Genomic DNA, 1,153,433 nt, shown 5'->3' with positions numbered 1-1,153,433 from the left:
CCCCACCCCCCTTCATCTATCAGCACCACTAGCTTGTCCCATAATATCCTGGCCTGCTTCCCCGCCAAGATAAAATGCAGTGTCATGGACCTCAGATCTCAGATGTACTCTCCAGGTACTGTGAGCAGGACATTTGGAAAAATGTATAAGAACCGAGGCAATAGCATCATTTAAATAAATCGGGGAGATTTTACCAAAGAGGTTAAGGGGCAGGTTCCCCCACCTGTCCATAGCTCCTTTAGCCTGCTCCAGCACCTTCTGGTAGTTCCTTTATAAGACGGTTGTGTCCCGAGCGATATTGACCCCTAGGTATCGGGTCTGAACAGTGTGCCATTGCATCCCCAGCCATCTGGATACTGCTCCACACTATTCGTTGGTGGGAACAGAACCGACTTTGCTGCATTAACGTTGAGCCCTGAAAAGTCTCCGAACTGTACCCCTTGAACATAATGGGGTCTAGGTTATGTCTGGGGTCATTAATGAAAAGCACCATGTCGTCCACAAAGAGTAATCACCACCTTGTGCTTGTGCAATCGAACCCCTCTATGCAAGGGATTCTCCCTTTTTCTCTGCGAGCGGCTCTATCAGCATGAATAATAACTGCGACAGAGGACACCCCTGCTGGGTAACCCTCCCCAACTGTATATTTGGTGTGAGTTGACTGTTCACCCTTATCCTGGAGATGGGCAGTGTATAAAGCAGCAACACCATAGATAACTACTCTGCCATCCCCATCCTGCGCATCACCGTAAACAGGAAAGGCCATTCCACCAATTCAAATGCTTTAGTAGCGTCTAACAAGGCGGCCACTATTGGGTCCTCTTGCTGCAACACAGAAATCCACTTGAACATCCTCTCTAATCCATAGGAGGTGGAGTGCCCCGGGATCAACTCAGATTGATCCGCTTTTACCATTGTTTGCATCAAGGGTGCCAGCCGAGATGCCAATATTTTGTCCAAGACTTTGTCTGGTTAATGAGAGAAATTGGACCATAGGAAGAGCAGTCATTCGGGGAGGGAGAGGGAGAGTGGTTTGACCAGTACCACCACCATCACCTTACCTCAGGGATTCTAGCAATCTGCCCTCCCGCAGGCTTTGATGGAACATCTGCACCAGATAGGGAGCCAGCCTTTCTCCTTCCTCGTCTGTACACCAGTGCAAAGCTACCTGGTCCAAATTCAGCTCACACTGGGTGACTTAAACGATAGAATTCTTGAATGATCTCTGTGGCTGTCTATCCTTGTCGCCTTTGCCAGCAACCTACCTGGCTTCTGTCTCACCCCGTATTGCTGTAACGCTGTTTTCCACCGAATGGGTTTAGCCTCTTTATGCACAAAAATTCTGCAGGTGTTTTCTAATCTTTGGGGTGTTGGTGTGATAGCAGGCGACTGCAAAGCGTGTATGTGGGCATCCGTATTAGCTAATTCATTCCTAATTTGTCTTAGCATCCCTGATTCTCTCAATAAATTCCCCTCTTATTATGCATTTACAGCTGTCCCAGAGGACCCCGGCCGACTCCACCGATCCTACATTGATGTCAAACGTGTCATCGCATCTGTGGGCCCTCTTGAAACAAAGCATCCGACAGGCCCTCAGTTTTAAAACCCAGGGCATCCTCCCTCTCCCACAGCCCGCCAGCTCCAGTCAGTAAAACCAGGGCATGATCTGAGAATGTGCACACCAGGATAACTAACCCTCCAGCCATCGTCGATCTCCCATATCTAACAAATGTCCTGCAGTTTGCCTGTTCCCCTGGGTGCTAGACAGTGGGAGCCCCCAGTGCAGTCCCGGACTGGGTCCAGGACCGCATTGAAGTCCTCCGCCCAGATGACATCCATAGGTGTAAGCCTTCCCAAGTGGAGGTCTATCTACTTAAGTGTCTCTACAGTGTCTTGATTTGGGCAATAGTAATTGACCAGAGTATACAGTCGACCTTGTATAGTGCCCTGCACCACCAGGCCCATGCCCTCTCAATCCTTAACTGAGGTAACCATCCGAAACCCAACAGAACTGGGAACGAGAATACGCACACCTCTCACATATGAGGAATAAGATGAGAAGTAGCGGTGGCATCCCCAGTTTTTCCCCAAATTTCGACTCCACCTCCAGTTGGATGCGTCTCGTGTATAAATGCAATTCCCACCTGATGTTGCATGTGAAGTAGGACCTTGCGACACTTAGGTGGACAGTTTAGCCCCTCACAGTCCATGTGATACTCGAGTGACCTAGTCGTTACTTGCCTATGAGACCTTCCTATCCCGGATTTATTAAAATGTTCAATGCAGACCCATGTGACGCTTCGTAGCTCATCCCAGTTGCGCGACACTTGACTTCTCCGTACCTTGGTGCCCCCCTACAACCTTTCCACCACAAACAACCTGACCATATTCAGAACCTCTGCCCCTACCCCCTAGCTGACAACCCCAACAGGTCGGCGTCAACCGTCTGCCCCTGTCACAAACGTGAGCTTCTGCATAAGCGTCTGGTTGGTGCTCAGCCATCCACTGTACCCCTGTTATATTAACACTTGTGCCCTGACTACCATCAGTTCGCCATCCATTCCCATGTCACCCAGAGGCTATAGGTAGGGATATGCTATATTAGACAGTGTCACCCATTGTTTCCCCCAGTGGGGTTCCGTGGCAATTGTTCGAGGAAAGCATTGGCCTCATACGGGCTGTGAAAAAAAGTACTCGCTCCTCATTCTTTTAGTAGTTTAGCAGGGAATATCATGATATAGCGTATGCCTCTCTCCCGCAGTAGTTTTTTATGTGCTCCGGGGTGCTTGCACCTTGTCGGAGAAATCCGGGAAGTGTCTGGTAGTGTCTCTTGTATGTCAAAGGTCCTTTTTCCCTAGTTTTGCGAAGAGCAAGATCTCTATCCCGATAGTTCAACATTCGGGCTATGATCCGACATGGAGGGTCCCCGGGTAGCTGCTTCTGGCTTGGTATCTGGTGCGCCCTTTCCACTATGAATGCTGCTAAGAGGTCTTCAGCTCCTACTGCTTCCCTCGGGATCTCCTCAACTGAAGGTTCCATAAATATCTGCTCCCCCTTTGCATTGTCCACAAGGCTTTCTGGGGCATGGGTCCAAAATACTGTCAGCTGTCCCTCCGTAAATGCCTTCCCTCCCGAGCTCTTCGCTCTTCCACCTCCAACTCCCTCAGGGTCAGTTGTTTTTCAAAGAAACGAGCTGGGGGTAGATATGTCCTCGGCTGGGGCCTCTCTGGAACAGCCTCCCAGCCGCTCAAACTTGAGGAGAACCATCTCTGTTTCTGGAAGTGCCTCAAGACCTTCCTCTTTGCTTCTACCTTTGCTCTTCCCCTCCGCAGCTGATCTGTTCTGTCTCGGCATCGTGCACCTGGTTACCATCTGACTTTCGGGCCCAGGTACCCACTCACCCTGCCACTCGCCCGCACTGCCTCCTGGCAATCCCTTGCACTGGGGTCTGTATCTGTAACCCTACAGTCCTCCCCCTAACCCCCTTTTTTCTGCACTTATCACACACACCCTGTCTGTTGCCTTAAACCTAGCACTTGCCCCTTGCTGGGTTCACTACCAATGTTTGTTGCTTTTTATTATTCCTCTATTTTTATTTTATTCCGTTGCTGAGCACTTTCCACTTCTCCCACCTTCCCATGCATTCTCCCCTTTCCCTCTCCCATGCACTTCCGCGTTCTGTCACTGGACCTAGTAAGATAGTTGTTTTTGTTCTCCCTTGTTCCCCCTCCTTTGCCTCGTTGCGCTCTGAAACACTTGTGTACGTGCGCAATACAAATAAAATATCAGTATCACTGAACACTCCTACTATTGTCAGACTTCCTCCTGGATCTAGATTCGAGATCTTGTTTGTCAGCCAGTTACTTCAAAGCCTGCTTTACTTGTGTCATTTTCCTGGACGTGGATGAGGATTCATCTTCAACCACAAACACGACCCTCCACTTCATCCAATCCCTCTCAATGCTTATTAAGACGGACCTGCATGTGGTCCAGGTTACATGTTAGGGTGTCCATCTTCCCATCAAGTGATTGTATCCTGTTCTGCAGTTGATTGAACATCTTTGATGCCCCAAAAGGGTCTTGAGTCATGGACCGAGTGCTGCCCCCCGGTAATTCGTCCATGGTCCTGTGCTTTTTGGCTTGAGGGAGTGTCAAATTGTAGTTTGGATTGATGTTTCCCTCCTTTGCTGGCCTTGGACATCTTGCCAGGCATCCTGAAGAAGCACGCAGATCATTGTCTGGCTGGTCACCACGTGTATTGTCCCGATGTCTCCAACTTTGTTTGATTTCTCCGCCCCCACCCCAAGTGGTCCCACCAGCGCCACTCACATCAATGATTTTTATGGAGGAGAGGAGGTTCAGATTGCACCCTTCGTGGGCTGGTCAGCGTGCGGTCCAGCTGTGTCAGTTCTCAGCACGTCCTTTTATTGAAGTGCTGTGCAGTCTCCCTGTGTGCCACACCCAATGCGACCAGTTCACCACAATCTGGGCATGAGGTTAATTGGTAGTGGTGTGCAGGCCGGACGTTGGTATGTGCCGTGGTATCGCTCTTCCAAGACACCTAGCCGGCGCCACCAAGCAGATCGAGGCCGACGCTCCTCCACCCCAGCACCAGACTCCTCACGGTCTCCAGGCGTTCCGCGCCTGTGTTGCCAGTTCCTCATTTGTATCCATCGTTATCCAACAGCGGGCACAGCAATGTTCTCTTCAGCAGCATCTCAGGCTGCAGGGGCTCAGCTCGTCTCATCCTCCAGGGTGAACAGTGTTAAGACGGATTTCTGAACTCTGTCCTGGCGGCGCAGAAGTTCAGAAGGCCAACCTAATTACTTGGAACAGGGTAACCTCTGGACAAGCCAGACCAATCAGGGTAGCGATCGTGGCAGTCAAGACTAGGTTTCAAGAGGGGTGAAGGTGACAAAGCCCGCAATGAGCACACAAAGCAAGGACACTTACAAATTACTCCAAACAGGTGTTATATTAAAAATATATACACATTTATTCCAAGGCCTTTGCAACAATGACCATAGCGAGAAATCACAATAAAACTCTAGTAAACCAACACATACCAAACCAATACAATATATATACAAATACAAACTAGTCTAAAGCGTTAGATGCACGAAATGTGTAGCCCACCTAGAAGGGGAGGAAAACAGTGCGAAATAATGATTAGACCCAGTCCGCCTTCAGAGGCACCTAACCAAGCCCTACGAAGAGTGGAGCCTTGTGCTCAAAAGTACCTGCACACGCTGGTGCCAACGGGCAAAAAGGGGAGTCTCTTCGAGGGAATCGGGCAGTTCAGTTCGGTGCACAAAAGATGAACGGAGTTCCGCGACTCAAGCGCAGCCTCCACTGTGGGCAGAAGCAGAGCGCGAGTACGGAAAGGCGTGCTGTTTGACACAGCGGGGAAAAGCTATGGGCTCCTGCAGGAGGGCCACCAGTTCCTAGCTATGCTACTCACCGGTCCCCAATGCAAGCAGACCCAGGCTTCTCCGCATCAGTTTCAGTGCTGGCAGGTTCAGATAGGAGCAGGGGACGTCTCGTCGTCGTGTAGATTCTGCAGCAGCAGAGTTAAAGGTGTCCCAAACGAAGTGAACCCACAGTTTATTACCACAGCAGGGCAACGGAGCGGCCGTGTGTATCTCAGCCAAATGTACACTACTCACTTCAGACCTGGGAATGCCAAGTGTACGAATCGTGTGAGAGTGACAAGGACTCGAAATACAACATAACCTGGCGGCGGTTACAGAGCAAGACTCCTGGGTAGGCTGGTCAGTCTGTTGGATGGGCCAGAGACACTTCCGAAGGCTTACGTGCAGGAGATGAAGATGCCGAGAATAGCTGTCCCCGCTATTCCAAGGGTCCAAGTACCAGTACAGACCTTCTGGTTCGATCAGAGGTAGAAAGGGTTTCACAAAGCGACAGCAGTGCAGAGGAGCAGTCCTTCAGCGGGTCACCAGCGATTCCTCGGTTCAGCCTCGTGGTTGCAGGATACTTGGCTCCTGTATTCCCTTGTTCGTGAACTCAGGAGATCGACATGGTAGTGGCGTTTCCATCCCCCTCTTATCCACGGTTCCCTTTGCGCCAAAACGGAGGGGACCCAATGGGAGATCCGCTCATCAAACACTCACACCATATGTGGACCTATCGCGGACCACGGTGGTCCCAGGCATTCACACCACACTAGACTCTCTGGCACCCAGGATGTGTATTGGAACCAGACATCCCAGCTCACATCCTGGAGGCACACACAAGACCTGTAGAAGCCCACGAAAGCATCTGTTTCGCGGGAAAGTACATGCCCAAATAAGAAAGGCCCCGGGTCGGCTCGACCTGGGAAAGGTGAAGGGGGCAGGACGGTCAGCAGACAGGATAAAGGAGCCTCGTGGTCTGGCCATTTTGGGAGCCAGGCCACCATTTTGGACTAAGCGCGAGAAACGCGCTTAAAACGCCAAAAGGAGCTCAAACGCAAATGATCGCTGCCACCATTCCCGTCCATGATTCACTTGCACCGATCATTTACAATCCAAAAAGAGTATCTAGGGCCTGTAGAAGACTAGAGACCCAAGAGAGCAGTAACTTAGCTTACAGTGCCCTCTTGTGTCATGTTGCACGAAAGCTGCAACATGATGAAGAAACTTAGGAAAACAGCGTTTCCCGGTACTGACTGTCTTAAGGGCATGTCAGTTTCCCGTAAGAATGGAGCGAAAGCCCAGAGGAGTGCGGCAGAAGGCTGCACTTCTCTGGCAAAGTCTAGATCATGGTGAAAACAGCAAAAAGTTTAGGGGTTGCCACATGGAAGGAAAATTACCCACAATTAAGAAATCTTTCCAAACAGCTTTCCCTGGAACTGCAGCGTGGCTCTCATCTGCACATCAAGCCCCTCTGATTCTGTCCCTCACCTCACATCCGGGTAGGCAGCAGTGTTTGGGCAATGTGCTCCTCCCAGGACCGCCTCCCCTCCAGTGCCAAGGCCGCCATCGTAGAGAGCCTATGACAGTTATCTGTAACTTCACTCCTCAGAGAACAAAGGAAACCAAATGTAACCCTGTTGCAGGCGGTCCACTCACACAGCTGGACAACGCGTGTGAAGGCTCAGGCTAGCGGGGGGGGGGTAACAGAATTTTGTCTGGATCAAGTGAGGTGCCTAGGAGCTCACGCCAGTCTTGGCTGGGCTCTCTAGCACCCTCCAGCACTTAAGATTATACCTCTTGAAAATGATCATGACATCTCTTAATGGAATCAAATGTGTAAGCTTAAGGGCCGGAATGGCCACTCCAACGAATGATTACACTCACCAATAACTGTAAAAGATTAAAATGGTTTGATATCGACTATAGTTCTAATCCCCCATTATGTTGTACTCTATTAATTCACCTTATTGGGCGATGGAAGCAGAGCATGATGCAGTCTTCATGGGAGAATTGGATCAATCTGATAGAACGCTTGTGCCTTTTTTTCTCATTTTCTTTTTTTTTTACCGAACCTGCCAAACAATTTGCAAGTAAGATTAGGGGAAATAAAAAATGTATGGCATAATAAGGACTGCAGTGGCCAAAACAATTCTATTATCTGAGATAAAGTAAGCCAAAGATCACCTCAAAATAACGTTAGATTTTTTTATCATAAAATTCTGATCTCGAACAAGAACTAGTGCCATTCATCACGGCAGTAAACCATAGCTCCTTCGCCTTGAGTTCCATACCCGACGACCTAAAGGAAGCCTAGGTATTACCCCTACGGAGAAAACTGACTCTCGACACTAATATTCCCACTAATTCTCGACCCATCACTACAGTACCGTTCTTACTAAACCCTTGACCGTGCAGCCTACCTGCAAATCCAACAAACTATTAGAACTAAGACAATCGGGATTCACGGTCACGGTACTGGGACAGCACTGCTCGATCTCAAAATACAGATGGACCAATTCAAAGACAGGAGGCCTTTGCATTCTCCTCCTACTAGACCTCTCTGCAGCCTTCGATTTGGTCAACCATAACCTCTTATGCCACCATCTTGACTGCAGTGCACTTCTCACCAGAAGCTATCAAATGGATTGAATCCTTTCTCTCCAACCGCACAATGAGTGTTCTCAACCACAGCAGCTGCCATACCTACACCAGTGACATGTGGTGTTCCACCAGGTTCATGCGTATCACCAACACTATACAATGCCTTCGCGAAGCTCCTATTCGACAAACTTGACAACATGGGCATTACATACACTAATTACGTGGATGCGCAAATACTCATCCCAATAACAGGATGTCATGATACTGACACCCTCAACATTACCAATATACCTTGCCGTCCAAGCCTGGAAGGCACAAAATGAATTATGCCTTAACGATGACAAATCAGCGCTCATCCTAATAGGAAACAAAACTAAACAATTTGCCCAAAAAATACCATCTTTCAACATCGACAGCCATAACATCCAAGTAGCCAAAGAAATAAACTAGGAGTTTACATAGACTCCTCTCTTCCTCACCAGACAAGTCAATTCCATTCTCATCTGCAGCCTATATGTCTAAACTCATCAGTTCCAGTAGACCATTCCCCTCAACAGACCATAGCATCACCTTAGCAAGAGCACTATTATCCAGGATAGATTACTGCAACTCTTCGCAGATACTAGCACAAGGAACATAAACTCTGAATAAGTCTCAAAACCAGATTATTCAGTTAGGGTCACAGTAAACCATGACCTGTACCTATTGCATTGTGTAAATTTGTAATGTTGTGTAAACATGCAACAGCACCCTTGTAAGTAATCGGATTGTCTGTGTAACATTGTGTAAATATGTATCGGTATTCTTGTGAGTAATCTGCCTCATGAAACTGGTTGACTATACCAGAAGTACTCTAACCATATATTTAAGCATGTGCACCTTGATGCCCCTAAGCTAAGTGTGCCATAAATGTCCAATAAAGAAATAGTCTGTGGAAGAGAAGTGGGGAGCTAGAGATGAAACAATCTTCCATCTGATCTCAGTTACAATGATAACCCTCACAAAGCTGAAACATTCATCCTTAGAAATGACTGGTTCTCATATTTCAGTCAACTGTATAGCTATGAACTGGAGACCATCCAAATAAATGCTATAGTGCAGGGCTATCATTGGGACCCCAATACAATTTCAGAAGCCGAGGTTGATTGTACGCCAATCTCAGAGGAATGGCAAGGCCCCGATGGACTACCTTTCAATTTTTTAAGGAAGATTTGGACATATGCATTCCCTTTTTAACTTGGTTTTTAATTGCTTATTTCCAACACATTCTGTCCCATCCAGCTGGGGAAGTGTTTAAAAAGGTTATTGCCCCGTCCCCAGGAATTAGACTTTCATTTTAAAGACAATGTAGCCAAGGTGTATGGTAACATGTTCTTAAATCACCTGGAAGTGTGGGTCCCGGACAAAGGAATAATCACTGACTAAAAAACAGGTTTTACCTGTGACTGTTACCATAGATCAAGCTTTTAGTCTTTTACTTGTATTAAATAATTTTGCGTTTTTACTTTTGTTGATTTTTGATTCAGTAAATCTGAGTTGTAATGTGGACTATTTTAGCTCATTTTAAAACTCCCCCAGATATTAATTCCATCCAGATATCCTACAAGCTAAATACAGTGGTGGTCAGGGAGGTGAAATGACGGGCTCCTTTCCAGCACCTAGTGGGGTGCAACAAGGGTGTCTTGCCCACTACTTTTTCTTTTATGCATAAATGATCTGTTGCTGAACATCACAAACTCGAATGTGATGGCTAATAGAAAGATTGCATCTTACTCTATGCAGGTGCTGCAGTCCTTATTTCCAAGTCCAGGGCAGGCCTGCACAAACAGCTAGACATTGTCCTGAAATTCTGCAAGACCGAAGACTGTAAACCACACCGCAAGATTATGGAAAATATTCCATACTCTGATGGCACGCTCCTCAAGGAGGTGAATCTATATGATTACCTCAGAATTAGATTATGAAATGATCTAAAATGGGTCGAAAAGTTATTTGGCCAAGGCATGGGGGTTAAGGGCGAAAAACAGCACATGCACAATAATTTAATAAACACTTATATTTTTCATTAGTTTATTTGAGGTTCTTATATCTTTAAATTGATTACGTGTGTGTATATAAGCATTTATAAATTTGTAACGCAACGTGATTTGAGGGCTTATGATTGTATTGCTATTTGCACCTGTACTCTTATAGGCTTGTTTCCCGAAATATGGTATATTGAATGATATGTACATGTTTTGGAAGGGGAGGAAAGATTCGAGTAGGAGCACATCTTGGCCAAGGAATAGTTCTGGGCTTACTGTTCACATTTTGAGGTTTCGTAAAAATGATTTGTGCGCCTCTCTAATGCATTCCCTGAGCTGCCAATTTCTTAAAATATGTGAACAGCAAATGGTGTTAGAAAAATAATATATTAAAATGGATGAAATGTTAGACCAGATACAACCCTTTCAACTAAAGGGGTTACACTTGATCACAAATATCTGATGTCCTCATTGACTCAAAAGAATTTGCGATCCACACATGTGGTTATTCCCCTTCAATCATGATTCTAAGATATATTTAACTTACTACAAAAAAGAAACCTACATCTGAATTATGGTTGTCGCCCTATTTTATAGGGGCTATTTTCTGTCTATATTTCAATGTTCATCAAAGTTTTGATTTTAAAGGAACAGACGCCAAGAACAGGTTTACAGGCCGCTGTACAAGTACTTACTCAAGCTCCAGCACTTGCACTTATGTTTACTATAATTTACATGGCTTTTTACAAATTAACTTAAAAATCCAGAACACAAGTTTAATCAAACTGTTCTAAATACATTGCGAGAAGTAAAAACGGGAACATTATATAAATGATTGACCTTTGAGGCACTGTGCTTTATGTGTAACTGTCATAATTAAATAGAATCAAGTTACTATTGGTTCTATCTTACTCGATATCTGTTAAGCAAAGTGTAAACATAGCCCTGAAGAAGCGTGAACAGTAGGAACTACCATGCAACATTGGTGTACAACACACATGTTGGCCTTTCCATGTGTTGGCTTTACAGAAGCATGGTGATATAAGAACTAACTAGTTTAGTATAAACTTTTGAGACCCAGGAAAGCAGTAGCACATGCATGCATATTTTATTATCCAATTATCACAGCATAAACCCTTTATTGTAAACTCTTATCCCCCACCCTACCAGAAGATGGGGCAAAGGGGGTAGCAAATGAGGGAAGGAGAGGAATAAGAGGAATAAGGCATAGGGAGGGGACACCAGGCAAGCAAAATGGCCACTGCCTATCAGAACCCTTATATACACCAGCCCACAAATTGGTGATACTGAACCCCGTTAGGCACCACAACCCACCCCCTGATTCCTATCTAGATAAAAGGAAATACAAACTTCATTGGTCTCATTCTTCAAACATTACGTCCAGAAGACACAATGTTATGCAATGTCAGGGGATGTCTTCAGATTGCTTTTCCCAAAACTTCTTTGCAGGGACCGCTTGTGTAAAACCAAATCTTTTCCCATCCTGTGAGATCCTATGTGTTGGCAGCTGAACCAGTTATGCCTCTGAGACCCTGTTAAGCAACTGCCTCCATATTTGGAGCATCTCTTACCTTTGCATATGGGACTCATAACATACATCTCGAAAGAGTAGCTCAGCTTGGTCCAAGTAAAGGACAATCATCTTCTCTTTATCTAGGGATTCTCGAATATTGCAGTGGGATGCTGTATCTTAGCACTATAAAGTTGTTGGTAGTACAAGTGAAAGGCCGCATTAAGGTCTTCATCCTGCATGTTTTCCTGTAACTCCTGGTCACCTTCTCTATTAGTTTGCCCTCTCGTTGCAAGCCATCCATGCCAGCATCTTTCCTGGATTTTCACTTTCGCCATAGTATCTCACACAATGGTGCTTGTATTTGACCTTTATTTCCTGGTCGGCCTCACTTCTAAAGTTATCTAATGTGATTTTTAGCCTTCCTGGTGTCCATTAAATAGACCCTCCCCATAACAGTGTCCCCCAGGAGACTTTATCCTGAAATAATCTCCCTGGGAGAATGTATTCTGAAATGGAATATTCCCCTGAGAAACGTATCCCCCATGAAAAGTATATTTCCTCCCATTTAAATCTTCCTCCATCTGAATTCTTTTTTTAAATACAGTATCTTCGCTTCTAGTGGGTGTGAACAAGTCCCGTTAGTAAAGGGAACTCGCTATATTCCAATATTGTAGAGCCTTCCCTCTAGTAGAATACCCACTCCCTTTGTGGTGGAGAGGGCTCTGCAGCAGGACACGACCTCTTTCCTGATGTCTGAGACTGTATGAGAAAATGAAACCAACACAGGTGAGATCCTGTAACCGAATAAATGCTCCCCCTTTAAGGTGAAATGCTGTATCTGAATAAACTCTCCTCCATGGATGGACAGACTCTGTAGCAGAAAACCTTTCCCCTTTGATCAGGGAGACTCTCTCGCAGAATGTACTCTCCTCCATTGAGGGGTGGGACTCTGTATAAAATAAGCTCCATCCCCCTTGATTGGGGGGGGTGGAAACACGGTAGCAGAAGGAACTCTACCCTTGAAGGGAAGACTCATTATCAGCATAAGCTCTCCTCCTTGGAGGTAGACTCTATCAGAATAATAATCTCCATGTAATGGGGGTGGCTCTGTACCAGAATAGCATCTTCCATGACGGCAGAGTCTGTCAGAATAAACTCTCTCCTTGATGAACTCTGTAGATACATGTTCTCCCTTGAAGGTGAGACTCTATCGGAATGAATGCCCCGCTTGATGGTGGAGCTATTGTAGCGCAACCTCTCCACCTTGAATGTTAAACACTATCGGAATGTACTCTACTTCATGGAAGTGGCGTCTCTACCAGAATAACCTCTCCTCCATGGATCCATGGAGGGGTAGATTCTGGAGCCGAATAAACTTTCCTCCTCTTATGGGGGGGGTTGCTTGGGGTTTCTGTATCGGAATACTCTCCCCCTTCATGGGGAGACTCTGAAGCAGAATGAAAGCCCCGCTTGCGCAGAGATCTTGTAGCTGAATGAACTCCACTTTGAAGATGAGACACTGTATCGGAACATGCTCTTCCAAGAAGGGGGAGATTCTGAAGGGGGAATAAACAATCCTCGAAAGAGGGTTGGAGCCTTGCAGCATTGCAGTAAAATACAATCCTGCTGATGTCAATTGTGGCTGGTTTGCTGCAAATATGTCTAATGTTTTTCATGGGTTGATTCTCGGCTTCCAGGTATCCCAATGAGCTAATCTTCAGACTTTAAGAAAAAGCAGCCTGGTACACGGGTTCAAATCCAACAGGCTGCTTTCATTTTTTCTAATATTGGTTTTAAAAAAATGAAGGTGAGCTCTCAAACTATTTGGCGACTATATTTCAGATGGGGCGGAAGTGTACCCCAACCAGAGCTTTCATTTCAGATGGAAGCCTCTGGGGGATTTGATCCCGACATGAAAGCACCAGGTGGAGAGTGGTAAGTGTATTCGCGAACTGGAAATGCTTGATCAAGCTTTGCCATGTATTGTGATTATAACCATGTCAGCTTGTACTGCACTTGGAAAAGGGTGGTTTTAATAGCATTCAGTAACCTGTTCACATGAGACCAGCATATGCCTATATGATGAACTTTAAAATCCTCAGTGGACCATATCAGCTACTGTGCCATCACAATAGATTTTGAAACAAATGATGTAGTGACCTGGTCTCCTGGAAGCGGTTGAATAGTGTTCTGGATAGAATATGGCCATCAGTCACATTTGAGCACATTGTGAATGTAATCAATGAGGGACATTGAACTGAATAGTATGTATATTCTCCATCATCCATATGCTGCTAACGCCACATATTCATCAGTGAGTTGGTAATCTGCAATTGCTGTGAATACCTCCATGATCAGAGGTATTTAAACGCCTTTATTAATTCAGTGACGTTCAACCAGAGTCCTGCATGCATTCAGGAAAGGTAGACCAGCCACCACACAGGGCACCTGTCTAAAGATAGACAAATTCTCTCCTCAAGCAATACACAATATATTACTGTCCTTAGTGAAGCTCTTGGGTGAGATCTATTCCTGGTCACTGTTGTCTGCCATTGCATAGTGCAGAAATCAAGTTGGTCTGGTTTGGTCATTCTACAGAAACATGCATTTTACAGATAACCTGTGCACTGTGGTAGAGCCCAGATGATTCAAGACTCCATTCGCTTGGGACCATGCATCTTCATGATTGGATTCCTCTGTGGTGCGATATTGTCTGTCAATGGTCTTGTTTTTGGCTTTCTGAATTCTCAGTTGGCATCTAGATCGGGTGCTTCTTTTTTAAGGAGGTTGAAATGGCTTACATTGCGAGTGATGCTTCTGAGCTGTGTTCCATGTTTGGAAACGGCTGAGGTTGAAATGATAAACTTAACTTGCGTGGTGACTTTCTGTTTCTCAGTATCACTTCCTCTCCCTTTTCTATGGGTGAGGGCTTTGCTCTCCATCGTGTACTTTCATGACAATGAGCTTGCACGCAACGCCTCAATATGCTGTCAATTATGGGGATTGCTCAAGTAGTGTTCCAGGAAAGCAGATTTCATGGTATCAAGAACTCAGTGGGGGTCACGCCTGGCAATCCATGAGGCGAGGTGCAGTATTCATGCAGAAAGGTATAGAGTTCTTTGAAGGTCTTGTTGTACCTGTGCAAACTACTCTTGATGAGCTCCCTCATAAGGCGGTTGCATCTTTGCTTGAGACCGAGGGTTGCTTGTGGATGATCCCACAGCTGCTTCATGAAATATTCATACTCCTACCCCTTAAATGGTGGTTCAGTGAGCAGAATGGAGTCCGGAAGCCTTTGTGTGGTAAATTTTCCCAAAATGCGTAGTCACTGTATCAGTAGCAGTTGGTAATGCAAGAGAACTTAAAAGTTGGAAGTGGGCTCTTCGGGAGTATGCCAAAACCCATGCTGAGGTTCTTCCACATACTTCTGTCTTGCATTTAAATTGGAGCTATGTTTCCGGTGGACCTGTTGCTTGAATCAGACAGCTGCCTATCATCTCCAACACTCTGGGGACCACTTTATTTCAAGAGTCTCATCTTGGTCGGCCTTGAAATACGTGGTAGGTATGGGGAAGGTTTACTGTCTTTATAAAACGACAGGGATCACACGAAAAAGGGTTCTCTTCTTCTGAGTCACCCAGTTTTATCCAGATGTGACGTCACAAAACCAAGTTCCATCCCTGAAACTTATCGGGCGTTCACATAGCTCAGTTTAGGTGAACTATATATGTATCCTATAAGGGTTAAATCTACTATTGTGTAGCCATACCTGGTAGCTTCTCCTGTGACCACCTACGTTTATCCATCTACAATTTTGCAGGGTCGCAGAGGGACCATTGGCTACTGCAGCATATACCTTTGCATGGATTGGGCAGAATGTGTCCCAGCTATGGCACCCTGGACGGTTACCAGGCTAAGTGTACCGTTTCAAGGCAATGAGAATGAACATGGAGGTGCTGTGCATTCCCTAATGTTGCCACCTCTGATCACCAAAGCCTGGAGAGTGCATCAGCTGCTAATTTGTAAGCAACATTTGTATTTTTCCACCTGATTTGATGGGAACAGCTTCTCTCCGTCTGCCTTAATTGAATGGGCATTGTCTTGCTCTGCTGGGGCACATGTCTTGAGACCACGAAATTTAGCTTTTGTCTGTTATTATGAGGACTTTAGCGTGAATTTCATGCAGGTAGCTTATCTTGGCAACAAGGAACTTTACTGTTTCCACTCGTCCTTGGCTGGGTGCATTGTTAGCCTCTGGCTGCAGTTATCTGCTGGCCCTTCCATGTATTTCGAAGTCTCTCCCCTTCCTCACTTTAGTTCAATATGCCTATAGCTTCCATATGTATCCTTATGGCCTTCTGGGTTAGTGGCAATCAAGCATGTGAAAGCTGTGTGCTTTGCGTCTTGCGGTTCAGCTTTGGCAAAAGATATAAAAATATAGATGTGCCGTCCCCTACCACGTGAGTCATAAGCATGTTTTTCGTGTCTATATACAACAAGCTAATGCATGTTTGTGTAATTTTGTGAATGAATGGCTATGTACTTCATGTCTGAATGCGGCTACATCTTGTCAGTGATGTCATTGATTTCTTGATTTGCAGCCAGTCAACTTGTTCGATTGATGACCTCCATCGATGGGATAAGGTCGAAGGGCTATCTGAAAGGATAACTTATTGCACACCTGTGATACATTGATGGCGGTGAAGGGCCAAAGTGGGGTGCATCGGTGTGCCTGTCTTCAGGCTGAGTCATGTGGGTGTCACAAGGGCCATACATGGATCTCTGTCTTCAGGAAAATCCCCAGAAGATGGTTAAGAAGGATTTTGCTACCCTTACAGAAGCCTATTGGCACTATTGCTGAAAACAAAGCATTGAGCTAATGCAACAGTCTTCAATGGGGAAGGCTTGTATGTGGAGAAAGTGTACTTCAGGACGAAAGGATTATCTGTGGTCAGGTGTCTCCCCTGGCAAGGAGGCTATATTGCAAGGGTCTGCAACCTGCAGCTCTCCTGATGTTTTGAACTACAACGTTCATGATCCCTCACCATTGACTATGCTGGGCAGGGCTGATGGGATTTGTAGTCCAAAACGGCTGGAGAGCCAAATGTTGCAGATACCTGCTTCATGTGATGCTCTGACTTGGCACCTTACAGATTACTTCAAAATGGATGGGGGGAGGGTGCTGATTCTGTGGCCTGCACTGCAATAAAATTTCATGGGAAACAATAGTCCACTTGTTTTTTGTGTTACTATACCAGTAGAAAGGCCCTCCAAAAGCGGTTCTATATAAATTAATGGTCTTTTTGCTAAGCGAAGAAATGAATGTGATCTTTCAAGGTACTACTAGAGCATCACAGTGGGGGTTCATGTAGTCCCTCTAAGCATGAACAATTGGAGAAATGATTACTTTAATGTAAGATGTCTTCCACTATTGGTAGCCTTGATGCTCTTGGCCCTGCAACAGAAAAGGGGGCGGGTTCAAGGGGGCGGGTTCATTAATGAGGCAGTAGAAAAGGCAGATGCAAAACCTGTGCTGTTGAGTACAGGTTGGAAGTACCTAGTTCCTGACTACTGATCTGCTTTCTATGTATTTGGCAGAGAAACCTATGGATTTGGGAAGAAACTTGGCAGTATGTTATCCTTAGGGAAGTGCCCAAAATGTGGTGGACTATAGTGGGGTTGGAATGAGAAATGGCGTACACATGGTGCATTGCTTTAACTGGATTTCCTTGATAAGTAGTTAATCTCCAAACATTGTGTGTAGTTTTTTGCTTTCGCAATATTCTATTTTTAAATTTTTCTTTTAAACTAGCTGGTGTATTGAGTGGTGCCTCATGCGCACTGGACGATGTTGCTCTTGTCCTCATGTCAGCAAGTCTTGCTTCAGTTTGCTCTGGCATCTAATTTACCCTAGAGAAAGTTGCTCTGCCCTCTGGTTGGCAAGTCCTGCTGCTGTTTGTTGTGTTTCAGAAGCTCTTGATATTTAATTTCACTTTGCATCAGATGGAGCTTTTCCTTTTTGTGCGGCATGTTTCAGTCACTCAATGGCTTCAGCACATTTGAGAAAATGTCCAAGAAAGATTAATTGTGCTCTTTTCTCATGAATGAACTTAACTGTAACCTGGCCATTTCCCATATTTGGAGTGGCTTGATAAAAAATGTAAAATGCTTCAGTTTCGAACTATATACAGTAGTTCTACATTTTAAAGGAATAACCAACATATCGAACAATTTGCTTCAGACACTTTTCCAGATTTAGCCTCTTAGTAGTGAATCGGGGTGAGCATCAGTAAATGAGGGTGTCTACGAAGTGAATTTTTTTGCATCCAAACAGATTACAATCTTGTCCCAGACAAATGAATAATCCATGCAAAATTTGGTAGCAGTGGGTTCAACATTGTGGATTTGTATAGCTGGACAAACCTACACACACACATTCTGCTTTATATATAAAGATTGTATTTTGACACTTGTAACTGGGGGTTTTTATGTTGAATTTTTAGTAAGTTATTTTAGGGAACAAATGTCCCGAAATAAAGATTTTGATTAATCCCTTAACTCGGTGAACCCCTCAATCCATTGGGCACCCGGTTCAATCCACTTCACAAATGTTACAATCCCAAACGTGAGCACTGTACAGTGGCTATCTACTGTACAGTAAAGTCAAAAACAAGACCAAGACCAAGGTAAACACACTAACCTACAGTAGTTACATGATTGTTCAAAAGTCATGCTCATGCTACCAGTAAGAATCACAAGACAGTCGGGGCTTGACGTCATGTTTATTGGAGCAGTGAACAGTAGACTCTCGCAGCTGCATTTACTTTTCCCATTAGGGATCTAGGAGTATATGCCCCAGAATGCATAGGGCATATGTGCACACCACACACAGCCTGTAGGATTCTGGGAAAACGGACATTACTACAACCCCTTCATTGCAAGTGGCATCACACTAACGTAATAAAGTTGGAGGTCATAGTACATACTGTACTGTCATTCTGGGCCAAGCGCAAAGGTGTTTCTGTGATTGTGGCAACTGCGATGAAGTCCCCCTGCATTGTTTTTGGGCATACTAGTGGGGTGACTAAGGGAGACTGGTACCTCCCTGAACCTGTGGATGATGTGCCTGGGGCAGTATGAGGATACCCTGATCACCTACACTTAGTCCCCTCGAGCAGGCAGCGGGCAGTCACATCTGCACATGAATTGCTACTGGCCCTTTCAGAATGATGTGTTGAATGTGTACTAGGATCGCGCATGTAGGCACTGGAAAGAGACGTGCAATGATGACTGGCCAAGGAGCAGCACAGAGGCCCTGACAGTGCGGTAGCCGCATCCTTCATGCCGCCAGCATGCATACCATCGCGGCCCTGGAGTTCGTTGCCGGTGTTGCCCGAAACCCATGAGAGCACTGCTACAGTCAGCAAGTAAGGAGCCCTGCAATAATCAATACTGACCAAATCATTTACCGCGGACAGTTGCTTGCCCCACTCTACGCGCATCGTGTATTACACGTGCAAAGTAAACATGCACGTGTCAGACTTGCAACGTGACCTTTCTGAACTCGCGATTGCGATCTCCTCAAAGCAAAGTGACATTTCAAGCTTCCAAACAGTGTCCACAAGACAGTTGGCCACCTTAAGACCCAGATCACCACAGCACAGGCCGCAGCACCTGGCAAGCTACCAGACCCATCTACCTACCAAGGCACAGCCACATTTACAGACCAGCTGATACATGTCTGAAGCCAACACTGATAGCGGGCTATTGAGTCCACCATCTAGTTCCATGCCACCCCACATCACATCCAGGGAAGACGGTAACTCTGAATCACTTCAGCTACAAGCCATGCAGCACTTTGACATTGCAGACACCAGCAGTCTGGCACCCAGATGGGCCAGGTGGCTCAAAGAACTACACATCTACATCGATGCTTCAGGTGTGCGGGAAGAACGCCTACTACAAGGCATTCTACTACATTCGTTAGGCCCGGTGGTACGAGACATTGTGTTTGAAATGCCAGAATCTAATAAACCCATTCCAAGGTAGTATTGACTCATTAAACGCCTACTTCGCACCTTTATGAAATGTAGACTACGAAAGACACATTTTCCATACGTCCACTCGAAGTGGTGAAAACATGGACAATTTTGTAATGAGGCAAAGGAAAAGGGCAAAATATTGTGATTTTGATCAGTACTCGACGGAACAAGCATTAAAGTCACAGGCCATCGCTGGCTGCAAATCCCCCAAATTCAGGAAGAAGCTACTCCAAGAGCAGAACATTAGAGGAAATACTACAGCTAGCTTGAGCTGACTCCGCTCTAGCATTACAAACTGTATCTCTAGGAAACAGCAAGATCACTCAATCAGCCTCAACTGCAACAGTATGCCCCACTCGAACGACAAGGGACTCAACAGAACAAAAAATGCTACAGGTGCAGATTCAAATTTCCACATGTTGGCCCATGCCCGGCCATCGGACAAAACTGTGACAAGTGCGAGGGTGAAAACCACTTCCAGTCCGTCTGCAGGAACATTAATTTCTTTCAACCAACTGAATCAAGCAGGGACACATGGAGACAAGATGGCGGCAGCTCAAGGCAGGAAAGCCCAAGACCCCGCATGCGACACTTGCCTACCGCCAACAGGTGTCATTTTCCAGCACATCGTGTAAACCGCTTTGCAAAGACAGGACGGGAGGAAGGAGACAACCCCAGTCATCACAGGAGCAGACATGATTCACAAAAACGACATTCAAGACAAAAGATTCAACACGTTCATGCCATCAGCAACAGCGTAGCTGCAGAATACAGCCCCACTTTATTGCTACAATTGAATGGTCAAAACAGAGAATTTGTAATAGACACGGGGTAACCGTAAATGTAATCAATGACGATGCCTACAAGTCACTCGCCTACAAGAAATCGCTGAAAGAAGCAGCCACGCTGATATAGCCCTATGAGTCCAACAAGCACCTCAACTGTCGTGGAATGTTCATGGCGACCTGTCAATACAAAGATGAGAGCCAAAAAGTCAATCTATGTCATCAAAGGCGAAGTGCCACGGGGCAGCATACTAAGCTTCAAGTCAGCAATTCAAATCGGGCTCATTATAATGGACCAAATAATGCCAGCATACACAGGAAGCCCTAAGGATATGATGCAGAAAATGTTTCCAGCCCTCTTCACAGGCCTGGGTAAACTAAAGACAGATCAAATTAAACATAAACCCACATGTTCCTCCGGCTCAACACTACAGAGGCATTCCCCTCAACATCTAAAAACATGTTGAGGACGAAATTCAGTAATTATTGCGGCAGGACATTGAACCAGCCTCGGGGCCAACACCCTGGGTATCCCCAATTGTACCTGTACCCAAGGACAGCATTTGCATCTGTTGACATGAGGGCTCCGAACGTAGCCATAGAACGTGAGCGTCCCCTCGCCCCCAGGATGACTAATATGATGCACTTACTCCATGGGGCCAAAGCTCAAACTAGACTTAAAGGGCTACCACCAGCTGGAATTGCACCCTGCTTCAAGATACCACATTTTCAACACACTTGGGTCTATTCAGATATAAAAGACTCGGTTTTGGTGTCATCAGCAGCAGAAATCTTTCAAAATGAGGTCCACCAGGTAATTAAGCACATTCCAAATTGCCTAAATTAGTGACTTCTTAAACTTTGGCACCACTCAAGGCATCCATGATTGACACCCGGAGAAGAGTCTGCATGGCCCTTGAAAATGCTCATCTCACACTCCACCCAGACAAATGCGAAATTAGCAAATCCACCCTAAAATTCTTTGCCCACATTTTCTCGAGGGATGGTGCCCCCACACCCACCTCTGTATCAGCGATACATTCATTCCTTGGCATGGCAAGCTACTGCACGCAATACATACAAGATTTTGCGTCAGTAAGTACGCCACTCCGCTACTCACGGGAAAACATCAAGACTTCCAGTGGTTAGTGCATGTGAAGCTTTTTGGGAAATCAAAGTGAATCGCATCATGCATGGCATAATACGATCCCATCCTCGTTGCCATTGTTGAATGCGCACTAGGATCGCGTATATAGGCACTGGAATGAGACGTGCAATGATGTCAGGCCAAGGAATGCTAATAAATCAATAAGGCGCAGAGACTGGGATGTACGTCTGTCTTTATTTCAGCATGAACTGCCAACTTGGCGGTAACCCTGCCCATAAACCACGTGGGTCGCAGCCCACAACTAATACACTAGAAAGAGGACTCTCCCTCTAACATGAGACGGATAACAGTGGAAATAGGACATTACAATATGTAGGGCAGAAAAGACCGATTCCCCACTCTGGCAGCCAGTACCCTGTGAAGCAACATCCCAGAGCAAGGAACACCCAAATCTACAATTGCTTATATGATCCAGGCTTCACAAGTGCTTAGCTGATGGAGGGAATCCGATGCTGCTTCGCTACTGAAGATGCATCGACCCGTGCATGCACATGGTAACATACTTTCGAATCCCAAGATGGCAGACTGTTTTTTTCTTTTTTTGTTAAAGCTGTGGTCCAGCCTTCACAGGCATCCTTGGCACCAGCTTGCACACCAGCTGAGCAGCAATGCTTTTTCAATTTGGAACAGGGAAGCCCAAAGAGGATGGGAGGAAAACAGCAGGGCTTGGAAGGAAAAAACCAGGAGATGAAATGAAGAAAACGGCAGGGTTTGAAGGAAGAAAAACCAGAGGCTGGAATGAGGAAAGCAGCAGAAAGTGGAAGGAGTACAGTAAAGGCTGGAAGGAGCGCAACAGAGGAACGGGGCAGAGGTGGGAAGGGGAGAACAGTGGTTGGAAGGAGAACAGGAAGTGGAAGAAAGGGAAAACGGCAGGAAGAGTTAAGGTGGTGGCTGGAGAGAACCAGAAATTAAAGACCATAAGCCTGAAAGGAAAACCTAGAACTAGCTAGTGCAGGCAGAATACAAAGCAAGGAGCGGGCATGTCTTGTACCAGGTAGGGGGAAGAGGCTGAGGCCTCGATTTGAGGGTTTGAGCTCGCAGTGAGTGGAGGAAAGACAATGTGGTGACGAGGAGGGCCAGGCTCAGATGACAGTTGGGGACGAGGTGAGGAGGGTAGACATCAGCACTCTGAGAAGGGGAGCCGATTCCCCCTTGAAAGAACTCCTGCAGATGCCAGGGCCTGAAGGCTAGACTGGTTCTCCCCATTACATGAAATCAAAGTCCCAACTGGAGGGTACACAAGCTGATGATGCAGCAGCACCACTGGATTTGGCCGAAGGAACGTAGTGGATGCCATTTAAGAAAGCAGACACCACCAACCAGACACCTGTGGAATGCAGACACCTTGCAAATCGGTTAACTAGAGAACTAGCCTATTGTGCTGATACAAGGGCCAATGGTGGTGGTGCCAAGGTATCTAGGACAAGAAGCAGATGAAGGACATACTGACAGACATCCGAGCCTAGAAAGAAAGGCTGGGCACTTAAAATATCAAACTGAGTGACTCTCCACCACCCCGAAGGTTGAGCCGTAGGCAGAGAGAAATGGACTGAGGACTATGAACCTGAAAGGAAATCGTGATTTGCCTGATCTCTCCCCCACAGCCGCCCTTTATCCCTTAGGTTTTCATTAAAGACCCATGTTAATTGACAGTTCACTTTGAGTTTATCCCTCTGTTACAGATTTAACAAATCGTAACATTTCAATAAAGCAGCTTGTTTTTTTTTTTTTATTGGTTTAGCAAATGACGTTGGCTGTCGAGGGGTTTTGATCGTTGGATGGACTACCTGAATCTGCCCAGCGTCATTGCGAAGGCTACACCACATCCCCTTAGTCACCTAGTTGTGAGGTTAATTGTTGCCCCAAATATACATAAGCTTTAAATTCATATTGGCAAGTCTTTCTCCCCTACCCATAGCTCTCCCATTCACCGCAGTCCTCGCTACTGCGAGGCACATCACTGTGCTCGTTCATTATTCAGAGATAAGTGGGTGCCTGCAAAGGCGCAAATCATTTGCCTGGTATCCTAGGGTTAATTTGCTGCAGCGCTCGGTGCGCTTTGAGATTTCCTTCCTTTTCCCTGCTTGCAGACCAGCCCTGTTCCCTCCTCCCTCCCGCCCCCTCCCCTGATTGGCTAATTGCTGCTTTAAACACCCTCCCACGGCAGCTCTCTGCACGTGCAGCCCCTGCGGCTAAGGGCCCCAAGGCAAAGGGTAGCTCCCCCAGACAGGCGGTTCCAGACTGTATGCATGTGTCGGCAGGGGAGGCCAGGGCCAGCCATCAACCATCAAGGTAGGTGGGGAGTAGAGCAATCACTGTACTCTGAAAGCCCTGCCACTCAAATTACCCTCAGACCATAGCACACCAGGCTGTTAATACTAACCAGCTGAACTAGATAGACTTGCGCCACATCTGGAAAGAGTTTTGAAATGAGCATTTATCATAGCTAGATAGCGAGGCCACTAACAATTTCACCCTTCTGCATACACCTCAAACTCTAATCAAACATAACCATACCCCTAAAGCAGCGCAAACGGCACAAACTTCACTACACTGCAACAACAAAACAAATCACACATAGCTTCGCACAACAGAATACGATGGCTACCAACTGAAAAGCACACCTAAGCGCAGCAAACGGTGCTAACCGAACTGAAGCTGCCAACAGCACATCACTGCTCTCTAGCACTTTTCCTGCTCGGTCTCACTAACTCCCCCAGACCCTTTCTTTTTCCGATCCGCCAGAGCGCCAGGGGACCACTCCGGTAGTGATAGTGCGCGGTACAAATGCCCTTTAAATTGATATCCAAATCACTTCATGACAATGCCTCGGGTGGATAGCTCAGGGGCAAAGTGCTCGCCTTGGATGCAAAACGACACGGAGAAACACAGGTTTGTTCCCCAGGTGTGCGATTAGAAACCTCTGGGTATTAAGCGCGTTATAAATAACCTATCATATCATAACTTGCATACCTACACTTTAATGAAGCCAGGAACTTCATCATACTCGGGCAACATCTTGCACATGGACCGCCTGTTTTCCATCTAGCACACACCATGATGAGCCTAGAGAGGTGCCATTAGCTGTCCTTCGGGCCAATTGGTCATGGAAAAGGGAGCAAGAAGACGACAGTTGCTGTACCAGTCTCGTGTAAGGGAAAATGGAGCATTACAGATCAGCCGATATTACAAATGTTGCTCGCTGACGGTACTTGAACCAATGACCTATTCTGTGAGTTGTAGGAGCCACGTTTCGCTATGTGTTGGGGGCAGGCCCTGTGTCATTCTTGGTGGGGGGTGGGAACAGCCTGTTAGTAGCTAACATACGGGGATGCCACAGATGTCGACAAGGAGATTGGGGGGGGCAGTCCCACAGCGCTGCCTTCGCTTCTTTTGGGAGTACCTGGGCTTCACTGCAGTGAGTGCTCAACAAGCAAAAGCTGCAGGAGCAGCACCCCCACACCACCATCTTGTCCTCCTGCACCGCCTGGTATCCACCACAAGTTCAGTGCAGAAGTGGTGATTCCTGTTGTCTGCCCCATTTTTGCTGACCTACTCTTTCTCTGAATGAATTTTTACCAATTTCATTTTCCCTACTTGTTTTGCTGCAAAATGCGGATGGTAAATTGGGGTAAGGTATGTGAATGTGGGGATCTGGTAGTAAATGGGAGGTGCGCTCCCCCTCCAGCATTTTGCAGTAAAGAAAATTAAAAATCGGGTTAAATAAATCGGCGAAACTGTAGGTCAGCAAAATATTTACAGCAATCCTTCATAGATGCATTCCTGTAGCTTAAGCAGTATTGGTTGTCTGAAGAGACATCTGCTGTTCTTGGACCTACAGCCATGGCACGTAGGACAATGCAGAGGGGAGTGTCTTGATATTGGAACGGTTGTGGATAAACCATCCAGGGTGGTTCACCATCCTAAGAAACCTCATCTCAGTTCGTCAAGTAGGAGGGGCTCGTGCCCTGAAGTTGGTTGCCATTCTCAGGCTGGCCAACGCCAACTCAACAGATGCGAGGACACCGCTGGAAAAAAAAATGCCAGACTGGGTCTTATGGTCTTACACTTCCTTTTGCTGGGAGATGCAGGGCACCTTGCGGTGCTTCTGATGCTTAGCAACTGATATTGCACAAATCAATAAGTTGTCGCTTAAGTTCAGAACTGAAGGTATGCCACCTAATGACCCTTGAATTGTGTCCTGAAAAACTTCAGCCATCGAAGTGATCCGAAACTTTGTAATTTGTAGCAAAGGAGGTCCACGTGTGAGAAAAAGGTGATTTACCTCAACCAGGGGGGAAGCGCTGCCAGGTGAGTCATTCATGGCCAACTTTGTGAACATGGTGGCCCCCTGAAGAGCCGCCATGATCAGTGATGGGCGGCAGATGCCTTTCCTACTCCACCGCTTTGTTTGTGGAGGAGCATGTCCATGCTGGTTCTGCCTCATAAGGCTCATTGGATTTCTGTGCTACGAGCATTGGCAAAGCCAACAGTCTTGGCTTTTTCATTAGGTTGAAACGCTTTTATCTGAAGATGTGGTTGAGTGTGTGGGTTTGTGAGATTGCGTCCACAGGCTGGCACATGTTGAAAGTCGCAGCGGAGAAAGCAAACATTGACCAACTCCGCAGGTATCCTGACCATCAGTGGGAAAAGTGAGAAAATGAAGAGGGTAATCGTCATTACTCGGAGTCCAACTACCTCCCTCTTCCTGGCAAAGTAACAAATGAGCGGCATTGTCAGAGGCGTAGCCAAGATTGTCTAACTAGTGGGGCCTGATGCTAATGTAGTTGGGCCCACTGCAGTCCTATTAACATCTGTAAATTTATGGATTTTGGGTGGGCCTCGCCCGCTCAAGCCCTACCCTGTCTACGCCTCTGAGCATAGTCCAGAGGCCTGGATACATGCAATCAGCGCAGGGCTTGCAGATGCCTTTTGATGACCCGGTGGGTGAGAGGTTGATCTGGAGAGACCAGAGGCTTTCTAGTTTTTATTTTAGAGGGAAGTATCTGGACACTAAGCTGTGTCAGTGAAAGGATGCAGACATCCTTCCAGTAAAGGTGACGAGGAAGAGCTGGACTCAGAATAAAGATTACCCCATGTAAACCAGGCATTGATGCAGCCTAGACCATTTTAGCATAACCTGCACAGCACATGGGATCCCTAAATGGGGGCATGCCGGCCTCCTGTGGTGTCAGAAGGTGGGGAGGTGTTGCGCACGCATCTATTTGTGGTATTCTCTTACCCGCTGCAGGGAAAAGACAGGTTATAGCTGGCAGTCTGTGTGAGGGATGGCGCCTTGGGCTAAACTCCGAGCCTAACACACGGTTTGCTTGGGAGAAAAGTTCACCAAGGGAACAGGATTTTCAGCATTGCTGCTTTGTCTACAAAGCAACAGCCTGACTGTAGCATGAGAGCCACTTAAAGGGACAGCGCAGACTAAAGTTATCACTTGTGCGCAAATCCCTTCTGTCTACTCAAAGCACAGCAAGGGATCAGGCGAGGGAGGGGGATATGAAAGCGAAGTGGGAGCAGAGAAGGTGTGAAGTCTGAGGGGAACTCTAGATGAGCCCCATTTTTGCTGGAAGGTAACCTGGGTATTTCAAGACAAAAGTACAAATGACAACATTACACCCAGGTGTCAGTCTTACTGAGATTTTATGAAATGGAGTATTGAAGTACCATCCACATTGTCGGTGTCCATCCTGGCTCATATAAAGAAGCCCCCAGATCATGTTTCACTCCCAGAGCACATCGGAGTACAGCCTAGTCCAAAACAGAGGAAGGCACCCAGAATCAAAGAAAACAAAATGCTCTAAATCATAGATTGGGTCATAAATTATACAAACCAGAGAAGGGAACTCTGGGCTAGGGTTCCTTTTTGGTGGAGACATTCCAGTGGAAAAAGCAACTCTTGTTTTGCCCACTATGTCTGAATTCTTCTGAGTCTAAGCAATGTAAGTGAAGTAGCAGACATTCTAGAAAATGACCATATTATGTCTTGTTGGTTGCTTGACTAGCGCAAGTGCTGATGATGCGGTTTCAAAGCACTGCATGGGAGCAGAAGATTCAACCAGAAACATTAGATGGTCAAAGGGAAATGTGGGGAATAATTAGCCATAATAATCATTACTCCCAATCCTAATCTTCCTCGTCACAGTACTTTTTTGAGACATCAGCCTCCATGACGGAAACCCTTCTCAAAGGCATTTGGAAACCCCACTCCCGCCTTCAGGAGTATAACTACGTACCCATGATGTACCAGTTACATTACCCATGTGCCACATGGACCCATACAGGGTCCCAGAGTGAGAGGTGAGCTTTAAGTACTGTGACGAAGATTAGGACTAGGAGTAATGACAGTTTACTACAAGTATTCTAGCAAATTACCACCACATTCCTCTTCCTCATCCCAGTATTTGCTTGTGAGGTATGTTGGCGTTTTTACAGATGGATAGGATAGGTCTATGAACTTAAAAATACTAACTCTGATAGAATGCTCAACCACCAGTCTATTCACAAATTTAAACCCCACTACTGGCACTCCAGACCCCTGTGCCAAAGGTCATGGAGCGATGATCAGGACTGTTCTGTTTGGTTTACACATGTGTTGGTGTCGGCCCATTTAGCTGCCCTACACATGTCCTTTATTGGGTTGCCCTCCATTTCTGCAGGACGCTGCTATTCCCTTTGTTCTGTCCTGTCACTGCAGGAAGTAGCTCTGCCGTGGCTGTATATGCCACATCCGTGGCCCACTCCACTGGTCTGCTGATAGTCTAACCAGATGCCTTACTGCCAGGATCAGTTCGCCCAAAGTTTGCAGACAGACTGTCGCGTTTCTAAATGGCTGTGTTCAAAGTATGACAATACTGCCCTTTTTACACTGAACATGCTTCCATGCTCGGAGTCTCCAAACAGCATACTGCCTTTTTAAAGGGGATCTTCAGTGCTTCTGGCTTATGACTGTCAAGTTTACAAATTGTTTTCGCATGTCAAAAGCGAGTCACATGGAACTCATCAAATGGTTACATTATAGCATTACATGCTGTACAGTCAATGCAGGTGTACAAATGAACATACTTAACAAGTATTCACCAAGGTAGACTGATGGTAAAGGAGAAAGCCGGAAAGGAGCGAATAAAACATCCATGAGAATCGAGCGCACCGTAAATAACATTGGTAAAATAGTGGACACATTAGCCATGTTTCTAGGAATGACCGTGTATATCTGTAAATGCGTCAGTGTCTCCATACTGCTTATAAATGGCCCTCTTATATGTGGATATGGTTATCAACTCTTCCACCCAGTCTTCAATACAGAAGGAAGCAGCTGACTTCCATGTCCTCGGGATCATTTTGTTTTTAGCAACCATACATGCCTGCAGTAGCCAGAATTTCTTACAAAATGGCACATCCTCCAATGGGGGATACATTTTAGAGAACCAGAATTGATGCATTAATTGTAGTAGTGCAGCTTAAAACCAGGCTCAATCTTTCACAAACCCCTTCCCAGAAGTCTCTTGTTTTTGGGCAAGTCCAAAGTAAATGACTCGGAGCCCCTTGTCTGTCTGCACTTCCAGCATTGATAACTCTCTAGAAGGTCTCTTGAACATACGTTCTGGAGTCCAGTATGTCCTGAAGAGGGTTTAGTCTGAGACGCTCTTAGGCCCCAGGCCATGCTGACCAAACTAACATTATTAGAGCATCTCTGCCAGCAGCCCTGATCAATTCATTCACCCAGCTCATCAGGCCAGCTCAGGGTCATCTATGACTGGCTAACAGAATGCCGTACATTGTGGCGGCTGGATGAAGCGCACGATTGCAAAGCTGAGCGCCATCCATGCTGTACTGTTGATTGCGCTGGATCTGTTTTGGCAGCAATGATTCTCCTCAGTTGCCTTTATTCTGCATAGGTGCAGTCACTAAAGTCAAAATTCTGGCGAAGACGTGCAAAGGGGACCCATTTCCCATCCTCATTCACATCTTGGATATATCTGATTCCTCCCAGGAACCAAGATGGCCAGAAGAGTACTTTCCCTTGGCTGATCAATACCAGATTTAGCCAGATTGATGCATCTTGGAACAAGTGTGGATCACTTCCAATTCGACCTGAAATGCAGCACCAGTTCTCGGGCAGGAAGGCTGTCATTGGGTTCTCAAGTCTAGATGTCTTGTCACTGTCGTCAACAAGGCTTTAGGTGCCAAATGTGACACTATTACACTCCGCCACAATCGCATCCGATAGATCTTGCTCATAACCAACAGTCCGACATAATGTCCAGCAGTAAACACTAGACGGTCGAAGTTCGGCAAATTCATATCACCTTGTTTGAGTGGAAGCTGCATTTTCCATAAAATTAGCCTCCGCGGTTTGCCATCACACAGGAACTTTTGGATAAGTGTCCAGTTATTTGAAAATATTTCTTGCCGTCTTAATGTGGAGCATGGAGAGGGTATTTATTCTTGGTGCCTTATTCATTTTGCCCTACAGCGATAGTTTCAGAAGTCCCCATCTGTCCATGTCTGATTTAAGCTTGGGTATTGAGTCGAAATTCCTCTTTGGCAGTCCCTCTCCACCTTTGAGCCAATCCAGATTCCCAGGCATTTCATTTTCTCTCGACACCACATACATTTTAATTGGCTACATGTGTGCCTCATACAAGAGTTAATGGGTAGAAGCTCGGTTTTCGTCCATTTCACCTTGTAACCAGACACTTCAGAGAAGTGCTGGATATCATCCATTAGATATGAACTGCCAGGGTCATGTAGGACACCAGTAATTCATCTGCATAGGTCCCAAATTTAGCTTGCACCTACACCTTCTCCAGTTGTGTGTATCGTCATCTGACCGCAGAATCGCCGTTAATGGTTCCATTGCTAGAATGAACAGTAGTGGGGAGAGTGGGCATCCTTGCCTAGTCCCCCTGTTAGCCTGAAGGGATCTGAAACCAGGGCATTTGTGAGTACACTGGTATTGGGGTTGGTATATAAGCCTCACCCACTGCCTGACTAAAAGGTAGGGCCACAAAAGAAAGACCTTGGCTGTGAAGCCAGCGGTGCGGGCTGCACTCCTGTATACCACTTGGGTGTGGTTTCATGCAGTGATTAAAGTTTAACGAAAGCTTACTGTAAAAACAAATATGTATTTATTAAATCTTGGTTTGCTTATTATTTTCATAAGCTGTAATTCCTCTGGAGGAATTAGAATTTTGAGGCTGAAATGTCACATTAAGGCCTATGCATTTTGGGTGTAAAACCCTTCTTCAGGGCCTGTGAACATATATATTAGTATCTGCCTTCTGGTTAAATCTCTTAGGTGATTATAACAATGAACAAGCTAACCAGTGCCAAAATTGGAGTATAGAGAAATCGTACATCAAGTCATAGCATAATCATTGTCAGAATGAGAAAAAGCATGATTGAGATTCAAGTTATAATAGTGAGATTCACATACATTACCCATGTTGCGTTAGGAAATGGGTAATTGGTTATGTCATCATCCGAAGTGTCCATTAGTGGAGGATTATAACTTTGTCAAAGATTTCTGAAAAAATAAATAATAAAGGACAAATAAGCATATTACCACAATTGATACTCATTATAAATGTAACTGAGCTTGAAAAAACAGGCCAAGGGACTGACCTGCTATTCTCTTGCGCGAAAATCCATGAAGCAGTATCATGGAGAGAAAGCAATCAAAATGGTGCCTGGTTGTAGATCTGAAACAATAAAACTAAATTATGGTGCTCTAAATGTACGTTTATAAGTATTCTGTGTGACACGGTTCGCATGGTTGCCTGAAATGGAGAAAAGCGTAGGAGCATGAAGTCGCTGTCAGAACTGCCAAGTCGAACGCTGTGATAGCACACGTGTAATATCAGTGAGGCGGGGAAGTCTAAAGGGCGATACCGCCTTCGTACGAGTGTTCTTCTAAAAGGGAAATAGAGCTACATTAGGGTTTAACTCTTGTGTCAGTGGGCGGAAAATATTAAAGTTGCATCACGCTTAGATTACCTGCAAAATGAAATCTCAGTACGCTATGGAAATGTTCGAGTTCCGCGGCTCGCGTCTGAACTCGAGTTGGCTCTGTTTGAAGGTTGCCATGGAGATGTTGATATCAACGTGAGGCAGCGTACGCTGCGTTACGTATGTGTTGAATAAAGCAGACATCTTGGAAAGATGTAATAAACCTGTGTAAATGTAGAACGGTGAAATGTTACGGAATAACGTGCTGGTAATCTCAATATGTAGTGTATTATGTGAATTGTGAATGATAAGAATATAATACGGGAGGCTGATGATAGCGATGAAAGATGGATGGGATAAAAGGTAGGGCCACTCAACCCTATCGTAGGCCTTCTCTGCATCAAGAGACCACCGCAGCAGGACACATCTGTTTACTTCCATTATCAATAGGCTGGAGCATCCACCTCATCTGCCACTGATCTTCCTGACACAAAGCCCACTTGGTTATCATGCACTAGCGATGGCACAACTGGGTCCAATCTCTTGGCCAATATCTTCGCCAAAAGCTCACAATCCATGTTGATCCGATAATCTGTCTGTAGCTCACACATCTCGTCGGATGTCTTTCTTTATCAAAACAGTCACCAAGGCATGTTTCATAGTATCCGGCAATGACCCAGTTTCAAATGAGGTGAATACGTTGGAGCAGCTGGAGGGCGCAATCCAGTAAGATCTGCTAAAAATCAGCTGGTAGTCCATCAGTACCCAGCATTTTGCCTCCTCTGAGCATTGAAACTGCCAGGTGAACATCCTCCATTGTTGTGTCCTCTAAGGGTGTGGCTTGGTCATTTGTCAGGGGAGGAACTTCAACAGTCTGCAAATCAGAATTAAGTGATGGCCAGAATACAATCCTTTCTAGAGTTCTTCATAATACCCTATAAATATTTCATGCATGTTCTTCTGATGTGTCACCAGATTGCCTGATGTATCTCTTATCGCAATACTGCTTCGGTCACTCTGCAAACCTCGGTCTATGTGCAAGTAATCTTACCGCCTTTTCCCAATGTTCTAAATTAATTTTACTCCTGAATAAAGCAGAGTTGATATGGTCAGATATATTTTGTTTAGTTCATATTTCTTTTTCCTGAGTTTAGATCTCCCATCCTGGTTGTGACTCATCGCATATTGTTTCTCCAGCACTTTGGCTTCCCCAGATAGTCTCAAGTCTTTTTCCTTCATTTTCCTGTAATTTCCTGTTTTGGACATAGAAACTCCTCGCATATAGCATTTCATTGCCTCCCAGACAGTTGAATCAGCAATATCATCAGTTCTTTTGATTGCAATAAAGGTCTCATCCTCCCTCAGTCTTATCTGTTCATTCTCCACCTGAAGTATTTACTTAATGTGTATTGCAAGGAAATGCATAATGATACTGGAGCGTGATCAGAAACCCTGATTCATATATTGGAGTCCTAGCAGTTAGGCGTTACGCACCCCGACGTCAGATCAGTATGTGAGTAGACATGACATGCAGAGTGAAAACTCTAATCTAATCTCGTTCAGATGGATGTTCTAGATGCCAGAGATCTATCAAATTTCCAAGAGGCTTCCTACTTTTCTTGGGTATTCTTGAACTGTCCCCATTGGAGCGATCAAGTAGCGGGTCCAAAACTATGTTAAAGTCTCCAGCTAGAATATCGGAATCAACTTTGCAGTTTTGGATAAATTGTGAGTTCATGACAAAAAAGGAATCCTCTGTATTGGGTGCATATATATATTGCATAATATCAGTCTTGTATCTTAACGGTGACAAGCAGAGCTCCCTTATCAGCATTGCTGGACCATTCCTTCACATGTAGATTCTTAATTAGAATAGACATCCCTTTTGTTAGATGTGAATGTTGAAAAGTAAGTCGGACCCACCCAACTCTGCTTAAGTTGAATTGCTTCATCGTCCGTGCGGTGGGTCCCCTGAAGTAATGCAACATCACAGGTCATAGATTTTGAGCAAGACCACCCTTTTGGCTCGCTTCACAGCATCATTCATTCCATGTTTTTAGTGATCCACAGATCTCGAGTTCACATTGGATATCGAGTTTGAATGCGCTATTAACATAAAAGGAATATAATTTATGGCGAAGGAGAAAAGAAATCCAAGCCCAAACAGGGCATGGATAAACAAGAAAACATGTTAGTTACAAAAAGATGAACCACCAGTAGGAAACGGAGCAGTACTGAGCACAATCCTACTAAGGATGGCACTTAAACAAATATACCAAAAGCCCACCCACCCGTTGCGTCATACAGCTGGCATTTAAATCTCATAAAAAGTTGTAATTACTCCCTACACTCAATGTTGGCTACTAGATTATGCTTCGTCTAGTCTTGACTGTCCATGTGACATTCTCTTAAGTGCAGGTGGTTCCTGCCTGCTAATTGGGCACCCATGGCTCGTGGTCTGCAGATGTGAGCCTAAGGAGCGTGTGGGGTGGGCACCCTCACATCCCGATGGTCAGAATAAGGCTGAGGTGTCTGGGCTAAATCCTGGTGGCCATTTTGAAACTGTTTGCGTGGAGACGCTATAAAAGATGCGTGTGTGGGGATATCCTGCTGCACTGCTTTTGGGAAGGCAAGTATGTTGGGGGGGGGGGGGGGAGGGGCTGTAGCGGTGTTCAAATTTCTCTCGTCTTGTCCGGCCCCTCGATGCAGTTTCAAAATAGGCACTAGGACACTTAAAGATTTAGCCGAGCCTCATTCTGACCATTAGGAAAATGAGGGAGCCCACCCTTCACGCTCGCAGCTGCAGACCATTAACCCAGAGGTGTTGCTAGGGGGGGGGCTGAGGGGGCTATAGCCCCTGGTCATTTGGTTGTAGCCCCGGAAAGAATCTGAGGGGCTACAACCAAAAGGCTAGCTAGCCCAGAGTCCCAACAGTTCCAACATTAACATAGCCCAGATCTTATACATACCTAGCAACGCCCCTGCATCAACCCTAGTTACAACCAGGAGTATGGGGCATGTCGTTGTATTAGCCAGGCAGTCAAACCATTGTGGTGGCCAACAGGAGCAGGCAGTTCTTGTTTGGAGAAGGCTGGAGAGGGAATACTGCTGGGGAGAGAGAGGGTGCTGCAGAGATTTTGGGGAACATTGGGGATCCGTGCGCTTTAGAGTGGAGCTGGAGAGGTGGCATGGCAGCAGGAGGGAGATCTCCACAGAAGTCAAGTACATGGTGAGCATTAAAGGAGGGGGGAAAGAGTCTAATCAGGAGTGGAACTGAAGGTGGTAGTAGTTGCCTAGTTATCCAGATGGCCCATTCCAAATTGTAGGGGCTTTATCCACGCCGGTTTTCTTTGTATTCGGACTTTGTCCTCCTTTTTCTATGGAACCCAACTCGGCCTGGCTACCACGATTCTCCTGCTGCGCAATCGCCTGCCAAAATATGAGGGACACAGATTCAGAGAAATATGTTGCTTTTATTGATTTCCTTTCCTCTGCCACGAACGCAGCCAAACCCCATCGCGCATGCATGTGCTCATTTGTCCAGAATCGCGTGACGAACTCTGCCTTAACCGTGTCCTGACAAGACAGACTTGTTTATAAGTTGTACAATGGAAAAAGTGGGACTAAAAGTCCCAGATTGCAGAGGGGGGAAAAAACAGGACTGAATAAGCACCTATGGGAATGGATCATGTTGGCAACTAATGTAGTAACTGTGGAAAGGAAGGAGCAGCAAAACCAGGACTGGAGTGCAAGGCAGTGGATGGAACAGGGAAAAGAGAAAGGAAGCAAGACAAGGTGTGGAATGGAAGTCTGTAGTAGCAACAGGGTGAAGGAGGGAATCCAGTAAACCAGGGATTGGTGTGGCAGGAGGAGACCAAAGTAAGTCTGGAGGGAGGAAATAAGATCTGTAGTGGAAGGTTGCAACAGTAACTGAGTGAAGGTGAGGGACCAAAAAATGCAGTTGAGTTGGACGAGAGGAGAAGGCTGTCAGAATAGAAAGACGGTGGGAACAGGAGGGGGAGGTAGGCGAGTCTGAGGATGAAAGTTCTTCAGACAAGCGGATTGGAGAAGTTTGGTTAGGGGTTGATGCAGAATTAAAGGGAAAAGAAATCGGGACTTTATTAATGTATCTAGTTAGCCATGCAGGAGGTTCCGGGGGGCCAGGTCGGGCCCTACGCAGGTGAAACTGATGGTAGGAGGTTCCAGTGGTGGTCAGGGAGTCTAGTGATAATTTAGAGGGACGGTGGGGAAAACTGCGTCAGGAAAGGCGGCTAGTTGGGATTTCCACCTCTACTGGCTGACCCCAACGCAATCTAAGAGAACCCAGAGGGTCCTGCAAAACGTTAAGGACTGAGTTAGTCTTGAGGTTGGGAAAGATGTCGCAAGACATTTGTGAAAAGCATATTTTATGTATTTTTTTTTTGGTGAAGACCCTGTTTATATTTAAGTTGGCCCACCCGTTTATGCAGTCCCTAATGCCCAATCTGTGACACTTGCCACTTGAATAGCAGATGTTATTGTTATCCACCATTAAAGGCCCCTTTAAGGTTTGAAATTGTGATCAGCAATAACTACCTAGCTCTCTGCAGCAGACGCACAACCTACTGAGGTATATCAAGAGATAAGTGACCTTGTTTGCAGTCATTTGCACTAGAGCAAATAAGAGATGCCTGGGAGTCTCAGATTTACTCTTGCTACCTTACACCTGATTCATAAAGCTTTCAAATTGGAGCAAATATGGAGATGCCTTGGGTATCTTGTAGATGCTCTGGTGAAAATGCGATTGCCAAGTGCATGTTGGAGGCGCCGGTTATCTCCAGGTTTGCTTGGGTTTCAGGCTTTGTGAATCAGATGCAAGGTTTCAGGAGCAGATTGGAAATACTGAGCGTTTCTGAACTGCTCCAGTGCAGATCTTTGGGAATCGGCCCCAAGATGGCTGAAAACTAAAACAGAAGTGTGGAACTATGGGGCCAGGTTCTCAAACTACCGCTAATGGTAATTGCGATGTAGATATGCATTAATTATTTGGTGCGTTTAGAAATGCACACAGCTCCTAATTCTTAAAGGTGACCTGAGCATTTCAGGTTGTATGGACAGCGGCCCAAAATATGTGCTGGGCGGTTGAAAACGCTGCCTTCACACTCAAACCATATGTATGATGGGGCTAGGAATGCCCCTGTCATGCCTTGCGCTTCCACCTGCGCATGTTCCAGACAGGCGTTTTTTTAAAAATTTGGAATGTGCAGCAATGCACACTTATTTGCATGGAGTGGCGGCGAGTGGCAGTCTTGCAGTCTTGGGTGTCAGGGCTGCCATGGTTCCTGAAATCGCTGATACTGCAACTTCGAGGTCTGCTGAAGAGGGTCGCCAGCTTCATAGTGCACATTCCCCTGCTCTCCTGAACAGATCAGTCTGCCGACAGCCCTTGACCCAACGTCGACCAACTCCGGGGCAAAAACGCAGAGACGGTGTGGCTTCAGAAACCTTGAGGAAAGTTACAGCAACTTCATCAGCAGAGACAGAAGACCAAATGGAAGCCGGGTCCCCTACCTTGGAAGTCGCCACAGAGCTATGTGGGGGACGCTCCGGGGAGGACGTGAGGCTTGGCCCAGTTACTCGGGGGCAGAGGATCCGGGAAGGCCCTGGCTATCGTCTGTCCCATGGTTCCTGCCCTCCCAGCCTGGCCGCCGGATTCTTCCGAAGGGAGGGCCGGCCGAGTGGTGCAGGAGGGGAGGGGCCTGTAGGCGAACTAAGCTGGCGAGGAACATTCTGCCAACGCAAGATCCCAGGAGCCAGCAGAACTCTGCAGCAGTGCTGCACCAGATACTCTGGGAGCTGGACAAACAACAAAAAAATCGCTGTGGAGCAGGGGAGCACTGTCCCAGCGCCTCCCCCTATGCAGTACTTGGCGCAGGACCGGCATAACAAAAACAACAAATTAGATGCCGGCTGGAGAAAGGCAAAGACATTATTACCCTTGGAAAAGAACAGAGCCCAGCTGAACCCAGTGGTGAAAAGCCACGAGGATGAAAGCGACCCTAACCCCTGAAATTTCATTGAGGTAAACGCAACAGTCCACGCAGAACAGACAAACAAGGACTTTCTTCCAGGTGATTACCAATCAGCAGACCTCACAGGGACGGACGCACTCGAAGACCACCCTTTTTCCCAAGAGGTCGCAAATCGCCAACAAATTGACTGGGGGAGGGGGGATGGTGGAAAAGCACCAACTACACAAAGTAAGAAGTGACAAAGGAATCAGTTGGGCTCTTCGATACAGGGGAGGAAGCGACCACCTAAAGCAAAAGCTCAAAGCAAAACCAACAGACAGAAAAATGGGTGAAATACACAAACATGCCCCACTTAAAAGCAGTCGGAGCCCCGGCAAATAGATCTGGAAGACTGACTCAGGTAAAGCTTCATCCCTGAGTTTGAGACTTTTCTAATTCATGCTCACACTTTTCCACAGGAAGTCAAGGACCTCACAGATGCAGAGAATTTAGAAGTAGCAAAGGTCTATCAACCATTACACAAGCATAGAAGCACGGATCGAACCTCGGGGACTCTACCTAAAACCACGCCACCTCCCAGCATCGATCTAGAGGTAGAATAGCCATCACAGAAAATGGGTGAGAGGAGGAACCGCTTATTCTCCCCTACTAACTTGTGAGCTCTCTGGGCATACACCGCCCTCTTGCTCCCTCTCTAAAATTGCTGAGTCAATCCGCAACAGATCCATGGGAGGTCTCTGCACCCATGATACCAGCATTGCAGCCCAAATCACAAAGTAGGGGGAAGCCAGTTTCACCCACCCGCCCAGAGTGCTTGCACCAGAGTCCCAGTCTGAATCAAAACTCTCCCCAAAGGAGGCACGAGCCCTGGAGAAAGACTCAGATGACGGAACTAAGACCTTGCATACCCCGCCTATAGTAGTCCTGATGGTCCCATCAGGGACTTTAATGATTGGCCCCCCAGAGGTAAACGGGCCGGAGAGCCTCGAGGAAAAACTAAACAGAAAATTAAGCCTGGACCATGATTGCAGAAGTTTGTTGGACTCTTTTCATGGCCTCTCAGCCCAAAACCAGCTGATTCAAGAAACTCAGCACCTCACTTCACCTACCAGAAATCAAACTCGACTCTCTCAAACACCAAAAGCGACGCCTGCAAAAACGACATTCTATCCATTATGTCGGCAGTCACCATCGCCTTGGTACCGTTTAGCAAGCAGTTTGAGTCAATAAATGACACCTTGAAGGACCATACAACCATAGAGGCACTGATGCAATTAATCTACTTGGAGGGATTTATCACAGCACTAGAATGCTCAAAGATGCCTAATACAAATTCAAACCACTTGTCTGGACACTTGCCATCCTGGAAAGAAGACCCAACACCATCAACTAAGGTCCAAATCAATTCAAATACTTCTCCTACCTCGAACAAATTCTCACCTGTTACACCACTGGAAACGTCGGTGCGGGTCCCAAGGACCAAAGGTCCAAAAAATACCAACACCCTGAGATAAGCGATGTAATTCTCATTGACTATCGGTCTCAAAAAGGGTCTCCTAAATCCCCAAGGAGAGACGGCCAAGATCGGGCTTACTTTATATTTTCAACATCAAAAGTTAGCCAGGAGGAACAATCCAATTCATCAAACAAGGCTGCAAACGTCACTGGGACAGACAAGGCCTTCAAGTTCTCGGCGCCCATCGGACTGAGAAACAACGGAATCCACAATGCACATTGCAAAGCTGAAACATATCCCTGAATCACCTAAAACTGCCCACCTGATTGAATATAAGCCAAAACCTTAAATGACACCGCCTTGTCTTGGAGTCAAGATTACGAGGAAACGGAAGACCTCAACACGAGCACGGGCCAGGTGGCACCCGCTCCAAGCTTGAGTGCAGAAGAAAAAGAGGACTCTGCTTCTCCCTTCCTCACGTTGGAAAAAATAGTTGCTGACCAACAAAGGGAAGTCGACCAAACACCTGTCAGACAAGTCTCCTACAAACCCAGAAAAGACAAGTTGCCATTGCCACATGACACCACAACAACGAAAAAGCTCTGACCACAGTGGGAAGGACAGGAACTGCCAAGGTGCACAATCTTGAAGAACCAGAAAGCCCATGAGAGCGGACGAAAAAAAAATAATTTACACGAATCAAAACACCAAACCTTCCATTACAAGTCAAACTGAAGCCTATCCTAAAACGCTAGCAAGACTAGAGAAAATGACATGGGCACTAAAACTAGAACAGATCCCTGAAAACCACGATGAAATAATTCAAAACAGAAGAGGGGTCCTAGCACTGTTCAACCTTATTCCAGCTCTTTGGCGGATCAAATCCGGATTTGAAGATCGTGGACCCAAGTAATAGACACCATACAGAAAAGACCTACCTTCATATTCCCTCAACGAGGGTGAAAACCCTAATAAGACAAGTCTCACAAGCTCCTAAAGCTGGGTTACGCACTTATGGAACCGTTACTTAGAAATCAGGCTTCCCGATCGCCGGAAGTTCGAAGCATACGAAACAGACTAGCATCCACAAATACCCTCCCGAACAACTCACTGAAGCATAGGCACAAGGAGGAAGAAGCCCCCTCTTAAGAGAATCGGAGACAAAGTGCGAATGAAGTAGAGAAAGGATTGCAAAAATTGCTCACCAGCTAGGACAAATGATGATCAGACTACATCCTACAGACCCCCGAGAGAGAAATGGCACTCGGTCTAATCACCCCGAACCAGAGGACAAGAAAAACCCCAAGCTGCTCCAGTCAAGAAGGGGCTGACCGAACCACAGAAATGAAAAGATACTGCACACGAAAAATTGAACCTGGAAGGGACACCCAAAAATCGGGGGACAAAGGACCAATCCAGCAAGGTCTATGGTCTTGGCTGCTGAAGGCCTTGACACTATAGCGTAAAATAGCAACTCGCCTGTTGGACCCGTCAGCTGATTATATACCAACGACCTAAAATTATGTTCTTGGAACACAAGAGGACATCACCACCTTACGAGGAAACGGAAGACCTCAACACGAGCACGGGCCAGGTGACACCTGCTCCAAGCTTGAGTGCAGAAGAAAGTAGGCGAACTAAGCTGGCGAGGAACATTCTGTCGTTCCAGGTAGAGCCGAACCATCCAGGAAACCGTCTAAAACTCACTGCAAATTCAAAGAACTGACCGAGATACACCAGTACTGGAAGTCCAGACTGCAAAAGTAAACTAGACTACACCCCTTTACTTCTATCTTATGCCACACATGGCTCAAAGAAACAGAAAACCTCTGCACTGAACCTCCACACGTATAATGTCCAACCAGTAGCCAAAAGACGAGACTTATGACAAACAAAGAGGAACGCCAAGAACTTGGACCCTGAACAGGCTGAAGGAATAATAATGGTGGCTACAAAAACCCCTGAACAGGCTGAAGGAATAATAATGGTGGCTACAAAAACCTATCGAAACTGGGTGAAAAACATATTTCTTTCAATTGTACCAGAACGACTCAAACCATCTTAAAAGCAATCTCTGGCAGGAATGCCAGAGAATTATGGTCGCTCTTAAGATCCACAACGCCTATGAGGAAAAACATGATCTCAAATAGCATTGGTGACCCTGCATGGATCAAACATTTCACGGTGTTCTTTAAACCACCTCAGTACCAGACCACACCAACCTGGGAAAATGACACCTCAGCATGGATTACATTCAATGATCGTGAAGGGATCTCTGACCAAATTAAAAAACAAACTCCTGGGCTGCAGGACCAGACGGTATCATCAACTTTGATCTTAAACTTCATCCAGTTGAATGGGCTACCCTTCTAAGAAAAATGTTCACAAGATGTGCCGAACACACATCCGTCCCTCCATCTTGGACTTCGGCAACAATCGTGCCAATTTATATGAAGGGCAACAGTGACCCAGCAAACTACTGCCCTATTGCGCTCTTGGACTGCCTTGGGAAAGTCTTCGGAGCACAACTACTGAAAAGATTCCAGACATGGGCACAATGTGCCCCATGTGACATCTTCCCGTCAGGATAAAAAAAATGCAGGCACAACAGCAAACCTCATCAATAAGCATCCTGAAAACCAAGATTTTGGAGGGAGGCCGAAGGCTATTTGTTGGCTTTATAGTCTTAACACAAGCTATTGATTTGGTCGACAGAACCCGCCTATGGTCGAAATTAGTAGAGTGGAATTGCTCGAATGAGATACTTTTGCCTATAAAGGCCCTACACACTGGTACGACACTCGGAGTGCGCTTAACTCAGCAAGGGAGAATCTCTGCTGAAATTCCCACCGCACAAGGGGTAAAACAAGGATGCACCCTGGCCCCGGCCTTTTTCTTAGCCTACATGGGCGGCTATGTGCAAATGGAAGACTCCATCAGATCATTTCCACCAAAACTGGCCCATACAAAAAATCAGCTGACTGCTGTATGCGGACGACCTTATTCTTTTTGACCGGACACCAATAGGTCTCCAGAGACAGCTCAGCAGTCTACTGCGCTACACTACAGAGAACAACCTTGTGATTAATAAAGAAAAAACAAAAGTAATGATCTTTGAAAAGACGCCGAAGAAAACAGACTGCTGTGGTACCTTGAAGAGAGTGAGATAGACAAAGCCAGAGTTCAAATACCTCGGCGTAAACCTTGACGGCTCCCAAAAAAACACGCTCGATGCAAGAGGGTCTAGAAGGAAAAATCAAGAAACTGGCCGCCCAGGGCAAGGCGATTGACCTAACGTTTGGCAGATTTTCCCCTATTCCAGTGATTAACTTCTACAAAGTGAAAGTGAAAGTTGTGCCAACTATCACCTATGGCGCCGAGGCGGTGACACTAATACCCAAAAAAAATCTGACCAAGGTTGGAAGCACACTTTTGGAGGACAGTCTCGTCTCTCCCCAAATCTACGTTTGTCTCCAATACGACGAGGACTAAGCCTGCTCTCTATTAGGAACAATCCACTCCAACTCCTTGCTGCTCTACAGAAAATGTCTACTCAAATTCCCCATCAATCTACAATCTGATAGGAAGAGGAATCATACAAACTGTTAACAGCCTGGAAGAACGATAACACCTTATTGCATTCTATCGCCTGCAACGAAGACGACCTGATCACAAACCCAGTCAGAGTAACTCAAAATCCTGGACTGGTGCACGACTCTAAATGAAGCTGCAGAAAACAAACTAACGGCACATCTCCTGCAAAGTACAAAAAAAGTAAACCAACTACAAGGCTACATAGCAACATTTCCGAGCAGGCCAGTACGAAATTACTTTTAAGGGCCAGACTGAACCTACTGGAAACTAAACAAATCTTGGCAATACGAGGCCTTTCCACGAACAGCGACTGTCGGTTTTGCGAAGAGACAATTCGACATTTCCTTGTCCTGCCCAAAAAATCAGATCTGCCTACTTAAAACCATTCCATATAAACAATCAAGGGATGGAAGGTCAGTGGTGGAATAGAATGATTGGCGTGACAGAACTTCCTGGCAAATAACTTTAGTAAAAATTCTTCAGTTTGCCCTTGCAGCCACGCCCTGAACACCTAAAAATCAAAGAACGGGGAGTTAAGGCTGCAACTAAACTACACAGAACTTGATTGCCCCTCTGCCAGGAACTGTTTTTGTGTTAGATCATTGAGAATTCTTCTACTTTTTGTAAAAATCCAAATTGAATTAAACACAAAACAAAAAAATAAATATAAAACGGCGCCTGAATGTGTGCAATCATGATGTACACATTCAGATGCTCTTTGTGCATAACGCAGACCTTTGGGCGCAAGGGGTATCAGACCACTTGCCAAAGAACAATTTTGAGGATCTGACCTTTTGAATTCTTATATTCTTGGTCCATTTTGTCTACTGAAGGAAGTGGCGCTAGTTTTTACTTTGTTTTAAACACACTTACATGTTTCTGTAACCCAAGCAACGTTTTGTGGGGTTTAGCAGCTCGCATGACCTGCACATTTAACAATGTCGATATTTAACACTGTTTCGGAAGCCCATGTAGATCTGTCTGTGAGTAGGTAGGTACATGCTAGGTTTTGATGGATTTTTTTTTTAATTTGAATACTTGAACCTGTGTACCTGAGATCATTGACTAGAAGATTGTTACATGCCCACAACACCGATTGCCCAATTGAGCGTTGTGTACTCTGGCAACTGTAGGTTTAGTGGGCGGCGGGGCCGGTGTAGGAAGTGGCAAGAGGAGGGGCAGCACGCCATAGCGGAAGGGGGCAAGCCAGTACATAGGATCAATTGGGGACAAAACAGAACCCAGGGAGCGCTTTTTGCAGTTGTGCAACACTGCATTGAGTGACAGCAGGAAGCGCACATGGAGAGTCCAACGCTGTGACAGCGAGCCGGGGCTGGGGGCAGGGGCGGGCCACGCAGCAAGGCCGCTGCCAGAGGAGGCGGGGGTTGTTTTTGTGCACAGCTGTCGGCTGGCAGAGCGAGGAGGGGCGCAAAGGGGCGCCGCAGAGGGAGACAACTGAAGGAGTACTGTGTGCTTAAAGCAGAGAACGGGGCACATGTGAAGGAGATGTACGGGTGAAGCACGGGACAGAGCGCACAGTGCACACGAAAGAGGCGAGGGCGCCACGGAAAGAAAGCCAAGACACCGAGGGGAGAAAGAAGCGAACTGGCAGAAGAAACGGGGAGAAAGAAGTGAACTGGCAGAAGAAACGGGGAGAAAGGAGCGAACTGGCAGAAGAAACGGCGAAAACAGAAGCGAGGTGGGAGAAAGTGAAAGCAAAGTGGAGCACGGGGGACAGAGGGATCCTTTACAGGGCACACTGTCATTATTCACCACCTCCATGCATGTCGCGTGTATAGCTGGGTAACTCGGGTATAGGGCCTTAATAACGTGACTTGCCCACGGGCAGTGTGTCAAGCGTCACAAGGAACGACACAAAGTAGAAAACGGAACGGGTTAATAATGGTGAAAAGGTGGAACTTGCAAAGTCTTTGTAAATTGACAGGATAGTTGAGTAGAACGGGAACAGATAAACCTGTGAGAAAGGAGAGGCGCTAGGGTGGAGGGAGGGTAGGGGAACGGGATCGCACAGGACCGATAACCCGAAAGGCAGGGTAAGAACCGACGCAGTGTGCAAGACACGCCAAGACTCGGACATAAAAGGACTGCAGAGTGACGGGTGAAAGGATGCCTTCTGATTTCAGTATGCACCCGGGGCTGCACAGAGGCACCCCATCATTCGGCAACGTGCAGTCCAATTAGCTGCTTCTATGTATCCTTTCGTCCCCACCCCAAACAGTGGTGGTAATGGACACAATTAAAGGGGATCCCACAAGGTCTGGGGTTTGAATGGGGCGGAGCTTGCAGTTCATCTCTGCTCAAAGAAAATGTTCAAAATAATAGTTTAATAAAAATGGTGCGATTTCTTTCATGCTGCTTTTTTCACACTGTACATCAATTCGACTTTAAATCCCTTCCATGGCAGTGGTGCATTCAAAATTTGGTTGGTTATACATTGATTTTTAGTACATTAAGGGATCCATAGACACGCTCTACAGTAGAAGGCTACCAGTGTAGCTCGGCAGGTTGAGGCACTGTTGCTGAGATGTTATATAATCAAAACTGGTCATTAATCGTATAACTTGTTGCAGTTCCTTATAAAAAAAAGTGCTCTAAAATGTTTTTAGGGCTGGTCGCTTTCTTATATTGTGGTCTTCTGCCCCTGTAGTGAAAATCAAAAGTTGGCACCCATGTACCCACAGTTTAATTTCCTAATAACTACCGTCGGCAGAACAGAAGTATTTGTGATTAAGCAGTTTGACAAGCATCTAACTTGTTTATAAATATAACCTATGATAAAACACAAAGGAATGGGGCACAAAAATGACAGGGTAGTTGTGTGGTAGTTGGACACACACATTTCAAAGAACTAGTGAATGCAATTTTTTTTAATTTGGAAATTACTTTTGTTTTTTTCCTAAAAGTGTAAGATGCACATTTGGAAAACAATAGTGTGCCCAGGATGTTAAAAGCCTGCTTTTAACAGTGACTCCTACCCCAGTGATGTCATGGCCCATTGATTACCGTGATCTCTTTCAGGCCCGAAGAAAGTCAACAGACCTAGCAAGTAGTTTGCAAACGCTGGAATGACGGCTGGGGAATGGAGCACAGAGCAGATTGGATCACGAGCCCCCGGCTATCCTCGGCAACCTCGTCGGGGCCGAGGCAGGCTCCAAGATCCTGAGCAAAATCCAATGGATTTTGGACCCAGCAAGAGCTGGCCATTGGCCAGCGCTGCCCCAAGCCATCACAACAGCACCTACAACCAACCTGCTCCTACCTCTCCATCTTTAAACTTTTTTTTTTTTTTTTTTTTTTTTTTAAAAAGGAGCTTCCACACTTGATTTCTCTATTCCTTAAGTCGTGTTTTGGAAGCTTTCATTCCTGTGGCATAAGGAAGGAAGGGGTCTTCTGTCTTGCTCCGCCTCTAGACCCACATTGCTGTTGAACATGGATATGAAACTATTAACCAGAATGTTGGCCACCAGTTTGGAGGTGTAATTTCCTCTTGGACAAGGTTGGGGTTGTGTCCGGCCGGAAGGCAGCAGATAACATTAGGAAGACTATATACATTTCATTTATGCTGCAGAGAATCTGCCAGCAGACCCGCTGTTGTGTTACTATGGCATTTGAACCAGGGAGCTGATGGATTCTTATGGGAGTTTTACGTACGTTTGGCCCCAAGAAGATCCTTTGGCTAGGTGAGTCCTAGTCCAAGCCCAATGCGGCAGTGAGAGTAAATGAAACAACCCTTGGGGGAGCGTAGGGGGGATTTCTTGTTACCTAGAGGTACATGTTGGGGCTCTCCACTACCCCCACTTTTATTTGCAATGGCTAGGGTGGAACAGTGGTATGATAAAGGGATTCTGTGTTGGGGATATAGATTGTTTGTCTGTTCTTTTGTACATTCCTCACCCAAGGAGTTTTTGGAATGTTTGTGGAAAGTTTTGGAGTTTTTTGATAAACTTTCTGAATATTAAGTGAATGCAGATAAATCACAGATCTCCTGTAAGTCCGGGGCGCACAGAGTATGGTGGAGCTGGTTGGAGACTTGACTTTCTAAATTTGGGAGTCTAATTTGAAGTATCTTGGTGTGGCTGGGGAATAATTTGGACTCATCCCAGGGTGACTTTCCTCCTTGTGGTTTAGACATACAGAGGCAAAGGCCTAAGGTTTGGGATGGATGGATGGGTAGGGTGATTGCAATATAAATGAATTTTCTCCCATGATTTTTATTTTTGGTTTGGATGCCCTGATGATGATCCCCAGATAGGTTTAGATGGAGATGTCGTTTCTCTGGGAATAGAAAAAACAAGATTCTATACAAGACTCCTCTGGCGGGGTGAGGATTCCAGATGTAGAAGACTATTTCATAGCTACACAACTTGGACTTCTGTATAATCATTTGAGGCCCAAGCCTGAGAAGCAATGGGTGAATTTAGAAAAGTTTTGTTGAGATCGGTTATGTTTTAGGCATGGGCAACCGTTTGTGGTAGGGTTAGATAATCCTCATGAGTTTTAGAGCTGGTTTGAGGTTGGCCTAAAAGCAGGAGTGGGGGTATTTATGGAAAGGTGTGAAGTTAATTGATGTGCCGTCCCTGGAGATGGGGCTCAACATATAGGCAAATTATACATTTTCCTCTGTTTACAGGTTAAGTGGAAAAATGGTTCGTTGATTTCAAGAGCTCACACTTTTGAGAAGGTCTGATATTCTCGTCCGAGTAATGGACTGTTTTCAGTCGTGCATGGATTCATTCTGGAGGTAATTTAACAGTCTGGTGTTTGGAGGACTCGATTGGGGAGGGGGGGATTCAGGTTTGATATCTCAGGAAAGGTATGGTATTTTATGTGATGAAGCATGTGTAGTTTGTAGATCGTCCCAGTTTTAGCCGCATGGCATCAAGGTGTCACATGGATGGCAGCTGCCTTTGGATTGTTTAAAATGCACCCAGGGGTTTAAGAGTAGCGTTGGAAGGACTGTGGAGAAACAGGCACTTCCTCCCATATTTGGTGGATTGGTTGGAAGAGCACTCCTGGTTGTAGGAATTTGATGGAATGCGCTGAACTAAAGGCCCTTTGTTGGGTCTAGTTTGGTTTCCCTCCAGTTGGAGAAGAGACCAGGAACTTACCACATGACTCGCCACTTGTTCTTGGCAGCAAGAGCTTGTTTGGCTCAGATGGAAGAGACCCATTGTACCGTCTAAAAACAAATGGCTGTGAAAAGTCAAAGAACTGTATTGGAAGGAGTAGTTGGGTTCATGGCTAAATGAGTCTTTGCTGGACGCCGAGAGGCTGTGGCTCCATTTTTGGGCTTAACGTAGTATAATCTGAGGATGGTGGTGGGCTGTAAGTAGAGGTATCTATAGGGTACCTTTTTATTATGTATGTGCCCCAAGATGGAGAAGAGGATTCCCCTATATGATTTTGTAGAGTTGGCTGGATTAGAAGTTCAAGGCATTGGGTCAGGCAGTGGAGTGGGGGTGGCAGGTTAGGTGGTGAGATAATGGTGACAGGGACTCAAAATTGCTAAAGGGCTTTTTGTTATTGGCAAAGGGTCGCATGGATTTAATTGTGGTGATTGTTGAGAGTGAACCACCATTCCCGAATACAATGTGACCGGTTTATGTTACTATGTTGTATGCAATGGTTTCTTTTTGACCCGGTCTTTGTTGCTGGCTTTAATGCTTTTTATGTGATTTTGTTAAATGAATTAAAAAATCTACTTTTGTGTCCCTCAATAAAAAGGCTCCGCCAGTTCGCATTGCTGACTTTTATCAACCTGTCTTTCGTATCTCCCACTATCAATCACGCGAGCCTCTTATCGCCCACTACTCCAAAGTTTTTAAACCTGTGGTATTGATTGGGGTTACTTAGTATCTTGAATTGTACAATCCCTCGGACCCACTCCAGTTAATGTTCGGGCAGCTGGTACACCGCTTACCCAATTCCTATCATCTTCAGCACTGCCCATCACACCAAGCGTCCATTCTCTTGTCCTATGTTCCCTCTTCTACAGTGCTGCCCCTGCCCTTGCCCTGTCTACCCACTCACATGCATGCAGGGCACTGCCCTTTCCTGGCTGTCTTCCTACCACTCAGATCCGCCCTTGCTCACCTCTGGGAACACATTGTCCTCTGAACCCACCTCCAACCCCGCAACCCGTGGGCGTCCCCCGGGCCCCTGTCCTTGGCCCTTTCCTATTTACCCTCTACACACTGTTTGCAGGCAGGATCGATAGCTTCTTTCTATAGTAATGAGATTGCTTGTTGGAAAGCAATAGTGGAATGCTTTTTATCTGAAAGATTTCATTCGAACTAGACTGGAAAAAAGGTTTGGAAAAAATACAGAAACTACTGATTTCAGAGTTAACGTGTTCAAGCAAAAGAGCAATTGATAAGTAATACTGATGCCAAGTTGGGCATGTAGTCAAAGAACCAGTGCAGCAACTGGAAGAAAAGAACTAAATTAGGGGGAAATTGGTTGGCCATGTGTTTTTAAAGACAATAGACTGTGTGAGGGCCAGATAGGGTTGAACCAGGGTACCTGGGGCTTATCCCCCCACCCTGCCGTGAAAAGTGTACTTTAGATTAGTTTTCGATTAGTTTGAACTTCAGACTTCATTTTGTGGGTGAACTCTGAAAAACGAATGTTCACTTTTTTTTCTGTTGTCCACTTTAAACCGACCATTTCTTGGGAAAACTGTGCAAATTCGAGTCAGCGGTCCCAGACTTGGCGTGTCTAGCAAAACATGCGCCTTCCCCAACACCCCCAGTTCAGGTACTTTTGTTTTTGTACGCCATATTGTACTATCACGAGTGCAGTAAATGCCAATCTCCTTGGCTTACTTTTTGTTCAATGTTCCCGTTGCTGCATTGAGCAGCTCACGTGCCATTGATCATTTGTTCCACATGGTGATATTAAAATCAAGCATGCCTGTGCTACACATGGCCAGGGTCTCTGGGGGAATAATACGACCAATGCCAACGCTCTGTACGCCTTCTTTTATTTAGTATTCTGCCCTCATCTTGCTGCTGCTTGGCAGCATTGGAGTGTCCGGTGGGTGGGCAGGAGTTCCACGCCTTGAAGTACCCCCTTCATTCGTCCTCAACCGGAAAGTGTCTATGGAGTCCTGTGGGGCTTGGGTATGTGGGTGAGCCCCCTAAGGGCCCCTCCTTCACCATCTCACCTGCTAGACTCTGCAGTCCCCCGTTGCCTTACTGCTGTTAAAACCTATAAATCCTACATCCGTATTTTAACCTTTAACCCCTCGGACATACACGTGGTCTGCAGAGGACACCGCTCCAGTTTAATTTCCTTTGCCGTGTCTTCCTCACCTTAGGTCTAGTGCTAGGATACGTTTCAAGATGTGCTGGTTGTATCACTTGTGTTGCTTCTCTATACAATAATTGGGGAGCAAAGACTTGTACTGACACGTTAGTTGAATTCTCGGTTAGTGGTGTATCTTACATTTTCTACTGTTGGAATATCGCGGATTTCAACTTTGAGTAGATGAAGCATTCCGCTAATGCTCTAGTGACCTTTATCCTATTGGGTGGCTATGTCCTTTGTTCACATTCCCAAGCAGTGGAGGATTTTCATGACTCATACCACATGCGCCAAAGAGCCCTCTCACTGCCACGAGCGAGTCCACCAGTCTGTGCTGTGTGGTGTTGACGCATCACTGGTCTGAAAAGTCTTCGGAGAGGTATGTCGGGTATTTCCTGAACTTGGCATGACTTGGCTGCTCTTTAGGAACTTCAAGAACATTTTTCCGAAAGTTAGGACTCTGCCCTGTCAACTTTCCACCTCCCACACTTTCTCCAATGAAGGTGTCATTGGAACTGCCCCTAAGCATTCATTCTTTAAGGTCTGTACCTATGAAAACAGGTCTGTACTTATGAAAACAGGTCTGCATGGCCTTCATGATGCACAAAACCAGGACACCATGGAACATGTATCAACTAGCGGCCACTGGATGGTCATGCGTGTGGGCGTTTTCGTAGTTCTACTGGTTGATAGTAGGGTCGAAAGAAGTAGTTACATCAGAGATCGGGTCAGCTTCCCCCATTCCTGGTTCAAATGTCAATCCTCTTGTAAAGGCAGTGATTTGGGGGATCAATGTCTTAAGTTGCACGAGGAAGCCTTTGTCATTTTGGATGCTCGCTTACCTCAGAAGCTCAAGTCATGAGTCCTTCAATTAATCGCAAAGATCACTTCAGTACTTCAAGTCCAGAGTCCTTTAGCAGTATCAATCAATGCAGCAATTCGTACTTTAAAAAAAAACTTAGTTTTTATTGCAGTTTTTCCAATACAAACCGCAATGTGATATGAAGATTATGCATTTCGACAACTTTCCATTCCCCCCTCCAAAAACACTTCTCGAACTTAACTTGCTTTTCTACTACCCACCCCCGAACAATGTAACAAATTATAACAAGCACTTAAATTTCGGTTGTGATTTGGTGGAGTCTTTACACCTATTGTTAGCCAGTGTGTTTGGCCACCTCGTGGGAGGCTTACCATTATCCTACAAATGTCCGATTATATTAGTCCCTTTCCAGGGTGTGGATGATCACCTCACTCAATGAGCTTCTCCACGTTGTTACACACAATGCCACCTGTCTCCACTTACCAATCCTCCTTAATCCCCCAAGTATCTGACCTTGAATTCCTCCCACATTGACTGATGCGGTGCCCCCTCCCGTGGAGCTCTGCATTTATCCTTTCCATCGTATATATTTTTATAGCGACATTGGCCCATTCTTTCTTTCCTGGTGTCCTAGCACCTTACCACTTCATAACTAGGCAGGCCTGCGCTGCGAGTAGGAGGGGCACTACAACCTCCGTCAGCCTTCTGAGTCCCCCCACACATCTTCCATCCCAAATAGTATCAACCATGGCGTACTTATACATTGGATTTCATCTAAATCTTGAATCCACCCAGCACCCCGTCCCAGAACACCTGAATACGGGGGCATCTCCACCACATGGGCCAGTAGTCGGCCCTTCCCCACAACCCCGCCAACACATGGGGTTTACTGACTGGAACATGTTCGATAACCTGACCTGGTCGTATTGCCATCTGTGGAGAAGCTTAATGGTGTGCAGCTTGTACTGACTTGAAATCGAGGCCACTGTACATAGCCTCCCCCATAATTCGGGGTCTATTTCTCTCCCAAAATCATTCAACAGCGCACTATCCATAGAGAAGATCAAGCTCTTAGTTCCTTTCTTTTGTCAAGTATTTGTTCAAGGGTGGGTTGGGTCCCTCTGTATCCTTTCAATTTTTCACTTGTGGGGACCCGCTTTAGCTGAAGGTACGAAAAGAGCCCCCTATGCCCAATACTTCCTCAAGCTCGGTGATGGTAATAAAATTGCTCACTTTCCAGAGTTGGCCCACCCTCTCCAGTCCCGCCTGAAACCACGTTTGGAATCTTTCAGGGTTTGGTATTGCCTCCCGGACACCTGGCAACCACAGATGGCTTGTGGGAGACGGCCATGTGGTGACACCTTGCATGTCCACCCTCTCCCTCCAAATTTCCCATATGGTTCCCAGGATCGGGTGTTTGTGAATTCTGCGCAGTAGCTTACTTCGCGATGCCCACAGCCACTCTGCCACAGTGGCAGGGGCTAAATTGGTATTATCCAGGACAACCCACTGGAGTTCCTTCTGCATCCTGAGATGTGGTATAAGAACCCTTAATTGTACCGCCTCAACTTTTTCAAATTCGGAAGGACCCCCCCACCTTACCCCCCCCCCCTTCTCCTTGGGCAGTGGGAGGTCGTCATATGCCACTCTTGGGTTCTTGCCCTGCAACAAAAACTTAAGCATTGCCCCCCCCCCCTTTATTTCCTGAAAAAGGACCCTGGAACATGGATAGGGAGCATCTGAAATGGGTACAAGAACCTTGGCAAGCAAACCACCTTCAGGGCATTTAAGCTCCCCAACCAAGACCTAGTTAGCTTCCCCCATTTATCAAGGTCGGTTCGGCATCATACAATGAGAGAGGGGAAGTTTGCTTCACACAAGGCACCAATCTCTCTGGAGTTTTATCCCCAGGTATTGCAGTGTATCCCACTGGACCGTTAATCCCAATGGGGCAAATCACCCACCCTCAGTGGGAACAGAACCGACTTGGCTCTATTAGCCTTGAAACCTGATAGTTCGCCATATTGCTTGATCAGTTGAATTGCCCTTGGTACCGATCGTGAGGGGTTCCGGAGGTGCAACAGCATGTCTGCATATAGTGCCACTTTGTATTCAACCCCCTCCTACCTTGAGACCTTCCACCTTGGGATCACCCCTGATATTTTGCACAAGAGGTTCCAGGGAGAGGGCAAATGATATCAGTGAGAGGGCAGCCCTGTCTCGTTCCCCTGCTCAAGTCAAACTAACGGGAATAATATTGGTCGAACACAATTTCAGAGTGATTGCAACCTGACTTTGTGAAAGTCCTTTTAAAATTACAGTGGACGGGGTGTGATAATTATTGGGCAAATAAACTTATACAACCCAGTCGATGTATGTTCTCCTCATCACGTAAACACTTTTTAGATCGGGTACTTGTCTCTTCCCATGCTAACGCATAGGGGAGAGAGTAGTTGACAGGCACATTGATGCAAGGCTGAATGGTGCATAACAACTAGAAGTAGTTGGTCTCTTCTTATCCTATTCCCTGTTTTTGTAGGCGGCCCAGCAGCGCTACACAGGGACAGAAGAGTCTACAAGGAAGGGACATTTAGAATTCAACTCTATCCTTTCCTGTCTTCCTACACAGCCTTGCCCCTACCCTTTCTGCCCAGACCTTGGTCACCTCCATTTTCAGCTCCTTCCCAATGAGAATCCCCGCCTTCCTCAAGGGTCCGGAGCCCCAGTACATCTGACCAATCTCCCCTGCTGAACCCTCTGTTCCTCCCCTTTAGCATATTTTGTTTCCTGAAGGAACATCGCATCTAGACCTGCACTATGAAACTCTCTGGCCACTAATGACCTGTTTGTGGGTGAATTCATCCCTTTAACATTTAACGTCCCCAACCTAATCTGACCACCCGCCTGGGTTCCCTGCCATAATCACCTCTCCATGCCCACATCCCTTCTCCCCTCCCCGGGCGACCAAGACCCAAACTCTGCCTCCACACTGACACCGCTTCAAGAAGACCCTATTCCTAACCCCCCTTTCTCGCCCCCAAAATCCTCACTAAAGGGCGTCCAACACCCCCCCCCCCCCTGGTTTCCATCACCGTGCTGAGATCAAACCACCAGCTGGGACCGTTTCCATCCCGGTCCATCCCTGGCTCAATCACATTACCTTTGAGTCCCCCCCCCATTCCGGCCATTTGGTTCAAAATGACCTCTGGCCCAGTGAGACGTGTATGTTCTGCATTTCCCCCTTACCTGGCCCCAGAGCCCTGTACCCCCTATCCTGTCAAGACTCCACTACAGCCGGCTCCTCCAGTTGTCGCCAGCCCTGTCTGGATGCACTTCAGGTATCCACTATAGGTCACACATTCAGCTTCCTGTACTTCCTGGAGCCGGGTATGCATCTCCTTTTGAGCCCCTGGATGGGTCATTATTTGTCCTCCGATCTTTCGCCTTGGTTCCTCTCATCCTCGGGTCTGCCCAGCAAGTCGGCCGTGGCCCTCCAGATGTATTCTGTCCCCAGCCTGTACTTGTGACCGTCCAGTTCAAACGCCAGAGAAAACAAACCCCCAGCTGTACCGCACTCCCTTGTCCTGTAGCCACATACACATCCTTCTCACAAGGGTCAGTGAGGACATGTCCTGGAAAATTGTCACTCTTGCAGAGCCACGGGTGGTTGGGCCTTTCTTTAGGATTTTCATCTAGTTACTGTAATTGTGAAAACAAACTAAGGCAGACCTGCCCCCCCCCCAGGAGCCCCGCCCGCCCTATGCACCCTCTCAATCTTTGCCTCATCAGTGGAGTCGTCTTCAAATACCAATTTTGTGACCTCATGAAGTGTCCTCTTCAGGTCTTGTTCCCTTGTCCGTCCGTCCATTTGTGATTCCAAAGTGGTCAGGGAGGTCTGGTTATGCTCTACTTCCTTGAGGTGCACCTCCATCTTATCTATCCTGGAGGTAATCTTGTCCACTCGGCCTCCAATATCTGCCCTCATATTCCTTATTTCTTCCAACAGGGCCGCAACATCCTTTTTAGTTGCCGCTGAGTCCTCCGATGTTGCCATTTTGGTCTGTCGGACACCAAGCTGGGGCAGTGTGGGGTAGATTTGTATGCAGCCAACTTCTGCTTCATGGACATGTAACACCGTCTGTTGTCGCATGCGTGATGCTATTCGGTCCACTCACCCTGTGCGCCCCTCTCCGGGAAAAGTGCCACCACTTGTCAGTTTCTCCAATGACCCGTGGTTTCATGGGTTGATGCACTGCTATCTTCCCAATGTGGTGGGTAGTCGACCCTACATAGGGGGAACACACCAGAGTTTTCAATTTTGTTATTCTGGGGGGGGAAAGGGAGGAGGGCGTGCTCATCCTCGTCCCATCCCCTCGCTCCGTCTCGGTGCCTTGCCTCTTTCTAGGTGTCAGTCTGCTGACTCTATTCTCCTTCCTTCCACTTAGGGCCTTTGGGGGCAAGCACGCTCTCCGGTGTCCCAGTACTCAGAGTTCAAGCAGCTGGGTGTCCCCTTGAACCCAGGAGGAGGGCACACGCCCCAAAGCTGGGGGCCCACCCCTCCCTGAGCATACGGTTCTCTGCTCGGTGTTTCTCGAGCGTGCAGCGGGGCCTGGGTCTTGGTGTGGGTAGGTGGCGGGCTCCTCTTGCTGAGGTCGCTGTTGAAGGGCCATGGCCACGGGAGTAAGCCCCGTTGGGGGTCAGTTAGGAATGTATGGTTCTCTGCCCCAATTGACGGGCACGGGGAGGTAATGGGGTGGGAGGGGTATGCAGTCTTTGTGCCTTGGGGCCACTGCATTTTCAAAGAACCGCATTGCTGGGTGCAAAGGTCCTCGCCAGGGGCCTGCTCCATTGTGTTTGTGCTACTACAGCCCATCCACGGAGCTCATTCCAATGTCCTGGTCTGGTGTGCGGGCTCCCCTCCTTCTATCCAATGCCGGGCACACTCTTGTAGGCAGGGCGTGGGCCTCCATCAGTAGACTGCCGCTGTGGTCCTAGGAGTCCCGCTCCAGGAACTGGGAGCAGGTGACACCTGCAGCTCCCTCCCACCAACCAACGTGGTCGGAGCCACTACCTTTCGACGCAACTTTGTCTGGGCACAGGGGGTGCAGGCGTTACATGGCGGGCCAGTGCCTGTTGATGCACCTAGTATCTCCTGGGTGGGCCCCCTGTGGACCAAACAAGCAGTTCACCTTGGTCCACTCTGCAAACTTGGGACCTCTGGGGCCAGGGGACTCTACACACTGTGGTACTGTGCAGCGCCACCCAGGCCTGCTCACCTTAAGGTGTACGAGACCTCCACTGCCACTCTGGTCAACTCTCCCCGTTCCGACATCCTTGGTGCTTTCACACGTAGGAGTACGCTAATCCAGGGACCAGCGGCGCAGCTCACCCACCTCTTCGTTTCGCCCGATGTCACCAGCTGACGCACGTTGCCTATCCTTGACACCTGGGTCTCAGATTGGCTAACAATGTTGTCTGGGGCCTCCCGCAGACTGCCTCCAAGTCTCGCTGCTCTTTTCCGGGCCTCAGTGGGCTGAAGGAACACCTTCCCCATCACACATGCACCTCTTCAAAGCAAGGTTTTCGCTTTCGATTTAATAGCCATTTGGAGCAGCCCATACTTGGCGAGTCCAGGGCCGATTCACGCTGCTTTTAGGACGGGGACGCAGGGGCGGTTCCCACACATCCCTGTCCAGTCTATATTGGGGGTGGGGGCTCAGACTACTTACAAGGACCTTTGGACGTCAGAGCTTCGTGGAGGCTCCCTGCATCCACGCGCCCCCTGGCGGCTACCTCAGCAATTCTTTAAGTCCATAGTATTTCCTGCTGTACTTTTTTATTTGAGGAATCTCGCATTCCTTCAAAGACAGATTTGAGATTTATTTTTCTCATTTAATTGCAAACATAAGTAATACAAATTGCTCCACGCCTTTTTTTTTAAATTTATTTTTATTTTTTCCCCGTTCAGTCTTCAGGGTGGTTAGATATAATTGCTTTAAATCTGTTATCTTTTTCTCCCAATTTATAGGTAACCATTTTCAGTTTTGCGCTTATTTAATTTTGAATCTATTCTACCCCCTAAGAGGACGTTTGCCTGACTTCCTCCTCTTATTATGGTGCTCGTGACTGCTGCCAATGCTTTCTGAACCCATGTCGCTCCATGGACCTTCAGGCATGTTCCATACCTCATTAAACAAGAGGTGAGACCTGTTAACTAATCATAACTAATCGGATCTATAAAGCCAGGCTACTGCCGTGCCGTATGTATGATTATCTCTCCCACATCGCTTAAGTGTCCGATAGTCCTCAGTTTTCACTGCAACATTCTTTCCTGCAATATATTGCTGAGACTCTGAACATGTCTAAGCAAAACTACAAAACGAATGCTTCTGTCTGGAGTCGCGTAAGAGGATCCAGCTCTGATGGTTTGGAGGTGACCGGAGGGATACGGCACGGGGGGCAAGGGGGCGGGGAGGGGAAATGCACTCAAAGGGCATAATGAGATCTACAGGGGACGCAAGGATGATCTCCCTGGGTCCCTCCCCATTGCCTAACCTCTTAGGGTCAGTAAATCCCAGGGAACATGCAACCCAGAAGATAAGCGAGTCAGCCCATTACCCTAGACCCTTACCACACCCCTCAGGGAAGCGCACTCAGTCCCCATCAGTACAAAAATCCCCACAGCAACAGATACACTCAGCCATTCCAGATGGTGTGATTGGCTTGTTAGTCTCCCACTCCTGTAACAGTGAAGCTGAACCATTCAATACAGTGTCTCTGAATAGACAGTGGACTGTTGCTCCAGCAGCAAAGACACACCGGGAAGTACCTTCCTACAAAGTCTTGCAAGCTTCTCTCTTGCTGCATATCTGACACATTTTACAACCCAATGACAGGCAGCTGCAGAGTACAGAAGCTCCTCACCTGATTTCAAAAGAGCTGGCCACGGTTTTGAGCCTCTGTCGAGCAGATAATGGAGACACTGGGTGGAGAGAAGAGAAATTCCAAGAAAGGCTTATCAAGGAAACAAAATAATTAAAAACAAAGGAAAACCACACACCAATTTAAGCCCTTTATAAGCACGAAGGATGGTGAAGGATGACTCGGGAGGAGAGGGCGCTAGAGAGCCGACCAAGATGGCGGCTTCTTAGAGAGCTCCGTGTGACTCCCTATAAATCCTGTCAAAATCCCTTGCTGTGACGCCGTTCTCGCCCGCTGTGTGCTGCCCAGAACGTGTGGGAAACTTGTCTCGGCATAGAAGATCCCAAAATGCACCCCCAGATCCACTGCGACCCAGCCGACGGTGGCCTGGGCGCACGGGAAGATGGCCGCCTGCATGGGCCGAGCAGCGAGCGCGTATTACGCGCCTCCCGGAGGAGACGGCTGGTGGCGATAGCAGAACGCAGCAGTGATTGCCGAAAGAGACCTGACATGGCCCTGGGGACGCAGGCGGTCCGGACGCCTGGCGGTCACGACCAACCTGGATGCCGGTGGAGGTGCCTACCCAGTGGCTTCCGACGAGGCGGAGCATCGGCATGGAGACCCCGGGTCTGCTCATGATAAAGTTAAGGTAGGAGTGCCCCGGGTCCGCCACAGCCCCACGACACGAACGCGCCTCAGGCGCTGGTGGCCGTCTGGAGCCCCGACCGGTCCCCCTCCCTTGGACAAGTGATTGCGGGCCCTCGGTCGGGGCCTGCAGCAACCGCAGTCCCGCAACGGCAAAATAAGTCTCCCCCCCCCCCCCCCCCTGTCCGCTGGGGCCCAGTCCTACGAAGCGCCCCAGACCAGTGTGGCGGTGACCCCCGCGGCCTACCTGCTGCAGCCAACCCCCCGGGGCATAATCTACATCCCAAATCACCATCTGCCATACTATTGCCTACTGTCTCCGTAGATCACACTCCGACGGATTCACGCCGTGCGGCAGGAGTGGCAGAACGCTGCTCCCCTGTTGCAGCAGCAGCACGACGTCTGCCCCACCACCCAGCCGGCCTCGCCGCCAACAGTAAAGGAGACAATACAAACAAACACGACTGAAACAAGTACTGGTCCGCAAAGCTATTAACCTCAATACATGCACAAGAGTCAGCTCCAGCCCCAGACTGACTGGCACAAGTCCACCTGCGTTCCTAGTTTAGTCTACAAAGGCTCAAATCATCCACCAGTGTAAGTGCAGTGCCTATAACTCTGAGGCCCTTGAACGACTGCAAGCACACGCCGCACTGCGACATCCAAGCGCCAATAGCATACCAGGAAGATCCATAATCCAGCAGTGAGAGGCCCACATAATCTACAGTCACATTGGAGGTGCCAATCTAATTCACGCAACGGGCACACCACGCTGACACAAGTCACGGAACATCGGTGATCACGCACAAGCGCTCTTGCAACACAGCCGGCAACCCAGTAATAGATGTCCCAAAGAAAACTGAACTTTGAGGCTGGCTTCTCAGCAAAAACGCCCAACCCCAACCCCAGACCACCATCACCCACGCAAGAGGCCCCCCAAGTTGAAGAGTCGCTGAATTTTGATATCAGGGGGATTATACTGGAGCTAAAAGCGATAATTGGAGGGTTGGGTTGCAAACTGGACACGCTGTCCTCAAAGGTCGATCAGCTCCAACATCGGCTAGACCAACATGAGGACAGGCTAGACGCAGCTGAGCAACGCATCGGACCTCGACGACTGGGCAGCCTCCCTAACCTCCGGGGTATCTACACTGGAATCCCAGATGAAAGCAGTGTGTGCCAAAAACGAAGATTTGGAGGGTCGCTCACGGAGAAATAATATCAGACTGGTGGGGATCAGAGAACAGCAGCTTCAGGGCAAAATGGAAGATCACCTGGAAAAGATTTGCAAACATCTATTCGGCGACGGGGTCCTATCCCAACTGTTTGTCGTCGAAAGAGCACACAGAGTACCCAACGGCAGACCGGTTCCAGGCACAAATCCTCGCCCGATCATAGCAAAACTCCTAAATTATAAGGACCGTGAAGCGATCCTCAGAGCGGCGCGAGAAAAAGGCAACCTCCAATATGACGGAGATCAGATCCAATTTTTCCTTGACTTCCCCCAAGCAGTTCAGGCGCAAAGAAGAACATTCACAGCCGCCAAACGCTGTTTACAGGACAACCAAATTCAATATTCCATGCTCTTCCCCGCCAAACTCTGCATCCAATACGAAGGGAGGTCTCTGTTCTTCAACACACCAGAAGAAGCCAGTGATTACCTTGACGGGGCCGGGTGCGGACCCGGACCCAACAACGCTAGACCACAACGAAGAGACCGACCGAGAAGGGACCCACCATAAAAATTACGATCCCTAACGCAACAATCAGTGCGACCACCCAATTGCTGCAGTCACTAGTAAACCAATGACACAGCGTCCTTTTTCTGTAACTCTGGGAGCCCACATCCCTCTTGGAAGGCTACTAGTGCCCCAAGCGCAGCCACGTTGATTCAGTTGTTTATTAGGGGAGGGCCACCGCGGGCCAGTTCGGGGTTGCCCACGCAAGGGAGGGAAAGTAGTAATAGGGAACCGCCTTCATCTGCTCAATCAAGAACCACCACAACCTCATACCTCACCCCAAGATCACAAATCCTTGCTGAGACAATGGACAAACTCTATCTCCAGACGAATTCCACTGAACACGTCCGGCACAGCACCCTCTACCCACCTGTCACCTAGTGCCGCCGCTTAAAGTTGCCACATGGAACATCTGAGGTGGCAATCAACCAACAAAAACCAGGAAAATCCTCCAATACCTCAGAAGACACAAAGTCAGCATAGCCATGCTACAAGAGACCTACCTTCTTCCTTCCGCGGAGCTACAATGGGCCCGGTCATGGGGATGCCATAGGTATTTCTCATCATACTCATCCTATGCCAGGGGGGTGGCAATCTTAATAGACCAGAGAGCCAATTTCAGTCTGATTGAATCCAAGAAAGACACGGAGGGGAGAGCAGTGTTGGTAAAGGGCCTCCTAGCTGGGAAAGAAATCTTTCTTGTAAACTCATATGCTCCTAATACCGACGGACCAAACAATTTTGATTGGATCATGACACCTCGGGAAAGAGGACACTGCAACGATCATCTGGGGAGCAGACCTCAATACACCACTAGTCCCCAGAATAGATAAGTCCCATAACACGACAAGCAGACCGTCCAAAGCGAGTCTCCAAGTCAAAGAAATATGCCACACTTTCGTCCTGATAGATAGGTGGAGACACTCCAACCAAGACGCCAGAGAATATATATTCCACTCATCGGTTCATAACACCAGCTCCCTCATCGACTATATTCTGACATCAGCCTTCAGCTCATTCGACTGGGGATTCGGGCAGATCCATCCACGCTCCTTCTCAGACCACTCGATGGTAACACTAGAACTCACGTCATCAAATACATCACCATCTAGGCACAACTGGAGATTCAAGCCAGGCTCACTAGCAGATTCAGTGTTCGCAACTGAACTGCAGCAAGAAATTGCGTCCTTCCTGGAGACTAACCAGTTCTCAGTCAGCTCCGCCGGCACCTTGTGGGAAACATTAAAGTGCTTTGTCCGTGGAGTATGTATGGCAAAGGAAAATGGAATCCTGAAATTGATTCGCAGGGAGCGAAAAACGTCTAAAGGAACTCTAAATCAAAAACGACACCAAGTGAACCACAGACCCAAGCAGACTTGAAAGGAGAACTACTGAGATTCAAAGAGAAAGCGGAACGGGAACGGAAATTCCTCTGGCACAGGCACCAGATCCGGCAATATGGTGAGGGCCAGAAGTCAGGAGCGCTGCTGGCCCGGCTGCTGACAATCGACAAAAAAACCACTCTGGTGGAATACATCCGTGACGCCAATGGCAACCGAGTCTACACAGAAGGAGGCATTGTCGAGGTGTTTTGTAACTTTTATCAGGACCTATACAGCTCCAAAGGCAGCACTGACCCAGAGATGCTACGTGAACCCCTGAATGCTCCAATAACGTTGGAAGAAATCCATGAGGCAATCAAACAGCTCCCGAACACCAAGGCGCCCGGCTCAGACGGGCTCACCGGAGAATTTTATAAAGCACACGCCAATATCATAGCTCCTCTACTACTTCAGGTCTACGAGGAAGCCACAGAGCGGGGAATTCTACCACCTCCCCTTTGAGAGGCCACTGTGATACTACTACACAAAGAGGGAAAACCCCCTGAAGAATGTGCATCCTATAGACCGATCTCCCTGATTAACCTGGACAACCAGATTCTGGCCAAAATCCTAGCAACTCCGTTACTTCCTATAATGCCAGCACTTGTGCTGGGTGATCAAGCCGGGTTCATCCCGGGACACAATACGACATATGGCATCAGAAGGCTTTTCGGCGTCATTGAGGCACTGGATCCGACACAGCAGGCAATAGCTGTGCTTCTGGACGCCGAGAAGGCTTTTGACTGTTGAATGGCCCTTCCATTTTGCAACACTCAAACAAATGGGGCTAGGGAATTTCTTCCTTAAATTGGTCTCACTGCTCTAACAACCCGACATCCTATATCAGTCTTGGCAATACTAGATCCCCCAGCATCAGACTAGAACGTGGTACGAGACAGGGATGTCCCCTCTCAGCCCTTATCTTTGCCCTGGTGATGGAGCCCCTGGCTTAGACTGAGAGAGTACCAAATACACCGAGGCCTTACACTAGGTCCCCACAAACTAGTGGTCTCCCTATATGCTGATGTCATGTTTGTCAGTGACCCCCAAAATAACCCTAACCCGATAATGCGCAAAGTGATCAGATTTAGCCAAGTCTCTGGCCTCAAAACTAACCATTCAAAATCAGTGGCGTTCCAACTAACTCCGAATACCATTGAATTCACAGATGATCATGGCTTCAAGTGGGAGAGCTCAAGGGTCCGTTATCTAGGCATTTATATGTCCCTTAGTTATAACAATATATTCAAGGACAACTATGTGGCAACACTTAACTCCTTACAAGAACGGGTCCAAAGGTGGAGGTCTCTCCCATTGACGCTCTGGGGTAGGGCCTCACTCATCAAAATGGTTATACTTCCCAAACTCTATCTATTCACGAACATTCCGATACTTCTCCCAAGTGCATTTTTCCAAAAACTCAAAAGCCTCGTATTGTCACTTCTATGGGCAGGGAAACCAGCACGAGTAGCCTATAAAACATTAACCTTACCCACATCAAGTGGCGGCCTCACACTTCCAGATATGGAGAAATATTACTGGGCAGCTCAAGCACAATTTCTAGGTCATTGGTACACTATACACTTCATACGTCCGCATGTCCAGGTGGAACGTGCCCTCGCATCCCCTAACTTGCTGCGAGCCGTCATTATCAGCCGCATCCCAGTACCACATAACACACTGAACACAGTATTATCCACCTATGCAATCTGGAAGATCGCGCAGAAGTACAATGTGAACATAAGGTTCTCCCCCTGCTACAAGCCAAATTTATCCCGCGGATCCCCCTAACAGCGGAGAAAGTATTTCTCAATTGGCTCGTCTAACTAAACCTCAATCTCTCGGCGACCTCTTCCCCGAGGGTATGTTCCTGACTCCGCAAGTGGCCAAAGAATGGGGAGGTACCACTTCATTACACGTTTCTATGCTTTAGACTACGATCCACATTGCAAGGTATGTTCCCATCATTCCCTAAACCTGCAACGTGGGACCTACTCCATAACGTAATTCAGGAGAAAGGTGAAGGGAGGTTAGTGTCATTATTATACAAAACTCTACTAACGGACACAGCCATCGCTGACCCCCGAACAAAGGCAAGGTGAGAAACCGCTATTCAGGCAACCATTCCCGAGGCGGATTGGATACATTCTCCGTCAGACCCAGAAGGTCGCATTAAATACACGCTATAAACAAATTCACTGCAATTTCTTACACCAGACCTACCGCACTCCAGAAAAAAGCCATAGATGCCACCCAGAACTGTCACCACAATGCTTGAGGTGCGGCGCCGCTGTTGCTGATTTCATGCATTTAGCGTGGGATTGTCCCGGGGTACATCGCTTCTGGTCTTCTGTTCTACAAACTACAGCAGAGGTGGTGGGTGAGAGTTACCCACTACCCCACTGGTGGCACTTCTTGGTTTGACCAAAAACCTACAACCTGCAGTGGGGAAACTAGCAGCCCTTTTATTGGTACTGGCACGCAGGAGGGTCGCAATGGCATGGGGCCGTGGCCCTGCCCCCGCTGTTTCAGCATGGAAAAAAGACATCCTATATTGTCAGGACATGGACACCGAATTCATACGGACATTACCGCTACATGCGCATCCCTCTGACATTTGGGGCCCCTACACATCATACTTGTTAAACACCGTGTCATCAGACTCCCAAACTCAAGCTCCATGTTCAGTAGTGGAAGGTGAAACCTAACCAAGGAGGTTGCAAATAACTGACCAAGATAAGGGGAACCAGCAATGAACTAAAAACTGATTTGATGTGTGATTGGGGGTGGGGGGGGTATTACGAGCAAAACAGATGGCAAGTCATACTTGTTATGATTGAACCCGGTTGGTGCAAATGTATGTGTTTGAAGTTGTAAAACCCAAAAAATAAAGTTTTTTTAAAAAAAGGATGACTCGGGAGGATTGTCCCAAAATAGAGGGTTATTCAGAGTCACTGAATGAAAGGGCCCTGAGCCTGCTTATAGCTGAATGTCCACTGCTGCAAGCCTGAAAACCACAGTAGGGAAGGCAATCAGCCTGTTGAGAGACATAACCAGGGCCTTGGAACAAACCAAAGAGAAAATGGAGCAACCTAGGGTTACATCTCCATCCATGGTGAACGCCAGGAACCAGAAGGAGAAATCTGGAGCCTGGGGCTCTATCCCTGCAGGACGACCCCTGCCTGGTTTATCATAACTTGTGCCGGATGATCACCCTGGCAGGAGTTGAGAACTTCTTGCTGGTAATGTATCGCCAAAGGCAAGAGGGAGTAAGCAGTGCTTGCTGGTAATCCTGTGCAGACATCAAGATAAAGAAGCCTAGAGAGGCGACCTGTGGGCAGAGGGTGCCAATATCTCTGCCTAGCAGTTGATCAATGAGAAGGCCAAGAAGCATGCTGGGTGCTATATCCCTTGGCTACATTGGTAAGTTTAAAAAGTGTTCAACATATGTCCGTTTGACTGAGCAGTCAATCACACCTGCCACTATATCCCTTCGATTAAGAAGTCAGGAATTGTGCTGGATACTTTCTCTTGGACTGAGGTCATTAAGCATTTTGGGCACTATATCCCAAAGGCTGGCTGCCTTAGATTAGGGAAATCCAGGCTCGGATAACTGGTTCACTTAAACGTTTAACCCAATTAGTTCTCCACCCTGGCACCTTGGAGATAGTTCCTTGTTAGTTGTGGTTGGAACCCCGTAGGCCCCCATCCCATTCCTGATAGGAGATCGAGTCTAGAGGGACGAAGGGAAAGGAACCCTGAGCTAGAGCTGGACTAACAGATTCAGTTCTGGTTGCCTAAACCCATACACTGTTTGGACTGGCCACACTAGATGGGACAACACATTCTGGGACGGGTGTGTGCACCACTAGTCTTAATAAACGTATATATCTAGTTGACTATTCACACGTCAAAAACACATAGGGTGCAAGTCCCTCTAAGTGCCCCACCAGAGACACTTAAAATGCTTATAAGGAAGACCCGGACACACTACCAGTAGTGAGGACTGCATTGTACCTTATGGCAATACTGCCATGAATCAAGAACTCGATGCACACAATCGTATACACAAGATGGTAAAAACGTTTTGTAGAACTACAATCTAACCATTTGGCACACGGTAAAAGTTATTATTTATTAAAGTATGCAGGCTGACATGTATTCTTTTCCTCCTTTTCTCATCTTGTGTTGTATATTTCATATATGGCTTGGGGTAACACACCTACACACGTGTTTCAAGGCGCAATAGGTCTCGCTATGAAGTAGTTACCTCGTGGTCCGAAAGCATGGACCATTGATTTCTGCCTGCATACTTCAATACATAAGAACTTTTACCACCAGATAAATTGTTTGATTGTAGTTATAAATACATTTTCTATCTTGTGTAAGCGATTTGTGTATTGAGTTACTGTTTCATGGCAGTATTACCATAAGGTACAGTACAATCCTCACTGCGGGCAGTATGTCTGGGTCTTCCTTATAAGGATTTTAAGTCTCAGGTGGGGTACTTTTGAGGGACTTGCACCCTGTGTTTTTTGGAATTGTATTCAACTAGGTATAAACATTTATTGAGGCTAGTGGTGCCCACCCCGGTCCCAGAATTGGTTGTTTATCCCCGTGTTTGAGTGGAGGCACAAAGTATGTTTGATGCAATGGAGCACATTACAGACAAGAGGGCAGATACACTAGGTTTTTCGGCAGAAGAGGCAGATGTCAATCTCATTAAAGAGACAGGACAAAATAAAAGGTATTGATCACCGGAAGATTAAACAAATGGACTATATCATATGGTAATGCATTGGAAATTGCATGCAGTGACGTTGGGGAGATACTTTCCTGCTCAGCGGATCCCTCATGGACTCTGCATTAAGTCCAATGTTAAATAAGGAAAATGTTAGGTGGAAACAGACTTTAAATAAATGCTTGCTTGACCTGATTCTGCTTACGATTCAGGAGTTATCTGGCTGCATAAATAACAGAGGGATTGTTTATTTATAAACAGTACGTTTGGCCAGTCAAGGATATTCTAGGAGATAGGATTCCAGTCGACCATTGAATCAAAGAAGGTTGCCACATTACAGAAAGGCCTTCATTTTCTTCTTACATGTAACACAAACATGTTCGATAATATATAGAAGTTGAAGCTGAAAGTTTCTTTTCCGAGTTACCACCTCGGACAATGTCATTGAAGGAAGAGGACGAATACACAGAATTCAAACGTAGAGCATTTTTATGTCACCCATCACAGTGCTGTTGATTGATTTTTTTCAAAATATGGTATTGAAGGATTTGAGTAAATTTTCCTTTTGTAACCCAAAATAGTGTAAACCTCCAATAGAGGTGAATTGTCAGATTCAATACCGATACTCTGAAAACAATTCACTATCTGCTCGGCTGTTAAGGGGGGTGCATTAGTGATCCAGATCACTGTGGGCTATAACAAATGTTACTGACTATGAAGTGACAGGAACACATTTTCCACTTGAGCAAGGTGCTACACTGGCGACTATGTCCTTAAGATGGCCACAGTCATGGGTTGGATTACTGATAAATTGAAAGGGGTTCAAATGGTGTTGCACCTGAGGGTTCTTACCTTTTGCCTACTTCCGAAGGTGCATAAATGCCCAACTCAACCTCTGGGAAGACCTTTAGTTGCTGCCACCAATAGCATATTCCAATCTTTGGCTCTTATATTGATGATTTTCTCCAGCCTTTAATCCGGAAGACACCGACATACATTAGATACAACCCATTTTTTACATCTGCTAGAAACTGTTTTTTTGACAGATGATTTGCTGTTCACTGTAGATGTGAACAGTATAGCCCATGCTTTAGGTCAGGAAGAAGTGGAAGTGGTATTATTGTAATGTGTAACAACCAAAGGAAACTGATTACCCCTCCGTTATAACCCCATTACCAGGTGAGGAATAGCACTATCTAATACCATATTCTATTTCAGTATTGCGTTCAACCGAGCACGCTTTTTGTTATAATCTGTTTGTTTTACAAAAAATCATTCAATGTTCTTGACAACATTTAACACAGATGTACAGTTCTACAGCCAAAAAGTTGTAATACTGTGGGGTCCATATAGTATGTGACTTAATTTCTCTTAGGCACATACAACATTACTGATTGTCAACCATTTAGGTACTCCCCCCCCCCCCCCATCCCCCATCTAATTCACAGTGAAGAACCTCAAAGACGTGTCCTTATGTTCAATATCCACCAGGAAACTGGAAAAAAACAGGACAAAGGCTGTTTATTCTAGCCCTGGAAAAGTCAACATATGTTTCGACCCCTGTGTCTTAATACATTATCCCCCTTTTTTTAATGTTGTTGGGCCTTCTTCAGGACGGTATTGTATTTGCTGAATGATGTAGTCTAAAGCTCTTTTTTTTTTTTGTACACAAGCACTACTATACAAACCGACATTAAAGAACATTAATATTCTGCAAACTGGTGCTTGGTTTTTTTCACTGTATTGCTCCTGTTAGTGCCAATCTCTGACCGACCTTAATTACAGGAAGTTTGTAAATGGGAAGCATCTGCAGATGTATCTCTCCTATCTGGAGATGTGAAGGAAAACTATTATCTTTCTAAATTGGAAAGAAATGGATTCCGTCTTGTTTGGTTTTCACTATATATATTGTTTCTAAAGTGTTCAAACACTAGTGCTGTGTTTTACTAACCCTCTTTTTTCTTGGTCTCCTACAGGTAGAATTGCCTTAAGTGGAGACTCACTACTTTGTACGTTCTTCTAAAAGAGAAACGCGATATTTAATTTATCATATTTTTCTTTTGTCCAAAAAAGTTCAATTAAAAAAAAAAAAACATTTTGTCATAGCCATATGCAGCTGTATATTTTATACAGTGGTATAGTAAGCATTCATTTCTTTTTTTAAAAAATTTGAGTGCTTGACATTACAACAAACAAGAATAGCAGCATTTACAGTCATAGGGTTTAACATACATTTTGTACACTGATTTGGCAGCAGTTGAGTCGTTCCTCAGAGTGGTTGCTGGTGACATAAAGGCCAGTAACTGCAGGGAGTTGTAATGCTTAATGAGGATTTTATTGAGTGATTTGGGAGTTCCATTTTCTTGGGTATTTTCATGTAGTGAAATTGGGTAATTGCGAAACGTGGCCCATATATCAATCGGTTTACAGTTGTAGGTTGTAGTATGAACCATTGATGCTCCTGGTCAGATGCCCATGTAACGGCTCACAGCCAGTGTGGAACAGTAGGGCAAGTGGGCCGCAGCAACATACAGACTTGCCAATCTACAGAGACCTTGCCGAAGCCGCTCAAACATGTGGAACAAACAGGTGGGGTGGCATCAACAGTATAATTTAGTATTTTGGGCACAATCGCACACCACCTCAATGTGCCCCTAGCCTTGGGCAGTCCCAGAGCATGTCGAGGTATCTTGCCCCCTCTGCATGACATCTAGGGCACAAAGCAGAGTGGGTGCGAGAAAAGAGGTGCAGTCTGGCCAGGGTGTAGTGGAACCTGTGTAGTATCTTGAATTGTATGAGGCAGAATCTGGAGTTGAAGGATACTGCCTGGGATTGCCAGCACATAGCCCCCCAGATCTCATTGGTAAAGTCTATAAATAGGTATTTGGCCCAGGACTCAGAGCTTCGCAATGGATTTATTGCCTCTGCACTGCAGTAAGTCGTATAGCCTGGCTACTCTGCCCCAGGTAGCAGTTCCTCCCATGACTATGTATAGTAGTGGCTCATTAGGAGGGAGTGTCTTGGTTTTTTAGCAGCTCGGTGAAGCCTGTCATATTGGAACCAGCATGAGGGGCTCCACTGTGAGGGTCCCGGTATGTCCTGAAGTGTAATAAACTATCCCATATTGTAGAAATCCCCCTATAGTTGTGAACCCATCTGACATCCATTGTCACACCGCCACCTTGCTCACACTAGGGAACGCCTGGAAGAAGTTCTATAATGGCAGATCACCATGGAAGGGGTTATCAATCATTTTCCAAATCTTGTCCCAGTGCTGTTGCAGGAATGGGATCACTTACTCCAGGGTCTTTACATATCGGTGGTAGAATCGATGAACGCACAGCGGGAACACCAGTTGCGTGTTGCTAGATTTCGACATGTGGGTGGTTTGTCCTCGTGGAACCTGTAGGCTGCATAGTATGCCTGTGATGCAACCCAGTTTTTTTCAAAGTCGGGAGCCTCCAGTCCGCCCTGCAAATAGGGTCTGGTTAACGTATCCCATATTAGTCCGACGGCACCAGCGTGCCACAAGAAGTTTTTAATCACAAGTTTCTGTGTATCAAACGCAGCGACTGGACATGCTGGTATATTCAGAAAATATAGCAGCTTTGGGAGGGTGATCATTATTTTATGAGCGCCACTCAGCCCACTATTGTGACGAGTTTCGGCCAAGTGTGGAGTTTGGCTGTGAGTTGGGTCAAGAACACACCGTAGTTATTGGTGTATATTGCAGTTTGGTATCGCATCACTACTATCCCCAGGTCTTTAATTTCCTGGGGTGACCATGTGAATCCCATAAGATATTGGTGCAGTCGTGGCATCAGTAAGTGGAAACCGTTCAGACTTGGCACAATTGACACAAAAACTGGACAGTTTCAAAGGATAGGACCTTGTGCATCATTGGGGCTAAATTTACTGTGGGGTCTTATACAAAAAGGAGTGACATCCCTGTATAGTGAAATAATTTCTGGTTCACCCGTGAGTCCGATTCTTCTTTGGGCATGCGTGCATCTGATCGCATCTGGCAGCGATTCCATCACAATGGCAAATATTAAGGGCGACAGCGGGCACCCCGCCGGGTCCCACTGTGTGTTTCTATGGGATCTGAAAGTGACCCGTTTATATGGATTCTGTCGGATGCTGACTTATAAAGCAGTCGCACCCATGATCTGAACCTATGACCAAATTTGAATTTACACAGTACTGTCCACCTAAATTGCCAGGAGACTGAATCGAAGGCCTTCCGAACACCAAGGGCCGCAGCCACTGCCTGCGTCTCAGGGTCTATTTGGTCCAGGATATTGAAGAGACGCCTTGGATTCAGTGCCGAAGAGCGGCCAGGAACAAAGCCATCCTTTCCTCGATGAATGAATGAGGTCTCATGTATGGGGCTAACCTAACGGCTAGTACCTTAGAGTTTCAGGGAGAGGGGGCGGTCTGAACCTCACTGCTCAGCTGGTTTATCAGGCTTAAGTAGAACTGTAATTACGGCTTCACGTTATGTGGGGGACTACTCAAGGTGCATGACTCTTCCCATAGGGTGGCTAATCGGGGAACAAGGTGCGATTTAAAGTGCTTGAGAAATTCCATTGTTAGGCTTTCAGGGCCTGGGGCTTTTCTGGATGGAAGAGCATCGATGGCACTGGATCTCTCATCTAAGGAGAAGGGCCGATCAAGGATTTCTCTAGTTTCGTCGGAGAGTACTGTTAACTGTAGGTTGTCTAGGTATGCATCTTGGGGAGAGCTGCTGTCTGTATTAGAATAGTGTTGCATAAAAGGAGCAGAACACCTGTGTAACTTCTGTTGTGGTGTGCACCAGTGTCCCAGACGTGTCTTGTGCAAATAGGATATGGTGGCTGCCTGACGCCTCTTGCACCATTCTGGCCCGTAGTCTGCCAGGGCGGCCTCCCTCACTGCATTGCCTCGGTAGGCCTGGATTATCCAGGTATTTAAATTCTCTATCTGCTTGTGGCCGGAATCAAGTTCGGGTTTTGATGTCCCAAGGCAGTAGCACTGGGCACCGCCGTGTATTGTAGTTCGAGCTGCTGGTGCGCAGTCTCCAATTTTGGCATTATTGGAGTATGAGTCACTCCTAGTTGTACTGTTCGAGGTATTCGAACGTAACCTTCTCTTTTGGTAACTCGTAATATTGCCTATGTTTTAATGTATGTTAGTTTGTTTTGTTCCACATAGTATGTTTCTACCAAAAATGGGTAAGTTCTTTCTTTCAATCTCGATGTCCACAGTGTCTATTTCCTCTTTTTGTTTCTTGGCCTCTTCAGCATTCTCAATGATCAAAATCCCCCAAACTCTGGACATTTATTACCGACTCCACTAAAGTTCCCCTTAAATTTGGGATTGTCCATAAAGACACTTGGTATATTGCGTACTTGAAGGCCTTCTGGGATAACCCCTGCCTTCAAGTACTCTTATGGTCAACTGACCATGTGACTCAGTTCTCACTAATTTCTTTTTATAATCCAGGTTTCAAGGTCATCTGCTCGGGCATTGACAATGGTCTCAGAGGCCAAAAAAATGGAAGGCTTAATAGCCTTTGAAAATGTTCCTCAGAAAAGGAAACTATTTACATTCATCATGATTGCGCTTCACAATTTACATTAAAAAAGAACTGACCTGAAACCAACCAACCATCGGGTTGTCCTAACACAGCAGTGTAAACAAAGGTACTTCCCTGACAAAGGACGTACACTGTGGAGTAGAAGGGACATGTTTGGGTTCTAAAAGTTTACAAATTCTCTCACACAATTGGCCATTAATGGCATCAAATGTTCGTGCAATCTGATCTACATGGGGTAAAACTAAATGACAAGTCAGACAAAGAATCTGTGAACCCCAGTTTTGTTTTGTGTAAGAAATAAGGCAGACCACAAACCTTTGGTTGCACATTTTTTCAAGCAGAAAACACCTTGGATATATTTTGGTTCATGATACAAACTATCGCGGCTCCGATTAAGGGGATACTGTGACTTAATGTTGATAATAGCGGGACAGCAATGGATTTATAAATTGGACCCTGTCCAGAACAGTTTAAATACATGCATAGAGTGCGGATTATTAATGCAATGAAGACGTTTTTGGCCTTTACCAAAAAAGCCTTCCAAAAAAGTTGGACAGAAAGCATGCGTCAGACCCCGTTTTCCAATAAAACCTTTAAAAAAATAAAATCCATTTTTTATTAAATTTTGCTATAAGACCCCATTCGGGACACATTTAATGCAGCATAATTTTTGTAATATCGAGATGACTTGATCATTGCAGCCATAAAGGCTACATGTAGAAAAAAATACACTATTCACATGAACACCTTGAATTAGACCGACCTAAGATAGCGGCAGCAGAATACAGTCTACACTTCAAGTCTGCATCATTTCGGTCAGATGGTGGGTTAAGTTGGCTTACGGCCCATCCAACACTAACATGTCTTGGATCCACACAATATAAACAATGTAACTCTACATAACATTTGCAATTGCGGTTTTGAAGTGTTAGCAAGAGGCATGGTGATTGAGGGGCAGAGGAAGCAAGGGATAAGAACACCTATGCAAAAGCTCGAACAGTGAGATGCTTGAGATCGTCACACACTTAGCATTACGTACACAATGTTAATCCTCGCGGTACAGAGTGCTCTCAAATATTACTCTGACAGTCGGAAATGAATGCTTACTATATCACTGTATAAAATATACAGAGACGGATGGCTATGCTAAAATGGTTTCTTTAAAAATTGAAATTTAATTGGACAAAGGAAAAATATGATATGAAATATATCTCCTTTCTCTTTTGAGAATGTACAAAGAAGTTGTATAGTCTGCACTTGAGGCAATTCTAACTGTAGGAGAGACCAAGAAAAAAGGTTTGTAAAACATAGCACTGGTGTTTGAACACTTTAGAAACATTTTTTAATCTACCTGCCCCTACTCTTCGCCCTCTGCAACTAATCCAGAACAGGACTGCGAGACTTGGCCTTGGCCTCAAGCCCTGGGATTGGATCTCCTCAGCTCTGAAATCTCTCCATTGGCTCCCAGTGGATGCAAGAATTAAATTCAAAACCCTCTGCATTGTCCACAAGGCTTTCTGGGGCCTGGGGCCTCAATACCTTCCGCTACCCCTGCGCAAATGCCTCCCCTCTCAAGCTCTTCGCTCCTCTAACTCCCTCAGGGTCAGTCGTTTTTCAAAGAAACAAGATGTGGGGTAGATCTGTCTTTGGCTGGGACCTTCCTCTGGAACAGCCTCCCTGCCACTCTATAACTTGAGGAGAACCATGTTTGGTTGGGGAAGCACCTCTTTGCTTCTGCTTTCGTGCCCCATCCCATCTCCGTCTGATATGTTCTCTCTCAGCCCCATGCACCTTGCCACCCTATCTTCGGGTCCAGGTACCTGCTCATCCTGGCACACCCCCACACTGCTTCCGGGCCACCCCTTGCACTGGGGTCTGTATCTGTACCCATACAGCCCCTCTTTCTTCCTGCACTTATCAGACATACCCTTTCTGCTGCCTTAAACCCAGCACTCGCCATTTTATTGGCTGCACTACCACTGTTTGTTGCCTTTTATTATGTATCTGTTTCTCCTTTGCCCCGCACTTTCCACTTCTCCCCCCTTCATACACTTTTCCCCTCTCCCATGCCCTTGCACGTTCTCAATGTCACTGGGCCTAGTAAGTTCATTGTTTTGTTCTCCCCTGATCCCCCTCCCTTGCCTTGTCGCACTCAAACACTTGTGTACGAGCATGATACAAATAAAATATCAATATACATAGTGAAAACAAAGCAAGACAATCTATTTCTTAATTTAGAAAGGAAAAATAGTGTTCCTTCACATCTTCAAACAGAAGAGCTGGTCTACAGATGCTGCCCGTTCCCACACTTACTGAAATTAAGGTCTGTGATTGGCACTAACCGGAGCAATACTGTGAAAAAAAAACAAAGCACCTGTTTGCATAGTAGTAATGTCATTTAATGTCTGTATTACAGTGCTTGTGTACAAAAGCCATTCAGCAAATAAGATACCGTCCTGAAGAAGGACCAATAACAGTCAAAGTGTTGGGCATAACCTAATAAGACAAAGAGGCCGAACATATGTTGACTTTTCCAAGGCTACAATAAACAGCCTTTGGCCTATTTTTGTTCCAGTGTCCTGGTGGGTATTGAACATAGGGACACATCTTTCAGAGGTTCTTCACTGTGAATTAGATGGGCAAGTACCTAAAGGGTTGACAATCGGTAATGTTGTATGTGCCAAAGAGAAATTCAGTCACATGCTATACTAACCCCACAGTATTACATCCTTATGGATACATAACTGTATCTGTGTTAAATGTTAAGAACATTGATTTTCTGTTTTTTACAAAAATAATTTGAATAAATTAATATTTATTTCAAAAAGGCTGCTCAGTTGAATGTAATGCCGAAATAGAATACGGTATTAGTGGTAATCCTCACCTAGTAATGGGGTTATGAGGGAGGGGGTCATCAGTTTCCATCTTACACATTGTATGCAATCTTCCCACCTCAAAACTAGTCCCAGACGACCACTATTGGGAAGTACCCATGTTTACACTGCTGAGGGGTATTCTTGAAGACCGGACATAGAAGAGCAGTGAAATAGTTTATCTTGACTGAAGAGTTCATATCACAAAAATCTTATTTCAGGCACAAGGATCACTACCTGCAGACATCAGGAACGGCTATGGGGGCCATGAGGGCTCCTTTCATATGCAAATTACTTTATGTATAGGTTTGAGAGTTTACACATACTCAGCCACCCTGTATGGCACAAGTATGTGAAATTCTGGGGCATGGTTCATGAGAAACCTTTCCAGATTTTCTCCATTAAATCAATGTGATGCACAGATCCAATTTAGTGCTGAAATTGGTACACCTGATGTGCACTTTCTGCAAGATTACAGTACAGGAGGACAGGATATCTACTACCCTTTTTAAAATTATTTACGTGTGTTGGTTATTAGAAAAACCTTTTGCACGATCACTATTAAATTACATTTAAGACATTGATACATTTCTCATTATATACACATGACCTTAAAATTATCACACATTTCCCAATAAAAACATTTGTAAAATACTAATCAAATCTTAAATTTGTTTTTAAAAACAGATGTCCACATTCATTAAAAGACATTTGCATCATACAATTACTAACAGTTCATTGTAGACAATGAGGTAGCTCAGTTGATTAAAACTGGTTTAATCAGTAAACCTGGATGTATTATGAGTTATACCAGCAAGCCACTCTTTTCCAAATATGGTAGGTTCCCCTTATTACCAAGGAACTGGCAAAGTATATCACAGCCCAGAATTGATCTTCGGAGCTAGATGATACAGCTCTTATCAGAGTTGTGAAACCCGTTATACAAAGGAAACTGACTAGAACTAACTCCATCGGATGAGTTTCCACCCGCCCAACACATTAAGAAACTTCCCTTATGGACAGTTGAGAATAAAGAGGAATGTCTGCGACGGAGCAATGCAGGGAAAAGTGTTCTAAATTATGTGGGAAGTTCAGAACTAGAGGTTACCAAGAACTTCAGGCAGCGGTTGAGAAAGCTTAAGAAAAAACAAGAACCCCTTTGTTGCTATAAAAGTTGGGTCTACACCCTCTCTGGTTTATGAATATACATTTTTGCTACAAAACAGTAGGATTAAGAAAAACCTTCTCAAGCATTGGGACATACTTATGAACAATGAGAACAAAAGGGTTACTGTCTAATCCTCCTGTTATGCTTGCAAACATAGCCAAAATCTGAGAGATCTACTTGTTGATGCAGACAGCCAGGTTGTGACAAGACATGCATTGAGGCGGGTAGGATCGTACCCTTGTCTGAATTGTGGAATCTGCCATATCATAACTAACAGACCTGTTAAAATGCATCTTAGAACTGGTGAGCAGTTCTTTTGAGATGTTGTTCTACTTGTGAGTACATGGTGTTGTATTGCATACAATGCCCATGTGGTCTCTACCACACGGGACAGACATCTAGGAAGGCAAGAGTAAGATGGAACAAACACAGATCCTGTGTGCAAACGGGCAAGGCATGGAACGTGGACATTCTACTCTGCAAAGGAAATTCCAGGTTTTGAAAGTAGTCAACCTGAGGATATTCCCTCGGAATTCTTGAAGACCACAGCAGACTGAAGCATTTTGGGTGCATCGGTTGGACTCTTACGCCGGGCGGCATGCATCAAGAGCTAAATTTACATTGCTTAATAGTGACTGTACTTTCGTGATTCCATTTAGAACCAACTCTAACATGGGCATACTATTCATGTTTGTTCAAGTTTTGACATATTGTCGTGAGTAGGACCTGTCTGTTCTCAAGGTTATGGTATCAAGCAGAATGCGTTTGATACTCAGACTATTGAGGTATATTTTGTTCTTTTATACTTGAGCACTCCTTTGTGGTTAAGATGTATAGGTAATGTTTTGTGTGTATTTTGCTTTTCACACGTTTTTGTTGGTGGTTTATTTTGATGCATTTATCTGTGCTGCAGGCTAGGTAAAGTCTCTGTTTATTATAATTTTTCTCTTGTTTTTATTTTCACATTATTTATCGAGTGACATATATATTTTTGGTATTCTTTACCTCCTTTTCTTATCTTTGGTTTGTTCTATATTTAGATCTTGCCCTGAAGAACCCCAGAGGACATTGACATCAGCGTGCATACTTCAATAACTAAGCACTTTTACCACCAGATAAATTAGATTGTTATACATGCATTTTCTGCTATCTTGTGTGAACAATTGAGTTTTGTACAGTGCATTACTCACTACGAGGAGTATGCCAGGGTCTTCCTTATACACACTAAATAAGTCGCCCTGTTTTGTTTTTTGGGAACCTACCCATGTCCTGTCTGCATACCTCCCACCCCAACCTAGTTACTTTGACAAATGAAGGTGCTAAGCTATATTCTAAGTGTTTTCTGGTATTCTGATATATGGCATTTATAACGCACCTATACACTAGTGTTTCAAGCCGAGTGTCTCACATCACCCGCTCTGTAACCTATTGTCCTCCTTTTTAAATCTGCATCAGTGGGAAGTTATCAGGTGAGGAGTGTCTACACAATTTTGCCCATAGGACAAGGTTGGTGAAGTTCAATCAGAGGGCCAATATTTGCCATTATCAGCTCCACTGTAAACTGTTTTTGTCTGCGCTGACCTACTGATCCTCACAAGTGCCTGTTGGTTCACTTTGCTGTTTGCATGCTTGTGGGTAAATCTAATAGCAATGTGTCCTTGAGATATGAGTAGTGAGCCAAGACTCCATCAAAGAAAGGTATGGGAGGCAAAATGGCCTTTTTGGAGCGGTTATAAATCGCTGCCTTGTCAAAACTAAAATGCATCACTGCCTAGAATCCAGGCTGAATGTTGCTCAAGCACATAATGACAAAGCCTACACATTTCTAATTCCTTTGCCCTACATTTTGTGCCATCATGTTGACTGTTCTGTCACTCCGAGGAGCCTCATCTGGGTTTTACCTGAAGCTCAGTTCCTCAAATGCTTGTTGTAGCAGTGCTAGCGTTTCTGTTTGACCTGGGCTTAGTTGGATGCCATTATCCTGTGTTGGACTAACCATGTCATTTTCTTGGGAGTGGTGATCAAAGCGCTAGACGGGGACAGTCAAGGCATCAAGAGACGGGCGAGCCTCTGTGAAACCAAAATCTACTACAGCAGCAATTTCACGCAAGATTCATCAGGGAGTTTTCAATGGGGGTTGTGGGGCAATGAGTGGGAGTCGGAGCCAATTTGAGATTAACCTTCTGCAGTCACTGCATGCGTCATTATAGGAGTATGCAGGTATTCGTAGGGATTCCCTTTAAGGAATGGGCATGAATCCCTATGGACAAGCAAGCTCTCCCTGCCTTCTCCTATGCCCTTTCACCCCATTATGCCTCTTGGAATCTTCACTTAATAGGTCAGAGCTAATTAATCCTCTATTTAAATTTGATATAACCACATTCAAGAAAATATGTTGCCTCCTACTATTGGGCCTGATTTGTATTCCTGAATAGTTTCTACTTCCAAATTCTTCACCTAATTGGTGTCTAGATTAGTGATTGGCATGGTTGGTATAGCCTTTATTGGTGCATACGTTGTAGACCTTGCTGTTTCTAAAGAGCTTCCTTTGAATCACAAAATGACTTAAAATAAAGATTACTCTTGAGTTAAAGAGAATAATATGATTGACAACCTCATATAAATGAGTGACGTTATTGCATGGGTCTGTGGCTCAGTGGACTAGTGCATCCACTACAGGGGCCTGTATTTGACCTCCTGGTCACACGTTTGCATCCCGCAGGTCCACTCAGCCCTTCATCCTTCTGAGGTCGATAAAATGAGTACCATTAAGTTGGGTAACATCTGTTATTGGTGCCGAGATGCCTCTCCTGAGGTCAACTTGTGCTTTACAAATACTCCTGTTATGAATTAAATGCAATCCTAACCAAATCCTGTGAATATGTAGTTTTGTATATTATGTGTATATATAGCATTACTAATTTTGTGAGTGATTATGCAGCTTTGCTGACAGGAAATGGACCAGCCCAAAAAAGCTGAGTGGAATTGAGTTGTCTTATAATCCCAAAGGTGCACATGTCCAGCTCAATGGCACACTTAAAACTCCCATTTTGTTCTTTAGACCATTTCTTTCAGTTCAGGAACACATGGCATAGGATAGTCTGCCATTTGATTTATTTTCCTTCAGGAGTAAGACCTATTAGATACAACTTGCAATACCAGTCGAGTTGACGGTAATTTCTATCAATATTGATCTATATCTTTTTCTATAGCACCACTCACCCAGAGGCCTCAGAGCAATGACAAGACGGACAACCCACAGATTCATGGGTCAAAGCTGTTGAGCAGATCTCCTTAAGCTTTTTCATTGTCAAAGAGAAAGTTCTGCACTCTCTTTAAAGAGCGATGATAGTTTTGCCCTCGGCAACATAGGCAGTGCATTCCACATCACAGGAGCCCAGACGTCAAAGCTGGTTCTTCCATCTGCAGACCATGTCAAACTATGCACAGGTCTATACCCTATTAGTGCCGTACAGCCCTATCGAAATGTCCAACTCCTGCTACAGTGGAGCGATCACCACAGTATTAAGGTAGTAGTTATATAGACCATCAGGTCAAACCCTTACTGCAGTGCAGGAGTCATCACTGTACTAGTGTAATAGACTACCATAAATCATATCCCCCACTAACCATCTCGATCTGTCAACTCAACAGCCCTCCCATCTATGAACCAACACCCAACTAACTCTACACCCTGTCAACCAGCCCTCCGTACTACACCCTAATTTGCACTAAGGCTATTCCCCGTCTAAGCATGCTCGCATGATGGAACTCGATAGCAAGAAACTAAACAGAATTACAACACCTGGGGTTCACCCCTGGCAACATAGACCCTATGTGCCCTAATTCAACTCACTTAGAATTCTACTAGCACACAGAGAATGGGTACTTCCGATCTGCACGCATCAACACAACCGGTTTCATATCTTTCCGCTTGTTCTTCTCTCTAACAACTCCATCTCTTTCCATGCTATTACAGGGCGTAGAGCCAAGAGGTCACCCAAATTTCAGAAATCTACTGTACATGGCCCAGTTTCATTACAACCAGTCTGTGGTAATACAGGGAAGAGGGAGACATTTGTATCTCTTGCACTTGACCCTACTTATTAAAGTCGTAAGCTGCACTACCCACACCAAGAAATGGCACAGCACCTTGTGTCTGCATAACTACTTGACTAGAGAGAATAGTACGCGCTAACCTATTACATACAGCATGGCATAAGGGGCTACCACATACTTGCTGATAATGGTAGCAAGCTTCAGAAAGAGAGGGAGGTAGAGCAATGCGGTGAGCACCTCGCACAAATGATAATACATTAGTTGTTTATTTGGACTATTTTATGATGGTCATGCACTAGTGCTCTTCATTCTGTTTTCAGAGCACTATTGAAAAGTACCCTAATGACCTAATTAGAGTAAAGAACATCACTTGAATAACAAGTAGGATTTTCTTGCTATCAATATAAGTGAAGATTAATACTGTGAATTAAGTAAGGAAGGCATATTGGCTTTTACTAGCGGATTACTTGCTTTGTGATAAATAAGTATCAGTCTGCCATAAAATCTTTTTCCAAAAAGTATTTTCAGTGTTAGGCGAGCAAAGAACTACTGTTGTATTGATACAATGAGATTTGTGAAGTATCCGGGGAAGTGTCTGCCTTATGCGTATGCTATGCGTCACTAATTGCACTACATAAACACTAAATTGCTTAATTGGTTTGGATTATTGCTTGGAGTATTAAGAGTGCAAATTAGATGAACATAACGTTTAGTGAACAGAGACACTAAAGATTATACAGATGTATGTGTCGCTTTCAGCAAAATCTGAAACATATGTATTTTTTTGTAGATTTACTCGTACTCTAGCACAAGACTGACGGGACTTTTGAATTTTGATGTAGAATGTGTTCAGTTCAAGACCCATTTTACCATATTAGTGTTAAACTAATTTAATACATTGTTGCCCAGAATAAGTGCAGAGGCGCGAAACATGTGCTGTGATATATTACGTGTTTTCTCCGTAGCGGTTTGTTCTTTTTATTCCAGTATAGTTTGTTTTGGATACATTGACGCAACACTGTTTTAAGTGTATGTGAAATTTGAGATCACAATTCAAACTTCCTTTTTTAAACCGGCCTATGTGAAATAAATACAAAATACATTCTCCAAATTAAGATTAGTGCATTGTGTTCAGCAGAAATAGCCAGTGGACAATTCAATGTCCACCCTACCTTTTGGGTAGTGCTTAGCAGTGAGCCCAAGGCACCTTCAGTCAAATACATTGGGTTCGATAATGGCTGGTAGCAGTTTCTCTCACCCCCATGCTGTACAAATGTTGTAGGGCTCCATGTTGCTCATCTCTGGGGTGGGTTATGCATTCACCTCCTCCATATTACCAATAAGGCAAGATGCCAGCTTCATTGCCTGCAGGAGATGCCCAGCCACCCTCTCCCTAGCAGTAGGCAGAGTACCTGCCTCAGTCATGTGGGGTAGTACTGTCAGTGGTTGCACATGCAATGACTTTGCACCTGCCTCACAGCTATGCAGATGGAGCCTTGTGATCTGTGTGCGTGGTGGAGAGGCAACCCATGGGGTTTTGCTGAGGCACTCTGGGGGCTCTTTGTTGCCCAGTCAGTACCTGAATCTCTCTCTAGCAGTTTCTTCACTCCTGATGCCCTCATTTATACAGCTATGCAGTATGACCACATGGATGCAGCTCTACTCCTAAGGCCACAGTGGCAATTCCTAGATAATGGTGCTCCGGGAGAAGATGCCCAAAGAGTTCTAGGTCAGGAATTTTAAGCGCTTATCCTGCACAGCTTTCCTGAGTAACGGAAACATTCTGCTCAAGTATCTTTAGGAAAGATCCTCAGTGGAGCTCACGGGAGCCTGCAACCTATATGCAGGTCTCGGATCAACTCTGAACCCCCACTCGCCCCCCGACCCATCGTTTGCCAGTAGGGATGCAGCACATTCTGCCAATATGTTTTGTAAAAGGGCTGCAAGAAGCCACTTTCTTGTCCTCTCCTACAGAACTGCCCAGTTCCATGCTGTCCCCTTGCAAACACTCCTTCTTTTGACCAATGCTAAAGTTGGAACCGCTTCAAGGCACTTTTAATGCTAGTGGAAGGAGCGATGCAAGCCTAACGTAACACCCTTGCATTTGGAATTCCTGAAAAGTGAACAACCACCCTCCAGTGGTCCACCATGCTGCCCAGTGTTCTCAACACGTGATGAATCATATACACACCTTATAATTAAGTAGCGGCCCCTTATGTTCCCTCTTGCATTGACTGCTTTCCTAAGGGGGACGAGTTGAGTCACAAAGTCTTTATACTATATTCAGTGCTTCATTCATGGCTGTACCCTCCACTGTGTGGTTACCATCAGCAAAGGCACAAGCCAAGCTTAGCAGGCAGTATCCTAAAAGCCCACCTAAACATAGATGAAATTCTGCAGTAGCCTAGGTTTGGAAAATAAAGAGGTTCGTGAGATAGGTTTCTAATTCTTTGCTTCAGTAATCAGATTATACTTCCTCTGACCTGTGGTTTCAAATGCTCTGAGAAGCAGAAGTGTTGCGTAACCATAGTAGCCACTTCCACTCTGACTTGTTAGATGGAAACCTGACTGCATAAGCGCACACTGAGTGTTTATTCTTGCTATTCAACTGTAAAGCAAAGAGAAATGGATTCCTGGTTGTGCATTTAGTGAATGTCTCTGCATGCTTCGCCAATAGTTTTGCAGGGACAGATTCAAGACCAATCTCTGTGCGTGAGAAGAGAATTACTGTGAGATCATCATGTGTTTGAAGTGAAAAGCTATGAAAGCATGTGAATAGGGACAAGGCGGTGGCTGCAGAACTGGGGCTTACCGTGCCTATGGTGGTTCTCCCAGTCGGTTCAATGTGGAAGGACCATCCGGCCAGAGTGAGAAGCTGCAGTCTAGGTAGGCGATGCCAAGGGACAGTGCAGTCAAGATGAGACACGCTCTGTCGGGCACCTGACTCTGTGCAGCTGCCTCAGCATGCTGGAGGAGCGGAGAAGACCCTGGGAGTACAAAAAACTGAAGTCAGAAGACCCTGAGACTGACCAAACCTACTAAGAAAGACCCTAACGTACAGGGGTGACCAGGATGGTTGGTAGGGGCAGAAGGGAGCAGGGGATACCCTGACCCTGCCAATCGGGGAGAGGAAGGAAATTCCTGGGAATAAAATTTCACAATCCCCCCAAGAAAGAAACCAAGAATGATGGGTCTCGGACCTGCACTAATAACGAAGATCAATATCAGTCATCTTCATAGTCGCAGTACTTGGCAGGATAGTGAACCAGGTGTACCAGTGCCAGAGAAGTAAGGCGAGAAACTGGGCATCTCCCTTGCATCCATAGTTGGTGGGAGAGGGAGCCAAAGGGGGAAAACATAGGAGAGGACCAGGGGTCTGGGACCCAAACCTGGAAGTGAGATGTCTTCCTACTGGTCCCACTTGGCAGGAGAGTGAACCAAGTGGGCAGAACAGCAAGGAAAACTAGGGTCTGGAACCCGAAATCTGCACACAGCACGAGTCATATTCCTTGTTGCAGTACATGGTAAAGGGAAGATGACAAGTAAACCCCAATCAAAGAGAAGCTAAGAACTGTTTGAAGCTAAAGTGAGAAGCCAGGGGAAGGGAGACATTCCCCCCCCCCCCCGGCATTCGAAATTGTCACATTTTGAGGGACCAGGAGAAGGGAGGCATTCCCCCTGGTGGTAAGAACCACGAGAAGTAGACCTGAAGGTTAGGGGGGGGGGGGGGGAGTCCTCCTGACATTGGACTGTAAGCCTAAGGAAAGCCAGGGCAAGGAAGCAATTTCCACTGGTACTTTGAAGTGGGAAAGACCATCCGAGAGGAAATCGGGGGAGAGGGGGGAATCTGTCAACCCCCGACCCACCGCCTGTCAAATTAAGCCTATGAAGAACCAAAGGAGAAGGAATGTCTTTCCCACCCCCACCCCTCCTTTGGTATTAAAAGAAAAAGTGACAGACTTTTTCTGTTTTTATTGTTTATGAAGAAACCACTCAAGGGAACTATTGGAACTTGTGTGTTTTACATTTTGGAGAATACATTTTATCACCAGGAGGGGTAACACTAACCCTCAGTCTAGAAGGGAGTAATTCTTCTGGACCAAGAAGGCCTATCTTATCCTTAGTTTAAATGTGTAAGGGATGGAAATAGGGTTTTGACAGGATGGTGGACAATTCTTTTATTTTTATTTTTTTTAAATATAATTTCAGCCAAATCGGCTTAGTGTGTACACATTCGACACATTTAAAATATAAACTGCACAGATTTCATTATTAAAACCCCCCTGGTTCAACAAAGTAGGCTAATACCGGTTTACAATTTTAACAATGCAAACCTTCTACATAAATTGGATATGGGAGTTCATCAAATAAAACAAAAAAAATAAATATTAAGACATCTCTAGACAATTCAAGATTTCTGTGCATTGCATAAAAAAAACATTAAACTAATAAAATGTATGTCATTGCCATCAATTTCTGCCACAAGTTGTCGGTCTTAGTGCTGTCACATTTGGTATATGCTTTGATCCATTTGGCTCTCAATGTATTCAAGCTTTTCACAATCAACCAATAGATGCTCAGCAGATTCAATTAGATTACCACATAGACGGCATAAACAATCTGGTCTACTTGTGTCCAGGCGTGTTCCCATAGTTTGCAACAAGGTACCATGAAGATATCTGCCCTGGCCCAGTCATCAAGGAAGGCGCCAAATACCTGGCCCCTTTCATTGCCGCCGTGATCAACTCCTCTTTTAACGCTAGCTTGGTTCCCAACAACCTCAAGGATGCTTGGGCTATGCCACTCCTTAAAAAAAACCGAACCCAGACCCCAACATGCTGACCAATTATAGGCCCATTACAACTCCCCTTTCTTTTAGAAATCCTGGATAGTGGCCTATCTCAAAGCCAATAACATCTGGAGGATAATAACCTACTAGGTCTCCGCCATTCTGAGACATGGTACAGAAATGGCCCTCATGGACTTAAAAATCCATACGGATGAAGCCAAAGATAAAGGCAACTTGGTCAGCCATCTGTTATTGGACCTTTCTGCAGCGTTCAATCACCAGATCCTCACAGAACTTCTGCCCACGGCCGCTGCCTTCTCCACTAACTCTTCCAATTGGGTCCAATCATTTCTCTCAAACCGAACCAGGGTCTTCGCACCCTCAGCTGCAGCTGCTCCAGTCCCCATCTAGTGCAGAGTACCACAGGGTTCATGCGTCTCTGACGCTCTACAACATTTTCACTAAGCTCCTCTTTAATCGTCTTGATAACATGGGTGTCGCCTACACAAAGTAGATGACACCCAGGTTCTCATTACGCCGACTGGCTGCTATAAAAATGACTGACTCTAAATTGGTAAATATCTACCTTGAGATCCAGGCGTGGATGGCTGCCCACAGCCTGTATCTCAATGATGAGATGGAGCTACTGATCATTGAATCACAAGCACGTCTAAATAAACTTGACTCACGGTACATGTCCGTTTTAAAAAAAAAAAAGTATTTACATTTTATTTATTTTAAACGACCAGGGTTATATGCATAAGTACTCGTTGCAGTCACATAGGTACATCAATGTTATTAAAAATTAAACGAGGATAATGTTACTAACAATGGTGAACCCCCTCGCCCTTATGGGTAAAGTGTTCTTGCTCCCTCCCTCCCCAAGACGGTCTGACAAGTTTGTCCATTTTGTCGGTGACAATTTAATCTGGGGTTAGCGCGAGATGGGATGTCGCTCTCGGGTGGCTTGCATGTGTTCATCCGATGCGACAGGCCTGGTTGCCTCTATGCTGTGGGATGGCGGCTGGGTCTCGTATCCATTTTTGATTATGACGGTTCTGGGTCTTCCGGGTTTGTCTTTGACTTGGGATGTGTACATTGGCGAATTCACACCAGGTTTCGTCAGGGCTGGCTGCCTTTTCATGGAGGGCTGCTGTGATATATAATTTTTTTTTTTTCTTCTCCATCGTGTATATATTTGTTGCAATGGCAGTCCATTCTCTTTTGGTTGGGAGGCGTGGAGATTTCCATTTGATAACCAGACCGGCCCTTGCTGCAAGTAGGAGTGGGGAAGCAAGTCCCTTTATTCTACTTAGTTCATATTCCTCTTCCAGGCCAAATAGCATCAGGAGGGGGGATGGTTCCCGCTCAATGCTGTCTCTTTAATCCATACAAGCACTTTGTTCCAGTATATACAGACTTCGGGACAGTCCCACCACATGTGCCAATAGTTAGCCTCTGCTCCACATTGTCTCCAGCATTTGGGCCTGTTGGTCTGGTACATTTTCGATAGTCTGTAGGGATCGTACTGCCATCTGTGAAGTAGTTTTATGGCATGTAGTTTGTATTGTGCAGCAATGGATATTCGGGACAGTTTTGCAGATTGTGTCCCATGCCTGTTGATCAAATTCTCTGAAGTCCTTTTCCCATTTCCCCTTGAGGCGATGGTTCGGGTTTGGGTCTTTGGTGATCAGGGTACTATACATCAGTGTGATCAGGCCTTTGTTCGTAGAGGTTGTATCGAGGATTCTCTCGAAGGGAGAGTTCTCTCTGTATCTTGGTCTTCCACTCATGTCTGGTTAGGACTCCCTTCCGTCGGACGTAGAGGACAATCAGAATAGGGTGCAGTTGGAGGGCGTCTTCCAGGTCTGTGATTGATATAAATTTGTCATCTCTCCATAGTTGTCCAACCCTTTCGAGTCCTACGTCGAACCACGTTTGATAGCTCGGATGTTCCGCGATTTCCTCTCTGACCCCAGGGGCCCATAGGTGGCTCAAGGGGATGGCCATGTGGTCACTCCCACCATCCCTTTCCCTTCTTTCCATATATTCATATGGTTCCCAGTATAAGGTGGTGTCGCAATTTTCGTGAGTTGCGGTCTGGGGACCCATAGCCATTCGGATAGCGTTGCAGGGGTCAGGTTATCGTTGTCCAGGTGAACCCACTGCAGATCTTTTCTGTCTGAGGTGGGGGATAAGGACTCAACTGTGCTGCCTGATAGTATCGTTCAATGTTGGGGGCCTACCCCACCTTGATCCTTTGGTAATACAAGAGTTTTGTAGGGTATTGTAGGCTTTCCTTCCCACAAGAATCTCGTTATTGCCCTTTTCACCTGTTTGAAAAATTAGTTTGGGACTGTGATGGGAAGTACTTGAAAAGGGTATAGGAAGCGTGGTAGACTAACCATCTTAATGGCATTCAGACGCCCCATCCATGAGATCGTGACGGGTTGCCATTTTGCGAGAACTGCTTTCAAGGCGGCGAGGAGTTGGGGGAAGTTGGCCTCGTATATATCAGCAATGTCTCTCGTCAAATAGACATCTAGGTATCGGAGTGTGGGGCCCCCTATGATGAGGCTGAATTGCTAGAGTTCTGCTCTTTGGCTGGTGGTGGGTTCCTATAACAGGAAGATGATTGATTTAGCTTTATTGATTTTGAAGCCTGACAGGGCGCCATATTGTTCAATGAGGCAGAGTGCTTCTGGGATTGATGTCATCGGGTTCTGCATGTGGAGCAGGATATCGTCCGCATACAAGGCCAACTTATTCCCGCACACGTGGAGTCCTTCAACGCCCTCCTTGGCTCGCAGCATTTGTGCTAGTGGTTCCAATGATAGCGCAAATAGTATTGTGGAGAGGGGGCACCCTTGTTGCGTTCCTCTGCTTAAGTTAAACCAGCGGGAGTATTGGGATTTACTGCTACGGGAGCTCGGGGTGAGGTGTGTGTATATAGCTTTGATTCCGCGTCGGAGTAGGGCCAAGGCCTATTTTCTTTAGTGTAGCTTCCAGGAAACGCCATTCGGCATGTTCGTCTCCAGTTGTGCAGTGAGGACCCTTGTATAGATTTTGGCGTCCGTGTTTAGAAGGGAGATGGGACGGTAAGAGGTGCATTGGGTGGGGTCTTTTCCTTCTTTCGGGATGACTGTGATCAGGGCTTCGGAGAAGGATGCGGGGGCGATGCCAATTTGGAGGATGTGATTGAAGAGGTCAACCATTACTGGGAGGAGGGCGTCACTAAAGGTTTTGTAGAATCCTGCTGTGTAAGCATCATTGCCGGGGGCCTTTCCTGTTGGGAGTCTTTTGATTGCGTCTGCTATTTCTTTGCCAGCGATGGGGGCGTCGAGCTGGTGCTGTGTCGCGAGGTAGGCTAAGGATGGTTATCGTGTTCATGTAGTCTGCGATTGCACTCTTGTCTGTCAGGGTGTCCGAGGTGTACAAATTCTCAGAATTTAGCGAAGGCTTCAGGAATGTCGCATGGGTGGTCTATGTGGGATTCCATTTCTTCGTGTATAGCTGACACCCATCTCTCTTTGCGTTGGCCACGAAGTCTGACGGCAAGGAGTGTATCGGCTTGGTCCCCTTTCTCATATTGTTTCTGTTTTAAATATTTGGAGTTTTCGGATGGTCTGGTCGATTTCCAGCTGCTGCAGTTCCTCTCTTGCTTGCGGCCTCTATTTTTCGGTCTGTCGAGACCGGGGAGTTGAGCACTGCGGTCTAATTGCGTTATTTCTGTCTTTAGCCTGTTTTCTACGAGTTGTCGCTCTTTTACGTGCTGCTCCTTCTTGGATTAGGACTCCTCTCGTGGCTTTCCCCGCCTCCCATACTGTTTATCGAGACTTCACCCGTGTTGAGTTCGAAGTATTGTGCAATCTCCTTAAGATGTTCACGGCATATATGGTCTTTCAGCGCGTTTTGTTGCAGCACCACTTCGAGCTTCTGTGGGGGAGTGCGATATGATCGAGGGTGACCGTGACCATATCGTGATCTGACCATGTTATAGGGGATATATCGGATGCAGACATCGCCTCTGTTAGCTCTGATGTGAGGTAGAGATAGTCGATTCTTGTATATGTGGTGTGTGGTGCTCAGTAAAATGTGAGCGTTGTTTCTTGCGGGTTCATGTGGCGCCAAGCATTTGTTAGGTTGTAGCTGTCCATCATATTGACTATCATTGAGCGGCCTGCTTCTGGTGGGGTATTCGCCAGTGGGTTTCCAGCTTGTCTGTCCAGGGTTGGGTCGGCCCACATGTTGAGGTCACCTCCCATGATTACTTCGCCTTGTGCTTCAAGCATGACTTTAGGGACCATGTGTTGTAGGAATCTGGATTGGCCGGAGTTGGCTGTGTATATAGAGGCGAGTGTGATGGCAGTGCCCTGTGTCTTACCAACTAGCACCAGCGCTCTGCCACTCGCATTTGCCCAGGTTTTCTGTACCTCAGATTGTATCCTTTTTGAGATCAGGATTCCTACGCCAGCTTTTCTGAGCGGGCTCGATCCCCAGTGTTCGGTGCCTGTATGGACGTTTAGGATCCTTCTTTCTTATCACCTCACCCCCCCCCCCGTTCAGTCCCCCTTCCCAACTTTTATAACTCCATAACATTTTTTGGAACAAAAAAATATTTTGATACATGAAGTTTTCGAGGTCCATCAGGCAGCTGTGTCCTTCCATCCCTTACGAAAGTTCTTGCCTGCAAGTCTCGATCCGCTCTGGGCCCTTATGGTTCGCCTAGACCGTGTCGGATTGTCCATGTTACGACCCTGGGTCCTGGGCGTTCCAGGTGTGGGCCACGGGAGGGTGAGGTCATTTGTTGCTTTCTGGAGTGTTGCCCCTTCTATACGAACTTGAGCCTTTCACTTTTTTTTTCTCCTTGGTCCCTGGAGTTCCCAGCGCTGACTGTTCTGTTCAGGCGCTTCACGTTCTCCCTCCCTTGGACCTGCACCAAGGAGGTCAGCTATGCAGTCACCAATTTCCTCTTCAGATCGCAGCTGGATTCTTCTGCTTTCATGTTCGAAGGCGAGGGAGAAAGGGTATCCCCCCCTGTATCGGGTGCCCTGATCTTTGAGCCATTTCGTGAGGGCTGCATAGGTGTCTCAGCACCAGATTGAGCGAAGATAGGTCCTGAAAGATGGTTATCCGGGCACCTCCAAGGGTAAGGGGGCCGCCAGATCTAGCCTTTTCCAGTATTCTGGCTTTGTCTTGGTATCGATGGACTCTTGCGAGGACTGATCTTCGGCGGCCCACCGGCTCTGTATATTCTGTTTTAGGTTCATCAATATCCTCGTCTGCTGTCAGAATTTTGAGAATATCATGAATGGTGTTTGAGGTCTTCCTCCGTTTCACCTTCGTGTTCTGGAATGCCGAAAAAGTGTAGATTGTTTCTCCTCTCGCGATTTTCTAAGTCATCCATTTTGAGTCGAAATTCCTCCTCTCCTCAATCTCTCGTATTCTAAGGTCCATTTGGGTCTCGGGTGTCTATGGAGGCTTCATTATTCTCGACCCCTTCGATGTTGTCCATGCCCTGTTTTATCTATTTTGCCGCCTAGATTAGCTCCTGTTTTTTTCTCGTGGAGGAAGGCCGCAATGTCGCCTTTGGTGGCAGCCGCACCTGTTTCTGCGGATTCCATTGTCTCAATGTTCCCGGTGTTGGGCATCGAAGAGTAGGCAAATTTGGCCAGTTTCGCCATAGTGTCCATGTGGTGGTCACTACGGCAGAGGAGGAACATGCCCCTGAGTCGGGGGCCCAACCCTCTGCACTGCAGTGCTCGCAGATGTCTTCAGAATGATTCCAGGTGAGGGGTGGGATCCAAGGTCTGTCCCTTGGTGGTGGAGGGGGAATACGTGGGGCACGTTGGTGTAGTGCGGTCACTAACAATTCTCTCAGGTGCGGAGGGCTGGTCCTCAGGTCTGCCAGAGCCCCGCAAGCACCTTTGTCCTGCCTCATGCTTCTTGTTAGTTGGGGCCTTGCGTAGAGCCGTTGCTGCTTGGCAATTAAAGGGTGCAGAAATGGGGTCGGGCGCTCTCCCCCGCGGGTGCTACAGGGCCTTCGGTGTGGTCTCCTGTCCAGATATGTGGGTGGGGTGACCCTGGGTTCCCTTTTGGGGGCCGGTAGCTTGGGCTTCCTTCAGGGTATCAGTTGTAGCTGGTGACGCACTTCCACCCCTGTTTATGGTGTTGCCTGGGGAAAGGCTGGGCGCCTGGGCTTCTGTGGGACTTCGTGTGGTCGAGTGGGCAGTTGGTCCTGGGTATTTCGGGGGCCTGTGCAGTGAGGTGCCCCATGAGGCGTGTGAATGAGATCTTCTGGCTTTGTTGTGTTTTACACCAATACCTCACCAGGGGGAAGGGAAGGCGGTAGTCCGAAGTGTGGTGTTTGTGTTCACTACACTCTGATGCTGGCTGAGGGAAGTAATGATTCACCGAGCAAGTCGGATCCTGGTGACATCCCTGAGTACACTGTGGTGCCTGGAGTTGTGGCAGGGCAATTCAGAGGCTCGTGTTCTCACTGTTGGCCTTGATGCACAGAATGCAATGGGTGTAGCATTTGGTCAATTGTGGGCATTTGGGGCCTCAGAGGTTGGGGCATATGTCTTCTGGTGTCTTTGTTCCTCCTTCCTTTTTCCTCTGCCCTCCTTCCCTCTCCTCTTTTCCCCTGTTTAATTGGGCAATTTTCGTCCTTATTACACTGCTTTAGTGTTTTTGAAGGCTCTTAGAGGGCTAATAGGTCCTCTGGGTGTGTGCGCTCCTCCTCCGCCCCTGCGCGTTCCCTTTCAGGCACGGGCTGCTGGCTCCATGCCAGCAGGGCCACCCGCGTATCACGCGGCCCCCGGAGGGTGGGGAGGCGCCGGCGTGCTGATGTGCAGTCTACAGGTCGCCGGGGCTTCAGTGGCGACGTGGGGTGGTTGTGCGCCGAGCGCGACCCTGTGGGTGGTGGGAGGGGGGCGGCCGCCTACCTTTTCTTTAGCAGGCTTATTCCGTGCCTCAGCTGGCACTTCCCTCAGCGTGGACACAGGTGGCACGGTGCCAGCTGCAGTGTCTGCGTATCTGCGAGTCCCAAGGGAGGAGGAGGCTGCTGTCCACACGGGGGGACGGGGGGTGGAGGCTCCACTCAGCTCTGCATGTCTGGGGCTCGCCGCCAACAGTTGCACGGTCTTCACAGGGGTCGAGTGCACCGCGTAGCTGCTACACGCGGGCTCTTCTGGAAAGGCGAGTTTCTCAGCCTTCTGGACTCTGTTTTCGATCAGGTGTTTTGTCAGTGGGGGGGAGGGAGAGATCTTCTGCTGGCTTCTCGTCAATTTGGAGTTTGGGGGTCACAAGGTGGGGGCGCAAGTCACCTTAAGGACCTACGGCCACGGAGCTCACACGGAGTTAGGACTCATCCGTGCACCCCCTGGTGGCCCGGTACATGTCCTTTAACGTTGACAGGAACACCAAGTTACAAAGGAGGTCAAAACACTAGGCATCTATCTGGACTCTACTCTCTCACTTAAGAAACTAGTAAGTGCCACTGCCTCAACAACGGCTTATACCAATAAACTGATTAATGCTTGCAAACCATAATTGTCACTTAGCTGCATCACGCTAGCCAGGGCACTTGTCTTATCGACATTGGACCACTGTAAAACTCTTCTTAGGCTCCACAGAACAGAATCTTAAGAGACTGGTGGTTCTTCAGAATAATGCCTTGACAGCGTTAAACATCCCCAGGTCGAACCACATCTCCAGCATTAGACTGGATTCCCACTCTCTCCCGGTTCCCGACAGACGAATCTCGCTCTGTACACTATCACCCATAAATGCTTTTCAAACTCTGCCCCTAAAATATCTGGCTAACAAATTCTCTAGAAACCAACCCACTAGATAATTCTACTTGCACTGCCTCAATAACCTGAGGTACAATCTAAAAACAGTGGGAGGAGCAAGCTTCCCAGTCTTGGTCGCCAAATGATGGAACTCTCCATCTTACTATCGGAGCTGAACCTTCCTTCTGGTCTTTCAGAGCTAAAGTGAAAAACTGGCTCACTGACGAACACTAACAGGCTTAGGCTACTCATGACCTGCCTCTGCTGAAACCAATGCACCCTTGCACATTTCACATTGTACTACTGTATTTCTTGCACTGTCAACCAAACTGTAACCGCCAGCGACAACTCTATGCTCTTATTTATATTAATATGCATGTCGACTAACCTGTAACCTACTGTTGACAAGCATGTCTTTTTTTTATTTTTTTTTTATGCTCTATGTATGCTTCTGTAACTTTGTCATAAAATCCAGCGCCCAGTTACCTCCGGGTTAGGTGCGTTTTATAAATAATAAAACTACACTAAACATATATTACATTTTATCAATAGATAGCGTTTACAACTAGCTGGGTAGTTGGAAGCTATCATATTTAGGTGTGGCAGCACGCTGCATAATGTAGGCTATGTATCGACCACTATTTGCATTTGTAGATAGTTTGACAAGATCTACTTCAAAGCTATAGACGGCTATTTTCTGTTTAAGCCACCGCTTAGTGACTCACACAAATTCAGTTAACCAAGTCACCTGGATTCGCCTCATTTTGACTACAAGTGATGGGGGGGGGAAGGTTTCGAATGAATCTAAACCACTGGCAATTGCTCTGGGCAACCTTCCACACCACCGTTTTTTAGCCCGTCTGTGCCATTGCAAAAGGGGACCAGCCATGTGCATATCAGTCAGCAGCTGCCGCCACCGAAGGTACCAGCCCGAACTGCTAGGCCAGGTCCCCTCTGCACAGAAAACCAAGCAACCCCAGACATGTTTCGGCCTTGTTGGGCCTCCTCAGTGAGGTGCAGCCTGGTTCCCTGTGGCGCAGCGAGCAAGGGACCCAAGTCTGGGCATACCCTCTCTCACGGAGAAACAAACTGACCAAACTGATTTCCATATGGTTTTTCCCCTTCTGTAATGGCTTGGCAGGCTGAAAAACGATGGTCTGGAGGGTTGCCCAGAGCTTTGCCGGTGGTTATGATTTATTCAAAACCTTGCAGCCATCCACTTTCTATATTGCTAAATTCTCATTTTGGCCATAGTACCCAATTGATTTATAAGCTTCGATAGACAATACCATCATGGTGACCTATTTAAGAGACTATGCGTCTAACAGTGATAGGTTTTCATACATAGTGTTACTCTAGATTTATAAACTGCTATAAAACTTTTTATATGGAACTCGAGCCGGAGATATTCTACTGGTAGGCTCTTCAGCATTTTGAATAGTATTCTTAGCATCTTTGCTTCAAAACGATTCAGTTCCGATTAACTCATGTCCCCACACTACAATAGCATACATGAGTTTTGGGGTACCCTTGGCCATATATAGCAGTATGATCGTTTTAAGCTAAATCTCTCCTTGTCGGCCTATAAAAGCACTCGGCGCATATACGATGTTCATGCATTTGGTTTTGGTCTCGTGCCAATGCATTATTATTCCAGAAATAAAAATGTGCGACATCTACTTTGAGTCCCACATCTCATTTCTGTAATGTATCCGTCTCCAGGTGAGAAATCGCTGTGGACGCTCACATTCTGAGCAGTATTTTTCTAGGTCCTACCTCTTAGGTCACTTTGGTTGCTCTTCTTGGATTGGTCACGATGTATTCTTTGTATGAGGCCTCGTATATGGGAATGGTTACCTTATTTTCTTCCTTTACCCCCTCACCGGCCAGGGGTTCTGGCCTGATAAAAGGTCAGGTGGCCTTTTTTGACATCGATGCAATTCCTTACACTGTCGTGGCTCCGTGATTCTCTACTTCATTTTTTTCCTCTGCCCCCTTCGATCTGCCCACTTCTGCAACTTATCACCTCTCAGCAAGTCTTTGCTCTCCAGACTCGGCACTGTGGTTATGGTGTGCATAGGGGCTCAAAAGGCATCCCAATATGCAACCTGGCAGCTGCTTCTGCAAGTTAAATTCCTTTGTTTTACTGCCCAATTATCTGGTGCCTCTTTTACACTTCTCCACACGAGTCTTCTATACCCTATGGGGTCCTTTGGTGTACATTTTCCAGCACAGTTTCTCCTCATTCTGTTCAGGCTTCTCAGGAGTGTTATTTTAGACTTCAACAAGTTCTGTCACACAAGTGTTGCCTAACCCTGTAGTTTCCCTATAGTGCGCCCCCTCCAACCTGCATTTAGGGGTTCGGGATCATGGTATTGAGAATAGAACTAGGGGTTGCTCCCACATGCTGAGTCTCCTAGCTCTCAGTCACATCGCTCAGTTAAGGACATGGCCATGGTTTTGGAGGGAGGCTTTGCAGCTCTCGCCTTGTACAGCCGCAAGGTAGCTCACGGCTCTGGAAATTGCGCCCCGGTAGGTGAGCGCTCCTGGGCTGAAGAATCCCCTACAGCCTTGGGACAGAGCCAGAGATCGGACTTTGCCATATTTTATATTAAACATAGTCGCTGTACGTTCTGGAATGTTATGCTTTATAACAAGAGCTCGCATCAGATTAAGCAAAACGTGTTGCTTTTTAAATAAAGTTTGGCCCTTCCTAGCTATAACTTTTTTTTTTTAACGCATGCCTTTCTTTCAAGCCGCCACCAGATGGTTTCCAGTAGATGTACCTTGACCAGCTCCCCAAAGGAAAACACATTCTTTTGGGGCTACAGTCACCAGTTGACAGAAGGCCTATAAAATACAGTAGTGTCCCTGCGACTTGTATGGATTTCTTGCACTTTCCTTAACTCAAATGTTCTTGCTTGGCTGATTGGAAGTGACTCGAAATATTTTGTATGTACTTTTGACAATTTCTCTAAACCCTGTGAACTTTTTTGGATACAGGTGAAACTGTCCAGGGGCTGGAATTGGCTTAAAACTGCCTCCTGCCCTGAGGTCAAGAGCTGTTCAGCTTCAGTTGATGGCAAAGTAAAGGAGTTGATGCTTTACCAAATGCATTGGACCAGAGCGTATGGAGACTGTTCCTGCTTTGCTCAAACCGGTGTCAAAAGCCTAGTTTGGAGGTTGTGCTCCAGCATGAGAGGCTGGCTGCCTTGGGGTAAGACTGCCCATTTACTGCAATGTGGGCAAACTGATGAGCGCAGTCATTGTGCTGAAGATGGATTCTCATATGCCCAGTGCTCCAAATAAGATTTTAAATTGGGAGTATTTTACTCCCAATTATTTAAAGTTTGGAGGAAATATTGTTTTAAGGTGTCAAAAAGTAAGTTCCAATTCCCAGTGGGAGTGTTTTAATAAGTGAGTAAAAATGTTTTTACCTGTAAAACAAATGTTTTGTACGAAATATTTCTCTGCACCAATTTATACATGCACATTCAAAGGTACACTTTTTCCTCTTAGACCAGGCAGTGATCGTAGAGCTGCTCACTGTGGCCTTATGTTTACTACTAGTCCATAGAGCTGTGTGGATAAAAGGAGGGCATGCTCTAATGTGTAATTTTCCAATTTCTTTATTTTTACTCGGTTTTTATTTTTTGGGATGATTTGCCTAATTTTTAGGAGTAAAAGTGACTGAAAAACCCCTTATCTGTTGAGCTGGATATGCCCTTGCATACAGACTGTGGTAGGTTGACTTTGGGTCCGGATCCGTCTATCAATCTTGCTTCAGATAGCAATGGCCGATTGTTTTTTTTTTTTGACTACTGGAAAAAGACTGTTGCCAAGTGTGTACCACTTTAAGAGTTTACTTAACCCCGGAAAGAGGCCCGGAGCTCCGGTGTGGAGTCCGGTGGTGGGTCCAGTCAATCACTAGTCATTCGGCAGTCAAGCTGGCTCAGAAGGAGATAACTGCATAACTGCGCGCCCCAGGAAGTGTCTGCAAGTGCTGTTTGCTGGCATGGTGAGCTGCGACAAGGAAGCCTGTCTTGACTCTTTGGCTGACTTACTCTCTGTGGAGCACTAGTAGGCAAGAGGAAGCCTGCCTTGAAATAGTGCCGTAACGTGAAGGAACTCTTTTGGACTTTTCGAATGTACGTACTATTTGGGACTTGTACTGAAGTTGTCTAGTGTCTGTTTCTGAGCGGTTTGTGCGGTTTGTTGTCCTGGACTACATGTTCTTATAGTGATCCTTTTCTTTCCACCCTTGCTTTAGTGTGACTGCCAAGCCCTGCCCCTTGCTGCCAAGCTAGGCCCCGTGTGTGTGTGTGTGTGTGTGTGTGGATCATAAGCACCAGGCACGCGCCCCCATGCGCGCGCCCCAGGAAGTGCCTGCAAGTGCTGTTTGCTGTTTGGCTGCCCGGCTGGTGCGTGGTGCTTGGTTATGAGCAATGTTTTAGTAGAAATCCAAATCTTATTGAAGAGAAACAATTTGGTTTATGAAGGCAAGGTGATTATCGATATTAGGGGGGCATGTGTCCTGATTTTGCAGCTTTATTTGAATGCATGTGATCACTTGTTTAGTTATTGTAACCTCCTTAGAACAAAACAGAGTCCTATTGGGGAACTTCGCTGGATATTGAGCTTTTCAGCGTGCTTCAAAACAGTAAATTGCGGAGTGTATGCGTTTGGTTGTGCAGAAGGCATTAATCCTAAACAAATTCACGATGGTAAACGGGCTCAGAAGTGGGAGGAAATTGATGGGTTCGCATTCAGCTGCATCTAATACCACAAATGGACTATTACCCATGAATGAGGAGAGTGATTGTGCGAGCAGCTCACCTCTGCAGGAGGCGGTGGGTGCTTCCATTTGTAAAGAACAAAGTCCCAATATAGGTCTGGTGAAGATGAGTGGAAAGGAGGTTGGTGTTAACCCAAATGAATCTCAAAGTTTTGAAATGCAAAAAGGAATTCAGAGTTCTGTCCTAGAAACAACTTCTATTAAGTTTAAAATTAAGGAGGGGAATGACATTGAAATTGATGCTCAACCTTTAGTGGCTAACTGTGATGGGGGATATGGACAAGTAGGCTGTAGGAGTATAGCTGACTGCTCAATAATGGGTCCTATTATCGAAGCAGAGCTGGGAAAGCAAATAAGGTTGTCGATGGGACCATCTACTCCGGTTACCCAAAGAAACCTCAGCATTGAGGATGTTCACATGTTTAGCATCCCACCCCTAAAAGTGAGGTCCCCATCCTTTTCATACAGTATCCATGAACTAGGGATGGGAAAAGGGATTGGCAAAGAGCTATGTAATGAAGGGGGGTGCTATGAACAAAAGGTAAGCTCACCTACCCCGAGACATCATTCACTGATCCAATTGAACCTGTTTGAGCAAGCTTCAGGGGCAAACCTTAATATAAATCGTAAAGATTCACCTGGGGCAAACCCTAATATAAATCGTAAAGATTCACCTGTAGGTGTTGAAATTAGTGAACCAAGTACTCTTGATTTGTGAACTTTTGGTATGGAGTTTCCAGTGTTGTCTAGGATTTTAAACCTTTTGGATAAAGGCCATGAGCAGACTCACTGTGAGATTGGTATTTTTAGGGGAATCACAACGGACCTCCTATGTAAAATGAATCGAATTAAGGGTTTGTTCACCTGTGAAGCAGTGACTGCTCTTACTGTTAGGCTGAAGAAGTTTGAGATCAAGACTGATCATGTGACCCGAGAATGGTCTATGTTGAAGTCAAATCTTTTGCTGAAATGGTAGCACCGGGAACTAGCATTGGGGAATATGTAGCTTCTAGAGAAGACCCCTTAGCAGGCAAGGTGGATGGGAACACTTATTGCAATACAGCATATGGCAAAAGATATTCAAATGATTAAATGCTTGCTGTCGGAACATTTTGAAAACGGTACAAGCCACCCAAGCAATGCAGGAGAAAAAGGGCTCGAGTGAGGGCCTGGATAGTCCATCTCCCCTGACCGACTTTATAGACTAGCAGTTTGGCTATGTAGGGTATGTTGGAGATGGGTCTATAGTTGGATAAATCCTCTACGTTTCCTGTTGGGTCTTTGAGTAGCGGCTTGATGTAGGCTTATTTGAAGGCCTGTGGTACTTTACCTGTTGAGATTGAGAGGTTGAGGAGGTTCCTATGGTATTCCATGGGTGTTCCTTGTTTGAGAATTGCTTTGTATATCTCCGTGGGGCAAGGGTCTTCAGGAGAGCCCAATTTGTTGCTTTGGTTTACCAGTTTGACGAAAGCCTCAACTGATATTTCTGGGAAGTTTCGTAGCTTGTTTGCATGTTCCTCGTCAGTGTCGGTGGGGTTTGAGCTGTGATTGCTTGGTCTGTTTTGTATGGTGTGTTGGATGGAGGTTATTTGGTTTTTGAAGTGGTCTCCGAGGTCCTCGCAGAGTCATCGATGGAATTGGCGTGTTGCAGCCCGGTGTTTATTTCGTTTATGATTTTGAATAGTTATTTTTGAGTGTTTGGTGCTCTGAAGATTCGGTTGTTGTAATGTTTCCTCTTCGATTTTTGTATTACCTTTTTTATGAGCGGATCTGTTGTAGGCATTTCAATTTGTTTGCGGAAGTGTTGGTCCTCCATTCAGATTCTAGTGTTAGGTTTTTTCTTTTCATAGTGTTGAGTAGTGGGTGAACCACTTTGCTGTGGTTTTCTTAGGTGATGGGGTGCAGGGCTTTTCTTTGGCGATGTCGTCTAGGGTTGTTGCGATCCAGGTATGAAGTAGGGCAACTTTTTTGTCTAGATCTGCTTCTTCCATGGTTGATGCTTGATGTTTGCTGAGTTCTAGGAGTTCAGTTGGGTTGGTGTTTTTTATGGTTCTCCAATTTCTTTTCAGCATGATGGGTCGTTTTTCTTGTTGCTTTTTTGTTGGAGATGCCGTTGTTGTTATGAATGGAGTGAGGTCGTCGCTCCGAAGTATTTGAATTGGGGGTGCCATGGTGATGAGATCCTTGTTGGCGAAGATTGCGTCAAGTGTGTGCCCTGCTGAGTGGGTTGCTTATTTGACTAGTTGTTGTAGGTTCATGGCTGCTAGTTGGGCAGTTAGGGATTTTTGTGTGGTTGTGGTTTCTTCGTCGAACCAGATGTTGAGCTCTCAGAGGATGATCAGATGGTACTCGATGGCTAGGGTGGTGATTGCTTCCGTGAAAGCGTCTGAATGTTGCATCGTAGGTTGGTGGTCTGTATATCAGTATGAATTTCAGGTTAGTTTTGGGGTTTACTGAAAGTCGTAGTATTAAGGATTCACATTTCTCGATGTTTAGAGGATCTTCCATTTTGATGGGCAGTTGTTCCTTGTGGATGATCGCTAGTCCCTCCCCCGCCCCCCCACCCCTCTTTTGGATATTCTGTTTGTTTGGATGCATTTGAAGTCTTCAGGCAGGCAGTTGTTGAGGGTGATCTTGTAGTTGTCGTCTAGCCATGTTTCGGTTACAAATAGGATGTCTATGCCTCCTTCTGAAAGGAGGTCGTATATTTCAGGAGTGTTTGGACATTGACCTTGCGTTTATTAGGTTACAGTGGATTCTCTGGGTGAGATTTTGTTTTGAGGTTGTTTGTTCAAGTTTGTAATTGTCTGTTCGTGGTGTTTCAGTGTTGATGTCGGTAGGATGAAGAACTGCAACGACTGCTTCTTCATTGAAGCGGTCCAATAAGTTGGTAATGGGGCTGATTAGTCTTGGTGTTTCTGATGTGATGCTTTTCGATGAATATCAGCAGTGGTTTCTTCATGTCAGATTGTTGGGTGGGAGGTAACATTGCTGGTTGTCTATGCTTCGCTGTATTGTGCAGGATGTAGTGGAAATCTATGTTGCCCCTCTGTTCTTGTGATGTAAGGTGTGATGGGGTCGGAGCCCTCCCACTCTTGTTGAGTGCTCCCATCGTTTTTCCTGGTGTTTCAGGAAATTCTTTGCATGTTTCGAGGTTTCCGTGTTGGGGTGTTGGTGTACCGTGTGAGGTATAAGGATTTTTCTCTTGTAGATTTTGTTCCGGTTATGGCTGTTGGGCGTGTTTCCTTCCAGTGGGGCTGCTTCTTGTGGGTTCTGTCGGTTTTGTGTGTTTGCGTCTCTTGTTGCACGGTCTTGTTCTTTCTCTGCGTCCTTTTCTGGGTCGGGCCATTTTGTATTTTAGGTGCAGGTGTAGTAAGGTAGTTGGTCCTCTATGCTATGTTGTGCAGTCGCAGCGCCCTCGGTTTGTCCTCCTCTGGATTACGCTGGGGTGTTCTCTGGCTCAGTGTTGCTTTCCTGTCGGTGGGTAGGGTGTTTTTCCTAAGGGTGCACTGTCGTGGGGGGGGGGTACGGTGTTAACGGTCTGCTGTAATGGGACTTAATTGAGTTTGGTTGTGGTGGGTTTCCGGGATTGATAGAGTACTGAACTAAGCGCAGTTAGATTATTTGAGAAACTTGTATAGTGGGAAAGGGGCCTATCAGTGCAATCTAAACATCATACAATGCAATTTGGAGGCAGAACCCCTGCTAAATTTGAGAGGCTTACCATGCAATCTAAACATCATACAATGCAATCCTCTTCTATACTTTTGGTTTGGTAAGTGTCTCGGAGTCTGGGGTAGAGTAGTTGCTCTACTCCTGACCCAGGCCACTCCTACCTTACTGGTCCTTGTAGATGGTGGCTGGCCGGCCACTGCTTCCCCTGCAGATACCGGCTGACACTTGTTGGAGCCGCAGGGCTGCACGGGCAGGAGGGCTGCCCTGAGAGAGTCGGTTATGACCTATATGGGGTACCAATCAGGGAGCGGGGCAGGCTGAAAGGCGGGGTTAGGAGAGGGAAACACGGGAGGGAGGTGAGTTGGGAGGTATATGTATATGGGGAAACACCAAGAGTGAGGGGCTAAATGGGGGCGCGAGGGGCTCACCTGTGCGCAGCCGGGAGCAAAAGTGGTGTGCAGAGGCGGTTCGCAGCGGGACTAGGTCCCAGCTGGAGTGTGGGTATCGGGCAGCCAATCAGGGGCTATGGGTGGGACGGAGGCGGGGAGAAACAAGGAAGGGACTCTGGCACCAGGGATGAGCGCCGGAGCGCTTTACTTAAACCAGTAAATAGGGGAAACACCAAGGGCGTATAATGAATTATTTTAAAATGTAGGTTATGTAAGTTGAATGATGTGGTGTCCAATGTTTGTCCCCTTTTTCTCTTTCTCGAGGAAATGATGTACATAGAATTTTAAATTTTGAGGGTGATTAACTGTGGTTATGTTTCTTTTCCTATGTGGAAAAATGTTTTTACGAAAGGTTTATATGAAACCAAAATAAAAAAAAATGGCAATGGCCGATTTTGCTTTGGGCATTTTTGATGGTTGGAGAAGTTTGATGGTACTACGAGCATATCTGCTCTGCAGAGTTCATTGCACACAATCTGAGTTAAACGCATTGTTCACAGGTACGCTTCATGTTTGAAGTAGAAGGGAAATAAGAGCACCTCCTTTTCTGAATTATTGGAGCCTGTAAAGATGTAGATTTGTTATAGGTACCTTTTTTATTCTAGTCTGGTTTAGCTTGGGGACGCATTTTACTGCTCATCCATAATTTAACTATCTCAATCCACTACTGCATCCTAGGTTATATGCAACTTCATAATATTTCTATTGGTACTCTCTTGGGTATTGTTAAACGATATGTACATTATCTGTTGTACTATTTGTCTTGCTGCAAGTGCCACAGCAGTATCTGAGCCCAACACCTGGGGAAGTTACTGCCAGCCAATGTGGTTACCTTGGTGGAAAGCCATGCCTAGTCTGGTTCCTGAACCTTGATATCGAAGTGCATTTCGAAGGCTACAAGTTGGCAATAGCATTCCAATACACCCATCGAGGTTCTGTGGGTGCACTAACTGGGTTTGCTTAACAGGTGCCGGTTTGGGCACTTTTTAATTTCTGAAAAAAATGTATTCACTTTAAATAAATTATTAAATATCTTTTTGAAAGAAAAGTGTACTTTGCCATTGTGAAGTACAAAACCCCTCTGGATTTCAGGGTTTTGCTTGCGAGAAGCAAGAACGCAACTAGTACCAGGGATCTCCTCCACAGCAATAAAGAGCAGTCCTTCCCCTCCCTGCCATTCCAGCCACCACCACCACCCCCTTCTCCACTCTTAAGTCTTCAGAATTCTTTCTCCTGCGACCCTGCTCTCCAGCACTCTCCAGTTCCATTCTTCTGTGTACACAAGCCTCCTCCTTCTGCAACCCACACTCGGCACCAGGGTCTGGCTACATTTCTACTGTTCCATAAGTAACCTGATGGTGCTTTCTGTGAGGGTCTGCATCTGAGTGGTAAAGGGGTGAGGTCTAGGATTGGCTATTTCCCCTCAGAACACCTGGATCTGTTTTGGGATTAAGGGGTGAGACCAAGTCTACGCTGGCCTGGCCACCATCGACGAGGCCAGTACGGCCTATGTGTTCCTTGTTTTGCTTGTGCTGAGAAGTACTATCTTTCAAAGATTCACATTTGAGATTAGGTTCGATTTTCTTTCTCTTCGGTTTACTGGTTAGTCTGTGCTCTCGAAACCTGATAAATTGTATTTCCAGCAGATACGATTTTTTGCCGAGAGATGGTGCTTCTGTACCTTCCGAAGTACTTAAATTTAATGCCCAGTGCTTGCGATACTGCATTGGTGGTACACTGTCGGGCCTGGGCACCTGATGACTGCTAAAGTCAGTAGAATGACAGACATCCCACCCTAAAGCACCACACTTGCTATTCTCCATGCACAGTCCGCAGATGAAATGGAGGGCTCGGGTTAAAGCGCGTGCGCTGCGGAAACCACTTAACAAAAGCAGCACCCCCCTTCTCCCCCGTCTTGACCCTAGACGTTGGGACAGCAAGCTGTGGGAGGACAGACCAATTGTTCCTGGGGTTGAATCAGAGGGGCCAGAGAAACGGCATTATAAAAAGACAGTCCAATCACAAGGGAGTACGCAGTAAGGAAGCGGGGGGAGCGGCAGGCTGCCCCAGGTGGCACAAGCATGCAAATGAGGATAGAGGGAGAAATGGGGGGGTGGGGGCGTCCCAGGCAGGAAGAGGGCACAACTCAAGGAAACTGGTACACAGTCGCATCCAGGAGCAGATACTCCAGCAGAATAGCCACTCAATGTAGAAGTCTTTGCTAAGTCTAGCCAAACCTCTGAACACCAAGAAAGGGGCAACAGTTTCCATGCAAAGAAAATCAAGAAGGTAAGGTAAGTCAATAATCGATCTAGAGCACAGGTTAGAGGTCAAGCTACCAGGAGAGAAACAGACATCCAAAACAGAAAAGTCAGTGGGTAAGAGACTAAGGGCCTCATTACGACCCAGGCGTTAACCATGGCGCTATTAGCGCCATGGTTGACGCCGGATTCCGCCATGGTGAATGGGGGAATTACCGCCCCATTCCAAGGTTGGCGGGGCGGTAATTCCCCATTCTTGCCCCATAGGGCTCAATAGGAATGGGGAAGGCGGTAATTATGGCACCACAAATTGCAGTACCATAATTACCTCCAAGGTCCCTTTGTGGTAAAACCAGCTGTTATGGTAGGGACCCGCAAAGGGACCTCGTAATTGGGCGGTAAGGGATTCCGCCCGGGTCGAAATGAGGCCCTAAATGCGAATCCGGGTAAATGGGCCAAGGTCAGAACACTGTAAAAAGCGAAAACATAGCCAAAGAACAAATATGCTACTCAGGTTTGCATGGGCGTATGAAATGGTAGGACGGGGGGGATAATTCCCCCCCACTACTCGAAGCGGGGATAGCCTAGGGGCAACATGCTCGCCTTGGAAGGACACGGAGCAACACGGGTTCGATCCCTGAGTAAACGCTTAGGTTATTTATAATGCACTTAACACCCAGAAGTTTCTATCATATCGTACATTGATAAAATCCCCCATAATCTCGAGCAAGTGAAAAAGGCCATTTATTTTTCAAAGTGCTAAAAATGTAAACAGGCCATGCTTTACTCCCTTTGTATTTCCCATTAAGTTCACTGTCCTGTGGCGTGGAGGGTGAATGGGTGCATCGCTGGATGCTGTCGCACCCCCTTCCACCTTAGAGGGTGGTGGATAAATCCGAGAAATTCATTCTCCAGAGAATCTTTTGAAAGATGGTGAAAAGATATTAATGTGAAGCCCATAAAGTCAAGAAGTAATATTTTTTTTTTGGGTATGATTCCGAGTTTAAAAGATATTAATAGTCAAATAGAATGTCTGTAATTTTGTAATGTATTCAAAGCCATTTAACCCCTCCTCGCCCCACCACGTACAATGATCTGCGACAAAAGCACAGGCGGGGGGCATCTTTGGAGTGCCAAAGGATTTCAAATTGGTCTGACACATCTACCGTTAAATTGCTTTATTTTGAATTGGCATGGTGAGAATTGCTCTATTACACGCATACTAGTTCTAAAAAAAATATATATATTGATTTTAACATAAAATGAAACATTCCATATCACCACCGCAATCAATGTACAGTAAGCAACATCATAGCACATAATCTTCCCCTTACCTCTTCCCCTCCCGCAAACTCCCTCCCACCCTCTTTGCCCATAGGTTCTTGCACTTCCCAACAGTATCCCAAGCATGGCTGGACCCCATTCACATCGGTGGAGCTAAAGCGCCTTCTCCCTGACCCCTGCCTCTGCTGTGGACAGTTTGTACTAAAACATTCCATCCACTAACTCCCGTTGAGGTTTCAGCCCTGCCCCATACCACTGCTTCAGCCAATGCCCATTCCTTTCAATCTCGCCACCATTCCTCTAGATCTGGTCCCCTGGAGGATTTCCATGCCATGGTGATCCTGCGTTTAGCTAGTATATACGCGAAGTCCTTCAATTTACTGATGCATTTTGCTTTTTTGGGGCATGGGGAAACGGCCCAGCAAGCATGCTCTTGAAGAAGCGACATCCAGCTGCACTCCTCCTCTCCCCAGTCTGCCCACCACCTGCAGCCAGTATTGCCCAACCACCGGACATGCCCAAAACATGTATAGTATCCCCGCCTCTGCTGCTTTGCACCTGGGGCATAACTGCACCACCGCTCCTGGGAACCTGGAGATCCTATGCGACATTGCTCTGTTTTATCATTAGTTGTATAAGCTGCAGTCTCGAGTTCTGGGACACCCTCTTATTGTATCCCAGTAACTCCTTCCAATTTGCCTCTGTAAAAAGTTCCCCAAGGTTGTCCTCCCATTTGCCCTTTATAGCCAAAGAGGAGGGGTGCAGGTTAGTCAGCAGGAATTCATCTATCCGTGATGGTGTGCCCTTCCTTTGATATGTCATACAGAGTGTTCACTATGGAATGCTTCTCTCATAGCTCGCTCTGAGTGGGCCACCTACGTACAATCTCCATTTTAACCATACCCTACATTGGCCTATATACAATCCTGTATGTTCTGCAAAGGGTATGAAATATGCCTCGTGCAATAAATCCCCTATGGTGGCCACCCATGGGGTTCCCAATTCGCCCGTATTTCCATTCTCCTCTGTGCTGTGGATGCTACAACAGAAACCAAGGGAATCTGAACCGAGAAAGGGTCAGGGAGTCCTATCATTGCGAGTGCCCACCCCCAGGGACACCAGGTGCGACCATTGGCCTACTAAAGGCTGTCTAATCCACAACAGTTCCTTCAGATCGTATCGTGCTCCATTGGGCTGCAACATTAATTTATCTGGGGTAGGGTCGTCTGCAAGCTCGTCCACCACAAACTGCAACTGTCCCGCTACGTAGTACAGTTCAAAATGTTGGGTTCTAATGCCTCCCTCATACGGCCTGTGCAGTGTAGTGAGCGCTATCCTGTTTCTCCCATAAGCCCACAGAAAATCCCTGCAGCCACTGATCTACCCAAATGTTTTTTTGGACACGACAAACTGGACATTCGCAAAGGTGCAAGAGTCTAGGCAGTACCATCATTTTCAGCAGGGCCTTCCTTCCCATCATTGACGGGGGCAGTTTGGCCCAGAACTTCATTGAGCCTTTGCCCTCTAGGTCCTTCAACGTATTGTTCTTTCTCTGGATCGTGGAGTATATATATTGACCCCGAGGTATCTAAGCGTGGATGTATTCCACTGCAGGGCAAGAACTGGCAGCTCCCCATCTATCTTGTGCAGTCCTGCCAACGGGAATAGGGCAGACTTGTCTGTTGGTCATGATGCCTGATAACTTTGCAAATAACTCCAGGGCCTCTAGTATCGGCTCTAGAATGTCTTCGGGGTTCTGGATGTATAAGGGGTATCGTCCGCATACAGTGATATCAGATGCCTGGTCCTGTCTATCTCTGCCTGCCTCAGCATTTTCCGCCCTCAGATACTGTGCTATTGGTTCAATGGCAAGTATGTTTAGCAACCGGGATAGCGGGCAGCCCTGCCTTGTTCCTTTTCCAGTTCCCATGCCTCAAATACATTTGCCTGTTTTCAGCCATGCCATTGGTCTTGTATACATCAATCGGACCCATTTAATATACTACTGCCTGAAGTCAAACCTACGCAGTGTTGCCCAGAGCCAATCCCATTGCACTGAGTCGAACGCCTTCACTGTCTAGCGTAGCTATGGCACACAGCTTCCCATGATGCTGTTTGCTCTATCACATGGTGTAGCCAGGTACGTCTAGGGTTTGCCAGAGGTCTCAACTGCGACCTCTGTGGTCTCCCTTGCAACCTCTAAAAAAATTTTTAACTTTTTTTGTTGTAATGGAAGCTCCTGGGCTGTGGCCAGCACCATGTGGCTCTTTGCTTTTGGAGTGCCTGGCTTTCTTGTTCAGGCCCCTTAAAAAAAAAAGAAGAAAAATAGGAACAGGTGTGCCACAAGTCTAACACTTTCAGCACTGACCCTAAATAAGAAGGAATAGGAATACCAAATGTGTCTTTCTGGAATTCTATACAATACTTGCTAGACTCATTAAAGGTTTTTCAGGCACACTTCATGGGGTGAGTCACTGATTTAGTCTGATCTTAAACCCCTCAACTCAGCCTTTCATCCTTCTGAGGTCGATAAATGAGTACCAACACAGGTTGGGTGATATTGGGTGTATATTTTTTTTTCTATATAAAGCACTTAAGCATACGTGCTATATAATAACACATCATTATTTGGTCATGGACGTCTGCTTGCATTCACAGTAATTTGGTAATATGGGCCTATACACACTGATCTTAATGATGCATATGGCGATCCATTCTTGTATGAAATGTAGTGTACAATGCTATGTGATGCCACTTCCTGTTTTGTCAACGGGTGAAAGGTGGTGTTCGATCGCTTCCTATGATATCACTTTGGGGTGGGGTCAAATGGCATAACTTCCTGTGATGTCATCAGGGGGTCAAGGGTCGGGGTGATGTCACTTCCGCTACCCATGGCATTTTGGTGAAATTACATCCCTGGGTGTAGCCTCCTTAGATTCCATGTCAAACTTTGACCTGGCACATAACCAGTTTGATTTGGGTGTACCAGGGTGTGTATCACTTTTTTCAGTTTGTTTGCTAGTATTGACGTCTATTTTGTCCTGATTTAGCATTGAGGGGCCAATACGAGCTACATTCTGTTGTGGTTTTATGGGGCTTATGGAATGGGATAATGATAGATTCCCTCAGGCTGAGGGGGAAGGATGCCTGCCTCATAAGAATTTGTGAAGACGTTGAGCAAATGCGGGGCCAATTCCTGTGCATATTCTTTGTAGAATTCTCTAGGCAGACATCTGATCCATCCGTTTTTCCTGTCGGCAATACCACGATCATGCTCGATGTCTTCCTGAAAGAGGTTCCTCAAGGCTGTCTCTTGCTTCCTGACTGAGTTTAGGGAGTAACGCCTCCCCTAACATTTCCTCTAAATAGCCCTCTGGTGTCGGTGGCCCCTTCCGGTAGAGATTTTTGTAAAACTCCTGAAAGGCATTGTTAACCCTGGTTTGGGTATGACATAGATCCCTGTTAATCATGTGGATGGGGCCCTGTTTCTCCTTGTCTATATAGCCATGCCAAGTCAGCCAGGTTTATCCCCCTCCCTGTGTTGCCTCTCAATGTATTTCACGTAGCTATGTCTACCCAGCCTCTCCCAGCACTCCACGCATTTCTAAGCTCTATGACCCCAGCCTTCTCTTCTGGTAGCTGTGTTTGGGACTGCTCCAGTTTCCTCTGTTGTTCCTCTGCAGCAGACAGTTCTTTACTGATGGTTGCTTGGGCACTACATGACCCAGCTATAGCTACTCACTAATTACCACTTTTAGCGCTTATAAAAAGGTTCCTATACTAGATACACCCCTGAGATTATGTGAGGCAGTCTACAATACTATCCTTTAACAATCACGGAATGGGAAATCATGCAGGGATTCACTCAAGTCTCCACGTAGGAATCTGGGCTCTTGGGGGTATGACTTGTCACTGCAGACTGAACGGGGAATGATCCAATAGGACCCTACTTTCATACTGTGCCGACGTGATGAGGTGTGCCATCTCTCATTCCACGAAAAAATTATCTATTTGTGTGCGCACCATGTGCAGTACTGCATATTGAGAACAATGTCTAGCATCTGGGTGAAGCACTCACCAGACATCCTCTAAAGTGAATGACTCTAGGAGCGTTTAATGTCCTGGCAGGCGGAGCAGGTTTTATTTATTTAGTCTCTGATCTGTCCAAGGACGGGATCAATGTGCATTTAAAATCTCCCCCCACCCCCATGTTACCATCCCTATATGGGCCCAGTATATGGTATAGTGACTGAAAGAACGCAGCCGCAGCATGATTGGGGGCATACGTACTAATCGGGCAAATATCTGTTTGAGGAGGCCCTGTACCAGCAACATTCTTCCCTCGTTATCGGTTTTAATTTGCATAACGTCAAATGGTATGGTGGGGTGCTATACAAATCGTACGCAGAATATGGGGACCCAAATGCCCTCCCCCTCCATTTATTTGCTAACCATGCTTTTTTTCTGCCATAAGAGGACTTTCCTGCAATAAGGCTAGGTCTACCTTACAGTCTGAGATCAGAATACTCTATTCCTCTTGACGTAGGCATTTAACCCCCTTACATTCCATGTAAGTACCTTTACAGTTCCAGCTATTTGCTCCATCACATTCCCAACATCCATCTATGCCTACTTTTGATGCTGCAGAGGGTTCTCCCTGTCCCTCATACAGTGATCTAGTCCAATTTACACCATTACTCTTCCGATTGAGCGAACCTGCTGGCAAGGCCCAACCCCTCTGTCCCTTTCCCCCCCTCCTGCCCACCCAACCCCAACTTCCCCAACAAACTCCAACTGCCCAGTGTAATTTATTCAGCTCGGGCTTGTCCGCTTCTCGCGCCTGCTCCCTGTAAACATACTTGGGGCCAGTGCACAGGGTTCCATGTGTTAATATCCCTGCAAAAATATTGCGATACAAATATATTGCCATATTTTTGTGGCGATATTGACCCATGGACCCTGCGGGGGACACCCCTGCAACACCTGCTCCCACAAATTATCCCCCCAAAAATATTGCCTATGGCGAGACAAACATCCATATGTACGGCGATATTTTGTAGGGATACTGTGCACAGCGGGTGAGCACCCTAAAATGGTGCCCTCCAAAAAAGAACTAGGAGGGTACGGCCGCAGCAGCTGTTTTTCGGTCTTTGCAAAACCTTGACTGGTGATAATCCTGCCATGCTATAGACATGTAAGCAATTCAGGTGCTCACAGAGGAGAACTGTTCCCCACCGCATAGGCCCGCTCATCTAGAAGTGCTCATTGGATTGTCGATCCGCCTGAGTACCCATCAGTCGCAGGTCCCGCCAAAGATTCTCTAGATGTTCTTAGTCACTGGTTGAGTTGGACTCTGAGCTTCCATTGGGTGCCAGTCCCATCTCCCTCGTCTCTGCTAGTGTCATTCTTCTCCCTGTCCATCCATGCCTGTGCCGCCTCTGGGACATCAAAGAACCAAGACTTGTTTTTATGTATGACCTTGACTCGTGCTGGGTAAATTAGCATGCATTTCATACCGTTCCTCCTGAGCCTGGCTTTGGCCGCCGAGAATTGTGCCTGGCTTTTCTGCACCTGGAAAATTAGTCCAGGTAGACTGCTAGTTCCGCTGAGGCTCTATTCAGTTCTCCCTGTCTGGAGTACGCGGGTATCTTCTCTCAATCCTTGTAATTCAGGACCATAGCGATGATCAGTCTGGGGGGGAGGCGCCTGGGGACGACGCCTTGTCAGTGGCCGGTGTGCCCTGTCAACCGTGAAGCCCTTTTAGGTTTCCGGGCCCAATTTCCTGCAGTGGCATATTTTAATGTATGCCTTGCGATCCGTACCCTCCTCCCCTTCTGGCAGGCCTACTATACGAATGTTATTCTTCTGGGCTCGACCCTCTGCTGCTTCGACCCTGTATTCGAGCAAGCTGACCACCTGCTGCAGGATGTGGATATCCCCTCTCTCTCCCAGAGCGCTCCCGGGTTTTTCTTTTACTTGGGTCTCCAGCATGTTGGTGCGATCTGCTAAGTCCCATACATACATCCTGGCATAGTAGACCAATGTCTATTTGCACCGCTTCAATCTGTGTCCCCAGGGTGGTCTTCAAATCAGCCATCGCCTGCATCACCTGATTATGCAGTTCCATGGCATCCTCCCCTTTCCCTGGGCTGGGTCCATGCCTCTCCCTGGGGCCTGTTGAGGGGTCTTGGCGAAGTTATTTACCATTGGCTGGTCTGCCTACTTTTTGGCTTGCTTGGGAGGCATCCAGTCTGCTTCGTCTTCCCGCAGTTGACCACAATTAACTTCAACCAAGCGCTCCCCCAAGTTGCTATGAGACGTAATCTTGCCAATGCTGAATGTGGCTATCTGGTTGCTGGCTAGCAGTATTTTTCTCTGGAGCAGTGTCTCAAGGGCTGTTACCCCACGTGCCTTGATGTCCTTTCAGCCTCACACTGGTACCTTGGTTGCAACCCTTCTGGCTGCAGGCCTGCCGCCAGGGCCCATTTTTAAAGGCTCTGACAATTATGGATGTTGTCAGTTGTCTGCCGAGGTTCTTTTTAGATATGATATGGCATTTGTAACGTGACGATACACAAGTCTTTTATGGAGTGATGAGGCAAGGAAGGGGGAAACGGAGGACAGACCACGATCTTACTAGGCCAAGTGACATTGAGATCGCTCCAGTGCAGGGGAGGGGAAGGGGGGGCAGTGCCGTGATGTACATGGGATCAAAGCAATAACAAATTGTGGCCAGCAGGTGGCAGGTGCAAGGGTAAGTGCAGACAGCAAGTGTCCAAAAGTGCAGGTAGGGGACTGTAGGGTTACAGATACAGACCCAAGTGCAAGGGTTGCCCGGAGGCAGTGCTGGTGTGCAACTGGGTGGGCAGGGACCTGGGACAGAAATCAGAGGGTAGCCAGGTGACCAGTGCAGCCTCTTTAAACTATGGGGATTGTGGGTTGCTTCACCTGTGTCACATGGGCCAGATCCCCAATTTGTATTATTGTGTGCACTTACTGTCCCCACAGCTCCAGGCGCTTCAGAAGGGCAGTGCACTGCACGGCTCCCGCAGCTTCTCTACACCATCTGGAGCTTACAGAAGTGAGACTCCACAATCTTTGCAAGACTTAACCGCCGGCAGGCCCAGCTTTCTTCCAGTGACTCCCAGTAATGCAAACAGCTATCTGGTGTGTTTGAGCTTTTTCACCTTTGCCTCTTTCACCTTCTCTGATTTGGCTTTTGCAGAGCTCTTGGCAGCCCTCCTGGCTGAGGCTGCCCTGGGCTTTTCTTTTTTTTCTCTTGCTATCCACTGCCCCTTTCTTGGCCCCTTCTTGCCCAGCCTCTGCTGCTTGAGCTTGAAGGCTCCAGGGTCCTCGGTATCCTTTGCACACCAGGGCTCTTGAGGGCGACTCTGGCCCTGCTATAGTTCTGTCACCATCATATCCCCCGGTTCATAGAGCCTCCCTGGCAGAAGACCTCCTAGTCCCAGTAAAGATGGACACGCGCCAGCATACTAGGTCGGATATGCAGGATCCAGCGGGCTGCGTGGCTTTGGCAGCGCTGGCTGCATGGCTTTGGCAGAGTTGGCCGCGTTTTCCTGCTAGGGGTCCATGTCCGGGGCTCTGCCCCCCCAGAAATTATCTTTAGTGCGCAGCATGGGTCAGCTGGTATGTATGCTTCACGCCCACTGGCACTGGGGAGCAGGTTCCATGTATGGGGGACTGCTTCATCCCCCTCGTGTCGCCTGCACCGTGCCTCACCTCACTGCTCCCAGATCCTGGCTGGCTGGTACATGAGCTCCTCTGCTCCTCCGTGGCCGTCCCTCTAGACTGCTACAGCACCTGCGGTCTTCCCTGCACCTCAGCTTCTTTGCCCCAGCTGTTTGGGCTCCCACCGGTGTTCCAACCTCTTCTCCGCCGTCTGAATCACAACCCGGTCATCTTGGAATTCAGAGGCCAGCCGCAGTGCTATTCCTCTGTGCCTCGTCCAAGGCTGTCAACAGCAGCTCTGCTCGTCTTTCCTCTGGCTGGGTGCTGCCGGCGGATTCACCCCCCTGTCCCTTCTGTTTTCAGGCCAGATGATGATGATGAAGATGTATTAAGCTTACTAAACACTTGGATCATACAGGATCCGGCGGGAGCAGTCTTTGGAGACGACCTAATCCATGGCTGCTAGCCACGCCCCTAACACACAAACTAGGTTTTTTTTTGTATGTGATGGGTTGGAGAGGAGACCTGTGCTTTTGTATCAGCAGGATACAAAGTCCCACTTTAAGAGAGGGTGCTTTATTAGCAGTTCATGTTGATGGCCTGACCAGAAATCTGTTGCAAAAATGATATTTCACAGTTTACCACAGAGAAGATGACCATGGTTACTGAAAGACACATTTTTTTACAAGAGGGGTGACTTTTCCTAAGCATTTAGGTTGGAAGGGCAACATTTCCTCTGCAAATCACAACCCAGGTACAGACTGAAATAACAGATAAGACAGATGCTTGAATAAAACATTCACCACCTGAACAAGAGGAGTCTTGACTGATCTGCAGTTTCCCAACCTGGAAATGAGGGAGCTTTTTGGTCTCCAGGCCTGGAAACGCTACTTCTTGGTCCCATTTCCTACTGGACCTACTTGCATGCCCCTGGAGGAGAGCTGCTGCCTGCTGACTTAGCCACTCACCCCAGAGTAGTGATGGCAGCCTTTCCTTTTTTTTCAGTTTGAGCTTTGGGGGCCGGGAGCAGGTGCCCCGGATTGCAAGGCTTATGAACAGAAACCAAATCTTTTAATTTGGGACCTTGCAGACCGCTACCTCCGTCTGGCAGTCTCTACGAATGTTCTTAGCACCTTGTTGCCTTTTTATTCAGAATATCCTATCATTGGCATCTTACTGCCAAAGCGCAATTAGTAACTTTTGATTTATTAGTTAAATAGTTGAAGCGTGACCACCTAAGGTTGATCAGAAATATGGCAGATACACTTCAAAACCAGTCCTAAGGTTCCATCAGTAGTGCCCTGTTGGGGCTCTGAATGTCCCCCAGAAGTGGCATCCCATGCAACAGAAATCGCACTGTGGGTTCATTCTAACTATGCCACCTTAGTGCTATAGGACACCGGCAGTGTGGCTTATGTACTGTCAGTGATATAAGGCTCAATGAGTTTGTGTAGCAATAGGATTATTTGATAAAGCTAAGATTGATTTTTGGAGACCATCGTAAACTTCTCCCTCCTGTGCCCAATGTTACACGAGTCCAGCAGGGCAGAAATCTCTCTGAACTTTAGTTCTTCATTTGGCGGAATCTCATTCAAATATTGATGCTTACCTTTTTTTGCATAAACGACAGCAATTATTGTGACTCTGTAAATCATTCAATTCCAACACATCAGTTGAACAATATAACATCAAATCCCCCTCACTACAACTACATTGAGATCTTCAAAGTGATTAAGAGAACTTTGTTTCCTTAATCCCTGTTAAATTTTGAATGTTTGAACATTTGTTTTAGCAGCGCAGACATAATGTATTTCTTTTTCAATAAAAAATTACAATCATCTTTACGTTTTATGCCATTGATAAGAAATCTACAACTTATTTGAAGTGTATTTGTGTTTATAAAACTGCCGTTGTTTGGTGTTCCTCAAAATAAATCTGCTTATAGTGGTTTTAACCCTTCAGCACTTATCCCTTTAGCAGTTTGGATTGCGTCTCTAGCAAAGTCCCCAAGATGTCTCCTGCCCCCACCCAGATGTTGAGGGTCTACTACGCCCCGGTGTGTCAGGCTTGTATATCAGAAGACCTGGCTGCCCATTGCCAGGCTTCCATGTTGCACAGGTCACACCCTTGTATGTGGCTTGCGGCAGAGGATGCTAAAAGGCGTAGTCCATGTTGGATGTTGCAGTACAGGTGCCATGACAACCACAAGCTTCTGGGATGCTGTGACCCTCTGGTGTGCACATAGCCTGACGCTCTGACTCATTGCACTTTGCTTTTGAGTAGTGAAATGATGTGCTTGATGTTCCAGACAGGTTTTAACAATGTTAAGAGTATACACTTGCATTGTCTATTGAAGGAAAATATCACCGTGGACATGCCCCTTTTTCCTTCACTAAAACTGGAGTTATGTTTAGAAAGGGCTGCAGTCTCATTTGGGCAGAGGGTGACTTGGCCTAACTCTGCAGGTTTTGCCCATGTTTTTGGACCAGGGTAGGGTTTGCAATTTAAACTGCCCTAGTAATATGTATTGTGGAGGATCCAGACTCTCAGAATTGGAAAGGGCTGAAGCATTGAAAGGCCCCTGCAATGCAACGGACTGAAAGTGACCTTATGTTCCACCCCATGCCCATCTGCCACTGGTCCAGGGTGGCACCTGGCCACCTGAAACACTCAACAACCAAATTTTCAGAATCTGGCAGAGGGCTTCATCACAGACGAAATAGAGTATTTCTTACAGGTTACCATTAAAGACTGTAGGGCCACAAAGCGGAGTGCCATCAAGATGGGGCAGACACAAAAATGTAAGTTCAGCAAAGGTATATGAGGACTTTTTAGACATTGGGATGAATGCAATGTAAAACTCAAGACAACAAAAGCGTGCAGTCTCCTTGTTTGCTATAAAAAAAACAGAAGTATAGAAAATATCAACCTCTGGTCGCTCTCTGGCATAGATGATCAATTCACATCCACTCGCAGGCCAGGGGGTTTTACACGTCTGCCACACTTCCTTCTTGCCTCTTGGATTTACCATCTCTGGTCAGCTGCTTCTTGTCCTTGGTTCAGAGTGTCCCCTCTTCCAGGGTCTTGAGGGTGGGGGGTGGGGTGGGGAGGGCAGGCTAAGGGCACCACCCTTATGTTTCTGCTACTGTTCCCCAACACCCCATTCTCGCCTTCCTCCTCATTGGGTCGCCACATTCTGATGCTGAATGAGAAGTCTTGTACCGCTATTGCCTCCTCAATGCTCCACCATATACTTGTATCTCCACCCTTAACAGGCTCTTCCTTTTTAAGGGTGGAGTGGGCCTAATTCTGTTCCTCAAACCAATCTCGGGTGTTTCTCCTAACCGCTTCCTGAGGCCTTCTTCCTCTAATCTCTTCCTGTGTCTCCTATGAGCCTCCCTCTCTCAAACATCTTCAACCTCATGTTTGTTTCTTTCCAACCTCCTTTATCTCTTTAATGACTCTTCCAAACTCCTAGGTGTTTCTTTCCTCCTCCATTAGCCCATGTAGCACACCTTGGTATTTCCTTCCAATTTCCTCTTTAAGCTGTCTCCTCCAGTCTGTAGTATTTCATTCCAACCTCCTTTCTCCCCGACATCTCTTCCCACCTCATCTTGATGTTTCTGACCAATCTCCTTTTTTATTTTCTTATAGATCCCTGAATCTCTTTTCTCTTCACTATTCTCATTGCTGTCCCTCTTGCTAACCTTCCACGCACCTTCATTTGGGTTTTCTACCCTCCCAACCTCCTTGTTCCCTCCTCGTTCTTGCCTCTGCCTCCCCTTTCCTTCATGTCAATGTCTCCAGCCTAATTTGTCCTGTGCCTCCATCTTCTCTTTACTCCTCGTTACTTCTGCCTCAGTCTCCATTTTCCTCCTCCTCTGTGCCTCCAACTCACTTTGCTACTAACCACCACCGTTTAAGATCCAACTGCTTTTCCCTATACAATTCCCAGAATGACCGTGGCTTTTGTGGGCCAAGCCCCCCACACCCGAAGGGCATTTCTGTGTGAAGGTAGTTTCAACAGTGTGTGATCATTAATGTGGATTGGTGCAGTGGGGATAGGCGATACGATTCCCCTATTTGTAACCTGCTGGTGCTGGGATACTCGGTGACACGGACTACTTTCGGTTTGCATATTTGTGTATCGGACACTTCCGTATGAGTCGCCTTCACGTAACATTTCCTGTTTGACTCCTGCAGAAGCCATTCTACACTGAATGCCACAAGCCAGAGCTTGCTTACATTCAGAGATGCAGTAAGACCTCATTTTAATGGGGACGTTTTGGCCAACAGGATCCAATTCCATTAAGCTTGGGTATCTCTGAAAGCTGAAGGAAGCAAGTGGGAATATCTGACGGTTCCCTCAACAGCCCTAGGAAGAGGTGGGATGGTCCGAGATCTGCCCTTTACATCTTCCAGGATTAGAATTGTGGCATCAATTGCAGCCCCTGATCCCCGTTTCCTCCCCAGCCACCACCACAGGTGCAGGCCTGTGACTTCGCTGTAGCAGTCTATTGATTTTGGCTGAGTTTGTCAACCATCGTCTGATATATGGCATTAATAACACGCGTGTACGCAAGTGTTTATATAACAGGGTCCACGTTGCCCAGCGCAGGGGTAGCACGAGCCTCTCATCCCCACTATGGTTTTGGGATTTGCGTTTGTAACATAACGCATGCATCCGCAACCTCAGTGGGGTAGGAGAGGGTTAGGATCTCTGTGGGATGGGAAGGGGGAGTTAGGACACCCGGGTAGAGGTTATGGATAAGTGGGGGGATTTCTGGGTAGGTACTGTTTCTCGGCTGTGCGTTCTGTGTTGAGGCTCTTGCCTGAACACACTGCACACACTCGCCACACCCTTATCACCTGTTGCCTCACAGGCGGTCTTCTGTATTCCCCCCCTGTGCCCCTCAATTGTTGCTTTCTCTAGCGACACCGTTGGCTGTGACACTACGTAATACTGGCACCTTTACATGAACAGGTCAATTAACTTAACAAGCATGTTTGCCTCCAAGCGCTGTTCTGGGTCCTCCATGCAGCGGGGTGGCTGCAGCAAAGAGCTATGTATTAGCAGTAAAGGAAATGCTTGCTGAAACAGCAAACGCTATTGAGTTCATGCGGCACAGTTCCTGGGCTGTAATCCTGGCCGTTATAGGAGCGCTTTATCCACACAAGCGCAGAATTAGTCAGGGTATGTTGGCATGCAGGAGTGAAGTGGGACCACTCAGCTGAACTCTGAGCAGGGACCAGTATGATCGGGGGCTTGGCTAGTGTTCCCTACTCTGGGTACTGAAGGTGTTGCGCAACTTATCTTCATGCATGGGCTGGAAGGATCTGGTGAGGGCTTGGCCCCTGCGTGTGATCCCCACACTCATGCTCGTGGTGTGCTACTCCCTCCCATCCCCTTTTCCCCGCACTTATCTGTAATGAAGCGAGGGGCCATTGATCTGTTCTGGTGGGGCATGACCCCTCGCACATGCTCCTCGTCCCAGAGGTCTGCACAACACATCTTGCCTGGATGATTCCTGAGCTGGGGCTGCACATGTTCTTCTCTTTGTACACACCCAAAATGGCCACCGATTTGTACGCCTTGCGCTCCGGAGGTTTGTAGTCCACTGAGCAGTTCTGTGCTTTTCCCAGTGTTTATGCCTGCAAGAGGGGCAACAAAACAGTTTGTAGGGATGCCACAGGTTTGGTGCTGTTGCTGCACTGTGCTTGCCACTTGTTACACCCCCTTTTGGCTGTCTAGGTGGCCTGATTGGCCTGTGGGGGTGTCTAGGTGGCTGGATTGGCCTGTGGGGATATAATGACTGCCTTCCCTGTGCTTGATTCCTGACATTCTACTAGCTCTTACAGTTGAGGGTGGTCTCTATTGTAACCTGTATGTGACGCATCTTTATTTTTTGTCTGGCTGAGAATTTCAGGGCTCAAGTCAAGGTACACGTGGGTGGACAGTGTACCCAATTTTTTCAGAGGGCTCCTTGATATGCTAATTTCTGGTGACACCACATTCAATTCGTATGTTAATGAGCCCCCCACACTTTTTTTTTCTTGGACTTCACCCCTGGAGCTTTTGTAAATTTCTTCTCAAATGAGTGCCACAAAGTGTGGGTGCCTGCTGAGACTTAAGTGACATCCCTTACAACTTTAAAAAGAACAGTATGTGTAACCGATGTATATAGGTTATTCTCTTCATAGGCCTGCTGTCTGACCGCACTGGAGCCACGTGATGATCACAGGGATATCTATGACGCATGCTCTTTCAGAAAGCAAAGCTTCACCAACATGGGGAACTGAGGGAGTATGTGAGTTGGCCAGATTGTGCTTTCCTTGTGGGATGTGGGCTGGGCGACACAAGTGGGATTTGAGCGAGGCCGGATTTATTTGTGTTGGCTTCTAATGGTGGCCATCTCCTACACGATGCCCTGCTGTTCATGGAGAAAACTCATTTGGTGAGAAAGGAATGAAAGTGTGCCGTACACACCATTAAGTTTAGATGTGTATCCATCAACCTGATCTCCGCTTCGGAGTCCTGTGACATGATCTCAATGTTTCCTTCTGGTTGTCATTTAAAACCCCTAGGTGGAATAAAACTCAATTTTTGTTGATTAACAATCTACTCTGTTTTATTAAAGTGCATTGAATATAATTATGCAATCAGATCTTGGTTTTAAACATAACAAAATTGTAAAATAACAGATTAAATGTGTCATGGACGGCTTCATTTTTTAAAGAAAATAATCTTTTAATAATTCTTTTAAAATGGGGGTTTACCTTGGTGAAAAGAAACATTTCGGCCCAAATATCTAAACACTGGACACTTCTGTTTTCAATATGTTTGCCATGTACTTAGACCTTAACATGAATCAAAGTGAAAAAATATTTAGAAAATGGAGCTGGCCAATTTCTGAGATATTCAAGTTTTAAGATTTGCCTACATATATTGCATGCACATAACGGTAACTTCATCTGAACTGCACCCGTAGATGCAGAAGAGGTACCTTGTCGTACGTGTACACTACTACACGTATGAAACTCACATTAGTCATGACATGAACTGTGATTCATGTAACTTGCTTGTCTTCTGTTTGAATTGAGGGTTGAGGTTGTATTTGTAGTGATAGGGACTGAGTGTTAACAGTTTTTATGGTTGAATTGTTAGTGGAAGACAGTGCGTGTTTGTGCCTTAATATTATTGGTCCTACTTTATGTAAAGTTCACTTTTTGATAGATTAACCTTGACTGTTGGATTGGCAAAATCCCTTCCACCTGAAATGTGAAAGTAGAATAATCCACTTGAGCAAAGTCGCACATGCCACAATGCCACCTTGTAAGTATGGCTGGGAGTTCACTCTGCACAATGTCTATCTGATGTGACTCTGAACTGGAGGTGAACTTCCAGCGATGGTCACTAGGTAGCACTGTGGCATGTGAGACTTGGATTAAATGCATTATGCTACTTCTACTTTCATACGTGTGTGTGTGTATATATATATATATGTGTATATATATATATATTGAACAGAGCCCTGTGCACAACCATCCCGAGTTAACTTTTGCATTCTGGACAGCTCATGGACCCCAAAATAGTGACTGTCACAGCCATTCTATCTTCACATCCAAATCCTGAACTGTTGGAGCAATTATGCTTGATACAATTTTATAAAAATGTTAATGTTCGGATGTGTTGTGAAAAACCAAATGAGCAACAAGCCCAGTGTGTACTTAGTGATTCACTCATAAAAGCCTTTTATCATATACATATTTATCTAATATAAATATCTGTGTTCATTCCTATGTTCTCAAATTGCTCTTTGATTTTATATAAAGCAGACTGGAACTCCCATTGTTGGTGTTGGCCCCCCTTCATCTAAGTGTATTTTGAAAGGGTAAAATATGAGTGTACTAGACTGTTTATTATGGAATGATAACTTTCTATCAATTTATATGGTTATAGGTTTTGGTAATTTCTTTTCAGGAATACAATAGTAAACTTATGACTAAAATTTATACTGCAAGTGAACCCGTAGGCCCTTTAAACTAGGTAACTATTTGATTCATATTGTAACTTCGCTTCTACTGTTATAGTGTTTACGTTTATGTTTTATGTATTAAGTTGTTCATTTGTACAGCGCTTTGGTGTAAAGCGCTTTATAAATCAATAAATACAAATTGGATGGCTGGGGATGCAGAATTTATTCTTACACCAATAATAAAACTGACTCAGGAAGTTTGCAAAACATAACTGTTTTTTAATATGGTCTAAAACGGAGTACAACCGACCTCAACGGAAGGATCGCTCAAGTCAGTTTTACATGAAAAAATTCATTTATATAGCAAACTCATCATTGACATTATACTACGTGGCAAAGTAAGAAATACCTAACTGAGATTGTGGTTGGTCTACGAGGAACATCTAGGCATACTTTCTATGGAGGATAGGCTTGTGATTGGGTCTCTACAATCAGGTGGATAATTTATGCCCACCCCTAGTGCAAGTCCTCTTCATTGTCCTCAAATACATGACTTTTCATTGGCTCTCATACTATAGGGCTCTTTGCTATGTCACTCTATGATTGGTTGGCACACTTGTACCCTTCTGCAGCATTCAGCTCACTAGCAGCACGTAAGCTCATACCCTAAGTCCTTGCGGGTGGACTTAACAATGTATCCCTATCCAATTAGGCCATCATCCATCACTCCTGCGGTCTGCCATTCAAATTGTCTTTGAACTCAGCCTTGCAAAGTATCACTGCGCTTGAGAATAGAAGGGAGTGCGAGCACGATCTTATCTTCAGTCTCGCTGTAGCTTGCCCAAAGTCTATTTCCATCTACACCATGTGAAGGACAGTGTTTTGTCTCCTTTTTCGCATTTAATACTATTAAATGCATAAGACTTGGCACTCGTAGTGTTTTTCCATTGCACCTCAAAAGAAGTTAGCTTGCTTCTCACGTTCATTTTATCTTCTCGAATAGATAACCAGGTTCTTGGCTGCCTCAAACCTTGACACTAGGCCAGACAAGCCTTCTCGATTCTTCCATCTTCAGTAGTCTGTCTTTGCTGCGCCATACCTTCAGCCCTTTTTGCTGAGTCCTAGTTTGCTAAAATACGATGTGGAACATTCATTATATATATATATTAATCTATCCAGCCTTCATGGTTACTTAGTCTACTTGCGTTGCAGCGTCTGTATGTGCAAAGAGCATTGAAGAAAATGTAAATTGCTTCATAACTGTACAATCGTCATTCCCGCATATGAAATGTTACTCGACTCTTCACTTCGTCATCAGATTCTATCATGTCTATATACTTTCTTGCTTAGCATCTTTTTGGTGCATCATCGCTGCTTTGTGATGTCACCATCCTCTTGCTTTCATTGCTCCATACTTCAAGGACCTCCCTTAAGACACGGTCATCTCTCCATGGGTATATAATTTATTTTCATGTAGGCCTTTCTCAGTTGATATCTGGTTTCGAGGATTCTTCGTGGGATAGGTACCAGTAATGGCTTTGTGCATGTTACAATTTCTGGTTTCCAACATATAGGCAAAATGGGGGTGGTATTTCTGTTAGAGGTGTTTGGCTCCTCCTCTACATAAGGGATTCACCAACAGACCTTTATTGCTGTAGGTTAAGGTAGTCGATGTCTATGAATCTGTTTTGTTTTCCTGTTATCAAATTAATAAACACAGTCCTTGTCCCAATCAGTTACTGCATTGTGTAACAAAAACCAGACGGATCTTCGCTTAGCAAAAACACCTATTTCTCCTCGTTCTATGAAAAACCTATATTCCACCTTCCAAATTGCACCTAGTCCCACTCGCCTCTGTTTCACACTTATGACTTAAGTGGGGCCATGAACATGCTTCATGAAAGCGGTTTGAAACTTAATATTCAATTGTTTTTGGATTAGACCCAGTATACCAGTATTGCAAGTGGTTAATTTGGAAACTAACATACATTTCAAATGAACTACTGTATTTTATTTCTTGTATCTGCAATAAAAGTGAAAGATTTCCCTGTTACTGACGGCGATCCAGGGTCTGCGACCTGTGGTTCTCCAGATGTTTTGGACAACAAATCCCCATGGTCCCTCTTCATTGACTATGTTGGCTAGGGCTGATGGGAGTTCTAGTCAAACACCCGTAGAGCTGTAGGTTTCCGGCCCTTGATTTGATCAGCTCATTTACTAACATGGAGAATGAAAATATTTTGTGAATTCATTATGATGAATGGATCAATTATTTCCTTTTCGGTATCCTGAAATATAGCTCCTAGATAATGAAGAGCAGAAACTGTCTGAATTGTCGGCCCCTATCTGCACAGATGGTTCATGACCTGGCTGCTGACCTTTTAAAAAATGGAGCATATACCAACACTATGGAATTATTGCTAAGAAACAGTAAAGAATTTGATTTTACTGAAGAAAAAATAGCGTTATTACTTACCTTTTTTGTTATAAAGGTTCTGAATGTTTCAGAATAGATATTGTCGATTCCAGTGCACGTAGAACATCATAATGGCATGATTATGAGTAACTATGAAAATGCTGCAAATATAAAGAAAAATCGGTGCTATGCTGAATTCTCAATGTAATAGTTACATGGGTTTAACCTACAAATCTTTCCTTATGTAACAGAGCCACTTTAGCGGTAGGTTTTGTCTTCAATTCGAAATTGTAATTTCTGGTTGCAAGATAAGTTTGCGGTGGTAACTATGTTTTGGCAGATTGTGATTTGTGAGGTGGAATACAGGGTTTTACCTCCAACGAGGGGTAATATGCGTTCATTTACTTGGCTAAGATAAACCAAGTGTTTTTTGTTATACAATAACGATGTAACCGGGGCTGTCTGGCTGACCTACTAGCTCTGACTTCTAAACCCCCCTGGCCCATTTAGAGCTAAATGTGTGAAGCTTTGCAGTACAACTATAGAGACCAGTTCTTTGTTTTTTGTTTTTCATTAAGCAAGTGGTCGTTTTCATGCTGAGTCATGAAAAATCTAGTCCTGTTGCCTCCCGTCATGGTCAAAAGGGTCCTTGCTCGATGGTACAAATTGGAGCTTAGTGACTATGTGAATGAATGTTTGGTTATCATTGATGTACGTTTTGACATGTCCTATCTAGCCAATATAGGACCATCGATTAAATTTAAGATATTGTGCTAATGCATGGAGTGATGGTGCAAGGATGTCATATAATCACCACATCCCTACAGACCTTGTAACTGTAGCCACTCAAAGCACTGAAACCACTCCAAACATCTGTGTAGGACCGTAAGGTCGAAGACGCTAGAGATGTCCAAGAAGTCCAACAATGTCACACCACTTTGATCAACAATTTCCAGTGGCTTGTCCTGGATGTCCACTAGGACCATCTGTCTCAGTCAAGCAAATGTTGGACAGCCACTTTCCAACTCTAAGATCTCGAGGAAAATGTACAAGCTGAAAGCTAGCCACTTTTTGTTCCAGTTTATTAACTAGAATAGATGCACTGAAGTGTGAAGATGATGCTGCTGCTGCTGCTGGCTGCAAAGGATTCTTCATATCCGATGAATAAGAATAATCTCAACCAGAGAACACAAAGTAAATTCTTCTTTGCTATTAAAATATCTTGCTCAAAGAATGGAAAGCAAATGGTTAAAAAGTAAGTACTGACTGTTCTTAACTTTTGAACTTTGGGCCATCTTTGAAAAATGTATACTGGCGATAATCATGGCTTAGCTCGTTGGTTCACTGAATAGCAAAATTCTACCTGGGCTTTCATAATTACTAAAAGTTTGAAAAGTATCTCCATTAAACATCTACTGTGTTCATATTCATTGAGAATAGCCTGAAAATTCAATTATCTATGTGGCTGGCTCCAGTGGCAGTGCACCATCTGGGATTTAAGTCGAGTTGATGAGGGTGGAACGGTGAAGGTGGCGTGCTGATAAAAACTAGGCATTCTGCTGGTAAAACATGTGGCACCTCAAGATCTGAATATTTATAGAGGAATGGCTCACCCTCTGCGCCTCTTATGAAGCAATGTCAAGTTGACTACTACCAATATGCGCCACCGGTACCTGACACGAGTGTGGTGAGACGACAAACCATCATTGAAAGGATGTGTGGGGGGAGAGTTCAAATATCTTAGAGCTTTGTGATTGGTAGTTGAAGGGATCTGACCCTAGAGCTATGGCCATGAAGGACAGGATGAAAAGCTGGACCCCCCTCAATTATCTGAGTAGATGAAGAGCAGGTTGGTGGATTGCTGCAACAGGCCCATTGTGGTACTGAGTTATGATGTAAGGTGCAGAAGGGTGCAGCCCATAGTGAGTTGGAAGAACTCATTCTTGGTATGAGGCAGCCGAGCCATACCCAGTGTGCCTCCTACAAGGTAGATGGAGCAGAACTCCTTGGGGTTGTCCTCCCCTCAGGGATGTAATATCCCATTATCACAAAAAGGAGGTGGGGTACAGCTGATCACCTATTTCGGGGTGTTGGTGTAGCAGGTTAACACCTAAAATTCAACACAACGTGTTGGTGACCAGTACTCTAGTTCAGGGGGGGAACACTCATAATTCTCGTACAATGACAGACCTCATAAAGACGATCCAAACAGTTAAACTTGTGTTAGGAGCAGAAATCTAACATGGGGAAATTCAACCACCTGTTAGACAAATTTCGTAAAACAAAATTTACAATTTTTTTTATTCAAAAACATCAATAAAAAGTATGATCAATCAATGCTCGATTTAGATTGCATTAATCCAGATAATACCAGGCAAAAATGATTGCACAGGGAAAACGACAAGTTGAAATAAATTTCTTCAACTAGATTTTCGGGGCTAGACACTAAAATGAAGCAGGCCCTTTGGTTAGCCTGAGTTTTTCAATAGTTTAACCACGAATGTGCTAAAATAACAATTATCCATTCACTAACGCACTTTGATTCCCATTCAACCCAATATGTTTCATTCCTCATGCGCTACACATACAATAAAATCAAGGGAAATTCTTCAGGGGTGCTAATTTTCCTGTGAACAATTCGCAATGTGTCCTTTACAACAGAGACCACAATAGTCTTTGATTTTAGACCCAAAAAATTGTGGGTCAGTAATTTGGTCATCCAGTGTCCAAGCAACTTGTTTCTACTGGGTCGGCCCTCTTTACTTGGTAGACTAAACAGACGAAATGTTCCCACCTGAAACAGAAAAGTAGGGCAAATATAAGTGTAATGCCTCTGGTCCAAAATGAACCAAATAAATTTGCCTTTTTGAAGGCGATCCTTTATCTCCAAACGAGAGTCTAAATGCTCTATAACCCCTAAAGTAAAACATATGCTGCCATTGATCCAATACTAACGGTCCATTTCACTTTTGGTTGCATTGGCTTGCCTCTCTAGCTAGATAATGTGAGGGGTTTTAAGCCAGTTGGAATAGTCATGGCGTGCTCAACTGCAGTGAAATGCTATTAATTCATAGTGGGGGGTGAGGAGGTTCTCTTCTCCCAGCTGGCCCGACTAGTTTAAGGAAAAAAAGATAAACACAGGCACTCACTGGTGGTAGGCTCTTTGCACAGCAAATTCGGAAAGTCTGCCGGGGAAGCTTTCCGCCCCGTTGTTCTAAACACCAATAGTATGACTCTAGTGTGTGTTCTTGGAAAGTAGATTCTTACTGTGCCCCAATAAGTAAATGTCACCCTGTTTTGTACCCTTTCCCGTTCAGAGTCCGTCCAGGCACAAGGTGCTCTTATAAACTGAGAAAGTTCAGTTGGATTACCTAGAGAAAGGACAGCATTTTAGTTCTTATTGCAGGAGGAATTCTGGCAGCCACTCGGCCAGTCTCGTCTGGCGCACGGTATAAAGTCTAACACACCAGAGAGTTAGATTCTGTTAAGGGCAAGGACCTGACGCCTTTACTTAATAGCTTGATCTCCTCCCAGTCACCTGTAAGTGCCATCGTATTGAGTGGGTGTCTAGATCACTTGATTGAGCACAGAATTTACTGCATCTCAATAGATGACCAGTAACTACAAATCTAAAGGAGGCCTTGAAATTGTTAAACAATGGAGAAGAATTGGACGGTAAATGTGCACTAAACGACAGTCATGGCATGGAATTAAAACCCAAGTATTCAAGGAAATCCAGCCGTATCATTGCTCAATCTTCCTTCAACCCCCAGTTCCTTTTGCACAAACATTCACAACAATGAAGTACAACAGAGGCTCTTTATGGATGAGTGTTTACAAAAGCAGAACGGTCCATTCTGCATTTCCTTATGGTCTTTCATGGAGTGATGGAAAGTATAGGGGGCTTTTGTTACCTCAGTGGATGTGGAGGCATCTTCTGCCGAGTGATGCATCAAAGGAGAGTGAATGCAAGGATCTGCTACTGATCGAAGATATTGCAGTAGCAAGCTTCCCAGGCCAGCCCATGTTAAATTTGACCTAGATTTCAGAGTGAGCTCCCACGGGGGTAGTGAAGATTCATTTAATCAAGGGAATGGGGTTTGCGTTGCATTTTTGAGTGGTTAAAACTTTCCTTAATGAAGGAACACATTGTATTTAGTTGAAAAAGTTGGAATCCACAGCCTGCCGGGTTCCACTCCAGTTCGAGCTTACAATGGAAAAAAAGGTTGATTATGATCTAGTAAGATTTGACGCCTGTACACATTGAGAACTCCAATGTTAAGGTTTAACATGTAATTACAAATTAAACATGGCAATATTTAAAACCAATATCCATACTAAAACATTGCTGCATGCTTAACACACCATTTTGTTGTGGATTGATTTGAATTTATTTGACATTTAAAAACCGCCCAAACCCTGGGGTGTCGCAGCATTCGTTACATATGCGATTTTGGTTGCAGACAACCATACTTATTCATACTTCTTGAAGAGCCAAGTTTTTACAAGTGTTTTTTACTACATGATGGGATCGCTCGTTTCTAATTTCACAGGGATGGAGTACCAAAGGATGGTGCAGTGACCCCAAAGCTACATCCACCCGCCCTTGTCTTTCTAAAGCGCAGGGTGACTAAGGAAATACTGACTTTGGATCTGAGAACTCTACCCAAGTGTTTTTAGGTGAGTCGTTGAGGTAGGTGGGAGCTACTTTATAGATGCATTTGTGCGAGAGAGTTTTGAACTCAATACTTGCTTTTACTGGCAGCCAGTGCACATCTCTTCTGATGGCAGAGATATGATCAACACTTTAGCCCCAGTGCTGCTTGCAGTGCTTTGTTCTGCAGTTTGGCTGAGTTAGTGGCAGAGGTGCCCATGAGGGGCAGATTGTAATAATTCAGTTTTGATAGGATTGGAGCACGTGCAAGTATGAGGCAGGTAGCTGGAGTCCTAAATTGTCTGCTCAGCAAGATGAGCCGCACGGTATAGGCGGTGGAAGATGAGAACGTGTTTGTGATTCGACATTGTTGGCTCCGCTTCAGGATGTACTTCCAAAGGTTTTTTACCTGTTTCAGGACAGGGAGGGTGGTGCCATCTATGCAGATGGAGAAGGAAGGGTCAAGGTTTTTTAGGCGGTAGTGAGTCGACAATGAGGCTTGGACATCCAGTTTTGTATGGTACTGTAAACTGAGTTAATAGTATTGGTGCCTTGGTAAAAGTTACCTGTGATGGGGAATTAGTATTTGGGTGTAGTCTGCAACGTTGGTGTAGATGACACCCAAGGAGTCCAGGAAGAGGTCTAAGAGGGATTTGGTGTGGGTGAGAGGTAATGTGTTAATCATACTATGTGTATAGTTTGTATACTTGTGTGTGTTTGTACTTTGCAAATTTTAGTTCATTGATGTAAAAGGTGATTTGATGAAGTTAGTAAGTGTTGACAGTCCATATGAGCACATTCCTATTTATTTAAATGGTTCATTGTGTGTTTAAAAAAGAACAAATCTGTTTTGGTGTTGGTGTAACTTGTAAAGGTATAGCTATGTGCTGATTTTACTTTTACACTTATTTGTGAGTTAAGTTTGCAACAAGTTTTTTAACTTGTATAAATGGTTAGAGGTGTTTATTCAAGGTTGAATTTCATGTTTATTGAATCTGTACATATGTAGATTTGTAGCAATATTGGGTAGGTATATGATTTGGAGTAGTTATCATTGTTTAGTGGGTGTATATTTTGTAACTGGCCTTTTTTTGTGCTCTTTTGAAGCAGAAATGGTAGAACCATGTTCATGTGATTTAAAAAAAATAAAAAATGTTATGCAATATATTCTCCAACATTACTGTACCTTTTTTATTTTGTGTTCTGTAGTTTTGCAGGCAACAGTCTTAACATTTGATTTCTCTTTTTTTCACATACGTTTATCAGATTCTTACTGAATGTTGACTTGTGTTTTTATCTCAGGTGTGTTTTAGAAGAATGATGGTTGCATCAGCTTTGGAGGCATAACGTATGTTTTTTGGCGATTGCAACATAATGCAATAGTTTTCACTGCAGTGTGAGTGACTGATATATAACATGTGCTGTATGTTTTAAATTCAACTTTGCTTTTGTTAGTTTTAGAAAGTGGAGTGTGCTTTACATCAATGCAGACTCCTTTACTCATGGAAAAGGTCTCTTGTATTTGCGACAGGCCATGTAATGGGTAGGTTTATTTTTGTATTTTCACAAATGAAATCCTGATCTGTGTAGTGAAATGTTCTGGGGCAGGTATGACTTTCTCGTACATCAATGGAAAAATAATGTTCAATGTGTAGCATAATTGATTCTGTGCAGGTATGATTTTGCAGTATGTACACGGATGCAATAATGGTCTGTGTAAAGCGAGATTGTTTCTGGGTAGGTATGTTTTTGTTGGATGCATGTATGAAATTATATACTGTGTATAGGGAGCTGATTGTCTTAATTGCTATTTTCATTACCAGGAATCGTGCCCTGTGTCTAATTTTGTCTTTTTTTTTATTTTGTTTTGGGTGCTGTTATTTGTTAAAGTACAGTGGACGTGTAGCAACATCTGTCATGACTGGTGGCCTTGGACATTTAAAGCACACTATCTTTACCTTGCCATGGAAAAGTGTGAATTTGTTGCAAACACTTTAGAAATGTTTTTTTCCTAGTGAACATATGTTGAATAAGTGCACAGGAACCATGGACCTATTGGTCTATATTAAATAATATTCCCTTTTGTATTATGTCGATTTGTGTTGCTACATTAGTTGCTATCTTAATTCCTTAAGACACAGCAATGAAATTCATGCACTTCAGACAATCTATGCCTACATCTCATTTTTAAAATTTGTATTCTGTTGGTGACCCTTTTTGTTTTGTGATCTTGCTAGGGGGTATGTGTCACCAATTTCCAGTGGAAACATTTGTTCACATGTCAATCTGTGTATTCAGAGCCATGTGTGGTATAAACGGTTTTGTTTTAGGCTTTCTTATAAGGAATACTGGATTGTGGATGACTGTTTTGACTATTTTGGCATATACGTGTAGCGTAAATGCTGTATTTTGACAGATGCGGATGTGCTTACAAGATGTCCCTTGTTTGTACTCATCAGCGGTGCTTGGCTATTTTGGCTGATTCTCATTTTGTGATGTGCCCATATCCGAGACCTGTGGTTTCCTTTAGGTACAGACCAGTTGACACTTAAAACATTGGTGTTTTTTGGGCGGGGTGAGTTTTGGAGATGTATGTGAGCTTGGAGTCTGCTGGTGAGTTTCCCTTGGCCAACATCACTTAAACAGTTATGGTTTATAGTTTGCATGTTTTTTTTTAGTTAAAGTAACTGATAGAACTTAGCAGTTTCACAATGCACCAAGGATGAGGCCTCAAATTCAGCAGGCTGGAAGCAGTCTGGTACTTATGGTTCTTCAGTACTGCAAACCTCCCAATGAACATCTAAATATGTATCTTGAATGAGATTTGCACATGTTTTTATTAGCAGTTTACTTGTTAACGATTTGCATATTCTTTTTTTCTTATATACCGACCAATAACTTATTCAGTTTTTTCTAACTGTAAATGAATAAACTCAGTATGTTTTTCTACCACGACAGAGGATATCTCTTAACAGTTAGGTTTTTCTATTAATACTATAGCAATGCATAGTTACATTTGGATTGTGTGCCTTTGAAGCAATGTTTCTAAATGGGCAGTTTATGCGCTGCCATCGATTCATTACAATGAAGTTTAACTTGTGGTTTCTGGAAGTGCCTATTTCATTTTTTTTTTGCTGCTTTTCTTTGCTGGCTAATAGGTCTTTGAGCTGTGTTGTGATGTTTGTGTCCGTTTTGAAGGTGCGACTGGCATGTTAAAGTTCATGTACCATATTGGCAAACCAAGCACATTAGATATTGCTAAATTGAATACTTTGTTAGGCCTTCCGCTCTGTGTTTGCTAAAGGTGCACATGAAAGGCAGTTATTTGAAGGTCATGGGTAATGCGTTAGTGGAGCAAAGTTTCAGCCATTTACTGATTTGGTATGAACCAGTGACATATGTGGATGTCTGTCTATTGACTTATGTTTGGGGACATTTTACTAATGAATGGCACAGGAATGAAATCAAATATTAGATGTTTGGGTGGGGTGTGTGCTGGGGATGGGGCTATAAGGATTTCCCTTTGTTGGGTAACATGTGGGTAGTTCAAGTGTGTTTTCTTGTGCCATAGTGTGGATGAAAGTTTGTTGCACATGCAATGGTTTTCCACGGTTCATCCGAGGTGTTTAACAGTGATGTAAGGTTTCATTTCATTAGTGGTCTGGTATAGACCTGTGACGTCTAGTCGTGTGCATTACCTCCTGTGTGGGACTTTTACATGATGAATAAACATGTATTAAAGTTGTCTTTATGATCTGTTTGTATGGTATACGAGTGATTGCTGATGGGTGACTAGTAAAATTCCCTGTGGGGTTATCCAGTGAGTTTTTCTATATGCTTTGAATGTGACAACTGGGTTTTCAAATTGCACTTTTGTGAATGTGGTTTAGATATGTGATGTGTTTGCGTGAGTGGGGTATGAGCAAGTGCCATGCTATGGGATTCCCTGTCATTTGCCAACACGTTTTTCAGTGTTTTGTGATGGGATGCGAAAGCGTAACATTTAATGTCCTATTGTTTGGTGAAGTTGAGGGTGGTTTTGAACACCTTTCTTCTTGCTGATGTGTCTCTAATGTAGACTGTAATGTTCAATGGATGTGTAGGCTTCCCTATTTGTTATGGTGTGTATCTGTGGGTGAGTTTTTATTTTTTTGGGGGGCGTCCCTATTTTTGCAGGGTGTTTGACACATATGTTGGACTTATCAAACTGATTGCCAGTGTTGGAATATGGGTGAACTCCATGTAGTAATTGATTTAGTAGTGTGTTGGCTGTTGGAGTGAATGTATATAGAAGTATGCAATTGATATTAAGTAAAAACCTTACATTTAGTTGGTTCAGCGGCTGCGGGGGCATGCAGAGAAATAAAGCCTGTTTATTGATAGGTTGGATAGCGCAAAGGCATGCCGAATGAGCGTGTACTTGCACGAGGCACACATTTGGTATGCGTGTGGCTACAGAGGGGCGACCGACTGAATGGATGGCCTGTTGAAGTTGTGTGTCTTCACCAAATGTTGCATGTTTGTTTTTTAATGTGGTGTAGGTTGTCATTAACATTCTGCTATAGAAACCTTTCTATGTGCAGCAAGGATGTGTTAATATTTGTTGCCTAGCATTATGTCATTCGTACCATTTTGATGCTTTGGTCCTTCCATATGGTTTAGAAGTGTCTCCATTTAAGCTTTTATGTTGCATGTATCTTTGCTTTAGAAGTTGCTGACATATCCAGCAAGTTGTAGTGCTTGCTGCTCAATTAAGAATCGGAGTGTTAAATGGGCTGATATGGCCTATTTGAGGTCTTACAATCCCGACCATGATGGTGTTCCTGATGACCTCAGCCTCCATGTTGGTGGAAACAACCTTTTTAATACAAAGTCCTTAGATCGTTTGTGGCAAAGGAGGGCTGATCCGGGGTGTTTTTTTTTTTTTACAGTTTCGATTGTGCCACATTGTCTTTTCTATGAATCGCGGGCCATAAACTGTGGGTCAGAGGCACATTGATACATAACATTGACGAAAACCTTGCTACACCATGAACAAATGTGTGCCTTCCTGCATGATCAGGGAATGTCGCAATTCTGCCACTTGAACAGCTACTGACACAACGCTAATACTTTTCGTGGAGATGGGGTTCATGGAACCAGTGGCACCCTAAACATTTTTCATAGGGGTGGCCTGGTAAGGTCACTGGAAATCTTGGGGCGGCATACTACAACAAACAAATAACCGGCATGCGGGCTGGTGGGGAGGGCCAGGGTGTAACTGGTCATGGCCACTCCATTTTTCACCAAACCTATTCAGTGTTTTATCCATAGTGTTGCAGTGAATTCTTTATTCTAATACTATATTCTGTTTAGTGCCTTTTGCTATTAAACGTAACCTATGGCCTTCCTGTGCATGTGTTCCGAGTTGGATCTGCTGGTTGTAGGTGGCCTGAAGTCTTGGAATATTAAGTTAATTCTGTTTGTCTTTCTGGCATTTATGCACATGTGTACAATGTGCATGTTTCTGTATGATTGACATAAACCTGTGTTAATCCCTCTGCATCTTCCGCGTATGTTGGAAACATTGTGTCTGGATCCAGGGCCCGGGGTCCAGGCACACGATGGCTGGCGGTGCCCAGCACACATGGGTGCACATATCGGGCTGGCTAACGGGCACACGTGGCACCCTGTGGGGTGTCGCGGGGGGGGGGGGCAACCAACACAGTTGCAGGGGGTCACCCTGCTTGGCTGTGATCACACAGACCTGGACCATGGCAACGCAGCCAGAGTTCCCAGCAGGGGCTCCAGCACACAGCTGCAGAGTTGTCCGGCAGGGGCTCTGCTAGATACCTGTGACCAGGGACAGTGTTGCAGATTGAGGGCACTGTCATGGCACAGAGCCTTGTAGGGCAGGCTCTTTGCCTGCAAACTTGGCGTCGGGACTGCGCTGCAAAAGCCAACGTATCAGGCAGGAGTCTGGTAGTTCGAACTGATGAGCGATTTCCTGATCATCCTTTTTATTAACCTGGTCAGTCATGTGACATATGCACAAGCTCTTAGCAGGGACTCGACTTGTTGTCCTTAAAGGGGAAGCACATCACGCTCCTCCTATTCTAGAATTCAACAAAACCAACAGTCACAAACCATTCTGCTTACCCACTTCACTGCTGATGGGCCTGGGATCTGCAGGGGCCCATACGTTTCATTTTCATAGCGCTGATGTGCCGCGCCTCATTTCCTTCACCGCCAGCCGGCCTGGAAACACGGGGAGCCTCCGCATTCAATTTAAACAGCTCTGACGCTGAGCATTCTCCTTTTCGCCCCGCCCAGCTCAGGATCAGTGTTTCCACAACGGGTCCTTTTTTCCTTTGAGCTCCATCACTGAAGCGCATCCAATTTCACTGGGTGGCCTGGGATCTTTCTGGGACTCCAGTGAGGCTGCAAGTTTCCGGCCTCTGGGGCTGGGCCGCACTGCACCACCTCACAGGAGGATTATGACCCAGGCCACATGAAATGAGGGACGATAGAGGGTCTGGGAGTTTAGGCGCGGGGTGGGGGGGGAAACGGCGCGAAAGCGTAGGGAGGGGCATCCGAACGACGCCACAAGAAACAAAAGCCCAGGAAGGGCAGGAAACAGCACCTGGGAAGGTGCGAAATGTAACAGCAAGGGGTCAGGGGGGGTTAACCGGGCCACCCCCAAGAAGGAACAAAAGGCCGGCTGAGAGGGGGTATAAGTAAGCCTGGAAAAGGAGAGGCGGCACAAACCAGGTAAGAGCTCACCTCTCTCGGGTAGGCTCTTAGTGCCTGGATAAGGGGAAGGAAAAACGTGTGCTCTTGCGGGCTCACGCATTTTTCTACCTCTGTTCGTCTAACCGCAGTGACTACGAGTCGCCCAACGGTGCCGGAGCAGGAGCGACACAGAAATACCAGCGGCGAACGAACAAAGAATTTTCACTGCGGTCAAGCGAGAAGCGTGGTCGACAGAATTCAGACGAGAAGGATGGCGGAAGGAAGAGCAAAAAGGGCCCAAGAATTCTCAGAGGGTGAGAAAGGCAGAGAAGGAATACGGGGCACAATGGGTGCTGGAGATAATGCAGAAAGAAGAGGCGAAGACGACGTCACCTAGTGTTCATAGAGCCCAGCAGCAGCGAAGGAGAAGACAAGGTACCGCAAGGACAGAAAAGGGGAAGAGCTGAGTTGACGAGATCAGAGGAACAGACAGAGGCACCGACCAAGAGAAAGAAAAGATAAAAAAGGTACTGTGAATAATAAGGTGGGGAATAAAATAGTAAAAATGTTAAATTGCGTCATGGTTTCGGGTAAGTCGCCCAGAACCAATGACAAGAGCAGACAGGGGAAGGGATCTAGGGAGGAGCAGCAGGGGAATTCTCAACTGAAGAAAGCAGTGATGACCAAGAAAGGGATCACTTAAGGGCTTCGGTAAAATGGAGAGGAGTGGTGAGCGGGGAAAAACAGAGGGGCAGGTGTAGAACCCAGGGAAACCCCGATCCCGGCACCACAAGGGGCACCGGTAGTCCCGGTGCTGCAAGGGGCACCAATAATCCCGGCACCGCAAGGTGCAACGGCAGGGCCAAGCGTAGTGACAGGGGACACCACCGGGAGCAGCACCGACGGTGGCAGCGGCAGAAAATGGGGGGCCACTCATGACGAAATATGGCAGGCCAACCATGGGTAAAGACGCACAGGGCAGGTCAATGAAAGCGATGGCGTGGTACATAAATGACAAAGTAAAGGAAAAAATATGGAGGAAAGAATTGATCGATATATTTACATTGTTAGATTGCCAAAAGAGGGGGATGAATGTGGCCCTAGAGGACCTGAAGGAGGACGAGAAAGGTTTACTAAAAAAGGGGCCAGTAGTAAGGAGTTTTGACAATTGGATGTCGGCCTTCACCATAATGTCTACAATTATATTACAGAAATTCCCGGGAGATGGTTAGCGTTAGTAGCATATCAACAGAGGGTACTGAAGGTACGCGCAGCTTTTGGAGGTGACGCATGGCTGGAGTATGACCACGAGTTCAGGAAAGAGATGGACTGCTTTCTGGATATGGGCTGGGATGAAGAAAACTTTAAGCTCTACATCTTTAACGTGCTAAAGGAGAAATGGGATTCCAAGGAGCAGAGCACAGGGGGACAGCAGAGAAGGCAGTATTGGCAGAACGATTACAAAGCAGATTATAGATGCAATGGCAGAAAGTACAAATCCAGCTATGACAGAAATAGAGACCAGAGTTTTCGGAGCAGAAATTATGGGTCCCAGAGAGGGTGGCAGAGCAGCCTGCCCCCGACAACACAGGGGAGGTCGGGGGCAGTGGGAGCACGGGGACAACACGAGCAGAACCAGGACAATGCAGGAGTTTTGAAAAGGGGGTACCCTGTAGCTGGGGATGAAGTGCAAGTTCAGCCACAAGTGCGAGAGGTGTAAGGGTGACCACAGCAGCTCCAAGTGCACAAGGGCCGCAGCTCCAAGCGGCAGTAGCGATGAAACACGGAAATAAGGACTGGGCGGGAAAGGGGCCACGCCAGTAAGAATCGAAGATGGAAAGATAGCTCCAGAAATACCTAGACCAAGAAACGGCAGAACAGATCGAACCAGGCTTTAGAGAAGGTTTTAACATCCCGTTTACCAGGCAGGGAGCACAAGACATTCCTAGGAATCTGAAATCGGCAACTGAAAACAGATATAGTGACCAGTAAGATCGGGAAAGAAGTAGAACTGGGGAGGGTGGAGGGGCCATTTACGGCCTTACCATTCAAAGAATGTATATGCTCTCCACTAGGGCTGGCGCTGAAAAAAGAAGAGGGAATACAGGCTGATACACCACCTATCCTACCCTCCAGGGGCCTCAGTGAACGACCGCATCGCCCAGAGCGATCCAACAGTATCAGTCACACTTTGAGGAGGCAGTAGAACTGGTCAGGAAAGCAGGAAAAGGGGCATGGATGGCGAAAGCAGACATTAAATCGGCATTCCGCCTGTTTCCAGTCAACAGCGGATCACAAAGATGGTTATGTATGCATTGGGAGGGGAGGCGCACCCCATCGGGAGGCATTTGTCGATACTTCGACAAATGCCTCCCGATGGGGTGCGCCACCTCATGCGCATACTTTGAGAGGGTAAATTTATTTTTACAATGGGCAGTAACACAAGAGATGAGGAAGTCCATGATGGTACATTACCTGGACGATTCTTTATTCGTCGGGCCCAAAGGATCGGAGCTATGCAGGGCAACCCTGGACAAATTTGTGGCAATAAGAAGCGAGTGGGGTTTTCCTCTGGCGGAGGAGAAAATGATGGGCCCTACGCATATTATCCAATTCCTAGGTATAGAAATTGACTCCAACAAAGGAAGGTGTCGGATCCCGGAGGACAAGGTGACGGATCTGCTGAAGACAAAGGAACTACAGGGAAAAAACAAAGTGACAGTGAGAATTGCAAGCGCTGGTGGGGAAGCTGAACTTCGCAGGAAGAGTCATACCACAGGGAAAGGTGTTCCAGAGTAGTATCGAGCTGAAAACAAGAGGTGCTATCAAGGGGCACCACAGAGTCAGGCTGGGGGGAGGAATCAAGAGATCTGGAAGTGTGGGCAGAATTTCTGAAATACTTCAAGGGGTCGGTGATCTGGCGCTCAGCGGTGAATGAGGAAGGTAAAAGGGTGGTGTTCACCGATGCAGCAGGTGGCCTCGGTTTTGGCGCAATACTGGGGAAAAATGGTGTGCAGGCAAGTGGCCAAAAATATGGCAAGTGGCGGAATGGACAAGAAACCTAACGCTGCTGGAGCTCTTCCCGATATGGGTCGCGTTATGTGCATGGGGGGGAAGAGCTAGGAAACAAGGAGTTGGCAGTATGGTCAGATAACATGGCGGTGGTGCACGTGTTAAACAAAGGAAGTGCGTCATGCACCGTAGTGTTGGAATTAATGAGGGCGATCACACTGGAAAGCCTAAAAATGCATGCATAAAGGCAAGGCATATCGCTGGGGAAGAAAATGTGGTGGCTGATGCAATCTCTCGCTTTCAGTGGGAGAAATTCAGGGAGCTGAGACCGGATGCCGACAAGGAAAGAACGCCCACGCCGCAGAAGGCATGGGTCCCGTTGGAGGCACTATAAAAGAAAGCACGGTTGGCCACAAGGTCGACTCAAAAGAAGTGGGAGAAGAATGGAGAAAGGGTCATCGACAAGCTGACCAGGAACGCCCTAACAAGCAAAACGGGTAAGCAGTACGAAAAGCATATAAAAGATGTGTTGATGGAAAAAGGTGTAAAAGAGGTGGAAAAAAAATTTCAACGGAAAAATTTGTGAATTTCTCGAAGGGGCATTTGCCAAAGGGAAAAAAAGCTGGGCAGCAGCGCACCTAGCGGAGGTGGCATATACCACAAGTGGCGGGCATACCGGACCCGACCGACAGCGCTAAAATAAAATCCGCTATGAGAGGATGGGTGAAGTTAGAGGGGAAGAAACCAGATAATGGAAGGCCGGTAAATTTTGGGAAGTTGATAATTCTATTAAAAGTGCTGCGAGACACATGCAGCAGCACGTATGAAGCCGTGCAGTTCAGGGCAGCATTTGCGCTAGCATACTACGGGGCCTTCAGAGTAGTGGAGCTGGTGGCCAGGAACACAGTGACAGACGGCCTGGCAAGGAAAGACATTAGTATTAGCACTGTTTTTATGTCATCAGTAGGGGAAACAAGGGGATGTCTATAATAAAGACATCTAAGACAGACCAAACTGGGAAGGGGAGAGCAATAGATCTCAATTGCATCAGAGAGAAGGACCACTGTCCCAGATGCATTACCCAAGAATTCCTAGATCTGCTACCAGAGGTCGACGGACAGTTATTCATACATAGGGACGGCAGCGCACTTAGCAGGTACCAGTTTCAGGCAGTATTGAAACAGGCGGTGGCAAAAGCAGGATGGGACCAACCGAATTTGGGACACTCTTTCAGGATAGGAGCAGCTACCTCTGCGTGGGCGGGGGTCCTGGGAGCAAAGGGGGTGAGAAGGATTGGGGGATGGAAGTCGCAATGCTTTAAAAAGTACATAAGGGAGGAACTGATCCTTGTCTCCCCCGTTTTTCCATAGAGGCCGGACCCTACAAATCGGCATGGATAGTGGGGCACTCTTTCATGACCCGGGCAGGCAGGTGGCTGGAAGAGAAGCAAGGACTACATTTCAGGAACACAATTACGTCCTGGTGGGGCCTCCCGGGGATGCACTGGGAGGACATCCACGACAGGCTGTCGGACCTGATGGGCTTCAGGGACACCCCCTCCCCCCCGCCCGAGTACCTAGTCATGCATCTTGGAGGGAACGACCTGGTGAGCACAAACCGGGGTAAATTACAAAGGAACATTTACGAGTCGCTGCATAGCATAGCCGGTGGAAAACCGAGATTTTTATGTCAGAAATAATACCAAGAAGGGTCTGGTACAGGGCACAGAAGAGGCACGCAATTGAAATAGCCAGAAAGAAACTAAATAAATCAGTAGAAAAGTGCTGCAAGAACACAGGGCTGCACTTCATAAGACATGGCTTACACCGGAGCAATCCGGACATGTTTCACCAGGATGGGGTACACCTATCAAGGAAAGGGATGGGGTTTTTTCCGACAACATTTTTAGGGCACTCCAAGAACGAGGCTGTAGGTAGGGTGCTTTTGGGGGCACCTGAGCGTGCGTATAGAACACCCGCTCGGGTGTGGCGGCATGTGCCCAGGAACGAAGGCCCAGAACAAGGACTCGGGAGGAGCCTTGGGCAACTTCGGGACTGGACACAAGGTGCCCAAAAGCATATGGCAGTGTAATTATTTTGTTGTGTTTTCTGTAAGAAAATAAAATGCCTACGGCCTACAACTTTTCCATACACATGTCGTCTGTGATTTATTACTTAGGTAGGGATCTGGTAAGAGAAGCAAAGTGAACCCACACTACTCAGGCTATTCATTTCTTGCAGCAGCACTACCAGCATCCTGCTTAGTCTCCACAATGTGCCAGAGGCTGCCTCACTACATTGGTGGGCAACCAACAGCCTGGAGGGGTTTCTTTATCCTCTAACAAGCAGGGTGCAGACTCCTCGCAGGATTCAGCAGGCAGGCAGCCTGGGCAACGCCGCAGGCACCAGGTGAGGCCTGATAATCTGTGCCCCATGACAGCCAGGGTAGAGGGGCGAACAGCCCAACAAATGGGCCAGTGCTCACCCTCTCCCCCACCACAACTATAAGGCGACGCGCAGTCGCTGACCCGGGAAGCACAGATGAAAGGGAAAGGTGTTAATCAACGCCTTGCCTTTCATCCCAAAGGGATGGAAAAGCACCATGGCCCTTGGGATGGGGGGGTATGAGGGAACAGGCAGTAGGCGGGGAGCAATTGTTTAGGCACCATAAGGTGCAATTGTTGTCGGCATCAGCCGGCTGCGGGGCTCGCACTACAGCCCCCTCCCCTTCCCCCCCCCCCCACACAGACGCAACCAGTACCCAGGGGACAGCCCCATGTCCTATATAAGGAGCTGCTTTGGCAGCAAAAAACAATCCGTTTGGTTCCCTGCATGGGGACCCAACCAAAGAGTACTGTGTACAGTCTCTTCCTTGACCAGAAACCTCCCACCCTAGAAAAAGGGCAAGAAGAAAGAAAGACCACCGTCACTGTATGGTGACCACACTGTCTGACAACAAGAATGGCGGCATGGGTCAGATGGGGGGGGGGGGGGATAACCTCGGACCTGATGGCCAAAAGTACAGCATATTATGGCTACCGTAATTATGATTTAGTTATGACCTCGGTGGGGGGGGTCATGGGGCGCATTGTCACCCAGGGCATGTTACCACCCTGCCTGCATATGGGTCCAATGGTTAACAGCAGTCACACGAGCTCCAGACCTTTGTCACCATTGTTGTCTGGACCCAGGGCACAGGCACACGATTGCTGGCGGTGCCCAGCACACTCCACATTTGCACATATTGGGCTGGCTAACTGGCACACGCACCAGCCTGTGGGTTGTTGGGGACACCCAACACAGTTGCAGGGGTCACCGTGCTTGGCCGTGATCACCCAGACATGGCCTGGGGGCACACAGGCCAACGCAGCCGGAGTTCCCCCATCCGGGGCTTCAGCACACAGCTGCAGAGTTGCCTGGCAGGGGGCTCTGCTAGACGCCAGTGACCAAGGACCGTGTTGCCCAGCAGGGGCACTGTCATGGCAGAGGGCCTTTTCATTAATGGGCCAAAGCAACATTCATACAACTTGTCTACCATAGTTTGTCTTGTACTCAAACTGTCTCAAATGCTGCATTGGTGGAGAATAGAGGGTGTACGCCATATCTTTTCACAAGTTTATCTATTTGTATATGAAAGCCATAATGTGCTTTGCCGCTGAGGAAAATATTAGTTCTCTTGAAATCGGGTACCTGCTTCTCGGTCTCGTTTTCCAGTCTGATCATGCAATATTCGCTAAAGGCATAATCTTCAGCCCTGCTGTCGGGTTGTAAAGTATTTGATTCTGCAGTGCAACAGCACAGATCCCTTGCCAGTCATTGTGGTAAGAACGACTCCCCGATTCTCAGAATCAAAACTTTCTATAGTTGGAGCAAATGGTGGCCGTGTTGGCAGTAACCAGTTCCAGCTTTCATATACTGAGGATTTTTGAGTGACAGTAGCGTGATGGATGAAAAACTTTAAATTAATCATAACCACTGGCATTTTATATGGTTGACCTTCCATTCCATCGTTTTTCCCTCAGAATGCAATTGCAAAGAAACATCATATGCAGATCACGCTTGGGCCCATCCCATTAGGGGCTATCCAGCCCAAATGCACTGTATGTGACCTCAAACCACCCCAGACACGTTTTGTCTAGTGGTTATGATTAAGTCTAAACATTCTAGCCATCACACTTGGGATTAGTTTGCTTACCTAAGTAAGAGGGTACCCTCCGATGTAAGCCCTTTTGTCACTGTACCACAAACTTATTTGCACTTAACTGAGACTTAACACAATCTCAACCTGTCTGGGGTTGATTCGGTTCCCATGTCTAGTGGATGTGGCCTGGCAGTTTTGGCTACACCGCTCCCATTGGTGGCAGGAGCAAGACTGGTTTCTATATGGCCAATGCCATTATGTTGTGGCACAAACGGGGTAGACTAGAAAATAAGGGTAGCAAAGGTTGTCCAGAGCAATATCAGTGGTTATGAATAATTCAAACCCTTTCATCTATCGCTTTTTGTCATCAGATTTGAAAATAAGTAAACTGGAACTTTAAGAACAACTGTTTTGTGTCAATTTATTTAATGAAAATAATGGTTAACAGACAAACGTTTAGTGGAATTTGTTTTTACTCTGTGTATAGATGCACTGTTTTATGGATTCCCCAGAGATGTTGAAGGGGGGGGGGGGTCTAAAGAATGAAATCCTGTCCTTCCTGTGTTAAGGCGGTACTGCTGTCGGGATGTTTGTATTGCTGTCTACAGCGGAAGCTGACCGCATTCCAAGCATTCTGATAGGCTGCGGGGAGTGCAGCAATGAGCACGAGCTCAGAGTATTGCTTGCATGTAAACTGGGGCTCTGGCGGTCTTAGCCACTCAAGCTGATGTTGTAATGCCAGTGTTTGTCCAAGGCTCTTATCATTCAGGAGCACACGCCCGCTGAGCGAGCTTGGTTAATCATTACCTCGTCAAGGGTTTCATGGTCGCACCGTCGCAGTCTCCTCCGTGCACAGATTCCCACGTGTCACCCCTTTTTATTTGTACGTGTTTTCGGTTCAAGGGGTGCGTCACTTCTCGGTGTGAGGTAGTTTTTCTCACTTCAGAAATGGACCAGATATCCCAAAGGGTCTGTCATTGCGTGCATATTGAGAAATAAAAGCAAACCACAGACTGTCATATTTCACAACCATGCAAGTGGCACGTTGCAAACTGATCTTTAGTGTGCACGGCTGCAGTGCAGAGTGGTAGGTTCAGAAATGGGTATGTGTTGGAATGGTCCGGCATAGGGAGTTTTTCCACCTGAGGTGAATTTGCAATTTGCTACCCCATCACCTGACATGGTGCCCCGTGCAGATCCACTCCCACAGCCGCTTCCTTCGAAACGTTGTGCCAGTACGGTTCGTCAGTGTGCCTATACGTCTATGGTGAACCTAGGAATAAAGGGGGGGGATATTGTGGCATTTCCGGGGGGTGGGAAGAGGCTTGATCCCAGTGCTTGGGGGTGAGCAATATGGGTGGTCCAGAATGAACAGGCTTTGGAGGAAGACCAAGAGGGCAGGAATGGGGAAGGGGTTCGACCATGGTGCAAGGATGTGGTTGAGCACTTGATAAAGCAGATGCTGGTAGAGAAAGGCAGGTCAAGGGTTTGGCCATTGAGTTGTGGGACAGGTTGCTCAAGACCAAGGGCTTCCATGTGGGTAAAGCTACTGGAGGCCGGAAGATTAGGCTGGTCGATCCAGGCATTGTAGTCACCAACTTGAAAATGCAACTCATTATAGAAATGACATAGCTTAAAGGAGTGATTCTATCCCCAAAGTGCAAAAAGCACAAATCAATAGTTGCAAAATTATGCGGCCTAAAGCATCCATTGTAAATGTACCTGTGTCCATTTCCATTTGTATATTTTACAGGCAGGATACTTTAGTCCTCATGCCAAGTTCATCAGGATGGTCGATTTGAGTTACTTATTTTACTGCCACTTTTTGGGTAGTAGTGGAATTATCACCAATTTTACTACACTACCAAATTCTGACATTGACGAAATGTGGAGTCTAGAACCGAAATGGAGGTGAATCCTCCACTTTTCCTCCACGATTCGTCATATTTCCTGCTTCAGGATTACCACTTGTGGTAAACCCTACACAATCCGATGAGTCCTACGGACACCAGAAATTGAGATTAACGCAGCCATGCCAGCACTCCAGGCTGTGCTAAATCCATGCAACCAATAAGCGGCAACGGTAAACTAGAGTGGGTAAATGCAATGGAATTCTCGTCAAACTCGTAATGAGACCCTATTTTGGGACAACTAATGAGGGCCCCAGACAAACAGTTCACGATCTGACAGTCTTCTATAGGCTAAACGTCCAGACCCCAATGAAGGCTATGTACAGATTTAACTAAGCTCTGGGGGTTCAGAGTTCCCATGTGTCCAAAGATCCTTTTGTGGGTTGACAGTTTGATTGGCTGAATGAGCAGCCAACCTGCTTTCATGTTTGTTTATGCATTTACTCGAATTGTCTGTGCTGAGCTAGCTCTTTATATGAAATTACCTTTTACAAAAAACTCCATTGTACACTCCCACTCGATTATGCACAACCTGCAGTGTAGACAAGAAAATAATAAAACGAGGATTGAACATATAAAAAGTATTCTACTAAAAACCATATGAATAACTTTCATTATAGCCCATTTACAAAAAATAGATTTATTTTCTCTCAAGGACATACTACACATTTCATTGTTAATCCTCCGAGGCAAAGGTGGCGTTTCTGAATATTAAGTTGGCTTTAATCCTCTCGGAGGTGTTATAAAATGTCATTACTGTGGGCAGTGTGACTTCCCAATACCTTCACTTCCTGTGCCAGATAATTGGTGTTTCTCTGACTTGGTGTTAAAACTGATGTTTCGTCCTCATTGTATGTTGGCCTATGCCCAGTCGCTTTGCGAGGAAATCCGTATTGCAAGGTCGTGACCTTAAGTGAATCAAGCCTCCATTTTAGGTTAAAGCCACCATTTTAGTTTATCATGCAAAGTCACCCTGCTGCCTAAAATGGCCGACCTGTGTTCTTGTTCTTGCTTTAACCTCTTCAACCTCTGTAGGAGAGTTAATGTCCAACCTGCCTGCAGGCTACATGTTAGGGTCATGTAGACCTTGTCCTTTGTTGACCTCGGGATCAGGGGATTACTTGAATCGGCGATGTTAACCTACAAGTATACAAGAACAATAACGCGATCTAAACACGACATGTGAAACATCTGTTTGACCTGTATTGAAGCAATGTGTAAAGAGTGTAAAGTTAAACCCAGAGAATGATAGTGTTTGTTAGCAAATGTATTAAAAAGTAAACCGCATGTACGAGAGATGTAAATTAGGAACAAACCTGGCGCAACCCTAGCCCAGTACATGATTAACTTGTAGGAGGCTGGACATCGTTATAAAGAAACTGTATAAATACGCTGATGTCCAGCTAGCAATTCCTGTTTACTGCTCACATTTAACCCTGTTGGTGGTCTCTGTGATGTATTGACGCCCAAATAGCTATTTGTGTACTTGGTTTTGTAAACTGTACAGAATTGCAATAAAGATTCTGGGAATCTTTACAAGCCCGTGTCGGTGTATTTCTCTTTGCATGTTGTAAAAGCCTTCATATTGTATTTTCTGATTCCACATTGGGAGCCCTAAATATCAGACCTCCATTTGAATACAACCCGTGCCTGCCAAGTAAGTCAATGCCGCAACTTTAATGCAGTGATAAGATCAAATGTCCTCCAGCTATCGACCAGGCCCAATGCAGGAAATACGCCCTTCAAAGGAGAGGGTGGATTTAACTATTCTTTAGCAGGGCTTTCCGCCTGTTTACAGGGGCTGTTACATTTGCTTCAAACATGACCTGGGACTTACTGAGGGGCATTGAAGTTGTTGCTGAAAATAAATGGGCAACTTGGGTTGCTTTCAAAACACGTGTCAATTCAAATGGGAGTCCATAAAAAAAGCCTAACCACTTAGCACTAGATGACGAAACAGGGGGAGTGTGCAAGGGGTGTGCTGTGAGTATTGTTTAGAAGCAGTCTTTCCACCATTTCTGAGGAAACGAACCCCACCACCTTGCGGAGCGAGCGCAGAGTGTTTTTGTGGGCGGCGGCCAAGAGGACTTTGTGTCAACAAAACACCCAAAGAACAGAGTGCCAGACCTAGGTGAGTGGCGCTGTTGTAGTAATTTCTTTGGAGCCTGGTGGTAATGCCGACACCTTGGGTCAACACTATCTGTGCTGCCTGCCGGTAACTATGCTGGCCAAATCAAGCACAAAACCTAGGTTACTAAAACACCAATGGAAAGCCTTCAGCTAGGAATCCACCCAGGTGTTGGTGGGCGGTGGGGGTTAAGGGGTAAGGAAACAAGGACGCCTGATGAAGCCTGTGTTTAAACCCGCTCTACTGTCAGGGGCTCTAGAGCAGCAACGCGTGGTACGAGCGACATGGGGATAATTACACAGTGCTATCATTGTTGTGCATTTGTACTGGTTTGTGGTGGGGTTGTGCACTCTGAAAGCACAAAGCTCATGCCACTGGATTTCCTAACCACGGACTGCATGGACATTGACGACAATTCCCTGTTAGCCCTGTGTTATAAAATTACCAGCACAGCGGCTAGGTGCATAACGCTGCCAGATAACAGACGTCAAGGCTCTCAAGGGGGGTGTGTCTGGAAGTAACCAAGGTTCCAGTGTACACAATTTCCTTTCAGTTGGCTGCTACCTTGTGTAGCCCGGTTTCTCTGGCTGATACGGTACCAGACACATCAGAGGGTATAGAAATAAGTGACCAGTCCGCACGCCCACATACCCAGAGGCTGTCTGTCGCCACACCTATTTCCAGGACCTGTTATTGGACAATGGGAAGGGACGGTCAATGGAACAGGGGGAGGGACACCCCCGACTCTAGTAACATCAATGTGGCTGATGGAGTATTGTACTTCGCTGCAAATATCCTGCAGAAAATATGTGGTGTGATCTTAGAGCAGTTGAAAAAAGAGGCTGCACTGGGCCAAATGTCTAATTACCACCGAACTTGGTATAATAAGAGCGGGCTCATGAATGTGTTGACCAAGATGCAATTACCATTCCTTAGGTACAAACACACAAGATGCAGTTGAAGTCTAAAACGACTTATCAATGTATAAATCACGGAAGGAAATATGTATGGCTAAAAGGGTGAAAATGCTGAAACAAGCTGCAATTAAAGGCCAAAACAAGGGCCAAGCCACTATACTCTACATCTATCATACTGGAGCAAATACAAACCAAGGAAATCCATAGTCTACAAAGACTGGTGGGAGGGTCGAAGCCCCCTGGCACATTGGCCAGCTGGTTGTTGGGTGAGGAGCAACAAGCGAAACTACCTGACGTAGACCAATCAGTACCAACAGTTCATTGGGAGCTGTCACAGCTGCTTGAGGCACATGACCTATTGAGTTTAGAGGAGGGGGATGTTGGATCCAGATCCATCAAGGCCCATACATGGCCCACTCCCTGTTCCCATCAGCCCCGTGAAGGACTTGATCATTTTTACCTTCTCAGTTTACAGGAAACTGAACAAATGGGGTCAGATCTGCTTAAAGGGTGCACCAGCATACCCGCACTGAGTACTGTCATCTGTTGACTTCAGTTTTGTCCAGCCAGTGAAAATCAACAAAGGAAATTTTGTGAGTCCACTGTGTTTAAGCCGAGGTGACATTGCTGATACAGAGCCACCAAAAATCTATCCAGAATGTGGGATATGTGGTGGATTGCCGAACACACGTGATTGTCCTGCAGACTATGCCTAACACCTTACCTGAGGCATCAGCTTCCAACAAGAGGGTGGTGGGCAAACAGGCAGTACTGGATGTCATGGGGTGGGCTTGGTTCAGGAAGTTTCTTATGCAGAAATTACAGGAACCTCAGTGAATATTAAAGATGGCCAGTGGGAACACCAGGGGGCATGCACATCTACTGGATCAAAATAGCTCTTTCCCTACATAACGAATTTGTGATCTACCTCCAAGAAACGTAGCTCACAGCAAAGATGCACATAGAGGGTTTTACACTTTCAACAGTGACCAAGGGTCCTAGAAGCCGCCCCTTTGGCAGCCTAGCTATAGGAATTAAGCAAGGGGTCCCTCTGAAGAATGTTAACCTGATCACAAGTTCATATAACATTCTGGCCCTTGAGGCAGTGGTGAAAAGGGGTGGGTGAACAAATGGCAGTCTTGTTAATTAACATATGTGTACCACCTGATAGGGAATATCTGGATGAGAACATTGATCAAATTTGCTCTGCCTGGGTAGCTGAAGGGAATCGGGGAATTCATCCTGTTGAGAGGGTGGGGGGGCTTAAATGCTGGGTGTAGACAGGAAAGCCAGCCCAGAATACAGATGTGTTAAGTCCGTCGGTACAATGAAAAATCCTAGGGCAAACAAAAAAGGAGCCTATTGATTGACATTTTAAGAGTGGTACATGCTGATGTACAATGGATGGACCCCAGGTGATGGCCCGGGGCAATGCACCTGGACCATGGGCAAACCAATGCCTGCCCTGAAAGAGTGCAGGCACTGGAAGCTAGAGGGACGCAGTTCAGCGGTCGCGATCACCACATGCTGATACACTCCATTGTCCTACAATTGAATTCAAGGTTGATTGGGGGTGGGGGACAGGGTGTGCATGAGGTGGCCAATCATGGGAGAAACCGTATCAGTATGTCACTTAAAAACATCTAGGGTGTCAAGATGCATCAATCTACAAACTGAATTGGAAACTGAAAGCTGGGCAAGGGCTGACAGTCAAATTGGTTAATGGTTGGAAAAATTGTCTGAAACTGGGTCGGTGAGGTAAAACCAGGTGGTAGTACACGAAGGAAAACTAAGATCTTTGATATTGATATCTCTGACGCCAAAGGAGGATGCATAGAATGAGGAAAGCTAGAGGAGTGGCACAGCCCATCCCCATGATATGGTCCAAAATAAGAAAAATAAAGAGTCCAAGAGCGGTCTAAGAAGGTCCAGGGCTCTAAATAGCCGATGGCAGCAGATGTTTTTGGCAGTCTGTAGCGGAACAACTCTGACCATATGCCAATTGCTGGCCAAGGGTAATAGATGTAGCGGGCTTAACCCTATTCTGGAGTGTAAATGGGTAGAGTTCAAAAGGGCTAACTGTGACAAAAGCAGACGGTAAAATAAAGTTAGGTATGATGGGGGAGATGGCCAATGGCCACAGACTTTTATAATATATATGCTGCAATAACAAACTGAAGGGTTCTCGTGCACCGGGACCCAATGGGTTGTCAAACGCTGTATTGAAAGACTATCCCAGTGCATGGGCAGTGGTTTTGAAAATTCTATTTGAAGGTGTAGTGCAATGATAATGGTTGAAGGCCATCCTTTTGCCAATTTACAAAAATGACAGTCCAGAGAACTACAGATTAAGATCTATTAGATTTTAGAGGTAAACTGTTCTCTGGCTCTGTGCTCCAAGCCCTACAGGGTTGGGCAAAGGAAAATATCTTGAACTACACACAAACCTGCTTTCAACCGGGGTCTGCAACCAAACGCATGTCGCTTGATACATTTATTATTGAGGCAGCAGTAAAGGGCAATTATACTTGACCTGGGTGGATTTCAGCGCAGCCTTAGACACCGTTAACGGGGCATGTCTGTGACAAAAGTTGTGAACTTGCGGCTGCCCAGAATGGTAATTGGTAATATTGATTCAACTCCATACAGGGAACAGTGTGCAAGTGCGCCTGGACAGTACGGGCCACATGACTAACCTGGTGGAAGTAAACAGGGGCGTCAGACAAGGGTGTAAACTTGTACCCCCTACTGTTCTGCCTGTAATTGGCTGTCCTGCCCGCAAAAGGTTACTGGCAGGGGAGAGATGTCTAGACGCAGGCGGCCTTGTCTTGCTCAACCGCACAAGGGGCATGAAAAATCAATTCAAGACCCTGCTAAACAGAATGACTTAGCTATCAACATGGTCAAAACCAAAATGATGGTCGTCTCAGGAAGCAAGATAGCTAGGGTTGCCCTGCAGATTGGTTCACACAAGGTGGAGTATGTTGATGGCTACCTATACTTAAGATTGCAGTTATCGTGGAGGGGATCACAGATCATAGTTGAGAGCAAAAAGAGAGGCTAGACAACAAACGTGCTTAATAAATTTGCAAATGAAACAGCATGGGTACCTACTCGAACGGATCCTAAAACTCTATAAACGGAGCTTTTCGACTGTCATTCTCTACGGACCTGATGCTTTGGCCATGAGGGACCTAACATGGCTAAATATGGTGGAGGGCCAATTCTGGAGGAGGCCCAGAGTGTGCCACACACCATGCCAATGCCCTACTTAAGACTAGAACTGGGATTGGTGTCCCTCATGAGCCAAACACTCACACAAAGGGGCATATTATGAAATCAAGAAATCTGCCTGTATGCCAACTGTTGCAACTCATGGGCACTATGTATGAAAGGAGAAGCCACCGGGACTACGTTACTCTAAATGAGGCGTTTTACAAATGGTGATCCCCAGATTTTGAGCGGGGCACAAGGCACGAGGTCCTGAAGGCTCTATATAAAAACGAGCTGAAACCGAGGGACTGGCTGGGGAAACTACACACATTTGCAAACACTACATAAAATGGCTAAGCACAGTACATATTTGAAGTTAAGACCCAACATTACCTATTGAAGTACCCCAGTCCAGCGGTTCGGGCCTTCATGTTGAAACTATGTACAAACCAGTTGCCCATTGCTTGCCTTGCAGGGTGCACAAGCAAGATTACTGGCTGAACAGAGTTTGTCGTATGTGTCGGTTAGAAGAGAATATGGAAACACCAGGACATGTACTGACACTTTGTTAAAGAAAAAGGATCTATGTACATGGCAAAGCTGGGGCAGTTAGTTTGAAGTTCTAATGCAATTAAGTGATGAATTTTGGCGTTACTTTTTTTAAACGGCCTTGGAATCCGTGCACGTGGCTTTATACTCGGTTTGGAAAGTTATTTCAATATGTTTAAACAAGTGGAACTAGTAACAACAAATGCATGACCTGGCATTACTACTGGCACTCTTGGATTTGGTAGATACTCAGTAATGTGGGGTCTATTCAAATGGCAGATAAAAATCCTAAAGGTTAAATGCAGAGGAAATTAATTGAGAACAATTTTAATTTGTATTTTAATGTGTACTTTATGTGAATTTTTACCATGGATTTTGAGTATATGAATTCATAGGATATGGATTTGATTATATTTTAAAATGCACCAGAGTAAGAATTGTGTTCCTTTTTTTAAAAAAAGGTAAATATGAATTTAAAGTATTAATGACGAGATCTGAAATGGTGTTGGTATATTTTGTAAAAGTTCTTTATGAATCAACATAAATAAAATAAAAAACATGGGCTAGAGTTTCAAGAGACCAGTGCTCGGATTACAGGAAGTGCAATTTTGCATGGTGTTAGCAGTTTGCCCTATTGAAAAAAACATTGGGGCCACATTAGAAAACGGTTGCATTATGCAAAGTGCAATTTTGCATTGAATTGGCACTAGTGCGCAAACTTCCTTAGTGTACAAAACATACTTAACGCATTTTTCCACTAGGACATTGTTTGCCCTAGTGCCAATACCATTCCATATTGGCATCAAGTTAAACTTTGTGCTTGTACAAAAATGCATTGAAAGATTTTTGCCCAAGGGCAAACTCGTGCTAATACCATGCAAAATCGCACTTGTAATGGTGAACCCGTTTTCAAATATGGCCCAAATGTTTTTTGTGCTAATGCCATGCAAATTTGCACTTGCAGCGGTCCCAGGTGATCAGTCATTTTTTTTTTCCTGCTTTAGGTGTCCCTGTCCTCTGCATACTGATGGATGGCGACCACCACCCTGCACTGAGGCAGCAGACCCCTCAGCAGCTTCATGTATAGGAAACAAATCCTGGGTGACGGGATGACTTTTAGGCCAGCCACATGCTACTAGAATGAGGGGTTACCGGGGGAACTCGTCTGGATGTACCGCCTGCAAGCGGAGAACCTAGCATGACCTGACACAGAACAATTCTTAACCCTTTTGACACTTCAAAATAGCTCTAATAAAGTACAAAATGATGTTAGCCCTCGGAAGCCAAGCATGAACACATAGTTGAACTAACTAGATCTGTAATTTAAGGAGTACATACATTGCAGTTGGGTTCAATTCCTGGCTTCACCAGTTCACCTGTGTGGCCCTGGGCAAGTTATTTGATCTCACTGTGGCTTAGCTTCCAAACTTGGAAGCCACTCGAAGTGCTACTGTTGGTTTATTAGACTTCAGTGCTGCATTGACGAAGCCAACAGTTATGGCCTGTGGATTTTTTAAATGACTTTTTGTTTTCAGTATGAAGCGACAATCTGGTTTTCAAATGTGTGGCCTGCCTCGACCCCAAAGCATTTATATGGGTGTAGATGGCCCCTGGCTAAGCTGCACACCAACCTTTAGGCACCCTCCCCCTTTAGGCCACGCCCAGCAGTCTTTGCAGCTCGTCCCCTGTCAGAGGCCAACGCCCCCTCAATATCGGAGGGGGCGAGAGGGGCGAGGGAGAGGGAGGGGGTAGAGGGATGAGGGGAGAGGAAGGGAGAAAGGGAGCAGGAGGGAGAGGGAGGTGGAAGGGGAGATGGAGAGAGGGAGAGGGAAATGAAGAGGGAGAGGGGGGGAGAGGGAGACCCGCATGGCGCGGCTCGACCTGCTTCTGGGCATACCTCCATGCCCTTTGTGGTGCTGGGCACAGGGAGTTCAGTCGGTTACTGGGCAAAATGTTGCTCAGTCTGGTGCTGGCAGAAGGTGTTATACCAAGTAATGGCACAGGGTGTTTCCAGCATGGAGTTGGGCACAGTGAGTTGGCCAATCTCCTGTCGGGCCCAGGGCGTGGCTCAGTTTGAAACTAGGACAGGGTGACCGCCAATCTAATTCTGCAAACATTTGGGCCTTTACCAAAGCCCCCAAGTGCAAAAGTAAGGTGTAAAAGCCGGGTGTGTACTTTCAACCTCCCGGGCATTTTACAGCCATTTGGAGGCCGAGAAAAAGCATGAAACGGAATTGACATTTGCACTGAGCATTTCCCGTCCACCCTTCAAGGGCACATGCTGAGCAGGGTGGTTTATATTACTCGTGGATCAGCGAAATATAAGTGAAATACTCATCTATGAATAATATCCAAAGTTATGTCACTTTAATAGAATGTCCCTCGCTTGTGGAGTGCTGGAAAGTCTTGCCTGCTGCTGGCCAGCTGCCTCTCTATGTAGCGTCTTCATACGAGTTCATTGCAATCTTTTGCACACCCGGGAAGTGGTGGGGGCCTGGCAGGGTGTGATTAAGATGAAAAGAATATGTAGATCAGGTCTATGAAGTAAGTCCTTTGAAACTTTAAGGCATCTATGCATAGTCTGTTTAAGATATTAAGTGAGTCCTATGAAATTAAATGTATGTGTTTGTATTATTTTGTATGTATTTAAAGGTAATGTGTTCTTTTTATTTATTGTTCAAATGGTTGCAAGCCCGTGGTGCATGTCAGTCCTGTTAGGTGGGCCATGGTAAGCGGGTGGGCGGGAATGTTTGGCGATAGCATGGGTGCTAGCCCGGGGTGGAGTAGGGGCAGTGATGGCTTACTGGAATGCAACTGGAAGGCTTAAATTTCCTTCTTACTTGACTTTAGTATATGCAGTACATGCTAGCCAATGTTTCCACTGTTCTGGCTGCGAGCGCCCCACCCACGCGCGCAGTTGCACCAATTTGACGACTACAAGCAAATGTGCGGTCCTATAACTGCCAGTGATGTGCAACCCCCCCCCCCCCAGTTCATAAGTCGGCTCCCCTGCATCCCACTTAATTATAGCACTGACAAAGAGTTTAGTGATCTGCCCACGCCATGTGGAGAGTCTGAAGGAAGCAGAGCAGAAAGGGTTCACTGTTCTCGAGTGTGCCCGTCACACTGTCTGCGCTCATCTTGGTTCCTGCTTACCAAACTCGTTGGAGCCCACATACTCTGTGAAAACCTAGTTGGGTCTTGTTCTTGACCCCATTTGAAGTGGCGTCCATGTAGAGCCTTGTGTACCCAAGTGTTTCTGCACTTCCCTCTATCACATTGGTGACCTTCGAGGGGGTCCTGAAGGTTGTCCAAGGGGGGCCTCCGACTCATTAAAAATGGATTAAGATGACTTTTTTAATTAAAATATAAGCAGGTTTTCCACTGCTGCTTTTTTTCTATTAAAAGCAGTCCCCTTAATCCATGCTTAAGGGGCCTGCTCCCCACCCACTTGCACTCAAGAGGGGTGGGGGGTCCACCGTATGAAGGGTTGAATACCACTGCTCTAGCACCTGTTTGTGACGGTTTTTTTTCTCTCTGCAGTTACGCATCTCGACCAACTTGGCTGAATTTAAGAACGCCCTGCCACAGCAAGGGGAAGTGAGAGCCGACAGCGAAAGTCCTTGAACTCTGTTCCAGTCAGGCGCTGGAGAGGCAGCCCCCCGGCGACTAGGTGTTTACCTCCCCCGAGTCAGCTGCGGCCCCAGGGGGCACTCGAAGAAGTCGCGCTCGACCAGCTCGGGGCGAAAGGTGAGTGGGAGATGTGTGGAGCAGCAGAGCGCCTGCGCGCGGCACCTCGCGAAATCCACCACCCTAATGCACAGGCTGCGACTATACGAGAGGGCCACCCCATTTGTCACTTTTCTGGGATATATATGCATTACTTCACTATTTGCTGTCAAGGTTACAGAAAATAAATTCGCCAACCGGTGCTATGGTCTGGCCCACAATCGAAAATCGCTTCTCATTACTTTTGCTGCACTTTTTTTTTTGTTTTTGTTTTGGTGCACAGGACCGTTTTCTGTCAAAGTCCTACCCTGCATGTAAATGACCGCAAATGCTACCATTTTTCAACTTTATTAAAGTTACTTGGGAGGTACTTGTGCGTGCGCAGACGTTCTCGGAAGTAATATACGCATAGCTACCCAAATTACCCCCATTTAGAGACTGACGCCCAAGCCGCATTTGCTCTCGAACCCCCCCACACACATGCACTCCAGATTACGCCCGGGGACTTCACTTAAAGCACCCCCTGGGTGATCCCATTGAAGTGGTAAATTGAGGGGGTGGGGGAGCTCGTCCTAGGGGGTGTGGTTTAAGCACTGCCCCAACAAGAGCCCCCCCCCCCCCGCCCTTACATTCAAGGAGCCATGGTTGAAGAAATGCCTGCGGGGTCTCTAGCCCTCCCAGGCAACCCTTTAACCACCCTTTACCTGCTCTGTCTGCACCAAGGAGAGAGCCAACATCCAAGTCTACATCTCTGCAGCATCTAACCTCAGCCAAACACTTTAAAATCTGCAAGGAGCTGGCCAATCCTGTTGCAGTTTCTACCACTCCTGTCCCCTCCGAGGCCCTGGCATATCATTTCATCTCTAAGACTCAAGACCTTCTATCCTCTCCTTCGACCACCTCTACTCCCTCCTCTGCCTTTCCCCTGCTCTCACCAGACGAGGTTTCTAGACCAGTCCGATCTATGAAAGTCTCGTCAAAACAGGTTCAACCCTGTTACTCCAAAACCATCAAGGACCACATTGACACCTTGGCCCCTGCCCTGGCTGACTTCTGCAACCACTCCTTCGCCACTGAAGTCTTCCCTGCTCCCCCCCGAAGCACTCCCTATGTGCACCACCTTCTTAAGAAACCCTCTGCCGGCCCGTCCTGCCCGGCTAACTATAGCCCTATCTCCATCACTCCTTTCCTGGGCAAACTCCTGGAAATGTTGCCATCTCCCAGCTTAATCTTCACACTGAATCTGTTAGTAGTCTCCATGACAATCCGTCTGGCTTCATAGCTGCCAGATGCACAAACTGCTCTCCTGAACATCCATGAAGACCTGCTCTCAACTCTCTATTCCAACACCCCTTGTGTGGTCGTCTTACTTTTTTTTTAAACAGTTTTTATTCTTTTATTAACACCACACCAAAATACAAACACTGAGGACATTGCATATAAATTGTCGCCATCTTACTTGATCTCTCTTATGCCTTTGACATGGTCAACCATGCCATCCTGCTCATGATAACCTGGGTATTTCCTCGGATCGACCCTCCCACGTCCAACTTGGGTCCTTCCACCTCCTCTCCTCTATCTCTACCTGTGTTGTTCCCCAGTGGTCTAACCTATCTCCGTGGCTGGTCAACCAATACCTGGCACTTCTTGCCCACTGCATTTCCGCTCTCAGCCCCAACTTTCAGTGCTATGCGGATGACTCTCATTTTCAGGTTCCCTTCTGCCACTTCTACTTCTCATCTGTCTGCTAACCAGGAGTGGTGTGCCGCCAATGATCTCTGCCTTGATGTTAGTACCGAGATTCTCCTCATCAGCACACCCACTCCCTCCTTTCCTGTCACACTCTGGCCGGCCTCTCTTGGCCCTCTTCCTGCCCCCACCTGTGAGGCTAAAAACTTCGGGGTCATTTTCGACTCCACACACCTTTTCTCTCACACTACCAGCTGCACCTTCTGAGATATTCATCCTTTCTTCTCCTTCACCCAGAAGCTCACTGTCTCCAGAACTCTAGTTCTCTAGACTACCGCAACAGCCCTTTTCTAAATCTGCCTGCTTCTACTCTCCGCCCTCCAACTCATCCAGAACAGGACTGCGAGACATGTCCTTTGCCTCAACCCCAGGGTTCGTATCTCTCAGGACTGAAATATCTGCACTGGCTCCCAGTGGCTGTGAGGATTATGTTCAAAACCCTCTGCATTGTCCACAAGGCCTTCTGGAGCCTGGGCCCTCAATACCTTCAACTCGCTCTTCCTAAATATCTTCCTTCTCAACCTCTTTGCTCATCTGCCTCCACCTCCCTCAGGGTCAGTCGCTTCTCCAAGCAAAACGTTGGTGGTAGATCTTTCTTCAGCTGGGGACTCCCTCTGGAACAGCCTCCCTGAAACTTCAGGAGTGCCATCTCCGGTTCCGTAAGCACCTCAAAACCTTCCTCTTTGCTTCTGCTTTTTCTCCTCCTCTCCCCTGTTGAACTGCTGGATGAAACTGAAACTGCACTGGTCACCTGGCTACCCTCTGATCTCATGCCCAGGACCCCTCCCCTGCCAGTTGCACGCCTACACTGCCTGCCTGGCAACCCCTGCGCCTGAGGACTTTTTTCTGTATCCCTACAGGCCCCCACCAGCACTTGACACCAGCTCTCCGTACCTTTTACTTATTGCTTTTATTGTATTTATTTTTACAGTTGATTCCCATGTACAGCACAGCCCCTTCCCCTGCACTTGCACAATCTCAATGTCACTTGGCCTAGTAGGATCGCTGTCTGTCTTCCCTCTGGTCCCCCTCCCTTGCCTCGTTGTGCCTTGAAACACTTGTGCATAGAAGTGTTATAAATGCCATATCATATCTCCTTGAATGCAATGGGCTGTCTGCTGCATGATGTCTCTTTATTCAGGAACAGAAGGGGGGGCTGGGTTGGCCAGCCTCCTTTTTGTTTCTGATTAAAGAGCGAACATGCATTGGTAGCCCTTTAACCAAGAATTGTTAATGGGCTTCCTGTTGCGTGTTGGCTCTGTACTCAGGAACAAAAGGAGAGACTGGCCAACCCAGCCACCTCCTGTTTCTGAATAAAGAGACATCACGCAGCAGGTTTAGCCGATACACTGCTTGGTTACACGGCTGCCTGTAGATGTCATTTTGGATTGGAAAAAGAAAAGGTGATGCCCTTTTCTTTTTTTCTAATCCGAAATGCGTACACCTGCAGGCAGCCATGTAACCATGTAGCAGTCGGTGTGGCTGGGGGCTAGGCTGCGTGGGCCCTGGCAGGGCCCTGGCTTGGGAGCCCATCTCAGACTGCCGGGGCTTGTCCCTGGCCTACTTAAAGCCCTGCCCTCCAACAAACTTTGATTACTTCCAGAAAATTGTTAGTCTCCATTGACTTCGATGGGAACACTGTCCCAAAAAACCTGTCGCTACCCGCTTTGTGTAATCAACACTTTGAACTGGAGCTCCCATTCAATGCCCCAGTGAACCTAAAACTGTGCAAAGTGGAAGGGTGAGAGAAAGAGTAAGTATTCTTCACTCAATTTCCAGTCCATTGTTGGCCTTTCTCGTGATGCTGCCTTTAAAGTGCTGTGTAGCAAAATTGCTTTATATAGCGCTTTCATGAAAACGCTGTACAGGGAATATGTTTACATACATCTAACACCCAACCGAAGTTGGTATTCATTTATAGACCTCTGGTGTATGAAAGGCTGAGTTGGTCTTGTTGGGATTTGAACCTATGGCCTGCAGATCACAGCAGTGAGCACTCAACTCACTGAGCTATCTTACCAGCCAAATCCATCTATAATTTTTTGGGGCGGAGGGGAATGGAGGATGCGAGACAGCCTCCTACTTGGAATCGGAGCAATACCACCAGCTCATTTCACAGAAGCCAGCAAGCAAGGACCAAGATGGCGATCTGCTTTGATCCCTGAAGCACTGCACAGGGTTTAAAACCTAGAAGAACAGATTTTGCACTTCATATAAGGGCCACGAAAGCCCTCGAATTTGCTCACTTCCTGCCTGGCATTTACTGACCTTCCATTAGCTTTGGATTGGTCCTTCAGCCAGCGAGTAAGGGATGTGCAATGCTGTGCCAACAGCAAAACAAGAGGTGATGGCTGGAAGGTTTAGAATTAATCGCTATCGGGTAATATTCTCCCCACCAAAAATATTGCTGTATATATGATCGTCTGGAACGCCATATGCAATATTTATTGGGGGGATAATTTGTGGGAGTGGAGGTTGCGGGGGTCTCCCCGCACATTAGAAATAATGCAGGGTTGTCCCCGCAGGGTCCATGCCTCTATCGGCGTGAAAATATGGTAATATTTTTGTATCGCAATATTTTTGCGGGGATATTAACACATGGAACCAATTAATCTCAACCTCTGGCATTGCTCTGGGCAATCCTCCAGACAATCATTCTTCACCTGTCAAGCCATTACAAAAAGGGCAAAGACCATATGTAAATCAGGCTTGGTCCCATCCCAAAGGGGCAGTCCAGCCCGAAATGCTTGGTCACATCCCTTATGCACCAGACCACAGCATCCCCAAACATGTTTCTGCCTTGTTGGGTCACATCAGTGAAGAGTAGCTTTGGTCTCTAGGCCCAGCAGGCACAGGACCCACGTCTGGGCATACCCGTCCCACTCGGGGTGACTACAGCAAAACAAGAGGAGATGGCTGTAATGTTTAGAATAAAGCTTAACCTCTGGCATTGCCCTAGGCAACTCTCCAGACCATCGGTCTTCGCCTGCCATGCCATTGCACAAGGGAAAGACCATATGGAAATCAGGATTGGTCCCACCCCAAAAGGGGCAGTCTCGCCGAACTGCTTGGCCATCTTTTGTTTTTCTAAGGCCAAGCCATTCACCCTCCCAGGTTGAATCATCCAGTATAGGACATGGTGACTGCTTGCAAAGTAACGTGGTCCGCATAATTTAGAGGGTCGAAGGTGGCTGCCTCGTGCAGCTGTGCTCTGTCAATAAATAAGCTGCCATCTGTAAATGTTGGTGCTTCTGTGTAGGGTTAACTTTTAAATCCAAACCTGCAGGATGTGATCTTACTCGTGCAAAGAGGAACTGTAGTGAAAGAAACCCTCCATTGAAGTGGCGTCACAGTGCATATGATTAAGTTAAATGTCATTCCTGCTAACCGTCAAACTGCCTCCATAATGTAGTCCACACAAATGAGGAATCTGCATCCCCAGAAATGTTTAGGGAAGCTGTGTGGGGATTTCCATGTGGACTGTTCTATATTGTCCTTATACCCACAAGCGTTGCCAATCTTGGGCATAAGGACACCACAGGCTCTCCAATAAGGCCTTGTAAGGTCATCAGATGGGACGTTCCAGTTTTGTGCTGTCACTGCATGCCCACCTGATGTGCCTGGATCACACTTTGAATCCCCTCACAGCAACGTTTTCCCACATTTCAGACTGCTTTTTTTTAGGCATTTTAGTGATGCTTCAGGAACTCTGCTGAGCGGGATCTCCCTTAGGTTGTTAGTGTCTCGGGGCTCAACTAGAGGAGCACCAGTCCACTTACTTGCTGTCAGTACCGACCTGCCCAGATACGTTATACTTTTCACAAGCAAAGGGTCCCAGATCTAGAGCTCACTGATATCCCCCTTGTCCCCACACAAGTGTTTGGTTCCATGTACAAGCCCTCAGCGTACTGTTTACTTTTGAGGGTTCGATGGAAGAGTCGTTTACTGTGGCTATGAACCAACCACTGTGAAGAATTCCGTTGTAACTTTCTAGGCCAATCGTGGTTCTATCTGAGAACCAATAGAGGCTAATCATGAAAATGGGGCTCCTTCATTCCAAGAGCCTTATGCTACTGGATCTTATCCATTTCTAGCCCTGGAAACATGGTTTATTACATGTGCCTTGGGAAACCTGCCTCTTGTGGGGTTGGCACGAGAGGCCTGAGTGATACAAGTGGGACTAAGGATACATTTTAAGAGCTAAACTATGACTGTTTTATGACGAGTTAAAGTACATAAAATACATAAGCCCTCCTGAAAATATAAACATTGTAATATTAGTTCAAAAAGGGGGCAATTGTGGCTTTGGTTTCCCCATTCTGGATGGATGCCTAAAAGAACAAGCATGCAAAGTAAAGTGAGCCTGAACAAATTTCACTGGGTTTTACATATGTATTATCAAGACTTGAAGGCCTACAATGAAATAAAATGCATTTTACTGTCACCTGCTTGTTGTCATTTTTTTTTTTAAACAGCCTGGAGGTTGTTGTGCACGCCTCCCATTTCTATTGACCCAGCCCTTACCCTTCCTAGGGGATAAGCCACAGACAAGTCACTTCCATTTGTCCACTCACTGCTTTGTCAGCAGCTATCTACCACTAATATTTTGTATACAGGCTCTGCTAACAGACCTGTAAAATGGATAGTCAACAGGCCCTTTGTCTCCTAGTATTGAACAGCTGACTTTATTCCTGCAGTGTCTGCCTCACATTTTCATTGCCCAGGCTTCCTTGTATTGCTGCCTGGGCATGGGCCTTTGGTTTCCCCAGAACTGGGATCTGGTGAGGCAAATGTTGAAGGTTGAGGTTCTGTGGAAATCCATCCCAATGTGTGCAATGGGGTTACCCTATTCCGGTTGGGTACAGTTTTCCATTTGCCTGCTTTTCAGCTCTTCAGTTCATTTTTGTTTTGCTTGTTCTATGTACTGAGGAGATACTTCAATGAACTCTGAGCTGTAAAACACAAATGCGTTCAGCAAATGCAAAGCAGGAGTGTAAGAAACGTGAAGGGAGACACAAAAGTAAACTGGGGAAGTTCAGCGGAGTGGTGCAGAGATTAGGGAGGAAGTGGGGAAACATGGAAAGGATGAACCGGGAAGGGGACCAGCAAGACTACAGTGAGATACACAGGAGGAGAAAGGCGGTTGTGAAAGGGCTCTGGGTGGAAGGTGGAAATGAGGTAGTGTGGGAAGGACACACAAGACAATGGAGGTGGGGGAAGAAATAGTGAGACACTGTGAAGGCTTCATGAAGGAGGACACGGACAACGGATTCATCTTTCTAAAAAAAGTATTTCTTAAATGGCAGGATGAAATAAGGCCTAACTTGCCCTATGCTAAGGTGGGATTTCCCTACCTAAAACTGATAGTCTGTCATGAAGTTCAACTTAAGTTGTCTTTGGCCAGAACCTATACTTGCCCTCAACTAATGATGTACAATGTGTGGGGATGTCAGCAACCAAAGAATGTTCAAAAGAATGCTCTGAGCTTCTTCCAGCTCCTGGCATATTTTCAGCTCCCCCCTTTCCAAGGTAAGAACAGTTCCACAATAAAGACTTTGGGCTTCCCTTGCCCCAAGTTCAACATAGAGCCACACAAATATCCTCTGGGTTCCCTTCCCCAAGTTCAACAGTTTCTCACAAATGTTCTTGGGATTCTCTTCCCCAGGCTCAACAGTTCCACACAAATGTTTTTGGGGTTCCCTTCCCCAAGGACAATGCAGTTCTCTAGACTTTTAATTCAGTCAATACATCTTCTACTTTATAACATTTCAGGCTTTTCATCAGCTCCTTTTCCGCCTTTCTTTTAATCTTGAAGATTTATTTGGCAATCCAGCTTCAGCCTCTACTTTCCTTGGTTCCCTTCAAGTAGGGGTCACTTGGTCTTTGTGCCGTTGTTGGACTACCCGGTCCACCCATTGCAGGTTTTGCAATTAATAACCCATGGCCCTTTGTTATGTTCAGTGACTTTCCTTATACTTTCTTGCCAACACAGGTTTCCTTCTGCAACTGTCACATTGACAGCTATTTGACTCTGCTAACATGTGACTTTCACACACTTCACTTCGTGGCATCTCTCCTGGTCACCACCTTGCTTTCACACTATCCCATAGTGCTTCTCAAATGATTTTCACTTGCCTCTCCAGGTTTTCATTAATTGCTTAATTGATTTGCACTTTCAATCAATTCAAAAAGTTCATTTGGTTTCAATGCGTTCGGAAATTTGACATCACTTTCCTTTCACGCATGCAGTATTTCATATACCCTGTACATATCTTCATTATATTGGTATTCAATAACTTGGTAAACTTTACTGCTTGTTCGTGTTTCAATATGTCTCATTTGGTCTCCAGACCCATTGGTTACAGATTTCTTTTCTTGACCGGCATCTTTCGGTACACACACACCATGCCCCTGGAGCGCCTGGCCTGAGTGATCTTGCCCTGTCACTCACTGGTGTGTGGCTGCTCCGGTTTTACTCTCCAGTGCTCGCTCCTGTCTCTCTGGGAGCTCTGGCGAGCTGCGCACACTTTCTCCAGACTCTCCTGCAGCTACTGGCGACGTATGGGAGACTTGTGTGTGTCCCCCACTCCCATCAGGCAACACACAGTACAGGGCTCTGCAGAGCTCTTGACACGCTTGCATCCTGCTCTGGCCTCCACATATTTCTGACTTCCCTGCAGTAATCACTGGCCCTTTTGCTGCCTGCTCCACCTCGGATTGTCACGCTCTCCTGCCCAGCTGGCTCTCCGTGTCTCTGGCCTCTCCTTAAATGCACCTGTGAACCATTAATTAGCCGCAGGTGAAAATCCTTTGCCTGACCATAATTACTTCTCAATGGGGGCATGCCTGACCCTCATAGTTGTGCTTTGCAGTCTTCCTCCTCGTCCCAGTAAAGTGATGTGCACAGAGGGTAGTGTGCATTAGTCAGTTGCCTCTTCGTCCCAGTAAAGGATATGCATATGGACATTTGGAGTATATGACAATGGGGAAGACTGATAACCTACGAACGTAGAGGGAGTGTAGGATGTATTCTGATAACTTTATTTTACCAGAGTCCATGTGATGAGGGTTTCTTGCTCTCTTCCTGGTGTCTCGACCGTGAAGATTTACCGGAGGATTGGTTGGAAAGGAAGAAATAGAAGGGCTTGGACTCTTCCCTATAAAACCCTCAGGGACTTGAGGGTTCATTGTGGAATGGAAATGGGGGGGGGGGGGGGGTGGGGGGAATACCGTGTCTCGCCTAAGGACATTCTCCTTCCACTCCCCAAATCTCATCCACCCAGGTGATCCTCCCTCACATATCCACCCCGAGGGTCGGGGTCCAAAAGCGATGCCGTTTCCCTGGCCACCATAAAAGGATTGGGAGAAGGAAGTGAGAACCCTCTCAGGTTTCTTGCAACACACAGGAAGTAGGATGAGGGCAAAGACGGAGGTGAGAAAGTTTGGCCTAACAGGAGTAAAACAGACACACAGGAGTTGGTGAGCGAGCATGACAAATTGAAAGGAAGGGGGTGCGGGGGATAAAAACATAGATGGGGAGACAAATAAAGTTAGAAGATAGCTGAGTTGTTGTATAGGAGTGTCACGGTGAAAAGTGACAGGGAGCAAACTAAAGGCATAAATGTGACATTTGAAATGACCACCAACTTATGAATAAAGTGGGTGTGTCCATATTTATATGGGTGGTGCTTAATATCCATTTTATTCAATGTAAACAATGGCAACCTATGTGTACTGCAAATTAAAGCATGATTTGCTCCTGTGACATGTGTGCTGAGTGATTGCATTTTTTTTGTCTTCCTTCTTTTTTTTAAATCCCAGTTAAATCCGTGATGATGGGGCCCAGCCATACATGGTGTTTGGCCTGCCTCCTCATGGGTGTGGCCTCTTTCGCTCTTCCTATACCACTGCCCAACGACCGCAGCTCCCTGATGCAGAAGGAGCTGTTTATCCACACAGGTGGCAACATACTACTGGATGCAAAAGAGGTTCATGCCAACCAGAAGCTCATGGGTCTGAAGGTGGCAGAAGTGACAGAGGCCACCAGTACGGGGAACTTTCCTCCCAGCATGCACTTCTTCAGGGCAAAGAGTCTCATTGAGCAGAGCACCGTTTTCAGCTACTTGAAGAAAATGCCCAAAGGTAGGCATCTGGTCTAGAGCTGTGCCATGAGTTTGCCACAGAGAGATGAAGATGTTCACAGGAAGTTTGGCATGTAGAAGTGGTCATGTGGTAACCTCTGAAAGTAGTTGATGGTCACTGTAGTGCCTTAGGCAGATGATATCCTCACTAGACCTATGGCCCCGATAATACTTGCACTAAACATGCTGATGGCAGCCCTCAAAAAGCAGCCACAAAATATCCAGAGCAGGGAGGAAGTGGAATGGTTTTGCATGGCCATTTCATTCAAATGGAGTGATTTTGCATAGATGCCGTGTATGCATTTCCAGCTTGTAAAACTGCACATTCTGTTAACTAAAGGTGGCCTCTCTAGTTGGTGGTTTCCGAGCACGCACGAGATGCAAAAAATGACATTCAAGTACTCTTAATATCATTCTTGACCCTGTTCAGCCATGTCACAAAAGGTCTCAACACAGGCAGTTGTTTGGGAGCAGGTTGTAGCTAATACTGCACCCAGACAATATGGCCACCTTTGCTGGGTGTCACTATGGATATTAATTTGTATTTATTGTGTTTCATATAGCGCCTTTGTCCAAAGCGCTTTACATAGGACAGTCAACATAATGAATCGGAATGCAAATCAGCGTTCATAAATGGTAACATTCAAAGTGGGGTCATAAATGGTAACAATCCATTAGCATTCCTGGGAGTAATCAGTCAATCGGTGTTCATAAACAGTAACAATCAATTAGCGTTCATAAGAGTAAGTGAATCAACTACAAAACTGGAAAATGCTGCTGAACTCTAAAATCCACTCTGCCTTATTACCACCTGTGTTACTTCTATCACTACATTTATTCTCATAACGGAACAAAATTCTTGCCAAATATAGTGGAATTAATCGCCAGAATAAGATGCCTTTGTGTGGGTCTTTAAAGTAAACCCAATTGGTGTGCAGTGTGTGTGGTCACTAAAAACAAATAGGACTGCAATGGTCTGATTCCCAGCTCTTGAAATTGTAATTTGTAATTTTTTTTTATTTAATTGCCCATTGGGATTAGGGGATGGAGGGTGTATTTAGTTGCTGAAAATTGAGAAAAATGTGTTCTGAATTTTAAAAATGTATTTTTTGGTTTAAATGTTTTTTACTCAGGCAGTATTCACTGCCATTGATTAAATAATACTGGTGGTATTATAGTTTAAGGATCAGCTAAATGAATAACCTTGGGCAGGAGTAAATTCAGCAGAGGGGATATTTACCACCAGATTTCAATACGGAATGAGGCCTGAATGAGTAGGTCTTGGGTATTTTCTGAAAGGGCCTACATAAAGACAGAGATGGAGTGTATCGGGATCCACCTAAGCATTCAATCGTGTCACTCACCGGGACAGCTATTTCCCCATTGCCATGAAGGCTGGGGTCTTTCCTGAACCTTAGAAGGCAGGGCTCATGGAATGGAATGAGGAACACAGCAGTGTTGGACTGGCTACAAAAAAATCAGCAGAAACAAAATTTGTCAATAAGCTTGATATCCAGTTGACTAAGGTCAGTCCAGACAGGTCCACACTATAAGCTAGCACTTTTAGTAAAGAAACACATTAATTATATTATGCACTTGTTTAAAACATGCAAGTTAATTATAAACCACTTATTCCAAATGTCACCAGGTATTTCATCAGATAGCATATTTATTGATGACCTATAAGAGTTGGGCTTTGGCTGAGCTCTGAGCAGGGCTGGGCTATTGGCAGGGCTAGGCCCTGGGCAATAGTGCCAGAACTCTGTGATTGTATGTGCCTCGTCTCTGTGGCTGAGCTGGGCTCTGGCCAGGCATCCATGGGTCTCTAGGCTGTTTACTTTTTGATTGGTCTCTGGGAAGAGCTGCATTCATTTGGGGCTTCAAGGAAGTCTGGGATTCAGGTATGGCTTTCCTCTGGGCTGGGCTCCAGTGCGAACAATGTTTTTTGACTGGGATCTGGCCAGAACTAATCTTCGGGCTGGATAGCCTAGGCTGGGCTCTAGCCTGATCCCCGAGCCAGACCTTGCATGGCTGGTTTCTTAATTGGGTTGGACTCTGAATAGGGGTAGGCTTGTGACATTCACGGTATATGGAAAAAGCTAGTATGAAGACAGGTCCAGGATCAGGACCGGTTGGGATCCTTGGTAGGACTAGGCTGTAGAATTGGGCTGGGTTTGGATTCTGGTTTTGGCTCTAGATAGATCAGCTCTTTCCTGGGATGGGCTCCTTTTTTAAAAGGTGGTATTGGAGTGGGTCTACAAAGGTTTATTCTGTGTCTGTGGTACCCGAGGTGAGCCTGGGCTCTTAGCTGAGTTGGCCTTAGGCAAATATGGTAATCGGGCCTCTTTGCTGGACTGGCTTGTGTTGGGATAAGCCAGATGTGGCTTGGGTGCATGCTGGGCTGCAGACTAGGCTTCAGATATTGCTTTTGTTGGAAAGGGCCAGCCTGCAGAAAGGGGAAGCTGTTCAAAGCGTATGGGTTCTTGCTGGGGCAATACTGCAAGGTCATTCTCAGCACGTTGATCTAAACCGACTCATCAGAATGCTTATGTAATTGTCATTTGTATAGCTCCTTTCCCCATTGTAATGGTCCAACGCTCTGTGGGGACAGAAGTCCAGGTATGGGGAAATTCAGCAGAATTCTAGAATGCAGGTGTGCATTTTAGCCAACACGAAAGTAGGTAGTGGTGGCCAAGTCCCTGCCAGTCGCGCATGTCGAGCAGGAATTTGTCAAGTCTCGGGAGGATAGCTCCAGGGCAACGTGATCGCCTTGGAAGCAAGTCGACACAGAGCAACACAGGTTCGATCCACAAGTCTGCGCTTAGAAACCTCTGGGTATTAAGCGCATTCTTAATAATCTATCATATCCTTAGAAATGGGGAGTTTAGCTTAAACATAGATTAACCTTGACAATATTGCTTAGCCACAGATCTCTCATTCTGCCAGCTCCTCAGTTTAATGGCTTTCACTAACATAGGTTTTCTAGCTGCTTTTTTTGATGTGCCTATAATCGGATGATTAGAGCACTAGACTGGTCAGTTCTGTTGTCTGCAGTCCCTGACCAGGCAGTGTTATCCAAAGGGCAGTCCGTCCTTAAGAGGCACTAGACTTTCAGGAAATCTCTCGATACTGCTAAGCCCGCCCACCTCTGGGGCAAAGAATTTACTTTGAAGAAAAAAGCACGTGCAAACAATGTTTTTTTCGAGTGCCTCTCCTATACAACGGAGCAAATGATGGGTGCAGTTCTGCAAAGATTAATCGAAAGATGCCTGGATAAGAAGGTTGATGCGTCTGTGAAGCCAACTTTCAGGTATGTTTGACTGTACCGTGGCAGAGAGGCAGGAGATCAAATGACACTATCTGTGGATGGATAGTACCAGCTCATCTCCTCAGACATAAGGGGTACAAAGGGGACCACCGCACCTGGCATAGCACCTTATAGTTTTACCATTGTGAACGGAGACGGACTGAATATCTGTCGGATACAGAGTTTGTGGCAAGAAGACTTTGGCTAGTACTTTTAGAAATATTTAGGACACCCAACCATGAAAATGCCTTGGTTTGCACATTTATGAAGAGCCTCTGCAGATTTGCAGAATCACAATCCTGTATAGGGTGCTGCCCAGTTTGCAGGTATTCCGGTAAATGGAACACTCTGGGCTTCCATACCTGTTGTGCTAAGGCTCACTTTGATTTCCTTTTTCCCAATAATCTAGAGGAGAATTGATCATGTATCTGGATGACGTTCTCTGGGCCACAGAGATGGTCTGCCCCATTGCCACAGTGTTGACATTGACACAGGTTCAGCCACTGCGCATGCTCCTAAAGTTGGGTATAATAAAATAAGAGGATGCATGCAATGGCTTGCCACAATTTCTGAGCTTAAAGTTTCCAAAAAAAAAAGGGAAAGACTTTGCAGTCTTTCTAAATCCTTAGTGATCTTCAGTACATCTGATTGAAGGTGGGAGAGAGGACAGAGGACTTTTGCATGAGGTTGGATGGGGGTGGTGGACTGGACAGCATATCAGATTACAGAACGATGAACGCTGTCACCTGTTGCTGGTGATGTTCATGCGAGTCCAGGAAAGCAAGAGGGATAACTCATGGGGCGAGAGATATGAAAGGCAGTTAAGGTGTTTTTTGGGGGTGGGGAGGGAACAGCAGGTCAACATGGAGGATGGGGAAAGTGAAAGGCTGAAGCACATGGTTGGAATGAACAGAGTGACATTGGGCTGTGAAAGAAAAAGGGATGCAAGGATGAGAGGCAGTGGTGCAACTAAACCTCATAACATAGCCACTGCCCAGGAGTGATTGAGCTCTACTTTGTTCATGCATAGTGTTTTATCCCATTTTTTAAATTGGAGGAACCAGTGTATTAGAAAGCATTGTTTGCCTTATCAAATCAAGAGACCCCATTGGAAGCTTTGGCAGGGATTTTGTATTGTTCCTTGTTTCTTTGTACATAAACATTACCCATTCCTATTTTCCTTTTGCAACTCTTCTTTAACTGGCTGGCATTATTTCCACTTCGGGTCTTTCCCATCACTTCTACATGGATGATACTCAGTTGTTTCTATCTCGTCTTTCTCCCCCGAGGTGCATAGCAAACTTTCTGCTTGTCTTTTGGCTATTCAGTCATGGATGTTGGCTCACTTTCTGGATCTCAATGCTACTAAAACTGAAGTACTTTTCTTTCCTGCTAACACTATACCCCCTCCTTTTTCCTCCTGATCTCTCATTTCCCAGCTATCTCCTCTACTGCTTGTAATCTTGGACTTTGCTTTGATTCAGACATCTTGTTTAAGCATCGCATTTCTGTCCTTATGTGCCTGCCGCTTTAACTTGTAAAATATCGGAAGGCTCGCTGATTTATTACTTTTGAAGACGCCACACATCTTTTTCTTGCCTTTTTTGCTGTTCATCAGCCCTCTTTGGTCTCCCTCTCACTCATCTTAAATCTGTCTTTAATGTTTCTATTCGTCTACTGTCTTTTAGCCTCCCACCCCTTTCCCCCTTCCTCTCCCGTGGATCTTCTCCTTCGTCTCTTGGCTGGCTCTCGTTCCAGTCTCGCCTCAAATGTAACTTGTGCCTTGTCTTTAAATCACTCATTGGCTTGGTTCCTGATTAAACTTTCTTCCCTAGTCTCATTCTATGCGCCCTCTTGTTTGCTCCAGTTCCTTCTTGCTGTCCCTCCTTGTGCTCAGTCGCGCTTTCGCTCTTTCTCTCTCCTCACTCCCTTGTACTGGAATGCTCTCCCCCTCTCGCTCTTCGCTCCATTTCTGTCTATTGTTGTTCGTGACTTTACTTCACTCTGGTTAAATTGACATTTTTTTACTAATTTATTGTACTATTTTTAACTTTATGTACAGCACTTTGGCTTAAAGCGCTATATGAAACCCAAATAAATGTACAAATAAAACCTAACTTTACTCATCCATTATTAGTTAAATCTGCCGCCTGCTGTCTGTGTTTGTGTGGGGTGGGGGGTTGCGGGTTAAGTTGCAGTGGCCCCAGCATGCTGTAAAGGGCCATAACGCAGCCCTTTGTCAAAAAAAAAAAAACCGAAAGGGATATTTTCCATTAATAAAATTCCCATTCTCTAAATGTGGAGTGTGACGAGGACTACATTTACTATTTTTGTAATGATTGCTGTAGTGTTTTGTACATTGTATCGTGGTGCTTTGCAGCTGCTTCAGTTTGGTTTGTGTGCGATGGCGGTGGAGGAGATCAAAGATGAGAAAAGCATCAGTCCTTGGGATTCTGAGTCACCCTATATGTGTTGTGAGCATTCCACTGTGGATTTTCCCACATAATTTACACACTAGACTTTGATTTTCCAATCTTTTTTCATTCGATAATTTATAATTCTGTAATTGAATGGCATATTTTCCTTGATTTAGAACAGCTTTGAGTCTGTGCTCTTCGTCTGGTGTCTTAAAAAATATATATATTGTAATATCTGCTTTTAATACAAACCTCTGGCGAACATTAGATGACGCAATGTAACATTGTACAAAATTATCATCCCTACGTGTGGTGTTCTCAACACAATGCCATCAACTCTCGCCATACAGCTCACTTCTCCTGTTTCCCACAATACTAAACCGAATAAGGTGTTTCTTTCTGAGAAGGTTCAACACTGAGTGATAGTCTTGGTCCTAGCATTGTAATGTGCATGATAAACACTAAATGGAGGCTGTAACCAAAACAAACTTGTCTGCATTATTCTCTATGCTTAGTACAGTGTCACAAATAAAAAAAAAAAATAATTTTCACCCCCTCTGAAAAATACCATGTAAACTACAAATCCAGAAAGTCTGCGAAGTGCTTCTGCCCGTAATTGCACCCGCTCTGAAATTTATAGTTCCACTATTTAAAATTTCAGTTGAGGTATTTCATGTCCAGGAATTTTAAAATCTTGTATTTCAAGTTGCCATCTTTGGATATTACGTCAGGTTTTATTATTTGTTCATTCACTTCTCGCATAATCTCGCCCTTGCAGAGAGCCTCATGGGCAATTAATCATCATGGTATTTATTGAGTGCGGCCCAACCGAGTATTCGGTCAAGGGCAAGTTCAAACTGCGGTTTATTACAGACCAAACCAACAGGGTTCAGCACAGGAACAGAGAATTATCCATTCACAACACGCTCTTCCTCAGCTCGCAGGCCAGCTTTACCCTCAAATGGCATCAGCACTTCGTCACAACCTGGCCCTTCTCCAGAAAACCGAATGGGCCAGGTGATTGGGTACTGAGTATTCTATAACCTATGCAGGACCCTATAGATGTTGTTCCACTGGTCTCTGCATGTCAGGTGGCTGGCCTGTCCCTTCCCCAAAATCCAATTTACTACATTGTTGCAGAGCAGTGGATCTACCATTTGGCTCTTGCCCGTTGCTTACCAACCCTAGGGTACTAAACTGTGATTGGCTGGAGCGGATGTCCCCAGGCCTGGGATTCAAAATGATTCTTAGCTCACACTGCACCTTCTCAAGGTGAGAACGATTGTGTCTGTATTGTCACTTGTGTGCACCACCTTTGCCTTATGAGAATATTCGCCTGCTCAGTGAAACACTTGTTGCATAATTGTTGCAGTCAGTGTCTAGCTGCCTGGGATCGGTTCTCCTTTCTCACCACTATCACGGTCCATTGTCTTCTCCAGCTGTATCACGTGTTTGGAAACCACAAAAATTGAGCTCTGCAGCTTCAAATTATGAGGATGTATTCCCTTTGCTGCAGCGGGTCCCTTTGTCATCTGGGGAATGGAATGTCATCCGTATCTCTTGACCTTGACTGCTGGTCCCGTCTCGCGTGTCTTGCTCTGTCCAGCCTGAATCCGCTCAGTTCGTCTGTTGCTCAGAGGCCTGCTGTAATTTTCCTAAACCTTATAAAGCGGTTTCTACAGTGTTGATGCTATACTATATTCTCCATAGATTAGTCACACTTGGCTGTGTCAGGTCCCATAGGTGCTCCTGCAGTTCCATAGGGTTATTTGCGTTCAAGCATCTGCAAGCTTTGTTCAGGATCTTTTGTGCCTTGCGGTTTCTGCATTGCTGCATTTTGGCTAATGGCAAAAATAATAAGCATTGACAGTATGCATGTGTCCTATATAGAACTGTCCTCTTGTGTTTATGTATTCGAGTGTGCGTTTGTGTCGCAAAGTGTGGATGGCATGTGTGCTTCATGTCTAACGCTATGTTTTGGTGTCTATCGACATCGGCAACATGGCTTCTCGGTGCTGTAGTCCAGGCTGTGCCTATAGGTGTCTTTGACCATGGCCTGCGGCTCTTCATCCACACATGTATAGATTTGTACCGCACCTGGTCAGTATGGCTGGCTAAGGGGATACCTCGACGTATTTGTCAATCATTGGTCCGTTAGGGATTTGTCTAAAATAGAATAAATGATTGCAGTGTTTTCTGGCCTTCCGTCATGTCATGAACATGAGGGGAGGGGGGATTGGTGGCAGGATCCCGACTCCCTCTTCGGGACCAGTTTTGGGAAGCAATGGAGCGTGTTACAATTATAAGGGGGGGGGGAGAACACAGCAGCAGAGAAAGGGAGCAGGGATCTAAAAGGGGAGGGAAAGGGTGGGCAATTGGCAACAAGGGATCTATGATCAACCAGGGTAAGACAGTGGGGAGTAGATCACAGAGCCTTCAGTAGGGTAGGGAATGCAGGGTGTGGGATAGGTGTTGAGGAGGAGCCATTCTTTGAATTGGAAGGTCTTGAGCTCTTTCCTGAACTGAAGAAGCGATGGGGCAAGTCTGACTAGGAGGCAGTTCCAGAGGCTTGGAGCATAGGCAGAGAAGGCTGGTCATCTGGTTCTTTTATTCCTGTGCTGTTGGACTTAAAGTCTGCACATTTCCTTACTTCTGGTCTATCGCGGAAATGCTGAGTTTCTTGTGAAGTATCTTGGACTTCAGGGTGACAACCTTGCAGGTGATGCAACAGGATTTGAAAGTGAAACACGCTGCAAGAGAGCCAGTGCAGTTTGCAAATTCGACCACAACATCCTGACCCTCAGTCCTTTAATGAGTCTTGCTGCAGCATACAAGACACATCTCGGGGGTGCCAGGGTAGTCACTGGAAGGCCTTCCAAAAGGGCATTGTCACCATCTAGGTGGGAGAGAGCCAAGGCTTGGACATCAGATCCAAAGTTGTTTTCTGGGATGAGGGGTGTGATTTTACACAAGAGGGGAAAGTTGGTACAGAGCAGTGTCTGTCTTCCTTGCTATGTGCTGTTTGAATGTGAGGTGTCTGTCGATGTTGAACCCAAGACACATGGTATAGGTGGCCAGCTGCGGTGTGAAGCCCTCAAGGTTCATAGAGAGCCACGTCTGGATGTCAGGGTGTTGGTGGTTGTTGGTCATCAGTAGGAAATCGGTCTTGATTGGGTTGAGCTTCAGGTAAGCACTGAACATCCAGGACTGGATCAGTGTGAAGCAGGCCTTTAGCCTGTGGATGTCTTCAAAAGAGGATATCTTGAGGTAGAGCTGTGTTTTATCTGCGTATTGGTGAATGTGGATGTTGTGTGGAGCGAGAAGGGTTCAGTGCCGTTCCATGTAAAGGTTAAAGTTCCCGTGGGGGGAGGGGGAGGGATGGATCCATGGAGGACTCGGGAGATGGCATAGTTGCTGATCAGAGAATCCATGAATACAAACTGTTGCCGGATTAGCAAGATAGGATTTGAAGTAGCCGAGGATGATCTTGCTGATTCCCCATGCAGCAAAGTAGATTGTGAGGTGTCTGGTGGTCTGTCAAATGCTACTTATAGGTGAAGGAGAACTAGGAGGTACGGATGGCTGTCATCAAGGCTTTTAAAGGGCATTGGCGGTCTGAAGTCAGATTGGTAGGATTAGCTTCAATGTGTTGGATGAGTTGTGTGGCTATTTTCTCAAGGATCTTACCTAGGAAGCGAAGATGGGTAATGGGGCAGTAGTTGCTGGGTCCCGTGTTGGTTTCTTAGAAGTGGGAGGATTTGTTCAGTCTTTAGGTCTTGAGGGTCAAGGGGAAGGTTCCCCGAGTTAGGGAGCTATTGATCATTGTCAGGTAAGGGAGTGCTTCAGTCGGAAGGGTCTTGAGTACGGAGGCAGGTAGGATGTTGTCCACATATGTGGCCTTGATGCTAAGGTGGCAGTGAGGTCATCCATAGTTGGTGTCTTGAAGGTTATCCTGGTAGTTGTGGTTTTATGAGCTGTGTAGTATGCTGTCATTTGTGGTGTTGTCTGTTTTGAGGGATCATGTTGATCTTGTTGACAAGTTGATGACAGGGGATTTTTCAATGGAATGTGCTACGGGTGAGTTGGGCAGAGGGTTGATGCAGTGCTTGATGGCTTTAAAGACAGCCCTGCTCTCATTGATCGCCTTGGCAGGGTTGACAAATTGTCTGCATGTATATCAGTTTCTTGAGCAGTGTGAGGTCAGATATGCTGCAGGATGTTTTGTCAATTATTTTTGTTTTCTGATCGTTTGTTGAGATGGAGTTCTGGAGTGTACCAGGGTGAGGAAGGTTTGTGATTGAGGGTGCGCCATTTCACTTGGACATGGCGGTTGATGTTTGTGGAGGTGGTGAGTTCCTTGAGAAAGTTGTTGCAGTCCCAGTTCGTCCTTGTGAGGTGGAATTTGGCGTGCTCTTGCATGAGAGCCTCCACTGGGAAGTTACGGGAGCTGAATGCTTGTTTGCTTAGTTTCCAATGGGTTCTCTTGAGAGGTGTGGTGACTAATCTCAAAAGGGATTGCCAGATAGTCTGACCAGTGGAGAGTAATAGGAGAGCTGTGAAGGTGAGTGAGCAGGGCGGTGATGAGGTTGAAGATCTTCACTTATCTGTGAGTTGGGTCTTTACTGTGCTGTGAGGTTGTATCCAGTAGGCAGTGGAGATCATCCTTCATTGACTTCATTGCTGGGTTGCCAGGGATGTTTAAGTCATGGAGGAAGATGTTGGCATGCGTGGGGAGACAGTGGTGACCAAGTTTGTAACATCTTCAGTAAAGGAGGTGTTGGGCTTGAGTGGTCTGTAGATGAGGTGAAAAGGAAGTGTCCATTGGGGAGAGCAGGAAGTTCCAGGATAGGTGTTATAAAGAGTCAATGGTGGTGACGTCCAGTTTGATGCATGGCAATGATGCCTTGTGATTGATGGCGAGGCCTCCACTGATCTTGTGTGGATGGACTAGTAGAATTCTGTAGCCGTTTGAAGTGAGGACATCTAGGATGTGGGTGGAGGTGGATGTCGTTGCGCATTGCAATGTATTAAATCTTATTTTGTGTTGGGTTGTATGCATCAGCTTTGATTAAGTGATCTTTCTAATTTGCATTCCTTTTGTATGCTGTGTTCATGTGACCATTGGCCATCATTCATGCATGCTATTGGGTTTTGCAGCTGTCTTTCTGATTTGTAGTATTTCTGGTCTACATAGTTACACTAACTTGTTTGTATTGACTTTTAGGCTATGATTTTGGTAACAATAAGCGTATGCATGTTTTGGAGACTTTCTTGTGTAGTTGTGTGCAGCAAGCTTGCAGGATTTTTTGAAGGTGCAAAATTCATGCACATCTTAACTTCAACAAATTTAGAATTTTGTTATTTTGAAAGAAAAAAAAAACTTTTGAGATGTCCCAAACCCAGTGCCGCCGAGTAGCCATCACTGGAAGTTCACCTCCAAATCAGAGCCACATGAGCAAAGCATTGTGGGCAGGCAAATTAGCTGAACAGGAGGCTTTTAGCACCAGAAAGTCTTCTTTCTCTTGCAGGGCAGTGGTATTTTATACAGAGCGTCATCAAGCGAAGACCCAGTTCTCAAGGATGCGGGTGCTTGCATGCCAGTGTCGCCTTTAGGAGGTCTCATCGGTGCAGTATTGTCTGATAGCCTTGTGGTTTGAGGACTCGGTGAAGCAAAGATGTTTTACAAATTCCTTAATTGTTGACCGGTCTGCTCCGATAGAACTTCTTGACACTGTTTTGCCATTATATTTAAATGCACTATAGAATGCCTTCATGACATATGAAAACCGGCTGGTGATGCTGATGTGGTGCAACTTCTCAGGTGTGCTCTGTTTCAAAGGCAGTTCTGCAAATTAGTTATTTGAGCACCGCTCCTGTTGCTTTGAATGCCCATACAAGTTGATGCGGCCACCCTCGAGTGGGCATTCACCCCTGCGCATCTGGGGGCTTTCTTGTTCAGTCAGTGGAGTTTTGCATCCTCCATACTTTCTTCATGCATTGTTTCATTTGCATGTCAGTTGGAACGAGATCTATCTTTGAAGACCACCCATCAAAGGGTGGACTGGTGGAGATCTAAGATGTGTGCTGAAACCCCCATGGCAAGTCCTCTGCCTGCATTTGTCTAGAACAATGCAGGCACGTTTCAAGATCAATTATGCAGAATATTTCAAAGAGAAGTCAAGTATATGCAAATTAAACAAAACTTGTATTTTTTATGGCACACACCTTGCTCTGTGTGGATGGCAGACTGCAAGTTGAGCATAGTAGAGTTCGGAGATGAGATAAAAAGGACTCCACTCCCAAAGAAATAGAACAGTGCGTTGAAAGCAGCCTTGGGGTCCTTTCCTTTCGAGGGGGGTAAGGTGGTTGCACCACAACACGAAGAGCATCACATTCTCACGCCCTGCACCTCATGGAACACTGCATGTTGCATCTGAAAAAGCAGGCAATTTGGCACGTGGGCTTTTAAAACGCAAGCTAGTTGTATGGGGTACAGGCTTCAAAGCTAAAGGTTACCATTTTACTGGTGTGCCTGTCCAAACAGTGATGCCTCGTGGCCTTTGGCATGTAGATGCAGATACTTTGGAGAAGAGTGAATTTCTGCCAGCAAGATTACATATAAATCTGTAGTGCATTTGCTGGGCATTACGGAAGTCCGTTTTTAAGGTTGAATGGGCGCAGATTTAAGATCTGGGTGCTGCAATATTGTGGCAAGGCTTTAACCTGTATTTTACAACATTGTGGGGCAGTGTACAGGACAATTATACAGAATATTCAAGAGAGATAGAACAAACTCTGGCATTATATTTGATGGCACGTATCTTCTTGCTCTATGCTGTGTGCATGGAAGTCTGCTAGCTCAGCTGAACAAAGTAGGGCGGTGAGGAGGCGTGGAATACCCCAAAGAATGGAAAGTTACTTTCATAGCAGTGGCGGGGTCCCGTCTTGTTGGAGACATTGTTTCTTCTTTGTGCTTCTTGCAGAGGCACGTGTTAAAGTAAATTCTTCTTTGGTGATTCAACATGGGTCTATTATCTCTGTTTTTAGACGGAGGGGACCCTTAAGACTGAATTTGCATCTTCATTCTTAGACACCATCTCAGCCATGTGGGTGAAGTCAGTGGAGGTTATGGACTCAATTTCTTCCATGTCTGACGCTCAGTGGGTGTAAATGTATATGCATAGATTGGTCCTACCATATTGGTAGTTACTCGCGCAGCAGAGGATCCTAGAAGTATCTGCATAGAATCACATGGTGAGGTGTGGCGTGATTCCCCCACCCCCCCACCCCCGTGAGCTTTTGGAGAAAGATATCTTGTGTGCAGTCCTACCAGCAAGCTAGTATTGAATGCCCAAAGGAGGTGAAGCAATGCTAAGCTTCTGTTTGATGCTACAAGAATCGTAGCTGGAGGAGTCTTTTGGAAGCTACCGAGAGGGATGCTGTAGAGTGACTGCATGTCCATGTTGTGTGTGCTGCATTTGGCCTCATTTCAAGGGGAAGTGTGTGGCCCACAAAGGCGCGCACAGTGGGCTGATCCAGCAGGCCTGGTAAGCAGACTGAGTGGGTGGGACCAAAAGAACCTGCACAGTTGAGTTGTGAGAACCCCTGTTTCAAGTGGGTTGGACATGAGTCCATAAGGAATCCCAGTCTGATAAAAAGTTCAACACATTCTACTTCCAACCTCTTGAAGGGCCAAAGGTCAATACAGGCAAAACTCTGCTGAAGGCATACTGGCGGATAAATGTAACAGATGTTAAAACTGTTGGAAGTATTTGATAGGTAAACGTGTAACCCACATGGCAAACGCACGAAAAGTAAGTGGATTGAACAAGAAAAGGATACGCACTTGCTACTTCATGTGTGCTATGGTTTGGCTCTCCTGTTCTCCAGTATAGCTGCCACTTGTGATGAAGTGGCTAACTTCAAGACAAAATAGTGTACCTCTTGCCCCAAAATTGGCATCAGTTTGTCTAAGACCAATCAACAGGGTCAGTGGAGAGGATCCCACATTGGAAGCTCCACTCAGCAAAATGTTCATGTCATGCCTGAGGTTTCTACAGCCAGGCTGGCCAAGTCCTCTCTGATGGCTTTTTCAATGATTGAGTAATCTCATTTTTGTAACTGAACTACTGTTAGGGATAACTATCCCAGTTATTTTCAGGTTCCATACAGGCTGAAAAATGTCCACCCCCTCAGACTCTCTAGATCGGATGTTGGCTATGTGTTCTTGCCAATTGGCAGAGAAGGTTGGAATTGGGATGGGGCTGTTACCAAGAAAACGGGCAACCCAAATGTTTAAGCCCACGTGATGCTACAAGACTGATGTCACCTGGATCTATCGCCATGGACTCAGATGGTGCATTGACAATTGTCCAAGCATAAATGTAGACTATGGGTGGGTCAGCCATGTGAAAATCCTGTCTTATAACACTGCAGGTTTAAATTCCAAAGTGGGCAAATTGGCAGTTTTTAGTCAATCTTGCTGTTCAAAGTTTCCAAGAAAATAGTCCTCCGCATGCACCACTCCAGCTGTGAAGGCCATAAGAGACTGCCAAAAGACATGATAGACAGTATAGGTTATTAGGTTGAGGCAAAAAAGACCCATGCCAAAAAGCAAATGTATCATTTGCTCAGAATAAAAAAATTCTTTGAAATTCTTGTGCTCAATCAAAGCAGACGGAAGTCTTTTCGGAAGACTGCAATGCTTCAGGGTTATCCGGTGATGAGACAATCGTCCATGGTAATTCTCATAGACCAAATTTGACATCTATTCGCAAGTCTGGGAATGACGATAAGCAAAATGCTCTTGCTGGCTCTGTAAATGGAAGTAACCCACTAACGACCTATCTGAAACCTAAATTGAAAGTTCCCATGACTGAACCCCTGAACAAAAGCTTGATTGCGACCTATTCAGCTGGGCTCAAGGATGTGATTGAACCCGCCGATCAGGTAAAAGCTGCCCCCTTGGCTGTGATGCTAGCTATGGGTAGGGAAATTAACAAGGGGGGGTCCTGGGAGTCCCTCTGCCAGACATTAGTCCTGGTTACGAGAGACTTACCCAGAGTCTTTAGCTCACTATCTTTCACAGAGAGCTATGGGTAGGGGACATGAGGGGCAAATGTTTCCTCTTCCTTAGCGCCTTCATCAGCTTTGGAATTACAACCAACGGCCCCTATCTTCATTCCATCTCATTTAAAATCTTCAGCTTTAGTGGAGGTATCTCCATTTGTGCACATTAGGAGATAGGAGACTAGTACTTGAGCCTCTGCAATCTACAGCTCTGGAATTTAATCAACATCGTGGCCCTAAACACTTGAATAAGGCTTCTATGTTTAAATTGCCTCGGAAGGAAGAGGCAAAGAAAATGGATCAACTGCATGTTATGCCTGAATGCGGGGCGCACTTGGAATGACTTATTTTATTTATGCCTGAAACATACTTTTAGGGTAAAGGACTTTTATCCACTTAACCGTTAATATATTCATCAAAAATCTAGTGATCAGAATCTTCACGTTTGTTACATTTGGGTTACCAATTGTCATACTGGGTGGATTCATCGCCATTACTAGTTGTAGACCGAGGTGGTGGGTCGACTAATCTTCGTTAACCCCTAATTAAACTTGGTGTATCCAATTTAAAATTAATAGAGGGTACAAGTCACCCATGTTCAGAGAAACTATCAGTGGCCTATGATTGGTCCCACATTGTAACCTCTCTATGAAAAAATGGTGTGCCAGGGGGTTCAAACTGAAATAATTCCATCAGGTTCCTATCGTGGATTACGCACGGCTTTAACCACCTCTGTATTAATGACGCCATCTGGGAAGCAGTGGAGTTGATGTCTGCAGCAAATATTCAAGCTAGGTACTCCTTTTGTTGATGGCTTTTCAACTATCCACGAACCCGCAAGGAAGGGCACAAGGGGCAGGCTTGTTAGTGCCTGGTGAGTCGCCACAGGGTCCAATATTAAACTTATTTTTTAACCATGCTGACATTTTAGGTATCAAACTTTCATGGTGCGCTTTGGGAAAAAGCTCTTGGAGGTTTTGAATAGTGATGAATATCTATTTTAACCCTGCATTGACATCTTTGTGGGTTTTATTGCTTGCTATTACCAACCTTATCAACTCCCATAGTGTACTTAACAATATTCTTATTATTTATTATTATTATTGGAAACCTTAACTCTGAGTGCTTGGATGGTCACTGGTATGACTGGGCTTCTACCAGTCAGCACTCTAGTTTAGCAGTAGCCCGAGGGCTACAACTTCAGTCCATCCTGGACGCATGTGATTTGAAACTCCTGAACCGTAATATCAAAGGCGATATGCCACCAAATTACACGTGGACAAATGGCCTTAATAGCAACACTCTTGACTATGTATTCTGTTCTAGTGCCTTATTCTCTAGCTTTGACTTCTTTGAGGCTATTAATGAGTGTAGTGATCACACTCGGTGATAGAGGCCCCTCAGACAGAAGCAGTTGTCTCAGGGACACATGTACCAGTCGCAATTGAGTTGAGACCTAGAGATCCTGCTATTCTATGACGCCCTAATATAGCTCTGCAGTTTAATAACACGGCTGGTCAGATGGTGCCTTTTCCTGAATGTTGCCCAGTCCTTTGGTTCTTATATACAGGTTCTTCTCCGAGGGCTAGCCTCTGCAAAAAGCCTAAATGGGTCTTTGAGAGGTTTTGCCCTTGGCCATAAATACAATATATAATGGTTAGTTCAAAGACAAAACAATTTAAGAGATTAGGCAAGCAAGGATGTTGGGTGATATTGGAATCTCTACCATTAGGAGACTAAAGCTAGCTTATAGAAATTGGGTGAGGGGCTGCAGACACATACTGTTTCAAAGAGATGCAGAACACATGCTGTCTGCACTTGCTAATAAAGATTCCTTGTGCTTTTGGAAATTAATAAGAGTGGGCCATGTTCAAACTACCCTGCCGTTAGAGCCCATTTCTGGCTCTCTTTGGGAGACCTATTTTAGAAATGTGTATGCTGCTCAGCCCTTGGCGGCCATTAGCCCTTGGTGCAGAGCAGCGTTGCTCCTAATGGGTTACAATCTTGGGAGATTCTGGGAATGGACATCAAGGGTATTTTGTTAGCCATTGAAAGGGCAAAGTCCACAAATGCTCCTGGGCCAGATGGCCTCTCTAACCTTACTTTAAATCTGCTCCTCAACTGTGGGCAGCGGTTCCTAGTGCTATTCCAGAAAATCCTTGCTAGTCGTCAGTTTCGCCAGTCATGGAAGGAGGCAATAGTAGTTGTGATCTTCAAGAAGGGACATGGGTTGGAACCTGTGAACTACCGCCCAATCTCAAGAATTCTTTAACAAGGATTCTTCTTTCATGTATTAAACCATTGGATAAAAAAAACTTCCTGTGCGAAAGAATTGTTTGTCTAACAAATTTTAAACCATGAGTATTGTGTAAAAACTGCAAGAGGTGTTTGCACCAGGTTCAGACACCCTGGTCACTTTTCTGTTTCATTGACCTTCCATGGGGTTGGTTATCTGATACCATACTCGTGGGTCTGTCTTCTGGTAGCCCGCCTGAGGCTGTAGTGGCTTACCACCTTGGGATAGGTCTTCTGGTAGCCCTGCCTGGTTTGTATCTTGTTTTGCCTCACTTTGAGGTATACTTGTTTTCACCCCACCAGGTAGTGTATTGTTCGGCTCCCCACCCGGGGGTATGTTCAGCCTTCTCCAATGTCTCCCAGAGTGGCTGCGTACCTCTTTCTGAGATGGTTCTCCGTGGGAAGCCAGGGAGCTTCAGGTCCGTATCTTTTGTTTCTCTGGGGCTGCTCTCCTCACACCCACATCCTCATTAGGACTTTCACTTCCGGTACCCGCCTGATTCTGTGACTTTGCTCTTGCTCCACCGTTGGTCTCTTGACTTGAGACCCACCCAGTATCCCCGACTGTTTCTCATGCTGGCGTTCCGTGGGCCTCTCTGCTTCCCAAAAATCATGCCAGGTGGTGCTCTTACTCCTCAGGACACGCTGCCTCCTCGAAGGTCCGCCTGACTCTGCCTACTCCACGGGCAACTCAGTCCTCTCTCCCAGTGTAAAAATGCATAATTTTTCACCAGCCCAGAAAGGGGCTTGTTTGTACTCCATGTTTTCCCTTCAGGTTCTGACAGTGTCTGAAAGGGATAGAAGACAAGTCAGTAAACCCTGTATTTGTGCACTATACTATTCCTATACAACCAACAAATGGCTTATCTTCTTGGTATAGTGCAGGATAACGAATATCCCTGTTTGGGGACTGCCGTGCATCCAAGGGGGTGTCGCCCCCAGTGAGATCCCACTTACCCAGCCCCGAGGGGGTGTTAAGCTTAGAGGGCTCAACTCGCTAGTCTCAGAGGGCGGCTCCCCCTTTGGGGGAGTGGGCGCATTTCCTGTATTCGTCACAGGAGTTTGTTAAAAGGGTGTGATCCCGTGTGCCCGCTTCCGCATGTTAAACCATTGCTGGGGGAAACGAGGAGACAGTTTATTTTCTGTCGCCTGTTTCTCTAACAAGATCATAATGTAAGGGCATAGCTCCAGATTTAAATTTGCCATTTTATTTTGCAAACATAGAATTGCCAAAGGCCTGTTTGTTTTGTGCAACAGGAGTGCAGTCTATTAAAAAACCGTTGCAGCATTGGAGAAAGCCAGTTTACAAGTGCCTTTGAGAAACACAATGGGAAAGACCATGGTAATGTACTTCACAAGGGTTGTATGCTAAGACTCTTCCAGGTAGAATTTGTAAGAGTGAGGTGTGTTTAAGACAAGCATACATGTATTGTAATTCAAGTTAAGTATTTACGTGGCCGTTTGCTGAATGTTGATGCACATTAAAGAACCTGGCAAGCTCTTGCAGCACACCTTGTCAGGCTTAATAATGGACCCAGTTTTGACACCTGGTCAGACCTATAAGGATAGTGAAGGTTATAGTTTAGGAAAACCTTGCTGTTACAGCCATGTAATCTGTCACCAAGTCTAAAACTTTGCAAAACACCATGGACAAGTGTAACCCTGCTAGAACATTGGCCCCATGGGGGAAACTGTTCATTACTTTAGTACTTAATGAAAACTATTTGTATATAACAAGCTCATGCAAATCTATTGCAGATCTATCAGAGACACAGACTGGGCGCAGCAAAGACCTACCACAACCACCTGACGGAGCTCTAAATGTTGGGACATCACATTGGCCGGGCTGACTAAACAAGACGAACACTAGGATTGGACTCTTTACTTGCAGTAAGGACACTTGGAATGTGAGCCATACAACACCATTTTGTTTGAAAAACACACATACGCCACCGATCCCAACCCTATGAAAATTAGGAATCCATAGTCTATTCTAAATCATTCAAAAATATATTTTAAAATGCAGGCCTACATTTCTATTTCAAGAAAAATCGTTCAATTAATTTGTTATGTTTATTTCAGAAATGTACAAAACTATACATTAAAAACAGTACAAATAAAGATGCCATTAAAAAATCATCTATTTTAAAAACAAGATCACTAACATCAGATCATAAGAGACAACCATGTAAAAAAACATTTCATGATATAGGGCTTCATCACAAGTCCGCTGTTAACCCTTAAAAGTGGCGATAACGGGATTGGCGTTGCCAATACCACAAGCCGGCTGTGCCCCTCACTGCTGAAACTAGTGTCCATCCTACAATTTTTTGAAACGGACACCTTTCAGTACTCTGTGGCCATGATGCACGGCATGGCACAGCCCACATTATGTGCAATGCTGGCCCAGGTGCTTGAAGCCCTCCTGCAGCAAGTGCAATGCCACATCTCACTGCCTACCATCCCAGGTCAATGTCATGAAGGCACAGTTCTATGCCATTGGCCAAATGTGATTGCTGTCTTAGACTGTATCCATGTTGCACTGGTGGCTCCCCCGGCCCACAAAACAGTGTACCAAAACAGCATGCACTACCACTCCCTGAATGTCCAGGTGACCTGCAACACCAACATAATCACCCACTGCTGTGCCCGCTACTCTGGTTCCACCCACAATGCCATGGTCTTACAGATCAGCACACTGCCAGGATGCATGGAGAGGCACAGAAGACAACAGACCTGGATAGTGGGTCAGTAGAAAAGCCAGCACACATGCGCTGTGGGGCACATGCCCAACTGGGGGGAGGGGGAAATGACCACACAAAGGATGGCATGATAAGCAAATTTGAAATCTGCACTTGACCACCTCCTGACCAACGTCACAGTACACACCAGGGAGCATGCACATGTCAGACTTACGGTATGTGTATTACTGCTTCCCCATGAAGTATCAACCAAATACACCAACATGACTACAGGTACCACAATGCAACATGCACCTACCAAAGCAATGCTGTCAAATGGCCAAATTGCCTCACAGATAATTGCTTCCAGTGCCACGGCCATGCACCCATGTGCAGCATGCCCACCCATTCTCACCAGATGCCCAGGGAGGGTCCATAGGGAACCCAGCATTCCACATGCAGTGTAAATGCACAGCCACATGACAGCCACCCTGTCCCCTGCACGTCACCAACCGACAACTTAAGTAATGTATGCAGCAGGGGAACAGGGTGCATGTGAAGTACAAACAAGGAAGAGGAAAAGTGACACTGCATGCATAGACCTAGAAAAAACATATTCCCTGAAATGAAGGCTCATCTGTGTGCACATAGGTGACTCTGGATACCCACAGCTGCCCTAACTAATGATCCCTTTGCTTGATCCATAAACACTGCAAGAGTTCCTGCAACCAAGCTCACAGTAGGACCTTTGTGTGCATCGAGCGTACCTTCGGCCTCCTGAAGGCACGTTTCCGCTTCCTCAACCGTACCAGTGGAGCCCTGATATACACTCCAGAGAAAGTTGGAACAAATTGTGCTTGTATGTGCAAAGATGCACAATATCTGCCTGAAGAGAAATGTTCTGCTATCCCCTGATGTGGACATGCCACCCCCAGAGGATGCATTGCCAAAGATGGGAGGGATGGGAGAATGGCACTCCAGGGACTAATAGACAATTTATTTTGACACTTTCACATGGCACAAGCCATGCACCACTGTGACACCACCCCAATCAAACACGACAATGACCCCGCATTGATGAATTCATTACGGTTTTTATGGAATGAAGTGCCCCAACTATCCCCATCCCACCACCAACTCCCCATCACACTATTCCCCCCCCCCTCTCCTCTCTCCCACAACAAACTCCACATCACACTATCCCCTGGCACCCTCCCACCATCAACTCCCCAGCATGGCCACTCATGGCAATCTGTGTCCACAAGTCCTTCACAACCGTGGCCTCTTTCCTCCTCCTCCCCTCTTCCCCTCCCCCAAGCCGGCCCCTGGTGATTTTGGGCAGAGAAGGCACCCTGACTGTCACCATGTTGTTCCCTGCTGTGACCCCTTTGTGGGTGTGGATGAAGTGGATGAGACCGAGTCTGTCCCCAGGTTTTGCTGCTGTTGCACCTCTCTGCTCTGCCGGATGACCTCTGCCCGTGCGAAGAGACTCCTGTCATCACCCTGACACTGTACGCCCAACGTGTCAGGGAAGTCGTGTTGGCTGTTGCCTCGGTCCTGTTCCGCACCATGGCACACACAACCCTGTGGGTAGCCCCTGGATTCTGTTACTAATGGCATGCAGGTGTGCAGTGTGCATGTTGCCAATCTCCTTCAACCTCTGCTGTCTGCCCTCAATTTCCTCGAGCCTCTGCAACAGCATGCTGCGTATTGTAGTGTGCCCTGTTGGCATGCCCAGCCTCTGGGTCTGCTTACTTGTGTCCCTGTCCACTGGGGCATGCTGGGCTGTCATTTGTGCATGCATTTGTGTTGGGGGTGGGGGCAGGAGTCACCCGCCTCCTGGCTGCTGGCACCCGCCTCTGCATAACAGACTCCCTCTTTCCCTTCGAGGTCAGCACTGTGCTGCATTTCTCCTCCCAGGTGGCGAGGACCAGTGGCTCTACAGTGCCTCCTCCAGTCGGCAGGGACTCCAGCGGTGTTGGGACAGCAGTCCCTGCACCCTGACCCTCCGGTCATTCCACCGCTTGCGGCCGTCCTCGCCATCATGAGTTATGCTTGATACTGCTGTCACCTTCTGGGAGATGGAATTCCAGATGTTTGTCCTGTGCTGTCCAGTGGTCTTCCATTGGCGACTGGCATTAAGTTCCTCAGTGGGAATTACCTCATCTGTGAGGACCACCAGCCCCCCTCGCTAAATTTGGGTTTTTGTGCAGGCGATGTTCAGCCCCCTTATCCTCTCGTGAGACATATTTGCTTGTTACCAGGACAGAATGGCTGCAGGAAGTGGAGATATTTAATGGATTGTGTTTTTCAAAATGGCCGCTGCAATGCTTCCCATTCTGACAGCAACACAATTTCCGCCAGCGCTAATAGCACTGGGATCTCCACCGGTATCGCTATTCGTGCCGCTTTCTCGGCAGTAGCATTTATTTCGCCACAGTCGGGGCACTTTCATGCCAGGTTGGGATGCGCCGCTAATTCTGCCGCAGAAATTGCACCAAATTGCTGCCAGACTTGTAATGAGGCCCATATTCCCAAACTAACATTTTCTGATCTAAAGTGTTAAATAGGATAGTCCACCCATCACGCGAGGAATCAGTCCAAAGTAAAAACATCAGTGCAGGTCAATATTGCACAAATCACCGTTCACATAGCAGAGGGTGTAACAAAGCCTCTGGCACTCGTATGCCGGGCAGAAAAATGAGTACAATCCTCATGTTGGGCATCACACAGATATTGATTACCATCCTCCCCTGACAAAGAAGCCACCACCACCCTTAACAGAATACAGTCAAACCTTGCCCTTGTTAGAATGATTCGGTCAGCTGGTGACTCGGCACATAATACAGGAGACTTAATGGTCATCTGCCTTCTATTCTTAAGTTTCACCAACTACAGACTCTCACATTCGGCCTACATGATCACGGAAACGCAGTCAGCAGTCTTATCGCCCCTTGCGATATAACATTAGGGGGGAGGCTACATGTGTGATATTGAGTTCCAACTTTTGTTTCTTAATGTAACTCAACGAAGGAAACTTTCCACCAGTATCTTTAGTAGTTATGAAGTTAATGGATGAGGACTGCTTTTTCATTGCCCCCCAACTTGAGCCGATGAAAAACATGCATCAAAGAGTTCACATCCCTGATTAGTTTGCAGCCCAGTTCCAAGTGCACCCTGAAATTCGGGGAAGGAGGAGGCAAGCCCAGAATACTTTTAAAAAATGGATTCTCCACTACTTGGAGGAAATTGGTATTGGAGTATCCCCATAGCGCCATCCAAAATCTGGCAACACTGGCCGCTTTACCATTGTACAATTTTTTTTGCAGTAAGTCAATTGGTTTGGCTCTAACCATACCTATTGACCTGGTAACACCTCCCAAAGCTGCGTAAAGCGAGTTGTCTGTTTGCTGAAATGTGAATTTGGGCAGAAATGGGTTGAGAACCTGACCCCAGAAAGTTGAAATGATCGAACCTTGCAATCGGAGCCCCACACAATACATTGCTTTAAATTTCACTGTACCCCTCCCTCTACAAACCATTGCTGTAGACTTCGCTGCACTAACCACTAAGGCCAGGCTGGCCCTGAAGCAAGTATAGTCGAGGATAAGTCTGTAAGGCCATCCGGGTACATCCCATTAAAACGTTGTTGTCCACGTACACCAGTACCGGTAAAGGCCGCCCATCCTCAGGACATCTTGGGGGGGGGGGGGGGTGGAGGGGAAGAGTCAGTAGGTGGTCATGCAGACCATTAATATACAAGCAGAAAAGCAGGGGCTCCACAACACAGCCCTGACAGACCCCTGATCCCACTTTAAATGAGCCTGTACATCTGCCATTAGCCCCGCTCCTGACACAGGCATGTGTAGAATCGTGCGGTTGCGCCAAAAGGTTCACCAAAGCAGGGGGCATTTCATGGATATGAGCACGGTCCACAGCTTAGCTCGATTGACCTTGTCAAAGACAGTGCTCAGATCCACGAATGCCAGATAAATTGGCTTTGTTAATCGAATGAAAGACTATCATGTAGAGATTGAGATTGCTTCGCCGTTCCCAACCTCGTCCGGAAACCCAACTGCACCAACAAAAGCACCCCACTATCCTCGTGCCACTACTCCAGCATTGTCAAAACTGCATGATTTTAAAATCAAAGATTTTAAAAATCCAGCAATGAGATGGGCCTATAAGAAGCCGGAGCATCCAGCGGTCCCGTCTTGTATATTGGATAGCTGGACAGGACCATGAAGCGGGAACAGCTCCTCCTGCGCAAATGGCATTAAATCCCTGTCAGAACCACAGCCCACAATTCCGGGGCCATTCCAAACAGATCTGCCAGCACATTATCAGGATCAGGTGCCCGGTTAGAGCGCTGGCAGCCAATGTCTTTAATTACTTCCATCACTAAAAAAATGATCCCTAAAGTAGGACCCCCTTCCTCCAGATTCCCCCCATTTCTCCCTAATACCAAGATTACCCTTTAATCCCCCCCCCGACTCCCCAACCGTCCACCCTCGATGTGCAGTATATAAAGATGAGAAATGGTCCGCGCAGGCCAGGTCAGATACATTGGAAACTGGAGCCTTCCGGTTAAACCTATAAAATGGCCCATAATTCGCAATTTCTCCAAATATTTTTGCATCATTATCCTGGGATGCCCTGGCTCAAGTGTCACATGCCTCGGCTTCAATCTATCTTTCTAGCCAAAGGGCTCTTAAAAAGGGACCTTGCACAGCTAATAGAATGTTTAGTAGCTTGGGGATCTTTCAGTACAGGGTAGGTAAGCCTTGGCTCTTGTGCATTCTTGGTCAAACCAACTAGTCCTTGGTGCTGATCTTCTACTCGTAGCCCGAGTAAACCCCAATGACCGGTTCCCCAATAAGGATCAACCTGTTTCTGTTAAGTTTGTGTATGCAAGATGGCTCTCTGGGACAATTGTTATCCAAAATATTAAAAATTTGGGGATTCGTTTTGAGGCATATTATTTTGTTTTAGAAATATACATTTTTTGTAAATCTGTGCTATGAAATGTGGAGATATTTACACCAAATGTGATGAATGTCTATGGGTAATGTTTCATGGCACAAGAAAGCCATGGGTTAATTTGTTGGATAATGCACAATTTTGATTTCCGTTGTCTTTTTTGGGTAAGATTATCTCCTGTCTTTCTTTGTTGTATTCCGTTTACATATTTAGATTTCCACTATTGGGCAATTTCTTTTGAGAAAACCGCTTTTGTGTCTGCAGATTTTCAGTCTGGCTGGTGAAGTTTCCTCATTCACTCAGATGAACACTTGTGTAATTTCTTTTTTGTTAGAGCTTTTTGTAATGTTTCTTTCAAGTGTTTTTTAGTTGACATAGCATTGACCATGTGCATAAAAAAGTATTCAAAATGGATACTGAATAAATCGGACCCAATTTTACGTTTATGCTATATTCTGTGTGTGAACGCTTATTCATGTTCCTAATTAAAACTTTTTCAGTAAATGTGAATATAGCATTCCCCTGAACCTAAGGTGTCAAAATATTGATCTGAAACGGCTAATGCCCTATGAAATTGAGGTGCATCAGAAGTAAAAAAAGATGACCTGAGTGGCTATATTTTCGCTCATTTCTTTTAAATTTGATTTCAGATGGGCAGGAGAAGTATCCATCAATATCAACTGCTAGCTCCAAGAAAGATATGCTGATGTATTTTGAGCTGAAAGTGATTAGACTAATGAAGTGAACTATTCTCTGAATGAAGTTTGTTATTGGAAGGAGAACTTTTTGTTACAATCCATAATAGCCCCCCACGTCCCCTGTCTGTGCTTTTGAGGACCCTAAAAAAATAAAGCATCTGGTAGCAGCTATGATTGGGAAATGTATAGTTAACCCTAGAGACCAAGCAACCACCCCTTACTTAATGTCCCTCTTGAAAAATCTGAAAACCTGTATCTCTTTGAGAGCATTTGACAAATCACAACTACTAGATCTAGTCTCCATGTTGACCATATTCTGGCCTTCTGAGATGTGCACCATTCAAATTGCCATGAAACTGATCACCCCCATTGTGGTGGAGCATTGTCCCAAGATAATCAAGCATTCCATGCCCCCCCCCCCCCCCCCCCGGTATGGGACAATGGGTGCTCACAGATGGTCACATGCACGTCAATTTGGTTCAGAATGCCTGGGGGGCTGATTGTGTAGAAGAGGAAAGTCTTTTAAATGTGAAAACCAATATAAAGGATGTTGGATAATGTATCTTTCACACATTCAGGGTCTCGATGCTCATCTTGAATGTTTGCCACAGACCAGGAACGTGGGAAGACATTTGCTGTGCATTGTGGTCAGATTGTAAGGATATGTTTATGTCTAACATATTTACACCTTTTAACCTACATCTAGGTAGAGTATTAGATTACTCTGATTAAAATATTTGAGGCAAATAACTATTGGATTTAGGTAGAACCTGAAAATGAAGGGCTAGAGATGGGCAACTGCAACTTCTCAGAAGTGACCATGTAGCCAGTCCCATCAGAGATCGGATTAACCAATCCGAGGATAGTCGGGGCTCATAAGGACAAAGGACCAACCAATAGGATCAGAGTTAAGTTTGCTAGGAAAATCTACAATGAGAAGCTTCTCCAGTCTGATTCTGGAACTTTCAGATCTTTTGCTTGGAAAAGAAGCTGTTCTTTTTGTCCCTTTGGTCTATGCACAACAGCTGCCCTTTGAAGGATTGCGGGTGCTGAGGCTTGCCTAGGAAGGACCTCAAAACATTGGATTAAACCAGGAAGGCTTCATGCTGCACAACACAAACTTGTACCATTCTCACATGAGCAATGGGTTTCCTAACTGACACTGGGCTGTCTGGGCTAAAGTTAAAGGAAATGAGGAAACACAGCGATAAAGCATGGATATTTCTGTTGGAAGCCTGGCTCTAGGTCCAAATTCTGTAGGCTAGTGTAACATGCCTCCTGCTAGTTTTTGAGAAGACACCCCAGTAAGATTCAGGAGGTAGGTTGCTGTCAGTCATGTTGAGGAATATGGTGTTGGTAATGCGCAACAAGCCCCTCTTAAAATGCTAGCTAGCAACCCAGAGAATTCACTAAAACAAGGTGGGACCCATGGATCACTGTAGTCGGTCCCTGGAGAATGCAAATACAAGGACATCATTTGAATAGACCATCTGCGTTTATTGCTCTTCCACCCGGCAGATTATAAGTGGGATTCATGGGATTTCGCGGGTAGGCAGCTTTTCAGAGGAATGCAAAAGGGTATCGGGTAATAAAATGGCAAAAATGTCGGCGGTAAAAAAAAATGGCAGCAAAAATGTTGTGGTTTGACCCGGTAAGGTGTATCCCATTTAGGGAGCAGTGGTTGCAGGGTTGTCCCCCGCTCCCTGTAAATGGTATAATGGCTCCGGAGGTTGTGGGGGTGTCCCCGCATCCTTTACATGATTCTGGTGGCAAAACCACAGCATTTTTGCAGCAATATTTTGTATTCACGGCCATTTTTGCTGCGATTTTATGACCTGGAACCTGAGAAAGCTGACCCAAAACAGACACGCATGTGAGTGGCAACAGAGCAGTCCACTCTCCGGAGACTGAACAAGTGAAACCAAGATGGTGGCACCCGCATTGAAAGTTCAGATCATGGGCCCACATTACTGCATGCACCAGGATTTGGATTAGCTGGGGGTGTTGTATTTCGGGAGGCATGTCTCCCAATAACAAGGCTCACAACTGTATTATGTAAAGGCTAAAAAGTTTTTAAAAGATGTGGAAGCCAGGATTTGGAGGCATGTAGAGCAAATCAGGGCAAGGAGGCGAGACAAGGAAAATAGATTGAAAGGAGAAGAGAGTAGGAGGCGGTGGTGAGTAAGAGGTGTGGAGGTGAGATGGCGTATAGAAAACATTATCAGAAGTGTAGGTGAAGGAGGCTGCGAGGAGATATCAAGAGGAAGGAACAAGAAAGGAGAAAATGTGGTGAAGGGGGGGGAATAAGGTGGTAGAGAACCAGTAAAAAGGTGGAGGGGTAGAAACCTAGTGAAGATAGGATGAGAACTAGTTGTGACTGTGCGGGGAGTTGGTAAGAAGTAGAGTTAGATCCTCAGGCAAGTCCTTCATTCAGTTGCATCTTTAGGACAGCAGTATGTACATGTCTGATCCACTGTTTCCCATATAGGGAACTGTCACCAATGGTCCTGGGTGGTACCCTCAAGGCAGGGCACATTCCCTTTTCCAAATTCTCCTCACACACACCCATACACAGCAAGGAGGAAACCAGATGCCACATAACTCCCTCCTTAACCAACACAGACACAGCATGCACAGACCTAATACCTTACAGCAACTTTGTAAACAGCCACTTGCTACAACTACCAGGGGCACACAAACTAAAGGCAACTTCATCCTGGCTTGCTGTGAGGGCAATCATGAATCATCCCATCCCACTCCAACATACACACTAGAACGCCACTGCTAAAACTTCCCCTAGCTTTTTTGATTCAAACTGTGGGGATGGCCCCACTAGGGGATTGGGGGTGGGGTGGGCATGAGGTCCTTCTAAAAGGGAGGATATTGACTGCAAATTTAAGCCAATCTGGCATTTGGTGGGGCAGCCTAAAATTCTTTTGATCAAGGGGGGGAGGCTCAACATAAAAAGGTTTAGAGACCACTGCTCTAAATCAGTTGAGACTTTGGTTAGCTGCTTTCCGCGTCTTCAGGTTCGGCAAGTGGACTTCTGCAGTGTCTTTTCCACGCCTCGCTATTCATGTTTGCCTTGTTTTCTGGCTCATCTCAGCAGGTACGCTCGAGACTTTGCTATCTTAATTTGTCAGGTCTGTGAAGAAAAGGGTAACACTGCATGACATTCCTACATTGCATAAACCAAACTGTTCGTTCTGGGTCTTAAAGGGGTCTGTAAGTTACACTCCACAGGTTGGGGTCTTGACGCGATTTTGGTGGGTTCCTACCATGCCTTGTTGGGGGTGGGGGGGGGGGCGAACCTTTGGGATCCCTCGCAAGCCACCCTCGGGGAGGTTCATCCTGTGGCAGCCGGATCAACCCAGACCTTTATGGCTTACCCCTTCCACATACTAGGATGGGGAGTTCTGTCAACTCACTACTCCCCTTCCCTTGTCGCTCTCACATAGATTTTGCACTGAGCATCTGCTCAAATAGTCCACATTGCACTGTATATTTCCTCCACAATGCTGTACCCTAAAGGTATAGGGTTGCAATACCAGAAACCAGTCCATTACTCGGGCATTAGTGTTTTTATGCTTTGCAAGCCACACCAGTGGGGCATGGTTGGTAATCGTGCTGAATTTTCTCGCTTATAGGTAGTACTTTAGGGTGCCAATTGCCCATTTATTAGCCAGAGCCACAAGCTCAATGGTGGCATATTTCCTCTCGCGGAAATAATTTCCTACTGCTGTACAGAATCGGGTGCTCTTTATCATATACTTGAGCTAGGACAGCTCCTAACCCCAACTTCGTTGCATCTATCTTGAGTAGGAATGGTTTAGAAAACAAGTTACAAAGACACTCCTTTAGATGGTTAAACGTGTCTTTACTTTTCTCACCCCAGGTCGGTCTTGTTATTTAGCTTTTCTGTTAGTGGAGCTGCAATGATTCAGAATAGTAAATTAACCACTACTAATACCATATTGGCCTAAAAAGGCTTCAAGCTTTTTGTGGTTAGTATAGGGATATTGCTAATGGCCTCCACTTTCTTCTATTGTTGGATCAGCCCATTGCCCACATAAAACCCAACATATTTCAGGGCTCTCTAGGTTAAGTGTCACTTAGAGGGGATTAGCCATTAGACCGACTTGAGCACCACCCCATGTGATTGGCTGGGACCACTAGGGTTTTGTGTCATGGGTATGGGTTGGGCCTTTTGCCTAGTTTGTTTTTAATTGACCCTTACATTTGTAACAGAGCCTCTCTGTATTGGCTAATTGCAGTATTCATCTTACCAGTTGATTATATGGCTTCATAGGAGCTGCGCCGCATCAACACCATTGTGAATTCTCACCCGCAAAAACTCTCCAGTCATGGCGTTGTCCTCCCAGGTTTGGTAAGCAGACATATATACCCAATCCAAGGATACGTTATCAGTGATTCACTATTCTGGATTGTACGACCCCTGCCTCAAATAAAGTGTGTACTCCAGGTTCTGGATCCTTAATCCCCAGGTTGCAGGTGGTACTCTTCCTGCCATCCAAAACTCTATCTAGATTCAATCTTCATCTGGACCCCATATAACCAAGAATCTACTTCTATTCTTGTTACCTTCTCTGGAGATGCATTCACTTTGCTTGTGTTTTAAATTGTTGGCTCTCAGTGGGGAACTATACCCCCAAAACATCTGGCTCTATTTTACTAGTGCTTACTTAAATGACACTGAGATTAATCAACAAAACCTATGACGCAAGTATGGTTTCAACCCTCTTTCTGATCAGTTTGGTGTTGGGTGGAATGTCTTTGGAGAATACAAGATGATGTACAACTAAAAAGGGTGGTCCTATCTTTGAATAATCTAGACAAAATGTGCCCGGGTGGGATAAACTACAGTGCATAAGAGGTATTTTCTCAAAGGGATACTCGACCCTTACTTTCTACAAAGTCTCAGGGATTCAACAGGGTATACATCTCGTCTCCAAAAACTTGTATATAGTTCCCAGCATGCTTCTTTGCCATGATCCTAATCACAAGGGTATAGCACCCAGCTCGTAATTTACAATCCATCCAAGGTTCCAGTGCTTGGCTCACTTCTTCCTGCTCCCTGGGATAGTGATGCCAAGTTCCCTCTTAAAGGATATAGCACCTCACTCACTTGGTAGCAGTTCCAGGCCCTTCAGCTTACTTAGACCTCCAAGCTTCTTAAGCTTCTCTCCTTAAGGACAAAGTTTGTCTCGTCTCTTGCTCTGCCCTCTATAATTGGCATCTTCCACTCTGACAGCCGGCCTAGTCTTGCCTGGTTTTCTTCTCTAGCTGCTGTTGGCAATGACTGGTGTCCTGCCCATCCTTCCTTGGTTCCTGGCTGCCTGATGTCTTACATCACAATCTCATACGTTATGTAGGCCTTTTCACTGAAGGGCCGACCTCTTGTGGCCCACAAGATTTGGTTCGCTTGAACCTCCATGTAGGCACTGGTGTTCAGTTTTTGTTGTTGTAGGAACGAAACTGTCTTCAAAGGCCTTGTTGGCTTGATCTTTAGATCAAGCAGAAGTCCTGCCACCTTTGTTTGGCTCCATTCTCGCTGTTTTGGGTGGTGCTAGCTATTCTTGCTTTCTCATCTTCTTTCAACATAGATGGTTTGTGGAGAGCCTGCCTAGGGTGCAGCAGTGTCCCGCAGGGTGGGAGGGTATGCTGCTGAGTTTACCATGTTCACACCTATTTGCTCCGGCCTGCATCTTGTCGCTTGAGGGCTTTTCACAATGTTCTTTGTCCAAAACTCACGTTTATGGTGAGTGTTGCTCTTGAAAGGTCCTTTCTAATGTCTGGGATCCCCCCGCCTCCCGGCCATGGATGGTGCTCTGCAATGCTTCTCTGCACCCCTGGTTCTTAGTAAATTAGTTTTTGCAAGGGTCTGCATCAGTAGCTGGGGTACTATGAACAGGGTTAACAATTGACTGCGCTCCCCTTTCTTGCTTAGTGTCCTAATGACTGGGTGCTACAATCATGTTCACCTGCTGCTAACCTTAGCTATTTGTATTTGTGAATATGTGTTGAGGAGTAAAGATTATTGGGCCTCATTACGAGTTGGGTGGTATCTTGGCAGTAAATCTGCTAGAATACTGCCCAAACGAATTACTGTCAACACCACCTGGTCCGGTGTAATTTCTGCTGGTTTACAAGTGGGGGTGGTGTAATTCCTAATTTAATTTGGGTCCATTGGACTCAATGGGGCTATTTTGGCAGAATTAGCGCAGCGGAAATTCCGCCACGGTAATTCTGCTGTTATTTATTTTATTTTTCCGGCAGTGAGTTGCAGGATTTGGCTCCAGGATTTTCCTGGAGGCAAATCCTCCACGCCTGGCCCCAACTTTACCGCTTAACGCCAAACTCGTAATGAGGCTGTATGTCTCTAGAGGCCAGATCATTTGACTTTGAAAATGGCATGGACTGGCAGAGGGACACTGCGAATCCCACCCAGGGGAATACAGATCAGACCACCAGGCTCCGATAGGCAGGCTTTCCTGGCCTTCAGTGTCCTCCCCATGCCTTGGGATAGGGTAATGCTCTTGACTTTGTCACATAGACTATCTTTCCTTTGCCATAGTTTGAATACAAAACAGGGTTTGTGTTGACTTTGGTGACGCCGTTGTCGATGCTATTGGAAAATCTCATCCCATATAATTTTTGTAATGCAGCGACTAGCAATTTCATCTGAATGATGTACTGTACTTTGATCCTGCAAATGAGCCACTGTCAAGGTGGTGCCGACATGCAGGCCTCATTGGTGGCCTAGAGTTATTAGAATTAAAAGTGGCACACCACTGATCCTAAGACCATTGCAATATGGAGTGCAAGACAGAAGGGGGCATTGGAAGCCTTTTCCAGTTTAATGAATGTGTTAGTACACATATTGATGGTAATGTCAAATATAGGAGAGTTGTCAGAGGAAATTGGTTGGAATTATTACAGGTGTCCGTGAAGTCTGTAGGTAGATTGTGATTCAAAATTCTAGAATGGCGCTAGGACCAGTCCAGCAATTGGAGAGCATGGGTTCCTCTGATGGCACCCAAGTTTGCAAAGACTTGCACGCAGTCGAGATTCTACAGCCCACAGGGAATAATTTAAAGGTAATTAGCCCCAGTAGAGAGCATCACTGATGGTGTTCTAAGCCTGGGTGAGTTCCCCTCTCCCGATTCTGTAGGCAGTACAACCCTGTAAAATGGATGCCATGGTGTGAGAAGGAGCAGCGCAGCAGGATTAGGGCCTGTACCTGTGTCCAACAGTCAGACACCGGTACCACTGGGAAATTACATGAGGAGCAGAAAGGGCGATGTTTAAGAAGCCAAGCAGTGACCGTGTGATTTGTGGGTGCTGTTGAGGTGATGGATGGTTCTTGGGTGGCAGGCTGATGGCCATGCAGCCTTGTTAAAAATAATTCACCACGCCAGGCTCCAGTGCCTTGGGTCAAAGCTAATCTTGAACGGATGAAAGGAGTTCAAAGGTGTACCGAGGGTGGCTGTATACTCAACAGATTGGGTGAATGTTAGAAAGGTAGCCCTGCCATTTGGTCTGCTTCAGGGTTAATGTGATGTGATTTCCTAGGGTTCATTTGGTATTTATTGTTAATTTGTAATGCGCCTATACACTTGTTTCGAGGTGCCGCAAGGCAGGGGGACTGGGAGGAGAGTAGCGATCCTAATAGGCTATGCAACATTGAGATCGTGCAATTGCAGTGAGGTGCAAGGGGGAAGGTAGGTGGGGATGTGCAGGGGTTGGGTAGCCACAACTAAGTACAAAGTATAGGAGCTGGAGGGCTACAAAGGTGCAGTCTAAACAGCAAAGTGTATGGGGGTGGGCCCTGTGAGGGCAAGTGCAGGTTAAGGTTGGAAGGGGGACAGGGGAATAAGTGCAGAGGTAGACTGGGCAGGGGGTGCTTGACGCCCTGTAAGAGTCTGAAGGAACCAGCCACCAGACTCGGGCAGAGAGGACATTAGCAGGGGAGGAGGGGCGGGGGGAGAAGGGGAAGGTCTTGAGGAGCTTGCAGAACTTAAGGAGGTCCAGCTCAAGTCTGTGTGGGGCAGGGAGGCCATTCGAGAGGGAGGCACATGCAGAAGAAAGATCTACCCCCACTCTGCTTGGAAAAGCGTCTGAATAACGGACAGTTAGAGCTAAACGAGCAAAGGGTTCTAGTAGGAAGGTATTTAAGGAGAGAGAGTTTGATATAACAGGGTCCCAGGCCCCAGAAATCCTTGTGGATTATGCATAGGTTCTTGAATTTGATCCTTGCAGCAACTGGGAGCCAGTGGAGAGTTTTAGGGCTGGAGAGATAGGGTCTGTGGCCTTGAAGCCAAGGATAAGTCTTGCAGCCCTATTCTGGATTAATTTAAAGGGGTGAAGGGAAAAGTTGGGAAGATTGAGGAAGAGGCTGTTGCAGCAGTCCAGCCTGGAGAGAACCAGAGCTCTGGAGACATTGAATTTCTGGGGGAAGGTGAGGAAGAGGATAATGCCTCTGAGGAGGTGGAATTGAGGTTGGGCCTGCTTAGCCAGGTCCATGGAGTGAAGGAGAGGGAGGAGCCGAAGATGATGCTAAGGTTTTTAGCTTCAAACGAGGGTGAGGGGATGGGGCCCAAAGAGGGTGGCCAGGGTGCGGGAGGGGGGAAAAGGGATCAGGGGTCCCAATGAGGAGGATCTGTCTTACTGGCATTAAGGCAGAGATCGTTCATAGTGCAACATGCCTGATTAACAGACAGGCAGTCGGGCATGTGTGGAAGAAGGGAAGGAAGAGCGTAGCTTGAAGGAAAGCTGCATGCCATCAACATAACACTTAGTTAGGAGAGAAGGAGGAGATCAGTTGGGCTAGGGGGCAAGGTAGATATTAAAGAGCCAGTTTGAGGGGATATAGAGGCCCGAGGGACACCGCAGGTGGAGAGTGATGGAGAGGAAAGGGTCCAGTTAAACCTGGGAAGGATGGTCAGAGGAAAGGGGTCAGCCAATAAAGATCCCTGTCCGTGATGCCAAGGGTATCTCAGAGCCGATTTATCAGGGTAGTATGATTGACTGTCACAGACAGAAGAAAGGTCAAGAAGGATGAGAATGGAAGGGGAGCAGTTTCCATGCCTCTGGCTGCTCTGAAGCCAGACTAGTGGTCATGGAAATAACCAACGGATTCAGTGTGGTGGATAAGCTGGAGATGGAGTTTACCCAGGAAGGGGGTAGTGGAGACAGGGCGGTAGTTTGACAGGAGTGGTCAGCAGGCTTTTTGAGAGCATGCGCAGGGGAGTGCTTGAGAGAAGGATCCAGTGGCAAAGGAGTGATTGCAGTAATCTGCCAAGGCTGGACCAAGGGAATCAATGTTGTCCTTGATGGTTCTAGAAGAGCAGGGGAGCATCTGTTTGGATGAGACGTTCATAGAGCTGACTTGTCTAGAAACCTCATCAGGTGTTGTGGGAGAAAAAGGAGAGTATGAGAGGAGGGGAGAGTGGGGCAAGAGGGGAGGGAGGATGAGGGAGAAGGGTGAGGGGATGAGGGTGGGGACAAGATATCCTGAGTTTTAGAAATTAAGCGAGAGGCCAAAGAGTTGCAGAGGGCCAGGGAAGGAAGAGAAGTGGAGACTGCAGTAGGGTTGGCTAGTTCCTTGCAGATTTTCAAAATTTCAGTCATATTGTTTTTAGCCGCAGAGAAGTGGGCTTGGATATAGGCCCTCTTCAAGCAGACGGACAGCCTATATTGCCTTTGGAGCAGACGGCAGGCCAGTTTGTCAAAGGAAGTATCCCAAATAAAGACTGTGAACAGAAGACGTGTTGATTTGTTGGTAAGAATTAATACCTTCAGACACTAACCATTAGCAGAGGAACTGGTAGAGGGTGGTCCTGGTTGCTCGTTTAAGTGATGCTCTGTACAATTGGAATGTATGCAACTCTAAAGGAGCACAGCAGCCTGAGTTGCTACATCATTTGTGAACTGCTGGAACTCAAGAAATAAAGTGACGAATGTTAAGGCCCTTTGCTGGCCCATCCTTTACAGTGGTCCACCAACATTCCAGTAGTATAATAAACCCTTGTTGACTTCCAGGGGCCCAAGCACTGTCTCTCCCTTATCCAAACATTGATGTCAAGCAACTACCTGGAGCTCAACTCGACAAAGGCCAAATTAATTTTGAGGCAACGTCACCAAGCATGCCCAAGTCCAGAAATGGGTGACCGACTTGGCGCTTGACCCATGCACGCCTCCACTCGCAACCAGTGCAACATCTGTTTTACTGTTCTGACCTTTTTTCTTCAAAACGCACTTAGTCAGTAGAAACAAACATGGGACCAGCTCAAGCTGCTCTGAAATGTGAAGCCTTTCATGCCTGTCTTGAGTTTCAGAACAGGTTTCCCAGCCGTGGTCATGTACCATTTGGATGGTGGCAACACCCTATTCTCAGAAATCCCAGATGACTATTTGGCCCCTTTGAAAGGTGTCCAGGAAGATGCAGCACACCCCATCGTAGGACTGAGACATTTCAACCATATCTCACCTATCCTCCAAAGAACTGCATTGGCTATCCCTTCAAGCATGCATTATGTTCACAACAATCTGTATTACCTATAAAGCTGCCAGAAACTCACCAGAAGCTACAACATATCCAGACTAAAAACAAAACTATAAGAGGGGGGAAACATGAAAACCAGCATTTACCTAGTAAGAATACCTTCACTGGAACAAGTTGCCAAAGCGGATAAAATGAAACTCCTCCATCTTACTTTTCAGGAAGGACCTGAAGACTCCACTCCTTAAAGAACGTCTCTCCAATTGCTGAAGATGGGGGAAATGCTTGTTTCTACATGGATGTTTGGGCTCTTGCCATTGGTGTATTGAGCCAGTTAATGAGGAAATAGCGCGACAATGGTGAGCCAGTTGTTTGATATGTGACTGGTTGTTTGATGGGTTTGGGATGTTCTCAAACAGACCCTTGAAGCATGGACACTGTTATGGTTTGGGGTTGTAAACATTACGCCAGACCAAACATCCAGGGTGCTATAGCCTTGGCCTGACATAGCTTATGCTATATTTCATAGCCGAGTCATGAATTGACAGCATGCACAGGTGAATGTGGGGGGAGAGAAGATTGGGAATGGTAAATCATGGGTCATGACCCCAGGAGCATGTACAGGTCTGTGTGATGTTGGAATGAAACCACACAGGGATCAATGATTTGTAGGAGTGTACGTTTACAGTTGTTGTGAAACATAGGGAAGTTACTACACAGTTGTATGTATGGGATTTGGAAAGTGCAAAACCTATCTGGTAAACACCAGAGCACTGCACACAGGGGATTACAGGTAGAGTGCGGAATAGTCCGGTGGAGCAGGCTGGGGAGGTGGGCGGGATGTGGAGTGGGATAATTAGAAGTGATTAGACCTATCCGCGCAATGTATGGATCTAAATTTAAAAGTTGGTTATTTCCGGAACCAATGATGTTTGCACTGTATTTTTGATTGGTGAAATTGGGTCTGAATATGTAAATTGGGCTATTTTGGTGTTTTGTACTACATGAGGACAGCGGATACAAGGTGCATGCCAATGTGTGGTGTTGTATGCCTTTTTGTTGCATGATTGGGGATGGTAATTTGGTACGGTTTATCTTGGTGACACCTTCCTACTTTTACGCTATTGCCTTTTTTCTGCAATAAATGAACACATTCATTCGTATTTGGGCACATTATGGATGACATTTTCTGAAAAACATATTTTTTGCAATGACGTTGTCTAGAAAAAACATCATACTCTTCCTCCTTCCCTTTTATGCATTTGTCTCCTTCAATCATTTTCAATTTCTTCTTTTAAATCTTATGTTTGTTTTCTGCTTATTTTTGTGTACTTGTGTGTGTATAGATTTTTGTAGATCTGTTCTATGCAGTTGTGGCATTTTTGACTTGGATATTGATTATTTGTATCATGGAACTATGTTTTCACAGAGTATGAGTGCATGTGATTTAAACTTCATCACGTTGTCACATTTACATTTCAGCAGGTGAGCTTGCTCGGAATGTTCACCTGGAGTAAGTATGGTCTAGCTATGCAAAATGCTGAAGCAAAGAGCCTTGGCCTGTGTTGCTTTTTAATTATGGTATAAAGCTGTTATATTTAACAACTTGGAGCATCCAGTGTGTCTTTGATCACTGCACCATGGGAGGGCCTGGCCACTCGTGCTGCCACCGGTGGCCACTTCTGCTGTTGAATTTGTCTATAAATAATAAAGGGCTAGTTAAGGTGAAACCTAAGATCCATTGTCTGCAAACTTTCTGTTGCTAATAACCTTTAATTCATTTGAGGTTTCTGTATGAATTTTTCCCAAGATGTCTTCTGGCCGTGGACTGATAACCAGTTAGGCCCAGAGCACACCTATTTCGGAAAGATGTTAATGGTTTAAGATAATTAGTGGAGTGTGGGGAGAAAACCAACCCTGAAACTGGGTTGTATCAAACAATGTGAAAACAGTAGATGTCCACATTCTTGTGGCACAATCTCGTCCCCTGCTCACCCTGTACTTACTGTAAATACAAACATTGTTTCTAGTATGTTTGGTATAAGATTTGAAAAAACAACTTTTCCAACTTTTCATCAAGGTAATGGCCGTGGACCCCTAAATTTGGAAAGTGCAATTTCTTGCAATGGTTAAATTCAAGTTTATTTATATACATACAGCAAAACAAATGCTTTAACACAATGCAATTACAACGCCAATATTAAAAGCAGATTAAAATCACATCACATTTCATCTAATTATCTTCCATACAGTACATTGCATGATAAGGTCAGTAAATACAACATAAAATTAGTACAATCCTTTTATAAAAATCAACCATATAAATATATCACATTTATGTCATTGCCGCTCATGAAATGTGACCATAATGCTTCCATTTCGACAGGCTTGAATTGATTGTTGTAAGACTTCATGTGTTTAAAGCGCAAAGCATACAAACTATCACACACAATCAGTAGATGGTACAACGTCTCAGTGGTTTCGTTACCACATGGACCCATTCGCTCAGCACATGGTAATCCTAATTGGGCACCTTTTTGTTTTGAGTGCCTCAGATATGTTAAATTTCAGTAATGGGTATAACCGGACATCGTGCAGACTTGGATAAGCCTTGATCGGCTGGTGGGGATCATCTGTTTATGCGTTCTTGGCAATAAGTGCCACTGAGATTTAGTGGCAAGGTTAGTGAGCTGTTGTTCATAGCAAACTTCTTTCAGTACTCTTTTTAGAGTGGATTTCATAGTGAGTATCCTAATTTTGCTATGGGTTAAAGATGCACCCGCCCACATAGTGCGTAACGTTTTTAGTTTGCCCATGATACCAAGCGAGGCTTTACCTTCAAGACTCAAGAACGTGGCTACCTAAGGTACTATAATTGTATCAGTTTCCAATCTATTTAACTTCTCAAAGTATCACAGTGGTTAATAAATACATATGGCATCCCCAGAAGATCAAATTCGAGGTAAAGATACTCCACTTACATTACAAGGTAGGCGGAGCAGTTTTCGTAACAGACTAGCTTCAAAACGCTACTAACTTAATGAAGCTGTGGCCCCAGATAATGGCATACAGTAATATTGCTCTTTTTTTAGCTGTATGTATGGTCAATACTCCTGATACTGAATAACTACTATTTCTGCTGATAAATATGCTCAAGTTATTAGTCGAGATCGTGCACCGGCCCTGCAGAGAGAGCCAGTGGGCATTCCATGTTAGTCGATCGTCTATGATTCTTAAGTATTTATAGGAGTTGACTTGTTCCATTGTTTTGCCATTCAGTTTCCACACATTTTGTTTTGGTCTGCGTTTTTTGTGAAGACCATCACTTACTCTTATCAATATTAATCTGTAGACCATTGTCAGCGCAATAGTTGCCAAGGGCATCAAGCATTTGCTGAAGACCTGCGGGTGTATAATCTAACAAAATGAGATGATCAACGTATGCCAGCCACCCGATCACATCAGAGATCTTCACAGGATTTGCAGTGACAAGGCAGAATGCCATTTGCATATCCGCCAAGTAGAAGTTGAAGAGTACTGCAGCAACCATACACGCCTGTTTTACATCACTAGAAGTTGTAATGGAAGCTGATAGTTAACCCTCAGCATTTAAGCGTATCTGTACTGTAGTGTCAGTGTGCAGCATCAAAATCCTAAGAAGACCCATTGGAATTCCCCAACTATGCAGCTTCCGCCATAATTGGTTTCTCTGCACCGTATCAAACGCGGCACAAATCGATAAATGTTCAGTATACATCAAGCCCACGTTTTAACCAGGAATGTTCAACCGCAGTGGAAACAGCAACAAACCATGCACGGTTCCTGATCCTCCCCGGAAGGCAATTTGGTTTGGTGGTAGTATATATTTTTCCTTAATCCACACATTCAGTTCCTGCAATAAGACCCAAGCAAATATCTTAAAATATAAAGTGTTGAAATAAGTGTTTTTCACCTTTTGCATGGTTTTTCGCATAGGCAAACAATGTGAATTCATTGAACAGTGTCACAGCCTACACTGCTGTATGGATTTGCTTCTCATTTGGTAAAGAACAGGGTGCACCAACATTACTTGTATATCTCCCGTGGAGCATTGCAGCAACTGAGGCTTTAATTTGTGGTAATCTTATGGTAATTAAACAGTAAATTCTCCCAAGAGCAAAAGGTTGAGGGTGATGGGTTTTAGGTACAAAACTATTTTCAAAATGCATGCTAAAACACCAGGGAGCTCATGTTCAATTATGGTGTAACGTGAATGGAAGACATAAGCCTTGAGTATGACTTTAACGCCTTACATTCACACCACAGTTTCAATCATTTGTATGGCGGAGAGGCAACTTGTGTTTTCGCCACCTCCATTCCTCTCCGCCACACATGCTTCAGCATTTGTGCCAGCATGGATTTCTATGCCGGCACAAATGCTGGAGATCCCTATGGGGTCTACCTGCTTTTTGTACCAGCATAAAGCAGACGGACCCCATAGGGATTAATTGCACACGCTTCAGCATTGTGTACAATTACTAGTGTCAGACAGCGTTTAATTGTAATGGTAAGCACTGTTCACAATTCAAATGAAACACTGCCCAACATAAGAGAATGTCAGGCAGCATTTACTTTTAATTGTGGGCGCCGCTTGCCATGTGTGCATGGCAAGTGGCGCTCACAATTAAAAGTAAACGCTGCCTATCATGCCAGGCATTATTTTCTCACTTTGCACAGCGGAATGCAAACGTGCAGGGCAAAAGGCAGCGTACACATGTGTATACCACCTTTTGCCCTTCAGAGTTGCTCTATGCCATGCAAATTATGAACATTCAGCAGCGGGCACCAGTGCATGTGTACAGTTCCCTGCTGGCGAATTTAGAGATATGGAAATTGAGCTTCCAAATATTGAACCTATTCTCTTTCCGGTTATTCATTATCGCAAAGTGGCCCATGGCTATGGCCGCAGGTCCATGCTAGTGTGCCACGGACAAATGAAGGGGGACAAATCTTATGATGCATAGGTTAACCTATTGATAATCTTGAGTATGATGTTTGTGATATGAAAAGTAAAAACGTTATTTATTATGAGAATATAGCATAACAAAACCCCTGAAATTCAGTGAAAATGCTTTAGTTAAGAGTTATGTTGACCTATTTGAACAAAATAAGACTTCGGTTTAGTTGAAGTGATAAGTTGAGGGTTTAACCATTAGTGTTATTGCTGATGCCATTTTGTAATTTCATGTTTGAGCTCCAGATTTCCTAAAGTTCTTCCGAAGACACTAGCTGATGTCCTCTGAAGGTGCCAGAGGTGCCCCCGAGGGGGGCCACAGCCAACCTTATAAAAACACTGGTACCCCCACCGGCCCACCTGTTTTACGAATGCAACTTTGTGTGCCACCCCCAAGTGACCTCATCAGACACCCTATGAAAAATGTCTGTGGGCTCCACTGGTCAAGGTACATGTCATCCTTCCTCCAGAATGTCTGCCAGTTTTCTGTGACTCTGACATGCTCTTTGTACATTTTCCTATTCTGGTACCATCCTTTGGATCCTCTCTGAAAGTTAAATGTATAGGGACTGTAGAGTAGTCGAACAAAACAGGCACGGTCCCAAATTTTTTGTTAACGGGGGAGAAATTCTCAAACGGAACCCAGTAATAGGGAAAGACAAAGAGTACCGCAAGGCACAGAGAATTAATTACCCCTTACTACTCTAACTCCAGAGATGACAGAAATCAGAATACTCTAGTCACATAAGTTTACAACAGACACACAAAGATCACTGTCATACGAGCGTGGAGAACTAGAGAGAAGGAAAAATATCACCCAAAGAAAATGTTCACAAATACTTTAATTCATATAGATATAAAAAGACAGAGTCTATTCCTACACCAATGTATCAAAAAGATACCAAATGCTTAAAGACATAAAATACATTGATACAAATATAAATGTGTCAAACAATGACCCTATTTTTAGAAAAAATTCATAAGCTATATTGTCACTCATTAGACATTAGCTGAGTTATAAATTGTCGACATGTTTCGGCCCATACAGAAATCAGACATTTCCTCAAATGTCTATTTCGAGATAGATATCGTGGCCATCTTCAGGACATATGATTTCTTCACACTTGGTCTTTTATGTGATGTAGATGGGACATCATGGATCTACAAATTCCAAACAGGGTGATGACATTACTTCGCGTATAACCAGTTGTAATTTGCATAGTTATTTTTAAAAAAATTTTTGCAAGCAAAAACATCCCGTAGCTGTACATAGGTGAGTTATGTAAAAAACATATGTAATATTTAGCCTCTTAGTCCTACCACACATTTCTTAGGGTCCTTATGTTAACCTAGTTAAACAAACATTACTTGATAATCCAAATACCGTACCCTAACGTACACAAGGGACAAAAGAACAAACACACACTTACAGCATCCTGTATAACAAATGTGACATAGTATCAAAATCTCTTACTTGTTGACTCTAGAGAGAGTGTATTTCATACGATGATACAATTTCATCCGTATTGTGTATAAAATTAGTCCACGCCACTGTGGGTTATACACTGACTTCACTGGCAAGGCTCACCTTGTCCTATAATGTAATAAAGACCATGTCTACATCAATAATTTCATCTAATTCAGGTGTATATTGGTTACTAATCAATTCCCACAATTATCATATTTAACAAGACATTATACTCTTAAAGTCAGGAGATAAAAACTTCCTACAGCCCAGATATCTCAGCTCTAGAAGATATTTACGCCGTACCCTGTGTCGTTTTGAAACCATACAGGATCCGGTATTTAAAGAAAAACTAGTTCAGAACAGTTAGTGCCCAAAAGTGTTATGCTTAGTCTTAATCAGTTCTTATGGGCACCAAACAAAAAGAAGACATAAATGTACCTTCTCTTTATTGAGATCCGCGCAGGCACGGTTATTTAGGGGGCGCAGTAATGGAACGGATGTTCGCACATGAGACGCTCATGCAGGCGTGTCTCAGTTTCCCGGATCAGATATATCCAGAGTAGGAGGCTGTCAATACGGAGAACACGTATATGTAAGCCAAAGTTCGAAAATTCAATAGAGAGAAACATAATTTCGGCGGCACGCAAGCTCGAGCTTACCAAGGATTGCGTTGTATTCGTATGAGGCCGCTCGTCAGGGTTGCTTCGTTTACAGGCTTCGCTGCTAGGCCACCCGGAAGACAGATTAAATATGCAGATGTACGTATCTAAAGGGCCAATCGCAATCGGGACCACATATCATGTGACCTAACGCGAGCGTCATGTGACATATATTTCCAAAGATTGTCAGGAAAAATGTCAAAAGAACTAAGTTCATTTATGCAAAACAAACAAAGTCTTAAAGCCCCAGGTGGATGGATATTTAGTAGTTGAAACTGTTCACAGAGAACAGGCCAATATGACGGGCCAATCGCAATCGGAACGGCGTGTCACATGACCGAACGCGTTCGTCATGTGACATGTGTTTTCAAGGATTGTCGAAGAACATAGGTCTTGTAGTCCCGGATGAATTCAGGGAACTCAAAATGTTTCAATTCACAGGAACAGTATTATTTCAGTTCACAAGAAAAGTATATCTATACGGGTTATAGACCGACCCGACTAATAGAATTAAACATGATACTACGTTTGAAACGAGCCAATTGTATTTGGAAAAAACGTCATGTGATCATGAAGTGAAATCATGTAACATATATTTACAGGGATTATCGAAGGACTGTATTTGTTTATACAAACACCAGGGTCCTGTGACCCTAAATACATTAGGAGTACTGAAAGTTAGTTTATCAAACTATTCCACTCCACAGCAACATTTAAACCCTGGTTCACCGTATTCAGGTTATAGATCAATCTTTGTTCTGCAGTTGTTAATGCTAGATCACGGTTACCACCTCTAGGTGGAGCCGGTATCTTTTGAATAACAAACCACTGTAATTCAGTGTAGCTGTGTTTGGCTGAAATGTAATGAGCCACCAATGGTTTTTTGTCTGTTTTGTTTTTTAAACACGATCTATGTTCACATATTCTTTGTCTTATGACTCTACTGGTTTTTCCAATATAGAGTAAATTACAAGGGCACTTAATGCCATAAATCACCCAATCTGAACCACAGTTCGAGAAAGATTTTAGATTCCAAATCTTCCCATTCAGTGTCAAGGTTTTGCAATTGATGGTAAGGGAGCAGACCGAACAATGGCCGCATTTATAATGGCCAAGAACTGGCGGGAGATTCCAGAGAGTCTGTTGTGGCAAAGGACTAGATGGTGTGGGATATGTATGAACCAGCATATCTCTAAGATTCTTCTGACGTTTAAAAGCAAATCTCGGTTGTGTTGGACAGAAGTCATCGGTAGTTAATATATGCCATTGTTTTTTAATAGTTCTACGTAAGGCATTGCTGATAGGACTAAAAGTGCTCACACATGTGATTCTTTTTTGCAAGATTTTTTGTTCTGGATGTAGGCAACTATGTCTGTTAGCATGTTTAGCTCTCTTATAAGCACGATTAATACATTTCTTCGGGTACCCTCGAGTGATGAGACGTTTTTTCAGATCCTTACCCTCATAAACAAAATCACATACTTCAGAACAATTTCGTCTTACTCTCAGAAACTGTCCGACCGGTAAATTTTCTCGTAGACTTAACGGATGGAAACTGTTGAATCTTAGTAAGGTGTTTTTATCAGTTGGTTTTCGAAAGAGCTTTGTTTTTAGCAAATCAGGCTCTGTTTTATAAATGGAGAGATCCAAAAAGGGTATGGAGTGTAAGTCATACGTCATAGTAAAGGTGATGTGCTGGTGATGATTGTTTAACCATACTAAAAAGGATTCTAACATGGTTATGTCGCCTTTCCAGATAAGGAACACATCATCGATGTAACGCAACCACTTAATTATGTTGCTCTTAAACGGATTGTGTTCATCAAAGATGGAAGTTGATTCAAAATAATCCATGAAGAGATTAGCGAGGTCGGGGGCAAAAGTAGCCCCCATACTTGTGCCGTGTATTTGTTTATAGAATGTGCCATCGTACAGAAAAAAGTTTTCTGTCAGGGCGATTTTGATACATTCCAAAATAAATGAAGTGGGTACTTTCCTGAGACTTTCAGTCCGCTTATTCAGATATAGTTCCATAATAGTTAGGCATTCTGCCTGAGGGATACTAGTATAAAGGGAAGTGACATCCAAGGTTACCAGGATATCCATAGTTTCAACATGTATAGAGTCAATCAAATTAATCATACTAGTCGTGTCTTTGACAAAAGATTTCATGGACCTCACAAAAGGCCGAAGGAACCAGTCTGCATACATCGACAGAGGTTCCAAAATAGAATTAATGGCTGAAACAATAGGTCTGCCGGGGGGGTTAATAGAATCCTTATGTACCTTAGGAAGAAGGTAAAAGGCTGGGATAGTAGGTGACTTTTTTATCAGAAAATGATATTCATCTTGATCGATCCACTCCTGAAGTAGAGCGTGATCCATCAAGCTTTTAATGTCCCCTCGGATGGCTTCAGTTGGATCTTGAGTCAGTTTACGATTTATATTTGTATCAATGTATTTTATGTCTTTTTTAAGCATTTGGTATCTTTTTGATACATTGGTGTAGGAATAGACTCTGTCTTTTTATATCTATATGAATTAAAGTATTTGTGAACATTTTCTTTGGGTGATATTTTTCCTTCTCTCTAGTTCTCCACGCTCGTATGACAGTGATCTTTGTGTGTCTGTTGTAAACTTATGTGACTAGAGTATTCTGATTTCTGTCATCTCTGGGGTTAGAGTAGTAAGGGGTAATTAATTCTCTGTGCCTTGCGGTACTCTTTGTCTTTCCCTATTACTGGGTTCCGTTTGAGAATTTCTCCCCCGTTAACAAAAAATTTGGGACCGTGCCTGTTTTGTTCGACTATTTATATGGACAGCCCTTGGCTGGTAGGCTACATTCGATAGACCGTTGTGCCTGTGGTATTCCCTGGCAAGGAACACTTTTTAACATTTTGCTTAGATTAAGATGGATAATGTTAACATCTTGACTTTCTCTGATGAATATTATCAGAGATTGATGAATTTACCTTCGATAGTAGCTATGGATCAAACCAACGGTCCATCAGTCGCCAGTAGCGACGATTTAGATTTATTGCTTCAAAAGAAGAAGAAGTTGATCCGTACTGAGTCCCATGGTCAGATGATGCTTGCCTATCTTAAGGCAGGTATTATCCCTGAGGGCTTGCAGGTCAAAAATGTACCTAGAGTCTTTATTGATAATCCTAAATTTAAGGGACAATTTAGTGCAGTAGGAAACAAATGCTCGAGAGATTACTTAATCTTAATCATAGACACCTCAGTAGAAGAGGCCACAAAACAAAAGTTGGAAATTGAAGCCCTAGAAAACAAGATGAAAGGAGACAATTTAATCAAAGATATTAAAGAAAAACTGACCAAAATGGAGGAAGAAATTGTGAAATTTAAAAAATTTACCCTGGATAAAAAAATTTGGAAGTACAAAAAAGACATTGAAAACTACAAAGAAAATGTAACTTACCCTTATCTTGTTGAAACTTTTTACTCAGACCAAAACAAACTATCGCAGAGCAGGAACAAAAATACAGGTCGTCAGAGAAACAAATTTGTGAGTTTCTCTAATACATCTAACACTACGACCAGTAGTGATTCCGACAATGCCTCTGCCTCAAATGAATCTAACCCTAATAATCAACAATCTTTTTTTCGGGGACGAGGTCAGAAAACACGCCATTGGCAACAGGGGCCGCCCCGGATGCAAACACGCAGTTGGAGGGGCCCTCCACAGAATTGGTGATTCCGATCTTTAATCTTTCCACACATCATTTGACTAACTTAGAAATACAAGTTTTGAAAAATGGCCTGAGCTTTGTCCCTACCACCAAAGCTAAAGACTTTGATACACAGATGGAGTTACACAAATTCTTCCGTCTCATCCGTCTGAAATATTTTTTCAAAGACGGGTTTACCTCCACCAAAGAACCTAGTACAACTGGTTTAAAAACACCTTCTAATTTCACTCCCTCGAACTCTATGGTGAGTCCGGCCATTTTGGCTTTTGAAAACAAGGTTTTGGAAAAAACTAAACTTTTACTCAGAGATAAGAACCATCATAAAGACAATTTAACTAGGGCAGAAAGAACGGCCCTCACTAATCTTCGAAATAATAAAGCTTTTTTGATTAAACCGGCCGATAAGGGCGGAGGTATTGTTCTGTGGGACACTACACTATATAAAGCAGAAGCCGCCAATCAACTAGATAACCCCATGTTCTATCGTAAACTGACTCAAGATCCAACTGAAGCCATCCGAGGGGACATTAAAAGCTTGATGGATCACGCTCTACTTCAGGAGTGGATCGATCAAGATGAATATCATTTTCTGATAAAAAAGTCACCTACTATCCCAGCCTTTTACCTTCTTCCTAAGGTACATAAGGATTCTATTAACCCCCCCGGCAGACCTATTGTTTCAGCCATTAATTCTATTTTGGAACCTCTGTCGATGTATGCAGACTGGTTCCTTCGGCCTTTTGTGAGGTCCATGAAATCTTTTGTCAAAGACACGACTAGTATGATTAATTTGATTGACTCGATACATGTTGAAACTATGGATATCCTGGTAACCTTGGATGTCACTTCCCTTTATACTAGTATCCCTCAGGCAGAATGCCTAACTATTATGGAACTATATCTGAATAAGCGGACTGAAAGTCTCAGGAAAGTACCCACTTCATTTATTTTGGAATGTATCAAAATCGCCCTGACAGAAAACTTTTTTCTGTACGATGGCACATTCTATAAACAAATACACGGCACAAGTATGGGGGCTACTTTTGCCCCCGACCTCGCTAATCTCTTCATGGATTATTTTGAATCAACTTCCATCTTTGATGAACACAATCCGTTTAAGAGCAACATAATTAAGTGGTTGCGTTACATCGATGATGTGTTCCTTATCTGGAAAGGCGACATAACCATGTTAGAATCCTTTTTAGTATGGTTAAACAATCATCACCAGCACATCACCTTTACTATGACGTATGACTTACACTCCATACCCTTTTTGGATCTCTCCATTTATAAAACAGAGCCTGATTTGCTAAAAACAAAGCTCTTTCGAAAACCAACTGATAAAAACACCTTACTAAGATTCAACAGTTTCCATCCGTTAAGTCTACGAGAAAATTTACCGGTCGGACAGTTTGAGAGTAAGACGAAATTGTTCTGAAGTATGTGATTTTGTTTGAGGGTAAGGATCTGAAAAAACGTCTCATCACTCGAGGGTACCCGAAGAAATGTATTAATCGTGCTTATAAGAGAGCTAAACATGCTAACAGACATAGTTGCCTACATCCAGAACAAAAAATCTTGCAAAAAAGAATCACATGTGTGAGCACTTTTAGTCCTATCAGCAATGCCTTACGTAGAACTATTAAAAAACAATGGCATATATTAACTACCGATGACTTCTGTCCAACACAACCGAGATTTGCTTTTAAACGTCAGAAGAATCTTAGAGATATGCTGGTTCATACATATCCCACACCATCTAGTCCTTTGCCACAACAGACTCTCTGGAATCTCCCGCCTTTTCTTGGCCATTATAAATGCGGCCATTGTTCGGTCTGCTCCCTTACCATCAATTGCAAAACCTTGACACTGAATGGGAAGATTTGGAATCTAAAATCTTTCTCGAACTGTGGTTCAGATTGGGTGATTTATGGCATTAAGTGCCCTTGTAATTTACTCTATATTGGAAAAACCAGTAGAGTCATAAGACAAAGAATATGTGAACATAGATCGTGTTTAAAAAACAAAACAGACAAAAAACCATTGGTGGCTCATTACATTTCAGCCAAACACAGCTACACTGAATTACAGTGGTTTGTTATTCAAAAGATACCGGCTCCACCTAGAGGTGGTAACCGTGATCTAGCATTAACAACTGCAGAACAAAGATTGATCTATAACCTGAATACGGTGAACCAGGGTTTAAATGTTGCTGTGGAGTGGAATAGTTTGATAAACTAACTTTCAGTACTCCTAATGTATTTAGGGTCACAGGACCCTGGTGTTTGTATAAACAAATACAGTCCTTCGATAATCCCTGTAAATATATGTTACATGATTTCACTTCATGATCACATGACGTTTTTTCCAAATACAATTGGCTCGTTTCAAACGTAGTATCATGTTTAATTCTATTAGTCGGGTCGGTCTATAACCCGTATAGATATACTTTTCTTGTGAACTGAAATAATACTGTTCCTGTGAATTGAAACATTTTGAGTTCCCTGAATTCATCCGGGACTACAAGACCTATGTTCTTCGACAATCCTTGAAAACACATGTCACATGACGAACGCGTTCGGTCATGTGACACGCCGTTCCGATTGCGATTGGCCCGTCATATTGGCCTGTTCTCTGTGAACAGTTTCAACTACTAAATATCCATCCACCTGGGGCTTTAAGACTTTGTTTGTTTTGCATAAATGAACTTAGTTCTTTTGACATTTTTCCTGACAATCTTTGGAAATATATGTCACATGACGCTCGCGTTAGGTCACATGATATGTGGTCCCGATTGCGATTGGCCCTTTAGATACGTACATCTGCATATTTAATCTGTCTTCCGGGTGGCCTAGCAGCGAAGCCTGTAAACGAAGCAACCCTGACGAGCGGCCTCATACGAATACAACGCAATCCTTGGTAAGCTCGAGCTTGCGTGCCGCCGAAATTATGTTTCTCTCTATTGAATTTTCGAACTTTGGCTTACATATACGTGTTCTCCGTATTGACAGCCTCCTACTCTGGATATATCTGATCCGGGAAACTGAGACACGCCTGCATGAGCGTCTCATGTGCGAACATCCGTTCCATTACTGCGCCCCCTAAATAACCGTGCCTGCGCGGATCTCAATAAAGAGAAGGTACATTTATGTCTTCTTTTTGTTTGGTGCCCATAAGAACTGATTAAGACTAAGCATAACACTTTTGGGCACTAACTGTTCTGAACTAGTTTTTCTTTAAATACCGGATCCTGTATGGTTTCAAAACGACACACAGGGTACGGCATAAATATCTTCTAGAGCTGAGATATCTGGGCTGTAGGAAGTTTTTATCTCCTGACTTTAAGAGTATAATGTCTTGTTAAATATGATAATTGTGGGAATTGATTAGTAACCAATATACACCTGAATTAGATGAAATTATTGATGTAGACATGGTCTTTATTACATTATAGGACAAGGTGAGCCTTGCCAGTGAAGTCAGTGTATAACCCACAGTGGCGTGGACTAATTTTATACACAATACGGATGAAATTGTATCATCGTATGAAATACACTCTCTCTAGAGTCAACAAGTAAGAGATTTTGATACTATGTCACATTTGTTATACAGGATGCTGTAAGTGTGTGTTTGTTCTTTTGTCCCTTGTGTACGTTAGGGTACGGTATTTGGATTATCAAGTAATGTTTGTTTAACTAGGTTAACATAAGGACCCTAAGAAATGTGTGGTAGGACTAAGAGGCTAAATATTACATATGTTTTTTACATAACTCACCTATGTACAGCTACGGGATGTTTTTGCTTGCAAAAATTTTTTTAAAAATAACTATGCAAATTACAACTGGTTATACGCGAAGTAATGTCATCACCCTGTTTGGAATTTGTAGATCCATGATGTCCCATCTACATCACATAAAAGACCAAGTGTGAAGAAATCATATGTCCTGAAGATGGCCACGATATCTATCTCGAAATAGACATTTGAGGAAATGTCTGATTTCTGTATGGGCCGAAACATGTCGACAATTTATACCTCAGCTAATGTCTAATGAGTGACAATATAGCTTATGAATTTTTTCTAAAAATAGGGTCATTGTTTGACACATTTATATTTGTATCAATGTATTTTATGTCTTTTTTAAGCATTTGGTATCTTTTTGATACATTGGTGTAGGAATAGACTCTGTCTTTTTATATCTATATGAATTAAAGTATTTGTGAACATTTTCTTTGGGTGATATTTTTCCTTCTCTCTAGTTCTCCACGCTCGTATGACAGTGATCTTTGTGTGTCTGTTGTAAACTTATGTGACTAGAGTATTCTGATTTCTGTCATCTCTGGAGTTAGAGTAGTAAGGGGTAATTAATTCTCTGTGCCTTGCGGTACTCTCTTTCCCTAGGGACTGTAGAGGAAAGGAATGTTGATACATATTTAGGGCAAATGCTAAAAACCTCGAACTGTCATCCTAGTGCAACCTTTCAACAAAATCTCATAACACAAATTGAGAGAGATTGATGGTGACACAAGGTGGGCAATGTTGGTCAATACTAGGCACTAGACTCAGCGACACTAGGCTGACACTTGTTAATTTTATAATTTTGCATTACCAAAACATGATAGACGAGGTAGGTATGCTTGATTATTGATTGGTCGCCCAGAAACCAAACCGTCTTTTCAGGTTGATGCAGGAAAGGAGAGGGGTACTTGGGGAGGGGATACTGTCAAATGAGTGGTTAGTTGTATACCCAGTGTTATGGATGGCTACAGCAAGACTGTGCATGTCCCTTTTAACCAACCCATGTGCCTAGATCTGAAGGATACAGAGGAAACTCGTATACCATGTAAGTGGGCAACCAAAAAAGTTCAGGAAGGCTGTGGGAGGGCGGGGCAGAAAAAAAAATTCTGTGGTAGAGGGAAATTATGTTAGTGAGATAATGACTCCAGAAAAATATATTCCAAAGTTCTTCTCCACTTGATGTCTTGCACACAGCATCTCTGACTTTCCAGCAAGTTAGATGCAGTTGATTTTTAACTTCAAAACTATCCCTCATTTAGTATTTTAAGATGGATGTAAGAATTCCACGTCACTGCCTCATTAAAGATAGCAGATTTCTCTTAATTTTTGTTTGCGGGTTATTGCTTGGGTCTATAACTTCATCTCATATGCTCCTCTTGCTTTCACTTTCAGGGGCAGCTTTGCACTTGCATGATTTTGCCATTCTAAATCTCGAGTGGCTGGTGAAAGAAGCCTCGTATTTGCCCGACTGCTACATATGCTTCAAAGACACGGGTATGGTCCAGTTTAAGTTTTCCAAGCCTGCCCCAGTGGGGCCACCACCGCTCAACTGTTCAGACTGGGTGTTGATTGAAAGCTATAGGAAGCAGCTGAGTGATGTCGCAGCATTTGATAACAGGTGGGTGATGTTAAGGCGCGCTGGTCATAGGCGAATCTGCTTAATGAAAGACTGTTAAATCCTTATTTCAAAAAAGAAAAGGCAACAATACTACAAAAATGACAGCCGTAGTACATTTTAAAAATAACCAAGTAACAAAGCAAGAAAAAGCCCCTTTTTACCTGAAATTAGTTATAAGTCGAAAATAAGAACACCATATAGAAAATAAAATAAAACTGCAATTAGGTTGGACAACAGATACAATAATTCGTACACATTAAAACAACCTTTTCAACATTGGAGAATTTGGGCCTTCCCCCATTAAAATCTTCAAAATAAAACGAAACCACAAAGAACCAAGGGGAATTGACATCATACTCCACTCATTGTATCATTCTAACGTTTAGGTCAGCTAAATGTTAAATTCAATACACTGTAGGAAATAAATCAAGAGGGAACAAACAATCATATCGCAAACCCTTTGTGAAACTAAAACATCAAAATAATGTGTAAAGTTTAGTTTTATGATCTTTTTTTAAATACACATTTATCTGTTCCTTCTTATCAAACTAATATAAAGTAAAGTACAACTAATTGAGGAATTTAGAGAATGTTAACTTTTTAAATACATTTATTAAAACTTGTATTTGTGTACCTCGGAATTCATTCGAAGATATTAGTATGCATATAGTATAAACATCTTAGTGGCTGCTTTCCTAACGAGTATGAGGCTGGGAATTTGAATGGGGAAGGAATGAGCACATTGGAACCGGTTGCTAATGGCTTGGCTGCAATCTATGCACATGGGGCTTGTAGAATAACTAGTTTAATGGTAGCCTTGCTTTATCAAGACATTCAGAAGCATGCACAGTGGTCGAAGTGTACGAAAAGAAGTAGTGGTACTATGTTCCCTACTGGCCTGCCCTGCTTCCCACAGACCCCATCACCAGGCCCCCTCCCACGCACAATACAAACCCCTAAACACATGGACCTGCTGTTTAAGGAAACGTTCATTGCAGTGCCCTAAAAGAGAACGTTTCAACTGCTTCCGACACTTTAATTTTAAAACGAAACCATTCTGTGCCTGTACTTTTTTTTTTAAAAAAGAATCCGTTCCAGTCAAACGTAATTAAAAAAAAAGTATAGGAGCACCGCTCCTGCCCACTTCGACTAATGCAAGAGCAATGAGGCCATGAGCAGATCATCAAATATTGCAGAAGGTAGTGAAATGGCCAAACCACTTGGCCCCAGGTCTTCTCCTCTGCCTGCTATACATGTTTACCTATCACCAAATGTATATTTGCTTTCTGAAAACTTTTTATTTTCCAAATGCATGTCAGTGGTATTTTGTAAAATAACCTATATTATAAAAAGTAAGCTTGTGGGAATGAAGACTCAACATGATGATCATTATTTCTGAGAGTGACATATTCCAATGTACATGTATTGATCATTGCTTTATTATAAATTCCATGGGGAAATGAGTATAAAATGTTGACTAAACATGTCTTGTCCCTCCCATGTTCAGGTGATCAACCTGCTTAGAAATCTGTATGCCTATGAAAAGGATTCCCAACTGTGCCATGTCCTTTTCCAACTTATGCAAATGCCAGATATCTTTTTATCAAACATCCGTAACTATTTTATGATGCTTCCGTGACTGTCCGAAAGGGAATTTGCAGGCGCAAGGAGTTTGGCAATAGAGGAATGCAGTGTGTTGACTCGTAATTTAGCTATACATCATTGGGAACGATTGTGGTCTCCCGAGCGCAGGGCTGAAGCGTGACAGAAGAGTATCGCATATAGGCCGACGTTCAGTATGTCGTTCTGCTGCTCAGTGGGCTGGGCACTGATCTTTTATGGCCATATCGCAGATTAGGTAAAGAGGGGGAGGAGGGGGAATATGGGTATGAGGGGGCCAGGAGTATGGCGTGTGGAGCCGTGCAGCAGGAAAAGTGTTTTGGGGGTCCCCGCCCCTAAAGATAACCAGAAGGAGGAAGAAAAAGCATAATTGCGGGGCAAGGGCTTCCGTAGCATTGCTCTTTTGTGACAAGATTGGGACCTAGATCTCCTGAGAATTATCCTGGGTCATAGGGCGATAATATTGCCAGAATCCTTTTTAGTGACAGCAAGAACATCCTGCTTAAGAAATGGAACATTGTGCATATGTTGAAACAGTCTCTCCAAATTGCGGGGAAGTTAGGGCACCAACTATAGCATATCCTATGTGCATTCCTTAGATGTTGAATACAATGTCATGACTTGGCCACTCTTTTCCAAAATTCCCCACTACCGGAGCTGAATAATTCCGCTCTACTGAATCCTTCAAACCCTTGCCTCTGCTCAATGACACATGAAGCTTTCCTTAATACTAGCATCGTTCCCATGTGATGACTGATCTATAAAGGATAAAAGAGTTGGATGGCTTCTCATTTGAGAAGATCACAAAGGTTGAGAGTTCATTAGGCTCCACTTTTCCTAGTTTTCTTTTGTGATGTACAATGTCTGCAGTAATTCAGAAGTAATGAAATCTCCCTTATTCACTGTTTGAGAAATCATGCTGTCACTGTTTAAAGTTGCTTGGTTTCTCTAGTTTTTTTTACATATGTGCCCTACTGCTTATTTAAGAATTGATGCTAACTTAACAAATTACCTGCTTATCGTTGCTTACCACTCACCCAAGGTAGTATTGTATGTTAAACAAAGGTGTGGGATCCCCTCTACTAGCGGAGTCATTTTGTTGGGGGATTTGGGGGGGGGGACATGACATCTAAAGGAAAGGGGTCCCTGTCAAATGCGGGGGACAAAATGGTGTGTTCAAAGTTGAATGGACAAGCACCCTTGCCCCCCCCCTCCTTAAACCTACGGCCATGTCCTCTACTAAGATCGAACTTGGGCCAAATACCCTGTTCTATGGAATTCCTCCCACTCAGGAGGGTCAACAACCACGTTTAGTGGAGAAATAACATTTGCATATGTCTGGTCCCACCCACCCATTAGGGCAGTCCAGCACCGAAATGCTAAAGAATTCTCCTCTGACCAACATTACCATCAGTAGAGACTCGCGAAGGCACAGTGAGCAAGGGGTCCACGTCTGGATTATCTTGGGTTACTTAAGGTATAACCCCAAGGTTTACAAATTAAACAATGGTGTGGGAGCCCCTCTGCTGAGAATGAACATGAGCGGTTGGGACATCTTGGATAAATGATGCAAACAAAAAGTTGACGACGCTACAAAACAGTGTTGGGAAGGAGCTAGCACCTTCTTCATTCCCAAGCAATTTAGAATTAGGCAAGACTTCTTTGAACTATTTCTAGGCACTACAAGAGACCAGGGGGAGGAGGGATACTAAAAAGGAGTTATTTAAATATAAGGTGTAAATAACTGTTAGAATATAACATTTACAAATGTATTCAGCTATAGTTTTAAAATCTCAACGCACGATAGAAGCAGGCTCTCTTCCAAAAGGAATGTGGCCTGTGCTAAAAAAAGATTGCAGAGCTCATGCAGTGTTGCGTCACTGAGTAGCTCTGGCAGAGCACATGAAGTGGCTCACCAGCTGTTGGATGTCTATTAAAAAGCCCAGGCAGGCTAAGGCTCGATGCACACAATGCAGACTTATGGAAAACAAGGTTTAAGGGGAATTACTGGACCAGATAAAAACATGAATACAATGAATGAAATGGGGAGAGCATGATTGTGAAATATTTTTATATATAAATGTTCATAATGTAGTATAATGATGACAAACAGGAGCTACAGTGTTCTTGCATAGGCTAGCAATATGTTGAGTGGTATGTCCTAAACAGAAATCCAATCATGAAGAAACGAAGACTGCAGCATCCCTTGTAGCGAAGGACGGTTTTGGATGCAGCCATGTCCATATCAAGAGATGCCACTACAGTAAGTTAAGAATATATAAGCTCCTGCCTGGCACCAGTCTGGAGGATCTTGGGACGGTTGGGGGGGACAGAACAGACTGTTCAGACAGCAGAGTTCTTTGCTCCTATCCTCATTTATGTAAAGAATACTTTGTTATCCTTGCACTCTTGTTACTCTTGGCTTTAATTCCCTAGAGGGGTGAACTTTAATCTGGTGTGAGCGTGATTACGGGTACCCGTATAATAAAGGGGTACCCCTGTAATTGTGGCCTACCTTACAACTGTATACTTTATTTTTGTATCAGGCATAGACCTTACATTACAGACAATCAGTAAAAATCAGTGTTAATGGTTACCTATCAACACAGACAAGCAATGGCAATGCCAGCAGTTTGGACTTTTGTGTAGGCTTGATAAAGGCACGTCCCAGACACAGCCGTAGTGGTATTAACTGGCCATTTATGGGAACAGGTGCAAAATGGTGCCAGTGCCTGGGAAAATATACACAAGCCACAACTGTTGTCATTGCCAATGCATGCTTTTAACAGTACTTAAGTTGAGGATATGCGTAGTGCTTATAAATCTGATGGCTGAAGGCAGTTAAGCCATTTCTATTGCACCAGTAGCAATTTGCAACTCCAATTAAGTCATGGCGATGAGGTATGTGGGTGGTGGGGGCAGATATGGTTCCACTACTTTTCGTACACTTCAACCGCTGCTTACATGTCACAAGCAACATCTTATAGCCCAAACTAAAAATGGCAACCTTGTCATAACAGTAAGATTACACAAAGCATTGATCAAATCATAAGTGCAGATATTATGCATACAGGCCACAATTGACAAGGACTCATACTTGTAAATTAGCTCACAGTAGTGCATAAATATGCTCCTCTTTAAATGGATGGCCGGTCTTAGATGACAATGGAGCCCAGCCTACGCAAGTAAATGCGGCAGTGATGAATACCAGAATGAATATAAATTAGAATCCATGTTCTCCATCTAATGCGAGAATATGCCAGACAAAATATAAAAGTGAGGCAAGTCTTTCACAGAGGCCTCGCATAAATCACAGCTAGTCCGACAACCCCAGTTATCCCATGATAGTTGTGCTTGAGGGTGATTTGTTCAATTTTGCCCTAGTAATTAAGCATCTTTCTTCAGACAAATGTCACTATGGAAAATAAGGTTGTGAACCATGTGACGCAAGGATGAAATGATTAGTCGGCGGGTTTTACCAATTTGCGATCTTCTGACATCCCCCAAATAGAGCAAGCTTTTCTACTTCTCTAGGCAAGCGTTGCCAATTGAAGTCAGATTGCTAAAAAAAAGACTGAACATTTTACGTTCAGAGCAAGGACTTGATATGTTGGGACCATGGAATATTATGAGAACCAGGTTTGTCAAAGCAAGCCCGTATAATGGAATGCATTAGGGCTGCCCTAGGGTTGTTTCATAGCTGCAGAAAAGAATAGTTTCAGTAATATGATCATCTTCCAGGTAATTTAAATTAAGGGGAGCATGACTCTGGACAGAGGCTGCAACATCATTGTCTAACCATGTTACTAATCTTTGGTTACAGTCCCGAAGAGTCTTGATTGAAAACGACTGACAACTTTAACAATTGCCGATTTTGTGGTTGGGATATAACAGTAAAGGCCTTCATCATGGTGATCCTCCACATAGACTTTCTTTAGATGGTAGTTGGCACAGGCCTTCAAAAGGTTTTTCTTCCTGGTGTCAGCCGTAGCTTCACAGTCAAAAGCCTCAAGAAGAGAACACTGCAAAAGTATCTCTAAGCGCTGGAAAGCAGGAACAAAACCAGCGCCTGCCGGTGGAAGTTCCTGGTGCTGTGAAGAGGTGATAAGAATTCATTGAAGAGCAAAACAAACTTGCTAGAAGACTTTAGTCCATCATTCCTTCTCTTCTCTTTCCCTTTGATTCCACCAACCAGTGCTCAAACAAAGTCACTGTCTTTGGGGTTTTCATTTCCCAACATTTCTTTCTTATCTTTGGTAGGTGACCATCTGTGTCTTTCATTGTACTTAGCAGGATGTCAATTTCCTCTCTACAATACATTACCCCCCTGATCTGCAATGCCCTTAGATCCTGGGCTAATTCCACCTCGCTCTGATCAGTGCAACACAATCTGCAGTCCCAAATATCCTGCGTGTCTATCTTCTGCATTCTCCTGGGCTATCTGACTGTCCTGTCTTCCCTTCTTGATTCATAATACTCTGCACCTCTCCCCCATTCCTACTAGCTTTTGCTCATTCCACAATCTCTTAACTTCCTCTCTGTCCACCGTCACCTGCTCTTCCCCACAATCCTCCCCCTTTTGATGTCTCCCTTCTTTCAGAAAATACTACTTTGCTGATTCCTTCCTCGAATCAGGATTTATTTCCCAGTCTTTCTGCTCCCACACTGCTTGTCTTCACTCTCCTTGTTATTACCTCCCTATATTATGAATTCTCCCTTACCTCTTTCTACTTTCCTTGGTGTAAAACCCATCCCCCCCCCATGTGAGGGCTCATCTCTTCCTTCACTTCCTTTGATGTTAATTCCTCGTCTCCTTACCTCCCTTCCTCCTCCATCACTTCATTCTCCCAATGCTACACCTCCAACCTCTAAACTACTCCCTACGCCTCCAACCTTGCTAATGTGCCGATCCACAATCTCTAAATCACTAAGCCTCCAAACGCTGCACTGCCCCATATACATAGTTATTTTTATACCTCAACAACCCCACCCACTGAATCAATGATTGAGATATTGGCCCTCATTACGACCCAGCACCATGGTCCATGCCGGTAACTTACCGACTCCGCCATGGCGGAATGGGGAATTACCGCCCCATTCCGAGGTTGGCGGGCGGTAATTCCCCATGCCGCCATGGCCCTTCCCCATTCCCATTTTTTCCCCATAGGGCTCAATGGAAATGGGGAAGGCGCCAAGTACGGTACCGTACTTGGCACCAAGGTCCCTTTGCGGGTTGGTTTTTTAACACCTCCTAAAAGCAGTCGTAAAGTGCCACCCGCAAAGGGACCTCGTAATCGGGCGTTAAGGGTTGAACGGCGCCACCATCTTTTACGCCGCAGTTCACCCCTTAACGCCTGGGTTGTAATGAGGGCCATTGGGTTTAGCTGTCTTTGTCTACAAATAGGCATTGGTTCTCTTGATTTGCTCCAGATTTTCCAACTGGCTGTAATTGTTTGTGCTGGGGAGTGGTTTTATGGACCAGACCTATTTCTTGGAAGCATGTTTTGATGTGGCCGCTTGCTGATGTACTGGAAGTGTTGGCGCCACGCTGCATCTGCCTACCATGTGGCTCCAGCCTACAAGGGCCTGCATGAGCAGGACCAGCTTCTTGATGGCTGCTTTTAATGAATCAGTCCATGATTTTAGACGCAAGTTTTTGTTGCGGCGACCCAGAGTTGCTCATTAGTGTCCTGGCCCCACAAAAATTATTTCTGAAGTCTATTGCCATTGTCTGGGTTATTACTTTGAGCAGCAGTATTCATTTCTGAAACATGGGGCCTCATTATGACCCTGCCGGTCCGGAAACTAGGGTGCCTGTAAGCTTACCTGCACCATTGTTTCCAGACCGGCATATTACAGGTCTGCCTGTCGCAGACCCCACTCCCATAGAGTCCTGTGTCCTATGGGAATGGACTTGCATTTTACCGCCGCCTGACTTTCCAGGCTGCTGGAGTTGTAATCTCCCGGTGGCACTGGGAAGTCGGTTGCCTGTAAATATTTGAGTGTGGCGGCAACCTGCCGGTAGCACTGGCATGGTTACGCCAGACCTGTTATGAGAGCCATAGTCTTAGGAACTTTTTTAAACTGATCATGACTCCTGGATGGTGTTTACTCTTGCCCTTCTGTGGCATGAATTCAGGGAACTCTTTATCGAGGGGTTGTCTTGGCAATATTGGTTTCCATTCTTGGTCTCCCCGGTGTTATATCACTACTGAATCTTTCCCCATGAGCAGGGTTCCTGGGTTCCTACTTCACTGAGTGTTGATCTTGGGGCTTCTTGCCCTAAGGATTATCGTGCCTAGAAACACATGTACAGGTGCATTATAAATCACTTGTATCAAGGGGCCTTTTGATGGGCAGAAATCCTTGTACTATTAAAGTACTGGGAGGGGTCAACTAGCCTTTGTTTACCTCTGTGACCTGCATTATGGAGCGGGTGGTCGCACCCGAACTCTATGGTCCCTCTAATCCCACCACTAAGCCTCAAACCTGTGACTTTGTCATATAATATAGGCAGGTAATGGTGCAGTGGTCCAGGGACTGTTTATGCTCAGGCGTGTGCTTAAGTCCGCAGTCCATCAGATCCACTACCAATTATTCCACATGTACTCCCTACTACCACGAGCAATACCCTCTCCCTCAAGCCCTTGTGTTTTTCTCCAATTGTTTCTTTCCCTCAGTCATACCTTCCCTTTTTTCCTATTCTGACAGACCAATGTCTTGTTACCCCTGGCCGGAGTTAAATAGACCACTTCCAGGGCAAGACCTAGCACAGTAAGACCTCTACAGTCTCAACATAACATATATGTCAATGGCAATGAAACATGGGTGGTGTTTACATGAGAAATATGATGCCTTGGTGGCACGGCTGAGGCTTGTGTCCATGAATGAATTATTTCATTCACGTGCCTATGTGCATTCTAGAATGATGGAGGAAACATGTTTCACCCCACCCCAAAAATGATACAACTCAAAATGTATCATTCCAATTCATGGAAGCCATATATGTATATTATATCTGTGTGTATGGTGCTGGCACATAGGCATTCAAGACAGATTAAAATTATCAAAATAGCACTCAGGAAGTACTGGTCCCCTTTATAAAAAAAACTTGCAGTTAATGTAAACTAAAGGTCGGGTGATTATTTCCATTGGAATTGTCAATCAATAAACCTTTATTCGACAGCACTTAATGAGATATACAAACAAACCTTCATAACACATAAACATATGAATAAGGAGTAAATACATACAATTGCAGTCTTTGGCATTGGCTAGGTCTTGTTTTTTAAATTGTACATTGCTTTCATGTTTCTTGCTACCATGATTAAGCTGAGGAGGGCACCAATACATTGCTGCTTTCGTACTCCCTACAATAAAGATTGGCTTTGCAACATGCTACAGCAAAGGTAATGATTTAATTAATGCATTTGAATGTTAGTGGACCGACCTCTCCTCCCTATGCACAAGCTGGCTGGAGGGCAGTTTTGTCTTTAGACCACGGGGCCCAGTGAACACATCACAACGCACATGTTCCTCGAGGTTGGAATTGCGGCATACCAAGATATACTAGAGGGAAAGATGTATATCCCATTGCGGACCCACTCTTCTGCACACTATATAGGAGGGGCAAGTATAGCACACCAGAATACACAAAGGGGGAGGGGATACATGCAACAGTCAATCAAAACAGTGTAGGATCAGGCACAGCCACTAACCAACCCTACTAACAAAACAAATTCCTTCTGCATACACCGCTGAAACATCAAACTAAATGTAACCATACCTCTACAGCACAACAATGAAATCAACCACATAACGGCTACCAACCGAAAAACACATCTATGCTCAGCAAACGGTGTCAACAGAACGGAAGTTGCCCACAGCACATCACATCTCTCTTGCTCCTTTTCCTGCTGAGTCTTGCTAACTTACCCTCTTGCTTTAGAGATCTGCCAGAGTGCCAAGGAACCACGCAAGTGACAACAGTGTGAGGTATAAGAACCCTTAACATAACCGAGTGCCATATGAGTGCCCTTCCTCACCTGCCTATATATATATATATATATATATATATATAAACTTGGGAGAAAAGGAGATTACTCAGACTCCTCAACATGCAGTACAAGATGAGTGGCAAATCGAATTACCAACAGAAATAGATACCTGTATGGCAGCTCCCAGTGGCATGAAAAACAAGTCCAAATTCAATCCCTCCAATCTATTTTGTCCTACGATAGATCTAGTTGAAGATCTTGTTATAGATGACCTAAAAAAAATGACTATCAGACGAAGCACAGTTCAGAATTTGACGAGATTGCAACATACAGCTATGGAAAATTTACAAGCGAACACATCGATCATTATCAGATCTTCGGACAAAGGTGGAAATGTGGTAGTCCTTAACACCAAGGACTATCAGATGGAAGCAGCTCGGCAGTTAAATGATACTAGTAATTATGTTAAACTGCCCTGTAACCCCTACCCAGAGTATAAAGTACAATATGACACCATGTTGGACCGATGGTATAGTTTGGAACTAATTACCATTAAAGAGAAACAATATCTAACCAAAGACCATCCCAAAACTCCAATCCTACTTTATACCGAAAATTCATAAATCCATGATTAGACCACCTGGAAGACCCATTGTGGCATCAATAGACTCTTTATTTGAAAATACCTCCATTTGTTGATAACTTTTTGTTCCCCTTTGTGGAAACTTTACCTTCATATACAAAAGATACCACAGCATTTTTGAACCTGATTGCACATATTCCTTGGCAATCTAACTTTCTTTTGGTTACGTTAGATGTTTCCCTTTATACATGCATTACTCATTCAAAAGGTTTGCAAGCAGTTAAAAGATTCCTGTCAACTAGATCGTTGAGTTTTCGAGAACACTCTATTATGCTCTTGGATATGCTTTCTTTCATTTTAACACAACACCTTTGTTTGATTTCAAATATTATAATCAAATTTGTGGCACGGCAATGGGCACAGCAGTGGCTCCTACCTTTGCCAATCTATACATGGGTGCATGGGAAGAAGACCTTTTTCATAATGACAACTACAAAGAACACACAGATAAAGTAATTATGTGGCAAAGATACATTGATGATTTATTTATAATTTGGAGTGGGACGAACACTGAATGGATAACTTTTTTTCATATTCTGGATCAAAATCAGCAGAATTTACGGAACATCACAGTAAAACAAATAGTTTATTTAGACATTAAGGTGAAAATAATCGGAAACAGCATAAGCACAGAACTGCACAGAAAAGAAACAAGTACTAACACACTATTACATGCAACCAGTGCGCACCCACAATGTCTCAAAGACAGTATTCCATACGGAGAGTTCTTACGGGTAAAAAGAAACTGTAGCGAGAATGAAACATGGGAAGAAAATGCCAAACTGCGGCTAGATTCTCAATCCGAGGCTATAAGAAAACAGTTATAAAGAAAAGCCGACGATCGAAACCTGCAAAAAAAAACGAGAGATGATTCTAGCTAAAAGAAACGCAATCAAAAATTCAACAAAGGATCAACCGTATGAAGATTGCGCACTCAGATTTATTACCACTTTCAACTCTGGAGCAAAGGAAACTAAACAGATCTTAAAGAAACATTGACATCTCCTGAAACGAGACCAGGACATCAGTCCACACTTGCCAACACATGCCACTGTGACTTATAGAAAACCACCTTCTATACAAAGTAAACTATCACCTAGCATGTTCCGATCGCCCAAACAAAGTACTAACACCTGGCTACCTACCGAAATATTGGTTTTTTTTACCTGTGCTAAATGTAAAGCATGTCGCCATGGAATAAACATGAAAATGTTCTTACATCCTCGGATGAAGAAAGAAGTTAAAATCAAACAAGATCTGAGATGCTTTACACAATTTGCCATCTATGATTATTTGTTCCTGCAATTTATGGTATGTAGGTAGCACTAAACTAGAAGCCAGGCTAAGAATATTGCAACATCTACGTGCAATCAAAAATCGCGATCTGTCCTACCCACTTGCCAAACAGTTCAAAGAGGTACATCAAAATGACATCAGTTCTTTTAAGTATTTCATTATTGACTCAGCTAAAATTCACCCAAGAGGAGGGGGACATACTGCGAATACTCAGACAAATGGAATCTAGATATATAGTAGATTTGAATACCAAGTATCCAGGAGGTCACAATCGTGACGAAGAATTATATGCATTTTTGGGATCCTAAACATTCATAGACTCCAAAATCTCAATCATTGATAGACCTGAGCCCTTCCCAACCTTTCCAAACATTCCGCATTTTTGAAATTTCTGTATTTTTTGTATTTTGTGTATATTTTGTTTATTTGGTGTGTATGCACAATGAAATAAGGTTTTTAGGAAACTGAGGCTAACTCGGACGCCTATGCATCCCTACACGGTTTTCCCTGCAAGTACTTTTCACTTTGTGTGTTCTTTTACATCACTAATCATTTTAAATTAGCAATTTAGCCAAGGGAGAGGATGTTTTATCTTTAGCTTTACCAAGTGCTGTTTTTATCAATATGTAAAGTGCATTTATCATTTAGTTGTCAATCGTATCGCAAGTCTCCTCAAAACAACGCGTATCAACCGCAGGATTGTTTTAAATGTAACCGATGGGATTGAAGTATGGGAGAGGGCAATAATTTGAATGTTAAAAATATCATGTCCCATATCCACTAAACTTTAGGCATAAAACACTGACACATGAATGTGACATCCAGCACTATGCACCTTAATCTTAAGTTGTAGGTTCCATTTTTTCATACATTGTGGATTTTATTATATTTTAAATTGTTTGTACTTGAATTATAAGGTGTAATTTTAACATAGAACATCAAGCACCTTAACTTCCTTCAAAATATGTCCGTATAACAATTTGAAAAGGCAACATTTATTCTTGCATCTGCATTAATTACTTTTTACCACATTGCTAAATATACAGGTTGGCACTGTCGCAATATATAGGCGCCCGCAAGGGTAACACACTGCCTATGTGTATATATTAGACCAACCTATGTGTTTTATTATGAATATTCACAATATATATCATGGACCGCATGTCTTTTCTTGGTATAATGTACAGCGGAATCGACCGATATGAGGCACCCGCAAGGGTTACATACAGCCTCAAGCCACAGCATATGGGCGCCCGCGAGGGTAACACACTGCCCATTTGCGCTGTATTAGATCAATTTGTGTTTTAATATTAATATTTTTGATACTTATGATTTATATTAATGATAGTTTTATGCCCCTCCTCTCTCTCTCCCTCTCCCCCCCCTTCCTTACCCCTTACTGCGTTTTTTAGCATTTTTTTAAACGTCTTTTAGCGCTTTTTAGCGTTTTTCAATCAATTTCTATGGAGATGATGAGATCAGAGTAGGATAGAACATACCATAGAGGCACCCACAAGGGTTACATACAGCCCCTAGATCAAATTACCAACCACTTGCGATTTTGCAATATGCACTTTATATTATGCACTTTATTGATAGCACTCAGCACTTTGTCAATTAATAGTCCTTCAATGTTTACATAGCACACAGCACTTTATTACTTATGAAACATCTGCATATTTCAATTTTGATGTCTGCAACATGTATTTTGTAAACTTTTTTGACAGCACATTTCAGTTCATGCTGAGACACTGTGTCGGCCCACTCGGGCTGAATTAAACAAACCCAGTACAATAGAAGACGATGCACGATCGTCTTTCCTAATTTCATTGACATTGGCAAACACTAGGATGAAAATACACCATTTTATATCAGTAATTTCAGGCATTTTGTCCATCCCTTACCCACATGGGATAATTGGTTTGATCAGACAAATGTTTCGAATTGCTAGTGTTTATAAAAACACCGTCTCTCATGAATGCACTGAAATGGGTGGTCATGCAGGTTCCAACATGGCTGCATTCTTGTCTACTACTTGTTACCTTACTTAAGTGCAAAACATTGAGAAAGGACTCATATACTTTTCTCTATAATACTACAGTCCTCTCTCTGTCACATACCAGACGAAGCCCGAGTAGGGTGAAACGCGTCGTTCCTTTCTTGCATCCAACACCGTTGCTGCCTCCTGTCCATGTATTTTAAATAATAAAGGCCACTTTGACTGCACGGTACACAAGGCTGTGTGTGGATTTATTGGAGACATCCAGCCTTTCGCTTTCATCATAGCCGGAGTGCCGATGTAACTCGGATTGGTTTCCATTCCTTTTTTTTTTACATATATATATTTTTCATAAAGCACTCCCTAGCTGGTTTGCAAACCTGGAATAATAAAATTTAAGACGACATTCAATTGTTTTCTGATGTACTGAGGGAAATGCCTCTCTCCCTGAGGTCGTCTTGTTGCACTGTGACAAGGTACCAAGTTTGGCTCTTAGGGTAAAGGGTGAGGTGACCATGGGGCCGGATGCACCCCCCCACACCAAGTGATGCAGGGCCTGGGATGATATGAGCAGGATACCCATGTCCATCCCATCATACTACTTTTCCATGGCCAAGTGAAACCCAAAAGTAGCATATTCCCATGAACTACAAGCTAGAGAACAGAAAAGTCCCTGGCAAGTCGAATAGATGGGCAGGGACACCCCGGCATGTCAAAAGCTCATGGTAGTGAATTATAGTGAGTAGATACACAAACCTCTGCATGCATGCATGGGAACTCCAACTTACTGAACACAGGTAGCGAGCAGGAGAGCAAGAAGTTGGATGACTTTCACAAAGTCACTTGTTCCACACACATGCACTCTATGGTTCCAAGATGATGATCGGTGCTCTTAAAGGCTCAGTCCACAGATCTGGGGCAGACTGGGGTGGGAATCCAGTGCAGCTGTGAAGATGCATACAAGCAGCAAGTGACAATCCAATGTCAGTAGAAATTACACACACCTGAAAGTATTTCAGCGAGGTCTGTCACTTGGGACCGGGACCTTATGAAAGTCATTAGCAGGACCAGAGAAATTGGAGTCTGGCGAGTGCGGACCGAGTTGCAGAGATTAGGCTGGTGGATTAGGGCCAGTTAAAAAAGATGTAGTTGGAGGAAAGGAAGAGGTTGGTGTAAGAAGGTTGGAGAGGTGGGGGAGATGAGGCAGGGTTTTTACAGGCTGAGGTTGAAAGCAAGGAGAGCACGTTGAGAGAGGCGATTCATGGGGAGGTGACAACATAGGCAGGCAAGGCATAAAGTAAGGTGATGGAGGGAGAATTTAGGAAGGAGAGAAGATACCAAGGGTTGGGGGGAAGACTCGGATGTGCAACCTAGGAAGAAAAGTAGCACATCCTGTGAAAGAGATGGCGAGTGTTCGAAACGAAAGAGATGAGGAGAAACACCAGGCGAGAGATCAAATAGAGGAGGAGGAGCAGACAAGTAGCCATTTGAGGCTCAGGAATGAGGTGTGGCTGACAGGTAGGACCTACACCTTGCAGTCTAGACTGGAGGCGGTACAAACACATGTCAAAGGGTTGAGGAGGCATCGGGAGGAGAGTAGAAGAGTACCCCTTTAGGAGCTAAAATGTCCCTTTTCTGTAAGTAAAGGAAGAGGGGGCTTGGGGTAAAAATGTTGGTCACCAACACAGGGAAGTGAAGGTCTATACCACACCCGGTGGTAAGCCTTAAGTGGCCCTGTCCTTTGCGGAAACTCTGAGGTCTTGCCGGGCGGAAGGCCTCCCTTCTACGGCTACCTAGACCCAGGGTACAGGTGCACCTAGGTGTTGACACCAGAGGAAGGTTTGCTTCAGATGCAAAGAAACCACAACAAGAGATAAAAGATAAACCAGGATGCAAAGCTGAGGAAACCGCTTATAAGATCCCAGTTTTCATGAAAGGTACCTGGGGAACACTTTAACCTGATACTATAAATGTGTGAATAACCTCTGGGACAAGTCTCCGAAAGACAGTGAGTCTCATTGCAGCTTGGGTGGTAATTTGGCAGATAATCTGCAGAATTATTGCCACATTGTTTACTGTTACCAACGCTCAATTGCGTTGGTTTACCACAGGATTACGAGTGGTGGAAGGGTGGTGTTCATCCCCATTTTTGGGATTCCCGGGTCTCCATAGGGAATTTGGTGTTCCACAGATTTTTTTTGTCTGCCTTAAAGTGGGGGGATTTACCTCCAGCATGTTGGGGGTAAATCCTCCTTTTGAAGGTCAAACTCGGAATTTGGTGGCATGGTAAAAACAACAGTAATTGTTACCACCCAAAAAAATGAACGCCTGTGGAATTACTCCCACATTTCTACTGCAGCGTCAGTATAGTTCATGTTAGTGACTTATTTTGGCATTAAATCTTCTTGCTGTAGAGTCCAGAGACCACTTTTTTTTTTTCTCTTCTCTGAGGCTTTGCAAGATTTTAGACATGAGGCTATAAGTCCCAAGTGGTTAGGGTAGTGTGGGCCTTTGTGTATGTAGAGTATAGCAACCATATGAAATAAAATGACTAGGAGCAAATTGACATCTGTGTATGTTGATCCCGCTTTGTTTCATTACCTCACTGGAAACCCATGAATTAAAATTGCCAATGTGAACGGAAGGTAGAGATTTAGTGGTTTCCTGCTGCTTTAAAATGCAAATCTAGAAATGCAACCTCTGGAATAACCACTGGAGGTTCCCAGGCATGACGTGTCCAGTTTGCAACCATGTCATGTGCTGCAGCCCTACATTAAAAAAATAAGTCATTGTAGTCTGAGGCCCACACCACAAATGATTTCTGTTTACACAGACCAATATGGTCATGGAGATACTGTTTTGAAGATGAGCTTGGGTAGGTGCAAGGACCACTGACGGTAAACCTTTTTTCTACTTCCTTTTATTTGCTCATAAAGAAGTAATTTAGGAGAAATGATGCAGACCTAGACCTCCTGATAGTGTCTTTGAGGGAATCTACCTGAAAGCATCTGAGGGGTGAAGCTTGCAGATAAAGGCAAGGAAGAAGTAGAGATCAAGGTATGGATAAGAGTGTGCGGGGTGGGGGGGAGGGGCACTAGCCTGCCCTGCATGACAAATCGGGAATGTCTGCAAAATATTTGAAATTTATACCAGCTGCATTTTCTATCTCACTTTCCTCCCCATAATGCAGTTGGTTATTAGGTCCTTGGAGAGCTATTCCTAGCCACCTATCAAGGAATCCCTGATGCGGACCCCCCTGTTGCAGTAATAGGGGATCTGTCTCAGCCCCCAAGGAATGCTGTACAGTCAACATTTTTTCATCTTGCTTGGCAAGGTGAAGGACCTGGTGCAGGAGTGCATCAGTGCCTTCTGGCACTGCCATTCCCCTAAGCATCACCTACACTGCCAAGTGCTTGGAAAGCTGGGATGCAATGGAAAGTTGGAGGAATTCTAAGAGCAGATCTTCTACTAGTGGTTGATTCCAATGTAATGAATCCAGGTGGCCTCCCCCTCTCCCTTGCAGGCTATACCGGCTCAATTTGTATTGGTTTTATATAGCGCCTTAATCCAAGGCGCTTTACAGTTAACAAGAACACATAAACATGGACCAGTAGAAGCAATAACAGTAAACCTGAATCAAACCAGAAAATCAGCATGTAGAACAATTTGCATGAGAAAAGGGGAAAGGAGAGGAAGGGGGTGTGGGAAGAGGGAGAGAAAGTGAGTAGTCAGAGGAAGGAGAATTTAGAAGAGAAGGGGAGAGATCAAGAGAACAAAGGGAAGGGTACTAGAGGGAGGGGGAGAAGGGTGGGGGGAGGAAGTCGGGGAGGGGAATGAAGGAGTGATTTCAAAGAGGAGCAGAAGGAGGAATAGGTGAGGGAGGAGCGGATAGTGAAAGGTAGGGAGTTCCAGTGTAAGGGGGCAAGGAGCTGAAAAGAGCGGAAACGAGAGTAGGCACAAGGGGGTGAGGGACCGAGAGTAAGAAAAGATCAGCAGAACGAAGAGTGAGTGGGGGTGTAGAATGAGAAGAGCGGTAAGGAGGAGCAAGGTCATGAAGAGATTTAAAGACAAGACAAAGGAAGTGAAATTTAAGCTGGGAGTGGAAAGGAAGCCAACCTAAGTGAGAAAGGGAATTGGAAATGGAGTTGTGAGGGGAGAGAAGACAGAGGGTGCAGATGGCGGAGTGGTAAAAGGATTTGAGGGGGGCAAGATGGGAGGCGGGGGACCTAAGAAGAGAAGAACATTAGAAGAGGTGAAAAATGAGGGAGCATATTAATAGTTTAGTAGCATGACTGGCCTGAAGCCCAAGAGCTCAGGGACACTGCCAGCCAGCACAGCACAAAGGGGAGTGTTAAGAAGCTATTGCTACCCTAGGGTCAGGCTGGATATGGTGCAAAGGCCCAGGGCTACTGGTATGTTTGTCTCGGATCTGGTCATGTTTGGTCCATCCGTGAAGAGGGTATGAGAAGAGCAAGTGATGTTATAGGAGGGAGGGAGGGAAGGAGGGAGGGAATGGGTTGATTCATGTGCCAATAAGTATACTGGACATTGAGGCTGTCTGTCATTGTTGTAGCCTTTCATTGAGCCCTTAATGGCCGTCATTTGCCCTCAACTTGAGGTCATGGCCGAGAGCGAAACAAGGACTCTTAACAAGTGTGAATGTTAATTAACATTTATCATAGCATGTTTATGGGGGCTATAAGCACCCAGAATGCTCAGGACTAAGCTGTAAAACTTGTGTCATAAATCTGAGCTGTTTCCTGCCATGTCATTAGACAGGCGAGCTGTACGGCCCGCTGTGCCATGCAGACGGCATAGCTCATATTAATACAAGTTGGTGAGGTTTGGTAAATTTGAGTGCGCTATTGCCATGCAGTGCCCACTGCTTTCTGGCTTATGCATATGCTCCATTGAGCTCCAGGTGGGCATGTTAGTTATTTTGCTAGTTAGGTGATGGCCAATGACTATCATAAATCTCCACCATCCATATTGCTTCTTCAGTATTGCGCTCCTTCACAATATTTGGCCAAGTAGAAATATCCATGCACACGCTGTAAAAATGCTGTGAAGGATGGGGACTCTTATGAATAAATGCATGTGTACACTGCAGGGAAGGTAACAAGTGGGCGGGTATTATCAAGGCATTTACATCTCAAAATGGAAAGACCATGCTTGAAGAAGAGAGCATTCTTAGACGTCCTGGTATAAGACTGGACGGAAAGATGCTAAGGAGTATCATTATAAAATAATGTTCAAAGGGAGTAGATGGTGCTTGAAAACACCTCCTAAATACAGCAGTGGAGACAGTAAATCTATACACGGGAAGCATGGGACATGATCAAGAGGAAAATGGTACTGAGAACAAATGTTTACATGAGGGTCTGAGGGACTCCAGGGTTGGTTGGGAAATTGGCGGATTGCAGATTTGGCAGCTCTTATCAGAAGTCAAGGACTGTTTGACATGAGGTCTTTTGAAAGTTCTCTGCAGTAAATCCACAATCTCCTCATGCAGTCGCCCTGACTCTTTTCACTTCTAATGTCTTGTTCCCACAGTTTGCTGCGTAACTTGTCTCTTGTGACTGAGAACCCGGAGGAAGCCTACCCGACGCAGAGCTTCATCTGGAGAAGGTTTGAGGGGGCCTTCATTGCTGCCATAAGTCTTGTCTCCTATGCCCCAGTCTTCAAAAAGTATTTCTATGAAGGTTTACGGGAGCTGTACGAGGACAATATACAGTACATCGAACTGCGAGCCATGCTGCCACCGGTACAGGCACTTTTCAGATTTGTATTTTTAAAATCCTTTTGCTCCCTAAATAGTTCTATTTATTGTTCTAATGACCTGTTCATGCTTGTATATATGCATCCCCTTCCCCTCCCCACTTCCCCCCACCTCAAATCCTACACCTTTACTCCCTTCTCCTACCCCCTCCTCTACCCTATCTCCACCCTCCCCCCACTTGTACATAGTTCTACTTATTGTTCTAATTACCTGTTGATGCTTGTATATAGGCTTCTCTACCTTTTGTACCTGTTATATTGTAAAGCGCTTTGGCTTAAAGCGCTATATAAATTCAATAAACATAAACATATTTGGAAAAAAAAACTACAATAGTGTAATGGCATATCACAAATATGTAATGTCAATTAGTTCTTCAGTCTGGGACCTCCTATAGATTTAGGTGCACTCTCAGGGAGAGGGTGTCTAAACATTTAGTCCGATTTAGCCATTAAAAATCTACAGAGGTGGTTTAGGTCATTATTCATTCTAAAGGTCGCCAACACTTCTGGAGATCCCAGTTGACCCATTATAAGTGATTGTTTGGCTCCAGTTGCTGACGTGTGGGTTTTTGGACACCCACTGGATTCTTTTGACGAAGTGCCCATTTGAATCAAGGTACATTTTTAAACTTGTAATCATTGGATTCATTTGGTACTGGATTCTGAGTTGATACCATATGTTAAAACTCAATGCTGGATGTTTTTGCTGTCCGCGTAATGCCTAGATGCTCAACCATTTTTTTCAGGCTAACCAAAAATGTTCCTAAAACCAAAAAGTGATAAATGGAATTTTTTGATAAATCACAACTGTCAATGATCTGGGCAGACATCCATAGCATTGCTTTTTTTGCCCATCTGCATCATTTCAGAAGGGCAGGAAACACACCTACCCCTATTTTGGTCCTGCCACATCGCGAGCTGCTAGGCCACACCCCCCTCTTGATGAGCATACATGCAATTCCAGACAGGTTTCAGTCTTGTTGAGACTTGTTAGTGAAGTGTCGGTTGATTCCTCAAGAACACGAATAGAGGTAACCACATCTGGGCACATACCCACTCCATTAGGGAGACAAACTGAAAAGTGATGGACGGAAGGCTTTCAATTTATCTTACTCTCTTGCCATTGCTCTTTGAAGCTTTGCACACAATTGTTTCTAGCCCACCTGCGCCATTACTGAAAGGAATCTGACATATGCAAATCAGTCCTGATTCTCCCACCAAGAGTCAAGATTGAACTGCAAAAGGAGAGGATGCCTAGTAGTATGGGTTGGAAGGCTCCCATTGATATCAAGACCAGGATCGACTGGCACATAGCAGTCCCCCTTCAGATGGGATGAAGAATCAATATATGGAAGCTGCCCAGAGAAAATCCAGTTGATAAAGGACATTGTACAAAACCTTTATTAGACACCAAAAGGTTATTGATGGAAAACACTGAATTAAATCCTAACATTGTAGTTGGTAGAAAAAGGTAACCCCCAGTAATAACATTTAAATATGTCACATTCATACAAATGGGTCACCCCTTGCTTCAAAAACGTTGTTATTTTTGTGCTCAACAGTGACTTTTTATTTTTATCTCTTCTCTAGCTCTCCCTCTGAAATCCAATGTTTTCCTATCTTTTTTGATTTGGAGAACATTAGCACCTCCTTTTACATTTTGCCTTGTGTAGTGTGATTGGCCCTTGCTTAGTGGTTCCACCTCATCACCAATTATACCACCAACTGGGGTTTCTCCATGGAGCAGATGTCCCTATCTTTTCTTCATGGGTGAGAAACCGGTGACCTTTTCACACTTTCTATTAAAGTCTTTCACATTTGTAGGTCTTATTGTGTGCTACTCTATTTTATTATTATTGTTGGATTTATTAGTGCAGGCCTAGCTTTGGGAAGCAACAGGGTGCTTTACAGTCATAGGAGGGGGAAGAAAAAGGAGTGGGAAGCTAACACGGCAGAGCGAGGGTGGGCAATTGACAGCAAGGGCGCTACAAGCAACCAGAGGGGGAAGACGGTGAAAAGCGCAGTCTCGGGTAGGGTTCTACAAGCATAGGACTCTAAGGTACAAACCATGATAGACCTATGTTCCTTAGCTGTTCAGCATCAGGGTCGTTTTTACAGTCACATGTTAACCTTTCTAACTATCCTTTTTCCAAGTGCTCTGTTAAGTGTTCTCCACTTTTCTTAGTTCTATCTTTAGTGCCCCCCATGGAGACGGACCATCTTCTCTGCCATAAAGACTTTGTAAGTGAAGTGGCTAGTCTTGATGTTGGGTGATATTCTGCTGGAGAAAGTGTTCCAGACATATTAGCAAAACATATTTGTGGGGGTTTAGAAGTAAACCTAGGCATATTCTGTCCATGAGTAACAATTCCACAGTGGACTGTCCTGCCTCTAAATTTCTGTGCATATGGACTGATGGGAAGCATTAAGAAAAGGGATTTCTGAGTTTCACTCGCTTAGGGCGTGTGCAGTCGTTTCACTGGCCACCGTGTTCCTTGCACCCTAATTTTGCCTTAACTCTTATGTCAAGTTAGACACGTTTTCTTCTTGCATTCTTTTTAAATCGTCCACAATATATCCACAAACTATCCCTTACTGAGCCAAAAGTTAAGCTTATTAAATGGCTGCATGCATACAGTGCTTTGCTCTGTGGCTCTCAACTGGAGATGAACTTGTGGGCATTGAGATGTGTGGCTTCCCAAATGCGATTGCATAGGCTAATCTTAATGTTCCATATTCTCCCATCTGTATTAACTTGTTCATAAAATGCCCTATGGCCTCTCAAAAAGTAAGGCTCTGCTTTTTAAATGGACAGTGAGATCTGTATTAATCTAAAGAATCTGATTCAGCACACTGACATCAGTTATTTAACTCTTTCCTGAAGGTTGAGACAGGAAGTTCCATCCAACCCTTGTTGCAATGCCCTGAGTATTTTTCCCTGAGCCCTCATCTGAGGCCTCGTCAGAAACCAATGTACTGACGTCACCCCTGAAAGACCATAAATCCCTCAGTATTAGGATGCCCTTGGGTACTGTGAGGAGTCAGAAATGAGAGGCAGCCACAAAGGTGTAATATTTTCAACATCAGACATTTTTATTAAACAAAAAGGGCTGGATTACAGCCTTTCTGACATTATTCTTAAGAATTTTCCAACCTACAAAACTAAAACTAAGCAATGTAAGGCGGAGTCGAGGCTGCAGAGTCTAGGCAGTCTGTGGCAGTCCGGGGCGGTCCTCCAGACAAGATGAATCATGCGATTCGTATACCAGAAGTAGAAGCACACTGGCTAAGAAGCCAGAGAACCCGCAGTGAAGATAGCGGGCTTGAACACCGCAGCCCTCACAAACATTTGCTAAGAAACAAGAAATTACAGGATGTGAGGCTGCCCCTTCCCTCTCAACAGACGAATAAACACTTGACAAACCCTCAAAGTCAAGGGGAAGGGGAGCAAACGGTGCGACCCAATGGGGACCCCAAGTCGGAGCCCTACGGCTTGCCTACTATCCCGCTAACGCACCCGCAAGCTACTCAGCCTCACCTGGAAGGGCGGGAAGGACGGGAAAAGTCCGACATCTACACAGTGCCGGTGATGAAGGGAGCTGCCTCGACGGAGAACGATAGGCAGACCGGGACCTCCCCTACACTCCTGGTTGGTCTGGGAGCGTCGGCTCGACCGTCAGGACCTGACGTTCAGGTGGGGTCCCTGGCCGACGCCACCAACTCCCGCACGGTCCACCTACATGCCTCGATGGGACTGGGGGTGGCGGTTCGTGCGTTAAGGACGGAGAATTCTAATCATGCCGGGGAGGGTATGAACTCTCTAGCTTCAGCTCACAGCCTTCCCTCGGACGGTCTGGCCGCCTCAGCTCGACTGCATGGAGATAACGAGTTGGACAAGGAGATCGCGGAGGCAACCCTGCCGCAGCCGGACGCCACAATCACTACAGATGGATTGTGGGCGCCGGTTCTACTGACAAGCGCAGCGGCCGGCAAAAGGGAAGACAGAGGATTGCCCACCCCCAAAGCCAGACCCGCACCTACCTATCAGTCTGGATGCGCCGGCGCGACCTCCCCCGACCATCACTGAGGCGGTCACGCTGGGCCCACCTGCGGGACGCGGGCAGAACCCTCCGCCACTGGCAGGCCATGGGGGCGGGGTCCTCTTCAAGGAGGCTGTCGACGAGGAAAAAGCCTCTCCCGGTGTGGTGAGTTGCCCTACGAGCGGACCCTCTGACCAAGGAACACACAGTAAGTTGACAGTGTGCGGGATCTCCCCGCCGTGGGCCGGCTCATCAGTGGCTAGCAAGAGACCTCAGAGCCCGGGATGGGAGGGAAGGGGTGCTGTGCCAGATCCAGCGGCGCTACAAGTCCCATCCAAAAACTTGGAGTGCACCACTACACCCGAGCCCAACAAGGGTTACGACTCGAAAAACGAGATTAACAAAGATGCCCCCAACTACGGGGACAACAAAATAAAAATTGAACTGGAGATTCATCCAATAGTAGCAAGAGAGGACTTAGCTACCCCTCCCTCCAGTTTGGGAAACTTGGAAACAGTCTGGTCGGACGATTGCTCGTGCTCATCAATAGAGGATCCAGAAAACGATCCCACGCTAAACCAAGACCCAGCACTCAGGACAACCAACTTGCAGTCAGTTACACCGGAGCCCTTTGATAAGGACCCCTCATTCACTAGCGACAGAAGGTCGCAGAAAGTCCGAATCTCAAGAGAGCACAAACAAGTGCAGGAGAAGGAGGAAGAATCCACCTCAGGCAAAACGACCATAACAAACCCCGTCTCGCACAAGACAACAAAGAATTACCAGCTGCCAGCGCCTACAAAGCGGAGCAAAGAGGTCCTGAACCCCCTAGTGGGCACTCTGGACAAATTCTTTAGCAAACAAGGAAAAAGAAACCAGAACGTGAAAGGCGAGATTTCAGACGCAGACCTTCTGGAGGGGTCCCAAGTAGAATTAGCTCAATTCACCGCTCCTGCTATCCCAACGAAATCTACTTTTAACGTACACCACCTAAACCCCAACACTTCGAGTCCCCAGTTTTACACCAACAAAAGATGGCATTTTGGGAAACCGCCGGTGAAGATCAAGGATCTCACTACCTCAGACATTCCTGCGCTGCCCTCAACTCTATCATACAACCTCAACAAGGAAAAGCAGCCTAAAGAAAATCTCTTACAGGAGGGGATACCAGAATCAACACCCACAGTGACCAAATCAGACAGTCTCAGTTTCCCAACAAGAAATCTGGATCTAACAAATTCCATCTCGATGGGTCCTACAACGCAACCCTCGCTTTGCAAGCAAATACAAGTCACCGCCCATTCGGAGCACTTGATAATGCTTAAAACGCCTACGACCAGTCGACAACCGGAAACCCAAACGCCTAACCTGCGCACGTCAACTCCTCCGCCAAGGAACAGGAAACAAAGCGAAACTGTGGGAAATTCAACAAAAGAAACGCCAAATAAAAAACCAGACTTAATGATGATAATGTCTGCTATCACCATAGCTTTAGCTCCATTCACAAAACTATACGAATCATTGAACGATTCTGTAAAGGACCAAGCATCATTGGCGGCACTGGCTCAAACAAAACTTACGTTTCTTGAAGGTTTCATCACTTCAAAACATGAAAACAGGAAGACGGCAAAACACATCAGCACTCAAACAATGGACCAACAACATCGAGAAACGAAAGCAGCACAGTCCCAGACGGATTTCGCTTCGGAGGAAATATTCCATTTCAAAGCAGGCATTGATGATAAGACCAGCAACCCGGGCAGGAAGGCTCACGCCAACACCCCAGCAGTACCCACGACCACGGGTAAATGGAGTTTAAAAACACCTCTCCTAAGTCTTAACCTGGAGCAAACAAAGAAAGCACATGGAACCCACATCAGTGGAAAACAAAGCACTCTTAAATTCGCAAATCCCTCATCGAGTAAGACAAAAAAGAAAAACAACGGTTGCATCATCGAGAAAGACCAAGATCTCGGAGTCTCTTTGGCTGACCCACCCACGCTTCGGTCCCCAACAAAGAAAGTAAAAAGCGGATCACCGGCGCAATCCAAATCGGCCCTGGCCAAACCCCAGAGCTCGAAAAAATCTTTTTCGTCGCCGGATAGAAAATACATCAAAATTTGCCCCAAATTGACGACTCCAAAAGCCCCCCAACAAACCAGTGCCAATCAAAACATCAACAGATCGCCCTCCTGCACCGAAAGCGACCTAATGGAAGACGCCCTGGAACTCGCGACTCAATGGCGGGCCAAAGAACCAAAACCAGATAATAACCGGGGAGCTAAAAGGAAAATAGTGTCTTTTGAGCGAAGCCATGACTACAATACACCTCCAAAGAAAATCAGACATTTGGAGCCTAAATCCCTGGTGCCATACAGGGCGGAAGACGTGAAATATACGTCCTCGGCCGGAACCAAACACAGACATTATTCGAGCCCCAAAAAAGGAGAGGAAGTCACTAACAGGAAAAACAAGCATTCTCCCAATAGGTGGAAAACGCGAGTGCACTCGAAACAAAAAAGAGACTCTACAGAGCGTAGACAAACAAGTGAAAGAGCTTGGCGGACCCCCCCGAAAATTTGTGAAAGAGAATGGAAACGCATCTGCTTAACGAGAAACAACAGAACTGACACGCGCTCTTTCTTCCTGCAGCCCAGCCATAAATCAAAGTATAATCCGGTTCTAAATAGAACCGTAATACTGGACTTATTCCATCAAATCCCTGCGCTCAGATCAGTAACATCTGACTGTCTAGACGTAATTGAATTCTCGGATCCCCACAGCATAGACAGTGTCTACATCCACATATCTTCAGCAAGCACAAGACTTAAACTCAAGGCGGAGGCCAAAGCCCTCAAAGAACTAGGCTACTACTTGGAAGAATTACACGGAGACAGAGTGATCCCCAGCCACACCTCGATCGGAACAAAGGACAGAGATCACACATACATCAGAGGCCGTGTTCCCCCATACAAGACAGACACTTCCCCCAAGAGACCGAGCTTTATATCACGCTTCGCCCAATTTTCATCGAGGCAATCAAGCTCAAGTCAGGAGCGAAAGGAAGACTTTCGAGGCCAACCATGACGATCAAGTACGCCACCGGGTCTCACACTACAGACCTTATAAAAACGTCGAGGAAAATAGAATCGGGAACCAAGAAGAGATGAGCCCACTTGGAAAACAGTACGGAAGGGCCCCTAACTGGGAGACGAGAAAATATGGCAACTACAGAGACAGACGGGAAACGCAGCTCACACCAATCAAAACCCATCAATGGCATAAAAGTACGCTGAATGGGTCCAGGAGCGAACACATCGAAAAACAGAGTAATAGGGTTTCAGATCGTGACCGGAAGGGATCCCTGCACAACTGGAAGTCACCAAGGGACCGAGCATACTCCAGAAACAGCACAAGTGATCTATACAATCATTCATGCGCCCATCGGCAAGCTCCGGGAAAAAAAAAGATGGTCCGGGATGCAGAAAAATCTCTTACCAGAATTAAGAAGATGGCCACGATCGACCACGAAAGGAGTCAACGAAGTTCCGGACAACCCCCATCAGACCGCAAGTAAATTAAAAATGGGGTCATGGAACACAAGAGGATTCTCCCACTTGACACTCAAATCAGACGTGCAATTGGGGTCATTCGACCTCCTTTGTCTACAGGAGACGTGGCTCCTAAAGAAGCCAACATTAGACGGCTTCGAAATCGACTTCTCTCCAGCCACACAAGGAACATTGGGTAGGCCCACCTCAGGCCTCCTGACAGCGGTCAGAATCTGCAGTGGCCTACAACTTAAACAAACAATACTATCGAATGCGTCAATCCTAGCGTCCTTGATATCAGAACTGAAGTCTGGAGAGGGGGTGAACGAGAACAAACCAACATTGTATTTAGTGATAAACACATATTGGAATCCAAAAGTCGTGAAGGAAGCAATACTCCTTGAAACCATCGGACAAACAATAGAGTCCGGCCTAAATATGATGGCACTAGATCACATCATAATATGCGGAGACTTAAACTTGACATTACCCAACATTGGCCAAACTACATCAAACTGGGACCCACACTCCGCAGTGGTACCCAAAGACTCTTCGACAACTCGAGACTCTGATCGGAGAGGTAAAGGATGGGAACTCCTCCTGGACGCATTTGACCTTCACAAACTTCATTACTGGACCTCTCACACAGCAAACTTTATTCCAACTTGGGAACAAGGTTCTTGTAAGGCCTTTCTGGATCACATATACGTATCCAGAAACCTGCTCGCAAAGACATCTGCATTCGAAGTCATAAGAACCAAGAACAGTGACCATAACCTTCTGATGGCCATATGGTCAGCCCCAGAACAGATATCGGAGTCAAACAGACAGAAAATGACCTCGTCTATTCTTACTAACGGCGCAGGGACGAGATTAAGACTCACTGCTGAAGCAATAAGAAACATCACAAAGACCTACGAAAGAACTACTGTTGCCCCAGGGGAAGTAAATACACCCGACTATTACCCCCTGTTGATCCCCTACCACCAACAAAGGAACGTTCAAGCCCTAGTCAAAAAGCCACACCACACGTATAACAAACAATTGGTGGAGAAAAGAAGAGAATTGAGAAGAATCTTACGCAAAGCGAAATCCCGCCCCTCAAAACTAACAGAGGAGGCAGCAGTATCCGCGAAAAAATCTTACAAAAATTGGCTTAAATCACACCGTGCAATTCTGTACCAAGATGATTCTGAGAACATGTTAAGAATCCTAAGTGGGAAACAATCTAAAAACTTCTGGGCACTGATTGACCCGAAAGGAGACAATTCAAATAACGTTTTAGCAAACTCAATCGGAGAGTCGCAGTGGAGATCCTTTTTCTCGGATATGTTTGCCTTACCAGAGGGTAACATCCAAGAACCCATACAGCTTCAAAAAAATCAATGGAATATTGAGAAGGACGAAAAGGAAATCTGCGAGAAAATAAGGAAACTGAATAATTCCCGGGCACCGGGACCCGACGGAACCTCCAATGTGGACCTAAAAAACAGTGAAGCATGGGGAGCAATAATATCGCGAATATTCCAACAATGCGCCGACTCCCAATCGATTCCGAAATCCTGGAAGCTATCAAATGTGGTCCCAATTTTCAAGAAAGGCGATAAAGCCAATCCAGCAAACTATCGGCCAATCGCCTTACTGGACACCATTGGGAAATTATTCGGAACTTTTCTCCTGGATAATTTCAAGACATGGGTCGTCTCCTCTGAATTACACGACGACTTTCAGACAGGATTTGTAAAAAATATCGGAACATTGGCAAACATAATGCTACTGAGTGTTCTGAAAGCCAAGGTGTTAGAGGGACGACCAAAGATATACCTGGCTTTTATAGACCTCTCTCATGCATTTGACACGGTTAATAGAGAGCTACTTTGGACAAAACTGAGGTCACGGAACTGTCCGTCTCCAATCCTGAATCCAATCATAGAGCTGTACTCGAACATCTATGAGGGTTAGACTCAATGGAAACGGCCAACTCTCAGAGGAGATCAGCACTTACAGAGGCGTTAAACAAGGGTGCCCACTTGCCCCCGCATTGTACAATGCGTTCATCGGCGACTATCAAAACTGGGACCTCACTGTTAGAACATTCCCCCCCAAAATTGGAGATGAAAAAGTTGGAAGACTACTCTACGCGGACGACATCTTATTATTGGATCAAACCGCCATAGGACTACAACGTAAACTTACCTCGCTCTCAGAATATCTTGAGGTTAACGACCTGATTCTAAATTCAGCAAAAACAAAAATGATTCTTGAAAAAACCACAACACAAAAAGAAAAATCAAAATGGTCTTTGGCGGGAGAGAGATTGGAGAAAGTAAAATCATTCCGTTATCTGGGAGTCACGATCAACACAGACCGCTTTGAAACTCCAATGCAGGAATCCTTGATCGCCAAGACCAAAATCATGATGACACAAGCTCGATTGATGGACATAAAATATGGAAAATTCTCACTAAAACCAGTGCTGAACTTCTACACTGCGAAAGCAGTACCCGCCATCACTTATGGTGCAGAGGCGATGCTCATCATTCCGGAGCGAACATGGCTGAAACTGGAAGGCTTATTTTGGAGGAAAATTCTATCACTCCCAAATTCTACCCCGATGGCTTCTATCCGCAGAGAAATCAATGTCATCTCTTTAACAGGAAGAGTTAAGCTAAACACTCTAATGCTGAGCAGGAAAATCAGGCTATCCTCTGAGAAGATCTTCAAGGTAATAAAGGAAGAACTCAATAAATGAGAGAATAACATTCTAGCCTCTTGGGAGCAAAGAAACACGGAAACCCTCGATGAAATCGGAAGCTCATGGGAAGAATTGGAAAACAACCCCACCAGAACAATAAAAAAATTCAAACAAATGGATTGGATTAAAACGGTGGAAGAAGCGGCTAAATACAAACTGACTGCAGACCTTCCAGTGAATCAACAAAAACAGAACGAACCCATGAGCTATTTACTACAAGGGCCTAGTAAGCAAATTAGAAATACATTTCTAAGGGCTAGGCTGAATCTCTTACATACGAAAAATCTTATTCATCAGGGGTTCTGCCTCGAACAACCTCTGCAGATTCCGCAACAAACCAGAAACAGTGGAAACCCTGAGGCACCTCTTGCTGTCATGCACGGAACTGGCCGCAAAAAGAGTGACACATATGGGACATTTATCCAAAAACAGCAGGTGCGGAGAGGAAGAATACTGGTGGAACATCCTGATGTCAGGGGCAAACGTAAAATCAGTATCTGCAGTCTGTCAGTTCCTTCAGAATATAAACCTGTAGAAAGAAGAGGCAACCTGAAAGCAACCGGGAAAACCAAAATTCCTATCCGACCAGGCGATGAAACGGAAGGAAAGGAGAGAAAAAAAAAAAGCCTTTTCATGCTCACTCCATTTGTAAAAACTGTGAAAACAGTTGAGTCAAAAAAAAAAAAAAAAAAACTAAATCAGTCTGTCATCAAACCTATGAACTGTCCTTGTGTCCACAAGACAAACAAAAATCTGAGGTCCTCCACTATTTTGATTTTCTAGGTGGGGAGAACGTGGAGATCCTAACATAATTCACAAAACAATCTCCCATACCATATTTTAGTATCAAGTGGTTTGGCTCAAAATAACACCACTCAAGGTGATTTAATTCAACAACTTGGATTTTATTGATATAATACAAAATAGGTAAACCAATAAAGTTTGTAATTTTTGTGACAATATTGGTCGTGCAAAGATTAATAAAATTGAGTTTGGTCATACATATACAAACATATTCCTTCATACCTAGTCGTATATACTCATTACTAACAAAATTAGTGCTATGATTAAAGTCTGGCAACATTGATGAACATAATTTGCCCAAAACAATATTTTGCCTTGATTGCAGCTCTCAAATGCATCAAAAGGATTAAAAAGTTATTTCGTGGTCCTTTGGATGAACAGATGTCATTTCATACTGGCCTTCTTGGGATTCGGCTAGCGTTCTTCATAATTTGACAAAGCCTTCATCAGGGTGGCAGATACATTTGATACATACAGGATGAGTGCAGTCCTTAAAGTGGGACAAGGCACTCCAGTTGTCACATCAACAGGTCGTGCAAATAGTGCACAGAGACCAGCTGTGCAGGTGCCATAGTTAGGAAGGTTTCAAACATAAAATGTATCAACATCCCTAAGGTAGCTGCACTGGTTAGTTACAATACGAAGGTTGCCCTTGATTGGCATTTTCCTTCATATGCTCCTCCTTAATCCTAGCTACGCCAATCCACTCAAATTGGAACATGGCATTTACTGTTGCAGTCTTTCCATAAATGGCAAGACAGCACTCTGCTTCACTGTCACAACCCGCAGCTTGCGCAGACTTTTTTTCCACAACATACTACTCTGCACCCGACACTAAAATGAATGCTTAAGTGCAATACAATTTACTTTTATTTGGCAAAGTGTTCACAACGAAGGCAAGTAGACAAATCGAACAGTCTTTTTTTCAAGGAGTCCTCCTTGGATCCAGAGTTTGATTTCCCTTCCCCTGGATTACTTAAGTATGATGGCAAAAGTGTCTTTCAAACAATAGTTTCTTAAGGATCTCTTTCAAGCCGCTTCTTAAAGATAGCAAACAACTCTTTCAAATAGCTTCCTCAAGATAGCTAAAGTCTCTTTCAAACAATAATTATTTTTCTTTCAAATAATTCTTTTAAGATGACAGAAGTATCTCCGATGTACTTCTTTACCATATACTTTGCAAAACCAATGTTTCCCTATACAACTTTAATGGACCTCCTGGTATGTTCCCTTGCCAGGAATCCTTGATTGATACCCTGGTTTACTGTCCTGCTAGGGATCATATCACTTTTTATACAACTTGACTGGACCTCCTGCCAATAAATCCTTTCTGGATCTTACAGATCCTTTCTTGCTCTCTTCTGCCAGGTATCTTGCCTCCCAATGTTTACTGTCTTTTATTTCAACACAGTTGTGTTACTGCACTGTGCTTTCTACTTCATTGGCTTGAGGTACTACTTGTTGCAACTTTCCCCAGTGACATCACATGTATGGGGATTTGTTCAAGTTTTGCCTTTCTATATCTTCATTACTATTCATTTGCTTGAGGTAATACTTGCTCCAATTTCCCCCACATTGATATCTCATATAGAGCGACTTGTTCACATTTTGCATTTGTATTTCACTAGGTCGGTATTCAAATATCCATATCTGTTCATATGCCTGCTGGTACTGTGATGAATCCTATGGAATCCACACAAAAACCTTACTTCAAATCTCCTCCCAGGTGGCCAGGAAAAGGCCGACTCTACCTGATCCTAACCCTGGGGGTGGGGGTGGTGTTAGCTGGGAGGTGAAGGGCCCCAGGGAAATAGGAGAACTTTGTGGGCTGAGACGTAGTATTTGACTTCCTCATGTAAAGGAATATCCTTAGTACCAGAACATGTAAGGGCTTGCTGTCACTTTTTATTTTCTCAAACTGACTGTCGGCCTATAGAGTAAAATAGTCCTAAGCAATTATGTTCTAAGTCAGAACAACCCTTTTAAAGTCCCTGACACTTTATAAATGTGAAATTCCCTTCGAGTCCCTGAGAAATGAGGAAGAAGTGTTTAAATGTTACCATTTGAAATCCTATGTAAGTCTAGTCTTCTGTAGAACCAAATATTTCATGGAATCCTTAGTGTTTTGGGGAATAACTATACAAAGAGTAATGAAGTTGGTGATAATTTTAATAAGAAAGCTGAATTTTATATTGTGGACTTCATGTCCCATAAATCACAAAGTACTGGGAGAAAGAAGATTGCAGAGGCACAAGACTGCAGGTTGCAGTCAATCGGGAACAAATCCCCACACCCAAGGACTGGAAGGCATAAAAAGCCCCCTCAGGTGTAGGCCTTGAGAGAGAGCAGTAATAGAAGATGAGTTTTCCCACCTCCACGTGGCAGCAGAGGTCAGATGTGCGCTGAGATGCCTGGACCACGGTAGCGTATGAGTTAGATGTCGGTCCTTAGAGGGTCTTTTATGTTCAAGACCATGATTGCAGAGCTTGCACAGTGGAAAGCGTTGGCAGTGCAGACTCTGAGGCTTGCAGCTGCAGAAGTTGCAAAGTGGAAAGAGAACCCTTTAATAGTTAACCCCATTTTCTATCAAGCACTGGTGGCCGGTGAGCTTCGGAGAGTTGTGGGAGCCATGAGAGCCCTGCTTGTGACGGAAATGAGTGGTGGAAGCCATCAAGAAGATATTTCCTGACCGCTTTGGGAAACAGAAGCAGATGACCTGGAGGCAGCAAAGCAAACGGACGTGGGCGCCTTACCCGGTGAGTTCTGTTAGACTGTCCCCGCACAGCGCTCTGTAACCACCTGCAGGCCATGTCCTGGGGCCTTAACTATAGAAACGTGAAACGGAGTAAAACAAGTCGAGTTTTGAATACCGAACCATTATAAAACCGGTTCAGTCTTCTGTTGTGAACCAAGCAGATTTAAAATGGCGCAGATGGCAAATTAAGAACTTGATCACTATATCAGAAGAGTGTGATTGTGACATTGTGGGGCATAAGGGGCAATAGCTATAAGACAAATGATAAACCATCTTTGACAAAGCTAAACGAGAAACATACCCAGGCAATTAAGAACCAGAATTGTCAGACAGAAGAAGGCAGTTGATACTTTCAGTGTTGGTAAAAACTATTGCCCATATGCACTGGAGGTCCTAAAAGAATTGCTTAAACCCACATTGCCAAAGCCAAAGAAGTGTGAAATTGAAACCAAAGCCTTATCAGCCATTGGTTAGTGGAAAAGGGAAGAAACCAGAGTGGCAGGAAGGATGCCCTTCTGAAGCAAGACTGTCGGGAGTGTAGCAGAACTTGCAGAGTGTGGCAACCACATGGGTGTAACTAACAGCACCAGTTTAGTTGTTGTTTCCCTTGAAGTGTTTCTTAGATTTGATGGTGTGGAGCAAAAGCCATTGCTAACCTGTTTGAGTTTAACCTTTACCACAGAAGTACTTGCAAGTAGTAAATTGTTCTGGTTTGGCAGGAGTACATCAGGTCAAAGAATGTTGTAGTCTTTTGATCTGTTCTGGCAGTAGAGCACACCAGAGCAGAGAACTTTGTCTTATTAAGCCTGGCAGGGGAGTGGACCAGGTGGAAGCCATTGAAGTACTGACGTGTGGTTAAACATCTTGAAGTTGTTGAAGAGCCACTAAAGTGTTTTGTGGATTAATGCAGAATCATCTGGACTAATTAATCTCATTGAAGTAAGTGTTGCTTGAACTGCTGCAGAAGTATTTAATTTGCCAGCCACTTATGAACTGTTGGTTTAATTACAAGCTGGAACTTTGTTATCAAATTGGAACCAAAAAAAGAATTCAAGTGGACTATATGAGACACGATTTTCTTAACCTTTTTGGAATTGTTGAACAAAATCCTGCTTGAATATGGGGAAACGGAATTCACCCAAATTAGTAGGAGAAACTGTTATGATGTGAATTTAACTGTCATTTTTGTTGCTGTTGAACTGCCATATATTGCCTTGCTGTATGTTTAAGTGTGAGGCACAGAATCCTTTTTTGAGTGTTTCCTTTAGCTTATTTTAGGCAGGGAAATCCTCATCACGGTTGGGATAATGAAATGTTTATCCAACCTTTTGAGTCAATAAAATGGCATCTTTTGAAACATTCCCAAAGTTGTCCACATCACATATTTGACCCTTCACAGTACGCCCTGGGGTCCTCAATGGCTCCGGGTAGACTCACAGGTGTATTGAAGCATTTCCGACACGTGGCACATTGATGCTGTGTAGCTCTGGGATGGCCTCCCCTGCAGTCCAGACTTCCTTCCGCTCTCAGGGCAACCCCGCTTTCACCCACCAACTCAACCGCTGCTCCCCTGCACAACACTCCCGGCAGCTCCGCTGTGGCTGCCGGCTGACCGACTGCTCTCTCTGTGCCTGCCGTGTCCCCTCTGACCACGCGCCACACAGGTATGCAACGCTTGTGAGTTGGAGTGGAAATGCTTGCTTCTCTCAGCACAGCTCTTCTCCGTACTGCTATCTGCTTCCCTCGTCTTCTCTTCCTTCTCCAGCTCTTGTGTTTTAAATGCCCTGCTCACTTGGACCTCCCCAAAACAGCTAATCTGCATGATAAACTTGGTGTTTCTCTTGATCTTCATTAACTCCGTCTTCCTCATCTCAGTACCTGATGCTTTCTGGGAGTTGCAGTTCACAGATTTTCTGTGACTTCCAATATAATATTGTTCAGGACTTCTGTTAATAGAAATTGGAGACAAAAGATGTTAAAGGAGTGTTGTGTGTGTGATGTATGAATTATGTTTTGCCTAGTGATTTTCAAGGTGAGGATTTTGGTGTTTACCATGGGAAGGGCTTGTGTAGTGACAACAAGCTATCAACCTTTTAGAAATGATGCAGCCTTCTCTGTGAAGGGAAGAATACTGCATCATTCTTGATGGGGTCATCCTCTTTCCCCGATGGCCATCACCTCCCATTGATCCTCCCTCATAATAACCCCAGGATCAGGTAGTGCCTGCCGTCCCCTGGCCACGTGGGAGAATTAGTGATGACTCCATAGGATTCATCACAGTACCCTCTTTGTCTATATTAATCTCCTTGCACAGCTGGCTATGTACGATGCACTGGTTAGTTGCAGACTTGGTATAATTATGCTGATGTATAGCCAGCTGTACCCAAGGGAATTTTGCCATGCATACTCTTGGCTATTAACTCTGATACCAAAGGCTACAGATGCCAAACCAGATATGTCCAGTTTATGAATGGTGTTTGGAATCAAGCATGAGCCCACATCTAAGGGCAAGGTTGGGAGCATACCTGCCAAGGAGCCAAGTCTTGATGCACAGAAGAATACATCCAACAAAAGATGGCCTCTGATAAAGCTATTCTGGCAATAAGAATTTTTCTGAAGGTTAAGCTCTGCCTGATATCGCTGTACACCAGACCTCTGCCAGCCAAAAGAAACTGGACACTGGCAATCCCTTTTTGACTATTCAGGACCAGCTGAGTCACAAGCGCTCCAGGATCCCTTTCTGGTAGGAATCTTTGCTGACCTGTCCATACTTTGACGCAACACAACAGGCTGAAGCACAGAACACTGAGCAAACCAGCAAGCGATGGAGCCGAATACATATTGTTGCTACCTGAAGTAAAGCAGTAACTACAAGCATAAAACAAAAGTAATGTTGGCATGTGGAGTCCACTTCCACCTGAACTACCTCCGCAGGGCACCATCTGCACCTTTCCAAAACCTAATTTAATCTCCAGTGAACTGAACAGTGGCACTGTACCCCACCTCTAAGGTATTTTTCTTTTTCCACTACAGCAGCACCAATGGCACTACAGCAATCCTTTGCCTTGATTGGTGACTGCTGGAAGATGGTGATGCTGCTGTTGAACCTGCAAGGACCCAAGCATTAACTGCCAGCAGTCAGAAGATGCCTGACGACAAGATTTCTAGGATTCTACTAGCCCTTTTAAAGACACTTGAGCTGTCCCAAAGTAATGTCCTGGATTTAACATTGCCCTCTCTTTAACATCGGTTACTGTACTTAACCTTGAGTATCAATCGGCATCAGAGCAGTAGCCTGCTTATCCAATCCGAAGCCTCTATCGTACAAGACCCTGAATCAGGGGTTAGAACAATACAAATACTAAGGTAGCCCATAGGTATGAACTGCCAAACCAAATACCCATAAGTCTTGGTTGAGCTTTGACCTTGTGGTTGATGCGAACTAGTAATGACCATGACCTAAAAATGCTTCTCGAGACATTCTGAACCGGAATCACTTTCCTGTAACATGTTTATTTGTGTTAACACCTTAGTTTGCATTTAAGGGACTTCATGCCTTTGTCTAATGCATCTGTGTGCTTCTATTCCAAGTACATCTGTGCTGCTATGTATTGTCTACTCTGCTCCCCTCCAGAGAGTTGGCCTTGACTGCCAAACCAGTTATCTCTAGGTGAGACAAGGAAGGCTTGAGGATTGCCTGCTTGCCTTGGTTAGTGATGGTACACACACCCTACACATAGGACTGGGATATTCCTCCTAACAGTTTGCCCTAGTTTTCTCAGTGCTTAGTCCCTGGCGTAGTTATCTTGTAATTAAGCCTCATTAAAATATACATTCCCGTCCCTTACTATAGCCTCTGTTATTAAAGGTAAATCATTACTTGGAAATGTATAAACCACCACATAGTTGCAACTACGCCCTTCATACTGGCTCCAGCCATATAATCAAATTGTTCAATCTTTACTAAAAATACGATTCCCCAATGTCCTCTTCCTATTGTTTGCTTCTTTATACTCCATTAGAAGTATGTGAATTAAAGAAGAGGTCATGTTGCACGAGTTATATGCGTGCAGCAATGGTTCTGCAGCCCTGTATTGTCTATACATTCACGTGCAATTAACTCAAATTCCATTGAAGAATGAGGTGCCAGACTATCCTGAGCCTGCGTCAAAGGAAACTAAAAGTGGGCATCGTAATGAGACCCTTTCAACATGCCCGGACATCTACACAAAAGTATTGCTCCTACTGGCAAGTTTTTACAAGTATGTTGTATTTAAAGTTGTGCATGTGGGTCCCAAAAACCGAAAGGAAGATTAGGAAAAGCGCAGGCACTTAATGATAGTCAGGAACGGGGATTGGATCAGGAAGGGATAGGTTGGATTTATTCAAATCTAACAGTGTGAAAAGACCAGTGAGAGGTTGGTATGCTGATGTCATGCAGTGGAAGAAGGCGATGGCAATCGAAGTGCATAAAGCATTGTTGGGACATAAGTATACTGTATTATTTTGGACCCAGATGATGTATAACATATAATCGCAACAATATACTTCAATAGTATTGATAGGGGTTATAATAGAGCCTTCACTTAATTTGCTCTATTATAACCCCTATCAAGTTGGGGTGAAAGACCTGACCTATGAAAGCATTGCTATTATCACGTGATTTGTTTTTTTTTTTGTTTTTTTTGTTTTTTGGCCAAATAGCTCAGCTTACCAAAGATATGTCCACATAGCTAGGGGAACTGCAAATTGCCCATAAACCCTCACAAAAATGTCACCAAGTTTCATGCACAGAATAGAACATTTTTGCTTAGCTTTCCTTTATAAAGGTGATCTCCTAACATGCAAATACATAGCCCTAATGAAGGCTTCCAGCTGCAGCCATTATGCTAAATAGTGGGATTAATGCATTTGTTGACATGCATAATGTTAATATTTTGTGAATGGGTTCAGAGTTTACACTTATTCTGACATGCCCTCTATTCAGATTCCTTAATCAGACTTTAAACCTATTTTGAATAGACTGTCAATGTTTCTGAACAGTACATTTAAATACAAAACATTGCCGCATATTTTATAAATGCGTCAGTACGTTGATCTAAAGTATGGGAATAGAAGATGGATGCCGTAGTTTATTGCTGTAACTTGTACATTTCACAATTCAGAGCAATCACATTATTGAACAAATTCCAAATGTCTGCACTATACACACAACATTGTAGTTATTTTGAGTTTGGCCAGTTGAGAAAGATCATTGATGGTGATTTGGTGAGAAGGATTAGGGTGGGATGAGTTGGTAACCACTATTATCCAAGTTTGTGATGGCAATAGCAACTATTATCAGTAGATCGATGCAATGTAGAATTTAAATAGTGCAAAGGTTTCTTTAGGGTAGAAGTAGCATTTTCACAGGGATGTTTTATTTTTTTGAGATAATGGCAAGGACAAAAGAAACCGGTGTAAATTGACAGGATTAACAAGTGAAGTGAGTTCAAATAGGAAGCCTTACAAAAAATAGCAACATTTAATTGTAATTGGAACGGATTACCACTCTGGTCCTGCAAAGTTTGTCTCTATCCTGGCCTTTGGCCATGACTACTCCTACATCATTGTCTGAGCTGAGCTTCTCAAAAACGTATTTTGCTGACTTATTGTGCTTAAACCACGCTTTCTGTGTGGAATTTTAAGTTACTCAAGAGTGCTTGTCCTGGTGAATCCTATCTGATGGTCCCTTGTTATAAAATGTCCCGGTGGCTGAAAAATGCCTGCCTACTCACCTGTGTGTATATGTAGGGTGCCTCTGAGGAATTTAAATGAGACATTGCTGTCTCACTCATCCCTTCCATGCTATATTTCAGTTCTTGTATCTTTGTATGCTTTCCGTACAGATCTTACATCATCATGATAGCTGCTTTCTGAGCTATCTGATCATAATGGTTTCATTATTTCTTGTGTTTGCATAAAGTGGTGCATTGTGGTGATGCCACTTTGTAGTGCTTTGTGCAAAGGCGGTGAGTAGAAGAGGAGGAAGGAATAAGGAAAGGAAGGATAAGCACAGGGATGGCACCAGTCAGATACGCTCGGTTAACCATATTTTCTGCATAAGTATTTTAAGTCACATTGTCTGTCTCTGAAGTTATAGTTCCCAGAGACCCTAATTCATTAAGGGAGGTGTTGGAAGGCTTGTGAGAACACTAGGGGTTTCAGCGACTTCGTGATCTTTCAAAGGTCTTCTGTAGACTCCATCCCTAAGGCAGATTATTCCAAAGTTCCCCTGTAGAGTGGCATTACCTGTATCTCTGCATGAGTATTTGGCCTTTTATCTCGACTGCCTAGAAGGGGTGTCAGAATAAACCTCTTGAAAGGTTACTTTGGTGTAGTCCCCAAGGCGGCCCTGTGCATGCAAGTCTTCTTGGGTATTTATCAAAGTATAACATGTTCAATCACATTATATAGTATCCTGGCTCTTTTACAACTCGGATCAATGCTTATGAAATATAAAGCCTACAAACCATTTTAAAGAATATAATCTTTGTAAATGAGTCATGCAAGTAAAGATTTTTTGTGATCTATTTATAAAAGTGAACATTTGAGGGTGGCTGGGTTTGTGGCAAAACGTTCCTTAATTGATGTGTTATGTCTGTCTACAGAACCTGTTCGGAGAACGGGTACTTTTGCTAGTTTTTCATACATTTAAAAGGCATTTGTATACTTGCGGCATGACAAAGGTCTAATTTTTGATTATTATTACAGGTCTATGAACTTGATGGGACCGTCCATGACAGGGCTTGGGTCGTGGCAGCGTACGAAGACGTGGCTAAGCAGTTTGCTGAGGAGCATCCAGATTTCGTGGGAGTGAAAATCATTTACACAATTCACAGGTATAGAGCAGAGCGTCTGACCAAGTAGCTTTTTGTCCTACATTGCTCTTATGGTAGCATGGTGTGTTATTGGGCCTGCTGCAGAGTTCTGAGTTTAGCCTACAGGTTTGAATCCTGTAGGCTAAACACAGCACCTGACTGGCAGAATTTGACTCTACCAGCTCTGTTCCCTCGCCCATCCGTACAGACTGATGTTTGGTAGTTACAGTTCTGTTCCAAACTGTAAACCATCTCTGGCTTAATGTCCTTGTACTGAATCGGAAAAGGCAAGATTCCATAAAATGATCCAGTACCAAACCGTTTTGTAACTGCTGTCATGCAATGTGGTACTGATATGTGCCAGTAGACTGGTGCAAAATGTCATTGTATAATTTTGCCAAAGGCACAGTGCAGCAGGTTAACTATCAGAGGCGCATTTCCTCAAATACGCAATGCCCATTGGATTAATACAGCATTGGTGCACCCATGAAACATTCATGAGAAAATATCCAACTCTGTCTGATTTCACACAGCAGAGCAGTGCTTCACTCTAATGGATAGTATGTTCTTTTCACCAGCCAGTCTTTGCCCCTTCAGGGTTACTTTCTCCCAGGACTTTTCTCCTTGCTCATTATCGGCAGCTTCACCAGTCTCTCGTTGACTCGGGAATCCCAAGGCTTCTGGATATCCCAGCCGGTTCCCGTAGTCCCGCTTTAGGCTCCCCTCCTTCAGTTAAGGAATCTGCTCCATTCTAGCTCCGTGCTCTGCTCTGGCACCTGGTGGGCTGCTTCTGCTCTGTTGCTTCGCTCTTGCGTTTTTTATAGGCCTCTCCTTTCCAAGTCCTATAACATATTCTTCAATTGGATTTGATCACTATTAAATTGGAGGGGTCATATGGCCTAATTACATTTTTTGGCTCTGCTTCTGTGGCTTCCGTAGTCTACATAAGACCTGCCGGTCAACTTAACTCTAGACAAGTCCCAACCCAGCTTCTGTGCTTTGCACTGCTCTTCTGCTCATTTGTTTTCACAAGATTAGCACTTCACTTCGCTGTATGTGCTGGGAAGCACAGCTGATATGTGATCTCTGCTGGTAAGTGGGACCCAAGACCTGGTGGGACCCTCGCTTCCGCAGGGATCTCATCCCATCTGGCATATGGGTTTGCTATGGTTCTTCTCTGGATTTACTAGGTGTCAAAGGTTGTTCCCTAACACTAGACAGTCTCTGAACCATAAGGCCCAGCACATAAGGAAGCGCTGCATCTTTGATCTCTCATTGTGCCCCTGAGTTATAAGCCTTGTCTATGCTTGCAGTCTTTTTATGGCTATTGTTCTCCCAAGAATGCACACAGAGATCAGGTACAAGGTCTTGACCAGAGAATAATGGTCTCATCACAATCTGAGTCTTCTCACTCTAGAATGACAAAGCATTGATCCAGGCAAGGCAATGGAAGTGGAGAGGGGTTCTGCGATTCTCCTCCTCCATCTTTGCAGCCCATGGCTCCGGTGATGCTGCACTTTTAGACCGACATTCCTGGGCTGCAGTGTCCTCCATGCCTTGGAACAGAGTCCTGTATCACTTTTTTTTATCATATGATGGAGCATGGACAAGAGCTGCCATGAGTATAGAGGGGTGCCAAAGAGACAAAAAGGAGGCGGGAGAACATGGAAATGGTACATAGAAACCTATCTTTTAGGCGAAAATGAAAGGGAAGTCTGCAGAGGTGAGCAATGTGAAAGTAATTGTAGAGACTGTAAAAATAACAGATGAATGGAGCTTTAACGATGGATTGAAAAGGCTCAGCCTATGAGCATAGAGAAACGGGAGTTAAAGCTGGAGAAAACAAGAGTGGGAATGAGCAGTGCGATTGCAGAAAAGCACATGTTGTAGGTGTTCTAAACCTGTGACCCGGCTGCCCAAATGACAGCAACATGGTGGCTAAAGGGCAGAGGTGAACTGAAAATGTAAAGGTTCAGGGCAGATAAGGATCTGAGTAGGAAACCGTAAAGCTAGGAGTACACTGGTAAATCAGTAGTTTTTCTTTGTTAGAAAAGATAACCTGTTTTTGCGCCCTATGCTTTTTCTGTTATATTCAAATGTTTGAATATAACAAAGAGAAAAAGCCTAGGGCGCAAAAAACAGGTTTTCATCTTTTCTAACTACTGATTAATGCAACTGTCTGCTTAGGGCTGCACTTCGGTTTCTTGACTGAGACTGATCAACCATAAACTATTATATCAATTGGAAATTGCTACTACAAAAGGCTCGCCAAGGAATTGTGTAAGGCTGAAAAGGACTGTAGAGTCTTTAATTTTTTCATTCCGAGGACACTGGTAAAGGGGCTGTTCAGATTTCTTCGGTTCATACAGCATGTCTGGTCATCCATGGGTTCTTGCCTTAACAGAGATATAAATACACTTTAAAAAAGAGGTAACACACACAATATATTTAACAAGGGCACCCTCCTGTGGGGTCAATATAGTACACAAGTCTAGACAGGGTCCCTCTGATTACCTATTAAGCTCATTAGGAAACTTTTTTATATTTAATTTAATTAGTAGACATTTTATTGTACAAACTGTCTATTCTGCAAGCAAATAACCGTGTCAAAAACGTAGAACAAAAAACGTCGCTGATATACGAAAAGATTCAACCTACAGTCCCAAAAGGACAAACTAGGCTACATATTAATGTAGTCCTGGCACATTTTGGTATATCATGAGTCGTATTGTTTAAAAACTTAGTTTGTACACTAAATCCACGTAAATCTAAACATGTTATTGATAGTTACAGTTCTTTCTTTTGTGTAAAAACTGTAGTTTCGACTATGTGGGCATTTTTATTCTCTCAGCCCAGTCTTCTTCAGGACAAGACATATTTCATCGAAAGAGGTGTTTAAAAACATATCCACAGATGTAGCTGTTAACTTTGGTGCTGAAGGCAATTTCAACCAGTGACATTTAGAAAGTCAAGCCAAAACCAGGTTTCTCCTCCTCACACACCAGCCATCGGAGCCAGACAAATCTCACCGGTGTAAGTGTTCACAGCATCTCTGTCCATAACTCAGTGTGTAGTCCTCTAATGGGTCCTGATGTTCGCTTGTTTCTCCTTGCCTGGTCCGTCAGTAACTGGTTTGTCTATTGTCACTAGGGCTTTATTCATGCCTTAGGTGTAAACTAAATAAGAAAGATAGTCATGAAGAGTTTGTGAATATGACTGGAAAAGCATTGGAAAAGTATGGGCCTCATTACAAGTTTGGTATTTTGCAGCAATTCCACCAAACAACCACCAAAATCAATTACTGATGACGCCACTCGGTCCTTTCTATTTGCCACTGGATTGAGTGGTGGCAAGGTGACCTTAAGCCCCATATTTGGAGTCCATAGAGTCATAGGGATTTTGGTAGAATTACCATGTGTGGTAATTCTGTAATGGGCCAATTTTGGGCCTTAAAGTGGAGGATTTATATCCAGCATAAGGCTGGAGGTAAATCCTCCACTAGAAGATCAAACTCTGACTTTGGCAGTGCAGTAAGTGACGGTAACTGAATTACTGCCACTTTTTATCGCAACACCAAAGTAATGAGACCCAAATAATTCTGAGCCATTACTGTAGAAATGTGATGAGAACACACAAACCGATTATATTGAAAATAAAAGTAACACAGGGAAACAATAGAACATAAAATATATCCTATGAGAGCCTTCAGTCGAGAAAAAGGCCAGCCCCACAAAAAAGCTGGATCAACAGGTGACTCATAACCAATTGAAAGTTCACTCCGTTTTATTCTACTTATAAAAGGGATTAAGGGTGAATGAGGCAACAGTGATGGAGACCAACAAAGTAAGTTATCTCACCACATCCCTTACTTCCTCAGTATTTCCCACACCCCTTCTAGGAGGCAGGGGGTTAAAAACTCTCTGGGATTTTAGTGTCCAGAACATTCTGCCATGGTTGTCTTAGACTTTCTTGGCCCCACTTTAAGATTCTACCACCAACTACTCATAGGTTGTCTAAAAGTGGTCAGGTTGTCGGGCACGGCCACAAGAGATGGACCCTAGGCTATTTCCACCGCCCCCCTGTTTGGTCTTGGGGAAACCTCAATTGGATCTGTAGCATTCATCAACTCCATTAATCTGTCTAAACCTTGAGTTGGCCTGGATCTGCCCTCTTTCGACAAGCTTAGGGAACCCCATCCCCCGGTCCAGTTCTCTAAGGGCTCTAGAACCCATTCCTTCCACTGGCACCTGACCCCCTTTGTTCTACCGGTTGGTCTTTTTCTCCCTCCACTAATTGTCTGCTTCCTCTCATACTCGCCCTACTTATTCCTTTTCTCATCTTGTTTCTGTCCTTGAGGTCCTTTGTCCTTCTCTTGATATGATGGCTTATTTATAATGTGCATAATACCCAGAGGTTTCTAAACGTGGACCCGGGGATCGAACGTGTGGTGCTCCATGTCGTCTTGTTTGCAAGGACGAGCATGCTGCCCCTTAGCTATCCTCCCGAGACAAACCTCATTTGCCACCTTTCCATCAGTCCTTATCTTCCCTTCCTGCTTTTTCGCATTCCTCTCTTGTCTCCTTCTGTCCCTTTTTCTTCTATCTTTTGCCGGTGGACCTGCCCTGTCTTTGTTTTTCACTGTGTGCTTCTCTTTAGATATTTTGCCGTCTCCTCTCTTGCTCTCCAATATCTTGCTCCCTCCGCTCTGAACTCTTAATCCACGTTATTCTACCATACTCTATTGTGCAATTTCCATCTCTTCTGCACATCTGCTGCCCAACGTCTAACTCCCACACATCCCTCTCAGTACAACCTGCTTTTAAATGTTTTTTTTGCACGCATAATTGAAATTGGAAGCAATAGACCTGAGGCAGCTGTGTAACATTTAGGGGCAGTCTTTCGAATTAGCAAGGACCCATGCTGACTAAAATGCACCCCTGTAAAGCTTTTTCTGCTGTCGGTAGCTGCACGGCTGTAAATTCCAAGGCCATAGAGAGGCAATACACCATCTTGGAGTCATCTGTTCTGTTCCCCTGACTCCAGAATGGTGGTACACAGTTGCTCTAACCCTCTCTGTAAGGCCTGTCAACTTCTTGGAAACCTTCCACCTGTCATGTTTGTTCCTCAGGCTTATTTACATAAATGTTATCCTGCAATCTGCTTATCCTTCTGGTCATGGGCTTGCGAGTAGGGCTCCTCTGTTTGGCATGATTTCTCTTCCTGTTTGCGCATCCTCTTTTGCAGACTATGGTAGGTATTTCGAGAAGTAATAGATTTATAGCGTGCCACGTGCAGAATAAACTTTGTCAAGGTGTGAACCAGCCATGCAGACCATAAAATCAGTGAAAGCTAGAATGCTGTTACAGATGTGACAGAAAAGACTAACCGAATAACCAGGTTTTTAAAGATTTTATTTTTCATTCATGCTCGCAATTCCAAGCGTATTACCAGCAGTATGGAGTCCACAGTAGACATTTCAATTACTACAGGTATCCAGTCCAACATTACTGTGCACAGCTCCAGTGAACATGAAGTTTTGTATTATAAACAAACCCAAACCTTGCCTCTTCTCCCCCCCCCCCTTCCCCAACATGTATAGCTTTACCCATGTTCCTCTGGGTTTTCAGTATATTGTTCATTCTTACAAGGGAGTGCAAGTCATTAAAGTCAAATCACATGTGTGTTCTTGAGCAATTTGGCTTTGTGGAATTGGCCTTCCCTGTCATGCACATGCTCATGAAAGGGGCTCCCCTACTGCTAGGAATTTCGAATGCGTTCCTACTTTTAATGCACATATTTTCTCCATAGCCATGACCGCCCCGCCCCCCAATTTTCACACACCACCAAGCTGTCACTGGCCCTTCCTTCATTTACCATCCTTGAGCTAGGGTCATCCACGCTGCCGCCAGAAGATGAGGGCAGCTCTGTTACCACTTGCTGCATAGATACCCCTCTACTTCTGCCCCCATCAGGACCACCGTTGGTGAGAGTGGTAGCTGTGCCCCTAGAACCTTTTTCTAGTATATCTGGGCTTTAGAACATGTCCACCACATATATATGAGATCACTTACTTCTCCACATTGCCTCCAACACAAGAGGTGGTATTTCGTATTCATCCCATGTATCCGCTGTGGTGTGAGGTACCATCCAGAACACATTTTGTATGCAGTTTCTTTAATGGACATATATTTGGATGCCTTATGTGCTCTCCTGATTTGTTCCCACTCCTCCGTAATTGGATTACCCAAATTCTTTCCCCACCTGTCCATGTATGGGAGGTGGTCTTCCAAAGTTGCCCGACCTAGCATATATATATATATATATAGTCTGGATAGTCCCTTGTATGTTCCTTCCTGGAGGGTCAATTCTAGTCCTTTCGGGGCTCTTGTGCCTGCCTTTGTGACCTCCTTCTACGGAACACAGTGCCGAACCTGTATGTATTTGTATCAGTCTTCTTCCCCTATACCAAATGTCTGTTTATGCTCAAAATCAAGAGCTTTCCCGTTCTGGAAAAAGTCTTTTAATAGCAGAGATTTAGTTCCCCTCCAGGTGTTCCAGAATTTCTTTTCCTGTCCCAGGGTAAAGTCATTATTATGGGCCATTGGCATGTGTGGTCCCAAACCTCTAGGTACTCTCTTCCTTTTTAGGGCTAGATCCCATCCACATAATGACACCATTGTTGCTTCTAGAAGCTGCCCCCCTGCCCTTCGAGCTGAGGTACACCTAGCATGTAAGACCCTTAAACGGATAGTTGTGACTTTGTTCAATCTCACACCAACCGTTTGTAGTCTCTTCTGCTGCCCATTTCAACATTGGTGCCATTTGTGCCGCTAAAATGTATCTCTCCAGATCTAGGACTCCCAGCCCTCCCAGAATCGTTGGCTGTGTCAGGACTCTGTTGTATTCATGCTCTGTTCCCATGCCATAACCATTTCATTACATTATATTATGGCATTTGTATAGCGCGCTGTGGACCCTCTGGCATAAAGACGCTAACAGTTAGACATACGCATAACACAACAATTAAGTCATCAAAAGAAATGAGTTGGGGAGCTGGGAGAGGATAGGGCAAGGGTTGTGGTAATAACCAAACCAATGGGTTTTTAACTCTCTTAAATGCAGATGGGGAACTCTGGCATCTTAAATATTTTAGTAGATTGTTCCAGAGTTTGGGAGCCGATTGGGAAAAAAAAAAAGAATCCTTTCTCGGCTTTAGCAGTTCTACATCTGGGCTGAATAAGCAGGTTCTGACCATTGGACCTCAGACCCCTACCATTAGGTTTATCGGTAATGGAATCCTGCAAATAGGATGGCATGGTACCTAACCTGCACTTGAAGGTAATAGTGGGAAGCCTATATGATACTCACTCCAATTGGCAGCCAGTGGAGAGACAGCCTGGTGCCCGTTACATGCTCTCTTCTTGAGAGACCCAGTACTACTTGTACCGCTCTGTTTTGCATGATTTGAAGCCTGAGCAGGTCATTTACTGATACCGGCTAATAAGCTCCTGCAATAGCCCATCTTGGCGACAATGATGGCTCTGGCGATGGTCTCTGCACTCGCTTGAGTGATGAGCGGTTTAAGATGAAGTAATTTGATATAATACGCTGAGGCCGTAACAATGCTAGAAACGTGGGATCCCATGGTTAATGATCAAGAGTTACACCCAGGATCTTAAGTTTAGGACCTGGAACGATAAGGTCAGGTCCTAACCTAAATCAACCAAAATTACTGTCTAGTTTTTTTAGAGCAACCGAACTACCCACTATGACTTCTGTTTTGCTTTTGTTGAGGGCCAGATTGTTAAGCATCCAATTCTCGACAATGGTGAAGATTCTATTCAGCTCCAGTTCGTCCTGAGTGGCCGCCTGAGAGCGGGACGACACATTGTGTCGTCCACATAGTTACAAAACATTATTCTCTCCACCTCTAACTCTGAGAAAAACAGTCATGAACATGTTATAGAGGCACGGTGACGTGCTTGCCCGCAGGGGTACCCCAAAAAGGACCAGAATGGGTGAAGCCTCGGCTATTTCAGAACAGAACTTATCTGTTCTCCAGAAACAAGACTATCAGGAGACAGCCGAAGGTGAAAAATTGCCAACCTCTGCGAGTCTGGGCTTCAAAATAGAATGGTTGACTAAGTCGAACGCTGCGGACTAGTTGAGCGAGACTAGCAGGGAGAGCGACCCTTTATCTAGTCGCTTAAGCAGGTTCGAGTTTAGCTCTAATAATGAAGTTTCTGTACCAAATCCCCGTCTGAACCCAGATGTTCGTTCAGGAAGGGGTACAGGTTTAGATGTTCTGAAATGTGTCCGTATGCCACCTGGTCTAGGATCTTCAGAAGAAAAGGTGTGTTCGAAATGGGGCGGTAGTTTAGAAGATTTTCCCTAGCTAGTCCGACTTTCTTTAGGATAGGAGTGACCATAGTTTGTTTCAGGTCATCGGGTACGAAGCCTTGCCCAATGACTCATTGACAAATATGCAGATTGCTTTTATGAGGCGGGGAGGGCAGGTCTTTATAATCGGTGAGGCAGAGGAGTCTCCTTCACACCAAGTAGGTTTTTATTTCTCTAACTTGCTGTAAAGGCTCATCTATTATGGGGTGAAAGTTGAATTGGGGATAGTCAATTGACGTCTAGGTGGCTTCTGGAGCTCACTTATAGGCTTAGCGGGTAAGTTCCTCTTTCTTTCCTGCATTCCTGCAATAATTCCCAAGAGTTTATTATGAACCAGAATGGCCGGCTGGTTTTTCATCTTCCATGTGCATCAGCGAGAGGCCCTCTTCTTATATGGTAATCTGATGTTTACCATGTAAATAGTCCGAATGGGAAGGTCCATTTGTAGTTTGTGTTTTTTTTAATTTACCAGTATCCTTGGCGACTGGTTGCATTATCCTCCCTTTTTTGAAATGTAATGAGGGCCAAATCTTGAAAGATGAATCTGGCTTCCTTTGATTAATTCTGATGTGGGCGTGCCTCCCTGAGTATCTCCTCTTTCATGGTGTACGAAGACTGGGCTACTAGGACATCCCATGGTCTCGCACCTAGATCCTTCTTTTTAGGGCCCACTCTGTGGACTTGGCCGATTCTTATGTCCTCCGGTTGTATTCCTTTCAGGAGGCTGCTAAGGCATTGCTGCATGGTGTCCTTTAAGTCACAATCTAGGGTCGTTTCCACCAGTCCCTGAACTCTGATATTGGAACGCCAAGAGCGGTTCTCTAGGTCTTCTGCTTGACTCTAAATTATGGGTGGCTCTAGCCACTTTCACTGTTTTTGTTTTAATTCTTCCGACACTTAGGATCACTTTTCCTGTCACATCCCTTCTGTTCCCAAGATTGTTTATTTTTTTTTCTAACTTCTTGAGTTCTTCTTTCATTTTCCTGCACTGGATCCTGGAATGACATCATCCTCGTTTCCATGCCTCTCAGACAGTCCTGTAGCTCTTCCTTATTCAGTGCCATATTTGGGAAGTTCACATTGGTCGACCTCTGGTGTTTGGGTGCCTGATGGTGGTTTTCTCCAGCAACGTTCCAACTGTCCTGCTCGTGAGTTTGTCCCTTTAGCTCTTGCTGCGGTGTTGCAAGGTTTTGCTCCTGGCATCTGAGAACTATTCCTATGGTGCAGTTGTCCCTAGAGAAGCAGGCTTGCTGCACCCTGGACTTATGTGGCGCCCCTTATTCTGATCTTAGGGCTGTGGGTCAGCAATATCTAAGCATTTCTCAACGTCTGTGTAATGCTGGTGGGGTTCATAGCGGAGCTTTCAAGTTGTGGCTCCAAGTCTGTTCTTTCAGAATGTGCCAACAGGTCCACTCCTTCTTTTCAGTGCCAAATCTGGACTGTTACTATTCCGCTAGCTGCAATGCACTTCCTACCCATCCTCCACCTCCGGAACGTGGCTCTGTGATGAATGAGCTTCTGGGGTGGCCCCGTGCAAGTCTGTTGCCACCCGCCACAGCAAATGCACCCTTTGGTAGACTTCAAGGTGTGGAGTATTAGCATTCAGTGCTAATAGTATTAGGTAAGACAGTTCACTGCGCCAAAATGCAGCGGTGGCTCCTGTAAGTACGTGTTACCCTACTCAGTCCTTGTTCTCCTCCTCTCCCCTGTGTTGCGGGAGTTGCTAATTCCTGTAACCACTGTGCTCTGAGCGTGCACTCGTGCATATCAATTAGCAGCGTGCACCATGTATTTCAGCAGGTTTACAATGTGTATTTAGCCTCTGTTGTGGAACATGTCTCATCTGTACGGTTTCTGCGTTTCCCAACTGGAAGTGCCGGTATCTCTTAATTGCACAGCATAATTCGGCAGATTTATGAACTACGTGTTTTAACCTTTGAGGCTTTTATGCTCCCAGTGTCCACTTCCGTGCTTTTCCACTGGGGCTGCTTTAGTTGCCGGCCCCCTAAGCAGTTCCTAGGCGCTGTACTGGCGTTTCCCCGGTCCTTCTGCTTACCACATCCATTCTGCGGTATTCCCAGGGGGCCTTCCTTGTCTTTAGTGCCAGGGAACCTGTTCGTCCAGTTGTGTTTACCTCTTTACCTGAAGGATTCACGCTTCCTCACCAGGGCAAGTGCTGCCTCATCTACCTGGATCCTTGCGGGGGTCACAACCATTGCAACGTACTACCGCACAAGAGCAGCTCCATGCCAGATTCCTGTGCCGCGGTCTTCGGTGCTGCGGAGCTTCCTTGCTTTGGTTTCGCTTCCCTTGCTCGTGCGGGCCACTGCTAATATGCGTCCTGTTCACCCGACAGGATCTGTATCTCGTCTATCCCTCACTTCTGCTGCGGCACTCGGTCCACTCAGTTTCTATGTTGATGCAGCCTCGGAGGCAGGGCAAAGGATCGTTATCTGCAGGATCACTCTACCAATGCGCGGGAGAGTAGTTTGGGTCCACATCTACTTTATCTTGCTTCGTAGTTCACCTTGTCATGGCCCAAGGCGGAGCACCAAGTTGAGCACCCTCCTGGTCCAGCAGCCATCTTGGAATCCAATAACCAGGTTTTAATTGCTCTTTGTAATTGAAGAAAATACATTTCTTGTATCTTGTAAGGTAGGGCATTGCATACTTTAGGAGCTACAACTGAGAATCTCTGCGAGAAGATAGATGAGGGAACAATAAATAGCATCTTGTCTTGGGAGTGTAAGGTTCGCAAAGGAAAATATCTTTTATCCTGCAGATATAGCAGAGAAAAGTTATGCAGACATTTAAATGTCAAACACAGGATATTTAAATTGATTATTTTTCCTACTGGTAGCCAATGAAGAGAACGTTACCAAATAGAAACATGAGTGCAGTAAGATAGGTGAAAAACTAGACCAACAGCTGAATTTTTAACCTTTTGCCATTGGGAGAGATGTTGAGATGAGTATAAAGCATTGCAGTAATCAATTTTTGGATTGATCAAGGAGCCTGACACACTCTGTAAATACTGTAACTCGATAAAAGGGGTTGCTCTTTGAAACAATCGTAATTTAAAAAAGGATGCTTTAATCACATGACCTATCTGGGCATCTAGTTAAAGATAATTATGCCACCAAAAGTCAAGCTATTTTTACTTTTGTGGCAAAGCTTATTGGATTGTCAAACCGGATGGGATTGAGAAGTAGGCCTTAGCTGTGGAACTTATCTTTTGGTCTGAAGAGAATTGCATCTGTTTTGCCAGGATTGATTTGGAGAGTGCATTGTGGAGCTTTCATGTTTCCACTTCAACAAGACCTTGTTCTAGAGGCTCGTATTCAGAGTAGCAATCTGCTAGTTTGATATATATTTGAGTATTGTCTGCAAATGCATGATGATCAAGATTGTATTTCTTAATGATATCATAAAGACTTCTCACATATAGGTTAAATAGTAAAGGAGACAAAAGGTGTCCTTGTGGGACTCAACATAACAGGGGATATTTTGGGGATATGTGGGGTCGGAGTTTCATCCTCTGGTTTCTCATTTCTTTCAAACGGTCAGATGCTGGTTTAGCCATTTGAAATAGGTTCTCTAGCCGTTGAATTAAGATGGTTTGATCTTCTGTATGGAATGCAGCAGTCAAATCCAGCATGACTAGCGGTATGAAACTACCCTCCTCTGAAGCTATCAGGATATCATCCCAGACCACCAAAAGTGCTGTCTGTTCCATGCTTTGGATACGATGCAGATTGCAATGGGCTCAAAATAAAATTTGATTCACCAAAATCTTGAAGCTGTAAAACTACAACTTGCTCCAGTGTTTTTGAAAGCCAAGGGAGACGTGCCATTAGTCTATAGTTATATAGGCTCAGGGGAATCTAAAGACAGCTTCTTAGGAAAACTTCTAGCTTCCTTGATTTGAATTGGGACCACACCTTCTGCTAAGGATGTATTGATCAGTAGTTTGATGGGTTCAACAATTGTCTCTGGAAAAGATCTTGCTGCTAAGGCTCGTATAGGGTCCTCGGAGATTGTTTATTTCAGGTGTTTTAGTAGAAGCAACACTTCTTGAGAAGAAATGCAATTAAATTTGAAACTACATAATTGTTGGTCAGATACAAGGGGCTACCTGTCTGTTATGTGGAAAGGGGTGTGTGCCGGAGCTCTTTGTGTTTGTCTGAATTGAGATGTTTTTATGCCTATCCTCTGATTTAGTAAAAATACATTATTTAAAGCTGTACATTGGTCTGCTGAAATATTGTTTTTCTGATATAGGAATATCTTGGGCCGAGGACCTAGGGTACAAAATGTCAGATGGCTTGGAATAACTTTCTTGGGGTATTTGTTCTTGGAGCAAGTTTGTTTGCTTTTAAAATGGTGACTTTGTAGAGATTAGTTACCTCTGAAGGGTGTTTGTTCCATATTGTTTCTGCTTGTAGAACAGAGGCTTTATGTACATTAAGGTTGGATCCAAACCACGGTGAAGATTTCTTATGCTGTCCTTTTTATAGCTCGAACAGGCACCCTCGTCTCGCAGATGTACTAAAACGCTGATCTAATTCACCTGTGTAGATCTGACAAGAGGAGTTCAGACAGACATCCCTTCAATGTCCGCTTTTAAATCGGGTGAAACGAGTTTGGATCTTTTAGAAACAAGTAGGTTGAAGTTATGAGTAATGGAGTAACGGGTATGATTTAGATTGGTCAGACCTTTTTATTAAGTTCTCCAATCTAGTTGTACATTCTCTAAAAAATGTAATTCTTAGATCTCCATAGAAAACCTGATGCATCCATTGTCCTTTTATGAGAAGCCTGGACAAACCAGGCGATTAAAATATTTGGTTTATGCGGCAGGCCAATGTAGATTTAGTATCCTCTAACCAAAGATTAAAATCCCCTAAAAGTATCATATTTTTCTGGTCTAAATTCAGACAGCTTACTGTCTAAACTTTCAAAAAGAGGGGAAGCAAGACACTGTTGGTTTATAGATCAAGAATATTTTGAAAGCTCATCAATGCAGCAGTTTACCTACAAACATTCCGCTGCCTCAATATTTACTGTCTTCCTAATAGTAATGATCTTGCATTTCTTTTTGTGAATAACCATTCCTCCTACCCTTCCGCAAGAGCTATTAGATAGTCCTGGATGAAGTCAGATGCCATAATAAATTGGCCTAGTGACAGGCGGGGACCTGGGGCATCCTTGTGTACCATCTCCAGGGCCAGCATCATGGTGCTGGTGGTTATCCATGGTCTCTCAAACTTCATCCCTTGCAGTGACTTTGTCATAGGAGGTCACTGGACAAGAGATTAGAAAGATAGACCTGCCACCTAAGACAGGGCAGTTGAGTTCAAAACCGTGTCATCAATAAGTGCATCCTAGAATTCTCGTAAACTGGTGAATGGTTGGTCATTGTCTCGAAGTGCTCATCTAGTTTGGCATTGAGGTTAGACACCTAAACATTCCTCCACATTTCCGGGTAGATTACACGCTGGTCACAAATAGTCTAAGAAAGCTAGGCCTCAAATCTAAGCTGATAGACAGCTGGTGAAGGTGCAGCATTTCAGACAATACGGAGCAGTGCATAATCTACATTGGCAAACATTTGCGTAGATGTTGAATTAACGAGAACCCTGGATTCAGTGGTTCTTTTTTTAGAGATGGGGGGTGGGGGCGTGGGGGGAGAACAAACCATGGAGGGAAGCAAATAATGGTATAACAAATGGCTAGTTGACATGAAAAGACAAACGTGCATGCCCAGTGTTAACAATGATAAAAGGATAAATACTATATAAAGTTCTTATGAAGGGTTACCAGAAGGTGTTGTAACACACAAGGAAAGCCTAATATGATAATTGATTAGGTGAAATCCGTATCACAGCCCCTTTACTCAAAGAAATCACTATACTGCAGTATCACATCCCCTTTATTCAAAGAACTCCCTATACTGCACACCACATAAAATATGAAAACACTCCACCCCAGGTGGTCTATCTATTTTTGTACTTCACTGACCTGGTTTAAACCATCACACAGACAACTTCTGGCCCACAGCATCTTTTAAAATGTTACCACCTCTATTGACTGATTTTTCCCAGCATCTGCTGTTGTGACAGCAAAAACCGTAAATACGATTATGATTGAGGTATCACAATGCTCTGTCCAGATCAAGGACAAAATAAACACTCTTGCCATGCCATTAACAGAAATCTTACATTCCTGTTATTCCTACACCATAACAAGATTGCAGACTACCTAAAAAGTAGCACTCTAACTGAAAAAGTGAACGTCAATGAGTTGGCCAACTCCATCTCAAATCTCCTGGTGGAGGCTACAGTGTTAGAAAGGGGGGGTAACCAGTCAGATTCAACAGACCAGTACACGCAAGACTCTCTTGTATCAAAAACAATCTGGATTCAGTCTAGGAAAAGATGAAAGGTTACCTTGATGTATGTCTGTGTAGCAAAGGAATGGTCTTATTGCACTGAATGGAGACCCGTTTAGGCGGGCGCGGCAATACATGTTTTATGATATTTTAACACTTCACCCGCCTCTTAACCCACCCCCTTTCCCTGAGCTCAAGATCACCCTGGTGGACCACACTGGGAAGTTGATGTGGGATGGAAAAGCAAAGGATTAGATTGGCATTCCCCAAAAACCTGTAGGTAATACACACTGGGTTGTAATACATTTTAGAACACACAAAAGAAAAGGCAAACCACAAAATGCTGGTGTACAGTAGCTTTAGTTTGTCTTTAGCTTATGTATCTCCTTTCCCTGTACAACAGCAGGATTCTTATGTTTTACTACAAAAAGGGAAATCACAAGACCCGTTTTACACTATTAATCTACATAAGCACTACAAAAGAGTTCAAAATATCAAGCAAGTCCTTTGAATGAGGCACTATATTTTCACATTTTTAGAGAGTTTGGCAGCAATTCCGTGGTAATTCTGCGGAATCACTGGCAAAATCTGTTACCGTCACTTTGTCCCATGGATTTACCATGGGATTACAAGTGGTATTAAGGCAATGTTTGCCCCCATTTTTAGAGTCCGTAGAACTCCATGGGGATTTTGGCAGGATTACAGCTAGTGGTAATTCCAACGGTTGTTGGTGTTAGAATGGAGGATTTACCTCCAGCATGATGCTGAAGGTAAATTATCCACTTCCAACGCCAAACTCTGTATTTGGTGGAACAGTAAAAATGGCAGGATGTCGTTTACCGCCACTTCTTTTTTTTACAGCGTCACCAAACTTTTAATAAGCCTTATAGTCTACAGGGTCTCATTACGGTGCACTGCACTCTGTACAAAAAAACATACTTGGGAGACAGCCTGCCCAGAGCTGTCTCAAGGTCCTTTATGCTGTTTTTTATATTCTTTCAATGTGGTAATTCTGGCAGGCAGAGCAGCAACGTGTGGGGCCCCAAAGTCTTTTTTTTTTTTTTTTGGGCTGGGCTGCATATGTCGGGAGCAGAACTAGCAATCGGCATGGGAGGAGTCAGTTTGATTATTATGGCCCGGCTGCATATGACGGGTACATCCATGTGTCTTTTGCCGCGTGGGTGGTCCCCCAAAGTCCCCACTCAACCCGGGATGCATCTGCCAGCAGGGGCACGGAGTCCATGTGGGACTAACGGGGATGAGCCTGTATTTTTAAATTAAGGCAGAGCTCCCCTCCCTCTCATGGTGAGCCACAAATACCAGTAGCAGCCACTCTGGGTTGTGCTGCTCAACTTCATCTCAAACTGGGAGCAGGTGGTTCTGGTGCAAGGCCTTGATGTTCCTTGGCCATCCTTCTGCACAGTCAGTAGACGGAGCTTTCTTAGCTGATGAATGGTTGAGATTCCCACTGGTCACCTAGCTTGTTGTGTCCTCTTTCCCAGACTGCGGATCAATACACAATCGCTAGGCTGCAGATTGTGAAACCTGACCTTGGCGTTGTATCTGCGTTTGTTTCCTTCCACTTTCTTTTCCACAGCAGCCTGGATGAGCTGATTTGTTTGCTCTAGTTTACGTTTCAGATGCTTCACATAGCTGGCATAGTTCACGCTGCATATTCCCTATGTGGACACTCCAAAACAGTTCTATGGGCAGCTGGGTGTCCCTTCCAAATATCAATTAATATGGTGTTAACCTGTTGGCATTATTCTTGGTACAGTTGTAAGCATGTGTCATGGTAGTCCATTGCTGACTACACCTGTTCCTCCCCTCTGGCCGCAGGTTGCCCGTCTTTGACAAGAGGGTGTCCACTTGGGCATCCCCACAGGGTGGTATGGAGCTGTACGGGGTCTTATGGATGACGACAAGTTCCGGCAACTGTTTTAGGAGTGACTCAAAATACAGGCCCTTGTCCGAATAACCCCGGGCTGGCCAACCATAGTGCACAAAGAATTTCCCCCACAGCATGAAGGCAACAGTTGTTGCATGCTGATCTTTCATGGGAAACGCCTGCGTATACTGAGGAAAATCGTCTATCACCACAAGGATGTTCTGTACACCTCGCCTGTCCATCTCCAACTGATGTGGTCCATGGGCCTGGAACTCTGTAGGTGAAGATAAAGTGCAGGACGAGCTCCGGTCTTCCGGATGACCTGCCTGGCACAATGCTGGTAATAATACTCCACATACGCTGCTAGACTAGGTCAGAAAATACTTTAACCCAAAGGTTCTGTCACTCCCAAGATGTCCATGCTGGTCATAGAGTGCATTCAGTAAAGCCTGGTGATGTAGAAGCCGGGATGTGCATACCAGGTGCATTCTGGTAGGTGGCAGAGATGCACCTCACATTAAGACCGGGCAGTGGTGGTGAAGGGCGGAGAACTGCTCGATCATTGAGGTTTTAAATCAATTCAATAATGGTTCTCTGCTGGCGTTGCTCTAAATGTTTTTTGATTGTTTTTTGAGTTAACAGTTCCCCCATGAGGCATGATGCGCAGGGTGCATTTATTTTCCCCACAGGGGTTTACGTCTTGAAGAGCAGACCATCCAGCAGCCCCATCTCTCAACCTCTGTGCCATAGAACACTATTGTCCACAGAATTGGAGGGCGCCCAGCCAATCATGTTGCTCCGAAAGGGGGGGCTGTAGTCACCGGTATAAGCTCAGGTTGGGAAGAGCCTAAGAGCGTGCACCCATTGCCTCACCTTCCATCACTTTTATGCCTCCCCTATGCATCTTCTTTAAAACCCACGATATGATAAAGAAGTCCTAAAGGATTTTGTTAACAAAATAAAATTGAAATAAAAAGTGCCTTCCTTGTCATCAATTCAGCACCACATTGCTGTCGTCCATTTTCTGTCTTTTGTCTGTTCTTCGCTTGGAGTAGCATGATGACAAGAAGTAGTGTCGCAGAGACAGAGTACATTTTATTTATCTTGACATTGGAGATGCTAATGCAAATAATTAGGGACAATGGCCCAAACCGGTACATTACCGAACAATGGCTTTGTTTGAGCACTTAACGTGGCTGGCAGGTGGTTACCCGTTAGACTCTACCTATCATTCTGGTAACTACCACTTCAATGCAAGATAATTTTTCAATCATCTGTGGCAATATTCTGTTCATGCCCTGCCTGGACAGCGGACCAGAGGATTTTCCATTATATTTTAACCTGCCTGAACCAGGCATTATTGCTTCAAATACTTAAGTGTTTGGCTTGACAGGTCTTGCCAAAGAGCGGTTACCTTTCTAATGGTGTGAATCTTTGGGCAACCCTACTTTGGCAACTGCCATCTGGGGTTATTTTCAACACTACTTCGATTGCATCCCTCCTTGCATGAATCTGGTAACTAAGACCATGCAGCACCAACTTTGCATGCCCAGTAAAGACAAAGCCGGGCTCTGCTTCCACATGCAAGGTTAGACTGACGCGGGACCTTGGTGGTATCATACCTAGTATATTGCAATGTTTATGTAGCAGATTTCAAAAACTCCCACTAAACTTCAATTGGTACAAACATGTGCAGCAAGGTTAGTCCTTTGCCTGAAGAGGTATGCGTACATAAAACTTATACTACAATCCTTTCACTGGAATCTAATGGAACAAAGTCTCACTCAGGATGTTGTGCACCACCCACAAGGTACAATGGGCTTCAGGCCCAAAATCCTTGAAGCTAATTCACCACTACAAGCTGAATGACTGAAGGTCAGCAGAAAACCGGATCAAACTAGTATCATCCAACAAAAATATCCATGGACAATGCCCAAAGAGTTTGAGGCCCAGAAGCATGGAGTACACTGAGCCAAGTATTGACCACAACAAGACCATAACAGGTTCCAGGGAGAACAGAAATGTGCTGTCTTCCACAGGACCTTCCTGGCACAGTAAACAAACGTTTTGCTTTCTCAGTGGGCCTCGGTCAACCACAGAAGAGTCTTCCTCGCCTTAGTCTTTGCAGCTGGAAGGACTAGGTGATTCTTCCTTTGGTGAAGGTGTTTCTTTCTTGAAGATCTATCCTTGTAGAGTTAGTCATTCTCGGGGCAAGCCACTATGCCAGCTGTCCACCCAGCAATGGCATGAGACTCCTTCCTGAAAATGCCAATTGAAGCGAAAACGCCCAAGCCGTCAAACACTTCTATCCAATGCATGTCTTCCTTGGTCAGGCAGTTGTAATAGTACCTGTAAAGTATAGTATCCAGAAGTAGATGGTATGACAATGAAGTATCTTAAGTCAAGAAAATATAGGCCAGCTGAGGTGAACAGAGTAGAACTGTACAGGAACAGACACCAGGTCCAATGAAGGGTCCAACGGAGACACAGCACTGGAGACAATGAGTAAACAAATACTGCAGGCACGGACAAAGCGTGTTCAAGAGGGATACAGCAAGGAATAGACTAGGCAATACAGACTGCAGGAGGCAAATATAAGAGTAAATGCACGGAAAGACACAGCCAGGTAGAATGATGAGGAGCAGGAGGCAGGAGCGATAAAAGGGCAGTACAATCGAGGGGCGATAATGAAGTGGAGGAGCAAGCGTTCAGAAGAAAATCACGTCTTACCCAAAGTGTGAGCTCAAGGGTTGCAACGCACCGCATGGATGCTGCGGTCAGAATAAATGCAAAGTGGCTGCTGCCATATTGGAATGAACTAGATCGGTACTTGCGTTCAGTGAACGTGCCGGCGTGTTAATAGCGCTTTAACACACTTTCCTCCAGCAGGGTTGCCCGATGACAGCCTTTGGCAGTGGTAGCTTAGAGAAAATGGCTCAATGTTGTTCTCCATGGCACAGATTTAGGACAACCATTCACCCAGTTTCTGGCCCGATGATCAGGAACCTGAAAGCGTAGCTGCAGAAGTACCTGATATTTCTTTCTTATTGTTCACCGATGCCCCACTCAACTCAATGTTTTCCACCTGGTGCTCCAAAGCAGTTCACAATTGGCAAATGGCACCTAACAAATAACGAACATTAATGTGCAACATGCCAGCATGCACACACCCAAATGCATGTGTGAACAAACTATAGTACTTTTCTTCCCATTGGTTATGGTGCATAATAATTGCCAACTAACCCATGTTATCAGTCCTTATCCAGCCCTGGCTTTTAAGTCCGCAGCGCTCTTCGTGCTGGAAGCTAAATGTCAATATTTAGAGTTGGGGAGCATGCGAAGTGCTGTTGACTAAACCCAGGACAGGGTAATGCTGACCCCAAAACTCTCCCACCTGTGCAGTTGTATCTGAGATCCATAATGAGTGATAATTTTTTTTTTTGTGGTTTCTTTACAGAATAGCACACATCCAGAGAACAGGAAAATTGACTACACTTCGCCACATGCTTATTTGCTTGCCCCCAAGAACACTGGCATTATGATCAAAGGAGTGCATTGACACCTTTGCAAAAAACAAACCGTAGCACAAAATCAAATAGACATTCAGGGCACACAAATGGTACGAGTGCCTCTGATTCAGCAGGACTGCGCACTGATAAACAAAGTAAATATGACTTTGCAGTTGCACCAACCAAAAGACTGCGTAGAGCTTTAGCAAGCATGCGCTCTTTGTAGGCAGAGGAGTGATATCCTGGGGTCCTCTGAAAATTGTGCACGTGTGGTGACTGGATTTGAAGAGATGTTTGGATTGGTGTACATCACATGTGCAATTGATTGACGAAAGTATTAGTATCGTATGGTTGACAGTCACATCTGGCAGTACCATGTTCGCTGGAGATGAGATTCTCATCCTTTGTAGTGTTCTTTGAGCATAGCATCATTCGGTCAGGCTTTTGGGGGTTCCTTTGGTTGGGAGTCGGAAGTAGGTGTGATATATGTATTCTTGAAGTCCATCCATAGTTTCACATTTCGCCGATTTATTATGCAGGGAGGCAGTGATCGTTTCCATCACATAAATGCTCGTGGCCAGTTTGATCCACTCGGTCTTACCTGGGACCAGAGGAGATTTCCATTTGGTCGCTATCAGGGTCCTCGCTGCCAGTAATAGCTGGGGGGGGGCGAGGCCTTTCACCCGAAACCAATCCTCCTCGTCTCAAGGCCAAACAAAACAAGGTATGGGTCAAGTTCTCTCTGGAGGTCGTCTACCTCTTTAATCCATCCCAGAACCTCAGTCCAAAACACTTTGATGTGCGGGCAGCTCCACCACATGTGCCAATAGTTGGCATTTTCTCCACAATTTCTCCAGCACTTCGGGCTCATGGACTGGGACATTTTGGAGAGTCGAAGCGGATCGTAATGCCATCTGTGTAGAAGCTTTATTGCATGAAGCTTATATTGGTTGGATATGGAGGATTTAGGTGCAGTTCTGCACATTAAGTCCCATTTATCGGGGAGTATCTCTTCGCCGAGGTCTTTTTCCCATCTGGCCCTAAGGGGTTCTGTAGTTCCACCTCCTGCTGCTAATAGCGTTTGATACATTACAGATATAAGGCCTTTCATTTCTGTTCTGGAGTCTAGGAGTTTCTCAAAGGCGGTAAGGTCTCTTCTCAGTTTTTCTCCCCATTCAGGTCTCGTTAACACCCCTTTTAGCTGGATGAAGTGAAATGTCGATAAAGTACCTATCCCCAGTGCCGTTGTCAGATCAGATAATGTGATGAACGAGCCCTTTCTCTGGAGTTGTCCCACCCTTTCCAGGCCTGCCTCGAACCATGACTGGAACCGCTCTAGATTCGGAATTTGGTCTATTATGCCAGGAGACCACAAGTGACTGAGCGGGGATGGCCAGGTTGTAACTTCACGCATCTCTTTCCCAGTGCGCCATATGGCCCATATGGTAGTCAGTATGGGATGGTGATTAATTCTCCTCTGGACCCGTTGGTATGGTGACCACAGCCACTCTGCCACTGTGGCGTAGGACATGTAGTGGTTGTCCATCTGAACCCATTGCAGGTGTTTGTGGTCCCTGAAGTGCGGAATTAGGACACGTAACTGGGCGGCTTTATAGTATTTTCCCAGATCAGGAAGACCTACTCCTCCCCTGTCTTTGGAGAGAGTAAGTGTGTCGTAAGAGATCCTCGGTCTCTTCCCCTACCAGATGAACCGCAACATGATCTTTCGGGCATCCACAAAGAATTTTTTGGGCATCTCAATCGGTAACTTCTGAAAGGGGTAGAGAAAACGGGGGAGGCACACCATCTTGACGGCGTTGATACGCCCCAGCCAAGAGATCGTCAGTTTGCTCCATTTCTCGAGGCCTCTCTCGAAGCAACGAAGGAGCAGGGGGAAGTTAGCCTCGTAGAGGTCGTCCAGGGTTCTGGTGATCTGTATGCCCAGGTATTCTAATGTCGTGTGTTCTACTTTGAGCCCTAAGGGGAGGAACTTGGTGTCATTATCATCCGGGGTACCTTGGAGTGGAAAGAGTATGGATTTTGACATGTTTACTTTAAACCCAGAGAACCGGCCATATTCTTCTATTAGAGTTAGGGCATGGGCATGGGGATGGAGGTCATAGGTTTAGTTAGAAGTAGAAGGATATCATCAGCATACAACCCTGCCTTATATTCTGTCCCTCCCAGCCGTATTCCCTCTATTCGGGGATCGTTCCTTATTTTTTGAGCTAAGGGCTCGAGGGAAAGTGCAAACAGGATCGCGGAGAGTGGACATCCCTGTCTGGTCCCCCGTTGCAGTTCAAACCACCTGGAATATTCCCCATTCACAAATATTGATGCTTTGGGAGAGGCGTATATTGCTCGTATCCCATCAGGGAATTTGGGGCCTATCCCTACTTTCTGGAGGACTGCCCCTGGAAATCCCATTCCACCCTATCAAAGGCTTTTTCTGCATCAATCGATAGGAGGGCCGGATCATCTGGTAGACTGTGCTCTACGTGGACAAGATGTAGAGTTTTTCGCATGGTGTCGGCACCCTGCCTTCCAAGGATAAATCCCACCTGGTCAGGGTGGACCAACTTGGGCATTAAAGTTTCCAGTTTAGCCGCCAATACTCGAGTGTAAATCTTCGCATCGAGATTGAGGAGGGAAATGGGGCGATATGACCCACATAGTTTGGGGTCTCTACCCTCTTTAGGGATGACAGTTATGAGGGCTTTCTTAAAGGAATCCGGTGCGATCCCAGAGCTCATTATCTCATTAAAGAGTTCCGTGAGAAAGGGTGACAGTTGATCGGTGAAGGTCTTGTAGAAGCCGGCCGTGTAACCGTCTTCACCCGGAGACTTCCCCAGTGTAAGCCGTTTGATCGCCTCTCGCGTCACTTGTTCGGTTATTGGACTACCAAGGAGTTCGGTCTCTGTGTGTGTTATTGTAGGCATAGTAATTGGGGACAGGTAGGAAGATATGTCCGAATGAGCCGAGAGCAGCTCAGAGGTATATAGGTTTTCGTAAAAGTTGGCAAAACACTTGGGTATTGAGTGGGGTGGGTGCATCGCAGGATTGGTGGGCTCTATTATCTCTTTCACCTTGCGTACCTCCCTCCTTTCCCTGAGCCTGGCGGCTAAGAGTGCATCAGCCTTGTCCCCCTTCTCATAATATGTCTGTTTCAGGAATTGCAATTTCCGCACCACCTGGCCGTGTGATATAAGAGCCGTAGTACATCTCGTTTACGATGGGCCATGTCTAGTTTGGTGGAGTCCACCGTTTTGTCTTAGTTCCGCCTCCAGCTAGTGTATTTAATTACGGAGCTTGTTTTCTACAATCTTACGCTCTCTTTTTAGAGGAGCCCTCGCGTATTAATATGCCTCTCCAAGTGGCCTTCCCCGCTTCCCAAATCACTTGTTTGGAGACCTCCCCGTTGTCATTCGTCTTGAAGTATTCTTCGATCTCGGTTTCCATTTCATTTCTAAACACCGCGTCGGTCCAGAGGGACTCATTGCAGCGCCAGGATCCCCCAGCGACAGGTAGGTCGGCCCAGTTGACGTCTGCTAGCACCATGTCATGGTCTGACCATGTTATCGGGACAATACTCGTGTGACTTGTGGACCTTGCAAGGTCAGGCGAGAGGAATATATAGTCTATGCGTGAGAATGTGCGATGGGGGTTCGAGTAAAAGGTGAAGCCCCCTTCGTCAGGATGTTGTGTTCTCCACACATCCCGTAGATCGTATAGCTCCATCATGACGGCGAATTCAGTACGGTCCCCTCTATGCTGGGTCCGCGTGTCGGGGTTGCCTGGCCTCCAGTCTAGGGATGGGTCCACCCACTGGTTAAAGTCGCCTCCTATGAAGAGGTGGCCTGCAGTTTCCAGTACTATTTTGGGAATCGTTTTCTGAAGGAATGCAGCTTGTCCGCTATTAGCTGAGTATATTGTAGCAATTGTGACCTGAACTCTTGCGATTTTCCCCATTATCAGGAGGGCTCATCCACTCACATCCGACCAAGTCTTCTCTAGTTCAAAGCCAACTCCCTTCTTGATGAGAATTCCGACCCCTCCTTTCCTGAGCGGGCCAGAGCCCCAGAATTCCATACCTCCCCGATTCCCCAGAACCGTCCGCTCCTCCCCTCTCGCAAATTTAGTCTCTTGAAGGAGGAGAATGTCAATGTCAGATCTTCGGAATTCTCCCAGCGACCTCTTAGTAGGGGAATTCAATCCCTTCACATTGATGGTCCCAATTCTGAGGAGACCCTTGCCCTTAGGCTTCTCGTGTGATGCCATCAGCGGTTTGCAGTCTAGGATCCTTTACCACCAGCGGCCAGAGAGACAAGTGGATACCCTGTGCCATCTTGACTGTGATACTTTGGAGCAAACGTAGTGTTATCTGTACATTTCCCAAGTGTCCGTTACCTCTCTCCCCCCTTTTCCCATGTTCCACCATAGTTGATGGTGCTCGCTTGAGCTTACGAACAGGGGGTGGTGCATAGGCAGCTGTTAACGGCGTCCGGGACAGACTGGATGGGAGTATACAGTCCGTCGGCGGACCATCAGTAGGGACCGTTGACCTACGGTCCCGATCAGATGTACCATCGCAACTGAAGGGTGAGCCCCCATCTTTCTCCCCTCCCCCAAACATTATGCAGTTTCAACAATAGTAACAAACATGTGAAAGTTTCAACGTTACGTGTGGTTCTCAGGTCATCCCGCAGGAGTTCATTTCTGGCCTCCCATTTCTGGGGGGTGCCCTGCCCGCAGCGGCACCAAAGTGGGGGATTTCGCCATGTCGCACCCTCCGCGGGAGACCACGCCTCGTGTTTTAGGTATGACTGTAGCCGGCACGAATCTGACGCAGCTTCTCTTGCTTAATCATGGTCGGGGGTGTTGTTGGGGCGTCTAAATTTTCTCGATCCCTTTACCTTCTTGCGCCTGGGGCCCTGGAGCTCCCACTGCAATCCCTTTCGTCCGTCGTTGCAACCTTCTTTGTCCCACGGGTCCGTACCGAGGAGGTCTACGATGCAATCTTTGATTTCATCTTCAGAGCGTAGGACTATTTCCTGCTGCCATGCTCGAAGGTGAGCGAGAAAGGGTATCCCCAACTGTACCTTATGCCCTGGTCCTTAAGCCATTTCGTCAGGGGGCTGCAAAGGCGTCTCAGGGCTAATGTTAGCGAGGATAAGTCTTGAAAGATGGTGATTTGAGCGCCTCCCATTGTGAGCGGGCCTCCAGACCTGGCCTTCTCAAGAATTCTGGTTTTGTCTTGATATCGATGAAATTCGGCCCACCAGCTCTATGTATGCGTTCCGTTTTAGGCTCATCGATGTCTTCATCGGCGGTCAATATTCTAATGATGTCGTGGATGGTGTCTTTGAGGTCTTTTTCAGTTTCACCTTCACGTTCCAGAATACCAAAAAAGCGGAGGTTATTCCTCCTCTCCCTGTTTTCTAAGTCATCCATCTTGAGCCTCGCCTCGACCTCCCTTTTTTCGATGTTTCAGATCCGTACGTCCATCTGGGCTTCAAGGCTATCAATCGAAGCCTGGTTATTCTCCACACTTTCCAATCGTTCTTCGAACCTGTCCATCCTCTGGGTGATTTTGTCGATTTTACCGCTGAGGTTGGCTCCCATGTTTTTATTTCATTCAATAGTGTGGCAATGTCTCCTTTGGTGGCAGCGGCACCTGCTTCCGATGGGTCCGTGGCCATTGCACCTGTAGATCCGCAAGGCGGGAGGGACGGTTCGTAGGCAAATCTGGCTAGTTTGTGGCGTAGGTCCATGCGACGAAATCCGGATTAGAGGAGGCACACGCCCCTGAGTAGGGGGCCCTACCCTCTGAGGATACGCGGGTTGCAGGGTCAGTATTGTCCTCGATCTTCAGCACTTCGTGTGATATGGGTCAACTCCTCGATTCAGCTCCACAGGGGGATCATGGGTGTCCCCAACGCGAGCTATGTGTGGTTCAGGAGTGTGCGTGGGCAGAGGGGCTGCACTGTAATTGGTGTGAGGCCAGCAGACCACCTTTGTTCCTCCGACGTAGTGTGTTGTGCAGGGAGCGTATGGCCCAGGCAGGCAGGAGACGGAAAGCCAGGGTGACAGTGTGGAGATCAGCGTCTCCTCAAAACCGCATTATGCGATGTGTCCTCCAATCCACATGGTGTCCAATGTCCTTCTCCCCTCACAGCATTCAGGGGGGTCGTGTGCAGTGCCGCTGCAGGGGGGGCAGCCAGCGCCAAAACGGGGGTCCCTAGGACGCTGCGGGGTCTCACGCCGGCCTTACGCGGGTCGGCGTAGGAGGATGCCTCTTCCCCTCCGGTGCAGCGGGAGGCAGCAAGTCCTGCAGCGGGTTAAGCCGCGGACCCCCAGAACGGGATGCAACACCTCGTGAGGCCAATGCACCGCCCGGTTCGGGTAGCACACAGCCCCCGGGGTACAGTTCACCGCATGAGCTCCGCGGCAGGGATGGGGGTCACGCGTATTTCGTGGCACCGCGAGGCGCGGGCCCTGGCACCACGGAGTTTCGCGTAGAGGTACCTCACTCACCCCGTGCAGCCGCCCGGTATCGTTGGGAGTTTTTGGGCTCGCCGCCTCCCGCGAGCGAGGGATCACCGCCACAGGCCTGGGGCACAGATGTTCACCGCGGGTAACGCCTGTCGCACGGGCCACGCAACGCCAGGGTTCGCGCTTTCCGTGGCGCAGTGGATAGGCACTTCTGGAACTACCGAGTTCTCGGTCAAAACGGGCCCGATTTTTTGTTGGGTTTTTTCTCAGCTGCGGGGGGGTCCATTCAGGTCACAGAATCTCTAACTTTCGTGGGGGGTGGTCCATCAGCGGGGGCTCATACCGCTTATCGGGACCGCAGGGACGGAGCTCACACGGGAGGGATACTCATCCGTGCGCCCCCTGGTGGCCAGTCTCAGGTATGCTTCTTAACTGGGTTTAACTTTTGCCTTATTAAAATTGGCTTTAAATTGATCTCCATTGTGCAGCATGTTAAGGGCACGAGAAAATAGTTTGCTTGGGGTTTCTCTCGAATTATTGTCAAATAGACAAATGGGGTACAGGGCTCTCTTTTCCTTGGACATAACCAGCCATGGGTTCAAATGAAGTTAGGTTCCTTCTGTCAGGTTTGGTGAGGAGATTCAAGAAACAGGACTATACCATGGAAGTAGCAGATGGTTCTAGTGCTTGGCCCCTGATGGCTTACTTATAATCTGATCATTAATAGTTCAGAGTAGCTCATTTAATTACTCCCCCAACCCCCCCACCCTCTTGAGAAGGGATGCAGGGCAGGCACTTTATTGGCCAACAAATGCCTTGCTCATGACTCCCCATATTTCATCTTCACATGTTCAAAGCTTAGAAGAGACCTTATTCCAGAGTCTTACAACGTTGGCCTTATTGGGGGGTGGGGGTGTGTGACGCTGGGTTGAGACAAAGGTCTGTCCAATTAACAGCAGGCAAGACATAGCTTGTATTCCTTTCCCAATTTCACACTTATTTGTGAAAAAAAGACTCCTAGTTTTAGTGTATTGTTCAGATTTATATTAATCACTATTCATTGCTGAATTCACATTGGATTACTGCCACATGTTTTGGGATCCTCTATTCCTTTAACCAATTGGTCAAAACACTCACTTCAAGTCCTCAATACAGTCTTGCATTTCTCCTGCCACCTGAGAGAATGTTCTGCTAATCAAGTCTGCATCAATTCCTCCCATCGATCTCCAGGCATATCTTACATTCAAACGTCAACTTGGATATCCGACTTCCCACATCTGGATCATGGTTCTTGTACTTCAAACTAGCTAGTCCATCCTCTAATTCATACATCCTAGTTGGTTGCAATGAAAATACCAGATCCAATAGGTTTCCCTTTTTTAACTATAAACATACATCTCCCTGTGGATTTGTGTTATTTCTAGAATTTTAACTGTGCTATAGAATGGTTATGTAAATTAAAGTGTATGGTCAGAGGAAATCGGTCGGATTTTGTCTGGATCGTGTCACAGATGGCTCATAGAATATTCTAACTCCAAGAGATGGTTAAAGGGTTGTTATTGAACTTGTAGGCACGGTGCTAGGGTCGTCTTCCTCTCGTGTCTAAAAGCATCAATCCTCCCTTACCCAGGAATACTTAGTCCTTAGGTTATTATGTCCTGTAGGTTCCTCCCCACTGTCTAGGTTCTGGCTTGTGCTCGAGGGAAAACTCTAAAGGCCAATGCCTTGTTTGTTTTATCTCCCTCAGGGTCTTCCTACTATCAGTGTTGACTAAAACGGATTGTAGGGTGTGCCTCTCAGACCTGCTATCCAATTTGGTCTTCTTCCTGTCACGCCCACGTTCTCCTCTCGCTCTCTGATCCCCTCTCATTTCTCTACTTTTTTCCAACTCCACTAGTTCACACCTGCTACGTCTCCCTCCACCACACTACCACTCTTTCCTCCACACTCCTCCCTCCTCAACACTATTACTAACACTCCACCCTACTACTAAAGCTCCACCCCACTTTCTCCCCAGTCACTCCTTTCAATCTCGCAACCACTTCCCACTGACTTCCTACACTCACTAATATTGTTTACTAGTCAGGAACGCACTCACCAACCACTACCTCCCCCTTTTTCCAGAAATTGCCTCCATTCTCCAATCCACCGTCCTTCCTGACAGATTCTTGGAATGCTACCTCCTCTTCTGACCTCACCTGCCTGTTTCCTGTGGTCTCTTGTCCTCCCTATCCTCTGATTGGTTCTTTGACCCTGGCTAATCTGGCCTGGTCTTCTATACCCAGGAGGGTTCTTAATAACAGATAGTTCCAAAACACAGTTGAATCCACTCCCCTTTTCCCCATACAGGGCTGTCATGCTGCCACAATGGTGGCCCATGCTGCGAATTGTCAGAGTTCATGTTTGGGGGTAGAGGTCCAATTCCCCTCAAGATAAGTGTAGTCTGGTTTAGCAGTTTCTTCTTCCAAGTCCTTGGTGGTTTAGGGTGCTGCAGAGGCTTGCTTCCATGCACGCCAAGCCTGGGGAGTGGTGTGCAGTGTCTTGTAAAGCCCCATAGGAGTGCCAGCTCCTTTTTCGTTGGTTCTCACTCTAGCATGCATCGGTAAGCGGCTTGTATAGGACCAGGAAAAGCTGTGTAGGAGCTCCCACTCTCCTTTCAGGGTTTCGCTCTATGGCTTAGATCGCTTGGGACGCTGATGGGTTGCTGTCTTGCGGATGATGTCTTTGCCTGGTTGTTGCTTCTTTAAGAGTTCTAGAAAAGAAAGTGAGAACTTGGCTATCATTTTTATCATGAGGTATGGGGGTCCAGCAAGGTGGCACTGCAAATGTAAAGACTGGCACATGGAAAGGGGCCACATTTGGGGTCCTCTACTGCCACCTTCCCCCTCTGTGGTAGGACTGGATCTGGCTTCCACCCTAGTAGGCCTCCCACCTCCGACTGAGGGGTTCCTATTCCCTGGTGACAAGGTCGGAATTCATGACCTTGTCACAATGTCACATTCATGTTCCATCACTCTCTTGCGTAAGGTTTTACCGATGTAGAGTTAAGCGCATGAGCACTGAATCCTATATATACACTTACAATTATCCAACTAAACCACCATGCAATATTTTATCTGTTATTGGATAATATTGTGCTACTTTTGCAATATTGTTGCAAATCGATTGATTCAAACACAAGATTGTACCGAACGCTTTTGATGACCAATAGCGTTGCCGTAATTCATGGTTAGTAGACCTCATTTTAGGGCAACATTTACCAGATTATATGCACATTGATTTGCAAATAATCAGTCCTTTGGTATATTATCTGGTCAGGCGGCTTGATTAAGTGGTATTGGGAGCACTGCACACCTAGTGACCCAGTGTTGGGAGTGGAGGTTTGTGGCAGTGAGAGCAGGGTGTGGTCATGGAAGGGAGAGTTGCACCTGAGTTGGGGAAAGCATACACGACTCTGTGGATACAGCTGGGGGTGGTGAATTATGGATTGCAGCCAGGGTGAGTAGCCCATTACTAAACAGAGGCTAGTGGGACAAAGGGGGCACAGGATGCTAATGGGCAAGCCTTCGGTGCAAACATGAATAAGAACTGTCGCCCTCGGCATGCACTGGCTGGCCCACAGGAGGCCTGCTGCCTGATTACCTAGATCCTTTTTAGGGGACTAGCACAGTGAATGAAAACACATTTTCCAACATCTGTCTGGGAGGATCTAGTGATATTTCATCCCTCTGGCTACCAAATACGAAAGATGTTAGCATTAACCCGTTCAACAGACTGAAGAAGCATTTCCAAGCAGAAGTCACTTTTTCCTCTTTTCAAGTTGCTGATATGGGGTACACGGAACATCAAATATCCTCCTTTTTGCATGAAATGTGTCGAGCTTTTATCAGAAGATTTGATTTGGCCTGATGACACTCAAATAAAACTAACCATGTGAGGTAGATATTCTGAAGTTCCAGCAGGCCTGTCCCCTGGACAGGCATTCTTGCATGACATGTGGGCTACCACCGCAATAAGAACATTTGCCACGGAAACAGGAGTGTCTGCTTCTTTGCCTCGAGGGTGCATGATAAAATGTCAGCAAGGTGTGCCTTTGCTAGGCGTGGCGAATTTACCTTGCAAAATGGCATGCGCGTGTCTGTGGCATGTATGCCCTTACCAGTTTTGTCAAATTACTTGTCCATTGCATGAGAGTTGGCCAGGTCATGGTTTCAAACATCTCGAGAATCTTCTGTATTGAGATGCACAGTTCAGAGTATTTTGTGGCAAAGGTTCACTGAGGCAGTTGCATCAACTATTTCAAAGGACTTGGTAAAATGGCAGAACTTGGTGTGGAATGCATCCAGGGTATTGCCCCATTCTCTGGTTCGCTTAGACAAACCTTTGGTAGTTGGGATTTATTTGAGGCTGGAAATGCGCAGACTGGGCGCTCATCTCAACCATGTAGTCGTCCTTTTCTTGTTATTTTGCATTTATGTAGCGCCTTATATACCATTGGTATGGTCTGAAGGCGCTGGTAGGTTGAACGCCCTTGGGAACCGAAGTTCATATCAGTAGAGAGTCAAAAGGTGCGTGTGAGCACCGGGTATGTGTACAGCTTGTGCGGTATCCGTGTAATAGCTGCTTTCTAGTGGTAGGTGTGATGGTTGAGAGGTCAGGAGTATGTGTTCGTTCTGGCAGGATTTATCCAGATCGGATGTGGCTGAGTTAGGCCTGAGGAGAACGCTTGGCTGGGGGGAGGGGGGGGTGTAACCAGCAGTGATTACTTAGAATTATTTGGAGTGAGCGGCGGATGTTGATATGAGAACAGTTATACCGAATGGTGTCATAGTATCTGTGTTCTAGTTGCGTGGTGATGTAAGGAGAGAGTAAGCGTGTTGGTGAGATATGATGGGTTACATGCCCTTCCAGACACTTCTAAATTCACAGAGGCTATTCGCAGGGAGGCTATTGGGTATGCTTCTAAAATTCACAGAGGCTATTGGGTACACTTCTGTATTCAACTTTTCATAGAGAGGCTATTGGGCATACTTAATTCAGAGCGGCTGTTGGGCACAATTCGAAATTCAGAGGCTATTGGGCACACTTCTAAATTCAGCTTCTAAATGCACACTTCTAGAATCAGAGAGGCTGTTGGGCGCACTTCTGAGTTCCGTTTCCACATAGAAGCTAGTTGGCACACTTCTAAATTCACAGAGCAGCTAGTGGGCACACTTCTAGATGCAACTTTCATCGAGAGGCTATTGGGCACACTTCTAGAATTAGCTTTCACAGGGAGGCTATTGGGCACAGTTCTAGATGTAGCTTTCACAGAGGCTGTGATGTGAATAGGTCATACATTATCACCAACAAGGTGATGTAACATGGAACATTTCACACCCGGATCAGTTTCCCCACACACCCTGGAAGTTATTTAGCTAGTTTGTCCATCTGGGTCACCAAGGCCCTTGCGACAAGGCGTTGTGGGCCATTTCAAATGGCGGCAGAGGTAGATGCTGTTGTCTGGTAGTGCCGGATTGGCTAGGACTGTAGCTGTGGGTGCATTGTCATCAGGGGCTGACATTTTCTGCATACCATTTGTAGATGGAGCAGGGAGACGTGTGGGAAATTATGGGTGCCTTGAGGATTAACATTTATCAACGAGGTGCCAAAATCACTGCACCATTGTAGGGTGGCGAGGGAAGAATGCTGAGGAATCGCTCACCACTCAGTGTCGAGCATTTGTAGCTAAAATGAGCTTCCCAAAGCTGGTGGGCCGCATCGCAGACTGTTGCATACTCAACAGCAAAGGTTTGCGGCAGGCAGCAGAGCAGATGTACGATGTTAAGGGTGAACCACTTAGTTGCCAGTTATGTTGTCATGCCTCATTGAGTCAGGACCACAGACCCTACAAAAATAAAGAAAAAAGTATGCTTAGCCGCTCAAGGATTCCTACTCAAGCGGAGGGGCTGAGTCTTTTAGTTGACTAGCAGCAGCATTGGATTCCATCTGTTGGTGAGGCATTTGTGCATGTATGTGGCTTAAACAGTAGCAGAGTGCTTAGTACAACCAAGTGGAATTTAACTCCCTTCCCATATTTTCCCCTGACCCTTCCAGACAAATCATCCTATCGACGGGCCTTGTCGCACCCTGTTTTGGTCATTGATTGTTTGTGCTTGCAGTACTTAACTGTGAACTGGATTCTGCTAGTGAAATTCCTACTTGAGTGTCAGTAGCTTTTAGTTTTGCTTTGACTTTGTGCCCGGGCTTCCCAGATGGTTGTATGTCTTTGATTTGCTTAACTCATTATCAGATTTTGATAGTGTAATTCCGAGTTTCTCAGTGAAACTGTCGATCGCTCCCTCTCTCCCCTCCAAAACCTCATAACCAGAACCTCCAACCAAACAAAACCATTGGCCAGACATCCTGCATAATCATGTACCTTTTTCATGCGGCCCCCACACCCCCTTTCCTTCCAAGTTGTTTTCCCCTGCATGCAAAGTGACTGCTACTGGCACTGCATGCCCCTCCTTCATCCTTACCAACATTGATGATAGCTGATGCCATTGCTGTCACCCAAACCCTGACTATCTCAGCAGTATACCTTGTAACTACACCCCTGTTGAGTTCCAAACACTCCTCCTTGCTTGCTGGCACGCCCATTTCGCCAAGCAATGTCCCCAAATCCATACTTCTTTCACTCCACCCTTCCTTTGTGAGCATCTATGAAGGGAAACAAAAACAGTGACCCACTCCCCTCTCCCCCACCCCGCCCTCACACCACATCATTAATGACTTCCCCTGGGCACCAGAACTCCTGCCCCTTCACAGCTTTCTAATATACCCCTTATCTATCACACTTCTACCATCCTAACTTCTTTATCTGCTGCTCCCCATCCCAAATCCCCTCCCATCTGATGCTACCCCTGTTCCAAAGAAATGTGTCCCAAAGCTAGCCACCCACTACCCCTTTAAGGCCGCATACAATGCACCCCAAGAACTTGACTTGCCGTCACCCCAATCCTCTTCGACAAACCCAACTTCAACTTCCTGAAGCCCCAAAAAGACACCACGTGAAACATGCCTTGAACATCACCACCTCCCAGGGTGACCAACCATTGTCCACCCACATCTGTGCCCCAAATGTGCCCCTTCCCAGGACACTTGGAAAGCATCCTTGGGTCCATTCTTCCCACTCTGCCCACCACCCTAACACTACTTGCCCCAAACAAAAGAAAACCCGACCAACTTGCCAGCACGATTTGCCCCGACCCTCGATCTTGGCTATATTCCCTCACATCAACCCTTCTTTTTCATTCCTCCTCTGACCCCCTTACAACCTTGCTCTCCCTACATACCTGTTTTGCCATGCTTTCTGCCCCTCCTAAATGAGATGCTTCAAATAGAATTTCACACACTCTCCTGCCCAAAGCCAACTCAGACTTCCGCCACTAACACCACAAGGCATTTGCTATCTCTTCCCTACCCAAAGCGCACCTCTTCCTAAATACAATATTTTTCAGCCGGCACCACCAGTACAAATGCCAGTAGTATCCATGAAAGCATCTGCTTCCTTGCCAACTGCCCCTAATTTATCTTCGCAGCCCCCAATATCAACATTGAATGAAGCTCACCTTCATAACCGCCAACTCTGTAAGCCACCAGTCACTGCTCACAAAGATGGGAACAATCTACAGCCTATCCAGGACCCCCTTATTCTCCACTGTTCCATGCACAACTACTCCCCAATACAAGCACTTCAGCTCACAACCTCTTGTCACTTAGGTCTGCACAAGTTTCCATATCCACATGAAGACACAACAAATACTCTGCTAAACCCTTCCAGAGACAAAATCACACCTTTGATGTTCCCTCTCACTGCCTCAACCCTCTTGCCCTATGACGCTGAAATTGTGGCCCAAGGCATCCGCTGTGTTTCAAGCGACAAATCCGACAGTGGAATCTGCTTACCAGCGAAGTTCATCTGCTCTACCACCATTAAAATAAAGTTGTGTTCAAAACAACTGCTGACAACTGCCTCATCCTTGCTACAGAGGCCAACTGGGCAAACCACAACGTGTAGCCCTCACCTCCAACTCCTTGGGCCTGCTCTGCACCAGTCTTATGGGACAAACACCCTTGCCCATTGCCCAAAGTGCTCCACCAACCCAGCCAATGAGAACCCCAAATGGCAGCTCTTGATACATAAATACATCCTCCCCAAAATCTCATACAGGCGTACCCGCCACTGCCGAAAAATGACATTGATGCCCCATGTTGGACAGTGGACCCCACCCCCTCCCTCCCTTAGCCACGTCCCTGCCCGATGCCAGCAGGCACCTGATAGAGCCCAATTCTCCACCCTGAAGATGCTGACCCCCCCGGTCAGGACAGATTTTTCTCCACCTACCCACCTCCAACCTTCTCGCACTCATAATTCCCAACATTCCAATGGATCACTGCTGTGTGACCATTCCCTCAACCCATCTCGTAATGCTCTAACCGTTGGCTGCACGTCCTCCAATGACTGGGTGCTGTCGCTTGCGCCAGCTGGACTCGTGTCCAAGTTGAAGGCATTACCTATATTCAATTTGACGCCACGCTCTGCTCTGAATCTTTCTCCCTGCAACTGCATGCCCGTAATTAATGGCACCTCTAGCATTGAGCAGTCACTGTACTCTCAATCACCCAGCAACACCATTTCCTCTACATTGGACCCCCTTCTAGACCTCCCCTTTTGTGTAGATCATGTTCCCATCTCCAAATCCCCCCTCTCTACTCTCCATGTGTCCCCTGCCTCAGATAGCAACCGGAGTCTTGTTTCTCCATCTCTGCCAAAGACTCCCTCCTTTGTACCACATATCCTTGTTCCTTGAACACCCCTACTGTATCCTGTCCTACAGCTCCCTCCGCCACTAACGTGTCCCTCTAAAGTACCCCTCTCCACCATCTTCACCACCTCGTCAACCCAGCCTTTTTCCCCCTTTCATATCCATCCCCTTCGATGTCCCCCTTTGTCCCCCTTTGCTCCCCTGTCACCTCATTACTTGGCTAGTCTCACTTCCTCTTGGCAACTTCCACAAAACAAGCCGCTGTCCCTTTTACCCCCAAACTGCCACTCGTCCACCGCTTGCTCCCCACTTGGCACTACAAAGGCCATCCTCCCTGCTCCGGCATTGATCTCTCTGTACCATCCCCAACAGGCTCCATCAGTGGGAAAACCCTTTCCCCTCCCCCAGAAGTCATCCTTGCCACCATCAACACCCCTTGTAACCTTTAGTACCACTCTCTGCCTCATACTCCTTAGCTTTCCACCAGGGCCTTACCTTCACCATACCGCCATGGACCGACCCTCCTCCACCCCCATTTTCCTGCATCTGCCACAATTCCCTCATCCACAATGCACCACTTCCCAGTCCTCCAGCCTAAGTGTCCCCTTGTTCCCCTTCTAGCACCAACCCCTGCGTGGGTTTGATGCCACTTCTTGGCCACCATGTCAGTGGTCTCTACTATTTCTCCTTCAATATTCAGCACGTCGTCCTCATTGGCCAATCATAACTGCGCCCTTCCTCCCAATCCAGCACCGTCCCATCTATCCTTTAATCCGCCCTTGCTTTGTACTGTTCCATGTTGCCCATTCTGCCTAGTCTGGGTTGCCCAGATCTTCCTATGGAGTGCGGTCTACCCCCTCCCTCCTGGCTGCCATTTACCCCCCTTTCTGTCACTCTGGCGCTGACCTTCTCCCCCTCCACTGCTCTGCTGGCGACCTCGGGGAAGCCATACCAGCTCTTTCCCTGCCTCTGCATATGCTGGCTGATGGCATCCCGCCCTCTTCCCCCACCTTTCTCCACACTCGCGCCTTTCTGTCCCCTCTCCGTGGCTCTCCCCCTATAGGCTGGGGTGCCCAAACACCTTGCCTTCCTCACAACCCACCCCTTACCACAGCACCCTTGACCTTCTTTCCCTTCCCCAAACATACTAACCTGCCCTAACCCGCACCCTGCCCCCATTCTTGACCTAGGCTACTTACTCACTCCTGTGCCCCCCTTTTTTCACTTTTACCCGTACTGCCCTCCCAGTAATTTCCCCCAGCTAAGGTGTCTACGTTGTTACTCACCTTTTTAATCCTGTGCTCTTTGTGCACTTTTATTTTAAATGAATTCAACCCGTTTTTCTTTTCTGTAATGGGGCCCTCCTTCCCCACCCCCTACTCTCACATACATATACTTTTATATGTGTATGCAGTTGGTTGAATTTTACCAAAAGTCCACTTGCAAAGTGCAAACAAATAAATAGCTGGTAAAGAAAACAGGTTTTATGCCTGGTAACTCTACCCCATTTCACCGTTATTTCACTCTTGCTCATCTGCCCCCATGCATGGGTTGCAAGCTACCACCGCAGGAAAAACCTGTCCGCAGCTGCCCTTCTCTGTGGTGTGCCCCCCCCCTCACCACCCTTGCTTCCGCCCATGATATCCACCACCACCTCTGACAACCACCCTGCTAAATAGGTTCAAGGCCTCTCAGAGGGGCAGGTAGGCTGTTCCATAGGTCCTCAGTCTTGAACCCGACCTCCAAGTTCCGGAAACTCCTCGAGACATTCCTCTTCTCTTCCTTTCTCTCTCCCTTGCTAACCTCATTCCTCCTCTCTCCTGATTACCTCCATCGTTCTCATCCCCAACCTGTTCAGTCAGCTGACTGGTCACCTGGTGCACTTTCAGAGCTGCACAGGTCCCCCGTCAGTCCTGCCCTTGCCTCTGCACTCCTTGCAGTACTGCACTCAGAATATGTTCCAGGAGAGTGGCACCCACTCTGCACTTAATCCTGGCCCCTGCTGGACTGGACGCTCTTGTCCTTACCCCCAAACCCCCCCAGCACTTCTGTTTGCACATGTGCACAACCATGAATGTACTAGGCTTAGCATGTCTGTCATGTCCTCCTCTATCACCCATCCCTAGCTGGCTGTGCCTGTATGCATAGGTGCATTGTTGACTAAGCTTTTGTCTTGCATGCCACTTTTCCTCCCCTATGCTATTTATTGCTGTTGGATCATTCAGAATCGTCGGGGCATAAGAATGACGACAATATCCCCTTGGTCCCTTCCTTCCTTGAAGCACTTTAGCGCTTTACAAATAAATAATTGCATATCTACAGGGTCCCCTGCATCTCTGCTGCGCCCCTAGCCACACAGCTGTTTGCCCTAGACACTCCCCCTGCCCACCCTTAACCGAACAATTGACTTCCCAGTGCTTGCTCCAACCACCACCACTGTTGCTGCACCGCACACTCTCCACGCTGCCCCATGTACACAGGCCACTATGCCCCTGTTATGCTGCTGACCCGATCCCCTTGGTGAGACTCAGACCAACACCGCTGGCTGTGTTTCTTCTCCCTTCTTCTTTTCTTGGGTTGGTGGGTTCTTGGGAAAAGGAACATGATCTGCGTACGCAGATTACTTGTGGTGCTCTGTACGGAGCATCCATGTTTGTGCTGTTTGCTGCCCAGGCAGCCCATTATATTCTGTTTAGAATGGCCCTAGGAACTGCAAGTGTGTGGGGGCTGCTTTCCCTGCCCCCGGCCGGCTGGCACCCACAGGAGTTAGTACCTCATGGTGACCTTTGTAGGTCACAAGCTCTTATTGCCTGCCTCAGATCTCTCCTGTGGTTGCGGCACATGCTAATGTGCTTTCGCGCCTTGCTAGCGTCCTCATCCTGCCAGTCTCTTTGTAGCTGAGGGGAGGGGGATGACTGTCTGCAGTATGTGTTCTGCCCATACCCCTGTGCCATCCTTGCCCCCAGGATACTTGTCCGCGCTTTCGAGCTGTGGGGTGCCCCCTCAGCAGCGCTGCCTATAACCAGGGAGCCAAGATGTTGGCGTCTGTTACCCATATTGTTTCCCCAATGATCACTGACACCTTGTAAGTGTTGGCAATAAAAAGCTGTCTTATATTGTGTAATGTACAATAATAAAACTATCATACCTAATATACACTTTTGGGCACAAGGTCCAGGGTAGTGCCCCCTGGCCTGTGCCACCACACCTGGATGGGTTACTGGACATCCAGGTTCCCCTCAAAAGTTGCTAATCTACCTCTACCAGCGACCAAACTGCCAAATCTAAATGGGACTTGCCCATTCCTTTGACCAGTAACTGCCCCTTGTCAGGGTTTTGTCATCACATGGTCAATTTTCCCCCCTTTATCGCTCTAGCTCTTTGGTATGACTACAGCTTTGTATGGTCTTAACCCCTATATGCAGAGCTCTTTTTCACCTGCTCTGTCTCTTCTCTTCTATTGACATCCTGTTTAAAATTGACTATCCCATGTCTCCCCAATGCCATGGTAAATGTTGCACTAAACGTTTCTGATTCATAAGGTTCTGGGCACCCTCTATCCAGCGAAACATTTTAGTAGCTCCCCTTCTGATCAAAAACGGGGTCCTCCTATCCTTCAGCAGGCCCTTTAAGTTTCCTTTACCCTTTCCCTGCGCCTGTTATGCATGCGCTGCGAGTTGGGCCTGCCCCAAATTGATTTTTAATGTTTCTATGTGCGATAGCCCTGTACCTTCTGCTAATTTTGGTAGTGCTGTTTTCAGCCATCTACGTACTGCAAATGGTGCGATTTGCCAATGTCTCCTTGGCGAGCCCCCATTGTACGGAGCTTTTGCTTCAGTAGTGCCGTTTTCAGCCACTTGTTACATTGCGCTGGGTTGTGCTTGCCAGAGTCGTATCAGCTAGCCCCCTGTTAAAATACACCCCGTTTTCAGGGTCATGATACTTGTAGCCCCTTGACCCCGGCCGTCTGGGTTTGGCCTGTTACCATATCTATTACTTAAAGCCTTCTGTCGATATTTGGCGGTGTCTTGCTGACTTCTGCTGAGCCCTATTTGAGTACATTTCTAGATACTGTTATCTGACTTATCGTCCATGAGGGGTCTTTTTACTCTTTTCCTGCTTGTACGGTAGTTATCTGGGTAGTTATCCCTAAATTATTTGTATATTCATAGGTCTGTTATGTGCCTAAATACCCATGCATGGTTTCTGAGCGTAGATTGCGGAGTCGCACCTATGTTATGCCGCATCATTTAGCATTTATAGGCCAATGTGTTAGCTCTGGTCGGTCTCCCCTCCCCACACCAAAGTGCATTGGTTCTGGGGTGTTTTCGTACCCTAAAAGCTTCCGTGTGCCATCTTGGGTGCCTTGCTTATGCCTGCCATTGTTGGGACAGATCCCCGCCCCACTCTGCTGTGACCAGCTTTTACTTGGAGTTGCGGGTTTGTTTGGCATACCCATTCTCACCTTTTTTTTTTTTACCAGTTCTCGAAAAGAACATGGTGCACTCCACTGTTGTGCCTTTGTGCAATGTTCCCAGTGAAAGTTGCTTGTAATTGCAACCCCTTTTCTGTTTTCGTCGTCATACATCATTGTCTGTGTGGCCCTTTTTAAATTTGGCGTACTCTTTTTAAAGCATTTCTTCACTCAAGCTTTCCCAACATGTTAGCTATATGCTGTTTCCTTGTGTTTATGGGCTAGTTAACTTGCCATGCTAATGGTAATAACCTTTTTTAAGCACATCTCTATCGCTGCTTGATGCGACTCCCCCGTTTGCAGTGAAAAAACAGAGCGGCAGGTTTTGCTGGGGACCCTATCCAGTGTCTGACATTCTGAGCTGCTATCGTTGCTACTGGCTGCCTATTTTCCCCTTGCTGTGCTGCCGATTCTGCTCCCTTTCTTCCACTTACCTTTATCTGTATTGGGTCCCTGCATAACCACCCTCATTTTTCCTGTTTTGGCAAACCCCTTGCTTTGTGTGCGGTGTGACTGCCTCCCCTTGAGTTGCTTCTTTACATGGCTGTGTTGTGCACACATTTTATATTTTTGTCATCTGGGATAAGTTTGCCCTTAAATATAATAATTCACATTTTATCTGGTGCTATGAAACTTCCAGTATCCGTGTGCTGCTCATTATTAAAAACCCACTGTGCGATCTGCTCATATATTGGCCTTGGAAGGATGAAAACCTGAGTCTTGCCGGGCTCCGGACCTGTCTCTCGCTGCATTAATCGGCCAGATTCTGGTGCTATCCCCTGTACCTGTTATGCCATCTATTGGACTCTCTTAAATCTCCCTGGGTCAGTTTGCCACTCCCTTACGGTGTTCCGTGTGGGGTACTGGTGACCTGCTTCTCTTCCAACCTTCCCCCGCCCCCAGTGGCTCCCCTAACCCGTATTTTTGCCCTGGGCTAAACATACCTTTTGTGGGGACTTTCTAGTGCCCCCGTCCGGCCAGCGCAGATGGCCAAACGGCACCTTATTGTGCCCTTTGCTGGCCATTTGCACTTTTCCTGCTTCTCTTGTGCCTACGGAGCAGTGTTTGCAAATATGCTTTAGCACCCTGCTGTGGAGAAAACGTTTTGTCCTGCGCCCACCTGGACTTGTACCCGTAGATAGTGGGATGTAAAGAAAACGCTGTGTTTTTTGGTGGGCTTTTGCCCCTTTTATAATTGGATACTCACCCTCTTGGCCCGCTACCTCCTTCTGACTGCTGGATGTTGCGCTGGTTTCCATGCTCCCTTCCGGATTGCTGCCGCGTTGTTTGGTGCCTCTGCTGTTGCACCTATGGAACTCTGTGCACCTGCCTAATACTTTTTCTGCTCTTACGGAGTGCTGTGTGAACTGGGTCCCCTTCTATTGGGTTCTCCTTAAATGTAAACACTGTGCAGTGTTCTAAACCCTGTTTTCAGGGCTCTTTTCCTTGTTCTGCATGCGCAGAATCATTTTTGCTGGGTTCCGTTCGGAGTGCTGTGTGAAACTGAAGGCCCCTCTCCCTTTATTTGCTCTCCATTGTCTTGTCTGTCTTAGTGATTTTTGTTCCCCTATTAGTCCAGGAAACCAACACGTGTTTGTTCACTTGCGGCTGTTGTAGTTTTCTGCCATGGTCTTTGGTCGAACCGTTTGTTCACCATCGTTGCAGCCCACTTCTTGTACCACCTTCAACGTGTCAATGCAGGAGTATAACTGGCTGGTTGGGATTAGCTGTGAGTTTGCAGCTCCTGGTAACCAACAACCTCCTGATACTTTTGCTGCGTCAAACTGGAGATTGCTTCTTCTGGGTTCTCCCTTTATTATCCTACCCTTTCCTGGATGGCTTTCTCTGCGATTATATTTATATATTTGTGGCCCCTTCTTGGTTCTGGAAAACTCTTCGCCAAGTGTTGAATTTCTGGCTGCGGATGTTGTAGCTGATTTACTGCTATGGTTGCTGTCCCCTTGTTGCCTCGTCCTCAAAGCGTGTCATGCAGGAATATGCCGTAAGCTCCCTGCTCCTGTTAAACTACAGCCTTGGTATGCATTGTTGGTCTGGTGTTTTCTGTTGCTTGTCACTGTTTACCTTGCTATGCCTTCGACTCTTGCCCTGCGTGCGTACTGCTGAGGCTGCAATACCTATTCCATTGCTACAGTTTTATTTCTGATGTTTAGTACCCCATAGTGTACTGTGTTGTGGCATGCTTTGTCTTCCGACACTGAAGGTTGATGGTATTTTGTTTATCTTTTCTATTGGTTGATTTCTTAATAAAACATAACCGGCATGGTATAGTAATGATGTCCCTCTTTTCTGTCTATATGGCATTTTTATAACCCAGTGCTATCGGCAATAAAATTAGTTGGGGAAAAAGACTGTCATTTCCGAAGTCCAAACCGACACTCTAAGCCCACCATCTCTACGCACTTAGTATTTTTTAAACGTGTCTAGTGTTCATCGCCTTTCGATTTTTTCCCAAATGGGGAATATTGTTGTTTGCCAAAATCCCTAGCTTTGGCTAGATGGCCTTTTTTTTAGGGTAGCCTTGTGTTGTGCCCTTGCAGCCTTTCTCTCGTCCAGTCTGTCCTAGGCTCTTGTAACCATTTTTCTGAAGTGTGGCGACGGCTCCTCGCCCCCACCCCCGTGTTTAAACGTAAACTCTAAAATCTGCATTGCCCTGGAGTCCCAGAAAGAAATGAAAATACCTTTTGTAAAACAACCTTGTTTTTTGCAGGGCTGGTGATGCTGTGATCAGCTGGTGTAATTAAGGTTTCTGGTCTTGCACCATTCATTCGACTTTAAATTCTTATTATAATTGGTTATTTATAATGTGCGTCAAACCGGAGAAAAGTCCCTGTTGCTCCGCATCGTCTTGCTTCCCAGGCAAGCGTGAGCCCTCCTCAGATCAACTGTATAACCCGTGTATCCGTCCATTTTGGACCCCTTACATAGCAATAGCTCATTCCTCCTTTTCCCCCCCAGAAAAGCGTGACATGAGCCTTGCTTAGTTTTTTGGCATAAAAAGGCCGCAGATTTATTTTCCACGAAATCATAAAACATACTGCACACATTAGTGGAAATACTTTGGTTGGAAGATGCGGCGACCGCTCCATGTCCAAAACCTGCTTCCCCCTTGTTTTCCAAAAGTCCATCATAGGCCCAACTCTCCCAACCCTTTGCGCCTGAGCCTCGCCTGCCCCTGCAGGTATCCGTGGGTGGGGAGAGTGCCGTTTCCTTGGGGGAAGCTGAGCCCTTGTTGTTCCCCCCAGACGCCCCTGCCGTTTTAGGTTCCCAAGGGGCGCTGGTCTGGAAAGGGCGAAGACCCTTCCCGCTTTCTCCTGGCTCATCCAGAGTCTGTCTCTTGTGTTTGGTTGCCCAAACACCGCCACACCGCCTGCCGTCCTGCGACGTCGACGATCAGGCCTCCTGCTTGTCCTTATTTGTAGGGTGGGTGGGTGGAAAAACGAAGTCCTCGGTGGCAGGCGGGCATCCCACGCCAAGTCTGGATGATGCCTGCAGTGGGAACCCGCCTGCTTTAAAGGGGGATAACTCCGCCCCTTTCCATTGTCCCCCTTCCGCGGGCTTTTTCTCCCCGTTTGCCGCGCTCTTCTCATTTCCGCGGGCTTTCCCCGCTTTTGCCGCGCTCAGCCTTTCCTCCCCTCCTTTGAGGAGGGGGAGGGAGATTTAGGAGGAGGACACCGCCCGGGTTATCAGGGTGCCTCCTCCATTTTCGGATTTCTTCGTCGACGCCTGGCATTTCTTCCTTATTGGGGACGCACAACTGGTCACGGACAGATGCTCGTGTTAAGTGGATACCGTGTGGGTTCCGCATACCAGTTGATTGCTATGAGCTGCTTCTGCATTCCACTCACAATTATGCCGTTAGCTTGAACTTGCCGCTTTGCAAACCAGATGAGATTTTCCCTGTTCGCTAGTGAGTAAAATATACTTTTTAAAAACTTCACCCCAAACTGTGGGCTGGAGACTGGGCGCTGTGGCTATGTAGCCACCGTAAAACCCCACTGATCTATCTCACGGGTCACTCCATCGCTGATTTTCCTCTGACATGCATGCGCCAGTTAAATCAAGTCTCGTACCTTCTTTTTAAACCCATGAGGCCAACCTTGCCTCGTGTGCTAGCATGTGTAACATGGATTGTCAGCTGCTGTAGAAATATCAAATTGCAACTGACGTTTAGAGTTCAGCTCTCTCGCGAGCTGATTTTTCTTGTGGCTTGTAGCCCAGTACAGCAAAAACCCTGTATTCTTTTGCTAATGTTTAAAATAAGCACCACCCATGTGGGTTTTTGTATCTGTGCTGTTAACGTTAATGTTTTGTGTCTCCTGGATTACATCAAGCTTCGATTTCATTCGCCTTAAAGCAGAACAACGCCTGCAGTTTACAAGCATTTGCCGGGCAATGCTCGCCAGCTCATTCATTTCTCCCTGCTGCCAGGCTCGTAACTGTCTGCCGGATTCCATGCTTTTCTACGCTCGGCGGAGGTCGCACCACTTTTCCTTCTCAAATTCAACTGGCTCCTTCCTGCTTCTAGCCAGCTCACCCATTTCCCGGGGCATATTAAAGGAATGGTTCGGTCAAATTTTTTATTGTCCCTACGTGTCGGCCATGTGTTCAAGCCTAAGTAGCTCGATTTTAGAAACATTTCCTATGGACCTTACCCGAGTTGTCGTCCATTAAACGCACGCGAAAACAGGCACCAGGGCGCTGCCATTTTGTGATAATCCTATCACTTGCCCCATCGCCCTGGCTGACCTGCTTTTGCGGCACTAAATCATATCCCCCGCCTCTGAGCCTGTCATCAGCAGACGCGTACCGCCCATTTCACAACACCAAAACACGTCTCGTGTCAACAATCGCTGCGCTTCAGCTAATGACGTGTCGCCATGGAAATGGCAAGACTCCTCTTTCCTCAATAAGTATAAACAGACCGTTTCACAACACACAGCATCATATTTTCGATTCCATTCCTGTTACTTTGAGTATTCTGTGACTCGTTTCTGTGCTCTGGTCAGCTACCTTTGCCGCTTGTAGCCCGTGTGAACACCTGTACCATCGCTATAAATTATTTTAGTTTGTTTACCACACAATGGCTACAATAATGCCCTACATGTATGTCATGATCACTGCTTCCAAGGAGCCAGGACCAGCCCAACGTCCTTGGAAGCAGGCCCCTAATCCTAGGCACCAGCCGGTCCCCACAGGGACCTTTTGGACCTTGTCCTGGCGCCGGTGCCACCAGGCTCATCAGAATAATCGGTCCCGGCACTGGAAGCGCCGGGCTCATAATGTGTGCAGATGTTTGGGTGGACTTACCTGCAGCAGACCATGCTGCTTACTTACCAGCCACTTAGAAGTCCTCTGTAAACAGGAACTACTTTCTTACCTGGGTGGGGCAGCTCCATTCCCTGGATTCAGCATGAGGAAAGCTTCTGGAACCGGAACTCTTTTCTTACCTAGGCGGGGACGTGGAGGAAGACGCCTCATCACTCCAAGGCTATTTAAACCACACCCGATGGATGAAACGTGCTTCGCGTTATTCTGCATCTGCAGCAGAACGCTCACCGAGCCTGTTCCAGCCTTTCTTCCTCAATCTGCAAGAATCATACTCACCATTCCTGTATCCAGTCGACAGCAGCATCTGCAGAGACAAACAGCAGGTTAGCAAGGCAGTCTTAATTTGCAGTGCTTACTCACCTGATCCATCGGCTGCGGTCATTTCGGCACGCTGTACTTTCGCCTGTGAAGACAAAGGTATTGTCATTACTTACCGGCACTCCGTGAACTCTGGAATTCTTCACGCTCCATCGCCACCTGTGGAGATCAAAGCATCGTATTTACTTACGGGCCTTCCGCGGACTCTGGCGCTGCAAACAAGCTTCTGAAAGACAAGAGACATTAGACCGGTATTTACTTACGCCCATCGCGCTCTTCACAATAGAACGCCTGCAAATACTCCGGTGCCTCTTCAGCACGAACTACGCTGCAAGGGAAAAAAACAGCCAGAGTGCTTGCATTTACTCACGCATTTCCAGGCGCTTTATGTCATCTTCCTCAGGAGTCCTGCAAGCAAAAAGGGAGAAAAGCATCACACGAAGTCCTGTTCAATGTTAACGTGCCTTGCACCTAAAGACTCTAAAGACTAAAAAGGTGTCTGGAAACTCACCGCTCATGCTATTAACGACGGTAAAGGTCCTGAGTCCAAGAGGCCAATGTTTCACCAGTGAAGGAACTGGCAACAGCGCCCTGCATCAGACGCAGATTGAGAGTCCGGCATTCACCTATCTAAGGTGAGCACGTTGACCTGGGGGCTCTACGGAGAAGCTTGGGAGAGAGAGGAAGAGAGACATTGAACGACCCAGACCATTAACCCCTATATTCTTTCATCTGCAGAAACCTCACCCACACAGTGCGAAGAGGTTCGACCCCGGAAGCCCATCGAGTCCTGCACATCACCTTTCGAGTCACAGACACCTTCCTGCCACGACCTGCGCCTCCGTGGTAATCAGGTGAGCGTTACAGAACGCGAAGCCCACCGCAAAACTTCTACCCAGGCGCAATGGAAACCTCAGACACTGATCACTTAGCCCAGTTGCTCGGAGAATTAAGAGCAGAAGTACATGCAGCTCGTCAGGAAACAAGCTCTCTAAGAAGAGAACTAATACTTTCCAAGGAGCGAACAGAGGACCTCGCTAGGCAATTGCTACAAACGCAGGCCGGACAGACATCTCTGCCCGCTCCAGGAGGAAGCTATCCTTCCGCACCATCTGTAAATCCAGTGCAAATCAATCTACCTGGTAATGTGCCCTTGGCTCCGCCCGAACGTTTTTCTGGTGACCCAAAGAAATATGCAGTGTTCATCAACCAGTGCCGCTTACATTTCTTATGTCGACCAGCTGCTTTCCCAACAGATCAGACCAAAGTGGCTTTCGTGCTTTCTTATCTCAGTGGCAGCGCCGCAGATTGGTCGATTCCTTTAGTCACCCAGGATGATCCGGTTCTGCATGATTTCCAGGCCTTCCAGTCCAGTATGGAGAAACTGTTTGCAAGACATGCACAAGGGCAGGCCTTGGACCATAAACTTCTTTCATTACGACAGGGTAATCAAGACCTCTTGACCTATATAGCCTCATTCAACAGACTCATAGTGGAAACTCAATGGCCCGAGGACAAGAGAATAACGCTTTTCTACAGAGGCCTGCGTGGAGAGCTCAAGGATCTGTTAGCTCAAGTTGTGAACCCTCCACAAGAATGTTCAGACTATATTGATTCTGTCGTCCAATTGGACCACAGATTACAGAACAGGAAGGCTGATCGTTCCAAATTTGATACCCGAGTGTTTTCTAAACCACAAACTTCTACTAAGGGAGCTGACACTATGGAACCCATGCAAATAGGGGGGATGAAAGGTCCTTTAAGCCAAAAGGAGCGGGAAAGAAGAAGACCGCTGCAATTATGCCTCTATTGCGGGAACTCAGCTGGTTTCACTGGACAGTCTCGAAGAAAGTGCCCTAAGAAGGCTGTAGGAGCCGCAGACACCAGTGCCACAAGTTCTAAGCAGGGAAACGACCTAGCCCGGCAAGTGTAGAGGTCCTCTTGCCGAGCGTTAAGATCTGTCCCGTGACCTCTCATTTCGTGGTGCCCATGGTCCTCATTAGTCCAGCACGTCCGGATCGTTTGCATGCAATTGAAGCTTACATCGACAGCGGAGCAATCGGCAATTATGTGGACCGTGAAATGGCATCAAGGATGAATCTACCCCTTGTCCCTAAGGCAGTAAAGGACGTCATTACTACAGTGGATGGCACAGAGATAGCCTCCGGACCAGTAACGCACGCCACCCAAGAAGTGACGCTAGTGAGCCAAGATGGACACCGGGAGAAAATTGTGTTCGATGTGATCAAGGCCCCTCAGTTCCAGATCATTCTGGGAATCCCTTGGTTAGAGAAACACAATCCTCAGATCGACTGGCGAGCAAAGACGGTTCAGTTTCCAGAATGTTTTACCACTTGTTATCCTCGGCCTAAAGTTTTAGTGGCGGCAATTTCTTCTGAGGTTCCTACTTTACCTCCCGACTACCAGGAATTCCAAGATGTCTTTCGGAAGGATCAAGCAAACACCCTGCCTCCTCATAGGTCTTACGACTGTCAAATAGACCTAATACCCGGAACAACTCCTCCTTGCAGTAGGATTTATGCCCTCACCGAGCCAGAGAATCTTCACCTCAGGCAATATCTGGACCAATACTTAGCTAACGGGTTTATCCGTCCTTCTAAGTCTCCAGCTTCCTTGGCTTTGTTCTTCGTTCCGAAAAAGGAAGGAGACCTTAGGACTTGTATAGATTACCGCGCCCTGAATCAGATCACCGTTAAAAACAGATACCCGTTACCTTTGATCCCTGAACTCCTGGACCAAGTCAAAGAAGCATGTATATATACAAAATTGGATCTCGGAGGAGCCTACCACTTGGTACGAATAAAAGAAGGTGATGAATGGAAGACGGCCTTCCGCACCAAGTATGGGCTATTTGAATATCAAGTGATGCCCTTCGGACTTTGTAACGCTCCTGCCGCTTTCCAGTATTTTATGAACGATGTCCTTAGAGAACTCATAGATGTGTGTGTTGTTGTCTACATTAATGACATCCTTGTCTATTCATCATCTGAAGAGGAACATCAGAAACACGTTAAAAAGGTTCTCGGGAGACTGTCAACATAACCTTTTTGCCAAGCTTGAAAAATGCGTTTTCAACGTAACTGAAGTTGAGTTCCTGGGATTCATATTGTCACCTAATGGGGTTCATATGGATTCAAAGAAGGTCGATGCAATCATCAAGTGGCCATCACCAACCTCGGTAAAAGGAGTTCAAAGCATGTTGGGATTCGCTAACTTTTACCGCAGATTCATTCCTGAATTTTCCCGGATAGTCCAGCCCATCACCGCTCTGTTAAAAAAGAACAAACGTTTTGAATGGTCTACTGAAGCAGAACAAGCTTTTCGGGACTTAAAAGCTAGATTCATTTCTGCACCTGTACTGAAACATCCTCGCCCAGAACTCCCCTACATTGTGGAAACAGATGCTTCCGGTCTTGCTATGGGGGCAGTTTTATCACAAAGAGATCCGGTCACACACCAATTACATCCTGTAGCCTTTTGGTCCCGCAAATTCTCGGCTCCCGAGATCAACTATTCCATTACAGACAAGGAACTTTTAGCTATCAGATCGGCCTTTAAAGCCTGGCGACATTATCTTTTGGGAGCCAGACACACAGTCACCGTAATGACTGATCACCGCAATCTACAATATCTGAAGACGGCCAAAGCTCAGTCTTCCAGACAGCTTCGCTGGGCTCTGTTTCTGGCTGAGTTTGACTTTATAATTACTTATCGACCCAGCAGTAAAAACGGAAAAGCAGATGCCCTCTCTCGGATGGGAGTAGATGAATATTTGACCAATCCAGAACCAATACCCATAATCCCAGAACAAAGGATTTTGGGGTTAGTCCACACTCAATCCTTTGAAGACATCAAGACGGCAGTCAAGTCACTCCTAACTCCGGCCGATTTGCAGGACTGGCAATTAAAGGGAAAGGAATTCTCAGTGGATCAAGACCTACCATATTTCCAAGGACGATTGTACTTGCCCTGTGAGAAAATACAAAAACAAGTAATCTCCGGTTATCACGACTCTCTGATGGAGGGTCACCCTGGCATTACTAAAACCATGGAAAAGATCAAGAGACATTTCTGGTGGCCATCATGGAAGAAGGATATTAGAGACTTTGTAATCTCCTGCGGTGTGTGTGCCCAGAATAAAAGTCAGAAGGAGAAACCAGCCGGCCTTTTACACCCTCTGGATATTCCTCCCTGTCCATGGCATACCCTGTCCATGGATTTCATCACGGACTTACCTTCATGCTCAGGGTATAATACCATTTTAGTAGTCGTGGATCTATTCTCCAAGATGGCTCATTTCATTCCCCTGAAGGGCCTACCTTCGGCTTCGGTATTGGCCCGAGAATTCTTAGAAAACATCATTCGGTTACACGGTTTTCCCTCGGTTTTAATCTCCGATAGGGGAAGTCAATTCATCTCCCATTTTTGGTGAAGTTGCTGTCTAACCCAAATTGATGTAAGACTTTCAACCAGTCACCATCCCCAAACTGACTGACAAACCGAGAGGACAAATCAGACTCTAGAGCAATATCTGCGTTGCATGCTCCAACAAACTGAAAACCCTTGGAAGGATATCCTGTGGATCGCTGAATACGCTTACAACAATTCAACTCATTCTGGAACCGGGAAGACTCCCTTCTTCCTATTATACGGACATCATCCTAGAACCTCTAATTTGGATCCTCCCCAAGAATTCGAAACACCAGCTGTGGATCATTTACACTCTGAGATTACCCGTGCTTTTAAGGAAGCCACTGCCCATCTGCAAAGAGCTAAAGCTCAAGTCAAAAAAGGAGCAGATCGACATCGTAAAGAGGCCCCTCACTATGCAGTAGACCAGGTCTGGTTATCCACTAAGCACCTGCCTCTAAAAGGATCCCGCACCTTCAACCCGAGATACCTTGGACCCTACACCATCTCTACCATAATTAATCCGGTGGCGGTCAAATTGGAATTACCTACGCATATGAAAATACATCCAGTATTCCATGTCTCCTTATTAAAACCAGTACAACCAGAAACTCGATTGACTGAACTCCCAGAACCTGTTTTGGTAAACGGAGAACTCGAATTCGAAGTAAAGAACATCCTAGACTCCAAAATCTCCAAATCTAAATTATACTATCTGGTTGATTGGAAAGGATACGGTCCCCAGGAAAGGTCTTGGGAACCCTCAGAATATGTCCACGCTCCTCGTCTGGTCAAGAGATTCCATCTGAATCACCCCGACAAGCCAAAACCCCCGGAGAAGACACGCTTAGGAGGGACCTTGAGGGGGGGTACTGTCATGATCACTGCTTCCAAGGAGCCAGGACCAGCCCAACGTCCTTGGAAGCAGGCCCCTAACCCTAATCCTAGGCACCAGCCGGTCCCCACAGGGACCTTTTGGACTTCGTCCTGGCGCCGGTGGCACCAGGCTCATCAGAATAATCGGTCCCGGCACTGGAAGCGCCGGGCTCATAATATGTGTGCAGATGTTTGGGTGGACTTACCTGCAGCAGACCATGCTGCTTACTTACCAGCCACTTAGAAGTCCTCTGTAAACAGGAACTACTTTCTTACCTGGGTGGGGCAGCTCCATTCCCTGGATTCAGCATGAGGAAAGCTTCTGGAACCGGAACTCTTTTCTTACCTAGGCGGGGCCGTGGAGGAAGACGCCTCATCACTCCAAGGCTATTTAAACCACACCCGATGGATGAAACGTGCTTCGCGTTATTCTGCATCTGCAGCAGAACGCTCACCGAGTCTGTTCCAGCCTTTCTTCCTCAATCTGCAAGAATCATACTCAACATTCCTGTATCCAGTCGACAGCAGCATCTGCAGAGACAAACAGCAGGTTAGCAAGGCAGTCTTAATTCGCAGTGCTTACTCACCTGATCCATCGGCTGCGGTCATTTCAGCACGCTGTACTTTCGCCTGTGAAGACAAAGGTATTGTCATTACTTACCGGCACTCCGTGAACTCTGGAATTCTTCACGCTCCATCGCCACCTGTGGAGATCAAAGCATCGTATTTACTTACGGGCCTTCCGCGGACTCTGGCGCTGCAAACAAGCTTCTGAAAGACAAAAGAGACATTAGACAGGTATTTACTTACGCCCATCGCGCTCTTCACAATAGAACGCCTGCAAATACTCCGGTGCCTCTTCAGCACGAACTACGCTGCAAGGGAAAAAAACAGCCAGAGCGCTTGCATTTACTCACGCATTTCCAGGCGCTTTATTTCATCTTCCTCAGGAGTCCTGCAAGCAAAAAGGGAGAAAAGCATCACACGAAGTCCTGTTCAATGTTAACGTGCCTTGCACCTAAAGACTCTAAAGACTAAAAAGGTGTCTGGAAACTCACCGCTCGTGCTATTAACGACGGTAAAGGTCCTCTGAGTCCAAGAGGCCAATGTTTCACCAGTGAAGGAACTGGCAACAGCGCCCTGCATCAGACGCAGATGGAGAGTCCGGCATTCACCTATCTAAGGTGAGCACGTTGACCTGGGGGCTCTACGGAGAAGCTTGGGAGAGAGAGGAAGAGAGACATTAAACGACCCAGACCATTAACCCCTATATTCTTTCATCTGCAGAAACCTCACCCACACAGTGCGAAGAGGTTCGACCCCGGAAGCCCATCGAGTCCTGCACATCACCTTTCGAGTCAGACACCTTCCTGCCACGACCTGCGCCTCCGTGGGAATCAGGTGAGCGTTACAATGTATGAGCCCGAGTATACCGAGGAGGAACTACTGGAAAGGGAAACGCGCGAAAACTATGGTGCTTCGGATGGCAGTTGGCAGGAAAAATCAACGGATGAAGACACTGGACCTAGTCGCATGGACGGTGTTTCCACCTGGTTCAAATGCAATTGGTGCGAGCTAATGCCAACCGAGGAGGAGAACTGCTGCTGCTGTGAAAACTCTGGATGCGTGGCCTACCTTTCGGAAGGCGAGCCACGACCGCAATGCATCACCGAGCTGCCAAACTTCAGGGCAGCCTGCCTCACACGGTCCGTGTTGAGGATAATGATGGTGCTTATGCACGAACTTCGCAACTGTTCGTCCTCGTAATCCGAGTAACGAGTAAGTATAATCTGCTTGTGATGCCACTATTTCATGGTCTCCTATATCCAAAATTACATCTACATATCATTGTAACGCATGAGTCGTTCAATAGTGTGCAGTGTCTGGATGGCATTTGTCCGAGCAGAATGCCATTAGTTACAAGAATTGTCATTGACAACAAACGTTTAATCAACTTACCTTGGTAATTTAAAAACGTACCTTTTATCATTATTTTTCACAGGTGGTACCGGCTGGTGGCCTATCGTTCCTTTACATGGTGGCTTCACAGGAGGCTTGGACAGCGCGTTCGAAGAGTAATACCTGCCTGTGCCGTTCGTGCCATAAGAGAAACTTTCCCGAGTGACAGCGGTCAGTACAGGGGATTTTCCCTCGCTGTGCTGCAACCTGACCTGTACAATGTGTAAAGTTTTGTATTTTTGTGCCATGAAAAAAAGAAACAAAATGAAACGCCACATATTTTAACAACGGCTGTTTCGATTTTTTTTTTTTTTTAAATGAATCAAGTGTGTCTCCATTCAGCAGTCTTCCTGTGCCTTATCTGCACGCCCCAGGCCCTTCCATCCCACCCCCCTCTATCAAAGGCGGTTCGCGCCAGTGGATGCATGTTGCCATGGGGGGCTGTCAGGAGCGCGAACGGCCAAGGTGCCAAACAGCATGTACACTTCAAAAGGTATCCCACGCCAAGGGCCCATCGCTCACATGGCCTCCTCAGACTGTGTCAGGCCAGGACCACCACCCCCCCCCCCCCCCCCCATGCTGGCCGGGCCCTGTGAAAACCACATACCACGACATACACACGTCATTCAAAAACACACCCCTGTTTGTAATACTTTACAAACCACTTGATATGTCTCATGAGAACATCTTTGTGCTTTGCAAGTCAACTCCTGAACGTGCTACCTGAGCACCACTGAGATCTATGCTAAACTGCTTGTCGTTGTGCTATCCGTGGACTTCTGTGACCGCTTCGAGCAAACTCATCAGTGTGCTACCTGTGGCCATTTACCTGTTCTCCTGCAACATACTGCTCGGCTTGGTGAATCCAACTGTTTGTTGGTCAAGGTAAGGCCATGTGTCATATTTCGCTGATTTTTAAATTTCTATCTATTTTTGCGAGTAGAGTACTCAATAGTGCTATGTTCATTGATATTGATTTGAGTTTCCATTGTTATGCTATCAATAGATTTATTTTCATCTGTGTCAATTGTCATCGAATTGCATCCTTCGGGGGTCCAGTCTATAATGTAAGCATGTTTCCTTCTCGTGCAAGACAGAACATCCAAGGGACGAGTCACATGTTCAGAGTTTAGTCACATCATTTATGCATTTCTGCAATTTATGCAAATGCTAAGCCGCACATGATGAACTGGTATAGTTCCTGTGACCAAAACAAACCTTGCATTGAACATTGTATGGTTCATTTACTTTTGGATCACATTTTTATTCATCAAGATTGTATATTGTAATGTCGATATTTACTTTTCAGAATTTTCAACAATGCCTGCCTGTTCGATTAGCGGTGGCCTTTCGAAGACCCATGCTAAATCTGAAGGCACTACAATGCATGGATTCCCGAAAACTGTTGATCGAATAAGAGAATGGGTCAGACATTGCGGATATCCACTGGATGAGCTGGAAAGTAGAGTCCAACAAGTCTTAGAGGACAAGAGGGGTGATCGATACTGCATCTGCAGCCGGCACTTTTCCTCCAACATGTACACAACATCTTGGGTAACAAAGAAGAATAAATGGCGAAACGAAAATTGCTCACAAACGCTATTCCCACTCTATTCGTCCACATTCCACCACTGGTGAGTCAAGTGTCCGGATTTAGCTTTAGGCCTTGCGGTTGTGTAGGTAGACGAATGGATTCATTGATATTTTAGGTGTTGTGTCCCTTGTAATACTTTCGACATTGATATGAGTGTATAGCTTTTTGAATAATGACATTTATCAATATATTCTTTTTCGATTTCATAACCCACAAACGAAATCTATATATGGGCACAGGGAACTGTGCTATATTGCACATTTTCAATAGCATTACTCTCGTATTCTGTCTCCTTACATGGCAATTTTTAATATTGGCATTTCATTATCAATCAATAATTTACCTTTACAACTGCTTGACTATCCCTTGAATCTGAAGCAAGAACATTCTACATCCGTGACGTGCTCGCAGTTATCAACCACTTCTAGCGCGTATCAGGTAATCTTACTTGGCTATTCCGCTACAGACTTGTTTTATGCATGTCAAGTAATATTTTTATTGTATCATGTAATTATTTTACTGAATGTTTGTTTAGTGCTTTCCAATTGATATACACCTTATCGTCCACTGGTGTTTGTTTTCAGTTATGATTAGTGTTATCCATAGTAATGCAAGTACTGTCTTTCAGGGAGATGCTGAAGCGTCCACCACATTGACAACATCCCTAGATGTTCTTCAGCAGCACGAGGTATGGATACTGACAGCTCCATCGAAACTAGATCATCATAGCTGTAATACTTTTCGTTTGATTGTTCTACACAATGTTTCATTCGTGATTAGCCATTGATATGTACCTGTGCGGTCGAGCCCAAGTGTCTTATGTTTTCAATATTGTAATCCTTACTAATGCAAGTACTATCTTTCAGGCAGTTGATGGAGCGTCAACCCTTGCACTTGATGCGGAGCCTGACATTCAAGTAATTCCAGGGGAAGTGGAAGCGGGACCTTGCGTATACGAATCGGCGCAACAGCTTTCGGAAGTGCGCACTACATTTACAACATCCCTACATATTCTTCGGCAGCACGAGGTATGGATACTGACCGCTCCATCGAGCGTCATCATATAACGTGATTCCATTTGCTATACTTTCTTCCCTATTAATGCGAGTACTGCATTTCAGGGAGACGACAGCTTCCACTACAATAACATCCCATTTAGATGATGCAGATGTAAATAAATCGGAGAAATAAATCGATGAAATCTGATCATATTTACATATTCCGTGATTCTTTTAGACAATGCATAATCTGTGGTTATCTCTTTATATGTACCTGTGCCGTCGACCCCAAGTGTTATGTTTCCAATATTGAAAACCATGCTAATGCAAGTACTGTGTTTCAGGGAGTTGCTGATGCCTCCTTTCCAATACATCCATTCATGGCAGTCCATGCGTAGCCAAAGGAATGGATACTGACAGTTCCATCGAACTAGATCATCAGAGCTTGAATACCTGTGGTTTGATTGTTCTACAGAATGTTTAATTTGTGTTCAGCTATTGAAATGTACTTGTGTGTTCGTCCACATGTGTTTTATGTTTTCAATATTTTGATACATAGTAATGAAAGTACTATGTTTCAGGGAGTCGATGGAGCGTCATTCCGTGCTGTCTATGCGGATCCAGAAAATAGTCGTTGCTGCGCAAGAGGAAGGGAAGACATGCAGAAACGAATCGGAGCCAACAGCGTGCAGATGTTGAAGTTCGAGTCAAAGTTGCAAAGAAAAGAAACAAAAATAAGGTTAGTTACAAACGGTTCATAAGTTTAGGAATTGTTTTGTGTTGGACTATTTTTTTCCTGTCAATTGTACTATACTTTATATTGTGTTTTTAAAATGAACATCCCTTTTCCAATCTGTCCTCGTTACCTGTGGGTGAACGAACTATACATACACAGACAGTGAAGCAAATGAGATGTTGCTTGCCTTGCCAGACCATTTACACTATGGAGGAACTATTAATTCAGATGCAGCGTGTTGAGACTCGGGATGCTCATGTCCAATGGCCAGAACATGAATTGAATGTGTCCGGAGAATCCAGTAAAGTTGTATTGGACCATTGCTACAGTTCGACTGCACCACCAAAAGAAGACGATACTGAATGTATTGAAGATAGCTCTGAAGTAGTCGCAGATCAATTCACACAATCTACACCCGCCAAAAAAATGGCACCCCAAAAGCTGTCAACAATGTTGTGTTCTCCCATCAATGCTGAAGTAACAGATGTTGAAATGACAGAGAATGAACCAGCAGCAGCAGCACCCAACGACGCATCAGAACTTGATATCAGCGATATTTCTTTCGAATTTCTTTGTCCTCGGCACAGTCCGAAACAACTTTCACGCCGGATGACAGTCTAATGAAAGAGGGCAAATACATAGTATTCGACAGTTGTTTGATGGATATTATAAGTATGCTGAAATGTGGGCATTCAGTTGGAGGGGAAGTATGTGGGGAGCCATTGCTTCATGTGACTCGTCAAAAACAAGGCAGTTACGTCAAAATACATGCCGCCTGTAGATTTAATCATGCGTTCTCATGGTCTGCACAACCGATGCTGGGGAAGCTGCCAGCAGGCAATCTACTGTGTGCAGCTGCCTCACATTTTGGTGGGTCCAATTTTAGAAAGTGAGTCTTTCAGTTTGTGGGACTCCATTTCTAAAACGCAGTACTACAAATACCAACATGATGATCTGATTCCGGCCATTAGTGATGCTTGGAAAATTGAACAATTCTCTTTAGCAAGTACATTCGAAGGGAAACGATTCAGGCTAGCTGGCGATGGACAGTGCGACAGCCCTGGATTTTCTGCCAAGTACTGCACCTACCACTTTCAGGACATGGATAGTAAGAAAATTGTTAGTTCGGTGGTCGTGCAGGTGTCCCAATGTAAATCCTCAGTGGCCATGGAGAAACTAGGATTTATAAAATCATTGCAATATCTACAATCAAGGGAATGCACATCGACCTCATAGCCACGGACACACGTTTCAATTGCCAAGACAATGAGAGAGCAGTTCCCACATATTAAACATCAATTTGACGTATGGCATCTTGCTAAATCAATCAATAAGAAAATCTCGGCTGGAGGGGGGAAAAAAAAGGTTTCGAAAGTATTTCAGTGGTCCCAGTCTATCAGCAACCATCTTTGGTGGCGCTCCAAAACTTGTGAAGGGTCAGTGGAAATCCTACTTGAAAAATGGCGGTCACTGATGCACCACTGTACTAACGTTCACCGCTGGACAGAAAACCAACATTTCCACCAATGTGAACACTTTGTCCACAGAGGAGGCACAGAAGAAGAAGTGTTTGATTACATCTTCACCTACACACAAAGCCATTGAGAAGATTGTTTTCGATAAAACTCTATCGAGATTTGAGGGGACTGACAGAATTCTGTCACACAGGAGAATTGGAGGTGTTCCACAATATGTGCCTAAAGTATAGGCGAAAGCTATTGCATTTCAGCTTACAGGGCATGAAACATAGGACTCTACTAGCGGTCTTGGCCCATAACGAGAATGTGGGCCGTGAACAGTCTAGGACTACGGGAAATTTAGGGATGCCTCGCTACACTACAACCTTTGGAAAAAGAACTAAGAAATGGGGGGTAAAACCAGTATATGAGGAAATGGAGTTCGACTTTGTTAAAGGCCTTATTGTTAGTGCACTAGAGAAGCACAGATATGGAATTTTGAGCGTTTCTGTCATGCCCGCGCCGCTGGCGCACGCATTGGCAACCATCATGGACTACTTGGTACTCATCCTCCTAATACTCCTTGAACAACTCCTTTTCACGCCTTGGTCTTTTATTTCCATTTGCTCAACTTTGGGTCTTATTTTATTCAATTAACTACATTTACCATAATGCACCTGGCTGCAGTCCTCAATTCCTGGCTATTCTCATTCATCGTTATTGGGACCACAATCCCCAGAAGCCCTAGCGGCCAGTGCTGCTTTCACCTGCTCAGGACCAGAGAGGGAGGAGGCAGATTGTCTTCAGGTGTGCGGCTCCAGGTGCTTTCAATTAGCCTGCCTCAGAACAGGGCAGGGCTGTATATAAGCAGCTGCCTGCAGGAGCACAGTGTCTTGCATCTTGAGATCTCCCCGCTCCGGTTTGCCTTGACCCGCTACTTTGTATGCTGTTCCTGTTGCTGCATTATCCTGGTTTGATCCAGTGTCCTCTGGGCTCCCTGCCCTGCAGCCTGCCTCACTCCGGCTGCCTATGGTCCTTGTACTCTGGGCTCCCTGCCCTGCAGCCTGCCTCACTCCGGCTGCCTACGGTTCTTGTCCTCTGGGCTCCCTGCCCTGCAGCCTGCCTCACTCCGGCTGCCTACGGTTCTTGTCCTCTGGGCTCCCTGCCCTGCAGCCTGCCTTACTCCGGCTGCCTACAGCCCTTGTCCTCTGGGCTCCCTAAGTTGCAGCTTGCAACCCTCTGCTGTCTCCAAGCCCTTGTCCCCTGGGCTCCCTACCTTGCAGCATGCACCTCTTCACTGCCTACAGCCCTTGTCCTCTGGGCTCCTTTCTTGCAGCCTGCTCCCTCTGCTGTCTACAGCCTGTGTCCTCTGGGCTCCTTCCTTGCAGCCTGTCTCCCTCCACTGCCTACAGCCCTTGTCCTCTGGGCTCCCTGCCTTGCGGCTTGCTACACTCCTCTGCCTTACAGCCTGTATTACACTTGGCTACCTACGGCCCTGCTCCTCTGGGCTCCCTACCTCGCGGCCCTATTCTTTTGGGCTCTGTCGCCTACTACTAATCTCCCTCTGTCCTGTTCTTCTGGACTCCCTGCCTTGCAGCCTACTACAGTCCTCCGCAGTCCACTATAGTTTGCCTGCACCTAGTGCCACTCTTGACTGCAGACCTGCTTCCTACTTTGCAGCCCTTCTATTTTCCTGACTGCTGCTCCCTTGTTCTCTTCCGTCCTCTGTACTCCACCTTAGGTTATCTACTTCAGTCTAACTGCCTTTCCTTCATTTCCTTCTGCTAGATTGCTCATTGACTTCCTTTTCGCTGGATGCATCTGTTCTTGTCTTCTCATGTGTTTTATTTAATCCCTTTGTACAGAGCTTGCCTGTTGGTTTCCGGCAGGCAACCTCTGCCCCTTCCCTTGTCCCGTTTTCAGTGTTACAGACACCCACTGCTGTTGTTCCCAGCCATGAGCATACAGTGTGGGCCTCTGTTATAGCAATCTGTGCAGAAGGCTGGAGTTTCCTAAGGTTCGTGGAACACTTTCCCATTTCAGCATATTCCCCAAGAGGGAATCCAGTTTGTTTGTACCTTTTGTATCTTTTTTGCCCCTTTTGGCTCACAGCTACAGTTTCCTACTCTTTCTTGTTGAACTTCCTGCTGTGTGTGCTTATCTGCTACCTTACTTCAGCACAGCCACCCAAAACCTACCTGGGTACCCTGTGCCACTCTTGACAGAGTGCCATTCTTGACAGTGTCTGTGCAGAGCACTGATGCATTGCCACCAAACATTACCACTGTGCCATGTCCACCCAAAGCAGAGCTGGGTGAGAAGTTCAAATCCCGGTTTAAATAAATCATTGTAATCTGTCTTTTTGAAAATAATGTTATTGTACAGTGCGCATACAAAGTATGCTAACCCTAAACCCTCCATTCACCATCCTGGGTGGCGAACAACATGGGTGTCATCTTTGACTTCTCGCTCTATTCACCTCATATCGCTGACCTTGTGAATGTGTATGTATATATTTTTGTTGCTGTAACTAAGTTTCGCAATCTCATGTAAATGCTGCGCACTGTTAACCGAGGGGAGGATTGCGTATTGCAAATAATAAAACAAACAATAAATCTCACTTTCAACTCAACTCCTCGGGTACTTTATACTTTCCCTGACCTTCCCCCAAAAAGTCAATGTCTCCATAGTTATGGTTCTCTAGGGCTGCAAAGCTCGCGGACAACGAGGACAAAATTGGGGGCCTTAGAACGCGCCAAGCGAGGCGTTGCAGATGGGAGAGAAGCCAGTTCGCATTTGCACATTGAGGCCTTGTACAAACATGGAGTCGAAAATTCAAGTTCTCACAGATCGCTTTACACGGGATGTTGCAAAGTAAGAATGTACGCTCATGCAGAGTGAAGGTCATCGGCTTTGGTTTTATGCTCGCGGGCTGAAGAGGCCCGCGAATTGCACCGGCAGTATAAGGTTCTATTGTTTTTTTACCTTAAGAGACAGGGACCATGCCGAAAGGACTTTATTTGAAGGAGGTGGGCAATAACGTAAGACGATAAGGCTGAAAATTCTGAAACTAGACTGAGTTTCATGTTAAGTATATGAAAAATCGTTGACACGAACACAGTGGGATTTACGGACTGCATTACACAGAGATACAATGGACATGGCAAATATAATGTAAGTAACTCTTTAGACGCTTTTATACCTGAATGAATAGCAAGTACAACATTTGTGGGATCGTCTTTCTACTGGGCACATGGGCATGCATGTGCCTATTCGACACGCATGTAGACAGCCGTTTCTCAGTGGTTCAAAGGTTAAAAAAAAAACATTAGTTTGTGTTTCCCTCAATTTATTTCGTTAGTTTTCGCATTGCTTTTAGAGCCGAACATACTCCATTGCACTATCCTCGCAAGCGAATAGTTTCAGCTCACCCGTAATAAATAAAATGAATAATAGTAATAAAGATCGGCTGGTGAGACTAATTTCAATTTTTGTTTTCTCTAAACGGGTACATCCTACCATATTGCCACTGCCACCTATTCCAGACCCCGTCAGACGGCTTCTTCAACCGCCAGCTGCAGCTTCTTGTAAACAACTGCACTATATTGACCATCTTATGGGACGATCGCCAAGGAGCCATATGCCCTTACGCGGTACTAGTGGCTAGAAGCAACATATATCGACCTTTACGTTGGCCTAGTGCCTAGTGCCTAGTTGATGGAACAGCCTTGCGGTTCACCGTGCGTCCAAAGTGCTTCTTTTAACGAAAACCTACACCCTGTGTACCATAAAGGAACAGCACGTGACTCACGATAAACTTTTGCGGATCGAGATAAAAGAAAAAAAATTCCATTCCGATTTAATATGCCAATTGCTGAATATTCTCTAAACATTTAGGCCCTCATTACGACCCTGGCGGAAAGGGGTTTACGCCGGCGTAAACCATGGCGCCCCTTTCCGCCTGAGTACGAGTTCCCGTAGCGCCATGGTGATTTTTACGCCTGCTTTTTGCAGGCGGAAAAATCCATGGCGCTACGGGACTTGTTGTTAATTACGCCACCGTAATTTACGGTGGCGTAATTAACGCCTTCCCCACTCCCATTATACCCTATGGGGCAAAAATGGGAATGGGGAAGGGTAAATGGGGATTGGGGACTTACCGCCCCGCCAAGGTCGGAATGGGGCGGTAAGTCCGCCAACCACCATGGCGCAGTTGGCAGCTTAGCGCCATGGACCATGGTGCAAATAGCACCATGGTTCTCCGCCAGGGTCGTAATGAGGGCCTTAATGTCAAATGTACTTTACCAAATGTACCGTATTGCTGTTTGATTTTAAAGTACAGTTTCATATTCCGAATTGTGGCGCGCTGTGTTGCGAGTTGATCTGTGTTGGTTTCCGGGTTCTGTGTGAAGTCGCGCAGAAGACGACTGGGCGCATTTGCCTATGCAGCACAGTAACGTCACGGAGAGAGGCGGGGAATAAGAATGTTTTGATAATGTCAGGCTCAGGGGCGGGGAATATGATTTAGTGCCGCAAAAGCAGGTCAGCCAGGGCGATGCGGCAAGTGATAGGATTATCACAAAATGGCAGCGCCCTGGTGCCTGTTTTCGCGTGCTTTTAATGGCCGAAAACTCGGGTAAGGTCCATAGGAAATTTTTCTAAAATCCAGCGACTTCGGCTTGAAAACACATGGCCGACCCGTATGGACAATAACATTTTTTGACCGAACCATTCCTTTAAGTTTTCAGTCTCAGCAGGACCGGGTAAACACTGTAGCTTTTGAAGATTTTGCTACTGTGTTGGATCTTTCATGCAGCCCTCCTATGGAGACGTCACTCGCAAGATCGCGGACAGGCATCCCGCGAGATCTCGTCTCCCCGCGAGGACCCGCGCTCTTCTGATGAAAACGGGCGGCGAGAAGGAGCGACCGGACTGCCCCAGCGTGGCTCCTGCTACGAGGAGCTTAGTGGCATGGGATTCTCTCCACAAAGAAATCAGCTTCCAGGAGCGTAATACCAAGGCCATAGGAGGCCACCTGGGTGCCCTGGAAGCCTGCCGTGTGCACCCCTTACCTGCACACCCTGCCCCACTAAAGCAACTGGGAGGCACATGAACTGAACAGTGAGTACAGCCTATCCTTCCCCATGGACAACAGTTCACCTCCCTCACTGTAACTGTCCCAATAAATCCAGTTGGCAGCATTACTGGTGTCCTGTCCTCCCTCAGACCACTACACCTCCATTGAAGCGCATCACACTATTAACCAGCATTTGTCTTGAAGCTGTATAACAGTCAACATACCAAAGCTGGATCAAGCTTCCGTTAAGACACACTGCCTGATTCATGGAATTATTTGCGTGAAAAACGCAGATTTGCGCACCTTTCTTTCCTGAAAATCCCCATATTTCACAGGGATTTTTGGGCAGAAAGGAGCGAAAATCTGCGTTTTTCACGCAAATAATTCCATGAATCAGCCTGACTGTGTTTGAGCAGGGCAATGTTCAAAAAATGTTCAAAAAGAAATGGTATCTGCATACGTAGATTACTTGTGGTGCTCCGTACAGAGCACCCATGTTTGTGCGGTTTGCTGCCCAGGCAGCCCCTTATATTCTGTTTAGAATGGCCCTAGGCACTGCATGTGTGGGGTAGCTTTCAACGCCCCCGAGCTGGCTGGTGCCAACAGAAGTTAGTGCCTCATGGTGACAATTATAGGTCACCAGCTGTTATTTCCTGCCTCATATCTCCTGTGGGTGTAGCACATGCTAATGTGCTTTTGCACCTTGTTAGGGCCCTCATCCTGCCAGTCTTTGTAGCTGAGGGAGAGGGGAGGGGTATGGGGCTGACCATGTGTTTGCAGCATGTGTTCTGCCCATACACCTGTGCCGTCCTTGTCCCCAGGTTACTTGTCCACTCTTTGGAGCTGTGGGGTGACCCCTCAGCAGCGCTGCCTAATCTGCTCAGTCACGTGCCCCGACCAAATTACTCCCACTGGTGAAGAGACTGGAACATGTGCAGCTCCCACCACCAACTGTTCCCAAACCTTTGCTGCCCCCACATTAAATAGCCTGGGGGCACTCTGTCCCTACCCAATAATGGCTTGCTGGCTGTGTGCAGCGCCCAAATCAACCCTGGGGAAACTTGTCCCTTGTTCTCCCCACCCCCACAAACCCCCAGGACCAATCTTATTACAGTACAGCAGGTGCATGATTTCTGTTGGACTAGTGCCCCATTTATTAAAGTTAGAATGACCCCATCTGCTGACCATTGACTTATTGGCATCTTGTTTGCTTTTTCAGGGGACAAGATGTTGCCAGTGCCAAGAAAGCTGTCCAAGCTGCGATCGAACTGAGAGCCCAGTTTCCCGAGACCCTGGCAGGGTTTGACTTGGTAACCATTAAAACACCTTTGATATATAGATCATGATTTTTAATCAATTTTTCACTTCCGTTCATTGTAAAAAATGTAAAAACAATGATGAATATCTTGAAGATAAAGAAATTAGCAAACACCTTCTGACAAATGAAACCACTGCCCAACAGTCATGAGAAATCAGATGAAGTCGCATGTAGATCAAGTCAATTCTGTATTTGCATTTCGCCCCATTTTATTCGAGCTTGGAGATGGGAGCGAGTCAAGTCCTCAATACTATGAGCTTGGTATTTCGGAAGAAGCTGCATGCAGGTCGATTTAGGTTTCAGAAGTCTTCTTTTAGAATGCTGACGAAAGTAAAAGGAGCGTGTATGTATGGGAGTTTAAAGAAATGGTAGCCATGAAGCATGAAAAAAGTAGCACAATTAAACGACCACAGTTGTCTAATAGGAAAAATGGCACAGAGTAAAATTCAAACTTGCCTGTGTCCATAAATATATCTGGGTGTAATTGTTCACGTGACCCACTTTCCTTGTCAGTGAACACAGTACTGTGATAACTATTCTAAAACGTCTGCCATCTTGCACACTTCTTCCCTAGCGAGCTGGATGGTGGGAGGTTTCCCAGATCACCATGGTAGATGTGCACGTCCTCCCTGTCAGGTGGCATAAAGGCAGACGGCTAGCAGGAAGTTGCTCTGAAACTCCTACACCCTGCCACCATGTGTACCATTAGTCTTGTTTCTTCGTCTTATTTGCATTGGTCTCTGAAGTCTGGTCCCATGTAAATCGCTCAGACAAAGGGACGCTCTGCACATCTCTGGGTATCTATAAGTGACAGCGCAGCGGTATTTTAAGAGTCGCCCATGCCACTGAGTGCTGTTTTCAGAGTTGAGGTTTGGGGTAAAATATCTAATACAGACCTTTCCCTCTCATTGCAAGATTTGTTTATCTATGGAAATGTCGGTGAGATGTCAATGAGCAGGTCCTGGAATTTGTGGGGTTTTCCTGGCCAGTTAATAAGATACTTATAAAATATTGCACTGACCTTGAAATAATACCTGAGGAAAATCTGTAGGGATAAACTTGTCTTTCGCTGTGTGGTATTTGAATTTGTAGGTCAAAGGCTTTGGTCTTGGGGCTTAACTTAGTAAATAGCATGGGGCCAGTCTTTTGTCAGTCGGTGTACCATCCCACCCTGATACCATATGTGGTGGGTCAGAAGAACAATGCAGAGATTTTGATGACATTCCCAACAATTTTATTAAGTAAAGCCTGTTTCTCCCTATAACTATAGGATGTTCCCTACCTATATTAACTATGGTGCTCATCAATGTCCAAATCAAAAATAAAGTCCACTGTCAAAACTAACCTGATCTGACCCTACCATTATTCAAACAAACTAAGGCCAGGAGAATTACTCAATTCTCCTGGTGGAGCAGGGATCTGCTTTGCTTGCATGTTCTTTTAATAGCCAATTTTCAAATGATCTCTAGCCACATTCTTTGTCAGGGCATGAGGGCTTGGGCTCTTCCCTTATCTCATGGGATTATTTTCCTGGGGCTCTTTCGTCAGGTTTGTTTGATTCTTGCATCCACAGATTTTGGTTGGTGTCAGCCTTGCATGATATCTTCTTTGTTGCGTTATACCCTCAGGATTGTTATTGTGTTCCCTTCTTAGTTTTTACATATTGGTGTTCTTTGTTTCTTTCTCTTTTCCATTTTTCTGACTTTGTTTCTACTACTTCCCAATTAATCCCTCTTAAGGGGTTGGGTCTCCCCCACACCTCTTCCCGGGGTAGTCTTATCCACTGATTAATATTCTCCTTTTCAGGTTTACTTATGATGTTCCATCGTCTCTGGTTACAGTTCATATTTAGTAGTTGCAAATAATTCCCTGGGACGAGTGTCTCTGCTCGTATAAAGATTCCCTTTTGGCTTCCTGGTCTTTCCATTCTCCCCGTTACCTATCTCTTCATGAGGGCACATCCACACGGCCTGCGGTCGCTTGAGACCTTTTCTCCTGCTTGGTTCTTCTTACTCGGTTGTTTTCTCTGTTGGCATGTCTTTGCCCCTTGCTTGCTTCCCTTTTTTGCTATGGTCCAGCGTCCAACCTGGGAACTCATGCTGTTGCGGATAAATCTGCGCTTTGGTGTCAGTGTAGTTGGTAGTGCTCCCTGCCCACCACAAACTACTCATGGTCCTGCTACCAACAGCTGTCTGGTCTTTAGACCCTCAGTTTCCCCGCAATTCAATACGCTGTCTTGCCAGCATCTGATCCTATAATTCAGAGTGCTTCTGAATGCCATGGGCTCTGTGGCTCTCGCTGGCTCCCCCTCCCACTTGCGGTATGCTACCAACGGCCTCCCCTACTGCCAAACAATTCTCTCCCTCTTCTCAGCATGCTCTCCAACTTGCTTCTGCCCCTAATGAGGGTATTGGGGAGCAAGCTCACCTCCCTAGCCTCATAGCGGGGGCTCCCACTTGGGGAGAAGAGACACATTCCTTTGATTCGTCACACGTCCTCTTACAGAAGCTGTGGTAGACCTTCACCTGTGAATTGTTGGACATTGCATTGACTCTTGAACTGTGATGCACTGCAGATTAAATGGCCATACTTGTGCCGAGTTGATTTGCTATTTGTTATTGTTGAAGTGCTCATTATTGCAATAATTAATAAAAACACTAATTGAGAATTCTTGGTTGAGGATTTTGGTCTTCTAAAGGGAGCCCACATTTCAATCCACCAAATTGGCACCAACTTCACTTTCAAGAGTTGGCTGCGTGTGGAGTCTTGGACATGTGCAGGTCCCTTAAGAAGGACCTTGGGCAGGGCACATAAAACAGAAATAAACTGGTGCACCATTTCCTCCACAGGTTGGACAGGAGGACAGAGGACACCCTCTGTGGTATTTTAAGGATGCTCTGGACATCCCAGCCGCCCAAGGAGTCAACTTGCCATACTTCTTCCATGCTGGCGAGACTAGTAAGTAACATTTCACTGTAATGATCGGAAGCATGGATAGGCTGGTCTGCCATTGTGAGGCTTTAATGATGACTTGAGGCTAGCTACGGAATATAGAAACTATGGAGATCAAAATATTGACCTTCAAAAATGTAGACCTACAAAATGTTGATCACAACTATGGTTGAGAAAGTGGCACGTGGATGCCCCTACATTGAAAAGAGTGATGTAGTGATATGGTACAGTGGCAGCCTGTGTGGTATGGGACTTCCTGTCGAAGGATTGGCGAAAAGAACAGGTTAAGTGCCTATTGATGTGTAGGGGGAGAATTCCTAGTAGTTGGGCACTACTGATTTTCAGGGGTGAAACAAAACATGTGTTCATATTACATTTTCAAAGTAGGTTTTGGATATTTATGATCGCGACATTTTTGCAGTAAACTCTTATGTAGCAATATATTTTAGGCTGATACCATCACATATAACAGACTGTCGGCCATGGAGCCTAGCATATGTCTTTATTTACATTTTTAAACAGACATTAAACCTAAAGTAGTACCTAATTATTGCTTTATGTAAAACACTTGCATTGCACTGACTTCCTTGGCTGCCTAGGGGACAGGTGGGCTTGGTGAATTAACTGAAGGATACAGAATCCTGTCACCTGTTTAAACCTGATTCAAATCAGTTGCATTTTAAAGGCTTAATGTGGTGGCTAGTCCAGTAGCCGCAAGTATGTGAAATGAGTTGGGGTTCTCCACCCAGTAACCAGGCCTAAAGAGTCACCTGTGCAATCAACCAATGTCGAATTCACAAGAACCTCCACAATCACCACCAACTGGCACTCTAAAAATGCCAATAAATAAAGTGCTCACACAGCCCGGGGGCATCGAGGCGCTGTTGCAGGAATATGTTTTAGTTGCTTATTTTATAATGTGCTTATTAACCAGAGGTTTCTAACCGCGGGCCCGGGGATCGAACCTGTGTTACTTCGTGTCACCTTGTTTCCAAGGTTGCACGTTGCCGCTAAGCTATCCTCCTGTTACTAAGGGTAATCCAGACGTGGGCCCCTTGCTCGCCGATTCCTCTTGTTGACTTGCTTTGTCACCCTCCTCCAACAATAGCCTTAATTTGTTCTGGAAAATGTCAGCAATGTTTCATGCTTAAAGGTAGTGGCACACTTTTAGTCCCTCTCTTTGCAAAATATCTCAAAAATTTAAGATCTTCCTCACTTGTGTGGTAGGTTATGAGATCTGGCAAGTAAAGAGCTTTGGCCTTTGTGTGGGTCGCTCTCTGCACCCTGTTATTACCTTTTTGTTTTATATATATCTGTCAAATGTATTATAATATTGTAGGTTTTGGTGATGTATGTATGTCATTAGTCCCACATCCTTAATTTGTGGGGATGGGTTAGAGTGAACGCGCTTCAAGAGACGTAGAGCATTTGCGTCTCATTAGGAACTGGATGTAAAAGAATTTCTTAGAACTCAACCCAGCGCAATCGGAAATATTGCAGACAAACATTATCCCCTTTTCTGGGCTGATTTATTCAACTTTATGAATAAATCCCTCATCTATCCATTGGACTGTAACCAAGTGTTCTACATAATGACAAATGCTTCAAACAACCCCCTTCAATTCACACTTCTTGAGGGAGAAAACTTGGGGACCTTTTGTAACGTGTGGAATGTGAGAGCACACAACAGAACAACCCATCATCTCGATGCACCAGCCTCATATCGTCCTGCCAGATGCCATGCCGTGACTGCACCTAATATCTTCGAATAATTCAGAATTAAATACTTCTCGCTTGTTGCATAGTCCTTCATTATTACTCCTAGTATGGGCAAACTGTCCTCTCTCAGCCAATGACCAAATAAACATCAAAACAAAAACACTAGACAGCTCATACAAGGCTTTCCCCCTCCTGCCATTTCCACTTGCTGCAACTCCTTTGGCCTGCTCACAGGTTTTTTATACAAGCGGAAGGAAGAGAAAAATGTTATTGACAGTTGGTGTACACTTCCTATCAGTCAGGCCCTGTCTCTTCTCCTGCAAAAGGAGCACCGGTCTTGACCCTATGGATATCTGCGATAAATCCATGGGCGCCTCTTTGCTACCTTCACAGCTTTTGTGGTGCAGTACATCAGTGAAGGGTCCGGTGAATCATGGTTCCTTCCAAGATCTTGTGAAGTTGTGGATGAACACTTTATCGTCTGGATAGAGAAGAGGCTGTACTGTGAACGTCTCAAGAATGACTGTGCTTGATGCTGACTTAGCAGGCCTGCCTTGACATGGTTGCACCTGGCATGAGATGTATTTGAGAGACTTTGTAAGCTTATTTAAACATACTTTAAATGCATCTCCCAGGAGTTTGGCAGTGCTGTGAGCGTCCGAAATTGTACATGCAGGAGTGAGAGGTGTATGCATTCATTCTCCTGACAATGACGATTGGGTGTGGCATCAAATGATCTTTGCCTGGGGAATTGCGTAGCGCAAATAAAGCGAGTGGGAGACAATGGAGCCAACTCTTGCCAAGTGTTGCTGGCAGCTTGGCAAGGCACTCTTTAAGCAGGCCGTTGAGGCATTCAACACGTTTGTTGGCTTGATGGCATCAAACACAAACTGTGCTGTGCATACTAAGTAAGGACGTTACTTCCTTAAAGATTGTTGGCAGTGTTGTCCATTGTCGGTACTCAACACATCACATACTCCCCACCTTGGGAATACTTCACAAACTAAAGATTTGATGGCAGACTTTGCATCATTATGAGCACATGGGCCAGCCTCAAGCCAACATGAGAAAGGACATGCAACAACTATCATGTACCTGTAAGAGCTACATCAATCCTGCATATCGACATAGTCAATATGCAAATGCCAGAAGGGCCCCTCCAGGTGTGGTAATGTTTAAGATTCGTGTGGCCCTGCTATACATTTCTGGTAGTTACATAGTTGTTTACAAATTCAGTTACCAGTTTTTGCAAGTTAGGCACAAACCATTGTTCGTTAATCTCTGCAGCAAAAAGCTCTCTTGACACATGGGCTGGGTAATGCTGCTGATCCAGGGCTGTTTGCAGCAGCCCCTGGGCCATCACCAGTTTCCCTTGAATCTTCTGTCTCCACACCAGATCCGTGGGTAACAATGAGCAGACCCTCTTTTTCCATAACTCCTGTTCTTGTTGGGGTGCCCCCCCTATAACTCTATGGGCAATGCATTAAATGGCTCCCTGCTTGTGGGGGTGCTGCCTCTGCAGCAATGCCATCAAAGGTGTTTGTTCCTTTTTTAAAAGGCATCAAAAGTGTAATGGCAAATATGCTGCTTCCTTTGCTGTGGAGTCGGCCCTATTGCTGCCTTGTTGCCCTGTGAGATTATGTTTGTGCCAGTGGTAGGGACGGCGCATTTTATTGCCAAATCTGCTGGCAGGGGTGGTATAACTCTGCATGTTGTACGGGGAGCCATCGCTGCTCCGGAACACCCTCCAGCGTGCCAATTCTGAATGCACCTTGGATGTGACGTATGCTGAATCTGGAAGATTTTGACAGCACACCATTCCGACATATCATGGCCATTATTAGAGCGGTCAGCTCGGCTGCCTGTGCAGAATAGTGTAGTGGCAATGTCATCTGCACTCGAACCTTAAATTCTACCTCATAACAAACCACAGCCGCCCTGTATGTCGAAAACCATGCTTGATTCTGTTGTTGACCCATCAACGAAGAGCATCTCGCCTCCTTCTATGGGCTCCGTGTACTTTAGGGTCACCTCCCATCCTGTCCATATGAGGCACAGAGGTACGCACACTTCCCTGCCTGTGCCGGCTGTGCTATGAATGTTGCTGGGTTGACAACCCCAAACCTCACTACCTTAATTGCTGGATTGGACAAAATTACCTTGTGCCTGACAGAGTTGTTAACGTGGACTTTTGATTGTTCCGTTATCGCAAAAAGCAAATGCTCCACATAGAGCGTGACTTGACAGCCTGTGGTTATTGCTGCTGATTTCTTTATGGCAAATGCCACTTTGGCAAGTGCCTGTTGAGTTGAACCACTGTAATAGGCCTGGGGCTTGTGTCCTTGTAGCTTCCTTTGAGTGAGAACAGCCGTTCTCGCTGTGCAATCAGAATGCAAAAACAGAACTTTTCTTTATAGTTTGGGGTTGCCAAAACTGGTGTGTGCTAACGCTTCCTTCAGTTCGGCAAATTAATCATTAATTTCAGATATCCATTTTATGGGGCTTTTTTTTAACCTTATTTGCGTCTTTTAGTCCCTAAAGGAGGGGCATCGTAAATGTGGAATAATCGAAGACCCAGACCCTGCATTAGTTGTGCAGGCCTAACTGCTACATCTGCTTCACCGTGCCTGGCTGTTGTGTGCTGTGTATCGCTTCTGCTCTTTGCAGTGATTTTCCTGCCATCTACTGATATTCTGTCCTAAGTACACTACTTTTTGGCAGTACTGCAATTTCTCCTTGTCTACCTTGTACCCCTTCTCTGCTAGCAATGTCAGAAGTGTAACAATCTTTCCTGCACTGGTCCTCAGTTGTGCTGCGCACTAAAAGGTCATCCATGTATGGATGACTGCATTTCCAAGTTGCTTAGGTCCATCGGGGACACCCTATTAAACATACTAGGTGACTCGCAAAACCCTTGTGGCAAACGAGTATGTTGAGCGCGGTGAGATGCTGTGAATCTGGGTGCAACAGGATGGAATAGAATGCGTTCTTCAAATCCGTAACTGTGTGAAGCATGTTGCTTCTGTAGGTATGGCTGGATTTGGTACAAGTGGAAACTCTGCTTCTACTACATTGTTCAAGGGGCAGAGATCTTGAATAAATCTCTGCGCCCCACCTTTTGATTTCTTTAGAGGGTGAATGTATTACATGGATATTCTAACATTTCTATTATGCCCTGTCGCCATAGTGCATGGAGTGTCATATACCCTCATCTGCTTCATGTGATAGTAGGTATTGTTTAACCCCTTCCTTCACTTTTATGCAATCCACCCCCGCTCCCTTCTTCAACCCTACATCATGGGTGCCACTGGTCCATAGTACCGCTAGTACTTTTTTTCAAATCTTCCCACAAGTGAATTGATGCCGTGTTAACTTTCTGCATCCTCTGGGCGACATGTCTCTGCGCTGTTGACCTGACATGGAATGCATATGCAAAATACCATCTCCAACTACTATTCATCCAATGAGAATAGCTGTTTGTCAGTCAAGTCTGTTAGTCTTAATGTCGGGTCAATGCAAAGGACTGTGTGCCACTCTGTACCCTCTTCGTCGATCCTGTATAAAATGACCATGTGAGAGCCTTCCTTTTGAGTGCTGCTTCTAAATGTATTGTGTTCCTGGTAGTAGATCTTTGTGTACTACTGGTCTGAACAGAAATTCTGCGGCCAATTCAAAGATCTTGTCTTTCATCCCGGGTACCCACCCTAACAATCCTTGTACCCCATAAAGGAATACCTGGGGGTGACGTGGTGACCCACGTAAAGTGCTGTGCGCAAAATATATATATGCCTGCAGCCCGCTCATAAAATATACCGTTTGTCGAGCATACTATGCCCTTCTCTGAAAATGAAATTGGCATGTTTAATTTTCTCTGTCTCTTCCTAATTCGGTGATGGGAGTGTCTTTTGAGTACAACAGGGGCCCTATTTGCTGTGTGCCTGTCGGAAGTGGTAAATCTTCAGTGATCGGAACCATTATAATGGCCCCAGAAAAAAAACTTGTGTCAATCACTTTGTCTGATGGGGGAAAGACGCCCTCCTTAATGCAGGATTTGGTGGCTCCCATGTTGACCAAAAATTAGATATTTTTGTCCAATCTTCACTGCTACCTCAGATTCCTCGTCGGGGTCTTCAGTTACAGAAAGGATTGGCCACACGTGTCTTCTGTAGGCTGGCCTATTGGGCATTTGCGCCTTGTCCTGGGAATGGTGTACCTCCAAGAACAGTCACTCCTGTGTAGTGTGGTTCTGTGTTCTGAGCTAGTAATGTGCTGTCGCCCCTGCATGTATCTTTGTACTTGAGCCTGTAAGACGTTCTGTGGTACTGTCGCCTGCTGCAGTGCATTTACCTGTAGTGGCTGGGTAACTGCGGGCCTTACAGGCTGTATTGTCTGAGTGAAGGGCACCTGCAGTGATGGCATTTGTGCTTGAAGGGTTCCATGTGATAATTCCCTGCAAAAATGTTGCCATACAAGAATGGCAGTTTTTTGCGGAAACATCATATGGAACCTGCGGGGACACTGACGCAACCCCCAGTGGCTGGACACCCTAGAACCCCCCACTCCAATTTAGCCCATATTATCCCCATAATTTTGCCTATGCTGTTTCCCAGCGACTATGTATGTAGACATTATTTATGGGGGTACTTGAAGTGGCTGCATCTGTGGTTGTATGGGCTGCATCTGTGGTTGTATGGGCTGTATTTGTGGCTGCATGGGTTGAACCTATACCTACCCCTCGGCCATAATGCTGCTGTTGTCCATCCAGAACACATCCATGCAAAATATCCTCTCTGCCCACATATAGAACATGGTCCTCCAAATCTGAGTCTCATCATCCATATCCAAACCCCCTCCCTGGAAGTATCCTCTGTCCTGTTGGTAATATCCAGTCTGTGTGTAATACCCCACCCCCCTTTGCTGGTAATATCCCTGTTGCTGATACACTTCCTGTTGGGGATACCCTCCCTTTTCCTGGAACTCTTTTCTGCAGATCCACCCCTCCCTCTGGAACGCCCTCTACAGAAACCCACCCAATGTTGACATATAGCCCCTTCCGTGGATATTTTTGCTAATTTCATTTGCACCAATGTTGCCTCTACCTTAATTGTAATGTCTGCTGTGTCCTTCTCGTTCCTGTTTCCTCTCACAAAAGTGCACTATGGTCGTCTGTATTTCTGGCCATCCCTTCGCCTCAATCCCAACCACCTTTTCTAGGGATGTTTATGCGTCTGAGGGGAGGCCTCAGTTTGTGGAAAAATATTATGTTGATGTCACTTATTTTATTTACTGCATTTATTGACCATGCCCAAACCCAAAAGTATCATGGTGCTGGTACAACGTGGAGAACAAAAAGAACAAAGACAGTACATGAATCCGAGTCCAGTGGGGTTGGGTCCAGGGAGGTTAACCCAATGTCATATTTGTTGAACAACCAGGTTTTGAGCTGGTTTCTGAAGATCAGGTAGGATGCTTGTTCTTGGATGCGACGAGGTAGGGTGTTCCATAGGGTGGGGGCAATGACCATGACACTAGCGCCCATAGCTCTTTTTCTCATGAATCTAGCGATAGTCGGGGTGGATGAGGAGTGTAGGTTGGGGAGTTTAGCTCTTTTAGAGATGGGTCAAGAGGGAGGGTGCAGCATTGAAGATGCATCTGTGTTAGAGAGGATCTTGAAATCAAGGCGTGCTTTGATTGGCAACCAGTGGACATCCCGTTTAACATGAGAGAATGGTCTGAGAATTTGAGTCCTCAGACAGCCCCTTCATTGTTTCGAATCCGCTGTAGTTTTACAAGATTTTTGCAGGAGGGAGGTTCCTGCAAGGGTGGTACTGTACCGAGGGTAAGGCAGTTGTCTGTGGATAGGAATTTCCTGCTTATGTTGAGTCTAGTGGTGTAAGTTGCTGAGGAGGCGAGGGCCTCGATGTGTTTGTACATAGAAAGTTCTGCATCGAAGTGTATGGCCAGTGTTTTCACCTGGCTAGATAAGTCTGTAGGGTTTCCGTCAATGCAGAATGATGCAAATGCAGAGTCGAGGCGTTTAAGGCAGTGCGGGGAGCCCACTATGCAGAGCTCAGTTGTGTCGTCATTCAGGCAAAGATCCGACATCCAGGCCTTAATGATGCTGTAGATTTGATTAGTATTTGTGAAGTCAATGGCGTGGTTACCAGTTAGTTTTAGCAGGATTTGAGTATCGTCTGCAAAGTTTGTGCAAAGCATTCGAAGGTTGTCAAGGTGGTAGAACAGTGGCTTTGTGTAAATGTTCTACAAGGTGGGCGAGATGCAGGAGCCCTGAGGGACAGCATAGGGCACAGGTAATGTGTCACTGGCTTCCGGCAAAGACCCTGGAGGATCGATCGCTGAGAAACTATTTGAGCCAGCTAGTGGCTTCTCTGGAGAGATTGAATTTGTTGGTTAGATGTTGGCAGAGAAGGTCGTGGTCCACAAGATCAAAAGCTACAGAGAGGTCGATGGAGGAGGATAGCTAGTTTGCCGGTATCACGGATGCCATTGGGATAGATGTTAAGGTTGAGGTGGGCAGCCTCAGTGCTGCGCCTGGGTCTGAAGCCAGATTAGTCAGAGCCCAGCAGGCTATTCGTTTCAAGGTGAGCTTAAAGCTAGACCTACGTAGTGTGGTAAAGGATTTTGAGTAGGTAAGGAACGGTGGTGATGGGGCGGTAGTTGTTGGGGAGGGATCGAGGGAGGTGTTTTTGTAATGGGGTGACCCAGGCTTCCTTGGTGGCCAGGGGGACAGAGCTAGATTCAAAGGAAGCATTAATGAATTTGGAGGTAATGGGTGCCAGGTGCGAAGCACACATTTTGATGTGTACAGGGCAGAGTTCACCCTTGCAGTTGGAGGGTTTGAAGTGATGGATGATTAGGACATCCGAGGGGAGACGGGAGTGAACTGGAATGGGGATAGGTGGGAGGTTGATGTTCTTGGAGTGTAGGGGAGGCATGTTTGGCAGCAAGCAATGATTTCTTGAGGATAATTGTTTCTCAATTGGTGGTTTTGTCTGATAGTGCTGATTGAACACTAGTGCACCAGGCTTTGTCCTTGGGAAAGTTGGCAATAGGAGGTGTTGGGGCTTCTAGCTCTTTGAAGATTTTAAAGAGCTCTTTTGTGTTAGAGCTGGCCTAGCTAATCTTAGAATTGTAGATTGATGATTTGGTGGAAATGGTGGTGTCTTTGTAGGTTTTGGCTGCAGTGAAAGGTGGCTTTGTGGTCAATGGAGGGGCTTTTTCTCCAGAGGTGTTCGAGGGCCAGTTTGTGTTTACATAGGGTGATGAGTTCATCAGAAAACCAGCTATGGGTGCAAGGTGTCTTTAGGATTGTAGTTTTGAGAGGTGTGCGAGTGTCAAATGTGTGGCGTATCGGGGAGTCGTAGGAAATGAGCATGGTATCAGGGTCATTGTGGTCAGGTAAACTGTCAAGAAAGGAGGAGATGGGTTCAAGCAATTCAGCAGTGAGTTTGCACGTGTCTGGAGGTTATGGGGATGCACATGGGGTTGTTATGGGCATTCGGGTGTTCCAGAGGTAGGAGGAAAAGGATCAGGAAGTGATCGGTTCAGAGGACCAGGAGAATGATTGTATGAGATGGGCAGGTTTAGATGCGTGACCCTATCGAGAGTCTGGCCCTTGAGAGTGGGCGAACTAATGGCTTCAATAAAGCTCATCTCTTGTAAGGAGCTAGTGAGGGCGGTAGCCTTGGTGTCATTTGAGTCATGGAGAACAATGTTGAAGTCTCCGAGAAGTAGCAGTTTGGTTTTGATGAGAGGGGGGATATAGGTGTCCATTGAGGAAGCATGGCCAGGTTGACGGAGGAGGAAGAAGAGGAGGAGGGGGAGGCTGGTGGTGGTGTGGGGGGTTAGGTTCTAATTTAGCGAGCAAGAGTTTGTAGCCCGGCAGACTGAGGGGGTGGGGGGATTATCTAATGGGTATGGAGGATTTGGAGATGATGGTGACTCCGCCGCCAGGTTGGGTTATTCTGTCGGATCTCTGTATAGTCTACCCAGGGGCATGCCAAGCGAAAGCGAGGGTCCTGCAGCCATGTTGCAGTGATAAGTATGTCTAGGTCATGTTCCATAAGTAGGTTGACAATATCTTGGGCGTGTACACACAGAGCGCACATTTATGAGGGCACGAGTGTGTTGAATTGTGGAGGTGGGGTTGGGTCTTGGTGAGTAGGGGTTCCTCTGAGGATTGTGGAAGAGCGCTGTTTTTGAGGAGATGGTGGATGGCATATGTGAGCACATAAGCGTTCATTTCTGTCAGGGCCACAACATGGTGAGACATAGCGGTGGGAAGGCATGAGTGCAGCCGCTCAAGTCTAGGAAGGCCTAGGCAGGGCAATCTTATGATGGTGGCATGAGGTTGTGAGTAGGAGAGTTTAGCAGCTGTGGAGGTAGTATGCATGGAGGACTGGTTACGTGGAGCAACGTGGTGGTTTGTCTTGCGGGGGTTTGAGCTGAAGGGATAATTTCTGGGAAACTTGGAACATTTGGGAGATGGAAGTAGCAGCAAGCTTGGATGTGGAAGGACAGTATTGGGTGTTTTCATGGAGATAGTGGTTGGGGGGGGTTGGATAGGGCAATGGTGTGGAGTGGATGGGTAGCAGAATTGAGACTGGGCGGTGTGGGCCTGGAAGGTGAGCGTAGATTATTGATTGTACATTGGTTGGAGATGGCGGCCTCTCCGGTGTGTGGGGACTAGGAGGCAGGTGTTTGATGTATGTGACTGTAAAGCCTGGTGGGGAGGATGCAGCTATGGCGTTTGTGCAGAGGGGGGAGGAAGTCGTAGGTTGTAGGTCATTGAGATAATTTAGCATTCATTGAGTTAGAGGTTGAGGCAGCAACATGTTTGGTATTCAGTAGAATTGGCGCAGAGATGGCCGGCTTCCAAAGTCGGGGCTAATGTTTATGATGAGTGGTCGATCCGGCCTGAGCAGAGGAGGGCCATTAGGTAGGCCTCCAGGCATACAGTCACCCATTTATGAGGGCGGCCATCTTGGAGCATGGAGGTGCAGCTGGAGGCAAATGGAGAAGCCCAATGGGGTCGGCTGTAGCAGCGACTTCATTCGATTTTGCTTGAATAAAAATTGGATTCTGGTGGCTCTGCAGTATAATGGCGTCAGAGGGATGATTTTTCAAATTGGTGGTTGTGTGAATTTCTTAGCCCAACAGGGCTTATAATTGCATCTCAGTCCATTGCAATTGTTGCAGATGTGGCAGGGGTCCACAGGCATGTGGATGTTCTTGCTGCTCCAGAGAACACAGGGTCCTGGGCAGATGGGGGACCGTAGGCTTTAGTGAGAAGCCTTTGTGTGTAGCACCTCTAATGTCCACATCTCCTGTATCTATTATCTATTCTGCAGGGTCCTGGTCTGGTTTAATTTTGTGTGCCAAAGTGGCCCCATGTCTGTGGGTACTGTGAGATCCCAGGAATCACATATTCAAGTGGTCAAGGAAGAACTGGCCCTCTTATCTCTGCCCCTCTTATCTCTGCCCTAGAGGCAGACTAGCGGGAAAGTTCACCTGGGTAGGGGAACCCAGGGTTGTGCTTGGGGGGAAATAACCAAGGGGGACGCGGTATTATACTGGACGAGAAGATGAGGAGGGTGAAGTCCATGAGGCTTTTGTAGGTTTCTCCAGATCTACCATCTTCCTCCCAATGAATCTTTCTTAGCCAAAGCCAGCAAACCATCCGTCTATATTAAACCCTTTAAGAACCCAAACTCCAGTGCCATAAGAAACTACACCTCCCAGAATACTTAACTTTCTGTTACCTCCCCGAATACTCCGTCATTCTATTTCATGTCCCTCTGATTGTTCTCTCCCGAAACCCCAGTATACTGCATTCCAACACCCTCTGTCCTAATCTTACTAGATCTCTCTTCTGCCTTTGACATGGTCAACCATGCCATCCTGCTCAGCCGTCTCCATGATAACCTGGGTATCACCGATCAGGCCCTGGCTTGGCTGACCTCTTTCCTCTCTGATCCACCCTCCCAGGTCCACCTTGGGTCCTTCCTCTCCTCCATCTCTATCGCTACCTGTGGTGTTCCCCAGGGGTCTAACCTCTCACCCTGGCTGTTCAACCAATACCTGGCACTTCTTGCCCACAGCATTGCCTCTCTGCCCCTTTCGGTGCTATGCGGATGATACTCTACTCATTTTCAGGCTCCCTTCCGCCACTTCTTCTCCTTCGCTCATCTGACTGCTATCCAGGAGTGGTATGCCACCAAGATCTCCGCCTTAATGCCAGTAAGACTGAGATTCTTCTCATCGGCACACCTGCTCCCTCCTTTCCTGTCACTCTGGCTGGCCTCTCTTGGCCCTCTTCCTGCCCCCACCTGTGAGGCTAAAAACCTCAGGGTCATCTTCGACTCCACACTCTTCTTTCCTCACATCTGACGTCTCTAAGAAGTCACACTACAGCTGCACCCCCTCAGGGGTATTCTTCCTTTCCTCTCCTTCCCCCAGAATCTCACCGTCTCCAGAGCACTGGTTCTCTCTAGACTGGACTACTGCAACAGCCTCTTTCTAAATCTGCCTGCTTCTACTCTCCGCAACTCATCCAGGACAGGACTGCGAGACTTGTCCTTGGCCTCAAGCCTAGGGATCGTATCTCTCCAGGAATGAAATCTCTGCACTGGCTCCCAGTGGCTGCAAGGATTAAGTTCAAAACACTCTGCATTGTCCACAAGGCCTTCTGGGGCCTCAATACCTTCACCTCTCTTCCTAAATATCTTCCTTCTCAAGCTGTTCGCGTATCCGCCTCCAACTCCCTCAGGGTCAGTCGCTCCTCCAAGCAATGAGTTGGTGGTAGATCTTTCTTCGGCTGGGGCCTCCCCGATGCTTAAGGACAACCATCTCCGGTTCTGGAAGCACCTCAAAACCTTCCTCTCTGCTTCTGCTTTCTCTCCTCCTCTCCCCTGCTGAACTCCTGGCTGAAACTGCGCTGGTCACCTGGCTACCCTCTGATCTCGGGCCCAGGTCCCCTCCCCTGCCAGTTGCACCCCTGCACTGCCTCCCTGGCATCCGCCGCACTTGGACTGTTTTCTGTATCCCTACAGCCCCTTACCAGCACTTGACACCTGATGTGTGCACTTACCCCTGCACTTGCCACCAGCTGGCCGCTCTATTACTGATTGCTTATTTATTCTATTTATTTTACTGTCGTTCCCATGTACTGCACTGCCCCTCCCGCTTCCCTCTGCACTTTCCCCGTCCCCTGCCCTTGCACGATATCAATATCACCAGGCCTAGTAAGATCGCTGTCTGTCTTCCACTCCCCCCCCTCCCTTGCCCGGCACCACGTGGGTGCTCACGCAGGAAACTCTGGGCAATTACCCGATGGTAGAGACTACCATAATCAGAAGGCCTTTGTGGGGTGGGGGGAGGAGGCAAGAAGAGGTCAAAGTGGTCATACAGGGGGCTCTTGTAAAATCCTCTATACCGTCAAGTCTTGGACTAATAGATTGTGAAAGAAAGGAAAATGAAGACTCGCTTGGTGAATTGAGTGCTTGAACAGTGTGTGGTAAAAGTTGGCAAGAATGAACCCAGTGGAGGGAAGCCGATAATCTGAGGCAAAGCCTGAAGAACTGTTTAAAGACATCAAGACTCGTAAAAGAGGTATTGGAAGACATGGAAGTGAATTGTCCCCATTGTCAAGTGGTCCAAGCCCGGTCGAGGGAGATCCAGCGGTGAAAAGTGCTCACCCAAAGTCCATTTGGAAAGCAACTCTTTGTTGTTGAATACATCAGGCCCTCGAAGGCAAACTTTTTATTGAAAAGACTTAACCATCGAAGAACCTGATAGCTGGAACAGAACTGTCGGCTCATGCCGGGAAAGGGAGACACCTGGAAATCACATCCTGACTTAGTAAAGAAAGAAGTGTTCCAAATAATGAGACCCTATTCCACACTCTTTCTGTAATTGGTTGTAAGGAATTGGTGGTAATAGTTTTTATTTAGGATAGGCCCTTTTTATTTTGACATGCCTCAAGGACTGCCTTATTTTTCATTTGATGGTCGAAGCTTGCTCCTAGCTTAGATTTAGGTTTACATTAGGCCCTTTTCCACCCTGCATTTACAGTTTAATAAACACCTTTGAACTGCGGTCACTTGTCTGCCTTTACTGTTGCCACCATGAGTTCCTTACAGTACATAGTTCTTAATACTTTACACGTGTGCACAGCAGTTGTTGGATGGTGCACGGTTGAGTATGTTACTACTCAATTTTACTGCGTCATATCCTGCCTGCTCCCATGTTTTGTCCCCTCATTCACCCAATATGGCTGCAAATAAGCTCTTCATGTCGCCAATCGCCAGGGTAATCCCTGCTGTCTTTCTCAATGGCATATATCCATTTGCCTGGCCCTGATGCGAGGGAAGGCAATGGCAAGCTATACATCAAATCATCTGTCCATGCTCTGTCATGGTATATACTGCGCTCCTCCCCTGCTTTTCTATAACTGGGGCAACTGTGTTCACTGCGCAGGGGCAGCCCCGTCCTTCACAGCGCTAGCTACCGCCATCCTATCCATCCTTTTTTTTTTTTTGTAGAGTTTTTGGGACCTGTCCCTGCTGCTTTTCCAATCTATCTCCCATTCTTTCCTCTTTCTCCATCTCTTTTCCATCTTCTCTTCCCTTTCCTTGTCTTTGCCCTAGTCCTATTCGTCCCAAATCTCCCCTTTGTTAGGCCCTGCTCCTGCATGTTCGTCTGTGTCCTCAGGGTCCACTATGGACCTGATGGAGCTCTCCTCGCCCTTCTGTGGTCTCTTCATCTAACTTGAACATTTCCCAGATGTTCAGCCACCTGGTGTTCTGCCACCCCTTTCGCCTCCTTTTTCTGGACCGCCTTCTCTCATTTTCAGCTGCTTTGAACACAGGTTCTCACTGCCGCCACACATTTTTTTAAAAATGTCTGGGTGATAATTATGGTTACTGGTGGCTGTTTTCGTAGTAGTAGTGTTTCTAGCATCTGGATTTCTCTTAGCAATTTCGGTCTTATCCCTACTTGAGGACACCCATCATGTGTTAGTGTACCCCGCTGCATTCTTCAGCGTAGGGTGCAGCCCATACGGAGGGTGAGTGTCACTACCTTTCCCGACCTCTTTGGCGTGTTCCTCTCTTTCGCTTAAAGTTTCCATAGGTCTAGAATATTTTGCCTACTCTAAATTTGGCTCCTTTATGTCGTCAGCAAATATGAAAACATGTTCTCTATTGTGTCACTATCAAACCTTCCGTCTCCTAGCCATTCTTAAACACTGCTCAGCGGTGGCCTGTACCCACTGCAAGTGGTATTTTAAAATGTTATCTCGATACTGGAGTAGTTTATTACATAAATAACCCAGGGGTGTGTTCATAATACCACCACTAAACATCACCCTCTAGTTCACTCCGACCCACTTAAGTTGAGTTCCTCCCTCGTTACCCATATACAATTTAGTGTGTATATATATATATAGATATATATATATATATATATATATATATATATATATATATATATATAATATATATAATATATATATATATAATCTCTGAGGCTTGTGGAATCTGCTTAGATCACATGCTGTGCATAGGCCGACATCTAGTGGAAGCTGCGGAGTATTAGTTTGTTTTTTGAAACTCGAAAATGGGCGTCGACACAGGGCGTGCCAGTAATACTATCCCTAGTGTGACGTCCACTGTACCCATGATCCCTCACACGTCTAGGACCCTCAGATTGTTTTTTCCGCCATACTGGTCGGAAGCATTCCGCGGAGTTACCTGGCCTTAGCCATACTTTGGCTAAAATATTGTTTCCCCATTTCTCCACCCCAACGTCGAGTCACCACATCCACACTCGACGCCGGCCCGGAGATGGAATCGACCGTTGAGAGCTGCACGACGGATTTGGGCCTCGGCCCTGCAAGTAGGGAGAGTGGGGGGTGGACATACTCTACACACTTTTGGTATGTAGGTACATTCTTATATATTGCCTACACTTATTAGCCCGCTGCCACAAGGTGCGTATGGAGGGTACCCCTTTTCAATTTTGCCCCAAGTGCAACCGCAAGTACCCTTGGGTTGACGGGCATGCCACATGCAATCTCTGCTTACTGAGGGACCACCCTGAGGCTAACTGCAGAGCGTGTAGTAGGTTCAAACCAAAAACACTCAAGGACCGTTCGATCAAGCGTTGGGCCCGCCACGCCAGGCGTCAAGAGGCCATGGCAGCGGAGGGCGCCTTCAGCGATGGCAGCAACGCCGTGCTTTCGGACGGCGAGGGCAACGTGGCGCCAATTGACAGCCAAGCGCAAGTCCCCGACCTCGGAAGGTCGTCCAGCAGGACAGCTATGGGGAAGACCCCCGGCGACACAAGCGCTACCCACAGCACTTCCACAAAACGCGAAGTCCAACCGAGACTCGACGTGCATGTCGAGTACTCGGAAAGAGGCACATAGAGAACGGTCCGAATCTGTGTCTTCTGGGCGTTCTCGATCTAGATTGCCGCATGACTCCAGGCAACCATCCACTGTTGCCAGAAGTGCCTCGCTCCCCAAGGTAGCGGAGGTTCGATCGTCGGAAGACTAAACCAACCTCTATCCCCAGTCCGCACTCCAGTAGTCCGCGTCAACAGGCCGTGCAATGGCTGCTCCCGAGTCCCAACCTCCACTATCCAGAGATAGGGACACTACGCCCGAACCTCGGCACCAGGCGTCGAAAGACTCCGGAGGGGTGAAAAAACAGGGTAAACACTCTTCCACACACGGGGAAGGGGAGAAACAGAGGAAGCAGTCTCAGCCTCCTTCCACACTTCAAATATTCTACCCCACATAAACAGATCGACAAGTCTCGGTCTTCTGTTATCCCAAAGACCCCTGTTCAAACCAGTAGGTCTAGTCTAGATAAGACAGGGAAAGGCCTTCAAGAAAGAATCATTCCCAGTTCAAGAGAATGGTCTACTGATGACATAGATGGAGTAATGTCAAGGATGTCATCATTGGCAGATTTCTACGCCAAAAACCCTGAACACTTTCTTTTACCCCCGACGGGTCAACTCCCTCAGGCTCTAAGGATCCTATACCCCCAAGTAAGAAGTCCTGGGTTGAAGCTCCTACTTCAGACCCCTTCAGTATACAGCCCGATTCTCAATATCAGGGAGATCATCCCTTTATGAGGATCCAGATTTGGGCATGTTGGAAGAACAAACTGGGACGGGCTACTATGGGGATGACTAGGACAACCCAGAAACCTACAGGCTAGATTCCCCGGTAGATAATGAACCCCCGGTTACGGACTCCCCTGTCGATAACCAGTCTCTCTTGAATGAAGTGCTGTCCAGAGCCGCGGAACACTTTCACATTGACACCCAGGGTGCTCAGGAAGAGAGGGACTTTGCCGAGGAGTTAGTGGAAGAAAGGAGACCTGTTGCCCAGGCCATCCCTATCCTTAAGTCAATACAAAGGAGGATAGACCCTTCCCTTGTTTATCCCAGAGTTGAGAAGCTTTTCAGGGCAGCCCAAACAGACCCACTGTACATAAGAGGGCATCTGAAACTGGACTCCCTGGTAGATACAAACACCCGTAAGAGGGCGGAAAAACCCTTGTCATCATCGGAAGCTCCTCCCGACAAGGAGAGCAAGAAGATTTATGGCTTGTGCAGGAAAGTAGCCTCCACTTCCGCCTACCAGGCAAGGATTGCCAACCCACCACCCTGCTGGAGAGTTACAACTGCCACCAGTGGGGAAGAAGTCATGGCACTCATAGATTCCACCCCAGAACCCTTAAAAAGCCAATTGGCATGAGTTTCGGCCGAAGGAAGAGCCGTGTCCGGTTGCATATTAAAAGCAACCTTTGATGCCACGGATAACGCCGGCAGATTGATAGCAGAAAGAACTGTTATCAAAAGGCATGCTTGGTTGCGACAGTCTGGGTTCAAAGCCAAAACCCAGGCTTCATTGATAGACAAACCGGTGGAGCTGGATCTATTGTTTGGAAAGGCGATCGAGGACGCGCTGAAAAAATGCCAAGGACCAGTATGAGACACTCAAATCCCTAGGCCAGCTAACCAATAAACCCCCAAACCTGTTAGGGAATGGAAATTTTCGTCGCCCATGCGGACCAAATTCCCAGAGGGTCTAACTATACCCAGGGGCAGGGTACACAATGGAACAGCCAGCAGTCTACCGAGGGTTATGGCAGGGGTAATAAGAGAACGTGGTAAGGGCAGAGGCAGCCCCAGTATAGGCGGCGGCACGCCCCCACCAAAACAGTGACATTCCATTCAGGGTCCCTTCTCACACATCCCCAGTAGGGGGACGCATTTCCAACTTCACCCAAGCTTGGGAAGGGATCACTTCAGACAGATGGGTGCTGTCCAGTGTGTCCGCAGGATACTGCATAGAACTGTTATAGCGAACCCAAAACCACCCTCCACGACAAAGAATACATTCTTTGGACCACCAGAAGATCCTCCTCGAGGAGATCGTCCATCTTCTAGCAAAGGACGCGATAGAACTCGTCCCGGGACACCAGGTAAACAAGGGTATTTATTCAACTTACTTCCTTGTGCCAAAAAAAAATTTGACAATGCGCCCAGTATTGGACTTGCGGCCTGCAAACAAGTATGTCGAGCCCCAAAAATTTCACATGACTACTCTCCAAGAGGTAATCCCCCTCCTAAGAAAGGGGATTACATGGCAACATTGGACATGAAAGATGCCTATTTTCAATTTCCATGTTCCCAGCGCACAAAGTACTTGCGCTTCAAGGTGGACAGTCTGTACTACCAGTTGAAGGTACTGCCCTTCGGGATAGCCTCAGCTCCAAGGGTATTCACCAAGGTTCTGGCGGTGGCGGCAGCACACCTACGCAGGGAGGCAATCCTGGTGTACCCTTACCTGGATGACTGGCTCATCACGGGGGAGACCCCAGTAATTTGCAGAACAAACATTCAACGGACGATCGACCTCCTCTTTGAATTAGGATTCTCAATAAACGAGAAGTCGTCAAGTCTGGTGCCAAGCACCTCCAAACAGTTCCTAGGAGCTATCCTAGACATGCAAGAGGGGTTGACCTTTCCATCAGAGGAAAGAATTCGGAATATACTGCTGCAAATTCCGCAATATCAGGCCGGTCGCCAGATAACGGTACGCAAAGCAATGCGTTTGCTGGGTATGATGGCGTCATGTATTTACCTGGTCCCCCACGCACGCCTGCGCATGCGTCCCACGCAAGAATGGTTGGTGAAACAGTGGTCTCAGGCAAGTGGTCAGTGGGTCGATATAGTGGTAGTTTCGCCAACACTTGTACGAAGCCTTCACTGGTGGCCAAGAGAATTTGTCCAAGGGGAAACCCTTTTACGATCCCGAGATACAGGCGGTAGTCACAACCGATGCATGCCTGACACCACCTCCACCGCACGGCTCAGGGTCTCTAGTCTCACTCAGTGGCCAAGAATCGCATCAACCTGCTAGAGTTTCTGGCAGTATTCAGAGCGCTTCAAGCATTTGAGCCCTACCTGCTGAATCTGTCAGTGCAGATCCGGACGGACAGCACTACAGCCATGTTTTACCTAAACAAGCAAGGAGGGACTCGTTCGCCAAGTCTGTCCAAGCTTGCCCAGAAAATTTGGATATGGGCACTCAGACAGAAGATCTTCCTGTCATCTCAATATGTTCCAGGGGATCTCAATTCTCTGGCGGATGCTTTGTGCAGAGATCCCCTCCCAGAGGAACACGAATGGTGTCTACACAGAGAAATCGTAGACGATATCTTCTCTCAGTGGGGTTTCCCCACCATAGACCTATTCACCACAAGCGAAAACACAGTGCCAGGTTCCCCCAGCCAGACTCCCAGGGGACCGCCCTGTGGATGAACTGGTCTGGGATGTTTGCGTAGGCTTTTCCACCAACAACTCATCAGGAAGGTGGTCAACAAGATGAACAGAGAATCAATGACGCTCGTCCTAGTTGCTCCCATGTGGGCAAGACAACCGTGGTTCCCACATCTACGCAGACTAGCGGTGTGCGAACCCATCAAACTCCCGGGCTGGTACAACCTACTGTCCCAGTACCAAGGTCAAACAGTGCATCCTCAACCCAACTCAATGAACTTAGCAGCATGGCTCCTGAGGTCATAGAGTTCGGACATCTCAAATTACCACAGATGTATGGACATCCTAAAGAATCTAGGAAGCCAAACACAAGGCACTGCTACTTTGACAAATAGAAACAATTCGTTATCTGGTGCCAGAATAAGCAAATCAACCCAGTTGATTGCACTCCTTCCACAGTTGTCACATACATGCTCCACCTGCTGGATGCAGGACTGGTATTTAACTCACTGAAGGTACACCTGGCAGCGCTGTCGGCATACACCACATCCCATAACGTGTCGTGGTGGAAGATACCAGTGGTTTAAAGCTTTCATGGAAGGAGTAAAGAGACTTCACCCTCCTATTTCAAACCCACCACCAGGATGGGACCTTAACGTGGTGCTATCTAAACTCATGGGCCCCTCATTCGAACCCATGCATAAAAGCAGTCTCAAACACCTGACTTATAAGACGGCCTTCTTAGTAGCAATAACATCTATGACGGGTCAGTGAAAGTCAGGCTCTGTGAGTGCAGGATCCATTCTTTACAGTTCATAAAGATAAACTGGTTTTACATACACACCCTAGGTTCTCACTTAAGTTTATTTCTAAATTCCACGTGAACCAGTCCATCGAGCTTCCTTCTTTCTTCCAAGACCCACAAAGCTCAGCTGAGGTGAAACTACACACCCTAGATGTGCGTAGGGCGGTCCTCTACTATGTAAACAAAACCAGACCGCTAAGGAAAACAGATCAGCTGTTTGTCTCCGTAGCTACAGGCAGAGAGGGAGATCGTCTCTAAAGGTGCCATCTCTAAGTGGATTGTTAAATGTATCCAGCTGTGTTACTCTTTCTGACAAAACTCTGCCTTTCACGCCAAGAGCCCACTCTACAAGAGGCATTGGGACCACTCTTGCTTTCATTGCAAATGTACCACTTGACACCATTTGCAAAGCAGCTACTTGGAGCTCTATTCACACTTTTACTCAGCACTTCTGCATTGACAGCCATTCCAAGATAGATACTAAAGTGGGACAAGCAGTTTTAAGACATTTATTTGCTCCTGACCCTTCTCACATCCCACCTCCTTCTTCTAACACTGCTCGCTAATCTATGCACAGCATGTGATCTAAGCAGATTCCACAAGCCTCAGAAGAGATGCATTACTCACCGTAATCTTATTTCTGATGCTTGTATCTGCTTAGATTCACATGCGACCCACCCTTCCTCCCCTCAGAGAAGGCGCATGGATGCTTGTAGTCTTATCTATCTGCTTGGATTATCTGTACTCGCGCTACTCCTCATGCTACCTCATGTCAGAAAAAATACAATCTGAGGGTCCTAGACGCGTGAGGGATCATGGGTACAGTGGACGTCACACTAGGGATAGTATTACTGGCGCGCCCTGTGTCGACGCCCATTTTCGAGTTTCGAAAAACAAACTAATACTCCGCAGCTTCCACTAGATGTCGGCCTATGCACAGCATGTGAATCTAAGCAGATACAAGCATCAGAAATACAATTACAGTGAGTAATGTATTATATATATATATATGTATATATATGTATATATATTTAACAAAACATACCCAATATACTCTCACTCAACATTCCCCTCACACATTCACACCTTCCATACACATCAATCACAGCAACACTCAATTAGACCACTGCCCCCGGGGGGCCCACCCAGTCATTTTTACCAAATTTAATGGCCCCCCACAATTCTAACTACCAACTCATTTATTTTTAATATTCAGCTATCTGGCACCTGATCCTCCTTGGGTCACTAAGCTATGTAAACCACCACTAAGCACTACTATTTACAGCAACACTCATGTGCCAGCCCTTGCACCTCGGCCAACGCAATATACCACTAGATTTCTTATCTACTGCGCATGCTTCTCAAGAGTAACTCCACGCTTACCTTAATACTCTTCTCTCAATACACATAAAAAATGATGTAAAAAATGATGCAACTACACAATCGCCTGCACTGCGTACCACTCCCATCTAATGGTAGTCTGCCACTGTCTACACACTCCTCTGTTCTACAGATGTGTCTGCTGTAAGGAACTCATGGTAGCAACAGTAAAGACAGTTGATCTTTAAGGGTGTTTATTGAACTATAAATGCAGTGTTGAAAAACGCCGAACCTAAATCTAAGATGGGAGCAAGCGTCAACCATCAAAAGAAAAATAAGGCAGTCCTAGTGGCGTCTCAAAATTAAAAAGGCCTATACTGAGAAAAACGTATAGCCAATTCTTTACAACTAATTAGAGTGTGTGATAGGGTATCAAAGTAAAGGAAACTGTGTTCAAATAATTCAGGATGGGATTCACTTCTGGTCTCCTTTCCCCACGTTTGGAGCACAGCACACGCTCAAGCCTTATCGGCACGAGTTGACCGTTCCAGCTATCGGATTCTTTGAGGGTAAAGTCCCTTTTCAATATAAGTCTGTTTCCTTCAAGGCCTGATGCATTCAACAACACAATGTTCTGCTTTATGTAGATTTTGGGTGACAACTTCACCCCTAGGTCCCCCTCTTCTGGACGCAGACCCTTCACAACATTGCTTTTAATGATTTTACAAAAACAGTTCCTTTCTTATTGAGCTTTAGGTGCTATCATTTCACCCCTGGATCTCCCTCGACTGGGCTTGGATCCCAATTGACAAGGGGGACACTTCCCTACCCCTTGTCTTGCAATACTTCTTGCTTCTTTGTACTTGGGGCTTTGTCACCCCTGGGTTCCCCTCTTCTCTTGGGTCAGCCGCCCTCGTCTGGGTTCACTATGACTTTGCTCAAAGTTCACCTTTTGACTTTCAGCAGTCTTAATGTCTTTTCAAACAATTCTCATGGACATCCCTCTGCCGGGTTCACTCTTGCCAACATTTACAGAACACAGAAAATGTAATATACGCAGATGACCTGCTGGTGGCTATACAGGATCCAGCACTCGGCATACCTTATTTTATGCAAGACATTCAACGATTTTCTTCTGTGTCTGGATATAAGGTAAACTGGGGTAAGTCGGAAATTCTCCCAATCAACAACTTGTGCATGCAATTCACATGTAGTCAGTTCCAGTTTACTTGGTGTCAAAACAGATTGAAATATTTGGGGATTTGGATTGGGCTTGAGGTGAAGTTACCAAAAATGAACTTTGATCTGATCATGCCAAAACAGTCGGACATGGATAGATGGGGAGTCCTGAAACTGTCAACATGGGGGGGGAATCAATTGTATTAAAATGAATCTCGCACCTCGTGTAAATAACATTCTTTCTATGCTTCCAATCAAAGTGCCAAACCACTACTTCAAAGAGATCAATAGGATGATGCAGAAATGTATATGGGACTGGAAACCCCCAAGACTTGCGCTATGGAAAATGCAGCTACCTCAGAAGTATGGTGGAATGAATCTACCTCACTTCTCAGAATATCATTTGTCCTTCACGGTTAGGCATCTGTGTAAATTTATCGACACTGATGGGGAGCCAACGGTTGACATACTGAGAGAAAGTAATGCATCGTCTCATTTGGCCCCCGCCTCATCTACAGTGTCAAAACAGTCCAAAAGGCGAAATCCCCTGACTGCGTTTTTGAAGGAGTGCTGGCGTGACCGGTCTAACTGTATTGGAACCAATCCCTTCTTATTTTCAGAGGCTTCGATTTGGCTCAATCCAGCTTTGAAGCTACATGGAAAAGTGCTATTCTGACCAGCAGGGATCCAATATATTGCAGACCTAATTGAAGATGAGGAATGGATTGCGTTTGCACAACTTTGCCGCACTTTTGATCTAACGGAATGCACCTACGCAGAGTATAGAGAGCTGAAGAGCATCATCTCCGTAAACATGGATCCCGCACAATTGGCGGTCCAGGGCAAAGCTTGGGCAGCTTTAGAGACATGCAAACCTGCTGTTCACCCAGCCGCAACTATGTACAAGGTCCTGAGAACATGTCCTAAGGGGAACTTGGAGACGGCAAATGCCTGGACAGAGGAGCTGGGTGAAGTGATTGACCAAAAATGCTGGCTGCGTTGCTGTGGTAATGTGAGGCTTGTGAGCATGGACTGGGGCTTAAGAGCGTCGCAAACCAAGCTTCTATTTGGGGCCTTTTGGACGCCAGTGCGTCTATTTAAGCGACATGTGTTGGAAAATGATTGGTGCTGGAAATGCAAACAAGCAAGAGGTACCTTAAGTCATCAGATCTGGTTCTGTCCCAAGACTAAGGTATTCTGGGAGGGAGTTTGTGAGAGATTGGGTTTGGTGTTGAGCTGCACCATTCCAATAGTTGCGTCTCTTAGTACTGGGTGATGTGTCATTGTTAGAGGATGTTGACTTTAGAAAGAAAATGTGGTTCCTTAGGGCCTGTATGATTGCGAAAAAGATGATTCTTGGGGCTTGGAAGTCGCCCAGCTCTTTTTGCATCAATGAGTGGGTAGATGAGTTGCTTACGATCTCCACCTATGAAAAGGAAATTTGCAAATTGAAAGGAGACTGAAAAGTTTATGGACATATGGGGGATCTTTCGCAATGTGTATGGTTAAAGTCTCATGGTGACTCAATATGCTGATGTGTCTTGTCCAAATTCACTATTACCCTGAAATGTATTCTGATTTGCTCTTATGCTAGCCAAGATCATGCCATGTTACGTGGGGATGTGTTTATTGGTTATTTATAAATTGTACTACCACATGATACAGTTAGAAATTCTTCTGTTTCTTTCTCTTCTCCCTTTCTGGTCTCTTTTCAATTTTCTCCTACTTTTTCTCCTTTATTTATGTTATGCATTATGAGATTTTTTCTTTTTCTTCTCTTTTGGGCTCAATCTTGTGACCAGGTTTGTAATTTTATGAAGCTTGTTTATTTCTAATTGTATTGCAAACTTTATTGGTGAAAATAAAAATGATAAAACTGAGAAAAAAAAAATATATCAAAGAAAGAAGATTCAAGCTTTTGAACCCTCCCGTCCCCTGCACACTGTGTTGTCTAAACCAACTACTATAACATTAAGGTAATAATGTCCATGAATAAATAATGAAATTCAAACAAAACCAATTTTGTAATAACACGTGTATATATTTTGTTTTGGATTAGATTGTGCATTGGATGCAAAGACAAAACTAATCACAATGGTGTTACAGAGAAAGAAAATAAATTGAGGAAATGTTGCCAGTAGTCTGCTTTCAATTGGCGATGCGTTTCGAGGATGGACTCCTTCTTCTTAGGCCTAAACAGACTATAAACAAATATACATATTACCAAAAACAGTTTGACCAAGAGTATTATACAGTGATTCCTAAAAGGTTGAATCTCTAAATAACAAAGTAACTGTTTCTAAGGTTACAATCAACACAATGTTAATATATGTACATCCACATCAATTTGTTTCATAAAGTTTATAAGGACCATAATGGTTCAAAAAGACCAGTCAAATCAATAATTCCCAAAGTAAAGCCCCTAGAGAGGAGCATGCCACTTAAGTGGCGAAAGATCCACTATGACTCCCTGTCCGCCTTCCCAAATATCCAGTGTGGAGAAAAATAGAAATAGTAAGTCCGAATTACCTGATGAAGTAGAATGATGTGAGCGCAATTTCTAATGCCGCAAAGAAAATAAGGGGTAGTGTGTATCTTGAATGCAGGAGGCTGCTTCAAAGAATGAATGATGGTGACCAATTGATCAGTATTTAATGGAGATAGCTCAATCTGGAAAGGAATATTTGAAATAGATAGGACCCTGGTATCAAGAATCGTGTAAAACAGAGTAAAAAGGTAGCAAAAAAATGCCAATTAGTGTCAAAAGTTGGTTAACGTAATCGTGTATGTACAGATAACTAAATCATCCCAAACACGGGGGAAAAGATCTCTAGGCAGGTGCAAGGTCTTTATAAAAATGGATCTTTCAACCAGATCCATATGACTTACGCTGTTCTCGTGTGGTATACGAGTCCAGTTAGATGAGGAGGTATTAGGTAGTCACCAATGGTTGTGGGTCGATCGTCCGCGTGGCGCGTAGTGTCTAGAGCGAGAATTCAGATAACCAGGATCTACAATAACATAGTGGATGAAAATGTAGATAAAGTATAGTCATAGATACGGAAAGATGAAAAGATGAAAACAGGGTAGATAAAGGTGATGAAGAAAAAATAAATGTAAACGTACCTAAATAGTACAAAAAAAGAGATCTAGCGTGTCATGCAGTCATCTGCAAATCAAGCCAGGGAAACCATGGTTATTTGCGTGCCGTAATTTCTGCAGTCAACGTGCACAATCACAGGTTGATATTTCAACTTCCAAACTAAAACAATAACAGAGATGGGGTAAAAAAGAGGCAATAGGAATAGAGCTAGGTGGGAGCCCCTAGCATCCTGATCGTTCTATACTGACTACGATAGATGTTACCTGTAGGATCGAGAAAGCCGTATAACAGTAAACGCGGAAGCATCGGCCACCGTTACCATGACGACGTGAATCGCCATTTTAAAAGAGGGCAACCACGTGAGCTGTGCGATCCAATGAGAAAGCAAGGACTACAAAAACTAAAAGGACAGACCGGGTCTATCCAGTGGTAACATGGCGGCCATGATACTGTATAGAAAAAGTAAACAAACGGATGTGCATCCTGATAGAAAGCACTCTGTAGGACAATAATTCTATAAGCTGCGGAGTAATCCTAGAGGGTTATAAATTCAAAAACAATAGAAATAAGTAGAAATCAACAAAACTTGGAAAAAAAAATCAAAAAAGTGTGTATATATATAAGTTGGGAAATACTGAAGGTAACGAGTGGATGAAAAAGTGATTTGAACTAAACAAATGCGACAGATGTGAAATTAGAGAGAACCACTACAGATAGTCTAAAAGAAGTCGTAAGGATGGTCTATATTAGGGTCTGGCGGTCACTGGTGTCACAGGGTCCAACGTCGCACAAGCTAATGGCAAAGAGCTAGCTAGCTGGCAAACGCCTTTCCCAGTATATGGACTGGTGTATATTCCAATAAATAAACTTTATTTTACAATGTATCTGTGGAACATGATTTAAGTAGGTACAAGGATTGTTGAATACAAACAAAGATATTAAACGGAGGTATTTTTATCCATATATTTGATTCAAATGGATGAATACATAATTTGTAAAGTATAGTCTTGTCAGCAATGCAGAGAGGTAAACAATTCACAATATTGATAAAAGTGCATGAAGAGGGATGCTAAAAAAAACTCCATGGTTCAGTACTGTAGAGTACCCAGAATAAAATCACATAAAAGGTTTAAAGTCAATAAGATGTTACAGATCCGCAGTCAAATTCAAAACCTTTTTCAAAAGATAGATATCTTATTTGAAACAATTGAGTGAATGTTCTTCGCTAAGACCTTTTGGATATACAGTGTCCAAGTAGTTGATCCAGAACGGTTCTCTCCTCAGGAGCATTGAGTGATAGTCAGCCCCTCTTTGTTTTGTTTTTTTTTTTTTTTTACAACCTCAAGAATCTGGAATCTAATTTGAGCAATTGTATGGTGTTCAGAATTAAAATGTCTTGCCACTGGTGATCATTGGCTATTACATCGTATTTTGGATTTATGTTCTGACCAACGTTCCTTGGCTGGTCTAGTAGTTTGGCCTACGTAGAGTTTACCACACGGGCACTTGATAGTATAGATAACCCCTGATGTTAAACAGGTGGAATAATCGTGTATTTTAATTTTCTTGCCTGTTTGGGGATGGGAAAGCATATTTCCCCTGGTGGTGATGCAGTGTGTACAGTTAAGGCATGGGTAAGTACCTTTCTTCTGGGTAGTCAAGAATTGCTGGTTTTCTTTAAGTGGTCTTTCTGCTTTAATTAGTTTATCCCTCAGGTTTTTACCTCTTTTAAAACACATCATTGGTGCTTTAGGAAACAAACTCAAAAGTGATGCATCGTTATGTAATATTGTCCAATGTTTCTTGATGCTTTTACTGATTTTTAAACTCTGGTGAGAGAATTTGGATATGAATAGTAAAGGGATATCTTTATCCCGAGGCTTAGGTTTCAATAAGTCTGATCTTGACATGCTAAGTGATCTATTCTTTGCCTCATTTAATACTGTCTGGGTAACCTTTTGTTTAAATTTTTCAATGAGTGTAGAACACTCAGTGTCAAGTCCTTCCGGTTCTGAAATGATGCTTTTGAGTCTCAGGATCTGGCGGTATGGGAGCCTTTGTAACATGGCCTTATAGAAAATATATAGAAAATGTAATATTGTTCACCATGCAGGATTCATTTCCCTTAGCTCCCTCAATAATTTGTCAGTCAAACACTTTCGATTGTACAGGGATTTTGCTCTACCTTCTGCATGATCACTTTGACCTATCTTGTTGGCTCTCCTAGGGCCTTCTGGTATCTGTAGTCGTATTCGACATGGGATCGACCAGGGTTTCTCGAGTCGGCACCCACGTGGTGCTGGTTCCCTCTGCAGCTGGTATTTCCTTAACACTTGTACAGTTCTTTGAACTCTTCTTCATATGCCACTTTGTGACTTTCATTCAACACAGCCCGGTTCTTATCAGTTCTCCCTTTGACTCATGGGTTGTGATGAACCACTGTGCTTTCCTTGGATCTGGAGTCAAGGTCGGTACCACGGTAGCAGAAGATTCTCTTGCTCCCGCTTATGAGCATAGACACGCTCTGTGTACCGTTTACATCTGTTGCAAAACACTTAAGCTATTGTCCGCGGCCTTACAATTCCCTCTGCGGACGTTTCGCAAGTCTGAGTCGAAAAGGGCAACGTTGCGTCTCCTTGTCAGCTTCTCGATATTTGCTGCCTTTCTCCTCCTTTTGAACTGCCGGGTCGGAATAGCTGTCTCGGTGTGCTCTCTGCCTCTCATCATGTGCTCTTGTGCTCCACCTTTTATCCCTGTGGGGAAGGGAAAAGGCCGTCGGGTGTGAGTGATTTGGGTCAATTGCCTGACTTTGCTTGACCCTTCTATTGGGACGTTTCGGGTAAACGGCTCTGCTGTTAGTCTGCTGTCTTCCTTGTTGTGCGAAGGTGTTACTATCCGAAAAGTGGGGGTGGGGGCAGTGTTTTGGAATATCCTACATGGTGGGATGGGGACAAGGTGTTGAAAGAAGGTGATACCGCGTCTCACTCGTCGGTGTCCCACTCCCCAAGTATCCCTCATCCAAGTGATCCTCCATCACTAGTCCACCCTCCTCCCCCCCGGAACTGTATCCAATAGTGATGGCTGTGTCCTGGCCACCTAGATGACCGATCCCGGGCACTAGCCAGGGAGACACCTTCAGGTTTCTCACACTGCCTGTGAGAAACCAGAGGGTGTCTCAGTGCCCAGACCCTGGGGATCCCTTAGTCAGGTGGCCAGGGCACGGCCATCGCCATCGGATCCAGACCCTGGGCATGGAGAAGTGCGGGAGGATCACCTTGGTGAGGGGTCCTTGGGGTGGGAGAGAGGCACCCGATGTCGAGATGCAGTGTTCCCCTTTCCCAATACCCCGATCCAATCCTATTTTATGGGATATTCCAACTTCCTGGATGCCCACCACCTTTCCTACACACACTGAGGTGAGGAAGAGGCAGTCTAAGGTTGAAAGGATTACCACCCATGCAATACAGTGGGCATGTCCCTCTATCTACATAAGGCAGGGCCAGGCACTTAACTTTAATCACGCCTAATACCTGTTAGCTCTCCCCACATGGTTAAAAGGTGGAAAACTGACACACTTTGAGCAAGGTAGTACACATGAAGGAGCAGTTCCTCCAGGGCAATGGCGAACCAGGCAAAGGAGACCAACAAACCGAGGGGTTGAACCGAAGGGGCACGAAGCCATAGACCTGAGGCCCCCAGACGAGAGAGAGTTATTTTCGAAAGGCTGTGAGGATTGTGCACGACAGCCCAGCTGGAAAGGAGAATGAGTCCCAGGTGAACGTCTGCATGGCGGAGGCACAGAAGCAGCAGTGGTAACAACCGTGAATCAATAAATTAAGGGCACGAAATAGTGCCTTAACACGACCGGTGAGTTGAGGGAAGCAAAGAAAGCCTGTTCTTCTGTGTTTAGTTGAAATGCTTGCGACGGTATCCGAGGGATGAAGTTACGAGAGCGCCAATAAGCTGCGAGAGAAAGTGAATCCATTGTTAAGAACTGTGAATATGAAATACAAAGTAGCAGTAGTCCGGCGAAGTGAGATTGCCCAATCGAAAGTCTCTGAAATGTTTTAAAGCTGCAGAGGCAGCGGGAAGCGAGAGAAAAAAAAGCAACCACAAAGCCGCTTGAAAGAAAACTTTGAAAGACTTAACGACTTGATCTAGGAGCAATTTATATGCAAGCAAATCATACGTAGCAAGTACTTTTTCCAAGATGCATTGGAACTGAAGGAAAATATGTAAAGTGGAAGTAAAGAGAGAAGGGGGGGGTCAAAATGGTCATGTGGTGGTGAGAGGAAAAATCCTCCCAGTTTCAAGTCTTCAACAGCAAAATCAAAATACAAATGGAGGTTTGAGCCCGAGGGCGGGGAGCCTATAATGTGAAATGTGAAGAAGGCTTGGGGAAGGGGACCCCCACCAAGGAATAAAGGTTTGAGCCGGATTGACTGGAACCTATAGTGAACTGTGACCAAATACTATACTTAGAAACTTTTTGTTGTAACTGTGTAGAAGCTTGAAGGGTGAGCTGGACGTGGGTGAGGGAAACTTGTGAACTTGTGACTCAGACGTTAACGGACAAAAAGGCTCTGGAGGGCTTCTGGAGCCAGCCACCTAACTATGTTCGCAAGCCAAAGTGTGTTCATCCATCAAGTGTTCCATCTAACCCTGTGCTATACAACGAGATGAGAATTAATACTGATTTATATTGCTATTCTGACATTTAGTTTCACCACTGTTTTCTTTTTTCCTTTTTTAGATGTGTATTCCTATGTCACATTAGTTTGTATTAGAGTGAGGGCAGGCATTAGGTTTGTTAGTATAGGCCTTTATTGTTTGACTAAGACTGAATGGACTGTTTCTTTATTATTTGATGGTCGAGATTACTTCTGTCTTAGTTACGGGGCCAGACGGGAGTTTTAGGTAAAGTAATCCAGGAACAAAAACCCAATCCAAAAAAGGAGCGTACACCAAGCAAGAAGTAAAGCAAATTTATTGGACCCAAAAAGCTGGGAAGCACGGTTCAATAGCCCTGTGGAACTGAACTGAATGAAATGAGCTGTCCGCACCGCCCACTGCTGCTAACCATTTTATACCCAAATTACATAATTATCATACAATATTTTAGTTACATTTTCAGGAACAGTCAGAGAAGCTGATTGGTGGAACTATGTCATTCCCCTATAAGAATCTATATGTTAAGTGACCCTGATTGGGTGGACCATTTCTTGGACAAAAATCACATTAACACACCCCTCGTGACATCACAAACATTCCCACACCACCCCTCAATTAGCCGATTGTGCTGATCAGTCAAAAGCACTTGTTTGCTATTGGTTGGCAATGCCCAGTATACAAAATGGCTTGTGATGGCAAGGGGCGAGACATTCACAGTGAGCCTGCCCAATGGACATCAGCGAGGACACTGTACAATGTTGCACCCTCGGGACACTGAAAATCTGTCCGCTAATTGGCTCCCTGACGTGCACTCATAACCCCTACCCCAATGCCCTGGCCCCCGAGCTCCCCTCTACGGGCTTGCTGCCAAGTGTAGTCTGAAATAACTATACTGCACTGTCTGGTTTTTAATTAACTGTATTTGATTCCTATTTCTTCTTGTGTACCCAGGTGCCTAGCTCATTGGCCTCGAAACTATCTCTTAGAGTGACTTTGCTTTGGCTGCACTCTCCTGGGAAACTTCAGCCGGCAATATTTTTACACACTGTTTCTGCTGATTGTTCAAGAAATACATAATGCTTGTCACACAAAGGCCTGCAGCTCCTGTATTATGAGCTGTCTGTGTGAAATGCTTTTCTTAACATGGGCATACAAGAAAATGGCTTCTCTAATCTTCACATATTCCTATAAAAAAAAGCCATCCCTACCACTTTACCCCCTAAAACCACTTGCTCCTCATCAGATTCCTGTGCTATACAGTTACCCCTTACTACACCCGAAGAACTCACCCTTCATTGTGTTCCACCATGGGACTTCTCGCGCTGCACCTGTGTCCCCATATGCAAGCAGTGCCGCATTCAATGATGTTCCCACCCCAATGTCATCCACCGCGTTACTCTCGACGTCGCCACCATTACTTGCACACCTGGAACATACGCACCGCTTGGCAGCACTGAACCTGGACCTTTACAACAGTCCCTTCATGATTTCTGAAATGCCTAAATAAGGTTAAAGTCTCATGAAAGGCAGGCATCTTAGTATTAAAATAATGTTGCACCATTAAACGGTTGCCAGACTACTCATGAAATGCTATCAGGGTTTTTGTACCATGTTGCCATGGCCCACTGCCAAATGGATGACGATGCACAAAAAGTCTTCTCTAGGGTTTCCTCTAATTTTACATGTGACAAAAATCATTACCAGTTGTAAATGCAGTGTACCTACCTGTGATAGTAACATGTCTTAGACTGGGCGTTGTGGCAAGGATGACTATGGGGGTGGGTGCCACCACCAGCTCTGTGATGTAAGGCTTGCAGAAGGTAGATTGAGGATCTCCCGGACTTTCAAGTCCATCTGCAGACTTGAGAAAATTCCTGATCCTTTGGATGCAAGGGGACCTCAGGAGAGGACACGAGAGCTCTTTGCCTGGTTGGGAACTACGTAAAGATGGACACCTGGTGTGGAAATTAGGGTCTCAGATGTTCAACGAAGGCAGTCCATCTCATAAAGGCAGTGTGGAGGATGATCCTGCGAGAACGGTAGAGTCCTGGGGTTGGAAAGCCATACACACATTCCCTAGAACCACTCTCCAGAAAGCCCCAGGAACACACATTAAATCATAACTGATATAACCCACCCTCCACAGAGAGCAATTGCTAGGTCATCCCCTTGCCCGTTGATCCTTTCTCCAGCTGTTCTGTACTATTTTCCTTATACCCTGAATGGGGTATTTGTGACTTTAAGGGAACTGGAAGTAGTAGGGTGCTACCTCTGTCCACAGCTGCTATGCCCAAGAAGTAATGCGAGGAAAAATGGCAGCTACCAAGGGCTAGAACAAAAGTTGTGATGATGGCTGCACCCACATTTGGAGGCAGCATGCGTGGGTTCCAGAATACTTGCGACTGGTGAAATTTAGAATTAGTTTTTTCCCAAGGCAATGTCAAGCAGTGGCTCCCATAGCAGCCTCCTGTGACCTTGAAACTGGAGGCCAGTTGCTTGTGGGTGCTAGCAGGAGGGATGGAAGGTCAGGAGCTGTAGAATCGGCTTGCAGAATAGCAATATAAATGTGACCAGCAAGATGGCAGAGTGGACTTACCAAGGTTCGTCTGACACACAGCCATGAAGACTAACCAAGAACATGAAGAGGTTTGATTAGAGAGTGATCGCACTCAGCAGAAAACGCAACTGAGTGCGGTTTACCTATTGCTGGCCCCAAAGGCAGGCCCGTTGATGTTTAAAAAGATCCAGCATTGTACACTGGTGAGGGAGACAGTGAAAGAAGTTAGTATGAAAAGAAGTTAGCGATTCTAAGTGGCAAGGAGGAAGTAGCAGAGAGCGAGGCGGAAAGCAACAATGAATCTAGCGGAGGTGGTGGAGGGAGAGGAGTTCGAGAGAACCAGGAGGAGGTTGGAAATATCTGTCGAGTAGAGAAATATTAAGATCAGAGGTCAGAGGAGGTTGTTAAAGAGTTGTTGGAGGACTGGGCAAGAACAGAGTGGAGCAGGTTTGAGAATTATTGAAGCTATAAGGTGATGAGAAGGGAAAAGGACGGCACAAGACGGGGGCTCTGAGCCAAGATGGGAGGTGAAGAGGGTCTGATTGTTGTGGGGCATTGAGGATGAAGCAGGTGGGGGGGGGGGGAAGAGCCAATGGGGTCAAGAAAAGGAAGCAGTAGCATTATAGGTAAAGAGATACAGAGATGCCAAAAACTCCTTCTCCTGGGGATCTCCAGTGACACTGACCTTTCCCGTTATGATAAATTGTTCTGGTCGACTGCAGTGGCAGTTCTCAGGCGGAACATTGCGCAACTGTGGGGATCGAAACGTACGCCAAGCTTTGAACAGTGGGTCACGGATGTGGACATATGCGCTATAATGGAACATAGTGTACGCGGCGAGGGGTTGCCTGCAAAAAGCGGACAAAATATGGTGAAGATTGGAAGAATTGGAAGAGGCTAGCTAAAGGACAAGGATGGCTCCACAGCCTCTGTGACTGAGAGTTGCCCCGGGAGAGTGGGGGGGTAATGCCTCTGCCGAGAATAGCATATGCCACGAGGTCATCTGATGTCAAGTTGACGGTCTGTCGGACCATGATCCCGGAAGTTGAGTTTTTGAATTTTCTGGTTTCTTGATTCTCTCTCTCCACATCCTATCACATGCACCTGGAAATGTAGATTTTGCATATGTTCCTCTCCCCTCCAGTCCACCCCTTCCCTTCCGCTGTTGCCCCAAACTTTCCCCCTCCTTTCCCACGTCCCTTCCCGTTATTGCAGAGAGATAAGTGTAATGTCTTATGTTTAAAATCAATAAAATCTTTGATAAAAAAAGGAAGCACTGTCCAAGCCTAGCATATCCGACTGGTAGGATGCCCATCGCAATATATTTAAAAAAGGAAGAAAACATGCTAGTTTCACTAGAAGCATTTGTGGATAATATGTTTAACTCTGTATGGTTATGGACAAATATTAAATGTGAATCAGATTTCCTTGATTTTAAATGCAAGCAGGTATTGCAGTATAATTCATGTTTTTTAACGCACATGAAATGAGTATGAAGTATGATTGGGGTGAAGGAGTTCTTGTAAGTCTTTTTTAATGTGTATATTATATTTTGTTTCTATAGTTGTGTATTCAATAGTGTGAGAGGTTTAATGTGAACCATTAGAGACCCTTTGATAATAAAATAAAAAAAGAAATCCACATGTCTAGTAAATTACGTGAAGGTTGTTTAATGTAACGGATGGTTGTCACACGAGAGTATTTTGCAATTAGATGAAATAGAATATTATTGGCTTTCTTTTATAACCCTTGGATGATAACTGAATCTAACAAGGGTGTTCATCTGTCCATACAAGAATGAGTATATTCTGTATGAGCCCTGACTCTGGGAGTTGACACATTGTTAGTATTTGGGATATCCCATATTTTTTTGTATGCATAGGAGGCCCTTCACTCCATTGCTGGTGGAGACTGTGGCAAAGTCTGTTATCCGCGACTGAGAAGTTGAACGTTGCCATACCCAGGCAGATCAAGCATTCTCTTGTTCAATCTTGAACCCTCGCCCTATGATTCAGTGTCCCTACGACAATGACCGGATGAGACCGATTCCAGAGGAGAATGCCCCCTGCCAAAGGCAATGGAAGAGCGACCACTCAGCCAAGCCAGGAAAGAAGTGGGATGCGTGTCAGCGAGTGACTCTTACTTGACCACCAGTTGGCAGAGCCAAAGGAAATAGATGGCCATACCGACAGACTACAGTCCATAAGCAAGCTGCAATTGTATCCTACACCCTTGAACTCAGTCTATCCTAAACCATTCGCACATTTTTGCTGCGAAATAAACTTCTGTCAACTATACTTTGTGGGTATCGAGTTGTTTGCTTACCTGTCTACCATGACACTACCACAGAATCCAGCCTTAAAGGTCCAGATGGGCTTGGCACCCCTACAAGAACCTGGCCTAAAGTGTGGGGTGGCAGGAGGAGCACTAGGGCGCCACCCTCCACTCTTGTTTGACATTTGTCAGGGATTTGTATGGAGAAGTCACACCACTACTGTGCATCTCCCTGGAAGATGTTGACAATGCCAGCAGCATACAGAATCCAGGATTGTCGTACTGACTGCTGGCAAGATTTAAAATGCCTCCCATTAACCTTGAACCAAGTTCAAAATGGCCGGAGGATAGCTCATGGGAAACGCGCTCGCCTTGGAAGCAAGACATCGCGGAGCAACACGGATTCAATCCCTGGGTCTGAATTTAGAAACCTCTGGGTATTAAGCGCATTATGAATAAGCCATTAGAATTGATTTTAGGTATAATTACAGTAACAAACGCTCCAGCTCTTGAAAGACCATCATCCAGTAAGCATATTTAAAACACACTAATATTCAAACCCAGGATTTCAGATGTAATGATAAATGTGTGCCCACTGATTTACTTGCAGAATATCGGAATATTCACCACGCACATTTTTCAGTGCAGACTCACCAATAAATTCACCTACAATTTTATAAAAGATTTTGTTTTAAATCCTGATAGTGAGTTTAAGAAGGGGGATAATTTTTCTTTAGGGGTGGGGCAGGGTTGCAGATAAATGGGAGTTGCTGATGGTGGAGGGGCCTGGGGTCTAGCTCCAACTTCTGCTGTTGCTCTGCATTTAAAAAAAAAAAAATGAAACATTTGAGGATGCAAAAAATTAGAGGTAAAAACTCATTAAGCCAACAAATCTAAATAATGCTTCACCAGCTCATTGTGAGGAAAATGCCATGGTTCTATATCTGTTATTTATTTTGACATTTGTATAGCACACCTAACCCGGATGCCTCTGGGGATCTCAATAATTCAGGGAATTACTGTTCAATTCCACACGTACTCTCTATTTCTAGGCTCCGAGAGCACTCAGTGGCCCATCGCCTGCAGCAATGTTTTCAGTGTCCTTTGATAGTGTCAACACTGAATAATACTGATTGCTAATGAGGCAATTGGAGGTTCTGAGTTCTGGCATGGGCTGTGCTCCCTTTTCCTGTAGTGCAAACAGATTGTGACCCTTTCATTATTTTCAGTCGGCCTCGACTGTGAACACGTGTGGAGTGCCAGAGATATCTGCCATGCTCCCACTCCTATTGAACATGTACCTAGGCCTGCTTGCCACTCAGTGAATTCTGTTAGCTCCCTTTCACTGTTGTGCTAGTGACATGTAGATTCCTTAGCAATTAAAGCCATTGCATACACAAATGTAATGTGTAAACTGAACCCAACTAAAGAGTTATATAATGCACTCCAACAGAGTATCCATGGACTCCTGTAAAAGTGGTTCCAATTCTTAGCTGCTGGTGGCCTCATGACAGTGTAGGTAATCCACGTGTTGGAAGCGCTTCCACCACGCTGATTACCACTTCTGAGCTTTCCTTTATTGAGCGACTTCTTGGCATCTCCATTAATTGATGCTTTGGTCACTCGCCTCCTCAGGATCCTTTGGTTTATCGCCTGATGTTTGTGCGTTCTCACCTAAATATGCACACCTCTTCCTGCCTGGATGGCAGAGGCACCTCAAGTCTCAATGGTCCCATAAGCTGTTTTGCTTTTGCCTGCATTTCAGGTATTGGTATTATATAACCTGTATTTGTCTGGGATGTTATCTTGCTAATTATTCAGATGCTCTTTTGCATTAAATTAAGATTTACAATCCTGATGAGGCATGCAATACTGACAAATGCACTCAAATCTTGCCCTCCCCATGAACTGTTTTCTCGACTCTCCGTGTGTCTTTCTACAATTGCAACACAATGGCACTTCAAAGCCTAGTGTTCAACTCTTGGAAAACAGACACTATCTCTACCTCCCTTCTTCTAATGCTTCAACCTGGTTGGCCTCTCCCTTATTCCTTTTGTTGAATTTCCTCCCAACATATGCCAAGGCACTCAACCATGGGTCCTCTGACGATGCCTCTGGGCTGTAGGCGCCTTACAAATACTAAAATAAATAGAAATCTCATTGTCAACATATTCATTACTTCCACTGTGGGGCGGATCTACCTCTTGAATATCCTTAACATCCAGTCGTACCATTTGCTATCCCTCCAACAGAACCTTGACTTATTTTCTTGGCCTCTGCAGGCTAGACTAGATGGGGGACCCATCCTTACCTGCTGCACCCTTTATACCCTCCCTCGGTCCTGTTCTGAAACCCTTGTTCGTGTTTTGCGAGGGTCTTACCAGCAGCCACCACCATTCCCTCTTCGATTCCTTATTCTATTATTGAAATCCATTAATGGAATGATGCACACACCGCTGTCTAGCCAACTATATCTCTAGTCCCCCCCCCACCTTGTACTCTGATCAAAATCCTCAATTCCATAGTTCTACAGTGTGCACCCTCTCACTCATTTAGCTTCCTTGCCTCCCACCACTAGATCTACCTCCTCCCTGATATCAAGAGGGTAGCTACAGTTCAGACATTCAAGACTGCTCTTAAAAGAAAGCACCTCCTCGCTTTGGCAGAGCTCCGAAGATATATACTCACATGGCCTTGCCCCTTAATCTGCAACCTGTCCCTCCTGCACATATTTGTAAAGATGTGCATGTGCTGTATTATCATTATAGTGCTCTACTGTGCTGTTCCATGCTCCCAACTCCCCCACCTTGCAGCAATACCTGGTCTGTGTGTCCACTTATCATTGTGTTATGATTGTTAAAACACCCAGTGATGAGCTGCTCCAATTACTACTGCTGACCTGATATAGTGTTGCAGATTGAAGGACTATTTGCCTGTCTCTCAAATGAATGCAAATACAATATACAAATTCTGAAATAAATTTAAAATAAAGTAAAAATTGCATGACTCTTTTGCACTATAAAGGTGAGGGTGTGAATGTAAGAGATCTGTTATAGCTTCATTAGTTAATCTCCAATGTATCTAATCCCACACTTGCCTTCTTGCTGAATAGCCCCATGAATTGTTCTGTTTGTATATATTCTGCTTGGAAGTCCCTTAAAATTAATTGCATGCAAATGAACAAGGCATATGGGTATGTGTTCAAGGGCAGAATATCATTGCTACTAGAGCTGTATCTTATAACGTTGCTACTGTTTGTCAAGTTTTATTTCTTTGTTACTGGTTCTCTCTAAATCACTGTTGGAAAATGCCTTTTGCTTTGCATCTCTTGTCACATCATTGCATCCGTTTCTATTTTCTTTCATTTTCAATCCCAGTCCTTTGTTCTTGACTCTATTTCTTGTTTGATTTCATTACAAATACTACTTATTCCCACCTTTTTCCCCTTCTGTAAAAACCTTTCCCCACCCTCTTCTGCTCCCAATATGGTCTACTGCCTCGTAATCTTTCTTTTTTCTATTGACTACATTACCTTCATTTCTTACACTTTTTTAGAATCCTTCCCTCTTTTTTTGTACACTTTTTTCCACTGACTCCTTCTGTTTACTTGCCCATATGTTCATCTCTCCTCCTCGGCCACCCCTTTCTTCCCTCTTTCACAATCCTGTACCCACCTCCTGCATTCATCTCCGCCCCCGTCTCAGTGCACATTTCTGTTTCTTCGCTTTCATTTTTTCTTTCCTCAATGTCCATGGTTCTTTACTTTTGCTTTCCTCCAAATTTCACCTTTCTACCCCCCCCTTCAGTCTCATCACCACTATTCAGTGGACTGCATTATTCTCTCCTTCTGTTGTGCTTTGTTTATTTCTTCTTGCTATTCTCCTTCCCAACCTGCATCGATGTTCACTCACTCTCTTCCTTCCTCTCATCATCTTTGTACGCCTCTTCCTCACCAGACTGGCAGGGGAAGGAAGTTGACGAGAACATCCTTGATGCCTTGCTCCTCAACACGACCCGCATAGGCCATGGATATGCCATCTTAAAGCACCCAGTGGCCTGGGAAATGTCACTCAAGAAGGATATCCCATTAGAAATCTGTCCCATTTCTAACCAGGTAAGTCCTCCTGCGATGAAGTGAGTACAAAATGCGAGAAATGGAGCAATAAAGGGAACGAGAGGTCCCGCAGTGTAAAATGGCCTGTGGAACAGAGACAACCTGACCTAGTAGCAAGTCACTAGGAGTTGGGTACATACACGAAACACACCAAATAAGTAATACATCTTTGCTTGTGGCCTGGCTTACCTCTTTCAGTGCATTGCTGTCACTAAAATACTCTGTCAGATTCCATCAACTCCAAAATATTATTTGTGGACCACCATCAGGTCTGGGATTCAAGCTGCCATAGTTCAGTGGTAGGCTAGGTGTGGCCATCACCCCAGACAGCACTTCTTGACTTAGGCATTGCCCTTTCTACTCATGGTTAGGATCCATACTAACTGTGGCATCAGGTGGCTGATCGGAGAGCACTGTGGACACCTTATGTGGTACGAGATAGTGGTCTCTGCTGTAAGATAGAATTGAGCATTCAAGTGTTCTAGGCATTAGGGCTACAGGAAATCGTGAAACCCTTTGGTTGACTGGTTATCTTCCTCCTTTGCGTCCAGACACACTACTGAGGCAAAACGTATGTCCGCAGCAACACCCATGTAATATTATGTAATAAGCCCCCACTAAAGGCTAGTGACCTCCAAAGGCAGTGTGCCCTATACAGGAACTGAAGGGCAGGAGTTAGAATTTGGCAGGCAGAGCCTGACATGCAAATGGTTCACCCTTGGCCCGACAGGCCTTCCATTGGAACCAGCTTGTCCAAATACTCCCAATTTCCCTATAGACAAGTCCACATCTGATGACCTAATTAGAATTACTACATGAACCTGGGATTTGTTAGAAGGGGAGATAGGTGAGGGGGGGCAGATAAGATGCCAAAACCAAGTAATTGCTTTGGAAACCAGGATATAATTATTTAAGCTTTCTAAACGGATACTATGAAAAACATATTTTTCAAGTCAATAGGATTCTGTACATAGTGATCTGAATCTTAAATTGTTTGGTGTCTAGTGGCTTGTAATTGAAAAAGTACCTTCTGTATAGTGAACAGGTGCTTACTATTAAAACATGGTGTTCATTAATGTATAATAAACACAATCTTAACATAAGTCACAGCTGTGAGTAAACATAACAATGAATATTCACAGTGCATCGTTTACATTTTTTTTTAATGTTTGTATTAATTTTATTTCAACCAAACTTGCAGTTCATATTACAATACTTCGAATTTTATACCACATAATCCTTGTTGACTGCTTTCCCCTTACCCTCCCTTCCCTCGAGTCTACATCTCTTCATGATCTACTTCTGCAGTTTGCAAAGGAGTATCCTTCCCCTTGTTCTCCTCCGGGTCCTGGTCGCTTGACCAATCTTGCGTGGACCCAAATAGTGTGGCTACTAGGTGTCTCCAGCTTGTCGGGGTTTCTACTCCTTTGTCCCCCCCCTCCCCCACACCCCTGTGTTACTAGCATCCTGCCATACTACAGTTTCCGCTTCCGCCCATTTTTTGAGGTCTTTCCACCATATTTCAATCCTCGGTCTATGACGCTTCTTCAAACCCATGGTGATCCTGCGCTTCACTAGTATGTACGCCAAATCCTTTAATTTGCTTACGTGTTTACGTTTACGTGGTCTTGGGGAAAGCCCCAAGCAGACATGCCCACGCTATCCCTACAGTTATTTTAATCCCCTTTTCCTCCAATCTGTGAGCTATTTCTCCCCAAAATTCGTCTCTATTTCCAGGCACGCCCAGAACATGTCATCCCAGCGTTTTCTTCGCCACATTTGGGGCATGTTTGTCTTTCTGCTTTGCTGAATTTGGCTATCCTTTGGGGTGTCGTATAAGCCCTGTGGGTTATGTACAGCTACATTTGCAGTAACCTTGCGTTCCTTGTGGTACCCTTGGGCCCGCTCCCACATTCCGTCACTCATTGGGGCTCCCACCTTCTTCCCAGTCGTAGTTGGACCACTTCCTTTCCCACTTTAGACATCACCAGCTCATACATTCTGGATATCTCGTGCCCTCCCTCTGCTATATCATATATAATTTCTATGGTAGTATCCAGTTGTTCTTCCAATACTGCTTCTGACCATTTTCCTTTAATTCGCTGGACCACCCTGTGATATTTAATATACTGCCCTGTGTGTAGCCCCGTTTTCTCCACCAGCGTCCCAAATTCCTTTACCTCTCCTCCTTGCCAGATATCACCTATTGTCTCTTTCCCCACTGGTTCCCAGTGTTTCCTGATTATCTTCATTAACTGCTCCTCTTTCCCTGCCAGTGCTACCTTTGGAACCTGCGAGGAACATGGGGTCGGATTTTCCATTATCTGACCGGCCATGCGCCATATTTTCTACCCCAATATCATCATCTTTGGGCGCTCTTTTATGTCTGGTTTGGACAGCTATATGATTTCCTTTAAAAAGTACGGGGCACATTCCTGTCTGAACAATCTAGATTCTGAGTTTGGGTCTACATATTGTAGCTGGCTCGCTAAGTAATACATTTCAAAATTTGGCAAGTTTATACTCCCCTTGTCATATGCATTTTGCAAAGGGCGACCCTGCTCCTTGTCCCATGCCAGAGAAACCCCCTGCACATGCTGTGCACCTTGTCAAAGAATCATCTTGGTATCAGGTATGGTATATTCCCAAAATAATGCAATAGTCTGGGTAGGACCACCATTTTCAGCATTGTCCCTCTTCCCATCATTGCCAGAGCAAGCTTTACCCAAAACGTCATGCTATTTTCAATGCCTTTCACTGCCTTCTGTTATGCTGGTGCTCTGCCTCTACCGTATGGTAGATGTCTAGTCCCAGGTACCTGAATGTATTCACCTCCCATGGTATTTGCAAGACTGGCAATTTCTCCTGCGGAATACCGACGTATCTACCCAAAGGGAATATGCATGATTTTCTGGGGTTCACCGCTATGCCTGACAGCGCCGCAAATTACTTCCAGAACATAATGGAGGTTTTCTTCTGGATATGGTAAATACAACAGCATGTCGTCAGCGTACAAGGAAATCAAGTGTGGCTCTCCCTTTATGTTTAAACCTATCATGTCATACTGTTGCCTTAGATATATCGCCAGAGGCTCCAATGCTAATATATACAGCATGGGAGACCACGGGCATCCTTGTCTAGTGCCCCTGCTAAGTTGCCATCTTTCCAATATTGTCGCTCCCGTTTTAACTCTGGCTAACTGTGCGCTGTACAGCAATTTAACCCATTTAAGGTAACCAGGCCCTATCCCATATGTGGACAGGGCTGTTACTTGCCATGGCCATTTCACTGAGTCAAATGCTTTTATTGCATCTAGTGATACAATAGCAATTTCCGAAGTTTCCCTTTTTGCGTGTTCTATGACTGTGTAGTCGCCTAAGGTTATGTTTCTATGTGGGACGTACCCAGTCTGGTCAGGGTGTATATCTATGATCCGTTTGATCCTGTTTGCCAGTACCGCAGTGATCATTTTACTGTCCTGATTGAGCATTGACAATGGTCTAAATGATCCGCAATCTTTGCCCAGCTTATTGGATTTAAGGAGTGGTATGATTATCGTCTCTCTCAAGGACTCCGGCAATCTGCCTATTTCGTATGCCTCATTCAACATGGCCAAAAGCGGGGGGAGCACCTCCTTTCTGTACAGTTTATAAAATTCACTGGGGCGACCATCGGCCCCCGGGGCCTTGCAAGTGGGTAGCTGCGCCACCACCTCCTCTAGTTCTTCTAGGGTTATCGGGGTGTCTAGGTCCGCTTGCTCCTCCGCACTAATTCTTGGCATACCTATGTCTTCCAGTATTTCTCTTATGTCCCTATGGTCACTTCCCCCGACATCCCCTTACAATCGTTGATAATACTTTAGGAATTCTCTATTCACGCCCTCTTGAGTATCCACTACCTGTCCGTTCTCCTTCTCTATTGCCCTGATTATTGATCTTGGGGTCTCACTTTTGTACAACCATGCTAACACCCTACCTGGATTATCTCCTACCGCATGTTGTCTTTCTATGTATCTCTTGTAATTTAGGTTACACAGTCTCTCCCAGTGTCCCGCACATTCCTGTTGCAGCCTGCCCATGGTTTCAGTGTCCTCTTTAGTATTACTTCCGCTTCTCATCACTTTCTCCAGCTCCCTTTCTGCCTCCTGCAGTGCTATTAATATCCCTCCTTGCAATCCTTTAGTGTGCCAACACTACCGGTGTTGATCTCAAAATAACTATCTCTGCTCTCAAATCCTCCCTGAACATTGCATCTTTTAACGCTTCAGCTCTGAGGCGCCACGTCAATATCCTTGCTCTGTGGGGGGTGGTTGTATTGCCATGTGAGGGCCAGAGGTGAGTGGTCCGATAAGACCCTCGCCTTGTATTCTATCTGTACTATTGCTGCCATCAGTTCCTGCGTAACAAACATGTAATCTAGCCTAGTATGCAGGTTTTGTGGGGCCGAATAATGTGAGTACTGTCTGTCTTGCAGATGGCGCATTCTCCAGACGTCCTCCAACCCAAAGTCCTTTAGCAATGACTGCAGTACCCTGGCAGATGGGGCAGGTTTGTATATTTTGTTATCCGATCTATCTGAGAGGTCAGCTACGGCCGCGTGAGGGACTCTGCGTTGGAGCCTGGCGCCTGCGGCCAGGGAGGGCACCGCTTGCCATCTGCTGCCCTGGAGCTTGCTTCGCCGAGTCTGAGCCACTGAGGCCGGCTCTGCTGCGGCTCGAGCCGCGGGGGCCTACTGATGCCGGCGGGCTGCTGCGCCTTGGGCCGGGGTGGCTCCCTGGCTCATCAACAGAGGTTCGCTGCTGCTGCCTGCCGTTTCGGCCCTGCCCTGGTCTCATCAGATTGCCAGTCTTCCGGGGGGTCTGGGCCGACGCGGGACTGGGAGCGGGCCACTGGAGCCTCCCATCGCGTCCTCCGTTCTGGGCCTCTGGCGCGCCCTGGCCTGGGCTGCGGCCCGGGGGGACAGCCACACCGGCTGCTGCTGGTGCAACGCTGTGAAGAGGATCGTTCCCCGCGAGCTGGATTAAACGTGCTCGCGGGGCAGGTGAGGAGCTGGGGGGCCCGCATTTGTTTTCTCTCCCCTGCCCACCCGGCCCCCCCTCTGGGCTTCACTGCTGCTGCGGGCCCTGACTGACCGCGGCCCCAACACTCCCCACAATAAGCTGCTCAGTGCTGGGAACAGGCAGCATGCGTTCTCTTCTGCCGCCTAATATTGTTGTTTTGGCCCCTTGGCAGAACCGGGCCCACTGGAGAAGCCCCTTTGCAGGCAAACTTGTGCCCAGTCAAACCGGCGTGCTGCTGCGTTGCTGGGACCCCAGGGCCCATTTCCCCCCCCCCCCCTGGACTGAGTGGTTGGACCCCTCAAAATTGACACTTGCTCCACTCGCCATCCTAAACAGCATCACCATATCAGACTGGGTTACCACACAGTCACCCTGCTTGTCTCCAGCTGTGGATATACCATGGGCGGCAACCACCCACTGAGCCTTCGCTGTACCCACTGCCACCCCCGCTGTCTCCTGGTGCCCCCGTTTCCCGCCACAGCATTTACTCTCCGGACACCTCCAAGCTGATGCACACCATTGACCATCCTTATTGCCTCACGCACCACTGTCACTAACATTACCGCACCATGTCCTGCGTTAGACATGTCTAATCCGTCAAGAGGAACTGGCAAAGGGGGTGCAATGGATAAGTTTACTAAATATGTTCCAAGGGCTGAGACTGTAGACACGAAAACCTGCTCCGGAGGAACCCGAGGCCGAACTATGCCCAGGTACACTGGTCCCAGACGTCACCACATTGATAGAAAGAGGCGAAATTCTTGGCCATGGATTCCAAGAGAAATTGGACGACATCAATGCTAATTTAGCTTCACTCAAATCTCGAGTCGACCAGGCTGGGACGGGAATCACTGAAGCGGAAAATAGGATAGGCACAAATGAAGACGCAATACACATACTTCAGGAAATGGTTGCCACCCTATCTCGTGACATGAAGGGCATGAAAGCGAAATGCGATGATTTGGAGTCCCGCTCCCGTAGGAACAACCTTCGCGTTTCCGGGATCCCGGAGAACGCCCTTAAGGGGTGCATGGAGGAATCAGTAGAGAATCTACTCGAATTGCTGAGCAACCCCGCCTTGTCACCATACTTCACTGCTGAGCGTGCCCATCGGGCCCTATATCACCACTTCCCAAACCAGGCGACTTCCCCAGGCCTATCATCGCTCGGATTCTCAATTACAGAGACAGGGATCTCATGCTTCGCCCATCACGTGAGAAGGGGGACTTGCGCCTTGATGCCTACACCATCAGCATCTTCCCCGACTTCTCTGTGGGGGTGCAGCAGGAAAGGCGTCAGTTCCTTGGCGTCAAAAAACTGGTTGGAGCGCAACATCCCCTACGCAGTACTGTTCCCGGCACGACTAAAGATCACAAACGAAGTTTTTCACGGTCCCAGACGAGGCGGTGAAGTATGAGTCACAGATACCTTCCCATAACCCCGGAGGCGCCCGTGCAGACAATGGCTGAGCACTATCTGGCGTTACTCCCTGGTGTCCATATCTGATTGATAATGTTTGGTCCCTGTGTGCTGATGGCAATATTGGTCATTTATCTATTCATACATGGTTCTCTGATACACATAACTAGGCACCTAGTTGGCTCCCTCCTCACTGACTTTACGTACTCATTATCCTAGTTACTAGAGCCGACTATGTGCCCTGTCTCACCCTTCGGCCAACCTCTGGCCGGTCCTGCCTCCTTGTATCAGGCACCGAGTGATTGATGCAGGTACCGCAGATGCTTGCACAACCTTAGTGTGCACTGTCTCCTCCTTCTCAAATGCCAACCTCACGGCAACAGCGCACCCCACTGCAGTTGAAATGGTTATCTTTATTTGGTTTCGGGTGGTTTTCGGTCCTGTAATGGGATGAACCCACGTTTGGTTTTCAGCACTACCCCCCTGATGAAGGGAGGTGAGGGTTTATTGGGGTCAGGAGGGAAAGGGACACTGCCTGTTGGGGAAAGGTGGGGGAGGTGGGAGGGGGGAGTTGGTTGGGGGAGTTTTGTTAATAACGGCAGAGGTAGACCGGCACACCGCACTATACCGAGGCGCCCTCGGATACATAGCACAGTCTTCAGACACAGGCCGCAACGACACAACTGGGATGTGCACTAAACTCTTGAAATGCCCACTACTATAATGTCTTGGAATGTCCAGGGCCTGAGCAATCACACTAAGGCCCATAAAATTATGGCCTACGCTCAAAGACCCGGTGGTAACATACTACTTTTACAAGAAACCCACTCAGAGGGCCCTCTGGCAACGAACATGGCATCATCTCGGGGCCCTAATAGATACTTTACCTCCTATTCCTCACGGGCCGGGGGGGTGCTGACTATCATCCATAAATCCATCAAATTGGTACTGCATAAGAGTTGCATTGACCCCAACGGCAGATATGTAGTACTACATTGCACAATCGTTAATAGAGAATATCTCCTCGTGAACACTTATGGGCCCAATGTAGACACTCCTGATTTTGTGGATGGGGTGGTGTCCATACTCCTGGGGTACGTGGGAATTCCAATCATCTGGTGGGGGGACATGAACTTCATTTTAAATACAAACCTGGATAGTACTGGGAAGGCGCCCAGGCCACTATCCGGCGCAGCGGGCAGGCTACTGACACATTACTCAACACTCAACATCCATGATGCCTGGAGACTGCTACACCCATTATCTCGCGAATACACTCGCTATTCCTTCGTGCATGATAGTTCCTCCAGGATCAACCGATTTTTGGTATCAGGTGAGGTGATGGGGCAGGATCAGGGGGGCGCGAATACTGACTTGGACCCTTTCAGATCATGCCCCGATCACCCGATCAGTGGAATTGGAAATGCCCGTGCCAACAGTTAACACATGGCGATTTAAATTGGCTGCGCTGCGGGACATCGTGTTCAAGGCCGATATCCTGGCTGACATTGAATCCTTCTTTGAGCTTAACACTCCCCAAGCCACTACTATTGGGGTACAATGGGACACCTTCAAGGCCTTCATTAGGGGCAAGTCCATATCCAAAGAGGCAGGGGTATTGAAGACAGTTAGAGCAGCCCTCAGCCGCTCTGAGGCAAAACTGCAGGAACTTGAGCAGGAGTGTTCAACCTCTTCTAACCCATCCACACTAGCCCTAATCAGTGATGAACTCCAGGCTTTCAATACTCGCGCTACCAGAGAGGTTTTATACTTTAGCTGCCCACTTGCTGCGCGGAGGTATGGGGAGGGCGACAGGCCCGGTAGAACACTAGCTGCCCTGGCAAGGGGGGGGAATGGGGGCAGGCCCAGATCACTTGCATCAAAGACAGACAGGGCTCCACCCGATGGGAGGACCAGCAGATACTTGACGCTTTCACCGAGTTCTACACGAACCTCTATGCCCAACCCCCCCAACAGCACATGAAGGAACTACTTGACCAAATTCCTACGACAAGTATCTCCCCTGCCACCGGGGACAAATTAGATGACCCGCTCCACCTAGACGAAATAGTTACCGCCATCTCGGGCCTCCCTAAGGGTAAGGCTCCGGGGCGCGACGGACTCGCATCCGAATTTTATCAGGAACACATTGCCATACTGGCCCCCAGGTTATTGGAGGTGTGGGAGAAATCGCTCCGAGTATCTGCCCTTCCCCTCCCCCCACTATGCGTGAAGCCGTAATTATGGTACTACTTAAACCCGGCAAGCCAAGCGAGGAATGTGGTTCCTATAGGCCCCTCTCGCTTATGAATCTAGACACTAAAATCTTTGCCAAAGTTTTGGCAAACCGCTTCCTCCCGGTTATGACATATATGGTCCACGAGGATCAGGCAGGCTTCGTGCCGGGCAGATCCACCTCTCATCAGGCGAGAGCTTAACGTTATGTCACGGATAGACCAGGGCTCGGATGCGGTTACTGTCTCACTGGATGCCCAAAAGGCATTCAACATGGTCTCATGGAAATATATGTGGGGGGTGCTGGAGACAATGAGCATCGGCCCCAATATGATTAAATTCATCCAACTACTGTACACCTCCCCAGTGGCTAGGGTACGGGTTAACTCCCTAACGTCTGCCATGATGCTGTTGTTTAGAAGGACCTGCCAGGGCTGCCTATTCTCCCCCATCCTGTTTGCCTTAGCAATCGAGCCCATGGTGGACCACATTAGAACACGCCACGTCCATAGAGGGATTTGACTAAAAGACACTCCCGAAATTATATCTCTTTATGCGGATGACATATTACTATGCGTCAGGAATCCCTCTGTCAACTTGGACCCAATGTTGCGGGACATTACTCGCATTGGCACTCACTCGGGGTTCACAATTAACTATACCAAGTCTGAGATCTTCCCACTCACCAACTCTACTCAGCGGCCAGCCACCGAATATCCACTCCGCTGGTCACCCACTGGAATTAGATACCTGGAGGTCCACGTGTCCCTCACTAAGGACACATTGCTGGATGATAACTATCATGTGGTGGCGAAACTAGCCGAAGCCAAATTGGCATGCTGGCGCCCTCTCCCTTTGTCACTCGCCGGAATGCTCACTCATTAAGATGGTGCTTCTTCCCAAGATCAAGTTTTTGTACACATTTTGCAATGTACCCATCTGGTCAGGGGGGACATACTTTACCAACCTACACAAGATGTGCGCGCAGTTCCTGTGGTATTCCGGAGTGGTACGCAAGAAATGGACGGCCATGACCCTACCATATGAGAGAGGGGGGATTCACTGCCTCTCATTGGTATCCGGGCACCCCTCCCCTCCCGCACGTCAAACTGGAATCCCTTGCAGCGGACCGCATTAATGTAATAACACTCATATTGCATCGACAGTACATACCTGACTCGCCCATAGACCAAGTCGGCACCACCATACATGCATGGGGTAGGTTATTCAGAATGACAGCAGAACAGTACCCTTACTACAAATGGCTTCCTGTCTGGGGGTTTGCAGGGCTGGAGCCTACACATGATGCAGCCCTTTCGCAACGCTGGAGCTCCCTGGGGTACCAAGCATTGATTGTTTTCTACCCTGACGGGCAGTTTATAAATCCACTGATGTGGAGGCCGGGCCACACCGGGTCAGCTCTAGAACTGCTGCAATAGTACAGGCTCCAGGCTGCCTTCTGTGCCACATGGCCCGACTTCCCTGGGATTGCATTCATCGATGAGTGGGCGGAAGAACTGGATCTGGAGGTCTCTGACCACGTTTGGGGGAAGATGTGCTTGCACACAATAGTCTCCCTTAACCTCCGCTACCGCGCCATGCAGTTCAAGCTGCTGCATAGGCTGTACTACACCCCACTCAGGATTTCCAGGTTCACGCATACTGGCCCACACTCATGCCCCCGGTGCAAGGTGGAAAGAGCAGATCACCTACACATGTTCTGGACATGCCGGAAACTGGGGGAATTTTGGGAAAAAGTACTAGCGACATTGTCAGAGATCACCGAAAGTGTTGTTGACCCAGACCCCCTAGGGGTGATGTTTGGAATATGGAAATCTAGAAGGGCCGAGGGCATGACTACATTTTTAAACATAAGTTGTATTCTAGCTAAGAAATGCATTCTCCAGAACTGGAAGAACCCCTCTTCCCCTCACTCCCCCCCCCCCCCCACATTCCAGAAATGGTTGAACTTGTTTACCTGGTCCCGGAACTGCGAGGAGGAGTATCTTGACATGCTCCCCAATCACTCACGCGCCAAGAATATTTGGACTGCTTTTAATAGTTCTCAACAGCCAGGATGACGGTATGTCCGAAAGTGGCTCCTCTTAGGTGCCTTAATATAGTGATTGTGTAAAACTGGACATTGCCCTTTCTTCTCTCTCCTCCTTGTTATTGGCCTGAACTGTGACATTGTGGTCTTATGACAGACACCATACAACTCTATGCATTTATGAATTGTTAGATGATTGCTGCTGTTTGTGCTTGTTGTTTTTCCTCTGCCAACAAAAATAAAATATATTTTTTAAAAAGTCCCAAAACGTTTTTGTGAAATCAAAGGCCAAGGAATATTTTCACATGTTTGAAATAAAATCTAAATGTTTACTATGTGCAAAGAAATGCTAAGCCCTGCTTTTTGTCCAGCATAACCAGAGCTTTCAATGTAGACTGTCGCATCAGTTGTCTTATTTGAGAGTACTGTAGCCCTCCATGGATTAAGATATAAAAGCAAGTATAGTGATATTTGCTTTTTATTAACGATGTTACACCCACAGTACTTTTCTTAACTTAATAATATTTATAAAGCACATCGGTCGCCCGAAGTCATGGCGCTATAACCACCCAAATGTACAGGCTAGGTGGAACAGAGTGCTAAAAAAGGTCTTCAGAGCCTGCCGAAAGTGAAGATATGCCTCAATGGCAAGTATGCAGAAAGGGAGAGTTCCATGCCATAGCCGCAGCCACTGAGAAAGTACGGCCTCCAACCCAATAGGCTGATCCTCGGCGGCTGAATAGTTATAAGAGGATTTGGAGCATAGCGATCTACGGGGAGCGTATGGGCAAAACTTTGCTTGAAGGTATGCTGCCCCTGTTTTATAGAAGGCTCTGCGAACCGGGAGTGGCGCTGACAGAGAAGCAGCTTCATATGGCTACCATACAGGGGGCAGAGCACCGCTCCTACTGCCATATTCAACAACTGCAGACGGTGGAGCAAGTATTGCGGAAGAGCCAGATACAGCACATTGCAGTAATCAATACCACTGATTATCACCAGAGATACCACCACCGGAGCATGCAGTTTTGATGGGGATATAAGGAAGGACCTTCCCTAAGGTCCTCGGCTTGAAGTGTTGCTTTTGACAGGTAGATGACACCTGTTTGGCCATAGACAGATGCCATTATTTTAACGCCTAGATCTTTCACTGACGGGGCAGGTAGAAGAAAAAGGCCTAGACTGTCAGGCCAGAACTCCCGGGTCCAGAACATAGAGGTGCTGGTGGTTGGCACTGCTACTGCCTGTTTTCTCAACATTCAATTTGAGCCAGTTCCTGGCTGTCCAATCACCCACTGCCTTCAGGCTACTCCTCCACCGTGGAACCTTATTACAGAAGCACACACAGATCTAAAACAAACCCGTGATTTCCTGTAATGTTTGTGTCCAGGTATAAAGGGGCTTGTGGCTCACGCCTATGGGGAGGAACTTTGGTCATTTGAGCAGGAGGAAACCAGAGAATCATAGGAAAAAAGCACTTGATAAGATAAACCTCCCTCTGACTTCATAAAGAAATTATTTCTGTAACAGAAATAGTTTCTTTTAGAATTCACTCTGCCTTCATAAAGAAATTATCATTTTGAAGTCTGAGGGCTCCCCCATGCCATGGAAGACCCCAGGCTGGAGGCCTCCTTGTCATGGGGTGGGGGAGCCCTATGACTTGAAAAAGTTTATTTTTGAAGTCACTGTACCTTCATAAAGAAATTATTTCCCTTATGGTTCGGTCCTTAATAGAAATCATTTCTTTATGAGGTCAGTGTGACTTCAGAAAGAACCAATGGGCTTCATTATAAGTATGCGGGCCAGAAACGACAGTGCGGGGAAGTTTACAGGCACCGTTGTTTCCAGACAGGCATACTACAGGTAGGCCTGCCAGAGCTGCTGTACCCGACAGGTCGACCCTGCTGGGCACAGCGGCCACGGTAGGCAGACCGTCTCAGAAGCACCCGCACCGTTAACAATGGTGCCAGTGCTTCCGTGTTCCCCATTTCCATAGTCCTATGGGATTCTTTGGGAATGGGGAACTACAATTTACCGGCGCCTGACTTTCTGGGCTGCAGGCGCAGGTAAATCATTCCGCTGGTAGCACCGGCAGGGTTACCGCCAGACTCGGAATGAGGCCAAAATCTTTTTGAATTAATATGGCTCCCCTCAACCTCATGACATGTGCATGTGAGTGTATTTTGAAAGGGTGCACACAAATGTATAGGTGGCTGGGTGTGAGTGTACAGTGAAAGGGTGCACACTTGTACAGGTGACTGCTTGGGAGTGCCTGCAAGCAAAAAAGGTGCACAACTAAATGTATGGATGGCTGCATGGGTATGCCTGTATGGTGAAAGAGTACATACTTAAATGGATGGCTGGGTGTGCATGTGTGTATATGGTGAATGGTGTGTGTGCTTGTGTTCAGGGGCACAACAAACCTACATTTCGGGGGGCTAATCCTTCAAATGTTGGGAGAGGCGCTAACTTCATGGGCGGTGGGGGAACAAACTGATTTGTGTGGGGGCTGCTAATTTCTTTACACATTTTAATGAGACTATTCTAGTGCAGCTTCTGTGTTACAAGCAGTTAAATCTCTCCTTGAAGTCTGAAAGCACCCACTGTCATGGTCTGGATGGAGGTGGTTAGGCGTAATACCCCCACTGACTGTTCGAAAGCAGGAATTACGACCGGTTAAACAGACCGTAGAACAGAAAAATATTCCCCCCAAGAGTTCAGCCTGCAGGACTATAAAACACCTGACCGGCCAGGGGCTTGGGTGAAAAGTCAGGAGCAGCAACAGAGCTAAGGGAAAAAGACAAAGGTCATAGGTTTACTGTACATGTAATTAATTAACCAAAACACCCCGCCACACCTCCCTTGGTAACCCCACTCTTACCTGCTGTGGTTGGTGAAAAAACGAAGAACCTACTTGAAGAAGAAAGATGTGCTGTGAGTGATTAAGTCCAAAGAATTCCAGCAGTGAAAGTCTCGATCAGCTAACCCGACCAGCACAAGGGCGCGACTAATGTTAAAATGTAAACCATCCAATCCGTGGAGCCGCAACAGAGCGTCCCATAAGTGAATCCACAAAATCAGCAAAGTGTCCAAAAGTGACGACCCCAGTAGAAATACAGCAAAGCGTCCCAAAGTCTGTTCCAGGTGCAGAGTGAAACACCATTGACCAATATACTTGGCAGCAGAGTGTCAAAAAGATCACAAAGATTTGTAGAGGGCCAAATGTAAAGTGACAAATGAGCGTTCCTTAAGAATCGGGCAGCGCGAGGAAGTTTGGGATATAAACATTTGGCAGCAAGACCCAGAGAAGAACAGTTGTTGCAGACATGTGGTGTCTGCGCTTGCAGACGAGATCCAGGAAGTGCGAAGAACCAGGTAAGGGACAAGGCAAATATCAGCGTCGGGTAGAAGCCAGGGACCCGTAACCAAGGGGAGCAGTAAGGAGGATTCGGGCGTTGGGGAGCAGAAAAGGGCAATCCAGCGGCTGCAGTCCAATAGTCAGGATACCAGGAAATACAAGTGGAAATTAGCACAACTTAACATAGGAACTCAAAGCAACGGTTAAGGAGCACGAACTCTGCACTCTCCTCCTGTACTTGTAACGGCACAGTGGGGAAAATGGGAGGCACGTTGTGTGTGGATCACGTGACCGTTCCCGGTGCATTAACACTGGGAAATGTAGTTTCTCCAGTGTTGGCATTGACAAACGCCAAGGCAGTTTCCAGAGCCTTGAAGGGGCGGAACCAAGCGATTGGGGGGGGGGGGGGGGAGAAGCACCAGGTCATGACACCCACTTATGGACTGCTGTGAGAATGAGCAGTCTCCTGTTCCCTCTCTACCCTTCCAATCACTCCACTGGCATGCTAGTACTAAACCCACATCACAATTTAAATTGCCTACATTTTTTTCCGTTTTAATGCAGGTACTAACCATGAAATGCTTTAAGTTAGTAATTGCTGGGCCCTTGTTAACAGTGAAACCCAGGTGCCATTAACATCTGTCCTGTTCTGTCCGGCAACTGCTCCGAAGGTCAGCCAGGTTGAGTCAACATAGCCCACAATTTCAGGGGGGATCTGGAGGGAGTGCTGAAGCCCTGTCAACTAAATGGTGTTATGCCACTACTTGGGTTTAATGCCTTGATTACTTAATGGTAATTGTCATTACTCCTAGCCCCATTCCTCCTCGTCCATGTACTTGTGTATGAGGCACTCTACCTCATCCCAGTACTTGTGTATGAGGCAGAGGTACATGGAGGTAATGCCTGACTTAGCTACCTGTAAACTTCATTACTTCTAGTCCCACTCTTCCTCATCCCAGTACTTATGAGGCAAGGAGCCTCCTGGACCGTTGGTTTGCCCGGTGAAGCCCTGCTGCTGTGCGGAAGCTCTGAATTCGCCCCACTAGAGAACACCTGCAAAGGACTCCTCCTCCCCTTGGGTTGGTGGGTCCAATCGGCCTCAAGACGAGCTCCTCTGCAAATCCTCTCGAGCTGGCTAAACTTCCATTGCTGCTGCAGGAACCGAGTGCCAGGAAGAGGAACACTGGAATTGAGCAAGTGTCTTTAAGTTGGCCCCGAGCTCCAGGAAGCAGGACTGACCAAGCCTGAGCCACCTCAACAGAGTGCTGGACCCCAGATGCGAGGAAAGTCCAGAGTGGTATCCTAGAACCGCGGTGGTGCTATTTGCGAGAGAAGCGAGGAGCTGAAACCGCAAAGTGCCACTGATCTGAAGTTTGCCCATTGCTGCCGCTTAACTTCCATTCGTAGTGCAGGAGCCCCCCGGTGTCCTCGCTTGTCCCCACGACTGTGGTGGAGGAACACCAGGATCTGCAGACCTACACAGGAACAGAAGCCAGCTGGAACCACTTTCTTCTAACCAAAGGTACTGAAAACTAAGGGGTTGCTTACCTCTTGTCGTATAGTCATGTAGGAGTCTCGGGAGGGTAGCTCAGGGGCAACGTGTTCGCCTTGGAAGCAAGATGAGACGGAGCAACACAGGTTTGATCCCCGGGTCAGTGCTTGGAAACCTCTGGGTATTAAGCATGTTATAAATAACCTATCATATCACATCATACATAAACTCTGGGACAAGGAAGAGGGACGTGAAGGTAATTCTGGGCCAAAGAGCTGATTCTGGAGTTTGGGGTAGGTGGTAGGAGGGCGAGGGGGGCGGTGTTGTGCAATAAAACATAATGGTTGTCCATGTCGAGGCTAAGCAGGCATGATATGTGGTATTCTCCAGCATGGGATCTGGCATGGATTCACATGCTCGTGAATATTCCCTGTCGTGGATTTGAAGTGGAGTTACTGTGTAGATCTAAATCTTGGAGACTAAGTACTATTTTGTTGGACAATCTAGAGGAACAAAATTGCAACTGAAATTGACTATTTTGTTGAGGAGAATTGTACTGGAGAAGTTGGATCTGACATGATATGGGAGGCGTTCAAGTGCACGGTTCGTGGTCTGTTTATTGTCTGGCGAGTGGTTTGAAGAGAAAATGGGACAATACACAGAATGTACTGGAGCTAAAGATTAGGGACTTGTCAGGGGTTCTGATGGTGGATCCTACAAGAGTGGACTTGCTTCCTGAGTTAAATAGGCTGAAAAGGGAGTTGAATGAGCTAATATCTATTAGGGTGGATAAGAAGTATTTTCAACAAAAATGTGCTTACTTTGAACATGGGGAGAAATGTGATCGTTGGTTAGCGTATAGATTGAGGTTGAGGGAGTTGGAGCGCTCTATTATGTCGCATTCCATCCGGAAGGCATAAATGATGTGTTCAGACAGTTTTATGAGGATTTGTATAAGAATGAATCCCATATTGATGCGTCAAATGAAGATTTTCTAGAGGGTATTCAATTTCCAGATATTTCAGGGGAAGAGGCTACTTTGCTGGAAGGAGATATCACGGTGGATGAGGTCAAGAAGGCAGTATCAAAATTGAATGTGGGTAGGTCACCGGGGCCAGATGGACTGCCAGTGGAATTCTATAGGTGGTTGCCTAATTCTGCATTGACGGATATGTATATGACCTCCAAGGCTAGGGGTATACTTCCTGACACTACTAGACATGCTACTATTTCTGTCTTTTCAAAGAAAAGCAGAGATGAATCACTGGCGTCCAGTTACAGACTGATCAGTTTGATTAATGTGGACAATAAGATTTTGGCTAAGATTCTAGCTCTACGAATAGAAAATCTTTTGCCTAAATTGATAGATCGGAATCAGTCTGGTTTTGTTAAAGGTAGGATGACGTCCAGTAATGAGGACACTCTTTGTACTATTGCGAAAGCGTCGGAGTTGTCTGAAGACTCGGCTGTCCTATCACTTGATGCGGAGAAGGCATTCGATAGTTGATTGGCAATTCATGTTGCGAGTATTGGATAAGATGGGTTTTGGGATTCAGTTCTGTTCTTGGATTAAACTGCTGTATACCAGGCCTACAGCTGATGTGAAAACGAATGGTCTGAGATCGAAACTGTTTGAATTGGAATGGGGCACGACAATGTTGCCCATTGTCACCTTTGTTATTTGTACTTGGTATTGAACCTTTGGCTATAACGTTGAGAAATGAGGAGGGATTACAGGGCATAAATTGTGGGGACTGCAGAAAAAAATGTGGTTATACGCAGACGATTTATTATTGTTCCTTAAGAACCTTGGAGAGTCAGTGCCGGTTCTTATGAACATTCTCGATTCCTTTCACCGGTACTCTAGATTCAAGATCAATTGGGCAAAATCTGAGGTTTTACCATTGGTGCCGCTGTGCGACAAACAATTTATTACCAGGTTGGGCTTTAAGTGGTGGGATTTTGTGAGTATAAATATGACTATGGTGTGCACTAATTTCAAATTGGATTTGCAACAATGGTGTTTGTTGAACCTTTCCCTTTGGGGGAAGGTGAACGCTATAAAGATGGTGTCGACTCCTAGAGTAAACTTTGTTCTGAGTATGATCCCAGTGGATATTGAGAAACATTTTTGGCGTGAGTTGGATAGACTCATGCCGGAAATTTTATGGGATCGTAAACCTCTGCGTCTGGAAATGAGCAAACTACAATTGCCTATATCTAAAGGTGGGCTGGGGGTCCCTAATTTCAAGGCATACCATCTGGCTTTTATGTCTCGGTAAATATTTGCTTTTTTCAAATCGGAGCATGACGATTGGGTGTGTGCAGAGTCTAGCCATGTAGGACCTTTGTTGCCTGGGGCTGTGTTGACCAGTAAGCCACGTCAAGCTAAGATGATGGGCCCACTGACCAGGAGTTTGCGGAACTCCTGGGTGGCATTGTGTGAGTGTTTGGGTTTCAAGGCATTGAAAGATCCGAGTGCTTCAATTTGGCTGAATCCAAGTATTACACATGAGGGGAAAACTTTGTTCTGGCATGATTGGTACCTGGCTGGGGTGTGGTGGATTGGTGATCTGTTCAATGGCTTGAATTGGATGATGGCTAGGGAGATGCAATTGAAGTTTGACTTTCCTACTTTTTGCCTGGCAGATTATCAGAAGATTAGGAGGGCGGTGGGGGTTGTGGATATGGAAAAGAAAATCAATACGGATATGCTGGGTTCGGAGCCTGCAGTGAGTGGATGTGGCCTGGTTAGTTATGTTTATAGGCTGGTGGTGTCGGCTAATGAGGCTTTAAGATTGGATTGGAATCGGAGAATTGGAGAAGATATTACGGAGGATGATTGGACGTGTATTTGTGAGAATGTGAAGCTGTGTTCTTTGAGTCTTGCCGACAGGTCGCGTCAAATAAATATCTTGAATAGGACATACTGGACGCCTGAGAGAATGATGAAGAGGGGAATGAGTGACGGCTCTGAATGTTGGGCATGTTTACACGAAGTGGGCACCTTAGAGCATATGTTGTAAGAGTGTTCAAGGGTGAGAGGTCTGTGATTTGAATTTGACCAGATCTGTGAAAAGATTCTTGAAGAGAAGGCTCATATGGATTTTAAGGCCATAGTGCTAGGTAGTGGGGATTTGTTGGTCGATCTGCCTACTTCTCAGAAGAAATGGATCTTTCGTGGAGCAATGGTGGGGAAGAAGCTAATTTTGAGACATTGGAAAACGCCTACCCTGTTACTATTGAGGAATGGATTGCAGAGATGCACTCTTTAGCAGATATGGAGAGTGCTATATTGGAGAGAAAAGAGATACATTATTTAATAAGATCTGGGGCAAATTTCTGTTACTATATTAGACTTGTTTTATTGATTATAATGTGACTCCTGGGGATGTGGGGGGGTGTTTCTGATGTATATAGTTGATTTGCTATGAATATTGCATGTTTTGATTTTTTTTTGGTCATATGTTCTTATGATGTGATCTTTTTTAAAAATAAATATTTAAAAAAAAAAAGAATATTCCCTGTTAGGCTGGGAATCCTCAGTAAAGAAAAAATCAGTTTCAGTTTTGTTCCTGCACTGTCTTTCTACTAATAACCAATCACTGGTCTCTGGGTCATACTGTCCCCAGCCAATGACTGCCCTCTACCTAAGCCCCTCCTCTGGCAGCCATCTTCAGATTTTTATCGCACGTTCAAGTATTGGGAGTCCTTGTGCTATAGCTCTCGAGCTTTTACTGAGTTTTGCTTTTTTCCTAAGAGTTTACTCTTTTTTTTCGGTCAATTCAAGCCTCGAGCTCCACCGATTCTTCCGATCAACGGGGACCCGTTTCAGAATTTTTCTACGCCCCTCAAGGGCAACTTCATCGGGTTTCTCTTCTTGGAGGATTCCAGAGATCTTTGAGGCCTACCCTATGTGCACATGGCCCAGGACAAAGACACGACGCCTGTTGGATCCAAGCTGTTTAGGTTCTGCCTTGGATGTGGATTACATAATGGGCCTCATTACAACTCAGGCGGTAAGGGTTTTACGGCGGCGTAAACAGCGCCGACCCTTACCGCCTGAGTACGAGGTCCCTTAGCGCCATGGCGGACTTAACACCTGCTTTTAGCAGGTGTTAAAATCCATGGCGCTAAGGGACCATGGAGTTAATTACGCCACCGTAATTTACGGTGGCGTAATTAACGCCTTCCCCACTCCCATTATGCCCTATGGGGCAAAATGGGAATGGGGAAAATGGGGATTTACCGCCCCGCCAAGGTTGGAATGGGGCGGTAAATCCGCCAACCACCATGGCATAAACTTAGTTTACGCCATGGTGGTAAAGTCACGGCCCAGGCGGTAACTTACCGCCTGGGTCGTAATGAGGCCCAATGTCTTTAAGGAGGATGAGCACTCCCGGTGCCTCTGCTGCCTTCACGATGACAAGTCGCACGTGGAAGAGGACTGCGTGTTCTGTAAGAACATGTCCACCCAGACATTGAAAGTGAGTCAAGTCTGACGGTCCAACTGGCTGGAGGGGAACAGCCCAGCAGCAGGTGAGAAGAAGTCTGATTGGTCTTCTAAGACCTTTGAGGGCACTCTGACGATTGGGGGGGGCCAACAAAAGGCAAAGCACCGCGAGTTCAGGCACCAGGAGCGTCGTTGGTTCGGGCTCCTTGGCTGCCAAGCAGGGCGCGATGGCCCAGACGCCATCAACAACGAGCCAACGCTCTGGCTCGGGGGGAAAATAAAGTCAGAGAACGCGGGTAAGCTTTGGGAGAAGCCCCGGTCGATCCTGTCGGAGAAAGCCACGGGGGGGCGAGGTGGTGACCCTTCCCCCTAAGGTGAAGGCCCCAGACACGCCCAAGGTCGTGAAGGCCCTGATTCACCTGGCGAAGCCTGTGTAGGCTACCCCAGTGGAGACTTCCGGACCAAGAGTTTCCCTGCAACCCCGCAGGGAATCAACTTTTCAACCTATCGAAGAGTGGGGGGGGCACAGTAGCCATAACGGACACAGATACCTCCGAAGATGAGCTGGCTGGCGTCAAAAAGATCCTGGACAAGAAGTTCGAGGAAGTCTGGTCCTACGGGAGGGATCCCGGTGAGGTGGACAAAGAGAGCAACAGTGGGGCCGACGAGGAGCAGCGAGCCGCAGAGAAAACGGATGTCCCTGCACCCCAGCCGTCGCAACCGATGCCTATACCACAAGACAACTCGGGAGCAATCTTGATGGCTATCCAGACCCTGTGTACGGAGATGAGGACAAGGTTGCCCTTACCCCCAGCGGTCGATCCAGCGGCGCATGGACCGCCAGGGAGCCCACGGAACAAGCGGAAGCGAATCCATTTCCCCCCCCCTCCTTTCCAGCCTTCACCTCCATCACCTCCACTGAGGGATGAGACGGGAACGGAGATGGCGGGGATGGGCGATGACGACCGGACGGATCTCCAATCAACCCCTTTCATGCCAGGACATCTGCGCTTTTCCAGCTTTGTCCCGAACAGCAGAAGGAGGGTTTCCTCTACCAACAACGGGAGGCCAAGAGGAAGGCAGTCCTCTCAGTCCCGTTACTGGACGACATCTGGGACGAAAGATTGTCACTGCTGAAGAACCCGTCCACGGCTCCTGCGAAGAAGGATCGGTACGAGAAGAAGTACTGGGTCCCAGACTCCGCCCTTATGTGCCTCAGAGCTCAGCCATCCCCGGATTCAGTGGTCTCCGCTGCAGCCAAGAAGAAATCTGCAGGGGTGACCGCATCAACTTCCACTTCCCCACCAAACGGCGAGGGGAAGAAGCTGGACGCCATGGGACGATGAGTCCCCTCGTCGGCGGCCACGACCATCAAAGCGGCCAACACCCGCGCTATCGTGGCACGCTACGACAGGGAGCTGTGGTTCAAGATCGCTCCCCTCCTGGATTTCCTACCAGACAAGAGGGCGGAAGACCTTGAAATCCTACAGGAAGGCGAGGTGGCTTCGGACCACGCCATCACGGTGGCCACGGACATCGCCGACACCCGTTTTCACCAGAGGGGCAACAGCGTTTACCTTCGCCGGCGCGTTTGGCTCAAGGCCACGGACTTCCATCAGGACGTACAGAACAACCTGTTCGGCAAGGCAGTGGACGAGTCACTGCAGGCCATTAAGGCGGACACCGAGACGGCCCGTGCATTGGGTTCTCTCCATCAGACGCCCTCCTTTTGGACCTCCAGAGGCAAGTCTCAAGGTGCCTCCAAACGCTTCAATGGCGGTTCCACGAGGCGGCTTGCTCCTCGTCGCAGGAAGCCTACAGAGGCCGCAGCAAGGCCGGAGGACATCGTCATCGCCAAGGAGGCCAAGGTGGCAAGGCATCGGTGAAGCAAGACTGAATCAGCTGTGATGTTGGGCCCCCATCCGAGCACCCAGATGGGAGGCCGGCTGGCGAATTTCATCAGCGTGTGGGAGTCCATCTCGACCGACCGTTGGGTGCTAGATGCCCTGGCCTACGGGCACACTCTGGAATTCCGAAGAAAGTGCCCCCGTCTGCCACCCGTGGCCAGGAAAGAAAACCACATACCACAGCTGCTTCTGGAGGTATGAGCAATGCTGAAAAAGGGCACGATAGAACTCGTCCCAAAGAGGCTCCGAGGCTCCGCAGTGTACTCGTGGTACTTCGTCATCCGAAAGAAGACCGGCGGATGGCGGCCAAGCCTAGACCTTCACCGCCTCAACAGATGCATCAAATCCCAGAAGTTCAGGATGGTCACCCTTCAGCATGTGCTGAGACAATTGGAGGAAGGTGACTTCCTGTCGTTGCTGGACTTGGAGGATGCTTACTTCCACATCCCCATACACAAAGGACATCGAAAGTTCCTACGGTTCGTGGTACAAGGGCGGCACTACCAGTTCAAGGCCCTGCCATTCGGGTTGAAGTCGGCACCAAGGGTCTTCACCAAGTGCCTGGCACCGGTGGCAGCGCGGCTGCGCCTGCAGGGGATCCATGTATATGCCTGGACGATTGGCTCATCCGAGCACAGTCAAGGGAACTCAGTCGGTCACACAGCGAAGACCGTCCGCCTGCTCACTTAACTGGGATTGTCGATCAACTTCACAAAGTCCCACTTGGTACCCTCACAGGACACCCTGTTCCTGTGACCCAGACTCAACACCATGGCACGTTTGGCTTCACCGTGGGAGGAGAGGACAAAGGCCATCCTGGGCAAGGTACAATGGCTGTTCCACATGGAAGTGGCCAGGGTGAAGTCCAAGTCCCTGCTCGGCATGATGTCTTCGTGCATCTACCTTGTGCGTCTGTGCAGGTTGTGGATGCGGCCACTACAGGAGTTCCTCGACACCCGTTGGATGCAAGCGGCGGGCAGCTTCGAAGACAAGATCTCCCTCAAGACTTTCCGCCAAGCGATCCGGTGGTGTGGCAATCGCACACATCTAGCGGTGACATGGGCTTACAGACCCCGGAACATCAGGAAACTGTGACAGACACCTCCCTGGAGGGATGAGGAGCACACGCCGGAGATCTCCACGCAAGAGGCCTTTGTCTCCCGGAGGAGAGATCACTACACCAACGTCCTGGAGCTCCGAGCCGTGTTCTGGGCCCTCAGGTCTTTCCTCCCGTCCCTCAAGGGCAAGGTGGTGAGGGTCTTCACTGACAACACCACCACGATGTTCTACATCCGGAAGCGGGGGGGGGGGGGGCACCAGATCCCCAGCCCTATCCAAGAAGGCGCAGGATCTGTGGCACTGGGCCGTGGCCCAGGGGATGTTCCTGGTACCCTTCCATCTGGCAGGAATAAAGAACACCATCGCCGACTCGCTCCGCAGGGAGCTGTGCTTTTGCCACGAGTGGGAGCTTCGGCAGGATCAAGTGGATCTCCTATTCCGAAGATGGGGCAATCCCCAGATTGATCTAGTCATGACGGCGATGAATACCAAGTGCTGGACATTAGACAGCAGGTTTCCCCAGCTGGGGAGCATGGGCGACACATTCTCATTCCCCTGGGATGGCGGTTCCTGTATGCGTTCCCACCGTTTCTGTTGCTGCTGCGACTCATCAGTCAATTCAGACGGTCCCGGTGCAGGATGATCCTCGTTGCACTGGCATGCAAGGCAGATCTGGTTCCCGGACCTTCTGGACATTTCAGCGTCCCCCCCTGTCAAACTGCCGACGGACGCAAATCTTCTCGCCAGGGAAGGAGACGCCATCCTACATCACGACCCGGGATCGCTGAACCTGCAGGCCTAGCTCCTGCAGCACTAGAGTTCGGAGGCTACAATATCCCGGTGGACTGCAAGGAGGTGCTTGCAAAGGCCAGGGCGTCCTCGACTCTTAAGTGCTATGGACACAAATGGAAAAGGTTCTCTGTCTGGTGCCGTGCACAGAAGATCAACCCTCTGCGGATTACGGCCCCTCAAGTGCTGCCGTACTTGCTGTCGCTGGCCAAGGCGAGGCTGACTCATGCCTCCATCAAAAGCCATCTGGCGGCTATCTCCCGCTACACCAGAACTCTGGGGCGGTCACCTCTGTGGTCTCATTGCCTGGTGAAGGAGTTCATGAAAGGACTGTTCCGCTTGTTCCCGCTGGTGAAGGCTCCAGCCCCGGCGTGGGAGCTCAACGTGGTTCTGACCAGGCTCTTGGGTCCCCCATTCGAGCCCTTGCATTCGTCACTGCTGAAGCAAGAGGCGCGATGGCTTCTAGGGCTTTCACAGCAGGGGTGCCACTGCAGGATATAATAATCTGCCGATTGGTCCTCTGAGTCTACGTTTAAGACACTTTATTTCAAGCCAGTGTCAGACTTAACGAATAGGGTGGTGGCTAGCTTTGAACAAGCATAATGCGACCCTCCTGTCTTGTCATAGAATAAAGATTGCCCACGCTTACAGCTCAGGAAGTCTTCATTCTATTAAAGACAAGGAGGCGAGCATTATATCCCACCCAGAAAAGACAAAAGAGGATCTTATGATGCATATATCAAATGTTCAACTTTGTCTTGACACCCGCCCTTATGAATATTTCTGTTTGCTCCTAGGAGACGCCCAGAAAGCAGCCTGATCGCAAACAGTGAAACGTCATGGCAAAAGCACCGCTACTTCGCCCAGGGATTCAGAGCAGTTCTGTTTCAAGAACACTGTTTACAGTTATGTTGGAAGTTTTGTTGTTGACAGTTCATAACCTGGTTGAGTTTGCTACGGAAGATCCCCAATGCAAAAGAAAGAGGAAAGGACCTGGGACTGAGGGTTCTTATAGGATGACCTATCACCGGATTGGAGCATGGGATAGGGTCAGAACTACTACTCTCCTGGAGGTGTATGGGAGTTTTAGTTTAAATGGAATTTAAAGAACTAAAACACTAGATTTGGAACTTTTAAACCTCAGACTATTTTTTAGTTCTGGAGGGGAAAAAAGCAGAAATTAAGTTTAAAAGTGATAAATTGAAAAGCTGTTATGGAGGTATTTAAGAAAGTAAAGCATAATGCGAGCCTCTTGGGGTCCTTTTTAAGTCTAAACCATCTATGGGGATCTAAATCCGGCTGAAAAAATTGAAACCGTTTCTGCAGCATTGCAGTTATGAGTGATTGACAAAAAGTATGGTTGGTTTTCTTTACTGCCTGTACTTGGAATGTACAATCAAATGATAATTCCTAAAATTATCCACGATGCAGAAGTACTCAAAGAAGGGCTGGATTGGCTTAATGTTGAGTCTTATTTGGAAACAGGTTTTATCCCTGCCGGTGGGGACCCCTTTTCCACCATTCTGTCTTATGTTGGGCCTAATTTCTTTGTAATCTTCTCCTCGCACAAGCCTGCAGCTATTTAGATCCATACTACACCCTTCCAAGAATACTTTGTTAAAGAAAATGTAGGCCTCTGAACGAGTGCGAGAGTGCTTTTTTAGATTTGTTGGCAATTAATTTGCTCCCAACCTATGAATTGGTACAGTGTCCTTGTAAGGCTAAGAAGTGACTTATTGAAACCGATAGGGTTTGTAACAATTTAGCTGGCGACTTGCGATATTTGACAATTTTTATATGGGCATAAAGCCTTACAATGTTCCACAGTCTTTTCTGATTAGCCACTGCTCCGATTCGAGTGAAGTTATCATTAGTGAGGAACAAATTTAAAGGAGCTAGGCATAAAACTCCAAAGGATGATCGGCTATGTTGATTTTGTAAGTGGCATAGGGAAACTCTGAAACATCGGCTAGTCGAATAGATGTTGTTGGCTGAGCTCCGTAGAATAGCTTTCCATGGGTTTTTTCAAAAAAGGCCCTGGTTATCATGGGAAATTGTGTGGTGGCACTTGCTGCAATAGCCAAACAATCATTTGGATATATGAGTAATACATTTTTGGAAAAACCTCTTGTGGGAAGAATGAACGAGTGATTTGCTCAAAATGAAATTACTTTTTGTGATTTTGTGTATTTTTTTTTCTTTTCTCTGATGTTTTATCCATAATGTTGGTGTGAGATGAATGATCAGTTTTATAATAAGAAGGATTGTAATTTTTTTTTGTTGCTTTTTTTCGTGTTCAGATCATGGTCCCACACTTTTATAATGTATCTGATATTAATCTTTTGTAATTAATTGTTTTCTTGTGTGCATAGTTTTGCTAAAATTTAAACTATTACACAATAATTAATGTAATAACGAGTCCACCTGTTGGCATGTATTCTTTTCTAAGTCTGCTAGATATTTGTTCTCCCTTTTTGTGCGTATTTCTTACATTTGTATGTCAGTCTTTCTCCCCTGTCACTTTCCCATGATCTCCCCCAAAACACCTCCCCCGAGGTTTCTCGCTGCGGGTCGTAATGCAGGATACAGCTCATAGGGTTGGGGCTGAGAGCTCAGTCCGCTCCCTTCCTCAGTCTTCTTTTTCCTTTTTTTTATTTTTTCCCCTTTTGTTTCTTAATCTAGCTTCCAGAGCCCCAATATGTTCTGTCTGCTCTTCCGCTTTGAGCCCTTGTATTTTGTCAATAGATATAACATATTTTCTGTTTTGCTTTCAAATGTACCTTCGCCCGGCCACGCATGGAAACACTGACCTGTCACCTGAGCCTAATAAAAATTGTAATTTAATAATTGTTCGCAGTGCCGGGGCAATTTTCCAAAACCTGTGGTCCAGGGGGGCCCTCCATGTAAGCCATTATTTCCTAACCTCCCTTACATTTGAACGGGTCTATTCTTGTGTTCCCAATATGCACGCTCACTCCCACTCACCCCAAATTCAACGTTCACTCTGGCCTTCTCCACAGGCCCGACCAGGCACTCCACTTGTCACACTGGCCCTCTCCACAGGGCCAACCACTTCACTCGGTGTTGGTTTCCACCATCCCTGGCCACAGGCTCACTGTTCCCTATGTTAAGGTAAATGTGCACTGTGCCTCCTCTACACCATCTGCAACAGCCTGCCACTACAGACAACAAGCACCCCGTGAGGTACTTCCTGTTGCTTACTCTTCCACCATGAGAAACTAAATACTGTACTGTGTCCCTCCCCCAATAACAATCAAAACCTCAATAACACAATTCTTCCACCAATGATTCAGCTATCCAATCGTCGGTACTATGCACAACTCCTGTCTGACAGGGTTTGCTACGCACCTCATGCTTTAATGCAGGTGTGCTCACACCTTCTTCCACTCCCTTTTGGGTGGCACGCACTAATCTCTACACTACTACAGCCGATCATCCTCCCTCCTTGAGGGTGCATCCTAGACACCATAATATTCCATACCTCCCTGTCTCGGCATGCACCATTATGCAGCCCATTCCTGCACAGTTGTACTCTCGTCCTAGAGACCCATGAGTCCCCTCGGCAGCAACCCTCCAGCACAGGCTCACCCCTCCCACTGAGCGTGCAGCAGCGCTCGGAACCAGATGAACCTTTGTGACCTTGGCGTCTGCAGAACCTCTTCAGTGGTGCGAGTCAGTCAGGTCTGAGGTCGCTGGGCCTGCGCCCCCAGGCAGGTCAGCCTGGATTCCCTCAGCCAACCGGGACGACTGAGTATCTCGCTAGGGCCTCCAAAAATGTACTATGTGATCCTCTGATCACACCATAAAAACACATAATCTAAAAAGGAGCACACACTGGGCAAGAAGCAACACTCACTGGGCAAGAAGCAACACTGATTTGTACTTGCCCAACTGTAATAAACAAACAGAACAGTGGAATAGATCTGATTGATGAGAGCTGACATCTGAATGCTCCCGTGTGCATTCGTTTTATACCATAAAACACAATGAACTGAACTTATTGAAACACTTGCTATTTGGTATGTTCATATTTTCGATGTTTCTCAGAAATGTCATTGGCTAATCTATATCATATCCTTAGTGCTAAGCGTATGTTAGTGAAATGCAATTGGAGCAAACTGTTTCCACAATATCCCAACACATCGCCTCCTGATGTGGCACCACATCGATTCTCAGCCCACCCCCGGTACAGTGAGCAATTAGTAAAATAACGTTTGTGCTGACGGCTGGAACTTTAATACACTGCCATTGGTCAGCACCATTGAGAACTGGACACAAGACACCCTGCCTCAGGTGTTGTGAGAATGTCTCCTTTCCCACCAGTTTGCTGATGACCTTCACAAGCCCTGTGTTGTATACTTTAAAGGCTAGCCACCGCCACGGAGCACAGTCACTTACCATCTGATTGGTCCTTCCAGAACACAACGTTGTCCAGTGTCGCTTTCCCATAGCTACCTTGCAATGGGCATGGGTGGCCATGTGACTGGTACACTGTTCAGATCCATTTCCCTTCCACCCTGTGTGACTGCTGGATTGGCTGACTGCCCTGAAATTACTGGGTCCTGAGTGCTGGTCATGTTTCATATCTGGTTTTCCCGGGTTGGGCCCACCCTCAAGGTTTCCCCACCGAATGTGTTTACCAAAGATATTGTTTCCCCCATCTTGTGCCATTTATATAAAAATCCCTTGGGCTGTTTATACACTCGATACATCTCTACCTATGCCCTTCAGAGTGTCTTCTTTTACAAGGTTTGACTGTAGCTTTGTGTTCGCTTGGTGTCCCCCTCGCCTCACTCCCAAGCAGGTGCCCTGTCGCCACCTTTCTTTACTCTCGAAGGTGGTAGGTGCGTCCCCCGATCAGGCGCTGAATTGGCACCATTAGTACAGGGGCATCAGCTCAGCGAGGCAGAATGTCAGTGACCTGTGCCCATGCACAGAAGCTCAAAGTCAAGGGATCGCTTGTCCGTCCTTACAGAGAGCTCTTCCATGGTTGCCCTGCCAGTGCATGGTCGGTAAGGGCCTTATGCTTAGTGCTTCTTTTGTGTTTGCATTGTTCAAGAACAAGCATCCCCACCCCAAAAAAAGTTCTTCTTGATAATACTGCTGCATTTGCAGATTTTTATAACCCACAAACCTAGTGCAATACAAAGGGGATGCACCTAGAGGTTGCAAGCAGGGTGCACGTGTAGCAGAGGAGGTGGGATGAGTATAAATCCTCCTCTCAGATGTACTAACATTGCCTACCAATGCAGTACACTGTCAACTACACCACCCTGACTCGCCAAACATGTCAGTCATCCTGACCAATTCCGATAAATGCAGAAATCCATCAATACTGTCCCCTTCCAAACTGCCCATTCATTGGCACACATTACCTAGTAACTGGTGAATGTTGTACATGAATCATGCCTGGCCTTTCCTTCCTGACACATCTAGCTGAATGGGACATCTCGCATTCATTTGCATGCTCCATTTCCTGCCAGGTGCTACAACACTGTACACAGACTGAGACAGAAGCCTAGGAGTGACCTAATGATTAATACACTGATATACTGCTAAACTGGCCAACAAGCACCAACCAATTCCTAGGAGTCCCCTACCAGTAAACAAATGGTCAACAACACTGTATCAAACTACCTAGTTATCTGCTTACTCTCAGCGGCCTTAATTTTCTCTCACCATCACCATTCTTTTTTCTGATGCCCTGAAAACGACTGGGATGGGAATACCAAGGGAATGGTGCTTCAGAGAGACTCTTCCTGTGTGTGGTTTATCTTCAAATAATCATGTGCCTCCTCCTGTACAGGTTCTGATGCTGCTGTCCGATCTGCGGAACCACCCAGCTGCAGTTCTGATTGCAAAGGGCCACCCTGTCGTAATCAGTTCAGATGATCCATCCCTCTTCGGCGCAAAAGGCTTATCATACGATTTCTATGAAGTGTTCATGGGCATTGGAGGAATGAAGAGCGACCTGAAGACCTTAAAGCAACTGGCACTAAATTCACTTCAGTAAGTAAATATCTCCCCTCCTGGGTGGGTTTCCCAGAGAGCTGTCTTATCCATCGCTCGGTCTCCCTGCATTCCCTCCATCGCACACTGGTTGTGCGGATATGCTTCCATAACTGCCAACATGGCGCAGTCTATCTCAGGGCATCCATGTCATGGCTGTCTTGTGACCTATGTCAGCAAAACAAGCTTTCTACCTTATGTTAATTTCCTCTATCTCAGGGACATAAGGAACTGTAACATATCAATGGATGAAAGCACTAATGCCTTAATCCTGGGCTTTTGCATCACCATAACCTCGCCCAAACAAAGTACTGGATTGTTTCCAAGATGTCATTTTTCTCATCTCTGCTTTTCCCCTCATATATTTTACACTCACTGTCTCCTGAGCTACCTGCACCCGCTGTTCCTGGGTTGTCCCCTGTACACTGTGTGCCTGTCTGATGTTATTCATAAGCATGTTGCTGGGCTGTGTCTGGTTCACTCTTTTCTGTGCCTCTGTCTCATGTTATTTTACATGCATTTGTTACGTGGGACTGGGAAAGGCAAAAGTGGCTGGATCTAAAACATTGTCTCTGTTACTTCCAGTATATAGGCCGCAAAGGAGTGAGGGTCCTGCCATTAGTTCAGCAGGGGACTAACCAGGGAAAAGAGACTGTGTTCTTAGTTATTACATTGACTTAAGGTCCTTTAAATTATATGTAGATTGACACTGGTGTCTCCACCAAAGGGGATGGGGTACCACAGGAAACCCTCTGAATCAACAGTACCTTTTTAGATATTGAATATGGTCTGTTAGTGTACTCTAAGATACGAGTCACTGAAAATTACCTACAAACTGAAATGGCCCCTTATGAAAGAGTTGATATTTTGTGCACCAGGAGCAGATATAATCAACCTGGAAGAATGTCAGTTATACAAGTGCACACAGTATTGTAAGACAGGAAAGTATGACAATGTTAAAATCGGTGCAAGGCCACACTGCAGTCCATACAAACAGTTTTAGACTGGATTCTCAGCCGAGTCTGTAGGACTGGCTCTGCGAGCCCAAGATAGCAGAAAACTCAGGGAAACTTAAATGGATGCAAGAAATGCACACTGCCAAAACTGGGGGGGGGGTACCCTGGGTCCTACATTGGCTGAACTACCACAAGTTAATTTCTCTGTCAGGTAAAAAGCCATAGCACCCATCTGACCTACCCCAAGCGCTTAGAAGGGCATTGCCATGATGTAAAGTCTGCTGTGTCGCTGTGCCTCTTCTGCCTGAAACCTGCTTCTGATGGCTGGGGCGGTGATGATTACGTTAGTGCCCACCCAATACCCACACGGCGGATCGCAGGAGTACCAAGTGAGAGTGATCAGTGAAGAACTATGCAAAGTCATAGTTGCTTAATGATTCTTACAGCCCAAGCACCAGGCCCATTGTCTGACACTTTCATTGGGTTGCAGCGAGACATGGTGTCCAGTCTGCTGTAAGTCCCTTCTCAGAATTCTTTTCTTCGATTGGGCGCCCCTCAGAATTCAAAGCGTTTTGCTGCTTCACTGGTTATGATATGGCATTTATAACACGCCTATACAGAAGTGTTTCAAGACGCAAAAGGGTTTGGGGGAGGACAGACAACGATCCTACTAGGCCAGGTTTCATTCAGATCGCGCGTGCATGGGAAGGGGGGGAAAGTGCGGAGAGGGAGGAGACGGTGCAGTACAAGGGTTAATAGAATAAATAAGCAATAAGTGACGTACAGCCAACAAGTGGCAAGTGCAGCGGTAAGTGAAGAAATCAGATGTCAAGTGCTGGTAGTCGGACTGAGGGGGATACAGAACAGTCCCCAAGTGTGGGTTGAATAAAGGCAGTGCAGGTTTGTGTGACTAGCGGGGGAGGGACCTGGGCCTGAGATCAGAGGGTGGCCAGGTAACCAGTATCAGTTTCAGCCAGGAAGTCCGCAGGGGAGAGGAGAAAAAGCAGAAGCAAAGAGGTTTTGAGGTGCTTCTGGAACCGGAGATGATTCTCCAAGTTTCAGAGGCAGGGAGGCTGTTCCAGAGGGAGGCCCCAGCTGAAGAAAGATCTACCACCGACTTGTTGCTTGGAAAAGCGACTGACCCTGAGGCAGTTAGAGGTGTCTGAGCGAAGCGCTTGAGAAGGAAGATATTTAGGAAGAGAGAGTTTAAGGTATTGAGGCCCCCAGCCCCAGAAGGCCTTGTGGACAATGCAGAGGGTTTTGAACGTGATCCTTGCAGCCACTGGGAGCCAGTGCAGAGATTTCAGTCCTGGAGAAATACGATCCCTGGGCTTGAGGCCAAGGACAAGTCTCGCAGTCCTGTTCTAGATGAGTTGCAGAGGGCGGAGAGTAGAAACAGGCAGATTTAGAAAGAGGCTGTTGCAATAGTCCAGCCTAGAGAAAACCAGAGCTCTGGAGACAGTGAGCTTCTGGGGGAAGGAGAGGAAAGGAAGAATACCTCTGAGGAGTGAGGGTGCAGCTGGTAGTGTGACTTGGAGACGTCAGATGTGAGGAGAGAAGGAGAGTGTGGAGTAAGATGACCCCAAGGTTTTTCGCCTCGCAGGAAGGGGGCCAAGGGGCTGGCCAGAGTGACAGGGAAGGAGGGAGCGGGTGTGCCGATGAGGAGAATCTCGGTATTACTGGCATTAAGGCAGAGCTAATTGGCAGCACACCAATCCGAGATGAGAGAGGAAGAAGAGGTTGCTGAGGGTAGCCTGAAAATTAGCTGAGTGCCCCAACTTCCAGTGCTATGCAGATGACAGAGTGCAGCAATGTGGTGGGCAAGAAGTGCCAGGTATTGGTTGAACAGCCAGGGAGAGAGGCTACACCCCTGGGGAACACTATAGGTGGAGATAAAGATAGAGGAAAGGAAGGACCCAAGTTGAACCTGGGAGGGTCGGTCAGAAAGGAAAGAGGTCACCCACGCCAGGGCCTGACCTGTGATCCCCAGGTTGTCACAGATAGTTCAGTAGGATGGCATGGTTAACCCTGTCAAAGGCAGAGGAGAGATCAAGTAAGATGAGGACGTGGGTGGGGGGGCAGGGGGATTGGGGGGGGGGGGGGTGTTGGAGTCGAGGTTGGAGAGCAGGTCTTCACAGATGTTCAGGAGAGCAGTTTCCGTGCTTATGGCTGCTCTGAAGCCAACCTGATGATCATGGAGGCAACCAACCGATTCAGAGTGAAGGTTGAGCTGGGAGATGGCCAGCTTTTCCAGGAGTTTGCCCAGGAATGGAGTGATGGAGATTAAGCGATAGTTAGCCTGGCAGGAAGGGTCGGCAAAGGGTTTAAGAATGGGTTGCACAATGGAGTGCTTCAGGGGAGAAGGGAAGATTCCAGTGGCGAAGAAGTGGTTGTAGAAGTTGGCCAGGGCAGGAGCCAGTGAGTCGATGTGGTCCTTGATGGTTTTGGAGGAACTAGGGTGAACCTGTTTTGACAAGACTTTAATAGATCGGACTTGTCTAGAAACCTTGTCTGGGGAGAATGGGAAAAACAAAGGAGTGGGGTGTGGTGGCTGCAGAAGGGCCAGAGGAAGAGCAGGTAGTTGAGGGAAGGGGAGAGGAGGAGAGAGAGGACAGGATGTCCTGAGTTTTAGAGATGAAATGAGAGGCGAGTGCCCTGCAGAGGGCCTGGGAGGGGACAGGAGAGGTAGCGACTGTGGCAGGATTGGCCAGTTCCTTGCAGATTTGAGAGTACAGCTGAATTGTTAGATGCTGCAGAGACGCGGGCATGGACGTGAGCTCTCTTGGTGAGGACAGAGAGCCGGAATTGCCTTTGGAGAAGGCGGCAGGCCAGTTTGTCTGAGGATGAACATGAAGCACGCCATTTCCTCTCACCCACCCTGCACTTGAGTTTGAGGGTGACGAGGTCTGAATTGTGCTAGAAGTTGTACTTGTCTTTGGGCTTCAGGCAGATCCTCATGACAGTGGCAAGAATATCAAGAGTATCGATATAGCAGAGTGGAGCAAGGAAAGGGCTCTGTCAAGGTGGGAGTCAGCCAAAGGGGAAGGGGGGGTGAGAAAGTGGCGACGAAAGCCTCAGCTGACACACACTTGATGGGTCAGATGACTGGGAAGTTGGGTGGCAGTGAAGGGGTTGGCTTGGCCTGTGGGGTAGAGATAGGGTAAACTGGGAGGAGAGGAGAAACTGATCACTCCAGAGGAGTGTTGAGAGGGACAGAAAGGGGGAGGTGTGAGATCAGAACATCCAGAGTGCCCTGCAGAGTGAGTCGGGGCAGAGGGGAGAATTGAGATAGTTGCAGAGGTCGCGAAAGAGTCCAGAGGAAGGACGGGAGGCATCCAGGTGGATGTTGAAGTCTCCAAGAAGGAGGAGTTGACTGGTTCAAACCAGGAGTGAGGAGGAGAGGTCTGCCCATTCAGAGAGGGAGAAGATGTGACCAGGTGGCTGATGGATAGTCGCCATGATAAGGGAATGGCTAGGAGAGAGAGCCTGCAGACGAGGCATTCGAAAGAGTAGGCCTGCGTGTGAATGACAGGCAGGAATCCACCCAGGGAAGATCAGGGCTACACCTCCTCCGTTACAGTTGGACATGAGCACAGAGGATCTTGTAGCCATCCGGGAGGAGAGTGTCAAAGTTTGTGACAGAGCTGGCCATGATCCAAGTCTTGGTGTGACAGAGGATATCTAGGTCAAGGTCCTCCAGGAGGCGGCAGATGTCGGAAGAGTGTTTGACAGCTGAGCAAGAGTTAAGTGTGGCAATGTGGAGAAGGTTGCCCCCCTTGAAAGACTTCTGGGGAGGGGTACACATCAAAGGTACACCCTGCGGAGGTGTGGAGGAAGCCCGAGAGGGGACAGAGGGAAGTAGGAGAGGGCGAGGGAGCTAAGGTGGAGACAGCAGGGGGAGGCGAGGAAGCCGTGGAGGGGAGAGGACAGCAAGAGAAGAAAGGAAATTGAGGCAGAGGAAGTGTTTATCAAAGAGAAGGTTGGTTTGAGGGCCTTTGGACCAAGACAGTACCATTTGAATAAACATTAATGATGACCTAAGAGGAATGGAAGGAGGCCAGGAGGGCCTCCCATTGTGTGCCACCATTAATGGGAGAAGAATAGAAAGGCGAGCGCACCAAGACCGTATGTAGAGTCCATGGGTCTGGCGAAGGGACGACTAAAAGGATGTCAGTGAAAGTTTGCCTTTAGGAGGCACTGGTATAGGTGTCCGCGATAGGGAGGCCTGCGTTGGAGACCAGAATGTCCTTTTTAAACAACTTCTTACCAGATTTAGTGAGGAGAGCAGGATCATTGATAGAGAAGCAGTTAAAAAAGATTTGAGAGACAGAGCACCATAGATTAGGTAGGGATAGGGAGAAGAGGAAGGTAGGGGAAGGGCAGATTTGCTCCCAGAAGGGGCAAATCCTGACCCAGGGAAAACGGGGTGGTACCATTTTAACACTTCCATACAATTAATGTCGAAGGTTTATCCTATTTGCATTCTTTTAACTTTACAGTATTAGTTTATGCAATATGACTGAGCAACAAACAGTATTCTTTCTGAGGTACAGGTAGCCAATCTATTATGTGCACACTGCCCTTGAAAAAGGTTGATGGTAAACCTCAGCATGTGACATGAGGTAAGGTGCCCAGTACTTCCACAATGTCAAAGGAGTAGTTTTAGGGAGAAGAAAATCTGCCTCCTGAATGGTTTTGACTAACATAAGCTGGAATGTTACTGCTTGTTCAAGGCTACAGCTTTCAGTTGTAATGCAAACCAGGAATCTTTGCGCACACCTCAGGTAAATAAGCCCTGGAGTGGATTGTAGAATGGAGCCTATAGAGAATCTCTGGCCATTGGGTAAAAGAACACAAACCGGTTATATGTGCACCACACTAATATGCTGGTTGCAAGTGCAAACACTGGCCGACGGCCAAAACGTGGGGTTGCCATGCCATTACGACTAAGCCTGTTGCCAAGATGGCAAGCAATTTGATTATAACCAGAACATTGATGGCTGGAAGGTTTAGAATCAGTCCTAACTGGCAGTTCTCCGGGTAACTTTCCACACCATTGCTTTTAGTCCATCTGCGCAATTGCAGTTGGGCACAAGCCATATGCAAATCAGTCTGGTACTGCCACCAATGGGAGCAATCGAGCCCGAACTGCCAGGCCACATTCCCTCTGCCAGGAAGCACAATCCACCTCTGAGGTAAATAAGGCTTGTTGGGCCTCATCGGTGAGGTGCCTATAGGTTCTCTATTTGGGCCCAAATGTTGAGGGGACCAGGACAGAGGTTTAAATGAGAGAAACCACAACAATGGAATATATTTTAGAAACACAGACCTGCACATGGGAAGGAGGTTGAACCATTTAGTTTTCACCAATCGCACAATCCCAAGGTAATGGTGAAACTGCTACACCAACCAAAGCTCTCATTGTAACAGTTACTGCACAGGCCAACATATGAAAAGATGCAGAAACTGCTAGACTGCTTGGGAGTTAGGGTGGCATTGCAGAGAGTTGGTGTTGTAGTGGTGAGAGGATTAGGAGAGATGGAGATGGCAGCAAGTGTCCAAGGCAAATAAGACATAATGTGAGACAGTACAGGAACAGGAGGGGCTAAATGTTAAAGGTATTTGTACTGCGCACCGTCACCAACGGAATTGGTCCCTGGGCGCTCTGGCGGATCTGTAAGTGATAAAAGGTCGGGGGAGATTGGTTAGTAGGGTGAAGGGGAGTAGGATAGTGAGAGGAGTGGTGTTCTGTTGGCAGCTTCAACTTGGTGTACACCGGGTGCTGAGTTTTGGTGCGGGTATTGGATCGGTGTCAGTCTGCGTGTGCTGTTGCTCCGGCTTATGTGTTGTTGCAGTGTTGTGAAGTGCGTGCGGCTTGTTGTGCGAGAGATGGTTGTGTGTTTTTTGAGTGAGTTGGGTATGCAGAATTTGAGCTTATATTGGTTAGTGGGCTGCAAGACTTTTAGCATGTTAACATTCACAGTTTCGTCTAAGTGTGGCACTTGTTGGCCTTCGCATGTGGGCATGCCAACATTCAGACTTTTCTAGGTGCGGCGCAGGCTGGTGTCCAGAAATCTGTCTAGGTGTGGGCATGCTAGCATTCACACATAATCCCGATGCTACTCAGGCCGGTGTTCACAGCTCCAAATGTGGCACCTGCCAGCATTCAAGTTTCATCCAGGTGTGGGCATGCTGTCCTTCAATCAATCCTATCTAGATGCGATGCAGGCTAATTGTCCACAATTCTAAGTGTGGCCTGTGCTAGTCTACACGTTCAGTGTAGGTGCGGGCATGCCAACACTCAGGCTTCACCCAGGTGCAGGCATGCAAACATTCAAGGTCCCATCCAGATGCAACGCAGGCCAACCCACACAATTCCATCCAAGCAAGGCCTTGCCAAGATTCACAATTTTATCTAAATGCGTTTGCCGGTCTGGGTATGGTCCGTCCGGTACGTACCAGTGGGTGAGTCACTTGAGGCTTTCGTCTGGGTCTAAGTATGCGATCAGTCCCTGGAGCCTCCTTTAGTGGCTATTTTCCATGATGTCTTAAACTCTGTCGGGTGGTTGGTTCTTTGGTTTGAGTGTTTGTCCAATTTGAGAGTGGCCGAGGTCGGAGTTATTTTCACCGTTGTAATGTCTGCGCATTCTAGTGCATCTCCGTTGTGGTTACGCTGTGAAAAGCCATGATTTGAGGAGTTTCCTGAATGCTAGGTGATTTGTTGTGTTCTGTATATTCTTAGGTAGGTCGTTCCAGGTTTTGGGAGCCTGGTGAGAAAAAGAGGATCCTGCAAGTTTTTTGTTGTATGGTTTTGGTTCCAGGTGTATGTCGGTGCTTGATCTTAGTGTTCTTGTCGGTTGATGTAGGCGTAGTTTGTCGCTTAGGAATTGTGCGCCTTGTTTGTCTATTGCTCTGTGCGTGATGCACATGGACTTGAACTTTATTCGCTGTTTTAGTGGTAGCCGGTGTAGTATTTTTAGCGCGGGTGTGATGTGTTCTCTTCTGGGTAGCTTGAGGAGGAGTCTGGCTGCTGCATTTTGTATGCGTTGCAGTTTTATTAGAAGTCATTTGGGCATGCCCAGGTATAGGCTATTGGCATAGTCTACTCTGGACCTGATCAGAGTGATGATGGTAAGTGTTTTGTTGGCGAATGACAGGAACGGTAGGATCCTGTTTGCTGCTCGCAGGAGGAAGAAACATTTCTTGATTACTGAGTTTACTTGTGGCTCTAGAGTGAGGTTGTTATCCGTCAGGATCCCTAGGTTTTTTACAGTTGATGGTTCTGGTGTGGTGCCAAGCTCTCTTGGCCAGGGGATGTAGTTGATGTCTCCTCCTTTTTTTTGAGACAGTCATTGTCTGTTTTGCCTGGGTTGGTTTTGAGATGGTTGAGGCTCATCCAGTTGAATGTCGCGAAGGCAATTCTCTAGTGTGGTGGTGTTCTCGCATATCTTGCATGTTGAAAATTATTCGAGTATCGTCGGCGTAGTTGTAGCATGTGAGACCGTCTTTTTTTGATGAGTTTGATTAATGGGTACATGTAGATGTTGAATAGAAGCGGTGAGAAGGATGATCCTTGAGGTACTCCGCACGTGGAGCCTCTGGGTTTGGACTTAAATGTTTTCATCCATACTGTTTCTGTTCTGTTTGTTAGGAAGCATTTGATCCATAGTAGGGCAGTGTCTGTTATCCCTAGTCCTTCTAATCTCTTTATGAGGATGGCGTGGTTGATGGTGTCGAAGGCTGCAGACAGATCAAGGAGTAATCAGGGCGGTACAGTTGTCCGAGTCTGCATTTGTTTTTAGGTCTTCACATATTGAGAAGAGAGCTGATTATGTTCCTCTCATGGGTCTGAAACCAACTTGTGCCTGGTCTAGTAGATCGTGCTCTTCTATGAATTCTCATGTTATTTGGTAGATGTACGTTTCTAGCAGTTTGGCTATGTAGGGTATGTTGGAGATGGGTCTGTGGTTGAAGTCCTCTACGTTTTCTGTTGTCTTTGAGAAGCGGCTTGATGTACCCTGATTTGAAGGCCTGTGGTACTTTACCTGTTGAGATTGAGAGGTTGAGAAGGTTCCTGTGGTATTCCATGGGGGTTCCTTGTTTGAGAATTGTTTTGTATATGTCCGGGGGGCAACGGTCTTCGGGAGAGCCTGGTTTGTTGCTTTGGTTTACTAGTTTGACGAAAGCCTCAACTGATATTTCTGGGAAGTTTTGTAGCTTGTTTGCGTGTTCCTCGTCTGGGTCGGTGGGGTTTGAGCTGTGATCGCTTGGTCTCTTTTGTATGGTGTGTTGGATGGAGGTTATTTTGTTTTTGAAGTGGTCTCCGAGGTCCTCGCAGAGTTTCATCGATGGAATTGGCGTGTTATTGCAGCCCAGTGTTTTTTTTTTAATTTAGTTTATGATTTTGAATACTTCTTTTTGGGCGTTTGGTGCTCTGAAGATTTGGTTGTCGTAATGTTTCCTCTTCGCTTTTGGCAAATGGATCATGCTGTATGAGCGTTAAAGTGTGTAGCAGAAACCAGAGTAAGCAGATTGCTGGGGTCCCAGACCCAAAAGATGTCGAGAGCCAGGGCATCCTGCGGGGAAGGCACAACAGTAGCTTGCTTGGGGGCTCTAGCCCAGACCCTGACCGTATCTGGAAAGTCAACATAGCTAAACATAAGTTTTCAATCTTGCAATCCTGAAACCCATTGGCGGGTTCAAGCCCAGGAGCCAAACGTGAGTGTTAGAATTACAGAAGCTTTTAAAGTACCTTGGTTGGGATGGGGAGAAAATCCTACCCAGAGAGCAATGGGGGGGGAATTGTAAGGTGCTTCCCTGGAATGGGCACCAGTGGACACCCTACAGAAAGATCAAGCTAAAGGGTCTTGCCTCATTAATGGTGTATCCCCAAAATATAGTGTCCTTGAAGACTACTAGTTTGGATAATCTGCCTAGGTGTGCTCAGGTGTCACACTGCGGAGACCGTGGAAGTTATGGGCAAGATGGAGGCGCTATTAGGTCCTTACAGTCTGTCTGTGAGCGGTCCAGTCTTTTTGTTGCTGCTGCATTTAAGGAAGCCACGCCCCCTGCGAGTCGCGTTGCAACTCGCTATGCTGACTTTCGATTTGTGCCTACTACAGTTCCTGACATACCGAGCTCCTCTTTTGCTTTCTCGGTTAATCACCGCGGCCCTTCGCCTTCTCGTTTGGCAACGGCCGTTCTCTCTTGCCTTTCCTTTCCTTTCCCTTTATCTGGTCCTCGGTTCCCGCCTAGCTTCTCTCCCGTAGTACCCTCTACCTCGCTCGGCGGGTTCCTATCTTCCCCGTCGGCGAGGTTCCGGTTTTCCGGTTCCCTGTGGCTCGGGGTCTTTTCCGTCTTCCCTCGGTCTTGTCATTCCTCTCTTTCACCCCCTCTTTCATTCTCGCACGCTCGCATTCACTCGCTTTCTCATTCATACTCTCTTGCATTCACTCTCTCTCTCATTCTCGCACGCTCGCATTCACTCGCTCTCTCATTCATACTCTCTTGCATTCACTCTCTCTCTCATTCGCGCACTCCTGCATTCACTCGCTCTCTCATTTCATACTCTCGCATTCACTCTCTTACTCTCACGGACTCACTACTGCTCTCTATTACTCACACGTTCTCTCTCTCTCTCTCTCTCTCTCTCTCCCCATTCCTTTACCTGTCTACCGAAACAACTTCCCTCCGCCTGCAGTCTTCTGTGCCTATGTTTGATCCTTCGGAAGCATAGAAGTTCTCCTTTGTGGCTCCACACTCCATCACCTCTCCCAGGGCTCTTTCATCCATGCCAAGGGATCACAGTCCGGTAGCTGTCATCCATTGGAGTATCAACTGGACATTCGCCTCAAGACTTTAAAAGCCTCTGGATCCGCAATTCCTCCAATCTATCCGCGCCTGCAGCCTCACAGGGTTTTTTCTGCCTTATTGGCTTTTTCCCTGTTTTGGGAGGGGCGGACTCCCCAGGGTTCACCTGACGGTTTATTCCAATAACGGTCAAGGTGGCCTCCGGAGGAGACCGTCCCTATCTCTTCGAACGCAAGAAGGGGAAAGGACTCCTTAAGAAGGATACTGAAGAGGAGAGAACCCCGAAAGACCGGAGGAGAAGACAGAGTCGCCAGTCACAGTGAAGATCAAGGTGAGGAGACTCCTGGGGAAGGCACTGTGGGAAGTGGCTGTGACAGTTTGCAACGCCAAACGAGAACGACGGCCTCCTTGGAACAATACCAGGAGATGGTAACAGCGATTCAGGGTCTCCAGGCAGAGGTTCAGAGCCTTCGAACAGAGAACATCAACTTACGTCAACAGGTGACGACTCGAGAGGATTTCCGAGGCGACCTGCCTCCCCTGACGTTCTCCTTCGGGAAGTATGATGGCAGTCCGCAACTCCTGAAAGGGTTTTTGGATGCCTGTATGATTTACTTTACCTTTCGACCTAAGGCCTATGAACTCGATAGGGCCAAGGTTGGGTTTTTGGTCTCCAACCTAGTGGGCAATGCTTTGGCCTGGGCTACTCCACTGATAGCGCAAGCAAATCCTGCGGTTAATGACTACGCACAGTTCACTCAATTGTTGCGGAACAGATTTGAACGACCAGAGGTCCAATATTCTTCTTATGAAGCCCTCCTGGATCTCCGTCAGGGAAATCAAGGTGTACAGACATACGCCTCCGCGTTTATGAAGTTGGCTACGGAGGCGGGGTGGCCAGATTCAGCCCAACAGACCCTCTTCCGACGAGGATTACATGATGAACTCAAGGACGAACTAGCCCGGATGGCACGTCCTGCTTCCTTTCCAGAGTTGGTCACGATGTCTCTGCAGTTAGAGTTTAGATTGCAGGAGCGAAGATTAGAAAGGAGGAGGTTCAGACCACATCAGACTATCGGGATACCCGCCTCAAATCCTCCTACTCGATCGCAGACAGAGGAACCTATGCAAATAGGATCAACTAGGGGCCCGTTGACTCCCGAGGAATGAAAAAGACGCAGAGAACAGGGTCTTTGCATGTACTGCGGATCCTCTAAGCATCTGCTTCGGAGTTGCCCCGAGGTACCCCCGAGACGGTCGGGAAACGCATCTCCCCGGTCTTGAGCAGGCAAAGGAACCGGGCGGAATTGATTAATCCCTGCAATTTCAGGCAGCAGGATAAGCCGAAAGAGGACCATAGACTCATGGTATTTACAGTTTATCTAACTTTCGGATCTCTTGCTTCACTAGAGACCTTGGCTATGCTGGATTGCGGTGCTGCTGGAAACTTTATTGATATTCAGTGGGTTCAAGAACAAGCTATCCCCCTACTTCAGAAAGACTGTCCTTTACCGGTAGAGGGTGTAGACGGAGCTCCTCTCTCTTCTGGACCTATCATTCAAGAGACTTGTCCTGCCACTATGTCTTTGTTTCAACACCAGGAACAAATTACCTTTGATGTCATCAGAGCTGCCCATTTTCCCGTCATCCTGGGCATACCCTGGTTGCGCAAGCATAATCCCAGGATAGACTGGGCTACTAATACAGTAAGTTTTCTGTCTTCATATTGTTCCACTTCGTGTCTTCCCCAGACATCTCCTTCCAGGGGGAAGGGGGTTGCTGTTCCAACCTCCTCGGCAGTGGTTCAAACGATCCCTCTTTATTACCAGCAGTATGCCGAGATCTTTGAGGATATACTACCCCGTACTTTACCCCCACATCGAGCAGAGGATTGTGCCATCAATTTGAAACCTGAAGCATCGGTACCGTTTGGACGCATGTATCCGATGTCCCTACCAGAAAGAAGGGCATTGAAGGAGTATCTAGATGCTAATCTACAGAATGGCTTGATCCAGGAATCTCACTCCCCAGCAGGGGCTTCAATGTTCTTCATCCCAAAGAAGGGCTCTGCTGAACTCAGGCCGTGTATAGATTACCGAGGATTGAACAGCTTGACTATTCGAGACAGATATCCTATGCCTCTCATAAAGGAGGTACTGGAAGCAGTAGAAGGAGCCTCTATATTCACCAAATTAGACCTTCGGGGAGCCTACCATCTGCTGAGAATAAAGAAAGGGGATGAGTGGAAGACGGCCTTTCGAACTCCTCTGGGACATTTCGAATATCGAGTCATGCCCTTTGGCCTGGTGAACGCCCCGGCAGTCTTCCAGCGCTTTGTTGATAAGATTTTTTCTGACTTGCTGTATGCCTCAGTGGTGGTCTATTTAGACGATATTTTGGTCTTTTCCTCCTCTCTCTCGGAACACCGAAGGCATGTCTCCCTGGTCCTCCAAAGGTTAAGGGAAAATCAGCTCCTGGTCAAGCCAGAGAAGTGCATCTTCGAGGCTGCCTCAGTGTCATACTTAGGTTTTATCGTCTCAAAGGAGGGGGTACAGATGGATCCTGAGAAAGTAAGGGCAGTCCTTAGATGGCCTGTTCCGAAGAGTCCCAAGGACATACAGAGGTTTTTGGGTCTTTCCAACTTTTACAGACGATTCATCCCTAACTTCTCTGACATAGTCTTGCCCATCACTCGTCTTCTAAAAAAGGGCCAGAAGTTTGAATGGGATAAGGCTGTCGACCAAGCCTTCCTGGTACTCAAGAAAGCCTTTACTACTGCTCCCATTCTGGTACAACCTAACCAATCTCTCCCCTTTGTGGTTGAAACGGATGCCTCTGGAGGGGCCATTGGAGCTGCCCTCCTACAAGTCGGCGAAGATGGAGTGGAACATCCGGTGGCTTATTATTCTAGAACACTTACACCTAGTGAAAGGAATTACTCGGTGTTGGAACGAGAGCTACTGGCTATCCGACAGGCCTGTATTGAATGGAGACATTTGTTACAGGGAGCTGCCCATCCCTTTCTGGTTCGTACTGACCACCGGAATCTGAAGATATTGCAGCAAATGGAGTGTCGCAATTCCAGACACGCTCGATGGGCCTATTTCTTTTCCCAATATGACTTTGAAATCTCATATCTTCCCGGAAAGGAGAACGCTTTAGCGGACGCTCTCTCTCGGAGACTGGAGTACCAAGAGGAAGAGAAACAGGGTCAGGAAGGGATACTTGCTGGCAAGAGAATCCTGGGAATGGTCAGCTCTTTCCTACAAGAAGTAGAGCTTGCCACTAATCATATCGATGTGTCTTCGGAGTATCAACCACTCCTGGTGAAGAGGGGTGGGTTGTACTTTCATCAAGGCGCCCTATTTCTACCGTCTAAGGAGTTCCAAACGCAAGCCCTATATTGGTGTCACGACCTTCCGTCTGCGGGTCACAAGGGACAGAGGGCAACCCTACGCCTGGCTTCTAGATATTTCTGGTGGCCGACAATGGTAAAGGACACTAAGGCATACGTGATGAGTTGTCCAGTATGTGCGGCCAACAAGAATACCACTCAGACCATTGGGCCTGCTCCAACAAGAGCCTCTACCATCTCAGCCTTGGGTACATGTATCTACCGATTTTATTGTAGATCTTCCCCCCTCGGGGGGATACACAGCAATTATGGTGACTATTGACTCCCTGAGCAAGATGGCACATTTCTCTCCCTTACATGGCTTGCCTTCCGCCCCCATGACGGCCGAAGTGTTCCTGAAAGACGTAGTGAGATTACATGGCTTGCCTCGGACCATAGTGTCGAATAGGGGAACCCAATTTACCTCCCGTTTTTGGTCAGCGTTATGTAGCTCTCTGGGGATTCAGAAAGCATTGTCTTCTGGTTACCATCCCCAGAGTAACGGCCAGACCGAACGCTTAAATGCCACCATCGAACAATATCTACGTTGTTTCTGCAATCAGGAGCAGGATAAGTGGCAGTCTTATCTAGCACTGGCAGAGTTTACCTACAACAATACCCAACATTCTGCTACAGGCATCAGTCCCTTCTTTTTTACCTACGGGTATCATCTGAGACATATTCCTCTTTTTGGGATTCCTCCTACAACTGTGCCCTCGGTGGATCAACATCTTCATGATCTCCGTACCATCCAAAAGGAAGCTGTACAGAAGTTGGAGGCAAGCCGGATACGTTACAAGAAGTATGCGGATAAGAAGCGATCCCCTAACCCTAACTGGGCTGTAGGAACCAAGGTGTGGTTATCAACCAAATATCTCCCGCGTTGGGTTCACCCAGGAAAGTTCTCGGCCCGCTTCATAGGTCCTTTCCCTATTTTGTCCCAGGTAAATCCAGTGGCCTTTCGGTTACAATTACCACCCAAGATGAAGAGGATTCACCCTGTTTTCCATACGTCTCTCCTAAAGGCTTATCTTCCCGATCCTACGAGTCATCGTAGACCCTCTTCTTTAAGGATCGAGGACCCGGACCCTGACGAGTATGAAGTGGAGAGGCTGGTGGATTCCCGTTACAGACATGGCACTATACAATACCTGGTCCATTGGAAAGGGTACTCTGCAGCAGAACGATCTTGGGAGCCCAGACGTAACATCCATGCCCCACGCCTTCTCAGATTGTTCCTTCACCCAGGGAAGCCCGGGGGAAAGGGGATAAGGAGAGGGCATACTGTCACACTGCGGAGACCGTGGAAGTTATGGGCAAGATGGAGGCGCTATTAGGTCCTTACAGTCTGTCTGTGAGCGGTCCAGTCTTTTTGTTGCTGCTGCATTTAAGGAAGCCACGCCCCCTGCGAGTCGCGTTGCAACTCGCTATGCTGACTTTCGATTTGTGCCTACTACAGTTCCTGACATACCGAGCTCCTCTTTTGCTTTCTCGGTTAATCACCGCGGCCCTTCGCCTTCTCGTTAGGCGACGGCCGTTCTCTCTTGCCTTTCCTTTCCTTTCCCTTTATCTGGTCCTCGGTTCCCGCCTAGCTTCTCTCCCGTAGTACCCTCTACCTCGCTCGGCGGGTTCCTATCTTCCCCGTCGGCGAGGTTCCGGTTTTCCGGTTCCCTGTGGCTCGGGGTCTTTTCCGTCTTCCCTCGGTCTTGTCATTCCTCTCTTTCACCCCCTCTTTCATTCTCGCACACTCGCATTCACTCGCTCTCTCATTCATACTCTCTTGCATTCACTCTCTCTCTCATTCTCGCACGCTCGCATTCACTCGCTCTCTCATTCATACTCTCTTGCATTCACTCTCTCTCTCATTCGCGCACTCCTGCACTCGCTCTCTCATTTCATACTCTCTCGCATTCACTCTCTTACTCTCACGGACTCACTACTGCTCTCTATTACTCACACGTTTTCTCTCTCTCTCGCTCTCTCTCTCTCCCCATTCCTTTACCTGTCTACCGAAACAACTTACCTCCGCCTGCAGTCTTCTGTGCCTATGTTTGATCCTTCGGAAGCATAGAAGTTCTCCTTTGTGGCTCCACACTCCATCACCTCTCCCAGGGCTCTTTCATCCATGCCAAGGGATCACAGTCCGGTAGCTGTCATCCATTGGAGTATCAACTGGACATTCGCCTCAAGACTTTAAAAGCCTCTGGATCCGCAATTCCTCCAATCTATCCGCGCCTGCAGCCTCACAGGGTTTTTTCTGCCTTATTGGCTTTTTCCCTGTTTTGGGAGGGGCGGACTCCCCAGGGTTCACCTGAAGGTTTATTCCAATAACGGTCAAGGTGGCCTCCGGAGGAGACCGTCCCTATCTCTTCGAACGCAAGAAGGGGAAAGGACTCCTTAAGAAGGATACTGAAGAGGAGAGAACCCCGAAAGACCGGAGGAGAAGACAGAAAGTCGCCAGTCACAGTGAAGATCAAGGTGAGGAGACTCCTGGGGAAGGCACTGTGGGAAGTGGCTGTGACATCAGGTCACTTAAAACTCCCTAGACCCGGTTCACAGTAGGATGCTATCCTGGTTGTGGACACCCTGGAAATGTGTAGATTAAAAAAGTGATTGGATAGATGATGGTAGATCCTCTTAACATTGTCCATTCACTTAATTTGAGTTACCTCTCCGGCCTGACACACTTAAGTGAGAATTTCCCCTTTTCGTGTCCACTCTAACCTGAACCTAGGATTAGTGTTTAAGAAGAACTTGCTTAGAGAAGCCCAGGCCAGGATACCATGCTCATTCAAGAACAGGAGTTGGGGGAGAACCACCCCTAGGTTGTTGGAAGTTGTCCTTGCAAACCAGGGCATAAAACATGTTTTTGACAGTATAATATTAAATACTAAAGCCTTAATGCAAATAATAAAGCTGTGAAAATCTGAAGAGAATTGTGCCAATCTCATAATACATAAGAATTTGCAATAAATGAATTAATTACATCATATATTAAAAAAACATTGGATATATTGAAAAATACATAATACAATTACACCAAAACTGTATACTATGGATTGAAAAAGGATTAGCAAAAATCTTGTCATAGCGAAGATTAAGTTAACATTGTTCCCTTATAAATTCCTAATCCAAAATCCTTCGGTGGTTAAGCAGTAAAAGCCCTTTGTAAAATGTAAAGAATAGCTCTCGTAATGATGCAAGTGGAGCACACTCTATCAGAAGGTGTCTTGCAGTTTCCATCTCTGGCATGTTTACAAAACCTACAAGTCCTCTGATTTTGAGAACTTATCCTCCCTACAAAGAAATTTTGGGAATCGGGGCTATTTAATCTAAAATGCAGAAATATTTGGTGCCTTTCCAGATACGGAAATTTTATAAGATAACCGCTGTTTTTCCGTATATGAAAGGTTTAAAAAGCTTGTATTTCATACATTGCCTTTCGTCCTGCACCAGTCATTAAACCATAATATTCACCTTAGTGCATTGGGATCAAGTCATTAAACCATAATATTCACCTTAGTGCATTGGGATCAATGATAAAAATTTGGTCTGAATTTAGTAGAATCAACTCATTTTCACAATTTCTTTCAGTTCTTAAGTGACCAGTTCGAGGAGTCCTGTAATAAATTAACAGACTCACGTGGAGGTCTCAGAATTTTCCGTACAAAGATTGTTTTCCATGTAACCATTGCCTCCCAAAGACAAAAGGCTGAATTCAAAACATAATTATTTGAACTGTGAACATCCTGTACAAGTTAAGGGAGTACGTCCAAACTGTACCCTCTAGTTTTAGCAATAGGGTGTTTGTCAAACTTGCCTAAGGTCTCGGCTCCCTAGGTCAGGGTTGGAACTACTGTAGCTTTGTAAAACATAATCCATAAAAAGCCTAAGTACCAAGAAAATCTAGTTTTTTTTTTCTTCTTGGAATTGAAAAAAACAAGCGCTTTGATTTTGCTGTGTTGATTTTCAGCTTTTTATATAGCTTTGAAAATCGCAACTGCCACTGCAGCCCAATAGGACAATACACCAAAAAAACACAAGTCATCGGCATGGACCAACTGTGAAATTGGAGAGACCCCCCAAAGGGGGAGGAAATGATTTGGTCTCCAGAAAACCATCCTTTATATCAGAAATATGTAAGTTAAATAAAAAAAGGAACTAGGACACATCCTTGCCTAAGGCCTATAAAGTTTTCTATCCGTGATGAAATTTGCCGTCCATATTCAGGTGGACTTGTAGCTTTGTAGCACATTTCAGGAAATCCATGCAAATACCTGTACATTTATTAGGATTATCTCGATCCCATGAGTTAATATTCACACAGCTTTTAAGCTTCCTAGCCAATTGTTCATTAAAAGACATTATTTTCTTGGATGCCTTGAAATGCGATTCACTCTGATTTACAGATCTAATCATATTTCTGCAAGATCTTAAACCTTCTACTTTCTTTATAGTGCAACTAAGATGGAGAGCTGAGCGGTCGCTACAATCTCTATGCAATACAGTTGAGGAGCAACAGGATGAGAAGAAAAAACTAGCAAGCATATAATCAAGAGTTGCGACGGAGAGCCCCTGACACCACGTGCTTTGTGAGAGGATGTCTCCTTTTAGGTTTCCAGTCAAGATGTCAAAACCCCAAGTACTCATCAAATCTAATAATAGTTTGCAATGCTCCAAAGAGCTTTTTGAGTGGTCTGCGAAGCTGTTAGTGTCAGAAAGTTTCTTCATTACAATTTAAATCGCCTCCCAACAACATACTGTTCCCTTGGTTCACCAACTGTCACTCCTCAAACACATAATTCAAGCATTTAAATAAATCCGAAGGGGCCACCAGAATTAGATTTCAATACACAATCAATAATACGGATTACAGACGGGGATACAAAACTTTGTCCCAGTCCAGCTTCATAGCTGGGATAAACGGTCAAGGGTCTGGCCATGCAGTAGCAGATAAACCTATATCTTTACGAATTGCTACTAAAAGGCCCCCATAAGGTCTACCCATCTGACCTTAGCGATCTGGGTTGAGAAATACTGTAGATTAGTCCAGTAGGGGCTTATCCCTCAGCCATACTTCTTGCAATAATAAGATATCATACTTCGCCAAGTTTAGAGCATCAGTGGGCCAACAAAAGATGGGAAAAGCAACTGGTATTTCATGACAAAAATGTTATAATATGGTTGTTGAAGGCATGCTCCCGTGCAAGGATCTAGAGACGTAGGTTGATAGAGATGCCAACCACAACACAACTTTGGAACCCAATGAAGGGGATTATTCCATGTTATGCGGCAAAACCATTTGCCTTCATGAAGTTATAACTAGCAGGATTGTATTGGGCAGACAGTGTCCCGCCAAGCTGGTTTTTATTTTGTGGGGAAAGATCTAGCAAAACCCTGACTTTTATCCTTTACTGTAGAATGTGCCCAGGCTTCTCTGCATGGGGTATGACCTGGTGGAAGTAGAGTATCCACAATGATTCTTGATTTTATATGCAACATGACCTTGGCTAGTTTAGAACGGTACAAAAACTCCACTTCGTCAATATCGTTAGACTTTAGAAATCTCAAACATGAAATGGAGTCAAATAGCATTAACACATTAAATCTATTCACGATAACCCTGGAATCAGAAGCAACTATACGCTCAAGACAGATTAGTTAGTCAGGGGTTGTTTGCACAGATGAATACTGATTCAGTGCATGATCAGTTTATGGAACTCTGATCACTGTTGCCAATTTTTTTAAAAAACATTTTTTAAGCCAAAGTGGAAGTAAAAAGACTTTACATCAAGTGCTGGAGCTGATTTTGGGGTAACCATAGTAGAGGAGCAAGTTCTGAATCTCGAGCCCTGCAGGGGCTTGGTACTCTCTGGAGTGTATTAAATCCTGGAGAATTTGCATACTGGCTGACAAACCTCAATATCACCCACTTGAATCGAACATGATGCTGGTGAGCATAGGTCCAGTAAAGGGGACTCTCTCACTGTTGGAAGACTTAGGTCAGTAATCAAGGGCCCTTTTTTCTTTTTTCCCCTTAGTTTCTTTTTCCTAGTTTGGAATTAATCTTTTCTGCGGGGGTGGTTGCAATAGTTTGTAGACATTTTCTCAAGCTGTCGTGATGGTTAGTCGAGGTAGATTTAATATAACTTTTTTTTTTTTAAGGCAGAGGCACCTTTTGACGGCTGCGCTTTTTTATTTGACTTTTTAGGATAGGAAATCCCATAGATCTCTTTTGAGGGGGTAGGTGGCTGGATGCGAGAGTCGTGGCTTCGCCAAGATGGCTGGTATGACAGCCCAGTTGCCCCCTTAATCGTATCATTTGATTGGCGCCGAGACACAGAGCTACATCCCTCTGTAGTAATCCATCCTTCGTTGTTTATCTCGAGTAGAAGGGAAGGTGCAACACCCGATTTACTTTGTGCCAACATTAACCCTTCAGTAAATGACGTTTTTGAGTTTTATGGCCTCCCTGGTTTTTGTTTATATTTTCATACAACCGCACTAGCGAGTTCAAAACAGTTAAGCGCTGTCAACGTTAATAGTCCTAGAGTGTTGATGTTGTGAGGTGCCTATTAAATGTGGCGTAAACCACAATGGTGGAAGAGTGCTTTCGTCGGAGCCCATTCAATTCTATTTGAGTCAAAAGCGGATGGTGTCCCGGCTCGTTGACACATCAACTGCTTTTTCTTAGATGATTAAGGCAGTACCTGAAATGTTCAAAATTGCCTCCTTAGTACTTGCAAGTCGACCTGTGTTAAGCCTGTGAGGCTCCAAATGGGGTTGGGTGGCTGGTTTAATATTTTTGTGTTGGTTCTAAAAAATAGGTAATTTTTGCATGAACGGCGTGCGTTGAAGTTATGTTTTATCCTGTGCACCGCTCCCATTTGAATGGTCTCCAGACACTCGCTTTTCGAGGGGATTGGGTCCTCTGACGTATTCCATATCTATGACGGTAATCACCACAGCTGTGCTGCTTCGGAAAATGTTCAGCTCCTGCGTCGATGTCGATGCGCCATCCCCGAGGACCTCCTCCGACGTCACCTGATGTGATAAGTAGGACGCACGACGCCTGTAGCCTCAGTTCCGTTTTTTCTGTGAACGTGTTCGCTTCGTGAATCTCGGTACGCCTCGACTCAGAGTTTCTGTTCATCTCGGTTGTTCGAATCTGTTTGTGTCCGATTTATTCGTGAAGATGTCTACCTCGTCTTCCACACCGCGTCCGGGCTTTCAGAAGTGCGGGGACTGTGGGTCCAAGATGTCGGTCACGGACTCGCACGACTCCTGCCTCTGGTGCCTAGGGGAGGCCCATGACACGGATGACTGTGTCGACTGCCAGTCGCTCACTTCGAGAGCCGTGCAGGAGCGCAAGAAGTTACCGGTAGGTAAGGTGTCCAAGCCCTGGAAGTAGAGGTCTGCGGGGCTTTTGACAGACGACTCGAGGGGCGACTCTCCGCGTCGTCGTTGGAAGTCTAGTGGGTCTCTTCTTGGAGTCGGTCTCGCCACTCCTCTGCCTCTTCGAGGCACTCCTGGAAGCGCTGTCATCGGTCGCCTTCCCCGTCGTCATCCGAGGACTCTGCCCATCGGCAGGTCGCTTACCCCAACAAGCATGGGACACTGGAGCAATGGGCTTCCTTCGGGAAGAAAATGTTGGCGATTCTCGAATCGCAGAGCACTGGTCCATCTGCGCCTCTGCGTGGGGTCGGTTGTGATCAGCCGAGAGACGCCGCTCGCACACCTTCGGGCTCGTGTGGTTGTCACGATTCGTGGGAAAGGTCCCTCTCGGACAAGGGGAATTGTTCTCAGCATGCCCGGTCCAGGTCCTCGACGCGCTCAAGACTGCGTGAACCTGTGAAGTCTTCGAGGAAGACATCGACGCCTGTGGCGCTGAGGTTGTCGATGGACTCTCTCGAGGCTCCGCTTCTGAGGAAGTCGGCGCCCAGGATGTCAAGGGACATGCTCGGGGCTCTGCCTTCAATGCCTGTGTCGATGCTGTCGGCGCCACGTCTGTAGTCGACGCCGATTCTTTAGACATCCGCGCCAATTCACTCAACGCCTTTCGGGGCTGTGTCGACGGGAGTACCCCGTGGCTCGGGGAAACCACCTAGGAAGGCTCTGGCCAAGGTCAAGCATGGCTTTGGTTCCAGTTTTGTGCCTTCTTGCCGCCATCTGGAATTCATTTCAGAGGTGGATGAGGGCTCTGATGATGGCATGGGGCCTGGTGCCTGACGCGATTCTCTCGGGCCATAGCCAGTTTGAGGACCTGAGGCAGTCCCTGCATGATGCTAGTGGGCTGGATACCTCTCCGGAGGTGGAGTTTTGTAGGCCTGAGCCTGGCACTCATGCCGATTCTTCGTATCGACAGCTTGTGTCACAGGTACTTGGGATGGTCTGCTCCCCCAGGGGAGTTTGTTCAGGATGACCTTACGGATATCCTCGACATTGGTCCACCAACTGACCCGGTACTGCCATTCCATTATGGCTCTGCAACGAAGGGTGGCAGCGGCTTGGACTGCTCCGGAGAGTCTCCCGGCAGTGAGCAAGTCTTTGCTGCGAAAATACCGCCCAGCCAGTAGTGACCCCTGCTACTTGTCCAAGCATCCTACTCTGGAGAGTTTGGTGGTGCAGGCAGCTACGGCCCCGGCAAAGCAGGCGTCGTACCCGCCCATCCCTCCTGATGGGGACGACAAGCGTTTTGACGGCTGGGTGAAGAAAGTGTTTTCTGCAGGGGGTATGGCGCTTCAGGTGGCCAACTCCATTTGTGCCTTGTCTCGTTTCACGCACACTCTGTGGAACTGTTTCCTTGGCGGCTGAACATATTCCCGAAGGGGATGAACGGGATGGTTTCCTTGCCATGGTTCAGGATGGCAAGGATGCTATGTGTGAGGCCGTTCAGTCGGGTTTGGACATGGTAGATTGCGTCAGCCGGTCCATGGCGGCGAGCACCGTGATATGCAGGTTTGCGTGGCTGCGGAAGTCGGGGTTTGCTCCTGATGTGCAGGCCCAGCTCCTCAACATGCCCTTTGACGGGGAACATCTTTTTGGCAGCAAGGCTGACGAGAGCCTTGAGACGTTGCAGACCTCCAAAGCTGCAGCGAAGTCGTTGGGCGCTGCAGTTCGACAACCTCTGCCTTTTCGTCCTAGGGGACAGCAATGGAGGGGAGGTTCCTTTCGTTATTACTCATCCTTTGGTAAAGCGAGAGGAGCTGCCAGTCAAAGGGGCCACCGTAGGAGTGCCAGAGGTGGAAAACAAGGTACTCGAGGTGCCAAGGCCGCTCGGTCTGTTGCCTCTTTGCCCTCAGGCAACGCTGCAGCCGCTTCAGCTCAGTCATGAGGCCATGTCCCATGGTTCGCCGGTTGGGGGAAGGCTGGCGCCGCATCTTGCAGAGTGGCACACCATTACTTCAGATATGTGAGTTCTGGAGATCCTAACCCACGGCTACTGTCTTCCTTTCCGGCAGAGGCCTCAAGACAATCCACTGGGGAATCTCTTTGAAGAGTCCGGATCCGCTCCTTGCGCAGGAAATTCAATCCCTGCTGGAGAAAGGCGCCATAGAACTGGTGCCTGTAGCGGAGAGCGACGAGAGCTGGTATTCCCCTTATTTTTTGATTTCCAAGAAAGATGGGGGGGATTGAGACCCATCATGGACTTGCGCGGTTTGAACAAACTCCTCAGGAAGGAAAAGTTCAAGATGGTTACTCTCTCTCAAGTTCTCCAGGCCCTTCAACTTCAGGACTGGTTGGTGTCTCTCGACCTCAAAGATGCTTATTTTCATGTGCCGATCCATCCAAAGCACTAGAAGTACTTGCGGTTTGCGGTTGGCGACTCGCACTTTCAGTTTTGGGTCCTGCCGTTCGGAGTGCCCTCCGCCCGAGGGTCTTCACCAAGCTCATGGTGGTGGTGGCAGCGCACCTCAGGAAAGGGGATTCACGTCTACCCCTACCTTGTCGATTGGTTGATCAGGGCGCACTCTCCCGAGCAAGTCCTGGATCATCTGTCAGTCACCTGCCACTCCCTCCACAAGCTGGGTTTCTCCCTCAACATAAAGTCCCATTTGACACCAACTCTGAGGCTCCAGTACATCGGAGCAGTGCTCGACACGTCCCTGGGGCAGTGTTACCCTCCCCAGGTGAGGGCTCATCACATTCAGCAGATGGTGCACAAGTTTCAACTTGCCCAGACTCTCCCAGCGTTCGAGTTCTTGAGACTGCTCGGCCTCATGGCATCCTGCATTCTTCTGGTGCCAGAGGCCAGGTTGCGGATGAGATTTTTGCAATGGGCACTCGAGCTCCAGTTGTCTCAGTCCTCCGGCAGGATGTCGGACCCTGTTCAGGTGCCGCCTTCGGTCGCCCAGGACCTTCTGTGGTGGGCCGACGAAGGCAATCTGATGGGGGGGGGGGCTCCATTTTGGCTGCCCTGGCCGGAGGTGACGATCGTGATGGACGCATCCCTCACGGGATGGGGAGCTCATGCCAACGAGTTGACAGTCAGCGGTCGTTGGTCTCCGTTGGAGTCCAGACTCCATATCTGTTGGAGCTGAGGGCCGTCAGACTAGCCCTGAAGGCTTTTCTGCCGACTGTGCGAGGAAAGAATGTCCTGATCCTGACGGACAACACGGTGGCCATGCACTACCTCAACAAAGGGGAGGGGGGGGGGGCAGGGCCACGTCCTCTGTGCAGGGAGGCGATGCAGCTCTGGTTCTGGGCAATCCAGCAGAAAGTTTCGATCTCGGCAGTTCATCTGGCAGGAGACGAACACGAGACGGCGGACGCTCTGAGCAGGCAGAGCGCGATCTCTCACGAGTGGGAGTTGGCTCAGGAGATTCTCCTGGAGATCTTCGCCCTTTGGGGGACCGCTCAAGTCGATATCTTCGCCTCCAGTGTCAACCAGAAGTGCGAGAGGTTCTGCTTATGGGAATCTCCTCCAAACGGAGCCTTGGACGCGTTCGTGGTGGAGTGGTCATTCCCACTGCTGTATGCGTTTCCTCCAGTCCCCGTCATCCCGCAAGTACTGCGGGGGTTCGGTTCTCGGATGATCCGCATTGCTCCGGCGTGGGCCCGGAGGACGCGGTACCCAGACCTTCTCGACTTGTACATCTGTCCTCCACGTCGTCTTCCCTACCGAGACAATCTGCTCTCACGGGAGGGTGGTCAGGTTCTCCATCCAGAGGTCCGGTCCCTCAACCTTCCTGCTTGGTTTCTGAAAGGTTGAGGTATAAGGATTGGGACCTCCATGAAGACGTGATGGAGGTGTTGCTTTCGGCCAGAAGGCCCACAACAAAGTCCCTATACCGTTGGAGTAAGTTCTGCGACTGATGCAGGGTTAAGAATGTAGAGCCTTTTGCATGTAAAATTCCCATGGTTCTGTCTTTTTTGCTTTCTTTGGCCCACAGGGGCCTTCATGTGGGTACCATTAAAGGTTACCTGGTGGCGCTGTCCATATTTAAGCGCTCTTCTGAAGAGTGTTCCTATTTTAAAATTCCTTTTTATTTCTCATTTTCTGAAAGGGCTCACTAATGTGTTCCCTCCGTCACCTTTCCAGGTGCCCAGTTGGGATTTGAACCTTGTTCTCAAGTTTCTGATGGGTGCTCCGTTTGAGCCTTTGCATTCATGCCCTTTGAGACTGTTAACTCTGAAAACTGTATTTTTAGTTGCAGTCACTTCCGCTCGCAGAGTGAGTGAGTTACAGGCACTTTCAGTTAAACCACCCTTCACTAGTTCGTCCTTTTCTTCCGAAGGTGGTGTCAGAATTTCATTTAGGCCAGAAGGTTGTTCTTCCGGGATTTTATCCTCCGCCACATCCTGGTAAGGAAGAGGAGAGGCTCCATAGGCTTGATCCTAGGGAAGCGTTAAGCTTTTATATTTCACGCATGTCCCGGGTCAGAGTGGACGATCAGCTCTTGGTTACGCTGGAAAGCGTTTGGGACAGGCTGTGACGAAACACTTTGTCTCGCTGGATTATTTTGGCTATCTCTGAGTGTTACCGCTTGGTGGGTAGGGACCCACCGGTCGGCATACGGGCCCATTCTACCAGGGGTGTAAATGGTTTGGGTGGGGTGGGTTGGATAGGATATAGGTTGTGCTGTTCTGTTGGTGCACGAGAAACCAGGAAAAACTGGTGTCTGCGCGTGTCAGCTTTGGATTGTGCGCACTGGGGTTATTGTGTCCGAAGGGGCAATGTCCAGTGTCTTGTTTGTTTGCAGCAGTTTATTCTTTTGGCAGAAGTCTGAGTTGTGTGTTTTGTTTTTGGTAGGGCTGCCCCATTTTTTGAGGTATTTGTGGGGTGTGCTGGAGTGGAGCGAGCAGGCAGGGTGGTAAGTGATTAGTACAGTGTGGTTGTTTTTAATGTTGGCTCCAGGATCTGTTTTGTCCCTTGATTGTCTTGGGTCTGCAGTGATATTGTTGGAGATGCTTGTATATCAGTGAGTTGAATAGCCAGGTTTTCATCCCTTTTCTGATGGCAAAGTGGTCTTCTGCCGTTCTCCTCTCCTTACGGATCGAGTTCCATAGATTGACTATTAGACGGGACAATGCATTTCCATCCGAATGACATTTCCTCTTGGTGTTTCTAATTGGTCATTGCTTAATCTTAGATTTCTTCCTGGAAGGTACGGTTGATTTTGGCTTGGAGAAATTGGGCTGCTTATCTGAGTAATTGGTGAGCGATGCAGAGCAGAGGGCTGAAGTGTTTTTTTTTTTTGTTTGTTTTTTTTTTAGTGGGAGCCAGTGTAGGCTTCTCAGGGCTGGTGTGATGTGGTCTCTTCTGTTTAGTCTCAGGAGTATCCTTGCTGCAGTGTTTTGTATGTGTTGGAGTTTTTTAGTGAGACATTCTAGGTAGAGGCTGTTCGCATAGTTGATCTTGATAGTACTAAGGAGACGATTGTGAGGATTGCTTTGCTATTGTGTTGACTTGTGGTTCTAGTTGGAGTCCATTGTCCATGAGTATTTCCAGGTTTTTTACGATGGCAGATGCCTCAGGTTGGGTTCCAATGCCTGGTGGTCAGCTCAGTTGAGTCTGTTGTGTTATTCTCTGGGAGGGGTGCGGGGGGAGTTCATTATTTCTATTTTGGTCGGGTTTAGATTGAGATTGTTGGTCATCCAGGTGTATGTCTGTGAGGCATTTGTTGAGGGTGTCGTTTAGGTCTTGGGTTGAGGTTGTTTTGAAGATGAGTGGTATCATCTGCGTAGCTGTATGCAGTCGGTCTGTGGATTCAAATTAATTTGATTAGGGGACCTGTAAATGCTGAAGAGGAGTGGGGAGAGGCTAAAACCTTGTGGTTCAATTCAGGAGATTTGTGGAGTAAATGGCGATGGACAAGTTATTTCAATTGGGTTGGTGAGGAACGATTGTAGCCATTGTAGAGCATAGTTTTTTTTTATTATGCCGCATTCCTTCAGTCTCTGGATTAGTGTTGTGTGTCTGATTATGTCGCAGACGTGTGATATGTCCTGTAGTACAAGGACCAATCGGGAGCTGTTGTCTGCATTTATTTTTAGGTCGTCCCATATGGATAGAAGTGCTGATTCCATTCCTCTCATGGGTCTGAAGCCGACTTGCAAGTGGTTGAGTGTTCCGTTGGTTTCTATGTGGTTGAGTAGGATTTTGTAGATTTAGTTCTCCAATAGTTTAGCCGGGTAGGGTAGATTCGATGTAGGTCTGTAATTGATAGGATCTTCTGCACTTCCTGTTTCATTTTTAGGAGGTGCTTAATGTATGCTGATTTGAAGGTTTTAGGTACTATTCCTGTGTTCAGGTATAGATTCCTCAGTAGCTGGAAGTAAGATGCTAGGTTTCTGTGGTTGAGGATTTCTTTGAAGATGCCTGATGGGCATGGATCACTGGGAGATCCAGCGAGGTTGGTGCCTTTTATATCTGCGTTGAAGACTTCTTCATCTATGAATTTGAATCGGAGGAGTGTTGCTGTGGTTGGTGGTGTGCTGGTTATTGTTCCGTATTTGTGTGTTGCGTTGCTTGCGTCAATGGTCTGTTGGATTGTTTCTATTTTTGTTCTTAGGTGGTTAGTGATGGTGTCACATAGGAATTGTGATGGTATGATGCCTTTGTTGCGAGATATTGGGTTTTTGATTTGATTTATTTCTATTTGCCGGTGCGTTGCTTATTGGATCCTTGTGGTGTAGTATGCTTTTTTGCTTTAAGGACTGCTGATTTGTGCATTCTGAGATGTCAATATTTAATTTTGGCTGATTGTAATGGTTTCTCCATAGTTTTTCAAGTTTGCAGTTTTTTGTGTTCCCTCAGTTCTTCTGTGAACCATCTCGCTGCCATTTCATTTGCAGTAGCTTTGAAAGGTTTTGCTAGTGCTATTTGGTCTAGGGCCTCTGTGATCCAGGTGTCATGTTTTTATTCAGCTGAGTCAGAAGTTATTCTAATTAGCTGGGAGATGTTTGGTAGCTGGGAGATGTTTGGTTCATTCCATCAGTTTTGTTAGGGATTCCAGATCAAGACTGTTCCAGTTTATTTTGTTAGTAGCATGCAGTATTGCGTTTCTGGGAAAAATGCGGTTTGGGAATCTGACAGTGAACCGAATCAAGTGGTGATCACTCCATATGATTGGTACCGTTGGGGCGGTGGTTGAGTGTCTGCTTTTTTTGGAAGCAAAGTCATCCTGTTAAAGGAGACGTAGGACACCTTTTGTATACAGTCCTACTGCAGGCTTGTTTGGGTCTTTGTCCCTTGAGAACCCGACCAAGTCCCTCACCTGTCAGTACCTCTGTGGGCCCATTGTTACACTGTAAGGGCGCCAATCCTGCTTCCTTGTCACGGAATTACATGTGACGCACTGTTTCTTACTTAAGGTATAATGATGAGTTCTCCAGGCCGTACCCGGTGGTGCTGTGACGTTACAACACGGTACAGCCTGGGGAACTCCTCATTATGGCTATTTGCAGCCCAGGATTACGTCGTGGGATGCTTATTTATTTGAAAGAATGGTTAACAATAAGCTTGCAACTCATTCTTTAAAATAAGTTCCATAGAAATGGAAGCAAGGCTACAATCGAGTCCCCCTTTCGTTTCCATGATGGCTGGTGAACATGATGGGAGCGGCGGTGTGGTGCTGAGGTGACGCAACCTCTTCAGGTAAGTGGGAAGGATGGAGGTGGGGAGAGAAGCGTGGCACAGTGGAAGTGAGGGAAAATAGTCGTGCAGGTGCTGGTTGCTCGGGAGGAGGGCTTATACCGCGATGTTCAGCCTGAGTTCCGAACAACCTGATTGGCTGTGACAACCACCCGGAATCTAGAATTACAACCTTTTTGACCATTTGTTCAGCGTACCATTCTATAGTGCAATTAGGCAAAGCAATGTACTTTTTATATGGGAAAATGAACTCTGTCGTGGAATTCTGATAAGTCTCCAATGCTTTAACACTGCCACTTAGGGCTTGCATATTTTTGCATGGCTGGGGACAAGAGATTTGGTGGTTTCCTAATCTATTTTAAACCATGTTCTCCATTAGTCAGTGCCCCATTGAGATATTAGGTTTGATACAGAAATCCTACACGAAATACCCAAATTGATCGAAAAACGATAGAATGGTACATTTGACGAATTTTGGCCAGTACCATTTGATCGCTGCTGAAAATACCAAACATGAAGAGTGGGGGCTTCAGGGGTGTCCCGGGCTCCCCATATTTGATATTTTCGGTTTCGGGGGTTGCAGGGGTGTCCCCCGCTTCCTCAACATTGGCGACGGGGGACTAAAAAAAAGAGAAGGGGACCCTGCAGTTTCATATCCAACCTGCGTTGGACGGACGGTACTGATAGCGCAGGGTACAGGAGAGGTGGCGGGCGGAGAAAAGGGAAGTAGTGAGGGGGGTGTACTGGAGGTCTGGGGGGGGGGGCTTGTTTTTTTAACCTAGGTAAAAACGAATTTGCAGCGAAAATGACTACAGTAAATTCTGCCGCAAATCTTTTTACCTCGGTCAAAAAACCCAAATCCAACGTACATACTTATCCCCATTCACCTTGATTTGTCCCGCTAATTTCTTCTGCATTATCCTTCATCCTGATTCCCTCCTTCTCTCTTCACCCTTATTTTTGTTATGAACGTCTGGCTATCACAACTGCTGCTTCATATCACTAAGTATTTAACCAATTCAACAGTATTCATTTCATGAAAGGTGAAGTTGGCCTTGACGGTCTTCCATCATATACTTGTGGTTTGGACATAGATCTCTTCATGTGCAACATGATATACAGATGACTACATATTATGTGTACCTAGCTCCAGGGGGATACTTCCACTTGGTAGGAAGTAAAATAAAAAAAATGTTTTTCTCATTTGTCACACAATCCCCTGAATGCAAAGTAACATGAGAAGAAAACCCTGAGGGTCATTCAGGCTTGTAATGCTAGTACACCACTGCTCACTTTACTCGCATAACATCACCAGTTAGTCACACCAATCCCTCACAAATAAGCGTTAAGACTCGAGTGATGATATGCATGTCCTATTTCTGCATGTCATTTTGCAACCTGTACCATACTTGTGGTTGTATTTTCAATTCATTTACACAGGATTACACACCACAGAATGAAAAGGAGCGCGAGCCTTGAAGCCTATCATCTGATACCTGACAAAAGGGCTCCTTGAGAGCTGTGTAAAATATCCTTAAGGTTTCAAGTCCTAAAGACACGAAGAAAAACTGGCTCATAAGGACATCTTGTTAATGCAACTAAGAACTCACTCTGGTCTTTACTGAGAGATGGGACACTGTTATTGGCTAGTACAGCATGCTGAAAGTTATCACGAGTTGAACTTCAGCAATAGGGTGCTAATGGTTTGAAAAAATCTTTTCCTTTAAAAAGACGCTCACATTCATGCATCTTTTCAATTAAGAAAAGCTCTCGCAAAGCAAGATGGCCAATATGGATAAACGAGCATTGGCTACCCTAACAGTTTGGGCTTTTGTGTAGGCATTTAGCAGACATTGTCATAAAGGTACTAATTGCCCATTAATTGTGCCAGCTGCAAAATCCTGCTAGTTACCTGGACATACAATAGCAGTGGCTGGCAAATGCCTAAATGTACTAAAGCCGAAACTGTTGACGTCAGTGCAAGTACAAGCATACTGCTGATAATTCAAGTGGTTAAAGGTACCCTTGTTTAAGGGAAAACATTTTGATTACACCAGCACTGCATTTACAGCTCCAATTAAACACTGTCAGGGTCCCGCTGTGCAAAGTTCGATGGTACTACTTGGTCAAACTAGCTCAGAGGTTCCAGGAGAATGTCTTGTGCAGGATGTGGGTGGGAGCAGCCTTAAGGTTTAGCATGGACAGTCAAGGGTAAATAACCAAACACCCACATAAGGTGTGCCTCTCCTCATATCCTATCTCCCTCTTAGCTGTATTCCAATGAAAAAGGTTTGGCTTATAGGTGGCCTGTTAGCACCGCCTATTTGCCAAAAATAAAAAGAAAGCTAAATGGGGAGCCCCCATTTTCCTCCCATGGTATGGACGATGCAAAAAACGATAGAGGAGCAAGCAGATCACTGAAACCTTTATTTAAAATGTGAAACATAATGCAGAGAAGGAGTTGGTGGGCAGGAGGGGCGGCGGAGGCAGTGGCTTTTGTGAAGCTTGGAATATGGGCCGTACACCAAGAAAATAACGGCTGCCTTCTGAGCTTCCTGATTGGTGGAAATGGCTGCAGTGGTTGGTCATCTTCAATATGGTGATGTTGCTTATTGTTAGTCATGTTAAGAAAAATTGCAGTGCTACAAAAGTTTTTGTGTATGGTGGCAACTTTGGTCAATTCTTTTTGATCCACTTGCCAACCACATTCCATCCAACCTACCCACCCCCACCACCATTTACATGGGTTTAAATGCATTTCTGAGGCTTGTGGATCTGCTTAGAGCACATGCTCTGCATAGTCCGTCATCCAGTGGTAGTGGCACAGTATTACCATATTTGTTTTCGAAACTCAAAGGGACGAAGACTAGGCGTGTTAGTAATACTATCCCGTGTGATGTCCACTGTACCCAAGATCCTTCACGCGTGGAGGTCCCTCGGATTGTTTTTACCACCATTGTGGTTGGTCGCAAGTTAGAGTTCCTTTCAGGCTGATGCCTTGGACTAAAGTTTATTCGTTGACTTTCTCTTTCTATCCTTTACTGTCGGCCTGTTGCAGCTGCATCATTACTGTTCGCCGACCCTTGGCTGACTGCTCCATTGTCGACTATGCCTGACTCACGACCAGACACTGCAGCCTTCCCGGGCCTCTTCTGGCCTCTGCCCTTACAGTAGGGAGAGCAGAGGGAGGTTTTATATAGTTGCATCCCTTTAGAGAATGCCTGTTCTGCCACCCTATTTTACCTTTTCTCCAAACTGCCCTTTCAATTTACTATGGAGAATACCCCCTTTACATGTTGTACTACTTGTAATAGGAAGTTACCTTGGAAGGATACGCACCAAGTGGTGCAACTACTGTCTTCCTAGGTACCACCCAGAAAAGGTCTTCATGTTTTAGGGTGGAAAAGTTTGCAGAACCTGCAGACCGTCAAACCAAGCATTGAGTAGTCCACGACATGCAGGCGAAGCCTCCAGTGACGTGACTGGGTAATCCAGTGAGGGCAGTATCGGCATAGAGGGTGATGCTGAAGGCGACAGAGGTTCGTAGGGACCTGATGTGCGCCCCCCCACCCCCGCGACTCCATTAAGCAGGCCCAAGGCTCTGACTGAGACTACACCCGGTAGCCCAAGCACAAACACTTCAAAAACACTAAGCACACAACCCAAGGCCGACCGACCGTGAAGTCTTTGACCGTCGAAGCCCACATGGGTTCCATCGAGAGCCTCTAAACATTTCTTGTCCTCTGGGCCATCGCTCACTTTCTCGTCACATGACAGGCCTGAACTGGCGTTGAAAGCTGTCATGATGCCCGCTCCTGGGGAGCCGGTTGAAGCCCTGCGTCCCCGAAAGCTGACATCCAGTCCCCAAGGAAGGACCCAGCAACCCCATATAGGGGCCCTTTGGACAGTGTCCTGGTGCCATAGGTGCCAGGCTCATTATGGGAGTGCTTGGGTGCACTTACCTGATGCAGACCATGCTGCAGGATCCCGGCCTCCTTGAGGCCTGAAAGGAACTACTTTACCTGTGGGACTAATTTACCATCCGGGCGTGGTCCGGGAAGGATACATACCTGGAACTTCTTCCAAGGCTATTTAAACCCCACCCGAACAGCCACACGTGCTTCGCGTTGTTCTGCATCTAGCAGCTGGACGCTCACCGTGTCTGCTCCTGCATCCTGACTTCTGCCACGCCTGCCAGCATCCTGGATCACCTGCAAAGGAAGAGATAAAGAGAACAGAAGAAGGAAAAGTCCTTACCTGCTAAATCCGCATCCCGGAGACATCTCGCCGACAATCCTGAAAAGGAAGATTTTTATTTAAAAGCTCATCGCGTCGATCGCTGCAGCGCCGCATTCCACTCACCTTTTCAGGGCGCCTCCATGTCCAGCAGCGATCATCCGGATTCGCCGTCACGCCCCAGCGCCTAGGGAGAAAAAGACCAGAACAAAAGGTGAGAGAGAGAAGGGAATAAGGAAAGCTAAATCTCCATGTTAAGACTTACGAGTTGATTCATTCCCTTTTCATTTCGGGTCCGCGCCGCATCCTGGCATTTCCGGACCCCGGCCCCTAAGGGGAAAAAAAGGCATCAACGTTAATGAGCGAATGAAAAGACATTACCAAAAAACGCTCATTAAAGACTTACCTGATTTCTACAAGGATTTCACCTCTCATCTCGGGTCGTTGCCTGTTCCCCGGCATTCCGTACTCCGGCCCCTATGGGGAAAAAGACACTAGCATTAGTACATTAATGCATGGACACAAGGGGAACCTCTTATCAAGAAACTTACCTGGAAGCCAAGCAAGTTTGGTTCTCACGAATCCGAAAATCCATTGAAGTAACAGGATACCAACACGCCCCTGCATCAGAAGCAGGATGGAGAGCTCGTCCTTCCAGACCCTAAGGTGAGACGCTACGAGGAATCACAGAAGGGTTTTGAGGAGGGTGAGAGGGGAAAGGTAGAGGCCGATTGCATTACCCCGCAGACAGTTAATCCCCTATTTTCGCCTACAGAAGGATACTTCTGCGAGCCAGACAAGCCAGATTTGGGGGCCCGGTCCAGTCCGTCTTCCGAACCCTGCGCATCACCTTAGAAGAGGTCACAGCAGCGCGAACCAGGCCAGCGCCTCCGTCGGAGTCAGGTGAGCGCTAAAGCTGTTTCGGGCACGACGCATAAAAAGGCCCTCCTTTCACGCGCCAAAACATGCAGAGAAATGTGCTTTGGCATCTCCCAAGTCCACACAGAGAATACACCGAAGATGCAAAAACTTAGTAAAAAAACATGTCCCTGCTATCCTTCCAAAGACAAAGCCGCCAAAATTAACTAAGTCCTCAACACCTTTACCACTCCAGCCGACTGTTTCTCAGGCTCCTGGGGCGCTGCAAAACAACCGCCTGCGAAGAAGCCACGTATTGACATCTCGCAGCCCAGGGCCTGCCAGCCTCCCTTTATCAAGACCCCTCTCGGGACATGTGCACTATCGACCCCTCGGTCTCAGGACCCCAGCTCTTTCGGAGATCAGGGAGACCAATACAAACTATGATGATACAATCACCTGAGCACCAGGACCAGCCAGTAGCAGACTCTCCAGTAGACATTCAGCTACTGTATAACAAGCTGCTACTAAAAGCTGCCCAACACTTCAATATTGACACCCAGGAGACCAAGGTGGATGAGGACTTTGTGGAGGACATTTGTGATGAGAAGAGTTCCTCCACTCAGTTCATTCACCTTTTACAATCCACCCAGAGGCGTATACACCCTTCCCTGCTTATGCCTAACCTCACAAGGGTGGTCAACACGCACATTGAAAAATGATTCAAGCCAGTGCCTACAGACTCCCCCCTGTACATTAGGGGGTCAGCTCAAACCTGACTCACTTGTAGTGTTGGCTACTAGAAGGGGAGCTGGCACTCCTCTAGCATCGGCTGAAGCCCCACCAGAGAAAGGTTGCGTCTTCAGCGCCCGATCAGGCAAGAATAGCTAATAACACCAACCTCCTAGCTAGTTATGGCTGTCATAAGTGGGATGAAGTGGAACACCAAGTTGAGGCAGTTCTAGAACCTTTAAAGTCTTGGCTACTAAGCACAATTTCAGAAGGCAAGCACATATCTAGCTGTGTTCTTAAACAACCTTGACGCTGTAGATAATGTGGGTCGCATTATTGCAGAGGGCACCCTTATCAAACGCCATGCCTGGCTTAGACAGTCTGGGTCTAAATTGTAAACACCGGCCACCCTGCTTAACATGGCGGTGGAACCTAATGCCCTCTTTGGCAAGGCAGTTGAACATGCCCTCAAAAGTGTGAAGGAAGAGTATGATACTCTTAAGTTCCTCAGGCAATTAACCAACAAACCCTTCATCCAACGGGGTTCCTCTAACTCCAGGAGGTTTCAGGGACAGGGCATACAACGCTCCTCTAGGTTCAATCAAGGTGGACAGTCTTTGTCATGGGGATACCGACAGGGACAGGCCTCTTCTAATGTTCAAAGAGTTCATAAAAGATACAGAGGAAGAGGTTGAGGCTCCCCGGCCAGAGGCTCCACCCCTCCCAAGCAATGGCACACCGCTTGAAGTCTCTGCCCATGCCACCCAAGTAGGGGGTTGCATCTCTCATTTCACCCACTCATGGGAGGGGATTACATTAGATAAGTGGGCACTGTCCAACGGAGAAAGCGGGTATTGCATAGAACTCTTGCAAAAACCACCCACCAAAACACCAAAGTATGATGCCAGAAGAGCGGCGCATACTACTGGAAGAAGTAAACCCTGCTGGAAAAAGAAGCCATAGAGATTGTCCCAGCAAATCAGGTAAACCGGAGTATTGATTCAACGTACATCCTTGTGCCAAAGACAGATCTATCCATTCGTCCAGTGTTAAATCTGCACCCGGTGAACACATGTCAACCCTCAAAAGTTTCACTTGACCATGCTCCAAGAGGTAATCCCCCCCTCTTAAAAGGGGGGGGGGGAATTACATGGCAACATTGGATAGGAAAGATGCATAGTTCAATGTTCCCAGCGCACAGAAAATATATGCGGTTCCAGATAGCGGGAATACGCTACCAGATAAAGGTGCTTCCCCTTTGGAATCACCTCAGCCCCAAGAGTGTTTACATAGTTGCTTTAAGTAATGGCAGCACACCTCCGCAGAGAGTCAATCACTGTGTACCTTATCTAGACAAGTGGTTAATAACCGGGGAGTCTCCTCAAATCTTCAGGCAAAACACCCAAAGAACTATCAACCTTCTTTTCCAGTTGGGATTCTCCATCAACGAGTAAAAAATCAAGTCTTGTTCCCAGCAAAATAAAACCATTTCTGGGAGCCATCTTAAAGACAGAGGGGCTGGCTTTCCCGTCAATCGAGACGATGCAAAACATGCAGTTGTACGTTTTTTCATTACAAAGCCGCTCACCAGGTAACTGTACGCCAAGCAATGCTCTTGCTAGGGATGATGGCCTCATGCATACACCTGTTTCCACACGCATGCCTGCGCATGCGCCCAATGCTGAAGTGGTTAATGAAACAATGGTTTCAGGTAAGCGGGCAGTGGGATGATGTAGTGGTTCCTTTGCTAACCCTGGTACAAGCTCTTTGCTGGTGGTCCAAGGACAACCTGCTAAAAGGAAAACCCTTTTGCATTCCACCAACACAAGCAATCCTAACTACAGACTCCTCACTTGCTGGATGGGCAGCTCACTTCCTCCACCCCACAGCCAGTGGAAATGCACCACAGCCAAAAAATCGCATCAATTTCCTAGAACTTCTGGCAGTTCTCAAAGCTCTACAGACTTTTCAGCAACATTTTGCAGGTCAAAAAGGGCAAGTCCTCAGAGGAAGCACCATTGCAATGTTCTACATAAACTACCAGGGAGGCACTATCCAAGTCTGTCCCGACTATCCCCAGAAATATGTAAGTGGGCACTCAAGTAGAACATGTTCCTAACCTCTCTACCTTCCACAGGAACTCGATGCTCTGGACGATACTCTAAGCAGATAACCTGTACCAGAGGAACACGAGTGGTAACTCGAGAAGTATTCTAGATGGAATCTTCACTCAATGGAGTCCACCCTCCCCCCCCCCCCACTAGACTTATTCGCCACAAGTCTAAACGCTGAATACCCGGACTTCATGTGCCGGTTTCCTCAACCAGGGTCCAAGGGGAACGCCCTGTGGATGAACTGGTCAGGGAAATTTGCTTGCGCTTCCCCCACCACCCCTGACACCACTCCTGAGCAGGATAGTGCGCAAGATGCGCCAGGAACAAGCTACTCTAATCCTGGTGGCTCCCATGTGGGCGAGACAACCCTGGTTTCCACATCTGCTCAAACTGTGTTGTGATAGCATGTTATAGGGACATGGAAGCTTCATTGGGTTGCACATCGCCAAAGGGGCATATCTCCATCCTTTGCCTCAATCTATGAACTTGGCAGCCTGGTTCCTGAAGTCAGAGTTTGGTCATTTAAATCTTCCACAACAGTGTATGGATATGCTAAAAGGCACAAAAACCCAACACCAGACATTGTTATGGTGAAGGTCACAATCCATAAACTCAATGTAATGTTCACTGGCCAATATTCTGCATTACATGCTTTACCTACTAGACTCGAGGCTAGCATTTAACTCCATCAAGGGGCACCTGGCAGCGCTGTCTGTTAACACCACTTCACAGAGCATGGTGTCCTGGTGGAAAGTTAATTATTAAGGCCTTCCTGGCATGGATAGAGAGGCTATTCCACCCAGTCCCCATTTCTAACCCTCCACCAGGTTGGGATTTAAATGTTGTGCTCTCCAAACTCATGGGTCCGCTCTTTGAACCTATGCACAAGGCCAGCCTTAAACACTTGACCTACAAAACTGCATTCCTGGTAGCCATCACCTCCATAAAATGAGTCGTTGAGCTACAGGCATTGTCCGTACAAGACCCTTTCTTTGTGATCCACAAGGACAAGGTTGTCCTCAGAACACACCCTAGGTTTTCACCTAAATTCATTTCAAAGTTTCATGTTAATCTATCGAACTTCCTACCTTCTTTCAGAATCCATACAACTCACCTGAAAGAAGCCTCCATACACTAGATGTACAGAGGGCAGTCTTGTACTACGTAAACAAAACAAAACCCCTAATGAAAACAGACCAGCTCTTTGTTTCCATAGCACCTGGTAGAGAAGGCAATCATATACCTCTAAAAACGCCATATCCAGATGGATAGTCAAATGCGTACAGCTCTGCTATTTCCTATCCAAAAGAGCTTTACCTTTCACTCCCCGGTGCTCAGGCAGCTACATGGAGTTCCATTCATAGCTTCACATTGCATTATTTCATTGACACTCTCTCTAAAGCAGATTCGCAGGTGGGACAAACGTTGCTAAAACATCTATTTGCTGCTGTACCGTCTCACTTCCCACCTCCTTCACAAGATACTGCTTGCTGATCTATGCAGAGCATGTGATCTAAGCAGATCCCCTAGCTTCAGATGGGATACATTACTCACAGTAATCGTATTTCTGATACTTGCATCTGCTTAGATTCACATGTGCCTGCCCTTCCTCTGCTCTGGAGTTGAAGGCACATAGAGATTTGTCTGGTCTATCACCGCTTCTGCTTTAACACATCTCTACTCAAGCTACACTTCATGGAACCTCATGTCAGAAACAAACAACCTGAGGGACCTCCACGCGTGAACGACCATGGGTACAGTGGACGTCACCCTAGGGATAGTATAACGAATACGCCCAGTCGACGTCCCGTTTCTAGAACAAATCTGGTAATACTTTGACTACCATTATATGTTGGACTATACCTAGCACGTCCAAGCCTGCCACTTTCAAATTTAAAACTATCTAATCACAAATCACTGTATTAAATGAGCACAAATCGGCCAGCTGATGGAACACATGTGACTCAAACATTAACACCTAGCTAGTATGACTTGTCAGAGTCTGTGGTCATGCCCATTATCCATTTGCCCCACTTACTGCTCCTGTTCGATACTGTTAAAAGAGCTGCACATTATAAATACACTGAGCAAAACGAATAGAGCAGTGTTAATTAAACCATCATTGTCAGGCCCATACAAATCTATGGAGTCACTGTGGTGGAACAGGAGCTGGGACACTTTGTACCACAGGCACCCTCCCAATGACAGCTATACCATCTCAGTTCTATCCTTCCAGGTACAGGGTTGCCCTAGCAAATTTGCAGGCCTCCTAAAACTCAGAAGAAAGGTTTGCAGACTGAGTCCCTCTATTCTTGCTGTTGAAGACTTAGAACTGCAATTCAAGGAATGACCCGTTTCTCATCCTGTCCACAGGTACAGCGCTATGTCTCCAGAAATGAAGGCCAAGGCCACTGATATCTGGCAGAAGAAATGGAACCAGTTTGTGGAAGAGTTCAGCGATTCCTTTTCAGGGGAGGAGCTCTAGGGCACACCTTCAAGATGTTTTCACGATATTGCCACTTTGTGTTTTTTGTATGTATTTTTCGATGGCTCAAATCTGTTCAGGAAATGCATTTCAAGGGGGAACTTGTAAGTCAGAAGTATTCCTCTTTCTAAATTTCCTCCATTTAACCAATGTTGGCGAAATATGGTAATGGCTGTACCCAGGGCCGACCTCTGCTAGAATTCCAGATCGTCCCTGCTCTTATTCCATCTGCCATTGGTACACGCAGGGAACGTACAGGATCTCTGCAGTGTCATACCAATACTTGAGAACAAGCAGATAGGTACTACCTATGTTCAGACTACAGTAATGTAGTGAATCCATTAGTGCTTACAAATGCCATGAGCCTGGGTGAGATTAGTCGCCTCTTGGGTTTGTCAAAAAGGTGGCGAGGGGACACAAAGACGATTAGCCTAGAAGAGGAACCAGTTCAGCAATTCACACGGACTAACGTCATAGACGTGTGGAAGGTATTTGGAAGGGTATTCCATTGTATTGGGCCCCACACTTGGCATCTCTCCCATTGAATGGTTGCTGTACCTATGGGATGGCAACATTCATCCGACCAGACCTCAAGGCCCTTGCATAGTGGTGTTGACAAATATCCTTGCATAAGAGACGATCCAGTCCTAGGACCATAAACTCTATCCGATTGATTGCCTGGACATGAGGTTGCTGCCTGCCTTTATGCAGATATGATGGCACTGCGTCTTCCTACAATGTCTGTTTCCAAGCACAGGCATAATGGCGACAGTATAGTTGCACAAGTATGCTTAGCCTAGTAAGAACTCTGGTATTTGTGTGTATGTGCAGATGAGACATTTTTTATTTCGTTTTTAAGTTTTTAATTTCCTAATTGCCTTGCTTGTTTCTTACATAAATCCGCAATATAAGTATGGTGTAAATCCATGGTCTTTAATTGCCTCCAATTTTTTAAAATGGTACCCAATTGTGTGCTGGGATTGCACAGGATATTTACAGCATGAGGTAAATGGAAAGGATGGCATGGGTTAATAACCCACAATTACCTCCTACATCACTTTTTATGTACCCCATGCAGTCCCAACTGGAAATTCGGCAGTATTTAAAAAAATAGGAGGCATTTAAAATGCCACTTTTTTGTGATTACCATGCTCTGAATGTGGCCCCACAATACAAGCCAACAAACACATTTCTCAAGTTATTTCTGTTAATCTGCTGTCTATATTTTTATTCTGTTTAATAAATGGTGGTTAAACTAGAGACTGTGGGTTGTTTAACCAAGCACTTGAACTGCTAACACTTGTGTAATATGTGCTTCAAAATGATAATAAACAGATCAAAATAAAAAATATGCTACAAGTAAAGAATTGTACAGTAAATGAGGACAAATGCCTCCGTCCAACATATTACTTTCGTACGTACTCTTGGCTCATAGACCCTATGCTGTCTCCAGCTTCACCATTGCAGTCCAGTACATGTGTTCTTGTGTACCTTTTCCGATTTTCTTTTGAAGTAAGTTAATTTTTCTGTTTTGTCTATGTATGCTAGTGGTTGTGGCATTAATTCAATGCAATAACACTTAGAAAAGTGTTTTCTAAGATTTCTAACAAGCTCCCCGTCTCCACCCTCTCCTCCCTCCAGGCCCATCACCATCCGCGTTATATTTTGATCTCTAGTAGAAGTATGCATTTTTCTGTGCAATATTGCTACTTAAACCAATGTGTTTAAAAACATTGATCACATACAAAAAACGATTACAGTTCAGAAGCATGTAAGGGAACATATTAGGACCCCATAACCATCACTGTTACAATTATTAGAGGTACAAATGAAACCACACGAGAACAATTTAAATATAAATCCCCATAAAACTTCTATTTAGAATAATGCCTTGACTAAAATTATGTTGGGCAAAAGCCCCTAATAACAGAAGAAATCCTCCATTAATATGATGTGGTGCAAAACGCAACAAAAGACATGGGGTGCCGTGAAGTTTGTGTGTGCGCGCGCTATGAGTGGATCCCCATCCCACTCTCACCAACAAACACACAAAGAGGGTTTAAATAGTTCTCGCTGGGGGAGGGAAGGGGATGGGAATAGGCAGTGGGTGGGGCTTACGTCCTATTTTCCCACCCATTAAAGGCCACACCAACTCGGCATAAAAAACACTTCTTTTTTTGTATGCAGGCTTCAATGGGCAGGCAACAGACATGGAACCAGAAGATTGGGCCTAGCCACAAACCATGTCTTTCCAATCCAGGACTTCCTTCCAGAAAATACTCACCTGATCACGCTTCCAAAACATATGAGCAAGGGATCGAACATCCTTTTGATATACATTTATGTATTTTGGGGAATTTTTATTAGGAAGGAATAAAAACAGCAGCATTTGAGTAAATTATTCACGGTCAACATTAGAACAGCTACTTAACATCCTCACTTTAACCACAGGCACATCTGGTGAACGCGCTCATATTGCCTATTTCCGTGTAGAACAGTCAGACACAGTTGGCAGTAAATAGATGAATGTTTTAAGTATAATGTTCAAAATAAGCTAAAATCTTTGATTTACAGCCCCCAAATGAGGAACCATCAGTTACATTGGACTACTTGGAGATCAAAACGAAAAGTACATTTGACCCACAAATTAACAACATGGACTTGAAACATTTCGAGACTTGGATGCTCGCTGATATGAAAAATCAACTTGAGAGACCTCTAAATATAACATCAGAGCCAATTGATTAGGGATCTTGCAGATGATCATACACTCACACTTGACCCCAGCTGACAAAGGGGGTGCAATAGTTATGGATACTAGTTTCTGTAAATCACAATGCATGGCATTACTTAACATTAACACCTTCAAATTCAAAAAATCCTTGAACAAAACCACCTTCTAGGAGTCCGGCAATCAGGATTTAGACCCCAACACGGCACAAACTGCACTCATCAACCTCAAGGCCCAAATTGACACTCTGAGAGATGATGGGGGGAAAACTGCCTTCCTGCTCCTCCTGGACCTCTCGGCAGCTTTCAACCTTGTTGATCACAAGATCCTATGTAGCCATTTAGACTCGTCTGCCCACTTTTCCCAAGATGCTATTAGCTGATCACATCATTCCTGAGCAACAGATCCATGCGCGTCTTCTCTACCACGGCCTCCGCTGACCCCATTCCCATCACGTGGGGTCCCGCAGGGGTCGTGTGTCTCCCCCACACTGTACAACGTGTTCACTAAGCCCCTGTTTGATGATCACGACGGTTTGGGTATCACCTACACTAACTATGCTGATGATACCCAAATCCTCATCCTGTTGACGGGAGATTACAACACAGGTTTGGCCTTGGTGAACAAGGTGTACCTCATCATCCAGGCATGGATGGCATCCCGCAGTCTATGCCTGAATGATAAGACCGAACTCCTCATCCTGGGATCAGCCTCGAACCTAAACAAATTGGACATCAACTACTCCAGCTTCACCATAGATGGCAACCCTATCAAGGTAGCTAAGGAAGTGAAAACACTTGGCATCTACCTCGATTCCACCCTCTCCTTCCATAAACAGGTCAGCTCCATGGCATCCACCACAGCCTACACTTGCAATCTTATACGCTCAGCCAAACCCTTCCTCTCCACCCAAAGCTGCATTACTCTAGCCAGAGCTCTCATACTATCAACACTGGACTATTGTAACTCCCTCTATGTAGGCGCTAACAGATTACCAATAAAATCCAGATCCTTCAGAACAATGCCCTCAGAGCAGCGCTTAGCTTCCCCAAAAGAGAACACATCTCAGATACCAGAAGAACACACAACTGGCTCACTACTTTGGACAAAATCCTGCTTAAGACAGCCTCCCTTACCCACAAATGCCTTAACAACGCTGCTCCCCGTTATCTAACAGACAGAATAACCAGATACACGTCCAACAGACACACTAGAAACAGCAATGCCAACCTGCTCGCTGTTCCCAGATTCAAGTGAGCGAAAATGGGCGGCAATAGCTTCCAGGTGAAAGCAGCCCAACACTGGAACACACTACCACCCTCCGTCAGAGCACCACAAACCTACCACCAATTTAGGCGTAACTATATCCAATGGCTTAAGTATAAAGACCAATAACCGACACCCAGTAACTACTACAAAAATCTCTTAACCTGGAACTCTGTTGTAATTCTACTGTCTCTATGCACCCACTCATTGTGCCCTTGGATGACAATGTATATAATAATGTAATTAATGTACTGAAATGTAACTAAGCTGAGAATATACCTGTAATGCTTGCGCCCCCATACCTTCTGGTCCTGGTGTGCCATATAAATAAACCTTTGTACCCATAGAATGAGATCCCACACCTATGATGACCTCGCTCATACAAGCCACATTAGAGAAGGGTCTGGAGAATTGCTGGCTCAATTCCAAAATGCAAAGATTGCTCACAAAAGAAAATCCTATTACCCCTGTCTTCTACAGATTACCTAAAATTCAGAAGAACCTCTGCACCCCACCTCCAAGCCCCATAGTGGCTGGCACAGAGAGAATCTTTGACCCTGTGTCCATAAATGTGGATCAGGTACTTCAGCCAATAGTCCAAAAGACTGGCACCTACCTGAGCGATACTATGCACTTTTTGAACACCCTGAAGTATATTCGCGACTTACAAACTGAGGATCTACTGGCATCACTTGATGTACAGAGTTTATATATGTCAATTCTGCATGAAGGTGGGCTGGAGCCTCTTGAATGGGCCCTACTGAGAAGGCCACTGTAGAGCAAAAATATTTACGTTTGAACTTACCAAAATCAGTCTATATAACACTTTTTGTAGGCTTGACAAGCTGTTTTACCTACAGGCAGCAGGCACATCCATGGGTTCTGCCATGGCACCTGCATATGCAAATATCTATATGCACTACCTAGAGACAGTCTTGTACTACGTAAACAAAACTAAACCCCTAAGAAAAACAGATCAGCTCTTTGTTTCCATAGCACCTGATAGAGAAGGCGATCATCTATCAATGATTGCATCAAATTCACCATGGAAGTTGGAATGCCCAAACTCCACTACCTTGATGTGGAACTAGAACTTAAAGAAGGATGAATGACAGCCAGTCTCATTCACAAACCGACAGATGGCGACAACACTCCATTATCTTAGTCAGCAACCTAGACATCTCAAGGACAATCTCCCATACAGTCAGTTTCTTTGGGCTAAATGGATCATCTCCAATGATACCACACTGAAATTGTGCATATTTGATGGTCATCTTTTCATTCAACAAAGGGGTTACCATGAGAAGGTAATTGAGGCTGCTAAAAAACCGAGCCAGTCAGATGACGCAGGATGATCTCCTGAAGAGCAACCCTAAAAGTGAGATGCCTTTCCTTTACACTTTGGTTATTTGATGACTCTGACTTGAATATTTAAGACTCATTAAGAAGAATTGGAGGCTGATTCAACTAGACACGCAGCTACAAAAACTATTTCCAAGACCCCTGCTTATAACCTACGAAAGAGGTAAGAACTTTAGGGATACATTAGCCAGAGCTGAGAGAACAAGACAAAGTAGTCAAACCACACTACAAAAGAAAAGAAGTGGCACTTTTGCTTGTCTGCGCTGCAATAACTGTAACAACATCATGAAGGGCAGCTATGTTCGACACCCACTCACGGGGGCAAAAATCAAGCTCAGGGATTTTGCAACATGTGACTCAATGTCTGTTATCTATGGACTAAGTTGTCCCTGTGGGATTTTCTACATGGGACAAACGAGGAAAGTAAAAGACCATTGTAATGAGCACAAGAGCAACGTAAGGACCAGGAATGTACATTCACCGGTCGCTAGACATTGCATTGAAAAAGGACATTCAGAAGCACAATTGAGATGTATGGTTTTGGCAATTGTCCATAAATCACCCAGGGGAGGAGACCACACGAAGAGGCTGAATCAGAGGAAACTCTATTGGCTTGATTAAGCTAGATGGCATGTGTCCAAATGGAATGAACGAGGATTTCTACTTGGGTGCCTTCTTATAATTTTTCCCAGGAAAGTGTGCTTGTCACTTTGAACTAGGATGATGGTTGTATTCAGTACATACAACTACTATAACGTGCTGACATATGCACCCTATAACTGTTATGATAAATTGTTCAATGAATAGAGCAGAAATGCATATCTCTAGGGGTAAACTGAATAAAATGTGAGCATGTACACCACCTCTGGACATTAAAGAGTCACCAAATTTCTAACCACTGCTAGGCCACGGTACATAGCCATGTACGTTCACCTGATGGAAAGACCTGTTGATGCCTTTTAGAGCACCCCCCCCAGACATCACCTAGACACTACTATAGGGTTTGTTTTACCTCTACCTGGCGGGACCTCACAGTATTATGTCCATACACAAAGGCTACTTTCTATTATGACCTTCTATTTCTTACAATTTATCTTATCGTTTAACTCCCTTGTGTTTTTAATTCCCTATTCCTGTATAAACTACGTACAATTACCATCCCTTCACTAACATCCCAGTGCAATGATGTCATTTGTTTACATGTGTTGTCACTGTGCTGTTTTGGAGAGAAGAACGGCCAATCTGCACCACCTCGCTCTTATGGGAGGTCGCGACACAGTATCGCAGCGGGAAGAGAGTCCTTTTGGCATCCCCACATTATGAGATTGCAACGCTAAGTCCCATGAAAGGTAAGCGCAGAGAGGCTGAACTGCTAGACCTACTTGGGACAAAAATATCCAGTCCTTCACTAATACCCCTCCGTCCTTCGTTACAGAGGACCACTCCATTACCTAGCAACTTCTACACCTTTCCAAAGAGGAAGCCGACATTATTTCTTCATTTAAACGCAATGGTGCAATATTGAAATGAGGTAAAACTCTGCCTACGAGAGCCTCATTACATTTATACGATCGAATGGATTTAGCAGTCCTCTAATGGCTCTCTGTCCTTTGTTTTAAAGGTTCTACCTAGTACTTATCAACCACAATCCCTGACTCTTAAAATCAAGAGGAAATTGGCTCTACAGCTCCATCCCCATCGCTTGGGTTCTAAGGTATGGGTACGCTACACCATGCCCTATTGATTTTCAGACTCTGAATTAGGTCAGAAACGCTTCTGCATAATCAATCATCCGTAGGCCGCAATAAGAACGAGATCACCTTCTCTCAGGACACCCTAAACCTGGTAAAAGGACCGTTTAATGCCCCTCTTTCAATATTCGATACCCAACCCTTCCAGGCTCTAGACAGATTCTAATCCATCCCATACTTGCTCTTCAGGTCTCATCATCCTCCTGAAACATCTCGTACGGGGGTTACCCTCCCCTCACATCCATACCAGATCTATATCAGGTGAATGACTAATGTGGTGGCACGAGAGCTAATGTAGACATTCAAATTTGGTACATAATTCAAGAAGCAAAGAGTAGCGTATATTAGCTTTTCTATATCTTATAATACAGATCCTAGTGAAGGTTGATTAAAGAAACACAGTGGAGCTTGTGATCCTGATGAAGGGACGGTAGTCCCAAAACATGTAGAGCAATTATTTGTATTAACAACTATTTGTATATGAAAAACATATGTATTTTATAAAATTTGAGCAACCATTTGTATTAGTATCCATTTGTATATGAGAAACATGTATTTAAAATGTCGTGAATTATTTTCTATGTGATCTAAATATATACATATCGACTGGATGTTATGCTTATTCTTATAATAACATTCCTTTGGGTATTAACCTTTTATGATTGAAGTCTATTTCTTAACTTCCACATCATAACTACTGTTTATGCAAACACACCTGGTGTGCAGGGGACACAAGTGTTCCACAGCCTGTGGACGCCGGTTTCTTTCTCCTTGTAATTTTACAGCCCAGTGCCAAGGTTGTTTACCTCTCCTCTGCACCCTCTTACTCTTAAGATCATTGTTACTCCATTTCTTCTATATGCAAGCAGTACATATGCAAGCAGTACACCTATAAACAGTTTCTTCCTATCTTTGTATTTCCTTCCCTAATGCATACACATTTACATTCTTTGTGTACTCCTAGGAATTGTTGTGAACATGGGTTAGCTCTTTGCTATGCTCCCTCTGTAGTGTCTCCAATGTATCTTTGCCCTTCTGTAGAGGAGGCCTCTAGAACTGATATACACTATTTCAAATGTGACCAAGCTGGTGAGGGGCACAGTGGTAACAGATCCTCACTAGTTCGGCTGGTAATACATCTCCCTACATATCCAGGCATTGGTTTTGACCCCCCACCGCCCAACCCCTCCCCCCCCCCCCCCCCCCAGCTTGTGAACATTGCTATACCTCCTTTTGGGAATTACAATGTGTGTAAAGTGGGGCACAAGAGAGTTGGTATACATTTGGGATGCTTGCAAAACCTTATTAGACATAAGCCACGATTCACATGTAAGAAAATGGCAGTCTGTATTCCACACAGTTTTCGGTTGCAGATCAGAGCATGGTGACGTTTTTGCAGGAAAAGCTGGGCAGAATAGTTAGAATAATATCCTGTTCTGTTCCGAAAGCTAGGTGAAGTGACCTGATCTAGGGTAGAGTCCTTATTGGGAAAGGATATAAGAGCCTTCACACAGATAGTGAGTGTTGTAGAAAGGAGTTGAGTTCTGAGGTCTAGGTTTTCCTAGGAAGATTCATGCAGTAAGGTAAGGGCCCATACTAAGCCTATGAAAGCAGACTCCTTCTCTGCTAGAGCATGAAGGGGTCTCCTGAGGCTACTGACAACTGATGGCATGACCTTGGCTTGGCCACCTACGAGAGAGGTGGTCTGGGGTTAGCCCTGCCTGAGCCTCTGGAGAGACTTTGGTGGGCAAGAGCATCATGGGGATAAATGGACTGATGACTGCTTGCTTAAAATAAAGAAAATCACTGTTTTCTTTCCCCAGGACCAGCATGCTCCAAGTCTCCCACAGACACCAAAGGCTGCGGTGCCTAACTGTTTGCCTTCATAAAGCCTGTCCATTTTGGTTCCTCTAAAGGAGTCCAAATGCAGGAGGTCCAAGCCAATCAGCCGAATTTCTTTAAAGAACCTTTTGTGACTGAGTCTGACCCATGTGTAACCAGTCTGCAGGGGCGACTCAACCATAATGGGTGATGGGACATCAACCCACCAATTTTAGACTAGTCACCAAGCTAGCCCAGTACAAAATACCAAGGACTCCCTCATCTACAGCAAGCAGCTGACTGGGTGCTCCTGGGCTGGCTAACTGGGGAAAGTGGTTTCCCTTTGACAGTTTGTACCCCAGCATGCATGTCCAATGGGCGATGCAAGGCTGTGTGTTTTGCTTACCTAGCCTATTGGGTAATCAGTCTGCGCTCCAGTGCCTCCGCACACTTTCAGATGGCCTGGAGCATTGAGAAGTGAGCGCTCTGGCTCCTCTGTGCATGTGAAGGAACCATACAGCTCTCTACTTCCTGTTCATGCTGCACAGGAACCAGAGAGCTGTCATGGGAGCCTTTTCTAGGCCAGAGCGGATTCTGGACTGGGGCTGCGGGTAATTGGGCGGGTGGGGAAGCTGTGCATGTTCAGGAATATGTTTGTGTGTGCACATGAATTAAAGTGTATATGTTGTGGGTGCCCAGGTGAAAAGGGTGTATTCTGTATGGATGCTGAATGAATGAATGTGTGCGGTTGTTTGCGTGTTCGCTGGGGAGCAGGCATCTGATTTGCTGGAGTTTTTTTTACCAATCTTCTGTGACATTTTTTACTTGCCGTTAAATGTAAAGCATAGAGAAGTGTCACATTGCTAAATTAACCCACATTGCTTCTGCCAGTCTGGTTATGTTTTGTCACTCTGCATTAACCTTGGGGCCCAGTAAAAATACCATGCCAGTGAAGCCCAGTAAAAAAATACCATGCCAGACACGATAAATGTTCTCACGTTGCTGCAGCCAGTCTGGTTACATTTTCTTACTGCGTCTTGTTGGGTTGCACTTGGAGCATCCCAGGCATAAAAAAAAAGGTTCAGGCTGAGAAAAACCTGTTAGTACGTGCCAGAGTGTAAGCTGGTTGATTTTTGCGCAGCAGAAGGCACACATCACTTGTAGCTAGTTTTGACACATAATAGGTATATCCTATAGTAACACAGAATGAGCAACACATGTATTAATGTTGCCGTTAGAGAGGGCAGTGTGTCATAGGCTCTGTGTTTTGCAGTAGTAGACGGTTATGTTTTCCGTCCGATGCAAGAAGGGAGCAGAAGTAGGAGCGAGGTCAGCGAGTCAACATGGCAAGAGTGCTGGCATATTGGATTTTAAGGCCTAGCACACAATGAACACAATGAAGGACTTGATGTAGAGCTGCGGCTCTGTTTAGCTCAGTCCCAGGACAACTCCTTTTTCCATTCCCCAAGAGAAGCCCAGGTCAGAGGCAACCTCGTTGCGCAGATAAAAGCTAATTGTATCCAGCTGCTGAGCCTGAAGGTGATGGGAATGGAATGCAATGTTAGTTTTGGGGAGGATAGGTAGGATGCACCCTTGGAAGGACAAATTCATGAGAACAAGTTGAGGTTTTGTGATGCCAATAGGCCCGACGATGATTTAGAACACTACTGCCCTCACCCAAGGAGTGGTCTTCCCATTTGAATTACAAGTAAATGCGCAAAGTAAATAAATCCCTGAAATATTCAGACTCGAGTGGTACTCTGGTCACATCATTATTGGGCACCTGGCGCTGTATGTTAATTTGTGGTTTTCCGCTACATAACCGGTAACTTCTTAGGGCATGACAAGCCCCATGTCAGTTTGGTTCTACGGGACCATCTGAAATCTTTTGCATGTAATAAACTGTGTTTTCCTTTGCAAAATGGGGCATTTGTTACTTGCCCTTTGTGGATTCTTTATTGTACAGGATTTGGGTCTTGTCTCTCTACAGCATCCAGGATAAAGCAAACATGAAAGATGTTGTGGTTAGATTGGCCTACAATGCTGCAGCCAGTCTGATAGCATTGTCCTACTGTGGCATGGCATTTTTTACTGGCCATCAAGGGTAAAGCAAGCATAAATATTATATGTGGCTAGACTGGCCTACTTTGTTCCTGCCAGTCTGGTTTAAATTTCTTACTCAGCATTTTCATTTCTTACTGGGACTCAAAGGTAAATTAAACATGGTAAGTGTTGGTGAAGCTAGTGCGGATATCTTTTCTACCTGTTGCATGGTATTTTGTACTGACAAAGGCAGCAGGAGTATGTTAATATATTGTAATACTGTCATGGATTGGTGAAGCCTGCATGGACATGTCTGGCACAGCCAGTATGAACATTCTTTTTATAGTGGCATTTATCGAGGGTAAAGGCATCATGAAAACAAGTTGGAAAACGTTCTCTGTACTGTTTGTGACTTGCAGCTATTAAATCTTTTCATGCAGTGCCCTACAAAACGAAATGCTAACTGATTTTTCACCAAACGTTTCACAGAATGTTTGCTGTAAAATTGAACGTTTAAAGCCATTATTTTTCCCAGAGAGAGAACCCCTATGGTTGTATCCAGCTCCCTCACTATGCTCAGTCGCTTGCGCCTTTTTGTGAGAAACATTTGTGCCCCCCCCCCCAACCATCAATTAAAAATGTCCCTAGCCGCGACTGCCAGTCTGTGTGAACCTCCCATAAACGTCCGGTTAAGCTCATCACTCTTAATCAACTTAACTTTGGATGGAAAGTAATCCCCCCCTCATTCAAGCTCCCCTTGACCTTAATCAAAAAGTATGTGCAAGCTCAAGAACTTGCTTCGAGGCAAATGAACAAATCCTGAAACATGAGTCCCTCGTGTGACAAATCATCAGCTCTTACATTATTGAATCCAGGGATTTGTTCATAGGAAAGCCACATTTTACCATAAATGTAGCCCATAAGCAATAGCTTGATGCCTCCTACAACACTTGAATCTGTACCAAAATCTGCAAATTGCTGTGATAAGTGCACATTTTAAATAGAAATTGAGCTCCTAGCGACACATTCCCCCATTCTGAGCACACCCCGTTCATTGCCAATAACTCACGCCCAACTACCAAATAATGAAATTAGCAATTAGTCAAAGTATAGAGCATGTAGAAAAAGAGATGTTGCACCCAACCATCCATCTTGTACTGAGGAGGACCACATGACATATTGGCTATCAAATTGGATTCTACATCCTGCACTGAATGAATCTCTGGAGCCTCCACCTCTTTCTTTAGGAGCCAGGATCCAGTTTCAGCAATTCTGTCCTACAAACAAAAGGTTGACCTCCAGTGTTACCTAATGGGTACTCCAATCACAGTGGGATTGTGTCTCCATAATCAAACGAAACAAAACATTTATGGGAGGCTAGAGGATGCACTAGGATCAAAATAAAGCATTTCCTTGTGTGTTTCTAAACATATTCCCAAAGGTCTGTTCTGATCATTTAATGATGCATAAACCAATGCGCTTGCATCAACTTCATGCCTTATTGATTACACTCTTATCCACAACAGGGGCTGTCACATTCTTGGCCCGTGGTCAATTCATATGCATGAATGACATGCCAAAATGGAAACTAAAATTCTGATCTAAAAAAGACAAAACAACTTTTCACATAAGCAAAGATCCAATACCAGCAGAACGGACACGCCTAGGCTGGCTAACCAACTGATTAAAATAAATGGGCCCAACCCCGCTTCCAAGAACAGAGTGGGTTATCTTGTATCCTGTAAGATGGAAAGGATGACTTTCAAAATCATTTATAAAACTCCTGTGAAGGCCTCCATGCAGGCACAATCCAAGGTTCCATCCAGGATGCCACTCTTTATCAGAGCGTCCCACAAATAATATCTAGAAGTACTGGTTCTTCAGGGCCAAGAGCTCTATCTGGCTTGGCACTTACTGCATGTCGCATCACTTATGGACGTTTGTCTAATGCAAGATTGAGGCTTTAGATATTTGCCTTTTCTGCTTTTCAGTTTTACTTTCCTGAGGGCAAAAGTCAATCTGCATGACCTACTCATTTAACCCCTGAAGAGAAGAAAGACCGGCAGCTCTGACCAGCTCATCCTTAATATTTTCCTTGAACCCTTTTGAAAACAAGGGACACTGTCTCTCTAACCACCAAGTCTCTGCAGCAAGCTGATTAAACTTGACCTAACAGAGGACAACCATAGGCCTCTGCTGTAAATCGCACACTGGTTCCAAAGCAAACTATTCCATACTTGGGTGTCAAAACAAATGGCGCAAATCTTGCTAAAACGCCAGATCAGACCAGAACCAGGCAAAAACAGATCTACTGCAGCCTCAGCTATCGCACAATGCAAAGCAGGACCAGTGAGATTTCCAACTAGCAATTATAAAGCATTCTTTAAAGCTTTCCTGCATAATTGTTTTAAACTGAATTTTATTGTCCTCAAATATCATCAGGAGTTGTAGAGAAACTAAGTAAGAAGCCTGCTTTGTTGGAATAAATAAACATGTCATTTCTTTACATGTTCTTACATGCAATGATCAGGTATGCACGCGTTGTTCTTCTGGACCAAAGTTGGACCCTGGAATAATTTTGATGACATATTTAAATAATACCACGTATATTTATCAAGTATATGCAATACTGTAGGGGAGGCATGGGATCATAAGTATGACACTGAGACAATGGGTACAGTTTGTAAAACCATTATTGAAATGGTTGGGGTTGGAGAAACTCCTATTCTGCCCTACAACTAAAATGGGATTAGTCTCTGCCATCAAATAAAGAGCGCAGTCCTAGGGGAGTCTGTCCAATCAAAATGGCCAATGCCAACAAAACCTAATGCCTGTCCTTTCTCTTGTACAAAAAAGTGAATAAAGGAGAAATGTATTCAAAGGGAAAGATCAGTTTTCAAATGGATAAATGTGGTTGAACCAGCTCTCCTCCCCACGTTGAACCTCACGGAGTAAGGCTGTCCCTGTAGGCAGGATGACACACTCTGGCTAGGTTTTCAACACAAATAGTTAGTCCCGGAATCTGGATTAAGGCCAGTCTGGCATTCCACATTTAAGTCTTTTTCTCGACTTCCCCAAAAACATTTTTCAACCAAAAAGTTCAAAAAGGTTCCCCTCTGCCGGGATCAGACCTCTCACAATAAAGTTCAACACAAACATACAACGGGGGCTCCCTTTCCCAAACTTACTTCACTTTGTTGGGGCAGTTGGGACCTCGGAGCTTCCTAAAATAAAGGATGGGTTGGATAAAAAAAATGGGGGGAATACCACGTCTTGTCGTTGGCTCTCTCCTCCACTCTCTGAAGACCCTTTACCCAGGTGATCCTCTCACACTGGTCTACCCCCAGGGTCTGGATCCAAAGTCGGTGGCTGTGCCCTGGCCACCTGAGAGAGATGTTCCCGGTGACTAGCGGGTGAGACACACTCTGGTTTCTCACAATACTGAGTGCTCCCCATTAAAGGAAGGAAACTCCATTAACGTAGATCTAGTCTTTGTCCTACAAGATACTTTAAAACTGACTCCACCAGATGTAAAAACCTGTCTTACTGGCCCATGCATCAAACATCTGACACTCTTCTGAAGGAAACCAGACCCATTGAGATCAAACGTTTGGAAGATCCTTCTTGAAGTGATAACTCATTATTAGGCCATCCCAAAACAGTTAGATCCAAATTGACATCCCAGAGATAGGAATGGCTAGGCTTAGGAGGCATAGCAACGGGTATACACACAATAAGCTGACACATGAAATGGTGCCCTACCAACGGTCAAATATTCACCAATGGATAAAATAAAGAGATTGCTGATCTGTACAGGTTTTTAGTGCAATATGCTGATGAAGAAATGAGTGCAGAACGAAAATGTACCACCTTGGTAACGTGCTTCTGAAAGGGATCTGTACTCTACAGCACCAACAAATCCAGGTTCTGCATGCAGCTTGTAGGCCTGAACAGTGAACGTTTCCCATGACTTACTGATGAACATACAAGCCTTTGCCAAAATGCCTGCTGAAATCCATCTGCTCCCAAAAAACGCCATGATATCAGTGGAAGGTGATATGACAAAACCAGAGGATGGAGTTCTCGCTGCTGGTTCAGAAGAGGATCCCTGAACATGGGTGACATTGGAGGTAATTTCCAGAGCCACCAGAAAACATGCATGTGATGTCTAAAAATGAAGTGATCAATACTACGCTGGCCACTTGTTTCTGAATTTGAAGTAAAGTACTGGCAATCATTGTGAAGAAGGGCCTGTGCACCCAAGCTGGAGGAAGGTATCCTTCACCTCTGCAAACGGGCCTGGCTTCTGCCTGAACTAGCTGGGTCACTGGTTGTTTAGTATTTTAAGTAATAGTATCTATCAGAAATGGGCTCAGAGCCACTGAACCAATAGGAAATCTGTCCTAGGCAACTCCCAACTGCTTTTGCCTCCCCAATGCTGTAAAACCAACCTGCCACAAGATTGGCTGTCCCAGAAAGGTACACTACCTGAGATTCAGGAACCTTTATGCAAAACTCCCAGAATGTTACCATCAGATTCGAAAGGCAGAGACCTAGACCCCACTCTCCCAATTTGTTGATGTAGCAGACCACTAAAAAATTGTCCATGAGAAGGCTCACTAAACAATGGGAGTACTTTGTTACAAAACTGTGCACCAGAAATTAACCTGCCAGTATCTCTAAACAATTGATGTACAAGAGTGACCCCTGATGCAACCATAGCCCTCCAGTCTAGAATGAACCACAAATGGTGTCCCACACACTCAGGCTTGCATCCAACAGTACGTTTAGCTTGGATTGCACTCGAAGCATAGGAAAAATAGAATTTCCCGTCTGTGCTTCCATGCTTTCCAACCACCATGAAATATCTGCCGTTCTTTCTGTGTAAAATTGACATACAAATTGAAAAGTCAAAGCCACTCCTTAACGCCTAAATCCTTAACGTTAAGGATCTTTAATACCCTTGTAATACCGGAGGCCTGGGAAGATGGCCTTGATTTATCAATGACGGAAGTCCTAGGATTCTGTCCAGATGCTTGATTGATGACTGGAAAAGATACAACCCTCTAACATCCTCCTTATTGTTTTCACTTTGGATAAGTGTAGACTCAAAGTTAAGGGCTCACAATCTATGTGCATCTCACAAATTGTACCACTTGTAAGGGCTAAGTCTCTGATTTCTCTCAATTGACCAACCAATATTGCAGGGCCACAGTCTGGGCTAGATGACTGTGACTCCTCCATGAATTTGGCCATGATAAACACTTTGTCTAAATGGGTTGACATTCTCACCCTCTTGCTCTGAGGAATGCTTGTACTGGTCTCAATAACATTGTGGAACTCCTAGGGGCTGACTATCACGCTAACGGTAGAAACACAAGTCAGTAAGCAGCCCTTCAAGCCCTTCACATGAAAGTTGAAGATACTTAACAATGCCAATCTTCAAGGGTCACAGGAAGTAAGAATTGTCCAGATCTAACATGAGGAGCCATTCTCCTGGGCATTTCTCTCAACAGCATAATTGTCCATCTTGAAGTGGTGGTAATCAAATTTGTTAAGGCCCCTGACATTTTTATCACAAAGCAAACTCCCTCCCTGTATTTACAAACTCAAATGATTGCAATTAAATTGAAGAACTCAAAGGCACCAGGGCCTGACGGCCTTTCCAACGCAAACTTAAATTCTGCCCCAGAAGACTGGGCAAATCTCCTGAGCTTGATTTTCAAAAGATGTTCGACACAAAGCAGAATCCCGCCCACTTGGACCTCCGCGGTGATCATTCCAATATTCAAAAAAGGAAGAAAAGACGACCCAAGGAATTTTTGGCCGGTGGCTCTACTTGATGTTATAGGGAAGGTGTATGACTCCTTACTTCTGGAACACTTCAATTCATGGGCTAAAAAATCACCCTGCGACGACCCTCTTCAATCTGGGTTCAAAAAGGGAATAGGAACCAGTATTAATATCTTCCTACTGAGCATACTAAAATCAAAAGTCCTGGAAGCCAAACAGAAACTATATTTGGCATTCATAGACCTTACCCAGGCTTTTGATTTAGTTAACGGAAGAAAACTTTGGGAAAAATTAAGTGTCTGGAAGTGCCCATCGGAGATTCTGCGCCCGCTACAAGCCTTACACGCCTCTACCATCGTACAGGTCCGGCTCAACTCAAGGGGACTGCTCTCCACAGTGATACCAACCACCCGAGGGGTCAAACAGGGCTGCCCCCTCACCCCTGCCCTATTCCTGGCATACTTTTGGGACTATAAAGAAACTAATGCTGCAACACGAGCTTTTTCCCCAGTATTGGGTAACATGAATGTTCCGAGACTCTTGTACGCGGATGACCTTATACAACTTGATCAGACCCCAATTGGTTTACAACGCCAGCAGGTCTCCTTATCGAAATACACGGAAGACAATGACCTGGAAGTCAACAAACAAAAAACGAAGATTATGGTCTTTGAAAAAAGGAGTAAAAAAAGTTGAAAGAACTCATGGTTCTTGGCTGGAGAAAAAGTTGAACGGGTGTCAGAATTTAAATATCACGGGGTGCTGATTGACTCTACACCCAAAGACTCAGCAATGCAATCACACCTCCTCGCAAAAATGAGAAACCTCATCTCACAGGCCAAAGTCTTAGACAGAAAATACGGCCGCTTCTCTTTGTTGGAATCACCTTCCTTTGGTAGAATTTGAGAAGGGGCATCAATCACCTATGGAATAGATGCCATGCCCTCTCTGCCTAATAACCTGTGGCCCAGATTAGAGCGCATCTTCTGGCGATCGGTCCTGAACCTTCCACCTTCTACACCGCTAGCTCTGATCAGACGGGAACTTTCACTCTCATCCCTGGAGTCAATAGTATTGAGAGCTTCGATCATGGTGTAGCGGAAGGTTAAGGATCCATCTTCACCCACGATTTTCTCCATGGTACAAGAAGAGATGATCACAGGTAAATGCAAACTGCTGTCTACCTGGGAGTCTAAATGCAAACTGCAGCTAGAAACCTGTGGCAGCTCTATGGAGGAACTACTGGGTAAACCGACAAAAACCAAAAAATGCCTAGATTAAATGGACTGGATAAACACGTTGGACAAGGCAGCTGCTTATAAACTGACTCAGCATCTGCCCCCATCGCACAGAAAGTTAAACGAAGTCCAACCGTTTCTTATCAGACACCCAAGCAGAAAAACAAGATAGACATTGCTTTGCGCCAGATTGAATTTACTGCCTACAAATGAGATTTTGCACATAAGAGGCCTCTCTGTGATTAACACTTGCCGCTTTTGTAAAGATATTCACACCATCGAAACGCTGCGGCATCTTCTCCTATTATGTCCAGGAACATCTCCACACAGAACACCTTATTTGCTTCATCATTTGGAGAAAGTGTATTTGACAGATGAATCTCTCTGGTGGGAACGTCTAATAGAAGGCCTTATATTTGCATGGACGATAGCACCTACCAGAATCTTGGATTTAATCTTTCAAGACAAAGTACCGGAGTCTTAGCAGAAATGCTAAAGTTTGCATATTCTTTTTCGGAGGGGCTGGGCGGTTCGGTTCTGTTCTGTGCTGTTCTGTTCTTTCCATAACGCTGACACTACTAACTTTTTTATCTCTCTTCATTCTTCAAACTTCGACAACTCGATGGTTTTGAGATTTTACGTCTAACTTGTAAAAAATCACTTCGGTGATTAAAAACTTGTTCAAAAAAAAAAAAAGATTGTCCTTACTATTCCCCGGGAAGGAAGGGAGCCCTCTCAATAGCCACTGTTTTAAACGGCTCTCACTTTTTATGAAATGGCACAGAAAACACTTAGTCTGACTGTTTTTTATTGCAATTGTTGTGGATCCTAGGGCTGTCCCTCTCATCCCATACACCATCTTTCCTAGCCCCCCTAGGTTAGTGCTTCTGATTGTTACACTTTCAGTATGCTAAAATCTAAATTTGCTTCAGTGTCTTACCTAAAGGCACAGGGCCTCATCTCTTCGAATTAGAGTGTATGGAAAGAGAAAGACATTGTGGGAGTACAATAGTAATACTAAAGATAGAAGTATGGTAAGAACATGGGGAGAATCAGGGTTAGATCAGAATGGAGAGGAAAAAGAGGCAGCAAGTACACTGCGTGGTTTGGGTAGTAAGGATGGGGGACGTTTGGTGAATGTACATAAAGTGGGATACAGTATATGCGCAGCGACTGTCGTAAAGCCAAGGTGAAGCCCCTGAGGTAAGCACAAGTGTAAGGTAGTTGCTGGTACTGTGGGGGAAGCTCACTAAGCAGATGCCATCTCTGCCCCTTTTGTAGGTGCACTTGGTGTGGCAGGAAAAGACTCTCTCAAGAGGCAAAACCCAGGAAAAACTACATTTCCCAGCAGCCTCGTACCACAAAACTACAGCCCCAGCAGCCCGGATTCCTTTCTGGAAGAAATCGGGCACACACAGCCTGCAAACGACCCAGGCAACGCCCAGAGCAACACGCATGTGCGAGGGCTCTAGTGCGCATGCGCGATCTTCGAACGCTTGTTCGCGCTCAATGCTACTGCCAAGTGGAGGCATCCTAACGAGCTCCAGCCAAGCCTCACGCGGGGCCATCCTCGCTGCTGGAAACTATTCTCTAGCCCCGCGGCACTTAAGATAAGTGGTCTACTCTAAACTAACATTACGGAGCATGTTGCAAATACTTACCAGATAGACTAACGCTCATTAGAGGCTCCGGTTGACTGCTTGACAGCTGTGAGAGCCGAAAAAACGAATAGGCGAGACTACGAGGATAATCGGAATACTATACTAACAAACTGCATGCCGAGTTACGCACACCAGTTGCGGGTGCTTTTGAGTTATTTGCTGAACATGTAAAAAGGCACACGCTAATTGTCTCCTTTCTTGTCAGGGGCATTCCGTCTGACATATCGCCCTAGTTCCCACGGGCCCACAGACTGCAGAGGCGGTGGGCGGAACAGGACTCAATGGGAAGCCAGAGCTAAGTGCTTTCTTGTATTACATGTAGTGTATTGCCAGATGCTTATGTCAGCATACCACAGCGAATGTTGTACTACGCTATAATTGTCTAGAACTCTTGCTGCAGTACAAAGGTCTGTTATTGTTAATGTACTAAAGAGGCATAACTCAGTGCAAATATTAAACTGAGTGCTGAGCCACACCAAGGGTAACGCATGCATGAGACATGAATGTATGCATGGACGTGTGTGCAATTGCTGGGGCCAAGAAGAACTTCAGCATCAAGACCACCAGAACAGACTCATTAAGGTCGGAGTCAAGGAGCATGCCTTTCCTATTAACCCCCTTCCTGTCCATAACCTCTTCCTAACCCTCAACCCGGTTTCCCTACTACCCCAGCCTATCCAATCAGTGGACCCTAACCCTCTTTCCCCGTGGGGGTCGCAGTGACCTGTGTTCATCCAATCCAGGCGCCAAGACCACCAAGGGGAGGTAGGAGTTTGTGCTGCTTCTGCGTTGGGACGGACCTCGGCTTGATAGCGACTCAGACACTAGCCAGGTCTACAGTAATATGTGCACAGTGATTGTGATAATATGCACTTTTCTGTCTGTAACAAAAGAAAATATAATTACCTAGAGCACATACTTTATGAAACGGAATTAATTACAAGTCTACACATGTTTTTTTTTTACCCTCATAAGTGGAGGTACTCCGTGGAAGAGGTGCACTGAAAGTTTAGGACAAGTGCAACGAAATAAACCTTTAACCTCAGTAACCTATGCACAAAAAAGGTAAAATAGTTGACTATTAATGCATTTATATGAATCCTTGCTCTAAGGTAACTTGTGCTAATTTATTAGGCAACATACCATGAAGAAACCGGCAACTTCCTCATAACCAGGTAGAGTTATCCATGCAGTAACCGGGATGCAGAGTTCCAAATGCCTACCATTTCACTGGCCATGGCCAGTGATTTTTCACACCCAATGTCACTAAATCTATAAAAGTATCTTGAAAAAATAAACTATAACCATAGGTATGTAACTACACATACCCTTGGCTATCTGTAGTTTTATATAACCGTGGTTATCGGGGGAGAAAAACGATCATAAAGATAAAATGATGCATCTCTGCCCCCCCCCCCAGGCCGTCACCAAGTGCCACCTTACTCTGTGCCTGCTCCCCCACACACCCATGATAGCCTCATCGCCCCTGCCCTCTCCCATTCCACCACAGCAGTTTCCTTTGAAATGTCAACTATTCCTGCCTATAGCCAAGGCTACAGAAAGCGTTGTGTTGCAAATTCAATTCTTAGACCCACTCCAAATCCCAGATCACATTTGTTGTCCTCTAGCATACTCACCACCTGTAGCCTAATCACATTTGCATGTTTATTGACCCGCCAAATGGCCTTTTTCCTGAGTTTCATTTTCCGATATCCTCAACTTTAGCCGTGGCTATCTCTCGCACTGAGAGAAATAAAAGATGGCGACTGTTTCAGTTCTAAAAACACCTGGTTTTGGAAAATTACCTGTGATATGGCTATCTATTTTGGAGAAGGGGCACCCCGTTCTCCATCAAATATTACAAAAACTACTGCTCAGAATAACTCCAAACCACAAAGTCCTCTAGTAAATGCTTTGTGGCCAAATTGTTTCAGACCTGGTCCAAATCCGTCCAGCAGTTTGGGCTGTGTGGGCCTGCAATAATTGACATTTATTGTGTATGGGAAAACTAATGCGAAGTAGGCCGCACCTTTCAGTTTTTGTTTTTGTTTTTTCATTTTCTGAATACATTTTTTTATTTAACAAATCTTTACCAAACTCTGCAGTCTAAGTTGTCCCGGGTATCCCTAATTGACTTAAGTCTTTCGGCCAAATCCGTTCCACAAATCAAAAGTTATTAGCAATAGAATGTTTAGAGGTTCCTATGGGAGTCCAACTCACCTTAACTATAGGGCAGCGGTCACCGCCCTATAATATATTTCTAGTAAAAAGTTAAAACTGAATATCTGTTCAAACCCCGTCACATGCAGAAGGGATTCACTGGTATTGTGGCTGCCAAGCATTTCTCCTATGAATGGGTGATATGCATCTTAAACAGTAAGTCATGCTCATATTTTACAAAGTCATATTTAAGGAGCCATCTGGAAAGCAGTGGGGGATTCTGAGGGCCATGGGTGCCCACACGCATTGTGAAAAGCTACCCGGCTGTGGCAGAAGGAGAACATGTCCCTTTCCTCTCCCAAAGCACATACTGGTTAGATTCACTGCCAGGAGGTTAGGGGTGTAGGAATAGGTGGTCCTCGCATGTAAAGAAACCTTGCACATGGTTCACACCCTCTGTTAAATATATTGTCCTGTCCAAAACTGTCTTCTTGTTAAGCTTAAGGAAAGGGAGCTCTGTCTGTTGCTACAACCTTGGAACAGAACAAACAAAAAGGGTCACTGTGGCCCTCGACGATCACATAGACGACACTCATCACAACGGGGACGTCCAGAGGCTTCCATATAGCCATTCCTTAATCCAATGCGTGATAGTTCACCAGTAGTCATTCATGAAGCTGAAGGTGGAGCTAAGCACCACCACAGTTGCCTTTGCCTGACCTCAAGATGGTAGACTGAGACTTTTGTTCAAGTACAACGGTGGCAATCCATTATTTAGTGTGGGTGAGGAAGGAGAAAAAGCACAACCTCTGGGAATGACACAACAGAGACACAAAATATATGGGCGAGAGGGGGAGGCTTGAACAATCCCATGACTCCTGGGCGATCAGGAGATTGCCCAGCCAATCCCAAGCATTGTCAAACAGTTTAAGGGTTTGCAGAGCATCCTAAAAAAAGTCTAGGAACAACTGGAGCTGCCACACAAGAGACAGCATGCTGCAGTAAGAAAAACCTGCAATCGGAGAGCAAAGGATAGGCGACCACACAACTTAATTTGAATGGATAGATCAGGAAGAGGGGTGGAGGCGACGGGGTTGTGCTAGCCTGCTACAAGCTATGCTGCATGTCCCAAGCAGGGTCATAAGGCAATCATAACACGTGGTAATATGGATATTAGGAGCCTAGACCAAGATTATGGCAGAAGCCCCGAAGAATGACACTTTTCTTGTGAATGATAATACCTTCACAAGGGGGAAGAAATACTTCTGGTAAAAGTAACGGTGTTACCATGACAGGAGGTCATTAAAATACCTACTGATAAGGTATCTCGCTAAGGTAAGGAGAGAAAGAAGCTCTTGCTGGTAGGCGCTGTGGATACCAAGGAGCCTAGCAAGGCGGCCAATACTGCAGAATGGAACATTTTCTGGAACAAACTAACTACAAGGGAGTAAGACAGTGTGCTGGGTGCTATATTGTGGGGATTGGGATTACAGTACAGAAATGTGTTGGACACTCTATTCCTGGGACTGGCGAGGAAAAGAAAAAGTAGGTACTATATTCCTAGGACATTGCGGACCCTAGAGAAGAAAGTGTAACCACGTAGAACTGCTAAAGGACATATCGGACTCCTTTTTAAAAGTCTTCAATTCGGTCAATTTATTTTGATCGCCATATTGCCAACCTTTTTTCCCTGTTATTTTAGAGACCCCGCTCACGAGCCCCACCCTGCCACTGAAAACTACTCAACTTCCCTATACGTATGTACGTGTGTGTGTATATATGTGTATTACACGGCCACAGTAGTGGCTGTGTAGTTATGGTTAAGTTGCTGTTTCCATAGGAAGAGCACTTTTTGGCCAGCTTATAACTCTGCTCTCCCTGGACGAATCCTCACCAAACTTTGCAAACAAAGTATATGGGCCACTCTGATTTTTATTTTTTTTTTTCTTGCAAAGTTTGGTGAGGTTTGGTCCAGGGGGGTGGAAGTTATAGGGGGGGGTCCCAAAACGTCTTTTTTTCCCCACAGACTGAAAGGGGGAAAAACTTTGCGCATGGCTACAGGCCAAACCGCTGGATGGATTTTCAACAAATTTGTGGCAGGGGCAGGAGCTTGGTCCCGAAAGCATGCGTAAATTTGGTGACAGTCCGTCCAGTAGTTTCCTTTAAAACTACCAAAAAGTATGTCTGAAAAAATTAGTGATATCTATGTCCGCTCCGCGCCCACACTTCCCTGTTCGCTCCGCGGACAAGAAATGGATTGACTACTCTGTAGCATCATGTCCGCGGACATGTGACGCGTTCACACATTGGTTGTGGAACAGCGTCAAGTGCGTCAGATTGTTTAGCTGGGTCTGCAATTTTCTATTTGTCGTTATCGGCGGTAACACATGTAAAACTAGAGCGTATTGCACTTTCACTTATAAAACACTGTTTTGGAAGGTGAGCATCAACGAGGGTGGGATGGGATGTGGAAGCAGGAGGTCAAACAGTGCTGTTTTAGTGTCACCAAAGCCATACAGTAAATTGGAAGTTCATGCACAATATACGGCCAAGACTTACTGCGTTTGTGTTAAAATATATTTAGAATACTGTTGCAGTCATTCTGGCGTCCTACAGTTTGAAATCTGAGCCAGCCACCTGCACTGTTTGATGGAAACAGGGTTCTGCACGTGTATGGGAGTCGTGCTTCTCATGAATGGATTCTCATATTTTGTTGCGAAGTAAGAATGCATTTGCATTCTGAATAAAGGTCATTTGATGTGCTTTTTTCGTTGCGAGCACGGTAGGCCCACGCATTCCACTAAACCCATATGGGTCAATTGTTTTTTGACCTTGAGCAAAAGGGAAAAATAAGCCACATTGCAGGGAGTGAGTTTGCAAAAAAATACTATTTGATAAGGTTATGTTTCAAAAACGCTTGTAGGGCACATGAAATATCAGTTCACGCATAATCTTTGGTGGAAATCCATTGCTGTCTGACTTTATCTAAAACCAATAGAGGCAGTAAATATCATGTAAGTTTAATTTTGATGACTCTACACCGGACCGACTTTAAATTTGTTATTAGTAGAATAAGAATTTTGATAATCTAACTGAAGTATTATCTGACTGTGCAGTTCTCATTTTTTTTCACTTACGAAGAGTGTAGATTGTCCGCGTTTGCAGGCTATGACTAGACTTACACTTGTTCAACGGTACTATTTCTGCTTTAAAGTGTCATGTTTCACCACATCGCTTTGTCTAGCACTTTGCACGTTATTTTGGTCTTTTTTGTAATGACGAGATGTAATATTTTGTTACTTGGACATTACTTTTGCCTAAGTGAAGTAACATCTTTCTGTGTAGTGTCATTTTTGGAGAGAAACTTATGGAGAGTGCAGATTTTTGGCGTTTGTAGCCTGTCACTAGATTTAGCCATGTTCAACGCTAATATTTCATTAGAAGGTCCTGTATGACCACTCCGATTTGTGTATTAGTTTCCACGTTATTGTCTTCTGTTTTGAAATTGTTTGGTGAAAGCTGAGTATTGATACGTTCTTTCTCTTACGTTTTCCAACCAGCTATATCCTGCCTCACTGTGTGTCATGGATTCCAGATACCGAGTGATGGTTTCTTTGGGCGCCAGATGCAACTGATCGTCAGCGGCTGCCTGTCGGTCACAATTTTGTGGGATGGTCGCCCCGGACCCTTTTGTCCATACGCTGAAGTCGCCATAAGGAGTAACATTACATGTTTTATGGTGGTGTAGGCGAAAGGTCATGGCGATGTCTTGGAAATCATTGTGCGAACAAAGCAGTTGCTTTATTGAAAACGCATACTTTCTGTATTGGAAAAGAATGTGTGACTCGCCATTAACATTTTCGCTGACGCACATAGAAACAATGGTACAATTTAATTGAAAATGGCCATAGTCCAATGGTTTCGGACAGTTTCTTGTGAAATAAAAATACTTTACAAATTCTAAAATGTTAATGTTTTATTTTAAAAACCAGTGTATTATTTCAAAATGCAACGTGCTACGTTGTACATTGCTGTATGTTCATTTTCAGGTTCTGCGTCACGGCACGTAGTCTTGCTTTTTGCAGGCTGCCATGGAAAGCAAACCGGGCCCATGTATGCAACAACCGCCTTACCTTTCTATGGCGCCATCTTGAAAAAGGATTTTGTTTTGTAATGATTATAACGAGAAATCCTATTTTTTAGTATCGCACGTTAGTGCTTTGCAAATTACGTCTATGTGCTTTTCTGAGACATCTAAAGTAGATGGCGTGTATGCCATTTTATTTTATTTAAAAAAAAAAAAAATGTTTAAACTATGAAAGGTGGTTCTTAAAACGATGTCTTGGAAATCATTGCGAAGAAAGCAATTGCTGTAGATAAACCACTAGTAGACCATTACAGTAAGATGAAACATTCACACGACGACATGACATGGTTTGTCTTACAAACCCTTGATGCACACCCCCGAGGGGGAGACAGGGACCTTAACCTGCGGAAATTAGAGCAAAAATGGATTTACAAACAAGATTCTGTGAAGTGTGGACTAAATCTGTATATTGAATGGAACTTGTTTGTACATAAATAGGCTCCGGAGTGACACATGGGCTGTAGCGCTTTCGCCCATTGGGCTTCCCATAATCAGTTAGCTCCCATATATGGGGCCACTTCCATCTTTCAGCTCACGCAGGTCTACACTGTATAGTACCTGCCCTCTCTTATTCATTCCCATTGCCATATGGGTACTAACCATTGATATCTATTCAGACATGCCAACTACTACACTGGGCTTTTTGACACATGCAAGCGTGTGATGGCTTCTATAGGTCATTTTATGACTGTATTTTTCATCCAGTGAAGTTTGCCACAAATAAAAATGTCAGAGACATGTTTCTTTTTGAGTGGTGCACTTTTTTGCACCGAGTCTTGGTAGGACCACCGCGCTTATATATGGTTGGCTTCCCTTTTTTTTGGACACTCCAAGATGGCTGACTCCGTTTGTCAGCTGATGGAGTTCCATACTGTCCAATACGGGGCCTCACTGATCCGTTCCCGATGTCAAAGGGTTAGTAGCCACTGACACGCAACATGAAGCACGGCCAGTCTCTAGTCGCACCAAGGAGGGGCAAACACGTGTGTAAAAGCCTTAGACTATCCACTCAGTAACATTGACCACTCAGGCACAAATACGAAATTGCATTTTGTTTACTGTGTCGTGTTCGAATCCGTTTAACATTACCGCACCAATAGAAGTATGGCCTGATGTATACATTCTAAGATGGCCGATCTTCTTCTGCAGCTCATTCATGGTATCACATGAGTATGTAAGGACGTGATAGACATCACATGATCCATTCGAACTTGGCGATGTCGCTACAACAGAAGGACAGAGAGCTCTAAATTTGCAAGTAAGTCGATCCTTACCCAAACTACAGAATAGTTTAACACAGGAAGCGTAACAAGGACGCTTCACTGAACAGTGCTTTGTTCACTTTCCCGTGTCCTTTAGAACGCCGCTAATATTTGTGCCAGAGTCGGGACGAACTTCACCAACAGTGTGGTTACACCCATTCCGGATAAACTACCGCTGCCTTCTCCAATGTGACTATCTATAGAAGGTAGGAGGACATATACATGTACTTCTGTATAATACCACATGGGATAGCACCCAGGTACCTGATGATGCATTTTCTTGTGAAATATTCTACTTTACAAATTCTAAAATGGTAATGTTTTATTTTAAAAACCAGTGTATTTCAAAATGCAACGTGCTATGTTGTACGTTGCTGTATGTTCATTTTCAGGTTGTGCGTCACGGCATGTAGTTTGGCTTTTTGCAGGCTGCCATGGAAAGCGAACAGGGCCCATGTCTGGAAGAACCGCCTACCCTTTCTATGGTGCCCATCTTGGATACTGCTTTGCAAATTTAGATGGTTAATGGCAAATGTTGTGACGTCTGTCCTTTACTGACAAATATAAAGTAGATGGAGTGTATGCCATTTTTTTTTTTTTTCCCCACTGTGAAAGGTGGTTCTTAAAAGAACATTTACTTTGTTTACGGATGTTTTTTTATTTTTTGGTAGGACAGCTAATAAGGAAATTTGCGAACGGCAATGAAGAAAGCGGCATCAAACAGTAATATGCAGGGGTAGGTGGACTGCTAAAAATGTTGTGCGTGTTGTTATTTGAAAATTAGGGGCATTGGTTCTCATGCTTCTTAATTACAGCAGTGGTGCTGTTTCGTTGGGAAGGAGGGATGGCTTTAGCTGATGTCATTTTCAGATAAGTAGACCTTTTGATAAAAGTATGTAATGTGTACTACAGGACACTCGTACATACGGAGGACTTCTTTGTACCAGGAGGGATTCATCCCTGTGAACTTCAGCACCTTTATGCATTATGCAGTGACTTATGAGCTATCTATATAGCCTGGATTCGATAAAGGCAGCTCTGCCGAAACACGTGTCATCCACAAAGGCTCTAACATCACAAAAATAAAAGGAATTTATTAATCCTCACTACTTGCCATTCCATTATTTTTCGGCGCACTATCAAGGGATAGCTCAACACAACCATTATATAATGTGTACTACAATGCTAATGGCTGACTACTAATAGTGTTCGAGCTATGCAAGGGAAATGTTGAAGGTGGACTTTCCTACATCAATATAAAATGTATTTCCACACTGTCCACGAGGCATACATCTAATTGTGAAGTGTGTACGGATTCTCGGACACATCACCGTGCTGTATGCCAGCATATGGTCATGTGGCATTCTCCGCAAGGTTTGTAATTCAGAAGTTACTTTGCATTATGGTTACTTGCCACTACTAAAAATCGATGACCTTTAGCAAAAATACTTTCTTAAAGAGACAGCATGGTTAAGTTGCCCTACTAAAAACCTGTGAAATTCAATTAAAAAAAACGTAGTTAAAGGGACGTTATGGTTAAGTTGCACTAATAAAAACCTAATGCCCTATGATATTCAGTCGAAAAACGTTGTTAAAAGGACATTATGGTTACAAGTAAAATCTAAAAACCCTTGAAATTTGCCAGTTATGGTAAGCTAAGCAACCATAACTCGCGCCACCACCGTGCCCTGCTAAGACTAACACCCAGGACATCAATGATGACATGACAAATATCATTGACATTACAAGTACATTTACTTTTCATACAAGGGGTTGTGAATGTAATGTTGGCAAACATTTCAGGGATTATCGGGAGATGTGAAATACACTACATTCTTCATCACGCAATGTAGTGTCCTAAAGAACATTCCATTGCAGTGTTCTTTCTAGTATAGGAACCTACTCATACAGAAATGTAGGAATTGAATGCAGCATACACCACAGAGGTGCTATATTTGTAATTTTGTAAAGTTATATAATAAAACGGTGAATGCTACTGTATTAGACTTTTCCGTACTTTCAAACATGTACTAAGTAGCTAATAATGCATCAATTATTAAATATTAGTACTAATGCATGCAAAACATAAATATAGTACAATGCATACAAATATGGGGCTTATATATGGACAGTAAGCAAATAAGAGGCAGTATCATTTGCAACTGTGCATAATATACATAATTGTATGCATGCACAAAAATGATTGCTGTTTTTCAAGCCTGCTTCTTCCCCTATGTATGTACATCATAAGATGCGATAAAATTGTAAGTAAAGCAGTTTAAGAACATTTGAAAATAGCAATATCTGTAAATGTAATACCTTTTGATAAGTTTCTGACTGTCAGTAAATAAACCCATCTGGCCTAGATATGGCAGTGAACAAAAAGGGGGCTAGACATGTGATGTCATCAATGATATTTGTCATGTCATCATTGATGTCCTGGGTGTTAGTCTTAGCACGGCACGGTGGTGGCGCGAGTTATGGTTGCTTAGCTTACCATAACTGGCGAATTTCAAGGGTTTTAAGATTTTACTAGTAACCGTAACGTCCTTTTAACGTTTTTTGACTGAATGTCATAGGTTTTTTATTAGTGCAACTTAACCATAATGTCCCTTTTTAACAAAGTTTTTTTTATTATATATATATATATATATATATATATATATAATATTATATTTGGTCGACTACATTAAAGACTTTTAAAATGCAGTCTGTGAAATGATTGCCTATCGTCCTTTTGCATTTGTTCAGTTCTCCTCCCGGCCTCATTTCAGGATAGATTTTCAGCTATAGTGGCCTCCTCTTTGCCTTTTGGACACTGGTCCCATCCTGTACTGCATAGAAAGTCAAGAATTGATGGAAGGCACAAAAGAGCTGATTTGTTTGTTTTAAAAAAAGGTTTGAGGAGTAAAATAAATACTTACTTTTAATCCCGTCATAGTACCACGCCAGTTAGGTTATTCTGTTATGTCAGAGAAGCAGTCTCCGTCCAGTAAGGCTTGAGCCCAACCCCAAACTCGTATTTTGAGTGCATAATACAGATGTTGAACTGCGGGTTGGTTTTGCTTTATTTATGTAGTTTTTTAAAAAAAATACATTTTTAATGTGTTATTGGTTTTTGGTCATACATGAAAAGTAAGCCTATTCTTATATAATGTATTAGCTCCTCATAAATCTGTCCCATTCCCCCTTCCCAGAGCCTCCCTAACCCCAACCTATAAGAAAGATCAGGATCTTATTGTCACATTGCCGCATGAGTTCTGGTCTAGGGGTCCAGGCCTATTGCGCATGGATCAGTCAATGTCGGTCTGATAGCGCTAGGGGAACTGCAGAGTCCCACTACACAGGAACTATGTCTTTCAAGGGGCCATGTCATCTGAGGAGACAAATAGTTCCTGGGTTATTGAGTTCCAAGCTGTCATGTCAATTGAGCTTTCTCTCCGTCCTGTTCTTAATGCTTCATGCCAGACTGCCGTCTCTGTGATAGTCCATCTCTTGAGGTCTTTCCACCATATCTCCACTCGGTCCGTCTGCGGCTTTCCAGTTCATTGCTAACCGTCTCTTAGCTAGTGCCCACGCTAGGTTCAACATCTTTTCCATTGCTTTGTTTTTCCCTGAGGAACTATAGAGGCCTAGGAGGCAAGCTTCAATGGTCCAGGCTCGTTCTGTGAGTCTTCTTTCTTCTAGGCGCTGTTCTGTTTCCTGCCAGTATTCATGAATTTTTGGACAGTACCAGAACATATGTCCCACATTGGCGTTTGTCTCCCCACATTTTGGGCAGTTCTGTGTAGCTGCTCCTGGGAAGCAGGATATTTTTTCTAGGGTTGGGTATGCACCATGTAAAACTGCAGCTGCTTTAATCTGGCGTTTCTGGATATTTTCCTCGGATAGTTTCGTCTTTGCCCATTCTTTGTCTGAGATTGTTCTGTTGAGTATCTTGTCCCATGCCTGCTTCCCTTTTGTTTTTGTCTTTGGGGAGTTCTTCTGTAAGCACTTGATATATCCTGGATACCGTATGTCCTCCTTCAGTGACATCGTAAAGATGGCCTAGGAATGGGTTTTCTGTTTGTCGTGTCTCGAAGTGGCCAGCTGGCCTCCAGACATTTGCTAAATCTTACGTAGGTTATGAATTGGCCTTTATGTAGTCCGTGGGATTCGACTAGTTCCTGAAAGGTTTGTTTCACCCCCTCTGGGGCTATGTCGCCCGTGGTGACAAACCCTCTGGGTTCCCAAAAGTCTCTGCATTGTCTAAGGCTCATTCTGTTGTCTACGTGAAGAGCTGCTAGCGGTATTTTGGGGGTGGGAGGGGGGGAGTATGGTTCTGCTACCTGTAGTAGTTTCTTTGTTCTGTTCTATATTTGCCTCCCAAAATGTATGTACGCGGGAGGTTGCGGGAGCACCATCTTCCCTATCCACAGTATTTCTTTTAGTAGGTACAGTGATATGATGTTGCTTAGGAGAGTGTGTTCTACTGTTTCTTCGTCCGCCAGCCAACTGGCCACATGTTGGAGCTGGCCCGCTAGGTAATACAATTCAAAGTGCGGGAATCGCGTTCCCCCTTCTGTATAATCCTTACATAGTGTTTCCATGGCCACTCACTTATTCTACCTTTGCCCCACATAAAGCTTCCTAGTATTGTGTTAAGAACTGTGAATAACTTTTTCGGAATAAGAAATGGCACATTGATGAAGTGGTAGAACTGTCTGGGTAGGACAATCGTTTTTACCAAAAATATTCCCCCGCTACTGACCGGGGGAGCTTCTCCCACAGCTTGATGGACGCTCCTATTCCACTCTGTGCTTTCAGTGTGTTGGCTTTATGCGTGTTGTCAATGGTGTGATGTACGTTTATGCCTAGATAGCAGAACGTCCGGGTATTTCATTGGAGTTCCAGGCAGGGGAGTTGTTGTTCCGTTTTACTGGGCCAGCCAGCTAGGGGGAACAGGCAGGACTTGGTCTCGCTAATGGCTATCCCTGAGAGCCATGCAAAGTTATCGAGCACTTCAAAATACGCACTTAGGTTGTCTTCAGGATTTTGTGTATATATAGGAGAATGTCATCTGCATATAAAGATATAACATGCGTGACATCATCTACTTGCAGCCCTGTGTCTCAGAAGGATTCTCGCATATAGATCGCCAGGGGTTCTAGCGTTAAGATGAATAGTAGGGGCGACAGTGGACATCCCTGCTTGGTACCTCTGTTAATTGGGAATGGTTCTGATGTGTCTGCCTGTGCGTACTCTTGCTGATGGTGTGGCGTAGAGCATGCGTACCACCACATGAATCCCTGGCCTATCTCATAGCGTTCCAGTACAGCGAACATCCATTCCCATCTAACAGAGTCAAATGCCTTGATAGTATCCAGTGCTGCTACTGCACAGGCGTCTGATTTGTTGCTTGTTCTGTCCACAATCACTTGGAGGCGTCTTAGGTTTGCTGTCGTCAACCTCACCGAGACGTAACCTGGGTGGACTAGAGTGGTGATCACTCTTTTTAGTCGGTCAGCCAGGACCGCTGTGAATATCTTAGTGTCCTGGTTTATTAGCGCTATGGGTCTGTAGGATTCGCACAACTTGCTATCTTTGCCTGGCTTCAGGATGGGTATTATCAGGGCCTGTTCCATGGAGTTGGGGAGTTTGCCTGTTTCATATGCCTCTTGTAATATATGTAGCAAGTGTGGGCTTAGAATTCTACAAAGAATACATGGATAAACTGACGGTAGTCCATCACTACCCGGGGTTTTTCCAGTTGGCATTGAGGCAATGACTCCCTGTATCTCTTCTAGTGTTAGGGGGAAATTCAGCAGATTGTGCTGCTCCATTGTCAGGGTCAGTAGATCTGTCTTCTAGGGTCTCAAGGATTTCAGGTTTTCTCGAGTGTAATTTGTCTTCAGAGTATGGCATAGAATCCCCTAAAGGCTTGCTTGATCTCTAATTGGGATCACTTCGTGTGTCCATCCTCATCCATTATTCCTTCCTTTTTATCCTGCCGTTTGACCAGCCAGGCCAGTAATCTGCCAGGTTTGTCTCCTTGCCCATGTATTTTTTCCGTGCATCGTTGAAAGCTAAAATCTCCCAGTTTCTCCCAGTGTTCTATACTTTGTAACCTCAATCTTATAAGGGCTTTCCCTGTGCTCTCACGGTTTTCCATTTTTCTCTAATTCAGTGATTTCTGCTTCTGTTTTTGATATCTGATCTTATAGGGCTTTGCGGACTCCTCCCGTGGCAGCTATTGCGGCTCCCCTCATGACCACCTTATAAGTCTCCCATACCGTGTTGGTGTTGTCAATGCTACCCAGGTTGTGCTCAAAGAACTGCTCCGTTTGGGTTATCAGGTCCTCTCTGAAGGTGGTATCTCGCAGTGATTCTGCACATAGCTTCCATGTGGGAATGGGTTTTGTGCTATCTGTAAGTGTCCATTGAACGATCAGGGGAGAGTGATCAGATGGCGTTCTGCCCTCATATGATGCGCCTGCTATATTCCCCAGGTGTTCTTTCCCGGTAAGGATAACGTCTATCCTTGTGTATAACTTGTGTACACTTGAGTAGAATGAGTATTCTTGAACGTTGTGATGCAGCCATCTCCATACTTCTTGCAGTTCTAAGTCTTTGGTCAGAGTATGAAGCGCTTTGGCTGAGGGAGGGAGTGTCGCTTTCATGTTATCTGATCTGTCCAATACAGGATCTAATACACAATTAAAGTCTCCTCTTCGTATCCAGTAGGCTCCTCTGAACGGGGCTAGTATGGGGTAGAGTGATCGGTAGAATGCGGCTGCTTTTTGATTAGGTGTGTATGTATTTATTATGCAGAATCCTTTGTCTATGTAGCCATGCAGAAGTATGATCGATCCTTCTCCGTCTGAATATTTATGTATGATACAATGTGGTACGCCAGGCGCAATCCATATGAGGACCCCTCTAGCGTAGTTGGAGAATGCAGAGCCGTATCCTCTTCCTCTCCACTTGCATAGAATTTGCTTTTGTTTGTTGTTAAGTGTGTTTCTTGCAATAGTGCAATATGAATGGTTTTTCTGCGCAGATAGGCCATTACCCTCATCCTCTTCACATAATTATTCAGGCCCCGTACGTTCCATGTGAGTATTCTTAGGTTGTCTGCCATTTGGGGTTTGTTTCTCAAACTTTTCCTCAGGGCTATGTTTGTCTTGCTGGTTGTTGTCAGTCTTCCAGTCTTTTCTCATTTGCGGACGTGGGTGCTTGGCTTTCAGCCCCCTCATGAATGTACAGGTATTTTCCTGTGGCGTTTTGTCCTGTGGTTTCAACAAAAACATTAACAATAAGTCACTTGGAGACGCCTCTACGGATCAATGCCGATGGGCAACAAGGTCTACCATCTTCGCACGGTCTGCGGGACGCCAGTGGGTGAGCACGCTAAGCTCTCAGTTAATTTGGATTCGGTAGGGGAATATGGTCCTGTCCAACCTGGAGTCAGGTTGGGCTGTCCAGATGCAAGGGTTTTTGGTATTCCCCATCTCCCGAGTGCTTCTTGGTCGGAAAGTGATTAGGTTGAAGGGCTGAGTTCCTGTCATGGTTATGGGCCTGGGTTCCACTTTCAGACCCTTTTTTTATGTTTGGTTCATGTGGGCAGGTGGGGAAGGCAGGCAGGAGCGGCATGGGTGAAGGCTTTGAGAAACCTCATCATCCAATCACATTAAAGAGAACTTCCTACTTCCTCCAACATGGACAGTGGATGCCAGCCCAAAGCAAGCAACGCGGTCTAGTCTCTGGGCGTGGCTACCTATATAAGCCACGCCTAGAGACCAACACGCGCTTCGTGTGAATTCTGTATCACACGCTTACCCGGAATACTCATGTCTACCTGTTTCTCTGTTTAGTTTGTGCGATCGTCGGCATCTGGCAAGAAGGACAAGCGTTTAGCAGTGGGCTCCTTTGCAGGAGTCACTCACATGCGACCTGTTGCTCCCACATCATACCAGCACCTGGAAAGGAAGAAAAGAACAGGTGATTAACAGCGGGCTTTGCATCGGGACATTGCTACTCTCTCCGCCGGCCTCGGAAGATACCGGTCTTAAACCGCCAGCAGCAACTCGCCTGTGATGTGCAGTCTTTGCCTTGAACTGCTTCGGGTCCTTTCTCCAGCTCCTTCAGCCGTCCAGCATCTTCGTGACTCCCGTAGCTGTCCTGTATAAAGGAAAAGAAAAAAGGTTAGAATTAAACTTTTCACCCACCGCATGCTCTCCACATTCAGACTCTTAACCACGTTTTGCAACCAATACAAGTAACCCAGTGAAGCAACTGGGATATTGAATTTACCTGGTATCTGAACTTACCTGCAAGGCCAACTCCGAATCCAGTGATTGAACTGGTTTCCTGAACTTACCCTTGGCCCAAGAGAACCAGTGCTGCAACTGGTCCCAGAGACTATCTGGAACGGAAAACATACATTAGCCGCTATTAGCGATCATCTTACGACGATGCCCACCGGGCCCAGGCACTGCGCCCCTGCAAGAGCAGGATGGAGAGCTCTCCAAATTAAACAGAAAGGTGAGCCAAACCCTAGTTAGGGGCAACTAAAACCTCTAGATTAAGAAGGGGCAGGGAAAGGGTGGTTTGGGCTAGTCATTCATCATTCTAACCTATCACTCTTTTGGCAGATAATCCTTACAGCAGTATTGGGCAGGTAGGAAGTGAGGGTAGTGCCGGAGGACACCATCGCTCCCGCAGAGACTCTGGTAAGCGTTACAGTTCCTGCTTCTAAAGACTATTTTGTGGTATCTGCAGTCTTACAGACACCTTAGGGGCTGGAGCTTAATCTGGTATTTTCTGTCTTCCGCTGGGGCATTTCTCTCCGAGCTGACCCAAATTGTTTTCATCCATCCAGGAGTTCACGTCTTCTGGTGTCTCGAAGAACAAGGATTTTCCGTTATATATTCTTTTCATTTTTGCCGGGTAGAGGAGCATTTATTTAATTCTTTGGGTTCGCAGCCTTTCCTTTTTTGGCACGTATTGTGCTCTCAGCCTTTGTAAGTGTATCGTGTAGTTTGGGTATATTGCCAGGGCCGCTGAGTCCCTCTGGATCATTCCTCCTAATCTCGAGAAAGTAAGTATCTTCTCTTTATCCCGGTGGTTTAGTATCTTCGCTATAATAGGCCGTGGCAGGGCTCCTGGTGGAGGTTTCTTAATAAGAGCTTGATGGGCTCTTTCTACAGCGAACCCCTGGGACAGGTTACCAGGTCCTATTTCCTGGAGTAGTAGAGTCTCAATGTATTTTGTTGGGTCTCTTCCCTCCGTCCCCTCTGGGAGGCCAAGTATCCTGATGTTACTTCGGCACGCACTACCTTCCGCGTCTTCTGCCGATCTTGCAATGTCTTTAATTGAGCAGTTAGCTCCCGAACAGCGTTTTCTAGTATTTTCGTTGTGGAGGCAGTTGGTTTAAGTGTCTGCTCTGGCTCTCTGACTCTGCCAGCTAGATTACGCAGGTCTTGGTGCCGGAGACCCATGTCACTCCTCATTTCACCTATGTGAATTTCCATCAAAGTTGCGCATGGCCGCTTCTAGTATCTTGTTCTGTTCCGCGTTTTGTTGGGGTTCTGGTGCCATGCCTCCATGGTGTTCTTGTTGTCGCAGAGGGTCTGCTATGGGATCAACTTTCTTTGCATAATCCTCCATTGTAGCTTGCTTAGGTTGTGTTGGTGCTTGTTTCTGATGCGCAGGTGTGTTTCTCCACCTGTCTGGCATTTGTGATTTGTTGTCTGTTCCGGAAGTGTTTCAGCTGAGTGGGCCCCCTCTAACCGGGGTTCCAAGCATACGGTCACCTCTGGTGTGTGTGTGTGTGTGTGTGTATATATGTATATATGTGTGTATATATATATATATATATATATATATAATTTTTTTTTTTTTTTAAGGTAGCAGGCGCTCCTCTCACGAAGGAACATGGCATGATATAACCAGTTCTGAGATGAGTTTGCAGCACACGCTTTGCAGCACGATTATATATAATCACTAAAAAAAAACTTTCCTCCTCCCCTTTATGCTTCAAATTAAAACTGAAAAACGCCTGAAATTCACCAGTTATGGTAAAGTAAGCCCCCAACCCTGCCACCACCCCTGTGCACTGCTAACACCCAGACCATGAAAGATGTCATCTCAAATGTGAATGCTGACATCAATGACGACATCACTTGTTTAGCCCCTTTCTTTTCCTTCCCTGCCATACATATATATGTGCATTCAGTAAAAAAAATTCACTAAAGGAATGTTATACTTCACAGTGCAACCAAACCCCACTGCACATTCCCCCATTATAGTAAGCTAAGCAACCATAACTCGCATCATCTACGTGCATTGCGAAGACTAACACCCAGGACATCAAAGATGACATCACAAATATCATTGATGACATCACTAATGACATCACATGTGAAAATAATATCCCTAAAATGTCCCTGCCTACAAGGGGTTCTTTCTATTATGTTGGTAGCAAGATGTCGGGGGTGATTGTGTAATGTTACACATGTAATAACTAGCTCACAAATGTACACTTAATACACACTTGTGCTAAAACAAACAATATTTGATGCCTTTTTGCTCAATGCCGGTCGTATATTACCTTATTGCCTGCTGTGAAAAAAATAAAGGCACCTGTAAACAAAGTTAATAATGGGTTAACAACGACCTTTCACAGTATAACTGAAAAAAAATAAAACTTGAATACACTTCACGCACTCCTTATTTCTCTGTAAAGTACATAGACGCAATAATCTTTGTCAGCAATAGTCTAAATTACGAATGCAGTTGCAGTAACGTGTGCTACTAAAAAGGATATGTACGTGTTGTAATCCGAGGTGACTTTGGCAGTAAGGATCACAAAAGAAAATCCTCTTTCAAGATGGCCGCCATAGAAAGGGAAGGCGGTTATTGCATACATCGCCCCTCTTCCCTTTCCATTGTAGGTTGCAAAAAGCACAAGGACGTGGCGTGACGCAGAACCTGTAAATAAACATTCAGCGACGTACAAGCTAATTACATTTGCAAATAAAACAGAGGAATGGTAAAGAACACGTGACCATTTTACAGGTTACAAACTAGATTTATTTAATAACAAACTTGCAGAGACCATCGGAATTGATTACAATGCTGGTTAGGGAGGCATTGCAACTGTTGAAGATAAGGAGGCCGTTTTATTTGCGCAAACAAACATTTTGGGGTCTTCGTTGAAGCAGTCGCTTTGTTTCCACAGTTATTTCCCAAAAGTCGTCATGACGTTGAGCCTACAGCACCATAAATGTCACGTTGCTCCGAATAACGAGTTCAGCAAACGGACAAAGCAGGCTTATAGTGTCATTCCACATTGTTATGGACAGGCTACCCATCACCATCAGTTGTATTTGCCGTCCGAAGAAGCCCTCACTCGGCATTTGAAAACCATGGCACGCACAGTATGGCAAAATATACCTAGTCGGAAAAAGTTACAAAAAATAAGTGTCACTAACCAACCTGTACCAACATTTTTTAAAAGATCAAATTGAAAATGTGCAAAGTGGTACACAAAATTACATGCTAAAAGTTGATATTTTAGTAACCTTTACTAATGGCCAAATGTACCTACAGGTGGAGGTTAGAAACGGTGAGATTTTGCATGCGTTGTAAGAGAAAACAAAATGGCAAGTAGACAGAAAGATGATAATTTAGGTATGAAAGAAAAGAGTACAAATAAAAAATAATTACGTCTCGTCATTCCAAAGAAGACCAAAAAACATGCAAAGTTATACACAAACCTATGTGGACAAAGTAAGTGTTTCAAATTAGAAATATAAATAGTAAAAAAGGTTGCGTGCCGTCATACCCTGCAAATGAGCAACGTGTGCACTCTGCAACATTACAGGAAAATTGTACAAGGGCAGAAAAATAATACGTTAATTATATTAGCACAAATCGATGGGCAGTTATGTAAAAATAAAGCACGGATTGCTGTACAGTGGGCCAAAGTAAACTTACAAAATATTTGCAGCCTCCATTCTTTTTCGGCAAATCAGTCACTAATGTGTTTACAGCGAAGAATCTTCCTTGACTGATATGCATGTCACTTACAAACTTTTTAGAACATAACCTTATCAATTGTGTTTTTTTTTTTTAACCCATTCATTCCGTGAATAGCGCGCAAGTTTCTCTTGGGCTCAAGGTCAAAGCACAATTGCCCATTTACTTTCACTCGGATGCAAGGTAGTACTGAGCGGTCAACCAAAAAAGCAACTTGTGTGGCCTTCACTCAGAAGGGAAATACATTCTTGCTTTGAAGCACCATAATTCTAATTATGAGAACCTGTACTCCCATACAGCTTCAGAAGCGCTGTTTCAAGCAAACAGTGCAGATGATGTCTTAGTTCTCAAAACTGTAGAGGCCAATCTGAGGGAAATTTTAGTGCAAAACACATTTTAATCCACACACTGTAATTGGTCGTGGTGCAATGAGCACGAACTTCCATTTAAACGTATCATTTTGCAGACAAGAAACCTGCACTTTTTCACTTTGTGCTTCCACAGCTCATTGGGCCCCCTCAAAGGTCACCTTGTGAAATACTATTACTTGAGTGTGAACTCTAATGCTCTCTTGTTTTGGAGCTGTTTCTGGCGGTATCCGTGCACACGAAAACATTAGTAGAAGAGGGGGCCACCGAACAAAGCTACCTTACTGCACGCTATTTTGCAAACAATCTGGGAAAGAGCCACATGGTCGTGAGCACGACCTTTTCCCCCCATTCAGTGTAAGGGGAAAAAAGAAGTTTTGAGAACCCCCTCCCCTTATATCTTTCGCTCCCCTGCACCAAACATGACCAAACCTTACAACCAAAGTCAGTGGGTGATGTATTTTTTTTCTAAAGTTTGGCGACGATTAGTCCAAGGGTAGGAAATTTATAAGGCAGCCAAAAACAGTTATTTGTATGGAAACAGCCACTCCACCAAAGCAACAGTCACTAACGTCCCTCTCGAATGTGCTGCAGTGGGTGCCGGCAGCACCTAGAAGTTAAGATCTATGTCCACGTACTTTTGAATGTTTAGGTGTACAATGGCTTATACCTACACCGCTAACAAGGTCGTTAATGGGTGCATGGGCTTCGGCCATGCAGCCAAGACTGTACACCCTCCCCACAACCATCTGACATGCTGACCTATAGGACGAGTGTATGCACTGCAGTAAAACGAAGTGGTGTTTCTGGGCAGGGCCTAGGGTTTTACAAGTATGATGTATGGCCTATGTGCTGCAGCCATGGAAGCAAAACTCTACGTCCTGCCCACAATCACCTCAGAGATGTACAGTAGTACGGGTGTATTGATAGGTGTGCTATGCTTCACTTATTCTGGCCAGACACTGCACTCCTACCTGTTTGGACATAGATATTATTGTAATGTGTTGATGTGCACTGGCTTATAACTCCAGTGCTTATAACTTTGTTATTGGGTGCATGGCCTTTGGCTATGCACCCAGCACTGTTCACTCTCCCCTCAACCATGTAAGCGATAATCAATACTACACGTGTAGCCATGGTCGTGACATGCAGCAGTGGTTGTGGGCAGGGCCTACAGTCTTGGAAGTATGGCCTTTGGCCTACGGCCATGCATCCAAGACTCTAGGCCCTGTCCACAACCACTGCAGCATGTCACGACCATGGCGGCGTACTAAGGAATAACCCACCCATAGGAAAATGTAATGTAGTTGGGGAAATGCACTCAAAATGAATGGTCACTAATGCCATGCGTGTTCTGCGAACATTTTTAAGGTGCCTGTACACAGCACGGAGTCAAATAGTAGCCTTTTTAGATCCTTCATTTTCTGCACGTACAAACACCCTGAAGAAGGCACCAATGCAGGTTATGTAGGCCCTACCCACAACCACTGCAGCATGTCACGACCATGGTGGCGTACTAAGCAATAACACACCCATAGGAAAATGTAATATAATAGTGAGCATTAATTTTGAGTGTATGTCCCTAACGCCACGCGTGTCCTGCAAACATTTTCAAGGTGCTTGTACACAGCCCGGACTCAAATAGTAGCCTTATTAGATCCCTCATTTTCTCCACGTACAAACATCCTGAAGAAAGCGTCAACGCAGAATATATAATAGACAATTGCCGGCCAAACAAGTACAGTATTTCATCCGTCTCTTACTCTGTGATCCTCCCCACGCACTGTAGGAGAGCAAAACAGTTTCGAAAACAGCATTTCGCCTCTGGTAAGTAGCGCGCCGTCTTCGGATCCAAGATGTCGGGCGCAACCACACATTCTGACGTACATGACGGCTCGCTGTAGCCAATCGGCGCAGACGTCGTGTGTCTGCAGTGATGACGCCACCCCCCACCCCCGGCCAATCGGTATTCTGTCCGCGGAGCGAACAGGGAAATGTGACCGTGGAGCGGACATAGATATCACTAATTTATTCAGACATATTTTTTGGTCGTTTTAAAGGAAAGTACTAGATGGATTGTCACCAAATTTACTAAAGCATGCTTTCGGGTCCATGCTCCTGCCCCAAATTTGGTGCAAATCCATCCAGCGGTTTCACCTGTAGCCGTGCGCAAAGTTTTTTTCCCCCATTCAGTCTATGGGGAAAAAGACGTTTTGGGACCCCCCCTATAACTTTGCCCCCCCCCACCCCCTTGGCCCAAACATCTCCAAACTTTATAAGCCACCCAAAAAGTGATCTTCCTATGGAAACAGCAACTTAACCATACTACCGTGGCCGTGTAATAAATATATATATATTTTTACACTATTTTGTGTTTATCTCATTAAATACTTTTCTATGACCTTCCTTGTGTGAGTTGCGCTCATGTATTTTTTGTGTGGATTTTTGCCTCAGGATCCGCGGAGAGTGCGGCCTCCCCTTTCTCCTTGTTTCTACAATAAATATATATCCGAGAGGAGCAGTGGTCTTCGACCTTTAGGCACTGGGATGTCTGGCCTTCTCGCTCTATCCTGGTGCTGCTTATGTCGGCGTGGTGCAGGTGATTATATTTGGTGGACTTGTGATGCCCTTTTCGTGTTAGTTATGGCGGCGCTACAGTTATGTCCAGCTTTCTCTCTAGTGCAGCCTAATGTTGTGGAAGCGTTCATGGGTTTTGCAGTGTGTGCAGCAACTTCTGTGATGGCTGTGCCCGATATAGATGGTGTTGTCGGGGTGTTTCTGAGTTGCCTGCTATCTGTTCTTTGTATGTAGTGAGGCGCTTTTCAGTGGCAGTCTTTTCTTTATGGGGGCCCTCCGGTCGCAGTGTGATTATCACTTTTTCTGTGCACCATCAGCTCCCTTATTAGCCCGGGTTGTGCAGGACATATGGGCACTTAGTTCACTACTAGATGCAATGCTCCAGACTGTCTTTGGCTGTGTTTTCTGGGTATAACATGGTGCACCTTAGTTAAACTTGTGGGCGTCAGTACTTACAGTTCTGTGCATACTGTGTTCTGTAGGATAGGCTTGCTAGTTGCATCCTGCGTGGGGGATCTTGGCTTTCTCCAGCTGCAATATGGCAGGTTCAGAAGGCCGCCGTCTTGGCCGGCTTTCTTCCAACGTTCTCCTGGTCGGGTCGTTTGTGCAAGGGGGTAGTAAGGGATTTAAGCTGCTAGTCTTCTACGGCTTCAGGAGGTCGCCCCTATCTGGGAAGGCTGTCGGGGGCCTGATTTTGCTTTGTGGCGCTGGAGATGTTCTGCCGGTCTCAGCCGCACTGCCCCCCTCGCTCACTATGGAGCTTTCAGCTTCCTATCTCTGCAGTCTGCTGAGGACCTGGCTCTGCTCAGCGGGGTCGGGGCTGTTCCACCGGTCTCTACAGCTCCGGTCCACTGCACGCTCCAGGCCTTTCAGCTCCGCCGGTCTCCCCGGTAGCCCTTCTCAGTGTGCCCTGCTTTGTGGCTCGTCGCTGTGCTCCTGTCGGTTCTCTCTCAGCAGGGGGGCTGTGTGACTCCGATCAGCTTCTTTTCGCATTCCAGACCGGCTCCCTGGGCTACAGCGCTCCGGGGGCAGGATCTGGTGTGCTCACTGTTTGCTCTTGGTGCCGCTGTGCGCCATTTTGCTGGTGGCTTCTCATTCTTCCCGAGACGTTATTTATGGCAGGAGGCTCCGTTTTTTGGCAGAATTGTGGCTGTGGTAGGCGGTCGGTTCAGTGCACCCTCGGTTGGTGTTTCCGTATCAGAATATTATCGTTTTCTTTACTTATAGGATCAATGTGGCATATCCAGCAGGAGAGCTCAGAGAAGCTCGTCTTCTCTACATGCTCACTGCCCCCGTCCGCCCCCACCCCTGGTTTCTCTTTGTAACGCCCAATTTGCCAATGTAGTAATCACCCACAGTAGCAATAGGGCAATTTATGATACTCTTATCATAAATGTGTAGATTTTCATTTTTGTAACTATCACTTAAAAGTAATTTCATACCTGTATGGCTCCAGCTTTTCATAATTCAAATTCGGAACTGGAATAGATGGCATTTTAATTTGTTGGTAAAACTATTCGATATATAATGAAGGCACGGAAAATGTGATCTTATTTCGAGTACTATGGCTTGAATCATGTTGCAAGAAATTCATGCACTGGCATCTCTTGTGGAATCATGTGCAAAGACGTGGGGTACCAACAGGTATTACTCTAACTATCCATCCCAGTCTCGTGGATTCTTTATTCTAGTGCACAAATTGTTGCAATTCAGATTTATTATGTGATACTACAAAGGACAATCCAGGGACCGGAAGTGGTGTTGGTGAACTTGTTTATTGATCATTGGTGATGATCTTGACTTGTATGCCCAAATTCTAGAGCCGTATGGCAAATCTGATATCCTGGTTTCATGGAAAGGTGACATGAACACCCTTTTGGACGTTGCTGCTTATCGGTCAAATACAGCCCCTGGGTTGCTTTTGCCTGTTGCTGCAGTATTTAGGGAGAGAATGGTCGGGTATGGTCTGATTGATGAGTGGAGGAAGTTTTAACCTGGTGACAGTTTAGATATCAAAAATCTGTGAATAGTATGTCTCGCATTGATACAAAGCTGATCTCTTGTCTACTGCTGTGCCAGATTGAGTCTTGTGATATATTGCAGCACACTTTTGCTGACTATTCTGCAGTACAAGCTGGTAAAATAGCCCAAAGGGTTGAGCACTTGCTGCTGCAACAACAGAGTAACAGAATACATGGGAAAGAGGGGAGGCTTGAACCATCCCATGACTCCTGGGCGATCAGCAGATTGCCCGACCAACCTATGTGTGATCTGTAAATTGCAGGTACGAATCTCTGCAATGTCAACTCAGCCTTTCATCCTTCTGAGGTCGATAAATGAGTACCAACTTCAGTTGGGTGATATTGTGTGTATTGCTTTGGTGAAAGCGCTATATAAATAACACATTAGTATAATTACTTCTCACTATGCACTTGCAATGTAACGATTCCTTCTGACCACCATGGAGGTTTAAATCTGCATCTTTACTTGACTCTGTTTGAAGCCATCCAAGATATGACGTTATTCTTTGAGAAGAATGTAGGCTCGTTCTCATAGCTTGGTATGGTTTGGTAATCATTAAAGGATCCTTATTAATACATTTAGTTATATTACCACTGCCATCCTTTACCGCCAGGCAGTGCGAGGATGGTTCACCTGTGTGTTCCCAATGAGTGATTTCTATTGAGGATGTTTCACATTTTTTTTGGATTTTACAATTTTTACAAGAGAAATACATTGTTTATTGGAGACAAACCATGACTTTGTTTTATTGTATGTCAGTCGGTCTAATTTGTGTAGATTTAGCTAAACCTCCAATGTGTGCAAACTTCGTTAATCTATGATGACCAATGTTTATTAAGCCTTAGGTTATTTAACAAATTTTGATTTTGTGAATACTGTAAATCTTGGTGTTTATATATTTTTGTATCATTAATTTATTCTTTACCGTACTGTTAATAAATAAGACAGTAAGTAAGCAATCATTTAGAGTCTTGAGATGGATATTGCTGTTATATACAGAGTTTGACTTACTGCGTGAAATAACGTGAGGATATGTAGGTATTTGAAAAGAGGCTGACCACCTTGGAGTGATGTACATTGTAATGCAAGCCGAGCAACTCATACTTGATATCGGATCTGAACTTGACAAGTTCTGTTCAGCTGGGGACACGGAAGTTCAGTATTTCCCAATTCAGACAAAGGTCAGACAATACGGAGAGGCAGACAGACCTGGTAGACATTGACTAGGCTAATGAACTGGGAAAAGGATGGGAGGTGGAGTTGATTTGTCATAGAGACAAGACGTTATTAAGATCAAGTAATGATGACATTTATACATTTCTGGGATAATTTATGCAACTGTACCTCGGGCAAATAGACAAAAAAAAAGAAGAATATACGGGTTCATTTGCACTCTCCCTCTCTCCACGCTGGCGTACAATACAGCTGGGAAACTGAATGTGCCATTAAGCTTGGAAGAAAATATTGGTAGTGCGTCGAATGCCGAGGTATCGGTATTCAGCGGTTCGATCTCATGGGGAGGGAAACCCTCCATGGGGCCAGTGATGAATATCTTGGGAGAAGCTGTACTCTGTCCCCCTCTTTCCACTTGCCCCTCTGTGGTCCCCGACCTCTCTATGTATTTCTGTGGTGTAGAGAACTCTTCCTCGTTCCAGTATGGTCTGTATAGGTAGAGTGAAACATACCCACATGGAATTGACATAGCCACTGACACAAAGAAGAATAGCCAAGGAGGAAAAAGTCTGCTGCAGAACAAACATACGCGGTTCAGTCATCCAGGGCTAGAGCGCAACATAAAACTGGAAGAAGGACTAGGATTTTTGACAGATCCACCCTGGAGGAACCAGGAGCTGGCTGGAGGCTCGCCGGAGAGCAGGTAGGGCTGTCGGAGCCTCGCTGAACACGCGCTGTATCAGATGTTGCCCAGCCTGGAGAATCGGAGGCCATGGGGAAACCGGGAGTCGGACCACGCGGTCGGACTGAGAGACACCAGCTGAGGGGGACCAGAACTTCGAATGCAGCAAGGGGACACAGACTGCTGGCAGGCGTGCAGGAGCACCCAGCAGGAAGCAGTTCAGCAAAGCCACCCGGGAAAGCCGGTAACCCCAGAAGACGTACCTGGGTTACCGTAGCGGGTGGTGGAGTTAAAGAAGAACGAAGGAGGTGGTTGGGGGAGAATGAAGCACCCCATTATAGCAGTATGTGCGAAAAGTAGCAAGAACACATATGAGAACCAGTGCCTGGTAGGCTAGTGAACCAGGCCTGGATGCTGCATGCAGCAAACCTGAGAGAAGGGTCAGAGACCGATACAGAGTCGGGGAAGCCCCGGCAAAGCACCACACAGGGATCTGGGACCCACAAGAGCCACATCGGCTGAAGCCCTCTGTTACGATCACCTGGCTCCCACAGGGGCGTCGGTCGGACCCGGACAGCTGCGGTCTCCACCCACGTGATGCGTAGTGCAGCGATGACTGACTGGATCTGCCCTCCTAATCTTGTCTGCTTAACCCGTAGAAATATTCTCCTGCAAGTGGAGAGATGGATTTAGCCACTTGTGGATTCAAGTGATGGCACCCCCACAGTCCTCCCTAACTAATCACCTCCAAAATGCCCTCACAGCAATCTCACCTTATATTCTTGAAAGATGAGCTCTCCATCCTGCGTGGATTTGCAGGGGCGCGTCGATTCCAGTTACTTCACTGGTTTGAAGGCTCGGGAGAGTTCCGGAGAGTATTGACTCTGAGGTTCCTGGTGAGGACCAGTAAGTATTAAGTTTATAGAGTTCAATATGTCCGATGTTCACTCTTGTTCCCCCCCCTTCCTTTCTTGTCTTGCAGCTGGCTCGTGAAAAGATGCTCTTGTGGCAGCTGGTGGCGCTCAGGTAAGAGTCTTTATTACCCGGCGCTGTCCGGTAAATGTTGCACGTGGAAAACGTGTTTTGTCTCTCTTTACAGATGTGGCACGTGAAAATATGGAGAGCCACAAAAGGATGCCTCCGCTGGTAAATCAGGTAAGTCTATGGTGGTAAGAATTATATTTGTTGGTTCCCTCGGCTCACCTTGTGGTTTTCTTTTGTCTCCTAGGTGCCGAAGTTCGGCGAAGAAATGATGGAGGCAGCGCCGACCCAAAGCATGCTGTGAAGACTGGTGAGTATGGCGCGGCGCTGCAGCTGGAGGTGCGGCGCGTGCAGAAATGATGTTCTTTACAGGTCCGGAGACGAGATGGATCCAGAATCGGGTGTGGAACAGAAATAAGTTTGTTTTCTAACCTTGTCCCTTTCTTTCCTCTTTGTTTTAGGATCTCCGGATTCGAGGCGGGCGTGGCAGAAGACTGGATGCAGGCTGCAGGCACGGTGAGCGTTACGCTGCTGGATGCAGAATAACGCGAAGCGTGTGTTGCTGGTCGGGCGTGGTTTAAATAGCCTCAAAAGTAGTCCCAGGTAAGAAGTCCCTAGAACCACAGCCGAGTAAAAAATAGTCCCTGTAGAAAAATAGTCCCTTTCAGGCTTCATGTTGGATTGGAGTCATTTGCAGCAAGGTCTGCCAGAGGTACGTAATGACTGGGCCTGGCGCCTTAGGCGCCAAGACTGATTTCTACTATGAGCCAGGCGCCTAAGGCCCCAGGACTGAACCCAGATAGCCCCTAGCCGGGGCTGCTGACGTTTTACTAAATGTCTAGATGCCTGCTTCCGGGGCTGATGGGCTTGGTCCGGGTGCCTGGGGGTAGGCATCATGACACCCGCAACCAGTTGGGAGAACCCAAGATAACACATAAAGGTCTGGGATCCACAGGAAAGGGAGAGAGGTGCAAGAAGTACCAATAAGGGGTCAAGGACCCACTTTCAAAAGGAGGCGTGTTTTTTGGCATAAGAAGAAAGACAGTCATGTCTGGCAGAATAGTGTGCCAGACTTGACAACACACTTGTGAACTGGAGAAAGAGAGCAGGAGAGACCCAACTCACACCATGTACTTGAGAACTGTATTTGTTAAATAACATACCGTCAAGTCTGACAAGATAGTGATCCATACTGAGAGTACCTTTGTGAGTTGGAGGAAGAACAGACCCCCCCCCTCCCCCCGACCCATCACCGCCTTCTTGGATATTGTGTTGGCAGAATTATGATGAACTCTGAAAGGGAGGATAGGGGGAAGACAATTCCGCACTAAGTTTGTTGTGTTTTGTACCTGTTTGTAGGAATGTCCAATATAAATAACTTTTCGTTGTGTTTTTCATCAAGGATAGAACATTCCACTTAGTATCCAGAACATGAGACACACAGTTTTTCCTTAGTTAACTTTGAGTGTAAGGGACGGAAATAAGTTTGGACGCAGGAGAGTGGACATTTTACTTTATTGGACATCCTGACCAAGTTCTTGGTCTTTTTGTTGAGGTAGGGCAACCCCTCTTAGAAATAGGGGGAGATAGGTTTTCCTTTTCTTTGCCAACAAATATGCCATCACTGTGTCAGACTCGTACTTCTGCACCCTTACAGTAGCTATTGATTTACTGCTGATGGGGAAGGCCCCAGGGACTGACCTTTTCATCTCTGAATTTTACAAAACCTACAGAGCATTTTTGGATCCAAAGGGGCTACGACTTTGGAAGGAGTCGGATTAGGGTACCCTTCCTTACTACTCTGGATAAAGTGGTTATTATACTGCTCTTAAAGAAGGGAAAACTGCTGAGTAATCTGGTTCTTACAGATCGTTGCCATTAATGAATGTGGATGCAGACACTTTCGCCAGAGCACTGGCTACATGCTTAGAGTGACCAGGCTGTATTATACAGAACATAAATCAATCAGGATTTATCCCAGAAAGTTCAATGGTGTTGAATCTCAGGTTTGTTTTTAATATTCTGCCCCAGATTTGTCCAGAGGTTTCTGCTGTTGCTGATACTTAAGATGCCAAAAAATCTTTCGATTCGGTTTCATGGGACTTCTTGAATGCTGTAATGGATGAATGTGGGTTCAGGCGGTATTTCACTTCCTGTGTTAAATTGCTCTAACTGTTCCAGTTGCTAAAATGTTGATAAATGGTTACCCATCTGTGTTTCTGCTTTTGAGGGGAACCAGGTAGGATTACACGCACTTCCTTTTTGCTTTTTGCAATTGAGCCTTTAGCAGACTTAATATGGCATCAGTATATACACAGAGGGATCCGTTAAGGAGAAGCCTGTCAGGACTTGATGGTCGTGTAGGCGATGATACCTCGGTCCCCAAGTTCCACTCGAGCAAACAGTCAATATACTGCCCGAGCAGCCCTTGAAGCCACAGGTGGTGAATGTCGTCAGCCGGAACCAGGAATGCCGGAAGATGTTTTCCCCTGACCACTGTAAGGCAAACACGCGGGTTAGATAACAATCACACCCTGTGCACAATCCTAAATGTTTACCTATAAGGATCTTACCCTGAGTGGTTGTCTGGAATGTGATGTCTGTCTGAGGGGGCCGGCAGGGTTGACGACAAGGTTGCAGCCTGGCAAAGCACTTGAAGGATGGAATCACCACCTGATACGGAACCTGGTGCTGTGAGCCAAACTAGATGGCAGTGATACAGAGAGCTGAGTTCAAACCAAAGGATAATCCAATTGCAGTCCAGGAGAAAAGCCAAGGTCGTGTCCAGGGGGAGCGTTCAAGACAAGGTACCAAACAAGGGAAATCCAAAAAGCAGTCCGTGGGAGTAGCCGAGGTCAAAACCAGGAAGAAGCAGGTCCAGGCGAGGTACAAAAGAGGAAGCGGTTTGGAATCCAAAGGCAAAATCCAAGATCAAGGATAGCAACGTCCGTAGTCAAACCAAGATCAGCTGTGAAGCGTGGATGGGAGTTCGCGCGTCTCTTTTGAACGCTCGCTCCAGTGATCACGTGACTCACACACGTGATTGGCTCACACGCGATTGGACGCGTGGAGGAAGAACGTCCAAGCGTCGGCAGCGGAGACGCGGAATGCTCATGGCGCGTCTCCACGGCAACCGCCAATGCAGGAATGGAGAGCGAGGCATAAACCAGCGTCGCAGAGTTCGGCCAGCCCCTTGTCGGCAAACCTGAAGGCGAGAATGTGCAATGGTGCGTGTGGTGTCTTGTTGTGTACTATGATTCTGCCGTATATTGATGGAAGTACGGGATGTAATAGGAGGGCTTGTGGATGTGGATGGGGGCGTGACAAAGCCCTAGAGATTATCTCCCTGTACGCGGGTTATGTGTTGCATAACCTTGCACCTATTATTAGAGATGTTGCCCCGTGTCGTCGGCAGTGGGGTCTGTCTTTATGTTAATTGGACAAAATCTGACTTTTTCCCTTGCTGATTACATCACTCCCCCAGCAGATACTGAGGGTTTCCTGTGGGCACCAGACTCTTTTACACACCCGGGAATTGTGATCTCTAAGTCAGTATTGCCATTATTTTGGAACAAGCTGGGTGGTTATCGCACTAGTTTGCAGAACAAATTACATAAATGCATGAAGCTGCCTATATCTCTGGTGGGGAGGTCCGCCTTAATGAAGATGAGTGTCCTGCTCAAACCCCTATATTACTTTCAGAAGGTTCCTATTCGGCCGGGTCAAATGTTTTTTGGAATCATACCAAAATGTCGCCTTCATAATTACGACGGCCGAAAATGGCGACTGGGTATAGAATATAATATTAATATGGGGGCGGTTTGCGGGGGATCTCCCCACTGCATATATATGTGGGGTAAAGGGGTTTAAAAAAGTCTGCATTTTCAGCCATCGCAATAATCGTAGATCTGTTTTTTTTTCATTTTTAATTGCAGCAAAAAATGGCAAGTTTGGTTTGGGCTTCTGGACTGGTTCAAATGAAGCTTGTGTACAGTACTGTGCCCTATTCGAAGGGACGGTTGCAGCTTCCTGATTCTGAATGATACTATTTGGTTTCTCAGATTAATTTCATATCATTTTGGCATGAGGTGTGCTCACTCTATCCACACGTGAGGCTTGAGAAGAATGCAGCGCGTAAATTGAGTTTTATGCTGTAATTGTTTGTACAAGATAGGAGGATGAACGTTGTTTTGATCCTCGAAAAATGTCCCTATTTGCATGGAAGAAAGTCTTGAACATGCTGTGGATTTTAACTCCATTCAATAGCGGTGTTCCAATTTGGGACAACCTTGATGTACCACCTACACTAGATGAGACCATCTATGAGCTGTGGTGATCTGCTAATATGCAAGTTTACGGTGATGTCTTTTGTGAGGGTCAATTTATTTCTTTAAAAATGTCTATTACGGATAGAGGGAAGATTGGTCATGAAATGAGATCAGCCTACTGGACAAAGTGGGCAACATTTCCGGCTGAACCTGGTATGCACCCATGTCAGAACTGTGATCCGTTCTCATGGCTGTAGGCATTGTTTCCTTTTGAATGCCACACGATAAAGTCTTGGACAGCCCGATTTAGCCAAGACATGGGAGACATGGGCTTTGGATGAACAATTGGGCAGGAATGCAGGATTTATCATCTTACTAAGGAACTCCCTTAATTCCAAGTGTAGGCTAATTCATTTCAAGGTGCTACAGCATTTGCAATACACTCCAGCTAGACTTGAGAAAAGTAACCCAGATTTAGGGATGCTGTACTAGCTGTGATGCTGAGAATGCATAATATATTCATATGATCTGGGTGTGCCCTTTGCTTCTAAGGTTATGCAACAATTTATGTTCTGCATTACCTGAAATAACTACGAACTGTTCTCCTGTTGATATGTCTTGGGCTCTACTTGGGTGTTATACCAATTTGCAAATGATATCGTCGAGGTTTCCAACTTCAGCTTTCTTACTGCTAAGCGATATACATTACTATGTTGGAGGAAGCACAGGCCTCCAACAGTGGAGACATGTTAGAGAGATGTAGATTTCCTCAGTAGTGTTGTCCTATGCAAGACCCCTCAATTATCATCTGATAATCGGACTGAAGAGAGTTGATCCCATTTGTTTTCCTTTCTATTATCCTGATAGGTGCGATTGCTTAGCTTGAGTGCAGGACGGTTTGGCAGTGAACGCTGTTTGTTTTCATGTTTATTGGATACATTTACTGTGTAGGGTGCTGTTATTGTTTGCTCAGTGAACGCCCAGCCGTTGCTAAATTGCAGATTCGAGACAATCTTAAGACTTGGGACAGTGCTCTTTGCTGCCTTATTGCTTGTACTGTGGATATCTTTGTACCGTGTGTATTTGAAACTTGTTATTAGAACGCCATACAGTGTTTGCCCTTGTGTTCCCTTGCAGAGATAAAGCACTCACCTTTGATTATTTTTTTTCCCTGAATCAACATTGTTGTAGTTCTAGAGGGTCTCTGGGAACTACATCTCCCAGACACCCTAATGTTTGAAATTTAAATCTTCACCGGTCCTCGCTGCAGCTCGCAGTGCGAGCAACTAAGGAACTGCTTTGTGGATAAGTAAGCCGTCTCTCCTTACTCGTTGTGCTCGGTGCGCTTTCACCCTTCTCCGAACCTAGGTCAACTTGGTAAGGACACAAATGGGCTACACCACTGACCTAAACCTCCTTCTTGCCTGTCAGAAGGCTAAGCGTCTATCCATTGTCGCTCGATACTTGGACCTAAATTAGACCGCCAGGCTGAACCTCTACCATCACAGCCATGTATCCCTCACATATGTAAACCCTGTAGTTGAATTACCCCCGGACATCTTTAGGGACCCACTGAGCCCGTATCCCTCAACCAACAACTTCCAAAACCTCAATACTATTTGAGGTACCAGCCCTGTTGAGGACCACAGAGGACTCTCGGGCTGCGGACACTCTAAGTCGTCTGAGGGGCCAGAGAAAAGGGGGACTTTAACTTTAAACCAGTGCAATATTATTCCCTGGTAGGGAGGATGTTCCAAGATTGCATACTCCGCAAACCTCAGGTACTAACCCTCAACTTGCAACTAGTATGGATACTATTTCCAGCCAATCTTCATTCCGCATGGAATATACTCAAATCAGCACTGCTAAACACACAATCTCTAAATAACATTGTGGATATCATAAGCATGTTTATCATTGACAAGGAGCTAGATCTATTTTTCTTGACTGAAACCTGGATCTCAGAGACCAGTGGGCCCATGATAACCGTCGTGGTCCCAGATGGCTACACCATTTACTGCAAAAATAGAGAATAAAGAACAGACGGGGGAGGAGTGGCAATTATAGCCAAAAATTACATTTCTCTACACAATTAATTGAGCCACTGCAACGGCTGTGAGATCCTACAACTCAAGTTAATTTCCACCCCCGCAGTTGTGTAGATTTCCTCTTGATCTACCAGCCACCAATTGCTATGGACACCTTCAACGATGAAATTTCGCATCTTTTAGCAGACCTTACAGGAACTAATAGTGGCAGATTATTTCTAGGAGACCTTAATCATTGGCGAGGGGATCCCTTAGACAAAGAGGCCTTTTTGCGTGAGTCCATTTTAAATAATACCGATCATCATGTCTTGAACACCGGTCCTACCAATACCAAAGGAAATATTCTTCATTGAATTGTTGAAAGAAACCTTAAAGCCCAGATAAACAATACCACCCCTTGCATCTGGTCATATCATTTTATGATCAACTTCGACATCCATCTTCAGGCACCCCCGCCTAAGCTATACAATTGCTCTAAATAGTCACCAATCGAAACCTGAAGAAGGTTTTTGTTCCCAATCTCCAAGAATGCGTCACAAACATGTCCTCAACCTCGGTGTTAGACACCCCTGACTCACTTATTGAGACTTTTAATGCAAACTTTAATCTCCTCCTGGACAAGCTTGCCCCTCTCAAAACAAGGGCTGTTCGAAATAACCCTAACCTCCAAGCATGGTTTTCACCCGAACTTAGATCCTTGAAAACCAAAATAAAGAAGGTGATGGCTTAAATGTCCATTGTCTGACAACAGGAATGCATGGAAGACCATTGAGAAAACCTACAAGGGATATGATCAGAATCGAAAAAGAATTTCTACAATAAACACATTTCGGAGGCCAATAATAAACCAAAGAAACTGATATACTAAAGCTCCTTGGGAAAACCCTAAGCCCAACTGACACCATTTGCACCCTCAAACACAAATTATACCAGAATACAACTAGCTTTTCAAGAACAAATATTTAAAGCAAGGGACAAAATGGAAGACCAGATCACCGCGCGATTAAACGCACTGCCCTTTCAAATGATCCTTTCCCCCTTAAATTCTGCTTCTAATGGAAGATCGCACTACCTTCAATCTTAACCAACTTACTAGCTTCAAACTGCTAACAACCAGGAGCACTATGTGCCCATCGACTGGTCCAGATAACGTGATCCCTCTGAAAATAATCTTAGATAATAAGGGTATATTCTCTCCATTTCTCGCAAGATTCAGTAATGCTTCCTTCCACATGAATACAGTTCCAGATTGCATCAAAAATGTCAACAACATGCCCCTCTTAAAAAAAAAAAAAAAAAAACAGGATTGGATCCCAATGATGTAGCAAATCTAAGGCCCATCACCAACTGCGATTTCTTCCTGAAGGTTTTAGACAGAGGCCACCCACCAGATCCAGACTTACATCAAATCTATCAACATATTACATCCAAGACAATCCGGTTTCCGCCCCGCTCATAGTACAGAGACAGCCCTTATTGCTCTCCAAACCCACATGATGAGCATTATGGACCAGGGCAAGCCCAGCCTCCTGGTCATACCAGACCTATTGGCTGCGTTTGATTTACTGGAAGATAAGCAACTCTTTCACACCTTAAAGAATAGCTGCCACTGCTCTGAAATGACATGCAGGTGGATACACATTTTCCTGACTGGGAGACAATCAATCAGGAGTCTGCTGGCGGGGATGCCTCCACGTATCCCACTCTGTCCACCTGTGGGGTGCACAAGGGGCTTGTATGTCCCCAATATTGTCCAATCTATATATCATATCCAGTCTCCTAGAGGAATCCGGAGTGTTTTGGACCAACTATGCAGATGACACCCAGTTGGTCTTGGAGATCTCTGGGGACTACGCAACTGACAGCCTAAATCTTCAAAACCTCTACAATCTAGTGGACTCCTTGATGGTAGATAACTGGATATCCCTTAACAAGGGCAAAACTTATTCATCTTAGGCTCCTCCCAAGCAAGGGCTAAACTCACTGACTGCTACCAGTCTTTTTCCATCCAGGATTGTAACATCCAAGTAAAAGAGAAAATCAAAACACTCAGCGTGCAAACAGACTGTGCCTTGAGTGCAGAATCCCGCGTGAGCCTGGTTACAAAAGAAATGTGCATATCACCTAAAATTGTTCAGGAACATTTGCCCATACTTACTGTGGACAACACCACCACAATCGCCTGGGTAACTTTTCTATCTAGAATAGATTATTTTAGTGCGCTATTGATGGGTGCTGACAAAGGAAGTATCTAGAGACTACAAACCGTCTAAAATGATGCGGAACAGATTGTCAAAGTTGTCCTGAGAAGGTGCCACATCTCGACCTACCAGCATGGCCTACATTGGCTGCTTGTTGCAGCTAGATGTATAGTAGAGTGGGTGCTTTAAATTGACAACTACCTCTATGGGAAATCCCCAAGCTACCTGAGATCAACTACCTTGTGGTATGAACCTTTACCAACTCTTAAATCGACTAACACCAAGCTTGTTATTCGCCCCCCTTTCAAAAGGACTTGGTAGGTCCTTTGCAAGCTGCTCAGCCAAAATTTTGAATCCTCTCCCTGTAATCATGCATTTGGATACCAACATCTGAACTTTCAAAAAAACACTGAAGACATTCCTCTTTGAGTAATCTTAGCCCCCATCATTTATAGCTGCCTCCTGTGTCCCATGATTGTTGTTTTATGTGTAGATGTGCGCCCTGATGCCTTTGGGCTACGGCGCTTTATAAATAAACCATAATAAAAATAAATTTGTTTCCTGTGCTTCTACGGCTGACTCCTTACCTGGCTGCATTCAAAATATAATCCTTACCTACATGCTCAGTGTGAGTGCTTAGCCGAGTGAAGGACAGTTTGGTAGTTCGACGTGGAGGGATGTTGAAGGTGATACCACTCTGGATGTACGCCCTCTTAAGTCTCATATTGCTATAGTTGCTGCAAGGGGAAGTGAATCGGAGAGCTGTTTAGTTTTCCCTTTTGCCCTCATTTTCACTGTTTGGAACATTCTAAGTACTGAGTTATCGAACGGGCAAAATGGTGAATAAGCATAAGGTGAAAAACTTCAGTAATAACCAGAAACCGAGAACTTGTATAGAGACATCCAGGAATGATAACGGGGAAGTACACCTGGAAGGTCCAGAAGGTAATTCGAGGACCGAAGTGACTGCACAGCCCGGGGCTGTAACAGGGAAAACCAATTTGTATTTCCAGACCGGAAAAAGGGTGAAAAACACAGGAGGGAGAAGTTGTTGAAGGCATTCATTTGCAAGGCACATCGCAGACTATGGAGACTGATAATCACTCTCTCCTCAACTTGTGCTACTCTTTGCAATTAGAAATAGTAGCACAAGTAATACCCCTGACATACATTGATTTGAACACTCCTATTTCCAGCGATGATATTGCCAATGATTTCCATACAGTTTTTGCACATATCAGTTGGATGTCACCTTTTACTCTCTTGCAAAGGAGAAAAGCCATTTTTACTTTCTTAAAATCACATTTACTATCAAATTTTAAAAATAGCGAGTAAAATACTCCCACCTCAAAATCTTAACTGGAGCACTGGTTGAATGTATATGATCCGCCTGGGGAAACAACAGATGGAATTTTTTATAGTATTCTGGAAGTGACTATGTCCTTGTATAGGTCTGATTCTGAATACCTTATATTGGCATGGTATATAAATGCACATTGCAGGAACATAGTTGAATTGGTGGCCAATGACTGGGTTAAGGCTAACAGTATCCAAGTACAAACTGCTGGGGTGCACGCAATCTTGATAGGATGGATATCTTTATGGATTATAGAGTAGCTTTGAATTTGGTGGGTTTACAGAACAAGTCAGCTGATGAAACAGAGGATTGGATTACTAAGCTGACTAGCTCGTTTGCTTTGGCCAAACCGTTGTTTGCGTTTCGGGACAGTAGAGACGACCCTAAAAAAAAAACTGTTTGATAAAGAAATTGAATTGGCTAAGCGCGGCATGAGATTACAAATTAGAATCATCCGTAGAGAAACAGACGATATCACTGTGTGTCACTCATTAATTAGACAACCCAAAAATAAATATACAACTTAGCTAAGAGGGCATACATTTTCTATGAACAATGTACAGCAGCAGAATATAATAAAAGTGCTAGCGGGTGGCAACATAAAATGTATATGGGAAGCATTGGGTGCATATAGAATTAATCTGCAATATCGCATCTTGAATCCTATTTCGGGGGAAATCTGGAGGACATATATTAAGAAAACATATTATGTTGAAAATGATACCCCAGACAGTCATTTCACATCTGTGTCTACCTTTTTGAGTTAAAATTTGAGAAAGATTATGTTGAAATATTAATACAAAAACTAAAACGATTGAAAGCTCCTGGTCCTAATGGCCTAGCTAATGTTGTATTAAAGTGAAATCCAGAACAATGGGCACTCATCTTGCAGAATAGTATATCCAAGATATGTTGCACTGGACTGATCCCTCGATCATGGAGGCGATCCATTTTAATTCCAGTCTTTAAGAGGGTTGTAGGAATATGCCGTCTAATCACAAGATATTTGCTACACTATTACTTGGGGCCTCGCAGGAATAGGCTGATTCTCTGCAGTTGTTTGGTACCTTCCAGACAGGATTTAGAGACAGTTCTTCTGCGTCACATAATCTGCTTTTGCTGGATACATTGATTGGGAATGCTACCAAAAAGGGAGCTTTACGTGCTTTGTCGACCTGCGGGTGGCATTTGACACAGTAAATCGTTTAAAGTTGTGCAGAAACTTGAGCCTTGGTATTCCACCATGGCTACTTGCGGCTATTAGAAAGTTGCATGAGCCAACTTATGTTCATGTGCAGTTGGATGGTGGAGGAACCAACACTGACCCTGTCCCAACTAATCGTGGGGTTAAGCAGGGTTGTGTGCTGTCCCCTCTACGTTTATTGGCATTTTTCAGCAATATCAATCACAACATTCAAAAGTGCCGTCCACATATATGGTTGCAATACATTTTTAACTTAACATTAAACATTATCGTAAACAACAACTGTCTCCATGTTCTGTTCCTACAATTTCGTACCTTCCATACTAGGGGTGGGTAAGGGGGGTAGTTAGACGGTCCAAAGGAGGTTTGGGGGTGTCCTCAGAGGGCCAGCTTTATCTGCAGTGGCCTCGCCCGTGTCGTTTCTGATTATACTGCGAGTATGCTTAGGCTGAGGCCTCTTGTTCATGGGGGTTTATCGTCATATGGGTGGAACATATGTCTGGTGAGTTCTCTCCATGCCTCTAGCGCCCTGCTAGGTTCATCAGTGGATCTAGCGACACAATCCTCCCAAGCCTTGGTCTCGGCCTGCACCCACCGCTCTGCTTCACTGAGCCATATTTTGTATTGTAGTCCCGCTGGTTTTTTCCAGGACATGGCAATGGTTCTTTTGGCCAGTATGCATAGCAAGTCCATGAGTCGTACCGCGTGTTTAAGCTTGGCCAATCTGGGATAAGTTCCTAATAGGCACTCCTCTGGTGTCCATTTGTATCTGGTCATGCCTGCTTTTTCGCACGTCTGTTTTACTTTGCCCCACAGCAAGCTTGCCTTGGGGCATTCCCACAGCATATGTATCAGATCAGCCTTTTCCCCCTTACACCAGGTGCAGTTCTGTTGAGCTTGCTTGTTAAATTTGGCTATTCGGTGTGGGGTTAAGTAAGTTCGATGCAGTACATTCATCTGTATCTGTCTGAATCTGTGGTTTCTTGAGACTTCTTTGGGGAATGTGAGCGCCCTGCTCCACTCCCCCTCCGTCATTTCTCTGCCTATGTCCCTTTCCCATTTGTTTTTCATTTCCATACTCCAGGGGTTGGGTATGTCGCTTAGATGGCCATATATTTGTGATATTGGTCTGCTGCCCTCCCCCAGGTTGTATAGCATCATTAAGAGTGGGTCTGTTTCCGGTTCTTCAGGCCACGTGTCCCACTTGCGTCGTGCAGTGGTGCGAACCCTTTGATACCATAGGAACTGGCCTGGGTGGATGCCTTCTATTTCTTGTAGTGATGCAAACTCTTTGAAGGTGCCTTCTTCGTAGAGATCTCCCCAGGTGTAGACCCCCTCTCTTTCCCATAGTCTAATTTGTTTCAGATCTGTGGCCATTTTACAGAGGTCTGCGAGCAATGGTACTTCTGGTGCATAGGAGTTCCGTGAATGGGTGAGCATCTATGTTCTATGCCATATCTTTTTCCCCAGGGTGGCTGGGGGGGGGTGTTTCCCAGTAGTTGTGAGGGTATCCAGATCAGTTCTTTCAGTTGGTACGGGAGGAGCATAGCCTGCAACAGGGGGGGTTTCAGATGTGGGCTCATCGGCTAGACATTTGGTCACAAAGCTTAGCTGGGCTGCAAGGTAGTATTTTTCCAGGTTAGGAAGCTGGATTCCTCCCTGACTATATGGTAGGGCTAATGTCGACAGCGCCAGTCTGTCTGCTTTTCCCCCCCACAGGAACTCTTTTATTAATGTCTCAAGCAGTGGGAAGAAGGGTTTGTTAATGTAGTGATGCACATTCTGGAACCCGTACAAGAACCTTGGCAGTACAATCATCTTGACTATCGAGGCCCGTCCCATCATGGACAAGGAGTTTCGCCCAGAAGTTCATTGATTTCCGATGGGCTGGGAGTGCTGCTTTTATGTTATGCACGTGAATCAGTGCGGGGGTGTGCATTATTTGGATTCCGAGGTATCGGAACAAGGTGGTCTGCCATCTTATCCCTACTGCTGGAAGTGTATCCATGTCTGCATGTCTCAGGGCGGCTAGGGGAGCAGGCAGGATTTTGACTTGCTGAATTGGATTCCCGAGACCTTGGAGTAATTATCCAAAACATCTAGTATGTTGGGCACCTTGTGTTGTGGGTTCCTGACATATATAAGTACGTCATCTGCATAAAGTGAGATGATGTGATCTATTCCTCCCAGCCCTATACCAGCATCGAAAAATTGCTTCCTAATGTAAATGACCAAGGGCTCCAGTCCCAGTATGTACAGCATTGGGGACAGTGGGCATCCCTGCCTAGTCCCCCTTTGTATGTCCCAGGCCTCCGACACGTATTTCCCAGATTTCACCCTAGCTCTAGGCTTAGCGTATAATATTGTGATCCATCTAATGAACCCTGGTCCTAAGCCAAATTCCTTGAGTACAGCCACCAGACACTCCCAATATATGGAATCGAATGCCTTTATGGCGTCTAGGGAAAGTAGTGCATACGGGTCCCCATCATTGTCGGTGTGCGCTATGATGTGTTGCAGCCGGAGCAAGTTCATGGATGTGTTGCGGCCGGGTATAAACCTGCACTGGTCAGTGTGTATTATGTCTCCTATGATTCTGGACAGCCGCTTAGCTAATATTGTAGTTAAGATTTTTACGTCATAATTAAGCATCGCTAGTCCCGCCGGTTTGTTGGGCTTTAGGATCGGGACCACAAGTGTTTCTCTCATGCTCTCAGGCAGTATCCCTCTCTCGTATGCTTCCTGGTATATCTCATGTAAGGGGGGCGTCAGGGAGGGCTCATAAGCTTTATAAAATTCTGGGGGCAACCCATCGGTGCCGGGTGCCTTGCACGTGGTCATGGACCGAATAGCCTCCGTTATGTCTTCTGGTGTGATGTCTGTTTCTAGTATGTTGGCCTGTTCCGGGGACATCTTGGGGAGCTCTCTCGTCCAGTGTGTCCATTATCTGTTCCTGGGAAACCTGTTCATTATGGGAATATAAGCGTTCGTAGAAGCATTTGAAGGTATTATTTATGTCCTGCTGTATGTGATGCGTGTTTCCTTCCTCGTCCTGCAGTGTGGTGGTAGAATGTCTGGGATGTTCCTTTTGGCAGAGCCAGGCCAGTACCCTGCCTGGTCTGTCCGCCTCTACATGTGCTCTGTTCGTTTTGGCAGCGTAGTCAAACTTTTCTAGCCTGCTCCAAGCGGTTGCATTCTTCTCCCTGAGTTTCTGGAGTTCAATTTCTCTCTGCTGGGTGCCTGTGGGGGCGGCCTCTAGCCTTTCAATCTCCTTCTCCACCTGTTCTAGTTCCCTCCTTAGTGTTTTCCTGATTCCCCCGGCCTTTGCAATGATTTCCCCTTTTATCACTGTTTTTAGGGCGTCCCATTCTGTGCTTCGGTGTTCCACGCTGCCCTTGTTAGCTTCTATGTAGTTGTCTAGAGACTCTTGTAGTTCCTCTATAAAGGCTGAGTCCTTCAGGGCATCTATGGGCATCTTCCACATGGGGATCGGGGGTCTAGGGCCACTGTGGTTCCATGTCACTAAAAGTGGGGAGTGGTCAGAGATGGTTCTCCCTAGGTACTGTGCTTCCCCCCACTTGGGGTAAGTGTTCCCTGCCTATAAGGACGTAATCTAGCCTTGTGTAGATTATGTGGGGTCGAGTAGTATGAGTAGCCTCTCGTTTCCGGGTGTGTTTCTCACCATGCATCTGCCAGGTCCAGTCTGTCTATCATTGTGTCTGGTGCTGCTGATGGGCCTTTCGGATTGGGTATGGACCTATCCAGTGTTGGGTTGTGTATACAATTGAGATCTCCCCCCCAAATGAACAGGCCACTTCTGTGTTGCGTAATCATGGGATACAGTGAGTTCAAGTGGGTCGGTATGTTGTTGTTGGGGAAATAGTTCATGATGCATAATTCTGTCGGTTCTATGTGTCCCCATAGCATTACGTATCTGCCTTCCCCCTCCATCTCTGATTTGGTCAGGCGGAATGGGAGCTGTGGGTGTATCCAAGTGTAAACTCCTCTTGCATATTTGGAGTAGGTGGTGCCAAATCCGTCCCCCCTCCAGTGATTATGGAGTTTAGCCACAGAGTCTGGTGTGCAATGGGTCTCCTGTAGCAGGGCTATCATCACCCCTTTCCTGTGTAAGTAGGCCTTGATTCTGTTTCTGCGAAGGTATGTTCTCAGACCCCTCACAATCCATGTCATTATTTTGATTGCTGTTGTGGTCATGGTGGTTCAAAAGGGTTGTTACGTTTGCCTTGCTTGCCCCCTCTGCTTCGCTTGTGATCGCAGCTCTGGTGTTGAGGGCCTCCCCTGTGTGAGGGTCAAGGCCCAGGTCCCCCCCGTCCTCCATCCAGTTCTCCCCCTCCCCCATGGTCCATCTGGAGACTTACCAACTATAGTAAAGTTCATTCTGATGAATGAGAACAATAAACTGTGCAACTTTGAACTGCCCCCAGCAGTTGCTTCTAACTTGCAGCGCTCAGGTGCTCCCGAACATTTTGGGCCTTTCCAGGCCGTTGTGTGTTGGCGGTCTGCCTCCACGTTTTCTGAAGGGGTGTGTCGACGTCATCGGCGCTCGTGTGAGCCAGTGTTCTCCTGCCCGATGTTGCTTTCGTATTACTGTGGTTCTTAGTGCGGTGCCGTGGTTTTTTTCCCCCTTGTTGTGTGAGCTTCTTTCGCTTCCTGTTGCTTTTGATTGTTCAGTGGCATGTGATCTCCCTCGTTGCCCCTTCATTGTCTTCTGCAAGGTTGTTGTGCTCGAGCCACATATTCGCTGCCGCAAGTGTTTCTAGAAAGATACCTTTTCCTTTGTGTATTACTTTGAGGCGCAACAGGTACATTAGCATGTACTTGAGGTTGAGCTCCCGTAGTCTTGATTTCACTGGGATGAATGAGTTCCTTGTCCTTTGCACTATGGGAGTATAGTCCGGATACATGACTATTTTGGCGTCCTGTCTCTTAATTTCCCCTCCTTCTCTCGAGAATCGCAATATTATCTCTCTGGGCGCGGGTGCGAGCCCGGTGGGGGTCTCTTTTGCAGGGATCTGTGGGCTCGCTCTATCGAGAATCCCTGGGTCAGGTTGCCAGCCCCGATTTCCTGTTGTAACATGGTCTCAATGAATTCTGTAGGGTCCGGACCCTCCATTCCCTCCGGGACCCCCAGGATTCGGATGTTGTTGCGGCGGGCTCGCCCTTCCGCACCCTCCGACCTCGCTTCCAGCCGTGCTACTTTTAGTTCCAGGTCTTGGACCTTAGTTTTGAGATCCATTGTGCTTTCTACATTGTCCTGTAGGGCAGCCTCTGCTGTAGTCACTCTGTGAGATTACGAGCATCCTGCCTTATCAGCTGTATATCCAATTTTACTTCGTCTATTTTTTTTTTCGATAGAGGTGCGTAATGCTGCTATGGCCTGCAGTACCTGCGCATTCGTAGGTTCTCCTTCCTGGGTCGGTAGCTCCTCTGTAGCCCTAGCCTCCTGCTGTGGTTTGGGTCTGACAACCTACACGGTTGTGTAGGAGTCCATCGTTGCGTTTTTCGGTTTGCCCTTGGGGGTGACATCTCCTATCTCTTGGCACTCAGTCCGCCCCCTCGTGTCGGCGGTGCTCGCCCTTCCGCCGGTTGTGGCCCCGGCAACTGTCGTTTCAGTGTCCAGTGTGTGGGTCCTCGATTATGCGTCCCTGGGGCGGTGTTATTCCGTGTTGGCGGCAATCGATTTTACTTTCTGTAGCTAGGTAGTTTTGGCATCGGCCTCTTGCTGTCTCTGCCCTTTGTTGCTGTGGGCCTGGGATGTGCCACCCCTGATGGGGTTCGACTTTCATGGTGTCTTGCCCCCTACGGTGTCTTTGTTTCTGCTCCCCGGTGGTAGGTGTTATGCCTGTTCCCAGGCCTTTGCAGCATTAGTGTCGGTGGTGCCTCTCAGGGAGCCCTCGTTGGGTAAGTTGAGGGTAGCCGCCTGCACTTCCTTCCCCCCACGGGCTGTTTGCTCCGCGTCACTGCAGTCTACAGCGGAGCCTCGGGCACCGCCATCTTGCGGTTCAGGGGGGCTCTGCTTTGCTTTCTCCCACCGCCTGCTCCGGTTGTCCAATTTTTTTTTTTTTTTTCCATGGGAACAGCACCGGGTGTTGGGAAACGGTTCCTTTCTGTGATGCTGTAGTTTTCATGGCCATTCGTTGAGTATTTATCGAACCATTCGATCCGTATCAGGATCCCGGGCAGGAGCGCTGGCGAATCTCATCCTTACGCCATGCGCGCCGGCCACGCCCCCCCTCCCCTCTACTTTTTGATCTATACATTTCTGATTTGCCTGAGTATCTTGGCAGAGTGAACAATTTTCTGCCGAGATTGGAGGGTGTTCATTTCCGCTGGCTGTCCTATGCGAGTGACACTTATGTGGGTCTGGATCGGATAGTAAGCGAACATTGCAGGTACGTAGGGACTCATGATTTGGTCCTCAATGTTGAAAAAACGAAGTTTATGTGCTAGAGTGATAACAATTGCAGGAGAACACCTTTTGATTCTTATGGAAGGAAACATTTAAATGGTCTGAACGTATAGATATTTGGCCTTGGATTTTCATAATGGAAGTTATTTTGAGTTTATGGCCGAGAAGAGACGAAAGGTAACCCTACAGACTGCCCATAAAACGGCGAGATATTATTATGCAGGGAACTCGCTATTACATAAACAAAGTTTCTGCTCTGCTGTAGTGTATGGGTTAGAATCCCTTTTAGTATGGATTTTCGCTGGTTTAAAGTAATTGAGGGGAGATTCTGGAGGTCTATACTGAATTTACCGGTATCCAGTGATTTCAACAAATAGAAAATAAAGAATGACATTTTAACGAATAAAAAAAATAACAAAAAAATATTGATTTAAAAAGAAATTATATATATGTGTGTGGGGGTGGGTTTAGGGGTTAAATCTGTTGGGGAAGGAGTCGGCTGGGGCTTTAAACATGGAGAAACAATGGTTTGGGGGTTGTTTTGGGTTCAGTAAAAAACATATAATTTATTTATTCGTTAAAATCACATAGAACCAATTTACCGAGATCAGTGCCCAGAAAGAGGGCAATACTGTATATTAAGGCACGGAAGGATCCTAAGTGGCCATTACTGCGGCTGATGTGCCAGGCTATGTGGAGGAATGGCAAGGGAAATAGATTGTATTCATGGGTAAAAATGACTCTTGATTTGTTTAAACAATTGATACTGGATTGGTTGCTTGACTTTACTTGAAAGACGAATCTGTGCATAAACTAAATGCCTGGGACTGGGTCTCCAATTTTATGCATATGGAGTCACTTGAAAGATAACAAGGTAATTATTAATTGAGCTATAAATTCTTCACTTGGCAGAAATATTTGGTGAAACTTCAATCGCGTTAGGCCCTTAGATTTTATCTGTTTGTAAACTTAGATCATCTACCAACAATGTCTACCCTGGGTCCAAGATAATATATTCCACGGGAATCTCGTACTTGCCGTATATGCAAGTGTGATGCTGGAAATGCATTGGAGGGACAGGGCCTCTGTATCCTTGTCCTTTACATATTTTTATCGTGTGTTCTGTCATGTTTTCCGTGCAGGAGTTCATGTGGGACTCCTGGTGGTGCAGCTCTCTTTTGGTTTGGTGTACTGACCCATGGGATACCCTTATGGCACCCATGGGTGGGGGTACAACCCTGTGCCTCTAGTGTATGTTTTTGGGCACCTGTGGGTGACCCACAGAGCAGGGTAGGGGCTGGTGGCAGCTCTGTACTGAATTGACGTGCCCTGAGCGTCCTCCATTTTGGGATGCCCAGGCCCTGTCATTGGAATCGGTAGATTCCTGATGGAGACAAGATGGCCCCCATGGCCTCTTACCTTCCATCGCCTGTTACCCTTGAGCTTCCCGAAGTCCTGGGAAGCCCTGACTCTGTCCCTTCCCCCTGACTGGCTGTTGGGTGGAAGTTCCATATATGGTAGTGTGGGGGAAGTGCCGACCAGACTGGCTGGAGCCTTCCCAACGACCGTATGTCGTGGGTACACCTGTGGGTGGGACCTGGGTGAATGGAGTGTGTGACGAATCTACACTTCTTGTTGTGGATGTCTGGTATCTGGTGGTTGACACAATGACTGAGACAGCCCTGCCCGAAACTGGTATGAATAAAGTGTGTAGTGTTGAATGGTGTGGTACTTGTCCGAATCCACATTCCATGTTGTGAGTGTCTGGATGGAGAAGAAAGGCCTGAATGCACCGTGTGCCTGATTGGCTGACTGCTGAATGCCCTTCGTAGTGATTGGATGCTTAAGTGTGACCCAGCAGAATGAATGGGAGATCAACGGTATATCTGGGGACCTCTCACTGCTAGGAATCGTGTTCAGAAGTGTTCAGGAGCTGATGTCCAAACTACAAAGAGTAACTGGAGGGAAACTGAAGCTTGACCTTGAAGCGGTGCTGGAAGATAAGAATTGCTGTTGCTCTTCATCAATCTGAAAGCCACGGTGTCTCCAAGGACTGACCCAGAGAGGACCTGGTAAGGCGACCTCTTCCCGAGCTACGAGGGACCATTGTGCACCAGCTGATCTTTACCAAAGCTCTCTGGTAGACAGACCTATGAAAAGCTGCCGACCGGAGACTGGGACTGCTGCGGAAATCCCAAAGAGAAGCGCCCGGACTGTCACCGTCGATGACCGCCGTCGCCGACTGGAGCTGCAGTGCTCCCATTGCCTAAGAAGAACTTTTGATTCACGGACGCGCTCGTCCACACTGTCGCCCGCCTTATCCCGCCGGAGAAGACCAGGCTGTCGACGCGCTGAGCAGCATCCGCCGGTGGGTTTCCCGCCAACCACAGACGCTGACGACGCGACACCCTTGCTGGGCCACAGTTCTTCAAACTCTTTGCGGTCCAGAACTATCAGCATCGAGGTGCCACGCACGCCTCTTCCTGGCAGGACGTTTACGCTTCCCCATCGACGAGCACCGCTAGGAAAGAAGCTGCCACTTCACCGCTGTAGTTCACCCTGTTCTTCGCCGGATGTTCGACGACCCGTGACTCCTGTCAGACTCTGTCTTTATCTTCTTGCAGGAGTGATCCTGGCCCACCAGACCCCCTGATATGCCAGCTCAACAATCCTTAATAATTAAAATTACCAAACCGGCAAACCCAAGGGGAAAGGGGAATAGAGGATAAAATAACAACTGCAGATCTTCACTGGCTCTCAAGACACTGGGCACTGGCTCCCTGATTCCTGGTTTCCAGCTACTCTGACTCCGTAGATGGTATTTCTTTAGTGCTGAATTGATTTAGTTTTCATCACTATGCTGTGTCTGTGAAAATCTAAACACAAGAATATACGGTTTAATAATACTCTACTCTGAATATAGTCTATATATATATATATATCATTTTAAACCTTAGTTTCTCTTTTACCTGCTGCCTATGCTAGATTGCTGATAGGCATCAATTTTATGATACACTTGTCATTTAGTCTTCAAATATTATATAATATTTCAATGTTCAAAAACTTTGATAGTTTTTCTTGACTTAAGTGTTGCTGAAAATCTGAATTGAAATTGCTTTGACGAAATAGTTCAATTATAGTTCTTAAAATTCATGAAATAATTAAAGTTCTTCTTTGTAGAAACTTCCAGCTTTCTTATTTATTGTAATCCTTGAGGAATAATGTATCCGTGTGTAATTTTATTCAACTCTGTAGACTTCTCAAGTTCTTAAGATAAAGGATACTATTAAGCACTGAGAACAAAAATATAACTTGTCTCCAACGACGTAACGAGCAAACAGAACGGAGTAGAGAAAAATGAAGACACGAAGCAAAAAATAGAAACGCGCCCTAATACATACTGGTAACACGGAAAAAAAGCTCCGCAATACTAACTCAGCAATAGAAAACTAGAACACTGAGTAATATAGAATTTTAAAACAAAGTCCACTACGTCACTAGAAACGACTAGATGCCAAACCAGGAAGTAAATCAATACTATCGGGACGCACGCAACAGACGCACGCGGGTCCCTTACTCTAACCATTACCGTTTACACAAATATAAACGAGTCGCGCGTTTAACAAGAAAATACTGCGAAAATGATGCAGAATACACGCGCAACTCATAAGAAAACAGAATTGAAATAAACACTATTGAAAATTGAACTCTAAAAAAAAAAATAATTAAAATAAAACCTACGCAATACAATAATACGCAAACACAAAGTCGCGAGAAAAAATAAACGCAATGTTGAATTTCTTTCTCCAAACTTGCGCAGTGCAAATAATAGTTCTTTTCAAATAATAAACCTAAATGCAGATATTACAGTTTCTTTGTTAGTAACTCATAGTTGAGTTCAGTCAAAAAGATTAACTTTTCAGATTGAAAGACTTAGCTTCGTTCATCTGGAAACATTCTTGTATATAATGATGACTTTTTCTTGAACATATCTTTCTGTGGAGTTTTTCATCTAGGATTTTCTCAAAAAGGGTTTCTAAAACTTCTTAAAACTAAATATCTAGGGAGCTATAGTATCAACAACCTTTCTCTTTGGGAACTGGAATGAAAGGCAGTTTAGAATCTTGGTGAAAGTTCTAAGTTACCTCACAGCACTCTTCCACCAATCACTGTTAAGAAACAGAGACGCCATTTTGACTTGGGGAAATTAGGCACTTCCTGCATATTTTAACATTAAGGAAATTAAGGTAGATAATAAGATGTGAAATTGAGAACAAAACACTCAAACATCACTCTTACACATATATGTAATGATGAAATTTCTTAAATGAAAATTTTCTAGTGTAATGTCTTTTTAACAATGTGGAAATATGCCATGGAATCCTGACAACTCCTCCCTTAAATGGAGGGCACTCGAGAAGGGCTGTCGATTCCCCGAGGAGGAACGCTACAACGCCAGGTATTTTGGGGTTGCTGAACTATTGGGAAGACTCTTGTGAACAATATATGGACTGAGCTTGTGATATATCTTTATTCTACAGGTTGCCCAGGTGGGAAGGGGGTCTCCACACAGAACTGTGTCTAGTGGTAGGGGCCAGTACTCTGCCAATTGTTCTAACCAACTGCTTTCCTCTAATATCTATTGTTGGTTTCCTTTGCAAACTGATTTGTGTGACATTTAACTGTATCGTTGATGCACTTTAAAGAGATCTAATAGTAATTGTGGTACCACGTAGAACTGTATATTTGCCATTGTAGATAACCGAGTACTAAATGAGCTATTGTGATATTGTACATAACCTTGATTATTAATTATAAAAAGACTGTTTTAACTAAACAGTGTGCAGACATTACTTTGTGGGTGCTTGGGGACAACACTGTACTTAAGACCCAGCCTGCATCTCCCCCTGAGAAGCTAGGCCTTGATTGCTCGACCACATACCAATAATAGAGAATCTTGGCTGGGGCCATATAGAGAGCAGAGGTACAGACACCCCCCCGCCCCCCCGGTCTTTACAGTATGAAGCTTAAATCATTGAGACTGCACAGCATATATTAACCTCCTGTGAGATACTGAAACAGTTGTATATAAATCAGCTTGCTGGGTTTGTTTATAATGTCACTGCCATATGTATTGCCTCAATTCAAGTAATATGTCGTTATTGTTGGTACTATACAATGTATGGAAGGTGGCAGTAGCGAGATTGGGTGAAAGGATATATGTTATATGAAAAGTGTGGATGCATTTTACAGTATTATGTTGAAGTTTGTAAATGGTAATGAAAATTAATTATTTTATGTGATTTTTTTAAATGTATTTTATAATTGGATGTCATACGTGAAGTGGAATAGTTCTGTGGAACTAAAACATTATAGGGGCCAGTGCCTGTTGCTTGATGGTTGGATATGGACTATTCCTTAAATGGAGCGCTGATCTTCTCACATTATATGCATGTAACAAATATGTTTGTAACAATGTTTACATTGAAATAAAGTAAAAAAAAACAATTCATGTCATTAGATTGCTCCGCAAATGTATATAATCTTCAAATATAAACTATTATTTTTGATCATTTACCAAGACTTGGTTTACAGTTGTACGCATGAGTTGTGAAGTGCATCATCTCTCGTTATATTTCTTGTGTTTACGCTGTGTGCACATGTACAAATTTTAAGTTAGTTTGCAACAGATAATTATTTATTAGTAGTCTTAGGAGATAGACATGACGTACTTGGCAATATCGGAATCACTTATAGATAGTAAAAATAATGTTAGAGATCAGTAATACAAAGTTGTTAGTACAAGTGACTTTTTATTATGGACAAAAGCGGTTTTGGTGTTAAGTCTTACCTTAACTGCCCCCGGTCGTAAAGCTGAGTCATTCTTTTTTTGGACCTACTTTAATTTAACTAATACATTTTTGTTTGCTTTTGTTTCTACTGACCCATGAATATCTATCTAGTCCAGTTCTTTTTGGAGAATGTGTGTTAATTTAATGCAGTGACTACTTAAGAGACCTCCCACCTTAAAATACTATCCAACTCTGAAACATGCTCAACCAAAGACATTTTACTTGACCCACTGATGATACACCGCCTTGAAACAGTATAGGCGCATTTTAAATACCAAATACATAACTAAATATAGCCTCTGCCTAATCTCTCTCAAATATTCTCTCAATCGTCTCTTAAACACTGATGCTCATGCAGCCCTATCAGATTTACATGTCTACTTATTTGTGTCTACTCTAATCAGAGCACTCATACTATCTAGGCTTGATTATTGTAATGCCCTCTATAGCGGTGCTAACAAAGCCATTATCCACAGGCTTCAAATCTTACAAAACAATGCCTTGAGAGCTGCCCTCGGCATTAATAAGAGAGATCATATCTCAACCACCAGACGCCAACAGAAATGGCTCTCCACAGACAACAAAATCAAACTAAAGTTGGCCTCCCTAACCCATAAAGACCTCAACAATGCCGCCCCCAGTTATCCGATGGACAAGGTAAAGAGAAAGTCCTCCATCCGACAAACAAGAACTACCAATTCCAACCGTCTGATAATTCCCAGATTCAAACTCTCCACCATTGGTGGGAACAGTTTCCCGGTGAAAGCTGCCACGCTCTGGAATTCTCTGCCACACAACCTAAGAGCTGACCAACCATATTTGCACTTTAGAAGACACCTCATCAGTCACCTTAACTCCAATAACCCTTGTAGTTAGCTGCACTTTCTACACCTATGTATAGATAGTGATACTTTTGTTCGTGATTCTGCCCTTGCCTCTAACAGCCCTGCACACATCTGTACACTTACCTCCTGTATAGATATTGACTTTTTATGTTTGAAGATTTGTATACCTCTTATTCCTGTAATCCTGAATATTTTTTCAGGATTACCCGCCTCTAACAGCCCTGTACATATCTGTATATTTACCCCTGCATAGATATTGACTTTGTATGCATGAAGATTTGTATATTTTTTATTCCTGTAATTCTGATTATTTTTATTACTACTTCAAAGTGTATATTTCTGCAACATTGTAAGCTTCGAATTATCTTTTGCCTGCGCCCTGTTGCCCCTGGGTAAGGTGCGCCATACAAATAAATAAATAAACAAACAAACATAGATACATCACTATGGGGACTCGGAGGCTTAGCATCATATACTTTACAAATAACCTTAACTATATGAAATTAACAAAATTAACATGAAACACAAAATGTCTGTGTGGTGTGACATTTGGGATAAGGTGTATACTGGTAAACGGGAAAATGCAAAGACTCTAGCAGATAAAGGATAACCAAAGACCTATTTTAATTTCACATTCCTGTGCACCAACAACCTCCTGCTCTCTTTCAGTTGTTCAAAAATATCGCTTTATGGTAAAATTGTTTGAAAAACTGTGTGCCAATGTTTCCTGATTGTGAACCATTTCTGTCATCTGTGCTATTTTGCCAGTAACTCTCCTGAAAAGGCCTCATCGGCGTGCTGTCCACATTTGCTTGTTCTTAATTTAATCTGATTATAATTAAGGTTTTTTGTAAAAATCATGGATCATGATTCTATATTGGACAGCAACAAATGAGGTAATGACTCCTTTACGAAAGACTCAGCATGTCACTTTTACTCAAGTTAAATTTGTTTTTGTTTTCATTAGCAGTTTGCCATGCAGCATAGGTTTGACACTTTTATTGTGTCCACGTATAGTATAAAATGTCATATGTAAAGAGAAAAGTGGTTACATTTTAGCAGGGACACGTTGAACTGCTTTAGACAAACACACTATTAGAGTGTCATTTTCAAAATCTCTTTTTAAATGGTATGTGTACATAGCAAATTGCAGATCAGTTCCTCAATGTATTAGTTTATCTGAGATCACCGAGCATTAGCATAAAACTCCCAAGCACCTTGCATCTCCACATTGTCCGTTAAATGGGTTCTGTTCAAGCCTTTATTTAAAAGGGAACTAAAATCCTCCACTGCATATGGCCTGGATAAGTAGCGTATTGGTCAATTAATATATTGATAAATTAATGCTGAACCAACAGAATATTTACAAACAATCAAATAACATATGTGGGATTCTGAATATGAGTTCATTAGTGGTAATTGGGTCATCTGATATGAGGACACACAATCTTACTAACATTACTCAAGCAGCAGGATCTATAGTGCCTGACTTTCACCCCTTCTTCAAGTGCAAACAGTAAATGTAATGGACTTAATGGCATTATTTATACCAACCCTACGGCACATTGGAGACAAAACAGTATGCTGTATCCAGTTGCACAAAAGAATTTGCCCATTTGCCTCATTATGTAATTCCTCTGTAATAGATTTGCATGTGCCCCACAGGTGTGATATACATTAATTTTACTCAGTTTTGTTATGTAGACCTTTAACATACATATGTACAGGTTTAGCAGTCGTATGCTCACAATGATAACAAGACGTCTTTGAAGAATAACTGGGAGGAAGCTGGAATAAGTTGAACATGTAAAACAAAATAAGGTTGAAGTGCCCATGTTGATGACCGAAAGATCGAGTTAAGAGTAGATACTTTATCAGATGCTGTTGTTGTCCATTGACAGAATGAGCTTGTGGGGATTTCCTTGCCATGCAACAGCACACTTATCAGCCATTTTGCAGAACTGAAGCACAATGAATGTTTTTCCAAGTTGGATAGGGTCTTATGAGTGCATGGCATTCAAGGATACATTTAACTAACCCTTCTAAACAAAAAAAGTAGCGATTCATGGATTGTTCAATCAAAGGGGCTACTTTGCATAAATTACAGGTGTGATCGCCGCACATTTGCAAAGACCTGTCATTTATGCTAAGATTTATGCGGACCCATTTGGAAAATCCACAATGACGTCTTAAGCACTTCACTCGGATGGCTTGTAAACCGTGTATTAAATTGATGAAAGGCTGCTGAAACCGAAACTTAAGTTGGTATTTTTTTCTCATTAATTGAGCAAGTAAAACTTTGTGAATATCGCATGAAGGTATGGTTTACACCACCAAATAGGTAGAACTCAAAACATACAAATTGTGTCAACAAAGGACTATACCCAACATGTTTACCTAGGGCATGTTGTAAATTACACATTTCATTGTTTATATTCACAAAGAAAAGGCACTGACAAACAGTACATAATATGTTGGTCAAAAAAGAAATATCAAAGTTTTAACTTTTGAACAAATTTTTCCTCCTGAGCTGCAAATTCCATGACTGGTGCTACTTCTTGCTGGTAAATTGCAGCCAGTCTAACAGAAATCAGTTTACACATAGGTCATTCAGGTGTGTTGGCAAATTTGGCCAATTCATAGAGAAAAGTTTCTGAATACAAATTCAGAGAGTGAGTGATCACCAAAATTTATGTTGCCCTCTTTCTTAGCTTCATCCCTTATGCACCCTTAATCTCAAGATTTTAGTTTTTATTATTCAGGTATTAGTTACAGATGCCTAAGTGACAACTTCATCCAGGTGCAAGTACTACTTATGGTTCGGAAAAAGCTATGTGAATCTTCCGCTTATCGTTTCGGCCAGGAACAATGTTTGCCAAATCCCTGGAACAAGATTGGCTAGAGATGGAGAGGGTATACCTGTGCCTTCCTCTATCACATCTACAATCAAATACCTGCATTGAGCCAATTAGAAGGACATTTAACTCAATGGGCATGGTATCTTATTTCAGACGTGGATACTAATAAAAGTATAAATACATCAATTCAGACTAAATCATTATCTCTGTTATGTTAACCTTAACATAAAAGCCAATAATTCTTATGCTCCCTCTATGGATGACAAAATGATATTTGAACGAGATAGTTTTCGTGAGAAAAATGGAACAGACGATGCTAACTCGCCCATTACCAAATAAACCACTGTCTCCCCCTACATATCTGCTAGAAAAGGCACTTTAAAAACAACTCAAACATTCTCCCTCCAAACTAGTTATTTGAATAGCCTATAACTGTTTAATACAGCAAACAATGTAACTCTTTGGGAGAACCTGAAACTCTGTCATTCTGGTTCTTCTTTCTTAAAAGCAAGTGGTCAGATGAGACATGTATAAAATGCAATTCAATTATTGAAATAACAATGCAATTTTAAGAGTAGGTATGCATCGGAATGCTTAAAGAGCTTGAGAAGTGGAAGTGTTTTTAAAACCGTGGCTTTGGTGGCAAGAGAAGACCAATCCGACTAAACTATTGTGTTTGTTAAGCTCAGCAGGTGTATGACAGTAGTTTAACCCATGTCATATGTTAGACTACTGTCTAACATAATACATATGTTATATGTAAGTGCACTTACTTAAAACAAATGTCAACTGCAATGTAATATGTTCATTCTTTCTTAAAGAACAGTTTTAAATATTATTGGCACTGCTAATAAACCCACCAAGATGTTCTGCTCATAATGCAGGCTAAGCACATTGTTCGTAGCAGTGCTCAAATGTCACACATGTGGCCAGTTCTCCTTTTGAAAAACCAGGTCAACTGCCTCGCTCACGTCCTTCACCATGTGTGATGCTTCAACTAGGCTTGGGTCGAAGCGGAAATCCCGATGTCCATGAAACACAGTCTCTGTCACGCTCTCATTGGGATCACTGGGCACATCGCCGTGGTCCCGATAAACCCCTGTGCAAACCAGGATGGACGTGCAGGACCGTGCACTGTTCCCAGACACCTGCTGCTTGCTACCAATGGTTGTTTCTGTGCCATTCGTGGTTTCCACCGTCATGCTGCCACTCTTCACTTTGCTCTGTACACCAGACTGATGAAGAGTCTGAAGGTGACGATTGTAAAGGTTAGCACCATAGACATCAGCCATGGGATTATCCCTGCGGGAAGACGAACAGAACATAAAACATAGTTATTTCAAAGGTGTATTCATAAATAGGTTTGTACTGAGGGGGAAAATGCTACACTGGCAGCAATGGATGATGTTTCCACTGTGCAGGAAACATAGGGACATTGCAGCAATAGTTACGGGGGAGGCTAGAGTTGGGGGAATTAACAGCAAGTTTGTGATTGAATGAGAGTAGGGCTGTATAAATAATATGTCTACTGGAGGTAAAGCTGCAGGCCCCAGGTTTGTAGGGAAAGGTGGTAAGAAGGTTTGCATAGGGACAGCCAAGTAAGAGATGCGCAGCGCAAGGAATTAAGGTTTTGTAGGCAACAGGTGGGTATGCAGGAAAAGGGGAAAACTGACAACAGATAGGTGAAGCATGGGCAGAAAGATTCTGACAACATCAGTGACTTGAAAGAGAGAAGGGTTAATCCACACAGCAGGTGTTAAAGAGCAACGGTTAGGGACATCTAGACAGCATGAACGAGTGCCATATAGGGGGCACCCACATGGCTTTTCTGAGAGTATAGCTCTGGCGCATCCAAACATCCGATGTGACGGAGATAATGATAGGGACACTCAGGCAACACAGTTTGCCCTTTCAAGGTTTAGGTGTCAGTGGTATGGGTTGTTTTTATTTTAAAGAAGAAACTGTGTGGCGTCTCTTATGCTGAAGAATTATGGGGCCTAAGCAGAAAAGCTAGTAAAAACATGTCCTGGTTCAGTTGAAAGTGAGACAGGAACTGTCATTAAAGCTACCTTACCAGAATAAAATACTGTATTAGGCTCATTACAGGATGAAGCATGGAACTCTCTTACTCCCCTGGCAGAAATGGTCAAAGCACCAGGAAATCAAAGGCTTGAACGCTTCATAGTAAAGCAATCCTGAACCAAGTTCATGTTCCTGCTGTGGGAGATGTTTTCTAACAGGAGGTGTGACGAATCTAGGGTATTCGTCCCTTCTCCCCAAGGAGGAGCCACACCCTTTGAGGCTAGGGAGGTGAGCCTGCTAAGCGAGAACCTCCCTAGGGGTCTGAGCAAGTGGGACTTCACTGGGAGTGACTCCCCTCTTGTGGACAAGGACTGCCAATGAGGAATCCCCTATGAGCGAAACACCATCAGCTTATATGGGAATTCATATGTCTGCAATTACTGCTGTATCGCCTTCATCAAACAGTAATACAAATCCCATCTCCTTGGCTGTAGTCAGTTCTGGATTTCACCAAACCAACAAAGAAAAACGAAACAGCCCTTTAAGGCGGCAAACTTAAAGAGAGGAAGAACCCGAGAGTAAGATAGAACCTTATGCAGAGGAGAGTCTCTTACGAAAGAATGTCATATAAGGTTGGAGCACTGCTGGGCTGCGGAGCCAGCGGCAGCGCAAGACAATCTAAGGAGCAGAGACGAACCTTCGGAAGGCCGGCAAAGAGAGCAGTGGAACAACTGCTGCAGGGACAGTGTCGCGAAGACCGTCCTGCTTAGTGGTGTGACAACGGTGTTCCCACTACCGAAACAACGATATGCAGTGCATTGGGAGGCACAAGTCCTCCGCTCTGCCTGTGTGCATGAAGATTTCCTAGGCGGGCAGGTTGAGAAGCAGAGACGCTGAACCAGGGGAAGACGCCCCGATAAACTCTTTGAGCCAGCCCAATGCTGAAGAAGGTAGCAGGGTGGTCCAAAAAAGAGGGAGGCACCTGGAAACAAGTTAAGTAACTGAATGTTGGTTACAGGAGCCTGGGAAACTTGAAGGACCTGATCACAAGTTGGGGGTATCCCGGATGGGATACCGCCCAACTATGTTGGCGTTGGCACCCACCGGTCCAGCGGTAATACTGCCGGCAGTAATTGTGCCAAAAATAGGCATTTTCTCTGCGTGTTTACCCCCAGCTCTGAGCATTTACAGGCTACCGTCCAACTCGTGATCAGGCCCGAAGTGTGAAAATTGGCGTGATCCACAAGCGCCGTCAAGCAATCATGTAGGTCTTGAGGGCCCCATAAGAGACATTGGGAAAGTAATTAATATAATAAAATGTAGAGGATTCAACCGATTACAGGAGAAAATTCAAGAAAAGCATATAAGGAAATGTGGAAAGGATATGAGAAGGATCACTTATGTGCAAGGATGTTAAGATTTTTAATGTATACTACAAATTACAGAATCTCTTGAGGGTGTGCAAGGAGGATTAAGGAACGTTCTTTATTGACTTTAAATAAAAATGTTTCTTTTTCACTTGAACTAAAAACACTACCCTGAGAAGAAGTCCCCTGAATTTGGCAAAGGGAAGTCTTAAACAGAAGCACAATGCTCTGGTCTTTAGGTTCTTTTTCTATAGTAGTAGGGCCATATAGAATTAAGGTTTGGACATATTTTTGTTTTTTGGACTGACCAGAATCCATAGTTTAGGCAGTGACAATCCCCTTAGCGATGGGGATTGAAAGGCCTTTTCTTATTTAATTTAATAAAGAACCACTTGAACATGTCCCCAAGTGTGTCTGAGTCCTTTTTCTGATTCGCCACAGAGGATAAAGTTGAAGCAAGCTTTGAAAGTGGCACTTGATGGCATTATCCTGTTAAGGGAAAACATTCTCAGGCCATTCAAATAGGCAGCAAAAGCCAGCAGATAGTCTTTACATGAATCAATCTTGATGCCACTGCTGGTCAAATATGATATAAAAGACAACTGTCTCTAGAGACTGGGATAGGTTTAATGAACTCCCCATGATGTTATGCGATGGGGGGGGGGGGGTGAGAAACACAACTCAGTCTGTCTCTGTGCTGATAATACCATGATCATGCCACAACTGGGCTGCATGAGGGAATTGTTCAAAATGTCCCGTTTCAAAACGAGTCTCTTAAAAGCAATGAAATGCCTCTTTTACTTAATACTGTCCTCGGAACGGCAAATGAAAATCGCTTTTCCACAAGCCTGGATGGAATATAACAAAGAGGAAGTCTCTCCTAGTCTTTCGGGATGGCAAAACAAAATGTCTTTTCCACAACACTGGTTGGAATATCTTTCTTACTTTTCAGGATGGTTAAGCAAATGTCTTTTCTCCAATAATTATTAAAGAAAGGCAAAAGGCAAGTTGTTTCAAAATCTCTGGTTGACAAAATGTTCAATTGAAACAACAACTTAATTTGACAGTTTCTCTTCAACACACCAGTTCAAAGTGGATTTCGTGGTACACTCTCTTTCTAGGAAACTTCTCAACTGAAAACTCTTGATATCCTGGTTTACTCTCCTGTCCGGAATATCCCTTTTGACTCCGAGATCTCCTGATGTACTCTCCTGCCATTATCTTTTTCCCCAAAAGGATCACTATCTGATGTTCTTATCAGTTCTCTCTGCAACATTCACATTCCTCTTAAGTAGCACACAATTGTACTTCTCCAGTGACACTGCAGTTATTACTTGTACCAATTTCCCCCATACTGACATCCCATAAATGAGGGTTTGTTCAAGCTCTGTCTGTCAATCTTTCTTACAATGTCTCTTGGATCTTGGCAATGCTTGTTCCATGTTTCCCCCTACTGACATCTCATGTCAGGAGAACTGTACAACTTTTGTCTCCGTTTCTCTTACATTGTCTTGTGGCTTATGGCAATGCTGGTTCCAGGTTTCCCACAAATGACAGCTCATATCAGGAGGAATTGTACCATGTTTTCCCTTTTGTTTCAGTTCTATTTGGTCGGTATTCAAAAGTGCTTTCCAAACATTCTTTAACATGTTTGCATGTCCAGGAACCCCCTACTCGTCTAGGCTGACTCACCAGTTCACTGTGTGGCTGCTGCAAGGAGTTTTCACAGGGTAAACTTCCCCTTTTGGCAGAGTCTCATTTGGTTCCTGCGTCGGCTTCTAAGTTCTTTGCAGACAAACCCCGCGTAGCTCTGCAGGACTGTCTTCTCTGGCCCGCTGCGCACTGCTAGCCTTATTCTCACTGAAGTTCCTCTTTTCCGGTCCTGAACGCTGCCAGCCTGCAACTGGCCAACATTCCCTGCTTTACCCACAGAGCCTTTGTCTTCAAACTCGCTTCTTGCTCTGCGCACTCTGCAGCCAGTCTTCTCTCTCTCCTTTTCCAATCCTCCAGCTGCAGGTACCTTCCAGGTTTAAATGTCCAGCGCAGCTGATTTGGATCCTGACAACTAGTCTACAGACTAGTCTTGGTAGCATATTTTCTCCACATTAACTCATTGCTCCTCTTCCTCATCTCAGTACTTAAGGCTCTCTAGGACTTGGAGTCCCGGGAAGTTTCCACTGATTTGAAATTACATTTTGAACAGTTGCATTTAAATCACAATAAACATCAGATGTTCAATATGTTCTAGGTTTACCATGTATACATGAAGACTGAATATGGTTTGATTTAAACAAAGTGGCTTTCAGAGTTGTATAATTACATTGTTCTGAATACTGACAACATGCCATTAAAAACTCTGGAATTAAGGGATCTTCCTCACAAGAAAGAGAAGTATACTGCTTTTCTACTGTTCGAGTCGCCGCTCACCCCTGAAAGCCATCTCCTCCCATGTGATCCACCCTCGGAATACCACACCCATGGTCAAGATTAGTAGTGGCTGCCTTCCCCTGGCCACAAGGGAGGAGACTTTAGGCTGGGGATCAGTGATGACTCCGTAGGATTCATCACACTATGGTACATAGCCACGCATTTTACTTTTTTAGTTAGGTATTTTCTAAAGTGGTAGGGCCAGTTAGTTGGATAGGATTTGGACTAAACTTTATTTTGGGACTTTAACGTGGACCATTAGCTTTTATTTTGCTAGGTAAAGAACTTTCCCCATAGCGATGGGGCTAGTTAGGCGTTCTGGTTCTTTTATTTTTAATAAAACTCCTTACACATGACTTCTAATTGTCTGAGTCCTTCTTCTGGTTCACCACAGTGTCCTCCTGCAAAGTACATAAAGGATTGGTCAACTGGATGATGGGGTGAGTTCAGATAGTGTGGTGAAAAGGGCTGTGGCAAGGAATGCAAAGGTTGAAGATGAATGGATGGTGAGAAGGATCATGAGAAACAATATGCTGAGAGTGACAAGAGATGTTCTCATTTTTAGAATCTTGTTTAGATTTTTGAGGATGGGTGAAGAAAAGGCTTTGAAAGTTACTGAAGAGTCTTCTGTGGTGTTATGGGGGAGTTAGTGAGAGTCAGAGCATAAGTATTTGTCCATTGGTGAAATGACGTGAAACATGCTAAGAACAAACATAAATGAAATAATATAAAATATGTTTTTCAAAACAAGAAGGTAGCACCCACACATCACATGTCAATTAATCGCTCAAAGTATTAAACTGTATGAAGAATAAACGTTTACGTTTTTCTTTCAAACAGTATCAATAGAAGTATAGGCAATGCCTCCCACCCAGATTACTCATACATTTAACAAAAAAATGAAAATGCCCAATTAGTCTCTTACTTGATACATATCTATACATATTTCATCCTCATTATAAAACATTTTTGATCATAATTCCAATTTTTCAAAAACAATCCATGTGGCTCTTGAAGTTTACAATTTCCTCACTGATTCAAAATGATCTGCTTGGAGACTGTTTTCCTAGCCATAATTTGTTGGTGGGGAGCGATAACGTGTAGTCATGCACGAAGGCAGCTCCTGGCACCAAATTCTGGTCCTTTGCACGGCGGAGTGCAAATGCGGAGATCAAAAGGTGCTGTATGCGTGTGTATTTTTAGAAAATACCATGATGAAGCTTTGTTCAAATTTTTTATATCTTCATTTTTATTCCACTTTTTATTGCTTTGTATTAAGAAGTACATCAGAAAAATACTTCAAAAGAAGAACTACCCCACCACTTTCCACGCCGCTCCCCCTAAAGACAAGGGCATAACTCCATAACATTTCTTATGGTAGGCACAATCATGGTATCTCAGAGGATCTCTGTGATTTTCTATTAAATTAAGGGCTGTTAGTCAAATTGGGCACTTAAGACTGCAGAACACCTTCATACAGTCTGAAAAGGGACCCCAAATATACATTCTCCTTCCCCTAATTTTTGCAGTGGGTCTTTCCATAGGTAAAACGCGGCAAAATGAATTTAGCCAAAACAATTTAGTGGAGCTGTGGCAGTGTTTACATCAGGAAAGAATGACCATTTGTGTTGCCAGCAATAGGTATGCAACTAAACATCCTACCCTCAATGTCCGCGAATACTAATCTTTATATTCCACTTCCAAGATTAAATAAAGTGTTTTAAGAGGAATGTCCAAATCTAAAATTAGTTTTCTTTATTACCTAATCCCAAGCTAACATTTTCCCGTTGCTGGCAGCCCTATAAATTGTGAAATAATGAGACTTTTGTCCACAATTCTTCCAGCAATGGCCTTACTCATTGTTATTAAATGTGTGAAGCTCATCAGGAATAAGACACCATCTCACTAATCTATTTATTTGGGTGTCTCCTAACTGTGTAAAGAAAGATAGCCTACTCATTCGCAGTTGGATACTTCCACACACGCCATTCTTCAGAGCTGAACCCAAATAATTTTCCCGGCCTCTCTGATATGATTGTTTAGAGGGTCCCAGTCTCAGTAAGTGTGCCTTGCAATTTGAAGACTAGACCTTTAGAAGCGGAGGTCAATAGAAAAAGGGTTTTTCAAGTCGTGAGGGTTCTAGATACGTATTCTCTTATTAATGGACACAACAACCAATGTCGGACGTGATAGTATTTGAACCTGTCAGTTTCCTTAAAATCAAAGTCAAACTTAAATCTTTCAAAAGATGCAAATACCCTTCCCTGAAAAAGGGCATCAACCTTTTAGCACTCCGTCCCAATTCATCCATCTTATCCTGAATCCCTCAGGCCTGCAGAAAAAACATTATTGATATTTATAAATGATGGGAAGGACAGTAGGACTTTACATTTTGCTATTAGATCACATGGCTCCTTGGTTGTCTTGATAAAAAAAAAAATAATATAAAATAGGAGCCCTAAGCTGGTTCAGTAACCAAGCTTCGGTCCCGATGTAGAGACCAGCCATTGGCTCCTCCATAAACAGCCATTCCTTTTCAGAATATGTCTGGACCCACTCAAAGATAGGCTTAGTCTGAGCTGCCAAATAATATAGATAAAGCTTTGGAAATGCCAAACCCCCTTTCTATTAGCAGCGTACAGTGTATGCCTATTTACTTGCGGTGCTCTTCCAGCCCATTCAAAATTTGACACATGTTCCCATCCTTTAATGGATGCTTTAGGCCTCTGTATTGGTACTGACTGAAAAGCTACACAAATATATGTAAAATATTAATTTTAAGAACAGATACGCTTCCAAGTCATGAGAGGCACACGCCATTCCATCTAGTTAGGCCCTTTTTAATTTCAGCTATACGTGCTGGGTATCTGGCTCATTGTAAGCAATCAAGTTTAGATGCCATTTGAATATCAAGATATTGTGTTTTTTCCTTTCTCAACACAAATTGAAAACTGGATTCAAATTGTCTTTTTTTTCTTCAGTGGGTGTTGTAATACCCAAAATCTCTGATTTAGAGCCTTTCATTTTAAATCCCGAAACTGCCCCAGAAACCTTAATTCTTGCTCAATGTGTTACAAATGGACTTGAATTTTGGTCAAATAATATCATCTGTAAATAGGATAAACTTGCAGAAATTTGCCAATATGAATACCCAAAATGTTCAGATTAGCTAATCCTGACTGATGAGGGATCCATTCTTAAGGCAAATAATATGGGGAATAATGGGCAACTCTGATGTCTGTCCCTATGGAAGGGGAATGTATCTGTAAGAGCACCAGTGACATACAATTTTGTGAAGGGATTTTGTAATTAGCCAGAATCATATTAGTCATTTATGTGGAGAAATGAAATTTACATAGGGTACACTGGGTTTTCTCAAAGGCAGTTCTATCAAATGCTTTTCAAGCCAATAACAAAAGAAAGGGGCAGTGAGCGAGGGTGGAGGGTCCTGTTAGCTTTAGTAATAAGATGAAACACCATATCATCAAATGTGCTCTGGCCCAAAACCTATCCTGATTCATTGGGCTCGAGAAGAAGAGGAACAAATAGCTCCAACCCGTTGGCCAAGATCAGAGAATACATTTGTGCATCTACATTTAATAACGGTATTAGCCTGTACAATGCACACAATTAGGATCCTTGCCCAATATCAGGAATAACAATTTGAGTCTCATTCAAAGATTCCTGTTGATCACTCTTTTCTTATATAATTAAAATATTGTGCCAGAGGACCAGCAAGGCCCTGATTCAAAGTTTTATAGAATGTAGCTATCTGAACCGGGTGATTTATTAGCCTTCATAAATTTAAAGCACATTGAGAAATGTTTTGGCCTGTATTGGGGAGTTCAACATATCCTTATATTCTGTGAAGAGTACAGAGACACCCACACTCTTAAAAGGCCTATAGGTATTTTCCAATAATTTCCTCCAAGTACAATTCAGTATAGTTCAATGAAAGGGCAATTTTGTATGTTCTTCAATCCCATACGCCCTCCTTCACTGCAAAACTTCTTAAAATCTTAAGACACAGCATGAAACAATATTGTGCTACATTTGCGGAGTTGCGTTAGCAGGGCTGGCCAGGCTTTGGTAGACAGCAACCCATGCAGTCAGGCATTTGGATGGGTGCTGAGAGAAGTCAGGAAATGGCATGAGTGCTAGAGACTTGATATGTGTGCAGCTTGCCCAAATTTGTCATAGGTCTTTGTTGCATTCTGATGTCAGCGGTAGGCAGAGAATTATATGACCAGTACGATCACATTTAGTCATAGTTCTTCCTGTATTCTGATGTGTGCGGGTAGCGATGACTGCGGCCAGTGTTCACCGGAGTGGTGCGTTATACATACCTAACAGATTCGGTGGTGATATGTTGTTTGTGTGGCCGATCAGCTATTGGCTTCTTCTGCCGAAAATTGTAGTTGCGATAAAACAGCTAACTACCAGGCTCCTAACCTGAGATTGTCAATCAATAGGCAACTTTCGCACCCCATTCGTCTGGAGAGGGGGATTAAACAGAGCTGCCCGTTTTCAACCCTGCTTTACGCAATTTACGCAAGGGAGGACCATAAGGTCATGTCCTTCAACGACAACATGCTCCGAGGCCTCTCAGACCCGGCTGCCTCTTTGGTGGCAGTAACAGCAGAGATTGTGAGACGTTTGGCAGGGTGTCTGTGCACAATTCAGAGGTGCTAAACCTATCTTTGATGGAGGATGCCTTACAGGAGGAGTGTGGGTGTACTCCATTTCAATGGGCAAGATGGGAACACCAATACCTGGGGGTTCACATTACGAAATCCCTGGCTTCTATGTACGAAGCGAACTACGCCCCGACTGATCTGTACCTTAGACATATTTTGAATGCTGGAATCCCCTTCACATTTCCTGAATGAGACTGGATGGCCTCGATTAGGATGGTGACCCTCCAGCAGTTCCTTTACTTTTTTCAGACCTTGCTGGTCTCCCTTCCCCAGAGCTTTTTTCACACATTGAATAGGCCTATCTGCGCATTTATCTGGAAGAACAAGAAACGAGGATAGCACTGCACGTACTCATGGCTCCAAGAACTAAGGGGCGCGGGGGGAAGGGGGGGGTTGCGGTTCCAAATGTCACCCTTTATTTCCAGGCTGCCTGCTAAGGGTGATAAGGCAGTGGCTATCTGGGGAAGACGAGAAGCAGTGGGCGCATATGGACTGGGCAGTCATCAGTGCCCCTCTAGCTGAGGTCCTTTGGCTGGCTAAACCAGATAAACCAGCCAGTATGCAGGATTCCCATTTTACAGCTCTATTAGGGAAGCTTTGTGATACTTTAGTGAGCTGAGGGGGGATCTAGTCAGTACCAGGCCAGTCTACACCATTATTTGGCAACTCACAGTTTACCCAGGGGGTGGAAGGGAAGGCCTTCAGGCGGTGGAAGGAGGCGTGGGCCTTCGACTCAGGGACTTAATGCATGGACAAGAGATTAAATCCTTTGAGCAGTGCAAACTATTCTTTGGCTTAAAAGATGGGGACAGATTTAATTATTACCAGCTGTGCCACTGGGCTTTATATCCATCCAAAAAAAAACCATGCATGGTCCTTGTATTAGCTGCATTACTGGTGATGGCTAGAAAAAGGAACTGCAAGGAGGCCCCCACGAGTGGTCATCCAAGATCTGGCACATCCGTGCGATGGAATGGGTACCCTATGACATCAAAGGGGACTACCCGAAATTTCAGGAAGACTGCAACATGGTGTTAACATATCTCTGTGACAGGTACCGCTATCAGATGTGCCAGTACAATCTTAGGATTTTGGGCATTGTATAACTACCCTACTGTGGAAGGTGGTGCCACCGTTGGATGTCTGCCGGCTGAGTGAAGGGGCTGGGGGGAAAGGGATGTGGGATACGGGAAACTTGGACAGTGTTGGGGCGGACTCTGTTACATGTACCCTGTTTCTAGAAAAATCACTTAAGAACCCTTTCTGTGGTTTTGCTACAGTGCATGGAGTTCCTTTGGGGCATTTTATGGAGTAAAGATTGTTGGCCACGGCCTCTCACCACCAACAACATTGAAATACAGTTGTGCACGTGCACCAGCCGCATGCACCGGGCGATTGCACCAGTGAATGCTGTGAGCGTGGCATGGTCGGTGGTTTTGACGCCTTGTTTGGCAATGTTGCCATAGTTCCAGTTGACTGGCAGTAGCACTGAAAGGGTTTCGTACAGTTAATATTTTGGGTGGTGGCATTAAGAACTTGCGCCACTTAAGTGTGTACTGATTATGCCCCTAGTTAAAAAAGATACCAATTAAGGAGCAATGCCAAATTGGCTTGCAAGCGTTCCCATGGAGTTTTAGTGGGTACAAAATCAGCCACCATTAGTAAAAAAAAAAAAAAAAAAAAAAAAAAAAATACACTGGGTCCTGTCCCTATGGAGGGAATGATACTGGGTGTGGTGGAAGCTGTATGGGAAAAAAGAGGTGAGCCAAATATGGCCCAAGATAAGATCATCACCTATCTTAAACCTGTACACAACAGGGTTAATCCCACCTCGTGTACGGAGGTAGAAATCCATGCAGGAAATGAAGGGCCTAATGTTACGGACCTATCTGAGGAAGAACCTATCGATAATAATTCCCTCCTAAAAATGTGTATACATTTAAAAAACCCTTTGACTAGTGCTCAGGTTCATGCTCCAGATATTGTTGAGCCTAATATGGATGTTGATTCTGTTTATGCAAAGAATTTAGAAAAATCCCCAGACTAAGAGAATTGTTGCCCCGGTACATGCCTCCTCGCCTTGTTTGGAAGAAACGTATTCATCTTCTGATTCTTCCGAAGTGTATAGATGTGGACCGGAACACCAAAATACTGAAAGCCCTTTTTACCATGTGTAACTCAATATTAAAAGAGCAACAAATCTTGAAAGAAGGTCTGATTAAATTAGTAGATGTGGTATTAAATAATACCGAATTTAGGTATATTGTGACCCAGGCTGATCTGCTTTCCTCTTCTATAAGCGTGCGAGAGGTGAAGGAATCTACATACAGATGACTCCATACTTACGGTTCATGGTGAAATGGAGATACCGTCTAGAGACTTGCATACTCCATTATCAGAAAAAAATAAAAAAAGGTACTGAGAAGTGTGAGAAACCTGAAGGTGTCTCCCTGGCTAATCCCCGGGGATCTGTCATCCAGGTGTTCAGGACATGGCCATCGCTATTGGATCCAGTTCCTGCGGGTGGTCCAGTGAGGATCACCTGGATGGAGGGGCCCTTGGGGAGTGGGACACTGATGGGCGAGATGCAGTATCCTGCTTCTTTCAACACCTTTTCCCCATCCTACCACGTAGGACATTTAAGAAAACACCCCCCCCCCCATGTCCAACACGAGCACTTTCGCACAACACGCAAGAGAATGGACAAACACCAGAGTCGTTTACCTGACATGTCCCATTACAAGGGTCAGGCAATTAACCAGAATCACACACACCTGACGGTCCTTTCTCTTCCCCACAGGGATAAAAGGCAGAGCAAGCGAGCACAGTACAAGCTAGGCAGACCGCACAACGAGACAGCTATCAAGGCCCGGCAGTTCAAGAGGAGGAGAAAGACGGCGAATATCCAGAGGCTAACAAAGAGAGACACGACCTTGCCCTTTTCGAGGAAGACCCGCGAAACGTCTGCAGAAGGAATCGTAAGACCGAGGGCAATAGCCCAAATTTGTTGCAGCAGATGCCAACGGTACCTGCAGCGTGTCTGCGCTGATAAGCAGGAGCGAGGGAAACTCCTGCTACCATGGTACCGGCCTTGACTCTAGATACAAGGAAAGCCAAGAGGTTCATCACAGCCAGTGAGTCGAAGGGAAAGCCTATAAGAACCGAACAGTGTTAAATGAAACTTGCAAAAGTGGTATATTGAGAAGAGTTCAAAGAACTATAAAGTGTTGAGGAAAGACCAACTGTAGAGGGAACCGGCACCATATTGGTGCTAACTCAAGAGACTCTGGACGATCCCAGCTTGAGTAAAACTACTGATACTAGAAGGCCGTAGGAGAGCTGCCAAGACAGGTCAAAGTGGTCATGCAGGAGGTCTAGCAAAATCCTCGTACAGTCAAAAGTCTTTGACCTACAAACTGTTGAGAAAGCAAGGGAAGTGAATCCCGCAATCGTTGAAAGCAAAAGGAAATGTGAAACGGCAAGAGTGAACCCGATGGAGGGATGCCAGTAAAGAGGGGCAATGTTTAAAGTCCCAGGTAACAGTGTGTAGACAAAAGGGAACCCGGCAGAGGGTTGTCCACAGTGAACTGTTTTTGTGCAAAGCCATAGTGAACCCGACAGAGGGAGGCTGTGAATCGAGACTGAAATTCGAGAAGGGGCAGCACCCAGAAGAGGGGGACCCAGGGTTGAGCCACTATCACCCTGATCAAGTGAACCCGAAAAAGGGAGGTTCACAGTGAACTGTTGAAAAGACATTGTACGAAAACGATAGAGCAAGATTTTGTTGAAAGCCATAGTGAACCTGGCTGAGGGAGGCTAACAGGCAAGATGGGTCCGAACCCGAACGAGGGAGATCCAAGGGTGAAGTCATCACCCAAAGTCCATTGTGAGAAGGAACTGTTATTTGATTTGTGGGATACAATTTGTGAAGGGTCAACGCCCGGAAGAGGGGGAGCCAGGGGTGAATCCATCACCCAGAGTATACGTGGAAAGGAACTTTGTACTTGTTTGTTGTAAACACCAGGCCCTCGAAGGCAAGAGACTTTTGGTAAAGGAGACTTGGCCATCAAAGAACCTGGTAGCTGAAGGGGAACTGTCGTCTCGTTCTGGGGAAGCTCGAGAGTGTACTGTGCTCCAAGATCTCGTCTTACCCCATGTTTAAAACATGGGGAAGTGAGAGCCAGACTACCGCATCCTGACATATTATTTGTGAACACTTTTCATTTCTTGAAAACTATCCCGCACCCTCTTTGTATTAGTTGTAAGGATTAACAATAGGTTTATCTTAGTAAAGGCCCTTTTTAATTTGGCACGATGCCACATTTGTCATTTGTTGGTCAACGCTTGCTCTTAGATTTAGATTGGGCGTTTTTCCAACCTGCATATAGTTTGATAAACACCCTTGAACTGTGATCACTTGTGTCTATCTTTACTGCTGCCACTGTCATGACCCTCGCCCAAAACCCCCTCTGGCAAACACAATGTCCACGTGGAGTCAGGACTCGGGCCTCTAGAGCCTGGCATCCTCTTCAAAAGCCCTCATGGGGCCAGTCCTGGCGCCTATGGCGCCAGGCTCATACAGCATGAAAAACAATGTGCTTGGGGACTACTTTATTGTATTGTCAGCCAACATGGAGGCATCCACATAGCTTGGTTCCTAAGAACCAAGCTATGTGGTCTAGTGTTTTGGGTGTGGTAGCCTAGGGACTACTTTACCTGGACTATTTTCTTGGGGCTATTTATACCACACCCGAGCAAGACAACACGCTTCGCGTTACTTTGCAGCTTGCAACGTGACGCTCACCGTGTCCAGCTATTCCCTCGAACCTCGGAGAAGCAGAACCTGCAAGGAGACAAAAGGAACATCATTAGCAGCAGCATCTTACCTGCAGTCTTCATCTTTAAACACTTGCAGCTACTGAGAACAGCTTCCTCGAATCTGCACGCCTCCCGGACAGAACGACCTGAAAGAGGAAGATAGAGATTTACAAATTACGAACTGCTCAAAAGGCTTACCTGGCTGGTCGCCTCTCGGCTGGCACCAATCTGGACATTCCACTTGCGCTGAAAAACACTGCAACCTACAAGGAAAGAAAACACAGGTTAGCAAAGGCAAGACTTTGCAGCGCTGCGCATAGCGCTTACTTACCGCATCATAGCGCTCTTAATGCGCCATCATTTACCAGCGGGGCTCAACCAAGCCAGTTTGCTGCGCTGAAGCTCTGCATACCTAAGGGAGAAAAAAGAGACATTTTAAACAAAGAAAGGCATGCAGGATAGAAACAAAACTAAAGAACAGCAATAAAACCTACCTGAACAATATCAAACGGGCTGGCGTTGGTGAAGTAACTGGACCACACTCGCCCATGAAAGACAACGCGCCCCTGCAAAGAAGGCAGGACGGAGAGCACGCCTAATTCTACCACAAGGTGAGGAGAGGGCACCAAAGGGACTGAAATCATACAGGGGTGGAGGGAGGATACTTAGCCCACTCGGTCAGTCTTGAACACAGTCCTCCTGTATTTTCAGGCAGAACCTTCCCTGCAGACCATGTCAGGGCAAAGCTGAGAAGCATACCAGCGAGTAACCCGGCTGGGTGGCGTCCCTGTGGATACCAGGTGAGCGTAACAGCCACTACGGGTTCCTTACAGAAGTCTGTAAAGGAAAGAAAGACTAATAGACCAAAAAAAAATCCAAGGGCAAATAACAAGAAAAAGGAAAGAAATCAAATAAATCGGATTGCACAATCTCTGGTCACAGCCTTGCCAGAGTGGGTTGTATGTGTGGAGTCATTGGACCATTTTCTCTTGGTAGAGAACAACCCGGGTTCCTCTATAAGACCTAATGTAAGGAGTAGAAAAAGAAAACAGAAATGCGGGAAAGTAAAACATCCTGCATTGCCTGAAAAGCTGTTGAAACCAGGCTTATTAGAACCATAGCTGAGTAATAAAACAGGGGGGATAAAGATCCTTTAAGAAATAAAGTTACTGTTTTACCAACTGAAGATTATAATAGAACAGTAGATGAATCCTATTGGAAAAGTAATGACTCTTCTCCTTTGTTGGATATGGAGAAACAGAACTCAGTAGCTTTAAACTTCTTTCTGGAGACAGCATAAAAGATAAATTGTGTCATCCTAAACTGCAGTCAAAAACAATTAGAATTATTGATGTCTTTGCCTCATCACACAGCCCTTTTCTAAATAGGTCACATGTATTGGAACGCGAACGATTCCATCAAATATCATACCTGAAAGCACTAAAGACTCAATAATTTACTAGAGTAGAGATTCAGAAGTCGGTGTATGATCTCAATTGGGCTATAGTACATTTGGTTTCTCCTATCATTACGAAATGTGTTTTATCTTACTCAGCCCAATTTCCTGAGCTGGACTATAAACTCAGTAGAATAGAAGAACATGTTCCTCTTAAGGAAATTGAAACAAAGAAGAGTAAAGAGAATACCAAAGCAAATTCTGATATAGATATGGAGAAACTAGTTCGACAAATTGTAGATGGCCTAAAAGGTAACACTAGCAATGGGGAATCAAAGGATATAGGATCTGCATATGATGATGCCTGCAACGCGATGAATTGACAAATAGTCCAGGATAGGCCCTTGTTATGAGTGATTTAATGGAATTCAATAGGGTATGATTCCTTTGTATCCAATGTATTAGGCATGTCTTTCCTATTGGAAGATGTTTTTGTGCTTCAGGAAACTTGCATAATTCAAGATTTTAAATATTATGGCAACCAAATTATTCTCCGAAAAGGCAAAATATAGTAAAACAGGGAGGTCTTCTTATTGGGCGCTAGAACTCATTTACCTTTCTTCAAATATATATTTGCTCCAGATTCACCATATATATATTGGGGGCAATTTTGGTCTGTAAGATTGAGGTTTTCGACCCAGAAATGTTGATTGTTTGGGGGAATTATAGACATTAATAATATAGATTCTGCTAGGATTATTGTTGAACTAGAAAAACTCCTAGAGGAGTCGACTAAAGTAAATATAGGAGCATTATTTATGATTTTGGGTGACCTTAATTATGCCTCATAAGGGCATAGCAGAGAAATTCCAAAAAGGGACAAATCGTCATGGTGCCGTGCTGATATCAGAAGGTGAAGATATAATAAGTGGAGTGAACCAATGGGATAGGTTTAATACAAATTGTATAATTCAGTTATATCTGGATGAATTATAGTTTGTTGGCCACCCGTATACTTGGATTTAGACAGGGGATGGGAAAGAACGCAGGATGCCCTTTACATCTGTTTTATAGATTACAAGGGTGCCTTTGATACTATTGATTGAGAGATATTATGGGCCAAACTTTGTGACTGGAATTTGAATCCAGTGGTCTTATATTTCATACAGGAATTATATACTGAAATTGTGGCACCAATTTTGGACTAAAACAGGGTTGCCCACTGGCCCCAACCATATATAACGTATATGTAGTGAATATGGCAAAGTACCTGAGAGATATACAACATTTTCCCCGCAGAATTGGTAAAGAAACGACTAGGTGGCTTGCTTATGTGGATGATACCCTTCTGATTGACTCACTCCAACTGAACTACAGCGTATCATGACCAGGTTATGTGAGTATTCATGTATGTGAGTATTCTTCCCCCCACTGCTCTGCATCATCCACAAGGCTGTCTGGGCCCGGGGACCACACTATCTTCAACTATATCTTACTAGATACTCCCCCTCTAGATGACTACGCTTCTCTGGCTCTAACTCTGTGGGCCTCATTACGAGAGTGGCGGAATGGGTTATCGGGTGCCGCAAAAGGATGCGAACCCGTTAACACCATTCCGCCACATTACGAGGTCCCTTCGCGGGACCCGCTCTGCATGTCTGGTTTTACCAGATGTGCAGAGCGGGTCCCGCGAGGGGAAGAGGGAGCTAACAACGGGCCGGTCGTAATCGGCCCGTTGTTAGCTCCCTCCCCCATTCCCATTCAGCCCTATGGGGAACTCGGAATGGCCCGGTAATTCACCATTCTGGGAACCTGGACCTGATTTAGGCAGCAGCCATGTCGCCAATAGCGGCATGGCTGCCGCCAACATCGTAATCAGGCCCAGTGTGTAAAGCGTTTTGCTAAACAGAGGGCGGGTGGTCGTTCGCTTTCCTCAGTTGCTCCCTCCCATGGAACAGCCTTCTCCTCCCCCTACGCCTTGAGCAGGATATTAAATTCCAGAAGCTCCTTAAGACTATCCTCTTTACCTCCTCCTTCCCCTCTTCTTTCCCCTACTAATTCCACAGTTGCTGCGATTGGTGTCCATACTCAGGGTCCTGACCTCCCTCACCCAATCGGCCCTGCTCCTGTCTTCTGCACTTGCACTTAGACCCTCTCCCCTGGTGGCTCGCACTTACACCTCGCTGCTCTAGGTCATGTAGCACTCAACATTCCTAGCACTTCATCTGTGGCTCACCCTAGAGCTCAGACCCCACAGCACTGACCACCCACCTTCTCCCTTGCTGCACTTGCACATTCTGAATTGCTCATAAGGCACAGTAGGTTCGTCCTGTTTCCCTCTCCCCCCCCCCCCACTGCTCTTATTTATTGTGTTTTAATGTATTTATTGTGTCCCTCCCTTGCCCTGTGGGCGCTTTGAAACAGTATTTTCTTATTGTATAAGTGCTTAAAAAGCAAACCATAAAATAAATGTATGAATAACCTTAGTGTTAATTATAAGGAAACTAATGTTATGGTCATTGGTGGAAACAAAAGAACACAAGGTAAATTTAGATGGAAAATGGATAATGAAGAAATTGAAATCGTTCACTCGTGTGTGTGTGTGTATATATATATATATATATATATATATATATATATATGGCAGTCTTTATATCTAGTACAATGAGTATAAGGTTATTGGAAAATGTTGTCTGACTGAAAACTGAAAAAAGATTATTTTTTTAAAACTTTGTTTATTGGGTTTAAAGTTACAATGACAAGTTATTCAAAATCCCAACTACAATTCCCATACCACCCTCCCGACTACAGAAACAAGGTGGTGGTGAGCACAATGTTATACACTTGTACGTTCGTGGGCATTCAGAGACTGGCATGACATGTCGGACTACATTAAATAAAACAATACATGAGATCCACATGAGTATTAACAGAGCTATGGGTCCTGGGGTACAATAGTTACTGTATGCATAAAATTACTGTAGATCTAAGAAGCAAGTAAACATTCCTCCAGCTCTCGGGTTGCCAGATAGGTCCGGAATGGAATGGAGGCCTATAGTCTGTGGGCCTTGAGTTTGCTTGGCCCATGGCGGCATACTGCATTTCCATATATTTGCATCTTTTCATATAATTTAGCCATTCCCCAAAACTAGGAGGTTTGCGTCTGCCCCAGTATTTAGCAATTATGTGCCTCGCCGCAACTGTGGCCATTCTAACAAGATTCTTCTCGGCTCTGGAGACTGTTAGGAAAGATTCCCATTTATGTGAAGTTTTCCCTCCAGTTGTGTAACCCCTCAAGGGCCATAGACATTCTGAATGGGATTTTTCGGAGAAGTGCGGATGTGTGTTGGACAGGCTGGTGGCAGCTTATCTTTTCATGTATTTTTAACCTTTTCTTGCCATGCAAACCGTGTTTACCGCATTTGGCACTGAAAGGTGGCCTGGCTCCAAAATGGCCATGCCACGAGGTTCTTTGTCCTGTCCTTTGGCCATCTTGCTCCTTCACCTTCCCCAGGTCGAGTCGACCCGGGTCAGTCCTTATTTGGGCATGCATTCTCCCGCGAAACGCCTAGCTTCCACAGGCTTCTTCATGTCTTGTGTGCGTCCCCAGGATGTCGGCTGCGCTGTCTCGTTCCAATCCACATCCTGGGTGCCAGAGAGTCTGGTGTGCTTTGAATGCCTGAGACCACCGTGGTCCGTGATTGGTCCACGTCTGGTGTGCCTGTATGCGAGCAGATCTCCCATTGGGTCCTCTTAGTTTTGGCGCAAAGGAGATTCTGAATAAGAGAAGGCTCCAAATGCCCATACCAGGTCGAACTCCTGAGTTTTCACTGAACAAAGGATAGGATCCAGGTATCCTGAAACTAAGAAACTGAGTCGAGGAACCGCTGGTGACCAGCTGGAAGGTTTGGCACCCTGAGCCTGCTGTTGTCCTCTGCATCTGATCGAACTAGAAGGTCTGCGAAGATGCTTCGACCCATTGGAATAGTGGGACTAACTATTCCCGGCACCTTCATCAATCCCTGCAAGCCTCCTCAGAAGTGTCCCTGGGCCAACCAGGACCTTTACTCTGACACTGCTGCCGTTTCGAGGAGCCCCTTGAAACTTGGTACATCGCAAGCTCTGTGTTCACTGCACTCTCACACTGAATTTCGTACATTTGGCGTTCACAGGTCTAGAATAAAGAGAGAGAGCCCGAACCAGAGTACACACGGTTACCGTGTCGCCCAGCCGTGGTGACGAACTTTGCAGGTGTGCTGCTGCTGTGGCCCTCTTGACCCTGGAGCCTGCTACAGTGAAATCGGCCTGACCCATCCACCAGGAACGGAGAAATCACCACTGTCCCGTTTGGGAATCAATGCTGTAACTTTGTCGCTGAAAGCCGCAGAGCCACAGAATTGCCGCATTTGAACCTGCAAAGGAAGTGGACTCGACTGCCGAAGTTTGGCCTGGAGTGCGCCTGGGGTCGGCGAGTACCAGCAAACCTTAACGGTGGCCATTAGCGCACCCATCCATTTTTATGCACGAGTGTCCCCTGAGGGCCACTTTCCTTTTCCCAGATAGCCTGAGCTATCGAACTATTCCCAACTCTTGGAACCTGCTCTGCCTTTTGGGGAGACCCTCCTCGAATAGTGGGAACTTATTCTGCATCACCTCACCCACCTTCCTGAGCTGCTACAGACCCTTGAAGAGACCCCGTTTTTGCCCATCTGCACTACAGCGTGCGCCAGCATTGCAAGTACATTTGAGCAATAGGCTCCCTTTATCTTAGGGACTGGACTGCCTTTCAGTTAGGATTGTGTTTACTGCAGAACTGCCTAAAGACTCTGCACTACCTGCTTGCTTCCCCTTTTTGGTTGTGGACCCATTTCGTGCATTTAACTCTTTAGACCCATTGGTCTTGTATATACGTATTTTGATAGGATTGTTTTGGTTTATTAGTGTTACTCTGATTATTACTGTGTTGAATTTCAAAGGCCTTGAATAAATGTATTTGTATTTTTAATATATATACACCTGACTGAAAGACCTCAATGAGCACACAAAGTAAAGAACACTTACAAATCACTCCCAGTCATCCTAACCCGTCCTGAGACCTAGTCTTGACTGCTGCCAATGCTCCCTTGATTGGTCTGGCTTGTCCAGAAAGTTACCTTTTTTCAAGAAACTAGGCTGGCCTTCTGAACCTCTGCCAACCAGGTCAGAGTTCAGAAATCTGTCATAACAAATTGGTGTACAGCGGTGGGATAGGACTCAAGGTATCCAGTGTTGCACACTAGTGAAGGCATTTCAGATTACACCTACCCAGGTCACATAGTGACCTTAGAGTAATATCTGTAAAGGCCATAGACCTATATAATAGCATGGAAACAAGTACCTTTATAACCTTAAATGCTTCTAAGTCAGAAACATTGAGAAAGATGTGTGCTGAGAGAGGTTTAGCTGCTCAAGTCACAAAGGGTGAAATGATCCAAAGGATCATAGATTGGCAAGAAGTGCAACTTGATGCCATCACCACAGATGAGACTGCAGAAGGAGGTGGGGCTGCTCACATTGACAGGCCTGATGCCATGCTGGAATTCAAGAAGCAAGAGCTGCTGTTCATGCAGAAGGAGCTTGAATTTAATTTCACATGGCTAAGCTAAAAGTGGAGCAGGCAGAAAAACAAAAGGACAGGGAACACCAGTTGGAACTGGCAATGCTTCAAGTTTCAAATGGGTCCAAGGGATCTGGGCCCTCCTCTCATCCAAGGTTTCCTAAAGATCTGCTCAAAGTGTATGATGAGAAGAATGACATTATGGAATGGCTGAATTCATTTGAGTATGCATGTGAGATTCAAGAGGTTGTAAATGCTGATAAGATTGCATGGTTGCTCAGCAGACTACCCCATTCTGGCTGCAGTGCTATTATGGAAATGTCAAAAGCTGAAAGAGTAGATTTTGCAATTTTGAAGCAAACTCTCATCTTAAAGTTTGGTAAGACTCCTGCCCAATACTCCGAGGTTAAGAGAGTACAAAAAGAAAGAAGGGAGTACTTGGGTATCATATGTGACTGATTCTTTAAAGGACTTGACTAGTTGGGTGAAGGTTAAACAGTCTCTGAAGGTTACAAGGTCTCCACCTTTGAGGGTATGATATGTTTTGTCATGCTTGAACATATTTTTGCATCCTGTTCCCCTGAGCTGAAGCAGCATTTGGCAGATTCAAAGAAGTTAGATTCTAAGAAGCTGGCCCTTGCAGCACATTTGTGGTTGTCACATAGTGTGTCCCATAAAGACAACACTCATCATGGTAAGCAGGAGGAATGGAACACGTCCAAAGATAAAAGAGGGTGGGGGTACTGATAAAACTTCCTCTCAAAAAGAGCCACAAAAATAAATGTAAGGGTAAATCACAAGAGGGTACACAGGGTAATGGTGGCTATCCTCCTAAACAGAACTCTGGATACAGTAAGCCTCCCTATGTCCCAAGACCCAGTGGATCTTGTGTGGCTTGTGGAGCAAGTGACAATGTGAAGGTGGGCCCCAGATGTAAGGTCAAAACCTTGGGGGTCCACTCTGCTAATCTGGCCTTCTCCTCCTATGAGGAAGAAGAGATTACAAGGGCATCCTTCTCTTCAGACTCCTTCCCCAGTGGGATAGATTCTGAGGTAGTCTTAGTTTCCCTTGGTTCCTGGGAGCCTAAAGTCTCAGAGGCTTATGCTAGGATCCCTGATAATACCAAGCATTAGTTTAAAGACAGTGTGCTGATAAATGGAGTTGACACTCGTGGGTGCAGCAGAACTGCAGTGGATTTTACCTTGGTAGACCCAGAGGAAGTTGCCAGACGACCTCTGTTACCCACTTAGTTAGCTGATGGCCCACTTCTCAAGGTCCCAGTTATGCCTGTAAATCTTACTATAAATGGTACAGTAGTCGGGATTCCAGTGAGCATTCAGAGAGATGTCCCAGGAAATGTCTTGCTGGGGTATGATCTCCGAGCTTTAGGGCTTGTGGGAGACACTGCAGAGAGACCCTGCACAAGGTCACAAACAAGGGCTGCAATGGCCAAGTCCAATACAAAGCCCAAGCCAAAGGGGAAACCCAAGGCTAAAGGAGTCAAGAAAGACAAGAGAGGGAAAGAAAATATTCCCCCTAACTCACCTATCACTGAGGTTGAGGTAGTTGGTCAAACACCTAAACCTGACGAGGAAGAGGTGTTACCTGAAATCCTCAATCCCCATGACCATCCTAAACTACAAAGTTTGCTAGTGGAAGGTGTCCCGACAGGGGTGAGTTCAGTAAGGGCCAACGTGAGTGCCCATCTCTGGAAGGCCTAAGGAGACAGGCCTGCTACCAGCTTGAGGGTGAACCGCCTGGAAAGCACAGGATTTATTGGTAAGGTGGGCTCCTCTACAGTGAGCCCACAGAGTCTACAGAAGGAGACCACAAGGGGTTGGTGGTTCCCCTTGCTGTAAAACCCTTCCTCTGCGCATGAATTCCTGTCATGACCACAGGCCCCAGAACACCATCTAGTGATGGGGGCAATGGGTCACTTGACTCACTTATGTCCCTTTGGGACCCATAAACACAGGGGCACTAGCTGGACTCAGTCCTGGTGCCTTTGGCACCAGGCTCATATAGAGATGTGAGCAGGAACACTTTATTTCAGTGCAGGAAGTGCTTTTACTTTATTTCAGTGCAGGAGTGCTTTTATTTTACAAGAACTTTCCAGGAGCTGATACATCCTCATGTGCTGACTCATCGGGTGTGGCAGGCAGGCTGAACTTGGTAGGCGTGGCTTCAGAAGCTCAGCTATATAAGCTGCTCCATCCTTAAGGCCGGTGCGTCGCGTTACTGTGCAGTCGCGTGCAACATGACACTCATCGCCGCTTGGACAAGTTTACTTACCTTTACCAGGCGTTCTCCTGCATACTCACCTCCAGGAAACTGGTGCTTCATCTGCAGACTCATCTCCTGGCATCCAGTGATCTTGATCCTGATGCCGCAGCACCGCGCTCCGCATCCACGAACTCATACCCTGTGAAGAAGAAGAAAGACAAGGTTAGAACATACGTCCTAGGGCCGTGCCGCATTTGAACCCCGCGTGCCCCCTAGTTAACAATTTACCAGCTACTGTACCGCTCCAGCTTCATTCCTTGTTCTTTCCGGCTGCCGCCTCGAGCTCCCCAGCTTCTGATGGGCTGGCAACATCACCTGCAAGGGAAGAAAGCAAAAGAGGAAACATCAAAAGTGGAACGGACAGCAATACAAGACAACAGACTTTACAATACAACAAAAACAGACAAGGAAAGAGAAAGGCAAACAGCAACACTTACCTGAAGTATAGTGGCTTAGTCGCAGCAGGACTGGACTATCACGTGCAAGGGACCGTGAACTTTGTCCAGATCATACAAGCGCCCCTGCCAGAAGCAGCAGGACGGAGTGCTCGCCAAAACTAATCAACAGGTGAGCTTTCCAGGGACAGCGCATCCCATGGATACCACGGTTTGGGAGAAGGGGTTTTGGAATGGGATCAGGCGCACAAGCTGGCATATTCACGCCCCCTATTCTCCATGCAGGAGCAGTCACAAGCAGCATCACCTATTACCACCAGTCACCACATAAGCCCAGAGGGCGAAGTCAGGCCCGAGCGACCTCACCCCCGGGAGAGCTGCAACTGTGCCCCAAGGCCTCCTCAGAGACCAGGTGAGTGTAACAGAACACGAAGCCTCTTCGAATCTCTGCCTGGGCGTTATGGAAACTTCTGAAATTGACCAGTTGGCCCGATTACTGGGAGAGTTACGGGCTGAAGTTCATGCCTCAAGACAGGAAACCAATGCCCTAAGGAGGGATCTAATTGTGAACCGGGAGCGGACAGATGAACTAGCAAGGCAAATGCTCCAGGCACAGGCAGGCCAAGTCCCACAGTCGGGGTATGCCCCTCCTGCCACGCCTCCACAGCCCACGCCAGTACAGGTGGTTCTTCCAGGGGGGTGTTCCCCTGGCCCCGCTGGAATGCTTCACAGGCGATCCGAATAAGTATGCCATCTTTATGAATCAATGTCGCCTACATTTCTTGTGCAGACCTGGGGCATTCCCCAACGATCAAGCAAGAGTGGCATTTGTCCTCTCATATTTGGGAAGTAGTGCAGCAGACGGGTCAATACCCTTGGTAAACCAGGATGATCCTTTGCTTCTAAACTTCGGAGGTTTCCAGTGTGAAATGGAGAAACGATTTGCATGGCATACTGAAGAGCGGGCTCTGGATAATGAACTGTCATTACGGCAGGGTAATCAAGACCTACTAACATATATTGCTTCCTTCAATCGTCTGATAGCACAAACTTACAGGCCAGAGGAGAAAATAACTACGGTCTTTTACCGAGGCTTGTGAGGGGAATTTAAGGAGGTATTAGCCCAAGTAGTAAATCCCCTGGAAAGATGTGCTAAATACATCGACCTGACAATGCAGCTCGATCACAGATTGCAGGATCGGAAGATGGATCAGGCCGAGGGGTGGTCGGTCTATGTGCGACACCGTGAGAATCAAACCAAATCCCATGATCAGTCTGAGCCAATGAAGATCGGAGGCTTGCAGAGCCCACTCACCAAGGAAGAAGGGGAGAAAAGAAGACAGCAGCAGCTTTGTTTGTACTGTGGTTTCACAGCGAATACCCGGTGTAACCACCCAGGAAAGCAGTTGGAGCAACTGACAAGGGTGAAGAAGAACAGGACTCTGGGAAACTCCAACAACCAGCAAGCGTAGGGGTCCACTTGTCGAGCGGTGAAAAGGAACCTGTACAGACCTCACATCTAGTCATCCCTGTGCTCTTGGTAAACCACCAGCAACCGTCGAAAATACATGCCTTGGAGGCATACATTGACAGTGGGGCTGTGGGATATTACATGGACCAAGATCTGGCTACCTGGATAGGCCTTCCTCTCCGACAGAAGCAGGTTTCGGAAAACGTCACAGCTGAGATCCATCTTCTGCCATCATCCGGCCCAGTGATGCATTACACCGAGAAGGTCACACTTCTGTGTCAGGACGGTCACCAAGAGGACATCACCTTCAATCTCATTGGCACTCCTCAGTTCCAGATGATATTGGGAATGCCCTGGCTGGAGACCCACAATCCCAGGATTGACTGGCGTAAACGAGTTCTGACCTTTCCCCAAGACTGTGCCGATACCTGTTATAGCAAGGGATTCTCATTAAAAGGTCTTACCAACCCAGGTTCGTCGAACAAAGAAACCATACTGGGCCTCACCAGTTCACTACCACCTGAATACCTGGATTACCAAGATGTCTTTCAAAAAGGGCAAGCGAACACCCTACCTCCGCACAGACCGCATGACTGCCAAATGACCTGGAGCTCAAGTTCCCTGCAGCCAGATTTACACCCTAACAGAACAGGAAAACCAGCATCTAAAAACCTACCTCGATCAGTATCTGGCAAATGGCTTCATTCGTCCGTCCAAGTCCCCTGCATCCTCGCCCCTCTTTTTTGTGCCTAAAAAGGAGGGAGTCCTAAGAACTTGCATTGACTACAGAGCACTTAACCAGATCACGGTAAAATACAGTACCCATTACCGCTTATCCCCGAGCTCTTGGATCAAGTCAAAAACGCTCAGATATATACAAATCTAGACTTATGAGGGGCCTACCATCTAGTAAGAGTAAGAAATGGGGACGAGTGGAAGACGGCTTTTCGCACAAAATATGGCCTTTATGAATATCAGGTTATGCCCTTTGGACTATGTAATGCCCCGGTAGCGTTCCAAGTTTTCATGAATGATGTGCTCTGCAAACTGTTGGACGTCTGTGCTCTTGTGTATATTGATGACATTCTTATCTATTCGACCACCAAGGAGGACCAAGTCAACCATGTCCAGACAGTTTTGGAAAAACTGCGCCAACATTGGCTATTTGCTTTCTCCGACTTCATGTAGTGAGAAGAAGGAGGCTATATATACAATTAGCACTTTGTATTTTAACCTTGTATTTTTAATTAGTGAATCGTGAGCTGCTAGACATTTTAATAGTGTTATTTTAAAATTTGTAGTAAAGAATTGGAATTTTATGGTTTGACAGGCCGATTATAATTTTAACAGGCACTAGAGTTGGGGGTAGGAAGAACGTACCTTTTAGATTCACCAGACGTTTTGATCTGCATCCTACATATTCTGTACTCTGAACGGGGTTAAGGGAACTACAAGTCCCATTAAACAAGACAGCTGTTGCAGCCTGATTGCGTCATACAGGGCCGACACAGGCTATAATTGGATCGTGTCAGCGCAAAGCTGGTGCTTCGCGTTACTGTGCACTCGCGTGCAACGTGGCGCTCACCGCCGCTTGGACCAGTTTATTTACCTTTACCAGGCGTTCTCCTGCATACTCACCTCCAGGAAACCGGTGCTTCATCGCTTCACCTGCAGACTCATCTCCTGACATCCAGTGATCTTGATCTCGATGCTGCAGCACCGCGCTCCGCATCCACGAACTCATACCCTGTGAAGAAGAAAGACAAGGCTAGATCATCCGTCCTAGGGCGGCACCGCACTTGAACCCTGCGCGCCCCCTAGTTAACAATTTAGCAGCTACTGTACCACTGCAGCTTCGTTTCTCGTTGCCGCCTCGAGCTCCCCAGCTTCTGCCAGGCCGGCAACATCACCTGCAAGGGAAGAAAGCAAAAGAGCAAACATCAAAAGTGGAACGGACAGCAATACAAGACAACAAACTTTACAATACAACAAAAACTGACGAGGAACGACAAAGGCAAACAGGAACACTTACCTGAAATATAGTTAGTGGCTTAATCGCAGCAGGACTGGACTAGCATGTGTAAGGGACCAGTGAAGGAACTCGGTCCAGATCATACAAGCGCCCCTGCCGGAAGCAGCAGGACAGAGTGCTCGCCAAGACTAATCAACAGGTGAGCTTCCCTGGGACAGCGAATCCCACGAGTACCATGGTTTGGGAGAAGGGGTCTGGAAGGGGATCAGGCGCACAAGCTGCAATACTCACGCCCCCTATTCTCCACACAGGAGCAGTCCGGAGCAGTATCACCTATTACCACCAGTCACCATATAAGCGTATCGGGCGAAGTCCGACACAAGCGACCTCACCCCCTGGAGGGCTGCAACCGCGCCCCAACCCCTCCACAGAGACCAGGTGAGTGTAACAAGTGCCCTTGCTGGTCACCTTGGCAACAAGAGAACTACGCAAAGGTTATCCATGCATTTCTAATGGCCCAAGATGGGGGTGCAAGTAGAAAGCCACTGCAGGAGTTGTAACACATGCCAGTTGTCTGGAAAAAGTGGCACAACAATACAAGCTCCATTGGTACCACTCCCAGATGTGGGGGTACCATTTGAGAGGGTAGGGATTGACATTGTTGGTCCCCTTGACCCCCAAACATCCTCAGGCAATAGGTTTATCGTGGTGCTGGTCGACCATGCCACCAGGTATCCTGAGGCCATCCCATTGAAGACTATGACTGACAAGTCAGTTGCAAAAGCTTTTCTTGGCATATTTACTAGGGTTGGCTTCCCAAAAGAAGTTGTGTCTGAAAGGGGCAGCAACTTTATGTCAAAGCATATGCAGGCCATGTGGAAGGAATGTGGTGTAACCTATAAGTTTTAATCTGCATACCACCCACAAACCAATGGTCTTGTGAAGAGGTTTAACAGGACCCTTAAGAGCATGATTGGGGCTCTGGAAGAGCCCCAAAGAGGAAAAGGGGCTTTTCTATTGCCATGCTTACTGTTTGCCTACAGAGAAGCACCTCAGGAGGGTGTTGGCTTCAGCCCCTTTGAGCTTCTGTTTGGTCAGCCTGTGAGGGGACCCTTAGCAATAGTCAAGGAGGGGTGTGAGATGCCCACTCCCCCTGTAACTACCAACGTAGTAGACTATGTGCTAGGACTCAGAAAGAGGATGGTACTCCTGACGGGTCTGGCTAGTGAGAAACTGAAGGGAGGGCAAGCACTGGTGAAACATTGGTATGACCAGAAAGCTGCCCCCATCAATTTCACACCAGGTCAGCAAGTCCTGATCATGAATCCTATAAGGCCCAGAGCTTTACAGGACAAATGGGCAGGCCCTTACACAGTGGTGGAGTCACTGGGTGAGGTCAACTATTTAGTGGACCTTGGAAGGGCTGGACAAGCGCCAAAAGTGTTCCATGTGAATAGACTGAAGGCTTTCATCCCAAGATGTTGAAATAGCTGCACTGCTGCTGGCTTCAGATGTTGAGGAGGAGGAGTCAAAACCTCTCCCTGACCTGTTCCAGGGTAGTCCTTCAGACAGCTACATTGAGGGTGTCAAAGTGGCCCCTCACCTGACTTCTGTTCAACAAGAGGAGGTGATAAGTTTGCTGAGGCAGTTCTCACCCTTGTTTTCACAAGCTCCTGGTTTGACACCTTGGTGCAAACATGACATTAACACAGGAGATAGTGCACCTACTACAAGTAGGGGATACAGAATGTCAGACAAAGTAAGGTCTTACATTAAGACAGGGGTCAACAAGATGTTGGATCATGGGGTGATAGAACTTTCTAGTAGTCCTTGGTCCAGCCCGATGGTTTCGGTTCCAAGGGCAGGTACCTCTGAGTTGACGTTATGTGTGGATTACAGGGCTCTGAATGCTGTGACCAAGACAGATGCACACCCCTTGCCTAAAATAGATGAACTGGTGGAGACTTTGGGTGCCTCCAAATACCTCAGCACATTTTACCTCACTGCAGGTTATTGGCAAATGGCTCTTGCAGAACATGCCAAGGAGAAGACAGCTTTCTCGACACCAGAGGGTCTTTACCAGTTCAGGGTAATGCCTTTTGGGTTGAAGAATGCACCTGCCACTTTTCAAAGGCTTGTGAATCTTGTCCTTAATGGGTTGGATGAATTCTGTCTTGCATATCTGGTTGATATCATGTGAAACACCTCAGAATTGTGTTGCAGGCTCTTCACAAGACTCACTTGAGCATACAGGCCAGTAAGTGCCAGATTGGACAAGGTTTGGTGGTCTACCTTGGGCATGAAGTAGATGGAGGGAGGATACAACCTCTACCCAGTAAAGTACAAGCAGTACAACACTGGCCTACCCCCAGTACACAAACACAAGCGGGATCCTTTTTAGGTCTCACTGGGTACTACAGGAATTTCATGGCAGACTAAGGCACCATAGCTGCCCCTCTGACTGTTCTCACCACTCCTAGGAAACCCAAGAATGTAACTTGGTCTGAAGAGTGTGGGAAGGCCTTCAATGGCTTAAAAGACTCCTTGTGCCAGGCCCCTGTTCCCAGGGCCCCTGATTACCAAACACCTTTTATTGTGCAGACACGATGCCTCTGACACTGGGATAGGAGCTGTGCTATCACAAGTAGATAAGAAGGGTAAGGACCACCCTATTGGCTTCATTAGTCACCAGCTTAAGGGCAGAGAGTGCAGGTGGTCCACAGTAGAGAAATAATGCTCCTCTGTTTTGTGGGCCCTAAGGAAGCTGAGGCCCTACCTCTATGGGACCCACTTCACTGTGCAAAATGGCCATAAGCCCCGAAAAGTGGCTAATGAACATGAAAGGAGAGAATCCAAAGTTGCTAAGGTGGTCCATAAGTCTGCAAGGCTTTGACTTCACTATTGAGCATAGGCCAGGTGTCAAACATAGCAATGCTGATGGGTTGTCTAGAATGTTTAACCGACCTGAATGTGAGATTCATCCAAGGGTGGGTTCATTCCCCCTGCCCTTGGTCTGGGAGGGGCGAGTGTTAGGAAAGATTCCCATTTATGTAAAGTTTTCCCTCCAGTTGGGAACCCCTGAACTTAATGCTTTAATTGAAACACCATAGTCTGACTTTGCCAGTGAAGCACAGCCTTCTGCTGCACTCCACTGGGCTTTTCGCTCACTTTGTTATGGAGAAACTGACATGCCCTTAAAGATGGTCAGTACTGGGAGACTTTGTTTCCCCTTACTCCTTATCAATGTTGCCTCTTTTCTGCAACATGTCACAAGTGCACAATGTACCTTACAGTACAGTGTTATTGGGTCCTCTAGTCAATTTCAAGGGCCATAGACAAACTCAATGGGATTTTTCAGAGAAGTGCGGATGTGCCCTGGACAGGGCTTGTGGCAGCTTATCTTTTCATGTATTTTTAACCCTTTCTTGCCATGCAAACCGTGTTTAACACGTTTGGCACAGAAAGGTGGCCTCGTACCCAAATGGCCATGCCACGAGGTTCTTTGTCCTGTCCTTTGGCCATCTTGCTCCTTCATCGTCCCCAGGTCGAGTCAACCCGGGTCAGTTCTTATTTGCCCATGCATTCTCCCACGAAACGCCAAGCTTTTGTGGGCTTCTACATGTCTTGTGTGTGTGTCCCCTTATGTGGGCTGAGCTGTCTTGTTCCAATCCACATCCTGGGTGCCAGAGGGTCTGGTGTGCTTTGAATGCCTGGCACCACCGTGGTCCATGATTTGTCCACGTGTGGTGTGCCAGTATGTGAGCAGATCTCACATTGGGTCCTCTTTGTTTTGGCACAAAGGAGATTTTGAATAAGAGAAGGCTCCAAACACCCATACCAGGTTGATCTCCTGAGTTTTCACTGAACAAAGCATAGGATCCAAGTATCCTGAAACTAAGAAGCCGAGTCGAGGAAATGCTGGTGACCCTCTGGAAGGTTTGGCACCCTGAGCCCGCTGTTGTCCCGCCGGACCCCTCTGCATCTGATTGAACTAGAAGATCCGTGAAGACACTTCGACCCATTGGAATAGTGGGACTAAATATTCTCAGCACCTTCATCAATCCTTGCAAGTAAGCCTCCTCGGAAGTGTCTCTGGTCAACTACCGTGTCGCCCAGTCGTGTGAACAAACTTTGCTGCTGTGTCCCTCTTGCCCCTGAAGCCTGATACAGTGAAACTGCAGAACAATAGAGAGTGAGACTGATTACTTTGAAAAACTTTGAAAGAAAATAATTTGTGGAATTACGACCGGCCAAGGTTAGTAATATATTGAATATTATGACAATCTGTAGAATTATGTAGAAATAAACAATACATAAATAATGACACATGGAATTGACATGTCATCTGTAGAATTATGTAGAAATAAACAATACATAAATAATGACACATGGAATTGACATGTCACAGATAGGAAGAAAAGGTATCAGGTATTAATATCGCCACATATATGGTCGCCGTGAATAATATCGCCGGGAAAATGGCGTAGAGATATTATTTGGGTGACCATATATATGGCGACAGGGGCAAAAAAAAAATGTGGGGGTTGCGGGGGTGTCCCCCGCATGTTCCATGCAATAATGTTGCCACAAAAAACGACAATTTTTCGGCGATATTTTTGCATGGCGATATTTTTGTGGCGACATTATTACATGGAACCGAAGAAAAAGATATCACCTCCCAACCGGGAACTAATCAAACCTGCAAATTGAATGAGGCAGTCCCCCATCATACGAAAGGAAGAAATGCACTTGCCCTGATAAGAAAAAGCTAGAATCAGACTGAAAATATACACCAGGTCAGTCTTTCACAACATTGGGGTCACGTGACCCGTAACCATGCTTTTCCAGTTTTGTTTTTTAAAATACAATTTGTATGTTTGTATTGTAGTGAATGTGCCGAAAGAACTAATGTGGTCTTTGTGATTATTTCACCAATTTCAAGAAAGACATTTGTCCTGAAGACGGCCAGAATAAAAGGAAAAGGCACTAGGGATATTGTCTAATACTTTCCTTCAGCCGAAACATATGTAGACATACCCTGTGGATACACAATAAAAATCCTAGTGTATGAGAGACGGTAGTAGCTGTCCCTCTGCTTAGCAACTGAAATGAAATAATAATTGACAAATACATACGATTTTGAAAAACTAAAAAGTTAATTTGTGTGCATATAAGTATGTGTCACTTACTAACCCCACCATCTGGCGAAATGTTGATCTAATAAGTCATTGACAATTGATGTTGTTGTTTTATGTACATGTGACTTGCGGAAAGTACACATGAACAATCTTATGTGTTTTTATTATTTGTGACATTGATTTATGAATAAACTTTGTTTTAAGGTAAAAAAAAAAACTGGCATTACATGGTAAGTGTGTTTTGACTAATGTAGCAAATAACACAAATGTGAATTGGAACCACCGATATAATACCACTACAGTGAAACTGGCCTGATCCATCCACCAGTATTAGTGTTACTGTGATTATTACTGTGTGTTGAATTTCAAAGGCCTTCAATACATGTATTTGTATTTTTAATATATATATACACACCTGGCTGGGAGTGATTTGTAAGTATCCTTTACTCTGTGTGCTCATTGAGGTCTTTCAGTCACCCTCACCCCTCCTGAGACCTAGTCTTGACCGCCCCCAATGCTATCTTGATTGGTCTGGCTTGTCCAGAAGGTTACCCTGTTCCAAGAAACTAGGCTGGCCTTCGTGGATACTAAGGCCTTAGAGAGAGAGGACATAGTCACATATTGTAATAATGGGATCAGAGCTGGAGAACCAGGGTATCTGGGCCAAAATGTTTTTAAGCACCTCACAGAGGTGAAAGAACAGTAACATAGCTACAGCATTCCATTCCCCTCTGGCCTTTGGTATGTCCCAGGTAATAACCCTACCATCCACTATCAGGTCTTGTTGAGATTCCACCCCTAGTTTAGCCATGTGTACCTTAAAATACTTTTTCGTGCGTCAGAGGTATCCCCCGGACATTGAATATAGAGAATTCTGGGGAGAAGAAGGGGTTCAAGTCCTATATTCTGCATAGTCTTGCCTATGCCCTGCATGTGTTTTCAGTCGGCTGTATCTCGTCTCTATGGATACAAGAGGGGGCTGGATTCTGACCCAGAAGGCTGATGGGGCCAGATCAGGCCTTATTAAATATGTACAAGAACTTAGGAAGAATAACTATTTTCGCTAAAGATATACGAGTGGCTTGTGAGAAAGGTAGGTGGATCTAATATTCAACTCTGTGTTCTAGAAATATAAGGGCCTTCATACAATTATGCACATATTTGGGGGAGGTGGAAATATGAATCCATAAGTACTACATAACCTGGGGGCACCATCTAAATTGTGCACCTATATCACCCGGAAGTACTGTAGGAGTCAGTGGCAGGACCTCAGATGTTGTCCAATTAACTTTTAGTCCTAAGTGTTCTCTGAAGCACTGAACCACTTTCACTATTGAGTGTAGATTATCTCGAAGGTGTTTTTATAGAGAGTAAGAGGTTGTCTGCGTATAAGGAGACTATAGACATGTGAAAATGGACCTTCATTCCGTGCTGGTGGTGGAATTCCCTGAGATAGCAGGCCAGGGGCTTCACCGCCAGTGCAAATAGGATCGGGGACAGAGAGCTCCCCTGTCTGGTACCTCAGGACGGCAGAATGTGTTTTGACATACATCCATTGTAGTATATCAGTGCCCGGGGTGGGGGGGGAGTATAAAGTTGTCTGACCCATTGAAGAAAGGCGAGTTCCAACCCCGATATTCTCAGGACTTCGAACAAGAAGGGCCACTCTACAGAGTCGAAGGCCCTCTCTGTGTCCAAAGCGGCAACCACCATTGGGATCTCTGGGTTGACATTGTGCATTAATAGAAACGGTTGTCTCAGATTATTTTGTGTAGAGTGGCCGGGGATGAATCCGGCCTCATCAGGGAGGATCAGTGCAGGCATATATGGCAAGAGGCTGTCTGCTAGGATTTTCGCAAGAATTTTGTTATCAGGGTTGATCAATGAAAGGGGACGGTATGATGTACACTTCGTGGGGTCTTTATCTGGTTTAAGAAGGACAGTAACTTTGGTCGCCCTCGGCATACTTATTCGCTCTAATCGGGTGCCCCAGGAACCTCTCTTCTCTACACGAGTCTGTAAATGTCCTCGCGCAAGGACTGCAAGTCTTCCCTTAATTGGGGATTATGATGAGATCCCTGGCTTTGCTCCAGCTCCTTTATTTCCCTTTCCATAGATGTTATAGTACGGCGGATCGCTTTTAGTACCCCGCCCTCCCTGGATAAGCAGCATCCCCTTAGAACTACTTTAAATGCTTCCTACACTACTCTGTAGTCCGACACTGACCCTGCATTTGTTTCAAAGAATGAGCGTATATCGTTCGCAATATTCTCATGGAAAAGTGTGTCTTTCGGAGTGCATGCTCTGAAGCGTCAGTGCATTGGTCTGGGAACCTGCAGGGGATGGGTAAACTGGATTTATACTGGGGAATGATCGGATAGAGTTCAAACTAGGATACAGGCATTAGTGGTGGCCTGTATTATATCTGCAGTGGCCATGATATAGTCAATCCCGGATGAGCTACCATGAGCACCCGAGAAGAAGGTGAAATCTCTCGTTGTGTGGTGCAGTACTCTCCAGGAGTCCAATAAGCCATGGTATTCTGCTATTTCAAGCCATCTTTCAGCTGCCTTGAGAAGGATGCTTTGCTGGGACATGGATCTATCTTGGGTCAGTGATAGTGTATCGTTAAATTCCTATACCCATATGATACTGTAAGAAGTACATTTGTGTAAGTGGGAGGCACATTTAGAGAAGAATTCCGGTGTGTCTATGTTAGGGGCTTAAATGTTTATGAGAAGTAGATGGGATCCCAACAGCTCACCCGCCAGCAGAAGGAAACACCCCTCAGGATCCCCAATCTGTTCATGTAATTTAAATGCCAGATAGCGGTGTATGTATGTAGCAACTCCACGGGAGTGAGTGGTGAAGGAGGAGGCGTACCTCTGTATTCCCCAACCAGGGATATTTGGGGGAGGGCACTCTGGGGCCAGGTTTGTTTCCTGGTGACATAGCACTTTCACCCCATGATGTCTAGCATAATTTGATATAAACATGGTCTTTTTCTGGTTTGTGAAACCCCTAATATTCCATTATACTAATGAGATGGACTCGGCTATCCCAATCTGATGTGTTGCTATATCTGTCTAAAACTAATACCACTTGTTCCAAATGTATGTTGTGTCTGATTTACCAAACTAGGTGCGTATACCTCAGTCCGCCTAAAATGAACAGTCCCGAACTTTCCCAACCCCTATCCCCCCACCCATGCCAGAAACTCTAATTTACCAGCATTACCAAACATACCCCATAACCTACAACACTGAACTAGGGGTTACATCACTGTCACTGGGGCTGTGGTTAGGAGGCGGTGAGGGTGTCAGCGGGCTCCGTAGGCAGTGGGCTCAATTTGCAAAGTTGTGTCGACCTCCTACTGGCATGTAGGTGGTTAGGTTAGACATGTTGGACTGGGTTGGGCACCAGATCGGTCCCGGCATGAGGCTCTTATGCTAGTGCAACATTTTGTCGAGTTGTGGTACTACTGTCCTGGGTAGGAGACTTGGGTGAGGAGTTGTGTCCCGGGGTGACAGGTTGGCTAGGAAGTTCTATAACAAATTGCTGAGCCACCTCCGGGCATGTGAAGGAGTATGACTTGCCATTACGAGTCACACAAAGTTTTGCTGGGTATGACATGGCGTACCGGAATCCCTTTTTTTTCTCAATATAGCCTTTACCAATTGAAATGGTCTCCTTTGATCCTGAACTTGAGGACTGAAATCTGGGAAGAGGTGGATCGTTGATGACCCCCAACGTTTTTTGCCCTTTTCCCTGGCCGCTCGAAGGATCACATCACGATCATTGAATATGCGGGCTATGATGGGACACTCTAGTGCTCCTGGAGGGGATTTAGGCGCGAGAGACCTGTGGGCACGTTCAACCAAGAACATTTTTGAGACTGGGAGGGGGGTCACTCAGGTTTGACAAGAGTAGCTTCTCTACAAATGTTTCGGCGGGGGTAGATTCTGGGACCCCGAGGACACAAATGTTATTGCGCCTTGAGCTCCCCTCTAAATCGTCATTCTTAGCCCCTATCTTCTTCACTACCTGTTGTAGTTGGGTTACTTCTCGCTGGAGGGTGGCAATCTTATCTTCACCTCCACTTATTCTATTTTCAGCTTCGGACATTCGGGAGCATAGATTGTCAATTTGGATTGCTGATGTATTCACCTCATATGCGAGTGTGTCCATCTTCGTCCCAAGTGCATCTGTGCTGCTCTTCAGGGTGACCAGGGTTTGGTTGAGTGTGGCTGTGTCCAGGTGGGGGGGAGGTGGCGCTGAAGGGAAGAGGAGGTGCAGGGGAGTCAGCGTTTGTATATTGATCCATTCTTGCCTGTCTTTTAGGATTGCCCATGTTAACTCCCTGTTCACCAGTGTATAGCCAATGCAGGATATGTATTTGAATAAGGGGAGGACTCTCGGTGGGAGACGAGCACTATGTGAGAAATGTTCACGCTCAATCGTCCCACTCGCCCAGGGAGTAGGTCGGTAGGACCAGTACGAGTTCCACCACTTTTTAATTTTCCGGTGCAAGGAATGTCATGGCACCGTCCTGTTCCTCATCAGAACGTAGATCTAGAGTTGTTGCGCCTTTATGGGCGGTACCCGCTGGAAGTTGAGTCGAAGTGGGTGATTTCCCAGCACAGGTTTCATTATAGCTTAATGTGCAGGGGGAGGGCCGGAGTGAGCCGCACCAGTCCTGTGTGGCACCTACGACCTCGTCCAGCCAGTGACCCTGTATTTTAGATTACGACACCCAGATGCCCCATGATAGTCTGCACCGATGTTGAGGTTCTGTGTGGGGGTGGCAAGTGGGTCACGCCGGGCTGCCCAGGTTGTGTATTACTGAGGGATGAGGTGGCGTTGTCTCACTATGAATATGATCCCTTTGCTGGATTATGTGTATGGTGGGAACAAACAGGCTCAGAGCAGTCTCCCACTGAGTTGATGGGGGGCTGTAGAGCGTACCTGGCTTATCAGGGTACGTCAGTTTGCTCAAGCAAGGGGGCAGTGGGAGATGCAGGGATGAATCCAGGCCTGGGCGGGCACAGCCAAGCACGCACAGTTCACCTCTGGTGCGGCCTGGGCTGCGTCCGCTGAGCAGAGGTGACACGCAGGGCTCAAGCAGCACCCCGGTGGCCAGGCGAGGCGGGAGTGAGCAGACAACCCGACAGCCAAGTCGAGCGGCCCCTGCCACGGTGCAGCTTCAAGGTTTCCAGCGATGTTCCAAGGCAGCCAGGCGAGGCTAGGTGGGCCAGAGAACGAGCCGCCCCCACCGCTGTGTAGTAAAGCCTGGCCGGGTTGTGTCAGCGGACACCGACCTGGCGGTCGTGTGTCAGCCCGGTCTGCAGCACCCAGGGCAGCACAGCCGACAGGCCCCCCCCCCAGCTGCCTCAGTCGGATCAGGGGAACCGGGTCACGTTAGGACACTCTCGGTCTCTCCTTGGGAGGAGCATTTCAGCCATCGGATTTCACCTGAGGCTTCTGTATTTTCTTATTTCAGAGGCAAGGATTAATTAAGGATGTCGGAGCCCACGGCGAGCAAATTCAGGCGGCAGCCATGTTCGTTGCAACGGCACTCCCCAGAAAAAGATTTGTGGCATAGCTGAATATGATCAGATATGATCAGATATGAATTGATATGGGAAATTCTATTGAAGGGTTATTAAAACTTTACAAAACTTGTATCATTCCCTGTTTGGCTTATGGCCTGGGCATATTTATGAACAAGGAGAAATTGTGGGTTAAAAAGTTAGAGGGTAGATTGTGGAGAATAGCTCTGGGGCTTCCGAGAAATACACTGATTGAGGGGATATATTGTGAGCTGGGTTTAACTTCACTGAATACCCACTTGAAAATAAGAATGGACATATTTTATGTCCGTATGTTGGATAAGAAAGATGACAAGGAATCTTTATTTGCAGACTTTGTAAGTATTCTTACTAACCACATGGGGAATCTTTCTTTAAAGGAATGGGTATTGGATAGTTATCCATTTTTTGATTAGATTGGTTTTAATATTGCCTCGCAAGACCCGATTGTGGTTATGGAAAAGAAAATAAAGAATTTAGCTCGCATATGGGACCGTAAAGCCAATATTTCTTACTTAGCCAAATTTAAGAAATGTTATGCAAGGTTTTCCTGTGGACTATCCATGCACCTATCTTACAAAGTTATACAATAACCAGGTGAGAGGATTTATAATGGTATTAAGATTATATCTTCTCCCCACCTTATCTCGCATTGGGGCTTGGTCAGGGATTTTGTACTCTCAAAAACTCTGTAGACTTTGTGACCAGGTTGAAACCTCCAGACATTTACTTATCAGTTGCCCGAAATTGAGGAATATCCATAGGAAAGCCTTCCTGAGTCCAAGGCAAGAAATTGAGAATGTTACCTTTAACCAAACATGGTCTTTGATATTTTCTGGAAGTTCAACGGCACTAAATTATGTGACTTACCACAAATGGATAAAAATTCAAGAGCTTTTATAAATGCTTTTTACTGTTGCGATACCATTTTTTGTGACACCTTGAGCATCAACAGTGTTTTTTCTTCATGTATTTTATGGTTTATTGTATTATCTTGCTTTTGTATATTATGTAAATGAAACGGGTTTTTTCATTGTGTTTTTATTGTTCTCTTTTTAAATGTGCTGTAAGGTTTTATTAACGATAATACCACTAATATATATATATATATATATGACAATGCATTAATTACCGTAAAAGCATTTCTGATGGTTGTATCTGCTTAGATTCACATGCTGTGCATAGTCCGACATCCAGTGGTCACTGCGGAGTATTGCATTTTGTTTTTCCTAGTCGAAAAGGGGATGTCGACAAGGCGTGTCTGTATGTAACACTATCCCTATAGTGACGTGCAGTGTACCTACAACCCCTCACGCGTCGAGGTCCCTCTGTTTGCATTTTTTCTGCCCTGAGGGAGCCTTCTATACGTGAGTGAGTACAGAAAAGAGAGAGAGTTGTAGAAAGATGTCTATGTTCCTTCCATCCGAGCGGGGAGGAAGGGTGGGCGCATGTGAATCACCATCAGAAGAACAAGTTACTTTCTTACCTGGTAACGTTCTTTCGATGGGATGGTCCGACGACGTATTCCATATCTATGACATGTAATCACCACAGCTGTGGTGGCGGCGTCTGCGTCCTACGTCGATGCGCCGTCGTCGAGGACCTCCTCCGACGTCATCCGATGTGATAAGTAGGACGCACGACGACCGTAGCCTCAGTTAGAACGTTACCACGTAAGAAAGTAACTTGTTCTTCGAGGGGATTGGGTCCTCCGACGTATTCCATATCTATGACAGACTCCCAAAGCAGTACCAGAGCAAGGAGGAGGGAAAGAATGTAGAATCAAAATTTAGAATAGCCAATCAAATAGCAGAGCAAAGGACCGCCTTGCCAAAGGCCAGATCCTGTGCTCGGATGGAATCGAGGGAATAGTGACGTACAAATGTATGTACAGAAGCCCAGGTGGCTGCATCACAGATGTTGCGAATAGGAACACCCCTCTGCAGGGCAGTAGATGCAGCCATACCCCTGGTAGAATGGGCCCGCAAGCCAGCCGGTGGGTCCTTACCCGCCAAGCGGTAACACTCTGAGATGGCCAAAATAATCCAGCGAGACAAAGTCTGTTTCGTCACAGCTTGCCCCAAACGCTTTCCAGCGTAACCAATAAAGAGTTGATCGTCCACTCTGACCCGGGACATGCGTGAAACATAAAAGCTTAAAGCGCTCCTAGGATCAAGCCTATGGAGCCTCTCCTCTTCCTTACCAGGATGCGGAGGAGGATAGAATGCCGGAAGAACAACCTTCTGGGCCAAATGAAATTCCGTCACTACCTTCGGAAGAAAAGAAGGACGAACTCTAAGGACAGCCCTGTCCTTGTGAAATACAGTGAAGGGTGGCTTAACTGAAAGTGCATGTAACTCACTCACTCTGCGAGCGGAAGTAACCGCAACTAAAAACACAGTTTTCAGAGTCAACAGCCTCAAAGGGCAAGAATGTAAAGGCTCAAACGGAGCACCCATAAGAAACTTAAGAACAAGGTTTAAATCCCAACCGGGCACCAGGAAAGGTGACGGAGGGAACACATTAGTGAGCCCTTTCAGAAACTGTGAAATTAAAGGGATTTTAAAGTAAGAACACTCTTCAGACGAGCGCTTAAAGATGGACAGCGCCGCCAGGCAACCTTTAATGGTACCCACTTGCAAGCCCCGGTGGGCCAAAGAAAGTAAAAAGGACAGAACCATGGGGATGTCACATGCAAAAGGATCCACATTCTGAACTCTGCACCAGTCGCAGAACTTACGCCAACGGCAACGGTACAGAGACTTTGTTGCTGGCCTTTGGGCTGAAAGCAACACCTCCATCACGTCTTCAGGGAGGTCCCAATCCTTATACCTCAACCTTTCAGAAGCCAAGCGTGAAGGTTGAGGGATCTGACCTCTGGGTGGAGAACCTGACCCCCCTCCCGTGAGAGCAGATCGTCTCGGTAGGGAAGACGACATGGAGGGCAGATGGACAAGTCGAGAAGGTCCGGGTACCACGTCCTCCGAGCCCACGCCGGAGCAATGAGGATCATCCGGGAACCGAACTTCCGTAACCTCCGCAGCACTTGCGGGGTGACGGGGACTGGAGGAAAAGCGTACAGCAGCGGGAATGACCACTCCACCACGAAGGCATCTCCTAAGGCTCCTTTTGGAGGAAATTCCCGCTAGCAAAACCTTTTGCACTTCCGGTTGACACTGGAGGGGTCCCCCAAAGCCCGAAGATCTCCAGGAGAATCTCCTGAGCCAACTCCCACTCGTGAGAGATCGCGCTCTGCCTGCTCAGAGCGTCCGCCGTCACGTTTTCGTCTCCGGCCAGATGGACTGCCGAGATCGAAACTTCCTGCTGGATGGCCCAGAACTCGAGCTGTATCGACTCCCTGCACAGAGGAAGTGACCCTGCCCCCCCCTTTTTGTTGAGGTAGTGCATGGCCACTGTGTTGTACGCCAGGATCAGGACACTCTTTCCTCGCAAAGTCGGCAGAAAAACCTTCAGGGCTAGCCTGACGGCCCTCAGCTCCAACAGATTGATATGGAGTCTGGACTCCGACGGAGACCAACTACCGCTGACTGTCAGCCCGTTGGCATGAGCTCCCCATCCCGTGAGGGATGCATCCGTCACGATTGTCACCTCCGGCCAGGGAAGCCAAAATGGAGCCCCCTTCATCAAGTTGCCTTCGACGGCCCACCACAGAAGGTCCCGGGCGACCGAGGGCGGCACCTGAACTGGGTCCGACATCCTGCCAGAGGACTGCGACCATTGCGTCTTGAGTGCCCACTGCAAAGATCTCATCCGCAGGCGAGCCTCTGGCACCAGAAGAATGCAGGATGCCATGAGGCCGAGCAACCTGAAGAACTCGAACGCTGGGAGCGTCTGGGCATGCTGAAACCTGTGCACCATCTGCTGAATGTGAAGAGCCCTCACCTGGGGAGGAAAACACTGCCCCTGGGAAGTGTCGAGGACTGCTCCGATGTACTGGAGCCGCTGTGTTGGCGTCAAATGGGACTTCTTTAAATTGAGGGAGAAGCCCAGCCTGTTAAGGGAGTGGCAGGTGACGGACAGATGATACAGGACTTGCTCGGGAGAGCTCCCCCTGATCAACCAATCGTCCAGGTAGGGGTAGACGTGAATCCCCCCTTGCCTGAGATGCGCTGCCACCACCACCATAAGCTTGGTGAAAACCCCCGGGGTGGAGGTCAATCCGAACGGCAGGACCCGAAACAAAGTGCGAGTCGCCAACCGCGAACCTCAGGTACTTCTTGTGCTTGGGATGGATCGGCACATGGAAGTAAGCATCCTTGAGGTCGAGTGACACCAACCAGTCCTGAAGCTGAAGGGCCTGGAGGACTTGAGAGAGAGTAACCATCTTGAACTTGTACTTCCTGAGGAGTTTGTTCAAACCGCGCAAGTCCATGATGGGTCTCAATCCCCCGTCTTTCTTCGAAATCAAAAAATAAGGGGAATACCATCCCTTGTTCCTCTCCGCTACAGGCACCAGTTCTATGGCGCCTTTCTCCAGCAGGGCTTGAATTTCCTGCGCAAGGAGCGGATCCGGACTCTGCAAAGAGAGGTTCCCCGGTGGATTGTCGTGAGGCCTGTGCCGAAAGGGAAGACAGTAGCCGTGGGTTATGATCTCCAGAACCCACACATCTGAAGTAATGGCACGGCACTCTACAAGATGCTGCGCCAGCCTTCCCCCAACCGGCGAACCATGGGGCATGGCCTCATGACTGAGTGGTAGCGGCTGCGGCGTTACCTGAGGGCAAAGAGGCAACTGCCCGAGCGGCCTTGGCACCACGGGTACCCTGTCGTCCACCTCTGGTACCCCTGCGTTGGCCTCTTTGACTGCCAGCTCCTCTCGCTTTACTGAAGGACGAGTAATAGCGAAAGGAACCACCCCTCCATTGCTGTCCCCTAGGACGAAAAGGCAGAGGTTGGCGAACTGCAGCGCCCAACGACTTTGCTGCAGCTTTTGAGGTCTGCAACCTCTGAAGGCTCTCGTCAGCCTTGCTGCCAAAAAGGTGCTCACCGTCAAAGGGCATGTTGAGGAGCCGGGACTGCACATCAGGAGCAAACCCCGACTTCCGCAACCACGCAAACCTGCGTATCACGGTGCTCGCCGCCATGGACCTGCTGACGAATTCAGCCAAGTCCAAACCCGACTGAACGGACTCACACATGGCATCCTTACCATCCTGGACCATAGCAAGGAAACCATCCCGTTCGTCCCCTTCGGGAATATGTTCAGCTGCTAACGCAACACAGTTCCACAGAGTGTGTGTGAAACGAGACAAGGCACAAATGGAGTTGGCCGCCTGAAGCGCCATATCACCAGAAGAAAACACTTTCTTCGCCCAGCCATCAAAACGTTTGTCGTCCCTATCGGGAGGGATGGTAGGGTACGACGCCTGCTTTGCCGGGGGCGTGGCCGCCTGCACCACCAAACTCTCCGGAGTGGGGTGCCTGGTCAAGTAGCAGGGATCGCTACTGGCTGGACGGTATTTTCGCGACAAGGACCTGCCCACCGCCGGGAGAATATCCGGAGCAGTCCAAGCCGCCGCCACCCTTCTCTGTAAAGCCATATGGAACGGCAGTACCCGGTCAGTTGGGGGACCAACATCAAGGATGTCTGTGAGATCATCCTGCACAAACTCCCCTGGGGGAGCAGACCATCCCAAGTACTCAGAAACCCTAGCCATAAGGCGCCGGTACGAGGAATCGGCATGAGAGCCAGGCTCAGGCCTACAAAACTCCACCTCCGGAGAGGTGTCCAGTCCACTGGCATCATGCAGTGACTGCCTCAAATCGTCAAACTGACTATGGCCCGAGACAATTTCATCTGGAACCTGACTAGGAACCAGGCCATCAGAATCCTCATCCGCCTATGAAATATATTCCAGGTGGCGAAAAGAAGGCACCCGAGAGTGCTTGCTCTTAACCAGAGCCTTCCTAGGGGGTTCCCCCGTGCCATGGGGTACCTCCGACACCCCGGCCTCGAAAGGCGTCGAGTGAATCGACGCCGGCGTCGAGAGAACAGGCATCGGCGCCGAGAGGATCGGCGTCGACATCGAGTAAATCGGCGTTGACGTCAGATGCAGTGCCGCCAACATCGGCGGCGTCGACACAGTCCTCGAAGCCGAGCGTGTCCTTCGACGACCTGAGCGTCGACGGCTTCGACGACTTCCTCGGAGCCTCGAGAAAGCCTGTCGACGCCTCAGACGTCGATGTCGTCTTCGAAGACATCAGAGGTGCACACGGTCTCGAACGCGTCGAGGACCGAGAACGAGTTCCCTTGTCCGAACGGGACCTCTCCCATGACTCGTGCCGACCACTCTTGCGAGCAGTGTCTCTCGACCTCTCACGACCGACCCCACTCGGGGGCGCGGACGGCTTAGTACCCTGCGACTCAAGAATCGCCAGCATTTTCTTCCCAAAGGAAGCCCATTCCTCTGGCGTCGCATGGCTGGTGGGATAAGCGACGTGCCGGGCAGAGTCCTCCGAAGAGGACCTGGAAGACGACCGGTGTCGGCGCTTCCGAGAATGCCTCGAAGAGGCTGAGGAGTGGCGAGACCGACTCCTAGAAGGAGACCCACGAGACTTCCGACGATGACGTGGAGAGTCAACTCTCGAATCATCCGTCGAAAGCCCCGCAGACTTCGACTTCTGGGGCTTGGACACCCGACCTACCGACAACTTCTTCTTACGTTCGCGTAAGGCTTTGGACGTGAGCGACTGGCAGTCGATACAGCCATCCGTGTCGTGGGCCTCCCCGAGGCACCAGAGGCAGGCGTCGTGCGAGTCCGTCACCGACATCTTGGACCCACACTCCCCGCACTTCTTGGAAGCCCGGACACGGGGGTCAAAGACGAAGTAGAAGACATCTTCACACGAAGGATTTTCACAAAAACGAACAGGTTCGAAGAACCGAGAAGAACAGAACTCCAAAGAGTCGAGGCGTTAACCGATATTCACGAAGCAACACGTTCGCGGAAAAAACGGAACTGAGGCTACGGGCGTCGTGCGTCCTACTTATCACATCGGATGACGTCGGACGAGGTCCTCAACGACGGCACATCAACGTCATCGACGCAGACGCCGAAAAAAGTCTCCGAAGCAGCACAGCTGTGGTGATTACATGTCATAGATATGGAATACGTCGGAGGACCCAATCCCCTCGAAATGCTTTTATGGTAAGTAATGCATTGTCTTCTGATGTTTGTTAATCTGCTTAGAATCACATGCTGTGCATAGACTAGCGAGCAGTACCCGCAAGTGGGTTGTGAGAAGGAACAGTAGAGAAAAGATGTCTTAATACTGCTTGTCCCACCTGGGAATCGGATCTAGAGTGAGCATCTAGACAGTAATTTGTAAAGGTGTGTACAAAACTCCAGGTTGCCGCTTTGCAAATGGACTCAAGGGGAACATTTGCAATGAATGCTATGGATACCCCAGTGCCTCGAGTAGAGTGTGCTCTTGGCTTGAAGGTTAGTTCTCTCTTAGCAAGAGTGTAACAGAGAGTGATGTACTGAACAATCCATCTAGATATAGTGGACTTTGAGACTGCATCTCCTTCTCTTCCTGCTGCCACCGAGACAAAGAACTGATTAGTCTTTCTCAGTGGCCTAGTTCTTTCCATATAAAACATGACAGCTCTGCGCACATCAAGTGTATGCAGGCTCTTTTCTCCCAAATTGGAAGGGTTTTGAAAGAACGTTGGTATTTCTATTGACTGGTTGACATGGAATTTCGATATGAATTTCGGTGCAAACCTTGGGTGTGTGCGTAGAACCACCTTAGCTTTGTGAACTGTTACGAAGGGGTCTAGAATAGAAAGAGCCTGTAGTTTGCTTACTCTCCTAATAGAGGTGATAGCTATTAGGAAAGCAATCTTAAGAGTGAGGTCCTTAAGAGTTGCCTTGTGCATGGGTTCAAAGGGTGAGCCCATGAGCCTGGTAAGTACCACATTAAGGTCCCAGCTGGGAGCTGGGTTTGCTATCGGAGGGTGTATTCTCTTTACCCCCTCCATGAAGGCTTTGATAACTGGGACTTTCCACCATGACACCTTAAGTTGAGAGGTGGTGTATGCAGAAAGTGCCGCTAGATGGACTTTAATAGAATTGAACACTAGACCTGAGTCCAGTAAATGGGTCAGGTAAAGGACAATTTGTGTGGGAGAGCAGTGGACTGGGTTGATGCTCTTACCTCTACACCAGATGACAAATCTCTTCCACTTGCTAGAATAGCAGTGGCGAGTGTTGGGTTTTCTAGCTTCTGTGAGAATGTCCATGCATCTCTGAGGGAGTTGTAAATGGCCAAATTCTATGACCTCAGGAGCCAGGCTGCTAAGTTCATGTTCTGTGGGCTTGAGTGTAGTGTCTTGCCCTTGTCCTGTGACAGCAAGTTGTACGGGCAGGGCAGTTTCACTGGTGGGGACAGGGACATCTCCATCAGGTGCGCAAACCATGGTTGGCGGGCCCGCATCGGGGCTATCAGTATCATGGTGACTGGTTCCTGGTGCATCTTGTGCACTATCTTGTTCAGCAGAGGAGTCGGGGGGGAAAAGCGTAAACAAATTTCCCTGACCATGGTATCCAGAGACCGTTTCCCTTGGAGCGCTTCTGTGGGTATCTGGAGGCTAATCTAGGCATTGTGAGTTCTCCAGAGTTGCGAACAGGTCTATTTCTGGGAAGCCCCATTGTGTGAAGACGTCGAAGACGATGTCTTCGTCTAACTGCCATTCGTACTCTGAGGGCAGAGGGAAGTCTCTGCTGAGTTTGTCTGCTAGCAGATGGAGTTCCCCTGGTACATGTTGTGACAATAGGAACATGTTGTGTCTGAGAGCCCACTTCCAGATGTTCTAGGACAGCTTGGACAGTCCTGAAGAGTGAGTGCCCCCTTGCTTGTTGAGGTAGTACATGGCTGTGGTGCTGTCCGTGAGGACCATCACTGTCTTCCCTTGTAGGTGTGTCTGGAAGGCTTTTAGTGCCTTGAACACCGCAAGTAGCTCTAATAAGTTTATGTGCTTGGAAGCTACGCTCGGAGTCCAAACTCCGTGAGCAGTCTGATGGGATAGGTGAGCCCCACCATCCTGTGAGGGATGCGTCTGTGGTTAGAGTGGCTTCCACTGCGGGGGTGGCGAATGGTTTCCCTATTGCCAGGTTTTCTTTCGACCACCACCGTAGCGAGAGAACCAAGGCCTGCGAGACCACCACTAGATCGTCCCATTGTCCGCTGGCCTGACACCACTGGCTGCTGAGCCACTCTTGCATTGGGCGCATGCGCATGCGCAGGCGCGCGTGAGGTACCAAATAAATACATGATGCCATCATTCATAGCAAGCGCATTGCTTTGCGTACCGTCACACCTCGACCGGCCACATATTGAGGGATCTGAAATAGCATATTTTGGACCCTCTCGTTGGAGGGGACGACGAGGCCGTCCTTTGTTCGAATTAGAGCCCCTAGGAATTGTTTGATTTGGCTGGGGTCTAAGCGGGACTTCTTCTCGTTGATGGAGAAGCCCAGTTGGAACAAAAGGTCTACTGTCTTCTGGGTGTTTGAGAAGCATGTCTCGTAGTTGTCCCGTTATGAGCCAATCGTCGAGGTAAGGGTATACCAGTATGGACAACCTGCGCAGGTGGGCCGCTGCCACTGCCAGTACCTTCGTGAATATCCTTGGCGCAGACGCTATGCCGAAGGGTAGCACTCTGAACTGGTAGTGTTTGCCCTCTATCATGAACCTGAGGTATTTTCTGTGCGCTGGTAACATCAAAATATGAAAGTATGCATCTTTCATGTCTAGTGTTGTCAGTTAGTCCCCCTGAGATAGCAGGGGAATTACCTCCTGTAATGTTACCATACGAAATTTTTGTGGTTTTACAAATTTGTTCGCTGGGCGCAGATCTAGTACAGGGCGCATGGTTAGGTCCTTTTTGGGTACAAGGAAGTACACTGAATAAATACCTTCCATTACCTGAGATAGGGGCACGACCTCTATTACTCCTTTCTGTAGCAGCTGTTCTACTTCTTGTAGGAGGATGACGAGGTGTTCTGGTGACAGGCGTCGTCCCCTTAGAGGTCTCTAGGTGGGGGACCGATTGAACTCTATACGGTACCCGTGGGCTACGGTTGACAATACCCACCGGTCTGAAGTTATTCCCTCCCATGCTGATAGGAACGATGTTATCCGGCCCCCCAACCGGAGACGCATGGGAGGGGACCCGAACTTTCGGGTCATTTGGTGTTACTTGCCGGGGTGCCTCTGGGGCTGGAGCCTCTGCCCTTGCCACGGCGTCGTCCTCTTTGGTTATACTGGTTACCGGTACCCTGATTAGAGGGCCAGTTGCCCGCAGTGTAATGATGTTGCTGCTGCTGCTGTTGGCGCTGGCCACGAAAAAAGCGCTTGTTCCCAAATCCCCACCTGTTTGGAGGCTTTGAGATTTGGTCTAAGGTCTTTATGGTGTCGAATTCTTTCTTCGCATTTTCCAGTGCGTCGTCCACTGCCCTTCCAAAGAGATTTGACTCTTCTATTGGCTTATTAATGTGTGATGCCTGCGTTTCTGCCTTGAAACCGGAATTGCGAAGCCAGACGCGACTCTTCAGCAGAATTCCCTGCACCAAAGAACGGCCAGCAGTTTCTGCCGCATCAAGAGTGTTCTTAATGATGCTCTGGTTGACCAGAGCTCCTTCTGTAACTAGCCAATAAGCGAGTTCTTAGAGGTTCAGGGGCTTCTTCGATGTCCTGCTTAAGCTTTTCCCATTGAGCATCAGCATAGCTTGCCAACAATGTATTATTATTGGCAATCCTAATTGAAAACGCTGCCGGGCGGAAATTCTTTTGCCCAAGGCATAAAGCTTTTTCCCTTCTTTATCTGGGGTGCCTCGCTGGTTGACAGTGGAACCCCAGCCCTCTTCCTTGTGTTAGTCACCACTAAGGAATCCGGGACTGAGTGACCCCTGATATATAATGGGTCTGACTGAGAGGGTGAGAACAATTTCTCGATTCTTGGATTGACCCCTCTTACCAGCGCGGGGGTGGACAGCGATGGGGTGAGTCGTCTCTTAACCGAGGCGAGGATAGGAATAGTTTGACTAGTGGGAGGTTTTTCTTTAATAATCCTTTCGACGAAATCAGTATCTGGGGTGACCTCCCCAGTTTCAACTTCAAAATAAGCTGCTGCCTTCATCAGTAGCGCATTGAAGGTGGGCTGATCATCTACTGGAGATTGGTTCCTGACCGGTGTGGTCTGAGGAGAAGAAATGTCTATAATGTCGTGGTCTGTAGACCCTGATGGCGACTGCCAGGGCTGTGAGCCACCTTCACCTGGGTCCTCCTCGAAGCCCACCTCACCTATGTTAGTGTCATCATGAAAACCTTCTCCCTCTTGTTGGTCTTCATTATTCACAAACTCATCCTCTTCCTGGAAGTGAGAGTCCTCTTCAGTGAGGTCGTAAGAGTTCATATCTTCCTGTAGGGGGTTAAAGAGCTTCGGGTATTTAGCCCATGGCCCCTCCTGGAGTACCTCCCTTGGCCTCTTGGGTGTCCTATTTTCTGGGATGGCCATGAACCTGTCTAGCTTGTCCATACATGACTGGAAACGCTCTACAGTCCAGTAAGGCAGGCCAGAGCGGTCTGGGAGTGAAAAAGGAGTTTCCTCTCCCTGTAGTTTTAGTTCTGTCCCATAGCGTCGAAGATAGAGTCCCTTCGCCTTCTGAGAAACCTTCTCGCTGGCTAGGGTCTTCTGTCGACGGTGGGAGCTGTCCCAGCCTGCCCTCCGGCGTCCTCGGCGTTTCTTTGGCCTTGTGAGCGGTTTTCGACGTGTCACCCGCCGTCCGTCTCTGGCCGTCTTTAGCTATACGCGCAAGGCTTTCGGCGATCAGCTTCTCCGTCGAGGGATCGCTCGCCGTCGCGCTAGGTAGTGCCGAGTCTTTACTGGCAACGTACGCACTCTTGCGAGGCTCGTCGCCTGAGGATTTGGGGTTAGCGCCCTCATTTACAGAAAGCCAAGTCGCCGGTCGCAGAAGCGGTGGCGGGGAGGGCTTGCGACCCTTACGGTCGGCGGAAGACGCCGGTGGACCGGCGCCTCCGTTGACGCTATGGCTGCCTTCATCTTCGACGAATGCGTGCCGTGGGGTATGTGCTGAAGTGTTTTTCTGTGTTCGTCCTTGTCGCCGGGGTGTTCATCCCCATAAGCGGGTCGTGAGCCGGGCTTGTCGGGGCCGGGGACGGACGACGAGGAGCGGGACCGCTCCTTCGAGAGGTCTACAACCTCCGTAGCGGAGGCCATGTAATCACTGTCCTCATCACATTCGGCGGCGGCGGCAGCTGGCGAGGAGTCAGACCTAGACATCGCATAGGCTGCCCACCTTTTGACCCTGCGGTCCTTTAAAGTTTTGGGTTTAAGTAACTTACAGGCCGCCAGCCGTCCTCTTTGGTATCGAGGGGCAAGCAACGGTTACACCGTTTATGCTTGTCCTTCCAGGTAAACTTGCCCTTGCAATGCGGGCAAAACCTAAAGGGCATCCTCTCCATAGCTGAGGGCATGAAATGTGATTACGACCTTGAAAGAGAGGGAGGGGAAAGAGAAAGGCATTCTCAGAGTGAAACAAAGAAATGACCAACAACCCCACTCTCCCTACTGTGTTAGGCCGGCAAGGCCAGGCCACGTGTTCGGCAGCGCCGAAGGATCTCCTCCGCTCGTCCCTCCGTCGAAGATCTTGCTTGGTGGAGAACAGCTTGGCAGCTACGTCGAGGGAGGGATCTATGTGATAGTTAATAATAAACGACCAAGGGTCGAGGAAATGATTTCGCAATGTCTCTCGAGGAGCTCCGCATAAAGGCAACCAATAACTAGGCGGAAAAAAACAATCTGAGGGACCTCGACGCGTGAGGGGTTGTGGGTACACTGCACGTCACTATAGGGATAGTGTTACAGACACGCTTTGTCGATGTCCCCTTTTCGACTCCGAAAAACAAAATGCAATACTCCGCAGTGACCACTGGATGTCGGACTATGCATAGCATGTGATTCTAAGCAGATTAACCAACATCAGAAATATATATATTTGTATTTTATTTAAAACTGATAGCACAGGGCCAGCCGTGTACTGTGCGAATGGGTGGGTTGGTCAATTTTCACTATCACCAGTACACCCTAGACTGGTATGCTGACCGTGGGCCAAATTTTCAGACCACCAACTGTTATGGGGCTGGAGCCAACCCCAACATACAAACACATTTTCACAAATGTATATGTAGAGCAACATTCAATTGTTCTAATATTTTATATAGCTGGGCCACAAATTGTAAATGTTATCATATAACAGTGCATTGGTAACAGTGCAAGTGGATTATAAACCCTATTTGTTGTATATTCCACAATTTTCAGAAATATAGAAAGAAGAACAAGTTACTTACCAACTGGCAACGTTCTTTCAACTGGATGTTCCTCCAATGTATTCCTCATCTTTGATAATCATGTCCAGCTTCGGCTGCTTTGGAAATGATTTCTCTGCAGTGCGCCGTGCGCTGATGGTGTTGAGTCGAGTCGATGTCCCTCAAAAGCCTCCACGAGGGTGACGTCATCGGGTAGACAAGTAGTACGTGTGGCGCCCGTTGGCCTCAGTTCTGTTTTTACCTCCTGTTCATGTTAGCTGTTTGTGTAGGCAAGCAGTAGTTAGCCTTGCGGAAGCTGTAACAGCACAGGAAATTCTCTAAAGGGGTAGGCTGGGAGGGCGATGAGGAATAAGTTGGAGGAACATCCAGTCGAAAGAACGTTACCAGTTGGTAAGTAACTTGTTCTTCGAATGGATTGTGTCCTCCAACGTATTCCTCAGCTTTGATAGACTCCCAAAGCAGTATGCAGAAATGGTGGAAGGAGGAGAATTTGAAATTGTCTGCAATTTATAAGGCTGAATATAGAACCGCCTTACCAAAGGCAACATCCTGAGAGTGGGGAGCATCTAAACAATAATGCTCTGTGAATGTATGCAGCGATGACCAAAAAGCTGCATCACAGATAGATTTGATAGGTACGCCCCTTTTGAAGGTCTGCCGAAGAGACTTCTGATAGAATGAGCCCTCAAGCCTTCTGGCAGATCCTTGCCTGGCAATTTGTAACATTCTGAGATGCCAAGTATAATCAACCTCGATAAAAAGTCTGTTTTGAAACAGCGTGACCACATTCTTTTCCGGTATATCCAATACAGAGTTGGTCATCCACTCTGAGCTTGGAAAGCCTAGAAATATAAAAGCTTAAAGCCCTTCTAGGATCCAATCTATGGAGCCTTTCCTCCTCTTTACTGGGATGCGGTGGGGTAGAAAGCCAGCAAAACAATGTTCTGATTTAGATGGAAATATGATACATCCTTAGGTAGGAAGGAGGGTTTTACCCTCAACACAACCCTGTCCTTATGGAAAACAGTATAGGTTGGCCTGGAAGAAAGTGCCTGCAACTTGCTCACTCTATGTGCAGATGTCAATGCAAACAATAATATGGTCTTGAAGGTTAACAACCTCAATGGACATGTGTGCAAGTGTTCAAATGGGGCACACATTAAAAACCTTAGAACCAGATTAAGGTCCCAAACTGGAACCTGAAAAGAAGATGGTGGGAACACATTTGTGAGCCCTTTTAGAAAATGAATCACCAAGGGAATTTAAAAATAGGAGCATTCTTCCGAAGAGCTCTTGAAAATGGAAAGCGCTGCCAGGTAACCTTTAATGGTCCCAACATTAAGGCCTTTGTGTGCTAATGATAAGAGAAAAGATAACACCTCTGGAGTTGAATATAGAAAATGTTCAACATTCTTTTCCCTGCACCAGTCGCAGAACTTGTTCCAACAGCAATGGTACAGAGATTTTGTTGCTGGCCTTCTTGCCGAAAGCAACACCTCCATGACGTCATCCGGGAGGTCCCAAATCCTTGTATCTCAGCCTTTCAGAAACCACGCGTGAAGGTTGAGAGTGTTGACCTCTGGATGGACAGATGGACGTCCAGAAGGTCTGGGTACCACGTTCTCCTCGCCCAATCTGGAACAATTAGGATCATGCGGCTTCCGAACCGTCTCAGCCTCCTGAATTCTTGAGGAATGATGGGAATCGGTGGAAAAGCGTATAGCAGTGGGAACTCCCAATCCACCACGAACACGTCTCCTAGAGCTGCTCTCAGAGGAAGTTCCCTTGAGCAATACCTCTCGCACTTCTGGTTGGCTCTGGTTGCAAACAGGTCTACTTGAGGTGTTCCCGAAAGGGCGAAGATCTCTTGAATGACTTCCTGAGCTGGTTCCCATTCCTGAGACAGTGCGCTCTGCCTGCTCAGAGCATCCGCCGTCGTGTTCTCCTCTCCGGCTAGGTGAACTGCTGATAGGGAGATTCCCTCTCTAATTGCCCAGTACCAGAGCTGCATTGCCTCTCTGCACAGAGGTAGTGGGTATTGGCCGATTTTTCCTGTAAAAAAAATGGTCGCAATGACCAAAAGTTCTAAAAATGCTACCACCAAAGGTTCGAAAACAAAAAGTTTGAACCTTTGGTGGTAGCATTGTAAAACAAAACAAACGGGGGCTGCAAAAATAAAAAAAAAATAAAACTGATCTGCAGGGTGTCCCCCGCATCGCCCCGCTCACTATACTTTATGGTATAGAAAGTGGGTGCTGCGGGGGGAGCACCCCCGCAGCCTTTTTCGTTAAAAAAAAAAAAAGTTAAAAAAAAGACCATGTGGCGCCAGTTGCCGATCACGGAAATGAAAGGGAACTGGAACTGCAGGAACCCAGCGTGAAAGATGAAGGTAAGTAGGGTTTGTTTATGTTAGGGTGTGGGTGGGGGGTGTTGTGGGTGTGAGTATGTATGTGTGTTCACATCAGAAAGGGGCAAACTTTTGGTAGTTCGCACCTTTCTCATGCAACCGTTTGCCTGCGGTAGTTTCAGCCGTGGGCAAATCACTTAGATTCGAGGTAGTGACCCTAAATCTCCTCTTTTGTTGAGGTAATGCATGGCCACTGTGTTGTCAGTCATTATCAGGACATTATTTCCTTTGAACGAGGGCAGGAAGGCCTGTAGCTAGTCAGATTGACCTGAGCTCCAAAATGTTGATGTGTAGTTTGGACTCCGATGGAGACCAATGACCGCTGTCAAACTGTTGGCATGAGCTCCCCACCCCGTGGGTGAGGCGTCCGTCACTACTGCAGTCTCCCGCTATGGTTGCCAAAAATGTTCTCCATTCAGACTGTTGACCTCGCAGGGCCACCCCTGAAGTTCCTGTGCGACCCTGCTTGGAACCTGAAGGAGGTCCGTCATCTTTCCTGAGAACTGGGACCATTGTGTTCTTGGAGCCCATGAAAGGGATCTCATTCTCAGGCGTGCTTCTGGCACCAGAAAAATGCAGTATGCCATGAGGCCGAGCAACCTCAAGAAATCGAGGGCTGGAAGATTCTGGGCAGTTTGAAATTTGGTAACCATCTGAAGAATGTCTTGCGCCCCTATCCTTGGGAAAGAGCTTGCCACCCAAGGAGTGCCTAGCACAGCTTCGATATATTGGAGCTGCTGGGAAGGTGTCATCTGTGACTTCTTGAAATTGAGGGAGAAGCCTGGTCTGGGTAGGGAGTGGCAGGTGACTGAGATGATCCAGGGCCTGTTCGGGAGAACGTGCTCTGATCAGCCAATTGTCCTGAAGGTTCAATGACACCAACCAATCCTGTAACTGGAGGGCCTGAAGGATCTGAGAAAGAGTGACCATCTTGAATTTGTCCTTTCTGAGGAACTTCTTCAAGTATCTCAAGCCCAAGATGGTTCTCAGTCCCCTGTCTTTCTTGGGGGTGAAAAAATATGGGGAATACCAACCCTTGTTACTCTACGCTACAGATACTGGTTCTATAGCACCTTTCTCTAGCAGGGTTAATATTTCCTGCAGAAGGAGCTGGAATATGGAATCGTCAAAGTGTGTTTTCCCGGTAGATTGTTGTGAAGCTGCATTATGAATGGAAGGCGGTAACCTTGGGCTATTGTTTCCAGAGCCCAAGCATCTGAAGTAATGGCTTGCCATTCTTTGAGATGCTGACAGTCTTTACCCCACCAGTTATTTGTGACGCAAGCTCTCAAAGTGGTTTTGAGGCAGTAGCTGCAGCTGCTGATGGTAAGGAGGCTGCAGCTGGAGCTGGCTTTGCACTTTTACCTCGTCCAACACGAGGGATTTTTCTTTGGCCTTTTTGACTGGCCATTCGTCTCGCCTTTCCAAATGAGGAGTAGTAACGATAGGATCGTCCCCTCCATGATTGTGCTGATGAACGAAAAGGCTGAGGTTGCCTAACAGCAGCCCCTAAAGATTTGGCATCCGCCTTTGAAGTCTGCAACCTCTCAAGGCTCTCGTCAGCCTTGTTGCCAAAAAGGTGAGACCCGTCAAATGGCATGTTTAGGAGACAGGCTTGCACATCGGGTGCGAAACCCGACTTCCGCAACCACGCAAATCTGCGCATAACTTTGCTCGTAGCCATGGACCTGCTGACGCTGTCTGCAGTGTCCAATCCAGAATGAAGGGATTCACGCAGGGTCTCCTTGCCATCCCTAGCGATAGCTAGGAAACCTTCCCTTTCGTCCCCTTCTGGAAAGTGCTCTGCCGCCATGGATATGCACTCCCACAGAGTGTATGAAGATTTGGCTAAGGCACATGTGGAGTTGGCCGACTTCAGAGCCATACTCCCCGCTGAAAATACATTGCGCGCCCATCCATCCACATGCTTGTTGTCCCTATCCGAAGGGATGGTAGGGTATGCCGCTTTATTAGACGTATCTGTGGCTGCCTGAACCACCAGACTCTCGGGAGTGGGGTGCTTGGACAGATAGCCGGGTCGCTACTGAAAGGGAGATATTTTCTCTTGAGGGATTTATCCACCGCAGGAGTAGAGTCCGGGGAATCCCAATTCTTGGCCACCCTATTTTGTAAGGCCACATGAAAGGGTAAGATTGGGTCTGTAGGTGGACCTTGGTCCAGAATATCTGTGAGATCATCTTGGACAAACCGTAGTGGTGGTCTAGCCCAGCCTAGATATTCCACAACTTTTGACATTAGGTGTCGGTATGTAGAGTCAACTAGTTCCCCTGGCTCTGGTCTATCGAAGTCTGTTTCAGGTTATGTGTCAACACCACTGGCATTATGCAGTGTGTCCACCAGGTCTTTCATTCTAGTCTCCTCCGAAATTAGAGATTCTGGAACATTTGGTGTTCCATATTCCAGGCCAAAAGGGACTTTGTCTTCATCTGACCTTTCTGCCTCCTCAAAAATCGACGAAAGGGATTTAAAAAAAACTCTTTCCTTGGTATGGGAGTAAACGTTTTTTCAGAAACCACCAAAGGGGTAGAAGGTGTCATAGGAGCCTTTGGTTTGGCACCCTTATCTGCCTTAGTGTGCTCAGAGGGTGTTTTGAGGACACTGACATTTTTGGCGCTGATGGTTTTGGTGTCAACGTCGACAACGGCGCCAATGGAGTCGATAACATTGGTGCTGATGGCGTCGAAAGGACTGGCGCCGATGGCATCGATAACAATGGCGCTGATGATACTGAGAAAACTAAAAAACATGGTGCACTGTGTTACTGAGGAGCATTTGAGAAACTACAGCAAAATTGCTATGCTCTTGGACAAACAAACCAACCATGAAAAGAGACACAGTAATAAGACACAAAAAGAAACGCAGTAATCGGTTCAATTTGAAACATAATACACTTTATTCATGCCTTGCATTGCATGACACTAATCCCAGCAAATTACTATATAAGCGAGCAAATCAGAGCTCCTTAAGCATAAACGCAAAGCTACTGCAACTTCCCCAACCCTTCTGGCCTGTCTCCAGCTCTAGCACTCAGACCAGCTGAGCTTAACCTACTGCATCTCTAGCATCATAGCAAAACCCTTACTAGTTCTCAGCATTTCTCTGTCCCTACACACAAGCTCTCTCAACCCGTAATGAGACCGCCCCCTTCCCCAATAGCTTTCTTTAACAGCAGTTCCCCCAACCACACACTCCTTACTCCCTTTCTCCTGCTGCCATCTCTAATGCAGAGCTAATGCAGTGTCCCTCATGCAGTCTGCTTGCACCGTCTGCAGTCTCCCAAGTGGTGCGCATGCAGTATCCTAAAGCCTAACAGAACAGCTCCTGTTTATACATTTCAATGACGCAAATGGCAGTCTGTTCATTTCTATGGCTACGTGTGCGTAATACATGCAATGTCACCAGCTTCGCACATATTTGGCAACAATCTGACATGACATTTAGAAAAGGACTTCATATCGTCTAAGAATCCTGTCTTTTGCTCGAGACATGGAGACATTCTATTTGCAAACCCAGAACAATCTTTCTCCGCAGTCAGCCTTTCAAACCGAAAAGCAAATTCTCTCCTCCCAGCTCTCTGCCAGCCAAGGCCATCTCTTCTAGGTCAAAGAGTTACTGTCAAAGGCAATTGTTATCATTCCATTCCACACTGTGCAAAAACAATCCTTCCGTGCATGGCGAAGCCAATCGGAATGGACAGAGGCCGAGCACAATTCTCTCTAGCACCTAAAAGCACTCATTGTATTATACTAAAATGACAAGTGTACATAATTCACATGGCTTCAAGCAAACATGGAACCATTATAGCTAAAGCAACCCCCATAGTGTTAATATGGCCTATTTCTAGATGAATGCATAGCACAAATGGATATGTTAACGAAATGGAATGTATTCATCTCATGATAACTTTGCACCTCCCTTCAGAGATTTGGACTTCGAGGGCTTTATAGTCGTGTACGGCGTCGAGGACCTCGAGCACTCGTAACGACTTGAACCTTTCCCCTTCGAAGACCTTGAAGGTTCTCGATGGGCCTTTCTTCGATCACCCGGGATCGAGGGCGCGCGAGTGTCAGTACGGGACTGCTCTCAGCCGGCTTCCGAAGAAGCGGACAGAGGCTTGCCCTTTTAAAAAATGTTAAGCATTTTCAAACAAATGCTTCCCACTCTGTGGAGGATGAATAGTCAGTGGGACATATACATTTTGTGGGGATTCGTCCGACGATGATGAAGAGGATGGCGACCGATGGTGTTGTCTCTTTGATCGTTTCGTCGAGGACAACTTGTGGCGGGAGCCACTACTGGATATCGATCTCTTTTTTTTCCAGTCTCGTGTCGAGGAGAACTGTCTCCAGACTCGATGGTTGAGGAACAATCGGCTTTGGTTTTTTACGGCCTACCTACAAATTCCCCTTCCTCTCTCGGAGGGCTTTTCTTGTCATTGCCTGACACTTCGAGCAGGAAACTGTTGTGGTGTTCCCCCAAACACCACAGGCATTTTCGAATCGCATTCTCTACATTTTTTAAAACCCGAACAAGGTGTAGTCGATGTCGATGACGAAGACATGTTGTTGATGATTTCTGAAGAAAATACTCGCGAGGCGTGCCGAGTCTCCGAAGCGAACACTGTCTGCGGAAAAACGGAACTGAGGTCAACGGGTGCCGCGGGTGCTACTTGTATACCCTATGACGTCACCCTTGACAGAGGCCTTCTAGGGACATCGACTCGACGCCATCAACACACGACACCCTCTGCCGAGAAAAGATTTCCAAAGCAGTCAAAGCTGGACGTGATTATCAAAGATGAGGAATACATTGGAGGACACAATCCATTCGAAATTTCTTTTTTTAATCCAATAAACCTTAGTTGGGGTCATGAAGTGTGATCTGACGAGCGATTATAAAGACTATAAAACTGCATCTATTTACATCCGTTTTAAAAAAAAAGTTTAGAAATCATTATTTAGTTATTATTGTGATTTTTAAAAGTTGACATACCTGGCTTTAAAGGCACTTATACAATTAAAATTCTTTAACATGTAGGTAGCATGAGTATGTGGGATTCCCTATTAGGATAACCAGACAGCAAGCAAGTGTGGGTGGGTTGGATACTGGGGAATGAAGTCAGCAGATGAATGTGAGGTTTTAACACTGAGAGGTCCAGTAGGCAGGTATTTGGCCATTTCATACCAGGAAACCCAGACTATTGGTGGCATGGGAATTCAAGGCACACAGGGGGAAGGCTGTTACTTCATAAAGACATCAGTAGCACACGAGGCGCACATTAATTTATAAAGACATGAGTATCACAGGGGTGGTAGCAAATGCATAAAGGCATGCAACAGGCATTGTTTTGGTACTCAGGTTAAAGACAGCTGCGTCCGTAGAGGTGGATATTCAACCCTAAGAGTAAGGGGGTTAGATGAGTTTCAACACAGGCACATACATGCAGGTGGAGTTTGGGGGATCCAATTGAAGGGCTATCGAGATCTATTTTCATTCACCTGTTTGCAAAAAAGGTGCAAGCTTCTGTAGCTTCTTTCAGAAATCACTTAGATACCATCCATCTCACACTGCTTTGATTGAATACCGATATGGAACATCTCATGGATGTACTTGGTGCTCAAAAAATCGAATTCCACTACTTTGTTGATAATGTGCACAACCTGGTTAGAGATGTGGCTGCACTCATGACATGAATGTACCAATACAGCCTCAAGCTCAACAATGCTAAATGTTGACCTTCTACTTTGACCAAAACACCTACCTAAAAGAAACAGTAAAAACCCCTTTCCCCCAACTTGCCTTCTTTGGTTCACTCCTCAATTCAATGACATCTAAATATGAATGTGTGATATGGCACATTGACCTAAGCATGAATTTGCATACCAAGTGGAAAGGCTTCAATTGGTACAAAATGTTGCAACACATCTCTCCACGGGTATACAAAAATGACTACACGCCTCTCCCCACCCTGCCTAGAGAAAACTTCATTGCCTGCCAGTTATACAAATGCAACTCATGTAAACTCTGAGGCAAGACCTACAAGTGCTTGCATGGATCAGCACACTCTTGCCACGAGAACAGGATCTATCTTTACAGTATCACCTGACTAGAGAGCTTTGATGGGCTAACCGCCCTTCTCATGAAAGTTACCACCTCTTGATACTCTGTCAGAGGTGACAGAGGATTCTCAGAGGCAGCACAGTCCCTTTGAACATCGCATCTACATCTGCAATGATTGTTACTGTTAAGGAAGTTCAGGAATCCTTTGAAGATCTGGCTATTTATCCAAGCCTCATGATACTGCTCTGGTGAACTTGCACCTCCCACCGCTTTTCTTCCCCTTGCTGCCTCTTCATTCACCCGAGCACCTCGTAACAATTTATTATGTGGTTGCACTTAAACACTGAAGAATAATAATAAATATTATGAACAACAGTTTTATATTTTTGCTTTGTATGAATCAATTGTACCATGTCCAGGACATATGTTTGTGCTTCAGAAGAGTTCAAAACACATAATAGATATCCAAGATGGCCACGACACTAAGTGACGTGTCAGCAGCTGCTCCGCAAGCCCAGGAAGGTTTAAAGGCTTCTCCACCACCCAGAGCCGAGACAAACCTACTGTTCGGCAAAGGAAAGCTTGGGGAAGCAGCGGACTCCTCAAGATGAACTGGCAGTGGGACGCAAGAAGCAATGCTGCACATGAGTCAGCGAGCGAACGAGGCATTGCGGTGTCGAGCTGCAGAGGCTGGGACTGGCACGCACTGCCAGGCGGTAGGAGTGAAGATCAGAGGCCGCCCCGCTGCCTACGGCTCAGAGGGCGGTGGCAGCTTTGTCGAGGCAGCACAAACGCCTCAGTGGACCCCGGGCGGAGGTGGAGCGGGGCAGCTCGGAGGCGGTACAAGAAGAGAAGAGGCTCCCGGCATAGGAGGGGGGACAGAGGTGCATGAGTAGAATGTATTTATTCATTTATTTATTGTTTGCTTGTTAGGTGCTTATACAATAAAGAAATACTGTTTCAAAGTGCCCACAGGGCAGGGAGGGAGCAAGGGTGGCAAATACATTAAAAAGGCAATATTTAAGAGCGGTGGAGGGGAGGTAGAAGGGACGAATCTACTATGCCTTGTGAGTATTCAGAATGTGCAAGTGCAGCAAGGAAGAGGGAAGAGAGGGATAAGTGCTGGGGAATCAAGCTCATGGGTGAGCCACAGATTAAGTGCTAGGAATGTTGAGTGCTACACAGTCTGGGGCCGCAGGAGGTGCCAGTCCGAACATTCAGAGCGGAGGGTGTGCAGATGCAAGTGTTGTGGTTAGACAGAAGCTAGGCAGAATTGATTGGTGTGAGAGGTCAGGGCCAACTGTGGGATTAGCAGAGGAGAGAAAGGCAAGAGGAGGAAAAGAGGAAAGTCTTAAGGAGCTTCCGGAATTTAAGAAGATCAAGGCGCAGAGGGAAACGGGGGGCTATTCTATAGGAGGGAGCCACTGAGGAAAGTGATCAACCCCTGCCCTCTGTTTAGCAAAACGCTTTACACACAAAGGGCCTCATTACGGGTCCCATGGTAACACTGCTGGTGCCACCGGCAGGTTACCGCCGGACCCTTAAAAATTCACTGGTGCCTGACTTCCCAGTGCCGCCGGCTCATTACGAGTCCGGCGGCCGGGAGGTCAGTCACTGGTATATTTGTTAATCCCCATTCCCATAGAGTCCCGTAGGACTTTATGGGAGTGGGGACATGGAAGCACCGGCACTGTTGCTAACAGTACCGCTGCTTCAGTGAAGGGCTTCCCTACCATGACCACTGCACCTGGCAGGGTCAGACCTGCCTGGCACAGTGGCCCCGGCATGCAAACACGTAGTTTGCCAGTCCAGAAACAAGAGTGTCAGTGAGCTTACCGGCACCCTTGCTTCCGGACCAGCAACAATGTAACGAGGCCCAAAGAGTTGGTGCCAAAGGAACGTAGTGGTCCAGAGGGAGAGTATTTAGTAAGACAAAGTTGAAGATAGCGTGGTCCAGACAGCCTTGTGGATTTGAATTTAATCTGTGCAGCAACCGGGAGCCAGTCAAAGCATTTTAGTGCAGGAGAGATGCAGTCCCTGGGCTTAAAACCAAGGATAAGTCTTGCTGCCCTTTTCTGGATTAGCTGCAGGGTTCGCACAGTGGAAGATGGTAGATTCAGTAGGAGGCTATTGCAGTAGTGAAGCCTAGAGAGGACAAAGGCTTGGGTCACATTGAGCCCCTGAGGGAAAGTGAGAAAAGTTAAAATTCCTTTGAGAAGGAAAAGCTGAAGGTGGGACTTCTTGGCAATGTCCTGAGTGTGAGGGAGGACCGAGAGAGAGGAGTCAAAGTTGACTCCAAGGTTTCTGGCCCAAGGAAGAAGGCCAGAGTGAGGGGAAGAAGGAGGGAGCAGGGGTCCTGATGGGAAGGATCTCGGTTTTACAGGCGTTGAGGCAAAGATCGTTGGAGGACTTACCCATTTAAAGACATTGGGACTCATTACACGGTACGCGGTAAAATCCGTTATGGCGCTATTAACGTGTCCGGCTTGGCATGATGCCGCTAATTGCGTGGCATTATGAGTACGCGGACACGAGCACAGCGCCATGCCGGTAATGTCCCTACCGCCATGCCGCTAAAGACCCCAAAAAGACCCTTTGCGGTATCGAGGAAAGCGCTGATAGCACTTCCGGCATCCTGCAACATGCAAATACTGTAAAATTGCGGAACCGGAAATAGCGGCAACGCACAGGAACGGGAAAGAGCATGGCGGCCATCTTTAAAAACACAATCCATTGCCATTCTCGTCCCCAGGACCTGTTTCCACACCACTCCAAAACCAAAGCATCCCGGATACCCTGACGATGCCAAAGGCCATCAAGAAAGGCGCGGATCGGCAGCGCAAAGAAAAATTCACCAGCGAAGAGCTGATCATGTTAACTGAGACCCTTGCCGCAAATGCTAATGTCGTATTTGCGAATGACATGCAGCGTGAGACACCTTGTGAAGAAAAAGGCCATCTGGGCAGAGGTGGCCCATAAAGTCAGTGCGGTGGGCACCACCACCCGCACTGTCAGGGACTGCAGGAAGCGGTGGGGCGATCTACGGCTCCAGGTCCGCAGCATACTGGCTGCAAATCGCAACATGGGCATGGCCACGGGAGGTGGTGCTGATTCCCCAATCAGACTCCGGGAGTGGGAGGAGACCTGCGCCAGCACAATTGGCGTAGAATCCATCGAGGGAGTCGGAGACATGGAGCGCGGTGTGCCCATTTCATCAGATGGAGGTGAGTGTACACATTAAACAATGCACTGTGAAGGGTGAGGGCTCCCCCCAAATGTGAGTCCAGAATCAGCCCATGGATCTAGCCACAAACATACATGCACACAACCCTGCCCATGTGAGTGTCACACCCCAACACACACACACATGCACGCATCACCACATACACGTGCAACACAGATCCATGCATACATGACCCACCCGACATCCCCATTACCGGATTCCCAACTAAAGAGGTCCCAAAGCATAGAGCGGCATGACGTAATTATTCGGCATGAAGCACGTTGAACCATCACCGATGCTATTCCCTATTTTTGTCCCCCACAGGCTCACAGACAGACTGTGATGAGCAGGGCACTGCCACAGGCTTCCCAGCCAAGAAAAAGGCCAGGGTACAGGCCCTGACAGTGGACACCGCCACCACATCAAGGGGTACTGGGAGGAGTGGGCACCAGCAGAGGGGTAAACGCAGCAAGAGCACCAGTTCACCAAGGCCTGAAGCCACGGCTGTGTTCCCCCCCATCATTGGAAACAACCACGGAGGGCCCGCTCTCTGCTGCCACCAGTTCGACTGGTGAGGCAGCAGCCACCGCACCGCTGTCGGACGTGGAGGAGACCATTGACCTGGAAACGCAAAGGCAGTTCCCCTGCCCCCCGCAATCCATTGAGGCAAGCCCACGGCTACCATCTCGATCAAGTAGCCATGGACAATCTGGCAACGAGACCATGGAAGGGTGCTGGAGCCCTCAGGTGTCCTCACCTGAGGGCCGAGCCATGGACCAGGGCGCAGTAGCCACCCCAAGAGCTGGACGCAGTCGTCATGACCTGTCAGCCATCAGCCAGAGGCAGGTGGAAATAACAGCGCTGGTTGGCCAGCATGTGGAAGAGGCAGCCCGTCTGAGGGAGGAGGTTAGGGCCAATGCAAGCCAGACAAGAGAGGGCATGGAGGCCTGCACAAACAGGCTCTGCGAGGAGATGGGCCAACTGAGGCAGGTCCTCACCCGCATAGCGAACGCTATGGACCGGCAATATCCCCCACACCACAGGATCAACCGGGCACATCCTCCTCTGCAAGTTCACGTCAGACAAGCCCCCGCCGCCGCTCCTTGCGCACCATGAGGCACACGCCATCCCAACCTCCCAATCGCGGTGCTGGCCATGAGAAGTAGGGCCAGCAAGAACGAGCTGGCACATGTGCAGCAAGACGCCTACGTACTACAAGCCACACATGGGAGTGTTGTAGGGGGAGGGGGGAAAGGGTGTTTTTGGGAGTGTTGTGGGGGGAGGGGTGAAGGGTGTTTTTGGGAGTGTTGTGGGGGGAGGGGGGAAAGGGTGTTTGCACAGTTGGGGCCATGCACTTTTTGTTCACAAATTCATCATAATACACTGTTGACAAGTTGAAACACAGGCTTGGTCTTCATCATTGTGTATGTGTACTTCATTGGGTACAGGGCCCATTGTGCGCTTCACCACATACACCAGGGCAACAATATCCATATCCATCTAAAAGGGTTGAACCATGTCTCTCAGACTATTTGATAGATCAGATGCTGACGCACATCGTGTCCCTCCAGGCCATCGCCTCTTGCATGACCTGCCGGCCCGTTTGCCCCATCCTCATCATCATCCTCCTCATCAGGTGGTTGCATTTCAACGTCAGGGGGAAGTGGCACATTCCATCTGATACACATATTGTGCAGCATGACACATGCCATGGTTATCTTCGGCACCTTGTCATGGCCGTACAGGGGAGCCCCACCCGACCAGCTTAGGCACCGGAGCCGTGTCTTCAGAAGTCCAAATGCCTGCTCAATCACGACGCGGGTACGGTTATGTGCAAGGTAGTATTCCTCTTCGTGCCTGTTCTGTGGGTTCCATATAGGGGTAAGGAGCCACCTCTTCAGGGGATAGCCAGCATCACCTGCATGGGTGGAACAATGGGGCCTTGTTACTGGTCACCTCAATTGCAACCTGGACATTTCACACTAATTCTGTTTGCATTCTTATCGGCATCCACGATTCCCAGCATGCATGGAGACGATCAGTGTAACTGCAATGTGAGAAGGTAAGCTAGTCCCTGCAAGTGGACGTGCACCATGCATGCCTCCGGCAGTATTTCCCATATCCTGGGTGTGGACAGGTCCTAGGTGTTCCTGGGGCCTGACAACCTTTGTACGACACTGCTAGTGTACTTTCATTATGATTCCAATATCCACATGCTGTGAAGCGGCACATGAGTAGTGGTGAATGGGTGTGGTTCTGTACAATGGCTACAGGTGATCCCTTTGCATGCACTTAAGGGCGCATATCTGTTGTGATGTTGTTCAACACACATTTACGTTATGCATGTTGGCTGCATGTAGCAGTTTTGTGTCATATAGGGTATGATGTGCAATGTGCATGTGGATAGATCATGTTTTGCGTTATGGATTGATGTCTTTGTTGTACAGCTTACTACTTGCATGTGGTTTCGTGTCTGCTCCATTGTGGGCTGCCTTGGTGGACATTAGCGTACATCTGTATGTCCCTTTATTGTATGGACGACAGTCCACAACCAGTTGGAGTATGCATCTCTCCCCCCCAAACACACCCCACATCACACTGCCATGTGCTTGCCCTGCTATTCACCAAGTAGCCACAAACCTTGTCCAGCATGTCGCTCCATGTTGCGTGGTATCGTTGAGTTCCGCAGGACCATTGAATCATGGGTTGATCAGGGGTATCGGGCACAAATGTATTGTTATCTTGTTTAAGTCACATACCATTTGGACATTGATGGAGTGGTAATGCTTTCTGTTTCGGTAGACTGCCTCATTGTGATGTTGGTGCACCAATGCTACTTGGGATGCCTGCCAGTGAATTGATGCCAACTTTGTTGTTGGAGATCTCCTGGGCTGTCCGTGGCAGGGATATGTGTTCACTTGTGTGCTTCGGGGGGCATCGAGCACCTGGGTCAGCGTGCGTGAGAATACTGGTTGTGAAATGCCATGTATCTGCCCTACCGTATGCTGGTAGGTGCCTGTGGCCAGGTAGTGGAGCACAGTCACCACCTTCAGTAGAGGGGGCATGGCAGTACGGATGTCTATGAGGCTCACTATGTCGTTGTGAATCATGTCCGCAATGGTGGTGATGGTATCCCGGTCCAGGCGGCACAGGGTGTGTGTCTGCTCAGGGGTTAGGTTGAATGGAATGGCTAGAATCCTGGGGATTGCTGGCTGCCTCTGTGGTATGACTCGGTGCACTGGTGGGGCTTGCTGGGCCAATCTCGCCATCCTCCTCCCCCTGTGTCTCCTCTGTGCTGCCTGTTGTTGTTGGTGCTGCAATGCAATCATGTCCTCCAGCCCATGTAATGCGGCAAGCATTGGAACCATCTTGGTGTGGGAAGGGGTGTGGTGTGCTCCTTTTGTGCTGCCTCAGTCACCATTGCCTCGACCTGTGCTGTTGTGGCCACCTGTGGCAGGTGGGGACACTACTCAGCTCTCTTAACGGGTGGTTCGCGATGCCGGTATTTCCTCCATGCCGGTATGGGCTTCTCTGGCCAATACCATGCTGCTATTTGCATGTCCGCATGGCTTGTAATGGCGTGCTATTAACGCCATGCCGCTATTTCTGACCTGAGGGGTCGCGTGCCCATGGATTGGCCGCTATTAGAGGCATTGTTCTTAGTTATTCCCTTACCGCCTAACGTGTAATGAGGCCCATTAACAGGGTTAGAGACTGGCAGAAGGACGTATAAGGCACTAAGCAGACAACGTGGTGAGGCTTAGAGACCCATTTGCCCATCCCAAGAACAGGGAAGGGAAGGGAAGGAGTAGAAGGGAGGGGAGGCCAGGGAGGCAGGGAAGAATGGAAGCCAGGGAGGCAAGGAGGGAAGCCAAGGAGGGAAGCCAGGGAGGGAAGGAGGGAAGCCAGGGAGGGAAGGAGGGAGGCCAGGGAGAGAAGGAGGGAGGCAAGGGAGGCCAGGGAGGGAGGCTAGGGAGGGAAGGAGGAAGGCCAGGGAGGAAAGGCGGGAGGCCAGGGATAGAAGGAGGGAGGCAGGGAAGAGGGAAGGGAAGGGAAAGGAAAGGAAAGGAAGGAAGCCTTGTGGGGCCTGGCAAAGGGGAGCGGAGGGGTCTTGGTAAAGGCCTCCAGGATATGTCAGACCAACGGGAGCCTGGGCGGATGGAGCTCATGGGACCCACCTCAAGGCAGGATCTCCACAATGACATGATGTCCCTCCAGGCAACATTAACCAAACCATTCCAGGAACAATTTGAGCTAATGAGATCGGACCTGAACTCGGCTATAACGGAAATAAGACTGGAGCTTTGTCAGCTAGGGGAAAGGACGGATCTCCTGGAAAAGGGCCTTCAAGAGGCAGACAAAGATACAACAGCACAGGGGTAAGCAATAGAGCAGCTCCAAGTGGCTACGTAAAACCTTGAACTGTAGATGGAGGATATGGAGAACCGCTCAATGAGAATTAACATAAGGGTCAAAAGCCTCCCCGAAGCCGTTACAGATAGGGACCTAGAGGATCTTTGCAGACCTCCTGGCAGATACAAGCCCAGAAAACATTGAACTGGATAGAATCCACCGATCCGGCAGCACAGCTAGGGGCCCCTATGGAAGGCCAAGAGAGGTGCTGGCGGCCTTCTCACACTACGTTCAGAAAGAAGCGGTCCTACGAGTGGCCAGGGCACAGGAACTTGTTGTATACAAAGGCAACACAATAGCCCTTTTTCAGGACTTGGAGGTTAGCACATTGCTTAAGAGGCAGATGGGTCCAAAAACGCATTACATCCATGCAGGAGGGAGAAGAGCTTCTACAGCTGGACACGACTCAAGGACACCAGGAAGACCGCCCTTCCAGGTGGAGAATCGGCCTAGGCCCTGTACATGGGAATGCACAACAGTGGGAGAACGATACAGGTGAAGAGCCGCCCTACGGGTCCCACAGCCCAAGCTGGGGGGGGGCAGTTTGGGGGGTGAAAGGAGTAATGATGGTTAACAACAATAGAGGAAGAATGATAGCTTGAGCAAATTTAAAAGGGGTGGTGAACAACAAAGGCACGGTTTGGGTGGTAGGAGCATCGGAGGACGTTCCATCTTGGTTTCAGTTAGGGGGATAGAAGCAGGGGGTAAGGGAGGAAGAGTTCAGGGGGGAAGGGAGGCGGGTGACATCCCCATGTTGGGGGGGGTGGGCGCAGAGAAGGAACAGGGGGAAAATAGGGGGCTGCGGTATCGGGACAGGTGGGGGGAAACTGGCTCATATATGGGATATGATATAGGATACTTTATTTATATCGCGCTCGTACACAAGTGTTTCAGAGTGCGACGAGGCAAGGGAGCGGAACAGGGGAGAACAAAAACAACAATCTTACTAGGCCCAGTGACATTAAGAACGTGCAAGTGCATGGAAAAGAGAAAGGGGGAAAAGTGCATGGAAGGGGGAGAGTGGAAAGTGCGGAGCAGAGGAGAACATATAAATAATAATAAATAAAAATAAATAAGATAATAGAGGCAATATACAGTGGTAGTGCAGCCGGCAAGTGCTGTGTTTAAGGCAGCAGACTGGGTAAGTCTGATAAGTGCAGAAAAAAAAGGAAATGGTGGTGTGGGGAACTGTATGGGTACAGATACAGTCTCCAGTGCAAGGGGTGGCCAGGAGGCAGTGCAGGAGGGTGGCAGGGGGAGCAGGTACTTGGGCCCAGGGGACAGAGGGTAGCCAGGTGCACGGTGCCAAGAGAGCAGCTCAGCAGGGGAGAGGGGGAGCGAAGGCAGAAGCAAAGAGGAAGATCTTGAGGAGCTTCCGGGACCGGAGATGGTTCTCCTCAGGTTTTAGAGTGGCAGGGAGGCTGTTCCAGAGGGAGGCCCCAACCGAAGACAGATCTACCCCCAGATCATTTCTTTGAAAAATGACTAACCCTTAGGGAGTTACAGGTATAGGGTACGGGAATGGGGCAACTGTAAATTAGCCGAGGAGGCAGAGAGGGGAGAGAGGAGCAGAGCAGGGGAGGAAATAGGAGAAAGAGGCAGCACTGGGAACCATGGGGGGAGGGAACCCTCGAAAAGTAACCATTCAGGTGGTCCACATATAATGTGAGAGGGATCAACTCCCCTCTCAAAAGGGAAAAACTGGGACTGTTTACTAGGAAATTCACCCCCGACGTGTTGGCAATTCAGGAGACCCACCTTCAGTGGAAAGATCAGACATGATTACAACTGAGGGGCTACTCTAGTATTTGTCACGCCTCAAATCCAAAGAAGAAGTGCGGAGTGGCTCTAGCTATTTGGGATGGGTTGGACTTCAGGATTAAAGGCTTCCGGGCAGACAAAGATGGCAGATATATAATCGTGAAGGGGGAATACTCAGGGCTACTTACACATTGGCATCCATCTAGGCCCCAAACATGGGGAAAGAGGGGTTTCTGAGGGAACTGCTGGAGGTTCTAGAAGGGCTTTCTCAAGGAAACATGATACTGATGGCCGATTTCAATCTAGCATGGTCCCGGCAACTAGATAGGAGTAAGGGGGGGGGGGGGGGTGCATATAGGGGGCAGTGGCATCGGCTTCGCTGAGGGACAGGTTTGAAGCCCTTGGACTGCGGGACGTATGGACGGAGGTGCAGGGGAATAGGGAAGGCTTTACTTTTTTCTCCAATGTACACAGATCACAGTCCTGTATCGATTATGTTTGGGTGTAAGTCCTCCTATTTGGTGCAGTGGCGGATACTGAGGTAGGCCCAGTAGAGATTGCGGACCACGTGGTGGCCACAATGGATTTGCAGTTTCCCGGGTGAATTGGAGGAGACGATTAGGGATTTTTTCCCATCAATAAATCCTTTTAAAAATATTATAAGACGTGTGGGATTGTTGGTCCCACAATTAACCAGCCTATTTAATCACTTACAGGAGTCAGGCAGAATCTCAGCGTCAATGGAGGAGGCGAAAATCATTCTCCTCCCTACGGCCAACAACGATCATAAAAAGTGCACATCATATAGGCCAATAGCGCTAATAAATGTGAATGCAAATATATATACAAACATTTTGGCCAATAGACTAGGGGAGGGTGCTACCTACTCCAATCCATCCGGATCAGCCTGGATTTGTACAGGGGCGGCAGACGTTCGACAATGTAAGACGGGTGGCGCACCTGGTAGAAAATGTGAATAAGTTTCGGTCCCTGCGGTCCTACTTTCCCTCAATGCCGAGAAGGTCTTTGATCGAGTGGAGTGGCATTTTCTATTCCGTGTGATGGAAAGGATGGGGTTGGGAGGGAACTTCTTGAAAATGATTCAGGCAAATTTTGTCTCCCCCAATGGTGCATCTCCGGATTAACGGATCAATGTCCAGCGATATTCAACTGAGCAGGGGGACCAAGCAAGGGTGCCCCCTCTCACCCTTGTTATACGCCATATACTTAGAACCATTGCTGCAATTAATAAGGGAGTTAGACGAGGTGCATGGGATACCATTTGGCAGAATACAGCATAAGGTAGCATCCTTCGCAGATGATATGCTTTTGACAGTGGCGGATCCAGGAGAATCATTGAGGGCAAGTAGGGAAATCCTATCATATTTCAGGGTGGCCTCAGGCCTCAAGGTCAACATACCTAAATCAGAACTACTGAACCTCATGGTTAAAGGCAGCTAGGAGCAGGTTTGAAGGCTGCGTCACCATTTATATGGAGCCCAGGGGGAGATAAAATATGTGGGTATTAGGTTCACTCCAAACCTGGCTGTTTGGTATGTGGACAACTACCCGCCCATGCTGGCAATCATTAAGTCGGACATCCTAAAGTGGAAGGTGCTTAAGATCTCCTGGATGGGTAGAATGGCAGTGGTGAAGATGATGACGCTCCCTAGACTGCTCTACTGATTTCAGGCACTCCGGGTGGCAGACCCAAAAACGTTTTTTTGCGAACTTAGTAAAGCAACGGGTGACTTCATATGGGATGGCAAGAGAGCAAGGATCAGTCAAGCATTACTGACGTCCCCGAGGGGGGGAAGGAGGGATGGCGCTCCCCAACTTTAGATTGTACTATGAGGCGTCCCAATTGCGGATCATAAGGGAATGGTTCACAGGGAAACGGGGGAATCAGAGGGTAGCAATGGATTGGGCTGTGGTAAGGCACGACCTGGAGGTAGTTCTGTGGCTGTCGCGACAGCATAGGCCAAAGCACATGTACATGAGCACTATCAATAGGCTAGTGGCAGAAACGTGGGACAGACTAGCAGGGAAGTAAGGGATTATGACATTCCCATCCCCATTCACTCCTATCAATAACCCAGACTTCTAGAAGCATGGGCATTTAAAAGATGGCAGGAGGGGAGGTGCAGAAAACTGTGAGACATGTTTCAGGGAACTATTATTAGGCCCTTTATGGAATGCAAACAGTGCTTCGGGGTGAGTGAAATCGAAAGGCTCAGGTATTTTCAGTTGTGGCATTGGCTTCAAGATCCAATAGTCAAGGCGGCAGCCTGCAGCGACTTAAACCCGTTTGAAAAATTCCTTTTGACACAGGACAGAGCCAAGGGGCTAATCTCCAATCTGCATAAAATCTTGGACAAGGCTATTCCCCGGGCGCTTTGGCCCTATATGGAACGGTGGGAGGGAACGGTGGGGCGAGATCTGTCGAGGGGAGTATGGGAGAGGCTATGGAAAAGGATACCAAAGGTAGTTAAAGCAACCCATGTTACAGGAATGCTGGTGCTGGTACAAGCTGCTCTATAGGTGGCATTACACTCCAGCCCACCTCCACAAAGTATACCATGGGACCTCATGCGAGTTTTGGAGGGGGTGCAGTGGGGAGGGTATGTGGTCACATATTTGGTGGAGATGCCCTAAACGTGAGCGCTTCTGGAGGGAGGTACAGGAGGCTTAGGCCCAGGCCTTTGGGGTCAAGGAGGTCATGCCACCGGAGGAGGTCCTACTGGGGTTGGATGAAGGCACAGAGGAGAGGAAGAACTGGGGTTGCAGGAAGGCAAGGACGATGTTAACCCTGGCCGCTATGCTGCTAATTGGATAGAGGTGGAAGGGTAAGGTCATTTGCATGCTCCATGACTGGCTTCGGAAAGTTTGGGATTTTGTGGCGCAGGAGTGGGCAACGTACACCATTAACTATATCTTGCTGCGCTTCTCCAGAGACTGGGGGGAGGGACTAACCTTTCTAAAGGAAGACATTATAGTGCAATGATGCCCCCAATGCCTGTAATTATTGGACTTATACTGACATGGCTGAGTGAGTTTTTGGCTCCTACCGGACATATGCCCACACAGGCCCCGGGGGGGAGGAGTGTGGTGGGGGTTATTCTGGAGTTGTATCAGTAGCACTTGTAATTATTTTTTGAAAACTAATTTAAAAAGTTATTTTTTTAAAACACATAATAGATAAGCAGGAGAAGTGTGATGCATTCCATATAAACATTTGTGATACCCTCCTTAGCGTGTGCCATCACCTTACCCAACAGCATACAGTCTGTATATGGGGGCTGACCACCCATGCTGCTCCGCCTGCTGCCTGATCAGGTGCTCAGCGTAACTATATGTGACGATGCTGGGCTTGCCAATCAGGGCTTCATACTTCAGCTCTTGGCCAGTTACTTTCTTGTAAATATTTTCCAAGCAGACAAGAAAGGTTCCGTGCCCAAACCTGCCCATAGAGAATTAAGAAGATCAGTTAAAGTGCTTGCTCGCTGCTGCGTAATACTCCAGAAACCACACAAGCATAAAACATTGAAAACCAACTAATGACTGCCTCAAATGTAGGCTCAGGGTGGGATCTGTTCATTTTAATCTTTGAAACCAGAAGGATAAAATGTGATGCATCCTGAGATAATTCAGGCATCTTTCTACAGATGGAAACGCCTCTTCCTGGTATAGAGCAGCAATATGGCACTTCCGGGAAGGAGAAGGCATCAGGTAATGAAACCTAACAGAATTTAAGGAGAAAATGTCTAAAAGAAATAGCAACGGGCATTAGGAACCACTACAAACTCAGCTTTTGGAAGACCATCAAACCTCACTGTTCATCCAATCATGCGAACCTATGGTAAACACTGAACTCCCTAAAAGAAAGAAAACACCAACAGTATTAAATCTTTCTCTGAAGTCTTGCACCAATCTACACTCTCTACCCCAATCTAATGCTATTAACTCTTAGTAAATGCAGCTACCATCTCAACAGCGGTATCTTCGTGCTATGGTAGGTTCAAATGAAGAGTATGAACAGAGACCAGAAAAGAGGTCCTTTCTTGTATACCTTGGCATCTTGGCTTCTGCCATCCACATGAGATCCATGTTACATGCAAGGACTGGGATGTGAGGGTATGGTATTGGTGACCGCCATGTTCCGGGGTTTCCGCTGCCCAGGAGGACATCTGTGATCAGCTGCAGGCTTGTCTCCCAACGGATTGGCTCGCCAAACAAGATCACAGCTGAGAAACAAGGAAACAAATACATTCAACCAAGACCAATTAGTCAAAACACTTTGGTGCCGTCTGTTGCCTTGCACACAATACTGTCCTTTATGTACCATTGAATTTAATTGATTCACTTCTTATCAAAACAGGAGACATTTGTCCACAACAAACTGTTAAAAAATTGTCTTATTTTAATGGCGAGACGAGATGAGAGTTGTCCAATGCATTTCTGACCCAAAGTCCTTCATCAGGGGCTACCTCTGTGAACATATCATTTCTGAAATGTAGCATACAGACCAAAAAAACAGTAAGTCCATCAATGACATTGAGAAAAAGAAGGGGGTAGTGGTTTGGGGGGAAACAGAAATACAAATAGTTACATTAGATTGAAATGTTTCTGAATATCGGAATATTGTTCATTTAGGAATTAAACCGTACTGGTTGTAGCTACATTACCAATCTTTTTTCATAATCTTGAGTGGCAGAAATTGGGAGAAACAGCCATTGCTGTTAAAAAAAATATGTAGATTTCAAGGGAACCAAATTACAGAATACAGAATAACATGTATACATACCAGAAAATCTAAGACAAATGTGTATTTACCAAGCTATACACTGTTGTCAGAAAAGAGACCTCACATGAGAGAGTGATTTAGCACCAGAATCTGATAAAGAAAAGCTTCTTCGGTAGCAAGTGTCAGCGACCTAACAACAGTCTTTGTGAAGTTACTGTGATATCTACCCAAGCACCCAAATTAACGTGTAACTGAATGAAAAAACGCTCCAAGCCTCAAGGAAACTCCTATTTCCCAGCAGAAGGGATAACGGTCTGTCATGATCATCAACAAAGCTTACAGATTTGCATTCAAATAACTTGCAGTATCTGAATGTAGGTGATCTCCTATATTGTATGTAGAGTAAAGAACCTTACATGAAAAGGGCCTCAGAAAGGACCAATACAGCAGCTTGTAAGCATTGCAGTCATTTTAGTTGCATTGTCACGTCTATTTGAGACAGATCACGTATGTCGAAATGACTTCACGGCGCGTGAAGACATCACTTGCGAGTGTTAGACAGCATGCGCACAGTGTGAAAAAAAGTATGTAAACAAATGTAGAGAAGGCACTCCTTAGACTTGGAGAGTAATGATAATATATGCAACTGAGAAATACAAATATAGGAAGAGGTAGTCCTATGTATAACAAGAACGGTATCAAAAATAAAAAGTGTACTTAAGCAAGATCTGCCAGTGATGCCTCTGGCATGGTGTTCATCATTCTAACATGCAATACCTGCACATGTACATGGTGTGTACCAAAACACAAAATACCTAGTTACCTAGGGACCAATAAAAAGGGAAAAGAGAAAAAAGGTTTGGGCAATGTATATAAGTAGTATAAGGCAAACCAAATCTGTGAATCGATACAAAAAGTTTAGAGAAACAAACAGTATTGGTGTTCATACTACAGCATTCTAAACACATTCTCTAACAGACATTCAGGAAACACTAAACAGCGTGTACTTGTTATGTCCAGCCATACTGTTATAAGTGTATAGACCCCATAAAATGTTGCTGACAGATATCAAATGAAGCAAGAAAGGTCTTGTTCTTCATTCATGCCCAAAGGAAGCAAAGAGTCCGACAAATCGATCCACAAGGCCGCCTTCTCTTTCAGCATACGTTCCACGTCAGCGTTGTTCTTCTTTTCATTAATCGTCTTTAGGACCTGAAACCTGATTTTGGAAATCCTGTGCTGTTCCTCGTTGAAATGCTTTACCACTGGTGATCTTTGATTGTTGGTACGTACATTCGAGCAATGTTCATTCTATTTTGTTATGACTTTTCTTATGGTGTAGCCAACGTAGTAGATCCCACATGGACCTGTGATGCTATAGAACACATCTTTATAATCACATGTTGCAAAACACTTAAGAAAAGCTTTTTACCCGTTCTGGGACGAAGACATTACATTTCCTTTCGTCACATTATTGCAGTTGGCGCAGTTAAGCCATGGGAAAGTGCTTGTTGAGTACCCCGATTTGACAGTGACTATTGCTTACTAGTAGATCTCTAAGATTCTGAGTGTGTTGGAGAGCAAACACAGGATATCCCTTACACAGTTCCCCTAGTTTATTATCTTTCCTCAATATTTCCCAATGTCTCAGTACTGCTTTTTTCATTCTGTTGCTTTGTATAGAATATTTCGAGACAATTACCAGAGGAGGTGACGTTCTTTTGGGGCAGTATTTAGTAATGTACTCCTGTCTTTATCAACTGTGTGTGTGTCAAAGCTTCATTTCCTTTTGTGGGTAGCCCCTGGCAGAGAATTTCTTCAAGATTTTGACCCTGCTTTCATCAGTGACGCTAACAATGCATTTCACTCAAAAGCTCACTGAAAGGTAGACTTTTCAATGTAGCGTGGGGGTGAAGGCTTAACCTATGCAGTAGGTTGTTTTTGTCTGTTTGTTTCCGGAACACATTTGTAGAAAAACTATTCTGACAAGGCATATCATGGACATATAAGAAATGGGTACCTGCGTCACCTATAGTGACAGTGAACTGAATCTGTTCATCTATTTGATTAAGGTATCCAAAACAGTCTTAGAGTGTTTCCTTAATGCCTCTCCATATGTCAAAAATATCTATGTAACGTCCCCGAAAGAGGATGTACTTGTGCCAAACTGGTTGGGTCAAAATGTGGTCCATTACAAATGTATATATAAAGCCATTGGCATACTGTGCCAGAGGCTTGTAAATAGAACTGGCCTTTATATCTAAAATAGGAGTTCTCTGAGATAAACAAAGCTTGCTCCAATCTCACCTTGTTGTAATAGAAACAATTCTATTGCTTCAATGCCGAGGGAGTGCAATATAGAAGTGCATAGACTCTTGACATCTATTGTGAAGGATGTCGGTGTTGCTTAATTCAATCTCTGAGTCTATCGAGGAAGTGTGATGTGTCATTAATTTAGGTAGAAGTCCTCTGTATAAGAGTTTGGAGAAGAAAAAAAGAACATTGATGTATTTACCAAGTGTCTGTAAAATAGAAACTATTGGTCTTCCAGGAGGTTTACCAAGATCCTTATGTATCTTGGGCAACAGCTAAAAGTGTGGTATTCCTGGTGTCTTACTGTATAAAAAGCTTCACATTCCATTTGATAGTATGGTCAGCATAAAGGGCCTTAACATGGAATCCCTGTTAAAGTGTTTGTGTGTTGGTTTCTTGTATGATATGCAACTAATACCTTCTGTGACGAGTCTGTAAAAAAATGCCAATGGTGTTATTACGTACTGGGGGAATTAAAACTCTTGGGTTTCAACTCCATGTATGGTGTATCTACAACCATAGTTGTAGTGTCTTCTTCCGAGTCTGTAAAGAATGCTTTCAGGCTCCGTTTACGTGTGGACTTGAATAGTTTAACTTTGGAGTCAAATTTGATAGTACTATATGTAGGAACGTAGCTAGGGCCCTTCTGGAGGGTATTTAAAGATGTGAAGGCAGGCGCTCTGTTACCAGTCTTTAGCTTCTCCTCCTAACGCACGTTTTCATGACTTTATCAATCTTCAGGGAGGCTGAGTTTCTGTGTTTTTTCAGGCAGGTCTGCATTTCTGTTTCAGGTGTAACAAATGAATTAGCTCTGAGGATTCTGGTACTTGTATTTTTCACACTTGATTTTGCTGGCAGGTGACTGGAAACAACTCCCTCAATAGCACAAATCTTCCCCCTGATGGGGGGGAGGGGGAAAGCCATGGTTGTGGCTCTCCAATGTAAGGCATGATGGCCCTGCTGCACTGCCTTGTGAGCCCGGGACTCCTGTAACAATGTTTAGAGATGTGAAGGCAGGCGCTCTGTTACCAGTCTTTAGCTTCTCCTCCTAACGCACGTTTTCATGACTTTATCAATCTTCAGGGAGGCTGAGTTTCTGTGTTTTTTCAGGCAGGTCTGCATTTCTGTTTCAGGTGTAACAAATGAATTAGCTCTGAGGATTCTGGTACTTGTATTTTTCACACTTGATTTTGCTGGCAGGTGACTGGAAACAACTCCCTCCATAGCACAAATCTTCCCCCTGATGGGGGGGAGGGGGAAAGCCATGGTTGTGGCTCTCCAATGTAAGGCATGATGGCCCTGCTGCACTGCCTTGTGAGCCCGGGACTCCTGTAACAATGTTTAAAGATGTGAAGGCAGGCGCTCTGTTACCAGTCTTTAGCTTCTCCTCCTAACGCACGTTTTCATGACTTTATCAATCTTCAGGGAGGCTGAGTTTCTGTGTTTTTTCAGGCAGGTCTGCATTTCTGTTTCAGGTGTAACAAATGAATTAGCTCTGAGGATTCTGGTACTTGTATTTTTCACACTTGATTTTGCTGGCAGGTGACTGGAAACAACTCCCTCCATAGCACAAATCTTCCCCCTGATGGGGGGGAGGGGGAAAGCCATGGTTGTGGCTCTCCAATGTAAGGCATGATGGCCCTGCTGCACTGCCTTGTGAGCCCGGGACTCCTGTAACAATGTTTAAAGATGTGAAGGCAGGCGCTCTGTTACCAGTCTTTAGCTTCTCCTCCTAACGCACGTTTTCATGACTTTATCAATCTTCAGGGAGGCTGAGTTTCTGTGTTTTTTCAGGCAGGTCTGCATTTCTGTTTCAGGTGTAACAAATGAATTAGCTCTGAGGATTCTGGTACTTGTATTTTTCACACTTGATTTTGCTGGCAGGTGACTGGAAACAACTCCCTCCATAGCACAAATCTTCCCCCTGATGGGGGGGAGGGGGAAAGCCATGGTTGTGGCTCTCCAATGTAAGGCATGATGGCCCTGCTGCACTGCCTTGTGAGCCCGGGACTCCTGTAACAATGTTTAAAGATGTGAAGGCAGGCGCTCTGTTACCAGTCTTTAGCTTCTCCTCCTAACGCACGTTTTCATGACTTTATCAATCTTCAGGGAGGCTGAGTTTCTGTGTTTTTTCAGGCAGGTCTGCATTTCTGTTTCAGGTGTAACAAATGAATTAGCTCTGAGGATTCTGGTACTTGTATTTTTCACACTTGATTTTGCTGGCAGGTGACTGGAAACAACTCCCTCCATAGCACAAATCTTCCCCCTGATGGGGGGGAGGGGGAAAGCCATGGTTGTGGCTCTCCAATGTAAGGCATGATGGCCCTGCTGCACTGCCTTGTGAGCCCGGGACTCCTGTAACAATGTTTAAAGATGTGAAGGCAGGCGCTCTGTTACCAGTCTTTAGCTTCTCCTCCTAACGCACGTTTTCATGACTTTATCAATCTTCAGGGAGGCTGAGTTTCTGTGTTTTTTCAGGCAGGTCTGCATTTCTGTTTCAGGTGTAACAAATGAATTAGCTCTGAGGATTCTGGTACTTGTATTTTTCACACTTGATTTTGCTGGCAGGTGACTGGAAACAACTCCCTCCATAGCACAAATCTTCCCCCTGATGGGGGGGAGGGGGAAAGCCATGGTTGTGGCTCTCCAATGTAAGGCATGATGGCCCTGCTGCACTGCCTTGTGAGCCCGGGACTCCTGTAACAATGTTTAAAGATGTGAAGGCAGGCGCTCTGTTACCAGTCTTTAGCTTCTCCTCCTAACGCACGTTTTCATGACTTTATCAATCTTCAGGGAGGCTGAGTTTCTGTGTTTTTTCAGGCAGGTCTGCATTTCTGTTTCAGGTGTAACAAATGAATTAGCTCTGAGGATTCTGGTACTTGTATTTTTCACACTGCTGGCAGGTGACTGGAAACAACTCCCTCCATAGCACAAATCTTCCCCCTGATGGGGGGGAGGGGGAAAGCCATGGTTGTGGCTCTCCAATGTAAGGCATGATGGCCCTGCTGCACTGCCTTGTGAGCCCGGGACTCCTGTAACAATGTTTAAAGATGTGAAGGCAGGCGCTCTGTTACCAGTCTTTAGCTTCTCCTCCTAACGCACGTTTTCATGACTTTATCAATCTTCAGGGAGGCTGAGTTTCTGTGTTTTTTCAGGCAGGTCTGCATTTCTGTTTCAGGTGTAACAAATGAATTAGCTCTGAGGATTCTGGTACTTGTATTTTTCACACTTGATTTTGCTGGCAGGTGACTGGAAACAACTCCCTCCATAGCACAAATCTTCCCCCTGATGGGGGGGAGGGGGAAAGCCATGGTTGTGGCTCTCCAATGTAAGGCATGATGGCCCTGCTGCACTGCCTTGTGAGCCCGGGACTCCTGTAACAATGTTTAAAGATGTGAAGGCAGGCGCTCTGTTACCAGTCTTTAGCTTCTCCTCCTAACGCACGTTTTCATGACTTTATCAATCTTCAGGGAGGCTGAGTTTCTGTGTTTTTTCAGGCAGGTCTGCATTTCTGTTTCAGGTGTAACAAATGAATTAGCTCTGAGGATTCTGGTACTTGTATTTTTCACACTTGATTTTGCTGGCAGGTGACTGGAAACAACTCCCTCCATAGCACAAATCTTCCCCCTGATGGGGGGGAGAGGGGGAAAGCCATGGTTGTGGCTCTCCAATGTAAGGCATGATGGCCCTGCTGCACTGCCTTGTGAGCCCGGGACTCCTGTAACAATGTTTAAAGATGTGAAGGCAGGCGCTCTGTTACCAGTCTTTAGCTTCTCCTCCTAACGCACGTTTTCATGACTTTATCAATCTTCAGGGAGGCTGAGTTTCTGTGTTTTTTCAGGCAGGTCTGCATTTCTGTTTCAGGTGTAACAAATGAATTAGCTCTGAGGATTCTGGTACTTGTATTTTTCACACTTGATTTTGCTGGCAGGTGACTGGAAACAACTCCCTCCATAGCACAAATCTTCCCCCTGATGGGGGGGAGGGGGAAAGCCATGGTTGTGGCTCTCCAATGTAAGGCATGATGGCCCTGCTGCACTGCCTTGTGAGCCCGGGACTCCTGTAACAATGTTTAAAGATGTGAAGGCAGGCGCTCTGTTACCAGTCTTTAGCTTCTCCTCCTAACGCACGTTTTCATGACTTTATCAATCTTCAGGGAGGCTGAGTTTCTGTGTTTTTTCAGGCAGGTCTGCATTTCTGTTTCAGGTGTAACAAATGAATTAGCTCTGAGGATTCTGGTACTTGTATTTTTCACACTTGATTTTGCTGGCAGGTGACTGGAAACAACTCCCTCCATAGCACAAATCTTCCCCCTGATGGGGGGGGGGGGAAGCCATGGTTGTGGCTCTCCAATGTAAGGCATGATGGCCCTGCTGCACTGCCTTGTGAGCCCGGGACTCCTGTAACAATGTTTAAAGATGTGAAGGCAGGCGCTCTGTTACCAGTCTTTAGCTTCTCCTCCTAACACACGTTTTCATGACTTTATCAATCTTCAGGGAGGCTGAGTTTCTGTGTTTTTTCAGGCAGGTCTGCATTTCTGTTTCAGGTGTAACAAATGAATTAGCTCTGAGGATTCTGGTACTTGTATTTTTCACACTTGATTTTGCTGGCAGGTGACTGGAAACAACTCCCTCCATAGCACAAATCTTCCCCCTGATGGGGGGGAGGGGGAAAGCCATGGTTGTGGCTCTCCAATGTAAGGCATGATGGCCCTGCTGCACTGCCTTGTGAGCCCGGGACTCCTGTAACAATGTTTAAAGATGTGAAGGCAGGCGCTCTGTTACCAGTCTTTAGCTTCTCCTCCTAACGCACGTTTTCATGACTTTATCAATCTTCAGGGAGGCTGAGTTTCTGTGTTTTTTCAGGCCGGTCTGCATTTCTGTTTCAGGTGTAACAAATGAATTAGCTCTGAGGATTCTGGTACTTGTATTTTTCACACTTGATTTTGCTGGCAGGTGACTGGAAACAACTCCCTCCATAGCACAAATCTTCCCCCTGATGGGGGGGAGGGGGAAAGCCATGGTTGTGGCTCTCCAATGTAAGGCATGATGGCCCTGCTGCACTGCCTTGTGAGCCCGGGACTCCTGTAACAATGTTTAAAGATGTGAAGGCAGGCGCTCTGTTACCAGTCTTTAGCTTCTCCTCCTAACGCACGTTTTCATGACTTTATCAATCTTCAGGGAGGCTGAGTTTCTGTGTTTTTTCAGGCAGGTCTGCATTTCTGTTTCAGGTGTAACAAATGAATTAGCTCTGAGGATTCTGGTACTTGTATTTTTCACACTTGATTTTGCTGGCAGGTGACTGGAAACAACTCCCTCCATAGCACAAATCTTCCCCCTGATGGGGGGGAGGGGGAAAGCCATGGTTGTGGCTCTCCAATGTAAGGCATGATGGCCCTGCTGTGAGCCCGGGACTCCTGTAACAATGTTTAAAGATGTGAAGGCAGGTGCTCTGTTACCAGTCTTTAGCTTCTCCTCCTAACGCACGTTTTCATGACTTTATCAATCTTCAGGGAGGCTGAGTTTCTGTGTTTTTTCAGGCAGGTCTGCATTTCTGTTTCAGGTGTAACAAATGAATTAGCTCTGAGGATTCTGGTACTTGTATTTTTCACACTTGATTTTGCTGGCAGGTGACTGGAAACAACTCCCTCCATAGCACAAATCTTCCCCCTGATGGGGGGGAGGGGGAAAGCCATGGTTGTGGCTCTCCAATGTAAGGCATGATGGCCCTGCTGCACTGCCTTGTGAGCCCGGGACTCCTGTAACAATGTTTAAAGATGTGAAGGCAGGCGCTCTGTTACCAGTCTTTAGCTTCTCCTCCTAACGCACGTTTTCATGACTTTATCAATCTTCAGGGAGGCTGAGTTTCTGTGTTTTTTCAGGCAGGTCTGCATTTCTGTTTCAGGTGTAACAAATGAATTAGCTCTGAGGATTCTGGTACTTGTATTTTTCACACTTGATTTTGCTGGCAGGTGACTGGAAACAACTCCCTCCATAGCACAAATCTTCCCCCTGATGGGGGGGAGGGGGAAAGCCATGGTTGTGGCTCTCCAATGTAAGGCATGATGGCCCTGCTGCACTGCCTTGTGAGCCCGGGACTCCTGTAACAATGTTTAAAGATGTGAAGGCAGGCGCTCTGTTACCAGTCTTTAGCTTCTCCTCCTAACGCACGTTTTCATGACTTTATCAATCTTCAGGGAGGCTGAGTTTCTGTGTTTTTTCAGGCAGGTCTGCATTTCTGTTTCAGGTGTAACAAATGAATTAGCTCTGAGGATTCTGGTACTTGTATTTTTCACACTTGATTTTGCTGGCAGGTGACTGGAAACAACTCCCTCCATAGCACAAATCTTCCCCCTGATTGGGGGGGGGGGGGGAGCCATGGTTGTGGCTCTCCAATGTAAGGCATGATGGCCCTGCTGCACTGCCTTGTGAGCCCGGGACTCCTGTAACAATGTTTAAAGATGTGAAGGCAGGCGCTCTGTTACCAGTCTTTAGCTTCTCCTCCTAACGCACGTTTTCATGACTTTATCAATCTTCAGGGAGGCTGAGTTTCTGTGTTTTTTCAGGCAGGTCTGCATTTCTGTTTCAGGTGTAACAAATGAATTAGCTCTGAGGATTCTGGTACTTGTATTTTTCACACTTGATTTTGCTGGCAGGTGACTGGAAACAACTCCCTCCATAGCACAAATCTTCCCCCTGATGGGGGGGAGGGGGAAAGCCATGGTTGTGGCTCTCCAATGTAAGGCATGATGGCCCTGCTGCACTGCCTTGTGAGCCCGGGACTCCTGTAACAATGTTTAAAGATGTGAAGGCAGGCGCTCTGTTACCAGTCTTTAGCTTCTCCTCCTAACGCACGTTTTCATGACTTTATCAATCTTCAGGGAGGCTGAGTTTCTGTGTTTTTTCAGGCAGGTCTGCATTTCTGTTTCAGGTGTAACAAATGAATTAGCTCTGAGGATTCTGGTACTTGTATTTTTCACACTTGATTTTGCTGGCAGGTGACTGGAAACAACTCCCTCCATAGCACAAATCTTCCCCCTGATGGGGGGGAGGGGGAAAGCCATGGTTGTGGCTCTCCAATGTAAGGCATGATGGCCCTGCTGCACTGCCTTGTGAGCCCGGGACTCCTGTAACAATGTTTAAAGATGTGAAGGCAGGCGCTCTGTTACCAGTCTTTAGCTTCTCCTCCTAACGCACGTTTTCATGACTTTATCAATCTTCAGGGAGGCTGAGTTTCTGTGTTTTTTCAGGCAGGTCTGCATTTCTGTTTCAGGTGTAACAAATGAATTAGCTCTGAGGATTCTGGTACTTGTATTTTTCACACTTGATTTTGCTGGCAGGTGACTGGAAACAACTCCCTCCATAGCACAAATCTTCCCCCTGATGGGGGGGAGGGGGAAAGCCATGGTTGTGGCTCTCCAATGTAAGGCATGATGGCCCTGCTGCACTGCCTTGTGAGCCCGGGACTCCTGTAACAATGTTTAAAGATGTGAAGGCAGGCGCTCTGTTACCAGTCTTTAGCTTCTCCTCCTAACGCACGTTTTCATGACTTTATCAATCTTCAGGGAGGCTGAGTTTCTGTGTTTTTTCAGGCAGGTCTGCATTTCTGTTTCAGGTGTAACAAATGAATTAGCTCTGAGGATTCTGGTACTTGTATTTTTCACACTTGATTTTGCTGGCAGGTGACTGGAAACAACTCCCTCCATAGCACAAATCTTCCCCCTGATGGGGGGGAGGGGGAAAGCCATGGTTGTGGCTCTCCAATGTAAGGCATGATGGCCCTGCTGCACTGCCTTGTGAGCCCGGGACTCCTGTAACAATGTTTAAAGATGTGAAGGCAGGCGCTCTGTTACCAGTCTTTAGCTTCTCCTCCTAACGCACGTTTTCATGACTTTATCAATCTTCAGGGAGGCTGAGTTTCTGTGTTTTTTCAGGCAGGTCTGCATTTCTGTTTCAGGTGTAACAAATGAATTAGCTCTGAGGATTCTGGTACTTGTATTTTTCACACTTGATTTTGCTGGCAGGTGACTGGAAACAACTCCCTCCATAGCACAAATCTTCCCCCTGATGGGGGGGAGGGGGAAAGCCATGGTTGTGGCTCTCCAATGTAAGGCATGATGGCCCTGCTGCACTGCCTTGTGAGCCCGGGACTCCTGTAACAATGTTTAAAGATGTGAAGGCAGGCGCTCTGTTACCAGTCTTTAGCTTCTCCTCCTAACGCACGTTTTCATGACTTTATCAATCTTCAGGGAGGCTGAGTTTCTGTGTTTTTTCAGGCAGGTCTGCATTTCTGTTTCAGGTGTAACAAATGAATTAGCTCTGAGGATTCTGGTACTTGTATTTTTCACACTTGATTTTGCTGGCAGGGCCATCATGCCTTACATTGGAGAGCCACAGCCATGGCTTTCCCCCTCCCCCTATCAAGGGGAAGATTTGGGCTATGGAGGGAGTTGTTTCCAGTCACCTGCCAGTAAAATCAAGTTAGAAAAATACAAGTACCAGAATCCTCAGAGCTAATTAACTTGCCACACCTGAAAAAGAAATGCAGACCCGCCTGAAAAACCAAAGAAACTCAGCCTCCCTGAAGATTGATGAAGTCATGAAAACATGTGTTAGGAGGAGAAGCTAAAAACTGGTAACAGAGCGCCTGCCTTTACATCTTTAAACACCCTTCTGGAGGGTAGTGGTTTCTTTGCTACTCATAACTCTGTATGAAATGTTGATGACTAGGTTCTCCTCTGGTGGAATCTGGTTTGAGTGCAGGGATTCCTTGGTTCTCCTATGTTCTGTTCTTTTGGTCTTACCCTTCTGTCTAAATAATTGTAGCCTGAGGGGCCTGGTTCTGTTGTTGGCAAACTCATCAAATCTCCAGAGGCTGTAACCATATCACCAGTGACTTCTATTGGAACAGAATCAGTGTTTTCGTTCTCTGATGCAGACAGCTCAGAGGAACTACTATCTGTTGTGGGTCTGTTGTTGGCATCTGGTTTGTACTTCTCTACCCAGGTATACACCCTTGTCATTACGATAATCGTAGGTGTCACTGGGAAATTTGCATACTTTTTGTTGCTCTAGTTCCTTTTATATAAATCCAAATTGTTGTTAATGTTCTCTAAAACGTTTACAAAATGTTCGCAACCTAATGAATCAGTAAGCTCACCTTGTAATCACTCTATGTCTGATTCAGAATGACCTAATTGTTTTGTTTGTTATATTGTGAACAGGATTAGGTCTAATGAGAATTTATTGAGGATTTGCTCCCATCGTCTAACAAAATCTGGGTTTTCAACCTTTGGTGCTGTCTGTTCCCTTGCAAATAATGCTGTCCCACGTGTAGCCTTCAATTTAATTGATTACATTCTTGTCAAATCAGAAGACATGTGTTCACAGCAAACTCTTCAAAAATGTCTTATTTCAATGGAGAGAAGAGATGAGAGATGCCCAATGTATTTCGGACCTAATGCCCTTCATCAGGGACTAAATCTGTGAACCGCATATCATTTCCCAAATGTAGCAGTCCAATAATGGCATGGAGAAATTAAAAGGGGCGGTGCAGGGGAAACAGAAATAAAAACAGGTCATTTGGATTGCAATATTTCTGAATATTGTTGATTTAGAAATTAAAGAACAGCACTGGTGGTAGCTACATTACCCATCTCTTTTCATAATCTTGAGTGGCAGAAATGAGAAGAAATATCCATCTCTGTTAAGAAGAATATGTAATTTCAAGGGAACTGAATTCTATACTGAATAACATGTATGCATAGCAGAACATCTAAGACAGATGTGTATCAACCGAGCTATACACTGTTGTTAGAAAAGAGACCTCCCTTGAGAGAGTGATTTAACCCCAAGATCTGATAAAGAAACGCTGCTTCAGTAACATGTGTCGGTGACCTAGCACCAGTCTTTTTGAAGTTACTGTTATATCTACCCAAGCAGCGAAATGAACATGTAACCATATCAATACCCAGAGTGAAAAAATGCTCCAAGCCTCAAGGAAACTCCTGCTTTCAGGCTGAAAGCATAACGGCCCACTGTCATCAACAATGTTTACAAAATGTTATCCAAATAACTTGCAGCACTATCTGAATGGAGGTGATCAACTATATTGTATGGAGAGTAGAGACTTACATGAAAAGAGCCTCTGCGAGGACTAATACAACTGTTTATAAGCATCACAAAATCACCATAGTTGCATTGTCATCCATATGAGAGAGATGACGTAAGGTGGATGTGATGTCATCACGGGAGCAAGATGATGTCACTTGCAAGCATTAGCCGGCAGGCGTACCATGCAGAAAAAAAAGTATGTAAACGCAAAATAAGAGAAGGGGCTCCCTAAAGAGAAAGGATAATATATGCAATACTGTTTCAGAAATACATGTGTAGGAAGAGGTAGTACTGTGTATAAGAAGAACTGTATCAAAAACAAAAAGTGTACTTAAGCAAGATCTGCCAGTGATGCCTCTGGCATGATGTTCATCATTCTAACATATAATACCTGAACGTGTACATGATATGTACCAAAAAACAAAATACCGAATTACATAGGGGCCAGAAAAAAAGGGAAAAGGGATAAAAGGTTTGGGTAATGTATATAAGTAGTATCTGGACACCCAAATCAGTGAATCGATACCAACAGTTTAGAGAAACAAACTGTATTTGTGTTCATACTCCAGCATACTAAACAAATTCTCTAACAGTCGGGAAATACTAAACACTGTGTGATTCTTAAGTCCAACTGTTATGTTATAAGTATACAGACCCCATAACATTATTCGCTGACATATAGATTAAAAAAAAACTTTCATAAGAATGTAATCAATTAAATTGAATGATACATAAGGGACAGCATTATTTGCAAGGAAACAGACAGCACCAAAGGGTTTTGACCCTTGGTTGAATAGATTTGCTTTTCGCTGTCTGTGGCAGCGGTCAGCTGTCTGGTCCAAATACTGTATACCAAATCTCTTATCAAATATATCCCACTTTAAGGTGGTGCCTGCTTCCACGGGTTCTTACATTGAATTCTCACAGCTTTTAAGCTGTGGCACACTTGTAATGTCTTTCGAAGAGATAGAATTTCTTACAAACAGGAAAGCTGAATCGCTTGGGTTCAGTACCTAGGAAGCAGAGACGATACTTGTTCTGATTAGGAATATAGGCAGTATCAGTTCCCCAGATGATCCTACCCATAAGATTAAAAAACTAGAATCACTAATCAGGAGAGAAATTAACAGAGGTAACTCCATGCAGTGACTTTCAGTACATATTACAAGGAATAACGCATTCCAAAGGGTCCACGCATACCCCTCACACCCACTCTTTGCAAAGGGAACAAGGATTTTGATGTAAGATCAGAACAAATCCTCAATAAGTGCTCATTAGACCTGATCATGATGATGATACAAGAACTATCCAAACCATTAGGTAATTTAGAATTAGACATAACTTACTGATTCACTAGGTAGAGAAGATTTTGTAAAACATTTGGAGGACATTAACAACAGTTTGGATTCATATAGAAAGGAACTAGAGAAAAAAGCATGCAAATTTCACGTGACAGATATGATTAGCTTAATGACGAGATGTATAATTGGGTAGAGAAGTACAAACCACATGCCAACAACAGACCCACAACAGATAGTAGTTGTTCTGAGCTCTCTGCATTAGAGAACAAAAACACTGATTCTGTTCCAGTAGAAACCAGAGGTTTGATGAGCTTACCAACCACAGAACCAAGCCACGCAGGCAATAATGTTTTTAGACAGGAGCGTAAGGTCAAACAAATGAGGCTGGGACAGAGGCGATTCAAGGTATCCCTGCATTCAAACCCGATTCCAGCAGAGGAGAACCTAGTTGTCAACATTTCAGAAAGAGTTGTGAGCAACAAAGAAACCACTACTCTACGGAATGGCCTGGGCTGCATTCCTACATATAATACTACCTAATTTGACACCAAAGTCAACCTATTCAAGTTTGCACGTAGACTACGCCTGAAAGCATTTTTTGCTGACTTGGAAGACGAAGCAGGCACTACAACTATGGATGTAGATACACCATACATTGATTTCACACACAAGAGTGTTTTCATTCCTCCAGTACCTAATAACACCATTGACATTTTTTACAGACTCATCAAAGAAGATATTAGTTGCATATCACACAAGAAATCAACACACAGAAACGTTAACAGGGGTGAATTGGCCCTTGTTAAGTCCCTTCATTCTGACCATACTGTCACAATACACCCCGCCGGCAAAGGTGAGGGGGGAGCGGGGCACACTTATAATTCAAAATACCAAAGACTTCTAAATGGAATGTGATACACAGTTAAATGACACAAATATTTATCTTAAGCTGTTTTAGGACCCTACACGTTGTATACAAAACAATCTAGACAATATCTTGAAGGAAGCAGAAGAAATAGAGTGGATTAAAAATAAAACACTGCATTGTTTTATACAGTAAGTCACCAAGAATACCACACTTTTATCTGTTACCCAAGATACATAAGGATCTCATTAAACCTCCTGGAAGACCTATAGTTTCAGCTGTAGATGGTGTCTTGCGGCCACTTGGTAAATACATCGATTTGTTTTCTATGACCCCTCATCCAAAGGACCTTTACCTACATTAAATACATAATGCACTTCCTCAATAGATTCAAAGAGATTGAACTAAGCAACACTGATATCATCTTCACAACAGAGGTCTAGAGTCTATATACTTATATACTGCACCCCCTCGAATTGAAGCCAGCTGTCATGATCTCTGCTTCCAAAAGATCAGGACTTGCCCGACTCCCTTGGAAGCAGACCCATAACCCCGGTTCCGAGTGCCAGCCAGTCCCAATTGGGACCTTTTGGACCCTGTCCTGGCGCCAGTGGCACCAGGCTCATAAAGATGCCCAGTCCCAGCGCTGGAAGCGCCGGGCTCATAATGCTTGGGTGGACTTACCTGCAGCAGACCATGCTGCTTACTTACCTGCCAGTTGAGCCCCTGATCCTCTTCTGTTTGGGACTACTTTTCCTGTTGGGTGGGGCAGGAGCCACTCCCTAGGTTCAGAACACTGGAACTCTTCTGGAAAGCAGGAACTCTTTTCTCACCTAGGCGAGGCTGTGGAAGGAGACACCTAAGCACTACAGGAGGCTATTTAAACCACACCCGATGGATGAATCTTGCTTTGCGTTATTCTGCATTCTCTGCAGCAGAACGCTCATCGTGTCTTCTGCTTCTGATCCTGGGCCTAAGGGAACAAAGGCTTACCATCCTGGAATCCAGTCTTCAGCAGCACCTGTAAAGACAAAGAAAGAACAGGTTAGCACTACGGTCTTCAGTGGCAGCGCATCTCTTACCTGGTCCATCGGCTGTCACCAACGCCTCGCGCTGCATTCAGGCATCTGAAAGACAAAGGCTTACCTACTCTTCGCATGCTCCGGAGGTCTTCGCACTGCATTCCGGCATCTGAAAGACAAAAGCTTACCAGCTCTTCGCACGCTCCGGAGGCCTTCGGCGCTGCATCCCGCATCTGAAAGACAAAAGAAGGTGCGTTTAAAGACATTGGGCAACTTTATTACTCACGTGCCATTACTCCTTCCCACGCCGAATCCAGTGGGTATTCCAGCACCCTTCAGCTTCTCTAAAGCTCCGAACTTGTACCTGCAAGATAAAAGGGACAGTTAGTGCGCATCGTGAAGCAGGCTACAAGCGCTTACTTACGTGCTTCCAGGCGCTTCAATTCCTCACGCGGGTTCGATCCTCAACTCTCATCAGCCCGCCATCCGCCATCGCCGGAACCCTGCAAAACAAGAGATATCATTACAAAAGACTTTTAAGACATTTGAAGTGCCCAGAACTTACCGTTCGTGCAGTTAACAACGGACAGCAGTCCTCTGAGGTCAAGAGGCCTGCACCCTTATCCAGTGAAGAAACTGGTTACGGCACCCTGCCCCGAGGCAGATGGAGAGCTTGGCGTTCACTTACCTAAGGTGAGGGCGTTAACCTTTGGGGTTCTACAGGAGAAGAGAAAGGGAAGAGGAGAGAGGCACCCAATAACCCCAGTTCATTAATCCCATATTTTCTATCTGCAGACATCTTACTCTTCGAGTCAGACATACAGTGCACAGAGGTCCAGCCCAAAGAGCCAACCGTGTGTTACACATCACCTTTGAAGATAAGGCATTCACCCAGTCAAGACCGGCGCCTCTGCGGGAATCAGGTGAGCGTTACAGAACGCAAAGCCACCGCAAAACTCCCACCCAGGCGCTATGGAAACCTCGGATACCGACCAGCTAGCCCAGTTAGTTGGGGAACTAAGAGCAGAAGTGCATGCAGCCCGTCAGGAAACGAATGCTCTAAGAAGGGAACTGATTATTTCCAAGGAGCGAACAGACGATCTCGCTAGACAATTGCTACAGTCACAAGCCGGACAAACTCCGTTACCCGCATCAGGGGCAAATCTTCCTTCAACATCCTCTACGAACCCAGTGCAGATCAACCTACCTGGGAATGTACCTCTGGCTCCGCCCGAACGATTTTCTGGTGACCCAAAGAGGTTTGCAGTATTTATTAATCAGTGCCGGTTGCACTTCTTATGCCGGCCAGCAGCCTTTCCAACTGATCAAGCTAAGGTAGCTTTCATGCTTTCGTACCTTAGTGGCAATGCGGCAGACTGGTCGATCCCTCTAGTTAATCAAGATGATCCGGTCCTCCATGATTTTCAAGCTTTTCAGCTCAGTATGGAAAAACTGTTTGCAAGACATTCACAGGGGCAGGCCTTGGACAATGAGCTCCTTTCATTGCGACAGGGTAATCAAGACCTTTTGGCTTATATTGCGTCTTTCAACAGACTGATAGTGGAAACTCGATGGCCTGAGGACAAAAGGATTACGCTGTTTTATAGAGGTCTACGTGGAGAGCTCAAAGATGTGTTAGCCCAAGTAGTGAATCCCCCGCAAGACTGTTCGGACTATATTGACTTAGTCGTTCAAATTGACCACAGACTGCAGAACAGGAAGGCCGATCGTTCCAAGTTTGATGCTCGAGTATTTTCCAAACCACCAACTCCTACCAAAGGAGTAGACTCCGGGGAACCCATGCAAATAGGGGGCCTGAAAGGACCACTAACACAAAAGGAGCGGGAAAGGAGAAAACAGCTGCAATTATGCCTCTATTGCGGAAACTCAGGGCACTTTCTTCGAGACTGTCTGGTGAAACCAGCCAAGAAGGCAGTAGGAGCTGCAGTTACCAGGGTCACAATCTCTGAGCAGGGAAACGACCTCGCCCGACAAGAATAGAGGTCCTCTTGCCGAGCGTTAAAACCAGTTCCGTGACCTCGCATTTCGTGATACCTATGGTCCTCATTAGCCCTGAACATCCGGATCGATTACATGCAATTGAAGCTTACGTCGACAGCGGTGCCATCGGCAATTATGTGGATCATGAAATGGTTTTTAGGATGAATCTGACTCTTTGCCCAAAGGCTGTAAAGGACGTCATTACTACGGTGGATGGTACGGAGATAGCCTCCGGACCAGTGACGCATACCACCCAAGAAGTGACGCTAGTAAGTCAAGATGGACACCATGAGAAGATCGTGTTCGATGTGATCAAGGCCCCTCAGTTCCAGATTATTCTAGGAATTCCTTGGTTAGAGAAGCACAATCCTCAGATCGATTGGCGAGCAAGAACGGTTCAGTTTCCAGAATGTGTCTCTACTTGTCACCCTCGACCTGGTGTTGCACTGGCAGCAATTTCCTCGGAGGCTCCCCAGTTACCTCCTGAATACTTAGAATTCCAAGATGTTTTCCGGAAGGATCAGGCTAACTCTCTACCTCCTCATAGGTCTTATGACTGCCAGATAGACCTGATACCTGGATCTACTCCTCCTTGTAGTAGAATTTATGCCCTCACCGAGCCTGAGAATCTTCACCTCCGACAATACCTGGATCAATACCTAGCGAATGGGTTTATTCGTCCTTCCAAGTCCCCTGCTTCCTCAGCTTTGTTCTTCGTTCCAAAAAAAGAAGGGGACCTTAGAACTTGTATAGATTATCGCGCCCTGAACCAGATCACCGTTAAGAATAGATATCCGTTACCTTTGATCCCTGAACTCCTGGACCAAGTCAGAAAAGCATGCATATATACAAAGCTGGATCTTAGAGGAGCCTACCACTTGGTACGAGTAAAAGAGGGCGATGAATGGAAGACGGCCTTCCGCACCAAGTATGGGCTATTTGAATATCAGGTCATGCCCTTCGGACTTTGCATTTCCCCGGCCGCCTTTCAATATTTTATGAACGATGTCCTCAGAGAGCTCATAGATGTGTGTGTTGTTGTTTACATTGACGACATCCTCGTTTATTCTTCATCGGAAACTGAACATCGGAAACACATGAAAATGGTCCTCGAGAGATTGCGTCAACACAAACTTTTCGCTAAGTTGGAAAAATGTGTTTTCAACGTGACTGAAGTTGAATTCTTGGGATTCATATTATCACCTAGCGGAGTGCGTATGGATTCAAAGAAGGTCGATGCAATTCTCAAATGGCCATCGCCATCCTCCGTAAAAGGTGTTCAAAGCATGTTAGGCTTCGCTAACTTTTACCGCAGGTTTATCCCCAAATTCTCTCGAATAGTCCAGCCCATCACCGCCTTGTTAAAGAAAAACAAACGTTTTGAATGGTCTACCGAGGCGGAACAAGCTTTCCAGAATTTGAAGACTAGATTTATCTCTGCACCGATCTTAAAACATCCTCGCCCAGAACTCCCCTACATCGTTGAAACTGATGCTTCGAGCCTTGCCATGGGGGCAGTTCTATCACAAAAGGACCCAGTAACCAATCAGTTGCATCCCGTGGCATTTTGGTCCCGCAAATTCTCGCCTCCTGAAATCAATTACACTATTACTGATAAGGAACTTCTAGCTATCAAGTCCGTCTTTAAGGCTTGGCGGCATTATCTTCTGGGGGCCCGACACACCGTTACTGTGATTACAGATCACCGAAACCTGCAATATTTGAAAACCGCAAAAGCTCATTCCTCTAGGCAACTCCGTTGGGCACTATTCTTTGCCGGGTTTGACTTCATAATTACCTATCGACCTGGTACAAAAAACGGTAAAGCTGATGCCCTTTCTCGGATGGGAGTGGAAGAACATTTGATCAATCCTAAACCTGTACCTATCATTCCCAAACAAAGAATTCTAGGTGTAATCGCCACACAATCCATAGAGGAAGTTAAGGATAAAGCCAGGCTACTGGTTACTCCAGCAGACATACAGAATTGGCATCTGCAGGGAAAGGACTTTACGGTGAAGGACAACCTATTATATTTCCAAGAACGGTTATACCTGCCCAGCACAGATTTACAGAAGAAGGTAATCTCTTGTTATCACGATTCTTTAATGGAAGGACATCCCGGTATGACCAAGACCTCGGAAAAGATCAAGCGTTACTTCTGGTGGCCGTCTTGGAAAAAAGATATCAGAGACTTTATAATGTCCTGTGGAGTATGCGCCCAAAACAAGAGTCAAAAGGAAAAACCAGCCGGCCTCTTACGCCCTATTGACATCCCACCTCGCCCTTGGCATACGCTTTCTATGGACTTCATCACCGATCTACCTCCATGCTCCGGATACAATACGATCCTAGTAATCGTGGACCTATTCTCCAAGATGGCGCATTTCATTCCACTCAAAGGCTTACCAACAGCAGCAACTCTGGCCCGAAAATTTCTTGAAAACATCGTCCGACTGCACGGTTTTCCTTCAGTTCTCATTTCGGATCGAGGTAGTCAATTTATTTCTCATTTTTGGCGAAGTTGCTGTCGGTCGGCTCAAATTGATGTGAGACTTTCGACCAGCCACCACCCTCAAACCGACGGACAAACCGAGAGGACCAAGCAAACTCTGCAACAGTATTTTCGCTGCATGCTACAACAAACTGAAAAAACTTGGAAAGATATCCTTTGGATAGCCGAATATGCCTACAATAACTCTGTCCACTCGGGAACTGGGAAGACCCGGTTTTTTCTTTTATACGGTAGTCACCCTCGAACCTCGGAGTTGGATCCACTCCAAGATCTTGGAACACCAGCAGTAGACCACCTGCATTCTACAATCACCCAAGCCTTTAAGGAAGCCGTTTCTCACCTTCAAAGGGCTAAAGAACAATACAAGAAAGGAGCAGACCAACATCGGAAGGAAGCCCCCCAATATCAAGTAGGAGATCAAGTCTGGTTATCCACCAAATATCTACCTCTAAAAGGACCACGCACATTCAACCCAAGATACCTTGGTCCCTATTCTATCACTACCATAGTAAATCCAGTAGCGGTCAAGTTGGACTTGCCCCCTCACATGAAGATACATCCGGTCTTCCACGTCTCTCTATTAAAACCCGTGCAACCTCAAACCCGACTAACTAAATCTCCAAAACCTATTCTAGTTGATGGAGAACTCGAGTTTGAAGTCAAAAGCATCCTGGATTCCAAGATCTCCAAATCTAAACTATTTTACCTGATTGACTGGAAAGGCTACGGTCCCCAAGAAAGATCCTGGGAACCTGCAGAATATGTCCACGCCCCTCGTCTAATCAAAAGATTTCATCGAACATTTCCTGACAAGCCCAAACCCACGGAGAAGCCCGGTTTGGGAGGGGCCTTGAGGGGGGGTGCTGTCATGATCTCTGCTTCCAAAAGATCAGGACTTGCCCGACTCCCTTGGAAGCAGACCCATAACCCCGGTTCCGAGTGCCAGCCAGTCCCAATTGGGACCTTTTGGACCCTGTCCTGGCGCCAGTGGCACCAGGCTCATAAAGATGCCCAGTCCCAGCGCTGGAAGCGCCGGGCTCATAATGCTTGGGTGGACTTACCTGCAGCAGACCATGCTGCTTACTTACCTGCCAGTTGAGCCCCTGATCCTCTTCTGTTTGGGACTACTTTTCCTGTTGGGTGGGGCAGGAGCCACTCCCTAGGTTCAGAACACTGGAACTCTTCTGGAAAGCAGGAACTCTTTTCTCACCTAGGCGAGGCTGTGGAAGGAGACACCTAAGCACTACAGGAGGCTATTTAAACCACACCCGATGGATGAATCTTGCTTTGCGTTATTCTGCATTCTCTGCAGCAGAACGCTCATCGTGTCTTCTGCTTCTGATCCTGGGCCTAAGGGAACAAAGGCTTACCATCCTGGAATCCAGTCTTCAGCAGCACCTGTAAAGACAAAGAAAGAACAGGTTAGCACTACGGTCTTCAGTGGCAGCGCATCTCTTACCTGGTCCATCGGCTGTCACCAACGCCTCGCGCTGCATTCAGGCATCTGAAAGACAAAGGCTTACCTACTCTTCGCATGCTCCGGAGGTCTTCGCACTGCATTCCGGCATCTGAAAGACAAAAGCTTACCAGCTCTTCGCACGCTCCGGAGGCCTTCGGCGCTGCATCCCGCATCTGAAAGACAAAAGAAGGTGCGTTTAAAGACATTGGGCAACTTTATTACTCACGTGCCATTACTCCTTCCCACGCCGAATCCAGTGGGTATTCCAGCACCCTTCAGCTTCTCTAAAGCTCCGAACTTGTACCTGCAAGATAAAAGGGACAGTTAGTGCGCATCGTGAAGCAGGCTACAAGCGCTTACTTACGTGCTTCCAGGCGCTTCAATTCCTCACGCGGGTTCGTTCCTCAACTCTCATCAGCCCGCCATCCGCCATCGCCGGAACCCTGCAAAACAAGAGATATCATTACAAAAGACTTTTAAGACATTTGAAGTGCCCAGAACTTACCGTTCGTGCAGTTAACGACAGACAGCAGTCCTCTGAGGTCAAGAGGCCTGCACCCTTATCCAGTGAAGAAACTGGTTACGGCACCCTGCCCCGAGGCAGATGGAGAGCTCGGCGTTCACTTACCTAAGGTGAGGGCGTTAACCTTTGGGGTTCTACAGGAGAAGAGAAAGGGAAGAGGAGAGAGGCACCCAATAACCCCAGTTCATTAATCCCATATTTTCTATCTGCAGACATCTTACTCTTCGAGTCAGACATACAGTGCACAGAGGTCCAGCCCAAAGAGCCAACCGTGTGTTACACATCACCTTTGAAGTTACGGCATTCACCCAGTCAACACCGGCGCCTCTGCGGGAATCAGGTGAGCGTTACACCACCATGGCCTCCATGTATGCCAATGGCTTTATGCATACATTTGAAATGGACCATATTTTGACCCACCAGGTATGGCACATGTACATCCTCTTTTGGGGACGTTACATAGATTATGTCTTTGGCGTACGGAGAGGCACTAAGGAAATACTCTAAGACTTTTTCGGATACCTTAATCAAATAGATGAACGTATCCAGTTCACTATCAGTGTAGGTGACCCACGTACACATTTCTTAGATATCCATATTATGCCTTGTCAGAATAGTTTTTATACAAATGTGTCCCGGAAACAAACAGACATAAACAACCTACTGCATAGATTAACCTTTCATCACCCTGCTACATTGACAAGTCTACCTTTCAGTCAGCTTTTGAGAGTGAAACTCATTAAGCAAGGTACAAATGACCAAAATCTTGAATACATTCTCCATGAGGGGCTACCCACAAGAGGAACTACATCAAGCTTTGACACGTACCATTGATAAAAGACAGCAGTAAATTACTAAAGACTGCCCCCAAAAGAAGGTCATCTCCTCTGGTATTTGTCTCGAAATATTCAATACAACGCTACAGAATTAAAAAAGCAGTACTGAAACAGTGGGGAAAGGTAACAGGATTCAGATTGCGAGTCATTAAGGTTAAGCGACTGACTCTGCCCGACCCTGATGTTGGGACATGTCAAACGGACTGGCTGTGTGTGAGTCTGTCTTTTCCTGAAGCGCTTTGGCCATGCAGCAGAGTGTATGTAGGAAGGGGTGAGGGGGGAGTTCTTAGATAGTACATGGAATGAGGATGTTCTACAGAAAAATGATGACCGAATACCGGGTCTCTTCCGGGTGCCCCAATCCCCAGGGACCCCTCATCCATGTGATCCTCCTGCACTGGTCCACCACCGGGGTCTGGATTCAATAGCAATGGCTGTGCCACGGCCACCTGGATGACAGATCCCAAGGGACTGGTTGGCGAGACACCCATTGGTTTCTCACAGAAAGCAGTGGCCATATTGAAATTAAGGCCTAACGTGGTAGAACAACCAGCATTACAGATTTAGGCTGGGAGCATGAAAAACAAATGAGTGCATGAAGGAATAGTTTGCATCCTGGGCACTGATGAGAAAGACCAGAGCCGTAGTGAATCATAAACCCTTAATTGTCTTGAAAGTTGCCAGCCTTTGTGCTCTGGGAGGAATGTACCCTGGAAGGCCGCAGGAGGGGGGCTGAGTGATTTTGCAAGATGCAATCCTATGAAAAGGAGGGCACGAGCCTCCAACCCTCACCAGTCCCATCTCCAAATTATAGCACCCAAGTGCCCTAGTCCCAAGACCTTTGGATTCCAAGATACCAACCAGCCCCGGACCACCAACCATAAAACTGTTAAGCCCCCAATCGATCAAGAAAGATCAGAAATCAGGGTTATCTTGCCTTCACTCTTGGGTCACATGATTTGAGTGGGAGGTGCAAATCTAGAACAAGGGTGGAAGACCTTGGAAGGGTGCCGACCTGTCTGAGATCAAGTAAAGCCTGTGAGTTAGTATGACCTCGACTCCACCCTTGGGCCGTTGTCTGCTTGTACCAGGTGCACTGCTAGATAGACAGAGATGCATTGTTTATCCTGCACATAATTGGCAATTAGACACCGCCCCACGGCCGATGACAAGTGCAGCATCACCCCCCTGGAAAGAGATGGACAGAAGAGGCTGGGACCAATGGCCTTGCATACCCTATGGAGCAGGTAGCCTACCTATAGGATCTCTCTAACCAGCCGTGCAGGATTTACTGTATGTGGTGATGTCATGGATGAAGATAGGTGCCTTTTTAACATGCTGCTCATGCAGATTGTGGCAGAACGTTTGGCAACAGCAGAGTTCTTTGCTGATGCAGTTTTACTTTGTGAGAATAAAAATGTGGTTTCTTTGCAAGAAGAGTGCTGGGCCTTTTTCCCTAGCAGGTTGTATTTTTTCTGGTTTGAGCGCTGAGGGGTTTGCTAACACTGTTTAAAGAATATCCTGTGTTTGCTTACCAACGCAGTCAGAACTTTAGAGACCTAATAGGAAAGAAACAAAAGCAATTGACACTGCCAAATCAGGGTACTCAAGGGCACTTTCCCATGTCTTAACTGTGCTAACTGAATTAATGTAACTAAAGGAAATGTAATTTTACTCTCCAGAACGGGCAAAGAGCTTTTCTTAAAATGTTTTGCAACATGTGATTGTAAAAAATTCAATCAATAGCACCAAATGCCCATGTGGGATTTACTATGTTGGCTACACCTGAAGAAAAGTCAAAACAAGATTGAACCAATATCGCTTGAATGTAAGTACCAACAATCCAAGATCACCAGTGGCAAGGCATTTCAACAAGGAATGGCTCAACATTTCCCAAATGAGGTTTCAGGTCCTAGAGACGATTGATGAAAAGAAGAAAATCGCTGACCTATAACATATGCTGAAGCAGGAGGCCTGGTGGATAGATTTGTTGGACTCTTAGCATCCTTTGAGAATGAATGACGAATAAGACTTTTCTTTCTTTTTTGATCTGTATGTCAGCAAATAATTGTATTGGGTCCATACACTTATAACAGTACGGTTGATATAACAAGTACACAATATTTAATCTTTCCTGTTTGTTCGAGAATTTGTTTAGAATGCTGGAGTATGAACACCAATACTGTTTCTCTAAACTTTTGGTATTGATTCACAGATTTGGGTTGTCAGATACTACTTATGTACATTGCCCAAACCTTTTTTCCCTTTTCCCTTTTTTTCATCACTGGCAGATCTTGCTTAAGTACACTTTTTATTTTTGATACAGTTCTTGTAATACACAGGACTACCTCTTCCTGCAAGAGTATTTCTCAAACAGTATTACATTTATCATCCTTACTCCCTAGGGAGCCCCTTCTCTTATTGTGTTTACATACTTTTTTCGCACGTCTCACACTCGCAAGTGACATCATCACACACTCCCGTGATAACATCACATTGACATACATCATCTGTCTCATATAGACGTGACAATGCAACTACAGTGACGTTGCGATGCTTACAAGTTGCTGTATTGGTCCTCGCCAATGCTCTTTTCATGTAAGTTTCCCTGATATCCATACAATAGAGGAAATCACCTACATTCAGTATTCAGATACTGCAAGTTATTCTGATGCAAATCTGTAAGCATTGTTGATGATAGTAGGCCGTTATCCTTTCAACCTGAAAGCAGGAGTTTTGTGTGAGGCTTGGAGTGTTTTTTCATTCCAGGTATCAAGATGGTTACACGTTCATTTCGCTTCTTGGGTAGATATCACAGTACCTTCACATAGACTGGTGCTAGGTCGCTGGCACATGCTACTGAAGACGTTTTTGTTGATCATATTTTGGTGCTAAATCACTCTCTCATTCTGACAACAGTGTTTAGCTCGGTTGATACACATTGGTCTTAGAATTTCTGGTATGTATACATGTTTTCTGTATAGAATTCGGTTGACTTGAAATCTACAGATTCTTTATAACAGCAATGGATGTTTCACCCCATTTCAGATTATGAAAAGAGATGGGTAATGTAGCTACCACCAGTACTATTTAATTTCTAAATCAACGATATTCAGAAATGCTCAGGGACCTAGCATATATTCTGGCTAAACGCAGAATAGCGATGGGATGGAAAGCACAAATAAGACCAGCAGTGCAGACGTGGTGGAGAGACTTGTTAAAATGGGCTAATGCGGAAACGGTGGTGAGCCAGTAAGCGATAGGCAGGAACATGGAACAAGGGGAGGAGGGAGTGGAGGCGTGGAGACAATTAATAGTGGATCTGGCCAAGACTTGGAGGAACTTCTTGAACATGAGGATACCATAGCCAGGAGGTCAGGGGCTGAATGAAGAAAGGAGATGTAATAGTGGGGTGCTAGGTAGGCCGGGGATGGGTGGGGGGATTTGGGGAGGGGGGAGAAGCAGTCATATAACGTAATGTGAAATGTTTGTAAGGATTAAAGTCTGCAAGCTGTTAAGGTTATGTTTAAACACCAATAAAAGTTGTTTTTCAAAAAAAGATATTCAAAAATTTTGCAACCTAACATATGTGCTTTTAGTTCTGTTCCCCCGCCCCTCCTTTTTTCTCAATGTCATTGTTGGACTTACTGTTTTTGGACTGCATGCTACATTTGGGAAATTATATGCGGGTCACAGATGTAGTCCGCAATGATGGACTTTAGGTCCGAAAGGCATTGAACATCTCTCCTCTCTCTCCATTAAAATAAGACATTTTTTAAGAGTCTGTTGTGGACAAATGCCCTCTGTTTTGATAAGAATTGAATCAATTAAATTGAATGATGCATAAGGGACAGCATTATTTGTAAGAGACGGCACCAAAGGATTTTGACCCATTGGTCTTGGTTGAATATATTTACTTTTCGCTGTCTGTGGCAAATACTGTATACAAAATATTGTATTAAATATATTTCACTTTGAGGCTGCAAAGAAGTCACCATGTTCGAGTACCCTTGATGCTTGTCAATTCACTATCAAATATGCCCACAGAGAGGCTATGGAAGGTAAAGAATATGTATCCAATGGACCTGTATATTTATATCAAATTGCTTAGGTCAAAATATTTAGCTCAAAGCGTGGACCAAATTGTTTAGATCAAATGCCATAGATTCAGTCTGGCTTTTCCTAACATCTTAAGGGAAAAACCAACAGGTAAACTCTGTGGTGAAAAGGATTCTGTGCATATATGTCGGTACAGTGTACTTCGGTAATCTATGGTCATATGTCATCTGTAGTCAGTCTTACAAGCTTCTGCAACCTATGGCTGTCCAGACGTTTTGGATTACAACTCCCATCAGCCCTAGCCAGCATAGCCAATGAAGAGAGATCATGGGAGCTGTAGTCCAAGAGATCTGAAGAGTCATGGGTTGCAGTCCCCTGTTCTATAAACGCACACAACATTTTCACCAGTAAACGCTGTGCACCCTGGGATGAACTCAAACTGTGCAGGATGGGGAATTGTGTAGATTTTCTTAATGGAGTTTATGTAATAGACCCCTGGCCAGGAGTGAGTGGGATGATCTAAATTAATGAGCTTTACTCTTTTTATTGTTGTGATCCTTCTTTCTGGTGATGTCTACATGCTTTACAGCATGAAAGATTAGGACTACAACAAGCCATGGACTATGTGAATGAAAGTTGGCAGATTGAAGACACTGGAGGTAGGTGAAAGAAAGTTATGCAGGAGTCACAGTAAAGAAGGAGCAGTGGAAGCCATCCTATTTACTGCTGCTGATGTGAGATCACCAGAATCCATTGTATTCTCAAAGAGTACTAATGTTTGTTTGTTTATTATTTGATAACACGCACCAAACCCAAGGGTAGCCGGGCGCAGCAGGTACAACATTACTTAGGCTTAAGTTACATACAGTGGATATGATACACATCAGTACATTGCAATATATGTCAATACAAGCAGTTGAGATAGTATATAACATGTTACGATACATGGATACAAATTTGGAGTACATGTATACAAGAAGGTAAAGGGTGAAAACGACTCGGCCCACTGAGGGCAACAAGAAGGTCTCAGATCCAGATTTCAGAAATATCACGGCAGTTAGGTACAGTGATCAAGGGGCTAATGCAGCGGTTCAGATTAGTTGTCGTTGGTCCAGAGCCAGTTTTTTACCTTGCACCTAAATCTAGAGTAGGGTAAGTTAGCTCTCAGTGCAATGGGCAATGCGTTCCCGGCCTGGGGCGCTGTAACAGGGAAGCTTACTCCGCCCGCTTTAGATCGTCTAAATCTGGGAGTTTCTAACAGGAAATGGTTAGAAGCCCTAGTGTGGTGGCTGGACGATTTTCTAGTGAGCCTGGCCGAGATTTAGGCAAGTGCTGTGTTATTAAGCCCTTTGTAAGTAAGAGAGTCTTGAGAAGGACTCTGTCGCTGAATTTTTAACCAATGGGGGTCTTTCCTAATGTTGGAGATATGTTCTCTGCAGGCTATGTCTAAGAGCATTGTTTTGAAGTATTTGCAATTTATTTATGATGGTTTTATTGGCACCTGCATAAAGGGCGTTACAATAGTCCAGCTTCGACATTATTAATGCGTTAGCTAGTATGTGCTGTTAGTTTTGGAGAGGTAGGGTCTACAGGTCCTGATTAATTTACAGGTGTACGCTGTGGAGGATGCCAAGGTGTTAACTTGTTTTTTGAGAGATAAAGTGGAATCAAGGTAAAAACCTAGTGTTTTTACCTTGGTTGCCACCTTGATTGTATTGCCATCTATGTTGAAATTGCGATAGTTGGGGCTAAGTTTTTTTAGGTTGGAGTCGGAGCCCAAGATCAGTATCTCTGTTTTGTCGTCATTTAGGCAGAGGCCGTGGGAGGCCATCCATGCCTGAATGAGGAGGTAAATTTTGTTTACTAAAGCTGAGTCTTTGACGAAGTTGCCTGGTAGGGGTATGAGGATTTGCGTGTCGTCCGCGTAATTAGTATAGGTTACCCCCAATCTGTCAAGTTTGTCGAAGAGTGGCTTAGTAAAGATATTGTTCATTGTCGGGGAGACACATGAGCCTTGTGGGACACCACAAGTGATATGAATTGGGTCCGCTGCAGCTACAGGGGAGAACACTCTCATCGTACGGTTAGCTAGGAAGGATTGTACCCATGCTATAGCTTCACTTGAGAAATGGGCGGCAGACGCTAGATGGTTGCATAATACTGCATGATCCACCAGGTCAAAGGCTGCCGATAAGTCAAGGAGAAGGAGCATAGCTGTACTACCTTTATCCTTCAACTCGTCGATTTGTTTCTTGAGGTCGATTAGGGCCGTTTCAGTACCATGAAGTGGTCTGAAACCAGATTGCCGTGATCTAATAGTTGGTGTGACTCCAGATGGTTTTGAATCTGGAGGTAGGCTACTCTGTCAATGATTTTCAGGAGAAATGGGACCGTAGTGATGGGCCTGCAGTTGGTGGGGATTGCTGGGTCGAGGGTCTGTTTTTTAAGTAGGGGCAATACCCAAGATTCTTTAAGGTTTGTGGGTACAGTACTAGAATTAAAGGAGGCGTTGATTAGTTTCGAGATGAAGGGTGCTAAATCTCTGGCTGCATCCTTAATGACTTGCGCAGGGCAACTGTCGCCTTGGCAGTTTGAAGGTTTAAGGGATAAGATTACTTTTTCAGTTTCCACTATGGAAATGTTGGTGCACCTGAAGGGTTTGCAGTTACTTTGAGTAGTTGTGCTAGGTGTCTCTATCAGTGGAATGGTGTGAGTTCCGCTAGGGCACAGGGAGGCTTTTTTCTTAGCAATTTTAGATTGAAGGGTTGTGATTTTATTTGCTAAGGCATTTTGGATGCTGGTGCACCATGATTTGTCCTTGGGGACATTATCTGTGGGAGCAATTGGGTTTTCCAATTCACGGAGAATAGAAAAGAGTTCTTTGGAGTTAGAGTTGGCTTTACTAATTCTTTCATTGAATGTGTCTTTTTTTGTTTGAATGATTTCCTTCTTATATTTTTTGGCAAAGTTGGTGAGTGAGATTTTATTCTCAGCTGAAGGGGTGTGCCTCCAGATGGCTTGGAGTTTGCGTTTTTGGATGCGCAGTTCTTTGAGTTCGGGGGTGAACCATGAATTGAGGTGAGCTTTGCGTTTACTTTTATGGAGTTTGATGGGGGCAACCTTGTCCAGAGCTTTGGACATGGAATTGTTGAATGACTCAACTAATGCGCTTGGGTTAGATTCACCGGAGCTGACAGTGAGAGCTGGTAGGAGTAATGGGAGTAGTTTTTCAGCCGTGATTTCTTTTTTACTTCTCGTTGGCATAGGAGGTGCTATTTTATTCTTGTTAGATTTTGGAGGCGCTATAATGGCTGAGAAACATATGAGATAGTGGTCAGTCCATGTTTGGGGTAAAATATTAGAGATGGTACTATCGCAGTTATGGTTGGCTATCCAGTCTAGTGTGCGTCCTTTTATATGTGTAGGATCTAAGACTTTTTGTGTGATGTTGTAGTTCACTAGAATGGATTGGATAGATTGGGCTTGTTTGTCCTCAACGTCATTGAAACCCAGGTTAAAGTCACCTAGTAGAAGGAGCTGGGTAGAGTCTTTAATACTGTTGGTAAGGAGGCTGGATAGGTCTTCCTCAAAAGTAGAGGTCACTTTACACTTGCCTAGCCATGGGAGACTTTTGGAAGCCACCTTGCCCTTCTACTCCCCAAGAGATAATACCATCTCAAGAGAGTGAAGGTGAAGGGGCTGTTATAGGCAGCCAAGTGCAAAGAAGAATCGATGATTGAGCTGGGTGGGTATTAGTTGGATAGGTTGGTAGATGCAGGTTCAGGTTACACTTTGTTCCGGAATTTTACCTGAGGGTTCCAGACAAGAAGTTGGCATTTTTTTATTCATATAGTAAACATTTAATTATCCAGCACCCATGAGACCACAATGGTTGAGGATAATGAAGAATTCTGGTTAAGAGAACTTTGGTTATCTGAGCCAGATAATGCAAAAAGGACAGATAACAAAGTTTCCTGGCCTTTTTGTTCCGTTATCCAGCTTCGAAACTTTGCTATTCTGCATTTTCTTAACTGGAACCGTTATTATTTCTGGACATGAAGGTGCTGATTAATACAGAATTCCTGTTATGGGGTGCTGGCTAAGAAAGCTTTCACTGCATTTCTATTATTGAAAAAAACAAGAAAAAACAGGGTTATGGTGTACAGAGATGCAAACTTATGTCTTTGGTGGTGTGACAATCAAAATGCTGGGATACTTTATAGCAGAAATAATGGTCAAAGGAACATGCAAAACAAGTAAGGCATACGGTGCAACATTTTTTATATTTGTGAGTAGTCACACCAAAGAGAGATGAAGAGAGTGTTATGTCCTAGAAGGGCTGTGCAGAGCATGCATGTTGAGGATGAAATAAAGTGACCTGTATCTCAGGGTTTTACACAACAGCTTTGATAAACTAAAGGAAATGAATGCCAGTGAATCCTTGAAAATTAAGTTAAAGAGATTGCAGCGTGAGGGTTGTGAAAAAGTCCCCTGCTTGACTCTGGGGACATGCAATTCTGCGAAAATGGGGCTGGTTGTCTCCCCGAGTTAGTGGATGACGGGCCTAAGGGTGATATGCAGAGGATCCCCTTGTTGTCCTCACTTAGTTCCTATCAATAGGAAAGGATTAACTGCTCATCCTCCTTAATGCACAAAGAAAGCCATTACTGACCATCAATAATCTTTTTTCTGATGGGTTCTCTTCCCACAGATTCTACATCTTAGATGTGCATTCTACAGGGGCAGATGTCATCTGAAACTTTCTACAGCTAGGGCCATAGTGTAGCTCAGCATCAACTTGCCTCAACAGTTCACCTCCAGGGTTCTGCAAGTGATGCCCTCAGCAATACATATAGAACATACCACACCTCATGACATCAGTTCTCTTTTTTCCCCCAGTGTTTAGCAGTAAAGGGAAATACGAGAGGAGATCTCTGAAAATCGGACGAGCTGCCTACATGTGGGATAGGATGGAGGACAATGAGGAATCTTTGGGAGGAGAATGAATTAGAAGGGACATTACCAGAGGAAAGTGATTAGTTCTTCTAATGGATTGCATTAGAAGAACTAATCCTACAGATTCCTCAATTTCGGTAGATTCGCATAGCAGTGAAGAGCATAAGGAATAGGGAGAAGAGCGAGGAACATAACTTCACCCCAGAACATTTTGTACCACTCCCCTTCTAAAACAGGCATTGTGTTTTAATTAGGAATTTGAGCATGTAGCGAAGCCCAGGTTTCTGCTTGGCAAATTTGTATTGCTGGCACCCCTCTCTGTATGGCAGATGTGGCTGCAAACCCTCTTGTGGAATGGGCTTAAAGACAGTCTAGTACTTCGTTCTCATAACACTCCGAGATGCATAAAGTGATCTGGTGTGAAATAGTTTCAACACAGCACCACCCAGCCAGCTCCAGTAAAAGTTTGTTGTCCATACACATGTCTCTTGTCCTGGTTATGTAAAAACCTAGTGCCTGCCTCGGGGCCAGGTGATGGAACTGCTCTTCTTCTTTAAAAGTTTGAAGAGTGGCGGTAAAGGACCGGAAGATGTTTTTTTTTTATTTATATTGGATGGCATTCTGAGATGTCCTTGGTGAGGAAAGAAGGTTTCACTGGAAGTGATACATTTCTTGACAGAGCACTAAATAAGGAGGCTTACAAGATAAACCTTTGCGTTGGCTTACCCGTCTCCAGGAAGACAACTGTCACAATCAACAATCTCTGAATGCAACAACAGAGGGGTTTGAAGCGAGAACCCCATTAAAAATGTAAGAACAAGATTTACATCCCACACTGGGACAGCAAAATGACATGGGGGAAACATTTACTAATGAAACAAATAAAGTTCCCAAAAGTTAGGGAACTCCCGTCCCCTGCACTCTGTCACTAGCTTATAAGAAAGCCAAGATTTTTTTGTATACATTTGCAATAATGTATGATTATTTTAAGAAAGGACTGGTTTCTATGCATACACCAGACATTAATGTCACAGTTTTTCTTAAAACCTTTTATTAATAAAAAAGAGGTGACCCAACGCATTTCGAGATATTCTCTCTTCATCAGGGCTCTTCATGCAATAATTGATCTAAAGAATGATCAATAGAAGTAATTAATTTCTCCGGTATAGAACCAATTTACAATCGGAGACTTGTACAATCCCATGGTAAAAATCAAATAAAAGAACATGCTCCTAAATAAGTTTAACAGAAAGTATCAAAGAGAATCGTAGGCACTACTGGCATTCAAGCATATGACATAATGACTCTGGTGAACTCCTTGTGAGCTGACTCTGGTCATTGGTAAAAGATATTCACAAGTAAAATATTACAGGCATCATCATAGAATTTCTCAAATAGGATATTTTGCCTAAGCACAATATATCCATCTATCCACAAAGTGCTTCTATTGCTAACCCAATCAAAAACATTCAGTATTAGACTTATTTACTTGCCATAACATTGTGTGTGCACTGCACGAATATTGGAAACATTTACTAAACCACTTAAAAACCGCATAGAAGTCAGAATTGTAAAGTGAGAGCTTTGTTCTGGAATCTTCTTAGAGACAGAGATAGCAGTCATCCAACCTTCAACTGTGCCAACTTGAAGGCCCTCCTGGGCTGTAGAAAGAAGAAACTTTAGGACGATTCAGGTGGGAAGTATAAGGGTCCACATCCCTCTTGCCACACCATGACAAGAACTTCCTTCCTCCTCCAATGTCTATAGATACCCTTGGTGGCTCTAGGAACAGAGGAGAACCTCCCAGGTGTGTCAGATAGGTCCCAATCCCTATACCTCAGCCTCTCAGCAATGGCACATGGAGGTTTAGTGTGGTGAGGCTCAGGTGGAGGAGGTCCACACATATTGGGACTGGGAAACATTAATGAGGGCAGATGGTCATGTTGAGGAGATCAGCATACCACGACGTCTGGGCCCAATCCAAGGCAATAAGATTCATTGTTGTCTTTAATTTTCATAGCATCCTCTGAGCCTGATGGATGATGGAAATTAGTGGGAACACATACAAGAGTTCGAAGGTCCACTGCATTAGAAGCACATATCCCTATGCCCTTCTCGAGGAAAATTACCTAGAGTAAAAAAGCTTGCTGCTCTTAAAGGAACTCCTAGTGAAGCTCCTTTCCGGCCTGCTAAGGGCCTCTGCCACCACATTCTTTGTCCCAACAAGATGGGCTGGTAAAAGGGATGTGTTCGCCAAAGCCCCGAACCATAGCCACATTACTTCCTGCACAGGGGCAGTGACCCCATGCCATTCGTCTAGCTGAGGTAGTGCATGGCCAAAGTGCTGTTTGTCAGAATCAGGCCACTACTCCCCTGCATTGATGGAGGAAAGGCAATCAGTGCAAGACTGATCACCCAGAGCTTGAACAGGTTGATGTGGAACTTAGTCTCTGTCAGGGACCAAAGGTCACTCACACAGAGTTTGCTGAAGTGAGCATCCTGGCCCTTCAGAGAGGCATCTGTGAGACCTGCGACCGCCAGCCATGGTTGCCAAAATAACTCCCCTGTTATCAAGTGGTCTCGTTGAGCCCACCACAGGAGATCCTGTGCAAGATGCCGCAAGGCCGAAAAAAGGTCTGCTATGTTGTTTGAAAACTGAGACCACAGAAGCAACTGGAGCCTCTGGCACACAAAACCAAATGTTGCCACACGGTAGCCCTATAATGCACTCCTTGGGAGACATAGTCTCAATAGAGTCAAGTGGTCTATACTCTAGGTCACCCAAGACGGGAGGGCCCACACGTAAACCAGTATAGTAAACAATTACATTCAATAATAATCCGAAACCTTTTTCAGAGGTTGTGTTTAAACAATCAAAGGTCATTGAACCAGTTCATATTCAATAAATAATCTGTCGTAACAGAATAATTCCAAAGCAATAATTCGACATCTGTTGTTGTAGACAAAAGGTAAAATCTTTACCTCATCAGAATTGGAGAAAAAACAGTATAAAAAACACTGAGGTTGCAAAACATGGATGCCACAAATCCCAAAAGGTGGAGAAATGGTTAGGTATGCAGAGCATGATTGTTCTGGAACTCTGACAATATGAAACATGCTCATGGCTCTGTCCTCAGGCGGAAAGCTCCCGAGAGAGTATGCAGGACTGCTCCAAAGAACTGGAGCAATTGAGAGAGTGTCACCTACCACTTTTTGAAATTCAGGGAAAAGCCCAAATGATGCCATGTGTAGTGTAGATGGAACAATGCCTGGTCTGATGAGCAAGCCCTGATGAGCCAATCGTTCAGGTAGGTGGAAGACATGAATGCTCTCCCTCCTGAGACAAGCCACCACAACCAACACCGTCTTGGTAAAAACCTTTGGGGAGGCGGTTAGGCCAAAATGAACAACGCTAAACTGGGAATGGGTACTACCTATTATGAGGCTCAGGTAATTCCTGTAATTTGGGTGGAAAGGCACAGGGAAATAAGCCCCCCAGAGGTCTAGTGACACCAACCAATGCTGGAACTTGTGAAGGATCTGTACCAATGTCACCATCTTGAATTTTTCCTTCCTGCGGTGCTTGTTCAAGGACCTCAGATACAATGTTGAATGCAAACCTCAGACTTGGAACTAATAAGTAATGGGAGTACCACCCTTTCCTCTGCTTCATAGCCAGAATCAGCTCTAAAGTTGCAGAGAACAGGGTTGCTTTGGAGGTCTCTTTAAGAAGGGAAGACACAAGTTGAAGTGCCCACACATCCGAAGTGGTGCAAAATCACTCTTTGGAGAACTGGGTCATTAACCCATCTGCTTGTTTTGATTGGAAAAAGGACACCTCAAAGATTTTTGCGCCTAAAGTGAAGAGGGTAGTGACCAGAGATGGTTGACCTCTCTGGGTACTCCTACCTCTACCTTTGTATGTATAGCACCTCTGAACATTCTTAACAGAGGAACTCTAACCACGTCCTTTGAGGGAAAAAGATGTGGAGTTTCAAAAACGATGAGCTTTGAAGAAGGATGGGCCTGTTGAGGATTCTTGCTCTGCAAGGCTCAAACACTTTGGTTGGCTTCAAAGTTTCACATTCATCAAGGGACTGCCGCTAACAAATTGCCCCCATCAAAGCATTTCCAGTAATTTGGCTTCAAGATCAGGTGCAAAACTGGAGGCCCTCAGCCAACCATGTAGGTATTCTGGCAACCAAAACTTTACTTATTGAGTGCGCCACAAAATTAGGCCTGTTTGCAGGACCTGCCAAGCAGCCTCCTTAACATTTGCCACTATACTGTTGAATCCCTCTCTAAATCTACTTGTCAGGCAGGTGCTTCACCACTTCTGAAGCCACTGCCCATAGAAATAAATCTATTTATACAGAGCGCATGAGGTGTTTACTGCCGTCAAAGCTACACTTCCAGATGCAAAGCTCTTTATCCCCAGTGTGTCCTGCTTCTTTCTTTTCCTATCATGAGGGAGGGAACAAAACGCAAAAGATTACAAGCCCATGGTCGAAGCCTGCACAACCACCCTCTCTGGAGTAGGATGCTGGGACAGGAAGCTTATATCGCTTGGCACACCCTTTGTCTACTTCTGACACGGAGCAAGAGTGCTGTTTGATGAATCGATGGAGTAATCACTTCTCTTCCAGAGGTACACTCTCCCCATGTAGCCAAGGGACAGCAATCACTACCTGATCCTGGCCCTGGGGCTGGCTATATGAGGGAGGATCATATGGGGGGAGGCAGCCCTGGGAGGGTTGTCATGACTTCATTGGACGATACATGGTATCCCGCAGTTCCTTTGGAGTATACCCCAGCCATTTCCCCTACAGTTATGGCTTGTTGTCATATCTCCCATCACCATCCTAGGAATAACATTGAGGACATTGTCTTTGACTCTGTACATTCATCAAATGCGGATGGGCCTTTTAACACCATTAGAAACACTCTGCCAAACGTTAATTCCAATTTGTCTAAGCTAAACTACCAGTACCATAAACCCAAAAGTACTGGGATGAAAAAAATCTATCAAGTAATGAGATCCCAAAGCACACACTGTGCACTAGTGTTTGTGAAAGTCAATCCAAAGCCAGGAGATTTAAACCAGTGAAACAGCTGAGAAGGGGTCAACCTCGCTGGCTGGAGAACGCAACATCTCTCAAAGCAGAGCGAGAGACCCCAGTACGGCAACAGTGTCCGTGGAGTGAAGAGGCTTTACAGGAAGGAGAAGGAAAGCAGACGTATGCAGCAAGGATGCCAGAAGCAGACAGAGAGCTTCTGGGCAAACGCTGGTGCTGCAAAGCAGACTCCACTAAACCGAAGCCCAGAGAACAGCGAAACCAGAAGGCGGGAGCCGCGAGAAGCCATGCAGCAGTACAGAGGTGCCGAGAGAAGGCAGAGACCCTCACAACCTCCACAGACTTACGGCAGTAGAACCGACATATACCAGCCAAAGCCGGTGAGTCCACCCAAGGGACACAAGGGCCCCAGGGCATGCCGGAAAGCATAACAAAGTGCAACCAACATAATTAAAGCAAATGAGAAAGAACGCACAAGGGAAATACTTGGAAGAAGGCATAACGAAGTATGCAAAAGAAGCCATCACGTTTGTGAATGCATGTATTACATCGGAGTGAGCAGCCCTGGCAAGATAGTGCAGCAGGCAAGTTAAGGAAGTGAAACAAGTATGAAAGGCTGACAGGTTTACAGGTGTGCACAGGGTACACATGAAAGAAAGCCCTGGCAGGAAAGTATACCAGGCATATTAAGAGAAACAGAAGAATACATGAAGAAAAGCCCTGGCAGGAGAGTATACCAGATGAATGCAAATTGCAAGTGTTTCTTTCTAATCAAAAAGCTCTGGCAGGAAAGTATACAATACAGTGTTAAGTTAAACCGTATATATTATACAAACAGCCAAGCAGGTCCTGAGAAGGCTATATAACAGGATTGACAAATGACTGTGCAAGTATATTAAGAGAGAGTGAAAACCTGGCAGGAGAGTACACCAAGTATCCTGATAAAACAAAGAACAGAGGAAAAATCGTTATTTGTGCCAGTTGTGTTATTGTGCAAGAGAAAATGAAGGAACTGATATCCTTGACCCTAAAGCAGAGTGCAGAGAAATCCAGGGGAAGAAAGCCACCCTCTGGAACAAAGGACTCTGACTTTGTGGAACTACTGTTTTGAAGTGCACGTTTTGTCTTTTGAAAACTTATATTCAACTCAAGGCCAAAGACACTACCCCTTTTTACCTTACAGTTAAGTTATTAGAATGTGAGGGTCAGAACAGAACTTTAGAGGACAGTTTTGCTTTGGACATTCTGACATCCGCAGGTCTTTTGTTTTGGTTTTAGGCAGGGAAACACCTCTAGAGCAGGGACAGAGAGGCATTTCCCCACCCCCTTTTATTTTAATAAAAGGCTTTGACCAAAACCATGCCTCACTTGTGTCAGAGTTTCATTCCTGACTCCTCAAGGCTGCTAAACACTGAATCTGCCATGGCCACACTGTAGGGAAATAGCATCTCCCTCAGAGGTCCTTTGTTCACAACGTCAGTGAGCTCATACTGGGTCACTGGTTTAGATGGAGAGGCTATACCCAAGGATTCAACAACCTCCTCCATAGTTCTCTGAAGAGAAGCATTGGGGTGTCTGTAAGGTGCAAACTGCATAAAATCTAGTTCTGGAGATGTACTCAGACCACGGGTGTACCTCATACCAGTAGCAAATCAGTAGCCAATCTAGTTATGTCAACATCCTTCGAAATAGATTCTTCAGAGGTACCCTTGAGTTGCTGCATTGGGTTGGGAGTATGTAGGACAACATTGCCTGCTTCATCAAAGATATTTTGCATTGGTTAAAGGAACTGGCTTCTTCAAGCCGAAATACAGAGAATTACTTGAATGATGGTCGAGGTTGCCATTGATGGATCAATTTCAGCATTTGGTGCAAAAAAGGCTCTGATGGGTTTCTTCAATTAAGTAGGGCACGGGCACTCAAATGTGCGGCTGCTGGCTTCGGAGGTGCTTCTGCCTGTCCTCAATGGTGCTGTAGTCAGGTGCCCACCAATTAGAGCATTACAGCTGGGTGAGCATAAATCAAACAGAACAGTAGATAGGCTCTGATCAAAAGGCTGGCATCTGAATGGAATACGAACAGTAGTTTTATACCATGAAATACAATAGTCAGAAATCCATCTAAACACTTGCAAGTTGGAGAATTTACTTTTTATATGTTTCCCAAAGATTTCATTGGTTAGTGGACGTCGCCTCCTCGAAGCTTATGCTGATAAATAAAGTGTAATTGAAGCAAACATTTTAACAGTTTCCCATTGCACTGCCTCCCCATGTGGTACCACATTTATTCACATTCCACCCTGGAACAACGTGTTATTACCCAAGTAACATTTGTGCTGACCGCTTGAACTAACTTTAATACACTGTCATTGGTCAGCACCATTGAGAACGGAACGCGAGACACCCTGCAGCTGGTGGGAAAGGGGACATTCACACGATACCTGTTGGATAATGATCTTTCCAAACCCTGTAGTAGGCTGACAACCTCCCCGGAGCTCAAGAACTTACCGTCTGATTGGTCCTCCCAGGAACGCCACTCCCACCAGTGTTACTTTCCCACAGCCGCCTGCCGATCGGCATCGGCGGTCATGTGACCAGCACACTGGTACAGAGCCATTGTTCTGAAGCCAGGTCAACTCCCTCCCTGATAATTTTATAGACTCCTATTGGGCTAGTTATACTACGCTTAGTGCATGTCTCTCTATTGCTACCATGTGATGGGCTCAATTTAGCCTTATGTGCTAAAATGCCAGAAAAGGAGGAGACAGACAACAAGGATGCAAAACAATAACACTTTTTTCGTTTACTACACTCTTCTCTTTAATCCAACCTTTTCTTTTTCCTTGGCCATCCTCCATCTCTATTGCAGGTCTTCTGTAACACCTTGTTATAGTACAAAACGTTAATGTAATTTGACTAATACTTCCTGTCAAGTGATTCCTCCTCTTCCCGATGTGCTGCTGGTATCTCTGTGAACGTCCGAGTGATGGGTCCATGCACATCGCTCTTATTTTCACTGCCTTGAGTGTGACTCTTCAAAAGGACCACAACAACGAGGCTCCTTCCACTTTCTCACTGTGTTTCAAATAAGTACCTTATCCCCTGGATAAAGAGGCTGTGTTTGTGTAAATACTTGACAGGCTTGTGCACACTCTTCAATGTTGGTATGCTTACTTGTAGATTGCTGGACCTGGCGGAAGATGCAGCAAAGCACATTGGTAATCTCAATTAAATAGTCTTTCATTTCATTGGCAAGTATTTCTGAGCTAGGGTTAGCATCCCGAATTGAACGTGAAGGAGGGACAGGCGCATGCATTGTCCTTCCAGTTACAATTTCATGCAGAGTCACATGGTGAAGCGCAGAAGGTGAGTTGCAAAGAGTGGAAGAGGAGGCAAAAAAGACAATTTCGACACACAGTAGTTGTTAGTTTAGCCAAGCACTCTTTTAGTAATCCATTAATTCTCTCCATAATCCAGTACGTCTGTGGCCGGTAAACTGTGCAAAGTTTGTGTTTGATCCCTAAGAGATGTATTATCTCCTCAAAGAGATAATTGGCGAAGTGTTGGCTATTACCTGACCTTATTTCCTCACATAAACCCCATCTAGGGAATACTTCTCTCACTATGAACTTTGCAGCAGATTTTGCATCATTCTTTGCGCAGGGCCCTGCCTCAAGCCAATGCGAAAACGGACAGATCACTACGATTAGGTACCTGTAAGAGGCACATCTTTCTTGCATGTCAACATAATCAATGTGCAGGAAGGGCACGTCCGGCCGTCGGATTGTTCCCCGCAAAGTTTTTAAAGTGTGCCAAGTCAAAAACTGTTTGCACACCATACAATTTCCCACAAACTCATTCATTCGCTCATGCATGTTCGGAAAGCACCATCCCTCACTCAGCTTTGCAGCTATGCTTTCTTTGGACTCATGGGTGGGGATATGCAGCTGTTCTAAAGCTACATTTAACCATTTCCTGGGCATTAGAGGCTTCCCTGTGCTATTCTGCCAAATCAGGTATGTTGGTGACAGGCAACCTCCTCTTTTTATCCACGATTCTTTTTCCTCTTTTGGTACATCTCCATGCAATTCTAAAATGTGTACTATGGGGATCGTGTTAAAGTTATCCTCCCTCTCTTCCTCCCCACTCTTCATCCTTTCTGCTGCGATGAGTGGCACTTTTCCCCCCTTCTGCAGTGTATTTCTGAACTCCCCCCTCCCTCTGGTAAATATGCTGCTGCTTTTGCCGCTCTGTCGGCCAATTCGTTTCCCATTGATCTTGTTGGCCTGTGTGTGCGGTGTATTTTATTATTGCCACCTCTACTGGTACTTTTAGGGCCTCAATTATTTGAATAGTTCTGCATGTTGTACGGGGGAGCCATCACTTCTTTTGAATCTTCTCCTTTTCCACTGTGCCAGTCCTGAATGGATAGTTGACATGACATAGGCAGAGTTGGAAATGATGTTTGCTGTACGCCCTTCCATCATTTCTAGTGCTCTTATCTCCACCAATTCTGCTGCCTGTGCTGAATAATGTAAATATATATAATATAACTACTGCCACACCAGTATGCCTCCTTCCTGTCTCTGGGTCAATATTTGATGACCGGTCAATATAGACCATGTCTGCTCCTGCTATTTCTTCCTCCTTTCCCTGTATGTTCCCTTCCATCCTGTGCATGTGCACTGCACAATCATGTATGTAATTCCTGGGGTTTGTTAAATGTGGCATAATCAAATACCCATGCTCTGCAGTAGTTGCATAGACCTAGAAACCTCTGCATCTCTTTCACCGTTCATGCGCAATTGGTGGAATTAATGTCCTGTGCCCTTTCAGGTGTTATTTTACGCCCTTCAATGGATGTTATTTTCCCCAGGCACACAACCTCTTCTAGGCAGTAGTGTAATTTTGACTTATCCACCTTATACCCTTTCTCTGCAAGTAGTGACAAAACGTGTACTGAGTCTGTTCTACACTCTTCTTCTGCATCACTGAATATTAGCAGATCATCAACATATGGAATCACAATGCTCAATGTTTGCACATAGCATAGATCCATTGTACCCCTGGGGCAAACAAGTGCTTTCAAATCTTGTTCCACGATACGTGAAGGCGGTCAAATATCTTGAGTCTGGGTGCAAAGGTATAAAGAAGAAGGAATTTTTCAAGTCAATGACCGTAAAGTACTTTGCCTTTGCTGGCATATTGCACAATATTGGGACAGGGTTTGGAATCACAGGAAATTCTGCTTCCAACACTTCATTTAGGGGGCACAAATCCTGGACGAAACACCATGATCCACCCTTTGATTTCTTTATTGGATAGATTGCTGTGTTATAGGTTGATGTAGATGTCTGAATTATCCGTTGCTGCCATAATACATGCAAAGTGGAATATATCCCTTCATCTGCTTCTCTGGTCAATGGGTATTGATTTGCCCGGGGCTGCAAGGCCCCTCGTTTCAGTTTTATTTTGACTGCCCCCAATCCCTTTCAGTACCCCCACATCCTGAGGTCGCTTGGTCCACAACTCATCTGGAACTCTTTTGAGATATCCATCAGAATGGGCACAATTTTTTCCAATATCTGAATTGGGCAAGGTATATGTATCCAAAACACTATCTCTCCCCCTTCCTCCTCCTCATTGGCGAACAACTGTTCATCCGATACTCCTGTAATAGTCAAGGTGGGGTCAATGCACAGCACTGTCCGCCACGCCATGCTGTCGTCTGTTCCGCACAAAAGCACCATGTCTTTGCGTATTACTGCTTCTACCAGCTGTAATACCATTGTTTTCACCTTTAAGTTTTCCTTCTGGCACTGTGGTCTGAATAGGAATTCCAAAGCCAATCAGAACATCTTCCCCTCTATTCCAGGGACCCATCCTAGCAGAACTTCGACCCTGTACAGGAACATGATGTGGTATAGTGGCTGTGCTTGCAAGGTGCTTTGCGCATTTGCTGCCAAGAGAAGAGCTGCTACATGGGCATAGTAAATGCCAGGCGTGGAACACCCCATAACTTTCTCTGTGAATGATATGGTTGTATTTAATTTGCTGAGCAGGTCTCTCTCCAAGATATTAATGGGTGCGTCTTTGGAGTACAGTAAGGGAGCTACAAGGTGTTGAGTCCCTATGGTTAATGGTTTTGTTACTGGAACTGCGACCACTGCCCCAGAGAAGCCCAGTGTATCCATCACTGTTAGATAATGGGAATCCCCCCCCTCCCTGATGCAGGATTTGGTTGCTCCTGAATCTCTGTGAAGAACAAGTTACTTTCTTACCTGGTAACGTTCTTTCGATGGGATGGTCCGACGACATATTCCATATCTTTGACAGTAATCACCACTGCTGTGCTGCTTCGGAAAGTTTTCGGCATCTGCGATGATGACGTTGATGCGCCGTCCCCGAGGACCTCCTCCGAAGGCTGACGTCACACGATGTGATAAGTAGGACGCACAACACCCGTAGCCTTAGTTGTAGTTTTTTACCCCAGAACGTGTGACACCAGTCTTCTGCCAGTCAGACACAGAAGGCCTTGCGGAAACGTAAGCTGCAATCGCATAAGAAATTCTGCAGCGGGGAAGGTAGGGAGGGAGCGATATGGAATACGTCGTCGGACCATCCCATCGAAAGAAAGATTACCATGTAAGAGAGTAACTTGTTCTTCGAGGGGATTGGGTCCTCCGACGTATTCCATATCTTTGACAGACTCCCAAAGCAGTACCAAAGCAAGGAGGTGGGAAAATAATTTAGAACACAAATTTAGCATGCCCAATCAAATTGCGGAATAAAGGACTGCCTTGTCAAAGGCCAGATCCTGTCCTCGGATGGAATCGAGGGACTAGTGACGTACAAAAGTATGTACAGAAGCCCAGGTGGCTGCATCACAGATGTTACGAATAGGAACACCCCTCTATAGGGCAGTAGATGCAGCCATACCCCTGGTAGAATGGGCCCGCAAGCCAGCCGGTGGGTCCTTACCCGTCAAGCGGTAACACTCAGAGATAGCCAAAATAATCCAACGAGACAAAGTCTGTTCCGTCACAGCTTGTCCTAAACGCTTTCCAGCGTAACCAATGAATAGTTGACCGTCCACTCTGACCCGGGAAATGCGTGAAATATAAAAGCTCAACGCTCTCCTAGGATCAAGCCTATGGAGCCCCTCCTCTTCCTCACCAGGATGCGGAGGAGGATAGAATGCCAGAAGAACAACCTTTTGGCCCAAATGAAATTCCGAAACCACCTTCAGAAGAAAGGAAGTACGAACTCGAAGGACAACCCTGTCCTTATGAAACACAGTGAAGGGTGGCTTAACTGAAAGTGCCTGTAACTCACTCACTCTGCGAGCGGAAGTAACTGCAACCAAAAACACAGTTTTAAGAGTCAACTGTCTCAAAGGGCAAAAATGCAAAGGCTCAAACGGAGCCCCCATAAGAAACTTAAGAACAAGGTTCAAATCCCAACCAGGCACCAGAAAAGGTGACGGAGGGCACACATTAGTGAGCCCTTTCAAAAACTGCGAAATTAAAGGAATCTTAAAATAGGAACATTCTTCAGACGAGTGCTTAAATATGGACAGCGCCGCCAGTTAACCTTTAATGGTACCCACTTGCAAGCCCCTGTGGGCCAAGGAAAGCAACAAAAACAGAACCATGGGAATGTCACAATCAAAAGGATCCACATTCTTAACTCTGCACCAGTCGCAGAATTTACGGCAACGGTACAGAGACTTTGTTGCCGGCCGTCTGGCCAAGAGCAACACCTCTAACACATCTTCAGGGAGGTCCCAATCCTTATACCTCAACCTTTCAGAAGCCAAGCGTGAAGGTTGAGGGATCTGACCTCTGGATGGAGAACCTGACCCCCCTCCCGTGAGAGAAGATCGTCTTGGTAGGGAAGACGACGTGGAGGGCAGATGGACAAGTCGAGAAGGTCCGGGTACCACGTCCTCCGGGTCCACGCCGGAGCAATGAGGATCATCCGGGAACCAAACCTCCGTAACGCGTCTCCTAAGGCTCCTTTTGGAGGAAATTCCCGCGAGCAGAACCTTTCACACTTCCGGTTGACACTGGAGGCGAACAGATCCACTTGAGGGGTCCCCCAAAGGGCGAAGATCTCTAGGAGAATCTCCTGAGCCAGCTCCCACTCGTGAGAGATTGTGCTCTGCCTGCTCAGAGCGTCCGCCGTCTCGTTGTCGTCTCAGGCCAGATGAACAGTCGAGATCGAAACTTCCTGCTGGGTGTCCCAGAACTCGAGCTGCATCGCCTCCCTGCACAGAGGAAGGGACCCTGCCCCCCCTTTTTGTTGAGGTAGTGCATGGCCACCGTGTTGTCCGTTAGAATCAGGACACTCTTTCCTCGCACAGTCGGCAGAAAAGCCTTCAGGGCTAGCCCGACGGCCCTCAGCTCCAACAGATTGATATGGAGTCTGGACTCCGAAAGAGCCCAAGGACCACTGTCAACTCGTTGGCATGAGCTCCCCATCCGTGAGGGATGCGTCCGTCACGATTGTCACCTCCGGCCAGGGCAGCCAAAATGGGGCCCCCTTCATCAGATTGCCTTCGACGGCCCACCACAGAAGGTCCTGGGCGACTGAGGGCGGCACCTGGACAGGGTCCGACATCCTGCCAGAAGAGTGCGACCACTGCATCTTGATTGCCCACTGCAAAGATCTCATCCGCAGACGAGACTCTGGCACCAGAAGAATGCAGGATGCCATGAGGCCGAGCAACCTCAAGAACTCGAACGCCGGGAGCGTCTGGGCAAGTTGAAACTTGTGCACCATCTGCTGAATGTGAAGAGCACTCACCTGGGGAGGAAAACACAGCCCTAGGTATGTGACGAGCACTGCTCCGATGTACTGGAGCCGCTGTGTTGGCGTCAAATGGGACTTCTTTAAATTGAGGGAGAAGCCCAGCTTGTGAAGGGAGTGGCAGGTGACGGACAGATGATCCAGGACTTGCTCGGGAGAGCGCCCCCTGATCAACCAATCGTCCAGGTAGGGGTAGACCTGAATCCCCTCTTTCCTGAGATGCGCTGCTACCACCACCATGAGCTTGGTGAAAACCCTCGGGCGGAGGTCAATCCGAATGGCAGGAACCGAAACTGAAAGTGCGAGTCGCCAACCGCGAACCTCAGGTACTTCTTGTGCTTGGGATGGATCGGCACATGGAAGTAAGAGTCCTTGAGGTCGAGAGACACCAACTAGTCCTGAAGTTGAAGGGCCTGGAAGACCTGAGAGAGGGTAACCAGCTTGAACTTGTCCTTCCTGAGGAGTTTGTTCAAACCGCGCAAGTCCATGATGGGTCTCAATCCCGTCTTTCTTCGAAATCAAAAAATAAGGGGAATACCATACCTTGTTCCTCTCTGCTACAGGCACCAGTTCTGTGACGCCTTTCTCCAGCAGGGCTTGAATTTCCTGCGCAAGGAGCGGATCCGGACTCTTCAAAGAGAGGTTCCCTGGTGGATTGTCGTGAGGCCTCTGCCGAAAGGGAAGACAGTAGCCGTGGGTTATGATCTCCAGAACCCACACATCTGAAGTAATGGCACGCCACTCTACAAGATGCTGCGCCAGCCTTCCCCCAACCAGCGAACCATGGGACCTGGCCTCATGACTGAGTGGTAGCGGCTGCGGCGTTGCCTGAGGGCAAAGAGGCAACTGCCCGAGCAGCCTTGGCACCTCGAGTACCCTGTTTTCCACCTGTGGCACTCTTACGGTGGCGTCTTTGACTGACAGCTCCTCTCACTTTACTGAAGGACGAGTAATAGTGAAAGGAACCTCCCCTCCATTGTTGTCCCCTAGGACGAAAAGGCGGAGGTTGTCGAACTGCAGCGCCCAACGACTTTGCTGCAGCTTTGGAGGTCTGCAACCTCTCAAGGCTCTTGTCAGCCTTGCTGCCAAAAAGATGTTCACCGTCAAAGGGCATGTTGAGGAGCCAGGACTGCACATCAGGAGCAAACCCCGACTTCCGCAACCACGCAAACCTGCGTATTACGGTGCTCACCGCCATGGACCGGCTGACACAATCTGCCATGTCCAAACCCGACTGAACAGCCTCAAACATGGCATCCTTGCCATCCTGAACCATAGCAAGGAAACCATCCCGTTCGTCCCCTTCGGGAATATGTTCAGCCGCTAATGCAACACAGTTCCACAGAGTGTGTGTGAAACGAGACAATGCATATACGGAGTTGGCCGCCTGAAGCGCCATACCCCCTGAAGAAAACACTTTCTTCGCCCAGCCATCAAAACGTTTGTCGTCCCTATCTGGAGGGATGGTAGGATACGACGCCCGCTTTGCCGGGGCCGTAGCCGCCTGCACCACCAAACTCTCCGGAGTGGGGTGCCTGGACAAGTAGCAGGGGTCGCTACTGGCTGGACGGTATTTTCGCGACAAAAATTTGCCCACTGCCGGGAGACTCTCCGGAGCAGTCCAAGCCGCCGCCACCCTTCTCTGCAGAGCCATATGAAACGGCAGTACCGGGTCAGTGGGGGGACCAAGATCGAGGATGTCCGTGGGATCAACCTGAACAAACTCACCTGGGGGAACAGACCATCCAAAGTACTCGGTGACCCGAGACATAAGGGGCCGGTACGAAGAATCGGCATGAGTGCCAGGCTCAGGCCTACAAAACTCCACCTCCGGAGAGGTGTCCAGTCCACTGGCATTATGCAGTGACTGCCTCAGGTCATCAAATTGGCTATGGCCCGAGAGAAGCTCATCTGGCACCGTAACCGGAACCAAGCCCTCATCAGAGCCCTCATCACCCTCTGAAATGAACTCCAGGCGGTGAGAGGAAGACACCTGGGGACCAAAGCTATGCCTGACCTTTGCCAGAGCCTTTCTAGGGGCTACCCCCGTGCCACGGGGCCCCTCCGACACCACCGCCTCGAAAGGCGTCGAGGGCGCCGAACAACTCGGTGCCGGCGTCGAGAGAATCGGTGCCGGCGTCGAGAGAATCGGCGTCGACGTCAGCCGCAGCGCCGCCAGCATCGGTGGTGTCGACACAGGCCTCGAAGCCAGAGCTCTGAGCGTGTCCTTCGACGACCTGGGTGCCGACAGCGTCGACGACCCCTCGGAGGCGGAGCCTCGAGAGAGGTCGTCGACGACCTCGGCGCCACAGGCGTCGACGTCTTCCTCGAAGACTGCACAGGATCACGCGGTCTCGAGCGCGTCGAGGACCGGGACCTGGAACGGGCATGGCGAGAACGGTTACCCATGTCCGAGCGGGACCTCTCCCGCGAACCATGCCGACCACCGGAGCCCGAAAGCGTGCGAGCAGTGTCTCTCGACTGATCACGACCGACCCCACTCGGAGGCGCGGACGGACCGGTGCCCTGCGATTCGAGAATCGCTAACATCTTCTTCCCGAAGGAAGCCCATACCTCCGGTGTCGCTTGCATGGTGGGATAAGCGACCTGCCGACGGGCGGTGTCCTCGGAAAAAGATGGGGAAGGCGACCGATGCCGGCGCTTCCGGGAATGCCTCGAAGAGGCAGAGGAGCGGCGAGACCGACTCCTGGAAGGAGACCCACTGGACCTCCGACGATGACGCGGAGAGTCGCCTCTCGAATCATCCGTCGAAAGCCCCGCAGACCTCGACTTCCGGGGCTCAGACAACCTACCTACCGACAACTACTTCTTGCGCTCCCGCAAGGCCTTGGCCGTGAGCGACTGACAGTCAACAGTCGTCCGTGTCGTGGGCCTCCCGGAGGCACCAGAGGCGGCCGTTGTGCGAGTCTGTTACCGACATCTTGGACCCACAGTCCCCGCATTTCTTGAAGCCCAGACGCGGGGTTGAAGACGAAGTAGACATCGTCACAAACAGGCTTTTCATAAAAACCAAACAGGTTCAAAGAACCGAGAAGAATACAACAAAAACTCCAAAGAGTCGAGGCGTACCGAGATTCACGAAGCGAACACGTTCGCTGAAAAAACAGAACTGAGGCTATGGGGGTCGTGTGTCCTACTAATTACATCGGGTGACGTCGGCCGCCAGAGGAGGTCCGCAGGGACGGCACATCGACGTCATTGAAGCAGGAAATTTTCCAAAGCAGCAGAGCTGTGGTGATTACTGTCAAAGATATGAAATACGTCGGAGGACCCAATCCCCTCGAAACAAGCATTCTCTTGGTCCTATTTTCATTGCCATCACGGGTTCCTCTTTGGGGTCATCAGTTACTACCAGGACTGAACACGCTCAGACTTTCTGTGCACCCCCCTATTGCTGGGTGTTATTCAGCAGGAAGGGGAAAGGGTTCCCTCCTACCACGCTGACCCCTGTGTAATGGGGCAGCACATTTTGTCCTAGCACCACTGTGGTACTGCCTGCTACTGTGAGTGGCTCAACCATCGCTGGGACTGTTATCCTGTTGTTGGTTGGTTTGGGGCTGCACTCCTGCCTGCTGTGCTGGTATCTGCGCTGGTTGTAACTGCCCTGGAGGACATTGCATCTGTTGCCATTGGAGCCCCTCCTGTTGTGCTACTTGGATTGCCTGTTGCATAAATGGAAAGATGCGCACCACGTGCCCCATGTTCCGACAAATATAGCATGGCCCAAAAACCCTGTATCCTGTTCCTCGATACCCCTCCTCTTCCCCGTTGTGAAAACTCTCTTCCTATAGGGAAGCATCCCCAACGCATGTAATTCCCCTATGGTGGTATTCCCCATTGTGGTCCATACTTCTGCTGAATGTACCCTCCTTGCTGTGGTGTTTGTCCTGCAGGAAAACGTGCCTGTGGTGCTGGCGCCACAGAGGCAGCATCTGGCACTAACATAGCTCCTTCCATGGTGTATTTAGCCAGTTTCTATTGTACCAATTTGTTGCATTCTCGGCTGCCTGCCTCTTGCTTTTCTACTTCCTCTTACAGTAATGTACTATTGTTGCTTGTATTTTGGGCTGACCCTTAACTTCTATACCCACTATCTTATCCAAGGAAACCTGTACCTCTGTTGGCATTCCTTTTACTAGTATGTGATAGAACAATGGTATGTATTCGTCCAAGGACCTTCGTGTCTCTTGGGTCCATAATTCCTGAACTCACTTGATATATTCAACTGGGTCAGCAACACCTTTCATTTTATAAGCCATCACTGTCCCCAGGTCATAGCTGTCTGGATACATGCTTCTTAGAACTTCCCAGACATGCACTCAACAATTGGTAAATGGAGTTCCGTCATGAGCATTGATGCTGATCCTTAATAGCCAGCCTGATTCCAAATGTTATGTGCCTGTTCTCAAATAAAAGTGGCAAACAGAATTTGCATATCCCCTATGGCCAGCGTTACCCCTGCTGTTTTTTTTCTCAAGTGCCTATATCCATTTACTGGCCCCTTGTCCATTTTGTAGTAACAGCATTACCCATGTCTGGGTCCCGTCCCCCTCTCTGACAGCTTGAGTTAAACCCATTTTTACATTTCCTGTCTGACTACGTAGAAGGTGGACCAGTCCCTGTCACAACCATCACTGTCTTGTCGTTTCCGCTTTCTTTCCCTTCTAAGCGTGTCAGGTGTCCATTTGTCTCCGTCACTCCATTCGTCTCCTAATAACCCTTCATCTGAAGCTGGGTCTTCCTCATCCCCTTCATCGTTTTTCTTCGTTTCTTCCTCTTCGTCCTCTCCATCTAATTTGAATTTAAATCATCACCACTCAAAGTTTATTCAGCTAAATCCATAAACCAATGAATAACACAAATAAAATGCAAATGAACAGTAATACAACATAACATATTTGTTGATAAAAAAAAAATAAAATCAATATATACATCAACATCGACATGGAGCATGACATAGAACCTAATAGCAATTTTTTTAAGACCGTAGATAATAAAAGGGCTGAAAAACCACATATGTGGCAATACTACACTAAAGCATCCAGGGTACGCTTTCTCCGATTCCAGTCTAATTTGAATGTTATTCTTCCCGATAGCCATTCTCCCTTATCACCCTTGCTCTTCCTCCTCACCTCCTCCATTACCTGTTCTGCTTCACTAAATAACGAATCCACCTGTTGGCACATATCCTTTTCAATATCTGCTAGACATTTTCTTTCGCCCTGCATTTGCACCTCCTCTCTTTGTGCTTCTTTCTCTTTTTCCCCTATTGCTCTCCTCTCATCTCCCTTTGAGGTTTCCCGGCAAGGGTTTGTGTACCCTGCGACTAGTCACAAGGTGGCATATAATCCACAGGGCGGGGGTGGTAAGCTTGGTCTGCCCCCTCGCACTGTCTCCTCTTCTCTTTTCAATTTTTATCCTCTAGTCTCCTCATATAATTTCCAGAGACCCAATGTGTTTTGCCTGCTTTTTAGCTTAGAGCCTTTATATTTCGTCAATAGGTACGAGAACATATTCTCTATTATCTTACTGTTGAATGTTTCTTTCCCTGGCCATGCATAGAAAAACTGCCCTGCAGTCTCCCCGGTCCACTGAAAATTGTATTTTAATAGTTTATCACAATACTTGGGCAATTTGCGGCACATGTGGTCTATGGGGATGTCCATATAAGCCACAATGTCCTTTCCTTTTATTCTACTACCATGTGTTTCACCCCTCCTCCTGTTCTACCCACTCTCCCGAATCACACCTCTCAACATTCTCTCTGGCCCTCTCCACAGGGCCTACCAAACACTCCACTTGCTCGCAATGGCCTTCTCCACAAGATCAACAACTCTCTCAATGTTAGTATTTGACAGCCCTCTCTACATGCTCACCGTTCCCTATGTTGGTTTAAGAACGTCCAGTGTCTAACCATGCATCACCGACACACTCCTGCTATTAAAATGCAAAAAAGCCTATTTTACACACAACACATCTTGCTGCTGACTCGTCCACCATGAGCCCTTGCCACTGAATGACTAACTACCACACGTGTCCCTCTCTACAACAACAAAGATACCCCCAACACAATTCATACTCTCACTGACGCACCTATACCATCAACTGCACTACATGCCACTCCAGAATAAAGGAGTTCACCGCACACTACGCACCACTCCTGATCTACCGCAGGCGTGCCCACATCAGCGCCCACTCCCTATAGGGTGGTATGCTCCAATATCTACACTACTACGGCCGATCGTCCTCCCTTTTCTGAGGATGCGTCCTATACACCATAAATAAGTATCTAACCGCTCTCCCCTCTGTAGGCATGCACTATTGTGCATCGTCTTCTTGCACGGCTATACTCACATCCTGGATACTCTCGAGTCCCCCTCAGTACTGAGCCTCCACCACAGGATCACCCGTCCACTGAGCGCGGGACCTGGCAGCACTTTGCAAAATCTGCATCTGCAGAGCCTCCTCAGTGATGCGCAGTGAACAGGGCGCCAGATCCGTGCCTCCAGGGATGGCGACCTGTATACCCTTAGTGGTCCGGGGACGACAGATATCTTGCTGGGGCCTCCAAAAATGTAGTCAATGGTCCACCAATTAAAGTATAATAAAAAAAATGCATAAGTAGAGCAAGCACAGGGCAAGAAGCAGCGCTGTTCATTACAGCTGGGTGAGCACAAATCAAACAGAAAAGTAGATAGGGTCTGATCGAAAGGCTGACATCTGAATGGAATATGAACAGCAGTTTTATACCAAGAAATACAATGGTCAGAAATCAATTGAAACACTTGCAAGTTGGATAATTCACTTTTTGTATGTTTCCAGAGATTTAATTGGTTCGTGGACATCACCGCCTTGAAGCTTACATTGATTAGTGAAGCTTAATTGAAGCAAATAGTTCAACAGTTTCCCATTAAAATGCCTCCCCATGTGGTACCACATTTACTCACATCCCACCCTAGAACAACTTGTTATTAATGAAGTAACATTTGTGCTGACTGCCGGAACTTTAATACACTGCCATCGGTCAGCACCATTGTGAGTGCAACTCAAAAGACCCTGCAGCTGGTGGGAAAAGGGACATTCACACAATACCTATTGGATACTAACATTCACAAACTCTGTAGTAGATACTTTGCAGGCTGGCCACCTACCAAGAGCTCAAGAACTTACTGGTGATTGGCCCTCGCGGGAACGCCACTCCGACCAGTGTTTCTGTCCCACAGCCGCCTGCCGATGGGGATCAGCGGTCACGTGACCGGCAGAGAGCCATTTTTCCCTGGTGCCGTACAGGGCGGCTGGTTTGGCTGAGCGCCCTGTAATTAAATCACCCAGTTCTTCTCCTTGGAAAAAAACCCAAATAGGGAGGTAAAAAAGACAATGCCCGGAGCTCGCTCGCCCGTCTCACGGAAGTGATAACAACCAGAAAAATCACCTTAAGGGTGAGCAAGCTAATAGAACAGGAAAGAAAGGGGCTCAAACGGATTCAATTTTGAACTAAACTCAAATCCCACACCGGAATCACAAACTGGCAGGGAGGAAACTGGTTACGCGAACCCCTCAAGAAGTGCAAAACAGTGTGGATTGTGAAAAACAAGCCCTGTTTTGGGGACCTCTTGAAAACAGACATAGCAGCGAGGTAACTCTTCACAGTGCCAACGTGCAGGCCTGCTTGGGCCAAGGAAAGTAGAAAATCCAGCACAGAGGACAGCAGAAAGGGTCCAGGTCCCTCTCCCTGCACCAAATCGAAAAATGTACACCACCTGCAGGCATAAATTGATTTTGTAGAAGGCCTCTGAGCTGAAAGAAGCACATCAAGGACATTGTCCGACAAGTCCCACTCCATGTATCTCAGCCTCTTAGTAGCCAAGCATGAAGCTTCAGGCTCCCGAGGTTCAGATGGAGGACCTGCCCCTCTGATTGGGAGAGCAAGTCCACTCTCCTCAGAACGCGCCAGGGAGGGCAGATTGACATGTCGGTGGGAATGCATAAAGAACGTTGAAAGTCCACTGAACCATCAGTGCGTCCCCCAAAGCTCCCTGACCAGGAAATTCCCTGCAGCAGAACAACGCGCACTTCCTGTTGGCACTGGGATGGCCAAAGTCTGTCTGCTCAAGGCATCCGCTGTGACATTCTCTCATCCGGCCAGATGAGAAGTCGTCAGAAAGACACTGTTCCTCTGCAAAGAGGCAAGTACCCCATGTCACCTTCTTTTTTGAGGTAGTGCATGGCCACTGTGCTGTCCGTCAGATTCAGCACAGTCTTGCATTTCACAGAGGGGAGGAAAGCAACCAGCACCAGCCTGATATCCCTCAACTCCAGTAACTTGATGTGTTCCCGAGATTCCAGAGACCACAGTCCGCTCACCATTGGGTCGGACAGGTGAGAGGCCCAGTCAGTCAGAGATGTGTCTGACCCCCGTCACGTGGGGCCAAGCTTGAAGAAACAATGTGCCACTCAGCAAGTGGCCCCATCCGGCTCACCACATGAGATCCTGGGCCACCTGTTTCGAGACCTGTAGAAGGTCTGACATGTGGCTTTGGAACTGTGACCATTGGTAATGGAGAAGCCACAGAAGAGATCTCATGTGCAGCCTCACCTTAGGCACCACTAGGATGTAGGAGATCATGAGGTCCAGAAAGCGCAGGAAAGCAGAGGCACGGACTTGTTCCTGTGATTGGAAGACTTTGACCATCTGAAAGATGTTCGCCACTCGATCCTCGGACAGGAAAGCCTTGCCCAGGCGAGTCACCAAGTCTGCCCTGAGATACTGGGACAGCAGAGCCTAAGACTATTTGAAGCTCAGTGAAAAGCCCTAACTGTGCATAAGAGTGCATGTGCGAAGCAGATGCTCTGACACTAGCTCTGGTGAGCAAGCTCAGATGAGCCCGTCATTTAGGTAGGAAAAGACATGGATGCCTTCCCTCCTGAGGCAAGCCACTACCACTATTTTGGTGAAAACCCTGGGTGCCAACTAAAGATTGTACGACAGGACCTTGAACTGGTAATGCGGTTGGGCCCACTATGAACCGCAGGTACTTCCTGTGCTTTAGATGAATTGGCACATAGGAGTAGGTATCCCGAAGATCCAGGGAAACCAACCAGTCCTGCAGATCCAGTGCGTTCAGGATCTGGGCTAGAATAACCATCTTAAACTTGTCCTTGCATAAAACAATTCCAGCAGTTGCAGATCCAGAATGGGGCACAAGCCTCCATTCTTCTTCAGCACTAGAAAATATGTGAAGTACCACCCCTTTCCTCGTTCTGTGCGCGGAACCAGTTTGAGCATGCTTTTTGCCAGGAGCTGATGGACTTCCTCCAGGGGGATGGGATCCGGAGACAAGGTGGTGGCCGGAGAAACGGGAGGCAATAACCCTGACGGATGACCTGTAAGGCACAAGCATAGGACGTGGACTCTAAACATTCCGTGATGAACAAGGAACGCCGCCCTCCCCATCGGTGATGAGTGATGAAGTCCGTCACTGAGGTTTGTCGCCCAGGGGAGTGAGGGTCACTGCAAGACCGCCCCGCTGGGTACCCCTTCCTCTACCTCTCGAGAAGCACCTGCCCTGGCCCCTTACCAGGGCAGGTTGTTCACAGGACAGAAAGGAAAGCTGGGTCCAATGGAGCGGGATGGTGCTTCCTCACCATGTTCATGTCCACTGCTGAAACATATGCAGTTTTCCCCCACACTTCCAAAACTGGGGCCTCCAACGCCGCATTAAAGGGCAGGGGAGTTTCTATCTTTGGGGCATCATCCAGAATGTCACAAAGTTCGTTTTGAACTCTGGACCTAGACGGAGCAGAGTGCCCCAGAGTATCGCCACCTTAGCCATTAGGCGATGGAAGGTGGCTCGAGGCTTACCTGGGGTAGGAGCTGGTAAAATGCCCAACTCAGGGGAAGTGTTTAGGCCATTGGCTCCTTGCACATCCTCATCTCCCTAGTAAAATTCCTCTGGGAAGTCTCTGACCTCCCTATAACCCATGGGTTCAAGCACAAAAGGGGCCTGGTCTCCTTCCTCGTTGTAGAGGTCATACAGCATACAACGCTGACATCATCAAAGACTGTGCTGCACCCGTTTGCCCGAGGGCAGGGAGACCTTTCTCTCCTTTTGAACCAGACTTAAGCCCTTAGGCGTATGGGAGTGGTCTGCTGAGGGTCTTCGGAGGGTACCCTGCCGGCCACTGAAGATGCAGTGGGAACCATCGGTGCCGAAGCTGCTTGCGCCTCAGGCGCCCAGGCCACAACCACTGGTGCCCTGGCGAAGATGTTGAGCATCTTCAGGAGGAAGCTCTCCCATTTTTGTGGCGTGGAGGACTGGGCTGAAAAAATACACATTTCTTTAAGGAGGAAGAAGAGTGGAGAGGCCTCACTCTGGGATACTTCTTCTCAACGCGCATAGTGGATGAAAGTGAAGATCTTTGCTGCCTGTTCCCATAGGGCCATCGTGCATGGACTGACACAACCCGCAATCTTGGCGGTCATGGTCCTCGCCCCAGCAGTTCAAGCATATCCGGTGCAGATACGAGACTGACATCCGAGACTGACATTTGCACGGGGTGCAAAGAGGTGTTGGATGGAACGGATGCAGGGCCTTGCTGTAACCCCTGAATACCCTCGGGGGACGGAAACTTTTTCCAGAGAACAGCTACACTGGGCAGGGGATATCATAAATGAGGAATCCTTGGCAGGAAAGATTCCATTAGAAATAATATAATCTGATTTGCTATGTAGTAGTCCTTTTCAGAGGTAATAGCACATTTTAACTATGTGCTGAATCTTTTGTAGTTAAAAAAAGGGGAAATTATAACCATTGTCCCTTTAAGAAATAAGAACACTGTGTGAAAGAAACTTTGTAGAAAACAAAAAGTATCCTTCGTCACGGAAAGAAAAACACACAATCAGAAATCAGGGGCCCATTATATCTACCTCCACTGTTTCCTTGACAAGCCCACATCTGCATCAGAAAGATTATTGTTTTCTGGTGTTCTGTACCAGCATTTGACAAACATTTGCTTTTCCTTGCTGCGTGAGCATGCCCCAAAGTCAGAGACAATTCCAATGCCTCCAGTGCTCACTTAACAAGCCAGAACCACCCAGCCTGTGAGCGCACAGTACAATCAGACATGGTGTCAGTATCTCACTAGTCCCAAAGTGTCTAGCACCAGCCGATAAACTGTGTGAAAAGGCAAAATGCTTTTAGCCAACTGACATTCACATTAAAAAGCACATAAGCTCCACAAGGGGGCCAGGGTAGCTCCAAGGGCGAGATTCAATGTCAAAATAACAGACAAGTTCTTTAAAGACTTGGTCCAGTTTCAAACGCACACTGGAGCTTCCGGCTGGAACAGTCAATCACAGCGCCTCCCTGAGTCACAGGCAGATTTGTAGACCCTCACAGGTAGCCCAGGCAGGATTAGGGTCCTTTGGGCTGTATAAGCCCAAAGCTCCAAGTATGTTGTGTTGGTGTTGGTAGGAGCTGGAGAGATTAGACCGTCAGATGGTTGGATAGGGCATGGTTTTGAGGTGGTTATGGAAGGTAGGCATTTGGAGGTGGTTGGAGAAAGACATCAGTAAGGAGGTTGGAAGTGAGGGTAAGATACATCAGGAGAGGTTTGGAAACATCTGGAGGAATTTGGTGAAAGCCATTAAGAGGGGGGTAGAAAGAAATCAGGAGGAGGTTGGGAATCTTCTGAAGGAGACTGGAGAAAGCTATTATGAGAAGTAGCTCAGAAGTAGCTGTTCGCTGGAGGTGACTGGAGAAGAGACTCTTCTGTGGATCCTGGTACGACTCTTCAACGTCTTCCATCACAAATATGGATCACCCCTTGGACTAAACCTCAGCACATTCTTGCTAATATATTTATTTAGGCTTGCACCTAAATATTAGTAATTATACACGCTTTTTCTACCTTTTCAGGATTGGCACCTCCCACTTTTTTACTACGCAATAAAGTGGGGCCGCTGCACGCTCCTGAAGTAGCTGTTCACTGCTCGCAGCGGAACAGCGGAATATCCTCCTCTTATGCTAGTCTGGGGGTCATTATCTCTTGACTGAAGGTTTGCAGTGTTTGAAGTGTCTTTGTGCCGACGCTGCACGTAAGTAATTAGCTTTGCCTTTAGTTATTAACCAGACTGTCCTTTGCTGAAAGTAATGTGTCAGTGTGGGGGAAAAAAAGGGGGGTGCCGCAACATGTAACGTGTACGGCGGTGGGTGACATATGCATGAGTTCTTACCTATTTGTCTATTAACATTAGGTTGTTGCTGGTTTGTGGCAAGCTGGATTGACAAACTATTAGTCTGCATCGACACTGGTAGACAGCTCTCTATCGCTGTGTGCGCACTCTCGCGCTGTTTTACGCATTGTGTAACGCTGTGCCAGCAACCTGTAACCCTTACTAGGATTGCCTCCGATTACCATATTAGGACGCCATTTGACTATTAATTTCTCTTTTTAATCAATCGTATTTTAATCCATTGTGTATTACTATTGTCAGAGTGTGATTTTATAGCTCTCACGTTGTTTTGAAAATGCACTTTCATTCTTTCATTCTTTTAATGACGCTGCACTGATTACAATGCAAAGTGTGCCTAAGTGACTTTAAACTATTGTACTGCTAGCAATTAACTAGAGATTACTAATCTGTCCGCTAGAGGACTAGAGAATCACATGATCACAGTGTATAAGTCCTCAGCTCAATATTCTGGCTGTATTACTGTGTCTTGCTTTTGTGCTACATATGAAGTTAGAACTGGGTGTTAATTCATAATTGTTGTGCGTTACATTAAGTATGATGGTTGATCACTTGCGCGAAATTGAAAAGCACAAAACTCTTAGAAACCGTCGGATATGTATACCTAAGGTTATCATCACGGCCTATTTCCCAAAAACAAATATGCCGAATAATATCCTGAGTGGGCTAAAAATGTGTAAAGTCTCGGCATCAAATGAATCGATAACCGAATCCACTGACGACCTGATAAGCAAACTTTCCAGTGAGCTGGGATGTGTAAGCTCTAAACTAATTAATGATGTATTAGGTGGGTCGTTAGCCTTCAAATGTGAACCCGACTTGATTGCTACACCTGATGACCTTGTTGCTGCAACTAATGTGTCCCTTATTGCGACTCATGCTGCCACTACAAACCAAGCATTAGATCTATCCACTTCTCAGCTTGAAGAAATGGAGCTAGAATATCTAGGTCAACCACTCGACCAATCTATTGGAGAGCCTGTTAATACTCCTTTATTCTTTACTCCACCATCCAAACCTGCCGGTTTTCTAGATCAGCAACCTTTACTCTTGGCTGATCTGATTTCCGATATACCCAAAAATCTTGAGCAGACTGAGCTAATCTCCAATACTACGCCTTTATTTATGTTTAAGTCTTCAGCAAAAACATCCGTTCCAGCACCCACCTCAACTACTCATGAACATAACCGACCGTGGTCCTATACCAGACGGTAGTGATATTGATCAAAGCATGACCTCTGATGACAAATTTGAGGCTCTAGAAAACCTATTGTCCAGCCTGTTAGCACAATGTACCCTCTGGGAGTCCAAATTCGATGTTCAATCCCTGTTGATTCATTCTAGTCTCAGGCGAACTAGTGGTGCACAGTGCCTTGCGCAGCAATCCATTCCTGTGCCTGTGGTTCCTCCTTCTCCCATCCCTCCTAATCATCCTAAATCCATGCCAATGCCACCTAGTGTGCTCCCAAGCAAAAGTAAATACCGTACTACCAATCGTATTCATCACGCTTTGATGTACGCGAATAAAGCAACACAAAGAAAAATAAAACGTAAAGCTTCACTAACGCTGCCTCCTTCTAATCATGCCTCCCAAACAACTCCTGGTGCTCTGGTTCATGTTAATCCTATTGTGATCGTATCCAATCCTATGCACGGAGATGTGCTAACTTGTAATTCTACGCCTGGCCTTTCATTGATTGCAAAAACTAGGAAGGTCATGAAATCCAGAAAAACAATGCAGAAACAATCCCTAAAAAAGAGCGTTGAAGATCATCGGCAAAAAACCCTGCCCAAGGAATGGTTAACAAGTAACCCAATGGCAGACAATACTCCTCAATTTAGCTTTAAACAGCCCACTATCAAGGAATCCATCGTAATGGCAGCTTTACAACTGACTCAAATCCCCACTGACTACGTGCATAGTCCATTAAACAGATCGGTTGTACTTAAGATCTTCCATGAAATAGTCCCATTGCGAGTTATCACATCAAATGATTTCCGTTTAGTCGAACAGATTGAATTGAGTAACCACTACACTTCCAATGTGTGTTTTACACATGCTGCCACTCTCAACTATGCATTGAGCTTTGAGGAGCATCTTCTGCAATTGGGATACATTGCCCAAAGAGTAGACATCCCTATTAACAAATGAGGGATAGACAAATCTTGCAGTCATGCATTCCTTCCCTCTAACAAGACCATTCTTGTAATTCACCACAAATCAAATACTCAACCCACTATGTCCACAGCAACTGCACAAACACGTGGCTTAGATAAATTGCAAGATGTTGCCATATGTCCTGTTGCTAAAAGCCTTAATTCATCCAAAGATGTCCATGATGGCTACTGACAATGGTTGCCACTTACATTTAAGGAACATTTCACAGGGTGCCGACAATGACCAACGTTGCCTGAGTTTCTTTATACTTGGAATTCTCGGGGTCATTCACACATGTTTGATCCCGATGGCTTAATGAGTAATATTGATATGTTCTCTATAGTGGCTCTCCAAGAGACCTGGATCACTGCTGAGATACAAATTGACAACCGTACCACTGTCCATGAAGTTGCGATTAAAGGTCTTCTTGGTCGACCAAATTGTGGGCTCCTAATATCAGTAAAGGCTGCCTGGTCGATCGTCAAATTGCCTCAATCTACGCCCAATGTGTTAATTGCAAAGATTTCTAATGCAGTGATAGACATTATCATAATAAATGTTTATGATCCACCCAAGATGTCATTGATTATCAAAAACGTGCAAGTAGTGGAAACAGTCTTAAAACAATATTCTCATCGCTTTCCATTATGGCTTCTTGGTGATTTTAATGCTAAGATAGGCGAGTTGGTCTCAATTGAACAATTGACCAATGAACCCCAGAATTCGGACACCATTAAGCCCGTATTTAACATCCAAGGCAGAAAATGGCGTAAAATTCTCCAACTTTATAATTTGATCAGACTAAATGGACTAACAATGAGTGACTCCCAAATGGCCCCCACTAGAATTGAGGGTTCTTCTGCTGTGACCATAGATCATACATTTTCAAATCAGTTGGGATTGCCCTCTATTGCTGATATGGGAGTTGTCTGTCGTGAAGAAAGTGATCATTTGGCTTTATGTCTCCTTATTGATACATTGCATACAGATATGCTCCAACCTGAACTCGACAGGAATGGCCAGATCTCATTAAACGATGGACACAATCGTATCACGAGGAAAAAAAACATAATATGCACTAAGGCGCAGGCTTTACTCCCTGACTTTATTGGATTGGGAGGATTCAATTCTAACCCATGTGATACACTTATACAGTGTTATTCGTAAATTATGAGCGACATTCAAAGCACGACCAAAGAACAACAGTCTTATAAAACGGGTTTCGAAAGAGTCAATATCTCATTGCCTGCCCGAAATGGAAATGATAGAATGATTCAAACAGCAAAAAGAAATCTACGTCACAGCATTAAGAGCATTGTAGATTCATCTAAAAATGCAACCCCAGACCCACCAATTATCGTACAAATAAGAGAACTAAAGAAATCATATAAACAGTTGTTAAAAAACCATAAGAAAGATCTTGAGCTAAAACTGTGGCAAAACATCGCCAGATTGGCATTATCGGGTAATAGCAATGAGATATGGGACTTGATCGCAAAAAACTAAAAAAGAGATTTAACAATAAACTGCATCGATGAGGATACATGGGAAAAACATATTGCTTCAACTTTGGGCAGTGGTGAATTTATTGTTCAACCTCTACCGATCCCTGAAGTATCTTGGGAATGTAAGGCCTCTGTCCTTGATATCATTGCTATCATTGATGATTTGAAATCTTCCCGTGCCGCGCAGCCCTGATGGTATATCGAATCTTGTAATCAAAGGCAACTCATCACTATGGGGCGCTGCTCTCCATACGTTATTCTGTTATATTGGCAAACATGGAATCCTTCCCACATCTTGGAAATCCAGTAACATCCTAACAGTCCACAAGAAAGGGGCCTTTGATAATCCACTAAACTTCCGTATGCTGGCTATGCTAGACTCAACATCAAAAATATTCACAAAAGTTCTTTTGCATGAACTGAATAGAAGGATCAAAGCAAATATGATCCTCCCAGTGAACCAAATAGGATTTAGAGAAAAATTAAGTACATCCCATAACCTTCTTATACTCAGCTCTGCCATTGAACACTCATGGCAGCGGCGCAAACTTGATGTATATTGCGCTTTCATCAATTTTTCCGCCGCATTCGATACTGTTTGCAGAAGTCGTCTGTTGCGCAAACTCGATGCATGGGAGATTCCACCTGGCTTGCTACACATGTAAATGTTATTACATGCAGACACAACTGTTTGTGTCCACCTTAATGCAGTAGGCAAATTATCAAAATCATTGCCAACCCAATGTGGGTTAAACAGGGGGTGTATGATCGCGGCCATTTTATTTAATTTATATCTTGCCGATATGTTTGAGGCCTTTAATATTCAAGGTACCAACCCCATAAAAATAAAGAAGGTGTCCTTGGGCTGGCTTGCATATGCCGACGATCTCCTGCTTTTGGACTACAGTCCCGTGGGCTTGCAGCTAATGCTGAATGCTCTTGTCTCATATTCGAAGGACAATGGCCTAAAGATCAATACCGCAAAAAGTAAAATCATGGTATTTACCCAGAAATTTAGGCCAAAGAGACTGCATTGGACATTAGCTTCAGAACCACTCGAGCAAGTACAGTCATCCAAATATCTAAGCGTAATTGTGGATGACTAATTAAAATGGGACATACACTGGGACGAATTGAAACAGAAATGTATGATATCACTAAATGCACTTAGTGCTTTTATTGGTCGCAATAACGACTTTTGTGCATCGGCAGTCTTGTCCATCTATAACAGCAAAATCTTGGCAATGTTATCATATGCTATTGCAATTTGGGGCCAAAAATGTAAAACACGCATCATCAGGTTCGAAGCAAAACTTCTGCAAAGATTATTTTGTCTTCCCCAATGCATCAGTGTTGAATACTTATATCTAGAATTTAACATCAAGGGTATTTGGAACGTCTACATGGCCCAATGTGTCCTATTCTACCACCGCCTAATGACTGTGAATACAGAAACCATCATTGTCCCTATATGAAGGCCTTCTTAGCTCTTGATGATAAAATACTGATTGGCACAATTGGCGTTCTAAATCAGCTACACAAGAAGTGGTTACACGAGGGCCCTATCACATTCCTTGCTGGTGATATAAAACACTGGCTGAAGGGGATAATTTGCAAGTGTGCCTTTCTAGAAAACATTCATCATATCAAAAATCTATCATCAACTGATGACTTCTGTAAGGAGAGATGGTCTCGTACGACCATACCAAAATATATATCTGCTTACCCTGCCCCGCACATCTTTCGGACATATTTGCTACTCAAATTTAATGTCTCGGTAGCTTTATCACCGAAAAGCTGGCAGACCAAATTAGTATACCATCAAATAGGTTGTCGGTTGTGCAGTAACCTTGTCAATGAAACAGTTTTCCACTTGATTACGGAATGTGAAAGCCTTGTGTCGTTACGACTCAAATATTTTAAGGCATATAATAACGCAGTAAATGTTTGTGAAATACCTTCACTATGGTTGACTTTCTTCCAAGGTAACGATATCAACCTAATGTTTTTTGTTGTTAAGTTTTATCTTCATGTAGTTGAAATTTTAACATGTCTTCGATAAGCTGTTCTGTGCTTTTAATCAGATTGTAACGAATATGCTGAATGTATTTTATCTTTTTGTATGTTGTGTTATACACAGCCTTGTTGCTAAATGTATATCAATAAATAAACTTTCTTTTCATTTTGAGAGGTGCTAGACAAATCAGGCGCAAGTTGGGAAACATCTGAAGCCCTAGCCAGTAATATCAGAAAAACGTGCGTGGTGGGGTTTTTACCCAAGGTAGGGGTGAGCTCCTGATCCGAAGGGGCTAAGCACACAGTGGAAGGAGGTAGGAGCCTGTGGCACAGCGAAAAGAAGGAGTAGGCGATGGTAAACGGTAGTGAGGTTGGGCAGAGGATAGAAGCCAGAACCCTGAGAGAGGGATATGGTGGACCTCCTCAAGAGGAGCACCTTACACAGCATAAATGTGCAGGAACGCCTGAAGGCGGTAATAAAAATCCAACAACAAAGAAGTTATCTCAGGGTACGGGAACCCCTTCATACGCTTCATAATGAGAAACCGAGGGAGGAGAAGGTCGGGGAAACTCCTAGAAGGTGAATGGTAAACCACTGAGTCTACACAGAGCCACTAGAAGAAGCCCTGGACAAAAAGGTACCAATGGTGCGAGAACTCCTTAAAGTTTGACCTCTTTTGCTGTTTGGTTAGTTGCCCCAAGAGTCAGAAAGACAGTAATTTCTTTGGGTGTCCTATAGTTATCGCATTCATTTGTTTATAATTTCGAAGTTATCTGTCAAAATTAACACTTTTTCTTTCAACATTGCATTGCCATTGTTCTTGTGAGCCCTGTCACACTTGTGACCAGATGTAACACAAACAACTGAAGATTTAGTGGTGCACGTGGGACAGTGGTATACATTTGTGCATATACACCTTTGATTTAAGTAACAGTATTTGGGGGGTTACCATCCTCTGACAAATGTTGCAGGGATGTTGATCACATCTGACAATATGGAAAGGTTTATCTATCCTTTACAATCCATCAAAATGTTTGGCACCCCAAGTGAGGGTACATTACTTAATTCAGGATTCGCTAAAAAGCATAATTTATGCAGATAAAATGTGGTTTGGCCTCAGTGTTTCAGAGAGCAATACAGATACAATTTGAGGGAATTTGGCCAGTAACATTCTTTCCTGGTGTAATGATCAGTGCGTCTAAAAATGCAAATCATGACAAAAATATTGTGGTCAATGTGGAAGATGATCGACAAAAGTAGTTAAACCGATAAAATGCAAGAAGTGCCAAGTCACTTGCTACATACTTACGAAACACCATTTTGAGGTATGGCATGCGGTTCCAGTAGAATTTGGTGGACAAAACGATGAACACTTCATAACCAGCAGACAAATGCCTTTTGGTATCAATTTTCATTAAGCCAATTTCACAATGAAATTTTCCAGCAAGGCTCTGTGTATGAAAGACTTATTAAAGGAAGGTGCTATGTACAAGTAGAATGAGGAATTTTCAAAAGGAAGTTGTGTCCAACACAGAAATGAGTAAATGTCCAGCATCACACGCTTTTGAAATTACGCCTTAAACTGTGATAACTATGTGACCAATCACTGCTAGCAATCAGAGTTTAGGTGAAGTGCTTGTATCAAAGTGTTAAAATGGTGATCATTGCTAATGGTTTCAGGTGCTAAATACAGGTATTCAGCAAATGAATGTGAAGCTCTGGTCTGTTCTGGTGGATCTAATTATTTCAGAATGTATCTGATGCTTGCCTTTCATAGTGTGCACAGACACATGTCATTTGGTCATCAATAACAAATAAAAGGCTGACAATGGGACCTGAGGGAAGATCTTATCTTACCAAAGTTTGGACCTGGTCTTATGAAGAGGCCCAGAGACATTAATAAAAAAGTTCCAGTATTATCAACGTCTAACTTCTTTTGGATCAATGTTAAAACAGGAAATAGTGTAGAAGATCCAACTGAACAATGTATAATAAATTGTTATATTACTATTATGGTAAAACTATGTAGCTCAATATTACTATTATGGTAAAACTATGTAGCCCAATATTGTCGAAAGATTTGGAGACAAGAATTGCGCAAAAGAGGTGTGAAAAAGAAAACAAAAAACATGAGACAGGATAAAGTTGAACACCTTTATTTTTGCAAGTAGATGTTGGATTGAATACATGCCAACAATGGGCTGTAAAGTAGGCTAGAACTAAAAAGAAAGGATGGCTGCATTTAAAAATGCATCAGTATGGCTAGCTCAAAACAAATATGAACAGGGACACCTGAAATGATTTCCAGTCCTCGTCAATATTTCACAGTAATAGTGCTCAGCTTGCTTGTTGGTTCCAACTCATTTTCAAGAATATAGCACCCAGCTCCCTTTTTGACTTTGTTCTGAGTTTTGGGATTCTCTTTGATAATCACGGCCTCTGACCACTGGTCACTATCCTAGGCTGCTTGGCAGCATGCTCTACCAGCAAGTATTTCCTCCCACATGCCAAGATTTACCTTACCAGAAAGTATTTCTTCAACCCTTGCTAGAATACTACTATGATCTTACAAGCAAGTATGTCTTCCCACTTGCATGGGTTATTCCAGGCTGCGCAATTATCTGCAACCTTTTGGACACAACGCTGGGCAAAAGAAAATGTTTAAGTTGGGCCCCAGAGTTAGGTGGGATGCAGACCCAATGAAAGGAGGAGGGAAGGACAGAAACAGGGAGGGATGGAGGTGTACCAAGAGACCAGGCAGAGAACGTAAGGTGGACCACAGTACTGAAGAGTCTGTGGAGGAGCTGAACGATGAGTGCAGGTGAGGGTTTGTGTGCGAGAAAGTGGTACCAAGTGGAAAGAATGAAGCTGTGAATGTGAAAGTGTATGTGAGAGTGAGCGGTAGTGGAGAACGATGCCACAGGTAGTAGAAGAGTATGGTGAGAATGGAAAGGGTGAATGAGATAGTGGTGTAGAAGATAGAGCTAGAAGGTGAGAAAGAGGAAGAGAGAGATGAAGGAGTTGTAGAGGGAAGGTTAGAGTTAGGAGGGATAAGTCTGCTGGGGAGGGAATTGGTATTTATTTATTCGGATTTGTAAAGCACGCAGCAGCCCAAGGGCATCGTGGTGCTTGTTAGACATAGCTTAGTTACATATACAAGATGTGAGAGTTCGAAGTTAGTTACATTTTACTGAGCAAGCAATGAGATCTCGAGTTTCCTACGAAAAGCAGGGAGTGAGTTTTCTGCTGCGATATCTGTGGGTAGTGCGTTCCAAGATTTGGCAGCAATATATGGGAAGTCTAGGCCACCGGCTTTGGCTCTACTGATGCGTGGGATGTGGAGTTGGTTGGTGTATTGAGTCCTGGTGGGACAAATGGAGGAGGATTTGGTGATAGTCTCCGATAGGTACGAGGGTGCAGAGAGAGAAATGCATTTATGTGTGAGGATTTTGAAAGTGATACGCTCTTTGACCGGGAGCCAATGAGCTGATTGCCTGGCCTGGGAGATGTGCTCCTTTCTTGAGATGCATAGGGCGGCACGGAGAGCATTGTTCCGTTTAAGTTTTTTGCGGATGTGCCTGCCAGAAGGGCATTACAATAGTCTAGTTTGGCTCCAATGGTCTCTCTATCAATTGATAGGCAGTTAGGTTTGGAAAGGTACGTTTTTATGGCGTTTAGTAGTTTGGTGGTATGTGTGGAGGAGGACGTGATAGCGCTGACCTATCTGTTCATGGATAATGAGGAGTCTAAGTATACTCCGAGCGTCTAGATACGGGGATGATGGAGTTGTTGATGGTAATGTTGGCGTACAGTTTATCAAGTTTGGCTAGGATGTTCTTTTGACCTAGTATCAAGATTTCTGTCTTGTCCCCGTTGAGAGAGAGGCCATTAACCGCCATCCACGCCTGGATGGTGGAATAAATTGTATAGAGTGTCTTGGCGTCCTTGTGGTATGTGCCTGTGAGAGGTAGAAGTACTTGTGTGTCGTCCGCGTAATTCGTATATGCGATACCTAGTGAGTTAAGCTTGTCGAAGAGAAGCTTTGTGACAAGTTGTATAGTGTGGGTGCTGTGCAAGATCCCTGAGGGACTCCGCAGTGGATTGTGGTGGGTGTAGCATTTGCTATATCCGAGAAGACTTTCATGGCTCTTCCTTCGAGGAAGGAGGTGACCCAGAGAGCTGCTTCTTTAGAGAAGTTGGCTGAATGTGTAAGGTGTGATGCGAGAGTCTTGTGGTCCACCAGATCGAAGGCGGCTGAGAGATCTAGGAGAAGCAGCAAGGCTGGTTTGCCTTTCTCCATGATTTGGGTGATCTGATTCTTAAGATTGACCAGAGCTGTTTCTGTGCCGTGTCCTTTCTGGAAGCCAGACTGCCTGGTCCCCAAGATGGAGTGGGTTTCCAGAAAGTGTTGGATTTGGCTGTGAGCGGCTTTATCCAATAATTTCAGGAGGAATGGCACAGTGGTTATCGGTCTGTAGTTATTAGGTTGTAGAGGGTCGAGAGTCGTTTTTTTTTAGGAGTGGGCGGACCCAAGCCTCTTTGAGGCTGGCTGGGATCATTCCTGTTTTGAAAGACGCATTGATGAAGGCTGTGAAGAGCGGTGCGAAGCAGTCAGCGCAGTCCTTGATGAGCTTAGGTGGGCATATGTCTCCTTTCCAAGGAGAGGGTTTGAGATTTTTGAGTAGGCTTAAGACTTCTGATTCTGAGAGGTCTCTGAAGGAGAAATCAGGTTTGGTCGAGTTGGTTTAGATAGGAGTTGGGTTGGTTGGTTTAGGTAGTGCTGTACAGGGGTCCTTCATTTTCTTTTGTAGGAGGTCAATTTTATGTAACATGGCAGAATGGATACTAGCACACCAGGCTTCATCTTTGACTATTTCATCAGGCGTATGGGGTGGGGAGATGAGCTCATTGAAAATAGAGAACATGTCTTTAGAGTGCGATTTGCCATTTGAGATGCATGTGTTGAAAGCATTTGCTTTGGCTGTGGTGATGGCTGCTTTGTATTAATGGGAGATTAGGTTGAACTCGTTGTTGGCATTGTCATTTGGGTTGGTTTGCCAATTTTTTAGTGCTACTCTTTTGCAAGAGCGCAATGCCTGAAGTTCTTCAGAGAATGAGGAGTTGGTGTGAAGAGATTGCTTTTCTTTTTTGCATTTGAGTGGTGCTATTTCGTTTATGGCTTTGGTGATGATAACTTTGTAGATGTCTGCTAGGGTATTAGGGTCGTTGGCGAAGGGGGGTGCTAGTTCAGGGATGTTTAAATAGGGGCGCAGGTTGTCCTCAGTGAGCATCTTGGAGCTCCTCACTTGTGCTGCGGTAGCAGGGGTGAGAGTTTTATGGCTTTTGGTGATGGGTATGGTGAATTTGAGGCAGTTGTGAACGGTCCAGGGCAGGGTGGTGTTAGAGGTGATAGTGGCCTGGCAGTTATTGTCGGCGATCCAATCTAGGATGCAGCCTTTGGCATGAGTGGGATTTAATACTTTTTGGGAGAATCATAAGTCATTAAGTTCCTTGGTGAGGGTATCAGCAAGTTTGTCTTTCGCATCAATAAAGCCTAGGTTGATGTCTCCTAATAGGAGTGTCTTGGTGGAGCTTTTGATGTTATTACGGAGTATGTGAATGAGGTGTTCCTGAGAGTCTATGGGGAGGCTTGGGGGCGGTACAGTACTTGGATGTTGATGGTGCTCGTAGGGGACAGTGTGAGTTTAGCGGATAGGAGGTCAGAGTTGCTGGTCGAGGGGTGACTGACAAGTCGGAGGTGGAGGCTCTCTTTGTAGATGAGGGCTACTCCACCTCCCACTCTTGCTATTCTATGCTGTCTGAGGATGGTGAAGCCTGGTGGAAGTGCCAGTGCGACAGTGGGCCGGAGGCTTCATGTAGCCAGGTTTCTGTGATGGCTGGTAGGTCAATGTTATTGTCGGTTATAAGGTTGTGAATCTCAGATGCATGCACTGAGAGTGAGCGTACATTGATGAGAGCACAATTGATGTGAGGTGTGTGTGAATTATTAGAGGTGATGTAGGTGGAGTTTGGTGAGGCGTGTGTGGTGGCAGTGTGGATCCTGCTGTGGTTGGTGGGTGACTGTTTGTATGTGGTTGGGTGATCGAGGCGAGGGGTGTGATTGTGGGTAGAGCGGGAGCCTAGTCTATTGTTTCTGCGTGCTGTAGGAATGGGTTGGGTGCTGTATTCTGCAGTCAGAGTGCGAGCTCTGAGTCTTTCCAATCTACACATAGTTGTGATGCCTGATGGAGCACGGGATGCGAATGATGGGGGTGAGTGTGTTGGCGTATCCATGGTGGTGTGTTGTGTGGGAGTAGTGGCAGAGCTAGGTGGTGTTCGTAACGGAGGGGGAAGTGTGGTGTAGGGTGCATGAGCCGAGAGTGTGATAAGGAGGGTGAGCAGCGTGGTGAGGGAGGCGGAGAGCTTACTGGTAGCTATAGGTATCATTGTATGCAGAGTGGCCTGGAGCACCAGTGAGCAAATACTGTTCTGAGCAGGGTGGTCTAAAATACAACAGTAGGCAGATTCAATTCTGAGCCTGGTGGCCTAAAAACAGCAGTAGGCAGAGTCAATTCTGAGCAGGGTGGCCTAAAATACAACAGTAGGCAGATTCGAAATTGCGCAGGGTGGCCTAAAAAACAGCAGTGGGCAAAGTCAATTCTGAGCAGGGTGGCCTGAGATACAACAGTAGGCAGATTCAAAATTGAGCATGGGGCCTACAGTAGGCAGGTTCGAAAATTGCGCAGGGTGGCCTAGAAACAGCAATGGGCAAAATCTAGTCTGAGCTGGGTGGTCTGGAGTACACACCTAAGCAGACATGATATTGAGCAGAAGTGGCCTAGGATAGTAGTAAGGTAGACGTGTGGTAGTCAGGGTGGGCTGTATAACTACAACAAGAGCCTTGGTCTGCAGCCTGGTGATAAGTGAATGAGGCGTAGTGCATTAGGCTTTCTGGCATATGTTAAGCAGGCATTGATTAGGCAGGTATAGCTACATATAGTAGAGAATGCACGGTTATGTGCTTGCCCATTATGAGGTGCAGATTGCTTGATAGATGTCGCTGTCAACAGGGTAGGCAAGAATACAACGGTGTGTTATCGCATGCTTTGTGCGTGATAGGTAACTGCAGAGAGATAGGACATTGAGATGGATTGGGTCACCTCTTTCTTGAAAAATCGCTACTGGAGAGTGAGTAGCAACCTAGCTGATGCCAATATCAAGGAGCTGACGCAAGGGGTTCCTCAGGGAGCCTGTCTCTCTCCGATTTTCTATAATCTTTTTACGGTTCCGTTTCTTGATTTCTTGGACATTAACAACATTGAGTTTACCAATTACGCCGATGATACTCAGTGTATCATACCCATCTCTGGTGTCTTCTCCGATGACGAACTCAACATCAACAGAATTTATCTGCTTATTAAAAGTTGGATGTGCTCCAATGGCCTAGCCCTTAACACAAGCAAGACAGAGCTTATGCTTGTGGGTACCACCCCCAAGATCCGTAAGCTTGAAGATCAATATTGCAAATTGGTTATTGATGAATGTGTTATAGTGGTCAAGAAAAAAAGTCAAGACTCTGGGCATTTATCTTGACTGTAATCTCAATATGAAAGCTCAGGTTGGTAGTCTGGTGGCTTCATCCTCCTACTATATCAAATTGCTCTCACATGTTCGACCATTTCTTTCCCATACTAGTAGGGAAACCCTTGCCAGGGTATTAATTAGCTCCAGGCTTGATTACTGTAGCAGCCTGTTAACTGGTCTTTTTAATGGTGAGCTTAACAGACTGCAGGTTGTGCAGAATAATGCCGTTAGGGTTGTCATGGACAAGAAAAGGTCCGATCATATTTCCGAGGCGAGAAGGTAACTTCACTGGCTCCCTATTAGGGAACGTATCCTCTTTTGGCTCTTATCCATCTCTTTTAACTGCTTGAAACATTCAGGCCCTAGTTATCTCAGTGAGGAACTACGACCCACAGTGAGCAAACAATCTCAGATCCAACAACCAATATCATCTTATGCTTCCGGTATGTAAACTATCGCAAACCAAGGCTGGTGCCTTTTTCTCTGCAGCTCCTGTGGCCTGGAACAATTTGCCCTTGAAATTGAGATCAGGTCTGAAGACACATTTGTTTAAATAATCTACCTCTGGTTTACTTGTTTCTTGATCTCACCCTTCTATTCTGCTTAATCACATCTCCCATCCGTTTGTCAGCGCCCTTAAGCCTTCGGGTCAGTGGTTTCTGCGCTATATAAATGTTAAATAAATAAATGGTGTTATACCAATTGAGAATGCACATATTTGGGTACTGGCAATCTAGTAGCACATAGCCAAATAGGGCCCGTTACGGATACCAGCATCAAGACATATTAGACATCAATTACTAAGATAAACAGTAGTTCGAAGTAATGCGACGTAGATCTTACCGGGTAGACCAGAAGGACTGAAGAGGAGAGAGTTGGGACAAGAGAGAGTTGGGACAAGAGAGAGAAAGAGAGGAGAGGAGGAAGGAGAGAGAAAGAAAGATGAGAGGGAGTGAGAAGGCCAGGAGGAGTAGGAGGTGAGAGAGATGGAGGGGGGAGTAGAACAAGAGTAATGAATAAGGAGAGTAAGATTAGGGGGACGAGTAAAGGGGATTGAGAGAGAAAGAAGGGAGAGTGTCTGCGAAAACACATGCTCCATCTTGAATAGCATCAATACCATCCTTGTGGGAATACTAGAGTAGGGAACCCATAGAAAGCCCTGTAGGGAGTCAGATAGAAAAGGCTGTGGCCTTTAGATCCTTTTATGGTATACTCACTAGATTAGACACTAGGGTTTACCAATCTCTAGGTTTCAAACTAAACATGGGTGATAGGAAATCCTGGGTTAGGGCGGATTGAGTCCATGGTAGGTTGAGGGTCCAGCCAAAGAAACCAATTGGTTGGACTTATTTGCTGTCTCAAAAACCTCAAAGCCACATTTTAAAGTTTTGTCAATGAAAAACCATTGAACCATCTATCAAACTCTTGTGTTTTTTAAGGGCATCTGTGACATGAAGGACTTCAAGAATGTGCAGGGCTGTGATACAGTGCGATGAAGGAGATTGACAGTGATGAAGGAGGACTCTGACAAAGGACTGCAATGGAGGACTGTGGCAGCGGAGAAGGACTGTACTTAAGGACTTATGAATAAGGACTATGACAATGGAGAATGTCTGACAAAGGAGAAGGATGGTGTCAAAGATAAAAAGTAGCCAACCAGGACTATGACAAAGGAGAAGTACTATGTCTGAGGACTGTGACGAAGGCCTGCAATGAGGAAGAAAGAATGTGACAAACGGAGGACTCAACGAACGAGATGGACTGTAATTAGCAATCAGGAAAAGAAAGGAAGGGCTGTGATGAAGAACTGTGACAAATTACAAATATTGTGATAAAGGAGAACTGCAGTGAAGGAGAAGGACTTTGATGACGGAGGAATGTGACAAAGAATAAGAAAGGACTGGAATGGAGGGCTGTAATAAAGCACAACCGCTTCTCAACACACTTTCTGTACTCTGTAGCAATGTTCTGGTTACAAGGTGGCTCTTATATTTGGTAAAACCAAAAACGGCAAGCTAGGATGCATAGAATTAGTTTGCATGCATGCACAACAGGAATAGGTCTCCTATGGGACATGTCCCATGTGGTTCATGCATTGCCTGTACATTTTCTAAATGCATGCAGTCTTCCAACTACTAAGGAAAGACATGGGACTTAGGTTCCTTTTACCACATTCAAAAGTCGGAACGTAATATACACCATCCTTTTCCCCTTGCCAGAAAATGTATGTAGGCAAAACTACACATGCAGTACACCCCTGCATTAACGAACATCGTTCAAAAATTAAAACTGGTACAGTTAACGCTCCTTTGGTCTCCCATTTCATTCAATTTCACCATAAGGTAGAAGATGCTATCTTGTGGTTTTGTATTGAGAAAGTCAATGCAACAACCAGTCAAACAATTATTAACAAGCTTGCTTATAAAGAGCAGCTGTGGATTTTTAATTTGAAGGCCATTTGAATGGGTGTCATGCCTCGCTCAACTTTTTCATTTGGTAACAGGAATCCGTATGCGTTCAGATCGGCAGCAAAGCCATTCTATACTAGGTGGAGACTCTTTAACAATCTCCCCGTAAAACGGCATTGTATCCCAGCACCTAGGATCACGTGATAACATTAGTTACATCATCAATCACGTGACTTCTGAACGTATTTAGGTCCATTCCTCCAAGTGCTCGCCGCTTCTGATTGTTGCTACTTTGTTTCGTTCCTGACTCGCGGTGAAGTCTTAACTTTGACTGGGTTTCTATCCGGAGCCTTGCTTTCAAATGCTGTTAATTCTTCCCAGACTCGCATTCCGAGTAAGTTTCTTGCTTCAGTTACGGTCCGTGAGGCGGACCTTCTCCACGTGTTGGTTTCCTGGCGTGGAAGTACTTCGGCGTTTCAGGGAAGCCGTCTATATCAAAACAACTCATGGAGGCTTCCTGTCCCGGCCAGAAGTCAGGTGAATGCTTTCCTTAGCGGTCGCTCGCTACCGCGTCGCTGGAGACGCATAACGCAGTCAATGATTGTTCTGAGTTGAGCATAACTTCCTAGGTTACGGGAGTTGGACTTCTTTTTGTTTTGCAATGTTAATTTACTTTCCAATATGATTTGTTACCAATTACAGAAAAAGAACTGTTCCCATTGCAGAGCACACATATTAGTACAACATCCCAGAGGGGATTATTTGTGCTTTCCAGTATCATTTAAAGGGTGATTTCAGTACTACATTCTAGAGAGAAGAACTTTTGTTTTTGAACATTTCCGAAGATGCCAAGATTATGTTGCATTATCCTTTGTGCACAGAACTAGAGGACGCTATCCAGAGTGCACCTACCCGACACTAGTTTGACCCTCGTTCCGTTCGGAATTACTTTTTTACTAACTTCCCTTTTCCTTGTTGTTGTGTCCTATTGGTGGATTATTACCTGGATTACTGCATTTCATCTCGCTCTTCAGCAAACGACTCCTAATAAGGTTAGTGGGAAAACTAGTGTGATAAGAATAAAGACAGCTTTATTGGATATATATACTTACCTTGTTGTTTCTATTACACAGATTGGAGAGTGTGTTTGGTTATTCTCCCTTTCAATTGATTCCCCGCTCTGTCCGTGTTTCTTCTATCGGGCAGTGGGTGTAATCAATGGAAAGGGTTCTTCCTTGAGGATTCATCAGCGAAGTTTAGGAAGAAAGATTTCAGGATCAATATTGTATCCTTTTATGCTTGTACTCCACCTGTATCCTTTGCTGGTATAAATACAAGTTTGTCTATTGTCAAGATATTAAGGGCAGCATGTCAATGGGGTCTTAATCAGCAAGAAGAGTGGAAATCGTGCATCTAAAAAGGTACCAACACCAGTTCAAGATGTCTACCACTTTTTTGACAGGAATACGATACTCTTTCCTGTTAAGTCCCCTTTTTATGTCCATTTGTTTTTATGCGTGTTGCATATACACGTGACTAGCTTGCGTTTTAATATAACATCTATTAGTGGGTTGAAGATAATAGTTTGTTCTCTATGCAGTCCCATTTTCTGTCTATTGGCATTGAAGGCCACTTTGTATATAAATTATATAAATTATCAGTTTGCGACGTGGCTCCTTTGAGCACCATTAAGCACTGTGCTGCAGCAGACCATGTGTGAAGAATTGGCTATTAATATTAAGGTAGGTGAGCTTTCACTCGATTTGGAGGTTATCTACATTTGATGCATGTACATTTCATTGCTAGGCTCCACTTTGCCTTGAGCTGAATAATACGATTTATTTTTCCAGCATTGATGGTTTGTGGGGGCTGGTGCTGCCTCATCTTTTGGCGTGATGAACTGCACCCTGTCAATTTATGACAATTTATTTTAATTTCTGTGGTCTTAAAATGACTTCCTCCTTTGGACTGGCTGTCTTCAAATTACTTCTTATTAGATCTTTCCTTTTGGACTTTTGCCATGGGGTAATTGCTCTAGGTGTGGAGTCGCTTGGGGTGTTGTGCTGGTTGCTGTGGTTGAGGGAATACTTTTTAGTATTGTTTCCTCTTAATTATTCTGCCCTTTCAATATTGGATAGTGTTTCGGCAGATAGAGTGGGTCCTACTTTAAGTGTGGTTTCCTTCGTGTACTAGTAATTTTATACCCATATGAAGACGTGCAATAATGAGCTTTTTACGTCAAAACCACTTGGATACATTTGAAGGCATAGAGTTCCATGATTCACACTGTTCCAAATTAGATGGAATTTGTTTCTTAACCTTATAGAATTGCCATGATAATTTGTATTTCATGGCCTATTGCTGAGCAATAGGCAGCAGGGATTCTGCCCTTAGGTGGATCTCCTCCTTCCTCAATGACCGCTCCCAAATTACCATCCTCCACCCTTTGCCCTCTGCCCCGGCAAGTCTCTCACACAGTCCCTCAGGGAGTTTCCATCTCCCCCCTCCTCTTCACCCTTTACTTATGCCTTGTCCCTGCTCTCATCCGTTCCTTATGCCTTGTCCCTGCTCTCACCTGCTACAACTACGCTGACAACACACAGATTATTCTCAAGATTCCAAACTCCACAACCTCACCCTTCCAGACCTTGCCTCCTGCCTCACAGATATAGACCGGATGATGAGCAAACCACCTCCTCCTCAATCGTGGCATAACTGAAATCCTCTGCAGCAAAACATTGCTCCTTTCCCTACCTACGCCTTGGCCATCATCATCAATCAAAAACCTAGGATGCACCATTAGCTTGGACCTGATCCTCGCTCGCCACATTAACCACCTCCAGATCTTGCCACTTCCATCCCTGCATTCTCAAGCAGATCTTTTCCTATCTCTCATAGCCTTATAGAATCTTTATAATCGTGGCCATCATCCTCTCTTGCCTAGACTACAACTCCCTCTATCTAGGCGCTCCAACTGATCCAAAACTTTGCAGTGAGGCTCCTCCTAGCACTCTCGCTTAGCGATCACATCTCCCCTAAACTTAGGGTGCTCCAATGACTGCCCATCAGCTGACGGGACATTTTGAAAGCAATGTGCATTACCCACGTGCCCTCCACATGAAGGCCCCAAATTCCTCCAAAACAAACATACATGCTACCACCCCAAACAATCCCTCAGATCAGGTGCAGCACACCTCTTGGTAGTCCCCCCTTTAAAGTTCTCCAGACTAGGAGGCTCCTCCCCCTCTGTCCCACCACCCACCGTCTGGAACTCTCTCCACCTCTGTCCCACAGAGGACCACCTCACCGCCAGGAAGGCCCTCAAAACCTGGCTTTTCACTACCGCAACCTGAAACCCCTGCCACCCCTACACACACACACAGGCTCAAACCCAGCATAGCATGTTATTTTACCATGAACCGTACACTGAAGGACAGTTGATAATGCAAAATGTTAGGTATGGCTAAAACTATGCACATGGGCAGTGTGAGATCGTTTCCAGTGCCACACTGTGAAAAGTTGGCAGGTGCAGGTAGTTTACTTTCAGATGTTGTCATAGTGCTGCATGAGACAAAAAACATGTGTCAGGTTGAAGCTTTTATTTAGATATATATATATTACACGGCCACGGTAGTGGCCGTGTAGTTATGGTTAAGTTGCTGTTTCCATAGGAAGAGCACTTTTTGAGCGGCTTATAATTTCGCTCCTCCTGAACAAATCATCACCAAACTTTGCAATGAAAGTATATGGCCCACTCAGAATTTTTTTGCAAAGTTTGGTGAGGTTTGGTCCGGGGGGGGAAAAGTTATAGGGGGGGTCGCAAAACTTCTTTTTTTCCCATAGACATAATGGGAAAAAACTTTGTGCACGCCTACAGCCCAAACCGCTGGACGGATTTTCACCAGATTTGCGGCAGGAGCGGCGGATTGGTCCCAAAAGCATGCTTTTGTTAATTTGGTGTAAATCGGTCCAGTAGTTTTTTTTAAAATGACCAAAACACAAAGCAAAAAAATTAGTGATATCTATGTCCGCTCTGCGGTCACACTTCCCTGTTCGCTCCGCAGACAAGATCCCGATTGGCTAAGGGGCTGGCGTCATGACCGCGGACACGCGACGTCTCTGCCAATTGACTGCAGTGAGACGTGTTCAGCGTCAGATTGTTTGGATGCGCCCGACATCTTGGATACGCCGACAGCGGGGCGGCAACCAGCGGCAACATGCCATTTCGAAAACTATTTTGCTGTGTCATAGTGCTTGGGGAGGTTCAGACAGTAAGAGATGGGTGAAAAACTGCATTTGTTCTTGCGATAGGTGTTCATGATGTATTTTCTATGCCCGCCTTGTTTGGGATGTTTGTACGTACAGAAAACGAGGGGTCTAATAAGGGCAGTATTTCAGTCCGTCCTGTGCACAGGGAACTTGACACTGTTCTAAGGACACGCATGGTGTTAGAGAACATTGAAATTGAGTACATGCCGTAATTACATTATTTTTTCCTATGGGTATGCTATTCAATAGTACGCCGCCATGGATGTGACATGCTACGGTGGTTGTGGCCAGGTCCTACAGTCTTGGATGCATGGCCATAGGCCGAAGGCCATACTTCCAAGACTGTAGGCCCTGGCCACAACCACCGCAGCATGCCACACCCATGGATACACCTGTAGTATTGATTAGATGATTGTGGGGAGTGTGTACAGTCTTGGGAACAAAGTTGTAAGCAATGGCGGTCTAAGCCACTGCACACCCATACCTTGTAATATCTATGGACATACAGCTAGGAGTCCAGCCTATGGCCAGAAGCACTGAAGCATCCCACACCTATAGATACACCCGTACTACTGCACATCACTGAGGTGGTTGTGGGGAGGGCCTGCAGTCTTTGGTGCATGGCCATAGGCCATGCACCCAAAATCAAACTTATAAGCTCTAAATTTATAAGCCAATGTGGATTTTACATAGTGCAGCGTTTGTGGGCAGGACGTCGACTTTTGGATGCATGGCTGAAGGCTGTACGCCATACACCGAAGAGTGTAGACCCTGCCGACAAACAATGCAGAACATCACATTCATACATCACACCCATACATTCGACTATGTATCTGGTAGGTGTGGCCAGGGCCTAGAGTACCGAGTACGAATTGAGTACATGGTACAATTATACTGTTTCATTGTGTAGGTGTGTTACTCATGTACAAGCGACCAGGGGTGTAATATGCTGCGGTGGTTGTGGCCAGGGCCTAGTCTTGGGTGCATGGCCGTAGGCCGTAGGCCATACTTCCAAGACTCTAGGCCCTGGCCACAACCAGCACAGCATGTCACAGCAATGGATAGACCTGTAGTATTGCTTTTGGATCAGGTGGTTGTGGATAGTGTGTAACGACTTGGGTGCATGGCCAAAAGCCATGCACCCAACAACAAAGTTATAGTCTGTTAACTTTTAAGGCTACATGGATTTTATATAGTGCAGTGATTGTGGACAAAATGTAGACTTTTGGATGCATGGTTGCAGGCTGTATGCCATACACCCAAGCATGTACACACTGCCTACAACCACACCAACTCTAATACTTTTTAGGATGTTGGCATAAGTGAGATCTGCAGATTGCCGCTTCTTTTCTGTTAATTATCTGTATTGGAAATGTTGCCAAAGGTTGACATTTCCGATGCTGCCAACAGTTTTACGGCAGAGTTTGTGTTCTAAGGGTTTAAAAATAGGTTCAACTTTCACTGGTTTCAATTGTAGAAGATCTCCGAAAACAATAATGTGTTTCACTGCGAAGAGTTCTTCGTAGTTTGTTTTAAGTACTTCTTGCAATCTGAGGTGAATCAAAGCCAACATTAGGTTGGAGACCATGCTCACTTCATCTATTAGGAGCATTTTCATTTGCTTTAATACTCTGCGTAGTTCCATTGCAGCTTCTGCAGAAAGTTTGTAATAGTCTAATTAGTTTTGGTGTTCTACTGGAAGAAGTAGTAATCGGTATAAAGTGACACTACCTATGTTGTAGGCAGCTAAGCCTGTGGGGGCAGTTACAACAGCTGACAGTTTGTGGTTTGTCAATTGCTGAAGGAACTTGCTGATGCTTTTGATTAAGAATGCTTTTTCCTGACCCAGCTTCACCACTGACGTACAGCAGTATTGGTTTGTAATTTTGGCAGGTACATTCTTTATTTTCGTGTTGTACACCATGTGCAATATGTTTTGTTACGTCTTCAAAAATGGTGCGCTGATCTTTGTTAAGTTTTGCTTGTTGTACAGTTAAGTCTTCTATATTTTCTCGATAGTGACACATGGTGTTTTCCACTTCTGTCATAGCTAATTCTGCCTCATTTACTATTAGTGGCTGCTCTAGTGGTTCTTGGCTTCCTGTTACAGAAGGTTAACTACTGTCATTAAGCTGCTTTTGCAATCTGTAACTCTATATCTGCCTTTGCTTTCATCGGGTTTTACATTATTTTTGTATGCAAAGTTTTGAGCTATGTGGTATAGACACATGCTTTCCAAAGTGCTACTCCTGTTCGGATAGTATGTGTCCAGTAAATTGTTTTTTAAAATGTCTTGACTGTTGGGATCATTTCTGGCAATTGTTTCTATGTCCTCATATGATTTCAGAACTTTTTCGAGATTTAGCAAGACCAAGACTTAGCCATACTATGTTGTCTGATTTTCTGTACAAAGCAGTACCGGTTAAACGATCTGCCGCTTCATAGGCGCCACATTCTCTATGAGAGAGCATTTTTTTATGCCTAGGCTGTACAATTTCTGAGATAGTGTTTTGTCTGATGATAGGTCATCCCAGAGGTCTTGAAGCTCTGTTTTTTCTGCTTTTGTTAAGAATTGTCTGCGATTTACTGCAAATCTATGTTTGCATTCCATAAGAGGGCAATGATTGGATTGTAATCGTGGATATATTTTGATTCTTCTGTTCTTTTTATGTAATACGTGTTCTTAGGTGATTTTCCTTTAACACTATGTCGAACTGAAGACATGAAGTTGTTCATTTCTCCTGTTTCTGTAACTGGTCTAGGGAAACCAAACCGGCATTTGGTGTAGTATTTCCCTTTGTTTGTGTATTTGCGACGACAATCTTTGCCACATTTGTGTCTTTGAAATTGTAAAATCTGCCCATGCAGGTCACTATGTGTCCATTGTGAAAGGATTTCACAAGTGACATATTTTTGGATAAACTGCAAACCAGTGGCATCAGTGTCGTGACCAATTTTAGGTACACCTTTGATCCATAAAAGCATGTGAATACGTGGTGCTCCTCTCGCTTGGTATTCTTTTCTCCAAAAGAAGTGTTGCACTTCTCTGAGGGGTCGAACAGTTTAATTGCAAATAAAGTGTAGCGTAGCAATGAAACGATGATGGAAATATCTTGAGACATTAACTGGATCTAGAGAGCAAAGTTCTCCAGGTGTTAATAAATGTATGTTGGTTTTGTTGGTGTTTGATATGCATAGGAACTCATGTAAATCTTCCCATGCATATTCTGCAGAACTTAGTGTAACAAACCAAGTCGGTGGTCCAAGGTTTCTGATCATACAACGTACGTCTCTGTGCCGTCGGAACCAGTATTATTTTGTACCACGCATGTTTGCAAACAAATTTGTTATACTTGATTGTAAAACCTCATCTTTTTCTTGTACTTTTTGTATTAATTGCATAGCTGACATATTTTGAAAGTGGGTTCCAGATTTCAAAATGTGTGCAACTCCGTAACATAGGGTTGCTAGTTCACTTTCAAAGAGTAGGTGGAATATGTATTCCACATTTTGTCTAAACCTGGGACCTTCCGAATACATTTGTAATGAGCAGTATTCTGATGCCGTAATCTGAGTGGGTCTCACCTTTGCCAGTAGAAAATAGCAGTGGAAAAGCACGTGCCTCTATACTTTTTTCCCATATGCTCATTGGTGAACCTTTGGTTTGTCGCATTTGGTAAGTTTCTAGTGCATCATCTATGCTTTCATTGGAATGCAATGGATGAATTGTGTAATGGTCCAAAAGAGTGGATACTGCAGCAGGATTCAGAAGTTCGAATTGTCCAGTTTCTGATGACTCTTCAAATTATTTCAGTTGTTTACCTTAAGCTTTCTTCAATATTTATTTCCTTGTAAAAATCGTTATTCTCTTTTAGCTATTGCAAGGCTTGTCTAACTTTATGTAAGTCCATCAGTTGTTGCTATTTTTTTTGTCTTTTGTTGGTACACCATTTACCAAGACAATTAAAGAATGTTCTATTGAACGTTGCACTCCTAGAGTGTATACATTTTCTGTTAGAGCTAATGGCAAATAAACTACTTTGCCACGAATGCCTTTCACCAATTCAGAGGGGGGTAATTTTGCTGTTTTTGGATGAAGGCGTATAATTGCTTGAAATGGATGAACTGTTTGAATTATGATGCTCTCATACAAATTGAGTTGTTGCAGAGTTTTTGGTAGTGGAAACAATTCCAAATTATTTGTGATAGCACATGAAGGAGTTTGGTTGTTGTCTAGTTTTGTAGTACAGTAACTGCAACATATTGGGGGTTCACTTATTTGATATTTATTTTCGGCTAAAAGGTAGAGAGCTACTTCAAACCATTTGGAATCTTCATTGTCTTCTATTTTGTAGGCTATGTCTACATTTTTTGTGTTCCTTTTGTAAAACGTTCTGCGGCAACACACACACGGTTTGGTATTTCAGCCGATGCACTTTTAAATTTTAGTATTTCTTTTTTGTATGTGTGTAATAGAAGGTTGCTATGTGCAGAATTGTTGCCAGTCTGTTCTAGAACTATTGCATTTTGTAAGTGGCTTTCACTTCCAAAATATTTTCTCTGGATACGGTCAATTTCTTCTTGTAGATATTTGGGTATACCATGCAGAAGATTGTGATTTATAGTGGCTAATTCTGAAGCTGGACTTTTAGCATAGTATATTTTATACACTATATTTCTTACATTTGAATGATGTATTGATATCCTTTTAATGTCATGGAAGGTGCTTTTGCAACTAGGTCCAGAAATGTAGGCTAATGAATGTCCTTGTAGTCCTGTGTATTTGCGCACTGGACAGATATCCATATTTTGCAGCACTTTCATTTTAATTTTGTCTTTACCTTTTACATACTGATTGAGGAACTGACGTAAAGATTTGAAAGATTTGTTAGGAATGGCACACATTGACATGCATGGCCACTTGTACACTGCACGGTGTAGTTCAGTCGAATCGAGAGGTAATTCTGAGTTTTCAGGGGATACTTTTCTAAGCAGTGTTTCTTGTTCCATGATGCTATTATTGATTTTTTCATACCCTCGTCCACTGCTATGGATGGAAATTTTGTTTGTTTGAGTTTGTTTGTATGCTTCTTCATTAAAATATGGTTCTGTGGTTGTGGTGTGACTCCATTCACCTCCACAAATATGTAAGAAGTTATTTTTGTTCACATTCTGTTTATTGATAAGTTTCTTTTGTAGTTTGGTACTTAGTTTTGTTAGTGGTTTCATCCTATTTAACACTAATATAAACAACTTCCTTTTGAGAAGAATTGCACTGTCAACGAGAGCTTGTAGGATTCATTTTCTACGGTACGTTTTAAGGGTTGAGGATGATTTCGGTCCTCTTCTTATTAGATTCTGAAGGACTCTGTGGCGAAACATTTTTGCTAAAATACTTCTTTTTACTATAGGTTCTTGTTAGTCTATCAGGATTAATAGGAGCATTGTTAGCAGTACTGGTAGCCGATATTTTTTTGTAAAGTGTTTTGTGTTTCGTGCCACATTTTGTTGGAGAAGGTAAAGTTTCGGTAGTTGATGCTTCATATGTTTTGCTAAACGACTGCATTAGCTGTTTTGTTCTAACTTTCTCTACAAACTCAGCTACAGATGGATGCTTAGGTTGCACACTTATTTTTATTTGCTCTACTTCTGCGTTCCTTTCTACGGACTTGCTTTTTGGTAGGCATTCTTTGGGGTCTGTTGTAAAAAAGAAGGCATGGTTTGGTCTGTTGTACAATGTATGTGTGCTGTGTGCATGCGTGCATGAGTTTGATGGGGAAGCTCTTTGTGGTGGTGTGTGAATGTGCATTGGCCTCTTACAATGATTTGGGAAGGCTATTTTTCTGTTTGTACAGCACTACAATGTGCTTCAGATGTGAGTACAAAGTGGGCTAGTGGTGAGGAGAAGCATTAATAGTAAATGTAATGGCATAAAATTGAAACAGCTATTTGTTTTCTAGTACTAACATTCTAAGGCTTCTGTATGTTATTTGAGTTCCAAACACACAGGGATTTGTGAGCCATTCTGCCTGTTATTCTTTGTTGACTAAATGGGGATTTGTGGGTAGAATGGTTCAGAAATCACTGTTTGCTTTGGTGCAAAAAAATTAAATGCATAACCTACACAGTCTGTTTGAGGAATAGTTAGAATATAAAGGTCGTACTAAACTTACTTTTTTTTGCTGAATAACCAGGTTTCTTCAGATATGTAGTTTGCAGTGGAGATGCTGTTGATTTTCAGGAGAGTAGTCTTCACTGCGATTGTAAAAAGAAGTTAGTAACTTTCTGTTTAAAGCAGTGATGTTACTGTACATTTTACTTTTGCATCTTTTGTCGGAGCATTCTCCTTTGACATTTCAGCACAGTGCATATGTGCATTTCACTTCACCATGTGCTGCTTTTGTATGTTATTTTCCGTATGTTAGTTGCACGTGCTTCAGAAATGAGTACAATTTTTAGGTTATGAAAATGCCTTGTTTCTTTTAAGCTGTGTTGTCTATAGCAGAGAGGTGTGTAAGCAATAGGCCATTATAGTAGATGGGAAAAATTTCTGCACTTTCATACTATAAGTACGATTTCGAAAAATCGGGAAAGCCTCAGAGGGAGATGTCACCACAGCAATCGGGAGCGTTTATTTTTCTCATAAGATCGTATTGTAAGTAGCATTTATGTAGGCGGTACACAGTAACAAATTGTGCATTTTCTAATGGAAAATCGAGTTTTGCGCTAAATAGGAAGGGTTGTAACGTATGTATAGGTTATGCGGGAAGTAGTGTGGTTTGTCAATGACAAATCGGACATCTTGCACTTAAAGGGGGAGCATTGGTATGTATTGGCTATGCAGATTTAGTGGCATTAAGTTGTTTAAATGCAATCATAAGGGTTGTACATGTTCTCTGATTAAAATATGCATACCTGTACTTTATATGTTATTGTTATTGTTATTTTGCATTTATATAGCGCCTTATATACCATTGGTATGGTCTGAAGGCGCTGGTAGGTTGAACGCCCTTGGGAACCGAGGTTCGAGTCAGTAGAGAGGGTGAAGAGAGACAAAAGGTGCGTGTGCGCACAAAGTATGTGTGCAGCTGGTGCGGGGTTAATGTGGTAGCTGCTTCTTAGCGGTAGGTGTGGTGGTTGAGAGGTCAGGAGAATGTGTACGCTCCGGCAGAATTAATCCAGCTCGAGAGTGGCTGCGTTAGGCCTGAGGAGAAACGCCTGGCTGGGGGTGTTAAACCAGCGGTGGTTACTTAGAGTGATGGGGAGTGAGCGGGAGATGTTGATATGAGAACAGTTATACCGAATGGTGTCATAGTATCCCTGTGTTCTATTTGAGTGATGGTGTAAAGAGGAGAGTAGGTGTGAGGTGTGGTATCATATATGTTCATTCGAATGTTCCCGCAAATCAATGCATATTATGTACGTTCCCCACACTCAGCTAATTCCCTATACTCGGCCATTCCTACACATTCGGCCATTCCCCACACTCAGCCATTCCCCACATTCAGCCCTTCCCCCCACTCAGCCGCTCCCCCCACTCAGCCGCTCCCCCCACTCAGCCGCTCCCCCCACTCAGCCATTCCCCCCACTCAGCCATTCCCCCCACTCAGCCATTCCCCCCACTCAGCCATTCCCCCCACTCAGCCATTCCCCACACTCAGCCATTCCCCCCACTCAGCCATTCCCCCCACTCAGCCATTCCCCCCACTTAGCCATTCCCCCCACTCAGCCATTCCCCCCACTCAGCCATTTCCCCCACTCAGCCATTTCCCCCACTCAGCCATTGCCCCACACTCAGCCATTGCATGTGCGCATGCATGGAGCTGTACGTAGAAATCCGCAACACTTGCACAGTAGTTTTTGAAGTAGGTGCTTTGCAATGATATGAGACTTGCATGCAGAGTGATCAATAATATATTTGAAGTGCGCAATTTTGATGATGGAGTTAGATGTAGGGATGTTGAATGTGTTTGGTGGATGGTTGTGTGACTGCTTAGCTGTGACTAATGAGGCTATGGATTTGCGAGTGATGTGGAAAGGGTAGAAGGACTGGCTAAGAGTTACGTGACGCACGTAGACAACGCTTGTCTGCAGTAGGGCGTGTCACATACGGGTTTCTACAGCAAATCCAGCATGGAAAGGGGACTGTAGGTATCAGCCAATCAGATGTTCGCATTGCTCTTTTGTGTCGAAAGACAGTGCGTATACTGAAGATGGCAGCGGTGCAGAGGGTCAGGGTTATGATCCTTGGAGATATTTTTGTGCATGGTTTACAGCACTATGCCGAAAGTTGGCATGTGGCATACCATTTCGATGTGAGAGGAGTGGTGGTAGTGTGGAGAACTGAGACTGATCGCAATGTTGCAGCAATTTTCCAAGTTTGCACCGAGATGCGTACGATGACCACTCCTCATGTCATAATTTTGCACTACGGTGCTTGCCATTTGGGCTACGTGTGTTCACGTACTTTGTTGGAAGATTTGAAACAGTTGGTTCAAGCAGTCATGAACATCTTTCCAACTCCGAAAAAAAAAATTCCTGGCTTACTCCCGAGAGGAAAATGGGACAACCGTTCTGTTTTCTGTCCTGATCAAAGTATTGGGAGGTGTAACATCAATTGCGGCATGCATGCTTTTTTGTTACGCGCTGTTATGTTTTTCTGCAGCCACGAGATTATTGTTCACAGTAATGCGGCTTATTTTGAAGCAGATGGTGTTGCGTTATCTTCTTTGGGAAATGCCATGTTCTTTTGGAATGTGAGGCTTGCTTTGGAGAAGGTTCTGTAATGGTTGTAGGAGTAAAGTAAGAACAAAAATAAAAAAAAATACAAAATAACAGGTGTCTGTAAGGCATCTACCCAAAAGAAGACAAAGAACGGCTCTTTTCAGAGCCCACCTTAAAGGGGAAAGGGGGAATAATATTTAAATGTACAGTCGTCACGCTCTGATCCTGTACGTGTCTGCGAACATGGCAGTAGTTTGCAGGCGGCGCGTATTACCAACGGGGATTCTGGGGTGGAGACGCATGCAAATGAGAATGTGCGAAGGTAGGGATTGGTCAGTAAAGTTCAGTGGGTGTGTTCTGTACGGAGAAATGTAGTGAGAACGTATTTTCCCTGTCAGGAGACCAGACAGCCATGGCTCTGTGTGCTTGAAAACAGATTATCTGGATTTTGGGAGACTCATGGATACATTGGTTGAAGGTGCATGCAGAAAGTTGCGGTCCATCTGCAGATCTTGGATTGCCTTATGTGGAAGTGCACTGGCATGGCGTGCGTGGAATGAGGTGGCAGGACTTGGTACCTCTCTCTGCAACTTTACAGACAGAGCGGCATCCTGATATACTTATCATTCATTGCGGTGGAAACAGTTTATGCCATGTCTCTGGAATTTCTTTGCAATTTGCAATGAAGGAAGGACTTGCGAAGGTCCTGGACATGTTTCCAAATTGCCAAATAGTTTTTTCCCGTATTGCACGAAGACAAATATGGCTGCGTTCTTCTGCATTTGGTCCACAAATGGAGAAAGCGCGGTGCAATGTCAACAAGGCTGTTTGTGCCTTTCTAAGGGATGTTGGCATGTCCTCTTTCCACAATGAAAATATTTTGTTTCGCAGCGCTTTCATTTTTCGCAGAGATGGAGTCCATCTCACATATGCTGGCAATCGGATTTTTCTTTGCAATGTACAAAATGCATTGCGACTTTTTTTGAAATCATAGTCACCTATTTGGCAATCCATTTTTTCCAACCTATATTTTTTGAAGCACACACACCACCACCAAAAGGCTCTTTTCAGAGCCACCACTTACTCCCAGCGAAAAGTCCATTGGTTTTGCTATGCTTGCACCCTCCATTTTTGTGTCCTACGACTGTCCGCGGACCTTTCCAAAAATGCGCGGGGGCCTACACTGGTCACTTGATAGTTCTATTGTTAAACTGAGAAAGGTGGCTCTGAAAAGAGCCTTTTTTTGTAATTTTTGATATTTTCCAGTTTACTGCTTTTGAGGACATGACACACAAGAAGAGGAGGGCAAAGGAGGGTACGGAAGGGACACCAACCACGGGGATAAGAAGGGCCAGGTGGAGAGAGAAAGATATAGGGTGGGCTTTACTTAGGTAGGGAGCACTTCTGGTGCTCCGTGACCGTAGCCTCAAAAGCACTTTAAAGACTCTCCCCCCTGCAGAGTACTGCGTCACAATACACACACAATATTGTCATCCTCGAAAAGTAAGGGTCAACAGCATCGCGAATGGCTTGTGAGGCAGCTGTAGGGATGCGTTCCCCCACAGGAGTGTCTCTTGTGGTGAGAGGATCGGACACGGAGGATGCTGTAGAGGAACTCTATCTACTACGTTCTTCGCATGGCACCACTTTGCGAATGTCCGCACTGTGGAACAAAGTTAGGTGTCGCTTCATGGTTGTCGTACCAAAGCTGTACGCACCAGGTCCACCGCGACTCAGCAGCAACGGGCACTGGTTACACCTGACCAGGTTCGCACATGCTTTCGGTACGTTCCCATAAACGGAAAACAACCGCCACACCCACGACTCTCGGCGAGTGTTTGTAGTGCGGAGTTCCTCCACCTCATTCTCTTCTTCCTCTTCTTCCTCAATCTCTACATCCTGACCTGTATATCCCTCTGCAGGACCTTGGGGAGGTGGTGGCAGTGGAGGGTTTGGGGGTGGTACTGAGTCTAATGAAGCAACAGTAGACATGGATGCCATAACGATTAGTTGCCAAATGATCCCTACAGCAGTAAAGGCAGCACAACTGAATCTGCTATAGCCAGACGCACAATGAAGATGAGCTTGGTGGCCATTTATAGGGGTGGAGGGGTGCATCTCATGACCATATTGATCACTCAAAAGCGCTGCTAAACTTCTAAACGACACGTTCACAGGTAGAGCTATTGTATGGGACATGTGAAATGGTCATTTTATACTGTGAAATAATTTCTCATTTATGTACAAGTTCTTTTGCAATGTTGCGGAGGCAGACAAACTGCGCAAATTAGTCCACACACTCAGCGTGGGTGCGGTCACATGATGACGTGCTGAACACATCCGCGAGGGAAATGCGTGGCCGCTGGACAGCAAATGCAGAGTAACGGACATGCGCATGGGTTTTCTACGGACAGTGCTCGGGTTCTGGAACTAATTAATAATGCGACACAAGTGAGACGGACAGTTAGGGACAGTTGTGATGTTTGCAGTCCTTATGGGTGTACTACGCATGTGCGTACATGATCTGATGACTATATGGGCAGGTCTAGAGTCCTTAGGACACCTCCATTTTGTTTGACTACGAACATGCCAGACACCACGCCTGTTCTACGGACGATTCCATCTTGGCTGCAGACGATACGGACAGGTATAGTGTCCTTAGAACACTCCCATTTTGCTCATTTGCAGACATCCCGGACACCTGGTGTGTTCTAAGAACATGTTTTATCTTGTTTGTGAGCGGTACGAAGAGGTATAATGTCCTTAGGCCTCCCCATTCTGTTTATTTATGCACAACTTGCACAGAAGGTGTATTCAAAGATCAGTTCCATCTTGGTTGGCATTGGTACGGGTAGGTGTATTGCCGTTAGAACATCCATATTCTATTGCTTACGGATAGCTCAAAGAGGTGCGCTGTTCACGGACATTTTAAGTCTTTTTTTTAAATAAAAAAAATTCCTCAAACTCTTCATCAACAACTAATAAACTAATATACAAAAACTTTCTAAAAACACACACACTTCAATCAACAGAAATACAGGGGGAAGCAGATACTGACACGAATATAGGGGAATTAGGATTTAACACAGGCTGATTGTGAGGGGATGATTTGTGAGGGGAAGAAGGGATGGATGTTTCATCAAAACGTCTATTTTCTTCTTGAAGGTTTGGGGAAGTTTCACTAGGGAATGGAGAAGGGTGGCAGGTACAGGTGGGACAGTGATAACATATTTTTCCTCTCACAAACTCCTCCACAAATTGCCGTAAACTATTAAAATTGTCATTCAGTGTGTCCATTTTCAGTTCTATCCTTTTCACCCTGTCTTCCTCTGTGTCGTTTGTTGGCTTTTCTTCTTTTTTTCTGGTCTATTAAAAATAAATATATATATGTTAAATGCCCATCAAATACTGACCCTTATTTTGCTTATGCAGAGCAGTGTCTATCATTATTATCGCTATCTTCGGACATTTCCCCATGTGGAAAATTCTCCTCCAGCCACTCCAAAGTACTGCACATTTCTGTGTCAAAACAACAGAAAGAAATTATTTTTTCGGCCCCTCATACCAAAAAAAGTACACACACACACACACACACGAAAAATGAAGTTCACTTACTCTCTTGTTGTAATTTGCCTTCGCTGTACTGCGTGCGTCTACTGTCGGAGTTTCTGTGAGGTAATTACGTTGGAGGCATACTCTTTTTGTACTGGTATAATCCATTTCATTCTACATGGTCATTAAATGCATGGTTTTTATATCACACGTTTAAGTTTCCCTACTTATTTAATAGTACTTACAATCTTCATGTGTTCCTTTGTTAAAGTTGACTTTTTTGTGTAAGACAATAGTACAAATTCAGGTACCCCCTGGCTGTTTGGGTACTGTTGACCTCGTCCGCGCCCGTCCGCCAACAGGCGCTCAGTCCGTGCCTTTCAAATATCAATAGCGAGGGGGTTATGTATGTTCTATGTTTCATGTATATAAAGTAAGTAAATTATACAACATATCTCCCAAGATCACATGATGATACTGTATATTCAGCAAGAAAACATTATTAACGCAATGTTATGATTAAGTTCCCTTTCAAAAAACCTGTGAAATTCAGTAAAAAGAAACTTTGTTAAATGGACGTTCTGGTTAAGTTGCCCTACTAAAAACCCGTCAAATTCACTAAAAAAAAAACTTTGTTAAGGGGACGTTATGGTTTTAAGTTGCCCTACCAAAAACCTGTACACTTCATTTAAAAAAACCTTTCAAACCAAACGTGCCATTATGGTTCAAAGTAAAACCGAAAAACCCCTGAAATTCGCCATTTATGGTGGGCTAAGCAACCATAACTGCCCGCACCAATGTGCACAGCTAACACTAACACCCAGGACACCGAAGATGACATCACAAATGTATTTTTTAGTGATATATATATATACACACACACATATACACGCCTAGAAAAACTTGTGTGCAGGCCCGTTATAAATGACTTATCATATCAAATTATATATATATATATATATATATATATATATATATATATATATGTTGCACAACGCCAGCTAGTAGCCATCGCTCGAAGTTCACCTCCAGTTCTGAGCCACAACAGCAAGGCATGTGGGAATGCAAATTAGCTCAAATGCAAATCGTTTTCTCCAGGAAATAGTCTTTGTCTAAGAGGACCGTGCTACTTTATGCATGGCTTAATCAACCCAAGACAGACATTTGCAAGGCTGCCAGGTCAACTACATACCTGGTTTCACCCTTATTAGTGATCATCAGTGCAGTATAGTCCTGACAGCCCTGTGGTTGGAGCATTTGGCCATGTTTTCACAAAACGAAGAAAGTTATGGTGGTATTAAAAAGGTTTGGAAAAAAAACCTTCGCCTGAAATGTGAAAATAGGAAAGTCCATTTGAGCCATGTCACACCTTCCACAACACCACTTAGTAGCCATTGCTGGAATTTCACCTCAAGTTCTGAGCCACAACAGCAAGGCATTGCAAGTATGTAAATTAGCTCAAATGCAAACTTTTCTCCAGAAAATTGTTAGCCACCCTGATGATTGCTGAGGCATGAAAGCACGCTAGGAGGAGAAGATCTTTGGACTGTTGAGCGGATTGCAGCTGGGACCCAGAGTTGCACTCCTCCGACCCCTCCTTTTGCTTGCACATGCAACTGGAGCTCCAGAGGGGCTGCACCAGGGCTACACATGCATGTCCTTGGAATGCCACGCTGTTGCTAACCCCCACCCCCCTGCCAACCTTTTGAGGGCTGACACTGACAATTGGGGGAGAGTTGGATCCAGGTTGACTCTACACTACAGATACCATTCCTTGCTGTTACAGACTGGTACTTCCCAGAAGGATTCAACCCTGAACACCTGAAACCAATCTGCTTCCCTGATGATTGCTGGGGCATGAAGTGCGCTAGGCGGAGAAGATCTTTGGGCTGTTCAGCAGATTGCACCTGGGACCCAGAGTTGCGCTCCAACCACCCATCTTATTGCTTGCACATGTAACTGGAGACTGGGGCTCCAGAGGGGCTGTACCCATTCTACACATGCCTGACTTTGGAGTGCCACACTGTTGGTATCCCCCGCTCCCTATTGAGGGCTTGCATTGAAAATTGGGGAGAGTTGGATCCTGGCTGGCTCTACACTACATATGCCAGAATTGCTTGCTGCTACAAGCTGGTACTTCCCAGAGTGATTCAACCTTGAACACCGGAAACCAATCAGCCTCTCTGATGATTGCTGTGGCACGAAAGCACGCTTGGAGGAGAACATCTTTGGACTGTTGAGCAGATTGATGCTGGGACCCAGAGTTGCTCCCCTACACCCCTCTTCTTGCATATTATATATGGGATACATTACTCACTGTAATCGTATTTCTGATGCTTGTATCTGCTTCGATTCACATGCTGTGCATAGGCCGACATCTAGTGGAAGCTGCGGAGTATTACAGTTGTTGTTTTTGAAACTCGAAAAGGGACATCGACAGGGCGTGCCAGTAATACTAGCCCTATATATATTTTGGCCAACTTAATTAAAAGTTGGATCTTCTCAAACCCCAAAAATGTCACGATGTTTCTCCCACTCAGTCTTCAGTGGACCTCTCCATCCCATGGATGGCTACACAATATCTCCCTGGTTACCCCGTGGCTGTCGGGCCTTCTTGGCTCGTTGATGCACTTGAGGGTTCTTCGCACTTGAGGGTTCTTCCTAGTTCTTTTTCAGTTCCAACAAAAGGGTTCCCTCACCGCTATGAGATCTCTCGTTATTGGGTTCCCTAGTTTCACAAACCCTTCCTCAGATAACACTGATATACTGGGGTACCGGGGAGGGCCAGGTCTACCAGGACCTAGATGCAGGGACGTCCTGCGATTGTCCACTGGCCTGTGACAGGGACCCAGAGAGGGGGACCAGGAGATCCTCACAATACCGCCCCATGCCAATCATCCAATGGCTTTGGGAGGTACCAAGCCCTTTGAGTCGCCCCCTTAGTATCTAGAACTCGGCAGGGGAGTCTATCACAGGGCATAGACAATGGAGCAAAAAATAAATACATGTGTGGGAGGTGTCTCACTGAGATGGTGGCCATTGTATTGTGCTAAAGTGCAATTTACAAATTTCACATTGCCACAATACACTTCGAATGTGGCAAAAGGAAATTTCTAATGTTAGTGACAAGCATTGTAAGGAATGGTTTGGAAAGACAATGGCATCATGTGAAGGATTCTAGCAAATGTGGAAAATATTGTGTGTAAGTGGGGAGTAATGAAAAGTATTTGGCCCAGGATAGTTGGTATTGATTATTAAGGTTATGTATGGCGGAATAGGACTAAAAGGAGGACCAGGGGGTTAGTATAGTGGCGAACTGTGGAACAAGATGGAAAGCAGTTTGAAATTGTGCTGCATGTGTTAACAGTCAGAATGTAAAATTGCCACCTTTGCCCACAATTTACATCCCTGAAAAGGTACATGAAAAGGTTGTTTCGATATGAGGACTCTTTTTTTTTTTAAAACTTGTTTTTATTGTTTTCACAAAAAGCAACATTTACAACTTACCAACAGTCCCCCCGCCCACCGTCCCCCCCTCCCCAACACACCTCTTGCCGAAAGAGATCTCAGTGTTCAGTAGTTGTCGGGACTGTCTATGAGGTGAAAAGGTCCGTAATTCTTATGTTATGAGGGCACCATTGTTCCATGTAATCCGACTTAAGATACTCTGCCACACCCCCCCATTCCTTTAGGAAGGAGTCCCGTGTTCCCTGGAGGTCATGCGTAATCTTCTCCATAGTCATTTGCGATCAGACCTTCTGTAGCCAGGTGAAGATTAGTGGAGGGTCTTGCTTCTTCCAGTTCTGTGCGATTGTGGCCCAAGCCGCGATGAGTGGGCCCATGAAGCTTCTCCACTGCACTTTGGTGTATGTTTTTGCTTGATGCCCTTTCAGACCACAGAGCCAGACCTTTTCCCCTAACTGATCTGCCTCTGGAAACATTTTCCTCATTTCCGTGATCAGTTATGTCCAAAAGCCTTTAACTCCCTGGCAGTCCCACCAGATGTGTCTCCAAGTGCCGATGTCATTTCAGCCCCTCCAACAAACGTTCGATGTTTGCGGATACATGCCGTTGAGCCTCTCGGGCGTGTAATGCCATTGTGTAATTATTTTTATCCACATTTCCCTGGTTTGGGCCGCTCGTGTTAATTTGGGGATGTCTGCCCATAACGTCTGCCACTGTAGGGTCGGGATCACCTCCCCCAGTGTATTCTCCCATTTTTTCATATAGACCCATTTTAAATCCTCTGCCTCCGAGTTAATGAAGTTGTATAGAGTGGAGACTAGCTTCTTGTCCCCTGAGTTAGAGAGGAGGAACCTTTCAAATGTAGTTATTTCCCTGGTTGTCGCCTGTGATATCTCGGTCATTGTCAGCCAGTGTTTGAGTTGTTCATATTTGAACCTGTCTGCCGTTGTTAGTTTCCACAAGGACCTGCAATCCGAAAAGGTTCTTACTTCTCTAGGAACATTTCCCCCATTTTCCTGCAGCCAGCCCCCTCCCACTTCTCATAGCTCGTAGCTCCAGTCCCGGAGGGAATTGAGGGTTCCTGCATATCGGAGTGAAAGGGGCGGTCTCCGTGGTCATACTCCCTTTCCGCGTTTGCTTGTCCCATGCATCCAGTGTTGCTTTCATGATCCCACTAATGCGAAGGTTTGGGTGTCTATGATGCTTACGTTTCCACAACAGATCTTCAAGAGGGGTTCTTGCCACTGCCCTATCCGGAGTCACCCAGATCGATCACTGGTCTTCCCCAAGCCATTCCTTCAGAACCCAAAGTTGTGCCGCATGGTAATAGTTTCTTAAGTGTGGGAGTGCGAGACCCCCTTCTCTGGTGTGACCCGTGAGGACTCCTCTGGCAACTCTTGGGGGTTTCTTGTTCCAAATGAAGGTTGAGATTGATTTAGCTAGAGCCCTAAAGAACGTGTTCGGGACAGCAATCGGGAGGGCCTGGAAGTGGTATAGCAGCTTGGGCAGGGTGTTAATTTTCACTGATTGAATCCTACCCCACCAGGAGATGTTTAGCGGGCACCAGTGCTCTAGGTCTTTTTTAATTTTAACAAGAAGCGGGGGATAATTACTTTTAAAGAGGGCCTCCATTTTGTATGTAAGAGTAATCCCCAGATATTTAATCCCTTCCTTCGCTATTCGGAGTCCTACCGGGCCCACCTCGCCCTCCATAATTTCTCTATTCCCGGCTAAGTGCAAGATTTCCGACTTATTTTTGTTAATTTTCAGACCCGAGATGTCCCCAAAGCCCTCTAGCAACTGTATGGCGCTGGGTAGGGAATTTGCTGGATCCTCTAGTGCCAGTAGCATATCATCTGCGTAAGCAATTACTTTATGCTGTCTGCCTGCCATCTAGATCCCTCTAATTCGGGGTGATTCCCTAATTTTAATCAGGAGCGGTTCGAGGAATATCGCGTACAGGAGGGGGGATAGCGGACAGCCCCGTTTAGTACCCCTTGTGATCTTGACCCTCCAAGTAACTTCCCCATTTATAGCTATTCTAACCGCTGGGGAGGCGTAATTGGCCTTGATCATTTTTATAAACTGATCCCCAAATCCCATGTGTTCTAGGATCTTAAAAAGTATGGACCATTCCACCCGGTCAAAAGCCTTTTCGGCATATAGTGATAAGAGCACTGCTGGGGTGTGGGTGAAGTCTATTTTTTCTATCAAGTGAAGTAGCCTCCTAAGGTTGTCATGGGCCTGCCTCCTAGGTATGAATCCCGACTGATTCAGTTTAATTAAGGTGTGAAGCAGCGGGGGGAGCCTAGCTGCCAGAATTTTTGTATGGATCTTCGAGTCCAAGTTTATCAGAGCTACAGGTCTATATGAGCCCGGAAGGGAGGGATCTTTCCCTTGTTTGTGGAATACCATAACCTTAGCCTCGTTCATGGAAGGGGTCACATTCTCATGGTCTTTAAAGGAGTTTAGCAATCTGGTGAGGAATGGGGTTAAGATGTCCTCAAATTTTTTATAGAATGAAGCTGTATAGCCATCCCGGCCTGGTGCCTTGTTATGGGGGAGCTCTTTTATCGCCTTTTTAACTTCGTTTTCTGTTATTTGAGCATCTAGAGCCCGTTTGGCTTCTTCGGAAATTTTTGGAATGTGTATTGACTGAAGGAAACTCTCTTGTTTTGACTCATCCGGGTGCTCTGATGTATATAATTCCTGATAGAAAACCCTAAAAGTTTCCCCTATATCCTTGGTACGCGCGAGCGTCTCTTCATGTGCGTTTTTGATGTTTCGGATGGTCAGGGACTTTTGTTTTGCAGCGAGTTGTTTTGCCAGCAGTCGATCTGTCTTGTTGGCTTTAATATAGTATCTCTGCTTAAGGTACAGGAGGGATCTCTCTGCTTTTTTATTACGGAGGAGTTCTAGTTGCCCCTGCGTGTGTTGTAGAGCCCTCTTTAACTACTGGTGGGTCTAGCCATTAGTTCCTCTCGGATCTCAGCCAGTTTCTTCTCCAATTCACATTCCCATCCCATTCTTTGTTTATCCCTAGAGGCCTCCCAGACTGTGCCTATAGGGACCTCTCCTGTGTCATTGTGGTCAAAGAATTCTGTGATTTTGTCCCGTAATGATTCATCCATCACTGGGTCCAAGAGGAGCTCCTGCGGAAACCTCCAGCGCCAAACGCCTCCCTCCATCCCTCCATCCCCGGGTTCGCTAGGTCCAGCCAGAGTGGTGCATGATCAGACAGAGCTATGGGACCTAGCTCTATCCCCTGAACCTTCCCTAAAATCCCTGCCAAGACCCAAAAATAGTCTATCCTCGACATCGTATTGTGTACGTGCGAGTAATACGTATATCCTTGGGTTTGCCCTTTAAGTTCCCTCCATGCGTCACACAGCGTCATGCCTTCCATCCTTTTTTTAAGCTGTTCTGAAGGGGCGCCTTGGTTATGAGATCCCCCCCCCGCGCTCCTGTCCGTCTGGGGGTGCCAGGCCATGTTAAAGTCTCCCCCTATTATTAGATCCCCTTTAGCAAACCCCTCCAACCTCCCCATTGTATCCCGCATGAAGCCATCCTGGCCCGTGTTGGGTGCATATATGGACACCAGAGTCAACCTGGAATTATGTATTTTGACGTTGGCGAATGCATATCTTCCATCCTTGTCCGTCTGTTTGTCTATCATTGAAGCCTCCAATCCCCCTCTTACTGCTATCATCACCCCTGCCCGCTTCCCTGTTGCATTTGACTGTGTGATTACATCATATCCTCTCAAGCGGTTTTTCCCCTTATCCAAGGTCCTGATGTGAGTTTCCTGCAGCAGGAGCACATCAGCCTTTTCCCTCCTAAGCATGCTTTCCACCTTTTTCCTCTTTACGGGGGGAGTTCAGGCCTCTCACGTTCAGAGTCACAATCCTGGTCTTCCCCATATCGGATGGTTCTTGTGGGTTACCCTGTGAGCCCGAATGCTATAGTCCCCCCTCTCTTCCGGCTGAAACCCCCTCCCCCCCCCCCAATCCCCAGACACCCCAACTGTCCCCCAACCATTGACCTAAAGTAAACTTTACTCCTGAGGAGGGCCCGGGTACCTATGGTAGCTATGGCGTTCCGCCTATCGCTCCCTGCCCTCTGTAGACTCGAGACAAACTTTGCAGTGGGTCCTAAACCCCGCTGCATTCCCAGGCCGTAGCGCGAGTCGCTCCAGCTTCACAGCCGGGCCTGAAAACTATTCGAAAACCTAACCCTTCATCGGGTACTTCTTCATGCCCCTCGGAGGTGAGAATGGCCTCGTCGAGAATCCGCCGGGAGTTACCACTATTCCGTAGCTGCCGATTTGTGCTTTCCCCTCCCGTTCCTTTTCTTATTCTGCCGGCTCCATTCCCACGCTCTCGACCTCTTTTGGTGGTCCCCCATTGTCATTTCACCTCCACTGGAAGCCTCCTCCGCCGAAATGTCCATGATTTGTAGTCCCTCCTCCCAAGTGGTCACTCTCCTCTGCTTCCCCTCCCACTCGAAGAGCAGACTGAATGGGAAAGTCCATTTGTATTTGATTTCCTTCGCGACCAGCTCTCTGATCAATGGGGCCATCTTTCTTCTCTTTAGGAGTGTTACAGCCGCCAGATCTTGAAAGAGTTGAATGTCAACCCCATTCATCCTGATTCGGTCCAGCTGTCTCGTCCTCCACAGGATGAGTTCTTTTTGCGGGTACGAAGAAACAGCCACCAGCACATCTCTGGTTCTTTCCCCAGGCGCCCCGTGCGCTTGGGCCCCACTCTATGGATACGGTTGATTCCAATGTCCTCTGGTTTTTGTGCTTCAGTTATGTCCCTAAACACTTCCTGTACCGCTTTCTTTAGGTCCTTCTCTAGTACCGTTTCTGGCATATTTTTAATGCGAATATTCGATCTGCAAGACCTGGTCTCCAAATCTTCGCACTGAATCTGCAGATTGTGGGTCAATCGCACTAACTGCTCGTGTCTCGTTATTCTGTTGAGCCTCTTCTCCTGCATTTTGCACAATTTTTTCCAACGTGTCTGTCCTTTCTTCAAGCTGGGCCAGATCGTGTTTTATGTCTTGGACCGCCCGTTTCATGTCGTTCTTTATTGCTGCAAACTGGTCCTATACTGTCGTCATTAGCTTATCTTGTAATTCAACAAACCAGGCATGCATATTGTCCCTTGATGGGGGCAGGTTACTCGAGTTGGCAGGGATGGGATCTGTTGTAGGTATCACAGAGTCTTCCTGCGATCTACCTCTGGTGGTCCCTGGGGTGTCCGATGCCCACAATTGTAGGATACTAGAGTCTTGTTTTGAGGACTGTGGGTGTTGTTGTGATCCCCACTCCCCTCCCTTTCGCTTTAGACATGGCCCTTTCAGGTGTACTGTGCCGCCGCTATAACTAGAATCTTCCTCTCTTTGGTGGAGCGGCTGTGGGGAGCTTTCCTAGATAGGACCACTGCTGTTCGCACCAAGCTTTTATTTATCCTGTTTTAGTCACTCCGGGGGCATCCGATCCACCACAAATACACAAAACGCACCCCATTGGGAGGGGGCCCCAGACACCTGAGTCCTACTGTGGCTATTGGTGATGGGGCTCTGAGGTCCTGATTCTTTTCTTTTCTCTGCTCCTCCTGCGTGAGGGGCTCCACGCCCTGTATTAGATGGGAGGTGGGGTCTTTCCCCCCCCCGAGGAGATCAGGGATGCCCAACCTTCTTTATTTAGCTTGCGTGGGGAGAGGATGTCCCCCCAGGTATCAGTCCAGTGGGACTTGTCTCCGGTGCACGGGGGCTACGAGAGAGGGGGGAGCCTCATCTGTCGTTCCGCTGCTCACAGGGCCGGCATCCACCACTGTGGTCCCCGGCTTCAGATCCACCGTGCTCACCCGGCTCCAGCGCCGTCTCTCCATGACCTTCCCCCGTCACCCGCAGCACCCTGGGGATCCGGGACCGCGGTCCTCGTCCCCGCAGACCTCTCGAGTGCTTTCCGCCTCCCGGGACTCAGCAATGCCGGAGTCTCCCGGGCCCCGCCCGCGGCGGAGCCTCCGCCAGTTCTCGTGGTGGGGGGAGGCAGTGTGCCCTCTGCTTGCTCGCGGTGGCTCCGCTCATGCTCCCAGTAGCCCGTATCCAGCTGCTAACGCCGTGCCCCCGCGGCGCCGGAGACTTCGCTCCCCTCAGTCCAGCGATGTCAATGCCACGGCTACTTCCGAAGCTCAGCTACGCGGGAAGGGACTCCGACGCGGCGGGGGATGGACGTCCGCTCCGCCAGTGCCGCCTCGTTGCCACCCTCGGGGGTTTCACTTCCCCCTTAGTTCCAGAGACTCTAGAGGAGAAAAGACTCTCGCAGGTGAGACCGGTACCCTCGGGGTCTCAGCTAAGTGAGGTGCTGCATATAGTCCCGGCCGGAGAGCGACTCACTCACGTCTCCCCACGCCGGCGGCCATTTTGGAATCAGACTTTTTTTTTGTGTAATGAGAAGTCTTATGACAGTATTGGATGCACCTGCTTTACTTTAGGCAGAGGCAGAGGAATAGATTTCGTGTTGCATATCACATGGAAACAGCGTTAACAAAAAAGAATTACGAAGCGTGAAACGCATGCGGAATCAACAACTTCTTACAATGCAAAAAAAACCCATAGTGTTTTTTTTTCTGGAAATACTCCATGAATTTCTTCAACAACAAATAATATCTGGGTTTTAAAGAAATAACAATAGTCTACACTGATCAACAATAAGTGCCAGGATTTAAAAGCTTGGGTGACATGATCCCATTTCCAGACACTGAGCACTGAACATGCGCACAATAAAGGATAGGATATACAGGATGTTTTGTACAGGGATCGTGGTTGTTGTGACAGTTAGATTGTCAGTACTGAGGTGTTGGTGGAATAGGTAATATTTTGAAGGTGTCATGTGACGAACATGTTGAGCCTATAAACCAGTGAGCATGCCGATATACTCAGCATGTGTGTTCGAGGAGGCTGGCAAATTATTTAGTGGTTTGTACAGGCCAATTAAGACTCGTTAATTTTCAAAGTAATGAGCCAGTGGTTGAGACCTCAGGCGGCTGAGGTAATCAAAGATAAGGAACCAAACTTTGCTAGTAAATTTATATCATTTGACCCATGTGACTAAATCAGACACTGTTGTGGTTCCCATGAATGAATGGCATCTTGAGGAGAACCACCACCAATTTGACACTATCGGGTGGCTCCCAGTCAAATGATAATTACCATTACAATCTGCATTAATCAATACATCAATGGTAGCAAGCGGAACATAATAAGATGATGCAAAGACAGCATAAAGAAATACACTGAGAGAATGCTGTCCAAAGAGTGAACTAAGATATTCTTGAGAATTTGATGCAACGTGTTATCCTCCATGAAAAACAAACACTGGTTTTAATCCCTTTTATCTCTTTTGCAACAGTTCTGTGACACCTTCCTCTCCATTCTGGCCACCCACTGGGCTGCACCATGTTGGGCCCTGACCTTACCATCTATTCCTGCAAAAATAAATTAACTGTGACATGACCCAACTTGAATCGTCGGTGCTACCTACTATCCTTAGCTTTTTATCTCTTCAATCTGTGAACTTTTGGACTAAATGAAATGTGCTAATAAGACATGTCCAAACATACAGGAAACGAATTTTGAAATGCGTGATTGTTACAACAAGCTAATTAAAAGTTGCAAATGAAAAACATCACATATTTTCTTACCTTCTATTGGGCGGAAGTCCACAGTCAAAGGAGGCTGATAAAAAACATAGAGTATTAAATCACGGATTCTTGCAGGTTTTACCAGATGTCCAAACTATCTAGCCCGAATGTTCTCAATGGAAGACCCTTACTGAAAGTATTATAATCACTGTGCAAAGTGACAAATTACTGCTTAAGCATAGGAGAGGTGACATATGCAGACCACTGACAAGATACTGACATTTGAGGACAGGACGTGGCCTGAAAGAATTGGGCACATTGCATGTAAAAGCAGAGTTTTTTTTGTTTTTTAAAACTGTTTTTATTTCCAAAAAACAAAAATAAACTTACAACAAATACAACTAATAGATTGCTGTCATCACTTTGCAAACAATCATATCGATCAGTACAGTACACACACAATCCAAATGAATAATAAAACAAATCAAAAGATCAAAGCATGGCTGCTCAAAAAACTAAAAAATAAAGGGAAAAAACAATAAGCGAAAAAGAGAAATAATAAAAAACCCTAAACACAACCAAGGAAACTTACATTACCATCTGCTTGTGCGGTTTCAATCCAATTGATCAAGAATGGAGTTGCCCACATATCCCACGAGGACGCATGGACATAGTGCTCATCATAGTGATTATGTCTGTCCAAAGTGTATCAACTATGGAGGCATGTCATCTAACGGACTGAACATAGCTTGTGTCAAGGCTACCCAAGCCTCCACATCGTCACTTACTTCCCTCAGTCCTTTAAATACAGCTCCACTCCAGGCCAAGGTCTCAGCAATCGCCCATCTCTTCAAATAACACCACCACGCATCCACACTGGGCCCTTGCTTCGCCTTCCAGGCTATAGTAATCCTACGATTGACAAGCACACAGACCAGGTATTTCATCCCAGTGAGGTGTGCAGTATGTTTTTTTACTCATGAGGAACATCCCCAGAAGGCACGCCTCTAGATGCAACAAATGCATCTCAATAACACCTCAGGCATCCTTGTCCGCAACCGCCACCCAAAAGCTCTATACCACTGGGCAGCTCCAAAACACGTGCAACATATCTGCCTTCTCAGCAGACAGCAAGGGCAGACCTGCAGTGCCCCCACATGGAACCAAGATATTTTATGAGGGGTCATATATGTCTTGTGTACTAAAAACAATTGTGATAGTTTAAATCTGGGATTCCTAAAGACCTTCCTGATGTAGAGCAAGGTCCAGCCCCATTCCGCGTCTGTGAAGAACCTGCGCAGGTCCAACTCCCACTACCTACAAACTTTCAGCTCGGGATTGCTGAGATTACACAGGACCAGTTCATACATCCTGGAGACTGCATGACCTCCCTCTGTTATATGATACATGGTGTCCAAGACCGGGTTCGGGCTCCGTGCCTGCAAGGAATGCAGGCCATCTCCCATCAATCTCCTTCAGGGGGCACATGTGCAATAACAAAAATGTCCAACGCTGTCAATCAGAATGCCAGCTTCCAAAAATTCAGATCTCAGACAGCGGACAGACCTGTCTTGTGCCTTTCCTCAGCGCCCACCTCTTGGAAATCTGCCTACCTGTCCTCGACCTCGCCCTTGTTATAGTGTACACCAAGCGCACCCACTGCAAAAAACCCTATGATGGCGAAACAATGCAGGGCCTTGTATAGCCAGTCCCAACTGACTGAATCAAATGTCTTTATCGCATCTAGCAAGGCAACAGCGCAATTCAGATTCACAGTACTATCAATGATATGGTGTAGTCTCCTCAAATTCCATGCAGTATTCCTGCCAGGAACATACCCAGTCTGGTCCGTGTGGACCAATGTGCTTATCACTCCCTTCAGCTTATCAGCCAGTAGAGCCGTAAGGATCTTACAGTCTTGATTGAGGGGGGCCTTTAGGAACTACAACCCAACAGATGTTTATGTGGCTTAAGTACTGGGACTATGATTGATTCCCGCAAGCTTTTAGGTAAAATTCCCGTCTCATAGGCCTTCTATAAGTTGTTGAGGAGCCTAGGCGGCAGCACCTCAACATATTCCTTGTAGAATTCCCGTGGTAGGCCATTAGCCCCGGGGGTCTTCCAGGACGGCAATGTACGCATGGCGACCAGCAACTCTTCAACAGAGAGCGGACGTCCAACAAATTCCCTCTGTTCCACTTCAAGACAGGTTAATGCTATGTGAGGCAGGGCCTCTGCAAAGTCAGTGTCACAAACCTCCAAGTCAGATGAGTATAGAGATTCAAAGTACATCTCCCCATCCCTGCGTTCCAATAATTCAATGCCCATCTCAATACTCGTGAGGGAAAACAGTTCTCTCCAAAGCCCACCCATTTTACCAATTGCTTCCACACAAGGACTCCCCTAGCAAACAGTAGAGGAGCCATACAGTTTCCCTCCCCAGCAAGTTCGGCCTGCCTGTCCCTTGTGAGGTGGGTCTCCTGCAGCAGGGCTATCCCCATGCCCTTCCTACGCAAATACCCTAACTTTTTTAAATATTTTCATTCAAACCACAGACTATCCACGTAGCCACCCGCACATGGCTACTCATCCCTGATCCCTTCCAGGTCGCACTTCATCCCATCGACCCACTCCCCATCTCTCCACAGCCAGCCCTCTTACCCCACACAGCAACCGCATCCCGACCAGCACCATCCCTCGCATACAACCAACCGCATGATACAAACCCAACAACCATCGAAACCCCAGGCACGAGCAGAGACAACTATGCAACAACAGAACTAACCCCCCAAACGCCCTACCCCTCCCTCCGACCGAATACAGACCTAATAGCAAAACGCACATTCAGACTAAACTGCCCCTCACACACCCCACTACAATCTCCCGGATAACAAACAGCAGCGGATACCCTAAAACTGGCATCAAAAGGTATACTGTCAATAGGAGCGTGGCAGAAAGTCTCTGCAGAAAGATCAAGAAAAAATATAGGTGGGGACAAGGGTGTTAGGCTGAGGTGTCAACCACCAGACCCTCGCCATTACCACATCAAGACGCTATAAACTTAAAACAGTTTGTACAACCGCACATTCCAACTCCCACAGTCAAAGATCATTGTTCCGTCCTGCCGGTAACTGTGCAATCCCCATCAAGTCCATCTATGAGTGTGCAGCCGTGGTGTCCTCGAAGAAGTGTGATCAGCCATTATGCAGCACCTTCCACTTGGCAGGGTAAATCAACACATAGCAGATGTTGGCCCTACGCAGTCGCTCCTTGGTAGGGCCAAACGCTGCTCTCCTCCTCTGCACCAACTTTGTGTAATATGGATAAATATTCAGTTTGGAGGACATTCCCTCTATCACCCCACCCTCCCTGGAGAAGGCCAGTATGTGCCCGCTGTCTTTGTAATTCAAGATCTTAGCGATCCAGTGGTCTGGCACCCGGCGGGGGCCTTTTAGCTAGAGATCTGTGCGCCCACTCCACCGTGAATCCCTGTGTCAGCGATCCTGGTCCCACCTCCTGTAACAGCAAGTTCTCAACATAGGAAGTAGGATCCGGACCTTTATCCCACTTAGGCAGTCCTAGGATCCGCACATTATTTCTCCTCGTCCTGCCCTCAGCATCTTCAGCACGTCGTTCCAGTTCCCGCACTTTCTCCAGCAGCGTAGCAATTTCTGACTGAGCTCCAGCCAGCAAAGTTGCCCCTATTCTCCTGCGCCTGGGCTACCGTGGTGCAAAGCGGTCCGCAAGCATGTGCACATCCTGCCTCAGAAGGCCGACATTGACTGTGATCATCTCAATCTTATGTCCCAGGGATGCTTGTAGCATTGCTATTGCCACCAGCATCAGATAATCTCCCTGCTGCCTCACTGACCCAGAGGCAGCCTCTGCACCCCTATGCAGCAGTGACTGAGCCATGCTACCTCCCTCCTTCTGGGTAAAGGCCTCCATGACCGTCTATTTGTCCCTCCCCCTATTGTGCTTCTCTGGCATCTGAAGATTGGTCTGTTCACGCCTCGCATTGTGAAGGCCCCAATCTGGTGGGAGCCATGCACATGTATCCTCTCCTGTGCACTCTGCTCAAGCAGTGTCCGCAGCATTCCTGCCTGTAGGGTACCCCAGGAGCCACGTACCCCCCAGAGAGAGTTAGGTGCCACAGCAAGAAAGCACAATTCTCTGTCGCCTTGCTACCAGACTGCTAGCCACCAGCCCAGGTGAAGCAACATGCTTCTCACTGTCCGGCACCTCTCACACAGGCCCCTTTGGTGCTGCACAAACACAGATTCCTCCCGGGGAGCACAGCAGGCAGGCCAGTCTATGTCCGCACTGGCCAAGTAGCTGAGCTGCTGTTAAAAGTGGCAGCATCCTGATGTCCTTGGCCAGCACTGTCACCCACTAAAAGAAGGATCAAGGCTCATATGCTGCATACTGAAGGCCACAATGGTGGCAACATGTGAAGTATGCGATCCAAAACATAACGCACAGGAAGTATTACACCGTAGCAAAGGCAGTATCCAGTGAATCAGCAGTCCCCCTCTCTCCATGGCCCCTCACTTATTTAGACATCCAGTTCAGATATGGCAGGCCTCCCAGCAACAGCAGCAGTAGGCCCAGATAATCCCACAATGACAACAGGATCAATCAGGGCCACACCGTACGAGGAATCGGGCCACTGTTAGAATGCCTGTGTCCTGGTGCCCCTGGCCAGCACCGTCGCCCAGAGAGAACGAGGACCAAAAGCTTCTAAGATGCAGGATCAGTCAGGGCCTCTTTCTGCGTCGTGCCGCCACTCCGTGCTCAGTCGCGCAAGCTCTGAGCGAGCGGAGAGGACAGAGAGAAGTGACAAGGGCAGCCTGCCTCCACAGCTCGTTCAAGGCAGACGTGCCGGCCTGCCTGCAGAAGGGCAAAGCCGCTCGGCTCACTACCCAGCCCCCTCCCTGCCTGTAGCAGGGGTACAGATGCCACCTTTCCAGCTGCAGCGCTATACTCACCGCTGTGTGCCTCTCTCATCAAACAGTGACAGGGCAACCCCCAACTACAGCCACACCACAGCATGCGGGGTCCCTGAACGCAGCTCCAAGGGTCACCACATCCGCTGCTTGCAGCCAGAGGTCTCGTGTCTCAGCTCATCAGATAGCAGAGCAGACATTTTCAAATGAAATCTGTATGCAGGTGATATTACGGGTACAAACAACGGATCCAGCAGGTACACGGGAAAGCAGCTGCTCACTGCATGGCCACCAGCCACGCCCACCACTAACAGCTGAGGGGTTCTGTATAACTGGACGATGTTTGGTCTCGGTAGAGGAGCTCCCACATTTCTAAATGTTCAATAATGCTTGCTGTCAGAAAGTTACTGTGAATTGATGTGTGCTGTGGCAATACAGTAAGTAAGATAATTGGAGTGATGGGTGCCAGAATTGAGTGGCGCAGGAGCACACTTAACAATGTTTTAATATCCCAGAACCCAAGGGCCTCAAGTATGAATCTTTAATGGGGCTGAATAAGTGCTAAATGTAGGACAATGCCAGCCCTTTTCCTTTCCAAGCCTTTTCCACTGGGTTTTTGTCCGGAAACAGATCAACACTGGATATGAGAAGAGATTTGCTCTCTTGCAGGACTACCTGCCCCTTCCTCCCACCTCTATCTGTCTGTCAGAGATTCGATGTACATGCTCTCAAGATCTAAAATTAACTAACTTTCAATGTAACCTTTTGAACAGGTGCATTTATTGATCAGTGTATTCAGTTCTATCAAATTATTGATGAAAGGTGCCTTCTACTGCACTGCCCTAATAAAGACACGTGGATGATAATTCTGAGACAAGGTGGTATCGGACAGAGAGACACTGAAGAGTAGGCAAGGGCTCTTTTCTCTTGTACAAAATAAGGTTAAGGATATTTACCATCTCCTTAGGTCTGCGACTGTGATCAACCATATCCAGGAGTGGAAATGCCTCCCTCAGGGCATCGATGGTCACAATGTCCTGGAACCCTAGGCTAAAATGAAGGGGATTTCAGTCAAGGAAATAAAAGAAGCAAAGCGGCACCTCAGTTCATTCTTCAAGGATTATGCCATAATGCAAAATGCCAGGCCAAAAGAGGCTACCTAGTACTTATAGTATATGTATATATTTTCACCACCCACAAAACATCTTCCATTTTGCACTAATCCTGTAATATGGAAAGTATCCAACATGACTAATTATTCAGTTTCTTACTTTACTAAGACTTCTCAATATGCAGCCAAAACAGGGGAAAGTCAACTGAATTCAGAATTTTTTCCAGGATGCTAATAGTTTTAAAAAAGAAATTGGGAATGGTCCAGTTGCAATTTCTCAACAAAAAAACTGCAAACCAAGATGGACACCACGGTGAAGGGAACTTCAACGTTCCATGTAATGTCCCCGCAAAAATGTCTCCCGGCAAAAGTCACTGTTTTTTGTGGAGACATTATTACATACATAATGTTAACATATTTAATGTTGCCAATGGCTTTTCCCGGCGGCATTATGTATGGGGCATTATTACCCGATGCCAACTTGAAGTAGTTCCATCTCCCTTTCCATGGCAGCCATTTCTGCAGCGGGGAACCACAGGAACATAGAGTGTTCCAGGCACCAGTGAGGGACAAGGCAGCTTCAGGTAAGTGGGACGGGGTAGTGCTGGGAGAGGGAGTGAACAGAGGTGGAATTGGGAGTGGGGGCGAGGGCAAAGGAGCGTGGCTTACCAGCTGCCCGGTGTGGAAAATGGTGGCCTCCCGCTGCCCAAGGGGCTCCTAAAACAGGATTTACCATCAAGTAAAGTCTGCATTCAGAGCTCCCTTATTGCCTGGGCAGCCCACTGTCCCCGTCTGGGTACTAATGCAAATAATACAATCTTCCTCTGTTTTTTATGTATTACTCTTTTTTATTAACTTTCAACAAGTACAACACTAGCAAATTCACAATTTACCAGCAAGACGAAAGGATGTTGAGACAATGTGTAGGACAATAATGAAGGATTTGCATATGACCAGGGAGGTAAATCCCATAATCCGTTAAGCGTGCAGGACAGTTAAGTCATCAAAAGACAACGCCCGCAATCCTATCATTGACCATAAGGAGAGTCCATGGAGCACTCTGAGGAGTTACGAATAAAGGTTGTTAACTGCAGACCAGATATTCTTATGGCGAGAACAGGGGCAAACCCGGTTTGCAAATTCCTCTTCAGAGTTATTTGCCCATAATAGTTATCGACCCAACCCTCGAACCGCAAAGGAGAGGGGTGCATCGAGAACAAGGTAACCTGTTGGTGAACCTAAAGTAGTGCCAGTTTTATCAATCTGCTCAGCTGTGACTAATCAACTTCCGGGGCACCAGTGGTTCAGGGATGAATATCGGTTTCTAGACCATCAATCAGCCCCACACATCTAGTACACCAGAAGGGTTCCAAACAGATTGGAACCAAGCAATTTATAAACCTCCTTGTCCCATTTTGGTAACATCGACAGAACAGCAGGCTTATCTCCAAAAGGTGGATTGTTGGTTAGTTGCAACATAGCAAAAAACAATTACCCAATGATAAAAGGGACTGTCCAGTCAAGGTTGTATACAAATATTTACTCCATTATTATCACAACAGACAGTTCCAGCACACTACAAAATACAACCCAGCCTGTAAAGGAATACAGAGTACAGACTGTTTCAAAGAAGGAAAAGGGATGCACTGTGGATACTGAAAGGAGGGTAGTTGGTAAAGTAATTAATCGTAATAGTTCAAGGATACTTGGTTTCAACACAAAGGGAGCCATGGGTCGTAAAATGTCACTAAGGGCCTTCGGAGAAGGACCAGGAGAACAGAACCACCATGTACCTTGTGCCTGTAGGAGTTCTTGGTGCTCGACAGTGTAGAGTCGTTTCCAGGGCATTTGCAGCTTTTGCAACATGGTTCAAGACCAGAGATAGCTGAGAGTGTCAGGCAGAAGGCAGTTTGGCGAGCGAGGATGGACCAACGGCTGCAGGCTGGCCTACAAAGCGGCTCAGGAATTGCTGTATCAGTGCTGGTTGGCGGATCTGGAGCACTGATCGAGGCGTTTTGGATGCTGTTAGCGACTGCGGTGTAACAACAGTCAGTGGTGCAGTCGGTTGAAGCTTGAGGGGCGCGACTGGCTCGAAAATGTCCTTTAAGGCAGACGCTGGTTAATGCTGGTCGATGCACTCCTCCTAGCTTCTTCACTGGGCTTGTGTCGTCCTTTAAGGCAGACGGCCCAGAGATATGGAAAGTGTTGCAGGCAACAGCCTTGTCCTCGGTTTGGTTCAGAGACACTCTGCCATTTCCCACCTAGGAAGCTTTCTTCCAGAGCCTAGCAGGGCACGCTGTGTGCTGGCTGGGTACCATTCTGGAGCTGCTGGAGGGTCATCTGGATTCACTATCTCCCTCTGTTCCGTGGGAGATATTTAGGGGAGGGATCCTGCTTCCCTCTATGGAAATCCTGGCCTTCCTTCACTGGTGGAAGCTGTAAAGCAGACTGTACCTTCAGCCAGGGTCCAAATGAGTTGTTCATGTTACTTCCTGCAAAGTCTTCAGATGATCTGCCCAAAAGAGGGGCTTGACCCTCTTTTAAAGCTGAATGGGCCAAAGTGATTGGTGTAGGCTAAGCCTACCTTAATGAACCAATCCTGGGTCCTCACCAACAATCTCCTGTATGCGTGAGATCATAACCACAGTGCTTTGCAACAGAAAAGGTAATGGGGTGAAAACATGTAATACTAAGTCCCACCCATCTTCCTGTCTGGTGTGGATCAAAGGATCTCTCTGGTTAATTGAGCTCTCTGTGGTTCCCGATTAAAGCGGCAGGTCTCCACTGAAGCTGCGGCGAGGCCAGACTTTTGGTCGCCGCCAAACCACATACTCGTACCTTCTGAATGGGGTCGCCCTGTGTGAATGACTACTGTAAACAGCTGTCCCAGACATGACAGGTCACTGCCCTCGATACTGAGAGTCGGAAGCTGGCTTCCGGTTGACGCAGTGCAAATCAAACGTTGTTGGGGTTTTCTTGTCCTTTGTTGGTCCTGCGACCAGGCCCCTCTGGGCCCGTTTGAATTAACTGATTAGAATGCAAAGCAGCCATCAGCAGCTAACAAAGGGCAGGGCGGATCCATGGTGCCTTTGTTGTTTAATCAACGCTGACCATGGCAGCGGGAAGGTTTTGCCTTCCCCCTTCTGAGATGCCTTGATGTGCTCTTGACTGTCATATTCCAACTAAATATGACAGGGGGAGGGCGCCTGTAGGCTGTGTCCACCCAGAGTACACAGGTCTATGTGTATGTCGTGCAGTGAGCATAAGAAAATGTGTGCAGAATAGCCCCACACATTTTCCGGCGGTTGATCTACCATCATTCAATTTCATTTAAAATTTCAGAAAAAGCCCAGGCGAGCGCACGCCCACCAGGCGGATGGTCGAATTCCTCACATCAGCATTTTACCTATCAGAAGGGGGGGGGCCAGTAAGCATGAGATAGGATCAATTGGTAAGTCAGTGTTACCAATTGTTGAATGTTTGGTCACGACTTCCACCCAGAACCTGCCTAGTGCTGGGCAACTCCAAACAAGTTTTCAGATGTCAGCATTATTCATCTTGCATTTCGGGTAAGCTCTGGCTGCTATTGATCAAATTTCCTAATTTTGACTGGGGTATAGTACTGCTGGTGCAGGAATTTAAACAAACGTGGTGGACACTTGGGATTCATAGAGATTTGTCTATCCTGGATGCATGCATCGGGCCACTCTTTGTCATCTCTTACTCTTCCCAAAATAATTTCCAATCTGCTCTAGGAGCTAAAATCCCCAGTATCCCTCCACTCAGCAACAATTTACATATTAAATCCTTACATGTATGGGGTCCAATATCAGTAATAAAATTCATTTGAGTGCTATTTTCGGGTGAATCAGGGAATGACAAGAACTTGAGATTCATTTCAAACTTAATTATAATGTATGATATTGTCCATGTAAATTATGGGAGATCCAACTTGTGCTCTAGCACCTCGAAGCTTCTCATGTGCTAAATGGAATTACCAATAATGATCTCAGACCCAAATAACAAGACATACTCAACGAATATGTCAAAGTACTAGTTTATTGGCAGCTCAAATTAAGTAAGGCAATCTGGCGAACAACAAACTGTAGTCCGGACACTCACACTTCAATTTGGATTACACAAAGGTTTTATACCTCAATGTACGTCAGGTATGACGTCCTCATATGTGGCAAACTGTAAAACCTATTGAAGGAAGAGATTGGTTAAGGGAACATATGTACCTATAGCATATACGTATTAGAGGTTTGAATCCCGATCCCGTGCTTAGAAACCACTCGCTGGTATTAAGTGCCTTATAAATAAATAAACAATACAAAATAAAAATAAATATAAAAATATCACTGGACGCCTTTATCTGGTGGGCACACCTTGAACCACCTCTAAACATGTATAATATCGATTATAGCAGAATAACAGTAGCAGGTTGGCATGTGAAACAATGTATAGCATGTTGCTACATAGACCCTGTTTGGTTGGCATTCTCTCCCCACCTTGGACTTTTGGCTCGTTAGCAGCACATTTGCAAAACGAAACTCTGGTGCAGAGAGCAACGTCAGACTACTACCCACTTGCCCAATTAGTCTATCATTTCTCATCGGTCAGGTACCAAGCCAAGGATTCTTTATAGTTGACCATGCAGCATGTTCTCTGTTCTGGGACTTTCAAGGGAGTGTAGGAACACCATTATCTTCGACTGGAGCTTAATGGATAACCCTTATTTTCAACTTCTGAGTCACGTGTGAGGAGAGCACGATTTTGTCCATGTCATCCTTTTATTTACTGCCATTTGATTTAATTGTGCTGGGTGTCATTACTCCACTTGGCCTTTGGAGACTTGCTCACTCCACCTTCATATGCTTTTTGCATCTTTGATTGTCCAATACTTTGTGCTTGCAAATGTTTTCTTCTTTGCTTAATATAAGAGAAATATGCATCAAGAGAAATATGTATTATGTACATGGCCTATCCTCTTGACTCCCTTTGTGCCTTGCAAATATTCCTTGATGTGGCATCCTTGATCCCAGGCCCATAGACTGCTCTTTATTACTCACATGAAGCTGTTTTCCAGTGTCTCCTGACTCTGCAGCCCTGATCGGTCTCTGAGGTAGCTTGATTGGTTTCAACGCAAGTCCGTGTGTCCATCTTTTTCTCATGGCCGCTTTAACCACCTTATATTTTTTCCGCAGCAAGCTTCTATTTGTCTCAGCTACCTTACGTTTCTGCGTATGTACATTCAACTTCATCTCTCCTCACTGATTTCATTGGTGAATACGCTTTTAGTTTTTGATTACGTTTCTCTTATAATTCCTGTTACATCTTTATCCTTTAAGTATTTGCATATTGTTTCAGTGACTCTTTGTATCTTTCCCTCATGATGTCACTCTGCTCTCGTCAGATTTCACGTAAAGCTCTTTGATGCCCAGTGGTGTGTGCAGACATCCTTCCACCCTTTCAATATGGGGGGCACATTTGATATGGTTGTCCGAGTGCATATCGTCTCTCATACATTCGATGCGGTATTGGGACAATACCTGGTGTTCCACATAGTGCTCTTATCCTGCTGTTCCAATATGATGGAGGTGAGGGAGCGGGAGCTAGAGATGGCGTGTGCATCTGTTCCTCTACATTCCCCCCCTATGGTCAAGTCCTCAGCCACCTCCTCCTCTTCAATCTTTTTTTTTTTAAACTTTATTTATTTACACAACATTCATAATAAATCCCAATACAATCAGCGTATATCAAATTACACATAGAAAATACAAGAAAAGCACAGCATTTTACACAGTACTACATACACAGTGAGATATACAATACCCTTAATCCCCAACATCTCAAATACATCTCTCAATTACCCCCACCAAAAACTATAATGCCATGTTAAAACAACTGCAAAACCTACCCCATATTTTCCCAACTCGTCAATCGTCTTGATTTTCGTTTCATACTTTGGTTTCTTTGGAATCCATACTTTTTCCACCCCGTCAGTTCACCTGCATTCTTTAAATGCTCATACAAACTCCAGGTCATGTGACAGCATTCTCCAGTCGGTTGACAGAATCCCCAACGTCCAATATAGTTCTTAAAATGCCTTGGGTAATAAAACGTCATCCCTGGGTGGGCCCGCTAATTCTTCTTTATGTTCTCACGTGGGGTGTCTTCAGTCTGTGGTGCATGGTCACCGTTAACATCGATCATGATCATCGCAATAGCTTTCTTGGCTGTCTTCTTGCATTGTCCTAAAATGATGCTTATAAGACAGAATCCTAGCAATACCAACACTAGTATTGCTCCAAGTAGTTTGAAGGCATTCGCCACCCAAGTTGCAATCCATGAAAACAGAGACGAGAACCAATCATCGTCTTTTGGTTCATCAGCTTCATTCTCCATCTTCGTGGGCAGGGTTGTCAGCATAGATATTGTTTCTGTCAGGGTTCCATTTTCTCTATCATGGGCAGGTGTGAATGTACAGCAAGAAGGCCTGATCTTGTCACATGCCTCCTTCCATTGCTGTAATTAAGTCCAAGACATACCTGTTCTAGAGTCTCATAAGCCTGAGTTCTTCCTTGATTGCATTAAATCCTTTTATTGTTGCGTTGATCGTTTGCACAGCTCCCATCTGGTGATTTGCAACCACTTGGCATTCACTGCAGTCTGGAGTCCTGGCATAAATATTGATCTAACTATTAATGCTGTCTTGCTGAATAATCTGTGCTCCGCTGGAATATTGTCATAGGCTATAGACTTTGATGAGAAATAATTCTCCCTCTTCAACCGACAGAGGTTGAGTGAACTCTTCCTTCTCTGGTAGTCATTCATTTTTGGTAACTCTTCAATATGAAGGTCACTTTGGGGAATCACTAATGCAGGAACATGTATGACCATGATAGAACATATTCCTCCCCAATTCTTGGCAACTTCCTATAAGCTCTGGAACCACAGGCCCAATAGTGGGCCATTAACACGGCAGTTCCTCTGTTCGTTCCTGCTACTTAAGAGGATCTGCTTACATCCTTTAGAACCAGGCCCTTGATCCTGAAGCATGTTTTTCGCATTATTTACTGGTATTATGGACACTGGTCCTGCTTCATTGTCAACCTACTTTAGTAGCTTAGAACACTTGGCCTATGACTTTAGGCATACGTCATTTACTATTTGCACTATGCTTACTGGTTCCTTCTTTAATAAGTGTGTAGTGCAAGATAACATCTGTTCTTCCCATTCTGTACTGGTGGCAACTAGTCCATATTCCAATAGCTGAGGTCTCTCCCAGCATCCTGGTACTCCTGATTTTTGGTCTCCTGCCAGGGATGAATATAGAAGCATATGGTTCATCCAGCTTATCTCTTTTTCCTTCTTCTGTGTTTTCACATAAGCATCTTGATCTGGAAATGATATTCTTGATCGCAATCGTAAGGCTGTCCATATTCCTTCGAATTGTCCTCTGGTTGTGCAAGCTGCTAGATGGATGAGGCACTTTGCATCGTGTGCAGGTATTTCTCTATCTTCACCAGCATCCCTTTTAAGTCAAACAATGTGTTTAATAAAATCAGGAGAGATGCTACTCGTGCTTTTGTTAGGGATTATAAGAAATGCTTCATTGTCAACCACTGTATCTGCATTTTTAATCATTAAGTGTCTAAATGCCATAATAATAAGGAAGAAAAGACACATCATAAGGCAGAATGAAATCACAATTACCATTCCAGAAAAACTCATCGACTGTCCTGATGGTACTGAGTCTCTTATATTTTGGAACCTTCTTATCTTCTTTTTAATCCAATATGTAATTTTGTTATTCTTTGTAAATCACACTTGTATAACAAAAACTGCAGTGATGATTCTGAAAGTAATATGACTGTTTTTAGGATTGCCAAGAAATGTCACAAGGTCCACGTGTCATCTTATCAGAGCAGGGTAAGACTGCAATATATAGTTAAAAACAGCATACAAGAATGTGTGTAATGTTATTATTTATGATTGGCAGCATAGAAGGTGAAGTGTGCTCTTTTTCTTTGGATCCAGTACAATGTCTCTTGTCCCTATCTAAAAAAGTTCTAGAATAGCCACAAGTCCAATTATTCCTTATTAGATTTTAGAAGGTTTAAGTTAGTTACCTGTAACTATTGTCAGGCTGGGAATCCTCGGTAAAAGGAAAGACTGTTTCACTTTCATTTTAAAACTGTATTTCTCCTCTAAGCCAATCATTGTTCTCTGGGTCATACTTCCCCCATCCAATGACGAGCCTCTCGCTAAGCCCCGCCGCTGGTAGCCATCTTCAGATTTGGTAATCACGTAAAGTAGCAGTATGACCAAGAAGAGCCGCAGAGGGGGCAGAGGGAGGGTTTGTATGTGAATCCATGGCAGACCCATGCTGGAGAACAATAGTTAGAGGTAATTAACAAACCTTATCCAACATGGGGTCTGACATGGATTCAGACGCTCAAGCAAACAGGTTGAGTAGCCCTGCCTGGGTGACTCTGGACTCCTCCCTGGAATCCCTGTTGACGCAGTAGAACCTTGTGAAGGTATGCATGGACCTCAACATCGCAGTCCTGCAGATGTCAAGCAGGGGTACACCAGCTTAGCCAGCCAATGACATTGCATGATGCAGCCGTAGAGCCATCTTGAGATGGAAGCCTTGGACAAGGCCTTCCCATTATTCACAGGTCCAAAACTCTGAAACAATTGAGAAGTCTTCCGAAAACTCATCATGAGTCCACATAGAACTTCAAGGCACAAGCAACATCCAGTGAATGCAGTGTCCATTCAGCCGGCAACAAAGTTTTTGGGAAGAAAACCGGTAACACCAAAGGCTTGTTGAGGTGGAAGTCCGACTGAAACTTCAGCATGAAAGAGGGGTGCGTACGCAGCACCACCCTCGATTTGTGGAAAGTCAGATAAGGCTGCTTGCAGGATAGGGCCCGGATCTCACTCACTCGTCTGGCTAAGGTGATGGCCACCATGAATGACGTTTTCCACAAGAGAAACTTGAGTGGGGCTTGATGCATAGGTTCGAAAGGAGCCTAAGTCTTGTCAGGACTACAATGAGTTCCCATGCCGGGGCAGGTGCCTTCACCAGTGGGAAAGATCAAAAAAGCCCCTTGAGGAACTCCTCCATGAGTCTGTGGGACCAAAACAAATATCTTCCTGGGGATCTGGTGTAGGGTGAGATGGCCGAAGGTGCACCTTGATGAACGCGTGAGCCAGACCAGCTTTGGCAAGGAAAGCAGGTAGGGAAGAATCTGTGGGGCCATGACCCTCAGAGGGGTAATCTTCTGCGACCGGCACCACGTAGAAAAAAGCTTCTGCTTATGGCTGTAGCACTTAATTGTCGACAACGCCCTTGCTTTGGCGAAGACCTCGCTGCAGTCCGCTGGCAGCTCATAACCTCCAAACCCTAACACTCAAGGAGCAATGACTTCAGGTTCAGGGATTATGGGTCTTGATGAAGCAGATCCGGAAGCAGATCTGGAAGTACCCGCAACTTGATTGGAGACAACGCTGATAACCAAATCTGCCTCGGCCTTGTCAGAGAGATGATTATCATCTTGCATTAACACCGTCTGAGTGTGTTGATCTCACGTAGGAGGAGAGGAAACACGGGAAGTGTACAGAAACAGACCTTCCCACAGGAAGGAGAACAGGTCCCACAAGCTCCTCGGTTGGTGGAATCTGCTGGCAAACTTCTGGCATTTGGAGTTCGCCGCTGTGGCAAAAAGATTGATCAGGGGTCTGCCCCATTTGACGAAAAGGCGGTCCACCTGATCCTGACGAAGTTCCCACTCATGGCAGGAGCGCAGTTCCCTGCTGAGGGAGTCTGTAATGGTGTTCTTGACACCTGCCAGGTGAAGAGGGACGAGGAACATCCCCTGTCCAATGGCCCACTGTCAAGTCCTGAGCTTCCTTGGAGAGCGCTGGGGATCTAGTGCCCCTGTGCTTCCTGATGTAGAACATGGTGGTGGCATTGTCTGAAGATTCTCACCACCTTGCCCTCCAAAAGGTAGTAGGAAAGACTTGAAGGCCCAGAACACTGGCCACAGTTCCAGGGTGTTGATGTGCAGATCCTTCTCCTCTGCAAGAAACAGACGTCTGGCGTGTAGACGTCCGGTGTGAGCCCCCCAACCTTCCAGAGAGGTGTCTGTGGCGACAGTCTCCTTGTATGGCAGGGTTCGAAATCCCGTTCCCTGGGCGATGTGGGAGCGCATCCCCTACCACTCTATCGCCGCCGGAACTCCTAGTTGAGAGGGATCTTGTCCGCAAAACTCCTGGACACTTGTATCCAACATGCATCCAAGAATTCCTGTAGGGGTTGCATCTGCAACCTTCAAAGACGGAGGAGGTAGATGCAGGACGACATCATGCCCAGCAGGATGTGATGGCCCGAACCATGGCCGTCTTCATCGACGACAGTCGCTGCACCTTCCCTTGAATGGCTGCTAGCAAGCCACCGCGTTGAGTCTGCCGCTGAGGAACAGCGGGTTCTGTGATGGCGTTAAGCAGGACTTTAGATAGTTTACAGAGAATCCCAGCTCCGTCAGCATTTGGACGATCTCCTTCGGGTCCTCGTCAGGCAGTTCCTGAGAGCGGGCGTGTATCAGCCAATCGCCCAGGTACGGGTATATGTGCATGCCCTGCAGACGCAGATAAGCTGCCACCCGACCGATTTCAAGCCGAATGGTAGGGCTTTGAACTGGTATCGTTGGCCTTGCACCACGAACCATAGGAACTTTCGATGTTTCCTGTGGATGGGGACATGGAAGTACGCGCCCTCTAGGTCCAACAACGTGAAGAAATCCCCTTTCTTCAGTTGGCCGAGCACATGCTGCAACGTGACCATCCTGATGTTTTGGGGCTTCAGGTACTTGTACAGACGGCACAGGTCCAGGATGGGTCACCAACCCCCCCGCCCCGATCTACTTTCCGTAAAATGGCTTGCACTTCTTCCAGGAGCTGAGGGATGTGCTGCTCCTGACAGGGAGCCAGTAGACTACATGGGCATCTGCATTGGAACTCCAAGGCGCGTCTCTGGACGAGAGCGTCCAGCACCAAAATGGCAGATGCGAGGAAGTAACCTACGTATGCAGAGATGCACCGCAGTATGGTGTGAAGGCGGACCAACAGGCAAGGATCCCAGTGGCCCGGTTGGATCCTGATTTTGGGCCATAGCGAGGTCTGGTCCTGTTGGGCTGAAGGTCAGCACTAGCACCAAGTGGAAGAGGGCGGAAGAGCCCAAGAGTTGGGGACGGAACAAAGAGAAAATCAGTGACCGCCAGAGGCACGGCGTACAAGGCAGTAGGTCGGACAGAGGTAGCGGCGGCCCTGGGACATGCTGCCTCGGGTATGGCAGCGAAGGCGCATATAACTTCAAGAGCTGAGTAGGCACCTGGGTACACGAAAAGCGGGGCAGCACCCGCAACAGCACCAGCCCTCTCTGTCATCGGACCCCGAACACTGAGTACAAACACAGAGTGCTGAAGTCCACACCAGCAAATCACTGTGGGCGGCGGGCAGGAGTGGTAGCCGGACTCTCCCAGAACAAGTTGCCGAAGTGCATCGCACTGTAGTGCAATCCAACATCCATGAAGGCAGAGCCCAGGAGCGAGTCTAGAGATAAGGCTCACACCGCAATATAAAAATCATATTCCAACAACGGACAAACACAAACAGAAACCAGACACAGTACAGCGCCTTAAAAAGATAATACACCCCAGTAAGCAAGGGAGAGCCACAAATGATTACCGGCTACCTTGGCAAAACAGGAGGCTAGACTGGGTGCATAACGTGGCAAGCAATGCGGGAGGGCAAAAGCATATACTACTGAGACATGATATAAGGGGACAACATCTGCAGGTGAAGTCCAAAGAACAACTGCCAGCCTTAAATAGGAACGTGGGGACCCCATGGGGGAAGACGGTAATGGAAATTACGCTCCAATGAACATAGATACAAGTGACTGTGCACCAGCAACTGCCAACCCGCCGGAAGAAGACTACACCAGGCATCAGTACGTGTATCGGCGGAGTACACTGTAGGCACCTGAGAGAGAGCACTGCAGCCTTGGAACATAGAAAGCAGCCCCCACCTAATACCAGCTGCCCACCAGTGGAACAAACCAGTGACAAGTGTGTGACCAAGGGGGAGCGGAAGTACAGGCACCGGGAGGACCAACAATGGCATCCAAATCTCAAAATAACAAGTCTAAACAGCCCTCATTGGACACTTTTACTAAATCCACCAACAGAATTGAGACCAACATGCCAGCAACCCCATCTCTGCAAGGAGAGTAGATCCAAGTGAAAGGGGACCCGCAGGTGCTGGACTCCATAGCAGCCTTGATGATCGCATTAGAATCCAAAAAGGATTCCATCAGCCTGGACGTAATCCTCCTGAGGCAAGATGTGCCGTCGCTTGCAAAAACGCACGGGAACTCATGAAAAAGAAGTTGCAGCAAATGCAGCCAACTTGAGGGACACCTCCAGAGAGACTACAGCAGCAAGTGAGGAATCTTGAGGGTAGAGTTGAAGATGAAGAAGAGTGGGCCAGATGCAATAACGTAAGAATCATCGGACTCCCTGAAGGGGAAGAGGGTGGGGTGGGACCCCCCCCCCACTAACTTTATAGAAAACATCCTGCTAAAAGAAATTGGCCCGGGACCACTCACTCAGGACTTCACAGTAGAAAGGGCACACAGGTCCCAGGATGAACAAACAGCCCATCATAGCCCCGATATTAAATTACAAAGACAGAGAAAGATTCTCGAACACTTCCAGAAAGGCGGCACAGTACAGCGAGCATCAACCAATATTACTGCATCCCTGGACTACACCTTGCAGGTGCAAAAACAGAGGATGCACTTTACATCACTCAAGAGGAGGCTGAGAGTGCGGAACCTTAAGTATATGTTGGTATATCCGGCAAGGCTAAAAGTAATAAGCAAAGGCAGAGCCATCTTCTTTGATACCCCTGAGGATGCACATACCTGGATGGACACAGAACATTTGCCAACCGGAGTGGTCAATCAGAAGACAGATGTGGGGGACACGCTGATGGGGCTACGAAGAGTCCGACGGGAATGGCCGGCACGGCGACTGATTGCAACTGGGAGTGACCTTGTTGCAAAAAACTCAGGCAACAACACCTGTGACGATTGTAGGAGGCAGCGGTGTAGTCTCCATCTGGGAACGCACTGCGGGGAAGCGTCTTTCATTTAAGAGTTGATTTGTTCACGGATACTAGCTGTTAAGGATCCGCATGCTGCACCCCAGGCACCAGGACAAGCAACTGGGGCAGGGGTGAGAAGCAGGGATGCTAGAGCACAAGGTATTCAGCTGGGCATTTGTTGGGGAGGATATGGGAGTTGGGGTAGTTAGTTCAGAGACAACCTATAGATCCACACAATTAATGTATAATATGCACATCTGTCTGTCGAGGGATGTAGGAATGCTCATGTTGGATGAGGGAACTTAGGATAGCCTTGTGGAATGTCAGGGGGCTTAATAGTTATATTAAACGAAATAGGATAATGACATGTTTGAGATGCCAAAAAATTGACATGGACATAGCACTCCTCCAGGAAACGCACCTCCCAGGGGAGAAATTAACTGCCCTAGCAGAACCTTTCAAGATCCTCAAGACTTTTAAAGCTGTAGATGGTAGGATGATTATAGTACAAAGTATATTAGAACAGAGAGAGCTCTGTATTGTCAACACTTCTGCACAAATCCACGCACAGCAGCCTACTTCCGTTCGTTGTACCCCCAAATTGGCACATATTGGGATGGTACATTAGTATGGGGAGGGGACTTTAATTGCATGCTGAACCCAGCACTTGACAGATGACAAATCTAGGCTCTTCAGCCAAAGCCTAGAATACATTGCTGCAAGCATTCAAATTGACTGACATCTGGAGGGCTCTACACCCGCAAGCCCGGGGATATCCACATTACAATGCCCCCAATGATCTATACACCAGATTGGACTATGTCTTTACAGGGGAAGAGACCCTAGGTGAATTCAAATCGGTGGAATACAAAGCTCGAGTGCTATCGGACCATGCCCCCCTAGTGGTCGTATGGCAGTACTGCCCTCTTAGGGCATGTATCCCGAACTGGAAGCTTAGAAGCGAATCCCTACAAGATGCAGTGTTCTGGGAACATCTACGAGAAGAGGTGAAGGATTATTTTAAAAAATAGAGTGTAAAATCAGCTGGTACACTATGGGAAGCCTTCAAAGTAGTGATTAGGGGGATGGCAATAGCTAAAGCAAAAGGAATGTAAGGCAGGATAGAAAGCGATTTAAATAAGGCCGAAACCAAGTTGGAGGCCATAGATTGCACAGGAGACTCGTCCAGGGATCAGGACCAAGAAGTTATCCGGCTGCAGCAGGAATGTCTGGAGCACTGGGAAAGATTGGGCAAGCTAAGTTATAAGAAATATGTAGAGAGACAACACGCGGAAGGGGATAAGCCGGGATGCTTGTTGGCCTGGCTTTATAAAAGTGAGATATGATACATGCGATTGCAGGGAGAAGTGGTGAGCTTTGTATGACGCAAGAAGGCATAAACAAGTGCTTCCATAATTATTACAAAGAGTTGTATGCAGAGACACAAGTAACACAGTTGTCAGAAATAGATGAGACCCTGGTACAGATAGACCTACCCAAGCTGGGTGCAAAAGCAGCGGGCAGGTTGGAAGCTCCCGTAACAATAGAGGAGTTAGAATCCACTATAAGAGGGTTGCCGACTGGTAAAGCCCCAGGAGCAGACGGATTACCCAGTGAATTTTACAAAGAATTCATGGCAGAGGTTGTGCTAGCAATGCTGAACGAAGCACTAGACACAGGCACTCTACGAATATCACGGAGAGAGTCTATTATCGTCCCATTACTGAAGCCCAACAGGCCTGACATTGACTGCAGATCGTACAGACTCCGTCCTTGTTTAATCAGGACGTGAAAATACTTACAGCCCTAATGGCCAACAGCCTTAGGCAGCAATATGAAAACATATACACCCAGACCAGTCGGGGTACATTCCGGACAGGAATATCACATGTAACCCAAAGAGGTTACACCATATCATTGATCATACCCAAGACACTACACATCAACATGCTGTGGCCTCGCTCAACGCGATCAAAGCGTTTGACTCGGTGAGATGGCCATGGCTGCTAGCAGTGCTGAAGAGCTTCGGCATGGGGCCCACATACATAAAATGGGTACAGCTACTATATAGCAGCCCAACAGCGAGAGTCAAGACAGGCACCCACATTTTTTGATCAATGGCAGCTGGGGAAGGGCACAAAGCAGGGCTGCCCATGGTCCCCTATGTTATTTATACTGGCCTTAGAACGTTAGCAGCGCATCTCCGGAAGGAATATCAAGATGCAGGCATAGGTATACAGGGTAGGAGTAACTTAATCTCCCTATATGCAGATGATATGGTTCTATACTTACAGCATCCAGAAACCAACCTACAGTATATTTGAGATGTGTTAGAGCGCTATGCAGACCTATTTGGTATCATAATTAATGCACAGAAATTGTGTTTGTTCCCCTTAGCGGGGTATAGGAGGAAATCTCTAAACACATTGTCAGTGCTATGATTAAATGGGACGTGAACACATTTAGACATTTGGGAGTAGATATCTCCCATGACCCTAAGACAGAACACACTACAAACTTTCGTGTCAAAATTGCTTCTCTCAATGAGGGGAAGGGCTGCGCTGTTAAAGATGGTGGTGCTCCCAAGGTGCCTTCATTTTTTTCACCAATGTCCCATACATCATACCTAAAGGCTTTTCTCAGAGACTAGACACTATATGTCGTAGCTTCCTATGGCACAACACGTGATGCCGGATGGCACTAATGAAATTGCAAAGGCTGTATGATTAAGGAGGTATGAAAGTGCCCAACTTTGAAGCATATTTCGTGGCGTGCTGTCATGATCCCTGTCCCTAGCCCTCTTAGGCAAAACACTGGAGCCTGGCCACAATCCCGCACATGGACCTTAAAGGCCTCTCCATCTCATCTGAGACCCACTTGGAGTCCTTGGAACTGGATTTAGTAATGTACTTTGTGCAACATGCATGCCCCCACATAACTCAGTTCCATGAACTGAGCTATGTGGTCTAGCTTTTTGGGTGTGGTTCGACCTAGGGATACCTGGGATACCTGGAGGCTATATAAACCACACCCGGGTAGAGAAACACGCTTTGCGTTACTCTGCGTCTGCAACGTGACACTCACCGTGTTTGGATCGGTCTCCTAAAGGCCTTTGCCTTTCCTCCGCATCCCGCGTACCTGAAAGAACAAGAACAACATTAACATCACACTTACCTTGAGGAGAATCCTGCTTCCATCCATCGTCCCTCCGGTCCTGTGGACAGCATTTCGGCGGAGTCATCTCCATTTCGGAACGCTGCATCCTGGGAAGAAAAGAACAAAGGGAAAAGACATTAGTAAGCATTCTCGTATCCCGATTCCTCTAAAACAGCAAGAAGAGTCACACGCTTACCTGGACTCGAGCCACTCATAACTTCAGCTCCGGAACACACCATCGACCTATAAAGGGAAAAGACAACACAGGTTAGCACATAAGGACAAGGCGCCGCGCATTGCGCTTTACTCACTCCACCACATTCTCTCAGCCGGCAGCCATACTGGTACATTGCAGCAGCCTACAAGGTACAAAGTGAGACATAGGTCAGCACAAGAAAAGGCGAACAGCGCCGCGCATCGCACTTTCACTCACCCCTTAGTACTTGGCTGCCCTAAGCAGCACAACACCATCAACGACCCCCTCCAACACCTAAAGGGAGAAAGAGGAAACATTAATAGGGGCAAGAGACAAGAAAAGGACAGTTCACCAAGAATCAATAAACCTACCTTGTCGGGCTGGAGTTACAGCAAGCCCAGACTCATTGGACCCGTACCAGTGAAGCAACTAGGTCGCGCAGCGCCCACATCAACCGACGCCCCCTGCACCAAAGAGCAGGACGGAAAGCACATGACACAAGACGACAAGGTGAGGAGAGGACCTAGGGGAAGGTTTGGTCCTCGAAGAAAGTGGGGTCAAGCAACCAGAGACAAAGTTAAAATCGGGAAATCCTGTATTTCAGGCCCAGTCCCCAGTCGAACAGATTCCAAGAAAGGGTTTGAGATTGTGAGTGTCCAAGAAAGGGTTTGAGATTGTGAGTGGTCCAATCAGGCTGAGTGGCATCCCCGTGGATATCAGGTGAGCGTTACAGAACGCAAAGCCTCACACCATAATACACCTGGACGTCATGGAAACGTCAAAAACCGACCAGTTAGCCCAAATGCTGGGGCAGTTACGTGCTGAAGTACATGCTGCTAGGCAGGAGACCAATACCCTGAGGAGAGAGTTGATTGTCGCTAAAGAACGCACTGACAACTTAAGCAGGCAGCTTCTCCAGTCACAGGCGGGACATGCACCGTTGCCCGTTAACGTGTCATCAATGCCAGTACCATCAGCCAAACCTGTACAAATAACCCTTCCTGGGGCAGTTCCTTTGGCCCCACCTGAACGATTCACGGGAGAGCCCAAGAAGTATGCAACATTTATGAACCAATGCCGTCTGCATTTCCTTTGTAGGCCTGGGGCCTTCCCAAATGACCAATCATGGGAGCGGAAGTGCTGCAGACTGGTCTGTACCCTTTGTCAGTCAGGATGATCCTTTGCTACATGACTTCAGGGGTTTTCAGCAGGAGATCGAGAAACTCTTCTCGAAACTCTTTGCTTGTGGTACCCATGGACGGGCATTGGACAACAAACTTTTGTCCCTTTGTCAAGGAAACCAAGACCTATTAACATACATAGCAACCTTCAATAGGCTCGTGGTCGAAGCAGGATGGCCAGAGAAGAGAACCACGTTATTTCATCAGGGCCTACGGGGGGAGCTAAAAGTTGTTCTTGCTCAAGTGGTGGACCCCCCGAAAGACGGTGCAGAGTTCATTAACCTTGTTGTTCAATTAGATCATAGGTTGCAAGACCAAAGAGCAGATTGCATCAGACTGGACACTCGCCCTATATATGTACGATCAAAGGACAATGTTTCACGAGCAACAGAAAGCTCAGGGGAATCAATGCAGATCGGAGGGGTAAGGGCCCCCTTGACTAAGGCTGAAAGGGACAAGAGAAGGCAGCAGCAGTTAGGTTTGTACTGTGGAAAGTCAGGCCATTTCCTTGAAGAGTGTCCAGTGAAGCCACCAAGGAGAACCGTAGGGGCCACGGACAAAGAAAATAACAATAAAGAGTCGGAAAACTACCAGGCCCGGCAAGTGTAGGGGTCCACTTGTCGAGTGAAGAAAGTGAACTACAGACCTCCCATTTTGCAATGTCTGTGATCTTGATCAACCACCAACAACCATCTCGAATGCAAGCCGTAAAAGCATACATAGACAGTGGAGCAGTTGGGAACTATATGGACCAAGATCTTGCAGCAAAGATGGGGCGTCCTTTATGCCCTAAGTCAACCACTGACACTGTCACCACTGTTGATGGTACGGAAATAGCTTCTGGTCCAGTATCCTAATGCACCACAGTGTTAACCCTTCTGTGCCAGGATGGCCACCGGGAATCTATCGCTTTCGACCTCATCAAGGAGTCCCAGTTGATTTTAGGAATGCCGTGGTTGATAGCTCACAATCCTCAAATAGATTGGCGTGCAAAAGAGTTGGCCTTTTCCGAAAGTTGTGCTCATACCATCAAGGGAAACAGTCAACTGATACTAGATCTCCTGCTCATGGAACAGCGGCAACAACTCTGGGGGTAGCCGGTACCCGACCAAGTGAATACCAGGACTTTCAAGATGTATTTCAGAAAGAACAAGCTAATACCTTGCCTCCGCACAGACCATACGATTAGGGATGTAACGGTATAACGGTATACCGTTAAAGATACCGTGAACCACTTAATTGAATAATAATAACCGTCACATTGTTTATACCGGTATACCGTTTATACCGTTAACCATGCTTTTCAATCTGATTTGGAAAGGCTGCAGTAAGCAAGTGCGGCGCAGTCTTGGTCTTGCACTGTTGGATGTGCCATCTGCCAAGCAGTATCAGTTGGGGCAGTTTTTAATGCCATTCCATAAACCACACGTGCCCGACACAAAATCAGTATGTTAGCAATAGGAAAAATAAATAAAGTGCCAAGAAGGAAAAGGGTTTACTTTGGGTTGGCGGCTTTGGGGTTTATATATTTATAATGGATAATGTTTGCTAAACATATGACAATGTGGATTTACGTGGTTCTATCATTGATTTTACATATAATAAGTCACACTGCAAAATTCACTCATTTGTGGGTATTCCCTGCTGCCATACCAAAGGGTAAGATGTTCGTGATTACTGAACACCTTTCGGCCCTCAAGTAAACTAAAGGCTGTAAGGTAAAGAGAGCATGCGTGTGTGTGTATGCGCACAAGCGTAAACTACCATCAGCCTCTATTGATCTGTGGCATGCAGGTTATAAAGATGGCAACATGTTCATCTTCACCATTAGCCAGTGGGGGAGCTAAAAGCCTAAATGACCACTTAAGAAAAGCTATTCAGTTGGCTTTTCCTGTCGCAGCAGGGCTCCCCCACCTCCTCCTCCTCTCCACACGTGTGTTTGTGTTTGGTGGAAGCAAGGGGTAGCATTTCAGTGGAAAGTATGTTGAAAAGCCCACTTCTGGCCCTGGGTGTCTGGTTTTGTTTGTGATGATAAATCTGACAATTTATGACCTTTCAGAAAATATTTGTTAAGATTGGTTAACTCCACCTGCTATACCGTGATAACCATGATATACTGTCATTTGGCAAGAAGGTTATCGTACCGTCATAAAACTAATACCGTGACACCCCTACATACGATTGCCAGATCGACCTGATATCCGGCGCACAGATCCCTTGTGGGCGAATCTACGCACTCACAGAACCAGAAAACCAGCATTTAAAGTCCTACTTAGATCAAATCCTGGCAAACTGATTCATTTGCCCCTCGAAGTCGCCAGCAGCCTCTCCTCTATTCTTCGTGCGGAAGAAGGAAGGGGGATTTGAGGACTTGCATCGACTATCGCGTATTGAACCAAATCATCGTAAAAAAAATCGCTACCCTCTACCACTCATTCCAGAACTGCTAGATCAGGTTAAAGACGCCCAAATCTACACAAAGTCAGACCTTAGAGGAGTGTACCATCTTGTTCGAGTGACGAATGGAAAACCGCCTTTCGTAGCAAATATGGCTTGTACGAATATCAGGTAATGCCCTTTGGCCTTTGCAACGCTCCCGCTGCATTTCAGTACTCATGAACGATGTCCCAAGGGAATTAATCGACGTCTGTGCCCTAGTTTATATTGACGATATTCTGGCTCAAAACAGGACTACGTCAAGCAAGTTCGATCTGTTCTGGCAAAACTCAGCCAACATCAGCTCTATTCCAAACTCAGAAAATGCTCATTTCATGTCTCCAAAGTGGATTTCCTTGGTTTCATCCTCACCCCAAAAGGAATTCGAATGGATGTACACAAGGTAGATGCGATCCTAAATTGGTCATCGCCAAACTCATTCAAGGGAGTCCAGAGCATATTGGGTTTCACAAACTTCTACCGCCGATTCATCCAGGGTTTTCGCAAATAAGGCATCCAATCACATCATTGCTAAGAAAATGCAATAAGAAGTTCCAATGGACAGAAGAAGCAGAAAAAAGCCTTCCGGGAACTCAAGGTGAAGTTCACTTCTGCCCAGATTCTACGTCATCCTCGCCCAGACCTCCCGAACGTGGTGGAGACGGGCGCTTCAAGTATGGCAATGGGAGCTGTTCTCTCACAAAAGGACCCAGAAACTGGTCAATTGCACCCTGTCGCCTTCTGGTCGCATAAATTCATGCCACCCAATCTCAATTGCGCTATCACGGACAAAGAACTCCTAGCCATCAAGTCATCTTTTAAGGTCTGGTGACATTATCTCCTAGGTGCCAGACACACAATCACCGTAATAACTGACCATCAAAATCTACAGTACCTAAAAACAGCAAAGGCTCAATCTTCACGGCAACTACGCTGGGCCCTTTTCTTCGCTGAATACGATTACGTGATCACGTTTCGAATGGGAGTTAAAAATAGAAAAGCCGATGCTCTTTCCCATATGGGTATTGATGAACAGGTATACAAGACCCCCGATCCAATAGCCATTATTCCAAGTGACAAACTCCTGGGAATTACAGCAACCATGACTCGGAGTGAGTTACATGAAGAAATCCGAAGCTTGATGAGTCCCGAGCAATTACAAGAGTGGAGTACACAAGGAGAACATCACACAATCAAAAACCAACTACCCTATTTCAGGAACCGTTTATTAATGCAGAATAAAGAACTACAAGAACAAGTCATGTCCGAGAACAAGTCATGTCCGGTTATCACAACTCCTTAATCGAGGGCCAAGCTGGAATTGCAAAGACACTAGCCAAGGTAAAACAAAGTTACTGGTGGCCCACCTGCCGTAAGGACATTATCCAATTCATCCTATCCTGCGGTGTGTGTGCACAAAATAAATCAAAGCAAAAACCAGCTGGACTCTTTCAACCATTGGAAATTCCACCAGCGCCCTGGCATACGCTATCCCTCGACTTTATTACCTATTTACCACCTGGTCAAGGATTTAACACCATTCTAGTAGTTGTGGACCTATTTTCAAAAATGGCACACTTCATTCCTCTTGAGGGTCTCTCAAACGCATCCACTTTGGCAAAAGTGTTTCTCGAACGCATCGTACAGCCAGGGGTGGACTGGGAACTAAAAGAGGCACTGGAAATAATTACTGGGGACCAAAAGAGGTCCTGGAAATAATGTTCAAAGTCGCCCCATATGACATATTTTCAGAAAGCCCACTGCTTTTCCTATGAGAACATTTGGAAATACCACACAAAAGAGGCCCAGGATGCAGATGCCCGCCGGGAAATCTCCAGAGTTCCCTATAGGGCAGTCCACCCCTGCGTGCGGCTCCATGGGTTTCCTTCGGTACTGGTCTCGGATCAAGGTACTGAATTTGTGTCCAACTTCTGGAGGAAGTGTTGTTCTATGGCCCAAATCGACATCCGATTATCCACCAGTCACCATCCCCAAACGGATGGTCAAACGGAGAGAACGAACCAAGCGCTCGAGCAGTACCTACGCTGTATGCTACATCAAGTAGAAGGAAGTTGGACGGACCTGTTAAGGATAGCTGAATATGCCTATAATAATTCTCTACACACCAAACGGGGCAGACTCCCTTTTATACCATATATGGCAGGCATCTGTGCACTTCCAAAATAGATGCCCCTACTACCCTGGAAATGCCAGCAATTAAAACCTTGCATGCAACCATTTCTCAAACCTTTAAAAGGGCAGTCGAACATTTACTCCAAGCTAAGAACTCAAAAGAAATTTGCTGACCAGCGTCGAGCAAAGGCCCCCAATTACCAGGTTGGAGACGAAGTCTGGTTGGCATCTAAACTTGTGCCCAAAAAAGGAACCCGGACGTTCCGCACACAATACCTAGGTCCTTTTGCTAGCACCTCTGTGATAAATCCAGTAGCAGTTAAATTAGCCTTACCATCCAACATGCAAATTCATCCTGTGTTCCACGTATCTCTCCTGAAACCTGTTCAACCTGCAACCCGTGTTACAACACCACCGAAACCAGTGGTGATCAATTGCGAACCAGAATTTGAGGTCAAGGACATTCTGGACTCAAAGTATGTCAGATCTAAACTATACTAGCTAGTGGACTGGAAAGGGTATATCCATGCACCTTGTTTGTTCAAAAGGGTTCCTCAAAACCATCCAACCAAACCAGGGCCAGACAGGAGAATCACCATGAGAGCGGCTTTAGGGGGGCGTGCTGTCATGATCCCTGTCCCTAGCCCTCTTAGGCAAAACACTATAGCCAGGCCACGATCCCCCACATGGACCTAAAAGGCCTCCCCATCTCATCGGAGACCCACTGGGAGTCAGACCTGGCGCCTGGGGCGCCAGGCTCATAAATGACTCAGAGGACAGACTTGGAACTGGACTTGGTAATGCACTTTGTGCAACATGGATGCCCCCACATAACTCAGTTCCATGAACTGTGCTATGCGGTCTAGCTTTTTGGGTGTGGTTCGACCTAGGGATACCTGGAGGCTATATAAACCACGCCCGGGCAGAGAAACACGCTTTGTGTTACTCTGTGCCTGCAGCGCGAGACTCACCGTGTTTGGATCGGTCTCCTGAAGGCCTTCGCCTTTCCTCCGCATCCCACGTACCTGAAAGAACAAGAACAACATTAACATTACACTTACCTTGAGGAGAATCCTGCTTCCATCCATGGTCCCTCTGGTCCTGTGGACAGCATTTCGGAGGCGTTATCTCCATTTCGGAATGCCTCATCCTGGGAAGTAAAGAACGAAGGGAAAAGACATTAGTAAGCATTCTCATATCCCGATTCCCCTAAAACAGCAAGAAGAGTCACACGCTTACCTGGACTCGAGCTGCTCATGGTAACTTCAGCTCCGGAGCACCATCGACCTATAAAGGGAAAAGACAACACAGGTTAGCACATAAGGACAAGAAGGCGCCGCGCATTGCGCTTTACTCACCGCACCGCATTCTCTCAACCGGCAGCCATAGTGGGACATTGCAGCGGCCTGCAAGGGACAAAGAGAGACATAGGTCAGTACTAGAAAAGGCGAACAGCGCAGCGCATCGTGCTTTCACTCACCGCTTAGTGCTCGGCCCCCCTAAGCAGCACAACACCATCAACAACCCCCTCCAACACCTAAAGGGAGAAAGATGAGACATTATTAGCGGCAAGAGACAAGAAAAGGACAGTTCACCAAGAATCAACAAACCTACCTTGTCGGGCTGGAGTTACAGCAAGCCCAGACTCATTGGGCCTGCACCAGTAAAGCAACTAGGTTGCGCAGCGCCCACATAAACTGATGCACCCCTGCACCAAAGAGCAGGACGGAGAGCACATGACACAAGAAGACAAGGTGAGCAGAGGACATAGGGCAAGGTTTGGTCCTCAAGGGAAGTGGGGGTCACGCAACCAGAGACAAAGTTAAAATCTGGAAATCCTGTATTTCAAGCCCAGCCCCCAGTCGAACAGATTCCAGGGAAGGGTTTGAGATTGTGAGTGGTCCAATCAGGCTGAGTGGCATCCCCGTGGATATCAGGTGAGCGTTACACGTGCCAACTGCAATTCGGCACAAATTGGCTGTCGGATGGACAAACCTAGGACACCTTGTTGCTACAGCCAGCATGCACTCCATTCTTCTTGAGGGAGAGTAATATGGACTGTGGCGCTGCATGCCCCGAAACCCCCGCTGCTACTGACCCTGGGTGGGGCGATATGGCATAGAGCTTGTCGCTTTCTAGAGCAGGAATCACCCTACTCCCCCCAGATCCCATTGGTGACACTTAAGGCGGAGGATCCACAACTCAGTCCAAAAGTAAAGAGGTATTGGGAACCCATGGGGTAGTGATGGTGGGAGATCTACTATGAGAAGGTAGACCGATGAACTTGAGTGCGCTTATCTCAGAAATGGGCATACACGAAGGACAACACACACCTGCTTCACTCCTCACCAGGCTAAAGCAGAAATGGCCAGGAACAGTGGGCGTATTACAGGAAGATTAAATGATAGAAACACTTTACGATATTTCTGAGGGTGGACATGCAGTGTCGACAATATACAAGTTATTAATGTCACTGCGGGGATATGCTTGAAGAGACCAGGCGTAGCTGGGAGGTAGACCTGTAAGAGCAACTGACAGACACATTCTGAGGTAGAGCATTAGCTTATCACACAAAAAAAAAGAATCCAGGATGCAAAGCTTCAGTTGATCCAGTTGTATGTAGCTCATAGGGCGTATCTAACCCCCATGAATGCCAAATTTAGCGATGCAACAGAACAGACCTGCTCAAAATGTGGATTGATTAATGTGGACCTGGTACACATGTTCTGGGCTTGTACAAAGATCCGACAATACTGGGAAGAGATATCCCAACCCCTAGCCAACGCAGGTATAACGTTCGACACTGGATCTCCCACAGCATGTATGCTCTGCATTTTTGCACGTCCAAAGCAGGCACGGCATGTTAGCAAGCATACATCGTGGTGAAACGTAGGATAGCAATGGGTTGGAAAGCACTCCAGAGTCCAGATGTACACCTGTGGTGGAATGAGCTCCAAAAATGGATGCAGGCAGAAATCTCTGTGTATACAAACAAGGAGGGGCATCCTGCCTGTTATAGTTTGTAATTGCAATGTATTTACATGCAAATTCAATCAATTGAGATAAAGAACATATATTGACAATACTACTTTTTGCCATATTATGTACCAACGTGCAATATACCAACAGACACTCAATTTTGGTAATGGAGAACAGCTTTTCAGTTTGCTGAAACTATTTATATTATGTAGACTTTCTGAGAGCAGAAGTCTAATATACCTTAATCCATTTGACAAAAAGGTAGCTTGTTCCCTCTACACAAGTATCCAAATGACTTTGTAAAACAAAGTGTGAACAATATAAGCAAAAGAAAAAAGTTCACAGAAAGCCTTACTTGTTGCAAGAAGACAAATCAGTGCAAAGCAAAATTAAAACATCTGTGTGGATCACATTAACAAAAGGAAGAGTCCACAGTAAGCATTACTTCATGCAGAAAGGCAGATTAGTGCAGAGCAATGCAACATATAACAGGAAGTGTGAACATATAAGGACTGCCTTGAAGTAACTAATACTGCATGTTAGTGTCCTATGCAAGCACCAAAACCTTGTTTAATTTTTAACATCCTAGCGAGGGCATAATAAATGTAGCTTGTCTAGTAGAAAAGAACTTGGGAAGGTTTATCATAGCCAGGCTAAAGGGTGACTTTGTGATGGGTCGACGTCAGGAAGATGAATCATAGTCCAAAGTTCAAAAGTGGTGGAGCATGCGGGCATCTAGTGGTGCCGGAGTCCACAGACGTTTTGCTATTGAGAGTTAAACAGCCTTCTTCTGGAGCCAAGGCTTGATTTCCCCTACAAAAGGTGAATGGGGGAAGTGAGTTAAAAAAACTGATATTTTTTTCAATATCTTATCAAGTGCAATTTGTAGCCCGAGTGTCATGAGAGTATATGCACAAAAGTTAAAAGGTGTAGAAAGAAATTTAAAGAAAACACAATTCCGGTCCTTCACTTGTATTGTATTGTATTGTTTATTTGATAATGCGCACAAAACCCAGGGGTAGCCGGGCGCAGCAGGTACAAGGTTACTTAAACTTGGGTTACATACAGAGTATAGGCGAGAAACAACATAACGGTACCGTAAGACAGATCAATACTTGCCGTGTGGCAGAAGAAAAAGAAAACTTATTGTAGTTTTGAGGGAGCATATTGTAGTTTTGAGGGAGTGTGCAGGTCTGAGAACAGAAGTCATTATGGACAACGGTATCATGGGTGCCTCAGGGGTTAGTTGTCATTTGTCCAGAGCCAGTTTTTTACCTTGCGTCTAAAATTGGAGTAGGGTAAATTGGCTCTTAGTGCAGTGGGTAATGCGTTCCAGGCCTGGGCAGCTTTGACAGGGAAACTTGCTCCGCCCGCTTTGGAGCGTCTGAATCTAGGGGTTTCGAGCAGGTAGTGGTTAGTAGCCCTGGTATGGTGCCTAGATGATTTTCTAGTTAGTCTGGCTGAGATGTAGGGGGGAGCAGTGTTGTTGAGCCCTTTATGGGTAAGCGATAGTGTCTTGAGCAGGACTCTGTCGCTGATTTTGAGCCAGTGGTGGTCTTTCCTAACGTTTGAGATATGTGCTTTGCGGGGTATGTCAAGGGCAGCTCTAAGAGCGTTGTTTTGAAGGATTTGCATTTTATTTATGATGGATTTGTTGGCCCCTGCATAGAGGGCATTGCAATAGTCTAGTTTGGACATGACTAACGCATTGGCAAGCATGATGCAGTTGGTTTTAGAGAGGTAAGGTCTGCAGGTCCTGATTAGTTTGCAGGTGTACGCTGTAGAGGATGACAGGGTGTTGACTTGTTTTTTAAGGGATAGAGTGGAGTCGAGGTAGAAGCCCAAGGTTTTTACCTCGGTAGCCACCTTAATTGTATTGCCATCTATGTTAAAGTTACGATAGTTGGGGCTCAGTTTTTTTAGGTTGGAGTCGGAACCCAGTATTAGTATCTCAGTTTTGTCGTCATTTAGGCAGAGGCCGTGGGAGGCCATCCATGCCTGAATGAGGAGGTAGATTTTGTTTACTAGAGCTGTATCTTCGACAAAGTTGCCTGATAGAGGTATGAGAATCTGCGTATCGTCTGCATAATTCGTGTAGGTTACCCCTAGTTTGTCAAGTTTGTCGAAGAGAGGCTTAGTGAAGATATTGTACATAGTCGGTGAGACACATGAGCCTTGTGGGACACCACAAGTGATTTGGATTGGGTCCGCTGCTGCTACAGGGGAGAACACTCTCATTGAACGGTTGGCTAGGAAGGATTGTACCCATGCTATAGCTTCACTTGAGAAGTGAGCGGCAGACGCTAGATGGTTGCATAATACTGCGTGATCCACCAGGTCAAAGGCCGCTGACAGGTCAAGGAGGAGGAGCATAGCTGTATTACCTTTGTCCTTCAGCTCGTCAATTTGTGTCTTAAGGTCAATGAGGGCTGTTTCAGTGCCGTGCAGTGGTCTGAAGCCAGATTGCCGTGTACCTAATAGTTGGTGCGTCTCCAAGTGGTTTTGGATTTGGAGGTAGGCTACTCTATCAATGATTTTAAGGAGGAATGGGACCGTAGTAATAGGCCTGTAGTTAGTGGGGATAGCTAGGTCAAGTGTCTGTTTTTTGAGGAGGGGGAGAACCCAGGATCCTTTAAGGTTGGTGGGTACAGTGCTCGTGTTAAAGGAGGCATTGATAAGTTTCGAGATGAAGGGTGCTAGATCTCTAGCTGCATCCTTAATGATTTGCGCAGGGCAACTGTCACCTTGGCAATTTGACGGTTTAAGGGACAGAATGACCTTTTCCGTTTCCAGTATAGAGATGTTGGTGAACCTGAAGGGTTTATCCTTGTTTTGGGGGGGTGTGCTGGGTGACTCCTTCAATGGGGTGGTGTGGGTACCGTGAGGGTGCAAGGAGGCTTTTTTCTCAGCAATTTTAGATTGAAGGGTCATGATTTTATTTGCAAGAGCATTTTGGATGCTAGTGCACCAGGATTTATCCTTGGGGACATTGTCTGTGGGGGCAATAGGGTTTTCCAATTCACGAAGAATAGTGAAGAGCTCTTTGGAGTTAGAATTGGCTTTACTGATTCTATGATTGAATGAGTCTTTTTTCGTTTGAATGATTTCCTTTTTGTATTTTTTGGCAAAGTTAGCAAGTGTGGTTCTATTGTCGGCAGAGGGAGTATGCCTCCAGATAGCTTGGAGTTTGCGTTTTTGGATACGCATTTCTTTGAGATGGGGGGTAAACCAAGATTTGATGTGAGTTTCCCGTTTACTTTTGTGGAGTTTGGTAGGGGCAATCAAGTTTAGCGCTTTGGTCATGGCGTTGTTAAATGATTCGACTAACTCACTGGGGTTGGAATCATTTGGACTAGCTATGAGAGTTGGTAGGAGGAGTGGGAGTAGTTTTTCAGCTGTGATTTCTTTTTTACTTCTTGTTGGCATGGGGGGTGCTATTTTATTCTTATTGGGTTTGGGAGGTTCGATGTTGGCTGTGAAGCAAATAAGATGATGGTCAGTCCATATTTGAGGTAGGATACTGGAGATGGTGATGTTGCAGTTGTGGTTGGCTATCCAGTCTAGCGTGCGGCCTTTTATATGTGTAGGAGCTAGGACATTTTGGGTAATGTCGTGATTGGCTAGAATAGATTGGATTGCTTGTGCTTGTTTGTCTTCAGCGTCATTGAAGCCTAAGTTAAAGTCGCCTAGTAGAAGGAGCTGAGTGGAGTCTTTGATGCTGTCGGTGAGGAGGCTAGATAAGTCTTCCTCAAAATTGCCTAGTGGGCCTGGTGGTCTGTACACAAGAAGTATAGTTAGTGTGCTGTTATTTGAGATAGGTATTTTAGCTGAGAGAAGTTTGCATGATGTGAGAGCTGGGTGTGGGGTGAGTCTGGCAGCTAGATGTGTTTTGGTTATGATGGCTAGGCCACCTTCTCTAGTGTTGGGACGGTCGACTCTAAGGATATTGAAGTTATCTGGTATGGCAGTCGAGAGGGCAGGGCCAGCTGCATCATGGAGCCAGGTTTCAGTGACAGCAAGGATATCTAAATTGTCCGAAGACAGTATATCTGCTATTTCGGTGTTATGTGCTATAATGGACCTAGCATTAATGAGTGCTCCTGATAGTGTTGGATTTATCTTGTTATCTTTGGCAGTTCTGGGATTGGGGTGGTTGTGTCTCCTCTGTTTGTAGTATGGGTAATCAAGTGGTTGAACTTGACCTGACCTTGTCACTGACCTGAACAATGGTGGCACCCTGCGTGGGCGCATTCTGGCTTAAAAGTGAAAGTTGTGTGAGGTAGTCTCCAATGTAGAAACAATGTCTCAGGTCCTCTAATTGTATGCTGGAGGTATGGCACTGGAGAAATGAAAGAAAATAGATATGTGCCTAGATGAGAATATGCCCCTAGGACATACTCCTCGTGTGTGTGGTGGACATATACAGTACTAGTGGACATGGGTAGGCCAAATATGGCGCTGGGTACCTTAGTGCCAGAGTACGGATGGCGAGCTGAATCCTTGCTGGCCTTTAAGCGAAACAACGGGCTGTTGGGTTGGGAGTCCATGAGATGCAAGTAGGCAGCGTGTTGCTGTAACATAAAGCTAAACGATGCGTACGTTATAATTAGCACTCGGTTGCTCATGGTGGGTGTGGCAGCTATAGGAATATTGTAGTTGTGTTGCCACCCAGAGCTTACCTGTTTCACGTGGCGTGCTTTGGAGAAGGATCTCTCCCAGCGCATACGAGCGCGAGTGGAGCTGTAGGAGCGGACTGCCTCCCTGCGATGGTGAGCTCGAATGGAGCTGGTGAGCTTGAATGGAGCTGTACCCTGCGGAGGACTGCACATGTGTAGAAGAGTGCAGCGACTCTCCTGCGCACATGCACAGATAGATATGTTCCGGTGTCATGGGGACAGGGGGGCTCCGTAGGAATGAAGCCTGCATGTGAAATAGTCAAAATGGAAGGGCATGCGCAGGGGTACAGGTGGGGAAAACAACAAAGTGGAAAGAAAGGAAGAGAAACAGGCAGGGGGAACCTACTAAACATTGTAAGGCAGAGCTCTGCCCAGTATGTGTATAAGGCAGGAACTTGTGATAGAATAAGCACAATTGTAGGGGGCGGGGGGAAGAGAGTCCAGGGGCATGTGTATAACAGTACAACACACTCACCCTTCCCCCTGTATGTGCATGCTGGATGTTCTACATCGCTGTGAGATGTCAAGAGGCACAGTGTGGCAGATGCAAAGACTGACACTAGTATCAGTGTGGGGCGCACCCCCCTAGGATGGAGGGGGGCCCATTCCTAATGTAGGGGCTTCCTAAACATTGGAAACACTAGTTCATATGCAGGTGCCAGATGGATGTGCCTTGTTCAGTCCTGTGGATATGGATTTAAGTTTGAACATCCACCAGGCTTCCTTGAAATTCAGAGTGTTGACAGAATTGTTGGCATTCAGCACTTTATCCACTACTCACCATAGGAGGTTGTCTAGTCCATGCTGTAATTCAAGAAAGTGTGATAACAGGAGTGCTGGGAGGTTTTTGCACCGGATCCTTGATCTGTGCTCGCTGATTCTTTTATGGATTGGTCTGGAAGTTTTGCCCACATACCGTAGGCCACAAGGGCATTCGATGATATAGATCACATTCAGTGATTTGCAGTTAGAGAAATGGCATAATTGCCATTCCTTGGTTCCTATAGAGAATGAAGACATTTTGTGTGTAAATTTGCATGCCGTGCAGCTCCCACAAGGGTGATGGCCCCCGATTTCTCTTACGTTCCACAAAGTGGATCTGGTGCTGCTTTTGTTCATTCTTGCGTGCATCAGTATGTCTTTGAGGTTCTTAGATCTCTTCAAGGCCATTCTAGGCATAGGTTCATTCGGTAGACTCAGTCGCACTAGCGACAAAACTTTTTTATCATACTCTTGAGTTTGGTTGTGCTGGGTCCAAAGATGGTGACGCAAGTGATGATATCTTCTTCAGTGGTGTCATGGTTTTTCGGGGCCAATAGTGATTCTCTGGGCGTGAATCTAGCCCTCTTTTGTGTATTTTTTAACAGTTTTTTGGGGTAACCTCTTGCTGTCAGTTTGTCGTGCAGTGTAGAGGCATATGTTTTGAATTCACCAATGTTCGTACAGTTCCAATGGATTCTCAAGAATTGGCCGTACGGTAAGTTGTCCCGGAGGTTTTTCGGGTGATGGCTTTGGTAGTGCAGGATGGTGTTGCGGTCCATTTCTTTTTTGAATATGGTACATTCCAATTTGTTGTTTTTAGGTCTGATCGTGAGATCCAGAAAATTGATTTCCATGTTGCTATGGTTCATTGTGATCTTGATTTCTTCTGTGCGGCTGTTTATCCAATTGAAGACGTCACTGAGGGTGTTGTTCTCTCCCTTCCAGATGAAGATAATGGGCCTGATCACAACTTTGGCGGTAACCCTTAAATCCGGCGGTAGCGCTATTACCGCCGGATTTAAGCGTCCGCCAAATCAGGACTTCGGCGGATTTCGCCCCAGCTCTGAGCTGTGGGGAAATCTGCTGAAAATTTGCGCTATTACCGCCGGCGGGAAATCCGCTGGCGGTAAGAGCGCGAAAATTCCCCATTGAGCCCAATGGGGAATGGGGCATTCCAGAATGGGCTCAATGGGGAATTGGGATTAACATTACCGCCGAACTCGTGATCCGGCGCTATTAGCGCCGGGGAGTTCGGTGGTAGGGCTAATCCCGCCGGCGTTACCGCCAAAGTCGTGATCAGGCCCAATGTCATCTATGTAGCAATGCCATAATGTAATGCTGTCAACGAAGGGACTGGAAATGTTTAATACATGATTGTATTCATATTCTGCCATACAAATAATGGCCATGGTCGGGGCAAATGCTGCACCCATAGCAATGCCACAGGTTTGCAGATAGAAACCTGTGGCACTGCTATGGGTGCAGCATTTGCTCCGAGCATGGGCATTATTTTTATGGCAGAATATGAATACAATCATGTATTATATATACACAAAAGGTCAATGCCTACATTTTTTGTTATTGGGGGGGCTTGCGTTATAGTAAGCATTCACAGCATCTGCACATCCGGCATCGGCGGCTTTTGGAGACAACCCAGACTCTCTCGCTGCAAGGTTTCGCACAGAAGACGACTACATAAATATGCGCATTTCATCCATATACCTTTGAGTAATGGTTGGCACCAAAGACCAATAATGTATGACTCCAATAATAGGAAGTTTTTTCTGATGTCGCTGCACCAGATCCTACTGAAATAAAGAAGAACTAAGGGTTACAAGATCTATGAACTACAAGATACCAACGATAACATCTGTCCTGAAGAAGGCCTTCGGAAAAACCTTCTCTAGGATGGGGTTTATTCCACGTAGATAGGCCGAAACGTGTCGATACAACATCCCTATGACATTTGGTTCTTAAAAAACGACCAAATTGCATTGACTATACTTTTGAAAAGTATGATTAAATTAAATGCAAAAAGAAATGAGGTTCTATAGAAAACCCTTGTAATGTATAATTTTTACAACCTGCACTGTAGTGTTTATTTGTTTTGTCTATATATGAATTTTTAAAATGAAGAGACCTCATGGTTAAAATAAATATTTAATTTTTTGTATGTGACAAAAATCACTTAAAAACCTGAGTCTGGGTGATCTATGGAGTTCTTAGAATGACACTACCATGCAGATGTCAATAAGTGGTGAATACAAAGTGTGAAAATTCACAGGAGATCTAACTGCAAATCACTGAATGTGATCTATATCATCGAATGCCCTTGTGGCCTATGGTATGTGGGCCAAACTTCCAGACCAATCCATAAAAGAAACAGCGAGCACAGATCGAGGATCAGGCGCAAAAACCTCACAGCACCCCTGGTATCCCACTTTATTGAATTACAGCATGGACCAGACAACCTCCTATGGTGGGTAGTGGATAAAGTGCTGAATACCAACAATTCTGTCAATTCTCTGAATTTCAAGGAAGCCTGGTGGATGTTCAACTTAAATCCATATCCACAGGACTGAATGAGGCGCATCCATCTGGCACCTGCATATGAACTAGTGTTTCCAATGTTTAGGAAGCCCCTACATTAGGAACGCCCCCCCTCCATCCTAGGGGGGTGCGCCCCCCACACTGATACTAGTATCAGTCTTTGCATCTGCCACACAGTGCCTCTTGACATCTCACAGCGATGTAGAACATCCAGCATGCACATACAAGGGGAAGGGTGAGTGAGTCGTACTGTTATACACATGCCCCTGGACTCTCTTTCGCCCCTCCAATTGTGCTTATTCTATCACACGTTCCTGCCTTATACACATACTGGGCAGAGCTCTGCCTTACACTGTTTAGTAGGTTCCCCTGCCTGTTTCTTTTCCTTTCTCTCCACTTTGTTTTTTTCCCCACCTGCACCCCTGCGCATGCCCTTCCACTTTGACTATTTCACATGCAGGCTTCATTCCTACAGAGCCCCTCCGTCCCCATGACACTGGAACATATCTAACTGCGCATGTGCGCAGGAGAGTCGCTGCACTCTCCTACACATGTGCTTTCCTCAGCAGGGCACAGCTCCATTCGCGCTCACCATCGCAGGGAGACAGTCCGCTCCTACAGCTCCACTCACGCTCATATGTGCTGGGAGAGATCCTTCTCCAAAGCATGCCATGTGAAACAGGTAAGCTCTGGGTGGATACACAGCTACAATATTCCTGCATCTGCCACACCCACCACGAGCAACCGAGTGCTAATTATAACGTACGCACCATTTTGCATTATGTTACAGCAACATGCTGCCTACCTGCATCTCGCGAACTCCCAACCCAGCAGCCCGTTATTTCGCTTAAAGGCCAGCAAGGATTCAGCTCGCCATCTGTACTCTGGCACTAAGGAACCCAGCACCATATTTGGCCTACCCATGTCCAGTAGTACTGTATATGTCCACCGCACACACGAGGAGTAATGTCCTAGCGACGTAGTCTTATCTAAGCACACATCTATTGTCTTTCATTTCTCCAGTGCCATACCTCCAGCATACAATTAGGAGGACCTGAGACATTGTTTCTACATTGGAGACTACCTCATACAACTTTCACTTTTACGCCAGAAGGCGCCCACGCTGGGTGCCACCATTGTTAAGGTCAGTGAAGGTACCGGAATTGTGTTTTCTTTAAATTTCTTACTACGCCTTTTAACTTTCGTGCATATACTCTCATGACACTCAGGCTACAAATTGGACTTCATAAGATATTGAAAAAAATCACTGTTTTTTAACTCACTTCCCCCTTCACCTTTTGTAGGGGAAATCGAGCCTCAACTCCCGAAGAAGGCGGTTTAACTCTCAATGCCAAAACGTCTGTGGACTCTGGCACCACTAGGTGCCCGCATGCTCCACCACTTTTGAACTTTGGACTATGATTCATCTTCCTGATGGCGACCCATCACAAGGTCCCCTTTAGCCTGGCTCTGGCAGACCTTCCCAAGGTCTTTTCTCCTAGACAAGCTACATTTATTAGGCCCTCGCTAGGATGTTAAAAATTAAACAAGGTTTTGGTGCTTGCAAAGGACACTGACATGCAGTATTAGTTACTTCAAGGAAGTCCTTATATGTTCGCACTTCTTGTTACATGTTGCATTGCTCTGCACTGATCTGCCTTTCTGTATGAAGTAATGCTTACTGTGGACTCTTCCTTTTGTTCATGTGATCCACACAGATGTTTTAATTTTGCTTTGCACTGATTTGTCTTCTTGCAACAAGTAAGGCTTTCTGTGAACTTTTTTCTTTTGCTTATATTGTTCACACTTTGTTTTACAAAGTCATTTGGATACTTGTGTAGAGGGAACAAGCTACCTTTTTGTCAAATGGATTAAGGTATATTAGACTTCTGCTCTCAGAAAGTCTACATAATATAAATAGTTTCAGCAAACTGAAAAGCTGTTCTCCATTACCAAAATTGAGTGTCTGTTGGTATCTTGCACGTTGGTACATAATATGGCAAAAAGTAGTATTGTCAATATATGTTCTTTATCTCAATTGATTGAATTTGCATGTAAATACATTGCAATTACAAACTATAACAGGCAGGATGCCCCTCCTTGTTTGTATACACAGAGATTTCTGCCTGCATCCATTTTTGGAGCTCATTCCACCACAGGTGTACATCTGGACTCCGGAGTGCTTTCCAACCCATTGCTATCCTACGTTTCACCACGATGTATGCTTGCTAACATGCCGTGCCTGCTTTGGACATGCAAAAATGCAGAGCATACATGCTGTGGGAGATAGTAATACAGCTTTGCACTAATTTGTCTTCCTGCAACAAGTAATGCTTTCTGTGAACTTTTTTCTTTTGCTTATATTGTTCACACTTTTTGTTTTACAAAGTAATTTGGATACTTGTGTAGAGGGAACAAGCTACCCTTTTATCAAATGGATTGAGGTATATTAGACTTCTGCTCTCAGAAAGTCTACATAATAAAAATACTTTCAGCAAACTGAAAAGGTTGGTATCTTGCACGTTAGTACATTATATGGCAAAAAGTAGTATTGTCCATATATGTTCTTTATCTCAATTGATTGAATTTGCATGTAAATACATTGCAATTACAACTATCACAGGCAGGATGCCCCTCCTTGTTTGTATCTACCGATAGCCCACAGCCCTGTCCCTGTATTAGGCCTTCCCTCTAGTTACCCCAGAAACCTCTGTGTGGCAAAATGCGGTCCGTTGAGGCCAAGGAGAACATAACGTAGATTTAGATGCCTGGAAGCAAATGGTGCAGGAGTTGATGGCCTTGGCGCACATTGATACTCAAAGGTTTATTAGTGCCTTGTCACAATCGGTGAACTAGTGACAAAGGATATTTTTAGTACAGTTAGATGTAATGTGCTAAAGCAATGTATGTGGAATAGGCTGGGGTGGGGGTGAGAGAATTCACAGACACAATCGGCTGTAAATCGTATTGCGAAATATATATAGGTCTGTAAATTACACTGTTAAGAAATCAATAAAATTGTTTTTAAAAAAAATCTTCCACTCACTGACGAACCCCATCAGCCAGCTTCACACCTGAGTGCACGAGTGCGGGCCCGACGTCTTGGTCGGTTCAAGCTTGCTTGGGCGCAGTCATCCTGCCCTGCGTTCGATGGCAACGCTGCCCTCCGCTACCGTAGGCCTCGGAGTGACTCCTGTAGGCTTCCTGCGTGGAGGATCGGGGAAGCTGCCTGTATGATGTGGAGAATCCCTTGGATGATCTGCTCGATTTTCCCCCGGAGGAGCGAAAAGATGGCGAGCGATGCTGCTGTAGAGGGCCAAGGAAACGTGCCGTCTCCGTATCTGTCTTTATGGCTTGAAGGGATTTGTTGACCGCCTTAGTGAACAGATTTTCACGGTCGAAGGGCATGTCCAGCACCTTTGCATGAACGGTATGATGAAAATTCGTTGCCTTCAACCATCCCTGCTGGAAAAGGCAGATTCAGTTTCCCATCTGCCAGAAACCAGTGTCAGCAATGTCCACTGCCACCGTAATGGCATGGTCGGACGCCACCGCCCCTTCCTGAAAGAGGTTGAGAGCTTCCATTTTCTTGTAATCTGGGAGGAATTCCAGATCGGGCCAAGCTTGTACCAAAGTTCCCGGTCGTATCGGGCCAAGACAGGCAGAGCATTAGCCGCCTTCATCGTGAAGGCCACCGTGTAAATGACTCTCTTCCCCAAGTCATCCACCTTCTTGCCCTCGTTGTCCGGGGGAACAGGTGATGATATAGCCGGGTTAGCCAAACGTTCCCTTGTGGCAGCTGACACTACCAAGTCCGGTGTGACCTCAAGCACTTGACCATGGAGTCCAGCACCCTGAATTTCTTCTCCAATCTGTCTCGTTTAGTTGGAGCCATGCATGGGTTCTTCTTGAGGGATAGGCCTTCCTCCCAAATGTCGTCCAAAAAGGGTACTACCATGATCGTCTTCCTCTTGGAGTCTTGTCGCTGATACAAGAAGCCCTCTTTTCTTGGTTTCCTCAGGCACCAGTTGGAACAGCTCGGAGGTCCTGGAGATCGAGTGAATTATCCCACCTCATCTGGTGGAGAGACTATGAGGGGTATCCAGGTGCAGTGATTCATTGTCTGCCGGGACAAAGTCCTCATCTTGGTCCGTTTCCGTGGCCGTATCTGTACCAGTGTCTGTGTGTGTATCCGGGTCTGCTAGTGTAGTCGGGGTCCGACATGGTGGAGGAGGCTGATGTGGAGGCGTCGGATGACGCTTACTCGTCTTACGTGGAGGCTGCTCAGGGGCCTGCAGGACCACAGGTGTCTGTGCTGGGGGCAACCTCAGCTGGATCTCCGTCACTAGGGTGTGGAGAGTCGACAGGATGTCCATGGATATGTCCCTCACCTGAGGAGGGGGATGATGGTGCGCTAGGCCCTGCGCCGTCGGCCTCATGGACCGTATGGATGGAGTCTTGGTCGTCGTCCATGGATGATATGTCCACTGGTTGAATGCAAACCTCGGAGGGCTGCTTTGGGGCCTCCTCTCCCCCCTTTTTACTCCCTGGGGTTTTGAGCCGGGATCAGTACTGGTGTTTCCGCCTGGCCCTCAGGGGTGCTTGCAGCCTTCGCTGCTGCCTCAGCGGCTGTGTCGCGCCTTGAAGGCAGGGATACCCTCTGCACCGTAGGAGTCACCCTCGTCGGATCGGCAGCTACCGTGGTCGTCACAGCAGATGTCGACAAAGTGGTCGACAAGGACTTTGGCTGTGCCGGTTGAGCTTGCTTGGACTGCGCACCCTTCTTCTCTTCCTCTGTCCTAGGCTTTTCTGATTTCTCTCGTAACTTGGCCGGGGTGGATAACTTCCTCTTTGAGGATGAGCTCGATGGCAGGTTGGCTATGGAGGCAGACGGCGATGGTGATCGCGGCCTGTCCAACCTGGGACCCGCATCAGCGGCGAACACAGCGGAATCGGACTTGCGGTTCTTGGCCTCATCTTGGACCCCCACGGACGGGATGTACTCAAAGGACTTGGACCTCCTCTTCCCAGAGGGAGACCGCTCTTCAGACCAGCCGGTCCTGGGTGAGGCATGACCCTGCTCAGAGCACAGGTCAGAGGCCTTGCTTGAATTCAGCCATGCCACCAGCCTGCTATGCCTGTCCTTCTGTCTTTTTCGAGAAGCCCAGACATATTTGGCACAGATCCTCGTTGTGGTCCGGGTGCAGGCAGTAAAGACATTGTAGATGTTTGTCCTCCACAAAGACGTTCAGAAGCCTGCATTTGACGCAGGACCTGAAGAGGGTCCTTCCCTTCTTTTTCTCCTCCGTCATGGTCGGAGGGTGCGAAGTAGGTCCAAGACGGCCTTCCAGAAACTTTGATGAACTGCCCTTGAGGGGCGTGCAACTTCACTGACGACGGATCCCCGTTGTTAGCCGATGGCGATAAGAGCACACAGGCTCCGATGAAACAAAAATAGAACTTTTCTGTGAAAGAACGCTCTGAGAGCAACTCGAGAACACCCAACACTGAAGCGTGCAGTAAAAATCTGAAGACGGCTTCCAGAGACGGGGCTTAGGGAGAGGACTGTCATTGGATGGCGGCAGTATGACCGAGAGGACAGTGATTGATTTAGATAAATACAGTTTTAAAGTGAAAGTGAAACTTTTTTCTTTTACCGAGGATTCCCTGCCTGACGACAGGGAATATTCATGAGCATGTGACTCCATGCAGACCCCATGCTGGAGAAATATCGATTTGTATTCCAATTACATTTTTTACTCCATAGATTCTTTATCCTTGCTCTTGGTAACCGATCTGTTCTGCATGCACAGAACTTTTGCTCTTGCTTCACGATCAGCAGATGCAGGAGGATTCAAGGTCTCTACTTTATATGGTTTGATGTGGTGCAAGTGCAGCCAGGATCGTCTTCCTTGTAGCTTGACAGTAACTTCTTCCACTTCGTATGGTCCCTCGAAACATGGTTTATCCCAATTGCCAACACATTTTCGTACCAGCACCTGGTCCCCTGGATATAAACTAGGTTGCTTCAATAGATTGTCAGGATCGGTTGGTTGGCTGTCTTCTTCAATCCTCTTTGACCCCTCCCTCCGGTTCTTGATCTGTTGAGAAATAAAAGCGACACTAGCGGTCATAGTTACCAAATAATCATGCATCTCATTGCCTAATGTCTTCACTACACTGTGGGCATTAATCTCTAACCTAGTAGGAGGAGCAATATGTATTCACATACAGTGTTCAGTCACCAACTCAAGAGAAGTTAGGTGGTGATCTGAGCCAGGCTGATTTTGCAGTGCATATAATGCAAGGGGTAGGCAAGGTAACCACCCCTTCTATAAAATGATCTTGATTGTTGCTATCCTCTCTTTAAGGAGTCTGTTTAAACGTTCACAAATCCCATTCGCCTGTAGAATAGAACTTGTTCTTTATACCTAATAAAAGAGTAATCTGCTCAAATAGTTCATTTACAAAATGTGGTCCATTGTCAGACCCCAGGACCTCGCACACCCCCATCTTGGGAACACCTCACGCACAAGGCACTTGGCAGCTCCTGTGGCATCGGGGTGCGTACATGGAATACGTACATGGAATCCATCAATCCATCTGGAAAAGGGACATGTCACCACCAGCATGTACCTACACCCATTGCATGTCTGCAACATATCCACATCATCTATATGTAGATGCTGAAATGGGCCATTGGGTCTAGGGTTTGCTCCTCTCACTGTTCGCAAATTGTGCCCTGCTGTAAACCTTTGGCACACAATGCAATTTACAATAAACTGTGCCACAAGTTCTAATACATTTGGTGCGAATCAATCTTCTGCAATCACAGCAGCAAGATTCTCTAGAGTCATATGCACGGGGTAGTGAAGCTGCTCCAGCGCTACGCTCAATAATGCTAGATGCAGAACTGGCATTCCAGCGGTATCCTGCCTCCATATTGCTTCAGTGGGGGATAAAGAACACCCCTGCTTTCTCCACAAACTTTGCTCTTCTTGTGGGGCTTGACCTAGTAACTCAGTTAGCTGCACTACAGACAACATGTTAAAATCCTCCTTTACCATCATACACCAACCTTTTATTTATGGCCAACATGCAGAGTACAAGGTTAATAAGTAGTTTCTTAGTACTTACACAGGCCCATGATATATCTTACCAGCACAGTGCTGCAGTCAGGAAAAATACCTTACATTACTTACAAATTTGCAGAATTAAGTTGTCCATAATGATTCAGTGACATATTTACAGTTCAGTCATCAGAGGGGATAGATAGATACGTATGGAATTCTGTCCAGACGTTCTTGGGTGGAGAGTGTAGGGCCAGTGAGTTCACGTATTCCTGCTCGGATGTTTGAGACCAAGTTAGTGCAGCCAGCTACATTTTGAAGGTGGGAAGGGACGACTGCTTCCAATGTTGGAGTATGCATCTCTTGGCTACAACACAGCTTATATTTAGAAAAGCTAACATTTTTGTATTCACAGTGCCGTTCCAACTCCAAACAGAACCCCCAATGGATCATGTTCAATGGGAGACCCAACAATTTCTGTGAGATCTTGTAGGATCTTATTCCAAAGATTCTGAAGCTGGGTGCAGGTCCAAAACAAGTGTATATGGTCAGCCTCCTCAGCCAGGCATCTGGAGCAGGTGTAGAGTGACTGGTGGACGAACAGGTTAATGCTTTGCGGGTATAATACAATCTATTCAGTAGAATATACTGTATACAGTGAAACCTGAAGTTGAGGGTATACAGTGAAACCTGAAGTTGAGGGAGACTGTGTGTATGGGAGCACATAGATTTCCATTGGACATCCGAAAAGTCTGAGCTAAGCTCGCTAGGCCATGCCTCGCGCATCTTGGACAATGAGTCGGGGCTTTTGTTCAGTAGCATCCTATAGGGGGAGGAAACTATCCCACGGGTGCCCTGGGTATTAGTAATGTACTGCAGTTACTGGGTCTCAGGGGGTTCAGCCGGGAAGCATGGAAATACCTATCATATTGCTGCACGCAACCTATAGTATTGTAGCATGTCCAATCCTGATCCAGAGTGCCCCCCACGCCATGTCTGGGGAGTGATGAACTTCCTATCTGGGAATAGATCCGCCAATGCCCTATCTCAACTCATGGCAAAGGTGCATCAATGCTGGATCATATGTGGGTTCTAGCACAGGAACTTCCATATAGGAAGCCATCTATAGTAAGGGCGTGTCTCGTTAACTGATGGTAATATCCAGCGGCACACCAGTAACGTGGCAGCTGTCTTGTACATTGGAGAGTCGTTTTTATAGGTTAGGTTCAAAAAAAGAGTTTTGAGGTCGGAGTCTTCTGCTGCCAGCTGTTCAAGTTTAACATGACGCAGGCACCTGGAGTCTGTATACGAGGAGGAGGCATATGGGGGGGGGCTGTGAACCGCCCCTCTCGTATTGTAGGGTTATATCTGGCCATTTATTTTGCACAGCCCCAGCATGCCATAGGAATTGGGCACATAGAGCATGTAGTTTAGCAATATATTGTTACCCTGAACAGATTAGGACATTTCCGAAAATATATAGCAGTTTAGGCACCAAAATCATCTTCACAAGGGATTGTCTGCCCGCCATGGTGATGGAAGTGGCCACCATCTGGCTAGCTTAGCCTCAACATATTTTTTCCATTGCCCCGTAGTTATACGCCAATAACGTTGGCTTGGCCCCAGCTATTTGGACCCTCAGGTATTTAATTGCCTCTGGTGACCAACAGAGTGGGAACTCACATGCCGGTTGACTAGTATTCTAGCACATCATCATGAACAATCACTTAACTGCCTTCAGGGACAGATAGCCCTTCGTAAAGCAAAACACAGGGTGTGATGGATTAGTATCAGGACTCCTTTGCAATAAGTTGAGGAGCCAGTGTACCATTCATTACGTCCCTAGGAACTGGCAAATGTCAGCGGCTCTGCGCTCAAATGACTTTTTGCAAGTAAGTGATTGATATCTTTTAGCAATTTAAATATGTTAACACTTTGTGGGTTTTAAAGGGGTTATTGAGCCCCCTTACGTTCCAGGTGATACATTTAATTGGCATCATAAAGCATTAGAGAGTGTGCCCTGATAAGTATGACTTATGCCCTGTGTGCTACTTGTGAAGTTTGCTGCCAACCAAAAGATAGCTGAGCTTCGCCATAAAAAAAGAGAATGCACTGGTGTATGCCGTACAAAGATAAAGAGTAAACATTGCTGAAATATTCCCCGCCCCACCATTGGCAATTCCCCAATGGCCAGTGTAAATCCCAACATCTGCCAGGACCCTAAATCGGCCAGCAGATTTCTAGGCTGAATCGCCGCTGGGCGACTCGTCGGCAGCCTGAGCGCCAAGCCGTCTAACCAGAAATATGTTTCACTGACTACCACCTTTGAAGGAAATATATATGGCAGTACACATTGTGTGGGTCAGATGACGACACAAAGGATTTACACTCCGTTATCATTGAGGCTTAGTTGATTTGATGTTGACCTTGATGAATTGCATAGCATCTTCAGAGGATGTGAATTAGTGAGTCTTGTTGCTATTGAGGAGTCTTAGCCTTGCTGCGAGTATCTTCCAGGTTTCAGCAAAGTCTTTCCTCAGTGATTGAACATTTGGGCTGTAGTCAGGAAAGATCATGATCCTGGATGATTGCATCCAAATGTCTCCCTTGGCTCTAGCCATCTTAAGGATGAGGTCCCTGTCTTTATACTTAAAACACATGCAATGGTAGGACGAGGAGGCAGACTTGGCGCTAGGCGCAGGCCTAGTGAGCTACGCGCATGTTCTATTAGAAAGTGAGTAGATAAGACAGGTGTTGTGTGCTAGAGTGAGGAGTTGGAGACAGAGGTGGCATTTCAAAGTGTTTTTAATTTAAAGAACCAAGAAAACACCTACATTTCCCTAATTCTAAAGGGTAGTCCCTAACTGGTGCACAGAAATGTCACTCACTGAAAATTGCTTCATCTTTAATAACACATTTTTCCATCAGATCAATGGTTCAGCGATGAGATCAGCAGTAGCCCCCAAGGTTGCGAACCTGTATTTAGAAAGCCTGGAGAGAAGTATAATTCTACTAGACGGTAATCCATTCAGAAAAAGATTTGAAATTATGGAAACGTTACATCGATGATGTGCTCATAATTTGGAACAGAGATGTAAACAGTTTTTAATTATTCTTCAAATGGGTGAATAATCAGAATCCTTTTTTGAAATTTACAGCGAGTCGCAGCGATTCAGAGATCAATTATTTGGATATAACCATCTTTGTAGATCCAATGAACAAAACACTAAAGGCTAAACCATTTCAAAAAGCGCACAGACATAAATTCTCTATGGTCATTCTCTAATTTCCATCCTGAACACACCAGGGAAAATGTAATGGTCGGGCAATTTTTTACGCCTAAAACATAACAGCACTAGAAAAGAATTTGAAGAAGAGGCAGCCACTGTGAGCTCCAACCTGATTAAAAGAGGATTCCCTCAGAAAATAGTGAGAAAGGCCTTTAAAAGAGCATCTAACAACAATCGAGAAGCGTTGTTAGAATAGGGAAGAAAAACAGATACCAATGAAGATATAATGTACATGAGTACTTTCAATCCTTTATCCAATCAGATAAACAGATAATTACAAAAAATTGTCATATTCTATCGGAGGGCAAATGCTGAATCAACCACCTTAGAAGTGCATATAAAAGTGGTAAACACTGTGAAGAAATGCCCATTAGGAATGATATCTATGAACAACCAACAGCCCAAATTACCATACCACAACAATGGAGTATGGAAAAACCCACAAGGGGCTGCCCATGCGGAGGTTGTAGATGCTGTAAACAGACCAGCCGCACAAAAGAAGTAGATATAGGCCTTACAAAACCCTGGCAACAATGAGTAATTACCAATTGTAACACACTCTGGGTGATATATGCTACATGGTGCCCCTGCCATAAAACCTATATCGGCAAGACAGAAAGAAAAAATGTATTGGTGAACACAAAAGCTGCATTAGAAACCAGATATTGGCAGCTCCCCTAGTTGAACATTTCTTATCAGCAGAAAATAAATGTGAAGATTTAAAAGGGACAGTATTGTTTAAAATTAGAATTATGCACAGTCAAACTCTGCCGATTTATAAATGTTTAATCTGCCTTCATAATTGAGGGCACTGTGCCCTTGCACAAAATCTTTGAAACACATAGCTGACACGTGTTTCGAGCTTCAGTCTTCCTCTAGGCTCTACATGTTGTTATCAAAAACAATGAAGCATAGTCCAAAAAATAATTTGCCCATTAAGCATGTATCAATATACCATATAAATTCATGTTGAGTATTATTAGACAAAATCTTTGAATGATATATTATTTGGTCTACCGATTTATCATTTTTTGAGAGTCATCACAGAGCAAACAAGTTCAAAGAGAAATCGAGGGGATAAAAATGTCATTCAACCACACAATTTAGAAAAGAAAAAGAAGAAAACACCAATATATATGCCAATTCTGCACAATACAATATTATATCCATTGTTGTTCAATTTATCACCTGGGCCAGTGCCTCGCCCATCGTGAACATGCTTTAAATGTGCGGTGATCCCCTAATACCAGCCCACCACCATTGGTCCATGTGTATTGATAAGTGAATACAAGATCATTCAATACCATGATCGAGAGCCTAGTGATTATCAGTTCATATCCCCTGTATTAACTGTATTAATGGGTATAAGTACTACCTCCACCACATTATTGTACTACGATGCCTACCATTTTTGAAAATACTTTGTTTCCGAAGTTGTCCGGGTCAAATCCCAATGAAACCTAAACATATAGAACCTGTTGGCACAAAGTCCTAAATTATAATCAATAATTCCTTAGTCAGTAATCAAGGCGGGGAAAATCTCCAGCCACTCTGGTAGTGTCCTTGGCTCCAAGAACAAAGCTGCTTCAGTAAAAGCAACACAGCCGTTGAGTTGGGAAGATCGATACAAGACCAGTCTGTGTTAAAGCCAAGGTTGCAAGCAGCAACATTGTATGGCGAGAGCTGATATGAACATTGTTAAAACACGAGTGATAAGAGACACAAATGAAGTTAAACTGCTGATGAGTGATTAAACTTTAAAGCAAACTACAATACCTTTGACAGAGTGATCTGGCACCGCGTGGGTGCTCAATCGAAGGTCTCTGTAAGGTAGCCAGCTAAGAAGTGTGAAAAGTATATAAAGTCGGTCCGAGTCCGGCAGAGGGAGATCAATTGAGAGAGGATGAATAAATGTGAATCGAAGTGGTCCTGCGACGGGTCAAGTCACATCCCGCAAACAGTCGAAAGTCTTCGATTCCGATGAAGTAGAAACAAGTTTGGAAACGTACATGGATTTGGTCCAAGCCCGGCAGAGCGGGGGATCAAGTGAAAGCTTTGTGTTAAAGTGGGTCAGAGCCCAGAGGAGGGGGTTCCGGGGTGAGTCGAGAATCACCCAAGAAGTTAAACATGAGATTCCTGAGGAAAAAGGAACTTTTGAATGTTTGTTTGTCGCATAAGGCCCTCTGAAGTAAGAGACTTTGAACGGCAAAGAGACTTTGACATAGAAGGCCCTGATAATGAGATCTGAACTGCATCCTTGTGCTAGAGAAGCCAAAGACTCTGCTAAGCTCGAGTGTACCGTCTTGTCCTGTGCTGAAAAATTGGTAAGGGAGGCCAACGGCTTCAATATCCTGACATATAATTTCTTGAACATTTTTCTTTTTGCAGAACATTGTTTCCCACACTATTTGTATTTTGAAGTAAGGATTGGCAATAGGTTTATGAGTGTAGCCCCTTTTATTTTGACAGACTCGGCTAGGACTGTGGTGTTATTTGAAGGTTGTAGCTTGCTCCCACCTTTAGATTTAGGATTAGATAGGTGTTTTTCAAACCCCATTGAAGTTCAATAAAGACTCTTGAACTGTGGTCACTTGTGTCTGTCTTACTATTTGATACCATGCTACCCTTACACTTGGACAATGGAGATCACTCTAGAGGTTTACTTCGCAACTTTTATTCTCAGTGTGCTTGTTGAGATGAGGGAGATTGCTCCAGAGGCTTGCTTCACAATTCTTGTTCTTAATGTGATTACTGAAACGACAGAGATCACTCCTAATGCTTGCTTCCTATGCCCCCACTTCACTACCTGTTTCCCTTAGCTCCCGTTACCTATACTGTGGTCGGGGCATGTCACTGGTTCTTCCTGGGGTGGCAGGCTTCTTTGTTCCCACCCAACGCTTCAGCTTTGCTATTACCTCTCTGCAGTCCCACTGTATCTCTGCGGGTATTCCAGCATGGCGGTATCAGCGTACTTGCGGGACAACTCGGTCCACCTACTTGGCTTGCTCTTGCCTGACCATAGAAGGATAATTCTGGTCTGAGGCTAGTGTACTCCCAGCGTCCGAATTGCTCATGCAGCTTCTCATCTTCTTTCCCCAATTTGAATCTCCCGGGCTGCCCAGGCTTAGCACTTGCTGCATGCTTTCATGGGTCTTTCTTTGCTTTTTATCCTATTTGGCAGGGACCTCCCCAGCCGACTTGTGTCCTCCTCTTGTCTTCTTGGAGCCACCTCCTCCCAGCATCTTTGACAGAGTATTCTGCATGACACCATGGGCGTTATTCTTCCTCTCAGTACCTTCATAATACAAATTCACATTAAAGGTGTCTATTCTTACAGGAATAAGAGAAGGAGTATTACAATAGTACACAGTAGTACTCTCCGCCTGTGCCTCGACGGATCTTAAAGGTTTCACAGTTTGTAGAGAAGGAGGATTAGGGAGTTCCATCATGGAACGGGAGAGTCTCTCCCTGTGAGGTCTTCCTGCTTTTTATTACCCCTAGGGGAACTATCGGGTAGCAACCTCACCCCCTTAGTCTCCCAGCAAAGGGATTCCCCCTTGGTGAGAAGTGACATGATCCCATAAATCATCACACAGGTTAGTCGAGTAGCTGCAGAAGTATCTTTTCAGGAATAATTCTAGTGGTCCTGTCTGGGTAGATTGGGGCAGGCTGACGATCGGTAGGTGGTTTTTCCCCTTAATCTATTTTAGCTATGACAGTGGCCATTTCATTCTTTAAAGTGGTAAAACCACTTTCCATGCCCAGAGCTGTGTTTTTAACTGCATTCACTCTTTGCTCTACTTCTGTCCTTTTGGTACATAGTTGTTAAATCTTGGCATTAGACCTACCTTGGTACATTGTTGTTAAAACTTGGCATTAGACCTACCTTGGATGCCAGATCTTCTTTACAATTTAGTTTACAGATCGTTGAAGTTGCAACATAATTTACATAGTTTGGTCAGGTGGCGTGTCATGTACAATTGCTATCACAGAAGGGGAGTGATCCGTTTGTGACAATCCTCCAGTATTGAAGAACTGTTTGGTGTAGGAGTATCACTTGGCTTTTTATTTTTTTTAAATGCTGGATTTGTCTGTCATAGTACGTGTTGCGAGGTACCAGAAGTAAGGCTCGGACATAAGGGTGGCAGGTTTTTAGACTTTTATTGATCAAAAGGTTGGGAAAATGGCCTCCCTATCCATAAATCTAAGAGGGGTTTCCCTGCCTCAAAGAAACCAGTGAAACCAGTCAGGAAGCCCAAAACAAAGAAAAATTCTGTCCACGTCAAGCCCCCAAAACCTCTCTCTGTCCCTCACACTACAAACTAACAAAATGGTGCAAGGGTGAACTTGCTCTAATGAAAACAGGGATCATCAAGGCAACATAAGTGTTCTCAGCCAGTTGGACTTTCAAAAGTTTCAAAACAATGTTTAAGAAAATAATGTTACAACTTTAGGGGCTCCTTTCCCCTAGACTTAAAAAAAAAAAGGTCAAACGTCTCTAGAGTTTCTTCGCAGACAAAACACAAATAACACGTTCCTCAGTCTGAGGCGTCTACACCCCTCTGGTTCCAACTTTTAATTTGGGGGCAAATCCCAAACTCGCAATTCTTAAGGGGTCTTGGTACACTCTCCTGCCAAAACCCGGTTATCTCATATATTGTCTTTGCTTCATGTATAGGGCTCCAGCAGCTTTTATTTCTGAATAGGGTCCCTGCCATTCTTATCCATGGTCTCTCCTTTAGGTGTGGGTCCTAGGCTCGCAATTGAACTTTGAGTTTGTTTAGTTTACTCTCCTGCCAAACGTAGTGTTCCTTCTTTCCAATCTTGCTTTCACACGGAGTCTCTGACTCCCTAATACTTTCTGCTTTATGTGGGTGCAGGTCCCTGACTCATTGTTGACTGTAATAGCCTGGTTCACTCTCCTGCCATGCTAAGCATTGGACATAAGAGGCTCCTCCGTCTATTCGCTAAGTGAGCTTCAGAGTAGCCGGCTCTCAGGCTACGTTCGATCTCTCCTACCCCGGCAAACGGCGTCTTATCTCTGTGTTGGTCTCACGTCTCCATGCACTGCTTTCCAGTTGAGAGCATTGCCTCCCTGGTCACTGCTACCAGGAGGGATCCCCCTCTGGTTCTCAGTTGTGCTACATTTAATCTCTAGCCTTGAAACGGGAGTTGTTCATAACCAATCAGTTTTGTTAAAGAACTAAATTGCTCACTTGGTTTACCAGTGTGATCTTCATCCTAGCAGCCCTCTGCCTCGTTTCAGTACATGGTTTCAGATGTAATAAGTCACTGGGCCTCATTATGTGTATGCCTGTCTGGTAACAGCGGTGCCGGTAAGCTACCGGCACCGTTGTTACCGGACCGGCATACTCAGAGTTCTGTGGGAGGGTGCCTGCGGGCAGAACGGGACCCACTCGTAGACTTTAACAGAAGCACTGGCACCGTTATCAACATTGATGGTGCTTCCGTCCTCCTCACTGAGTCCTATGGGACTCAAATGGGAATGGGGAGTAATTTTTACTGTCGCCTGGCATTGGGGAATTACCGGGGACCGCTGGGGCGGTAATGCCCCGGTTATTCCCCAAAGCCAGGTGGCGGTAAAAACACAACTCCCGCAGCAGCCGTGCCGTTTTTACCGGCATGGTTACCGCCGGGGTCGTAATCAGGCCAACTGTCAATATTGGTTAGCTCTTTACATGAATGAACTAGGTGGATTGGTTTCACAATAAAACATATCAGTCCTATCGGGCAGATTTATTTTATTTATTGGATATTTGTATGGCCACTGTACAACAAATGGTGGGAGGGGAATTTAATTCCTGAAAAGGGTTTGAAGGACTTTCAAGTGGGGGTATACCACATCTTCTGAAGATGAACCTCTCTAGTCCCATAAGGGGCTTACCTTCCTGGGTGATCCTCCCGCTGTGCACTGCACCCAGGGGGATTATTGCACTCTGGATGCACCGCCCTGGCCCCCTCACCCGGGAAAGGTCTCCCCTCAGAAGGGGCATCTTCAGATTCATCACAGTGTTCAACCACCGTATGAATTTAGTATCCCTCTCAGGTGTATCAATGCAAAGCTTACAGCCCAGGGTCTTACTAGCAAGCCCACTTCTCATGTACAACAACCATCTGTTTCCTTTCTCTGCTGGGTTGGGGCTTCAAAGGGGGCAGTGGTATGGATTACTGCTCCTTTAAATGGAAGTCATTGCCCATGAGGTTTAGAAGCTTAAATCAGGGCAGTTCCAATACTCACAAACCCACTGTGTCTGCTACAAGGCAGATCTTCGCCTTAACGACTCCTAGCGGTGGAGGAGCTGAGCAATTTTAGTTACACCGCCACTAAGCCGAGCTGGTGTGATGTCCATCAGGGCTTTTCATTGCGCACCAGTGCTTGTCTTCTGTGGGGGAGTGATCAGTCAGCGTAGTGGTCTCATTCAAAATCATCGCTTATCCGTGGCACAACACCAGGGTTTGGGCACTCGGTTAACTGGTGGGTGGTGTCAATACCCTTGGCATTAAAGAGTTAGCTAATTTTTGTCAGGCTAATCAAGGATATTGGTGGAGAATGAAAGAGCTCTAACAGAGCTTTCCTTTTTTGCTTTTTTGCGTTGTAGCAACAAGAAATGAAGAGACTGACCAAATGGTGCCATGGTGATGGTTATAAACTTTTATTTTAAACTAAAGGATAAAACTATCTGTCCTTAACTGCAATGGGGTTTCTCTTTCTAAAGTAAAGAAACTTGGGTGCTCATCAGGAAGTCCAACTCAAATGGCACTGTCCCCGTCCAAAAGCACCTACGCTATCCTTGCCACTACAATAAAGAATAATAAAGTTCAGGCTCTGAACGCGACTCGGGAGAATTACTTCCTTCTCCTGGATGCAAATTGCCCCAAAGACAAGAAGTCTTCTCAAAGTAAAGGTTCCATTGAAGTACCAAGCTTTTCATATCAAAGAGTTCCACAGGATCCTTGTGGGGCTTAGGAGAATGACTGCCTTCTCCTAGCTGGTTCCCCAATGTTCCTTCAACAAACCTTGTAGTTCCTTCAAGGAAGTTTCAGCACATTTCGCTTTCTTTATCCTTTCTCCACTGGGACAGCAAAGATGCTCCCCAAGTCCCTCTCGACTCTTCAGCACCACACTCTTGTGGAACTGCCAAGGAATTGTGCTACAAAGTTATTCACTACTTCATCTAGTTCTTCATGATTAACAGTCTTGAGTCTTCCCGGCCCCCTCCAAGACTTGTACTTGTTCCTGTTACGTTCTCCCGGGGAAAACTTCACCGGCTTCGCCGTGGGTCGCAAGTCCACTCTCTCCGTTCCAGCTTCTTCTCTCATGCTACTTCTGTGGCCTGCTTCTCTACCACAGCTAATTACTGTTGTCGGGCTTGGCGCTGTTGGGCCACTCAGTCCACCCATGACAGGTCACACCACCACCACAGTCTTTTGTACTCTCCGACACTCGCCTACATGGGTTTGCTGTAGGCTATCGTAGGCGGTCTTGGCACCGTTGTCGAACTAGTTGGTCCACCAACTACAGGTTGCACCAACACCTTTTAGTTTCTTGAGGTTTACTGCACCGGTTCCCAACTGACTCGCAAAGAGGCTTACAGGGCGTCCTGTTCGTCTCAAACTTTGGTGATATGCCTTGCTGCATTCTCCCGAAGCCCAAGTCTGACTGGCTTTGATGTGGCCACCTCGCTCGCTGAGTTCTCCTTCTGGGCGTACAACAGCTCTCAGCATACCAGAAAGCATGGTCCACTGCCGGACGGGTCAGAGGATGACAAAGAACAATGTCCTTTACTGTTCACTTTAAAAAATGGGGACGGCCCCAGCCTAGCGTCAGTCAAATTGACACCAGCTGATCGAGCATTTGTCCCGCTTGATTGTAGCATTCTGAAGCTCTTCTTCGCCCCTGTACCTATTACAGTAGGGTGGTTTGATATTCTACAATAACACATTGGGCCTCATTACGGGTCAGGCGGTAACCCTGCCAGCAATACCGCCGGGTTGCCGCCGGACCCGGAAGAAATTACCGGCGCCTGAACTTCCCAGTAACACTGGGGGATTACAGCCTTGGCGGTCCAAGAAGTCAGGAGCTGGTAATTTGTAAATCCCTATTCCCACAGAGTCCTATGGGACTCTATGGGAATGGGGACAATAGAAGCACTGGAACCTTTGTTAACGATGCCGGCGCTTCCGTGATGGCTTGCCTACCATGGCCGCTGTGCCCGGCAGGGTCAGCCCTATCGGACACAGCAGCTCTCGGAGTGTGCCAGATAGGGAAACAACTATTGGCGGTAGGCTTACCAGCACCGTTGTTTCCAGACCCGCACACTTGTAATGAGGCTCATTGTTTTGGACGTGATCCTATGGGTAGAAGACTCCGGCAGTAACACCAGCCTGCAGGGTTGGAGTTTAAAGGGGACATGCCTCCCACTCGCGTCCTTGTCTGCAGGGGGGTGGGGGACTGGGGGAGTTCCTTTCCATGAGATCCGCCTGCATGTTACTGCCCCTAGGGGGATTATTGGTTAGTGGCCTCGTCTTCACGAGCACCTCCCTCATCCTTCCTCTGTTTTATCGCTATCAGAAAAAAGTTGACTTGTGTTAGGTAAAATTTAATTTACTGCTGTTTTACCTCTATATTTGTGGACCCCGCAACATTTTACTTTTGTTTCAGCCTCCTGTCCTGACTTGCCAGTAAAGCACAGCCTTCAGCTGCGCTCCACTGGGCTTTCGCTCATTGTTCTTGGGAAACTCACTTGTCCTTCTGACAGTCATTACTGCAAAACACAGTTTCCATTAGTACTATGACTTTGTTGCCACTTTTGGGAACTCTATTTGTGCCTAGGAGTAGACTAGTGGCAGCAGAAGCCTTTTCATGTATTTATTTCAACTTTTACTGAGCCATACCACGCTTAACGTGTGCAGTTTATGACTGTGGCTAATGTCAGTCAAGGCCGTGCCACAAGGTCTTTTGTCTTCTCCTTTGGCCATTTTGTCTGTTCACCTTCCCCTTGCTGACCCGGGGAGTCCTTATTTGGGCATGCATTCCCCTGCGAAAGCCAGCGCTTTTTGCGGGCTAATGCATGTCACGTGTGTGGGTACCCAGAAAGTGGGCTGGGACTGTCTGCTCCCAATACACACTACTGGTGCCAGGATGTCTGAGGTGTACGATAGCTGCAGCGGTGCCTAATTGGACCACTGCTGGCGTGCATGAGTGGGGCAGATCTCATTGGCCAACTGGGTAAGAGCACTCGCTGGACTTTAGGATATGCGGAGGGGCTCCGAGTGCAGACCCGCAGATCACCCTTAGGTGCGAATCAACCTATACACTGAGCCAAGTATCCAGAGAATCGAAGCAGATCCAAGGACTGTCCGGAACCGCACAGAGAAGGTTTGGCACCCTGAGTCTGCTGTTGTCCCGGTAGAGCCCTGCTTTGTGCTAGATCTCCGAAGACCTGCAAAGATGTTTCAACCCTTTAGAGAGGTGGGACCAATTACTCAACGCCTCCTTGGTGCCCTGCAAAGGAGCTTTCTCAGAAGTGTCCCTGGGCCCTCCAGTGGACTGACCAGCTTGTACCTTGGCACCCGTGCTTTAGTGTTGCTGCATCGATTTACGGCTCGAGCTTTGGGAGAACCCTTGTTCGCACTGCTCAGCACCTTCTTGCCAAATCTCGTTGTCCCTACTGCTTTGGGCCGCAAGAGAGAAGCGTGGAACAGTCCACGAGACTTGGGTGCTCCTGCGTCACGGTGCGACAGTGGCGGTTGCCGCTGGTGACTTTCCTGCCTTTCTTCTAGTGTCCTTAGACCAGCTACAGTGGTGCTTCCTTTGTCCTGCATTCATGACGAGAGATCCAGCTCCTGATGTACATCGGACCTGCTTCTGCAGCGCCTGTGCACTTTGAAGCGTAACCAAGGAGGGGATTTCGTAGTCCAGGCGACCTTCTTCAAACCTGCCAAGATTGAACCCGCAGTGAGCTAATGGCAGTGAGTAATACCACATACCGGTGGCCTCTAGTTCATCCATATCGTTTTTAGGCATGAAGGATCCCTTGGGGTCCTTGCCTTGACTGGCTCTTGCTCCCTAGAGTCGTCCGAAAGTTGGGGACAGCTTTGTTCTCCTTAGCAGATCGTCCTCTGACTCTTGGAACCAAATTCCTCACACTCAAGTGTCCTCTTCTAACTTTTCCTTCACATTGAAGTTTGTCCCTTATGAACTTTACACATCAACAAGCGTTTTTTCGCATTAACAAAACATTCAGCACAAGGCTCCAATCTTCTTAAGTTATGGATACCCATTTCTGGAGTTGACCATTGTGATAAAGCTTGTATGCTTACCCTCCATACAGGTTTACTTTACCGCATTGACCCGAAAAGTGATTGTATATATATTTTACATAGTGTGTGTTTGAGCAGAAGTATTACTGTATTTTTCATTCTTCACCAGTGTTTGTTCTCGGCCTAATAAATTCTATATTTTTGGTATAATACTGTTTAAGAGTAATTCTTGTCCTACTTTGTGTGCTCATTCAGGACCTCAGATCACGCCCACGACTCCTGAGACTTAGCCTTAACTGCTCTCCAAGCTACCTTGAACTGTCTTGGCCAACTTCGCAGAAGCGCTCCATTTCACTAAACAAGGGTGGCCTCCTGAACATCTGTTCGCCAGAGCAGAGTTCCAAAATCCATTCTGACAACATGGCATAGGCCATTTGAATTGTGATTGAAAGGAAAGAGTGCCGGTAGCAAACATGCATGTTAATGTAAGAAAATATTCTTTCACTACACAGATTTTCACATTTGTGCTTAGGTTTTGTTTTTGGTTACTATCTAATTCTGCCAATATTTTTCCATTGTTTTCAGCTGCATGTAAACAAAATTGTGAGGTGTACCAGCCAAGGATCGACGGATGACTTCAGAGCAACGGAATAAACCATGGCTTGTTTTTTTTCTACAAAAGAAGGGATTAGGGTTAAATGGGACCATAGTGGAGGACTTGAAAATAGCTTAACAAATAATTGGGCAATGTCAAACAGACCAATGAGGACTATGCTTCCAAACAGCTCTTTACTAGGGGTTCTCACAAAGGCAAACCAAATCCATTTCCTTACAGCCAAAATGCGTACAAAGTTAACTAACGTGTGCTCTGGATGGGTTATTTACCAAAGTAGCCATACATGTTTTTCTTGGTTTAAGAAAAGTCAAAAAGTTCTTTAAGTTCTCGTTAGGGAGGGGTCCATGTCCTTCCCTGCAGCTTAACATAACAAGAAAAACACGAATTCAGGGGTAGTTGCCGAGTGCTCCAAATGAAACACAAAGAATTCCAAGAAAAAAAATAAAAGAAAATAAACAGTCTCATGACCTTGCCATTTCAGTCTGCAAATCAAGTCTCTGGTGTTCATAGCTTCCTTGCCGATGTTCTTGGACAGTTAGGGGATGAGGAGTTCTCCCAGGTCTCAAATCTGCACTGGAGCAGGATGGTTGATTCTGTAATTGATATCCGGTTCGAGCTGGCCTTTAGCAAAGGTATTGTGTCAAAGGTACACAGGAGACCACCCTAATGTCTATACAGTGTCTTTTCTAGGCCTCTCAACACCTCCCTCTCTCTGGATTCTGGTGCCTTAGCTTTCCAACCCAATCTAACACATCAAGGTTCAACCATGAGCTCACGCCTGGGGGACTTTTTCCTTGTTCCTTCCTTCTTATTCTGTCTGTTCTTGTACTTCTATTGCAATACCTCGATGCTTCAACTATGGCTAGTTTTTCCACCCATCCCAGGTTTCCTCTTGAATCTTCTCTCCTTACTTCGGATCTTGTACTCTCCCCAAATTTTCCTCACTTCCTCCCCCTACTTCTGGTGACTCACTTTTTACCTCTACCCTCTGATAATCGAGTTCTTTACTCCCCTATACACTGTTTACCTTTTTCTCTTTAGGCACCTCCTCTATTGGACCTCTACACAAATGCCAAGTTTCTTTGCCCTTCTTCTGTGGTTCTTCTCACCACCTCCGTGGCTTCTGTTAAGACCTCTGCAACTTCTCTCATCGGTTTATCCCTAAACACCACTGTAACCACAGCAAATGTCGTAATTTTCTTCCTCCTAATCCATTTTTGATGAGGCACTTGGATAGTCCTTCCTCTCTATCCTTACCACACCATGACTTCACCCTCATGAAGGTCTCCCTGAGCCTAACAGTTCTTATGTTCATGTGTGTGGAGATGCTGTGAGGTGTGCGGCATGCTGGAGTAAGGAGTCAGACAAAGGGGTGGCAATTTTACTATTTTCTTTATTGAAATAATAATGAAAAAGGCCCATCTTTGCCGATCCCTAAAGGGTTTTACCTACCTAACTAAAGAATAACTTGGGTGCTCGTCCTCACAGTGGTTGTCAAACTCGAAGTGTCCGTCCTCTGTTCAAACTAGCCCACTCCAGCCCTACCACTACCAAAATACATTAACATAAAAAGTTCCAGGAGAATGACTCCCCTACTGGTTCAGTGGGATCAGCCCTCTTTAGTCTTTGATAATAGTTTGACTTCTGCACTTGTAGACAATATCAGGAGAATGACTCCCTTCTTCTGGTCCAACATTTCAGCAATTGCCATCTTCTCCTAATCAACTTGGTCAGCCTCTAAGCCACTGTTTGGTAACCTTTTTGCTTTCGTTTCGAAACAAGTACGTGGAAAACCAGGAGAATGACTCCCTTATTCTAGTTCAGTTGGTTCAGCCGTTGGCAATCTTTGGATAACTTCCTGTAACAGTTTTGATCAACATTTTCAAGTTTTCCCAGGCTTTTCTCGGGGCTTGCTTAAATGTTACACTTTTGTTTTAAATACACCGTTATTCTTTTGACTTCTTTACTTCTTTCTTGTCGGTGAGAACAAGGGGACCTGTTAATAGCAAGGGTTTTCATGTGGGGATGACTGAAGGATTCTACACTAGCTTAGCTAAAGGCACCAGGCAAGTTGTTAGTTTCAGTCTGTATTGGGACATTCTAATTCCGGGTTTTCCAACCTCTGGAGTCTGAAGTACCCCTGTGGGTATGACACTGCGCCTTAGTGGGATGGCAAGCCTGCGAGATCCCATAGTATCTATCCTAACGGCTCGCCCCCCTAAAATAAGAGTATGGGGAGTTTATCCAACTCAAACACTCCCAAGCACAGCATGCTCTGCTTTCTTTGGTGGATAGTTTCTCCTTAATACATCCAATAAAAATGCATATTGAAATTGGAAGTAATCAGGCATTTGGAATCCTTCAGAGAAAAAATAAAAAGTATGTTCAGCGTTGCTTTTCCGAAACGGGTAAACATTGGCCTAAAAAAAGCAGGAACAATGTGGAAGGCGTGGTCTAATGATTTGGCATATTTGTGGTCTTCATGACGGTTCTAAAGGGAACACCTTTCCTTACTGTCTCATAAAAGAAGGTAGCAATGGAAGGAATTTCTGATGCAGAGCCAGTGACTAAGCAGGGTAGTTAGGAAGGTCAGATTGTGGCAAACTGACCGAAACACAGTTTAAACGGAAGCAAAGCTGCAGAGCATCCCAGGCCCAGATATGGGGCACCATTCCCTCCCTGTGTCCCACACCTATAACATTTTGTATTCCATTTCTCAATATCTGTCTCCATTTCTCAATATCTGTCTAACTGTACCCTTTATAGTTTTGTCCTTCTAATTGTATTCATATTAGAGGTCCTGTTACTGTATCATGCTGAACAGACCTCTGGAGCTTCCTAGTAATATTGGGACTGAATAAACCCCAGTACGTAGATCTACCATCACAGAATGTGGAAAACACTTAGTGAGATTTGCTTCTTACATTTGGACTTGCTTCCCCCATGGTTCTACTGCCCACCCAAAAACATTTTAGGAACTTAAGAAGATTGCGCACTACTGCAAGCAGCTGGAGGTGCCCAGACATAGTCCACAAGAGGTCTACGCTGAAGCTATTCGGCTCCCCAAATAAAGCAGGATAGTACTCAGTCTGCATCATAGGAAATGTTCCCGTGGCATAAATCCAAAATTGTTAATAACTTGCCACCTCCTTAAAACAGGGCAGAACACCCACCTCCGTAAGGAAGATATGATGAGCTGCCTACTAAAAGGGAGCATGCTAGGAGCAACCGTCAGCACATTTATGGCCCTAAACACAGGACAATTCCCCCCACCCCCTCCTTCATCAAGAGTTTTCCTGCCAGGGTTTTTGCCAAAGTGGGACGTGAAAGAAGTTCATTGTTAAGGCGGCAGATGCGCCAGAGTAGTGAGAAGGTAGACAGTAGGTTTCTTTTTCTCCCGAGAGATCTGGGAGGCCCTGATCATTGCTAGAGGAATGCTCCATGCTGCCCGACAATACCTCATGTGAGAGATGTGAGAAAGCCATATCCTCCAATTGGAGTAAAGGAGGCATACAACAATATTCTTTGAGGCAAAATGGGAAAGCTAGATTATAGGATGTCTGGGTACTTCACGCAGTCCAGGATTCCAAGACACATTTCTACAATGTGTCTGTAGAGGTGAACTCTTCCTTTCCCCATCAGTTGTCCAAGGACAACAGTATATCAATGGACAAGGAAGTGTCGTACCTCTCATTGAAATGCACTTTTGTGCCCACAGTGTGACACCCCTAGGCTTTCATGAGCATTCTTCTATTAGTACATATGGGGAGAAAATGAGGCCTGTGTCCAACGTAAGAGCTCTCAGCAGAAGAGTATTGTACAACCAGTTTAATAAGGAAAGCATTGATCTGCCAACTGCCGTTCTGCATAAAGGAGTTTGTTTGGGACGTCTCGATCTGAAATACGCTTTTCTGATGGTGTGTAATAATTTGACCCACAGGAGATTTCCCCAATTTCGATTGGAAGGGGGCACATGGGAGGTTATTTGCCTTCCAATCAGATGCAGTCTCTCGTCTGCGTCCTGGCGTTTCTCTGAGCTTATAAACTGGTTGTGCATGCCCTAAGGGAGCCAGGGATGAGGATGATTGCTTACATACACAATATGATTGACTTATTTGTTACATTTATATAACGCTCCATTTAAGTAGATGCTTTAAGGGTTCAGAAATATGATGTGGATACAGGAGTGACCTACACCTGTATTAAAAAGGAAATTAGGAAAGCCCCTAGCTGTCCCTATGGCAAAGAGGGGGTTTCCTGCCTCAAATAAATAATAAGGATGTGGTCAAGATGTTTGTCCAAAACAAATAGTCAACCGTCCTGTTTCGTAAACCTATTTCCGACACTTAAACTTATAAAATAACGAAACTATTAGGCTCACGTTCTTGGTCTAGGAGAATGACTCCCTTCTCCTGCACAAGGTCTTCACAGCACTTGTAATCCTGAGGGAATGACTCCCTTCCCTAGGTTAAGTCGCGCCTCCTCAACGTGCAAAACAAAGTTCCCAAGTGATTCAAAACAAAGTTCTGAATGTACTAAACTAAGAGTTCCAATGGATATAAACAAAGTTCCAACAAACTCTTAATATTCACAAACATAAGGGGGAATGGTTCTCTTCCCCTGTCTTCCTTTCAGATTTTCAATATAACCGGAGGATAGCTCAGCGGGAGGACAGCTCAGCAGCAATGTGCTCGCCTTGGAAGCAAGACGACACAGACCAACATAGGTTCGATCCCTGGCTCCGCGCTTAGAAACCTCTGGATATTAAGCGTGTTATAAAAAACCTATCATATCATACTGAGAGGATGCTCTTGGCTGTCATCAACACTTTTCATGTATCTCAGGGGGGTGGAGGGTTGGTGATTCCCTTCCCCTAGTAACCTTTAGAAAGCAACCCTGGTGTACTCTCCTGCCAGTTTCTTCCTCTCAGGTTATTACAGTTCAACTGGCAGCCCTGGTGTACTCTCCTGCCCGGGACTGCCTTGGGTCCCAGACCACTGTGTAATATTTTCTCCAATACGGGTCCCAAACCCCTTTTCTTCCACTCTTTAGAGAAGGGTCTCATGCTCCTTCACTTAGGCTTTTCTCATATGGGTCCCAGACCCCTTTACTGTTGCCTCCGAAGTATTTACTTCACTTGATAATGTAGCAGACTTGATCCAGCGTCCTGCTAAGTACTGAGACTATGAAGATGACTGATGATGTGATCTTCATATGGGTGCAGGTCCCAGACACGTTTTTCTTGGTTTATTTCCTGGTCTCTTGGAAAACTCACTCTGTTTCCCCGAGTTTCCTTTCATTCGCCATTTGGCTGGGTCAGGGTTTCCCACTACTCCCTTCTGCTCCTACCAATTGCCTCTGTCACCCCTGTACCTTCAGGGTCTCTCCTGGTAGGCTTTGGTCAGTTTCGGGGTCTTTCTACTTCGGTTTCAGGCTGGTGCAGTCTTCTCCCCTTCTCTGGCATGTTGCAGCGGCTCAGCAGCATTTGGTCCCTCGCAGCAAGCGCGCCTGCTCTTGACCACGCAGACCCCTGGCTTCGTCCACCTGGACTGCTGCTTCTCATTCTAGCCGGACGGTCCTTCCATGCTGGACTGCTTGGGAGCAGCTCTGTAGACTCAGTAAGAATCTGTTCTACAGCCCAGGCATTCCCCTCTACTCCACCTTGGCCAATAGGAAGTTGGCAACCACTAGACCGTTCAATGTGCTTCCTACTGGTGATCTTCCGTCTTCCCCACTTCCTCCTTGTCACAGTAGTGATGTTGGCACTTCTAACTAGGTTGATGTTCTTCTTTGTCTTAGACCCTAGGTGTGACCTACCTAGGTAACTCTTCCTCTTCCTCATCTCAGTACCTTCTAAGGGTTGGATGTTATCTACCCTACAGAGGCCAATGGAAGTGTGACGGGAAGGTACATCTTGAGCAGGGTAAATGGGTTTAGGAAGGGATGAGGTATGGAGGACATACTGTGTTTGATCCAAATTGTCGTCCCTAGCCGTATAAGTAGCCGCCCTCCCTTTTGAGAAGTGACAAAGCCTTGCACTTTGTTACATAGCTTAGTTGAACAAAAAGGTTAAGGAAGGCATTTCATGATAAAAGACAGGTGGCCTAACACCTTTTGATTGGTAGCATGGTCCATATTTTTGTGCCTTGCACCGCAAAGTGTCTGCCTCCTCTAGACTAAAACTAAAACAGTGGTGAAGCAGGAGATGTTGGCTGGCACATCTAGGGGATGCTTTAGAACATACTCTATACCACTTTGCAAGAAAGATAGGCTGGGGACAGAGTGAATACATTTAAAAGCCAGACAAGCACACTTTAATTTTGCCCTGTTATGGAGATGTAACCAATGCTGCATAGCCCTGGCAAAGTAGAAATGTTTTTGAACTTGCGTACACTGGAAATTAAAAGTTACTTCCCCACTCTAGGTTTTTTGAAGCTTTGTCACAAAGGGACCAAGGCAAGCCACGGTAAAGGGCATCGCAATAATCCAATAGAGAATAGCAGCTTCCACCATTAAGGTTCTTTATTTCGGAAACCGCAGTGGAACAATCCTTCTCAACATTCCAAACTGGAGAAGCAGCCAATAATAACCAAATTTAGCTAAGAGAGAAGGTTAGATCTCCATCAAACGTTTTTTAAACCAGATTTGTGAATTCAGGACTGTAGGCAGTGAAAGGCCCAACAATGGGGTACTGTAATGGATTGCAATTATTTCGGATTCTTGGTTCCAAAGAGAATAAGTTAGGGTTTTGGCCCATTCAATGGAGGACGATACATCATCATCAACTCCTTGATGGCAATGAGTGATTTTTTGTAACACCACTTCGACAGCCGCTACATAGATCTGAATTTCATCAGCTAAAGAATGAGTGTTAGCATTCCAGGTCATACACATTCAAAAGAACAGAGGACAAGGGAGGATCACACAGGACTCAAAAAGTGACATAAACTGGAGGCAAAACGAAAAGAGGCAGTTTGTACTTTCCCGTTTTCTCCTTTTTAAAAAGGGGTGAAACCAGCTATCGGTGGGTAATGGACATGAGGAGCACCAATGGCATAGTGTTGATTAAAATGGAAGTATCAACTATGTCGAAGGTTGCTGACAGACCCAACATGACCTGCTGCATTCCACTGCCCTTACCAACAGTATACAAATCATCATCCCAGAAACCTGGAAAATCTGTTTCCGCACTCTGTCCTTTAGGAAAACTCGCCTAACAATGTCCAGGTTTCTCAAAGTCCCACTTGGAGGCAAGACTCTAGTAAGCTATCCCAGTGGTTTGTAGATCCCCTAACTCTTAGTAACAGTCTGCACTACTCAAGGACCATGGTGGAGTGGCAGAGCAGTCAGGATCATCTTAAGAGGAAGGTGTGAGCTGTAGGCAAGTACACTGAACCTAGCCAGTAATGCACATCAAAGAAACACTTACACATACATTTATATTACAATATAGATTTATTATATATACACAATAGTCACCGTTAAATACATTGCACAATAAGGCAACAAACATAGGTATACTTTACAATACTTTCAAAAGGCCACTTCTTAGTAGGTAGTTGCTGAACATGCACAATTGTTACAGGAGTTTGACAGGTCTACTGTACTATTGGTAATAACGTGCACACACACACACACATTAATTGGGTAATTGCATTTAGTCAGCATACACATAAGATAGTGCTTTTCGGGAAAGAAAACAGTTGGTTAGTGTTATCCTAACAGAGCTTCAGGTTCTAGAGGCAGTTTTGCGGCACTGCAAGTCTTTCTAAGTCAAAAACGCATCCCTAGCTAAAAGGCAGTTCGTAGAGGCTTAAAGTCTTGAAAGGCAGCAGAAGTCAAAAGTTCCTGTAGCTACTTTCTAGTCTTTGGGAAGGAAGATACAAGAAGACTTAACCAACGTCAGAGAACCTGTTAAAGGACTCGGCTAAGAGGACACAAGCAGCGGCTTGGGTTGGAGGATAGAAGGGGTTGCCCTGAACACCTATGTGCAAGGGACTTTTTGGAATAAGGTAAGCAATACCTTTTTCCCCACAGAAACTTGGGCTTGAAGAAAACGTGTATTGTGGATGCTCAGCGATGTTGCAGCTCTGGACCCGACCTCTGGATTCCTTGGTCTGATGATGAAATGCAGGACAATGAACGGGATCGCTCAGCAGCAGTCTTGAGGGAGGACCTCTGGCATGGCGCTTTTGGTGCCTTTTCTGCAGCACCAACAAAAGGCGTGATTCGCCCAGTCAATCTTCTTCAGTTCCTGCAGTCCCACACTCTGATGAGTGGGTCTGGTCGAGTTAGATTGGGTCTCTGAAGTGTCCTCTAGGGCTCAAAGACTTGGACGGATTCCGGCTTCCCATGACGATGCACTTGAAATAGGCAGCAGGTCTCCTGGTATTTGGGTTTCGCATCTCTGGAAACTCACAGGACCTCGGGAGATGGCTCAAAACAAAGTACGTCATGGTGGTTGTTCCCACCAGTCAAAAGGGAAGGAGTTGCCCTCTTCGGAGTTCCTCTGTCGCTCTGAAAAAAGGGTCAGGGCAGCAGTGGTAGCTTCACGGTGTTGCAAAGGGTTGCAAAGGGTCTGCCGGGGTCTCTAGTCGGCTTCTTCTTTGGTTACTTCAGCTTCCAGTGGTCTACTTGCTTTTCACTCCAGGAGCCTCACCTTCTATACAGTTCCAGCAATCAGTCCTCTGCGATCTTCCTTAGCAGTTTACAAAAAGGGGAGTTTAGCTGTCCAATCACGACAGCCAGACCCCCAGTGGGGAGCTGGTCCAATTCATGCGCTATGGCAGACAAAGGACAGGGGGGAGGAACTACCTCCCCCACTTCCTGCCCACCCAGACACTCTGGAGCCTAGGCGACACCCAAGGGTTCCCGCAAACGGCAAAACACACACACACACACACACACACACACGTCTCCCCCTCCCAGAATGGTTGAAGAATGGCTAACAAAGAACAACCACGCTAGTAATTGCGAAAAAAAGAGCGAGCCCCCAAGTTGGTACTTGGTGTCCCTATTGTGCACTACCAAGGCTATGGACACACAATAGTAGGTAGGACACGTCCACGGTCACAACTAAGAGATTTTCTATGTGACTAAAAAGTCACAGGAGCAGAGAGAAAGGGATACTAGGCATCTCTTTGGCACTCCATATAAGGTGGTGTGTGCCAATCTTTCAAACTATAACGTTTTAAAAGGGAGCCTAAGTATCTCTCGATCCTGAAGAACTGGAGTTACTCAAGGATAAAGAAAAGAATCCCAAAGGAGGACCCTAAGGGCCCCCAGCAACACTGCCCATAAGGAGCTGTGTGCTGTAATAGTAAAACACAGATGCTTTTAAGAGTTTATAGAGGGAAATGCACTCCAGAGGATAGGTACAATACAAAGAATAGAGTTCCAAAAGACAGAGACCAAGAATGAATGAGTGAAAAAAGGCTCCACTCATTCAGGATTTCAGAAAAAGGTCCAGAAGTGGCGAGGGTCTAACTAGGAGAGGGGATGAAGCATACAAATGACAAATCTCCCTAAAAGAGATAAAGAGAGCTAGACACTGTTCTGGATGTAAAAACATTTGTAGCTGCTGAATGTCTGTTACATAATTTCAGAGAAAGAACGGGTAGATTAGTGATTGGCTGGAAATGAGCCAAGATCAGAGTGTTGCAGCAATACACACATTGGAACTAGGTCTGCCTCTGACTTTGTAGGTTAAAATATTACTAGTTAGCCCTATCACTGCCCTATCGCTGTCACGGTCAAGGTTACTACTGGTCGACAGGTGAATGATTTCCCTTTGGACTCACTGAGCATGGGCATTGAAGTGTACAGGAGTGGGTGCTCAGCAATAACCCCAATTTCCTTTTAATAGCAATGATTTAATATTGATTGACATGCTCATTCTGTCTCAGGACATGGTTATACTGGTGGGCCAAATGAAATTGGTAACAGACCGACTCCAGAGTCTAGACTTTTTCTTCAACTAGAAAAGGTCAGACTTGATTTCTATTCAGTGCATGGAATTTTTGGATTTTACCATAAAAACAGTGGCGGATCACTGGAGTTAAGAGTTCACAAGGTATGCCTCATTTAGGGTGGTGTTAGCCGGGACATTTTCCTGGTGCTCTTCCAATACAGAGCACTGCAGGGGGTGCTCTTCCAATACAGAGCACTGCAGGTGCTCTTTCAATACAGAGCACTGCAGATCTGTTATATTCTTAGGGGTATTGCCTTCACTCAAGTAGTTCCTCTGATTGAAGAGACTATTATGGAGCTTCACGAGTGGCCAGTCCACATACAAGTATGGAACAAGTAAACTATTTCTGGCTTGGGCAATTTTGTTTTATTGTTGCATGCCAGCAGGACAGGTTGGCTGCCAAATGAATGTACTTATCTACAAGACGAAAGTAGTCCCAAGAAGAAGACAGCCACTCTGAAACTTGAGGAGAACCATTTCCAGTTCCGGAAGCACCTCAAGACATTCCTCTTTGCTTCTGTCTTCGCTCCTGCTGATCTGTTCTGTCTCGGCATTGTGCACCTGGTTATCCTCTGACTTAGCTGCTCACTCTGCCACCCACCAGCACTGCCTCCTGGCAATCCCTTGTACTGGGATCTGCATATGTAACCCTACCCCCACTTTTTTTCTGCACTCATCAGACACTCCCTGTCTGTTTCCTTTGCTGGCTGCACTACCACTGTTTGTTGCTTTTCATTATTTATTTATTTTTGATTTATTTTATTCCTTTGTTCAGCACTTTCCACTTCTCCCCCCGCCCATTCACTTTCCCTTTTCCCTCTCGCATGCACTTGCACATTCTCAATGTCACTGGGCCTAGTAAGATCGCTGTTTTTGTTCTCCCTTGTTGCCCTCCCTTGCCTTGTCGCGCTCTGACACACTTGTGTACGAGCGCAAAAAAAAATACAAATAAAACATCAATATCAATATAAACAGCCCAGACTTTCTGGCAGGTTCTTTAGCAATTAAGTCACTAGTGGGGGCAAACTGAACGCTTGCATCCAAGCCAACATCTCAGAAGTCCAATGCTGACAGACCTCAGTGGGCAGTTTAAAGCTCCAAGCTGAATTGGCAAAAGTCTTCTGACATTATTGCCTTGATATGCTCCTTGCCGTCAGAGCAGAATACTTGCTGGATATCTACAATGCAATGGCGTACTGGATGAACCTTATATTTTCAGGAGGACACGTTCAGAGGCACAATGACTGTATTGTATAAAGTTTGTAAATAATTTACCGCCACCTAAACTACAGACCTTGTAGATGTGGATTTGTGCAATACAAAAGAAATAACTTAAAGTTGCAGAACAGCGAAAGCAGAATTGTATTTTGCACTTTACACTTTAAATTGTACTTTCTATGCACTGTTTTGTTCCACTACTCGCCCAAATGCAGAATTCTTTTAGATTGCTCTTGATTATATATGTATTGTCAAATCGTGTTGTTTATGAAATAAAATATGCTGCTTTCACAGAACTTTCTGAACTGATCTTTTGACCCCAGTCGAAGCCCTTTTTATGAAATGAAATAATTGAAGCTATCTCGTGAGACACCATACTTGTAGATTTCATAGAGATTTCTGCACAGCCATATGAAGTTCTCGCCCCAAGATAAAGAATTTGAGCTTATTTCACTTCCCACATCCTTTCTCTTACATTTCAGTGCTACCTCCCACCCCTGCAAAAACTGCACTTCACAAATTGTTAAAACCCACCATTGCCAAAATATGCCAGTGCCTCTTAGTGTCCATAGTCTTACATTCCAGATGTTAATATCACACCAAGGTAATAACCCACTGACAAAATACTACCGTTGCCTCCTGCTGTCCACAATTTAACCACTTCAATTTGTTAGACACCCAATCCATAATGTAACTATTTAAAATCTTTCCACTCACTGCTACTATGAAGGCATATCATTTTAATCATAGGCACAGCTAAGGAAATTACTGATAAACTAGCAGTGGATTTAACCACCCTTAAAGATGAAATTAAGAAATTAGTACCTCTTGACACATTCAAGAAGAGCTTAGACGAGATACTTAAAGAAATAGAAGCATTCAAAGAGGTTACAATGAAGGACCGAATAAGACTTCGGACGAAAGACTTGGTGAACTTTACACACGAAAAGGCCTTTAGATACACACAAGATAACTATGTTCCTAATTCTAGCAAAGAGCCACAGCCAATGAGAGGCAAACAATTAAGATTTGAAAATACATTTTACAGTTCTACTAGTTTCAACAACTGTGAAAACAAGGAAATAATATGAGGCAGGGTAACCAAAAAGGAAACACACCAAACACAGGTTACAAAGGAACATACAAAGTACTTTATTTTATACTGAATCCAGTTACAAAAGAACAGAACAAAATTCAGATAGCTATCGACCCTCAGTACAACACAGCGAACTCCGGCGTGGTTCGGTGTGCTCAGTGAGTCCAAAAATTAATTGAAACAGTCAGGCTTTTATACATTTCAAGCCTGCTGTTCAGCCCTCCTTTGGGTTAACCATTCCATAAATAAGTTACTGCTCTAGGGTCCCTTGCCAGGTCAAATCTAGTTCATCTTAGGTTTATACATTAACAAGAAGAAATGGTAATAATGTATGCTCTAGGCCTAACATTACAATGCAGGACTTAGTTTACACAATGTAGTTAAGCAGGTGTTCTCATTCAATTATAGATCAGTTTCGGTGATACAGGTAATCCATTGCACACAGGTCAGCAGAAGGACAAGGTCTCAGCTCATGACCCTAACAAGTGTCCTGCAGGCAAGTTATACATTAGCTGTACAGAGGTCATGACAATCAAGTTCTGTTCTGAATAACATAGGCTACCATTTTAGCTCACATGGTGACTTTATAGAGCAAGAAAACCTAAAATGGCGGCTTGACCCAAAATGACAGTTTACATGGTTTTTAAGGTCAGGACCTTGCAATGCGAGTTTATTCACATGTAGTTTATAAGCAGCTTGTTAGCAGCTTGGCGTAGACCAATATACATATATTCATAGCAATAGGAGGCACAATATAATTTCTAGTTTGACAAACCCTCCTTTTGGCCTATGCCAAGTGCTAAACTACTTCTGATCCCCCTGCAAATAACTCCATGTGTCATCGTCCATACACCCTGAATAGCTGTCAGAAATATCTATCGCCATTAGATCTTTTACTAAGATCTCTTTCAGTACATACTCCTTAGAGGTTTTATCCGGGGCATACACTTTATGTCCTATTGTACCTATCGCCTGAGCGCAACATCCCCCTAGCATTGAACACATACTTGGTAGACATTGGATACAACAACAAAGAAATAGCAGAATTCCCAAAATAATCAGCAAGACTGAAAGCACTTTCCAACCCCAAGACCGCAAGAAGTCCCAGAACCAAGCGCTAAGATCCCAATTTCCCTCGGGAACATGCACTTCTGAACTAAGAATGTGCAGATTCTGTATTGCCTTAAAAGTAGTTGGCGAGGAATCTGGTACGAAAACACAGCAAGCGGACCCCACTAATTTGCATACTCCACCTCGTTCTGCCAGAATGACATCTAATGCCATCCGATTTTGGAGTGCTACCAATCTTATTGCTTTTTGTTCTAGTGTCATATTGTAGAGTATGTCCGTGGTCCGGTTGATGGTTCTCTCCAGTACTCTCGCTAGTTTCCTGATATCCTCGGAATTCGCTATCTGCCCAAAGAATGGAAGGAATGATTTTGCTACATCTCCTAAAACCTGTGCTGGAGTGTCGCCATTCTCGTCCCGCCGTGGACGAGCCTTCGAAACCTTTACAGTACTTGCTATAAACACCCCAGGTAACAGGATTCCTAGATAACAAGTTCCCTGCCAATCCCTGGGCAACCAGGGAAATGCTAAACTACCACAAACAAAATAAACAGGCCCCCCTACATACAGAGGCCTGTTTTCTCCAGTCAAATTTACAATGTTCATACAACCTTCAAAATCTCCCATTGGCCGAGTGCCATTTCTTTGTACACAAAAGGGGACCGAGTCAGGGCTATGATTTATAGAGTAAGAAGGAGGCACGGCATCCTTATTGCCTATCGGAGCCATTTTAAAGGAAATTAAAGTTTGAAAAGGAAGAGACAGTTTATCAGACGGCCTAATAGAAGCGACAATAGGTTTACTTCTATTTTCAAAAAGCGAGCATCCCAGGGGAGTTAATTCACGTTTCTCGAAATCATTCAAATTAGATCCATCAAAGTTCCCTGAGATGCTATCATTCCAACGGCCAAAGAATAGTGCTCTAAGAGAGGCATAGCAAGCAGTCGTTAAAGGTAAAGGGTGAGTATACCATCCCAGTCCCTTGTTCCCATGTTGCGGTAAATGAGTGCAAATCCAACAATTACTCTTATTAAAAATGGCATGCGTTGCATTCATTACTATCATTAGAGTGTTATTATGATACTTTTGTCTATGTTGGGAGTCTCTAGGGGACAGAGTGTGAAGGTGTACAGAGGGAGTCAAAGCAGTCGGTAGAATCTCGGTCGGTAATAAAGGTTTTAGAGGATAGATTTCTTCAAAGTACCAAAGTCCTACAGCAGTAATTGCAAAAATAACAATTATTGTTATCAAAACACAGCAGTACGTTTTCGGGGCCCAGGCACATTGTTCATTGTCCAAGTTGGTCACCCCCTTATTCACAAGTCCAGTGCGGGGAGCAGCAGTGGAGGTGGCAGGCATTGTAGTTCCTCAATCGACGACCCCAATGTTCGTTGCTGGCGATGCTACGGTCGCGCGATTTCTTAGTCCTTCCCAACCCTAGCCAGCAGAATCCCTTTTTTTCCCTTTTGTTCAACAGAAACTTTCTTATACAAAGGAAAACTTTCGATCACTTCTCTTTCTCAAATGCACGGAAAAACCAGTGCCGTAGTTCTATTTTCTTCGTCGAAGGTTGTACCTAGTGGTACCCAAGATTGTTTGGTCCGAAAATAAGGTGTCGTCACTTCCTGAGGGAAGCGACGTATCGGAGGCGACGGAAGTCGCAGAGCTTGAAACAGTATTTTCCGGAAGTGATTTTTCAAAGAGTGCGGAGACGAAATGGAATGTTCCCCAAGCTCCACGGGCTCAGAGAAATTCCCCGACGCACTCACAGCGCTGTTTGCTACTCCAAGATCAGGGACTGTAGCATCAGCGAGGGGTTCTGCTTCTTCTGTAACGTGTGGCGTCGGGTGAGGAGGTTTCTTGACATGCATCGCGTGGATCCAGTGTTTTTTTCCAGCCACCCGCACTGCTGTCCGAGTGACCAACAGCACCTGGTAGGGTCCCTTCCAACGAGGAGCGAGACAGGAAGACCTTTCGTAGGCCTTCACTAGGACCCAACTTCCAGGCTGTATATCGTGTCCTGGGCCCGTGAACCGTACAGGTAAAGCTGAAAACACCTGGTGATAAATGAAATACAGGTTTTTAGTTAACTGGTTACAGTAGTCGGAGAGAAGTACATTTTCTACATCGCGCAATGCGCAGCTTTTAGGCAAACCCCAAATATTAGCAGGTCTCCCCATTACCACCTCAAAGGGAGAGAGCCAGTCTTAGTTTGAGGGGTTGTCCGCATTGAAAGTAACACGATCGGTAAGGCGTCCAGCCATTTTAGTTTGGTGCCGGCACACGTTTTAGCGAGCTTGTTTTTTATGATACCATTGTGTCTTTCCACTAATCCGGCGCTCTGAGCATGTATGGCCGAATGGAATTGTTTGTCAATTTGCAATGGTGTACATATCTGTAGAATTAGAGCAGCGATAAAATGCGGACCATTATCCGACCAGATAATTCTCGGCAAACCGAACCGTGGGAAGAATTCCTTTAACATGGTCTTTGCAGTGGTCATGGCTGTAGCGTCTTTAACAGGGAAAGCCTCGACCCACTTACTAAAGGCGCAAATGACCACAAGGACATATTTTATATTGTTACATCGCTCCATTTCAATAAAGTCAAAGTGAATCACTTCAAACGGGACAGAAGGAGGCCCAAAGCTACCTCTTGGAGTTGCTGTCCCCTTTCCCACATTGTGTTGTAGGCAAATCATGCAATTTTGGACATAATTCTGGGCAATTTTCGAAATCTTATCATTTACCCAGACTTTCTCTAACATTCTCGTGATCTGTTGAGCGCACACATGTGTGGGACCGTGTGCCATGGTAACCATCATTACTATATAGGCATTAGGAAGCAACCATTTCCCTTCAACCATGTCCACCCAACACCCATCATCATCGAGTTTACCCAAGCCCTCAGCCCACCTCTTGGATTCTTCTAATGTGGCATCGGCTTGGATATCCCGTACAGACCCAACACCCTCATCCATTGCATAGGCATCTACAGTCTCCCTTGAAACATACATCTCCGTGAAGAGATCAGAGGCAGTTTGTCTAGCTATTTGATCAGTGAAAGCATTCCCTTTCCCTACATCATCTATAATCGTGCGATGTGCTGCGCACTTAATGATTGCTAACTGACTAGGGAGCGCAAGCGCTGAAAGCAATTGTACTATCAGGGAGCCATGTTGGATCTTGGTGCCATGCAAAATTAAAAACCCTCTCTCTGACCAAAGTCTCCCAAAGTTGTGAGCAACCCCAAAGGCATACTGGCTATCAGTATATATGTTTACTGTTAGCCCTTCGGAAAGCTCACAAGCTTGAGTCAATGCTATAATCTCTGTGGCCTGCGCAGAGTTATGCGTAATTCTCTTGGTCTCCACAACCGTACTCAATGTAGTGACTGCATAAGCAGCTGTGGATGTACCATTCAGTAGTTTGAAGCAGGAGCCATCCCAAAACAGCTCCCCTTGTGGGTTATCCAAAGGAGTGTCCCTCAAATCAACTCTGCCTTTTGTATCTTGTTCAGTAGTATACAGGCAGTCATGTGACTCTTCGTCACCGCAAACAGTATTTTGTGGGAAAGGTAGCAGTTCAGCCGGATTAAGAACGCAGCACCTCCTAATTTGAATGTGGGGAGCAAACAAGATTAATTCATATCTTGTCAGTCGTGCGGAAGTGAGGTGTTGCGTTTGGGTTTTGTTCAATAGAATATCTACAGAGTGAGGCACCATCAGGGTTAAATCATGGCCTAGGACCATTCCCTCACTCTGTTTTACAGATGCAGCAGCAGCAGCGACAGCGCGCAAACATCTTGGCAAAGCGCATGCAACAGGATCAAGGGCGGAAGAGTAGTAACCGCATGGCCTATTCTTCCCTCCATGTTCCTGCGTTAATACAGCCAAAGCACATCCATCACATTCATGCACAAACAACACGAAGGCCTTCTCATAGTTCGGTGTGCCCAAAACTGGCGCCAAACATAATGCAGTCTTGAGCAACTCGAATGAATGTTGATGCTCCGTATTCCATGGCAATGGCGAAGAAATACCCTTCTTCGTCAAGGCCAACATTGGTTTTATCACTAGTGAGAAGTTTGGGATCCATAACATACAGTAAGAAGCCATACCTATCAAGGCTCTAACTTCCTTTTGTGTATTTGGGACAGACATGCCAGAAATGTGTTTTATTCTTTCAGGTGTCAATCTTCTTCCCTCCTTTGACAGGACATAGCCTAAATAGGCGACCTCCTGGCAACAATATTGAAACTTTTTAAGCGAAGCTTTGTGACCATGCTTAGCTAGATGGATGAGCAACAACACAGTGCCCTCTTTACAAGAGCTCTCAGAGTCAGCGGCTAAAAGCAAATCATCAACATATTGAAGCAACGTACAAGTAGGGGGCAATCCAAGGGTATCAAGCTGCTCTTTCAAAGCCCTACTATAAATACTAGGACTCTCAGTATAACCTTGAGGTGCACGAGTAAATGTTAATGAGCGTCCCCCTAAGGTGAACGCGAACAAGTATCTACTATCCTCATGTATAGGAATACTGAAGAAAGCATTATTTAGGTCCACAACACTGAAGTGAGTAGCCGTAGCTGGAATCATGGTTAATATTGTCGTCACATCGGGCACAATTGGAAATTGCGGAGCGACGACTTTATTAATGGCACATAATGCAATTCCATTTCGTTTTATAATTGATTTATCACCTTTTTTGTACTCGGACTATTGCACAAACTTCCTGCAATCTCCTCAATCACCCCACGATGCACAAAATCGGAAACAATGCTCTTCAAAGCTTGCTCGCCTTCAACTGAGATCTTATACTGTGGAATACGGGGCAGCTTAATTCCATGTTTCAAAACTATTTTAACAGGCTCAATCTGCAAAACACTGACATCATTGTCATCAACTGCCCACAAACACTCTGGTACATTGCTGAATTCTGGCGGCAAAGGTCTAATCAAGAATTGTGAAACAGAACATTGCTGTGGTGAAATCATCAAACGCACTCGATCAGAAGAACAATGAATTACCGCATTTAATTCCTTCAACAGATTCAACCCCAGAAAATTCTCTCCACAATTCGAAGTCAAGAGAAATGGACAGTGGTCCGTAAAGGGACCCAAAGAAATAGCTACCGGTGAAGAAACCGGACAAACAACTGGTGTGCCAGAAAACCCTACAGAAACATTGGTTTGCCTTGACAGTGGAATGTTTGGAACCCGAGAATGATCAATGGAGCACTTCTGTGCTCCAGTGTCTATCAAAAATTGATGTTTCCTATTTCCCACTACCATTTCAACGTAGGGACATTTCTGATTAACGGGAATAGGTGTAGGTTCCAAACCCTGCTTCGGGCAATCCTAACGAAACAAAATATCATCAAAAGGAAGCTCTTCAGATAGATATGCAGCAGAAGGATGATCAAATATGTTTCTAGTATCAACACTCGAAGTCTGATTATCCTGTGAATAAGGTTGTTGGGGATCCTGCGAAAACTGGCCTCTACCAGGGCTCCCTACCCCCGGGCGACCTCTGGATCATCTACCCATATTTCCAAATGTGTTATCCGACCTCTGTCGAAGGACGGGGCATTGTGCACGCCAATGACCCTCCTGGCGACAATAGGCACACTGGTTAATATTCACAGGACCCAAGGGCACATTCCCTTGTGGAACATACTGACCTCTAATCTGCGAACTACCCCCTCTGGGGCCTCTAACAATTTGCTGTAACAATACTTTAGTCTTCAAATCACCTTTTCTCTTCTCGACTCTATCTTTTTCATTATTGACACGGTTCTCGTAGTACTGAGCCATGTGCAGTACTTCTGATTGGGATTTCGCCTGCCAAACGCTCTCAGAAGACATAATTTGTGACTGGATGTCAGGCAGCAATCCATGTACAAATTTGTCCACAAATAATCTTTTCCGAGACTCTGTGCCTAAGTCTTGTCCACTGAAATCCGAGAATACCTGTTCGAACCGATTAAAGAACTCGGTAGCACCCTCAGACTTTCCTTGGACACAGGCCGTAAGCTTGTCCCAAATAATTCTCTTTTCGGGGATTATAGTTTTCAGTTTTGCAATGATTCTGTCAGGCAAAGTTAGTATCACCTGAGGTGGTCTCTCACCAGCTGGCCTTTCCCCATCAAGCCTAACTATGTTAGCCCATGTATCTCCCAACCCTGGTACATAGTCTATAGTTCTAACTTGTTTCCACAAATCTACAGGCAGGAGTACAGGGAATAGCAAATCAATGTCGCCTAGGGTAAACACTGAGGACTGCAAAACGGACTCTATCTCTTTATAGAACCATGTCGGATTTTTCCTAATGTCAGGAATAGTTTGTCTAATAGTATTCACTTCCTGTCGTGAAAACGGGACGTGAACAAACTGCGATACATAATGTGCAGGAATGTCCACAGCAGGTGTACCTGCTGCAGCATTAGCAGGAATCTCAACCTTTGGGACAAATGTTGGAGGAACCTCTCTCATAGGCAACTGAGATGTAGGCAACTCCGAACGCTTACTAAGCAACAGAGCTAAGTCGAGCGCTAAAGCAGTTGAAGAAGTGTCAAGTGAAAAAGCTCTCTTATAAATGCTCAATAACTCTGTGGGACAACTAACCTTTCTCTTTAAACATTCATCCTGCAGGTACTCTACCATTACCTGTATCACTTTCCTCTACATTTCTAGCGTATATTGACTGTATGTGTCATATACCTCAACTGGAGTTATCGATATGTCTGAAATCCATCTAATCGCATCTTTTGTACAAATTCGCGCCTCCTCAGATGTCGATTTACGACACGGAAGAAATCGTTTCTGTGCATACATACTTTCTTCTTCGTCATCCTCATTCCGTAACCTTTCCAACTCCTTTCTATACTCAAATATCCTCTCAACATGCTCATGTACCTTCTCCACAGTGTCTCTTGAAAAGGCTAAAGTATTCAGGTCCCTCAACCCTTGTGGGAGGTCTGCATTATTTAATTTACCCCACATTACACATAAATGAATCCCTAAACCTTCAATGAATACATTTTTCTCAGGAAAATTATCCATATTAGAAAGTGTGGCAAGAACATTAGCTCGATCATCTCTCTCCATACAATGCTTAGCCCATGCAAACAAATCCTGTTTCTTTTCTGTAGGAACAGTATTACGAGTAACAATCCTCGACCCCGCACCCTGATCAACTACAAGCGGTACAGAACTACTTGGGAGTGAGGGTGCAGGCAAATTCAATGGAGGTACTATTACTGGTGCAATGGGAAAAGGCAGAGGAGCAAGTGGAGGAACAACAACCGGAGGAATAGGAACAACAGGTTGAGCAGGAATAACAGCAGGAAGAGGTACAGCAGGAGGAAGAGGTACAGCAGGAGGAAGAGGAACATACGGAGGTGGTGCAGAGGCACCAGGCCTTCGTTCATTTAACAATTTGTCGATAAACTCATCAGAAACATGAAGATCTTTAGAAGGATAGATGTTCTGAATACCGAGTGAGAAAGCCCTGTCCATATTCCTAACCGCACATGTTTTTCCCTACTTTTAAGCTGCTGCAACGCTTCTCTTTTCCAATTTTGCAAAACATCAAATGCTGCAGGTCTGGCCTTCTTTTCTAACAAGACTGACTCTAAATATTCAATACGTGGGATCTCAAAACTACCATTGACTGGCCACTGAAGTTCGGAGGCATGTCTGGTTTGTCTGTGCCAAATTTTATTAAATACTACACTTCCAATGCCATGCTTACAGTACATAGTACATGCCCGTGACCCCTCCTGTGGTGCCGGACGGCTAAATTCCAAAGATTGTCTATCGCTGCGGAATAATGCCCTAAAGCAGCTAGACAATTTCCCAGGCATTTCTCAAATACTCGGTGTTACCTGGTCAATAATTGTGTCTGCAGATACAATGCGCCAAATTCAAATTGTCAGGGTTGAATTAAGAGTCGGGTAACGACTCACCTGACCAAGCCTAAGGAGGACCGATCGGTTTACAAAGGACTTACCTAACGAATTTTACCTTGTGTATGGTGATTTCGGCAAATCTGCCCGCCTCAAAAAATGGACCCTCGTCAAGATGCCGTCTCAGACCACACTGCTATCGTCCAGGGAACAGATCGTGCAGCGCTGTTGAGGTGCCGCGTCTCGTTCAGTCGGGCCCATTATGTCACACTGTCCGATCCCGGTCCGATAGCGTGCGTCAACCTTCAATAATCCGGCGTCAATCTTGAGGGTCCCTATCCGGGTGCCAACTGTGAAAACAAGGAAATAATATGAGGCAGGGTAACCAAAAAGGAAACACACCAAACACAGGTTACAAAGGAACATACAAAGTACTTTATTTTATACTGAATCCAGTTACAAAAGAACAGAACAAAATTCAGATAGCTATCGACCCTCAGTACAACACAGCAAACTCCGCCGTGGTTCGGTGTGCTCAGTGAGTGCAAAAATTCATTGAAACAGTCAGGCTTTTATACATTTCAAGCCTGCTGTTCAGCCCTCCTTTGGGTTAACCATTCCATAAATAAGTTACTGCTCTAGGGTCCCTTGCCAGGTCAAATCTAGTTCATCTTAGGTTTATACATTAACAAGAAGAAATGGTAATAATGTATGCTCTAGGCCTAACATTGCAATGCAGGACTTAATTCATACAATGTAGTTAAGCAGGTGTTCTCATTCAATTATAGATCAGTTTCGGTGATACAGGTAATCCATTGCACACAGGTCAGCAGAAGGACAAGGTCTCAGCTCATGACCCTAACAAGTGGCCTGCAGGCAAGTTATACATTAGCTGTACAGAGGTCATGACAATCAAGTTCTGTTCTGAATAACACAGGCTACCATTTTAGCTCACATGGTGACTTTATAGAGCAAGAAAACCTAAAATGGCGGCTTGACCCAAAATGACAGTTTACATGGTTTCTAAGGTCAGGACCTTGCAATGCGAGTTTATTCACATGTAGTTTATTAGCAGCTTGGCGTAGGCCAATATACATATATTCATAGCAATAGAAGGCACAATATAATTTCTAGTTTGACACAATGACATAGTAGTAGCCAATATCACGCAAAGAGACTCAAATGGAGGGGTTGTGGTATATTTAGTGAAAGGGTCGTATCAACAAGGTCAAAGAGGCAGAGGCTCATCTCAATAGAATTATTTAGGCAGTGACCCGACAGCTTGGGAATACGAACCACAGCAGACAAGAAGTCAGAGAGCATATTGATTAACTAGTCATCCTACACTCCCACACTTGATGAAATCTCAGTTTTAGAGACAAGGTTTGAGCTTGTTCCTACTGCTAAATATAATAGTTTTAGGACCAATATATAGGTACAACAACAGCTATTATGAAAAATACATCAGTGGCTTGGGAAGCCGTCTACCTTTTGCCCACTGACCAAGAGTCATACACCAGAGTCAATATTGTTTGAGAATAGAATGATGACTGAAATCACCACTCTAAGAGAATAAAAACAAGCAGATTGATTGCTTCCAAAATGTATCGACAAAAGAACTAGTGATACAGTCATTAAAGAATAATAAAGGCATCATATTAAAGAAAGCGGACAAAGGGGGAACAATCGTCCTACAAGATAGAAAAGCATAAATTAAGGAATGCGAACGCCAACTCAGCACCACTTCCTTCTACGAGTTTAGCAAGCGACCCAACTGAGAGATTGCAACAAGAAATTGCCAACAAAGTAGAGAAAGCTGTTGATCCAAAGTGGCTCTCAAAACAAGAAGGAGTTCTTGTTAACAACTGATCCCAGAATACCAACATTTTACACATTGCCCAAAGTACATAAGACGTTGATCAAGTTGCCTGGACGTCCACTAATTTCGGGTACCGGCTCGGTGTTGGAACCACTGGGCAAATTTGTGGATTTCTTTCTAAAACTATATATCAAAGCGATGCCCTCTTTTATACAAGATACTACAGATGTCATTAATTTAATAGAGGGCCACCCGTTTGATAAACAGACAGAACTACCAGTGAGATTAGACATCATCTCGTGGTATACTAAAATACCTCAAGAGGCAACACTGAATATGGTTGAAGAGCTGCTTTACAGTAAAAGAGAAAGCAGTACCACAACAAATTCATTCATAATTTGGTGCACTGTGATGCCCCTGACTGAAAACTATTTCATGTTCAACAACACGTTTTTTCTATCAATCTCACAGCAGGACAATGGGCTCTGCCGTAGCTCCGACAATGGCTAATCTTTATGTAGAAAGCTTAGAAAGGAATTAAATCTTGTCTGACGACAACTAGTTTAAACACCATTTAAAACTATGGAAGAGGTAGACAGACGATGTGCTTGTTATCTGGAAGGGTGATGTGAAAAACGTTGAAACATTTTTCCAGTGGCTCAACAATCGGAACCCATACCTGAAATTCACTAACAATCATAGTGTTTGTGAGATTAATTTCTTAGACCTAACCATCTATGTAGATCAAATCAATGGATTATTAAAAGTGAAACCTCCACAAGGAAACTGATAAGAACTCACTCCTGGCTTTTACAAGTTTCCATCCAACGCACACTAGAGAAAAACTGCCTGTCAATTCTGACAGTTGAAATTCAACAGCACTAGCAAACAGGAGTTTGAAAAAGAGGCTCTTCATTTGAGCACTAATCTGAAAATCGGGAGCATATCCTAAAAGAATTATTAGGAAGGCTTTTAAACAAGCTTCTAACAATAATAGGGAGGCCATACCGGAACACAGAAAAGAAAAGCACGCCAGTGATAACATAACATATTTCAGCACGTATAACATTTGATCCAATCGGATTTAAGAGAATAATTCTGAAAAATTGGCATATTTTGACCCAAGTTAAGAACGCTTTGGAAGAACCAAGATGCGCCTATAAAAAGGTGCAAAAATCTGAAAGAATTAGTCACACACGATATTTATGAAGAACTCAAAACCCTAATGCACTCACCAAGATATGGGGCATGCCAAAACCAACAGGGCACAGCCCTTGTGGTAACTGTAAATGCTGTGCACAAACAGACAGACAGAAGCCACGAGGTAGACATCGGACTGATCAAACCATAGCAACAACAGGGTTTTGCAAATTGCAATACCAGTTGGGTGATTTATGCAATTTGGTGTCCATTCCGTAAAATTTACATAGGCAAAACAGAACAAAAAGTTAAGACTAGAATCACGGAACACAATAGTTGTATAAGGAATGCAGTACTCACATTATAAGGAATGCAGTACTCACAGCCCCTTTGGTAGGACCTTTTTAGCCGCTGACCATAAAAGTGATAAATTGAAGTGGACTATATTATTGAAATTGTGTCTGAGCAATGACGAAATCAAGTTATCAAGATCGGAATTGCACCTCATATTCTTAGCTAAAAGTCACGAGATAGGGCTCAATGAAAATATCGATTGGCATTTAGAGTATTGAGACGTGCCCCACTGAATCTCTAGGGATACATAGCCAATTAGTAGGGCGCAGTTTTTACATCTATGGTTTGGGACCATTTTGCTTTATGTCAGGAAGGCCGTAATTGTGTCACAATAGTGAGTTAAGTATTGAGTGCAAATACTTGCTCAAGATGGCCGCTGCTGTTGCAAACAATGAGTTTAGTCCTTGACTAACCTCACGTGACTAGTATAGAGGTAGAAGGACTGTCATCCCAAAACAGTGCTCACGATACTAGGTGGAGACGCGGAAGCGCTTAGTTGTCGCCTCCTTGCCAACAAACAGAGGTAAGGGAAAGTAGTAGACCGCCACCTATGAATAATAACAACAAATGCAGTATCTAAGCATAAAAGGGAGCAAAATAGTCTGGCATACGATATTAAGATAACATTATGTTCGCAGAGAGCCCTCACAACCAGGATTTTGGCCAAGCATTGTTGAGGGCGTTAAAATAGTGCACTAAACTTGGTAGGAGTACGGACACCCCATGATTAACGCAGTGCATTTCTTCATACAGCCTGCGCTTGATGGCATTGCTCACAGTGTTGACACAACAAAACTGGAGCAGTATAAAAGGGCCCAGTATATATACACCTACGCGAGCAACTGCATAACAATAAGTAGGTAGAAGCAACACATTTATTCGGGCCGCTACACTGCACACAGTGAAAGCCTGTCCATATTACAAACTATTAAATAATTAGACGTACGTATGTCATTACAGCACACTGTTGAACTAAACGCTGTGAAAACAATTAGGGAATGCAAATACACGATCATTGTGAAAGGGAGACTAGAAACCCAAAGACTACAGAAAATAGAGGATGAGCCATACAAGTAAGTGCTTTCCGCTCTATTGACAATCTGTGATCGAAAACACCACACAATGCAACATAAACGAACTATGTGGTCACTAAGTGAGCTAATCATGTGTATATGGCTACTATTTTGTCAGGAAATGATATGGAGAATTAACTCTTCACAGCTAACCTAAGTTACTAATTTGAGAATCACTCGAGGTAAGTCTATAGAATAGACCTCTACCTAAATTAACGGTCACTCTGAGATAAGATTTTCAAATTGTAAACAGCTAAGTAATGAAGGCTGTTTGTGTGTTATGTGATACAGAGAGCAACGTGATCAACAACAAATCGCACCATATATGGAATCCAGCGTCATGAAAAGTTGGCATACAAGGAGACTCATAGCATAGTGATCCAAGTATACCTTGCCCCATTACTATAGTGGTGAATGTAGTTACTGGCTAATAAATCCTCTGAAGAATTTCCTGAGATTCATAATTGCGAATTAGGAAAGAAACAAGTTAGGTTAAAAATGTACACTCCTAGTAACAAAGAGTTTTACAAGTAGTTTTGTGTTTATCAAGGGTTGCTTCAAATAAGAGAGAACAACATGCACAACGCATCTACACTGTGTATATGTATTATTGCTCTATACAAATGCTGCAGTTATTTTATATGTATGTATGAACTGTTAACTTCTTTAGAGAATCATGAATTTTGTAATGTTTTAACAAGCACACGCCACTTATACTCATGGACTAGTGAAAAAGATTTTTTAGGTTTTTTATATAATTTTGTTAATAAAATTGTACGTATTATTGGTAATCAGAGTGAGGTAGTCAAATCTTTTATCCCACTCAAACATTGCTATTCCCTGCATCACACAGAATTGAACACACATATATGCACAAGGTCGGTTTAATTTTAGTTTGTATATTGTTAGACCAGGTTTGACCTTTTTGCATTCCATCCTGGTGTCCCTTCTTGTGTTAGTCATATCATCATATGCCATAGTTTCAAATCTTGATTCCCAGATTGTAGTCAACTGAATGGTCAAAATTGACAAGTCTTCCTATTTACAAAATGCCACCCTCATTCACTGCAGAAAATTACTACTGGTGTCATTCTAACACCACTCGTTACTCTAAGAATCCAACTACTACCAAAGTCATTCCACTGCCAAAATCTTCCCTGCTGTTCAAATTCTAGCGCCGTCTCCGACTGTAGTACTTAACCATATCTAGTTCTCGTCTGACTGGTCGCCTTCCTACTTTCTGAACCCTATAGGCACCAGGCTCCCCCATGACCTGTAAGCACTTATAGCCCCTAAGTGCACAGAGGCAGTGTATCTGTTACCCTAAATTCCCCCCTGCATTACCCAGAGCTGGCTCCCCCAGCTGCACTTACTCAGAGCAATTGTTGCCCTGACTGCGCTCCCCCCCTTCGCTCCCCCTGGCACTTCTCTCCCTCTCCCCCCTGCACTTGCACGAGCTGAATGACACAAGGCCTACTAAGATTGTTGTTTCATCCCCTATGTCCCCCTACCTTGTCTTGTCGCGCCTAGGAACACTTGTGTACAGGCGCGTTATAAATAACTCATCATATCATAGCATAACACTACTACTTATGTAGAGATCATGCCACCGTCTTAGTGCTTATATATTTCCACTGCCTTCCACTGGCCAACTCATGTGACTTGTTTGCACTCAAAACATTCTGCCTCTGTCCATAATCGATGACTGTCCAAATTGTTCAACAAGCTACGTGTCTTAAACCTTCCACTGCCTACTACATTCCACTACTCAGACTTCTTTCACATTCATACAACCAACTTCCTTTGCTCAAATTCTTCCACTTCCTGTTGCTACCTGGAGCATTCCACTTGCTAAGCCTGATCTGTGTAGAAACAATTGTAGCGCCCCCACCATCTGATCCCACCACTGCGTCTAAATTCTTAATCGTGCAACATTTTCCTGTAGCGCGTGCCAACGGTGTTGTGAAAGTTAACTGTGTGACACTCTATGCCTCTAGTTAGAGCATTTGCCAGATAAATGTTTCAAATTGCAGCCTCAACAAACTGCATCTCTCTTATGTGTTGGTCCGAAGACCAAACATCGTTTCACAAATACAGTCAGGTTCTATGCCCCAAGCACGCACACTTCCTCCATCAATGTTTTCTGCGGTTAAAGGATACTTTTTGGCTATCTCCTGTACCGGCCCTTGTCCAGAAACAAGAACATGCTTTCTGTGAAACTGATGAAACATACACAGGGGGCTGTGTGATAAGATGACCTGGTCCTGGGACACCTGCAAGAAAGAGGACACAAACAGTGGAGATTAAGTGGTGTCCTGCTGACATTTTCTCCATATAGCAGAGTAGGCGCCCAATGCCACACAAGATTACTGGATCAAGGAGACTCATGCAATGTCTAATCTAAGCACTAAAACCAAAACTTCTACATTTTATTGAATGTGTGTATTTATTGTGCATTGGTAAGGTTATTTATACATCAGGTAAACTGTCTTCCAAAGTGCCCACAGGGCAACAGGGAGAGAACATGGGAATGAAAGGCAAATAAAACAATGAAAGGGAGATGCAATCCTACTAAGTCCTGTGAGCATTCAGAACGTGCAAGTGCAGAGAGACAGAGAGAGAAGGGAGGAGGAGTTAGCGCTAGGAGTACCATGGAGGGAAGTGCTAGGGAGTAAGTAGCAAGCAGCTGTTAAGTGACTGGCACAGATCACTTGGTAAGAGTGGTCAACTGGCAATAATAAGTGCAGGCCTGTGATAGCAATCTCCCACTCCAATCCCTTGATTGGGGTGGGAGGTGTTAAGGATTTCAATCAGGCGACACACACCTTGGTCTCGGCCTAGTATGCAGCGCACAACTGAAATGCATATCTCTTTATATTATGCAGATTCAGTTTGAGATGGTACACAACTCGTATCACACCCCCTTTTTCAAATACCCCGAGTCACAATGGACCATGAACCAAGCTGGTTGGTAAAATACAATATTTATTTTAAAATTCAAAATAAACCATAAAATGTTTAATATGGGGCAGCAATTGCCAATGGGGTGATAATTACAATGGAAATGTAAGCAATGCACTTGGTTTAACCTTCTAGTGGAACAGATACAAAACACCAGGGAATAGGAGCACTTTTTAATTCATGAAAGATAACACCCAAGTTAGGATTCCCCCTGCAATGTTCCCTCAACCCACAAATAATGGAATTCTGAATGGATAGAAAGATGCAGCAGGTAATCAGAATAAGGCAGAAAACAGAATCCAAATCTGACCTTCCCTCACCAAATAACAGTGCAAAACGGATTTTACACCCCTTGCAATGTTATGAAATGACACTCGGAAATGGACAAATAAATAATGTGCGGTTAAAGCTTTAAGGTAAATGCAATTTCTCACTAAAGCAACAATGCGTAGACACTAACAATCACAAGCAATGGATTACCAAAAGCATATCATTTGTAAATGAATGGAACATTTAAATGGATTGCAGCAAAATGACACGTGTAAAAGTTGCATTTCCTTTGAATTTCTGTGTAAATTTACTCAAATAGTTTTTAATAAAAACGGATGAAATACTCTGGGTTGGGGCATAGATATATACCATAGGGACACTCGAGTTGAAAATAGGTCTCTAGCTATGAAACTGGATGAGTTAAGCACGATATAATAAGGTGCGCTTTGAGTAAAATGAAGCCGTGACATAGGAAAGGAAATCAGTTGTGACAAGAACAGTTTTACTCTAAACTAGAGTATTCAGACTAGAACACCAAAGATGGACACAGTAAGATCCAAGGTTGATTCACAAGATCAACCCAGTCACAGAGCGCCCAACCCTGGCAGAAACCAGTCCGATCACTCGAAATAGGACTAATGGCTTAGGATTACACAAGACAAAATTGAAAAGAGATGGCGCTAGCACTTTAGAAAGTCTCAGGCAGGGTGCACAGAACATTCTAACAGTTTTAACAAGTTATCAGGATAAGGATAGGATGGCATAGAGAGTGGGATAAGAACAAAAGGCAAGACAAGATAGGTTATGGGTTTCTATGCGGTAGGCATTCTACTCACAGTCCACTTTTAGTTTTGGAGTTTTTGGAACGTCAACAGGTTCTGATCACCACACAGCTACACATCTGGCAAAAGAAAAAAGCTCGGCCGTTCTGGTCACCGGATGGCAAGGACAGCGTCGTGGAAATTCTGGTCACTGGATATTAAAGGTCAGCTGGATGGCAGGATTGCAGCGGACATGCAGTTAGTGTGCAGCAAGCCAGTCTGATTTCAGGATGCAAAAGGTACCAAAGTTTCCCCTTTGGTTATTTGGGATTTTAGTGGATTTTTTCAGGATCAATAATCTTGCTGGATTAGGAATCAGCTATGCTTGGATTTTGCAGTGGGCTCTGGACTAGTGTCAGCAATGCTTTGGCCTAGTAGTTGTAATCTGGACTCAGAAGGAGGAATGGACCAGGAACGTTGATGCAGGAAAATCAGGAAGAGTGTGTGTATAGTCTTATCAGGGACTCTTATTTATAATACATAGTAACATCATCAAAGTATATGGCTGGGCAGGCTTAGCTAAACACACCTCTAACTAACGGGATTAGTCAGGGGCGCTAGTCTCTGCCTCGCTCTCAACTGGTTGGATTTCAAAGCAGGGGGGCAGATTTAGGATGCGAGTTTACAATGTTCAAAAACCCCTCCCATAGTTATTTTAGCTAACATCTGATTTTTGCCACAAATGGTACATTTACACAGTGGAAATCTCTTAGCAAATTATATACACAGGTTACATATTTTATGTAGAGCATAACACTCCAACTCTGCAATCCGTGAGACATTGTTTCGCCCTTCTAATACTTTTTGGTAATTTTGAGTATGAATGATTCGGCCTAAAATTCCATAACTTTATACAGGTGTGGATTATCATAAGGGATGTAAATATAAACATTTGCATTGGTATCATGGATACTTTCCTTGTAATACCAGATTCTTTGCCATTTCCATTCCCAAAGGGTCAGTGAATTCTACCTTATGTCTTAAATGAAAGCCCATAAAATCACTTTTAAACTGTGAAATGTTTACATTTTTACAAAGTCTTGCTGCAGAGATAAAAGTCTTTACATTTTTATTCATAAATAGTCTTTGGAAGGAAATGGCAGTCCTTTGTCACAGGACAATTTTTTTCTTTCTTCAGCTGCCAGCAACTGTCTTTTCCTCCAGAGCAAGGTGGGGGTTTCCCAGCTTGTTTGAAGGTTTATTGCCCCTTCCCCACTTCACACTTCCTTGTCCTGGAAATTCCGTTGTCAGTGGGTTCAACCTAGACTAGATTCTGTCCAACCTAATAATTATCACAGTGTTAGTATCTGCTGAGAGAGGCCCTCCTGTTGGTAGCATCGCCCCAAGCAGAAACCTATTTTTCTTTTGGAACTTGCAAAATCCAGCCAATATAATTTTACAGTTTTACTTTCTTATATTTGGTCCTGAATGGCCAGTTGAACAAAATAACCCATGTGTGTATTTTCCCCAGCAACAAACCCCTTCACATTGCTAGATAATGGCAGGCTTTCATTCAACAGTTTACTTTATAAAACAGGCATTTTTCTCCTCGAGTTTCCAAAGCCCATTTTACATGTGTGGTGAAAAGCTGGCATTTCTTTTTAAATTCGGTTTTGCATCTCCCTCCGAATTCCCACACTGTCTTGCAGCTATAATTATTTTCTTGTGTGCAGGAGTTTTGTTTGAAGCACAGATGCATTGAAATTGACATGGCTCAGACAGCTGGAGTTTCTTTTGAACTACTGATCTTTGATACTTTGTGAAGAAAATTAATGCGTTTTCCCATGCGGGTAAAAGTGGAGTCCCTTGTTGATTTTTCTCAGAGTTGATTTGACAGGGCCTGCCATTCAGAAATCATGTCTGGTTTTGATGAAGCACAATGAGATATACTGGGCATGGCAGGGCCTTATTAATCACAGTGGTTTAAGGAAGAACAGATGGAAATAGCGTTAGAGCAGCATTCTTTTTTTTGGGTGAAAAGGTTTCCTTTAAATGGGGATTTTGGGCTTTCAGCAAAGCAGTGCTGCCTTTTCACTCTATTTCTTTTCGTACAGGTAAGAACACACTTGCACGCTCCCTCAGTATGTCCCCTTTTTCCATCCTGCCCAATGTGTGCTTGGCAAGACGGTGCAGCCTTCTTTTTGTTGCAGCAAAACGCAGTTTTAAGGCCATGGTACTTACAGGAGTCAGCGCAACCATTTTGATGTTTCTGTGCAAATGCAGCTTGGTTTTGGCGAAATTCTGTTCAGTGGGTCAATGTAGCCCAGAGAGGCCAAAACCCAGGTGGACACAAAAGTGTCCTGGTCACCAATTTCAGCGACTGTGGGGTTTAGCAAAGGAGGGAGAGTGGGCTGGAGGAGGTGAAAATGAAAGCCTTGAGGAGATTCCGGAATTGGAGGATGTCCGGCTCCAGACGAAGAGGGAGGGGGAGGCTGTTCCATAGGAGGGAGCGAGCCTAGGAAAGAGATCAACCACCGGCTCGCTGTTTAGCAAAGCGCTTGGCGCACAGAGAGTTGGTGCCGGAGGAACATAAAGCTCTGGAGGAAGCATATTTAGTGAGAGACAATTTTAGCAAGCATGTCCCCCGGGCCCCAGACAGCCGTATGGACGATGCAGAGGGATTTAAATTTTATCCTTGCAGCAACTGGGAGCCACTGGAGAGATTTTAGGTCTGGAGAGATGCAGTCCCTTGGCTGAAGGCCAAGGATAACTCTCGCCGCCCTATTCTGGATTCGCTGGAGGAGTGTAATGCTTTGAGCTAAAATATGGGACTCGTGCGCAGTGCATCCTGGAGCGTTTGGAGCCATAATGGTCATTCGCTCCATGCCTCAGTGAAATCTGCACTGTAAATATATTTTCAGCATCGTTAGCACCATTTCACTGCAAAACATGTTTTCAATGTTATTCGTTGCTTATGTTGGTTCACATTGCTCATCCAAGGACACTGTGCTCGAAAAGGCTGAGATACACAAGTGCCGGCTGGTACCTGATAAGGTTGCCATGGACATTGTCAAAGCGGAGGATGAGTTATAGAGTTGTTTTTGCTGCTTTCTTGAGAACGGGAAGAGTCCTGCCCCTTGAGGTTACCGCAGGTCACTCTGGCCGGGGGAACATGGGAACTGGGAATGGGCAGAGACTCAGGCCAGAAGATTCTAGACGATGCCACACCACCTTTGCAGAGGGTTTAACATGTGGGGCACTGAAGGGGTCAGGCAGAAAATTTCATCCTGGATGGGAGCCCTTCAGCTGCCATGGTCTCTTGCCTGACTGTTTTCTGAGCTTTTCAGCCAATTCTGGCGAGATTAAGGCATTCTTTAAAGCTGTGCCAACAGTGATGTATTTTCTTTAGACTTCTTTGCTTTATTTATTCTGTGCTGGCCTTATTCACTTATGTATGCCTTTTGATGGAAAAAAGGCTGTATAAGAGCCTGTTTATCATTTAGCTAAGAGTGTGTATGTGAGAGTCTTTGCCTCCCTGCCTTTAAGGTTTTTCATGCAGTGTATTGGTCTGAGAAATAAGATTTGTCTGTGCACTCTTTGAAAAGCAAAACAAGGGGTCGTAGAGAGGACGAGGGTAGATTAAGGAAGAGGCTACTGCAGTAGTCTAGCCTAGAGAGACCCAGAGCTCTAGAGACATTGAACTTCTGGGGAAAGTGAGGAAAGGAAGGATTCCTTTGAGGAGGTGGAGTTGAAAGTGGACCTTCTTGGCAAGGTCCTGGATGTGAGGCAGGAAGGAAAGAGGAGTCGAAGATGACTCCAAGGTTTTTGGCTTCATATGGAGAAGGGGGAGAGCTCCTGGAGGGAGGCCAGAGTGAGGTGAGAAAAGCAGGAGCAGGAGTCCCAATGGGAAGGATCTCAGTCTTGCTGGCATTGAGGTAGAGATCATTGGAGGCACAGCAGAACTGAATGGCAGACAGGCAGTCAGGAATGATGGAGGAAGTAAGGAGAGCATCAGAGGTAAGTTTGAAGAAGAGTTGTGTGTCATCTGCATAACAATGGAAGAGAAGGGAGAAGGTAGAAATTAGGTGTGCAAGCAGAGCAAGATGGATGTTAAAGAGCAAGGGGGAAAGGTTGGAGCCCTGGGGGATGCCGCAGGTGGAGATAGAAGTGGGGGAGGAGAAAGCACCCAGGATAAATCGGGAGGGATGGTCATTGAGGAAGGAAGTCAGTCAGCACAGTGCCCGCTCCAAGATATTTAGGGTATTGTGGAGCCGTTTTAGGAGGATGGAGTGGTTGACCATGTCAAATACAGAGGAGAGATCAAGTAGAATGACAACAGCTGGCGAGTTAGAATTAATAGATGGAAGCACTTCTTCACAGGTGTTCAGAAGACCAGTTTCCGTGCCTCCGGATGCTCGGAATCCAGACTGATGGTCGTGTAGGCAAGCTCTGTATGCTTGGTCAGTTGGGGAAAGACCAGCTTCAGGAGTTTCCAAAGGAAGGGGGTGATGGAGATGGGGCGGTAGTTAGCCGGACAAGACAGGTCTGCAGAAAGTTTTGTCAGGAGGGGGCGCACAAGAGAGTGCTTGAGGGAAGAGGGGAAAGATCCAGTAGCGAAAGGGTGACTGCAGAAGTCAGCAAGCGCAGTGGCAAGAGAGCCAATATTGTCCTTAATGGTTCTGGGAAAAACAGGGGGAGACCTGTTTGGAGGAGACCTTCACAGAGCGCACAACTCTAGTGACCTCATCCGGTGTGATAGGAGAGACGGAGGAGAGAAAGGCAGAGGGCGGATGGGAGGCCATTGGAGGCAGGAGGGTAGGGGGAAGGATGGGGGGGGAGGGAAGTGAGGGTGCTCAGGATGTCCTGTGTTTTTTCAGTGAAGTCTGTGGCCAGTGCCAATTGCTTGCTCCCCACCACCTCCAAACAAACACACCTGTGTGGTCCACTAAACAATGCTAAAAACTATGCTTTTGAAGTTTGGCTAAAGATCATATATTCATCAGTGACACACTGACAAAATAAGCTGCAAAAATGTCAAACTCGCCAGTTAACTGCATAAAAGAAAACGGGCAATTTCTCAGGAAAGCCATTAGCGACAACAAGGATGCTGTAAAAAAAAAAAAAACTAGAAGAGGACAATCCAATTGTTAAAACGTTACTACAGAAACTTCTAAGCCTACTGAAGCCTAACTCCAAGTGCAACTCTTGGAATTATTCCAAACTCGCCATCCTGAAATGCAAATGCAGGGTGGCTGAGGGGAAGTGGAGGGCTTCAGACGCACCCTCTAAAAAAACTGGCCTGCTCCAAAGGCAACACAGACTCTTTGCCCTGTCCAAGAAGAGAGCACACATTCAAGGCCACTATTTGCTGCCTCCAACAACACGGCCAAACTCTTTAAAATATGCAAGGAACTGGCCAATCCTGTTGCAGTCTCTACCTCTCCAGTTCCCTCCCAGCCTCTTTGTACGGCTGTGGCCTCTCACTTCTCTGCTAAAACTCAGGACATCCTGTCCTCCACCTCATCTTACTCTCCCTCTTCCTCTCTCGGCCCCCCATTGGCCAACTCTCACTCTCCTCCTCCTTTCTCCTCTTTCGCTCTGACAACACCCAACAAGGTTTCTAGACAAGTCATATCTATGAAAGTGATGTCCAAACAGGTGCTCCCCTACTCCTCCAGAACCATCAAGGACCATATTGACACCCTTGCTCCATCTTTGGCCGATTTCTCTAATCACTCTTTCACCACTGGAACTTTCCACTCTCCCCTTGAGCACTCCCTTGTGCACACCCTCCTTAAGAAGCTGTCTGCCGATCCTACCTGCCCGGCAAACTATCGCCCAATCTCCATCACCCCTTTCCCAGGAAAACTCTTGGAAAAGCTGGCTATCTCCCAGCTTATTCTCCACACCGAATCTGTTGGTTGTCTCTATGTCATCAGTCTGGCTTCAGAGCTGCCCGATGCACAGAAACCGCTCTCCTGAACACCAGTGAAGATCTGCTCTCTAACCTTGATTCCAGCATTCCTTTGGTCCTCAGCCTCTTTGATCTTTCCTCTGCTTTCAACACGGTCAACCACGCCATCCTGATGAATCGACTGTGAGAACCTGGGCATCGCGGAACAGGCCCTGGAGTGGCTGACCTCCTTCCTCTTGAACCACCCCCTCCCTTGTCAAACTTGGTCGCTTTCTCTCTGCCACCTCCCTCTCTACCTGTGGTGTTCCCAAGGGCCCTATCCTCTCACCCTGTTTTTTCAACCTCTACTTAGCCCCTTTGGCCCACCTGATTTCTACCTTCTCCTCTAACTTTCAGTGTTATGCGGATGACATTCAGCTTTCCTTCAGGCTCCCCTCAGCCTCCGCTCGCGCTAATTCCTGACTGTCTATCCGCGATTCAGGATTGGTGCCTCCAACGATCTTTGCCTTAATGCTAGTAAGCAGAGTGTGTTGCAGAGTGTTGAGCTGTTGCACGGAGCGGATTGGAGCTGCATCAGGTCTGTTTTCTACCTTGGAAGGAATTGTTAGTCTGTTTTTACCCTGTGCTGTTTGGCCGCTCTAGCCCACGAGAAAGAACTCTACATCAACAAAGCCATACACGTGGAGCGTGTAGCAGAGTGTGTTGCAGAGTGTTCTGCGGAGTTCAGCGAAGTGAGGTAACATTGAAATATATATTTATCTCGCTTGGAAGACATTTTTTTACAGGAGAGCAGTCCAAATCTGTGATTTGTTATTTATTTTCTGATTGCACGAGTGCTGTGTAACGTGGCAATACAATTACAAAGCTGTTTCCTTAAACATGCCTGGAAAAGTACAAAGCAAAGCAAACATTACAATCTCTGCAAGTCTAAACCCTACGGCAAAGCCGCAGGGTATCTCTGCGAAGAGCGCACTGCTGCCGCGAACTTCGAAATCAACGAATCTATTGAGCCAATGGTGAATAAAGGACATAATAAAACAAAATCCCAGTCGGGGAAAGTACCTGCTCAAATTACAGATTTTTTTAAAAACCTGGTAAAGAAGTAAACATAGTGGAGCCTAGTAAGGCTATTTCTAAGACAACAGTGCAAGTTCACAATAGAGAAGCCAATGAACCTCGGAGTTTGGAGTTATTGATGACTCATTATTTGAACTCTGCTATTGGCTGTGTGGCTCTAATAGGCCTGTGGTTGAAGCTGCGAGTAACATTAACATCCCTGTTGAGCGCGATCCTGAGCTGCCGAGGTCCACTGAGTATTGCAATCAAGCATGCTCTTCACCTAGACTATCCAGTACGCCGTTGTTATTCCCTTTGTCGTTTCAAACCTGCTCACCTCATATGAAAATCATCGGAGAGGGCACCAGAGAAAATGTGTCTCCTAAAGAAACAATAGAAGAGAACTGTAACAACTTCAAACTCACTTCAATTAACCCTGAGCCCAATAATACTACACCATCGGCTAACTTACTTCATTTTACTCTTAACATTTTAATTAAATTGTGTGATATAATATACACCCAATCAGTGAAGCATGGTGAAATGGCCGAGAACCTTCATGAACACTACATAGGTAGGTCTCAAATGAATAATGGAAGCTTAGTTACCGAAAACGATGGGAAAAAGGAAGCGGATAACGAGAATATTTCTGCAGTAATGATTGTCCCCCGTGATGATCGGGATATCATAGAAGTGGCTCCGGTGTCATATCCGAATCCTAAAGAAGCCCGTAGACAAGCTAAGAAAAGGACTAGTATTAAACCAACATCTACGCCACAAGTTAAAGAAGTGCCACTGTTATTGGATCACCCGCACAAATCTGTCTCTTTGTTGACTGATGCTAAAAGCCAATCTAAGCCAATCTAGCTCCTCTAGTACTAAGAAAGTGCAGGATAATATTGTGGAAGAACAAAACCTAACGATAGTGAACGTGAAGAGTCCCCTCCTCATGTGTGTATCCCTCAAAATAATGCAAATACCATCCCTAAAGTAGTGAAAATTAAAAATTCTGAAGTAGTTGCAATCAAACCCAAGTTAGAAACCCTAAATGTTAGAGTTGTGACAGTGAGTGAAAAAGCAGACAAAACATCTAAGCAACCTATTAATAGAGCATCACGGTTGTCATTGTGTTCCAAAATTCCTGCTCTACGTATTCTCAGGTCTTGTGACTTTGAAGTTATTCAACCATTGAAAAGAGACTTTAGTGCATTGTGTGTTGCCAGCTATGGCTTCATTGATACGGTCACAAGAGGACTCACTTGACTGTCTCAGTTATAAGTTAGATCAGGTAATTCCTTCTACAGACCAACAATTTCAATGTGAACATTGTATTTCTTGTAAACCAACTGTTGAACATAAAATTGACTCTGATATTGTAACTGAAAACCAGGTTGGGCTGCAGCAACCTCAATTATGAGAGTGCTCCATAGTGTCCTGGAACACCAATGGACACGCTCTACTTAATTAACTTAGGCAGTTCCCTTGAGGCCATTATTAACAACACAGTATTCCTGTTACAAGAAACGTGGTTACAAAAAGGCTTCCATGTTGACTCTCATTATTTCAGAGTAATGCAAAAAAAGGTAAAAAAGGAAGGCCGTTTAATGGTTTTAGCCGGGATTAGTCATGATTTTAATGCCTGTTAAATGACCCCCACGCTACCTAATGACAATGTACTTGCTGTTCAAGTTTCCGCAATTTTTTTTATTTCGGCTCCTAAAATTCTAATTTTAAATATTCATGATCCCCCGAGTGGTGAACATACTGATAAAATATTTGACACCATTGATGAGTTAATTATAGGCTGGTGTATGTCTGAAGTTAACAACATGGATTGTCATGGGTGGCGATTTCAAAGCTCAATGTGGTACCATGAAGAGGTCTGCTCGATTTGAAAATATTATTGCAACTAATGTACAGTTTAAATCTAAATGTAATGCACGTGGTAGAAAATTGAGATCTTTTATGGCAGAGTGAGAATGTTGGTTGTTAAATGGAAGAACTGTTAGCGATACTCCCGGTAAATGTACGTGGGTTAGTGGTTCTAAATTGGCTACCTTGGACTACTTATGGGTTAATCTAGATACACTCAACAACATTGTTGACTTTGAGGTGTAGGAACAAGTGACAAGCGATAATTCCCTGATTCAAGCTAAATTAAATCTGGCCTTTTCTGGATCAAGTGAAAGAGGTCCAACGAACATTAATAGTGGGACCAGATTCAAATGGAATGTCACCAAAAGTAAGCAAGTGTCTCAACGTATTCGTGAATTGTTATTGTTATTGTTATGTTGCATTTATATAGCGCCTTATATACCATTGGTATGGTCTGAAGGCGCTGGTAGGTTGAACGCCCTTGGGAACCGAAGTTCATATCAGTAGAGAGAGTAAAAAGGGTGCGTGTGGGCACCGGGTATGTGTGCAGCTCGTGCGGAATCTGTGCAATAGCTGCATTCTAGCGGTAGGTGTGCTGATTGAGAAGTCAGGAGTATGTGTTCTTTCTGGCAGGATTTATCCAGAGCGGAAGTGGCTGCGTTAGGCCTCAGGAGAACGCCTGGCTGGGGGGTGTGTTACCAGCAGTGGTTACTTAGAGTGATGTGGAGTGAGCGGCGAATGTTGGTATGAGAACAGTTATACCGAATGGTGTCATAGTATCACTGTGTTCTAGTTGAGTGGTGATGTAAGGAGAGAGTAAGCGTGGTGGTGGGATAAGATGGGTTATATACCCTTTCAGATATTCTTCTGAATTCATTGTGGATTAAATGCTCTTTAAGCGTTATCTGCGTTCCAAACCATACTTTATACGTTGCGCAATTCAATGCGCTTCAGTCTGTTCTATACCCCCCAATCTACTCTTGTTTGCCCCACGCGTGCACTCTTGTCGGTCTCAAGCATGTACCCACTCACCCCCTCGCCCCACTACGCACTCACCCCCTCTACGCACTCACCCCCCTCTAGGCACTCACCCCCCTCTAGGCACTCACCCCCCTCTAGGCACTCACCCCCTTCTAGGCACTCACCCTCTCTACGCGCTCAACCCCTTTACGCATTCAACTCTCCTTACGCACTCATCCCCACTACGCACTCATCCCTCTATGCATTAATCCCCACTACGCACTTATCTGATCCCCGCACTCATCTGCTCCCCTTACTCATCTGTTTTAAGCACTCGTGTCTTTCACGCATTCAACATCAGTATCCTGTCCTATAAATTCATCTCTACACTCATCTGTTCTGTACCTTCATCCATTCTAAACACTCATTCACTCTGTACACGTATCCACTCTGTACACTTATCCGCTCATGTGCTCTATCTACTCATCATCTTTATCCATTCAACCACTCTGTACACTTATCCACTCATACGCTCCAACACTTATCTGCTTTATCCTCATCTGCCCTATCCGCTCAACCGTTCTATCCATTTGTCCGTTCTATCCTCTCATCTACTCTATCCACTCATCCGCTCAAGCCACTCATTCTCTCATCCGTTCTATCCACTTGTCCTTTCTATCCTTTCATCCATTCTATTCACTCATCTGGCGAATTAAATGTCGACGCTCTTGCCTTTAATTGTGATGACATTGAAAATGCAATTAAAGCTATTTCTTTTGAAGTAGCCTCTGCCTTTAATTCTCCTAATATAGCCACAGGTAAATGCTTCAATCGTTCTTTCGATGGTGAATTAGTTAAAACTAAGCAAATTCATCAAGTTGTGTTTTTTTATCATCTATTATGAATCATTTTAGTAGATGAGACAGTGATTAGAATGTTATATGACCCTGTTTATGTCAATTAAGAAAGTTTTAATACATATTGTATCATGAATGTACTGTATGTGTAATGAGATTTGTAGATGTTGAAATTGTTATATATTATATTGTTGTTTGTTGGTGTATGTAGAGATTGCTATTGTAAGCATTAGTTGTACAGGTTTTGTGAACTATTAACAACTAAATAAATAAAATTAGAAATTAAATTAATGCCAGTAAAACAGAGATCCTTCTCATTGGGAACCCTGTCCCTGCTTTCCCTCTCTCACTCTGGTTGCCCGCATTGGCCCTCTTCCTTCACCTTCTTTAAAACTATCAGAGCATCAGGAGAAGGGAGACATTCTCCTGGAGAAGAAACTCAGATACGGTTATATTACCCTTCAGTTTTCGTGTGAGGGATAAAAGTAGGTTGTGACACAGGATGGTGGATTTTGTTTTGAAGGACATTCTGAAAGACACTTTAATTTTATTTTGATGCAGGGAAACACCTCTTACAAGATAGTGAGGGCCTTTTATGCACAAATAAAAGTCTATAACCAACACAATGTCACCTTTGTGCCAGCCTCCTCCTTCGACACCTTTACGCTTTCCATTTGGTCTATTCAGCATACACCACCAAGCGTGAAACGTAATGGTTAATTGTTACTGGAACACTTCTGAGTGCATAAGTGCTTGGATAATTTAATATTTTGCTTTGGTTTTATTGGCGGCAGTATGACATACCAAGTTTTCATATGAATATGGCACACAGAAAACACTTAAGTCATACAATAGTTGTATTTCTAACTTATGAAGTTAATAAAGGAGCCCTGTTCCTGGTAGGGTGGTGCTCGGGCGATAATGACTACATTTCACTTACTTATTTTTAATAAGTATATACTGAAATGTAACCCACTGCACAGGTTTCCAAGTCTGGCAGGAAATAGGATATAGGGAAAATGTGGAGGTACAAAAGGTAAGGCTTGGACACAAGGGGAGGGAAGGTGGCATGTTTTTGGGTATAGACTTGTATTGCTTACAAAGGCCTCTTTATCTCTAAATCTAAGAGGGGGTTCCCTGCCTCAAAAGAATTAATGAAAACAATCAGCATGTCGAAAAAAGTCAGTCTGACCTGCTCACGTCCCCAAAACCTATTTCTGTCCCTCACTGGAACTAACAAAATGGGGCAGGAATGATCTCACTCCAAAGCAAATAGTGTTCATCAAGCAAAACATAAATGTTCTCAGCCAGTTGGGCTTCCAAAAAGATTCAAAAAGAATGTTCAAAGGGGACACATGTCTTTTTCAGTCCCTTCGTATAAAACAAAGTGGTCTTCCAAACAATACTACAACACCTTTCTCAGTATTGGGGTTTTAAACCCTTTTTGGTTCCAGCTTTCTATTTTGGGTGCAAATCCCAGACTCGCAATATTTGAGGGGTCTTGGTGTACTCTCCTGCCAATACCTAGTTGGTTCGGATATTCTCCTTCTTTTCTCATGTAGGGCTCCAGCTCCTGTTATTTATGATCATCTTTGGGGTGCCACACACTTTTATCCTTAGTCTCCGTTTTGGGTGCGGGTCCCAGACTCGCAATACAACTTCAGGCTTGTTTGGTTTACTCTCCTGCCAAAAGCATAATTGCTTCTTTTCAGACTTGCTTTCCAGCCGGAGTTCCTGACTCTCTTATGTGTTCTACTTCAATTGGGTGCCGGTCCCAGACTGTCAATTGTTGTCCACAATAACTTGGTTCACTCTCCTGCCAAGCTAACGTTACTTTTATCTTGCGCTTACTTGTCATGCATTCCTTTGCCATATACCCATTATTGCCTGGAGTGACTACTCCTGGTGTTCCGCGTATCTCTCACTGTATTAGACCAAAATGTTCTTTGACCCTTATTTGGTCCTTTCAGTGATTTTCTCATTTTTCTCGGGCCTCCTCTTCCTTCCCACCATCCCGCGTACCTTTGTTCTCAGTTCGCGTCCTATGGGCTGCGAGATTCTGTCCTGAGGGTCCGGTAGCCCAGACGCTTGTTTTCGCTCCGATTTCTCGCTCACAGCATTCTGCATCCTTCTTGCAATCAGCCCTTGCCTCAGCGTTGATCTGGACACAATAAGACACTCTCGCGTCTATTCGATAAGGGAGCTTCAGAGTAGCCAGCTTCCAGGCTACGTTCATTTTCTCTCCTCCCCAGTAGACAGAGTCTTCTCTCTGCATCGGTCTCACATCTCCGCTCGCCAGCTGGCACCTTCGTTTCTCCGGTCAGAGCTACCCAGAGGGACCTCCCTTTGCTGATCAGCTGCACTATATTTAAACTCCTTGGTTGGGAAAGGGAGTTCTCCTGAACCAATGATATTCCGAAAAGAACTAGTCTGCTCACTTCGGTTTACTGGAGTGATCTTCATCCTCACAGTCCTCTTCCTCGTCTCAGTACATGGTCTCAGATATAGTAAATAAATACTGGTTTTCTTTTTATGCTGTATGAATGAATTAGTTGTATTGGTTTTCAACAAAACATATCAGTCGCATCAGGGCAGATGGGAGGGGAATTAATTCCCGACAAGGGGTTAAAGGACTTTCAACTGTATTATACCGCGTCTCCTGAAGATAATAGTCCCCAGTCCCTCAAGGCACTTCTCTTGGCAGGTGATCGTCCCGCACACCGCCCGAGGGGTATCACTGACTGTTGATGCTCTGCCCTAGCACCCTGGGAAAAGTCTCTACCTAGAGGAGAAGGGACGATATCCTCAGATTCGTCACAGGCGATAAAGAAATTTTCTCAGGATGGAACATTTATTTAGTGAAAGAGGGGAAGAAGGTCATTTGAGACTAGCTTCACCAACATATTAATTACACCACATCTTTTTCCAAACAGGCATTTTCACCAACAGGAAAAGCAATTGCCTTTCTAACAAACTGCTACCTCTGAAAAGGCATAAGGGTTGTAGAAAGGATAGTAAAGCGTTTGGAGAGAAAGAGATGAAGGAAATGTCCCTGCGCTCCCCTTGCTCTGTTCTGTGCAGTTCCCTGGCCTGGTCACATTTGTTTTAGGGAGGCGCAGGACAGGGACACTGCTCTCCTTTCCTGCTCATCTCCACTGCCAGACAGACAGGAGCAGGAGATGAATGCAGTGTGCTTGCCCTTCACCACCTACTAAGAGATCCAGCCCCAAGCAAATGGCATGTTTACATAAGCATTTGATGGCAATAGATGCCAAAATATTGGAATATGTCAATTCCTGGCGAATGCAACTAGCAGAGCATAGATGTAATAGCACAACAGTGACAAGAGTGAAACCCAGGCTAGTATTGGCTTTTACATGTTGGACAAGGTGTCTAGTCGTGCACAAAGCTGCAGTGGCACCTCCGAGATTGTATAAGACAGGTGTTTGTGTTGACATAACAGCTGGGAGTTCTTTATGGCTTTTCTTTATAGATGGCATTCCACAGGCAATAATACATCTAGCTGGCATTTTAAAAGCGTATACTCCTAAATTGCCACTTTCTTGAGATTTAACAGGCTGTGTATTTAACATAAGGTGCAGTTTGTGAGAATGTGATTCCCAGCACAAAGCAATGTAACCCCTACATGGACCCCAAGACTTCCCACCCTTCTCCCAGCGCTGTTCTGTTTACTATACATCCCCCTCATTCAGACAGCACCCAGCACAGAAGTGCTGTTACATAGGAGTTCCTGCCTATGTTCTATTGTAACCCTTAACTCCTTTTTAAACATTCTGTATAATTTGTCATATTATTTTCTAAAATACGTTTGAAGTTTTGTCATGGTGTTAGTCCATAAATTCTAAGTCAGTACAAAGTCAACCTTTAAAATGTCTAGTATATGGTAAAAGGCTGTCAACACCAATCAATACATGGAGTCGCTAGTGGGTCTAGTAGCCGAATGTATGATCGCCATTCATCAATATGCTGACAAAGCTCAACTTTAGCATCATCTCCAGCGAATGATGTTTCCCACCTGACCGGTTGTCTTGAGTTGAATGATTCCTGGATGCTGACTTCCAATTTGTTTAATTCAGTCCAAACTGAATTCCCCCCCATGTTCCTCCGGTGAACCAATGGCATGGCGCAGTGTTGACTTTATACCCACAGCAGAGCTGCTATTTGCCAATCTCCATTCCTTCAGCTTGCTCACTGGGATTTTGGCCTGATTGTAAGTTTTCGATGCAGATTGTAAGTTTTCTATGTAACTGCATGAGGAGAAAAGCACCCACACAGCCCACTACCAAATTGACTTGCTCTGACAGATTACACAATTTGTACCTGTTGATCTTTTTGCAGTCTGTTGTGCAGGAGCTAGTCCTCGCTCCGAACGATGTTGGTAATGCCATCACTGAATGTGTGGTAAGCCCTTTAAAAATCAGTGTTTACTGCTGCTCCATTGGTAGTGGGATCCAAAAAGCACATTCATCTCTCTCCAATCTGTTCTTCATTACAGTGGCTGACCTTTGAATTACAAATCAATTTCAAATTCTGCTGTATTGTTTTTAAGGCAATGGGGCTTCCTTCATCAGGTAGCATACATGAGACTAGAAGCAAAACGATGGCATGTTTCTAAATACCTTATGCAAAGGGGTAGATCAGTAGAAGCACTCCCTAATATTATATAGTTAGAGATTGATTTGCTCAATGATGTGTAAAAATGTAAATATTCTTTTGAGGTGCGGGGGAGGAAACGTGAACCTGGCACAGGATCACAACAACCATATAAGAAGAAACAAAAAACGAGGATCCAAAGCTAGGAACCCTCCCGTCCCCTGCACTCTATCATAAATCCATCAAATGATGGTTCAACAATTTTTAAATGCATTTGTTATAGTTAACCAATGGTATTCTGATTAGGTTAGTAGTAAGACTGAACACTCAGTAATTTCGTAAAAACCCAAAACATGGGGGGTTTTAATTAATGTCACAGTAAATTCACCATACAGACTTGGAGTGAAAAAGCCAAAATGAATGTCTACAAATTAACATAAGAAAAGTAAACAGTGATAGTCCATTTATATAATTTATGGCTGACGCGTTTCGGGATACATCCCTTCTTCTTGAGCCTATTGAATTTGGACTGTAAAACATAAATAAACAAAGAAAAATCGTTTCAATAAACATAGTATACACATGTTTAATGCTAAACACAGTGGTCCTTATTAATCCCACATCGGATTTCCATGTAGAGGTATATCTTAACTAGTACAGCTCAAGTATAACTGACTGAGGTATTCATAAACGTTACTCCACAGTAAGGGGTCCCAACTCTGGCTAGTGCACCAAGCAAAATCCATAGTTTACATCAAAAGATAATTAATGGAAAAACAGTAATTGTCTATGAGAAACATCTCTATGAAGTGTGTGCCAAAAACTAGAGTGGCGGCTAACCTTAGGTGTAATTAAGGTGGAGAGTGAGTAAACCCTAAGGTTTGATGAACTCGTGGCTATCAATTCTTCCCCCCCAATTGGTTGAGGAAATGCTCGTCTCAGGCGTACAAGATGCCTATACATGAAACATAAATGAAGCGGTTCTGAGAGTTTTGATATTGGCTACAAATATAGTTGGTCAAGATAATATTATCAGTTCCTAAAAATTGTCCACTAAAAACAGAGAGCTAAATGGACAACTGTCCCATATGAATAGAAATGAAATGGGGCCTAAATGTAAAATGGGCGCAAAAAATAAAGGTCATATGTCAAGCTCTCGCTTACCTTAAAAGCTGTAAGCTCGATCGGGAATTACACGTGCGGATGCACTGGTGGCCCGGAGATATTCATATGTCCCATAGCGTCCTCGAGAACCTGAGACGAGTTTGCTATGTTGAAAAAAATAGAGGAAGCAAAGAATTCAGAGAGTTCCCCAATGGAGAGGGGGGACCTAATGAGTCTTTGTATATAAATGGTGGAGAGCCATCGGTATCGTCTAATGTTTACCTCTACAACGTGGTTTCAAATGCAACTACACAATCGCGTGTAGAGAGAAAGCCGCTTCTGCTGCTAAATGTAGCTCGAGTGCGAGCGCCTCCCGATCCAAGAGATGTGATGCTCGTGCGGACTCTGGTGGGTCTTAGCGTCTCCCTGGCAACACTATACACAAAACAGCCCATCAAGGACCCAGTATGTGTGTGGGAAAGATAAACAAAGGACTAAATGGGTCTTACATGTGCACTAGAGCAGTAACGCTGGTGCCTATACGGGCGCCATCATGGAAAGTGCATTGCACCATAGAAAGGTGCCTGCTGTAGTATGACAAAAAAGCTTGACACCACATTAAAAGGCTCAACAATGTACTAAAAATGAGTCTCAGAAAAATCAGAGACACTTATATTTATGTTACTTGAGAACGGACCCCAGATCAACAATCCGGAATAATCCAAGTTAAATGAGTATTTGGGCTGGAAACTGTGGCCACAGTGAGGAACCTCACAAATTGAAACTCAATTATACGATACCTGTACATAAATACATAAAATGTTATGCATATGCTTAGGTGTAAAGTGCACTAGTGTAACAGTGGGAACACCCCCAATGGAGCAACACAAATTCCCACTACCTGTCTCTGCATTAAAGAGAAAAGTGATAACACATTGTAGGGCAAGAGTCAATGAACAGTGGGCCGGTCAACATGTCCCGGACTGATAAGGTTTTAACAATTGCTCCACTGTGGATAGCCAATAATGACACACAATATGTCTAAGGAGTGAATTCCATTGTCATAAAGTACAGTTAAAACAGTTAACGAGACAAAATAAAATTTAAATGAAATGTCCTCATACACAAACAGTATAAACCTGAGGGGACAGTGAAAAAAGATATTTTAGTATGCTACAGTGTATTGGCTCCATTGTTCTATAAGGGAACATGGAGTCTGGTCAAGTTCAGATAAAGCACCTCAAGGAAAACTCCTCATTGAGCCCTTGTGGGTTAAGTGTGTCTAGTTGGTGTATCCAAAACTTCTCCCTGCGAGAGAGGATAGATTGATAGTCTCCCCCTCTATGTGGCTTCTTGACGACCTCCAGGACTTGAAACTTAATCTGGGCCACAGTGTGATGATGTTCCATAAAATGTCTTGCCAATGGGGATTTTGTATTCTTGCACCTGATGTTGGATTTATGCTCGGTTATTCTTTCCTTAACCGCTCTTGTGGTCTGGCCCACGTACAGTTTGCCACAAGGGCATTTGATTGTGTAGATAACTCCTATCGACATGCAGGACACAAAGTCTCTAAGTTTGAATTTCTTACCCGTAAGGGGATGTGACATAACATCTGGGAGTTCTTTATGGCTTTTCTTTATAGATGGCATTCCACAGGCAATAATACATCTAGCACCTTTGATCACGTTGTTACAATGGGAACACCCCAGGCATGGGAATGTGCCTTTCTTTCTTGTTTGTAGAAGCATTTGTCTGTCTTTAGGGGTTTTTTCAGCTCTCACAAATTTGTCCCTCAGATTTTGGCCTCTTTTGAAGGCCATCATTGGATATTTGGGAAACAGCCTTTCCAGTAGTGGATCATTATGGAGAATACTCCAATGTTTTTTAATTGCTCTACCGACTTGAAAGCTTTGACGGGAGTATTTAGATATGTAAAGTAGTGGAGTATCCTTGTTTTTGATTTTAGGAGTGAGAAGTTGTTCCTTACTTATGTTAGAGGATCTCTCCTTTGCTTCTTCCAAAATAGGTTGTGGATATCCCCTCTTTTCAAACTTGTCCAATAGCTTGGTGCATTCAACGTCCAGTCCTGCTGGGTCAGAGACAATTCTCTTCAATCAAAGGATTTGGTTGTATGGTAAACTGCTTAGCATTGTCTTCGGATGAAAACTCGAGAAGTGCATTAAGTTGTTAACGTCCGTCGGTTTGTGGTAGACGTTGGTGGCGATTGCATTGTTCTTGATCTCCAGGCTGACATCTAGGAAATGCAGGGATGGAGTGCCTACCTCCATCGAGAATTTAATGTTCTGATGCACTGAGTTTAAGAAGTTGGAGAAAGTAGTCAATTCCTCCTGGGTGCCGCACTAAGAGATCCAGCCCCAAGCAAATGGCATGTTTACATAAGTATTTGATGGCAATAGATGCCAAAATATTGGAATATGTCAATTCCTGGCGAATGCAACTACCAGGGCATAGATGTAATAGCACAACAGTGACAAGAGTGAAACCCAGGCTAGTATTGGCTTTTACATGTTGGACAAGGTGTCCAGTCGTGCACAAAGCTGCAGTGGCACCTCCGAGATTGTATAAGACAGGTGTTTGTGGTGACATAACAGCTGGGAGTTCTTTATGGCTTTTCTTTATAGATGGCATTCCACAGGCAATAATACATCTAGCTGGCATTTTAAAAGCGTATACTCCTAAATTGCCACTTTCTTGAGATTTAACAGGCTGTGTATTTAACATAAGGTGCAGTTTGTGAGAATGTGATTCCCAGCACAAAGCAATGTAACCCCTACATGGACCCCAAGACTTCCCACCCTTCTCCCAGCACTGTTCTGTTTACTATACATCCCCCTCATTCAGACAGCACCCAGCACAGAAGTGCTGTTACATAGGAATTCCTGCCTATGTTCTATTGTAACCCTTAACTCCTTTTTAAACATTCTGTATAATTTGTCATATTATTTTCTAATATACGTTTGAAGTTTTGTCATGGCGTTAGTCCATAAATTCTAAGTCAGTACAAAGTCAACCTTTAAAATGTCTAGTATATGGTAAAAGGCTGTCAACACCAATCAATACATGGAGTCGCTAGTGGGTCTAGTAGCCGAATGTATGATCGCCATTCATCAATATGCTGACAAAGCTCAACTTTAGCATCATCTCCAGCGAATGATGTTTCCCACCTGACCGGTTGTCTTGAGTTGAATGACTCCTGTATGCTGACTTCCAATTTGTTTAATTCAGTCCAAACTGAATTCCCCCCCATGTTCCTCCGGTGAACAATGGCATGGTGCAGTGTTGACTTTATACCCACAGCAGAGCTGGTATTTGCCAATCTCCATTCCTTCAGCTTGCTCACTGGGATTTTGGCCTGATTGTAAGTTTTCGATGCTGATTGTAAGTTTTCTATGTAACTGCATGAGGAGAAAAGCACCCACACAGCCCACTACCAAATTGACTTGCTCTGACAGATTACACAATTTGTACCAGTTGATCTTTTTGCAGTCTGTTGTGCAGGAGCTAGTCCTCACTCTGATGGATGTTGGTAATGCCATCACTGAATGTGTGGTAAGCCCTTTAAAAATCAGCGTTTACTGCTGCTCCATTGGTAGTGGGATCCAAAAAGCACATTCATCTCTCTCCAATCTGTTCTTCATTACAGTGGCTGACCTTTGAATTACAAATCAATTTCAAATTCTGCTGTATTGTTTTTAGGGCAATGTAGCTTCCTTCATCAGGTAGCATACATGAGACTAGAAGCAAAACGCTGGCATGTTTCTAAATACCTTGTTAGAAGCGCTTCCACATCTAAACATGCATTTTCTTGTGGTGATCCTTGAATCTGAAACTCTCTTCCAGTTTCCTTGCACTCAGTGCCTTCTATTCTTTCTTTTTGCAAGGGACTGAAGAATTCTCTTTTAATCCGTGTTTAGTATTAGGTCTAAATTACTTTTTGTAAGTCTTTAGTTTAATATGACTTCCCAGTGCCCTGTAAATTGTTATTATTTCTGCTGTCATCATTGCAGTATTTTACAGTTTTTAGGATTGTGATTGCCTGCGTGCCTTTGGATAAGGTTTGCACTTCATTAAATACATAATACACACCCAAAGCACTTCAACTTTTCGATTCTTGGGCAAACTTCCTGTAATCAATATATTACAATGTAGCAAGGAATAAGAATTATGTGTCGCAATGAACCAGGATTTTGTAGGAATGCCTTGTGTTCTGCTCCCTATTCCAGTCTCCCCTTTCCTTTCTTTCATGTCCAGCTCTTGCGTGAAGACTCTGAGGTCTTCTTGATCCAGACCATGTGAATCTTACAATGCATTTCAGCAGAAGGATCTGTACCTGCACAGAGTCTTTTTTCTGCTTGCTCCCTTTTCCTCTTTGCCACTATCATGTGAGGTTGCATTGTTACCACTAAAAACAGTCACACAGAGATGCAGTTAAACCTTCTATCAATCATGTAATGCACATTTCTGAAAGTGACAGTAGATGGGAATTTGATAGCAAAACCTGACAGATGGTGCAAGCACCCGGGCAAACAATGGTAACAGCTGGCAAATAGTCTGATGTGCATTAGCATAGAATGCCAATATATTGAAAATCGTGAAAATCGTGCGAATATTTGGGTCTATAATGACAATAGCTACCAAACGTTGTGATTACCTGAGAAGATGATGCCAAATCGTATACCTGGACAAGTAATGCAACAGTTGGCAAATAATTTGAGTATCTGAGTATTTAATATCAGCATTTATCAAATGGTGGCAATGTGGGATATCATGTGAGTAGCAGGACAACTGAATATGTGTCATCAACATTTGTAATATTGGCTAACATGCAATGTGCCCTTTGCTCCAACATGATCTCCTCATCTCGGACAGCCACCTCCAACAGATGTACGTTCCCTCCCCCATCGTTGATACAGCTAAATAAACATTTTAAGAAAAGCTGTATCTAAGAAAAGGGTTCAGGTCAGTATCAATAAAAGTAAAACGGACCAATGCAGAAGACCTTCAAAAACATTTTATAGACATTATCAATATGAAGATTTCTATATTCCTGGATAAAATTTAAAGAGTACACGTTGACCGGCAGCAGAGATGTTTGCAAAGCCTCAAACTACTTATTTACATTTGCTTAAAGAACACAAGAGCACTCGTCAAATTCTCGCTATCTATCACAAAGCACTGCCTGGTTTTGAGCTCTTCATATCATACTACCACAACAGATATAAATGGTGTACACTCTAGTCACCGTCAATCCTATCACCTTAAACCAAATCTGCTCTCCCCTCTTACCCACACTCCAAGAACAGACAGATCTTAACCCTAGCCTTCCCCAACACCCACATCAGAGACAGCCAGGCCTTCCTTGCTCAACCCTGACCACCTTGGCTAGCTCCTTGGCCCTGTCCTGTCCCATTACTATAATCTCTAGCACATCAGGTAGCTTCTTGGCTTGCGCTCGTCTCCCAATACACCTCAAGCACAGTAGAAAGACCCTCAACTGTCCTTTCCATCTTAACTCCCATTCCAGCACAACAGCCAAACCCTGCACTCTTACATCCAGCAGGCAGTTCCGTGTGCTATACCACCTTGTTATACCCATGAGAACATTATCTGGCTCTGCCCTTACCCCTTACTTCAAGCAGGCAGATCAGTGGAAATGCCTTTCTCTCTCAGCTCCAGCACGCAGTTCCATGGAAATGGACAAAGGTCTTACCTCCCCTCTTACTACAGCAGAACACTTCCTGGTTCTAGCATCCCTTTTACCTACTCTACTGCTGTCAAAGCAAAGCGGTTTCTGGGCTTGAAAGACCATATTACCTCTAATCATGCTATCACAGTAGACCACTCTTTATCCCTGCTGTTCCCTCTTAAAAACCACTTCCAGTACAGCAGACAGGTGTAGCCAAGCCCTTGCATTTTACCTCCACCCTTGCTATCATAGAACATGGTTTCTTTATCCCTCTTGTTATTACTTATCCCCCACCCACGGACATCTCTCTCAGCTGTTGCCTCTTACCTTCACTCCTAGCACAGAAGGCAGTTGCTGACACAACCCTTCCCTCTTACCTCCACAACTGCTATCAAAAACAGCTTCCAATGTGTGCAATTCTTCTCCAAGCACAGCAGAGTTTCTCGGCACTGCTCTTTGATGCTACATATTCACGTTATTATAGCAGACAGCTCTTTGTGCTGCTGTTCCCACTTACCTCGGCTCCTTTCATATCAGACAATTCGATCCAGGCCCTTCCCTATTAACTCCACTCCTACCACGTCAGTAGGTTCCTAGTCACTTCCCTTCCATTTTAGCTCCCCCTCATGCCATCACAAATCAGCTCTACATCCTAATTTCGCCACTTCACTTCTGCCACCATCGCACATATCTATTCTTGATGTTGCTGCTCACCTTAACTCCTAGCACAACAGACAGCTCTTTACAGTGGCACAATGCCAATTGGGCAAATTGGACTTCAGCCCCCTCCCATCACCGACATTTTGGGTTATGTTGACTTGTTCTGGCTGACCTACAGAGCCGCAACAGGCCAGGACAGGACACAGGCAATAAACAATGCTTGCAGCTGCACAATTAAAGGCCCAGGTTACAGCATTTAATTGTTTGTAACTGCATTCTTATCCATACATTGTTAGGCAATTGAAATCATGATTGGGTGTTAGTAACAGCATGTCAGAGGAGTAACTGGAATGGTAGGGGAGACAGGAGACAGCTTATTCTCACAACAGTCCTTAAGTGTGTAGTTTCCGAAATGAAGGAAGTGATAGCTGCTTGTAACATTGAAGCTGCACCAGAATAGTCTCATTACACAGTGTAAAGAAGTTAGATCCACTACAAAAGTAAATTTGCCCCTCCCTCACAGTCTCTGAAGTCTGCCCCTCTTCCAACATTTGAAGGGTTAGTCCCCTCCGCCACACACAAGTTTAGCCTAGCTGCACCCATGCATCTTAATCGCCGCTTACCTGGTCTCCACTCTTAGGCAGCTCTGAAACCCGCTCCTGCCCTCTCAAATCCACTCCTAGCACAGGAGACAGTTATTTATATTTGTAGTTCCCCTTTACTTCCAACAGACAGCGTTTTATTCCAACTGCCTCTTACCTCAACTCCTAACACAGCAGACAACTCCTCCGCCCTGGTCTTCTGAAGACAGTTTCCAGCATTCGTCACAAAAACCACCGGCACTTGCAGCTTCCCATTCCCGTCAGACAATTTCTGGAAAGCCTTGACTGCAGCAGGTATAGGGTTCCGGCCTCGGATGAGGACTCCATCGATATCAAAGAGGAGGCCAAAGGGCGGTGGATTCTGTAGCAGAATAATCAGATTGAGACAAGAGCTTCTGGATGGGTCAATTATTTTAGTGCTGAGCTAGTCATCCCATCAAATAATACAATCCAGTCATTATGTTTGCGATATCAACGACAAAACCGTACAGGAAGAAGTTACAGTCAATGAATTTCAGTGGCGATGACATGTCTTTTTTTGTGCTCATTCTGAAACCCTTAATGTATTTTACAGTTAGGCAGTTTGACAAGACCAGCGGCAAGTTTCTTAGGCAGAACTAATAATATATACAACTCTCCTCGGGAGATCCACCAAGCACTACCAGTGCTTCCCAACACTAGTATTGCAGCCCGCATAGTATTCATTAACCTCCCTGAGCTAAATCCGCCATCATAAATCTAGAGAAGTCATAGAATTAGGTAATCGTTTTGGAGAAACTTTGCTTCAATCCAGGTGACATCCAAATTTTTAAAACACGCAACTTTCACAGATGAAGATTTTTTTAACCTGGTTTTGTGAAGAAGAAAAGATTGACATTCAGAAGGCAGATATGCACAAAAATAAATGATAGGACTTGTAACCAGTAGATTTCACCACCTTTACAGTATGCTCCTCCTGCAATGTGTTTGTACACTTCCCTCTACTGTGCAGCTCTCCACTTCTCCGAGCTGCGCTACATGCATTCAACAGTAGTAGCCTAGGGAAGAAAGCAGGTTGTTGAAATCTATTTTTCTAAGGGGTGTGGGGGGCATGAGGGTGTGTGCGTTTTTTTGAGGATATGTTGTTTTCCGTCCACGGTACAATATATATTGGTGATTGACAACACTGTTGCTCATGCTTTCCTGTGCTGTGGCCGATATTCGGTAGGTTTGGTCCGAATGCATGCACTACTGTGTTCGTTATGCCTCAAGAACAACTGATGCAAAGCTTGTGAAGGCCTTACAGCTGTTTGACGATTCACAGGTTTTTGAGCCAGAACATGGTGAAAACATTTGTGGTAAAACCGTTTGACAGGCCACTGTCTCCTGTGGCCCTCTCTGCAAAACTGGTAAAGTCTTTGGTGGACGTATTTTGGGGTTACACTGCATGACATCTGGTGGAGATGTGGGAAAGCGAATGACGAGGGACTGGTCTGCAAAAAAGGTAAAATAGATGAATAGCAGAAGACCAATGGTGTGGTTGATGTAGAGCCAAAGGATATTTACCTGAACATTAAACATTTTTTTCCAGTTTTCTTTTTTTTTATTTGGGTTATGAATTGATAATGAAACCTTTCACTATCAATAACATCAAAAATTAAAACAGATTTTCATCAACTATCCAGGACAAAACTTTTAATAAAAATCGTCATCATATCATTTATACTACATAAACATTTTCATAAAATGTAACCAACATGTAATGCATCCAGTTCTTTTCCGTATGTCTTTTTGTGCTTTACATTCCACGTTACTAACCAAGTCTAAGGATCACTCCTAAGCCTACCAAAGTCACTTGCGTGCCCCAATTCTTCTGCTGTTCAAACGCAAGCACTCAAGGGAGGCAGACACAATGACTAATCCCCCTCACTAGCGTGATAAGGGGGTTTAGATTCTATTGAAGACAAGGAGGCGAGTATTATGCGTAACAATCTTTACTCTGAAACCACAGGAACAAAGAAAAACGTTTACAAACAAAAAAGTTTCAATAACAGAACTAAATAGAGTTCAATGTCAATGTTAGAGGAATCTCCCCAATCCATCATGGAGGACAGGTCATGCCCCGCAGGAGACCATTGAGCATGGACCCTCTTCTAGCCAAGTCCTTTACTCCAATCCCAACTCCTCTTTCTGTAGCCGTCTGAAACCAGATTGCCACTGCACAAACTAGATGATAAAGTATGATGACAAAAAAACAGTGAAGCTCCTGGATGACGCACTCTCCACAACTTGTAGCTGTGGCCACGTTCCTGAACAGAACCTCTCAGCTGGAAGCTGGAAGAATAACAAACAAAGAAGGGTGGGTGGTCGGGAAGAACAATAAACCAAAGAATGTTCTCTCTGGAAACACCTGTGTATAGGCACGCTATAAAAGCTATAACATATTCCATCAAGGGTGGGTGGAATAATACTCACCTCCTTGTGGTGTTTCTATGGGAATAGCAGGAAAAAAGGCAATAGGGGTGCTAAGCTTCTCTGTGTTCAACACAAAATCAATTAAAACATTCAATGTCATACCATCTTCTGGTAAACCTAGACATGCCACATTGCCACCCTGGGGAATAGAGTTGGAAGACAAATCTTCATTAGAAGGCCACATCGGGAGAAAAAGGGAACACTTTAATAAAATGTCATAGGACAAAAACCTAGCTTAGGTGGAACTTAAATGCAAATAGACTTGAGGGCCCTGAGCACCCGTAAATGCGTACCTCGAGGTCTGCCCCTTAACGACACAATTGCCCTTAGTCAAATGTAACACCTGTATACCAGTAAACCTTCCCAAACCAATATACCAGAAATGTATTACGTCTTCTGGATGCAGAAGCGGGATGGAAGGGATGAGCCACACACCTGACACCCAGTAGTTAGCTGCTAATAGTATCCTTACTAAGAATAGACCAACCAAGGAACAAAGATGACAAAGATAAATTCCTGTGAAACCCTTGAAAAACACCAGGGAAAGCTAAATGCGCCAATCCATAAAGAAGGAGACACTTAATGACCAGTTGGAGGGACCTGACGAATCAGAGAACCTCAGGAGGAGAAAAAACACACGCACCTGAAAAAAGGTTAAAGAAAAAGGGAAAACGGACAATTCCTTGCCACCCTCCTGAGCCCTTGAACAAGTACTGTGCTATCACTATAGGGAGCCATTTACTTAAACCTGACCCATAAGAGACAGAACTTGCTAAGAGAAAACTTGAGCTTGGACCTTAAACCATGTAAAAATAAACTGAGCACTAAGCCGTTAAAAAGAAGTTGCTTCCTGGAGGAGGACTAACCTCTGACTGCGAACATCTGAACTTATCCTGGCACCCCCAGAACACTGTGCTGGCATCTTATTCCAGACAACCCCCAGAGGGACCATCTACTATGCAGGCAGCTAAGCAATTCAATCACTAACTAAGTGTCTCCCTGCCATCGAGCAATCGCACGGACAAAGTCTTGCGGGGATGATAATGTTGAGGCGTTGTAACACCCTGTGATAGAGAGGGCTGGAATAACTTGGATGAAAGATGAACACCACTCCCAGACCCCTCTATCTTTCTAAGGGAGATCCTCCCTTCCTAGAGGAGGAGAAAAAGTTCTCTACTTATCTAAGAAAAAACCTGTAAACCAGAAGGAGAGGGATGCAAAGCCTGGAGTCCACCTTGAAGTGCAGAAATTGAGCACCTTACATCGTTCTAATAAGAACTCTTGCACTTATAACCAAACCCCCATCACTGTAAAAGGGGCCCCACTAACTCCATGGGAGTTTGGAAACTGAGAGAACTTGACCAAACAAGCATATCATCCGGACCTCTAAGGAGCTGAGGTGAGCCATCATCGGCTCTGCCAACATGATGAAATACCAGGAATTGTCAAATAGAAAAAGCAAACAGACAGGAAGCAAAATATCCAGTGGGAGCTCTGCACTGGCCATGAACAAGAAACCCCCTGCTAATGGGAGAAACAAAAACCATCAGGTGTTCCTCTCAGAGGTGTAACAGACACTAAGAGAGGTAGGAGGACGAGATATTTATGCTGCTTCACCAAACAAGCCTCCAAACTAGGGAAAAAAAACCTTCACGGAAATACACAAGGTTTGGTGGACAGTGTCTTAACCAGGTGGGGCATCAACCTATAGCTAGATCAGATTTTCTAAACTAAAAAGGGATAGCATGTAGCTCACCACATTAGAGTTTAGAAACAACAACTAACCGGGTTAGTGCTACACAATATACATTCAAAGCAAAAATGTATCAGAACATATGTATTTTATTAAATTGATTAACAATGGTTAAAAAGAGATCCTTCAAAGAGGCAATTCATAATTAACAACACAATACAATAAAATTGTGAAAAGTGCACAAAACAAACTAAAAAAAATAATACTACACAGGAAACAGAGGTGTAACCTTATTAAGCAAACCCTCAAAAAAGGGGGGGTAAGGGGTCCTGGGATAATTATTGTGCATAGCAACTGAAAAGCTGTGAAGAGATACTGGGAACACCGTTCCCTCAAAATTGAGGTGTGGACCTCTGCATGCATGAAAGTGCAAACCTGACTGGCTTCCCCAGGGAAAAAGGTCAACCTACAAACTGCAACGAGAAACAAACTCCACTGGGGGCAAAAAGTTTGGGCTTGAACTCCTCGAGCAGAGGAGAGATTGCATACACCGCTAAATGTATTAGCAGGACAGGCAAAGCCTTGGGAGGCCAGGCAATAGGGGCAGTCTCTATAAAGTTACCTTTTTGGTGATCCTTCTCCATCACGCCCGCAATGTTTTAAAACACTGTATGGGGGCTTGAACCTGGGTTGCTCAACGTTGTCTTATTTACAAGACTAAAGAGTTGTCTTGCCCCCGCAAAGAACTTAATATTGGCTTCGTTGAATGCCATCTTTGGACACAGACTGAGGGAAAGCACGCCGCTCTTAAGGATCGAGGAATTGGTGTTGCCAAGCAGGCAAACCTCGTCTGTACATCAAGCCCCACAGTCCTTGCATGTCAATAGGGAAATTATTGGTTATTTCCCTCTTCAGCCAGCTCAGAGAAACTGGGTAATCAACTCAACCCGCCATTATCACCCTTCCAGTCGACATCTACCCCTTTCTTAGGGTCTTTCCCTTTACTGAACAAAGAAAGGATACCAGGACTGTTTTATTCAAAGAGAAAAAAAAGGGGGCAGATCTAAGATTTTTAAGCGCCTTATGAAGGAGAGTAGAGTAGAAAAACCCCCTGACCTCTTCTTGGGGAGGAGAAATGCCTCAGGAAGTGTCGGACTGAGTTGTCCTGTAAACAACTAACCTATGGGAACAAACAAACTTTTCTTTGAAGTACTAAATAAATCTAAATAAATAAAATAAAAACATTATACACACATATATATATATATATATATATATATATATATAGTAATCCTTTCCTAGGAAAGTGGGTTTACGCCAGACAAGGATCCAAACCCTTATATAAAAGCTGTTGCCTACTGAGCCATCTGGGCTACTGGCAAAAGGAAAACGTTAATGTGCCTTACACATAGCTTAGAATATTGTTTAGGAGAGGAATACACTGAGCAAGTGCATCTCAACTACTCATACTAACAGGGTGTGGCAACCAGCAGTACACCAGGGGCAACCTCGTAGTAGAACACAGGCAAAGCCTGCCATCAAGCAGGTTTTGGCACACCTACAGTGAAGGTAATCACCAACGCTATATGCAGCACTCAAACAAAGTTGCCGACTTTAAGCGAGGAATACACTGAGCAAGTGTACCTCAAACTGTTCACCCTAGCAGGGTGTGGCAACCAGCAGTACACAAGGGGGCAACCAGGCAAAGCCTGCCACCGAGCAGGTTATGGCACACTTACAGTGAAGGTAATGACCTATGCCATATGCAGCACCTAAACAAAGCTGCCGACTTTAAGCGAGGAATACATTGAGCAAGTGCACCTCAAACTGCTCACCCTAGCAGGGTGTGGTAACCAGCAGTACACAATTGGGTAACCTCGAATTAGAACTCAGGCAAAGCCTGAAACCGAGCAGGTTATGGCACACCTACAGTGAAGGCAAATAACCTATGCCCTGCGCAGCGCTTAAATAAATAAAGCTGCAGACTGGCAGCGTATGAGGCTCTTCAGTAGGCGGATTAGTGCCAAATATAAACTGAAAACCAATTTTAAAAAAATATTTTGTTATATATATATATTTTAAATTGGTATTGTTCATAATATATATATATATATATATATATATATATATATATATATATACACACACACCACACACACACATATTACATGGCCACGGTAGTGGCCATGTAGTTATGGTTAAGTTGCTGTTTCCATAGGAAGAGCACTTTTTGGGCGGCGTATAACTTGGCTCCCCATGGACGAATCCTTACCAAAGTTTGCAAAAAAAGTATATGGGCCAATCTGAATTTTTTTCCCAAGTTTGGTAAGGATTCGTCCGGGGGGGCAAAGTTATAGGGAGGGGGGGTCCGAAAACCTCTTTTTTTCCCATAGACTGAATGGGGCAAAAACTTTGCGCACGGCTACAGGCCAAACCACTGGAGGGATTGTCACCAATTCTGCGGCAGGGGCTTGTTCCCCAAAGCGTGCTTTTGTAATTTTTGCGAGAAATCGTCCAGTAGTTTCCTTTAAAACGATCAAAAAGTAGCACTCTTAAAATTAGTGATATCTATGTTCGCTCCGCGGTCCCACTTCCCTGTTCGCTCAGTGGAGACAATTTCTGTTGGCTAATCTGTGGCATGCTACACGTCAAGATGTTGCGCTTTCACCGATTAGTTCTGCCGGAGCGTCAACTGCGTAGCATTCTTTCGATACGGCCGCCATGGTTATTTCGGTTTCTGTTGTACGCCAAAATCGTCATAAACAAACCCTTATGAACACTGTGTCGAAAGGTAAGCGTTACTTATATGTGGCAGTACGCAGTAAAAAAGTGCTTTATTTTTGTTACCATTATCATACCGTACAGTGAAACTTGGTAGGCAATGTACGACAAGCTCTTACTGCGTGCATGTAAGAAGCAATAACCAAAAATACTGCGGTCAGACTGGCGTCCTATAGTTTGGAATCTGATGCAGCCACCTGCACGGTTTCATAAACGCAGCGCTTCTGCACGCGTTTGGGAGTGACGATTCTCATGAAGGACTGCTGATATGTTGTTGCAAAATGAGAATGTATTTGCGTTCTGAGTGAAGGTCACTTCATTTCTATTTTTCACTAGGCGCTCAAGTATGGTCGCACATGTACAAAACTCATAAGGGTCAATTGTTTTTCGACCTTGACGTACAGGGAAGAGACAAAGAATGTAGGGAGTCATAGTTTGTAAATTATACCATTTGATAAGTTATGCTTCAAAAAGGTTTGTGAAGCACATGAAATATCAGTTCCCGAGGACATCTTCCTGCAAACAACCTACTGTGTGTGACTGCGGAGGCCAAAATGGAGCCGGTGCATATCATGTAAGCTTATTTTTTTAGGCCTGTACACCTAACTGCCATTAATTACTTAGACTGAAAAGAAAAAAAAAAAACATTTCTTACAAATGCATTTGCACTTTTTGTGCCCTTGTATTTTCAGAATGCACATTACCGCCGTCTGTACGATGTAACTACAATTTCCACTATTACCTACGACATTTATGTGGCATTGATATTTTATTACCTATTATGCAGACTGTACATTGTCGCAGTTAGTAGGGAGTCACTACATTTCCCCATATTAACAATTAATTATAGAAATGTTATGTGTTACACCTTTCATTTCCGCAAAGGCTTTGTATTGATAGATTTTTTAAAAAATGTTCACCTCAGCTACTTCCTTCCGTATTGTGAATGTCATGGATTGCAGCGACCACATGACGGTTTTTTCAATCATCAAGTGCAGCTATTCGTCACCGGTTGTATGTGCGTCATCATTGAATGGGATGACCGCATCGGACCACTATGTCCGTACGCAGTTGTAGCAGTAAGAAGCAACATACCATCCTTTTTGGTGTCATAGTGCACAGCCTTTCACTTCGTCTTGTAAATCACTGTGAGAGGAATACGACTACTGTGTGAACAACGCATATTTTCTGTTTGGTTAAACACCAACGTCACCATTACCACTAACATTTTAATTAACATACCATGATTTCTGATGGACTACATCACAGCGATTGACGCCGTCTTGGCAAAGAATGTGAGAGGAAACCTACTACTGTGTTGCCAATGCATACTGTGTGTGTGATAAAAACTGTGGCGCCAACGCAGGGTGACTGTGTGGAAAAACATCAACATGATCGTCAAAATTACCATTTTCTTTGTGCAGCACAGACACAAACTTCCGCTTTCTTTGCAAATGAGAAAAGTGTGATGATTTAGCAATGTGGATTGTAAAATAAAAGTACCTTGCTAATTTTTACATGTTAGTGTGTTTTTTAACCATTTATTCTTCCACTTCACAATGTGCCATGCAACGTTGCACGTTGCAGTATGTTGTTTAGTAGGTGCCGTATCTCGGTACGTAAGTCATTATGGAATCATTTTGGTGACTGTGTGGGAAAACATCAACATGACCGTCAAATTTACCATTTTCATTGTGCAGCACAGACACAAAGTTCCGCTTTATTTGCAAATGAGTTATGGTAGGCTAAGAACCCATTTTTCCCCATCAGCACTCTCCACTGCTACCACTACCACCCCGGACATGAAAGATGCCATCACACATGTCATTGATGCCATCACTGCCGCCATCACATCTTTACCCCCTTTGTTTTATGTCAGCTAAGCAACCATAACTCGCACCACCACCGTGCACTGCTAAGACTAACACCCAGGATATCAAAGATGACATGACAAATGTCACTAATGACATCACATGTGAAAATAATGCTAATGAAAAATGCCTACCTACAAGGGGTTGTGTGAATTATATTATATATACATACACATATGTGTACACTGGACATGGCGGGAAGTGAACCCAGGTCCTTGTGCATGGTAAATCTGCAGCCTTATTATTGAGCCATCTCACTTGTGTGCTGAAGCAGAAGCTTTCCGTATACTTCCAAACAATTGATGCCCATGCGCGCCCGTCTAAAGTTATAACAACGCTGTAGATATGCTCACTGAAAGAGCTTTACTAAAGAAAAGAGGGCCGCGCAAACTGCACCCCAGCCGGGGGCCTCAAACTGTAAATACGCTCAACCAGAGCGTGTTAAATGAAAGGAGGGCCACGTGCCGTAAATAAGCCTGTGTTACATGAAAGAAGAGCGCTGGGGAAGGAGTGGGCGGGCCAACCGACCCCTGAAAACACAGTCGCCGCAGCCAACTGAACAACAACACACACAGCCGCACGTGCGGCTTGGAGTGGAAGGGCCACCCGGCCCATTAAACAAACCCAGCCTCACACGCGGACTGGAGCGGGAGGGCCGACCGGCCCCTTAACCGCAAAGTAAGCACAGCCGCACACGCGGAGGGAAAGGAGTGAGCGGGCTGCTCGGTGCCGCCCTCCAAGCCTCAACAGATCCACTGAAGGGACACCTGTGTGCTGCTTGAGCGCCAGAGACACACGCGCGTCAGGCCTGAAGCCAAAGCTTCCGACAGGCCCGCACACGTTGGGTAAAGACACCAAAAGAAAAGACCCCGCTACAATAAAGCGGCGGAAGACACCATAAAACTTAATTTTGTAAGTGAAAAAACAGCAAGTATATACTGTATAACCAATAAACTACACAATATAAAATATTATATTAATACATATACAATTTGATAATTATTGACTAGCATGCAAAGCACAACTAGAAGGAGTGACTTAGCTGTGGTGTCAGCAACAAAGAAAGAGGAGTTGGGATTGGAGTAAAGGACTTCTATAGAAGAGGGTCCATGCTCATTGGTCTCCTGCAGGGCATGACCTGTCCTCCATGATGGATTGGGGAGATTCCCCTAACATCGACAATGAACTCCATTTAGTTCTGTTATTGAAACTTTTTTGTTTGTAAAAGTTTTTCTTTGCTGCTGTGGTTTCAGAGTAAAGATTGTTATGCATAATAGGAGCCTCCTGTCTTGCCATAGAATTTAACATAGGATCAAGGAGGACCGAACTCAGTGACTGAAAACCACATCAATATATATTTTTGTCACCTCAAAAACTCCACCATTGGGGAGCGCTGTAGAAGATGCACATATTTTTAAAAAAGCGAGTTGAGAGAGGACAACTCACAATATTAAGAGAGAAAACTCTGTGTGAGTTAATAGGAACTTTTTATTTTATGAAGGACAAACGAAAAAGGTCAACATCCAGAGAGAAACAGGAAATATGACACACTGATCAATATTTATTATTCAAGCGTACAGGATCGGAGACGCTGTTGTGCAGTCAAGCAAGCTGGCCGCTTGGCTGTAGAGCTCCAGACCAAGGCGGCAGGTCCTGCAAGGATTCATCGGTACAAAGGACACTGAAAGTGATCGCACTAGTGTCTGTTGGAAACGCAGTCTCAGTGGTGCAGAGTGTGCCTGTTATGAGCTCTGTCTGCAGCTGGGGTGCGGATAACAGAGAATCCTGAAGTGAAGGCCGGAGCGCAGATCTCTTTGCGGCCCGCCGCCTACGTAGCCAGCGCTGCGGCAGAGGAGTGACGAGCAGGCTGGCGTGCCGCGGGTCGGCAGTGCACGGCTGATACACGCAGTACTCGCCTGCCTGGAAGGGGTATCAGAGTAGAGGTCGGCAGCGAGGCTCTGCATTATCTAAGCCACGCTAGGCCGGTTCTTGCACCGTGGTGCGTCCCCCGGCGTGGATGAGCTGCTGGAGCAAGGACTTGTACTGAGAAAGAGGAGGCTACTACATATCAGAGCAAAATGTTAGCAGAGGCTTGCAGCATCGGTGGGGCAGCCAGGGCACAGCAAATAAGCCAGATGGTGATTCTGCCGTTTTTACCAGTGCGATTAAGGGGAGAAGCCAATGGAGAACAGACAGACGATCTTCAGGCACGTTGCCTTTGGATCGTGCAAGTGCATAGACGGTCACAGGGAGGGGGGAGGTCCAAGCGCACCCAGTCGGTAGAGACTGGGGTAAATGCAGAGAGAGCCACTCTCTTGGGTTATTTCTAAGTGCAGTGAAGGTGGGTGGGTGTAGGGCCCAGAGGCAAGTGCGAGAGAGGACTGGGGGGTGCCCAGGACCGGTGAGACTCTGAGGTACACCAGGTGGCCAATCAGCAAGCTGTAAAGCTGTAAGGAAGAGGAGGAAGAGATGGAGAGAGCAGAGCGTTAGGCTAGCAGGGTAGAGGGAGAGCGAATAAAAAGAAGAGGAAGGTCTTGAGGAGTTTCTGGAACTTAAGAAAGTCAGGCTCAAGACAGAGGGCGGCAGGGAGGCTATTCCAGAGAAAGGCACCTGCTGAGGATAATGATTTCCCTCCAAATCTCCGCTTGGAGAACCATCTCACTCGCAGAAGGGTGGAGGTAGATGAGCGGAGGGCTCGTGAGGGACAGTATTTAGGTAGGTAGTGTTGTAGGTAGGTAGGTCCCAGGCACCAGAAAGCCTTGTGGACAATGCTGAGGGTCTTGAACTTGATCCTTGCAGCCATAGGGAGCCAGTGTAGGGATTTCAGCGCCAGAGAGATACCCTCCCTGGGCTTTAGGCCAAGGATAAGTCTTGCGTTTCTGTTCTGGATGAGTTGCAGAGAGAGCAGGGCAGAAGAAGGGAGGTTGAGGAAGAGGCTGTTGCAATAGTCCAGCCTAGCGAGAATCAAGCCTCTGGAGTCAGTGAGCCGCTGGGGGAAAGTGAGAAAAGGTAGAGTACCTCTGAGGAGGTGTAGCTGATGGTAAGACTTTTTAGCGGTGTCAGAGATGAGACGAGAAGGAGAGAGTAGAGTCAAAGATGACCCTGAGGTTTTTTGCTTCGCAAGTGGGTGCGGGCGCAGCGCCAAGGGAGGCCGGCCAGAGGGAAAGTGGGAACAGGGATCCCAATGCAAACAATCTCAGCCTTACTTGCGTTGAGGCAGAGGTTGTTTTCAGCACACCATGACTGAATAGTGGACAGACAGTCAGATATGAGCAAGGAGGAGAAGGCGGCTGAGGGTAGCCTGAAAGATAGTTGCATGTCATCCGCGCAACACTGGAAGTTAGAGGTGAAAGTGGCAATCAGATCTGCCAAGGCAGCCATACAGCCAGTCCCGGAGGAAGCAGTGAAGTTTGAGGCCAAAGATCTGCTGCTAGAGCGGGTCACAACATCTGGCTCATCAACTACCTGAGACGGTGGCTATGGAACATAGTAAATATATTGTGATTAAATCCTAGTAGACGGTAACTGCATATTTTATGGCTATAAGTGTTTAATGATGCCGATAAGTATTTATATTCTCATGAAGCTGCCTTGGTCGGAAATAGTCTACCCTGTTGGGTATGCAGTGCTGGTTACGTTTAGGAAGGGGGAGCAGTTGGGGGACACTGCTAGTTGGGGGAGGCCAGTGAGGGAGGGGGTGGGGGATTCGAGAATTGGGGGGTTAAAACATACTTGGCAATAGAAGGTGAATGCCATGTTGGCATATTCCACATGGTGGGGCCCATAAGCATTAGTGACTTTCAGCGATCATCTGGGGGAGTGGTGTCATCCCATCCAAATTAAACTCTTGAGTTGGAATGTGAGAGAGTTGTGCAATTATACTAAGACAAGGCAGGTGATAGCTCAGGGCAGGAGCCCACATCTTGTTGCTCTAGTAGACACATGTGACAGAACAACTGGCACAGAGAATAGGGCCGGCATGGGGTACGCCGAGATACTACCCTTCTTACTCCACTCAAGCCAGAGGTGCCGATACATAAGTCCCTCCAGTTTAGGTGTACCAGATCCATAGTGGACCCTGCAGGGCACTTTGTGCTCGTACATGGATGGCTGTCTAAGAAAGAGGTAGCCATACTGAATAGCTATGACCCCAACACAGACAATCCCAAGCTCTACAAAGTGTTACTAAGTTCTCTGGGCTCTGGGGCTGTTCCCAACAGCTGCGATTATTTGGGGCACTGATTTTAACACCATACTTGATGTGGCTTTGGATACGTTTTCCACACATGCTCGAAGTAAGAGGAAAGCAGGCTGTACAATAGTGGAAGGGTTGCGAGAGTTGGGTTTAGTTGATGCCTGGAGAGTCCTGCACAAGGAACAAAGAGGGTACACATATTACGTTGGTGCGCGATATATACTCGCATATTGATCTATGGTGCATATCGGAGTCCCTCCTGTCAGAGGTCAAAGGGTTGCGAAATGTATCCACAAACATATTCCAATCATTCTCCTATCAGCTTGGCAATCACTTGGACGATTGGGGCACATAAAAGACCCCTGTGGAGAGTTAGACCGGAGGCACAGTGGGATCCCACTTTTGCACTTACTCTCCGGGAAAGTATTACTCATTATTTTGAAGAAAATGTTGGCTCTTTTTCCACCGTAGCAATACTTTGGCAAGCTTTCAAAGTTTACATCAGGGGCATGGCGATGGTGTCCTGGCATCCTGACGGCCATCCGGCGGAAGATCAGTGAACCAGAGCGACGCCTGGGGGGGTGGAGGGGTTGGTTAGACTCCAGGAGGGGTATGCTCACACACCCTAACCTGGATTGATGCTAGAGACTAACACTGAATTGGATAACATGGACCCCAACTCTCCCAGGATTCCCACATTATGTTGAGGGGAGGACCAAAAATAAATAAATAAATAAATAAATATATCGTTGAAGTGCGAGGTCCATGTGAACCAGGTCGGCTGGATCGGAATGTCTGCTTTAACATTCCCATTAGCTTTTGGCAAATTCCATTTTCCCATGTATTTAGCCCAGGTGACACCCCCTTGCTTTTTGTTTTACCTTAAAGTCGAAAAAAATACCAGAAAAAGATGTTCTGCTCGATCCTCAAACAAATACAGGCAAATACAATTAAAAGTCCCAACAAAAATAACATTGGAGGAATCGCCCTTTTCAACAGAGGATTATAAAATATCATCAAACTCAGTTCTCACCCTATCCTCACACTCAACCCTTTATCAATAAGAATACCAAATGGCCCATCATGGAATTCCACCAGTTTAACGTCTGTTGCAAGTATGGCTGCCAGGCCCGGGATTCCACTTAAGATTTGCAAAACCTTTGATCTATTATGGGGTACTTCCTCATCATCCTTAAATACAGATTCCAACTTTATGCACAGACAATTGTTACTTAGTTTCTCAGTCCCTATAGATAAATTCTGGGCGTCACATTTAGACTGGTCTCCCTGCGTTACCTTTTTGGTCTAAGGAGATTGAAAAGCCTTCATGTTGGCTGTAACAGTCAACCCACACTAGTCTGTACCAGCCCAACAAGATGGTGATGTTAATACACAACTTTCCTCATTAGGACTGTCGCAACTACAAGCTGATCCATCCTATAATCCTGCCTGACCGCTGTCATTTGCAGCCGCTGGAAAGAAAACACAAATGCCAACAGGCAGATTCAGAGGGGCGTGGGGCACGGTATTAGGCATAGAATCCACTCAACCCTTGAAAGAAGTGACTGACACTGATTTGTTTGACAGCAGGGACAATGACAGAGAACTAGTGCTATATTTGTGTGTATCCAGAGAGATTATAGTACAATATCGCCAGGTTCCATGCTCAATGTTTGTGGCAGAAAGTATCCCATCCTTTGCCCAAGAAGACCTAGAACTGGTCCCGGACGTTCTGTGGAAGACTAACCTCCATGCCATAGGGCTCTTGCGGAGCATCACTCCAAATCAAATTACCCTTAAGCAAGGGGCAGTATTGCCCCACGTGAGGCAGTACCCACTATCCCAAAGAAGCAGAAGAAGGGAATACATGACACCTTCACTGCACTTCTACACCAAGGAATTATAGTACCCTCAAACTCTCTTTGTAATATGGCCTTATATACCATTAAGAAATCAAAAGGATTTAGTTGGAGAACGAGTCAGGACTTCCCTCTGTGAACGACATAGTACAAGCTGAGATTCCAGCAGTGCCCAACCCTGTGACAAGGTTATGCAATTTACCCACAACAGCGACCCGCTTTACTGTCACTGACTTTAAAAACCAGTTCTTCTCCGTCCAATTGCACCCTGACTCCCAATATCTCACAGCGTTTACGCATGGCGGGAGGCGATTACAACACACAAGGCCCCCAATATTTTTAACAGAGTATTGCACGCAGACTTGGGTAACATACACTTGCTGAGTGCCATCATTCAGTATGTGGACGATTTGTTAGTGTGTAGCATCAACGAACAACAGTGCTGGGCCGATTCCATCACCCTGCTGCATCTTTCAGCTGACAAGGGATACAAAGTGGATAGAGCGAAGCTACTGCATTGTCAACAGAGAGTGCTATCCCGTGGTCAACTTATGTCAGTCCATGGAAAGAGAATAATACCAGAACGTGCTGCGGCAGTGCGCAGAACACCCCAACCAGTGACAGTTAAGGACATGCAAATATTTCTAGGGTTGTATGGAATTTTTGATTACACCATGTACACATGACCACTGTTACAGGCTCTCAAAGATGCCCAGAAAGCAAAGACCGCAATCACATGGACAGAGGACATGCTCCCTAGCTTCCAAAAGTTGAAAGATTTTATTGCCACAACCCCTATTCTGGCTAGACCCGACTACAAACAGGACTTTTACATTTTTCACACTCAAATGGACAGATGATGACTTCAGTACTGATCAAAAAAAGGAGCACGATTGGCTGTTGGATTCAGTTAGGCAGGGCCAATTTCCATGTGAGCAAGCTCTCGCAGCTGCAGCCTTTGTTATAGAGAAATCAGCCACTATTACGATGGGGTGTTCAGTTACGTACGTAGAGCACGCAGTGTTTGCTATTCTGGAACGGTCTAAATCCACTCTGAACAAACAGCATGCTTCAGCATATGAGGTCATACTTTCCAGCCCTAACATCCGTATAGTGCGATGTTAAACAGTAAACCCAACAACTTTCCTGACAGAAACTATTACAGATGCTGGTTAAGTAGTAAAATGTGCCCCTTTTGAGGGTCCCGACGATGACATCCCAAAAGCACAAGATTATACCCTTGATGACGGAGAAGTGTTCTTCATAGATGGGTCAGCAACTATTATTTATTTTATTGTGGATTTTTAAAGGCGCTTATACATCAAGCAAATTGTTTCTCAAAGCACCCTTTTGACTAGGAGGCGGGGAGGAGGCACACAGGGGCTGCAGTGGTCCATCTAGTAGATGGAGAATATGAAGTACTAATGCAAAAGAGGTTACCCATGCAATATTCAGCACATGCAGCCAATTGCTTTAATTGAAGCCCTAGAGGCATTGCAGGGCTGGCACGTAACAATTTATTCTGATTCAGCGTACATCACGAGTACTGTACACTCAGGGTTGTTACGTTGGAAGAGGAGGGGATTTATAAGAGCCAATGGGTCCCCAGTGCAACATGCTGCTTTATTGGACAGATTGATATATGCCCTGTCACGGCCCTGCTCTAGTAGCAGTGGTGAAATGTGCCGCACACACACACACACAGAAGCAGTGTCCCTCGGGAACGCTGCAGCATACGTAAAGGTTGTGGCCTTTCTCCCAGTACCAGATGTTTCTGCATACCCTGAGGTTACAAATATACAAGTACAGTTGCCGGCTCCCCAGAATTCCCTGCCAGTGACCCAGATTATTGAGCTACAGGGCCTAGCGCTGCAAGAGGAGAAACTGTTATGGCAAAAAAAAGGGGGGGTACAATCCCCCACAGATTTGATATAGAGGCAGGGAAATACAGATAAGGTGGTAATGCGCAATGAGCTAGTAATGGTTACATTTGAGCAGTTGCCCTACCCCTCCCATATATCCAAGCAGCACATCCCTGCAGACATACAGGAGGAATGGTATGTGCCCAACACCGAAGAGTTGTTAAATGTGTTCATATCCAATTGTGTAGTGTGTCAAACATAAAATACTGGGAAAACACTACGGCCATTATGAGGGACATTGCCCCGCCCTACTGGGCCGTTCCGTGAGCTTCACATCGATTAAACCGACGTGGGAGAATGGTGCAGCACGATACTTAACTGTGGTAGTGTGCCACTTCTCCTGTTGGGTTGAGGCTGGTCCATGTGCACATCCAGATGCCAAATTGGCGGCCAAATTTCTAGTAAGAGAAGTGTTCACTCGATGAGGTGTGTGTGAAGTATTAATATAATGGCACACACTTCTTCAATGAGCTGCTTAAGGAAATTACAGCTCCGTTAGGCATAAAGCAAAAGCTGTGTTCCATCTATCACCCTCAAGCCAACAGCATGGTCGAACGGATGAATGATGGCCTTCTGAATGCAAAACTTTTAAAATGGTGCTACCCACAAGGAGGATTGGGTCCACTGTTTGCCCTTGGTCCATGTGGATGCAACCCTGTAAGGATCACCATTTGTAACAGACCTCGTATAAAAATGACATTCTCAACAGTTAGAAGTGCCTCAGATGCTCACAGGGCTGTGTCCAACATAGGGGAAAAATTTGTACAATATCTGTCTGTTTTGATGAGATCAACCAAGCTTATTTTTCGACATATAGCACTGCAGAGATTGGAAGGTGACACCAGCGCTGTATCCGACTGTGCAAAGTCGCTCCCTCTCCAGTTGTCACCAGGAGACTCTGACTCGGTCTATGTGAAAAACTTGTTCCACAGGTGGAGAGAGCCCCGGTATAATGGTCTATTCACAGTCGTTTACGCCACTCCATTTGCAGTCAAGGTAAGGGAATTGTGATATTGGGTACACCTCTTGGGCGTCTGGCAGTCCCCCATACCGCACCTCCTGCGCTTAAACCAATACCACCAAATTCACCAGTTTCGTGATTTGATTGTTCTTTTTAATGTACGAGGTGCATTACCCAGTATGAACTGACTTATGGATCTTAACTTTTGAGAGTGCTCAACGATCCTACCTCCTCACTGCCAAATCATCTCAGCACATTCATCTGCCTATCGAGATCATCAGGCCCCGTTTTGAAAGGGCTAGCTGCTATAACGTGTTGGGCCTGGTTCAATGTTTTTATCACTGAACTTATTAAAGTATACAGAACATTTCAAAAGGCACATTCATTCCAGTATCCGGCACCAGCACAGCGTTCTCACCACGGTCGCCGAATAATGCACATATTAATAAGTGATTGTTTTGGTTTTGTTGCTGGGGTTAGCATTTACATCAGTAGAAATATTATATGGTTGAGGCATGTAAAGGGGGTGTGGGATAGGGGCGGATGTATAAATATCGGAGGGAACATACTTGGAGAAGAAATTATGCCAGCTGACTGGTATATAAAGGAAATTATTGATGTACAGGAGACACAAGAGACTAACACTGTTACATGGAAATGGTCACGCAGAGTAAAAAAGTGGGGGTGGATGAAAGAAGAGGATATGATGAATACAAAGGGCTTGGATTAGACACAATGGAAGATGTGCACCATCCAGAATTTTGTAATGTGTGGTATAGCCACGTGTGCTCAGTGGGGAAACATAGGGCAAATGGAAGCTGCTGTCTCTTTCTCTTGATACCCCATGCGTCGGAAGCACCCAAAACGTTAGTATTTCAGGAAGTATTATCTCTAGAAGCTCAGTGCTTAGTTCATCTAGCACTATGTCGGGTTTGCAGCTTGTTCCAGGGGCACAGATTACAACTTGTGCTGATGGATAGGGACAAAGCAAAATGTGCAGCAAGGGGTCAGAAACGTGAGGCGGACAACTTTGTGAAGGTTTTTCAAAAGATGTCATTTTATGAACTCAAAAAGGTTGGATAAATGCCTCACTATCCCTACCCTGATGAGGATTTCCCAAAATAAACTAAAGGAAACACTAACAAAAGGTTTCTGTCCCTCACACTTATACATACACCAAGTTAACAAGGTAATATATGGCAATTCAAACATAACAGAAATAACAGTTATGTTCACAACCTGAGAACGGTCTCTTCTTGTAATCTAGCAGAATTCCCCTTCCTCAGATTCAAGCAGGATTCCAATCAACATTCCAAAGGAATAAGGAAATCCGCCTTGCAACAAAAGTTCCAATACAGTCCTTTGTTTACAACTTGAACTTCCACCAACAGTTCACAATGTTCAACATGTTGTTCCTCTTTCCACTTGTGACCAAGACTTCAAAGCAACTTCTTCTCATAAACCAAGAATTCTTCCATAGTTCATTAGGATCAACAAAAATGTCTTTGTCAGGATAGTTCTACAACAGTTCGCAAAACACTTGTATCAACAATGTCAGAGGATTCTGCAGCAGTACACAAAACGCTGGCTTCAGCAATATTAACTTGTCAGGCTGATTGTGCAACCGTTCATAAAACACTTTAGTGGTTCGGACACTTCAAGATTTTTAACCACACCACAGTAATTCAATGTTTCCACCTGGTCCACTGACCTGCCAGGTCTACTACTAAATGATCCTTAGACCTGAGGTACTCTACTTCCAGGACAAAAATGAAACTGCATTTGCAAGTACTTCCATGGTAAAGGTTTCATCCAGCAAATTAGCAATGTCTCTTGTTTCTCAACATCAAGTTTAACTACTTATTCTGGGAAGACAAGAAAAACATTCGTACTTTTTGTTACACACTTGCGATTGTCACACGCAATGCAAATTATGCTCCACTCCTGAATATCTTCTGTCAGACGGCCAGACCTCCTGCCACTCTGGTTTCCCCACTTCCATATTAACCAAATGCTGACAATGGTTTTCCCTCACTCTTAGACTTCTTTGGCTTTGGCATTTTGTATTTAAGCCATTCCTCTTATAGCCTCTTTTACATACTGGTAATACGATTTTCAAACACTTTGCCCTCTCTTAGCAAATGTTGGTTCTTTTTAATTTGCCTTGGTATCATGAAAATGTTGGTTCTTTTTAATTTGCCTTGGTATCATGCTATTTTGGCTTTGGCAAGTGTTTTTTGCATTTGTCTTTTGTGACATTTCCCTCCCTTGTTGCTGGCAATTATTTGGACCCACATAAAAACAATCACACCTTTCTGGTCTGCTTGTCCAGTTCTTTTTCTGCCACCTTTTCCTCTTTAAATCAGCCCGATTCTCAAATGGATTATTATTCTATTTTAAATCAGTTCGGTATTCAAAATACTGTTTGTTTTGCCACTTCACTCTTTTGATATCTTCGAGCACCCAGACATGGCAAGGGGTCACAAAACAGTAGTGAACTCACCAGGACTGGCATGCGGGTCCGCTCTGCTGCCTCCGGGTCTTCTGCTGCTGTGGCGGCCCGGCAACCTGCTTCTCTTGGTCCCCCGCGGCCCGCCGCAGTCAGGAAAGGCATGCTCCTCGCTCCACAGGCTCTCCAGTGCTCGCCTGCCACCAGAGCCAACTCACTTTGGGGGAAGCTTTTAAATTTGAAGCTCCCTGCCACGCAACCTCTGCAGCCTTGGTCTTCAAGGAGAAATCTTTCAAATCCTGCTGCGTGACCTCTGCAATTAAGGTCTCCGGAAGAAGAGACCCTCTCAGGATCAGCTTCTGCTCATCTCACGATAGTGGTCCTGTCATCTCTGCTCCGCTCCAGCTTCTGCTGCAACGTGGAAATAGTATGACTTACTCTACCTCCTGCTACTGCTCTCTATGGCGTGAACCTAAGGAGACCTTTTATGCCTCAGAGTCTCCCTCAGGTGTGCGTCATTAACACCATTAGGCTACAACTTGGGAGTCTTGTGCTTCTGCAGCCCTCTTCTTCGTCCCAGTACTCTGGGTATTGTGGGACTTGAAGTCCAATGTGCAAATCATATTTTTTCATGGAAATAGCATTATCAAAGTAATTTCTCTCCTTAATTATATTCCCCAATGGAGCAATAGAAGGATTCAATGAAAAGTTTGGCTTTGCCATGGAATTATGGTTTTCCGAATTTAAATTGTTGATATTTAAAAGACTCATGCTTAATATTCCCCTGGAGGTCATAGGAGCTTTCATCTTTATGAATGTAACTGGTTATGACTGTTTTCTCGCACATTTAGATAATTAATTTGGGGAAATAAAAGCTTGTTCGGACAGCAAGCCATTACATATTCTGGTATCACTGATAATTCCTTCTTTGAGGAAGACAAATACTGCTCTCACCCCCACGAGTCCTCCTGTTCCCTTGGAGCCTTTTTCCTACCAGGTGATCCTCCCGGCTAAGGCTACCCTAAGAGTCAGGATCAGGAAGCAGCTACTTTCCCCTGGCCACTTGGGAGGAGACTTTAGGTAGGGTATTTGTGAGGATTTCACAGAATTCATCACATACCCTTCCCCTAAAGATCTGACCTCATGGTCCAGGTTCTTTTCCCCACTTCTAACCCATTAGCTTTCCACACATTCATAGAAGGTTCATACTCCTTCCAGTCCCATAATGGGTCCTTTAAAAATGTCTCTTCCCGAACCCAAGAATTCTGGAGAGAAAATGAGGAATCCAAAAGGTCCATTTACATTTTTTGTAATGCTTCAGAATTTGGGCAATCTGTCCCAATGATACTTTCCTCAGGTAAACCAGGAATAATGGCAGCAATTATCCTAGTAGCTTTTCCCTGAATCCCAATAGTGACAGTGGATTTTTTTTTATCGTTTTTACGAGTAATCAAATTGCGTCGTATAGCTGTCTGTTTACATCCTGAATCGATTAGAGCTTTAACTGGGATTCCATTTACTAAAGCAGTATCATGGGTTTTAAGTTCCCATTTCCCAAAAACAAACCATTTATGTTTTCTACTTCCCCCTTGGTCTCCCTCTTCGACTTCTTCATCCTAGTCATCTCCCATCATTATACCCAATCTCCATAGGATCCTCTTTCATGCTGTAGGGACAATTGCGTGCTAAATGATCTGCCTGTCCACACAAAAAACACAGTACAATGGATGATTTTTTACCTCTGGTTTCGTCTGGTTTTCATGCCCCTCCGATCCCAGCATGTAATTTCTTTGGGTATTATTTTGGGAGAATTCCCATAATTCGTGGTCTCAGGAATCACATGGGGAGTGTAATAGGTACTTTTAGACTCTCTTTTTACCTCTTCACTTTTTTTTAAATTTTACATATGACGTTTAGCTTCCATAACATTCTTTGGGGTCTCCATCACCAAAGCTAAATTAAGTTTGTTTAATTGTAATACCGGTCTCTGCAAATAAGGAGGCACCAAACTGATATATTGTTCTATGGTTAGGATTTCCAGAACTTCTAATGATTTTTTCTAACCATAGAGATAATGTATTTTGAATTTTAGCAAACAATTCTACAGGATTTAGTTTAGTACTTCTACGTTTTTTCTTATAGAATTTGTCAGTTTGGCCCGCTTTTTTCAGTAATCCTTGTTTCACTTCAGGAAAAGGTGTTACTCCTTCTTGATTCACAAGATGATATGAATTCTGAAGCTCTCCTTTGAAAAGAGTGGCCAAATGACATGTTTTTAATTCGCAACTCCAATTTAATTGATGGGCTAACAACTCAAAATGTAGGAAAACAACTTCCCAATTCCTCACCTTCCTTATAGGGTAATATCCCTTGTAGTATTATAGGTCTTTAGGAAGTAGCATCTATCCTCTGCAGTCCTTCCTAAAACCTTGCTTCGGCCTGGATTTAGTGTTCAGTCTAATAGATCTAAAGTAGTCATTGCGACTTCTTCGGAAGGGGTTTCAGGCCCTTCCATAAGATCCACTTCTTGTTCATCTAGAGGATTGTGAAAGTCTTCACCTTCTTCCGATTTAGATCATTAATCTATTTCTATTGGTTCGTCTGCTTCTACCAACTCGGTTGGGACTCGTTTGATTTCAGCGAGTTTGGGTTTAATATTTGAGAGGGAAAATGAGGATCCAGAGCTAGGTGTATTAAAGACATTTTACTGTATGATTTCAAATTATACTCTACCACTGTTTTTAGGTTTGATAATTGTTCTTGAGGAAGAAAGGTTTTTGTTCATCTAGAGGGAAAGTCATTTTAGTGACTATTCGTTGGTTAATCTTACACATTGTGTCCTGTGGTGTAACATGCAGGACAAATGTATCTGCATCTGGTGTTTGAATTACCAATTTCATGAGCAACTGAGCCAACAGGAAGGGGAAAACATTGTTTTGCTTTCCAGTGAATTCCTTATTTGTCTCCATTAGCTCCGATCCGACCCCTGACACCATATGTGAGGCGGACAAAAGATGCCATTTTATTACCACAAAGGTTGGATAAATGCCTCGCTATCCCTACGCTGAGGAGGATTTCCCTGTCTATCAAAATAAACTAAAAGAAACACTAAAAAAGGCTTTCTATCCTTCACACTTCTACATACACGAACTTAACAAGGTAATATATGGCAATTCAAATATAACAGAAAACAGTTATGTTCATAACCTGATAACTGTCTCTCCTTATAACCTGGGTGAATTTCCCTTAACCAGATGATTCAAGCAGGATTCCAAGCAACAGTTCAAAGGAATAAGGAAATCCTGTCTTGCAACAAAAGTTCCAATACCGTTCTTTTTGTTCCAACTTGAACTTCAATCAACAGTTCACAATGTTCAACGAGTTTTTCCTCTTGTGATCAAGAGTTCAAAGCAACTTTTTCTCATAAACCAAGAATACTTCCAGAGTTCATTAGAAACAACAAAAATGTCTTTGCCAGGATAATTCTACAAATTGTAAATTGTAATTGTTTATTTGTATAGCGCTTACACACAAGTGAAGTGCTTCAAAGCACTTCAAGGCGGGAAGGGAACAAGGAAATACAGTCGTCATTCTTAGACCTTGAGGATTCCGAATGATCTAACAACAATAACTAGCATACTAGGCACAGAGCATATCTGCTGGTGAAGTGCATGACAAAGGGCGAGGGGAGAAAAAATAAAAAAGGATGGGGAGGAAACATACAGGTCACGAACTGCAGTTCTGGTTTGGCAAACATTTAAGATTGCTTGGTAGTTGGTCATCCAATGCGCCTGTGCATGATCACGACCAAAATTAGAGGCGGCGGGAGACAAGAGGGCGGATTGGACAGACAGACTTTCTGGGCCTAGAACATACAAGGTTGAGTAAGTGCATAGAACAGGAAGTGCGAGGGAGGGGAAGGGGGACAAGTGCGCCCAGTCCAGCAGGGGTCAGGGTTAAGTGCAGAGTGGTTGTCCCAATCATGGGGCATAGTGCTGTAGCACCAGGCAACAGAGCAGAGGACTGGCGGAGGAGCCTGGGACCTTTGAGGTTCTGGGGTGCACCAGGCGACCAGTCAGCTATCTGAGCAGGGGGGGTGAGAAGGATGGAGGGAGGGAAAGAAGCTGAAAAGTGGGGGGGGGAGGTTAGCAGGGGAGAGGGATTGTACAACAGCACACAAAACATGTGTATCAACAGCTGGATACAAAGATATATTGTTAATACAAATGGGTTTCCTTAAACCCATGATAAAAAAAAAGAATAGGTTTTAGATTTACTTCGACATGAATAGTATGCTGTGTAAGGTCTGTTGACAAGCAGACTATTGGTATGCAGGGAAAGCATTGCCCTTAATTTGGGATCGTGAACATGTAGGCCACAGCACCCATTCTTTTAGGGTGGGGCAGCTACAGGGGGGGGGGGGGGGTTGCATGGAGATGGGGCTGAGAAAAAGACCAGACTAAGGACGGACATGAAGGCATCAGAGCTAAGGTCGTCCTATGAAGGATTGATCACAAGTTTATGTATTGGTAAATTATTCTTTTTTTAAAAACTTCATTTTCTAACAGGTTCACATCGCTTCTGACACCCCAAGCTTAAAGTACAGAAACAGAAAAGATAAGTACGAGTCACAATCCGGAGACTAGCAGCAGTCCATTGTCCTGGATGACAGAAACAGCTCCCCCCAGTTCATCCCTCCCTCCAATGATCAGCTGGGAACCCATGATATCAACCAGGAAATAATTTTCAGCATGCCCAGGTTGTACACAAAGACAGTCTTCACGTTGGCCAATTAAAATAAATTAGTACAAACATATACCAAGATCATTATGGGCTTTCCACTTCCCCATTGTCACCATCAGGGCTGCCCCCGATTGCCCCTTCCACTTCCCCATCATTGACAGCTTCTCTAGCCAACAGAAATGTACACAAGGGGTCCTATATATAGCTAGGTCGAGAATTCCCAGGCATCAAATTACAATAACCATGCTCCACATCGCATCACCATGGCAGGTCATGCAGCCACTTCTCCACAATCGGTGGCTAGACCAAAGTCTCAAAATGCATCTTTTAGTTAGGATCATACAGATTGACAACAGTTTCCTCCCACGCTTGGAAAGTTCCGAGAGCCATACGAACAAGCAGCAAGCAATGTCCAAAGGCACTTCATAATACACCATGTGCCCTGTCAACTATGCTACCTGCTGCCAAAAGACGACAGATGGGCAATCCCACAAGAAATGGATAAATCCTGCATTATTGGGGGCATCTACCATCCACAGCGTTATGAAATTTCTTCTGCACTATTGGGGACAGGTAGGCCCAATTAAGTATTTGAAACTGTATCAATTTAAATCTAGCACTTATCAGCACTCTCTTGGTATATGTACACATATAGTGCCATCGAGCATCCTCGAGGTCAGACCCAATAGCCCTGGCCCACTGTGGTCTGCATGCTAACGCCCCCCCTGGGAGCCAAACTCTGCACTATACAATAGTAGAGACCACCCTGTCAGCATTTGCCGAGTTAAACAGGTATTTTAAAACTGCACATGACTGCGGCTCAGCCGGGAATCCCGCAGACCATGCCCTAAAAGCCTCACAAATCCTACAATATTGGAACGCAAGCCCAAACCTCCCCCCAACTTGGCCTCCACCAGCTCCCAGGTCACAAAGTTCCCATCTACATTGAAAACAAACATATTACTGATGCTCAGACTCGACCACTCTCTTAATGACCCCATCACAAGTCGGAGCAATACACTGAATATCCCAGACTGCCAGCTCGGAAGTGTACCATTACAGCTCTCGCAGTAGCACTGCCTTCGCCATGCATGAACAGCACATGAGATGAGACATGGTCAAACAGGCATTTGTCAGAGACCTTCACAGACAATAGGGTGCCCCGTAAGGACTAAGGCTTAGCCGAATGCCTCTCAACATGCACACAAGGGAACAGCTGCAAACCCATCATCTAGTTTGACACAAACGAGACTTCAGCTGCTAAATAATAAATCTCCATATCAGGTACAATGTATTGGTAAATGAGTAACATTTTCTACCCACATTTATATATGGAGGTGAATGCAACTTTGAAGTAGATCTGGAACCACAGTGCTGACAACGTGGTTGCAGGGAAAGCCATGATAAAAACTGTGTCAGAGTTAGGCATTTTTTATAGCTCAATTAAATGTACTCTTAATTGGCCCACTTCCAGAACCATTTCAAGATGAGTGCATCAGTGTCATTTAATACATCTCCAGAGGGCATGTTTATAATGCAGTTTTGCAGCAAATGAGGTGGAGGGCACTCCTAATCAACACAGGCTTAATTTCAAAATCTCAGATTCCAACTGCCTCTATGCTCCAGTCGTCCCTTCCATAAAGTCATGAGTGACCCATTCATTACTACACTGTTTCATCTCTGTGTTGCATCTAGAGGTATTTGAAGGAGGGTTGAGTCCTCTTCGTGGGGAAAATCTCCCCATAACAGATTTAGGGGGAGAACCCCCTTTACAGATAAGCATCTTTAAGATCACATCTTGGAGACCAGACAAGCCACGGGATGAGATACCAAGGATAACAGCTCACTCAAGGAAGTAAGGTACAAATGAGAGGATTTGAGGAGTTACAATACATATTTTACCTGGACCGACAGTCCTTAAATACATGCATATTTCATGCTAAAGGAAGAAATTGAGCCACCTTGTAACTTACAATGGCCAACAAAGTTAGACACAATGGCAGAAATTTAAGAATGTCCCAACTATGGACTGCAAAACCATGCCCTATGACCAGAGACGGTCTCCAGAGAAGACGACGCTAACCATAGAAATCAAGCTAAGTGCCCAACTATGCCACTAAATTGCATCTGATTCTGCAGAGCACCACAACAAGCTTAACAACCATGGCCATGATCTGTGCCCAATCACCATGGAGTAGCCCATGAAGCAACAGGCTAGCTTGGTAATCATGATGTATAACAGAATAGGACTCTAAATGACTTTAAGACAAAAGACTTTCAGAAGCTGCACATGTCAAATGACAGTGTTGTTTCAGATCAGCTACAAATCTGAACATTATTGGACATCCGAGTATGCAAAGGGAGTTAAGGTTATATGAACATTTGATGCAGCTTGATGTAGCAGATGGCTGCACTCCCCTTGAGGAATGATAAACATTTAAATATTGTAGACTATATAACCATTTTTACCAAAGGTTCTATTGATTGCGGTCGCGATTAGTATCTGACTGAAATCCCATTAGAACCTGTGGATGTCTCTCTTTATGTTTGTCAACGCAGAATAGCTAGAAGCATAAGCAGTTAAGTGCAAAAATAATAAGCAATCTGGAGCAATCTGGAGCATGGGTGGATTATTTAGAAATACAACAGCCCATTCAACCGCCATTCAACCGCCCATTGTCGTCATTCAAATAGGACCTTTGGCTAACCAATAAGGAAACAGTGATCAAAATATGGTGACAATGGAAACATTCTGGATTACTTTGTTTAAGGTAAAATCCCTCTGTGAGAGCACTATTTGACCTGTCGCTTGCTGCCCTTTTGCGTTTTTCGCAATTCATTTTTGTACTTGTAGAATTGGGAAAATGCTGATGAACACATATTGCAAGAATTCAGCTTTAGTTTAAAAAGGCCCATGTAATGCACAGAGCATTTCAGAGAAAGAGAAGCATTCATTTAGTATCAGTTTGGACGGTGTGTATTTGCAAGCTGCATGTTTTTAATAATGTTGTATATAGCACAGTATTTTGAGCGACAGAGATCAGGGAGTTGCGGATCCAATTTATCAAGAAGAAGCTCTTAGTCGCTTGAAGTCACACAGGTTTCCATTTCCTTTTAGATTGTCAGTTGGACTAAGAAAAGTAAAGGACCCAACATCCACTCATTGAAGTTGCCGCTTTTCCTCTTACATGCTGCTCTTCGCCATCATCATAATCAGTTCTGTACGTTTATGTAACTTGATATCTTGACCTGTAACATGTACATGAAAATATGAATGATTGAAACTATACAATTGGTCTCTTAATATGCTTGTTAGCTTTCATAGAATATCAAGAGCCTAATTAACTAATTTTGGAATTCTACAAATTAAATTGCATTCTCTCCTTTAACAGTTGTAGATAGATGTGTATGCCAGGTCTGAATGAGTGCCAACTCAATGGATGGGTATGCAGATAAAGATACCCGCGGCGGGGCAAGGGCGCGGTGTTTGGCGCCGAGGACTTCCAGCTGCTTTCCAGGCCACGCCCCCAGGCTCATAAGCCTCCCTCCACGTCCCCGCAGCGGTGAAGCCCGCGGCGGGGCAAGGGCGCGGTGTTTGGCGCCGAGGACTTCCAGCTGCTTTCCAGGCCACGCCCCCAGGCTCATAAGCCTCCCTCCACGTCCCCGCAGCGGTGAAGCCCGCGGCGGGGCAAGGGCGCGGTGTTTGGCGCCGAGGACTTCCAGCTGCTTTCCAGGCCACGCCCCCAGGCTCATAAGCCTCCCTCCACGTCCCGCAGCGGTGAAGCCCGCGGCGGGGCAAGGGCGCGGTGTTTGGCGCCGAGGACTTCCAGCTGCTTTCCAGGCCACGCCCCCAGGCTCATAAGCCTCCCTCCACGTCCCCGCAGCGGTGAAGCCCGCGGCGGGGCAAGGGCGCGGTGTTTGGCGCCGAGGACTTCCAGCTGCTTTCCAGGCCACGCCCCCAGGCTCATAAGCCTCCCTCCACGTCCCCGCAGCGGTGAAGCCCGCGGCGGGGCAAGGGCGCGGTGTTTGGCGCCGAGGACTTCCAGCTGCTTTCCAGGCCACGCCCCCAGGCTCATAAGCCTCCCTCCACGTCCCCGCAGCGGTGAAGCCCGCGGCGGGGCAAGGGCGCGGTGTTTGGCGCCGAGGACTTCCAGCTGCTTTCCAGGCCACGCCCCCAGGCTCATAAGCCTCCCTCCACGTCCCCGCAGCGGTGAAGCCCGCGGCGGGGCAAGGGCGCGGTGTTTGGCGCCGAGGACTTCCAGCTGCTTTCCAGGCCACGCCCCCAGGCTCATAAGCCTCCCTCCACGTCCCCGCAGCGGTGAAGCCCGCGGCGGGGCAAGGGCGCGGTGTTTGGCGCCGAGGACTTCCAGCTGCTTTCCAGGCCACGCCCCCAGGCTCATAAGCCTCCCTCCACGTCCCCGCAGCGGTGAAGCCCGCGGCGGGGCAAGGGCGCGGTGTTTGGCGCCGAGGACTTCCAGCTGCTTTCCAGGCCACGCCCCCAGGCTCATAAGCCTCCCTCCACGTCCCCGCAGCGGTGAAGCCCTCGGCGGGGCAAGGGCGCGGTGTTTGGCGCCGAGGACTTCCAGCTGCTTTCCAGGCCACGCCCCCAGGCTCATAAGCCTCCCTCCACGTCCCCGCAGCGGTGAAGCCCGCGGCGGGGCAAGGGCGCGGTGTTTGGCGCCGCAGGTGTTCGGCGTTCATGGTGGGAGGCCCTTTCAAGGCGCGGCTGGGGAGCAAGTAAGTGCAGGAGAGTGCTTCTGTGACTGTGCCCGAAGGAGTAAAGGAGTAAAAGCCTGGAACTGTTTTGTGTTTGAGGTCTTGGCTTGGGGGGATCCGCCATGCGCCTACTAAAGTCATTAAGGTCCCACAAGGGCCATGTTGTACTCAAGAAACCCTCTCCCACCTTGCCTCTCACCCCTCTCCTGAGCTGCTCTGAGCCTGCCCCTTCTAGTATTAAGCAGTCATCAGCACGTAAAATTGTGGTTATTAAGAGACTGAGCCACCAAGGAGGAACAACTGGAGCCAAGGCCCTTACTGCAGTCTCCTCGCTCATCGACACTGCCCCTGTTGTCGGGGAAGGGACTTCTTCTAGCTACCTCACTTCTCCCTCGCCAGAAATAGAAGCCCAGCAAACTCTCCAAGACATAAGGGACAGTAAAACTGATCTGGAAGGTCTTTGTGCTGGAGGTGATAGAGAGGCTGGTGGTCAGGCTGGCCTGTCTCACCTACTTGGGGGAAGAGGGGCTATAGCAACTAAGGTGGTAACCAAGGAGCCATCTCTAACCACAGAAGTTACCACGGATGGACGGCTGAGTTTGGGAGACTTCGCAGACACAGCCCCAAACAAGGGCGGCACGTTAGTTTGTCCAACCCCCGCTGCAGGGGAGTTCCGGGCCCCCACTACGACATCTTGCCCATCATTTCTGCTTCCTGCCTTTGGTGAACCATGCCCGGGGACGGAGGGGGAACTGGTTCAACATTCAGAGTTTACCAGTGGCTGTCAACCATCCAGCCTCTCCTTTGGCATTTCCCCTGGTACCTCATTGAATGCGTTTTGTCCAGAACTTGCACTTGCTTCAGATGTTGTAGAGGATGTTGTAGAGGACTGCCACCGTACCTTTGGCTCTGGAATGGCTGTGGGTTTGTCCAGTTCCTCTCCTGCCCCCGTTCCCACAGAGGAGGGACAGCCTTTCGAAGGCTCCATGCATAACCATCCCCTCCGCTCCCGTAACCCTTGCAATGAGCAAGGGTCTTCATCCTGTTCAGTAGCCAGCCCTTATCCCCATCTCTCCCCACTCAGGTCCATCGATCGACCATGTAGTAGCACTAGCATTGACATTGGAATAGGTACTGACACCCCAGCCGGGGGTGTCTCTATACCTAGGGGGGCCGGCTGTAAATGTAATCAAGTGCTGGCGGAGCTAGCAGCTATCAGAACTTTGCTCTCATCCCTCTTAGAATCTAAGGGGTGGGCTTTGAGGGACGGGGTGCCTCTGATTACTCCAAACATGGGCAAGGGTCCCCCTGACCCTTCTTGGGTATATCAGGGGGAACAGGCTACCCTGAGCCCTGTAACTGTAGTTCCTACAACCGCCTCCCTTAGTTTGGGACGGGGGAACGCGGGACCAGCAATTGCCATCAACCCCAGTGTAAGAAGTGCCAAATTGAAAGAGCCCCGCAGGTCGCCCGACCCCAAAGCAAAGCCTACCCCCTTGCGGGTCTACGTTCCACAAAGAGAGGGCCCACAATGTACCTACCCAGGGAAAAAGAGAGTATATGGTCCACGGGGTAGTGGGGCTCCCTTCCAGCCCCTACCTCATTGTCAGTTCAAACACGCTAGGGTGTTCCTTCATGGGGTTCCCAAACTGGCGAGGGATGTGTATGAATCCAAGGATGCCCTGTTAAATAAAACCTTACACTGGCTACGGTCCACCAAAGGTTGTGCTTCAGTGCAAAGGGAATCCATGGTGGGTTGTGTCAGAGTACCTAGTTGGGGGAATCAGCCCTGGGATACTGTGGAATTGGCCTTTAGGGACCCGAGTGTAGCAAACAAAGTCCTGGGACAACGTGAGGGAGCAGGCAGGACGCCCAGGAGTGGGATCTTAATTAGTCCATATCCGGATACAGGGTCCGGGTGCATCTGGCGGCCAATTGTGTGGTCATCCCCATTGTCCGGCGCTAACCTTATCCCTCTGGGTCGTAATCGGTTAAGTACCTTGGTGGAGAGGCCACCGTAAAGGGTCATTTTGGGACAGAATTACGGATTTAATGAACTGTGGAGTTATTGTTTCTATTAGGGAGTAGTGATTGTAATTGCCTATTTGTGATGTTTCTGTATTTTTTTTGTGTTTGATGGATTTCTTCGAAAATCCGAATAAACTTGTTTGACTTGACTTGACTTGATAAAGATACCATGTGGCAAACAGCTGGCCTGCAGTTGTGAGAAGGTCTATGTAAAGTAGCCTGTGTTGGCAGGAATGAGTGGGACAACGTTTTAGCCAATGTAAAAAGAGAACAGCCTAACTGGACCTAGTAATAATCTACTAGGTGTAGAATAATCTGGTATAGGCAGGGGTCTGTTGAGACTTCATGAAAGCAGTAAAAAAGGCCTAAAGTGTCGATCAACAGGTATGAATTTGGAAGGGTGAGATGATGGCAGACAACATAAAAAATGTGAGTGCAGAAATTGACAGAGGGAATAACATTTTGCAAACAGAAGGGGATAGGATAAGCACTGGGGACGAAAGGGCGAGGTGCAGCTGTTTTGCTGTTCGGCGGGTCGAAGGGCCATCATTAAGGCTGAGAGCTTTTCTTCTCAGAGCCGCTTCAAGAACTGCAGTGGAAGGGAGGAGAGACGGACTCTGGCTGCTTCTCTAGCTGTCAGGTGTTCCTTCCCATGCCTATATGTTCTATTGACTCGTTCCCTATGTCTATAACCTCAGAACGGTCCGCAAAGGTCCTGTTTGTTGGTTGCTGCTGCCACGCTGTCACAACGCAGCACTCCATTTGATTTTATTTAATTCGTAGTAATTCTGCAAGTTTTTACGGACATCTCCATAATCCAGTTTTTAGCAGTATTATTAATGTTGTCTTTATGTGGTAGTGTATTGTAATTTTATATTGCAATTTGTGGCCAACGTATATAATTGGTGTTTTGCACAGCGTACATCCAAGTCAATTTCTAGACCTTTTAATATCTGATGGAGCATTGTATACAACGAAGTAGTTTTACCGAATTACATTTTACTTGTCTAGCAGTGGAACTAATGTTGCGTGGTGGCTATACATTGAAAACGGATAAGCCAGGTAATACTGGCACTGAATCACTCTGTCCCAAACGAAAACAGATGGATAGCACGCCTCAGAGACGTGCATCTATACCAGCACATTTTAAAGCAGTTCCAACAAACAAGTGCTTACTCCAACTCAGAAATATACATAAGATGTTGTTTAACAATAACATCTCTATGAACTCTGATGTGCAAGCAAGTATGCTTACCCAAGTTCACTCGGCAACGCCAGCTAATATAGCATTGGTCTCAGATCACACATTGATTTCAAGTTGTGAACACCCCTCTGTTGTAAAACAATTAACACCAAATGTGAATTGCGTCAGTATTACCCCCCCCCGCAAGTGCCTCCTAAACTATTAAATGCAGCTAATGATCTCCAAGTAGGACCACCTAGTATAAATAACCTATTTGACATCTCGGTTGGCCCCCCAAGTTCAAGTGTCCCTGCAGAAATAGCACCTTTCCCTTTAATGGTACCACAAGATGATATTATAGATATTGAGTCAAATTCCTCTTTTAGCACATAAGACGCAAATGAGTTTTTGTTGCCCTTGCCAGAGGTTTCTGTTTTCTATTCAGCGAATGCTTCCATACTTGATTCATCTCATGTGGCTCTGACTCCGAGAAAATCTAAGCCACATTCGCTGTGTCCACAATCACTGCCTCCTAGCATTTCTCCATCTGTTCTCATTGAAACAACTTTGCACACAATGAATCTTGCAATTTCATCATTATTCAAATTGTTTGGGAGTTTAAACAATAAACTTAAACTCCAAGACAATCAGATTACTAAATTGACTAAATCGTAAGTAAAACTGTCTGCTCAATTAGTAAAACATAATCTACCCAAGCTCAAAGCTAATGTGAGCGCAACTATGCGCCAGTCCTAACAGTCAATCGGTAAATTTGAGACGTCAAGGGTTAAAAAGGAAAATGTTTTACCATTATTGAATAATTATTTCCACTGAGCCATTGGTACCACATCAAATGTCCAATGAGGGAGCCCCCTCTCTGACTGTACCTCACACGCATGAAGTCCCTGCGGTGACCTTACCTACTTTGAAAGTGCCAACTTTCACAATATTTATTAAGAACCCTCAAAATAATCTAGTTTGTAAAAAAAAAAAAACAAAAAAAAAGGACAGATTCAGGGGGAAAAAAAACAAGCACCTTAAATCTATCCAAAATAATGTTCAGCCCGCAACTAGATTATTTCTTAAAGCATTAACAATGCCGATGAATGATGTTTCCATGGCAGCTGCGGCTGTTCAGAAAAAATATTCACAATTGGTACAAAACAAATAAGATAATAAACCAATCCAAGACAATTTATAAACCAATCCAAGACAATTTACCTCCTCCTTATGCCCCTTTAGATTAGCTGGTTGAAGCTGTTGAAAAAGTCTCAAACATTGCCGCTAGGTGTACTCAGAACAATCCAATATGTCCACCGCTCCAGATACAGGACGACGTGTGCAATTTGGAAATTAGGTGTTCTGAAATACGACAAGAGGTTGATAAATATATGGCCTCTCAAAGGACTCAATCTATGCTTGTTAAGCTACAAAGTAATCGTGACTTGCATCCTAACCTACAACAGGTCAAAAAATTGGATTTTTGCCTTGCCTCCAGCGAATCCATGTGTACAGACAGTAGAAACGTATCCCCCCCAGACCCCCTCCCCCGATACCTCTGTCCAAACGCTTCAGGGTTCTTTCACTTCCGCAAATTCCTAAACCTGACCAACAACTTCCGCTACATCTACCTCCTGAACATTCGATAAGAACAGCAGTAGAGCAGTATATGTCTAGCCAATACTTGTTAAAACAATCTAATACTTCATGTACTAATGAGCCGAAGGATTCCCAGTGTCCTAGACAGATGGGACTGCCCGGTTTTTCATCTCGAAATTCCAGAATTGACACCAAAGTAGGCTGCGTTGGGAGATTACAAGATCCACCTACTAATCACCGTAATGCTTCCCCTGTACCGCCTCAAGTGTCTAAGATGGATGCAAAACGACATCAGTTACATTACTTAATTATCAGATGTAGAGGCCCTCCATACGCCCAATATGATCTTAATAGAAGTTCTATTTTAGCAATTCTGGCGGAGGTTCCCTCATTGGAAGACATGGACACTACAGATATCGAGCAAATTGAATTTATACAGGATTCTAATTTTTCCATTGCAAGGATCTGGTTACGATCGAGAGTCATCTTAAACAACATTTGGTTAGCTCAAAAAGATTTGCACAATTTAGGTTTTGAAATATTGATAGACTATATAAGAACCAATTTGCAGATAACGCCTCCCAATCTCATGTTGTGTCATGAAAAGGAAGTAAGACGAACAAGTTACTTTCTTACCTGGTAACGTTCTTTCGATGGGATGGTCCGACGACGTATTCCATATCTATGACATGTAATCACCACAGCTGTGCTGCTTTGGAAACTTTTTTCGGCGTCTGCGTCCTGCGTCGATGACGTCGATGCGCCGCCGTCGAGGGCCTCCTCCGACGTCATCCGACGTGATAAGTAGGACGCACGACGCCCGTAGCCTCAGTTGTAGTTTTTTCCCCCAGAACGTGTGACACTAGTCAACTGCCAGTCAGACACAAAGCCTTGCGGAACGTAAACTGCAATCGCAAAAGAAATTCTGTAGCGGGGAAGGCAGGGCGGGAGCGATATGGAATACGTCGTCGGACCATCCCATCGAAAGAACGTTACCAGGTAAGAAAGTAACTTGTTCTTCGAGGGGATTGGGTCCTCCGACATATTCCATATCTATGACAGACTCCCAAAGCAGTACCAGAGCAAGGAGGAGGGAAAGAATTTAGAATTAAAATTTAAAATAGCCAATCAAATAGCAGAGCAAAGGACCGCCTTGCCAAAGGCCAGATCCTGTGCTCGGATGGAATCGAGGGAATAGTGACGTACAAATGTATGTACTGAAGCCCAGGTGGCTGCATCACAGATGTTGCGAATAGGAACACCCCTCTGCAGGGCAGTACACGCAGCCATACCCCTGGTAGAATGGGCCCGCAAGGCAGCCGGTGGCTCCTTACCCGCCAAGCGGTAGCACTCCGAGATGGCCAACATAATCCAGCGAGACAAAGTCTGTTTCGTCACAGCTTGCCCCAAACGCTTTCCAGCGTAACCAATAAAGAGTTGATCGTCCACTCTGACCCAGGACATGCGTGAACATAAAAGCTTAAAGCTCTCCTAGGATCAAGCCTATGGAGCCTCTCCTCTTCCTTACCAGGATGCGGAGGAGGATAGAATGCCGGAAGAACAACCTTCTGGGCCAAATTAAATTCCGTCACTACCTTCGGAAGAAAAGAAGGACGAACTCTAAGGACAACCCTGTCCTTGTGAAATACAGTGAAGGGTGGCTTAATTGAAAGTGCCTGTAACTCACTCACTCTGCGAGCGGAAGTAACCGCAACTAAAAACACAGTTCTCAGAGTTAACAGCCTCAAAGGGCAAGAATGTAAAGGCTCAAACGGAGCACCCATAAGAAACTTAAGAACAAGGTTTAAATCCCAACCGGGCACCAGGAAAGGTGACGGAGGGGACACATTAGTGAGCCCTTTCAGAAACTGTGAAATTAAAGGGATTTTAAAGTAAGAACACTCTTCAGATGAGCGCTTAAAGATGGACAGCGCCGCCAGGTAACCTTTAATGGTACCCACTTGCAAGCCCCTGTGGCTTGCTGGCCTTCGGGCGAAAGCAACACCTCCATCACGTCTTCAGGGAGGTCCCAATCCCTATACCTCAACCTTTCAGAAGCCAAGCGTGAAGGTTGAGGGATCCGACCTCTGGATGGAGAACCTGACCACCCTCCCGTGAGAGCAGATCGTCTCAGTAGGGAAGACGACGCGGAGGGCAGATGGACAAGTCGAGAAGGTCCGGGTACCACGTCCTCCGAGCCCACGTCGGAGCAATGAGGATAATCCTGGAACCGAACTTCTGTAACCTCCGCAGCACTTGCGGGATGACGGGGACTGGAGGAAACGCATACAGCAGCAGGAATGATCACTCCACCACGAACGCGTCTCCTAAGGCTCCTTTTGGAGAAAATTCCCGCGAGCAAAACCTTTCGCACTTCCGGTTGACACTGGAGGCGAAGAGATCCACTTGAGGGGTCCCCCAAAGGGCGAAGATCTCCAGGAGAATCTCCTGAGCCAACTCCCACTCGTGAGAGATCGTGCTCTGCCTGCTCAGAGCGTCCGCCGTCACGTTTTCGTCTCCGGCCAGATGAACTGCCGAGATCGAAACTTCCTGCTGGATGGCCCAGAACTCGAGCTGCATCGCCTCCCTGCACAGAGGAAGTGACCCTGCCCCCCCTTTTTGTTGAGGTAGTGCATGGCCACTGTGTTGTCCGCCAGGATCAGGACACTCTTTCCTCGCATAGTCGGTAGAAAAGCCTTCAGGGCAAGCCTGACGGCCCTCAGCTCTAACAGATTGATATGGAGTCTGGACTCCGACGGAGACCAACGACCGCTGACTGTCAGCCCGTTGGCATGAGCTCCCCAACCCGTGAGGGATGCATCCGTCACGATCGTCACCTCTGGCCAGGGAAGCCAAAATGGAGCCCCCTTCATCAAGTTGCCTTCGACGGCCCCCCACAGAAGGTCCCGGGCGACCGAGGGCGGCACCTGAACCGGGTCCGACATCCTGCCGGAGGACTGCGACCATTGCGTCTTGACCGCCCACTGCAAAGATCTCATCTGCAGGCGAGCCTCTGGCACCAGAAGAATGCAGGATGCCATGAGGCCGAGCAACCTCAAGAACTCGAACGCTGGGAGCGTCTGGGCATGCTGAAACTTGTGCACCATCTGCTGAATGTGAAGAGCCCTCACCTGGGGAGGAAAACACTGCCCCAGGGAAGTGTCGAGCACTGCTCCGATGTACTGGAGCCGCTGTGTTGGCGTCAAATGGGACTTCTTTAAATTGAGGGAGAAGCCCAGCCTCTGAAGGGAGTGGCAGGTGACGGACAGATGATCCTGGACTTGCTCGGGAGAGCTCCCCCTGATCAACCAATCGTCCAGGTAGGGGTAGACGTGAATCCCCCCTTGCCTGAGATGCGCTGCCACCACCACCATGAGCTTGGTGAAAACCCTCGGGGCGGAGGTCAATCCGAATGGCAGGACCCGAAACTGAAAGTGCGAGTCGCCAACCGCGAACCTCAGGTACTTCTTGTGCTTGGGATGGATCGGCACATGGAAGTAAGCATCCTTGAGGTCGAGTGACACCAACCAGTCCTGCAGCTGAAGGGCCTGGAGGACTTGAGAGAGAGTAACCATCTTGGACTTGTCCTTCCTGAGGAGTTTGTTCAAACCGCGCAAGTCCATGATGGGTCTCAATCCCCAGTCTTTCTTCGAAATCAAAAAATAAGGGGAATACCATCCCTTGTTCCTCTCCGCTACAGGCACCAGTTCTATGGCACTTTTCCCCAGCAGGGCTTGAATTTCCTGCGCAAGGAGCGGATCCGGACTCTGCAAAGAGAGGTTCCCCGGTGGATTGTCGCGAGGCCTGTGCCGAAAGGGAAGACAGTAGCCGTGGGTTATGATCTCCAGAACCCACACATCTGAAGCAATGGCTTGCCACTCTACAAGATGCTGCGCCAGCCTTCCCCCAACAGGCGAACCATGGGACATGGCCTCAAGACTGAATGGGAGCGGCTGCGGCATTACCTGAGGGCAAAGAGGCAACTGCCCGAGCGGCCTTGGCACCACGGGTACCCTGTCGTCCACCTCTGGTACCCCTGCGTTGGCCTCTTTGACTGCCAGCTCCTCTCGCTTTACTGAAGGAGTAATAGCGAAAGGAACCACCCCTCCACTGCTGTCCCCTAGGACGAAAAGGCGGAGGTTGGCGAACTGCAGCGCCCAACGACTTTGCTGCAGCTTTTGAGGTCTGCAACCTCTCAAGGCTCTCGTCAGCCTTGCTGCCAAAAAGGTGTTCACCGTCAAAGGGCATGTTGAGGAGCCGGGACTGCACATCAGGAGCAAACCCCGACTACTGCAACCAGGCAAACCTGCGTATTACGGTGCTCGCTGCCATGGACCTACTGACGCATTCAGCTAAGTCCAAACCCGACTGAACGGACTCACACATGGCATCCTTACCATCCTGGACCATAGCAAGGAAACCATCCCGTTCGTCCCCTTCGGGAATATGTTCAGCCGCTAATGCAACACAGTTCCACAGAGTGTGTGTGAAACGAGACAAGGCACAAATGGAGTTGGCCGCCTGAAGCGCCATACCACCAGAAGAAAACACTTTCTTTGCCCAGCCATCAAAACGTTTGTCGTCCCTATCAGGAGGGATGGTAGGGTACGATGGCTGCTTTGCCGGGGCCGTGGCCGCCTGCACCACCAAACTCTCCAGAGTGGGGTGCCTGGTCAAGTAGCAGGGGTCGCTACTGGCTGGACGGTATTTTCGCGACAAGGATCTGCCCACCGCCGGGAGACTCTCCGGAGCAGTACAAGCCGCCGCCACCCTTCTCTGTAAAGCCATATGGAACGGCAGTACCGGATCAGTTGGGGGACCAACATCAAGGATGTCCGTCAGATCATCCTGCACAAACTCCCCTGGGGGAGCAGACCATCCCAAGTACTCAGAAACCCTAGCCATAAGGCGCCGGTACGAGGAATCGGCATGAGAGCCAGGCTCAGGCCTACAAAACTCCACCTCCGGAGAGGTGTCCAGTCCACTGGCATCATGCAGTGACTGACTCAAATCGTCAAACTGACTATGGCCCGAGACAATTTCATCTGGAACCTGACTAGGAACCAGGCCATCAGAATCCTCATCCGCCTCTGAAATATAGTCCAGGTGGCGAAAAGAAGGCACCCGAGAGTGCTTGCTCTTAACCAGAGCCTTCCTTGGGGGTTCTCCCGTGCCATGGGGTACCTCCGACACGAAAGGCGTCGATGGCGTTGAGCGAATCGGCGCCGGCGTCGAGAGAACCGGCATCGGCGCCGAGAGGATCGGCGTCTACGTCGAGGAAATCAGCGTCGATGTCAGATGCAGCGCCTCCAGCATCGGCGGCGTCGACACAGCCCTCGAGGCCGGAGCCCCGAGCGTGTCGCTCGACGACCTGAGCGTCGACGGCTTCGACGACTTCCTCGGAGCCGGAGCCTCGAGAAAGCCTGTCGACGCCCTCGACGCCTCAGACGTCAATGTCTTCCTCGAAGACCTCACAGGTGCACACGGTCTCGAACGCGTCGAGGACCGGGACCTGGAACGGGTACGTCGAGAACGAGTCTCCTTGTCCGAACGGGACCTCTCCCGTGACTCGTGCCGACCACTCTTGCGAGCGGTGTCTCTCGACCTCTCACGACCGACCCCACTCGGGGGCGCGGACGGCTTAGTACTCTGCGACTCAAGAATCGCCAGCATTTTCTTCCCGAAGGTAGCCCATTCCTCCGGCGTCGCACGGCTGGTGGGGTAAGCGACGTGCCGGGCAGAGTCCTCCGAAGAGGACCTGGAAGACGACCGGTGTCGGCGCTTCCGAGAATGCCTCGAAGAGGCTGAGGAGTGGCGAGACCTACTCCTAGAAGGAGACCCACGAGACTTCCGACGATGACGCGGAGAGTCACCCCTCGAATCATTCGTCGAAAGCCCCGCAGACTTCGACTTCCTGGGCTTGGACACCCGACCTACCGACAACTTCTTCTTACGTTCGCGTAAGGCTTTGGACGTGAGCGACTGGCAGTCGATACAGTCATCCGTGTCGTGGGCCTCCCCGAGGCACCAGAGGCAGGCGTCGTGCGAGTCCGTCACCGACATCTTGGACCCACACTCCCCGCACTTCTTGAAACCCGGACGCGGGGTCGAAGACGAAGTAGAAGACATCTTCACACGAAGGATTTTCACAAAACGAACAGGTTCGAAGAACCGAGAAGAACAGAACTCCAAAGAGTCAAGGCGTTAACCGAGAATCACGAAGCAACACGTTCGCGGAAAAAACGGAACTGAGGCTACGGGCGTCGTGCATCCTACTCATCACATCGGATGACGTCGGACGTCGGAGGAGGCCCTCGACGACGGCGCATCGATGTCATCGACGCAGGACGCAGACGCCGAAAAAAGTTTCCGAAGCAGCACAGCTGTGGTGATTACATGTCATAGATATGGAATATGTCGGAGGACCCAATCCCCTCGAAATACACTACCTGTTACCTCTTTAAAGAATCTATGTCCACCACAATCCTCCTGTCTGTGCTCTTGCTCCAAACAATAACTATGCTCTCTACATATTTCATTAATTAGCTGGAATACCAGAGGTCATAAACACTTGAGAGACTCCTCTGCTAGGCATGAAGGTCATGATATTATCTTGATGCAGAAGACATGGCTTACAGACACTCCCTCATGGGACAACTATCAGATCATTGTTAATCCAGCTATTCGCTCCTCAAAAGGTCGCCCGATGTCTGGCTTATTAATTGCCCTGAAAAACAGTGCCGGTATCACTTTAGAGACCCAGGCGGCCCCTAATTCGTATATGCAATACATCTCAATCAAGATAAATCTGATTAGTTACTCCATTATCAACATCTATTGGAATCCACTAGCTATTTCCTCTGAGGCCTTTTTTGAGATCTAGAATTAATATGGCAGAGGATTATTACTTCAAGTGTTTATCCGCATATCATTGTGGCAGGTGACTTAAACCTTCATTGTTTTGATAACTCTATTGCCCACACCGATAAAAGACTAATCCGCCGGCACAGCTTTATTAGTAACAAGAACCTAACTATGGTTAATGGATCTAGTCTTGATACCACCCCCCCTCAAAAAACATTGAAGAGGGGCTGTGCAGGTGCAATTATTGATTGTATATACCTGACAGCTGAGTTGTATTTGGTGGCATTGGATTTTAAAATGATACCGACAAAGGAGAGTGACCACGATATATTACATTTACAGTGGAATACTGTGCACCCTCCTAATGAATCCAAGAATTTCAAATATAAAGGAGCCGTGGTAGTAAATAACGGACAAAACAGGCTGCGTTGGACGGAGACCAATTTAACACAATTTGTGCTGGTGCTTAAAAATGCTATTGGGAAATACTATTCCACTGGCTATCAAGACCATTTTGAATATAGTTCCTTGTTGCACATTTTTAAAGTCCCTCATAGGAACAAGAAAATATATTCAACTGTTCTCATATATGACTCTGGTGTCCAGCAGCAGAAATCTAAATTTAGGGGAGAAAAAAAAAAATTGGCCTTGGCTCTTCCAGTCGAAATCAGATGGCCTTCTTTGAAAACAATTAAAACCAGGCACCGAAATTGGATGAAAGAGCACCGCTCTATGTTCTATCAGAAAGATGGAGAGCGAATGTTGAATTTGCTGAGTTCTAAAAACACCTCCCAAATATGGGCTGTGATTAAAAAAAAAAACACCTCACATTCCCAACTATCCAAGCAAATAAATGATGTGTCGGCTAGCCAATGGATTGAGCATTTTTCAAGATTATATGCCGGACCAGTATCTCGACTCCAAGTCCACGCAACATGTACTGATGACCATTTTGATATTAAATTTACGACTGAAGATATTTTACACTATATAAATAAAGCCAGCCGTTCACGTGCACCGGGCCCAGATGGGTTATCAAACCTAATGCTCAAACAATTTCCGGAACAATGGGCATTTATATTATTCACCTTCTTTCGGTTGATCATTGATACCCAAAGGTTACCATCTTCCTGGTGTCATTCTATCATTATTCCAGTGTTCAAGAAGGGCGATAGACAAAATCTGTCTAATTACAGACCAATCGCCCTTCTTGATTCACCTGGAAAAATATTCACCAGACTTGTTCTTGGAGATCTGCAAGAATTGATAAAATCAACCAAAAAAACAAGATGGATTCCAAACTGGCTTTGTAGTTGGTAAAGGCACAACTATCAATCTCACTTCTCTGAACGCGATTAAGGCCCTTTGTCACTATCAAAAACAGCCTCTTTTTCTGGCCTTTGTTGATTTTAGAGAGGTGTTTGACTCGATTGACAGAGTCCTCCTTCTAACCAAACTGATTAACCTGGGTTGCCCTCGATCATTGGTAAAACTTATTGCCTTGTTACATACTGATACTTCTATACAAATAAGACTCACCCTTGATGGCCAGATGACATCTAGCATACCCACATTCCGCGGCCTCAAACAAGGATGTATTCTCGCTGTGACACTATTTAATTTGTTCATCCTTGATATTGGCGATAAATTTACCAATATCAATACAGATGCACCCAAATTAGGTCCACATCAAATCGCGTGGATTCTCTACGCTGACTACCTTATTTTACTGTCCAAAACGCAAGGAGGACTACAACGATTGTTCCAGAGTTTAGCTGTCTATGTCCACGAAAATGGTATGTCGGTCAACTTAGCAAAGACAAATTATGGAGTGCGTTGGTACAAAGCACAAGCATCGCAAATCCTACTATTGGTCTTTTCAGCAGGAACACATTTTAACTACCTCACATTATAAGTATTTGGGAGTTATGTTTAGCAATCAATCTAATGACACAGTTTAATATTAACATGAAGGCCGCTGGCATAAAGGGCGCTGCTGTTTGAGCTGTGCGGCTGTGATCCCTGCGATCCCCCCACTTACCTGTGTAGGATTTTGACTGTTTCAGCTTCTGATCGTGTCTCTGCTCCAATTCGCGTAAGTCTGACGGATCCAGCGATTGAGGAGAGCGGAGCATTCTTCTTTTTTTTTTTTTTCCCTTCATTTCCTGAGATCAGTTACGTGAACGGAGTCACGTGACCACATTGCAACACGCCCACTGGAAGATCGCGATAAAATCATCACAGCGCGACCCTTGTGGCGTGAAGCCCGCTGGCATAAAGGGCGCTGCTGTTTGAGCTGTTTGCGGCTGGAGTCGGTTGGAGTCGGTGTGATCGCCCATCATGGATATCCTGTCGGATTCCGACCTGATAGAAGACCCGATACAAGAAACCACAAAGGTTTCCTTTACTGCTGACGACACGAGGGTGACAAGGAAGGCGAGTGATGCTAATAATCTAGAGCCAAAACTGTCCACATGTCCGCTGAACAATTTACATGCTATCATTACGGCTCAAACCACTTCACCGCTCATGACTGCACACCCAATTGCTCTTGCACAACCTTCCAAATCCCCGTCCCTTGACTGTATGAATGATCTACCTCCACATACACTCTCACAGCCAGCAATGGACTCAGCCTCATGCTCCGGCAATATTGAAGTCAATATGGCGAGCAGGAATTCCATGCAAAACTAACTGCCTCTACCATACCAATAGAATCCAGTGACGCGGCTCAAATGCGCCAAAACAACCCTCTTGAAAAAGTAAATGGCTCAGGAGAGACAATACAACATGTATCATTATTACAACCACTTTCAACGGATCCTCTTGACATCCTGTCCGATAACGCCCAGACTATCAATCTATCCGAGGCACTTGAAATAACGGCAGAACCAACTCAACAGTTAGCACCGCCAAAAACAACTTGAAATCGGCTGTTGATGAGCACACTAAAGGCGATCAAAATACATCAAACATAGTAACAAACTCTCCTTATCATCACTCAGCTAAGGTTCCGCGTGAGTGCACCAATTCAACTCTGATGCAAGCGGTTAATCCTAGCACATCGGCACCCGCCTCAGTTGCTGTTTTCAACAATAATAACCAAAAATTTGATTTCGACACAATGTCACATCAACATGAAGCCCCAAGTCAACGGTGTCTTAATGTCTCAATGCTTGGAGGCGGCAAGACCAAGCAACGTTATCCTTTTCCAAGAAAACAACTGTCCATGCCTTACCACCTTCCGGAAAAATGTATATGGCATACTGGAAGCCACGAGCATGGGCGTTTAAGTCGCAAACACTCTTACCGTACTGGTTTGCATACATCACTAACAAGTGACTCAGAAGTTTCAGATCAACAACTTCTGGTTTCTGCTTCAAAACTGGAAGCATTAGAACGCCGTTTAAAAGACAAGTCTGCGAGCTCCATCGGCACAACGCACCTACAGTGCTCAGATATCTTCAGATTTCATTCGGAATTACGGCAACCATCCTCTTATGCAACCGTACCCTTGTTAGGGGCTCCCTCCGAAAACAAAAATAACTGACTACGAGATGCCTCGGTTCAGGTCGCCTTCGAACCAGAAGAACCCAAAGTGAATTTTCAAGACAATACTACACAAACAATCAGGACACCAGATAAAGATATTCAGGCCAAACTACCATTAGAGGCAACTGTGGAAAACAACTTTACCATAATAACAACCATGTCTGCAGTAATGGCCCCATTCATGAAGCTATATGAACAAATAGCAGACCAACTAAAAGATCAGACAACAGTCATCGCCATGATGACCTCAAAAACTATATTTGTTGAATCCTTCATCACAGCTATTCAAAAGGACCTCGACAAGAATCAAGCGAAAGTCGCAACTCTTCTCCATTCCATACTTGATCCACTCATCAAAGAAAAGGAAACCTGACGACTTTCGAGATGCTTTGACTCAATTGATGTTGAGTCCAATGTCATTAAAACCACTCACCACCCAATGGCTGCACCTGAAATTTTTGATCCACATCCAGCAGAGTCCGTGCCGCCTCAAAATATCAAACTTCCCATGCAAAGTGGTTCAACCCCTTCTATTGAAATTGATAACACGCCAAACAATGACGGAAAGCATGACAAGGCAATTCCTAGGAGCGCAGCCCAAGCAGCTGCTACAGGCGCGGCGCACGTTCCATGTGATAATTTGCCAAAAGCAATTGCCCGATAAACAACAACCAAAAGTAGAACTACCAATCAAGATACTGCGAATAGGTTTGCCAAAGCAAAGCAAACAAAACAAAGCGGGTCAGGAGTCAACCATCAAAATAATGCAGTCAATCACCGTTAAATTTAACTCACGTAGGAGCCACACATAAGCATGACAATTGCACAAATTTAAGTTGTCAAGAACAACAGTTACCACCAAAACACACCGAACAGAGTGACGAAGAAGAGGAATTCAGTCACGATCCTCCACCAATTAAGGAGATAATTGGCAAGCATCCAAGTCCTCAAGAACCAACGTGTCAAATTACATACACAGAAGACATCAGTGTGTTGGAAGACTGTTAATGAAATTGTCACTTCAACAATTGACATGACGAATTTATCAACTTATTCTGAGGACAATAGCGACCAGTCAAGAGCTGATCTTGAAGAGGAAGAAGAACTTAATGAGAGCGCCTCCATAATCCATACAGACATGGATGACACTCCACCGAATTCTGACATCAATCTTGATCTGAAAAGAGTTCCAAAAGGGCCACTTCGCCTACAAATAGAACAGCCCAGGTCAAACTCCATAACCATGGAAGCACGTGGGAGATGTTAAGTTAGAAATTTACCGACCCAAAAGTCCTCAAATATGGAAAAGTTGGCTGCTAATATACAAAAAGAGAAACCTCAAAACAAGGAATCGAAAAGTACTGAAGACAAAGAGAGTGACTCAAATCTAGCCCCCATTAAACAGAACAATTCGCAGGAGCATTCTAGAGACGACCCAAGTGAAGATAATTACCAGATTTCTCCATTAAAACTTCCATCTCGCTCAAGAAATCAAGCGGTTTGTAATGCAACAAAACCTGGTTCAAATCTTAATTCCCTTGAAGATGGACTTCTACTGGAAAGAATAAACACGGAAGAGGACGGGCTGATCATGAACCGAGCAAATGTTATTAGACTCTTACATCATGTTCCATCTCTTCGCTCACTCACGTCTAATGACATTGCAAGAGTCGAATTTCCGGAGGAAAAAACACTGGACCGAGTGCTCATCAACCCGATGACCCCTCTCTTTACACATTCCTTAAAACAGGAATTATCACAACTAAGATCATTAGGTTTTGATCTCACCGAGTCAGGAATTGCAGCTATACCATTAAAAAAACTCTTCAAAGAGAAATCAATCTCCTGAACCAAAGGTCGCTCAAGGGCGTTCCAGTAAATGGCCTGCAAAAAATCATGAAAGACGGCATAGCCCAACTGATACATCTGAGTGACGTAATTACAAAAATGATTGGCAAATAAATTTGTCTCATTATTCAGACCGCTATAGGTCTGAACGAGACAATACACACCAGCGAAGAAACTCGTACAGGCGCAAGAAATCTCCTTCACCACACTCAAGGAATGGCTATAACCATGAAAGATCTTCTAACAAACAGGAATTAAGACCCTTATCAGCTGGAACAGAAGAGAACTGGAAATGGCTGATGGCACTAGTGGCAGATAAAATAAAGATGCCATAGGATGGGCTTTCGTCAGCACCCATGCCTCTCACAATAGCCTCATGGAACACAAGGGGCTTCAGTCACCTGTTCCAAGAAGGAACCAATCAAATCAAAACACATGATATCTTCTGTTTTCAAGAGACTTGGTTGCGTACTCCACCCATAGTTGAAGGCTATTCAAGCCATCTCAACACAGCAATCAAAGGAAAAACTGGTAGACCAATGTCAGGCCTACTGATTCTTATTAACAACCAATTCGACTTTGTAATAGTAAAAGAAATCATGCCAACCTCCCTAATCCACATTGTAGTAGGATCCATTAAAATTGCTAACCAACAAATAAGGAAAACGCTGATAATAGTTAACCTTTATTGGAATCCAGCATCTGTCGCAAGCATGAATTTTCCAGACCAAATTGAAAAATGGCTAGTGCACTGTAAAGAAAAATGGATGGACCCATGGTTTATCATTTGTGGTGATTTGAATTCGAAATGTTGGGATGAATCCACAGGCCTCTTAACAATCGACAGCTTTGCACTAACATCAGCGGAAAAGAGAGGCTATAAGTGGAACATCGTTATGAACACGCATAAATTGAACATAATCAACGGTAATACCACTGGAGACATCCCAGCCAACATCACCAGAAAACATGGCAATGGTGGCCACATCATAGACTATATTTATATTTCATCAGAACTGATCTCGGCAGAAAGTAGAATGGTGATAATACACATGAACAACAGCGACCAGAACTTGCTGTCAGCCAAACTACTACCAATTCAAAATAATGCAAAATTCACAAACATGAAGTTGGTTGAAATCAATATGGGAAAAAAATAAAAAAAAGAAAATCGCATTAAAATTCCATCTAATAAACTTCCATCTTTGATTGCAAACTCAACCACTCTTGTAAATCATCTGCATTTAACAAGAGAGACAGAACCTATGAATTACCTCAGCTTACTCAAAACATATGAGACAAAATCCAAAAGCTCCTATCTGAACACTAGTACACATCGGCACTCCTTTGACCATCAAATCATCCTCCAAAATAAAACTCTGAGGTCTGAGGAAAAACCTAAACACCTTAAAGGGTGATAACTCTGCACTAGCCATAACTAAAAGAAAATTCCTACGCCAGCAATATCGGAATTGGCTAAGGCGACACAAAAAGACACTGAATCGCAATGATGCAGAGAAAATGCTGCATATCATTCAGTCATCAAACACTGCAGACATGTGGAAACAGTTAAATCAATTACAGACTGATCAAAATTCCTTGATAACAACGCCAATACACCCTGCAGCTTGGATTTCCCACTTCAAGGCTCTGTCATGCCATCCGCACAAGTCAACGAGAAATGGCATTTAATAGACACCTCAGTGAACACCATCGAGAATGTCATTATGAAGCTGTTGAAATCTAACGCACATGGTCCTGATGGAATAAGCAATGCTGCCCTTAAAGAAAATCCATACGAATGGGCGAAACTTCTGTCAATTCTGTTTGATTATATTACATCAACACAAAAAATTCCTATTTCATGGAAAGAAGCGATAATCGTACCCATTTACAAAAAGGGCAACTGACAAATTCCAGCCAACTATCGCCCTATAGCGCTGCTAGATTCCCTGGACAAAGTATTTGGCACACTCGTACTTCGAGCATTGCGAAACTGGGCAACCACATCAGGCCATTTTGATCCATGGCAATCAGGTTTCGTCCAAGGCATTGGGACATCCCTTAACATATTCATTCTAAACCTGCTGAAAAGCCGCACACAGAGAAGAAAAGATTTGAAAATATACATAGCTTTTGTTGATTTAACTCAAGCGTTGATAGTATTTCACGCCAAATGCTATGGACCAAATTAGAAAAATGGAGTTATCCTGTTTCAATCATAGACCCCATCAAAGAATTTCAGCATCATACCACTCTCCGTGTTCGGTTGAACAAAACTGGTCTACTAACCGAGCCAATTCCGACCAACAAAGGCGTCAAACAAGACTGCCTGATGGCCTCTGAAATATTTAACCTTTTCATCTCTGACATAGAGTCTACAGCCAACAACATTAGATGCTTTCCTCCTTCAATAGCAAATATCCAAGTCAATCGTCTAGTCTATGCCGATGATGTGGTCCTCACAGACCAAACCCCAATTGGTCTTCAAAGACAATTAAACGCCCTACAACAGTATGTGGAAACCAACGGACTCACAATTAATCCGCAAAAATCGGCCATACTACCTTTTGGTGTTCAAAGGAGCCAGTTGCGAACTAAAACAATGCACTTGTCACTACTCGGAACATAAATCCCCGTAGTTCAATCCTTTAAATATCTAGGAGTTTGTGTTAACACAAGCAAGGTCGATGCTGCACGGCTCCAAACACTAAGAAAAAAAATTCTGAACCTGACAGGTCTAGGAAAAATTATCTTGAAATGATACTGTGGCTTCAGTTTAATTCCAATTATTAAATTCTATAAAGCGAAGGTAATTCCAATTCTTACCTATGGCGCCGAAACATCATTCAACTTTAAAGCCAAAAATTGGGCAGTTCTAGAAGGCCACTTTTGGATATTAACATTAGATGTAAGTTAGATGCCCAGATCTCACAAACCAAAGCTTTAATGTATACATTTGGAAAGTTTACACTATCTGCAGTAATGATGTTTTATTCTCTAAAAGTGACGCTAATTACCACCTATGGCTCTGAAACAAAACTCCCTATAGATTGTATATTCTGGGATCGCCTAGTGGCGAAATTCTGGTGAATGGTCTTAAATTTGCCTAGACGTCTACCCGTAGCTTTAATTCGATTTGAGCTTGGAGCACTTTCACTCTTCTGTACCTACATGTGGAAACCATGTTCATCATTAAGGAAATGTTTACTTTCGGTATAGCTTCAACATATATTGCAAATTTTGGCTATGTATATGTTCCAATCAACTCATCCGTTTCCGCTGAAATTGAGAACTTTTACCTTATATCTATTGATCGATGCATAGTACACTTGAGCTATTGATCTGCAATCCCCGGAGAGCTCAACTGAAACTTTACCAGTATGATTGAAACCATACCAGTGACCAATGTAAATATTATAAAGATTTTGATACCATGCTTTTCTATCATAAAAGATATAAAACTATGGAAACATTCTTGGTAAGATATCCCTCAGTAAAGTTTAGAAATCTGTATATGCGGTTTCGATTCAATAGGTGGCATACGAGGGATATTTTAACCAGACATGGGGCCCTGGAAAAGTAGGGCCCTGAAAAAACAAGAAAATGTATGTAGATTCTGTAACTCCTGCGATCAACCAGAAACTCTAAAACACATTATTGCGTTGTGTCCTGCATTGGTGACTATCCGTCTTAAATATTTCTGCCGCTTTTTTGATAACCAATCGCTATCAGTAGATGAATTTTGGCTTAGAATTTTTGCCACTAAACAACCTGCAATTAGAATAGCCATTATTCAAATCTTACAGCAGATTGGTCTAAATGATTCAGAATGTGAATTATAAATATGATAAGATGTAGCATTTATTCCTACCATTGTCTGACTATACTGATGAATTTTAAATGGATTTCCATAATGATATATTTTATTAATTCTACTAAATAATTATCGTCCTTTCTGGCTAGATTAAATAAGGATTGCGATGGCATGATTTGTAGCTTTGTATTGTGAAATATTTTGTTATAATGTATTGTGAAGATGTATATTGAAAGTTTGATTTATCAGCCAGACAATAAATTAAACAAAATAGGACACCTGGAGTACTGGAAATAAAGCTTAGGGTCTAGGTGAATTTTTGTCAGGATGGGTGGAATTTTCCATCGTGGGAACAGTTACATTTGGACTTTATTAATGATAGGGATAAGAGCATCTAGATAGAATTGTTCTGGTTGTAAGAGGTCACCAGGAAATTGAATTGTAGTTGGAATTTTTAGTTAGTTGGTGAAATGGATCATGTGGGTAGAATAAGTTCCACCTCTGTTCCATGGAAGGCTGATTATAAAAGGATTGTTTTTGTTCATAAAAGCAGGCTGTAGGGTTGATAATTAGAGACCAGGAAGGGGTCTTTCAGATTCAGTGGAAGAGGTGTGGGGTAACATGAAATCAGAGATGCAAATGGTTAAAGCAGACCAAGTGTGTCAGTTTATTTAGTGGGTGTGCTAGCATTAGGATATTTATATTTAAGTTCAACAATTACTTTAAAGTGTGTAAACAGTGTATATGAAAAACAAGCAGAGGATGCAGGAATTTCCACTCTAGGCATATCCCAGTTGACAACATACTTCCTTTCACAGGGCATTTACTCCCACAAAAGATGGCATTTTCCTAATCCATAATAATCTTATGAGAGCAGGGAGATGGTGGTGTGGATTCCATACAGAACGCTTTGCCGCTCTAAATTCAGCCAGGCTCTGGGAGATCATGAAGTTACCCACTTAATATTACCAGTATGTCTGTAGTGTGCAGATTCACAGGGGCATATTTGTGACTTCTGCAGCTGCTGTACCAGAAGAGTAACCTTCTGATGATTCTGTCCATATGCATCATTTGGGTGCCAAAATAGGATCGTCAAAGCATGTTTTTCATCTTTGAAGACAAACAGGAAATACAAGCAGGAAACGGTCTAAACTGTGTCTTTAATGAAGGAAACCGAGGTTCAATTACCAATTGTCAACTTGAATATACATTATGTGTTTTTACATAAGACAATAGGGAGTTTTATTTCTCTTGCACACATTGCAAAGACATTTTAATCAATATTAAAACATTATAGACTTACAAATATGTGCATGAAAGCAAGATGATAAGAGTTCTGGGTTTAACATTTCTTCTGGACAGAACCGAGGGTCAAGGACATCACAGACTTAAGGGACTAGTAAAAGCAAGGCCTTCAATATGATTAAGTGAAAGTTCTGTCGTCCAACTGGAGCCGAGGGCTTGTCATGTGCATTTACGAATGCGATCTTTCAGTTGTTAATCAAGATTATGTCTAGGAGTCCAGAGCCATGCAAGTCATGACTTGACACGTGATTAGACACATGCATGTATATTTGATAAACAGGTACATAATATGAATTTCAATTTACAAATCTCTACCTTCTTGTTATGCTTATTTGAATGCAAATATTCGCAAAGTTGGTCAAAACCAAAATATGAGAAAATTGGAAATAAAGGATGTGAAGACTAAGTTGGGTACACAATTTAAAAAAATGGCTGCACTTCTATAGAAGTGCCATCAGTAATTTCAACTGGAAAATAGAATACTGCATACAAATGATTCTAAAAGGTTTTGGTACTGGTTTAGGCATTACCTAGCTGATGATAGCCACAAAAAAGAAAATTCCATCAGAATAGATGAATGGATTGGATATGTTAATAAATTCTACTTTGATGATTGTGTGAAAACCCCTGATTACATTAGTGTGAAACAGGGTAATCTCGGACCCTTTCCATTTGATATGAATGATATTGCTCTCGCAATCAGTTAACTAAAAGCCTCCAGGGTACCAGGGCCCGGTGGACTTGCCAATTTAGTAATTAAATGCAATCCACAGAAATGGGCAATACTGCTACTTAAATTGTTCACGCTAATTTGGGAGACAGGTGAAATACCAGTGAGTTGGAGAAAGTCGATCCTGATGCCGATATTTGAAAAGGGCTCTAGATCCACCCCATCGAACTATACAATGCTAGCAATGTCATATGCCTGCTGTAAAAATGTTTGCACCCTATTATTGAAGAATATCAATAAATGGATAGAGGATAAGAACATTATCCATTAACAGCAAATCGGTTTTAGGAAGGGGCCCATTACCATAAATAACATTGCTACATTAAACTATCTTATTTCTGACATCTTAAAACAACCTCAGAGTAGTCCCTATTTATGCATCATTGATTATAGTGGGGCATTTGATTGTGTTAATAGGGAAAAACTATGGCAAATGTTGTTCAAGTGGGGCATCTGCCAGATGGTGTTGAATTTTTTTAGGGCAATCAATGCTGACATTACAGTGACAGTCCGTGTGGATGGAAGAGGCTCACTCACTGCCCCGATTAAGACTACTAAAGGGTTAAAACAGGGGTGTGTTCCATCCCCAGTACTGTACAATTTGTATGTTGCAGACATGTACCTTAGCCTGTTGGGCCTTAACAACTTTTCCCCTAAAATAGGGGATACAGGGATAAAGTGGTTATCTTATGCAGATGACACTGTCATAATGGATAAAACAGCTGTTGGCCTACGGAGATGGTTGTATGCAGTGGGTACGTAAGCCAGTGATAATGACCTGGTTATTAATCCTCACAAGTCAAAAGTGATGATAATCGGGGCCAATTCTAAGAAAGGGACAACAAGATCGTATGTCTGGAAATTAAATAATAAAGCACTGGAAATTGCGGATTTGTATCCTTACCTGGGAATGCCTTTTGTTAGCAACCCCTCCACTAACATTTTTGATAACTTGCTGTCTGGTAGGGTGAGTAATCGATGGAATGTTGTCAGGAAATACTTGGGAGCAAATGGTGGGCACTCGATTGAGGGGTGTATAGAAATGTATTAAGATTAACAATCAGGGAGAGAATGATTAACAGTTCATCATTCGACCTAAAGTGTTAGATAAAGTACACGTTTTTTCATGCATAAAACACTTCTGGAGTCCCACTGTATTGACGTGGATTACTTGCTAGTTTTCGATTAGTGTTTTACCTCAAAGAGATCCTAAAAAAAAGATTACCTTCATCTAATGTGAGGTGTCTATCCCTCTTGGAGAGGCGGCATACCGTGTATCACACAGGTGTATCAATAATATTAAATGGCAGCCTACATAGTGTACGTGTCTGTGTGGCGCGTTCTCCCCTAGTCCAATCGTCCATGGATTGGATCATTTTAAAGTTTACCATATTACTTGATGAGTGCCCTGCCTGCAGGTTGTGCGGAACGTTGTGAATCCTGCTCTGTGTGGCTGAACAAAAGGGTTGCAACACTCTGAACGCTTAAATAGTGTGTTTTCAGTGTCTATGCTCATATTTGCAGGCGGCCATTTTGGAGTGGAGCCATGATGCTATTCCTTCTTTTAAGTCCATTGGGACCTTTTTGATTAAGTGTGACCACAGGACGCTTTGGGGGCAATATTGGTTATCGGCATGCACAAATGTACAAGTTTTCAGAGCGCGTTGTCTCCATATCCAAACACATGCTTCCATTTTCGTATCTTTTGTTCACATAGTTATGACTCCTGAGCGGGGACCATGGTTATGCTATTGGCATGGGAATGTAACAGGATGACCATGTGCTCTACCACTGCTGCTGGTGTGTCATATTGTGCATTTGGCATATGCCATTTTTTGATACAGTCTACTTTATAAGGGCCTGGTCATGCCATTGAACCTCTTCATTCAGGCCCTTCTTAACTGTGTCCAGTCGGAAAATCCATAGTTCTTCGCGTTTTAACATTTTACCAAAGTTCCCTCCCCTTCGGGGTGATCTCAGTTTCTCTAGTATGGTCCATTTGAAATCATCCTGTGTGTGTCCATGTGTTGCGAAGTGGTCGACCAATGGAGCAGTCATTTTCTTTGTACGGATGCAGGATTTGTGCCCAATGAGTCTGATCTTTATTTCTCTTGTCATCATGCCCACGTATCGTAGGTTGCACAGGCAAGTGATCAGATATATAACCCCTTTGGTTTTACAGTTAGTGAGATGTCTCTGCTCCCACGGGGTCTGCCCCCCTATTTCAATATTCTTACTTCTGGTGGTTTGGGCACACATCGTGCACCCTCCACATGATGTGTGGCCCATGGGTTTTGTTGCATTCCAGATCGTGGTGGCTCTTTGCGTTGAGTCATTTTCCTTCAGTGTATGTACTAGACTGTCTCAAGTTTCTTTCTCTTTTGATGGCAAAGGCAAGGAACTGGAGCCTGTATTAAGAATGGGCACCAGTAGTTTTCTTATCTCTCTCTTCAACGTGTTGAACATAGGGGAGTAGCTCATTATTGCCGTTATTTCCTCTGTAGAAATGTATTAAGGCAGTATTGTATGGGGAGTTGTATACATTCGAGGCACTTGAGGAGAAATACATGCTATGGCTGGACATATTAGAGGGTAGGTTTTGGAAACCTGTGCTCAGGCTCAAAGAAGCAGTCCCGAATGAAGCGATACGATGTGAACTGTCTACATTCAGTAAAACTTGTTGTGTTCAATTATATAAGATCATGAGACATGAAGGAAAAGATAGCCTTTTTGGACTAACAGCTTATACTGTTAGATCTGGGCACATTAACAATAATTTTGACACGTTAAAAGGACATGTGAATTTTCTCCTTCATGTTAATTTAAACAATATTGAATATGATAGTGAGGATCCCTGTTTTTATTCCCTACTGAGGAAGAAGGCATTAGAATCGGATATGATAAAACCAATGGAGCACCTTAGTACTAAACAGAGATATGTTTACTATGTTTTGCAAGGTTTTAAAATTGGTAAACCCAGTGCTTATTTTGTAAAATATGGCAATCCTGATTTTTAAAAGATTTATGATGTTCTTACACTTTAATATACTTCCCTGTAAAGAAAATACATATGGCTGGAATTCTGTTCCATACGAGGTCAGGAAATGCTGCCTCTGTCGAAGTGAAGTGGAAACAGCGAGACATCTAATTACAGGGTGTGCAAAGCTAAGTGGGTTTTATGCAAGGGGGCTATATGGACCTAGTGAGTAATATGGCCTCAATAACTCCAGACCAATTTTGGGCTGCAATTTATGCCATAACATCCCAGGTATATATTGGGGCCACTTTTTATCTATGGAAAAGGTGTTTTACTATGTAATTTTGCATTATGCAGTCTGTTAATGTAATTTTGTATGAAGAAGGGTTTTTTAGTAATATGAATTTGTTTTAATTATAATTAAAGTAAAGGTTTTAATTAACCAATTTGCACAATAAAAAAAAGTTATGCTTATCGTATGGGCACGCAATATCACCAAGTGTTCCGTATCAGCTTGTCTTTAGTGGTTTACATTATATATACACACACATGTTGTCAGGCATACACGTGTTGTCAGGCACGAGTGTGAATGTGTAAAGATTGATTATATGTTCCTGCCCGTTTAATACATTCAATTCTCTAATCAAGAGGATATGTTATAGCTAGTATTTTATATGTTATATCTGTGTTTGTCAAGTATGAGCAACCTCATATGGAAAATGGTGAAAAAAGGGAGCAGGTGAAGGTTCAATGTTGGAGTATGAAGATCATGACAAGAGTGATAGGGGTTGTCCTGTGAACTGTCTCCCTGTAATGAAGATAATGAAATAAACGTGCAAACTCCTACCGTATTACGTCTATGAGCTTGCATGATGCCTGCATTTTCCTTACCATATGTTCTGACCAAGTGCCCTACAATTCCTTACATATTGTGGTCATATCATATCCGAGGAATGTCATATTCACAGCATTAACCCTGTAACACTAACACTTGGGTGATCCTGGGCGAAGGGCTAAATCAAGTGATCATCCATCTCCCTTTTTAAGACCACAGTAGGGTGGCTACTCTGTTGACTTAAAAAAAATAATAAATTTAAAAAATATCAATTCCGAAGACAGCGTCTGGGCTTCAATAGTTTCAAAGGTCCAGTTCTCCCTTGCCAGAAATCCTTGCGGGGGATGAGGTGGGATTCAGTCACTACCGATCTGAGGTGTTATGTGTCCCCTGCACCATTCCCCCCCCCCCAACAAGAACTGTCCAATGGCCAAATATGTTCCTCCATCTTTGTTTTACGGTCTGGCTCCATGAAACATCTACTACAATGTTACAATCTGGGAATCAATTGTAATGAGGTTAGGGGTCACCAAGCTTAAGACCTAACTTTCCCACTGGTTGCTGGCTAATTGGCTAGGTAAGACATGGGCTCTTCTAGCTTTGATCTGGGGAACGTCTTAATGACACCAACTCCCCCTTCTGGCTACTTTCCTCAAGCCTTTGCAATAATGGTTGGAGCAAAGGATCAGTCAGTTTTCCACACTGTTCATCTTCAGTGTCTTGCCCTTCCTTTTATACCCCAAACAGATCACCATATACAGTAGTGGAAGATCTAGTTAACTCCTGACTAGACTACAGCAATAGCTTGCTAGCATGTTGTCAGAAGAGACAACTAACTAGGATCAAGAGAGCACAGAACGCTGCAGTCCGCTTAATTTTCAAAGTCTCCAAATCAACTGCCAATTAATTCATCCTTGCTTAGATCCATACACTGGCTCCCGGTTAAGGAAATAATTGATTTCAAGATCCTATGTTTGGTCTTCAAATGCCTACATAACCTTGCACCAGCCTGCCTTGCAGATAAACTGAAATGGTTATCAGCCTAGTTGATCTCTTCAGTCATCTGACAAGTTGTTGCTGATGATTCTATCCTCTTGCTGCAACACCAGAGGCGATCAGTGTTTCATGTTCTATAGCCCTAAATTGTGGAACACTCTACCCTGTGAATTAAGTAATATGACAGAGCTAACACGTTTCTGTAAATCCCCTAAAACATACTTGTTCAAATAAATTCATGGCTTTTGAGTTGGTGAATTTAGATTATATAGTCTAGCAAATAGACCTCTAGGAGCTTCAAGTCTTTTTGCACAGCAGCGCCCAGATGCAGTTCAGTCTGCCAGGTTTGAGTGCAATATAAATACTACAAATCAAATTATCTAATTCCTTGGGAATGCTTCTCTGTTCCCCTACGCACTCCAACACTATATTGCCCCGTAGTCTGAGCTTCTGTTGCTCGCACCTACTCCCAAAACCAACCTTTTTACCATCAGGTGTATTTTATACCTGTGGTACCTTCCATCTCTTTCCGGACGTTCCCAAGCACCTCACACTCTCAGTCAATTCCTTCACTAACTCCAACACATCCTGGTCTGAAACCTCCTCCTCCAGCCAATAGCTTCCCTCCTCCTCCTCCTCTTCACTTCACATCTCATCTCATCTCATCTCTTAACCTCCTCCTGGTCTCATACTACTGCCTCCTGTTCTTTCTCCTCCTCTCTCCCCACCGTCTCTTGCTGTTTCACAACCTCCTGATGTTTCTCTTCGTCTCCACCTGCCTCTGCTTTCCTCAACCTTCTCCTCCTCTCCGACTCACCACCTTTCCTCTCCTACAAGCCACCCTCTCCTCCTCACTTCCCATCATTCCCACCTCCTCTTTGTCTTTTCTACAGCCTTTACTAAACCAACCTCCGCCTACCTGCTACTCTTACCACCAACACACTCCTTCCCTAGACCTATATGCTCTGCGGACTCCTATCCGGATCTGGTCTGCTCAATCCCCTATACAGGGCTCTCACCTCACCCAACCCCCCTGGGGATCACCCTCCATTTACTCTGCCAAGGTGAATATGATTTTGTTTGAACACACAGTTCTCTTGCCACTTCAGCAGCACCATTCCACCAATCCTGTATATGCAGGCCAGGCTTTTACGAAGCTGTCCACAATCTTAGATATGCATAAGACGGAAACACATGTAATGGTTGCTTCTGCAGCCACACGGTTTCTGGTGCTCTTCCCTGGACTCTTGGCTCAGTGACAACATTTGGTATGTAAGCAAGGTTCAACTTGCAAATGTCTGTGGGGATTTTGTTCTGCCTTTCGGATGACTTTCTGCAAGCAGAGCTGTGGGCCAGAGTCTTCCATCATTCAGTTGACTGAATACCTAGATCTAGCTTGGCTTCCAAAGGAGTTTGACCTGCCAGTAGACAGGGTCATTAGAGAGGTGGGGGGCACATAAACACGTTTCAGGGAATTAGGCTCTCTTAAAGGGCCAGTGACTTTGGTTTTTAACCTGTGACTAGCCACTGACAAGTGGGCGAGGGAAAGGTGTGGTAGATCAAGGGACGAAGGCCAACTTTAACTATAGTCATCAGTGTTTAACAAATCCCAGCTGGCAGAAAGGCTCCTTCATGCACATAGAAAGGGGTATAGAATGATCAGCCTGGGAAATAAGGTTCCTAGTCTGAAAGAAAAAATAATTAGGTTCAATGCTACGTTGCATCGCATACTGAGCAATTATTCACTTAGTCCTTGAAGGTCAGGCAGTATCTAAGAAAGCACTTCCAAACAGCACTTTACACAGCAAAATTAGTTCCAGAAAGCAATATGTATTCAATAGTTCCAAGTCACTGCCACTGCACAAGGTAAAATTAATATCTTCTGATGAGAAGAGGGCATATATGTTTTTGGAGTGTTGTCCAGACGCATGTGCAAAAGCATGGAGTAACACTGTTCACTACCCCATTGTCCTTTCTTGTCACAGTGCTTATTTTGTGAGGCTCACCACCAATCCATTGCCTCCCAAAAATGTTTCACTCCTCCCCAGCAGAGCGTATAAATCCCATTTTCCCGTCTCCCAATGATGGCAGAAGCTTTGCTGTAAGACCCTGTATGATCTGCAAAATCCCAGGTTCCTTGCAATTGTGGGCTATGTTTTTTTCTCCAGCTTACTTTATTGGCCCTCACTTAGTGCCAGGAACATTGTTTTCAATGATTGGGTAAAGCTGAATTCATGTTTCAGATGTGAGCTGGAGGGGAACTCTGGACAAAGGAAACATCAAATGTTGAGTTACATGATTGATTTTTAATCTAACCCACACTCTAATTCTATGTTAAGACCAAGTCTTTCCATTTTCAACTGTGTCCCGTGTTGGCGCTATAAAAAGTTCCACGGAGTGCATTTGTTAGAGGGGCACTAAGCATTGAAATGTCATGTGACTAACGGAATGTTGATCCATAAAGAATGGGCTTGCAGAATATTATGTGTAATGTATTTATTAAAGAACTATTATTAAGATTGTAATAATAGGGAGGGATTCCAAGATGGCAGGCGAGGGGAGGGCTGCGTGTTAATAGCGCTCTCGCCCCCCAGGACCTACAACAATAAAAACACTATAAAAGAGCTTTTTCCCGGGTGAGAACACGTGTTAGGCAAGATTGCGTGCAGTACCCTTTGGGAGACTACAGCAACCTTGTCCTTCTGGCACTAGGTAACCAAACCTTTGGTTTAAGTCTGTACTACACAGGTTGGTAGTGTGGCTGAGCAGCCAGGCTCATCTCAAGAGGGGTCAATGTGAGCAGAAGGGCTTTTACACAAAGATAGGGCTTTTACACAAACATTCACAATGACAATTATTCAAATAAACTCTTACACTCAAGGTTTCTTGATTAAACAATTAATTTATTTAACAGTCAGTTATATAAGCCTTCTTCAGAAGGGAGCAAAATCATGTAACTTCAAAATATACATCAAATCGCACTCTTAGTTTCTCTAATCAGATGATATCCATTGGGGATGGGACACAGACACATCCTACACCCTCAGGTGACTTAAATAGCTAGGACACTGTGGACACGGATTTATCACTGGTACATTTAGAGCAATACTGAGTTTGGTGCAAAGGTTAGAATGGGGAATAAAACAAATGTTAACAAAATAATTCATAAAGTGGAAAGTACTTTTTCAACCCTCCAATGCAATAACTCTTTCCTGGGGGAAAGGTAAAGGCAAAGAGTCAGAGGTAAGAAGAGTCTCTCAGGGAGCCAGGACAGCCAATATTAGTTGAGCAAAGTCTATAGAAGCTGAATATCTTCTTTGCAGGTAAGAGAAATCTTGCTCAATGTTTTTAGAAAAGTTTGTAGGAATAAAATCACTTGAAGGGCCACAAACTGGAACTCTTGTGAGGGGCAAAGCTGCAAACAACTCTGCAAGGGCAACCAAGACAAGTCTCGACTGATAATAAGTAAGGCTACACCACAAGAGGCAAGTCCTCTTAACTTTACAGTACCTTTGGTTAGAAGAAATGGTTCCAGCTGGCTTCTGTTCCTGTGTAGCTCTGCAGATCCTGTTGTTCCCGGGCCTCAGTCATGGGGACAAGAGGTAGGATCTCTGGGGACTCCTGCACTACAACTGGAAGGTCAGCTGCAGCAATGGGCAAACTTCAATTCAGCAGCACTTCGCGGTTTTAGCTCCTCGCGTCTATAGCAAATAGCACCACCGCAGTCTCACGGATACCACTCTGGACTTTCCTCGCATCTGGGGTCCAGCACTCTGTTGAGGTGACTTAGGCTTGGTCAGTCCTGCTTCAAGGGAGTCTGGGGAATCTTCCTGAAATATAGGTCAGTCTCAAAAGCGATGCACTCAGTTTGGTGTTCCTCTCCCTGGCACTTCGGTTCCAGCAGCAGAAGTACAGCCAGCTCTGAGACGATGTCCAAACAAGTTCACTTTGGGGTTGATTGGTCCCGCCAACCCAAAGGGAGAAGTCGTCCTTGCAGGTATTCTCCAGGCGAAACAAATTTGGAGCTTCAGCACAGCAGCAGGGCTTCATCGGGCAAACCAATGGTCCAGGAATTGCAGCAGGCGTCTTCCAAGTTCTTCTTCGGATTCCTTCGTCCAGTGGTCGACTCTGCCTTCCAAGCCAAAAGCCTTGTCATTTATGCTGGTTTCTCCCATTCATTCCAGCCTAGCTGTCAATCACAGCCAGCCGACCAATCACCTTTGGGTGCATTGCTGTAACCAAGGGGATTAAGCAGAGGGCGTTTCTGGCACCTCCCTCACTTCCTGCCCCAGCCACACATACTGAATCCCTCCAAAGACAAAACTAACAAAGGGACCAACCCTGATTTGGCACGCAGAGTAAATCTCAAGAAGGACCTTTTCAACAAGAAATGGCGAAAAAAGATGACCGGGGGCCATTTTGACAAAACAGGCACCCATGGGTGTCTTACTGCAGCTGCAATTGCAGCCCATGGTAAAAACACACAATGGTAGGAAAAAGTAAACCACTGCCACCAGCCATTAATTGTAGAAAGGTTAACATAAAAATGTTACATGAGAAACTAGACAAAGGGGATACTAAGTAACCCCTCCAGCACCCTACGGTAAGATAGTGTGTGCTGGGTCTAGAAAGTTACAAAATGTAAGTAAAGTCAGTTTCACTTCACTGCTCTTGGAAACAGTAGTTTGACCAAGAAAAGGTACTTAAACCTTTGGGAAATCTAAGAGACTCCCCTGTGCCACTGCACCGAAGGTGCTGTGTTACACAATGCAAAGACGATGCCTATGGAGTTTGTCAGACTCCAAGGTCAAACGAAACACAGTATAAATCACAGAAATTAATACATGAGAGAGTGGGAAAAGGTCTCACTCTCTCCAGGTTAGAGATTAAAAGTCCTAAAGTCCAGCAAAAAGAGCTGGGGGTCTCCAAGGTACAGGGGAATTAGTACATTTCTGATAATTCTCCCTAACACGTTACAGAGAACAACGGAGGGATAACGAAAAGCAGAGACCCCAGGCGACCTTAAGTGCTCACCTGCTCCGGGGAACACAGAGCAGAGCTCAAGAGTACCGGTATACCGCCTATGCAACCAGTGAGGGATGGCCAGTAAAACACACCCGGCCGCAGCGGGAAGTACAGTGGTGCCTCACTGACAGACAGGAACGAAGTAAAGAGCGGGGGTCAGACACTCCTATTGGACAAACAGCTGGGATGAAGACCGCAAGGCGCCCACAACTGAAGGAGCACAGGGGGAGGAGGAATATCCCACAGCCCTGTCATTGGAGAGATCCATGGCTGAGCAGTGGCCCACCTGGCGGGCGGCACCTGCTGTGGAGGGCCAGTGGCGCCACCGGGAAGGAGGGAGCCCCACTTTGGAGAGAGGGCGAGGCCATGCCATGGCTGGCACACATTGAGTGGGCTGGACAGCAGTGGCAATGCGGTGGGAGCGGAGCAGGAGCCAAGTCAGAAACCCTGGTGGGAGGACCAGGGGAAGGCCCCCAAAGCAGAGGAGAGGGCAGGCAAGGCCGCTGGAGGAATACATTGGCATAGACACTGGGGGAAGGCGTTCCTGAGAAAGAACACTACGCCTACAGCAAGGCAGGCGGGTTAGGGGGGAGGGCAAGCACAGACCCGAGTGAGCTCAAGGAAGAGTGGAGCTGGGGCGCTCAGACATCACTGGTATTTCGAGGAGGAGGCAGGAGTGGAACTGTGTCTGGAGAGCCCAGCCAGGTGGGAGAGGCATGCAACAGGTTTGGGAGGTGAACCCCTTGGATCCAGGGAGGTCTGGACACAGGACCCAGAGTCCAGAAGGAGCAGCATCCGGGGGCCTGTGGAGAAACGTGAAAGTGGCCCACCAGAGTGGAGGCAGAGGGAGTCACCAGGACTCTGCCCCAGCTGCGGGGGGGGCCCACCGAGAGGGGGAGCGAAGGTGGGTCCACGGTACTAGGGCAGGTGCCTGGAGAGGCTAAGGGGAGCAATAAGGCACCCGTGGGGAGGAGAGTCCAGGACCTGCTCTCCGCTGGACTAAGCAGTACACATGTCCAAACCTAAGCAAAAGAACCGCGGATGGCCCGAAATCATGGAAGAAGACACAGGAGGGGAACCTGAAAAGACTATGGCGCAGGAAGAGAGCGCACCGAGTGGAGGAGACCAAAGACCCTCAGGTCAGGGGGGAAACATGCAATGACAGGGGCCTCTCACAGGATAAAGAAAAGGTGGTTACACAAGAAGTCCTCTGCCAATACTTTGAAGATTTCAGGGAGAAGATAGCAGGCACCATCCAGTCCCAGCTGAGCCAGATGCAGGGGGAGCTCTCTCACGCCCTGCAAGAGGTGAAAGGGGATATTCCAAAGTTGGAAGTGCTGGTTGATACATCAGAAAATGCGTTGCAGAAGGTGGTGGAAGAGACCCGTAAAATAGACAAACTGATAGAACAGCTCGGTAGGGTCACGCAAACCCTGGAAACCCAGAGTGAAGACCTTGAAAACCAGTCAAGGAGATTCAACATCAGAATCAAAGGCCTAGGCGAGGCGGTGGCAGATAAGTACTTACGAATGATGGCCCAACAGTCATTGGAGGACCTTCTCTGGGAGGAAGACTGGTCTACCATTGATCTGGACCGCATCCATAGAGTGGGGCCCAGGAGGGGGGAGCCTGGGGCCAGACCCAGAGACGTTGTGGTTGCCCTACATCAATATGAGCAGAAGGAGAGGGTTCTGGTTTCCGCAAGAAAGGGGAAAGTGATAAAGTATAATGGTCGGAAATCCCGCAGTTCCAGGATCTGGCCCAGGTTACCCTGACGAGGCGGAGACGGGTGGGGCCAGTGGTGCGGGCTCTCGCCCAAGCGGGAATTCAATATAAGTGGACTTTCCCCATTAGGTCTCCTCTTCAAACGCGAGGGTAAGCAGCACAGAATCACCACATGTGAGGAAGGCTTGAGGATTCTACAGATAGAAGATGAGGAACCTCCAAGGAGTGAACGAAGAAGGAGGGGGGGGACCCAATTAAAAGGAAAAGCTGGGAATGAACAACATTTTCAAAGAAAGGAGTTAAACTCTGGCCTCCAATGGGCCGGGGCACCCCAAGTCAGAGCAGTTGAAGGAGGGGAGAAGCCCCAGTCGGAGAATGAACAGGGAACTCCGCCGTACTGAGATTATGGTGGACGATATGGCGGGTGAATGTCACCACCGGTGGGAGAATGGAATGAAGGGAACTGGGGGTTCACCTTGGTTTAATCATGGGTGTAAGGGTACCCACACGTTATTACTCTGGGTTGTTAAAGGGGTTCAGCTCCCAGGGAAGGGAAGTCCTGTGGAGGGGGAATAGAGGCTGGCTGAGCCCTACCAGAGTGGGGGGCAAGGGGATGAGGTAGAGGAGATCGTTATCCAGGAGATCGGGAGTATAGACTACAGTAAGCCTGAAGCAATGCTTTAACACTTTCAATGTGAGGGTTCAGAACTTGCCGGGGAAAAGGAGGAGGGGAGAGAAATTCTTGAGCAGGGGAAAAAGCAGATTTGGTAGCACTCCAAGAGACACATGTCCAGAAGGTAGATAGACATAAACCCTGGCTGAGAGGGTACACCCATCTGTTCCAAGCTAATGACAAGGGGAAACAAGGGTGTGTGCTTTTGGCCCTGTGTGCACAGCCAGGCCTACGGGTCACAGATGTGAAGGGGAAACCGGAGGTGAGGTATGTTATGGCTAACATCATCTGGGACGGGGAGGGATACACCCTAGCAACAATATATGCCCCCAACGCAAGGCAGGAGGGAATACTGAGAACAGTATTGGGGGGAGCTCGAGAAGTTCACGAAGGGGAGGATAGTGCTCACGGGGGACTTCAATCTGGCGTGGGATCCAGTCAAAGACAGGAATGCTCGGATATACCATAGTCAGAGGGCCCCAACAAAGAATATGAAAGAGGGGATGAGAGAGTGGGTCTGATGGATGCATGGAGGGAATTAAAGGGACAGGAGAGTGGATACACGTTCTACTCCCACATTCATAGGCCATTTTCTAGGATAGACTATGTGTGGGTGGCCCGTTCCCTCCTGGGGCAGGTGGGAGAGATCGAACTTGGGGTAATTGCATTGTCCGACCATGCGCCTGTAGGCCTCTCACTGCAAAGGAGGAGAGGGGGCCCAGGGGTTTGGAGGTGGACGTTCCCGGATGAACCTCCTTAACGACCCAGCAATTTGTGAGAATTTCAGGGGATGGATTAAGGATTTCTTTGTAACAAAAAATAGACGGGGGATAGCAGCACAAACTGTATGAGTATGTGTTTAAGGCCAAAATGAGGGGGGAGGTGATAGCTAGGAAGGTACAGAGATAAAAACAAAAAGGAATCAGTTGCAGAAAGACGTTGAAGAACAGCTGAAGGGGATAATGTCCAGGATGCAGAACGACACCAGTAACGCGATCAATAAAGAGTATAGGGAGTTAGGGGGCAACTGGACGTTCTCCAATCAAAGAGGGCAGAGCAGTCATTCATATCTGCAGTAGAAATCTTACATTAAAGCTAACAAGGTGGATAGGCTACTAGCGAGACAGTTAAAGAAAAAAGGAGGGTGCCAGGAGTCAGGACCATATTAAAGATTAGGTCTGGCACAACAAGGAACTCCACCTCGAACTAGGACATCCTAAGTGCCTTCAGGGAATTTTATTTGAGCCTTTATGCGACAGACTCACCGGAGAAGGGGGGCCCAACAAGACTTGTGGATTCTGAATAGGAGAGCTGGCCATGTCGCTTCAGTTGGTGCTCATGTTTTCAGCAAGATAAACCCTTCTCAGAAGCCTTTGACACTTTCGAAGGAAGGGCTGATAGCTTATGACTAAGACCTTTGGTATTCCAAGAAGAGCAGAGCAGGGGTGGGACACAAGTCTGTCACAGAAGATATGTATTAGTTATGCAACCACACAAGCGATTTTCCCGAACTAGGCCGCCTGAGGTTAAGGCAGGCGTGGTGTGTATGTGCAGCTGCAGATATAACTGTTAAGCTACAGGAATGAGTATGCAAGAAATCCTTTGCACAAACCAAGACGTGAAACAGGGCGTGCAACCAGCTGTCAACGACTGCAGATTTTTGTCTGGACTAAGTGCCAGCTATTGAATGCAATGTTAACCAAAATGTATACAAGCTGTATGAACTTTGAATGCTTAGCTCACTCCTGTGCAGTCTTCTGAATGTGCAGGGAGTCATGCCCTTTCGCGAAAGGCTAGATGAATAAATGGATGACTTGACTTACTTGGTATGGGTCTTATTGGTGGGGTCCCTTGTACCAGGTTGGGGGTGAGCAAAATGTGCATCCTCAGACTTCCTGGTGAGGACCTCTTTGACAAGGCTCACCCAAGAGGAGAGCGACGAGTTAGAGGGGGCAATCACCCCAGAGGTGGTGAGGACCACGATCCAGTCACTACCAAAAGGGAAAGCACCCGGACCGGATGGCTACCTGGCCAGCATCTACAACATTTTCCGGGAAACCCTGATACTGACTTTAGTGCTCTTATTCAGGTCGTCCGGGAGAATTGCCCGTTCTATGGAGAAGGCCAAAGTAGTTTTACTTCTAAAGTCCAATAAGGACCTGGAGCTATGCAGGTCCTACCGACTCATTTCCCTCATCAACTTGAACGCAAAAATATACACCAAGATATTGGTGACCCGATTAGAGAGGGTACTCCCAAAGCTGATCGAAGTCAACCAATCTGGATTTATTAAAAACAAGCAGGCTTCCGACAATACGCGGAGGGTGTGTCAACTCATGGAGAAAGCTACCCTGACCAATATGCCCGCGGTGGTCTTGGCTTTGGATGCAGAGAAAGCCTTTGCCCAGGTAGAGTGGTCGTTCCTCTTCCACACTATGGAGGCCATGGGGTTGAGGGGGAAGAGGTTCATAAATATGGTGAGGGCTAACTACAAGGATCCCATACTTCGCCTGGCAATAAATGGCCAGATCTAGGAAAGTATAAGGGTATCCCGGGGTAGGAAGCAGGAGTGCCCGCTCTCCCCACTCCTTTACGCAATCCATTTGGAACCCCTTCTCTCCCGTATAAGGGAATCCCCAGACATCACAGGGATTAAGTTTGGCAAAGAGACCCACAAGGTGATGGCCTTCGCGGATGACATGCCATTAGCAATAACAAACCCAGAGACTACGTTACCAGGGTTGGGGAAGTAATTGGGGGAGTTTGGTAGGGTGGCGAGTTTGAAAATTAACGTTCAAATTAGAATTGCTTAATCTGAACATGACAAAGGTGAAGGTGAATAGGTTGAAAGAGAGGTCCCCCCTATAATTGGGCCATCGGGAGCATTCGTTACTTGGGTGTTCATCTTACGGGAGCAATCAGGGGGGATATAGAAGGAGAACTATCCACCGCTTCTGGAGCAGATTAACCACGATTTTGTGGCTAGGGAGAATAAATGTTCTGAAGATGGTGATCCTCCCCAAGATACTCCATCACTTTCAGGCTCTCCCAATTAATGCCACCCCAATTTTGTTTTAAGGAACTTCAGGGCCTGGCAAGCAAGTTTATCTGAAATAATAAAAAGCTGCGACTGTCAATGGGACTATTAATGACACCTACTCACAAGGGGGGCTTGGGGTTTCCACATTTATATCTGTGTTACTTAGCGGCGCAGGTTAGAGTGATACAGGAGTGGTTCAGATCTGACCAAGAAAAGGTATGGGAAAATATGGACAGGGCAGTGGTGGAAAGACCACTAGACAGGGTACTATGGTGCCTGAAGACAGACAGGCCAAAAAATATGTACAAGAGCAGGATCACGGCCTTGGTGGGAGAGTTACAGGACGTCCTGGTTAAGAAGGTTGGGCTAATGACCTTTCCATCCTCATTGAAACCATATTGCAGAACCGACAGTTTTCCCTGGGACAGGAGGGAGCGAGATTTTGGGAAGTGGGACAAGGGGGTGCCAGGTGCTCCAGGACTTGACGGAAGGGAGTGTGGGGGTAAAAATGTATGAACAGTATAAAAAGATTTCAACTTAGGGGAGGAGGAGAGGTTTAGATATTCCCAGTTAAGGCACTGGGTGAAAAAACCTGAGGTTAGAAAGGCAGCAACAAGGGATCTTACCATCTTTGAGAAATTTGTGATGAGCAACACGGGGGAGGCTCACATAATCGCGGACCTCTAAGATATTCTCGTCCCGCGAAAAGGAGAAATGGCCATATATGAAAGAATGGGAGGAGACAGTGGTGCAGGAAATAGAAGGGGAACAGTGGGAATAATTGTGCGCAGCCATCCCCCGCTTTACCAGGGCAGTGCACATTAGGGAAATGTGGATCAAGAGTATGGTCCAGTGGCATCTCACCCCGATGAGGCTTCATAAATTCTACCCAATGGTGTCAGGTAAACGCTGGAGAGGATGCAACTCCCCGGGCACATTTGATGGGAGTGCGGGAAACTGGTGAAGTTCTGGGAGTATGTAAGAAAGTCGACGTCAGACATATTTGGCATACAGGTCTTCAAGGACATTGCAGAAGCCATGTTGGGGTGCGTCCTGGAGCCATTGCCAACTAGAACTCAGAAGAAGGCCCATGTGATTCTCAGCATGGCAACATCACTATTGGTGGCTGAAAAATGGAAGTCTAGAGTGGTCCCAAACAAACAGGACTGGTTGGCCAAAGTCTGGCAATTTGTGGCCTTAGAGTGAGTGACTTACTCTCTGCAAGGAGAGTTACAGAGATTTGGGGCAGACTGGGACGTGGTACTATTGTATCTCCATAGTATACAGTCTATATATCGAAATAACTTTTCTCGAGTCCTTTTTCATTGAAAGTTTTGTAGTGAAACTTTTATATCGAAGTTTTTAAGAAAAATTATCTTAAATCGAAAACATGCATTAAAAACCTTTATATTAATTAATATAATGACTTTGCAATGTATTTTTAAATGTTAACTGTTTCGTGGCAATATCTTTTTTGTCCACCTGCGGTCACTGTTTTGTTCATTTATTTATTTGAGTTGCATTGAAATACATCAGTTTCGGCCATTATGGGTCGGTTTTGGATTTTTTTTTATCCTTTTCCGATGGATTTTATTTAATTTTTTTATTTATTTTTTTTAACAGATTTTGGGTGCTTTTCCCTGACTTTTTGGGATTTGTTATAGTTTTCCCACCAGTATTCCTGGAGGTTTTTTTCAATTTGTTATTTTTTTTTCCTTGGATTTCTGTTTTTTTGGCATTTCATGCTTGGATTGCTCTCTCATGGATGTGGATTTCTTGCTGGATTCGTGTCTTTTCCAGTTTTTCAGTTTGCTGTGGCAAGTTTAAATTTAAATGTGTAACACTTTATGTTGAATGCAATACTCCTATGAATTTTTATAATGTTTTCTTTTCGGAATTGACTCTGCTCCGGCTCAGTAATCAAGTCGCAGTCCTTCAATTACAACAAACGTTTGAGTTCAACTGTATTTCCATGTTCAAAGATTATACCCAGGCAGGGTCCTTTTCTCAGAGCTCTGAATGTATCATCGGTTTTAGGGTTTTTCGGTAAAAGTTTCAATATATAAACGCTTTTCACTTTGTGGATTTAAATTCAGTAAATGAATTTTAGGTAGAATTAATTTGGTAAAACATGCACTCGATATACAAATATCTTTGTAAAGACATGTAACCGACTGGGACGTAGTACTATCGTATCTCTGTAGTAACTCGAGAGTGGGGCTATGCCCGAGGAGATGAACCCTATTAGAGTTGGTTTGAGAACACAAACTGTTAAGATTAAAAGAGATGCCTACTGTCTCGGGGAAGTTTGGGGGCATGTTTAAATTCAAAAATGGCAATAAAATAATTGAAACAAAAGATTGGAAGAATAGAAATGTAGAGGGGAGGAGGGTGGATCAGAAATCTTTTTTTTGAAAATTTTATTTTAGTTATACAGCAATGAAATTACAACTATACATAATATACATATGATTATATTAATACAATAGAAATCACCCCCCCCAAATTCAAGGTTCATATTTGTAATCAACTGATCAGTATAAAGTTAGAAACTTTCCCCAAATCTTTTCAAACAAAGCCATTTTCTTATCTCTTCGGTAAAGCACTCTTTCCATCTCTGCAAGATTATGCATTTCACCGAGCCACACAGCTATATCAATGGGATCTGCTGTCTTCCATCCTCTCAGGATTATTTTTTTCCCCACCATAGCGCTTCTGAAAATCATTTTTTTTCTGACAAATAGTCAGATCTTCCAACATTACATCACATCCCAACACCAGTCTTGAAATCATATTTTAGCCTTTCACCTATAACCTTTGCACAGATAGGATCATACTCCAACCAAAAACCTCTTACTCGTGTGCAATCCTATAACATATGCTCCAGCATTCCAGACTCTTTGTACACAAGCCCAACAATCCAAATTATCACTCATGCCTCTCTTCTCTAATCGCTCCAGTATCCAGAAGACCCGGTTCAAAATCTTGATTTGACGTGATCTCTCTGTTAGCCCCAGAGAGCATAGTTTGACATTCACACACATACGAGACCACTCACTTTCATCAATCTCGCTTTCAATTCTCCTGCTCCATTCCTCCCTCAGTGAATCATTTCCTTTGTATGCAGCCACAATCATACCATATACACGGCTGGCTAACCCACTCTCTCCTGGTTTTGGATCAGAAATCATTGATTTATTTTGAAATTCCAGGAATGTTGTTTTCCAAGCTTTTGTACCTTCAAATTCCTCAACAAGCTGCTCCTACTTACCTGGCAAGCAGGAATCATTCTTGCCATCCCACTTAGATGGACATTCTGCAGAACAGATGCTTTTAAATGTTAAGCCTTCCAAACACCATGGCATAGAAAACATCAGGATTTCAGCGTCAGATTCTTTTGTGTACAACACTCTTCCTTCCCACATCCACCATGCTACATCCTTACTGTAATAAAGGAAACAATTACTGACCTGGCACGTTGTTCAATCACAGACTGTAATTTACAAGGAAAACTTTTAAGACCTTACTCACAGTTTAGATTTTTCCCTTCCGCTATACTCGCCTCGCTCCATCTTTCCCAGTGTCAACTTATTGTGTGGTGTGCAAAGTATAAGCTCTTAAATAAATTAACACACTGGGTGTTGGTGCAAATAGTGACCCATCGATTCGCTAGAGAGGAATATCAGATGTACTGCAATGCATAGGTATTACCAGAAAATGTAGATGCTTTTGTGGCCTCTCTATCCTCCTTGATCTCCCACTGCTGAGAACACATTGAAGGCAAGTGACCAGGTATATTTGATGACCATAGTGGAGGCCAGATTCAAGGAACTGGATGCAACTGCTACAGGCAAGAAATGACGTGCTTAGAAGCCAGAGACTAACATGTTGATTATGTTTTCAACGTGCACCACCTTAATGTTTGCGTTTAAGTATGCTTGTGCCAAAAAGATCAATAATAACTATTTTGAAAGAAGAAGACAGACTACAGGCACGTGCTTATTTGATTGCAGGGGAGGAAAAAGGATTAGGGTGAGTGGGAATCGTTTTCAATGTATGGAATGTGTGCTGTTTCTCATGTGTATGAGGGTGAAAAAAACAAAACCTATGCGAACGACATTACAGGAGTAAGCAAGCCCAGTTTCCTCCTGCAAAGAGAGGGGAAGATGCAAATGTAGAAGGTATAATCAAAAGAGAAGAGAATCCTGTGGTCCTCCCAAGACTGCTCTCATCATACGAATGAAACCAGGCCTGATGTTGGCCTTCATCACTGCGGTTCAAATCCAAGAAATGGTTGAAAAGACTACTTTTGCCTTTGAATCAGGTACCCTCCCATTCCCTTCAATCTATTTATTTGAATTCACCAAAGAACTGTCCAGAGAGATGAATTAAAAGTAACAATTATATAGCAAAGCAAGAGTCAACTGAAAGGAAAATACATGTTAGGTTTGGGGAAGCACAAGAAAAAAAAGATTTTGAGGAAGAGCAAAAAGAAACAGAGAGAGGGCATTTCAAAGATTTGGGGGTGAAGAATAAATTGGCGTGAAAGCAGGACTGAGCACAGGTAGGATATAGCACAGCCAGTAGAATAAAAGGCTAGAAGAATACAAAGGGGCACAAAAAGAGAAATAAGGGAGCAGGGCCATTATAATGAAACTGAAGGCAGTCATGGAAAGAAGCCAGTAGAGAGTAGTAACAGATGGAGAAATATAAAATTGGAGGAAGTTGACTAACAAAATGAAAATTAGAGTTAAAAACATAGACTAAGGGGGGACGAGGGAAGCACAGTAATCAAGTTGTGAAAAAAACATTGTGGGAATAAGAATATTGGTAGCAAAGAAGATCGAAAAGGGCAGATGTTACGACTATAATAAAGCTGAAAGCAATAGGAACGATTGAGAGAACAAATATGTACAGAAAAAATGAGAAGTAAAGATTATTCGGCTATTCCGGCAGATGAAGAGGGTAGGGAGAGAGTTTGGGGCAAAATAAATGGGAGTGTGTAGACTTTCACGAGGGGAGGGGTGGATAAAAAGGGACTGTAGGTTTTGGTAGGAATAAGAAGAAAAGTTGGCCATCTGGTGGAACTGGATCTAAGCCATGTGTCCTCCATCCCATCAATCACTGCTAATCTGTTGGTGCCTTTTTTTGTCCCTTTTTTTCTTTCCCCCCCCTTGCCTTTCTTTCCCTACCCAAGTAGCATTCGAGCCTCTTGTTTTCAGTAGGTCAGCTGCTGCAAGTGCATCTAGGTCAAGTGGCCTCTGGCCCACCTACCAATCAATCACTGATAATCTGTAGGTGCCTTCTCGTTTTGCGTCGCCCTTTCTTTCGCAAAATTAAGCAGCATTCCAGACCTGTTCCTTTTGCAGTTGGTCAGCTGGTGTGGTTTATGTGAGCTTTCCTCCACCCATCTGTCAACCACCACTAAATGTCTTGGTGTCTTCTTTTGCTGTTCCCAATCCCCTCTTTCTTTCATTACGTATCCACGTCTACAGCTGCATATTGCCACCGGAAGCAGCAATGTTGTGCAAGCCATGTGGTCTTCCTTCCTTTCTGCCTGCTTGCTGACCACCAGCAACGCTGCAACCTACTCAGCCATGCCCACTTCGAGCGTTATCAGTGCCACTCCGGCAGACTAGGGTCATTTACCACCACGATCGCCAGCAGGGACAGGAGCGATGTACAGGTCACGTGATCTTAAATCCTGCCTCCTTGCAGCTTTCCACCATGGCTCCAGCCCTCTCAGTCACGCCCATCTTGACCTTTATCAACAACACTCTGGCAGCCTGGGGCCACTTACCACCACCACCAGCAGTAGAGTGAAGTGCAGAACATATGACCTTTCTACATGCCTCCATGCCGATATCCGCCGGCACTCCAGCCAAACCCACCTCTAGCTTTATCAATGCCTTTTAGGCAGACTTGGGACAATTACCATCACCAGCAGGACTGAAGCGCAAGTCACGTGACCCTGCTTCCTGCCTCCTGGATAACCCTCACCAGTTGGCCTCCACCCCGACCTCATTGGACGTTATCAGCTCTGCCCTGGAAGCTCAGGGCCACTTACCACCACAGACAGCTGCAGCATGCGAGAAGTACAGGTAATGTTACCTTGCTCCCCACCACTTTGCCAACAACCATAACTGCTCCGGGTTCCTCAGCCACGTCTAACTCAGGCTTTATCAAAAGTCTCCCCCAGGCTTCCTACACAGAGAGCATCCTCAGCAAAGGACCTACAAAGGATGCCATCTGTTCGTACGCATTAATGCCTGGAAGATCGAAGGTCAGACAACTTGTTCCTTTCCATAGGAAATCATCACCATGTCTCTCCTAACACCGGAGCACATCCGTACTCTCCCTATGAACTGTCCGTTCAAAAGCTTGCACCCCAACAGTTACCCAAACTAGCTAACCTCCTCAAACTACCTCCCATCACCCCACAACCCACACTCCCTATGATCAAAGCTAAAATAACCACTGCACACATGCCCGACATCTTCAACCTCAAAACCCACCATAAACTCAACGCAATCTTTATCATGAAAACTGGGTTTATGCCAACCTTCTCCCAAATCTTCGATGTCCTCGTGCCATTGAGTTATAGCATTTAACATGCAATCCAATCACGGAAGACAGGGGAGCATGGAATTCATCCACAAAAATGAATGGCCTGTGTCAATTCATACCCAACCACCCCTTAACATAATAGAAACCATTACATGAAAAGTCTCCCTCTCAGCCACCGTCAACCTCATTTACAGACCACTTCACAGGTGTGGCATCTTCCAAGAGATTACAGACGTAATCTTGTCAGTCTCAACCTTGCATGTGAATAACATCTACCTTGAAGAAGTCTTAGTTACTTACCTGTAACTGTATTTCTCCAGCATTGGTATCTTTCATAGATTTACATGCTTGAATATTCGGTGATAAATTAAATAATAATAATATATATTTTTATATATATATATATATATATATATATATATATATATATATTATATATATATATATATATACATACACTGCCCCCGGCAGCCATCTTCAGATTTTGAACCGTAGAGATTACAGTATGATGGATGCCGAGCATAGGAGCAGCCTCTCAGGGGAGGCGGGCGCATGTGAATCTATGAAAGATACCAATGCTGGAGAATACAGTTACAGGTAAGTAACTAAGACTTCTCCAGCATTGGATCTTTCATAGATTCAGATGCTTGAATAGAATACCAAGCAGTTAAAACATGCCACCATTATAAACAGATATGCATAATTACAGAAAAACATATTTCTGATCAAACCTTTACCATGCAGCAACACAACGGTTACATACTTCGGGAAAGGTGGGAAAGGAGGCTGGTCCTACCTTATACAAAGAGATGGCGGAGCACTGCCTGTCCAACTGCAGTTTCTTTGTTGGTATCTTCAGTCAGGCAGTAGTGTTTCGCGAAAGTATGTAGAGTGCTCCACGTGGCAGCTCTGCATATGTCTTTCAAGGCCACCGCTGCGTGAAATGCTGTTGACGCCGCCCTTCCTCTGGTGGAGTGCGCAGACGGCGGTCTAGTTAAAGGGTCGCCTTTCAACTGATGACAGTGGGTGATGCAGGACGATACCCAGCGTGCCAGGCTTTGTTTGGATATAAGTTGGCCCTTGGTACGGCCAGAGAAGGAAATGAATAGCCGGTTTGAGGAGCGGAACTCCTTGGTTCTTTGCAAGTAAAACTTCAACACCCTAGACACGTCTAGAGAGTGTAACGTCCTTTCCGCTTCCGAAGCGTGATTCTGGAAGAAGGTTGGTAAAACAATCCGTTCAGTGAACGACATCTCCGAAAGTACCTTGGGGAGGAACTTCGGGTGAGGCCTTAAGATGACGCGGTCTTTCTGGAACAAGGTAAAAGGAGGTTCCGAAGACAAAGCTTGCAACTCACTGATCCTTCTGGCCGATGTGATGGCTACCAGGAAGGATGTCTTCCAGGACAAGAATTTCATATCGCATCTATGTATGGGCTCGAAGGGAGGTTGCATGAGGGCTGTTAAGACGGTGTTGAGGCTCCAGTCCGGAACTGGTGTAGGTGTAGGCGGATAAGTACGCATCAGTCCTTTCAGGAAGATCTTGATCGCTGGTAAGGAGAGTAAGGCTTGCGTCTCCGCGGTTACTGTGTAGGCCGCTATGGCTGACAGATGGACCTTGATAGAGGACAGTGAGAGCCCTGATTTAGCCAGGTGCAACAAGTAAGGCAGAATTTGGTCAACCGAGGCCGTGAGGGGATCGATCGCAGAGGTCTCGCACCATTTGGAAAACCTGGTCCATTTTCTGGTGTAGGTGAGTTGCGTGGACGGGGCTCTAGCGGCCCTGATGATATCCCAGCATTCTGATGGTAACTTTAGGTGCATCAGTTTACGCTGCTCAGGAACCATGCTTTGAGGGACAGGCTCCTCGGGTCGTGGTGGAGGACCTTGTGGTTCTGTTGTGTCAGTAGATATTGATGTGATTTGAGACGAATCGGGGTTTTGCAGGATAGATGTCTCAGCGTCGGGTACCAGACTTGCCGTGCCCAATCGGGTGCAATAAGAATCAAGGAACAATCCTGTTCTTTCACCCTGCGAAGTACCCTCGAAATGAGGGGAATGGGTGGGAAGGCGTAGAGGAGCTTCCCCGACCAATCCACTGAGAACGCGTCTCCCAGCGATTGGTGCTCGGGGTATCTTGACGCAAATCTTTTGCATTTTTTGTTGTTCCTGGTGGCAAAAAGGTCGATCTGCGGATGGCCCCATAAGGCAAATATCCGTCGGGTTTCTCTGTCGTCCAACTCCCACTCGTGTGACGCTGTGTATTCTCTGCTTAATCTGTCCGCTAGGACATTGTCCACTCCTGGAAGGTGCTCTGCCCTGATCTGTATCCCGTAACGCAAGGCCCATGCCCATAGCTGTTGGGCTTCTTGCGACAGAATCTGAGACCTCGTGCCTCCCTGCTTGTTTGTATAGTGCATGGAGGTCGTGTTGTCTGTCTGGACTGTAAGAACTTGACCAGCTATAACCGGTAGGAAGGCTTTCAGCGCCAACCTTACGGCCCTGAGCTCCAACACGTTGATGTGGAGTTGGGACTCTTGTGCCGACCAAGATCCCTTGGTTTGGAGGTCCGCAAGATGAGCGACCCAGCCTGATAAGGAAGCGTCCGTCCGCAGCAGGAGGGTCGATGTCGGTGCTTGAAACGGCATTCCCTGTAGAAGATTCCTCGGAGCGTTCCACCATCGAAGGGCCTTGTGCAACGTCGATGGAATCTGGACAATGTCTTCCCAGCATCCGAAAGCTTGTTTCCATTGGTGGTCCAGAGCTTCCTGAACCGGCCTCATGCGAAGCCTGCAGTTCGGTATGAGGAATATGCATGATCACATCATGCCCAATAGGGATTTGTAAGAGCGCACAGATGTTGTCTCTTTCTGTAGGAAGTTCGAAGTTAAGCGTAGAATCGCTGCTATTCTCTCTGTGGATGGTCTCACTCTGGGAATGCTGGAGTCTAGCTCGGCTCCCAGGAAGAGAGCTACCTTGCTGGGGACGAGGCAGGACTTCGTCTGGTTGATGGAGAAACCTAACTCTTTTAGGAGGTTGACCGTCCTTGACACTGCCGAACGAGCCTTTGCAGCTGAACTTGCCTTTATCAGCCAATCGTCCAGGTATGGAAAAACGTCCGTTCCTGCTCTCCTGAGACTTGCCGCTACCGGTGCCAGGCATTTCGTGAAAACTCTTGGCGCCGATTTTAGGCCGAACGGAAGCACTTGAAACTGAAAGTGGAGCCCTCCCACTGTGAACCTGAGGAACTGCCTGTGTGCTGGATGGATCGGGATGTGGAAATAAGCATCCTCCAAGTCTAAAGTGGCCAAGAAGTCGTGCTTGTTTAACCAAGGTAGCACCCCTTGTAGAGCTACCATCTTGAAAGTTATGCGCTTGATGAACTTGTTGAGAGCCCTCAGGTCCAAGATGGGCCTCCATTGACCGTTTTTCTTTCTGACCCGGAAGAATCGGGAGTAGAAACCTTTTCCCCTCTGAGAATAGGGTACTGGTTCTACTGCTGCCTTCTGGAGCAGTTTTTTCACTTCGGACATGACCTGGCTTAGCATATGTACTCCGCGGGGAATTGGAGGCAGGGAAGGAGGTTGGTCCAGAAATTCCAAGGTGTGACCCTTTCGGATCACCTGTAACACCCATTTGTCCGATGTAATTGACCGCCAGCGCTGGAAAAACTGGCTCACCCTTCCCCCCACCGGGGCGTGGCGAAGGGGGGGGGAGATTGGTCGTCAGTTCTGCTTGCCTTGCGACTTCCCTTGGGCGGAGCCACGTCTGCCTCTATGGGCGTATCTGTTGGATGACTGATATTTATTGCCTTGGTACGTGCCGCCTTGTGCTTTCTGACCATAGGAGGAGGAACGACTGTATCCCCTGAATTTGGAAGATGCACCTCTATAGGGACGAAAAGACCGATGGTCCTTACTTTTGTCCTTTAAAGAACTGATGGCTCTGGCTGTGTCAGTGTCTGTCTTGATTGCTTTCAAATGGTCGTCTATCTTTTTCCCAAAGAGATCTTGACCGTCAAATGGCATGTCCAGAATCTGCGCCTGAACTTCAGGTCTAAAGTTAGTAGCCTTCATATAGGCCTGCCTTCTGAGCACTGTACCGTGCGCCATCTGCCTGAAGCCTGATTCGGCCACATCAACTGCCGCGTCGATCATGTGATCCGATGTTGCTTCACCATCCGCGATAATGGATTTTGCCTCCTCCTGGAGCTCCGGTGGTAATTGTTTCGCCAAGTTAGACATGCGGAGCCAAAGCTCGCGATCGAATCGTGCGGTCATGGCCAGTGCATTACCCGCTCTGATTGTAAGTGATGCAGAAGATGAAACTTTCCTGCCCATGGCTTCCAATTTGCATCCGTCCTTATCCGGTGGTGCCGACAAAGGTGAGGAGGGGTTGGCGAGTTTCTTTCTGGCCGCCACTGTAATAACTGAGTCCGGTTTCGTATGACCCCTTAAACAAAGCGGTGCCGAATCCGGAGCTTTATACTTCTTTTCTGGCCTGGACACCAACGCCGGAGTCGATAAGGGCGTAGATAGGATCTTGGATCCGGAATCCCAGATGGTATCGAGGAGGGGAATTGTAGTCACTGTCCTCCTTCGTTTGTCCCTGTGCTCATAGAGCACTGATTGCCTTTCCTCCGAAGAAACCTGAATTTTAAACAGTTCTGCGGCTTTACCTATTATGGTGTGGAAAGAAACGAGATCATCCGGCGGTGAGGCCTTGCCCGGCGAGTCTCTCCTCCTGGGCTTCTCGACGACGTAGTCATCCCAATCACTGTGTGCGTCTGGCTCCTGAGTTATTTCTCCTTCTTCTGGTTCCGAAAAATCACCAAAAGGATCCTCCTGCCAGTCTGATACCGAGATGGTGGACGGTACCATGGTGGGATCTACGTCCGGAGATCGCGGTCTGTGCGATGACTGTGGTGACGGGACTCTTGTAGGTGAAGCACTGTGGGTGCTGCTCCTCGGTCTTCGAGCAGGTGATCTCATCCATTTTTGCGGTCTACTCCTGTAAGGAGAGCAACCCGATGTGCCTGGAATCGGGGATGACTCTCTAGGAATGGGATTAATCGGAACTTGCTTCTCCCTTTGCCGTTTGTAAAATTCTTCTACAATCCTCTGCACGGATAACATGAGCACCGGGTCATGAGGATATTCGGATTCTCCCGTGGACGGGTGCCAAGGAGAGCTGTATTGTTTCGGTAAGGGACCGATGGACTCTTCCACCACTTCTGCATCAGAGAATTCTTCCTGAAGAATTATATCCGGAAGTTCTGCCATGTGCCCCAAAGGTGAAAATTGCTGCACCAGAGGTTCAGTTACAGTATTCTTCTCAATGATATTGCTTGTAATGACAGGAGCTTCAAGAGTAAGAGGCAGTAATTCCTCTGTAACTGCCGAAATTTGCGGTGCCTCTGAAGGCGTTATGGATGGTGTTATTCCCGTCGACGAGGGCTTCGCCGACGACTGAGATTTTCCCGTCAACGACTGAGATTTTCCCGTCGACGAGGGCTTCGCTGTCGACTGAGATTTTCCCGTCGACGACTGAGATTTTCCAGTCGACGAGGGCTTCGTTGACGAATGTGGAGTGTGCTCCGTGGACGACTGTGTCATGGATGAATGCTTCGTGGACGAGTGGTGTTTCTTGCTCGTCGACGATTGCTTCGTGGTCGACATGTCCGATGACAATGATCTAACTGTCGACGATGTCTTAAGCATCGTCGTCGTCGATGCTGGTTTCGTCGACGGTATGGCCGATGACGGGCCTTTACCTTTCCCTTCATTCGTGGGCGGTTTACCCGCCGACGACTGCCCCCCCCCGTTTGTTGCAAACTCCTCCTTACCTCTGGAGGCAGATTTTGCTGACTTTTTCTGGCTTGAAAGGTCAACTGGAGGCAGAAAGGGTATCAATTCCAGCTTCCTCTTTTTGGATTTGGGAGAGGAACTCCTTTCCACTGAAGAGGCCCTTCTCTTTGAAGTTTGCCTCTCAGGTGGAGTGCTGGATTGGACAGGAGCTGTTCGGACAGACTCTTCGTCCGAAGATTGATCCCTGGATTCCAGGTATGAAAGGAGTCTTCTATGCCTGTCATGAAGGGTCTTGGTGGAAAAAGTTTTACAAATCTCGCATTTTTTAATGTCATGTGGGTACAGACAATAAATGCAATGCTCGTGGGGGTCCTTGTAGTAAACCAATTTCTTCTTGCACCTCGTGCAGTCCCTGAACAGGGAAGGCTTCCTGACAGCCTGAGGTGCCTCCATTTCTGAAGAGAAGTTCAGTCGACGATTTTGAGAGGAAAACAACAAGTTTTGCCACCAAGGTTAATTGGAAAGAAAGCCCCTAGGAAGGGGAACAAGATGGAATATATTTTACAAAAAAGTAGAAAGAATTTGGAAAAGCTCAGAGAGCTTGAGGATTCCCTGTGTCTGATAGACTGCGGTGAAAAATCTGAAGATGGCTGCCGGGGGCGGAGCTTAAGCCCTGCCACCTCATTGGCTGGGGCCATAAAGGACCAAAGTGAGGTGGAGGGACTACACAATGAAGTGGCTCATAGGCTATAATGGGCTATGTACATGCACTGCTAGGTGGCAGTGTATGTATATATATATATATATATTTTAAAAAAAAATTATTATTATTATTTAATTTATCACCGAGGATTCCCAGTCTGACGACGGGGAATATTCAAGCATCTGAATCTATGAAAGATCCAATGCTGGAGAATTCAATCTCCTGGCACCCACCCAACTAAGAATACCAGTAAAGTCCTCTTATCCCTAGTTGAATCGATGGGTCCTACTGAACTTGTGGTCTCCTCCACCAACATCATAATCCTCCCCTCCACCTTCCTCCTAAATGGTGCTGACCCCACTGCCCTTGACTGGTCAGATCACACCCCTATACCCTTTCTCCCCAACTCACACCATGGTATCCCATAAAGTCCAGAATAAACACTGAATGGTCGAACTACGATCATTCAAAACTTTGCTAGCAAACACCATGGATGAAAGATTCTTTAACTTCCCTTCCTCTCGGAAGGCCTTATCTCTATTCAACTCCTTTTACCAAACCTCAAAAGGTTTGGACCAACACAGACACACCAATCAAAGTAAACCAGGCCAGGACACAAACCTCTGCCCATTGGGTAAACCCAAAAGCTCCAACAGTAACAAAAGTGTGATGCGGTCATTAGAAATATAATGGCGCAAGGCATACCAACCAGAAGACCTCCTAGCGCTCAAGACCGTAAAAAGTCTAACTGTCAGACCCTCATCAATGAGGCCAAAGCTACCTATTAGACCAACATCATTGCACCAGCCCATAACAGGAGCAAAGGAATCCTTTGCAGCCGTCGAGCAATGTATTAACCCTACGTCAAACACAGTGGTAGCAAATTCACTTGACAAATACTGCCCTTGAATTAGAGGATCTGGCAAAACCACGATCCTATCACTAGACTCCCTTTCTTCTGAAATATAATTGGGAAGGCATTTGGAAATTAGCTGCTCGCTAAAATTGACCATCTCATTCTGCTTCAGGATTATCAATCCTGTTTCAGGCCAAAATGCAGCACAGAGACAGCCATAAAAGCCAGAAAGATAGCTCAGCGGGTTGAGCACTCGCTGCTGCAATCTGAGCATTATCTGCAAGTCGCAGGTTCGAATCCCGGCAAGGCCAACTCAGCCTTTCATCCTTCCGAGGTTGATAAATCAGTACCAATTTCGGTTGGGTGATATTGTATGTAAATATGTGCTCTGTAAAGCGCTTTGGATTAAGGCGCTATATAAATAACACATCATTATCATCTAAGTGGTTGATAATGTCTTGCAAAATACCAATACATGTTATGCATGCCCATTAGTCCTTTGCAACATCCAAACCATGGTCGCCCATGACATGCTGCCCCTCCTTACTTACAAAATGGCCTTTGCAGGCACCATCATGAAATAATTCTCCTCATACTTATATAGGAGACATGATCATCCAGATAGGTTCCCCAAGGTTGGCACACTGCCACGTGTGCTCCAAAGGCCCCCACATCCTCTAACCGTTCTTATTTAATCTATAAATGACCCCTCTGCGCGCTCCTAACTGACTCCAATATCTCAATACAAGTGTACGTGGATGACACTCAGCTATAACTAAAGGTCAGGTGTCCCCAGGACATTGCCTGCTCTCTGCAGGCCTTGCTACCATTCAAACATGGATGTCAAGCACCTATTTCAAACTTAACACTCCCAAGACAGAATTCCTCCTCGTAGGCCCACCAGTCAAGCAGGTTCCCACTGAAAAGTGGCTAGACGGTGTGCACCTGGGTGGATTTACCAAACTCTCCAACTAAAGGAACTTTCTAGGATGTATTTCTGATCGCAGCCTATCCTTTCAACAACACATAACTAGCAAGGCCCAAATTGCCTGCCATCAAATCACCATACTACGTAATATCAAACCCTTCCTGCCGTCCCAGGACCTCCGAATTGTAATACAGACTCTGGTAATCTGTCACATAGTTGGAGGAAACACCCTACAAGCTGGGCTTCCAGCCACACAGCTAGCCCCCCTTTAGGCAGCACATGTCACAGCAACACATATCACTGGGGCCCGCAGGTTCTACCACGTCTACTGCAATCCATGCAAGCTGCACTGGTTATCCCTAAAAGCTAGGATCCTGGTAACAAAGGCCTGTAAAAATCACTTGCAAGGCTACCGTAGATGACACACCCCCTTACATGGTGGGAAATTTAAATGCCTGTGGCAGATTGCAACATATGATCAATAGGACCTTTGACAGACTTAAACTAGATGTGTATGCAGGGAGAAAACTAGGAAACACTAATTCTCCCGCTATGCTCCTGTTTTATGGAATTCCATTTTAGTAGCAATCCCATCCCCTGTCCTGTAAAGAGCTGCAAATCTGGCTATTCCAGTAACATCTTGACTTTACCTAGACTCCAAAGCTCACCAGACAAGGTGAGACCATCTTAAACTCAAGACGATGCTACTGTGTTGTTTTGCATACACACACAGATATATGCAAACAGAGTACTGCATTACTGTCTGCCTACCAAATCTCTTGCCGGTTAATATTACCGGATACTGCTGTACAGGTCTCCGATGCTTCCGAGCTAGGATTGCAATAGATAAAATAATATTTAAAATCATATTAAAAGCGAATGGGCGTTCATAGCGTAATGGCAGAAAAGAGACATGGAGAAGTATGGAGTTGAACAGAAAATGTGGATAGAGAAAAATATCTCCAGTCATCGAAGCAAAAATTACAATAGAAGCCAAATGAAAGAGTAATAGAAAGAAGAGGAACAATGTAGGGACAACAATAAAAGTTACAAGGACTAAATAATGTGGTACTGCAAAGTGCAACTGGACAGCACAGGTGGAATCGCCAGCCAACGAAACAGAGTAAGCGTGATAAGTGAGACAAACATTGAACCAGGAAAGAGCAGAACCGGAAATACTAAGAGAAGATCAGAGAACAGAAGAACCTACTATGCTAAAAGGTGCAGCAGGTTGTTTACAATGGCAAGAAGTTTGGATTTTGTATGACATGAAGAAGATCATTTCAGTAGAGTGGGCAGGATGAAAGCCAGATTTCATTTGAGGCAGAAGGGAACCGGAGACAAAGTAAAGGGATTGTTGGGAGTAAACAGTGGGGTCAGAGAGCATAGAAAGAGAAGAATGAATAGGCACAGTAAGGTAGTGAAGGATGAGAGAGGTTAAGAGAGGCTTCTTTTTTTTTTTTTTTTTTTTTTAAGAACGATGCCATGCTGAAAGAAAAGGGGAACACCGCCAATCGAGACAGAAGAGCTAGAGAGAAGTAAGATAGGTAAAAGAGTGACAATACATGGGAGTCTGATCGAGCAGCAGTGAGATTGGCAGATTGGAGCAAGAGACTGAGGAAAGATCAAGAAAGAATAGTAAAATAAGAAAAAGAGGGCCGATTAGAGGATGGAGGAGCCAGGTGGAGAAGCAGGAGAGAAGGAAAAACACAGATAGTCAATTTCAGAGGTAAAAGGAGGCGACGAGAGACGTGATAAAATATTGATAGTAAAGATATTTGACGCAGAATAGCTCAAGATCACAGAAAGTGTGAAGAGCGCAGCTAGTTCTGAAGGAGAACCAGATTTCTTCCAATGCTATTCCATTTTACGTATATAACCAGCAGTAGACATAGGTGAAGAAGCTTATGAGAAGGGCCTTTTTTAATTAGCAGGTCCCCAATTCAGAGGGTGCTTATGCAGATGCTAATATTGGGTAATCTGCAGCATTTTTTTAAATGGGACATTGTAGAGGTCGCGTTTCACCTCATGGCACACCTGAATCTTCAGATGTATCTGCACCGTCAACCATTCATGATGACCCTACACTGTGCCAGTGACCAAAAGAAGGCTTCCAGGCGTCCCCTGTGCCTGCATTACCAGAAATTGGTCATACCTAGATTCTGGTGATATATGGCAAGCAGACATTCTAGAAGAAGTGTAATTCATGGGCTCGTGTCCGCTAAATCTGATTTCACCTGCCAGGGTGACTCAAATGGTTGCAAAGTATGCCCACGCCCAGCAGTAAGAAGTTGCAAAACAAAATATATAACTAAAGGATTGTGGAACAGTGGGTGTTATTATCGCCTACAGGGGAAAGGGACAGCACTTAATATGGAAAAGTAGCCTGTTACTGTGATTGGGTAGGTAGCTCTTAAGCAAGGGGGCAAGGAGGCAATGTCTTGTATGGCCACTTGGTAGCAGTGAAGAAGGTCACCTATGGGTGTCTTGCTTACCTCTATGGGAATCCCCCCTATGCTTCTGTAACCCCAAGATAGCCTGGTCCTGGCACTCAGAAGAGCCCAGTCAGACGTCAATGCCCTGGAGCTTGCCAGCAGGGAGCAACTGTGCTTGAACAGAGCCATCAAATCAGTAGGGAAAGCTTGAGTATCGACTGCTGCTACTCGAGTTCCTTGTGTTTCTCCTTGACAGGGAAGAAGGGAGAGTTAGAACGATATGCTCAATGCAATCCCACGCTCAGCTGCGGCAGCCATCTTTGAATATATGCGCTTGTCGATCAGGACCATTGGAGAGCCATAACATTGCTAAATACTATTGTTAATTATTTGAAAGTATTTTTAAACCTTCATAGTCAGTAATATCATTGAAACACCAAAATGGTATAAGTAATTTGCAAAACGAACTAGTAATGTTTGTGAAATATGTTAAAAATATAAAAGCTATCTGAATAAAAATTAATTATATCGTAAAGTGTGGAAGTTCTGGAAAATCTTTCATTTTAATATGTTGACGTTAACGTTCGACCTAGCTGTGTTTACGTACAAAGCAGTGTAGCATTCGGTTTGTCTAGTCCTTCTTTTGTGTTACTTTTCTATCTCGAAACAACCATGGACACAAACTACGACACCCTCTGTTGCTATGCAACACGCAGCGAGCCACCAACGTGTATTCTAAAAAGATGATTACACTGCCACTTCAGTAGTCTTGTCTGGTGGTGGTGTTGGTACTCCGTAAACATCTGTATCCTCCGCCTTCTGGTCGTGTACAAACAGAAGCATCTTCCACGGGCATTCTTTCGCTGTTTTGTAAAAAGTGAGCTGTTCTATAACTGGCTTGTCATAACACCTGCTTCCTAAGAAAGACAAAGCGCACACGTCTTATGCAGGCCTACAGCGCAGGCTGAAGATGTGTGGGAATGTGGGGGCCCATTTAAAAATAAATTTGTGGGAGGCCCCCTTCGCTACGTGTGGGAAAAACAATCGGCGGAAAAAGTTGGATAGAGGTGCGCACCTAATTTGTATATAGTTATCTCGAACTTTGAATATTAATCTTAAATGTTTAGGTGAGGGGGAGGAACTGGGGTCATGGCACAAGGCCCCTACACTAGACAATGAAAAGAAAGAGCATTCAACTTAGGAATCCTACCGTCCCCTGCACACTTTCAAATGTTTGGAAAAATCCACTACTGTCATTTGAACAAAAAGGTAAGAAAATAACATAGAGTTCTGTTAGTAACAAAGTAAAGTACACGAAATTATTGTAAACCAAAGGTACTTTATCAAACCATATTTGAACCATATTGTTTTGATAAAGTACCTTTGGTTTACAATAATTTCGTGTACTTTACTTTGTTACTAACAGAACTCTATGTTATTTTCTTACCTTTTTGTTCAAATGACAGTAGTGGATTTTTCCAAACATTTGAAAGTGTGCACGGGACAGGAGGATACCTAAATTGAATCCTCTTGCTTTTCCAAAACAATCGGAGGCACACGTTGGGTGCTTAAGTTATAAAAGACAGAAAGGAATGAATGTCTGGGTGAGGCATGTGAGCTGACTATAGAGATGATGCCTTATTAATCGAAAAATATTGTTCATTTGTACAGGTTTAGGGCAATATTCTCAGCGTTTTTGTGCTTTTCATCAAGGAAATCGGTGACGGCCCACTTTCAAAGCCATGTGCATCACCCATTGTGCACTGCACAAGACAGGCCCAGAATGCCTATAACACAAGCTCACCCCTTACAAACCCATTATAAACCTGGGATCAGGCATTACACTCCTCCTCGTCATCCCTCCCATCAAATCGACCAGAATAGGGGATCCTCCTTTTCTGTCCAAGCACCCACAATTTGGAACAGTATTCCTCTTAACAACCGCTGCTTAGAGGATCACCTTGCCTCCCGGAAAGGCCGTCAAGACCTGGCTCCCCCCTCCCCTCCTGTGTCCTGACAAACCCATTATGCACCTCAGGTTATTTTAACAACCTGCCAGATATTTGGGGCAGCAATGAGTTCCTCAAAGAATGTACCGAGCAACACAGAGAAAGGACTCCGGCAAACCTCAGGCCTGGACCCGCACCGCGTCATCGAAACAAGAAACCACCCAGGACTCACAGGTATGTATTACACTCCATGTTGATGGAAGATAGACGCAGCCACGACCGCCATGCAGTGTGGGCTGCCTGATGTATGTACTCGAAACAGGAGAAGGGCTGGACGGCCAGCTCTCCTTTTGTTTCGAGTAACTAACTAGTCATCACACAGCATGATGCTGGGCGATGACTAGTTACTCAAAAACAAAAGGAGAGGCTGGGCCCTCCAGCCCACCTCCTGTTTCAAGTACAGACCTTTCATTCAAGGAGCCTGTGGTTAAAGCGGGCTCCTTGCATAAAAGCACTGTCTGCTGTGTGCGAGCTGTGGCACACTGGTGTCACACCCTTTGGTGCGCCCAGCCCCTTCTTTTGTTTAAAAGGAGGAGCTGGGCGCATCAAAGGTATAATGCCAGTGTGCCCCAGCTCCAACTTTTACAAGCCGCACCCCCTAACTAGGCCTCCCCATCGATTTCCAATCCCACTTAAAGCACTGACGACACCTATGCCATTAGAATGCAACTAAGTCCCACAGCACAAATACGGTATAGCGGGACACAATCACTCTCTTGGACTCGCGTACTCTCCCAACAACCTCACAGCACCCTCCACAAGCCAGCTCGACAGAGTCGCTAGCAGGGACTTGGCCATACCTGCCTCTTTCATATTTGCCTAAATGCACACATGCATTCTAATCACCTCTGACGAACCTCCCATACCACGGACTTCGGTCCCCCGAATGCGTCAACTGCAGCACTTTGAGACCATACCAATGGGAATAGGTGCTCTACAAATGCCATATTGCATTACATTACATCTCGAACTTCCTATGCTGTCAGACTCTGGATGGCATTTCATGTCTCATGGTTAAGTCCTCAAACAATAAAAAAATCGACCTCCCTGGACACCTGCCCCCCTCCCTCCCCTTCTTTATCTCACCATCTCATTTCCACTTGGGTTCCTATCACTATCCCCTAAGCAGAGGCGTTGCTAGGGGGTGTCTGAGGGGGCTAAAGCCCCTGGTGTTTTGGTTGTAGCCCCGGATAGAATCTCAGGAGCTACAACCAAAAGGCTAGCTAGCCCCCAGTCCCGACAGATCCGACATTAGCGTAGCCCCGGGACTTTTCCAGACCTAGCAACAACCCTGCCCCTAAGGCTCCCAACAACTCAAACTTTGCCAATTCATCACCACTGATATCACTGCAAGACAGAAATTCCTTATCATCAGGATAACCTACCACCTCTTAACTCACCCCAAAGATAAAACTCTCTGTACCACGTAACTGGCTAAGCACGCTAGCATGCGCTGGGGTTTTGTAATGTTGGGGCCGGGAGGTGCCAGTTGGTGCATTCTTGAGTGAAGATGGAGAGTGAAGAGACATACATATATTTTGAGCCATTGAACCCTGTTAATGTTTCACCTTACTTCTCCCTCCATCGTTGTGTCACTATGCCGTTGCTAAACGCTTTTGTGTGGACGAGGACAGGGATTCCCAACTGAAGGAACAGCCCAGCAAGTAAAAACGTAGTTGAGCCGAGGCCCACACCACCAATATCCGCTAACAGGCACCTGAATGGATGATCAGAGGGGCAGCAACAGTGCTGGGAAAACCGCTAACCTTGGTGCATGAGGCCAGGAAGTGCCACCTATGCAGAACTTCGAGGTGACTTACGAGGGCGGAGCATGCAGGAAAGAAAGGCTGCAGCCGAGCTCGTCTGTGGGATGAGTGTGACTTCTCCAGAATGACCTGAAGAGGCCTGGAAGAGTCAGAGGGAGCAGAGCTTTCCTAATGAGGAAACAACAAAGGAAATTAGTTGAATGTGCAGCTGGCATTGAAAATACAGTGAACTCATAGCAGCAAGATTAGTAGATAATAGCACGTCTCGCTCACAGAAAGATAGTAGATGAACTTCAGGGATAAGGTGAAAATGAAGGAGCAGTAATTGGGTCTGGGTTGCCTTGTGAGCAAACGTAATATAGATCATGGATGACATGATGGAGGAGCAGAAAAGAAGCAGCAGACTGGCTGTGAGTGCAGACCGTGTGTCAACCACCAATGTTCCTGCCAACACCAGGGGCTCCCACTGTGACCTGGGAAATATGGAGATAATTGTTTGAAGCCTTTATGGAGGCACAGGATGGAAAAACGTTCCGGGCCACAAACAAATTGGCTGTTTGGGCCCAGAAAGGTGTGAGGTTGATGAAACATTTACCACCAGTTGTCGATGAGGCACGTATGGATGTTGTTGCCATTAACATGACTCAATTGGAAACCTGCTTCAAGGCAAAAGTAAATGTGTTAGGAAGATGTATATTCTATTAAAAGAAACAAAGCAATAACGAAAGCATTGATAAGTACATCGCAGACTTAAGTTACTTGGCGGCAACATGTGATTTCAAAAGAAAAGATGAAGAGCAAGTTCTTCAGGATCAGTGACTAATACACGTGTACAAGGAATGCTTCTGGACGGGCAGAAACCCGGCTTTGGTTGCAACGATTGACATTGCCCATAATATCGAGAAGTCAGGAATGAACCTGCAGGAACTCAAAAGTGAACCAGACTTGCCAATGTGCAGCGTGAGAATCAAAACAGGAACTAAGCCTTTTAGAAATGAGGATCATAAAGAGTCAAACTTCCATGTAGAGAGCACAAGCAATGGAAGATTAGAATATTATCACTGTGCAAGTGAGGGACGCCTTGGTATAGACACATGTCCAGCGAGTAACAAAATATGACCAAGCGGAAGTGGATGTGGTTTTGGTGGTGAGGGATGGACAAAATGGGGCTAGATGCCCCAACCATGGTGTGAAGTCGAATGTGATGGTCAAACCGTAAAAGTCATGGCTAAAGGGGGGCGTGGCCAACATGGTGAGCTGAGTGGACGTACATCGGAACAGCTCTGTCCAGGCCAGACGAAATAAATGCAGTACTGCCATCAGGCTTACTGAGAATTAGCACTGTGTGCAGCGGAGATACAGGGGGAACACCCTGAGTAAGAACGCCAGCAGAAGGATGCCAGCTTTGAGTGGAGGGAGAGAGGAGCCCTCAGATCTGCGTCGGGTGTGTAAGCTGAAAAAAAAATGGCAAATTAACAGGGGGGGTCCTGGGAGTCCCTCTGCCAGACATTAGTCCTGGTTACGAGAGATTTACCCAGAGTCTTTAGCTCACTATCTTTCACAGAGAAGAAATATCCCAAACATATCAGTCTTTGTCCTACCCTGGGGCAGTGCTAGGCAATTCCTCTTTAAACAAGAGTACCAACAGCAACCCCAGACACGTGTTTCGGTCTGGTTGGACCTCATCAGTAGGGTGGAGCTGTGCCTCTCTAAGAATAGTGAGCAAGGGGTCCACGTCTGGATTCCCCTAGTAACTTAGGGTGAGACCCAAAGCTACTAAATATGCAAATTAACAAGGGGGGTCCTGGAAGTCCCTCTGCCAGACATTAGTCCTGGTTACGAGAGACTTACCAGAGTCTTTAGCTCACTATCTTACAGAGAAGAAATATCCCAAACATATCAGTCTTTGTCCTGCCCTGGGGCAGTCCAGCACCGAAATGCTAGGCAATTCTCCTCTGAACAAGAGTACCAACAGCAACCCCAGACACGTGTTTCGGTCTGGTTGGACCTCATCAGTAGTAAAATGGCGGCATGTTCCCGCCGGGAGCAGAGAGCAACGGGGACGCCGGTCTGCAGCTAAAGAAACAGTCGTGGAGAAGAGAGTTGGAAGGTGCCGCACGATGAAGACTAGCCCCTGACAAGAGTGAGTTGAGGTCTGCTGGGTGACGACAATCGGGAAATCGAGAGGTGCCCGATCCGATAAAGGCGGGCAGTGGAGAGGAGCATGGGATCCCAGCACCCGGGCAGGAGACCAGCAAGAGGAAAGCGGGGGGGGGGGTCGTGGGCTAATAAGGTGCGGAGAGGAGAATCGATGGGGCGCAACCAAGGACCACATTGCAGGCGCACAACAGAAGGAGACCGGGCAAGGAGAGGAGAATCAGCCGCGGTGAAGGACCGCCAGCAGAGCAGAGTGCGAGAGGAGCGGGGGCCCGGGAGGAGCCGGGACAGAGAGAAGTCCCCAGTGGGGCAGAGTGAAGGAGGAATTAATGCCGGAACTAACGGCCGGAGGAAGGGGAGGCCGTGAAGGTCTCCGGGCAGCACAGGACAGCCCCAGCAACTCAACAGAAACTGAAGAGCCCCCAAGAGCCAGCGGCGCTGCACAGGCCAGTAGGCAAGGGGGCAGGGGAGCAAGTGAAGTGCGCAAGTGGGGGGCACAGCTATGGGGAGGATTGAAGAGGCCCCGAGGGAGAGGCGGCAAACACACAAAATACAGACGGGGAGCAACTCCATAGAGCGCAGTGCCGGCAGGAAGCGGGCGCATGCCGCAAAGGTGACCAGCTATAAACAAACAGAGTAAAAGGGAGATGGGATCAGATTCTGGAGCACGCTCTGCTTAAGGAGGGCTGGAGCACTAGAGCACTCCTCAGACGACCGGAGAAGAGGAAGGAGAGTACAGAAGAGCAATACCAGCTGCTTGCTGAGTACAGTGGGCCCCCAGGGGGGAGAGACACCAGGAGCCAGAGGGCCTAAAGATATGCCACCATAAAGAGTGCAGGAAGGACTCAAGGACCCCAGAGGAAGGCAAAAAGGCCCCATGGCGCCGAGAACTATGAGGTTAGATATTAGAAATCAGTGAAAGAGACCGCCTGCAGGAGGGCAAAGGTGCAAAAACTGGACAGAACGGCCGGCACAAGAGGGAGCAGTAGCGTAAGTAGGTCAGCAGCGGGGCAACATGATCCATTGCATCCGGGGCTGTGAGGCGACGTCCGGGAAGGCCAAGAAATCTGGGGCTAAATAGCAACGTGCGGGAGAAATGGCAGGAGTGGAACAATGAGAAACTGATGGGACCAAAAAAGAAGAACCCCAATCAAGGTGAGCAGGAGCAGGAAGGGAGCAGTAAAGGTCCAGTACAAGCAAAACACCCTTTTGGCAATCCGACGGAGCAGAATATCGGCACAATGGCTCTCGCTAAGGAGGATCTACTCGCTGCGCTCGCCAAATTCAAAGGCGAGGTAACGGACACTGTTAAAGAAGAGGGCGCGAGCATAAGGGAAGAACTCTCACAAGCTATCACTAGCAATAGAAGGGACATAGATGCACTAGGAAAGAGAGTGAGGGTTATGGAAAAACGCCTAACAGAGTTGGAAGGAAAAGAGCCTGAATGGTCATGACAGGCGATGGAGACGGAGGAGAGGCTGAGGGCACTCGAGGAGAAGTGTGAGGACCTAAAAACAGATCAAGAAGGGAAAACATTCGGATAAAGAACCTGGGGGAGGGGGCAGAGGACTCGGATCTAGAGGCCTGCATAAGGGAAATATGCAATGAACTGGTGGGGAAGAGGCGGCCCGTAACGTGGGGATAGAAAGAGCCCACAGAGTGGGGAACAGAAGAATGGGCCCAAGGGCGAGACCGCGCAACATCTTGGTTAAGATGCACAACTACAAGGACAAGGCACAGCTAACAGGGGCGGCCAGATCAAAGGGCAAGAAATGGGTGAGAGGGCAGGAAGTGCCGATATACGAGGACCTGTCCCTAATCACGTTGGCGAGGAGACAGGCCTTCAAGCCACTAACAGAGGAACTCAACAAGAGGAAGCTAAGATACAGGTCGCTCTATCCGACGCTGATCCAATTCCGTATGGGCAACGAAGAAAAGACGGTCACCCAAGTAGAGGACGGGCTGAAAGCCCTGGGGATGGCACCAAATGAGACAGGACGTGACAACAGTAGGACCCAACATGAAGCAACAACGTCTGCAGCGAGGCCTGGTTCGCAGAGCTGGACTACGAAAAAAGCGAGGAAGACACGAGGAGGAGCAACAGGAAAAGAACTCATGCTCATGGTTAAAGCACCACATGGACTAGAATATAGCCTGATGGTCGGTAAGAAAATGGTTGGGGGGTTGGGGGGGAAGTTGGGCCTAGCACGGTTCACCAAGAAGGACCACGTCGAGAGCTTGGGCAAGGAACCAGGAACAGTTATAAGAGGGGAATTCTTAACCAGTCCGATGGGTGGGAAGAGGCGAGGGGGAGAGGGCTCAATAATCCAGAGGCAACTGACAGTGTCAGAGAATATAAGGAGGCTACTATTTAAAGTGGGATGTATAAGCTGAGAACATGGTACGTAAGGGGCCTGGACAGTTCCAACAAAAGGGTAGCAGTCATGAGAGAATTAGATAAGGAGGGGCCAGAGATAGGAAATGCACCTGGTGAGGGGGGATGAGGGACGCATGCGCAGCAGGAACTACACACAACAATACCACGCCATGGCAGGCTCCAAGCGAGCAGGAGTGGCGATCTTAATCCACAAAGGCATAAAAAATCGAAGAACCCAAGGTCAAGCGGTAAACGGAAGGGAGGTATGTGATGGTGAAAGAGAGGGCAAAGGGACAGCTATACACATGAGCGTCAGTGTATGCCCCTAATCAGGGACAAGAGGTGTTTCTTGGAGGGTTTCTGGCAGAGCTCTATAAATTCGGCGAGGGGGAAGTGATTGTGGTGGGGGATTTCAATTTAGCAGCAGATCCTGTGTGGGATAGATCAGGGGGACTTAGGGGACATGCAACAGAAGCAATGCCCAGGCATTTAGTGTACAGGTTTAGGGAAGAAGGGCTCTGTGACGTGTGGATGGCGAGACACCCCCAGGAAAGAGATTATACCTACTACTCCCACGTCCACAGGACCTACTCTAGAATAGACTATGTAATGACAACACAAGGCATAATCCAGGCAACCAGTGAGATACAAATTGGACACATGACAGTCTCAGATCATGCGCTGCTTACACTAGAGTTGGAAAGGGGAAACACCCGAAGAGGAACTGGGGGCAGGAGACTAGAGGAGTACCTACTCAGGGACCACGAGGTGAGACTGCAAATAGAGAATGAAATATGGGAACTGAAGGACGGAGGGGGAAAGGAGGACAATCCAGGGGAGACATGGTACACGTTTAAGAAACGTATTAAGGGGTCCTTTATAGAGGCGTCCAAGAGGATTCGAGGGAGGCGAAGGGAGGTGGAGGAAAGGCTGGAGAGAGAGATAAAGGCACTGGAGGGAAACATAAAGAGAAAGGCACAAATAAGGTGGCCAAGGAACTAGGTATTGCTAGGGGCCAATTGAGGTAAATAACGAGTAAGTCGGTGGAGAGCACTCTATTAAGGAACAGACAGAGGTTCTACGAACTAGGCAACAAAGTGGGAACAGCGCTAGCAAGACAATTCAGAGCTAAAGAACAGAAGGCATTTATATAAGCACTGGAGGATAGGACTGGAAGACGAGTGGGGACGGAGGGGTCTAAAAGAAGCATTGTAAGGGACTTCTATGCAGACCTATATACGAAGGAACCAGTGGAAAGGGAGAGGCAGGAGACATATCTGAAAAGGCTGGGAAGGGTTGAAACTAACACCTGAACTGAAGGCTCAATTGGAAGAGCCCATAGGGGTAGAACAGGTGAGGAAGGCAATATCCCAACTAAAGATGAACAAATGCCCAGGGGAGGATGGCCTAACAGCTATATTCTACACTACATTCAGGGACTTGTTGACAGGAACCCTCACAGACTTATTTAATCACGTCCGGGAGGCAGGAGAGATCACGACATCCATGAACATGTCGCACATCACCCCAAAAGCAGGGAAGAATCCATGCGCATGCTCCTCATATCGTCCCATTGTACATATCAATGTGGACGCCAAGATCTACACAAGGGTGCTCGCGGCCAGGTTAGAAGGGATCCTATCAGGGCTGGTGATGCAAGACCAGACAGGGTTTATACAGGGACATAACACATTTGACAACATAAGGAGATTATTCCATGTGGTAGACAAAGCAGGGAACGAGGGGGCCACCCCTACATGCCTAATGATGGTAGATGCTGAGAAGGTATTTGATCGGGTCAACTGGGCTTTTATGGAACAAATACTGCTGAAGGTGGGAATGGGACCGACATTTGTGGGAATGATAAAAGTGTATCTACCAACATCCACAAGCCAAAGTAAAAGACAATGGGCGCCTGACGGAACCATTTTCAATAAGAAGTGGGACCAAGCAAGGATGCCCACTGTCATCGCTCCTCTTTGCTCTAGCTATGGAGCCCTTTGCACATTGTCTAAGGGGGAACAAAGAGATTGAAGGGGTCAACTCGGCAGGGACTCACCACAAGATAGGATTGTTTGCGGATGATGTGATCTTAATGATCACAGAGCCGGGGAAATCACTGCCAGCGATATTGGGGGAGATTGGAGCATGCTCAGAAGTGTCAGGGTTCAAAGTGAACCTTGGAAAGTCCGAAATCCTGAGCCTGTCAGTGGGGGAGCTGGAAAGGACCCAGGTGGAAAAAAGTAACCCATTTAGGTGGGCTGAGGGCCCGGTTAAATACCTTGGGGTGAATATAACCGCATCCATCAAACGTATAGTAGGAGCCAATTACCACCCACTGACCAAACAACTCAAATCCGACTTAGCAAGGTGGAGGAGCTTATATATATATCTTGGTTTGGAAGAATAACTGTGATCAAGATGAACACACTCCCCAGGCTATTATACTTATTTCAGGCGATTCCCCTAGCACTACCCGGGAAACTCTTGAAGGAAATCCAAGAATGCATTATGACCTTCATATGGGGAGGGAAGAAACCGAGGATAGGAAGGAAGGCGCTCTATAGGAATAAAGCGTAAGGTTATTGATTATTGTAGTTGGAGCTTATACTTCTGAAGGGGACATGAAAACACATTGGCGCCATTGATGTGAGGAAATGTGCTTTTCTGTATATGTGAATTGAGCTGTTTAATAAAATCCTGGTTGAAAAAAAAAGTCATGGCTAATTCGGGATCCAAGCGCACAATTCTTCCTAAAACAACGTTTGATAGGGTATGCCTGAATGTGCACCTGAAAAGTCCTGACCTAGTGAGTATGAATGAGGCAAAATAGCTATTATGGGGTAAAGTGTAGTACATTTTGCCAAGTTGCTCTTTGCCATGGAAGGTGAGATAAAACTAAAGTATATTGTGCAGAGCAAGGCGTTTCGATCATAGGCTGGCAGTTGCAAGGATGTCTTTAAAGGAAGTTGTGCACAGGGAACCATGATCAGGTTCTGGTGGTGGAGGGAGATTCAGTAGAAGGGGTGGTAGAACGTTTTGTAGATGTTTTCCGTGAATCTTTAGGGTGGGTGAAAAGCTATAAACATAGGATAATGTTAAAGAAAGATGCAGTGCCTATCGTACACAAATTGAGGAAATCCCTGTCAAATACCAGGAAGAATCGAGTGAGATTCTTAATGATTTATGTAGGAAGGACGTAATAGAACCAATCAAATCCTCAGAGTCAGTATCCGCTGTTATACTATCACAAAAGGCGAAAGGAGAGTTGTGCAGGCTCAAGCAGTTTGAATGAGTACATAGTGGTTAATTGGCACCCACTACCCAATATGCACAAGATGTTGTCCTGAATTGGTGGAGCAAGCTACTATGCAACCTTGGACATGGCAAGTGGGTACTATCAAATACCTTTGAATGTCGAGTCATAGGGCCTGATCGCACCGCAATGGGCTTTTCCAAATAAAAAGGATGCCATTCGCTCTGGCAAGTGCATTGGCTGTATTTTAGAAACTCATGACCATGTTGTTGGAGGGAGTGGAAGGAGCTAGGGCCTTCCAGGATGACATCCTGTTTTACACTAGAAACTTGTATGACCATTGTAGAGTCCCCGATAAAGCATTGGGTATCTTGAAGGGGGTGGGGTTTACTTTGCATACAGAAAAGTGTGTTTTGCCAGGAGTGAAGTAGAACATCTTGGCCACACTCTCTCTGATGAGGGAATTAAACTCCAGAAGAAACGAGCAGAGGTTATAGTGCAAACACCATGCCCAAGTGACCATGATCAGTTATTATCCTTAATAATTACATGAAGGATAAGCAGATGTTTTAATCTCATTTAGACACTCTCATCTAACATATACAAATAATACATAGTAGGTCTAATGGGCCAGACAGAACACGTAGTGTCCACACCTAGATCTTGGCTTTAACAGTATGACGTTGGTCATCCCATAGGGATTTTTCGACCCCTAGAGGGTTATATAGTGATCCACCATGTTTTATTTGTATATGTGAGATGAGAGTGTCTAAATGAAATTAAAATGTGTGCTAATCTTTCATGTAATTATTACGTTACTGCAAGATGATGCTACACCGAATGCATGGCTTGACATTGAGACACTCAGATACTATTCCCTCATACAGTGTATTTGAATACTCTTGCACTAAACATCTTTTTGCACTTTTTTGCATTATACACTTTATGGTACATTGCAGTACCTTTTTTGCAATTCTGCACTGAGGAGCACTTTCCTTGGATTTCTGCACTTAAATAATCTATGTTTAGTATTGTACTGTTCGTTTTTTAAATTTTTAATTATTGATGTATTGATAAGAATACAATAAGTTGAATATATGATGAAGTGTTTTATAATCGTGGAGGGATTTGGAGAACTTATTTGGTGGGAGTAATGTGTAAATAGTGTGCGCCCATGGAATTGAGATCCAATATTGAATAATCACACTGACCTCTGGGGTCCTTTTTGAGATATTACGAGGGCAGGGCTACTATCTATTTTATTATGATATGATGGAGTATTCCCCTCATTTATTTGAGTAGTAGTCATTTCTTAGGATAAATCTGATGGGTGACCCAGTTGAGATTTTGCCTGAGAGGTGATTAGACTTGTCATGATTTCCATTGTGGTATACCTGCTATGGAGGATGTTTTGTGGCCAGGAATGGTCAATGCAGTGGAAACATATGTGAGAGGTTGTAGCGTGTGTGCAGGGAGTGATTGTAAAGACTGGTAGGGGGTGTCTGTACGTCTGCTCTCTATATGGTAGAGGAGAGGCACAGCGGACCCCAGCCAAGATTCTCTATAAGGTAGCAATGGACGAGCAATCAAGGCCTAGCTTCTCAGGAGGTGATGCAGGCTGGTTCTTAAGTACAGTGTAGTCCCCGAACCCCCACAAAGGAAAGTCCACACACTGTATTACTAAAAACACAGTCTTTATATAATTAATATTCAAAGGTATGTACACGATCACAATAATGCACTTTGTACTTGGAAGTCAATAATGATAAATATATACAATTCTAAAGTGGTACCACTAATGTTATCCAATCTCATTAAAGTGCATCAACTGTACCGTTAAAATGTCACACAGATTAATAACGAGGAAACCAGCAATAGAGATAGGCAGGAACTTAAGATGGTTGAAACAATAGGCAGAATGCTGACCCCTACCACTAGGCACAGTTCTGTGTGGAGATCCCCCCACCTGGGCAACCTGTAAATAAAGATATATAGCACAAGCCCAGTCCATATATTGTCCGATATTCTTACTTCCTCCTATTAAGGTTGTACCCCCCCTATGTACCTGGTGGAGTAGAGGTCTCCGACGATGTGTCGATCGATCCTTCTTGAGTGACTCCCTTTCAGGCGGGAGCCACGGATCGTCGAGAGGTGTCGGGGAACTTGGCGTTCGGTGTCGGGGAATCGACGGCCCTTCTTGAGTGCCCTCCCTTTAAGGCGGGAGTCACGGGTCGTCGAACGTCCGACGGTGAACAGGGTGAACTACGGCAGGGAAGAGACAGCTTCGTTCCTAGCGGTGCTCGTCGACGACAGAGCGTTGGCGTCCTGCAAGGAAGAGGCATGGGGGGCACCTCGGCGACGACAGTTCTGGACCGCAAAGAGATGATGAAGAACTGGGGCCCAGCAAGGGCGTTGAGTCGTCGGCGTCTCTGTGGTCCTTAGGTGGCGGGAAACCCACCGGTGGATGCTCCTCCGCGCATCGACGGTCAGGCCTTCTCCAGCAGGAGACAAGTGGATGACGATGCAGGCGAGAGCGTCCGATGATCAATGGAAGTTCTTATGCAAACGGGAGCAAGGCGGCTCTGGCCGGCGACGGCGGTCGTCGACAGTGGCGGACAACAGTCCGAGTGCTTCTCCTTGGAGTTCCACAGCAGTCCCCATATCGGGTCGGCAGCCTGTCGAAGGTCTGTCTACCAGGGAGCGTTGGCAAAGATCAGCTGTGCATGATGGTCCCTAGTAGGTCGGGAAGAGGGCGCCTTACCAGGTCCTCTCTGGGTCAGTCCTTGGAGGCACAACAGCTTTCAGATTGTGAAGGAGAGCAACAGCAATTCTTCACATCCAGCAGGGCTTCAAGGTCAAGCGTCAGTTACTCCAGTTACTCGTCGTAGTGGACTTCAGCTTCTGAACACGATTCCTAGCAGTGAGAGGTCCCCAGATATACTGTTGATCTCCCATTCATTCCGCTGGGTCACACTCAAGCATCCAATCACGACTATGGGCATTCATGCAGGCAGGCAGCCAATCAGGCACACGAGGTATTCAGGCCATTCACTTCTCCCCAGACACTCACAACTATTTATGTGTATTGGGACAAGTACCGAGCCATTCAACACTCCAAGCTGCATTCATACCGGTTTCGGGCAGGGTTGTCTCAGTCATTGTGCCAACCACCAGATATAAGACACCCATTACACAGAATGCATATTCGTCACACACTCTATTCACCCAGGTCCCACCCACAGGAGGTACCCACAACATACATCACTGGGAAGGCTCCAGCTAGTCTGGCCAGGCCTTCACAACAACACCATATATGGCACTTCCATCCAACAGACAGTCAGGGGGAAGGGACAGAGTCAGGGCTTCCCAGGACTTTGGGAAAACAAGGTAATGGGTAATAGAAAGCAAGAGGCCACAGGGGCCATCTTGTTTTCCGTTCCGTCAGGAATCAACTGATCCCAATGGCAGGGCCGGGGTATCCCAAAATGGAGGATACTCCGCGCACCTGACGATTTCAGCATGGAGCTGCCACCAGCCCATACCCTGCTCTGTGGGCCACCCACAGGTGCCCATAAACATACACTAGGGGCACAGGGTTGTACCTCCCACCCATGGGTGCCATAAGGGTATCCCACGGGTCCGTTCACCAAACCAAAAGAAAGAGAGCTGCACCGCCAGGAGTCCCACATGAACTCCTGCGCGGAAAACACGACAGAACACACGATAAAAAGCAGTGAAGGACAAGAATACGGAGGTCCTGTCCCTCTGATGCATTTCCAGCATCACAGTGATAAGGTGTTGCAGTCGAAAGTACCTCCTCTAAACCCTGTGGCGCTGCCAGAGCAGCCATGGAACTCAGTTGCTGTGGACATTATGGGACCATTTGATGGCATGGTTGAAGAGCATTGTTATTTTCTCATGGCCATAGATTATTATTCTAGGTTGGGCTATGTGAAGTGCATGTCAGAGGTAACAATGGCCAGGGTTATAGAAGCTCTTAAGTCATGTTTTGAATTGGAGGGTCTACCATCCTCAATTGCAATTAATAATGGTGTAAAATGTACCTCCACAGAATTGTGTAGTTTCTTGGCAAATAGAGGCATTGTCCATGCACATACTTCACTATACCACCCTCAGTCGAATGGTTTGTCTGAGCGTTTCAATATGGTACTCTAGGAATATGTTAAAATTGCAGTCGAAAACCAGTTGAACTGGAAAGTGGTGCTACAAAAGATTTTGGTGTCGTATAGGCACACACTACATCCCCTTAGGGGGCACACCACTTTTGAATTATTTTTGGGAAGGCTGCCTTGTCCTGAAATAGTTCCTGGTTGGTTGAGGAACAAAGGGCACATCTTTAGTGTTTCTAAGGCGTATGAAGTGTGCATGCATGAAAGGGTAAGAATAAGACCATTAAGGATGAAGAAGTACCCAGATCGATGGCAGGGTGCCAAAGTGCACAACGTTTTGGCTGGAGACACAGACAAAATTTAACTTCCCCAGAAAGTAAGGAAAGGTCTTTCTCAACACTATGCCATTTAAGGTTGCCGATGTTTTTGGCACATGTGTACATTTGGAAGATGGATAGAAATGGAATGTTGTGAGAGTAGTTAAGGGGAATCCTACTTTGAACCTCTGTGATAATGTACATAAAACAGAGGCCTGACAGGCTCTTAATGAATTCGGGTCACATGGTGAGGTGGTTAATGCTAATCAAAATGTATTAGACAAGAACGAAATGCATGAACCAAGCACTTCTCAAGTCCAGCATAATGCTGGCCTAGCGAACAGATTTCAAGATTATATGATGACTAATTCAATTTCTTACCTGTTTTTGGCTTCATTATTGTAAAGTTTGCATAATGTATGCATTAAGTGTGAAATGTCATGTTCATTTATGTAAAGGTTATTGTGTGTTGTAACTGGGTAAATGCGCTAGCACGGGCTGGGGGTTTGGAATGTTGGGGACAGGAGTGTTTGAGAGCTTACGGTAGGGGCATTCTTTTGGGAAGACAGTGAAGAGACGTACATATATTTTGAGCCATTAAACCCTGTTAATGTTTCACCTTACCCGTGCTTCATCATTGTGTCACAGAGCCATTTTTACACCTACTCCTTGGTCTCCCTCTCTACTCCTTTGTCCTCTCAATAAAATCCTGAACTTTTCTACTGATATGGGGGCGCACTCAGCAGGCAGGATGATGGCAAATTCTTCAACCTCTCTCATGGGGACCTTTGTCACCAGCGGGTTGGGCTCGGCCTCTACACATTTGTCGATCCCCACATCATCTCCCTCCGAGCCTGCCTTCAGGGGTCCACACAGGGCTGGTGCCTCCCAACTGCGGTTCTCCCACTTCCATGAAGGTAAGGATGATCTAGATGACCTTTTCGGTCTCTTACTTTTTTCAAAGCGGTTCTATCAAGATACTATGTGGAGGAAGGAGTAAAGTGGTATGCTTTTTTTTATGGTGGAATTTGTATTTATGGGTGGGGTAAATGATTTTCCAGCACATAGTGCCTACGTCTGTACTCCACTTTCATGTAATTTCTCGATATTGATTATTTTTCTCCAATAATGTATGAGGCCCTGTATGCAGTAATATCTTTATTATGATATCAAACAATCAGTTTTCAACATGTGCCTTTACTGTTGGTGCCAAATGTAATGGGGCTGGTAGACACCCCTTCATACTGTATATCTACTTGTTTAGTTTTGGAGAGAAGGTATTTTTTAAAACAAATTCTAGGATGTAAAAACTAACCAGCTTACCAACCAGACAGGATTGTGAATGTTAGACATTGCCACAGGTATTCAAAACGGTGAATATTGGCTTGCGTCACATCTAGACATGACTACTGCCTTCTCTAGCTGTGTTCTCGCCCGTATGTAAACTGCTTTGCGAAACTGGGCCTCTCTCCCACTGTGCAGGATGCTAAAACCTAGGTGTGTTGTCCCTAGTAATCTTATACTGAAACTGCATTGTGAAGTTTGGACTCCATTGTGAGGCCTGGGCCTCTCTCCCACTGTGGGTGAGTCTCAAATCTAGGTGTGTTGTCTCTCGTACTCTTGTATTCATACTGCACTGTGAAACTTCGGCCTCTCTCCCACTGTATGCGGTTCTCGGATCTGTGCGTGGCCCCTGTCTCGGCCTATTGTGTTGTGAAACCTATTGTAGCGTGAATACTAGCCCTCTCTCCAACTATACTGGAATCCCAAATTTAGGTGTAATCCCTTTCTCGGTCTATTATATTGTGAAACCTCCAACCGAATAACTTCGTAGAATACTGCTATGGCTAAGCACATCCGGTGTAGCAACACACATAGCCGTCCAGACTGAAACACCTAACTTACCTCAACACCTCTACCACTAGCAAACGGCGACTACCATCCAAAAGGAATTCGGTATAGCTGGCCACACATCGATACAATAGAAATCTATCGGACACCACCAAAAGCGCCCACCCACATGCCTGGCCTCTCTTTGGGCTAATTAGTTGAGCCTAGCCTGCCGCCTAATTCCTAGAATGGCAAAATGCACAAACTCCTTAACTAAAACCGTTAGCATTTTTCACCACATTGACTACGGTCACCAAGGGCGTTCCTACCAGAAAGCGCATTGAGGTCACACAAGGGGGGAAAGAGCGCTACATAAATAACCAAATACAATACAATACAATATCCAATACAACCTCCAGCACTCCTCCCCTTTTGCTCGCCAGCTCCTTTCCGTATGCCTCTTCATGTATCACAGATCTCTTTTCTAATATCGCCTCCTCGTCATTAAATCCACCTGCAATGGCCTAGACCATCCTTACCTTTTTTAAACTTGAAAAAACAGCCTTTCTCTGATTTTCATAATATTTTTACTGACCTTGACATAGAAATACCGGTCATGTGAGTATAATACTGGCCATATGAAAACCCTAATGCACCAATAGCACCTCACGGTGCAGGGTTGGAGATAGTACATGTTTGTGTAGGGGCGGACCTCCAATCACCTTAAGCCAGTGTAGGCTCACCTCTTAAGAAGCGAGTGCACGTTTGTCTGTAAAGAAAATGTATTGTACAAACGGCCAGTAGGGGCAAGATGACCCTGTAGAGTCAAACTAACCTGAGTTTCCCTGAACCACACAAGTTGACACGTTATATACATTTTTTAAACAGTTAAAACACTCCCAAATAAAGTTTTATTACAATCCACCCCACACATGTGATTGGACAAGACCTATACAAAAGAATTCCAATCTTTCTCCAACTCTCCCATTCCCATTGGTTGTAGCTATCTTAACTGCCATCTTCAGATCATATTCATAGCACACCCCTTTTTAGGATTTGTCCGCGGTAGGTCATGACATCACACAGTTACACATTCACATACAAACATAATTCATTTCAAGTCCCAGCTGGTCTGAGACCTCTTAACCTTAAATGTAATTGCACATGGTTTGCATGAATGCTTCAAACAACATGAGTATAGGTAAAAATAAACCATCTCACCCACCCCGACTTACTGGGTCTCCGAAACCTTCTAATCTAAACGACTACCAATTCAGCACGCATGTCACATTCGGAAAACAATCGAAACACAGGGATTATCGGTCACTGTGGCCTCAGGCGTCCGTCACTCCACATTTATTGTTGGTCAAAAGCAAATGGCCATGTCCCTCTGGAAGCTCCTATAAATGTACAAAGATTATATCTTCCTTTGCGATACTGCCAAGCCATAAAAACCCATGGGTCGGTCTGTTGGCTTTCCATCTTCTTAGGTCGCAGTTACTCATTACCTCTCCTCTGGGTTCTGAAACCCTGCACTCAGAGTTCATCTCGCAAACTCCTGCTGCAGAGTTTAATCCATTTATTCAAAAAACCACTACATGTAGATTTATAAATTCCCTGTTTATGTATATCAGTGTGCATGTATGTTTAATAATCACTGTCTCTTCTTTACAGTGGGTTCTTCATGACAAGTTCCCTTCCTCGCATGCGCATTATGAAACTCTTCTCTGCCCAGCTTCTAGGCACTTTGTAGCATACCCCATCTGTCACGATTGTGACACTGGCGCACCAATTGGCACCCATTGGTGGACTATTTGGGGCTCAATTGTTTCCGTAATACTCCTGAACAACACCTATTCATATTATTGTCTTTACTTTCCATTTACAAGGCTTTGGAACTTTCGTATTTACTTTTACAAACTACATGTCCCATAATGCACCTTGTGGCGGTTCCCATTTCCTGGCTATTCCTATACAGCAGTTATAGCACTACAATACCCAGAAGCCTTAGAGGACAGTGCAGCTTTCGCTTTCCCAGGACTAGAGAGGGCGGAGGCCAATTACATTCAGGTGTGCTGCTCCAGGTGCTGCTAATTAGCCTACTTCAGCACAGGGCAGCTCAGTATTTAAGCAGCTGCCTACTGGAGCACAGGCCTCTTGCATTGAGCTTTCTACCAGCCCTTTGTTGCCCTGTTCCTTGGATATTTGCAGTGTCCTGTGGCTTCCAGTTCCTGCTCTTGTTCCAGAGCCCTGTGCTTCCTGCCTTGCTACCCTTCTTCTCAGCCCTCTCTCCCCTGCCTTTTGCCTGTACCTATGTGCCTTCCATACTGCAGCCCTGCTTCCTTGTTTACAGCCCTCTGTTCCCTGGCTACAGCCCCCTTGTTCTCCTCTTTGTTTGCAGCCCTCTGTTCCCTGGCTACAGCCCCCTTGCTCCCTTTCTTATTTAAAGCCCTCTGTTTCCTGGCTACTGCTCCCTTGTTCTCTTCCTTGCCTGCAGCCCTCTGTTCATGATTCCTGTCCTTGTATTCATTGAGTCTTCAGTCCTCCCCTTTGGTTTTCCACTTCAGTTTTACTGTTTCCTTAATTTCCCTCTGCTAGCCTTCTCTTGTCTTTCCAGCCCTGAGTTATTGTTCTTGGTTCGCGTGTACAGTTTCCGGTCGCCATTCCCTGCATTTAGATACTAGGTTTCTGCCCTTCCTTTCTTCCGGTTCTCTGTTCTGAACCTTGCTCTCTTTGACTTCCTTTTCCCTGGATATTTCTGTTCTTGTCTTCACTTGTGTTTTATGTAAATCCTATGTACAGAGTTTGACTGTTGGATTCCAGCAGGCAATCTCTGCCCCTTCCCTTGTCACGTTTGAGTGTTGTACTTCGTGCCATTGTTTACAGTGTACTGGTTCCTGTTTCAGGAAGCAGTCATGGTTTGGTTCCTGCTGGACCTGTACAGGCTTCAGTCTTGTGTGTACTGTTAACTTGTTTGTGCCTTAGGGTTCAGGTACAGACACCCACTGCTGTTGCTCCCAGCCATGAGCATTCAGAGTCGGCCCCTGTAATACCAATCTGTGCAGAAGGCTGGAGTTTCCAAATGTCCCCATTCTGCATACACCCCAAGAGGGAACCCAGCGTGCTTGTATCTTTGTATTCCCTGCCCCTTTTTGTTCACAGCCTCTGTTGCCTATCCTGTCTTGTCTGCAGGACACCTTGTAGTCCAACTTCTTATGTGCCTTTCTCCCTTTAGCTTAGTGGGCATGCCTCTGCCCTCAAGCCCTTCCTGACACTATCTGCATAATTTTATGTTTAATTTGGTGATTTTTACATTTATCTTGCTGCGCATGTGAAAATCTAATAAGATTCAACTTGAAGACAAAGTAACACTTGAAGTAACACATCCCATTCACATTTAACTACACTGGATACATATGTATAATTGCAACCTTGCGCTAACTTTGCTGCACCCCCAGTCACAAATATGGCGCATGCAACATGAACCCTTTATCTCAGTGGGAGGTTTCTTGACCACCCCATCATTCCCCCCTTTAGTTAATTATTTAACTAATAAATCATATTCCTGTTCTTTAAAACCATTCCCTCAGGGTAAACCCCTACAATCATCTCTCACAGTGGCCCCAATATGGGCATACCCCTCCGCTGGATAAACCCAATTCACTCCCCCCCACAATTTCGACAATCTACCCACTGCTCCACACAATCATCCCAACTTGGTGGAAGACACAAGACAGCTTCAGTCTGAATATGCATGTAATATGAAATGATAGTGGTTCTAGCTTTGGACAGGGTCACCGTCATCATGGCAGCTGCTTTCGGTACCTATGCAGAACAACATTGTAAGAGCTTTTGACAGGAAAAAAGATAATAAGGAAAAAGACAAAAATAGGTGCTAGAATTCTCACAGCTAGGCTCATCCAAGACTACATCCAAGAAAAAAGAGAGGCCAACCAAGAGTGATTTGGGATTCCTGCCTCGTTCTTCATAAACACTCTGAGGTTGTGCAAGGCAGCAATAGTCTGAGTCAGGGACCCATTTTCCGAATCATTGGAAGGCACAGACATGCAGCATGTGCTCCCTATCTTCTGCCATATGTGATGACTCCTATGGATCCCTCAGTAAACCCCTGCCCAGAGTCTCCTCCCAGGTGGCCAGGGAAAGGTGGATGCTTCCTTATCCTGACCTTGGAGCTGGTGTTCTGTGGGAGGATCACCTGGGAGCAGAAAAAGCCCAGGGAAGGGATAGGAATCCATGGGGTGAGACACAGTATTTGTCTTCCTTTAGGTAAGACATATCTCAAATGCCAAAGTATATAATGGCTGTTGTCATAATGGTTTGTATATTCACCAAGTTGAACACCTTACTGTGGGTAAAAATGGACCATAGCCCTTTGGCATAAAGAGAAATAAAACCCCTTTTCAAACCAGAGGAACTCCTACAGCTAAAGTCTCCTCTAACCACCAAAAGTATAGTGAAAGGACGTATGTGAATAATAATGGCCTGAATTTTAAAGTACTCTATTCCTCTTATTAATCAAGCCCCATGACTAACCCATATGACACTTCTTTAAAGAATGTTGTGAACAACAAAAAAAATGTGCTTTGTTACTAGGGACCGCAAGTCCCATAATTTCCTAAGTACTGGGACGAGGAAGAGGGCTGAAGAGGAACAATGCAGGAGTGGTCAGCTAATGAACTTAAATGACCCACACCTGAGGGAGACTGAGAGGCTTAAAAGGCCCCCTCAGGTTCAGGCAATAGAGGGATGAGAAGCAGAGGCAGAGACTGAAGCTGAAGCAGAAGGAGGAGAGCAGTGTGATCCGTGCAGACCATTTATGCAGCTGAGGTTGAGATTGGAGAAGGACGATGTTGGGACCGTTGGGAAGCCAAAGACTGTGGCTGGTCCGAAGAGGGTCTATGTCTCCAGGTGTTCCAGGTGCAGAGGTCGTGCAGCGGGAAGCGTGCTGAAGGAACGCTGGCCCTTTGATGGCTCAATCTGCAGAGGCTGCGCAGCGGAAGGTGAAAGTAGCGAGGGAACTTTTCCCTCTCAAGAGGTCTCCAGTAGCTGGCGTGCACCAGAAACTCTAAGGAGCCAGGAAGGCTCCATCAACGAGTTGCGCGGGCGAAGGCGCAGCAAGAGAGACTGTTCCCCAGCTCACAGAGAGCCACAGCAGCGGAAGACCTGAAACCGCAGAGCGGAGTGAAAGCATGCAACCTACCTGTTGAGTCTGCAGCGTGAAAATGACTCTGGGCCGCCCCAAGACAGCTTGTGCGTTACAAGCAGTCAATTTCACTCACCTGTGAGCGAAAGCAGTGCTAACAGTACTTTTGAATACCGAACAGTCAAATAGCAGCGAAAGTGGTATTTTAAGAAACCAGGTAACTATTAAATTAAGCATGTGAGTTTCTGGGAAGTTCAACAACCCGGTGAGGCAACATTGTTAAAAGCTAATACCTACAACCATTACCCAAGCCAAGAAATTCTAAAACCTAAGCAATATAAGTCCAACAAATATTGCCAAAAGCAAAAGGGGAGTAATGGAAGACCCAAGAGATGTGAGTCTTAAAGAGCAGAATGGTGAATCTTATTTCCCTGAAAGGTTGATAAAAGTGTAAGGCTGCTAAAACAAAGACATTGTGAAGTTGTTGTAAAGTTGTTCAAGTTGTAGTTACCACTGAAGCACATACTCTTTATGAAGAGCTATACCGGCAGGGGAGTATACCCAGATGGCAAACCCTTGAGGTAATAGGCCTCACATGTGTAAGGAAGACATGGTATCAAACAGTAAGACAGACATAAGTGATCACAGTTCAAGAGTGCTTATAGAACTTCATTTGGGTTTGGAAAACGCCTATCTAATCCTAAATCTAAAGATGGGAGCAAGCTATGACCATCAAATAATAATAACGCTGTCCTAGTTGAGTCTGTCAAAATAAAAGGGCCTATACTAATAAACCTATTACCAATCCTTACTTCTAAATACAAATAGTGTGGGAAACAATGTCATGCAAAAGAAAAGTGTTCAGAAAATGATATGTCAAGATATTCAAGCCGTTGGCTTCCCTTCTCCACATTTTCAGCACGGGACAAGGCGGCACACTCAAGGTTTAGCATAGTCCCTGGCTTCTCTAGCACGAGGATGCAGTTCAAAACCTCAACATCAGGACCTTCTCCGTCATAATCTCTTTGCCATCCAAAGTCTCTCTTTTCAGAGGGTCTGATGCAATACGACAAACATTCAAGTTCCTTTCTTCTCAGGATTTCACATGTGCAACTTCTTGGATGATTTTCAATTCACCCCGGGCCCCCCTCTGCTGGGTTCAGATCCACTTTAACACAAAAACCTTCTCAGGTGATTCACTGTTCACCCCGGGTGCCCCTCTGCCAGACTTTCAACTGATCTCCCTCCACCTGGCTCACACCAGCTTACTCTACCTTTCCAAGCTTTCTTCACTTTAGAAATTGAAGACTTTTGACTGTGCGCAGGATTTTGCTCAACCCATTGCAGGACCATTTTGATTCCCAATTTCTCACTCTCTTCTTGATATGCTCTCTTTCTCACTTTCTCTTTGCCAATTCTCAGCTTCATATCTTACAGAGACTTTCGACTGAGAACCCACGCGGTGCCGGACCACTCTGTCAAGGATACTGTATCTTGCTTAAAATGGTCAATCACTCATCAGCAGTTAAACTTTACTTTGTCCTTTATCACACGTGTTTTAACAATGTTTGTTCCAGCGCTCGCCATACAATGTTGCTGCTTGCAACCTTGGTTTCAACACAAACCGGTCTTGTATCTGTCTCCCCAAATCACCGGCTGTGTTGATTTTTGGAGCCAAGGACAGTACCAGGGCGACTGGCGCTTCTCCCCGTCTTGATTATTGACGCGGGAGGGCCCCGGGTACCTCGGACACACAATGCAGGATTCTTCAGTCTGGTTTCCTGGTCTTAAGCTTTCCACTCGAGGTTTCAGAAAAGTAACGGTTCCTTGTCGAAAAAGGTCAAGGGAACTTCCCTCCTTGCGACCCCCTTCCATTTTGCCATCTTTCTTCTCTCGTTAAACTGCCATCTTGGAACTGCTGTTTCCTCGTATGGTTTGCCTCGCTCAGAGTGTTCTCTCATGCTCTGTCTTGTATCCATGTGGGGAAGCTTAATGGAAGTCAGTCGTGTGTGATGGTCAGTAATTGCCTGACCTTGCCTGACCATTGTATTGGGACACATCAGGTATACGGCTCAGGTGTTAGCCTGTTTTCCCTCATCGCGGGCTATCTGTGTGAAAGTGTTCGTGTTGTAAGTGTGGGGTAGAGTTCCTAAATATCCTACTTGGAAGGATGGGGTAAAGATCCGGTGTCCTACTCCCACTCCGCGAAGACCCCTCACCCAGGTGATCCTTTCGCACTCATCCACCCCCAGTAACTGGATCTAAAAGTGATGGCCGTGTCCTGGCCACCTGGATGACAGATTCCTGACGACTAGTGGGTGAGACACCTTCTGGTTTCTCACACATGGGAGTAGACCAGGTAACAGTTGACACAGTGCTGAACTGTGGTTCTGACAATCATTATATAATTTATGGTTCTGAAGAAAGAACTGTATAATCCTGCTGCGGAGGAACTACATTTCTTGAACAGCATTCAGTTGTGGCAGAAACATCCTGACAAAGACAATTTGTGTTAACCTGCGGAGAAGATTATTCTGAGGTTCATTATTATGTGAAGAAGAGAGAACATTTTATTTTGAAGTGTTGGAACTTTCTATTGTCCAGTGGAAGTTACAAAGAACTGTTCGAACTTTGCTACCAACTAGAACGTTCTTATTTTCTTTAGAATTGTGAGGCAATAACCCTTGTTGAATCTGGGGAAGGGGAATTCACCCAGATCATAAGCCAGGAGTGTGGTCATATTACAGGTTCAATTGTGATATTATTTTGTTGTGGTGAACTGCCATGCATTATTTATTTATTTACTTCTAACGCGCATAGACAGGGCCCAAGGGCATAATAGTGCAGGGACAAAATAAAACAGGATCAGCGGGCAGGACAAGATCAGAAAAGTGGGAGGTTTAGCTGAAAAGAGTGGTCTTCAGATCACGTTTACATTTCTCAAAGCTAGTGCTGGCTTTCAAATCCAGAAACTTGGTGCTGTGTGGGCAAAAGAGTTCCGTGCAACAACAACCAGTCTTGCCCAGGGGATAAGTAAAAGATTGGAGTTGTTGGATCGAAGGACTCCCCTCTCCGGCAACCAGACCAATTTTTCTGCAGGATATCTTGGGATATCTCTATGCAGGCATTGATGGGGGATGCAGAGTGTCCGAAATATTACTCTCTTCTCCACTGGCAGCCAGTGAAGATTTTGTCTTGCAATGGAGACGTGGTCAGATGTCTTGAGACCTTCCACCACCCTCACCGCATTATTTTGGATGACCTACAATCTCGCCAGCTCCCCTTAACCGACGCCCTGGAGAAGGCTGTCACAATAATCTAAACAGGCCCCAATAATCGCTCTTGCGATTGTGGCACTGTTGTATCTATTGAGAAAGGGTCTGATTTGGGTCAATAGCTTCAAGTAGTAGCCTGTGGTACTCATATGTGCTTTAATGGAGAGCTCCTGATCCATACCACCCCCAAGGTATTACGTTGCTGAGCGTCTTGATTTCACAGCCTGAGATGTTAAAAGGCTTGGTACCTTATTTATTTGTTGAAGGTATAAGTGTGAGGGACAGATATCCTTTGTTAGTGTTTCCGTTAGTTACATAAGACAGAGAAATCGTTGTTAGTGTAGGGACAGTGAGGCGTTTATCCAACCTTTTTGATTTAATAAAATGGTGAATTTTGCAAACTCTTTACAAAGTCGTCCGACTCACATTTCTGATCCTCTCATATAACCCTCCCTCCATAGCTTTTAGGAGGTCAAGGATATACCTATCTTGTACAGGTATAAGCCTCAGGACCCACAGTTCTTTCTTGATAGCACTGAAAGCTGATTTGAACAAATGGACAAATAGCAAAAGTACATACTTGGTCACCTGGAGCCAGTTGGCATTTGCCAACACCAGGTGCCAGAAGGGATGAGAAGAAGGTGTCTGTGCGACTAAACAGCCGGTACTGTTCAGGGATGTTCATTAAAGCTTTTGATGGTGCTGCCAAGAGATAATTGGACCACTTGGTCCGTCACAATAGTCCTGCCTTTACGTGATGAGACAAAGTCGTTGATATGTCCATGTGTGATGATACAGGGGACGCAAGAGGCACACGGGACAAAAGGGGAACAGATGTGGCTTTGAACATTGGGCAGGCAAGGATCAAATGGTCCTCAGGAATGACAAGGACAGGCACATGACACGTGGTGAAACTGCACACAACTCGCAAAGCTGGAGGAAACTGCCTGTAGGCGTACGGTCCGCAAGTCCAAAAAATGTCCAGAAGTGCAGCTGTACCTCCAGCCAGGTCGGCGATGCGAAGTGTGTGGCTGCAGTTCCCATTTGTGCCAACCGGCACTGTGCCATCGCTCTTAAAACATAGAGAAAAAAGGGTAAGTGTCTGTATCTTAACAGGTTTTTCTGGCTCCTTGAGCCATGACAGATGCTGTAAATAGTTCTGCCACAAAGTTCCACATCCTTGGTTTACACGTGCCACCCCTTCTTCTGCGAATCACCTCATCCCTCCAGCTCTGCAACTTGAATTCCTTGCTTCCATTGGTTATTAATGATAATAGCCCCGTTTAAACTCAATTGGACTCTTCGCATACACCAAACCTTCTTCTGCTCTTTGCGATCTGTAGCGGAACATCCTTCATCAACAGGTAAAATGGATGCTATGACTGATTGCCTTTGGAACTTCCCTCAGACCCTCCACAAAGCTAGATGCACTAGGTGCAGGGTGTGTGCCAACTCTACTTCATTTGGGATAAAAACCCCAGGGACACCAGAAGCATGGGAGATGAGAGAGCAGATGTAGCAAAATCCTACAGATCTCTGTGTCCCAATTTTCCTCATGTGGCTATACCATACATTTTCCGCTGCAAAACCATGTGAATCTATCTATTTTAGAGCTTTTAAAAAACTTTATCTTGTTGCAAACTGGCGGTTTCTTGTCTGTGTTTTAAACTGTGTATTGGGGATTTGACTTGTTTTAAAAAAAGTGAAATGGTCTAGGGGGACTTACCGCAGAATAATTAATTAGTCTGTATATATAAAGACCGTCCTCCTGACTCACTCCATCTATGATAAAGATCTTGTCGCTTTAGTTCTGCTCGTACCCCTTTGTAAATATGCAACTGGACCCACAAGTTGAGTTATCCTAAAGGGACCAAAAAAGTGTGGTGCCAATTTAGATTGAACAAGATGTCTTGGAAGATAAAGAGGAAAGCCAAACAAAGTCACCAATGGCTAACAATGGTGTTTGCAGACGATGTTGGTCGGCCTGTTTCTTACTAGTGACTCTGGTATCCGTCAGGGTTTGTAGGGCTGCGTTGTGGCCGGCTTGGATATTGTTTATGAGTTGGTTCACTGAGGGAGCTTTGGTATCAGCAGCATTCATGGTAGGAATGCAAGTAGGGTGGAAGCCATAGGTAAACAGGAATGGACTGACTCTAAAGGAGGAATGCATAGAGGTTGTTGTAAGCGAACTTGTCAAACAGAAGTAAGTCCGCCCAATTGTCATATGAAGCTGTAGTAAAGCATCTTAGGTACTGCTCTAAGGATTGATTTAGCCTCTCTGTTTGAATATTGGATTGTGGGTGGTATCCTGATTTCAGAGCTCTTTGGACACTCAGTTTTTTACAAAGTAATTTCCAAAAGGTGGAGGTGTACTGTGGTCCTCAATCTGAAAGAATAGTGTTGGGTAATCCGTGGAGTCGAAAGATGGTTTGTAGAAAAACCTCAGTCATTTGAGGCGCAGAAGGAATGCGAGGCAGTGCAACAAAATGGGCTAATTTGGTGAGTGAGTCCACAGTCATCATGATGGTAGTGTGATTGTTAGACAGCGGCAGATCAACTATGAAATCTGTGCTGATATGTTGCCAAGGACGTGAAGGGAGTGTAGGTTGTGTTAACTTCCCAAAAGGTAGTCTGCGAGAGGGATTTTGACTTGTTGAGAAACAATGCAGGCAGATACATAATCCTTGACTTGCTTACGGATGTGTGGCCACCAGAAGTGTCTCTGGATACTTTCCAACATCACTCTAATGCCACAATGACCTGCTGCCTTTACATCATGACACAGACTTAATACTTCATGTTGCAAGGCCAAGGTGGGAACGTAAAGATGCTTGCCTTTGAACAACAGACCTTGATCTTCTGTCAAGCCATACTGGTGAATGACAAGAGCCATGGCAAGATCTTGGGGAAGGGTGGCCTTACGTATTCTTTGTTGGAAGGTAGTAATGAAAAAGAGAAATGATGCCTTTGATAATATTTTTTCTCGCTGTGTTGGAATTTCTGAAGAGGAATCCATACGAGATAATGCATCAGCCATTTGATTTTCAATTCCGGGAAGGAAGGTAAAGAGGAGGTCATATTGGGAAAAGAAATAAGCCCAGCAGGCCTGTCTGCTGTTTTGGCATTCTTGTTGTTAGCATTTTCCAATTGCAATGGTCCATTCTGACAGTCACCTGATATTTAGACCCCAAAAGATGATGTCGACACTCAGTACAGGCCTTCTTTATGGCAGAAGTTCTTTTTCCAAGGCAATATAGTTGTGTTCAGAAGCGGCAGAGTGTTGGACATATAGCCAACTGGATGTTTGTAATTGTTCCACAGTTGTTTGAGAACAGCTCCAACTGAGGCGTTGGATGTGTCAGTCTCCAGGAAGAAAGGTTTATTTTGGCCGGGTAGCCGTAATATCGGAGCCTTAGTAAAATGTTCCTTGATGTCTTGAAAGGGTCTGACCGCTGCTTCATTCCAAATTAAGACATCCTTCTTCTTGAGAAGAGGGGTCAAGGGTAGGATCATCAATGAGAAGTTTTTTTTTATACATTTCCTATCAAAATTAGCAAATCCCAGGAATCTTTGTATCTCCTTTTACAGAACTAGGTTCTTTCCGGCAAAGAATGGCCTTTACTTTGGCTGGATCCATAGCTGTTCCATCAGCCGACAAAACAAACCCCAAATAAGTACAGTTGGTGAAAGATGCATTTTTCCAGTTTGGCAGAAAGATGTTTGTTTAGAAGACGGGAGTGTACTTCTGATACATGTAAATAAGTGTGTGGGTTTGTCTCCTTGTAAAGTGCACTATGACCACTAAATGATAGCTATGATGGCAAGCTGCGTCACCCTGATCCCAAGGCCCACCCATGAGGACCTTAATAGAAAAGTAAAGAAAATATGGCTAGGATTGGGGTATCTGCGCTCTGCCTCTTCAATTAAGTAGAGTGAATGATTGGGAATGAAAATCAGTTCAGAAATGGCCTTAGATGGTTTCCTCCCAAGAAAAATTATTCTTTATTATCAAAAACGTGGTGGTCAGCTGACACGTGTTTCGACCTTGGTCGTCTTCAAGGCCTTTTGTTCATATTATGGTGAGTCATAACCTGGTGGCGAGATACAAGTGAAATTAAATTTGCAGTGTGCCTAACAATTATGATAGTCTGTGTGCTCTTAGGATTGGATATTTGACATACCATGCATGGTTCTCATGCGCCGTGATACATCTGATATCTCTCATTGTCATACGCCAAAAAAGGGTTAAACTTGGATCAGAGTTTAAGTTCCTCTAGGTTAAAGTGTCTAGCGTGTACTCCTAGTTCTGTACATGTCATACTCAGATCCTGATGAACACCTTCATCTAAAGACATTTAAAGATTGGTATCTTCAATATTCCCTATAGTGAGAGTACTCAAGGGGTTGAGTATAGGTCTAGGCACAAAAGTCTGAACTTGGTTAGCAAAACATTTCTTTAATTTTAGTTTCTGCACAAATTTAAACATCAATTTGAAAGTCAAAGAAGTTAGTGTTGGTGCTTGCTGCGAAACATAATCCTCTGTTTAGAAGTTTTTGTTCTGCTTCCGATAATATCCTACTTGAAAGATTAACCACTAGATCAACATCCATCATTTGCCTGACTGCTTACTTGTGTTGGATTGGGTTAAGATGCCAATTGGACCTGCATCTTCGTCCAAGCTTCCGCTTCTGCTTCCCTCCCTCCTGACCCTGATATGATGTTTTGTGTTGAAATATTTGATATTAGCAGGGTTTGGAATCTGACTTGCTTGGTGTTCCTTTGGGTGCCCTTCTTGTGCCTTTGATTCGCAATCAACTCTGAACATTTCACAGTGACTTTTGAATGTGCAATTTTGCCTCGCAGCAACACTCTGTTACTTTGTATCCATTCCTTTTACAATTCAGCAATTGTCCTTTCCATTACGTGTTTTATTGGCATACGAGGAAACCTTAAACTTTTGAGTTAGTTACTTTTGGTTTTAACACAAGCCACACTTTTGATGCCTTTGATAACTCACTGGTTGTGTTACTCAGCCTTCTTTCATCAACACTCTTCATGCATCAGTCAAGGCTGTTTGAACTACTCCTCTGCTCCTCCCCAACTCTGTTGTTCACCCAGGAGGGTTGCAGGCTGCTTTTAAGTACCTTGAAGGTTTCTTCCTTCTTCTCACTCGGTTTAAAGGAAAGGTTCGCCCAAAAAATGTTATTGCAAAAAAAGATGGGCAATAATAAAAGAAAATCGATTGGCACTTTTTTTTTAAGTCCCTATGTAAACTTTTGAGAAAATGAAGCTCAAAATTTTAAAAAGGAAGCACATGGGGGCATCCATTTTGTGAAATGGATGCCCGCCTGTGCTTGCTTTTGCGGCACTAATGAAGGAAAAGCCAGCCAGCTGTAGTAAACAAAAGCTACCACTGGGTGGCTTTTCTTTCATTGGTGCCAGGACTCAGAGGACGTTTTCAATTTGATCTGAGCAGCAAACACAATAAATATTGGCATTTTCTTTAATGCTATCAGCCTCCATTAGCGGAATACAGTCCTTGCATAGGCTATTATCGCGATCCCCCGGGTTTTCAAGTTGATTTGAACAGAAACCACAATAAATATCGGTAGTCTCCGTCTGGAGGGCCGGGTTGCTGTCAGCCGTCATAACTGCATCATTCTGCATAACCGTGGACTCATAGTCGTTGCCTTCAGAGCCCACTTCACCTGCAGATAGTTGCCCAGGCTCTATGGCCAACACGATTGGGCAGACACACCAGACACCTTGTCTGGACAAAGACACTGAATGTAACACGGCAAAGCATAACCAGTGAGGAGCTGCAGACCGCACTGCCCTGGGAACAATGGCGCATAGCGCCTTCCCTCAGATGTAGGCGAGGGCGCTCGTGGTGCACTGGGGAACGACAAGTGAAACCTCACCGCCTGGCACCGGCGAGAGCCTGAGGAACAAATTATGCCCAGGTGTGCAGTATAGGGGAGAGGTGGCGAGAGGAGGCAGCACGCAACTGGGACCACCGGCTGGAGCCTGTTTCTTATAACAAGTGGACATGTGGTGAGGGAATAGGAACCGGATGGCAATGGCCTCCTCTGGCCCAAGGCAAGGGAGGGAAGTAGAGGTGGCGTGAGGCACACCCAGCGGAAAGTACCACTGAATACCATATAAACAAACAAGCAGCACCTGCGACCAGACGACACTTCCCGCTGGAGAGTGCTAAGCCCATAGCAACACCCAGAAGGGTCCATGAGCACATGGCGGGGCTGCCACAAGGGTCAGCTATGTCCTCTTCCTCAAAGGAGGACTCTGTCTCAAATCCCTCCCCTTCCTCCTCACCTTTGTTTTTTCTCCTGGGTTTCCTTTTCTCCTTGTTACCAGGTCTCTCCTTTTTTTTATGCCGATAAGGACGACCACGGAAGGACGCCACTGTGCCACCGTACAGGTGGGGCGGTGGACGATCCTCCGTGACCGTCAAATAAGGGGACAAATCCAACGGCACAAAAAACCCCTATGTGATTTCCTCGGGCTGAAGCAGAACGGTCTGGGGTCCATCTGAAACGCAGGACAATGTCAGATGAGATAGAAGGAGATCCAGAGGCTGGCAAGGGGACGGTTCGCAAGAGAGCAACCAAGAAGGAACAGTTTGAATGGCAGAGGCAGTCCAGTAAGCAAGCAGGGGTCTGGTACACAAGTAAGCAAGCAGGCACAGTTCGGGAGGCAGAGGCAGTCCAATAAGCAAGCAGGGATCCGGTTCACAGGTAAGTAAGCAGGCACAGTTTGGGAGGCAGAGACAGTCCAATAAGCAAGCCGGGGTCCGGTACACAGGTAAGCAACTGGACAAAAGGGAAACCAGAAGGGGAAGCAAGTGAGAGAGCAAGGAGTAGGAGGAGCCAAGGAACGAAAGGAGATGGACAGAAGTCCGAAGTGAAAGTAAAAAGGGGAGAAAGCCGAACGAAAGGTGGAAGAAAGGAAGGAAAGAGCGGGAGGGCGGAAGGGAAGGCAGATCCCGAGAGGGGTTTAACTAAGAGTGAGAAAGCAGAGAAGCGGAAAACCACACGGAAGGCAAGAACACAGAGCGATAGCACCAAGGCAAAACCAAGGATACATTGCAACGAATCCGTAAACCGGAAGCAGTGAAATAAGTGCTACCGGTTACGCGCGCGAAGCAAAAAGGCTAGACCTGCACAGGTCCTTCGGGGAAAAAAACGTGAAGGAACATTCAGTGGCGGCGCCAACGATTCCAAACTCGCCATCTTCCCCAAGGTGTGACAGTATGCCCCCTCCTGAGACTCACCCCCCCCGAGCTTGCCGGGATGAAAGCGATGAAACTTACGTAGCAAAAGAGGGGCTTTGATGTGGGATTTAGGCTCCCAGGAATTTTCTGACCAGGGGTACCCTTTCCATCGTACCAGATACTCTAACCTTCCCCTGTGATACCACGAGTCACATATCTGGGCGACTTCATATTCGTTTTGTGCAGTGTCAGTAGGCAAAGGACAGTGTTTGGGGTTACATGACCATTTATCCTCTTGAAAGGGTTTTAATTGGGATGTGTGGAAGACAGGATGTATTCTCCGAAGTCCTGCAGGAAGTTGAAGACGAAAGGCAACAGGGTTTATTTTGTGGGAAATCTTGTAAGGCCCTATGTATCTGGGAGGCAACTCAGAGGGATGTACCCACCGGGGTAAATATCTTGTGGAAAGCCTTGACTCGAGATCCCACCTCCCACCCTGGGACTGGTCTCCGGTGTTTGTCTGCATGGGTCTTGTAGCGATCTTGTGCCTCCTGAAGGCTCATCTTCGCTTTCTCGTGGACTTCTTGAATAAGCGAGAGGGAAGAATCAACAGAGGGTATGTTAGTGGAGGTTACCGAGAGGGGTTGAATGGAATGCTGGTGATAACCGTAGGTGCAAAAGAAGGGGCTAATACCAAGAGCAAAGTGAGTAGAATTGTTATAGGAAAATTCAGCCGAGGGCAATAGAGGGACCCAGTTATCCTGTTGTTGATTTATAAAACACCTCAAATATTGCTCGAGGGTACCATTGAGTCGTTCGGTCTGCCCATTTGATTGATGGCGGAAGCCCGATGTTAAAGCTCTCTCAATGCCTAATCTTTTGCAAAAGGCTTTCCAGAAGCGTGAGGTGTATTGACTATCTCGATCTGAAATGATTTTAGTGGGTATCTCGTGTAACCGAAATACATCCTTTAAAAAGACTTCAGCCATTTCGGTAGCAGAGGGAATCCCAGGCAGGGGTAGAAATGAGCCAGTTTACAGAAAGCGTCTACCACCACCATAATACAAGTACAGCCCTGGGATGGGGGTAGTTTGATGATAAAATCTGTCGAAATGGTATTCCAAGGCCCTGGAGGGACGGCACCGGGTTCTAACAATCTTATCGGCTTTTGATGAGGTACCTTGATACGGAGGCAAACGATGCAGTATTGTACATACTGATCAATGTCTTCTTTCATGTTGGGCCAATAGAAGTGCCTTTGTAGGTAGTCTTGGGTACCCTTGATGCCTCTGTGTCGTGCAATCTTAGAATCATGGCACCAGGATAGCACTGTTTTCCTTTGAGCTGGCGTAGGTAGATACAATTTGTCTTTCACCAGATAGAACCCATCCTTGATGTCATATGTGGTATTTTTGGGGTGTCGTTCTACTTCAAATTTTCCTCCGGAAGATTCCCTGACTTGTTTAAGGAACGTGGAAAGTTCTCCAATGCTCTTGGTACGAGGAAACAGAAGTTCCTTTGTGTATTCTGTCTCTGCTGTGTAATCACTGCGGCGGGAAAGAGCGTCCGCCACCAAGTTCTGATCACCTGGTATGTAAGTGATGTTAAAGTCGAATTGGGCAAAAAAATTTGCCCATCTTGCTTGACAAGTATTGTAACACTCGAACTGCCTTAAAACCTGCAGGTTCTTGTGATCAGTCCTGATGGTAAAGGGATATTCGCCAGCTTGAAGTAAATGTCGCCACTCCAGACACGCCAACTTCATGGCGAGTAGTTCTCGTTCGATGACCGAATAGTTTTTTTGGCTGACATTGAGAGTCTTAGAAAAGTAAGAGATGGGATGCTCTTTATTTTGGTGTATCTGTAGCAGAACCGCTCCAACCGCTGCCGCAGATGCATCGGTCTCCAAAATGAAGGGAAGTCTCTGATCCGGCTGACGTAGAATGGGTGCTGAAAAGAAGGCTTCCTTGAGAAGATGAAAACTGTCCTCGGCTGCTGCAGACCAACTGAATGGAACTGAGGACTTCTTAAGTAGAGATGTGATGGGCAATATTTTTCGGGAGAAGTTCGTAATGAACTTCCGATAAAAGTTTGCGAGACCCAGAAATCTTTGCACTTCTTTAACGGACTTAGGTGAAGGCCAATTTAGAATTGAAATGACCTTCCGGGGATCCATTGAAATTCCTTTGTTGGAGAGGATATACCCCAGATAAGAGATGGAGGAAGCAGAGAATATACATTTGTTTAGCTTGACAGAAAGATGGTTGTCTTTTAGTTGCTGGAAGACTTCCTTGACGTGTTCCTTGTGTTCTTCTGTCAATCGAGAAAACACCAAAATGTCATCAACATAGACTATGGTTGTGCGACACAGTAGATCCGAGAAGAGGTGATCCATGAAGCGTTGAAAAATGGAAGGAGCATTGACTAACCTAAAGGGCATTACCTGATATTCAAAAAGTCCAAACAGAGTCCGAAAAGCCGTCTTCCACTCATCCCCCGCCTGGATCCGGAGTAGGTGATAAGCATTCCTTAGGTCCAGTTTGGTAAAAATGGTGGATCCCTGAACAGCTTGAATGATCTCCGTTATAAGAGGCATGGGATAGCGATCCTTAATGGTTACCTTATTCAAGCCCTGGTAGTCAATGCAGGGACGTAATTCCTGAGACTCCTTCTTAGGAATAAAGAATAAAGAGGCCCCCGCCGGAGACTTCGAAGGCCTAATCAGCTCGTCGGCTAGATTTTTGTCCAAATACTCTCTGAGGTAGCGCTTTTCTTCCATAGACAGAGGAAACATCCGACAAAAGGGGACAAGGGCCCCTGGAGTGAGGTCTATGCAACAGTCTTCTGGACGGTGAGGGGGCAGATCCAAAGGTATCTTTTTGGTAACTACCTCTGTGAATTCGTGAAGATGATTTGGCAGGCAATGTACAGCTCTGGGTTCACAGCTGCTTGTTCTCTTCACGATCTCGAATTTGGGTTCAGGCAGACATTCTGCCTTACAGATAGCGGAATGGAAGCTAAGAAGATTTTTGGTCCAGTTAATACTGGGGTTGTGCTTCCGTAACCAGCCTATGCCAAGGATGAGATGAAAGTGAGCCGCGTGGATGATGTCAAAGGCGATCTTTTCAGTATGTTGCTGTATAGACATGACGAGTTCTTCCGAGGTGTGAGTTATTAGGCCGGAGCTTAAAGGTTCACCGTCAATACCCTCCACCTTCTGATCTTCCTTCTTGGCGATGCGAGTCACTCCCTTCTGTGCAGCCCAATGAGTATCCATAAAATTGCCGGCAGCCCCGCAATCCAATAGGGCCTGAGACTGTATCTCGGAATCGCCCAGTTGTAGGGTCACAGGGAGAACCATGAGGCGAGAATCTTCGGTTATCTTCTGGGAAGATACAGAAAGAGTGGCATAAGGACTGGTAGAGGCCCCTCGGCAGTGAGTCCTAACACTTACCGAGGGCGATCGTTTCCCGATCGTCTGGGAGGGACATCTGGACAGTCCCTAAGTAGATGTGTAGAAGCCCCACAGTACATGCACAGACTCCCATCTCGGCGTCTCTTCCGTTCCTCAGGGGTAAGAGGGGCCCGAGTGGTCCCTATTTGCATTGGTTCTTCTCGGTTGGATCGCGAGGAGGAAGAAATGGGAGGAAGGGGGTTCAAGGGAGGAGACACAGAGTTTAGACCTCTTTTTCTCCGCCCGATGTTCCGTCAAGCGGAAATTGATGCAGAGGGTAGCCGTGACAAGATCATCAAAGGTTGTAGGGCGAGCTATCCGAGCCAACTCGTCTTTGAGGTCTTCCTTTAGGCCACGTCGGAAAATGGCATACTGCGCTTGCTCTTGCCATCCTGCTTCTGCTGTGACTTGTTTGAAGGTCGTGATGCAGGTAAGTAGATCGGAATTGCCTTGACGAATGTCAAGCAGATCTTCTGACGCTAAGAAGGTACTCTCGGTACGCAAAAAAGTTTGCTGTAACAAGGTTTTGAAGGCGCTGTAACCTTGCAAAACTGGGTAGGTTTGGTTAACCAGAGGAGTAGCCCATGCCAGGGCATTACCAGTCATGTGGGTAATCATAAACCCAATTTTGGCATGATCTGAAGCAAAGGTCTGAGCACAAAATGAGAAGTGAAGGTTACAAGCGTCCAGGAATTCTTTGACCCTTTTGGGTGCTCCGTCGAATTTTCCTGAAACCAAAGGAAGTGGAGGCAGATCTGTCAAAGGGCGCTCTCTCTCTCTGTCAGACGCTGCTGTAAAGCAGTATTGGCACCCTTTAGATTCTGTACCTCTAAGTTCAGGTTCTGTACAGCGGCTAGGAGTTCCTGAATCTGTTGAGGTGTAGCCATGCTGATATCTTGGCGTTGCAAACTGTCACAAGGGTCAGCTATGTCCTCTTCCTCAAAGGAGGACTCAGTCTCAAATCCCTCCCCTTCCTCCTCGCCTTTGTCTTTTCTCCTGGGTTTCCTTTTCTCCTTGTTACCGGGTCTCTCCTTTTTTTATGCAGATAAGGACGACCACGGAAGGACGCCACCGTGCCACCGTACAGGTGGGGCGATGGACGATCCTCCGTGACCGTCAAATAAGGGGAAAAAGCCAACAGCACAAAAAACCCCTATGTGATTTCCTCAGGCTGAAGCAGAAAGGTCTGGGGTCCTTGGAAATGCAGGATGATGTCAGATGAGATAGAAGGAGATCCAGAGGCTGGCAAGGGGATGGTTCGCAAGAGAGCAACCAAGAAGGAACAGCTCGAATGGCAGAGGCAGTCCAGTAAGCAAGCAGGGGTCCGGTACACAAGTAAGAAAGCGGGCACAGTTCGGGAGGCAGAGGCAGTCCAATAAGCAAGCCGGGGTCCAGTACACAGGTAAGCAACTGGAAAAAGGGAAACCAGAAGGGGAAGCAAGTGAGAGAGCAAGGAGTAGGAGGAGCCAAGAGCCAAGGAACGAAAGGCGACGGACAGAAGTCCGAAGTGAAAGTAAAAAGGGGAGGAAGCCGAGCGAAAGGGGGAAGAAAGGAAGGAAAGAGCAAGAGGGCGGAAGGGAAGGCAGAACCCGAAAGGGGTTTAACTAAGAGAGAGAAAGCAGAGAAGCGGAAAACTGCAAGGAAGGCAAGAACACAGAGCAATAGCAACCAAGGCGAAACCAAAGATACATTGCAATGCGTCCGTAAACCGGAAGCAGTGGAATAAGTGCTACCGGTTACGTGCGCGAAGCAAAAAGGCTAGACCTGCACAGGTCGTTCGGGGAAAAAAACGTGAAGGAACATTCAATGGCGGCACCAACGATTCCAAACTCGCCATCTTCCCCAAGGTGTGACAGGCGCAGACATAGACATGAACCAGCAGTAGTCGGGGCACATTGACGACAAGAAACGATAGCGCACAATTACGTGGGAGATCACAATCCACTCCAGGCATAGAACTAGCAGCACACGCAGACCCCCACTCTAGCCCACCCAGGTTCCATCACCGACCGTGGAACAACCTGGAGGAGCCAAAGTCCATATCCCGGGGCGCCCACATACAAACGCACGGTGACGCCAATATGGCCAACAAACTGGCTAGAACAAAGTGCAAACAACCCATGCTCGAAGAATACGCCAGAAAGGTCCAGGAGCAAGGAGAGGACCCCCACTCGGGGCACTGACGCCACGAGCAAAGATCAGCAGTTTCTTAAAGCAATTGCGGACCTGAAAGTAGCATGGGAAACCAAACTGAAATCGGCTATGGTCGAACTGAAGGCGGCACTGGAGCTAAAAGAAGGGGCAGTACAGGAGGAGGTGAATCTCCTCCGGCAAGATGTTAGAGCGCTAGCAGAACGTACAGGCGACCTGAAGAAGGAAGTGGCCCCGAACACAGCTGCATGTGCGTCCCACAAATCCGAGATCCATATCCCAGAACAACGCGTGAGCAATTTAGAAAACAGTGCAGTGGAGGCTGGGGGACGCGCAAGGAGGAACAATATACGCATTGTGGGATTTCCGGAAGGAGCAGAGGGCCCTAACCCCACGAACTATATTGAAACAATGTTGCTGCAAGAGAAAACTGGAGGGGTGCTGACCCAAGGATTTGCTGTGTAATGGGCGCACAGGGCCTTGACGAGGAGGCCACCACCAGGAGCCCTCCCCTCCCCCCGAGGCCGATAATAGCCAAGATCCTGAACTGTCGAGACTGGGAAAAAATCCTAGAGCACTTCCGGAAGAGAGGAACAATACAAAGGGCATCGGCGAACATAACGGCATACCCGGATTATACTTTGATGGTACAAAGACGACGCATGAATTACGGGGCAGTAAAAAGAAGAATGCGAGAAGCAGGCTATAAATACATGTTAATATACCCTGCGAAACTGAAGGTGTTCCACAGGAACAGAGCATTGGTCTTCGATACTCCAGAGGATGCGTCAGTATTGCTTGAAACACAGAGCTGCCCCCCGGAATCGGGTACCCAGAAGGAAGACAGTGCAGATAAGTAACATGGAGACTGCGGTACCTAGGGTGTCGCAGCCTCAGACACTGGGACTAGAATATAAGACAGGGCAAAGACTGTCAGAGCAGGGTGACCAGGGCTGTATATATATGATCCTCTGAGCACGGAAATGTATTGCAAGGTGTAGGAGCCTAACGGAACCAGTCCTCACACCCCCACGAATAGACCAGTTAGGTCACCAGCAGATCGGTGACACCCTGTTGGGTTTCTGATCTCGGCATTCCAAGGCAGGACCAAATGCGGGGGAGCCTGAGATCCAGGGATGGAGCTGGGCACCAGTTGGCGATGGGAAGGGAGGAAGGAGGGAAGGGAATGTGTGCAGTGAACATAGTTGGGGAAGGAGTGGAGGGGAGGGTTAGTTGGGGAGTTTATGTTGAAATTGGGAGGGATACGAGCCCATATTCATGCCAAACTGGACTGGATAGAATAACCAGGAGGGAGGGGGGAGGGATAAACCGCGCATGGCAATGGGAAGTCTTAGAATAGTAACCTGGAACGTGAGAGGCCTCAAGAGCTACCTGAAGAGGAATAAAGTAATGATGTACTTTAGAAGGCTGAAAGTGGACATAGCATTACTACAGGAAACCCACCTTACTAAAGAGAAACTAGAGGTGGTTAAAAAAAGTGGAGAGAGACCACCACGGGGGCTGCATATTCTGCTTATGCAAGGGGGTGGTCACATGGGTTGCACCTCAAGTACCGTTTCAGTTGCTTCAGGCCGCTGCAGACCCAGATGGGAGGATGGTAGTGGTGCGAGGGATGCTGGAAAACAGAGAATTGAGCATCATAAATGTATACGCCCCTAACCAAGACACGGCGGCCTGTTTCAGGACCCTATACTGTAAAATTAGCCCCCTACTGGGAGGCGCGGTCTTATGGGGAGGGGATTTCTACTGTACATTACACCCCAAAATGGATAGGTCAGACAGTAAACTAGATAGACCCACCCCTGCTGCGAAAGCATTACAGGCCCTGCTGAGAGATTTCGGATTAGAGGATATCTGGAGACAGCAACACCCGACAGACAGGCATTATTCACACTATGCTGCCCCACACAACCTGTATAAGAGATTGGATTATAAGTTTGTTGCCTCGGAACTTGTAGGGGAAATGATAGGCTCAGTATACAAGGCAAAAATACTGTCGGACCACTCCCCCTTGGTCTTGGAGTGGAGACACCAGCCCCCTAGAGTGAGAATCCCGACATGGAGGCTCAGAGCCGAGGCCCTGCAGGACTCGGTATTCCGCGAGAATTTAAGGGAGGCGATCACCGAGTACTTTGATACCAACACAGGGAGCGTGCAGTCAGACTGAACCTTATGGGAGGCGTTCAGAGTGGTGGTAGGTGGTGCAGCCATATCCAAATCCAGAGGGCTCCAAGGGGGCATAGAGCGAGAGCTACTGGAGATAGAGAAGGAACTGGAAGACATGATGCAGAGGGGGGGGCACGTCACAGGAGGACGCCAAACGGGTGAATTCATTACAACAGACTAGCAGGGAGCACTGGGACAGATTATGTAAACTGAACTATAAAAAATATATTGAAAGGCAACATGCAGGGGGTGACAAACCAAGAAGGCTGCTGGCATGGTTATATAAAAATGAGACACCAAGACCAGTGATCAGAGAGATAAAAGGGGAAGAAGGTCAGACCTGGGGCACCCAAGAGGGAGTTAATGAGGGGTTCCGTAAATTCTACAAACGCCTCTATGAGGACACCGGTAAGGAGATGGGTTGGAAGATTCAGGAAACACTGGAAGACATAGGATTACCCAAATTAAACGAGGAAGAACGGGAGGACCTGGACGCCCAACTCACAATGGAGGAACTAGAGACCCACGTGTAAGGCTCTGGGGTCGGACGGGCTCCCCAGCAAATTTTATAAAACATATAGCAGGAAGTACTCCCCCTGCTGCTTGCCATGCTAAATGAAGCGCTTGAACGGGGAAGGTTGCCGGAGTCTCTGAGGGAGGCAGTGATTATACCGCTCCTAAAACCGGGGAAGCCAAGCACGGATTGTGGGTCATATAGACCCCTATCTATGTTGAACCAAGATAGCAAAATTCTCACTGCAACGTTGGCAAACAGACTCAAACGGGTAATTGGCAAACTTATACACCCTGATCAAACAGGCTACGTTCCAGGCAGGAATATAACGGACTATCACAGGAGACTCCACCACATCATAGAACAGACAGAGAAGGACCCGGCGAAATGGCAATAGTCTCGTTGGATGCCGTAAAGGCCTTCGACTCTGTGAGGTGGCCGTGGTTGGTGGCGGCCTTGAAAGAATATGGGATGGGTCCGGGGTACCTGATGTGGGTCAATATGGTATACAGCTCCCCAATCGCCAGGGTCAAGACGGGCGCAATAATCTCAGACAAATGGCAATTTAGTTGGGGCACTAGAGAGGGCTGCCCCTGGTCGCCCATGTTGTACATTCTCGCATTAGAACCATTGATAATCTGCCTCAGACAACAGTACGGGGAAATAGGGATCCTCACGAAGGGGGGACCGCACCTGATATCATTGTACGCCGATGGCATGCTGCTATATTTGCGATTCCCAGAAGAAAACCTACAATATGTCCTGGAGGTGATGGAACGTTACGCCACCCTTTCGGGCATAGCGGTAAACCCTAAGAAGTCAAGCATGTTCCCTCTGGGGAGATATAGGGGGGCCCCGCATGGGAACCTACCGGTTTTGCCGATACCCTGACAGACCAGGACATTCCGATACCTGGGAATTGACATATACACCACGGCTGCGGAGGAATACAAATACAACACGGAAAGGGCAGTGGAAGGCATCAAGAATAGTATGGGGTTCTGGTCCAAGCTCCTCCTGGCCATGGTGGGAAGGGCGGCTTTGATTAAGATGGTGATTCTGCCGAGGTTGTTACACTTTTTCACGAACATCCCATACATGCTCCCCAGAAGCTTCTTCATGAAACTCCACATCATATGCAGGGGCTTCATATGGCATAACTCCAGGAACAGGGTAGCCCTTTGGAAGTTGCAAAACTTGTGTGACAGAGGGGGCATAAACCTACCGAACTTCGAGATATACTACCTGGCGGGACAGCTCCAGTATGTGGCTAGATGGTTGTCTGAAGAAGAGACGGCCGACGCCATGCTATTGTGCAAGGACTCCGCCCCCTTTTTTCTAAGAGAAGTGGTGTGGTTGCCTAAATCAGATGCAAGGAACAAAGATTGCTGGAACTGGGCTGGAAAATATGGAGCAAAGCATGCCAAATAGTGGGAAACCCGACCCCATGCTCCCTGCATGTGCCGCTAGTGGCGCTATGCGGAGAGGACTCGCAAATGATAAAAGGGATCCGTAAATACTGTGAACCGATGGGCCTCACGACCCTCTGAGACATATGGCAAGAAGGGGAGGTATTTGATTTCCAGAGACTAATGGAGGACACCGGGGTACATAAAGGCCAATATATTACATATACGAGAATTATCAAACGAGTGCGAGAAAGGTGGCCTGAGGCAGAGCTAGCTGAACAACCCGATACAGTCATGAAGACGATGTACGATATTTCGGAGGGTGGGCACGAAATATCCCGCATTTATGAACTATTGATGACCAGGGTGGACAAGGAGTTGCTCCAACTGACCTGGGACTGGGAGGAGGAGGTAGGAGAAACTATGCAGGATGGGCAGTGGGATAGGGTTCAGAGGTATTAAAAGAAGGTGTCCCGAAATGCGAGGCTACAGCAGATCCAGTTATACGTTACCCACAGGGCATATATGACCCCTGGCAAGATTGACAGGTTTGAAAGTCCAGAGACACAGAAAAGCCCCAGGTGCGGGGGGGTGGATGCTGGGATGATACACATGGTCTGGGCATGTCCGGAGGTGGGCAGATTCTGGACGGAGGCTAAACTATGCCTGTCCCAAAAAGGGATTAAGCTAGAGGTGGAGTCAATGTGGGCATGTATGCTGGGGGGTTTTATCAGACCATGCAACCTAAAGCATATTAGCAAGGTGAAAGACCTGGCCTACATCCTGGCCAAACAGAGAATTGCAATGGGCTGGAAAGCAGCCCAAAGACCCAGAATAGAGATGTGGTGGGCTGACGACCTGAAATGGGCAGAAGCGGAGACGGCAGTCTGGTATGAAGCAATCAGTAGGGGAGGGGAGGAGGAATTTGGACCCTGATAGCGTGGAGACAACTGGTGGCCACGATGGTGGGACCCTCCCAGGCCGAACTCAGTGAAGACGATACGAGTGGGAATAATGAGGGAGACAATCCCTGAGGAACGACAATTATGGTATTGAAGTAGGGGCTCGAGTTAAGGGAGCGGGAGGGGGAGGGACTGTGACACATAATATGTGAATATAATGACATGAAGCATATATGCGAATGTCCTACATGTTTGTAAAGTTTGGTGTGTTGTTTATTAAATAATAAAAAGTGTTAAAAAAAATAGTATGATCTATGTCGGGCGGTTGTGCTTAAGTGGATAGAAATTATGTGAGTAGCTACATTTCAAATTTTTTGTCATGAAAGCTAGCTTTATCATTATGGCAATAGTGTTTGTGTTATACGTGTGGGCAGACATGTGTGGTAGTGAGGCCGTCCCTTGGGCTAAGTTACAAAGGTGTGTGGTACAAGAGAAAAAATGGGTCAGATGCACAACCATGTCAACCCCCTGTATTCACTCCATGTGCAAAGAGCGGTGCTTAGTCTCACATACGATCTGAGCGCTGTAATCGAGTAAACAAATAAACCAATGAATAAATAAATAGATGGACACTAAGCCTCTCAGTGGATGTTAGAGTCATACTTTACCATCCCCAGGTCGTTCAAGTGCGAACAATTCCCACCCTCATATGCAGGTTACATACAGTTGTTAAGGATTTCAATCATGCGACACACATTGTGGTCTCAGCCTAGTATGCAGCGCACAACTCAAATTCTTATCTTTTTATTTTGATTCAATATTGAGATGGTACACCACTCATATCACACCCCCTTTTCAAATACCCTGGGTCACAATGGACCATGAACCAGGCTGGTTGGTAAAATACAATATTTATTTATTTATTTGAAAATTAAAAGAAATCATACACTTTTTAATATGGGACAGCCATCACCAATGGGGTGATAATTGCTATGGGCCTCATTACACGGAATGCGGTAAGGGTTTACCGTTACCAGTAAGGGTACCGGTACAGATATACCCTTACAGCCTTACTACGAGGTCCCTTTGCGGGACCCGACCTCAACGGCTGGCTTTACCAGCCGTTAAGGAATGGGCCCGCAAAGGGACCTTGGGGCAATTACGGTACCGCAATTTGTGGTACCGTAATTGCCGCCTTCGCCATTCCCATTGAGCCCTATGGGGGCTCAAATGGGAATGGGGAAGGGCCTTGGTGAATGGAGAATTACCGCCCTGCCAACCTTGGAATGGGGCGGTAATTCCCAAATCACCAAGGCGGAATCGGTAAAATACCGGCGGCAACCATGGCGCTATTAGCACCATGGTTACCGCCTTCCGTGTAATGAGGCCCATTGAGAATGTGAGCAATGTACTGGGTTTAACTGACTAGTGGAACATATACACAGCACAGCAGAATAGGAGCACTTTTGGTTTAGGTAAGATAGCACTTAAATTAGAATCTCCCCCTCAACCCACAAATAATCAATTCCGAGTGGATAAACAGAAGCAACAGGTAATCAGGATTGACAAAGAGGAAACAGAATTCAAATCTGACCTTCCCTCCCCAAATAAGAGAGAAAAACGGATTTTAAACCACTTGCAATGTTGATGAACTGACACTCGGAAATGGACAATTAAATAATGAATGTGTCTTAAAAACCTGGAAGAAAATATAATTCCTCACTACAGCAACAATGCAAAGACACTACAATCACAAAGAATGGATTACCAAAAGCATACAGTTCAAAAATGAGTGGCAGTGTTAAGACAGGTTGCAGCAAAATGACACATTGGAAACTTTGCAAATTTTGCGATTCCCGCCTGAAATTACCCAAACGATTTTTAATAAAAATGGGTGACATACACTCATTTGGAGAGTGGTTTTTTTGGTTGGGGTGTAGCTATAGATCACAGGTACATTATGGAAGTGAAATTAGGTCTCTAGCTGGGAGAGATATGGAAGGTAGAGTGAGGTTCGTTTTTAGGAAAATAGAGCAGTGAAAAGAGGAATCGGTTTTATAATTAAAAGGCAAATCTTACTTAACTAGATTTAATGGCTAAGAAAAGAGGAACGCCACCCGTGAATATCAAAGGTTACACTACAGTTGTAACCCTTCACGCAGTGTACCCCTTTTCTTAAGGGAAAATTAATTTATTTAAACACAATATCGCTAATGACTTAGGATCTATGCAATACAGAAATTAAGAGAAGCGTGGCACTAACACTAGAAATCAAGGGCAGGGTTGCAAGAATGATTGTGTTAATTTGAACAAGGTATCGGGATAAGGATAGGGTGAATTAGAGAATGGGATAAGGACAAAGACAAGATAGGCTATGGGTTTAGGTGGGGTGGCAATTGATACTCACAGTCCATTTTTTCATTTTTGGATTTTGGACAGTCAACGGTTCAGGTCACTACATGGCAGGGCGCCTGGCAAACAGCTGGGCAGTTCGAGGTCACCGGGTGGCACTTCTGGACTGGCAATTCTGGTCACTGGATACTACAGGTCAGCTGGATGGCACAGGTACCTCTGGATGCAGTTAGTGGGATCAGGATGCTTCCCAAAAACACCACAGCTTTACCTTTGGGTTATTTGGGAATTTTAGTGGGATTTCAGAATTGAGGCCTTGCTCGAGCAGGATCAGCAATGCTTGGGTTTGGTAGTGGGCCCTGGAGTAGGGTCAGCAATGCTTGGGCCTTGTAGTTGGGATCTGGAGTCTGGATGGATGAAACAGTAACAGGACGCCGGTGCAGGAAAATCAGGAAGAGTGTGTGTGTGTAGAGCCTAATGACATCATCAAAGTATATGACTGGGGCAGGCTTAACTAAACACGCCTCTAATAACGGGATTGGACACGTGTGATAATCTCCGCCTTGCTCTCAGCTGGTTGGATTCCAGGAAAATGATGTCAGATTTATAGTGTGGGTTTTACAAAGTCCAAAAACCTCCCACAGTTACTTTAACTAAAATCTGATTTTGCCACAAAAATACATGTATACAATTGTAATCTCTTAGCAAATTATATGCATAGGTTATATATTTTGTGCTGCACATTGCAGTCCAATCCTCCATTCTGTGAGACCTTGTTTCGCCCTTCTACCAGTTTTGCATTTGCAACATGGATGCTTTTCTTGTAATCTGCCATATTTTACCATTTCTGTCCCCAAGGTGCCAGTGAATTCTACCACGTCTTAAAAGAAAGCCCAAACATTCACCTTTACACTGTGAAAATTCTACATTCTTAGAAATTCTTGCTGCTGAGATAAAAGTGTTTAAAGTTTATTTATGAAACAGTCTTTGGAAACAAATGGCAGTCCATTGTCACAAGATCATTTTTTTCTTCTTCCAACTGCAACCAACTGTAATTTCCTTCAAAGCAAGGTGGGGTTTTCTCATCTTGATTGGATGTTTTATTGCCCCTTCACACTTCCAACTTCCTTGCCCTGGGAGTCCCATTGTCAGTGCGTTTCTCTAGACTAGATTCTTTTCCACCCTGTAATTATCAGTGGGTTGTTAGTCTCTGCTGAGAGTTTATGGTGCAATTCCCTTCCTCGGGGGAAGTTTCAGGGCTGACAACTGGAATAACTGGTTTTTGAGAGCTTGCAAATTCAACCCAGGTGTTTTAAAACCTTTATTTTCTTATTCTGGATCCTGAATTAAAACAAACCTGTGAAGGAAAATAGCCTATGTCTGTATTTTCACCAGCAACAAGGCCCCTTCCCATTGCTAAATAAACAGGCTTTCATTCAATAATTTATTTTTAACAGGCCATTTTTTCCTTCAGTTAGCAAAAGCCCATTTCCACATGTGTAATGAAAAGCTAGCATTTCTTTCTTTAAATACGGGTTGGCAGCTCCATCAGATTCCCACACTGTCTTTGCAGCCAAAATCATTTTCTGGAAATCAAGGGTTTTGTCTGAAGCACAGATATATTGGAATTGACCTGACTGAGAGAGTTAGATTCTCCTTGAACTGCTGAGTTTTGGATACTTTTGTAAAGAAACAAACACATGTTCCTTTGCGAGTAAAGGTAAAGTTCCTAGTTGATTTTTATCAGAGTTGGTTTGACTGGGCCTGTCATTCCGGAATTATGCCTGGTTTTGCTGAGGCACAATGACATATCCTGGGCATGGCAGGGCCTTTTTAATCACAGTAGTTTAAGACAGAACAGATGGAATTGGCGTCAAAACAGCGTTTTTAAAGGGGGGAAAAGTTTCATTTTTGAAGGCGAATTTTGGGTTTCAAGCAAAGCAGTGCTGCCTTTTCACTTTATTCCCTTTATACGTTTCAGAACACACTGGTGCGCTCCTTCAGTGTGTCCCCTTGTTCCATCCTGCCTGAAGTGTGCTTGGCAGGACGGTGCAGCCATCTTTTTGTTGCTGAAAAAAATCAGTTTTGAGGTCCTGGTGCGCACACGAGCCCAGCGCAGCCAGGTTGCTGTTTCTTGCGCAAATGCAGCTTGGTGATGTGGGGAAATGCTGTTGAGTGGGTCAACATATCCCACAGAGTGCTGACTACAATTGAATATTCTGCTGCAATTGATTATCCGCCTTCAACTTGATCCAATTGCTTGACCTAAGGAGCATTTAATTGTGATGTGTTGCCCACCCTCCGAGCCCATTTGCGATCAAATACCCGGCCCACTCTCAGGATTCTTATCATGTACATGTTTATTGGATACCTTCATGAGCCCTCCGTACGGGGTTTGGCGGGGTTCTGAGGAGGTGCGGGGGTGGTCACACTCAGATAATAATGAGAGATGAGGCAAGGCAACTGAAAGACAAACGGGAGGGGGTGTGAAACGAGGGTCTGTCTACTGGATGGAGCTAGTGAGGGGAGTGCAGGGTGGGGCACAGCGGGGAGGGGCTTCAGGAAGCTGCAGGGAACAGCCAGGTTTTGAGGGCTTTCCTGAAAGCCAGGTGACCCTCAATGAGGCGGAGAGCAAGGGGGAGGGAGTTCCAGAAGGTGGGTGCAAGGACAGAGAAGCAGGATCCTCCTAGTCTGGAGAACTTGAAAGGGTGGGACTAACAGGAGGTGTGCAGAATCTGATCTGAGAATTTGGGTGGGGTGGTAGCGTGTGAGTTTGTTTTGGAGGAAAACATGGCCTTTCTTATGGATGGCACCATGAGTAATGCACATGGCTTTGAAGGAGGCCAGTCGACTGATGGACAGCCAGTGAAGTACCCTGAATGTGGGGCAGAGTGCAAGGAGGAACCTTGCTGCAGCGTTTTTAATCCTTGAATCCGTTGGAGCTTTCTGAGTTTGGATGCAGGTGTAACTAGATAGAGGGAATTTGAATAGTCTAGACACGAGAGGATGATGGCCATGATTGCAGAAATTCTATGGGGGTATGAGAGGTAAGGACAAATGTGCTTAAGAATGCAGAGGTGGAAGGTGCATGATTTGGAGACTGCATTGATGTGGCATGAGAGGGATATGTCTGAGCTAAATGTGCATCCTAGGTTTTTGACTGAGGGGGATGTAGTGGGTGCAGGTCCTAAGGCAGGTGGCCAAAGACTAGGTTGGGAAAAGAGAGTTGTTGTGCTGCAGATTAGGATTTTAGTTCTCCCAGGGTTGAAGAGGAGGTGGTTGTTCATTATCCAGCAGTAATGTCTGAGAGGCAAGTTGACAGATCTGAGACAGGTGAAGACGGGGATTTGGGAAACTTGATTAACAGGTGAGATTGTGGGAGCAGGTGAGCTCTGCGAGGGGCGACAGGTAGAGGTTGAAGAGGAGAGGGCAGAGGGAGGCTTCCTGAGGGACTTTGTGGAAGACTGGCAAGGGGTGGAGGAGAAGAGAGAGAGAATGGTTATTTGGGACTGGTCAGAGAGGAAAGAGGCGATCCATCTGAGGGCTGAGTCCCTGAAGTGGAGAGTCTGTTCATTTTCTTTTTTAAATAGATGCTTTAAATGGTTCTAAAAAATAGAAAACCTTTAGCCTCGATTAATCATAAAATAACACATTCTCAAAAACAAGCAAATAACTGAAGTTCACTCTTATTGGAAGAATCCTATTTGCAGTCAATTGTTTTTAGTCTCACTGAGCCTTTCAAAAATTTTAAACAACAATTTCACCAAGGCCAGGGAGAGCGAGATTCTGTTTCCTCTAAGAAGTTCCAACCACCTATCCTCTATTGTTCTCCCACGGTACTTAATGGTGAATTCCTCAAAGAAGTGAGTTCTCTCGGCCATCATTCTTGGGCAAAATAGAACCAAGTGTTTCAGTGATTCAACAGAGTACTCTTTCTGACATAGTCTGCAATGAGGGGGGGGGGAATCAAGGTCTTTTTTCGGAAGTTAAGTAACTCGCCCCTTGGAAACATATTCAATCTGAATCGCATAAGTGTGTTCTAAAGTACCAATCTGGAAATTGTTCAAGATACTTTGGTAACAAGATTAATTTTCTTGACTCTGGGTACGGTTTCCCATATGCTTTCAGGCTCTGTCGCTCTTCTTGTGTCGCTATCCAGTCTTGTCTGTACAATTTTTGTTTAATCTGGTCTGGTTTCTCCCTTAGGGATTTGTCATTTCCTCCAAAGTCCTCGAGATAGCCTGACAGGTCCGTTTCCATTCTGTCAGGATTGCTTCACTGTTTTGGATTAAAGCTGTTTTAAGCACTCCAAGGCCACCTTTATCTGGGGCTTCCGATCATTTTCTGTAGAAAGCGAGTGTCTTCCAGACAACTATGGTCTTCATTGCGACCGTCTTGGGACCACACGTCCTGGGAGAGGGCCCCAACTGGAGTAAAAAAAAAAGAAAAATAATGGTTTTCAATTATTTTTTTATTTTTTTCATTATTTTTCTTTTTTAATTCAATTTGCATTTATAAAGAAAGGCTGAAGGCCTCCATCTCATCGGGTGGTGGGAGCCCTATGGCTTAAAAAATAGTTTATTTTTGAAGTCGCTCTGCCTTCATAAAGAATTTATTTCCGTTATGGTTAAGTCCTTAACGGAAATACATTTTTTTAGGAAGTCAGAGTGACTTCAAAAAGAAACAATTTATTTTTGAAGCATTATGGCTCTAAGACCCATGACGTGAGTGTGCGTATGGTGAAAGAGTGCACACAAATGTATGGGTGGCTGGATATGCGTGTGTGCGTGTATGGGGAAAGGATGCACACTTAAATGTATGGGTGGCTGAGTGGGTGTGCCTGTATGGTGAAAGGGTTCCCATTTCAATGTATAGGTGAATGTTGTGTGAGTGTATGGTGAAAGGGTGCACACAATTCTATGGGTGGCTGGGTGTGCGTGTACAGTGAAAGGATGCACACTTAAATGTATGGGTGGCTGCCTGGGTTTGCCTGTATGGTGAAAGAGTACACCCTTAAATGTATGGATGGCTGGGTGTGTGTGTGTATATATAGTGAATGGTGTGTGTGCTTGTGTTCAGGGGTGCAACAAAACCTACATTTCAGGGGAGCTAACCCTTCAAATGTTGGGAGAGGGGCTAACTTCAAGTGTGGTGGGGAGGAGCAAACCTATTTGTGTGGGGGCATCTAACTTCTTTATGCATTTTAATGAGACTATTCTAGTGCAGTTTCAATGTTACAAGCAGTTAACTTTCTCCTTTAAGTCTGAAAGCACCCACTTGTGGACTGCTGTGAGAATGACTGGTCTCCTGTTCCCTCTCTATGCTTCCAATCAGTCCCCTGGCATGCAAATACTAAACCCACATCCCAATTTCAATTGTTTCAAAAATGTGGCATTTGAATGCAGGTACTAACAGTAAAATGCTGTACATTAGTAATTGCTGGGCAGGGCCCTTGTTAACAGCGAAACCCAGGTGCCGTTTAACATCTGTGTCCTTTTTTCAGGGGGTGGGGGGGTAAGTGCTGAAGCCCAGTCAGCTCAGTGGTGTTACACCACTACTTGTGTTTAATGCCTTGATTACTTATTGGTAATCTTCATTACTCCTAGCCCTGTTCTTCCTCATCCCAGTACTTGTGTATGAGGCAGTACTTGTGTATGAGGCACTATGCCTGATACACAAGTACTGGGATAAGGTAGAGGTACATGAAGGTAAGGCCTGACTTAGCTACCTGTAATCTTCATTACTCCTAGTCCCACTGTTCCTCATCCCAGTACTTACCTATGAGGCAAAGAGCCTCATATGTACGCACTGGGAAAAGGAAGAGTGACATGGAGGAAATTCTGGGCCAACTAGCTGATTGGGAGAGGTAGAGGATGGTAGGGACAGGGGATGTGTGTGGCGATGGGATTGTGCAATAAATAATAATGGTCATCCATGTCCATGCTAAGCAGGCATGATATGTGGTACCTAAAAACACATCCCATACTAAATGAACACCAATCTGGGTTCTGTCTTGGTTTTGGTACGGAGACAGCTCTTCTGCAGCTTAAATCTAAGTTACTCGCCCGCATGGATCAAAATGAAGCTTCCTTGCTTATGTTGCTTGATCTCTCCACATCGTTCGACCTGGTGGACCACTCAATTATGTCCACCAGGTTGCATGAGGTCACTCATTTTTCCCCATTAGCTATTAAATGGGTCACTTCTTATCTCTGCAACCGTGACAGCAGGGTGTTTTGTGGAGAGGCTGAATCTGCGCCCATCACCATTACTTGTGGGGTGCAACAAGGGGCTTGCACTTCTCCGTGCTTTTATAATATCTTCATCGCCACCCTATTTGCCATGCTGGATCAAGAGGGTGTGATATTTACCAGTTACACGGATGACAAGCAATGTGTCATCCCGTTATCTGGCTCGCATGATTTGGATGAACTTGCTATTAATAAAGTCTTTGCCATTATTGAAACCTGGATGTTTCTGTCATGATGCCTACCCACGGGCGTCCGGATCAAGCCCATCAGCCCCGGGAGCAGGCATCCAGACATTTACAAAAACCCCAGCAGCCCCAGCTAGGGGCTGTCTGGGTTCGGTCCTGGCGCCGTAGGCACCAGGCTCATAATAAAAATCAGTCCTGGCGCCATAGGCGCCAGGCTCATAGACATTACTTACCTCATGCAGACCATGCTGCAAATAAATCCAAGCCAACGTGAGGCCTGGATGGGACTATTTTACTACAGGGACTATTTTTTACTCGGGTGTGGTCTTGGGGAACTCCTTTCCTGGGACTACTTTGGAGGCTATTTAAACCACGCCCGAACAGCAGCACATGCATCGTGTTATTCTGCATCCAGCAGCGTGACTCTCACCGTGCCTGCAGCCAGCATCCAGTCTTCTGCCACGCCCGCGTGCCTACAGCCAGCATCCAGTCTTCTGCCACGCCCGCCTCGAAACCGGAGCTCCTAGAATAAAGAGGAAGAAAAGGACAAGGTTAGAAAACGAACTTATTTCAAATTCCTCACCTGATTCCGGATCCATTTCATCTCCTGACCTGGAAAGTACATCAGTCCTGCACGCGTCGCTTCGCCAGCTCCAGCACGGCGCCATACTCACCAGTTCTCACAGCATCGTTCGATCCGGCACTGTCTCCATCATTTCTTCGCCGTACTCCGGCACCTAGGGGCACAAGAATAACAAGGTGAACCAAGGGAATCAACAAATACCTCTTACCACCATAGACTTACCTGATTTACCACCGGCAGTATTATTCTCCATATCTTCATATGCCGCATCTGTAAAGAGGGAGAAAAACAACACGTGAACACATGCAATAGTTACCGGACAGCGTTGGGTAACACAGACTCTACCCTGAACGCCAGCAGCAGCTACGAGACCTTCTTCTCACGAACTCAGTTGCAATTTAAGGAAGGAAGGGGACAAAAGTGAACATCGGGCACATTGAACTCTTTGAACTTGATACTTACCAATCCCGCCTGGGACTTCAGAGTCAATGCTTACCGGAACTCTCCCAACGCCTTCAAACCAGTGAAGTAACTGGTATCTACGCGCCCCTGCAAGACACGCAGGATGGAGAGCTCATCTTTTACAAACATAAGGTGAGGTTACTAAGGGGATATCAGAGGTGATTAGTGGGGGAGAGCGAGAACAGTTGGGAGGCCATCACTAAAACCCACAGGTGGCTAATCCCTGTCTCCACTTGCAGGAAAATACTTCTTCGGGTCCAGCAGACAAGACTAGGCGGGCCAGTCCAGACAGTCATCTCTGCACTACGCATCACGTTGACAGAGACCGCAGCTGTCCGGGTCCGATTGACACCCCTGTGGGGTCCAGGTGCGCGTAACAGGTTCATAATAAATTGGCTCTTAACAAATCCAAAAAGGAGCTTCTAGTTATTGGATCAATTTATATGGTGAAAAAACTTGGTCCAATCTATGATAGCTTTCATCTAGGTGACGAAAATATCACTCCCCTGAAAAAAGTGAATATGTTAGGCATCACATTTGAACAGCGACTCTCTATGAAGAAACATGTCAGCAGTCTGGTCTCATCCTGTGTTTACTATATAAAACTATTAGCACATCTAAGACCCCTCATTTCACAAGATAATGCTGAAACTATTGCCAGAGCAATTATAGGAGCAAACATTTATTATTTTTCTGGTTTGTTAATGGGCATGGGCAAAGTTGTTCGAAAGAAACTTCAAGTTTGTCAAAATGGAGCCATACGAGTTGTCATGAGACTCAAGAGTAGAGACCATGTCACGCTAGCCAGACGCTCTCTTCATTCGCTCCCCGTGGAGTCTAGAATTCTATTCAGAACCCGGACTATAGTAAAAAATGCAGACAACAGCTACTTCCTGCGAGAATAAATGGAAGAGCTTTGAGATCGAATAATCAGCACATGCTATTCATACCCAAATGCAGAACTGCTAAGGTTTCCAACTCTGCTTTCTTTGCGATTGGGCCCAAAGTCTGGGACTCTCTCCCCCCAGAGTTGAGAGGAATTGAATACCTGGAGATCTTCAAAAAAGAGCTGAAGACCTACCTTTTTAACAAACACTGTTTTTATCCTGCAGATATGATTTTTAACTGGTTTTAGTTGCTTTTGATACTGGTTTCTATTTGTTAAATGTGATGTTATGTCTTGTAGCGCCCTCAAGCATTAGGGTCCATGGCCGTGCTTTATAAATATTATAAAGTAAAGTAAAGAGGCATTTTGATGCAGCCAGTCTAGTCATTCCTCAGTTTGGTATGACTTTTTTTAACTGGGCATTTCTGATAAAGCAGTCCTGCTAAGTTTAATTGCATGGCTAGACTGGCATTTGGGTCTGCCAGTCTAACCATTTCTTACTGCGGCACTGTATATATATTTTTTGGCATCTTTGATAAACTATATGATATGATAAGTTATATATAACGCGCCTGTACACAAATGTTTTTAGGCACAACAGGACAAGGGAGGGAACACAGAGGGAGGACAAGGCAAATTATCTTACTGAGCCTTGTGTCATTCAGATCGTGCAAGTGCGAGAACGAGAAGTGCAAGGGGAAAGGGAGGTGGGGAAGTACAAGGGAGAGGGGAAGGGAAAACAGGGCGGCAGCAATGCTCTGAGTAAGTGCAGCCATGGCAGCACGGCTCTTGGTAGTGCAAGGAGAACAAGGGACTATAGGGTTACAGTTACAGCCCCTAACTGAGTGGTAGGCCGGAGGCAGTGCAAGGGTGACTGATCAAGGAAGAGCATGGACTCAGTGAGACAGAGGGTAGCCAAGCAACCAGTTGGTACAGCAGACAAGTAGGTCAGGTAGGTCAGCAGGGGAGGGAGAGAGAGGAAGCAGAGTAGAAGAGGAACGTTTCGAGCTGCTTCCGGAACTTTAGAAGGTCCGGCTCAAGTTTGGTAGGGGCAGGGAGGCCATTCCAGACAGAGGAACTTGCAGGGGAAAGTGATTCCCCCGCCCGCTTTTGCCTGGAGAAACCTCTAACCCTTAGGGCTCGAGAAAGAAGTTATTTTGGAAGAGAGTGTGGTTTGTAGTTTGAAGTTTAGTTTATTTGTAAAGCGCACCAGGCCCAAGGGCAACCGGGTGCATAATCTTACAGGTTACAAAAGTATACACAAAAAATACCAAATTTACAAATGTTACAAGTACCAAGTTGCAGGTTATACACAAATACAAATTTACAGGTTATGGTCGTTACAGTGTGCCATATGTATATTGCAGGTAGGGAGCCAGGCTAGCATGGGGAACCTTATGCTTACTGGGTGAACAGCCAAGCTTTGACGTTGTTCTTGAACGTTGGGAACGAAGGTTCAATTCTTATGTGTGTTGGCAGAGTGTTCCACAGTTTGGAGGCTAGGACGGGGAAGCTCACACCACCCGCTTTTTGGAGTTTAAATCTGGGCCAGGTTAAGCTGCAAGTTTGGGCTGATCTGGTGGGGCGGGAAGAGGAGGGAGGAGCGAGACGAGAAGAGAGGTAAGGCGGGGCATTGTTGTTCAGGCATTTGAGAGTCGGAGCTTATGTTTTCAGGTCAATTCTTTGTTTTACCGGGAGCCAGCATAAGTCAGATCTGATGCTGGAGATATGGGACCGTCTAGGAATATTGAGAGCTGCCCTTATGGCATTATTTTGAATAGTTTGAAGTTTATTGAGGTTGGACTGACTAGTCCCTAGGTAGAGGGCGCTACAGTAGTCGATTTTGGACATGATAAGTGTTCTAGCCAAATTGGTGCAGTTGTGGGGGTTAAGGAATGGTCTGCAAGCAGTGATAAGTTTGCATGTGTAGGCCAAGGCCGACCTAACAGCATTTGTTTGTCTTTTCAGGGAGAGGGAGGAGTCCAGATAGACGCCGAAGGTTTTAGTGCCTTTGGAGACCTTGATGACGTTGCTGTCAATAGTGAATGCCTTATAGGCTTGGTCAAGTTTGTTGAGACGAAGGGTGGATCCTAGTAGTAAGAGTTCTGTCTTATCATCGTCATAGTTCATGCTGCGCCATCCAGGCCTGGATGACCAAGTAGACATAATTCAAGGCTTTGGTATCGGCTGTGTAGTCACCAGTAATGGGAATGAGTATCTGGGTGTCATCCGCGTAATTTGTATAGGATACACCCAGATAGTCAAGCACGTCGAAAAGTGGCTTGGTGAATACATTGTACAATGTAGGTGACACACAGGAGCCTTGAGGGACGCCGCAAAGAATGGGAGAGGGGTCTGCCGATGCTGAGGATGAGAAGACCCGCATAGATCTGTTACTGAGGAATGAGTGGATCCAGGCATTAGCAGAGTCAGAAAAGTAGGCGGCGGATTTGAGATGTTGGCAAAGTATTTGGTGGTTAACCAAATCGAATGCCGCAGAGAGGTCGAGGAGAAGGAGTAGCGCTAGCTTTCCATTTTCCTTTAGTGTCTCCATCTGGGTTTTCAAGTCAATCAGGGCTGTTTCAGTGCGTGTTTGGGGCGCAAAACTGATTGTCTCAGCCCCAGGAGTTTGTTGGACTCAAGGTAGTCTTGGATCTGCAGGTAAGCTGCGCGATCAAGAATCTTAAGCAGGAATGGGACTGTAGTGATTGGTCTGAAGTTAGTCGGGATGTTGGGGTCCAGGGATGGTTTTTTAAGTAGTGGATAACCCACGCATCCTTGAGGTTATCAGGGACTGTACCCGTTTTGTAGGAGGCATTATGAAGGATGTGATAAAAGGGGCAAGGTGTTGTGAGGCTTCCTTAATGATAGGAGCCGGGCAAGGGTCACCTTGGCAGTTAGATGGTTTGAGGGTGTTTATGATTCCTTCTACTTCAAGGATGGTAAGAGGGGAGAAGGCGAATAGTTTAACGGCTGGGTTAGCTAGGTGTTGGGTGCTAAGTGTAGACGTGAACAATGGTTGGTTAGCCTGTAAAGACTTTTGTTTGTCTCTGATTTTAGTTTGGAGAGTGGCAATTTTACCTAGGAGTGCTGCCTGGATATTAGTGCACCAGTTGCTGTCTTTAGGACAGGAGTCAGGGGGGGGCTGCAGGTGTCTCAAGTTCCTTGAGAATTTTGAATAATTCCTTTGTATTCGATTGTGCTGACATGATGCGGTTATTGTATGAATCTTTTTTGGCCTGGAATAGAGCTTCTTTATAGTTTAGGGCGGCTAATAGAAGGCTATCCTTGTGGGTATCAGAATGGTGACTGTTCTCTTTGCGTAGCACTCTGAGCTGTGGTGTGAACCACAAGTTCAGGTGTGCATGTTGTTTAGGTCTTCTAAGTTTGAGTGGGGTGATGGAATTTATGGCAGTAAGAACTGTCTGGTTATAGATGTTGGCTAGGATAGTGGGGTCCGAGCAGGAGTCAGTGGCAGTATTAAGGGTGGGGAGGATAAGGGGGAGTAGCTTTTCAGCAGTTATGTTCTTTTTATTTCTGGTGAGGGTAGCTGGGGCGACAAGAGGCGTAGGTAGCACTGCTGCTTCAATGCTGAAGGTGATAATGTGGTGATCCAACCAAACGCAAGGGGCATTCGAGAGTAGGCGGATGTTGCAGTTGGTGTCACTGAGCCAGTCTAAGGTTCGCCCTTTGGTGTGGGTAGGTGCTTGTATGTGGTGAGAGAAACCTAGATCTGTTAAGGTATTAGCAAGATCAAGGGCCGCTGGATCATTGGGATCTTGGTAGCCTAAGTTGAGGTCACCGAGGATAATAGTTTGCGAGTTTGTTTTCGCTTTGTCTAGTACTAGAGCGGTGATGTCATCCACAAAGCAAGTGGGGGGACCTGGTGGTCTGTATATTAGGTGGATAGTAGCCGTTTGGTTGGCCGATAGGGTGAGTTTGGCAGAGAGTAGCTCTGCGGATTCCATCTTAGTGCTCAGTAGAGTTCTAAGTCCTAGTGAGATTTTGTAGATAAGTGCGATTCCACCTCCTCTGGAGGTACGATCACATCTGGTGATGGTGGTTTGGTGGGATAGCCAAAGAGAGAGCCGGGCCGGAGGCGGGGTGCAACCAGGTCTCAGAGATGGCGATGAAGTCAAGCTCCTGAGTCTTGATGAGATCAGCAATGTCCAAGGTGTGAGCTGCTAGGGGCCGTGCATTAATCATGGCGGCCTTGATCAGGCCAGCGTTGCTTGGTTTTGCCATAGTGGGACTGGTGTTGTCTGGGACGGCAAGGTTGGTCTGGAGGCTTTGGGGCATTGGTGAGGACAAGGTTTGGGGAAACAAGCTAGGCTCCAAGGTTTTCGGAGGTACGCAAGGGTACATGAGGTGACCCTTCTTACCTGTAAGTCTAGAACCTAACCTTAGGTTTCTTAGGGCGGTAATGCAAGGTTGATTGGGTGTAGGTTTTTTAGTGAAATGGTCGAGCCATAAGGCTGGCGCATTAAGGTAGATGTTAGGGTACTGGGGAACAATGCTACGGCAGGTGTCAACGGGTCTGCAGGTAGGTGCCATAGTTGCCGTGTGCAGCGTGGTAGGCGTCACTATGTTAGGGGATGGTAAAGAGTGCGTGCAGGTGGATGCCCACAGTGCGAAGAGTACTCTTAATAGTGGGTGGAGAAGGTTTTGGGCAGGTAAGCGTGACAACATGATACTGGAATACGGTGTGGGTAAGGCACCAGACCGATGTAGCGATCACTAAATGGGCAATGCAGGTACAATAAGGCTAAAGTTGACGGGCTCTATAGGCTACACAATGCAAAGTGCACTAGCACTAAAGACGAATGGCAGGCACGTCAGGATGGGCAGAATAGAATACACCGGTGCTAGGATCGGTTATGGGCATGCCTAGGAAGCAATGAAGGTTGCACCAAGGTTGATGTTAATTGAAAGGCTCAGCAGTGCCGAGAACCAAAAACGGTGCACAGTAATAGGGCTAAAACAAGAGCACACTCGGCAGGCTAAGAAGCAGTGCACAGTACGGCATGGCTAGATTGGAATGTGGGCACAACAAGGTCATACAGTGCAATGCAGCAGGCTAGATACTAATGAGAGCACAACAGGGTAAAACAGTGCAAGGTGCAGCAGGCTAAATTCGAAAGTAGGCACAACGAGATACTAATGAGAGCGCGACAGGGTAAAACAGTGCAAGGTGCAGCAGGTTAAATTCGAAAGTAGGCACAACGAGATACTAATGAGAGCGCGACAGGGTAAAACAGTGCAAGGTGCAGCAGGTTAAATTCAAAAGTAGGCACAACGAGGTCACACAATGCAATGCAGAATGGCAAGATACTGTAGTGTGGGTCCCAGCCCTAGAAAGACTTGTGGACAATGCAAAGGGTCTTGAACTTGATCCTTGCAGCCACTGGGAGCCAGTGGAGAGATTTCATGTCTGAAGAGATACAGTCCCTGGACTTGAGGCCAGAGATACGTCTCGCCGTCCTGTTCTGGATTAGTTGCAGAGAGTAGAGGAAGGCAGATTGAGAAAGTGGCTGTTGCAGTAGTCCAACCTAGAGAGAACCAGAGCTCTGGAGACAGTGAGCTTCTGGGAGAAAGTGAGAAAGGGAAGAGTCCCTTTGAGGAGGTGCAGCTGGTAGTGGGACTTCTTGGCGACGTCTGAGATGTGAGGAGAGAAAGAGAGAGTGGAGTTGAAGATGACACCAGGAATGAGCGAGAGAGGAGAGTAGGCTGAGGGGAGCGTCATCCGCATAACTCTGAAAGTTAGAGAAGGTAGAGATCAAGTGGGCCAAAGGGGCCAAGTAGAGGTTGAAAAACCAGAGTGAGAGGATAGAGCCCTGGGGAACGCCACAGGTAGAGGGAGGTGGCAGAGTGAAACGGACCAAGTTGGACCCAGGTGGGGGGCGGTCCAAGAGGAAGGAGGTCAGCCACTCCAGGGCCTGATCCATGATGCCCAGGTTCTCCACAGTGTTGATTGATCAGGATGGCGTGATTGACAATTCCAAAAGCAGAGGAAAGGTCAAGGAGGATGAGGACAGAAGGAATGCTGGAATCAAGGTTAGAGATGAGATCTTCACAGGTGTTCAGGAGAGCAGTTTCCATGCCTCAGGCAGCTCTTAAGCCAGACTGATGGTCATGGAGAAAACCAACAGAATCAGTGTGGAGAGTAAGCTGCCAGTTGGCCAGCTTTTCCAAGAGTTTTGGAGAGGGGAAAGTTCCAGTGGCAAAAGAATGATTACAGAAATCGGCCAATGCTGGATCAAGGGTGTCAATGTGGTCCTTGATGGTATTGAAGGAGCAGGCGAGCACCTGTTTTGACGACACTTCCATAGATGGGACTTGTCTAGAAACCTTGTCAGGTGTTAGAGAGAAAGAGGAGAAAGGAGGAGAGAGAGAGATGGCCAAAGGGGGCCAAGAGTGGAAGATTGAGAGGAAGAGGAGATAGTGGACAGGATGTCCTGAGTTTTAGCAGAGAAGCGAGAGGCCAAAGCCATACAGAGGGCCTGTTGAGGGAACAGGACAGGTAGCGACTGCAACAGGATTGGCCAGTTCCTTACAGATTTTAAAGAGTTTGGCTGTGTTGTTAGAGGCCTCCGCGACGCAGGCTTGAATGTGTGTTCTCTTCTTGATGAGTCTTATTGCTTCGAATGGCATTTTGGTGCAACCAGTCTAGGTATGTCTTAATGTGGCCTGGCATGCTTTACTGTAATGTTATTATGTGGCTACACTAGTCCACATTGTGCAGCCAGTTGGACATGTTTTCATTGTGGCATGGCATTTTTGATAGCAAAGCATTCATGTTTATGTGCACTGTTGGTGACTTGCATGTATTGGATTGGTGTTATCCTACAAAACAATAGCAAACACTGTGGCTTTTTAGCCAATTTCTCTCTGAAAGTGTGCTGTATATTGCATTAAAAACATATTTATATCTTTCTCCTGGTGCAGTGTGTGGCATACCCCTTCAGCAGCATGGTTGTGCGTATTGGGCAAGCCTGGTAATCTAGGCCGGCCCAGTGTGTGGAGCGACCCGTGATTTGTTGCTGAGTTTGGGGGGGGGGCCCTTAGCATGGCTCGCAGGGGGGCCCCCAGATCGTGTGTTTTGCCACTGCATGGGTGTACTTAGGACTCTTTTTCTAAATATCCCTTCGATGAGGGTCCAATTTTCTGCGTGAAAAGAGAAGACACATTCCGGCCCGTAAGTCAGGATAGGTAAGGCTTTCATTCTATAAAACGCAATAAGCGGTTTCAATGAATATCCAAAGTATATCTTCAAAAGCACTCTACCCTGGCTTGCTAAGTTTTTGCTTTTGATTTTAGAAGAGCTAATCTAGGGGTGTCCAGTCTGCTTGTGTTAAGACACACCCATAAATAGGTGATCGCAGAGACTTGTAGTATCTTCTGACCTCTTAGTTGCCAAGTATTTGTTTTTTTGCGCTTATCACCTGTTTGTTCGCCAAAGGCCATAATCCTTGATTTTGCCGGGTTGATCTTTAAGCCATTCTGTTCACTATAGTTCTGTGGGGCCTCCAATTGGCGTTGCAGCCCTACTGGGGTTTTATCCAGTAGGACCACATCATATGCATAGAGGAGATGTCCTATCTTTATTCCTGCGATGTTAGGTGGAAGGCATCTGATATTAATTAGTGCGTCTGCAACATCCAAAATAAACAGATTAAACAGATCAGGCGGTAGGGGACAGCCTTGTTTTAGCCCTTTGTTTGTTTTGTTGTCTTTTGATAGCAAACCAGATTGGTCTAGTCTTATCCGTATAGAAGTGTCTGAATAAAGATCTTGAATGATTGCTTGGGTATTAGGTGGACAGCCCCACTGCTGCAGTTTGGACCACAACGGAGACCTATCCACTGTATTGAAGGCTTGGGTGAGGCCGATGAATGCCATATAGATTTTTTTTCCCTTTAAATTGTTCCACCTGTGCCTTAAAGATGTTAATCAGGAACATATTTAGGGTGGTTCCAACACCCTTAATAAATCCACTTTGCCAGTCATCTCTGTGGTTGGTTTCTACACTCCACTTACCCAAGGTTTTCAAAGTGAATGAAGCGAAAACCTTCCCCACAACATCCAACAGCGCTATGGGCGGTAATTGCTTGGATCCAATCTCAGCATCTTTTTGAAGATCGGTAAAATCACTGCAGTCTTCCAGGAGGTTGAAATCCCTTGCTTACCCATTATATGCTCAAATAAGATTGTCAGGATCTTAGCCCACTTGGTCGGGTTTTCTTTTAGCATAGCGTTCGTTAGCCCGTCAGAGCCTGGGGCTCTGGAATTGTTCAGCTTGTTAATTGCCTCTTCTACTGTCTTGTTGGAGGTATTTAAGTGATTACAGGCACTTTGGCTGCATTTTATTCTAAATGAATCCTGAGGTTCTGGGACAAGAAATTTAGCAAAATGGGATGTCCATTGTCTTCTGAGGAACGTCCATGTTGTTGATCATAGACCAAATTTCTGTGGTGTTTTTCGATCTAATGTTGTGTAGCTTTTGTTCCGCATCTTGTTGTAAGATCATTTAAAAAAAAAAGTTTTTGCTAATTTCTATATTTTTGCTTTAGCTTGTTTGTTTTAGTAACTCAGTAATGGCTCATTCTTTAATGCCTACATCTGAGCTCTTAAGAGTTTTTTGTGTTTGCTTGTATCCAGATCAAAGGTGTGACGATGAGTAAACCCTGGTTTGTTTCTGCTCCCGTTCTTGATTTCAAAAATGTTTAAAAGTACTGTATAGTCTGCTATATTACTCGATCTCTGTTTGGATCTTGACCTTATGACAGACTTAAGATTGTTATCAAAGTTATTTAGTTGGGACAGTTTAATTCTCAGCCTATTGTGGCCCAGGGCCACCTCAGGTTCAGCTGAATATTTTTTAGCTAATCGCGGCAATTGACATGCCCAGCTCATGCTCAGTAAATTGTGGTTGCTTTGAGGCTTCTCCACTACACTCATTTTTGGCAAGTCTCTTAGTATGTTCTGGGAGACACAGATGTAGTCCAGGGTGTGACCTCCCTTTTTTCCCCTCTACGTTGGAACTCCTGGGGTGTTACCTCTGTTGTAGTCTATCAAGATATGTATATTTCTTGATCTCACTGCACTTTTCCATTGCTTTCCACATATCCTAGGTGCTGTTGATGTAACTTGGTCCTCATCCGTGTCATGTCCCTCGTTGTTCTCACAATAGGCATTCAAATCGCCACATAGGATAAGATGAGGGTCTCTCCATGTTTCCCTCTTTTCGTCTACCCATTCTATGAACTGGTCCGCTAAGTTGTTTAAGATCTTGATTGCAGGGTTCCGATATAAGTTTGTGATCGCCAAAATGTTTGAATCTTCGCTGGGGCCCGTGGATATCCGCCCAACCACTGATTGAATATAGGTATTAGGGTTGGTGGATTCCAGAAGTTCAAAACCCAAACAGTTCTTAATTGCCATTAATAGACCAGACATGGGTCTTCCCTTTGCACCTTTAAGTGCCGGGTTCAGGTAGACATTAGAACCCTCTATGATTGGAAGACTCCTCAGCCAGGTCTCCTGCAGACAAATAATGTTGTGTTTCTTGATTGCAGGATCAGCACAGAGCAAAGGGTGGGAGAACCCTTGTGTGTTCCAGCTTCCCAAAGGTAGAGGATATTCATTACAAGCTGAATGAATCTATGCTTGATTCAATTTCGTGGCTAATAACCTTGCTAGCCATTTCCAGTTTTCGTCGGATCCAATTTCGTTAATCTTCGCAGTAGCAGTGCTTTTCTCGGGAACCAGAGTGGTCTTTCGCCCTCTTCTTAGGTCCCCCCTGTTTGTTTTCAATCTTGTCTGATTTCTCATTTTATCACTGCTCCCTTTCTTCAGGGCTAAGGGCTCTGGCTTTCTTTTTGCGTCTTCTCTCGTTTTCAGATCAGCTTTAGTCAAGTTTGTTATGTCGAACGACTCGAAACCCATGGGTCTCAGTTGTCGAGCTTTTTCTAATAACAGATCTTTGACCAGGAAGCTGGATAAGTGGATGATTACCCTATCGGTTCTGTCATCTTCGGGGAATTTGACTGTGACCAGATCTTTGGTCGTCAAGAGTCTGAGTGGCGGTAAGTGGTGAAACAGCTTGATTACATTTGCTCTATTAAGGATCAGGCCGTCATCTGATAAGATTATACGCTCCAAGACTAGCTGCACTATCTCGAGTTGTGGTGTTCTTTCATGCCCGTCTTAATAGTCAGATCTTGAGCTCCTGTTGAAAGGGGCTCCTCTTGATTTTCTTTTGTCCTTCCCACTGCCTTGCGTTTAACAATTTTTAGTGGCGATATTACATAACTGTCGTCGATAGATGGATTTGTTCTCCTGCTAGATTCATGCCCTTTTAGCCTTGACCCGCTGGTCGGCTGGTTGATGTTTATCTCAGTACCTAGGCTTTTGTTTTCCTCTAGGTTCTTCCTTGTTCTGCTTTTGAGTGTGTAATTTCTGTTTTTTATTTGGCTGCTATCTTCTCTAACAGCTTGTGGCACTCTGGCCGTGACCTTGTCCACTTCCTGAATTTCAGTCACCATCTTCAGTCTAGGGTACTCGTGCAACCGCTCCCTCCTGGCCTCTGTTTGTATGGTTTTCAGCGGGTTTTCAGGTGGACAGCTGTTCATCGCCCCTTCTACTTCAATAGGTGCAGACCGGTGGTAATTCCGTTTTTGCTTTAGGGCTGTTGGTCCAACTGGTTTCTTTGTCCACCTGGATGTCTCAACCTCGTCTGGCTCCTCCTCACTTTCTGTCGAGGGCAGATCACAAGTGGACTCTTCATTACTCAAACTAGTTTCATCATTTTCCTCAGACTCAGAGATAGTGTAAGTTGTGTAAATTGACAAGTTATCAGGTCTGCTGTTGGAATCTCTTCATTCGCCTCTTTTTGTACACAATTCCCAGTTACTGAGGTCATTGGACTCACTCTTGGTTGTTTGTTCACTATTTTTGCGTTTTGTTTGCTTGTTAATTCTGTTTGAAATTTCAAGGGACGATTTATCTTTGGGAGAGAAATATTCTTAATAAAACTCTTACTTCTGTTTGATTTTGCAGTTGTCTTTAAGAGTTGTTTTTTTGTTTTCTTGGTTTGGGTTGGCTTGGCCCCAGTGTCATGTCGGGTACCTGTTGTCTTTTTCTCGCTCATACATTCCAACAAACAAGTTTGGTTCTTTGTGATAATCTCGTTTGCTTTTTGAAAGATCTCACAGATCTTTTTAGATGGATCTTTTGTCTGGAGATCAGAAGATTCTCTCAGTCCTGATGGGGCCTCCGGTTCTACCACAATTACTTCTGCACTTTTTGTTCTTACTCTGTGCCTTCCTGTTGGTAGGTTTGCTCCTACATGTTGTCCCAATCTACCACCCTTTTCAATTATTAGGTGTGATTTAACTGTCCAAACTAATTCCATTACTGGAGTTTCTCTGTGTTGGTGAGGGGCTCCTGTGATCCTCTCTCCTCAGCAATCTTGTGTTCCTCCCCAACCTCACTGTTCGAGAGTTGTCCTCGGCGTTCTGTCTGTGATGCCACTGATGTTGAGAGTTTGCAAGTAGGAGTGGTTGGTGGTTTTAATCCGCTCGCCTCAAAGGCTCTAGATAGTCTGCGTGATTGCTTTTCTTTAATGATTGGATCTAAGATCGTATGCAATAAAGAAGACACTTTGGACGTACTTGTGTCGAGGTCATGTTGTATACCCTCCACGTAGACCATCTTGGAATGTAACATGGCGAGGACCGTAGTCTGGTCTTTTAATTGGTCCCCCATCTGTTCATAAAGTTTCATGAAAGGTGTCATTATGGCTGTCAAAGTGGAAACGACTGCAAAATCTGTGGCTTTGGCCTTATCTCCTGCAGAATCACTGGAGTAGCTGTCACCAAGTAATCCGTCTGTCTGCGTGGCCTTTGCTTCATGTGAATCGTTTGTGTTTTGTTGCCATATTTCTCTCTCAAAATAATTTTTTGGCAGGATAGGTTTCTTTTTTCGTTGCCCGTCAAGGTCTTGTGATTTGTCCGTCCTTGCAACGGGCCCATGCACGTCGGATTTTGCGTGAGATACTAGCCTCTCTTGCTTTTGTGTAAGTTTATGATGCTCTGACGTTAGTTTTGTTGAGATCGTCTTCACATTAATGTTGTTGTCCCCTCCTCGGGGAAGGCAGTGCTCTGCCTATGGTTCTCCCTCCAATTCTACTATTAGGGAGGTTTCCAGCAGCAGGTGGTCTGGAACCTCGCTGTCAAAGACCTCGACAAGTTTGACGGTAACTGTTGTGAGCCCGAGCCTCTTAACATATCCAGCCTGTTCCACGAAGGTCCTTGAAATGAAAACAAATTTCCTGAGTGATTTCTTTGCGGTAGCAGACCCGTAGGTTTCCAAATATTAGGTCTTGTTTGAGTTCAAAGTTATTGTTATTTTTCCTACGGTAGTGGCTACCTTGTAGTTTATCTCGGATCGTCGTTTCTAGCCCTGAGGCTGAGGGCAGTACAAATTCGCTCAAATAGTTATTAAACTGCTTGTGGTTGGGCTGAGCCTCTTAGGTGAAATTCCATGAGTCTGGAGAGTGTTTTATGTGGCATCGTTTTGGCTTCTCTAGCTAGTTGTATTACAGTTGCAGTTGATAGAGCATCATCGCTTGGCGTTCGCTCATGGAGGTTTACCACCAACGTTACTGGGCAATTCTTTTTATCTACTCTATGAACCATTTCCAGCAGCTTTATGGGCAGCGTAGCATTGGAAAATTGGCCGCCCGACTCCTCATAATCCCGACTAAGGGATGGTGCATCATGAGTCACACTTTCTTTTCCACCCTCCCTTTCTCCTTTTGCACTGTCGGTACCTGACTTATACTTGTCAGATTGCAAAATGTTCACAAATTACTCTGTGCGAGTCGAAACAGCCACTACCACATTAATTCGGTGTGGGGGAGAGTGGAGAAAGGGGCTTAGATGGAGGTGATTGGGAGAGCTTGTCAGAGAACTGGTGTGGACACTTAAAGTCTGTGCTGGTTTTCTCCGGGAGAGTGGCATCCGTGCCATCAAAATTAATGCTGTCCGGTTTGGACTCGCGAACCCCTCCTCCATGGGATGGCAAAACTTTTACCTCTGTCCGTGTTTCTGGATGTGTGCCGGTCTCGGTCACCTTCGTTCGCCCCCGACCGATCAGAGGCCCGGTCACCATCTCATTCACTGCTGTCTCCGTCGTCTCGTTGGCAGCCATCGCATCTTTGCTCAGACTGTCAATCTTCAGTCCAACTGGCATTCGCAGTCCTCCTTCTGCTCCGGTCTGCTCGGACTGCTAAGACTAGACACCTCTGCACAGCTTAGCACCGCGAACACTCAACGTTGTGGTTGATGTTTGTTTTTAAAGTCTTCTCCTCACAGTAGCAGTAGTAACAATGGAAAAAAGACTCCTCCAAGCCACAGCCAGGGCTCCCACTGCTAAGTCTGCACACCACTGCACAGCTCAGCACCGAGAAAGCTCCACGTTGCGGTTGCTGTTTTTAAAGTCTTCTCCTCACAGCAGCAGTAGTAACAAGGAAAAAAAAAGACTCTTCCAAGCCCCAGCTAGGGCTCCCACTGCTAAGAGTGCACACCTCTGCACATCTCAGTCTGTTTATGAGGAGGGACTGGTTGATCATGTGGAAGGCTGCAAGAGGTCAAGGAGGATGAGTGCGGCGCAGCCCTCAGAGTCTGCAGATCTTTTCAGAACATACCAGATTGAGACATGGGAGGATTCAGTTCTGTGGCGAGGTCTGAAGCAAGACTGTGCAGGGTTAAGAAGGCTGAGGGATTCTCCAAAGAGCCTGAGCTAGTAATATGCTGTGCGATCTATCTGTGTGGCTTTGAAGCAATAAGAAATGGGGCAGTAATTGGAAGGGATGAGGGGGTCAAGAGAGGGCTTTTTCAGTAGCAGTTTGACGTGAGGGGTTTTGTTTGCTGCTGGGAAGATCCCTTATGTTAGGGAGTGGTTGATAATAGATTTGCCGAGGGTGCCTACACAGGCGGATGAGAGAATATTTAGGAGGCCGGTCGGCAAGGGTCTCCTGGGGGTTTCGAGGGGCAGCTTGTAGAAAGGAGCCTTAAGAATTCAGGGTAGAAGATTGCTGAGAAGGAGATGAAAAGAGTGCGTTTTGGGGGCCGGGAGAGGTGGTGGTTGTTTGCAGGGGAGTGAGGGGTGAAAGTTTGGGGAGGTTTCTTTCAACAGTTATGTTGAAGTAATGGTCAGACAGGGGGTTGCACAGTGCTAGGGATACGGGGAGGGAGAGGGAGAGGAGCAGATGGGGGTCTTGAACTCAGAGATAATCTTGTGGAGTTTTTTGCAGGGGTTGGTTAAATTGGCGATGCGGGAGATGTAGAAGGCATGTTAGGCTTTTTTGATTTCTAATCGGTAGGCTCTTGTCTGCCTAGCAAGAGTGGCTTTGTTTTGGGCGGAAGTGTTGGTCCGTCAAAGCCGTTCTAGGTGATAGTTGAGGATTATGCAGGATTTGAGGGAAGGGATGCACCACCTTGGTGAAGGACCTGTATGGTGTGAAGGGCTTCTAAGTTGTCGAGGAGATGGTGGTCATGGGGTTGGAGGGGTGTCAAACCAGATGTTCAGATCACCTAGAAGGGTAAGCGTCGGAGGAGAGATCATGATGGCCGCTACAGAGTCACTCAGAGAGTCTGCGAATGTTCTGTTATAGCCTGGGGGTCTGTATAGAAAAAGGAAGCTGAGGGAGAAAACTGTATGTAACCTCATATTCAGAATTAATTTTTTTTCCCTCTTAAGCCTGAAAGACATGTGGGTGGGTAGCAGTACAATATAGCTCATTACGCCCATTTCTTTGGTGGTTATATCAAATTGCGCTTGGTTGGTAAATATGGCCTCAGCAAGGCGGTATCAGAATAACTCTATGGGAAAAGATATTTCAAATTCCTGGGGGCAATTTTACAGGAATAGAAGTCACTTAAGCCATTTATGGAAGTCACTAACCACAAAATGCAGCAGTTAGATGACAGATGGGCCACATATAAAGCAAGAATGGATGAGGTGGAGAATAGGATAAGTGCAGTAGAGGATACAGCACCCAGAAATTCACACTTAGAAATAGCCGTGAAAGACCTACAAAAACATAATGAAGAATTGGAAAACAGGGGCCCTCGAAACAACCTCTGCATATCTGGTTTACTGGATGGCTGCAAAGGGGAGGATGCTTTACTCTTCCTATGAAATATGTTACCCACTGTGAGAAACCTGAGGGTATTCTCACTTCTACTCCCTTTGGATTCTCTATGCATGTGGCCAGGGAAAGGCCATCGCTTTTGGATCCTACCCCTGGGGGTGGACAAGCGAGCGAGGATCACCCGGATAGAGGGTCATCAGGGATCGGAAGTGTGATACCCATGGGTGAGACACAGTATTCTATAGCTTCCTTTTCAAAAAGAGTCCCTATACCAGAGCAAGTAATGGGATATTGTTCATCTAGTGCCATGATCTTTGAGCATGGTAGGAACCAGGATTACACCAGACAGGGTAAACACAGGAAGAGGAAGGGTAGAGATGCAATATGTAAGAACCAATCTCAGTATCCCTATTATCCCCAAGATAGTCACCCTGATCTTCCCCTGACATGTATGGGTCACTGTAAATGTTTTCACCTTCTCTATCCATTTGAACTGTATGATAATACTGAGACGAAGAAGAAACAACTCGGATCAATGAAGATTACCTCCATTACCCATGCAAGTACTGGAATGAAGAAGAGACCTGAAGGTCCGGCATGTCCCACTAATTCATTTAATTATGGTCAGGCAAGGCAAACCCTTGACCACCACCTCTATCCTGTTAGGCTAACCCAGGTGTATAAAAGGCGTTGCTGCAGACAGAACAGAGAGCATGGGCCAGAACGCGAATTACAGAATGGGTCGGAGTGAGAATCTGAATCAGAGTGGGAGAACCAGAGTGGAAGCCGAAGGAGAGGCGAAGCCGAGACGCTAGCAAGCCAGAGGAAACCCTTGGGATCCTGGTGGACTGTGAGTGCGAGTTGGAGATCCCATCCATGGCGAGGCAAAGCTCCATTCATTAGCCGGCGCGTGCGAAGATAAGTGGCGGTCCCTCGGGAGGAAGAAGCAAAGCAAAGGAGCTGCCGGTGGAGCTGCCGAGATTGGGTAAGTGTCTGGGAAACTTATAATACCCAGGGCGCTCAAAGGAGGCAGTGCCGATAATCACGGTCTATATATTATGACCGTAGCGTACAAACTAAGTGAAGTAACGATTTACATAGAATGAAACTGAACATGTTACTATTATTGAATGCTGAACTGAATGAAATGAATGAACATAACGTTCCACACTGAATTAAACAGATTACGTTGTTTCTATTGAATACCGAACTGAATGAAATATACTGAGTCGAGGGAAATAAGTAAAAGCAATACATCACAATGAACAAAGAGAACCACGTTGCTCATAATGAAAAGTCAATTGAATAAAACAAGTAAAAATAACTATTTTTCAATACCATGGTGATCGAATTGAATGAAAGCACATTTATTGAACTGGAATACAGCAAGTGAGCTGACCCTTATTTTGAATATAGAACCCAACAGACAGTCGATATATGAATGCTATGGTATAAGATGAACCAACCTTAACGAATATTGAAGTGAACATCAAAAGGAAGTTAAATGGAATCAAAAATACTAATGTGTTAAAATTGAAGAAACTGCCCATTAAGCCTTATATTGAACTTTGAAGGAAACCTGAAAGTTCCTGGTTGTGTGACCAGTAATGGGTGGACCGTATGGTCTTTGTGAGAAACCTGAAGGTGTTCCCTAGCTAGTCCCCCAGATCTGTCATCCAGGTGGCCAGGACATGGCCATCGCTACTGGATCCAGTTCCTAGGGGTGGAACCTTGAGGGAGGATCACCTGGATGGTGGGGTCCTCTGGGAGTGTTCGTGTCGGTAGGGATTAGTTTCTTACCTGTAACTCCATTTCTCCAGCATTGGTACCTTTCATGGATTCACATGCTTAGAATAATCCCCGTCGACAGACTGGGAACCCTCGGTACGCTTATAAAGCCGTTTCCCATAGGAAAACTTTCAACACTTTTGTGTTCTATCTACATCATTTTGGGGCCACGCATGCATGCCCCACTAGGACGTAGCGGTATAAATGCCCCGCCCCCACGGCTCCCTTCAGATTTCGACCCCTCCAAAGCCAAATGGGGTGAAACCTAGATATACAAGACGATTGCATTCCGGGGAGGCCGGCGGGCGCATGTGAATCCATGAAAGATACCAATGCTGGAGAAATGGAGTTACAGGTAAGAAACTATTCCCTTCTCCAGCATTGGATCTTTCATGGATTCAAATGCTTAGAATAGAATGCACAGCAGTGATCCTGAAAAAGAGGAGGTGTGAATGCAATCCGTCACCTTCCTAAGCATATGTATAGCGAACCACGCTTACGTAGGATGCCAATGTAAAATACGCAACATTACATGCACAGATCAATACCTATATACACATATATAAATATATATATATATATACATCCTTATATACATCCATATATACATATGTCAAAATAAGCACAGACCCTTCTTGAAAAGTGCTTACCTTATTGAAACAGATGGCGCAAGACTGCTCTTCCTATTTGTATCTCGTCCGCATGCTGCCGTTCAAGGCAGTAATGGGGGGTAAATGTGTGAGGCACTGACCATGCCGCCGCCTGGCAAATGTCTGTCAGCGGGATTCCTGCCCACAACGCCGTCGACGATGAAGTTGCCCTTGTAGAATGAGCTCTTGGACGCCCTTGTAGCGGTTTTCCCGCTTTGGAATGACAGAAGGCAATCGTCGAAGAGACCCATCGGGCCAGTCCCTGCTTTGAAATTGCTTTTCCTTTCGCCGAAGGACCATATGCAACGAAGAGCTGTTGCGTAGATCTAAATTGCTGAGTCCGATGAAGGTAAAATTTTAAAGCTCTCTTTACGTCCAAGGTGTGTAGGACGTTTTCCGCAGCCGATGAGGGGAATGCGAAAAAGGTGGGCAGGACGATGGATGAGTGCTTATGATAAGCCGTAGGAACTTTTGGAATGAAACGAGGATTCGTTGACAGAACCACTTTGTCCTTAAAAAACCTTAGGTACGGAGGGTCTATGACCAACGCTTGCAACTCCGAGATCCGCCTAGCTGATGTTATAGCTATTAGAAACGCCACTTTCCATGACAAGAACTTCATCGACGATGTCGCCATTGGTTCAAAGGGTGGTTTCATTAACCCTGCTAGCACCATATTAAGGCTCCACATTGGTGAAAAACGTTTAACCGGAGGGAACGTCCGGAACAAACCCCTCATGAAGAGTTTCACCAACCTGTCACTAAACAAGGGAGACGACTTCCTCCTCCTCGTGAATCTAGAGATGGCCGCCAGGTGTACCTTTATTGATGAAAAAGATCATCCGTTCTTCGCTAGGTGTAGCAGATACGACAGAAGCTGTTCCGGAGTGACCCTTAGAGGTTGCACTCCCGTCTTTCCTTGACACCACGTACAGAACCTTCTCCACTTACACTCGTACGACGCGCCGCTTGCAGGATCCTCCGACAGTCCGACGAAATGCTCAAGGCACCAAATTCCGAAAAGTCAGGAGCCAAGCTGTGAGATTGAGACTGTCTGGATTGTGATGCCACACTGTTCCCTCATCCCGGGACAGGAGATTGGGAACCTTCGGGAACGTAATTGGTTGATCCACTGACAGGTGAAGGAGGTCGGAAAACCACGGCTGCCTCAGCCAACACGGTGCCACTAGGATGACCCGGCACCTGTACCTGCGTATCCACTGCAGAGTTTTCCGTACTAGAGGGAACGGAGGGAAGGCGTAGAGGAACTTGTCCGTCCACAGGAAGGAGAATGCTTCCCCCAGAGAGTCTTCCTGTGGCCACCTGCTGGCATACATTCTGCACTTCTTGTTCCACTGCGTAGGGAAGAGATCCAGCGGAGGCCGTCCCCATTTCGCGAAGACCTTCGACAACCGAACGCTGTCTACCTCCCATAAACGAATTTGGTCCATATTTCTGCTGAGCGAGTCCGCTTGCTCGTTCCATACACCCGGAAGATGATGAGCTACGATGAATATATTGTGTTTCAGAGCCCAATGTCACACCTTCTGAGCCTCGGTGGAAAGGGTTCTGGATTGCGTGTTGTCTGTCAATATTCTCACTGTGGACCCTCTGATGTGCGGCAGGAACGACTTCAGGGCCCAGCGCACTGCTCTGAGTTCCAGAACGTTGATGTGCAGGAGAGATTCCCTCCGAGACCAACGACCTTGCGTTTGTAGAGTGCCCATGTGTGCTCCCCAGCCTGTCAGGGACGCGTCCGTCACTATGGTTAGCCGAAACTCCGGCTCCTGAGGGGGAACCCGTCTGGATAGATTCTGGAAGCTCTGCCACCACTGAAGAGCTAGTAGGAGCTTGTCGTCGTCGACGGTCAGTTTGTCGGACCAGAGTCCTTGGGCCTGCGTCCACCGGTCCGCCAGAAACTCCTGAACTGGCCTCATGAACAGGCGGCAGTTGCCCACCAGAGGAATGCAGGACGCCATAGCGCCCAGAATTGACATATATTTTCTCACTGACAGTCTGGTATTGATTTTCAGCTGACCTGCCAATCAATTGAGTTTGGTGATTCTGTCGAGGGATGGTTTCACTAACCCTGACTGGGTCTCGAACTGTGCGCCCAGGAACACCAAGCTTCTCAACGGCGTTAACGAGGATTTCTCGAAGTTTACCGCAAACCCCAGCCGTTGTAAGAGGTGCATGGTGGCCTGCAAACTTGTGTGAGTCGACATAGGGGAGGACCCCCTCACCAACCAGTCGTCGAGATACGGGTATACATGATGGCCTTGCCTTCTCAGCCAGGCCACCACTGGGGCCAAACATTTCGTGAACGTTCTGGGAGAGGATTTCAGCCCAAAAGGAAGTACTGTGAACTGGTATTGAGTCCGCCCTACAACAAACCTTAGCAACTTTCTGTGTCGCCGACACATCAGTATGTGGAAGTACGCGTCCTGCAGGTCCAGAGACGCCAGAAAGTCCCCTTCTTGAACTGACCGGATCACTTCTTGGAGCGCGAGCATCTTGAATTTTAGGCTTTTCAACGTTTTGTTTAGATGGCACAGGTCTAGAATGGGACACCACTTTCCGTTTAGTTTTTTCACCACAAAGTATCGGGAATAAACCCCTTGACCCTTCTGTGACGACGGAACCAATTCTATAGCACCTTTTTGTAGCATAAGTGCTACTTCCTGCTGCAACACGCTCAGATGGGGTTGAGCTACAAACGCCGGTGGAATGTGCGGAGGGTTGCTTTTGAATTGCAGGGAATGTCCGTATCTTACAGTGTCCAACACCCATTGATCCGTTGTTATTTTCTGCTATTCGTTGATGTAGCACGATACCCTGCCTCCCAGAACGTTCCGATGCCCGTCATTGCTGGTCCTTGGTCTGTTTATCCCTCGTTGATGACGAGTAACCTGTTCTCTTCTTGGGGGCCTGGTAGTCCTGGCGTCGTTTTCCCCTGGGAGGGGTATGCTTGCCTACTGAAGGATCTGTCTCTCGATGCCGAGAATCTGGAATTTCCTGATGCTCCCCTGAAGGGACGAAAAGACCGGAAACTTCGACAACTTTGGAGGGCCCCCAAGGAACGCGCCGTGTCCGAGTCCTCTTTCATGCCCTTCAGGGCCTCGTCCACCTTCTCACCGAACAGAAGGTCTCCCTCAAAAGGCATATCCAGCACCTTGTATTGCACCTCCGGTCGGAAGTTGGTGCATTTCAGCCATGCTTGCCTTCAGAGAACCACACCGTTATTCACCTGTTTAAACCCTGATTCCGTGAGGTCCACCGCGATGTTTATGGCATGATTGGAGGCCTCTTCACCTTCCCTGACCAGTAACATCGCCGCCTTACGATGTTCTTTCCGAAGATGCTCCAGCATAGGAGCCAGTCGATGCCGCATCTCCCTGTCGTATCTGGCTACTATGGCCAGAGAATTTGCCGCTTTCACTGTGGTAGCACCTACCGACAGCACTTTTTTGCCGAAAGCATCCTGTCTTCTGGCATCACTTTCCGGGGGGGTCGTGCACTTGTGCTGGGTCCTCGCCGCCGCTGCCGGCACCACTGAGTCAGGAGTTGGTTGGGAGGAGAGACACTTGGGGCAAGTCTCTGGGGCCTTGAATTTTTTCTCCAGACGACCTTTTATCGCCGGTTCCGAGAAAGGGTGGCGCATGGTCTGTAACCCCTCCTGCCACACATGATCCAGGATGGGTACTGAAAACACCGACCTTCTCCTCTTTCCCATGTGGTCGAAAAGAAAAGAGTCCTTTTTCTCCTCTTCCTGGGCCAGCCCGAATTCTGTACAAGCCTTGGCCATCATAGTGTGAAATTACCCAATGTCGTCCGGGGGAGACGGCTGAGCCAGGCTTTCGGGGTTTCTAATTCCGCTTCAGACTCCCAGGTTGGATCCCTGGAGGGGGAAAGCAAGACATCTGATAAGGCTCTACTGCCCGAGTCCGAATCTATCAGCTTTCCTTCCTCGTGGCGTGGAGCCGAGAGGTCTCCACCCGCAGGCACTGCCATGGGGGTTGACGGAGGTGGCCGACGAGATGGGCCCGGGTCGTCGATGGCTGACCTAGCCGGAGTTGTTTGAGGTAGTCGCTCGTCCAGTGTCTTCAGCAACGTTTGCAACGTGGATAAGACCTCCAGCGACAAGAGTGACTGCGGATTGAGAAGAGGGGTAGACCCCGGAATGCTCCCAGAGAGACGCCTGGTAATCCCTCGTAACCCGAGGTCTGCAGGGCCAGCTACTCTCACATCCTCATCTCCCGAGGACACCGACAAGGCCTCTTACTGCAGTAGTGTCTCCGGCAAAACTGGGTCGTATACCTCAGGTCGCCAGGCCTCTTGCGGGATCTCCGTCGACGAAGCTAAAGCTGGCCCCGTCGTCGACGTCGCCGTTACCGTCTGCGGTCCAAGAATGGTTGAGACCACTTGTGTCAGTGGCAGAGAAGTGGTTGATGACTGCCCTGCCGTCGACGACGGTGGTGGTCGTGCAGGTCCTTGAGGCGTTCCCCCCTTTTCTGAACTCGACCTACGCTTCTCTGCATCTCGGCTTGAGGTCGATCCATGATGATCGTCTGAGGAGGATTTTGATTTGTCTTTTTTGTCTTTCTTCGTCGAAGATGAGGTTGACGAGGCTTTCTACGACGAAGACTCCTTAGAATGGCTTCTCGATGGTTCCTTCTCTGCCGGTCGTAATTTCTTCACCAGGGGTTCCGACAATGTCGAGCGGCGCGGGGCCCCTGAAGATTTTGACACTGAGGCCACGCTGCGTGTGGAGCCCATCTCCGAAAGCGGGTATGCCCCCGCTCCATCGTTTAACCATGCCACAAGTCTTCGACTTCGATCTTTAAGAGTCTTCTGGGAGAAACCCTTACATATGTTGCACTTGTCTGCCGAATGATGAGGGTGTAGACAATATATGCAATCCATATGTCCGTCCCCCTCGTACACCTTCTTCAACCCGCACGTAGCGCACGGGCGGAACAGTGCTTTCCCTGACATCGGGAGAAAACTCCAAAAGCACAACCTAGACAAAATAGTAGACTACACGAGGTGCTCCCACTACTTTGGAGACGGTTGAAATCTGAAGGGATCCGCGGGGGCGGGGCATTTAAACTGCTACGTCCTAGTGGGGCATGCGTGCGCGGCCCCAAAACAACGTAGATAGGAAAACTTTCGACACTTTTGTGTCCTATGGGAAACGACTTTATAAGCGTACCGAGGGTTCCCAGACTGTCGACGGGAAATATTCTAAGCATGTGAATCCATGAAAGATCCAATGCTGGAGAAAAGGGGGGGGTGTTTTTAAATGTCCTGCATAGTAGGATGAGGAAAAGCAGTTGAAAGAAGGCCTTGACTCCAGAGAGAAGGAAAGCCAAGCATTTCATCACAGCGAGTGAGTTGAAGAGAGAACCGATAAGAACCAGGCTGAGTTGAATGTAAGTCGCAAAGTGTTATATTGAGAAAAGTTCAAGGAACTGTAGAATTGTTATGGGAAGACCAGCCTCAGAGGGGACCGGCACCACATGGGTTCTGTCTCGAGAAACTCTGGTTGATCCCATATTGAGTGAAACTACTGATACCAGAAGGCCGTAGGAGAGCCGCCAAGACAGGTCAAAGTGGTCATACAGGAGGTCTAGCAAAATCCCGGTACAGTCTTTGACCGACAAACTGTTAAGAAAGCAAGGGAAGTGAATCTCGCATTAAGAGCAAGCAAGGGAAGTGAATCCCACAATTGTTGACAGCAAAAGGAATTGTAAAGTGGCAAGAGTGAACCCGGCGGAGGGATGCCAGTAAAGAGGGGCGAAGTCTAAAGTCTTAAGAAACAGTGTGTTGACAAAAGAGAACCCGGCCGAGGGATATCCACAAAGAACTGTTTAAAAAGACATTAAGATTTGCGTATACAAGAGAAGCCCTAGTGAAACCAGCAGAGGGAGGCTGAGAATCGAGAGGGGTTTGCGCATGGAAGAGGGGGACCCAGGGGTGAAGAATCACCATCCCAAATACAAGTTGAAAAGAACTTTCATTTGTTTGTTATTTTACTGACCCTCGAAGGCAAGAGACTTTTGTTGAAAAGAGACTTGGCCGTCGAGGCTTCTGAGAAGTGGAAACCGGAACTGTTGTCCTGTGCTGGGGAAAGCTTGAGAAGTGTGCTGTGCTCAGATGTCCCACCTTTTCCTGTGCTAAAAACATGGGGAAGGGAGACCCCTGGCAATTAACATCCTGACTTATTATTTATGAACACTTCTTTCTTGCTTGAAAACCCTATCCCACACTCTTTCTATATTTAATTGTAAGAATTTGGCAATCGCATAGGCCCTTTATTTTGACAAGACGCCATAAGGACTGCCTTATTTTTCATTTGATGGTCAAAGCTTGCTCCCATCTTCGATTTAGATAACACCTTTTACCATCCTGCATACAATTTAATAAACACTCTTGAACTGTGATCACTTGTGTCTGTCTTTACTGTTGCCACCATGAGTTCCGTACTTATGGTGTCAGAAGTGGGATGTGACTCAATTGAAACTAATTGGGGAACTCTACAATTTCAAAGACTGTCAGAGAGCCTCTAACCCTTCCATCGCCACCAAGGAATCAATAGAGCTCGATATCTGTAGCAGTAGGGAAGCTATTATCCCCCCTGGGAAAAGAGGAATGATTCCTACGGACTTGGTTTTGATACCCCCTCTGGGATACTACATATGATTAGCACCAAAATCTGGCTTAGCATGGAAATGTATAGATGTTTTAGCAGGCGTTATTGATCCTGACCTCTGGGGAGATGTGATGGTTCTTTTACAAAATCATGGTGAAGTCCCTTTTGAGGTACGTCTGGGAGATCAAATTACCCTGGGCATTTTGGAAAGAGTTCTATCTACTCAGTTTAAAGAAAGCAAACCAGATAAAATGGAAAGAGGTAACTTAGGCTTTGGGGAAGCAGATACATCTCTTAAAATCAAAGAAAGGAAAGGAGAAGAACCCACCATCTATCAAGACTTAGGCTTTGCCTAGCGAAATGACCAAGCTCTCACTGAAGCTTTTCTACAAGCAATTCTGGAAGAAAAAAGCATAGAGAAGCGAGGTCCCTTTTTCTTCCGAAAGCAGACTTACTTTACAGAAGAGAAACCTCAACACAAGGTTTGGTAAAAACACTTTTGGTGATACCCAGGAACCACCGAAAGGTTGTGCTAGAGGTTGCGCATTCCCACTTTACCACGGGACATTTAGGACACGTTAAAACCCAGGCACACATTAGTGGGAAGTTTTACTGGCCAGGTATCCACGCCAATATTAACTTTCATCCAGATGTGCAAAATCTGTCAAAAGACCAGCATGCACTTCCCATTGCCTGCCCCTTTAATCCCATTGCCAATCATAGAAATCCCCTTTTCAAGAATTGTTATGGATATAATAGGACCGCTAGAGACATCTGAACTGGGCAATAAATATGTCCTGGTGATCGTAGATTATGCAACCCGATATCCCGAGGCATTTCCAATGCTACTTCAAATTACCACTTTACAAACTTCTGTGCACCATCCCCAGACCAATGATTTGGTAGAAAGATTCAATAAGACCCTAAAACTAATTTTACGAAACTTGTTAGAACAGGACGGGAAGGACTGTGACCGAATGATCCCATGGGCACTATTTGCAGTCAAGAAACTCCCCCAGGCTTCCATAGGTTTTTCTCCCTTTGAGTTACTCTATGAAAGAGAAGCCAGAGATGTCCTGGACATGCTGCGGGAAACCTGAGAAGAACAAGAGGAGGCTCCCATTCCAATCTCACAAACTGCCACTAGAATGTGAGAACACATGAAGTTGGTTCAGGACTTAGTTTGCACTCATATGGGAAAGGCCCAGAGCTAGCAAAAGGCCAATTAGGATATAAAAGTAGAGTTAAGATCATTCTCTATAGGACAGAAAGTGCTGGTCCTCCTACCCACCTCAGAAAACAAACTTGTCTCCAAGTGGCACAGACCTTATGAGATAATACAATGGACAGGAACCTGCACGTGTAGAATAGCCCAACCAGACAGAAAACAGAAAGTCCACTTATATCACATAAACCTCCTGAAGGAGTGGAAAGAGAGCCCATCAGCCACCCATGCCAATGTACTAGCCTGCCTGGTTCCCGAAGACATAGATGTCTTTGACTTAATTTCTTCTCGAGTTATCTATCCAACAGAGAGAGGATCCAAAAGATGTAGTGGTCTCATTTCCTGATGCATTCTCAGAAAAACCAGATAGAGTGAAAGGTACATACCAATATATTCGAACACCAAAAGGCAAAGTGGTTCACTTAAAATCATATTGTCTAACAGATAGTGATTGAGGAAGTCAATAAAATGTTAAAAGCTAATATGATTGAACCCTCCTCAAGTCCATAGTCCTGTCCTATCGAGTTGGTCACCAAGCCTGACCCTTCCTGGAGATTCTGTATAGACTTCCATCAAGTTAATGCCATATCAGACTTCGATGCCTATCCCATGTCGTGCATTGATGATCTTATTGATGAACTCGGGACAGCCACTTTTCTATCTACCCTAGACTTGACCAAGGGGTACTTAGAAGTACCCTATATGGGCTATATAAGGAAAAAACTGCGTTCTCGATGCCCCTAGGATTATTCCGGTTTAAAGTCCTTCCTTTCGGCCTACACAGTGCGCCAGCTACGTTCCACCGCCTTATGGATAACAGCCTGAATCTGTAACGCTTACCTGGACTCCTCGGGAGCCTAACAATCTTGGGCCTGTTGACCTGTTACACTAAAGCCTTTAGATTCTCTTCCTGTTAAGACATATAGATAAATAGAATAGCGGTACTGTAAGTGTAAAGTGTGTTGATAACTAATGAGAGTTTTTTACTAACTTCACCGAGAAATTAACTCCCTTCTGTATCTGGGACCACACACCATCCTCTCTTGTTCACCTGTGTTTTATTTTTATGGAGCTCTCCATCCTGCTGTCTAAGGGGCGTGCTGAAATTGTGGTTCTGAAGATTGGAGTGCTGTAGAACTCTGGAAGACTTTGAAGGCAAGTGTCTTTAAAGCATTGAGTCTTTTGACAAAAAACAAATGAAGATAACTGTTGTCTTTCTGATTAAAACATTTTCTATGTTGTTGAGATCTCTCATTCAAACTATTTATATGTTGTTCAGATCTTTCATTCAAACTATTTCATTCTTCTTTTCTCGTTACATGGTCTTGGAGGAAGAAGAGCTTGCTGAAAGTTCAAGGCGTAAGGACACAAGTATGGACACCTTACTTCTTATGGGAAGTTGGAGCGAGTGCTGCTGCTGAAGCGTCTAAGTACGGGAATTTGTTATCCACAAAGGATCTCTGGAAGCAGAATGGTTGCGCATGCAATCTAGAAGAGAATAGGTTGAACATCGTAAATTCGACTTATCTGAAAAGGCTGCAACCTTCTGCTGCGAAGCGCGGTTAACTACTGAGAGGAAAAGGTCTGAGCAGCTTCAGGTACGCATGCGCGAAGAAATTATCTTCATTTAAAACTCTGTAATGTTCATTTTAACCAAATACCTTTGTTTTTCTGCAGGTCGTCAGAATGCTGAGAAAAACCTTTGGAAGGTGCTGCGGCTGCATCCGAGGACTGCGGTCTGAGAAGATTCTATGATGAAGGAAATGTCTTCAATTGAAGGACTGCAGCGAAGGAATTTTCTGTCAGGTAAGTCTTATCTGTGGATGGTATGTGAGCAATTCGCAGAATAAATATTTATTTTCTTTTTATTTCCTAAGATTCTGTGAGCTGAAACGCTGGTAGCATTGCACCGCAAAGCGCGTGTTCCAGCGGGGGCAGAGCTTAAGTAGCTCTCTATGACAAATTACTGTCTCGATGCTGCAGTTTATTCATGACTCTCTAAGCGGCCATTTTATGAGTATTGAACCTCTTTGATAATCTATGGGAGTCTATGGTATTTCAATGCTGTGAGTGGTGTATATGCCATATGTGCCAAGCTAACACCCACGTTAGACCCACTGATCTATGCAATGTATCCCGCCTGGCCTGAACACTTGAATTAAGACCATGGACTCTGGCTGTGATCATGACAGTCCCCCCCCCCACAAGGCCCCTCCCAAGGGTGGACCCTCCAGACCTGGCTTGGTTGGATGATTCTGATGAAACTTTTGAAGTAATTTGGGAGCATGAATATTTGAACTGGGTTCCCAAGTTCTGTCCTGTGGGCCATAGTCTTTCCAATCCACTAAGTAAAACAATTTCCTTTTGACACAATCTTAGAATCTAAAATCTCTTTCACTAGGAATTTGGGTTCTCCATCTACAATTATGGGCTTGGGAGATTTCTGTAGCCTGGTTCCTGGACTCAATGGTTTCAATTAGGAAACATGAAATACAGGATGAATTCGCATGTGAGATGGTAGTGTTAATCTTACTGCTACATGGTTGATGACAGCTTCTACTGAATATGGGCCCCAAAAATCCGGGCTGAAATTGACATGGCCCCTTAATTGCAATATGTCTAGGAGCTAACCAAATCTTATCTCCAACTTGATAATCTGGAGGTTTTCTTCGAGGATTGTCAGCAAATTTCTTTTGACTCGCCTTTGCTACTTTTAAATGCCCCAAGACTTCCTTCTGTACTCGAGAAAGGTTCTCATTAAGATTCTGCACGGCTGGCATCTCTAAAGGGTCTCGCGGATCAAAGGTAGAGGTCTGTGGATGGCAACCATTAAGAATGTAGAACGGAGTATGCCAAGTAGAAGTGTGCACGGAATTGTTGTAAGCGTACTCTGCGTTAGGAAGAATTCTTATAAATGTGCTAATTCCCAACTTTGCTGGACTTTGAGGACTTGATTTTTTTTACCTGGAGAGAGTGTGACCCGTTTTCCCACTCTCTCATGTCTTTTAAAATCCTAGACCCAGCACACCCTATCTTACAATAGAGTGCTGGAGGGGTTACTTAGTATCCCCTGTGTCTAGATACTCATGTAGCAGTCAAATGCTACCCTTTCTTCTCAGAATGGCTGGTGGTTGTGGTTTTACAACGAACTACCATGATTTTTCCCGACCGCAATCGCCGGTAGCGTTAAATCGCAGGAGCCATGTTTTTCCAGATGGCGGCTGAGCCCCCTCTGTAAAAACAGGTCCCGGTCTTCTTTTTTCCCCCATTTCTTTGTGGAAAGGTCCTTCTAGAGTTTTGCTCTGGGCGCCAAACCAGGTTTGGTCTCTTTGTTCATTTGCCTTTGGCGGGGTTCAGGAGTGAAGACCGCCTCTGGCGCCCAAGTGTCTGGGGTGGGCAGGAAGTGAGGGAGGGGCCCGAAACGCCCTGTGCTTAGTCTCCCAGGAGACCCAAATGCACTCTGTGGTGATTGGCTGGCTGACTATCTGGCGAGGACAGCCACCGTGCTGGGTGAGTAACAGCTAGGCTGGAATGAATGGGAGAGAACTGAATAAAATGCAAGTCTCTTAACTTGGAAGGCAGAGTCGACCACTGGAACAAAAGAACCGAAGATGAGATTGAAGAGGACGGCTGCTTCAACTCCTGGACCGTTGGTTTGCCCGATGAAGCCCTGCTGCAGGTTCCGAATCGCCAAGTTCACCTCGACAGAGAAGCCCTACAAGGACGACTTCTCCCTTTGAGTTGGTGGGACCAATCAACTTAACAGTAAGCCACCTGGATACCTATCTCGGAGCTGGTTGCATATTCCTCACAGTGCTGAACGAAACCATATAACCGGGGAGAGGGACACCAGCTTGTTTGCGTTACTTACAGCCACCGGAATTGAAGTTTGCCATTGCCAGCTTTTTGACCAGTCCCAGTGCAGTGCAGGAGTCCCCCAACATCTTCCTTCGCCGAAACATGTTTGGGGATGCTTGTGGTCTTGTGCAGAAGGGATGTGACCTAGCATTTCGGGCTGGACTTCCCCTTTTGGGGTGGGACCAAGTCTGATTTGCATATGGTCTTTCCCCTTCTGTAATGGCTTGGTAGGCGAAGAACGATGGTCTGGAGGGTTGCCCAGAGCAATGCCAGTGGTTAAGATTAATTCTAAACCTTCCAGCCATCTCCTCTTTGTTTTTGCTAGGTCACCCCGAGTGGGGAGGGTATGCCCAGACGTGGGTCCTGTGCCTGCTGGGCCTAGAGACCCAAGCTACTCCTCAAAGCTGAAACATGTTTGGGGATGCTTGTGGTCACGTGCAGAAGCGATGTGACCTAGCATTTCGTGCTGGACTGCTCCTTTTGAGGTGGAACAAAGTCTGATTTGCATATGGTCTTTCCCCTTCTGTAATGGCTTGGCAGGCGAAGAACGATGGTCTGGAGGGTTGCCCAAAGCAATGCCAGTGGTTAAGATTAATTCTAAACCTTCCAGCCATCACCTCTTTGTTTTTGCTAAGAATAATTGTAACCTTTCATGTTCTAATAATCTTTGCCTTTTATTCCTCTTAAAAGGTATTCTGAAATAGTATTGAAGTATATTTGTGTGTGATTATATTGCCTCCTTCTTATGAATGTTTTATAACTGACAGATAAATAAATTAATAAGTATTTATCAAAGAAACCTTGAGTGTAAGAGTTTACTTGAACACTTGTGGTTGCAGACCTCTGTGTAACATCATTGCTGCTCACATTCCCCTCTTTAGAAAAGCCTGGCTGCTCAGCTCTGCTACCATAACTGTGTAGTACAGATTTATACCAAAGGTTGGTTTGCTTACACCTGTAGTCATAGTTGTGTGTAGTGGTCCCAAAGGTTACTGCATACAAACTTTGCCTAAAACTCTGCAAACCAGAGCATCTCCGCCCAGGAATGATTTGTTTGGTGGAGAAGACACTGAAGGTACTGTTCTAAGGTCCGATTCGTTCTCTCAGTTTGACCATCAGTTTGTGGGTGGTGACTAGTAAACAAACGCACTTCAATTTTAGCCATCTCACAACACCTTTTCCAGGATTGGGATACAAATTGACTCCCTCTTTCGGAGAGATCACTGCTGTCGGAAATCCATGAAGTTGTACAATATGCTCCAGAAATACTTTTGCCAAAACTGCCGCCGATGGAAGACCCTTCAAGGCAATTAAATGAGTCATTTTAAAGAATAAATCCACCACTACTAAAATCGTATTCTTACCCGAACATGGGGGTAACTTAGTGATGAAGTCCATTGATACGGTATGCCATGGTGTACGCGGTATAACTAAGGGTTGAAGGAGTCCTCCTGGCCTCTGCTTTGAACTTTTATTTTGGGCGCAAATGCTGCAAGTTTGGATGAAATCTATAATATCTTTGCGCCAAGTAGGCCACCAAAAATGTCTTTTGATCTTAGCGATAGTTTTAGTAATTCCAGGATGACATTCTAGAATCGCTCCATGATAATCTGCTATGACCTGTGTTTGTAATTCCCGAGTGGGTAGATAAAGACGACCCTGGAAATATGGTAAACCCTCTTGAATTGAACACTTAGATCCTCTTGAATTCCAGGCCTCTAACTCAGAAGTGGTCATGCTAAGTCGAATCTGTGACTTCAGGTCTTCTTCAGAAAATCCAGTGACTCCCAGCATCTTCTCTTCTGGAATTATGCTCACAGGATCCGGAATAGTTTAAACCTCCTCCTTCTCTCCAATACGTACGTACTACCGGGCGGTAGGTTATGACAAAATCGTATTCCGCAAAAAACAATGCCCATCGGAGTTGGCTGGCGGACTGAGTCTTTGTATTGCGTAAATATTGCAGTTTTCTGTGGTCAGTAAGGACCGTGATAGTGTGACGGGCCCCTAATAAGTGGTGTCTCCACTCTTTAAAAGCATTCTTTATTGCTAATAATTCTTTATCTGTGATGCTGTAGTTTAATTCCGCTGCTGAGAATTTCTTTGACCAGAAGGCCACTGGATGCAGTTGTCCGGTTTCTAAATACTTTTGGGACAATACTGCTCCCACAGCTGCACTGGACGCGTCGGTCTCTACCACAAACGGTAAATCTAGCTGTGGATGTCTTAAAACTGGAGTGGTTGTAAATGTACTCTTTAAAGTCTGGAAGGCCTCTTCAGCTACCAGTGCCTTATCAAAGTACTTTCACACCCTTCGGGGTGTAGCTGCTCTTGCAGCAGAACACATTCTGGAGGGAGAAGAAAGAGAAGGTTTCTTAAGCCTAATACAAATGGAAAAGGTGCCATGCAGTCCAGCCTGGATACAGTGGATTCAGTAAGCAGTTCCATGGCTGCCAGTACAGTGCTTAGGCGCATATCTTGGCTAAGAAAAATCAGGATTTTCTGTAGACGTCCAGGCACGTTTGCTTGACATCCCATATGACGGTACTTCCCTGTTTGGTGAGAAGGCTGATAGTAGGCTGGAAAAACTGCAAGCATCTCGAGCTGCAGCAAAATCATTAGGGGAGTCATCCAGACAACCTCAGCCTTCAAACCATTGATGGAGAGAACGTCCTTTTCGTTTTAATCCTCTGTCTCTAGAGGAAGAGGTCCATTCTCACAAAAGGGGCCAAAGAAGAGCCTGTGTGAAGGTAGAGGATGAAGAAAGAGTTACCCTCAGCTGCAGGTGGTACAGCAAAATGACTCCCTCACTGTGGTAGAAGGCAGACTGTCATATCATCTCCAGAGTTGGCGAAGCATAACTTCGGATGCATGGGTGCAACAAACTGTAGCAGACGGTTACTGTCTTCCATTTTATTTAAAACCTCCCTGTTGCCCCCCCAAAATCTAGATCAACCTTGATTCAAGATCAGCTCCTCCAACAGGAGGTTCTCATCCTGTTGGAGAAAGGTGCAATAGAATTGGTACCTGCAGCAGAGAGAAACCAGGGTTGGTACTCTCCCTACTTTCTGATACCCATGAGGGACAGAGGAGTTCAACCCATCTTGAACTTGAGATGCTTGAACAAGTTCCTCTGGAAGGACAAGTTCAAGATGGCAACTCTTTTACAGATCCTTCAGGCCCTTTGACTCCAGGATTGGTTGCTGCATTGGACCTTCAGGTTGCTTAATTTCATGTACCAAAACATCAGAAGCACAGAAGGTACCTGAGGTTCACAGTCGACGGTTCTCATTATCAGTTTCAGGGTTCTGCCATTTGGGCTCACCTCAGCCCCAAGGGTCTTCACCAAGCTGATGGCAGTGGTGCCAGCAAGTCTAAGGTGGGAATGGATACACATCTACCCCTACCTAGATGACTAGTTGATCAGTGCTGTTTCTCCGGAACAATCTCTGAATCATCTCAGTCACACCTGCCACCTCCTCCGTGGGTTGGGCTTCTCCCTGAACTTCAAGAAGTCCCACTTGACACCTTCACATAAGCTTCAATTCATTGGAGCAGTCCTGGATTCAGCTTTAGGAAAAGCTTTGCCACCCGAGTTAAGGGCTCAACTTCTCTTGCAGATGGTCCAGAAATTCCAGAGTGCCCAACCTCTTCCAGCCTACAGCTTCCTAAGGTTGCTCGGCCTCATGGCATCCTCCATTTTTCTGGTGCCAGAAGCCCGTCTGAGAATGAGATCCCTTCAATGGGCTCTCAGGTCCCAGTGGTCTCAATTCTCCGGCGAATGACGGACCTTCTCCATGTCCCGACAACGGTCACCCAGGAGTGCCTGTGGTGAGCCAGCCCAGAGAATGTGATGTTGCGTTTGCTTCCTTTTAGGTAGATGACCCAGGTCTGCTCACAGCACTGGAAACAAAACCTACTCTAACCTTTAGAAAAGCCAAAAACCTGAAAGAACAAGTAAGTCCTTCTCACTTTGAAATAAAAAGAAAATATCAGCCACAACCTCAAGCACCATGTGGGTGAAAGAGCCCATTAAGGGAAACTACAAATGTGGTCAATGCTCCATATGTCAATACTCGGACAATGCCAAAACTAAAAGCATCAAATCTGATGGATCACAATACAACATTCAACAACTCATTAACTGCAACAGCAGATTTGTAATATATGGAATAAAATGTCCATGTGACCGCCTACACATAGGGAGCACGATACGCCAACTCAAAATCAGAATCAGCTAACACATCAGAGCAATAATAAATCAAGATATGAGATCTCCAATAGCAATGCACTTCCATGAACAACATAAATTCGATCAACTAAAAGACTTGAGAGTTTTTGGAATGGAAAAATAGTGAATTACTCCTAAGAAAACAAGATGCTTGTTGGATCTGTCTGATGGACACTTGCCACACAGGATTAAACTAAGAGCAGGAGCTCTTTCACTTTCTATAAAAGCATCTATCATTCATTATGACATGACAAAAAATATATAGACAACAACAATTCCAAAAGTGTAAGTTAACACACACATCCTGCAGACCCTTCATCAACCCTGACTTCAAATCTTTTTATAGTCAGAAGCTACCCAAACCTCTTCTTCCTCTTTCATCAATAGATTTGCATCCAGGTTGCCTCGAATGATTCAACATAATACTCGAACACTGGACCACATAATATACACATGGCACCACAATCTCTAATTAATTATTGTACTCCACATCCAATGCCCACAAGATAAGACGGATATTACATCCTAATGACACCGGTTCAGAGCACATATTGATGGTGCACACAACCGTTCTATTGGATAATAAAATGATCCCAATCACTACTCTATTTAACTCACATGCACCAATGTTTCATTATGTGAAATCATTGATCTTCATGCAAAATAACAATGAGAAATAGATTAGTGAAACTTTTAATCAGGTATCAACAGACAGAAACTGGTATAGCACACCTTGCATCAACAGCTAACTAGCATGATTATCACGTTACTGTAACATTAGATTCACAGCAATGATTCATTTAGTATATATGCATTTCAATCACAACTCCGCCCAAATGCTTATAAGTGTGAATCCACATGCACCAATGTTATGTCAACATGTGAAACCGCTTTACCATATAAAAACTGCGAAACAATTATGAGGTAAAGATTTTTAAAAAAAAGCAAGATGGCTGCCGGACGTGTACGCATGACGTCACCGTGCAAAACGTCAGCGCGATGACGTCAGTATGCGTTACTTAAATTGGCCATTTTAGGATTAACAAACATGGCAATCACACAATCTAGGACCTGTACAGCAGTAACCAAAGATATGAGGTAAGAGCATTTGAAACTAGAATTTTCTCATCTACGTACCCAAAATTAGCACATTGGATTAAATTAGCAGCAGCCAGCTACTTGGTCCTCTTAATGTATATCTGTGATACATTTACCCATGCTTCTCAGCTTAACCATTTCCAAAACAACAACTATTGGTCCATTGTTATATTTACTCATGCTTATCAGCCAAACCATATCTAAAAAATAACTACCAATGGGGCAACCTAGATATCCTTTCAACTTGTATTGCAGTTAGCTGCACAAATGTTTTGTAAACGAAAATCCCAATGCCATATATCCTTATTTACCTATAGAACATAGGCATTGTATTGGGTGCTTAGATTATCTTTTTCCTACAGGAATTTTCCAACTGTCTCTTTCAATGGCAAATAAGGGACAATGCACTATGAGCATCATAAAGTGTTTTCTTTGAAGATATTGGAAATACACACCCACGTGAGTACTTCATTGCATCCACCTTGTATATAAATATCACCATGAGCACACAAACACATTATTCACTTACACCTTTTTCTTTAGGTCAACCACAATTATATTTTCTAAATAAGGGAAACTGGTTGTCACCATCACAAATTCAATTTGAAAAAAGGAAAATTGACCAACTCAACCTCCTGAAGAACCACTCGTGACCCTGAGTGGGGAAACACGTATTGAGGTTCGGCACTTCAATTTTAGATCTTTCAATGAGCGGACAATGGTCTCACTCGGAGTCCAGACTCCATATCAACCGTTTGGAGCTGAGGGCAATCAGACTAGCGCTGATGGCTTTCCTGCCCTCAATACGGGGGAAGAGTGTCCTGATAATGACGGACAACACAGTGGCCATGCACTAACTCAAATAGAGAGGGGAAGTAGGGTCACTGCCCCTGTGCAGAGAGGCAATGCAGCTCTGGTTCTGGGCACTAAGAGAAGGAATCACTCTTCTGCAGTTCATCTAGCCAGATAAAAGAACACAGTGGCGTACACTCTGAGCAGGCAGAGCACGATCTCCCATGACTGGGAACTAGCTCAGGAGGTCCTTCTGGAGATCTTCACCCTTTCGAGAACCCCTCAAGTGGATCTGTATGCAGCCAGTGACAACCGGAAGTGCTAGCTGTTCTGCTCTACAGAATATCCCCAAAGAGGAGCTCTAGGGCATGCATTCATGGTGGACGGGGAGGTTCCACTGCTGTACCCGTTTCTGCCAATCCCTGTCATTCTTTATGTCATCAGGAGGTTGAGGAAGTTTGGGAAAACCATGATCCTGATTGCGCCGGACAGGGCCAAGAGAACGTGGTACCCAGAGCTTTGTGAAATGGCCATCTGCCCTCCAATTCGTCTTCCCCCAAAGAGAGGACCTACTCTCGCAGGAGGGAGGACGCAATCTTCACTCAGAGATCAGGACTTTCAATCTTCAAACCAGGTGTCTGAAAGGGTAAGATATAGGGATTGGAACCTTCCAGAAGACGTAATGGAAGTGTTGCTTTCGGCAAAGAGACCAGCAACTAAATCCCTGTACTGTTGCCGTTGGAATAGGTTTTGCAGCTGGTGCAGGGAAAAGAAACTAAATCCGTTAACGTGTAAACTTCCCCATGTTCGTTCTTTCTTGCATTCTGGGTTGCAAGTGGCCACGGTGAAGGGCTACTTAGCGGCACTATCAATCTTCAAAAGATCTCAAGATGAGGGGTCATACTTCAAAGTGCTGAAGGTGGTACAGTTTCTGAAGGGCTTAACCAATTTGTTTCCACCCACACCCTTCATTGTGCAATCATGGGATTTAAATCTTGTATTAAGAAGTCTTATGGGAGCTCCATTTGAGCCCTTACATGTTTGTCCTCTGAGGATGCTCACTTTGAAAACATCCTTTCTAGTAGCTATCCGACTGGCTGTAGGGTAAGTGAGGTACAGGCCTTACTTTCCAAACAACCTTTTACGTCCCTTTCCAAGGATAAGGTAATTTTAAGACTTAGGTCATCTTTCCTTCTGAAAGTTGTGTCAGGGTTTCATTTAGCACAAAGTATTGTACTGCCATCTTTTTACCCTCCTCCTCATCCATCTAAAGAGGCAGAGAGACTACATCATCTAGACCCGAAAAGGGGACTAAGCTATTACATTACAAGGACTGCAAGTATTTGCCAAGATTATCAGCTTTTCATCGGTTATGCTGGCCAAAGACTAGGCATGGCAGTCACAAAACAAACACTCTCTAGATGGATTATAATGTGCATAACCAAGTGTTATTCGTTAACAGGCAAAAATGTGCCCGTAGGTTTGAGGACGCATTCCACTAGAGGGTTAGCTGCTTCTTCAGCTATGGATAGAGGTGTGCTAGTATGAGACATTTGTAGAGCGGCAACCTGGTCGTCCCTTCACACTTTCAGTACATTTTACTGTGTAGATTCTTTTTCATGAGAGGAAGCCAAATTTGGCAGGGCTGTCCTCCATAATATTAAAAAATAAGAACATTTTTGACCCCCACCGCCTAACTCAAACTGCTGTGGGAGTCTATCAAAGATAAGGAATAATTGGGAGGACACAATTCATTCGAAGAAGTTACTTTCCTGTGGTAATGTTCTTTTGATTGGATGTTCCTCCCATGTATTCCTCATCCCCCACCCATCCATCCCCTCTTGCCTGCCTAGAATTTCTGTGTCTTACACCTTCCTTTCTCACAACATCAAGATTGTCTCCTCCTATGACACAGAATGCAAGTTAAAGGAGGGAACAAACTAAGAACTGAGGTAACGGTCAGCGCGCGTGCTTCATATACCAAGACTCGACGCGGCATGACGCTCGACCCTATGAAAAAATAATTCCGAAGCATGCTGCAGGCATACTTGAATATCAAAGATGAGGAATACGTGGGAGGAACATCCAGTCGAAAGAATGTTACCACGGGTAAGTAACTTGTTCTTCTATGAACTACAGCTGTCAAGCTATGTTGAAGTGCCCGAGTTGTAGACTGATCTCCAGTCCAAGCTTCACAATTTAACAAAAGGGTTAGCTAATCATTTAATCTCACTAGCCTTTATCTGCCAAAATTAGAAGTCTCTACAAGTGATTCAGCTCAAACTGTCCAGTTCTCCAATAAAGACCCACACATGATAATGACCCATGTATAATTATTGGGATCATTCATACATTGGACATCACAGAGTTTGTCTCTTTACTTACTCCTGGAAACTACTTTTAACATAACTTCCCATGATCTCAAGTACCGAAGACTAATTCTGTGAGGTCATTTTTTGTGGTCACTGAAGTCACTACATATGCAAACTAGCGGCCCCCACAAATTAGAGCTGCCCTATATTCGCAGGGAGTGAAATCTGCTGATGCACCACCTGCTTTCGGCTTTTTTCCTGGACATGCACACTTTTTACACCCAACTATGATCATGCGCACTTGATGATAACTGCTATGTATGTTTCCATCAAAAACGGCCTGATCATGTCTCTATTTGCAGTTTATTAGGTTGGGTTGCTAACTAAACAGGATTGAAAATATAGTACATACATATGATAACTCAGTGGGTTAATGCACCTGCTGTGGAGAGCTGTAGGTATAAAGACAATTCAGCCTTTCATCTTTAGATTGTCAAGGAAATCACAAAATTATTAATTTCCTATTCAATTGGGTAATGGTAACATTTGAGATCACAGTGCTGGCATACCTCAGGATTTAAACAGAAATTAAATAGCACATTTTATGGCTGTTGTATCATTTTGCTTACTCCCCCATGTCTTTAGAATTACTTCTAATCTGTTGTGGCTTTGGTTTATCATTTTGACTATGGGCCTACACATTCCATCATGCACAGTAATTATGACTTAAAAATGGGGGTAGGTAAAGGTGATCTGGTGATGATGGTCGCGTGAATTCTTTTCCTTTATGCTTATACTGCGAACCACCCGCTCTTATGAGAATGTGACTTTGGGAAATCAATCAGTTAACTGAAAAGGTGAGAACATGCAGGTAGCATTAGAGAAGAAAGTACATCGAGTGATTAGGCGTTTTCGGGTGAATGACCAGTGCAGCGGAATGAGGGACGAGGGAGAGAGGGTAGCGTGAAGCCAGCCCTCCTCTCGTTTTCTCCACCCCCCCCCCCCCCACCCCACTGTCAGCCCTCATGCTCAAAGGCAGCAAGAGGGAAAACATGACAGAGAAGGGGTGGGAACCATACAGCCAAAGGTACTAAGTGGCAGAGGGCACTTTCGTAACCCCATGTAAATGGAAATCTCTGCTGACCCCCTTTATCCCCTGCGTGCAGCAGCGCCAAAATGAAGGTCACAGACCAGAGAACGTAATGCTTTCTTTTTTCTTATATTTTCACTTTCTGCTGCAAAACGCGGCAAAACACTGCTGCACATCTGCGAGCATGCGCGAATCCCATTGGATTTGGCCGGCGTGACGAGGGTCCTCGCCACGACAAGTTAACTGTGTCTGTGCTGGACACGACACCTCCCCCTCTCGGGCAAAACAGAATCCCATTACTCACAGTTAGTCTCAAATTTCCTCAATCAGTCTCACAGTCCTTATAATGCATCGCTTTGGTCTCGTAGACGTCACCATCGACTGTCCACTCTCTGTCAACACTGCATCCTCATTTTCTGACTTCTCTTTGCCACCTTCCTCGACACTCTCCTCGTCCTCAAGCTCCTAACTTCCCTCTTGGTAGAGCCTGAATTGTGACTAGATGACCAGGATCAAATCTTGAGTCTGTCTTCGGTTCCTGCTTTCGACCCACGAGAACTTTGTCCCTTGTTTGCAGTGTCGACGGCTTTGCTCCCTGCTTTTCATCAGCATATTTTTTCATCCCGAATTTCCCAGTTGCGTCCTTGTCCTGTAGTGTCATGAGGTCGGTTTCCCAAGGCTCTTTTCTATGGGGCAATCTACTCTTCACTTTTTTTTTTAAACACCAGCTCTGATGGGCATCTTCCTGTTCCGTGTGGTGAATTCTTGTAATCCCGGAGCATGCTGCACACTGCTTGATTTAGCAACCTCTGACTCAGCTCGTTTTGTTGCACCACTTTCTTTAAGCTCCCCATACATTTCTCAATCATTCTATTGGCTTGCAGCCACAACAGTGCGATTTTCTTCTGGCGTATGCCCACGTGGTTCATGAATCAAGCAAACTCCAGACTGCTAAATGGCGGCCCATCATTTGATTTTAATATCTCAGGAATGCCTCAAGCCGAGAATATAACGGCTAACTCAGGGATGATGGTGCTGGCTGCTGTGGACGTGATCATCTGTATGAGCGGGAACCAAGAGAATTCACCCATTACCACCATCCAGTACTGTCCATCACCAAACGGTCCAAAGAAGTCAACCACGACGGTGGCCGTTCCGAAATTCTGAGTGGTTCTGCATTTCTGGGTTTTGACGTGCACTGACATAACTGGCATCTTTTCACAGTGCTTTCCACCATTGAGTCAATCCCTGGGAACCAGTGTCTTATTTGTCGCTTGGTGGCCACCATACTTCAATGTCCCCCGTGTGCCAGGTCCATTACTTGCTGTCGTAGGTCCATAGGTATAATGTTCTGCCTTCCGCAGTAACTGACAGCTCATCTTTCACCTGTCTGAAGGCTTGCATTTGTTGCTTCAAAGTCTCTTGGTTCCCTTGTGTGTATTCTAGTTCACTGTCCCTCCACCTTCGAGATATGATGAGCTCCTTCACCTTCTGCAATATCCTGTCAGTCATGGTGTTATCTCTCACCATACTCGTCATAAGTGGCCTTGGAGGTTCCTGTTGAGCGAAGAGGTTTATGTATTTTTCCGCCATGGACAGGTCACGGTTTTGTTTCACAAGTGGGATGCCGATGAAGTCTGCCGGATTGTATTCTTTTCCCGGCTTATGAATGATGGTGAAGTTGAAGTCTTGCAGCCTTAACCACCACCTCTCGATCCTAGGAGACATTTTACACTGAGGCTTTCCGTAAATCGTGACTATTGCTTGGTGATCAGTAACTACTGTGAACTGTTTTCCCAGTAGGAACATCTGAAAGAGCTCACACAATTGCCAGCCCCTCTTTCTCCGGCTTAGAGTACTTTCTTTCGACGTCCGTCAGACTTTTGGACGCATAAGCAACAATGGCCCTTGGACTGTCTCTGCCAGGTCTGTGTTGCACCAAGATTACACCCAAACCTACCAAGATTGCACCCAAACCTACCAGGCTTGCGTCCACCGTTAGTTCAGTGCATTTGGCTGGGTCAAAATAGGTCATGCACTCAGCAGATCCAATTACTTTTTTGATCTGTCTGAAAGTCTTTTCGCAGAATCAGTCCCACTGAAACTCCTTCCGTTGCTTGGCGAGTTCTCTTAATGGGGAGCTAATGGTAGCAAAGTCTTTCAGGTATCTGCTGCGATAGCTGGACATCCCCAGAAATTATCTTACATCCCTCACATGCTGCGGGAGTGAAATGTTTTCAATCGGGGTTACTTTCCTAGGATCAGGGCTCATCTCCTCTTGCAAAAACACATGTCCAAAGAATTTGAGGTGTTTCTTGTGAAATGCACATTTTTCAGCATTTAACATGAGCCCTGCCTTACGGAGAGATAGACATACTTGATGCAATGCTATATCATGTTGTTCAAGGTTCACTTTGAAGACTAAAATACTGTTGCCGTAGTTAAAGCAATTCTTTATGTGCCGAATTACCCTCCTAATGCTCTCCTGGAAAATTTCGGCAGCCGACGATATCCCAAAGCTTAACCGCTTATAACGAAACAAACCTTTGTGGGTTGCAAAAGTGGTTATGTATTGTGATTGTTCATCTAACTGTATCTAGTGGTACCCTTTGTAGAGCTCAAGCTTTGTGAATACCTTGGCTCTGTTTAGCATGCTAATCATGTCATCCAGATGCATGCTGCGATGTCGCGCTCGTTAAATTGCTTTATTGGCCTGGCGCAAGTCCACACAGGCAAATCTTTTCGAATGATCCTTGCTTGGGCACTGCCAACACGGGCGAGACACACGGTGTGGGACCACAGGCAGGTTCTATGATGTCCTCCCTTAACAAACACTGAATCTCTTTCGCCACTTATGGTTGCATAAGTATTCGCCGGGATGTTGCGCCACTGGAAGTATTGATCAGTCTATGTGAAGGGTGACTGGGTCTCCTTTCAAGAACTCAATTAGTTTGAATAGTTCTGGAAATCATTGCACCACTGAGACTACATGTTGCATTGTGTAGATCACAGCAGCAATCTTCATTTCGAGGGTCGTGGGCCAGCCTAGCAGATTACTTCCCTGGACTTCTCCTTGAGGAACATGCAACTCTGTCATGGCTTGTCTCCCTTTGTAATTCTGTTGCATCGAGAACATTCCATGGTTTCGAACTGGCACCCGGGCGGGCCACTGAAATATCTTCAGTTCCGACGGCTCGAATTCCAGCAGATGTGCCATCTTGCAAAATTCAGATATGCACATAATATTCAGTGTGGCTCCGGTGTTGATGACGAACTTGGCAGGGTGTTGGCCTACTTGAATGTCGATGTCTCCTTCTGGGGCAGTCACCACATCATTCATCATATATGCATATTCATGTTGACTTCTCTATTGCACTGGTGCAGGTGACGGTGACAGCCCAGTGATCTGCCGAACGTGGCTGACTAGGTCCGAACTTGGCTGACCAGGTCTCTTCTCGCATTTGTGTCTCTCCTGTGCCCCTGAGCACCGGGACCAGCTCCTAGCACCCTATTCGGTGGTGCACTGCATACTCTCGCAATATGATTTTCCCACCCACAGTTGGTGCACTTTTGTCCAAAAGCAGGGCATTGTGTTCCTTCTTCAGGGGGATAAGAAAGACCGTACATGTAGCACTTTCCTGTGGTGCCATATCTTCTTGAAAGGGCGTTACCAAAGTTGTTGCTTCTCCCACCATGACTGATGTAGTACACTTGCTCCTTCACCTGTATCTTGCTGGTCTCTATCTCCATAGTTTGTGAGTCTGCTCTCACTTCCGTCCGTGCCATCTGTAGAATGGTGGCAGGGGGAAGCAGTTCACGGAGTAGTTTCTTCATAAAGGTGGATGATAAACATCCTCCTATGATCCTTAACCTGATGGCCTCTTCGTTAGAGAATTTTTGAAAGTCACACTGAGCCACCAATTTGCTCAATCGTGTCGCAAATGCATCCATGGACTCACCAATCATTTGACAGGTTGTATTGAAGGTGTGTCTTTCGTGGTCTATATTGCGCTGAGGGTCGAAATAAGTACACAAAGCCTCCTTGAGCCCCTTGTATGTCTTGACATCTTCAGGTGGGAACGTACGGATGAGATCTTCAACTTCGTCACCAACCAGGTTGATAAGCAGTCTCCTGGCAAACTTGTCCACAGTCTTTTCATCATAAACTGCCATGTAATTCTCGAATCTCCGTAGCCATATCCCATCTCTGTCCCAGGGCTTGTTGCTCACCCATATCCAAAGGGCATGGTCGGCGAAATGCAGCTGCACTGGGCCCTTCATCATCAGATGCATCACTTGTCTGCCTCCAACTGTCTCTCCCTTCATTCGCAGACATCTTACACGGAGACCAGAGAACCTAATGCTTTCTTTATTCCTATCTTTCACTTTCTGCTGCGAAGGCGGCAAAATACTCCTGTGCATGCGGGAGCATCCGCGAGTCCCATTGTCTGTGGTCGGCCTTACAAGGCTCCTTGTCGCGCCAAGTTAACTGTGTCCGTGCTGGACACGATGGGCGCCAGCCTCTCCAACAACAGATCCCCCCCCCTCTTTCAAAGGAGGGGAAAACAATAAAACAAAATATGCAGGAAGAGGCAGGAAGCCGTACACCTAGGTGCAAAGTGGTTGTCAGCAAAGGCTGGCCTTTTGAGGGCACACAAGAGCCAGGGACATGACATAGCCCCTTGGGAATACCGTGCCCTACAAAGACAAGACTGCTGGAGCAGCCCTGCAGAAAGAACACTCTGACCTGAGTGTTAGCTGGACTGTGCGTTCGCAGACCCAGCTTTTTCGTTTTGTGGTTTCCACCCAACTGCTCTTGGAGGTGCTTTAAGCTCTGTTCGGGGCTGGAGTTCACTCTTGGCAAGTTGAGGCAGTTTTAATTCCACATTTTGCAGTAATTTATGGAGTGGTTGTGCCAATGGCTGCCCTCCCGTAATGCTTGAAACCCTGCTCGGAGTCAGGAGTTCTGTGGGGAGCAAGTCGCTGCAATAATCCCACAGAGATAGGGTTGCTGCATCTGATTTAAAATTTGCAGCAGCGTTTTTCCACAAAACAAGCCAAGCTCACCACGGTTCCCTACACAAGCGCAAGGCAAAGTTGGGGGTAAAAATGACCACGCCGCTTGAGGAGTTTTGTGGCTTTCCAAAGAGCCCAGTCATCGAGCAAGAGTGGTGCGAGGAAACAACAAATACAGAGGAAGCACAGTGCCGAGAAGCAGCGGTGTGGGGGAGCTAACAGACAGCACCCTCAATAATTCCCGCTATTGCCCGGAGCAGAAGAGGCGATCGCCCCGAAATGGCTTTTTTCACTCACCGCCAGCCCAAGAAGGGGAGAAGCAGCAGGACGACAAAATATAAACGGCAATAGCAGTCGGCGAAAGGAGGGGCGAAGGAGCGTGGAGAAGCCTTGGGTAAAACCAAGGACCGTTGCAATGACAACCAAGCACAAAGTGTCATGACCAGTACTCCTGAGAAGCATAGACCCGGGCACTTCAACCCATCACTGGGGGCTTTGAGACATGTGAGGAACACTAGCCGGATTAAGACCCAGGGGGAGCAAAAGAAGGCCGCCTGGACCCTGTCCTGGCGCCGCTGGCGCCAGGCTCATAATGAAGGACTCAGTAATGGACTCATAAACCTGCTAGACAGAACTAATACAGGCTGCCAGCAGCCCCACATACCCTCAACTGCTATATCAGGAATAGGCGTGGCAGGCATGGGTGTGGCAGGCAGAACGTGCTACAAGACTCTGGGCGTGGCAGGGCCTTGCTATGTAAGCCCCGCCCAGGCTTTGCAATGCGCTCTGCGTCAATCTGCCTAAGGCAGCAGAACGCCCTCTGCTGAATCCAGACCCACGGAAAAGAATCCTGTAACCCGTGCGTGCTTGTATTCACCAGCTTACCTGAATGCTTACCCTGTGATCCTCAGCACACGCAGCGGACCCGCATTACTCACATCGCGTGCCACAGCTGATTTAGCCCTCCGGTATCGTCTGCAACATCCCACGGCTTCAGCCATTATCTTCCGACGCTGGCAATAAGCTGAAACCCGAGACCAGCGCGGTACTTCATAGGCTGTGTAGTGTGGGCTTCTCCTTGCTCTTGTTTCCTACCTCCTATACTATGGAATGACTTACAGACAGATTTGTTGTGGAAAAATGATTGGCCGTAGGCCTTTATTTTCTACAGAAAATAACACAAACATGAATCATGATAACAACATGTGTCTGTGCTTTTGGGCACACCGTGTCCAGGGTTAGCGATGCCAGCCTTCTCCTTGGTCATTCTCGGTTACCCTCGGGCATCCGTTCCTGGACAAGTGCCGCCTACGACTTTCTTCTACCGTGTACCGAAGAAAGTACTCGGCGTTCCTGCTCCTCTCTCCGCTCGTTTCCTTCTTCCTGAAGTTTTGCAGGGTGGGTTGGGTGGCAAAACGCTTCCTTCTCCTTTGCCCAGGTCCCAAGACGCCTACCCGTACGAGGTGAGCGTCTTGACTGGTTTGTTTTTCTCCCTTGTCCTTTGGCCATACTTATACCCCCTCTGTCCTTTTGTTATTATCCTGGGGGCTGGGCCCTGCCCAGCCCCCCTGCAGGTTTCCCCTCACACCTTGCCTGTTGTTAGGGGCTGTTGCCTGGCAACGCTGGGGCAGTGGCGCCAACTGGCTGCCCCTCCCCATGTTTCTTCGCGCCATCTCGCCCCCAGGCCCTCTATGGGCCGTACTTTGCACGGCCCGGGCACAGGCAGCATTTCTCACCTGCGCTCTCGCTGCATACACTTCTTCCGACGCAGGCAATAGGAGCTCGTCGGGAAACGGACATTATACACCAGGGAACAAGGAACGAGGAAATGAATATTAACCCTACAGGGGACACAGAAGGAATACTTACCCATTCTACAGAGCTACACAGAACGGACCACTCTGTTGAGCAAAAGGTGGAAGGAAAGGACAATAGAGACATTGCAAAATCACCAGTTGCACACAAGCAACACGAAGTGCTGCCACAATAGGACTGGACAGCTACTCCATTTGTGCCGGATCAATGAAGCAACTCGATCCAAAGAATATTGCGCCCCTGCCAAGGCGAGCAGGAAGGAGAGCACACCATCAAGATACTTAAGGTGAGCAATCTGCTCCACGGGGTAACAAGAGAACTCACACCTGGGGGCGCAGGGGAAGGGGGGGCGCAGGCAAGAGACGCCGGTCCACTCATACTCATTCTATTCCCTACCAGGAGCTGACTCCAGGCCAGCCTCAGAGGCATAACCATGCAGGATCAGACCAGCCGACGACACCCGCGCTCGAAGACCCTGCAGAGACAAGGTGAGTGTAACACAAAGGCTGCCGGAGTCGGATCGAAGGTAGGAGAACGATGAAAAGGAGCGGCACAGCACAGAGAAGAATAACAAGCTTGCGTTGCAGCCAAGCAAAAGAGAGAGAGCCATGGACAGTTTGACACACAAAACAAGACCTCGTACACAAGTCAGGAGGGTAGCAGTGAGGGAGAAAAGAGCCATGAACAGTTTGACACACAAAACAAGATCTCGTACACAAGTCAGGAGGGTAGCAGTGAGGGAGAAAAACTTGAACTTGAAAAAGAAGACGATCAGTGCACCACATTTATAAAAACTAAACAGCAGCAGGGCGCTGGCCTCCCGCACACATCTGAAGGGGCCACATGTTGCCAGTTCGGAAAAACGAAGTCGGTTAAAATCGCAAATCCACAATTGAAAGCAAAACGGAGCACCAATTCGGAGCGGCTATTCCAGACGACGGAGAGAGAAGGCGGTAGCAGCAAACTTCACAAGCAAGCGGAAAAGCAGACTGCCTACACAATGTTGGAGACGAATCAGAAGTTAATGTGCAGACAACTGCAGGGAACGAGTAAGAAATGAGAAGAGTGATATGTGGCAGCCTAGGAAATCTCCAGCGGTATAGGCGGCAGTGTTAAGAAGCGGGACAGCAATGTCTGTTCGGGCACGTTGTTGGCAAGAAGCGTTGCACAGTGCACTTGCAGACAGCAAATGGGCATGATCCGGTGGTTGCATGTTTACAACGACAAAAGGATCAAAGAACAGGTAGTCGCAAAGGGATGGTAAGTAGAAGGGGTGTATGGGTGCAGTTATTAGTTACAAGAATCGATAAAGAGCCTTTTATTTTCCAGGAGATTTGCTAGTAAGCAAAGAGATGCAAAGCACCACGGGTCAGATACCGGCCACGCAATTAGTGGCCCTGGTAGTGAATTTAAGTAATAAGTGCCTCAGTAGTTTTAAGAAGGAGGCACAGGGCGACACTGTGGGCATCCATAGGGACAATAATTAAGAAAGGTTGTCAGGCAATGGGACGACGCAAAAGAGTTTGTGTGGGGTCAAGCAGAAGTTTACGTTTACGTTAAATTGAACAGGCATGTTTTTCTTGGTGCCATAAACATAGGAAAAAACAAGTTGTGAGTGCATTACACGAGCACAATCCCACATAGACTGAACACAGGGAATTTTTAGAGACCTGACAAATATGGTTTCGGGTCAGGCCAGTCAGATTGAGCACTGCCAGTTCCCAAGTCTCAGCTAGGCAGGCACACAGCGCCCGGGGTGCGGAAGGTTGTCAAAGTGCTCAGGCTGTGGACATTTTTTTGCCAGTGGCAGAGCCTTTCAAAACGCCCATGAAAAGGATTTGGTAATAGCAAAGATGTCTACGATCTTGACATACAAAGTAATTTGTGCTAAGTCAGTAAGCAAGGGTTTTCAACATCAGGAATAACAACGTGCCGGAGGTTTATGACAGAGAAGCTGCATACCTAGGTTTGTTTATTACACAACCCCTCTTTTTATTACACGTATTAAAGCACTGAAGGTCCAGTGGGTTTAACCAGATTGGCCAGGATGGCATTATCAGCTTTATAGGGCTTGTAGTTAGAATGTGAAAATGAAAAACCACAATGATATCCTTATAGCATAGCAGGTTGCTGAAAGGACTTACATGTTGTCATGTCACTCTCTTAGGCAATTGGTATTTCGTAAGTATAAGACATTAGTACTGAAAAAACGTAGAATCCAACTATTTGAGCCTAAAGTGGCAAGACGGAGTAACAGATGAAGGGACAGTGCACCAGTGTAACTGCTGGACCCATATGCAGGCAACCTTGCATTTATTGTGTTGGGGTGTGGGTGTGTGTCTGATCGACCCCATTCCCCGCCATAATTATTACACCACAACATTTGTTCAAGTGTTGGCAATAAAAAGGCTGTAGGTTTTCATTGTTCCAGATATGGTTATGGCAGCATAAACAATATTTGCATATCAGTAATTATATATTACTTTTGGGCACCTGGTACTGAGGTTACCCCTTCAGGCCTGTGCCGCCTTCTTTGTCCCACGACTTGTTGTGGTCACCGTACGGTGTCCTGATTTTCCTTCTGTTGCTCTTCTCCCTTTTTCTAGGGTGGGAGGGTTTGCGGAAAAGAAAAGGAGAGAGACGATGAGTACACAGCAAATTCTCTAGTTGTTTGGGTTCCCATGCAGGGTCCACAAACAAGCTGTATTTTTCTGAGCTGAACAGCTCTTTATATAGGACCCCAGGCTGCCCCTGGGTCTTTGTAGTGTATTTGTGGGGGCTGTGAAGCCAGCCCCCAGTCCGGCTTGCTACTGACTGTCTGTGCCCCTGGGGGGGCTCCCCTTTGTTGTTCTCCTGCCTGGCTGACCTTGCTTCCCCAAGGTGCTTAACACCCATTTGTTATTGTGGAAGGGTGAGGTGTACTTTCACACCTCACCCTTCCTGCACTTAGCAGTGTGGCGAATGCGTGTCTCCTTGCTGGTGGATGAGAGGGGGGAGCTGTGCCTATGGGGGATGGTGCTGCCCTTCTCTGTGGCCTGCTGCCACGGGGCAGCAGTTACCTGGCCTCGCTTGGGGCAGTCCTGCAGCATTGCCCATAACTGCTGGACCCATATGAAGGCAACCTTGCATTTGTTGTGTTGGGGTGTGGGTGTGTGTCTGATAGACCCCCCTCCCGCGCCTAAATTATTACACCACACCATTTGTTCAAGTGTTGGCAATAAAAAGGCTGTAGGTTTTTGTTGTTACAGATTTGGTTATGGCAACATAAACAATATTTGCATATCAGTAATCATATATTACTTTTGGGCACCGGGTCCTGAGGTTACCCCCTCAGGCCTGTGCCGCCATACACAGGTGGGTTATCGTCTGCCTATGTTCCCCCAAAAGTTTAGGTTATTTGCAACCTCTGGTAGCTAAAGTACTGTTGATTTGTCTATAAAATTGTTCCAGTCCTGTGCCCAGATAGATGGGTGCCATCCTTGTGGAACAGGTCGGGGACACCTAGTGTTATGGCTAGGTGTTTTATAAAACCCAATCCTCTGGCTGTACAGAATCTTTCCAGCCCTCTGTTCAACTTTCTCCTGGAGTTATCGACTGATTTGTAACAGGTGGCCCCCTGCCATTTGTTCTAGGTAGGATAGCCGAAAAATAGATTTCCGTGTCCCTCCAATTATGTGCAATGCCTGATAGTGAGACACACATTTCTTCATATAAGATTTTTCTGCCCATGTTTACCAGGTCATTACCCCCTAAATGTAATATCAAGAATTCTGGAGGATCTATGTATGCAACTAGGTTAGCTAGTTTGTCATGGATGTCTGGCCAGTGGCGGTGTCTGTAGCCCCACCATGATGCGATGGTGTTTCCGAAAGCTGGGCCGTCTTTAGTTTCCTCAGCCCACACCCCATCCTGAATACAAACAAATGTCCGACTATCCAGGCTGATCTTAGAGGTAGGTCCCGATGGAGTGTTGTTTCTGGGAAGAAAAGATTTTGGTGTGAGAAATAGAAAGTGGTGGGTTGGGGGACAGGGGTGTTCGGGGGGGGCAGAACTATATTAGTTCTGGTCTGATGTATCTCTTGTAACAATCGGACTTCCAACCCCCTATGTTCATTACTTGTTGGGAGCCTAGTCCACCTTGCCATGCTGAGGTTGCAGCCCCGATCCTAAAAGAGTGAGTGCCGAAATCCTTCGGATTCCATCCGGTTTTGGTGCTTGCAACACCCCTTGCAACACCCCTTTGAATTGATAGAGACTCAAAGCTGCGGTATCCCTGTGGATTAGGAATCTCCCCCCCCCCCCCCACCCCACCTTGGGGCGTTGTGCATAATACAGGTTGGTGATACACACTGTACAATTTGATACGTCATCAATGCAGCAAATGTTTATGCTTCTTTTTGCCCCCATTTTGGATTGTTGCAATTCTATGCTGACACTGTCCTGTCTTACCCTTGTTTCCATCATGCCTAGACCATTGTTGACTTTTGTGCTAGAGGCAATGGGTTCCCCCACCGGAAAGCCCCAAAATAGGCAAGAAAGAAAGCTGTTTTAAATAGTAGTGTTTCATATGGGTGAGAGCATATGCTGTCCAATAGTGCAGCTATTTTATTTTTTACCAACTTTATTTTTCTTTTTACTGAAACAATAACTGGACTTTGGTTACAACTTGCATTATGAACATTGTTACCCTCTTAAAACTTTCAGCCTTTGTATTCTCTCCAGTGATTGTCTTTGCAAACTTTCCCTTATCGGCTTTTCTTTATAACACCTCCCCATACCCTCTCACACCCTACCTTCCCTCCCTCGTTGTCCTAACCAAAATAATTCCCTATGGTTCATGACCATTTCAGTTCCGTGAGCCAGACCACGTGCTGTAGACCCTTCTGTCTCTTATCGGATGTGAATGTTTCTGAGGATACGTGGTTTGAAGTAGTGAGCCTCTCTTTCTCCTACATAGTCCTGGAGGGGTTCCCATGTAGCCAAACATTTCAAGTAGGTCCCCGCTTTCGTGGCGCAGATGCCATATCTCCCCACACTTTGACCCACCACCACGGTGCTGTGGGACCCTCCACTGTCTTCCACCGTTGGGCCACTGTCATTCTTGCTGCTGTCAATAGGTGGGTTATGAGGGCTGCTCTATTCCCTGAGGCCGCATATTTCCTTTCCGTTATTACACATAGCAGGATTACTGTCTCTGATCTCATTGAAAAGCCGGGTGAGAGGGGCTAGCAGCTGTGTGTGGAATGTGTTGTAGTACCCGTTTCCCAAACCATCTGGGCCCGGTGCCTTCCCTTTGGGTAGGGCTGCTATCACATCGCTCACCTCCTGCACTATGATTCGTTCTCCTAACATTGCTCTGTGTTGTTCCGTGATCTGTGGCAGTTGTATTGCCGACATATAGGATGACTGTTCTGCTGTGTTCAGGTTATCGTCCATCTGCAGGTTCTTATGAAATTGTCAAACAATCCTGGCTGCTGCGGTTAGGTCTAACATGGCGACATCAGAATAGTTGGTACTAAGTGTTTTTCAAAAAAGGATTCCTTGAGATAACCAATGGTCGCGTCTCACCGGATGGAGGGTTAAGCCAAGAAAAACCCCTGAGACTAGGTGAAAAGTATAAATAATCCGGAACGAGACAGTGCCCAATAATCTTGTTTTTATTATTTATATTATATTTGCAAAGTGCCCTTGAGTGATGACACGTGTTTCGGTCTCCCTGAGACCTTTTTCAAATCAGGGCTATTTCTTAGTCATAGCTCCATAAGTAAGTTAGTGGATTTCACTGATGCCCCTATTTCAAAAGTAATAGATCCGCCGTAATAACCGGGTTAGATCCCTCTGCTTTCCATTAGGCGTACAATCGCGTGCTACACGAAGTCTCGAAGGGGCCTATGAAATTGGACCATCGTTTCTAGTTTCTCTTTGTCCTCTATTTACAGTTCCCCCGTGCTATTTCTGAGCCGGGTAATATTGTTGTGCACCTTCTGTTTGCGCAGTTTGCCTGCCAGAAATGTGTTTGCCTTCCCCCTGTGTATGTAGTAGGATTGTGTAGTGTTCAGTAATCCCTGCGCGGTTCTATCTGCGGTGTGATTTTCTAATTTGGCTCTAGCCTTCTTGAGTTCCTGCCAGGTTCAGGCCGTCTGATGAGACTTATGGAGTTTTTCGGCCTCTCCCACTTCTACCTCCAGTTTTCGTGTTATAAGGGCTTTTTCCCTGTAATATTGCTTTGCTTGTGCAATAAATTCCCCTCTAACTACTGCTTTCCCAGCGTCCCACACCACCCTCCAGTCGACTTCACCGTTATCTTCCTGGAAATAATTTTTAATGACTTCCTCCATGTGTGCCCTAAGTGCGATATCCCTTAAGATTGTTTCGTTTAGCCTCCATTGTGGTCGGGGTCTGTTTTCCGTCCCTTCCCTTCTATGTGGATCGAGACTGGGGCATGATCGGAGAGGTATTGGACTCCAATTTCTATCTTCTTGATGTACGGGATTAATGTGGAGGAAACCAAAATCATGTCTATTCTAGAATATCCCTTGTGCACCGCTGAATAGTGTGTGTATTCACGGTTTTCCCCTTGAAAAAAACGCCACGTTTCCACCACCCCCAGGCCTCCAAATAGTTTTCCCATGACCTGTCTGTTCCTCTGATCCGCGGCAGTTGGGGGGAGTGTTTTATCTAATTTTGGGTTCATCACACAGTTGAAGTCCCCTCCCATAGTCACCCGGCCCTCACACCACCCTCCCAACTTCTGGAGCAATTTGAGGATGTACTGGTCTTGTTTTTCGTTGGGGACATAAACTGCTATGGTTGTGTATGTTTGGCCTATGATTGTACCTTTTACTCCCACGTATCTACCCTCCTCATCCTTTATCATGTGTTGTTTGTGGAAGTCTAGGTCTCTGCTGCATAAAATTGCCACCCCTTTTGTTTTTGTCGCACTTGAGGCAAAATATTGAATGTTCTGCTTCGCATTTTTTTTCATCTTTCTGAAGGAGGTGCGTCTCCTGTAGGATTGCCATTGTCGCGTGCATCGCCCCTAATCTGCCCAGGATCACTCTTCTTTTAGCAGGGGAGTTCAGCCCCTGTACATTGAGACAATGTTCAATTCCTCCATTGTACCCTGGGTTAAGGTTACCTACAGGTCTCACCCCTCGCTCTATTCGCTGTGACTTTCGTCGATCTGAATTTGTTTCTGTTTTACCCCCTTGATGTGTTGGCTCTACTTTCTTCGTGACTTTTTGGTTGTTTGCTCTCTTTTCCCCGTTCCATTTCCCACCCCTACCCACCCCCTTCCTCCTCCCTATTTCTGGAAGTACATGAGGCCTGGGCTCCTGAAGAGCCCCCCGAAGATCAAGTACAGGCTTTGGGCCTCTATAATTCCCCCCCAGTTCACAAACTGTCAGGAATTACACTTTACCTGACTCTGCGTCCAAGATATATTACCTCCTACCTCCATGCAGGCGCTTTTACACGTGCTGTGCGGTCTGTTCAGGTGCGGCTGGCACTTCATGCATTGTCCTTGTTCTATGCCTTGTTCGGCCGCGTAGTTCCTCCCCTCCCTCAGTCTTGGTCCTGTTGTGAGCTTTCAGCTTTCCCTGCCTTCCCTCTTCTTTGCTTTCTCTCTGTTGACCATTCCCATGGTCTGTTAGGTGGGCCTGTCATGTTTCGCTGCGGGCGCACAGCTGTCTCTGGTTGATCATCTTCCAGGTGTAGTAATGCTAGTCCCTCAGCACAGTTTCCTATTCTCCTCGGTTTTCCTTCCCATGTGAATGATAGGCCAAACGGGTGCGTCCATCTGTATTGGATTTGCTGTGATTGGAGGGCATTCGTAACTGGCTGCATTAGCCTTCTTTTGTGGAGAGCGGTCAGCGCCAGGTCTTGATATAGCTGTATGCGGGTGCCATTAACCGTAAGGTCCCCATGTGTTCTTGCTGCTCGTAGTATGTCTTCTTTCAGACAATATGATGACATTGTTATCAGGACATCCCTGGGGCTTGACCCTGGTTCGTTTAGTTTTGGGCCCACTCGATGTATTCTGTCGAATCCAATTACCTCAGGTTGGGTATCGTCTAGCAAGTTGCTAATGCAGAGTTGCATGGTGTCTTTTAGATCCTTATCCAGCACCGATTCTACCAGTCCTTTGACCCTAATATTGGATCTTCTTGAGCAGTTTTTAAGGTCCTCCGCCTGGAGTTCCAGATTGTTTGTCGCATTCGCCAGCTGATCCAGCAGCACAGCACACTGTTTTGATTGGTTTCTTCTGCAACGTTCGAGTCTGCTTTCGACTATGTCAACTCTTTCTCCTATCTCCGCCATTTCTTTGTTGACTTCCTGGAGGGAGGATCTCAGGTCTTCCTTCAGTTGTTCCATTTGGCTGTGGAAGGCTTGTGTCAATCTGGCCTCAATTGCCTTTAAGCAATTCAGGAGTTCTTCCTTATCTGATGCCATTGTGCTCGGAGGAAGGACCTCTGCTCCAGTGGTCAGAGTCGGTGGGGGGATAGCGATTTGACGATTCGACGTGTGTTTGGCATCTCTGCCTCCAACACTTCTCTATTTGCCCTTCCTGAGCTCTTGCTGGGGTTCTTGCTCTTGTTAGTCCAGATTTGGATTTAGTGCCTGGCATCTGGGTCGCTCTGGCCTCTGTCGGCTAGCGTTGTTCCAAGGTGTGAAGTGTATGCTACTGACGTTGCCCACCCCACTTTTTGCTGATTTAACGATCCTGCTGTTGCTTGTTGTGGTTACTCCAGTCTGGTCCCCTACTCCGAGGCAGGTTTCCTTACTTCTCGGTCTTATTTGAGTTATCGGCGGCAATGCTCGTGTTGTATTTCCGTCTTGAGGGACCCTTCGGTCAGCACAAATGATACTCGCTGTGTGGGCCCAAGAAGTCAGCCGCCCTTCTGACCGGCTCCATGCTCCCGAGCCAGTGTTTTGTCCTTACGGGGCGGGGCACACCCCAGAGGAATATCCCACCTTCGGTCCCCTCTCCACTGGATGCGTCCAGATGCCTTTGTGCGCTCTAGATTTTAGGGTGGGGGTGAGGGGCCCCAAACCAGGACCTCGCCCCAAGACTTCTCCCCAAGTTTCTGCTAGTACCCCCGGGTCAGCGCTCCTTTCTGTGGAGGCCCCTTGTTGATCTTCTCAGGCCGATGTTGTTTTCGGCTTCTCAATGGGCTCCCTGCGTGGGGCACCGGCTGCCTCTTCTATACCCCCCCAACTGGCTCTTCTGGCTGTCTCACTCTTACCATGCTGTTTCGGGGGGTGGGGGTGCGGGGGAGTCCGCCGTTGCTATGCCGCGGTCCCCACGATTCTCCGTGTTCCGGCAGGGTCAGACCCGGTTCCAACCTCCCACGGCAGTCAACAGCCCATCAGAGGCGCCCCGGACCACCGCGGTGCCAGCCTCTTCCCACCTCTCCTTCTCGTCGATTGGCGCTGGTGCTGTGGCCCTCTGCTCACAGGTCCGTGCAAGCTCCCCCGAGCCCGTTGCGCTACGTACTCTGACGGGCAGGAGGGCGCTGAGCCAGGACCGTCCTCTTCCCACTGCCGGGCCCCTCCGTCAGTGCCTGGGCCCTCCGCCGACCGCTATTGCAGTATCGTGTGGGGCGGAGGCGGCGCTCCGCAACAATGCTGTGCTAATTGATTTGGCTCGAAGCCTCTGCTCCTCCACCCCGCGGCCTCCAGCAGGGCAGGTCCTCACAGCCCGTCAGGGGCGCCACGGGCTGCCGCGGTGCTAGTGTCCACCCGTCTCTCCTTCTCCTCTGCGTTCACTCGTCTCTCCCAATGCTCGTCTCCGTCTCAGCCTTCCGACGCTAGGGACTCTTCCTCCCCCTGGCACTCCTCCTCACCGCTTTGGCCTTGCAGCCTCAGGTACCCCGTCCACCAATGGCGCAGGTGCTCTGGTCCTCCACTCCCCAGTCTGTGCGGGCTCCCCTGGGGCCTGTTGCGCTGCACCCTCCGGAGGGCCGGAGGGCCCCAAGTCCTGGCCGTCCTCTTCCCACAGACGGGCTATTCCGTTAGTGCCCGGGTCCCCCGCCGACCACTATTGCCGTGTCATGGGGGGCAGAGGAGGCGCTTCCCGACTGTGCGTTATCAGTAGTTATGCTCAGGACCCTCGACTCGCTCCTCCACTCTGCGGCCTCCAGCAGGGCAGGTCCTCTCCCTCTGCCAAGTGCGTGCCTGATTTCCGCGGGGACCCTAGGCCCTGCTCTGTGTCGGCCGGTGCCGTCAGCCCAAAATAAAAACCATCAGGTATATGTGATCCGGATTTTGGTGTGCATTCCAACGGCTTGATTCCGCGCGGCTGCCAGCTTGCAAGAGACCGCGATTTTCCCCTTTTTATTGTTGCCTGCATGGAGGTCCCGAGGTGCACGTCCTCACGGTCCAGCGGCCATCTTGGATCTCCCTAGTGCAGCTATTTTTACTAGTTTAGCGAAATCTAGTGGGCGCCTGGTATCTACCTAGGGTCCTTCTAGTTTACCCCAGCCTTTCATTGCATAGGTAATTAAAGCGCTTTTGGTGGGATCTGAGTCGCCCCGTAATTTTGAAAAATAAGATATTGCTACTAGGTGTCTTTTTGCCCAATCCTTTTTAAACCCCTGATCGTGCGCCCATTTTAAAAAGATTTCTATATCTTTTATTGTAATCAATTCAACATGGTTTAAACCTGTTGTTCTGAGAACCGTTTGCAAGCACTTACTGTACTAAGCTGTAATGCTGTTCGCCAAGGCTTTCTCTGCTATCTTTTCTAGGAATCCCGTTGAAGGATTTGTGTTGTCTGGGGGCAGTATGCTGCTGGCCCCTGTTTTTAAGGTGGCGGTTTGTTGTGCATCCCGGCCTTGACCCTCGGGCGGAGAAGTTGATGCAGATTTTTCTAGCTTCCCATTATCGCACAGCATTCCGCTGGGATCGATGTCATCTTTTCCTGGGCGTGAGGCGCTAGCTCCCGGAATCTTGTCCGCTGAAAGCAAGATAAAGCGTCTGCAATGTTATTATCTGCTCCAGCAATGTGCTTTGCTTTGACAACAATATTTTTATGCAGTGTGACCGTTGTGATTGATCGTAGTACTTTGAGGACCAAGTGGCATTTTGTGGTTCTCCTTTCAAAATTCCTACCACTGCCATGTTGTCGCACCAAACCATGAGTTCCGTGTTAGTCGGCTGCCTGCACCATATGTGTATGTTTAGCCAGATGGGGAATATTTCTAAAAGAGTGATGTTTTTTGTCCATTCTGCTGAATGCCAAGTCTCGGGCCAATGCCCTGCCACCCATTCAGCACCTAATATGGCTCTGAAGCCTTTGCTCCCTGCTGCATCTGTGAAGAGGACCCTTCTGTCCCCTGTGTTCAATGGCGTGCGCCAAAGTGTGGTCCCGTTGAAGTTTCTGAGGAAATTCCCACATATTTTTAGGTCCTCCTTCACTTCCTTGCCCAGCCTAATGTGAAGGTGGGGTTTGGTGCATGTTCTGGTTTAGAACTCCAGGCTCCTGGAAAATACCTTGCCCTGCAGAATGATCCTGGCTGCAGAATTGAGGCTGCCTGCCAATGACTAATTCTCTTACTGTACCCTTGTTCTTTGTACTTAGATCCTGGATCTTCCCTAGAAGTTCAATTATTTTCGCTTTTGGTATTCTGCATAGCCCGTCTATTGTATCTATTTCTATTCCTAAAAAGAGAATGTTTGTGGATAGTTTGGTTGTCTTTTCTGCAGCTAATGGGATGCCCTATTGCGCAGCCACGTTTTCTAATACTTCAAGGGCCCTATAACAGTCTTCAGAATTTGGAGGGCCCATTACCATGAAGTCATCTAAATTATGAACTACCTTTGCCCCTGGTAATTGTTTCTGAAATGCCCATTGAAAAAATTAGCTCAATTGCTCGAATCGAGCGCAGGAGACTGCGCAACCCATGGGGAGGCATCTGTCCACATAAAATGTATTATCGAAAGTGAAACCTAGCCACTGCTGCGAGTTCGGGTGGACTGCTAGTAGCCTGAAAGCGGATTCAATATCTGATTTAGCCATCAAGGCTTTTTTTCCCACAGTCCTGTATGAGCCTTAAAGCCTCCTGGAACTGTGTGTAAGTGACTCTGGATTTGGTGGGGGGTATGCCGTTGTTGAGGGAGTGTCCCCTGGGTATGACAAATGATGCATTAGCCTCATCTTCCCAGGTTCTTTTTTGGGTACCAGTCCTAAAGGTGACACTAGGTAGTCTGGGAATGGCATTCTTTCCTAGGGGCCTCCAATTCAGCCTAACCGCAGCTCTTTCTCTATTTTCTCTCTTATTATTTTAGGGTTATCCCTAGCTGAGACCAGGTTCCTGGGGATTTTTTGGGACCCTTTTCCCTTGAATGGAATGGTGAAACCTTCCTTGAAGCCCCATTTGATTGCTGAGCTGATTATTTTGTCAGGATATTTTTCCAATGCTTCATTAAAATTCCCCGGGTTAATGGGGGTTCTGCCTGCCGTCAAAATTGGGGGGAGGGGGTTGTGTTTTCATTGCTCTTCTTTTTTAGTATTTTTTTTTAGGGTAATCTGGTGCAGCTGCTTGCTGGGTGGTCCCCATTGCAATTGGCGCAGCTATGTTTATACCAGCACTCCTTTCCCCATGAGCATTGATTTTTCCCATAATTCCTGCATGGGATATTGGATTTTGTGGCTTGGTGGGTTTTATTCTGCCCGCAAGTTTTTGTCCTAGCCCCCCCCATGGCTGGTTTTTCCGAAAGGGCTGCTCTTCTTTCCTATGTTTTTCATTTTCATTATTTCTGTTTCCCCCTTGGGTGTTTTCGTTTGTCTTGCCGGTTGCTTGGGCAACTGTGATGCTTGAACTAAAATGGCGCTGGTGCGCAATGCATTCTGGGAGCGCTCTGAGCCATGATGGATATTTACTTCATGCCGCAGTGAAAAGCTGCACACATTTTGCTGAGTGTTAGATTCACGGTGCTGAGAAAAACATGCTTTCCAAACCTGGTATGCCGTCAAGGACATTTCTGCTGGGAAAGCTAACTTTGTTATGGTTTGCTATTGTTCTCCGTGGAGCGTGTTTTTAGAGAAGAGAGGCACTGCGCTTCTTGGGGGGAGCTCTCGATTGACCCAGCTGGCAACCGACGGCTGTTCCTCAACTGCGCAAGTGCAATTTCCAGAAGGTTCGAGAATTGACTCCCCTTTGTGGAGTGTGTATATATGCAGAAGCCCGGAGGTGGTCAGGTGAGACTCCAGCCAGAGAAGGACGCTTACGTCCAGCCCTCCTGTGAGCTATGGTGCTCTCGGCCTGGCTGTTCCCGGGGTCTTCCAGCCGCTTCTGGGCGAGATGAGGAATCCTGTTACACTCACGGTGATGTATTTCCTTTTGAATTCTTTACTTCTTCTGTGATTTATGTCCATATTATTTTTGGGAGTTATTTCTATGTACTTCTAAGCTTTGAATAAATAGCCGTATAAGAGCTGATTATCTTCTAAGAATGCGTGGTTGTGAGTTATTGCGTCTGTCTACGTTCAAAGTATTTGCTCTGTAATTGCATTGGTGATTTATGTTTGTTCGGTGCACTTTGCGGAGAGCAATATAGCAACTTCTTCCTCTGATGGAGGCTCGGCATTCAAAATATATAGGTCATTCTGAACCTCATCCCATTCTATTGCTGGTCTTTCTGACATTTTCCTTCTAAATCTTATGTCATATGCTAGCCACCCGTTCCCTTTGTGGGTGGTTTTTACTTCCCTGATTTTATCTGCGTATGCACATAGCTTTATTCCATCCCCCGGGAATTTTTCCATAAAGATTGTTGCCAAAATGGAAAATGATTTTGACCAGTTTTCCCAGTTCTGTTTTACTTGGGCGTTCCTGGCTATGGCTTTGTCCTCAATCTTTTTGGGATCCCTGAAAGCATCCTTCCCTTTACGCTGGGCCTCTATCAGCGAGAATATTTCGATTAATTCTTTAGCCCAAATAGCCTCTTTGATTGTTATATTAATGTTCCAGGCCAGGGATTTTTTGTACCTGTTAAGTATTTCTGTTTCAAAAGATTTCAGTTTTAACTCTAACTGTGCACTGCTAAAAATCATAATATCCAAAGTGGCATTGCTGTTATTGCTTATCAAGCCTGTGTTGCTTGGGGTGGGCGTAGCCCATACTTTTAAAGGCCCTGTTGATTCTGTTTCTATTGGCGTGGTCACAACAGGTGGTTCCGCGTGTGTTGTGTGCTCTATACCTACTGTGGGTGCCAGGGGTATGTTCTGACCTGGTGTCCCTACAGGCTCTTTGGGGGCCTGTTTGTCCCTGATTTCCAACATCATCTGTTGCATTTCTTTCATATTTTCAAACAATCTTGCCATTTTTCCTTTTTTTTACCTTTCTTTGGGGTCTCACTTGTCTTGCTTCTCTTTTCTGGGGGGGGGCTCTCTCCCACCCCTGTTAGTGTCAGACCTTCTTTTGGTAGCCCATATAAATTCTCTCGGACCCATTCCCAACCAAAATGCTCGGCTGCCTCGATTGCTGACTGTAGGTGTGGTGATCTTGGGTTCCTTGGCACTGCTTTGGGCTCCTGCATCTCCCTGTTTGGTGCCATCTTTTTCCCCCTGTTTGAAAAAACAAACTTTAACAATTGTACTCTTTGTGGGAGCCCTGTTCTTTTGGCTGTTTAAATAACTAAAAAAGGTGGTCAGGGGTCGGGGGGGTCCTAGAATGCCTACACAAAGGCCTGACCCGATGTGACAGAGTTGACAAGAAAAAAAACACATTTGAAGAAAAATGCCCCCTTTGTTATACCTGTGGTAGTAGCTGCTATGTGGAAGCCTGTGGCTATTTGTTTCTGGCTGTGTGTCTTTTTGGGGGCTGAGGTAGAGGTTCCTAATTCGCCCTGTGAAGTAAGTTTTAGACAACAAGCGTTCTGACCCCGCTTTGTTTTTCTCTTTGTGCCTTCAATCTGCCGATGTCTCTGACATGTTTTCACTTGTTGCTAAACTATCGGTTTTTTGTAATAGAAGAGAAACACCTTTAATCGCGGCGTGTTCCCTTATTGGAATCTTTTTGTTAAAAAATTCGACATTGCTTCTATCCGGCTGTTAGCGCCCGAGATTGTTAGCGCCCTGCTTTCAAATTTATCTTGCCCATGTGTTCTGGTTTTTTACTGTTTAAAGTTTTAGTTTCGTATACTCCGATCTGCTTTATCATGCTGGTAATGACCATGATTCTATGCGCACGTTAGTGATCATTCGCGTTGCCCAGTGTTGGCTTGCGTCCAAGGTAAGCGTACATTTATATATTTCTACTCCTGACCGGCAGTACGCCTAGTTGCTATGCAACCGCGGTGTGCAGAGGGTGTTTAACTTACTTGGAGCGGAAATGCGCGGCCTGCGAACGCTGCTGCCCATGCCTGGATCTCATCCGCTTCTGAAACTCCCTTGCCGGCGAAGAAAAAGATGGGCCGTCCCGTTCCTCACTTTTACTTGATGCTGTTTAACCGCTGCACAAAGCGATGTAATCTGAACAGGGCGATGTTCAATTTAGTAAAGAAAATATCAAGACACTGCGTATGCAGTGAATTTTGAGGAGATAAATGAGAAAATCACTGAGTGCACAGTGGATTTCAAGAAAAGGAAAGAGACGCTGAGTAGACAGCAAACTCTCTAGTTGTTTGGGTCCCCGTGCAGGGTCCACAAACAAGCTGTATTTTTCTGAGCTGAACAGCTCCTTATATAGGACCCAGGGCTCCCCCAAGGTCTTTGTGGTGTATTTGTGGGGGCTGTGAAGCCAGCCCCCAGGCCGGCTTGCTGCCAACTGTCTGAGCCCCTGGGGGGCTCCCCTTTGTTGTTCTCCTGCCTGGCTGACCTTGCTTCCCCAAGGTGCTTAGCACTCATTTGTTATTGTGGAAGGGTGGGGTGTACTTTCACACCTCACCCTTCCTGCACTTAGCAGTGTGGAGACTGTGTGTCTCCTTGCTGGTGGATGAGAGGGGGGAGCTGTGCCTATGGGGGATGGTGCTGCCCCTCTCTGTGGCCTGCTACCATGGGGCAGCAGTTACCTGGCCTCGCTTGGGGCGGCCCTGCAGCAGTGCCCAGCAGAGATCGAATGTTTTAGCCTGGGGCTGCTAGGTTAGCTAGGTTAGCCTAGAACCAGCATCCACCAGGTACTATATTTGGCCCCACAGGCCAGCTGGTGGCAGTACAAACATACCAATTTAGGAATAAAGGGGATTCATTTTAGGTCATGGTATGCGATGATTGAGGTATACCACGGGCTGCTACCACCCAGTGGCGGGCATAAGTAATCGATGGCACCACTTTGTTATGGCAGGTTGCTGTAAACCCAGAAAGAGGGCTTGAGACCATCCCCCAGCAACTTTATGCAAAGGGGTAAAAATATCATAAAGTAAGTGATATAATTGGGGGTAAAGGTCTAGCAGACACGGCCACACCCGTGATACTGCCAAGGTTTATCATGCCCTTCCAGGCACCTGGAGGATTTAGACATGCAGCACTTTGGGTACTGGCATCCGGCCACACAGCGCCAGCAGGCCTTGCTTCCCAGCCCCAATACACCCACCCACCCCACTCTGCAGGCCCACAATTGACATTTTAAAAGAGTACATGAGTCAGAGTAACATAAGGGAGCTCCCGCAGCAGTAGTTGGCCTTGGAGAGCCAAAAGCAGTTCCTGATAGGCGTGGGGGTAAAACCAATAAGGACATGCTAGGTCTAAAGAAGGAGCAAGCTGAATAGCTCCCAACGCACACACCCCTATCCCCTCAATTTTCAAACACTGTTTACAGGGATAAGATAAGGGACACCAGCAGTAACAGGAGATTAGAAAGAAGTAGAAATGCATGTTTTCACATTTGTCGTCCAAAGGCCATGTGCCAGGGGGCCCGTCAAGCGGGGGAAATTATATAACCAAACACAAATGCATGGGGAAGATGTGTCTTTTGAAGGGTAGCTTAGGGGAATGCGGGATTCCAAAAGCCAAAATAGAAAGACTACCAGAAAACAATCAGGTGTTTTAAAACAAAGAAAAGGGAGAGTCAGAAGAATTACAGTCTCGGATCTGCTTGCCCTATTTTTCAGAACAAAGGTGTTAACCTAAACAAGGGTTTCACCCAGAAACTTAAAGGGTTAGAAAAGAATAAGGATAAAGGGCAAGAAGAATTTCAAGCAGTCAGGTATAAATACAGTACGGGTGGGCCTGAAAATTGCAATACTGCAAACCGTCCCCACACAAATTGCACTAAAGCTATGGGTCACACATTTAAACAGCAAGGAACTACTAAAAATTGGGGATGAATCTTGGCCAAAGGTTTGGCACAACACAACAGTGCTGGAAAGCTTCCCACAGGAAACATTTTAAAGCTAGGGGTCCCAGAGATGAGTAATAAGGAGGTGATAGTCTGGTCGTTTGATATAGTGGTAATTAGTAGAATTAGACACGAACGTAGGAGAAGGTGTTTTCTCCTAAAGGGTAAATAAAATACCTATTGGAGGCAACCGGGTACTAAAATTAAAAGAAAAGGAGACAGGCAGAGAATGACAGTCGGTGGCGGGCAGGTCCTACTTATCAGCATGTGTGGTATCCCAGGGAAAGCTTTATTCCAGAATCTTTGAGCTAGAATTAAGGGTAGAAAATCATAACTACACATCATTTCAAAGGGACAGGCATATGGTGCATGCCACTGAAATACAGTAGAGAGAGGTGGGTCAGAAGAGTTCAAGATTACAAACCTTACATAAATTGCCTTAAAAGTTATGGGTCACACAGTTAAGCAACAAAGATCTGTTAAAACGGGTGCAGATCCTTGGCCAAGGGTCGGGCAACCCTTGGCCAAAGGCATGCCTTAAAGCAATGGGCAACAGTTGTAACCAACACAGAGCTGGTAGTCTGGTTGGATAATATGGCATGGGCAGCATCAGCAACAAAAGATCATCACAGGAGCGGAGAAGGAGGTTGCTGACGCAGTATCTTGCTTACATTGGGAGACATCCCGGCGCCACTGACCAGACGCAGACCAGATGATGGCAGAAGTGCCAAAAGAGTTTTGGGAAGTGCTAACAGGGTACTCATGAAAACAGCTGATGGAACACACCGGACAGCCGAGGCCAGGAAAAATCAGCGGACGACAAATGCACCCAGAGCGAGGTGCCCACAGAGGACCACTCTACGTCAGCCGCCGAGAGTCCCCGGTAAGGCTCTCAATGGAGCTGGTAAACAAGGCATTAGCAGAAAAAGACAGCTAAACGATAGAGTAAATGCCTGGCCATGGAAAAGGAAGGTACAAATGTCACATACGCAGAAGACATAAATAAGATAGAGATCAGCAAATGTGTTGCATGGACTTACAGCCAGAATAAAAAGAAAACATGGGCTAGGATATCAGCCATAGCATATTTTGTAAAAGATAGCTGGGGGAAAGACCTAACCAACAGCGCACTGATAGTTTATGCTTTCAAGAGGCGGGCGAATGGTAGCCTCTAAAGATGCACACAAGAGACATGAATGCATGACAGATAGGGATCAGCCCAGACAACACAGAGTATAGAGAAATAGCTGCTCTTTATGCTTAATTTAAATGATTTCTTGCAACTCGCCCCACTTAGGTGGTCAGTTCTAAGACACAATTCTAAGACTCAGGGTTCATCAAACAGAACCATTCACATAACTAGGAGAAAGCTGAGCAAAAGCATTGAATAATCCTGCACAAGCAGGGGCCTGAAGTTCATCAGGCACGGGGTATAGTCTTTCTGACTCAGACATATTTAATAAGATGGAACACATCTGTCGTTAAAAGGGATGGAATTATTCCACAAAGGGATCTTGAACGTGTTAGAGGCAAGGGGATGCAAGTAGGAGCAAGAGCAGGGGTGTTGCTAGGTCTGCAAAAGATCTGGGGCTACGCTAATGTCAGGACTGTCGGGACTCAGGGCTAGCTTAGTTGTAGTCCCTGAGCTTTTATCTGAGGCTACAACCAAAAGACCTGGGTCTATAGCCCCCTCAGCCACCCCCCTAGCAATGCCTCTGAGCGAGTGTCTTTTGGGGGAACCGGAGTGGCCGTAAACCCTATTCAGGTGTGGCGGCATGGGCCTGGAAGGAATCTGGCAGCTTTCCATTTCCTGGCCCAAGTGCCCAAAAGTACAGACTATGAGAACATTACACACCTGTTTGTTGGGAATTACCCATAATACTCAGTTTGTTTTATTTTCCTACTATGTTTAATAAAAAGTCACATCCTTTTTATTGCCAACACAAACACGTGTTAGCGTATTATTTATGTATATAAGTATATTATGAAAAGGACCCAGAAGGATAGCGGTTCCACAGATTATGACCAGTGTCGCGGAATGAGGGGGCACCCCATGGAGCTGAAGGGCACAGGCCCTTAAGCTTGGGAGCTGCCCATAGGGACAGAGAGCAGCCTGAAGGGTGGCCTCCTCTTTTCTCCCCCCCAACCCCCTGCCCACTGTCAGGCCTCCTGCTCACACCCAGCCAGAGGGAAAACATGACAGAGCCGGTTGGGGGGCGGGACCAGACAGCCAAAGGTGCCGAGTGGCAGGGGGCCAGCCTCTCCAACAACAGGTTTCCCCCCCCCCCCCTCCTTCAAAGGTGGGGAAAACAATAAAACAAAGAGATGCAGCACGAGGCAGAAAGTCGCACACCTAGGTGCTCACACCCAGCCAGAGGGAAAACATGACAGAGCCGGTTGGGGGGCGGGACCAGACAGCCAAAGGTGCCGAGTGGCAGGGGGCCAGCCTCTCCAACAACAGGTTTCCCCCCCCCTCCTTCAAAGGTGGGGAAAACAATAAAACAAAGAGATGCAGCACGAGGCAGAAAGTCGCACACCTAGGTGCTAAGGTAGTTGTCTACAAAGGGTGGCCTTTACCTTGCCCTATAAAGACAGGACTGCTGTGCCACAAAGAAACAACCATCTCCAGCATTTATGTGGTACCTAAGGGAGTACAGGGGTACAGAAATGGAGGCATGCAAATATGGGTTTTGTCTGCTACGTGGACAAGTGCCCAGGTTATGGGTGTTCCAGGTGATCAGCAGGTTGCATTAAGGTGTAAACGCATTTTCGGTTTCATGTATTTTGCACTGGGGGTTTTCTTCAGCTTGATTCTAATCAGAAGCAAGACATATTCCCGTCTCTTTCGCTGCTCCTGTATCCAGGGAACCTAGTTTTCTTCCGTGTCTCTGTCACGAAGCATCAGTCATAGCTGCATCTGCTCCACGGGCTCCATGGCGGGTTTTGCTAATTCTTATAGTGGTCCGGCATACACTCGATTACGCTATGTTCCCGGATCCAATACTCCCGCGCCAGATTTTATTTCTCGCGTGAAGTCATCCCAGCATCTCTCTGGATGCTGCCTGACATCCTCATCTCGACTTGTGCATCCTCCATCCATCAGCCCTGGTGTGGAGGGTGCCTGCAGGGGCTGGAGGAGGGGGCAGTCGGGCAGGGAGCCCCCGCAGCCCGCTCTCAGAAGCGGGAGGCGCACACAGGACCATGAACCGAGCGCCCATTCATCAGCCTCAGCACCCAAGGCCCCCCTCTGTGGTGTCCGGCTCCTTCCAGCCTTCCTCCACCTCAGCTGCTGCGGCCATCCCACCCGACCTCCAGCCGCTGTTCCTGCGCATATCTTTCCGGAGAGGATCGCACAGCTCCAGCACCGGGGACCCAGCGGCGGGCGAAGAAGAGAACAGGAGTCTGTGCCAGCCACTGGTGCCCCCACATAGCACGGTGCCACCGCTCCCCTCCACCCCAGGTGCCTCGTCCAGTACCTCCACCTCCTGCAGCATGACGGCCGGGGAGTTTGGGCCGGGAGCACCGCCACTATATGTGCCAGGCCGCGGGGGCCGCGGTGGTGGTCGCGGTGGGGCTCGTGGGGGTGGTGCTGGCGCTGCCGCCTGCCGCAGCGGCTGCTACAAAGCGCTGGCCCTGGTGCTGCTGCTGGCCCAGGGCGGCCTCCTTGACCTCTACCTGATCGCCGTCACCGACCTGTACTGGTGCTCCTGGGTGGCCACCGACCTGGTGGTGCTGGCTGGGTGGGGCATCTTCTTTGCCAAGAACAGCCGGGGACTCAAGAAGAAGCAGCAGCAGCGGGAAAAGGAGGCTGCAGCTGAGAGTCTGGAGCTGCCGCAGCACAGCCCCTCCTCGCAGGACACCGAAGCCCCCGGCGAGGAGAAGGCGCCGGGCCCGAGCCCCGGCGGGGAGTGGGCCTACACACACCTGGCTTGGCTCATCTACTCCATTGCCTTCACGCCGAAGGTGGCGCTGTTAGTGGGCACGTCGCTGCTGGAGCAGGTGGAGCTGCGCGTGCCATTCGGCGGCGGCGGGCTGCGCGTTACCGTGGCCCTTTCTGCCCCCCTGCTCTACGCGCTGGTGCGGTCCCTCAGCACGGAGGAGGACGCGGGGGCCTGCGCCCTCCACCAGCGAGCCCGGGCCTGCTTCCTGGGCACCTGCCTGGACCTGCTGGACGCCTTCGCCCTCATGGAGCAGCTCCTCATGCCGGAGGCGGGCCCGCTGTCGCCTCAGCTGCGCTACACCCTGCTGGCCGTCTATTTTGTGGCGCTTGCCTCGCCCGTGCTCTGGCTCTATGACCTGAACAAGTTGTCCTCCTCCTCTGGGAGGCCGAGGTGCGGGCGCTCGTTCCTTCGACTCCTCGGCAGCGGCGTGTTGGTGGACGGGCCCCTGCTGGCCATTCGCGGCTTCCTGTGCTTTGGGCCCCACCAGCAGGCCGTCTCGGTCTTCCTGCTTAAGAACGTCTTCTTCCTGAGCTGCCGGGGCTTGGAGGCACTAGAGGGCTGCTGCTGCTGCTGCTCCTGTTGTCGCGACCGCCGCTCCACCAGGGGCCGCTCCCGGGCTCCTGCCCACTGCGTGGGCCACTTTACCCACTGCATCTCTGAAAATGACATGGGCCCACACGGCTATGTCAACACCTTGGCGGTCACTGCACAGACCTAGACCTTGATCACCTGTTTAATTCTGTGGAGTTGCTCTAGAATCTCGATGCAGTCGCCGAAGATCCGATCAATTCTCTCTCTTTAAAACACTTTTTGAAAAGTTTCTAAATAGGAACTGTTTGTATTTCACCAAGGCAGCCGAGCTCTGGGCTGTGCATGTACATTCTGGACAGGTGGTCAGTAAACTTTAGGCCTGAGGCCTGCTGTGAGTTTCACTTTTGCATTACAACGTGCGTTGCCTTTTCTGTTGTGTTGCTGTTAAAACAATATACATTCTTTCGCAAATGTTGCCAAATATGGTCATGAAATTAGCGATGGTATGGGTGGGTCCAGTCCAAGGCGTGCATGACACCCGGTGCCCTTCAGAGGAATGCCTGAAAATTCAACAAAGGATGGCAATTTGCAGTCGGCAACCATGAGAGTACAACCTTGTTTAGATCCTATATAAGGGGTTCACAAAATAAGTTGCTCCCTAATCTGTTTACCCGTAATCAAAACATATCATTACCTACAGAAGAAACCACATACAAATGCACATATGCAATAAAGTAGCAGACATACATGTATTCGTATATTACATATAATGATCTTGCACTGAACGTTATGGAGTCTCCCCAATAGCTGTTTTTTTTAACCCACCCTCATCAGTCACTTTCATCTAATGCTGTCTTTATAGCCAAAATCACTTTCCATTCTAGAACTTGTAGTTCCAATTTTCGTTCTATGTGTGGCGCTATATGCTACAGCATGCAAAGAGCTGTTGGCTAACAAGTAATGACCGAAGGATGATGTCCCTCATGATCAGTCAACAGTTTCATCATTCTGACTTTCTTGTAACCCACTCCTTCAGAAATCTTGCCTAGATCAGGGGTCTGCAAACCTTTGCTCACCAGATGTTTTGGGCTACTACTCCCATCAGCCCCAGATAGCATAACCAATGCGGAAGGATCATGGAAGGAGCAGAGCAAAACATCTGGAGAGCTGCAGACCCCTGCCCTCGATTGTTTTGGTCCTTTATTTTCTTAGGAACAGCCGCATCCTTAAAATGTATGCACTTATTTATCTATAAAATTTTAAAAAGCACGCACTACACGTTTAGAGGCACTGTAGTGCTATAGAAACCGGTCTTTATTGTTCTACAAGCCACCAATCCATTGCTCATTGTAAGCTATATGAAAGTGTGAAACAGAGTGCCTGTTGGCTGAGGCAAAAACCGCTTCTTTCCATTTAAATGCAATTAAACACATTGGAGCCCGGAAAGGGGAATGCATGAAAATCCACGAGAAGCATCATTTTTTTCACTGAAGGTGGTGTGATTATGTATAGGCACCTATGTGCTTTGATATACCAAGTATGTTTACTTGTTGTCCCCATCAGAAGCGGCCTGGACTACTGAGCTAATTGGTAGATTTGCCAATAGGCTGGTGCACCTCTGCAATGTCTAGAGACTTGGTACAGAGATTTGACATGCTGACAGGTTATGCCTGAGCCCTGACTGACATCCTTCCAGAGGCCCACTAACATCTCAGTAAATCTCTCGATGTGTTGATTGGCCTGTGTATTCTGCAAAGACTAGTAAGAAAAATACTCGTACGTTTTGGTGTGTTTTTCGAAATGCCCAGCAAAGTTGTAGGCTATTTCTTCAATGTCCCTCCAGGTAGGATTATACATGCTCATCTTCTTGGCATTGAAGGTAAACTGCTGTGTTTAGTTCCGAGGTATTTGCGTGTAGCAAGTTGATGCCCAGGTGCGTTTTTTTGGTAAGGCGGCCTTTGAGGGGCCAGGAATGGAAGAGGCATTTTGTATACTCCACATAGATAACACACTCTTTCTTTTAATTTGAGGTCTGCCCTCTTCCCCGTAGCGTACACTAAAAGGTGACCAATGATAGCTAAGAAATGGGTTGTTTTAACCCCTCCTTTACTATTCCTTGCAAACACTTGTGTAACCCTACCCGTTCCCCACCAACCCCCTGCATGCCACCTTTGCTAAAAGTGACCCGTTTGAAATATGTCACTTAACATCAATGAATGAACACATAGCCAAAAAATACACCTCTTTGTAAACAGAGTCTGGGGTCTTACCCCGTGGTTGTGCACGCTCCCTGGTTCATTTTATGATGGAATGAAAAGAAAAAGACCCTCCCAAGCCTTTCCAATGAATGAACAAGTAAGAGGCAGGAATTCCCCGAGAGATGGGGGGCGTAGTGTGCTAATACAAGGGGAACACCTAGAGCATCAGTAGCAAGGGGTGCACGATTTCCTATGCAAGCAATACAGGTTCCTCTCGCACCGTGGGGTAGAGCCGTAATAGGGCAAAGGGGAGTGGGAGAGGGGTAGGGGTTAAATCCTTGTGCAGTTTAAAAGAATAGCTCTAGATTTTGTATGTAAAGGATTGCCATAACATGCCTTTTACCCAGTGCAGTGGATCCCAGGTCCAGCCCTTTCTATTGGAGTGCATTAAAAGGGTAAGGATCCTTTCTATCTGAAGACAGTGTCTATCGGCTGTTTACAGAGCCCGGGGGCTGGGGTGGGGGTTGTGTTGCTGCTTACCTGTTATCCGAAGGCTGAGATTTTGCCTCCCTTCCTCCATACCAGGAACCCCTTCCCCATTAGACTTAGCATAGGTAGCTCACAGCGCATAAGGGTGAGTCATTTAGTAGTGGGTGGGTGCTATATATAAAGTCCCATATCAGTTTGACACTTGTCTTGCTGCAATCTGCCAGTAGACCATCCATAATAAGCATGTGTTTAATTAGCTGCTATCTCTGATACACTTTCCACATTTCCTGCAGTTTTATTGCAAAAATAGTTGTATGGTTGCACACAGGCCAAGATGTTCTTAATTTTCCCACTATATAATTTACACGACCTATTTAAATTGAAAAGTGAAATCCCAGGATACAAAGGGCTACTGGTTACACAGCCAAGACTAGCAGAAGCTGACATCCACGGCAAGGGTATATAATCAATACATCTAAATAGTGTGTAAATCGTCTGCCTTAAAGTTCGATCGCTTAAGTTAATATCTCTGCCTTTTGTGCCGTCGGAGAGTCAGCTGGATGCGCGCAGAGCATCTGTGGCAAGGATAACTCTCTATTACGCTCAGGTTGCCTATTCAAATTTGTTCTATGTGATACTTTACCTTCTATTCTCTCTCCCCCGAAAAGCAACACATGCCACCCAGGTGTAACTCCGACCACAACTCAGAAAGTCAGAACCCCTCAAAATTAAGCGGTAGCATGATTTGTAGTAAACAAAAATAAATTCTCTCTGTAACCCACACAAATCTTCACCCAGTCTATCCTCTCAGTGGAAAGTTCACATTGGACCAACACGGTTATGACCCAAGGGATCTGCAGCCATTCGCTCTGTAGATGTTTTGGACTATATCTCCCATCATCCCAAAACAGCAGAATCAGTGGTGTGGGATCATGGTAGTCAGAGTCCAAAACATTTAGAGTGCCACAGGTTGCAGACCCATGGCCTACATGGAGACGAGGTAGGGCATGCGCGACGGGGATGACTAAGGACATAAAGAGATGGAATGGGGTAGGCAGTCTTCTTCCAAAGTCCACACTTCAGTGCAATCTTCTGCAGCAGGCAAGGCCGCATTCACCATTGCATACCTGCTTGCAGAACTGCAGACTTTTGTGCTGAGAACGATTTCCCCTCTTTTACCTACCGACTGTCGTACAAAGGTGGTCACCTCAGCTATCATGGGATCACTGGATTACTGTAATGAGGTCTACCTGGGACAGCCGGTGTTTCAGTTGCAGTTGCTGGAAGTGCTCCAGAATTCTGCGGCGAGGTTGGCTTTAGACACACCAAGACTCACCCCCTCTGCATTCTTTCTGCAGCAGCTTCACTGGCTTCCTGTGAAAGCCAGAGTTGAGTTTAAGACCTTGTGTATTACTCACCAGGCTCTTGACAACACTGGGGCAGCCCATTTGAAAATAAAACGGGAGCATTACCAGCCCACTAGTTGCTGCCGCTCATCCTCCCAAGCACTACTTAACGTTCTACGCTAAGAGAGAGCTCAGTTGGGTGGCCGTTCTTTTTCGGTTCTTGCCCCTACCTTGTGGAACAAGCTCCTGGCTCTGTTGCGTGACATTGGAAATTATCTTCACTTTCGTAAAGCGTTGAAGACTCACCTTTTCTAACACTGCTCATGATGTTGTAGCATACTTGGATTGTCTGCTTCTCGGAGCCTAAATGCCTTAGGGCCTTAGCCTGCGCTCTATAAGTACGGTACATTACAGTACATTTATTTTAAACCTAGAATCAATTCAGAAGTAGAAGATGCAATTGTGCCCACTTTATAATTTCGATTTCAAGAACATTCCCAGAATACATTTTAATAACTATGGTTATGGCCACTATAAACATGGATTTTTCAGACAAAACAGACCTACCTCAAGGATGTTCAATAATAATTCCTTAAACATATGAAAGGATGTCCTACCCCGTGTTTAGGATTTGGCTCATAGGCGTAACACCTGGTGGTGCAAAGACTATCTGCATGGACATGGGTAAATTGGGCAGTGGCAGATGGCAGGCATATGGGAATGCAAACCCACATTCCCTCCATTTGTATGTTTCTTGCATTGCAATTTTTGAAAGGTGATATTCTGTGTGTGCGTATGCTGTATTTGGTTTGGCTCTATACCTAGATTAACAGAAAGGGACCCAGATGACAGAGACTTGACAGAACTGTGTTTGTTTTTTCTCTGCTTTTTCGTTTTTGGGTATTGAACCACAGAATATTGGTTACGATTGTGGTGGATGGCAAATGTGTATGAATACACATCCGTCTTAGTGATGCCTGATCATGATTCCCTCCTTTTGAATGTTTCTGGCATTTCAATTTGTTGAAAAGTGGGCATTCTGTATGTTTGCTTTTGTTGCATATGGTTTCGTGTTCTATCAATTTAACGGAAAGTGTCCCAGATGGCGCAGTCTGAAAAGCACTGCGTTTGTTTTCTGCTTTTTCCTTGTTTCAAATGTGTGTCTCTTCTGTGCGCACTATAACATGATTGGCACACATAATGTTGCAAATGTTATTGCTGTAGGTGCATTTGAGGCTGCGCCTGACACATGACAGATAAAACACATTTTTTGCCCATTCTTGTTTTATTAGAAGTGTGTGCTTCAGGTGAAAGTATTTTACCTCGGGACCATTTAAAATGTATATTGTATCGAAGCATGGCAACTGCTTCACATGGATGAGTCCCAAGCAAGCCTCGGCATTGTTAAACATTTTTGACAGATGTTGTCTTTGGCTGACAAAGCTTTGCTTTTAATGGCGCACTATTACATTATTCTATTGCTCTGAGCTTATGTTGTGAAAACATGGACCTAGAAAGGGGGTATTCCCTGGTCACACAATGCACAACCGCACCTATTTCTTTTGTGTTGATGCTGGGCAGGCATATTTTAACAGCTGTGCCTGTGCCTCAGTGGTCTAATACACCAGTAGAGTTCTGCAACCTGTGGCTCTCCAGATGTTTTTTTTGGACTAGGACTCCCAGGATCCCTCACAATTCACTCTGCTGTTAGGTTTAATGTGAGTTGTAGTCCAAGACAACTGCAGGCTCAAAGGTTGCAGATCCCTGCCCTACAGATATCTCTGACATCTTGATCACAGGTTCCAATTCCGGCTCATCCCCTTAGCCCTTTATAGTTCCGAGGTTGATAAAAGGAGTACTGTTGAGCATGGTAGCATTAAATATCTATTATTCATTGTTGGGCAGTGTGCATGTTGCAAGTACACTTATGTTTTATATGTTATAAAATACTGCAGGTGGTGTGTAAGTGATCAATGGATATTGCTGGTTACTCTATAGTGATTGTGGTATGCCAATTTCATTTACCTGCTCTAACAATGAAACGGTTTGCTATCCAATCTCCTCTTGTTTACTCTATAGTAGAATGACCGGAGGGGTTCTTGCCACAGTGACACCACTTTCACTGAACAATTTCGTGTATTCTGAAAGTTGTAGTCTGTGCAAAAAATTGGCCTAAAAGTATCACTTGGGAATTTCTTATAAAAGGAAAACCCACGTTCTGGAACCATGTTGTCCTGGTGGAATAGAGTCACTGGGTCTCCCTCCTCTCCAGGGACAAAATTCTGTAAGACATGCATCAATATCTACCAGAAGGCCACATCTACTTTGTGGGGCAGGAAGCAGGGTCCTGGGATGTGTGGGAATGGGGTCAGAGCGGATCGAGGCAAATAGGGGATTTTAATGTATACATGGCTCAGACTCTATGGGGCCAGTAAGAACAATGTGCCAAATGAATCCCCTTCTATCTAGAAGATGGACCCTTTTGCCCTTTGCCTCACTTCAGCATTTGCTCATCATAGGTAGGTCTGGGTGATTTCAGCAACATGCATGATTTGTGCAAGGACTAGAGACTCATTTTAGACTGACCACCAAGTCTTATCGCTCAAGACATTTGAAAAGATTCTGGGACTTCATCAATCTTCAATTTCACTGCAGAAAAATCTACTGAAAGGAATCAATCGTTTGAGCTCAGCATGGGTGCTCAGCAGAGTTTTAACAATATACAAAAACAAAATATTATTACCGATGTTGATCTTGGGGACCAATTTTGTACACATTATTTTCCTGGTCGGAATAGTCTACCTCTGTATTGACCACCTGTTATATGATAACGCTCTTGTTCCGAAACGACCCGTACATTCTGCCATGACATCTGTGCCGCCTCTGCCTTTGGGGAAAAGCAATTTACACAGAATCCTGTCTTCTTTCATACTTGGGATTGAGTGGGGTGAGGGTGTTACTTTACAGACTGGATATTGGCATCTCAGCCGCCATTTTGTTTTCGGTTTCCTTTTCACAGTGTGGAATCTGCATGTACTGTACACATCAGCCTCGGTGCTATTTTCTACTCACTATACAGTCAGATGCTACTTTCTACTTACATGGTGCTGAGCCTGGCCGGATTCCTTCTGGAATATATGGGAGCCACAGTGGGTGCGGTCTTGGTCCCACTCGGAGCTGGGCAGTTGGTAGGGTGACAGTATATGCTATCACGACTATTTGATCCATTCTGTGCACTGGTGCAATATCAGGGCATTGGTGCTATGAGAACCGGTCAAGAGCTACACGCCTCCCAACTGCGCAGCTTTGCTTAGGGATAGCCCAGGGCTTTGTGTCAAGATGAAACCCTGCATCACTGTGAGTCTCTTCAGCAATTTCACATACTTTTGCCTGCAAACACACTTTTGATAACATTTGCCTGAACATTCAGATATTCAGGATCAGGCCTAGGAGTGAAGTACTTTGCAGCGCAGCCGCCTTAACACTTTTTGATAGCTTTGCATGCCTAGTGTGTGCTGGTCTTGCTACTGTGCTGTGACTGTTATTTTGTGCTAGGACCAGCAACCTTGAAACCCCACAGCCCAGGGTCATAATCTTTCAGTTGTTAGGCACATGGAATGGCACACTCAACAAAAACAGAGTACAAGCAAGAGCCCTCCTGTGTTTAGCACACAGCCACGTCATTTCTGAGCCAACACGTATTTATCACTGAGCTTTCTAGCACATGGCATGCAGTGGCAGTATCAGTGCATGCTGTGTGCCCGTGATGAAGGTGCTTTATAAAAATGAGTTGGGTGTTCAATGTTTCGGCCATTATATCTTACTTTCCAATTCAAAGACAACATTCAACTAACTTCATCGCCTTTTGTGCACCAGCAGGAATTAAAATGTCTGTGTCGTTGGATGATAACCCCAATTGATAATACTCTGCAGTGGTATTGGAGGACTATCCCAGAAATACTTCCATGATAGCTCCGTATATAGGTAGACACTATGTGCAAGACGCCATTTTGCACTTTATCTTCTAACACGTTCTCAATGGACTTTCTGCAAGTCTACTTTAGAGGCTTACCTCTGGGTATGGGTATTGTGATGTCTGTTTTTAGCGTGCAGGAAAGATGCAGCATCCATAGTAGTAAAAGGAAAACAACACGTAAGTAAAATACAAACAAGCGGGCTGAGGTACTACACTTGACAGCCATGATAATGTGTTATTTCGGAAATTAGGTGAACACGCTACTTGTTCTCTGCCAGCACGGTCGCCTCACAGTAATAACTTGCCAAAAATGCAGTCTCTAGCCCATAGTTCACTCTTTGTGCAAGTGGGTTGGCAACTATAGGGCTGGCACATTCCAGGGATAACCCATGCAAATTTAGTGTTTTTATTTATTAGAAGAAGTATAAAGCACAAAGCCCAGGCCTGAAGACAATAGGCTCTCTACAATAAAACCAGACATGGTAATATGTGCTTCGGAACATAAAAAAGGAGCACCATAAACACATAGGCCATTTCAATTAAATCTGACAAAAAAACGACATAAAAACCTAAATATGAGTAGTTTAAAATAAATATATTTTGAGAGCCTTCCGAAACTCTAAAAGAGAAGGCAAAAGGTGAATAGACAAAGGAATAGGATTCCAGGCCTGAGGAGCCGCAGAAGAGAATGCTTAGGCCAAATAGCAAGTATGTTTGAAAAATGGTATTTCCAAGCACAAACTGTGCTTCTGTCTTCCTCAGAGTTCCGGAAATATTTAGTTATTTTGCCAAATACGAAGCCTGACCCAACTACACTGCCTTATAGGTAACGCAGCAAATCTTGAAAAGCTGACGTGAGTGAACGTGAAGCCAAGGAGGAGCGATCAGGGTAGAAGTAATAGGTTTGAACTTCTGCACGCCTGCATTTAATCGGACTCCTGAATGTAAAACTGTCTTCAGAGGGACAAAAGGCGAAGAAAGACCCTAGAAGACAGCATTACACCATCTAAGCGACAAAGGACCGAATCCTAGAAGGCCATGCAGAAGTCCGAAAGATTTTAAATAATGCGTGTACTTTGCAAAGCAGAGACAACTGAAAAAAATAAGATTGTGTAAATCAGAAAACACGTGTTTTAAAAGGTTAGGTTGAAATTAAGAGTAAAAGCCAAAGATTTAACATCAGGTTTGTAGTGAGAAGAGAGTGGAGGAAGCCTCTCTGGAAAAACTCCTGACGATGAAGAACAATTAAATAGGTTTTAGAAGGGTTTAGTGACGAGATAGAACCCTGAGGGACTCCACAGTGTAGGGATAATGAGTCTTATCTGGGTGAACCCACCTTCACAAACAGAGTTCAAGGAGAGAGAAATAAGAAGGACCATCTCAGAATGGAATCACTCAAATGCATTAGGGAAGATAAGATGCCAATCAAAGCCTCATAATTCACTGTGTCTGTGATTAGTGCATTCTTAGGCGAAGTGTTATACTATGCCCACCCTCCGTGGCAATGTGGGCATGTTTATTTATAGAGCCATTTTGGCTTACTGCACAAAAACCCAGACTCATTTAAAAGTGGAAAAGGTTGCTTTAATGTGACAGGCCAAAGCTTACAATTAAATGCTTACCTGGCTCCATGGCCTTACAAACTAAATAAATATTTTAAACAACCAATTAAATAATTAAACATTTTCATTTTCCCTCAACAGTTAAATAATTAAATAAAGCCACTTTCTCCCTAACTATCCCTTGGACCCTACCGTCTCCTTACCCCTTTTCCAGGCGTCCCGCTTTCTCCCCGGGGCCATGCCCCTCCAGGCTCAATACCTGTTCTCCCGGGGTGGCCCGCTTGTGCAAACAGCACCACCCCATCCTTTCCCGTGCCATTCCCCCATTGTGCTTCCCTCCCCCCACATCAAAAGGGGCCATGCCCCCCGGAGCCCAGAACCACTTCAATACCCCTCAGACTCCCCTCTACACCAGTCTCACCCTTCCTATGACCTGCAGCCAGTCTGACCTGCCACATCAGCAACAGAAATTTTACATTACAACTTCACTAATGCCCCGACCTGTCACACAAAAACTACCAGCCAATAGCCCCTTAACAGACACCAAAAATCCCCGTAAAAAACTTGACATGGAACGTAAAAAAAACCCGCAGAACCCAAGTACAATGGTCCCCCCACCCCCCTTTTAATAAAACCAGGCACCGGACCTAAATCAAAATTAAGGGGTGGGAGGGCGGGACAATCATTAAGTCCAACCGCCGCCTGCCTCCTGAACCTTCCCTGAACCCTTAAATACCCTGAGGAGGCGCTCTGCCCCCCACGGCCACTCGCTGGCCATGTGCAGCGCCAAAAACATCCCCGGGGGGAAACGGCTTTGCGTTCCCCCCGGAGCCCCCATCTGGCGACACTCATGCATACATTTTTGTTGGTGATGTTATCTGGCCATTTTGGATCACACAGCAAGTTGCTCCCTCATTCCATGTGTCGGGCACACTGGCAAAGGCAGGGCAGATATAGTTGCCACACATAAATGCAACATCCCCATTGGTGAGCCACAAACCCACCCATGGAGCATTACCACCACCCTCAAGTAATTTTGACAAAAACTATCCCGAGTACATTCTGACAGTCAAGTATTGGGTACAGTGTTATATCAGGGCAAAGCATGCAAATCATTATAAATCCTGCATCACCATAGAGTTGTGCGATTTTACCCCATTTGTGTGGTAACACACCCCAATATTACCCCAAACAAGCAGTATTATCCTACTCTTGTGCTATTTTTATACTATGCAGCCTTACTGCAAGCAGCAACAAAGGACTCTTATGGCACTCTATTATCCCCCTGCACCCCTCCTACCCTCCCACCGAAAGCTGCCTCAGCTACTGTGTTATCCCAAATCAACTTCTCAGGGAAAACATGCTTGTTCCATTTGTTGTGAGGATCCCTGCTCTGGGGGGATGTAGTGTGAGCGCACGCCTTAACTCCGTTTCAGAGACTGGTGCTTGGCAGACGCCTGGTACAGGGGTGGACTTGGAACCAAAAGAGGACCTGTAAATAATTCTCAAAGTGGCCTCGTATCACACCTTTTCAACAAGGCCAACCCATTTCTTGTGAGAAAATGTTGAAATACCACACAAAAGAGGCCCAGGGTGGAGAGGCCTACCGGGACATTTCCAGACTTCGCTATAGGCCAGTCCACCTCTGGCCTGGTAAATGGTAATAGGGGAACATGACATGTTATGCTAGATTTCATCTACCGAGCCATTTTTTTAAGTGGTAAAATATGAGTTTTTAGACTCAGTATGCCGCAAAACGTGGGCAGTGTATCCAATGCATGTTGTCAATTCACATGCTTACAGCAATTGGGATTTTTATTTGCCAGCACAAGAGAACAACTTAAATAGCCCCCAAATAGCTGAAGTAGAGATTGGTACAAATAGACAAAAAAAATGAGCGCAGCAATCAATCCACTTTGAAGCCACTCAACATGTAGACATTCACTACTCAGGGGGCCAGTAACTAGGAAGCACCAGGCAAGGCCCGCACCGGTCTTACCTCCTTCCTGGCACTGCACACTTAGACACTGCAGAACATACACATACACGATATCATAAATGTATCAAAGGAAAGGGCTGCAATACATTTGGAGGTCTAAAATGTCCAGTCAAAATTGCAATCTACAGGAAACAACAAAAAAAGGCAAAAGTATATGAAATGTCGACCTGTTCCATCCTGGCGCAACATCCCAAGACTTCACCGTGACTTGGCAACACGGCGCCGGTGGGAGCAGGGAGCTGCAACACTCCCGCTCCTGCTGCAGAGGTGCTGAGGTGGAGTGAGTGCTTGGGGAGTTTACTCAGTGGTGCCCCCTTCTGCCGGTATCACCTCGGCCACGGAACGATCCGCTGGCCCAGCGATTTCAGTCACGTCGCAAAGACGCCGTTCAGGAAGCAGCATGCTACGTGCGAACGCAGTGCACGTGATCCGAGCCTGTAAGCTGTAACTAGAACATCCATTGTTTGTTTACTCCTTCCCGTGGGTCAGGAAAAGATACACAAAGAAGGACGACGTGCGCAAAGGGAAACCACCCAAAGACATCGGTGACCTCACGACAGGGTTCATGTGACGTGTGTCGACAGTCTTGATACTGTGTGTATATGTGGACCGGCGGGTTTGGGGTAAATATATATGTAAGAGCACGCGATGGCTCTGCTCTTCCTCCTGCAAACCTTGTCTGTGTATTGCGCATGAGAACCCCGTGTAAGACTGCGGCCCGGGAGAAGCTCCGAGATGCTTCCAGTACTGCTCTGGCAGCACCCATAAAAGTGTCTTTGTAAAAGTGAACCCTTGACTTGCTGGTTATTTTTTCACATCTAGTTAAAACAATTTATTCTCTATTCTACATAGTAAATCGGGACTCACCTAACAGAAAAACCCAGTCCGGTTTTTAGAATCACTTTAAAAAAATGTGCAAGTATTCTTCGTTCAAATTCATTGTGTTATGCCATGTTGTCCAATATTTATACTGCGCCCACTAGCACCCTGGTGGTCTTACGGCTCCTGGCCTCCTCCGAAAGGTGGCGTATTGTGACCCCACCAGACCTTTCTCTGGGAAAGTAAACATTTGGGATGTGTAATGTGTTTTCGTATATGGTGACTATGTTGAAAGCTGGACTGAAGCTCTACTGCATAGTGCTTGTGTTGCACGCTCAGCCTGTCTACCTTAATGCTACCAGCTACCTTTCCAACATCACCGGAGTCTCTCTCTTCACCTTAAGGCTCCCCGGCCTTCCACCAGTAGCCAATATTTGTCATGTGGCGTTAAAAGGCCTCTTTTTCACAAATGTGTGTAAAGTTGTGCAGAGGCGCACCATACACCAACAACTGAAAATCACTTGCGAAATTCACTTTTCATACCAGAAGCTACAAACCTGATTAAGGGTTAGGTTAAAATAGCTGGTTTACAGGGTAAGGTGAAATTAGAAATTGCTTGGCTGGAGGTATGCCAAATTAGGCGTTACAAATGCCATATATCACATCATAAAGGCACACGTCCATACCTGTGGACATCAAGAAGAACGCTTGACGGTTTGGGCTCATACCGTCCCAAAAGGTTGGAACCAGTGAGGGTGTGAGACATACATCATTGTAGTTTTGGCTACCTACAAGCCAAAACGATTACATTGGAGCACATATAGGAGGGAGATGGCGTGTTCGGAGGGACGCACAGCTTGTGGCGAGTGTTTGGTTATTTACCCATCCAGTCACTGGCAATGCTAATCCCTATGGCTGTTCCCACCAAGTACCTGCTCTCCACACCCACAACAGTTCCTCCTGAGACCTCTTTGAGTTAGCTCTTTCAAACAGTAACATCAAACTTTGTGCTATACGGTGCCTGCTAGTGTTATGTTATTTCAAAGCCGTCTTCTGGGAGTTAATGTCTTCATTGCAGTTCTAAATGTGCTACTGGTGTAATAAAAATGTCTTCACTAAATTTGCATTCCGATACTTAATCTATAAACTGTATGTGTCCTCACATCTGTTCCTTGTTTTTTTTTTAACATTCACTGAAGTTCTTTGAAAAACAAGCATAGGCAAAGCAAAACAGTTTTGGCCTGTGTATAGGCATTAGACAGGCATTTACCCGACGCCGCCATCACATGTCCTGGAATTCCCACCATTTTCCAGTTGTTGCCATTTTATAGCCAGTTGGCACCATTATGGCAGCACCTGACAAATGCCGAGCACAGGCCTCCACAAAATTTCAAGCCACTGGCTTTGCAAATTACTTTTGATAAATGGTCCCAAGCCATGCATTGTTAAACCAACAGCAAACAAGTGCATCTACAGCTAAAGCCAAGCATATCCACAAATACACAGTAGTGTTCTCACTAACTTATAGCAATAGCCCCTTGAAGTTCTTCAACAATTGTTCATTTTCAAAGGACATGTTATAATTAACATTATATAAATCAGGTGGATAGCCCATGTTTAAGCGCGTACAAGCCCGCATGTTGTAAATTCGAAACTCAACTGGAACCTTCATTCTTCCAAGTTCAATAATTTAGTGTCATTTAAATAGGGTAATAGCAACATCTCTTATTACAGAAGGAGACATCTGGCACAAGGAGCTACATAACGACCTCATATTATTATTATTTTAATAATTACGAATATTATTATATATCATGCACCTTAAACGTGGGCAATGGGTTATTCCACAATGATTATTCGGCAAGGTTACTTGTAGCGTGTGCATGTTAAAGCATATTGGTCCATTGGCAGTGGTAACCACTTAGCACACACCATTGCTAGTTTCTGCTATGCCCTGTTGGCATATTGCTGCCATTTTCCAGTATAGCTAGTTAGGACATCATGGCCCCAGTGCATTCAACCTGGTTAGCACAGCCATCCGGATTAAATTAGGCCCCATTGGCGCAGTAGGGCCATATCCTGCATGCCCTGTTAGCATAGCAGTGTCAGAGTCTTTGATGCTCATTTAGAACAGGGGGCCCTTTTGGAACTAGATCCTGTTGTCAAAGCCGGGTCCGATTCTATACTGTCTTCTTAGCAAAGTAGGGCCATATTCCATTATACCTAGTTAGTAAAAAAAAAAAGGCCACATACCACTAGGCCAATTTGCGCAGTAATGTCCGATTCCATTCGACCAAGTTAGCACAGAATGGTCAGATTCTATCGGCCCCCCCTTAGCACATGGTAGATTCCATTCAGCGCAGGTAGCAGCCATTAACACATTCCATTAAGCCCAGTCAGGACAATGTGGCCCCATTCCAGTAGGCTCAGTTTGAAAAATATTACCAAAATACATGAGGTCCAATTAGCACAACATGGCCACATCTATCCATTATGCTCAGTTAGCAAATTTGGTCTATTTTTATGAGGCCCGGCTGCGCGATCAGGACCAGTTTACATTAGGCCCAGTTAGCACAGCTGGGCCAGGTTCCATAGGTATGTTGTGGTATACCCTCAGCAACTCTAACCTTTCGCTGCTGTCGGAAGGGATAGACGACTCCTTTCCTCTAATTGTAGTACTGCAATTGCTTCTTATTAGAAGCAGCAGCCCCGACAGCAGGCATCACCCCTCATTCCAGTATTTGACAGAAAGCTCCACTATGAAAGAGGCAGGAAGTAAAGACACTGTCAACCAGGAGGTAGCTCAGCGGGCAGAGCTCTGGCATGCACATAAGCGGAAGCGGCACTGCTGTATCAAACACCAGCAGATTTGATTTGTATTGTTGGCTGCAGCCCTGGGCTGTAGGTGTCATGGAGCTATAGTGAGAGGTCCTGAGATGATCTGGCATGAGTGCAGGTTCTTTGCTGCTCTAGAGCTCAGTGAGCATGGACAGAGCTGTAATCTGGCTTCCTGCAAAACTAGCACAGGCCCTCTAGCACTTAAATCAGCATTGTACCTGATAAACCGGTATTAAGCCCACTGCCCTTTAAACCAGCATTGTCGCCGGTAAACCAATATAGTATGCCCACTGCTCTTTGAAGCAGCATTGTCCCTGATAAACCAATATATTATGCCCGCTGCCCTTTAAACCATCATTGGCCCATATAAATCGGTATAGTACACCCACTGCCCTTTAAACTGGCATTGTCCCTGATAAACCGGTATATTATTCCCACTGCCCTTTAAACCAGCATTGTTCCTGATAAACCGGTACAGAATGCCCACTGCCCTTTAAACCAGCATTTTCCCTGATAAACCAGTATATTATGCCGACTGCCCTTTAAACTAGCCTTGTCCCTGATAAACTAGTATAGTATGCCCACTGCTCTATAAAGCACCATTGTCCCTGATAAACTAGTATATTATGCCGACTGCCCTTTAAACCAGCATTGTCCCTGATAAATCGGCATAGTACGCCCACTGCCTTTTAAACCAGCGTTGTCCCCGATAAAACTGTATAGAATGCACACTGCCCTTTAAACCAGCATTGTACCTGATAAACCGGTATATTATGCCCACTGCCCATTAAACCAGCATGGTCCCTGATAAACCGGTATAGAATGGCCACTGCCCTTTAAACCGGCATTGCCCCTGATAAACCGGTATATTATGCTCACTGCCCTTTAAACCAGCATTGTCCCTGATATACCGGTATATTATGCCCACTGCCCTTTAAACCAGCATTGTCCCTGATAAACCGGTATAGAATGCCCTATGCCCTTTAAACCAGCATTGTCCCTGATAAACCGTTATAGTATGCCGACTGCCATTTAAACCAGCATTGTCCCCGATAAAGCAGTATATTATGCCCACTGCCCTTTAAACCAGCATTGTCGCTGATAAACTGGTATGGTATTCCCACTGCCCTTTAAAACGGCATTGTCCCTGATAAACCGGTATATCCCTGATAAACCGGTATATTATGCCCACGGGCCTTTAAACTAGCATTGTCCCTGATAAGCCGGTATAGAAAGCCCACTGCGCTTTAAACTAGCATTGTGCCTAATGAACCAGTACACTATGCCCACTGCCATTTAAACCAGCATTGTCCCTGATAAACTGTCATATTATGCCCACTGCCCTTTAAACCAGCATTGCCCGTGATAAACTGGCATAGTATGCCCACTGCCCTTTAAACTAGCATGGGCCATGATAAACTGGTATAGAATGCCACTGCCCTTTAAACCAGCATTGTCCCTGATAAACTGGTAGGGTATGCCCACTGCCCTTTAAACCAGCATTGTCCCTGATAAACCGGTATATCCCTGATAAACCGGTATATTATGCCCATGGCCCTTTAAACCAGCATTGTCCATGATAAACTGGTATGGTATTCTGGTATTCCCACTGCCCTTTAAACCAGCATTGTCCCTGATAAACCGGTATATCCCTGATAAACCGGTATATTATGCCCACGGCCCTTTAAACCAGCATTGTCCCTGATAAACCGGTATAGTATGCCCACTGCCCTTTAAACTAGCATTATCTCCGATAAACCGGTATAGAAAGCCTGCAGCGCTTTAAACTAGCATTGCGCCTAATGAACCAGTACACTATGCCCACTGCCATTTAAACCAACATTGTCCCTGATAAACTGGTATATTATGCCCACTGCCCTTTAAACTAGCATGGTCCATGATATACCGGTATAGAATGCCCACTGCCCTTTAAACCAGCATTGTCCCTGATAAACTGGTATGGTATGCCCACTGCCCTTTAAACCAGCATTGTCCCTGATAACCCGGCATAGAAAGCCCACTGAGCTTTAAACTAGCATTGTGCCTGATAAACCGGTAGAGTATGCCCACTGCCATTTAAACCAGCATTGTCCCTGACAAACCAGTATAGTATGCCCACTGCACTTTACCAGCATTGCCCCTGATAAACCGGTATAGAATGCCCAATGCCCTTTAAAGCAGCATTATCCCTGATAAACCGGCATAGTATGCCGACTGCCCTTTAAATAGGCATTGTACCCGATAAACCGGTATATTATGCCCACTGCCCTTTAAACTAGCATTGTCCCTGATAAACCGGTATAGTATGCCCACTGCCCTTTAAACAAGCATGGTCCCCGATAAACCGGTATAGAATGCCCGCTGCCCTTCAAACCAGCATTGTCCCTGATAAACTGATATAGTATGCCCACTGCCCTTTAAACTAGCATTGTCCCCGATAAACCGGTATAGAAAGCCCACTACGCTTTAAACTAGCATTGTGCCTGATGAACCAGCACAGTATGCCCACTGCCATTTAAACCAGCATTGTCCCTGATAAACCGGTATATTATGCCCGCTGCCTTTTAAACCATCATTGTCCCTGATAAACAGGTATATTACGCCCACTGGCTTTTAAACCAGCATTGTCCCTGATAAACCCGTATAGTATGCCCACTGCCCTTTAAACCAGCATTGTCCCTGATAAACCGGTATGTCCCTGATAAACCGGTATATTATGCCCATTGCCCTTTAAACCAGCATTGTCCCTGATAAACTGGTACAGTATGTCCACTGCCCTTTAAACTAACAGTGTCCATGATAAACCGGCATAGAAAGCCCACTGAGCTTTAAACTAGCATTGTGCCCGATAAACCGGTACAGTATGCCCACTGCCCTTTAAACCAGCATTGTCGCCGGTAAACCAATATAGTATGCCCACTGCTCTTTGAAGCAGCATTGTCCCTGATAAACCAATATATTATGCCCGCTGCCCTTTAAACCATCATTGGCCCATATAAATCGGTATAGTACACCCACTGCCCTTTAAACTGGCATTGTCCCTGATAAACCGGTATATTATTCCCACTGCCCTTTAAACCAGCATTGTTCCTGATAAACCGGTACAGAATGCCCACTGCCCTTTAAACCAGCATTTTCCCTGATAAACCAGTATATTATGCCGACTGCCCTTTAAACTAGCCTTGTCCCTGATAAACTAGTATAGTATGCCCACTGCTCTATAAAGCACCATTGTCCCTGATAAACTAGTATATTATGCCGACTGCCCTTCAAACCAGCATTGTCCCTGATAAATCGGCATAGTACGCCCACTGCCTTTTAAACCAGCGTTGTCCCTGATAAAACGGTATAGAATGCACACTGCCCTTTAAACCAGCATTGTACCTGATAAACCGGTATATTATGCCCACTGCCCATTAAACCAGCATGGTCCCTGATAAACCGGTATAGAATGGCCACTGCCCTTTAAACCGGCATTGCCCCTGATAAACCGGTATATTATGCTCACTGCCCTTTAAACCAGCATTGTCCCTGATATACCGGTATATTATGCCCACTGCCCTTTAAACCAGCATTGTCCCTGATAAACCGGTATAGAATGCCCTATGCCCTTTAAACCAGCATTGTCTGGCATAGAAAGCCCACTGAGCTTTAAACTAGCTTATGCCCACTGCCCTTTAAACCAGCATTGTCCCTGACAAACCAGTATACTATGCCCACTGCCCTTTAAACCAGCATTGTCCCTGATAAACCGTTATAGTATGCCGACTGCCATTTAAACCAGCATTGTCCCCGATAAAGCAGTATATTATGCCCACTGCCCTTTAAACCAGCATTGTCGCTGATAAACTGGTATGGTATTCCCACTGCCCTTTAAAACGGCATTGTCCCTGATAAACCGGTATATCCCTGATAAACCGGTATATTATGCCCACGGGCCTTTAAACTAGCATTGTCCCTGATAAGCCGGTATAGAAAGCCCACTGCGCTTTAAACTAGCATTGTGCCTAATGAACCAGTACACTATGCCCACTGCCATTTAAACCAGCATTGTCCCTGATAAACTGTCATATTATGCCCACTGCCCTTTAAACCAGCATTGCCCGTGATAAACTGGCATAGTATGCCCACTGCCCTTTAAACTAGCATGGGCCATGATAAACTGGTATAGAATGCCACTGCCCTTTAAACCAGCATTGTCCCTGATAAACTGGTAGGGTATGCCCACTGCCCTTTAAACCAGCATTGTCCCTGATAAACCGGTATATCCCTGATAAACCGGTATATTATGCCCATGGCCCTTTAAACCAGCATTGTCCATGATAAACTGGTATGGTATTCTGGTATTCCCACTGCCCTTTAAACCAGCATTGTCCCTGATAAACCGGTATATCCCTGATAAACCGGTATATTATGCCCACGGCCCTTTAAACCAGCATTGTCCCTGATAAACCGGTATAGTATGCCCACTGCCCTTTAAACTAGCATTATCTCCGATAAACCGGTATAGAAAGCCTGCAGCGCTTTAAACTAGCATTGCGCCTAATGAACCAGTACACTATGCCCACTGCCATTTAAACCAGCATTGTCCCTGATAAACTGGTATATTATGCCCACTGCCCTTTAAACTAGCATGGTCCATGATATACCGGTATAGAATGCCCACTGCCCTTTAAACCAGCATTGTCCCTGATAAACTGGTATGGTATGCCCACTGCCCTTTAAACCAGCATTGTCCCTGATAACCCGGCATAGAAAGCCCACTGAGCTTTAAACTAGCATTGTGCCTGATAAACCGGTAGAGTATGCCCACTGCCATTTAAACCAGCATTGTCCCTAACAAACCAGTATAGTATGCCCACTGCACTTTACCAGCATTGCCCCTGATAAACCGGTATAGAATGCCCAATGCCCTTTAAAGCAGCATTATCCCTGATAAACCGGCATAGTATGCCGACTGCCCTTTAAATAGGCATTGTACCCGATAAACCGGTATATTATGCCCACTGCCCTTTAAACTAGCATTGTCCCTGATAAACCGGTATAGTATGCCCACTGCCCTTTAAACTAGCATGGTCCCCGATAAACCGGTATAGAATGCCCACTGCCCTTCAAACCAGCATTGTCCCTGATAAACTGATATAGTATGCCCACTGCCCTTTAAACTAGCATTGTCCCCGATAAACCGGTATAGAAAGCCCACTACGCTTTAAACTAGCATTGTGCCTGATGAACCAGCACAGTATGCCCACTGCCATTTAAACCAGCATTGTCCCTGATAAACCGGTATATTATGCCCGCTGCCTTTTAAACCATCATTGTCCCTGATAAACAGGTATATTACGCCCACTGGCTTTTAAACCAGCATTGTCCCTGATAAACCCGTATAGTATGCCCACTGCCCTTTAAACCAGCATTGTCCCTGATAAACCGGTATGTCCCTGATAAACCGGTATATTATGCCCATTGCCCTTTAAACCAGCATTGTCCCTGATAAACTGGTACAGTATGTCCACTGCCCTTTAAACTAACAGTGTCCATGATAAACCGGCATAGAAAGCCCACTGAGCTTTAAACTAGCATTGTGCCCGATAAACCGGTACAGTATGCCCACTGCCATTTAAACCAGGATTGTCCCTGATAAACAAGTATAGTATGCCCACTGCCATTTAAACCAGGATTGTCCCTGATAAACGGATATAGAAAGCCCACTGACATCTAAACCAGCATTGTTCTTGATAAACCGGTATATTATGCCCACTGCCCTTTAAACCAGCACTGTCCCTGATCAACCGGTATAGAATGCCCACTGCCCTTTAAACCAGCATTGTGCCTGATAAACCGGTATAGTATGCCCACTGCCCTTTAAACCGGCATTGTCCCTGATAAACCGGTATGTCCCTGATAAACCTGTATATTATGCCCATTGCCCTTTAAACCAGCATTGTCCCTGAAAAACCGGCATAGAAAGCCTACTGAGCTTTAAACTAGCATTGTGCCTGATAAACCGGTACAGTATGCCCACTGCCATTTAAACCAGCATTGTCCCTGACAAACCAGTATAGTATGCCCACTACCCTTTAAACCAGCATTCTCCCTGATAAACCAGCATAGTATGCCGACTGCCTTTTAAACCAGCATTGTCCGCGATAAACCGGTATATTATGCCCACTGCCCTTTAAACCAGCATTGTCCCAGATAAACGGTATAGTATGCCCACTGGCCCTTTAAACTAGCATGGTCCCTGATAAACCGGTATAGCATGCCCACTGCCCTTTAAACCAGCATTGTCCCTGATAAACTGGTATGGTATGCCCACTGCCCTTTAAACCGGCATTGTCCCTGATAAACTGGTATGTCCCTGATAAACCTGTATATTATGCCCACTGCCCTTTAAACCAGCATTGTCCCCGATAAACCGGTATATTATGCCCACTGCCCTTTAAACCAGCATTGTCCCAGATAAACCGGTATAGTATGCCCACTGCCCTTTAAACTAGCATGGTCCCTGTTAAACCGGTATAGCATGCCCACTGCCCTTTAAACCAGCATTGTCCCTGATAAACTGGTATGGTATGCCCACTGCCCTTTAAACCGGCATTGTCCCTGATAAACTGGTATGTCCCTGATAAACCTGTATATTATGCCCACTGCCCTTTAAACCAGCATTGTCCCTGATAAACCGGCATAGAAAGCCCACTGAGCTTTAAACTAACATTGTGCCTGATAAACCAGTACAGCATGCCCACTGCCATTTAAACCAGCATTGTCCTTGACAAACCAGTATACTATGCCCAGTGCCCTTTAAACCAGCATTGTCCCTGATAAACCGGTATATTATGCCCACTGCCCTTTAAACCAGCATTGTCCCTGATAAACCGGTATAGAATGCCCAATGCCCTTAAAACCAGCACTATCCCTGATAAACCGGCATAGTATGCCGACTGCCCTTTAAACCGGCATTCTCCCAGATAAACTGGTATATTATGCCCTCTACCCTGTAAACCAGCATTGCCCCTGATAAACTGGTATAGTATGCCCACTGCCCTTTAAACCGGCATTGTGCCTGATAAACCAGTATATCGCTAATAAACCGGTATAGTATGCCCACTGCCCTTTAAACCAGCATTGCCCCTGATAAACCGGTATAGAAAGCCCACTACGCTTTAAACTAGCATTGTGCCTGATGAACCAGTACAGTATGCCCACTGCCATTTCAACCAACATTGTCCCTGATAAACTGGTATATTATGCCCACTGTGCCGTTTAAACCAGCATTGTCCCTGATAAACCGGTATGTCCCTGATAAACCGGTATATTATGCCCATTGCCCTTTAAACCAGCATTGTCCCTGATAAACCGGTATAGTATGCCTACTGCCCTTTAAACTAACATTGTCCCTGATAAACCGGTATAGAATGCCCACTGCGCTTTAAACTAGCATTGTGCCTGGTGAACCAGTACAGTATGCCCAATGCCATCTAAACCAGCATAGTCCCTGATAAACCGGTGTATTATGCCCATTGCCCTTTAAACCTGCATTGTCCCTGATAAACCGGTATAGAATGCCCACTGCCCTTTAAACCAGCATTGTCCCTGATAAACCGGTATAGTATGCCCACTGCCCTTTAAACCAGCATTGTCCCTGATAAACCGGTATGTCCCTGATAAACCTGTATATAATGCCCATTGCCCTTTAAACCAGCATTGTCCCCGAAAAACCGGTATAGTATGTCCACTGCCCTTTAAACTAGCGTTGTCCCTGATAAACCGGCATAGAAAGCCTACTGAGCTTTAAACTAGCATTGTGCCTGATAATCCGGTACAGTATGCCCACTGTCATTTAAACCAGCATTGTCCCTGACAAACCAGTATAGTACGCCCACTGCCCTTTAAACCAGCATTCTCCCTGATAAACCTATGGCGACTGCCTTTTAAACCAGCATTGTCCCTGATAAACCGGTATATTATGCCCACTGCCCTTTAAACCAGCATTGTCCCAGATAAACCGGTATAGTATGCCCACTGCCCTTTAAACTAGCATGGTCCCTGATAAACCGGTATAGCATGCCCACTGCCCTTTAAACCAGCATTGTCCCTGATAAAACTGGTATGTCCCTGATAAACCTGTATATAATGCCCATTGCCCTTTAAACCAGCATTGTCCCCGAAAAACCGGTATAGTATATCACATGCCCTTTAAACTAGCGTTGTCCCTGATAAACCGGCATAGAAAGCCTACTGAGCTTTAAACTAGCATTGTGCCTGATAATCCGGTACAGTATGCCCACTGTCATTTAAACCAGCATTGTCCCTGACAAACCAGTATAGTACGCCCACTGCCCTTTAAACCAGCATTCTCCCTGATAAACCTATGCCGACTGCCTTTTAAACCAGCATTGTCCCTGATAAACCGGTATATTATGCCCACTGCCCTTTAAACCAGCATTGTCCCAGATAAACCGGTATAGTATGCCCACTGCCCTTTAAACTAGCATGGTCCCTGATAAACCGGTATAGCATGCCCACTGCCCTTTAAACCAGCATTGTCCCTGATAAACTGGTATGGTATGCCCATTGCCCTTTAAACCGACATTGTCCCTGATAAACCTGTATATTATGCCCACTGCCCTTTAAACCAGCATTGTCCCAGATAAACCGGTATAGTATGCCCACTGCCCTTTAAACTAGCATGGTCCCTGATAAACCGGTATATTATGCCCACTGCCCTTTAAACCAGCATTGTCACTGATAAACCGGTATAGTATGCCCTCTGCCCTTTACACCGGCAGTGTCCCTGATAAACCGGCATGTCCCTGATAAACCGGTATATTATGCCCACTGCCATTTAAACCAGCATTGTCCCTGATAAACAAGTAAAGTATGCCCACTGCCCTTTAAACTAACATTGTCCCTGACAAACCGGTATAGAAAGCCCACTGCGCTTTAAACTAGCAAATTGCCTGGTGAACCAGTACAGTATGCCCACTTCCATCTAAACCAGCATTGTCCCTGATAAACCGGTATATTATGCCCACTGCCCTTTAAACCAGCATTGTCCCTGATAAACCGGTATAGAATGCCCACTGCCCTTTAAACCAGCATTGTCCCTGATAAACCGGTATAGTATGCCCACTGCCCTTTAAACCAGCATTGTCCCTGATAAACCGGTATATTATGCCCACTGCCCTTTAAACCAGCATTATCCCTGATAAACTGGTATGATATGGTATGCCCACTGCCCTTTAAACCGGCATTGTCCCTGATAAACTGGTATGTCCCTGATAAACCTGTATATTATGCCCACTGCCCTTTAAACCAGCATTGTCTGGCATAGAAAGCCCACTGAGCTTTAAACTAGCTTATGCCCACTGCCCTTTAAACCAGCATTGTCCCTGACAAACCAGTATACTATGCCCACTGCCCTTTAAACCAGCATTGTCCCTGATAAACCGGTTTATTATGCCCGCTGCTCTTTAAACCAGCATTGTCCCCGATAAACCGGTATAGAATGCCCAATGCCCTTTAAACCAGCATTATCCCTGATAAACCGGCGTAGTATGCCGACAGCCCTTTAAACCGGCATTGTCCCCGATAAACCGGTATATTGTGCCCACTGCCCTTTAAACCAGCATTGCCCCAGATAAACAGGTATAGTATGCCTACTGCCCTTTAAACTAGCATGGTCCCTGATAAACCGGTATGGAATGCCCACTACCCTTTAAACCAGCATTGTCCCTGATAAACTGGTATGGTATGCCCTCTGCCCTTTAAACCGGCATTGTCCCTGATAAACCAGTATACCCCTGATAAACCGGTATAGTATGCCCACTGCCCTTTAAACCAGCATTGTCCCTGATAAACCGGTATAGAAAGCCCACTGCGCTTTAAACTAGCATTGTGCCTGATGTACCAGTACAGTATGCCCACTGCCATTTCAACCAACATTGTCCCTGATAAACCGGTATATTATGCCCACTGCCGTTTAAACCAGCATTGTCCCTGATAAACCGGTATAGACTGCCCACTGCCCTTTACACCAGCATTGTCCCTGATAAACTGGTATATTATGCCCTTGCCCTTTAAACCAGCATTGTCCCTGATAAACCGGTATAGTATGTCCACTGCCCTTTAAACTAGCATTGTCCCTGATATGCCGCTACAACTAGAGGGTATGTGTTACACGCATCACTTCAAACATTGTTTCCAGATGACAGCCATTCTGCAGTCACCCACTGCGACTGCCTTTACCCACTAATAGTGCAAGGGATGGGATAACGATACTTGTGGAAAGTGGCAGTTAATGTGTTTTAGTGACGGGGTCAAAAGAGGCAGGAGGACACAACAGCAGAAAGGGAGATTGGCACTTCATAAAAAGATATAAACATGTATTTTGAATGTGTGGGTGTGCACTCACATCAACAGATCTACGCACTTGATAATGTCACCCAGCGCGATATACAACCACCATGCGCTAACACTTCTATGAAATGTTCGAATCGAGGACAAAAACAGCAATGCATTTTAACGCAATAGTCTCAAGTTAATTCCCCAGTGCAGTATTATGTAATTTAGTCACTTAACGACATGGGCACACTCTTCGAAAGTCCTTTTGGTTTAATATAGAACTCTATGGTAGTGCTTAATTTGTTTTTAAGCATTCCTCCCAAGACTGGAAGGGAAGGCAACTGAAGCACTGGGCAATACCATGTGCACGCCATGATCGGAACACGGATTCAATAACCTGCAATATAACCATGCCATCCACACTTCCCCTCTTTTCCCATGTGGTCAGTGGGATGCATGGATGGGAGGTGGGGAAATGCATGTGGTGGGGTTGCTGCGCGTGTGTGGGAATCTGGGGGGAGGTAGATAGAGAGCGGGGATGCAGCTGTGAGGGGTGGAAGTATAGGAATGAGTTTAAGATGGTTGGGATGTTGTCATTGCAGGGTCTTCTTAACGATTTTAGGGGCTTGGGCCAAGCACAGACCCGTTTTGGAGTCTCTACCACAAATCATCAACATGTATGGATCACACACCTCCTCTCGTCAAATTCAACAGCCAGATATGCAGGCTTTCGACAAAACATTTCGATTCCTATAAATGATAGACATTACACATCCCCCCATTGCCCGTTTCCCTAAGAGGATTCCAGAGTAAGGGAATCCATTGCCTCTAATAAATGGTAGAAATGACACATCCCCCAGGGCCTGTTTCCCCACAGGGACTCCAGAGTAAGGGCATCCATTGAGTTTAACAAATGGTAGAAATGGCACATCCCCCAGGGCCTGTTTACCTACAGGGACTACAGAGTAGGCGAATCCATTGACTCTAATAGTAGAAATTACACATCCCCCAGGGCCTGTTTCCCTGCAGGGATTACAGAGTAAGGGAATCCATGGACTCTAATAAATGGTAGAAATGACACATCCCCCAGGGCCTGTTTCCCCACAGGGACTCCAGAGTAAGGGCATCCATTGAGTTTAACAAATGGTAGAAATGGCACATCCCCCAGGGCCTGTTTATCTACAGGGACTACAGAGTAGGCGAATCCATTGACTCTAATAGTAGAAATTACACATCCCCCAGGGCCTGTTTCCCTGCAGGGATTACAGAGTAAGGGAATCCATGGACTCTAATAAATGGTAGAAATTACATACCAACCCATGTCCCGTTTCCCTTTGGGGACTCCAGAGTTGGGGCAGCCATTTATTTTGCTTACTAGACACCCACACCTTCCTCATCGAGGTAATTGCCTCTCTCCTCCAAGTACATGCCTCTCAGTGTGGGGCCACGTGCCAACTCCATGAACTCATCACCATTACAAGCACCAAAAATTCCACAAGGGTAGTTCCAGTATAATTTCAAGATTCACCCCCCCCTCCTTCGGCAAAATAGACCTTCATCCTTCCTCTTCACCACTCTCCAAACAATGTTTATAACTTGGTTGAATCAGTTCCGATCATTCAGCTCCTAAACCACCTTACTAACACTAGACCTTGCATCTCATGCTTAATTTTTTATGTTGTACATATTATGTTATGTTAAAACTCTTTTGCACTAGGCCAGATCACCACTGTAGTAGACTCAGAACACCAAGTGCCTCATCACAAGTTGGGCCTTAGCCCTTAACTGTGGCGGTAACGCCTTTATCGCCGCATTTAAGGACTGGCCCATTCTCGAGTTTGGCCATAACTGGACGCATTCACCTCTAGCTCAGAGCTGGAGGTGAATGCGCCGGCAGAGAGGACATTTTCGGCGCTATTAGCGCTGGTACAATTTGCACTTTCGCTATTAGCGCCCCCAGCCCCATTGGGTCCAATGGGGAATCAAGCTATGCCACTACTCGTGATCCGGCGCATATTGCACCAGACAATATACTGGTAACGCTAATTACGTTGGCGATAGCTTTCTCTGGGGCCCACTAGACATGGCTTTCGGCCATGACCAGTGTCCACGTCCTTTGGCCTTGGTCATTGTCCATGTTGCAACAATAGTTTTATTTTTGGCTGTGGCCACTGCACATGTTGCACCAATAGGTTTATTTGGGACCCACTAGCCACAGGCCTTTGGCCCTGGCCACTGTACATGTTGCACCAATACGTTTCTTTGGGCCCAATAGCCATGGCATATGTCCAGAGCCAGTGACCCCAACCTTCGCCTTGGCCACTGTCCATGTTGCACCAATAGGTTTCTTTGGGGCCCTTCAGCCATGGCCAGTGGCGAGGGTCTTTGACTGTGGCTACTGTATATATTGCACCAATAGATTTTATTGGGGCCCACTAGCCATGGCATATGGCCTTGGCCAGTGGCCACAACCTTGGGCCTTGGCCACTGTCCATGTTTCAACAATAGCATTATTTGGGGCCCACTAGCCATGGCATTCAGCCATGACCAGTGGCACTGTACATGTCACACAAATAGTTTTCTGTATAGCCGTGGCCACTGCACATGTTACACCAATAGGTTTCTTTGGATCCCGCTCACCATGGCCTTTTGGCTGTGGCCACTGCACATGTTGACATAATAGATTTCTTCTGGGACACTAGTTTTGGCCTTGGTGCATGTTGCACCAACAGATTTCTTTGGGGCCCATTAGCCATGGCCTTGAGCCATGGCGAGTGGCGAGGTCCTTCGACTGTGGCTACTGTACATATTGTCCAAATAGGTTTCCTTGCGGCCCACTAGCCATGGCCTTTAGCCTGGGCCACTGTCCATGTTGCACCAATAGCATTCTTTGGGGCCCACTAGCCATGGCCTTCATGTTACACCAATAGTTTTCTTTACAGCAGTGGCCACTGCACATGTTGCACCAAGATGTTTCTTTGGAACCCACTCACCATGGTCTATGGCTGTGGCAAAAGTACGTGATGCACCAATAGGTTTCTGTGGGGCCCACTAGGCATGGCCTATGGCTGTGGCCACTGCACATGGTGCACCAATAGGTTTCTTCAGGGACAATAGCCATGGCCTTTCGCCTTGGCCACTGTCCATGTTGCACCAATAGCTTTCTTTGGAGCCACTGAGCTATGGCCTTTGGTCATGGCACATGGTCATGGCCTTCGGCTGTGGCGACTGCACATGTTGCACAAATAGGTTTCTTTGGGGCCCATTAGCCATGGCCTTCAGGCATAGCCTTCAGCCATGGCCAGTGGAGAGGGCCTTTGGCCTTGGCCACTGTACATATTGCACTAATAGATTTCTTTATGGCCCACTTGTCATGGCATATGGCCATGGCCAGTGGCCAAAACCTTCGGCCTTGGCCACTGTCCATGTTGCACCAATAGGTTTCTTTGGGAACCAATTGCCATGGCCTGTGGCCACAACCATCGGCCTTGGCCACCGTCCATGGGTTAGGACGAAATGACCTAACCCGAAATGACCGACCTCACAAAAAGACCTAAAACACACACCACAAAAAGTTCTAACTACCAAAAGTTCGAACTTTTCGTGGTATGTGTTTAGGTTTATTGGTTGGGTCGGTCTGATTTTTTTTTTTAGGGGAATCCCCCACAGCCCCATGCATTTTTTTCTGTCTGGACGGCTGCGGGGGTGTCCCCCGCAACACCCCACTCACTAGACTGTACAGTATGGTGAGCATGAGTTGCGGGGGACACCCCTGCATCTCACCCGACAGAATAAATAAATAAATAAAATAAATCTGATTGCGATTTAATAAAATAAATCTGATTGGACACCCCCACAGCTCTCCCGACAGAAAAAAAAGGCCAGGGGCTGCGGGGTGTCCCCCGCAACACCCTGCTCACTACACTGTACAGTATAGTGAGCAGGGTTGCGGGGGACACCCCCGCAGCTCAACCGACAGAATAAATAAATAAAATAAATCTGATTTAAGTCTCCAGAAATAGTCTTCTCATTACACAGTATAACTGCTCATAATAGTCCTTAAACATCCCATTAATCTCTTTATAGTAGAAAGTAATGGACTGGTCTGATCTAGCTAATGATTGAATTGCCCTCTCTGCTTCCTGGATCCTTAAGCGGTGGGCTAGCCAACTGTCACATTTTTCACCCTTTTCAAAATAGGTAAATGTAATACGAAATGAAGTTTTTTCTGTCTTTCCAGACATTATCCTGTTGTATTAATTTCTCATTTTGCGCAGTTCCTTAAACTTATCAGCAGTGGAGTCACTTAACACTTCTTCTGTCAAAACATTAATCCTCCTGTCCAGGGTCAAAGCCTCAATCTCACATCTCTTTCTGTCCACTCAATAAACTGATTACTAAGCCCCTCATGCTGCATTTGAAGGAATCCCAGACTATTCTTGCATCCAACTCACCCGAGTGATTTTCTTCAATTAAATAATTAGCCGCACTGACAATCTTCTCCACAATTTCATCTTCTTCTAATAGTATTGTGTTCATCTTTCATGTACCAGTTCTGTTTATGTTAAAACTTGGGCCAAGGTGCATGGTCTGACAAGTGTATATTCCCAATCTCACCACTTCTGTAATTTTCTGCTACTTTTGCAGACACCAGTGTCATGTCCAATCTAGAGATGTATTGTGTGCGTTTGAGAAGAAACTGTAGTCTCTGGTTGACGGATTTTGTAATCTCCATGTGTCTACCAAGTTGTGCTCAGCAATTAAGTCATGTAAAGCTAGAGTATGGTTGTTCTTTGCTCTTGTCAAATCATTTTTACTTCTGTCCATTAACGGGTCAAGTACCTCACTAAAATCTCCTCCAACTAATATATTAGGTGTATTCATATCTAGTAGTGTTTGGGCGATAGATCTGTAGAATGAACCATCATCGGCGCATATATGTTACACAGTGCGACAATTTCCCTTTGTTTATTCATTAATAATGTAATCATTCTACCTTCCTTGTCTGTGTATTCTTTCAGTATTTGAATTGGTGAATTTTTGCATATTAATATTGCTACTCCGCGTGACCTCGAATTATACGATGAGCCAAATGAATTCCCTATCTAACCTTTCTTCGTTCTGTTTACCTCCTCATTTAACAAATGTGTTTCCTGTAGTAAACATACGTCTTCTGCCTTTAAGTCATTAAGGTGGTTAAATATTTTCTTCCTTTTTAATTGATTATTAATGCCATGTACATTCCAAGAAACAAAACATAGGTCATCTCTAATCTTAGTCACCATTCTTTCCGTGGATATGCAGTTCAGCCTGGACCTCACCAGCCCTGACAGTAGTACATAGAAAAATATTAAGGAAATAAACCCTCTTGTTAGCTAATGAATGCAACTGCTTCTTTCTGAAAAATAAATTCTGAAGAACCCCAAACCCCTTGTCCCTCCTCCCCATTTTGAACACTACAATAATTGTTGCAATTGTGCATCACCTTCCTTTACTTCTCAGTATGCCCCTCTTCCCTCCCTCCGGAACAAAAAGAGCATTCAAAATAATAGTTCAATCACCCCCTTGAATTGAACCCATGGGCCAATAAAATTATAACACAGATCTTAATTTGAAGTTGACATCTATCAATCTCATTTCAGGCAATATCTACCGAAATAACCATCTAGTGACAATCGTTATACACATGTAGTCCATCATATACGACCATTCATTTAAAATCTCTCAGTCCAGGGTAAAAATGTATCAAACATTCTTTTAAATTCAGATCCTGTGTTGGTAGTGCTAAGGATTGGCAATAGGGTTTTTTAGTATAGGCCCTGTTTATTTGCCTAAGACACCAGTAGGACTGCATTATTATTTGATTGTCGTAGCTGTCTCCCATCTTAGATTTAGGTTTAGTTTAGCTGTTTATCTCACCCATTGTTACAATTTAATAAACACCCTTGAACTGTGATCACTTGTGCCCGCCTTGCTATTGCCACCATGAGTTCCTTACACCACACACAGCCAGGGGGAATGACTCCCTCCCCCTTAACTCTCTCTTCACTTGGCTTTACCTTTTCACAGTGTCAGGGGAATGACTCCCTCCCCTTGACCTTCCTTGGCTATGTTATCAGACTCTCTTGGCTTCTACTTTCACAGTTTATGAACCCGGGGGGAATGACTCCCTTCCCCTGGCCTTTTCTCAGACTTCTTATTACAATTCACAACAGCTGGAGGAATGCCCCCTCTCCCTGGCCCTTCTCGGGCTTCTTGTTACAGTTTGCAACTGTAGGGGGAATGTCTACCTCCACTAGCCCTTCTCAGGCTCCACAGTATACTTTGCAATGAACAGGACCGCAAAGAATCTCTCCCTTACTCTGCCCTTTGTTTTATCTTTCAGGGCATTGGGATTATTTCCTTCTCCCAAACGTTACCAACCTGGTTTACTCGCCTGCCAAGTATGGTTATCCCTGAATGAATATTTCTCTTCACGCTATGAGGGCTTGCCTTATATGACACAGTTCACATAACCCAAGGGAATCTCTACATTCTTCTGGCTTCCCTTTGCCCCTCACGATCTTGGGGTAGTTTCCCTTCTCCAAGTTCCACCAACTTGGTTTATTCTCCTGCCAAAAATGGTTGGCTTCTTTCAGTAGATTTGCACCAATGTGACGATGAAGATCTCCCCACTCTTCCTCCCTCTGTTGACCACATCCCTCAGGGTTCCCCAGGGACATACTGACTCTGATGGTTGTCTGTTCTCTGAGTGACTACAGCGCTTGCTGTAGTTGCTTCCATCTTTCATTTTCAGGGCTCCATGCTTCTCCTTAATTTTAATATTACTATTGTGTTTCTCCACTAGGCCACACATATTCTTCTTCATCCCAGTCATTGAGTCTATGGGGGTCATTCCGAGTCGGGCGGTAGGGGATACTGGGCACCGGTAAGGAGACCGGTGCCGGTAATCCCCTACCGCCCGATTCCGAGGTCCCCTAATGGGACCCGTAAGGGACATTTGGTCAGACCAAACGTACCTTACGGGTCCCGTTAGGGGACCAGGGCGCAAATAACGGGCTTGCCATTAGCGATCCCGTTATTTGTGCCCTCCCCATTTCCATTGAGCCTTATGGGGGCTCAAATGGGAATGGGGAATGGTTTGGTCAATGGGGACCTACCGGTCCATCTCGGGTCGGAATGGACCGGTAAGTCCCCATTGTATCAAACCGGAGTCGGTACCGGTATGGGTGGCAGCCATGGAGCTAATTGCTCCATGGCTACCACCATACTCGGAATGACCCCCTATGTCAGATGGGTAGTCCCTATTCTTCAAGGTCTCAGTACTTCTCTGGAAGGAGGTTGTATTTCCTATCATACACACATACATGGAAGTGTGGGGTGCTGAAGTGACCTGTGTATGATAGGAGGGTGTGATGGAGTATGGGAATACCGAATTTCACTTGGATGGTCATCCCTGTCCCTAGAGGGGGAGTCTCTCCCCATGTGATCCTCCCACTTAGTGCCACCCCCAGGGGGACTATTGGGTAGTGGCCTCTCCTTCCTAACCTCATGGGAACGGGCTCCCCCACGGGGAGAAGTGTTGACATCCAAGGATTCACACCAGATGATCCCAGTGTTGCAGATTATAACATGTTGAAATGGAAGCTGTAATAAAGTGTCTCAGAAATAAGGAAGCATTTAAAAATGGTTTCCCTTGTGATTCCGATGCGTATGCCTCTTACTCCAAAGCCAAGGTGGGATTTTGGGCTTGACCTTTATGTTTTCTCAAGGGTGAAAAAATAACAATTGACAAGCAGAGCAATTTCCTGCAAAAGTAAAGGGTTTATGGTTGTAAATCTTGTACTTTGAGTCAAAACCCTTGGGCAGCCTGCTTCTCAATGGAGGTTTCCACTGAAAGGAAATGTTCTTCTCGAGAAGAAAAGAGCTTATAAAAGCAAACTTGTCGATTCTGGCTTTTCAGGAGCAATCAAGTCTATAACTGGCATTGCCTAGTGAAGCACCATTAAAAACTGTTTTCTGGTGTACAATTGTTCATCAGTGGTAGGTAAATTCTGCATCCACCTGAATTGTATGTTTATTTACTTAGGATACCATCCAAAGAAGGACTCTGGGGAAAGTCACATGTATGGAGGTATGGCTTTTGTTTAAACATTAAGGCAAACATCAATGACTATCCCTGGCAAAATAGACATAACAACATTCTTATGGTTTAAGATATGTCCACCCATGGTTCACCTGAACAAGGGAGAGGACTTTCTTCATTTGTTTGAGACTATTGTTACCTTTGCTTTTGGGCTTCAAAATAAAAGGTTCCCTCCATACCCACCTACTCTGTTCCTACTGCCCATGCTGCCCTGCTATGCTCCCCCAAGCCAGCATGTTTATTCTGGCTTTGAGCCCCAACCTCTGCATCCAGACCCCCACCCCCTGCATCCACTCCCACCTTGCTGCGCCTCCAAGGCTACTTACCCTGAAGAACTGCGCCATGGCCCTGGTACACTAAGGACAATTTACTTGAGCATTGGAATTTCAATAGAAAAGGTAAATCGGGAGTGCACAATTAGGCCACAACATTTCAATCATAAATTATTCCACACAATACCCAGACAGGTTCTGCTGATTTGAGTTCTGAACCCTGATTCAAAACTTTACCTGGTAAATGCAATGGTCTTCTATTTTCCATAAAGGCCAAGGTATTCTTCAATAAAGGGCCCTTTTTTTTAGCATGGAGAGGAGACAAGTTCTCAGAGGCTTAAGATAAATTCTAGCCCAAAACTAACAAGACTTCACCAGAAGGAGGTTTCTCTGGCTTTGTCTTATTAATACCATAAGAACAGTTACTTTGTCTCAAATTACCATTATTTAAGGTTTTATTAAACCATGTCGAATAGACTTCAGACTTTCATTACTGCCAGGACAACAGTCTCTCAGAATCTGATATTTTGCCTGTTAACACCTTTGCCAGTCCATGTTTGGTTTCTCTGTTTATTTCTGTCCTTCAAAATGTTCATTCCTCTCAGATCCACGTACATTCAGGTTTCTCAGCATTTCTCTCCTCTTGTAAACTTTTTAGTGCCCCACTCAGGTTCTAGGTGTTTTGCTTCGAAGGCATCTCAGGCTCTCCAGGCACTTTCTAAACATTCTTCATTCCCCTCGCAGGTTCTAAGCATCTTTCAGGATTCCTACACCCACTCTAAGGCTTTAGGCGCATTCTAAAATGTCTCAATGCCCCTTTCAAATTATAGGCATCTATTATAATTCTCAACATCTTCGCGCTCAAAGAACTTGGGCTTTTCAGAGCAACCTTCAGGTTCCAGGCTCTGCCTCAAACTGCTATTGCAAAGGAAAAGAGCCCCCTTGCAACATATGAATATGTGAGGTCTACTTTGTGACTTGCAGTGATGAAGCAAACACAAATATTTACTGTGAGCCAAATTGTAATCGTTCCAGTGTAAAAAATAACAAATAACACAAAGGTATTTTATATGATTACAAACATATTTCTTTGAAAAAAAGCCAAACATGGTAGTTCTGCCAACCAAAAAAAGACTAACTTAAAAACTCACAAAATCTTTCAAACACATGTAATGAGGGTTAAGTCAAAAATATTTCATCAATGGGTATATATCTCTGGTTTAACATAAATTGGAATTACTCAACAATGGAATGTGATACAAACATCTAAAACTAAATCTTACCAACATGTAAATAAACTAAAAAAATAAGATACACAATAAAGCAAACAAAGGTTGACTCAAGAAACCTGAGTTGCGGCTGTTAGGGTACAAAGTTATGATATTATATGGTATTTATAATGCACCTATACACAAGTGTTTCAAGGCACAATGAGGCAAGGAAGGGGGAACAAAGGGAGGATAGACAACGATCCTACTAGGCCAGGTGTCATTCAGATCGCGCAAGTGCGTGGGAAGGGAGAAAGGACAGTGCAGTACATGGGAATAGATAATAACAATAAGTAAAAGTAGCGGCCAACAAGTGGCAAGTGCAGGTTAAGTGCAGGCATCAAGTGTCAAGTGGGATACAGAGACAGTCCCCAAGTGTGGGGGTTGCCAGGCAGGCAGTGCAGGTGAGTGAGACTGGTGGGGGAGGGACCTGGGCCAGAGCTCAGAGGGTATCCAGGTTTCCAGTGCAATTCCGGTTACAGCCAGGAGGTCAGCAGGGGAGAGGAGGAGAAAAAGCAGAAGCAAAGAGAAAGGTTTTGAGGAGCTTCCGGAACCGGAGATTGTTCTCCTCAAGTTTAAGGGAGGCAGGGAGGCTGTTCCAGACGTAGGCCCCAGCCGAAGAAAGAGATCTACCACCAACTCATTGCTTGGAGAAGCGGCTGAACCTAAGGGAGTTGGAGGCGGATGAGCGAAGAGCTCGAGAAGGAACATATTTAGGAAGAGAGAGTTGAAGGTATTGAGGCCCCATGCCCCAGAAGGCCTTGTGGACGATGCATAGGGTTTTGAACTTAATCCTCGCAGCCACTGGGAACCAGTGCAGAGATTTCAGTCCTGGGGAGATACGATCCCTGGGCCTGAGGCCAAGGACAAGTCTCGCAGTCCTGTTCTGGATGAACTGTAAAGGGCGGAGAGAAGAAGCAGGCAGATTTAGAAAGAGGCTGTTGCAGTAATCCAGCCTAGAAAGGACCAGAGCTCTGGAGACAGTGAGCTTCTGGGGGAAGGAGAGGAAAGGAAGAATACCTCTGAGGATGTGCAGCTGGTAGTATGAATTCTTAGAGACGTCAGAGATGTGAGAAGAGAACGAGAGTGTGGAGTCGAAGATGACCCCAAGGTTTTTAGCCATTAAGGCAGAGGTCATTGGCAACACACCACCCCTGAATAGAAGACAGACAGTCAGAGATGAGGGAAGGAGAAGAGGAGGCCAAAGGTAGCCTGAAAATGAGCTGGGTGTTGTCCGCATAGCACTGAAAGTTGGGGCAGAGAGCGGCAATGCGGTGGGCAAGGAGTGCCAGGTATTGGTTGAACAACCAGGGAGAGATGTTAGACCCCTGGGGGACACCACGGGTAGAGAAAAAAATAGCAGAGAGGAAGGACCCAAGTTGGGCCTGGGAGGCTCGGTCAGAGAGGAAAGAAGTCAGCCACGCCAGGGCCTGACCAGTGATACCCAGGTTATCACGTAGATGATTGAGCAGGATGGCATGGTTGACAGTGTCAAAGGCACAAGAGAGATCAAGCAGGATGAGGACACAAGGGGTGTTAGAGTCAAGGTTGGAGAGCAGGTCTTCACTGATGTTCGGGAGAGCAGTTTCCGTGCTTCTGGCAGCTCTGAAGCCAGACTGATGGTCATGAAGACAATCAACAGATTCAGTGTGGAGATTAAGCTGGGAGATGGCCAGTTTCTCCAGGAACTTCACACAAAGTATGACCCAGCCCTCATCGGGATGTAATAAATGTTGAGGGCAGCAAAAGAAATTGGCTATACAATTCATTGATATAATTACAACATTGAATGAATCTGAGGTACGGTCTCGAAGTTGCAAAAACACTTTTTAATTTATCTTGACCCCATACAGAGGTTCATATCTGCCTTCCGATCTCAAAATTAATTATCGCACCAGTCCACCTGTGAGCGTGACCGTCCAGGACATTCAGAATCAGGATATCTCTCTGATGTTCAAGTAAAACTGTTACTAGATGGTAACGGTGAAGGAGATTAAAAGTTACGGCCTCTTCCATTCGATCCTCTGTCTCATACTGATTCAAATGCCCCCAAGAAGAACCCAAATAGAATGGGAACTAATTTGTCGTGAAAAGGCAGCCACGGAATGTATGTTCATCCCAGTGGCTAGCTGATTAGGCAAACTGCCAGAGGAATGTTGCGATGTTCTCTCAAAGCTGCAAATGACAAAAGCACAACAGGCTAAGGCAAGAACAGTATAAAGCCACTTGAAATGTACACAAAAGCTCTCACTCTCAAGTACCTAAAGTGAGGAAAGTAAACAAGGTGGAATGTTAACGTCCCCTACCAGTCCACAGACAGGGCCACACCCCCTGATGATAAAAGGGGCAAACAAGGCCAATGGGGTGAAGTACAGAAGGACCAACCCTGGGTGGAATGCAGGCATAATTAAGAGAAGGCCTGGAAAGCCTAGTGCTTTCCAGGGAATGTAAATAAAGGCACAACAAGGGAAGGACCAACCAAAACCAAAAGTCCAGAATCCTCTGGCTAGTTCAGTTCCAAACATCAAGATCCAGAGACCTCAGAAAACATCCATATAAATAAAGCCAGATGAAAGGGCAATCTGTACATAGTCCAGTAACACAGACCAGTGGGCCCAACAACCAGGACAGAAGACATCCAGATACAAGAAAACCTATTTTCTGTCTGACTCAAACCAGGAATGCAAACCCAGGTTCAGAAGCCAGAAAAACCAATAACGTAATGCCACTACAACCAGTAAGACAATAACAGAGCTGAGAAGCTAGGCTGAGTTACTTACCGAATCTTTTAACGCTGTGAGTTTAGCATGCTGCTGCCTCTCTGGTTGTGCAGAGAACGCTGGTGTATGTCACATGATTCCTGTGACTGGGGCCCTACGAGCCACGTGACCACCAATGCCAGTTCTAGAGAGTTGGAAAATTAGAGCCCAGTGGCGTTGTTGAGCACCGCTGCTCCACAAAAGATGCCAATCTGCCCACAGCATGCTACAGGCCATAACAGGCATGTTCGAGAACCCTCTCTGGTTCTCACAACCTCTCAGGTTGCAGGTGTTTTCTATGCGTCTCAGTTCCCTTCTGGTTCCAGGTGGTGTCAGGAGGTTATTCAAGCTTCTGCATATCCCTATGGCAACTATGTAATGGGCGTCATAGGATGACCCCATCAGCCTCTTAGTACAGCAGCTCAATGCTTCTTCCTTCAGCTCCAGATGATGACTCACTGTCTTTTTTTGTGCAAATGGTTTTTAGTAACAATAAACCTTACACATCATTTCATTACAAACAAACTAAAGAAAACAACGAAATAAAAACAAAACAATAAAGAAATGACCTAAAAACAAGCATGCAAAGAAAAACACAGAATGACGAATTATATAATCTCTTTTGCCTTTCCCTCCCCTACATTTAAAAAAGTTGGAAGATTCCATCTATACAGCGCAAGGCTGCTAGACTCAACCAAACCCATCTTCCTGACAAAATCTGTAACCAGTATACATCTGGGTCAAATAACCTCTGGTCAAACACAAAAGGGAGGAAATGTTGGAGTCTCAGGGCCCGAGTACATGGACAAATCAATAGTAGATGATACACGGTTTGAATAACTCCTTCAGCAGTACATACTCTACAGCTCCTTCTTTCCCTCTCCAAACCAGTTCTAACCCTACTATTTTGAGGGTGGCAAATAGGTTTAAACGGAACGTCAGAAACATTGCTCCCAAATCCGAAGAGGGAAACATCTGCGCATATGGTTCCAGAACAAAGATCCACTTTGGAGCTCTTTTAATGTCCAGGAATAAGGAGTACTTGTACACTGCCTTGAGTATTAAAATCCAATCTCCCTCTTTGACTGCTCTCTTCACTTTAGCGGAATCAGTAATTAGCAGATCAAGTGAGCGGTCAAGATATAGTAAGTTAGCCTGGATTTCCCTTACCTAGGGTGAGAGGCAAGTTATTGAATCACCCCCATCTATGAAACTAGGCTTTTGGAACAGGGAATTCAGTTGGCGACATCTGATCTTACCAAATAAAGTTAGCCATTTCCAATCAACGGCTCCCTTCATGGACAAGAGACCTAGCACATGCCTAATCACAGCTGCCGCAATGCCTTTAGGAAGACCCAATGCATTATGCCATATCATACCCTCCAGAATGCTGCAGCTTGGATGGGAATTGAGTGAATAGAAATCAATGTAGTAGAGCAACGCCAGCAGGATCTTAACCCTATAATAAGTTATCGCCAGCAATAAAGAGAATTTATAAAATTTGAAAATAATACGTCTTAACTGAGCCGAGAAAACCTTACATTTCCTCTTCATATGGTCCAAGTGAGCAATTTTGGACCTAGCACTATAGATAGTGAACCCAGAAAGGTACACCCATCTACTCTCCCCAAAACTGTACCCATTACCCTCCATGAAAAGAGAGAGCGGTTTTTCTGCTTAGTTCCTTACACCATGATCTTTGTTTTAATAATATTATTCCCAAGACCATGGGCATCCATAAACAGGGACAGTTTATATAGTGAACGCTGTAAACCGATAGGAGCCTGGTCTATGATGGCTAAATCATCAGCGTAAAGAAGGTACAAAAAAAGACTGCAAACCAATCCTTGGAGGAAAAGCATCCTTCCAACCCAAGAGCCCAGGTCAGAAAGGTACATGTTAAAGAGTGCCGGAGCCAGGATGCACCCTTTTCCCACTCCACGTCCCTTAATTTTTGGCTCTGACAACCCCCTCCCCCCACACCCCACCACTCGGCAATCAGTCGAACTTGGATCCTCGATTCTGTATGATACGTCATGAGGATTTCCAGCAGGCCACGTGGTATCCCCCATGCTTCCAATTTTCTCAAAAGAATTCCTCGATCAACATTATCAAATGCTGCAGTCAAATCTATAAAGCAGACATAAAAAGGTTTGTTTTTCTGTCTGCTTGAATTGACTAACATAGATAGAGTGAATTCGTTCACTAAAGGGCTGATGCTCCTACAAAAGCCTGACTGATTTGGGTCGAGGTGATTAACCCTCCTTGATCCATTCGTTGAGGGCCTCCAAAATAATTGTTGCAAAGATCTGACTACTAGAGACCAGAAGGGTGATAGGCTATTATCAGTTAACTATCAGCCTATCATCCTTCTTATAAATCGTCACAACATTTGCATTCCGCTATGACTCGGGATCGACTTACTTCTAAGAATGTCATTAAATAGGATACAAAGTATATTAACCCATAAACCGGGATCCTCCTTCATGATGTTAATCGAGATACCATTGGGCCCCACCGCCCTTGATGGCTTGGCTTTCCCAATCAGAAATTCAATATAGTCCACATCCACAATCGGATCCCATTTCCCTGGCATCCCAAGGAGGCAGCTACACACAGCAGTCTCCTCCTTATCAAACAGCCTGGCCATATGAGCCCGCCATTCTGATTCCCCGTTGGGGTTCATCCGCAGACTCTCCTATCTCTCAGGTTTATCGTTAAGGAGGCTCCAGAAGGCACTAAAATTATTTCTCCCCTAAATTGAAACAAACTAGCTTGCTGGTTCTGCGTCAAATTCCTGAAAGATTGCATTAATCTTTTTTCCCCTTATAATAACGCCCCCCCCCCTGCCCATTTTACCTTCTGCAATTCATGCAACTTCCTTCTATGGTCCCTTTTTTCTCTTGAATGACGCTAACAAATAATACATAGGACCTCCTTGATACTGTGGCAGCACCCCTCTTCTGCCCTATTTCCAACGATTTTACATGTTCACTGATGAACCTAGTCATATTAGGGACCGAAAAAACTCCTGACACCTAACCTTAGACAACTTCCCCAAACTCCCTCTCAAGAACCCATTCAATTTTAAAATAGTACCTAATTTCCAATTCACTCGATTACCTGCGTTGTTTACTGTTAAATTAGTTACATGGGAAGTTAACCGCTTCTTGACTTGCCAGTGAAAAAAACTCCCCAACAAGGATTGATCACTTTGAGTTGTGGTGAAGATCTAGAAAGCTACACAGATGTCTAATAATGACTGAGAAACAAACACATAGTCTATGGAAGTGGACTTGGGCTAGAATGGCAAGTTTTCTCAAGATATCCCCCCCTTTGCAAATACCACATTCTACGTCCAACCGCTGGTCTGCCTCATCCGCTCCCATGGCTTTCGATGCTACTTGTACACCGACATCACCCAGATTCTGGTCCGATTAGATCTGGACCAGGCTGGGGCATCGTTGGGGTTGCGGGGTGTTTGTCGGAGGTGGGGGAGTGGATGAATGCGAACTGGCTTAAGCTGAAAGGGAACAAGATGGAAGTCCTGGTGGTGGGTTCCCCGTCTGGTTCTGGTATGTGGACATCTTTTTGGCCCCCCACATTTGGTGATCTTCCTATTCCTGTGACAGTTGTTCGAAATTTGGGAGTACGGTGTGCAAACCGGGGCGCTTCCTCCTGAGAGTGATCTGAAAAGTACTTACCTTTCTCCCATCTCATCTGCGTCCGCTTGTAGTAGCATTGCTTATCACTAGTTGTATTGAATACTGCAACACCCTGTATTGAGCTCAACCAATCAGCTCTATCCATCGCTTGCAGTTATTGCAAAATTTGGCAGCTCGGGTGGCTACTAATTACCTTTATGGAGCACATATAAGTCCTATTCTTCGGGCTTTGCATTGGCTCCCTGTGGGTCAAAGAATCAAGTTTAAGTCCATGTGTTTGGTTCATCGGGCCTTTCATGGCCAGGGAGCCGGTGTCATGACCCTTGCCCCTGCCCCTCACTGGCAATTCAGCCTTCCAGTTAGGGCCAGGTCAAAGGCCTTAAAACCTCATCCAAGACTCTCTTGGAGTCAGTCCTGGCACCTTTGGCGCCAGGCCCATAACCATCATGAAGACCAACATTAGAATGGGACAATTTACTTGGGACTTTTTAACTTGGGGGGGGGGTCAGCCAACATGGAGGCACACACATAGCTCAGTTACAAGGAACTGAGCTATGCGGTATAGTCTTTTTGGTGTGGCAGGCCTGGGACTACTTTACCTGGACTATTTTGGGTGTGGCAGGCCTGGGACTATTTTACCTGGACTACTTTACCTGAGACTATTTAAATAGCACCCAAACAGCAGAACATGCTTTGCGTTATTCTGCTGTGGGCAGCGTAACACTCAACGTGTCCAGTTTTTTTATGCCAACTTACCTGAAACCAAGGACCTGCAGAGAGAGAAAGAACACTACGAAACTTACCTGGAGCAGTATCCTGTCTTCAATCCATTGCTGACTTCAGTTCCACTCACCTGAAGGTACGAATTCCATCATCCGCCACCGCATGCATCCTGGAATACCATAACCTGGAAAGAGGAGAAAGAAAGACAGCATTAGTAAGCGTTTACTCACATTTCCTCCCGAATGAAGAAAGCCACACAATTCTAACCTGGGTAGTCATCTCCTGATCAGTATCATTGCTGGAACATTACGGCGCTCGGCGAGGAACATCGAAACCTGCAAGGAGAGAAAAGACACAGGTTAGCAATATAAAAGGAGAAACAGCGCCGCGCATTGTGCATTACTCACCGGACAGCATCGCCCACACCGCGCTTTCGCCTACCAGACCATGCTCATCTTCAAACTGCATGACAACACCAAAATACCTTTCCATACCTAAAAGGAAAGAAGCAAGACATTATTATTCGAACTAAGAGGAACATAAGAACTGCATATAAAGACTGTAAAGCAGCAAACCTACGGAGTCGCAACAGGCCTGGATTCCCACAGGGGGGCATGCACTAGTGAAGGAACTTAGTCGCTGCTCGCCCCCACATCTACGCGCCCCTACTACGAGGAGCAGGACAGAGAATCCACCTTTTACAATATTAAGGTGAGGTGAAGGCCCAAGGGGGAGGAAGGAGTTGAGGCCAAGGGAGGTGGGAAAACAAAGACAATATGGTATTGAATCCAGCACTCCTATATTGCAGACCCATCTTTAACCAGAGGGATTACCAAGGGACTGGGAGAGGGTTCGAGAGTGCAAATCATCCAACCAGGGCTGGGTGGTATCCCCGTGGATACCAGGTGAGCGTAACAGCCGAATGTCTTAAGAGATAAATTCCACCCTTATATTCCAGGTCAATTGCTCAGTTCTGGCAAAGCCAATCTGGTGGTGATTCCTAAAATGTGGCTTTCGCGAGTTGGAGGACGGGCCTTTTCCTTTGCTACTGCAAAGCAGTGGAATGGTCTACCCTCCCGAGTTGAGAGGGATGGAGAACCACCTTCAATTTAGGCAGACTTTGAAAACCCTCCTTTTTAAGTACTCTGTGCAAGGCCTTCTACCTTTGATATCCTTGCGCCAAGATGCCTTCGGGTGAATGTGCCTGTTACAAGTGATACTAACATAACATAACACAGTTCAGATCCAATACATTCAGCATATTGGACCAAGCTGCTTCATCTCGTCGCCTCTTGTTGGACAACACTTTTTCCTGCGCCCTGCTAAATCAAGATCCTCACAACAATAACAGTTCAGATCTCCCACCAGTATAATGTTCTCCCCCTGACCAGAACTAAGCCGGTCCTCTAACAGAGTCTCGACATACCCCAAAAAATCTTCATACCACAGGGAGCTCTGTTTCCAAAAAAGGTTTACCATCAGTCAGTCACTTGATCCATCCCAATTCTGGGACTCCCAAGAAAGCACAACTTCCAGAATAGCTTGGTGTCCTGTTTCAATCTGTACAGAGGTACGCCCCAAGTCCCTTCTTACAGCAGTGAGAAGCCCACCCATTGACCTGCCCTCCAGTCCCTGTGAGGCTTCCAGGAAATGCACCACATATCTGTTCGAAACAGGGGAGTCGTTCAGCCACATTTCTTGTAGATTTATAGTATGGAATTTTTCAGGAGTGACAAATAATTTTCTGGTTTTAAAAGATGACCGAAGCCCCATGAATTCCAGGAGGCAAGATTCCTATTTATTCAATCTAACACCCTCTGTGTTTGGTCCGTGGCCAAACAACCAGGCAGCCAATGCCATACATAATCGGCTTCATTCTTCACTTCAAGAGCCCCACAGGTCACCACGGTTCTCGGCTGATGGGGACCCTGCCCCGTACTCCCACCAAACCTCACATCAGAAGTGCCCCTATCAGGGGCTTCCTTTACCCTTGCAGAGTCCTTATATAAATCAAACCCCAAGGCACTCAATGAATCAACCTCGCCTACCAGTAAATCAAACATAGATTTGGTCTTAATATGTAAATGCACGGTGTCCACCTTTCTTCCACAGGTAAATCAACAAACAGAATATTCCTTGAATATAGAATCCTTAAGGCAGGGACACATGATAAAAGGTCCAAAACATTGGACCTATTCAACAGTGAAACGTCATGTGTGGGCACCATCTGCCTCAGTGTCAATACACCAAACACCCCCTCCTGGCTTTGTAGAAGCGACGCGCCCACAGCTCTCTTTCCGAGCTCCAATGAAGTCATGGGGGCAGGCATTGATCTTAACTTTGAAGCAGAAGGGGAAGAGACATAATCCGACTTCTTTTATAGGAGTGATTTTTTGTGCATCGTTAGGGGGTGTGTCAACATCTCTGCCCAAAACACCCCTTCTGACAAAAGAAGAGAGACATCAAGAAGTTCTTTATCATCCATAGTGCCTTCATTCAAAGTTGAAGCTTCTAAATTAGAAATTAGCATTTCCTCGCTTTGATCGAGCGGGGTGAAAATACAGGCTGAGTTAAAAATGGTAGAATCAAACCCTATCTCAAAGGGGCATTTAACCCTTTATTTGCACCCACTTACAGACCCTTGGCCCCATCTTGTTCCGACCTTTGGGACACATTTTTTTTGATCGCAGTAGAAGAGATAGAAGAACCACCATGGGCCGAGCTAATCTATTTTAATAAGTTTAGTGCCTTTGATATGAAGTAGCAGAGGAATTTCTTCAAGCCGCCGTTTTTATAAAATTGGACTGATTTCAGATGTTTTGCCTTTTTTGAGTTTCCTTAACCCTGATGTTCTCGGCTTGAGGGAAACTTCACCACTGAAATAGGAAAGATCAGCACAACATGGCACAATATCCCTCTTGACCGCTTGATTTTGGGGCTCATTTACTGAGGGGCTGCAGAATCCAAATGTTTTGTTTTCATTTTTCTCATCCCCGGAGGTGATACTGATATAACACCAACTTCGCCCGCAGGCATCGCACGTAGAGCAGATTTGATCACCTTCCGCTATAATATAGAAGCAGCAGACTCTCCCACTTGTACCTCTTGATCCACAGACCGAGGCCTGCTAGCAGCACAAGGGTCTCCCCTGGGGTCTGAAGCCTTCCCCGATGACCCATGACCGCAACAAGGTCTGTCCTCCTTGCTCAATGCTGCAATAAAACCCTTCAGAAGATCATCATTTGCCACACAGATTTTTGACAGTTGACCTTTGTTCATGCTGAAGAAAGGGTCCCTGGAATGCCCCTCTACACTCCTATTAGCATGACAGCCCGAGGAGCCAGAAATGCAAGATGCCAGTCACTGTTTGGCCAGCCCCCAGGAGGGCCAGTGACTTCTACACATGCGAAAGATAGAAAAGAGAAAATTGGACGGATATGGCACACCCTATTAATGTGGGTAATAGTGTATTGGATTATTGTCCAAGTAGGAAATTTAAGGAAAACAGAAAATAGATATGAGGTGCAGAGGAGAGATAGGCAACCTTGACACCTAGGTTGCACAAAGTGATAAGAAACAAGATAAGTTCCCAATTAAGGAACTCACGTCCCCTGCACACTTTCCAATGTCTGGAAAACCAGACCAACAATTAGTTTGTATTATAAACAGTGTTTCTAATAATATCTTTTGAAACCATTGCATTAAACCAAACTTAAGAAGGTCAATTATTAAAGAAATCAACATTCAGGCAAAGTAGGTCACAAGAACCAAAATTAATATTTATTCTTGATGTCGAAACTGTGGATGGCCCAACGCGTTTCGAGTGGTGCAGCACTCTTCATCAGGGGCAAATCAAAAATTCTAAGGAAAGATATGTACAAAATTTACATTAGAGTGATATTTTCCATTGACAACAATTTTGCAAAACAAGTCGTTTCTACAAACTTCAACTGGTCTACAGGCTAATTGAATGAGCATAATTAACAGTAGATATCCAAAGTTCTGGGTACATTGACGCAACAAAATAACATGTTTTAACTGGATAGCTACCATAACATTTCTATTAGAATAAAAGCAGTAGATCAGTGTCATGGGATTACTTTATAAACTGTGCTGTGCACAAGGGTGACTATATGATCATGGAATAGATATAACCAGTGTGGACTAAAGAGTAACAGCAGATAGAAGTAGCTCTAACCTTGTGAATGTAGTAAAAGATCTTCAAGCGAAGAGGTAGTAGGTCCGGGGAGAGTATCCCAGGTAATCAATGAGACAGTACAAGATGAGTATTGTCAACAGACTCATATCTGTAAAACAGGAGTGAGTATCAGAAGCTAGTAAGAGGGTGCAGGAAAAGAAAACTAAGGCTAAAAAAATAATAATCAACTTACAACTGATGGCGATCTATCTGGACACTGAATAATTTGTATAGCCATGGTATAATTGGGAACTTATCTTGTTTCTTAACACTGTGCAACCTAGGTGTCAAGGTTGCCTATCTCTCCTCTGCACCTCATATCTATTTTCTATTTTCCTTAAATTTCCTACTTAGACAATAATCCAATACACTATTACCCACATTAATAGGGTGTGCCATATCCGTCCAATTTTCTCTTTTCCATGTTTTGTTACCCCGTGAGGGGTTGACACCTTACCCTGGACGTGAGCACCTTGGCCTCCTTGAAATGTTATTTTCCAAAATCAACACTTTAACAGATAAAGCAGCTACTACCCTAGCCTTCACCGATGAAGAAGCTGAGAGGATTTTAGGCCTGATTAAAGATACCAGTACTGATGCTACAAACAGAGAAAACCCTGAAATTCTCATCCAACGGCTGGAAAGACTAATCCGTAGAGAAATTTCACAAAAACTTCATGCTACTACTTTAACGCAGTATTATAAGGCTAAAAGAATTCCGGGAGGACTTAGAGTGTACCTCCGCCCGACTTTATGTAAAGGAAATAAAGAGTTTGTGAAAAGGTGGGAACACATCTTGAACAAATGTTCCCTTGATCTCATACTACTTACCATAGAGGAACTCGCAAAATCTGTTCATACGATTAATAAAGAAATCGAAGTAGTATCCACACAACTCACTAAACTTAAATCTGCAGCAGAACTTCATACAATCTTGGAAGACACCAATACCAAGTTGGAGAGCTATAAACGCGACATCGAACAGCGGAAAATTCGGAAATTTCGTAAGGACACGTTGGACTATGCCAGAGAAATAGTCTATACATGGCAGGAATATTATAGCAATTATAAACCTCGACCTGGACCATCTGGCAGCCCTAAGAAACCGACCCCAGATAACAACATTGAGAGCAGTGATATTACAAGTGGTGAACAAGAAGAACAGCCCAGAACAAGTGCAACCAATCCAGTAACTACTCCCACAGCTACGGTTAGTGAAACACCAATCCCATGGGGAATAGATACAACAATTCCTCCAATTGCTCCACAACCTTTTTTAGGAGACGTCCGACCAGAAGAGGGAAAAAGAAAACAGCGGCAAAAGAAAAAATAGATTCACCGTTGATCATCAACATCTCCTCCAGACAGCTATCCAAAGCTCAAATTGACACACTAAGTCTTGGTGTCATGATGCCCGCTCCCGGGGAGCCGGTTCAAGCCCTGCGTCCCCGAAAGCGGACATCCAGTCGCCAAGGAAGGACCCAGCAACCCCATATAGGGGCCCTTTGGACAGTGTCCTGGCGCTTATGGCGCCAGGCTCATAAAAGACATCAGTCCTGGCGCCATAGGCGCCAGGCTCATTATGGGACTGCTTGGGTGCACTTACCTGATGCAGACCATGCTGCAGGATCCCGGCCTCCTTGAGGCCTGAAAGGAACTACTTTACCTGTGGGACTAATTTACCATCCGGGCGTGGTCGGGGAAGGATACATACCTGATTGGAGGAAGGATACATACCTGGAACTTCTTCCAAGGCTATTTAAACCCCACCCGAACAGCCACACGTGCTTCGCGTTGTTCTGCATCTAGCAGCTGGACGCTCACCGTGTCTGCTCCTGCATCCTGACTTCTGCCACGCCTGCCAGCATCCTGGATCACCTGCAAAGGAAGAGAAGAAGAGAACAGAAGAAGGAAAAGTCCCCACCTGCTAAATCCGCATCCCGGAGACATCTCGCCGACAATCCTGAAAAGGAAGACTTTTATTTAAAAACTCATTGCGTCGATCACTGCAGCGGCGCATTCCACTCACCTTTACAGGGCGCCTCCATGTTCAGCAGCGATCATCCGGATTCGCAGTCACGCCCCAGCGCCTAGGGAGAAAAAGACCAGAACAAAAGGGGAGAGAGAGAAGGGAATAAGGAAAGCTAAATCTCCATGTTAAGACTTACCTGTTGATTCATTCCCTCTTCATTTCGGGTCCGCGCCGCATCCTGGCATTTCCGGACCCCGGCCCCTAAGGGGAAAAAGAGACATCAGCGTTAATGAGCGATTGAAAAGACATTACCAAAAAACGCTCATAAAAGACTTACCTGATTTCTACAAGGATTTCACCTCTCATATCGGGTCGGTGCCTGTTCCCCGGCATTCCGTACCCCGGCCCCTATGGGGAAAAAGACACTAGCATTAGTACACAAGGGGAACCTCTTATCAAAAAACTTACCTGGAAGCCAAGCAAGTTTGGTTCTCACCAATCCGAAAATCCAGTGAAGTAACTGGATACCAACGCGCCCCTGCATCAGAAGCAGGACGGAGAGCTCGTCCTTCTAGACCCTAAGGTGAGACGCTACGAGGAATCACAGAAGGGTTTCGAGGAGGGTGAGAGGGGAAAGTGGGAGGCTGATTGCATTACCCCGCAGACAGTTAATCCCCTATTTTCGCCTACAGAAGGATACTTCTGCGAGCCAGACAAGCCAGATTTGGGGGGCCCGGTCCAGTCCGTCTTCCGAACCCTGCGCATCACCTTAGAAGAGGTCACAGCAGCGCGAACCAGGCCAGTGCCTCCGTGGGAGTCAGTGTCATGATGCCTGCCCCCGGAAGACCAGACCAGGCCCAGCAACCCCGGAAGCAGGCATCATGCCACTGGGAGCCAGTTTGGGGCTGTTTGGGTACAGTCCTGGCGCCTATGGCGCCAGGCTCAAAGATAAAGTCAGTCCTGGCGCCAGGCTCATTATTGATAACTTACCTGAAGCAGACCATGCTGCATACTCACCTGAGGCAGACCATGCTGCATGGAGACTCAAGCCAAATGAGGCTTAGGAGGGACTATTTTACTGAAGGGACTATTTTGTTACTTGGGTGGGGCTGTGGAAGAATACTTACCTGGATCTTCTTCCAAGGCTATTTAAACCACGCCCGGACAGCCACACGTGCTTCGCGTTATTCTGCTTGCTGCAGCGTAACGCTCACCGTGTTTTCAGCAGCTCCAGTCTTCAGCCACGCCCGCTTCAGTCCTGGGACTCCTGAAACAAGAAGACAAGAAGGATAAAGGTTAGAACAGGAGTTTTAACTTTAATCCTTACCTGAATCCTGATCCATTTCGCCACGGAACTGAAAGACAGAAGTCTTTGAAGCATCGCTTCGCATTCCTACGGCGCCGCGCTGAACTCACCTGCTTGGCGGTACTTCAGCATTCCATCACGCTCTCCATCTCGCGGCCGCCCTCCGACACCTAAGGAGACACAGACAGCAAGGGGACTCTCTAAGGCTATACAAGCTACCCCCCCCCCAAGGACTTACCTGATTTACCACGGGAGGTACTCACCTCATCTCGGGTCGGCGCAGTCAACTCTGCTTCATCGCCGTACCCCGGCCCAGAAGGGGAAAACCACAATAGACTTACCTGAATCTTACCGAGTGCCATTTGGAAATCTTCGAGTGGATTAATCGGCAACCTGCAAGGAATCGGACAGAGTGAAGAGCAGACATTTGAACTCTTATGAACAATTGGACTTTAGAGTCAATACTGGAACTCACCAATTCCTCTACGCCAGTGAAGTAACTGGTCATCAACGCGCCCCTGCGGTCGACGCAGGATGGAGAGCTCATCCTTCCAAACCATCAGGTGAGACTAAGGAGGGGACATCAAGAGTGATCTGTGGGAAGACAACGGGAGTGGGGAAGGTGGGTTGACACTCAATTCCACGAGTGGTTAATTCCTCTTCTCCTTTGCAGAAGAATATTCTTGCGAGCCAGACAAACTAGGCTGAGCGGGCCAGTCCAGTCAGTCATCTCGGCGCTACACGTCACGCTGGTGGAAATAACAGCGGCCCAGTTCCGGTCGACGCCCCCGTGGGAACCAGGTGAGCGTAACAGTCAGGTGAGCGTTACAGAACACGAAGCCTTCCTACAAATTCCCACCCAGGTGCTACGGGCCGAAGTACATGCCGCTCGTCAAGAGACTAATGCCCTCAGGAGGGAATTAATAATATCAAAGGAAAGAACTGATGACCTGGCCAGACAGCTTTTGCAAGGTCAAGCTGGGCAAACTCCTTTACCCGGTTCCGGAGGGAACCCCGCTCCTGTGGTTTCCAGTAACCATGTGCAGATTAATCTACCTGGAAACATGCCGCTGGCCCCACCCGAACGCTTTGCTGGGGACCCCAAACGATTCGCCGTATTCATGAATCAGTGTTGTTTGCACTTCCTATGCAGACCTGGGGCCTTCCCTAATGATCAGACCAAGGTAGCCTTTGTATTGTCATATGTCAGCGGCTGCGCTGCCGATTGGTCAGTTCCACTGGTTACTCAAGATGACCCGATTCTCCGTGATTTTCAAAGGTTTCAAGCAAGCATGGAAAGGTTATTTGCTCGACACTCTCAGGGGCAGGCTCTGAATGACGAACTTCTATCCCTGCGACAGGGCAATCAGGACCTCCTATCCTATATTGCAACCTTTAATAAACTAATTGTGGAAACGGGATGACCAGAGGATAAAAGTCACGTTGTTTTATCGAGGCCTACGCAGAGAACTTAAAGGTGTCTTGGCCCAAGTTGTAAATCCGCCCCAAGAATGCACAGAGTATATAGACTTAGTGGTCCAATTGGATCACAGACTTCAAAACAGAAAAGCAGATCGATCCAGGTTTGAGACCCGGGTGTTGGTCAAGACCCATGCTAATCCCAAGGGAGTTGATGTCTCTGAGCCTATGCAAATTGGAGGGGTTAAAGGACCCTTAACTCAAAAGAAACGTGAAAGGAGGCGGCAGTTAAATTTATGTCTTTATTGTGGGAATTCTGGACACTTTCTACGAGATTGCCCGGCAAAACCGCCCCGAAAGGCGGTAGGAGCCACTGATAAAAACCATGAAGACTCTGTTTCGGGAAACGACTCCACCCGACAAGTGTAGGGGTCCGCTTGCCGAGCTTGAAAACTAACTCTCAGACCCCGCATTTCATTGTGCCAATGGTTCTCGTAGATCCAGAACAGCCTAAGCGGTTGCATGCAATAAAGGCATACATCGATAGTGGGGCTATTGGAAACTATGTGGATCGTGAATTGGTCTCTAGGATTAACCTCCCTCTCCGTCCTAAAACCAGCAAAGATGTCATCACCACAGTCGATGGAACTGAAATTGCCTCTGGACCGGTAACACATTCCACTACTGAGGTGACTCTTATTGGTCCCGACGGTCATCGGGAGGGTGTTGTGTTTGATGTATTCAAGGCTCCACAGTTTCAGGTTATTCTTGGAATCCCTTGGTTAGAGACACATAATCCTCGAATTGATTGGCGAGCTAAGAGAATAACCTTCCCGGATTGTACACAAACCTGCTACCCAGAAAACCTGAAGATTAATCTAGCATCTGTAACCTCTGCCTCCATGCAACTACCTCCGGAATACCAAGACTTTCAGGACGTCTTCCAAAAGGAACAGGCCAACACGTTACCTCCTCACAGATCGTACGATTGCCAAATCGATCCGGTGCCCGGTGCACAACCCCCTTGTAGCAGGATTTATGCCCTTACCGAACCTGAGAATCTGCATTTGAGACAATATTTGGATCAATACCTAGCTAATGGTTTTATTCGCCCGTCAAAGTCCCCGGCATCCTCGGCTTTGTTCTTCGTGCCCAAAAAAGAAGGCGACCTTAGAACTTGTATCGATTACCGCGCATTGAACCAGATAACGGTTAAAAACCGTTATCCTCTGCCTCTGATCCCTGAACTCCTTGACCAGGTGAAGGACGCTTGCATATACACCAAGTTAGACCTCCGGGGGGCTTATCATCTGGTACGAGTTAAAGAAGGCGACGAATGGAAAACTGCCTTCCGTACTAAATACGGATTATTCGAGTACCAGGTGATGCCTTTCGGATTGTGTAACGCGCCGGCTGCCTTCCAATACTTCATGAATGATGTCCTTCGGCAACTCATCGATGTTTGTGTCGTCGTATATATCGATGACATTCTGGTGTACTCCTCTTCGGAATCTGATCACAGAAAACACGTCAGGGCAGTACTTGAAAAACTGCGCCAACACAAACTATTTGCTAAATTGGAGAAATGTGTTTTCCATACCACAGAAGTCGAGTTTCTAGGTTTCATCCTGACACCCAAAGGAGTCCGAATGGACTCAAGAAAAGTGGATGCCATCCTCAAATGGCCATCACCTAGCTCTGTAAAAGGGGTTCAAAGCATGCTCGGCTTTGCCAATTTCTATCGCAGGTTTATCCCGGAATTTTTACGCGTGGTACAACCCATTACTGCACTCTTGAGGAAAAATAAACGTTTTGAATGGTCTGAAGAAGCCGAGCAGGCCTTTCAGGATTTAAAAGCTAAGTTTACCTCTGCACCTATATTGAAACACCCGCGTCCAGATCTCCCTTATGTCGTCGAGTCTGACGCATCCAGCCTGGCCATGGGAGCTGTCCTGTCCCAAAGAGATCCCGAAACCAACCAACTGCATCCCATAGCATTTTGGTCCAGAAAATTCTCGGCACCCGAGGTTAATTATGCAATCACGGACAAAGAACTGTTAGCCATTAAGTCCGCTTTTAAAGCTGGCGGCATTATCTGCTTGGCGCTCGACATACCATCACAGTGATCACTGATCACCGCAATTTACAGTATTTGAAAACCGCCAAGGCTCAGTCATCCAGGCAGCTCCGATGGGCTTTGTTTTTCGCTGAATTTGATTTCGTGATTACCTATCGACCTGGCTGCAAGAATGGCAAAGCAAACGCCTTATCCCGAATTGGAATGGGAGAATCTGATACAAACTCAGAACCAGTACCAATAATTCCCGAACAGAGGATTCTAGGCATGACATCATTACAGACGCTTGAAGACATTGAAGCCAGAGTGAAACAAATCCTGGACCCTACAACCTTACAGGATTGGATACAAAAGGGATCAGACTTTACCATAGATAATGGTTGACCTTATTTCCAAGGACGCTTATTCCTGCCACATAAAGAATTACACTAACTAGTTATTTCCGGTTATCATGATGCATTAATAGAGGGACACCCCGGTATTGCCAAGACAGAGGAAAAGGTGAAACGACAATTTTGGTGGCCCTCTTGGCGAAAAAATGTTAAATCTTTTGTGATGTCCTGTGGTGTTTGCGCCCAAAATAAAAGTCAAAAGAAAAGACCAGCCGGTCTCCTTCAACCTCTAGACATACCGCCAGCACCCTGGCACACCCTATCAATGGATTTTATTACGGACCTGCCTCCTTGTTCGGGGTACAATACTATTTTGGTCATTGTGGATTTGTTTTCCAAAATGGCCCACTTTATTCCTTTGAAAGGTTTACCTTCAGCTTCTGTCCTAGCCAAAGAATTCCTCGAAAATATTGTTCGGCTACATGGATTCCCATCTATACTAATCTCTGACCGGGGAAGCCAATTCATTTCCCACTTCTGGCGCAAATATTGTCAAATGGCGCAGATCGACGTAAGATTATCGACCAGTCACCACCCTCAGACCGATGGTCAGACCGAGAGGACAAATCAGACCCTTGAGCAATACTTACGGTGTATGTTACAGCAATCTGAAAGCAACTGGAAAGACATTCTTTGGATAGCCGAAAACGCATATAATAATTTGGTACACTCTGGAACTGGCCACAGTCCTTTTTATACTTTGTTTGGGCATCACCCTCGAACCTCAAACCTTGACTCACCTCAGAACCTCGGAATGCCTGCAGTAGAACATCTGCATTCTACAATTACCCAAGCCTTCAAAGAGGCAACTACGCATTTACAACAAGCCAAGAGAAAATACAAGGAGAATGCTGATCTACATCGGAGTGAAGCACCTCCGTATCAGATTGGGGATCAAGTGTGGTTAGCTACCAGACATTTACCGCTCAAAGGGCCTCGAACGTTTAACCCAAAATATCTGGGACCTTATTCTATTACGGCAATAATTAACCCAGTGGCTGTTAAACTTGATTTACCAGCTAGTATGCGAATTCACCCTGTTTTTCATGTGTCACTTCTGAAACCAGTGGTACCCGGAACCCGACTACTCAAACCTCCAGAACCTATTCTAATAGATGGGGAGCCCGAATTCGAAGTGAAGAACATTTTAGACTCAAAAATGTTTAGGTCAAAACTGTTCTACCTAATTGATGGGAAGGGGTACAGACCTCAGGAGAGGTCGTGGGAACCCAGCGACCATGTGCATGCACCTCGATTAGTCAGGAAATTCCACCGACTCTTCCCAGACAAACCAAAACCCCCGGAGGGAACAACCTTTGGGGAGGGGGGGAGTGCTGTCATGATGCCCGCTCCCGGGGAGCCGGTTCAAGCCCTGCGTCCCCGAAAGCGGACATCCAGTCCCCAAGGAAGGACCCAGCAACCCCATATAGGGGCCCTTTGGACAGTGTCCTGGCGCCTATGGCGCCAGGCTCATAAAAGACATCAGTCCTGACGCCATAGGCACCAGGCTCATTATGGGAGTGCTTGGGTGCACTTACCTGATGCAGACCATGCTGCAGGATCCCGGCCTCCTTGAGGCCTGAAAGGAACTACTTTACCTGTGGGACTAATTTACCATCCGGGCGTGGTCGGAGAAGGATACATACCTGATTGGAGGAAGGATACATACCTGGAACTTCTTCCAAGGCTATTTAAACCCCACCCGAACAGCCACACGTGCTTTGCGTTGTTCTGCATCTAGCAGCTGGACGCTCACCGTGTCTGCTCCTGCATCCTGACTTCTGCCACGCCTGCCAGCATCCTGGATCACCTGCAAAGGAAGAGAAGAAGAGAACAGAAGAAGGAAAAGTCCCCACCTGCTAAATCCGCATCCCGGAGACATCTCGCCGACAATCCTGAAAAGGAAGACTTTTATTTAAAAACTCATTGCGTCGATCACTGCAGCGGCGCATTCCACTCACCTTTACAGGGCGCCTCCATGTTCAGCAGCGATCATCCGGAATCGCAGTCACGCCCCAGCGCCTAGGGAGAAAAAGACCAGAACAAAAGGTGAGAGAGAGAAGGGCATAAGGAAAGCTAAATCTCCATGTTAAGACTTACCTGTTGATTCATTCCCTCTTCATTTCGGGTCCGCGCCGCATCCTGGCATTTCCGGACCCCGGCCCCTAAGGGGAAAAAGAGACATCAGCGTTAATGAGCGAATGAAAAGACATTACCAAAAAACGCTCATTAAAGACTTACCTGATTTCTACAAGGATTTCACCTCTCATCTCGGGTCGGTGTCTGTTCCCCGGCATTCCGTACCCCGGCCCCTATGGGGAAAAAGACACTAGCATTAGTACATTAATGCATGGACACAAGGGGAACCTCTTATCAAAAAACTTACCTGGAAGCCAAGCAAGTTTGGTTCTCACCAATCCGAAAATCCAGTGAAGTAACTGGATACCACGTGCCCCTGCATCAGAAGCAGGATGGAGAGCTCGTCCTTCCAGACCCTAAGGTGAGACGCTACGAGGAATCACAGAAGGGTTTCGAGGAGGGTGAGAGGGGAAAGTGGGAGGCAGATTGCATTACCCCGCAGACAGTTAATCCCCTATTTTCGCCTACAGAAGGATACTTCTGCGAGCCAGACAAGCCAGATTTGGGGGCCCAGTCCAGTCCGTCTTCCGAACCCTGCGCATCACCTTAGAAGAGGTCACAGCAGCGCGAACCAGGCCAGCGCCTCCGTGGGAGTCAGGTGAGCGTTACACTTGGGATCTCATTTATTCCCACAAACTCAACTACTTTATTTGAAGAAGAAATTAACCTTTTCAAACTAATATGGAAAATGGAATTAAAGATTTTCTTTGACAACTTAGGACAAACAGCACCAGCTAAAGAACACGACTACTTGTAAATGAAGAAACAGAGCACCTTTCATCCACAAAGCAATAATCCATTGATCAATCTATTTAAAACAAAAACCACACGTGAATTGAGAAAGATTAAATATGAATCTTCCACTAAACAAAATATTCGGAGACATCAGCTCAAAATAATCAAGGTCCTTGCCGATGATAATTCCCTCACTATGAAACAAGCTGACAAAGGGGGAGCCCTAGTACTCATGGGCACGACACTGTACAATACTGGCTGTCTCAAATTACTTGATGATAGACAGACCTACCTCCCATTGGATAATGACCCTACAAACAACATAAGTATCATTATCAAACAGGCAGTTGAGAAAGCAAGTACTATGGACTGGATATCAGATAAAACAGAAGAATTTCTGATCAAAACAACTCCAATCATCCCAGTATTTTACGGGTTACCTAAAATACATAAAGATTCCAAAGATCCTCCTTTCAGGCCTATTGTCGCTGGCACAGACAGCATATTTCAACCCCTAGCGGTTTATTTAGATACCGCATTGCAACCACTGGTACAGAAAATACCTACTTACCTAAAGGACACTACACATTTTCTGCAGAAAATCAACAACTTGCAGATTAACTTTCCGGATCCCCTAATATTTTCCATGGACGTTAGTAGTCTATACACTTCGATTCCCCATGATGAAAGTATAGCTGCCTTGGAATGGTTTCTTTTAAGACAGAATGAAGTTCAAATCCAAAAAACTTTCGCTATCGGACTAATTAATCTAATACTATACAATAACTATTTCAGATTTAATGGCCAATATTACCTACAGATCTCAGGTACCTCTATGGGCTCAGCTGTAGCCCCTTCATATGCAAACATTTTTATGTTCCATTTCGAGAAAACCCACGTTTTGGATCACCCACACTGGAAAAACAAATTACACTGTTAGACAAGATACATCGATGATGTCTTTGGAATTTGGAAGGGCACAGAACAGGAATTGACTGAATTCTGGCATTACATCAATCAATGTAACCCGCAGATCAAATTTACAATAGAGATTGGAAGACCACATGTGAATTTTCTGGATGTAACAGTAGAATGGAAAAACACGGAATTGGTAACAACAATGTACAGGAAACCAACTGATGTTAATAGCTCTTTACATTTCATGAGTTTCCACCCAAGACATCTTAAGAACAATCCTCCCTACAGTCAACTCTTACGAGCGAAACGGATCACTTCCAACACAGGAAAGCTACAAACAGAATTTGACACTATGAGATCGAGATTTCTGGAAAGGGGATTACCAGAACAAGTAGTGACGCAAGCCATCACCAGAACGGAATCTCAACCTTGGGACAGGTTAATGGATAAACAACCAAACCAGACTAAATCCAACTTGATTTACGCATTGAGATACTCAGCACAGAGTTTCCAGGTCAAAAAGATCATCACTAAAAATTGGGACCTTATTAAATCAGATCCCAACCTTAACTGTCTGTTTCCATCTACTCCAATGTTAGCGTATAAAAGAGGAAGGAATTTCAGAGATACGCTAATAAAAGCAGAAAGACCTAAAACTTCCACTCAGAGGACACTTACTAAGACAAAAAACGGCACTTTCCCCTGCCTAAACTGCCAACATTGTTCGAACATCATAAAAGGCAATCACATTAGGCATCCTAACAACGGCAAGAAAATTCCTTTGAAAAGCTATGCAACTTGTGATTCTAAAAATGTAGTCTATACCATCAGATGCCCTTGTGGCAAATACTACGTGGGGAAGACCAGTAGAAAAGTAAAGGAAAGATGGACCGAGCATAAGTCACAGATCAGAACCAAAAATCTCAAATCACCTGTGTTCCGGCATTTTAGGGACAACAATCACAGTATTTCACAGATGAGATTTGGGATACTAGAAGTATTGCACCCCCTACAAAGGGGAGGAGACTTACCAAAACTACTTGCACAAAAAGAACTATATTGAATACATAGACTTGATGCAATGTCCCCCCTGGGGCTTAACGAAGACTACTGCTTGGGTCCATTTATTAAAAAAATTCACTAACATACTACTCTCTTTTCTGTCCTGATTACCACTTGTAGTCACACTTGATATGTTCTGGCTAGAGATGCAACTGATTAAATGACTGTATGACCACCTTTAGATTGTGCACCATGCCGATGAGCAGATGAGCGCCTCTTAATTTTGTTATACACAAATTATAGTCTGTCTGCATGACCGGCCAAGTGTTATTTATATGTCATTGATCATATGTTCTATGACACTTGATTTACAACCAAATTGTGAACCATTTATGGGCAGTGAAGTTGTCTGGCCTATACATCATAATTAGGGAAATGACTATATCTTGAAGGGGCATAAATAATAGACCTTGTGACTCTTGATATATGAGTTGTTTTTAGATTAATATCCTTGATCCTTCGCCCCCCTTTTATGTGCCACCAGATCCAATATGGACTCTAATAAATTCCAGTCACATCATTCCTGCCTGCGGTGCTAATCACTATATACTACTCTAATAATTACATAATGGTCACTTCAATTACAGTGGTCCTACACTACAAAGTCCACACTATTCTAACAGAACACTCTTGTGTTCTGGATATCCTCTGGTACATTCATTCTGAGCAACGAGTACCACCTTCTTCCCCCTACACGGGCCCTTTTTTTAGCTGGTTAACGTAACAGCAAGCTGTTTTTACCATACCTCGATTTTGATCTCCCTCGCCCATAAATTATTATTAGGTCGTTTCTTTGGGGGCCTTTTCTAGGCTGCTCACATAGTGTTTTTATGTTCCTCTGATTACATTAACTCTCCGTGACACGGATGCCATGTTTTGGCACCGTTCACACCATTAGCAAGATTGGCCTTGTCTCCAGCCGAACTAGAAGTACTTTGCTTTCCTGCATCTTTTTCACTGGCCTTTATACTCAACTCTATGAGGTCCCATGTGCCTTGTAGGGATCGCAAGTTCGCCGTCTCGGGTTTGTTTACACATTACGTCATGCACGCGCTAACGTGATGACATCATGTTATCAACATCCCGGGCCTCCGTTACTCTGCCTCGCACTTTTCCGCAACAATTACTCACTTTGTGACAGTGACAATAGTTCCACTATTGTGATGTCTCCCCCAGATAATACTTGTGGCAAATCTTCTGATTATACTCCAATTTGAGGACGCTGCGTCACACGCATCTGTGTGATGACGTCACGCCTTAGAACACAATATAAAAACGCACAGTGTTGCAAATGACATCGGCTTTCCTTCTGGGCTCCGGTCTCCAGTTGGCAGCGCTATTGTTAAACAGGTAAGCTCTTCCCTACCAAAGGTATTCTTGATATGCACAGGAGCCCTCTTTGTGCAGTACCTCCTTCCCACTAAGTCCTGCACCTCTTTAGTTACACTCTTCCCAATTTTTTTCCCGCTAAGATTTTTTCCACTCTTCCCATTGTTATTTCTTTTAGGGACAGTGGATACCTGCTGAACATTTGAAAAAGATATTGGCTACAATCTGGGTTTTTCAAGCCACCTCCTTGGACCACTAAGAACCTTGGGAACTATACCATGGCTATACGAATTATTCAGTGTCCAGATAGATCGCCATCAGTTGTAAATTGATTATTATTTTTTTAGCCTTAGTTTTCTTTTCCTGCACCCTCTTACTAGCTTCTGATACTCACTTCTCTTTTACAGATATGAGTCCGTTGACAATACTCATCTTGTACTGTCTCATCGATTACCTGGGATACTCTCCTCGGACCTTCGCTTGAAGATATTTTACTAAATTCACAAGGTTAGATAGAGCTACTTCTATCTGCTGTTACTCTTTAGTCCACACTGGTTATATCTATTCCATGATCATATAGTCACCCTTGTGCACAGCACATTTTATAAAGTAATCCCATGACACCGATCTACTGCTTTTATTCTAATAGAAATGTTATGGTAGCTATCCAGTTAAAACATGTTATTTTGTTGCGTCAATGTACCCAGAACTTTGGATATCTACTGTTAATTATGCTCATTCAATTAGCCTGTATACCAGTTGAAGTTTGTAGAAACGACTTGTTTTGCAAAATTGTTGTTAATGGAAAATATCACTATAATGTAAATTTTGTACATATCTTTCCTTAGAATTTTTGATTTGCCCCCTGATGAAGAGTGTTGTACCACTCGAAACGCGTTGGGCCATCCACAGTTTCAACATCAAGAATAAATATTAATTTTGGTTCTTGTGACCTACTTTGCCTGAATGTTGATTTCTTTAATAATTGACCTTCTTAAGTTTGGTTTAATGCAATGGTTTAAAAAGATATTAGAAATACTGTTTAGAATACAAACTAATTGTTGGTCTGGTTTTCCAGACATTGGAAAGTGTGCAGAGGACGTGAGTTCCTTAATTGGGAACTTATCTTATTTCTTACTTCTACATATGCAAACAGATATTCTCCCAGACAACCATTCAAACCTTATCCAGCTGACACCCTCATTGATACAGGTGCCTGAACTCTGGACCTGGTTGACTAATGATAAATATCCAGCTGTCCTGATTTCATTAGAAACACCATGACATAACGTTAGCCACGAAGCAAACTCGCATCCCTGCGCAAAGTTACATAGACACACACATGCACACACTAAGAACATGCTTACACAGTTCTGTAGATAGAGGACAGATACATATACATACTGTCAGAAGCCTTTCCTTTTTATTAGCAAAACGCAGAAACGCCAGAGGCCTCGTACTAAGGGACGAGGGAAAACAATTTTGCACCACACTGTCCAGGGCTGGTGCTTGCAGCCAAGGTCAGAGATGAGAAAAACATTCCTGGCTCCAGAGACGCGGAACCACCTGCAAAATCACAGAATAAATCCTCACTAATTGCAGACGGCACTGTTGTTTCCAGACCGGCAAATTACAAGTCTGCAGGGCCGGCGGGCGGGTGCCCTCCAGCCCGGCATGTCTGACTTGCCGGGTGGAACGGCACCCGCCCACAGACTTTCACGGAAGCAGCGGCACCGTTATTAACAGTGCTGTTTCTTCCGTGGTCCCTACTCCCATATCGGACTCTGTGGGAATGGGGATCAACATTTTACCGGCGCCTGATTTACCGGACTGCCGGGGTTGTAATGCCCCAGTGTTTCCGGCAAGTCAGGTGCCAGTAAATCATTATGGTCTGGCAGGTAGCCGGCGGCTACATGCTGGTTTTACCGGCACGGTTACGGCTGGACCCGTAATGAGGGCCATAGTCTTTCTCATCACCTTGAGAAGGTACACAGAGTGCTGAGAACAGACCTCGGTCCTATGCCTCTGAGGTGACCAGCTCCAGCCAATCAGAGAACACAAATCCAGGGGTGGATGGCAAAGGGCAAGGGCCAATGGTAATCCTGCGACCCTGCAACAATGTAATAGATAGTTTTTGGGGAAGGCTCAGGAAAAACCACCTGACATGCAAGGGCCAGTCACCTAACCTCTATAGGTGCCATCTATAGGGACTACCACCCCAGCCACCCAATAGTGTAATCTCTTAGGTTTTTGGGGAAGAACCCCAACTTTTGTGATGACACATACCAACAAAAGTCCCTGACACTGGCTCAATAGCTGTGATTGCTGGAGAGTTTGTGTTTCCTGTATGATCCCTGTCTGTTATGGAAAATAAAGGACAGTTCTAACTTTCCCTTGGCTGAGTCCTCTGTCTTTTACTGCAGGAGGTTTAGTTCGGCCCTGGGTACTCTGCTGAACGGTGATTGTGTAGCATGAACCCTAGTCCTCTGGTATACCTTTACAATTGGTAGCAGAGGATGGTTCACTACGCCCATTCGGCATAGAGCTGTTGTCAGGAAAAAGATCCACCCACATTCAGCGATGGAGGAAAGCACATCCTCACGGGAGATTAGACCCTTCAAGATGGCAGCATGTCTAGACATACCAGAACTGTGTCTAGCAGTCCAGCCTTCGAGTAAACTTCACTGGATGTTGTTGTTCTCGGATAACTGTTTCCCGAGGACTGTACATCAGGACGCCCGGCAGTAAGAAGGTTGCGTCACTTTGTTTCTAGGAGCACCAACGCTGTTTTCCTTGTTCCTGTGTTTTTCTTACCTCATTGCCTTCTTCCTGTCTCCGCTCTATCATAGTTTGTTCCGCTAGGAGTGCCGCCTTGCATTTTACTCCCGCTCCACCTTCTACCTTCTCAGTCATTCCCTTTGTCGCCTTGGCTCTCGAGTGGTTCCTGATGCTTTCCATTTCCTTCCTGCAGCTCTCTCCCCCAAAAACATCCCCTCTTCTTCCTTTGGCTGTCATTCTGCCCACACTGTGGGGAATCTTTTTGCCATCCCAATGGCACGTCATTTCCACAGCTACAGTATGAAGCTTCCTGCCTTCCCAACGGAACGTCGTTTCCACAGCCACCGTCTACCTACCTCTACTACATCAGCGTTTTTTCCCCAATTTGGAGGGGTTTTCCCTTGGGCTTGACCCAGAGAGCACAACTACTTCCAGTTTTCCATTTGGAATGACGGATACCTTTTGGGCATAGTTCATTGCCATGTCATATTATCTAGCAGAGTCCTGCTGTGTCCCGCATGGCTATACTCTGGTCAGTCGCAAGTATTCAATTGTCTGTTGTCAGTACAAATCGTAAGAGTCAGCGACGCCCAAAAATACCATAATTATGGAGCCGGTATTAGCAGCCCTGCCAAACCTTACTCAGGAAGTACAGAATTTAAAAATGAAAATGCAAATTTAAAACAGATGGTAACAGCAGGGGCGCTCTGCAATGAATTACTCCCAGCTCCGTTGCTCTCTAGGAAATTTGATGAAAACCCAAAAAAACGAAAGGAATTTTTGGAGAGTTGCCTGGTTCAGTTTACTTTAAAACCTACATTTTTTCCTAAGATTAGTGGGTGTGCCTGAGGAGGTAGAGAGTTGCAGAAGGGCAGTGCGCGGAGCACGCCTGAGAAGTTGTGAGCCACAGAGGCTCGTAATGGTGTGAAAAGAGCTGGTAAATGCGAAATTGAAGAAAAATAAGAAACTGTATTTCTGTGTGTGATAAACAATGGAAGTGTTGAAAACCTCGACTTGAGGTCAAGTAAGTATTAAAAGGTAATGTATTGTGGTAATGGGGGTATATGCTCCTACATCATCTATGTAAGGCCCTTCCGCGATATAAGCACAAGATTTGTAAATATAGCGCAGAATGGACAAAAGCACAGAGGGTAAATTGTCTAAGACATGGCCAAAGGGAAGGAGCTTCTATAAATATGTGCAGCAACCGTTACACACACATATACAAGAGGTTTATAAGGGGGAAAGGTTGAACAATCGTATGGCAATATTCGAGCTCTGGAAGATATTCCAGGATGATGGAGGGGATGTGGCACGGTGTCAACGGGTGCTAACCCAACAGGAGACCCCAGGCAAAATAGCCATCGGCTCCCACTTCCCCACCTCCTCCTGAACATGGGAACAAAGGAGTTGCAGCAGAAGCACAGGGATTATACCCTATACGAGGATTAAGAACAACGGAGGGGTACACAAATCCAATATTCAAACCTCTACCATACACCAAGGAGGAGGGGCAAAAAGGGGGTGCACCAGCAGGAGAGGGAGCAACTAGTGGCAGAGGTGGAAAAGGGGTGCACAGTGAAACGCAGACAAGTACAAGGGGGTCTGACCTGGGAACATAGGATAGAAAGGGATGGGCTGGAAACATGGTATCAAACTAGTAGGTAGGAGGACAAATACTGCTGAAATTAGATGGGAAGACAGCGAGAGAACCAGGAGGGGCGAGTAAGGAAGTAGCTTGTTGCAAAGAGAACAGTGAAGCACAAGAGTGGGCAGAGATAATGGAAGAGGCGGAGAGACAAGAAAAACAGGAAAAGGAGGAACACGAAAGAGTGCGAAGAGAAAAGCAAAAGGCACAGAAGGAAGAGCAGGAGCAGCGAGAGATGAGAAAACAAGAGCTTGAGGAGATAGCGAGGAAAAGGGAGGAAGAAGAGAAGGAAAATGAGATTTTGATAAAGAGAGAGAGGAGGAAGTTAGAAATAGAGCAGCTTGTGAGAGTGCAAACGCAAGGAGGAGGAGGAACCTGCAGTGAGAGACAGAAGAATGAGATTAGCAAATGTTTACGGCAATGAAGGTAGAGACGAGCAAGTAGGGTGATATCCCGATAGGAAAAGCGATCGGGCAGCTATGCTACCGGACAAAACCAATACAGGGTCCTCCGTGAGGGGAGACTGCAAGAACTTAATTGACATAGAAGTGGAACCGCAGGGAGGTGCGATACTGAGGAGACTAAGCTTCCATGACAACAGTGACTTGGGAGATACCGAGGCGACGATGACTTAGTACAGAGTGAGGACGATGGAGTAGGGCAACCTGCTCGTCGATCGAAAGGGAAGCACACCGATCAAAGTTCGACATGGAGAGCAGACAGAGACACAAGGGGATTGCGGTGAGACAAGGAGGAGAGACCACATTGGTCCAGGGTTACATCGCGCAGCATGGACAATGTAACTCAGTATACACAGAGGCTTATGGACCTTCCAGCATGAAGGAGGGGAGAATTGGCAAGGGCATTCACTGCCACCAAAGACACCAGGAGATTGGACAGTTCCCCGCACTGTAAAAGGGAAAGGGGTGATCTCAATACATACCATGGAAACATATTGACAAGGAACATTTCAGGTGTAGGCTATCCTCGTGGACCACGGGTTCATGGAAATGGATATACAAAATGGAGAGGATGACAGCAGGGCAGTGGTCAGCGGTAGGGGACATAAAAGGTTTATTAGTGGTCACCCTCGGAGAGGCTGCCGATGATGTATGGAAAAGGGCTGGATACCCAGGTGTAACCACAGAGAACACGGCGCACAATGGTTCACCGTTTGATAACTGCTGAGCGGCCATATGGCATGCTCTATGGGCTCAGTACCCAGATATGTCAGATATTAGTGCAATTATAGCACGCAGAATGGGGGAAGATGAAGACCCCCTACAATATATTCAGGCTATTCAAGTGTTATGGAGACTTGAAACGCGAGAACCATGGGACAAAACAGTGGCATTATTTTATCATATATTATGTTAAGGGTTGCCAGAGCAGGTACTAAGGCAAGTAAAGAAGTTGGTGGAGATGGAGGCAAAACTGTGATCCAAAATTCAACATACAATAGTACATTACTGCAGGTTAATGCAAGAAAGCAGGAGGAAAGAAAGCAGGAGGAGGCGAGTTAGTACAGATGAAACGGTCTAAATACGCCACGGAAGGGGTAGAGTTAACAAGCACAGGAGGGCAGAGTACAACACAGACATAGTATGCACTGCCCGCGGGAGGAGGGTTCATGGCGTGAGGGGATACACAGCATGTGTTCCGAGGAAGAGGGGGCCACGAAGGGGACGCGGGTATGGGCATCAAATGCAACAAAACCAAGGGGGATTTTCAGGAGAGTATCAAGGATATGGGCAAAAAATGCAGCAGGGCCCAGAAGGGTTCTCTCGAGGGTATGAGAGGCAAATAAGAGAACCACCACAGTGCTGGGTGTGTGGGCAGATAGGACATATCTCTAGGGTATGTAGAAGCAGAGGGGGTATATGATATGGCATTTATAATGCGCCTGTATGCAAGTGTTTCTAGGCGTGACAAGACAAAGAGGGGGAAACAGAGGAAGGACAAAACAACAACCTTACTAGGACTTGTGTCATTCAGAATGTGCAGTGCGGGTAAGGGAGAAGTGCCAAGGGGGGGCGGGGCGGGCATGGAGAACTGCACGTAATCAAAAAATCAAAAAGTGCAGATAGGGATGGCTCATTGCAGGTAATCAGAAATTGCAGCGAACAGGTGGCTCATAAGTGCAGAGAAAAGGGACTGTAGGGTTACAGAGAATGTCCACAAGTGCTGGGGGAGCCAAGAGCAGTGCAAGGTGCAACTGGACAGGGAGGGACCTGGGCCCAAGTTCAGAAGGTGGCCAGGTGACCAGTGCGCGGAGCAGATGGGCCATCAGCAGGGGAGAGGAAGAGAGAAAGTGGAAGCAGATGCCACAGAATGGGGGAATGCAATACCAGCCAATATATCCAGAGGAACAGAATGATTATTATGCCCAGGACCAGACACAAGAAGGGCAGGCACCAAATGCATACCCACTGACACACCAGCCCATGACACAGACACCACAAATGCAGGCACCAGCTCTGCATTATCCGCAACTGTCCCAGGCACCACAGACACAGAATAATGACTCCATGGCAGCGACTCCCATTAGGAAACTAGGGGGGGTTACTGTGGTGGGAGGCAACCCATTTGTAGGAAACTGAATTTCATTATACCCTCAATAGGCACGCCCCATTGACGGACCTGATGTGTTCCATCCTATCGATTACACCCAAACTGGTGGAAGAACCACACATAGGGATAACGATAGGTGACAATACTTTCTCCTTTCTTGTAGGCACAAGGGCAACTAGATCCTGCATCCGAGAGGATCTAGATAAAATGTCAGACGACACCATGGATGCTCAGGGATTTTCTGGGGAGACGGAATTGGTTCCATTTACAGATGATGTTGCACTTTCAATAGGAGAGCACGACCTAGCTCTGCCCTTACTTTGTACCCGACAGACACCGGTAAACATAATGGGGAGGGATATCATGAGCAAACTAAACATGGCCATCTCATTCACTGACAAGCGGATAGTGTGTTCATCACCTGGAATACACATACTGAACGTGATGGAAATGATTAAAGATTATTGTGGACGCAAGGTACAGAGGGGGGGTGCCAGCTGATGAGGTACGATTGTGATATGGGACCAAAATAATAGCTTGGCTCCCAGGGATTCAGGGAAACGTATAGCACCTTCCAAATTATGTTCAGAACTACCATTAGACGAGAAGGAAGGGACGATGGTACCACTAAAATTAGAGGCAGTAATAGTGGTGTAAAAGTAGATGATATATCTTGCATTATAATGTTGGCCTAAGCATATACACATTGAACATAAACACATTGAACCGCGCCATTGCGGTTTCCAAAAACGCCATCTTGGCTGCTTTGCTCTAATTTCTGAGTTTTCATTCTGAACGCAGTGAAAGCTCACAAAGTCACCGCTTCAGAAGCTTCCCTAAAACCTGCCCCCACACAGGAATGCTAAGAATCACTGAGCACGCTGAACTCTGCAACAGAGAACCTTGAAGCACTGGCACAAACGTAGCTAATCTGTAAATTAAGTGCCATTCTGTCTTTCCTGACGGTCTTGTTTTCTGCAGTTAATTGTGAACGTGCCATGCAGACTATTAAAGCGAAGCATGATTTACAGCATATTCTGTTGCTAAAATGAACAAACTATTGAGTAGACATGCAGACTGACCTTTTAGCTTAGCCCAAACATAGATAAAGTAGGGCAAGGAATGTTACCTTGTACTGAAGAACACAATGGCCCTAATTACAAGTCAGGCGGTGGACCATGGTGCTATTAGCACCATGGTCCATGCCGGATTCCGCCATGGTAGATGGCGGAATTACCGCCCCATTCCAAGGTGAGTGGGGCGGTAATTCCCCATTCCCCATTTGCCCTTCCCCATTCCCATTTTTGCCCCATAGGGCATAATGGGGATGGGGAAGGCGCTAATTACGGCACCGTAAATTACGGTGCCGTAATTAGCACCAAGGTCGCTTAGCGCCTTGGACTTTAACGCCTGCAAAAAGCAGGCGTTAAAGTGTGAATCAGGCGTTAAGGGTTAACGGCGCCGACGGCGCCGTTAAACCCTTAACGCCTGACTTGTAATGAGGGCCAATATCTTCCTACATCCTTTCTGCTTTGCTTCCCAGACAGTAAATAGTCTGCAGGGTGACATGGAGTGTTCGACCACATGTTCCCACAGAGAATTGCCCACATTCATGGGTCTTTAGGTCACAAGCAATTATTGCATGATGAGCTAGCCCAAATTCCTCATGATATTGTAAAACTGTATATAACATCCATATGCCCACAAGTTGGGGCTAACCTTTCCTATGCTTGTATGCTGTGCATTTGTAAAAGTCAGTCCACACTCAAGTGTGAATAAATTGTTGTTTATACCTTTGTTCCTCATGACTGGTGTGCCTTCATTGTTTTACAGTAGCCTCCTATTTTCGGACCAACAGTGGGGATGACTGGATAGCAGAGGATACAGGGCGAACATGGCGATCAGTGATCACTTTGGCAGAAGGGTACAGATTGACTATCCTTACAGATGAAGAACTGTTCAGAGATAATAGATCAAGTTACGAGGTAGTGTTTGAAATTAGCATCACATACTGGGTGAAGATATATTACGGATAGGTACCACAGAAAATGGCGATGATGCTACAAGCACCGCCAACATTTCTTGAGCAAGACTTGGCAAAGGTCCCCAGCATCTTATGTACCACAAGTCCCTATGAGGTGGAGCTTCTGAAAGGGATAGGCGCAGTAAAAATAAAACTGAAGCCAGGAGCCATTTTACCACAAGCTAGGCAATATCCCATGTTGAGGGAGGCAGATGAGGGTATGTATGAGACAATTGCAGCATTAGTGAAGCCAGGCATCAGAATCACTGTCTTGCACCCTCTGAACCATATTGTTGAAGCAGAATTTCCTTTAGTTCCGAATCTAGCAACAATCTTGTGTAGCATTCCCACGGAAGCTACCTACTTCACGGCCATAGATTTAAAGAATTCTTTCTTCTCTATACCACTACACCCAGACTCACAAGCCTTAACTTCGTTTCTATATAGAAATAAGAAGTGGAAACATACTAGTCTTCCTCAAGGGTACTCCGAATCGCCTTCCATATTCAACAGGGCCCTTCAAATGGAAATGTACAGTTAAAGGGCGTTGTTATACAGTACGTAGACAACATATTGAGTTACAGCAAGACGGAGACACAGTGTAGAGGTGATTCTGTGCATATGTTGAATGTACTAGCAGAAAAGGGTTACAAGGTAGAGAAGGCTAAATTACAGTATTGCCAGAAAGAAGTGTTGTATATTGGACAACTGATATCAAAAGATGGGCGAAAAGTGACACCAGAAAAAGCAGAGGCGATACGCAGGACAGAAAACACCACAACCATAAGACAAATGCGGAAGTTTATAGGAATGTGTCATTATTGCATAGCGTGGGTATTTGACTACAACCCTTAGACTAGGCTCTTATTAAGTGCACTCAGGGAAGCACAAAGAGGGGAGGGTACATTGCAATGGACAAATAAAATTAGTGAGGCATTTGATGAGCTGAAAGAAGCAATATGCACAGCTCCAGTGTTAGGGATCCCAGAGTACCAAGGCAAATTCTTCTTATTCTCGCACTCCAATGGAGTGGTTATGACTGCAGTACTGACACAAAAGACAAGCATGGGGCACAACCCTCTAGCATATTACAGTGGGAAGTTAGACCCAATGCTGAGAGGACACTACATATGCGAACAGGCACTGGCTGCTGCCGCTTTCGCAGTAGACAAATCAGCTAGTATTACCATGGGATGCAGCACCACTCTTTTTGTGGAGCATGCTCTCTTCACAATACTGGAAAGAGCCAATAGTACATTGACAACACAGAGAGCTGTTACTGTCAAAGCCAGCTCTCAAGATAGTGAGAAGCCGACTTGTCAACCCGGCGACTTTCATCAGCAAACCCATAGAGCAGGGCGACTATGTGCACGACTGCACGGCCAACATAGAACAATACAGCGACACCCCAAAGGTACAGGAGAATGTGCTTGAGGGGGGAGACATGCTTTATATTGACGGGTCATCAATGATTGACCAAACGACTGGGGAAAGATATACTGGGACAGCAGTAGTGAGATTAAAAGAAGACGGGATGAGCGAGGTGGTGACAAGCGCTTGTCTACCGTCACATTTTTCAGCACAAGCAGCAGAATTAATAGCTTTCATATTGGCACTGGAGCACAGCAAAGGCAAGGAAGTAACAGTGTTTTCAGAATCAGCATATGTGACATCCACAGTGCATTCTGGGCTGTCACGTTCGCTGTGGAAGGGTTTGAGACATACTGATGGGTCACTGGTGCAGCACACGCTAATATTGGGCAGACTGATAGAGGCACTCCCGTAACCACTGCGCGTGGCCATGGCGAAGTGCCAAGCCCACACAAGGGGAAAGGACCCCATCTCTAGGGGCAACGAGGTAGCAGAGGCAGAAGCAAAACACTCTGCCTATTTTGGGAACATTTTAGAAATTGATGCTTCATCCCCAGCGTGCAACTATGTGCGAACAATGATATTAAAAGAAGGATATAACACATTACCAGTGACACAGATTACGGAATTGCAGGGAGCTGCACCAAACGAGGAAATGGAATTGTAGATAAGGAGGGGATATACAGTGTCTCCAACAGACGCCTTATGGCGACAAAACAACACAGGAAAAGTGGTAATGCCATTCTCATTATGCACACTGCACTGACAGTTAAACCACACTACCCATATGGGGAAAGAGGTGCTTGCTGCTCATATTGGAGAAGATTGGTTCTGTCCTAATTTTGCGGAACACATGGCAGAATTCATGACTAATGGTCTACTAGCTAAACAATTCACAGCAGGTCATACGCTAAGGATAGTGAGAGGAGTCATACCTCGCCCAATGGGTCCATTCCAGCACCTGCATGTCAACTATGTCGACATGCTCCAAGTATGCCACGGCTACCGCTACATGATAGTTGTTGTGGGCCCATTTTCCCGATGGATCAAAGCTGGTCCCTATTCCCGTCCTAATGTCATAAGAGCGGCAAAATTCCTGGTTCGAGAAATCTTCCCACCATGGGGCGTGTGTGAGGTCCTGCAGTCTGACAATGGTCCTCACTTCGCCAATGAGTTGCTTCCCCACATCACAACCTTGTTTGGAATACAACACAAATTCCCTTGTGCCCATCACCGCAAGCAAATGGGGTGTGTGAGCTCCTCAACAGGCTGCTCAAAGACGACATCGCCAAAATTAAAAAGACCCTTAATAAGAGCTAGTTGCACTGTCTTCCATTAGCATTATTCACGTTGTGCAATAAACCAGGGTCCGACCACCATTGAACCCCACATGAGGTGGTGACAGGACGGCACATGAGACTTCCACAGGCTCCTCCCAATAGCGCTTTGAAGGATGCAGAAAAAAATGTCTGATGTATTGTGTCAGGAAATGTACGAGTACACCGCTTCCTTAATGGCTAGTGCCTCTTTATTCCTCGTCAACTGCAGGGACAACGGGAGAGGCCTGATGCAAGAGAAGAGAACAACAACCTAGATGCAAACAACAAATTTTTGATGCAACCACAACTGTATCCAGAGGACCAGGTGGTGTTAAGAGACTTTACCAGGCGGTGGCATAAATCGCGTTTTTCAGGACCATATACCGTGGAGCACGTCACAGATCGCGCAGTAAAATTGCGAGAAAAGAAGACCTGGATTTACCTGGGTGACATCAAGCCCTGCAAAGTGGTGTCCTCTCCTAGCACCAACAATGAAAGGGCCAAAGATCCACAAGCAGAAGAACTAAACAATTGCCTCCAAGCATCACAAACCAGCAGGGCCAACCTGTGATTACTCGCTCCAGAGTAAGAGAGATGGGCAAATTACTTCATACACAACCAAATTGAGGGCACACTATCTGTTTATTATTTCTCTTTCCGCACACTGGCAGAATTCACAGTGAACGTGCGACTGTTATTATTGCATTGCCCCATGCTTTCCCTTGATCCTCATCCTGAAATCTTTCAAGGCCAATTTGTTCAATTTGTTAGAAGATCCAACAGCACAAGAAGGCACCATCCTAATGTGTTTTTCTGCGTTTCTATAGCTTATTTGGGCCAAACATCCCCACACCTAGAGATAGGAAACTCTTCTGTGCTTGCAGTACTTCGTGATCCTAGAATAAGCACAGTTTGGGAACAATTATTCATTCATGCAATGACCCAACACCACGCTCGCAGAGCTCAAATTAATAAAGTAACAACACCTTTTCTAGCGCATTGCAGCCGGTCAACAAACATCTTGAAACTCACACAAGAGTAAGTGATGGGGCATTATTCAAAGAATGGTTATTGTGTCCTGTGTCTTATTTTCGTGTGCTATATTCACCCTCATCTTTTGGTGAATGTCATATGTTGCAAGGAATACCGCTGTAACCTCTACTAATACAACCCCAACTCCAGCAGGTGGAACAACCATGTCAGGTGGAAAGGTAAGCACTGTAAGTACAGTAAGGAGTGGTAGATGCACTGCTGATGCAGACATGGGAGGGTTGGATCTCTATCTCACTGATACTGCTCGAGTATCTAATAACATCTGGTACAAACACATGACTAAAGTAGGTAAACAAACCACAGAGGAGAGCTGCTATGTCTGCTTACTATTCCCCTATGCCATGAGTGCCTCCAGAGCATTTGTTAGCAACTGAAATACCAGCAGCAAGAGCATAATACCTTATGTACCAGTCGATGTTTACAACCCGAGGAAGATTCCAAGGGAGAACAGCAACATTGCGATGGATGTGCAAGGCAAGATTCCCCTATGAAGATAGCTATATAAAAACACTTGAAATGATGAACAATTATTGGAAACAAGACCAGGCTATACAATACATAACTGGCAGCTCACAGAAAGGAGAGACAAAAACAATAACACTGAAAGAATTACCATATCCTAAGAAGGGACCCAAGGACATAGGAGGATAACCAAGATGTTGGAAACGACCACAAGTGCTTGTGTATGGACAAGTTTACACAGCTGAAGGATGGAAGGAGGGAGTAGTAGGTAGCCAAGCACACACGATCCTACAAGTTCTAGTAAACGCAGTACAAGAAGAAAATGATAAATGCCTGAAAGAATGGAACGTGAGTGCAAAGTTACGGACCTGGGTGGAGAATTAAGCTGCACCAATGCCCATAATACCACTGACAAAGCAATATTATGTTTCCAGAATGATGGAGCGGTAAAGGTTGGAGAAAACAAAGACTGCAAGCAAACAGTGAAGCATCCAGGTATGAAAGTTGGGACGGCAATATTAATGGATCATTATTGGGCATGCAGATGAAAGGCGTATGAGAAGCTGCCACCCAACTGGGGAGGAGTATGCTCACTAGTGCACATCAATACACCAGCACTAGTAGTGCCACAAAAAGACATCAAAACAGAAGACTTCCCTAAAATGGATGATGCCAGAAGAAAGAAGACGTCAGTCGGAGTGAGTAGAGTGAAAAGATAGAATTACTCGTCATTAGCATCGGAAGCATCTTTGGACAACATACCATCCAAACGCTGATTGTTCAGTAGGACAGAAATGTTCTTTGCGTCAGTAGGTTCAGCTGTACAGATGTATACAAACGCAAAATGGCTTCAGATTACGAGATGGGAGCTGATGCAGACAAACTCAACGGTAAATGGCTTCAACGTGATAAAAGAAGAGCTCTGAGCAGTAAGGTTGATGGCTCTCCATAACAGATATGTTCTAGACCTTCTCACAGCAATGGAAGGAGGCGTTTGCGCCAAGATTGGGTTTTCTTGCTGTATATTCAGACCCGCAAACTATGAAGCAAATGGCACACTCACAGAAGCAGTTACCAGATTATCAAAAATGCACGCCAAGATGGAGGAGGAAGCCAAAAGGTACAGGAAAAGATCAAAGCTGGCTGTCGTACATAATTTCATGGATGACAACATGGATGGAAGACAGACTAAAGGTATTACTAAGAGCACTAATATTGGTGCTAGTAGCACTATGTGTGATTAGGGTCTGCATCATGCAGTGCTGCAAGATGGCAGAGAAGACAATAGGAATGAAAGTGTTAGTGGATTCAAATGGCAAAGAAGACAAGTAGAGGAAAGAAATAAAATAAGGACACAGATGAAGGAGTGCCCATTGTTCCCAACTGAGATGATAACAGTCAATGATCCTGTGGACAACAGGAAATACTATGATAAATGGGTATGGTACAACCCGGAAGGAGAATGCAGTTACATGATGTGGAGTATAGATGACCATGAAAATTACTATGGACATCTTGGAGGAATAATGAAGATATTGCTCCCAAAAGCAACAGTGACTAGGTTTGGTGGTGTGGGGCACAAGTCGACCAGAAGGGGGACTGAAGAGAGGGTGCCCGGAATGCCCCTCTGGACACCTACAAGCATGACAACCCAAAGAGCCAGAAATGCAAGATGCCAGTCACCATTTGGCCAGCCCCCAGGAGGGCCAGTGACTTCTACATATGCGAGCAGATATTCTCTCAGACAACCATTCAAACCTTATCCAGTTGACGTCTTTATTGATACAGGTGCCTCAACACTGGACCTGGTTGACTAATGATAAATATACATCTGTGCTGATGTCATTAGAGTCACCATCACATAGTAAGGTTAGCCACGAAGCAAACTCGCATCCCTGCACAAAGTTACACAGACACACACATGCACACACACACACGAAGAACATACTTCCACAGTTCTGTAGATAGAGTACAGACACATATACATACTGTCAAAAGCCTTTCCTTTTCATTAGCAAAACACAAATGCCACAGGCCTCATACTAAGGGACGATGGAAAACAGCTATTAGCCCTACCGCCAAACCCCCTGGCACTATTAGTGCCGGATCACGGGTTTGGCGGAACGGTTAGTGCCCATTCCACATTGGGACAATTCGGGAATTCCTCATTCCCCATTGGGCCCAATGGGGAAAATTTGCGCTATTACCACCAGCAGATTTTGCGCCGGCGGTAATAGCGCTGAAAATCCGCAAATTTGCAACGGATTTCCTCCCAGCTCAGAGCTGGGGGGAAATCCGCCAAGGCCATGATCTGGCGGACCCTTTAATGCGGCGGTAATAGCGCTACCGCTGCATTTAAGGGTTACCACCAGACTCGTGATGAGGCCCATAGTCCTTCTCATCACCTTGAGAAGGTACACGGAGCACTGAGAACAGAGCTGGGTCTCAGGTCTGAGGAGACCTGCTCCAGCCAATCAGAACACAAATCCAGGGGTGGATGGCAGAGGGTAAGGGCCAATGGTAATCCTGCAACCCGGCAACAATGTAATAGATAGTTTTTGGGGAAGGCTCAGGCAAATCCACCTGACATGCAAGGGCCAGTCAGCTAACCTCTATAGGTGCCGTCTAAAGACATGTGAGAAACCTGAAAGTGTCTCCCCGGCTAGTCCCCGGGGATCTGTCATCCAGGTGACCAGGAGATGGCCATCACTATTGGATCCAGTTCCTAGGGGTGGACCAGTGAGGGACGATCACCTGGATGGGAGGTCCTTGGGGAATGGGAGTGGGACACTGACAAGTGAGACCCCTGGCAATCACATCCTGACTTATTATTTGTGAACATTTCTTTATTGAAAATCCTATGCCACACTCTTTTTGTAATTAGGGTCAGGATTGGCAATAGGTTTTTTCTTAGTATAGGCCCTTTTATTTGACACAACACCACTAGGACTGCTTTATTTTCAGTTGATGGTCGTAGCTTGCTCCCATGTTAGCTTTAGGTTTAGATTAGGTGTTTCCCAACCTGTAAACTCAGTTTAATAAAACACCCTTGAACTGTGATCACTTGTGTCTGTCTTTACAGTTGCCACCATGAGTTCCTTACAGGCACTACCACCCCATCCACCCAATAGTGTAAGCTCTTAGGTTTTTGGGGAAGACCCGAACTTGTGATGACACATACCAACAAAAGCCCCTGACACAGGCTCGGGAGCTTTGAGTGCTGGAGATTTCGTGTTTCCTGTATGATCCCTGTCTGTTATGGAAACTAAAGGACAGTTCTAACTTGCCCTTGGCTGAGTCCCCCTTTTTTCCGGGGGGAGGGTTTGTTGGGACCTGGGTACTCTGCTGAACAGTGATTGTGTATCACGATCTTCAGTCCTCTGGTATGCCTTTACAGTGCACTTTGAATGCGAGACTGTCACAGATCCTATCCATTGGATTCAAGATCCAGGGTAGCACAGGAAAAGTAAAGGCATCAACAACTTGCTCTGGTCCCTCAAGATATTCAGAAATTGTTAGTGTTGTCACTGTTGTGAGGCCCATCCCCAGATCCAGGCCCATTAAAGACCATTTGTGAGCCACCATAAGCAGATAAAAGCCCCTGTGCATCCGACCACGGGCCAGCATACAATAGTATTGGGTAACAAGCCGAATTAGCCATCTCCGCTGAGGCAAAGAACTCAGCAAACCTCTTAAATTGCTTCTTCCAAATAACACTTGCATTGATTCAGAGGAGAGTATTTGTGTGGTCTTGTGGAGAAACCCCTCCTCTCGATCATCAAGCACAACTGAAATATTTGGCCTCAGATCCAGTGAGAGGCAAATCCTTTTCCCAAATTCATAAGAAACAACTGCCGCTAAGATAGACAAATCCGAAATCATGTCGGCGTTTAGGTGCCCATCTTAGTCAGACTCATCCAGAAGGTCAAGAGAGCACGACAGTGATGGGTGGTGCTGGAGAATTTGAGAAGACTCACTGTCTTCTAGCAATCTTGTTCTTCCTAAACCCATCACAAAGTTGAATGGAATCAAAACACATGCCAGACATGAAGGATCGCTTGTAACATTTTACTGGGGCATATTACAGGGGAAAACCAAAGCAATTCCCATGGGGCTAATAATGTGCATCAAAGTAACTTAATCATGACCTGTGTCTTCATTAAGCAGAATGCGATTCATTCTTAGGGTCAAATCAAACGTCAGTGTCTCTCGATGAAAGTACAAACTTTTTCAACAGAAAAGATATTCAGTTCTGGTTAAGCCCCAGGTCCTGATCTCTCTCAGTGACCAAACACAACAAAACAGATGCGAAGAGATGGGGTTGTATTTTGAACACAATACAAAAAGTATTCTATAGGAAAGCAGTTCATCTCAATCTTAACAAACACAAAGTATTCCAAATGAAATATCTCTCACAATCCTTCTTGAAGCTTTTAGCCCCCGCCCCCCAATCTATCTTGATCTTCAACAAAGTCTCAGCCTCTGGTATCTGCAAGTTTCATGGCAGAACTCTTGTGTAGCTAGAGAATGGCAGGGAGACCTCCTCCCGGGTTCCACGTTCCGAGTGGGGTCTTGTTGGCTGGTTTGGTGCTCAGAGTTTGCTTCTGCCCAACCTTTCCAAGGCACTGAATTATAGGATAGGAGGCCTTGCTAGGCAGTCTAGGGGTCTGTTACTAGTCCCCTCTCCAACAGCCTCTCTCCAGGTTCTAATTCTGCCAACCCAACATCTCCGCCTCACCCTTTCACCAGAAGCTCATTCCTCCTCTCTCTACAGGCTCTTAATTTTTAGGTTCAAGGTCTGCCTCTCTCCACAGAACCACCTTCATTTTATCAGGGTCGGGTGTACCCCTTCCTCTTTACCTACTAAAATTATTTTCCTCTCCTCACATTCTCCTCCTCTTCACAACATATGTCTTCTCTGCCTTCTACCTTTCTCTGCCTCTAGTTAATCTTCCTCTTTGCCTTTCTTCTCTTCCCACCCTCCTCTTATCACCAACTTTTGGTAATGTGTCCTCTCCACCTATCCAGTCACCCTCCCCTTCACAACCAGCCACCTTCCTGACTCTTCTCACCACCTCCTGCTCCTTAACCACATCCATTGCCCTTTTCTGTGTCTCTTGTCTGTCACTCCCTTGTCCTCAGCTGTTCTGATCACCACCTCATACTTCTCAGAAGCTCCTCTCTTCTTTGCTCCTCTGAGCACCACCTTCTCCTTAGCTCCTCCAGCACATCCTCCTCCTCAGCTCCTCTGAGCAGCTCCTCCTTATCCACATCTCCTGAGCACCTCCTCCTTCTCCTCAGCTCCTTTGAGCAATGCCTTCTCATCCTCTTCCCAGACTTCTGGGTCTTTTACCCCCAATCATACAGGTATTTCTTTCCACAACCTCCTAGGTCTACATCCTATCAACTTCCTTAGTCTGCTTTCAACCAACCTCCTGGGGCTTTCTTCCACCCTCCTATGTACTCCTTTTCCCAGCACCTATATCCTTCTTGGCCCCTGACTGCTGGGTTTCCTCTCTGGCCTCATGCTGCACTCTTCACTAGTCATCTCCAAATAAGCTCCTCCCCCAGGCTCCCATTGTCAACTGCTATAGGCCCTTCCTTTTATAGGGCAATGACCCAGCATTCCAGAGTCTATCTGGTTTAAGAGAACTCAGGTGCGTCTCCCTATGAAGCAGGTATAAGGATTAGCAGGGCCAGGCTTACAGTTATGATACAGGGTTTGGGGTTTGCTAGTCCTTCCCCTTGGGGGCTTCTCTCTGTTCCCCATACCCTGGCCCTGCCCTCAGGTGGACTCCCTGGGTTTACCTGGTCCTAGGTGTATGAATTTGTAGACCATGTGAGGTGACTGGTGGATTTCTTGAGCTTTATCTCCTAGTTCAGGTCCCACTCTTTCCTACTCTAGCTGATAATGTGGTTTCTGAAACCACGCAAGGGTAGATGTACGTGAAGGTGCCATCAGCTCAGGGTAATTGCCACACTTTGATTCCCTTAAAGCAACATGAGTTTCTAAGGCATTGCAGCAATATGGTGAGCTCCTGCATCCCATGCTTTACATGTTGGAGGTAGCCAGGGGATCCTCCCCATGCCACCCCCAGGCCGAGCATCACATGGCATGTTATGTTGTCGGTTTTTATACTGCACACCACTGCCATTTTCATGGTTTCCAGGCACTCACATGAACCCGAAAGGGAAAGTGGGGTGGAGGTTGGTTAGAGGAGGATAGGGAAAAGACAAGGAATGGTGCATAACTGTTGATGTGTGTAGGACTCGGAGCAACTGGCATCAGTGTGGGTGTGTTATCTAGCTGAACAATGATTTGTACACTAGGGGCGTTTTTGTTTCTAGATGGAAGACCTGGGGGTTTAAGTCAGGGGCCGGTGGGAAAGGGCTGCATGTTGATTGTTGAAGAGATGTAGATTTGTGAGTGTTTTGGCAGGGGAGATAGTATAGCCGTTTGTGTTGGCATGGTCGCTAAGCATGTGGCGAGTGAGGGTGGCTGAGCATAATGTCAGTGGGGGCTGTGTAAATTCTGGTGGTTGCTATGTGTATTCTGACCTAGTACGGTCAAGGATTTGGAGAACATGTCAAGTGAGGATTCCTTATCTTTCCTCTGGTTTTGTGTCGCATTGTGGGAATATTGGTTGATGGGCTTGATGGGATTGGCCCTTGTAGCATAGTTAATCCAAAGCGTTTTGAATATAGGTGTTGTTGGAGTTTTCCTGCCAGCTTGTTTCTAGTTTCCAACCTGATTGGATTTCTGATATAAGCTGCTAATGATGCTAGGTGGGCTGCACCTGTGTGGCATGCTAACCTAGAGCACTTAGAGTTGATGCTAAAGCGACTACAATTTCTGTATGTTTTCCATCTATTCGATTAGGTGGGGGTTTTCCTTATTGGGTGGGTGTCAGGCCATCTGGTAGTGATGGTTTATGATTGGTATCAGGGTTTGGGAGGGTGACCTGCACTCTAGCAGTAAATGGTTACAAGTCTAATGGGGTGATGAGGTAATATCAATTGATATTTCAAATAAGGTGTCCTCAAGACAAGCTTTTTGAATTTGTATTTATTGTCCTTAGATCAGCCGACACGTGTTTTGACCCAATTGGTCATCCTCAAAGCTGTTAATCAAGAATGTACAATAGCATGTAGCTCTTGGCTCTGGCGTTTTAGCTCTGCCTCTTTTCCCCATCATGCTCTGCTTTCTGGCATCTGTCGCGTAACAGGGAGGCAATATAAACCAGGCTGGCTACCTTGGATTTTGTCAGTTACTACTTGTTTATGGAAACTAAAAGGAGAAGTTGCTCCTTGTTGCAGCGACAAGGTGGACAAAACATTGTTTTTTAGGCTACCTCCATTTTAATGTTCTGAGTTGTGGGGTCTTCATCACATTTCCCATACAGGACATGCAGGATCTGTGAGGATCACCTAATGTATTGCTTGAACCACGTGAGCCGCGGCAGCTAATGTTTTCATTAAAATAGCCAATTAAATTTGAAAATACTGCCCCTTCAGGGTTGTTGCTTTCCTACGTGTCCTCTTCCACTGCACACTACTTGAGCCGCATTGTTTGGTCGGTTCCATTTCCATGATAAAGCAAGGCAGTGACACATTTCAACAGGCCTCTGCAGTATGCCACCAGCTTCCTCTCATTCTCATGATGGCACAGTGAGCATGCTTGCTAATTAGCACATTTCATTGCGCCATATGTTGACGCCCAGGCACCACGACTATTCTGAAGTGGGCCTGGGTGTCTTCGTAAAGCACGACAGTGCTTTCGCTGTAATCCGCCCGTTTCTAGTGAAAACAGGTGGATTGCAGAATCTCTGCAGCACTTGTGTTAAATAACAAGGGATTTGTTATATAACGAAAGTGCTGCCGAGAGGAAAACAAAACACCTAGGTCTACATGTCCCAGAATGAACATTAGTATCAATGCCACCAGTGGACAAGAATGGATCAGGATGGACTGCCCAACTAAGTACAAAGGCGTTCACAGAGGTTTATGCCCCAGAATGTGTTCTGTCTCACTAAACACAATTGGGGCACCAATGAATCACATACTATAATGCACTCCTTAAAGGAATGGTTCACCCAAAATGTTTTATTGCCCAAAATGATGGGCAATAATAAAACAAATATACTCGCACTTTTTTTTTAAAGTTCCTATGCAAAATTTTGAGCAATTCAAGCTAAAAATTTGCAAAAGCAAGCACATGGGCGCATCCATTTCGTGAAATGGATGCCCGCCTGTGCTGGCTTTTGCTTTTGCGGCACTAATGAAGAAAAAGCTAGCCAGCTGTAGTAAACAAAAGCTACCACTGGGTGGCTTTTCCTTCATTGGTGCCGGGACTCGGAGGACGCGGACCGGAGACTACAGGCAGAAAAGCTGCAGCTGCATCTCGGTAAGTGCTATTTATTCTTTTTTTTTAAATAAGCACTAGCTGCAGTTTTTTTTCTAAGTTTTCTGGGCTGGAGGAGCCCGGAAAACTTAGAAATAAGCGTTTGCGGTCGCTTTGAAGCGACCGCAAACATAAATACAACATTAATGTGTTTGAAAACGCTGCGTTTTTTCTTTCTAAGTTTCTCAGGCTCCTCTGAGGAGCACTGGAGACCCAAAGTGAAAGCCAAGGCAGGCAGAAAAACAACCCGGTTGTGTTCACATGCCGCAGTGTTTCTGCCTCCAGCTAATTTCCCATTTGGGGCTCTCGGGCTCCCCACTACCCCTGCTGTCCCATATGTTGGGTTCTCCAAACCTATGGGTGTTCTAAGGCAGGAAGTAGTGGTCCTTAAAATAGGGTAATGCTTTTCATGCAAAGGGTACAGGCGAAGGTAGAGACAGAATTAGGTCCACTCAGGTGGTTTAGTATTGAGTGCTTGGATGTGGGAACATGCTTAGCTATTTTCCTTAACCAGTTTCTCACCTCAGGCAGGCGGACCGCCCCCAGAACAAAGAAGCTGATTGGCTATTACTCAGGCAGGCAGTATAGAACTTGGGCCAGTCCCACCGGGGCCTTCACGCACAGAGCTCTGGCTCTCACATATAGTTTCGTGGGACAAGTTGCTCAACTTTGGGTGGGAATATTTGCGCAATGTGCCACTTGCAATAGTGATAGAAAACAGAACTCTGAACTGTGCAGTGGCGCTTAATCGGAATTCCTTTGGATTTGAAGGATGTGTTCTGGGGAAGAGTTGCTGCGTAGGAGAGTGGACGGCGCTGTTTCTCGGAGATCAGGACGGCAGGAGCGGATGCGAGCATGCTTCAGAACCGCGCTGGGAACTCCGTTCCCTGCCATCCCGACCAGTGCCCAAGTCTCCGCGTCATTTGCAGGTAAGCACGCGCATTTCAGTCCAGCAACACTCTTTCCTGTGAGGAAATAATCTTTTATTTTCCACAGTGCTCAGACACGGTTAATTGTATTATATTTGTTTATTTAGCGAATTACTAGGCACGAACCTAACCCAACAGATAACACAGCACTAAACAAAGTATACATTTCACAATACGGTAACATTACGCAATCATCACAATATAGACAACATGTGCATTGTTATATATGCATACACTATACCTTGTCGTATGCTATAATGATATTGCAAGTCACCGAGGAGCTTCGTGAACAAATAGAGGGACTAGGCCGAAGGCTAAAGGTCAGGAACTCCAAGGTGACTTGCAATATCCTTTGTATGTATGGTAGGGGGTATTTTATTCTATTCCTTATGATACATGGCAACACGCTGTCATTCCCTTTAATACCCTTTCTCAATATAGAATCTGTTTGGATTTAAAAAAGCAAACAGCTCCTAATGTGCTGCAAACAAACAGTACAAGCTGTTTAATAAAACATATCGAACAAAAGCTTTCATTTTGTGCTTTAAAATAAGGAATGACATGCAGATTCTTGTTCACATGTGTTAAACTCCAGCAGTGCACACATGAAACATTCCACCTTAAACAGTTCAATGTCAATTCATGGCTGTAAAGTGACGCAGAAAATGATCCTGCAGGCATCATGTCTCGAGTGGATAGCTCAGGGGTAACATGCTCGCATTGGAAGCAAGATGACACAGAGCAACACATGTTCGATCCCCGGGTCCGCGCTTAGAAACCTCTGGGTATTAAGCACGTTATAAATAACATATCACGGAATTTGAAAAGCTTTTCACGGCTTTAATGAAGTGCTGCAGTGACCGCTGACGTTCGCTCTGCAAGCTCAAGCTGCAGCCATTGTGACATCACAACCGAAAAGTGATAACTGATTACAGAGCAGCTGTGATGTCATTTCCTTACAGGTCAGGTGTGATGTCACACCTAGGCAAGAACATTATTTCCAGGCTTTTATACACCCTAGTACATGTAATATAACCTTATTTAAGCACTATTAACAAACTATTGACCACATTAAAATTATAATATACACTCCAGAAGAAATGCATCCATTTAATGTATAAAAAACACAGTCCTAAATCAAGGGTCATGTAGGGATGTTGTTTACATATTTAGGCTCGCACCTGCCTCGCGTCCGAGTTAACTTTCTTTGTGGAGCGGGCGCGAGGCAGGACAGAGACGGTTGGCGGAGCCGCAGTTGGATGGGTTCTCCATGCGGGCCTGCATGAAATAAAGCTTATGCTTTAAATCACCTACCTGTGTCGGCCTCATCTCTCCAAATGGCGACGAGCTGAACGCAGGCCCGCGGGAGACATCGAGGGCTCAGCGTTGAGCTTCCCCTTTGAAGCTCCGTGGCCGTGTGAAGGCCACGCCTCCCTCTGTGAGGGATCGCGGGGAGGCCCGTCTGGGCTGTACGAGCCGGCGTTGGCGCTCCTGCCGCTTCCACGCTTGGGGGCATCACATTTTCTTGCCTGCACATCGTTGAGGCCAGCCCCGCCCTTTCTTCCTGGACACTATACTATAATCCTTGTTACACACACGCAAGTGAAATCTTACTGCCAGCCTCCTGTGGAAATCAAGGCATTGTTCTGGCTCAAAGGGGCACCAAGAGGCAGATTAATAAGGGAGTACACAATCTCTGGAGTAAAATCCCTTGCAAGGACACAAGTTGGCCCTTGTGGCAGTGGAACGGCCAAAAGTGAAGTGCATATTGTTCAGGAAAGTGCAATTAAAGGGTTAAGTGGCAGAAAAGAAAAGACTCTGGCAATTGCAGTAAAAGCCCTACCACATTTGGAAATATTATTGTTTACATAAGAGTGTAGCGCTGCTGAATTCAGGTTCAATCTTAGTTCCAAGCACAAGGGTTCATCATGGTGGCAGCTAAAATGGCAGCACCTCCACCATTTCTACCAGAAGCTGGTACACCCAGTATCAGATGGGACAGATGGAAGAAGCTTTTTGATACTTATCTCATTGCGATAGGATGAGATAAATTTTCATCTGCAAGGAAGGAAGCCATTCTTTTGCACAATTTGGGCGCGGAAGGGCACAGTGTGTACGATGGGTTGCCTGAACCCCCACAAGAAGGACAAGGAGAGACTGACTCTTATAGCATAGCTGAGAAGAAGCTTGAAATCCATTTTGAACCCAAGAAAAATACCACATTTGAAAGACATAAGTTCTTCAAAAGGGTGCAAGAACCACAGGAACCTGTTGAAAACTTCATAGCTGCATTGAGAACTCTCAGTCATTCATGTGATTTTGGGACCCTCACTTACTCATTAATGAGAGATCAATTGGTGCGCTGCACTAACAGTGAAAAGATAAAGTAAAGGCTATTGTCCAGAGATCTTCCACTGGAAGCGCCGGTGGATATGGCGCAGAGTATGGAACTGACGAGCAAGTATATGATAAACATGAAAGCAGAGAAGTCTGGGATTGAAGTTGCTGCAATTAGAAATCCTAACTCCAGAAGACTGAATTCTTTCAAGGAAGTCAAGTGTTTCAAGTGTGGCAGCAACCGGCATGTGGCCTCAAGTGTGTTCTGCCCGGCGAGGAAGATTAACTGTTTGAAGTGCAAGAAAAGAGGTCATTTTGCCAGGGTTTGCAAGAGACGGCGCTAGTCAACAGTGTTGATCTAGGTCTTCCTGAACAGGAAGAGAGCCATGCAATTCCGTTTCAAGGCAAACATGTATTGGAGGTAGCTGAATTGTACCCTGAAGGGAAAGGACCGACTGATGTCTTCATGATCCAGGGCAGGGTGGGGACAATGAAAGTTGACAGCTGTTCACCATGGACATATATCGAGGAAAACATATGAAGGATGTGTACAAGGAAGTGTAGAGCAACTAAGTGAACACATGATCGGACCATATGCATATGGAAATGTGAAGATCAAAGTTCTTGGAAAATTTCAAGCGTCTATAAAATACAAAGGTTGCAGCTGTGAAGCGAATGTTTACGTCACACTAGAAGGATCTTCCTTGTTAGGATGGGAAGAACGGAGAAAACTGGGTATAAGGATCCAAGCTAGTGCTGAAAGTCCAGTGTCAGTGGCCGAAGTGAAAGACATATGGGAAAAAGAGTATCCCAGAGTGTTTTCAGAGGATTTGGGGGTGTTGAAAGATTTTGAACATGGTATTATTTTAAGGAAAGGTGCGGTGCTTTAAGTACATAAGGTTAAACCTATACCACATAATCTGTATGAAAAGGTGAAGCAAGAAATACAAAAGTTGCTACAAGGAGGAATTATTGAAAGAGTGGAGAGTTCTGAATGGCTTTCACCAGTGGTTGTAGCAGCTAAGTCTAATGGTGACATCAGGTTATGTGTGGATTTAAGAGACTTGAACAGAAACATTCTTGTTGAAAAGCATCCCCTTCCCAACATCGGAGAGAAACTGACTACGCTTGAGGGTGCAAGTGTGTTTTCTGTGATAGATTTGTCTCAGGCGTATCATCAGGTGCCTTTGCTGAAAGAGAGTCAAATGTTGATGGCATTTGTGACCCCGTTGGGAACATTCAAATATTGCAGAATGCCGTTTGGACTGGCGTCAGCGGCCTCTGTTTTTCAGAGAGTAATGGTAGCTGTGTTGGAAGGTGTACAAAATGTAGTCGTTTTTCAAGATGACATTCTTGTCCATGCTAACTCTGGGGATGAACATGATTTAATTCTTGCGAGAGTGTTGAGGAGACTGGATGAAGCTGAGTTGACAGTAAAGAGGAGTAAATGCAGAATAAAAGTGGAGAGTGTAGAATTCTTGGGGCATGTTGTGGACAAAAGTGGAGTGAAACCTAAAAAGAGCCTGGTAGAATCAATTAAGAATGCACCCAGACCGGAGAGCAAGGAACAAGTAAGGTCGTTCTTAGGACTTGCGCAATATTATCACAAGTTCGTTGAACATTTTGCGAGCTTGTCTACACCCTTGAGAGAACTACTTGGAAAGGGGGTGAAGTTTGCATGGAGTGATGATTGTGAGGAAGCATTTAAGAGTATTAAGGAGGCAATATAAGTGCACCGTCGATTGGAAAATGTATGGCATGTGATAAATGTGTATAGGTTGTGGATGCTAGCGGCATAGGGTTGGGTGCAACTCTAATATAGTACAACAAGGATAATGAGGAAAGAGTGATTGCATTTGCTTCACGCTCACTGAGAGGGGCTGAAGCGAACTATTTGGTCATAGAAAGAGAAACACTTGCTATGTTCTGGGCTATTCACCACTTTAAATATTTCTTGTGGGGTAGAAAATTTGTGGTAAGGTAAATTTGTGGAAAAAAAAAGAAAGTAAATTGTGGCATTCAATGATATTCTTTTGTTGTTACATTAAGGGGGGGGATATGTAGGGATGTTGTTTACATATTTAGGCTCGCGCCTGCCTCTCTGACCTGCCTCGCGACTGAGTTAACTTTCTTTGTGGAGCGGGCGCGAGGCAGGACAGAGAGACTGTTGGCAGAGCCGCAGTTGGATGGGTTCTCCATGCGGGCCCATATGAAATAAAGCTTACGCTTTAAATCACCTACCTGTGTCGGCCTCATCTCTCCAGGTCATTTCCTACTTTTTTTTTTATTCCTTCCTAAAAGATAAGGGACGTTCTAAGATGAAGGGCTACTGGTAAGAAGTTCAACAAAATAAGAGCATGGTGTGAAAAACTCTGCTTTGCGCCCCCACCCCGTACCCCCAATTTTTTGCTTCCTGAATCACGAGTGTTAGGACATCAGCACTATGCACCACAGGCATGCCACCAGAAATCTGGATCTGTTTATAGATGATGCAAGCCATTCTGAAGAGAATACATGATTGTAACATGGGAGAAACATGATCAAACTTCCGTGTACCTGTTGCCAGCTTAGCCGCAGCATTAAACAGCCTTAGGGATCCCCATCAGTAAGACACTCCATCAATCGCGGCAATGGGCAAGGCTGTAGGGCCCAAAAGTATGATATCAGATGGATATGTGATTATTGTTATTGTTTTCATAACCATATCTGTGACAATAAAATCCTACAGCCTTTTATTGCCAACACTTGCAAACTGTGTGGTCCAACTCACTTATTCCAGGGAGGGTGGGTCGGATATGGAACTTGCATGCATATGGGTCCATCAGTTATAACCAGTGCATGCACAAATGCATTGCTTGCTGAACTGTATCCGGAGTATTTCGCCGGTAAGTGAGCCTTACGGTGCTGCACTGCCCTTGTGGGAGGGACCAGACTTGTTTGCAGACCCACCTTAGTGGTCACCACCCCTTAGAGCAGGCTACAGGCGCTTGTTCGTTCTGAGTAGAGGGACGCTAACATGTTTGGCAAATGTTCTTTTCCAAATGTTGGCAGCCATTGGATGAAATGAGGGTGTGACCTGCACACAAATACATCGCTGAGGAAATGTGCAAGGCTCCTCTGTAGATTAAGAATAACGATCAGTAACTCTTCTTGTCGATATATTGGCGAGCATAAAGATCATCTTCCCAAAAACACATTCAATGTGTGCCCTAGGAAAGGGCTTAAACAAGAGTCCCACAGTAGTACCGTGTAAAGCGTGCATGCTTCTGATGTGCCTGGGTGGTAGGATTGCCTTTCAGTAGCGCCTTCAAAAAACGGATTGATCAGGTGTGTACCAAGAATAAGAAAGCACTCCCCTCCCCCATCTCTTCTGCAATGCGAATTAGCAGCCAGGTGGACCTCGAGGGTTGCATGGTTTAGCCCCGCCATCGCAAGCTAGAGAAAGCAACATTGGTGAAGGAACGCTGAGATAATACAAAGACCACCCTGAGTGCACAACGGACAACATATTTCTCTCTTACTCTAGCATGCCCTTGTGTAACGTGCACCTGGATCTGCTACTAATTCCACTGGAATACCATAATGTCAGAACTGTCATTGCTTAGGCCAATGGCAAGTCATGGGATGCCTGGCCATGATGGCCATTCCCCGGGTTGAGAAGGTCCGCAGGACTCTTCATCTCTATTTATGTGCAGAAGGTCAGCACTTCTAACAGGAAGAATGTACACAAGAGGCTAGAGCAAAGCATGCCCTTAGCAGGTTGCTTAACAAAAGGACACGGTAAGTATGAGATCGTTCAGTTGCAGATGGCGGTCATAATGGCGACAGGAAATGGGTACAGCAGACACAAATAGCATAGTAATGGTCAGTATATTTGAAGTATTTACAGTACCAGGAGCAGCTGACGGTCTGGGGATTGTGATTGGTGGCCATAGAGTTGCCTTCAAGGATTAGGTGATGGTGTTCAATAAGCACCTTTCAAAGCAAACATAATGGTGGGCTGTTGCTATTTTTCGCATCTGGGGGAGGAGCTCAATTGAGGAGTAAAAGATCAGGTGGCATGTCTTGTCCGCGCACATTGCAAGTGATGCTTAATACTGGCTGCAGCTAGCCCAGGATTCCAAGGGGCCAGAGCTCTGTGTACCATGCTCCCAGCCATTTATCTTCTACCAGCTGATGGGGAAATCAAGGTGCTCACAATGGAGCGATTATTCCTCTGGGGGGCGCCATTGGGAGGAGGTGAAACTTTCAAGACAGGCCGCCCACGGCACTGCATGTCGAAAGCTTCATAATAGCTGGCCAGCCGGTCAGAACGTATCAGCAAATATAAAGTGCTCAAGTGGATTTGTTTGAATTCCCACTTCTCAATGTTAATTGGTAATTTTTATTTTTATTTTATTGGGTATTTATAATGTGCCTGTACACAAGTGCTTCAGGGCACAACAAGACAAGGAGGGCGTGGGGGGAGGGAACAGGGATGACAAAACAAAAAAAGTCCTACTAGGTCTTGTGACATTCAGATTGTGGAAGTGCAGTAAACAGACGTGTAGGGGGTGGGAGGGTGGGAAGTGCGAGAAGTGCCAGAGGGTTAAGCGAGTGCCAGGGGAGGACAGGAGGACAGAGCCCGGGGAGAAGAGAGTGGAGGTTCAGACAGTCCACATTTTGAGTGTGAGAAACGGGGCTGGAAGGGCTTATGGGGTGCAGGCCCATCCATGTTAGTGCAGGGGAGGGAGCCCAGAAGGGCAAGTGCAGGTAGGGGAAGGAGTGTGGGGGCAGAGTAGACCAAGTGCAGTGGTAGACTGGTCAGGGAGGGCCAGGTGCCATATAGGAATCAGGCAGCCAGTCAAGAGGCAGACAGGGACATTAGCTGGGGAGGGGGAGAGGGAAGGAGGAAGAGAAAAGGAGGGTTGTGAGAGGCGTTTGGAACTTAAGGAGATCCGGCTCAAGTCTGAGAGGAGCAGGGAGGCCATTTCAGAGGGAGGCACCTGCTGAGGAGAGTGATACACCCACCACTCTTTGCTTGGAGAAGCATCTGATCTGCAGAGAGCTGGAGCTAAATGACCAAAGGGCTCTAGCATGGAGTTATTTGGTGGGAGAGAGTCAGTCTTGTGGATGATGCCAAGGGTTTTGAACTTTATCCTTGCAGCAACCAGGAGCCTGTGGAGGGATTTTAGGCGTGGTAAGCTGCGGTCCCTTGGCTTCAGGCCAAGGAGAAGTGTCTCAGTCCTATTCTGGATTAGTTGAAGGGGCGAAGACAGGTTAAGGAAAAGGCTGTTGCAGTATTACAGTCTGGAGAGGACAAGAACTCTGAAGACCTTGAGTTTCTGGGGGAAGGTGAGGAAAGGGCGATGCCTCTGAGGGGGTGCAGCTGAAAGTGGTCTTTCTTTGCAAGGTCCATGATGTGAGAAGAGAAGACGAGAGGGGAGTTGAAGATGACACCACGGTGTTTTGCCTCAAAGAGGGTGGGGGGAGGCCCATGGAGTGTAGGAGGGAAGGAGGGGCCTGGGGTCCCAATCAGAATTATCTCATCCTTACTGGCATTAAGGCAGAGATCATTAGCAGCACACCATGCCTGAATAGCAGCCTAACCATCAGGAATGAAAATGAGAGAATATGAGAGAGAATATGAGAGAGAGAGAAGCATGAAGGAGAGTTGTGTGTCGTCCGCAAAACACTGGCAATTAGGAGAGAAGGCAGAGATCAAATGGGCTAAGGGGGGCAAGGTAGTAGTTGAAAAGCCAGAGTGAGAGAATAGAGCCTTGGGGGACACTGCAGGTAGAGAGTGAGATGGCGTGGAAAAAAGGTCATTCAGAGAGGAAGGAGGTCAGCCAGTCCAGAACTAGCTCTGTAATGCCAAAGGTATCATAGAGCCAATTTATAAGGGGATCTGGAGTGCATTTACAGTCCCTAAACAGAAATTCCTGTCACCTGAAAAGTATTGGCACCAAAAACGGCTGTTCTTTGCTTTCCCTGGCACGTGTGGCAAGCATTTGAACATTTCATCAAGAACGGCCCTGCATTTGCTTTTATTCCATCTGAATGACAAGAAATATGCACTACATCCCAAAAATTGCCATGTTTGACTTTTAATTCACATGAGGGGCAAGAAATTCAACACGCCAAATAAGAATGGCTTTGTTTTTCCTTTCGTGTGAACCGCAGCACTTTACACACGGCAAAAGAAAAATGACTTTCAAAAGCCACAGGGAAAAGACAACACCGCTTCAGGGAAATCTATCTGTTGTGGGCGGGGGGAGGGGGGGTTTGACTAAAGCAAGGCACATTATGTTTTCCCCCACAAGACTTCAATCACCTTTGAAGTGGCCCACAACACCGGACAAACCAGTTTGGCCTAAAGCAGGAAACTTCACAAGGAAAAGCCCCGCTGTCACTGAAAGTCGCACCTACCAGTGAACCATTCCGCAGTAACATGCGATGTGAAAATTCACATCTGTGAACACAGGTCTAATATTAGAACAAAACGAAGTACAGCACTGCTAGTTGAACACTTTATACAAAACAGCCAGTCAGAAAATGAACTGAAGTGGAGTGTTTTGGAAAAAGGTTTGGTACCGAAGAGATTGGAAATATTGCAGCTTTGCTATTGAAACGAGAACAAATATGAATTTATAGATTAAAAAGCCACATAGAAGGTCTTAATGAAGAAATATGTTGGCAAGCTTTAGCAATTCTATAAAATCTTAACCAGTTGTCTAACCAGAAACCTACAGGTGCCAGAGGGATAGACCATCAAATCTGGGTATAATCCCAAAAAACATTAAACCCCCCTGTATTAGCAAATGTATAAGATGTTATATTCAATTGTTGAGTATGACAGGAGAACACTCCTGTTTATAACAATTGAACCACAGAAGTAAGAAAGGCTGTATATTGGAACATTACTCTATTTGAACCCTACGAGATTCAGAACTGGGGGAGCTTGTGGACCTCTCTAAAGATGTAAATTTAAAGGAATTGAATAAACAATACAGATGTAACTGCCCGCTGAGTAGACGCCAGCCTGAAAACGGAAAACTACATTTCCCAACCTCTCTAAAGGTGAGGGTAGTCCCAACTGAAATCCACCACGGGCTTAAATAGTAGCATTTGAGAAGATACAATGATTATGTGCTGAAAGGGAGTAAAGGAATGACCTACCATAAGGGCAAGTAGTATTCCTTAAGTCACAAGTAGAATGGATCGTAACGCGATAACAAGAAAATCACAGACGGTATCCGTCTGACAACACAGACGACATAATCATAAAAAAAACTACATTTCCCATTATCTCTAGTGACCCGGGTAGTTCGAGTTGAAATCCAAACACGGGGGTTGTAAAACAGTACGATTATGTAGAATGGTGGATATAAGCCAAGAGAAACTGGTGGTATGATGTGCCACAACAATAAAGTAAGTCCCAGAGCGACACTAACCACAAATCGTAATGTGTCTGTTGACAACACGGCAACCATAACTAGAAAAAACTACATTTCTCAAGACCTCCAGAGCCACGGGTAGTTTGACTTGAAACAAACTTAAATACGGAGGTTGCTAAATAGCATAACTATGAAGAATAGTGGATATGAGCCAAGAGAAACTGGAGGTATGATTGGCCATAACATTAAAGGGAGTCCCAGAGCGGCACAAACTACGGATCGCAATGCGATCACGTGACCGCAACATATACAAATATGGGACACACGAAAATGGCGACCGCAATGAAGAAAGCAGAGCGGTGCCATTGGAACCAAAAAACAGGGTAAGAGGAGTAGCTCATTGCGGGCTAGAAAGCCATTATAAATAGGAGGAGTTGCAATGTACTAGAAAGTGATTGAGGGTTCTAGAAGCAAATTAGAAAGAACAAGTAAACGAGGGCGCCTGTATTTTTGGAAAGAACATACACCTCCCTTGCCCATAGATAACGCACAACAATCTATGGAGGTATTAACCTGTGAACATCCCAAGCCATATACAAGGACAGGGAAGGACTGAACAACAGAGACTACGGACCATGCAGGTATATGCAAAGAGATCAAGACAGTGGTGGTTAAAGAGGTGTACTATTATAATATATTATAATGTATAACAGCTAAATCAGGAAACATGATTTTGTTTCAGATGTCTGAATTGTGAAGTGTACCACAGTTTGGGAAAACACTCTCAAGAAGGGCAGATCCATAAAAAGAGAAGACAAGTGAGATACTCTCTCTGTCATTCGAATACACATTGTATGAATTAGATGACATTGCACACACAAGACTGAAGAGACCTCTTTCTTCATCTCTTCCCCTTTAGGACACGTGATCAAGAAACCACGACCAGTGAGAAATTGGGGAAACGATCCACTAATGCTTGATGTGGACAGATGGGACGAGAATAGCAATCATTCTTGTTACTGTTTAGTGTTTCGCTTTACTGTTTTGCTAATAATAATTTAGACCAGTAATTGTAAAGCTAGTATATGTCCTGAAGAAAGCGGGAAGTAAAGAGATACCGCTGAAACCGGTTGACAGTAGGTTCAGGTGTGATGACCTGAACCCCGTGTGCCACGAGAAGAAAAAGCAAGGGACACGGTCTAGACATAATAGCATCTTTTTAATTAAACAGCCCAATAGGAAACAGAGTTGTTTTTGTTTTTTAGAAACTCCTTGAACTTTGTGATCAAGGACCTAAGGGTTATAAGACACACAGATTCAAGGCAATGAGAATAAAGCCAACTATCGACCTTGAGGAAGTGTGCAACTTTTTAGTTGACAGGAAAGTAGTGAGCAAGGATAGGGATAGGTCCCCTTGATTGTCTGTCCCCTTGATAGTCGTCACTAACAGCGAAACTCTAGGGTAAGTACACACCCTGAAGAGAGGCGAGATTAGACAATACAGGGACATTAAGCTAAATCTAGGTATTTAGACCACAGGTATACTCTTTTTTAATAAATTGATTCTGTCCATATGGTGTTAAAAATAGTCAGGCGAAGACAGGATAGGAAAGCCTCAGACTCCAAGTCGTCTGTATATGTGATTAAGGGTGACATAATTCCCTGCTCTGCCAGACTTTAAGGCAGGGGCTTAAGGAGGAAAAAGAAAGCAATGTGTGGATGGAGCATGACTAGGAGTGGTGAGCCCTTCCGGCAACCCCTACTAAAGATGAACTGACAAACTTCAAAGAGGGTCATAAAAATATTTGGTTGCAAGCTGACCCAGGAAGACAGCGGGCTGTGGGGTATGATGCGCCCCTCCCACAGAGAAGGACATATCCTTTCAATTGACATTTAAAGATAGATTTCAATTTAGCCATTTTTTGCAGCACTCGGAATAAGAAATCATTTTGTTTTATGCAATTTTTCCAAGCAAGTTCTAGGCGTTTTTTTTTGTTTTTTTTTTAGAGACGAAGTGCATGTTCCCAGGACTTTGTGGACTGAAATTGCCAGTAAAGACTAGCTTCTGGCTGAATTAAAAATGGGACAAATATGACAGTTGGTGGAAAGATGGAAATTGAAATTATGAACATGCTTCATCATTTGCAGAGTTATAACTGTTATACATTGTGTGAAAAGGACATAAATGTACCAAATGGCCATGCTACATTGTATGGATTTGGCAATCAATTTATCCAAGTCCTCATGACCAGCCACAACTGCATATCTGGTTCAAATGGCCGGGGCTAGTATAAGTATGAAGTTATGAGGCATAACTCAGTTTTGCTAAAAAGTTGACATGAGAACAAAGAACTGCAATAAATGACAGAGGGTGCCCTTCCCTGTGGAACCAATAATGCCAGGGGGCGGAGAGAGGAATGGGAAACTGTACTATCCGGGGGAAGGAGTAATTATAGAGTGCTCCCCCTAGATTGTAAAGTGAGTGATGTCATTTGTGCTATATAAGGGATGACTGTACTAGGTTAGACAGGCAGACACACAACCATCCAGGGAGAAGGAGGATGGAGAGAAGGCAGCTGAACCATATCAACGAGAGTGCAGTGACCAGACCCCTTGCCAAGCTGTCCAGAGTGTCCTGAGAACCAGCTGGCTGTCCAGAATCCCATCCAGGAGAGTGCAGTGACCAGATATTTGTCCTAGCAGTCCAGAGTGTCCTGAGAGCCAGCTGGCTTTCCAGAATCCCAAACCAAGGCTTACCTTGTGAGTAGCAACTAACCCCAGCCCTTAATTGCATAAAGCTTTCCTTTTTGTAACATTGCCTCACATATTTCCCCCATTGAAAATCCCATAGAAACCCCATTGATAATCCTGTTGAAAGTCCCAAATTGCCAGTATAATTTATGCACCTTTCCATAGAAGAATCGGTATAAGCATGTGCTTGTTAGCGTATTCCCCGTGATAAACCTCTCAGTTGTCTGTATAAATCCTTAGCATTTTTGAAGTAAATCAATTAATTCCCCATTGAAATTCGGAATTGTACGTTTGGACCGAATAAAAAGGTCTGACCGTACAAAAAGCCTGAAAAATGCTACCACCAAAGGTTTCGGACACCAAAAGTTCGAACCTTTGGTGTTAGCATTGTAGGTAAGTATAAAGTAAAAAGACTGCAGGGTGTCCTCCGCAACACCCCGCTCACTATACTGTCCTCCGCAGCACTCGCATTTTTTTAAAAAGAAATGTAAAAAAAACACTGCGGGGGTGTCCCCCGCAACACCCGCTCACTATACTGTGTGGTATTGTGAGCAGGGGTTGTGGGGGGGAAACTCCTGCAGCTCCCAAAAAAAAAAAGAAAAGAAAAAAGGACCCTGCGGCGCCGGTTCCCGATCACAGAAGTGAAAGGGAACTGGCGCCGCAGGGACACAGCGTCTGAAAAGGTAAGTAGGGTTTGGGTATGTTGGAGGTGTGGGTGGGGGTGTGTTAAGGGTGGGGGTGTGTGGTGGGGGTGGGTCAGTGGGGGTTTCAATCCGTGTTCGCATGGGAAATTTGCAAACCTTTTGTGGTGTGCACATTTCTCAAGCAAGCTTTTCCGTCGCTGACTTTTCCGCGACGGAAACATCATGTAGATCCTGAAATTCACGTCCAAAATTGTTGGCATTCAAAATCAACAATCTTGTCGAGTGTTTTTATTTAATTATTATAGTCATTAAAATATTGCCTCAAAAGAATTAGTCTCTGTGTAACTGAAAACCGAATTTACTTGTGTATTGTGTGCATTACCCCACAAACTCCTAACTTGCATCTGTCCAATTAAAAAACCCAAACCGTAGTCCCATTGAAAGCAACCCCTTTTGTCTAGAAATCTTTTCCGTTATGTGCCTCTGTCCTTGTCCTTGAAAACCAATTTTCCTACTCTGAACCACACCCCTTCCCTAGCTGCCTGTCATTGCAAATCACGTGTAAAACAAATTTACATTTGCCGTTTGTATTTTTCCTTTTGCATTTGCTTTCTCCCAAAACCGATTTTTCCTTTTCTTTCCATCTTGCCCTTGTGTGCCGATTACTATTCTATAAACTTCCCTATCACCTCAAGTGCAGTAACCCGAATTTCCTTTCAATCTGTCCCCAAGTAGCCGTGTGAGTAATAATCAAAATCCATTTCTGCCGTATTGCTCCAAAAACAGGTTTTCACTTTCTTTTCTTCTGGCTTCCCATCTTGGGCTGGTGGGCTTTACTGCAAATCCGATTTTCTCTCTCTATCCTTACTCCTTGCCACTGCCTTCCATTCAAAGGAATTAAGTTAGCTGATGTTTGGGGGTGAGTGTTGCAGGGGGAAGTGCTAAACTTTGGTATTATCCTTTGATGAAAAACTGTTCTTTTTCCTGTTTTGCCATTCAAGATCTGTGTAAACTGTGATACGATATCTGAACCAATTGTTCTGTAGGAATCATTGCATTTGTGTGCCACATATTGGTGGCTGCTGTATTTTTTGTATTTTTCCTTGTTTATTAAATAATAAATTAATAAAAATCTTATTGATACACAGTGGCCTGGTTCCTAGTCCATTGTGACACGGGGTGTTCGTGAAGGTTGGGTGCGAGACGGGTTGGAAACCTACTCAAAAGAATCTGTGTTTTATTCAGAATAAAAGACAAAGTGGGGGCTTGTGCCGTGATTGAGGTTAGAGTTTTCACCCGTGACAGTCCAAAACAGCAGACTAAACCATTGAAGGTAGTGTAACTTTTGGTGGTTAGAAAGCTGTGTTACACTGTAAAGGTGCCATCCAAAAACCTGTACCCAAGGTATCACGGCTGTGTATCAAAATAGAATATTGTAACCATAACCTAGGCAAGAGCAGGGTAGAGATTCTGTCCTTGCATAGATAACCAAAAGAACAACACTCTTCCTAATGAGCACTGTGGAAATTAACATGGCTCGGCAGCACCTTCTGTCCAAATTGTTCATTAAAGGTGAATGGGAAGAGCTGGGGCAGGACACCTGGTTATCCAGTAGGATGCAACAGGTGATCTCTATAAACATGGATGTGTGGTAGGACAGTGGCTTCTTACATCAAGCCCTGACTGACTTCTACACGACGCAGGCCACCAAAGACGAGCATATTAAGATGGTCCAACTCACTGCATACGTGTACTTCCACATGATAGTCATAGAAGAAAAGTACCAAGAAAGTGTAACCTCTGTGCAAAATCAGTCTGAGCTTTTAAAGCAAACACAAAGGGCCTCATTACGACCCAGGCGGTAAGTTACCGCCTGGGCCGTGACTTTACCACCATGGCGTAAACTATGTTTACGCCATGGTGGTTGGCGGACTTACCGCCCCATTCCGAGGTCGGCGGGGCGGTAAGTCCCCAATCCCCATTTACCCTTCCCCATTCCCATTTTTGCCCCATAGGGCATAATGGGAGTGGGGAAGGCGTTAATTACGCCACCGTAAATTACGGTGGCGTAATTAACTCCATGGTCCCTTAGCGCCATGGATTTTAACACCTGCTAAAAGCAGGTGTTAAAAGCGCCATGGCGCTAAGGGACCTCGTAGTTGGCGGTAAGGGGTCGGCGCAGCTAACGCTGGCGTTAACCCCTTACCGCCAGGGTCGTAATGAGGCCCAAAGTGAGTTAAGGCAGGTCAAGGACAAAATGCGAGAGAGCCAAAATTCAGAGTTAGAATTAGCAAACCTTATCAAGCAGCTAAAGGAGGAGTTGGCAGTTCAGCAACAAACTAATTCAGAACAGGGGGCCCAATTATCTTGATGCGGCCCCTAGGGTACCATCGGGTATGGAAACAAGGCACAATCACCACACACAAACTGATACGCCAGACACGGGTTTCAATTCCCAAAATCTAGGGTTTATTGGTAAGCAAATAGTCTCAGTCGGCCGACTGGGTCTCACGTTCCGCAATGTGTGTCACCCAGACCTCGTGGGACGCAAGAGAGCGAGCATTCTACATCAGTTACAATGGTTTCGATGATTGACAATTATGACGAATATGACACCCTTCAGACATTTATTCAGCAACAGTTTGCAATTTGCGAAGGTGCAGACACCATTCTTTGTTTTAGGGAACATAATGCTCTTGTTCTTACAAGCAAGCTGCGTGCAGGGGAGAGACACATTCCAGGCCTCACTATCTTCTAGTTTCTATTTGTGGGCTGGAGGTCAGCTCGATCTACAGGGGCTCGGTGAAGGGGGGCTGCAGAAGAGAGCATAATTCAAGCCATTAATTGTTTATTTGTACTGTTTCTGCCGCACCAGCGAGACTAGCTGGCACCTGCGTAGTGATTAAATGCCTTGTTGCTTACTTCCAAGGACTTGTGAGGGAGGAGACCAGGGCATTGCTGTCTAGATTGTCTGGGCTGCGTTTCAACATGTAACTTGTGGCCTTGCTCTATGCATGAGCAAGAACGAAATAGAATTCACTTACAGCAAAACAGTTTGAACAGAAAAGCAAGAAGGCGAAAGTTACTCAAAATGGCAAATTCTATTCCTACAAAATGGACGCTCTCTGGTTATGCTCATGAGAACATATGATGCGGTTGGTTTTCGGCCAACAAAATATACCGCCTATATTATGGGAGGGTAATTTCTAGACACACAAACCCTCCTCTTGGCCGTAAGCCAAAAGCATCATCCGAACATCCCGTCTTCCTCTGACCATGTATCTGATTCCAAACTTTGCATACTACTATGATCGTCATCATTGTCATCAATATTAATTGACATAAACTCTTTCACTGTCTTCATTTCATGATTCATTTTGTATCCAATCCGGGGGTTCTTTTCTGCGTTAACATGTGTATGCATTCATCACTTATTTCGGTGAAAATTATTGGTAAACAGTGTATGCAACAAGAACATGTCATGAATATTCCAAGCGCTGCGACTAGAATCGCAACCAATTTCCATCCCCATGAGTGTAATACTTCCAATACTTCCCAGAACCAGGAGCTTATGTCCAATTCCCAACTATGTTCTGGGGGATGGAGATCGGAGCTCAGAACGTGAAACTTTTTTATCGCTTCAAAAATCGTAGGGGAGGAGTCGCTCACAAATACGCAACACGATGACCCCACGATTTTGCAAACTCCCCCACGATCAGCCAAAACTATGTCAAGAGCCATCCTATTTTGAAGTGTCATCAATCTAATCGCTTTTTCCTCCAAAGTCATGTTATATAATATATCCATTGTCCCATTTATTGTTTTTTCTAGTATTCTGCATAGTTGTCTTATATTATAGGAGTTTATTGCTTGACCCCAAAATGGAATAACAATTCTGCTATGTCTTCTGCTATTAATCCTCCTTCCTCGTTTCGTCGCGGTCTTGATCTAGATAGTTTGGCTATATCTGACGTTTTTGAAAGAAACACCCCCGGAAACAGAATCCCTAAGTAACAAGTACCTCCCCAATTTCTAGGCAGCCAGGGATAAGCTTTTTCTCCACATATGAAATAGACAGGATCACCTATATATACTGGTTCTTCCTCTCTCTCGAGGAACGCTATGTTCATACATCTATTGAATGCCCCTACTGAATAGGAGCCTTTCTTTCTTAAGCAAAATGGAACAGAGCGAGGACGGTAATTTATTGTATAGGAGGGGGGCACTGTATCTTTATTCCCTTCTGGGTTCATGTGAAACGTGATTACAGATGATTTATATGGCACATATAATCTATCTTGTGGCATTACTACTGGTGTTATTGGTCTTGCTTTGCGAAATATAGAGCAATCTACAGGTTTCATTATTACCTCCTCAAATTCATCCATGTTTGTTCTATCTAATTGACCCGTTTCACTCTTATTCCATTTCCTATAATATAATGCACTTAAGGACGCGTAACATGCAGAACTCAATGGCAATGGCTGCACATACCAACCTATTCCCTTTCCACCATGTTGCGGTATATAGGTACACACCCAACAATTGTTTTTTCTCAGAATTGAGTGTGTCATGTTTATTATCAAGAGTAGTGTGTTGTTTCCATATCCTTCCCTGTGCCTCTCTTCCCTTGGGGACAATGTATAGGAAATTACATGGACCGGGCTTTCAGTGGTGGAAATATTTCTAATAGGCAAAAACACTTCTAATGAATGTATCTCTTCTAGATACCATAATACCAATACTGTCATTATCGGTGCTAGTATACTCATAACACACATGACTATTGTTAAGATCAGCATACAAGTTTTTCGGCACTTTTTTTCTCGCAATCTTACAGTCTCTATATTCACTACATTGTCAGCATTGGTGCAGGAGGGGGCAGAAGCTGGTGCAGGCATTTTTCTTGATTCTTCTTCTCCAACAATGTTCGTTGTGAATACCTGTTACTGCTGCATTCATCCGAATATCAGTAAGTTCTGAAGTTTTAAAGTGTTTTAGCCAGTTCTCAACAGCCTGGATTGCTATACGTTGGGCAAGATTATTGTGCTTCTGCACATTGCTCAAAGAACTCTGGAGCAGTCATCAATTGCCTTTGTACCATATGAGCCCCACTTGTCCATGTGGGGTGATCAACACATGGATTTTTTTTTCTTTTGTTTTCAAAGATAGCACCGGGGAGCCGCGTTCCTGAGCTGTCGGATTTGCACAACTCTCACGCCTCTCTGTCCCCTAGGCCTCTGGTTCCCACTTCATCCATGATGGGAAATAGAGGCAACAAAGAAAATAAAATGAAGATCTGATCACTTCTTATCTCGGGGGCGTAGATTGTACCATATTGCTCCAGGTACTGTGTGATCGATGAATAGTGCAGGCGCACTTTCAGATTCAGGCTCAGAGTCGGCCTGCGGCGCAATGAGAAGTGGTGGGCGCCAAAGTGCTGATGCAGGCTTTGTGTCAGCTAGCAGCGATGCAGATTCTGCTGGGAAATGTTGGGGCACTCTTAGGCCTTTCTCCTTCATAGCAATCTTTCCAGGCTTTGTTTCAGGATTGGACAGATTTTGTGGCAGAGAACTGGCAACAATTTCTTTCGTTCCAGAGGCAGCTGTCTCTCCCTTATCGTCTGGATCAGGCAGTTCTTTCAATGGCGATGGAATTCTTTGCGTGTGCGTGGCATGTACCCACGCCTTCCTACCGTCCACACGGGCTGCTGTCTGTGTTGCCAGAAGGACTTGGTAGGGCCCACGCCATCTGGGTGCAAGCAATGACTTCCTTTCGAAATTCAACAGGACCCAGTTGCCTGGTTGCAGAGAATGCCCCAGACCAGTATATCGGATGGGAAGAGCCTCCTGCACCTGCTGACGAATCAAACGCAATTTCTGCATTAAAAGGTTACAATATGTACTAAGCACAGAATATTCTACTTCACTCAACCGCCTTGGCTGCGGCACACACCAAACATTAGCAGGCCTCCCCATCACTATTTAATAGGGGGAGAGCCCGGTCCTTGCTTGCACAGATGTGCACATGCACAACAAAGCTAGGGGCAATGCATCAGTACATCTTAACTTGTTTCCTTCACAGATTTTACTGTTCTTGCTCTTTAGTATGCCATTCTGACGTTCAACAAACCCGGCACTCATCGGATGCCTAGCGCAATGGAATATTTTATCAATATGAAGACCCGCGTAAATCTGTAATATTACTGCGCCAACCAAGTGCGGGCCGTTGTCTGACCATATGACTCGGGGCAAGCCAAACCGTGAAAAGTATTCCTTTAACATCACCTTAGCAGTACTCATGGCGGTGCAATCATTCAGTGGATATGCTTCCACCCATTTAATGAATGCACCCACTACCACCAGTACATTTTTAAGTTCTGACACCTTTCCATCTCTATAAAACCAAAATGGATCCCCTCAAATGGCATCGAGGGGGGGGCCAAAACTACCTGTTGGAGTAGCTGTTCCTTTTCCAACATTGTATTGTAAACACGTTATGCAATTTTGTACTAGCCTTTCCGCATTTTTTCTTATGTGTGTGTTCTGCCACACTGTAGCCAAATACTGAATCATCTTCCTTGCACAAATGTGCGTGGGGCTGTGGGCCATAGTGACCATTGCATTTACATAGGAGTTGGGCAACATCCAATTTCTACTCTTCTTGTCCACCCAGCAACCTTCCAGATCTAATTCTGCAGAGCCCTCAGCCCACTCTTATATTTCATCAGCAGTTGCTTCCGCCTGCATCTCTTTGATGGTAGCAATCCCATTCTCTATCATGCAGGGCACTTCCTCTGACTGTACTGTTAACATTTTGGTGCTCAAATCATTGGCAGTTTGTGTCACAATCCTGTCTGCAAATGTGTTTCCCTCTCCCACTTTACATGTTACCTTTTTATGCACCTCGCATTTCATTATTGCTAGGCGATTCGGACACGTAAGTGCAGACAGCAATCGTACTATCAAAGGGCTATGTTGAATCCTGGTTCCATGTGATGTCAAGAAACCCCTCTCAGCACAGAGTCGGCCGAAATGATGTACCACCCCAAAGGCATATTGACTGTCGGTATATATGTTTACACTCAGATTTTCAGAAATTTCACATGCTCTGGTTAACGCTATTATCTCTGCGGCTTGTGCAGAGTTGTAGGGGATTCTTTTGCTTTCTACAATACTTTTTTGTGTCGTAATGGCATAGGCAGCAGTTGATGTGCCATCAGGTAATTTAAAGCAGGAGCCGTCACAAAACAGTTCTTCATCTGGCTCTTTCTGTGGGGTGTCTGTTAAATCAACTCTTCCTTTTGTTTCTTCTTCAGTAACCATCAAACAATCATGGGGAGGTGATTCATCCTCCCCTATGTTTCCCCTGGGCAGTGGCAATAATTCTGCAGGATTCAAAGCGCTACACCTCATAATTTGAATGTTTGGTGCAAATAGGACAATTTCATATCTAGTCAATCTAGCGGACGTGAGGCGTTGCGTCTGCGTTCTTTTTAATAGAACGTCCATGGCATGTGGCACCATTAAAATTAAGGGGTGCCCCAACACAATTCCTTCAGTTTGTTTCACTGACGCAGCAGCCGAAAAAGCTTGCAAACAACATGGTAAACCACACGCTACAGGGTCCAGCACGGAAGAAAAGTAACCACATGGTCTATTTCTTCCACCTTGTTCCTGCGTTAAAATGGCCAACGCGCAGCCTTCATTCTCATGCACAAATAATCTGAATTTTTTTTTCATAATTTGGTGTGCCCAAAACTGGGGCGGAGCAAAACGCAGTTTTGAGCAGATCAAATGCTCTCTGGCATTCTTCATTCCATTGCAAAGGCATCACAACATCCTTTTTCGTCAATGCCACCATCGGTTTCACAATCACTGCAAAGTTTGCTATAAATTGACGGCAATAGGAAGCCATGCCTATTTTGGCTCTGACTCCTTGGAATAGGCATACCAGAGATACTTTCTATCCTTTCTGGTGTCAGTCTTCTCCCCTCTCTCGAAAGTAGGTAGCCCAAATAAGCCACCTCCTTTCAACAATATTGGAATTTTTTCAAACTAGCTTTATGGCCATGTGCTGCTAAGTGTGACAATAACAAAACGGTACAGTTTTACAAATCTCCTCTGTATCAGCAGCAATTAACAATCGTCTATGTATTGCAATAATACACAACCCACCGGTAATTCTAGCATTTCTAACTGTTCTTTTAATGCTCTGCTGTAAATACTTGGACTTTCTGTATAGCCTTGTGGAATACGTGTGAACGTAAATGACCGTCCCCCTAACGTGAAAGCAAATAAATATCTGCTATCCTGGTGTACTGGAATGCTGAAAAATGCATTCTTAAAGTCAATCACGCTAAAATATACTGCCAAGGTAGGTATCATTGTCAGAATTGTGGCGACATCTGGGACCAATGGGAATTGAGGATCAACCACTTTGTTCAATGCGCGTAAATCAATTATTAAACAATATGGTATCTCATTACCTCCTTTCTTATACACCGGGAAAATGGGGCTGTTACAAGTGCTACATGTAATCTCTTCAATTACACTCCTCTTTACCAAATCTGAGACAATACTTTTCAATGCTTTCTCGCCCTCCATCGAAATCTTATACTGAGGAATACGTGGCAATGTTACTCCTTCTTTCAAAACAATTTTCACTGGTTCTATCTTCAAACATCTCACATCATTGTCATTCATTGTCCACACACAAGCTGGTACTTCACTTAACTCCCCTGGCAGAAGTTTGGACAGGAACTCGGACACTGGTATATTCTGTGGTGATATTGTTAAAAACACTCCATCAGGAGTGCAATGGATAATTGCACTTAGTTTCTTCAACAGGTTTAATCCTAATAGATTTTCCCCGCAATTCTCTGTCAATAGAAATGGACAATATTCGGTAAATGGCCTTAGTGTTACTGGTACTGATTGGTACATGGGATTGATTACTGGGGTACCTGCAAACCCTACTGAAATATTATTTTGCCCTGACAGTGGTATCTCCGGAACCCAGTGGTGGTCTATTGAGCACTTTTGTGCACCAGTGTTTACAAGAAAGCTGTGCTCTCTATTCCCCGACTTTCATTTCTACGTAGGGTCCTTTTTGATTTACGGGAATAGACACTGGTTCCGACCCCTGTCTTGGGCTCTCCTATTGGGGAAACAATAGATCATCCGATGTCTAGTCACCAGAATAGTATGTATTTGGCTGTGTATCAAAAATATTTCCGACCCTACCTTTATTGCGCTCACTTTGATTTTGGAAGTAAGGAGTCTGACTCCGATCTTGGTTCGGATTCTGATTGCCATTTCCGTGATTATTCTGGTTTTGCTGCATATTATTATTTCTGTTCTGTCCATTTGTTCCCGGGTGACCTCTGTGCTGTCTTCTCTGACCATAGTCATTTCTATTTTGCAAGTGTGGACATTGCGCTCGCCAATGACCCTCTCCCTTACAATATGCACACTGATTTAATCCCAGAGGACCTCCATGCATTTTAGAATTACTTCCTCTCCCTTGCGCATTTCCTCTTCCTCTATTGTGACCCGCTCGCTACCTGCTGGATTAACACCCTTGTTTTTAAATTTACCCTATCTTTCACCTCTTTCTCTTTCTCTGTATTCACTCTATTCTCATAATACTGGGCCATGTGTAATACCTCACTCAATGATTTTGCTTGCCATGCACTTTCAGATGTCATTATTAGGTTTTGAATTAGAGGTATTAATCCCCTCACATATTTATCACCAAATAGTCTTTTCCCTGCCTCAGTGCTTACATCTTGCCCACTGAAATCTGTAAACACTTCCTCAAATTTATTGAAATAGTCTATTGCTAACTCATCTTTGCCTTGAACACATGCAGTTAGTTTGTCCCATACAATTCTTTTTTCTGGAACTATCTCCTTTAATTTTTGTATTATTCGTGCTGGTAATGCTGCCATATTTGGCGATGATTTTTCGCCTTCTTTCCTGTCCGCATCTTCTTTCGCTAGATGCTCCCATGTGTCACCGAAACTATCCACATCATCTGCTTTTCTCATCTTCTTCCATATATCTGCTGGTAAGATTACTGGGAATATTAGGTCAATATCGTTCATAGTAAAAATGGATGATTTCAAATAGAATCAAAAAATAGGGCTCCTGGTGTGGAACCTATTCTACCCAGGAGGGTTAACTAGGAAAACAAAAGATACAAATGAATAGGTCCAAGGATGCTAGGCTCAGAACAACACCTCCACATGTATTATCAAACTCTGCATTGCTAAGGAAGGAATCACTCTTCAATAGTATGTTGTAGAGATAAATCTCATTTTTTTATATTAGAGTTGTGTGCAAAAAGACATAAATCCAACATTTAGAGACATTATTTTGTGTACCCACCATTGTTCTATGTGTTTTCCACAAATGTTGACTTGAATATGTACACTGTAATATGTGAATTTCTTGGCAAATCCTAATAGGAGTCGGGTTTGTTGCACACACACAATTTGGAGATTGTCCCAAAAAAATTTTTTTGGCACTGTGTGTTGTAAATATCTGTGTTTTTTTGTCTGATTGTTCTGTTTTAGCAAACCATTTTGATGTCTTAATTTCTCTAAATGTTGGATTTATGTCTTTTTGCACACAACTCTAATATAAAAAAAATGAGATTTATCTCTACAACATACTATTGAAGAGTGATTCCTTCCTTAGCAATGCAGAGTTTGATAATACATGTGGAGGTGATTTCAAATAGGACTCCATTTCTTTATAGAATCCCGCCGGATTTTTTCTTAAATCAGGGATCGTCTGTTTTATATTATTCACCTCTTGTCTGGAGAACGGAACATGTACGTACTGTGCTGTATAATGTGCTTCCGTTACCTGCGCTGCGCCTCCATTAATACCAGGAATATCTACTTTCGGCACAAAAGTAGGTGGAACTTCCCTCATGGGAAATATCGCACTTGCTTTTCCCCCTCCCTCCCTCCCTCATATGCAACACTATTGCTAAATCAAGGGATAAGGCTGTTTCGCCTGTATCGCGTTCAATAGCTCTCTTATACACTGCCATTAATTCGGGGGGGCTAAATTGCTTATTTTCTATATCTTTATCTTGCAAATATTCAACCATCACCTGCAGTGCTTTTCTCCTCATTGGAATTGTATATTGATCAAATATTTCGTGCACTTCCATAGTGGGAATACTAGCATCTGTAATCCATCTAAGCGCCTCTCGTGTACATATTTTCATTTTCTTACTAGCCTGTCTTGACGGCGGAAGAAATCGCCGCTGCACATATGCTACCGCCTCTTGCCTTTCCCTTCTTATGTCTTTATTCCTATACCCTGGCATAGAAAACATTTCAGCATATGCTTCATCAAGTTCATTTTTAAACTCAAAAAGCCTGTCCACATGTTCCTTTATTTCTACATCTCTTTCTCTCAACCGTGCAAATGCATTCAGAGCCCGCAACTTCTGCGGCGTTACCATTCCAATCAACTGCTTCCATCTCTCCATTAAATATTCTCCCATGCATTCCAACAATACCTGTTTTTCACTCATCTTCCTGAAATCATACATCGAATCCAGCGTTGATGTCTCATCGTTTCCATCTAAATACATTTCTGCCTGTTCTTTTAATTCCTTTCTTCTCTCCTTGCTGACCAAACTACGGGTTATTCTAGTGCACTCACTTTGTGCCGTCCCCTCTCTTCCCATACCGTCTTCTCCTGTTACAGTGAATTCAAGTTCACTAGGCGGAGGGGGAAGAGGGGTGTTTTGGAGGGGAGGGGCCAGTGCAGATGGAACAACTGGAGGTTGGAGTGGTTGCTGCGGTTGTACATTCTGCGGCTGTAACAATGACTGGGTAACAGGGATAGGTTGGGCAATGGAAGTTAATGCAATTTTATCAGCCTTACATTTGGGGCACTCTTGTCTCTTCCCAGTTAATATTTTATTGATTAATTCATCTGATGAATGCAATTGTTGTTGAGGATATATTTTATCTACTCCCATCTGAACACATCAATCTGTCTTTCTTATACTCTCATCCCACTCCTTTTCGTCCAGTTCTTTCACTCTCTCTATTCTTGACTTGTGCCTGCGCACATTTTTCTCTCTGCTTTTCAAGCGGAGCATAGCTTCCTTCCTCCAGTCCCTAATGACGTCAAATGTCGCAGGGCGCACTTTTGTTTTCAACAGTACTGATTCCAAATAATCTATCCGCGCAATCTCATAACTCCAATGTTTTGGCCATTGTAAATCTTCATCGTGTCTGGTTTGCCTATGCCAAATTTCACAAAACATTATTGCCCCTATACCATGCTTCACATACATCTCATATGCTGGCTACCCTACGGGTGGCGCAGCCTGGCCAGTTTCCTAAGATTGTCTACCGCAGTGGAAAAATCCCACTAAACAGGAAGACAATATCCCAGGCATGTTTTAACCTTACCCTGGGCATTTGATCGTGCAAGAACAACACTCAACCAATATCAGAGTTATTTAGAATCGGGGCACGACTCACCTGATCAACCGAGCCGTCTTTCAAGATGCAATTCATCCATATACTGACGCAACTAAGAATCGTCGTGTCTGCGTATGTTGGCTCACTCTGCCTCGTTTCGGGAGCCTCACCTTCTTGCTCTCTTGTCAGACACGTCGATCAGTGATCAGTTGTGTCCAGATCTGCAAAAGAGTCTCTCATCACTTTCACAGGGGCGCCCTGAACACCTCTCGATCCTGGCTCGACCGTCTCGTCCTCGGTTAGTTTTTTTTCTCTCACCTTCCTTAAATTACAATGTATATGATGCAGCAAGTGGGGGAGGGTCCCTATTCGGGTGCCATTTTGATGGGGCCCCTAGGGTACCCTTGCATATGGAAAACAAGGCACAATCACCACACACAAACTGATAAGCCAGACAAGAGTTCAGTTCCCAAAATCTAGGGTTTATTGCAAAGCAAATAGTCTCAGTCGGCCGTCTGGGTCTCACGTCCCGCAACGTGCGTCTCCCAGACCTCCTGGGACGCAAGAGAGCAAGCATTCTACATCAGTTACATATATACAAAATGATCATCATCTTATCAGTAGTGACCCATTCAAAACCGCCCATAATGTATCTTTCTTTGTAATGGTTTCGATGATTGACAATTATGACGAATATGACACCCTTCAGACATTTATTCAGCAACAGTTTGCAATTTGCGGAGGTGCAGACACCATTCTTTGTTTTAGGGAACATAATGCTCTTGTTCTTACAAGCAAGCTGCATGCAGGGGAGAGACACATTCCAGGCCTCTCTATCTTCTAGTTTCTATTTGTGGGCTGGAGGTCAGCTCGATCTACAGGGGCTCAGTGAAGGGGGGCCGCAGAAGAGAGCATAATTCAAGCCATTAATTGTTTATTTCTACCGTTTCTGCCGCACCAGCGAGACTAGCTGGCACCTGCGTAGTGATTAAATGCCTTGTTGCTTACTTCCAAGGACTTGTGAGCGAGGAGACCAGGGCATTGCTGTCTGGATTGTCTGGGCTGCGTTTCAACATGTAACTTGTGGCCTTGCTCTATGCATGAGCAAGAACGAAATAGAATTCACTTACAGCAAAGCAGTTTGAACAGAAAAGCAAGAAAGTGAAAGTTACTCAAAATGGCGAATTCTATTCCTACAAAATGGACACTCTCTGGTTATGCTCACGAGTCTGTACCAATAAGACGGAACATATGATGCGGTTGGTTTTCGGCCAACAAAATATACCGCCTATGTTATGGGAGGGTAATTTCTAGACTCACAATCTGCATTAAAAGAGGAGTGCCAAGAAAGTGTTGACTCTCTTGCAGAGAGTGAACTAAAATTGAACCAACAAGTGATATACAATAGAACCTGCTTAGAGGATAGGATTGCTTTGCAAAATCAGATTAAGCAATTAAATGAGAATAATAAGTTAATCATTAAAGAAGTACATTCCCAAACAGATTTCGACCAGGAACGCCAAAAGTTGGGTGCTATAAAACAACAGAGAGATAACCTGACTGAACATGTTGGCATACTGTATCAGGAAAAAGATGCCCTACGCCAGGAAGTGTGAAAATTAAAAACAGACCTGGAGAAAAGTGAGTCATGTTTTCAGGAACTGACTAACATAAAATAAGAGACTGAAAAATGAATGGGGCACATAAGACAAATAGAACGTGATCTAGAGCAGACAATGCAGAAAACAATGCCCAGAGTGAGGAGATGTATCTCCTGCAACAAAAATGATCTGAGTATTCCCAGACAATACAGGAAGCACAGAAAGAAAAGTAGGCCCTTTGTGATGAGAATAGGGGACTCCAAAGCCAAGTAGCAGCACACAGGAAGGAAGTCAGCCAAGCCCTGATAGCAGAGCACAAAGCCCAGGCCTTTGCATACTGTCAAGAAATAGGGACTGCGAAAGAGAAATCTGATAGGTTAGAAACAGAGTGTGCTAGGTTAAATAAAGACTTCAGGAACCCCGAACAGTTAGAGAGTGGCAGGGCAACCCCTGATCACATTGTGATGCCCTCTGTACCAAAGGCCTCACGCCAACTTATCACCCTATATGCGGAAGGCGCTGCTAACTTCAGGTCTACACATTCACAAGAACCAGGAACCGTGAGGCAGCCGGACTCAATTAGGCCCAGCATGATTGAGCCGGCAGGCCAGCATCCATCAGAGATTGAGGCACGTGCATCCATGTTCAGGTTCAAAAATAGTGTGGCCAATGTATCTGACCAGGAAGACTCCTATGAAGGGAAAATCACAGAGTTAGACCGGCAGAAACATCAGCTACAAAGGAGCCACCTGGTCCACTTTGCAGATAAAAAGGAGTCCGAGTTTAGGCCCCAAAAGAGCATCCTGAAAGCCTCCACCCAATCAGGGAGGTGGGGGAGTTCTCCACCAACCCCGGAAGAAGAGAGCATTCAGATGACACCTCCCCTGCGCGAAAGAGGGAGTTCAAGGAAAGTGATCCAGAGAGCCCACAATACAACAGGTGAGAAGAGACTAGGCCCCGTCATTCTGGGAGAGACTCTAAATCTCCAAGCATCAGGGAGCGCCTAGAGGATAGTGATGGGACGTCAAATCGCAGCAGCTCTGAGTCTGCGGGCGAATGGACTCAGGTGCAGTGGAAAAAGAAGGCTGCTAAACAAAAAAGAACTTTGGTAAAAGACCCCATTAGACAAATAAAAGCCAGTAGAAACTTCATGACTTTGTACCATAAAAATCCCAAGTACTCAGTCTGGGAGCATCTGGAGCTGTATGACTAGATGATGATGTAATTTGGCATTAAAAATGATCAGAATTCCATGGAGTTTGCCAAATGGAAATTCTCCCCATAATACTCCAGCTTCTTTGCTGGGCTGGAGGATCAGAATCACTCAAGGTGGTATACCTACATGGTGGCTATTTTGAAGCACTTCTCTGTGCACTGAAACCTCCAGGAGGCTCGCAAGGCGGCCTACAACCTGCAGTGCGGAGAGGATCAGGCCCTGAGGGAATTTGTCCAGGAATTGAAGTGGGCATTTGCACAAACCACTAGGCGGGTGCGCACAAACAGTAGGGAGTTCATCAATACCTATTTCCATGCACTCCCTAAGTACATTATAATGCAGTTGGTTAGGGACTTCCATGAGGAAAGGACCCTGGACTGGGTAATAAAGCAAGCTACCCGGATCTATGAGGTCCAAAAGACAGTAGAAAAAAAGAATTCCCCCAAAAACCCAAACAAACCAACACCCCCACTGCTGCCAAGGTGACAGCGGTTAGGTTACCCCCATTTTGGACCTAGAAATGGGGTGCGCCTAAAAATACATCTCCCACTAACTAACCAAACCTGAGGCAGAGAAGACCCTCTCACCAGTCACAAGCATGTGGTAGTCAGGCAGGGTACCCCACAAATGTGTCACCTCACTCTGCCACCTATATAAGGCCCCAGGTACAAGGGGAATAGACCCATCTTGGGGTACGTATGGACTCCCCCAGTTCAGGGGGGTAGGGGGGTGTCCAATCAGGTGAGTACAGCCCCAAGAAACTTCCCTCCAAACTTCACTCAGGAGGGCAGTAATCTTCCACCATCTAATTTAAGTTTCTTCCCCAGGTACCCTCAAAACCCCATTATTCAGAACAACCCTCCTTTCTCTTTCCGCTTTCAGGAGTCTAGACCCCCAAATCAGGGAAAAAGGAAAGCCAAGAATGGAGGGCTACCAAGGAAACCATCCATATCAAGGCTACTTGGGGAGAAGGGACAGTTACCCTTCCTGAGAGCAGCAAAGAGTTGACTCAAGACCCCCGTATCAGCAAGAGAGGGTGTCACAACTGGAGCGCCAGGTCCAGAACTTGACCCAAGACCTGAGTCATGTGTTGTGGGCTCAGCAGAACCCTCAGATGAACAAAGCCACTCAGAACAGCTCGAACCCAGGGTCTGGCACCCCGGAACAATGACAGGGAGAAAACCCTGACAACCAGCAGGTTCCGGAGGAGGCGGCTCATGAGGAAGGGGGATGCAAAACCCTAGATAAAGCATCCTTCTTCACCCGTGAAAAGCTCCTAGAAGCCTCTGAACCTGAACCCAAATCTCCTACACCCAAAAAGCTGCAACCTAGGGAACAGAGGGTAAGTAGGAGAAACAAAGGGACAAAGAAGGCCCATTTTGTGGAGGAAGTCAGCGTCCGCCAGCTTGAAGGTGATGAATCCTTGGAGAATTCTCGGAAGAAAGTGTTCTCTTTCAAGGAAAGGGGGATTCCTCCCAAAGAAAAATGGGTCCCAAAAGAATATAACTCAGACTGAGTAGGTATGGGGATTGTCCTAGAATGGCCTATCCCTGAACCCCAAAAATGTCATCCTGAGAACTAAGAAATGAATGAGGGATACTCCCCCTACCCCCAAACCGTTTCAAGTGACTGTCTCAGGGAAAAGGTGGACAGCACAGAATCAAGGGAAAAGGGGGATTACAAAAGCTCACAAATCTCAGGATGCCAAATTTTCGTCACAGATTCCCAAACTCTGACATAAAAACCGGCCCAAGATCCCACGGTGTCGGAGTAGTCCAAAATAAAGAAATTAACTGGCCAGCTGGCCCAAAATGCCCATTTCCTTTGTCCCAGAGAGGAGAAAGAAGGTAGGTTTTATGCCCCGATCTGGGTGCAAGGGCAGTGTGCGATTTCAGCGCTGGTGGACACCAGATCCCAAGCCACTCTTCGGTCCAAAAGGGCATTTGAGCAACTTAATTCAGGAAGGGGGGAGAGTCACCAAATTACCCTCACACCTCTTCCTGTACAACTCCAGAACTTCAACAGGAATGACATTCCCGTCGAGGGGACTGCGGATCTGGAGATCAAAATTGGGCGACACAAGGTGAAACACCCGGTTATAGTCGTTACTCCAGAGGGGACCCCCCCGTCTCTTAGGGAATTACCTTGTTCGGCGGTTGTAACCCCTAATAGACTGTGTGAACAAGGTCCTCTGGACCCAGAGTAACCAGCCAATAAAATTAAAACAGAGCACCAACTATGTAAGCCTAAATGGCACATGCCACATCTGAAAAAATATTGTTCCATTTTAGGACCAATCAAGTCCCTGACATCACTGTAATTGCTTTAGGACAACAAATTGGTGATAGGAACCCTTCTCCATTCCTGAAAATCAACCTTCCTTCCGGTTCCAGGTGGCATTCCACACTGCAAGGAAATACCCTGAAATTGTATAGTGATCCACAATTTGAAAACCCAAATCCCATGATAAAAAGTGATGAGAAACCAGCTCAAAACTTGGCCGATATTCAGAAAAAAAGTGAACAGCTGTTCCTTCCCATTCAGGTAAATGAGGGGGGAGCCTATTCTCTGCAGAGTATGCCTGAATAATGGAAAAAGCTTCATCAGCGAAGTGTTCTTCAGGAAACTCCCAAATGATCAGACCATTCCCACATTTAAATTCATAAGTGGGAAATGGGCCTGGAAACCCCCAATTCCAAACATCTCCTGCCTAGCAGGTGCATGCTAACAATGTCCATTGGTGATAAAAAGCATAGAGCATAATTGTTGGGTCGTGTGAGAGGTCATCTCTGCCTTCTACTTAGGCAGTGACATTCTCAATCGATTTGCAATTAACTTGAACCTCATTAATTGCTAAGCCCGATCCCAAATGGAGGGTAACCCCAGGGGCTTTGACAATCCTGAAAAAGCCTTTCGGTCAGCTCCATTGCTACCATGGGCAGTTCAAAAATGGATTAGAGGTCACCATCCTAGGCCTGGCCTGACAATTCACCAGCCACCTAAGAATTAAGAGAGCAGGACTTGTGGCTGATTGAAGAGCCCTGTGAGGGTAGAGCCCAGGAATCCTCCAAAGGATACTGGTAAGGAACTGGAACCCGGATGGAAGAAATATATATATATATATATATATTACACGGCCACTGTAGTTATGGTTAAGTTGCTGTTTCCATAGGAAGAGCACTTTTTGGGCGGCTTATAACTCCGCTCCACGTGGACGAATCCACACCAAACTTTGCAAAAAAAGTGTATGGGCGACTGTGAATTTCTTTGCAAATTTTGGTGATGTTTGGTCCAGGGGGGGAAAAGTTATAGGGGGGGTCCCAAAATGTCTTTTTCCCCATAGACTGAATGGGGGAAAAACTTTGTGCACGTCTACAGCCCAAACGGCTGGACAGATTTTCACCAAATTTGCGGCAGGAGCTTGGTCCCGAAAGCGTGCTTTTATAAATTTGGTGCCAATCTGTCCAGTAGTTTTCTTTAAAACAACCAAAAAGTACATCTGAAAATATTAGTGATGTCTATGTCCGCACCGCGGACAAACTTCCCTGTTCGCTCCGCGGACAAGATACCGAATGGCTAATTCATAGCGTCATGTTTGCGGACATGTGGCGCGTTCACTGATTGGATGTTGAACGGCGTGAAGTGTTTCAGATTCTGTCGCTGCGCCCACCATCTTTCATTTGTGTTTTGGTGTACGCGGACATCGCCACTAACACATATAAAACAACACACCATTGCACTTGTTAACCGAGGCAGGCACCTGCACTGTTTGATTGAAACAGCGGTTCTGCAAGTGTATGGGAGTAGCAGTTCTCATGCATGCATTCAGATATGTTGTTGCAAAGTCAGAATGTATTTTCATTCTGAGCGAAGGTAACTTGGTTTGCTTTTTTGGTTGCGAGCTCAGTAGGCCCATGCATCTGACTGAACACATAAGGGTCAATTGTTTTTTGACCTTGAGCAAAAGGGAAAATTCAGTAAGAATGCAGGGAGTGCAAGGTTTGAAGAAATACCATTTGATAAGGTTATGTATTCAAAACGTTTGTAAGACATGTAATATCAGTTGAAGAAGATTCTCTGCTGCAAGTACATCGCTGTCTGGGTTTAACGAAAACAATGGAGACGGTAAATATCGTGCAAGTTTACTTTTGACGACTCTACACCGGAACGAGTTTTCATTTTTTATTACCACAACAATAATTTTGGCATTGTAACTGAGGTACTATCTTTCTGTGTAGTTGTCATTTTTTTTAAAAAACTTATGGAGAGCGCAGATTCTCGCCGTTTGTAGGCTATCATTAGGTACACCCATGTTCAATGCTATTATTTCTTTAAAATGTCATGTATGACCACATCGATTTGTGTATCAGTTTCCAAGCTCTTTTTGACTTTTTTGAAATTGTTTGGTAAAGGTTGGGTATTGATACGTATTTTCTGTTACGTTTTCCGAACAGCTACATTCTGCCGTACTGTGATTGCCATGGATTCCAGATGCCAAGTGATGGTTTCTTTGCACGCCAGATGCACGTACTTGTGACTGGATGCCTAACCGTCACTGTATTGTGGGACGACCGGCCCGGCCCCATTTGTCCATACGCTGGCTATTAGGAGTAACATAACATCTTTTATGGTGGTGTAGGCCAAAGTTCATGCCGACGTCTTGGAAATCACTGTGCGACTGAAGCGGTTGCTTTATCGAAAGCGAATACTTTGTGTATGCGAAAATATTAACGTGTGCCTTACGATTAACATTTTCGATGACGACCGAAAAAACAAAGTTACTATTTGATTGAAAATGGTAATAGTTCCATGGTTTCGGACAGTTTGTGAAATTAAAGTACTTTACAAATTCTAAAATTGTTAATGTTTTCCTTTATTATTTCAAAATGTAACGTGCTACGTTGTACGTCGCTGTGTGTTCATTTGCAGGTTCTGCATCACGGCACGTAGGTGCTTATGGATGCATATGGCCACGCTGGAGAGGAACGTCATCCAAATAAGTGTACAATATCATTAGGGTTGGTTATGTGACAAGATGTGGGAGTGTTTTCGTATTACACAAGTGTTGTAATGTAGTTAAAAAACATAGCGGTATACCTTTATTGAATGAGGGGTAGGCTGCAGCCATGGGGAGTGGGCAGAATGTCAGGGTCATGGTATAAGGTCATGATCCGCACAACGTGGCTACTGGCCATGACCAGAAGGGAGAAAAGATAGGATTACAGTGGCAATGTTCACCTGGGACTGGCTTTGTGGTAAAGTTGTTCGACATTCCGATACATTTGAAAGGGAGGAAAAAAGTGCTGGGGGTAATATGTTCAAAGCGTTTCCTTTTTGCAGGCTGCCATGGAAAGCAAAGAGGGGCCATGTATGGAACAACTGTCTTCCCTTTCTATGGTGGCTATCTTGGAAAAGGATTTTGTTTTCGAATTCGGGACGCCACAGACAGTGTAGTCATCAATGACATTTCTGATGTCATCTTTGATGTCCTGGATGTTAGTGTTAGCAGTGCACAGTGGTGGCGCGAGTTATGGTTGCTTAGGTTACCATAACTGGCGAATTTCAAGGTTTTTCGGTTTTACTTTGAACCATAACGTCCCGTTAACGTTTTTTTTTAGTGAATATATATATGTAAGTAACTTTCTTGGTGGTGTTAAAAATTGCAAGTCATTGCCGTAAATTCCTTGTAAATCGTCTGGGAAAAAGGTCTATAAAAGATACTAAAACTTATTTTTTTCTATCTTCTATTAGAAAATTAACATCCTTAAATTCCAGCCTGAAGAGGAACGCCCCAGGGACCTGGAAGGGAAGGAAGGAAAGAGGGTACTGTGCCACACTCTCCAACCCAAAGACGGAAGGGGATCCCAGAGTGCCACTCCCTGATGAAGTAAAATTACACCGAAGGAAGCCCCACTCTGCCCTACTCTTCCCCTACAAAAGTCATGAAAGAGCAGGGATGGGGGGGCAATCTGTGAGGTGCATTTACAGGCCCTAAACAGAAATTTCTGTCACCTGAAAAGCTGAAAAATTCGAAATGGCTGTGTTTTGCTTTCCCAGGCACATGTGTGGCAAGCATTTGAACATTTCACCCAAAACAGCCCTGCGTTGCTCTGATTTCATCTGAATGACAAGAAGTATGCATTACATCCAAAAATGGCCTTGTTTGACTTTTTATTCACATGAGGGGCAAGAAATTCAACACTCCATCTAGGAACAACTTTGATTTTCCTTTCATGTGAACCGCAGAACTATACACACAGCAAAAGAAAAATGACTTTCAAAAGCCACAGGGAAAAGACAGCACCCCTTCAGGGAAATCTGTTGGGGGGGGTATTAGTTGACTAAAGCAAGGTACATTATGTTTTCCCCCACAGGATTCAATCACCTTTGAAGTGGCCTACTACACCGGACGAACCAGTTTGTCCTAAAGCAGGAAACTTCACAAGGGAAAGCCCCACTCTCATGGAAAGTCGCACCTACCAGTGAACCATTCCGCAGTTACATGTGATGTGATTAAGGGCTCAGGGAGGACAAAGAAAGCGAAGTGTGGATGGAGCATGAATAGGAGGGGTGAGCCCTTCCTGCAACCCCTACTAAAGATGAACTGACAAACTTCAAAGAGGGTCATGAAAATATTTGGTTGCAAGCTGACCCACGAAGACAGTGGGGGATGATGCAATGGTCAGTAAAGCCCAGTTTCTGGCTGAATTAAACATGGGACAAATATGACAGTTGGTGGAAAGATGGAGATGGAAATTATGAACATGCTTGATCATTTGCAGAGTTCTAACTGTTATACATTGTGTGAAAAGGAGAAAAATGCACCAAATGGCCATGCTACATCGTGCAGATTTGGCAATTGATTTATCTAATACCCCATGACCAGCCACAACTGCATATCTGGTTCACATGGCCGGGGCTAGTATAAGTATGAAGTTATGAGGCATAACTCAGTTTTGCTAAAAAGTTGACCTGAGAACAAAAAACCGTAATAAATGCCAAACAGACAGAGGGTGCTCTCCCCGTGGAACCAATAATGCCAGAGGACAGAGAGAGGAATGGGAAACTGTCCTATCCGGGGGCAGGAGTAATTATAGAGTACTCCCCCTAGATTGTAAAGTGATTGATGTCATTTAAGGGGGGCTGTACTAGGTTAGACAGGCAGACACACAAACATCCGGGGAGACCGGCGAAGGAAGGCGGAGAAGAGGCAGCAGAACCATACCAAGTAGAGTGCTGTGGCCAGACCCCTTGCCTAGTTGTACAGAGTGTCCTGAGATCCAGCTGGCTTTCCAAAATCCCAAACCAAGGCTTACCTTGTAAGTAGCAACCAACAGCAGTCCTAAATTGCATAAACCTTTCCTTTTTGTAACATTGCCTGCCAGATTTCCCCCATTGAAACCCATTGAAACCCCATTGAAAGTCCCAAATTGCCAGTATAATGCATGCACCTTTCCATAGAAGAATCTGTATTAACATATGCATGTTAGCATATTCTGTGATAAACCTCTCAGTTGTCTGTATAAATCCTTAGCATAAGTAAATCAATGAATTACCCATTGAAATTCACGTTCAAAATTGTTGCCATTCGAAATCAACAATCTTGTTGAGTGTTTTTATTTAATTATTATAGTCATTAAAGTATTGCCTCAAAAGAATTAGTCTCTGTGTAACTGAAAACGGAATTTACTCGAACTCCTAACTTGCATCTGTCCTATTAAAGAACACAAACTATAGTCCCATTGAGAACAACCCCATGTGTCTAGAATCCTATCTGTTATGTGCCTCTGTCCTTGTCCTTGTAAAACGATGTTCCTATTCGGAACCATACCCCTTACCTAGCTGCCTGTCATTGCAAATCCATTTGCCGTTTGTATTTTTCCTTTTGCATTTGCTTTCTCCCAAAACTGATTTTTCCTTTTCTTTCCACGTTGCCCTGGTGTGATGATTAGACTTCTATAAGCTTCCCTATCTCAAGTATAGCAACACGAATTTCCTTTCAGTCTGTCCCTGAGTAATTGTGAGTAGCCTTGTCAGTAATAATCAAAATCAGATTCTGCCGCTTTACTCCAAATACGGGTTTTCAGTTTCTTTTCTAGCTTCCCATTTTGGGATTTAACCCAAATCAGATTTTCTCTCTCTATCCTTACTCCTTGCCACTGCCTTCCATTCAAAGGAACTAAGTTAGCTGATGTTTGGGGTGAGTGTTGCAGGGGTAAGTGCTAAACTTTGGTGCTATCATTTGATTCAAAACTGTTCTTTTTCCTGTTTTGCCATTAAAGATCTGTGTAAATTGTGATATGATATCTGAACCAATTGTTCATCATCCCCTAATACATATTTATAATCCTTCCCTTTGTAAAAACCCTTGGTAAGGGGAAAGTATTTGCATTGATGGAAAGGGTAAGGAGTCTTGGTAGTTGAAATGGTACTTCCTTTGTGATGGATTTTGCCATCAGAACAAAGCTTACTTTCAAGGAACTATCATGAACTATTGTCTCTGTTAGGAGTATGTACTGTACTTCCTTGAACTAATTGATCTGGAGGAGCAAATGTAGAATGTTTTGTCTCTTGCCATATCTGTGTCTGTTCTATCACTTTTAATATTTATCCATATTTTGCTGTAGATATTGGAACCATTGTATAGTGCATCTACTGACCGATTTCATTGTTAGACTCAGAAAGCAAAATGTGTGCCTCAATCGTTTTGGGGGGAGTTGGAAGCCTGGGAAAGATCTAGTGGCCGTTTGCAGAAATTTCAAACTGGGTTGTGCAGGGGGCTATCAACTTCCCTTAACGGTTTTATCATTACATGTATCCAAGAATCATCATGAGGTAAGGGAGCCAGTACTATTCCCAGGCTTTTGACTCTGTAAACTGCTTATTGTTGTCAAAGAAATTGAGAGACTGGAAGATTCCATCTACGATGCTCTCTATTTTGGGTTTTTTCATCAGAACAGCTCCTTGCAGGTGCGATTGACCAGGAACGTCCCCACTATGAGAGGATTAAGACTGGGGTGTGTCGTGGCTCTGTGCTTATTCAACTTGTATCCGTCATACTTGGGGTAGCATTTGGAGGAGTCAAGTTTCGCCCCACACAAAAATCGCTTATCTTCCCATATCTTAACTCATGTATGCAGATAGGGTTGCAGAGGCAATTGGCAACGATTCAGTGTTATTCCATCAAAAACAAACTGGTAATCAACGAGAATGCAAAAAACATCATCCGCTGCGTGGGTAATGCAGGAAAAGAAATTGGGTTAAATGGCAGCTGTGGAATCATGTTTTGGGGCCAGAAGCCGCCGTTATGTGCTTGGGCTTGTTTCTTAACTCTAACCCATCTCGAAAAAAACTATGCTTGCATGTCTGTGGAGAAACTCAATCAGCTTGCGTCCCAGATGAAAAAGGTATGTGGCAAATACTGCCGATTCTCCTTAATGCCCTTAATTAATTACTTTGAAGGCAGTTCCCGCCCTTCTATATGGCATGGAAATGCAAAGAGCTACAAGATCAATGAATTGGGGAATACTTGAAGCAAGACTTCGGCGTAGGACCTTGAATCTTCCAGATTGCCTCCCTTTCGATACATTGAGTTTTGAACTGGGAATCACCTCATTTAAGTGTTATTTACAGTGGAAGGTGTAGACCCTTTATAGAAACATATTGGTTCCAGTGACTGGATCATTGTATATGGACATGGCAGAAGCAATGTTGTCTGGCAGGTCTACGTCATTAGTGAACTTTGAGAGTGAAGCAGAGGCAATTTTAGTTGGATGTAATCTTCGGACAGCAGGCCTTATCTGCAATCCAATGCAGGACAAAAAGAAATGGCTAGACTATGGCTGGTTATGCACAATTGAGGATGTGAACTCACAAATTATATGAAACCCCTCTACTTGTTGATAGGAGAAGGGGGACAGTGGCACTTTATTTGAAAAGGTTCCCCAACTCTTATTGAAGGACTCAATATTTGAGATTCCATTTATATGTGTTGCATACAGGAGAGGTACTGCAAAAGCGTCTTCCCAATGATGCTACTATTGGGGAGTGTAGTTGCTGTAATACGTTTGGAGTGTTCCAAACAAGATTTCATGTTGCGATTGAATATGAGGCCCTGCAATCACCAAGAGAAGAACTGTGGTTGAAGTATGTACACGACTTCCAATATTTAAGTGTGCCAGAATTTTAGAAAAGACTAACCAGTGGAGAGGAGATAGGGCTGCCATGCAGTGTAATCAAATTAATGAAGGGTGCAGGGCTTATTGAGTTGAGATGGTGAAGTTGGCTGGGGTTGTAGAAATTGGACAACACTGTGTTTGCACTTTATTTCTGCTTTGCACTTTAATACTGTAATGATTTTCACTTTGTATGCACGTTAGAACACAAAGGAAATAAGGATTGGGATATGAACTCTAAGGCCAGAAGCCAAGTTGTATCACATGATTAGCTCAGAATTTTGAGCTTTATTGGATTTGTACTGCATGTGTGTATGTGAATAATGCTGATGCATTGGTTATATTGTTGACTGAGCAAGACCTGTTTTGAATTGTATTTTATCCTATGTGATTTGAAATGTATTTTGCGATGAATTTGACACTAATGTCAAGATGTTTCTTGTGTCGGTTGTTGATTAGTTGGACTTTTATTTGCATTGAATCTGTTTTATTAACTTGTGTGATTAGAAATGTATTTTTGTTTAGCATTTGAGATGAATTCGATTTGACGGTTGTTCTACACAACCGATATTACAATTAAAAACAAATTGAATTTATGATACATCAAAGATTTTTGTCTGTACGTCTGGTCTATAATTTGTGGACGCCATCTAACCATGCATGAGGAAAACATGTACTTTAAATTTTGGTGGAAGCCTGTACTCCTCTATCCCACCTGGAACGTATCAAATTACTAGCAGAGCCACGCCTGAAGGTCCCCCGGAGACTCCTGCCTCCCTCTCTCCCGACATCCACCTGCGCTGGATATTTAGCAAGATCCATCATCAACACATCTCTCACCTGTGGTATTTTAACAGCAGAATCCAAAATCTCCTACAAGAAGCCCCTCTTTAAAAAAAAAAAAAATTACCCGCAACTCCCCTCATCCCGACCAATTACAGACCTATTTCAAACAACCGATTCATATCTAAACTAGCTGACAGAGCGGCATACTCCCAACTATACCAGTTCACAGAATCAAACCAGATCCTATACCCCCCCCAATCTGGCTTCAGACCCCTACAAGGAACGGAATATTGGCTAGTTTCCATTTGGGATGACCTTAAAAGACACTCAGGCTCAACCTCACAACAGCCTTCAACACCATCGACTACCCCACCCTTATGGACAGACTTCACTCTCACGGCATCAGAAACTCAGCTCGGAAATGGATATCCTCCTTCCTCTGCAACAGATCAGAATTAGGTAACCTGCCTCCTTTCTCCTCTACCCCCGTCCCCTCACCTTGTTGCCCACAAAGTGCCACAGGAGGCTTCCCTTTCCCCACTGTTCTTTAACCTCTGCCTGAGCCCTCTCCAAGCACTCATTCGGTCTCATGGCCGCTCTCATGGCCTAACCTGCGTCAATTACGCAGACGACACCCAAATCATCTTCAAAATCCCAAAGGACACCTCACCCCGTGCCCGTTCTCGCAACATGCCTCTCAGAAATTGAGCACTTGATGACTGTTCCCATGCAGAACTAAGATCATGCTGTGCGGGAAGACTTCTCTTTTTCCCCAATTAACCCTGCAGGCTCTCTCTCTAGGCCCTCCGCCTTCCTCCTCTAACACAATGAAAAACCTTGGATGCATCATGGACACAGACATGACCCTATCACATCAACTCTGTAACAAAAAAGCTGCTACTTACACATTCTCTGCCACTTATTTCCCTATCTGACCTTCCAGCACATATCCCCACAATGATGGCATTCATCCTTTCACGCTTACAGTACGCCAATGCCCTATGCCTGGGAGCCACTGCATCACAACAAAGAAAACTCCAGCATGTACAAAACACTGTTGCTAGGCTCCTCTGCGTCCTTCAATAGATCCCAATTGGGTGACAATCCACCTTCAAGGAAATGTGCATCACCCACCGGGCATTCCACAACACAGGACCGGAATACCTGCAGCACAAACTCACAAAATACAGGCCTAACAGAAACCTTAGATCAGGCGCAGCACTTCTCCTCATACCCATTACAAAATAAACTAGAATAGGGGGCTCATATTTCTCAGTTAAGCACCCACCATGTGGAACTCGATCCCTTTAACTATCTCTAGACTAGAAGATCACCTCGCCTTCAAGAAGGCTCTCAAAACCTGGCTCTTCCCTTCAACATACTGAGAATCCCAGCTCATCTTCTGGAAGAATTATCGCTCACCCCTGCAAAGGAATGCCGGGGACACAACTCCCCCTGTGAAGGAACCCCAGTCAAGCAGTTACGACACACTCAGTAAGATTTTCTCCAAACAGGTACCGATCTCTCTTCTATGGAACCGCAATCACGTCTACACAACAAACTACATATGTATCTGCACATGCTTGACCCACTCACCTGCATACCGATCAACAAACTCTACTTGATCACACAAACCCATACCATGTACCTTGCCATCCTATAGAATACTGCTGAGACCCATGCAAAAATTAGGGGCAGCCGTTCACACAAATCTACCGACTATTCCACTTCCCTGACAATTTGTCATGGCATCCATTCTTTCACCGGACAACTAGGGATAGCCGCTGGGGATCTAGCCACCCGAACCCACCTTCATGCAGGGTAAAAATGCACACGCATTTTAGAATTCCTTCCTTCACCTCTTGCATTTCTGACTACAGTCATCTGAAGAACGTTCAACCCCACAGCTTTGAGGCCATACCAATGGCAGTAGGCGCTATACAAGTGACATAATATAATAAAGGTGTTCTAATGACAAAATTCCATGCTAATGTCCTTTGTCTCGGCCTTTGTATTCTGTGAACAACGTTCTTTTAAGGTCTTGATCCTGTGCTACATTTTGCAGTCCTAGTGCTAGAGGATTATCAGTCCCAATGGTTAGGGAAGCAATGGTTGATACTTCCCTCCCCCTCCCCGAATGGCGCATAAAATGGGACCCCCTCCTTGTCTAGTGGTGTTGTAGATAGGGTAGCCAGGTTGGTTAAATGAATGCAGTGTTCAGAACCAAGAGTCAACCTGTGTTTGTGCTATGAGGCACAGAGGTAAAATTACAGATGCCAAGTTCTACTATAATGTTTTTGCAAATGATGTTGGACTCTCACTGAAAACAGGAAAAAACACTTTTTTTAAATTTGCATAGATAACCTTTCGGTATTCACTTTCACTTCTAGCAGTCTGGCCAGGGTTTCCATCTCACGCTTAGTCTCATTTTGTTTTTTCTATCTACAGTTCTTGTAATCTTTGGAGTGAGTTGACACTATGGGCACATGAATTGGAATAGCAGATTTGTAAACCCCACATCTTCTCTTGGATCTATTCAAATTTCTCTGTGGCGTGTCCTGGTGTTGCAGATTGTTGCAGTTGCCAGGGCTATTGCCATAGGGCGATAGAACAATAGTACCCAACATTCCGTTTTTAGTTCTCATGATGTCTCCACTCTTAGCACCACACATCCTAGCATTCAGATCTCCTGGCAGCTTTCGTATATTTATTAGCACCACTGTGCTACCATCACTGGGGTTTAGAACCACAATGCATAGTAATCAGTTCTCTAGTTTTTTAGTTGCCAGGGTCACTGTGCTTCGATTAGAATGCCACGAAAGCACAATTCCCAACGGTTGCTTCTCTTCGATTGGTTTTAGTTATCAGCACCACTGCACTCGTGTCAAAGTATTAGAACCCCAGTTTCCCAGAATTCACTTCTCTCGGTTCCATGTGATAATGTCCCCTGAGAAAAAGTCGCCAGATGGGTACGTTTTTCCCTCACCCCTAAAAGCCTTCCCCCACACATTGTAGGGCGGGTATAATTTTCTATTCTAACTCCAGTCCTAGAATATTTGAGGATTTGTGTGATTTGCGTGGGTGTGCACATTTGGGGAAATGTCGCCCTTTGGCGACCTTTTCCCAGGCGGCTGGATACCCTTCTCTCGGCTCATCACTGTGATACTATGAGGAAGTGTTAGAACCAGTCCCCAGTCCACCTGGCTCTTTTGTAGTAGTCATCACAACTGCGTTACGGCCTGAGAGATAGAATCACAAACGTCAGTGTTCAGTTCTCTTGTTTTTTTATTATCGATGTGACTGCTACTAGTAGGAAATTAGGATAAACCCCTCAAATTCAACTGCCTTGCTTCTCTTTCACTTGTTAGCACCACTGTGCTCCAGTTGCGGAGTGTCTGAACAACTCCCAGTCTTCAAACATTTACTCTTTTGGTTGCCAGCACCTTTGAACTATGTTCAAAGACTGTTTGAATCACAACTTCCAATATTCAGCTTTTTTCATTCGCTTTCAATTGCAAGCGCCCCTGAGCTGCTGCTATGGAGTGTTACAACCACTACTCCCTGATAAGAACTCTTCCGGGTGGGATAAAACACCAGTAAGACAGTTTTATGAGTTGAACATATTTTTATTAGAAACTCTATAAAAATCCAAATTGAGTAAACAGTTTCCTTTAGTCAGATGGTGATGGAAAAGGACATTTGGAGATTTGGAGTCTCTTCAAGTGCTGGTTCTGTTTAATATTAGAGTCTTTCTCGAAAACCCCTCTTCTCTTCTCAAGAACTACCTTTCTCTCCTCTCAACAGGATCACTATGTTTACTCGAGTCTAGAGGTTATGTTTTCACACTCTTAGAATAGTCCGGCCTCTTTTCCTTGTTTCATTGTTTTTTTGTAACTTTCTTATCATACAGTTAAGTCAAGCCTCTCTCTCTTTATTTTTCTACGCCTTTCAAACTCATACTCTTTAGCGGGATGTTTCAATTATAGGTGCTGGTTCCCTCTTAAGTAGAATCGTAGTTATAGTCTCTCCCCAACTACAGGCTAGCGTGGCTTCACCCCTTCGATATGTTATTCACTCACTTGCAGTCCAATGCAGTAGGTTCGCTAGAAGCACGGAGTCAGCTGGACGATTCTTTCTTTGATTCTCCTCTCCCTCGATCGCAGCGTCCTTCGGTGGGCTGTTCCTTCAGCCCCGCCTGCTCAGCTAATCACGTCCCGGTTAGCCTCTCCCAGCTGTCTCATGACGCGTAACGAAGCGTATGATGGCCTCCTTTCATCGGGACTCTTCGTTTAACTCCCGATGGAGAACTCCACCCACAGGTCGGTGGGGGCCAGAAAGAGGAGCGGCTGCTCGCTTTCTTTCCCCGACACAGTACCAGCTGATTACTCGCCTGCTCGTACCTCATCGGATGCGTAACAGACTTTTCTTCACTATTTTGGCTTCCTGCTCTCAACCGGGCGGCTTCTCATTCCACTCAGCACAACAGGTGCAAACAAAACGTACGGGTACAACAGGTGCAATGACTTCGTCGCAAGTCTCATAACATAGTTTTTCTTTCAATAGGCCCGCTCGTATGTTGGACCATCTTCCGCCGTCTGCTCCTGAAACGAAAAACAACATCCACATTCCAACAGTCAGTCTTAGAGAAACTGACCCTTCATTTCCATCTCTCATTCCATTGGCTTAATCTTGCTGTCACTCAAGTGCCCACCCCCTTTATGACATCAGCCTAATGCTCTAGGATTGCAGCCCGGAGTTCCCTAGTTTCAGATCTCCCTCCTGTCCTTTCACTTCATCACACTCCCCAAACTCTATCCGAGCTGCCGCTACAGAGTGTTACAACCACACCTCCCCAAACTGTATCCGAGCTACCGCTCAGAATGTTACAACCACACCTCCCCAAACTGTATCCGAGCTGCCGCTACGGAGTGTTACAACCACAACTCCCCAAACTGTATCCGAGCTGCCGCTACGGAGTGTTACACCACAACTCCCCCAAACTGTATCCATCTTGGTTGTATATGAGCGTGTTCTCCTTCCTCTTCACTGAGGCCACCTTATGCCTCCTTAGGCGCTTACCACTTCCTCACACCCCATTCACGACCTTTTTGGGGGTCTCAGCTTTTGCCCACCAGCATCTGGACTGTTTTTATTAAATGGAGGGCCCTCTTCCTCGGTTTTGCCTTCTGCATCTGAGGCACCCCGGGAACGGCTTCTGTTCCCCTTTCTCAATGGTCTTTTGTAGGATTTCAAAGTGCTACTATTTAAAAGCGCCCAACCACTTGCTTGGCTCTCTGGCATTTATCAGATTCTCTGGACACCTCCTCAGACAGGGCCCCTCCGTGAGTGGCAGCTTGCAGGTCACACAGGTGAGCCATTGTGAAGGACTTCCTTTGCATTCATGTTCTGTCATAGAGGAAACCTACAGGCTCCTAAGTATTGATCTTAAGCACAATGAGTGCTGGAATGAGATTACACTGCCTGGTGGGATTGCCTTTCACGGTGAGCAGCTAAACCCCTCCTTAGGTACCATACAGTCACCCAACTCATCCTGCTCGACACCATCTGAGGGAGATTTTCCTCCTCTTCAATATCTTCCTGTGCTTGAAAATAATGTGGAAATGGTCATCTCTTGCTCTTTACACTCTTTGATATGCCGCTCTCTTGGTGGCATCCATGCCCATTCTTCAATGTCTTGGAAGAGAATGTCTGACAAGCGTCACAATCTTCAGCACTGCGATCAGGATACAGGCATTACACAGTCTTTGTATAGCTCATTCAGATCACCTCTCCAACCTGCATTTCTCGAACTTTGACGAAAGCTTTCTTTTTAGTTTGGGCTATTAGGTGGCGCTTGTGCACCTATAAGCTGAAACTATTGCATTAGAGTACAGATAGGGGAGAAATGGCATATCAGGAGTGACACAAAGCTTGTAGGTGTTTGGTTATTTGCCTTCCCGTTGACTTCCCATGGCCATGCTAACCAGGTCCGGCCCCTTCCCACTGAAAAACACCTCCTCAGGGCAACTCTTTGAGCTCACTTTAATGAAGCCTTACCATCAAACTTTGCACTCCAAGTGCCTGCCAGTGTTTTTTCTAAGCACTCTTCTGAGAGTTAATGGGCCTCATTACAAGTGTGGCGGCCCTTGTTTCTGGACTGCCACACTACATGTCTGCCTGCGGGGGTCGCTGCGCCCAACATGTCTGACTCTGCCAGGCGCATCGGCCCCGGTAGGCAGTCTTCACGAAAGCACCGGCACCGTTAACAGTGATGGTGCTTCCGTCTCCCCACTACCATAGAGTCCTATGTGACTCTATGGGAATGAGAACTAACAAAATCCGGTGCCTAACTTCCTGCACTGGGAAGTCAGACACCGGATTCAGTGTTACTTGGTTGGCGGCAACCCACTGGTCGGAGTGGCGGGTTACTGCCAACCTCGTAATGCGGCCCAAGGAGCTGTACAAGCGCTACAGGTGTAATACACATTTCTCCAGCATGGGGTCTGCCATGGATTCACATGCTCATAAATATTCCCCCATCATCAGGCTGGGAATAATCGTTAAAGAAAAGAAATCAGTTTCAGTTTCGTTTCTGAACTGTCTTTATCCTAGTAACCAATCACTAGTCTCTGGGTCATACCTCCCCCAGCCAATGACTGCCCTCTACCTAAGCCCCTGCTCAGGCACCCATCTTCAGATTTTTACTGCACATTCAAGTGTTGGGAGTCCTTGTGCTTAGCTCGAGTTTTTACTGCGTATTGCATTTTTTCAAAGAGTTAACTCTTATTTTTTGGGTCAAATCGAGCCCCAAGCTCCACTGATTCATCTTTCGATTAACAGGGACCCATTTCAGAAATCTCTACGCCTCTCAAGGGCGAATTTGTCGACTTTCACTTCTTGGAGGATTCAGGAAGATCTCTGAGGCCTACCCCGTGTGGACATGGCCGAAGACAAAGCAGACTCGACGCCCGTTGGATCCAAGCTGTTTAGGGTCTTCCCAGGATGTGGACTACAGAACGTCTTCAAGGAGGATGGGCACTACCGGTGCGTCTACTGCTTGCACTCGGACAAGTCAAACGTGGAGGAGGCCTGTGTGTTCTGCAAGGACATGTCCATCCGTACCATGAAGGACCGTCACAAGCGACTCGCTGACTGGCTGGAGGTGAAGAGCCCAGCGGCAGGCGAGCCCCGGCAATGTTCTTCCGCCAACAAAAAGTCTGAGCGGTCTTCTAAGACCTTTGAGGGCGCTCTGGCGACGGAGGGCCAACATAAGGCAAAGTACTGCGAGTCTGAGGGCAGCGGGAGTGCCGTTGGTATGGGCTCTGCGGCTGCCAGGCCGGGCGCTGCATTGCCGATGCCAGCAACCACGAGCCAACGCTCTGCTCGACGAAAAGGAAGTCGGACAACACGGGTAAGCTTTGGGAGAAGCCCCAGTCGGCTCAGAAGGAGAAAGCCAAGGGCGAGCGAGGCAGAGACCCTCCCCCACAGTGAAGGCCTCGGACGCGCCAAAGGTCAGGCAGGCCCAGATTCACCTGGCTAAGGCTTCAATTGAGGGAGTGGTAGCGTCCCTGGCAAAGCCCGCAGATGCGGCTCCAGTGCAGACGACCTCCAAGCCAAGAGTTTCCCTGCCCAGCCGGAGGGAATCTTCTTTCCTGCCCATCGAAAAGGCCCCCGTGAAGCCCCTGGCTGAGAAGAAGGGGGGCGATAGTCCTGCCGGACTCGGATATCTCCTCCGAGGATGAGCTGTCAGGCCTCAAGTCGGTCCTTGATAAGAAGTTCATCGAGGTCAGGTCCTACGGGAAGGACCCCGACGAGGCAGACGTGGAGAGCAATGCGGGCGCCAACGAGGAACAGCAGGTCGACGAGGAACCGGAGGACACCACGCCGATACAGACACTCCTGTCGCAACCACTCCACCACCGACAGACAGGTTGGAGAACCTCTTACAAGCCCTGCACACCCTGTGCTCGGAAAAAAGGAATAGGATGCCTTTGCCTCCTGCGGACAATCCAACAGTGCCTGGACGTCGGGAAGCCCTCCACACAAGCAGAGGCGAGTCCATCCGCCCACACCCTTCCATCCTTCTCCTCCATCCCCTCCGCCGAGGGACGAGAGACGGCAACGACGGGGACGGACGACGGCAGAACAGATCTCCCATCGCCTCCACCCCGGGCTTCTCCTCCTGACAAAATTGGCTCTTTTCACACCAGGGCCCCAGAGCTTTTTCAGCTATGCCCTGAAGAGTAGAAGGAGGAGGGATTCCTTTATCAGCGACGAGAGGCCAAGAGGAAGACCGTAGTCTCGGTCCCGCTGTTGAACGACATCTGGGACGAAGGGCTGTCCCTTCTGAAGAACCCATCCTCGGCCCCGGCGAAGCGAGACCGGTACGAGAAGAAGTACTGGGTCCGAGACTCTGCTCCTATGTGCCTCAGGACGCAGCTGTCCCCGGACTCAGCTGTCTCCGCGGCAGCCAAGAAGAAATCGGCTGGGGCGACGGCATCTATTTCCAGTTCCCCGCCGGATGGCGACGGGAAGAAGTTGGACGCCATGGGACGTCGAATCATCTCATCGGCGGCAACGACCATTAAGGCGGCCAACGCTCTTGCGGCCCGCTACAATAGGGAGCTGTGGTTTAAAATTCGCCCCCCTCCTGGACTTCCTCCCAGACGACAAGAAGGCGTGGTGGCTTTGGACCACACCATCATGGTGGCCACGGATATCGCCGACACCGGCTTCCGACAGATGGGCAACAGCATTTGCCTTCGCCAGCGTGGTTGGCTCAGGGCCACCGACTTCCGTCAAGACAAACAGATGAGCGTACTGGACATGCCTTTTGACAGGGATAGCCTGTTTGGCAAGGCAGTGGATGAGTCACTGCAGGCCATCAAGGCAGACATCAAGACGGCACGTGCCTTTGGGCACGCTCCATCAACGACGGCCGCCCTTTCGGTCCCCCGGAGGCAAGTCACAGGGTGCCTTCAAAGGATTCGGTGGCAGCTCTTCTTCATACCATCAAGCGTCCCGTTCTTCGTCCCAGGAAGCCTACAGAGGCCGCAGTAAGGCCGGAGGACATCATTGTCGTCGCCAAGGAGCCCAAGGGGGTAAGGCCTTGGTGAAGCAGGACTGAACCGGCCGTGACATCGGGCCCCCACCCAAGCACCCCGGTGGGAGGCCGGCTAGCGAACTTCATCGGCGTGTGGAAGTCCATCTCCACCGACCGTTGGGTGCTGGATGCCCTGGCCTAAGGACACACTCTGGAGTTCCTAAGGAAGTGTCCCCGTTTCCCACCTGTGGCTAGGAAAGAAAACCACATTCCACAGCTGCTTCTAGAGGTACGAGCAATGCTGAGAAAGGGCGCAATAGAACTCATCCCAAAGAGGCTTCGGGGCTCCGGAGTATAATCGCGCTACTTCATTGTCCGAAAGAAGACCGGCGGTTGGCGGCCCATTCTAGATCTTCGCCTCAACAAATCCATAAAATCACAGAAGTTCCAGATGGTCACCCTTCACCACGTGCTGCGTCAGCTGGAGGAAGGCGACTTCCAGTCATCGCTGGACTTGGAGGATGCCTATTTCCACAACCCCATTCACAAGGGACATCGAAAGTTTCTGCGCTTCGTGGTCCAAGGGCGGCACTACCAATTCAAGGCCCTTCCCTTTGGTTTGAAGTCGGGCCCAAGAATCTTCACCAAGTGCCTGGCACCAGTGGCGGCGCAGCTGCACCTGCAGGGGATCCACGTCTACCCCCATCTGGACGATTGGCTCATCCGAGCGAAGTCAGAGGAACTCGCCGTCGAACACACAGCGAGGACAGTCCGCCTGCTCATGGAACTGGGGTTCTCGATAAACTATGCAAAGTCCTGCTCACGGAACTGGGGTCCTCGATAAACTATGCAAAGTTCTGCTCACGGAACTGGGGTTCTCGATAAACTACGCTCAGTTCCGGGGACCCAGACTCAACACAGTGTCACGCCTAGCTTCACAGTCGGAGGACAGGATAAAGGTCATCCTGGGCAAGGTACAACGGCTGTTGACCATGAAGTTTGCCAGGGTGAGGTCCATCAAGTCCCTACTCGGCATGATGTTGTCATGCATCTACCTCGTTCGGCTGTGCAGGCTGTGGACTTTGCCTCCCGGATGAGAAGTCATTGCACATCAACGTCCTGGAACTCTGAGCCGTGTTTTGGGCCCTCAAGTCATTCCTTCCACCTCTCGGAAGACATCACAGCTGTTTGTGAACTTTGGACCTGTGAACCAAGGGAAGGCCCTCTCCAAGGCGTCCGTCTCTAGGTGGCTCTATGGCTGCATCATGCACTGTCAACGGTTGGCAACCCGACCGTTGCCTGGCCGTCCGAGAGCCCATCCGATCAGGGGGAATCGCTGCAACTACGGCATTCCTGTCTGGTGTGCCCCTGCTGGACATCTGCAGGGCTGATATGTGGAGGTCGACGCACACCTTCACAAAATTCTACTGCGTCAACCGGGATTCCAGGGTGGAGTCCAGAGCCGGCCAAGCAGTGCTGTGCAACCTGTTCGCTTGAAGGTGAGCCTGGTGAGGAGGTAAGAGATGCTTAATGTTGCGTTGATGAAATGCTTAATGTTGAGCCTTGCCACCTCCCGCGATTGTGCATGTGTGTACTGCTATGCATTCTTTTATTCATGAGCATGTGAATCCATGCCAGACCCCATGCTGGAGAAGCAAAATGTTACTTACCTGTAACTGTTGTTCTCCAGCATGGGTCTGGCATGGATACACATGCGAACCCCCCCCGCCTACCCCTCTGCGGCTCTTATCTTGGTCCTACTGCCACTTTACTTGCTACCAAATCTGAAGATGGCTGCCTGAGGAGGGGCTTAGGTAGAGGGCAGTCATTGGCTGGGGGCAGTATGACCCAGAGACCAGTGGTTGGTTAATAGGAGAAAGACAGTTCAGAAACAAAACACACTGATTTTTTTTCTTTACCAAGGATTCCCAGCCTGACGGGGAATATTCAAGAGCATGTGAATCCATGCCAGACCCATGCTAGAGAACAACAGTTTCAGGTAAGTAACTTGTTCCTTCTTAACCAGTTCTTTCTTCAGCCACTCAATTTATAAGTACTGTGTGTGTCTGTTACTGAAGTCCTGCTAAAAACAAGCATTGGCAAAGCCAGCAGTTTTGGTGTTTGTATAAGTATTTAGCATTTGCCAGGCACTGCTATTAGACGGCCAGATACTCACAAAAATGTACACATACTACTATCAGTGGCAATTAATACCACTACAACACTGCCCGGTAGGTGCTTTTCCCATGCCTACACAAAAGCCCAAACTGTTGGCATTGCCAATGCATGTTTTCTGTTTTGTCCAATCTATCCTGTGGTAATTCTTTCGCCATGGTGTAAGAAGTCAGGCTTCAAAGAGTTCTCACTGCAGAAATAAGAACATGTAGCAGTCTTTAGAGCAATACATAACATGTTTTTCCATTTGATCTTCTAATCTGGTACTGAAGCTTCCATGTCAGACTGGCACAAGAACCTAGGTTGTTGCTTCTTGTGTGCATCTATCTGAAGAAGATTGAAAGCGAGGTCTACAGACAATCGTCCGAGCGGGAAAGGGTGCGCTGGCTCTTAAACTGCAATCTTACAAAGCATTCCCGGCTTGTCCAGTGCTGGACAAATATGAAATTACTTTCTTTATTTAGTAGGTTAAAAAAATCCACAATGGCTTCATCACAGCAGGGATACCCACTGTAAGGTGATGGATTTAGGAAATGGTGGTAAATAAACAAGGATTCATGGAATGTCTTCTCTACAACAATGTGAACTACTCAAAAATAGACTGTGTGTTTACCACCCCACTCACCCTCCTGTCACCTTAGATAGGGATTGCTATGTAGTTTTTTATGTGAAGTTTCGCTGGTATTCAGGGTTTTTCTTAGATCTGACATTATTAAAAATGTTTCTCTTGATATTGGATCCCCCTTACCCCCTCAATTTTTCCATTGAATATCAATAACACATTTTCAAAACAAAGCAAGCAGAGGGATCCCAGGTCCAACATGAATAGACCACATAATCTCCTATAAATCCTAACATTGGCGCAACTGGAGCAGATGCGATCTTTCCACATGCTTTGAATGACCAAAACATCCAACCAAGCTGAAAAAAACATTAAAGGTGTCCCTGTAGCATACGCTTCGCAGCAGATGGCAAAGTATACCAACAACATTCAACCAGACACTGCAGAAATGCAACTCTAGAAACAATAGGCACATTGTTGAGATTACAATAAGAACACTTTACATTGATAAGACATGGAGCAGCACACTGTTTGCCAAGCTTTAAAGAACTATGACAAATGGAATAGAAAGTGGTTGTGTACAATATGTAGAAACAAAAATGGACCTACACGCAACACAGATGTTGATCATATGTCCCCTTCCTTCCTGTACCTCCATCTACTCTTAGCTCAATGATGTGCCCTGTGAGTGGCATGCAGCAGCTATGAAATTACCCCCAAAAAAGGAAAAACCTTGCAGAAATGGAATACGGACAAGGGACTTAAAACCTTACAGGTATCCACAATGCATGCTCCTGTATGAAGGGAGAGGGTGTTCAGAGGCAAACATGAAATTAGATATTTTTATTAAGGTTTAGTGAAGACGTTTTCTGAAGAGGAAGATGTTCAATTTCCAAAATATTTTGTATAGCTCCATATTTAATTTTTATTGTTTATTGGCTAAAACATCGTTCAACCTTAACAATAATCGAATATACAAAAATGAAATATGATTTGAACAAGTTCAAAAATAGAAAAACTATTCACCCCATGCAAAATTAAGAACAATAAAGTCCACAATCAATACAGTATTAAACAAGGCATGGCAATGCCAATAGTTTTGACGTTTATTGTTCTTTGCATTTTGCAATTATAGGCACCAGGGTGTAAAGTTTTAAAGGAGGATGCGATAAGGGTTGCAGGTGTGCAATGGAATGAGAAGGGGAATAGAGCAACGGAGGAAGCCATTGATAAAGGGTGCCGAGGATGAGCAAGAGGAAATATGAGCGAGAAAGGGTGAGAGTAAGAGAACAAGTGAGTGTGAGAGGAAGGATGAGAGAAAAAATAAGGGCTGAGAGCAAAGGTGAGAGTTGGAGAAGATGTAATATGGGGATATCTACAAGAGTGGCAGAGAGAAAGGGAGAGTGCGTGCATGGAGAGCGAGTGTGTGTGTGAACTAGGAGAAACTGACAGCGCGAGTGGGGAGAGTGCGTGCAGGGAGAGAGGGAGCGACAGCATACGTGGGTAGAGAGCGACAGCACGCGCACAGAGCACCATCGCATGTGGGCAATGGCACGCGTGGGGAGAGAGCGACTGTATGCAGGGAGAGAGCAACAGCATGTGCAGGGAGAGAGCGAGAAACAGCGTGTGCACGGAGAGAGAGCACGCGACAGCATGCGCAGGGAGAGAGAGAGCACTGCCGTAGTGGTATTAACTGGCCATTGATGGTAGCATCTGTACAATGGTGAGAGTACCTGGGCAGGAATCGGTAAGTGAATCCAATAGTTTTGCCGTTTGAAGTTGTACATTGCATTTTACATGTAGAAGAATGCACAATAATATTTGCAGCATACAGGGCGCTCTTAGATAAGCATCAAATATCATTACATCCATGCATACCTGCTGCAGTTGGCATAGCTACAGAGTGTTGGTCCTGATTCCAGCCTTGAAGGGTTTCACACAGCTGGGCCAGAGCTGCCGGTCCACCGGCATTGATGTAGAACAGGCACATCTGTTCAACTAACAATCCTCCTGGCACCCAAGACTACCATGCTCAAGTTGCAGCTCTGCCTCCGGGTAGGGGCAGCCACTGGGTATACATGTTACCCGTGAGCACCCAGAAGGGAAGATACGAGTCTGCTCTCTTTCAGTCTGATGGGCTGAATTTTGAGATCTAGAAAAAGGGCTAACAAAAGACAATGCTCATAGTAACGACAGCCCCCACTTGAACCTTCGGTCAATGTCTGTGGTAATTTTGCCAGCACTGAGACGTAAGGAGAGCGTTAACTGCTTGTGACATTGACACTTCACTAGAATATACTAATGTGTAAGAAGTTAGATGCCCCACCCAAGTATGCTTTTTACTTCCCCACCACGTCTTTCATTCCGGGTTCATGGCCACCCGTATCTTTATGGTGCTGTTTCTCCCCACCTTACCATGCCCCTTCCTTGCTTGCTTGCTTTTGTTTATGACCGCAAGCCCACCGCCCTTTGCGATGGTGTTTGTGTCCTAATGTTTTCACTTGGCTTACACCACTTCTGAGACACACAAGAACTGCTTCTTCCATGATCATTTCTTTTTTTATTTCAATTTTGTTTTTAACATTTTTATTTTTATTTTTTTTAAAATCCACAAAATAATAAACATTATACATTAGGTTAATAAATCAATACTAAGTCATCAGAACCATACATTCGTAATCAGTATAACACTAAATGCAAAACAACTGCATAAACAATAAGAAGAATATTCTCAAAAGTTTAGAATGACAAATAAATCTTTGATAAAATATTGTCAAGCGTACCAATGATACACACACCAACACAAGACACAACAAAACATCAACCCCCACCAACCCACCCCATCTTAATGAAATTAAACATAAGCAAACCTAACTCTGGTCAAATATTAAGCATATAATTCATTAAAAACACTCCATGTTCATTATACACTTCATCTCTATGCAATTTACTAAATTTGATCTTCTCAAACGGGAAAGGAGCTGCACATGCAATAGCCACCCTTCAACACATGGCTTTTTCCTTGTTTTCCAGACACGCAAGATTTGTGTAGTGGGCACCAGAAGCACTTTAGTAACCCAACTCAACATCACATAGTCCAAATGTCGAACACAACTTGGGGACTTCAGCCAAAGGTGATCCATGATAATTTCTGTTTTACTCTCTGCCCGACATCACATGAATGATAAATGGGCATCCAAGCGAAACACCAAATGTCCCATGCCTAAAGTGTGCGTGGCTGTGAATTATTGTGTCTGTTTTTTGGGTTGAAGTATTTGCTCTATAATTGCACTGGTGATTTATAGTAGTTCCGTGCACTTTTCAGAGGAGAGCAATACAGGGCCGAATCCAAATTTATGAAGAACCTCAAACATGTAAAGCCACGATACCGAATTGAACGCTTTTTCGGCGTCAAGTGAAATGGCTTCTGCTTGTGCCTCTGGTTTGATCTGTGCTAGAACAGTCTGCGCAGGTTCAGAGCCGTGGACCTCGTAGGGATAAATCTGCATTGGTCGGGGTGGATTAAGGTGGTAATTTTGGGGAGCAGTCTAGTGGCCAGCACCTTTGTGTAAATCTTGGCGTCCGTGTTAATCAGGGACAAGGGACGGTAGGGGGAGCGTTCATATGCCGGGCGTCTAGGTTTCAAGAGCACTGTAATGACTGCATCTGACATGGACTGAGGGAGTGAACCAGCGTTCATAGCCTCTTCCCAAACAAAGGACAATATTGGTGCGAGTATCGGAGAGCATGCCTTATACAGGTCGGCGTTTAGGCCGTCCGGCCCTGGAGTTTTACCCGCTGCTAGTGCCTTGATCGCTTCAGTTATTTCCTCAGCCCTTATGGGTTGTTCAAGGGACCAGGTATCCTCTAAAGTTAAGCTAGGGAGGGAAATCTTACTTAAGTACGACTTGACGTCGTCCCGTGTGGATCTATCGTGGTTGGCGTAAAGATTAATGTAATAATGTAATAGTCCGTGAACTCAGTTTATTTCATCCTCCCCATGCACAGCCACCCCCCCCCCAATCTGAATACTTGCAATAGGGGTGTGGTCATTGCGAAGTATACGGGCCAGATGGTGGCCCGCCCTGTTGCCCTCCCCCTATTTGCGTGCCCTGGACGGGATGGCCATGTATTATTGTTCTTTGTTGGCCAGTTCATTAAAGGTTTGGAGGTTTAGACTAATGTCTGCCAAAATACGTTTGTCATGGGTCCTACTATAGGCAGATTCGAGCGATTGCAGGGTTGATTCTGTGTTGCCCAAGTTGGTTCTAACGGTTCTGAGGAGACCAGACGTCTTGGACATAAGGTTGCCTCGTACCCACACCTTAAATGTTTCCCAGATGGAAGCCCAGCTGACCACCAAACCCTTATTCAGTTGGAAGAACTCCTCCGTCTAAGTGTATAGAGCCTCCACCACATTCGGGTCCTTCAGTATATTGGGGGGCATCCTCCATCGCTGTGCAGGGCGACGGATGTCAGGGAGCAGTATATTTAGAATGATGGGGGAGTGGTCCGAGAGTGTGCGCGGAAGGATATCGCAGCATTCGATGGAGTTGATGAGGGGGGAGGATATGAGCCAGTAATCTATTCTGGATTCAGAATCATGGGCTGAGGAATAGAAGGTGTATTTTCTATCTGTGGGGTGGCTCCATCTCCACGCATCGGACAAAGCTAGTTCCTCCTGGGCTTGGTGTATAATGTTGGCTGTTTTAGTAAGAGCTCTAGGCTTATTTGAGGACCTGTCTAACGTAGTGTCAAGGATAGTGTTCAGATCACCTCCCCACAATACCCAGGCTTCCGTTGTAGGGCCAATCTTTGCAAGAAGGTGTGTGTGTGTAGAATTCTGGCTCATCCAGGTTTGGTCCATATGTATTGATCAATATACATGTTCTGCCAGCCACGGTGCCCCAGACCACAACATATCTGCCCTGTGGATCAGTTATACTTTTCTCGGTGGAGAACCCTAGTGAGGGGTGTATTAGCGTGATGACGCCTCTGTTTCGGGAAGAGTAGTCTGTGTAATGCCTATTGTTTCCCCACTGTCGCAGGATACTTTCGTTGGTGGATTTTAATGCACAAGTCTCTTGGAGCATAGCGATATGTGGGTGGTGTCTGTTAATGTAGGCGCCCACTTTGCTGGATTTCACCCTGTTGTTCAACCCCCGGATATTCCAGGTGAGCAGTTTTAGTTTAAGCCCCCCCCCCCGCGTGCATTAGTTTTCTGCGCCATTTCCGTGTGTCATATAAGAGCATGGGGAAGTGGATTTTCTCGTAGTGGAGGACAGCAAGTGAAACCGTGAGTGCAATTTTACCAATGGTTAAGCCAATCGAACATTGTGCCTGGTGCCCAACAGGGGCTGCCAGCAGCATTACCGTAGTGGTCGAACAGTGAAACAGTCCCCTGTTGCCCGTACCCACCCCCTCCCACACCATCGTGCCCAACTTGATGATGAACCCTTTTAACTACTTGTGGATGTTCCCAAAGAAGGGGACGCGTGCAGCAACTCCGCTTCGAGGTCGAGCGCATCTCATCCGGCATTGCTAAATAATGGAGGGCAGGGGAGTTCTCCCTGCTGCATCCGGTTTCCAGCATTCACAGTGGCCAGCATAGCCCAGTCCTGACTGCGGCTGGGCTCAATGAGTAGGAAAACAGGTTATACAGATTGTTGCAAGTCCTCTGGTCAAGTTCCTGTCTCCTGGGCGGGAGGGGTATCAAGGCTTCCATGTAGGCCAAGGCGGAGGCAGGAGATTCGAAGAAGTAAGTTTCGCTGGAAAGAGAAAGGCGTAGGGAACCTGTCTCAAACGTAGCTGGCGCTTGACAGTTTCGTAGGATCGTCTTTGAGTCTGGACCCCTGCAGAGAAGTCCGGATATACATGGATGTTGTCGTTACCAAACCTAAGGGGTCCTTTCTCTCTTGCCAGTCTGAGGATGGCATCCCTGTCCCTGTAGTTCAACAGTTGGCAATCACCGTGCGGGGAGGAGCCCCTGGTCTGGGTGGTGGAGCGAGGGTACGATGTGCCCGCTCGACGAGAAACTGGGGTGAGAGTGCCTCCTCCCCGAGGAGAGACTTCAAAAGGTCTTCGATTCGGGACTCCATTGGGCCTTTGCAGAAGGTCTCTGTGACTATGCGGATGTTGTTCCGTCTGGATCGAGATTCCAAATCGTCGCATTTATCGCAGAGTTTATTCATTTCCCCTCTAAGGAGTGCAATGTCCTGGGTGTTTTGCCGGGTAGAGTCCTCATTCGTGCCAATTCGGTTTTCAGCCTCTGTGATTCTGGCACTTTCCTTGTCTAGGCGAGTTTTTAGGGAGCCTATCGTGGACACAATGTCGCCAAGTTTGACGTTCATGGCCAGGAATCCATTTTGAACTGTCGTCAGCAGGTGGTCAAATTTCGTATCTTTTGTATTTAGGGGTGAGGCCGGAGATTGAGGGTCTGGGCGTTTAGGAGATGATTGTGAGCTAGTAAAGGAGTCCATCGGTCCCGTCTTCCTGGCCTTGCCCGCGTTTTTTCCAGGTATTGTGGAGGTGGAGAAACAGCCTAGGGTTGGTTGGATGAGAGGGCCGCGTGTTAAGGTGTGGTGGAGGAGGGCTCAGGAGGGCGCAATGCCCGCAGGGATCCCGGTACGCCCGAGACGGCGAGTGTTCCAAGATGACGTGTTCCGTGGCGTAGGCGGGGCAATGACCGCAAGCGCTGACAGGCGTGAATTTTCACGGTGTAAATTGATGGTAGAAGCACCGAGCCAGATGTAGGGGGGGCACAGGATATGTTTGATTTGGGTCAGAAAGCCCCACACGTGCCCCGCGCCCAGCCCAGTCCCACGTAGCCCTCACCTCGGGAACAAGGAACGGGGTCGGGAATGTCCACTCCAGGCCCTGTGGTCGCCGTGAAGATCCGCCGATAGTCGGAGGCTCCGCTGCGAGCACCCTCCTCCGCGTTGCAGGACGCCCTATGCCCAGAGAACGCGTGGCGTGAAGTGTCGTGGCCACAGTCTGCCGGTCCCGCTCCGCCCACTGAGGCCCAGCGTAAGAGGGAGCCGCAGCGCCCTCGTAGATTCTCGTGGAGCTGCGAAGCGGCACGGGCCTGTGTCCTCAAGGTTCACCAGGGCTCGCAGGCCAGGGAAGTCCGTTTTCTGTCGGGATTTCGCCTGCAAGGTCAGGATATTCTCCGGGAGCAGCGCAGGTAGTTTACGAGGTTTGATGCGATCCAGAGACATGGGATAATTCAATCAGGATTCATGCCGGAGAGGAGCTCCTCACTCAAGCGGCCATCTTGTTGCGCAGCAGCGCCCCCTTTCCAAAATCTACATTTTTAAACCTGTGTCTTGGCAGTGAGTTTTGCTTACTGCACCGCGGCTGCCGGTGGTCCCAATGCCAGCTATCCCACAGGAAATGTAGGCCACAAGGTAGCCAGACTGTGCGGGGCACGCATACATTACCCTTGTCCTATCCTCTACACTACACCCGGTGTCTGCTACTTTGGCTCTTCAGATGCTTTGGAAACAGCAAGCCAGAATGAAGATGTGCTGAGGCCCATTTCACCACGATGTTTGGGGGTGCCCCTGCCTACAGCGGAAACCAGGCTGAGGCACCTATGGGGTGCATACAGTACAATGGAGACAATAATACAACTGGGGGTTAATCGCCGTTAATTAGCATTGAAGCACTGCTGGTTTGACAGTTGCTGCGATAGTGCGAGCGCAGGGTGGGTACCCCCTGGCAAGGGATCCCCGGCGTACAGCATGAACAATGAGGGACACGGACACTTGGTGTGGCTTTGGAGTGGCAAGTGCCTTTCGCGGGCTTTGCAGCTCCCCTTTATTCATTCCCTCATGTGACCCCCTCATTGTCACAGCATCCTGTGCCTCGTGACTGGGCATGTGATTATCACATCCCTCCCCAACTTGGAAAACAAAAGAACATAACAGTTGCATAATGTCAGGTGTCCACAGGCATTACTTGTGCACATTTCACTGTAGAGTCTTACTGTCTCTGGTTCAGGTTCTCAGCAGCTGCCGCCTTCCGGGAAATGCCATTCAGCATGAATGCACGCAGGCGTGTGGAGGGTGCAGGTGCTGGCGGAGCGAGTATCGCCCCCAGTCTTCTCTTATCGGGGTGGTGTACTCTGAGGGGTTTGTCTGGGTTCCCCCCTCTCTCTAGGCTTTCCATTGGCTGTGTTCTAGTGGATCCTCCTTGATCCTTTCTCTCTGGTGTTTGCTCTGTTGTCACTGGGCTTGCGCATGTGGGTGTTCCTTCATCTTGGGTTTCATGCCAGGTGGTGCTTGGTATTCACCTGAAGTGGGACACATTCCGTGAGACTGTCTCTGAGCCCCGATATGCTGCAACAAGTCCATTCTCTCGATGAGTGATCGCCCAAGGTAGCGATTCAAAGGGAGCGCCATCTTCCTGGAGGGGTTTGGGGGACTCTGTTCTTGGGGAGTGCCGTGTCCCCTACTTGTAGGTGGTTCGGTGTCGCTCTTCTTTTGCAATCCTCCTTTGCATTGTGTTCTTTCCTCCTCTGTTCCATCCGCTCTAAGTCTACTTGTGGAGGGGACCAGCAGTGGTAGAGGGGAAGCCCTGCCTGGATGGGCACCCCAAACATGAGTGCTGCGGGGCTCACTTGTGTGGCCGAGTGGGTCGGTAAATCCCGAGAAATCGGTATAGCTCAGGCAGCCATGGTCACCCTCTATCTTTGGCGATGCTTGGGCATTTGTTTATGGATGCCATGAATCTCTTGTGTTTCCATTGGCTTAGGGCCAATATGGGGTGATATGGTGGTGCTGGGTCCCTGCGTTGGCGAGGAAACATTGGAATTCCTTGCTTCTGAACGGTGCACCATTGTTGCTTTTGAGCGATGAGGGGGATGCCGTGGAAGGCAGACATTTTCTCCAGTGCCGTAGTCGTGGAGGCAGCATTGGTGGACTTGACAGGTTCAACTTCTGGGTATCGCATGTATTCATTTACCGCCACTAGAAAGTAGGCTTCGTTGGCGATGGTGCAGAAGTCCGCACTTACTACATCCCACCTGCGTTCATTTCTGGGTGGGCAGGCCATGGGCTCTGGCGGTCCTGGCTGGCGGGTCGCTTGGCATGAGAAACTGGTCTCTACCAGGGACATGACTGTTTGCTGTATTTGAGGCATCCATACTCGGGATTTGAGGAATGCGTGTGTCTTTACAATTCCCTGGTGCCCTTCATGCGTGATTCAGAGCGCTCGCTCTTGAAGGTTGGAGGGCACCACGATGCAGTGTCCTTTGAGGATCAGTCCTTTTGGGGAGACGGACAGTTCATGCCCGATTCCAAACAGTGCTTGGGGTGTTCGATGGGCGACTGCCGTAAGGAAGGTCTTACATTCGCCTGGCAGTATAGCTTCTTTGTCGATTTGCAGGCATGTGTTGTCGTTTGTTTCCGAGACCATTTCCTCTAGTCTCATTGCTTTGGGCCTGGCCCACGCGATAATGTGGCATACATGTTCATCCGTTTCCTTGGCCGCCTCGCATTCAGTCATGGTAGCGGGCCTCGGGGTCGTGACAAAGTCTGCAGGGTTATCCGCTCCTGCTCAGTATTGTACTTCCAAGTCGAACTGTTGTAGTTGGAGCATCTACAGCTCTATCCTGGCAGGGGGATGCGGTGCCGAGCCTCTGAATATAGTGATCAGGGGATTGTGACTTTCACCGGATGTTCCACAATGTATACGTGAAAATGTCAGCAACCCCATATGATGGCAAGAGCGTCCTTCTCTATGTGTGCATAGGTTCTTTCGGTTGGGGTGAGTGCCTGGCTGGTGAACGCAATGAGGACTGTTGTTCCATCCCGGTCCGTCTGGGTTAGTACCACTCTTAGAACCACCGTACTGGCATCGACTAGTAGCTCCGTCTTCGGTGTTGTGTCGAAAAAGGTCATGGCGGCATCATTGGATAGGGAGTCTTACCTTCTGGAAAGCTGCTTCTTGCGTTTCATTCCACTCCCATTTTGACTTGGATTTCGTGAGCTCCCACAGGAGAGGCGGTGGTGGCCAGGTCAGGGATGAATCGTCTGCAGTATGTCGCCATCCCGAAGGAGCTGCAGACTTCTGTTGCATTGGTGGGTGCGTGTGCATTTTTGATGTTGGTCACTTTGCCGGGGTCCGGCAACACTCCTTTCTCATTAAATACATAGCCGAAGAAGCTTAGTGTTGACTTCCCGAATTCACACTTTTCTTCATGAAGGGTTAGCCCAGATTCTTCCAGTTGCTGGAGTGTTGCCTCTAGCCGTCTGTTGTGCTCTTCTTCCATCTTGCCATAGGCCAATATGTCATCACTGACATTGGTGACCCCTTGTAGGTCTTGCAGCACCATTCTGATTTAGTGTTGGAATACCTCAGTTGCAGAAGAGCATTCAAAGTTGAGCTGGCGGTATCTTCTCAAACCCAGGTGTGATGGAAATGTTGTGATGTACCTAGACTATTGCCAGCCAGATCTGGTGGTACCCCGATCTTAGGTCCAGCTTGCTGAACATGGTGGCGCCGGTTAAGTCTACGATTAGTTCATCCACTGTCGGTGTAATATGTCTTTCTCAGCCGATGGCGACGTTTGGTACGCACATATCAATGCAGATTCATGCTGCTTGTGGTTGTTTAGGATTTGCTGTCACAACCATACAGAACACCCACAGGGTGGGGCCTGTGGTCTTTTCGATTATTCTGAGGTCTTCAAGCTTGTTAAGCTCTGCCTATACGGATGCTTCTCATGTGGAATGGAACCAGTCGATGATGGGCTGGTGGGGGTTCCACTGTGGGATCAATGTGGAGTTTTACAGTTCTCCCTTTGAGGCATCCGATTCCTTGGACCAGCTTCCTGTGTTTGGTCAACATGTGGTTGATCTCTTTGGAGTGTATCGCGAAGGTGAACAGGATCAGTTGTAGTCTTTTGGCCCTGGGGCAGCTGAGTAGCGTCTTGATCCCAGCGTCCACAACATAGATGTGTGTTTGGCAGCTCCTTTCGCTATAGGCAAGGCATTTCTTGAAATACCCTATGACTGGCAGGGGTTTCTTACACCCATATACAAACAGCTGGACTGATTTACGCTTTAGGGTTGGTTTGGGGTGAAGCTTGTTAAAATTGGTGGCTGGCATCACGTTTACCGTGGCCCCGGTGTCAATCATCTTTACTGGGATGTCTCTGACTGATATCACGCAGGTGAGGTGTGACTTAAAATAATAATAGTAATATTTGGAGTTGTGTGGTTGGTTGCTGTTTGCTGGTTTAACCGCCGAGATCATGTGTGCCTTTTCCCTTCTTGGCCTGTGATGTCGGGTCGTATGGTTCGGGGATTGTTCTCCACTTGATTCGTCAACCTCATCACTGCTGCTATCTGCGTCGTCTCCTTCAACGACTCGGCCTCGCAATCTGTTTCTGTCACAGGTCTTTGTGGGAGTTGGTCTGGCTGCCGTGGGCGGAATGACTGCACGTTTTTAGGCCTGGGATCACTTCTCCATGCTCAGGTTCTTTCTTGTGGCGGTTGTCCCTTCCTCTCCTGGAGTTGAGGCATACTGACGCGTAGTGGTTTACTGTTCCACACTTGTAGCATGTGGTAGTACTTCCCCCCCCCCTCCCCGTGTCCTCACCCTTCCTCCCTTGTGGGCCCCACATTAATTTGGGCCAGTGGTATGGTTTTGTCGTTCCCGCCCTTTGATCGGGCCCAACCATGCTAAACTGCCCACCATAAACTAAGATATGTGGAGTGGGGGATCACATGACCCTGCTATCGTCCCAAGCTGTTGCATTGCACTGGGGGAGGGAGGGCGGTTGCAGCCTGAGCCCAAACTATTCACCCTTGCACCGCTTTATCCTCCATGTACCCATGAGCATCCGAACCACCGGCATTCACCCAAACGTCACATGGTACCCAACTGTCCTGACCATATCCCCGGTCCCTGCATTCCCCACTCTGGTTGACTCTACAACACGCTGGCTGGCTGAGGGTCTGCTTATTCTCATAAAGCATGGCCCATAAAAGGGAGAACAAAACACGTGAATCCCAGATTTCCATTCATTCTATACTCTTAAACACTTTTGTTATGGCGTCCCGGCTGCATCAGCACTTTTTAAGCACCTGTGGCGAGTCCACAATCCTCCATTATATTCCAAGTTCAGCCATCTCTGCACCTTGAAAAAGCTGCTGTTTCTCCTAACAAACGTGCCAACAAGGTCCGATAATTGAAAGTCATGCTTCCCATTGTTCTCCCTTCCTGTCACATCTACCGCAAGGGGGACATGCAAGCCTTTCAACGCAACCATACTGTACTCTTGAGTGATGCCCTCAGGATCCTATCCACCTGTAGCCAGCAGCACAACACAATCACTTAAAAGCACAGTCCAGCCCCGCAGCCGACGACCACAAACCAATACCACAAATCGCAGAATGCACTAGATTGCACAACCAACCGCCTTTAAGGAATCACTTACTGGCTTTGCAAGGGTCTATGTAGTTTATGGGGTCCGCTTTCTCCTCGTCGGAAGCGTCATAGGTATAATCCAAGTCAAGCCTGCGGCAGAAGTTCAGTGTCCCCCAGAGAGTCCACCCAGTGAAGGCCAAGGTTATCCGGGCAAGCATGGTCAGCGGAAGCGGGCAGCGGCAGGGCTTGCTCTGTGCCTACTCAACAGGGAGGTGGCTCCCTAGGCAATAGGATAACACTGAAGTTCTGGGAGGTTTGCAAACAAGTGGCCAAGAAAAATAACTTCCTGCGAGACAAAAAAGCACAACGCCAGTTTTAATTTGAGCCGTCTCCCATGCAATGTGCGGGCCCGGCATGCCTACCGCTGCCAAGGCCCCTCACTATGGAGGCGAACATTCCGGGACATCTGTTGGGCTTTCACTTTAATAGTGGGACTCTGCGCTGGGCACTGTTCTCTCCTCCGCTGCACGGCTGCAGTTTATGCTCGAAAAGAGACCATTGCGCAGCAGACTTTATACAGAGTCTGTCAAAAGTTTAAGTTACAAAAAGCATTGGTGCACACAAATGAAAATAATAACGGACATATAGTTAAGTGCAGTCATTTTGCTCCTACTTCGGAGCGCGCATAGCTCCCCGGTAACAGCAGCATGCCAGCAGACGTGAGCGAGAGGATCAAGGCCTGGATGGTGCTTTCAGCCATTTCATCGCCCAGGCTTTGACATGTGGCCATGCCAACGCCATACACTGCTCCCGAATTCCTTTTCTCCTTTTTTGCTACAGTACCAATGTTTTGGCGACATGTGGCGTATGCCAAAAAGCGCCAAAACCAAAAAAATAATTGGGATTCCCATCATAAAACCACTAAAACTATTTCATAACAGCAACAGCAATCTTATTATCTCTAACTCCCTCATTCAAATCCAAGGAATGAAAAAATTAAAACACCATGGATATAGCAAGCAACACTGATGTGCCACTCAAACAGTTTTTCCAAAAAGATTAATGATCTACAATCTGCCTTTTCTTGAGATAATTACCAAAGAAGACCAGGCGTTTGGATTTTAAAATGATCACAGTGCATAAGCAGATCCTCTATTGACCCATTCACTTCACAAAAGCGGCAATTATCAAAATCTGGGCCAATTGTCTCATATCTCCTCAAGACCTCTTGAGTTTTGTATTGGCTTGTAAAATCCCATCTGAACCTAGGACAAGGGAAGATCCTAAAGTGTAAAACAAGGGACCCCAAACATTTATGTTCATGTTGTAAATGTTGCATACTTTCCTGACTATGAAACCTATCGGTCAGACCACCAGTCAGCCTGAGAAATTGCTTTCTTCACTCTGTTTGGAGCACTCACCAGTTCTACCCTGGAAACATCAATTTCTTTTAAGACTACATTAAAAAACCAGCATAACCATTCAATCCCTTTTCTTGTTCTGCCAGTACAATTATATTCAATTCTGCATACAGCAATTTCGGCCAAGGCACCAATAGCTTATAAAAAAAGGACAGTACTTTCCACTTAGCTAAAGATGTAAAAATCAAACCAAGATCAAATATGATCACTACGGTTGGCATCAAGTTAGAAATACCCCAAACATTCCTCCATATTTTGCTTTCTATTTTTTCTAAAATTTGAAAAACCCAAATTGGGTAATTTCAATCCCCCGAATCCGTGTTGGAAAAACAGTACTGACATATTTATTAATCGGAACTAAAGCATACTTACTAAATCTATTTTTCATATAAATTAGCTGTGTAATGAAAGGGTCTGTCCCATGTCTAAAATAACTAGTAGTATTCACAGTATTCAGGACAGTAGATCTGTAAAAACCCAAATATATCAGGTCTGAAATTTGGTCCAGGAAGACACCACATAAGGCCAATGCCCTCTTACTCTTGTTCTTTTTGAGGTGAAGGTTAGTATGTTTGTTTTCCTAGAATTTATTTTTAAAAATTCGAAATCACATAACCTTCAAAAGTCAGACAACAGGCACCGTAATCCCACTGCCGTACAATCCAACAGCAAGAAATTGTTGGCGTATGCCAACCAAATCATCCTTAGATATACTATTTTGGGTGAAATAAAAGCAGCATTCTCAATTGCTTCCCCCACGTCTGCTACATATAGATTAAAAAGACAGGGCAAGAATACACCCCTGTTTTAAACCATTCTCAATGGAAATCTTACGGGACACAGTGCCATTCTTATTTAGCCTGACCTTCACGACTGTTCACTCAAGTAACTGAATAATGAGCTTCAAGCGCTCAATGGGCATTCCCCATTCATAAAGCTTCTACCATAGGAGGTTTCTACTGACTAAATCAAACGTCGAGGTAAGATTGATCTTTGCTACATGAATGGTTTTATAGTCTTGGCAGCACTTCAGTACAAAACCATTAAGGCTGGTCCCATGTGGTTTCCTAAACCCAGTTTGACATTTGCTCAAACGACAAACTTTCTGCGCCCAGATCCTATTTAAAAGAACCGATACCTAGATTTTAATGTCTGCATCGAGGATGGCTATGGGGTTGGTAACCTTTGGGGTCTGAGCAGGGGTCAAACTTGTATATGGGGACAATATAAGACATTTTCTACAAAGGTGGGTAGCTACCCATTTTCTCTATATTAGAAAAAAACAAAAGAGAAAATTGATCCCCTTAAAAAGCTTATTATATATAGGTTATTTGAGCCGGGAGCCTTGATTGACTGGCCCCAAGAATGGTATTGTAAATAACCTGAGGTGTAAGGTTTATTACACATTGGTTAGTTTCCCAATCCTCTAAGAGGCTCATTGGAAGGGAGTCGGCATTGTCATTTGTGCTCCCTTATGCCCCGTGCTTCACTGCTTAACCAAATTCCAAAAATGTAACTACATTTTTAGTTTTCTGCAACCTGTTGGAGGTGAGCTCTTTGCCGCTTTACCCAATTCTTGTAGCTTTTATTTAAATCATTGCAATTGCCTTCTTTTCCACCGCAATACTCATATTGAGCTTTTAAAAGGGACCGGATGGCAGCTCTCACTTCTCTCTTCTTATTCACAGTAGACAAGTCATTAGCATGAGAATTCAATTTATTTAGGCAGCTAACCCTTTGCTTCTTGGAACTCACAGGTAAGGCAAGGTCCAAGTTATACATCAACACTTGTTCGATGTTATCAACAGTAAACAGACCTAATTTATGCTGAAAATCCATAGTATCTAAAACATCATTCATCCTGTCAATTAATCTCTTAATGGTGCCTAAGTTCCAGACAATTCTGTTTCCATCCTGATGAAAAGAAACATTATGAGTATAAGTGTTCTTGCAGTCATCCAACTGCAAGCCCAAATGAGCATCGCAAAATGCAATGGTCAC

General features: G+C 45.8%; 3 protein-coding genes and 1 long non-coding RNA gene across 6 annotated transcripts in view; 3 read left to right on the top strand and 1 right to left on the bottom strand.

Annotated features, from left to right (window-relative positions):
• The window catches only part of ADA2 (adenosine deaminase 2), a 470,094-nt gene extending 36,456 nt beyond the window's left edge, over window positions 1-433,638 (top strand). Inside the window, exons 1-11 of one of the 2 annotated variants that reach the window (XM_069628654.1) lie at window positions 43,980-44,291; window positions 153,755-153,961; window positions 163,511-163,831; window positions 215,821-216,046; window positions 235,155-235,365; window positions 256,038-256,165; window positions 320,123-320,213; window positions 323,071-323,179; window positions 362,581-362,738; window positions 392,387-392,589; window positions 432,160-433,638. In XM_069628654.1, the coding sequence (XP_069484755.1) occupies window positions 163,522-163,831; window positions 215,821-216,046; window positions 235,155-235,365; window positions 256,038-256,165; window positions 320,123-320,213; window positions 323,071-323,179; window positions 362,581-362,738; window positions 392,387-392,589; window positions 432,160-432,271 (1,548 nt within the window). In that variant the 5' untranslated portion in view covers window positions 43,980-44,291; window positions 153,755-153,961; window positions 163,511-163,521 and the 3' untranslated portion in view covers window positions 432,272-433,638. Of the gene's footprint in view, window positions 1-43,979; window positions 44,292-153,754; window positions 153,962-163,510; window positions 163,832-215,820; window positions 216,047-235,154; window positions 235,366-256,037; window positions 256,166-320,122; window positions 320,214-323,070; window positions 323,180-362,580; window positions 362,739-392,386; window positions 392,590-432,159 lie in introns of those variants that run through there. The other variant, XM_069628655.1, reaches the window with a different exon arrangement.
• Window positions 311,013-311,595, top strand: LOC138513635 (uncharacterized). The gene is made up of 3 exons (XR_011281786.1): window positions 311,013-311,073; window positions 311,264-311,323; window positions 311,502-311,595. It is a non-coding gene; the product is annotated as an uncharacterized lncRNA (long non-coding RNA).
• A 70,801-nt stretch (window positions 433,639-504,439) lies between the features above and the next one.
• HDHD5 (haloacid dehalogenase like hydrolase domain containing 5) lies at window positions 504,440-1,016,136 on the bottom strand. Of its 2 annotated transcripts, none has more exons than XM_069628653.1 (8): window positions 1,015,739-1,016,136; window positions 796,739-796,942; window positions 771,398-771,510; window positions 688,924-689,017; window positions 683,082-683,115; window positions 580,892-581,066; window positions 580,094-580,282; window positions 504,440-507,695 (listed from the first exon to the last, which is right to left on the bottom strand). In XM_069628653.1, exons 1-8 carry the CDS (start codon window positions 1,015,745-1,015,747, stop codon window positions 507,311-507,313), a joined length of 1,203 nt encoding a protein of 400 aa, XP_069484754.1. In that variant the 5' UTR covers window positions 1,015,748-1,016,136; the 3' UTR covers window positions 504,440-507,310. The 2 variants fall into 2 exon arrangements, with proteins under 2 accessions (XP_069484754.1, XP_069484753.1); XM_069628652.1 differs by lacking the exon at window positions 1,015,739-1,016,136 and adding an exon at window positions 881,778-881,959.
• Window positions 1,002,339-1,017,510, top strand: TMEM121B (transmembrane protein 121B). Its single transcript, XM_069628651.1, has one exon. The coding sequence runs from the start codon at window positions 1,002,731-1,002,733 to the stop codon at window positions 1,004,186-1,004,188; it is 1,458 nt and encodes a 485-aa protein (XP_069484752.1). The 5' UTR covers window positions 1,002,339-1,002,730; the 3' UTR covers window positions 1,004,189-1,017,510.
• The last annotated feature ends 135,923 nt before the right edge of the window (window positions 1,017,511-1,153,433 follow it).

The sequence above is a fragment of the Ambystoma mexicanum genome, chromosome 12 (genome assembly GCF_040938575.1).
Source record: "Ambystoma mexicanum isolate Mex_15411 chromosome 12, UKY_AmexF1_1, whole genome shotgun sequence".
Taxonomy (NCBI): Eukaryota; Metazoa; Chordata; class Amphibia; order Caudata; family Ambystomatidae; genus Ambystoma; species Ambystoma mexicanum.
Note: the sequence above shows the minus strand (reverse complement) of the source record. Positions and strands in the feature narration are given on the sequence as shown.

What these genes read in the sequence shown, in the direction of transcription:
- TMEM121B (XM_069628651.1), top strand. Translation starts at nt 1,002,731, where the DNA reads ATGAACCGAGCGCCCATTCATCAGCCTCAGCACCCAAGGCCCCCCTCT.
- HDHD5 (XM_069628652.1), bottom strand. Translation starts at nt 881,906, where the DNA reads ATGGCTCTGTTCAAGCACAGTTGCTCCCTGCTGGCAAGCTCCAGGGCA. An exon ending in TAGGGGGGATTCCCATAGAG is followed by an intron (nt 796,943 to 881,777) that starts GTAAGCAAGACA and finishes ATTCTGCTACAG; the next exon opens with AATCCACCGCCCTTTGGCCT. An exon ending in GCAGAAGCCAAGATGCCAAG is followed by an intron (nt 580,283 to 580,891) that starts GTATACAAGAAA and finishes CTCTATGGGCAG; the next exon opens with GTTTGGGCACGGAACCTTTC.